Source organism: Balaenoptera musculus, chromosome 5, assembly GCF_009873245.2.
Source record: "Balaenoptera musculus isolate JJ_BM4_2016_0621 chromosome 5, mBalMus1.pri.v3, whole genome shotgun sequence".
Taxonomy (NCBI): Eukaryota; Metazoa; Chordata; class Mammalia; order Artiodactyla; family Balaenopteridae; genus Balaenoptera; species Balaenoptera musculus.
The window spans coordinates 39094521-40247953 of NC_045789.1; the positions used below are offsets into that span (position 1 = coordinate 39094521).

Below are 1153433 nucleotides of genomic sequence, written 5' to 3' on the forward strand. Positions count from 1 at the left end.
AGATCTCTTCCCTTCAATAATCTCATGAACAAACTGTGTGACCAACCTGTGAATAATATCTAGAGGAAGATCACAAGAAGTTGACGAGCCTGCACACAGTGGCGGATGGCGATGGCTCTGGCCCCCCATCTCAGTGATTAACTGAGATGACTTCCCTTCTTCTCTTTAAAACTTTCATTGCCAAGCAGAATATTCGGAGGTGATTTCTGGGGACACTGAGTTCACCATCTCCCCAGATTGCCAGCATTCTGATTAAAAGCACCTTTCCTTTTTACCAACATTTGTCTCTCTATGGAATATTGACTTTTCGAGTGGCAAGCAGCTGGACCTGATTCGGTAACACGTCAATGCATGTCTGTCTGTGTACAAATTTCTCCTTTTTGTAAGGACACCTTGTTCTTAATGGATTAAGGGCCTACACTGTATTGGATTTGAAGGTCATTCTACTCCTGTATGACCTCATCTTAACTAATTACATCTGCAAACCATCTGGACTATATTTCCAAATAACATCACATTCTAAGGTACTGGGAGGTTAGGACTTCAACATATCTTTTTGAGGGGACACAATTCAATCCATGACAGAAACTTTAAAACATTTGCTCCTTATATTGTTCATACTTGATTGTCTTATTGATTCAATGATTCATTATTTTTCATTCCTTTAACAAAGGTGCATTAAGTGTTTTCCAGGAACTTTTGGTATGGTGGATATAGCCATAAGTAGACAGAAAACATTCCTGCCCTTATGAAACGTACACTCTGAGATAAACACTCCTTCCTCCTCCCAGTAAGATTTTAGATCATCTAGCCTTTCAGGCTCTGTTCCTCTTTAACCAAGGTCTGAAACTCAATTGCAAACTCCTGACAGCAGAAGCTCATTAGGAGGCTCTGTTGGTGGCTATAGTTGATCACTATGCTCATTGCTAGGTCAGCGTCTCTGCAGGATGTGGGAGAATCACCTTTTATTCTTCTGGAAATCTAAGTCTTCTGGGCTATGGAGTAATAGAGCTCTCCTGGAAGCTGTTGCAGCTATGAACATCTGTCTTCAGAGATCTGTGCAAGAGTTGCCTTAAATCAAGGAAAATCTGGATGGCCTTCACTATCACAGTGCTAGTGCTAACCAGATGGGAAGACAGTTCTTAGGAAGTGGAGAAGCTTCATCAAAGTCCTCCTCAATCTCTTAAAGATAGCTACCTCACAGGGAATGACTGGCTGCTGTAGAATTTTTGATAAGTCCAAGGTCTTTAGTTATCCATGACATGCTGGACATTCAGCCTTGGAAATGGGTGCCTGCTTATAAAGCCATCATGTTTCTCATTGCCTTTGATGGGCTACTCTGGAGCAGAAACCCCCAGCAAGGGTCAGGAGGAATCTAAGAGAAGGATTTCCCACAGGATGTTTGCCTCTTGTGGTTGCAAGGTGTAGAATGGAGTGATCTTCACTCCAGTGGTTCAATTATGTTGAATTTAAATGATTTTCTCTATTTTCAAAAGACATGGCAGAATGTGATCCTCTGCAAAATATTTGTTTGAGAGATTCTGAATTAGCCTTGGGATAGTGAATGGTTGGTTCTTAGAATATCAAATGCTAGGAACTTTAGTCAACTATCTTAAAAAGGATATGATTGATTATTTAAGTCCTTACCTAAGCATGATTTCTTCCTATTTCTTTTTTACCAAGCACTATATTAGCTGTTGTGGATGATGGGATGTCTGAGACAAGCTCTCAGTCTAGTTGAGGATGTAATCTTAACAGCCAACTTACACATGTGCTTTAGACAAAAATTTTGAACTGTCATAGTTCCTTTCTCATGAAGTCTGAATATGGTGAATTGGAGTCCTCATATTTTAGGAAACTTTTTGCTGGGTTTTACAAGTGTTTACTTAGCTTTAGGCCTCAATTTCATGATGCCTCCATTTCCAACTGGAAAAATCAGGATACTCTTATGTTATTCACTTAGATAAAATAATGTCTTATTTAGGGGTGCTACGTGTGTGTTTTTTGATATTACAGAGTATATTTTGACCAGATTTTGAGTTGGGAGTAAAAAAGATAAATATATTCTGTAATACTACCTGACTAGACCCAAAGATAAGTCTTGAGACTATCTAAGGAGGAAAAAAAGGGAATAATTTCCTTTATTTTGGAATCTTTTCCTTTATTTTAAATGATTATTGGAGTTTGAGTTGGCAAATCCCAATTCTTTCTACCAAATGAGTGTGATTAGTTTCATCAGTAGAATGGGATAATGCCCAGAATAGAATAAGTGTGAAAGGCCATAGCACAATGCTTGGCACACTGAAGATATTATTTTGTGTTAAACTGTTGTGAGACTGAGGGAATTAATTTGTACTTCTATCCACTGTGTTAGATTGACAATAAGTTCACAGAATTCATTACAGAAAATTGTGAGAGGTTCACACAGAAGGTAAGGGGATACTTAACACGATGGATTGAGAGTGTAGTTTCTACTGGACTGTTATCTTTCTTGCAAATTGAATCTAGTTTCCTCTGAATTTTTATGTTTTGTAACTCAGACTTCATTTGTGATTTGTCTCTCCCAAATTCATCACTAGAAGCTGTTGCAGTCTCTTGGTGTTGTTTGTGACAGTGAGTGACCTGGCCCATTTCTGTGTTTAAAGTATTCCTATTTGTGTTACATATATCTTTAGTCAGTGGTCTCTTCATTACTCTAAGCTAGTTCCTTCTCTACATTCCTAGAAATTTCCCACAAACTATATTACTGACTATGGTATGTGTGTGTGTTGTGTGTATGTGTGTGTGTTGTGTGTATGCGTGTGTGTATGTGTGTGTTGTTTGTATGTGTTGTATGTGTGTGTTGTGTATGTGTGTGTGTTGTGTGTATATGTGTGTGTTGTGTGTATGTGTGTTGTGTGTATGTGTGTGTAAAAGAAAACTTACTTCTATTTTCCTCTACTCATACTCACAACACTTTATGAGTCACTGGTGTAACTCTGTGACCCTGACCAGTGTGGCACTGGTGTCACTTCTGATAACGTGTGGATTTTTCCCTCAGACAAGCAATTCTCTGACACCAGCCTGCAATTCAGTTCGATTCTGACACTAACTGGAATTAGTGCAGAGCCCACTGATTAGGGCTAAGTCCCACAAGACTGTTCTCCACTTGAGCTACCAATCACAAGTAGTAGGTCCCCAGGTTACCCACAACTTCTGTCCAACTTGGCTACAAATCAGAGGTTTCCAAGACCCTCTCCTTGGATTCAGTCATTTGTTAGAACAACTCACAAAATTCAAGGGAAACACTTATTTATGTTTATCAGTAAGTGGAAGCTCTCTGAATTCCATACTTTTGGGATTTTTTATGGAGCTTCATCACATAGGCATGATTGATCATTAGCTTAATCTCCAGCTCCTCTCCCCTTCCCGGGGTATGGGGGGATGGGGCTGAAAGTTCGAAACTTCTAATTATGGCTCAATCTTTCTGGTGACCAGCCCCCATCCCAAAACTATCTAGGAGCCCACTAAGAGTTTCCTCATTAGAACAAAAGATGCTCTCTCCTAACACCCAGAAATTACAAGGGATTTAGGAGCCCTTTGTCAGGAACCAGGGTCAAAGACCAAATATTAGAACAAAAGATGCTCCTAGTGCTCTTATCACTTAGGAAATTATAAGAATTTTAGAAGCTCTGTGCCAGGAACAGGGTGGGAGATGGGGGAGAGACAGAGAACAATATATATATTTTCTGTTATTTCAGTGTGCATTTCTAAGGCTTCCCTGATCACCCCAGCTAAAAAGTCTCCTTTTTCCAAACTTTCATTGGTTTATTCCCACTGCTCTAATGATTTAGCAATTAAAAAACCTTGTTGTATGATTATTCAAAGCCATGTCTAGTAAAACACTGAGCTCCTTGAAAGAGTAGAAGCAATATCTGAACAAGTTTTGTCTTTACCATGTAGAGTAGATGCTCAGTGACTGTTTGCTGATTGAATGAATACTTGTGTGTCTTTGTGTGTGTGTATACATGCATTCACAACACCATGGCATTTCATTTCTATAAATGATGTCTTCAATCAAAGTATACAGCTGTGTTTGAGAGACTCCTGCCAGTATGTTTTCTACACTGTATATAGGAAATGGGTTTTCAGTTTAGGAACTGTAGCTATTTGAAGAGATTGAAATTTTGTCTCTTAGATTCGCACTTGGCCTAAAATCTTTGCTGAAAAAAGAGCAGTCATGTTCCTTACAGAGGAACACCAGGTGTTCTATTAGCTGCTGCTGTTCCTCAGCAGTTCACAGTCATATCATATTTTTAAAAAGCTGTGTTACACTGTTACACTACATCCTTGAAGGGCTTCTTCTGCCTTCCTTCTTGGGGGTTTCTCTGCTTCTGCTCACAGGTTGTATTGCCCTGACTGCCAGTTTTCCATATGTACTACACAAGGCAACAATAACAATAGGACATGATTAGTGCTCCCATTTTGAGTGCGTAGTATCCTCACTGGAGGATACTACTTTTATAATTTAAGCTCACTAGCATTTTCCCCCTTAATCTCTCAATGTAGGAACTTCAGTCAGATATGCATGTATTTAAATTCTGGTGCATCTAGTTATTAGCTGTGTGATCCTGGACAAGTTGACTTTTAAACTCTAAGTCTTAGTTTTCTTATCTATAAAGTAGGGGTAATAATCCTACCTACCTGATGGGACAGTAGTGAGGACTGTGGTCATGTAGCATGGGCCCAAGCACACAGTGGATGATCAATAAATATTAGTGAGATAGTGATCAAGAAATGCTGTGAGTTTGGAGCTGATGTCTGTAAATCTAGCCTAGTGCCTGGGACAGAGTGTGTTCTCAAAAGATAGTAGCTAGTATTATAGCAAAGATGTTTGTGATGATATTGGTGATAACAGTGATAAAAATGATAGCAACTATGACTTTATTATTGTCAAGTAATATTTATTAAATGACTCAAAAAGCCAGAACTGACTTCAGCCATGTATCCTGTTCTCTCTGCCTTACATTTTCACTTATAATATAAATGTGTGGTTTGCATCTTTTGCCCCATAGACAATCTGGTTGAAGATTTTCCATTTCTTCTGCTACTTTCCTACTCCCTTCAACTAGGGAAGTATTATCTCTTTACTCTCATCCAAACATGATATGTTTTCCCTCACTTTTAAATTCATTCTCCTTAAATCTCCAACTGTCCAAATTCTATTCATTGCTCAAGAATCATCTTAAGGCTCTCTCTTCCATTATGTTACAGAACTATAGTTATCATGTAATCTAGACCGAATATTTTACAGATGAAGAAACTGAAATCTAGAGAGCACCTGCCTGCCCAACATCTTCTGGGTTGTCAGTCATAGTGGAACTAGAACTTAGATCTCCATTTTTATTGGACCATGCTTCTTCTCAACATATACAGGATTTAAGGTCCATGTTTTCAGCATGGATGCCCATGTTGAGGTCTTCCCTCTCTGAACTAGAGACTTCATTTTTTTATCCTATGCTTAAGGACTTATTAGAGATTTTTTCTCTAGTGGGCCAGTCTTGACTCTGCAATAAGATCATGAGCTTCTTTTTTAATGTCACCATGTCTTGGTCTTCTTTTTCAAATCTCCAACACAGTGTTTTGTACTTATATGCTACTCAGTGATTTGCTAACTGAATTGAATTGATTTTAATTAAATTGTAAGAATGTCACACAATTCCAACAGCTGTACTATTTATTTATTTATTTAGTTGCTTAGTTTTCTTGATCTGGTTCTCTATTTCTTGTGAAAGAGTATATCTCTGAATATCTGCTGACCAAGTAGCTGAATTTTCTCTGGGAAATTTCCAGGGAGACTTGCTTATGTCCTGAATACTTTCTCAAGTGTAGACTGGCAGGTAGGCTCAAATTCCTTCAAGTTTATTATTAGTTCCATAGTGCTGCTTCAACACTGCAGAGTAGCATATGATCAATTGCACCTCCTCATGTGTATCTACTTTAAGAACATTATCAAGCAATAGAAGATGAATGCTTCTGGGGCACTGCACAATGTTCATAGCTTACAAAGTCATACCAGGAAATTTAAATTTAAGTGTGTGTTACATCTTTCTTACTGCAGATGGATTCAGTTGAATATTGATTGACTGTCATGTGCCAAGTGTTGTGCCAGACACTGTCATATATGTTATTTAATTTGATTCTCACAAAAATTCTGTGAAGCCAAAGTTATTATGCCCATTATGTTGATGTTTAAATTAAGAAATGGAGAGGCTATGTGGCCTGTACAAGTCACACAGACAGGAAACAGGATAACTATTTGAACAATAGATTTAAACAAAATCTGTTGGTGAGTCCAATACTCTTTCCACTATCCAGTATTCCAAATAAGCTTTAAAAGTTTTTATACTTTGTTTTATAATTTTAAAAATTTCCTGTATATACACAAGACTTTCATTGACTTTATACTATCATCATTGCTATATCTTTGTAAATTTAGATAATTTTCAAAATTGGATTCCTATTTCCCTGTCTCCCTCTTGAATATAACATTCCAATAAAGGTTAAATGGCATGGTTAGGATACACAGAATTTTTTGGTTAATAATTTGAAAGTCTAGCAGGCATAAGCTGTATATACAAGTTAATGCTGATGATTGTTTGGTTTAAAAATATAAGACCAAATATATCAAATCCTATATTATATTAACTCTGATTACTGTTCTTTTGATTGTTAAGATACTATCACTATGCATTACTATTATGTAGCCTATTGTTCTATTGCACAGACCCAGAATTCACTAATTTGGTGATTAAAAAAATCTTCTCACATCATATTTAAAAATAGGCTCTCTAATATTAGGAAATTTCATTTAGTGGTGAAGAGGATCTATATCTATAAAAAGGATATTATTAACCTTTTATCTTAAATTTAGTTACAAAAATTTGGGCTTGTATTTTGTCTCTTGGTCTGCCTCAGTGGCTGTTTACCTTCTGAGCGCTGTGGTGGCAAGTCAGTTGGTGGTGAGAACAGCCCTTTTAGAAATCCTGCCATGTACAACAACACGGATGGACCTTGAGGGCATTATGCTAAGTGAAGTAAGCCAGGCAGAGAAAGACAAATACTGCATGATATCACTTATATGTGGAGCCTGAAAAAAATTGAACTCATAGAAACAGCGTAGAAAAGTGGTTTCCAAGGGCTGGGGGGTGGTGGAGAAAATAGGGAGAGGTTGGTCAAAGGATACGTACTTTCAGTAATAAGATGAGTAAGTTCTGAGGATCTAACATATAGCATGCTGACTGTAGTGTATAACACTGTATTGTATAGTTGAAATTTGCTGAGAGTAGATCTTAAATGTTCTCACTAAAAAAAAAAAAGGTAAATATGGTATGTGAGCTGATGGATAGTTAATCCAATGGGGAGAATCCTTTCACAATGTGTGCATACATCAAGTCATCACGTTGTACACCTTAAATATCTTATAATTTTATTTGTCAATTATACTTCAGTAAAGCTGAAAAAAAAGAATAGTCCTTTTAATGAAGATACGGATTGCTGCAGCATTGTAAGAAGTTGAATTTCTAGGCCAAATTCAAATATAATCTATGGTACCTCCATGCTTTCGTTCATGCTTCTGGGCACTGCAGCAAAGCCAAGGATAAGGAAAATTGAAATTGCTGCAGATGTACATGGATTGAAGTGTGGATAAGCCTGAGGATGTATGGCAAGAATAACTGTTTCTTTATCTCACACACCAGCTTCTGCTGGGATATAAGAAAAGGCAATTTTCTATTAGCATGATTGTTCAAAAGACAAATACTCTAATTAGATTTTTTAAACTGTTGCTACCTGAGGAAGTTTAAGCTACTTTGATATTATTTTTAAATAGAATTCCCTCCCCCCGTAATTATTGTAAACTAAATCCAGACTTTCAAAAAAGTCTACCAGGCTACTGAAAAGCTTCTGTTTTCCAAGCAGCAGATATTCTGCATTTATAATCAAAGTATGTTTAACCAAAAAGGGACATAATTTAGCTAGTTACGGGTGTTGCCAGTGAAAAAAAATCAATGCTTTTATAAGCTTAATAAAAGTTGGTTCAAAATACATTTTCTGCCACTGAATTCTAACAATAGTGCTCTGTACACTAGCAAAAACTTTCAGCAGACCAATTTTATCTACTTTCTTTTGATGTGAACACAGTTGTTTCCCGAATGTAAAATTGACTCCTAAGCAAGAAGAAAATTATGAGTGCAACATGACATTATACATTTGTCAAAACCTGTAGAACTGTGCAAGACAAACAGTGAACCCTAATATAAACTATGGGTTTTGTTAATGATAATGTATTAATATTGGTTCATCTCTTGTAACAAATTTACCACACTGATGCAAGATGTTAATAATAGGGGAAACTGTGTGGGGAGGGAAGCAGGGTATATGGGAATTCTCTGTACTTTTCTGTTCAATCTTCTTGTACACCTAAAACTACTCTAAAAAAATAAAGCCTGTTAATTAAAAAGGAAAGGGAGTGCGGAAGTAGATTCCTTCTCTTTCTGTGACATTGAAAGGTCACAAAATTTACTCTTTTTAAAACCATTAGGTTTAATTTAATTTTATTTTTTATTGAGTATAATTTACTTACAACATTACATTAATTTCGGGTGTACAACAATGATTTGACACTTGAATATATTGTGAAATGATCACAATAAGTGCAGCAAGCATCTGTCACCATACATAGTTACAGAATTTTTTTTCTTGTGATGATCACTTTTAAGATCTACTCTCAGCAACTCTCAAATATGCAATATGGTATTATTAACTATAGTTTCTAGGCAGTATATTACATCCCCCATGACTTATTTATTTTATAACTAGAAGCTTGTATGTTTTGATCTCCTTCACCCATTTCACCCATCCCCCCTGCCTTTGGCAACCACCAATCTAGTCTCTGTATCTATGAGCTTTTTTATTTGCTTGTTTTAGATTCCACATATAAGTGAGATCATATGTATTTTCTCTGTCTAACTCATTTCACTTAGCATAATGCCTTCAAGGTCCATCCATGTTGTCACAAATGGCAAGATTTCATTCTTTTTATGGCTGAATAATATTCCACTGTGTATGTATATACCATGTCTTCTTTATCCATTCACATATCAATGGACACTTGGGTTGCTTCCGTATCTCGGCTATCATAAATAATGCTGTAATGAACATGGGAATGCATATGTCTTTTCAAGTTAGTGTTTTTGTTTTCTGCAATTAAATACCCAGAAATGAAATCAGATTATATGAGGAACCATTGACATTTATATTTTAAGTTCACTACACTGAAGATTATTATGACCATTGTAAACTGTTGGTCATGTGTTTCTTATCCAAGTAGAATGATACAAGATATTAATTAAAAATTGCATTGTGGAAGTTAGTTTGAGATATAAATTTTGATTTAATTTTAAGAAATTTAAATAGTTTTTTTTTAACCTCAAGGTTTCTCAGTGCTTTTAATTTAGTAATGTGCAATATGACTTTCCAAAAGGGAGATACTGTATGCAGCATTTCTGAAAGTTTTAAATTGTGGAATTGTTTTGCAAAGGACAAGTGTTCCCCAGGTGGAAACATCATGAAAGATACATGGCTGACTTTCTGAGAGAAGACATTATTATATATGTCAAAATGATAGTGAATCTGAGTCAACACTGACTCTCTGAATTCCCCTCATATTCATTCACTCCTCAGTTCATTTATAATTTTGCTTGTGTTTATCAAACCATTTGCATCCTCTTACCAGCATCCTAATTTATAACCTAAATATCTAATTGTTGAAAGTGTAGCTAGGTGACACTCCTCTTCAGCAACGTCACTGTTATAATGACCTCTTTGACTTCTTTTGTAAATTTCTTTGCAGCTGGGACCTTTAACTCTCATCTGAGGGTTCAAGTCCATTCTAGACTCTGGGCTAGGGTGGTCAGCCTTCCTAGTTTGCCTGAGACTGAGGGGTTTCCTGGGATGTGGGACTTGCTAAAACCTGGGAAATCCCTGGCAAATGAAGACTAGTTGGTCTCTCTACTCTGGGTCCGATTTTGATAAGAGACCTTAGTACGGTAGTTGGTTTTACTGCTAGCCCCCCATGAAAGAACTTGAGACTTAGATTCATAAATAGAATTCTTACATGGCAGTCCAATCTCACTGACTTGATTCTTTTATGCTCCCTTATCCCCGAGTCCTTTGCCATTTACTGTTTGTAAAGCCAGGTCTTCAGCACCTTCATTTCCTTCAGTCTTGAGTCCTGCCATTGAATTATAGTCCTTGCAGAGGAACCTGGGAATCTAGTTCTTGCCAGGCTTCTCTGAAAAAAATCTCTTTTTTAATGTCTGAATTCTCATTTCTTGTTTGTTAGGTAAACCTCCATCAATTGTCTGCCTCACTTCAGCAGGGTTCCTGTATCTCTTAAGATCCTGGTGACCCTGAGTCTAGCCTTTCCTATTGCTGGGTCTGCTTAGGTTTGCAAAATCAAGACTCAAGGTATAGGACCAGATTTGCAAGTTTAGAAACTCTAACTTATTGTTCACTCAGCAATTTTCTTCTTGGGAATTGACTTAATTTTTTTAAAACAGCTATTTAATTTATACAGAGTGAACGCACTGGTCTTAAGAGCTAGACTTTGAAGAGTTTTGACAAATGCTTACATTTATGTAATAACTCACACCTCTATCAAGATGTCAAACATTTTCATCACTATAGAAATTTCCCTCAACTGTGTGGCTCCCCCAGGCAATCATAGTTCTGATTTCTATCACCATAGAAGAGTTCTGTCTGTTCTAGAACTTTATATAGTAAATACTCTCTTTTGTCTCATTTTTTTCACATAGCATGTTTTTGAGATTCATGTATGTTGTTGCATATTTCCATAGTTCATTCTGAAAATGTAATATCTTTTCATTGAGGACTTTAAATGAAGAGTTTTGGTTTTATCCAGTAAGGAATAGGATCTATTTAGGTGTCAATTTTTTTAACTAACTTATATTAAATGATCTAATTTTAGGAAATTATTTTTTCTGTGGTATATAAAATAGATTTAAAAGAACATTTTAATCATCTAAATATTACTGAAATGAGTAGGCTGAGAATTAAAGCCCTAAATAGTAAAATACACCACAGTACAATGTTGGCATCTATCACTCTGTAAGTTGTGCCATCAAGAATTAACACCTAATAGAAGAAAAATAAATGGTTTTAGCCTATTCATAGTTGTCATTCTTTTTTCATTGCTGAATAGTATTCTATTATATGAAGATACCATAGTTTGCTTATCCATTATTGTGTTGCTATACTTTGAGTTGTTTCCAGTTTTTACCAATTATAAATAAAACTGGCATAAACATTGATGTATAACTTTTTTTTGGTGGACATATGTTTCTATTCTCTTAGGTGACTATCTTGTTGTCATACTGTAGGTGTATGTTTACTATTAAAAACCACCAAACCATTTCCCAAAGTAGTTTTACCATTTTCTGCTCCCACTAGTAATGTAGGAGAGTTCTGGTTTCTCAGTATCCTTCTCAATACTTAGTGTTGTTAGTCTTTCCAATTGTAGCCATTTTTTGTGGGTGTGAAATGGCATTTACTGCAGTTTTAATTTGCATTTCCCTGATGACCAATTCCATTGAATACTTTTTAATGTACTTATTGACCATTTATATATCTTCCTTTGTCAAGTCCTGCTCAGGACTTTTGCCCATTAAACAAAATTGCTTTTATCATTGAGTTATAGGATATTTTTATATAATCTAGAGTTTGTGAATATCAAGAATATTTTCAGATTTGTTTATCAAGAGTATTTCCTTCTAGTCTGTGGCTGTCTATTCATTTTCTTAATGGTTACTTTAGAAGCTTTTAATCTTGATCAAGTCTATGTTTTTTCTATTATGGTGAGTGCTTTCAGTGTCCTAAAAAATCTTTGCCTACTCCAAGAACAGAAGGCTATTTTTTCTTCTAAAAGATACATTTTATTCTAATAGCTTTATAGATTTTGGCTTTCATGTTTCAGTGAAAATTTATCTTGAATTAATTTTTGTGTTTGCAACGTGAGGAGTTGAAGTTCATTTTCTCCTCACTGATATCCAGTTATTGGGAATTGACTTCTGATATCAAAACTTAGAATAAAGTAAATTAAAAGCTTGAATGCCAATTACATTGTGCTATAAAGTTATTTGGCTAATCAATACATATTTTTGCTTGAGACATAGTTGTCTTGTAGGTAGGCCCATTGCCAAGACTAAAAGTTAATAATCAACTGCTTCTTGTTGAACTTGAAATTAGAACAAAGTAACCTCCAAAAACTTATCCACTGGATGAAAAAGAAAACTCACGCAAGACTTTTTTCTAGATTCCCTCCTGAATGAAATTACGGCAGCAGCAACAACACAAAACCTGATGTGGTCCTGTATGGTTTTATGATGTGTTTCAGTGTCTACAATCACTGCTTGGTTTATATGTTTTGCATGTTGTATCCTTTCTGTTAACATGTGGTAGAAGCTCCTTATTCATGTAAGTATGCTAGTTCCAAAATACAGTGCAGAGTGGTATAAAACTCAGTCTTACTTGGTTGCAATAGACAGACAACCCACCTCAAAGTTGTTTAAGCAAAAAAGGAATTTGATTCAATTATGTAACTTGAGAAGCCCAAGGGTTGAGGCTGGTTAGGCCATATATGTATTGAAAATTTCCCTTAAGTAAAAAAATATTTTTAAACAGTTAAAAAAATTTTGGTCATTAAAAAAAAATAGTGGAAGTAGTCCACTGTTCTGAGCTCTCATTCTAGAAAACTAATATTTATAGATTAACGTTCTATATTTAAGAACCTATGACATCTATATTTAAACATCTATATTTAACAGTAAGCAAACTATATGGAGACTTAAAAATATACTCTAACAGTCAAAGACAGGACAGATTACTTAAATAAAATTGAGATATCTGCTCCAAATAGTACTATAGCAATTTGCATCCGTTTTCTAAAGAATTATACCAATTAAAAAAAAAAAAAAAGAACCCTGATTTGTTAACTCAAATTATCGGTATTTTCTTTCCACATTCAAATTACAATCTAAGAATCAGTTTGCTGAGTTTGGTTTAGTGGGTTTTATTTAGGATTTTTATAAAAGATAAGGAAACAGAGAAGAGGAATTGTGCCGTTCAAATGACCTCTGCAGTCCAGGTGGGACCCAAATGCTCACTTCGCCTCTGAGGTTATTACATTCTTGTTTGCTTTGACATTTAGAGATACTCCATATCTCTCTTTGTGCTGTTTGCAAAAAGCTGAGCTAGTTGAAAAGCATAGATTGACTATATTTCCAATGGTGTTTTGGTCTGCAAGCATTTGTGTCTCAGCCTTGCTGTGTGCTTGGCCAGGGCTGCATGGAGTGGGTTGTTTCTCCCGGTTGTGCAGACTGGCTGCCTGATGTCGTAGCTGCTGATAATAGCTGCCAACGAACCCTGTCCCTTTCCATTTCACCTGGTCCTCTTTTCATTGGAAAACACAGTAGCTGTAGCCGCACATAGACTTTTTCCTCTTTTCCTTTCTCCCTCTTACCCCTCCCTAGACCTCTCTGGGCTTTGACGTCACGTGTGCTCCTTTTGGTTGCCGTAGCAACCCCATTCCCCAAGCCCTCTGTCTGTCTCCTCTGGTAGGTTCCACAATGGTACAGGCAGCATCACGCTGCACAATGGTTTCCAGGCAGTGAAAGAGGGTGATTCAGCAAGCCACTCTTCTTCTTCTTCTTCTTCTTTTTTTTAAAACCTCCCCTTCTCTTTTTATTTTTATGGGGGTGGTCGGTGCTTGTTATATGCTTACCTTTTTCCTTTCCTTTTTCATTTTTACAATATTCCTTTTTTCTCCTCACCCCTCAATTCCTAGGGGCTTGAGTGACTTTAAGATTGGCTTTTCTTGGAAATCACCTGTCCATCATTAATTTTAAACAATTTCCCCACCTGCAAAGAATCTATTCCTTATTACAGTTTGGAATGTGGTTAATGAAAAACAAGTAGGGAGGATTTCTGGGGCAAACACTGCTGGATCAGGATCGTAGTTCTCAAGCACGGAATGGTAGGTGGCTCTTTGCTCATTCTGGGTTCTAACCTGTTTTTCTGGAGAATGGGGGTGATGTCTATTGATTGTTTCTGGTGGGGCGGGAGAGTGAGCATGGAAGAGGGGGGCAGAAATGGGGCGGATAGGAGGTTAACGAAGTGAACTACCTCTGAGGCAAGAAGCCACCAGCATTTCCTTCTGTGCGGAGCATCTCTCCCCAGACTTGGGCATGTTGAAACCTTTCTGTTTGGAGTGAGGTTTGGCAGAGGGTGGGAAGGAGCATTTTTATTGTGGCCAGGGATTTTTTAGACCAATGCAGAGCTACAGAAGGGAAGAGAAAACCAGAGAGAGAGAGAATGAGAAACAGCTGTACTTGTTAGAAGTGCTGACCTCAGTCCCAGATCTAAGAAATGCCATGGGTTCCATAAAACATTAAAAAAATCACATCTTTAAGTTATGCGGAGTTTAAGTTATTCAAGTTTACTTCCTGAGAGATGTAGCTTAAATAAGTATTTTGGGGCATATTTACATATTTTAGTTCGGGAATGGTATTTTTAGTTGCAAATCTAATGGCATTACTCTTGCAGAGACACTCTAGGCTAAATTTGGTCTGGGAAGAGGAACACAGAACGGGGGTCAGGTTAGAGATAAAACATTGGCACTGCATTTGCATAGGTAAGGGGTCCCTTTAAGAAAGTGATCTAGTCACAGCAGGCAGCATTTTTTTTTTTTTTCTTCTTCATGGCATGGTTCCCAGGTACTCTGTACTGGGATACTGTGTCCCCTAGAAATGTCAGAGCTCATTTGGGAGAAAAAGATATATCATCAGAAATGAGCATGGCAATGTATTTAGCAGAATTTATGTATTTGTGCCTGCAGCAAAATAAATGTGATTTACTGGAAAATCTTCAAGTAAATCAAGACTAGAGCTATTTAAAGAAAATTACATGTATATATTTCTTTTTTCCCTCTCCCTTTAAGTCTAGAGACTGAGTCTCTGTTTTTACCCCCTTAAAGACATAATTTCCTAGGGTACTGCAATTTAACCACAGAAGAAGAATGGCTTATCCCATGGCAGTTGGCCTTGAAGCAATCACAAGGTTGTTTACATGGGCTGTCTTTGCTGCAGAGCCTGACAGTGTGTTTACAGGAGCCCTGCCTGCTTTGGTGTGTTGACAATAACTTTTATGAACAAACTGGATAGAGTCAGGCTAAGTCCTATGGGACAGGCCACAGTTCAGACTGAAGGAAATTGGGTCTAAGTGCACCAGGCATTGCCAGCCCAATATCCAATTTCTCCCTCTGTCCCTAGTCTGCTAGTTGTCAGACCCTGAAAGACCTCACAGAATGCTCATCCATGTATTAAAATGGTTGCAGGAAAGGCCATTTCTCTCAGACAGGCTTCTGTAAATTTTCTACCTTAGGTGAATTTTTGTGTTATAAATATAGATAGTGATGCTAATGCCCATGAATGAGCTCGCCAGCTCCCGACTCCACTCGGGAGCCATGGGATTATAGGGGCCGGACAGTTTGGATGTAGCAGTTTTGCTGTCTCTGGTATGTATTCCCTCTACCTTGATCTCACTCTTAAAATTGACATAAAATCCTAGATTAGCTTATTTTATCACATAAAGCAAACTGGATTTTCTCTCCCGCACAGCAGCACTGGAAAATCCAATGACAAAGGTGGTATGACCTTAGGTATTAAAGAGTCTTCATGCTTCCTCATTTGTACATCGCTCCCTCTCGTTGTTGCAAGGAATCTTTAATTTGACGATCTCCTGGTGTTATAAAATCTTCACAGTTTTGGTAAAAAGATTCTTGATGATGGGCAGTAAGAAATGATATGCAGAGTGGGAAAAATCAGCTGCTTCCAGCTTCCTGCTTGCCTGCCCCAGAGCAGCAGCTGCTGTGGGGCGGAGTGTGATTACCATGCTGGAAGCGGGGGCTCATGAGCAGATCCCAGAGGGACCAAGTGTGTTTTTGCTCTCATTGTCTGGTACATCCGCAGCTATTAGTATTTAATGGTTTCAGAGTACACGGTCAATATTTTTCAAGGTTAAAATGAACTGAGAATTGATGGTGGATGCCATAAAATATATGTAGATTTTAAAATTACAGGAAAATTCATAGGATTTCCCTTGTTAGTGTATCCTATAGGAATATCATGAGCAAAAGGAATCTGCCTAATTTAAGTAATGTGAAAAAGCCTCCCATATTTAAAGGTAAAGCCTCCCATATTTAAAGGTGTTTTTGTGCATGTGTGTGTGACTTTATGTAAATGAATCTTAGTGGAAAAGTCTTTTAATACTGATGATGGATAAAGATGAATTGGGTTTTTCTTGTTAAACATGAGGGCAGATGCCTCCCTTCCTGCTCTACTTCTGGCTGCAGGTCACATTTGTAGCTATAAGACTTTACATGGAATTGGTGTGTTCAAATTGAATGATTGCCTGGGTGCTAATGAGAATAATGGACTCAAAGCAAGGGGGACTTCCTTCAATTAGAATAAGAAGTAACATATTGACATTTTAAATTCTTTCTCTGTTGCCCCTACTATTTCCTCTTGCAGTCTCTTTTAAGCTTTTGGTTGGACACTGCAACACTTATGCAAAAAAGAGGCACAAAGTGTCCAGGAATGACAAGAAAGGAGTACAATGCTGCATTTGTTGTAGGCTGAGTGCTTCCTTCCTACCACGCTTGTATCTCTTACACCTTCTTCTGAGGACCAAGGATTCGTGGAAAAAGTTGGGCCTATAGACTACTGGGGGAGATGCTTATTGATAAAGAACAAAATCCGTTTGTTCTTTTAGCATATTAGAGATAGTTGTTGCATTACATAAGTCTGAGATGAGCCACTGCTGCTGAATCAGATAAAAGATCTTGCTGCATATTGACTGAAAGAGAAATTGTAATTTAGAATTGGAGCTTGGATTTTCAGAAATTTACCTATCTGTACATATTCTCATAACCAAGTTGTAAGATTTTGACTAAAGATATTTTTGTTTGAGTACATTTTATCCTTATAAAAAAATCAAGGCAAAGAGGGGAAAGTGGAAAATCTCTATGTTTCAGGTTCTGTTTCTCCCCCCTCTATTTAATGGAAGAGAACTCCATTTCTAATTGTGAATCTTAGTAGAAACTCTAAATGGAGACTTCAGGTGATATTGAAAATCCTTAAATCGAAAGAAACATTTTTAGTTTGAAAAGTAGACTGCAAGTTTATGATTATTTTTGATAATGGATTTTCTAGTTGAACTGACATTTTAGATTCATAACAAGCCACTATGGCCTTTCTCACTGATCTTATCCCTGATGACTATGAGATGTAAAACCCATAGGCTTATAGAACTAATGCTCCTAGGAATGGAAATTAAAGTTTTGAATGGAAAAAGAAAGGACTGAAGTTTCCTTAGAAACGTTTCTAACCCATAGTTGCTCCAAAACCCCACATACACCAGAATAAACAGGATTTTTTCTACATTGTGTGTGTGTGTGTAATCGCTTATTCCTGGGCTTCCTGTATTCACTATTAAATTATAATCTCTGTCAGGGACTGACTGTGTCTGCCTGGTGCATAGTAGGGGCACAATCAATATTCCTTGAATGAATGTCTCCCATGCACATAGTTGTCTAAATACTATGGGTGAAAGAGTTTGGGAAACTGTAACACAGTTTCTGCCATTTGGGAGCTTATAGTCATTTAAGGAGATGAGGTTAAATAACAAAGATGGTATATGATCAAGTGTCCATAATCAATACATATAATAGGAATTCAGAGGAGAAAGACATTTACCTCCTCTGAAATGGTGGTAGGCCACACTGGGATTGTTGGGGGGAGGGCAGGAAAATGTGGTGTGGGAGGAATTCCAGCAGCAGCAATTGTAAGCACTTGGCCTGGAAAGGGACTCATATTTGGGGCAGAGAGGACATTTATTTGGGGCATGGTGACCATACTTTTCCTAACTAGAAATCAAAAGCTGTGGGTTGATAATGGGTAGAACATTGGAAACTGGCACAGTCACAGTCTTGGAGAATCGGTCTGGTATAATGTCAAAAAGTAACAGTAAGAGACTGAAGTTACAAACTACTTTTGTAACTAGATCAGATTATGGAAAAACATACATACAGGTCTCTTTCTAGCTTCAGACCAACTTCAGTGTAGTTTTATTTTACTTCACATACTTCAGAGATTTCCGAGCTTCTCCTCCTCCTTTAGCTATAACTCTGTAACCCATTGTTCCATATGAACCCATTGTTTTTAAATGAGAAGCAGACTGTGCAAACATGTAACAGGGAGCTGTTGCAGTTGAAGCTGAATAGGGTGCCTCCTATCACAAAACCAATCCATATCACCCAAGGTAACAATTACTAATTGGGCTTATGTTCAGATTGTAAAATTCCAACTATTCTGGTGTTGGTAACAACCAAGTTCTTGTGTTTGTGATAAATTTGAACAGAGTGAACTACCTTGAGATGTTTTATTCCCTCCCCCTGTGTCCCATCACCCATCACTCATTGTCTTTGGCAGTCTTTTGATTTTCTAAATGCAGGTGAAATTCTTATTGAAATGTTAAAATCAAACTTGGCTGTGTTTTTGCTTTGATTTTAGGCTAGCTTGAGACACACCAACAGCAGGACCATCTCAGATCTTTGTTATGGCAACTCAGGCAAGAAGCTGTTGAATTAGACCCATTTCCTGTAGATGAGAAACCATACAAGCAGTGGTGAGTTGCAAATTTAAAAAAGTTCCTTAGCAGGAAACATGTGATCTATATAACCAATTTAAATATTGCATGTGATTTAGTGTATAGATTGGAAGAAATACTGCTCCAAATAATGTCAACTAAAGAAGTGAAAATCAACAGGACAGAAAGTTTAACTGATGGTGTGGTGCTATTAATACCACATGTAGGAGCTACAGGTCTTTAGGTGCATAAGTGCATTGTATAACACCATGACGCTACCACCCTGGATGATACCAGCCTAAGTAAGATGACTGCAATGAATAATTTCATGTGGCTGCATAACAGTTGGGTAACAGTATTTTTCAGTGGCTTTTATTATTTGCAGCATAATTCTATATTTTACTGATTCATCCTCTCTAGTAGAAGAATTGGTTCTGAGCTAAATTACAATGCTAAATTCCTTTTAGGAATATATATATATATATGTATATATAGGGTATATGTAATATATATTAACATAACATTTAGATCTTTAGACATAAGGGAAGAGAAATCAACATCACAGTTTTATAAAGCTCAATTTGTGGACATTTTAGCCTACAAATTCTTTGCTTAATAAAAACAGTATTAAAAATAGATCCAGTTGCTTTGCTAGTTGGAATAATTTTAAAATCTTCTTCTTATTTTCTAAAAATATCAGCACACACAGGCACAGTATATTTTTTAATCAAACACTTGATGCTTCATAGTCACCAATGTCAATAATCAATAGATTCCAGCAGAGATGAACTAATTATAATCTGTAAAACAACATCTTTGAGAAATAAGAGTATGACAGTGGTGCTTGTAAGACTCCAAAAGAAGCTGTTTTGAACTAGTGATCAATATCTCTCTTTCGTTTGTTTAGTGGCTTATATAACTCTGAGGATGCAGGCTGCCCTATGAATCAATGCATAGTCCATAACTGCAGAGGACTGATGAAATTAACCCTATACTTCTTTCACATCATGATTCTCATTACAGTCTGCTTATAATTATATTGAGAAAGCAGATATAATAGTCATCACTATGCTGTATGTAATCAATATGTATTAAATGTGTTTGTTATGACTGAGAATCATATGTAATTGCCAGTAATCAATAATTTCAATTTAAAATAAGGGTGATATTTTATGGCTGAACTTAATATTTTGAGTTATGTGTGCCTCCCAGTGATGTAGAAAACATATATTGCCCCATCTTAAACATATATTCATTAAGCAAACATTTATTGAGAATCCGTGGTGTAGATATCATCCTTAGCTCTTGGGACAGCTGAAAAATACAGTACCTGCCTTAAAAGAGCTATGTTTAAAGAATGTGGCACTTATGATAAAGTATGCCATTAAAAAAGGGAGTTATTTCTAAAGAGTGTGGTACTTATCCGCTGCTATTAAATGGGTAGACATTGGGTGATAAAGGAAGTGCAGCAAAGGAGAGTCTAAGACAGATCGGATGGGGATTTGTTAAAGAAGGCTTCCCAGGGGGAGTGATATTTTAGCTGAATGTTAAGGGCAATAAGGGGTTAGCTAGAAGAAGGGGAGCAGTGAGAACATTTTTCAAGGGCCCAGAGACTTGAGAGAGCCTGTGTGTTTGGGGGCACTAGATGATATTTACTATGCTGGGGCATAAATGGGGGTGGTAGAGATAAAGCTGAAGAGAGGTACAGGAGATATATCATGAAGGATCTTTTAAACAGAGCTAAGGAATTTGTATTTTATTCCAAAATGAAGAAGCTTTGAAAGATTTTAAGTAGAATGACATGATGAAATTTATTTTTTAGTAAATATCATGTACCTAGAAGAGTATATAAAACAAATACAGTTTAAGGAATAATTATAAAGCAAACCTCACATAACCACCATTCATATTAAGGAGCAGACTCCCAGAAAGCCCTTTGTGCTCCCTTAAGATCACATGCTTTTCCTTTCCCGTTAGAGGTAACCATTACCCTGCCTTTTGTCATGCTTATTCTCTTGCTTTTCTTTGTAGGTTTTCAATCTTGTAATCATAGTAGTATATATTGATAAATTCTTAATCACCTGATTTTGTGAAACACTGTAAGATTCTTCCATGTTGATGTATGTAGTTTATTCATGTAACTTATGTAGTATTTTACTCTATGAATATACCCAAATTTACTTATCCATTATTATGGTAGATATTTGGATTGTTTCTATATTACTTAGGTGTGTGTGTGTCTGTGTATATATATATATATATATAAAATAACCTGAGTTATTTATATATAAATGTACTAAGTAAATGTTAAATAAATACATTTACATATAATAATATTAAGTATACATATGATACTTTTTATGCACATATATTATTGCTCGTAGATTCTAGTATACATGTATAAGAGCTTCTCTAGCATACACATCAAGGAAAGGAACTCCTGAGTGTTGGGGTATGTGCACATTCAGTTTTTCTAAATAATGCCAAATGTTTTCCTCAGTTGGTTGCCTCAAGTTATATTTCCATCAGCAATATATAAGAAGCTCTATATCCTCACCAATACTTGGTTTTTAAGTTCTTAAAATTTGCTGATCAGGTGGGTACCTAGCTGTACTCATGGAAGTATTAATTTGCATTGTGCTGACTACTAATAAAAAGAACATCTTTTCATTTTTTATTGGCCATTTGATCTTCCTCTTTTGTGAAGTGCCTGCTCAAGTCTTTATGATACTTGTCTTTCAAAATAATAACTAGCATTTATTGAGTTCTTACTGTGTATTAAGCACTGTGCTAAGCACTTTACAAACGTTTAATCTTCATATCACCCTTATGATTCATAGATAAGGAAACTCGGGTTTAGAGAGGTTAAATAGCTTGCTAACAATCACACAACTATGAAACAGTGGATTTAGCATTTAAGCCCAGGTCTTTCTGACTCCAGAGTTCTTCAATTTCTTGGATAGTGTCTGGAAAAGGGTTAGATTAGAGCCAGAGAGAACTTGTAAGGTGCTATTGCAGAAATTCAGCTAAAAGATAATAAGGGCGTAAACCAAAGAATCATCAGTAGGGCATAAGTACAAAGCAGCTAGACTCAGTAGTGAACGTCATGGGTGAAGAAGAAGGAGGGTTTTAGAATTCTCAAGTTTTAAGACCTGTTGGCTAGGTAGATTCAATATTAGTCATACAGTGTATATTTATATCCCAGGTGTTGTGGTAGGTTTTAAGAATGTATTTTATGATTCCATGATTCAATGAGAGATAAATTTAATTCACAGGATTATAAACTTTAGGGTTTAAAGAGACCACAGTGTTTATTTGGGTCAACTCTTTACTGTTTTAAAATGTGGAACTTGGTGTGAAAAGAGGTTAAGTGTCTTGTTCAAGATCATATGTTACTGTCAGGTTAAGAATAGACACCAAGCTGGCAACGAATGCAAAGAAATAGCAACTTGCTTGATTTTTTACATTAATAAGTTAAAATAAAATCAACCTCCCTTATCTCTTAAACATTTCTCACATCAGTTTCCTTTGAAATAAATCTATTGCTACAGCCAAAATTAGGCCTCATTATCATTGTTAGCAGTTTTACTTAAAGTAGTCTAGCATATTATCTTCTTGCTCATGATTCTACCAGCTCTTATTTGCAGTTGTTACCATGTGACTGCCCTGCTTACTTTGATATGCTCCACGGCCTATGTAATAAATTCCCTTCTACTTAAAATATACCATACTCCCATCCACCTCCAGTTTAGGAATTGATGATCTCTCAAATTGCCTGGGGGCACCAGTGTGTTTCAGTCTTATCATGCACTCAAGTGTTTCTTACCTCTGTGATTTACTTCATACTGTCTATTCCGCCTGTACTCACCCCACCCCTCCTTTACTTAGTCATTCATCGTTTAAGACCTTTGCGATTCAAAGAGTGATCTGGGGACCAGCAGCACGGACATTATCTGGGAACTTGATTAGAATTGCAGCATCTCAAGTCCCACCTACGTCTACTGACTCAGAATCTTTCAAACAAGATTCTCAAGTGATTTAGTGTTTGGAGGTGCTGCTTAGACTCACTTTAGACTTCATCAGATGTTATCTCCTTCCAGAAACCTTTCCTGACTCCTTCCATTGGGCATTCCTTCCTGGTGTTCTCACTGTAGCCTATGCATGTCTATCTCACTGCATTACCAGTGTGTTTTATTAACTGTTTATGTGTCTGTCTCTCCACCTTAGCCTGTGAGTAATTTGAGCCAAATCTATTATCTTTGACTTTTCCATGCCTAGCACAGTGCCTGATACTTGGTAGTACTGCATGAATATGTGTTGAATGGTTGACAAAAGAAAGAAGAAAGAGCAAGATCTATCTATCTATCTATCTATCTATCTATCTATCTAGATAGACAGACAGATAGATAGATAGAAACAGAGGCAGAAATAAGAAAATTACAAGGAGAAAAAACATAACCAAAGGGACTTTGTAGAGAAATAACTAGACTACAAAATAATGCACCAAATATTGTACCTCTGGATATAATCTGCAAAGCAGCCTGACAGCCTGACGGAGAGTCTACAATTTTATTTAAGTAGATTGGGTGATAAATGTGAATATTGTTGCCAAATCCCTCAGAAGCAAGGATTACCTTAATTTCTTAATTTTACCAAAATTTCTTAATTTTGTTATTGTTGTTGAGTAAATTTTGGCAAAATTTGTTTTACTTTTCTAAACAAAATGTCTTACTGTCCTTTTAACTACTCAGAGACTGTTCGGAATATTTTGTGAAAGAAGATAGAGGATGCAGGTTTATTTTGAAGTTGTACTGGAGACAGAAGTTACAGACCTGTGAGTGGAGAGTAGGCACTTTATATAAAGGAAATTTCTGATTATTAGGATTGTTTGTCAGTCTGTGCTTTTTGAAAAGTAGCAAACTTTCCAGCACTGCAAGTATTTAACTGTCTTCATGGTTGACCAAATGTACTACTTTATGTGGGAGATTGAACTAAGTGACTTCTAGGGTTTAAGGTCCTTATGAATTATGTGTCTATATATGTTCAGAGAGGTGTGGGAAGAATGAGAGTTATAATAAAGATTATAATAGTGGATAACATTTATTGAGTGATTATTTTGTGCCACACACTGTTCAAGGCACTTTCCATGCACTGATTCATTTAATCTTCATAGAAATCCCACTGAGCATTTCTATTTTACAAATCATGAAACTGAAACATAGGAGGCTTAGTAACTTGCCCTAGGTCATGCAGCTAGTGGTGGTAGACCCAGGGAATCCAACTCTGGAGCACTTCCTTTTTTATTACTATGTCGTATCCTTTTCAGAATTAAAGGTAAAAGTTGGACCTAAATGGAACCTTAAACATTGATATGGTTTCCAGGTAAGGGTAAGAACAGGGATTCCAAGAAATGATAGCAGCATAATCAAAGTAAAAAGTGTTAGAAGTGAGTATAACAGATTTGTGGAACAAAATATCTTATACATGGGACGAATAAGAGAATATTCAGAAATATGTCATTATAGTGCTGCTCTGTCTTGCTTCTCCATGGCTGCAAGTTACCAAGGTGCGAAATTAAATCCTTAGGCCTATTTAACCTTAGTAAGACCAACATAAGTAGACCTTTTAAAGGCTTTTCACTGATTGGTGGTACCTCAAGCTATATCTCTTAGGAAGATAGATTTGAGAGGTCCCAAGTAATTTGATGTCAGATCAGGAAAATCATACTGTTTTCCTGGAACTTATCTGAAGAATGAGTCAGCATAAATTTTAGGATATTTCAGATTCTTCATAAAGAATTCTCCATATTCTGATAAATAGTATCAGAGGAACTACTATTAAAATAAAAGTATGAGATATTAATGAAGATGTGATTAACATAAGAAACCTTCTCAGATTAGGGCTTATTGCAAAATTTAGTCTACAGTTTAACAGCATTCATTACATGTGATAATGTATTATTTGTGGTATAGATGCCAGAATTTATACATACCAGATATTTCAAAGTTTTCTTTCTAGTTGTACTTTTGGAAGCTCTAGTTGGTTTTTTGGTGCTTTAAATCCTTGAGGCCCACTTTCAAATGCCTTTAAACTTGAGAATGGATAACCTTGACAGTATTGTTTTTAGAAAGTCATTTATAAATCTTAAGAATCCACATAATTCTGCTTTGGAATTTAGTTTATTAAGATTTAAAGATATTACACTCCCCCTCTTCCCCTCCCCACGAGAAAAAGATTGAATAAATTGTATTAGGCAAAAACTATGTGAAATCGTGGGTAGGAAACAATTAATTTAAGCTGTTTTTCATTTTTTATGCGTTTCAGCCAAATATATCATGTCACGTGTCTGTTGACTATGCTCTTGCCCATCAGGGTTCAGGTCAGCAGCGTGGAACATCACAGGCAATCAAATCTCATATGCTGACCTACTTTTCTAGTCTTGGTCCTAAGTATAGATATCTGACCCTGTGTCATGATCTAAGGAGACAAAATGCTCTCTGTTCTCAACTCTCTCTGTTTCTGAACCTGATATAATGTGTGAAATTTCCACTTACTCCTTTGGTTGAAGACTGTTCCTATTAAAATGGAAATGTTATGGGAATTCCCTAGTGGTCCAGTGGTTAGGACTTGGCGCTTTCACTGCTGGGGCCCGGGGTTCAGTCCCTGGTCAGGGAACTAAGATCCTGAAAGCCATGCAACGGCCAAAAAAAAAAAAAGAAAAAAAAAAAGAAATGTTATGAGGTAAAGTGGTTGGCTAGCTAACCTGATAAACTTGAGTTAAGGTGTGAATTGGTGTTGATGGATTTTGAATCTAGATAACATCCACACTTGGATAAATGTCTTAATGCATTAACATAGGAGACTAAGGAAATGGAATATATAGGAAAGGTTTTTACATGGGAAGGAATCAAGAGTGGTCTGAAAGAGATTGCTTTGTTAGGGGTTTAGCAGATTATTTTAAAATTTTCATTATATTGTTTCTGGAAAAGGAAGAGAACTTGATATTAGAGTCTCATTGCAGCTTTGTCATGAATTAATATTCCTTTGGGCAAGTCTTAACCTAGCTGAGTTTCAACTGTGTATGAGGCAGTTGTGATAGATGATGTTTAAATTTCTTTTTAACTGTACAAATTTTATGGATTAAATTGTATAGATTGAATTAAAGCATGGAATAATACCCAAAAAGCCAGGCCAAGTGGAGTACCTTGGTGAGGGGAACCTTGGCCAGTGAAGGAACTTCATAGGGATGAAAAGCTGCTTCATGGACAGCTGAAAGGAAAGAATAGGCCAGATGGAGGCTTAGAAGGATCTTGAACACAGGCTTGCCTATGACCAATTTTTGCTTTGACCCTCCCCCTTTTATTATCTTTGCCTTAATTCTACCTATTCTCACTCTAAATCTAGAGATAATATATTTTAGTTATAGGAAGTTACTTCTAATTATTGAGACTTTATTATCCATAAGGAAGACAATTTATGCATAGGCAACCAAATTGACTGCATCTATTTCCCTAATTTGTATCTTTCTTTATCCTAAAATTATCCTCTGATAGTGAAGGACTAGTGTGCATAAAGGTTTGTTTATTGATTTATTTATGAGACGATTCTTTAAAAATTTGTCTTTAAAATCATGGTTTCTAAGCTGTATTGGGATTTACCAACATATCAGATGAAACGATTAGTGTCTTAATCACCTTAGATATTATATCAATACAACACATTTACATGAAGGTTAATAGATATTTTCAGTGGGCAGATTACTGTGGTAGAATCTTTGAGGAATGAAAAAGACACAATTCTTCCCATTTTCCCTCCCTCCCTCCCTCCTTTTTTCCTTCCTTTTTCCCTTCCTCTCTCCCTGCCATGCTCTCTCCTTCCTCTCCCTCCTTCCTTCTTTCCTTTCTCCCTCAGGTATTTACTGGCTTCCTCCTCTGTGCTAGGTGCTGCAGCATCAGAGATAAATTCATCTCACACATAGGATAGATAGTTGCTTTAACAGAGGTGAGTTCAGGGAACAGCGCAATTACAAACGATTCACCTATCGCCCAGACATTCTTAACTGGGGTTCCACAGAAAGACATGTGTCCGAGTGCTCTAAGGCAGCAATTCTCAGACTTTGTGGTCTCATGATTCCTTTACACACTTGACAATTATTATATCCATTGGTATTTACCATTTCAGAAATTAAGATATCAGTTTGAAATATTTAGGTAATTAAGAATTAACAACAGTAAACTGTTACATATGTTAAATAAAATATCTAGAATGTATCTTTTAATGAAAACTGCTTTTTACTAACCAAAAATAATTTAGTGACAAGCATGGTATTACATTTTTGCAAATCCATTTAATGACTGGTTTAATAGAAGACAGCTGAATTCTCTTACCTACTTATGCCTTCAATCTGCTGTTATATCACACATCACGCAGCCTCTGGAGGACTCTACTGTACATATGAGAGAAAATGAGAGTGAAAATGGCAAACTGTGTTGTAATATTATTTGGAGTTAGTTTTGACCTCAGGGGCCCCTCTGAAAAAGTCTTGGGGACCTTCAGGGTATCTGTGTACTATGCTTGGAGAACCACTTCTAAAAAGCATCTACTCTATGTAATGAATTAACATCTCTTTATGATCTAGAATGGTAACATTCCTGGAAAAACAGAGAAATAGTGTGTTTGGTCATTCAGAGGAGGAACTCTAGATGAGAAAGTCTGTAAGATTATAACCTCTGTGTAGGCAGAGATCTGTTTCTCTTTTTTACCTACTAGCTGTCACAGGGCCTGACACATTGTTGACTCTCTGTGAATGTCAGGGATAGAACATTCTAATAAGACAGATGTACTTTCATAAGTCACAATAGCCCTAGGTAGAATATGGGGAGTGCAACAGATAAAGGTTAAATGGGTACTGTGGACTTTGAGGGAACAGCCATTTTCAACTGAGGTATTAGAAGGGATTCATGGAGGAGATAGTATCAGAGTAGAATTGTGAAGATAATTTTAGTAGTCAGTGTTGGAGTTGGAAAGGTTACTTCTAGAAGAGGGAACAGAGTGAGAAAAGAGAAGAGTGAGCTTTGGGGTTCGGAATGTTAGGCTTGTGTGACCTAGGCACAGAGGAGATGGCATTCAGGGAAATGGCTGGGACAAAGATCGGGGTCTGATTAAGGGAGGCTGTGAAATTCCTTCTATGAAGGCATCTGGGTCTGTTTCCATAGACAGTGAAGAGCTACTGCTGCTTTCTGAGCAGGCTGAAGAAAATGAATCTGGGAGCAATGTTGAGACTGGTTTAGGGAGGAGAGAGGATGGATGCAGGCTGATCTATTAGAGGGAGGGAGGCAATGAGACTCCAGCTTGAAGAAGAGGTAGTAAGAATCGGTGCGGAAGGCTCCAGTAGGTAGAGAAGGCCCCCACTTTCAGGTAATTCGGAGTAAGAAGTTGTAAAAGAGATAGCGCTTCAGTCACTAAGGAAGGGGAATGCTAGGTTCCTTATGATTTCATTGTAGACCCAGCCACAGTATTACTAAGCAATTATACAAAGGTCCTTGGACTTTGGTTTCTCCATATGTAAAATGTAGAAATGGATTGCTTGCCTATTTGTGTCACAAGAGTCCGTGTAAGGATTAATGAGCTTTTTGACAGAAAGGCGCTCTATTAATCTAAGCCATCAATAATAAAAATGAGAATGTTTGCCGGGTGCTTTTGCTCCTATGTGGAAGGCTGCTATGCAAATATGAACTACTGCCTGGAACTATTGTCATTGTTAATAATAGTAAAGTCATTACCATGAAATGCCTACACAGCAAACTTATTCTCTGTCAATTCCAAAATGAGATGATGAAACCAGGCATGGAAGTCCATTCTATTTTGTTCATTATGAATCTTGCTCACTGTAAACTATTTTAAGAGTATTTGTATTTTAAGAGTATTTGTATTTCATTGTATCTCATTATTTCCACCACTCTATTCTGGTCAGGTTTCTCATCGTTATCAGAGGCCTCCTTATCCTGACTTTTCTCTACGCAGCTAGAGGTGGTACAACATTTGATGTGTCTGGTACTTGCATCTGTGTTCTTGTTAATTGTGGCTACTTCCGTTAATTTAACACTTAGCTGTATAGCATGGTGCTCAAGCGTGTACACTCCAAAGTTAAACCACCTGGATTTAAACCCCAATTCTATTAGCTCGTAGGAGATCCTGGTTAAGTCACATGATCTCTTAAGCTTCAGTTTCCTTATCTGTAAAATGGTACTAATAATAACGCTGATGTCATAAGGTTATTGTGAGGGTAATACATGTAAAACACATAGCATAAAGTGCACAGTAACTGCCAGGTTTTGTTTTGGTTTGGATCAAATTTATTACCATTATTGTCAACATGTTTTCTTTCCTAATCAGGTTCCTGTTCCATACTTTGTTAATTCATTATTTGTTTACTGAGTTAATTTGTGACCACATGATTTATCATCAACCTTTTCTTTACCTAGAATAACATTCTTGAAGAATCCCCAAAATCTTAATTTTTTTTCATTGCCATATATATATATATATATATATATATATATATATATATACACATATATATATTCCTACTGGGCTTTCTCTTGCCTAGCAAATCAGGTATTTAATTGTGCTGTGAATATAAGGGATCTAATAACTTGTTCTAACCATCCAACTGGTATTATTTCCCATGGCACATTGTTATTTTCCCACACAATCTTCCTATAAAGAAAATTTTCTGGCCATCTTCCTTCTTGATTCTTGTATTTTATTCAATCTGTTCCCAAGATCTGTAACAGTATGTTTCTGTCCTTGCTATCCATCATGTCTTTCTGGACTTCTAAAGGCACCTTCCCATATGATCTCAGATCCATTGGGATCCATTTGAAACATTCACCAAGCCCTTGGTGCATAGTGTTGAGGCTCAGTGAGTGGTTTGGGCTACAACAAAACCTGTACTCTGCTCACCAAACCAAAGCTCATTTTTATAACTTGCATAAATACTTCAAGAGTTATTGGACCACTGTGGTCCTGCTCAGTACCCAATCAGTTGTTATCCATTACTATTGATATGTGATGCTTATAAAGTCCTGTGAATTTTGGCCCCGTATATCATTGGCAGATTCTCCTCTTGCCACAGCTGCATGGACTGAACATTCATCCACTCTCTAGCTCTACGTTGCCTCTAACTTCTATGGAACAGGAACCTCATGAAGGTAATGGTCTTGCTTCCTATGAAAAGTTGATCCTTATTTGCTAATAGTGAATCTATTCAAATTGTAGAGGACAGAATGAAAATGACTACTGAAAATAGCTGCTGTTGGAGGTGGGAAGATGATTAAGTAGTAAGGCAAATCAGAATAAATTAGCATTTAATCAGTTCCTTCTTTTGTAATTCCAGTGTTGAATATCTGTCTTAATCATTCTGGCTCAGAAATTGTTTAGATGGATATACTAGGAGGGAGTTTTGTTTTTGAAAATTGTGATGGTCAATCTGATACTGGGTCACTGAGATTTAAATTTAGCACCTCAGCTTTACCCACCTTTCAGTATGAGGTACACTTACTTTAGCCATCTGCTAATTGTGTGATCTTAGCCTGGTTTCTTGGTTTTCTCATTTGTAAAATAGGAACAATAAATGCATCTGTCTCGTAAGGTAGTTTTGAGAATTTCACTTAATTTTCACAAGAGATGTAACATATAAGAGAGCTTAAGTTATTAGAACAGTGCCTGGCACAGAGCAAAACTTCAATACCTATTAGCAAGTATTATTACCCATCTGAAATAGCATGGTGGTGCAGAGCTTGATTCTGGAATCAGACTGCTGGGCTTGAGTCCTAACTCTATCACTTGCTGCCTGTGTAATTTTGGACTCCTCTATAACCTCTCTGAGTTTCTGTTTCATTTATAATTGGGACAGTGTGTATCTACTTCACAGAGTTTATGTGAGGAATAAATGGAAGTCACAGAGTGTAATTTTCATTGAATATTAGATATTATTTTTGTAATCCTTATGACACATGCATTATATAGTAATTATAATAGTAAATGCTCACAGAGCACTTACTCTGAGTCAGGCAATATCCCAAGTACGCTACATGTATTATCTCATTTATTCTTCACAGTACCTTACAGTGAGGTAGGTACTATTACTATCTCCTTTTACAGATGAGTAAATTGTGTCACAGAGAGGTTAAGCAACATGTTCAAGGTCCCAGAGTTAGTGAGTGGTGGAGCAGAATCTGAACACTATGCATTACACTTTATTGCCTCTTTACTTATGACAATAAAGAAACAAGTTGACTACAGTGTCTAGAGAGTGAAATTAGACTGTTAGGCTAATGATTGAGGCTCTCACTGTGTCCTACCCTCTTTGAAACCCTAAATCTATTCATATGGTCAGATAAACCTAGTGAAAATGAAGATTAATAAGTAGCACTAAGGAAGAAGAGAAGGTAAGGCAGTTCGTAAAAGGGGGACCTGAAGTCTCTGTGGTTGAGTAAGGAAGGGAAGCCTCCAAGCCTTCTTGCCCCAGGTAAGCTCTTCCTGTCCTGGGGTGAGGTGAGAGGGCAGGTTCACACAAAGACTTCTCGTCTTGTTTAGCTCCAACTTCTCCCCTTTTCCTGCTTCTGCCCTAGTCACTGCACGACTGTCTGAAGCCCCAGGCAATCACATATATTTACTATTTATTTATAATTAAAATAAGTGTTATTTTATTGTGCTTTAGCCTCTGTATGTCCCTGGCAATAGTTGAGATGACTTTGTCCTGTACTGCAGGCCTGCTCTTACACCCTGTATAACAGAATAGTGCCTGACTACAGAGTATGGGGCCAAAGGGCTTTGGCTTTCAAGTCATACAGATCAGATCCAAATTCCCAATCTGACAATGGGCAATTACTTAACAATTTTAAGACTTCCTTTCCTTATATATGAAATGGTTATGTTTTACATATCCCATAGTTTTTGAGAGAATTGAATGTGAAACATTTTAATATGGCATCTGGCTAGAGCAGGGAATTACATTTTGTTATTGTTACTATAACACTAAAACTTTGAAAAATATTGGTTTGCTTTGGATCATTACCAAGCAGTTTCATATTGAAATAACTAAAGAAACTCAGTTGTTATCATGACATATGCCCTGGGATACTTTCAATAAAATAAAATAATTTCATTTTCATCCTCATTAGCATGTATACTCTGGAGTGACCCCTACTAGGTTTGGGGAAAGCAAGCTGTGGAAAGGGTATAGGGCTGGGAAGTGCAAGAAGAAAAATGGGTCTATAAAATTGTACTCTGCTGTTTATTTATGTAAGTGAGATGATGTATGTGGAAGTGCTTTGCATATTCTCAAATGCTTTGCAAATATAAGATTAAAGAATAATTTCCATAGGAATTCTAACAAGAAGAGAAGTATGGAATTAGCCAAGGAAGGTAGAGAGAAGAGGAGATCTTGCATTATATGTTAAGGAAAGTATGATAGTATGATGACATTGGAGGTGCAGGGTTGATGTGTGGAGATGGGCATTGATAGTAAAGTCCTGTAGAGAATCTTAGCAGGTGAACGCAGGTAGAAAATTAGGCTATCTTCCTTCCTCTTCCCTCCTACATCTTCCTGTTAGTATTGATGATATCAATCTTATCATCATATATGTGTATACATACATATATATATATTTGAATACCTATTATTCTAGGCATTGAGCTCAGAAAATGTCACGTCCTTGTAAGATCATAGACTGGTGAGGGACACAGTTCCCTTCATAGCATGTATCACATTTTGTAATTATATAATTCATTTGTATGTTTACTTTAAACAGTTACATAAATATGAGAACTATTCCTGGGGGGAGGGCTCCAGTATTTTCTGTGCGCATATTACCAGGATACTGAATATAGTTTAGGTGTCAGAGAAAGTCTCCTTGAGTAAAGTTGGTTGGGTAGGAATTATCCAGACAAAGGAAGGATGTTGGTGGAATGGGAGAAAGTCTCAGGCTGAGGAAACAGCATCTGTGAGAGTCCAGAGGTGACCAAGATTTGAAGAGCTGCACATTGTGCAAGAGAGAGAAGAATAACAAATGAGGCTTAAGAAATATTCAGGGTCCAGATTCCATCATGAAGAGCCTTGCATGCCGTGTTCGTTATGACGTAGGAGGGTTGTAAGCAAAGGGTTGGAGGCATGATCAGATCTGAGTGTTAGAAGAAGGCTGCCTTTGCTGTATGGAAAATGTTTAGAGAGGGGGAGGGCCAATGGTAAAGAGACAAGGAGGCTGTTACAGTGTTCCAGAGAGACATAGTAGTGGCCTGGACTTGCTGCTGCAGAGGTAGAAGAGAAGAGGCTGATCATGTTCAAAGGATATTTAAAAGGGAGATAGAATCTGTAGGACTTGTTTGCATTTGGAAGACGAGGGAATGACAGAGTCAGACATGATTCCTGGTTTCTGGCTTGAATGGCTATGTAGGTGGTGGTTGCAGTTTTAGAGAAAGGGAGTGCTGGAGGAGGAACAGGCTTGGGAGAAAGATGAATTCGGTTGTGGACATGTTGGATTTGAGATATCCAGTAGGCAGTTGCATACGTATGTTTAAAGTTTAAGAAATAGGTGTGGGCTGGAGATTACGTTTAGGCTTCATCAGCAAGTAGAAGGACCCTGTAGCTAGCGGAGGGGGGTGTGGGGGAGAGAGAATCTAGGAACAAACCCTGATAAACACAAACAAAGAAGGAGAGACCCAAGAAGTAGGAGGAAAATTATAATAAAAAACAATAAAAGCTAAAATGTGTATGACAGTTACTATGGCCAGGCACTATTTTATGTGCTTTTACATATATTAAATCAATTTACTCATCTCGAAAGTTTGGTGGTACTGTTATCTCTGATTTTACAGATGAAAAATACGTGAGTCCAAAAGAGGTTAAATGACTTAAAGACTGTCACACAGCCTGTATATGTAGAGCTGATTTAAATGTGGGCTTTCTGGCTTCAGAGTTTGTGGGCTCTTTCTCTATGTTCTTCTGAAAGCCATGAGGTTGTGCTACAAAGAAACTCTGGAAAGAGAGGGAGTCTAGAGCTGTGTCACTTCCTAGAGGCCAAGGAAGGTCAGGGCTGAACGTTGCCATTAGGTTTAATGACATTTACCACTAACAAGAACTTGTTTGCTGTTGTGGTGGCCCAAGAAGACAGATCACAGTAGGCTGAGAATCTACTGAGAGATGAGGAAATAAATACAGCATGTATGGATGGTGTTGTCTAGCAGTTTGACAGAGAAGGTGAGGAGAGAGGAGTTGGGAAATTCTAGATGACAGCCTTGGGATAGGAAAAATGTCATGGAAACAACTTGATGTGTGGGTAGAGCAGAGAGGGATTTTTTTTTTTTTTTTTTTTGGCTGCGTTGGGTCTTCGTTGCTGCACGCGGGCTTTCTCTAGTTGCAGCGAGCGGGGGCTCCTCTTTGTTGTGGTGTGCGGGCTTCTCATTGCGGTGGCTTCTCTTGTTGCGGAGCATGGGCTCTAGGCACGCAGGCTTCAGCAGTTGCGGCCTGTGGGCTCAGTAGTTGTGGCTCACGGGCTTAGTTGCTCTGCAGCATGTGGGATCTTCCCGGACCAGGGATCAAACCCATGTCCCCTGCATTGGCAGGCGGATTCTTAACCACTGCGCCACCAGGGAAGTCCCACAGAGGGGTTCCTTATGACAGGAATAAATCTGAGAAACGTTGCTTTTTCTAGAATAAGGCAGGTATGGCCTAAAATAATCATAAGACAATCCTTGATTATAAATTAGAGTTTGTTGTTTTTAAAAAATCTTTACAGCCATACAGTAATTAGTTGATTGCCCTTACCCATCAGTCAGCAGCATTAAATTTGGATGCAAAACCTATGGCCAGGAACCTACTGATTTGTGATTTCTCTCTTGAGAACCTTGGGAACAAATACATTATAAATTTTACCCAGACATAAATAGAGTGCTCTCACCTAGGACAAGTGACAATTATATTTTAGTGCATTTCACTCCATTTGCTCACTTCCTTCCATTTGTTACAGATGGCAAGAACTGCCTTGGGGAAGTTTCCCTAAAAATTGCTTTTCCTTATAGCTTCAAATCAGGTTTAATTTTGACCCTAGGCTTTTGTCTTAGAAGGTCAGTTGGACCGTCATCCCTGCTATAACCTCCAGATTATTAGGACCTCTTGCGAAAGATTTTGTGGAAAGTTACAGGATGAACTGGCCTATTTCTCTGTGGGAAGGTAGGGCACGGGGAAATGTCACAAATGCCAAAATGGTACAATGCTGCATCAAACCACAATCAGTGCCTTCATAACAAAGGCTGACTGGAACATGTTCTTTAACATTCTATGGAATTTGATAGGTGGCATTCTTTCCTTTTTCCATGATAGAGAGCTAAATTACTAAGAATATATATATATATATATATATATATATATATATATATATATATATATGTTGTTGTTGTTTGTTTGTTTGTTTTACTGAATCTCTAAGATGTATTAGTTCCACAAGTTTTTTGTTTTCCCTATCTTAAATCCACAGCATGAGTTTGATGACTTTGTGAAACTTTAGAATAATTTAAAAAAACCAAAAATTTTCTAATGGGGAAGAATGATTTATAAAATGATGAACTTAAGTGTAAAGTTGTATTTAGTATAAAGTTTTATTTAAAATAAAGTTTATTTAAAGTTTTATTAAATTTATTTAAATGTAAAATGCATTTAAGTGTGCTTTTATTATTTTAACACCTTAATTTTGTTGTATTAGTTTGTGTTTTTTTAAACATCCATAATACATTTGCACATTATTTGAAGAAAAAAGTAGTGTGCCATAAAGAGCTTTGCTATATGGGCTTACTATACCTTTTTAGGAAAAAATGTGAGGTTATTGGTTAGTCATTTTCGAGTCCCCATTTGGGGCTAAAATGGTTCCCAAAGGAAAAGGAAAGTAAGATTAATGACAGAAAGACATAGTTAACCATTAAGTGAATTTCAGTTACAAACCCTGTAAAAGCATAGGCAAAACCAGTTAAAGAATCATTTTTCTTTAGTAGTACGGTTTTTTTTTTTTCTTACAAACAGGCCTTGTAGATAATTATACTTGCTGGATCATTTGTCATATTGCGCATTTCTTCACATTAACTATAAAACATATTTCATGTGGTCCATTTCATGATTGATTTGTTGCTCTTAATAAAAAGTGCTTGAGCCTTCTCCTGTTAAAAGGCTTCAGTGACTATTTGCTTGAGGAAATTTTCAGCATATAGTCTTTGTTGAATGAAAAACAGGCAATGAAGCCAACTGAGAACATTTTTCTTTTCAGTTCAGTGAGATCATGAGAGTGAAGGAACACCTGTGCTCTCAGGATACGCCTCTTAGTGTCCTTTTCTGAGAGTCAGAAACAGAGGTGGCTTTTTTTTTTTTCCTGTTTGGCTTGTTCTGATGAGACTCTACTCTTGAGTTTACAGGCTGATGTAAGGGTGTGGAGGGGACTCTGTAATCACATTCAAACTTGAACATGGCTATACATCATGTTTGAGAAATTTCCTATATTCAAAGGGAATCATGGAGTCTGTATTGTGTTCTGTGTCTTGCCTGTGTGCCATTAAGTGAGAGGATGGATGATCCTTCCCTGCTTCTGTTGCTGTCTGCCTTGCATGGAATTATTTACACCTTTGGAAAGCCCATTTTTCCGACTCGTGCTTTGGTGAGAGCTTGAGAAAGGCTATAGAATGTCTTTGATTGTAAGAACTTTCCTGGTGGATTAAGTCAACCTTGAGACAGGAAGGCATTGTTCCTACTGTCTTCACACCTCGCTTTTTAGCTTCCCTGTAAAGATTAGTCATTAGCTCAGGTGTTTAAATATATATAGTGACCTGCACTCTCTGAGTTTATAGATTTATTGTAGGTCATTCACAACATTGATAAACTGCTTGTCAATACTTATGTTTTCTCATTGGTAATTTTTTTCACACTTTTTTTATTCAACAAACATTTATTGAGTATCTAGACATTGTGCTATAATTCTAGGATGAAAATGAATATTATACAGTTTCTACACATGATCTATTGGTACCCAGAAGGAACACTGACAAGTATATTTAACATATTTAATTAGCTTAATATTTTGACAAAAATTCAGAATCCTAACCCATCATTATGACTATGTCAAGTTAACATATAGAAATGGAAGCAGCCCCCTTAGTAGTGATCCCTATAGCTTAGTCTCTACCAGAGCTTCCCTCAGGTGTGGAAGAGCAGATAGGGAAACGTAATGACAAAGATGAAGTTTATCTTGAAAGCCTGCTGCTTGCATCTGTTTTTGATTCACTCGTGGGTACTTACAAATCCCATCAGGTTGAGGAGTTAAGCTAGCAGGTACCTGAGGTTCTCATGAACTTCTATTTGAACACAAAGAAACTGAAAATAAGTGTCATATTATTATTGTATCACTTCCCATAGAAAGATACTGATTATTCTGAACAACACAAGACAATACACATTTATGTGAATTCTCATACATGTAGATACTCATTTTAAGGGATAAAGACACCTATGTACACATACTCACACACAGCAGGGTACACATATGTTCCTCTGTGTTCTCTCTGGTGACCCCTCATAACTGAACTTTCCTGAGTTAGGGATGTAAAATTCTACTAAATTAAAAGTCTAGAAAATAGTTGCATCTGTCAGTCCTAATCCAAGGAAGCTTTGTTTTACCCCCTTCGTTGCTTATGAGATTTATCACTTTGGGCATAGCTGCATTTGAAAACAATAGAACGCATTCTTAAAATATGTTTTCCCCAAAATGTTCATTCTTCCTCCCTCGCTTCCCCTTCCTTCCTTTCTGCATTCATTCATTTTGGGAAGGTAGAAATGAGGTGACCGCTAGTAAAAACTAGAGAATAAAATTATTCAGCAAAACTAGGGGAAGAAAAGGCAAATTTGTGACTCAGGATCTTTGCATAGGGGTATGGCAGGAGGCGCAGTGGAGAACAAAGTGATAAGAACAGGCATGGAAGGGAGGAGAAGTCACACTGTTGTGAGCCCCAAACAGGGATCTCTTTTTGCTGACCTTGCCCTTGACCATGGCAACACGTTGTGGAAAGTAAAATGCATCTTCCTCTTTATTACACAGTGCTGGTTTCATACTTAAATAAAACTGTAATATAACAACGCAGTTTAGTGTCTATATTAATTGTGTTCTTAAAATCTCTGTAATAGTCATAATGTGAAAAAGTGTAGAACTAAGAGTTCAGTGAATTACGTATAAACTTATATACATATAAGTTATATGTAAAAACTTATATACATTTATCCAGCTGATTAAGATATGTTTAAATATGTTTATATTTGTGGAGAGTGTTTGATTACAAATAGAGTTTATAACATTTAATAAACTCTAAATAAATATTGAGATTTTAGGAAAAATAGTATTTAAAAATACAGTATTATGCTACTTAATGAAGCATTAAGTAGGATGTTGAGATCATGTTGTCCTTCAAAGGACTGTATTGAGTGCAAGAGTGAAACTTGTAAATGTTTAAACATTTGCAAAAGAAAGTAGTGCTATAAGTAATTCAGGGAATAGTGTCAAACATTATAAGGTAGAATTCCTTAAGGTTTTATTGGTTAAAGAAGCATGTTGGCCCTGACTGAAGAAGAAAAATCCATGTTTTTTAAACCTCAGGGTGAGATAATTTTTTAAACCCCAGGGTAAGATAATCTGTGGTAGAAGTCAAAAACAAAAATCAAGGTATTGTGCATTTGGTAAACTTCTTTTGGAATACGCAAGGTTTCCAAGATTTGTAAAATTTAATAAAGTATTTGACTTTAAACTGAATGGATTACATACCATGTGAAATAGAAAGAGGATGAGTCCTTGTACATTACATCTACTCCCGCTACAAAGTTGTGAAAAGGTTCTTAAAAGAGATTTAAGAATGCTGAAAGTAATATAACAAGGAACAAGGTGGTTGAATACTTACACCGTGTAGGTTTAAAATCAAGTAAGTGTATCTATTTCCTGTGCTACTAGGCATATTTATATAATTGTTAGCATGAACAGTTTACTCCATATTTCATTAGCTATTTTATCTCCATACTGAATGTGGTCTACTTTTAGTTCTGTTATTTGTTATTGCTTAATTTCTTTTCCAATGGTGAAAAGAGCTATAGACTTGTACTTGGTGGATTTTCAGCTATTTCTTCTTAAAAGTCTTGTGTAAACTGACCCCAGATGACTCCAGAGGTGTACTACTCTAAAAGGAGTTTAGACTGTTATCCAATAGGTCTCCATTTTCAATGCTTAGGGGGAGTTGCCAGAGGAAGGGAGAAGCTATGGCATGCCACCTCACCACTAAATCTCCTCTCAAGTGCTACTGCCCAGCTCAGCCCTTACCACTTCTCGGCCAACCACGGCAGTTACCTCCCTCCTGGTCTCTGCCTCAGCTCTCTCCACACTTGAATGCATCAGCCACAATGATGTCAGAATGAACTTTTGAAAATAGGCTGGACTTGCCTCCTCCCTGCTGACATGTATCCACCGGTTCTCAAAGTCCAACTTTCTTACCACAGTAACCAAGTCTCTTTACATTCTTGCCAGCCTCATTTCCTGGCCTTTGTGAATCTGAGACTCTGGTTATTCCTTGAACACGCCATGTCCTTTCATGCATTTCCTTCTGACAGGAGTATTCTGTGCCTCCTAATTTCAGTCTCTGACTGGGTAAGTCACATTTATTTTGCAGTGTCCCTGACTCTGTGAAGGCCTTTCTGGGCATTTTCACACCCAGCAAAAATAATCCTCCCTTTTCTTGTTCCTCATACCTCTTTTGACTGAGACGTCCTCAAAGATAGGGTTATTTTCTTCTTACCAGTCCTCTGGCACGCTGTATGAACATGCTAGGTGCTCAATTAATATTGGTTGACAAACAAATAAATTCTTCTTAGAGTTTTTGCTTTATAAATTTTTCATATATTCTTTTCTCCGTGATAATTTACCCATTTGATACTGGTTAAGTATGTATTAGTAATCTAAATCAAATTATTGTTTAAACTAAGGAAACAAGGTGAAATGAATTAAGGTGTAGCATTCTACAATAAATTATTTTTTACTTAAAAGCTTCTTTACACTGCAACTATAATAAAAATAACAATGTTCTAATTTGAGTTTTTGCAACTTTCAAATAAGCATTACAACATTATTGACTGTAGTTATTATGCTATATGTTATATCCCCTTATCTATTCTATAACTGGAAGTTTGTATCTCTTGACATCCTTCACCCATTGCGTGCCCTACCCCCACCCCGCAACCCTCTTCCTGCTAGCAACCACCATTCTGTTCTCTGTATCTGTGAGTTTTGTTTTCTACATTCCGTACATAGGTGAGATCATATGGTATTTGTCTCTCTTTGTCTGACTTATTTCACTTAGCATAATTCCCCAAGATCTAGCCATGTTATTGCAAATGGCAAGATTTCTTTCTTTTTTATGGCTAGTAATATTCCATTGTGTGTATATGTATGTATGTGTGTGTGTATCACATCTTCTTTATTTATTCATCCATCCGTGGACACTTAGGTTGATTTCATATCTTGGTTATTCTAAACAATGCTGCAGTGAACACAGGGGTGTGTATATCTTTTCAAATTAGTGTTTCCACTTTCTTCAGATTAATATCCAGAAGTGGAATTGCTGGATCATATGGTAGTTCTCATTTTAATTTTCTGAGGAACCATCATACTATTTTCCATAGTGGCTGCACCAATTTACATTCCCACCAACAGTGAACAAGGGTTCCTTTTTCTCCACATGCTTGCCAAAACTTACTTGTTACCTTTTTGATGATAGCCATTCCAACAGGTGTGAGGTGATATCTCATTATGGTTTTCATCTGCATTTCCCTGATGATTAGTTATGTTGAGCATCTTTTCATGTGCTTGTTGACATCTGTATATCTTCTTTGGAAAAATGTCTTTCAGATCCTCTGCCAATTTTTAAATCAGATTGTTTGTGTTATTTTGCTATTGAGTTGTATGGGTTCTTCATATATTTTGGATATTAACCTCTTATCTGTTATATGATTTGCCAATATATTTTCCCATTCAGTAGGTTGCCTTTTCATTTTGTTGATGGTTTCCTTTGCAATGCAGAAGCTTTTTAGCTTGATGAAGTCCCACTTGTTTATTTTTGCTTTTTTTGCCTTTGCTTTTGGAGTCAGATCCAAAAAATTATCACCAAGACTAATGTCAAGGAGCTTACCACCTATGTTTTCTTCTAGGAAACATGGTTTTAGTTTTTAATCCATTTTGAGTTAATTTTTGTGTATGGTGTAAGATAGTAGTCTAGTTTCATTCTTTTGCATGTGACTGTCCCGTTTTCCCAATACCATTTATTAAAGAGATTGTCCTTTCCCCATTGTATATTCTTGCCTCTTTTGTCATAAATTACTTGACCATTTATGCATGGGTTTATTTCTGGGCTCTCTCTTCTGTTCCATTGATCTATGTGGCTGTTTTTATGGCAATACTATACTGTTTTGATTACTATAGCCTTGTAATATAGTTTGAAATCAGAGAGTGTGATGCCTCCTGCTTTGTTCTTCTTCCTCAAGATTGATTGCTTTGGCTATTTGGGGTCTTTTGTGGTTCCATACAAATTTAAGAATTCTTGTTCCAAATCTGTGAAAAATGCCACTGGAATTTTGATAGAGATTGCATTGAATATGTAGATTGCTTTGGATAATATGAGCCTTTCAACAACATTAATTCTTCCAATCCATGAGCACAGAATATCTTTCCATTTGTTTGTATCTTCTTCAATTTCTTTCACCAGTGTCTTATAATTTTCAGTGTACAGGTCTTTTACCTCCTTGGTTAAATTTTTTCTTGGGTATTTTTTTAATGCAATTGTAAATGGGATTGTTTTCTTAATTTCTCTTTCTGATAGTTTGCTGGTAGTGTACAGAAACACAGAAGATTTTTGTACATTGATTTTGTATCCTGCAACTTTACTAAATTAGTAAGAGTTTTTTGGTGGAGTCTAGAGTTTTCTATATATTAAATCATGTTGTCTGCAAATAGTGACAGATTTACTTCTTCCTTTCCAATTTGGGTGTCTTTTATTTCTCTTTTTTGTCTAATTGCTATGGCTGGGACTTCCAATACTATGCTGAATAAAAGTGACAAGTGTGGGCATCCTTGCCTTGTTCCTGATCTTAGAGAAAGCCTTTCAGCTTTTCACTGTTGAGTATGATGTTAGCTGTGGCCTTGCCATATATGGTCTTTACTACGTTGAGGTATGTTCCTTCTATACCTACTTTGTTGACAGTTTTTATCATGAATAGATGTTGAATTTTGTCAAATGCTTTTGCTGCATCTATTGAGAAGTTCATGTGATTTTTATCCTTCATTTTTAATGTGGTATATCATGTAGATTGATATGCATATGTTGAACCATTCTTGCATCACTGGTATAAATCCCACTTGATCATGGTGTCTGATCCTTTTAATGTATTGTTGAATTTGACTTGCTAATATTTTTGCTGGGGATTTTTGCATGTATGTTCATCAGGGATATTGGCCTGTAGTTTTCTTTTTTGTGGTGTCTTTGTCTGGCTTTGGTGTCAGCATAATACTGGCCTCGTAAAATAAGTTTGAAAACATTTATTCCTCTATAATTTTTTGGGGAAATGTTTGAGAAGTATAGGTATTAAATCTTCTTTAAATGTTTGGTGAAGCTGTCTAGAAATGGACTTTTGCTAGTTGGGAGGTTTTTGATTAATGATTCAATAGTTTTTCTAGTGATTGTTCTATTCAGATTTTCTATTTCTTCATGATTCAGTCTTTGGAAGATTGTATGTTTTTAGGAATTTATCCATTTCTTCTAGGTTGCCCAATTTGTTGATGTGTAATTGTTCATAGTAGCCTCTTATGATCCTTTGTATTTCTGTGGTATCTGTTGTGATCTCTTTAATTTCTGATTTTATTTATTTGAGACTTATCTCTTTTTTTTCTTGATAAGTCTAGCTAAAGGTTTGTCAATTTTTAAAAAATCTTTTCAAAGAACTATCTATTAGTTTCATTGATCTTTTCTATTGTCTTTTGGTCTCTATTTAATTTATTTCCATTCTGATCTTTGTTATTTCCTTCCTTCTACTAACTTTGGACTTTGTTTTTTTTTTTCTAGTCCCTTTATGTGTAAAGTTATATTGTTTGAGATTTTTCTTATTTCTTGAGGTAGACCTGTATCTATGTGGCCTTTTCTCTTAGAACTGCTTTCACTGCATCCTGTAGATTTTGGTAAGTTGTACTTCCAGGTTCATTTGCCTCAATATATATTTTGATTTCTCCTTTGATTTCTTTGTTGACCCATTGGTTGTTTACTAGCATGTTGCTTAATCATCAAAAAATTGTGATATTTTTCTGTTTTCTTCTTGCAGTTGATTTCAATTCATACCATTGTGGTTGGAAAAGATGCTTGCTATGATTTTAGTCTTTTAAAATTTATTGATACTTGTTTTGTGGCCTAACATATGCTGTATCCTAGAGAATGCCCCATGTGCACTTGAGAAGAATGTGTATTCTGCTGCTTTTGTGTGGAATGTTTTATACATATATGAAGTCTACCTATTCTAACATGTCATTTAATGCCAAAGTTTCCTTATTGATTTTCCCTGTAGATAATCTATCCATTGATATAACTGGGGTATTAAAATCCCCTACTTTTATTGTATTGCTATCAGTTTCTCTCTTTTATGTCTGTTAATATTTGCTTTATATATTTAGGTGCTTCTGTGTTGAATACACAAATATTTAAATGTTATATCCTTTTGTTAGATTGACCCCTTTATCGTTATGTAATGCCCTTCTTTGTTGGTTATTATAGTTCTTGTTTTAATATATATTTTGTTTGATATAGGTATAGCTACCCTAGCTTTTTATGGTTTCCATTTGTGTGCAACATTTTTTTCCATCCATTCACTTTCAGTCTGTCTTGTCCTTATGTCTGTGTCTGAAGTGAGTCTGGTAGGCAGCATAAAGACGGGTTTTGTTTTTTTTTTTTTTTTTTTTTTAAATTTTAATCCACTCAGTCAGTCTATGTCTTTTGATTGGAGGATTTAGTCAATGCACATTTAAAGTAATTATTGATAGGCAACAGTTACTGCCATTTTGTTAATTGTTTTCTTGCCGTTTTGTAGTTCATCTCTGTTCCTTTCTTCTTCTCTTGCTCTTTTTCCTTGTCGTTTGATGACTTTTATAGTGTTATTAGAGTCCTGTCTTATTATCTTTTGTATATCTACTATAGGTGTTTGCTTTGTGTTTACCACGAGGCTTACATATAAGTCTATTTTAAGTTGATAGCAACTTAAGTATAAACTCATTCTAAAACTTTGTATTTTTACTCCTCCCCCACATTTTATGTTTTTGAAGTCACATTTTACCTCTTTTTATTTTCTGTATCACTTAACCGATTATTTTAGTTATAGTTATTTTCAGTACTTTTTTTCTGTTAACCTCCATACTAGCTTTACAAGTGATTAATTCATTACCTTTACTATATATATTTACCTTTACCAATGAGATTTATACTTCCATGTGCTTTCTTGTTACCAATTAATTAATGCTCTTTCTTTTCAGTTTAAAGAAGTCTCTTTAACATTTCTTGTAAAGCTGGTTTAGTGGTGATGAACTCCTTTAGCTTCTGCTTGTCTGGAAAACACTTTATCTTTCTTTCAATTCTGAATGATAACCTTACTAGATAGAGTATTTTTGGTTAGAATTTTTTTCTGTTCAGCACTTTGAAAATATTGTGCCACTCCCTTTTGGCCTGAAGTTTCTGCTGAAAAATCTGCTGGTAGTCTTATGGGACTTCCCTTGAAGGGAACAAGTTGTTTTTCTCTTGCTGCTTTTAAGATTCTCTCTTTATCTTTAACTTTTGACATTTTAATTGTAATGTGTCTTTGTGTGAATATTTTTGGATTCATCTTATTTAGACATTACTAGGTTTCCTGGAATTGGATGTTTGTTTTGTTCACCAGGTTAGGGAAGTTTTCAGACATTATTTCTTCAGATAAGTTTTCTGCACCCTTCTCTTTCTTTTCACCTTCTGGAACCCCTATAATGCAAATGTTATTCTTCTTGATATTGTTCCATATGTCCCTTAAGCTATCTTCATTTTTTAAAACTCATTTTTTCTTTTTTCTGTTCTGTTTGGGTGAGTTCCACTGCTCTGTCTTCTAGATCACTAATCCTTTCTTCTGCTTCATCTAGTATAGTCTACTGTTGAACCCCTCTAGTGTATTTCTCAGTTCAGTTAGTGTATTTGTATTCTTCAGCTCTGTGACTTCTCTTTGGTACTTCCTTGTATTTTCTATCTCCTTAGTGAATTTCTCACTGTGTTCATCTATTCTCCTGAGTTCAGTGAGCACCTTTATGACTATTACTCTGAACTCTCTTTATCAGGTAAATTACTTACCTCTGTTTCATTAAGGTTTTTTCCCCTGAGGTTTTATTTTGTTCTTTATTTGGAATATATTCCTCTGTTTCTTTATTTTGCTTGACTTTCTGTGTTTGTTTCTATGTGTTAGGTGAAAGAGCTGCCTCTCCCAGTCTTGACAGAGTGGCCGTGTATAGGAGATGAACTTTATATTTCAACCTTTCACTAGCTCTTGGCTGTCTCTAGAAATTTTGTGATTGTCTAGCAGCCTGATTTATTCTTGAGATGTCTCAGTTTTTGAGGGTGGTGTGACAAGACCTGTCAGTATTCCAAAGATAGGGATCACAGCACCTAGTTTCAGGCTGTTTGGAAGACTGGCCCTCAGGCAGCTGCTTTTAAAGTGTGCAAATATATACAGTTCCATGGGATCATGGTTGTAAACCCTGTTTGCCTCCAGACCAGGTGATCTGGAGGTAACCTCTGGGCAACAGTTGCAGAACTTTGGATTTCAGATGAGTGTATCAACTCCTTTCTGAGAGGTACTGGCGAGTTCTAGTGAAGCTGAAGGAGAGTGCAAATACGGTGTCCCCTGGCCTACAGTCCCTGAGAGCCCTTCTGTACCCTCTACATGTGTGGCATACCTGAAGTCTGCCCCATAAGCTGAAGCTCCAAGATAAGTAGATAGGCTTTTTTCACAGAAAGACTGGAGGTGTGTTTCAGTCTGCTGTTTGTGTAGTGCCCTGGGAGTGGTAGCCTGCCAAGAACTGTCTCTCCAATTATTACAGTCCCGTGGGACCCAGGAGCAGAAGCTCCCCAGTCACCAGAGCCAGATGATCAAGGAGCCTCCCCTATGTGGACTGTGTGTGCCTACCAGCTTTAGCAAGGCAGCAGGAGAGCACAGGAGCAGGGCACACCTCCAGGATGTTGTGGGGTGATGGGAGAGTACAGGGCCAGGGAGTGTCCACTGGTTCTTGCCAGGCAATGGGAAGGTACAGGGATGAGATGTGCCTGCCAGCAATATCAAGGTAGAGGGAGAGTGCAAAAATGGTCTGTTCCAGTGCCTCTGTTCCCCGGAGAAGGTCCCAGCAGGCCCCCAGCCCTCTGGCAGACATAAAGATCTGCAAATAAATCTCCTTCACATATAGTCTAGATGCTTTTCAAACTTCTGCTTCTGCACTGGTCCCTGGAGTGAGTGAGTCTATGTGCAAGCCCTTTAAGAGAAGCAGCTCAGTTCCCTCCATCCCTTTGGGTCCACTGGACATGAACCTCATTTGTCTTCAAAGCCAGATGTATTGAGGGCTTGTCTCTCTGTTGCAGGTCTCCAGGATTAGCTTTCTTGATGTGGAGCACAAACCCCTTGCTCTTCAGGGAGAACTCTGGATTTGTGAGATCCCTTCCGATCCTGAGTCACTGTGCTGGAAGTGGGGTTTTTGGTGACAGACCATGTCTCTGCCTCCCTTACTCATCTCAGTGTGGCCCTTTTACTAATTGGGAAGAAACTGTTCAGCTAGTTTTCAGGTGTTTTTCAGAGGGAATTTTTCCATATGTAGCTGTAGGTTCGGTGTGTCCATGAGGAGATAAGTTCAGGATCTTCCTATGTCAACAGGTTGAACCTCCCCCAAAATTTTATTTAAAAATTCGGATACAGTCAAATCTTTTTGAAATCCATTTGAATTCCTAGATCTAAGCACGTGCATTTTTAAAAATAATAAACACTCATAAGCAATTAGTGCTGTGTCTTGATAAAATTTAAGAAGTTTCTAACACCACACTCATATCTAAGATTGTTTAGTAGTACTATTTGTTGATAATGTTAATTCAGTAAATGAAATGTGAAAGGCAGCATAGTATAGTGGTTAAGCAAACTGATTTTAAAGCCAAACTGTCAAAATACTGGCTCCACTAATTACTACTTGAATAACTTTGAGAAGTTACTATACCTTAATTTCTTTTTATTTTAAATGGAGACAATCGTGGTAACCTTCCTTATAAGACGGTTTTATGAATTAGGTGAGTTATTTCATTTAAAAGTGCCTAAGCTTCTAGTACAGTCAATAAGTATTAGTGGTTATCATTGTTAATATTCCTAAATTACATTACCACCTGCTCTTCCTCTGTGCTCTGTGAAACCCCACTTATTTAATTATTGGTGTAGGGTGTATTTAGGAGTATTTTCCAGTTCAAATTGCAACATTAGTTGGAAGCTCACAGGTACAGAAGGATGAATTAAAAGGACAACGAAGGGAAAATTGGAAATTAGAAACGAAGTCGAACTCCTCATTTCCTTTGTGTAAAAGTCCTTGTCCAAAACAATATGCAATTTAGAAGACAATATGCACAACACAGAGAGTGCAATGGCTAAAGTATGAGAGCTTATGCAGGCTATAAACTAAAAAAGAATTTTAAAAAGCACAGTTTTTGCTATGAAGAGCAAATTTTATAGAGACACAGTGTGTGTGTGTGTGTGTGTGTGTGTGTGTGTGTGTGTGCGAATAAAGATATATGTTTTACAGGGTGCTCAGATTTACAAGTAAGTGGAAGAAATTCATAGATGAGAATTCCTGAAAAGGGGAGTGACTAAGAAATGGGGGGAAAACAGGCTCATTAATGACACTCCTTATGATAGAATTTTTGCAATAGATTTTATGGATAATGTGAGTTTCTTATGTTTATGGAGATGGAATATATTTTCTATCTATAACAATTTATTTGGTTAGTACATGCACAAAATGAACAGAAGATAATTCCTCAGAGGAAAGAGGGATAAACCCAAACAAATGGCAATCTTAATATTTTCCCAGCTCTAATCATACCTCTGCCTAAACATCATCTTCTTTAGTGAACATCTCTTTTTACTAAGTATCAGAAGTTGAGTCCAAATATTAAATATTATGAAGGCAATATGGTGTAAGGAATCTGAAAACAAACTGCTACTTGTGTTTAAATCTTGATTCTGCCTTTTACAAGTTTTGTGATTTGGGTATTGTTTGACCACATTAAACCTCCATTTCCTCTATGAAATGGAGATAATAATAGTACATAAAAGGTAGAGTTGTTGTATGGACTGAGATAATGAATGTATGGTTCTAGTGTCTGGCATACAATAAGTGATCAATAAATATTGGTTATTATCTCTATATCTTGTCAGTTCTGCCATTAAATTATGTCCTCTAATGCATAATATGGCCCTTCTCTTAGGCTCAGATGTTGATATTGCTTCTCCAAAACCTTTGCTGTGAACGTTCCAATCAAACAAAGAGAAGCTGTACAACATTTTCAGTTTTACCATTTAGAATTGGTTGATAACAGACTAAGTAATAGTTCAGTCCTGCAATCTAGTTACAGCAAAGAAATACCCCTGTAACATCACTTGAATTTCTTAGAAGGGAGATCATTTCTCTTAAGATAGGTATTATTTTCATGCAGATGTTTTTCAGTGTATATTGTCTTTGGTGGTTTGACTCTCTTGATTATCCCCAAATCAACTTACATATTCTATACATAATAAATAATATAGTACTATTGAATGTAACAGTAAAACAATTTTTGATAATTCTATTGTGTAGAATCTTCTGACCAGGTGCTGATGCCACAGAGACTATGACAGGGAACTTTGATGTCATTAGTAGAATTCCTTTCTATTAAGATTATGTTCTCCCTCGAATTTTCAGTTTTTGTTTAGTCTGTTACAGGAGAGATTATGATTGTAAAATCTGATAGATCTGGTTTAGACTTTGATTCTGACACTTGCTTATTGTATAATCTTGGACAAGTTAGTTTTCCGAGGTACTCAGGATGATTTGGTGAGGTTTATACGTGATTACATACATAAAACACTTAGTTTAATGTCTGGCACAGAGTTGTCAAACACTATTTCTAATTTATTTTGGACTTGTGCCTTGTCTGGCCTGCCCTGAATTTAAAATAAAAATGAAATGTGAGACCACATTGAGAGATTCAGAGATTACACAGATTTGCTCCTGAGGGACCATTAAGAAGAGAGCAGAGAGAAAATTTACCTTTCATTACCAGCATTTCCTTTCCAACATGTGTGTGGTGGATTTCTGCTATATCTCCTGCTATAATAAATGTTATTTTTCAAAATGAACTCATTTTTTTCTCTGAAATCTGAAAAGTAATACCTCCCTCATTCCTGACCTGAATATTTCAAATTTTGAATGACTTTGGTGAGCATCTAAGCCATAATTATTGACCTCAGGAAAGAGAACGGGGCTTCTCTGGGTCCAAGAGCAGGTCTGTAAATAAGGTGCTGTGGTAGCATAGGGAGTAATTCTTGTCTGATACGAGCCTTCTGTAACAAGCAACAAACCTCTGCTAGAGCTGCTCCCATCTCAGAACAAGGTAGTCAGTCATATGAAGTGTGGACTTGAGTTCTGCCATAGGAGGGCCTCCCAGTTACTGACTCTTCTTCCCCTTTAAGCTCTACAAGGAGGTCAAACTTAAATAGAAGGCCCTTAGACTTCTGTATAGGCATTTTTCAGGTTGGTTTGCCTCCTCCCTGCCAATAATTTATGTTAGAATTCATAACTTCACATGCTTTTTGGTGCTGCCTTGTTCTCTGATTTCCATAAATAGAAGCTCTGCAGAATGTGTGGTAGCTGACTAGATTATGTTCTAAAATCTTTCACACATAAGGGATATATTCTCCTGAGAAGTGAGAAACTGATGCAGAAAAGAAATTTCAAGGACAAACAAATGCAAATTTTTCTGCTATTTTTCTGATCAGTAAACAAAATTGTCAGAAACTGTTCCCTAAATAGTTTCTCATGACTCAAAACATGTTATAGTGCTGTTTAAACACATGCATTAAGTTGGGACTATATTTTAGTTATTATAGATCAAGACAGATAATTTTATGGAATTATGAACAGTTGATTTACAGTGGCATTTAAAATTTATCTGATAATTCTTCACAGAGCTTCATTTGAAAAGGAGATATATTACAAATGAGAGAGTACATACCTGTCTTAGAATTACAGAATAAGTTTACAATTAGGATGTTTAGTAAATCAACCCATATATGTTCTTTATTATCCAAAACTCTATGGCACTGAGTTCTTATTCTTTCTGGCAATAAATGTAGATATTCTACTTGATTTGGTATTAGACCATTTGGGAACTTGGAAGAGAAATAAACATCAGTCCAGAAAATGTGAATCAATTTAAATCACTGTGGGTTCTCATTAAAGTCTTGAAATATAATAGACTGTAGAGGAATTACATTTCAACAAACAAGGTATAGAGGATCTTACTTGTTTGGTCTCATTATTTCTGAACTATGGATTGATAGATACATTTTCAAACTAAAGACTATATTAATTGGAATATCATAAGATGTCTAGTTTGACACTTGCATGAAAATCACAGATTGGACAGGTTAACTGACTTGTTCAAGGTCATACAGCCACTTGGTAACAGAGCTAGACTCCATGCCTCTTCTAACCACTGTCGTTCTTTAGATTTGACTACTGAAAATTTAGATTTGACTACTGAAAAATTACTTTCAAGAATTTTCTTGAAAGAGACAAATAATTTCCAAAAACTCTGAGTCTGCAGCAGAGATTGAAAAGGACTTGGGTGTAAGTAGTATATTTCAGAGATCATTGCAGAGGGCAGGAGTGAGGGAGAGGGAGAGGGGAATGGGGGAAGAAGTCTCTACCGTGGGCAGTAGGGACTCAATTTGGTCAAGACTTCCTGAGAGGCAAACATTAGGTATCCCAGGTTATCTCCTTAAGGACTTGAGACAAAAGCACTTGGGAGCAGTGGCTGCAGTCCCTTATTGGTTGAAGGTTACCCCTGGGGGCATTAACCTCTCCAGCATTCCAGGCTGAGCTTCCTTGGGGATGCTAAGCAGTCTTTATTGGAGTTGGAGACGGCTTGGCCCATAAAGTATTATAGAAAGAGGTATGGTACCTGCTGGAGTTAGGATACTGCCAAAGTAAGTCGAGTCTGAGCTTATTTGGAACTGTTCACTGCACCTGTGCTGAAAAATCAGAGATGAGTGGAGGGAGAGGTACAGGGCACCAGCGGGGCCTCCTACATCTGCATCCAGGTTTCTCATAGTAGTGTGTCATTGCATTGCTTCGCATCTTTCCCATGGGATGATTCAGGACCGTCTATCCTTTAGTCAAGAGTATTTATTCTGTTATTTTGCATGAATTTCCTAAAATGGAGGACTCATCTATGTGTGAGGAACGCATTGTCTCTGAAACCCTGAAACTGTTTTTCAATATCTTCTCTGTATAATTCCCATTCTTTTCTTTTTCATTTCTGCCCCTTTCCCTGCTTCTCCCTTTTACCCTTTTCAGCTAATTTGCCGTGGCTACTTCCCACTTACCTCCACCCCCGATGCCCCATAGCTTACACTTACTTTCGTCTGCCTGTCTGTTTCCTTGTTCTCATCTCCCAGGTGTATTTCACCTGCCTTCCTCTAACAATACATTTCCCATTTTCTAACCCAAGATTTTCTTGCCTTCAATGCATCAATTGAAGTGATGTTTTGAAATACATCTCATATGCTAGTCTTTTGAAACTTTGAACTAAAGAGTGAGTGTTGATGGTCTCTTCCTCTATTTAACTTCTGAAACACTCTCTAATGCACACGTTCAATAAATGTAGTCATTCCCTCTTTCCACCTAGAATTGGAAGAAACTTTAGAGATAATCTAGGCTGTCCCATTTCACTTTTCAAGTGAAGAAGTGATATATAGAGAGGGTAAGCAACCTGCTCAGGTCCTACAACTAATAATGGCAGAGCTGTGGGATCCCAACACTCAGGGATCTTGTCTGTCTATCATAGGGCAAGCCTAATATTAGTTGTTAATTAATGTGAATATTGCAAATTGCAAGCTTCTGATGGTTGGGGAATAGATCTGTTTACTTGATTTATGTAATGCTTAACAATGGGCACAGTAATAGATAACTTAATAACTACAGTTGGAGATCAAGGAAGCCCCTCAAGTAATGCAACGAAATGAGAGAGGAGGCCATTGTATCATTGATTCCTCCTCCCCATTTATTCTGCCTGATTACTTAGCTTCTTGTGGATTATTGAAGCATTAAAATCTACTGATAATTTGAGATACATGGGCAAGGCAGCTTAAAATCAGCCAAATTTTTATAATTATACATTTTCTCTGATTTTTCAGTTGTAATATTAGTGGGTGTCTCCATATACCCAGCATTAAATATAATCTTTGAAAACCATGTAAGAAATATGTACATTCATTTGATTTATTTTAGAATCTTATTTATTCTGTAGTGATTACTGATATTTCAGAATGTTCATAAAATCAATCCTGAATAGATTAGATGCTGTATTAGGTTGAATAGTGTCACCTTGGAATCTGTGGATGTAACTTTATTAGCGTCTTTGTAGATGTAATTGAATTAAGATGAGGTCATCCTAGTTTTGGGTGGGGCTTAAATCCATTATAACTGGTGTCCTTTAAAGAAGAGGGCGATTTGGACACAGAGAACAGACACACAGGAGAGCAGGCCATGGAAAGACAGAGCCAGAGGTTGGAATGATGCATCTGTAAGGCAAGGAAAGCTAAGGATTGCTGGAAACCATTGGAAGCTAGAAGAGGCAAGGACGGATCCTTCCTTCATGCCTTCAGAGACGGCATGGTCTTGCTCCAACTTGATTTCTGACGTGTAGCCTCCAGTACTCTGAGAGAATACACTTCTCTTGTTTTAAGCCAAGCTTGTGGTACTTCATAGCTCCTCTGGGCATTTGAACTTGCAACCCCTGAACCAAATGATCTCTGCCTGCTCCTCCTGCTTTCTAAGTGAATGACTATTTTCTTGACTGTGATGGAAATCACATCACCTAATAATTTTTTTGTGCCTGTGTGAGAGAGAGGGAGACGGAGACAGACAGACACAGAGAGGAACATACACACAGATTGTATCTTACTGAATTTACTGTGAGATTTCACTGAAAAAGATAATTCTTATGTAGACACGTACATATTGGCCATATGATAAATTCAGATTTATATTTATATGTCAACTTTCTTTCTATCTGTCCTTGATAAAAAGTTGGTTTTAAGGTATTTGGTTAAGTTTAATTTGAAATAGAGAAAAATATATAAATGCCAGGTTTCACCTGACTGCAAATTTTTTTTCAGATTTAAATGTTATTTTCGGTGCATGTGGTAGTCAAACCATCTATTTATGTGTGTGTTGCTAAGGGTCAGCTATGCCAATGTGCTTCCTCTTGTAAGCTCTCTGTTTTTCTTTGTTGGACAGTGTGGTGTTGGTTTTATATGATTTGTGTTGCTACTGAAAACCTCAGTGTAAAGGCAACTTTAGATAAGGAGAAGCACCAGTCTTTGGTTACAGAAGTGTTTCTTTTTCTTTTTTTCCCCTAGTTTTATTGAGATGCAGAAGCACTTCTTAAGAAGATATCACTCTAGCAATGGAGTCTTTTAAAGGAAAATTTATAAACAAATCTCATTTAAGAATAGGTGCAGACAGAAATTAACACAACTTTGTAAATCAACTATACTTCAATAAAAAAAAATAATAGATGTAGAGATTTACCTACACAGAAGTCTTAAGTGTGCAATTTTTATTGCTTTGGGGAAGAAACTTATATTTAATTTTGTTTTTCTGTATATATCAGAAGTTATTAAAATTGTTTTTTTCAAACATCTAGGTGAAGAGATTTTAATGCAAATCCGCATTTGAGGCTGAGTGATCTCTGTACACTTAATTTTACTTGTTCGATATATCTGTCTCAGCATCAAAAATGTATAACTTTATCAAAGTTAGACACTTCCACTTACTTACCTTAGAAAGCAACTTTATACATACATATAAGTAAAATTAACAGGAAGAATCTTTTCTAGTACACATTCTTGGAAGGTAATTTAACAGTGCAGCATTTAGCAAGGGAACAGCAAAATGTTTACACTGTTGGGTTTAGAAATTCCACTTCTAGAATGTGTGTGTGTAATCAAAAATTATATAAGGATATTTATTCAGTGTAATTTATAACAGCAAAAGTTATGAGGAGCCTATCTAGGAAGTAAAGAGCCTCAGTGTGTCTACTGTTATGTGTGTGGCAGAAACTCTAAACTATGTGGTCTCTCTGCAAAGGGGGAGAATAGAAGTTGGCATCATTTGGTGAGGAAATGTAGTCACAGTCTTTTAAAGTTTCATTTTCTCTTGGCAAGTTAAGAAAGTTTTTCTTAGGGGCAATGTTGGGGATGGAGGTCCTCAAACTCCATGCAGGAGTTATCTCAAAGGTGTCCCATAATGTAAGGTCAGTGCCATTTAAAAAATGTGTGCAGCCATGATCATAGAAAAGATAGAGATTCACCTGGGATTATCTACAAAAACTAATGAAAATTAAGAGCCTAAGATTTCCATTTTATAACTTTTGTCTGCTTAATATTATTTTATCCTTAAGCTTCATTATTAATGTTTAGCCATTTTTGTTGTTGTTAACACATTTATACTATTCAGGGAATATAAATGTGTTATTTTTATTATCATGTTTGCAGAGATGTTGTTTTTGAGGACAAATATGTGCAATGCTCACAATTGTGTGTGTGTGTGTGTGTGTGTGTAACTTAAAACTATATCATCTAAACTATATGATATAGTGCTTGGGAATTTGGCTTCCTCCTACTTTGTATCTCTGGGCCTGCTCCTGACTTGGGCTCTCACAAGAAACCTACATAACAGCCTATCTTAAAAGTAATGTGACCTGTGCCACAGAAGGAGGTATGGAGTAAATAATTCAAGCTGCTTTCATGAAAAGCATTCCATAGCAGGAAAGGAATAAAGACTCTTCCTTGAGAAGAAAAACCACTAAATCACACAGTGAGAAATTAGGAAAAAAATAACAACGGAGAGCAAGCCATCATAAATAGTGCCTCAAGGAAGTGAACGATATTTTAAAAACAGGACTCAAGCTTAGGAAGGCGAAAACATTTCAATGGATTTTCAGCTTGCCAGCAATTTTAGAATCAGCTTCTCCTTTGACATTCTACTGGTGTCATATTTATGTTGCTTGTAAGGAAATTACTAATAGAGTAGCCAAACTATACATGTTTATCAGAAACCTTCACACTTTATCAAGTCTCTTAGCCATATATTACTTGGTATATAAATGGAGACCCATATTTAAGAAATATATGCCCTGTACTTTTGAATAGAAGCCAAAACAAAGGGTATAATGGATTTGCTGAGGGTGTCACTAACACACTCCAACAGTTCAGAAGAGAGCGGTGCAGCCCTGAATCCTGAGGCCTGCACAGGATTGTTAGCTTAGGTTGCATTTAATAAGCACATAGTGTGTGACAGGCACTGCTCTAATCTCTCCACATGTCTTAACTCATTGGCTCTTAACAGTTCAATGAAGAAGATTCTATCACTATCCCTATTTTATGACATGGTCACTGGAGAAGAGAGGGGTTAGCAACTTGCCCAAGGTCACAAGCTTGGAAGTTACTGGGATTTGAATAAAGACCAACTGTCTCTGGGTCCAGTTTTAACCACTACAAATGATTTCCAGGTTATGGCCAGGAAAGGGAAGGTCCCAGTTGTTGATTTTATATTTACCTTAGTATCGCTAGAAGCATCTCCTTTACAAAGTTGTCCAGCAGATTGTTGAATGCAGGTGACAGGTGTCTGAAGGCAGTTTGGCCCTTGGACTTTACTTCTGAGCATAAGCCCCCTTCACTTATTACATTGATGCATTATGTGTGCATAGAGGCGTCAAGAAATCTGCAAGCCAGAGTTCATCTGATCATAATTTGCCTGTGGCAGTGGTGGAGATGTGGGCATTGAATAGCATCAGTGGAGAATGTGGGACTGCACTTGAGCCTCAATTATTTTTCATTTTAGTTATAGTGTTTTTAAATAGGGAAGCAAGTTACAAAATAAATAACAAAAAACTAAAATAGAGGCCAGATTCCAGTGCCAACAAATAATACTCACCTAATAAAGTTTTGAATTTGAAATGATTTCTTTTCACTTTAAAGTGAGGATTATAGAAATTTTTTTTCAATTTTATAAATGGAAGGAATTTTAATGTTTTCAGCTATTGATGAGCATTACGTGGCTGCTGCGGCTGCTAATGGTGATGGCGATGATGATACCGGTACTTAAATAGCAACTGACTATGTGCCAGGCAATATTCTAAGGACTTTACATATGTTAACTCATTCATCATCATATTGAGTGCTTCTAATGTTATGAAATGAAGTTCACTGAATAAAATTTAAATATTATTTAATTGAATGGCAGTTATTTTAGCAAAGTAGCAGAAAAAATAGATGGTTTTTCATTTCTTAAATGATGTGTTTTCTTTCCAATCCCAGAGAGCTTTGAAAAATCTCCTTTTTCCTTGGTCAGCAGAGCAGGTGCATGATTCCCCCAGTCTATTCTAAACTAAGCTAGAGGCTTGACGACTCATCAGGTAAGTAGCTTGTGGGTATTATTTTTGGATAGATGAGCCTAAATAGGCTATTTATAGTTTAACTAAATCATGCCATGAGACATATGCTCACTTACGAAAAGGGGGATGACCTATAGGAATTCATGTAAGAATAGAGGCACTAAGGTATTACTTTACCATGTCCTCTTACAAGTTTCTTTTCCCCGCCTTTTTTTCCTTTTCTCTCTGTAATCTTCAAGTCAAGATAGCAATTCAGCAAAGAAAGATTTTACTCATCTTAAGCTCTATGCAGAAATATAGGATAATAATGCCAGATATTTCATCTTTTTGGAATAAAATGTAATAATAAAATCAATCTGTTTTTTTCCATAGGAAACTCATTCTTATCTTTTTTCCCATTGAGGTTTAAGGTATTAAAGAGATGTCTAAAGATCACAATAGATGAGACTTATACCCTATTCTAATGCTTACTTGACCTCCAATCTGAAATTCACCATGTTGAACAATTATTTTCTTTCTTCCAAATCAATCCATTTCTTTCTTGTACTTTCCTATTAATATTAATAATATCACCATTTCCTTAATGGATGAGGGGCAGAATCTGAATCATTTTTGAGAGATCTTTCTCTCTTAATCATTATATTCACCTGTTGGTACATCGTATAGATTCTACCTGGAAGATGACTCTTGCCTCTATAACGCCAGTTCAGGACTCATTCATTCATTGCTTCTTGCCTCAACTGGGATAATAGATAGTTATTGGTGTCCTACCTCTCTTCTCCAATCCACCTCATGCAAGACTGTCAGATTACTACTTAAAAATCTTTAATTATTCCCTCTTGCCTCAGAATGAACTATAAACTCTTAGATCAGGAATTCAAGGACCTTTACAATGCGGCAGCATCATTCTACTGTTCCTGTTTAACTTGCCCTATTTGCCCAACAAGTCTATCCTCCAACCAAACTAGACTCTTCACCATTTCCTGAACATGAATCATGTTTCTATTTCCTGTCTTTGCACTCTTTTAAAGCCATTTGTTTTTCTTGGGATAACCTTGCTTTCCATCTCTACTTTTTGAAATCATATTTGCCTGTGTATTTTTATGTCTATCACCTCCACCTCTCCTTATCCCAACCTAAAGTACTTCCTTCTCTCTATGAGTATGCATAGCCCTCCGTAATTCTTTTTAAAATTCCTTGTATTATAATCAATGTTACATTTTCCAACCCACTTCCAACTCCCTAGTTCCACACTCATGCACACGGGTAAGAGTTCCTTGTAAAAAATATTAGGCCAGTTGAGTGGAACTGGGGTTCTAGCACCCTAGGTAGTTCTCAGTTACACATTGGAAAGGCTCAAAGATCTGCATTTAGCCTATTGAAAACACAGTCTGAAACTGTGTGCAGTGTGAACCCATGGACTCCCTCTATCACAAGGTAGACTATGTAAGGATATATTTATTTTCTAATTAATAGACCTGTTGGGCCTTTTCTGGAAATTTAGCTTGATTTATACCACTGTAAGTCAGCTGAAGATTGTTTTTTTTTTTTTGCTCTAGTAGATGACACTGGTTGTGCTTCATTTTCTTCCTGGCCCTCCTTATGGTACGTGGTTTATGAGTGGAATGACTGCACAGACTCAGAAGGTTATTAGACCCAGGCTTGAATTATAGACTCCAAGCTTACTTTAGCCAGTTAGAAATATCTAGAATTCAAAGTAAAAATTTTCCCCCCGTAAAGGCTACATATACCCGTGGGAACACATAGAGAATAGCTATCACTGCAGCATTAGCGCATGGCCTTCGTGGCAAGATTTTCATTCAGTGGATAACGGCTATCACAGAAAATGTTAGAGTTAAATCTTTTTTTTAATTGCTGAACTTTCCAAGAGTAAACAGCAAATACATTCCACAACTTCTCCCTGATTCTCCTCCTAAGAAAATTTATTTATTTATTTATTTATATTTAAAAAATTTTTTTTTTATTTTTTAAAGATTGATTGATTGATTGATTGATTGATTGATTGCTATGTTGGGTCTTCGTTTCTGTGCTAGGGCTTTCTCCAGTTGCTACAAGCGGGGGCCACTCTTCATCGCGGTGCGCGGGCCTCTCACTATCGCGGCCTCTCTTGTTGCAGAGCACAGGCTCCAGACGCGCAGGCTCAGTAGCTGTGGCTCACGGGCCTAGTTGCTCCGTGGCATGTGGGATCTTCCCAGACCAGGGCTCGAACCCGTGTCCCATGCATTAGCAGGCAGATTCTCAACCACTGCGCCACCAGGGAAGCCCCGAAAATTTATTTTTTATATTGAAATATTGGAGGAGAACACTCCAATCTGTTATAGTGCATATTTTGTTTTCTATAATGATTCTGAGCACACAACATCATGTTTACAGTTTTAATATTAAATGTCATAGTATCTTTGGGATTCTAAAATTGATGCAACTAGTTCTCAAATTAATGCAGTAGTCCTCAAAGTGTGGTTTGGGGATCCCTGGAAGTTCCTGAGGCCCTTGCAGGAAATCTGCAGGGCTGAAAATCATTTCATAATAATGTCAAAATACTATTGTCTTTTTCACACTCATTCTTTCAGTAATTTACAGTAAAGTTTTCCAGAGGCTACATGATATGTGAGATCACAACAGATTGAATGCACAAACAAATATGAGAATCTGGCTGTCCTCTATTAAGCCAGATATTAAATAGATTTGTAAAAATATAAAACAGTTCTTTTTTCATGCATTTTGGAGGAAAATATAGTTATCTTATGAAAGTGCGTTATTCATATTAATATTTAAAGGGCTTATTATGGTTATTTGAACTAATAGACATTTAAAACATTTATTAGCTTAAATTTCTAAAATGGTAAATCTAATAGATCTAATGATCATAAACAGAAGTTCTTTGGAGTCCTCAATTATTTTTAAGAGGGTCTGGAGAAAAAGTTTGATAATTGTTGCATTTGTGTATATAAAATAAAGTCCTGATATTATCAAACAGATTATCTGTTTTTTTGTGTGACAACTGTATTATAGTTGACCTCTGAACAAAATGGGTTTGAACTGCGTGGGTCCACTTATGTATAGATTTTCTTTAATAAATACAGTACTATAGGATCTGTGGTTGAATCCATAGATGCAGAACCGTGGGTATGGAGGGCCGACTGTGAAGTTATAAGTGGATTTTCCCCACTGTGTGGAGGGTGACCAACTCTAACCCCGTGTTGTTCAAGGGTCAACTATATTTTAAATTGTGATATTAGGCATGAAAATTGATTTAATTTCCTTGATTTTTTAAAAGTAATGAGTATTAATAGAGACTCCTGTTTGTCTTAAAAAGAAAATGACAGTGTCAGTTTTGATTTTAATTTTTATTGAAATGTGAAATAATCAACAGTGAAATCATGTTATCTGTTCTCCTGCTTTACCATCATGTTTCAGAATTACCTTTTCTTTGATTCTTAATCATTTAAATTTTAGTATATGAGTAACTATCATTTAGTTACTGAAAATGATTTTTATATTCTTACATAATGGAAACATAAGCTTTCTCAAGGGAGTAATCTTAAAACAATCCAGTGACAGTTGCTTGAGTTCCAGAATCTGCATGGCTTTTTCCTAGGGTAACATTTATGGATGGAAATATGGAGAGAAATGGAGACATTTTTAAAGGTTAGAAAACAAACAGGAAAAAAATAAATATTGGAGTAAGAAATACTCCAAAACAAGCCATATAAGTAGAAATTGCAGATCTGAATAAATTCAGAATTAGGAGTGAGGAAACAGAAAACATCTTTCAGCTTGATACTTTAAGGATCAAAATCCTCCAATGGCTTCCCACTGTTTTGGGGCAAAGTCTAAACTCTTTAGCACAGCATATGAGATCCTCCACAATTTGACCCCTAGCCCACAATTCCAGTGTAATCTTAACCTCTTTCCATGACCGCATTGACATCTTTATCCTTCCAATGCCTCATCTTCAGTCATATCCAAGTACTTACTTTTCTATATCTCTTTGTTTTTAACATATTTCCCCCCAAATTTGGAATGCCTCCACTGTCAGAAAAAATTGTAAAAGACTTGGAAATGGGCTTACTGGATTTTATCTAGAGGATCCTCTGGAGATTTTTGATTCTATAGGGGTGTGCAGGGTTGATTGATTTTTTCTATTGACTAGACTATTTTACACTTCTTTAGTGGTAGAAGTTAAGTGTAGAAAACTGATAGCAGTGCAAATGATTCTTATTCATAGCAATACAAACAATTCCTGTTCATGGCAATGAAAATGAATTTTGTCTAGCAGAGGATATAAATCTCTGTAAGTCAAAAAAAAATATTTGACACCTGCTCATTTTATATATGAATGAGAGTAATGTTTTTAACTTTTTGAAAAGTATATTTTAGTATCTGCCTCTTCAACTACCATGTATAAACTCCTATTTATTCTTTAAGATATGCTGAAAATACCACCTTCTCAGTGAGACCTTTTCTATTTTCAGTAGCAAAATTAGCTTTTTTGCCTCATAATGCTCCCATTGCTCTTTTAATCTATTACTTCTACTGCAGCTCTTAGCAAATTGTAGTATATGTATCTATATTTCTCTTTTTCCCACTAGACTAGCTCTTCAAAAGCAGAAAACATGTTTTATTCGTCTTTGTATCATCTACTCTTTTGCCAAGCATATAGAACATGACATACAGACATTTGCTTGGTAAATGTTTATTGACGAATGAAAGTAGAAATCACAGAAGAGGGTGATAGGCATGTTTTAGCATTTGGTGATGAGGGGGAGTAGGCTTCTCACAGAAAAACCCCAAAATAACTCTTATACTTGTAGACTTTATGGGAAAATATAATTTAGCATGAAATTGAAAAAAAGTAAAGAAGACACTTAATGAAGCCAGAATGACCTAGAAGAGATACGGATTAAGAGAGCTGAGACTTAGAGGCTTGCATTATGGCTTTTTCCCTGAATTGCTGTAGTCAGGACATTTTTCTTCTGTCATACTTCATATATCTGTAAACTAGGGATAATAATTATTGTAATTATCAAGAGAGAGGAATTCCCATAAGGGGATGTTTGAGTTAAAAGTGGGCAGGAGGCCCATCTACCTCACTACAAGTAACTCAGCTCGGTGCTTTGTGACCACCTAGAGGGGTGGGATAGGGAGGGTGGGAGGGAGACGCAAGAGGGAGGAGATAGGGGGATATATGTATACATATAGCTGATTCACTTGTTATAAAGCAGAAACTAACATACCATTGTAAAGCAATTATACTCCAATAAAGATGTTAAAAAAAAAAAAGTGGGCAGGAGGCAGTCTTACTTAGCTCATTTGGCTATAAGTGAGAATGAGAGATTTAAAATAAATACGGCTTTTCTACAATTTGAAATATACAACTATGGCTTGAGTAAAATTAAAAAGTGACTTGGGCTTCCCTGGTGGTGCAGTGGTTGAGAGTCCGCCTGCCAGTGCAGGCGGCGCGGGTTCGGGCCCTGGTCTGGGAGGATCCCGCGTGCCGCGGAGCGACTGGGCCCGTGAGCCACGGCTGCTGAGCCTGCGCGTCTGGAGCCTGTGCTCCGCGGCGGGAGGGGCCGTGACGGTGAGGGGCCCGCGCGCGGCGGTGGAGAGTGGCCCCCGCTCTCCGCGGCTAGAGAAAGCCCTTGCACAGAAACGAAGACCCAACACAGCCATAATTAAATAAATAAATAAATTTATTAAAAAAAAAAAAGTGACTTGACTCCTTATCCTGAATTTGGAAAAGTCGTTAGGTTATCTTCACATCCTTACCATTTAAATGTTTATTTTATTTGTGTATTTTTAGGAACCAGTTTTTGGCAAAATAAGCAACCATTAGAATGAAGAGATAGACTTTTTTTTTGGTCAGATATTCTGCACAATTAAATTTAATTTTGTTTGGAAACCTTAAGATTCAGATTTTCTTATGAATGTTTGGGTATTTCTTCTGAAGCAAAGAGTGATTTCTAATATTTACTTCATAAATAGGTCACTTACAAATGGTAGACTTAAAAATCAGCATTAAATTCTGAATTTGCATCCTGGCAGGTGAGAGAACTCAAACTATTTACTAACACAGCTCACTGCTGTTTCCATGGCAACAGAGGCCAGTTACTGTCAGCCTGGTCTCTTTGACGGTTGACTTCCACAGTGAACTCTGTGTGATGCTGCCAGATGCCTGGCTTCTGTACTTCCTGTTCCAAGCAGTTGCTTCTTATTCTGAATACCAATGACTAGTCTATAAAGGCTGTGTCGTTCAATTCCCCTGAAGATGGGCCTGGGAGTCATATATGGAAAAGCAGTGAGCTTTTTGCCTGTAATGAATTAAAAGCTATATGTAATTGGGTTGTATGTTCCCTAACTAGCTATGCCAGTAATTTATTAATAATGTTACCTTGCTATTATTAGGCAGCTGGGCCTAAATGAGAAATGACAGAGCATCGGTCATCACTGTGTCGAATGCATTTTCAGGAAGGCTCACTGACTTTGGCTAGCCAGCATCACCATCCTTATTTTCTAAATCCAAATGATCGTGCACATGGTTGCCAGCAGAAAAATACATTTGCAACTGAAGTGCTTTTTTGCTATTTAAAATGTTCATATATTGATTGCTCTGAAATGGAGAAAAAGCAGCTGCCTGAAATGCCAGTGAAATGGCTGAGAAATTTAAAATGAGAGGGGAAAACAAAATAAGGGCATTTGAATAGAGAAACAAGCTAAGCAGTTTTCGTTCTTTAATAATGAAGAGTACTATGATTTTGAAGTTTTAGTTATGTGGTGGTTATCAGCGTAGAGAACTGGGATCCTCTCTGACTGGGTCACACCTTAGACCAGGAATTTGAAGACCAGATTTGTTGTAACTATATTTCTCTCTAGAGCATAAGTTCCTTGAGGGTAGACTGTTTTCATGACTGCATTCCTGATAACCAGCACAGGGCCTGACACACACTGAGTGCTCAATAAATATTTAATGAGTTAAATGAAACTCAGTGAATCCCCTGCAAGAAGTTTTTGGTATTTAAGCCCATCAAGTTTCCTGGAAGAAGCTATTAGACTCTTCCTTTCATTAAAGAGCATAGAGCTGACGACCATGACCCTCACTGCTAGGTATCTGCTGTGGAGCTTCTACAGGCAGGTACATATGGCAGGAGACGCCACTCAAAGGCAGCTATTACCATCAGCATTTTTTCCCCAGCTAGTGGATACAATTAATCATAGCTTTTGGTGGCATCATTTGCCATTTCTGACTCTTTGACTGGCCATCCCCTCTACCTTGTCACAGTCAAAGCTCCCAGTGGTTGTTTTATGTAGGCCCTTCCAATGATGCTCCTCTCCTTGTGCCAGATTCTGTCCCTGGTTCTCAACTGGAGACTATTTTGTCTGCATCCTTTCCCCTAGCTGCCCCCGCCCCACTGCCCTTTGGACATTTGTCAATATCTGCTGTCATTTCTGATTGTCACAACCTGGCAGGGGGGTGGGGTGGGATGGGGAGTGCTCCCAGCATTTAGTAAGTGGAGGCCAAGGATACTGCTAAACATCCTACAATGCACAGGATAATCCTCACGACAAAGACCTTTTTGGCACAAAACGTCAACAATGCCAAGGTTGAGGAAACCTGCTCTGGGGCTTCACGCTCTTTCATGGAACTTGTTCAGAAGCTTTCAGAATTACACTCTATGCCTTCCTCATTTCCACTCCCCTCCCCCGCTTTTTTCCCCCTTAGGTTTGGCTTATTTTCTTATACTTTTAAAATTTGCTATCTTTACATCAAGATGTTGCCACTGAGAGAGAGCCTGTCACTCGAGACTCTCACTTGTTGCTACCAGAGTCTGAACTCAGATACATAGTTATCTTGCCAGTAGCCTCAAATTCCAGAGGGTCGAAAGGCAAATATGCAAAATGAGTGCCAGGAATAATCAATCCTAAATATCCCATTGCTTTTAAGAGAGACATAAAAAAAAACCCTCTACAAATATACCACATGGAGTTTTGAAGCTGCTCTATAAATAATAAATATTTTGTATTGTTCTAAATCTTTTCTCATTGTAGAGAAATTTTAAATTGGGGATTTGTGTATTACATCAAATTCTGGAAAGTGAATGTGGTTCAGTAATCTCAATAATATCATTCTTAGGATGGGCATTTTTTGTCTTTGAAAACTCCAAATTGATCTGAATGATGTTATAGATATTTTTTAAAAAAGAACTGAACATTTTTATTCATGGATATGGGGCTCAAATTTTGGTTCTAACATGGAAAAGTTAGATAATTGCACAACAAACTTTAAGAAGGGAGTATTGATTGTCACTTGTTTAGTGATTTCAGTGACATTTGAAGGGAGGGAAGGAAGCATTTCATCTTAAAAGTCTTTACATATATTAACTAATTAATCCTCATAACCTTTTTTTTTTTTTTTTTTTTTTAAATTTTATTTATTTATTTATTTATTTATGGCTGTGTTGGGTCTTCGTTTCTGTGCGAGGGCTCCCTCCAGTTGCGGCAAGTGGGGGCCAATCCTCATCGCAGTGCGCGGGCCTCTCACCATCGCGGCCTCTCCCGTTGCGGAGCACAGGCTCCAGACGCGCAGGCCCAGCAATTGTGGCTCACGGGCCTAGCTGCTCCGCGGCATGTGGGATCCTCCCAGACCAGGGCTTGAACCCGTGTCCCCTGCATTGGCAGGCAGACTCCCAACCACTGCGCCACCAGGGAAGCCCCTCATAACCTTCTTATAATAAGAAATGTATAGTATCTCTTTTGAAAGATTTGAACAGTGTTTACCATGTAATATTCCAGTTTAGCAAATTCGTGAACAGTGATTAAGGGTAGTGTTTCTACTCTCAAACACTATAATTAAATCCTCTTCCCAGATCCTTTCTTTGTAAGTAGTATAACAGTAATTTTTAGTTTTTGCCTTTAACCAACTAGTCTTGATGGTTTAAGAGAAAGGAAATCTGGATAATAAATTTACAAAGTACTTAGATAAATTAATATTATATTGCCATATCTATATGCTGCCAAAATCAAGTCTGTAATCTCTTTTCCTTTCAGTTTTTATTTAAAATACTTTAAAAAATTCCCTTTCATGAATATTCACATATTTAAAGTTGCAAAATGAATAAGGTATTATTATTACTACTTTTATTCTGAAAAACTAATTTACTTACTTTAGGCTAGTTCCTATTTATTTCACTAACAAATTGCTTCAAATTATAGACACATAACAAGGATGTCATATCTCACAAGTAATCAAATAATTGGTAGACCCTTCAGGTTTCTTTTTTTATAAGTAGAAATTTAGAAGTTACATTAGCACTGACTGTTAATATTGGCTTGATGGGGGGTGGGGGAAAGCTGAAAATGTCTTTCTAGTTTTCCTATCCTCATTTCTCCAAATCCATTTCTCATCTTTCCTACCTCTTCTCTCCATAAAGAAAAACAGAGAACTGAATCAAAACCACTCTGCCCATCATCTGCCTTAAGTTTTTGGAAGTTGAGTACAAAGGAAGAAGAAAACAAAAGCAAAAAGGAAGGTGATGGGGAGTAAAAGTATATTTGGGTGAGTCACTGAGAGTTCAGGAACAAATATCCAGTTGGACGTCTGACTTAAATTTGACCGTGCACTAATGGCCAGAAATAAGGCTTGTCAGTAACCAAAATTAGGTTACAATAAGCAACCAATGTTTACTAAGCATCTACCATGTGCTTGGCACTGGGATGCAGTGGAATACAGTTGCTACCCTCATGGAGCTCCCAGGGCAGGAGACAGTGGAGCAGTTCTTAGTTCAAGCACTTGGGTATTTGCAAGGAGTGAAGGCATCATCAGGGAAGGGCTTCAGGTATTTACTCAGCACTCCAATCTTCCTCGTGGCTAGAGGAGGGTCTCAGTGGTGGTTAATGTGACAGCGACTCAATTTATCTAAAAATTATAGAAAATTCATGGGACTTCCCTGGTGGTGCATTGGTTAAGACTCCACATTTCCACTGCAGGAGGTGTGGTTTCAATCCCTGGTCCGGGAACTGAGATCCCACATGCCGTGAGGTACAGCCAAAAAAAAAAAAAAATTATAGAAAATTCAGACCTATATATTCTATCATTGAGTTTTATTCTTACATTTTAAAAAGTTTGCTTAGTATATGTATGCCAAGATTTTGGGAGGAATTCAATAATGTTAATATTGATACAGCTCCTGCTCTAGAAATGTCCACAAACTCTTCGGGAACACAAACAAGAAAACAGAACATAATAACGGAGTGTGATGAATATTGTTATGGATAATCTGAGTGCTGTGGAGGGGATCAGCAAAAACTTAGAGAGGAATTGACACCCAAGCTGAGTCTTACGAACAACATGGAGTTGAGCAAGTCCAGTGAGATTATGGGATTAGCATTCTGGGCAGATGGAACAGCTCAAACAAAAGCTTTGTACAAAAGAGAACAAACATAGTGAATCACTAGTGATCCAAGTGACTACGGGTGGAGGTGAGGAGATGTTAGCCATGAGTCTGGAGAGATAAGACGGGGCCAGGTCATGAAGGATGTTCTATGTCATCTTAGGGAAATTAGAATTTATCCAGACAAAAAGAGGGAGCCATTGAAAAGTGTATCAGAGGAAGAGGCCATTATAAGATTTATATTTTATATCTATCATGCTGGCTGCATATTCCTGCAATGTAGGGAAAGGAATAGAGGCAAGATTAGAGATAGGAAAGATGGTTAAGACAATGATAACATTGGATAATGTCTATGGAACTAATTACAGGGACAATATTCTCATCAGTAAACATTTTTTTGAATAAAATTATTTAAATATGTACACACATAAAACACTATATAACGTCTTTGTGTTTATAGTTTTTATATAATTATAAAGCTAACAGATTTACAAATTAAATACCAATCAAATTAAAATAATAAAGTTCAAATGAACATTAAATTAACATGATAGATGGTGTGGTTTTGCTGAAAATAAATCCCTGGTATTAAGTTTTAGGATAGAAAGGGTTTTTAAATTTTTGTTTCACTTGTTTACTTGATTCTTTGCATATGATGCACCATCATTTGAGTCATCAGTATAGTTACTGGTTTCTTTTTCCTCTTTTAGAAACAAATTAGTTTCAAATGACAGTCTCTTATTTTGATACCCCCAAAATGTAATTGTGTATCACATATTATAATATTAAAAAATTAAAAATATTATTTAATAAAATATTATTCTTTACTGCATGTTGTTACTGTTAACCAGCTACTGCATACAGATATGGCATCTGTGCAAAAATCTTAGCTTATGACAAGTGTATGGTGATGATCCAGCCCAGGTTTTTTTGTTTTCAGTATTTGCTATATTGCTGTATATGATGTGATGCCTCAAGTATTTGCACCCTCCCTTCCTTTTTTTGTTTCTGAACTATTGTGAAACTTGGGTTGGTACTGCAAACAGTGATGTCATTTAGTCTTTCGTTGGTTAATGATTTATATATCAGTTCAACTTTCCCATTAGCTCAGGATAATTAAAGAAGGTATTTTAACACCTATTTTTTTATGGCATAAAATAAAAGTCTCAACTTATTAAATAAGTCAGAAAACTAAGCCTTATTCTATAAATGTCTTTTTCATTTACAAAGTATGTTCATGATGTAGAAGTTCTATCTTTATAACTGGTAAAAAATTCAATATGGATGTAATGATATCTGATTGTTTTTGTATGATTTTGGAAACAAGCCTATCTCATTCATTCAAGAAATATTTATTGAGAGCCCACCCTGTGCCAGCAACTAAGGATACAAGTTGTATAAAAGAGACAAAGCAGCTAATTGAAGCCAAAGATGCTTATAACTCTTTAAAAGTTAAATACCATACTTCATTCAGTGGTTCTTAAAGTGTGATACCTGGACCAGCAGCCTCGGTATCACCTAGGAGTTTGTTAGAAATGCAAATGCTCAGGCCTCAACTCAAGCCTATGAATCAGAACCTCTGAGAGTGGGGCCCACCTTTAGTCTGTGTAACAAGCCCTCCGGGGGATTACCACTGCTTTGGCAGGTTGAGATCGAGCTCTTCCAATACTAAGGATATAAGAAGACAATTTTTCTAAAGGTAGAGGTCCTAGGAATAGAATTTACAAAAAATGTTTTAAGGAATCATCAGAAATGCACATTCAGGGTCATCAAATGACTAAGATATAAGAAGTTCTTGTTATTGAAGAAGAAATGATAGTAGGAATTATTAAAAATTCTAACTTTAATGAGAATTTGACTGTGCTTTTCTTCTTAGAGTGGATTAGGTCCCTTGTCTTATCCAAGTCTTTGGCATGAGATTCCTTGTGCCATTAAATAGTTTATAGGCAAAGAAAATTATGTTTGCGTTCCAGTTCTATGCTCACCAGTCAGTACTGATCTTTAATTTTTCTCGTTAAAGAAAAAATCTCATCTATTAGGGAAATTCCTACGTGGTTCTGTTCGGTTCCATTTTATCAGAAGCGTGAAGCTTTTCTTCATGTCCTACCTCACAAAAAGGGTCCATCTCTCCGTTTAGGGCAAAGTGTGCAGTGTAGGGTCACCCAGGGTTGGCTCCTTTTAGCTTCTTGGTGCTCCTTCAGATGGTCCTGTTCTTCCCTCCTACTTCTGAGGCCTCAGCCCTTCCTTCGTTTTTAGTTAGTCACTGCTGAACTTTCTTCTCTCCTTCCCACAAACATGGCCTTAACTAATCTTTAGGAGCAGGAAGAAAAAAAGTGTGCATTGCAACCAAATTTTCTGTTTTACATTTCCGTTAGATACTTTGAGTCTTTGTTTTGGTTTCTGTGTTGATCAGGGGAGGGGAAAAATAGTCTTTGGGTTATTAGTAAGAGAGAAAGTGAGGAAGGAAATGCTGAGAACATACAACTACTAATATGAAGATATATATTGATGCCAGAAGGTATAATACGAAGAGATACATTATATCGTATCTTTTCTATTTCTTTTGTGTCATAATAGGCAAACAATATACATTGGAGTCAGAGTTATTTTTCTGAACTATTCATTTGACAAATATTCTTTGAGCACTTACTATGTGCCAGAAACTGCAGTAGATGTTAGGGAGACAGCAATGAACACAGGGAAAAAAATCTTTGCCCTCATGAAGGTTATAGTGTAGTGAGCAAAACTGACCAAATCCCTCCCCCCAAAACACATACATTAAAAGTAGAGCAAGTTAGATGGTGAAAAATTTTATGGTGAAAAATAAAGCAGGGAAGGAGGTTAAGTCGGTCGGAGAATATGGGTTTACATGGGATAGACAGGGAGGCCCTCCGTGAGAAGGGGACATTTGAGCACAGACTTGAGGGAGTGAGGCAGCAAGTCAGAGAGAATCTGGACAGTGTGCTCCAGGCGGAGGGAGCACTCAGCACAAAGTCCCTGAGGCCTGGGGCAAGAGGGTAAAGTAGTAGGTGAAATCCCATGGGCCTCACACGTCAGTGAAGTTTTTGACTTTCTTTTTTTTTTTTTTAAATTAAATTTATTTCTTATACAGCAGGTTCTTATTAGTCATACACTTTATACACATTAGTGTATACATGTCAATCCCAATCTCCCAATTCATCACACCACCACCACCACTCCCCGCCGCTTTCCCCACTGGGTGTCCATACGTTTGTTCTCTACATCTGTGTCTCAATTTCTGCTCTGCAAACCGGTTCATCTGTACCATTTTTCTAGATTCCAAATATATGTGTTAATATACGATATTTGTTTTTCTCTTTATGACTTACTTCACTCTGTATGATAGTCTCTAGATCCATCCACGTCTCCACAAATGACCCAATTTTGTTCCTTTTTATGGCTGAGTAATATTCCATTATATATATGTACCACTTCTTCTTTATCCATTCGTCTGTCGATGGAGTTTTTGACTTTCATTCTTTGGAACTGCTCATATCAGACGTTCAATTTTTCATAATCAGAAGTTTCATTCATATATTTTTTAAAGGCTAGGGACATGTGTTCACTTTGTTTGTTTATTTATTTATTTAAATTGGCTGCACTGCCTGCAGGATCTTAGCTCCCCAACCAGGGATCAAATCCAGGCCTGGGGCAGTGGAATCGCAGAGTCCTAACCACTGGACAGCCAGGGAATTCCCCAGGTTGTTTTCTTTTTCTTTTTCTTTTTTTTAAACATCTTTATTGGAGCATAATTTCTTTACATTGTTGTGTTAGTTGCTGCTGCATAACAAAGTGAGTCAGCTTCACATATACATATATCCCCATATCCCCTCCCTCTTGCGTCTCCCTCCCACCCTCCTTATCCCACCCCTCTAGGTGGTCACAAAGCACTGAGCTGATCTCCCTGTTCTATGTGGCTGCTTCCCACTAGCTATCTATTTTACATTTGGTAGTGTATATATGTCCATGCCATTCTCTCACTTTGTCCCAGCTTCCCCTTCCCCTCCCCATGTCCTCAAGTCCATTCTCTACGTCTGTGTCTTTATTCCTGAACTGCCCCTATGTTTTTTAGATCCTTTTTTTTTTTATTTAGATTCCACATATATGTGATAGCATATGGTATTTGTTTTTCTCTTTCTGACTTACTTCACTCCGTATGACACACTCCAAGTCCATCCACCTCATTACAAATACTCAATTTCGTTTCTTTTTATGGCTGAGTAATATTCCATTGTATATATGTGCCACATCTTCTTTATCCATTCATCTGTCAATGGACACTTAGGTTGCTTCCCTGTCCTGGCTATTGTAAATAGTGCTGCAATGAACATTGTGGTACATGACTCTTTTTGAATTATAGTTTTTGTCAGGGTATATGCCCAGTAGTGGGATTGCTGGATTGTATGGTAGTTCTATTTTTAGTTTTTTAAGGAACCTCCATACTGTTCTCCATAGTGGCTGTATCAATTTACATTCCCACCAACAGTGCAAGAGGGTTCCTTTTCCTTCACATCCTCTCCAACATTTATTGTTGGTAGATATTTTGATGATGGCCATTCTGACCAGTGTGAGGTGATACCTCATTGTAGTTTTGATTTGCATTTCTCTAATGATTAGTGATGTTGAGCATCCTTTCAGTCTGTATATCTTCTTTGGAGAAATGTCTATTTAGGTCTTCTGCTTTTGGATTGGGTTGTTTGTTATTTTGATATTGAGCTGCATGAGCTGCTTGTAAATTTTGGAGATTGATCCTTTGTCAGTTGCTTCATTTGCAAATATTTTCTTCCATTCTGAGGGTTGTCTTTTCCTCTTGTTTATTGTCTCCTTTGTTGTGCAAAAGCTTTTAAGTTTCATTAGGTCCCACTTGTTTATTTTTGTTTTTATTTCCATTTCTCTAGGAGGTGGGTCAAAGAGGATCTTGCTGTGATTTATGTCATAGAGTATCCTGCCTATGGTTTCCTCTAAGAGTTTTATAGTGTCTGGACTTACATTGAGGTCTTTAATCCATTTTGAGTTTAATTTTGTGTATGTTGTTAGGGAGTGTTCTAATTTCATTCTTTTACACGTAGCTGCCCAGTTTTCCCAGCACCACTTATTGAAGAGGCTGTCTTTTCTCCATTGTATATTCTTGGCTCCTTTATCAAAGATAAGGTGACCATATGTGCATGGGTTTCACTCTGGGCTTTCTATCCTGTTCCATTGATCTGTATTTCTGTTTTTGTGCCAGTACCGTATTGTCTTGATTACTGTAGCTTTGTAGTATAGTCTGAAGTCAGGGAGCCTGATTCCTCCAGCTCCGTTTTTCTTTCTCAAGATTGCTTTGGCTATTCGGGGTCTTTGGTGTTTCCATACAAGTTGTGAACATTTTTATTCTAGTTCTGTGAAAAATGCCAGTGGTAGTTTGATAGGGATTGCATTGAATTTGTAGATTGCATTGAATTTGTAGATTGCTTTGAGTAGTAGAGTCATTTTCACAATGTTGATTCTTCCAATCCAAGAACATGGTATATCTCTCCATATATTTGTATTATCTTTAATTTCTTTCATCAGTGTCTTATAGTTTTCTGCATACAGGCCTTTTGTCTCCCTAGGTAGGTTTATTCCTAGATATTTTATTCTTTTTATTGTAATGGTAAATGGTAGTGTTTTCTTAATTTCAATTCCAGATTTTTTCATCATTAGTGTATAGGAATGCAAGAGATTTCTGTGCATTAATTTTGTATCCTGCTACTTACCAAATTCATTGATTAGCTCTAGTAGTTTTCTGGTAGCATTTTTAGGATTCTCTATGTATAGTATCATGTCATCTGCAAACAGTGACAGCTTTACTTCTTCTTTTCCAGTTTGGATTCCTTTTATTTCTATTTCTTCTGTGATTGCTGTGGCTAAAACTTCCAAAACTATGTTGAATAATAGTGGTGAGAGTGCGCAACCTTGTCTTGTTCCTGATCTTAGTGGAAAAGGGTTCAGGTTTTCACCATTGAGGACGATGTTGGCTGTGGGTTTGTCATATATAGCCTTTATTATGTTGAGGAAAGTTCCCTCTATGCCTACTTTCTGGAGAGTTTTTATCATAAACGGGTGTTGAATTTTGTCGAAAGCTTTTTCTGCATCTATTGAGATGATCATATGGTTTTTATCCTTCAGTTTGTTAATATGGTGTATCACATTGATTGATTTCCATATATTGAAGAATCCTTGCATTCCTGGGATAAACCCCACTTAATCATGGTGTATGATCCTTTTAATGTGCTGCTGGATTCTGTTTGCTAGCATTATGTTCAGGTTTTTGCATCTATGTTCATCAGTGTTATGGGCCTGTAGTTTTCTTTCTTTGTGACATCTTTGTCTGGTTTTGGTATCAGGGTGATGGTGGCCTTGTAGAATGAGTTTGGGAGTGTTCCTCCCTCTGCAATATTTTGGAAGAGTTTGAGAAGGATAGGTGTTAGCTCTTCTCTAAATGTTTGATACAATTCGCCTGTGAAGCCATCTGGTCCCAGGCTTTTGTTTGTTGGAAGATTTTAAATCACAGTTTCAATTTCAGTGCTTGTGATTGGTCTGTTTATATTTTCCATTTCTTCCTGGTTCAGTCTCGGAAGGTTGTCCTCTTCTAAGAATTTGTTCATTTCTTCCAGGTTGCCCATTTTATTGGCATATAGTTGCTTATAGTAATCCGTCATGGTTCTTTGTATTTCTGCAGTGTTAATTGTTACTTCTCCATTTTCATTTCTAATTCTATTGATTTGAGTCTTTTCCCTTTTTTTCTTGATGAGTCTGGCTAAGGTTTATCAATTTTGTTTATCTTCTCAAAGAACCAGCTTTTAGTTTTATTGATCTTTGCCATTGTTTCCTTCATTTCTTTTTCATTTATTTCTGATCTGATCTTTATGATTTCTTTCCTTCTGCTAACTTTGGGGTTTTTTGTTCTTTTTCTCTAGTTGCTTTAGGTGTTAGTTTAGGTTGCTTATTTGAGATTTTTCTTGTTTCTTGAGGCAGGATTGTATTTGCTATAGACTTCCCTCTTAGAACTTCTTTTTCTGCATCCCATAGGTTTTGGGTTGCGTGTTTTCATTGTCATTTGTTTCTAGGTATTTTTTTATTTCTTCTTTGATTTCTTCAGTGATCTCTTGGATATTTAGTAGCGTATTGTTTAGCCTACATGTGTTTTTATTTTTTACAGAATTTTTCCTGTAATTTATATCTAGTCTCATAGTGTTGTGGTCAGAAAAGATACTTGATACAATTTCAATTTTCTTAAATTTACCACGGCTTGATTTGTAACTCAAGATATGATCTATCCTGGAGAATGTTCCATGAGCACTTGAGAAGAAAGTGTATTCTTTTGTTTTTGGATGGAATGTCTTATAAATTTCAATTAAGTCTATCTTGTTTAATGTATCATTTAAAGCTTGTGTTTCCTTATTTATTTTCATTTTGGTTAATCTGTCCATTGGTGAAAGTGGGGTTAAAGTCCCCTACTATTATTGTGTTACTGTTGATTTCCCCTTTTATGGCTTTTAACATTTGCCTTATGTATTGAGGTGCTCCTGTGTTGGGTGGCTATATATTCAGATTTGTTATATCTCCTCTTGGGTTGATCCCTTGATCATTATGTAGTGTCCTTTTTTGTCTCTTGTAATAGTCTTTATTTTAAAGTCTATTTTGTCTGATATGAGAGTTGCTACTCCAGCTTTCTTTTGATTTCCATTTGCATGGAATATCTTTTTCCATCCCCTCACTTTCAGTCTGTATGTGTCCCTAGGTATGAAGTGGGTCTCTTCTAGACAGCATATATATGCGTCTTGTGTTTGTATCCATTCAGCCAGTCTATGTCTTTTAGTTGGAGCATTAATCCATTTACATTTAAGGTAATTATCGATATGTATGTTCCTATTACCATTTTCTTAATTGTTATGGGCTTGTTTTTGTAGGTCCTTTTCTTCTCTTGTGTTTCCCACTTAGAGAAGTTCCTTTAGCATTTGTTGTAGAGCTGGTTTGGTGGTGCTAATTCCCTTAGCTCTTGCTTGTCTGTGAACGTTTTAATTTCTCTGTCAAATCTGAATGAGATCATTTCTGGGTTGAGTAATTTTGGTTGTAGGTTTTCCCCTGTCATCCCTTTAAGTATGTCTTACCACTCCCTTCTGGCTTGCAGAGTTTGTGCTGAAAGATCAGCTGTTAACCTTATGGTGATTCCCTTGTATGTTATTTGTTGCTTTTCCCTTGCTGCTTTTAATTTTTTTTTGTATTTAATTTTTGATAGTTTGATTGATATGTGTCTTAGTGTGTGTCTCCTTGGATTTATCCTGTATGGGACTCTTTGTGGTTCCTTGACTTGATTGACTATTTCCTTTCCCATAGTAGGGAACTTTTCAAGTGTAATATCTTCAAATATTTTCTCATTCCCTTTCTTTTTCTCTTCTTCTTCTGGGACCCCTATAATTCAAATGTTGGTGAGTTTAATGTTGTCCCAGAGGTCTCTGAGACTGTCCTCAATTCTTTTCATTCATTTTTCTTTATTCTGCTCTGCGGTAGTTATTTCCACTATTTTATCTTCTAGGTCACTTCTCCGTTCTTCTGCCTCAGTTATTCTGCTATTGTTTCCTTCTAGAGAATTTTTGATTTCATTTATTGTGTTGTTCATCATTGTTTGTTTACTCTTTAGTTCTTCTAGGTCCTTGTGAAACGTTTCTTGTATTTCCTCCATTCTATTTCCAAGATTTTGGCTCATCTGTAGTATCATTACTCTGAATTCTTTTCAGGTGGACTGCCTATTTCCTCTTCATTAGTTTGGTCTGGTGGGTTTTTACCTTGTTTCTTCATCTGCTGTATTTTTCTCTGTCTTCTCATTTTGCTTGACTTACTGTGTTTGGGGTCTCCTTTTTGCAGACTGCAGGTTTGTAGTTTCATTGTTTTTGGTGTCTGCCCCCAGTGGCTAAGGTTGGTTCAGTGGGTTGTGTAGGCTTCCTGGTGGAGGGGACTAGTGCCTGTGTTCTGGTGGATGAGGCTGGATCTTGTCTTTTTGGTGGGCAGGACCGTGTCCGGTGGTGTGTTTTGGGCTGTTTTTGAAGTTAGTATGATTTTAAGCAGCCTCTGTGCTAGTGGGTGGTGTTGTGTTCCTGTCTTAGTAGTTGTTTGGCATAGGGTGTCCAGCACTGGAGCTTGATGGTCCACCGCCTCAATTTTGGGATGATTCGTTGTTTATTCAGGTATTCCATAGATGCAGGGTACATCAAGTTGATTGTCGAGATTTTATCTGGTGCTCTGAGGCTGCATGGAGAAATTTCCCTTTCTCTTCTTTGTTTGCACAGCTCCTGGGGTTCAGCTTTGGATCTGGCCCAGCCTCTGGTTTAGGTCGCCTGACAGCATCTATTCTTTGCTCAGACAGGATGGGGTTAAAGGAGCAGCTGATTAGGGGGCTCCGGCTCACTCAAGCTGTGGGGGAGGGAGTGGTACGGAATGTGGGGTGAGCCTGCAGCGGCCGAGGCCGGCGTGACGTTGCACCAGCCTTAGGTGTGCTGTGTGTTCTCCCAGGGAAGTTGTCCTGGATCACGGGACCCTGGCAGTGGTGGGCTGCACAGGCTCCTGGGAGGGGAGGTGTGGATAGTGACCTGTGCTTGCACACAGGCTTTTTGGTGGCTGCAGAAGCAGCCTTAGCATTTCAGGCCCGTCTCTGGTGTCTGTGCTGATAGCTGTGGCTTGCGCCCGTCTCTGGAGCTTATTAGGTGGTGCTCTGAAACCCCTCTTCTCGCGCACCCCGAAACAATGGTCTCTTGCCTCTTAGGCAGTTCCACACTTTTCCCCTGAGTCCCTCCAGGCTAGCTGTGGTGCACTAGCCCCCTTCAGGCTGTGTTCACGCAGCCAACCCCAGTCATCTCCCTGGGATCTGACCTCCGAAGCTGGAGCCTCAGGTCCCAGCCCCCACCTGCCCTAGCGGGTGAGCAGACAAGCCTCTTAGGTTGGTGAATGCTGGTCAGCACCGACCCTCTGCGCAGGAATCTCTCCACTTTGCCCTCTACACCCCTGCTGCTGCACTGTCCTCTGTGGCTCCGAAGCTTCCCCCCACCCCCCGTCTCCACCAGTGAAAGGGCTTCCTAGTGTATGGAATCTTTTCCTCCTTCACAGCTCCCTCCCAGAGGGGCAGGTCCCATCCTTATTCTTTTTCTCTGTTTTTTCTTTTATCTTTTGCCCTACCCAGGTATGTGGGGAGTTTCTTGCCTTTTGGGAAGTCTGAGGTCTTCTGCCAGCGTTCAGTAGGTGTTCTGTAGGAGTTGTTCCACATGTAGATGTATTTGTGGGGAGGAAGGTGATCTCCATGTCTTACTCCACTGCCATCTTGAAGGTCCTCCCCCCCAGGTCTTTTTATATCTTCCATTTCTCTCGCCATCATGTACATACCTTTTCTATGTACTGGAGCACACTTATAAAATTCATAAAATCTGCCTTAGGTCTTTGCCCTACTATTCCACCTTTTCTGCCATTCCTGTGCCTGTTCTCTTGATTGATTTTCTTCTCCTACTTAGGAGTCATAGTTTCTGTGCTCTGCTATATCTGGTAATTTTTATTGGATACAGAATATTTTGAACATTGTGTTGTTTTATTCTTTGTTAATGTAGACATGAGAACCAGGGGGATAGAAGTGTTGGGCCTGGTTTTAATACGTGATTAGGCTACTTTGGATCACACTGATGTTTTCAAATCTTGCTTTTATGCTTTATTTTGGTGGGTCCACAGCAGCCTTTAATTTAGGGCTAATTTAACTGACTACACAGGTGATACCCTTCTGAGGATTCTATCCAAGTTCCATGGATTATCAACATTTTCCTCTCTGGCCCATGAAAAGAAAAACTATTCCCAGCCTGGCTTGAGTTCTAATAATTTCTTCAGGTGGGTCTTTCCACGGTTGTGTGGCGTGTTAACCCAGATGTGTGGTGATCAGCACCTGGCAAAGCCTCAAAGGGCTTTCTTTTCAAATTCCAGGAGCTCTTTCTCTGCAGCTCCCCCTTCCTGCTACCCTGTCCCAGGAATTCTAGCTGCCTCAGCCTCCCTGAACTCTCATCTCCTCCCCTGCAAGAGACTGTGAGTCCCTGAGCTTCCTTACGTTTTTCCTTCCCTGTGGCTCTAAAGTTGCCTCCAATAATTTGGCAATAATTTGGAGAAAGTGAAAAGATCACTTCATTTGTTTTTCTTCTCTCATGGGTCACAGTCTTGCTCTGGCTGTTGTCCAATGTCAGAAAATACTTACTTTCACATATAGATCTTTTTTTTTTTTTTTTTTTTAAAGCAGGAGAGCAGTCCTCTTGGCTGTTAATCCCTCATGGGGAGAAACAGAAGTCCTAGTATAACTTCTGACTGCAAAACACATGGGCTAATTAAAAGCTTCTCAGACCCTAACCTGTTTATATTTATATGTGAACTCTGGCTCACACTTAAAAACCTATATACAGTGGAAGCATAAATTCTGCCATGTGTTTTGGGTTGGGTTATCACAGAGTAAACCCAGAGACAGTGATTTAGGTGCAGAGTAATTCATTTGGGAGGCAATCCGAAGGAACACATATGGAGGAGAGGGGGAAGGGAAAGACAGTGCTAAACGGTGTGTTATCAATTCACTCACCAGATATAACAAAGGGCTTAGTCCTGCAGAGGAACTCGGGGAGATAGAATAGATTTAGCACACCTCAGAGCTATTCACAACCTGGGAGTAAGGAAGCTGGGTATATATCTCCTAGCTCCTCATCCATCATTTGTTGAGAGGTGCTTCTGTGAGTGTTGATTCTCTGCACTCCTGGTTTGTTCTCCATGCAGGTTGAGCACATTCCCTGTGGCCAGAGAAAAGCCCTCAGGCAGAGAGCTTCAGGTGTTCACAAGCTTCACAAGGTGAAAGCTAAGGGGATGTAAGTGGGTACCAGTAATGCTATTAGCACCAGAAAAAGATATAAATTAAACTCGTAAAGCAGAAGTGCTCTTCTTTCAACCCAGCAAACTAAAAAGAGCTGACCTAACAGATGCAGGCTTCTGTCAATCGTCTCTTCCTTTCATAATAATAGAGAATATTCTCTAAGTTTTTATTTCTCAAAAGTGCAGTAAACTCACAAGGAATGAATAATTCTGCATATTTGATATTTCCATATACTTGAAAATTTGACCTTCTAGGTAATGACATTTTGATATATTAATTTTTTTTAGAAATACATCCATACTTTATAAATAGAGGACATGAAATAGATTTTAGATTTTGTTGGGGACTTTAATTTTATTTAATATTGTGTACTGAAACCATAAGCATAGTTGCCTTTGTAGATGTGGAGAGAAGGAAATTTAGGAAAGATCGGTACCTTGGTAGTAGCTTTCTTGACAAAACATCTCATGCCAACTTAGTTTTATGCATTTGTACCTTTCTCATAACAGGAGGAATGTAGTGTGACAGCCTGGGCAGGGAAACAATACTAGTGAGTTATGCAAAAAACAGTCATGAGATCACAGGTACCGCAGCCCTCTCTGAAGTGGTTTCACTGCCCCTCTCACCCCCAAATTATCTCCTTTGCTAAAGCTGTCCCCACCCTCTGACTTGTCAGTGCTGTTCAAAACACATCTATTATTACTGCTATACCACAAACACACTTGATCCCAAGAATCACTTCATTCATTTACTCAAATACTTTTTCCTCCAATATATTGTTGACAGAATTAAATGAGGATTATGCTTTGACATTTTAAGAATGGTGCTAGAGGTTCGGAGGGAAGGATTATATTTTCTTAATAGTCATGGAAGTCAATATCATATTACCCTTTTTTGGGCCTCACTCAGTTGCACACATTTCTGTATATTCCTCTAAACTCTTTATTAGAAATAGAATACTGGACACAATTTAAAAAAGAGAATTCTAACTTTAATCATTAGAAGATATTGAAAACTTTGTAAGTTTCCTGATTAATTGGTCAACTTGCTTATAAATATTCTTCAGAATCAGCAACCCCTTTAAATCTGAGAAGTAAGTTTTTCTCTCCATGGGCTCCATTAGTGAAAGGACGTTGTGGCTTAGGAAGATTTGAAAAAAGGTCTGATGTAATGGTGGTCTTCCCTGAAGGAAGCATGATTGCCTGGAGTTTTTTTCACTGTAAGCATAAAAATTTATAAAATCATTAAGAAAAAAAGTATATGGCTATCCATATATTTATTTACATTTGACTCCCAATTATTTTATTTTATAAGAATTTGTAGCATTAACCCTTGAAAATTAATTTGTTTTTCCTTCTCCTGCTTTAAACCCAAGGGCATTGGTCCTTGGAATCCTTTCAGTTTGGAAGCTGGCAAGTACCAGTGCAATGGAATGTCATAGAGAAGACAGCCCATACTTAGAAATGAATTATCTGAAAAACTAAAAATTTACACTGAAATGTTATAATTTACAAGTTTTTCATCCCAACATCTAGCCTTCCCATGTCACGTCTCAGTTTGAAATGTCAAAGCTAAATGCATTTCTTTAAAAAAAATGTGTAAAGCTCAGTCGACTGCCTTTGCTCAAATAAAAACTTGTACTTTTTCTGTAACTACTGGGCCAACGATGAGGTGTGCTTGGACGTTTTAACTAAGAACCATTCATCAGAACATCGCATTCTGCTTCTTCACTATAGGCCAGTGAGATGTGTAATGCGGCTACCTAGAATTGGCTGACCAAGGACCTTTAAAGCATTTTGACAGCTGCTTTTTTGAAATACTGCTTTCACACAGATAGATCATAACCCTTGCTAGATTGAACTCTGTAAGGGAAGTGTCTGTGTTTCTTTTGCTTGTTATATCCCCAGGACCTAATATGGTGCTGAGATGTCAATAAACATTCAGTGAACAAATGATTTAAGTCCCAGATTTTTCTTTTTCTTTTTTTGAATTTTTTTTTTATACAGTAGGCTCTTATTAGTCATCCATTTTATACACATCAGTGTATACATGTCAATCCCAATCTCCCAATTCATCCCACCACCACCACCCCACCCCCCGCTCCTTTCCCCCCGTGGTGTCCATACATTTGTTCTCTACATCTGTGTCTCACTTTCTGTCATGAAAACCAGTTCATATGTACCATTTTCCAAGGTGCCACATATATGCGTTAATATACAATATTTGTTTTTCTCTTTCTGACTTACTTCACTCTGTATGACAGTCTCTAGATCCATCCACGTCTCTACAAATGACCCAATTTCGTTCCTTTTTATGGCTGAGTAATATTCCATTGTATGTATGTACCACATCCTCTTTATGCATTCGTCGGTCGATGGGCATTTAGGTTGCTTCCATGACCTGGCTATTGCAAATAGTGCTGCAATGAATATTGGGGTGCATGTGTCTTTTTGAATTACGGTTTTCTCTGGGTATATGCCCAGTAGTGAGATTGCTGAGTCATATGGTAATTCTATTTTTAGTTTTTTAAGGAACCTCCATACTGTTCTCCATAGTGGCTGTATCAATTTACATTCCCACCAACAGGGCAAGAGGGTTCCCTTTTCTCCACACCTCCAGAATTGGTTGCTTGTAGATTTTCTGAGATGCCCATTCTAACTGGTGTGAGGTGATACCTCACTGTAGTTTTGATTTGCATTTCTCTAATAATTAGTGATGTTGAGCATCTTTTCATGTGCTTCTTGGCCATCTGTATGTCTTCTTTGGAGAAATGTCTATTTAGGTCTTCTGCCCATTTTTGGATTGAGTTGTTTGTTTTTTTAATATTGAGCTGCATGAGCTGTTTATATATTTTGGAAATTAATCCTTTGTCCATTGATTTGTTTACTAATATTTTCTCCCATTCTGAGGGTTGTCTTTTCGTCTTGTTTGTAGTTTCCTTTCCTTTGAAAAAGCTTTGAAGTTTCATTAGGTCCTATTTGTTTATTTTTGTTTTCATTTCCATTACTCTAGGAGGTGGATCAAAATAGATCTTGCTGTGATTTATGTCAAAGACTGTTCTTCCTATGTATTCCTCTAAGAGTTTTATAGTGTCCAGTCTTATATTTAGGTTTTTAATCCATTTTGAGGTTATTTTTGTGTATAGTGTTAGGGAGTGTTCTAATTTCATTCTTTTACATGTATCTGTCTAGTTTTCCCAGCACCACTTATTGAAGAGGCTGTCTTTTCTCCATTGCATATCCTTGCCTCCTTTGTCATAGATTGGTTGACCATAGGTGTTTGGGTTTATCTCTGGGCTTTCTATCCTGTTCCATTGATCTATATTTCTGTTTTTGTGCCAGTACCATATTGTCTTGATTACTGTAGCTTTATAGTATAGTCTGAAGTCAGGGAGTCTGATTCCTCCGGCTCCATTTTTTTCCCTCAAGACTGCTTTGGCTATTCAGGGTCTTTTGTGTCTCCACACAAATTTTAAGATTTTTTGTTCTAGTTCTATAAAAAATGCCATTGGTAATTTGATAGGGATTGCATTGAATCTGTAGATTGCTTTGGGTAGTATAGTCATTTTCACAATATTGATTCTTCCATCCCAACACCATGGTATATCTCTCCATCTGTTGGTATCATCTTTAATTTCCTTCATCAGTGTCCTATAGTTTTCTGCATACAGGTCTTTTGTCTCCCTAGGTAAGTTTATTCCTAGGTATTTTATTCTTTTTGTTGCAGTGGTAAATGGGAGTGTTTCCTTAATTTCTCTTTCAGATTTTTCATCATTAGTGTATAGGAATGCAAGAGATTTCTGTGCATTAATTTTGTATCCTGCAACTTTACCAAATTCATTGATTAGCTCTAGTAGTTTTCTGGTAACATCTTTAGGATTCTCTATGTACAGTATCATGTCTTCGGCAAACAGTAACAGTTTTACTTCTTCTTTTCCAATTTGTATTCCTTTTATTTCTTTTTCTTCTCTGATTGCCATGGTTAGGACTTCCAAAACTGTGTTGAATAATAAAGAGTGGCCATCCTTGTCTTGTTCCTGATCTTAGAGGAAATGCTTTCAGTTTTTCACCATTGAGAATGATGTTTGCTGTGTGTTTGTTGTATATGGCCTTTATTATGTTGAGGTAGGTTCCCTCTATGCCCACTTCTGGAGAGTTCTTATCATAAATGGGTGTTGAATTTTGTCAAAAGCTTTTTCTGCATCTATTGAGATGATCATATGGTTTTTATTCTTCAATTTGTTAATATGGTGTATCACATTGATTGATTTGTGTATATTGAAGAATCCCTGGGATAAATCCCATTTGATCATGGTGTATGATCCTTTTAATGTTGTATTCTGTTTGCTAGTATTTTGCTGAGGATGTTTGCATCTATATTCATCAGTGATATTGATCTGTAATTTTCTTTTTTTTCGTATTTTTGTCTGGTTTTGGTATCAGGGTGATGGTGGCCTCATAGAATGAGTTTGGGAGTGTTCCTTCCTCTGCAATTTTTTGGAAGAGTTTGAGAAGGATGGGTGTTAGCTCTTCTCTAAATGTTTGATAGAATTCACCTGTGAAGCATCTGGTCCTGGACTTTTGTTTTTTGGAAGATTTTAATCAAATTTTCAATTTCATTACTTGTGATTGGTCTGTTCATATTTTCTATTTCTTCCTGGTTCAGTCTTGGGAGGTTATACCTTTCTAAGTATTTGTCCATTTCTTCCAGGTTGTCCATTTTATTGGCATAGCGTTGCTTGTAGTAGTCTCTTAGGATGCTTTGTCTTTTGTGGTGTCTGTTGTAACTTCTCCTTTTTCATTTCTAATTTTATTGATTTGAGTCCTCTCCCTCTTTTTCTTGGTGAGTCTGGCTAATGGTTTATCAATTTTGTTTATCTTCTCAAAGAAATAGCTTTTAGTTTTATTGATCTTTGCTATTGTTTTCTTTGTTTCTATTTCATTTATTTCTGCTCTGATCTGTACGATTTCTTTCCTTCTGCTAACTTTGGGTTTTGTTTGTTCTTCTTTCTCTAGTTCCTTTAGGTATAAGGTTAGATTGTTTATTTGAGATTTTTCTTGTTTCTTGAGGTAGGCTTGTATTGCTATAACTTCCCTCTTAGAACTGCTTTTGCTGCATCCCATAGGTTTTGGATCATCCTGTTTTCACTGTCATTTGTTTGTACGTATTTTTTGATTTCCTCTTTGATTTTTTCAGTGATCTCTTGTTTATTCATTAACGTATTGTTTAGCCTCCATGTGTTTGTGTTTTTTACATTGTTTTCCCTGTAATTGATTTCTTATCTCATAGTGTTGTGGTCAGAAAAGATGCTTGATATGATTTCAATTTTCTTAACGTTACTGAGGCTTGATTTGTGACCCAAGATGTGGTCTATCCTGGAGAAGGTTCCATGCTCACTTGAGAAGAACGTGTAATCTGCTGTTTTTGGATGGAATGTCCTATAAATATCAATTAAATCTATCAGAGCAGTTGTGTCATTTAAACCTTGTGTTTCCTTAGTAATTTTCTGTCTGGATGATCTGTCCATTGGTGTAATTGAGGTGTTAATGTCCCCCACTATTATTGTGTTACTGTCGATTTCCTCTTTTATAGCTGTTAGCAGTTGCCTTATGTATTGAGGTGCTCCTATGATGGGTGCATATATATTTATAATTGTTATATCCTCTTCTTGGATTGATCTCTTGATCATTATGTAGGGTCCTTCCTTGTCTCTTGTAACATTCTTTATTTTAAAGTCTATTTTATCTGATATGAGTATTGCTACTCCAGCCTTCCTTTGATTTCCATTTGCATGGAATATCTTTTTCCATCCCCTCACTTTCAGTCTGTATGTGTCCCTAGGTCTGAAGTGGGTCTCTTGTAGACAGCATATATATGGGTCTTGGTTTTGTATCCATTCAGCAAGCCTGTGTCTTTTGGTTGGAGCATTTAATCCATTCACGTTTAAAGTAATTATTGATATGTATGTTCCTATGACCATTTTCTTAATTGTTTTGGGTTTGTTTTTGTAGGTCCTTTTCTTCTCTTGTGTTTCCCACTTAGAGAAGTTCCTTTAGCATTTGTTGTAGAGCTCGTTTGGTGGTGCTGAATTCTCTTACCTCTTGCTTGTCTGTAAAGCTTTTGATTTCTCCATCGAATCTGAATGAGATCCTTGCCGGGTAGAGTAATCTTGGCTGTAGGTTCTTCCCTTTCATCACTTTAAGTGTGTCATGCCACTCCCTTTTGGCTTGTACAGTTTTTGCTGAGAAATCAGCTGTTAACCTTATGGGAGTTCCCTTGTATGTTATTTGCTGTTTTTCCCTTGCTGCTTTCAATAATTTTTCTTTGTCCTTAATTTTTTCCAATTTGATTACTATGTGTCTTGGCGTATTTCTCCTTGAGTTTATCCTGTATGTGACTCTCTGTGCTTCCTGGACTTGGGTGGCTATTTCCTTTCCCATGTTAGGGAAGTTTTCGACTATAATCTCTTCAAATATTTTCTCGGGTCCTTCTTCTCTCTCTTCTCCTTCTGGGACCCCTATAATGCGAATGCTCTTGTGTTTAATGTTGTCCCAGATGTCCCTTAGGCTGTCTTCATTTGTTTTCATTCTTTTTTCGTTATTCTGTTCTAGAGCAGTGAATTCCACCATTCTGTCATTTAGGTCACTTTTCTGTTCTTCTGTCTCAGTTATTCTGCTATTGATTCCTTCTAGTGTAGTTTTCATTTCAGTTATTGTATTATTCATCTCTGTTTGTTTGTTCTTTAATACTTCTAGGTCTTTGTTAAACATTTCTTTCATCTTCTCAATCTTTGCCTCCATTCTTTTTCCGAGGTCCTGGATCATCTTCATTATCATTATTTTCTGGAAGGTTGCCGCTCTCCACTTCATTTAGTTGTTTTTCTGGGGTGTTATCTTCTTCCTTCATCTGGTACATAGCTCTCTGCCTTTTCATCTTGTCTATTCCTGTGAATGTGACCATTCTTAACTATTTCTGGTAGTGATTCGTTTTTCTTTTAAAAAGGAGTTAGGTAGATTTATATAGTAATGTGCAATTTATGGATTAATGGGGCATAATTTTAATGTAAGCTTTTAAACAATGAAAATTGCATTATGCCTAGAACATTTAGGGACAATAAAAATAAGTTGACTCTCTTGAGATTTTTAGAAAATCTAATGTTTAGAAATGTAGAATAAACCGTTACTCATGACTCTTTTCCTAAAGAATGGCAGCTGTGTTTCCTATTTGGTGATGAATATTCTTAAGATTACCTTATGGCAAAGGACAAGAGTATATTTAGACAGGATGTAGAGTTCATATAGCCCACTTGTGGTAAGAAAAAACCCTCAAAATCCCAAATGCACAAAACAACAAAAAGCAAAAACCAAAAAGTTTGTGGATAAGACATTTTGATAGAAATAGTTAATAATTAATAGATGCTTAGAAAACTGTAAACTAGAATCACTCTAGTACAATCTGCAGTGTTCCTGTTTAACTATGATAAGCATATACAACATTTAAAAATGTTTTTGTTGATTGATTATAAAGGGGAAATACTGGATTTACTGGTCTATGATCCTAGAAAATGGATTTGACTTTTTCGAGCTTTCCTTGATTGTCCTTTTTCCTCACCCAGCTGGGTAAGTGCTTGTCCTTTGTCCTTCTACAAAGCCTGGAGCAAATCATACTACTTTCCTCATTGAATGAAGTGGTGTGTTTATTCTTTTGTTTTTCATGAATGCCACTGAAGGTCCCTGAAGGCAGATCTGATTCTCTATTTCTGTTAACAGTGTATTCTGTCAAACAGGCTCTAACTTGATCTCCATCCATCAGTTTCCAAGTCCTGTTGGTTCAGCCTTTAAATTTCTTTCCCATCAGTCTTCTCTGACATTGAAAAGTATCAACAAACCAACAGAGTTACCCTGCCTAAGGCTACTCTTAGGTGGGTAGCTGGAAGGTGGAGCAGGCTCTAGAGATGACAACCTTCCTCCCCACCCCATCTCTTATGTACCTAAGGATTTCCACACCACCCTCATTCAGCACAGCCTTGAGATCAAAAGCAAGAACTCTGGAGCCAGGCTGCCTGGATATGAATCTCTGCTGTGTCATTTACTATCTCTGCCACTTATCAGCTGTGTGACTTTGGGCAAATTTCTTTCTCTCCACCTCAGTTTCCTCATCTGTAAAATGAGGATAATAATAGATCCTAACTCATATGATTGCTATGAGAATGAAATTAAATGAGTTTATATATATATATATATATATATATATATATATATATATATATATATATATATATATATATATATGAAATGTTTAGAACAGTGCCTGGTACAGAGTAAGCACTACAAGTGTTAGTTGTTGTAATTGTTATTATTTATTACTTTTCAGTAATATTGCCTCTCTAGGTAGTGATGGGAGAGAGCAATAACAGAATCTCTCTGAAAATGAGGTGGTAAGACCATGTGGCCGAAGCCCTTTGAGAGACACTGCTCTAGGCTGGAAGGCCAATGCTGCCCAGGCAGTGAGCAAGTCAGCTTCATATCTAAAGAGTGGGGAGCAATCCAGTTGCCATCTACTACTATATGGATCAAGGGATGCACACTAATATTGATTTGATTCGGTGGCCCACACAGTTCTTTAAAAGTTCATGTAGCTATACAAATATTAGGTTTCTCTGAAATTCATGAATGGAGCAACACTGAACTTATATAACCACTCTCTTCAAATAAGAAAATTTCCTTGAGTTTTAAGTAAAAAACTGAAACGAAATCTCAGTGTTTTTAGAAGATGCAAATTTTGTTGAAGAATATCTTTTAAGAGCAAAATTCCATTATTTTGGTTAAAAATAACATCTAACTGGCTTTCTCTAATGCATTCATTTCCATCTTCTAACTTAAATGTCTATAACAACAGAGGAAAACATGAGAAATCACAACAGGGAAGAACATATGGATTGACAGTTTACTTTTTCTGTATTCCAAGGGACTTTCTACTCATTGCAAGGCCACAGACACTAGACTGAAAAAAAGCAATGGATAGTCTCCATTGCAAGAGAGAAAAAAGCTTGCTCTTCTGAAAGTAGGTAGGAAGACCCTTTGTTTCTCAGTCATTTCATACCTAAGCAGTCGAATGCTGTTATCAATCTGTTATCCATATGTTGTTCTTTGTACCCACACAGAAGCTGACTCTGTGTCTGAATCAATGGGGAAAACAGTAACAATAATATAGGTGATGATGGTGATCATCATCGTTGGTATTCACCAGGCTCTTGCTGTGCAGGTTGCTGTTCAAAAGACTTCACTTCAGGTCTTTGTTTACATCTCACAATAACATATGAGGCAGGTAGTATTATTCATGTTCTCTAGATGAGGAAATGGAGGCACCAAGTGTTGTGGAAGACAAACCTGAGAAGCGCTGCCAAAATGCAGAGGGAAGGGACAATGAAATGACGACAGTGCAGCTGATAGACATGGAAACCAGGGAACGTAACTCCAACCAACCATGGAATGGAAGTCATTCAGAGGAGTAAATGAGAACAGTTGATGTGAAAGCAGTAACCTTCCCTGGCAATGAATGCACTGAGCATGCACAGCTCTCTGCTAAGGAAGGAGAGGCAGCTGAGCAAAGTCAATGGGGGCAGGCTTTCTAGATTCAAGTTCTTCCTCTGCCACAAGCTGGGTGACCTTGGGCCAGTTATTTAACCCTTCTAAGCTTCAGTTTCTTCATTTGTAAAATGGAGATGGTAATGATAGCATGTTCTTCATATGGTCTTTTGAGGATTAGGTGAGTCAGTGTAAAGTAGCACACAAAACTGTGACACATAATAAGTGATAATCATTATTATTATTGAATGGGTGAAAATAAAAAGGAGGAGAATTCATGGTCAAATGGTTCTGGGAGTTCTCATTAATTGGGTTTGTTTACTGCATGTCTCCTCATAGCATTTAATATGCTTATCTAGATTGTAAAACTTCAAGAGGGAGATTTTCAGATTTATTTGACCACAGAAGCTCTTCCTCCTTCCCATTTTTTCTCATGCAGTATAAATAATGTCTTGTGGGATACTGGTGTTATACAGACCACAGTCTAGGAAATTTTCTTTGTTTCATACATATTGTACAGAAGAATAGAAAAGCAGGTGAGAGAATGTCTTTCATTGATCACCTGCTCTAGAAACAACTAGCCATCAAAGGCCCTTTTAGCTTTACAAAACACCATGAATAGCCTACTTTCTCCAGTGTGCAAAACCATGTATCTAGGCAGTCAAACCTTGTGACCACTCACGTTTGTCAACGTCATCACCCTTAATGTTGAAAGTTTTCTCGGCACATTTTCAGAATGTCCTAAAAACAGAGTTAAAATTGGCATGGCTCCAGCCATCTTCATTCTGGAGATTTATTCTACCATATTATAATTCCCTCAAAGTGTTTGTGGTTCATTGTCTATTATCATGTCATAAGAACACTATTACCTTGTAAGTTGGAATTACATTTCTCTAGTGCACTCTACTTTGGTATTAATATAAAAAACCACGTTATTCAAAAGTTTTATTTTATTTTTCCCCTCCAGAACTGCTGGTAGCTTATATTGATCAGTTTGTATTTTATTTAATGTTTCTGTATCTGATGGCTTATCCTTACATGGCTTTCCAGAACTGGACATGAGTTTATTAAGAGAGAAGTTAACTAGCTTCTATAGGAATTATTCCCACTGTACCCCATTACTACTAATCTGGGTGGGGAAATATAATTAGAAATGAAATCTCCTAACATTCCAGTGAACCTTCTCTATGTAGAAAAGAAGGAAAAAGTTTTATTATTGAATAAACATTAAATCGGGCTGAGATGCAATTCACAGGCAATCTGCTAAGGAGATTGCAAAGGGAGAAACAAATCTCACCCTGTTATATAGCTAGGCAGATACAATCCATTATGTACATGTTAATTGTCTTTATCAAAAATAAAACCCAAAACTTCATGTATGTTTATGAAAAGCAGTGAGTAACATCATGAAGCCAAGTACCTAGGCTTAAATTCCCACAGAGACAGGGAGACAAGTGCCATCCATCCTCTTAGAAGTTCACATTTCAAAGAAATGACTCTGAGCCCTCCAAGAAATACATTCCTGGGTTGCAGAACTGACATGAGGCTTATTAAGCTTTTAAAAAGATTTATGTACATCTCAAGAAGGCAGAGAAACATTTCCAATTTCAAGTTTTCTAAGGAAAAAGCTAAAGGGAGAGGGACTAGTACTCTTCCTTTTTGGCACTAGGGAAAATTTAAAATAAAGTGTTTTTTTAGATCTGTATTTACCATTGCAATTTCCCATTTTTGTTACTATTTTATAGTTGCAGTACAGTTTTTAAATTGCCTCCATTACTGTTGCTACTTTTTCTGAGCATTTTGCAGTTGTATAAATATCCGTGTCTATAGTAAAATACCAAACCACGCAATTATCAGAATTACAATAGGATGAGTTCAAAAACTTAATACAATATTCACCTTGAGGGAATATCTTTAAATATGTCATACTAATGGTATGATTCTTGATTAGACTTCTTGATTCTTGATTAGCAATGTGTAACATTCTTATTATACATTAATTCACAAACCGTTGTGGAGACTTTCGCTTGTACTTTCAAATGTTTAACTGAGTGTTATTTTGTAGTCTTGAGAAATCTTACCCAATCTGAGCCTAAGGAGTAGTTTATAATTTGATAATCTAAATTTTTAATTAAGAGTTTTTTTGTGAGGTCAATAAATTTCTTCTGAGTTCTTATCAATCACTTAAGTAACATTGCATTTATATGCTAATCCAGGCCCTTTAGTAATTATTCCATCTTCTCAAATAATTTCTCTCACATGCAAAATACAAAGATACCCATGGCCATTCTCTAGTATCAAAGTCCTCTTATGAGGCACCCATTGAAGGGTACAGATTGAACTTTTAGTGTTTAATGTACAATGAATTGTCTAGAGAACGAACCCAAACTATGGGCCATTTTTTCCATTGGTTCAATCAATAGTTGTATTCTTATTACAGTCAATTAATTCCCCATGAATAATAGGCATCCACTTTTGTTTACTATCTGTACTGGGACTGGAGAGAACTTGCATGATAGGCAATTGGGACATGGCTGAAAGACTGTACCTTTCCTCAAGGAGCCTACATTCCAATGAGATTTCCTTTCCTTCTAATTTATTGTCTCAAATACCAACTCAACAAACTTCATTTCCTTTCAGTCAAAGTGTGATTTGTGGACATTCACAGAATGTCCACAGAAGCAAGACTTTGGGGCACCTCTCCTCCCAGACTTTAGAAATTGCATCATTGGATAACAGTATCAGGGCACACACACAGCATCTTTGTGGTTGGCTGCTAATAATAGAAAACAACATTTTTCAACTTGAGCAGCAGAGGGAAGGGTATATGATGGCTCACAGAGTGGCAGAAGCATTGGAGATCCAGAGTGAGAAGATGATCAAGAAACCATAAAAGTGGTCAGTCGAGAGAGCATAGCCTGATTTCCATCTGGGGAGGGTTTGGTTAGAATGCCAGGGCTGGGAACTTTCTGCGCTTTGACATGTTATCCTTTCTGGAGTCAAAATTCCAATCAGGGCTTCCCTGGTGGCGCAGTGGTTGAGAATCTGCCTGCCAATGCAGGGGACACGGGTTCGAGCTCTGGTCTGGGAAGATCCCACATGCCGCGGAGCGACTGGGCCCGTGAGCCACAATTGCTGAGCCTGCGCGTCTGGAGCCTGTGCTCCGCAGCAAGAGAGGTCGCGATAGTCAGAGGCCCGCGCACCGCGATGAAGAGTGGCCTCCACTTGCCGCAGCTGGAGAAAGCCCTCGCACAGAAACGAGGACCCAACACAGCCATGAATAAGTAAATAAATAAATAAATAAAAATTAAAAAAAAAAATTCCAATCAGAAGTATTTGATTAGATGAGTCAACTTCTACTAATGTCAGCTGCATTACAGGAAAGGAGTAAAGGGAGGGAAAGAGTTATTCCATTTTGCTTTTGTTGGGGAGAAGGAATTTTCCTCTACCCTTCAAGGGTTCTTTTGGCTGGTCTAATAATCAAATTGACATGAAACAGATTAACAGGAGAAAAACAAACTTAATTTTGTATGTACAGAAACCCCACATATATGAGTAATTCAAAGACAGGGTAAAATGAAGTATATATGCCATACTGAGCTAAGAAATGAGAAAGGGGACTGGGGCTTCAACTGGAAGGAGGGTAATTCACAGGACAATAAGAAAAAGAGCAGATGTTTAGTAATTAGATTTTTGCTCTGCCATGCAGATGGGTCCCTCAGATAAAATTTATCTCCGGTAATAATTTTCATTCTGGGATAGACCCCCCTCATCCCACAGTTTAAATTGTTCTAGGTAGTTAAGGGAGGGACAGAAGTTTCTCTTGAGCCCACAGTGTCTGGATTGCCTTTAGCTCAAAGTAATCTACATGCCAAGGTGGTGTGTTTTGGGGAGGCTCATTCTGAACCCCTTCACTTCCTAGAGTGTGAAACATCACTCTGCTTCCAAAATATTTTGATATTTCTGTCAAATGGTGCTGACTTTTGCACACACTGTTCTAAGTGCTTTGCACATAATAATTCATTTATTATCAAACAACTCTATCTGGCAGATATTATTCTTCCTATGTGTACAACAAAGGAACTGGGCACAGGAAGTTAACTTATTTTCCCCAAATCACACAGTAAATGGTGGAGATGATAGAATCTGAAGCTGAGTACTCAGGTTCCAGAATGTGTGCCCTTCTCCGTGTTGGTCAGTCTCTTGGTCAGAGATTTGGTATTAAAAAGAAAGAGAGAAAAAAAGAAAGAAAGGAAGGAAGGAAGGGAAAGAGACAAATCAACAATCAACAAATCAATCAAATGTTTCTTTTGTTTGATGATAAAATATGTGATTTCTATTTTTCTCTTCATTTTGTATATTGTAAATCTAGGTATCCTTTTAAACTTGTAATGTTGATGTTATGTTAGATTTTACAGAAGATTTGCAAAGATAGTACAGACAGTTCCCATATATAGTCTTTACTTAGCTTCTCTAAGGTTAACACTTCACATAACCATGGTACAATGAGCAAAGCAAAGAGATTAACATTGACACATCACTATTAACAAATTATAGACTTTGTGGGTGATAAATTAGGAGTTTGGGATTAACATATACACACTACTATATATAAAATATATAACAGGGACCTACTGCATAGCACAGGGAATTATATTCAATATCTTGTAATAACCTATAATGGAAAAGAATCTGAAAAAGAATATATATATGTATAGCTGAAACTAACACAATATTGTAAATTAACTATACTTCAATTTTAAACAATGGTTTAAAAAACTATAGACTTTAATTCTATTTCCTCAGTTTTTCCACTAATGTTGCTTCTCTGTTCCAAGAGCCAATTCAGCATCCTATCAATACATGGCATTTACTTACCATGTCTCTTTAATCACCTCCAATCTGTACCAGTTCCTTTGTCTTTTTTGGTCTCTTCTTAGACTTTGGTACTTTAGATGAATAATGGTCAAGTATTTTGTAGAACATTATTCAGTTGGAGCTTGTGTGATCTTTCTTTTGAGTAAATTGAGGTTATGAATTTGGAGAAAGAATGACCTTTTTAGTGCATTCTATCAGGGAGTATGTAGTATCAAATGTGTCATATTACTAATGATGCTAATATTGATCGCTTGATCAAGGTGGCTATATTTAATTATTTAAAAATTTTTTTTTATTTTTATAAATTTATTTATTTATTTATTTATTTATTCATTTTTGGCTGTGTTGGGTCTTCGTTTCTGTGCGAGGGCTTTCTCTAGTTGCGGCGAGCAGGGGCCACTCTTCATCACGGAGTGTGGGCCTCTCACTATCGCGGCCTCTCTTGTTGCGGAGCACAGGCTCCAGACGTGCAGGCTCAGTAGTTGTGGCTCACAGGCCCAGTTGCTCTGTGGCATGTGGGATCTTCCAGACCAGGGCTCGAACCCGTGTCCCCTGCATTGGCAGGCAGATTCTCAACCACTGCGCCACCAGGAAAGCCCCTATATTTAATTTTTTAATCATATTTTTTCCTTTTAATTAATTGCTAAATTAACTTCTTTGTTTGAAACTTTGGTTAGATTAACATTTCCAATATTTAGTAAATTTTATTTATTTTTTTACCAGGTTTTGTTATATTGCAAAATTTCTAACTCATATGGATTCCTGGATCAATAACTCATTCTTGCCTTTCTGTGTCTAAGTTTCTGTGATTTAAAACATAATCTGTTTCTTAAGCCACACATAACTAAATGCTCCTTCTGATGTGTAATAAGCTGTGTGAAAGATGAGCAGTCCATCTTTGCCCATATTTTGGAGTAGATGCTAAAGCCAAAGGCAATCATTATTCTGAGACAAAATGTAGAACCACACTAAGGAGTTAGTGAATTATAGTCAATTCTGTCCATTTAGTGAGTATCCAGGCCATCTCTTTTGCTGTTCTTGAAAGCTGCATTTGTTAGTAAGGCCTTCAGATCAATTGACTATTAGCCTAGGTCTTATGATACTATGTATAGCTCATTTAAAACAATCCTCCATATGTAAAATTGTACATCTGTCTTTTGATATGAGTAAAGCATGTGCCAAATAGTGTAGAAAAATTATTCTTAAAGAAAATCATCCCTGTGTAAGCCCATGATCTTTTGTAATTTATATGTTTTGCTTATTGACATATATACACTACCAAATGTAAAATAATTAGCTAGTGGGAAGCAGTAGCATATCACAGGGAGATCAGCTCGGTGCTTTGTGACCACCTAGAGGGGTGGGATAGGGATGGTGGGAGGGAGGCTCAAGTGGGAGGGGGTATGGGGACATGTGTATGCATATGGCTGATTCGCTTTGGTGTACAACAGAAACTAACACAGTATTGCCAAGCAATTATACTCCAATAAAGGTCTCTTAAAAAAAGAAAAACCATCATAATTTTATATTTATGCTTTGTGTTTAATATATATAATAAATTTATATATATAATATATATATATTATTATATATACACATATATATACATATACATATATATATATAAATTTTTCTTATGTTAGAGAACCAATCTGTAAGCTCTCAACTTTTTGCAACCTTAGGAGCAGTATTATGTGTTGTTTGTGTGTGTTTGTTTCCTTTTCAAAATAAATGGTAACATCTGCTCCAGGTCTCCAACAGAGTGAGAATTTTTAATGTTTGGCAAACTGTTTGTTACAAAATTAAATTTAGATGAATGATAGTGAAGGTGTGGCTAAGGGTAGAGAAAATAAAATTATATACTCATTATAAGCCAGTATTTGTTATGCTACCATTCTAGGAATGCTCTTGTGTTTACCAACTCGGAACATAGTAATATTGGTTATTCAGCATCCCATTCTGGTGTACTTTGCTTTTGCAAAACAAATTAGAATTTTTAAAAGTTACACTCTGCTTAGCCATCTAGTAACATAATCATTAGCTTTTATCTCAATGCTTAAGTACTTTTAAAAGCATGTTAGTAATCTTAGTATTTAATTTAAGTTTGTCATATGATTCCTTTTAAATAATTTTATTATTTTGTTACTGCCAAGAGTTAGTATAGAATCCTGGAAATTTGGCTTTTAATCTTGACATTATATATAAGAAATTCTAAAAATCAAAAAAATAACTCATTTTACTTCCCAGGATATTCCACAAATGATATATCTAAAACCCACTATTTTTTCTTTTTCTTTTTCTTCTTTTTCTTTTTCTCTTTCTTTTTCTTTTTCTCTTTCTTTTTCTTTTCTGTTTTCAGGTGGGTGATGGGGAAGTAGGAAAAGCCATTTGGCAGCAGGGAGCTGGATACAAAATTAAATGTCCCTATAGATCATTTTTGGTTTCTGGTCCGATTGAAGAGCCCTCACTCAGAGAGACCGTGCAGTACTGTTGTGCTGGAGCTGGCTTGTACCAGCTTTAGGAACCGATTGTTAAATTCTAAGGAGTTTTTTATCACCCAGTTATTTAACACAGCCATTATTAAAAATTAAATTGTATATACTCACAAATATGTACTATTAAAAACGAAGATAAATAAAAACTCAAGACATCATTTCCTGGTTTTTACAGTTACACTTTACTATTGCTGTGTTATTTACGTTCTTGAGGTTATTTGTCTGCTGAAATAGTCTGTAATGGTGTGCCACTGCACGTCTCTTCCCAACTCTATGTACAGGGAGTTTACATTGGTAGCTTGATAAGCTTATGATTAACAATATTAGTATGTACTTTCTTAAAGAAAATAAAATTAAATATACTGGAAGACCATGTGATTTAAAATCACTATTCTCCTATTATTACTGACTTTTTTTCTACCAAACACGCTACACTCATATCTCAGGGTATTTGAGTTTGCTGTTGTATTCTTTCTGCCTGGAATACTTTTGCCTCCAATATACACTTGGCTAACTTTTTTCCCATCTGAATTTATGTGTCATCCCTTCAGAAAGACCTTGTCTGATTATCCTATCTAAACTAGCCCACTCTGTCCTGCCCACCCCTTGGCCTGGCACATTTGTCATTTCATCACCAGTCTCTATTTTTTTTTTTAATCTTATTTATTTATTTATTTATTTTTATATTTATTTTTGGCTGTGTTGGGTCTTCATTTCTGTGCAAGGGCTTCCTCTAGTTGCGGCGAGCGGGGGCCACTCTTCATCGCGGTGCGCGGGCCTCTTCACTATCGCGGCCTCTCTTGCTGTGGAGCACAGGCTCCAGACCCGCAGTCTCAGTAGTTGTGGCTCACGGGCCTAGTTGCTCTGCGGCATGTGGGATCTTCCCAGACCAGGGCTCGAACCCGTGTCCCCTGCATTGGCAGGCAGATTCTCAACCACTGTGCCACCAAGGAAGCCCCACCGTCTCTATTTTTGTTATAACACTTACTACTCTCTAAAAGTACTTAGTTTATTTGTTTATTTACTGTCTTCCTCCCTTACTATAATATCAGCTACCTAAGGGGAGGAATCTTCTATGATCTTTTTATTTCTGGTTTTCAATGCCTAAAAAAGGGCTGAACACACAGTAGATGACCAGCATACTTCTGTTTTTAAAAAATAATTTAAGGTTTGAATTGACTATATCAGTAAAAGGCGTCAACATTAAGATACGGATTGGGAGAGAAACTAATATTTGAAAACAAGATAAAATAAAGTTAGTCAAAGTAGTACCACTTGAAAAAAAAGAGATCCTAAAATGATGAGATAAGCTATTCTAAACAAAACACAGTTGTTTTTTGAGTATCTTTTATATAAATTAAAAACATTTAACTTTTGTTAAGTTTCTTTGGGGATAGAATTTAGGGATAGATTATGTTAAAATTCTAGTTAGAGATGGGATTTGTACATTGCATTAATTATGCTGTACTTATCCATGGAAATAATGCTTCCAAAGCAACACTAATTACATGAATGAGAGAGGGTTTTATTTTAAGGAACAGCAGCATATTCAGATTTTTTTGTGGCATTTCTCCAGCTACAGAAGCTAGCTCTCAAGAACTATTTTCTTTCCCAGAAGAGTTTCGTAAGGTGGAAGCTGAGGCTGCAATTCTATTACAAGCCAAACTTTGTATAATTTGAGCAAATAAAATGCAAAAGAGCATTTTCAGTGACTTTGATGATGGTAGCTATTTCTAATATTTAAGAGCTTAGTCAAGTTTATTGCTAACTTTTAAAAAGTGTGATCTGGGAATGAATAGCCTATCTGTAATCCATAAAGTCCTAGAATGTATGGTTCATAAACTGAGGAGTAAAGGGTAACAAGGCAGTTGCTAAAAGGGATAGTGTGAGAATTGGCAAATATTTGGGTAAAGACCTTTTATTTATTTCATTCATTTATACCACAAATAGTTTTTAAGCACTGATTATGAGTTAGGCGTTATTTTAGGTGCTAGGAACACAATGAAAGAAACACTTTCTATCCTCAAACACTCTAATGGGAGAACAAAGTAAACAAACCATTGCAATACAGTGTGATAAGTTCTAGGGTGATGAAGTTCAAGGCCTTCTAAGAGCACATAAAAGAACCAACTAGCCCAGATTTATGAAGTTTGAGAAGTTGATCACATGATTATGATTAGCCCTGTGGATTACAAAGTCTTTGACTGGTATATGAATGTAGACTGGAGACAGTGGTGTGCTAACAAATGTTTAAAAACTGGCTCTTCAGAGGAACAAAACCCCCTGATTTGTGGTGTTTGCCCACTTCTGTAGTGTAAATATTTCCACTATGCTGATTTGAAAGCTACCAATATGATGTTGCTGAATGTGAAGGTGAGAAGGGATGGACATGGTTTGCTCTGTGAGCTGATATGAACAGGTTCTCTAGTCATGTGATATGAGCACATCTCTGGTTGGAGAAGACAGAGTTGAGGCTAAGAGACTAGTCAGAGGCCACTCTGTTAAACCAGGGAAGAGATGATGTGGTCCAGACTATGTTGGTGAGATGTGAGCAATTTGTAGAGATTTTTAAGTGATAAGGGAGCAGTTTAGAGTAATGGCTGAGAGTTAAGAACATAGACTAAGAACCAGACTTTCAGTCCAAGCCCTGGTGCTTGCCCCTTAACTAACACTGTGATGCTGAGCCATCCTAGACTCTCTGGGTTTCAGTGTCTCAGTTAAAAATTGGTGATAATGATAGTACCAGACACTTCGGGTTATTAAGGGGAATAACAGAGTCAGTACACATGAAGTGCTTCAACCAGTAAACGTTACCTTCAATCAATAAACATTACCTTTAGCAACAGAGGAGATATTGGTGAGTAATGACTAGCATGGTGGTGGGTGTGCGAAAGAGGAGTCAAGATTGACTTGTGGTTTTCTAGCCCATCCAAATAGGTACATAGAGATGTGATTTTCATAATCTCCCGAGTGGACTAGTAAGGATGGAAACAGAATTGGGTGTGTAAATAGGAGGTGAGCAAGTACAGATGAAGAGCATACTAGGGGTTTCTGAACTGGGCGCACTTAAGATCATCTAGGGGCTTTAAAAATATGGATTCTATGTCATGCTAGGTTTACTGAATTGACTTCCCCTAAGATAAGACCCAGGTATCTGAATTTTTAGTGTTCCCAAGGTGATTCTGATGAAGTCAGTTCACAGAACAGTATGTCCCTCCACTTTAGAAGAATATTTCAAGAATTTAAGTTTATAGAAGAAAATAGCTCAAGGAAATTGAAGAATGAAAACAGAAGAGATCTAAACATGTAATTCTGATGGGAAGGAGCCAGCAGACACAGTATTTGAAGTTGCAGAAGAGAATAAATGATAGAGAAAGGCTCCTGGAAAATGAAATAAGATAGATTCAAGACAAAAGGAGGATGGTTAGATTCTCCACTAACCAAAGGTCATCAGAAGGAATGGGTGTGAATCCAGGTACATTTTTTTGTGTGTCTGGTTTATGGTTAGGGTTAGAGTTATGATTTGTGGAGCTAATTTGAAAAATTCCTATCTATTGGTTTCATGGATGTTAAATTGCCTCTGGTATTAATTTTCCTTTTATTTTTATTAGTAATAGAATCCTCCTGAATTTTAGCTAGGCACATAGCCTCCCTTGCAGGTAAGTGTGGTTCTGTGATCATATTTGGGCCAATGGGATGTGAATGGAGTGATGTGTGCATCTTCTGGGAAAGATAAAGTGGCTTGCCCCAGTCGCTCTTTCTACCCACCTGGCTGAAATGGAAGTCAGTCTTGGACACTGATGAAAACCACATTTTCATCATGTGAGGGCATGAGCCAATGTTGGGGGTCCTGGCTGTCATCCTGAGCAGAACCTAGACTGCTTGCCTATTTACCTTTGCATGTTATGTCAAAAACAAATAAGCAGTTATCTTATTGAAATACTGGGTTTTAGGGCTTCTTTGTTATAGCAGTTTATACTGTTATACAGATAAATTCTATATTCTCTGTGAATGAGGAGATGACATTATTTTCGAAGAATTAAGAGTTGGTGGGAAAGGACATAAGGTTTGTAAAGAATGAAATTAGTTTGAAATAACTGGTGGATGGGAAATAGAATAATAGAGACAGGTACTAGGAAAATATAGAAACATTGCCTGGTAATCTTGAGGACCTAGAAGACCACTGATTATGGAAAAATATGAATTAATTAAATAAACTCAACAAAAGAGTGGAAAAACTCTTACAAAGAGTTTTAATATAGGACACAAAATTTCTTTCATAATGTTCACACTTCTCAGACTTCCACTTAAAAAATATTTCATGAAAGTGAGTATCAAAAGTATATTTTCACTGTTAACAATGCTCATTGAACAAACCTATACACATATAGCTGATAGGCTGGCTTGACATTGAAGAAGTCAAACAGGCCTAGAGTACCAGCTACATTTAAATGCCAAATCAAATATGAATAAAATACTAGGAGAGTTGAAATTAAGTAAGATGGAAAATGCTTTAACCTTATCATGGGAAGTTTCCTGAAGGGGATGGCTTTTTACTTAAAACTCAAAATTCATATATCTCTACATCTTGGAAACTAGAGCACATATTATGAATTCTACACTTCTACTCTCATACATCTTTTCCAGAGGTAGTAAAATCAATCATATTTGACTTCAGGATCTTTTAGGCCTGGGCAGATGTAGCACTATGGGGGTCTTTCATAAGATGGTGAAACTTTCTCTGGTGTTTAGTGTCCTTTGGGTCTTCCACGTCTGATAAAATGTGATTTTAAGTGTGATGTTCCCAGTATGGATGGACCACATAGAAGTAAGTATATGGAGTCACTCATTAGATGTAGACTATATCATTTCCTTGTCATAGATTTCACTTTTATCTTATCTGAAAAATTACGTAGATTATTTTAAGCTGTGACTTTCTTTATATTCTAGCAAGGGAACACCTAGCAGCCCTATGTTTTACACAAAATTAGCTAGACTCTTTTTCTCTAAGTAGGTATGGAGATAAGGGTTTTTATATTTTTGCTTATTTGTCAGGCAGTATATGGAAGTGATTTCTTTAAGAATCCATCATGATCAGAATTTTATATTTATTTTGTGAAAAAACTGGTGTATGTTCACCTATTGACTACAGAAAATGATTGCCATTAGTTTAATTTTTTTTGTTTTAATCAAGATCCTTTGTTTCAGAAAAGTGGAGAAAGTTTATAATGCCAGTAAAAGCAGTTTTGAAGATGAGTAAGATGTGTCTGTACATGAAAAGCCTTAGAGAGGCTTGGTGTACACTGGGAAAATGTTTTAATTTGGGAAACAGAGCCCTAAGCCAAATTCCTTATTATCTTCAATTTAATTGAGAAAATTGCTTAACCTCAGTCTTTCTGTCAAGTCTGACTGACAGATAACTCCTAGCTGGAGGTTCACTGGAATGCTGAGTACCTTAAAATACCTTGAGACCTCTTGAAGAGAGGTGATGTGTATGTAACTGGGACAGAAAATATTAATGTGTGATGAGACATGTTTTTTCTCTGTTCCCCTGCCTAACCAATTTACTATGCAGATTGGCATAATCTTTAGAGGCTGAACAGTAGAATTAGGAGTGAGTATTTGCATGAAGATATTGTCTTGAGAAAAAAAGAGAATAGCAAGGGATAACAAGGAAGTGGGGAAAGGAAAGGGAAAGTCCCATCAAGAGTCAGAAAGATAGGGAAGGAGGTTTAGGGAAAAGATGGAAAGTGAGAGTGGGGAGAGTTAAGGAGTGGGAAAAATATGAAATCAATAGGAATGAGAAAAAAAGAGAAGGTTTTAAAGAAATGGGTTATAAATTGGATCTCCTTTAACATTTTCCAAGAGGTACAACTAGGAATTGGAATTACTTTTAATTACTTTTTGTTGCTGTCTTTTCTGTCTTTGAATATGACAATTTGTACCAGCTATTTGAGTTTTATGTAAAAATCACAGATAGTATAAGTTAGGTCCCTGTTTTGAAATACTTCAGGTTAGTGCTGCATCAAAATCAAATACGGTGAAGGCAAAAACTTTTATACAATATTAATATCTGATTGCTCAGAGAGTCAGATTTGGTGACTCTTGGCAATAAGTCAAATTCTCTGGATGTCATAGATACCACTACAAAATTGTGTTAGTTTCTCCTAAAATACTTTATCGACTTCATGATCTTGAACCAGTAAATATCTATGCTATAAAAATACAAGTGAAACATGTTAACTCTTTTCCATTGGTTGACTTTATTAATGGGATTTTAGAAAATCATGAAATGTGAACTGTTATTTTGAGAATTTTTTGGACTTTGCTATTATGTGCAGCTTATATCTTGGCTTTGTTAACTCCTCAGAACAACTGTCTTACTTTTGTTTGGCCTTGGTCAAGCTAATTTTGTGCTCATACAGCTGTTATTTTCTTTTTATTACAGTGGAGCTGTGGTTGTCCTAAGGCGAGAATGCTGGTGTGTACCTTACAGTAAATAGCAATGGCAGATTTAAAAATATTTGAGTAAAATAATGAGATTCCATGATTAGATATGTTGAAGTGTTAGGTTTTACTTGGTTATTTTATTTTGTAGAATTTTTAAAAAACCCTGCAAGATAACATTGTGTTATCTTTCTTAAAAAGAGATCTGGCAGTTGCCATAGACCCAATACCAGGAGGCAACTGCGTGTTTTGGCCGCTAAAGTAGATTTCTGGGTTAGAAGATCAAATCATTTGTCAATGTCAGTGCATTTCATAAGAGCAGAGGATGATGCAATTTGCTCAATATGCATGTTGACCCCAGGATGTATGAGACCTCTTGAGAAACCTCCTAAGCTTGAGCTATCCAGCAAATATCCTCAGAAAAGGTGGAATTTGGCCAGAAGCAAATGGCAAAAGCGGTTTGCCCTCCCTAGACCTGTGAACCATCTTAGCCCACTTCCGTTTGGACTATTCTTGTATAGACATGAGATACATTAAAAGCAACAACAGGGCTTCCCTGGTGGCGCAGTGGTTGAGAATCTGCCTGTCAATGCAGGGCACACGGGTTCGAGCCCTGGTCTGGGAAGATCCCACATGCCGCGGAGCAGCTGGGCCTGTGAGCCACAACTACTGAGCCTGCGCGTCTGGAGCCTGTGCTCTGCAACAAGAGAGGCCACGATGGTGAGAGGCCCGTGCACCGCGATGAAGAATGGCGCCCGCTTGCCGCGACTAGAGAAAGCCCTTGCACAGAAACGAAGACCCAACACAGCCATAAATAAATAAAATTGAAAAAAAAAAAAAAAGCAACAACAATAATACAAAGAAGGCTGGCAAAATGTAAAAGGGAAAAAATGTAAGTGCTGACATTAGGTATATTGTGTTTTTATGTTTCTCACCAAAAATTTTAACTTAAAATTTAATAATGAGTATAAATGTATGAAAAAATAAATCTCAAGCTCTATTTCACATCATACAGAAATTAACTTGAGATGGATTATAGATTTAAAATATAATCTGAAGCCATAAAACTTCTGGAAAAAATTTTAAAAATATACTTTACACTTGTGGTAGGCAAAACTTCTTAGATAGGTACCAAAAAGCATTAATTATAAGAGGAAAAATATGGAGGAAAAATAAGAGGATAAATTCTGCTTGCCCATAGACAATTGCCAGGAAAATGAAAAGGTAAGTAAGCCACATGCTGGGAGGAAATATTTGCAATACAAAATCTGACAAAGGACTTATTCCCAGAATATATTTTAAAAAATTCCTATGAATCAATAATAAAATGACAAACAGGTCAGTTGAAGAAGTTGGGCAAAGATTTGAATAGACACTTCAAAAAAGAAGATATTGGCAGGGCCAAAAAAGCCCTTGAAAAGATGTCAACATTGTTAGTCATCAGGGAAATGCAAATTAAAATCATAATGAAGTACCATATTATGCCCGCTGGAATGTCTACCACTGAAAAGCTGACTACACCAATTGGTGGTATGTGGAGCCAATGGGAGGACAAAATGGGACAACCTCTTTGAAAAGCAGTTTGGCAGTTTCTTAAAAAGTTAACACATACCTACCTATTAACCAGTAATTCCGTTCCTGGATGTTTATTTAACTAAGAGACATGGAAGCATTTTTCCACAAAAAGACTTATACTAGAATGTTCAAGGCAGCTTTATTCATAATTGCTCCAAACTAGAAACACCTCAGGAATTTCAACAACAGCTGAATGAATCAACGAATTGTGTTATATTCATTCAGAAGAATATTATCCATTAATAAAAAAGAATCAACTATTGATGCATATCACAACATGCATGAATCTCAAAATCGTAATTCTGAGAAATATCAGTTAGGCACAAAAGATTATACACTACCTGTTTCTATTTTATGAAATGCATGAACACACAAAACTAATCTATGGTGATAGAATTCAAGATAGTGGTTGATGATCAGGTGTAGGATCACCTGACATGAAGGAACTTTATGAGATGATAGAGATGTTCTATATTTTTATTGGGAAGTGGTTTCAGGGTGTAAATATGTATCAGAAATCATCAAATTATGCACTTAAGGTTTATGCATCTCACTATCTGTCAATTTTATCTCAATTAAGATTTTAATTCTTTTTTTAAAAATTTATTTATTTTTTATTTTTGGCTGTGTTGGGTCTTAGTTTCTGTGCGAGGGCTTTCTCTAGTTGCAGCAAGCGGGGACCACTCTTAATCGCGGTGCGCAGGCCTCTCACTATCGCGGCCTCTCTTGTTGAGGAGCACAGGCTCCAGACGCGCAGGCTCAGTAGTTGTGGCTCACGGGCCCAGCTGCTCCGTGGCATGTGGGATCTTCCCAGACCAGGGCTCGAACCCGTGTCCCCTGCATTGGCAGGCAAATTCTCAACCACTGTGCCACAAGGGAAGCCCAAGATTTTAATTCTTAATTATTACAGTGTTTCCTAAATGGTACAGGAAAATGGGTCAAAGGAGTAAGTATGAATAACATCTTGGTCTTAAAGTCAAAGGTACATAAAAGGCATTTGATTTACCTTCTGTTGTTTTATCAGTATGAGTCAAGGCTTTGGGACTTCTTAGGACCTAACTTTTCCCCCTTAATTTCCTGTATTTTACAACTATCTGGATTCCAGAAATTTTTGATTAGCATTCCATATTCTTCTGCATACAACTTTCTAGTTACCTAAATTTTAATTGCAACTGCAAATTTTACAATGGCATGCTCCACATTTCACAATAGTGCTCTCTCATTTTTGTTCATCTCTTGCTTTCCTTCATTCTTTCTTGTTTTAGGCAAAAAGTAAATAAAAATTATCTCCTAAGAAATATACTAAAACGTTGAGTATCCAAAGTCAAAGTAATCTCTTCATTTTATGTGTCAGAGTACTGAGCAACTTTTGAACAGTAAGATCCCAAATTTCTAGTTGGAATTAGAACGTATTAAAAGTTTGCATTCCATTTCTGAGCCTAAATGGATGCTATAATAAATTGGTCCATGTAATGCTTTTAAAATATTTTTATTTTCTCTAAAAAATTTAAGGTATTTTATCATAATATCTGCATTTTTCTTATTTAAATTTGTAAACTTTCTTTTATAATTTGATAACATAATATCTTTGTTAATACTTTTCATGATCTTTGAATTACAGTATGCAATTATTCAGAAAACAGCCTCAGGGTAACATATTTTATTTTAAAAATTTAAAATTTAGGCTAGCTCACTGTAGAAATATCTTTTAATTATAATTTTCTTATTAAATATTTGTCCTACTACTGTATGGGAACCTTGTTCTTACATGACCTTAAGGACACCAAATATTGGATTTTGTGTCATAGCATCTTGTATTAGAATGAGGCTTAATTGCTTTCTTATAATCTGTATTTTGTTATCTAGGATTTTATTATGAACCAGACTGAGGCTGGGTTTGGCTTAGCAGGTGGTAGTAAGGATTGTAGTATTTGAAGTGGAAGTGCTCTCTGAATAGGAATAGACACATGGAGGAAAAGGAATATGAATTAATAAATGGGCTGCATAGAGGCAAGAGAGTAGGAACAGAGATACAGGGCCTTGAGTGCTGAGACAAGATGTACAGACTCAGTGTGCTCGTAGGCACTCAAGCACTTTCTGAATTGAATTATTAAGACCTAGGAAGTGAGAGGAAGAGCTTAAGGAGTGCGGTGAGGTAGTCATGGTGATAAAAAGGGAAGATTTTAGAAGACGGAATTTGAATTAACTGGAAGAAGAGATTTGAAGCATTGAGGCTAGCAAAGAGGATGTTGAATTTGTCAAAATGACAGGAACCAAAAGCATTAAGGAGTTCAGGCATACGTCATAATGACAAGGCGATGTACTCACTACACAGCCTAATAGCTCACTTTAATAGACTAGTGAGTTCAAATAATTTATGTAGTTTATATAGAGGAAGTGTGGAGAGAAATGCAGAGACTGTCACATTGCATTGCAAAAATTTGTTTACTTATCTTTTTATCTCATAGTATAGGTATTTTATTACTTTCATGTTCATATAGCCTCCATATTTGGAACAGAGAAAGGTGCATTTTAGCCACTTAATAAATGTTGGGAGACGTTATGAAGTCAGTAATTAAATCATCACTGTATGTATAATACCATGTACCACGCACCATTGTAGACACTGTAAACATAATGGAGAACAACACAGAAGTGGTCACGTCCCTCAAAGAGTTTACATTCTACTGGGGATAAGAGAGTAGAGGAGACAATTATATGTAATTCATTCATTCACATACTGATAAGTTCTATGAAGCATTAAAAAATTGGGTAATGTATAGAAAATGGGAGGGATGGGTCAGTAATTCTGGCTAGAGATGGCAGGGAAGGCCTGTGGGAGGGTGTGATATTTTATTTAAGACCTGAACAGTGAGGTGGGAGCAGCCATAATGAAGACCTAAAGAAAGACTATCTCAAGGAGAAGAAACATCAAAAGCAAAAAAACAAAGGTGAAGTTGTGCTTTGCATATTCAAGAGAGGGAAACAAAGACAGCATGACTGGGGCATAGTGAGTAGTAGAGGATGGAGGGACATGAGACCCGAGAGGCAACCAAAGCATTAGTGCAGAGCCTGTGGGCTGTGCTAAGGACTTTAGATTTTATTCCAGCTGTAATCGGAAGCCAGAGAAGTGGGGAAGGGATGTGCACTGACTTATGCTTCAGAACTAACACTTTGGCTGCTGTTTGGACATCAAGAATGGGGCAGAAACCTGTTGCAATAGTTCAGGTGGAAGTTCCTAAAGGCTTAGGATGGAACTGTGTCAGTAAAGATGGTGAGCAAATGGCCTGATGTGGGGTCAGTTTTGTAGTAGAGTGGGCATGACTTCCTGAAAAATTGTATGTGGGGTATGAGGGGAAGACAGGATCAAAGATGACAACATAAGCTTTTCACTTGAGCAACTGGGTGGGATAGTGGAGCTATTTAGAGAGACGGCAAAAATTTGGTGAAGGGAGTAGTGTGTGTGTGTGTGTGTGTGTGTGTGTGTGTGTGAATGGTTCTATTTTGGCTATGTTGTTGTTTCAATGAATTACTTTCAATAAATATTTTCTGAGCACGTGACATGTTCCATCCACTAGATGCTGGGAAAACAGCCAGAAATAAAATAGAGACTCACCTCCATAGAACTTACATTGTTAGATGTTGATAAATATGGATAAATATAAAACCAGAAGGGAGATGAGAGTGCTGAAGGTGGAATTAGCCTTGCAGGTTTTTAGTGTGGTCATGGAAGGCCATTTTAATAAGATGACATTTGACCAGCAGTTTTAAGAAAGTGAGGGCACCAGCCATGAGGATATCCAGGGAAAAGAGTTTCAGGCAGAGGGAACAGAAAATACAAAGGCCATGAAACAGGTGTGTGTTTGGCTTATTAGAGAAACAGCAAGGAGGTCAGTGTGGAATGAACTGGGGATGGGAGAATAGTAGCAGCTGTTGCCGGGAGCGGCAGGGTGCCCCATGATGCAGGGGATTGTGGACCATTGTAAGGAATTTGCCTTATAATCTGAGTGAGAAGCCAATGGTGGATTTGGAGCAGAGGAATGCATATTTTTTTAAAACACCTCTCTAGTTGTGTTGTATGTAGTGTCTGGGGAGGCAAGAACTGAGGTAGTTAGGAGGCTATTTTGATCATTTAGGCCTAAAATATTGGTGTTTAGGATTAGGATGGTAGTAGTGAGGGTGATGAAAGATGATTGAATTATGAAAAGCAGAGCAGACAGTATTTGCTGACAGACTGGATTTGGGATATTGAAGTCAAAGAGAAGAATAAGTGATAGCTGCAAGGTTTTGGAAGGATGGAATTGACAGTTACTGAAATTGGGAAAGACCTCAAGATGGGTAGGTTTTTAAAAGAAAAACAAATATTCAGTTTTGGGCATTTTAATTTTGAAACATCTATTAGACGTATAAGTGATGATGTGGAGCCTATGTGTACAAACACACATACACACCCCCCACACCCACGCACACACATACACTAGATTTCAGTGGAGAAATTCCAACTATAACGATGGATACAAATTTGGGAGTGGTCAGTATTAGATGATATTTAAAGAAGAGACAAAATGAGACACCCTAGGGAAGGAAAGGAGGAGAGGAAAGATCTGAGGACTGAGGTCTGGGCGCTTCAACATTTGCAAGTCAGGAGATGAGGAGACTGAGGAGAGACCAGTTAGGCAGAGAACTAAGAAGCCAAGTGAAGAAATTCTTTCAAGAAGTAGAAATAGTCAACTGTGTCAAATGATGCTGATAGGTCAGGCATATTTGGGGTCTGACATTTGACCATTAGATTTGGCAACATAGAATCATTAAAATTTGACAAGATCTGTTTCAGTGGGTGGTAAGGGCAAAAGCCTAACTGGTATGGGTTCAAGAGAAAAGAGATTTGAATTAAACAAGTGTAGACTTTCAAGGAGTTTTTTTGTGAAAGCACACAGAGAAATGGAATGGTAGCTAGAAGGGGACATGAGTTCAACAGAAGATATTGTTTTATTCTATTTTTAAGTTGGGTAATAACACACATTTGTTTGCTGGTGAAAGGATTCAGCAGAGCATGAGAACTTGCTATAAGTCATTTGAGAAAATGAGAGCATATTAGAACAAGTGTTGGAGCACAGAGGAAGCGTTGGCAGAGATCTGAGCAGCAACACTACTTGCAGTAGAGCAGAAGGAAAGGCAGAGAGAATGAGGAAGAATTTTTGATGGAAAGATAAGGTAGGTCTTGAATACATCTGTTTTCTTGAATTATGACATAAGCTTATCAGGTGAGAGTGGAGCAGGAGGGGTTTTTGAAGATTTCAGAAGAATAAGAAAAAGGAATGAAGGTCATCTGAGAGAATGGGAATTGAATTTTTCAGGGAAGAATCATGGATTATTTCTGGCAATGCTGAGAAATGTGGACTCAAATTTGAAGTGAGACTAATCAGCATGGTCAGGATTTTCTCCAAAAGTGTTCATTTGCTCAGGTTCTGGCAAGAATAATTAGATAGTTGTTTTTAACAAGGGACAGGTTTTCTCCATGCAGATACGATAAAGGAAGAGTCTTCCCAATCGCAGTAAACGGCAACTCCATCCTTCCCTAACCTTGGAGCCATTGTTGACTCTACTCTCTTTCTTTTCCACTTCAAATGCAATATGTCAGCATATCCTATCAGAGAGTGATTATAGTGCTGGACCATGGATGAGATGCTGAATAAAGAGAAGAGGGAACTAAGATTATTGGGGGGGGTGGGTGTTGGAAGTGAAACGTGGTAAGAGTAATGGATTGGAGATCCTGAGTGAGGATGGTAAAGTACTGATATGGATTACTTAGATGAGTGGTTTGGATTCAAAGGCAGTATTTTGAAATTGAGATTTGGAAGTTCTACAATTAGTGATAATGGTTAATCCTTGAGAGTAGAACCATGTGAGATTTGTGGAGAAAAAGTCATTGGGGGGCTTCCCTGGTGGCGCAGTGGTTGAGAATCTGCCTGCCAATGCAAGGGACACAGGTTCGAGCCCTGGTCTGGGAAGATCCCACATGCCGCGGAGCAACTAGGCCCGTGAGCCACAATTACTGAGCCTGCGTGTCTGGAGCCTGTGCTCCACAACAAGAGAGGCCGCGATAATGAGAGGCTCGCGCACCGCGATGAAGAGTGGCCCCCACTTGCCGCAACTAGAGAAAGCCCTCTCACAGAAACGAAGACCCAACACAGCCATAAATAAATAAATAAATAAACCCCAAGTTTAAAAAAAAAAAAAAAGTCATTGGAGCTAAGGTAGTCAAGGAACTGAGAGGCCAGAGTATTTGTTGGTGGATGTTGAAGTCACTGAGAATGATGATAAAACAGTGGAAGAAAGAAAGACAATGAGTTAGATGTTAAGGTCATTAATAAATATAAGAGAGCGACTGAGAGTTGGATTCATGATATCAAAAAGGAATGAATGGTAAAGTCTAATGAAACAAGTTTCAAATGTTTTAAGATTTTGAAAGATAAAGGGCAAAAATATTTGGAAAAAGCACTGGAGAGGAAGGAGCAAACTAACTTCAGTTAAAATCTTTGAGAAACAGGATGTGAATCAAACTATAGCTACCACTTGAGAGCACTGTAAGGGAAAGCCAGAAGTCAGTCATAGCGGGAAGGTGAAAAATCTTGAGGACACAGGAGGGGAAGTTTGCTGATGAAAGACTAAATTCCAGAGGGCAAGGTGGAAGGGTGTAGGAGAGTGGGAACAGATTAGGGCATGTCCAGAGTAGTATGGGAATCAACCTTCCTGAGAGAATGGTACATTGGCAGGCTGGGACTTCCAGTGGTGACTGAGGGGGATGGGAAGGTAGAGGCATGATGAGATTAGTCCTGCAAGCCTCGAAGCAAGTGGTATTTGAAGGCCTCCAAGAGGCTGACCTCTTCCTTGAGGGAAAGAAGTAGCTCATAGGAGTACTCAGAGAATTAAGATCTTAGGACATCTTGAGACATTGGTAAGAAGGAAAAGGATAAGATTGGAGTAATTACATTTATGTGGCTTTTGATTCAGGTGCTTTGTTAGAATTTTTCTTCTGTCTACCAATCAAAAATCGAAGGAGGGCAATTTTATCTTTGCAGAAGCAAATTACAGCATTTGAGGGAAAAATCTATACTAAAATAGTAACTTCTATGTGCTTTTTCATTCAGGACAGTATTTATCTTGTAGCTATGAATCCATTTCTAACTGACTGCATCCATTTACATTTGAATTACACACCTGTTAATTTGTTTCATCTAATACTCAGCATAGAAGCCTGGGTTGGAGACTAAACTCGTCCAAACAACTTGGTTGCTCACATAAATCTGAACTCTGCTATAAAGAAAATACAGTACATAAGTACATACCCATACCACCAAAGATGGATTTGATCAGGGTTGAAATGAAAACTTTTATACTTTTGGGGGAACACACTACTCTTTACATTACTGTGTTTTTAATATTTTGTGTTATCTAGGTCTGATTGTATAGATGTAAACTTAGAAATCAATTAAAAACTCAAGAGGATTAAGTGAATTTCAGAGTTGCAAACAGAATGAAGCTTCTCAAAATCCTTATGATTCACCAAGATCTTATTAATACACACTAGTCAATCAGGAATCAAATAATAAGCCTCTTTTATTATTTTTTACATGATTTGAATGGATATTTATATGATGTGTGCCAGTTGCTACTCTAATTGACTTAGGATGGTAGAGAAAGTAGGAAAATGTCTATTAGACTTAGAGGATGTTACTTAACCTCTGTTTCCAGATGTCTCTGATATCACCAGCCTGTGAGTACAAATGGGACCAAATTCAAATGTCATTATTGCTGTTACTATTCTAACCATCCGCGTGTATGAACCCTTGAAATCTCACAGCAGTACTGTGAGGTAGGGACTATTGTGATGTCCATTTTACAGATGAGGAAACTAAAGCACTGATTGTTACATAACTTGCCCACGGCCATACAGCTATAAGTGCTAGGCCAGCATTTGAACCCAGGGACTGACTCCAGAGCTCAAGATCTTATTACAGTGCTATATTATTTCACACATCATGGCAGCTCTCAGCTCGGTACCTGCTGAAATTGGACCTCATCTTCCATTTACCAAACATCTCTCCTCTTTTCCTCAGGTATTTTGAACACCTAGCCAGCGTTAAAGGAAGTTCCAAAAAGTTCCTCACATGTTCTCTTGAGCTAACCTGCTAACTCTTTTATAACATTTCTGCCAACTGTTCTTTTTTTTAATTTCCACCTTCCTTTTATCCATCTTTCTACTTATGAAGCAGCCCTGTTGTCAGATGTGAAAATGTTGAGTTAAAAGTGCTGTTCCTTGCTGCTCAGGAAACCGTCAGTCCTTAAGGTCAGAGCAAGCCTGGCATTCATGCTGAAGGGGTAATGAACCTTGCCCCAACTCTGAGTGGCACGCTGTCATCTTGACACTGAAACAGCACTGCTCGTGGACAGCTTTAAAAAAAAACCTCATGAAAATAGTTTCTGCAGCTTCTGCCTCTAATGCATCTCTCAATTTGCGTTCCAAATATCCTAAGGGATTGAATGAGAACTCAAGCATTCTCCTAATCTATTTACATCTATTCTTCTTCAGTGCCCATGCACCAGAAACAAAACAAAACAAAATGAAATAATAATACATACATGTTCCTTTCTCTGTCACCAACCAAAGCCAATGCATTTTTCAAGTTGTATCAGTGGGTACTCGAGGGGGTGGCCCACGAGTTCCAAAGCCTGGCAGGCCACCTTTGGGCTTAGTAGGGGCTTTGAATTCACAGACTTCATAACAGCATTTTTTTAGGCTGTTGGGCGAATGAATGCTTCTGAACAGGTTCAGAATTTCTATATAAATTCCGTGGCCATCAGAAATTAAGAGAAGCGGACATATTTTAGAAGAAAGGAGCATGTTAAGGAATTCTATTCAACTCTTGAAGAGCTGGGTGCAGGGCCAGCCTCAGGCACAAATGTGAATTAGATGATGCTTCTCTTTAGTGTTCCCAGCCTCTTTCTTTCAACCACTCAGTTACTTCCATGCTATAACTCTTTATCAGAATCAGGAAAAGTAAAAGCAAATATAGTTATCCATTTAAGTTTAAGTTTAATAACTTTTTGCATTTTAAATTTATTTCTAGTTATGAGCAAATAGACTTCTTTATTACCAAAGGAGTTTCAGACATCATTGAAGAGGATTAGAAAGAAGGGCAGAGGATTTAAAAAATCCTTCTGGCAGCCTTAAAATTACAATTCACAACCTACCAGCTAGTCTGACTTTAAGGCTGATTCAGTTAGTGGGGCTTTTTAAAGATTTTTCTAATGCGTACCAAGAAGCTAAACAGAAGTATCTTGTCTCTTCATGTTCTTGTATGGTGTGAAACTCATTTGGCGTGGAAAATTTTTTACTCTTTGAATGTTTGCATTTTGAAAGACCATATTCTTAATTTGCACTGGCAACTATGTCAACTCTCTTGGCAACTTTACAAAAAAAATAGCTTTAATGTTAAAGAAAAATAATACACTATGAAGGCTGTCATAATATGTTGCACTGACAGGGGAAATGGATTAATATGGCATTTCTTGTTAACTTCAAACTTCAGAATTAAAACACATTTTATTATAAGCAAGAAATAGAAGTCCTGAACACATAACTTTTCTGCTCTTTATGTCTGGAGCAACTAGAAACAATAGAATATTTATCTCTAAGCAACAATCATAATTAGTAACTATGATCATTTCATATTGTGAGTTTATATGAGAGAAATAGGCAGTGAAAGATTTCTGCAGCTAAACAGAATTTTTAAAACTCTCTATATAGTTGAATGGACCTTTGGAAATGATCCCTTTGTTGGAATGTACTTTATAATAGTTCTTGGGTTATAATTATGTTGTCAATAATAATATAATCTACCACTCTTTTTCAGTGCATATTAAATTCCAACATCAATGTACATCATCTTCGGTGTTTATTAAAACCTTGTAGGACAGGTCTTGTTCTCTCTGATTTCCAGATAGTTTTGTTGACTTGCTCAGGCACCAGTGAAGTGCTACAATTAAAATTCAAACTCTCATTTATCTAGACCTAAAGCCTTTGCTCTTTCTACTATATACATCTATGTCTCCAAAGCAAAAATTATTCCCTATTTGTCATGCCAGTATATAAGTGGCAGTGGCTATAAGGGCATGAGCAGTTAGTTTGGATCAAGAAAAATATAGCAAGGTCTTGGAGGATTGGGTAGGTAAACATCAAGGCTCAGGAGTGATTACAGCTAGATTAGACCAAGTTTGGAAAAATAGAAGCACTCAAGGTAGATCATGGCTGGTGGCTGAACCAGCTGAACACATTAGGAGCAGGAAAATTATTATAAGAGATCTGAAAAATAGCAGAAGCAACAGTGTTTTAGTCAGAGTCTTGCAAGACAGCACACTCACATTTGGTAATTTGAGGAGCATTTAACGAAGGGTCTAACTTAAACATGTGGACAGTGTGTAGAGAAATAATAGGGGATAGTGTGAGCTGAGGAAAATAACAACAGGAAGCTAAGCCTAAAGGGTTTAGGGAATAGTGGTTCCTGAAACCTGCAGATGTGACCTTTACAGTAGCAGCTTCATAGTAGTTGTGACCTTTACAGCCACCCTATGATGGCTATGATGATGGCTTCCTTATGATGCACTCCATAAGGAGGGAGTAGGAGAAACAAATACCCCAACCTCTTGTTTTACCCTCCCTCAATCTCTATGGTGCTCCTTAGTGGCTTGATAGGAAGCTAAAGGGCAAGGCAGTGAATGAAGTGCATGTTAGCCTCTTGGACACAGAGCAGATTGGAGAAAGTTGGAGAGGAGATATAGAGGTGCAGGTAGAAGTTACCTAGCACAAGATATCAGGCAGAGGATCAATAACTTGATTCAAAATCAGGGAGAGAGTAGAGCTGGGGCAACTGGAAAGCCAGGTTAGTATCAAATGGGGCTTGAGAGCTGAGGCTCTAGTTTCTTTCATTCAATGCATTAGTGAGAATCATTAACTCATTCACTCATTCATTTATTTATTTATTCATTTACTCAACAAAACATTCTTCAGTTTCTATTTTATGCCAGGCATATGGTTATTGTATTAAGTGCCATATACAGTATGAGTCCAGTCATGAGGTGTGTTAAGAAGGGCAATCATAAACATCCTCCTGGTGTGTTTATTAATTATTTATGTATTGTTCTATTATCTATTATTACTCTAAACTCTGAAGGCAAGGCCAGGGTTTTTTTAGGTTCCGTTAGAGAATCAGATTCACAAAATGACCATAAGTCACACATGGCATCAAATTCACTTAGAAGGACATGGGACAGAACCCCAGCTGGCCAGCAGGGCAACATCAGGTATTGCTCTTGCATGAGACTAGCCCTCGCAGTAGTTCCTGAAGTCGGTACGGCAGTCCAAGAACTGTAGTCTTTGGCTTCCCAGGTGACGTCTGAGGTTTGAAAGAATGATTCTCAGATGGAGCAGGTATAAAAGTTCCCCTGGCTTAAAAGCCCTCTATTCCATAGGAGCCAATATCTCTTGTAATAACTCTCTAGACGGGGCTTCTATGGTCTTTATAAAAGACATGGTCAGTTACAAGAGTCTAAAACTATGGTATCCCTGTCAGGTATTTATCATTCATTTATAGTTTCTCTCACTCCAGATGCAATTAACCAAGCAAAGATTATTTTTACCATAAGCAATGCTGCCTAGTAACTTAGTTGGCATACCTCCTCTATCAGGTTGCTAAGGGAACAGATCTAGAAAGTGAATTGAATGTCAAATTCTAAGGGAGAAAGGGAAAAGATTTTGTTCAGCCTTTGCCCACACATATTATGCTTCTAATTAGTATTTGCTGGGTCAAATAGAACCAGAGAAAGACATGAAAAGGGCATGAGACAAAGTTCCTAACTGAGCTAGGGTTTGAAACATCAGAAGACCAATTCCGTTCCTGTTACCAAAAAGAAAGCCCACATTCCGTTTTGCACCAGCAAATGATTTTAAATAGTCAGTGAGCCAGTAGGATCTTCCAAAGAGATGCTCTGTAATAAAGTGATGAATTGTTGTTTAAACTATTATTATATGAAGAACAGTGAGCTACAACTAGTTCTGTATTCAGGCAACCCTTGGAATTAGCTGATATCTTAATATTTAGCTTGCAAAAAAATATTAAAAAGATGATGTGTTTTTCTGTGTCATAAAAAATGTATTAGCATGCCTTTCATATATGTGTCACATGAGACATATCTCATTGCGTCTCCCGTGTCCTCCTAGATCATACTATACTCCTCTTACCATGTTATATTATAATTTTTTGTGGAAAAAATTCTCCCCACTGGACAATAAACCCTGTGAGGACAATAACCTTATCTGTCTCATCATTGCATCTGCAGCATCTAATGCAGTGGCCTGCATGGTAAATACTCAATAAAGTTTCTTGAATGGATGAATAAATAAATGAAAGAATGTAACTACACTGCACACTATAGTGGATTCAAACTTTGGACAAAATTTTTCTTATGGGTAAGTACCTTTGTTAAGTGGCATTAAAACGTGACTTCCTTAGAATTGTATTTTTAATAGCCAATGACATAGGTTTCCTTTTAAGGATGACAGATGGAAATTTACCTAATAATTGGTGAAGAATGCAGGTAAGTTTTGAGTTGTAGTACAGTTTTTCTACAGTGAACTACTTATTATAAAAGTATTTGCCAGGATGCCTAAGAGCTAGCCCCTGAATTTCAGTGGACTTTTAATGTTATCTTCAAGGTCCCTGCAGAGTAATTCTGAAGACTCAACAATGAAATTCATTTATTTCTTTTTCTTCTCTGATTGCTGTGGCTAAAACTTCCCAAACTAGGTTGAATAATAGTGGTGAGAGTGGGCAACCTTGTCTTGTTCCTGGTCGTAGTGGAAATGGTTTCAGTTTTTCACCATTGAGGACGATGTTGGCTGTGGGTTTGTCATATATGGCCTTTATTATGTTGAGGAAAGTTCCCTCTATGCCTACCTTCTGGAGGGTTTTTATCATAAATGGGTGTTGAATTCTGTTGAAAGCTTTCTCTGCATCGATTAAGATGATCATATGGTTTTTCTCCTTCAGTTTGTTAATAAGGTGTATCACATTGATTGATTTGCGTATATTGAAGAATCCTTGCATTCCTGGAATAAACCCCACTTGATCATGGTGTATGATCCTTTTAATGTGCTGTTGGATTCTGTTTGCTAGTATTTTGTTGAGGACTTTTGCATCTATGTTCATCAGTAATATTGGCCTGTAGTTTTCTTTCTTTGTGACATCTTTGTCTGGTTTTGGTATCAGGGTGATGGTGGCCTCTTAGAATGAGTTTGGGAGTATTCCTCCCTCTGCTATATTTTGGAAGAGTTTGAGAAGAATACGTGTTAGCTCTTCTCTAAATGTTTGATAGAATTCGCCTGTGAAGCCATCTGGTCCTGGGCTTTTGTTTGTTGGAAGATTTTTAATCACAGTTTCAATTTCAGTGCTTGTGATTGCTCTGTTCATATTTTCTATTTCTTCCTGGTTCAGTCTCAGCAGATTGTGCCTTTCTAAGAAATTGTCCATTTCTTCCAGGTTGTCCATTTTATTGGCATAGAGTTGCTTGTAGTAATCTCTCATGATCATTTGTATTTCTGCAGTGTCAGTTGTTAGTTCTCCTTTTTCATTTCTAATTTTATTGATTTGAGTCTTCTCCCTTTTTTTCTTGATGAGTCTGGCTAATTGTTTATCAATTTTGTTTATCTTCTCAAAGAACCAGCTTTTAGTTTTATTGATCTTTGCTGTCGTTTCCTTCATTCCTTTTTCATTTATTTCTGATCTATCTTTATGATTTCTTTCCTTCTGCTAACTTTGGTGTTATTTTTTTCTTTCTCTAATTGCTTTAGGTGCAAGGTTAGGTTGTTTATTTGAAGTGTTTCCTGTTTCTTAAGGTAGGATTGTATTGCTATAAACTTCCCTCTTAGAACTGCGTTTGCTGCATCCCATAGGTTTTGGGTCGTCATGTCTCCATTGTCATTTGTTTCTAGGTATTTTTTGATTTCCTCTTTGATTTTTTCAGTGATCAATTGGTTATTAAGTAGTGTATTGTTTAGCCTCCATGTGTTTGTAGTTTTTTCAGATCTTTTCCTGTAATTGATATCTAGTCTCATAGCGTTGTGGTTGGAAAAGATACTTGATATGATTTCAATTTTCTTAAATTTACCAAGGCTTGATTTGTGACCCAAGATATGATCTATCATGGAGATTGTTCCATGAGCACTTGAGAAGAATGTGTATTCTGTTGTTTTTGGATGGAATGTCCTATAAATATCCATTAAGTCCATCTTGTTTAATGTATCATTTAAAGCTTGTGTTTCCTTATTTATTTTCATTTTGGATGATCTGTCCGCTGGTGAAAGTGGGGTGTTAAAGTCCCCTACTATGATTGTGTTGCTGTCGATTTCCCCTTTTATGGCTGTTAGTATTTGCCTTATTTATTGAGGTGCTCCTGTGTTGGGTGCATAAATATTTACAATTATTGTATCTTCTTCTTGGATTGATCCCTTGATCATTATGTAGTGTCCTTCTTTGTCTCCTGTAATAGTCTTTATTTTAAAGTCTATTTTGTCTGATATGAGAATTGCTACTCCAGCTTTCTTTTGATTTCCATTTGCATGGAATATCTTTTTCCATCCCCTCACTTTCAGTCTGTATGTGTCCCTAAGTCTGAAGTGGGTTTCTTGTAGACAGCATATATATGGGTCTTGTTTTTGTATCCATTCAGCCAGTCTGTGTCTTTGGTGGGAGAATTTAATCCATTTACATTTAAGGTAATTATCAATATGTATGTTCCTATTCCCATTTTCTTAATTGTTTTGAGTTTGTTATTTTAGGTCTTTTCCTTCTCTTGTGTTTCCTGCCTAGAGAAGTTCCTTCAGCATTTGTTGTAAAGCTGGTTTGGTGGTTCTGAACTCTCTCAGCTTTTGCTTGTCTGTAAAGGTTTTAATTTCTCCATCAAATCTGAATGAAATCCTTGCTGGGTACAGTAATCTTGGTTGTAGGTTTTTCTCCTTCATCACTTTAAATATGTCCTGCCAGTCCCTTCTGGCTTGCAGAGTTTCTGCTGAAAGGTCAGCTGTTAACCTTATGGGGATTCCCTTGTGTGTTCTTTGTTGTTTTTCCCTTGATGCTTTTAATATTTTTTCTTTGTATTTAAATTTTGATAGTTTGATTAATATGTGTCTTGGCATGTTTCTCCTTGGATTTATCCTGTATGGGACTCTCTGTGCTTCCTGGACTTGATTAACTATTTCCTTTCCCATATTAGGGAAGTTTTCAACTATATTCTCCTCAAATATTTTCAGTCCCTTTCTTTTTCTCTTCTTCTTCTGGGACCCCTATAATTCGAATGTTGTTGCATTTAATGTTGTCCCAGAGGTCTCTGAGACTGTGCTCAGTTCTTTTCATTCTTTTTTCTTTATTCTGCTCTGCAATAGTTATTTCCACTATTTTATCTTCCAGGTCACTTATTCGTTCTTCTGCCTCAGTTATTCTGCATTGATCCCTTCTAGAAAATTTTTAATTTCATTTTTTGTGTTGTTCATCATTGTTTATTTGCTCTTTAGTTCTTCTAGGTCCTTGTTAAACGTTTCTTGTATTTTCTCCATTGTATTTCTAAGATTTTGGATCATCTTTACTATCATTATTCTGAATTGTTTTTCAGGTAGACTGCCTATTTCCTCTTCATTTATTAGGTCTGGTGGGTTTTTACCTTGCTCCTTCATCTGCTGTGTGTTTTTCTGTCTTCTCATTTTGCTTAACTTACTGTGTTTGGGGTCTCCTTTTTGCAGACTGCAGGTTCGTAGTTTCCATTGTTTTTGGTGTCTGTCCCCAGTGGCTAAGGTTGGTTCAGTGGGTTTTGTAGGCTTCCTGGTGGAGGGGACAAGTGCCTATGTTCTGGTGGATGAGGCTGGATCTTGTCTTTCTGGTGAGCAGGTCCACATCTGGTGGTGTGTTTTGGGGTGTCTGTGGCCTTATGATTTTAGGCAGCCTCTCTGCTAATGGATGGGGCTGTGTTCCTGTCTTGCTAGTTGTTTGGCATAGGGTGTCCAGCACTGTAGCTTGCTGGTCATTGAGTGAAGCTGGGTCTTGGCATTGAGATGGAGATATCTGGGAGATTTTCGCCATTTGATATTACATGGAACTGGGAGGTCTCTTGTGGACCAGTGTCCTGAAGTTGGCTCTCCCACCTCAGAGGCACAGCACTGACTCCTGGCTGGAGCACCAAGAGCCTTTCATCCTCATGGCTCAGAATAAAAGGGAGAAAAATTAGAAAGAAAGAAAGAAAGAAAGAAAGAAAGAAAGAAAGAAAGAAAGAAAGAGGATAAAATAAAATAAAATAAAGTAAAGTAAAGTAAAATAAAATAAAATAAAGTTATTTAAATAAAAAATAAATATTAAGAAAAAAATTTTTTAAAGTAAAAAAAAAAAAAGGCAACAGACGGACAGAACCCTAGGACAAATGGTGAAATCAAAGCTATACAGAGAAAGCCACACACAGAAGCATACACATACACACTCACAAAAAGAGAAAAAGGGGAAAAAATAATATATCTATGCTCCCAAAGTCCACCTCCTCAATTTACGATGATTTGTTGTCTATTCAGGTATTCCACAGATGCACGTACATCAAGTTGATTGTGGAGATTTAATCCGCTGCTCCTGAGGCTGCTGGGAGAACTTTCCCTTTCTCTTCTTTGTTCGCACAGCTCCCAGGGTTCAGCTTTGGATTTGGACCCGCCTCTGTGTGTAGGTCGCCTGAGGGCATCATTTCTTCGCTCAGACAGGACGGGGTTAAAGGAGCAGCTGATTCGGGGGCTCTGGCTCACTCAGGCCGAGGGGAGGGAGAAGTTCGGATGCGGGGCGAGTCTGCCAGCAGCAGAGGCCAGCGTGACGGTGCACCAGCCTGAGGCGCACTGTGCATTCTCCTGGGGAAGTTGTCCCTGGATCACGGGACCCTGGCAGTGGCGGGCTGCACAGGCTCCCCGGAGGGGAGGTGTGGATAGTGACCTGTGCTTGCACACAGGCTTCTTGGTGGTGGCAGCAGCAGCCTTAGCGTCCCATGCCTGTCTCTGGGGTCCGCGCTGATAGCGGTGGCTCGCGCCTGTCTCTGGAGCTCTTTTAAGCGGCGCTCATAATCCCCTCTCCTTGCGTACCAGGAAACAAAGAGGGAAGAATAAGTCTCTTGCCTCCTCAGCAGCTCCAGACCTTTTCCCAGACTCCCTCCCAGCTAGCTGTGGTGCACTAGCCCCCTTCAGGCTGTGTTCACGCTGCCAACCCCAGTCCTCTCCCTGGGAACCGACCTGCAAAGCCCGAGCCTCAGCTCCCAGCCCCAGCCGCCCCGGTGGGTGAGCAGTCGAGCCTCTCGGGCTGGTGAGTGCTGGTCAGCACCGATCCTCTGTGCGGGAATCTCTCTGCTTTGCCCTCTGTGCCCCTGTTGCTGCCTCTCCTCCGTGGCTCCAAAGCTCCCCACTCTGCCACCTGCAGTCTCCGCCTGCGAAGGGGCTTCCTAGTGTGTGGAAACCTTTCCTCCTTCACAGCTCCCTCCCACTGGTGCGGGTCCCATCCCTATTCTTTGTCTGTTTTTTCTTTTTTCTTTTGCCCTACCCAGGTATGTGGGGAGTTTCTTGCCTTTTGGGAGGTCTGAGGTCTTTTGCCAGCGTGCAGTAGGTGTTCTATAGGAGCAGTTCCACATGTAGATGTATTTCTGATGTATCTGTGGGGAGGAAGGTGATCTTCACGTCTTACTCTTCCGCCATCTTGAAGCTCCCCTCAACAATGAAATTCAAATCAGAGAATCCACTACACCAAAGAAATAGCCTCTGAAATCCATTTGGGGAGTGATGCAGTACAAATCCTAACTAAAGAAAGAAACCACTTCTTGGAGTTTATTAATTTACTAGACTAATAACTTAATGTCTTACATTTGACAGTTCTTTAAAATCCTTAAAAAGATATTTTCACATGCTATCTTAATTAAGACACTATTTTAGATATGAAACCCCAATTTTATAAAGAGCAAATCCTCAAAACACAATGTGGGCTCTGGAGTTAAACAACCTGGGTTTCAAAAATGGCTGCCAGCTTCAAACTGTGATCTTGGATAAATTACTTCTACATTCCTCAGGTTCTTCATCTAGAAACTGAGGAACATGAAGGTGACTGTTTTATAGGATTATCATGAAAATTGCAAAATGCAAAACTATTAGAAAAGTAAATGGCAGATATTGTAGTAAGTGCTCAATATGTGTTCACTATTATTAACTTGCTTGAAGCCAAACAATTAAGTAGAAGTAAAATTTGAATGCAGGTCATTGTTTTACAACTTCAGTGTTCTTTCCACCAGTCCACATTTTATGTGTATTATTTATTTAAAATTTATTTAGAACAGGGTATGTTTTGCCCATGTCACACTTTCTCTGGTGTTTGGAGATTGTACTACATAGTTATAGTTATATGTTTTGCCTCTGAAATGTGATCATCTTGGTTAAATTTATTAGATAATGGTTGCTGGTTGATGGCATTCGTTTGTAGATGCAAATGGCTTGGAGGGTAATGTTTTTTTAAAAATTTTATCTCTATATACTTAAAACAGAAAATTCAGTATACTAAGTCATTAATTACCTGATTATCAAAATTATAAATAAAATTGAGGGCTGAGAGCAAAAGCTTCCTTGATCTACCCATAAATATTTCACTTGTATACAATTAGAACTCTAAATCTCTAGATGTGGTTTGAATGCTTCCTGGTTACATAAAACATAGGTTCAATTTCACATCCACAGTATCATTCACCTCCACCAAGAGGTTTTAGGTAAAATATTATACTTAGAAATGGTACTTTATAATAGACATATAAATACATATCTAGTGAATGGCTCTAATAGGTTGGTGTTTGGATATGTTGAGTTTGAGTTCCCTGTGGGACCTTTAAGTGTAGACGCTTAGGAAGAACTTAGACATATGGGTCTGGAATTTAGGAGAAAGATTTGGACTGGAAATATAGATATTTGGTATCTAACATAAAGGAGGCAGTTCAAACCACAATAGTGGTTGACATCTCCTAGGGAGAATATGAAGAAAGAGTCTATGGAGGAAAACTTGGGGAAGACTAAAGGTTAAGTGATATATAGAGGAAGTTGCAAAGGAGACAGAGAAAGAATAATCCAAGATTCACAAGAAAATCTGAGAGACTTTTGTCCTGGAAACCAAGAGACCCATTCTTTTGACAAATATTTTTTGAGCTATTACTTTGTGTGAGATGTTGAGATAAATCAGTGAACTCAGCAGATAAACTTATTTGCTGCTGGGGAGAGATAGACAAAAATATAATAAGTAAATTCTATATTTTGTTAAAAGATGAAAACACAACAAAATATAATAAAGCAATGCAAGGGAGACTGAGAGTGCAGGGGTCAGTGTTGCAGTTTAAAATCGGATTACTGAAGTGGATTAAAGTTTTACTGAGCTCTGACCACCACAGCGACAGTCAGCTCTACCCACCACCAGAGCCTCCCATCAAGCCTCTTAGATAGCCTCAACCATGAGAGGGCAGACAGCAGAAGCAAGAAAAACTATAATCCTGCAGCCTGTGGAACAAAAACCACATTCACAGAAAGATAGACAAGATGAAAAGGCAGAGGGCTATATACCAGATGAAGGAACAAGATAAAACCCCAGAAAAACAACTAAATGAAGTGGAGATAGGCAACCTTCTAGAAAAAATTCAGAATAATGATAGAGATGATCCAGGACCTCGGAATAAGAATGGAGGCAAAGATCGAGAAGATGCAAGAAATGTTTAACAAAGACCTAGAAGAATTAAAGAACAGACAAACAGAGATGAACAATACAATAACTGAAATGAAAACTACACTAGAAGGAATCAACAGCAGAATAACTGAGGCAGAAGAACGGATAAGTGACCTGGAAGACAGCATGGTGGATTTCACTGCTGCGGAACACACTAAAGAAAAAAGAATGAAAAGAAATGAAGACAGCCTAAGAGACCTCTGGGACAACATTAAATGCAACAACATTTGCATTCTAGGGGTCCAGAAGGAGAAGAGAGAGGGAAAGGACCAGAGAAAATATTTGAAGAGATTATAGTCGAAAACTTCCCTAACATGGGAAAGGAATTAGCCACCCAAGTCCAGAAAGCGCAGAGAGTCCCATACAGGATAAACCCAAGGAGAAACATGCCGAGATACATAGTAATCAAATTGGCAAAAATTAAAGACAAAGAAAAATTATTGAAAGCAGCAAGGGAAAAACAGCAAATAACATACAAGGGAACTCCCATAAGGTTAACAGCTGATTTCTCAGCAGAAACTGTACAAACCAGAAGGGAGTGGCATGACATACTTAAAGTGATGAAAAGGAAGAACCTACAACCAAGATTACTCTACCTGTCAAGGATCTCATTTAGATTTGATGGAGAAATCAAAAGCTTTACAGACAAACAAGAGGTAAGAGAATTCAGCACCACCAAACCAGCTCTACAACAAATGCTAAAGGAACTTCTCTAAGTGGGAAACACAAGAGAAGAAAAGGACCTACAAAAAAAACCCCAAAACAATTAAGAAAATGGTCATAGCAACATACATATCAATAATTACTTTAAACGTGAATGGATTAAATGCTCCAACCAAAAGACACAGGCTTGCTGAATGGATACAAAACCAAGACCCATATATATGCTGTCTACAAGAGACCCACTTCAGACCTAGGGACACATACAGACTGAAAGTGAGGGGATGGAAAAAGATATTCCATGTAAATGGAAATCAAAAGAAAGCTGGAGTAGCAATTCTCATATCAGACAAAATAGACTTTAAAATAAAGAATGTTACAAGAGACAAGGAAGGGCACTACATAATGATCAAGGGATCAATCCAAAAAGAAGATATAACAATTATAAATATATACGCATCCAACATAGGAGCACCAGAATACATAAGGCAACTGCTAACAGCTATAAAAGAGGAAATCGACAGTAACACAATAATAGTGGGGGACTTTAACACCTCACTTACACCAATGGACAGATCATCCAAAATGAAAATAAATAAGGAAACAGAAGCTTTAAATGACACAATAGACCAGATAGATTTAATTGATATATATAGGACATTCCATCCAAAAACAGCAGATTACACGTTCTTCTCAAGTGCGCACGGAACATTCTCCAGGATAGATCACATCTTGGGTCACAAATCAAGCCTCAGTAAATTTAAGAAAATTGAAATCATATCAAGCATCTTTTCTGACCACAACACTATGAGATTAGAAATGAATTACAGGGAAAAAACCGTAAAAAACACAAACAAATGGAGGCTAAACAATACATTACTAAATAACCAAGAGATCACTGAAGAAATCAAAGAGGAAATCAAAAAATACCTAGAGACAAATGACAATGAAAACATGACGATCCAAAACCTATGGGATGCAGCAAAAGCAGTTCTAAGAGGGAAGTTTATAGCTATACAAGCCTACCTCAAGCAACAAAAAAAACCTCAAGTAAGCAATCTAACCTTACACCTAAAGGAACTAGAGAAAGAAGAACAAACAAAACCCAAAGTTAGCAGAAGGAAAGAAATCATAAAGATCAGAGCAGAAATAAATGAAATAGAAACAAAGAAAACAATAGCAAAGATCAATAAAACTAAAAGCTGGTTCTTTGAGAAGATAAACAAAATTGATAAGCCATTAGCCAGACTCATCAAGAAAAAGAGGGAGAGGACTCAAATCAATAAAATTAGAAATGAAAAAGGAGAAGTTACAACAGACACTGCAGAAATACAAAGCATCCTAAGAGACTCCTGCAAGCAACGCTATGCCAATAAAATGGACAACCTGGAAGAAATGGACAAATTCTTAGAAAGGTGTAACCTTCCAAGACTGAACCAGGAAGAAATAGAAAATATGAACAGACCAATCACAAGTAATGAAATTGAAACGCTGATTAAAAATCTTCCAACAAACAGAGGTCCAGGACCAGATGGCTTCACAGGTGAATTCTATCAAACATTTAGAGAAGAGCTAACACCCATCCTTCTCAAACTCTTCCAAAGAATTGCAGAGGAAGGATCACTCCCAAACTCATTCTATGAAGCCACCATCACCCTGATACCAAAACCAGACAAAGAGACTACAAAAAAAGAAAATTACAGACCAATATCACTGATGAATATAGATGCAAAAGTCCTCAACAAAATACTAGCAAACAGAATCCAACAACACATTAAAAGGATCATACACCACAATCAAGAGGGATTTATGCCAGGGATGCAAGGATTCTTCAATATACGTAAATCAATCAACACCATATTAACAAATTGAAGAATAAAAACCATATGATCATCTCAATAGATGCAGAAAAAGCTTTTGAGAAAATTCAACACCCATTTATGATAAAAACTCTCCAGAAAGTGGGCATAGAGGGAACCTACCTCAACATAATAAAGGCCATGTACGACAAACCCACAGCAAACATCATTCTCAATGGTGAAAAACTGAAATTATTTCCTCTAAGATTAGGAATGAGATAAGGATGTCCACTCTCACCACTATTATTCAACATAGTTTTGGAAGTCCTAGCCACGGCAATCAGAGAAGAAAAAGAAATAAAAGGAATACAAATTGGAAAAGAAGAAGTAAAACTGTCACTCTTTGCAGATGACATGATACTATACATAGAGAATCCTAAACCTGCCACCAGAAAACTACTAGAGCTAATCAATGAATTTGGTAAAGTTGCAGGATACAAAATTAATGCACAGAAATCCCTTGCATTCCTATACATTAATGATGAAAAATCTGAAGGAGAAATTATGGAAACACTCCCATTTACCATTGCAACAAAAAGAATAAAATATCTAGGAATAAACCTACCTAGGGAGACAAAAGACCTGTATGCAGAAAACTATAAGACACTGATGAAAGAAATTAAAGATGATACCAACAGATGGAGAGATATACCATGTTCTTGGATTGGAAGAATCAATATTGTGAAAATGATTATACTACCCAAAGCAATCTACAGATTCAATGCAATCCCTATCAAATTACCAATGGCATTTTTTATGGAACTAGAACAAATCATCTTAAAATTTGTATGGCGACACAAAAGACCCCGAATAGCCAAAGCAGTCTTGAGGGAAAAAAACGGAGCTGGAGGAATCAGACTCCCTGACTTCAGACTATACTACAAAGCTACAGTGCTCAAGACAATATGGTACTGGCACAAAAACAGAAACATAGATCAATGGAACAAGATAGAAAGCCCAGAGATAAACTCACGCACCTATGGTCAACTAATCTATAACAAAGGAGGCAAAGATATACAATGGAGAAAAGACAGTCTCTTCAGTAAGTGTTGCTGGGAAAACTGGATAGCTACATGTAAAAGAATGAAATTAGAATACTCCCTAACACCATACACAAAAATAAACTCAAAATGAATTCGAGACCTAAATGTAAGACCAGACGCTATAAAACTCTTAGAGGAAAACATAGGAAGAACACTCTTTGACATAAATCACAGCAAGATCTTTTTTGATCCACCTCCTAGAGCAATGGAAATAAAAACAAAAATAAACAAATGGGACCTAATGAAACTTCAAAGCTTTTGCACAGCAAAGGAAACCATAAACAAGACAAAAAGACAACCCTCAGAATGGGAGAAAATATTTGCAAACGAATCAACGGACAAAGGATTAATCTCCAAAATATATAAACAGTTCATTCAGCTCAATATTAAAGAAACAAACAACCCAATCCAAAAATGGGCAGAAGACCTAAATAAACATTTCTCCAAAGAAGACATAAAGATGGCCAAGAAACACATGAAAAGATGCTCAACATCACTAATTATTAGAGAAATGCAAATCAAAACTACAATGAGATATCATATCACACCGGTCAGAATGCCCACCATCAAAAAATCTACAAACAACAAATGCTGGAGAGGGTGTGGAGAAAAGGGAACCCTCTTGCACTGTTGGTGGGAATGTAAATTGATACAGCCACTATGGAGAACAATATGGAGGTTCCTTAAAAAACTAAAAATAGAATTGCCATATGATCCAGCAATCCCACTACTGGGCATATACCCAGAAAAAACCGTAATTTAAAAAGACACATGCACCCCAATGTTCATTGCAGCTCTATTTACAATAGGCAGGTCATGGAAGCAACCAAAATGCCCATCGACAGACGAATGGATAAAGAAGATGTGGTACATATATAGAATGGAATATTACTCAGCCATAAAAAGGAATGAAATTGAGTCATGTGTTGAGACGTGGATGGATCTAGAGACTGTCATACAGAGTGAAGTAAGTCAGAAAAAGAAAAACAAATATTGTATATTAACGCATGTATGTGGAACCTAGAAAAATGGTACAGATGAACCGGTTTGCAGGATAGAAGTTGAGACACAGATGTAGAGAACAAACGTATGGACACCAAGGAGGCAAAACTGCGGTGAGGTGGGGATGGTGGTGTGCTGAATTGGGCGATTGGGATTGACATGTATACACTGTTGTGTATAAAATTGATGACTGATTAAAATAAATAAATAAATAAATAAATAAATAAATAAATAAATAAATAAATAAATAAAATAAAATCGGATTACCTGGGTAGGTAGACAGGAAAGTGGCATCTGAGTAAAGACTTGAAGGAATTTAAGGGAGAGAGATATAATTTCAAAAAGGATTCAGTAGTTCATGTTTCAGAAGGGTTAGGTAAGATAGTAATTGAATAGTTTCCATTTGATTTTTTGAGATTTGGAGTCAATGTTGACCTGGACAAAAGGAAATTCAGAAGCATGGGGAGAAGGTAGAAGGTAGATTGCATTGGTAGAATAAATGTACAGTGAAGAAGGAAAGAACGTGGACCTCTCTTTCTACCAGTATAATTATGAACAGAAAAGGAAAAACAATGTCGTATCCAGAGACGTAGATTAATAAAGATTTTGTTTAGCTGGTGTCTGGAAGGACAGGACAGCTGTATGACTAGTGGTCCCCCCAGAGCGTGAGAGCACAAGAGAGGGAAAAGATTACAAACACTTTATTTTGGTTATTGAATTAACCCAAAAGGAAATGTAGATTAAATCAATATTTAATTCAGAAGAAGTCATCAGTTTCTGTTAGAAAGCCATGATGAAATTTCAAAGAGTAGAGAGGGTGTTTATGGGGGCAGGATCTTGGAACTTCAAAGCTATACTACTGCCTTCTTTAGTGGTAAGCATGGATTGCTGTGGTTTGACATGGCAAAGGATTTTAAGAAAAAAGAATACCAAATAAAAACTATGCAGCTACTATTTACCTGTGTTAACAAGCTTCATATAAAAGCATAAATATATTTTATGGTGATAATGAGGGAGACACCTCTACACTATCCCAGTGTATATTCATTCACCTGAGGTCAGTTCATCCCCTTCCTTTCAAGGAAAAATTTAAAGAGTGGACCATTAAGGTAGAAAAGCTTTCTATATAAGATTCATGGCATTTCTCCATGTATATGGAAAGGATAAGAGAGGTACCAGATGGAACCAAATCAACTTGCTGGAGGATTTGCAAATAGCCTTTTTCACAGACTTAGGCATTTGATCACAACAAAACTATATGTCTATTGATGTGAGATGCAGAAGGTCCATGTGGACCAATTGCATCAGATGGAGAACCAGAATTCCCTGTGGAATAGTCCATCAGACAAAGAACCAGAATGCATAGGAAGATGGTCACATCAGCGCTGAGAAGAGTTCCTTTCTATGTAGGGAATCATGGATTATTCGTTTTAACCCTGGGCTTCACCTCCTCTCCCCAAAGCAGATGAACTTCTACTTCTCAAAAGAACTGAGACCACCAGGTGGGAATTCTCTTAACATCTACTCCTTGTACTTTAATCTTACCTATTGCAACCCCCCCTCCCTCTGCCACAGAGCTTCCACAGCCCCTGCCCAGAGCTAACCCCACAGGCACCTTTCCCCCTTCCCCTGGCACTGTGCTTCATCAGTTAGCTGCAGCCCTGCCCACCCTCTCCTCCCCAGCCCTTGTCGTTTCTTGACACTGACATCTTCCTACCTGGGCTCCTGTCCTCTGGTCAATCTGTCACTTGCGGTGCCTTCTTAATGTTCAACTTCACCTCTCTGCTTAAAAGAAGCTTCCTGGCTTCCCAAATTATAAATGGGTTATATTCAGATGATTACTAGACTTATCATGGTGATCATTTCATAATGTATTTAAAAGTCAATTCACTATGTTGTTTACTTGAAACTAACATGATACTGTATGTCAACTTTTTTTCAGTTAAAAAAAAGTAAAAGTTAAAAACAAAAAACAAAGTGGGTGAATCTAATAATTTGATTTTCACCAGCTGTATCTGAGAGTTCATGCTGTTCCACATTCTTGTCAGGGCTTGCCATTATCAGGCTTAAAAAGTTTTTGCTTATCAGATGGAGGTGAGGGTGTATCTTGCAGGGGGTTTGTACTCACATTACTCAAGAGATTGAGCAACTTTTCATTTTACTGGTGCCTTGTGGTTCCTCTTTATGAAGTGCCTGTTCAACAGTTTTGCCACCATTCTCCACTCCTGGATTTTTGCTTCAGTTGGTTGCCTATCCTCCTTATTGATTCACAGGCATTCTTTACATATTCTTTGTGAATTTATGTGTGTTTTAAATATTTTATCTTTTCACTCTCTATATAGCCTTTTGATAAAGTTCATAATTTTAATGTAGCCAAAGTTATCAATTGTTTCCTATGTGACTTATGCTTTTTGTTTCTTGAGTAAGAAATTATTCCCAACCTCATGTTAATAGAGATATTTTTAAATATCAAGAAAAAAAACCAGATCATACTCCCCCCAAAAAAGATTTTGTTTTATTTTACTATTGGATAAGAAAGATATGAACATAATTATAGACAAAGAGAGGATGAAGCCAGCCTAGAAGAGGTTAAAAATCCAGTTGGGCAAGAGGATTTGAATTTATAGGAAGAGGTACCTGAGGACATGGAAAATGAGGGAGAGAGAATGGGATCTACATGGAGAAAGAGCTCTTCCACTGGGACAAAAATGAATAAGGAAATATTGAGCTGCTTATAAATAATTTAGTGTTGAAAGGAGGCAAATGATGACTTTCGTTTTTTCTATGAAGTAAGGAATTGATGCTATTCGTTAAAAATGATAAAGTAGGTAATGAGGGTAGAGGCCTGGGATGATTTCACATAGCTACTGTGGGACAAAGAATAAGATGACTAGGACTGCAGAACAATTTTGAGGGTACAGCTGAAGCTGGAATCCATGAATTTTTCATACCATTTACCTTCCTGATTGTGCATTCTGCCTTTTCTCTAGTAAGCCTTATCAGTCTAGGCATAGAAGAGGAATGAATAGGCAGCTGAATTGATCCAGGCCTGAGGTTTTGCCTGGTACGTGTGATGAATTGATTGGGAGAATGGTAGTTAAGGGGTTTGGTGAGATTGTATTTAAAATGATACTTAGGGCTTCCCTGGTGGCACAGTGGTTAAGAAGCCATCTGCCAATGCAGGGGACATGGGTTTGAGCCCTGGTCCGGGAAGATCCCACATGCCGCGGAGCAACTAAGCCCATGCGCCACAACTACTGAGCCTGCACTCGAGCCCGCAAGCCACAACTACTGAAATCCACGCACCTAGAGCCCATGCTCTGCAACAAGAGAAGCCACCGCAATGAGAAGCACGCACACAGCAACGAAGAGTAGCCCCCGCTCGCTGCAACTAGAGAAAGCCCATGCAGCAACGAAGACCCAACGCAGCCAAAAATAAAAAATAATAATAATTAAATAAGTAAATTTATTTTTTTTAAAAAAGATAAAATAAAATGATACTTAGGTTAGTCATAGAAAAGAGAGAGAATAAGCAGGAGTGGGCTGATGAATTAGGACCAAATAGAGATATTTAAGGGCAGAGAGGATGGAGTGGGTGTGAGGGAACTGGAGATATAAGAGGATGTAGTTCAATGAATTTGACATTGGTGTTTAAGATTTCAAAAATGGGGCAGTTCTGGCTGATATATATCCTAAGATGAAGATGCTTGAAGTGAAGTGGAGGTGGGTAATAAATGGAACTGAGAAGGACAAAGAACCGTGAGGCAAGACTATTGGGCTGGATGGTGAGACTCGAATTCACCCGGCATGATGGCAGGGATTAAGAGGGAGCCCGTGAACCGGTATGAAGTTACTGCTGAATCAGTGGAAGATTGCAATGAGGAAGAAAAGAAGAAGGCGATATATGGACCACATGAGCCCCATAGGACGATTTCATGATGTTTAAGACATTCTGTGAGACCCAAGAAAACTGCCTAGGAAATTCACTCTTAGTGGGTATGGTATACAAATTCAGTATCTGTCCTTTTTAATAGTAAATTAAGCTTCAATTTGTCATAATCCAAACCAACCTATAATGATTTCTTAATTAACTGGGCTTTGCTTCTTCCACCTTTTTGAATGAGAGCAAATCACAAGAAAATAAATTATTATTAGGGGTTAATAAAAATACCAATTTATTGGTCATGTATAGTTGAGAAGTTATTCATGCTTGTATCCTATATTTTCTGTAATTACTTCTTTAAAATAGTACTGTGAGAAATGACATTTGGAATAAAGGCAGAGGAATTGAGAGCATGGCCAGTCACCTGTTATAAAGACCTCGTGCAACCATTAAAAATGGAATGTAGTACATAAAGCTTCAGATACTCAATGATACATATTTTAAAATAATGCAGTTATTTGCTCAGAAAAAAATAGGTACTTATTAAATAAATTGAAATATTTGTTCATTTTGCAATATATATCCTATTTCTATGAAAGTCTAAAAAGGAAAATTTTCTCTAGTTGTAATGGAAATCTCAGTTCTCAGAACAAGTAAAACAGAAACATAATGCTGTAATTTTGGCCAGTTTCAAAACAGGTGCATTTAAAGAATGGAAACTTTTATAACATGACTTTACAGCTATAATTTTCTCATTGTAACTAACTTCCTAAGTTTTTGACTGTGGGCAATTAAAATAAATAGGCAGATTTTAGTTAAAGGTGTATTTCCACTCTCCTCTGGAGAGGATGTGCAAGCTCTGGACACTTCATGCCCTGGTGAAGGCACCAGTTTTGTGTGTCTCTAGACATAGGGAAATTGGTTTATTGCAGAGATGAAAGCCATTGATAATGTTGTTAAACAAAACACAATAAAAATGACTTGTGGGGAAGAATGAGGAGAATATCTTTGCTCTTGTGTGCTTGCTGTACATGAGGTTCCTAAATATAGAAACTTTTGTCCAGTACCTATATATGTATAAGTCAGCTATACTATGCCTGTCTGATGCCTGCCCTCCTTCCTTTCCACTTGCCTTCTCTATTCTCTTTCTTTGCATCCTCTGGCAACTTTTTCATTGAATAATTATATATTAAACGCTAAGTACATGCCAAGTAGTGTTGGTGCTGTGGATACATAGGGGAAGTATGTCCTGCATCTGTAACCTAAGTTCCATTGGGGAGAAAATGGAGACCAAGAGATATCTGAAATGACACAAACACAATTTCTAAATCTCAAGGCAATGCTGAGTTACTAAAGAAGCAGATTTTCGTTTAAGTTTAGGGACTTAGCAAAGCAGAGAAAACCTCCACATCCCTTCTCCCAGAAAAAGAAAAGTCAATTCTGATAAAGTTTTCTAAAATTTTGTAATCAGAAAAAAAGTACAGAGAATCATGATTTCTAAAATATTCAGTATGACTGTAAAAGCTGTCATTCAAGACAAGATTATAGTTTTAATTAGATCTATAGGGCAGGTCTCCAATGTCCCTTACCTGCTACACATAAGAGCAGGTGGAATGGAAAATGGATTATGTATTATCAGGACAGCATATATGCATTGAGAAAGGAATGAAGCTCTTCCACTTGAGAATGTCTCCCTCTGCCATGGCATCCTGTCTAAAAAGGTCACATGACTTGAGGAAGAAATCAGCAAGAGTGAGACATGTTATAGATTGAAAATCTCCATATCACATTCCATTCATGTTCTTCATTCACTGAGACCAGGAAATGCATTTTGAAAAACCGCTATACATTAAAAAAGCAGGTGCATTTATTTTGGAACCTGCAGTGAGTCGCTACCTAGTTGTAAACTGGAGAGTAGCGATAGTCCCAGGCAAAACCAAACCAGAAGGGTGTCTCCATTTCCCAACTCGCACCCACTCCACCCTCCATCCTACTCAGGCCTCCATTTTAGTCTTTTCCTTTTTTTTTTTTTTAAATGAGAGTCTCTTTACCATTGTTTTATTTATTTATTTTTTTTCAGAAAATAGGGTTTCAAGAATATGTTACTCTGATTAAGCAGATTGGTCACCTCAGTGATATTACTCATGTGTTGCGTCTTTGCAAAGGAACTGCGTTTGGATGTTAGTTTATCTTCTTTCGAAAAATAAGCATTATCTTAACAAGCGTTTTGATACTTTTGGAGAATATTTACAGGAACACACTCTGTTTATTTTAAGGCTTTTTAAAAGGTATTTACTTTAACATTGAGAACTGTAGATTGCTATCTTTGCTCAAGAATTTGAAGAACCAGGATCTTTTTTAGACTTCTAATGTGGGAGCAATTATCTGTTGTGATGGGTAATTCCTTCACTTCTAAGGGTTGCTCCCTGAAGTTTTATTTCACTGAGAAAGTTATTGGTCAGTTGGTTCAAAACAACACTTTAACTGCATGATTGAGCTTACTTCTTCCCAGCTATGATTTCAACAATTAGAGCATTGGTCACAGAGGGAAAATAATAGTTTTCTCCAACAGTCAATCTGTCATGTCCCCTGGCTGTGTTGTGGCTCATGACCACTGGTGAAATTAATCAGCTTGGCTCTTTGAGAACATGTTTTCTGGACACTAGTACATCGTTAAGGCCCAGGAAGCTTGTCCATGACTTGTTTACAGCAGTGACTACGTTTCCAGAAATTGCATAATTTACTTTTTTGTTCTTTCGTTGCTACTTTCTCTATTCCATAATAAAGAAATTTAAAGGGAGAGAATATCAGATGACTCCTCTTTAAAATTTAGACTTAATCTAATTAAAAATTTAAGAAATAACTTGATTCTATACAGACACCTGCCAAGCGGGTTGATGGTTTCATGCGGCCTGGTTCAAAACTGGGTAAATTTTACCTGTTTGTAATTTTTTTCACTCTAAAAGTCTCTAGGCTTTCAGTCAATATTAATAGCAGAAACATAGTTCAACAGGAATAACAGCTATTTTTATGATACACTTATCTTGAGGCTGTATAATCTCCTTCTGTTAATGTTGTTTAAAATAGAACAGAGCTTGTCTGTCTGAGATGTTTTAAAACCTCTGATGTGGGTACTTAAGAAGACAGCAAATACAGTACAAGGATCACTATGAAATTAGCCGCTTACCTCTGTGGTTACTGGACAGAAAAGTTTATTTCAAAACTCTGTAGGCTAGACAAACATATTTAATCAATGATCACAGCTCCATGGGTTTGATAAACTCCTTGCAAAAGGTTGTAAAGATCATCATTCCTGTGAGTCTAGCTGGAGAGTTTACTATGGAAAGACCTTAAAAGGTCATTTAGTCAATCTTCCTGCTTTCAGACAAAGACAAATGATAAGAAATAGCCAAAGATACTATTTTTAGCTGCCTTATTTTTGTGTACTTCTTCCAACCTCACTTCATGTGATTTCCCCCCTTTCAGACATGAGGCTTTTTGTAGTACAGTCACTTAACATCTTTATTTAACATTCCCATTATGGTTCAGCCATGTGTAGGCTATACAGTTAGGGGTGAGCTTGTTAAAACTTCATTGTATAATCATGAAGTTTTTCCAGTTTACTCCTTCAGGTATAAGCTTCTTGGCTGAAGTTGTCATTAGGGTGCCCACTTGGTCAAGAAATCTCTCTTTAAAATATTTGAAAAGACTGTTTAATATGGGATTCAATGCCAAAGATTTGTTGGCATTGGTCAAACCCACTATATGGACCAAAAACCATATCCCATCGTAGAGATCAGTTTCTGCAACCTGCATTTGCAGGCTGATCTGGTTCTGACTGACCTCAAGTTGTTTCCAACCCCTCTTCTTTCTTCTTTCACTATAGAGGCTGGAAAAGGTTTTTTAAAAATTCTCTTTCCAGTCTCTTCTGCTAAAAGTGGTGACCACTGGCATACAGTTCTGCCCACGTGGAAGTCTGCTGAGACAGTGTCTCAGAAAAATTCACTTTCTAAGTTAACAGGGACTAATTTGGTGGGCACTGGTCCACCCCTACTTGTTTTAGCAGCTAAAGAGGATGAGCCTACAGTTATAGCAACCATCTTGTTATGCTGAAGGACCCTGCACGGGGGAATCACAGAAACACTGGCATTACATAACTGAGCCACTAGATCAACGCCAGCAACCACCCACGTCCAGATGTCTTTTTAAGTGACAAAAATAAATTTCTATTTAATTTCGCCACTAAGTTTCATCATATGTACCTGAAAGCATATGGTGTATGTGCATATATATATATATATATATATATATATATATATATATATATACACACATACATATAATATATATATAATGTATAAATATAACAAAGTTCTGGTTTTAACTATCAGTTTATCCTTCCTAGGGATTTGATAAGAAGCTGGAGGTTGAAATGAAGAGATTTTTCTTGGATCTAGTCAGATTTCTTCTCTTTTGTTATTTTGGTTTGCTGACTCAAATTAGTTTTACAATTGCCTGTGCTAAAGTCTACCTTTTAAAACAATTTCAGAGCCTTCTAAGTCTTTCAGAATTAGTTCAAAATTTAGATATCCAATAGTATCTTTATTGATAGCATTTCTGTCTTCTCACCATCACAATACTGAAATTTATGGTTTGTTCTTTGAAATATGTAATAAGATTGACAATTCAGCTGCGCTTTAGTCTAGAAATAATGGCATTGCTTCTCTTTGAGGGGTCACTAGTCTGCTTCCCTATTGCCTCTCACTACGAGAGCAAATCTTTCCGGTTGGCCCTGCATTACGATAGAAGGATGTCTTGTGTCCCAATTCACAATCTAGGTGGGAAAGAAGAGTTGTTTGGTGGAATCATGAGCTCTATGAAATTTCCTCTGTGGTACCATCAAAAATATTTTGGTTGCCTTGGGTGCATATAGAAAAATCTTTAGGCTCCACGTGAGCTTTGCAAATCTTTGCACGTTGCCTGTGGGACTTGATTGAATAGATAGAGAGAAGTCATTGGAATCGCTGGCAGACCACTGTCAAGATTTCCAAGTGGATGCTTTATTCAGTCCTCTAGATGTTGTAATTAGCTCCGCTCTGCCTTCCTTGTGGGTGTGATATGGTGGATATTGGGATGGTGTTAAGATATTAAAAAGCTTAATTAAAGTAAAAAAAAAAAAAAAAAAAAAAAAAATATTTTCTGGCTACAGCCATTTGAGATTTTATTATTTAATCATCTCCTGTGGACTTAGTTCTAGGCTACATTTTCATAAAAATCCCCAGTGTTTATCATGCATATATTAGGTGCTCAGTAAAGGTATATCATTTAAATGTTAAGTGATAAATTGAGATTAAAAGAAACTTTATTGAGTTCTCTTGTTCAGTTCTCTTCACTTGGTTAGAATATAGTCTATCTAAGTTAAGATTGTGACTTGGATTTACAGGAAGAAGTTAGTAAATTATCTTAACACTGTAATTTAAATAACCAGAAAATTTCAAAGAATGTTTCAAAACTAATTGAAGAAAAGCTTAGAAAAATTAGTAAAGCAACAATGAAGCACTGACAAATTATGATTGTCAAGAAAGTAAAGAGAGGGTCTTACAAATACCATAATGGTAATTAAACACATCTCTTGAGCTTTTCGCCTCTGGTTTTAGATGGAGAACTAGAAAAGCCAGAGAAACACAGCCTTGACCCTTTATTTAGCTCTGTTAACTCAACAGAGGATAATGGTGGTTGAGGTGAAGAAAAGTGTAAAGCTACTTGAAGTATGAGAACAAAAAACCAGAAAGACTTTTGAGACTAGGCAGGCCTGGAGTCTTAGAACTTGTCCCTTTTCTTACTTTTTGGAAGCACATCATCACTTGGAACTCTTTGCCATTCTCAAACCTTCCCAACCCTTTTGTAGTTATATGCTGCTGATGAGGTTTATCCCACTGCCTAGGAAGCCTTTTCTCTACTGTAAAACTTTTAGTCAAGGAATAAAATGTTAATTCTTCTGTGAAACGTTCATAAAGTACTTCAAAACACCTTAGAGTTTCTATTCTCTATGCTCTCAGAGCACCTGCACAGCACAAACACACACACACACAGAGTTTATATATTCTAACACCATCGCATATTATGGTTATTTGCTGATTTATATGTCTTCCTGCCTTCCTAGACATTAATTCTGTGAGGGTAGGGGCTGTGACTCATTTATCTCCCTAAACCAGGACCTCATAATGTCTGAGACAGAGTAAATGCTCAATAAATCCTTGTCAAGTAAATGACTGCCCTAGAAAGGAATGACTCAGCAGTAAGATTCAGTGGAGGTAACATAAATGTGTTACAACAGGTCTCAGGATCAGGGCAGAGGGGAAACACAGGTCAGATTAAACAATGATTGTTAACAATTTAGAATTTGTGTACAAGGTGCTTAATTATGCCAATATTTATCAGATGCCTTTGGGTATAAGAAAGACACCTTGATTCAAGTTGGCTTAAACAATAAGGGAAATTTGTTGTCCAAACAAAAGACAGTACAGAGGCAGAACATAGTGAAATGGGGGCTCCAGCTTCACAGCTTCATGATTCTTTTGGCTCCTCCCCCTTCCTTTATGTGGGCTCTGACCTCAGACTGGCTTCCTTCATGATTGGCAGGTGGCTGCCAGCAGCATCAGCTGTAACACACATCCTTGTTCTGGGGTAGACCTCCCTTCCTACCACAGAGTAAACGTTCTTGCCTTTAGTCTGATTGGTCCAACTTAGGTTGTGCACTAGCCCGGACTGTCAGGGTTGTCAAGGAATGCCATTTAATGATTGGTAAGATAGTTGGGATGATTGTGATTTGCTTACTAGTCAGGAGACCCTCTTGAAGTTGTAGGGAATTAACTACCCACAACCAAGCAGGCTGAGTGTGGGAAGGGTGTAATGGTTAAGAGCACAGACAGCCCCACTGCCTGCACTCAAATCCCACCTCTTCAGTTTACCTGCTCTGTGAATTAGAGCAATCTAACTCAGCATCTTCATTTTTTAGTAGGGGTGGTAATAGTACTTACTTCATAAAGTTACTGTGAGGTTTAGTGAGTTAGTAGATGTAAATTATTAAGAAACAGCAGAGGCACTCTTGAAGTGTTAGTTATCACTTTTTGATTATTTAACAAAAGTTGGTGTTATATTAAAAAGGTAAAAGCAAACACACAATTGTAAAGCAATTATACTCCAATAAAGAAGTTAAAAAAAAAAAAGGTAAAAGCAGAGAATAGATTGTAGGCAAGCAACAATGTTCATTACATAAATTTTTGTTTTCTATAACAATTTGACTTTAGGATTATCCAGTTTATTTTTGAATGTTTATCACTATGTAATGATAAGTTTCAAATTTAAATGGAAAGATAATCATATGGAAAAGTATATGCTTAACTGTCTAAATCATGTCTGGAAAGTAAGAAAGAATATTGCGTTTATTCTTAGAGTATACATTCTGCCAATCTTGTGGCCACGTAAACCAACTAGAGACAAAATAATTTAGGCTAATGTATTCATAGGGCTTAATCAGATTCTTAAACATCATCTACTTTACCGTTTCATTTTGCAAATAAAATTTAGACCTCAAGGAATTAAGTGAACTTGCCCAAGATTATACAGTTTGTGGCAGGACTGATCAAAGGCTTTAAACTTCACTCACATATTGTTTTACTGGTCCATATAACATCCCTCTTGAATGCTAGACCCACATGCCTAAGTAATTAAACTTAGAAATATGGTCCTTTTATTAAGAATTAGCCCTTGTGCCAGTGTGTGTTCTGTAATTTGTAGTATAGAACTATGTATACAGTAGGACTCAGCAAATCAGTGTCTTCAAAGAAACTTGAATATAAGCTGTATAAAGAGCTCTTACAGTTAGTGTTATGGCACATACACAGGATTAAAAGAGATAGGTTATACAGGTTATTGGATATGATTTATTTAAGTCATATTTTTCAGGAAATTGGTTGCAAATACTAGCTTGAAAATTTAGATTATGTCATGCCTTAGAATGTCAAGTAGATATCCTGGAGAGAACTATATTAATGTTTATAAAGAGGAAAAATGCACATCTAGACACATATTGGGTAAAATTCCTAAATATTAGATATTGGAAAATGTTATATAGAAAATATTGTGTCAGTGTTCAAGGATTAGTGGGTAATCTAGAGCTTTCCAAATTTCACAGTATAAGTTTAAAAAGAAAATTTCTCAGGCTTAAAGAGATCACATGTGCAATTCAAAATAGAAAAGGCAGGGACACTTAGGAAGCTCAGCCCTTTGATTCTTCCTCTTAAAGCTGCCTTTTAAATTGGTTGCTGACATTTTATTGCCTTTCCAACATGTCTTTCAGGAATCACAATATGCACATACACACTCTATATGGTACTTTATAGTCCCTCCCTGATGTTCACTGGAAGCATCATAAGCCACTTTACAATTCCTACAGGACACTGTTTTTATTAGAGTTGCTTCTCAGCTGGCACTTCACTTATTCGTGCTGAAGATACTATTAAGAACTGTGGTGAATTGAACTACTCGAACTGGCTTTTTGTTTGATGCATAATTAAATAGAGACCATAAGATCAAGTAAGTGTTAATGAGCAGTGATACATTTAAAAATCTATTTTGGAAATTGCAGTTATCTCAAATGCAAGAAACTTTACCTTTTGCATAATCCTTGTTGCATAGGTTTTGCACCATTTGGTGTCTTCTCTGATTTCATGTTATTATTCATTAAAAATGATTTTGTATGAATGAGTTATAATTTCACAAATTTTAAGAAGCACGAGGGGTTGGCATTGTTTTTCTAAGCATTTTTAAAAGTACCTAAACACTTTGCTTCTCTTTTTCATACAAACTTTCTCTCCTAGTTTTATGCTTCTTTAGTTGGAAACTAAGAGTTATAAAAACATCTAGAAAAGTGTATATCTGTAGCACTGTGGATATGCTTGCATCAGCCTCCACTTAAGTGACTCTTAAATCAGTGCTTCCATTTGGTCTTCTTTCCAGCACTCCAGCATTAATCGTGAAAGAAATATTTATCAAGTTGTCAGGTAGTGTTCTCAGTATTCCACATGCAGCAGTGACTCAAAAGTCATGCCTGCCATTGTGAAACTTACTACATTCTAGTGGGTCTGGGAGGAGGTTGGGGATGTAGGGGAGGGAGGACAGACAATAAACAAGCAAATAAACTGTAAGTTTACAGAGAACAGTGCTATGGGCTGAGTAAAGCAAGAAACAGGGATTCAGAGTAACGAGATTGGCAGTGAGGTAGCAATTTTAACTAGGTGGTCAGGGAAGATGTCACTGAGAATGCGATGTTTGAATTAAGACCTGAAGAACACCAGGGCAGGAGATATGTGGGTATCTGGGAGAAGAGAGTTTCAGGTTGAGGGAAGAGCGTGTGCAAAGACCCTGAGGTGGGAGTGTGCCTAAGGTATCTACCATGCCAGTGTGTCTGGAGTGGAATGGGTGGGTGAGGCAAGGAAGAGTAAAGAACAAGTTTAGAGAGATTGAGGGTGCCAGATTGCCTAACCTAATAGACTGTTGTGAGGATTTGGGATTTTACTCTGAATGAGATTGCAGTCGTTTGGGGTTTGACAAGTAAAGAGATATGCTTTAACATTTTAGCAAGGTTCCTCTGGTGGTTGTGTGTAGAATAGACCAGATGTATGATCAGCAACTTAATATTCTCACAATTAAGTCTTCTAGGCACCTGGAACTCAACATGTCCAAAACTGAACCTCTTGTCTTTACCCACTAGTCTCTTCCTTTTTCTGGAGTCCCAGTTTTGGTTAATGGCACCATCATTCACTATTCCCCTTCTTTCTCACTTTCTTTTACACCCATATCTCTTCAAGTTCTATTAATTTTACTTCCTAAATATCTCTTTGACCTGGGTCTGTCTTTCCATCTCCCCACGACCTGTTGTAGTTCAGACCTCTGCTTGAACCATCACAATAGCCCCTTTGCCTTCTTTCTTTTAGTTTTTTCCTGAATCCCTCTAATTCTAGGCTATGCATAGCTGTTAAAATATTTTAAAAATACATATCAGATTGCATCACTCTTCTGCTTGAAATTCTTCTGTGTTTCATTTTGGGATATGAATTTTCTAGCTTGGCATTATTAATTATTTTATAATCTGACCTTCATTTCTATCCAGCCTAAATGTCTGAATCCAACTTCCAGTCGTATGCTCTTCTCTCTTGTCCAAATGGCTAACATCTACTCATCTTTCAGGACATGTGGTAGACTGAATAATATCCCCCAACCCCAAATATCCACATCCTAATTCCCAGAACCTGTGACTATGATACCTTACATGGGAAAACAGACTTTACAGATTAATTAAATTAAGAATCTTGTGATGAGGCTATTATCCTGTATTATTCAGGTGGGCCCAATGTAATCACAAGGGTCCTTATAAGAGGGAGGGAGGAGGGTCAGAGTCAGCAGAAAGAGATGTGATAACTGAAGCAGAGGTCAGAGAGAGAGAGAGAGAGTTGAAGGTCCTACATTGCTATTGACTTTGAAGATGGAGAAAGGCGGCCATGATCTAAGGAATGCAGGAAGCCCTAGAGTCTGGAGGAGGCAAGGAAACAGATTCGCCCTTGGAGCCTCCAGGAGGAGCCATCTGTGCCAACACCTTGACTATAGCCTGGTGAGACTGACTGTGGACTTCTGACCCCCAGGAACTGTAAGATAATAAATATACATCATTTTAAGGTACTATGCTCGTGATAATTTGTTATAGCAGCAATGGGAAATTAACAGAGGACACAAGTCAAGCATCTTCTCTTTCTGAAACTTTTCCTCAGCACACTTTTCACCTGCACCCCTGCTGACTCAGGTGCTGGGGCCCCGCAGCAACTTTTCTATTCAGCTGTCAGTACCTTGTTCTAAGCATTGCAACAATTTACTGGTCTGTCTCTCCATAGATTGTGAGATGCTTGAGGGCAGAGATTTTTACCTCATTTATCTTTATATTTTCAGTACAAATCACTGGACTTGGTAAATAGTGGATATTCAATAAAAGATAAGTGGCTTTTCACTACTACGTGATATATGTCAATTACCACTGAACAGAAAGTAGGAACTCATCTTACTACATTTTAATGCAATATAACATGTATACAGAGAAGTATACAGATCCTAAGTGTGCAGTTTGATGGATTTTCATGAGGTGAACACACTCGTATAACCAGCAGCTAGATCAGGAAACGAAACATTGTGGGCACCCAGGAGCCCTCCGTGTCCCAACCTCTAACACCAGGGAGTCTCTGCAAACAAAGCATATTTTTGATAAGAATTAGGAATACTGAATTTCCAAATGAATCTCCCTTTTGATCAGGTAAGAATGATCGACAGGAATGTGTGAGACTCAGATAAAATTCCTTCCTTCTAAGGCAGTGGTCCCCAATGTTTTTGGCACAAGGGACTGGTTTTGTGGAAGACAGTTTTTCCACAGAATGGGGGGAGCGGTTGGTTCAGGCGGTAATGTGAGCGATGTGGGGGATGGGATGGTTCAGGTGATCATGTGAGCAATGGGGAGCGATGGGGACCGACGGGGAGCGGCAGATGAAGCTTTGCCTGCCCGCCACTCGCCTCCTGCTGTGTGGCCCGGCTTCTAACAGGCCGCGGTCCCATAGCAGTCCATGGCCTGGGGGTTGGGGACCTCTGTTCTAAGGTCTCTATTTCTTCATCTAGAAAGTGAGGAGGTGCCCTGTAATCTCAGTTCATCTTAATGTGTGAGTCTAAGACCTGGTTCTTTGATATATGGGTGAATTTGATTGTGCAGGAAACATGGATTTGATGATTGAAGCTTGTATAGCATTAATTTAAATTATAGGACTAATATGATTTAATCCAGATTATTTACCCGGAAAATGAATGTAGTGCCAGAGTAGAGGAGCGGTGACCTGGTATGACTTTTTTGGGCTTGATTCTTCTCTTTCCTCCTAATTTGTTGCTGCATGGCTTTCAGGAAATGTGTGAGAATAACTGCCTACTTAATCAAGTAAATAAGATGGATGAAAATTTTCTTACAAAGAGATGGATTTCCTAAAAAGGTCTTAGAGATTGTTGATTTAAGTCTAATATTGTAATTTCTCCCTTAATTTACAAGGCAGTGTTTCTAGAGTATTATAAGTTTTGAGAACTAGAGGATTAACTCTGGGATCAGTAAATAAAAATCCATATAAATAAGAAAACTGACAATGGTGATTTTATTTATTTATTTATTTATAATTTTCATTTTTATTTACTTTTTATTTTTTTTGACATCTTTATTGGAGTATAATTGCTTTACACATGTTGTGTTAGTTTCTGCTGTATAACAAAGTGAATTAGCTATATGTATACATATATCCCCATATCCCCTCCCTCTTGCATCTCCCTCCCACCCTCCCTATCCCACCCCTCTAGGTGGTCACAAAGCAACAATGGTGATTTTAAATGGAAAAGTTGATTTATTGTTCAATTCCTTGGAAAAGAAAACAAATTCTCTTTACTTGTTAATACATTTGTCAGAGGATCAACAATTTGTTTCAATATAATGTTTATTATTGAAGAATTTGGGCTAGATATTCATGGTTTAGATAAAAGTACTCAAGATATTATATTAAAGGAAATGAAAATGAAAACCAAATATCTAATACGGACATAAAACAGAAATGGTTCATATTTTGTAAGTAACATAATATACATCAAATTCAATTGAGAATTTTGAATATAATCTATTTTGAATTTTGGAATATGTTTTTGTAAGAATATTATTGTTTATTACTCAAAAGATGATAGTGAAAATACTACTTATTGAACAAATAATATGTATCAGAATCTTTATATTAATTTCTTATCTTTATGACTCCATATATCAACTCTGAAATGGAGATACTATTTTTCCTATTTTACATATAAAGTAATGGAAGCACTGAAAGATCAAGTTCAAGAATGCATAGTTAATACACTGTGAGCCCTGCATTTGAGTGCAGGTACTCTGAAGTTTCATTTTTTTTTATCATACCAAGCAGCTTCACTCTGATACATATTATGATTGAGAGGACAGCCACTTTACATATTCTTCTTGGTTATAAAGGAAAAGACCTGGCCAATTATGTTTTATTCCTCCTTTCATTTCCCCCTATCATATCTAAAATCAGCATCACCTAGAATGCATAACTCAGAAGGAAGGCACACACCTTGGGAGGCACAATACCATATCCTGGGGTTCCAAGCATCCCTTTTTTGTTCTTGCAATGACTGCCACAAAGATGGGTAGGTTAGGAAAACCAGGTCAAAGTGAAATGGTCAGAAAAATCTGTTGTTGCTCTAGAAGGTTCCTAGTGCAGATACATGTTAAAGCAAATGGGTGAGAAATAGTTCTTCCCAGTCTGCAGTACAAGGTGGCATCTTTCCACTTCTTTTCAGGCTTGGGGGTAAGGATTACCTTGAAAACACATCACTAAAATGTGGGTCAGAAGAAATTGAGCCTGCTTGAAAAACATCATGCTCTTTTTTCCCCATTAATAGGCGAGGGATAAATTGTGTTTTATTTACTCAATGAAATATTATACAATAGTAAAAATGATGAATTGAGTTGCATGCAACAGTATGGATGAATTTTAGAAGTATAATGTGGAGTAAAAAGAAAATTTCAAAGATTATATATAATATGATTCTAAACATTGCCAAGCACTTGTTTGTCACTATTATGTCAACTTTCAAAGAATGCTCTCTGGGGAGGGAGATTCATGCCTGGAAGAAACAAAATAGCTGAGACATACCTATTCAGCCAAATCTTTGTGGCAGTCACTCAGAAAATTTATTTTTCACTAGAATGTTTTTAAACGAGTTCTTCCCCATACCATAACTTTCAGTTATTCCTGTAGGCCTTATATAACCATCAATTATTCTGACTTCACTGAGTACTTAGGTTATATATGGATTTCTGAGTAACCCAAATTAGTTAAATGTATGGTTTTGCTCCTTGGGTCTTTGTGTTCGGTTCTTTGTCCATATTTGACTATTGGCTACTCAGAAACAAGGGCCGTGGCTCTACTTTCTGCATTTTCTGTGATACCAAGAGCTCAGAAGATTGGAATGTAAACCTGGCCTTTCTAATTCTGACATATGATTCTTGGAAGACATTTAACCTCTTTGGGTCTCAGTTTCCTTATCTTTAAGATGGGAATAATAACTGTGTCGCCTATCTACTATTAAAGGGCCTGCATTATGTGAGAACTCTTGGGCTCCCAAGGAGCTCTTTGAGGCTTGTAGACATGAGCAGTCTCATCTTCAACCCTGCATGGCCTGTCATGCAGCCTTCACCCCAGTAAGAACAGACCAAGAGAGTCACATCTTCATGCCTTTCTTTATGTTCTCTCCTTTGACTTTTTTTTTAACCAACAGAAAAGCATATGAAAGTAAATAAAAATTAAAAAGGGGAGGAAGATAAAAGGAACATTTATTACATTTCTCATTATGCATTCCCTGATATATATTTTTAGAGGACCTGGAAAACTGGGGCAGAAGTTCGATTAAACTAAATGGTTGAATTTAGTGTAAAGATACATACGTTAAAAGAAATAAATTCTGTTATATACTTTTGCAAAAATGTTTTAATGTCCTGGGGAAATGAGTATAATCCAAATTTCTACCTCAGGGGTTATATTTGTGTAGAATCTACATGGTAATACATTAGACTATTAAAAATCCTCTCCTTGCATTTTGACTTTCTGTCAACATTGATCTTGGTTGAAGATTCTAAAGCTTATCAATTCATCTTTTCTGATAAAATACTCATATGGAACTAAAATTGTGATATTCCTTCAGCATGTCTTTTCTAGTCATCTCAACTTTAGATTTTTGGACCACTTTTCCCAGGGCTGTTAAATTGCCATTCATATCTGAGCAGATAAAAAAGGTCATTAATAAAACAGAAAGTAGACTGAGCAAGTATTTTAAAGTGCAGAGACTTTATAATTGCCAATAAAACTAGAGGTGATAAAAATGTTGACTCGATGTTATACAATATTTTAGGATTAAAATCCTTGAAGTAGTAATATTTTACTAAAATTTAAATTGTGCAAAAATAAAGGTGATAAATCAAGGGTGGTTTTAAAGAAATAATTTATAAATTAGTTCTATAGTAAGGAATTAGTAAGGTGAACTTGTACAATTCCCTTAGTACAGAGGTAATGTATTAACTTTGATCTATTTAAGTATTAGGTTGGTGAGTGATATAAATCAATAATTTCAATAATCCTCATGGTTCCTCACTTGCATAACAAGCAGAATATTCACAAAAATAATCCTGAGATAAAATTAGTAGAGATAGTCTATTCTAAAAATTATCAGCAAACAATAGGTAATCAGGATAGGCATAGGTACCTCACATTCTTTATGAATATTTTCTTAGAGATGAATAAACCAAACTCTATATGTTATATGATATTTTCTTTAAGTGGTACAATTTAAAATCATATGGTAATTCATACACTGATATTTCACAGGCTTAATCTCCCATTTTAAAAAAGAAATGAATAACCTTCAAAAAGAAATACAGTCCTCAATGGGAAATACATTTTGTAATCAACCAAACTATATGAATTTAGTCTTTTTTATGATCACTTAAAGATAAAAACTGAGAAATACTTTTTCCCGAACTATGACTGATTATTTTCAGTTCTGACAGTTCAGAATTATTCTATGAACATGTCATTTTAATTTTAGCCTGAAAATTATATTATGCATGTGGTTTTTCATAAAATAAAATCCAAAAGAGTTGCATTTATCTTCTTACAAAGTACAAAATAAGAAAGTTCTTATATATTTCACGTTTTTAATGTGGTACACAATGAAAAGCTAGTTGTTTCCTTGCATTTTTAGTGAACATCCAAATGTGAATAATTTCCTTCATTACAATATATCATTTTCTCTCACTATAAAATGGATAGTGTTTACCTACAAAGACAGGCGCTGGAGAAAAGAGAGCCTAGATTCTTACAGAGTTTTATAAGTTATTTCTATGTGATTAAAGCTTGATAAACATTGGCTAATGTAATAGGGTTTTCCATTTCAGGTGTGGGCATAATGTAGATTCATCTTGATGGCCCTGCACGCATATTGCTGCCATGTGGTGTTTTCACAATGATTACTTTATTATTTTATTGTAACCAAATTTTACCTCATTGAAAATATTTTAATGATGCATAATTGATGTATCTGGGAGTGTGGGCAGTAGATACGAAGAAATTAAACTTCACATGGGTCCTGGAATGTGACTTTGCTCTTCCCATTGGGATTTAATTGGGATCTTTATGTTTAAACTTAACAAAAGTTCAGTTGGGTGATGGTGGGCAACCTTTAGGTGCACTACAAACTCATAATGGAGGTTGAAAATTTCAATATATGGAGAATTTAGTTAAATTTTCAATTTTTGCTTTCTCTCAAAAAGCAAATTTAGAGATCTTGTAGGGCTATAATTGAATGTTACTATGTTTAGAACTATGTATAGTCTTGTTTCTTAATAAAATGAGTAGAGTTGAAACATGGACTTAGCCTGTATTACGTATTCATTGTTATTCATGAAGGACTCAAATTAAGACATAAAGCTAGGTTGACTGAAACCATACCTTATCTGGGAGTCGGTATTCATTCATTCAGCAGCTATCTATTGTATGCCTACCATTGTGGCTGGTACTGTGTAAGTGCTGGGGATATAAACATGAGTAAGAGGTATTCCCTTCTTCAAGAACTCCATTGTTACAGTGGGTAACAGGCATTTGTAATTGTAAGGTAAAGAGAGTGGCAGAAATATGCCTATGGTGTCTTGGGAGCATACTGAAGCAGCAGTTTTCCTAGTCTGGATCTGGCAGGAGTGGTCTGATGAGGCTTCTAAGATGAATTTATATCTTAAGTGAAACAAAGTATTAATATAAAAATAAGTTAAAAAGTAGAAGTATCTGGGAAAAGGATTTTAGGTAGAAGAAATTGCATGAGGAAAGGAGAAGGGAGAGGGAACATGGTATTGTGGGATATCATAAGCAATTTAAGGTTGTTAAAACAAAATGTGAGGTAAGGATGGGAAGGCAGTAAGGCTAGAGAGGCGGACAGCAGTCAGATGATGGTCAGAGATGCTTGCTCTTAGGTAACGTGGGAAGATCCATATCAATATTATTTTATGTTTCTTTTTTTTCCCCTCCTGTGTGAGAATAACATTCTTTGAGAATCTCTGAAGATTTTTAGTCTAGCCAGACACAATCTCCAAGGCTGGTCTAAATGTCTTTTAGGGCAAACCTTACCTTGTAATTGATTTTGCTGACAGATGGGAAAATAATCTTAAAGACCTGAGAATAATACTCTCCATATAACTTTTTCAAAATGTTTTTAATATTCTGCAAAGAAGATATTTACATTTTGCCACCCCCAGGAGAACTAATATGTGAGGAACAGTGTGATAAAGCCTCCTTCTCATTTCTGGTTCATCGTGGGTTTTATGTTATCACGACTGACAAGACAAATTGTGACATTTACAATGTGTTATTATTGGACATAAAATGCTTTTTTCAAAAATCAGGTAAAGTAATCCATCAAATCCATTGAAAACATGCTACCAAGTAAAGCCAGGTAAATTGGATTTACAATGCCTTGCCTTGGGAATGTATATTTCTCACATGAAGGACCTATAATCATTTGACACGATATTGGTAAATGTTCAGGGACAGCCATATCAGACTCTTAAGGAATTCATTCTCACTATGGAAATGGTCTTCAGTTATACTCATAATGTAGAATACAGAATTCATCAGTATGCTGTCCTAACATGGAATAGAAAATTAAACTCCTGACACATCTGTCATTTCTTGTTTTCTGGAACTATCTTTGAAATTCTTGAGGAGAAATTAAAGTGATGGCTTCCTCCTGGATTCTTATAAGGCAGATCATTTAGAAACTGACTGAAATAATGTGCAATTCCCAGTGTTGAATTAAAATCTTAGAAGAAAAATGTGTTCAAGACTTGACGCTCTTTACTAACTTGTGTCCTATAAAGAAATTTCAAAATATCTTAAAATTCTGGCATAATGTATTATAATGATAGGCACTGAAACAATAATCTTTTAACCCATTGCTAATAATATGCTGCTTTTCTTCTATTTTAAGATTTAATTACATTTCTCCCCATTATATTTGGCACCATCTAAGGATTCTAAAATGCACTATGATCTTGAAATATAACAGCTCACGCAAGTCTGGTAAAGTCTGGCTTTAAATGGAGAGTAAGCATTGAATAAGATACCCAAGTGATAATTCAGAAACTTGCCTGCTAGGTATCATGTGAACGCTTACAGACTTAGATACTTTTTTCATAAAACCATGCCTGCCAAGCTCATCTCAATGAGAATCAAATGTGTGAGCACATGCTGAAAGCCAGAAAGCCCTATGTAATGAAAAATATTTTTATTTTAAAAAATTAAATTCCATATTTAGTTAGTGTGATACAAGGACCACTTGCATTATGCTGTCATAATCAAAAAGTTTTTCTTGATTTACTGTCAGAGAAATCTGCTGTTAGAACTCTGTCTCTATTCCTTCTCTTTTGAAATGTATATGCATATGTATGTCTATGTCCCATCTAGATTTATATTTGTGTATATATATATATATATATATATATATATATATATATATATATAAAACAGGGAATATATCCTTGGAAAAATTTATAGAGAATATATAGGAGAAAAACTTAGCAATGAAGCTTGAATCAGTGGGTACCAGGAATACAGTATCTTCTGGAAACATTCCTTAATTACTTTTAAATATGACTAGGCAAATGATATGTGTTAATATTTTATTAATAATTATTAAGTATAAGAATTTAAAGATAGGAATAAATGATATATTAATTCTTTCCTATTATTTTACTGATAGAATATGAAAACCATGGCAGGGTCACCAAGACTGTCGCCAGGTTTGGAGATTGACTAGGAGGACTCACAGGACTCAGAATACAGTCATACTCACAGCTAGGATTTATTACAGTGAAAGGATGCAAAGCACAGTCAGCAAAAGGAACAGGCACATGGGGTGAAGTCTGAAGGGAATCAGACCCAAGCTTCTGGGAGTCCTCTCCCAGCGAAGTCTCAGAGGACATGCCTAATTCCTCCAGCAGCAAATTGTGACAACATGGCTACTGGCGAAGCTTGCTGGAGACTCATTGCCCAAGATTTTTTTTGGAGTCTCGTCATATAGTGATGTCTGCCTGGCATGTACCAAAATTTGAGAGTCTCAGAAGGAAAGCAGGTGTTCGGCATAAACCACATTGTTTGTGCAAACAGTTCTGGGACTCTTATCAATTTTGGCAATGGTGGGAACATGCCTCAAATCCAAATATCTATACTCCAGCCAATGCCCAAACTTTCAAGCAGGGCTTTTTAAGGATAGCAGTCTCAGGCCTGCTATTGACTCTTTTCTGCACAGAAACCAAATATATTAAACTATTCAGATTCTTGTGGGTATTGAAACTTTTTTTCCCCTTCTAGGGTATTAATATACTTTAGCAGTTGAATTTCCAAACTAATTGGGAACAGTCAAGTTCAAGGTTTCTTTAGGCCAACTAAACATCTGCTGTCTATAAATTTTCGATTACTGCAAAATAAATGAGGTTTAATTTTCATTGCAGTAGAGAATTGTATTTATTATTTCTATAAATGGTGAATCTCATTAATTTTGACTAATTTATTTTTAACTTCCATTTCAGAAGATGAGGTTCTCTGAACTTATTTCCTAAACTTGGGAGAAAACACAAACTGAGGTATATACAGTCCTATGAAGTGACTATGTCCTCCTAAATTTGGGGGGTAAAGAAAGGGAAGAAATACATATGTTCATAATTTTAATCAGTAGTCCTGATATTTGGTTATTGACACTTGATCTTCAACTACTCAACCTTCTTCAATTCATACTGACCCAGAGCGATCACTTTAAAACATAAATCTGCTAATGTCATGCTTACCCTGAAACCCTTCGATGGCATTGATTGCTCTGACTTTTCAGTCCCTCACATTTCTCTTGCTCCCTCTGTCCTATGTTAGTCCTTCCTGGAATTCTCTTCGCTTCCCTTTCTATCGAGTTCACTTCTACTCATTCTTCAGCTTTCAGCTCATATATCGATTCCTTAATCTTCATCACTGTCTAGGATGTGTCTAGGTCCACACAACATAATAGACTTCTCTTCCCTGGAACTTGTCACAGTTGAAAATTGGCACTTCCTGAAATGGTTTTGATAAATATCTGCCTTTCCCATTAGATTGGAAGCTCCACTGTGTCCTTGGTGTGTGGCAGAATTCCAGACCTATAGTATGTATGCAGTAAATGTTTGTTACATGAACACTTTGGAAAAGTGTCATTTGTGTATGTTCTCAGATCATCAGAACTGAGGTAGGGCTCTAACTCCTGCATATGGAATTTTGGGTATTACAAAATGGTAACTAAGCCATAGCTTAAAAAAGATTTAAAATAAAAACTGTGGTGTGTTTAACTCATTAATGTAGAGGGGTGTTGTGCTCAGCTTGCAGAGGGAGGATGGACACCCACCCCAACTGTGGTTTGTATGTTGAGACTAATGATGCCACTCATGCACCAAGAGGGTATGAAAAAGCTTATTGCTCATATAATGGAGCTTTCTGGAGGAGAGCAGGACGTGTTCCTAAGCAAGTCCAAAATTGGCATGAGAAAGCAGGGAAGAGAGACTGGCTTAGGCTTTTATTATGGTTAGGGGGTAGGGCTGGGGTGAGAGTTTCTATCTGCATGGTCCAGAGCTTGTGTGATTTGAATGTCCTGCTGGTGTCAAATCAGAGAGCATCTGGGGCTTTTTTATCAGCTTACCTAGAAGCAGGGCAGAAGTGGAAATGGGGTGAGGTTGGAATAGGGGAGGCCACTTCCTCCTGCAGGTAGGATTTGCCAGGGGCTGGGGTTTGACTCTGTCCTGTAGCAAGGAGGCCTCAGTGGCTGTGCTGATTTTGCAGGGTGTGTTTACATGACCCAAGCCAGCTGAGTGTGGAGGATCTTGGACTCAGGCCCTGTGAGAGCTTCTCTTTTCAGGAGAGCACAGAATACATCCAGAAAATGCCATTCTGATGGAATGTAACTGAGAAGGGCAGTCTCTTGTGCCACAGTCCATGGGTAATTTATGTCCATTATGGGTGGTCCAAAGATTCCAGGAAACATGAGAGAAAGTTTCTGAAGTCTTTACAGTGAAGAAGTCTCAGGAGAGCAGGGGGCACTAGTGGAAGTGCCTTTTGTATTGCATTTTGGACAGATTCTAGAGCTTTCTGTTGTAGGAGTTTCCATTTATGATGGGCTGAATTGTAAGTAACAGCGTAAATGGGCTTTAGTAAAATTTGTGAGGAATATGGTGCCTCCTGAATCCAGAAAGGCATAAAATACGCTGGGCTTATTTTAACACTGAGTGTTGAGGGTTAACAACTGTTTCTTGACAGTGTCAGGGATGGAGTGACTCTTGGCTTACCAAATAATTTTCAGGAAATTAACTGAGATGGTGGGGCCTTGTACTATGTGTGGGGCAGTGCCCATCCTTTTTTTGTGAACTCATGTGTGAATGTTTGTATGTCTTGACTAAGAGTGTAAACTGAATCTCCTTGGAGGAGGATGTCATCAGTGTGATGTAATACTTGCTCCTAGAGAAAGTTGGATGAAGTTTAGATCTTGCTGCAAAGACTGTGTGTCATGGCAGGGCTGTTGAATTACACAACCGTGGGTAGCCAGGTAAGGGTATATAGTGTCCCTTCAAAGGTGAAGGCAAACTGTAAACTGTGACTGAGAGGCTGTTGAAATAGGCACTGAAGAGAACATATTAACCAAATCTATAAAAGCAAAATATACACCAATGGCTGATTAGATGGAATCAATAATTTTAATAATATTGGGTGTGGGGACGTTAATGGGTGAGACCATAATGTTAAGGTTATAGTAATCCACTGTGAAGTGCCATTCATTCTTCTAGGTTTAGAAAAAGGCCAAATTTGGCTGTTGATGGAGGAACAATGGCCATTATCACCCTTTTTCTAAATAGGTCTTATAACAGTCCTTGAAGGGGAAGGAGTCTATGGAATCCCTTTCTATCAAGCCAATTGCAAGTACCAAAGACTTAATTTAATTTTAATTTATTACTCTTTGGGTCAGAGTATCCACGACCACTATAAGGTATTATGGGCAATGGACATCATGGCTATGGGAAATTTTAGCAAGGCAATAGTTCTGGTGGTTAAGGTGAGGCATTGATATTTATCTCTATTTTATATTTTGTAACTTTCCTATGACTATAGAAAGTACTTTGTTTAAATTTAGTAGTATCCCCTAGTTTAACTGTAATTTGAGTCCCCAAATTGATTGAGGTCATGAGAGTTTGGCAATTGGTGCATTTTGATACATGTTAAAGTTGATTCAGAACCTACACTGTAGAAGCATAAAAACCAACCAGTTCCCTTTTATTTTTTTGTTGTATAAATTCTTTTAGTAAAACTTGAATTTCCAATTAGTCAAAGTGTGTACCTCTGTTTCAGTTTTTTTGTTTCCATCTCCTGTATCAGTTTTCAGTTTGTTTTTGTTGCCCTTGGGTATACCTCAGTGGGAAGGAGGTCTTCTCTATGCTGCTCATATTTATGTTTCTTCTTTCAGAAGCCTCAAATCAGTATCTTAAAGATTAGGGTTCTCCTCCATGTCAATGGTTGCTTTATAGAGTTTAAGGAACCCAGGTTTATGTTGGGTTTGGATTAACCCCTTGGCTGTGTCATGGGGGAGCCATGGGTGTTTTTCTCTATAATCCTAAGGGTAAAGAGCTTGTTGTTGACAGAGGTATAGGCAGCAGTGTTAGCAAAGGCAGTTGATAGTGTCCTAGTTTCAGCCATCTACTTTTAGGAGTGTGACCTCAGCATGCCACATAGTAACTGCTTTTTCTCCACACAAGAGATCACCCAGTGGGCCCACCTGTTGTACAGGATATTGGTCTTTCTCCTGAGCACTCTATAGAAAGGGCCAATTCCTCATTGAAACACACACCCTGAGCTTAGTGTCAGTGGCCATATATGCTGGAATCAAGACACTGACTCACAGCTATGTCCAGGTCAAGACACATGATCCACAGCCACTTTAAGGAAGACCCCAATTCCGTACTCCTGTCCTAAATGCCAAATAGTGAAACTTCTGATGTAGGTCAGTTGAATCCATAGCAGAAGCTTGAGAGAGGACCCAGCAAATGCAGCACAAAAAGTAGCACAGCTCAAAGTACAAGCTAGTCAGCAGGGAGTAGAGCTGGTTAGCAAGCCAAAGAAAGAGAAGAAAGACCCCTCCCCCCACCCCCGCCAGCGGTACTGTTTATCATCTAGACATGCTTGCTGTGTCAATTGTTATGGTCACCCTGAAGAGGAGAGATGGATACCCCACCCAAAATTTACTTCAGATGTCAAGATGGTACCATACTTCCTCCAAAAAGGTATGAAAAGGCTTATCACTCAAATAAAGTGGCTATCTCGGGGGGAGCAGATAGGTTCCTAAGCAGGTACAAAAATGGTTGAGAGAGCAGGGAAAGGAGGCTGGGTTGGGGTTTTATTGTGGTTAGGAGTCGGGCTGGGATGAGAGATCCTGTGTGCATGGGTCAGGGCTTGAGTGTTTTGAACTTCCTGACGTCACCAAGAGAGGGGCAATCTGAGCTTCCTTATCAGTTCTCCCAGATGTGGGGCAGGAGGGGAGGGGGAAAGGAGAAAACTGGAAAAGTGTCAGCAATCAATCATGAAAAGTAGAATCAGACTCTGTATTACAATGGTGGGAAAGAGCTACATGTATAGAGTGGCCTATTTTGGTATTTGAGGTATATCTGTTTATAAGGAAATGTTGGGTGTCTCATTTTTATGTAAATGCTACTTTTACTTGTGTTAAAAACCATGCTGAGATAACCTTTCTTGCTCTTTTTTAATCCTCAAATTTTGTATTATCTGATATAGAAATTTAATAATACTGATTTACTAGGTCTATTATTAGCATTGCAGACTTTAATTACTATTCTATAAGTCCAGTTTAAAATCATGAATTCCATCTGAATTTTATTATGTTCTCATACAGAATTCATCTGGGAAATCAGTCAACTAGAATGGGCATAAGCAAATAAGCTTCTCATTTTGGATAATCATTATAATTTATGACTTATCTATGACCACAATATGTAAATAGTTCTTAAAAAGTTCAAATGTAAAACTCAACCAGTGGGCCCATTTAGTGAGAGTTCTCATAAGAGTGTCTTATTTTGTGATTATGTGGATGAACTTGGTCAGCTCTGGCCTTGCAGTTTGAAGTTGTGGTTTGGCATCATTCTCCTAGAAGCTGCCTATTGGCATGGGTCTTGTACTATACCACATTTAATTTATTTTTTTATATTGTACAAATAGAATGTAAATTCAATGAAGGCAGGAATTCTTTTTTTTTTTTTTTGGTTCATTGCTATATCCTCAGTGCCTAGAGCAGTGCAATAATAGCTGCTGAAAAAAATATTTGTAACTGAGTTCCTTGGCAAGTACTTTTTACCTCTTTGATAATTAAAAATAGTTAATTGTAATTTTGATAATTATAAGCCTAATTTCAAGTTCAAAATCATGGTGTCCCTCAAACAAAGAGTACCATGGTGACTTTAAAAAAAAAATAACTTATGGAAAGTACTTTTTTTCTTTCGTGATTCTTTAAATTTGAATATATTAAGACAGGTTAGAAGGAATCATAGGTAAAGCAATTTGTTAAGCACATAGAAGTGCACATATTAATAATGTTTATTGGCACATTTGATTTTAAGAATATGGATATCTTATATGAGCCCAAGGATAGGATGTATATTGTAGTCAGTCTTCGGGGGAACTAGAGATATAAGATCCTTACTTTAGATTCTCTTTCTTTTTCAGGAAAGGACATGATCTTCTTTTCTTATAGTTTCTTAGTTTCCATTTTCTCATATCACTGGAAGTATTGTTCTGTGGATAAGAATAAGGAATATGGATTCAGATTGTCAGGGGTTGAATTCTGGATTTACACAAATATTTGACTTTGGGCAAGTTACTTACCTTCTCTGGGACTCAGTTTCCTAATCTGTAAAATGTGGCTAAAAAGAATATCTATCTCATAGCGTTATTATATAGATTAAATGAGATCAGGCATGTAAAGTATTTAACATAGTTTTGGGCACATAGCATAAGCACTCAATAAATTTGATCAATTACTAAATTTTAATGATAACTGAAATGTATTGTTATAGTAGCATGTGCTTTCTTTTTACACTTCCATAGCCTCATTTTAAAACACAACTTATTCCTTCATTTAACTTACCCAGTCTCTTAATTTTCCAATTCCAAATTTTCAAGAAAAAATGTGGTTGACCCAGATCACAATTTTGAGCCAGAACACAAGAGATTTTATGTAGCTCTCTGTCCTAGGTCAGCCCAGTCCAATCAGCTGTGATGGTGGGGAGTGGCTCACAAAGTACAAAATATAGCTGCTTAGACAGTAGGGGCTATGGACCTAAGGACCAACATCTGTAGTTTAGTAACACATATGCAATTATACAGATCTACAAATACTCATGTATATATACTCCTTGTTTATAAATAATTGCCTGGATCTACAATCAAATACTACATAATATCAATTAAACCATTCTGTTAACGAAAACTATCTTATGATCAGTCAATGATGTAAAATCTATTTATATAATTGGTTTACTTAAAGAATTGTGTTTTTCCCACGTTTGGGAATACTTAATCCATTTGATTTTTAAAGTATTTCAAAATTGAGATAATATTTATACTAGTAGAGGTTATTTGAAACTTAATTGGAAATATTTTTATTTTACAGAACTAATTCATTGACATCCAGATTTTAACAAATAAAAAGCAAAATTGAAAAGGGATTAAATGTGCCTTAAGATAAAAAGGCTGTGAATATATTAGATTTGCTTTGCCAAGTCAGGCTAATATTGTCTTTAACTCTTGCATCTGTGATGAAATGCATTTCTAGGGCAGTTTTATTCTCTTTGCACTTTGCAGCTGAATATTTCCATGAATTTGTAGCTTAGTCTAACAGTCCTGAGTACCAGGACTATCTACTTCATATTGAATTAAAATTTTCTCAGGGCAAGTAAAGAATATCTTCTCTTGTACTTTTCTAGTTTTATTCATCTGGACAACAAATTATTGATTTTAATTATCCAATCCAGATATCTATATGTGAAAAAAAAAAACTAGAAGTCTTCTTTAACTCAGGATGTTATGAAAATGATGACAAAATTTGTCAAGAGTGTCAAACTAATTTTCCTAATGAGATCAACAAACAATTGAATATGGAAGTAATGTGTTCCATAAGTAATCTCCAGTTCCTCCTCATTAAGGAGTTAGTGATACTCTTTAACCATTGACTGAAGAAAGCCTTTGTATTGGATCTAATTGCACCTTTCCTGGGCACCATGTAGTTTTTGTTCTGTAAAATCTCTACTCTGCAAAGATCTCTCTTTCTTGCTCGGGTTAGGCAGAAAGGAATTTAGTAAAAGGTCATTAGGTGGTTCATAAATCTTCTGGATGACTGGAGGACCAAGGGTGATGAGCATAGGCAAAAATCCAAAGAAAGAAATGATTCTGGACTCTGGTGTTTCTGGACACCTGCTACCACTGCCCACTCCCGTTATCCAATGCTGCCAAGCGATATTCTCCATCTGACCTACAGCTTTGAATTACTTCCTCAAGATGAAGAAATTTTGGGCAGTCACTTCTGATTGTGCTTAGGTCATTGACCACATTCCATCCTAAAGGAGGCAGGGAAAAGAAATATTTTTCCTCTTTCCACTTCAGTAGGAAAAGGCTGGACCATGATTCCCACCTATTTTCAGATTCCTCACAAAGTGAAGGGTTTTTCTTACCGGTCTGCCAAAGCTACAAATGTGAGCTGTACCATATTATGAAGCCTTAGTCTTTGCTTAGGCAACAGGCAAAGGCAGATAATTTGCTTGATTAAAGCATGGTTTTTGAGTGCTGAGTTTTCCTTGTTAATTCACCCTTGTAATGGCTTTTTATTGCTGTAGTTAAACCCATTAAACCTGGAAGTTGTATTTGGTCTTCTAAGAACAGTGAGGAAGAATACCTTTGGTGGGAAAAACATTCTTTCTCCTTGGAACGTACATAAAAATCGTGGAAACTGATTTTAAATAAAGTAAAAATAAACCCATGCATTTATATACTGTATGTCTTTGCATTTCTTGGTGTGAGGAATCAGTGGCAAATTGAATCTTACTGAAGAAGAGCCACCCTTCAACTTACAGAATTCAACAACTGAAAACTGATAAAAAGTTAAGTTAAAGTACTTTTTAAAGGGTATTGCAACCATAAAATCATTATATCTTTATTTTTCCTTAAAAGTAGTTTCATTAATCAGGTAGATTCTTAAAGATTGGCTTGCATTAGGCCTAGAACTCTACGAAGTACACAGGCATGTTAGACTTGATGAACTGCTCATCCTCAGTGCCCAGCACAAGGTTTGGCACAGAGATAGTACCCAATAAATATTTGTTGATTGAATAATGAATGAAAATTTTCAATACACAAGTTGCCATATGAATATTAAACTGAGCTATTGAAATACAGCTTTCTAGAGAAAACAATACAAGCATTCATATGGAAACACAAAAACTGGATAGACAAAGCAATCTAGAGAAAGAACAACAAAGCTGGAGGCATCATACTTTCTGATTTCAAACTATATTATAAACTTATTGTAATCAAAAAAGTATTATTATGGCATAAAAGTGGACGCATAGACCAATGGAACAGAATCAAGAGCTCAGAAATAAACCTGTGCATATACAGTCAACTAATACTTGACAAGAAAGCCAAGAACATTCAGTGGGGAAAAGACAGTCTCTTTAATAAATAGTTCTGGGAAAACAATAATCACATGCAAAAGAATGAAATTGGACTTCTAAGTTATGCCACTCATGAAAATTTACTTGAAATGGATTAAAGATTTAAACAGAAGACCTGAAACTATAAAACTTCTAGAAGAAAATATAGGGAAAAAGCTCCTTGACATTGGTCTTGGTGGTGATATTTTAGATATGGCAAGCAACAGAAGCAAAAGCAACAAAATCACAGCAAAATAAAAATCACAAGCAACAAATCATAATCAAAATCATAAAGCAACAAAAGCAAATATAAACAATTGGGACTATATTAAACTAAACAGCTTCTGAACAGCAAAAGAAATGATCAACAAAATGAAAAGGTCACCTATGGAACGGGAGAAAATATTTGCAAACCATATATCAGATTAATATCCAAAATATATAAAGAATTCATACAACTTAATAGTATAAACTCCACATAATCTGATTAAAAAATGGAAAAAGGACCTGAATAGAAATGTTTCCAAAGAAGATACACAAATGATCAACAGGTGCATGGAAAGGTGCTCAACATCTCTAATCATCAGGAAAATGTAAATCAAAACCACAATGAGATATCACCTCACACCTGTTAGAATGGCTATTATCAAAGTATAAGAGATAACAAGTGCTGGTGAGGATGAGAAGAAAAGGGAACACTTGCGTACTGTTGGTGGGAACGTAAATTGGTGCAGTCATTATGGAAAACATTATGGATGTTCCACAAAAAATTAAAAATAGAACTACCATATAATCCAACAATCCCATTTCTGGATATACATCCAAAGGAAATCAAATTACTATCTCAAAGAGATATATGTACCCCCATGTTTACTGAAGCCTTATTTAAAATAGCCAAGACATGTAAACAGCCTAGGTGTCCATCAACAGATAAATGGATAAAGAAGACATGGTATATATGTATAATAATATTCTATTGCTTATACACAATGGAATATTATTCAGTCATAAAAGAAGGAAATCCTGCCATTTGTGACAACATGGATGAATATTGAGGGCATTATGTTAAGTGAAATGTCAGACAGAGAAAGACAAATACTATATGATCAAATCACACAGTATTTTGTGTAGAATCAAAGAAAACCAAACAGGTAGAAATAGAGTAGAATGATGGTTGCTAGGGGCTGGGGGTGGGGGAAATGGGTTATGGTGATCAAAGGGTACAAACTTCCAATTCTCAGATGAATAAGTTCTGGAGATCTAATGTACAGCGCAGTGACTATAGTTAACAATATACTTGAAAACTGATGAGAAAGTAGATCTCAAATGTTCTCCCCATACACACAAAAGATAACTATATAAGGTGGTGGGTGTGTTAACTAACCTTATCATGGTAATCATTTATATATTTCCACATACATATATATATATATATAGTTATATGACACAATGTTATATGCCAATTATATCTCAATAAAGCTGGAAAAAAGAGATGGAATGGAATGCACCTTTCTTCATTCTGTTTGTGCACAAGACATTAGATAAAGTATCCTAAATCATGTTTTACAGAATGTAAATTGACTAATATTTCTCAAACTAGTAGCTCTGAATATCTAGAGGTTTGCAAATATATGTATTTTTGTGATCTGAAAGTTCTCTCTTAGTAAAACAGAAGTTATAGATAGAAGTTTCCTTCTGAAAATTTCTTCATAATGTAGTACATCCTTCATTCTTTAACATACTCTTGCATTCTTCTAAGATGTCAGTAAAGCAAGCAGAAAAATTATCAGGCTTTTAATAAAAGCCTTCAATGAGGTAAAAATTATTGAACTGATACCCTCTCTTGCTCTTCATTTTTTGCAATAACCAACTTCATGAACTCAGAGAAGCAAGTATATTAAGGTGTTCCCAGCATTTTAGACTTAGGTAACAACCATCATTATTTTTTCTTCCATTGTTTTTGAATCTAAAGGGGGTTCTCATTTTTGTGGCTCTCTGTTTAACTAGTGATTGTAAAAATTGGAACTATCTTAATCTTAAAGAATGGGACCAGAGGAACTCTTACTGCCTCTTATTCTTCTAGTCTGTTCTCAAGAAACTTAACCAATCAAATGCATTCATTCAAAAATAATCACATATGATGTGCTAACTATCCTTCTAGATGCTGGGGATACTTCCTGGTGGTAAGGCAATGAATAATTAAATTAATAATATAATCTCATTTAGCTATTAGCACAAGAACGTATATAAGGGTTAGGTGGAAGTGAGTTTTGGGGGGTGGAGTTGGGTCTTCTTGAAGCAAAGATCTGAATAATGAGAAAGAGGGAATTATATGAAGACCTATAGGAAGAGAGTTCTGGGAAGAGGGAAGAGCAAGTGCAAAAAGTTAAATGATAGGGGAGATTCTTCTAATGGTTCATCTCTTGTCATGTCACTTTTTTTTTTAACATCTTTATTGGAGTTTAATTGCTTTACAATGGTGTGTTAGTTTCTGCTGTATAGCAAAGTGAATCAGCTATACATATACATACATCCCCATATCTCCTCCCTCTTGCGTCTCCCTCCCACCCTCCCTATCCCACCCCTCTAGGTGGTCACAAAGCACCGAGCTGATCCCCCTGTGCTATGAGGCTGCTTCCCACTAGCTATCTATTTTACATTTGGTAGTGTATATATGTCCATGCCGCTCTCTCACTTCGTCCCAGCTTACCCCTCCCCCTCCCCGTGTCCACAAGTCCATTCCCTACGTCTGCGTCTTTACGCCTGTCCCTAGGTTCTTCATAACCATTTTATTTTTTTAGATTCCATATATATGTGTTAGCATATGGTATTTGTTTTTCTCTTTCTGACTTACTTCACTCTGTATGTCTTGTCAGGTCACTTTTGAAGGAAATTCTTTGTAACTGATTAACAGGGTGACACTACGTCAGCTTCATTGACTATTTTGGTTATTAAGACCCCTGATCCTAACGGATAATATTAGGGAGGCATATTAGTTTAGAATCCCAGTTCTGAAAAGTGTAAATCTTATGCTAAAGTTTGTAGGTAAGCATAAGTGAACAGAGCAGTATCAGATTTTTACTTTTAATACCCAATTTTTCTGAATGGGTGTGGTTAAGGCAAGCCTTGAAGTATGTCCCGTGGAGTTACTTACAAGGACAGACTCATATCGTTGAATTTAGACTGGTATATTATGTGGTAAGAAACTTGGCAAGTCAATTTGGCTAAATACCTCTACTAATTTTTTCTACCCTGTCTTGGCTCATGGGATAGTTCAGATAAAGTGACTACAAATTCTTTAAATTTATCTGAAATAAATGCAAATCCTTTGTGAGAAACAATAGTGTCTCATTATCTACATATAACAATGGACTGTCATCAATGTTCTAAACTTTTCCTTGGAGTTTGAACCCTGACTCTTGCAGCCAGTTGGCATTTCCTAATCCCCCTTTTCTCAGTGGTCTCTATTGCAGCTGAGCTAGCCAAAGTCTGTTTTTAAAACAGGGAAAGGGAGAACTTCCCCAAACATGTTCACTGGAGAGGAAAGTGATACAAAAAATAAAAGTGCTAATCCTCAGGCATACTCAAGTCGTTCCTTCAAAAGTCCCTTATGTTGTGAGACAATTAAGACACAACTGAATCTACTGAACATATTTAAAGGTTATAGAGAGCCTAGAGATTGAGACAGAAATAAATTAGGTGAAGTAAACAAAAAGAGAGGTGTTTGCCCTGATCCAAACATTAAAATACTAGATAGAAATGCCATAACAAATACAGTATAATACAGTACTCCTCTGTACTGAAAATGTTACTAGAAGAAACATAAAATATTGTTTATTATTAAGAAATAGTTGTACATTTTTGAACTTGCTTTTCTAACTCTAAACACAGATGGAGTTCAATATATACACATACATTTTTTTCTAACTACCAGCCAGTTAATTATATGATTGATGTATGTAAGGGAAGAAAAGAAAATATTCCTCTGTCACTTTTCATATATTAATACTGAATAGAACTTAAGGAAGACTCGTGACATCACTGCTTCTTCTTTCCTACCTCCACTAAGTCCACTTATCAAAATGTAAAAGCTTTGTTATTATTTTCTAAAAGAGAGTGGACATGATTCATGATTCTTATATTCTTTTGAAATCATATTACTCCTATAATGACCTTATTTTTTTCCACATTACCCATTATTCAATTAAAAATCATAGAGATTCAAAACGTTAGTATATTGTCAACCTTGGCTTTTTGTTCATGTTCTTTTTTTTTTTAATGGTGAATGAAGCATTTGGCATGAGTAGCTCTTATAAGTGATGGCTAAATACAGGTCAGCTTTCTAATGGCTTTTTTTGAACTTTATTTTTTGTTGTTGTGACATTTCAACTAATCATGAAATATCATAGATGAAGTTAAACCAAACTAAATTTATATGGCATAAAATTTTATTTTGTCATGAGTCATATTAAAATGGCTTTTGATTTGATTACACATTTTTTTAAGTAATTTTGTTGACATTTATGTAGCACACATTTGGAAACAGTTTTTTTAATGCCACTTAGTATATCATAATTTACTCAGATTGGATGTGGATACAATTTCTAAACATAAGCTTTGCAAAAGTGTGTGCAGTTTTATGTTGTAGGATTAGGTGATATATTGTTATTCATATATATATATTTCTGAAAAAATATTAAAGCAATTAATTTATTATAAAAAGCACTTAACAGAGAGCTTTGTCTACAGATGACTTTCAATAGATGTTTGTTCCCTTCTCTTTACTTCATTTCATAATCTTTAATTTGCTTTGGTTTACACTAGCAGGTAATTAATACAGTTTGAATGCAAGAGAATTAATATTCTACTTGAAGAATATAAAAGATTTTTTCTATAAAATAATTACCTAAAGAAAAAAACCTTCAGATTGTCTACTAATTTAGTTATTATTAAAGAAAAGACCTTCCTCTAAAAGGTTAAGGTTACTAACCAAGGTAACCTTGGTTAAACTTGCTGCAGTCTTTTTGATAACCACAAAATAATAATACTGTATATTTCTATGTTTTCTAAAATAATAGACATATTCTTATAAGAAATATTCTTTTGAAATATCCACTGAAACTAGGCTAAAGAATAAATTGAGGGAACATTTGACCTTATGTGAATTTATGGTTTATTCTGCTGGAAACATTGGATTGTGATATGAGTTTGTGTTGGCAATATCCCAAATATCCTCCTTTTCTGTCTCCACTCTATGAAGTGTTGATTAATACAAAGAAACCTTTACATCGCTAAATGAAATGAGTACCTGTTTACATTTTTGATTCCTTAAGTTTGTGCTTTACATTAGAATTTAAAAAGATTTGGCTGTGCAAGATAGGATGTGTGCTAATTATGCATGCAGTAAGGGGCTAGTCAGAGAAATCTGTCTTGCAAACCAGGAGATGGAAAGAAGCTGTGAAGAAGACAATGAGAACGGCTCTGGTTTTGCATGTGTTCTTATGAAATACAGCAGTAGGAAGATGAAAGTGGAGAGGACAGAGTTGCATGGATAAAAAGAAAGGGTGGTAAAACTTGTATCTGGGTCTTTGGATGGTGATAAATATGTTCCTACAAGAAGAGTTGGCTTGAAGCCTTGGAAAAACTGCTTCCATTTCCGTCCTCCTTTGTACTTATCTCTACTTCAGAGTTTATGGTTAATTATTTTTACAAATCATTTTCCTCTTGCCCTCTTCACTCCAATTCAGTTACTAAGTGACTGGAAGATAAAGTGACCTCTGAATTTATTCTTCTCATTATATTGTTAGATTTTTGCACATCACTTAAGGGATGCATTTGTTTGTTGTAAGTTCAACACCTCTCCAGCATTCAAGTTGACATTTCACCTAATTAATAGCCCCTATTGGCCTAGTTATTCTGGGGATGCATAATTAAGGCAATAATGCTACTTGTTCAGTGGAATTAAGATTTCATTTTGCCTTTTAGATTAATTGCCCAAAGGTTTATTGCTTTTTCTGGCTCTAGGCATATTATTATGCCCATCTGTGTTAAAATAAGCATATTTTTAAAGTCCATCCTTAGAAAAATTAAAAAGTTACTCTAATAGAAAATTTTGAACTTTGAGGATTTAAAAATAAACCCATATATATGTACAGTATTTTAATTTACTTAAAAGGGAATTCCTTAAAGACACTAATTTTGACCTTTTATCTTTGAATTGTTCACTTTTGTACTTGGAGTTCCCTCTATAGCACCTGACGCAGAGTGGATACTGGATATATATATACATTTTCACTGACTTCATGTGATGGGAATTTGAATTTTCTTTTTAAAATGAAGCTAATATAAAAATGGTTATGCATAAGTAATTCTGAGTAAAAATCAAAACAAATACAAACACTATTTCTATTTTAACTCCTTGGAACTTGTAGTCTGAATGTATTTATTCTCTGTGACGTGAAATGTTAATGACTTATCTATCAAATTGTATACATGAAAATACATAGCACTTACTATATAAAAGGCACTATACTCCACGCTTTACAAATATTATTAATGTGGAATCACTAATGGAAAAAATAGCATACTTTCCCTCAGGTAACTAATTAGAAAAAAAGACCACGTGTACACACACAAACCTAGAAATGCTCGCAGGTGTGGAGCACGCAGATGTTAGGTTCTGAGTGTTCTGTGTATAGAATGATGGCTGTGGTGGTGGGAGATACATAGGGTTTCCTGCAGTAACGGAGGAGCTGAGTCTTATACCTCTTGATATTTAGATGGAAAAATGTCATGACAAATGTTGAGGAAAAAGATATAACCAGGCAAAAAAAATAGTGGTTTAGATCCCTCACCTGGGCAAAATACCTTTTGCAATAGATAATGAGATTTGAACTTGTGGTGTCTGTTAAACCCAGTAGAACCTATTCAAGAAATATTTTATTTGTTTTATAAACTATAAGGATGATAAAAAAATCCTGTTTCTCTATGTTAAAGTAATTGTATACAGGCTATTTTAGAAAAAATAAGTAAAACACTTGTGTCTAGGTGCAGGTACATGAATTTTAGGAGAAATTAGAAGAGAAAAAAAATCAGTTTCTGGGAGGCCACTGATAATATATTTAACATGTTTGCTGGCCAAGATTTTGAGAAATCTAACCTGTGTTTACTGCATAGCATTTGGGACATTTGGATTACAGTCCTATTGCCTCGCTGATGAGATATGTGAATTAGGAAGATTTCCTAACTATTTACCATTAGACCTCAAGTTTCTCATCTGTGAAAAGAAGTTGCTTAGATGCTTGCTATGTTTTCTTTCAGTTCAAAAGCTTTGCATCTGTTATTTTACCATGTGCTATAATAACATTTTTCCTTATTAAAAGATGTAGTCTTCATTGTAAAAACTAGAAAATATGTAAAAGCACAAAGTGATAAATATGGGCACAGTTCTATCTCTGTAAAACTATGTTCATATCTATTCAGTTTTTAAAAGATTGGGAACATATTGTGGTATTTTTAAAATGTTTTTCCACTTTACAGTATATTGTGACTGTTTATCCATCTTATAATTTATAAATGCTTAAATGGAATTATGTTATATGTTTTTATGATAATTATTTTATTAATCCATTTTTATGGAGCATTTAGTTTTCCAATTATTTTACTATAAATAATGCTGTGGTGAATAATTTTATAGATTAATCTTTGTACAGATACTTGATTATATCTTTAGCATAAATTCTTAGGTATGGAATTATTTGTCGTAAATGCATTTTTAAGTAATTGAATACCTTGTTGTCAAGCTACCCCCAATACTGAATGGATATTTATTTGCAACATCTATTGATTCATTCAATAAATATTTATTTAGTGCTCATTTTATATTGTGTAAACATGAATGAAGTATTGAGAGAAATGGATATCAGGGAGGAGGAGAACAGGTAGGTCTGTTTCTCTGCATTGAATATATTATATCAAAAAACTTCCACAATTTGATGAGTAAAATACTGTCTTATTTTTTATTTCTTTGCGATTAAGATCAAAACCCTTTTAAAAAAATTACTTTGATAGCCATTTTGTGTTGGGACTATTTTGTTGTACTGACTACCTTGCTTGGTGTCTATGTCTCTCTTTGGTGAAGGAAGAAGGTGACCTGAAATGTTAATTAGTTCTCTTTCAACTGGTTGCCAATTGTACTATTTTTCATCATCAAAATTAAAATTTTTCTTATCAAAATTAGAGCACTTTAATTTCCATTATATATTGGTGATAAACTGACCTTTTTTTGTTTGTATGTTTCATCGTTCTCATTATATTGGTTCTATACTGTGTTTTAAATTGACTTATTTCTAAAGCACCATTTTTTCTACCTTAATACTTTATTTTATGCCCATCTGTCTTCCTTCAGTCCAATTGTTCTTTTCTGAGGATTCTGACTCCTATCTCTAGTTGTTTTTAAGATTTTATCACTGTTTGGCTCTTCTACAGTTACTTGTAATATTTCTAGGCATGGATTTGTTCTTATCTATCCTGCTAAGGACTTCATTCTGTTTTTCAGCTTTTTAGGAGAATTAACGGTCATTATTACTTCAGATATTCTCCTTGCCCTTTCTATTTATTTGCTTTGTTCCTTCTGGAACTCCAATTATATTTATTTTGGACCTTGTTAATATACTGTATATGTCTCTCAATCTTTCATATTTTCCATCTCTTTATTATTCGAGCATAAATTCCTGTGAATTCCCTTCCAGTTCATTAGCTCAACTGTTTATATTTAACCTGTTTAACCTATTAGGCTTTTAATTTAAAAGCTACTTTTTCCACAACTTCTAGTTAATTCATTTTCAAATCTATCCATTTTTCCTCTAATCATGGTGATAGCTTATTTCTCATGGCATTTATTCTGACTCTTTAATTATTTTATTCATTCCTACGTATGGTCTTTCCAATTGTTTTTTGTCATGTCTAAAGTTCTTGTGGTGGTAATACTTCTTTTATAGTATCTGACGATGCTCACTTGTGGTGTTTGCTTTCCTTGTGATATTTATGGAAAATATGTATTCATCTTTCAGTGTTTTTTTTTTTTTTTTTCATTTCTTGTACCTGGTAACTTCCAGTGGTGTGCTAGTAAATGTTTAATTATTAGTTCTCTGAGAAAAAGTGCTCGGGTTTGTAGCATATCCCCAGCACAGCCAATTTTAAACTACTGAAGTGGTGTCATCAAGCATGGAGGTGGGAAGGGATGTGCGCACTCAGGTTTTGTAAGCTGGTTGTAGGAGCCAACTTCAGAACACCACTGGCAATTTTCCTTTTATAATATAAATTCAGCTGTGTTAATTTTTGTTATAGTTTACCCAGTGCATTTAGAGTTTTGTGATATGAGTTTCCATTAGCTAACTCTTGCAGGACCAGAAGCAATGCTATATGTTCAAAATTAAGAAAGCTTAAAAATGTTTGTATGTTATAATTCTTGGATTGGTGAATTTCACCATTTCTACATCTTTTATATGTCCTATCTCTTAATACTCCACCCTTTTTCTTATGCATTTGCCTCATTCCCCCATCATCTCTTACATTCTGGTCTCTATTGATTTACTCCTGCTAAATAAGCTTATCAAAGGATTTCTGTGGAAGGAATCATCTTGTTACATAAACAATATTTTAAGAGATACTTAGCTTTTAGAGGTAGACAAGCACAGACTCCTTAGAAGGAGATAGCATATCTCCTGAAGCTAATGATGTACTCCTAGATATTTGTGGGTGGAGTGTGTTAAATCAGAGGCAACCTTTTTCTGTAAATGGTGAGATAGTAAATATTTTAGACTTTGCAGACCATACAGTCCCTCTCCCAACTACTCAACTCTGCCATTATAGTGTGAAAGCAGCCATAGATAATATGTAAACTAATAGATGGCTGTGTTCCAATAAAACTTTATTTATAAGAAGGTAATGAGTTGAATTTGGTGCATGGGCTACAGCTTACTGAGCCCTGCTCTAAATGATAGTCCATGGATGTAAAGATTTAATAACATTTTAAAGTGAGCATATGCATAGTTGTTAATAGAAAATTAAATTTAATTTCATTTTCTATATCAGCACTTGAAAAGATAATTACTAGTTTTTAGATGTAATTACTTTTTCTTTTGCACATGGTTAGGAGAACCATTTTGGGCATAGAAGAGACAGAGTGTTTTTTGTAATTAACAATGACTTTGTATTTTAATCTTGTATATGTGCCTGCTGGCTATTAAGAGAGTCATTTATAATAAATCTGATATGTGTTAAATACAAAAATTATTTATAGACGATGAGTTTGTGGTATACGAACTCAACTTGGAAACTGCTGGACCTTAGACTGTTTTTTGGAATCAGTAGTTCATTTCGTTTTCCCTTGCATATATTGCATTTCAGTGACAAACCATGGGAGCCTGGAACTGCCCAGAACAATTTGATTTTTTCATCTGTGAAGATTCTCAAACCTCCTGTGGTTTAGTTGGCATATCTCACATGCAAAAGAATTTAAGTATTGATCTAAGCTATTAAAACACATCATAGTTACATTCTTTTATAGCAACTGCTGTGCACCAGTTCAACCTAATGAATTCTCAAGTGTATCTCATTTTTACAACTTGGCCTACTGCTTTGCTCAGAGTAGCCATTAACTCCTATCGGCATGTAATGAGGAGAAACTCAGTAGAGTACATAGCAGGAAATAAACATATGAGGGTTTTCCCAAAAGACCAACCAGTAATTGAAAGCACTAAACTCCCCAAATTATCATCCCCTCCCTTTTCAAGCTACTCATAGGTCCTATATTGTACCAAAATGTTGTCACTAATTCCACTTTAGACTAATATCAAGATAGTGCCCTGGCCATTTGTGTTGTTCCTATGCAATGGTGCCAAATGTTCTCTGCCAGGCTACTAGGAAGTATAATTACCAAACTAGTTTTCTGTAATTCGCTAGGATTATCATACTGAACATTCTCTTTCCTTTAATGTCCCTTTGAGGAACAAGAAGATTCTGCCTTGACTTAGTGACTTAGTCATAGAGCTACATTTGGAATCTTTATAATGCAAACCAGGAAAGGTCAAGATGCTTGCTTTTCATAGCAAGATTATTCATTCATTAAAAATTAAAATACATTGTTCATTTCAGGTGGGGGGCTGGATGTTATTATTTCCCACATGCCCAGTTTAGCAGTACAGAACAAAAATAGCCCTGCATGGTAACATTTTTGCAGGTATCTTTGCTGGACTCTTTCATACTTTCACTACTGCAAACTTCTCATTCTTAATTTGTTCTCATCAAATTTATTGAAAATTCATAGGTCTCAATATGAAAAGATAATGAAAATAGTTAGATTTGTGGTAGAGAAAGAAAGAAGCTTTTTTCCTTTGATTCACTTTTTATTCAATAGACATTTACTCAACATTAGCTCTACACTAAGAATAGCACTGGGCCCTGGAGTTGTGAACATGAATAAAACATAATCACTTTCCCCAAGAAGGTCATAATGTAGTATGGAACAGACATATGAACAAACAGTTACAATATTATAAGATACTTGTAATAAAAATACGAACAAAGTGCTGTGAGAAGACTAAGGGAAGAATGAGGAGTGGCTGAGAGAACATTTCTCCATTTAACACGTGCTACAAGATAGTGAAACAACAATGGAACCACGTATTTTAAATGCTGGAAATGAGAATTTGGAAAATGGAAATAAAATAAAAATGCCATTTATAATAACATGGAAACATAAATGCTTAAAAATAAACTTAAATGTATGAAAGGGCTGTAAACATAAACTATATGATTAAATATAAAATACTTTTCTTTATAAATTCTTAATTTCTTTAAAATAGAATGGCTTATGCAAAGAAAAAATAATGGCAATGTGTTGTGGAGTTTATAAAATATGTATAATTAAAATATATGACAACAATAGCTGAAAGGAAAATTGAAGCATACTATTAAGTTTCTTAAACTATATGTGTGAAGTAGGATAATATTATTTGAACCTACTTTACTAAAAATAAGTGCATATTGCAAACTCTAGAACAACCATTAAAAAAAGAAGAAAAAGAAATATAACAATTTATTGTATAAAATAAAATGGGAAACAAAAAGATACACAGTTCTTCCAAAAAAAGCTCAGAAGGAAGAAAAATGGAATAAAGAATATAGGGATATAGGAGCTTCAAGATGGCAGAAGAGTAAGACGTGGAGATCACCTTCCTCCCCACAAATACAACAGAAATACATCTACATGTGGAACAGCTCCTACAGAACACCTACTGAACGCTGGCAGAAGACCTCAGACCTCCCAAAAGGCAAGAAGCTCCCCACGTACCTGGGTAGGGCAAAAGAAAAAAGAAAAAACAGAGAAAAAAGAATAGAGACTGGACCTGCACCAGTGGGAGGGAGCCGTGAAGGAGGAAAGGTTTCCACACACTAGGAAGCCCCTTCGCGGGCGGAGACTGCGGGTGGCAGAGGGGTGAAGCTTCGGAGCCACGGAGGAGAGCGCAGCCACAGGGGTGCGGAGGGCAAAGCAGAGAGATTCCCGCACAGAGGATCAGTGCCGACCAGCACTCACCAGCCCCAGAGGCTTGTCTGCTCACCTGCCGGGGCAGGCAGGGGCTGGGAGCTGAGGCTCGGGCTTCGGTCGGATCGCAGGGAGAGGACTGGTGTTGGCGGCGTGAACACAGCCTGAAGGGGTTAGCACACCACAGCTAGCCGGGAGGGAGTCCGGTAAAAGGTCTGGAGCTGCCGAAGAGGCAAGAGACTTTCTCTTCCCTCTTTGTTTCCTGGTGCGCGAGGAGAGGGGATTCAGAGCACCGCTTAAAGGAGCTCCAGAGACGGGCACGAGCCGCGGCCATCAGTGCGGACCCCAGAGACGGGCAGGAGACACTAAGGCTGCTGCTGCAGCCACCAAGAAGCCTGTGTGCGCGCACAGGTCACTCTCCACACCGCCCTTCCCGGGAGCCTGTGCAGCCCGCCACTGCCAGCGTCCCGTGATCCAGGGACAACTTCCCTGGGAGAACGCGCGGCGAGCCTCAGGCTGGTGCAAAGTCACGCCGGCCTCTGCCGCCGCAGGCTTGCCCTACATCCATACCCCTCCCTCCCCCCGGCCTGAGTGAGCCATAGCCCCCGAATCAGCTGCTCCTTTAACCCTGTCCTGTCTGAGCAAAGAAAAGACACCCTCAGGCGACATAAACAAAGAAGCGGGTCCAAATCCAAAGCTGAACCCCGGGAGCTGTGCAAACAAAGAAGAGAAAGGGAAATTTCTCCCAGCAGCCACAGGAGCAGTAAATTAAATCTCCACAATCAACTTGATATACCCTGCATCTGTGGAATACCTGAATAGACAACAAATCATCCCAAATTGAGGGGGTGGACTTTGGGAGCAAAGATATATATATATTTTTCCCTTTTTCTCTTTTTGTGAGTGTGTATGTGTATGCTTCTGTGTGTGATTTTTGTCTGTATAGCTTTGCTTTTGCCATTTGTCCTAGGGTTCTGTCTGTCTGGTTTTATTGCTTTGGTTTGTTTTTTTATTACTTAACATTTTTTTTTCTTAATAATTATTTTTTATTTTAATAACTTTATTTTACTTTATTTTATTTTTTTATCTTCTTTCTTTCTCTCTTTCTTTCTCTCTTTCTTTCTTTCTTTCTTTCTTTCTTTCTTTCTTTCTTTTCTTTTCTTTTCTTTTCTTTTCTTTTCTCCCTTTTATTCTGAGCTGTGTGGAGGACAGGCTTTTGGTGCTCCAGCCAGGCATCAGGGCTGGGCCACAGAGGTGGGAGAGCCAAGTTCAGGACACTGGTCCAAAAGAGACTCCCAGCTCCATGTAATATCAAACAGCGAAAATCTCCCAGAGATATCCATCCTAATGCCAAGACCCAGCTCCACTCAACGACCAGCAAGCTGCAGTGCAGGACACCCTATGCCAAACAACTAGCAAGACAGGAACACACCCTCTTCCATTAGCACAGAGGTTGCCTAAAATCATAATAAGGCCACAGACACCCCAAAACACACCACCAGACGTGGACCTGCCCACCAGAAAGACAAGATCCAGCCTCATCCACCAGAACACAGGCACTAGTCCCCTCCACCAGGAAGCCTACACAACCCACTGAACCAACCTTAGCCACTGGGGACAGACACCAAAAACAACCGGAACTATGAACCTGCAGCCTGAGAAAAGGAGACCCCAAACACAATAAGTTAAGCAAAATGAGAAGACACAGAAACACACAGCAGATGAAGGAGCAAGGCAAAAACCCACCAGACCTAACAAATGAAGAGGAAATAGGCAGTCTACCTGAAAAACAATTCAGAATAATGATAGTAAAGATGATCCAAAATCTTGGAAATAAAATAAATACAAGAAACATTTAACAAGGACCTAGAAAAACTAAAGAGCAAACAAACAATGATGAACAACACAATAAATGACATTAAAAATTCTCTAGAAGGGATCAATGGCAGAATAACTGAGGCAGAAGAACGGATAAATGACCTGGAAGATAAAATAGTGGAAATAACTACTGCAGAGCTGAATAAAGAAAAAATAATGAAAAGAATTGAGGACAGACTCAGAGACCTCTGGGACAACCTTAAATGCAACAACATTCGAAGTATAGGGGTCCCATAAGAAGAAGAGAAAAAGAAAGGGTCTGAGAAAATATTTGAAGAGATTATAGTTGAAAATTTCCCTAATATGGGAAAGGAAATAGTTAATCAAGTCCAGGAAGCACAGAGAGTCCCATACAGGATAAATCCAAGGAGAAACACGCCAAGACACATATTAATCAAACTATCAAAAATTAAATACAAAGAAAAAATATTAAAAGCAGCAAGGGAAAAACAACAAGTAACACATAAGGGAATCCCCATAAGTTTAAGAGCTGATCATTCAGCAGAAATTCTGCAAGCCAGAAGGGAGTGACAGGACATATTTAAAGTGATGAAAGAGAAAAATCTACAACCAAGATTACTCTATCCAGCAAGGATCTCATTCAGATTTGACGGAGAGATTAAAAGCTTTACAGACCAGCAAAAGGTAAGAGAATTCAGCACCACCAAACCAGCTTTACAACAAATGCTAAAGGAACTTCTCTAGGCAGGAAACACAAGAGAAGGAAAAGACCTAAAATAATAAACCAAAAACAATTAAGAAAATTGTAATAGGAACATACATATCGATAATTACCTTAAATGTAAATGGATTAAATGCTCCAACCAAAAGACACAGACTAGGTGGATGGATACAAAAACAAGACCCATATATGTGTGCCTAGAAGAGACCCACTTCAGACCTAGGGACACATACAGACTGAAAGTGAGGGGATGGAAAAAGATATTCCATGCAAATGGAAATCAAAAGAAAGCTGGAGTAGCAATTCTCATACCAGAAAAAATAGACTTTAAAACAAAGACTATCACAAGAGACAAAGAAGGACACTACATAATGATCAAGGGATCGATCCAAGAAGAAGATATTAACGATTGTAAATATTTATGCACCCAACATAAGAGCACCTCAATACATGAGGCAAGTACTAACAGCCATAGAAGGGGAAATTGACAGTAACACAATCATAGTAGGGGACTTTAACACCCCACTTTCACCAATGGACAGATCAACCAAAATGAAAATAAATGAGGAAACACATGCTGTAAATGATACATTAAACAAGATGGACTTAATTGATATTTATAGGACATTCCATCCAAAAGCAAGAGAATACACATTTTTCTCAAGTGCTCATGGAACATTCTCCAGGATAGATCATATCTTGGGTCACAAATCAAGCCTTGGTAAACTTAAGAAAATTGAAATCATATCAAGTATATTTTCTGGTGAAAACACTATGAGACTAGATATCAATTACAGGAAAATATATGTAAGAAATACAAACACATGGTGGCTAAAAAGCACACTAGTTAATAACCAAGAGATCACTGAAGAAATCAAAGAGGAAATCAAAAAATACCTAGACACAAATGACAAGGAAAACACAACCACCCAAAACCTGTGGGATGCAGCAAAAGCAGTTCTAAGAGGGAACTTTATAGCTATACAAGGTTACCTTAAGAAACAAGAAACACCTTAAATAAGCAACCTAACCTTACACCTAAAGCAATTAGAAAAAGAAGAACAAAAAACCCCCAAAGTTAGCAGAAGGAAAGAAATCATAAAGATCAGATCAGAAATAAATGAAAAAGAAATGAAGGAAACAATAGCAAAGATCAATAAAACTAAAAGCTGGTTCTTTGAGAAGTTAAAAAAAATTTATCAACCATTAGCCAGACTTATCAAGAAAAAAAGGGAGAAGACTCAAATCAATAGAATTAGAAATGATAAAGGAGAAGTAGCCACTGACACTGCAGAAAGACAAAGGATCATGAGAGATTACTACAAGCAACTCTATGCCAATAAAATGGACAACCTGGAAGAAATGGACAGATTCTTAGAAATGCACAACCTTCCGAGACTAAACCAGGAAGAAATAAAAAATCTGAAGAGACCAATCACAAGCACTGAAATTGAAACTGTGATTAAAAATCTTCCAACAAACAGAAGCCCAGGACCAGATGACTTCACAGGTGAATTCTATCAAATATTTAGAGAAGATGTAACAGCTATCCTTCTCAAACTCTTCCAAAAAGAAGCAGAGGGAGGGACACTCCCTAACTCCTTCTACGAAGCCACCATCACTCTGATACCAAAACCAGACAAAGATGTCACAAAGAAAGAAAACTACAGACCAATATCACTGATGAACATAGACACAAAAATCCTCAACAAAATACCAGCAAACAGAATCCAAAAGCACATTAAAAGGATCATATACTATGATAAAGTGGGGTTTATCCCAGGAATGCAAGGATTCTTCAATATATGCAAATCAATCAACGTGATACACCATATTAACAAACTGAAGGAGAAAAACCATATGATTATCTCAATAGATGCAGAGAAAGCTTTTGACATAATTCAACACCCATTTATGATAAAAACCCTCCAGAAAGTAGGCATAGAGGGAACTTTCCTCAACATAATAAAGGCCATATATGACAAACCCACAACCAACATCATCCTCAATGGTGAAAAACTGAAGCCATTTCCACTAAGATCAGGAACAAGACAAGGTTGTGCACTCTCACCACTATTATTCAACATAGTTTTGGAAGTTTTAGCCACAGCAATCAGAGAAGAAAAAGAAATAAAAGGAATCCAAATTGGAAAAGAAGAAGTAAAGCTGTCACTGTTTGCAGATGACATGATACTATACAAAGAGAATCCTAAGATGCTACCAGAAAACTACTAGAGCTAATCAATGAATTTGGTAAGTAGCAGGATACAAAATTAATGCACAGAAATCTCTTGCATTCCTATACACTAATGATGAAAAATCTGAAAGTGAAATTAAGGAAACACTCCCATTTACCATTACAATAAAAAGAATAAAATATCTAGGAATAAACCTACCTAGGGAGACAAAGACCTGTATGCAGAAAATTATAAGACACTGATGAGAGAAATTAAAGATAATACAAATATATGGAGAGATATATCATGTTCTTGGATTGGAAGAATTAACATTGTGAAAATGACTCTACTACCCAAAGCAATCTACAGATTCAATGCAATCCCTATCAAACTACCACTGGCATTTTTCACAGAACTAGAACAAAAAATTTCACAATTTGTATGGAAACACAGAAGACCCCGAATAGCCAAAGCAATCTTGAGAACGAAAAATGGAGCTGGAAGAATCAGGCTCCCTGACGTCATACTATATTACAAAGCTACAGTAATCAAGACAGTTTGGCACTGGCACAAAAACAGAACTATAGATCAATGGAATAGGATAGAAAGCCCAGAGATAAACCCATGCACATATGGTCACCTTATCTTTGATAAAGTAGGCAAGAATATACGATGGAGAAAAGACAGCCTCTTCAATAAGTAGTGCTGGGAAAACTGGACAGCTACATGTAAAAGAATGAAATTAGAACATTCCCTAACACCATACACAAAAATAAACTCAAAATGGGTTAAAGACCTAAATGTAAAGCTAGATACCATCAAACTCTTAGAGGAAAACCTAGGCAGAACACTCTATGACATAAATCACAGCAAGATCCTTTTTGACCCACCTCCTAGAGAAATGAAAATAAAAACAAAAATAAACAAATGGGGCCTAATGAAACTTAAAAGCTTTTGCACAGCAAAGGAAACCGTAAACAAGACTAAAAGAGAACCCTCAAAATGGGAGAAAATATTTGCAAATGAAGCAAATGACAAAAGATTAATCTCCAAAATTTACAAGTAGCTCATGCAGCTCAATAACAAAAAAACAAAAAACCCAATACAAAAATGGGCAGAAGACCTAAATAGACATTTCTCCAAAGAAGATATACAGATTGCCAACAAACACATGAAAGAATGCTCAACATCATTAATCATTAGAGAAATGCAAATCAAAACTACAATGAGATATCATCTCACACTGGTCAGAATGGCCATCATCAAAAAATCTAGAAACAATAAATGCTGGAGAGGGTGTGGAGAAAAGGGAACTCTCTTGCACTGTTGGTGGGAATGTAAATTGGTACAGCCACTATGGAGAACAGTATGGAGTTTCCTTAAAACACTAAAAATAGAACTACCATACGACCCAGCAATCCCACTACTGGGCATATACCCTGAGAAAACCATAATTCGAAAATAGTCATGTACCAAAATGTTCATTGCAGCTTTATTTACAATAGCCAGGACATGGAAGCAACCTAAGTGTCCACTGACAGATGAATGGATAAAGAAGATGTGACACATATATACAATGGAATATTACTCAGCCATAAAAAGGAACGAAACTGAGTTATTTGTAGTGAGGTGGATGGACTTAGAGGCTGTCATACAGAGTGAAGTAAGTCAGAAAGAGGAAAACAAATACCGTATGCTAACACATATATACGGAATCTATAAAAAAAAAAAGCATAAAAGAAAATGGTCAGAAGAACCTAGGGGCAAGACGGGAATAAAGATGCAGGCCTACTAGGGAATGGAGTTGAGTATACGGGGAGGGGGAAGGGTAAGCTGTGAGAAAGTGAGAGAGAGGCATGGACATATATACACTACCAAACATAAAATAGATAGCTAGTGGGAAGCAGCTGCATAGCGCAGGGAGATCAGCTTGGTGCTTTGTGACCATCTAGAGGGGTGGGATAGGGAGGGTGGGATGGAGGGAGCTGCACGAGGGAAGAGATATGGGGACATATGTATGTGTATAACTGATTTACTTTGTCATAAAGCAGAAACTGACACACCATTGTAAAGCAATTATACTCTAATAAAGATGTTTTAAAAAAAAAAGAAATTGAAAATATAACTACCATAAGATCCAGAAATCCCATTTCTGGATATATATCCAAAGAAAATAAACCATTATCTCAGAGAGATATCTGTACTCCCATGTTCACTCTAGCATTATTCACAGTAGTCAAGGTATAGAAACGTGAGAGTAGAAAAGTGATTGCCACTGGCTTGGTGGGGGAGGAGGAATAGGGTAGGGAGAGGTTTGTAATAGGGCACAGACTATCATTATAAGTTGAGTAAGATCCATAAGAGGATCTAACATATAACATGGTGACTATAGTTCATAGCACTGTATTATATAATCAAAACTTGCTAGAGATTAGAACTTAAATGCTCTCACCAATAAAGGGGGCAGGGAATATGTGAGGTGATGGATGTGTGAATTAACTAGATGGGGGAAATCCTTTCACAACATATACATATATCAAGTCATCATATTGAATACTTTAAATGCCTTAAACAATTTATTTGTCAATTATACTTCAATAAAGCTAAAAGAAGAAAGAAAAAAAAGAATATAGGGATAAAATACAAAACTAATTGTATGATGGTAGACTTAAATTCAATAACATCCATAATTACTTTAAATGAAAATGGATAAATGTATCTGTTAAAAGGCAGAGATTATCAACAAGTCATCACTTCTCTTCAGTATTGTACTGGAGGCAGGACAATTAGGGAAGAAAAGGCAGATCGGAAAGGGAAAAGCAATAACTGTCTTCACTTGCAGATGACATTTCTGTGTATAAAGAAAATCCTAAACCATCAACAAAATATTTACTAAATTTAATAAGTGAATTTAATAGGGTTCTAGATACAAGGTCATGTACAAAAATCAACTTTATTTTTAGAAATGAGCATTTAGGAAATGGAAATGAAAATATGCCATTTACAATAGCATCAAAAAATATAAATGCTAAAGAATAAACTTAAAAAAATATAAGGTCTATCTATATACTGTAAACTACAAAAGATTCCTGAGATAAATTAGAAAGAACTGAAGTAAATGGACAAATATACTATGATTGTGGATAAAACACCAAATATTAAGATATCTATTCTTTCCCAGGTGATCTATAGTTCTAATGCAATCCCAATCAAAATTCTAGAAGGATTTTTAAAAATTTTGAAATGTTAGGCTGTTTAAAATTAATGTGGAAATACAGAGGCCTAGAATAGTCCCAAAAATAAAAGAGAAGAAAAATTTGGGGACTTACCTAATTTTAAGACTATTATAAAGCTACACTTATCAAGACAGGATGGTATTAGGGTGAAGATAGACAACAGATAAATGGAATAGAAGAGAATCCTGAAATAGACTTGCATTGGTACAATCAACTGATTTTTTAACCAAGGCAGCAAGGCAACTCAATATTGAAAGGAAAGTCTTTTCACCAAGAATGCTTGAAAAACTGCATATCATTAAGGAATAGAAGTGAACCTTAACATATACATCACACCATGAATTAAAATTAATTGGAGAGATATCATAGACCTAAAAGTAAAATCAACAATGTAGAGCTTCATGAAGAAAATGTGGAAGAATATCCTCATGAACCTGGATTAGGAAAGATCCCTTGACAAAATCAAGAAAGCACTAATAATAAAAGGAAAATAAATCATAAAATAAATTTCATAAAGATTAAATATTACTCACTAAAAGACAGCATCAATAAGCTGAGTATGCAAGCTACAGACTGAAAGAAAATATTCATAATCATGTAACTGACAGTAAACTTTAATCTGAAATAGAGAATTTCTGCAATTTGTATAAAAAGACAAACAACTCGCTTCCGCCACCCACAGTCCCGCCAAATGGGCAAAGTATTATACTTGAAAAGTCATTCTACCGAGTAAGATAAATAAATGGCCAATAAACTCATGAGAAACATTCTCAACACTATTAGTCATCAGGGAAATAAAAAATAAAACCATAATGAAATACTACTAAACACTCACTAGAATGATTAAAATTTAGAAAACTGATAACACCAAATGTTGGCAAGGATGTGAAGTAACTGAATTTTTATGCATTGCTACAGGGGGTAGACAATGTGTCTGACAATTTTTAATAAGTTAAATATATTCCTATCCCACGATCCAACAATTCCTTCTTTAGGTATTTTTGCCAAAAGAAATGAAAACATATTTGTGCAAAAATACATGTATATAAATGTTCGTGCAGTATTATTGATATCCAAAAAATAGAAACACCTCAAATGTCTAAAAGCAGAATAGAGAATAGATAAACTGATACATTTTACTCAGCAACAAAAAGAACAACTACTGATACTTATGCCAACATGGATGAACTCTAAAAGAAGCCCAATGAAAAAGAGTATATACTGTATGATTTCATTTATATGAGCTCTAGAACAAGAAAAACTAATCTATATGGAGAAAGAAGTTAGAACATTGTTGCATGGGGGGTGGGGACTATTGTCAAGAAAAGGGTACGGGGATTTTCAGACTTTACCTTCATCGCAATGTGAGTTACATGGATATATGCATTTGTCAGAACTCATCAACCTGCGCACTTTAGAACTGTTCATTTTGCTGTGTGTAAACTATACCTGGGCAAACTAAATTTTTAAAAAATTAAAAATAAGAAGTGGAGGTAACTATCTGGCAAAAATTATACATGAATCTCATGGAAATGCAATAAAATAATCTCACAGATTGAAATTTGAGGAGTAAATTGTTTCTTTTTTTGTTCTGTTTTACTTTTTACTTATTTTATGACTGTATTTTAGTAACTTTTTTTCCTGTAGTGGATTTAGTTTCTCATATAACAGAAACTCTAGAATTAGAAAACTCCAGAATTTCTTAATTCAGTAGTTTAATGGTATCATCAAGCACAGAGTTCTTTCTATTGTTCTGCTTTACACTGCTCAGCATTTCTTCTCAAGATCATTTCCTATTAGTGGCTTTACGAGCGTTTTGGTTCTGGACATCCATGAAGAGATAACAATGCCTAGCAAGAGAATGAAAGACCTTGTTCCTTGTGTCATTTGAACCTTTTTCTATTATAAAATATCAGACATATCAAATAGCATATATTTTATACCTGTAGGGTTTAAAGAATAATAATGAAATAATGTTGCATGACATCACTACTCAGCTCAAAGTAGTCATAACGGATACCATTGAAAACCCCTGCAAGCCCCTTTCTAGGGGTGTTCTTCCCCTCCCTAGGAGATAGCCAATCTCTTGAATTTTGCATTTTTTATTCTTTTGCTTTTCTTTATGTTTTATCATAGTAAAAAAAATTCTTAAATAATACATTGTTTAGTTGTGTATATTTTGTAACTTTCGTAAGTGAAGTTAGCCATGACTTCTTTTCATTCATTTACCGTGTTTATGATATTTGGCACGTTGATATTTGTTTCTTTATACAACCATTTCATTACCATATAGTATTCCACTAAATGAATGTACCATAGTTTATTTATTCATTGGTTTTTCTGTGATTATTTTTTTTCCAGTATTAATTTTTATTATTTATTTCTTTTGCTATTACAAAAGTATTCTAATGAACTGCCTTTTATATGTATCTTGGTAGCAAAACACAAGAGTTTCTCTGGAAATATGTGTAGAAGTAGAATTGGTGGGTGTTAGGCTATGCACAAGTTTACTGTATAATGCTATTTTCCCCCTGAATTTGGTTGTTCCAACTGCCAAAATTATCAGCAGTGTATAAATATTCCCATCTGATCAACTGCTTTGCAAAACCTGAATATTATCATACTTTTCAGTCTTTATTAATATGATAGGTATAAAATAGTATCTCAATGTGGCTTTAAATTACACATATATTTATGACCCCTTTTATATTTCTCTTTTTTATAAAATGTAATCCATATTGTTTGCCCATTCTTCTGTTGGGTTCTTTGTCTTTTTCTTCTTATATTTTAGGAGCTCTTTATAGATTCTGGATAAATCTTCCTCTGGTTATATGTGTTTCAAATATTTTTTCTAAATTTATGGCCTACTTCTTTATCACATTTTTTCATAAACAGAAATGATTCATTTTAAATAGTCTATTTTATCAGTAGTTTCCTTTTTAACTTAGCATATTTACATATTATTTATGATGTATTCCTCAGACATTAAACTACATTTCCTTCTATATTATTTAAAGTTTGGCCTTTCCTGAAAATTTTAATCCATCTGGAATTGTGTTTTGTATACAATATGAGGTAGGGGTTGTCAAGAACTTTGAAGAGTTTTAGATGTTACCCTACCTGCAAGCTAACAAGGTAGCTTGCCACAGTTTCATGAATGCTGGCAGAAGATAAGCGATTCCTGGGTTAGATCAAAATTCTTTACTACTCACGTTAATAACAGGAGCTAGAGTGTCAGAATTCATGCCAGTTTCTCAGGCTCAGTTCCCACAGGGCGACTCAAAGAAGGTCAGGTGACTACTGCACATACAGTGAGTGGTGTTATACAAGAGGAACCCCAGGCTTAGGGAACCCAAATCTCTTATGGTGGGTGGTTAACATGCCTGACATATGCCCCAGAGGGACACCTTATCTATATTATAGTGGAGAATAATCAAACCTGCCTTATGCTCCAGAGGGAGATATGTTTGCTCTATAACCATCCTTGAGAAGATAGTCTGGAATAAAGGCAGCCAGTGCCTCTGCCTGTAAGACATGCAGAAATATGAGAAGCCCATAGAGAATTGTCTCTAACAAGGACAACTCCTCCCTCCCCTTGCCCCAATATTTATGACTAATTGTCTCAGCTCGGTTTAATGCATAGTCTCTCCTTTCCCCAGATATCTTTAATATAATCAGGTTTAAATGTTTATATTAACATAATTTAACATAATCAGTTTCCATATACGTATGTGTTTGTTTCTGGGTTCTCTATTCTATTAATCAGTAGTCTATCTCTGTATCCACCCTGCGTACCTTACTTACTACAACTTTATAATAAATCCTGATCTCTGGTAGAGCAACTCCCTCCCCAGCCTCCACAAGCACCCATCTTATTCTTCTTCAGAAATGTCTCATATATTCTAGTCCTTTCATTCTTCCTTGTATTTAAAAAATCTACATAGGTTCCAATGTAAAATATTTTTTCTTGCAATTCAGACCTTCCTTCTGGGATTGTTTTGCTTGCTCCAGAATTTTGTTTGAAACTTTCTATAGTAAACTTTATGCAGGTGTCTCTGCTGTGACTTCCCACCGTAGATAGCTTCCAAGCTTTGGTTCCTGTATTCTGCATGCTGCCCTTTAAAAGCTAAATTTCTGATCTTCAGACATCAGCAGATGGTCTGAGGATGAGTGACAGGTTCAGCTCATTTACTTCTCTGCATGGATCCTTTCACATTGTTTTCAGCCTCTCAGAACTTTTCTTGCCTTTTTTTTGGGCAGCTCAGCTATGCATTTTAAAAGACATTTTGTCTATTTCACCTAACCTTTCTAGAAGTTTTGCACTGAAAGTGGTTTTCAAGATAGCTAATCATTCATATTGCCAGAAACAGAAGTCTTGTGTCAATAGTGGTTTTAAAATTGTTTAATCTCACAGAATTGTATCTTGCACACAATACATATTCAACAAAGTGTGTTTAATTGAACTGAATAAGATTTTGGTTGGGTTTTTCTGATGCTGCCTCATCATTCCCAAATAACCCAGTACCTAATTTGGCATTTCCACTGTTAGATTATTATCCTCTCCTTAAAACTTTACAACATTAAAAAATATTTTAAACATACAGAAAGCAATATACTTGAAATCTTTGTACTTACCACCAAGATTAAATACATGTTAATATAGTGTCCTATTTTCTTTAATCTATGGTTACATGGTTAGATAACAAAGCAATGCATATTATTTTGTGTACTTTAAAATTTTACATTAATAATACAGTGATATTCATACTTTTTTGAAAGCTGCTTTTTTTCCCCACTCAACATCATGTTTGAAATATTTTCCATGCTGACACCCTAAGCTTTGATTCAATTATTCCAAGTCCTGTCTGTAATTTTATTATAAATTAAATTTTATTTAATAGTCCTTTTATTCTACAACAAATATTCTTATTATATATATCCTCTTAAGCATGTCTTTGAGTATTTTTAAAAATTAGATGCCTAGAACTGAAAGTGCTCTATAATAGGATATACTTAACTTTAACATATTAGGTATATCCAGTTTCTTATATCTGGTCTTTATGATTGTGATGACATTGATCATTATAGAAGATAGGACATTTTTTCACCTTATTTTATTATTTAATATTTACAATTTGTGAAAAGTACTTAGTACTGGTCTGGACAAGGATTATGCGGAATATATGCAGTGTATGAAACCTTGTGTATAATTCAAATTATACTAAAGTTTATACTATTCAATAATGAATAATTAGGTGATTTGGAAATTCATGCCCCCATTTTTTTCTATAGGTATTTATGAGCCTCCATTTATTGTACTACTGCAGTGAACCAACCTTGGATGTGAAAATTGCCTTTTGTCAGGTGTGTGTTCCTTACAGGTAAAACAAGGTACAGTATATTCACTTGTATTTCCATTTTGCCAACGCATCTTGCAAATGTTCCACACTAAAGTGAATGTTTATATAACGTTAAAAGTAGCTTAGGAAGTAGAAGCTGGTAGCTAGATACTGTTTTTTTCCCCCCAGTTCATTTATGTTAGAATAGGAATTAAGAGAATTCTTTTTAATGTTTATAAATATAGTACTTGATCACTGTATAAAGTGATTTCTTACTAGATTTAACATCATTAATATGTCTTTTTCAAATCCTTAAAATGTGGTTTTATTCATCAAACTAGCTAAAGTCTATGATATTATTTTTCATCCAAGAACTGATGAGCCCCAAGTAGAGTATCTCTAGTACTGAAATAAAATAATATGTAGGTAGTGCTCCATTTGTTTTCTGATGTTCAGTTCTAACCAGTAGTTGATAACAAAGATAAAACAACAATAATGACTAATAAAGGTATCTTTAACCTACAATGAGCACTAGTGAGAAGGTGTTGTGCATGGACCAGATAAGAGTCTGCACTCCTGTGTTCATACAAGTGATATTCTTAAGAAAGAGCCCAGCTGGGGCACCTGTACCTACTCTAAGTATGTTTAGGTAGTTCTAACTTAAGCCTGTTGTCATGGCATAATTAATAGTGCTCATTTTTACTCTCAGGAATTTTTATTTGGCCAGTAAATTTCATGGTAACTCTATTCATACCCCAAGCAGAGAGCACTTCTGTTTTTTCTGTAATGATTTTCATTGCATGTTCTCATCAAGATGGGCTGTAAACAGAGAATGACATGCATCCCTTGAAACAAGGTTTAAAGAATAACTCTGCAGCTTCTATTATTTTAATACAATATTTTCTGATTCTAGAAGTAACATGTACTGATTATAGAAAATATATAAAAATACAAAGGGAAATAAAACATTGGTAAATCTATTCTCCCTGAGCATAGTTAGAATTTCTATGGAAAAGTAAAATGTGTTACGTGCTATGAATGGGATTTCTTGTCTGTTTCATCTCCCTGACCTGTAAATTCTTGCAGTGCCAAAAGCCTCAGACTTTCAGATAACTTCTCTTCTCTAACTAGAACTCTGGATCTGGACAGCTTAGTTTAGAAATTCCAAATCTGCCACTTATTAGCCATTTACTTGTGAGCTTGGGCAAGTTAGTTAACCTTGCTGTGCTTCAGTTTATTTGTAAAAAGGGAAAAAAGTAATAGTACCTACCTTCTAGGTTTATGAGAATTAAGTGAGTTAATACTTGCATAACAGAGTACAGTGCTGGAATATATTTTTGTTAAATAGCTAACTAAATTTTAAATAAATTTACATTCACTCTTCTTATGCTCCCATTGAGTCCTAGTGTTTTAAATATTATCAGTATCTTGAATACTCCCCAGTTATATCTCCATCACAAACCTCTCCCTGAAACCAGACTCATAAACCCAATTGCTTGTTCTACATCTCAGCTCAGATGGCTAATAGGCATAGCAAATGATACATAGACCAAACCAAACCCTTGATCTTTCCTCCAAAATTGCTCTGCTCTAATTCAGTAAATGCTAAATCCATCTTTCCAGTTGCTTAGAGAAAAATCTTCAGAATCATCTTTTGGACAATAATTTGCATCCAATCTGTCAGCAAATTCTGTTGGCTCTACTTTAAAAATATATCTGGAATCTCACTACTTCTCACCATTTTCTCCACCACCATTCTGATCCAAACCTGGATTATTGAAAGAGCTTCCACTTTTGCTCACCCCCAAATGGTTTACTCTCAAAACATCAGCAAGAGTGATATTTGAAAAATATAAGTGAGATCATGTCACTCCTCGGTTAAAAACAAAAAAAAAGCAAAACAAAAAAACCTTCCAGTCAAGTGAAATGTCTTCCCATCTCACTTATGGTAAAAATTCTTAAAATAAATACACAAGCCTTTGCCATGTACCCACCTAGACACCCCTCCTTCAAATGCTCTTCCTTTATTATCCACTTGGCTCACGCCTTCACCACCTTCAGGACTTGGCTCAAATGTCATTTTTAAGGGAGTCTTTCCTGCTTATCCTATTTAAAATTGCCCCTTCCTAATCTACACTGCCTACCCCACACCGCCTACCCAACTTCCCTGTCTTTCTATTTTTTTCCCTCCATAACGCTTTTTGGTATCTGATACACTATATATGTAACTAGCATGTTGTTTCTCTCACTCCGCTAGAATGCATTTTTCAGTTGGGCAGGGATTTTTTTTCAGTGGTGTGCTGTGAGCTCACATAGGCTCACAAGAGTTGATTGTGCACATCCCTTCTCAGCTTTAAGTTCAATGATGTCAAGTTGGTAGATTGAACTTTGTCATGATAGGAATATGTACATTGTGTAAATAAACCATTGCTGCAGATAAGTTCTCTCCTCTCTCTCACCCCCAGCCAGTTGTTGAACAATTAGCAGCACATGGTTGGGATTTTGTCTCTTTTGCACACTGCTGTACTGTAGCACTAAGAATAGTATCTGGCATAGTGTGGGCTCACACCAAATATTTGCTTAATGAATGAATGATATATGTTTGGTTAATGCAATCAATTGCAACTGTGATAGTGCTCTGGTGAAAAATGAGCAGACCTGAATTTCTGGTTAAAATATCTGGGCCTACAGTTTGCAAGATGTATGACTGTGAGCCATTTCCTTAATGTCCATGATCCTAGCCATTTACCATGGGCATTAGTACTTACTTAAGAAACAAACCACAAACAAACAAAAAGTTTATTTTTTACATATTTCAAGATCAAGTCTGAATTTCAAAAATTATCAATAAAAAAGTCTTAAAACTTCAGCTATTACTTTTAATCCAAAGAGTTTTTATGTAGGTTGAAGTTATTTTTAGATCAGCTCCCAAAATTTGGGTACAGATGCAGAATGTCTATTTCTAGGAAGAGTTATTTTAAAGCAAAGGAATAAAGAGAAGTGAAGCATGAACTTTCTTAATGACCCTGATTTTTTTTGCTTGCTATGAGCTTTTGATATCTAGAAAATATACATGCATATTCTATAACTTAAAAATATCATAGCAAGCAGAAAATTTCTAGTTGTGATTCAGCGTGCTTTATTTACTTTCCGGGTAGAATTTTTATTTGATGTTAATGTTTTTCTTTCCTGTGGCTCTGAGCCTCATTTAGTATTCTAGTAATTTAAAGAAAATACTGTATTTATTTTTAGAGGCAGAATTATCTACTTGGGTTTACTTTCAAACTATGTTCTTTGGAAGCTTCTCATTTCATGAGATATCTCACGGATCCTTGGTATGCAGTGGTGGTTAACACCATCTCCAGCAGGGTTAGGTTGCTCCCAACTTCTTACCACACAGACAATACACAAAGACCTTTAAGTAACTTGTCAACAATTAGTGATCAAGTGTATCCAGAATTCGGGTCTCTTGAGTCTTAATCTTTGGCTTTAAAAAATTATATCATATTTATAAGTTTTTCACTGTTATCAGTAAGAAATCACAGAAAATATAGAAAATAAAATTGCCTGGGTAGTTATTTATCAACAGTAAATATGTACATTATCTGTAGTAGTATTAACCTTTTTTTCTTAGTTGAATTATTTGAAGAACATGGGATTCATTGAGGTACTCCTATTAATTTTGTTGCTTTTTTCTTTAAAAAACATCAAGCAGCTTTTGCAGGCAAGAGGTTTCTTGTAATATTCTGGAGAGAAATTTGTCTTAGACAATGAAAAAATAATCTTTAGTTTGCACTTGTATGAATCCTTTACAAAAATATAGACTGACAGGGAATTGAAAGTGCAAAAGCTCTTGATCCTCCTGAGAAATAGGTAAGCCTTCTTAGCCTGCTTTTCTCAATTAAATAAAGAAAGGCAGAACTATTAAATTTCACTCTATGAATTTTTAAAAATATCTGTGAAAAGTGCTATTTTTGGAACTCTGCTGTACTGAATAGTACAGGGCTTTATACACAAGAAATGTAAGAAATATATACACAGAGAGATAATGTGTGTTGGGAAACCTAATGCACACCCACTGGTGTCTACAGCATTTACCACATCCTGATTTGTGTTACCATTGGTTGTACGGGTTTGTGTTTTCCCCACTCAATGGTGACTGTCTCTGGGACAGGGCCAGGGCATCTTCATCCTTGTCTTCCAAGCCTGGAATTCTATCTTAATTCAGTAAATGTTCAATAAATGCTTTTGGGTAAAAGAGAGTAAATAAAAACTCAGAAAAACACTGTGTCCTTAGTGGAAATTTGCTTGCCTTTCAAAATCAAGTCAACTTCTCAACATCTTACCATCTTGTAAGTGTATATTAATATATTTAATTGCATTTTGGTTAATTTGCTAATCATAAATCAGTGTTAGTCTAACATTTATCTAAAAAGTTATTAACTTATTGTCCTCTCTAAATGTTTACTGATGCATGAGTTGGTTATGAATCATTTAAAATGATTTCTTGATTTTCAGAAAGCCTGAGAGATAGAAGGTTCAAATCAGTGAATCAACAATTATGAGTCTAAGTAACACTAGAAATAAAGGGACTGAGTTCAGTGGGCTTCTTTTTGTTAAGACACAGAAACTCTTCATGCCTTCTTACATTGTCTATGCAAGGAGATAGCTACACATCGACTGATTATTGATTGGTTCCATCATTCATTTATTCAACACATCTTTACTCAGTGCCTATAATATGTATCTGTAACTTGTAGAAATTAGGGATACAGGGTGAGTATGGTTACTCTCCTCAAAGAGCACACTGTCTAGTCTAAAGCAAAGTAGAGAGTGGCTAGGCTTATAAGCATAAAGAAAACCTATTCTGCTTTGAGTTAAAAACCTCAGTGGTAACTATGGGCTAAACAATAGCGAGTGAGAAAAGAAAACACCCCAATACTTACCAAATGCTTACTATGTATGATGACTTCATTAAGATTTTATTTCACTTAATCTTTAGAGTGCCATTAATTACCAAGACAGAATTCATTTATGTTTTATTCTGGGATTGGAAATCTCAGCCATTATACTAGAAGGTCTTTCTCTAGTCCCATTATGAACTTTTTGAAATCTTCTATCAGTTATACAGTGTTTTGACTGAAGTGAGTAGCAACTAACTATAACTAAGAAAAAAATACTATGATTAAATGCAAAGAAGCTTAAGATTCTATTGGTCACCAGTAGGAAAAAAAGAAGACTTTTATATATATTCCAAAGGACAGTTGTGATATATAAGGTCTAAAATATTACTGGGGACATGACAGAAATAGCAGTCTCTTTGTAGAGTTCTTACTAACAGAATTGTTCTTCAGTGTCTTTTGAGGTCTTAATGTTTTTTGGTATAGCACCTTGTTAGATATGATAGCCAAGACTGAGCATGTTGAATTTTTTCTAGTTAAAGCAATGCTTTTCTTATAATAGATATAAAATATTACTAGATGAGTTGACTAGTTAACTAAATTTTGCTACTCTAATGTCTGGATAACAAAACCACTATATGTGTATATGTAATAATTTTCCTAGCCACAGATGATGGCTATTCTAAATAAATAAAAACTTAACTCTTCAGCAAATTTCAAAAGAGTAAATTTAGTGTTACATTTGTGTCTTATACCTTGGGCAGTTTTTTTCTTAAGATTGATTAAGTTATTCCAGTTAATAAATAGATTTAGTTATGTTACTAAAGCTTATCTAACAAAAAATGTACAGGTCCTACTTAAGATTCGGTTCTGTAATGATGAACTTCTCTGTATTAGTTTGTGTGAGTATGTGTTTGGTTTGCTTGAAACACATAAAGTTCGGACTTGACTTCTTGTTGAATGATCTTGACCTGAATGTAAATGTAGCTTAATACTATGAGTTTAATTATGGTTGAGGTAATAATCAGTTTAAATGAAGTTATTGCTTATATCTGTCAAAATTGTTATGCTGTAAAGTATCCCAGACTTATCTGTGGTTTTTCAGTGTATAGTTAATAATGCTCTGTCAGAAAAGCACCAAATTGTGGATTTCATTTTAATCTATATAAGAGTTCCTAAGAAATCAACTAATTCCTTAAATACACTATTTTAATTTATTGCCCTTTGGATGTTAAGACTTTAGAAAATATATTAAGTGATGATTTTGCTTTTCTGCACAGGCATTTTCTGATGTTGTGGTGTGTGAGAAGCAAAGGCTGAATTTTTCAGTAGGTTAAGAAAAATAATGTCCACTTTTGTTCTGAGTTCTAAAACCAGTACTAATCAGGAATGTGTCATTCAACTCTTCTATTATTCACCTCTCTAAAGGTGAATATTTATCTGGCTGTTTACTCGACACATCTCTAACTCGTTCTAAAAAAAGTCAAGGTAGTTACAAAATGCATATTTAAGAAGAAGAAAACCAAGACGTTGGAGAATGTGTAATTACTAAAATTAGGCATAAGTTACATCTTTTTATAAATGTACAATGAGAGAATGATAATAATATCATACAGGATTTAAGAATAATATTCTTTATTGTATAAATGAAAATAGGACTTTAATGTTCCATATTTCTTAAAAAATAATGTATACTTTAGTTCCTCTTTGATTCAGAGATTTATTATTTTTTTTAAACATCTTTACTGGTGTATAATTGCTTTACAATGTTGTGTTAGTTTCTGCTGTATAACAAAGTGAATCAGCTATATGTATACATATATCCCCATATCTCCTCCCTCTTGCACCTCCCGCCCACCCTCCCATCCCACTCCTCCAGGTGGTCACAAAGCACCGAGCTGATCTCCCTGTGCTATGCAGCTGCTTCCCACTAGGTATCTATTTTACATTTGGTAGCGTATATATGTCAATGCTACTCTTTCACTTTGTCCTAACTTACCCTAACCCCTCCACATGTCCACAATTCCATTCTCTACATCTGTGTCTTTATTCCTGCCCTGCCCCTAGGTTCATCAGAACCTTTTTTTTTTTTTTTTTTTTTTAGATTCCATATATATGTGTTAGCATACGGTATTTGTTTTTATCTTTCTGACTTGCTTCACTCTGTATGATAGACTCCAAGTCCATCCCCCTCACTACAAATAACTCAATTTCGTTTCTTTTTATGGCTGAGTAATATTCCATTGTATATATGTGCCACATCTTCTTTATCCAATCATCTGTCAGTGGACACTTAGGTTGTTTCCATGTTCTGGCTATTGTAAATACTGCTGCAATGAACATTTTGGTACATGACGCTTTTTGAATTATGGTTTTCTCAAGGTATATGCCCAGTAGTGGGATCGCTGGGTCGTATGGTAGTTATATTTTTAGTTTATTAAGGAACCTCCATACTGTTCTCCATAGTGGCTGTACCAATTTACATTCCCACCAACAATGCAATTTCCTGTTCCATTGATCTATACTTCTGTTTTTGTGCCAGTGCCATACTGTCTTGATTACTGTCACTTTGTAGTATAGTCTGAAGTCAGGGAGCCTGACTCCTCCAGCTCCGTTTTCCTTTCTCAAGATTGCTTTGGCTATTTGGGGTCTTTTGTGTTTCCATACAAATTGTGAACTTTTTTCTTCTAGTTCTGTGAAAAATGCCAGTGGTAGTTTGATAGGGATTGCATTGAATCTGTAGATTGCTTTGGGTAGTAGAGTCATTTTCACAATGTTGATTCTTCCAATCCAAGAACATGGTATATCTCTCCATCTGTTGGTATCATCTTTAATTTCTTTCATCAGTGTCTTACAGTTTTCTGCATACAGGTCTTTGTCTCCCTAGGTAGGTTTATTCCTAGGTATTTTATTCTTTTTGTTGCAATGGTAAATGGGAGTGTTTCCTTAATTTCACTTTCAGATATTTCATCATTCATGTATAGGAATACAAGGGATTTCTGTGCATTAATTTTGTATCCTGCTACTTTACCAAATTCATTGATTAGCTTTAGTAGTTTTCTGGTGGCATCTTTAGGATTCTCTCTATATAGTATCATGTCATCTGCAGACAGTGACAGTTTTACATCTTCTTTTCCAATTTGGATTCCTTTTATTTCTTTTTCTTCTCTGATTGCTGTGGCTAAAACTTGCAAAACAATGTTGAATAATAATGGTGAGAGTGGGCAACCTTGTCTTGTTCCTGATCTTAGTGGAAATGGTTTCAGGTTTTCACCATTGGGACGATGTTGGCTGCGGGTTTGTCATATATGACCTTTACTATGTTGAGGTAAGTTCCCTCTGTGCCTACTTTCTGGAGGGTTTTTATCATAAACGGGTGTTGAATTTTGTCAAAAGCTTTTTCTGCATCTATTGAGATGATCATATGGTTTTTACTCTTCAATTTGTTAATAGGGTGTTTCACATTGATTGATTTGCGTATATTGAAGAATCCTTGCATCCCCTGGGGTAAACCCCACTTGATCATGGTGTATGATCCTTTTAATGTGCTGTTGGATTCTGTTTGCTAGTATTTTGTTGAGGATTTTTGCATCTATGTTCATCAGTGATATTGGCCTGTAGATTTCTTTCTTTGTGACATCTTTGTCTGGTTTTGGTATCAGGGTGACGGCGGCCTTGTAGAATGAATTTAGAGTGTTCTTCCCTCTGCTATATTTTGGAAGAGTTTGAGAAGGATAGGTGTTAGCTCTTCTCTAAATGTTTGATAGAATTTGCCTGTGAAGCCATCTGGTCCGTGGCTTTTTTTTGTTGGAAGGTTTTAATCTCAGTTTCAATTTCAGTGCTTGTGATTGTCCTGTTTATATTTTTTATTTCTTCCTGGTTCAGTCTCAGATGGTTGTGCATTTCAAAGAAATTGTCCATTTCTTTCAGGTTGTCCATTTTATTGGCATAGAGTTGCTTGTAGTAATCTCACATGATCCTTTGTATTTCTGCAGTGTCAGTTGTTACTTCTCCTTTTTCATTTCTAATTCTATTGATTTGAGTCTTCTCCCTTTTTTTCTTGATGAGTCTTGCTAATGGTTGATCAATTTTGTTTATCTTCTCAACGAACCAGCTTTTAGTTTTATTGATCTTTATTATTGTTTCCTTCATTTCTTTTTCATTTATTTCTGATCTGATTTTTATGATTTCTTTCCTTCTGCTAACTTTGGGGTTTTTTTGCTCTTCTTTCTCTAATTGTTTTAGGTGTAAAGTTAGGTTGTTTATTTGAGATTTTTCTTGTTTCTTGCGGTAAGATTTTATTGCTCTAAACTTCCCTCTTAGAACTGCTTTTGCTGCATCGCGTAGGTTTTGGGTTGCCGTGTTTTCATTGTCATTTGTTTCTAGGCATTTTTTGATTTCCTCTTTGATTTCTTCAGTGATCTCTTGGTTATTTAGTAGCGTATTGTTTAGCCTCCATGTTTTTATGTTTTTTACAGATTTTTTCCTGTAATTGATATCTAGTCTCATAGCTTTGTGGTCAGAAAAGATACTTCATACGATTTCAATTTTCTTAAATTTACCAAGGCTTGATTTGTGAGCCAAGATATGATCTACCCTGGAGAGTGTTCCACGAGCACCTGAGAAGAAAGTGTATTCTGTTGTTTTTGGATGGAATGTCCTATAACTATCAATTAAGTCTATCTGTTCTAATGTGTCTTTTAAAGCTTGGGTTTCCTTATTTATTTTCATTTTGGATGATCTGTCCATTGGTGAAAGTGGGGTGTTAAAGTCCTATACTCTGTGTTACTGTCGATTTCCCCTTTTGTGGCTGTTAGCATTTGCCTTGTGTATTGAGGTGCTCCTATGTTGGGTGTATAAATATTTACAATTGTTATATCTTCTTCTTGGATTGATCCCTTGATCTTTATGTAGTGTCCTTCTTTGTCTCATGTAATAGTCTTTATTTTAAAGTCCATTTTATCTGATTTGAGAATTGCTACTCCAGCTTTCTTTTGATTTCCATTTGCATGGAATATCTTTTCCCATCCCCTCACTTTCAGTCTATATGTGTCCCTAGGTCTGAAGTGGGTCTCTTGTAGACAGCGTACATATGGATCTTGTTTTTGTATCCATTCAGCCCTTCTATGTCTTTTGGTTGGAGCATTTAATCCATTTACATTTAAGGTAATTATAGATATGTATGATCCTATTCCCATTTTCTTAATTGTTTTGTGTTTGTTATTGTAGGTCTTTTCCTTCTCTTGTGTTTCCTGCCTAGAGAAATACCTTTAGGATTTGTTGTAAAGCTGGTTTGGTGGTGCTGTATTCTCTTAACTTTTGTTTGTTTGTAAAGGTTTTAATTTCTCTGTCAAATCTAAATGAGATCCTTGCTGGTTAGAGTAATCTTGGTTGTAGGTTTTTCCCTTTCATCACTTTAAATATGTCCTGGCACTCCCTTCTGGCTTGTAGAGTTTCTGCTGAAAGATCAGCTGTTAATCTTATGGGGATTCCCTTGTATGTTATTTGTTGCTATTCCCTTGCTGCTTTTAATATTTGTTCTTTGTATTTAATTTCTGATAGTTTAATTAATATGTGTCTTGGCATGTTCCTCCTTGAATTTATCCTGTATGGGACTCTCTGATCTTCCTGGACTTGATTGACTATTTCCTTTCCCATGTTAGGGAAGTTTTCAACTATAATTTCTTCAAGTATTTTCTCAGACCCTTTCTTTTTCTCTTCTTCTTCTGGGACCCCTATAATTCGAACATTGGTGTGTTTAATGTTGTCCCAGAGGTCTCTGAGACTGTCCTCAATTCTTTTCATTCTTTTTTCTTTATTCTGCTCTGTGGCAGTTATTTCCACTCCTTTATCTTCCAGGTCACTTATCCGTTCTTCTGCCTCAGTTATTCTGCTATTGATTCCTTCTAGAGTATTTTTAATTTCATTTATTGTTTTTCATCATTGTTTGTTTGCTCTTTAGTTCTTCTAGATTATTGTTAAATGTTGCTTGTATTTTCTCCATTCTATTTCTGAGATTTTGGATCATCTTTACTATCATTACTCTGAATTCTTTTTCAGGTAGACTGCTTATTTCCTCATTTGTTTGGTCTGGTGGATTTTTACCTTGCTCCTCATCTCATGCTTATTTCTCTGTTTTCTCATTCTGTTTAACTTACTGTGTTTGAGGGTTCCTTTTCACAGGCTGCAGGTTCGTCATTCCCATTGTATTTGGTGTCTGCCCCCAGTGGGTGATGTTGGTTCAGTGTGTTATGTAGGCTTCCTGGTGGAGGGGACTGGTGCCTGTGTTCTGGTGGGTGACGTGTATCTTGTCCTTCTGGTGGGCAGGGCTGCATCTGGTGGCGTGTTTTGCAGTGTCTGTGAACTTAGTATGACTTTAGGCAGGCTCTTTGCTAATGGGTGGGGCTGTGTTCCTGTCTTACTAGTTATTTGACATGGGGTGTCCAACACTGGAGCTTGCTGGCCATTGGATGGAGCTGGGTCTTAGTGTTGAGACAAAGATCTCTGGGAGAGCTCTTGCCGGTTGATATTACGTGGGGCCGGGAAGTTTCTTGTGGTCCAATGTCCTGGACTTGGCCTTCCCACCATGAAGGCTCAGGCCTGACCCCTGGTTGGAGCACCAAGACCCTGCCAGCCACACAGCTCAGAAGAAAAGGAAGAGAGAAAAACAGAAAAACAAAAACAAAAAAACAGACAGAACCCTAGTACAAATGGTAAAAGCAAACCTGTACAGACAAAATCACACAAAGAAGCATACACATAAACACTCACAAAAAGAGGAAAAGGAAAAAATATATATATTTAAAAAAAAGGAAGAGTGCAACAAAACCTATAAGCAAATCCACCAATGATAATAAACACTAAATAGTATACTAAGATAAAAATGAAACCAGAAAAAAATTAGATGCAGAAGGCAATCCCCAAGTCTACAGTTGCTCCCAAAGTCCACTGCCTCAATTTTGGGAACATTCATTGTTTATTCAGGTATTCTTCAGATTCAGGGTTTATCAAGTTGACTGTGGGGATTTAATCTGCTGCTCCTGAGGCTGCTGGGAGAAATATCCCTTTCTCTTCTTTGTTCGCACAGCTCCTGGGGTTCCGCTTTGGTTTTGGCCCCACCTCTGCAAGTAGGTCTCCCTCAGGCATCTGTTCTCTGCCCATACAGGAGGGGGTTAAAGCATTGGCTGATTAGGGCTCTCTTGCTCACTGAGGCTAGGGGGAGGGAGGAGTATGATAGTCATAATTGGAATGTGGGGTGAGCTGTGGCAGCAGAGGCCGGCATGACATTGCAACGGCCTGAGGTGCGCTGTGTGTTCTCCCAGGGAAGTTGTCCCTGGATCTTGGGACCCTGGCAGTGTTGTGCTGCACACGCTCCCGGGGTGGTGTGGATAGTGACCTGCTCTTGCACACAGGATTCTTGATGGCAGCGGCCACAGCATTAGCAGTTCATGCCCGTCTCTGGGATCTGAACTGATAGCTGCAGCTCGCGCCTGTCTCTGGAGCTTGCTTAGGCAGTGCTCTGCTTTCTGTGGGCACACTGGGAAGGAATCCCCTCTCCTCGCACACCCCAAGACAAAGGTCTCTTGCCTCTCTGGCAGGTCCAGACTTTTTCCTGGACTCTTTCCTGGCTAGCTGAGGTGCACTAGCCCCCTTCAGTCTGTCTTCATACAGACAACCCCAGTCCTCTCCCTGAGGTCTGACCTCCAAAGTCCAAGCCTCAGCTCTCAGGCCCCCACCTGCCCCGGTGGGTGAGCAGACAAGCATCTCAGGCTGGTGAGTGCTGGTCGCCACCAATCCTCTGTGCGGGAATCTCTCTGCTTTGCCTTCTGCACCCCTGTTGCTGTGCTCTCCTCCATGGCTCTGAAACTTCCCCCACACACACCCACCGTCTCTGCCAGTGAAGGGGCTTCCTAATGTATGGAAACTTTTCCTCCTTCACAGCTCCCACCCAGAGGTACGGGTCCCATCCCTATTCTTTTGTCTCTGTTTTTTCTTTTTTCGTTTGCTCTACCCAGGTACATGGAGATTTTCTTGCCTTTTGGGAAGTCTGACATCGTCTGCCAGCGTTCAGTAGGTGTTCTGTAGGAGTTGTTCCACATGTAGATGTATTTTTGATGTATTCATAGGGAGGAAGGTGATATCCACGTCTTACTCCGCCACCATCTTGAAGGTCTGATGTTCCATATTCTTAAATGCAGCATTTGCTAAACTTCAATTTTCCCTTCTAAAAAAACAAAGACTTATTTTAGAGATAAGTCAGTGAAATCCAGATAACTCACTTTAAACATTTTGATTCTTAAATGAATTTTTATTCTCCTTATGATGAAACAAACTTTTGCTCCTACCCTGAGAAAGTATTTTTTAAAAATTAACTATTATTTATTAACCTGGAAATTTTGTCCCATCTTGATTATATAATACCTCTTATTATTGCCTATTTTATATTCCTTTTTTCTTTATTATAGACAAATTGCAGATAGGCAGATCAAAAATGTACATAGAATTCAAGGTGATTAGCTTAGTAGTTAGATCATTGTGATAATGAAGCCGGCATTCTAACTTTGATCCTGTAAGGGACAATTTAATATTAAGCTCCATGAGGACAGGAGCTTTATGTTCTCAGTGCTTAGAACATTGCTTGGCACATTGTAAGGCCAAAAAAAATACTTAATGAATGAAAAACATACTGCAATAGTGGATAGACCTCAAATCTCAGTAACTTATTAGAACAAAAGTTTATTTCCTGTTATACAAAGTCTAGAACAGGTTGGTAAGGACTCTTCTCTATCTGGTGACTTAGGAATTTTGTCTTCTGTCATCTTGTGACTCAGGAACTGCCATCTTGTGATGTCCAGTTAAGGCATCACAGTGTGGAAAGAGGTGGATTGTAGAGGCACACCTCTTACATGCCTCTGCATTTAGATGATATCTGCCAATCTTTCCTGTAGTCCACTGGCCAGATACAGCGACTTGGCCCCAACAGAACTGCAAGGGAGCTGGGAAATGTAGTAGAGCATGTGGGTACCCACAGAGCAACTGTCTTCACCACAAATGAAAACACAGAAAAGTATTTTATTACCTGACCATTCTGAACCCTGTTGGTTATACATTGATTTTATATCAGTATCATAGTGTCTTGGGATGGCACTATGGCCCAGGCCAACTTTTGGTTAAAAACATTCTAAAACTATTAATTAGCTATGTCTTTAAATGTTATCTAACTTCTCAATAATAATGATAACTGTAGTAGTAGTAATAGTAATAATAATAACAACAAGCAAATTTGTTTTTTAATAAATTTATTTTATTTATTTATTTTTGGCTGCATTGGGTGTTCATTGTTGTGCGCGGGCTTTCTCTAGTTGCGGTGAGCGGGAGCTACTCTTTGTTGTGGTGCATGGGCTTCTCATTGCTGTGGCTTCTCTTGTTGGGGATCACGGGCTCTAGGCACGCAGGCTTCAGTAGTTGTGGCTCATGGGCTCTAGAGTGCAGGCTCCGTAGTTGTGGCACACGGGCTTGGTTGCTCCACGGCATGTGGGATCTTCCCGGATCAGGGCTTGAACCCATGTCCCCTGCATTGCTGGGCGGATTCTTAACCACTGTACCACCAGGGAAGCCCAACAACAAACAGCTTTGTTGAGAGTTTCCTGTAAGCTTATACCATGCTAAGAGCTTTACATAGATTATCACATTTAACTTTCCCACTAATCAAAAGAAGTAGATTACAGGCATACCTTGTTGCATTGTGCTTCACTTTATAGTACTTCACAGGTACTTTTTTTTTTTTGCAAATTGAAGTTTTGTGGCCACCCTGCATTGAGCAACTGTATTAGTGCCATTTTTCTAACAGCATTTGCTCACTTTGTGTCTCTGTGTCACATTTTGGTAATTCTCACAATATTTCAAACTTTTAAATTATTATTATATTCTGTGATTGGTGATATTTGATATTACCATTGTAATTATTTTTGGGGGCACAATGAACTGGGCCCATTTAAAATGAGGACCTTAATTGATAAATGTTTTGTATTCTGACTGCTCCACCGACTGGCTGTTCCCCTGTCTCTCTCCCTCTCCTTGTGCCTCCCTATTCCCTGAGACATAAAAATATTGAAATTAGGCCAATTAATAATCTTACAATACCCTCTAAGTATTCAAGTGAAAGGAAGTGTTGTATGTCTCTCACTTTAAATTGAAAGCTAGAAATGGTTAAGCTTAGTGAGGAAGACATTGAAAGCTGCTGTAGGCCAAAAGCTAGGCCTCTTGTGCCAAATAGTTAGCCAAGTTTTGAATACAAAGGAAAAGTTCTTGAAGGAAATTAAAATCACTACTCCAGTGAACACACAAATGATAAGAAAGCGAAACATCCTTATTGCTGATATGGAGAAAGTTTTAGTGGTCTAGATAGAAGATCAAACAAGTTACAACATTCCCTTAAGCCAAAACCTAATCCAGAGAAAGGCCCTAACTCCCTTCAATTCTATGAAGCCTGAGAGAAATGAGGAAGCTACAGGAGAAAAGTTTGAAGCTAGCAGAGGTTGGTTCATGAGGTTTACGAAAAGAAGCTATCTTCTTAACATAAAAGTGCAAGGTGAACCAGCAAGTGATGACGTAGAAGCTGCAGCAAGTTATCCAGAAGATCTAGCTAAGATAATTAATGAAGGTGGTGATACTGAACAACAGATTGTCAACATAGATGAAACAGCCGTCTATTAGAAGAGGATGCCATTTAGGACTTTCATAGCTATAGAGGAGAAGTCAATGCCTGACTTCAAAGCTTCAAAGGACAGGCTGACTCTCTTGTTAGGGGTTAATATACCTGGTAACTTTAAGTTGAAGCCAATGCTCATTTGCCACTGCAAAAGTTCTAGGGCCCTTAAGAATGATGCTAAATCTACTCTACTTGTGCTCTGAAATGGAACAAGACCTAGATGACAGCACATCTGTTTACAATATGGTTTACTGAATAATTTAATCTCACTGTTGAGACCTACTGTTCATAAAAAAGATTCCTTTTGAAATATTACTGCTCATTGACAATGCACCTGGTCACCCAAGAGCTCTGATGGAGATGAAATTAATGTTGTTTTCATGCCTGCTAACACAACATCCATTCTGCAGTCCATGGATCAAGGAATAATATCCAGTTTCAAGTCTTATTGTTTAAGACATTTTGTAAGGACATAGCTGCCGTAGACAGTGATTCCTCTGATGGATCTGAACAAAGTAGATTGAAAACCTTCTGGAAAGGATTCACCATTCTAGATGCCATTAAGAAAATTTGTGATTCAAGGGAAGAGGTCAAAATATCAATTTAACAGGAGTTTGGAAGAAGTTGATTTTAACCTTCATGGATAACTTTGAAGGGTTCAAGACCTCAGTTGAGGAAGTAACTGCAGATATGGTGGAAATAACAAGAGAACTAGAATTAGAAGTGGAGCTTGAAGATGTGATTGAATTGCTGCACTCTCATGATAAAACTTTAACAGATAAGGAGCTGCTTCTTATGGATGAACAAAGAAAGTAGTTTCTTGAGAAGGAAACTACTCCTGGTGATTATGCTGTGAAGATTGTTGAAATGGCAACAAAGGATTTAGAATATAACATAAACTTAGTTGATAAGGCAGCAGCAAGGTTTGAGAGGACTGACTCCAACTTTGAAAGAAGTTTTACTGTGGGTAAAATGCATCAAACTGCTTTGCATGCTACAGAAAAATCATTTGTAAAGGGAAGTCAATCGATGTGGCAAACTTTACTGTTATCTTATCTTGAGAAATTTTCACAGCCTCACCAACCTTCAGCAACCACCACCCTATCAGTCAGCAGCATGAACATTGAGGCAAGAGCTTCCACCAGCTAAAAGATTATGACTTGCTCGAGGCTCATTATGGTTAGCATTTTTCAGCAATAAAATATTTTAAAGTTAAGGTATGTATTTTTTTTTAGACTTAACAGACTACAGTATAGTGTAAGCCTAACTTTCATATGCACTGGGAAACCAAAAAATTCATGTGACTTACTTTATTGTGGTGATTTGGAACAGAACTCGCAATTTCTCCAAGATATGCATGTACTGCCCTCATTCCATAAATAAGGACACTAGGGCTAAGATTGTAAAAAGCTTGCCCAAGGCCTCACAGTAAGGATTCTTAGATAAAAGCTGAATTTTTACCCTTTGTTGAAATCCTCACTCTAGGATTTCTCAAGTGCAAAATGATAATACTAAGTCTTACATGAAATGATTTATTAGACACCTAGCACAGCATCTGGTCCTAATACTAGCTTGGTGCTTAGTAGGTATTCAAACAGTACTAGCTGTCTTCCTTTATATATAAAGAACAGGCAGGCAGAAGCCATGCCTGCCTGCTCTACTCTTGATTACTGTTATGTGCTTTTTCACATAATTGAAAATTGTGATTAAACATAACTTAAGCCTTAGAGTTTTTACTGCATTACTGATTTATAATAGGCCATTGATTCCACAGAGTAACCATCTCTGGGCCAACTAACATAAAAGTGATGTAGATTCCACACTGTAATCCTCCTTGAAGAGTAACACTTCAAGAAATTGAATGGGGAAAATATACTCAGGACAAAACAAAATCTAATCCTTTATGTCATTAAGGATTTTCTCAGATATCCCTCTTTAAAACTAATATGTAGATAATTTGATTCGGATTTTAAATGGATTGAACACATGCCTTTCTGCCATAACAAACAGCGTAGCAGGCATTGTTTCTGCTGACTTTATATAATAATCTTGGAGGGGCAAGAGCAACTCAACATGCTGGCCATAACTGTAAGACTGAAGAGCTCAATATCACTTGTGTCAAAAGCAGAATCACCACTTTTGGCAGATACTTTTAAGTATCCAAACGACAATACTAAAATAATATCCAACAGATTGATCAGTTCATTTTCTGGAGATGCATTTTGTAGCGAATTCATCTTGGCTATCCTGTTGATCTAGATCAGTGTTACATCCATAACATCTTCAATAGTGCCTGGCATATAGTAGGTGCTCAATAAACCTTTAACAAATTCTAGGCAGCTCTGAAAATCCAGCTTTCCATCACCAACACAAGATTGTCTACTTCAACCCTGAATTGTTTAGTGTTATGTTCAAACTCCAGGCTGAGACAATTGATAAATGAAAGAGAAGGATGTGTTATTCACTCATCTCTCTCAAGCTATATTCCTACAGCTCACCTTATCATAAGAAAACCACATCACTGTTCTAAGTTATTTTAGCTGAACTAGTGAATGGTTTAGTAAAAGAAGAACACATGTTTTAGAGTTGGACAAACTTTAATTCATATTAATTGGTACCATTAATCAATAGTTCCAAGACTTTGAGCCAATTAACAGCTCTGTATGCCACTTTCCTCATCTGCTGTTAGTGTTAAATATAGTATTTAACAGAATACAAAGTTCACCTTTACTAGGTAAGTGACTAATGCTGGTTCACCTTTCTTTCTCCCCTTGTCTTATTGAGAGTTGATATCATATAAGTCATATGAAACATATATCTATGTCTTTGATGAAAAAATACTGTATCTACTGCCTGTTGTTTGATTCCAGGGTTATTATATAAAGAACTACTGAATATTTTTTCCTGGGGTTGAGTGCTAGAGAAATTTTACCTTTCCTATGAACTACTGTATGGTATACTTTATGAAATTAATGAATCAAAACTTGCCACTCACTGTGGTCTTGTTGTTGTCATGTTTTTCCTTTGGCTTGCTGGAAGCATGACACTAACTTTTGTGCTCAAGGCAGTAGATGTTCAAAACTTAAGTCTTCTGGTAAAACCGTCATCTCTCAGCCTGCTTTATTTGACATTTATTCTTAAAACTGGATTTAATGGTTTTATTGTTTCTATATCTTTTATGGTGAGCTGTACAAATCCTTTTTGAAACCACACAGAATATAAATAATAAATGAATGAAGGAATAAAATGACTTGGTTTCATAGGTGTTAAGTGCAGAACTAATCCAGGCTTGGTGCTCTTTTCAGCTGAAACTGAAAGTTTTATTGAAGAGAAACTAAGGAAACTTAACATCTAAAAATTCTCAAACCTTAATGTTTCCTGCTCAGGAACTGACTAGCAGTAACACAGGCCAGTCATGCACAAATGAAAATGGGGAGGGAGTGAAATACAGGTTATTAAGTCCGAGAAAAATGCAATCAAAACTTTGGACACCTGCAGGATAAGATCAGTAATGTGGGACATTTTTCTTTTCAAACTCCATAGCTATGGGCTAGCACCTGAACTGATGATAGGAATCATGACACAAGCCCTTTCTTATAGGTCTGTGTAATATGCTGTCTTTTCACAGAACAGATTATATTCAAATTTCCTCTCTGCCTATCAAACTGCCAGCAGCAATAAAGTCTTCTTTGAATTTAGCTTAAAATTTTTTTGGCAGATGGGGGGCAGGGAGGAAATGAGTTTGCTTTGAATTTTTTCAAAGAAAAATTTATTATGTCAATATAAAATAAATCATTGAGTCATTTAAATATAAGATTAATATTCAGTAGGGGAATGAGTTACTTTTAAAATTAATTTGAATCAATGATAGAATAGACTATTCTAAACCTGTAGTTATTTTGAGCAGTATTGATCTCCAAAAGTCACCACTGTGATGTTTTTCATTTTTAATATAACATTTCTGATTTATAATTAATTTAATCATCTTAATTTTTTCTCTGGAAAAACACGTTTCATTTTGACGAGCATTTATGAATACCTGTGAGTTTCATACATTCCTCCCAAATGTTTTAGTATAAATTTAATATAAATAGATGATGGAATGTTTATTTTCATGAGATAATTGAGAGAAAATTGACTGGACACTCTTTTGTAATTGTGAGATAGGAAAACACATCCCAGGGAAAATGACATCTGGGCCTGCTTATAGAGATGCTGATACCAAGGAAAGTCATCATGGCATTATTTTTAACTTCCACATCCTTTGTTTACTTGGTTTGACCTGCATTTCCTCCAGTTTTTGCCTCTCCAACTAGCCTTTTTTGAATGGTGACATCTCTTACGTCTCCTATTCTCTAAAATAGTGGTTCTCGAAGTGTGGAACTTGTTAGAAATACAGACTCTTGGCCTTATCTTAGTCCCACTGAATCAGAAACTTTTCAGGGACTCAACAATCTATGTTTTACAAGCTCCTCAGGTAGTTCTGATCCGTATTAAAACTTCAGAACCCCTGCCTTAAACTATTGGCCAGTCATGCCTTCCCAATACGAATTTCTGATTCTTCCTGTCTTGGGTTCAAATCATCAGTTCTGTGATCTGAATAGGAATATACTAAAACATATAACTGGTGAAAAATCTCTTCAGCATTGATAATATTTTTCCATAGTGTGCTTAATGGCATATTTTCATAGGCTCATTTTTAGAGAAAAGTTTATATTTGGACTTTATAGTCATGATAAGACTGCATGGAAATTGAGGAAGGAAATTCTGTGTGTGTGTGTGTGTGTAAATTCACAGATTTTACAATGATGAGTTTTAATCTTATTGTGAGAAATTATATGCTTTCAAATGGATGAAAAAATCACTGAGTAGTTTTTATTTTAGAAAATGTGTCAGGGCATTAGGTATTTCATTTGAATAGCATTTATTTATTTCTTTTTGACTGGGAATACTTTTGTAGCTAAAATTTTGCTCTGAGTCTAAGCTCTATGATTGTTTTAACCATTTTACCAAACTACCACGAAGTCTGTATATAACTTCCCCATTACATGAAAATTCCTGCTCCAGATATGCACTGGGAAAAATTACAGGGTACTTCTCAGGTGTGTGAACAATTGCTGTGATGAAATGATATCCTCCATTATAGCACTTGGCCAGCTGGTGACCTGTCCTGAGTACCAAGACTTCGTTAGTTCTTGAGTCTGGAGCAGCGGGTGTCTTTCAAATACTTGAATCTGAGATGTAGGGTAATCCTTGTCCTAACTAGGACTCTGGTTTCCAGTTTGTGTTTGCCATGAACAATGGAATTTGGCAATACGTAAAGACACCAAGTGTGTGTTCCCTGATGCAGAAGCAGAAATATTATTTCTGCTGCATAATAAGTGTTTTACTTTCCAAATATCTCAGGCAGAGCTGTATGATCTGTTTCACAGGCTTCAGGTGGTCCTTCCACTCCAGTGTGTGATTCTCAATATGCATCAGAATACTTAGAAGCCTTATTAAAACAGAGTGTTGGGCCCCAGAGTTCCTGATTTAATAGGTGTGGGGTGGGAGCGAGCAGTCTCATTTCTAACAAGTCTACAGGTGATGCTGATACTGATGGTCCAGGGAGCACACTGTGAGAATGATTTTCTAATGCTGCCTTTCTCAAAGTCAGATCATCAGATCCTCAAATCAGAATCGCCTGGACTGCCTAGTAATCTCCAGATCCTCAGGACCTATGCTGATGACCTGAATCCAAATCTCCAAGGTGTTATGTCAGTGATTTGTATTTTATCAAGCTCCCCAGCTAGTCCAAATGTGCACTCACATCTGAGGACCAGTTAGAGGGGAGGACTGGGCATATAGTTTGCCAGAGAAAACACAAATCAAGTCTCTTTCCAACATTACCAATTTTATACCATGACTTGGCATTCATGGTTGTTTTATACATAGTAGTTGGATGAATTAATGATAATGAATGAATGCAGGCAATTAGTTGCTACTCCCTGTTTGCTCCTAGCATCTTTTCTTTATTCTTCTATAAAATATATTTTCCATATTTTAACTACTTGCTTATTTTACTGCCTTCATCTAGATGGGGAACTTATCTTTTTTTGTATCTCCAGTGCCAGAAGTCTAGAACATAAAGGTCATTACATATGATTACTACATACATGCAATGCAGTTGGAATAGCGACGTTTCAGAGGTGAAGAGAATATGTGGGGAAAGGGAAATAGATTACTTAGGTTTGATGAGACTAATGTGTGCTAAGAATTTTGTGGGTGGTCAGAAACTAGAGTAGTACAGGATGTGAAGGGTCAGAACATGAAAAATGGCAAGTTGGGCACTTTGTACCAAATTAACCTTGACAGATGAAATTCATCTGTTAGTCTAGCTCCAGTTGCTTTTTTACCTTTCCTTGCCAAGGGAAAAAAATGACTTTAGTAGGGTTAGTTTACTGATACATCAAAAAATCTAACGTAGAAATGGACTATGGTGTAGAGAACAGTTCCTGATACTATAGTTGAAATAAAGGATCGTTATAATGTTCTTGTTTCTGCTATTGTCCACAGCCATTGTCTAAATTCTAAACCCTGTTTAGTCTCCATGAATGGGCTCACAATGCCCTGATTCTTAATAGTGTTGTTTAATTTCCTGTTCTGTACTTCATAGACTGCCTCCTGGATTTCAGACCTCTCATGATTGTATTTGTGAATTACCTGAATTTTCAGTCTCCATCCAAACAACCTAGATTCCTAATTTATAGTCCACTCTGTTCTTTGAGGTCTGTGTGCATTTGTACTGGATTGTTGCTAGCGTATGTCTCCCAGTCATAGGCTGGTGCCTGTCACGACTGTTCTGCTCCCACGCCCATCTGGGGTCTTAAGGTTCTTGTACTAGATTCGTAGGTTTTGCCACCCTTGTCCACAAAGTCCCCATTGTATTCTCCTCATTACTAATGCTGCCTGTCTCTCATCCAAGAGCATACAGGGCAAATCAGTTTGTACTCCCATTTCAATTTTTTTAATTAGAAATGAAATGCCAAAAATGTCTAAAGAAATGACTTTATTACCAAACAGGTCCAGAGCTTAAGGAGGTTTAAATCTTCTTTCAGATTATGTGAGAATTAGATTTTTGGAGGTCAGTATATATTAAAACCATACAAAGACCTTTAGTTTAGATTCTGGGCTCAGAATATTAAAGCCAGTTTTGCTTTGTTTTTTATTAATTAAAGCTTTGACATACTCAAAAGAGGTAAGTATGTAATTATTCATTGTGTGGGAATGTCCCACTCATTGCAGGACAACCAGCATTGGTCAATAAGCCACATCTTCTACTATTGTGGCACACCAAAACATGCCCACAGGTCTCCCAAATGCCTGCTAAGGGTTAGTGTCACCTCTAAAGAGAACCACTGGTTTAGACTATTCAATTTTCAAGTGCTGGAACTGAGAAGGAACCCACAGAGCATGTGAGTGCTCAAAACCTGAACAAAATCAGCAAGAAAGAGACGAATGACTATTGGGTAAACATCCGCCAGTGTGTGCCACAAGGAAAAGGCTAGATAGTATTCTGTAAGGTTCCTTCTCACTACAGAATCCAAACTATTTAATGTCATAAAAAGCAATGTAAGATCATTTATGTGTAAATAATAATCATGGATAATGGATACTTATATATATATTCATAAATCATGATTTAAAATAGCAATTTCTTCAATTGTTAAATATAATTAATAGAACTTCTCTTATTGATAAAAGATATAGCAATTGAGATACGTTAAATCTAAGCTGGCAATAAATAAAAAAGCTGTCATGTGGCATTTTAGAACAGTGTTAGTGACTAAAATTTTTCAATGTTTAATGCAGTAGCATTTTTGGTATTATTGAGAGCAAATGAAGTCAACACTATTTAATTCAAATTTGCCTAATTAAAACTATGCATTATTTTATATCTCAGTTCTTTCTGAGAAAAGGATGTAGATACATTCTTTCATTCTTCCTTATATGGCTGTTATAACAGATGATCAGGGATCACCTCTGAAGTACCTAACATAGTCTATGGGGCCAGTATATGTTCAGTAGGTGTTTGCTGCATAAATAAATGGTTTTAATGAAACATTTCAGAAAAGATGATGCAAATCTAAGAATATTTTATCATAAATAGTTTTAATATTGAAAACGAATTTTTCTTTGCATTTTTTCTAAGATATTTTACTCCAGGTTATCTTACATGGACAAATATATATATTTTTTTCTGTGTTAAATGCAGGTTTATATAATGATTACAGATGCAAAGTATTAGTAATCATTGAAAGAACAGGCTTTTCTGTATCTCATTGTCATTCTGGTTTTTCTCTTGTCTCAAGTTTTTGTTGTTCTTTTTCACAGGGATTCGATAAACAAGTGGATGTGTCATATATTGCCAAACATTACAACATGAGCAAAAGCAAAGTTGACAACCAGTTCTACAGTGTGGAAGTGGGAGACTCAACCTTCACAGTTCTCAAGCGCTACCAGAATCTAAAGCCTATTGGCTCTGGGGCTCAGGGAATAGTTTGGTAAGTGGGATGGATTTAACTTCTATTTTTAGAAGGAACATGCTCTATGTGTTGACTACATACACAACACAAACACACAAACACAAATAAATAGCATGACTTGAGGGGGAAAAATCCATTCTACCAAAGAAAAATAAATTTATGAGCCTTATTAGTAATTTACTAACCATTGCCTAACAATATGTACATCTTTGCTTGTGACTAGTTTTTCTAGTCCCAAAAAAATCCATTATGCAACAACCATAGAGAAACCAAGAAAACCAGAGGTTTTCTAGCTGTTGCTAAAGCATTTAGAAAATTTTATTTGGATGTTTTCACAGCAAGAAATGAGGGAATATGTGTTCAGATAACCAGCAAGTAAAATTCCCTACAGTCTGAAGAAGTATAAATGAGATCTCAAATGTTCCAGTGACTTTTAAAGTTCAATGTTTAAAATTCAGTTGCCTATTAGAAAAAGTGGCATTTAAAAAAAATGTTTGTTGAATATTTCCAAAATGGAAAGATTCTGGGCTCCTTAGTAACTACTCTTTTATGACATTTTGAGTGGCAAATTGAAATGATGACAAATCAGGATCTGATTTACCTGTTATAAAACTCTTGCAAAAGTGATGATAGATTGATAAGGATTTTTTTTTAGGTAGTTTTAACTTGCAATTTAGCAACCAAATGTATTTAGTATGAACTTATTAGTATAATAATTTTCAGTTTGGTGACTCACAACTATAAGTAAAAATTTAGGGCATGAACTATAAGTATACACGTATATTTATATTTATTTATAAAGGATTTACTTATAACAATATATTTGTTATGTGAATTACTGCTAAATTAATAATATCCATTTAAAAACAAAAACATCCCTTTTAAGAGATGAGATGAAGTTGAAATAAACATTATTTTAAAATAGATTTTATTTTAAAACTCCCTTTTTCCACTCATTTGATTTTTCTTCCTTTTTTTTTTTTTTGGTGAAAGAAATCTAACAGGGTACAATTATTTTTCAAACCTTCATTTTATATTTCATAAGATGATTCTAAAATCTGGTTCACTTCATTTTTAAACATTTTTTTGTTTTTTTAAGACTATTTTTTTAGAGCAGTTTTAGGTTCACAGCAAAATGGATAGGAAGGTACAGAGATTTCCCATATATCCCCTGCCCACATGCATACATAGTCTCCCCCAGTATCAACATCCCCCACAAGAGTGGTACATTTATTACAACTGATGAACCTACACTCACACATCATAATCAACGGAGCCCATAGTTTACATTAGGGTTCACTCTTGGTGTTTTACATTCTATGGGTTTGGACAAATGTAAAGTGACATGTATCCATTATTATGGTATCATACAGAGTATTTCCACTGCCCTAAAAATCCTATATACTCCACCTATTCATCCTTCTCCCTACCCCCAACCCCTGGCAACCATTGATCTTTTTATTGTTTCCATAGTTTGCCTTTTTCAGAATGCTGTATAGTTGGAATCAAACAGAATATAGTCTTTTCAGATTGGCTTCTTTCACTTAGTAATATGCATTTAAGTTTCCTTCATGTCTTTTCATGGATTAAAAGTTCACTGAATAGTATTCCATTTTCTGGGTGTACCTTAGTTTATTTATCCATCTACTTTAGGACATCTTGGTTGTTTCTGAGTTTTGGCAATTATAAGTAAAGCTGCTTTAAACATTTGTGTGCAGATTTGTGTGGACATAAATTTTAACGATTCACTTCATATTGACAACTCGTTTTAAGTTCACTCTCAGTGCTTACTCAATGCAAATGGCGGAAATGCCTGGTTGGTGCACTACTAAATCATTTACTAGCACTTAAACCTCATTTATCAAATATACCAATGCTTTTATTGAAATTCACCTAGTAAATTTCAATCTTTCCTAATGTCAATCAGTAGTTGTTTTTGCAATTTGAAGATGGAACATTTTAATATTTTAAAATAATGGGCCAAACCTTTTATTTTGTAGATAAACAACTAAGTAAATTTTTATTTTCAATGTTTATTTGTTTATTTATTATGGTGCAAGGATGCAGGTGAACCTCTTTGTGACACAAAATAATTTCAAGTTGTGGTAGGTGGAATAATGGTCCCTCAAAGATGCCCAGACCATAATCTCCAGAATTCTTGATATGTTATCTTATATGGCAAAACTTTTGACATATAACTTTAAGATTAAAGGCCTTAAAATGGGGCAATTATCCTGGAATATCCAGGTGGGACCTATCTAATCATATGAGTTCTTAAAAGTGGAAAGAAAGGCAGAAGAATAGGTCAGAGAGATGCAATGAGAGATAAGGGTTAAGAGATTCAAAACATGAGAGGGACTTGCCTTATTGTTGCTGGTTTTGAAGATAGAGGAAAAGTGTCACGAGACAAGGAATGGGGTGGCTTCTAGAAGCTGGGAATGGCCCTCAGCTGCCAATTAGCAAGAAAATGGAGACGACAGTCATACAACCATGAGGAATTGAAATTTGCCAGCAAACCCAAATGAGCAAGGAAACATATTGTCCTCTAGCACCTCCAGAAAGGAACTCAGTCTGCTGATATCTTGACTTTAGCCCCATGAGATTCATGTAGGACTTCTGACCTAAAGAACTGCAAGATAATAAATTTATGTTGTTTGAGCACCTAAGCTTGTGGTGGTTTGTTGTGGCATTAATACTAATACACATAGTATAGTAAAGATTCTACTATTAAGATGATTGCTATTCTTCAAAAAGCTGGCACACTGAACTATAGTGTTGTCAAAGGAAGGAGTTCAGGGTGCCTCTGTCAACCCTCCCCAAAGTGTGAAATTCCCTTTTTCCTTCCAAGTTGCATCTTTTACCCTAGGTTATATGTGACCAATGTTAAGAGGATAAAGTGTGTTTGGGGGAGACCAATAATAATTATTAGTAAGGTTTAATTTATTTTCTAGATTACAAGATATGTTTATATTTTCTTCTGCATTCTACTGGATGGCTTGGATACCACTTGGAGAGTGGGAACACTGTTTAAGAGGTCACTGCATTCTTGAAGAACTTTCAAAGAGAAATAGAAAATAAAACAAAACCAAAAATTCTTATGAAGGAGGAGAGATAGGAGATGGAGAAAACAGTGATTCCTAGCTACCTTTTTTAAATGGAAAATTGTAGAGCATGAGAAAGTTTTTCTAAAATCCACAGTTTGGATGCTCAAATATTCATTGGAATTGTTTCATTTTCTTTCAGATAAAACTGCCACGAAAATGAGAACTAATAATAAAAGCAAGTTGATAGACTTTAATGATTCAAAAATAGGCCCAAAGCAACATTTTGCTTAAGAAGTTAACAGATTGTCCCAGAAAGATTTGAAAATCTACTAGTACTAATAATTTTGTAGTATGTTTTATAGGGCATATTGGGCTTCTATTTCTCCTTGTGCAGGATGGATATCTCATACAAGGTCTTAGGTATAGTAACTGAAATAAACTCCAGTAAATAAAATGTCCTTGAGCAAAATTTTTACTCCAGGCTTACAACAAATTTATCAGCAAATTTGTCAGTAAAAGGACACCTGAATTCCCAAATGTTAGCCTTGGAATTTCCTGGGATTATTATTAGTCTTTTAGTCAGTAGCTGAGGGAAATAAAACTAGCAAAGATGAAGATGAAGGGGCAGAAATGGGATGGCATGTTCCTCTATCTCATCTTCAGTCTGCCACTCTACCACGGGCACAGATGCCACAATTCCAGCACATTCCTTTCTGGACATGAATATAGTTGTCTCTTCCTCAACCTAACTTTGAGTTATCTTTGTTTACTTATCATAACCTGGGTTTGTAATGTACTATTTTTCTTGAAGATCTATTTTTGTAGTAATTTGTCCTCTCTATCAACCTGCCTTATATTTAATTTCCTTCCTATTGCTTTTTGTCAATGGTGAGTTCATCCACTTCTCTTGCACTGAACACGCATCCATCCCCCAGCATGCTTGTAAAATCCACACTTTTCCTCTGTTCATGAAAACTCAGATTTGCATATTTTGAATGTCCCACACAATCCTGAGTACAGTAATTGGGAGAAATGGAAACTCAGTATCTGGGGCACTCAGAAGGAGGTGGAGGGCAGACAATGTGAAACAGATGATTTATTTATTTTACTTTATTTTCTTTAGAGCAGGAATAAGACATGAATGAACCAATTCCAAAAGAGATGCTCATCAGAAATTCTTTTATTTTGGCAAATATTACTATAAAATTCTGTGTGTGTGTATTAGAAGGATTTTTACTTTTCAAGTATAATTGTTGGTATATTGGTACTTATGTCACAGAATCTCCATCCTCCTAACTTGTTTGAAATGGATTCTCATTTCTCCTGTTCCAGCTACCTTAAACTTGTTATTGGTTTCTTATACTTTGTTTCCTCTCTTTGGATGGCTTCACTGCTTACTTTTTATCAAGAAAACAAATAGACAATACTAATATATCTTCAAAAAGAATTCACCATTATCATGCTATTTTTTCATTCACCATGGATGATAGACCAACTATATCAGTATTAAGAATCATTAAATAGGGCTTCCCTGGTGGCGCAGTGGTTAAGAATCTGACTGCCAATGCAGGGGACACGGGTTCGAGCCCTGGTCTGGGAAGATCCCACATGCCGCAGAGCGGCTAGGCCCGTGAGCCACGACTACTGAGCCTGCGCGTCTGGAGCCTGTGCTCCGCAACAAGAGAGGCCGCGACAGTGAGAGGCCCGCGCACCGCGATGAAGAGTGGCCCCCGCTCGCCAGAACTGGAGAAAGCCCTCGCACAGAAACGAAGACCCAACACACCCAAAAATAAATAAATAAATAAATTTAAAAAAAAAAAAAAAAAGAATCATTAAATAAAATCTAATATGAAATCTTTTGGAATAAGTAAAAAAATTATTTCTACCACTGAGGAAAAAATGAATATTATCCACTGAAACAAAAAGAAACAATGATTGTTCTCCTCCTCCATGTGAACAAAGAAGTCCTCTGTAGTTTCCTAGGTAGGGAATTGTAAAGTGATCTATAAAATGTGTTTTTAACAACAGTAGTCAGGAGCCAGATGAACAAATCATTTCAGAGCATTTTTCTGATCATCAGAAGAGGATCTCACTAGCATTGTTTCTACTACAAGCTTCAGAACAAAAAAAGAATGTAGGAAGAAATCAACAGCAGGGAGTTCATTACCTTCTCTTACTTCCGTCCTGCTGCTGCTTGCCAAGCCAAGAAACATTTCTATTTTCTCAATTCTTTCTCCAAAGATGATTTAAACTGACAGTGAAAGTGGTGGCAAAATTCGACGACCAAGTTTAGCAGAGAAAACTTGGAAAGTTTGGTCGCCCCTTAACGGAAAAGAGCTGATTGCAGTTTTAAACGACAGGACGTAAAACCATATTCTTTCTTTCTTGGGCTTGTTCTCTTTGTCATCTACATGTAATTCTTGTAAGCAGTCCCAATCCAATTTTGCAAGGTGATCTTTTACAAGATATTTATGTCAAAGATATAAGCTTAATACTGAAAAAGCGTAGATTTATAGTGGATTATTGTAAAAAATCTGTACCTGGAAAATTAAATATTTAGAAATAAGATGCTATATACTGTGTATTAACTAAACTTTCCTAAAATTCCAGTTAGAGCAGGATGATATAGAAGTAGAAATAATTGTAGTCGTAAGATGCCCTGGAAATAATGCAGTGGATTAATCTATCTTAAATTAGATATATATTCATATATGTATATACAAAATAAATGTATAACAAATACATAATTTATAATATATTACATATGTATACATAATTTATATACATACCAACCCAATGGATTAGTTTATCCTAATTGAATTTATATGCTATATATTTTACACACATGTATTTTATGTATATAGGATATAAATTATTTTTTCACAAAAATTAAAAAAATCATTTCTGGTGAATGTCCTTCAACCAGTAGTCCATAGCAACAAGCTGCTATGCAGATAAACAATCTAAGATTTAAATTGCCAGTCATGTTCAGCAGAACCTTGGGTGTTCACATATTCTTATTCCATCACCTTCCTTTGATAAGTGGATATTGGTGAGTATGGTGAGCCTGCCTAGCAATGTCCTATCAGCCCGGTCAAGTTAAGTGTTAGACAGACTGAAGAGAAGTCTTGAGTTCCTGTACCTGTGGGTTTTTTTTTTTTTTTTCTATTTAATATGGTTGTGATCTACATTGAAGGAGGACAGGGATAGAAAACATTCTATAAGAAACATTGTGATCCAGGAAACTTAGTTATAGCATTTTATCTAGTGGGCCCTTCCTTGGCTCAGCATCTGAAACTGCAGCTATATTATCTTTGTACATATGTATACATATGTGTTTGAATCTTGTTTACTCCCAAATAGGATTTAAAGTGATGGAAAAAGATAGATGTGACTTAGTATCCACCTAACATAAGGGATTTGAGGGAAGATGGTAACCGTATACCTCGGAGTAGAGTCTCCTTAAGGGTAATGATATGGGATAAGGCATATAGTCTAAGTTGTTGACTGAAGGGGTAGAAGGAAAGGGGTTTTCTTTGTGGTTTGTTTTGCTTTTGTTTTTTAAAATGTGGAACATAGTTTGAATCTCTGCCTTCCTATTGCCACATAGTACTAGTAAGTAGAAATACTCTGGGTAAGCCAGAGCGCTCATCAAAAACCAAACCAAACACAACAATCCAACAGAACCAAGAGCCAACCCCCCAAAATCTCTGAATTTGTTCAAATGCTCAAAATAATTACTGATAATAGTGCCAAGTCAAGAGATTTTAGTAGAACAATCACCATCCATGGAATCTTCTTCAAATAATAACAGCTTCTATATGCTTTAAAAAATGGTTTATGGAAAGTCCCCCCTTTTTAATGTGCTCATTTTCATTTTAAAAAAAAAGGCATTATTGACTCACTCATGCTTTTAGCCCCTTTTCTCATCTTGGTGATGAATTGGGGCTATTCTATCTAGACTCTGATTTAATCACCCTTGAAGTAATGGCACACATTTACAAAATGACTGGCAAAGGTTAGGAGATATCTGTAGATATACACCAAAACAAAAGAGTTTGAACCTTGGCCATGTTAGGGTATATGATGGAAAGATAGTCAATATCTATTTATTGCTGATTAAGATTGGGAGGGAAATTAAGTAAATTATCTGAATTCTGTAAAATATTTGCACATTTAAATATTATTGATTCAATTACAGATACTTCAAGATACCTTATATTATCATGTTCAGTCATTATAGTTATAGATATACTTACATCTTAGAATAATTGAATTTCCCATTGTGCTTTATCAATGATAGTATTTAACATTCAGTCTTTCAGAACCTTGGTTTACTCATCTGTAAAATGGAGATATCAGTATCTCGCAGTACTCAAAAAGTATAAAACAAACTAGATATATGAAATTGCCTTATAAATCTAGTACTGTCATGAATTTTAGTAGATTCAAGGAAGGTAGACTTAATGTTACTCTTTTATATCAATGGAAAATTACAAAAAAAAAGGTCAACACGTGTAACCCAAGAAGATGGCTGATTGTAACAGTTGCTTAATCTTCAGACTGTGCATATTGTTTGCATATTGTAGTTGAGAATATGAGTTTTAAAAAATAACTTACCTAATGCTCCATGATTGAGTCAAGAAAAGAAGCATCTGAACCTTTTCATTCCTATCTTTCAATCTGAGTTTCTGTTAACCTAGGATATTTACAATATTTATACAAGTTTTAAATATTAGTTTTTAAATTTGCAACATGGCTACACACACGCAGCTAACCATCTTTAAGCAGAGAATTTGGATAGAAGAGTTTTATGGTAATGAGGTTGATGGTACAAAGAGAGATGGTGAGATCATCCAGAGGGTGATCAGACTTCCTGAGTAACACAAGAGACCTGATCAGTGGGTCCTGAGTGATGATTTTATTTTGTTTCTGGAAACTTCCATGATCCTGTGGTGCATTTCTCTTCTTAGAGTTCCTAACGAGCCATTACGCTAAATGATGCAGCTTTACTCACACGTTTCCATTTAGCCTCTGACCAGGGGCCATGATTACCATCTGATCCACATCTGGAATATCAGCACATTTTGTATCCTTGTTATTTTCCATTAATTTTACAATTTAGACCCTTTATTACAAACTTATTTTTTATTTTTTTAATTAAAAAATTTTCAATTATGGTTTACTACAGGATATTGAATATAGTTCCCTGTGTGTGTATGTTTTTAATTTCAACCTTCTTGATATAAGGAGCATTGAGCTTCAAATATTGCCTTTTGTATTGGTAAGACAGTTGAGGCTGTAATGGTCGAGTGTAATAAGACAGAATAAGAGACTGTATTCTCCTTCCATATTTCACTGTTATTCTTGGCCCTGTTGCATAGCACAAGCCCCAAATATTTACTTACTGTATTACTTGATTGGTGATTAAGACTTGTAAATATCACCTTTTTTCCTTCACAGAGAAAATGTGGCTCTGAGTAACGATGGGTAGTTTAGTAGCAGTATGTTTACAGGGGAAAAAATTATATAAATTCCATACTTCTGTTGGTTAACCATAAGGTATGTATGGGTTCATCAATGCAATAACTGATGCTGAAGGGGTTGGTCGTATATAATATTAAAAACTATATTTGGTTTTGCAGTGTATTATGGACATTTATTCTGAATTCTGTCTTTCTTTAGCAAATTTGTAATCAATTTATATCATTGTAGTTAAAATTGACAGCAAGAGTTTGTAGCCCAGAAGCATTTTTGTTGGTAGAAGGGAAAAATAGTCATTTAAATTCCATAGATAATTATTCACTTATAGATGACTGAGTCTTCTCTGTAAATCAGTTATTGATATAAGTGCTAATGTCCTTATCAGGAGAAATAATTAGTAAGTAAATTCTATTTTTTCAGTTTCGACTTCAATCCCAAAGATAAAAAGTTTGTGACACTGGTTCTTATTTCTTTTAGGACCTGTCTTCTAGGGCAGCGGTCCCCAACCATTTTGGCACCAGGGACCGGTTTCCTGGAAGACAATTTTTCCACGGATGGGGTTGGGGTGGAGGGAGGGGGCGTGGTTCAGGAGGTAATGCCAGCAATGGGGGGCAGCAGATGATGCTTCACTCGCTCGCCCACCGCTCACCTCTTGCTGTGCAGCCCAGTTCCTAACAGGCCTCGGACTGGTACTGGGACCCCTGTTCTAGGGCATCAATAGGTATTTTTATTGCAAAAATAAAATTAGTTTATGCTTCATGAACTCTTTTGCCAGATGCATACACTCTGATTATTAGGATTAAAGTGCATTCATGGTTATAATTTTTTTTAAAAACCTGAAACCCAAATATAAATACCTAAAGGCTTAATCCTGCACTATCCTGCATTTTGGGAAAGACAGCATTCCTCATGGAAAGGAGGCAATGTCTTCAGCTAAATTAAATTATGCTACATAACAGATGGCAATTGCTGCTCCTCAGATTCCAGAAATCATTCTCATTTACTACTTTGAGACCTGTCCATTCTATCTGTAGATTAAGATGATTTAAAAAAAAGAAACAAAAGGAGAGCAGGTAGGTGATATAGATAGTGTAGCTAAAAATACTAAGGCTTCAAGGAGCTTTTTATAAAGCTCAGAGGAAAGGTACTTGGTCCCTGTCTTCTACAGAGTCATGCTTCTGGCCCATTACAGCATCATGTTCTGTTTATAGAGTCTGAGCTGTCTTGCTAATCATGGATTTGAACATAGAAGCTGAGGACAAAGGAAGACATCTTTTAGAAGTTCGAGTGACAGCCCTATCATCCCCTGGTTCTGCTCTCTATTCCTGGATTTGTTAAATTTATTTAAAATATTTGACCTTGTCAAGTGAATTTCACTTTACATGTCCAACGTTCTAAATCCAGCATAGAACCATTGCATTTAAGCTTTTTTGTATGATGGGGTTGTCAATCACCATCAGAGAGGGAATTTAGTCACTTCGTTTAACATGGGGTTTCTTTTCTTTAAAGACATGTACTTAAGAGACCTCTTAGCTGTGCTCTTCTTCATCTATATTCACCTTTATTTTTTATCGTTAAAAATGTTTTCCACATTTTTAATATTTTAATATATCTATTCATAAAGTCAAGATTTTACTTCCAATCCAGGGACATACAATGCCAAATATATTTAAAATTTTTTTCTTTGGGCTCATCTGGGACCGGAAAATATGGCTGGGGAAGGTGTGCCCTGCACCAGGACACATGGATGGGGGAGTGTGTAGGGGCGGAAACCCAGGCTGCCCTTCACCTGCACAGCAGCGTGCCCGGGTAGGGGTGTTCCCTTTATCCTGAGGAGCTATGTTTTCCTAATTCACACATCACACCTGAGCTGCTATTGAATGAATGAACTTTAGATTTCAGGTGACCGAGGAGAGAAACTCAATTTATCTAGCAAAAATACTAGTTGGAGAGTAACTAGTATGCAGTGGAAATCTAGTAAGTTTAGGATGTTAAATAATTCACTGGCATGGGAATGTAAGAAAATGGAAGGGAAGAGGGAGCCCAGGAAAATTAAAAGCCAAATTGTCACACATTAACGCTGTTCCTTCTCTCACCTCCTTTCTGTCCCTGTATCTCCTTAAAGACATCAGTCTTTCAAGGCATCCCTGTTCTCTGAGTCTGTCATTCTCCTGCTGGATTAACATATTTTCTATTTAGCCTGAAACCATTAAAATAATTTCACAGTCTCAGAGGCTCTCTATTTTCTTACCACTCTATCTTCTGCAGCTATCTGTTTTTTCCAAACCCTCATCCAGGGCAGCCCAACTGGCTGTTTTCTCTGCTCCTGCTGGAGCCTGAGCCCAGCTGGAGAAATCACATAATTATGCTGACTTCCTCCATTATAAGTTTATGAGTTTCATCCTCAGCCGGGCCCTTGTTGCTGCTTAGCAATCCTTTTACTTATGTGTCTCATCAGTCCCCTACCTCATTTCCCATGATAGCTGTTACAATCCTTTTATAACCTTAATTGCAAGCTACTAGTTCCACTTCACCCACCCTATTCTTTGTGGAAGTCTTGCTTCCCACTTCCTGGAGAAAACAGGTGGCCTCAGTCAGGCATGTGAGCTCTCAATTTCCCCTTCCACCTCCTAACTCTGTCTGCAGCCTTCCCTGCCCAGTTAGCTCCTCCATGAGGGGCTCTGGAGGCGGGCACCCACCAGTGTTCTTAATTCCATCCCCTGCCCCTGGGGTCTGTCAGTGGTTCTCTATCTCACTTCAACTGTCTCTTCTCCAGTAGCTTCTTCTGCCCTGATGGTGGAAGACCTTCCATCCAATTCTTATGTAAAAAAAGTTATTTAGCATGTGCTTGCCCCTCAAGTTTGCCCCTCTTTGACTCTCTCTCCTTCATCATCAAACTTCTGGATAAAGTAGTCTGAATTTAGTGCTTCCGCATACTATTTAAATTCTCATTTCACAGACAGTCCCAGTTCTATTACCATCATCCCTCTGATGGAGTAGGTTGCTGTGGAGAAGGCTATCATTGACCCCTAAATGGCTAATAATCGACTGACTTCTTTTTCAGCCACCATTTATTTACTTCTCTGTAACGTTTGGGAATATTAAGTATTCATTGACTTCTTCTCAAATGTCATTTTCCTTTGATTTTCAAGCTAGGAATTTTCAAAATCTGCCCTTTGTTTGGAATTGGATGAACTGGCCAGCACATGAAGGGCAGCATAACATAGTGGTTAAGAATGCAGACTCTGGAGCCAGACTGCCAGGTTGGGATCTTGGCTTACTCTTACCTGTGAGTGTCCTCAGTTACTTCATCTGAAGATGGGGCTAATAGAAATATGTATGTATAGAATTGTTGTTAAAATAAACTAAATTAGTTAATACAGTGCTTGGCTTTAGTAAGTAGCCAATTCATGTTAGTTTTCATTAGTGTTAGCTGGCCTGGGTCATGGCCATTTTCTGAGATTGGCTAGATAGAGAACTGTCTTTGATAGTTCAATACTCAGCAAGATAGTAAAAGAATTCAATCCAAAGCTCCTGAAGGCAAGATTGGAATCAGGAGCCAGAGCAAAAATGAGCTAGAAAGGTGAGTACTAATTCTAACTCCTAACAAGAGGGAGATTCTAAATGAGAGATGGAGGCAAATGTCAAGAACCAGTAGAGAACTAGATCAAAGTGGGAGAAATTTGGGAATAATGGAATGAAACTAGGGCAAGTGTCATGAATATTATTGGCTGGTTGGTGAGTGGTAGTGATGTTAAACTGGGTTGAAGCCATCTGTTTCCTGGTTCCTTCCTACTTCTATAACCAAGAATTATCTGTCTCTTTTATTGGTCATCTTTCTCTACTCTTCAAATATTTGTATGCTTTAAATGTTCTTCCGCCTTTGGCTTTTCATTTCCCTTCACAGTTCAACGCCTAATGTCTTCCACGTTTATATCATTCTGGCTACACCTTATCTCTTTTTTTTTTTATTAACATAAAGGATATTTCAATGATCCACTTCAAATATACATTTCTATTGAGGTATAATTGCCATATAGCAGTATATTAGTTTCAGGTATACAGCATAGTGATTCTATATTTATGTATATTGTGAAATGATCATCACAGTAAGTCTAGTTAACATCTGTCACCATACATAGTTACAAAAAATTTTTTCTCGCGAGGTGAATTTTAAGATCTACTCTCTTAACAACTTCCAAATATGCAATACAGGATTATTAACTATGGTTAAAAATGTAGGTCATCTATTCAGTGATCTGAGGAGCCAGGCTGATGAAGGCTCTGCCATATTCACCTTGTGGCATCTAAGGTCTCCAAAGAGCGGAAAGGGGTAAAAGCATGGAGGAACTCTTATTGAACAGACCCAGAAGCGGTGGGCTTTCCTCTGTTTACACTCCACTGGCCAGAGCTGTTACACGGCCACCCCTAACTGTTGAAGAGGCTGGAAATGTCATCTAGCCGAGTGCCCAAGAAGAGGAAGGGGACTAGGATTTGCAGTCCCTATTTTAAATGTCTATCACCCCTCTGAATCCAATGTCAGTACCTCTCTGATATGCTTCCACATCACCCTGTGTTTTCTTTATCAATCATCATCACACTATTTTTTTTTTTTTTGGCTGTGTTGGGTCTTCGTTTCTGTGCGAGGGCTTTCTCTAGTTGCGGCAAGCGGGGGCCACTCTTCATCGCGGTGCGCGGGCCTCTCACTATCGTGGCCTCTCTTGTTGCGGAGCACAGGCTCCAGACGCGCAAGCTCAGTAGTTGTGGCTCACGGGCTTAGTTGCTCCGCGGCATGTGGGATCTTCCCAGACCAGGGCTTGAACCTGTGTCCCCTGCATTGGCAGGCAGATTCTCAACCACTGCGCCACCAGGGAAGCCCCATCACACTATTTTTATATTGTTTCTTTATAGTGTCTCATTTCCCACTAGACTCTAAGCTCTTACAGGCAGAGACTGTCAAGCTTGCTCCCAATTGTGTCTCTAAAGCTTAGCACAGCCCTGGCTTAGAGCAGGCACTTAATAAGTATTTTCTGCTGTTAAACTTCCTGTTTTCTCTTCTTCATCTCCTTTTCACTCCCCAGCTCACTGGAGTCCGCTTCTGTGCACCCTACTCTGTGGGAACTGCTTTCACTAAGTTCCCAGTAACCAATTCCAAAGACAGCAAGCACTCTTGGATCTCTGTCCTCTTCGGTTTGGCACTTGCCACTTCATTTTGGTACTCTCCTCTTGAAGGTTTACCTCTGAGTTTTTCAACGCTACCTTCTCAAATCTTATGTGGACTCCTTTTCCCTAAAATTGGCTTGCACAAGGGGGCTCTTAAGTGTTAAGGGCTTGCGACCTTACAGATAAAGGAAGGAGTATATTTTTAAAAACAGGAAAGTCTGTGTACCCCATCAGAGAGGAAATGCTGGATGCTGGAGGTTGGGTGTGCGGAGAGGAAGAGTGAGAGAGAGAGAGAGAGAGGTCTAGAGAAGCAAGAGAAGAGGATAGAGACAGAGATGTAGAAACAGAAATAGCGAGAGAGAAACAGGTGACAGATGCACAAAAGGAAGAGGAAGAGTGGAGATGGAGAGACATAGGGACACAAAGAGGCCGTTGAGAGACACCCAAAGAACAGACAGAGACAGAGAGACTGAAGATACCAGAAAATGAAAACACATTTGTTAGAGAACAATTTCTGAGGAAGCAGGAAGATACTAATGGGATTAGCTTTAAACAGAGGCAATAATTCTTCATGAAAGAGCAAAATTGAGAAAAATGGTTTTTCTTTCTTTTGTTTACAGAGAACTGTGTTTGATATATTGTGTAACATTTCTTCACTAACGTTGCTTTACTCTCAAACAGAGGTAGAGATTTGAATGGACAAAGAAGTCTTTTGACCATGCAGCTACATATGAAAAGGCAATTGAAAGGAAAAGTAGGACAAAAGAGAATACCATTAGTCACAGAGCAATTCTTATAAAATTGACACTTCACTGTGTCTTTGCACTTTGAGGAGGATGAAACTTATTGGTTGAAGTGCCTTATTATTAATACCTTCTCTTTTGGTAAATATGGTAATAGGTAGGGAATAGAAACATAGATTCAGCTACCATGTCCATAGCAGACAACTTATCTAATGGTGTTCATAGATCTCTGCTTCTTTTATAGCTGATTATAAGTTTTTAACATCTATATTTACTTGTTTTGTCCTGGAAGCAAACATGAAGTTTCTAGATCAGAGGCAGAGTATTATTACTTACAACAACAACTGCATCAGTTACCTATGTCCCCTTCTCCCCTTTCAGGGCTATGCTATAAAAGCCAAATGTTATCCTGTACATGCAAAGGGGTTTTTACACTACCAAGAAGAAGAAATTATGAACCTCAGAGTTTGTATAGGAAATGCTACACAGCTGCAGTCTCCTCCTTCTGAGAGGGAGGGAGGGAGGGGGAGAGAGAGAGAGATCTAATATCCCCAGTAGCAACAAATCTTCTCCAGGAACAGAAAGGAAAGGTCCTTATTTTACAGTCCATTGGAATGTAAAAGGATGGCTCTGGGTTTCACTTGCTTTGAAATATAAACACATTTTTCTCTGGATGTCTCTGTTTATTCACTCTTTAATTTCCAGGATTTCTGCTTTAACCAGGTTCTAGTTTTCTTTGCTCAGAAAGCCCTAATAATGCAGAAACATTAAAATACCTCTATGAAGTACATACTACTATTTACATTGATAATATAAAAGTCCAGCCTTATAAAGAAATAACATTTCTGGAAGCAAATAACTTTGTAAAATAACTATTTAAAAATAAGTGTTTTGCCGTTAAAAACATGCTTGTTTTTAACAATCCTCATTTAACTAGAATGCAAGATCTTTTACTACTTTAATTAAATTAATTTATAAGTGCAGATGATGTGGCTATATATATAAACTTATTGTTTTGGGTGCATAAATGAAAATAACCCCTTTAAACACACCAGAAGAAAAGAGACCAGTGATTTGGTCCCTTTTACAGGTATATTGCTAACTCCTGTCATATGAACTCAAAAATATTTATTAGTAATTTAGTTTGGGACACAATAATAGCACAAACAATGTGGTTGAGATTCAAAGTTATTTTCATCCAATTTAACACGCTTAGCACATGATAACTATTTTCCTTGGTTATCAAAAAGCATGTCAGAGGAGCTTAAACTTTTGCCAATATAAGACTTTTTAAAATATGAAATATATCTTTGGAGAATTGGAAGAATGTGCATTAATAAGATTGAAAGGGAAAGCTATTCTTTACTTTTGTTTCCATGTCTATTTCCTCATAGTGTGATAATTTGCCTCAACGTCAGGACCCTCATGTATTTCATTGAATTCACTTATTTATTTATCACCTATTATGTTCCAGGCACCATGCTAGATGCTGGACCTACTGTCATAAGGAAAAGTGGATATTTCCAAATTGTTGTCTAGTACATAGGATCCAGTTCTGTATATCTGTGTTAGATAGGATATACCTAAAGATACCCTAACAAAGATACACAAAGTATAGTGGCTTAAACACTGCTTTCTTCCATAAAAGTCTGAGCTGCTAAATGGTTCCAGGGGGTAGGGCAATTCTGTTTCACAAGGTGATCCTGAGATCCTGATGAATCTTAACAATGTTGTTCTTGCCCATATGGCCAAAGCCACCAGGGTCACATTCCAGTGTGTGGGAAGAAATGAAAAGCAAGTGGAAAGCAAGCAACTGATGTACAAGGATACAACCCAGAAATTGTGTTTCGTTCTGTTCCCATCCATCATCCTAATCACAAGTTACATCTGGCTGCAAGGGAAGCTGGAAAGTATGTTTTTTGCTGAATACCATGTGCTTATCTAAAGTAGGGAGGTTCTTATAACTACGAGAGGAAGAGGATGGATTTTAGAAGGACATTACTCTCTGAAATAGTCAGTCTTCAGTTTCTGGATCTGATGACTGATATCCAGTTCCTCTTCTTGTTCATCTGACTTTGACTTGTCGGCCCTGCTTCAAATCAGTGTGGGTTTTAGTTCTTGATCCCTCTAAGCTGTGTTCTAGCCAGCTGTATTATATGGATTAGGGCCAAGTGATTCTCAAGAATGCCACAATGTAACATAAATTACATGATAAATAAATGGATTAGTATCCTGCTAGTTTGATGCAATCACCCTGTCTCCTTCACCCTGTTTTCCTAAAATCTTCCACACTGTTTGGAACACAGGAGGCACTGAATGAATAATGAACAAATAAATGGCATGTAGTATAGTAGTGGCTCAACTTATGGTCCTATTTTTTCTTATTTTGTTTTTGTTCAACTCTGTGAATCACATTATTGGGGACAGGAAGAGAACCAGTCATAGGGCTTTGAATGTTTAGGGTAAGAGTTATTGCTTGCATTTTTTTATCTTCTGTTCTGTATTAACTATCCAAGATATTTGAGGACAATCATATACTTAAAACATGTGAAATTATAGAAAAGAAACATATCATCTAACTGCCTATTTTACAGATAGAAAACTGGGGCCTAGATAGAGAAATGTTTGCCAGTTGTCATATGTTATTTATATTAGAGCCTTTTGACTTTCAATTCCTTGTTCTTTTTAATATCACATCGATCCATTGATTCTGAACTTTCAAGTGCCTGATAACTGGCAGGCACACAAAGGCTCATACTCTGAGGCTCATACTCAAATCAGCTGCCTCTAAACCAAGTGCACCTTCTTCGTCCTTAGTAGTTCTCAAAGTGTGGTCCCTTGGCCTGCAATATCAGCATCCAACCTCCCAGGAACTTGTTTGAAATGCAAATTCTTGTGTTTCACCCCAGACCCAGGAACTCAGAAACTCTGAGGCCCCAGCCCAGCAAAGTGGGTTTTAACAAGCCCTCCAGGTGATTCTGATGCTCACTCAAGTTTCAGAGCCACTATCCTGCTTTGACAGGACAGCACACAGCATATATTAGGACATTATATGGTATAGACACCCAACACCAAAGTTACCAATTATTGAATGCCTATGATATGTCATTCTCTGTGTAGATACTCTATGTATCTAGTCTCATTTAATCGTCACAATAGACTGGCAAAATTGTTAATATCATCAGTATTTCATAAATGAGGAACTAAGGCTTAGTGAGGTTAAGTTGCCCCCTAACCCACACACCCAAAATCAGACAGTGGAAGGGATGAGGTTTTTTTGTGTGTTTTTTTTCCCACATAATTTTATTTTTTTGGACTTTTTTTTTTTTTTTATTATTTATTTATTTATTTTTGGCTGCTTTGGGTCTTTGTTGCTGCACACGGGCTTTCTCCAGTTGTGGTGAGCTCATATTGTCTAACTCCAATGACCATGTGTCTTCTAAAGCACTGTTTTAAAAAATATATATATGAATAATTTACTCATTGAGCGTTATGGAAAATAAGAATATTTGATATTTGAAACACAAAGTTTTCAGGACCATGAACTGCTTTCAATTTTCCTCTAGTTATAATGTGTTCCTTAAGATGCTGCTTCGAATTTTAACAGCCTTCTTTTTGTTGGTATTGCTGGTATATACAAAATAATATTTTGCCACAAAAACTTGTCAGCTTTCTTTAAGTAATTTGCCTCCTCTGTTTTTGCTGTTTGTAGAACTTGGTGAGTGGTCTGGTAGAGACAGGTGTGGAACCTTCACAGTTGATGTTTCTCCCAGAAGGCACTGCTTGAGAATTGCCTCATGACCCTTAAGAAATGGGCTTCATCCTGAGTATGTCCGAGAGTCTACATGGCCAGAAATATCCTAGTTTCTCCAAATGAAGGGAGACTTGACTCTGAAATAAATTAAATACTCTTTATCCTGTAGTTCATCATTCCCAAATGACTGGGGGACCAGTTGACCTGTCTCTTCTCAAACAGTTACTGATACACAGAGATACCTGAGTGTGTAGAGTATAGATGGTGAAACCTTAATACACTTTTTACTTGACCTTTTACTTTTGGAGAGAGTGAGTCATGAATAAACATCGCCCCTTAATAATTTACCTAAAGTGAGTGGCTCTGGTTAGTGCTAAGAGGAAACTCTGGAGACTGTTTCTGTAGAGAAGTAGGATTTTTCCAGAGAAGCAGGATATATGTATATCTGCTATACCTATATATATTTGTGTGTATATATATATTAGAGTGTGTCTGAAATTTTGTAACTAATTCAATTCTTTTAACATTGTGTAGGCAAAAACCTATATTTTGGGGCTCGTTATATTCATTACATGTTTACTTTGCATTTTTTGTAAACTTTTGGTGATGAACATTTAAAAAAATCATTCCCCTCAGTATTACATATTTCTTTAGCATCACAATTTGAATTAATTTTATCACCCACCTGAAGTTCCCTTCTTTTTGAATGGCAGTTTGTAGATTAAAACAACAAACACCAAAGGGATCTGGATTTAAAATCTGTTTGGGTTTGCACAATGCCATTACCATATATATTAGCTGAGTGACATAGGTAGGTTACTTACAATCTCTGATCTTCATTTTCAATGTCAGTAAGGGAGCATAAAAAATGCCCAGCACAATCTTTGGATGTATAGTAGATATTTAATTCCTGTAATTCCCTCCTTAACTATGGCAAAAAATTATGAAAAACAAAATGGATTTCCTCCAAAAAACTAAAGGAACTAGCAATATTTTCATTTTTTTTCTCCCAGGAAAATAAAAATCCTACAGATAATTTTGAGGAAACAATGCTATTCAATGAAATAACTATAAAAGTAATAACACATATGTCATTTATTATGTTAATTGATCTTTTCGGTTGGAATCTTTAACATTTTTATTAACTGAAATGGAAGGAGAAAAAAAACTTCCAGTAGTATATTTTAGGATTGACTTATCCTTGGGCTCCAAAAGGGCAGGATTGGATACAGACTCTCTGGAAGCAACTGAATTGCTAAATTTGGGCAGTTTGTATTGATATTTGGGTCCATCTATTGATGCTTCAAAATAGTGACTTAATTGGGAGTCCTAAAACAAAGGAGCAAAGCAGATAATCTAGCTAAATTATCTGGGTCATCAAAAGGATGAAATTCGTATTACTTTCTTGGTAGTTTGCTTGTAATCCCTTCATAATTGAGTTTTGTTTTTTCCCATGGGACAATTAAAATTGAGATGGTTAGCTTCTCTTTGTCCTTGTTCCGTGTCACAAATTGTAATTGATTTAGAATGAAGTAAAAACTCGTTGATGAGCAAGGAGACCTGGATGACTAAGTTCACTACTAAAACTTTTTGACTTGAGTTCTGTCTTGGTCACCTCAGGCTGCTGTAACAAAATACCATAAACTGAGTGGCTTATAAACAACAGAAATTTATTTCTCATAGTTCTGGAGGCTAGAAGTCCAAGATCAGGTTGTCTGCATTGGTCAGGGTTCAGTGTCTTGTGAAAGCCTGTTTCCTAGTTCATAGATGGCTGTCTCCTCACTGTGTTATCACATGGTGAAAGAGGAAGCAAGCTCTCTCAGGACTCTTGTAAGGACACTAATCCCATTTATGAGGGCTCTATCCTCGTGATCTCATCTAATCTTCATTACCTCCCAAAGATCCCACTTCTTAATACCATCATGTTAGGAGGTAGGGTTTCAACATATGAATTTGGGAGGGGGTACATAAACATTCAGTCCATAGCAGGTCTGTGGTGGATACACACTGAGGTAACCCCCAATGAGTCAAACCCTTGTATAGCCCTCTCCTTTTGGGTGCAGATGGAACCTGTGTCTTACTTCTAGTCAGTAAGTATGGAACAGGTGATCGGAAGGATAATCGCTTCCTTGATTAGGTTATAAGACTCCATCTTATGAGACTGAGTGAGAGATTCTGCTGCTGGCTTTGAAGGAGTGAGCCCATGTGGTAAGTGGGCCATGAGCCGATGACCTGGAGGTGGCCTTTAAAAGCTGATAGGAGCCTCGGGCTGATGGCTAGCAAGAAAATACAGCCCTCTGTCTTACAACCACAAGGGACTGAATTCTTCCAACAACTATGTAAACTCAGAAGAGAATCTTGAGCTCCAGGAAGTTTCTTTAGCTTGCAGACACCTTGACTGCACCTTGATTGTGAGACCCTGAGCAAAGGATCCAGCGAGGCTATGCATGCATGGACTCCGGACCCACAAAAACCCTGAGATAAATGTTTGTTATTTTAAACCATTAAGTTTGGGATAATTTGTTATGCAGCCTGGAAAACTAATGCAAGGTCATCTCATTTGCCCTCTCAGGCTTCTTCAGTTAATCCTCATAAGTAGATGAGATTCTTGGAAGGATGATGTCTTGGAAATGTGTCAAACATACCTACATTCCCATGTCTGGAGGATTTTAGACAAGTTTATGTCTAATGGCTATTGAGTTATTAACTTGTTAGCACTAGAAGTAGGTTTTGCATTGTTAAACTTTGCTGCAATCAAGGAATTCAACACCTATTTTACTTAAATATACACCTTATGAGTTAAGGGGGGGGGTCACTTCTTAACACAGAGCATGCTGAAACACAAATAAGCCCTCTCAGACAGAGTTTTCCAAAGAATACTGTGTACCTGGTTTTGTCCTTCCTCTAACTACCAGGAGGTTCTGCTCAGTGAAGATATTTAGAGGTAACAGTATCTGGACAGTTTGATGGGGGAGTACTCTGATGATTGTATAGAATTAAATGAGAATGACTGAATCCATGCTGTGAAAAAATAAAAAGATAAATACTTCAGAATATAATTAAGTGACAAATCATAATGAATACACAATGAGGTTTTGACCAAACATCCTGTTTCTCCTCATCAATTGAATTATCATAGACTTTAACATTCAACATACATAAATTTCAGCCTAGCCTCTGCCATTTATTAGTGATATGACCTAAAGCCCCCAGAGCTTTTCTCCTTATTTGCAAAATGAGTATAATAATACCTACATCATAGGATTATGTGAGGTTGTGTAAGGATTAAATTTTATAATATAAGTAAAATACAACATGCAGTGTGTGACACGTATTAGATGCTCAACAAATTCTGGTTCTGTCTCTTCCTCCCTAGGCCCAAAACAACACACACACATGCACACACACTCACAAATATGAGTGCATACCCACACCCACAGACACATAAAAGAACGGGTGAAAATTCTTTGGTCTGGATTAAAGATTATTTTCTATTCTGGTCTGGTCTTGATATTTCTTTTTGTCTTACTAAATGTGAGTTATGCTTGTCTTTTTTATTGCATCAATATTATATCAAAGATTATTTTCTTTAGGGTTATCCTATTACATTGCTCAAAGTGCATTTTAAAAAGTCTAATCTGTATTGGTAAATTCTACTGAGCTTTGTTTTGTTTATATTGAACACAGGATCCTCCCTCCTCCTTACCCCCAACAAAGATATGGATCTCATGATGCAATTTCCTCAGTTCAGGGATTGATTTCTCCTTTGTCACTACATCTGAGGTGTACACTGTACCTTTTTGTATCTTATTCAGTGGTCAAGTATCTCATATTCACCATGGAATTATAATTTTTTGTAAGATACTCGTATCATTTTTTGGAAACAATATCCTTTTTGTAAGATAGTTTCATGATTCCTTCACGTAAATCTTGGTCATTAACCATGCTGAGCTTGACTTGTATGTTATAGTACAACTGAACTCTAGAACATAGGACAGTCTTGTAGAACCTGGGTCTCAAATAAGCTGTATAGCTTTGGGTAAGTCAGTAGTCTTCCTTAGGCCTCAATTTCCTCTTGTATAACTAAAATTAGCTTATTGGTTCAATGATTAGAAGTCTTTCTAGCTAAAAATTCAGTCTTGATATGTAGCCCATTTGCTATTTATGGAAATGCACAATATGCTTTTTCTTCTCTTTTGAAAATTACTGCTGACAAGCACAGTGCTTTCAGCACTTAAAGTATTTATTGCGCATCTGTTAGGAAGCATGGCTTGGAAGCCTGGGAAGTAATTACCAAGTCTCAAGTCTCTGCAGCCAATAGTTTGTGTGTCTGTGCGGGTTTGTATGTGAGTGTATACCTGTCTGCACACAGGCATGCCCACATGTATGTTTAAATTGCAGCCAGTTGCAAACTGAATTTGTACATACATTTCTTTTCATTTGAATGATGAGGGGAATATATAATGTGTACTGCCGAAGGTAATACTTTTTCCATTTTCCTGGCTTCTGTTTCTTTGGAAAATCTGAAACACCTGAATATTATTATCAGTTTACAGATCAAATAGAAGTAATAGACTGGAAAAAATGTGTGTGTGTGTGTGTGTGTGTGGTGACAATGGGATAGAGGGAATGGAGTGGACTGATGTTGTTTTGCAAGATTGAATTATTAATTACTGTTAACTAAAGTTTTAAGTTTGAGTTACCTCAAACTTTAAAATTTATCTGACAATAGACCTTTTCCTTTCAGTGACATGAATATGTGACTCTGTAGCTAGATAAATTAGTGGTCTATGAATTCACAATTATACTTGACAATATACATAGGAAGGGGATGGTTATTGAATCTAGAGCTAGAGATACTTAATTTGCAGAGAGGTTGACTTTTCAGGGAGATGGAAGATATCTTCAAATATCTGAAGATACCTGTGTCAATAAATGAGTAAACTTACTCAATTTGGCTCCAGAGGGCATACATAGGATTAATAGGAGTTGGATTTGGTTTGATTTAAGAGAGAACTTTATCAGAGTCAGAGCTATTCATCAACGAGTTGTCTTCCCTGTGAAGCTGTGAGCAATTGATTACTGAAAGTTTTTTAGCAAAAGCTGGCAGGATGACTCTCTCTCTTTTTATTGAAGTATAGTTGATTTATAATATTATATTAGTTTCAGGTGTACAACATAGTGATTCAATATTTTTATAGATTATACTTCATTTAAAGTTATTATAAAATAATGGGTATATTTCCCTGTGATGTACAATACATCCTTGTAGCTTATTTATTTTATACATAGTAGTTTGTGTCTCTTAATCCCATACCACTGTCTCACCCCTCCCCGCCTCCCCTCTCCCTACTGGTAACCACTGGTTTGTTCTCCATATCTGTAAGTCTGCTTCTTTTTTGTTACATTCACTAGTTTGTTGTATTTTTTAGATTCCACATATAAAATGCTATCATACAGTATTTGTCTTTCTCTGTCTGACTTATTTCACTAAGCATAATACTCTCTAGGTCTGTCCAAGTTGTTGCAAATAGCAAAATTTCATTATTTTATAGCTGAGTAGTAGTCCATTGTATATATGTACCACATCTTCTTTATCCATTCATCTGGTGATGGACACTTAGGTTGATTCCATATATTGGCTATTGTAAATAACGCTGCCATGTGCATTGGGGTTCATGTTTCTTTTGAGTTACTGTTTTCACTTTCTTCAGATATATACCCAGCAGTGGAATTGCTGGATCATATGATAGTTCTATTTTTAGTTTTTTGAGAAACCTCCATTCTGTTTTCCATAGTGGCTATACCAGTGTACATTCCCACCAACAATGTACTAGGGTTCCCTTTTCTCCACATCCTCACCAACACTTGTTTCTTTTTTTTTTTTTTATAATAGCCATTCTGACAAGTGTGAGGTGATACCTCATTCTGATTTTGATTTGCATTTCTCTGATGATTAATTATGTTGAACATTTTTTCATGTGCTTGCTGGCCATCTGTATGTCTTTTTTGGAAAAATGTATATTCAGGTCTTCTGCCCATTTTTAATTGGGTTGTTTGTTTCTTTGATATTGAGTTATGTAAGATGTTTATATATTTGGGGTATTAACCCCTTATAGGTCATATCATTTGCAAATATTTTATCCCATTCAGTAGTTTGTCTTTTTGTTTTGTCAATGGTGACCTTTGCTGTGCAAAAGTTTTTATGTTTAATTAGGTCCCATTTGCTTGTTTTTGCCTTTATTTCTTTTGCCTTAGGAGACAGATTTAAAAAATTGCTATGATTTATGTCAAAGAGTGCTCTGCCTATGTTCTCTTCTAGGAGTTTTATGGTTTCAGGCTTACAGTTGGTCTTTAATCCATTTTGAATTTATTTTTGTATATGGTGTGAAGAAATGTTCTAATCTTATTCTTTTACATGTAGTTGTCCAATTTTCCCAGCACCACTTATTGAAGAGATTGTCTTTTCTCCACTGTATATTCTTGCCTCCTTTGTTGTAGATTAATTGACCATAAGTGCCTGGTTTCATTTCAGGGCTTTCTATTCTGTTCTTGATCTATGTGTCTGTTTTTGTGCCAGTGCCATGCCGTTTGGATGAATATCTCTTAATAATATTATATTCTACATAGAATTTCTTCTTTTGGTGGAATATTGGATTAAATGAACTAGTTGGATTACATGGATTAGTTTTCTCCCCATTCTAAGTTTTTTGTTACCATAGAGACATTATTTGTAAGTTATCAGTGCTTTTAAGCAGAGAATCTACTGCTAGAAGATGGTTAAGGTTGTGTTATGTTTAGATTTGGAATGGGAGATCAACATTACATTGTTGGTAATGTCTAAATGTTAGATTGAGTCACAATGAAGATGTCTGACTCTACACCCAAAGTCTGAACCTAAAATTCTGTCCAGTTATGGTAGATTCATATGTGTTAACATCCACAAAAAGAGTTTTTTAAAATTCAGACTTTTCTCTAAACACAAAACTATAGACACATGTTTTAGTCTGTTCCAGCTGGTATAATAAAATACCATAAACTCGGTGGCTTATAAACAACAGAAATTTATTTCTCACAGTTCTGGGAAGTTCAAAATTAAGGTGTCGGAAGATTTGGTGTCTGGTGAGGATCTGCTTTCTGGTTCATAAAATGGTGCCTTCTAGCTACAACCTCACATGGCAGAAAGGCAAAGGGATCTCTCTGAGGCCACCAATCCAATGTATGATGCCCCACCTTCAGGACCTAATCACCTCCCAAAGGCCATCCAAATATCATCACATTGGGCATTAGGATCTCAACATATGAATTTTGGGGGGATATAAACATTCAGATCATAGGAACACATTTCTTTGAGAAAGGTAAAATAGTTTGTTCTAGCTATTGATTGTACCTGTAGACTATTTTAGCTATGAGTATGTGAAATTTTATATTATAAACAGGGCACACCTAGGATTTGCTGGGCCTTAAGCTTATAAAATTTTGAGGGGACCTTCTCTAAGAAAAACCACAAACATAAAATTAAGAATGAAAGCAAATTATTTATTCAGAATAAAAATAATAGGATGAATAGGTGGAGCACAGAAGATTTTTAGGACAGTGAAACTGTTCTGTATGGTACCACATGATAGATACATGTCGTCATACATTTGTCCAAACCCATAGAATGTACAAACACTGGAATGTAATATAAACTATGAATTTTAGGAGAAAATAATATGTCAATATAGTATCAACTGTAACAAATATACCACTCTAGTGGAGGATGTTGATAATGAGGGAAGCTATGTATGTGTGCGGGCAGGGTGCATATGAGAAATCTCTATTCCTGCCCCTCAATTTAGCTGTGAACCTAAAGCTTCTCTAAGAAGGTAAAGTTTTAAGAAAAAATGAATAAGTCAATTTTTTAAAAAAATTACAAAAAATTTCAAACTGGAGAAAAAACTGACAAATACCACAGAATCATAAATTAGAAAAGTAATATTTTTATTAATTAACTGATATAATACCCCTTTAATATATTTTTGGATGCATATTCTTTGTACATGTCTTCATATGACAAGAATTTTTAAAATATTATTACCTATAGAGAAGATAGAAAGAAAATTCAGTTTCTCTCTTATCATGGTTGGTCAAAACTTATCTTTATTTCCCCCAAGATTCTAATTTTAATTAATTAATTAATTTTTAATTGAAGTATAATTGACTAACAATGTTATATTAGTTTCAGGTGTACAACATAGTGATTAGATATTCTTATACACTACAAAATAATCATCATGATAAGTCTAGTAGTTACCCTCTGTCACCATACAAAGTTATTACAATATTATTGACTATATGTCCTATGCTGTACATTATACCCCTGGGACTTATTTATTTTATAACTGAAAGTTTGTACCTCTTAATCTCTGTCACCTATTTCACTCATCCCCCAATCTCCCTCCCCTCTGGCAACCATTAGTTTTTTTCTCTTTATCTATGAGTCTGTTTCTGTTTTCTTATGTTTGTTTGTTTATTTTTTTAAGATTCCACATATAAATGAAATCATATGGTATTTGTCTTTCTCTGTCTGACTTATTTCACTTAGCCTAATACCCTCTAGGTCTAACCATGTTGTCACAAATGACAAGATTTAATTCTTTTTTTATGGCTGAGTAATCTTCCATCGTACATATATACCACATCTTCTTTATTCAGTCATCTATCGATGTACACTTAGGTTGCTTCCATATCTTGGCTACTGTGAATAATGCCCTGATGAACATAGGGGTTCATATATCTTTTTGAATTAGTGTTTTTTTGTTTTCTTTGGAAAAATACCCAGAAGTGGAGTTGCTAGATCTTATGGTAGTTCTATTTTTAATTTTTTGAGGAACCTCCATACTGTTTTCCATACTTGCTGCACCAGTTTACATTCTCACCAGCAGTGCATGAATGTTCCCTTTTCTCCACATCCTCACCAACAATTGTTATTTGTTATCTTTCTTTATAATAGTTATTCTGATAGGTGTGAGTTGATATCTCATTTTTTTTTGATTTTTTTAACATCTTTATTGGAGTATAATTGCTTTATAATGGTGTGTCAGTTTCTGCTTTAAAACAAAGTGAATCAGTTATACATATATATATGTTCCCATATCTCTTCCCTCTTGCATCTCCCTCCCTCCCACCCTCCCTATACCACCCCTCTAGGTGGTCACAAAACAAGGAGCTGATCTCCCTCTGCTATGCGGCTGCTTCCCACTAACTATCTATTTTACGATCGGTAGTGTATATATGTCCATGCCACTCTCTCACTTTGTCACAGCTTACCCTTCCCCCTCCCCATATCCTCAAGTCCATTCTCTAGTAGGTCTGTGTCTTTATTCCCATCTTGCCCTTAAGTTCTTCATGACCATTTTTTTTTCTTAGATTCCATATATATGTATTAGCATACTGTATTTGTTTTTCTCTTTCTGACTTACTTCACTCTGTATGACAGACTCTAGGTCCATCCACCTCACTACAAATAACTCAGTCTCATTTTGTTTTATGGCTGAGTAATATGCCATTGTATATATGTGCCACATCTTCTTTATCCAGTCATCTGTTGATGGACACTTAGGTTGCTTCCATGTCCTGGCTATTGTAAATAGAGCTGCAATGAACATTTTGGTACATGACTCTTTTTGAATTATGGTTTTCTCAGGGTATATGCCCAGTAGTGGGATCTCTGGGTCGTATGGTAGTTCTATTTTTAGTTTTTTCAGGAACCTCCATACTGTTCTCCATAGTGGCTGTATCAATTTACATTCCCACCAACAGTGCAAGAGAGTTACCTTTTCTCCACACCCTTTCCAGCATTTATTGTTTCTAGATTTTTTGATAATGGCCATTCTGACCGGTGTGAGATGAAATCTCATTGTAGTTTTGATTTCCATTTCTCTAATGATTAATGATGTTGAGCATTCTTTCATCTGTTTGTTGGCAATCTGTATATCTTCTTTGGAGAAATGTCTATTTAGGTCTTCTGCCCATTTTTGGATTGGGTTGTTTGTTTTTTTGATATTGAGCTGCATGAGCTGGTTGTAAATTTTGGAGATTAATCCTTTGTCAGTTGCATCATTTACAAATATTTTCTCCCATTCTGAGGGTTGTCTTTTGGTCTTGTTTATGGTTTCCTTTGCTGTGCAAAAGCTTTTAAGTTTCATTAGGTCCCATTTGTTTATTTTTGTTTTTATTTCCATTCCTCTAGGAGGTGAGTCGAAAAGGATCTTGCTGTGATTTATGTCAAAGAGTGTTCTGCCTATGTTTTCCTCTAAGAGTTTGATAGTGTCTGTCCTTACATTTAGGTCTTGAGTCCATTTTGAGTTTATTTTTGTCTATGGTGTTAGGGAGTGTTCTAATTTCATACTTTTACATGTAGCTGTCCAGTTTTCCCAGCACCACTTATTGAAGAGGTTGTCCTTTCTCCACTGTATATTCTTGCCTCCTTTTTCAAAGATAAGGTGACCATATGTGCGTGGGTTTATCTCTGGGTTTTCTATCCTGTTCCATTGATCTATATTTCTGTTTTTGTGCCAGTACCATACTGTATTGATTACTGTAGCTTTGCAGTATAGTCTGAAGTCAGGGAGCCTGATTCCTCCCGCTCTGTTTTTCTTTCTCAAGGTTGCTTTGCCTATTCGGGGTCTTTGGTGTTTCCATACAAATTGTGAAATTTTTTGTTCTAGTTTGGAAAAAAATGCCAGTGGTAGTTTGATAGGGATTGCATTAAATCTGTAGATTGCTTTGGGTAGTAGAGTCATTTTCACAATGTTGATTCTTCCAATCCAAGAACATGGTATATCTCTCCATCTATTTGTATCAGCTTTAATTTCTTTCATCAGTGTCTTATAGTTTTCTGCATACAGGTCTTTTCTCTCCTTAGGTAGGTTTATTCCTAGGTATTTTATTCTTTTTGTTGCAATGGTAAATGGGAGTGTTTTCTTAATTTCACTTTCAGATTTTTCATCATTACTGTATAGGAATGCAAGAGAGTTCTGTGCATTTATTTTGTATCCTGCTACTTTACCAAATTCATTGATTAGCTCTAGTAGTTTTCTGGTAGCATCTTTAGGATTCTCTATATATACTATCATGTCATCTACAAACAGTGACAGCTTCACTTATTCTTTTCCAATTTGGATTCCTTTTATTTCTTTTTCTTCTCTGATTGCTGCGGCTAAAACTTCCAAAACTATGTTGAATAATAGTTGTGAGAGTGGGCAACCTTGTCTTGTTCCTGATCTTAGTGGAAATGGTTTCAGTTTTTCACCATTGAGGACGATGTTGGCTGTGGGTTTGTCATATATGGCCTTTATTATGTTGAGGAAAGTTCCCTCTATGCCTACTTTCTGCAGGGTTTTAATCATAAATGGGTGTTGAATTTTGTCAAAAACTTTCTCTGCATTGATTGAGATGATCATATGGTTTTTCTCCTTCAATTTGTTAATATGCTGTATCACATTGATTGATTTGCTTATATTGAAGAATCCTTGCATTCCTGGGATAAACCCCACTTGATCATGGTGTATGATCCTTTTAATGTGCTGTTGGATTCTGTTTGCTAGTATTTTGTTGAGGATTTTTGCATCTATGTTCATCAGTGATATTGGCCTGTAGTTTTCTTTCTTTGTGGCATCTTTGTGGTTTTGGTATCAGGGTGATGGTGGCCTCAGAATGAGTTTGGGAATGTTCCTCCCTCTGCTATATTTCGTAAGAGTTTAAGAAGGATAGGTGTTAGCTCTTCTCTAAATGTTTGATAGAATTCGCCTGTGAAGCCATCTGGTCCATGGCTTTTTATTGTTGGAAGGTTTTTAATCACAGTTTCAATTTCAGTGCTTGTGATTGGCCTGTTTATATTTTGTATTTCTTCCTGGTTCAGTCTCAGAAGGTTGTGCTTTTCTAAGAATTTGTCCATTTCTTTCAGGTTGTCCATTTTATTGGCATAGAGTTGCTTGTAGTAATCTCTCATGATCCTTTGTATTTCTGCAGTGTCAGCTGTTACTTCTCCTTTTTCATGTCTTATTCTATTGATTTGAGTCTTCTCCCTTTTTTTCTTGATGAGTCTGGCTAATGGTTTATCAATTTTGTTTATCTTCTCAAAGAACCAACTTTTAGTTTTATTGATCTTTGCTATTGTTTCCTTCATTTCTTTTTCATTTATTTCTGATCTGATCTTTATGATTTCTTTCCTTCTGCTAACTTTGGGGTTCTTCTGTTCTTCTTTCTCTAATTGCTTTAGGTGTAAAGTTAGGTTGTTTATTTGAGATGTTTCTTGTTTCTTAAGGTAGGATTGTATTGCTCTAAACTTCCCTCTTAGAACTGCTTTTGCTGCATCCCATAGGTTTTGGGTCATCGTGTTTTCATTGTCTTTTGTTTCTAGGTATTTTTTGATTTCCTCTTTGATTTCTTCAGTGATCTGTTCGTTATTAAGTTGTGTGTTGTTTAGCCTCCATGTGTTTGTATTTTTTACAGATTTTTTCCTGTAATTGATATCTAATCTCATAGCATTGTTGTTGGAGAAGATACCTGGTATGATTTCAATTTTCTTAAATTTACCAAGGCTTGATTTGTGACCCAAGATATGTTCTATCCTGGAGAATGTTCCATGAGCACTTGAGAAGAAAGTGTATTCTGTTGTTTTTGGAATGAATGTCCTATAAATATCAATTAAGTCCATCTTGTTTAATGTATCATTTACAGCTTGTGTTTCCTTTTTTATTTTCATTTTGGATGATTTGTCCATTGGTGAAAGTGGGGTGTTCATGTCCCCTACTATGACTGTGTTATGGTCGATTTCCCCTTTTATGGCTGTTAGTATTTGCCTTATGTATGGAGGGTGCATAAATATTTACATTTGTTATATCTTCTTTTTGGATTGATCCTTTGATCATTATGTAGTGTCCTTCTTTGTCTCTTGTAATAGTCTTTGTTTTAAAGTTGATTTTGTCTGCTATGAGAATTGCTACTCCAGCTTTCTTTTGATTTCCATTTGCATGGAATATCTTTTTCCATCTCCTCACTTTCAGTCTGTATATTTCCCTAGGTCTGAAGTGGTCACTTGTAGACAGCATATATATGGGTCTTGTTTTTGTATCCATTCAGCCAGTTTACATCTTTTGGTTGGAGCATTTAATCCATTTACATTTAAGGTAATTTTCGATATGTATGTTCTTATTCCCATTTTCTTAATTGTTTTGGGTTTGTTATTGTAGGTCTTTTCCTTCTCTTGTGTTTCCTGCCTAGAGAAGTTCCTTTAGCATTTGTTGTAAAGCTGGTTTGGTGGTGCTGAATTCTCTTAGCTTTTGCTTGTCTGTAAAGGTTTTAATTTCTCCATCAAATCTGAATGAGATCCTTGCTGGGTAGAGTGATCTTGGTTGTAGGTTTTTCTCCTTCATCACTTTAAATATGTCTTGCCACTCCCTTGTGGCTTGTAGAGTTTCTGCTGAAAGATCAGCTGTTAACCTTGTGGGAATTCCCTTGTGTGTTATTTGTTGTTTTTCCCTTGCTGCTTTTAATATGTTTTCTTTGTATTTAATTTTTGATAGTTTGATTAATATGTGTCTTGGCGTGTTTCTCCTTGATTTATCCTGTATGGGACCCTCTGTGCTTCCTGGACTTGATTAACTATTTCCTTTGCCATATTAGGGAAGTTTTCAACTATAATCTCTTCAAATATTTTCTCAGTCCCTTTCTTTTTCTCTTCTTCGGGGACCCCTATAATTTGAATGTTGGTGTGTTTAATGTTGTCCCAGAGGTGTCTCAGACTGTCCTCAGTTCTTCTCATTCTTTTTTCTTTATTCTGCTCTGCAGTAGTTATTTCCACTATTTTATCTTCCAGGTCACTTATCCTTTCTTCTGCCTCAGTTATTCTGCAATTGATTCCTTCTAGAGAATTTTTAATTTCATTTATTGTGTTGTTCATCATTGTTTGTTTGCTCTTTAGTTCTTCTAAGTCCTTGTTAAACGTTTCTTGTATTTATTCTATTTCCAAGATTTTGGATCATCTTTACTATCATTATTCTGAATTCTTTTTCAGGTAGACTGCCTATTTCCTCTTTATTTGTTAGGTCTGGTGGGTTTTTGCCTTGCTCCTTCATCTGCTGTGTGTTTTTCTGTCTTCTCGTTTTGCTTAATTTACTCTGTTTGGGGTCTCCTTTTTGCAGGCTGCAGGTTTGTAGTTCCCGTTGTTTTTGAAGTCTGTCCCCAGTGGCTAAGGTTGGTTCAGTGGGTTGTGTAGGCTTCCTGGTGGAGGGGACTAGTGCCTGTGTTCTGGTGGATGAGGCTGGATCTTGTCTTTCTGGTGGGCAGGTCCACATCTGGTGGTGTGTTTTGGGGTGTCTGTAAACTAATGATGATTTTAGGCAGCCTCTCTGCTAATGGGTTGGGTTGTGTTCCTGTCTTGCTAGTTGTTTGGCCTAGGGTGTCCAGCACTGTAGCTTGCTGGTCATTGAGTGGAGCTGGGTCTTGGCGTTGAGATGGAGATATCTGGGAGATTTTTGCCATTTGATATTACGTGGAGCTGGGAGTTCTCTTGTGAACCTGTGTCCTGAACTTGGCTCTCCCACCTCAGAGGCACAGCCCTGATGCCTGGCTGGAGCACCAAGAGCCTTTCATCCACACGGCACGGAATAAAAGGGAGAAAAAAATGGAAAGAAAGAAGATAAAATTAAATTAAATTAAATTAAAAAGTAAAGTAAAATAATACAAAAATGGTTATTAAAATAAAAAATAATTATGAAGAAAAAAAATTTTTAAGTAAAAAAAAAAAAACAGACAGACAGAACCCTAGGACAAATGGTAAAAGCAAAGCTATACAGACAAAATCACACACAGAAGCATACATATACACACTCAGAAAAAGAGAAAAAGGGAAAAAAATATATATATATCTTTGCTCCCAAATCCACCTCCTTAATTTGGGATGATTCGTTGTCTATTCAGGTATTCCACAGATGCAGGTACATCAAGTTGACTGTGGAGATTTAATGGGCTGCTCCTGAGGTTGCTGGGAGAGGTTTCCCTTTCTCTTCTTTGTTCTCACAGCTCCTGGGGTTCAGCTTTGGATTTGGACCCGCCTCTTTGTTTACATCGCCTGAGGGTGTCTGTTCTTCTCTCAGACAGGACGGGGTTAAAGGAGCAGCTGATTCGGGGGCTCTGGCTCACTCAGGCCGCGGGGAGGGAGGGGCACGGATGCGGGGCGAGCCTGCGGCGGCAGAGGCCGGCGTGACGTTGCAGCAGCCTGAGGCGTGCCGTGTGTTCTCCCAGGGAAGCTGTCCCTGGATCACGGGACCCTGGCAGTGGCGGGCTCCCTGGGAGGGGAGGTGTGGAGAGTGACCTGTGCTTGCACACAGGCTTCTTGGTGGTGGCAGCAGCAGCCTTAGCATTTCGTGCCCATTTCTGGGGTCCGCGCTGATCGCCACGGCTCACGCCCGTCTCTGGATCTCCTTTAAGCGGCGCTCTGAATCCCCTCTCCTTGCGCACCAGGAAACAAAGAGGCAAGAAACAGTCTCTTCTCTTCGACAGCTCCAGACCTTTTCCCGGACTCCCTCCCGGCTAGCTGTGGCGCACTAGCCCCTTCAGGCTGTGTTCACGCAGCCAACCCCAGTCCTCTCCCTGCCATCCGACCGCAGCCCGAGCCTCAGCTCCCAGCCTCCGCCCACCCCGGTGGGTGAGCAGACAAGCCTCTCGGGCTGGTGAGTGCTGGTCGGCACCGATCCTCTCTGTGGGAACCTCTCTGTTTTGACCTCCGCACCCCTGTGGCTGCGCTCACCTCCGTGGCTCCGAAGCTTCCCCCTCCACCACCCGCAGTCTCTGCCCGCGAAGGGGCTTCCTAGTGTGTGGAAACTTTTCCTCCTTCACAGCTCCCTCCCACTGGTGCGGGTCCCATCCCTATACTTTGTCTCTGTTTTTTCTTTTTTCTTTTACCCTACCCAGGTACGTGGGGAGTTTCTTGCCTTTTGGGAGGTCTGACGTCTTCTGCCAGCGTTCAGTAGGTGTTCTGTAGGAGTTGTTCCACATGTAGATGTATTTCTGATGTATTTGTGGAGAGGAAGGTGATCTCCGCGTCTTACTCTTCTGCCATCTTGAAGCTCCTCTTCCTCATTGTGGTTTTGATTTGCATTTCCCTGATGATTAGTGATGTTGAACATCTTCCATGTGTCTGTTTCCCATCTGTATGCCTTCTTTGGAAAAAAGTCTATTCAGGTTCTCTGCCCACTTTTTAATCGAGTTGTTTGTGGAATTTTTTGGTTTTGTTTTTTGTTTGTTTGTTTGTTTTTGATGTTGAGTTGTATGGGTTCTTTGTATATTTTGAATATGAACCTTTTATCAGATATATCATTTCCAAATTTCTTCAAAACTTACCTTTTAATATTGAGAGTTTAGAAAATATTTTTCAGCTTCACAATTCATATACATGTTTAGAATTGTTGTCAAGTTTGGGGAAAACTCTAGTTTCTTTTATATATGGGCTGTAATGTTTGAAAAAGTTGTTTACAGACTATCTTCTGGCTTCATATATTTCAAATATTGTTTCTCCACCACCGTCTACATACCTGCATACTTCCAGTGTCAGGCAGTATTCACATTGTGATATAATTTCTGGTCCTGCCACTTCCTGTTACAACATTGGGCACCAGGTGAATGTGCCCAGAGGTTGCAATATTCTTAGCATGCATGTCTAATCCCTGAAAATTGCAATAATTTGAATATATAAATGACTCTGAAGCCTATAGTAACCCACTGAACCAAAATAAATTTATTCTTAACTTAATTTCCCCTTAGTCAGGTCCCCGAAATGTCTGCAGCCACTCCAATTCTACCTTTTACAAGGGGAAGTTGATGGAAGAGAAGGTGGAGAAAAAAGAGACAGTGGTCTTAACTCTTGAAAATTTAAGTATAAAAAAGCATGTGGGGGCTTCCCTGGTAGCGCAGTGGTTTAGAATCTGCCTGCCAATGCAGGGGACACGGGTTCGAGCCCTGGTCTGGGAGGATCCCACATGCCACGGAGCGACTGGGCCCGTGAGCCACAATTGCTGAGCCTGCGCGTCTGGAGCCTGTGCTCCGCAACAAGAAAGACCGCGGTAGTGAGAGGCCCGCGCACCGCGATGAGGAGTGGCCCCCGCTTGCCGCAACTAGAGAAAGCCCTCACACAGAAACGAAGACCCAATACAGCCATAAATAAATAAAAAAAAAAAAAAAAAAAAAAAGCATGTGACTTGCTCTTTTAAAACATAATATTTGTAAGTTAAAGGAACTGGAGTTGAGATTCAGATCAGAAATATTAGAAGCAAATTTTTGTTGAACTACATGACAAAATTTATCAGGTTGACTTCATAATCTTGAACATGTATTTTTTATGACTATCACAGTCAATCTATAGTTTCAAAAGTCATGTTAGCTGTGAATCTTCAATAAGACAAATATGTTTGCCTAGATGCATTTCCCAATACAAAAAATATGTTCTGTATGAATTTTCTTTTCAACAGTCAACAAAGGGCAATATAAAATCATTGCAAGTATAACTTCTATACTATTCAGTGCTTTAACTCAACATGCAATGGCAATAAAATTACAGAAGAACTGTATCCAAGTTTTATCTAAGTATGAAGGATTACATAAATTGCTTATTAACTCATTATTGAGAACTTTATGGACTAGAATAGTATCTTATCTGACTAAAGGCAGAACAAAAATGAGGTGACCACTGGAATTAAGTTCTAGGTTGGTATTTCATTGAGTTCATATTTGCTAACCCCTTTCTAATCTGGTACACTTCAGTGTATTTCACTATTCTTTTTAAATATTGTTGGCTGTGTTTTCCAAGTCAGTATTTCAAATTCTTATTTTACAATTTAAATATGGTATTTTGATAGTCAATGTCAGCATTCATGTAAAATGCTATTTGCATTGTCTCATAAATAACATGATTTAAAAATATTTCGTGGCAAACAGAACGTTTTTTAACGTTCACATTTTACAGCCGTTACTGACTTATAAACAGGATTTATGCTGAAACAATTGACTAATTGCATTTCTGGCACAACATGCTGCCAGTAATCTGATCATAAACTCGTGGGACCTCTTTTTTACTTTTTTTCCTTTCTCATTTTCTACCTTGAAACTGCAATAAAGCTATAGTTTATGATATAAACTGGGGGGAATTTATAGTTCTTGTTTTAAAAATACAACAATTAGTACAGATGCTAAGATAAGTCCCTAGCTAAGTACGTATTTCCCTAACTGTCCTTTTCAAAATGGATATATTAGTTTTGACATGCAATTTGGGTTTTATTAAATCCTCGAATTCAATGCCACATTCTGCAGTGATAATTCTCCATGTTTATTTTTTTCTATATTTCTCCTTGACTTTTAAACTTTCTGTATGCCTGTTAGCTAGATAATAAGAACAAAACAAGCAAAACTACCCACAAGATCTAGTTTATATATGTTTTCAATGATCAAAATGAAGCTAAATTAACTACCTCAACTGAAATTTTTGTTTCTAGAATGAGTGATACATTTGATACTAACACCCTCTTTCCAATTCCTACAATCTACAATCTTCTATCATTTCTCTGTTCCTGACAACCCTCATGTACTCATCTTCCTCCTTACACAGCCTAGATATTGTGTCTCTTATTATAATCTATCCCATACATAAACTCTCAGCTATCTTCTCCTCTTTCTGCCTGGCAAAACTCAAATGCTGGTTAAATCTAACTCCTCTCCACTAAGACAGATGAACGTGGCTGGAGAAAAACATTTAGTCATGTTTTGACTGTGTGCTCCTAAATTCAAGACCAAAAGATTAAGTGGGCCTTTATTACTGCCCAGAAACTCTAGTTCCTTACATTTCTACCATCCTTGGTGACAATTTTGTCCCTTAACTCTGCCCTCAAAACTCTAAAAACCTTTCCCCCATCCTTTCTCTCGGCTGATGATCTTGCTTCCCATTTCACTGCAAAACTAAAAGCCAACAGAAATGAACAAGTTCTTCACCACCACCATCTCTACCTATGTACTGGCATCTGAACCCATTTAGGCTACTTTTCTGGCTGATGCTGTGCAGTGTTTTATCCTGTATAAACTGATCCCTACACTTGCAACTATATCCCACACTATTTTATCACCTCTAGCAATTGTCCTCTTTGCCATCCTCAATATTTCCTTAAAACTAGACTTTTCCATTAGTGTTTAGTATTTCCTTTCTCATTTTTGAGCTAATATTTTCAGTTCATAATTTATTCCTCTATTAGGTAGTCCCCCAGTATGTCACAGTTCTTTGAGTACAAGAAACTAAACTTGTCTTTTTTGTATATATCACAATACATATTAGCAAGTTTTTGCTTAATTATGTGACATGATCTAGTAAAATTTAACCTATTTCTATGAAGATTTTTACTTTATCCAAATAAATATATCCAGTAAGTAAAAATAGAGACATGATAGAAGACCAGTGAATTTTTGTTTAGTCAAAAAAGAGATAGCCAATCAAGTCTTAAATGAACTTGATTTTCAAAACTGAGTATTAGTTCAAATTAAAAAGAAATGTTACAATGGAATTCCATTTCCTTATAGTGTTTAGCCAAAGGACAAAGAGAGGGATTATTTTTATTATCCTAGAGGAAATAGAATTTTCATCTATATATTAATTATGGTGCCCCAGAATAGATGATTAATAAAAATACATATGCATGTGTGCGTGTGTGCATATAGACATATGCACACATGCATACATACATACACAATGCCTTAATCTTTACCAGTGACACAGAAAGAACCTTTGTGAGAAGAGAATTTTTGTTATTATTGTTATTTCGTTTTGTTATTGAATTTTTGTTATTGAGTCTTGTACATTCTGACCTTTCTCTAAACTCAGACTGCATCACAGAAGAGTACATAAATAAATCTCTTTTCCATTTTGGTGCTTATGAGTGTTGGGTGCCTTGGGTTCCTAAATTGAGCACACATAAAACCATAAAAGCAGGATGCAGTGGGAGGGCTGTTAATACCAGCTTGTCAGGAAACCCATTTGGGGGTCAGTAAACAGGTTGTTAATGATACCAGCCAACAGGAAGAAGGTGGAGAGCACAAAAGGCAGGCACGCATTTAGGAGTAAAATCAATACTTGTATTTGATAGGTGTGGTTCTTTTTAGATAGTTGTGCAAAGAAATTCCAATGTATAGTCTCAAAGTGCCAATTTTCTATCACTGTTTAAAATTCTTAGGAAGACAGCTTTTGTGAGAATAGTATATAGACTAAACCTTTGCTGAACAATCATCATGTTAGTTTAAAACAAACAAAAAACAACTAACACCTGCAGAATTTACCAGCCATTTATCTGGTTTTACCATGTTTCTCAAAGAAATTATCTAACAAAAATTTTTTTTGATTTTTTTTTTTAATGCTTTAATGTCTTTCCTGGAAGCTCAATTTTTGTTTCTTTTATAAATACAAGGAGTAAAACTTTAACCGGAGAGCATTCTATCTCCAGATCACTCATGTACTAATTGTCCCATGAGCAAGTTATTTAACCACTCTGTTCCTCAGTTTTCCTTAGCTTTACTAGTTCGCCAATTTTCTGTAAAAATACAGCAAGTTAGCTAATACCTGTCCAGACAATAAGTGCAAAATTTAGTTATTATCATGAAGTGATTTTTCTATTATCAATTCTTTCAATTGTGTAAATAAATATTATTTAACTATTTGTTGAATGTATAAGTGAATGAAGATGAATTAACTGTGAAATAAGAATCAGAAAGGCTGCCATCTTAGCAGAATGGCTTGCAAATATTTGTAGTTTTGGACTTAATAATAGGGATAATAAAGAAAATGTAAACAATTCTAATAATAAAAACTGGAGGAAAATTAGGAGATTTCGCACTGTCACAGTCATATGATATCAGTTACATTTTAATTTTTCAGATGTGTGCTATACTCCTATATATTTATAATAAAGATGTCAAACTTTTATTTTGAAATAATTTTAAACTTGCGGAAAAGTTGCAAGAATAGTAAAAATAACTGTAACAAGATCATAATAATACTTATTTCATATGATTTTAGTGAGGACCAAATGAGTTAGTTTATGGAAAGTATTAAGAACTTTAGAAGTAAATGAATTTGGAGAAAAAAACTGCTGGAGCTAATAAATACTGGTTGTTATTATTAAGCTTCAGTTTTGTTTTGTTTTTTTTTTAACATCTTTATTGGAGTATAATTGCTCTACAATGGTGTGTTAGCCTCTGCTTTATAACAAAGTGAGTCAGTTATACATATACATATATCCCCATATCTCTTCCCTCTTTCATCTCCCTCCCTCCCACCCTCCCTATCCCACCCATCTAGGTGGTCACAAAGCACCGAGCTGATCTCCCTGTGCTATGCGGCTGCTTCCCACTAGCTACCTATTTTACGTTTGGTAGTGTATATATGTCCATGCCACTCTCTCACTTTGTCACATAAGCTTCAGTTTTGTCACCTGAACAATGGCGTTACTAAGAGTGCCTATCTTATAAGATTATTGCATGCATAAAACTTAGCAACCCGGGGATTTTCCTGCCTAAGTTAATGACAACCTGTGCTATACAAATCATAAAACTTCTTGTTGGAAAAAACCCAATCCCAGTTTCTATGATTACTTGAATAATACCACAATAAAATCAAAATGGCCTATGCATAATCTTTTTTTGACTTAGAGTTAACAACTATATCAAGTCTTCACATTTTGGGTTTACCTAGGCTTCACATCAGTAGCTATCAATATGAGGATGAATCTAGTTGATCTTTCCTAAAGCGAATCTGGTAAATTATTTGCTATTAGGAAAATATTTACTGGTGGATGAAGCTACAGTCTTATTATTGTTGTCTAGAAATGCTAATAAAATTTTGGTGAAAAGAAAACAACCTATTTGTTAATCTCCCACTTTTTAAACTCGAGTCTTTGTGCTTCAGGGTAAGGGCTGGACAGGGAAGGGTGCTGGTGCAGCATGCCAGGGACACTCAAAGCCCCGTGATAAATACGGCAGGTGTGCCTGGAACTCAAATTTCATGTGAAGACTGTAGTATTGACGAGGAAATGAAATTTTATATTAAAACAAATATAGATATATATGGGGTTAAAGTAAAAATTTTACATGAATTTTAAAGATGAAGCATATGACTTCAACAATATGCGATTTGACTCATGTTTGTAGAAATCCTAGACCTATAATTCACTTTGCTCTACCATTAGGAGTATTACGATCACTGATTAGTTTACTTGTTTAAAAAATACTTATTTAGGGCCAACTATATGCCAGAAACTGTACTACACTCTCAATGTAAGCGAAGGTGAGTGAGTCTCATTGCAGCATTATTTACAATAGCTAAGACATGAAGACAACCTCAGTGCCCATCCATTTTATAAAATATTCCATTTTATATAATGGAATATTATTCAGGCCTATAAAAGAAGGGAATCCTGCTATTTGTGTCAACATGTATGGACCTTGAGGGCATTATGCTAAGTGAAATAAGTCAGAGAAAGACAAATACTGTATAATCACACTTATATGTGGAATCTAAAAAAAAACTGAACTCATAAATACAGAAACAGATTGGTGGTTGCCAGAGATGGAGCTAGGAGTGGGAGGAGGGATAGGTGAAGGTGGTCAAAAGGTATAAACTTCCAGTTATAAGATAAATAAGCCCTGGGAATGTGATGCACAACATGGTGACTATAGATAACAATACTGTGTTGTATATTTGAAAGTTGCTAAGAGAAGTTCTCATTATAAGAAAAATTTGTAACTAAGTGAGGTGATGAAATGAATGTTAGCTAAACTTGTTGTGGTAATGATTTTGCAATATATACATATAGCATATAATTTTGTTGTGCACTTTAGACTAATACAATGTTATATGTCAGTTATATCTCAGTAAAACTGGGGGAACAATGGTGATCAGGACTCAGATGGCTTCTGCCCTCATTGAACTTACAGTCAAGCAGCGAGGCAGGTTTTTTTAAGTTAAGCTAACTTAATTTTTATAACAATTTACGAGTTCTATTAGTTATTTTATTAACACCGTGTTACTTCAAGACATTTTCTTGATGGGTGCTAAAAATGAGCAGGATCCTCAGACACAAAATAATGTGCCAAGGATGGCCCAATTTAGATATAATGAGACTCTATGAGGGTGGTGAGGTGCAGATTGTCGAGAAGCAAGAGTTCATGTTAGGAGACCATTTAAGGAACAGTCTCTGCAGTACATGTAGCTCATGGTAGTGGAAATGGAGTTAGAGCTAAGTGGATTAATTTGAAAATTCACATTGGAAGTAAATGCAGACCTTCACGAATTGGGTATGAGGAGGAGATGAGAAGAGAATATCAAGATGACTTGTATACCTGAGAAAATGATGTTTAAGAGAGAAACAGGTTGAGAGAGAAATCAGAGGTTTATTCAGTTATGGACATATTAATTTTCAGATAATTCTGAGACAGCCAATTAGAGGTGGTCAGTAGATAGCTGTATATGTGAGTCAGGAGCTTTGAGAAAGACGTCTTAGCCAGATAATATCTTGGCATCTCGAGTAACACAGCATTAAGTTAAAATATGCTGCTTCGTTTATTTGAATTTTGTCCTTAACTTATATAATACCATTTTCCTAACATATTTAAAGCTCTGGACATAAACATCTAGCAATAGCAAATATAATTCCATGCAACAAACATGTAGGGGATATAGAGCTAAATCCTTCAGGATTTTGACCATTAAGGATCACAATAACTTTGAGGATAGCAAAAAAGGTAATAAAAGACAATATATGATAAGTATACCATAATGATCGTACAAATAAACTATTGTGGATATAGAATTCAATTTCCAAAATATCAGCCCAAATATCAGAGTAAGGGAAGTGAATTAAAAAAAAAGATAAATAGTAGACAAAGAGGAACATAGCAGTAACAAAGGAAAGAAGCCCAGGGGCTGTAAATAATAGCTAATACACATTTTCAGAAGCAAGAGACGTTGGGGGTCATCCATTGTTAGCAGTGTTTCCCCAGTTGTCAGACTAAGGGAGGGCAATCGTAAATCCAGAAATGCTGTGCTGGGGCAGGCGCGGAGGAAGAGAGAGCAGGCCCATGGGCTGGGCAATGAAGCTTATTCCTGTCATAATTATATGTCCTGTGTGCAGGAACCGTTTGAGACTCCTGTGCATCACTTAATAGATCTCATTAATTTGGCAGGTGTCAAGAAACAGTACCAACCTCTGAGCCAAAGGAACATCTTACTGTCTTTAGTTCCGTTAATTTTGGACATAGCACGTTTTTACTACATGGCCAATTTGAGAGTTGTCATTTCAGAGTAGAGTTACTTGTACAAACAAAGATGATGTGTTCAATAAACTTCCACTCCTTAGCTAAGTCTGACATCATCCAGGCTTTGATACTCACCTAACCTATATGCAGCTTTATAAGGAAAATCTTAGTAAGATGAAACTATTAAATAGAAATCAGAGTTTGAATTTTATTGCCAGGAAATGACCAAAGGTAAGAATGTAGCAATAACCCTGGAAGAGCAGTTCCTTGCTTCTGCCTCTTCCGTCTTGTGGAAACAATGTGCAAAAACCTCTTGAACAAGAAAAACACAGTGACCATCAGTAGCAGGGGACCATATCATTTATCTCTAAGTCAGGAAAATTTGACAGTGAAAGGGCACACTAAAATACATTGGTGGGTGTCAAAATAGTGCTACTGAAATTTGTTTAAATTAATTAAAAGAATACAAATAAAAGTAAAATTTTAAAATGTATTTATATAGATTACCTAAATATTAAAAGTATAACATGAGACGAATGACTATTCTTCATATATCTTCATGTATTTTAATCAACTGAGACTTCCTAGTCCTATCTGTTTGTAATACAGTTCCACTGGTGTTTTTCTGAAGAAGACTTTTTTCAGTGTGATTTTATTGTTTGATTTGTTCAATTTCTTTCTTGCTTCAGTTCCTTCCACCACATGTCAGTGTGCTTTTATTTGCAAGTATTATTTGTTTATAATAATAGCTATTCCCTAAAATTTCAACAGTTGAAATATTGGGATGCTCCATTTACTGAATACTATGGTTAAAGATTTCTAAGTGATTTTGGGGGAAAAAAAGCATCTGAAATTTAGGACTTATTTATAAAAAGTTATTCCTCAATCAGAATTATAAGGGGTGCCAAGAAGTGCTAACTGCCTTGCTGAAGCATCTTTATTTTTTGATTGAACATAAGCTTTGTCTCCAAAATTTTGTGATAAAGTTATTCCAACCATGTATATATTCTATTTGCAAATCTTGGCACATACACATTCTATTTTGATTTGTAGAATATTGCAGTTTGCTTGGACTCAGTGTGAATTATTTTTGCATCACAACTCACTATACTATAGAAAATCAATCTGTTACTGAAAAGTTCTGATTTTATATTTGAAGCATTTGATATAAAGCAGGTAAAATGATTTGGTAAAATGATATAAAGCAGACATAATATAAATGCTTTCAAAATTATTTTTCTGCTAATGGAGGCAACACATTAACAAGCTGTTGCTTAACTTTTTGTGCATATCCAAAAAAAAAAAACCCTTGGGATAGAAAATAAGCAAAATTAATTTAGAAGAACAGTCATTTGATCTAAATGAAAAGTCATGGTTTAAGTGCATTTTTTGTAGGTGCATGTGTTAAATTATCGTCCTTGGAAACAGTCTTCTTAAAATAATTACTAATTTTGAAATAGATACTGATGTTCCTTTAGGAGAATTATTCTCTAGTTTTCATTAGTCATGCCAAAGAAAACATGAGAAATAGTATAGCATACTATTACTATTATATATATACTATATATACCATATTACTATAGTATACTATACTATATATAATACATATACTATATATATACTATATTACTATATATATACTATATCTATATAGCATATAGTATTTTAATTAAATATGCAGTCTCAATTTTATTTATTTTTGTCAAAAGGGTTTATTGCAAAGTTAAAAAAGCATTACTAAACACTAAAAAGTAAATAATTATAGATTTATGCCACACAAATGGCAAAATCAGTGTAGCAAAAATATTCTGACTACTCTCTATATCCTCACTATATGCTTTATAGCAGGCTGACCAGCCTCTGTACCCTCACATATTTCACATCAAGCTAAACTCTAATTTCCCAAGTTTACTACTTAGCCTATCACATAGCAGCCTGGCAGCTTTGTGGATTTTGTAGTTTAAACCATGAGCTGGATCATACATGGGTGGTGCACTGAATGGTCACTAAGGGCAGCAGGGTGACCATGAGACAACTTGTCACAAAGATAAAAGAAGATCAAGAGAGGCAGCACTTGCATGCACCTTATCACTCCATCTCACTGAGATGAAGAAGTACCTCTTTGGGAGCCTTCAATTCTTCACTAATGCCATCCACCTGATTTCCAGGAATATGGTTGCCTTATGCTTAGGGTAACCATCTTCGTTACTTTCATCTGTTTTCTGTGGTGATGAGTTTGTTTAGCTAGTCCCACATTCATTATCCATGTGGTAAATCTTTGTGTGATCTCCCCCGTCACTAGTTTGCTGAAGGGCTGTAAAGTACTAATTCAATTTCTAGTGTTTGGAAGAGCTGCTGCTTTTGGTGCTATCTTTCAGGGCTTGGCTTCTGAGCCCCTTGTTACCCCTGCTTCAACTCTTGTTGTCCATAAAGTGCGAAGTGGTGTTGATTAGAATCTCTATAACTAGGCTTGGTCATCTAGGTTAGTTTGTTGCATAGGTGAAATGGCTTTCTTGGTGTTGGGCTCTGAGCCCAGCCACCTTCATCCACAATGGGACCCTGCCTTTTGCTTAGAAAAAGATTCAGGCGAACTCCACAGCTTATTGCTGTATTTGGTCATGAGTTACTTCTTGTCAAGTATTGCGTTCCCCAGAAAATACACTTTGAGATGGTGATTGTATGCAGGAGATTTATTAGGGAGTGTTCTGGGGGGTTTACAGCTGTGGAAAGGAAGGGAAGGAAGCAAAGTCAGAAGTTCAGCTGCAATGAAATCTTAATGGACGCTTCAGCTGACCCTTTTGGGAGTTTTGAAGAGGGAATGAGCCTTCCTAGCTGTCCTGAGTTGGGGTGAGGTGGCCAGGCTTTCATAATCCCAGATTTATTAGTCGCTGATTGAAGGCTGCCCAAGAAGAGAGTGTAACTTCAGTTGGGCAGCTCTTTTCAGCTGAATTTATAACCAGAGGGGACTAAGAGCTGAGAGGCTGTGTGCCAGCAGCATTCCCAGCAGCTGGGATGAAAAGTCCTTTATTCCTGAAGGGGAATCTTAGCAGTGCATCACAGCATCTACACTTCCCTTTGATGCACTAATGGATTTCTGTTATTGGCTTTTTTTACAACATGATTAGAAACAATTTGCAGAAAATAGGAAGCCAAAAGTGTCTAGGGCCCATGAGAGTTATAATGTATTCCTGAAAATGGGATATGCCTACTTCTAGACTTTCCATTGTATGATATAATGAAGATCTTTAGTAATTAAGCCACTATTAGTCATAATTCTATTACTTGTAATCAAAAGTATCTCTAACAAAATATAACCAAATTGATATAGCCAAGCAATTCAATGACAAATTAGTCCAAAAAATCAACTGTTGACTTTTGATATGGGGATTAGGGAAAGCCTCTACTGAGGAGACGATATTTAGGCTGAAACCTGAATTACAAGATGGAGTCAGGCAAGTGAGGATGTGAGAAGAGCATTCCTGGCAGAAGGAACAATGCAAAAGCTTTGAGGCAGAGGTGATTTTGCAGGTTGGCCAACATGTTTCTCTGCGGTGGAATCAGTGTCTTGATAGCATGTCTAGGGACTATAATGTTTGGGCATGAATGTGAGATATTTGAGGGCACGAGGTAGAGATTTTTTGATAGTTTTCAATTAAAGTCCAGGCCTTTGGTAAAGGTCAAAGTGAGAACATGGGAACATGGGAAAAGAACAGTGAAGGGTGCAGCATATATTCCAGGGCAGAATTTGGCTTGCCCAGCTATGGCTTAAGATGTTTAAGGTGCTCCAATGATAAGGTTTTTTAATTTTTATTTTTTAAGACATAAAGTTCTTCTCACAATGCCTAGGGATTTTTTAGTTAATTTCTTAATTTTTTGCCCACAGACATGTTAATATTGATCAAGAACATTTTAAATGTGATAGGGAAGGGGAACAAGATAAATTATCAAATAAATAATTATGACTTAGGAAGAAGAAAACTTTGCAACAAGTTGTCTGCAATTTCCAGAAGGAAAAAAAAATCAATACAACTGATTTTATGTTGACAGTAAGCCTTGCTTACAGGGATGTGTGTGTGTGTGTGTTTATATAAATACATTCAAGGAGGTAAACATAGCTTTATTGCAACATAAAACTGGATTAAATGACAGGAGCATAACAAAAGAAGGCTATATTTTTCTTTCATGAATAAATCTGGTAGACATGGAAATGAGTATGTTAAGAAATTGCTAGAAAATTTTCAGCATAATTGCTGGAAAGTTGCTAGAAGTTGCTGAAAAACCTTCATAAAGATTTATCTCTTTTTTTACTGGCATGAAGGAAAAAAAAAGAAAAGCCACTGAAAGAAATAAAGTAAAATTCTATAGTCCAAGATTCAAAGAAAGAAGGACTTCAGAGTAACGAAAAACTTTCAGACATTAATTTGTGACTATGCAGCAACCAGTGATTCCAATTTGCAGATGTATTTGCTAAACTGTTGCCAGTAATCACTGAGGAATTACAGAAAATGGGAAAGATTGTAGTGTCAGCCAGGGTTCATGGCAGGAGACAGAAACATTATAAGTAGGCAAAGATTTAATACGGTAAATTGGGTGCTTGCAAATCATTGGAAGGCCTGGAGAAGTGAACTCTAGTCTGGGCTTCCTGGAAGGACTCCCAGACATGAGAGAGATGAATCACCATGGGAGCCCCAACCTCTGAGAGTATCCTAAAAAAACTGAACTTCTGGAATACATGATTGTAACCGAGATTTGAAAATCACAGAGCTGGAACTGTGCACTCATTATTACCATCATCACTATCCATCATGCTGGTGACTGGGATCTGGAGACCACTGTTGCCTCTGCTTCAAACCATCTTCTCTCCCAGGAATCTGGAAAATGACATGAATCACTGCTTCAGAAGAAAATTTCACATCTTCCTGAGACCGTGCTTGCTAACTAAGAAATGTCAGACGATGACCACCCTCACTTTTGCCTTGCAAATCTCCCACGGTTGCATCTGCCTGGCAGGACCATATTGGAATCCAGAATACTAGCTGCAAAAGCATCTAGGAATTGTTTGTGTGTCTCTCAAATCTCTTCAGTACAGGAAGGCATGATACAAGGGGGTAAATGGAAGTTCAATGGGCCAAACCACCATATTCCATACAACTGTAGATAGGCGAATATTATTTCTTTAGAAGGAAGAAGGAGGTTATAAGAGACACCTATTGAACGTGACATTGGTCCTCTTATTGGTTAGAAAAGACACCCTGTGAGTCATTAAGAAAGGATGTAGTGATGACTGGGAATTGGGGTTTCAGTAAAAACAAATCACACCAAATAGCTTATTAAAGTGGTAGGTAATAGAACTGTATGGCTATACGTGTCTGGATTTTAACAAGGTTTTTGTTCCAGACTTTTATGACATAAGACAAACTTGTGAAATGTGCTTAGGATAGTGGTATAGTTGCATGGATCTGTAATTAGTAGAAAGATTAAAAACTGCTGATTAGTAGATACATGTCCAATTACAGCAGATAAATATAAAAAAATTATATATATATTTTATCCTGCCTTGCATTACACGATGACTCCAGCAAGGACATTGACTTTAAAAATAGTAATAGTCATTATTTATTGAGTGCACACTCTAGGCAAGGGACTGTAGATACATTACTACCTCATTTACTCCTTATAACAATCTTGTCAGGTTGTTATTACCTCCATTTTTAAGCATGTGGAAACTGATGTCAGAAAGTGTAAGTGGCCTGCTCATAGCTTCACATCTAGTAAGTAGTAGTGCTGAGATTCAGACCTAGAATTTCTTCAAGAAAGAGGTACCAGAGGGAGAGAGAACATCACAACATTTCTAAGAGAGACTGGCCAGAACCTGCCAAGATCCCCAGAGAGCAGCATTTTCTCAGTCATCCCACATGGGCCTACTGTCTCCAGGATCTGTTCAGTATCTCAGGGACTCAAACTCACATCGACAAGCCTCACTAAAAGCTCACACACGAAACCAGATTCTGATTTATTAAATTACAAGACATGCAATAGTCAAGCTAACCAAATATGGGCAGAATTCTTGTATGCAGAATTCTGAAGGAGAGCCTGATGAGTAGAATTTTGACTGCAGAGGATAGAATCAGACTAAAGAGACACAGATCAGATTGCTAACTGGCTGTAGTCTCTGACAGTCACAGTAGGGATATCCACCCGGCTGACTGGATCCCTGGACCTACCTGAGAGCGCACTTTCTTATTTCACCAGGCAGTACCAGAATTTACGTCTTTGACTCCTTCCTAGGCCCACATGACTAATTGCTATTCTTTCTTTAGATATTTTAATGACTTTACCTAAGTTGTTTTGGCTTAAAATTTAGTCTTTCTCTTTAAGGTGACTGCTCTGATCACTTTCCTGCTGACACAATTTCTTAGCTTCAGAAAGCAAGTTTAATTCCTGTATTTCCAAATTCACTGTTGTCCTTGTATACTACCTATAAGATGTATGCCCATTTGACTCTTTACTTGTGCTGACATTGATAGGTTAACAAGAACAGAACAAACACAAGAATAGAAGTACCAGTGCTAAAATGCAGAGTTGAATAGCAGCACAAGTTTTTAAAAAGACAGTATTTCTAATTAGCATAGGTTCACTGTGAATCAATAGTGTGTGATGCATTTATCAAAGAAACCAGCACAGACTTAGCTGTATTAACTGTGTCAACAGAATGAATGAGCAAGTGAATGAATGAAGGAGTTGGTAGCCTTTCCCTAGTCTTCACTGACACTCCATGCTTAGAGTAACAATGGCATTTTCAGAGGACATCCACAGACTGGAATATATTCAGAGGAAGCTGACCAGATGGTACTAGGACTTGAAATCACACTCTGACAAATGGTGGTAGGACCATTTAGCTTAAGAAACAAAAGGCCTAGGGGGGAAATAAGAAAAGCTAAGAGTTATTGAGCGCTTACTGAGTGCTTATAGAGTAGGCCAGATGTTGTGCAAGGTCCTTTAATGGATTTCAAACATTATGGGCTTGTCATGATGAAAAGGGAATACTTTATTTTGAGTTGCCCTGGAAGGCAGGGCTGACAGTAGTTAGTAGAGATCACAGAGAGACAACTCTGTTTATTAGAATGATGACATTTCTAACACTCAGAGTTTTCCAACAACAGAATGAGCTGCCTTTATGTAAAGGGGGTCCATGTTTTTGAAGATGCTCAAGCAGAAACTGGTCAAAATTTGATGGAGATGTTTTGGAGAGGAATAAGTATTAAATGGAGGCACGGACAAGATGAAGTCTAAGACTTTGTCCAAACTTCTCTTGTGAGTCTATTTGCAATACAGTGAACCTCTTATTTATCTTTTAGTTTAGTGGCATGAGCCCTAAATGGTTAATGTCACTTCCAATTAAATAGATCAATAGCATATTGATTGCTCCCTTCTTTCCTAGCAACGAAGACAAAGTCCAGGACAACCCAAATTTGCAGAGATGGAAAAAACTTTGTGAGTGGGTTCATTAGGTATAATATTTAGCAAAAAGAGATTCACTTCCTCATTTGATCCCTAGACCCATGTATTCTGAGTATGGCAGAAACATAAAGCATGGTAAATTCTTCTCAAGTGGCTTGAAAGCTTCACATGTTAGTAGCATTCATTTCTGTCTTTGTATTTAAATGTAATGATTTATGCTTCTGAAACCCTCTCTGACTGCATTCCTTATTTCAAGCTTTGTTATTGTTAATGAGTGCACTTTGAGCATCAGCCCACCTGTGCATTCATGGCAATTAATGTCACACCTTAAAAATTGGTCCTGTGAGTGGGGAAAGAATGAATGTCTACTGAAAACGATCAAAGAACAGTAAAGTTTTACAGCTAAATATAACATATTAGTGGATGAGAAATTCAAGCCCAGAGAGATTAAATGACTTGCCACAGTCGCATGGCCAGTGAGAAAGTTGAGCACTTTTCTTTCTTTTGTCCCCGACTCACTGATGCAATTACATGCTGTTTTCTTGGCAAGATACTATTTTTCTTTTCCTAGCAGGTAGAATGTTTCTATACTAGTCACTCTTACGTCTTTATTTACAGCCTGATTGACATGTGGCTTGAGAAGCAGGTATTTGAGTAGGATTCCAAACTAGTATTTTCCTTATCTGTATCTTTAGTTCGATAGGCGGGAATTCTAAGGGCTCCTTTGTTCTTTTTTTTTTTTTTTAAACATCTTTATTGGAGTATAATTGCTTTACAATGGTGTGTTAGTTTCTGCTTTATAACAAAGTGAATCAGTTATACATATACATATGTTCCCATATCTCTTCCCTCTTGCATCTCCCTCCCTCCCACCCTCCCTATCCCACCCCTCTAGGTGGTCACAAAGCACCGAGCTGATCTCCCTGTGCTATGCGGCTGCTTCCCACTAGCTATCTATTTTACATTTGGTAGTGTATATATGTCCATGACACTCTCTCACCCTGTCACATCTCACCCCTCCCCCTCCCCATATCCTCAAGTCCATTCTGTAGTAGGTCTGTGTCTTTATTCCCGTCTTGCCACTAGGTTCTTCATGACCTTTTTTTTTTTTTTCCTTAGATTCCATATATATGTGTTAGCATACTGTATTTGTTTTTCTCTTTCTGACTTACTTCACTCTGTATGACAGACTCTAACTCCATCTACCTCATTACAAATACCTCCATTTCATTTATTTTTATGACTGAGTAATATTCCATTGTATATATGTGCCACAGTATGGAGGTTCCTTAAAAAACTAAAAATAGAACTACCATATGACCCAGCAATCCCACTACTGGGCATATACCCTGAGAAAACCATAATTCAAAAAGAGTCATGTACCAAAATGTTCATTGCAGCTCTATTTACAATAGCCAGGACATGGAAGCAACCTAAGTGTCCATCATCGGATGAATGGATAAAGAAGATGTGGCTCCTTTGTTCTTAATTCTGGATTGCTCTTGGGTCTCTGCAGTGCTGCGTATGATGCTGTTCTTGACAGAAATGTGGCCATTAAGAAGCTCAGCAGACCCTTTCAGAACCAAACGCATGCCAAGAGAGCTTACCGGGAGCTGGTCCTCATGAAGTGTGTGAACCATAAAAATGTGAGTTCTTATTTTAAACCTCTGGTGGTAGGAGGTGGTGAGATTGGGGAAGGAAGATCAGTATGCCAACTTGAGTAGGAAAGGCTTTCTTTACTTTGCAATTTTTGCCCCTTAAGATTGTTTATCCTGCCCATATGCTACATTTGCTTTCATTGTGCTCATGGTAGCTTTCTTCTTAAAAATCATCTGAAAACTGTATGGCATGGAGGGGATGAATCTGATAGATATTTCCCTGTTAAGAAATTAACCATATTTGGTTATCTTGCTCCAAATTAACCAGAGAACTTCATGCATTTCCAAAAAAAAAAAAAAAAACCACCCAAACAAACCAAAACAAAACCAAAAATATCTTAAAGAACAATATGCTATATTTCTTTATAATAATTTAAATTTAATTATTAACTGGTGAAGATTTTTATCTCCTTTTACTTTTAGCTATAGTCTGGCAGTGTCCTCCAACTGTTCAGTGTATACACTGTGCTTTGGCATCTTGCTTTTTGTAGGGTTGGGCAAACGTGCAGGGACATATCTGCAGCGTACTTCAGAACAGGCTTGTCAAGAATATTTCACATTGGAACTCAGTAGGGAACACCATTACAGGGCTTTCTTCACTTCAGATTATAATCTTCTTCAAACACCGGCAAAGGCCTCTAGAATTCTTTCTGTGCTCCTGTTCTTCTTAGTAAGGATAAATGGGAGATAATTCTTATTTTAATAAAGACAATTAATAAATAAATTATAATAAATATTTTATATATAATTTATTACATATAAACATATAATAAAATTATTATAAAACTATAATAATAACTCCTTATAAAGTTTTTCTTGAGTATGAAAATCACAGAATACATGAAATTATCAGTGCAGTTTTATAAACAGGTGAATTTGTCATAGGCACTAAGTAGAAGCAAATGTATGTTTAGTTGAAAGATATTTAAAATACAAATATGTGGATTTAGGCCCAATGACAGTGTTTCTTTTTCCCCTATTACTCTACTCCAACGACTTTTTAGTTCAGTCACTTGACAGTTAAATGAATACAATGTGCCAGGTATATATCTAGATGCTCTAGATGCTAAAAATACAGCAGTGAAGATAAGAGAGACAAAGCCCTGCCCATGCGGTGCTCATGTTCTACTGGGAAGAGAAAGGCAGTCAACAAAATAGGTAGGTCAATGTTTAGAATGTCAGATAGTAACAAGTGCTACCAAGGAAAACAAAACGAAGAAGAAAGATAAAAAATACCGGTCAGTGCAGAGTGGGTAGGGTTACTCTTTTAAATAGGTTAAGCAGGAAAGGCCTCACTCAGAAAGAAAAATTTTCTGAGGTATGTACCCATCTCTGATTTGGCCAGGCAAGGAACGTGATACTTCAAGAAAGGAATATAGAAATGTTAGAAATGATGATTCCTAAGAAAGATCATTCTGCTAAAGCAATTTGTTCTTTCAGTATGTGAAATAAAGGCAGGAGCAAGATTAACCACATGACCAATGCAATCTATTTTTATGATAGCAAAGAGGATGAGAAATACCATAGGCAATGGAAGATGGATGGACACAAGCAATGAAACAACTGCATGGGAAGTTTTAATAGCTTTTTGTTTTCATATATTGAATATTTAGATTTCCCTAATCCTCCCTCCAGCCCCTATAATGCAATAAATACGTCGTGGAGAAATTCCCACTTACTTTGCCAATTCGAGGGAATCATACTCCCCATTCTTGACTGGAATATGGGGGTTCACATTTATGATACCTAAAAAGGATTTCCAAATTGAAATAATAATTTGTAAATGGCATCCTACCTGCTATGTGTGTATGTGCATATGTTTGTGTATGTACATATGTTTGTATGCATGTATGTATATAAATCTAGGGAAATAAATTTCTGGAACTTGTTAACAGAAAGGAAGTTCACTGACAACCAAATGCAAATTCCACATTAGTGCTTGTAATACTAACTACAAGCAGTCAGAATGAAGAACGCTGGAAATGCTGTGGAAAGTAATGTAAAATAGTGAAGCAATCCCAATTAAGTTTTTAATAATAAAGAAGACAATCCATTTAGAAAATGAACACAATTCTAGGAAGTGATAGCTGGTATGATTGTGGGACCATGACAGACGTTGATTCACATCTGTGCATTTTAAGATGTTGGAATAAAAAAAGGAACTGAATCAGATTCCTGCCTGAAAACGTTTGAACTAAAATGGAAATACCTGTGATGGTCTGTTTCTAAAGATAAGATTTTTAATTGGTTATTAATAGGAGTTAGGATTTATAAGGATCAAAGAAAGAACAGAGGAGAAATACTCAGAGGAAAATCAAAGGCAATGAAGGTGTTAAAACAAGGGCATAGAAAAGAGGAATACAAGAATATATAGTGGGGAATTTACTCTTTAAAATAATAAACGTTGATTTATTTAACATTGTAATGCTATTTTCTAGATTAATTTAGATTACCTAGATTATTTATTCACCAGATAATAAGGATTAGCATTTTTTCATCTTTAAGGGTTGTTTGTATGTATTGTGTGTGTGTGTCCCACACATGGTCTCTAATGTTTTTGTTTGAACAAGTATCAAAATTAATTACTTTCTAAGATTAAGTACTATAAAAACAGGCTCACAGTTCCAATGAGAACTGTAGACATTTTTCAATACACACCATAACTAAGTATACAGAATAGCAAAGCACTTTAATCACAAGTTTTAAAAATATTTTGAGGGACTTCCCTGGTGGTCCAGTGGTTAAGACTCCATGCTCCCCAAGTAGGGGGTCTGGGTTTGATCCCTGGTCAGGGAACTAGATCCCACGTGCTGCAACTAAGACCTGGCACAGCAAAATAAGTAAATAAATATTTTTTTAAAATATTTTGAAACAGTTTTATTTCCATATGCATATTCCATGCTGCAAGGTTGCTTCAGAAGAGATAATCTTGTGTTTTTTGATATGTTATAACCATTACCCTGTATATATATATGAAAGTATTGGATGGTGTTGTGATTTTTTTTCTCAGTAATTCCTCAATAATTGGAAACTACTGAAGGCCTAAAGCATTCCTTAGATTGACTGCATTTATGTTGAAAATCGTTTTGTTTTGTTTATTACTTCATGTTTCTATACCACTTATGAACTTTATTGAAATTCATTAGTTCATGTTTTAAAGATGTGCAAATCTTTAACTTGTTTTTGTGAAATGGTTGCATCCATCCTATGAGTAGAGGATTGTTATCTATATTTTTTATTTTTATTTCCCTCTGGCACTTTAGTACAGAATATTTAGCTGAAAGACAATTTTGAGTTATTTATGTATGTAATCTCTTTGCATAAAACAAAGTTTTTTTCCTGTTAACATTTACTTATGCTAGAAGGTAAACTTCTTTACTACCTAATATATAAAATAACTAAAACAGGAAACAAAAAATTTAAAAAATCATTTTTATAACTTAAAATACATTTGCCATTAAATTCATCATTGATATCATCCAAGATATACCTTTCCTCACACATACCATTGGAGCATTAGTTTAAATAATATTTGAGTGTGAAATAGAAGCAAAAGAAACTAAAATAACAACACAAAAAAAATCTTGACTTAGAATACCTCCTTAACGTAGAACATCTCCTTGACTTAAACACCACCTTTTCATTTGGAGGAGGACATAGCCTTGCTAAGTCTTGCTGGTTATTTCACTGCTGCCTTACTTTTCTTACATGGCTTTTCCTCTTTTTTGTTTAGTTACATTACGACCCTATATTTACTAAGGAGAATCACACTCTAAAGCAATATGACAATCATATATCTTCTATGACTCTTTTCTCTGCCTAAGAATTTGAGCGTTTTAATTGCATTTTAACCTGAAGACAGATTACATGTCCTTCCTGAATATGTTTTTGAATGTTCTCTGAGACAGTTCTAGAAAATTTTTCCGACTTTTCTATATCCACCATAGCACTAATATGTGACTTTGAGTTGGAATAAGTGCTTGTTTAAATATGCTTTTTAAATAATTCATTTTCTCCCCTTTTCTTTCTCTCCTTCTTCTGTCCCTTCCACTATCTCTTCTCCAGATTATTAGTTTATTAAATGTCTTCACACCCCAGAAAACGCTGGAGGAGTTCCAAGATGTGTAAGTAACAAAACTCATGAAGGAAGGGGGAGCATGACATTCAAATAACTCAAGTGATATTGACAAAAATCAGATGAATGAAATCCCTTGTAGAGATCAAAGGGAGGTAAGAACTGGCGGCAGATGAAAGGGATCCAGTGACAGGAGAGAAGGTTCTGTTTCTGCTTCTTCTTCCTGGAAAGACACTTCTGCTACTTTCTGGCCTTATGGCTCTTTGTGCTTTGTTGCCCCATGTTCTTAGTTCAGTCAGAATCAGGGAAGGCTTACTATTTATTCTATATTTTTACTTATTTTTAATTTATTCTGTGAGCTTTCTAGAATGAGTCAATTCACTTTGAGAAATATTAATGACGGACATGATAAAAAATCATCCTTAATCTTTCTTTCTATTTTTGTGGTGCCTTTGATTTTGTGCAAAAAAACCTTCCAGAAGTATAATGACAATAAGCAGAGGAGAGGAAGTGAATCCTAGCACGTTGTCTTATTTAACACAGATACCTTGCATTTAATGGAAGATGCTATTCTGAATTTTTTTTCTTATTTGTAATCATAATACACGGGAAAGAGTTCAGGGAATTCAGGGTAAAATGAAAACAAGATGAAGGTACAAAATATACGGACAGGAACCACACACTAATAAATGCTGCTTCTATTAGCATCTTTGTGGTAGAGTTACCATGGCTAACGTGCATGCAATACTTGGAGGTTTTTCATATACTTAATTCAGTCAAAAGTTGAGCTGGGAAGTTCGGAAACTTATAGATTTAGGAGAGGATCCTGACTTGTTTGAAGGACTTCACGTGTCTTGTGATTTGGAGCTTACAATGTGGATTTACCTTGCAGTTACTTAGTAATGGAACTGATGGATGCCAACTTGTGTCAGGTGATTCAGATGGAGTTAGACCACGAGCGAATGTCTTACCTGCTATACCAAATGTTGTGTGGCATCAAGCACCTTCACTCTGCTGGAATTATTCACAGGGTAAGAATACTTAGTCCAGAATTATAATGAAGATGCTTGTGGAGAAGAGAAAGAGCAACTGTAGATTATTTTCTTTATGTAGGGGAGCTTGGTTAAATATAATGTACTTCATTTATTTTACTATAGAATTAGCACATAGTTCACTAATGTGTAGGAGGAGATTTCAGCACACTGTAGTTGGTTTTGTTTAACATATTTTTTCAGCTCATTGAGAGTCAGCTTTCAAGGCTTCTCAGAAATTCTGATTGGCAGAGTCATATGTGCAGCTGAAACAAGACAGTTCATTTCCACTGTTTCTGGTCACATAAAGACAGCAGCCCTGATCTGCTCTTCTGTCTGGCCTAGAAATGAAGTATAGACTAAAAGGTTTATGTTGCCATAAGGAGAAACCTAACAGATGACAACAAATGATGTTTTTTTCTAAAAAGCTCTTCCCAAGATGAGCCTAAATTGTAAAAATGATACAGTTCTCTTCTGGGTTTAAAAAAGCTTCTGAGGATGTTAAAACAAAGAAATCCCAAAACTAATTGTAAACTTCTTTTGGGAAGTACTCTTTTGCTTTACAGAGGGCTCTACAGTCAATGGCGGGCGGGCACCCATCAGTGCTATTGCAAGACTGCCATGTTGATTGAGTAGATGGAAATCACCTGTTCCATTTGGTGCTAGCTTTTAATTTCTTCTCTTGTTCCTATTGTCAGGACTTGAAACCAAGTAACATTGTAGTCAAGTCTGATTGTACATTGAAAATCCTAGACTTTGGATTGGCCAGGACAGCAGGCACAAGCTTCATGATGACTCCTTATGTGGTGACACGTTATTACAGGGCCCCTGAGGTTATTCTGGGAATGGGCTACAAGGAGAACGGTAAGGATGCTTCTGAGTACCAGCCAAAGAAACTGTGAAGAAAATGAGTACGTGTTTTAGATAGCCAAGAGTAATGTTCTCTCTCATGTATATGAACTTTTTAAAAAATAAGGCTGCCAGCTTTCATATTCAGAGGGTTTTAAAAAAATATTACTACGAAGAATCACTCATTAAACATGTGAAGGATGTTTCTGAGAAGTAAGCTTGGTTAGAAGAACACTGAAATGTCATAGCTAAAAAGAATTGTAAATGGAGTCTGATTAAACAGTCAAGTGGATACTGATTAGCATACATGCTATAGATATTGAGAAAAATTGCTATTTAGGTGGCAGCTCAGCTCAAAGTGAGTATAAACAGGAAGAAATCTATCTACTGCATTTAGCCATTTGGCTTTATGTCACTTCTTAGATTGATGGCTCTAGTCTTAGGAAAAGACAAACAAAAAGATACCACAAATCCTTGGAGCAAGAATATTCACAAATGCTCAATGCACAGTCAATTTAGAATAATAAAAATTGTTCAAGTTGGATAAGAATTTCTTTAATACTTTAAAGTGTTCCATAAGTAATAGTTAAGGTAGCAATTGCCTAGTAAGTTTTAATAAATTCTAAAACCATAGAGAGAGAAAAGTATTAAATTTTACACTATTGATTTTATGAAGAAAATCTAGTATTCATGAACACTTTAAAAGAAAAGGTAGAAAGAATCTTCAAAATGTATTCTAATTTGATTTTATTAAAATGAAGGATTTATAAAAATACTTATTAGAAAGCATTGCAATATATTATTTTTAAAAGAATATCTCTAATAAGTAATGAAGTGTATTAAAAAACACATCCTCTATATTTAGGAATTAAACTTGTCTTAAATTAGAATTGTATAAATGCACTCAATGTACCTTTCATACTCATTTTGATATTCTATTTAGTTCCTGGCAATCTATAAGTTTTATAGAAATAATTATCATTGTATTTTTATGCGTAGGTGCTACAGAGTACTTTTATGAAAATTCCCTGGCCACCAAAGTTTTAAAAAATTTCTTTGTGCCCTTCCAGATTAGAAGAGAGCCAATACTTTTGTGCATTTGTGCAGAGGAAGGGAAGAAGTTCTTAGGAAGGTCAGGTTTACTTTGTTGGACAATGGCAGAATTCTAATCCGTTTTGACTTGGAGGAGGAAAATCTAGTCCTCTTCCCAAGGCAATACCACATCTAACTTATTTGAAAAAGAAGATAGTTGTATACATTCTTCATAAGTTATTTTTAAAAAATCAAAGTGGGAACCAATTTAAAAATTCAAGAAATCAAGAATCTACAAGAATCTGGTGGGGGAGGGGTGTTCTGAATTTGCTATTATGGATTTTCAGATCTTTGCTGTACAGATGGCATGTGATCTCATCTCTTGTTCTTCCCTCACTAGAAAGGATTGCAAGTTGCTGCCTTAGTTGTTTGGCTTCTCCTGATCCATGGAGAAAGCACACCTAGCACCCTTGTGCTGCTCTCACCTCCATACAGGATAAAGGTTATCATGCAGAAAAACCTGCTTGCTCTGACAATGGGCATGCCCAGCTACCCTGTGCACCGAACCCTGCCTTTCTTCCCCAAGGAGCATTTTAGCCTAATGTTTCTGCGCCAGAGTTCCCTCTGTCCTTACTAAAAAGAGAGTTGGAAGAGGGTAAAGATTAGTAAGAGAAGGTGAAGCCTGTTTTGTTAACAAGTATGACAATTGAGGAACCTATGTGTGTAACAACTTTTTAACACCTTTAATACTTTATTTATGTCATGACTCCTTTATACATGTGCAAATTATTTATGCATCTTTTTTCTTGAAATATTTCAAACAGAAACAAAAACTGATACTTATTTACAAGAATAACTTCTGAAGGAAAAACTAAGTCTTGAATACCAGGGATTCCAATATTTCTGCCTTTAAACCATGGTTCCAGCCATTTCCTAGTTTCTTGGATTTGGTTGCATGTACCTTATTTTGGACCAAGAAAAAGGGAGTCTCTAGTTGCCCTATTCCGTGTAACTGAATAGAATAGAAAATGGAAACAGCCACCCCAAGGGTCGATTAAGATTATTTTCTCTGCATCCAGCAAATGACATCGAAAACCCTTTGGTGGCTTTTAGCTGTCACCTGGCATGGAGATACTTTTGGTTAAGCTGCTGCTTTTCCATGCTACCATTTTATGGCACTAAAGGGCAGTCTAAGGCACTCATAAAGTAACTTTAAAAAATTAATTTGAGTTCTTATACTAGATGTTGTTTATGTGATATTATGTTGCTCGTTTTAACTCACCTTTTTGGCCAACTTTTGGTGGGAGACAAAATTTGTACCTTCTAATCAAACTGTTCTTTTTCCTCCTCCTTCAGAGATCAATTATCTTAGTTAACTTTACTCTCCTCCCTTTTCTTCACTTCCCTCTCTCTTATTCTAGTGGATATATGGTCTGTGGGATGCATTATGGGAGAAATGGTTCGCCACAAAATCCTCTTTCCAGGAAGGGACTGTATCCTTGTACCTTTTTGCTGCAGCCTTACCTGTTTTGTTCTCTCTCCCTTTAAACACATAATGATTTTGCCAGGAGAGTAAAGATAGAAGCAAAAAGTTGGGTAAGTGGTATAATTGTGACTAAAAAAAAAGTGATTATTTCTCTAATCTGACCAGTACTGAAGACTACGTACCTCAATGGTTTGTTTTAATTAAATTTTCAATGGGTTTTTTTCTTCTTAAATTTTCTTATCTGTAACTCAAAATAGCAGTCACTATTTGCAAGTATTATCTATCTTCCTTCTAAAACCATTTTATGCTTCAACAAATTTAGGCATAATTATTTCTCTACTTGCTGACATCTTAAGCTTCTGTCCATGCCTTTATTGATTTGAATTACTCTTGACACTATAGCCAGTCTTAAATAGTTTAATATAGCACATCTTCCTTCAAACAAGAACTTCCACATTTAAAAATCATAATTATTATTCAAATTGCTGGAGGTCAGGTGGGTTTAAAATAGGCTTTCCTCATCTGACTTGGAGATGTGACTTAGACATAGATAATTGCTTTTCCAATGAAATTTAGAATTAAAGAAATGAAATATACAATGTGAGGAGTATAGTCAATTAAAAAAAAAGCAGTGTTGATTTGTGTTCTACCACTTAGTCTTCTACTAGATTCCATCAGAAATTTCTTGGACAGGTATCTCTGATTTGGAATTATTAAAAGAGCTGGTATATATCTGAAAGGATCAAAAGTTCACTCTTTAACAAAGGCACATATATATGTTTGTAATATATCAATAAGAAAGTTTACATATTAATAGAAAATATATTTTTATAAATACAGAAATACCCTGTTAACACACAATTGTGCAAATCTAAGTACAACAACTGAGAACTTTAACAACGATAATGCAAGAGTGAGTTCAATATATTTATTACATTGGAAGTTTTTTAGAAATTGGCAGTAAACATGTGATCCATAACTATTAAGTATTGTATTTGATTAATAAGAAAGCTCTATTAAGAACTCTTATAATGTAAGAAAGATTATTATTGTTATTTAGTAGGAATAGAAGAAAAGGCCAATGATAAAAAAAATCTGACAATAGAAAGTTGATGCCACAATGACCATGCATTTAATGTAGGCATTTATTTATTCTGCTGTATATTAATAAGATATTCTCTAAATTCCAATAGTAATATAATAGTAATGACATCTTCTACAACTATAGTATCCAATAGGTAGCCACTAGCCACATTAGCTCTTGAAATATGGTTAGTCTGAATTCAGAGGTGTTATATGTGCAAAATGCCTACTGGATTTTGAAGATATAAAAAGAAAATGTAAAATATCTCAATTTTCATATTGATTATGTATTTAAATGATAATATTTCATTTTACTTTAAATTAGTTATTGAATTTATTTTGAGGATCAATTACATATAAATCATGTAGTTGGTTTGAACAATATTGTAATTCACATTCATATGTATTGATTTCATACAAAAGTAGGAATTTGTGTGTGTGTGCGTGTGTGTGTGCTTTTGTCTTTGGGGTACAGTACATTTCAGATTGAAAAAACCCAGAACTTCTCAGTCAATTCCCAAAGACAAAATGTTACAAAATATCTCGTTCCCATGTGACATTGTTGTTACAGTCACTTGATTCCCATGTAGCATGGTTCTCTGAGATCTAATTTAGCTATTCAGGCATTTATCAGGGTTCTTTTTCTCTTATTTTAGCAGTATTAAATTTAAAAGTCAATAGAATTAGGAAAAATTAAAACATTTTTGAACCCAAAATACCCTTCAGATAAACAAGCAAAGATGATAGCACCATATTGATAATTCTACATTCTTCCAGAAATTGTTCTCTTGGAGGTCTGTTTTTCCTTTTATCCTAGTTTATTTTTTAGAAAAATGTTTAGAACTGTAAGTAAATTGTGCAAATATCAATACATAAAATATATATCCTTGATAAATATGGTCCTAAAAATTAAATAAACCCCAATACACAAAATGTAGATTGTAATAAGTGTTTGTATTCTGTATTCCTTTATCTCCTGTGATGATTATATAAAATACTGGTATCCAATAGCCTAGTGCCATATATTGCTGACCTATAAGTCAGTGGGGAAGTTACATAAAGTCATTATAGTGGAAAATATCTTACTTAAGTTAAATTTTACTTAAATATAGGTAAATAACTTTCAGATGAAATGCATTGGAATTCATTTTGCCTATAATTAAAATTATAATTTAATGTCTTAGTCATGACCATATTTAAAAATTAAACTAAACCATAAAAGTCCCTATTAAACAATGGATTACATGTACTATATGTTTTTGAGTAGAATTGTTTCATTAATTTTTATATGAAGTTATTATCATTTTGTGATTAGAGCTTACTACCAATAATAAAGGGATCAGAGCATTGAAGTAACTTCACTAGGCCAGGATGATCAGACACAAGTTTGGGGGCTGATGGAGCTTATTTATAGGGAGAAGAATCATACCAATATTTTAACATATTGAAATGATTCCAGCATTTACTGGAAGTAATATCAAATTTTAGTATATGATAATTTATACCTTGACTACTTCCAAGATTCTTCAGATACTTAAAAAAACAATCTAAGTGAATAATTCACTTAGAATTATTCAGAGTAATTTCTGTTGAATTTCTCTGACGCTGAAAAATTATGTTATAATACTCTATCATCATAATCAACATTATTCCTCTCTCTGAACAGAACTTTTTAATGCTCCTTTTTTAAAATCTGGACCCTAAGTAAAAGTAGTAAAACACCTTGAAAAATTGGGAAATCTTATGAAATTATCATTGATGACCGAAGTTTTAGCTATTTTCCTGTGTTAAAATTATATTTAACATTTTGCATTTTGAGAAACATTGTGTGGATTTATTGACTATTGATACGATTCAGATGGTATCACAAGGTAGTTTCCTGATGACTAAATGTGTTGGCAACCTACATACATAAATATTTTACTTTTTTACTTTTACTTTTATTAGTTTGTTAGCTTTTTTAATATCCAAAGGAACATTTATAAAGTGTTTGTTTTTCTTGTGTAAAGAGTTTCTTAATTATATAAACATACACTATTATACATTCAATTTTCATTATGGTTTTATGATTAAAACCTATTTCATAGCATATATGCTGACAAAATATATAGTATTACTAATAATTCTTGGGCCCATGATGAATTTCAAGCCAAAGAACAATAAATATGCCAGGTCCATTATTTTATTTACATAGTCCAATGATCATATAAGAGGCATCAGTGACTTTATATTTCATTAAGATTTTGGTTTTTTTAATAATAAATTGTAGTAAAACAGTTTTATGATACTTCCTTAGAAGCTTTTTTTTGTTTTTTGTTTTTTTAAAGGACTATCTAGTTCCTGACTCCTTCCATCCACTCCACAGCCCAACCAGGGCATTCTGTTTTCTTGATTACTGAAGTCTCATATAATACCAGTATAGTTTTCATATAATACCAGTTCTTTCTTAAACCTGCTTCTTTTAAATATATTATTTCTACCTTATTTTTTCCATTCTACTTCAAATGGTAGCACCTTTTTTGAGCAAGGTCTGTGATATTCCCTTATTTTGAGTTCTGGCCAAAGTTCTCTGGACCTGGGAAATGTTAAAAATAGGCACACCATATTCATTTGAAACTTCTGGACCTCAAGCATATTATCTCCAATTAAAGCTGACAGATTGCTAAAACACTGCCTCTTGCCTTTCCCTCGGAGGACATGAGAAATTTCAGTTAGAAAGAAAAGGATGTACATATAATCTTTCCAAGGAGCCAGGTTATTAAGGAACAGAGAATGATTTGCCAAAAATATATTTGAAGAAATGAAGAAAACATCCTCAGATTAACTGAGTATCATATCTTTTCTAAACTTGAACAAATGAAAATTAGGAATAATCAAATTAAGGTGAGCAAAAATTGGAGGTTGTGGATTATTATATCCATCTAGTACAGATAGATATTCTTAATCCTTCTTCCCTCTTTGAAATAACTCTGCTTACTTCCTAATAAACTTTTGCAACTAATACATTGCTATATTCTGCATCTTCTATCTAATATTATGGTAGTACAACATTATCTCAAATAATATATAATTTATGACTTTAAATAAAATTGGGATGTAAAAATTAGTCATTCTTTCACACCCATAAGCAAATTGCCAATAATCACAAACATTTGAAAAAATAAGACAATTTTTTTTCTTTGTATTTGCTTAAAAGAATATATTTTCACCATGAATTTGTGAATACTCTTCTCTATTATTATTACTTTGAGAAAATCAGAGTAAGTCGGGAATCACTAGAATGGGAGCTGGAGATTCTGAGGTTATCTGAACAGATGGGAGGAGGAGAGAGTTATAAGAGCAAAATCCCTCTCCCAAGAAATTTAGAGTAGGCCAGAATGTAACAGAGGGTAGGATAAGGCATGAAGGTGATAAAAGAAGTTGAGAGAAATACACAGAAAAGGGGCAGAAAGTGAGGGAAGACACAGAGAACAGACTTTGGGGGTGGAACAGAAGGAAGAAATTGAGGAGATGGAACTTGACTCCTTGATGCCTTGGAGAGGAGCTATTAAGTGACCATGGACAAAGCTCCACTAGGACTGCTGGGTCCCCCAGGAGTCTCCTGTCTCCGGGAAATGGATATAGAAAGGTTTAAAAGCATATTATTTTTCCTTATCCCTCTACAGTTCTGTAGGCAGAGTACTGAAAGATCTTTAAAAATAAGGTGAACTATTTGAGGGGGTAAAACTGCAAACAACAAAACACATTCCTTAGTCACTACGTGTTCTATTCCATTCAAACTGTCCTTGGCCTGATTGGTCCTTAGGACAAAGTTTGTGAACAGTGATACCTATTGTGGGACTCTTTCTCCCTTCAGCAGTCAAATGAGTCTCCAGCGCATAAGGGCTCCAAGAACTTACTCTGGTCCTCTTAGCTTTAGTCATGTGACATCTCCTACCAACTTCAATTTACTTTATAAAATACCTCCTTTGCCTGCCTTATAGGATGGCTGTGATGATATCATTTGATACATATAAAACATTAGATGTTTACAAACATACACATACCTTTAAATACCTTTAAAAGATAAGGAACTTCAGTTTTTATGGTATGAAGTTAGTTTGGGGGCACTCCGGCCCAAATAACCTTCAAATTGAATTAGATAAACTATAAAAAATAGAAATAACCAAAAGACCACCTAGAATAAAAAAATTTCTCAAGTGATGAGAAACCAAAATTAACTGTGAATTAGACAGTAAAAGGAAAGAAAATGAATAGTTTGTCACTTACTAAAGCACTTCTTCAAGTTGATGTGCAGAATGAAGTGAGGATAATTACCCGAATCTTCAGGGAGCTTGTAATTAATTTGGTGATAATGTGAGACATTCAGAGCCAGCATTCACTATTTGTTCATCAGAACATGAAAAGTTTAAAGAAAAAAAAATTTTTTTCAACATCAGGATTTCTTTAAATTCCTTATTTGTGTACACTGCAGAATTACACGATTTTAAAGATGACAATTTAATATTTTGTTGCAGTAAATAATTGTTTGTCTTTTTATAAAAGAATATTTTAAAAATTCATTAGTCTACAGTTTTATTTATAATTTAACATAAAGCTAAAGATTTTCTCCTCTGTTGTAAGTTTAAATGGATTTTCTTCTGTTTTGTTAAAAAAGCAAATCAATGATATGACGTTTATAAAATAAAGGTTAGTCATTAATACGATGCCATAGAAGTCATAAAGAAGGAAAAGCAAGTTAAACAGGTAGTCTCAAGGAGAAAATCTTCCTGTTTCCTGGAATTAGAATATTTAGCATTGTGTTCTGTGAATGTTTTTTTATTTTTTTACTGAGATTCACAAGTGCAAAGTAGGTACATTCACAGTTTAGTTATGCATATCAGTAGCCTTTTATAATTCCATCTTTGTGCTGAAGTTTAAAACAATGTGCTTTTGTAAAATATCTAATTAAATTTTAACTTTTAAAACAAACTTTTCAAAGAAATGATGTTCAGATTTTAGAAAACCATATTAAATCTTCTTCGTATTGTACTTTGAAGTATTCGTTGAAAGAAAATTTATCAAAGCCCATTGTCTGAATCCTATGCTAAATAAAGATATAATTAGGTTAAGGAGAAAAGCAGTGTAGTCTCACAATTGCGTTACCAGAGCCGCATAATCTCCTGGATAGGAAACATTTGCCAGGTTGCTGGTTAGAAGCTCACATAGTCCAAAATATATTTCATCATAGATCACAATCCAAGCCACTGGGGTGTGGAAGTAGCAGTAAAGTGCTTTCTTTATTTAGATTTAAACTGCCACGACCTATATTATATCATTTCTATCACTTGGATAAAGTATAAAAAAGATAATTTAGTATAATCTAATGCCTGACAAATAATACACTTGAGATTTTCTCACCTAGAAAACTTATAACCATATTTTAGTAACACCAAAACTTACTTAACATTCCTTCTAAGGAAAGTGACTCAGTTTCTGCCTGTCACAGTTGCAAATGAATCTGCTCTCTGCCTCTGGGAATACTGATGATGAGCGGGGAAATGTAATGAATCAGAACCATAAAAGCAACCAGAATTCTACCTCGGCAGCATTAGTGTACAAAACTCTTATGGAGACCCAAATACCGTATCAGACTGTCTCAGAAAGCATCAAAATCCAGTTTCCAACTGTGATTGAATTTGCCAATTTCTTCTAAGGTCTATTCACAGTCAGTATTCATTGGAATATCTTGAAATTTTCATAGAATAATCCAGTTTCACCCTGATAAGCAGATATGCATATTAGATGAGGGAAGGCTTACTACTACCCCTGGTTCCAACAAGATTTATTATCAAATTCTTTTATTGCCTATTTCCTGTTTTAGTTGTGATGACTAATTAATAAAATTTGATGCAATGGCTTTCTCTTGAGAAATCATCCTGTCTTGAGTAATAAAAATCTATATAAATTCATGTGCATATACTCTACTTTTATAATTTATAATAATAGGGCTTATCATTTCCAGGCACAAGGCTTAGCATTTCCGTGGCATAAGCATGGATAGTCTGTAGGAATAGTGAATCGTGAGGGAACTTAAATGGAATTTGGAAATTGAAGAGATTTCCAGGGCATTATTACTCAGAAAAGATACATTAAATAAAGAAAATGGAATTCAGTATATTCATCAGTAGTTCAGATCTTGAGTTTATATATCTCTGCATTATTTTTATGTGAAAGCTTTGTGATCTATTGTCTATTTTAGCTTCTGACATGAAGATAAGTTTCCAAAACTGTTCTCCTTTTACTTTGAAATATCTGTATCCAGCAGAGCCACACAAATGAGAATGGGGAGATATAGCAGTTATTAAACCAACAACAGTCTAGAACCAACTGAGACTGAAGCAATACCAGGACTAAGAGTCCATGTAGGTCATCTGTTGTTATTGTTGTTGCTGTTGTTTAAAGGCATAGGTGAGGGAGAGTGAAAATCAAGGGATTTTAGTCTGAAAGATGAAAATTTTCCAGTTTTAGAAGAGTGGCTGGAGATCATAGATTATATTCACATATTTTAAGATTATTATTTGGATTAGGGAACAGGGTAATTCCTGTTTAGATAATGGAGAGAAGTTCCATAGAGTCAGCTGTGATGTGGAATGCCTTTCTAAGTGGTTTCAGCAGTGAAAAGGATTGCCCAGTGAGTAAGCTTTCCTCATTGGAAAAATTTCTTAATTATATATATAAATACAAGATACAGTATAATATTATATAAATATAAAATAAATGAGCCTTCCCTATATATATTTAATTCCAATATATAAGTTATATATGCATATATGTATATAATTTATATATGTATATATTTATACACATACTTATATATGTATATGAATATAATTTATATATATATATAATACATGATGATACATAACTAACATTTATTGAGAACATACTATGTACCAGGCAGTGTGGAAGGCTCTTTACCAGGCATAATCCTTTTACATCTTAAAAAAAAATTTACATGATAAATACTGTCTATCATCCTCATTTTAGAGGATGAAAAGAGAGATGAAGTAACTTGGCCAGGGTTATACAATTAGAAAGCAATGGAGTTGGTTCTGCAGCAGAAAAAAATGAGTTTCTGCCAGAGATAACATAGAAGAGATATTTTTTGCATTAAATAAAAAATAGAAATAGAAGTTTTCTAACTAGCAGATAGGTTTGTGGCAGAAATAGCCTTTTCCAAATGTTTGGATGCAGGCAAGAGAAAACTTGCTTACTGAGTTTATAGCTGTATAATTTTTTACCTATCTCTCCCACAATATCTATAAAAAATAGATACATGGTAAATAACAACTTAGACTGGTCACTTTGGACAGTATGATAAGAATATTTGCAATTCAAAAGCAAATACCGTTTCAGAGATTTTTTTTTCCCCTTTAATCAAGTTACTCACAATACCAACCTCTTGTGAGACAGATATTATCTGGAATTACAAATGCATTAATAGTAAAGGGATGCACAACTGTTTGCTCTATCTTTCCCTGATATTTTTGCATGTCACTTGCTTTCCTAAAATGGAAGCAAAACTAATTTGCTTCTCTGGGTATGCTTATCACCTTCAAAGCTGTAACCATTTCTTTGCAGTGATCACTCTGTTTAGATGTTAAGTCAAACTTTGGAAACTTCGAGTTTAACCTGACTGAGATTTTCACACTGGAAAGAATCTTATGAGGAATTCTGTAAGGTTACTGCCAAATTACAGATGTAATTTGAAGAGTAACTGGTGCAAAATTATAGTGTGCTGCTGCTATCCTAATGCCTTTCCCTATTTGTTCCCCCTCAACTTCCCTTATTCTTCTAGGTTATTTTCCCCCATAAGAATGACCTACCTTTCTTTCTGAGTTTTAATAGGAACACGTGAGTAACCGAGTATAGTTAAAGAGAGATTTCACTTTCTTGCTTCCCCATTTTGCCCCTCCCTGAGTATCCTCTGCCCTGCTTCCTGGTTTTAAGTTCTGGACGATAACTGGCAATAGCAGAGAGACCACTGTAATTTCACCTTGAATTCCAGGTTTCTTTTGATTCACAGTCTCAGAAGAAGGGTCACCTCTTTAAGTCATGTTGTTCATTTCATGTCAAACCACCTTGTTTTGAAAGCCAACATTTCTTACCATTATAAAGCAACTGTGCTTATGAGGATAAGACGAGGCTTCCAGTTTAGAAGCATGCTCCTTTGATGGGAGTCAATGAAACTGAACCAGCATATTCCAAACACTCATTCTTGGACTGACATTTCACTTCTGGAAATTTATTCATATTTATAAATAAGAGTTAGTGTGTTTTATAAAAGAAACCCTTTCTTCTGAGGTTGCTGGCAGCTCAGATTTTCTTTCTTTTTTTTCTCCAAGTATAGTATACAAAAGAATGAAAGAAAAACCAATCTGCATGTTTCCCATATTAACACAATCTAAAATAATTTACAATACAAATCAGTAGGATTCTAGCAGATGAATGCAAATGAGACCTTTTAAATCAGAAACTAAATTAATCATTGAATTATAATTGCAAAATAATATTATCATACATTAGGTGGCATTGAGTGGCATTGTTAGTTCAGTTACATAGCAGAAAGGGTCCTGACATTCTTGTGTTCTTCCCATCCACTGTTTTAAAGCACTGTAAGACTGGCCTCTTATCCAGTCAGCAAAAGGTCAGACTGTTGCTCCATGGCATGGGTAGGCAAGTGTTTTCGTTTATTTGCTGTTCTATTCCTGTCTTCTTGTTTATCTTCATTTCATTTTTGTTTTCAGTTGACATGTGGTCAGTAGGGTGCATCATGGGAGAAATGATAAAAGGTGCAGTGCTGTTTCCTGGCACTGATCGTATCCTTCTTAGCAGCCAGTGGTCTCTATGGGTATCATTCTCAATCAATTCCTTTTGGTGTCCAGGACAATACTGCTGATGGTATATTCTCACTGCCCTTAGAGGGGTTCTGGAGACTCCAATGTCCAATGTTTACCAGCTGGCGTTATGGTAGGGTAACCTTGTCTCCTAGCAAGATCTTATGTGGATAATACAGTATCAAATATGGAACATTCAACATGCTATCCAAAGGTCTGCCTTAATTCAGTCCTATGAAATTAATGACAGTGATATACTCTTTACTGTTTTTTGCTGTAGATGTTTTAAAATTAAGTTATATTCATAGCTAGATAATAAATGACAAAATCTTTTAGTTAAAGATTAAATATTTATGCTTTTATATCATAAGAATATTCACTTGGCATGGAAATCTTTTATCAGTTAGATTTATGTGTACTCACAAATGTAATAGGTTTATCATTAACACATAATCACAGAGCATTCATATGAATTTCATTTTAAAATTGACCTTCTAAAATTATTTTTCTCATTTGCTTAATTTCTAGGAATAATAGCTCCATTCCTGCTCTTATTTTCTCCACATTATTAACAAGTACAATAACTAAAACCTCATTAATAGTAATGATTATATGAAATATCTGAAGAGACCAAATTTACATCACTTGAATAAGTAAAAGTGATCCTCTCTTAAGCAGCTAATAATTAGCAATTAAAGATTCTAGAGGCTCTGCAATATTAAAAAGATATGGATAATGTGATTTAGTATACGGATTTATAATAACTTATTTTCTTTAGTTAGTTAAATATCCTCCTACATGCAGTCACTTATGAAAATATTATGTCCTCACCATACTAAAGATAAAATGATCATTACTTAAATGATAATTCAAAAACAAAATCAAGCCTATAATAATGATGTTTTAAAGTATAATTAAAGTAAATCTAATTACTAATATTATAGCCTAATCATATTATAATTAGCCATTTGCTCTGAGGATTAATATATCACATATATATAGTTGCATACATATATTCTCTGTATGTATTAAAGGACCAGTTTACAAAATGACCGAGTTAGGCACTCAGTTTTTGTAGAATAAAAAACTTAACCTGAAATGTTTTGTTTAGTTAAAAATAAAGCTGCACTACTTTTAATTCTATTCTTACTGAAAACTTTTTTCTAGTTTTATATATGACACACATTTATTTCTAAAAAATTTATGTCTATATTGCAGTATTGTCTCCTACATATGCATTTTACTAAGTAGCATCTATAAATTTGCCACATTCATGTTTATGTTAATGCTCTTTAAAAGTATGTTGGTGTAACAAAAACTAAATTCCTTCAGATTTTAAACAAACAGGATTTCTTTGATTCCCAACGAATTATAAACTTGAGTTTGGCCTTTGAACATGAACATGAAACAGTTCTTAAGTTTTGGCTAATTTTAGACATTTGATAAAAATAGACTCAGTCTGTTAACTCTATACTCTTTGATTTTTCAGAAGTTCATTGTGCTTGAATAATTGATGACTGAAATGAATTATTTGCCACCTGTAAATTAAAATGATTGATTTTCATTATTTTTCCTACATTTTCTATTAAAGAAAATCAAATCAGATTTCCACAACTGAGTTATTAAGTATGCATTAACATTTCTTAGAATCCATTTTTTGGAAGAAGTTGCTTGGTTATCATTTCTCAACTTGGGTGTCAAAATCCCTTATAAGTAAGCCTTTGGATTGCTGCTAATGTTAAAAAGTCTCATATTAGATGCCTTTTCAATACTTGAGCTTGATATTTTTATATTGGGTCATTTCTGGAGCATTTGTGTAAGGATACATTTGTAAATATTTTGAAGGGCAAATGGGAATTATTTTCTAAAGCGTCTTCTCTCATTGTAAGATGTGGTCTTTTCACGATTTCAAACATGTAGGTAAGTTTAAACCAGTACTTTTCAAGCAAACAAATTATGAACACTGAGTATCATAACGTTAAGCTCTTAAAAAAATGCAAGACAGATTACTTATTTGTAAAAAATTCCCTATTATTAAATATGACTTTTCTGAAAGTGACAATAAAATCATATCTAAATCTATTAGATATATAATATGTATAGTATACATCTATACAGTATATCATAGGGAGTCATATTATTTTTAATCAACATATCCTTATTTATATGAAGACATTCTCAAAATAAATGATTGATAAAAGTCCTTGCAGTATGAGCTATGCATATCTTCTTAATATATAAAATAACTCAACAGCAAAATTTAAAATATTAATAAGGTCTTATACCCTTTATCTTTTATGCCTAAACAAATTCAACACAGTATTTTTAGCATTGAGAAATTGATACCCCAAAACAGTTCATTTATATGCTATTTTATTAATAGATGTATTTTAAGATACATACTAATTGAATTTCATTCAAATTAAATGTGTTTAACTTTCTGCAGAAGAGTCAGAATTCAAGTATTGAGATACTTTTCTATTGGGATATCTCCTAATGAATTTCACCCTGGCAGACAATTTTACTTTAAAAATTACAAAATATTTTATATTATACAAGTGAATTAATATTAAATTCATAGCTTTTGAAGAAGATCAATAAAATGAACGAACATATACTACCACTCAGGTTAAAAAGTAGAACATTACCAATACCTTTGAACTTTTTTGTGTGCTCCTCCTCAATTATATCCTTTCTCTTCCTCAGAGGACACCACAGTCCTAAAGACATGTTTTTACAATCTCCTTGACTTTCCTTACATTTTTACCACATGCATACTTAACCCTAAGCAACATATTATTTAGTTTTATCTGTTTTACATATTGTACTATCATTATTTTGTGACTTGCTTTTTTTAAGTTAATATTATATTTTTAAAATTTATCCATGTTGATCCATCAGAAATAGTTCATTCATTTTCATTACTGTATAGTATTCCACTCTATGAATATTCTACAATAAATCCATTCTCCTATAAATAGACTTTGGAATATATTGAGTTTTTGTTTTTGCTTTCATAAACAATGAACATATGTCTCCTGGAGCACATGGACAATTTTCTTTATGATAAATGCATGGCCGCATAGGTGTGCACATATTAAACTTGACTATGTAACATCAGATTGATTTCCAGAGTAAAAGTATATAAATGTAACTGTCTACTCAACATCCTCACCAACTCTTGATATTGTCAGATTTGTTTTTAAATTTGTTAGCAATCTCTTGGATATAAAATCCTATTTCATTGGAGCTTTTATTTACATTTTCTTTACAAGCATCTTTTCCTGTTTATTGGCCATTAGTATTTCCCCCTTGGTAATACGTTTAAAACATTTTTTTAAACAATTTTTTTCTATTGTATTTTAAAAAACAGATTAGTAGGAGTTCTTTATTTATTCCAGTACCTAATCTTTGTCCATTTTATATGTTGCAAATATCTTCTCCCTATATTTAGATTATTTTCCCATTTTATTGTGTAGTGACTTTGGAATTTGGAAATCTGTTTTTATTTTATTTTTTTGTAGTTCATGTATTTTTATGTCTTATCTAAGAATCCTTTGATGCCTTTAAATTCTCTTGTAATTTTGCTGTGAATGTTTTCAAGTTTAATCTCTTATATTTAAGCCTTTAGTTCACTTGGAACTGATTTTTGTGTATGATGTGAAAGAGGGATTTCAGTTCCATTTACTGACTAGCTTATTCTTTCTTCATTGACCTATAAGTTTTCACATTTACGGGGAAGGTGTATTAGATTCTGGGCTCTATATTCTGTTCCACTGGCTTGTTTGTCTTTCTCTATACCACTACTACCCTTTCTTTCATTTTTTTTTTTTAACATCTTTATTGGAGTATAATTGCTTTACAATGGTGTGTTAGTTTCTGCTTTATAACAAAGTGAATCAGTTATACATATACATCTGTCCCAATATCTCTTCCCTCTTGCGTCTCCCTCTCTCCCACCCTCCCTATCCCATCCCTCTAGGTGGTCACAAAGCAACAAGCTGATCTCCCTGTACTATGTGGCTACTTCCCACTAGCTATCTGCTTTACATTTGGTAGTGTATATATGTCCATGCCGCTCTCTCACTTTGTCCCAGCTTAACCTTCCCCCTCCAAGTATCCTCAAGTCCATTCTCTAGTAGGCCTATATCTTTATTCCCATCTTGCCCCTAGGTTCTTCATGACCATTTTTTTTTTAGATTCCATATATATGTGTTAGCATATAGTATTTATTTTTCTCTTTCTGACTTACTTCACTCTGTATGACACTCTCTATGTCCATCCACCTCACTACAAATAACTCAATTTCGTTTCTTTATATGGCTGAGTAATATTCCATTGTATATATGGGCCACATCTTCTTTATCCATTCATCTGTTGGTGGACACTTAGGTTGCTACCATGTCCTGGCTATTGTAAATAGAGCTGCAATGAACATTGTGATACATGACTCTTTTTGAATTATGGTTTTCTCAGGGTATATGCCCAGTAGTGGGATCGCTGGGTCGTATGGTAGTTCTATTTTTATTTTTTTAAGGAATCTCCATACTGTTCTCCATAGCGGCTGTATCAATTTACATTCCCACCAACAGTAAAAGAGGGTTCCCTTTTCTCCACACCCTCTCCAGCACTTATTGTTTGTGGATTTTTTGATGATGGCCATTCTGGCTGGTGTGAGATGACATCTCATTGTAGTTTTGATTTGCATTTCTCTAATGATTAATGATGTTGAGCATTCTTTCATGTGTTTGTTGGCAATCTGTATATCTTCTTTGGAGAAATGTCTGTTTAGGTCTTCTGCCCATTTTTGGATTGTGTTGTTTGTTTTTTTGATATTGCGCTGCATGAGCTGCTTGTAAATTTTGGAGATTAATCCTTTGTCAGCTGCTTCATTTGCAAATATTTTCTCTCATTCTGAGGGCTGTCTTTTCATCTTGTTTATGGTTTCCTTTGCTGTGCAAAAGCTTTTAAGTTTCATTAGGTCCCATTTGTTTATTTTTGTTTTTATTTCCATTTCTCTAGGAGGTGGGTCAAAAAGGATCTTGCTGTGATTTATGTCGTAGAGTGTTCTGCCTGTGTTTCCCTCTAAGAGTTTGATAGTGTTTGGCCTGACATTTAGGTCTTTAATCCATTTTGAGTTTATTTTTGTCTATGGAGTTAGGGAGTGTTCTAATTTCATTCTTTTACATGTGGCTGTCCAGTTTTCCCAGCACCATTTATTGAAGAGGCTCTCTTTTCTCCACTGTATGTTCTTGCCTCCTTTATCAAAGATAAGGTGACCGTATGTGCGTGGGTTTATCTCTGGGTTTTCTATCCTGTTCTATTGATCTATATTTCTGTTTTTCTGCCAGTACTATACTATCTTGATTACTGTAGCTTTGTAGTATAGTCTGAAGTCAGAGAGCCTAATTCCTCCCTCTCCGTTTTTCTTTCTCAAGATTGCTTTTGTTATTCGTGGTCTTTTGTGTTTCCATACAAATTGTGAAATTTTTTGTTCTAGTTCTGTGAAAACTGCCAGTGGTAGTTTGATAGGGATTGCATTGAACCTGTAGATTGCTTTGGGTAGTAGAATCATTTTCACAATGTTGATTCTTCCAATCCAAGAACATGGTATATCTCTCCATCTATTTGTATCATCTTTAATTTCTTTCATCAGTGTTTTATAATTTTCTACATACAGGTCTTTTTTCTCCTTAGGTTGGTTTATTCCTAGATATTTTATTCTTTTTCTTGCAATGGTAAATGGGAGTGTTTCCTTAAATCTCACTTTCAGATTTTTCACCATTAGTGTATAGGAATGCAAGAGATTTCTGTGCATTAATTTTGTATCCTGCTACTTTACAAAATTCATTGATTAGCTCTAGTAGTTTTCTGGTATCATCTTTAGAATTCTCTATGTATAGTATCATGTCATCTGCAAAGAGTGACAGCTTTACTTCTTCTTTTCCGATTTGGATTTCTTTTATTCCTTTTTCTTCTCTGATTGCTGTGGCTAAAACTTCCAAAACTATGTTGACTATTAGTGGCGAGAGTGGGCAACCTGGTTTTGTTCCTGATCTTTGTGGAAATGGTTTCAATTTTTCACCATTGAGGACAATGTTAGCTGTGGGTTTCTCATATGTGGCCTTTATTATGTTGAGGAAAGTTCCCTCTATGCCTACTTTCTGCAGGGTTTTTATCATAAATGGGTGTTGAATTCTGTCGAAAGCTTTCTCTGCATCCATTGAGATGATCATATGGTTTTTCACCTTCAATTTGTTAAATATGGTGTATCACATTGATTGATTTGCATTTATTGAAGAATCCTTGCATTCTTGGGATGAACCCCACTTGATCATGGTGTATGATCCTTTTAATGTGCTGTTGGATTCTGTTTGCTAGTATTTTGTTGAGGATTTTTGCATCTATGTTCATCAGTGATATTGGCCTGCAGTTTTCTTTCTTTGTGACATCTTTGTCTGGTTTTAGTATCAGGGTGATGGTGGCCTTGTAGAATGAATTTGGGAGTGTTCCTCCCTCTGCTATATTTTCGAAGAGTTTGAGAAGGATACGTGTTAGCTCTTCTCTAAATGTTTGATAGAATTCGCCTGTGAAGCCATCTGGTCCTGGGCTTTTGTTTGTTGGAAGATTTTTAATCACACTTTCAATTTCAGTCCTTGTGATTGGCCTGCTTATATTTTCTATTTCTTTCTGGTTCAGTATCAGAAGGTTGTGCTTTTCTAAGAATTTGTCCATTTCTTCCAGGTTGTCCATTTTATTGGCATAGAGTTGCTTGTAGTAATCTCTCATGATCCTTTGTATTCCTGCAGTGTCAGTTGTTACTTCTCCTTTTTCATTTCTAATTCTATTCATTTGAGTCTTCTCCCTTTTCTTCTTGATGAGTCTGGCTAATGGTTTATCAATTTTGTTTATTTTCTCAAAGAACCAGCTTTTAGTTTTATTGATCTTTGCTATCATTTCCTCCATTCCTTTTCATTTATTTCTGATCTGATCCTTATGATTTCTTTCATTCTGCTAACTTTGGGGTTTTTCTGTTCTTCTTTCTCTATTTGCTTTAGGTGTAATGTTAGGTTGTTTATTTGAGATGTTTCTTGTTTCTTAAGGTAAGATTGTATTGCTCTAAACTTCCCTCTTAGAACTGCCTTTGCTGCATCCCACAGGTTTTGGGTCCTGGTGTTTTCATTGTCCTTTGTTTCTAGGTATTTTTTGAGTTCCTCTTTGAGTTCTTCAGTGATCTCTTGGTTATTAAGTAGTGTGTTGTTTAGCCTCCATGTGTTTGTATTTCTTACAGATTTTTTCCTGTAATTGATATCTAGTCTCATAGCTTTGTGGTCAGAAAAGATACTTGATACAATTTCAATATTTTTAAATTTACCAAGGCTTGATTTGTGACCCAAGATATGATCTGTCCTGGAGAATGTTCCATGAGCATTTGAGAAGAATGTGTATTCTGTTGCTTTTGGATAGAATGTCCTATAAATATCAATTAAGTCCTTCTTGTTTAATGTATCATTTAAGGCTTGTGTTTCCTTATTTATTTTCATTTTGGATGATCTGTCCATTGGTGAAAGTGGGGTGTTAAAGTCCCCTACTATGATTGTGTTACTGTTGATTTCCCTTTTTATGGCTGTTAGTATTTGCCTTATGTATTGAGGTGCATCCTATGTTGGGTGCATAAATATTTACAATTGTTTTGTCTTCTTCTTGGATTGATACCTTGATCATTATGTAGTGTCCTTCTTTGTCTCTTGTAATAGTCTTTGTTTTAAAGTCTATTTTGTCTGATATGAGAATTGCTACTCCAGCTTTCTTTTGATTTCCATTTGCATGGAATATCTTTTTCCATCCCCTGACTTTCAGTCTGTATTTGTCCCTAGGTCTGAAGTGGGTCTCTTGTAGAGAGCATATATACAGGTCTTGTTTTTATATCCATTCAGCCAGTCTATGTCTTTTGGTTGGAGCATTTAATCCATTTACATTAAAGGTAATTTTTGATATGTATGTTTGTATTACCATTTTCTTAATTGTTTTGGGTTTGTTATTGTAGGTCTTTTCCTTCTCTTGTGTTTCCTGCCTAGAGAAGTTCCGTTAGCATTTGTTGTAAAGCTGGTTTGGTGGTGCTGAATTCTCTTAGCTTTTGCTTGTCTGTAAAGGTTTTAATTTCTCCATCAAATCTGAATAAGATCCTTGCTGGGTAGAGTAATCTTGGCTGTAGGTTTTTCTCCTTCATCACTTTAAATATGTCCTGCCACTCCCTTCTGGCTTGCAGAGTTTCTTCTGAAAGATCAGCTGTTAACCTTATGGGCATTCCCTTGTGTGTTATTTGTTGTTTTTCCCTTGCTGCTTTTAATATTTGTTCTTTGCATTTAATTTTTGATAGTTTGATTAATATGTGTCTTGGCATGTTTCTCCTTGGATTTATCCTGTATGGGACTGTCTGTGCTTCCTGGACTTGATTAACTATTTTCTTTCCCATATTAAGGAAGTTTTCAACTATAATCTCTTCAAATATTTTCTCAGTCCCCTTCTTTTTCTCTTCTTCTTCTGGGACCCCTATAATTCGAAAGTTGGTGCTTTTTATTTATTTATTTATTTTTAATAATTTCTAGTTTGCCTTTATTCCTGGAGGATATTATTATCAGGGGTCCCAAGTGAACACTTGAAGTCTTTTTTATTTATTTATTTATTTATTTATTTATGGCTGTGTTGGGTCTTCGTTTCTGTGCGAGGGCTTTCTCCAGTTGCGGCGAGCAGGGGCCACTCTTCATCGCGGTGCGCGGGCCTCTCACTATCACGGCCTCTCCTGTTGTGGAGCACAGCCTCCAGACGCGCAGGCTCAGTAATTGTGGCTCACGGGCTCAGCTGCTCCGCGGCATGTGGGATCTTCCCAGAGCAGGGCTCGAACCCATGTTCCCTGCATTGGCAGGCAGATTCTCAACCACTGCGCCACCAAGGAAGCCCTGTTGGTGCTTTTAATGTTGTCCCAGAGGTCTCTGAGACTGTCCTCAATTCTTTTCATTCTTTTTTCTTTATTCTTCTCTGCAGTAGTTATTTCCACTATTTTATCTTCCAGGTCACTTATCAGTTTTTCTGGCTCAGTTATTCTGCTATTGATCCCTTCTAGAGTATTTTTAATTTCATTTATTGTATTGTTCATTGTTGCTTGTTTACTCTTTAGTTCTTCTAGGTCCTTGTTAAACGTTTCTTGCATTTTGTCTATTCTATTTCCAAGATTTTGGATCATCTTTGCTCTCATTATTCTGAATTGTTTTTCAGGTAGACTGCCTATTTCCTCTTCATTTGTTAAGTCTGGTGGGTTTTTGCCTTGCCCTTTCATCTGCTGTGTGTTTTTCTGTCTTCTCATTTTGCTTAACTTACTGTGTTTGGGGTCTCCTTTTTGCAGGCTGCAGGTTCATAGTTCCTGTTGTTTTTGGTGTCTGCCCCCAGTGGCTAAGGTTGGTTCAGTGGGTTGTGTAGGCTTCCTGGTGGAGGGGACTAGTGCCTGTGTTCTGGTGGATGAGGCTGGATCTTGTCTTTCTGGTGGGCAGGTCCACATCTGGTGGTGTGTTTTGGGGTGTCTGTGACCTTATTATGATTTTAGGCAGCCTCTCTGCTAATGGATGGGGTTGTGTTCCTGTCTTGCTAGTTGTTTGGCCTAGGGTGTCCAGCACTGTAGCTTGCTGGTCATTGAGTGGAGCTGGGTCTTGGCGTTGAGATGGAGATCTTTTGGAGATGTTTGCCATTTGATATTACGTGGAGCTGGGATATCTCTTGTGGACCAGTGTCCTGAACTTGGCTCTCCCACCTCAGAGGTACAGCCCTGATGCCTGGCTGGAGCACCAAGAGCCTTTCATCCACACGGCTCAGCATAAAAGGGAGGAAAAAAAAGAAAGAAAGAAAGCAGAAGATAAAATAAAATAAAATAAAATAGTTATTAAAACAGAAAAGAATTATTTAAAAAAAAATTTTAAGTAATTAAGAAAAAAACAAAAGAAAGAAAGAAGAGAGCACCCAAACCAAAAAAAAAAAAAAATCCACCAATGATAACAAGTGCTAAAAATTATACTAAAAAAAAAAACAAAAAAAAAAACCTGACAGACAGAACCCTAAGACAAATGGTAAAAGCAAAGCTATGCAGACAAAATCACACACAGAAGCATACATATACACACTCACAAAAAGAGAAAAAGGGGAAAAAATATATATATCATTGCTCCCAAAGTCCACCTCCTCAATTTGGGATGATTCGTTGTCTATTCAGGTATTCCACAGATGCAGGGTACATCACGTTGATTGTGGAGATTTAATTTACTGCTCCTGAGGCTGCTGGGAGAAATTTCCCTTTCTCTTCTTTGTTCACACAGCCCTTGGGGTTCAGCTTTGGATTTGGACCCGCCTCTGCGTGTAGGTCACCTGAGGGCGTCTGTTCTTCGCTCAGACAGGATGGGGTTAAAGGAGCAGCTGATTCAGGGGCTTTGGCTCACTCAGGCGGTGGGGAGGGAGGGGAACGGATGCGGGGCGAGCCTGCGGCGGCAGAGGCCGGTGTAACATTACAGCAGCCTGAGGCGTGTCGTGCGTTCTCCCGGGGAAGTTGTCCCTGGATCACGGGACCCTGGCAGTGGCGGGCTGCACAGGCTCCCCGGAGGGGAGGTGTGGATAGTGACCTGTGCTTGCAGACAGGCTTCCTGGCGGTGGCAGCAGCAGCCTTAGCGTCTCATGCCCGTCTCTGGAGCTCCTTTAAGCGCCACTCTGAATCCCTCTCCTCGCGCACCAGGAAACAGAGAGGCAAGAAAAAGTCTTTTGCCTCTTCGGCAGCTCCAGACTTTTCCTGGACTCCCTCCCGGCTAGCCCTGGCGCACTAGCCCCCTTCAGGCTCTGTTCATGCAGCCAACCCCCGTCCTCTCCCTGGGATCCGACCGAAGCCCGAGCCTCAGCTCCCATCCCCCGCCCGCCCCGGCAGGTGAGCAGACAAGTCTCTCGGGCTGGTGAGTGCTGCTCGGCACCGATCCTCTGTGCGGGAAACTCTCCGCTTTGCCCTCCACACCACTGTTGCTGCGCTCTCCTCTGTGGCTCCGAAGCTTCCCCCCTCCGCCACCCGCAGTCTCCGCCCGCGAAGTGCCTTCCTAGTGTGTGGAAACCTTTCCTCTTTCACAGCTCCCTCCCACTGGTGCAGGTCCCATCCCTATTCTTTTGTCTGTGTTTTTTCTTTTTTCTTTTGCTCTACCTAGGTATGTGGGGAGTTTCTTGCCTTCTGGGAGGTCTGAGGTCTTCTGCCAGCGTTCAGTAGGTGTTCTGTAGGAGTTGTTCCACGTGTAGATGTATTTCTGATGTATTTGTGGGGAGGAAGGTGATCTCCACATCTTACTCTTCTGCTATCTTGAAGTTCCTCCTACCCTTTCTTAATGAATACAGATGTACACTATACACATATCAGGTAGGGTAAATATCTGACTTCTTTGTCATCTTCAGAAGTAGCTTAGCGGTTAATGAACTGTTGCTCTTCCTCAAATATTTTAGATTGGCTTGCTAACTTCTGTAAAATGATCCCTATTGGTATTTATATTGGAATTGTATTGAATCTGTACTTCAATTTGTGGAGAATTGCTGTTTTAATTCAGACAATTTTTATCCTTCTCTTGAATGCACAAGGATCTTAGCACATGTTCATAATTTAGATCATTACTATACCAATTTACATATGCTATCTGTGCCCAGTATTTTAATTCTCTTCTTTTAGCCTCATAAATTGACAATAATATCATTGGATTGCATACAGGTAGAGTTTGTTTAGATTCATCCTTCTGATTATCATTTTCTTGGTTTATCACTATTTCTTGCAATTTGGCCCTTTACTTTGAGATTATTTTCTTTCCTTCTGAAGTACATCCTTTAATGGGAGTCTTTGACAATAAAACTTTTTTTTTTTTTTGATTGGTGTTCCCTTCCTTGAAAGAGAGCCTTGTTGGATATAGAATTTTAGATTGACAGCTATTTCTTCCAGCATTTTAGAAGTGTTATTCCACTGGCTTTTTGTTTTCAATATTACTGGTGAATAATCAGCTGTCAGTGTGATAGTCCTCTTTGGGCATAGTCTGTCCTTTTTCTTGGTCTTTGGTTATCTGCTGTTTCTCTCCTATGTGACTAGGTTTGGATTTCTTTTTATTTATCTCTTGGGATTCACTGTGTTGCCTGAATTCCAACCTATCTCCAACTCCTGGAATTTCTCAGCTTTTGTTTCTTTGAATACCTTCTCTCCACTATTCTTCACATTATCTCCGTGAAAAAACTGTAATTGGACATAAAGTAGACATTCAGTTATTCAGCAAATATTTTTGAGCACTTACTATGTGCTTATATCTACAGATATGTAAGTAAACACACTGATGAAAATCCTTGTCATCATGAAATTTAAAATAGAAGGCACAATATATTAGAAGGTGATAACAGCTAAAGGATAAGAGGGATCAAAGTGCTAGGATGGGGGGGTTGGGGTTGTCTCCTTCCTTTTTGAGTTGAAACATAAAAAGTATTATCAAGTATGCCTCATATAGCATTTTCTTTTTACCTCATATAAACTTCATTGTCCCTTCTTAACCTTTTTCTTGTATAGTGTTATACCCAGAAATGGATGTAATCTTTCAGGGAGGGTCTCACAGAGCAGAGTAGAGTCACCAAAACTCCTGTTAAATAGCATTCTTTTAATGTTTGGAACTGTTTGTATGAGCTCCTTTGTTTAAAGTCATTTTACTTACCAATTTTAAAAGACCTTGACATTTTTCAGCTACAAAATACAGAGGTCAGTTTAAATGATCTCCAAGACCTCTTCCAGTTTCAAAATACAGGTAGAGTCAGATCTAGCTTTTGTGAGGCCAGAATATCATGCAGTTGGAGGCGGGTGTTATGTAAAAAAAAAAAAATTAATATTACAAATACAAAACTAGGGACAGAGTTTTGCAAGGGACCTGTACAAATGAGTGGCCCCAAAGATTAACCTTCAATAGCTTAATGAAAATTCTACATTGTGACACATATTAATGTATATTAGATTTGCTTATATGTGAAATATCTCTCCATTTTTTGCTTTTAAGTAAATATAGATTACAATAATAAATAGATTTATAAGATGAAATAGGTTATACTGAGATGCATATACATCATGCTTCAAATATCAGCCTTCGGATATTTCATGTCCCACAGTACTCCATGAGCAATCTGCTGCCAGTAAACAAATAGCCTTTAACTCAAATTGTCAGCTTTGAGTTTTTCAATGTGTTTTGGCTTGTAATATTTCCTCTTCTTGTGCTCATTTATAATGAAAACAGATGTTAGTTACAATTGTGCATTAAATCACTTATTCATATTTCATATTACTAGAGTTTGAGGGGGACTTTCAAGGGGAAATAACATTTTCAAATGAAAAAAGAGTAAAAATATTTTTAAGGTAACAAAACAAGACGTAACCATGAAAATCTGAATCCAGATCTATGTCTTATGAATATATATATATTTATATCCTGATTTTTACAATGTCCTCGGAATTGAGAGTTCTTTTGAGAACAAAGTTTATCATAGAACAATATGGAGTAATTACTGGAAAATAAATTGGAAAATATTTTGAACTTTATACTGAATAGCTTTTATACTTCACATGAGTAGCACCCCATATAATATGATATTATATCACCCCATATATATCTATGATAGCAACATATAATTTCGATCTTTCCCTAGATGTTGATGGGTAGAACCCCTCTTTCTCTGCATGGAGCCTACTTGTCATAATTTCCCATGGTCTTTTCAGGAAAGTGACATGGGGAAAAGGAACATATATTAGGATTTTTCTTTCCCTGAAATATTTCCAAGTTGACAACCCCTAAGTTTTCCATAGCAAACAGGTATGGAATAATCGTTTGGTGAAATTGACCCTATTCTAATTTGTGTCATAAAACTGAAACAGGTTAATACTTTATTCTTAAATCTGGGCTTAGTAATTCACAAGAGATTGTTAGTATTTCTCAAATAGAGTCCGGGGCCATCTGGATCGCAATTACTATTGGTGTTTCTTAATGATATCATCTCAGACATATGCACTCAGAATCTTGTAGATCAGTGGGTAGAGGGGAGTGATCTGTATTTTTATAAGTTCCCTATGTTATGAATATTCAGTTTGGGAACCACAGTTTTATATCATGATGCCTAACACATGACATGCATACCTCCACTTCCTTATTGCACATTCATTGCCGACATGAATACAGGGCTAACATAAAGCCACACAATAATACACAATGCAGTGCCAACCAGGCAGCAAGTTGACTTGCAAGATTAAGTAGCCTCTCCTGGAACTTTTCTATACAGACAGTGCTCTTAAACAATATTATCTTTAAAAACATAGTTAAGAATTTGGATACAAACACTGATATTCTTTAAGTTGCAAATAGATGTCAGAAAATTTTTGCATAGAATATTGAATATAAGGCTTAGGGCAGAATAGACAGCAAGTCTGAATTCATGATGGTGTCAACTCTGGAAACCATATTCATCATAACAAAAAGTAATCAATGAAGAAATAAACATGAAAAGAAGATACAGTAATTCAAAGGGCATAGTAGAATGAGGTCATTAAACAACGCTTTATGATTCCACTTAGTAGCTCCTGAAAGCTTAAATGTGCATAGTGTAAATTATGACCCCAAATACCCAGAAAATAATAAGAAAATAATATATGAGTAATTTCATACATTAGGTTCAAGGCAGTTTGTTACATATTTTAGAAAGTTCCTCAACCAAGGAAGTTAACGTAAAAGGAGGGCATTAAATGTAAATTCTTGGCTAACTGACAAGAATTAGCTGGAATAATTTTTATTAAATTTTATTTACTTTTTAATTTATTTTATTTTTGGCTGCGTTGGGTCTTCGTTGCTGTGCACGGGCCCTTCTCTGGCTGCGGTGAGCAGGGCCCACTCCCCACTGCAGTGCATGGGCCTCCACTGAGGTGGCCTGTCCCATTGCGGAGCACGGGCCCCAGTAGTTGTGACACGCAGGCTCAGCAGCTGCGGCTGGCGGGCTCCAGAGCGCAGTCTCAGCAGCTGTGGCACACGGGCCCAGTTTCTCCGTGGCATGTGGGATCTGCCCGAACCAGGGCTCAAACCCATGTCCCTTGCACTGGCAGGCAGACTCCCAACCACTGCACCACCAGGGAAGCCCTGGAATAATTTTTAATCTTAGGATTTCAGATCATCATTTTTACAATCCATACTTATTTTGTTTCATTCTTTTATTACAATACTATTTATTGAAGACGTTAGTAATAGTCAATATTTGCACATTATCTTATCATTATACTCTATAAAATCAAACTTTTTGTAATATGACTATTTTTTATGTAGTGAATTTAGAACTAGAGGAAATTGTCAAATGATTCCTATTAAATGACATTTTCCAATTTTTATTAAATACCTTTGATAATTAAGTTGTATGATAATTTCTGAAATAGTAGATCAAAATATTTTAAAGTATATTAAAGTATATTAAAATATATATTTATTGCTTTTTTGATAACTGCACAGGCTGGAATCTGTAAGGAATCACATCCTTACTCATATAATAGAAAAATGATGACTTATTAGTGTTCTAAAACAAAGAAATCCTTTTGCAAAAATAATTTTGGCCATTCTTTTAAAAAAAATTTACTATGCTAACAGCACATAATCATAAAAATCTAGTTAATATTTTATGTATTTTTAAAAATAAAATCATTGTGGAAATCTGATGATTAAAAATTTTCTTTTAAAAATGCATCACCTTATTTTCTATTTAAATATTAATAAAATTAATTGTTTTATGTGTATATGTTGACCTTATAGACTAGGTAAGCAGTTTCAGAGGCATTCTTTAAGAGGAATTCCTTGTGACAAACATACCATCAATTTTATGGCCAAATTAAAGCAATTTTAACACATCAGTTCCAAACTTGCTCTTTTTCTTACTGGAATCCTTGGAATAAGCACTGGATTTGGAGCCAGGAGACATTACTTCCAGTCATGGCTTATATTTGGTTAATTATGATTATAAAGAAAAATCATGTGGTTAACTAAGGATAGTGGACGAAGTTGTTTGCAATCCTGTAAACATCTGGAAAACAAATACTTACTACTTAAATATACTAGTCATGTTTGTGGGAAGAAAGACCTGAAATGGATTGGTTAAAATAGAGGCACACAATTTTAAAGATGACTATACCACATATTTGCAGTTAGAACATTCAATTATTTCATTGTCAGTAATAAAGATTCTTGCCTCCCTTCTTTTTGTAAACCATTACATCAAGGACCACAATAGTGTTTCATCTAAAAAGCAATTTAAGGTAGGAAGATGTGCTGAGTGCTTCTATAGACTTTAATCATAACTTGTAATAAGAAACATTTTAATAGTTCTTGTTTAATTAATTCCAGAATATTTGAGTCTCCTTAAACTTTACTATAAAAATAACATGTAATTGTTTTGGGAATGTTACTTTAAAAGCAATCACTTTTTAACTAAATAACTATATACGGCTAGTTAAATGTCACTATAGTAGTGTGTTGGGAGTATTTTGCCACCTTTGTTAAAAGACTCCTTTACAGAAAATCTGACAGCTTCTTTGCCCTTATTTTTAGTTTGACATCAAATCTTCAGAATCCTAAAGAAGTTTGACCGATGATTAAATGATGGCTTGTTAGGACATGATAACTTAACTGTATTAAAGAGTAGATCTCTTTTCATAATTTACAATGTAAGCACTGAGATTTATTTAACTGTATTAATGTTTTCTATTTAAATATATCTAAGTCATTCTAGCTTACCTATATCCATAGTACTACCATAAGTTTTTGTCTAAGAGTAACTTTTAACTCTAATCTTTTGTAATTTTTTAAGTTTATTTCTAATGATTTTCACTTACTACTATATTCTCAGGCACATGGTAATTTAGATTAATTTTTATTGAAATATGTTCTTGTTTAATTATTCCTATCATTTTGTAAAGGAATATTCTTCAGTTTTTCCCACTTTTACTTCATTTCTTGATATTACACAATCATGTATTGTTTTCATCCCCATACTTGAGAGGCTATGTAATAATTTAAATTTTATTCAGCTAGATTATAAGGGAAATAGAAGAGAATTTGCAAATTAGCTTGACTTTATCTTTGTTCAATCACCTATCTACATTGTTTGCATTATATATTTATTTTGGCTGAATATAGTTAATTTTGTCTTCTGTTATGACTGCCCATCTTTTTTAGTCCAACCCTATGGAATAGCTGGAGTAAAGATTTTATGAATCTCAATTAAGTAATATTATGGTAAAGTTACCTGAACTGTCACAAACTACATTAGCAGAAATGAATTAATTAACTTTACACTAAAGATAGAGTAGTAGAATAAACAACATAGGAGAGTACACTGCCTGTGGTATTGGATTTAAGAATTTTTAAGGCCTCCATCATTCATTGACACATGGCAAGGAAATCTGTTTGAAATCAACTTCTTCCAGTTGGCTCTTCAGAGTTTTCATAGGTGGTATTTATCATTCTCAAGGCTCTGACATATCAAATATCAATGATAGATGAAAAAGAAAATCTCAATCAGTGGGTATGTCTGTGAAAGACCCCCCAGTTTTGTAAAGTATTAACTTTCATAGAGAGGTAATATTTTTCTTGTAGAATTCCCTATGCTTAACATATTTTTGAAACACATGCAGTTGGTTGAAATCTGTTTTAAATTGAACATCCTATGTTTACCCTCATATCCCCAATATTCAGGGATACAGGGCACTATTATCAGAAGTAAGAAAATAGGTATGAAACTGAGACTACTTTTATAAAGAGAATTTTTTAAAAGTCTTTGGTGAAGAATTAGTGAGTTACTATCAAAAATTAGATTGATCCTATTTGTAATGCATATGAGTGGAAAACATTAACAGATAATGAAATTTCCCATTTGATAGAGAACAGAAGAAAAAAACCTTAAAAAGAATTTAAGAAAAATATAAACAAATCTTATAAAATATTTGTGCATTTGTCATTTTTAGAAAATAAATGATTGAAGTAATTTCATGATAATATTATTATATGTCTTTATATTTTTTTCTCTTCCAAATCACATGGTTATACAGAAGTTTAGCTCAAGAGGAGAAATTCTTCTTGTGTTATTTAAATACCTTTTCATCTTTACAACCCAAAGACTATTTCATGATATCCTATTTTAAGTAATGCTAATTCCCTAAAAGTGTATATGTTCCAAAAGTGAATTTAAAATTCCGAGAGGATTCACTGCCTGACAATCTGATTTTATATTTCTGTCCTTTGTTGTTTATTAAAATTCCATTTGTGTTGATGACTGCTCAGGATTCTGAGAAGCAGTTAGTCTCCCAACTAGTGAAAGGCAAGCGCTAGTGGCCTACACTTGTTTTTGCCCTTAACTATTCAATTCTCAGATATTGACCAGTGGAACAAGGTAATTGAGCAACTAGGAACACCATGTCCAGAATTCATGAAGAAATTGCAACCCACAGTAAGAAACTATGTGGAGAATAGGCCCAAGTATGCAGGACTCACCTTCCCCAAGCTCTTTCCAGATTCCCTCTTCCCAGCGGACTCCGAGCACAATAAACTCAAAGGTAAGCCCTTCAGGGACAACTTCAGAACCACTATGTGGGTGATGGGCAAGCTATAGAGACATCTTTCTTTAACTTGAAATGCCTCAATTTAAAGAGAGGTATTTTTAAAAGATCTTCTTTACAAAGGGGGAGAAGCCAAGGATTTTAAAATTGCCTGGATATTCAGAGAGAAGGTTAGTAATAAAGTGTGTAACAGTGGTGCGGGTTAAACTATTTCATGGGGCTTATTTAGAATCTTAAAATTATTTTGCAGTGCTAACTCTAAAAGACCAATGTAATATACATTGAAATAATTGTTTCAGTTCTTTTTATTACCTGGAAAATACTTTTAACACAAGTTTTTAGTTGTCTTAGAGCTAATCTTTAGTTGTCTTAGAGCTAATCTTAGAGCTATAGATGTTTGAGTTTTATTTGCATTTTATGGAATGCTTAACCACCATTTTTTCATTTTAGAGTGACAAATGAGATTTTTTACTTACACATTTTGTATTCAATGTAAACACTTTCATTAATAAGTAATTTTTCTATTACTATGTCTGCAGTTATGAACTTTAGTAACAAATCTTAATTTCTTCACCAACAAAACTGGGATCATAATGCTTGGTATAGGACTGAATAAACTTGGTAATGTATAAAGTGTAATATAAATAATATTCTAATTCTTATTTTAACTTAGGACATTTTAGAGAATGTGATTTTGAAGCAAATTTGATTTTTTCCCCTGCCGGAGCTCAAATCCTATCCCTTGAAATCTGTGTGAACTTAGGCCAGTTATCTCATCTTTCTGTACCTCCTTTAACAAATGAAAGTAGAAAGTGTCTAGTTTATAGGGTCATTGGGAAGATTAGGTGACTAATTTGTCAAGCACTTAGAACAGTGCCTGGCTCACAGTAAGTGCTCAGTAACTATTAGATATAAAAATACTAATAAATATTTATTAATAATAACATAATTAGTATTTTAGATGGATCTATACATTATCCCAGAAAAGGACACATACTTGTGAAATTTTACCCCAAATGTTCAGTGGACAATTAATTAGCTACAGATTTAACTTTCAGACTTAATTTATAGCTAATATAGACATAAATGAGATGGAGAAGCTGAAATGTGGTGCTACGACTTCCCAGGGTCTTATTATTTCCTCCAAACTTTTATCTGATGGGTTTTAAATGCACAACATTGTTTCTGTGTTTGTGACACTTTTGTTGCACAATTGGGTTTCTTCTTTTAACTACCTCTACCAGCTCTCTGAGTGACAACAGACTAAATTATTACTAAATCTACTGCTTTTAAGAGCAACATCAACTATATGCAGAATGAAGAAGTGCTAATACCCCAGGTAGAGATTTTGAAGAAAGTATGTCTTTATGATGGTAATTGCCATGTCAGACAAAAGTAACCGCTTCCCATTAAGTCACTTATAGTGTAACAATATAGAGGCCACAAAGCCTTGATTAAATTATTTGAGATAATGCAAACACTTGTAGAGAAACTATTCAGTAAAATGCCATGCTTCATGATATAATTCCAACCTTCTTGAGTTTATTTTTTGGCTTTTTAATTCAGTTTGAAACTCTACAATTATATTACTTTTGCAAATAATAAACTAGAAGATGTGATATATATATATATATATATACACACACACACACACACATATACACACAATGGAATACTACTCAGCCATAAAAAAGAATGAAATTTTGCCATTTACAGCAACATGGATGGACTTGGAGAACATTATGCTAAGTGAAATAAGTCAGACAGAGAAAGGCAAATATTGTATGATATCACTTAAAAGTGGAATCTAAAAAATACAACAAACTAGTGAATATAACAAAAAAGAAGCAGACTTACAGCTATAGAGAACAAACTAGTGGTTACCAGTGGCGGGGGGGGGGGTGGAAATATAGGGGAAGGAAGTGGGAGGTACAAACTATTGGGTGTAAGATAGGCTCAAGGATGTATTGTGCAACACAGGGAATATAGCCAATATTTTGTAATAACAATAAATGGAAAGTAACCTTTAAAAATTGTAAAAAAATTTTAAAAATTAAAAAAAAACTAGTTTTGGGCTTCCCTGGTGGCGCAGTGGTTGAGAATCTGCCTACCAATGCAGGGGACACGGGTTCGAGCCCTGGTCTGGGAAGACCCCACATGCCGCGGAGCGACTGGGCCCGTGAGCCACAATTGCTGAGCCTGCGCATCTGGAGCCTGTGCTCCGCAGCCAGAGAGGCCGCGATAGTGAGAGGCCCGCGCACCGCGATGAAGAGTGGCCCCCACTTGCCGCAACCAGAGAAAGCCCTCGCACTGAAACGAAGACCCAACACAGCCATAAATAAATAAATAAATAAAATTTAAAAAAAAAAAAAAACTAGTTTACATATTTACAATTATTAAATTATAATTGTAATATAAAATCAGCAAATTATAAAGAATTATACAAAGAATCAAAGGGATGAATTTATTCTACTGTTATTAAAGAGTGTAAGACATTTACTTGCAAATGAAAGAATGAAAGATGAAGAATTGAAACCTTTTCTTCTTCCTCATTTTGTTCCCTACAAGCAGTATTGATCATTGTATCTTAGTAAGATGATTTGGTATTACTGTCGTTCATGTCCCTATTGATGAGGAGACCACCCCAACCTCCCTGACCCTTTCTAAGAGCAGAAACATAGGTGGGTTTGATGGGAGAACCCGTGGGACTGTGTGAGTCTGGGTATAAAATCAGTTACAAATCAAAGAGATCTTTGAACAAATGACATAAACAAACACAGCCCCGTTAGATCATGACAGGGTTATTAACAATGAGAAAGATTAATTATTGAAAATTAATGTATATTTCTGTACTTTTGTTACTCTTGTGAACTTCACAGTATCAGTTTGGAATTAGCAGACATTAAATTTCTAGAATTGAGATCCCCAGAAAAATGACTAATAGAAATTTAAAAAATCTTCCAGTCTAATTTAACTAGCAATTTTTATAAATATATAATTAGTATAAATAAATATATTAAAAGTATTTTATTAAAATGTAACAACACCAGAGATACTAATGTCATAGATTGCTACATTTTAACTGTAGTACAATCAAAATTATGAAAAAACACATAAAACTAGAAGAGAATACATTAATAATGAGAGTGATTGCCTGTGGGGAAGGTGGGTTTTTCTGGATTTTATGTTTTATGTGATTTCCAAATTTTTTATAATTAACCCATATTTCTTTAGTAATCAGAAAAAATTGATAATTAAAAGTTGATACATATTCATGGATTCAAACACATTGCCTTCTTCCTAATTTAGCAAACCAATTTAGATTTTGCTTTCTTTAATTTGAAGTTTTACCATCTGTTTGGAATAAACTGAATATTTTCACCATAAAAACTTCTAAACCAGTTTGGATCTGTATTTTCTTGAAAATTTTATGTATTTTCAGAGATCTTTAGAGTGTCCTTTAGCAATGTTATTAAATAAATATACTTAATGATTATCACTGTGTCATTTTTTTATATCCTTAGCATCTCACAGTGTACCTGGCACACAGTAGACAATGTGTATTTTATCAACTGAACATCTCCCACACCAATTTGGTTACTAAGTCTTGTGGATTCTTTCTCTCAAATCTGTCCCCTCCTCTCAATTCTTGAAGCTTCTGCTCCCGTTAAAGTACTCATCATCTCTCCCATCTTCAAAAAGTCACCCCTGACCTCCTTGCCACCCTCTAGACACTGCTTTATCCTTTTTCGCAGCTCAGAAAAGTTTTAAAATGAGCAGTGTACACTCACTTTGTTTCCCTTTTTAAAACTTCATTCTTTTAAATTTATTTTTAATTATGCAAGCAATACATGTACATATTTTCTTCTCCTCAGAGGTAACTATGATTTTCAGTTTGTTGATTATCCCTGCAGACCTTTCTATGCATTTATATACATAAATAGAGAGAGAGGGAAATGTTTGTTGTGTTATTGGGAAGGGGCAGATTTATGCAATGGCATCAGGATCTATGCTTCATCCTGCAAATTTTTTTTTCACTTAACACCATGTCCATGTGAGTCCATATAGATCTACCTTATTCTTTTAAACTGCCAAATATAATTGGTACAGTTGCACCATAGCTCATTTAGTTGCTCTATAGGTGGACATTTAGATTGTTTAAAATGTTTTAATCCTTGACCAGTGCTGCAGTGAACATCCTTTCTATATGCTTTTCATGAACATGTCAATTGTTTCTCTAGACTGTATACCTAAAAGTGGAACTGTTGGGCCATAAAGTATTCACATTTAAAATTTTAATAGATACTGCCAAAATTGTCCTCTAAAAAATCTTTATCAATTTACACTGCCACCAACATGAATGAAATTGACTGGAGTTAGTGGATATTAGGCCATCTCTTATTTTTGCAAATTTGATGGATAAAAAAATATTTTCATTGTTTAATTTTGCATTTCCCTAATCACTTGGTGAAGTTACCTGACGTTTGGATGGAAGGTGCTAATTGATCTTTGTTTTTTGTTTTCTTAAGTTTTTTCTCCCTCCAAAAAATTTCCTTGCCAAAATCAAAACATTACTATTTTTTTTCTCATTCATCATTCAGCCAGCCAAGCCAGGGACTTGTTGTCAAAGATGCTAGTGATTGACCCAGCAAAAAGGATATCAGTGGACGACGCCTTACAGCATCCGTACATCAATGTGTGGTATGATCCTGCCGAAGTGGAGGCGGTAAGTCTTCTGCTTATTTTATTTTCCTTCCACAAACAAATCATAGTAACTGGGTGCTCCATGGTGTGAACTAAAGGAGAATTAGAATCCAAAAGAATACTCAAAGGACCTTCATAAAATTCCTAAGTCACAAAGCTATTACCTTCCCTTCTAAAAGTTATTTTCTTCAGCCTGTGTTTTGAGTTGTGTTTCTTTTTGAGGATTTCCTATGAGAGATGGTGATTAGTCCAACAAACCTTGGCTGTCCATGAAACACTTCCATTAGTTTTTGTTAAATTGTTAACACCACCGGTGTCTCCTCCTTTATGTTTAATTATCAGCCTTTCCTGATGCAAACTAAGTAACAGAAAACGTAAATAAGTCTCTTTGCCTCTATTCCGATAAGATGCCTGTCTTTAATAAAGTGTGGTACTAAGAACATTTAGATTATAAAGCTTTTACTAGGCCGTTGGTGCCTTTGTGAAGCCTTGCATAAATCAGATGAGAAAAATTGGGTATTCCAATAAGGACACTATTTCAGGTTGGTTCTAAATTTCAGGTTGGTTCTTACCAGAGTCAGATATATCTCCATATTTTCCATCCAGATATAGTTTAAGAATCTTCTCAGAAGCATAACTCTTTTTAATTTTTAAATTATTTTTCAACCATTTGCTATCTTCTCTTCAATCACTTTCTTATATCTCTGCCTTTCTCCTTTTCTCTGTATGGAGTCAGGGCTGCTCAGGGCACAGGGCTATTGTTTTGCCCATGTGTGTCCTGTAGGCCTCCCAATAAGAATGTCCTCTTGTCCCTCTTTTTGTTTGTTTGTTTTCTTGTGAACTTCTTTGTACCCCAAGATATTCTTGGCCCGGCCAATTTTTGCATTGTTTTGACTTCTTTTCCTCTGCTTCATTGTGTGCTTGACCATGTTAGAGATGCTAAATTCAAGGCTGACATTAATTCTCATCCCTTCACCCTCCACTGGAGAAGTGAGAGCTGACAGATGGGAGTGAAGATCAGGTAGAATCAAACTTTATAGACATAATATTCAAAAAGCGACTTTTCATAGTAACCCGGCACTTAAACATTCAAAAATTTCAGAGAAAACACTTCAGTGATAAATGACTCTTCCTGTGTGGAAACTGAGCTATAACAGTCTCTCATAACATTTTCTTAAGATCTGCTCTCTTAAGCAGTTTTACAATGATGCTGAAATTTTAATTTGCTTTACATTAATTTTTAGTCACTTGATTTCATTTTTACAAAATAAAATCCCTAAAATTAATTATTTATGAGTTTACTTCTAATGCTCTTAAAACTAAAAATACTAATGTTCTTACAGCTAAAAACTAGACTCTCTTCCAGTCTCTCATTCTTGGGAAATACTTCAAAGAGGTTCCTGGGGTAGAATGAAATAATGAAATAAGTAAGAGAAAGTATGATGTATATGTATGTAGAAATTAAGCATAAGAATTTTTTCTCTGATGATTTTTGAGTTTATGCTGATAAAAATTTTAGACAAACATAAATTATTTGAAATTATTGCTCTTCACTTATTTTGATAGTTCGAATCATGTGGCATATGTATTTTTCTTTATATCTAATGTAATGTGTATAATCTGTTTTTAATGGATTGTGACCTAGAGTTTAATTGGAGTCATAAAGTCTGCATTTGTAATTCACTTGTAATCATGTTGCCTGTAAAAAAAACAATTGCTTAGAATCTGTAACAATATATTAATGAGTAGTATCAATGGGTTTTTAACTTAATTTTAACTTTTTATGAAAAATTCCTTTGAAGGATAGAAAGATAAAATTTAGGGTACCTTACATGGCTAGAATCTTTTTCTCAGCCATTTCAATATTGTCAAAATAAGTTTCTTTGGAAGAAAATAGAGGCAAGTGGAGAGTGATAAAGGAAAAACTGCAGGATAATGTGATGTCTTCAGGAAAAATAAAAAATAGAGAAATGCTATGTGTACTAATCTGTTAACCATACTACAAGCTATCTTATCACATGTTTCCAAAAGTGCCGAAGTACCAAAATGAAAAGAGGAGAGCATATGAATGCTGTCATAACTGTAAGAGAGAAAATTATTCATGAAACAATGAAGTTGAAAATATAAAAAGTTGAATGTCAAGGTTAATATTAATCTATTTGTGTAATATTACATCAATTTTGAAGTTAGAACTGCTCAAGTTATTAGCAAGTTCTTATTCAAATAATGTTCAGAGCAACAGAAGTATGTACCCTGAACACAAAGGCCACATTTCATGTCAATGCTTTTTCATAAAACAATTGGGAGGCATTCTAATTCTGTTTCAGTATTCATCAAGAGGAGTACAATAGCATACACAAATGCAATTTATTGAGTTGTATGCAATGCCACAGATATGGAAAGATGGGTTAGGTTAAAATTTCTGTTCTGCCACTTACTAGCTGGCCTAGGTCAAGTTTCTTAACCTTTCCTCTCCTCAGTTTTCTTAACTAAGAATAGAAAACAATCATACATTGTGCATAGTGTTCTGAGAATTTAAAGCTCTAATGTACATAAAGTACTTCATACAGTACTTGATAGCCAGTAGAAATCATAAATTACTATTCTCATAATCATTACTATTACTGTTATGACTTTTACATGCAAGCCTTTACTACATTTTTGATGTTAGGAAAGATAGATATATTTGGTGAAAAAAGACCAGCTGGCCAAGAAACTATAGAAATACTCTATATTTTAAAAAATCACTAAAATTTATCTAGTTTCTGCAAGATTTTAAGATGTTCGTTCTTTTTCTGCTGATGTATACCCACCACTACCTTGCCAAGTATAAAAGAGTCCAGTGCCATTAATTTAAACCAAAATAAAGACAAATTACATTGTTCACAAATCCTCATTATAATTTATCTTTAATAAACTAGGGTATAGTCAGGGCTATTTGAGAGAATAAACTTGAACGTATTCTCTGTGCTCTGTTGGAGGGAAATACAGAAACAGTGAGAATCAGTTGCCTTGTTTCTTACCAGATTCTTGAGTTTAGAGACCCTGCTAGGATACAGGGTGACTCTCACCCTGCAAACCCTGAGAGTAGGGGTATGAACACACTTCAGGAGGACTTTTGTGAACCGCAAGCTAAGGAGGAGTTGATTAACTATGTCTCAGGGAATATAAAGCGGGAACTTAAGGAGAATATGAAATGTGACCACTTTTTAAAACATAGTTTTATGTTTTTCAAAAACTCCTGAGCACTCTATGAAAGCTCCTGAGTACAGGAGGCTTACTAAGGGCTTCTGTAGTTGTTCTGCATTGCTTGGGGTGGGAGAGGGCTGTGGGGAGGGAGGGAGAGAGGAGGGGGAGGTGATGTGCTCAGTCACCAAACCAAAGACATCAAAACTCAAAGTAATCATCATAAGGAAGCCAACTGAAAACCTACAGTGTTAGAGAAGGACATATCTTTATTTCTCAATTCATGATAAGAAGGAAGACTCCAGACCTGACACTGGAACCATTGTCTAAGGTGGGACTGGTGCTGGGGTCCTGGCTCATGGCCAGTAGTGATCAGGTCCACTGTTGGAAGGCTCTGTCTCAGAGAGGCCCAGATCCAGTCCTAAATGATCAAAACATTACTCTGGGAATCTGGACAAAGGGGCAGGTTGAACCAGTCAGGCAGCTGGTATCTGAGAATTCTGTCCTCCAGTTGGCAAGCCCCAGGTATAATACTTGAGAGTGCAGTGGAGGGGTGGCAGGCAACTTAGGACCTTCTGTATGGTGACTGAGTCAAAGTCACAGGAAGAATGCTAGAAGAGAGGCTTGGAACATGGGCCACAGCTGAGGATGAACTGGAGAGAGAGGCTGGGAATGTTCTGTTGGGAATACAAGTACACATGCCATCCACATAGAGACCAAAGGGAAATGGTATGACTAATCCAGTCAGTTTGGGTGGAGTGCGATTAGGGAAGCAAGGCCAGTGCTGAGTTTGTTTATTATTTCTTACCCAATTCAAGATTAATTTGGGAATTGGGACAAGGCTGGGTGGGAATTTAATCTACCCATATAGACCTCAAGTTAAACAATCTTGTCTTTAGCTCCGCGGTGAGAGAATAACCTGGGGAACAGAATAACACTTACATGTATCAGTGCTGAAGTTCGATTAAAATAAGCACTTAGAAAATGTAAGCCGAGAATAGTCAGTACTGTTACACATTTACTGTCTGTTTACAACATAAGGTAATCAATAGAGCCTTAAATGTTTTATTGTTATTAATACATACTATTTCATTGCTTTAGGGATTATGTTATTTTTTGCTGACAGTGAAATAATTTATAGGAACAAGCTAAACTGACTATTATAATCTCTTTTATTGCAAGGCCATCATAGATTTCATGCCCTTTGAGCAGAGTTACTCTCTGACATTATTTTAGTTATCTTCTTGTCTGCCTTTGTATCTTATTGGTCATTACCAAAGTGAGCACATGGAAGGGATGACCAGCCATCCAGGAAGTATGCACTATTTTCCATTTTCTTGTGACATAGATATGTAAATTTTACTGTTGTGTATGTCTGGAAATATGTTCAAGGTAAATCTTAAATGAGAGCTTAAAGATCATTGTAGAATGGTTTTGTGCTGCAGTTCAGCCAATATCAACATTCAGAATATAAGCTCTACAATTGTGAACAGTGACAGGGACAGAGGTTCATAAGCCATGATGAGGAGAGTAGAATAGGGCTAGGCGTGGGATCAGAAAGCATTGAGAAGAGAATCAGGAGCCTGTGGTCAAAGTAACAAAGGTTCCAGAGCTTGGTCTGAGCAATCCAGAGTGAGGGCTGGCTCTGAGATGTGGACAAATTACATAGGGCAGGCAGATAAGACCAGTTCAGGAGAGACATGTAGTCTAAAGTCTGAGGTCTGAGCAGATACCACCCTACAGGGCATTTAAACAGTGGCAAAGCTAAGAATATTTTCTGATTGCAGTGCAAAAGTCAAGAGCAGATACTCTTGGAACAACCCAGAGATTAGCGACAGTAGGAAGCCTAGAGAGAGGAGATGGTTTATTGGAGCCCAGGGGTGGGTAGTGATGGCCTGTCCAGTGGGAGCTGGGTAATAGACACAGAGGAGATGCAGGCGTGTCTGGCAAGAGAAATGGGGAGAACTGGCCTGGCTTCTCCTCACTGTCCCCATCTTCTAGTGGTGTCTCCTTCCTCTTGGCTGAGACCAGCCCTAAACCAGCCGATAGGTGAGCCTTGGAAATGCAGCCTGCAGGGACCAGCCTCTGAGATACAGAGCAAATAAAGGAAAGGTGAGGACTGTATCTGTGGGCAAATAGGCCCAAGGCAGGCACTCACCTATTCATTCTTTCCTCATTTGCAGCTCTAAAACCCCTAAGTAAAATTAAAGTAACCGATGGTTAGGCTCATTAATCTGGAGAGGAGAAGACTGGAGGTTGGAAGAGGTAGGTGCTCATGGGCCACACTGGGTAATAGTGAAGTAAACATTATCCCCTTAGAAACTCCTAATATTTCATTTCCTCAAGTATCTTGTAGAAATCACAAGTACTATGCCAACCCGATAGTCTGGGCATGAGAGCATTTCTCATTGGTTTTGCAATTGAATGTGTGTAGTTCTCCTTTTGTATGTTGGTGTCACTTTTTCAGTTGTTTGTTATGCTGTTGATGAGGAGCCTACAGCTTGTGGAGCCAATGCTGGACAACATGTGCATGGGGGAATGAGGGATTCAGCAATCTGTTTTCCTTTAGGTTGCTTTCATTCCACTCTTCTGCTGCCAAGTAGGTAAAACACACCAAAAAAGACCTCTGTCATTCTTTCTTCTCACTCACCTCTTTGTTATTTCTTCCTTCTTTGTCTTTCCTTCTCTCGTTAGCCCTTTTTCTTTATCCAGCTCCTACAGAGCTAGTCACATATGTTTCGATTATTTATTAACAGTTTGGTATTTTTCACTCTGTAAATATTTATTACACCCAAACTGTGTGTCACACACTGACCTAGGTGCTGGTGATTCAGCAGTGAATTTAAAAAAAAAAACAAGGTTCCTGCTTTTACTGATCTTCTAATTCTCTTGAATATATTTATTCAGTTAATAGCCAATGGAAATTTTTATTGATTGGGAATTTTATAACTTATTATCTCTGGACATGAATTCCTCCAAATGTGGTTATCTATCTTACTTGACAATTTAACCTGTTTAGTATATAGGATTCTGAACGTAAGAAGAATCTGTAATAATTGTCCCTCTTAACGTTAATCAGTTATAACTAAATTGCAATGAGTATTTCCTAATCCTTAACCAGATTGCATCAATAGCTTTGAATTATATTTAACAAATTATGATAATCTATCTCTAGCTATGATATTTTAAAAAACTAGTCAGCTTTGAATATAAATCATTGTCCTGACCACATTTTAGTAACTGAAATGCATAGATTATTATTGAATAATCAAAGAATCCTGAAGTTGGCATACTAAGACTTCATATGTAGTTTAAAGATTCATCTATAAGTATTGACTATCTGGGGCCTTCAAACAAATTCAAGTGATTGAGGGTGATGGTGGGAAATTATTCTCATTTTCTACTTCTAATTCTCCTGAATATATTTTTTAATAGTGAAAGCTAATATTATTTGATTATGATTATCATGTGTTAACTTGCTCTGTTATCTACTTCATGAGTGAGTTATTGTTTGTATTATCTTTATCTTCACTAACTATGGTTTAACCAATTATCTTCTACTGAATTCTCTTAAATCCATAAGTTCCTAAAACAATGTGGTAAAGAATAGGCTTATAAATATATTCAATTATAAATGTATTAAGTACATTCTGCTATACTCAGAATGAATATAAATTTAGGAATGAGAAAAAATATGAGCCGCCATGAATATGAACTTGATGCATCTAATGCTCAATCAGTCCCTCAGTAGTTTTATGTTTTGGTGATAAACCACTGAATAAAAGGTATATGTGCTTGCTTCAGATATTTTATAATCTCTTTATTAAGTCAGTGAATCTAACACCATTAAACATGAAGCATCTAGAAGAAATGATTTAAATGAGTTATAAAAGAAAACAACTCTCTGTATAGGCTATATCTCTCCCATTGAGAGGAAAGGGGATTAAAGTCTTTGTAATTGACATTTCCCTTTGGTGAGTAATATCAAAAGGTTAGGCCATGTCCTCAAGATAGCTTCTGAATAAGTAATCAATCTGAAATTCAGAAACTTCTGTTTTTGTTTCCTGATTTCCCCCAGGGGATATAGACACACGCTTAAAGGGCTAATAGATGTTATTTTTGTTTGCCTTTAGTGAGCCTGAGAAGGATCCAGTTTGGAAATGAAGTTTATTATATAAAATTTAATAGAAATTCTCAAACTGTAAAAAAAAGACCTTTTAAATATTTTAAAAAACATAACCTGCAACATTTAAGAATTATTTAAGAATTTTTATTTAAGAATTTATTTGGAGTAATCTAAAAGTTTTATTGGGGAAGAAAAAGTCTATCTCACCAAAATAATAAGAAAACTAGTTTCTCTTAACATTTCATGGGTAAAAATCCTCCATTGCTTTTCATTAAAGCCAAAAAGACTGCATGGTGCTATGTCTTTGAGTATGACCTGGGATTTTACTAGGGATCGTATTACTAGTTCGGTACTAGTAATAAGATGCTCCTTGATGTTAAGTACACTCACTTTTAGTAAGAAAAAAAAAAACTCCATTTACTTTTCTTTAGATCATTTCAATCATGCCTTTTTCCCTTGGATTAAAATTTGGAAAACTTATAAAGGGTTTTTTCTTTTCATATTTACAACTAGATATATCACTATATGTGATAAAGCACATAAATTGAGTTTTCCCTAAAGTCCTATATGGAGCTTGTATAAATGAAATTATTCTCAAAAAAGATTTCTCAGATTATGTCCAGCATTTTAAGAGTATCAAAAATTATAAGTAAGTTCTCTTAAATATTTTCACAAATAGGACAAGCTATCCCATTTCAGAGCAAGGAAAAGAATAATTAACAACGGTACCTCAAATATTTAATATCATGGATTTCATTTCCACAGTATGTTATAGTATTCATTAAGTGTTTTAAACTTGACAGTCAGTCTAAATGTTTCCCAAGTGTTCATCACTAGCCTGGTCTATAATTGGGGTGCTGGTCACTGCTGACCTTTTGCTGTTAGGGGTTGGAAAGACTAAGAGGTTACTGAGTGATGTTTTAAGGTGAAACATTATTATTCCACTCTCTCCATTCTAAAATTGCCATCATTTAAATTCCTTTTTCAGACTAAGTGTTCCTCTGAATTCTTTCAAATATGATTTATTCTACTCACAGAGAGTTAATAAATTGGCTGAATCCCTCTCTCAGCTGTTCTCTCCATCTGTCCTGACACACGGACTACCTCTTCGAGTCTTATGATTTCTTATTATTGCAGCATGCATCATGCTGAGAAAAAGCTAGTGAGACTCCCTGGCAGGCTTAATTTGAGAAATAGTTTAGTGCCATCTATCTGTCACAGAAGACCCTTTTATTGAGGAGTTGAACTTTAAGTAGATTTATTATACTCAGGATGTATATAAATTTAGAAATAAGTAGAAAGAAATGTGAGCTACAATGGATACGAATTTGGTGCACTCCAGTTATGTGTTTAATTATAGAAAGAGAAATTTGTGTTTTTTGATTCTCGTTTGCTTGCTTAAAGTTAACTTGATGTCTCTAATTCCTAATATCTGCCGTTTGTGGAATTCTAAATTTCCATCTGTTTGTACTGATGTATCCTTTTCAGCAGCAAAATGTGAGCAGTTTACTAACTGCCTTCTAGAGAAAAATATAACTTACAATACAGTTCATATGCCCAGTACCTCAACTGTTAAAGTGAAAATATCTTCTGAATCACATTGGGATTGTTTTGATGCCATGTTGGTGGGAGCTTGTAAAAATGTTTGTTGTAGATAGATTTAGCCACCTGCTTTCAGTGGCCCCTCTCCCTACATGACTTACAAGAAGAACATATACTTTGCTCAAACATTAATTCATTTGTCTCTAATTATAGCAAATTGTTCTACTGAAGAAAAACCTCCTTGATTTCAAATCATTGGGATATTCAGAATTCACAAAATACCTATGGTTCTCAAGTGTCAAAACTGGAGTAGTTGAATAGTTCATTCTCAGGAGATACCTGTTTTGTTGACTGGTAGAGCCTATGATCAGGTTTTTCTTTTCATATATTACCTTGAGCCCTTTAGGCAGTGAATATTGTTAATCTCTTGAATAGAGCACTGAAGGAGAATTCTTTTAAAAACGTGGGAAGGGAACAGAAATTGTTTTTTTAGAACATTCCACAGCTGGTTATCTCTGAAAGCTGGAGTTATGATGTCCTGTCAGTTTCTCCCAAATCTATGATTTTTTTTTTCTTTTTTCCTAGATGACTTCTAGTTATTGTGAGATCCACCCGCTTAACTCAAGGGAGTAGGTATTTGTGAGAGCGTGTTTTATTTTCTTAATATTTTCATCCTGGAAAGAAAGAGATTACTCATTGTGGCATCTGTCTAAGGTAGTACACAAAGTAGTATAATCCACAAACTGTGAGAGAAAAAAAAAGAAAACAAGTAATGCTTTCCCCTTTCAGAGCCGCTCCTAAGAGATAAGCAAAGAAGTCAATATCGGAACTTGTAAGGTTTTCTGTCAATGAAAATTTACCAAATTTTATAGTAAGAGGAAGACTAAAGAGGAGAAAAGAAAGGTCGGTCAGAAGAGAGAATCTCTGTTGGACAGCTTTGCCTTGAGATAAGTAGAAGTCATAAAAATGGCTAATCTCTAGGAAACATAACTTACTTGGTAATTTGCATTCCTGCCTTGTTTGTCTACGTGCAATGTTGCTAAAATAATCAAACTAGACTGTTCCCTCTCCACATTTTTTGTCTGTCTTAAAAGAATCTCCTCTAAAGTACTGTGTATATAAGTTCAAGCGTAGCTCTAAGGCATTCCTTCCTACCCTTGTATCATTATGAGTGTTTTCAATATAGAACCTTTATTGATAAAGAAACTGATACTGCTCTGCAGAGGTGGTGATATTTTCTGCAAGGCCCATATGTTATTATATATAAACTTTGTAATTTAAAGGCCACCTCTGTTCTATTCCCAGCAGTAATGCTTATTTGGTGGGTAGCCCTGTTCAAGTTTCTAAATCTGCTCTGGTTTGCTACTTAAAATGTTTTTCTGTCCCATCTTTACCAGATTCAGTGAGGTTTAACTGTGTGATGAACTTTTAAAAAGTACATTCTCCTTTTTAAAAAATCCAATACACACATGCCCATCATGCACAGTTCAACATAACAAATTCTTATTTTTTTCGTGTGCTATGTTGAGCACTGTTCCAGAGTTAAAGATGCACAAATGAGGGAAACACTTCCCTACCCTGCTGAGCTCATGATCTAGCACTAATCTTTCTTATTCTGTCATTCATTTACCCTAGAGGTTCCTTGGATGAGACTCTGAGGGCTAGTGAAAAACATACTGAAATTATATGCCCATAATTATGTGTGTATATCTTCCTAGGGATATAGTTTATGGGCTTTATGAGATTTTTAGAGCTTTTACCTCCAAATTTAATTCTTAATATTTTAAAAAACACTAGTCTGATACAGAAAGTTTTGGATGAGGGAGCTACAAAAATATGTGTAATTGACTGTTAGAGTTGGCTATCAGTCATAGACATAACCAAAAGACTTAATGCACTTCTTAGAAAATCTCAGGTTATTTCCTTGAGGTAATTTTTTACTTGTACAGAAAGACCCTTTCATTTATAAAGGTTCTCCTTTTTTTAGGTAGGGGATATAAGGAGAAGGGACAGGTAAATATCAAGCACTATGCTTCCAATTTTCATTACAATTTAAAAAATTTATTGAAAATATGAAAAAGATTTCTGTGATTCAAGGCAAGTTAAAATGGCATTTCTTCAAGAAACAGAAATTAATACCAGTGTCTACTTTTCAAGTAGCTAGCTCTTTTCTTGTGCTATGAAACTTTCAAGGCTTCAGTTGGCAGGAGGCTTTATAGCTTTATGATGGCATTGTTTTGCATGAAGATCAGACTTCATGAGAATGACGGGTCCGACTTTCCTCAAATCTTGCTTCCATTTTGTTTCTCCTAGTTAAGGACCTACTTCCTTTGCACTACCCATTTTTCTCTGCCATATTTGTCTCCAAAGATTTTTGTTTCTTTATCTGTTGTTTATTGCAACATAAAAGTGAAACAAACAAATGAACAGCAAAAACACATAAAAAGGACTAATTTCTTCGCTATGCAGGGGGGGGATCATAGAGTCAAGTTAATCAACCGTCTTGTTTCAGAAGTCATACTTAGAGCTGGTTATGCTATCAAGGTTAGGAGGTAAATTGAGAAATTTCACATTCTAGGATAGAAGGGAAATAATAAGAAATTACAATCCTTAATGATGCTCAAAATGAATGTGTGGTCATGTGAAAACAAACAGTTATTAAACCTGAAAGATGTTTATTTTGACTTTTAAATTAAAACTATAGAGATGAAATCAGCATGTCATCAGAACTGTCCTAAGATCAAAAATCTATGGACTGGACATTTAAGGAGCTGCAGAATCAGAAAAAAGAGAAACCAGGAAGCATTCTTGAGTGCGAAATCATGGTAACCTTCAGATTCAAGGAAAAGGCTGGATGTGAACATTTTCTTCCCAAGTGTGGAACCACTGCTTAGGCCCTGGGGCATCCATTATGTGTGAGGAGAGGGCAGGATGGATTCATGCAACGATGAGACAGAATATTGAAGAGGTTACATTCCCTTCTTATAAGTCTATTAAAAGTTTATGGTCTTTCACAGAGTATATGCTGTAATAAAATTATTATGTCTCTTTCGAATGGCAAGACAGTCGTAAGAATGATAAAAACCACTTCTATAACTTGCTACAGGTTTAATTTGGGACTCACAGGGTCATTTGTGGAATATTGGCCCACAATATCTTGGGAAAGAATGGAATTTGTTGCTTATGAAAAATGCTTTTGATTGATAACCAAAAGAAATTCCCCACAGTTTCTAATTCCAGGGAGGATCTGATTTCCATCTTTATGTGCTTTTTGAAAACTGAATTCTTTTCATGTTCCTCTGAAAGAAGAGAAGGATAAAATAGCTATGCTTCAGGCACTTTTAATGAAAATTTCTTATCTAAGATGTTTGTTATTTTGGACTAAGTCCAGCAGAAAGCATTTTTGGTGACTTCGTTTCATGACATATACACCAGAATGCTGTCATCATGGTACAGCAATCTGTCACCACTTCTTTTTCTGAAGTAGGCTTGCTCACGTTCCCTGTTCCATTGCCTTGTGAATCCTATTTAATCACAAAGAAAAATTTATTCCTAGCCAGAATTCTTGCACATACACTCACAGAGAAGTTCTTAAGTAATGAGTAGCTCCCCCATGAATAGAAGGCTTAGCAACAAAGCAAAATTTTGACTTGCAATGAGTTAATTTATAATATTGTGACAAACACCCTAGCTTCCTCAGACCAAGGGAGTCTAGGCAATGGGCGAAGACAAAGAGCTACGGAGTGTGGAGACCAAAATAGTCACATAGAGGTACAGTAGAGCACAGTGGAAACCACTCAGGATCCACAATTAGACAGGGACTCAAGGCCTCATCCTACCTTGGATGGGTTCACTTCTTTCATTCCCTAAATTTTTATTGAGCTTCAATTACATATGGCCATTGAGGATTCTTTAATTATAATAATAAAAAGACCTAGTTCCTATTATTTAGTTGCTTATAATATAGTAAGTTTGATAGACAAGTAAATGATAAGTTTTAACCACTCTGGTAAATTCTATGAAAAGGAGGCACAAGGTGCTACAGATGCCAAAAGAATAATGCATTGCCCATCTTTTAGTAGATAAATGAGACTTTCAGGAGGAAGAAAAGTCTTAAATAGGATGAAAAGGATGGGCAAGAGTTAGCGAAATGAAATGGGGGTTGCAGAGTAAGATCTTCTGAACAAAGGAGGCAACGTGTTCAAAGGCCAGGAGAGAAGAGACATCTTCTTGCAGTTATGAGAACTGTGTGAGGTAATTCAACATGACCAAGGAAGAGACCAGGTCAGGAAGCATGGAAGGAGTGACCGTAGGAATATTAATCAGAGATGTCTGTTTTAGGTAGACCATTCTTTCTGACTGGTTGAGGTGATGACTATTAGAAGAAAGACCAGTTAAGAAGCTGGTGAAGTAGTTGAGATAAAAGATGATAAAATGAATTTCAATGGCAGTGGAGATGAAAAAAAGAATGACAGATTCCAAGAGGTTTTTGGTGGTATAATTGTCACAAGTAATCTTCATCTATGAAATGCCCTATCTAACAGGGTTTTAAGAGATAGGATATTATATGTGAAAATGCTCAAATAAACTTTAAAAACACATCATGTTACTAAAGAGGGACTTTTTAGTTTGTGAGTATAATTGAAATAGTTTCGACCTAATGGTTGTAATCTATATGACATAAGAGATTCTCTTTTTTTTAAATTTAATTTTCATTTTATATTATAGTTGATTTACAATGTTGTGTTAGTTTCAGGTGTACAACAAAGTGATTCAGTTATACATATACATATATCCATTCTTTTTCAGATTCTTTTCCCATATAGGTTATTAGAGAATATTGAGTAGAGTTCCCTGTGCTGTGCATTAGATCCTCGTTGATTATCTATTTTACATATAGTAGTGAGTATATGTTAATCCCAAACTCCTAATTTATCCCTCCCCCCACTTTTCCCCTTTGGTAACCATAATTTTGTTTTTGAAGTCTGCGAGTCTGTTTCATAAGAGATGATTTTTAATGGGATGTGTGGGATATGTTAGAATCTTGTGAGTAAATTATTAATTAGAAATAACCTTTCATCCTCAGGTGATTCTGTTCCTTACCCAATCACTGCCCCACCCCCTCAGCACTCTGTCCCCACCAGAGATACCTTAGAAATTATTGCTCTAAGAACAACTTGAGGACAAGGGTTTTGTCTCATTCATTTGCATCATCTGTGTAACTACTTGTTCCTAGCACACTGCAGGTTTTCAAAAGAATTAATTGAATTAAGGAAATGTTTTAATCACCTTCGTATTGACTATTTTATTTAACCTTCCCATCCATGTTCCTATTCTGCATTACCCCAGCCAAAAGAACCCCTACCACTACTTCGGGGTACTGTTTTTCCTATTGTACAAAATTTTAAAATGACTTTTACACCATCCACAGCCAAAATCCTTGGTTCTAAGCCAGTGCTCATTGAACTATGTCACAGTATCCTTTAAAAAGTTATATTATTCTTTACAAAGGGGGTCTTTTAATAATTTATGTAATCATGAAATTTAGAATAGAAATGAATTTACAATAATATTTGCTACTTTTTTTTTCTGATTAACATCTTGTGTATAAAAGTGGTACATGAACATTTACTTATATAATGTGCCAAGCGTATGGAATCTAGGTAGGTAGAAGGGGCAGTAATTACTAGATTAGCAGAGCTCTTTATACCTGATTGAAAAATTTCATTGATCCAAAATCTTTATGTCATGTTCTAAGATTTTCAGAAAGATCAGTGCTAAGAGAGAAAAAAAGTAGAAACTCGTAATTAAAAAAGTGTATATTTTTACATTAATGATGAAAAATCTGAAAGAGAAATTAAGGAAACACTCCCATTTACCACTGCAACAAAAAGAATAAAATACCTAGGAATAAACTTACCTAGGGAGATGAAAGAACTGTATGCAGAAAACTATAAGACACTGATGAAAGAAATTAAACATGATGATACAAACAGATGGAGAGATATACCATGTTCTTGGATTGGAAGAATCAACATTGTGAAAATGACTATACTACCCAAAGCAATCTACAGATTCAATGCAATCCCTGTCAAATTTTTTACAGAACTAGAACAAAAAATCTTAAAATTTGTATGGAGACACAAAAGACCCCGAAGAGCCAAACCCTCTTGCACTGTTGGTGGGAATGTAAACTGATACAGCCACTATGGAGAACAGTATGGAGGTTCCTTAAAAAAACTGAAAGTAGAATTAACATATGACCCAGCAATCCCACTAGTGGGCATATACCCAGAGAAAACCATAATTCAAAAAGACACATGCACCCCAATGTTCATTGCAGCACTATTTACAATAGCCAGGACATGGAAGCAACCTAAATGCCCATCGACAGACGAATGGATAAAGAAGTTGTGGTACATATATACAATGGAATATTACTCAGCCATCAAAAGGAAGGAAATTGGGTCATTTGTAGAGACGTGGATGGATCTAGAGACTGTCATACAGAGTGAAGTAAGTCAGAAAGAGAAAAACAAATATCGTATATTAACACATATATGTGGAGCCTAGAAAAATGGTACAGATGAACCGGTTGGCAGGGCAGAAATAGAGACACAGATGGAGAACAAACGTATGGACACACCAAGGGGGGAAAGTGGTGGGGGGTGTGTGCGTGATGAATTGGGAGATTGGGATTGACATGTATACACTAATATGTATAAAATGGATGACTAATAAGAACCTGCTGTATAAAAAAATAAAATTCAAAAAAAGTGTATATTTTTAAATAAAATATTTTGGAATAGAAAAAATACTAAATTTTATGTTAAAATGCAATAGTATTCCTATAATGACAGTAAAGAATAGGCAAATCAGTTTTCCTTGGTAGAGTTTCTAATTCTGTAACTATGTTTCTTTATTCATTGTGGATTCTTATCCTGGTGCTACTCTACTCATTTCCATTAACTAGAGGAGTATGGAGTATGATCTCCTCTGGTTAATGTCTCTAGGGTGAATTGTTATTGAGTCATGTGACTGATATAGGAGTGCTGAAGGTCTTTTTATTCCCCTGCTCCTTTTGCTTCAGCTTTGTGACTGTAGGGCAGAGGTGCAAATGGCACATGGCCTTAACAGGCTGACTCAACAATATTTGTGTTAGCTGTGTTGACTTTTCACCCAGAACGTTTTTCTAGCTCCTTTATAGCTTATTCTTGTCCTATAATGTATGATTGAGGCTAATATGGCCTTTTGCCGTGGAAAGTCTTGCAATAAAAGCTGTTACTTCTCAGAGTTTTAGGTTAACATTTTTTTCTTTAGAACCTTCCACATGCCATCATCATATCACATATTATGCTGAAATAATCCATTTTTAGGTCTATCTCCCTGACTCCACTGCTCTAATGTTCCTTGAGAGCAGAAATTCCGCTTTACTTAGTGAGGGCTTCTGTTTGGTATCTTTGTGGTAAACTAATTGGTCGCAAGTCAACTTTGCCGCAAAACATAAAATAAGTGGTTGATAGTTTGGTTGAGAATTTGGTTTCAATGCCAGTAACAGATAATACAAAAGAGGTGGCTAGTAATTCACAACAGTCTTAGAGAGCATTAATTGCTGATTCTTTAAGTAATTCAAATAAAACAACTTGTTCTCTAACGCTATCTTTACCAAATTTATTGCACAATATTTGAAGTTGGAGGCAAAGGAAGAATCAAGATCCTTCCATCTCCCTCCAACCCAAAATGGTTACCTGAGTCATGATGATTATGTTTCCTAAAAATGGTGAAATTTTGTTGTTGTTTGATAGTGGAGAATGAGATGTAGACAGAATTTTGGTATTTGGCACAGAATCTGACTTAGATGATTTGGTGAAATATAAGGACTGGGTATGTAACGGAACATTTAAATGTAGTCCAGATGTGTACTATCAGTTATACACGTATTGATAAGAAATAGCGGCATCCCTTGTCTGTTTGTTTTATTTCCAGGGAAATCTGAAGAGACTTACAGCAGATTTTTTTTTTTTTTACATCATAAAGATATAAATCCACATGGCTCCCTCCATTATTTCATTTAAGTCTTTGCTCAGACGTTATCTTCTCAAAGAAGCCTTGTTGAATGTTTATTGTGTGCTATGTACAGTGTTAGGCTCTGGTGAATGAAGATACAATCTTTGTCTTCAAGACTTTGTCCCCACAATCTTGTGAGAAGTAAAAGCAGTAAATGTTGAGTGATAAGTAGTCCAAATTTTAAGCTTATTGAAGCACATAGAAAAAACTCAACTCAGTAATGTGAATTAGAGAAGGCTCCTTGGAGGGATTAATATCTAAAAAGAAACATGAAGGATACAGCAGGAATTATCCAAATGAAGAAAAAAAGGCAGAAGAAAGGGTTGTGCAAAAAACTCAGAGTTGTGCTTCCCTGGTGGTGCAGTGGTTAAGAATCCGCCTGCCAATGCAGGGGACACAGGTTCGAGCCCTGGTCCGGGAGATCCCACATGCCACGGAGCAACTAATCCCGTGCGCCGCAACTACTGAGCCTGTGCTCTAGAGCCTGCGAGCCACAACTCCTGAAGCCCGGGTGCCTAGAGCCCATGCTCTGCAGCAAGAGAAGCCACTGCAATGAGAAACCCACAACGAAGAGTAGCCCCCGCTCACCACAACTAGAGAAAGCCCACGTGAAACAACAAAGACCCAACACAACCAAAAATAAATAAGTAAAATAAATAAATTAAAAAAAAAAAAGAGGGCTAAAAAACTCAGAGTCAAGAGAAGGTTGGGAGAGCTGCAGATCTTTGGGGGTGACTCAATGGAGAAGGGTAAGGAGAAATTGGGGCTGGCAAACAGGGACCAGGTAAGGAAGGAAAACATGATGGAGCATGCACTCTATCCTAAGGGTGAAGGGAAGCCATTCAAAACTACTATATATACCATAAATAATATAAAGGTATATTGTACAGCACAGGGAATATAGCCAATATTTTATAATAACTCTAAATGAAGTATAATCTATAAAAATTATGAATCACTATGTTGTACACCTGAAACTAATATCATATTGTAAATCAACTATACTTCAATTAAAAATTTAAAAAAACCTAGCAAGCAGAACAACAGCATTATCTGATTTGAACTTCTGAAAGATCACTCTATATGCGAAGTGAGACTGGAGTAGGGAAAAGGAAGATGTAAGGCAGGGGGATAAATCTGTAGTAACATAGGTTAGAACTGATGGTGGCCTGAGAATAGACATGAGCAAAAGATTTAAGAGACTTTTAGAAGCTAGCAATCAACATGACTTATAAATGATTAGATTTAAGGTGTAGGGTGGTAGGATTCAAGGATTGCATAGCATATAGTAGCTGGTTAATAAATATATGTTAAATGAATGAATTAAAAAAAGATTTATGACTTGGACACTGGGTGATTGATGGTGCAATTACTCAGCCTTTTCAATTAAAGAACCATAGAAAAATTTAACTTCCAAGGAACACTAAAGAGAATTTCCATTTTCAAGATATGATTAAACTTTTTGATGGTGTAAAGCTAATAAATTTGTGACCTAATATCTGAGAAAGCTGTAGAATAGAAGAGAAAAGTAGAGAAAACTGAATTTAACTTCCTTGTTAAGCTACTGGAACATTATTAAATTAAGTTTTTAAATTACATTCAGTTCACATTATAATTACAATTTGCATTACTAGCTTTTAAAATTTCCTCTGGTCACTTAGTGCTGTGGTGTCTCCAAACAACATTAGTGCTTTCCAAATGTAACAAAGTATAGTACAATGTTTTGCACATTGCAAGTTCTCAAGAGAGCTGTGTTGAATTACCTGTTATACATTTGAAATTAGTTTCCTCTGGAATAAAGCAGCATATGAAACTTTTTCCAGATAATTAAGACTCATTGCAAAGTAAGTGACTTGCCCAAGGTCACTTGTCTTCCTAGTATCAGAGTCAAGGGTGCTCTGAGTTCCGTGCTCTTTCCATTGTTCCTGTGAGGAGTTCTGTGACTTATTCAAGAAACTCAGAGTTCTCCTCTCTCTCTTTTCACAAAGGCTGAATCTGATTAAGAGATACAAATCTGGTGTCCACTTTGATTACAATCCACAAATCTCTCTGTTCCTGTTCTTCAAAACCATAGCACATGATGATTTCTGTTCACAAAACATTTTTTTTCTCCCAAGAAGTAGATATCATTGAAGACTGAGAGGAAATCATTTACTTTCTCTTGAATATTTTCTCTTTCATCTATACACATGAAGCATACTTAGGCAAATGACAAAACTTGCTTTGATTACTGTATAGGAGTGAGAACAGAGGTCTTAATCTTGGCTGCACATTAGAATTACCTGGGGAGTTTTAAAATATCCTGATGCCCAGATCTCACTCCAGGCCAAGTAAATAAAAATCTCTTGAGGTGGGATTCAGGCATCAGCATTTTTAAAACTTCCAGATGATTTCAACCTGCAACCAAAGTGGAGAACCCATGGGTGAGAGCGATTTGATTAAAATGATGAACTCATACTTAATATTTGTCTTTTTTCCAACCACAAGGTGGCAGCATCACAATACAGTGCACACACTGGCCCTTCTATTGAGTGGACTTTGAAATTTATATCCGTAATACTAATTAATAGCATTGTGAGGGTTCCTCCAGCTAGAGACAGCATTGACTTTTTTCCCTGTTGTTCTCTGTTGCTTTGGTTGTTTAAGAAGACTTTTAAATGTATTTATTTCAACAGGTTAAATTACCATGAACTATATTGTAAGCTATAGTTGGGTGGAAAAATGCAAAAAACATGGATTTTACATTCAGATAGATTTGGGTTTCAATGCTGTCTGTGCCACTTACTGATAGGTTGTTTCATTTCTTTGTACTTCAGTCGTATGCCTAGAAGAGGAGGGTTGTTATATGGACTAAATGAGATAATATATGAAAATCAACTTTGTATGTATGGTACTAAGATGCTGAAGATGTCGAGGATGAAAGTGATAAAGCTGTAATAGAGTCAGTTACACAAAGTCCAGAAAAACCCAGGATACAGTTGTTTTTCACATATGGTCTTTCTTTTCTGCGTGTGGGTCTCTTCTTTTCCTGTGTGTGTCCTATCTTTCGGTTTCCACTGGTGATTATACAAATAAACATGCTCTAGTTGCCTTCATTTTAAAGAAGAATCAAAGTCAGTATTTTTTTTTTTCCACACTATTAGCAATGGAAGTACCTTCCACCTTTATAGCCAGGTTTCTGTAAAGAATTAGACTTTGTTTACTCACAATTACTCTAGTTCATTTCTCAAGCCTTGAAATTGCTTTCTCTAAGATCACCAGTGCCCTCCTAAGGCCCAAGTCCAAAGAATATTGGCATCTTGTGCATCTTTGCCATTTGAATAGGCTGAAAATGTCCTCCTTTCTGATACATTCCCCACTGATTTCTGTGCTGACAGCATTCCTGTTCTCCAGTCACCATTGCTGTCTGAGTTGTTTTCTCCTCCCTTAGAATTGGGGATCCCAGGAGTCCTCTCCTATAGCCCTATTTTCTTTTTTCCATGGGAATTTTTGGTATCTTTGACCAGCCCTTAATCTTAATTACTACAAATGACTTTCAAATCTATACATTGTTACATATGGCTGTCCTGAGTTCCAGATCTATAAATCTAACAATAACTCGCATTTAGATTGCTATCTCAAAATTAACATGTTGAATTTTGAACTGGACATATCCCCTGTCACCCAAAATCGACGACTCCTCCTCCTCCCCCCCATCACACCTTTCAATCCATGGCATTACTTTCCACCCAGGTGATTGAACCAAATCCCTAGGAGTCATTCTACACACCTCCCTCAGTCTCCTTCAAATCCAAATTGCCAAAGCTTCTCAATTCTTCACCACCCCCTGCAAAATACTTCTCAGTGGTGTTACCCAGTCTCGTAAGTAGTCCTAAGTCTCATAAGTTGTCATTAAGTCATATTTCTTACTTCACACTTCCTCTTTCACACAGATCAGTCTGACTTCTGCACCGAAACAGTTCTCGTTAAAGTCGTTAATTGCTGTGTCATTCATGTTTCCCTGTCCATCCTCCTTCCCTCCATTACAGGATGCCCCGGAGAGCACTTCTTCAAATGATCACCTGCACGTGAATCCCCTTCTTGGGCCCTCTTTGGGGACCCAATGCAAGATAACTTAAAAAAAAAAAAGAAGAATTAATCAGATTAGTTTCCAGAGACAGATTTTATTCACGTTTTATCCCCCTAATGTGGAGTACTTTCAACTCATCAGACTTTTAAAGGGCATTTGCTTCATCTGTAGTATTAGATAGTTTAATTTCTATTCAAGAGCACAGACATACTTCCTAAAACCTGTGTAAGCAATTTTTAAAAATCAACTGATGTGTATTACAAGTTTCTCTTTGTCTACTTTTAGAGGCAATTAAATTTTTGGTGATTGGAAACCAAGTCATTGTTTACTGCATAGTAAGGTCACAAAATAGAGAAACATTGTAACACTGAAAAATAACTATTTTTAGTCAATTATTTTGATGATTGTGTGTATTGCTATTATACTTTTATTAACTTGACAGATTGTTGGTAAGACTGTTAAGCGAACATTGAACCTCATTGTGGATAATGAACTGTTCTTGGTACTACAGAGAATATAAAGTTTTAGAAAAAAATAGAACATACTAAATGGTGTCATTAGCCAAAGAAAGAAAGAAAGAAAGAAAGAAAGAAAGAAAGAAAGAAAGAAAGAAAGAAAGAAAGAAAGAAAGAAAGAAAGAAAGAAAGAAAAGAAAGAAAGATAGAGGCAAACAAACATATTTAGTGTTATATAAAAAATTATTCTATATAAATGTTTATTTTCCAATCAGGAGGTTAAAATTTTAAGACATTCTATTCATCAGAAATTTTAAATACTTTTGGAAAACTTATTCTATATATGTAGGGTCAGGGAAATTTAAAATTGAATTTTGCACGTTTCCTGAAACAGATTTTGTGATTTAACTTTGTACTAAAATTCAGTCTTCTTGGTTGAATCCTTGGTTGAATCATGCATCTTTTGGCAATCCTCAAATTGCAAAGGTTAATAAGAAAAAATAAAGCGTGTTTCAATAGGACATAATATCATTTTCTTTGATCCAGCTGCTGAATTAATAGAGAATGCACACACAGAAAGACAATGCTATTTAAAGCTTTCATTGGCATTTTCAACAAGACTGCAAACACACACAGAGAAAAAGTAGAACAAAACCATATTGTATGCTTAATTAGGATGAAAGAAGCAGAAAACAAACAGCAACATCTTGATGATTATCATATGGTCAGAACATGACTGATATGGAAAAAATGTTAATTCAGGGCTCAAAGATGAATAAAAGGAACAACTATGTACAATTTAGATTTTTCATGTCTGGTTCTCATCTCTTTCATATGTGTAGAGGCCCTGATGTTGTCCAAGATATTTTAACAAAAAGCATTTCAGAATATGTGTTGACTGCTTGGGTGATAATTGCCAAGTCTAGCTACATGTGTAGACTGACAGAAAATTGGAGCAGAAATCAGAGTGGTAGGCTCAAATTTGTCGTTAATGAAAATCTTTTGTGAGTGTTGAATTATTCAGTTTAGCACGTCTTTAACCCTAAGAATTCCTTCATTCCATCTTTTCTTATAAGAAATCATACATTTTATCCCCAAATCTGCCACTAGTTAACTCTATGACCATGGACAAATCACTTATGATCTCTGAATTTTCATATTCTCATTTGCAAATTGAACAAGGGTGGCACTAGATAATCTGTCAACTCTCTTCCACCACTAACATTCTATGATGCTGTTGAAAACAGGATTACTTTGAAGATTAAGGAAAGAATAAATTCATACATTTTACTTAGTGAAGAAGTATCACTTAAATATATGATATAAAATGATATAAAATGAAGTTGCAAGAGAGAGCAACTTCCACCTTGGGAGAATCAATTGGGAATTTGAATAGATACTGATTAAAAAGATCTTTTTGTCAAGAAATCAAGTCCAGCAGTAAGAACTCAAGAGAATGCCCCCAAAAATCCATATTCCTCAAACCTAATTTTCTTATGTAGAACTGTACTCTTTTATGTATTTTTTGGCAAGAGCCATATTTTTTATCTGAGTTTTACATTCCTAAAAGTGGAGAAAATGGAAGTAAATGCTAACATGATGTCCTAGAGCAGGAAAGGATACAGCTGCAATTGTTGAGACTCCAGTGGTAGAAAAATGCTGCAATTCAGTTGTGTTCTCCATCCTCCCATTGCCGTATAACTTAGATCCCTAATCTGCATGTTTCAACATTGCCATATAGGATGCTCACATAATTATCATCCCAACACTTATAAGAGTGAAGGAGCTGAGGGCTATTAATAACTGCAAGGACAGCAAGTACAAACTGGGACTGTTTTGGGCAAATTTAGACATACAGTCACCCTATTTGCTTATTTTTCTATTTCTTGTTTTATAAAGATTTTGATCTAAATATTGTTTAGATACTGTTTCATTATCCCTTACTTTAGATTCAACTCAATTACTATTTGCTCTGAATTATTCTTTAAATTCTTTAAATTCAATTAAACTTTTAGTCAAATTTCTATCATTAATTAGCTATGTGACTTCAAGATATTTTTTAAAAATTTCTTTGAATCTTAGTTTCCTGACCTGAGGATTATAAGGGTATATATAAAGAGCCTAGCATATAGTATCTTCTCTAAAAAAAAGTGGCCTCCCTTAATTGAAGAAGAGTGCTCTTCATTTATCAAGCCCTCAAAGATAGTTGGGAGAGCAGATCTAAGAGCATATAACTACCTTTTTTTTTTTCAGTGTCACAATCTGTTCTGCAGTTCCTTTTTGTTTGTTTATTCATATCCCATATCCATGTTAGCACTGAAGATATTTCTTCTATATTGTTCCAGTGTTTTAGGTGTTAGCTCATATTAATGTCCCCCACCAAAAGCCGACCTGGATCTCTCTGGGTGTGGTGGCAATTCTGAGGTTTGGAAACCTTTGTGGATTTCAGAAGCATGTTTTCTCTCATGCCTTTCTGGTGCCTTGAAAGCCAAAATCTTTATTTGTTTCATTTCCAAGAAACTTCCAGTTCCTCTTTTTGAAACTCTCTGATCTCTTCTATAACATTGTAATATTCTCATTCTCCATGATTTCTGTAAATGTTCCTTTCTCCTCCCCCTCATCCTCCCTCTTTGACTTATCTTCCTCTGGTCACCCTTTAAACTCTGGTGTCTGTTAGGGGTCCACTTCGGCCCTATACTCTTCCTACCTGCATACTTTCCATGGGTGACCTCATCCACTGCCATGATTTCAGCAAACACCTCTTGCTGGTAGTCTCAAATCTACACATCTCTAGCCAACAGCATTCCTGTGAACATCAGATCATATATTTGACTATCAAATAGACATCTCTGCCAACATAACACTTAGGCTCATTTCCCTTTTTCCATTCTATATTTTTAGTTGGCTCCACTAGTATTGCCATTGTCCAGCTATTCAGCTTAGAAATCTGGGAGTCATTCTTCTTTCCCATCATGCACATTCAATCAAAAACAAAATTCTACCAATTTTATTTATTAATATTTATTAAGTATTCTTGAATCCATATTTTCTACCAATTTTTACCTTCCCTACCCCAGTCAGACCTTTTAATTTTTTTCTAGATCATCCAGCAGCTCCCTAACTCTTCTCTCTGAATTCAGTTTATGTTTCTCTTCAATCCGGCTGTAAATTTGGCCATACCATTCTATTGCATTCTTCAATGGTTTCTCCTCCATTAGGAAGAAGTCTTCATTCCAATCATGGTAACCAAATCCATCCTTGATCCAGCCTTTCCCTGACCCATCTACTTCTCTATTCACGGCTCTTATCTCTTGTCACTTCTGACCACATAAGTTATATTTCATAATAACAGAACTGCTTCCAGTTCTCTTTGCATGTGCATGCACTGGAACAGAGAAGCACACCTCCCACCACTACCACCACCAACCTCACCACCACCACGACTACTACCACCAGCACCATTCTGTTCTCTAGCTTCTGTGGCCTAGAGTCATCTTTTTCTCCTTCCCTTTTTATCTTGTCAATATCCAAGACATCTTTTGCTCATTGAACTAATACAGGTGTCACCTACTCCAAAAAGAAAAAGGTTTTGCTACAGTTTTGTTACCATTTCTTCACTCTGCTCCCATATACCACCTACATATTTCTTTTATTTATCATGCTGTGTATTAATTATCTGTTTTGCGTAAGTCTTACCCCACTAAATTGTGATCTCCTTGAGGTCAGCAGTCACATTATTCAGTTTTGAAATCTCAATTTCTAATATAGCTTAGCATATACTAGGTGCCCCAAACCTTAATTGAGTGAATGAATTTAATAAATAAATTAATTAATTCTAATATTTACTAACTCATAGTGACTCGTATTTGGCCATGTGTTTATCTTATTTAATTGAAACAAATAGTATATGTATATACAGTGCCATCAATATAAAGCACATCGGATCCATTATTGTTTATGCAATCCATATAAATTCCTCTAAGAATTTAAATCAGGGAAGTAGAGCCCAAATCTTCCAAAATAGTAGAAAGGGAATCTCCAGTCTCGAAGAATATTCAAAAGCATGCAAATCATAAGCTCTAATAACTCTCCATAAATTATCCTTAATTTCTTCTCACCCTTAATTTTCTCACATCTCAAATTGTTCTAATCTACTAAACTCTCCTAAAATACTCTCTGGGGCCCTTCTCATTATATCCACTCCTCATTTCTTTTTTATTTAGACTGTTACCTAGCAAGAGAGAATCCTTCCTATTTAATAAAGTGGGGAAAAGGAACAACAGAGCAGTAGACCACTAGCTTCTCTTTAGCAGGGAGGGGCAGAGAGTGTTATAGACCACTGCATGCTGACAATTGCTGTCTGAGCACACATATATATGTGTTTGAATACGACATTACTCTCTTTGGATTATTGGTCAATTACTATTTTATATTGTTATGTAGAAGACATCTTTATGTGAAGTACTCTTCCACTGCAGGTGATTGAATCCTCTCTTAAAAAAAAAAAAAAAAAAAAAAAAAAAAAACCCAAACAAACCCTGAACATGTAGCCCTTTCAACCATAACTATAATGCAAGTGTGTTTAAAGCAGTCCTCTTGGTTTATTGAAAGGAGAAATCTTGGACACAGTACTTTGCTTTCTTTCTTTGTAGCTTGTGGTTAGAGTCTATTACTTCGTGCTTTCTACATCAGCAACAGCTGTATGCTGAAGCTCCAAGGAAAACCTCTCTCAAATAGTTCTGTTGCAAAGAGAAAATAACATTTACAAACTTTGACAGGAACTATACCCTTGAGCCATGTTTAATTTTGAAACTTGAATGGAAAAGTCCACTGCATGGAGAAGTCAGCCACACAGGATCCTGAGCTGAGTCTATTGTTAGAAGAGGCGCCAACAATACACAGAGCTCTGGGTGGGGCGTGAGCTCTGAGAACTGTGCACACTGGCCTGCGGGGGGCCTGGACAAGGCCCACTTAGACGAGGACCTCACCACAGCTTTATACAAGCTCAGGAAGAGGCAAAGCAGAAAACCTACCACTTGGTGAAGCATCTTTACATAACCAGAGTTTGGCTTTGCATTAGCTTACTTAGATGACAGTTTCACAGATTTTCAAAAATAACTTCGTTTTACTCATTCACTCATTAAATCATCATATTCCTATAATTGGGAAGTTCTTTATAGTTTGGGGTAGAAGGTCCTCCCTCAGTCAGGTCCCGGGGGCAGTGCCCGATCATCCCAGTGCCCTTAACTTTATATAGTCAGTGTTTCTGTGTCCTCACTAGTGTCATGGGGTGGGGTGGGGTCTTGTTCTGTTTAGCTCTTTCAGTAAAGGCTACTCAGTCAGCCACATCTGAATCCCAGTAGCTGGTTTAAAGCCTTCTGTCCCAGTAACGATCACAGGTTTTAAAGGAATGGCAAAGTCTTTTATTTTCATGTCCAACTACTTCTGTAGTATGTGAGGCTGCCCCAGCATATTAGGGCTAGGATAAGTATTCATGTCTGTTATGATTCAGGCTACCAGAGATTCTGCATGCAGTAAAGAAGAACCATTGTGGTATTAAGGTGCTGCTCCCAGGCCAAAGAACCTCCCACAGAAGTCAGAAGCTGTCTCTGAAGATATTGTCCGAAGTGTTCCTACAACAGCCATTTCTGAGGGATGCTGTCCTAATAGACCTGAGTCACTTTATTGAGTAACTGTTAGTTTCTTACAAAAAATGGCTGCTTTTGGAGTGTTGGACAATATGAATCTGGGACCCCGTCTCATGACACCAGACATTTTGCAGCTCTTCTTTGCCCTGAAGCCATTATTAGCCAATATACCTCCTCAACTCCTTCTCTCTCACCTCTATTTTTCCAAGAGATTTTTTTCTTTCCGTGTTACTTGAGCTGAGTTGGAGCTACTCTATGTCACCATGATAGATTTCCCTAGGTCCAAACATTGGGAGGAAGAGGTCAGGGAATCTCTCTGAGACCTTCCTTCCTGGAAGGCACCTGGATTTGTGAAAATTTCTCCTTTTCCAAGTCCAAATTCCTCATAGCAAGAGAAATGCTGATTCAATGTTAAACTAAAGGTCCTGTCACATCATTTCTCCTAGAGAGGGTTAACTCAGGGGCCACTCAGGGGTTCAAGGTGACACATCTCTCTAGGCAACTGGCAGCTGCTTCTGCCTGAGGGGGGAAAATATCTTAAACCATTTAAATATAGGACACACAGCTATGTATAAAGATGTTTTATGATGCTTCACACACACAAAAAATTGATTAGATCTAAATATTTCTTTACACTGGGAACTAGTACTACGATCTGTTGAGAGGTATTAAAGAGTCTTTTTCACAGGGGTCTAAAATGGAACAAAATCTTATCAGTCTGGGATAGTTTTATTAGGGTTCTATTATAGGGCTAGTGAATGGAGGAAATAGCCTCTGGGTCCTTGTAATCAAGTGTCTTGTTTGCTTTTTAAAGACTGAATATTAATTGCTTACACTTGAGTTCTGAATCAGAAGGTTTTGGGAAGTGAGCTCTCAGGATTTGGATTCTGCTGGCTTATTTGGCATATAAATGAATCCTTCATAAATTTGTGGGGAAATTTTAACTTCTGTACCACTGTAATTACTCCACAATTTATATGAGATTCTGATCACCACTAAAATCAATGAATAGCAAAATATTCTCGTGCATTGTAAGAGTTTAGTTATTTTTAGTTTATTACGGAAGGTTTATTGTCTGTTTTTATTCTGCAGCCCCCACCCCAGATATACGACAAACAGCTGGATGAAAGAGAACACACCATTGAAGAATGGAAAGGTGACCCTACTGTTTAAATAAGTGTACCTTTTGCTTTATTGAAACTCAGAAAACATCTTTAAGGCTTTTCCTTTTAAAACAATTTAGTAACAGATGATTTTCTAAGTGCTATCCTCTTAGACCATTTTCAAAGCTCCTAAAACTTCATCTACCTTTTCATACTAATAACAGTATTGCATTTACTCAAGAATGAAAGGACTTAATTACTGACACTTTTTAAAAAATAGTACTGATTGTCAAAATATTTGTCATGGTGGAGGACAAACTTTAATTCAAAATTTCAGAATTAAACATTCCATGTTTGTACATAAAATTATCACATAAAATGGATAAAATTATGCCTGAGATGGTTTTAGTCATCATAGAATAAAAGATAGTGAATATATAAATTCATTCACTTGATTTATAGGACTTGAAAATTTAAATGAAAATTCATGTATCTGAGTGGCTTATTCTCCTTTAAAGTAAGAAAAGAGTGAATGAATACATTAACTTTTTTTTCAAGAAAACTTTTTCAAACACATACTGCATGATCAAGGTCATACTCAGGGTAAGACAAGGTAGAGAAGAATTGTTCCACTAACATAAATAACCACAGAGTAGAATAAATATGATAAAGCCAAATGCAGATTATAACACATGATTAGGTCATTATGAGGAGGAACATAAAGGGGAGATCTGAAGGGAAGAAACATTTGCGCTACCTTGAAAGAATTAATAATTATAAGTTTGGAAAAGAAAAAAAATTGAGGAAAATACCAGAATGAAGATATAAGAGGAAACCAAAGGGTAAGAATGAGCAAAAAGTGTTATAAAGTTAGTAAAGAGAATCCCCTGTTCAAGAGGTCATGTTGGAGAGTATGGAAAAATAAGCACATATAAACAGTAGATCAAGTAAAAAAAAAAGATGAGAATGATAGACAGAAAAATACTTGATTTGATCTAAATAAGGACCAGAAGGCACTCAGGGGTTCAAGATTAGGTAAGTGATAGGGTATAAATATCACTTGAGGAGGATGGACATAGACTAAATTCTGAAAAACTGAAGAAATACCTGTAAAGGATGATGATTATATAAATTGTAAGCCATTGCAAAGCACAAATGAATGGCACAGAATAATTTGTAGCTAAAAGCTATAAAGTAAAAAGTAATGAAGATATACATATTATTAATTCTAGTAATGAAAAAGCCAGAAATGGATGCAAGTTTGGGAATAAATATAATAATTTTTTAATGTTGGATTTTATGCAAGTTTAGTTTTGCAAATCCAAGATTTGAATCTAGCAAAAAGATGAATAAGAGTTGGAAAACTGATAGAAAGTAACAATTTAAAGCCACAAGAAGAATATGTATATCTCTTAGGAAGTGAACATAAAAGAAAAATGGAGGTTCAAAACTGAGCCATTAAAATCCATAAGAGATAAAATTAGAATGCATCAGAAATCTCCCAAAGAGTTCAGAAAACAAGTAACGTGTACTCTTCATACATTTTCTTGGTCAAATGTTTTATTGAGCACCTACTTTTGCCAGGCTCTGTGTTATTGCAAGAAAATGTAGAAATAGAAGAGTAAAGAAATTCCACTTGGTTTATAATTTACTCAGCCCCATCAAAATGTTATTACTTGTCATTAACTAATGAATCTTCTCTTTGGGTTAAGGAGAAAAAGAAAATTGATTTTTATAACACTGATAACTGTTTCTTACAGAACTCATTTACAAGGAAGTCATGAGTTCAGAAGAAAAGACTAAGAATGGCGTTGTGAAAGGACAGCCTTCTCCTTCAGGTACTCAGTCTCAGTGAATAACCAATAAACCAATACTCGTGTATTTTTCTTGGCCTTAAGCAGAGATTGCGGTCAATAACATTGCCAATAGAGCACATGAACTAATATCACATGACTGTTTTTCCCTCTAATGATTTTAGTTTTATTCCTTTTGGTGTTTAGTGTGGCATTCATTCTGATTATTCTGATTATAATGACCTAGCACAAGAGTTCTTTCAGAACTTATTTTAAGATAATAAGGAATCTTAAAGAAATGTTAACATGGGCTGGTTAAAGGGTAACTGCACCTCATCAAAATTCAGAGCCATGATGCCCTCTTGACCACCAAGTCAATGTAGAGTTCAGGAATCCCTCCAGCCAAAACCTTTTCCTTCATTCACTCTAATGTTTGCATTCTTCCCAAGGTTGATGTAACCATAGTTGAAGCCTTAACCAAGATGGGATCCAATTAAAGTCAGCATAGAAAATCTTTCAGTTTGCAATCTACAGACTCTAACACAAATTTGTACATATACATATTTTACTGATCTTACTAATGTGCTTTAGAATTATTTGAGGTAATTTACTTACACTTATTAATGCTAATATATTTTTCCTAAGACTTATGCTTTGAATAGAAAGAGAATATCTTTAGATTTAAACAACACTCAGATCATGCTGGCAGAAATGTAGGCTGCAAATTATTAGTGTAGAGGAAAATATACCTGGTGTCCTACCTTTGATGTATAATTTTTTCCCATGCACTTTATTTTTTCATTTCCATCTTTATTTATTTTTTTATACTTTTTATTGGAGTAGAGTTGATTCACAATGTTGTGTTAGTTTTAGGTGTATAGCAAAGTGAATCAGTTATACATATACATATATCCACCCTTTTTTAGATTCTTTTCCCATGTTGGTTATTATAGAGGTTTGAGTAGAGTTCCCTGTGCTATACAGTAGGTCCTTGTTAGTTATCCATTTTAAATACAGTAGTGTGTATATATCAATCCCAATCTCCCAATTTATCCCTCCCCTCCCTTTCCCTCCTGGTAACCATAAGTTTGTTTCTACATTTGTGACTCTATTTCTGTTTTGTAAATAAGTTCATTTGCACCATTTTTTTTTTTTTTAGATTCCACATATAAGTGATATCATGTGATATTTGTCCTTCTCTGCCTGACTTACTTCACTCAGTATGACAATCTCTAGGTTCATGTTGCTGCAGATGGCATTATTTTGTTCCTTTTTATGGCTGAGTAATATTCCACTGTATATATGTACTACATCTTCTTTATCCATTCATCTGTCAATGGGCATTTAGCTTGCTTCCCTGTCCTGGCTATTGTGAATAGTGCTGCAATGAACATTGGGGTGCATGTGCCTTTTTGAATTATGGTTTTCTCAGGGTATATGCCCAGGAGTGGGATTGCTGGGTCATATGCTAGTTCCATATTTAGTCTTTTAGGGAACTTCCATAATCTTCTCCATAGTGGTATGGAGGTTCCCATGCACTTTAACTTGCTTCAGGAAACAGGTAGGATGAATTAATCAATTCTTCACACTGATAACTGCTCTTTAGTTTGTACCCACAGCCACTATGATGCCCAAACAGATGCAATTCTTGTATGACCTGAGTTTCTCACCTCTAGATTTGAGGAAATGTCCAATTCTATCTCGTCTTCCCTTTCCTCAAAGAGGGTTAAGGGAATCATTGGGGTTGGTAGTCTACCCACACTATTTATTCAGCCTAGCATCCATATCGATACAGGTCTGTAGAAGCTGCTTCTAACTTACCTGCATGTTCCATCTGCTGCTGATTAAAGAACCCAAAGCCTGAATCCTACAGCCTCAAGATACCACCTGCTAAGGCAGAAAGACTGCTTACCTTAAGAATTCCCATAATGGCCAAAACATATTTTCCTACAATCTTTAAGAAGACGAAATACCAGGATCCAGTGAAGGGTGACCTAGCATCTCAGGCTGGGACTGGACAAGTTTAGCAGAGTGTCATCTTTATTTCAAATTATCATTAATTCATCTCTTTTCCTTTTTTCAAAGAGCTCAGAATCATGCCACCCACTCCAGAACACCCCATCTTCTGCTTGTTTCCTCCTCCACTTTCCCCTTGGCCCCAACCAGGTCTCCACAGCAACTAATCTGTGATGACATAAAAATTCATAATTCTCTTTTCAATACTTTCACAACACTTCTACAAAAGTCTTCTTATTCCCATGATTCATTTTATGCAAACTGTACAGCTCAGAGTGGGAAAAATGGGAATTAGAAATGGTACAAGTGAGATCAATTAATCATTAATTCATGAATGGTCTGCCATATGAAGAAAGATTTAAGTATTTGGTAAAGGAACAAAGTTTGTATGTTATTAAGACCTAATTCTTTAATCATTAAAACCATAATTCTTATGCAAAAATAAAGTGATTGCATGAAGAAGTTTCTTTTAACTCATTAATGAGGGTAATGGCAGAATAACAGTTCCATGAAGATATGAGAAATTAGGATTTACATAGTCTGTGGAAAAAAGAACACTGAAATAAGATTACTAAATTAAATCAAAACTTGTAAATGTCCTACAGGGCAACCAAACCTATCTTTGTAGTTATCTTTTCTACCAGGCAGAAAAAAAAAAACAGAGTTTCACTTTATCAGCTTAGGAGGGCTTGTTAAAAAATGCTCAAGTATGATATTAAAAAGTTACATGCTCATTTTTTGCACTAATCCCAAGTGTTGGATAATTTTCCTGAACAGTGTCTAAGGCTATTGACATAAATAATTTCTACATGCTCTGAATAGATGAACCTGAGTCCTGACCGAGTAAATCCTTTTTAAGTTTGCAAGAAATACATTTAAGGTTAATAAGGCCGAAGACTAGGTTACAGAGCAGTTTGTTATTTCTGGAATGACTGGAAAATAAATGCATTCCACTACAATATTTAATGATGAATATAACTAGTCATAGAGAAATTAAAATATTGGCCAGAATGCATGAGATTGCTGCCAATTCAGATTCAATTTGTTTAAAATCAAACACATCCTCTCTATTTAGATTCACCCACTCAGCAGTAAATTTTTTTCTCACCTTTCCCATTTCTATTAATGGCAGCTCTATTTTCTTAGCCTCCCAGCCTGAAACCCCTGATTGATCTTTTACTCCATACTCACCTTATGACTGAGTCATTTTCTCCATACTAAAAATTTTGTTTGCTGGATGTCTTACATCTAATTACCATGCCTTTCCTTTAACATCATTATGATTGAAGTTTTCCTGAAAACTTCAGTCTCTACCTAAGTTGATCTTTCAAAACTATAGGTTTGAGCAATAATTCCACTGATCAGTGCCTCCAATGGCTTTGCATCACTTATAATTTAAGTCTAGTAACCTCTCCCTGACATGGATAGCCCTCTGTAATCCACGTTTTTCCACCTTTCATACTACACCCATTCTAGGCTCCTGTATTACCATTGTCTTACTTGACTGGATCCCCACCTTTTGGAATGCTGCCCATTCATAAGTATTCTCTTACTGAATACCACCTTGTTCCAAAATATTTTTTATATCTGTTCCAAAAGACTTTTCATATCTTCCCAAAGAATAGGATCTTTTCTTCATATGGGTCCTACTAGTACCTGTATTTTAAACATAGTCTTATTACCCTTATTGATTGAAATTCACTGAAAATAAAGATGGTATGTATTCACCTTTGCGTATCATGCAGTGCCTGAGTGTTGTGCCTTGCACATAATATTAGCTTGATAAATATTTGAAAATTGCTGCTCAGGTCCTCCCTCAGCATGTTTCTTGGTGCTATTCCAAAGACAGAATTCAGGACAGGATTATAACTTTAATATAGTATGCGATTCAGTATGTTCTTATGCCAGTAAATATTTATTCACCGTATTAATCACCATGAAGATAAACGAACCAAGTATCAGTACATAAATTGTTGCTTTTGGCATTTGCTCATGCTTCAGATAAAGGTTTGCTGCTTTCAGGTGGTTGTTTGATTTATTCATTTTTAGAAATGCATATTCCTGAATTTCTTTTGCACGCCTGTTTAGTTTAATATGTTAATGATTAATTATAAAATATGCCACGTAGGCTCTATGTGCATGTGAGAAGGCCAAACTATTTTTTAACCATTCCAACTACCTGTAACAATACTAAATTATCTACCTTCTACACATGCTCTAAACTATAGTTGACTGGCTTAAACAATTTATAGTTAAAATGATTGTGGATTCAGTCTTTCACTACATGATTTTAAAGGAAAATATTCCTGGCTTAATTTTGAGAAATCATATGTATAATATATATTATATGACATATTTGTGTCTGCTGTATTTGTGAGCATAATGTGGAGACATAGAATAGCCATGTGCTAGAGTTGACTCTTCCAGCTCATGAGAGCCACTTGTATACATCCAACTATGAGTTTTTTGACCTCATATTGTAGCTTGAAATCTACCACGCAGGATTTAAGACATAGAAATTGGCCGACTCTACAAATCAAGGCATTCCTCCCCCCTGGAGAGCCAATTGTTAAATTTTTATTGGAACACTACTGTGCGTCTGTGTGTGTGTGTGTGTGTGTGTGTGTGTGTGTGCATGGTATATATATATATGCAGTAACCTATGCTGGAAAGAAAAAACAATTACCAAGAAAACTTTTGAAAAGTCAGCTTTTTTTGCATTCTTCATTATATTCACCTTTTCTCATTAATGTTGCATATCACATTTTATTTTGTAAATAGCTAGGATGAAGTAATATTACAACATAGACTCCCTTAATATTCAGTCACAGAAATGCTGGGAGCCCCGCAGCAAGGGAATAAGTTAATGCAGTTTCTCAGTGACAAAATTGTTCTAATACCCAAACTCATGTTTTAGTGATGCTTTTAAAATATAAATAGGAAGTTAAATGTGCATTTGCCTAATAATACATAGGTTTGAAATTTATTGATGGAATTGTATATCAATAAGAAATAAATCTAAACCTCAGATACATTTCTAAATAAATAATTGTACTCCCTTCTGCTATCTGATTTCACTTGAACAGTGATTTATTTTCAAGAATAGCATGGCTGCTTGCTTTCTTAATTGATTTGTAAAGATTGCTGAGGGAATAGCAGTCCGTGAATATAAATAAATTTTCATCTAAAAGTATTTGTTATAGAATGTTAGAGCTAGAACAGACTAGGAGGTCATCTAACTCTCAGTCTGTTCACCACCTCATTGTACCTGAGAAGTAAACCTCCCACAAGTAACAATGACTCGCCAAGATAGGGATGCTTAACATCAGGATGGGTAGAGATTTTTTAGAAACTCTACATGGAAGATAAAGCTCTTCAGGTGATTTTAACATATAGCCCCTCCCCCTCCATATTCTGCACCCCATGGGAGTGTGTCCCTCCCAATTAGTCACAGATCTAGTCCAACAATTTTTTTACTTAAAAACCTCAGCCCCAAACAAATTGAAGCTGAAGATGATGAAGACAGAGAAGGAATATATCTCAGTGTTTTTTCTTTAATTCTAGTAGTTCTAATTCTTTGTGTCTACTTTTTTTTAATGTTTGGATAGGTCAGGAAAATAATTTCCTTTAAGAAGCAGAACAACCTTTTCCCCTGAAATAATGAATACCTTTGGCTAGATAACTTCTAGCTGATAAATTTTTGTTATTGTAAGTTACTTCTTTCCATAAAACCTAATTTTTTTCAGGTAAAGTTGAAAGTAGCTAGTATTTTTTGTTTGCAACTCTGTTAGTATTTTCAGTTAATTTTAATGACATTTTTATTGACAAAAATTTGTCATACTTTACTGATGATAAAACATTTTAAAAAATGTGTATCTTTACTGGTTTCTCTGAAAACAGTATAGGAAGAAGGGATATTTATCACATTGCTAGTATATCCTGGGCAAGTGGACATTATAATTAAGTTCAATTCAGTTCAGTTCTATTTAAGAGATTGTCACAAGCTGTTCGGCAGTAAATTAATAACTTGAAACCAAAATCTATGTCTGGATCTTTCTATTATTTGTGTTTGGTTTTATGGTTTAAACGTTTATTTATTGCCTACACAAAAAAACAGACTTGAGAGGATCATCCAGTAAAGCCAGAGGTGGCTACAGTCGAGAAGGCATATATTATGGTGCAATAGAAAAAGTAATACAGAAGTAAAAGTTTTTTTATATTATAGTGGGGGACAATTTTTAACAACCATCTCTTTTTTTAAAAAAAACGACTGATTATTTAGCATTTACTAATTTCTATGCTGTAAATATTCTCACTGTGATCAACTTCAAGCTACTGATGTGACATCAATGAGGGCAGAGTTGGAAAGAAATGCTAATAACTGACTCTCAAAAGCCACTCCAGCACACCACTAGATAATACACATGATTCTCCCACCATAGCACTGTATAAAGAGGAACAGCTTCTCATACAACCCTTCTCATGGGAATGAAATGGGGACTTTATAGAGGAAGCATTAGAAGAGAGAACCTCTTTTAATGCATTTGTGCTATAAGAAATCTATGGAACCCTAGAAATACAGCTGATAAAGATTCTGAACTTTGAGTAACTGAATACCAGCTATAATTTGCATTCAACTTTGATAAAATAGATGGCAGGACCATTCCAACATAGAAGATAGAAATTACAGAAAGCCAGCTGATGAACAAAAGGAGAAGAAAGACAACTACAACAAAGTGATTTCCCTTAGCCAAAACTAGGTCAGCAGTTTCATCCATTTCATAGCAGGGAGAAATTTGCTTTCCCTCACAGAACCTCTCTAGAAGAGTACACACAAAAGATACTCAGCATTTTGTTAAACTGAGTTCTTATTCTCAAGAGTTGCTCAAGAGTTGGGATAGAGGAAGATAGGAGAAATTAAGAAATATAATGAAAGAAATCAAAAGAAGCAAGGGAAACATAAACATGAAGTAATCATGTGACAAAACTATATATAACAGGCTGACCCATATGGCATAACACTTAGAATGGTAAGTACGTTGAAAATATGCTGATTATAAAATAGGTGCAGTAGGAATGTGATCTCCTGTATATGAAGAATTTATTAAAAGCTGCCCTGACTTTTGTTACCTTCATTCAGAATTATTTATAGATAAAAATTTGTGTTTTACTGGGGAAATTTCTTCAATATTTTTTGTATAATTTCTCTAGCTGCCATTGTTGTGAGTTTGTGCTTATTTGTAAACATCAATCTTATAAGGGAGCCTAATCTCAGCTAAGTCTTATCTCACCCTGCTTGAATCAGTACTCAGCTTTAACTGTGACCATTGGAACATGTCCACATAATCAGTTTCAACCAGGAAAGGAGAAAAAGCTTATCTCAAAAGAATACCAGGTCGATTTTGTTGAGATACTTTAAAATACTTTTTGGTTTGCATTAAGCCAAAGGACACAGAATAGCTAAAACAATCTTGAAAAAGAACACAGTTGGAGGATTCACACTTCCTTATTTCAAAACTTACCATAAACCTGTAATAGTCAAGACAGTGTGGTATTTGCATGAATATACACATATAGATCATTGAAATGAAATTGAGGGTGCAGAAATAAAGCCTTATATTTATGATCAATTGATTTTTAACAAGGATTTCAAGACAATTCCATGGGCAAAGAATAGTCTTTTCAGTAATTGGAGATGGGATAACTAGATCTCCACATGCAAAAGAATGAAGGTGAATCTCTACCTCATCATATGCAAAAATGAAACACAAAATGGATCATAAACTTAAATGTAAGGGGTAAAATTATAAAACATAGGAGTAAATCTTCATGATCTTTGGTTAGGAAATGGTTTCTTAGATATGACACTAAAAGCACAAATGAAAAAAAAATAGTTAAATCCAACTTAATATTTAAAAAATGTGCTTCAAAAGACACCATCAAGAAAGTGAAAAGACAATCCATAGAATAGGAGAAAAACATCAGCAAGTCTTACATGATAAGGGACTTGTATCCATAATATATAAAGAACTCTTACAATCCACTAATAAAAAGAACATAACACAATTTAAAAAATGGCCAAAGTATCTGAACAGACATTTCTCCAAAGAAGATATACAAATGTTTAACAAGCACATGAAAAGATGCTCAACATAATTAGCCGTCAGGAAAATGCAAATAAATCACAATGAGATACCATTTCACATACATTAGGATGGCTATCATCAAAAAGATAGATAATAAGTGTTGGAGAGGATAGGGGGAAATTGAAGCCCTCATACACTGCTGATAGGAATGTAAACTGATGCAGCCACTTTGAAAAACAGTTTGGCTGTTCCTCAAATATTAAACATAGAGTTATTCTATGACCCAGCAATTCTCCTCTTTACCCAAGAGAAATAAAACCTTGTAAAAACCTTGTACATTAATGCTCATAACAACATTATTAATAATAGCCAAAAAAGTAGAAACAACCTAAATGTCCATTAAATGACCAGCGACTAATAAATAGATAAACAAAAGTGATGTATTCATACAGTGGAATGTTATTCAGCCATAAAAAGGAATGAAGTAGTGATTTAAATAAACCTTGAAAATATTATGCTGTGTGAAAGAAACCAGTCACAAAAGATCACATATTGTATGATTCCATTTAACTGATATGTCCAGAATAGACAATTTTATAGAGACAGAAAGTAAGTTAGTCATTGCCTCGGGTTGGTAAGAAACAGAGTATAGGGTTTCCTTTTGGGGTGATGAAAACACTACAAAATTGATTCTTGTGATGGTTGTACAACTTTGAGAATATCCTAAAAAAACATTGAATTGTACAAATTAGATTTGTGAATTTTGTCTCAATGAAGCTGTTAAAAAAAGTTACATGGGCAATATTTTATATTTCAAGTCAAAACTAAATCTAAACTCTAGTACTGTGATTGAAAGCCATCTGTAGTATAGGGATATATCGTCTAGGAGATAAATGGACAGTAATCTCACTCTGTTGGCCCACAATTGATCAAGCCTTTATTAGAATTCTGTATCTCGTTTTAATCGCTACCCTTTAGTAATGATGTGGAAAAATTGAATATGATTCTGAGAAGCCCATCACAGTGATGCTCAATTATTACAGGCCAAAGCTGATGAAAGAACATGAGGATGTTGGTATAATTTAATCTAGAATCAAGGGGAAAAGCAGAGCTGGGTATTTGGGCTATGTAATCAAGGGTTGTCTGCTGGCATAGGAAATCTACTAGTATATGTCATGAGAGGAAATGAACTAGCTCTGCATCATAACTGTAAAGGATATAATTAAGTAAAGTTGGAATAAATTGAAACCAGATAACTTCACATTATATATTTTTCTGGTAATGAGAGTAAAATTATTTACAGGAAGATGTTAACAAGACAGATTTAAAAATCTAGAGACACTTAAGATTAGGAAGTACAGATACTTTTAAGAGTTTAAAGAACATGAAAAATGCATAAGCCTTTTGTATATGAAAATACAGGATACAAATGGATATACATTAAATGATTACAGTTAAAGAAACTTCCTAGCAAAAAGACTAGAAAGAAATATACCAGAAGTTTAACCATTCTTATCATTAATTTGAGGATGAGTGCATATTGTTATCTTTTTTCCTGTATTTTTTATATTTCTCATAATTTACATAAATATATTTATAATCAACAAACAAAAAATTTAAAAGCATATAGGGTACATATAATCTGTTTTAGTTTATGTGTGTGCATCCTCTCCAGATACTGTCACATTTTAAAAAAAAATTTGTTTCTTATTTATTTATTTATTTATTTATTTATGGCTGTATTGGGTCTCTGTTGCTGCACGCGGGCTTTCTGTAGTTGCGGCAAGCGGGGGCTACTCTTCGTTGCGGTGCGCGGGCTTCTCATTGCGATGCCTTCTCTTGTTGCGGAGCATGGGCTCTAGGCGCATGGGCTTCAGTAGTCATGGCATGCGGGCTCAGTAGTTCTGGCTCATGGGCTCTGGAGCGAAGGCTGGGTAGTTGTGGCTCACGGGCTCAGTTGCTCCGTGCATGTGGGATCTTCCTGGATCAGGGCTCGAACCCGTGTCCCCTGCATTGGCAGGCAGATTCTCAACCACTGTGCCACCAGGGAAGTCCGACTGTCACATTTTAATCACATTTTTTCCGCAGGAAAGAAATGTCTACGCCAGGAACTAAGAGATTGTGTTAACCTCTTCACTTCATTAGATTTTTTTTTGGAATTATTAGAGCTATCTGATGACACTATCTTATTTGGGATTTATGATTTTCACCAAATATATCTTACCACTATATTTGCTCAAATAAAATACAATTTAGTGAGAATTCCTCATCTCTTATTTAAGATACTTATACTTTAGATATTTTTAATAGTGAACTATTTCACAAAACATACATTTTACCACCCATATTGCTTGAGTATAAAGAGAAAAAGTGATTGGACTCTTTCCAGGGTGCTCTGGTTTAATTTGATTTTACAATGCCACTGGCTCATCTTTCCTTTGTGGTTCTCAAAGCTGTTGTAGCTCAACAGGTATTTACTGAGTGATTACCATGAGCAAGTTTCTTCTCAGAGTTTCAAAATCTTTATATTCCCACATAGCAGATAAATTTTTAAATTTTTGCAAATTAATCTAAGTTAGTAATTCAGAGTTCTTATTTGGAGATTCCCAGGTAAGCAAGCCTGCTGGAAAGTAAACACACAATCAAGAGGTGTGCTCTGGCTTCTATTCTTTTTTTGGTCTATGGTAACTTTCATCCACAGTCCTAGTTGGCTTTTCTATATGGACTTTTAAGTTTGATGTCAAATTAATGACTATGTAATAATATTTACTTAATATACGTTCATTTCTCTAGAGCTGTAGCCTCCAAGTAATTCTTATTTCTGGGCTTCCCCTCAGCCCATACTTCTGGGGTAGGCATTTTATGTGTGTTTGTTTTAATAGCTCACTGAATTTGAAAGCATCCAGGCTCAGATGATTACATTAAAGGGTTTTGCTCATTTGCCTTCTCCATAGAACAGTGGTCTTCAGCCCTTGACACCACAGTCTCTGGGGAGCTTTTAAAACATGCAAATGCCTTGACTTCACCCAAGGCCAACTGTATTACAATATTGGAGGTACAAGGGGTGATTTGGGTTTCTAGTGGTGTTTTTTTATTTTTTGTTTTCCTTTAAGAGCATTACAGGTGATTTCTAAGGTAGAGTGAGATTTGACAATTACTGCATTAGCCTGTGAATAACTTGTGACCAGGGATGCTGTGTTGTTATCTTGATTTTCACCATCTAATACAGTGCTCTGTATTCGTTGTTCTATGAAAGTTTGTCAAAGGAGTGGTGGACCAGACATCCCCTATCATATTTGCCCGTGCCTGCAACCTGAGTGACATTCAGCTGAGTCCAGTTCCAGGTTTAGTCATGTTGGTCTTCATTTTCTTAGCACAGGTGCAGCAGTGAACAGCAGTGAGAGTCTCCCTCCATCCTCGTCTGTCAACGATATCTCCTCCATGTCCACTGACCAGACCCTGGCATCTGACACTGACAGCAGCCTGGAAGCCTCGGCAGGACCCCTGGGTTGTTGCAGGTGACTAGCCGCCTGCCTGCGAAACCCAGGGTTCTTCAGGAGATGATGTGATGGAACACACACACGCAGACACTCACGCACACACACAAACACAGACACGCAACGACAAGAAAACAGCAAGGGAGAGAATCCGAGCCTAAAATTGAAACAAATCTTTCAGCCTGCTTCTTCTCCAGAATTCTGTATTGCAGCTAAGCCAAATGTATATTTAACTTCTAGTTGCTCTTGCTTTGGTCTTCTTCTAACAATGCTTACTACAGAAAGCAAATCAAACACAATTAGAGAAGCCTTTTCCATAAAGTGTAATTTTAATGGCTGCAGAACCAGCGACCTGTAACTGCCCTTTCAAATGGCATGACAAGGTGTGCAGTGGCCCCATCCAGCATGTGTGTGTCTCTATCTTGCATCTACCTGCTCCTTTTGGCCTAGTCAGATGGATGTAGATACAGATCCGCATGTGTCTGTATTCATACAGCATACTTACTTAGAGATGCTACTGTCAGTGTCCTCAGGGCTCTACCAAGACATCACGCACTGGGGTACCACATGGTCCATTTCATGTGATCTATTACTCTGACATAAACCCATCTGTAATATATTGCCAGTATATAAGCTATTTAGTTTGTTAATTGATTAAGCTGTATGTCTTACAAGAAAACATGTAAAGGGGGGAAGATGGGGGGAGTGAGCTCTCTTGGACCCTTGAAGATGTAGCTTCCAAATTTGAACTGATTAAATGGCACCTGTATACCAATTTCCAGAAAGAACATATGTGATGCTTATGTACAGTGTGGGGTGGGAGGGGGTAACAGTTTCCAGGTGCTAAATGTTTTTTGACCTTTAGAAGGAAGGCAGGAATAAAGGCTGAGGGTCTTTTCTCTGATAGAGAGTGGTGGGGCAGTGAGGAGGAAGGCATGAAGGAGATTATTAGCCAGATACTAGGAGACACCGACATTCATATTTTAGAAAGGAGACCCCATTTGCTGTTTACAAATCATGTGTCACAACTGGCAGGTGAAGAGGCAGGGTTAGTGTGTACATATCTGATGGTAAGAACCCCTCCCTGAAACAGAGTGGAATCGCTTCCATATGGTATCCCTCACAGAAAATGAGCCTATCTAGGCTATTTTCAGATTGTAGGTTGTGTTTTCCATGAGTGTGCTACTTTCCAGGTTTATACCTTGCCAAGGTCTTATTTAGAGAAGAAATATTACTGCCCTCTACTAGAATTAAAAAAAGAAATTACTTTAAAAATACCCAAAGCCCAGGGTGATCCTTAGGTTAGCCTTTGAAAACATTTCCACAGACATTCCTCAGGGGTTTCCGCGACTCCTTAATATGGCGATGTTTCATGTTTATTTGTTTATTTCATAAATTTCAACAATCCAAGAAGGGCTGATCATCTGAGTTTTGTACCACAGGTGACGTGACGGCAATAACTCTGCCCATAAGTTACTGCTGCTAAATAGCTTTAGCAATAGAGTGTCTTAAAAGCCATAAAGCATTTATGTCAATGTTTAGCAAAATCTCCTGAATTTAGCTCAAATTAAATGAAAGTGCTTTCCTGGGCACTTAAGGAGGCACTGTGAAACATCCTGGTTCTATACAAGGCAATACCAGGGTGACTTCTCAGCAATAATAGGGACCAGGTCGAGGCTTCTCTTCTTATTCACTTTGGTGAAGTATTCATCACAGCTCTTTGCACTCTGACCATTTTGGTGCTCACCAACGCGGTGGTATTTCACCTGAAGAAGAAGTGAAACGCATGGGATGGGTGGTTGATATGTGTGAGATGACTGGCAAATGGAATCCCTTTGAAAACAGAGCAGACAAGAATGCCAGTGCTCTGAAAACTGCCTTAAACACAACAGTAGGAAAGCTGTGTCTCTTTTCAAGCAATAGAGTCAACACTGACCATCGCCGTGGGAGCGATGCTGCCATTTATGGTATTGCTTCACACAGTAGGATTCATGGCAAGAGGTCATTTGTTTCAAATGGAGAGAAAAAAAGTTAGACTGTGCCGCTTGTCTCCTGGAATAGCAGGGGCCCAGTTTCTCTATCTTGCTGCCAGAGTTTTTGGTTAATATTGCAGACAACCTGATTTTAAAAATGCTTCCACAATCACATGCGCTTTCTCACTTTTCTTTCTGTCACACTCCCCCCAACCCCCTCCCCCTTTTTAAAAGCTTCTCTTCTCTGTATTCCTTTTTCTTTGCTTATCTTCTTTCTCCATGCTCTTCTCTTGCTATACCTGTGGCCTTTCCACTCCCGGCTCTTTAAACACATAGGATTGAGTTCAGAGAGCAGGCAGCTGTTGAAAGAGAGTCACAAGGGAAATTTCATCAGCCACAAAATGACATCAGAAGACAGAAGAAAATCTCCAGCCAGCATCTTAGAACTGCTTGACACTTAGACTCTCTTTCATGTCTGTGGAAGTGAATTTTTTTTTTTTCAATCAGATGAAACCAGGCAAGAACTAGCTAATGCCCCTCCCCTGCTATTGCCACCTTCCCTAAACTCTACTAGTCTGATCTCTCCTGTTGTATGGCTCTTGGGGGCTGATTACCTTTAGCCAGAACTCCCTATGGACAAGAAAAAATGAAACAAATCCTTCATAGTGAAATATCATGTACAGATTGAGCTAAGGGTTAGCTTCTTGACTGCCTATAGAATTAATTTTCCTAGGTTGTCAAAGCAAGACAGGTGATGGGCCAACAAAGAGAATAATCATTTCAAAAGCCCGCCGGTCCTTCACAATCTTGGGTCCTTTTTATTATAGTATCTTCAGGAGGTGATTATGTTATTACCAAATTCACAGAATATACTATGTTCTGCATTGAGTCTTCTTTTCTTAAAAAAACAAATGTTTCCTGTATAGTCACCTGTTACTTCCAAAGGACTCTCTTGCTTTTCAGGCAGGGAAGTGTCAAGTCACCTGGTCTATATTCTTGGAAAATGTGAAGGTCCTGCCTGTAGTTGGGGGGTTCCTTTCGGAATGTGAAGTTGGCACTCTGAGAGGCCTAACCTGTCACTTCCTATAGGGCAAGTAGTTTCACAGTGATCCTTAAAGAAATGTTTCATAGTATTTTGTAGGAGGGATAGCTGTATGCCTGTGTGCAGGAGGAACTAGATTGTTGGGAGATCTTGGCAAAACCACCACTACCAGTTTGATTTTTTTATATGTATTTTGTGGGCCAATGTGTTAAAAAGAGATACATTGGCCTTACAACCGAATTTCTTCTTGTGGAATAAAAACTGATAATAATCTTGCATCTTCAAGAATCTGATGACTGAGCTTTGAGGGAATGTACCCCACAGGTGGACCAGAGTCTGGTCAGTTCCCTCCAATTGGAGTAAACTATTTAATTGAGGGCCAAGGAGCTGGATAATTTTTTCTCAATCTTTTATCATTATCAGAAAATTATTACCTGTGGATACTGATAGCAGCTGACTGATAAATCCGAAAATAGGCCTTGACAAGTGGAATAAGTAGAATAGGTGAGATTACATAAATCCTTTTATGACCTTCCAGGGGAAAAAAAAAACAATAAGCAGAACAGACTTTTAAATTTTAAATAGTCACTGCAAAATCTAAATTCTGCAAAGTCTATTTCTATTTGATTTTCTTAACATATGACAATCTAAATCTTAAAAGCATTATGTTCTGCCCAGAACGCGATCATCAGCTTTGCTGAAAAAGTTATCTTCTATAGCTCAGAGAAAGGGATCAAGTTGCCCCAGGAATCTTTGCGCCCACCCACCTTGGGTCTGAGGAGGAATCCCACCCCCGCCCTACTCACAATACCCCACACGCATTTTAATTGTGAAAGACAGACATTTTCCACAGATACCATTGAACCAAGAATGGAAACTCTTTTCTCTAATAACAACAATCAAGTTATAATGTAAATAGTTATATTATTTTCCATGTGATTAAAATATAAGATTTTATTTCTTTTAGCACTTGGGCAGTTTTTTCACTGTCTGAAATGGCTCACATTGACCCATTTCCTTGGTCAGCAAGCTGAAATGGAAGGCCTCTGTATATGGACTCCTGTACATCTAACTTTTGAATACGTGGGACCAATGGCCAGTATGTTCTAATGGACACAAATCTCCCACCCCTAGTTAGCATTAAACTGTTCACCTTGCCATGTCTATCTTGCAACAAGACCTGACTTGAACCTGCCTGTTATTCTGCATGATTGGACTCTAAAGACTACTACAAATGATGAGAATTGTCCTGTGTCCGTGTTCATAAAATGGACTTAAAACCCACACCCATATTCATACACATCTCACCTCTACAGTTCTAGATCAATCCTGGAAGGCAAAACTATGTACATCCAGTTTCTCTGCAAGGTCTTAGTGGTAAGAACTGAAAGTCAGCCTGATGGATCAAATGCACTTCAGTGATGTTTAATAAGGATTTGAAATTATTTAAATCATTTCTGTGTTCTTTCTCTCTTTTTTTATTATTTTTTTCCTTTATTTTCAAAATGTTGGTGGAACAAGAGGGTGAACGAGGGGAGAACTTTGGCTTTTTTGAACTCTTTGTAGGTGGATACTATGTCGATACATTATGATTTCTGTTTCTTATGAACTATTAAAAACTAGAGCAAATCTGCTTCCAGTAACATAAAACCAAATCCAAATCCAGACTTTGTTGGAGTTTGCCTTGTTGCCAGTGGTTGTTGTGCTGCTCACTGTCTTGGGTTTCATGTCCTGACAGTAACTCTGAAGCATCTCACATGATTTCATCATGTGGTCTGATTGTGCCAGGGAATAAATAAGAAATGAGGAATGACCTACTTTTTCACGGTGGGTAATGAGTGTGTAATATGTATGTGACCATGCAGAAGGCTGTGCTTTCATTTGAGATTGGTTTCTTCTAAAAATGACCTTCTTTTCTGTCTAGGGATATTGGTTGTACATCTGCAATTCAGTAAGTTTCCTTTAAGGTATAAGATGGATGGAAAGGAAAAAATAATTTTCTGGAAGTATTAGGTGACTAAAACAGGGTTAAATATCTTAGGTTAATTTATTAGAATTTCTAATCAGTTTAATTATTACTCGAGAGAGGGTAAAAGATTTTTTTTTTTTTTTTGTCTACATGGTAGCCAACGTTAATATCTCAAACTCCTTGGTGAATTTTTTAAAATATGATTTTGTGTCTTGATAAGGTCACCAAACCCATGTTAATTAAGCTGGAAGTGTCTGACAGTGTTGAGGAATGGCCCTTCTATTTCTGTAAATAAAGCATTTTGTTTAACCAGTTAACTATTAGAAAAAAATCGAAGATAAACATACCTATTCTTTTGCGTTAACACAATTTATCCTTTTATTTATAAGAAAAATAGAAACCCAAAGCCTTTTGTTATCTCTGGCGTAGATTTTATTCTAATTTAAACCACAGATCTTTACTCTCTTAGTAAAATAAGTTTAAAAGTGGCCAAATATAGGAACCTGAAAATACCCACAATATTAAGATGGGAAATTAAATCCCACAAGATTGCTTATGGAGAGAAAGGGTCAGAAGGAATTATTGGTGCATACCAGGTACCATAAAATGTTACCAAATATTTGGGTAAGTTTGACCCAGTTTGCAGTAAGAAGAAAGGTGTCTTGAAAACTACCTTTCTTGCAGCTACTTATGCAACAACCAGTCTAGAAGGAGGATTCTGTTTGCTCAGTAGTTGAACTGGGTTTTACCCAAGATAGAGATTTTTTTGACCTTACCGATTTATCAGAATGGTAATTTTTACTTGTTGCGTGCCTTTCCTCCCAGCTTTTTGAAAGTCATGCCTGGAAGACATTTGCAACTAGTGAAACACACTGAAAATCCCACTGTCTCAGATCAGTTCATGTCAGGGACCAATGAACGCGGCAAGTCATCTCCCTCAGGTCCAGACTGAATTCCATCTGCTCATCCTTTTAGATCAGTGTGTTCTGTTTTAGTTACTGAAACAAGCTGTAGAAATGCACAGTTCTTGAGCACATGAAATGTGATGGCACATACACAAATAAGAGTCAAATGCCCCTTTGAAATTTCCCATCCTCTCTATGTCACATATTTCTTGCTTTAAAGATATGCTTATCCTAGTATAAAACCCAATGTAAAATAAGTCTGAAATGCAATTTAGAGGATTTAAGCTTTACTCCATGGAGTGAGTGACTTCACTTCCTTGTCACTGAACTTCTGATACTGTCCTTCCCTGAATTCTTGTCTGGAATCCTTCTGTTTACCCAGCAGTCCACATTGTCTGCAACTCAAAAGCAGGTGCAAAATGTTATTCATCTTAAAAACTCTCCACACTCTGCTTAGAAAAGTGTATCACTCATAGTTTGCCTTCCATTAACACTTTTATATTCATATTTGTGAAAATATTGTCTGTGAACAGTTATACACAAAATCAATTTTTATAACCCAAATAATATTTTACATGGACTAAGGAAACTAGTAATATTAAAGTACTTCTTTTATGAAAGGAAGACTTTCAAAAAGCAATTGCTTCTTCCTTAATGTTAACATTTTGCAAACTTGGATTTCGTGCAAATCAAGCTCTAAGAAGATAGCTCTAAATTTCTAGTTTAATTTCTGAGGTACGTTCTTAAGTGGTACATTCATTCACTCCAAAAACATTTATTGAACATCTATTTATGTGTCCTAGGTAGGAGACAAATACAGTATAGTCCTTATCCTCACAACTTCAGAGTAAATTAATCTTTCAGTTTAAAAATAAGTGGTTAAAGCAAAAAAAAAAAAAAATATTGAACTCATTTATTTACTTTCTTTTAAAATAATAATGTGTTCAAATTAGTGGTGTGACTTGAATGATTCCACTTTTATTATTCTCTTAAAGCAACGAAACAAGAAATCTGCTTCTTTCAATATTATCATTTTGTCTAATTGCATGTAAGTACACTTAATGAATGAGCATAAGAAAACTCTGGATATTTTCCATGACATTATAGGAGATGAAAACATTGTTTACAATTTATTTTAAAAATAGCATAGAGATGAAAGATACAAGTAGGCCTGCACTAACTCAATGAGGAAATATATGTATCTTTACTCTCACTCTTTTAATCAAAAGATTTACTGCTATCTTTTGGTAAGTCTTAAAAAAATTGTCAGTCACCAGATAAAGGGAGAAATGTGATGACATTTTGAGACGTTGTCAATAACTTATGATATTTGTATCCTGGAAAAAATAGATTAAAATTTCAGAGGCTAAAAAACAACAACAACAACACAATAGAATGGATACTTTTTTCTACATTATATAAAGTTATTTTGATACACGTTTCCTCTGAGTGCTATTAGACCTGGATGCTGAGCTTGAGGCTCATATTTCTGGCATCAAAATCTCCAGATCAGCAAATGACATCACAACGTGTACTGGAGTCTCTCTGCAGTGATGCTCTCATATGAAGCCAAATCTCTGAAATTTGTTTAGTCTGTAAGTAATGAATGGAGCCCTAAAATAACTTAGGGTAGAATTTAGTCATTTAATATTTTTTATTAGAAACTCCAACTCAGAACATCCCTGAATATATGAACCTGAAATTTGGCATTGAACTCTGAATATTCACTCATTGACTCATGCCGCAAATATTGCTTGAGCGCTTCAGTTTTCCGAGGACTATTCTATGCACACGTAGTTGTGATCAATTCAGGCAACCTTTCTGCCTTCATGTAATCTACATTCTAATGGAGAAGTAAGGTTGTGGATAGCACTAAGAAGACAGACAAAGCAGGTTAAAAGAATACGGCATGAAAAAGGGTGCCATTTAGATGAGGTGGTCAGGGCAGCCCTCTCAGAGAGATGATATTTGGGCAGAGACCTGAATAAAGTGAGGGAATGAGCCATATCAGTATCTGAGGGAAAAGCAAGTGTAAAGGCCCTGGAGTAAGAGCTTGCTTGAATATATAAGGAATGGCAAAGAGTCTTGTGGATGAAGCAGAATGGACAAGATTAGTGTGATAATAAATGAAATTGGAGAGGTAAGCAGGGTTAGAGCATAGCAAGATCTTGGGATTTTATTCTAAACATGGGAAGATGATGGATAGATCTAAGCATGGAAATAATATAATCTAATTTTTCTTTTTGAAAGGATCCCTCTGGCTGAGTAGAGAGAGGAGGTTAAGAAGAAAGAGAAGAAAGATAAGAATGGAAATGAAGAGTCCATTGTAGGGTGTAACAGTAGTCCAGAAAGACATGATGGGGCTTGAAGTAGAAAGTGCTGATGCTGAGAAGGGGTTGGATTCAGGATCTAATTAAGGATACATTGTGAAGGTGGAGTTGACAAGATTTGCTGATGGATTGGTATATGATATGAAAGAAAGAGATCAAGGAATGACTCTGGATTTTTAAGAAATCTAAACCACAAGGTAAATGATAGTGCAGTTGACTGTGAACGATGGGTTAGGAGCATATTTGGGAAGAAAATCATATTTGTTGTTGGAAATGTCAGTTGATGATTAGATATTCAAGTGAAGTAGCTGGAGTATCTACGAGGCTGGAGTTAAGGGAAGAAATTGAGCTGAAACATAAATCTGAGAGTAGTCAGCTTATAACTGTTCATTGAAACCAGATTATATGAGACCATTAAGAAACTGAGTATAGGTGAAGAAGAAGAGTCTAAAGATGGACGCACCTCTTGTTCCAACATATAGAAATCAGGAACAGGAGAGTATTCTAAGGAATGTCCAGTGAAGTAGAGGGAAAACCAGGAGCTAGCGCTGTCCTGGAAGCCAAATAAAGGTGTTTCAAAAATGAGGGAGTGGACACCAGGGACAATGCTACTAAGTGACTGAGTAAGATGGGGACTGAAGATTGACAATTGAACTTGACTTTGTGAAGGTCATGGCTGAACTTGACTACAGTGGTTTCTCTGCAATTTTGAGCAAGAAAGCATGACGCCAGTGAATTTAAGAGAACATGGGAGGTGAGAAGTTAGGAACAAGTATAGAAAATTGAAGAATTTTTTTCTAAAAAGTGAAACAGAAGATGATATTGAAATTAGTCATACGTAGGATATGAAGAGAGGATTTTTAAAAAGTTATTACAGCACAGGTATATGTTGTTGGGACTAATATTTAAGAGCAATATGTGTAATGCAAGAGAGAAAGAGTATTTATCTGAAGGAGCAATGCTCTTGAAAAGGCCAAAGGGGTGGGTGCTCTAAGAGGAACGGTTGGCCTGGTTGGAGCAGACAACACAGTCATTGGAGCAGGAGCTAAAGTGATGTATACAGGACAGGTGTAGATTGTTTGCTAGATATGATGATGAAACATAAAAACATAGTCTTCTGATTTCTTTTCTCAGTAAAAACAGGAAATCAGTAAGTAAGCTTATATAAGTAAGGTTGTCAGCTGAAAATGAGGATGGGAAGAGTTCGTGGAGGCTTAAGAAGTACGAGATAGACCTTAGAAAGTATGAAGATAAGTTACTGAACAATGATGAGGTCCATGTGAGCCATATTTATATAAATAAAAGATAGACAAGTCAATTGGTGGTCTTCTGCTCTTCAGTCATGTTTAGTTTCTCAGGTGCAGGTTAGGAGGAAGCAGAAATTGGATTTAGCCGAAGTTGGGTTGTTTTTTTTGTTTTTATTTTTTTTGTTGTTGTTTTTCTTTCTTCTTAGATGAATGGAGTGGTGGAAGAGAAGATGAAGGGATTTGAGAATGGAGACAAGAGAATAAATATGACGAGGAACCACAGAAGCTAAGTTGGTCAAGGAGGGAAGCAATGACATGAGGGGATCATGGTCTGTGAAAATTTAAGGAAGTCTGTGGCTCAGAGATACTCTGGGAGTATACAAGCATTGTTGGAGTGATGGTGCCAAAGGCGGTGACCTAGAAAGAGAAGAAGTGATGATCAGAGAGTAGAAGCTTGGAACGGATATTTTGGTGATGGTGCAGTTGTTGGTAACGACACAGTGTGAGGTCAACCTTGGGCACAGGTGGCTGATGTTCAGGCAAAGGGAGAACAAGATTTTTCAGAAGTGAACAGGTCAAGGAGCTGTATGGCCAGGTTGGTGGATGGTACATGAGTAGGGGTGGGGGAAAGACAGTTGATTAGGTGCTGAAATATTCTTTCATGTGACATGTGCTTCCAAGGAGGTTCTTAGGGAGGACAGAGGATCAAAGCTATGAAAGTAGCAGCAAAGAGCCAAGCAAGACCTACCTTTGCTTCAGCCTAATGATACGCTGGTTGTGGGAAGGAAAAATAGCCATCCTTGAGAGGGCTGCTGGGGAGCTGTGTCTTCAGGAGGTAACTATTCTTCAGAGATGTAAGGGAGGTTGCTGGTAGCTTTTAGATGTAGAAGGTGTAATGGAAAGTTTGGGGAAGGGGAGGGGGGATCAGAGTTTGAAGCAAATGGGGGAATGTGCTGAGCGATGTGGCGATGAGCTCACAGGGGGAGGCAAATGACATGGAGTGTGAACTACTTTGGTGAAAAATAATGGAGGGTGAGGTGTGATGGCCCAACCCTGGGATGACTTTGGTGTGTGGTACATAATCAATTCTAATGAATCATAAGGAGGCAGGGAACGTGTATGTTGGGAGGAGAGGGCTGGGATGGACATGGTATTTTCACCAGTTCTTAAAGGGCTTCCCTCAGAGCTAAGAGACAACTTTGCTCAAAGCAGATAGTCCAATTGGACTCCTCATTCAAACAATTCAGTAATATCCTGTTACCCGTACTTAAGAAAGGGACCCCTACCTGTGTGGGCTGGTCTCACCTTGGCTTGGCCCTGGAGGGGCCATAATGGTAGCAGCTACACGTAGTCCAGAAATAAAGAGTGTTGTTCAGCCCTGGACCTGAGCCACAAGCTGTGAGTTAACAAACACACTTTTCGTCAGCTAAACTTTCTATTTGAAGCTCTACAGTAGGTTCAGTAAATTTCGGCTGCCTGGGGAACTGTAGATGTTCCAAGTCACTTTGCAAAAGAGGCCCTTCAGCTGGGCAGTGCTAACGTTCGACTCATTCCACACTGATGCTGTTAAGAAGACTATAAAGAGAATAATGAAATAGACCTTTGGGAGCCACAAATCCAGCACTCTTTCCCTGTAGTTTATGAATTTAAACAAGGTAAAATGTGTCCAGCTCTGGCTGCTTTCTTTGAATAAAAGAGTGGAAGGCACCCGGGTCCTAAGTGTGTTTTCAGGTCTCGCGGGGTGTGGGTAGGTTGTTACACACAAGGCCACCTCGACAGCACAGGCTGGATAGGTCTTTTTATATCATTGAAAAGACTCCCTAGAGTCTGCACCACAGGCACCTTTGCATGTGCTGTTCCACGCATGCTCCAGGGAGGTCTCTGTCCCAAACCGCCTCCCTGTCTGCTAACTTACGACTCATCCTTCAGGGCTTACATCATAGTCATGGCTCGTGCCCAGCCTCACCTCTGTGACCCCTTATGTCCACAGTACATCATCTCATGTGGTAATTATTGTGAACTAGGTATCCCAGGGCACCTAGCACAGTGCTGGCCTGGCTTGTGGAGGCCTTCAATAAATACTCGCTAAAGGTGATGCTGATGTAAGTGTAGGTATGTTCACTGGCCCATATCCTTAGGCACTTTCATTGTATGTTACCCAATACCTTTAATGCCCAATGTCTTCCTCAGTGTCCACATAGACAGAGTTGATGCAAGACAGTTAGAGGTGGTTCTTTAGACATTATTCCCAGATCACAGATGTAACTGTATTAACTCAGAATAGAAAGGATGCTTTGGGTTGCCTCTTCCTTGTCATCAGTCTCTGGCAGATTATCTGAGAAAAGATGAAATTAGAGTACTTGGGAAGGGGACACAATTATATCCTCTGCTGCTATGCATGCTAGTGTTTCATGGTCGGCCTGTTTGCTGAGGCCAGAATCTTGTTATGTTCTCTAGAAGCTGCGGCACCCTTTCAATAGAAGTAATCTGAGGGCTGACAACTACTATTTATTGAGCACTTACTATACTCCAGGTACTGTGCTAATCATTTCACTTAATCATTTCTCGAAAATATTCAGTGAGGAAGAGGCACTATTATTATCCCTATTTGATGGAAAGGCAAATATAGGCTTATAAACATTATGTAACTTTTCTTAAGTTTGTTCATCTAATAAGTGGCAGAGTTGGGATTTTGATCCAGGTCTCTGAATCCAAAAGTTCATGTATATTCTTTTCTAGGATGCTGCTCTAAGCAGAACCCAGATCTGCAATGTAAGGAACACTGGGGTTTGTGGTTGGCTTCCCAGTCTTTAATCGTCTCCTGAATTTCCAAGGGGAGATAATTATATATCAGTGATTTAAACTATCCTACCTGGGAATAACCTACTTTTTTTTAAAAGGAGCCCTCCTCACCTTGTGAATAAATAGGAATGACATTATTTAAATTCCACTTGGAGCTTTTCGTCAGTTCACAATAAAGTTACATGTAAAATCTACATTTCAGTTGGCTTGATGTCCTAGGCACTTCTATTTTAAATGTTCTCTAAAGGATACCCAGCCATATAGTTTGATGAGTAAAACCAATACTATAGACTCAACACTTGGAAGCAAATCTTTTCTCCTGAGCTCATAATTTAAGAATCATTGCAGTTGCCTAAAGAGTTTTAAAGAAGTGTACACAGGATGTGACAAATGAACCCTTGATACTACCTACTTATTTCCAATTTATTATGTCAATTTGCAGTTGAATTTTTTCTAGGCTTTCATCAGAATTAATATAAGAACCAGTAGAAACCCAGATGGACAAGCTGTTCATAGTATCCATTGACTGGAGATCATCATCACTGAGATTTATAGTTAAAATTAATCACAATATCCCTCATAAATCAAAGGTCAAATTTATTGCTAACTCTCCATGCTGGCACTCTGTGGCATAATAATGCTGGAGGTGGAGAGATTTAAGATCAATGAGATTATTCTCATGCCTTAAGAAGCTCCATTTATCAATAGAGCTATCAATGGAGCTAAGTGGCAGGCACTGAGATAAGCACAGTACATGTCACCTTTAAGTATTACAGCATCTTTGCTTTGTAGGGGTTATCTCCACTTTACAGATGAAAAAACTGAGGTTCAGAGAGGTTAAGTGACTTATTGCCTTGCATCTTGCCTAAGGCATGTTGAGATGCATATCTTAGTCTGTCTGGCTCTGAGTTTCCTGCAATTATCGTTCATTCCCCCTTGCTGCTTCCCAAAGTGCTTCTTAACTTAGTGAAGAAAATAATCAGACATGGGAAAGGCTTAAAGAGATATACCCAAATTGGGAGCACAAAAAGTAACTCACTCTGCATTGAGATCCTAGGAAGTGTCATAGAGGAGCTGACATTCGATTTGGAAAAAAAAAAAAAAAAAAAAAACATGGTAGGAGTGTGCCAGATAGAAGGAAGGCAGTCAAGATGGGCACAACAATAGGAGGTGGAAAGTTCCAGAGGCATGAAATGGTATGGCAGGTGTGGGGGGAAGTTGCAGGAGATGAGAATGAATCTCAGGTTAGACTCGTATACACTTCGTGAAGGGCATTTGAATGTTATTAGCAAGGCTACGATATGATCAGAAGGGTGACTTAGGGCAGTCTGCAAATGAAAGTAGAGGAGAGATACTGGAACACAAGTGGCTGGGTGCGATGCTTTCTTTGAGAGATGGGGAGAAACTGATGAGAGAGCAGATGAAAAAGGTGAGGATGGGTGGACTAAACAGTACTTGGTGAGTGAATTTAAATGTGAAGAAGAGGGCAGAGTAGAGAAAAATCAGAGTTAACATTTATGGAGTCCATCCTGTATACTAGGTGCTGTTCTCAGCCTAATACAAGCTACCTCATTGAAACCACATAACAAGTCTGTGAGAGCAGTACTTTTATTATTCCCATTCTACAGATGAAAAAAAGGATGCATCGAAAATTCAGCAACAGCTGGCAAATTGGAGAAAATGTGAACACAGGCAGTTTGACTGCATAGCCTTTGATTTTTGCTATTGTATCATACAGCTCCCTGGATGAGTCTGAGGTTTGTGTCAACTAAGACAGGGACTGGGAAAAGATGAAAAAGTAGAGAGAGCTATTGAGATCATTTTTACACATTTTGAGCTTGAATTTCCTTTAGGGTATCCAGGTGGGAGTATCTTGTTAAAGAATTGGAAAGAGAGAGAAAAGGGAACTAAAGATAAAGAAGGTATTGCTACATAGACAGTGGTTGATACCAAAGGACCACGTAAGGTTGCTCTGTGTAAGGATATAAACAAAAGCAGCACAGTGGCAAGAATGAACTCTGCAAAGTCTACTGTCCCCTTGAAAATAAATACAAACATAGAACCTTCAAACAGCATGAATCCCATAAACTCCAGTAGTATTTATTTCCAATTTTACCTTTTGTGACTTTCTGTTCTAGCATGAGAAAGATTTATTTCGATCATTGCCTCATTGAACTGTGAATTGTTCTCCCCAAACTCCAGCTCCAGAGAGCCCTGGGCTTCTCTGGAAAGTTATCATTACTGATGTTCACAAATTTATCAAAACTGGACCTTTAAAGATTCACATTTTAAATTTATTGTGAATAAATGTTTTTGACAGGGAAGAATACTGTAAAAATTAGAAACAAAATAGTTAGTTTCTTCCAATCCTGTCTCCTCCTCCTTCTGGTCCCCTTCCCATGCATCAGCTCCCTCTTGCTGCAAACTGCCTTTACCCTCTGTTGTGCAGAAAGAATCCTAGATGACAACAGAGCAGTCGGCCTGAGTGAAAGAAGAATATATGGCACACACTCTAGCAGTTAACTGAGAGAGACACGGTAATACTATTTCACTGTTTGCATTGTGGGTGGGGAGGTGGGGGGGCGGGGCTGGAGTAGAGGACACGTGCTCAATGTAGGCACTGGTTAGCCAGCATTGTTTTTCAACTTCCCAATGGCAGGAAGAATCTCCCTCTTAACCATCCAGTAGAAGGACAGAGTAATTCAAGGCATGACTGCTTAAATGCTCTTTTTAAAAAAAAACATGTTTCCCCTCTAAGGTGCATCCTGCATAGGAGACATACATCTGTGGAATGGGCAAGGCAGACCAGGGGGCTTGAGAAGGGGACTTTTTTACATAGTCCAAAATCTCCTGCGTCAAAGCATCTCACCAAGAAAACTGAGCAGTGTCAAGGGCAGAATTTACAGAGCAATTCAAAGGTTCCTGGTGATTCTACCGTATTTTATAAAATTATTTACATTTCTCTTTTTGGTCATGGCAAGGTCCGTTGGCACAAACAGCACAGCCACAAAGTATTCTTTTTGATTTTAATAACTCATCTTATATATATTTATATATATTTATATATCTGCCTATTTTCATTTCCTCAGCAAAAGGGGAAATAAAAATATTGATCTATAAAATAAGCTGATGATAACACAATGCCAAAAATAGCTTAAGTGCAAGGGGTGAAGCTTGAAAGCAAGCTAAACTGCAATGACATACTGATTTAACATTTTAAATACAAGACTTGCAATAAAATAATTATTGAGATATGCTTCTCATTTTTAGTTTACTTTTTAAAAACTACTCTATATACACATATCCAGTTGTAACACTTGACAGTAGCATTATGGGGCATGATACAACTTTGGTACACATTACAGATATGGATGGGCAATGTCTGTAAATGATATGTCTTCCCCAGTTAGCGCTCTGTACAGCCAGGTGACCAGCCACCTGATCCTATATGATATTCCCACCAGAACCCCCAGAGTCTTCCCCAGAGCCACTGGAGACAGTGGGAGAAATCAGCCTCACTGGATCCATATCGTGTTTCCTCTCTCGGTTCTCCTGGGTTCCACTGTCAGCTCCCCAAATGTGGAAAAAAACTGCTCCATTTCTTTCTGAAGCATGTCATTTCTCTTCTCTGCATCTTCTTTTGCTCGCTCGGCATTTCGCATTTTGATTTCTATCATTGTGAACTTTTTCCTTTCTTGATCCAGTTCATCGTGGAGGCTCATCATTTCTGTTTCCAAAGTCAAGTTTCGCTGTTCTAAGCTACAAAGGGTGGGGGAAGGAATAAGAGATAAAGCAATTTTATTAATTTGAAATGCAAAAGGGATAAAAAATATTTCCTAAACTGTCTCTGCAATGTTTAGGAAATTGGATTGAGCCTTTCAAATCAATGAAGCAAAGTCCACAGATCAAAAGGTGTATATATATTCTTTTTTTCACTAATTCCTAAGATGATTTACTATCATTTTGTTGAGACCCCAAGACCTCTCTTGGATGCACTTCATTGTCATTTGATAGCGAATTAATGAATTTTGGCAAAAAGAAGTCAGAGACCAATGTCATGGAGCACAGAATGGCAGAAGTAGGAGGCAGCTTAAACCACAAAGCTTCCTGAATCATTATGTAAATCTGGCTTTACTAAAAGAAAGGGGGGGGGGGTCTGATAAAGTTGGAAGAAAAAAAGGACAATTATTTTTGCTTTCTATCAAAAGAAAAAGAATGATAGTGAAAATGTCATTGTTAGAAAGATTAAGTCGACTGCTAAGAATGGACTTCTCTGGGACATATAGAGTCCCATCGTGTAAAAGTGGTATTAAAAAAAAAAAAAAAAGTGGTATTAACAGCAGTCACCTTATAGTAACAAGAGAGGTAGAGATTACATGTGTTGAATAAGTAATTCATCTGACATTCTGTGACAATGGAGTCCACCTAAGTAGCCTACTATCTAAAATTCTCACTGCCTTCCAAGTTAATATATCTTAAGATCTCTAGAGTTATATTTTTATAGGTTGATAGCTATATTCTTTTGGATAACTGTATAATTTTAGATAATTTCCTATAAACAGAGTTTTCCCAATAATCACTAAGTTCCAAAACATAATTTATTATTGCTGTTGTTCAAGGAGGAATAGTAAGCACTTAATTATTAGATGATGTGTCTTGGTAATGGCTGACATTTTAATTTCTCCTATTCTGAGCTAAAGTCCCAGGAGTATGTTTGAATTTGCCGTATTACTGAAATTTGAAAGACTAATGCACAGGTAGCTCTCAGAAATCTGATTATTTTAATAATTTTCAAATTAAAATCTCAATTGTTTTTCTGTTTTGAAATAATGAGTCCCATATGTTGATATTTCATCCAGATAATCATAAGAACACGTACAGATGTCTGCTCTCTCTTTGTAAGAAACTAGAATTTTTTAAAAAGTCACATTCTATAATCAGTTTAGAAGGCCATTTTGACCACATGATCACATTTTTTTACATAAAAACCTGGTAGTGTGCTGGTTGTCACCCAGAATTATTTTACAATATATTCTCTTTTCTTTCTAAAGCTATTTATTTTAGAACTAAAAAAGTTGGAAGAAACTCAAGCTTAAATACCAAGGAAGACACCCTTTAAAAAATATACTAATGCATTTGTACATAACAGGCACTCATATGAAACTTCCAGGAATCTAATAGACTGGGTTGAAAACAGAAGAAACCCCTCCCACTGTAAGCACAGATCAATGCTGGAAAAATATATAAGAAAAATATTTTTTAAATACACAGCAAGGTTAAAAGAAATAAAAGAGCATCTTCAGGTTATCAGAACCAAGGCAGAAACTCAAATTTAGAACAGTAAATGGAAGCACATGAGGGGTATTGTTCCTGGATAGAAGCCCTGGAAGCTGTGACTAGGTTTTTATTTTTCTCATGGGGAGGAGGAGATCTCAGTATAAGAGAGGCAGAAGGCTGAAAGTGATTCAACTGAGAGCTTGGAACATCAATTGTCTTTATGACAAAGAGACTACAAAAACTCTACTCATGGGCTGAGTGAAGTGACAGAATTAATCAGAAAAGAAAATAAATAAATGAGAAAACAGCTCTGAGGAAAAATTACCCAGAATGCCTCATGTAATGAAAAAAGATGAAAATCTAATATAAGAAAGAGAAGCTAACAGAGATGGAGAATGGATTAAGAAGGTCCAACATACTTTAATAAGGGTTAGAGAGAGAGAAAATTGAGAAAATGGGGAGATGAAATAAACAAAAATGGTGATGGATAAAAATACTCCAGAATTGAAAAAAATATGTCTTCAAATAATGAAACATAAAGTTTGAAAGTTAATGGAAATATATAGCAGGATGTTATTAATCAAAATAAAAATTATATAGCAATATTAATATAAGAAACAATATTTTTGGGCAAAAAGCATGATTACCATTACTTTATGATAAAAGGATCAATTCATCAGGGAGATATAAACAATTCTGAACTTTTATTCATCTAGTTGTATAGCCTCAAGTTATTCAATATAAAATATAACAAAATTATAAAGATAGATAAATCCATAAAAATTAGGAAATTTTAAGATAACTTTCTTAGAAATTATAGCTCTATCTGATGAAAATTAGGAGAAATGTAAAATATTTGAACAGCTTGATTAACAGATTTGATCTATTGGTCATATATACAATCCCAAACCAATAATAAGTTAATAAATACTTCTTACAAGACCAAATAATTGATATCATACAAATGAATTTTTCTGAAAGGAGAAGGTGGGGGGGGGGAAATAACATCAAACTCACATGTTTAAAAACTAAAAATCATACATATCAATGATAGATAAAGTATAGTATCTATTTCTCTATCATCTGTCTATCTATCTAGGGACGTATGTATGTATGTGTGTATGTATGTACGTATCTATCATCTATCTCTATCATCTATCTATCATCTATCTATCTATCTATCTATCTATCATCTATCTATCTATCTATCTATCCTTAATACTTGTAGGGTAGAGTTAAAAAGGAATTGAAAGACAAATGTATAATTCCAAACAGGAATGATCAAGAATTAACTAGAACAGTTACTTCTTATATTTCTGTGGCTTGGTCATGTGGCAGCTCCTCTGCCCTACTTTATCATGGATCTCTCCCTTTGCTTGTCACATGGGTAAAAATGCTACAGTGAAAGAGGCCAATGAATGACATTCTGTTGGAAGCTTCTATTATTTTATCAATGTCTCTAAAATGCACCATAGACTCAGAACATAAATGTAGCACCAATGTTCTCATAAATGAACGTGTACATCTGCAACCATTCAGAATAATGTATTCCTATCCTAAGGCAAGTTTCAAGTGTAATCTCTTGCTTCCCAGTGCTAAGTGCTAATTTATCATCATGCCTTGGCAGCAATTCAGAGATTTGGTAGCCAGTGGCTTCCAAGAACTACATTCAGAATGAAGAGTAGCCTTATAAGATGATGACTCCATTTTTCTTCTTATTTAAACCTCCTGTCACTTAGCATTATATAGGAAAATTCAAACCAAGTTTCCAAGAAAGTAATTTTTTCAGTCTAACATATAAGAAGTATTTTTTTATATTTACTTTACCATAGCTCTTAAAAATACATATCTTTTGGCTTGATAATTGATAAATGGATGGGAAACATTAAAATACATTAAGGTCAACTTTATATATAAAAAAGAAACCATGTGGGGTTTGGGGCCATGGAAGCAGTTGAAGCAGGACAAAGACTGAGGTTCATAAACTATGAGGACCCTAAACAGGAAGGGGTCTACCAAGGCACAGTCTGGGACTGGGACTGAGGTCACTAGAGGGGCTGCTTCAGGCTGAACTGAGCCTCAGGCCTTCTCTTGAGAGTGCAGTGTCCTTCCCTTATACTACACTGAAAGGAGAACATAAAAACAATCAGTTTTGTAATTCTGTGACCCTGGTGAAATCACGGGGTGTGGTGATGCTCAGGTTTCCAGCACAAGGTTGTATTTGTGAATCCTGGGCTCCATTCTCTGTATTCCTGCCTTTCAAGACGATGGAGCATCTGGCAGTCAGGGGTACTGTCAACACAGGATGCTCAGCCAATACCCCATGTCTTGCCCAGGTTGCTTCCCTGAAGTTGCTAAGCCATCGCTACCTTGGTCATCTTATGAGAAGATGTCAACTGCTATCAATTAGGTTTCAGCACAACTGCTTCCTTATAATTCATATTTTTTGCTCCCCACTTAGGCTACAATTTCCATTGTCCATATGAATACACTTCATGCCATCACTTTTCTCAGAAACCTCCCTGGATTCCAATCCCAGAGTAAAAGCCAAAGACTTAAGATGATCCTGAAGGCTCTAAGGTACCTCTCTGAGCTCCTCACTGATTCCATCTCATGGCATTTCCACTCCTCCCGGACATCTGCATAGCTGCCTCTTTAACCTCCTATAAGGCCTGACACTTAGAATTACCCCTCACCAACACTTCTTACCCCTCTTCCCTGCTTTAGTCTTCTACTTAGCATGAGACCTATTTTACTTATTTATCTGTCTCCTCCAGTGGAATGGAAGCATGCTCCACAAGGGCTGAGTTTTTGTCTGTTTTATCCACTGCTGACTCCTCGGGGTCTGGGTCTGAGCTTGGGAGAGAACAGACACTCTCCCAGCATTCAACAATGGAAAAAATGAACAATAAAGATCTGTTTACTTCTCCAACTTCTCTTTATCCTCATTTCATCCTCTTCCTGTGAGAACAGACTCCTTGTTCTGCATTCATCCCCTTCCGCTCCTCTCCCCAGACCTCGAAAACAAATCCGCACATGTATTAACAAGAGACAGTATTACTGAGCAACTGCTCTGTGCCAGGGACAACATGCAATGATTTCTTACATGCTTTTGTGGTAGATACTGCTAGAATTTAAAATGTTCACGTTAGGGAGCTGAGATTCACAGAGATGAAGTGAGCTTTCCCAAAGTCCCACAGCTTACAAACGGTGAAGCTAGGACTTGAACCCAGGTCTCTGACTTTGGAGTCAGCATATTTACCCTCTGGGTGAGCCTGTCTCATAGTAGGAGGCTATCGCACCCTCTCTGGCAGTTTGGGGCTCCAGATTTTCCTCACCTCTTTATCCTGGACTCATACTCTATCTTCTGTTTGGTCATTTCCTGCTTCAGGCTGGACACTAAACTATGCAGCGCGCTGTGATTGCTGGTGTGGCCAACAAAGGTCTCACTGTTGTCGCTGCTGCTGGTGGCACGACTACTTCGACCGCCCACACTCCTCCGGTCACTTTTGTTTTCATAGTCCCCGGGGTGGGAAAGGTCGTCCTGCGGGGGCCCATCCAAAACGGGGTCCTCAAAGTTCCCACCGTAAAAGTCTTGTTCTGGGCAGGTGGTGGTGGAGGAGCGGCAGGAGTTGGAGTTCTCAGGGAGGGAGATTTCACAGGAGGAAGTGGACCAGGTGGCACTGTCGACGCTCTGCTTGTCGTCAAGGCTCATCACGGAGAACTGCTGGTGGACGTTGTCATAGGTGGAGAGTCTGTTGTGCTGGCCCGACTCTCCTGCTTGCTCTTTCTGCTTGTTATCTCTCAGGGTCACGTAGCCATTGGGCAGCCAGCTCATGCTGCGACCATTCACAGGGTTCCCGAGGGTATCTGTGTTCAAAATGCCCATCCGCACCGTTCCGTTCTGTACACTCTGGGTGCCCATTTTGGTACCAGACCCCTTCAGGGAAGAGGTCCTTCTGGCCTGTAAGCTCCCATTGGGAGTGGTTTGGGCTTTCTCAAGTCCTTCTGCATTACTGCTGCTGAAGGACCCATTGGTGACTATCCCACTGCCCTTATTGAAGGCGGGATTCTTTTTGACCATGAGAGGGGGGCTCCTAGAGACATCCAGCTTGTGAACGCTGTTCCTTGGGCTGTTGGTTTTGCTGCCTGATAGAGCTGTGGGGGATCCGTTATCCGTGCTGCTTCTCTGGGGAGACTCAGACTTGTCCCAAGAGCACCGCCTTCCAGGACTGTCCTTGGTATTATTGTTCTCCTTGTTCTGTAGCTGACCCATGGTGACCTTCTTCTGAAGGTCATTGTTGTTGTTGCTCACTCCATCCTGGGGCTTGCTTTGTAACTCTGCATCTTTGGGGAAGAGGCGATCGTGTTTGCTAATCATCATTGACATCAACTGTTGGACCACCACAGTGCCTGGAATTGCATAGAAAACAAAATAGCATGAGTGAAACAGTTTTATTTCTTATTTTGAATGTGACTCTTAAAGAGTTCTTAAAGGGTTCAGGTGAACATTCAGCATTATTATTAGCAGTGCCAAACTATATTCTTAATGATGGTAATAGCAATATTATCTATAGCAATATTAACTGCTAAAATTTCTTGAGTATTTAACATGAACTATACCAAGCACTTTACTTTTGTTAGTGTAGTTGGATTTAAAAAAAAAAAATCTATGAATAGATACTGTTCTATCTAACTATCACTGTCTTATGAAAGTTAAGTAACTTGATCAGCATCCCAAAGCTATTAAGGAGAAAATGCAGGGCTTGAACCCAGAATTAATTAGTTCCAAAGACCAGCCTCTTCATTGTTACACATTTCTTGCAAGTTTGACATTTAATTATGAAAAATCTTTCTTTGAGGAAGTCACTGTTATCTCTCATCAGACAATTGCCTCAAACTATCAAGACATTTGTAGTGGCATCTCAAAGTGGAACCCTATAAAATCTCTAGTGGATGTATGGTCTGTCTTTATAAAATAGCAAGACAATGAAGTTCCATACAACTTTTGCTCAGCATTCAAAACCTTCAGGGCATTTTAAGTGACATTAGCCAAAATGGTGTAATAAAGACCTACAAGAATCCTCTCCTCCATAAAAGCAACTGACAAAAATATTCTGAATCATCATTTTCAGAACTTTGGAAATTAAATAAAGGCTTGTTGTAATCTGGAGAGTGTTTATTAAAAAAAAAAAAATCATTGAATCTTGGTAAAGAACAGCAAGCACTGTGGTATTTTAACTCATCCTATTCCTATCCTCTTCTCTGCAGTGGCCTTGAAAACCAACAGCCCACAATCACAGTGGGAACCAGCAGTCTGGCAGCCACTGGAATGGGAAAAGCAGGGTTGGAAATCCTTCAAAGTCCCATTCCCAAAGAATTGTCATTATTTTACTTGTTTGGTGGTTCCCTGGAAGACGCCACTCAAGAGGTTTGTCTTCATTTTATCTGACTAAGAATTTGACCAGAGTGAGCAAGACTTTTCTCAAGGCCATTTGTCAGAAACAATTAGGGGCTCTTTCATTTAAAATCATGTTTGCCTGAAGCAAGTGGATAACAGTTGAAGACAAACAATAGGATAAACAAAAAGCTTAGAAGGAAAATCTGAGGAAAGAGATTTCCATAGGAGGTGTTGAAAAGCTCTCCTTTATTCCTGAGAATTTAGAAGATTACATGCATGCTTAGGGTTCTGTGCATGCCTAGGGCTATATGCATGTTCAGGAAAGAACTGAGAAGTCCCGAAGCTCTCACCTCTGACTGATCTTGAGGCTCTGCACAAAAAGGATCTGAATGCTAAAGCAGAGTTGTAACCTGCCTGGCTGAGTGTTGAAAGTTTGCCCCAACATGCACACAGAATGTCTTGGTAAAGACTGGGAGACTTATTAGCTATAGTCTTTTAATCTTTGTTCAATCCCTAGCTGACAACTAAGTAAGCCAAGCAGAGACTTCAGTGGCCACGGATGACAAATAATATAGACTTTACAGAATTAGTTCAGAAAACTCACTAAAAAACCAAACAACAAACAGCAACAACAACAAAGGGAGGGTAAGAATCTGATATCCAGAGTTCCCATATTATTATATTATTAAAAAATGTGCAGTTTTCAAAAAAATAATGCTACATGCAAAAAATAAACAAAGCATGGCCCATATACAAGGGAAAAAAAAAAAAAAAACAGACTCTGAGGAAACCCAGACACTGTACTCACTGGTCAAAGACTTTAAATTTGCTATTTTAAATGTTTTCTAATAAATGAAGGAACCAAAGGAAAGTGAGAATAATGTTTCACCAAATATCAATAAAGAGCTTGAAAGTATAGAAAAGAATCAAATAGATATTCTGGAGTTGAAAGGTACAATAACTGAAATGAAAAGAATAAGTAGAGGGAATCAACAACAGACTTGAGCAGGCAGAAGAAAGAATCAGCATACCTGAAGACAACTGTGGTTACCCAATCTGAGCAACAGAAGGAAGAGGAATAAAGACAAATGAGCAGAGCCTCAGAGACCTGTGGGACACCATCAAGCATACTAGCATAGGCGTAATGGTATCCCAGGAGGAGAGTAGAAAGAGAAATGAGCAGAAAGAATATTTGAAGAAATAGTTGCTGGAATTTGATGAAATTTGATGAAAAAAAATGAGTCTACACATTCAAGAAGCTCATCAAATTCCAAGCAAGCTAAATGCAAAAGGATCCAGACCTAGACCCATCAAAGTCAAACTGTCTTAAACCAAAGACAAAGAGAGAACCTTGAGAACAGCAAGAGATAACCAACTCATGTATAATGGACTCTCAATAAGATTATCAGCTGATTTTTCATCATTCTTATTGCCAGAATTACATTATCCAGCAAACCTATGCTTCAAAAATGAGGGACAAATAAGACATTCCTAGCTAAACAAAAACTGAGAGAATTTGCCACTAGCAAATCTGCTCTGCAAGAAATATCAACACTTCAGCGCATTTTAAACAAAGAGAAGACCTTCAAGAAAGAAAATAATTCTCTTACACAAATGAAAATGCTGAGGTTCTCATTTGATCCTCATATTTCTATTATTCACTGTAAAGTATGATTAGAAATCAATACCTACAAGTTTCAGATAGTAAAAATAACTCAGACAACAGTGGATAGAAAGGCTAATCTATCATAAAAAGCAGTAATATTCTTTCTAAAAATTGGTGGATTTATCAGGTTTTAATGCATATTAGCTGAAATCTCAAAATATATTTTCACATATGCCTCACTGACTTACATGCTGGGCTGCTCCCACCCCCTAAACTAGGCTACCACCACTAACTAGGCTTCTAAAGTAGTTTCACAAATTTAGGTGTCCCAATCCCCTAAGAATCTTTGTAAGAATTTTATTCATATACCCACAATAAAGAAGTGTAGGCTTATGAAAGCATTAATCATCTTTGCTTTGGCTTGAACTATATTAATGTGGTGTGTTAACTGTGTTTCTTTTATCATGTTGATAAAAGCTCCTAAGAGTAGTCTCTGATAAATAAATACAGGGAAACAAATTTTAGTTAGTAAAGGTAATATTATTTAAAATACTTAAATAAATTTGGTGAAGAAAATGATAAGTGCTGTTGACAATGCAGATATCTACTGAAATAGCTGCTAGTAGCTGTCAGAGAGTAGAAGCCTGACTTGGAATGAGGCCACTCATTAGCTTAAAGCAACACCTGGGCAGGATTTGGCTCTGTATATAATTCAAATTCTGAATAGGAAAATATGTGTTATATTCATCTATATCCTGCACACTTCTGTAATGATTCAAAACTTCTAACATATTTAGATTAGGAATCTGCAGTGTGTTAGGTCTGATGCTGGCCAGTGCTGCTCAAACATTAATGTTCATATAAATTATCTGGAGATTCTGTTAAAATGTAAATACTGAGTGGGGCATGAGATTTTACATTTCTAACCAGCCCCCAGATGACACCAGCGATAACAGAATAGTAGCACTGGCAGAGCATAGAGGACCCACCACAGACAGACCTTCTGAATCAGAATTTCAGCAATATTCCTAGATGATTCCTGTGTGTATTAGAGTTTGTGAAACTGTGTTAGGTAGAAATGTTTCACTTACATCTTCTAAATTTTCTCAGAAGGCTGTGAGATAGGACTTAACATTTTTCAGATGAGAAAATTGAGGTTCAGAGAGGTTACAGTTTTGCCCAGGGACACACAGATGATAAATGACCAGGGTGAAATATGATACTTCATCTTCTCACTCCAAATCATGTACTTGTCCAACTATATTTCAGCTGTTGGATTTATTTATTTACTTATTTATTTATTATTGGAGTAAAATTGCTTTACAATGTTGTTAGTTTCTGCTGTACAATGAAGTGAATCAGCTATATGTATACCCTTCCTCTTGGACCTCCCCCCCACCCCCACCATGCCACCCATCTAGGTCATCACAGAGCACCGAACTGAGCTCCCTGTGCTATACAGCAGGTTCCTGCTAGCTATCTATTTTACGTAGTGTATTTATCTCAAACCTAATCTCCCAATTCGTCCCACCCTCCCCTTCCCCCCCATGTCCATATGTCCATTCTCTATGTCTGCATCTCTATTCCTGCCCTACAAATAGGTTCATCTGTACCATTTTTCTAGATTCCACATATATGCATTAATATACGATATTTGTTTTTCTCTTTCTGGCTTACTTCACTCTGTCTGACAGACTCTAGGTCCATCCACATCTCTACAAATGACCCAATTTCGTCCCTTTTTATGGCTGAGTAATATTCCATTGTTTATATGTACCACATTTTCTTTTTCCATTCATCTACTGTTGGACATTTAGGTTGTTTCCATGTCCTGGCTATTGTAAATAGTGCTGCAGTGAACACTGGGGTACATGTGTCCTTTTGAATTATGGTTTTCTCATGGTATATGCCCAGTAGTGGGATTGCTGGGTCACATGGTAACTCTCTTTCTAGTTTTTTAAGGAACCTCCATACTGTTCTCCATAGTGGCTCTATCAATTTACATTCCCACCAACAGTGCAAAAGGGTTCCCTTTTCTCCACACCCTCTCCAGCATTTATTGTTTGTAGATTGTTTGATGATGGCCTCCTGACCAGTGTGAGGTGATACTTCATGGTAGTTTTTATTTGCTGCACTAATAATTATTTGCATCACTAATAATTAGTGATGTTGAGCATCTTTTCATGTGCCTCTTGGCCATTTGTATGTCTTCTTTGGTGAAATGTCTATTTAGGTCTTCTGCCCCTTTTTTAATTGGGTTTTTTGTTTTTTTGATATTGAGCTCCATGAACTGTTTATATATTTTGGAGATTACTCCTTTGTCCATTGCTTCATTTGCAAATATTTTCTCCCATTCTGAGGGTTATCTTTTCATCTTGTTTATGGTTTTCTTTGCTGTGCTAAAACTTTTAAGTTTAATTAGGTCCTACTTGTTTATTTTTGTTTTTATTTTCATTACTCTAGGAGGTGGGTCAAAAAAGATCTTGCTGTGGTTTATGTCAAAGAGTGCTTTTCTTATGTTTTCCTCTAAGAATTTTATAGTGTCTGGTCTTATATTTAGGTTTGTAATCTATTTGGAGTTTATTTTTATGTATGATGTTAGATATCACAAAAATAGAAAATTACAGACCAATATCACTGATGAACATAGATGCAAAAATCCTCAACAAAAAACTAGCAAATAGAATCCAACAACAAATTAAAAGGATCATACACCATGATCAAGTGGAATTTATCCCAGGAATGCAAGGATTTTTCAATATATGCAAATCAATCAATGTGATACACCATATTAACAAATTAGGGACTAAAAACCATACGATCATCTCAATAGATGTAGAAAAAGCTTTTGACAAAATTCAACACCCAAAAGCACAGGGAGGTCAACTCGATGCTTTGTGACCACCTAGAGGGGTGGGATAGGGAGGGTGAGAGGAAGACGCAAGAGGGAGGGGATATGGGGATATATGTTATACATATAGCTGATTCACTTTGTTATACAGCAGAAACTAACACAACATTGTAAAGCAATTATACTCCAATAAAGATGTTCAAAAAAAAGACTCTACAGAAAATGAGCATAGAGGGAACCTACCTCAACATAATAAAAGCCATATATGACAAACCCACAGCAAATACTCAATGGTGAAAAACTGAAAGCATTTCCAATAAGATCATGAACAAGACAAGGATGTCCACTCTCACCCCTCTTATTCAACATAGTTTTGGAAGTCCTAGCCATGGCAATCAGAGAAGAGAAAGAAATAAAAGGGAATTCAGCACCACCAAACGAGCTTTACAACAAATGCTAAAGGAACTTCTCTAGGCAGGAAACACAAGAGAAGGAAAAGACCTACAATAACAAACACAAAACAATTAAGAAAATGGTAATAGGAATATATATATCGATAATTACCTTAAATGTAAATGGATTAAATGCCCCAACCAAAAGACATAGACTGGCTGAATGGATACAAAAACAAGACCTGTATATATGCTGTCTACAAGAGACCACTTCAGACCTAGGGACACATACAGACTGAAAGTGAGGGGATGGAAAATGATATTCCATGCAAATGGAAATCAAAAGAAAGCTGGAGTAGCCATTCTCATATCAGACAAAATAGACTTTAACACAAAGACTATTACAAGACACAAAGAAGGACACTACATAATGATTAAGGGATCAATGCAAGAAGAAGATATAACAATTGTAAATATTTCTGCACCCAACAGAGGAGCACCTCAATACATAAGGCAAATACTAACAGCCATAAAAGGGGAAATCAACAGTAACACAATCATAGTAGGGGACTTTAACACCCCACTGTCACTAAAGGACAGATCATCCAAAATGAAAATACATAAGGAAACACAAGCTTTAAATGATACATTAAACAACGTGGACTTAATTGATATTTATAGGACATCCCATCCAAAAACAACAGAATAAACTTTCTTCCCAAGTGCTCATGAAACACTCTCCAGGATAGATCATATCTTGGGTCACAAATCAAGCCTTGGTAAATTTAAGAAACTTGAAATTGTATCAAGTATCTTTTCTGACCACAAAACTATGAGAGTAGATATCAATTACAGGAAAAAATCTGTAAAAAATACAAACAGATGAAGGCTAAATAATACACTACTTAATAACCAAGAGATCACAGAATAAATCAAAGAGGAAATAAAAAAATACCTAGAAACAAATGACAATGGAGACACGACGACCCAAAACATATGGGATGCAGCAAAAGCAGTTCTAAGAGGGAAGTTTATAGCAATACAATCCTACCTTAAGAAACAGGAAACATCTCAAATAAACAAACTAAACTTGCACCTACAGCAATTAGAGAAAGAAGAACAAAAAAACCCCAAAGTTAGCAGAAGGAAAGAAATCATAAAGATCAGATCTGAAATAAATGAAAAAGAAATGAAGGAAACGACAGCAAAGATCAATAAAACTAAAAGCTGCTTCTTTGAGAAGATAAACAAAATTGATAAGCCATTAGCCAGACTCATCAAGAGAAAAAGGGAAAAGACTCAAACCAATAGAATTAGAAATGAAAAAGAAGTAACCACTGACACTGCAGAAATACAAACGATCATGAGAGATTACTACAAGCAACTCTATGCCAATAAAATGGACAACCTGGAAGAAATGGACAAATTGTTAGAAATGCACAACCTTCCGAGACTGAACCAGGAAGAAATAGAAAATATGAACAGACCAATCACAAGCACTGAAATTGAAACTGTGATGAAAAATGTTCCAACAAACAAAAGCCCAGGACCAGTTGGCTTCACAGGTGAATTCTACCAAACATTTAGAGAAGAGCTAACACCTATCCTTCTCAAACTCTTCCAAAATATAGCAGAGGGAGGAACACTCCCAAACTCATTGTACGAGGCAACCATCACCCTGATACCAAAACAAGAAAAATATGTCACAAAGAAAGAAAACTACAGGCTAATATCACTGATGAACATAGATGCAAAAATCCTCAACAAAATACTAGCAAACAGAATCCAACAGCACATTAAAAGGATCATACACCATGATCAAGTGGGGTTTATTCCAAGAATGCAAGCATTCTTCAATATACGCAAATCAATCAATGTGATACACCATATTAACAAATTGAAGGAGAAAAACCATATGATCATCTCAATTGATGCAGAGAAAACTTTTGACAAAATTCAACGCCCATTTACGATAAAAACCCTGCAGAAAGTAGGCATAGAGGGAACTTTCTTGGACAAAAAAAAAGGCGATATATGACAAACCCACAGGCAACATCGTCCTCAATGGTGAAAAACTGAAACCATTTCCACTAAGATCAGGAACAAGACAAGGTTGCCCAGTCTCACCACTATTATTCAACATAGTTTTGGAAGTTTGAGCCACAGCAATAAGAGAAGAAAAAGAAATAAAAGGAATCCAAATCGGAAAAGAAGAAGTAAAGCCGTCACTGTTTGCAGATGACATGATACTATACATAAAGAATCCTAAAGATGCTACCAGAAAATTACTAGAGCTAATCAATGAATTTGGTAAAGTAGCAGGATAGAAAGTTAATGCACAGAAATCTCTGGCATTCCTATACACTGATGACGAAAACTCTGAAAGTGAAATTAAGAAAACACTCCCATTTACCATTGCAACAAAAAGAATAAAATATCTAGGAATAAACCTACCTAAGGAGACAAAAGACCTGTATGCAGAAAATTATAAGACACTGATGCAAGAAATTAAAGATGATACAAATAGATGGAGAGATATACCATGTTCTTGGATTGGAAGAATCAGCATTGTAAAAATGACTCTACTACCCAAAGCAATCTACAGGTTCAATGCAATCCCTATCAAACTACCACTGGCAGTTTTCACAGAACTAGAACAAAAAATTTCACAATTTGTATGGAAACACAAAAGACTCCGAATAGCCAAAGCAATGTTGAGAACGAAAAATGGAGCTGGAGGAATCAGGCTCCCTGACTTCAGATTATACTGCAAAGCTACAATCAAGCTAAAATCAAGATAGTATGGTACTGGCACAAAAACAGAAATATAGATCAATGGAACAGGATAGAAAGCCCAGAGATAAACCCACGCATATATGTTCACCTTATCTTTGATAAAGGAGGCAAGAATATACAGTGGAGAAAAGACAGCCTCTTCAATAAGTGGTGCTGGGAAAACTGGACAGGTACATGTAAAAGTATGAAATTAGAACCCTCCCTAACACCATACACAAAAATCAACTCAAAATGGATTAAAGACCTGAATGTAAAGCCAGACACTATCAAACTCTTAGAGGAAAACATAGGCAGAACACTCTATGACATAAAACACAGCAAGATCCTTTTTGACCCACCTCCTAGAGAAATGGAAATAAAAACACAAATAAACAAATGAGACCTAATGAAACTTAAAAGCTTTTGCACAGCAAAGGAAACCATAAACAAGATGAAAAGACAACCCAGAGAATGGGAAAAAATATTGCAAATGAAGCAACTGACAAAGGATTAATCTCCAAAATTTACAAGCAGCTCATGCAGCTCAATATCAAAAAAACAAACAATCCAATCCAAAAATGGGCAGAAGACCTAAATAGACATTTCTCTAAAGAAGATATACAGATTGCCAACAAACACATGAAAGAATGCTCAGCATCATTAATCATTAGAGAAATGCAAATCAGAAGTACAATGAGATGTCACCTCACACTGGTCAGAATGGCCATCATCAAAAAAATCTACAAATAATAAATGCTGGAGAGGGTGTGGGGAAGAGGGAACCCTCTTGCACTGCTGGTGGGAATGTACACTGATACAGCCACTATGGAGAACAGTATGAAGGTTCCTTAAAAAACTAAAAATAGAACTACCATACGACCCAGCAATCCCACTACTGGGCATATACCCTGAGAAAACCATAATTCAAAAAGACACATGCACCCCAATGTTCATTGCAGCACTATTTACAATCGCCAGGACATGGAAGCAACCTAAGTGTCCATCGACAGATGAATGGATAAAGAAGATGTGGCCCATATATACAATGGAATATTACTCAGCCATATAAAGAAATGAAATTGAGTTATTTGTAGTGAGGTGGATGGACCTAGAGTCTGTCATACAGAGTGAAGTAAGTCAGAAAGAGAAAAACAAATACTGTATGCTAACACATATATATGGAATCTAAAAAAAAAAAAATGGTTTTGAAGAACCTAGGGGCAGGATGAGAATAAAGATGCAGACCTACTAGAGAATGGACTTGAGGACACTGGGAGGGGGAATGGTAGGCTGAGATGAAGTGAGAGAGTGACATGGACTTATATATACTACCAAATGTAAAATAGATAGGTAGTGGGAAGCAGCTGCATAGCACAGGGAGATCAGCTCGGTGCTTTGTGACCACCTAGAGGGGTGGGATAGGGAGGGTGGGAGGGAGGGAGACACAAGAGGGAAGAAATATGGGGATATATGTAAATGTATAGTTGATTCACTTTGTTATAAAGCAGAAACTAACACACCATTGTAAAGCAATTATATTCCAATAAAGATGTTAAAAAAAAAAAGAAATAAAAGGAATGCAAATTGGAGAAGAAGTACAACAGTTACAGTTTGCAGATGACATGATACTATACATAGAGAACCCTAAAGATGCCACCAGAAAACTACTAGAGCTAATCAATGAATTTGGTGAAATTGCAGGATACAAAATTAATGCACAGAAATCTCTGGCATTCCTATACACTAACAATGAAAAATCAGAAAGAGAACTTAGGAAACAATCCCATTTACCATTGCAACAAAAAGAATAAAATACCTAGGGATAAACCTACCTTAGGAGGCAAAAGACTTGTACTCAGTAAACTATAAAACACTGATGAAAGAAATCAAAGATGACATGAACAGATGGAGAAATATACCACATTCTTGGATTGGAAGAATCAATATTGTGAAAATGACTATACTACCCAAAGCAATCTACAGATTCAATGCAATCCGTGTCAAACTACCAATGGCATTCTTCACAGAATTAGAACAAAAAATTTTACAATTTGTATGGAAACACAAAAGGCCCCAAATAGCCAAAGCAATCTTGAGAAAGAAAAATGGAGCTGGAGGAATCAGGCTACCTGACTTCAAACTATACTACGGTATAGTTTGGTATCGGTATAAAAACAGAAATATAGATCAATGGTACGGGATAGAAAGCCTAGAGATAAACTCACACACACGTAGTCACCTAATTTATGACAAAGGAGCCAAGAATATACAATGGAGAAAGAGACAGCCTCTTCAATAATTGGTGGTGGGATAACTGGACAGCTACATGTAAAAGAATGAAATTAGAACAGCTGCTGGATTTAAAACTGTAGTAATAATAAGTACACTTGGTGTTGTTCTAAATAAGAAATTAAATAAAAGACAACTATCTACTGAATCATCAATTATGATGGAGTTGTGGAATAAAAAAGACTGAATGAAATTAATGGTATTATATATCTATCTTTTCTTTTTTAGTAACTTCTAAATTTGTCATCCTATTTTCAATGCATGTGGCAGTGAATCTGAAGAAAAGATTTTAGCATCTTTAAAATGACTGTCAACACTGACATCATCATGTACTGTGTTTGAAGACAACTGTTTCACTATTTGCCCATATGACGGATATACTTTCAAACGTTAGCAGCCTCTGTTATATATGGCTCTGTCTAGTACTTTGGGAAAATAGAGCTTTCCTCATCACTGGAATATTAACATTTGAAACATCACTGCTTTTTTTTTTTTACATATTAATATAAACAATGTATTTATATATTTTAAAACAATCAAAGTAGGGAGAAGAGGTGCACTGTTCACATTTTTGCAAATACTTTTAATATTTTTAAGACTGACTTGTAGAAGATAACTGGATTTAATATTTTTAAGACTGGCTTGTAGAAGATAACTGGATTCTCATATCAGTTATGTATCAATTTAGAAACATCACTGCTTTTTATCACAGTTGTGAACTGTGTGTGGCATTTAATTAATTGAAGAGAGATATCCTCGAGGTCTCCATGATGAAATATGTGAACAACTATGCCAGTGTATACCTGCCACGATTATAGAGTGAGTGTCAGATCCCTAGAGATTTAGAAATATATTTCTATTACCTTGGAAGGCTTTGTTTTCATCTAGTTTCTAGAATAGTAAATGGCAATCATTTCTTGCAAAGGGACGTCCTTTCAATTTTTATAGCTATTTAGGACAGACTAGCCTGGTAGTAATAATGATGTATGTGTCATTATATACACTATCTTTTTTTCCTTCTTATTCTCCCCTCTCTGTCATTCTCTTCCTTAGAATGCTAATAAGAAACATGAAGCCGAAATAAATGAGGTCAGAGTGGTTATAATCACCTGTCTATTCTGAAGAGTCCAAGCAGATTTAGGAGTCCCACTGGACTACATGTTCCAACAATTCCCCAGGCTCATATAATTTTATACAGGTTGAATTTAAATACCATATTATGGGGTACTTTTTTTCATAAGAACTGGATAAGAATTCAATTTTCCTTTGAAGGTACCTAGGCACTTTATTTGTTTTTTTTTTCTTTCTTTCTTTTATACTGCAGGTTCTTATTAGGCATCAATTTTATACACATCAGTGTATACATGTCAATCCCAATCGCCCAATTCACCACACCACCATCCCCACCCCACCGCAGTTTTCCCCCCTTGGTGTCCATATGTCCATTCTCTACATCTGTGTCTCAACTTCTGCCCTGCAAACTGGCTCATCTGTACCATTTTTCTAGGTTCCACATACATGCATTAATATACGATATTTGTTTTTCTCTTTCTGACTTACTTCACTCTGTATGACAGTCTCTAGATCCATCCACTTCTCAACAAATGACTCAATTTCATTCCTTTTTATGGCTGAGTAATATTCCATTGTATATATGTACCACAACTTCTTTATCCATTTGTCTGTTGATGGGCATTTAGGTTGCTTCCATGACCTGGCTATTGTAAATAGTGCTGCAATGAACATTCGGGTGCATGTGTCTTTTTGAATTACGGTTTTCTCTGGGTATATGCCCAGTAGTGGGATTGCTGGGTCATATGGTAATTCTATTTTTAGTTCTTTAAGGAACCTCCATATTGTTCTCCATAGTGGCTGTATCAATTTACATTCCCACCAACAGTGCAAGAGGTTTCCCTTTTCTCCACACCCTCTCCAGCATTTGTTGTTTGTAGATTTTCTGATGATGCCCATTCTAACAGGAGTGAGGTGATACCTCATTGTAGTTTTGATTTGCATTTCTCTAATAATTAGTGATGTTGAGCATCTTTTCATGTGCTTCGTGGCCGTCTGTATGTCTTCTTTGGAGAAATGTCTATTTAGGTCTTCTGCCCATTTTTGGATTGGGGTGTTTGTTTCTTTAATATTGAGCTGAATGAGCTGTTTATATATTTTGGAGATTAATCCTTTGTCCGTTGATTCATTTGCAAATATTTTCTCCCATTCTGAGGGTTGTCTTTTCGTCTTGTTTATGGTTTCCTTTGCTGTGCAAAAGCTTTGAAGTTTCATTAGGTCCCACTTGTTTATTTTTGTTTTTATTTCCATTACTCTAGGAGGTGGATCAAAAAAGATCTTGCTGTGATTTATGTCAAAGAGTGTTCTTCCTATGTTTTCCTCTAAGAGTTTATAGTGTCCAGTCTTATATTTAGGTCTCTAATCCATTTTGAGTTTATTTTTGTGTATGGTGTTAGGGAGTATTCTAATTTCATTCTTTTACATGTAGCTGTCCAGTTTTCCCAGCACCACTTATTGAAGAGACTGTCTTTTCTCCATTGTATATCTTTGCCTCCTTTGTCATAGATTAGTTGACCATAGGTGCGTGGGTTAATCTCTGGGCTTTCTATCTTGTTCCATTGATCTATGTTTCTGTTTTTGTGCCAGTACCATATTGTCTTGATTACTGTAGCTTTGTAGTATAGTCTGAAGTCAGGGAGTCTGATTCCTCCAACTCCATTTTTTTCCCTCAAGACTGCTTTGGCTATTCGGGGTCTTTTGTGTCTCCATACAAATTTTAAGATGATTTGTTCTAGCTCCGTAAAAAATGCCATTGGTAATTTGATAGGGATTGCATTGAATCTGTAGATTGCTTTGGGTAGTATACTCATTTTCATAATGTTGATTCTTCCAATCCAAGAACATGGTATATCTCTCCATCTGTTGGTATCATCTTTAATTTCTTTCATCAGTGTCTTATAGTTTTCTGCATACAGGTCTTTTGTCTCCCTAGGTAGGTTTATTCCTAGGTATTTTATTCTTTTTGTTGCAATGGTAAATGGGAGTGTTTCCATAATTTCTCTTTCAGATTTTTCATCATTAGTGTATAGGAATGCAAGAGATTTCTGTGCATTCATTTTGTATCCTGCAACTTTACCATATTCATTAATTAGCTCTAGCAGTTTTCTGGTGGCAGTTTTAGGATTCTCTATGTATAGTATCATGTCATCCGCAAACAGTGACAGTTTTACTTCTTCTTTTCCGATTTGGATTCCTTTTATTTCTTTTTCTTCTCTGATTGCCGTGGCTAGGACTTCCAGAACTATGTTGAATAATAGTGGTGAGAGTGGACATCCTTGTCTCGTTCCTGATCTTAGAGGAAATGCTTTCAGTTTTTCACCATTGAGAATGATGTTTGCTGTGGGTTTGTCATATATGGCCTTTATTATGTTGAGGTAGGTTCCCTCTATGCCCACTTTCTGGAGAGTTTTTATCAGAAATGGGTGTTGAATTTTGTCAAAAGCTTTTTCTGCATCTATTGAGATGATCATATGGTTTTTATTCTTCAATTTGTTAATATGGTGTATCACATTGATTGATTTGCGTACATTGAAGAATCCTTGCATCCCTGGGATAAATCCCACTTGATCGTGGTGTATGATCCTTTTAATGTGTTGTTGGATTCTGTTTGCTAGTATTTTGTTGAGGATTTTTGCATCTATATTCATCAGTGATATTGGTCTGTAATTTTCTTTTTTTGTAGTGTCTTTGTCTGGTTTTGGTATCAGGGTGATGGTGGCCTCATAGAATGAGTTTGGGAGTGTTCCTTCCTCTGCAATGTTTTGGAAGAGTTTGAGAAGGATGGGTGTTAGCTCTTCTCTAAATGTTTGATAGAATTCACCTGTGAAGTCATCTGGTCCTGCACTTTTGTTTGTTGGAAGATTTTTAATCACAGTTTCAATTTCATTACTTGTGATTGGTCTGTTCATATTTTCTGTTTCTTCCTGGATCAGTCTTGGAAGGTTATACCTTTCTAAGAATTTGTCCATTTCTTCCAGGTTGTCCATTTTATTGGCATAAAGTTGCTTGTAGTAGTCTCTTAGGATGCTTTGTATTTCTGCGGTGTCTGTTGTAACTTCTCCTTTTTCATTTCTGATTTTATTGATTTGAGTCCTCTCCCTCTTTTTCTTGATGAGTCTGGCTAATGGCTTATCAATTTTGTTTATCTTCTCAAAGAACCAACTTTTAGTTTTATTGATCTTTGTTATTGTTTTCTTTGTTTCTATTTCATTTATTTCTGCTCTGATCTTTATGATTTCTTTCCTTCTGCTAACTTTGGGTTTTGTTTGTTCTTCTTTCTCTAGTTTCTTTAGGTGTAAGGTTAGATTGTTTACTTGAGATTTTTCTTGTTTGTTTAGGTAGGCTTGTATAGCTATAAACTTCCCTCTTAGAACTGCTTTTGCTGCAGCCCATAGGTTTTGGGTCGTCGTGTTTTCATTGTCATTTGTCTCTAGGTATTTTTTTATTTCCTCTTTGATTTCTTCAGTGATCTCTTGGTTATTTAGTAACGTATTGTTTAGCCTCCATGTGTTTGTCTTTTTTACGTTTTTTCCCCTGTAATTCATTTCTAATCTCATAGCGTTGTGGTCAGAAAAGATGCTTGATATGATTTCAATTTTCTTAAATTTACTGAGGCTTGATTTGTGACCCAAGATGTGATCTATCCTGGAGAATCTTCCGTGCGCACTTGAGAAGAACGTGTAATCTGCTGTTTTTGGATGGAATGTCCTATAAATATCAATTAAATCTATCTGGTCTATTGTGTCATTTAAAGCTTCTGTTTCCTTATTTATTTTCATTTTGGATGATCTGTCCATTGGTGTAAGTGAGGTGTTAAAGTCCCCCACTATTATTGTGTTACTGTCGATTTCCTCTTTTATAGCTGTTAGCAGTTGCCTTATGTATTCTGGTGCTCCTATGTTGGGTGCATATATATTTATAATTGTTATATCTTCTTCTTGGATTGATCCCTGGATCATTATGTAGTGTCCTTCCTTGTCTCTTGTAACAGTCTTTATTTTAAAGTCTATTTTATCTGATATGAGTATAGCTACTCCAGCTTTCTTTTGATTTCCATTTGCATGGAATATCTTTTTCCATCCCCTCACTTTCAGTCTGTATGTGTCCCTAGGTCTAAAGTGGGTCTCTTGTAGACAGCATATATATGGGTCTTGTTTTTGTATCCATTCAGCCAGTCTATGTCTTTTGGTTGGGGCATTTAATCCATTCATGTTTAAGGTAATTATCGATATGTATGTTCCTATGACCATTTTCTTAATTGTTTTGGGTTTGTTTTTGTAGGTCGTTTTCTTCTCTTGTGTTTCCCACTTAGAGAATTTCCTTTAGCATTTGTTGTAGAGCTGGTTTGGTGGTGCTGAATTCTCTTAGCTTTTGCTTGTCTGTAAAGCTTTTGATTTCTCCATCAAATCTAAATGAGATCCTTGCCGGGTAGAGTAATCTTGGTTGTAGGTTCTTCCCTTTCATCACTTTAAGTATATCATGCCACTCCCTTCTGGCTTGCAGAGTTTCTGCTGAGAAATCAGCTGTTAACCTTATGGGAGTTCCCTTGTATGTTATTTGTCATTTTTCCCTTGCTGCTTTCAATAATTTTTCTTTGTCTTTAATTTTTGCCACTTTGATTACTATGCGTCTCGGCGTGTTTCTCCTTGGGTTTATTCTGTATGGGACTCTCTGTGCTTCCTGGACTTGGGTGGCTATTTCCTTTCCCATGTTAGGGAAGTTTTCGACTATAATCTCTTCAAATATTTTCTCTGGTCCTTTCTCTCTCTCTTCTCCTTCTGGGACCCCTATAATGCGAATGTTGTTGCGTTTAATGTTGTCCCAGAGGTCTCTTAGGCTGTCTTCATTTCTTTTCATTCTTTTTTCTTTAGTCTGTTCCGCAGCAGTGAATTCCACCATTCTGTCTTCCAGGTCACTTATCCGTTCTTCTGCCTCAGTTATTCTGCTATTGATTCCTTCTAGTGTAGTTTTCATTTCAGTTATTGTATTGGTCATCTCTGTTTGTTTGTTCTTTAATTCTTCTAGGTCTTTGTTAATCATTTCTTGCATCTTCTCAATCTTTGCCTCCATTCTTATTCCGAGGTCCTGGATCATCTTCACTATCAATATTCTGAATTCTTTTTCTGGAAGGTTGCCTATCTCCACTTCATTTAGTTGTTTTTCTGGGGTTTTTTCTTGTTCCTTCATCTGGTACATAGCCCTCTGCCTTTTCATCTTCTCTATCTTTCTGTAACTGTGGTTTTTGGTCCACAGGCTGCAGGATTGTAGTTTTTCTTGCTTCTGCTGTCTGCCCTCTGGTGGTTGAGGCTATCTAAGAGGCTCGATGGGAGGCTCTGGTCTAGGCACTTTAAAATACATATGTATGGCAGCATTCTATTGAAATGTAGATTCAGTTTGTATTTTTTGCAATACATTACCTTGTACATGTCTCATTTTGCACATGTACAAGATATCTGTGAGGTATATGATAAATTTGGACAAACGACAGTCCTTTAATCACCACCTAATCATTATATAGATAATTCCCTTGTGTCCCTTTGTAGCCAATCCCCTATCCATGGCAACCACTGATTTGCTTTCTGTCACTACAGTTTTTTCTTTTCTAGAATTTCACATAAATGCAATTATACAGTATGAAGTCTTTTGTGTCTAGGCATTATTCACTTAGCATAAAGCTCTTGTCATTTATCCATATTGTTATCCATGTATCAGTAGTTCATTCTTTTTATTGCTGAGTAGAATTCTATTTCATGGATGTATCAAAATTTGTTTATCTATTCAATAATTGAAGGACAATTGATCATCTTCAGATTGGAGCTATTATGAATAAAGTTGACATAAACATTGACTATAAGTCTTAAGGGAACATATGTTTTCTTTTTTTGCACACTGCTTTATTTAATTTGGAAAAAATATCTTTAAATTTTGTTGGACTTTTTTTTGCTATACAGTTAGGTGTTTGAAGATAAGTTGGATTTTTTTTACACTTATAGGCTTTATTTTGATCCATGTCCTTTTGAATTGCATAGTTTCTAATGCGAAACCTTTAGAGCAATTTTAGGTTTTTAACAGTTTTAGATTCCATTGATGAACCAATATTGACACATTATTATTTTTATTATTAACTAAAGTCCACAGTTTATATTATAAATCACTCTTTGTGAGATCTGGGTTTTGACAAATGCATAATATCATGTATCCACCATTACAGTATCATATAGAATAATGTTTCATGGCCCTAAAAATCCTTTGTGCTCCAACTCTTCCTCCTTTTCTTCCCCAAACCTCTATTGAATCATTAGTATTTCTTTTAAAAACTTTATATAGAGACTGTAACTTTTAACATTTTCACCAAGGTAATACCTTTCTGAGGGCTCGATACAATGTCTCAATGTCAGGGTTTTCTACTCTGGTTGTGGGAAACACAAATATTTCAAGCTTGCTGTGAGGCCCAGGAATGGCTCATACTACTGATTTCTGGTACTCTCCCCCAGAAAGTAGTGTAGAGTCCTCTCATGCAAGCATAAAGCAATTCTTAGGCAAAGACTTGAGGGATACCCTCTGCATATCTCTGAACAATCTCTATGTCTAGTTCTCTCTTTTCTGCTGCTTAATGAGTTTTCCATCCTCTAATCTTACTCTTTCAGCTCAGCAAGACCTGCACATCAACAGTACTACTGATGGCCACAGGTAAGAAAAGTACTCAAGCAGTGAGGCCTGCAGGAAATAAACAGAAGTAACAGTTCATTGTGGAAAAGAATTTGAGGCATTTTGTAATACAGAAAACAAGAATTTCTTCATGTTTCAACCCAAGGTAAATAAGCAGCATTATCTTACAGAGGCCCATATTTTCTGCCTCTTGAAATTCGTCAAATAAAACCAGAATTAATAAAAATACATTAACTTAAAATAGTAACTATTTGAATTTTCTGAAAATTGCATTGGACTCAAAAAGTGAATTAGATTTTTTCCCATTCCTGTGTGATACATTGCAGATGACTTATGGAAGTTCCATTTATTCTTATAAAACTCCTAAGGAATCGTTTGGTAAGTTATGTTTAGTAAACTCCAAAAAAATGCCTGACTCCCAAAGAGGAGTTTTTGTATTTGAAGAACTTGAGTCCATGAATGGAGTTACCATGGATTCACTTATTTCCCTAGTTTCCTCACAGGAGAATAGGCTCAGGACAACAAAGAGACAGTTCTATTGATGAGGGTGTAAGATAATAATTTACTTACCCTCCATAATGGTCAAAGGATCTTCCACTTTGGGGCGCAGGATATTAGGGCCAAAGACAGTGGCCAAGTTCTGCACACTCATTTTGTTAATTCCTGAATAGGACTGTACTTCATCCAAGAACCTGTTGGGTGCAAGAGTATGAACAGAACACAATGGGATCAAACTTGTCAGTGGAAGAAAATGGGTTATCAGGAAATTTATGGAGTGGAGTACGTTCAAAGATGAATATAGACACAAAATTCTTTAGGAATTCAAATATCTCTCTGTCAAATGTGCAGAATGTATATTGCAAATTATTAAGGATCAAACTCATAAGGGATCATATCAAATATCTGCTCTGGCCTGGCTTGGCTTGGTTTCCCTGTCAGTCACAGGGACAAGAGTGTTTGGATAATGCTAATGTGGACTTGAGATTCAAGAATATGAACTTCTTTCCAATCTCTAAATAAAATTTTAAATTTATATATATATTTAATTCAAGAACTATAAATAAGATTGTCTGGTACAATCTCTTATTTCAGAGAGGAGGAATCAACTCTCTTTGTGGAGTAATTTGTGAGCTTCGAATTTATAGTCTATTAAAAAATGAGATCAAACATGGTTTAAAATAAAACCTCAGTTCTACTGATATGGAAAATTGCAAGCACAAATTGTTTTAACTTGTTAGGTGCTAAAGAATTAGAGGCATGAAATAGCCCTTTCCCCAAATGATTTTTTTTTAATATCTTTATTGGAGTATAATTGCTTTACAATGATGTGTTAGTTTCTGCTTTATAACAAAGTGAATCAGTTATACATATACATATATCTCCATATCTCTTCCCTCTTGTGTCTCCCTCCCTCCCACCCTCCCTATCCCACCCCTCTAGGTGGTCACATAGCACTGAGCTGATCTCCCTGTGCTATGAGGCTGCTTCCCACTATCCCCAAATGATTTTAATAGCAGAGATTGTTTTTGTAATTTTTCAGCTTTTCTTCATTTCCCATCCCCTCTTTGTTTCTACAAGAACTTCTATTAATTCATGGCTTACTAATTGTACTAATGAGACAAAGAAGTGATGAAAAAAATTTTAACCTATTTTATGTGCTATTTAAAATAATATATTTTATTATGTGTCAGTCGTGCTAACTTATTAAACTCTCAAAGCATCTCTGTGAGGTAAATACCATTATCTCCATTTTACAGGTTAGACACATGAGGCACCAGAGAGGTAAGAATCTTCTCCAAGGACACAGAGTTTGCAGAGCTGAGATCTGAATCCAGGTGATCTGACGCTAGAGTCTGAACTCTTGATTACTATACCATGAGTTTTTAAAAAGGTGCCGTTTGGGAATTCCCTGGTGGTCCAGTGGTTAGGACTCCATGCTTTCAATGCCGTTAAGATCCCACAAGCGTGGCCAAAAATAAAAATAAAAAAGTGCCTATTTCCACATGTTCACTACTGTTATACAGCCTAATTATAGCAAGACTGAAGGGGAAAAAGTCAAACTACTATTTCTTATTTGAAATAGCTGAAATTAAAAGTCTGCTTTAAATGTGTTAAGAGAAGTTAAGGTTTTCTATTGTGGAGATAAAGACTTGCAATACCCTTCTCCAAAAAGCCTTTTTCCCTTTTACTTAAGAGACTGTCACCCTTTTCTCATCCACTAAAATAGCTTGAATTAGTTCAAAAACTTGGGATGGAACCCTTCTATGTTAATAAGTCTATCTTATCAGTGAAACTATTTCTTGCTTTTTCAAATTCTGAAACCTAAGGTCTTGTTTGTTTCCTGAATGCTAACCATCACCAGAAAAAGTATGGCAGGAGGTTCTGGAATTCATACTCAATTACAGTTGACAATGAACTCCACAGTGTCTGGCGTTAGTCTTAAACTCCATAGTTCCCAGTCAGCTGTATATTTATCTAATCATGACGCAAAAAACACATGTAAATGATGCACTGTACTGAATTAAAATTTTTAATTTTATTTAAAAATGGACTGGGAAGCTATCGTTTAAAATAGTTTACAATGACCTGTAGTGCCAATCATTAATTTCTTTATTTAAATTTAATATGTTTCATGTAAATCAACTATACTCCAATAAAATTTTAAAAAATAAATTTAATATATTTCAATAGTACATACTTGATTTCTTAAATAGGGGCACAGACATGGTACATAGCATCCCTGACATTAAACATGGTCATTGAGAGAGAGCTTTATGAAGCACAATTATTGTTCTAGCAGAATTGAGTTACAATTTTTTTTCAGTGAGTCTTGAGAGAAACGGAAAAAATTAATATTAGCATTCACTATATGTATAAATGTATAGGTATATGAAATTTTAAAATATACTTTAATTTTTAAAACAGCTGTGTGAAATATGTGTTTTCACTACCCTTTTACCTATTAGGATCTTTAGTCTCAAAGAGGATAAGAAAATTGCATAAAGACACGTAAGTAGTCAGTGGTAGAATCTGGACTCCCGGGCAGATCTTTCTCATGCCAGGATACACGCTCCTTCTGTTAAACAATGGTACATGGTACATGTATAAACAACCTGGATGGAAGTTCAAAGCAACATATCTTTAATATGTAGAGGCCAGAGAGACTTCAGAAACAGCAAATTACAAAATCAAACAATTTCAGTGCTCAGAGAAACTTTTGAAATCACCTTGTCAAGGGCTTCCCTGGTGGCGCAGTGGTTAAGAATCCCCCTGCCGATGCAGGGGACACGGGTTCAAGCCCTGGTCCGGGAAGATCCCACATGCCGCGGAGCAACTAAGCCCGTGTGCCACGACTACTGAAGCCCGTGCGACCTAGATCCCGTGCTCCACAACACGAGAAGCCACCTTGAGGAGAAGCCCACGCACCGCAACGAAGAGTAGCCACCACTAGCCGCAGCTAGAGAAAGCCCACGGGCAGCAACGGAGACCCAACGCAGCCAAAAATAAATAATAAATAAACAAGTTTATTTTGAAAAAAAAGAAATCACCTTGTCAGACCTCAGTTTTATAGAGGTCAACACTGGAGCTCAGAGCAGTTAAGTGATTTTTATTCACTGTCAAAAGTAAATTAGTGTCAGGCTAAATACAGTCTTCTTAAATTTAGTGTTTTGTCTTTAGGACAATTCTTACCTGCAAATATACTTGAGAAGGTTGTAATTGACCACTGGCAAGCTCTTCACCTGCTTTGCTAATTCTTTAACACCCTGAATATAAAGAAGAGAATAAATGTTATCTAAGTGTTGGCCTTGGAATTAAAGCACATGGAAAATGGGCAAACAGCCTTTTTTTTTTTTTTTTTTTTTTTTTTTGGTTAGTTTCACATATTACCAGTGAAGGATACTGTCTTGAAAACTTGCCACTATCACAGAGAACATTTCAGAAATATTTTCAAAAGATGTGAAAGCATTTCAAATATCTCTGTAAGCACTATTTGTGGAGAAACATGTTTAAGTGAAGCCCTTTTAACATTTTTAACATTTGTTCACAATTGACTGAAAAGGGAAGATAGCCTTATTTGTATGAAGGTTGTGTGGGGGAAAGAGTAGCCTTAATATAGTGAGCGTCCTTCCGATTTTTAGCATTTGGGGGCAAAGTGGCAAGGAGTGCTGATTTCATTTATTCATCTGTACATTTCTTTTTGATCAGAGAGAGGATTAAAAATGGGACCTGCATTGTGTGTGTAAAATCTAAACATGTGTGATGTCAATACTTAGAATAGTGGCAAACAATCCAAGCATGGGGCAAAGGAAAATTTACAGATTAAAGACTAAGAACACTGACAAAAAACCCAAACAATAGCTTTTTAAGAAATAAATGCATGGACTTACAGCTTCCTCTTCCTTGCTGAGCAGTTTGGCACAAGACAAAAAATCCTCATACTTGGCATAAGGAATAACCGGTTCTGGGAGTTCTCGGAGATACAGTTTAAGAAGTGATGCCACTGTGTGTACATCTGTGTTGCTGTGGAGGTAGAAGTGTAAAGAGTTTCTACGGAGTGAACTTTATACCGTTTGGTTAATTTTTTCATCAAGTATACATCTAAGGGTCAGACTTCTAAATGAGTTGACAATTGAATTAGTCGATCCAGCTTTCAAGAAGCACATGCTTGGGTAACACCTATTAGATGCTGCCACAGGTGGAAAAGAGAGGGACCCAGAGAGACACTTGGAATCCTCAGTGTGGTTTGAAAATATTCAAAAGTGTAAGCATTTTTCTTTTGTGTGCATTTGATGTTAAGCAAAAGTGTTACTTTTCTAAAACAATGAGAATATATATACCAGATTTAAAATAAAATATAATACAATGCACCAAAAAACACCCAATCTACATATGTGTGTCTATATGTATTCAATGTCAAAATTAATTACTTATAGATCCTAACTTCATTTCTTATTCTTTAGAAGACATTGGTGATTGGTTATAGACATCTCAAGTTTAGTACATTTTAACTTTTTAAGAAAAACTCACTTTGAGGATGATTGATCTCAGAATGATTGCTTGTCTGATATTCTAAGATAGTTGGTGATCCTTACAGTTTTCTAGAAAGAGAAGGGAAGTGCTACAAAAATAAACACTGAGGGCTTCCCTGGTGGCGCAGTGGTTGAGAGTCTGCCTGCCAATGCAGGGGACACGGGTTCTAGCCCTGGTCTGGGAAGATCCCACATGCCGCGGAGCGGCTGCGCCCATGGGCCACAACTGCTGAGCCTGCGCGTCTGGAGCCTGTGCTCCGCAACGAGAGAGGCCGCGATGGTGAGAGGCCCGCGCACTGCGATGAAGAGTGGCCCCCGCTCGCCGCAACTAGGGAAGGCCCTCGCACGGAGACGGAGACCCAACACAGCCAAAAATAAATAAATAAATTTATTTAAAAAAAAATAAATAAACACTGAAAACTTAACATGTCCTTTGTGTAAAATTTATTTTTATTCTCTGCTGAATACCAGAGTGATAGGATAATTTACTGAAATATTAATTTATATTTTGTTCTCTGTATCTCTCTGTTAATCCATGAAGATGGCTGACAGTAGAGGCAGGAGGAGGCGGTTGGTTTGGGTTTGTTTTGTTTTGCTTTGCTTTGTTTTTGGGGTGAGGAACAAGAGCGTGGGAATGAGAGTGGTGGTCAGGGAGTGAAAGGTCAATTGATTCCCAAGAAGTGGGAAGAGTGGTGGTGAGCAAGGTCAGGGATTCTGTAAGTGGTGGGAACAAACACTCCAATCCCAGACTCTGCTGCAGGAAGTGACAAGTCGCTGAGGGGTATTCCTTCAGAAGCTGGGATACAGGCACTAGGATCTCCTGCCTCGGTGACAATTCTCTTGCCCCAAGGGTGACATAAAAGCAGAGTTGACTTCACAAATCTACATGGGCTGGGACAATGGGCATCTCTGTTCTCAATTTTGGACTCTTGGGTTGATTTCCTCAACTATCTCCCGCATAACCTCTCTGTAACAGGCATTATAGAAAACGCAGTGGCTAGGACCCTAAGGGATTATACAAAGGAATATTCTAGCCTGCTCATAATATAATCTAGTGGGAGTAGGAGATAGAAAGTAGTTAATAACACAAGTATATAATTACAAAGTGTGGTGAGGAGTAATAAGGAAACGTTTTGGGTGCCATCTAATAACAAGAAAGGACTAATCCAGGGGTTGGAGGGCTTCTCTGAAGAAATGATGCTTAGGGTAAGATCTGAGGGGGTGTAAGAATGAACTAAATGAGAGTGAAGAATAAAAGAAGTCATTCCGATTAAAGCAAGGCACGTAAACAGAGCCCAAAGTGGGAGGGAGTGTCCTGTCCTTGAGGAGCTGATAAAAGGCTAAGGGAGAAAGAGCTCAGAGGATGAGGTCTGAGCAGAGGGGAGCATCCTAATGGACCAAAGGACTTCATCTACCTTGGAATCGGGGCAAGGGCTGAGGTTTTCTATTTTAACATCAGAGTCCGTCAGAGCTGGTATATTGTCAACCTTTTTTCAGATGCTAAAATGATGGGGGTGATCTGATAGGGCCTGTCTTTAATCAATTGTATTCTTTTCATTATTACAGAAATGAATTTTTTCTCTTAAATTTCTGAACCGAGAGACAATATAGAGGCCATCTTAAAGGCTAGTAAAGAACATAAAAATCATGTCTCTGGGACATCTTGAAAATTATTCAAGCTCAATAATTTCTAAAAATACTTTCCTAAATTTTTTTTTTTAAAAAGATACATAAAATAGTCTCAATGGTAAAGCAAATAAAGACCCTAGTTTTTTTCTTTTCTGGCAAATTGCTATACTTCGTGCAATCCAAAACCCTTCTGTGTTTCTCTTGGTATGTCGTGAAGCACCTGACCCTTGAAGGCACAGTCATCAGCAGTAGCAAAACCACAACCTGGGGCAGGATATGCAATGCAATCAAATATTACAATAAACGATTTCCATCTTTCATTCCACTCTATCCAATCCACTCTAATCAAACCCAATCCATGACTGGGTCGTTGGGTTGTGTTGCCTTCAAATTCAATGACCATTTTGTTAAAGTTATAGAAAGACACAGAAAGGAATGCAAAAATAAAATATAAAATAATTATAATTTCAATATATGGTGTATGTTATGTATAATTTGTATGACTATATACATAGAATATACAAAAATATTTATGAATTAAATGCAATAAATTAATGAAACAATAATGATAAACAAGAAACATTTATTTAACAAGAAATCTGTTTTAGTGTTTCAGTGATGGACTGTTCATTACATTGCCTGTCCCCAAGCACAGTGTTTTTAAGGTAACTTGCCTGTTACTGTTTTATTTTGCTTCTAATGAAGTTGAGCTGTAGTACTGAGGACGTTTGAGCACTAGATGGCACGATTGCAAAGTTAAACTAATTGAGATGGTGTGAAAATTGTTGAAGGATGAAAGGCTGCAGAATCATTTTTCATCCACAGCAATTTTCTTAGCACCAAAGCTGCAGTAATGCTCCAAGAATAGAAATATTTGCACTATGAATCAAGGTAAGAGATGTGGGCTATGATGATTATTTTATTCCTTCTCTAAAATGATACATTACATTAGTTTCTAGCATTATAAGTATATACCCATACACTGTTGGTTATATAAAAATGGTAAGGAAAAAATAACCGAATATATTTTCTTTTTTATTGCAATTAACAAAGGTTATTACATTTTTGGCTTAAAGGTTACAACTTAAAAATTTTTGACTCTTTCTGAGGGGCTTTACTAAACTTAGGTTATTTTGTAGAAATAGAGACTTTTCCATTTTCCTAGCATTCTCATTTTTGGCTTTGTCCTTTCCCACCGAATGGAAGAAATCAATCATTTCTGGGAAGACTTGAACATGTTTGCCAGTTCCGGTTCACCTCAAGAGGCTCACAGTCTATCCGCCCCAATTGCCAGCATGCTACTCACTGCAAGGGGAAATCTGATGTTTCTCTGAAAAATCTCTTTGTATATCCATTCTACAAAATAGCAACCTTCTGCATCTACCTCTACAGACTTGTATCTCTTACTGAAAACCCACTACTTTGCCTGATTAATATTTGCTTTAGTATGTACAGCCAATTGAGTAGATATCAATGTGATGTGTTAATTGCCCAAAGTACCTAGTGGGATGTGCTGTCTTTGCCTCAGAGAAATACATCATGTTCTTCAGCAAAGTGAAGTGACTATATTGTAGCAAAAGTTGATGTACAATGGAGAATTAAAATCCCTAAACTGGTTAATAATAATAATAATAATGACAACAACAATAGCAGCAACACACACTTACACACATCTCTCCCTGTCTCAGGCCCTCACAGCTGTCCAGTGAGTAGGTCCTGTTATTAACTCCATCTGGGTACACAAACAGGAAACTGCACTGACAGAACATGCCTTGGGGCTAATTGCTGAGATATGAGAGGTTTTGAAGTCACACTCCTTTGGTAGAAATTCAAACTACTTGCTAATATAACTTCATTATCCAGACCTCAGGTCTCCTTCACCCACCTGGTGGCAGAATCTGTTTTCAGAAATTAAGATAAATAATCATGCACATCCTATCCAATGATAGCAAAGAGGCAGAGATAGGCCCAGGAATCCTGAGTAAAAGAGCTATCAGGCCAGAAGATATTCTGTAGCATATGTCCCTTAATTGATCAACATATGGGGTTTGTTTTCACCTTAAATTGTACTTGGACTTTGCTTCTGGATCCTGTAGTGCTTTTTAATCAAACCTGAATTCCATGAGACTTTCTATTATTGACTTAGTTTTATATTCTTGAGGGTCTTCCTTTGGTCATTCTGGGATTGTTCTATCATTCACACACCAAATAGTTGCTGAACACTTACAGTGTGGACCACCTCATGCCACATGCTAGGTGAGACAGAGATGAACAACATAGATCTTTTCTGTCCCCCTTGGGCTTATATCTCTAACCCATCACCATCAACATGTTTCCATCCCATGCTTCATTTGTTTGACTCCTTAAACATTTTCTGTATTTTTTATCTGCTAAGTCCCTGCCAGGTGTGTGATCTTAAGAATCTTTTTATACTTCCCAGAAATTGCTTGCCTATTTATAATCTATGTACAGTATTGGCCTCTTACTAATCCTAACAGGGATAAAGGAGTCTGACAACAATCTGTCTTGCTCACCCTCTAACCCCACCCCTGCCTTCCCTGATAAACAGACTCACACACACAGATAAGTAGAATGCCACAGTAATTCCAAGTATAATACTACACAGACAAAAACCTTAGAACTTTTAAGCCTCAAAATTAGAAATGGGAATTTTTCACTCTGGATACTCTGCACAGGACACAGCATAATCCATTGATTGAAGTGAATAGAATGAATTTCCAGGCACCCCACAGGGAGTTATTAAAGATATTGTGAAGTTCTTTGCAACACACACAGTGAGATGACCTAAAATTTTCCTGGAACTAAAAAAAAATAATGTCATATCTATCAAACTCCGGGAAGAACATATATGAGACTGAAAACATTCAGCAGCATTACCAAGATGAAGCCTGCCACCAAACTGTCTTAAACAACATGCAGTTCTGTGCACCAAATTCACCAAGACATAGAAAAGCAAATCCAAAGGCAGTAGGCAGTTCCAAACTAAACTAAACATTTACAAGAAAAGTCTGGTTCTGTTCTAACTTATTTTCTTATATATCTGTCAAAAATGGTACACTTTTTGGCAGTAAAATTTGAATCTGGTTAAACTGTCAGGGCTCACTGTAGTTATGTAAGTGTCACTGCTGAATTACATACAACACAAATGGGCAGTTTTATCTGTCTGGACTACACTGAATTAGTGCTTGTCTCAAAGAAGCCTCCTGGTTTAAAAGCAATGATGGCAGAGAGTGGCAAGATGACCCTTACTATGGAATGAATTGTTGTCTCCCCCAAATTCATATGTTGAAGGCTCAGCCTCCGATGTGATGTGATGGTATTTGGAGATGAAACCTCTGGGAGGTAATTAGGGTTAGATGAAGTCATCAGGGTGGGACTGTGGTTTGATGGGATTAGTGCCCTTATAATAAAAGACACCAGTAAGCTTGCTCCCTACCGCCTTGCTCCCATGCACATGCAAGAGGAAAGGCCATGTGAGCACAGGGTAAGAAGGCAGCCATCTACAAGTCAAGAAGAGAGCCTTTCCCAGAACCCAACCATGCTGGCACCCTGGCGTCAGGCTTTCAGCGTCCAGAGCTGTGAGAAAAATAAATTTCTGTTGTTTAAGCCACCCAGTCTGTGGTGTTTTGTTATAGCAGAGGCACCAAATCTTCATCTCGTGAGCTTACCTATAAAACAATGCCAGAGTGCTAGGTAATGAGATGTCATCAGAAAAATAGAAACATGCTTTCAGATAATGTAGATTTATGGAAATATTGTCAGATTGACAAATGTGACATAGAAGAAAGTGATTCTCAACCTTGGTTGCACACAGGAGTCACCTGGAAAGTTTTTCAAAATACTGATGATTGGGTCCTGTATATTCTGATATAATTGGTCTGGGTGAAGCCTGGACATTGAGATTTTTTAAAGCTCCTCAGTTTTCATATGTTGCCAAGGTCAAGGGATATTAATATAGAACATGTATTTGAGGTGGAAAACTTCCAGATAAGAAGGCAGTTCTAATGTGTAATGGTCACAAGTTTAAATCTGGCTACTCTATCATCCATTGGAGCTGACTAGTTACATACTTATCTCTCCAGTGTTGTGATGGAAGAGGTGGGAGGAATGCTGGTGGGGAGATGTTGTTCATGGTTAAACCAAACTGTTACGTTGACATTTTCTTTCCTACTTCTAGGATTACTTATATGTATGTAATTACTTATGTGCATATAGACTCCCCCTTTAAAATGCTACTAATCACATAAAAAGAATATTTGACAGTTTTATATACAATGCAACATACCACACACACACACGTACCCCTATATGCGTATAAGACACTCAAAGTAACAAATAAAATGCCCTGTTGTGTAGCTGAAGGAAGAGATTCCTGTGAGCAGTCTGAGTTTGGTGATTCTACATCATAGATCCCTCAAATAGAAAGTAACTACAGCCCCAAACTGAAAAAAAAAATCATGGATATTCATCCATTTGATATTTCTGACAAATGTTTCCCCTGGGTAAGTCTCTCATTTCATTGTTTTTTTGTCACCTCACTCACCTTCTCCTAGTCAGCTCCCAAGCTTTTCTTCCTCTGCTGGCATCTAAGTATTATTCTCCTTGACTCTGTGTACATACCCTGGCTAAATCCATAAGTTTGACGATCACTTTTCTACAATGACTACAAAGTATACATCTCCATACCAGACCTTTCCACTGAATTCTTAGACGTTCCATACACACTCTGAACTCCATATAAACAAAGCTGGACAGCAACAAAAACCTTGCAATAAAATTATTCCTCCTTTACCATTTTCTCAACCATGAATGGCATCACCATTCACAGAAACAAACAAGAAACCTAGAAGTCAACCTAAATTTTGCTTTTTCTGAGATTCTAAATCTAACAGTGACTAGTGATTCTCAGACTAAGCTGCACATTGGAATCACCTGGAAAGTTTGCAAAATACCAATCACTGGATCCTATATATTCTCATGTCATACCTCATGAATCTGTTCCCTCCTCAGCAGTCTCATTGACACTGCTCAAGTTCAAGTTATCACTCATCTCCATTAATATAATAGCATATTCATTGGTCTTTCTGCTACAAGCCTGTCTTCCCACCCTAGACCCCTGAACATACACATCCAGGTGGTAATCACTTGTACCAAATAAATATAAATGACAAGTAAAATGCTTTGTATAGCTTTTGAATGCTACATATGAATACAAAGGGCAAATGTTTAAGCATATACAGATAAATATACATTACAAAGAAACATATATACTTATTTTATAGACTAGTCATTAGAGGTGACATCATTTAGTTAGTTTGGATTAGTGTTTGAGAGCGTTGATTCACTTTATAAATAGCCACACTCTAATATCGCTAAGTAAATTAAAAATTTAGACTGAAGAATAAAAATAAAATCTGGGGGGGCAAGATGGCGGAAGAGTAAGACGTGGAGATCACCTTCCTTCCCACAGATACATTAGAAATACATCTACATGTGGAACTGCTCGTACAGGACACCCACTGAATGCTGGCAGAAGACCTCAGACCTCCCAAAAGGCAAGAAAATCCCCACGTACTTGGGTAGGGCAAAAGAAAAAAGAAATAACAGAGACAAAAGAATAGGGACGGGACCTGCACCAGTGGGAGGGAGCCGTGAAGGAGGAAAGGTTTCTACACACTAGGAAGCCCCTTCGCGGGCGGAGACTGCGGGTGGCGGAGGGGGGAAGCTTCGGAGCCACGGAGGAGAGCGCAGCCACAGGGGTGCGGAGGGCAAAGTGGAGAGATTCCTGCACAGAGGCTCGGCGCTGAGCAGCACTCACCAGCCCGAGAGGCTTGTCTGCTCACCCGCTGGGGCGGGCGGGGGCTGGAAGCTGAGGCTCGGGCTTCGGTGCTAGCCGGGAGGGAGTCCGGGAAAAAGTCTGCAGCTGCCGAAGAGGCAAGAGACTTTTTCTTGCCTCTTTGTTTCGCGGCGCGCAAGGAGAGGGGATTCACAGCGCCGCCTAAACGAGCTCCACAGACGGGCGCGAGCCGCGGCTATCAGCGTGGACCTCAGAGACGGGCATTAGACGCTAAGGCTGCTGCTGCACCACCAAGAAGCCTGTGTGTGAGCACAGGTCACTCTCCACACCGCCCCTCCCGGGAGCCTGTGCAGCCCACCACTGCCAGCGTCCCGTGATCCAGGGACAACTTCCCCGGGAGAACGCGCGGCGAGCCTCAGGATGCTGCAACATCACGCCGGCCTCTGCCGCCGCAGGCTCGCCCCGCCTCCTCTGTACCCCTCCCTCCCCCCGGCCTGAGTGATCCAGAGCCCCCGAAGCAGCTGCTCCTTTAACCCCGTCCTGTCTGGGCAGGGAACAGACACCCTCAGGCGACCTACACGCAGAGGCGGGTCCAAATCCAAAGCTGAACCCCAGGAGCTGTGCGAACAAAGAAGAGAAAGGGAAATCTCTCCCAGCAGCCTCAGAAGCAGCGGATTAAAACTCCACAAACAACTTGATGTGCCTGCATCTGTTGAATACCTGAATAGACAACGAATCATCCCAAATTCAGGAGGTGGATTTTAGGAGCACGATATATTAATTTTGCCCCTTTTCCTTTTTCTGTGAGTGTATATGTGTATGCTTCTGGGTGAGATTTTGTCTGTATAGCTTTGCTTTATAATAGCTTTATTTTATTTTATTTTATGTTATCCTCTTTCTTTCTTTCTTTCTTTCTATTTTTTCTCCCTTTTACTCTGAGCCGTGTGGATGAAAGGCTCTTGGTGCTCCAGCCAAGCATCAGGGCTGTGCCTCTGAGGTGGGAGAGCCAAATTCAGGACACTGGTCCACAAGAGACCTCCCAGCTCCACATAATACCAAACAGCGAAAATCTCTCAGAGATCTCCATCTCAACATCAAGACCCAGCTTCACTCAACGACCAGCAAGCTACAGTGCGGGACACCCTATGCCAAACAACTAGCAAGACAGGAACACAGCCCCATCCATTAGCAGAGAGGCTGCCTAAAATCATAATAAGGCCACAGACAACCCAAAACACACCACCAGATGGGGATGTGCTCACCAGAAAGACAAGATCCAGCCTCATCCACCAGAAAACAGGCACTAGTCCCCTCCACCAGGAAGCCTACAAAACCCACTGAACCAACCTTAGTCATTGGGGACAGATACCAAAAACAACGGGAACTACGAACCTGCAACCTGTGAAAAGGAGACCCCAAACACAGTAAGATAAGCAAAATGAGAAGACAGAAAAACACACAGCAGGTGAAGGAGCAGGGTCAAAACACCCCAGACCTAAGAAATGAAGAGGAAATAGGTAGTCTACCTGAAAAAGAATTCAGAATAATGATAGTAAGGATGATCCAAAATCTTGGAAATAGAATAGACAAAATGCAAGAAACATTTAACAAGGACGTAGAAGAACTAAAGAGGAACCAAGCAATGATGAAAAACACAATAAATGAAATTAAAAATACTCTAGATGGGATCAATAGCAGAATAACTGAGGCAGAAGAACGGATAAGTGACCTGGAAGATAAAATGGTGGAAATAACTACTGCAGAGCAGAATAAAGAAAAAAGAATGAAAAGAACTGAGGAAAGTCTCAGAGACCTCTGGGACAACATTAAACGCACCAACATTCGAATTATAGGGGTCCCAGAAGAAGAAGAGAAAAAGAAAGGGACTGCGAAAATATTTGAAGAGATTATAGTTGAAAACTTCCCTAATATGGGAAAGGAAATAGTAATCAAGTCCTGGAAGCACAGAGAGTCCCATACAGGATAAATCCAAGGAGGAACACACCAAGACACATATTAATCAAACTATCAAAAATTAAATATAAAGAAAACATATTAAAAGCAGCAAGGGAAAAATAGCACACAAGGGAATCCACATAAGGTTAACAGCTGATCTTTCAGCAGAAACTCTGCAAGCCACAAGGGAGTGGCAGGATATACTTAAAGTGATGAAGGAGAAAAACCTACAACCAAGATTACTCTACCCAGCAAGGATCTCATTCAGATTTGATGGAGAAATTAAAACCTTTACAGACAAGCAAAAGCTGAGAGAGTTCAGCACCACCAAACCAGCTTTACAACAAATGCTAAAGGAACTTCTCTAGGCAAGAAACACAAGAGAAGGAAAATACCTACAATAACGAACCCAAAACATTTAAGAAAATGGTAATAGGAACATACATATTGATAATTACCTTAAATGTAAATGGAGTAAATGCTCCCACCAAAAGACACAGACTGGCTGAATGGATACAAAAACAAGACCCATATATATGCTGTCTACAAGAGACCCACTTCAGACCTAGAGACACATACAGACTGAAAGTGAGGGGATGGAAAAAGATATTCCATGCAAATGGAAATCAAAAGAAAGCTGGAGTAGCAATTCTCATATCAGACAAAATAGACTTTAAAATAAAGACTATTACAAGAGACAAAGAAGGACACTATATAATGATCAGGGGATCGATCCAAGAGGAAGGTATAACAATTGTAAATATTTATGCACCCAACATAGAAGCACCTCAGTACATAAGGCAAATACTAACAGCCATAAAAGGGGAAATCGACAGCAACACAATCATAGTAGAGGACTTTAACACCCCACTTTCACCAATGGACAGATCATCCAAAATGAAAATAAATAAGGAAACACAAGCTTTAAAAGATACATTAAACGAGATGGACTTAATTGATATTTATAGGACATTCCACCCAAAAACAACAGAATACAAATTTTTCTCAAGTGCTCAGGGAACATTCTCCAGGATAGATCATATCTTGGGTCACAAATCAAGCCTTGGTAAATTTAAGAAAATTGAAATCCTATCAAGTATCTTTTCTGACCACAACGCTATGAGACTAGATATCAATTACAGGAAAAGATCTGTTAAAAATACAAACACATGGAGGCTACACAATACACTACTTAATAACGAAGTGATCACTGAAGAAATCAAAGGGGAAATCAAAAAATACCTAGAAACAAATGACAATGGAGACACGACGACCCAAAACCTATGGGACGCAGCAAAAGCAGTGCTAAGAGGGAACTTTATAGCAATACAAGCCTACCTCAAGAAACAGGAAACATCTCGAATAAACAACCTAACCTTGCACCTAAAGCAATTAGAGAAAGAAGAACAAAAAAACCCCAAAGCTAGCAGAAGGAAAGAAATCATAAAGATCAGAGCAGAAATAAATGAAAAGGAAATGGAGTGAATGATAGCAAAGATCAATAAAACTAAAAGCTGGTTCTTTGAGAAGATAAACAAAATTGATAAACCATTAGCCAGATTCATCAAGGGAAAAAGGGAGAAGACTCAAATCAATAGAATTAGAAATGAAAAAGGAGAAGTAAACACTGACACTGCAGAAACACAAACGATCATGAGAGATTACTACAAGCAACTCTATGCCAATAAAAAGGACAACCTGGAAGAAATGGACAAATTCTTAGAAAGGTATAACCTTCAAAAACTGAACCAGGAAGAAATAGAAAATATGAACAGACCAATCAGAAGCACTGAAATTGAAACTGTGATTAAAAATCTTCCAACAAACAAAAGCCCAGGACCAGATGGCTTCACAGGCGAATTCTATCAAACATTTAGAGAAGAGCTAACACCTATCCTTCTCAAACTCTTCCAAAATATAGCAGAGGGAGGAACACTCCCAAACTCATTCTACGAGGCCACCATCACCCTGATACCAAAACCAGACAAAGATGTCACAAAGAAAGAAAACTACAGGCTAATATCACTGATGAACATAGATGCAAAAATCCTCAACAAAATACTCGCAAACAGAATCCAACAGCACATTAAAAGGATCATACACCATGATCAAGTGGGGTTTATTCCAGGAATGCAAGGATTATTCAATACACGCAAATCAATCAACGTGATACATCATATTAACAAATTGAAGGAGAAAAACCATATGATCATCTCAATCGATGCAGAGAAAGCTTTCGACAAAATTCAACACCCATTTATGATAAAAGCCCTGCAGAAAGTAGGCATAGAGGGAACTTTCCTCAACATAATAAAGGCCATATATGACAAACCCACAGCCAACATTGTCCTCAATGGTGAAAAACTGAAACCATTTCCACTAAGATCAGGAACAAGACAAGGTTGCCCACTCTCACCACTATTATGCAACATAGTTTTGGAAGTGTTAGCCACAGCAATCAGAGAAGAAAAAGAAATAAAAGTAATCCAAATTGGAAAAGAAGAAGTAAAGCTGTCACTGTTTGCAGATGACATGATACTAGACATAGAGAATCCTAAAGATGCTACCAGAAAACTACTAGAGCTAATCAATGAATCTGGTAAAGTAGCAGGATACAAAATTAATGCACAGAAATCTCTTGCATTTCTATACACTAATGATGAAAAATCTGAAAGTGAAATTAAGAAAACACTCCTGTTTACCACTGCAACAAAAAGAATAAAATATCTAGGAATAAACCTACCTAAGGAGACAATAGCCCTGTATGCAGAAAATTATAAGACACTGATGAAAGAAATTAAAAATGATACAAATAGATGGAGAGATATACCATGTTCTTGGATTGGAAGAATCAACATTGTGAAAATGACTCTACTACCCAAAGCAATCTACAGATTCAATGCAATCCCTATCAAACTACCACTGGCATTTTTCACAGAACTAGAACAAAAAATTTCACAATTTGTATGGAAACACAAAAGACCTGGAATAGCCAAAGCAATCTTGAGAAGGAAAAATGGAGCTGGAGGAATCAGGCTCCCTGACTTCAGACTATATTATAAAGCTACAGTAATCAAGACAGTTTGGTACTGGCACAAAAACAGAAATATAGATCAATGGAACAGAATAGAAAGCCCAGAGATAAACCCACGCATATATGGTCACCTTATCTTTGATAAAGGAGGCAAGCATATACAGTGGAGAAAAGACAGCCTCTTCAATAAGTGGTGCTGGGAAAATTGGACAAGTATATGTAAAAGTATGAAATTAGAACACTCCCTAACACCATACACAAAAATAAACTCAAAATCGATTAAAGACCTAAGTGTAAGGCCAGACACTATTAAACTCTTAGAGGAAAACATAGGCAGAACACTCTATGACATAAATCACAGCCAGATCCTTTTTGACCCAGCTCCTAGAGAAATGGAAATAAAAACACAAATAAACAAATGGGACCTAATGAAACTTCAAAGCTTTTGCACAGCAAAGGAAACCATAAATAAGACCAAAAGACACCCCTCAGAATGGGAGAAAATATTTGCAAATGAAGCAACTGACAAAGGATTAATCTCCAAGATTTACAAGCAGCTCATGCAGCTCAATAACAAAAAAACAAACAACCCAATCTAAAAATGGGCAGAAGACCAAAATAGACATTTCTCCAAAGAAGATATACAGATTGCCAACATGCACCTGAAAGAATGCTTAACATCATTAATCATTAGAGAAATGCAAATCAAAACTACAATGAGATATCATCTCACACCGGTCCGAATGGCCATCATCAAAAAATCTAGAAATAATAAATGCTGGAGAGGGTGTGGAGAAAAGGGTATACTCTTGCACTGTTGGTGGGAATGTAAATTGATACAGCCACTATGGAGCAGTATGGAGGTTCCTTAAAAAACTAAAAATAGAACTACCATACGACCCAGCAATCCCACTACTGGGCATATACCCTGAGAAAACCATAATTCAAAAAGAGTCATGTACCAACATGTTCACTGCAGCTCTATTTACAATAGCCAGGACATGGAAGCAACCTAAGTGTCCGTCATCGGATGAATGGATAAAGAAGATGTGGGTCCATATATACAATGGATTATTACTCAGCCATAAAAAGAAATGAAATTGAGGTATTTGTAGTGAGGTGGATGGAGTTAGAGTCTGTCATACAGAGTGAAGTAAGTCAGAAAGAGAAAAACAAATACAGTATGCTAACACATATATATATGGAATCTAAGGGTAAATAAAGGTCATGAAGAACCTAGTGGCAAGACGGGAATAAAGACACAGACCTACTAGAGAATGGACTTGAGGATATGGGGAGGGGGAGGGGTAAGATGTGACAGGGTGAGAGAGTGCCATGGACATATATACACTACCAAATGTAAAATAGATAGCTAGTGGGAAGCAGCCACATAGCATAGGGAGATCAGCTTGGTGCTGTGTGACCACCTAGAGGGGTGGGATAGGGAAGGTGGGAGGGAGGGAGATGCAAGAGGGAAGAGATATTGTAACATATGTATATGTATAACTGATTCACTTTGTTGTAAAGCAGAAACTAACACACCATTGTAAAGCAATTATACTCCAATAAAGATGTTTAAAAATAAATAAATAAATAAAATCTGACTTTTTCCATCATAGAACCAAGGTGAGTTCATCGGAGTGGAAAGGCTAATGCGACTGAGGCATTTAAAAGGATTGATGTAGAACATTCAGACAAGTTTCCTTACAGTAACATTACATCAGTATAACTATTTTAACAGGCTACCTTGTACATACATGTGCATTCAATTCCAATGACAACAACACAAAAAACCTAACTAAAACCTTAAGATGCAAATAGTAGATAAGTTCTGGAGATCTAACACACAGCATAGTGAATACAGTCAACAATACTGTATTATAAATGTCAAATTTGCTAAGAGACTAGATCTTAATTGTTCTCAGTACAGAAAAGAAATTATAATTATGTGGCCTGATAGAGGTGCTAGGCAACATGCCAATCATACTGCAATATATAAACATTTTGAACCAACACACTGTACACCTTAAACTTACACAGTGTTACATGTCAGTTATATCTCAAAAAATGAAATTAATTAATTACAGAAATATGTTGTCAGTTACAAAATTAATCAACATGACTATTAAAATGAGTTCACAATGGCCCTGGTGACTTGGGATCCAAGGTTCAATGTTATATCCAAATTCAACTTAGAAGTAACATTCAAACACACATGTTGCATTCTTATACTATAAATGACATTAATACTGTCCAAGCTCTTAAGACCCATGTTACGAAAAAAAAAATTTTCACATAGAAAATAAATCTGAGGCCAAGGAGTCACAAAGATTTTCTTATTAAACTAAGCCCCTATTCACATCGATAATGTATATAATTGCTTAGAATATGTATTGATCTAAGGAATTACTTGAAAGCCACGAATGATAAAGAGATTAGAGATAGCCTATTTGCAAACTGGAGAGATTCTATTATAAGTTTGTGTGTATCCGTGTATTATATATGCATATATACACATACTACACACACACACACACACAGGTACTACATACATATATATATATATATATATTTATTCTTTGTAGAATTTTTGTAAACATATCCAGCTGGTTTCATGGTATGAAGAAAATGAATCAAGGCTCTCCTTGATTGACTGTGCATGTTGGACTTTGTACTCTCTCAGTGCCAGTAGAACTTTACTGAATTTATTCATAATTGTCTCAGGAGAAAGCTCAAGCCTTTGAGATTCCAGAGAGTATCTATAGTTGTTAATGGAAGAAGTAGTTAATTTGCTCACAATTTTTAATAAGCATAGGCATTCCTAATCTAGGTTGGGAGTCACGATGGAATAATATCCATTGCATTAACACTTTCTCTGGCTGTTCTATGAAACATAATTTCCTAAATTCACAAAGTGTAAAATATATGCCAGGAATTGCATAAATGATTAAAAAAAATTAGAAGATTGTTGTCAATTCAGATGACCTATTTTCAGGTGGATATAAAGAAACTACTCATAGTAAGAGACACAAGAAAACTCATTTACAGAAAATTTTAAATTACAATGAACAAATAGCACTTACTATTCATTGGATTATGTGACTATAGTTTGAGAGAGGTGGATTAGGACACTTCTTGCCCACCTCACATTTCCCCCAGAAATGGCTCAGAAATAAAGACAACTGGAAGGAATAAAATACATTCTCTAAGTACACTGTGATTATCTAACGAGATGTAAATGATGATCTTCCACATTTCTTGCTTAAATGGGATATGCTGTCTTTCCTGACATTTGACTCCTGATGTACAGATGCAAAGGATTCTTTCACAGAAGTCTTACATGGCTCTATCAGTTTTCATGTCTTTACATTAGTAATTGTATGTACCAGAGACTTTATCACATAACCCTTGCTTGTTTCAATTGTACCCTGGACTTAAAACGTTATGGGTTGTAATTTCAAAATTTGTAATTTTGAAGTTTCATATGATCTTCAAAATCTTGGCAAACAATGAAATTGGCTTAGCTAAAATAGAGAAGTTACAGCTGTATTGAGTTACTTTACAATTTTATGTTGTCTGCCTACATATTTTTCCCTTTACTAAACTCTGCAGATGGATTTTCAGGAGAAACAAAGGAAATGTCATCATCATAATACATTCAACAATTAATTTTTTTTTCTGAAAGATTTCAGATTATGCAGCCAAGAATGTCCCAGAGAATCATTATTGATGTTCTGATGCTGACAGGGTATATTAATGGAAAAAATATACTTTTAAATTTCCCCAACAGCATTTAAAATCCATGTACATAATTTAATATTTCCATTTTTAAATAAAAATAAAACAGAGCTAAATATCACAGGTAATTTTTCTAGTTAATGAAAACTAAATAGCAAAGTTTCCTTAATATAACATTTTTTTCTTATTAATGTGTCTTTAACGCTGACTCTTTTGCATGTTGCTCATTTCCTTTCGTAACCATCACAAGACTGGAAAATTTTGATTATCTGATTCTAGGATAAACAATAAAGGATGCAAACATTCTTTTCCAGAATAATTATTTTCTTCTAATAAAGTCAATAAGGTAGGAAAGAAAATCTTTGTGCCTTATAAAGCAGCGGTCCCTAACTTTTTTGGCACCAGGGACCGGTTTTGCGGAAGACAATTTTTCCACGGAGGGGGGCGGGGGCGGGGTAGGGGGGAATGGTTCAAGCGGTAACGCAAGGCGATAGGGAGCAACAGGGGGCAGCACATGAAGCTTCGCTCTGCCGCTGCTCACCTCCTGCTGGGCGGCCCGGTTCCTAACAGGCTGCGGACCCGTACAGGTCCACGGCCCGGGAGCTGGGGACCCCTGTTATAAAGGAGATGAATAAAGAAATGCCTAATTTTACATTGTTGAATCTGTAACTCATGGTGTTAGAGGGAACTTAAAAGGGTTTTCTGGCATATCCAGGTGAATCTACAAAATCAACACCCAAACTGTTCAAGTCCATGCAGAACATGTTCCTCCTCTGAACACTTCAACAGTTTTTTATTACAACACAAAAGCACTCTCCACATAAGAGCTAAAATGATACCATTTCAGTTTATTAATTTGTGTGCATATATACGTATTGGGGGAAAGACTAAAAAGCTTTAAAAGAATCCAATTATGTATTTATTGTGACTCTCCTACTAATAAATGCTGTCATGCTCTTTGTTGGAAAGGATACTTTGCTACCACATATACAGATATATATTATATTAGTGTTGTTATCTACTAGGACTATATTTAAGAGAGGTCAGTGTAAGTGGGAAGAAGAGAGACAAACAAATTGTACTGAGCAGAAGTTAGGGGGTTTGTTTTTATTTTTTGTTGTTGTTTTGTTATAAATCAAAATCTAGTTCACTTCGGAAGTATAATGCATCCATATTCATGGAGCATTTCTGAAATACAAAACAAACAAAGGTACTGGTTTTAATTTAGATTTGTGGCTTTTATGAAATTGTGTTCCCATTTATAAGATTATGACTCCACATTAACATTGGCAGGCATTTTGCTTTAGTTGACAAAAATGATATTTTAACAGAATTTTAGAAGTTGTTTTGAAACATGACAATTTTCAAATTTCCTAAATTCTAATCTATGAAAATAAGAACATGAATTGTCTACTTATTGAGATATCAGAAATATTTGCACTCTTCTACCCAGCAAATATATTCAAAATATACTCCTTGTATCCATTTATTCAACAAAGATTTATTGAATGCCTACATTGTGTCAGACATTGTTCTAGGTGCTAGGGATAAAAAAGGTGATCAAGAGTCAAAATTCTCTACTTTCTTTGAGTTCATATTGTAGTCATACATGTAGAATTTTACTTTATAAATACAGAGTTTTAAATGAATATCCACAGAGATCCTCATGAGTATGCATATGCATACTCTTATGATATCACAGATGTTTATTTCAATTCCCAGAACACTATTTTGATTCTTTAGCAATTTTTCAACCATTTCCTTATAATAAATTATCAAGATAACCAGAAAAATCAAACATTTAAAAACCATATGCCTTCTAAAGTGTATACATGAATGACTCATAAGCACATAAAAAGATACACAACATCAGTAGTCATTAAGGAAATGCAAACTAAAACAAAAATGAGATACCATTTCACAGTCACCAGAATGGCTAGGATAAAAAATTGGAACACTCATACATTGCTGGTAGAAATATAAAATGTTGCAGCCACTTTGGGAAACAGTTTGGCAATTCCCCAAATGTTAAATGTAGACCTGGCAATTCTACTTCTAGGTATACACCCAAGAGAAATGAAAACATGTCCACACAAAAACTTGTACATACATGTTCACAGCAGCATTCTTCATAAAAGCCAAAAAACAGAAACTACTGAAATATCGACCAACTGATGAATGAACAAACTGTAGTATATCTACAAAATAAAATTCTATTCATCAATGCAAAGCAACAAACTATTGATACATGTTATAAAATGGACAAATCTCAAAAGCATTATGCTAAGAGAAAAAAGCTGGATGCAAGAGACCATGTATTGAATATTTCTATTTATACAAAATGTCCAGAAAAGGGAAAATCTATAGAGACAGAAAGTAAGTACATTAGTGGTTGCCTGGGGAGGAAGGGCTGCTGGGAATAACAGTAAATGGCATAAAAGACTCTATTTGGGTGATGAAAATGTGCTAAAACCAATATATGGTAATGGTTGCATAACTAGGTAAATTTGTTAAAAATCATTGAATTGTATCCTTGAAATTGGCGAATTGCATGATATGTAAAATATGGCTCAATAAATTTATTTCAGAAAATATATACCTTTAAGGGATGTACTTTCACCAAACTCATGCAAGAATATTTACAATCTGACTTACAAGACACACAAAAACACACTTTCAGAGCATAAAACATTATAGGTATCTTATTTCGTTCAGTAGGAATTGCTATGGAGATTTCAAAACAGAAATGAAGATATTCTCGATTAAAAACACTTAAGAGTTTATGGTTAAGCACCAGTTGCTGTATTTATGTGTTCAGGATATTACTTTTCCTTGTCGTATAAAATGTTAAAACCATCATCACCAACATCATGATACTTACAATGACAATAAATGTGCTAAGTGCCTTCTTCACACTGTACCACTTACTCCTGGTGTTTTTGTTCTATTTTGTTTTATTTTTAAATTCATGAATACAACAACTCTGGGGGGGTTAAGTGTTATTTCCATTTTACATATGAGGAAACTAGGAATTTGGAGAAGTTAAGTAACTAGTCTCAGATTGTTAACATAGGTAGTAAATGGTACCTGCTTCTCATCAAGGCCTGAACTCTTATTCCTACACTGCTTCCTTGCAAATAAGTACACAAATGCTAATTGATAGATACGCCAAATACTGGGAAACTTCTTGGTTAATTGGCTATTTTTCTTCATCACTCAATCAGGTTTCATTGGAAGTGAACTTAAGTTTATTCAAAGCTAAATTGAAAGGAAGGTGTAATTCAGTTCCCCCACTTCACATGTACTGGCTTTTTAGATACATCACCAAGAGAGTAAGCACAATGGAACATGACAGATTTCTAGCTAACAACCTGTCTTACGTAAAATATTTAGTAAGTATCCATTCGGTTGAGTATTTTCCACATGTGGAACATTTTCCCTTAAAGTTCATTAATTTTTCAGACCTTGGTATGTTTACAAGGGGGTTTCATGGAACCCTTGCAAGTTACACCCATGGTTCAAATTAGATAAGAAGCCAAGTATTCAGGGAAGTCGGACTGTCAGTGCTAGCAAAGAGCAATCTGACTGTACTTCCCAAAGTGTGGGCTATTCCAAGTCAGGTGCCACACGGACAGGACACTAAGAGACATTAAATTACACAGTAGGAACATTAGTCCTTTCTCGATTGTCTTTCAGTTCTCCTGATTATAACAAGTAGGAAGTATCAGTTGGGGATGAGAGACATGTTCAAGTGGTCCTAGCATGTGCCAATCTCCACTTTCGTCAAATAAACAGAGGTCCAAAGGGTCAGAGTCTTCCCAAAGCAGCTGTATTCAGATGGCATTTAATACCCTCTTTGTGGCTATTGCATTTGTGCTATATTAACCTTTTATTTATGGCAAGTGCTGATTTTCAACTAAAAAATGATATCAAGTTCCTTTTACAACAAAATTGATTTAAAAAACAGTGAATAAACTTAAAGAAAAAGTTCAGTAACCAAGTACAGGTGTTATATAACTATGGCTAAAGTCAGGATGGTCCTATGTGAATGACGGACATTTGAGAAGTACTCTAAGACAATGGTTATCGATCTTGTCAAGCCATCATAATATCTAAGAACTGCATCAAAATATAGAAACGTTAAGAGTTACCACAGCTAAACAGCTGCCCCGGACTTTGGAGGGCTGGCCCTTTTCTGAACTTTGGAAAATCATTTCGGTTGCTGAAAACAGGTAGCCAATTTGCCATCTACAAGTTCAGGGCTTGCCTTAGGCAAACTCCTGGGAGTCTGTTCTTTGCTTTTCCAACTCTTTACCTATCCACATGCCCTCAAGCTAGTATTTTCTTTCTTCACTTTCTTCCATCAGACCTGACCAGTATATCTTTATTCACACTATGATACAAAGGCTCTATACCTGTAGTGCATTACCGAACTCCCCAGTGTTTGAGTTTTCACATGGATCAAAGAATAGGTGCAGGGACGTACTTTTCAGGCTGTTCTAAAATTTCAGACCTATTTTAGCAGATAGGAAATTTTATACTTTACACATAAACTGTACACCCCAGAAAGTAATTTATCTTTCACAGTAGGGTAAGACCTGCTTAGCTTAGTCAGAAATAATATGTTGCTTTCATTAGTGCCATGAGGTTAAACTTTTTTCTCCATTTCATATATGAGAAAACTGAGGCACATCACTTCAAATGATCAGTTTCCCTTTAACCCACACTCTTGCAGCCCATAGTCTGGCTACTATTTCACAAGTTGTGATTAGAGTACCATGTATATAAGAATTACCTAGGGTCAGATAGCCTCATCCCCCAGAGGGCAGACAGTAGAAGCAAGAAGAAATACAATCCTGTAGCCTGTGGAACGAAAACCACATTCACAGAAAGATAAACAAAATGAAAAGGCAGGGGACTATGTACCAGATGAAGGAGCAAGATAAAACCCCAGAAAAACAACTAAATGAAGTGGAGATAGGCAACCTTCCAGAAAAAGAATTCAGAATAATGATAGTGAAGATAATCCAGGACCTCAGGAAAAGAATGGAGGCAAAGATCCAGAAGATGCAAGAAATGTTTAACAAAGACCTAGAAGAATTAAAAGACAAACACCTAGAAGAATTAAAGAACAAACAAACAGAGGTGAACAACACAATAACTGAAATGAAAAATACACTAGAAGGAATCAAGCAGAATAACTGAGGCAGAAGAACGGATAAGTGACCTGGAAGACAGAATGGTGGAATTCACTGTCGTGGAACAGAATGAAGAAAAAAGAATGAAAAGAAATGAAGACAGCCTAAGAGACACTTCTGGGACAACATTAAATGTACCAACATTTGAATTATAGGGGTCCCAGAAGGAGAGAGAGAAAGGACCCGAGAAAATATTTGAGGAGATTATAGTCGAAAAATTCCCTAACATGGGAAAGGAAATAGTCACCCAAGTCCAGGAAGTGCAGAGAGTACCAGGCAGGATAAACCCAAGGAGAAACACAAAAAGACACATCACTGAGACACATAGTAATCAAATTGACAAAAATTAAAGGCAAAGAAAAATTATTAAAGGCAACAAGGGAAAAATGACAAATAACATACAAGGGAACTTCCATAAGGTTAACAGCTGATTTCTCAGCAGAAGTTCTACAATCCAGAAGGGAGTGGCATGATATATTTAAAGTGATGAAAGGGAAGAACCTACAACCAAGATTACTCTACCCGGCAAGGATCTCATTTAGATTTGATGGAGAAATCAAAAGCTTTACAGACAAGCAAAAGCTAAGAGAAATCAGCACCACCAAACCAGCTCTACAACAAATGCTAAAGGAACTTCTCTAAGTGGGAACCACAAAAGAAGAAAAGGGCCTACAAAAACAAACTGATAACAATTAAGAAAATGGTAATAGGAATATATATATCGATAATTAACTTAAACATGAATGGATTAAATGCTCCAAACAAAAGACACAGGCTTGCTGAATGGTTACAAAAACAAGACCCATATATATGCTGTCTACAAGAGACCCACTTCAGACTTAGGGACACATACAGACTGAAAGTGAGGGGATGGAAAAAAATATTCCATGCAAATGGAAATCAAAAGAAAGCTGGAGTAACAATACTCATATGAGATAAAATAGACTTTAAAATAAAGACTGTTACAGGAGACAAGGAAGGACACTGCATAATGATCAAGGGATCAATCCAAGAAGAAGATATAACGTTATAAATATATATGCACCCAATATAGGAGCACTTTAGTACATAAGGCAAATGCTAACTGCTATAAAAGAGGAAATTGACAGCAACACAATAACAGTGGGGGACTTTAACACCTCACTTACACCAATGGACAGATCATCTAGACAGAAAATTAATAAGGAAACACAAGCTTCAAGTGACACAACAGACGAGAGAGATGTAATTGATATTTATAGGACATTCCACCTGAAAACAGCAGATTACACTTTCTTCTCAAGTGCAAGTGGAATATTCTCCAGGATAGGTCACATCTTGGGTCACAAATCAAGCCTCGGTAAATTTAAGAAAATTGAAATCATATCAAGAATCTTTCCCAACTGCAACGTTATGAGATTAGAAATCAATTACCAGGAAAAAAAACCGTAAAAAGCACAAACACGTGGAGGCTAAACAATACGTTACTAAATAACCAAGAGATCACTGTGGAAATCAAAAAGTACCTAGAGACAAATGACAACAAAAACACAATGATCCAAAACCTATGGGATGCAGCAAAAGCAGTTCTAAGAGGGAAATTTATAGCAATACAATCCTACCTCAAGAAACAAGAAAAATCTCAAATAAACAATCTAACCTTACACTTAAAGGAACCAGAGAAAGAAGAACAAACAAAACCCAAAGGTAGTAGAGGGAAAGAATCATAAAGATCAGAGCAGAAATAAATGAAATAGAAACAAAGAAAACAATAGCAAAGATCAATAGAACTAAAAGCTGGTTATTTGAGAAGATAAACAAAATTGATAAACCTTTAGCCAGACTCATCAAGAAAAAAGAGGGAGAGGACTCAAATCAATAAAATTAGAAAAGAAAAAGGAGAAGTTACAACGGACACTGCAGAAATACAAAGCATCATAAGAGACTACTACAAGCAACTCTATGCCATTAAAATGGACAACCTGGAAGAAATGGACAAATTCTTAGAAAGATATAACTTTCCAAGACTGAAACAGGAAGATATAGAAAATATGAACAGACCAATCATGAGCACTGAAATGGAAACTGTGATTAAAAATCTTCCAACAAACAAAAACCCAGGACCAGATGGCTTCACAGGTGAATTCTACCAAACATTTAGAGAAGAGCTAACACTCATCCTTCTGAACATCTTCCAAAAATTTGCAGAGGAAGGAACACTCCGAAACTCATTCTACGAGGCCACCATCACCCTGATACCAAAACCAAACAAAGATACTACAAAAAAAGAAAACTACAGACCAATATCACTGATGAATATAGATGCAAAAATCCTCAACAAGGGACCTCCTTGGTGGCGCAGTGGTTAAGAATCCGCCTGCCGATGCAGGGGACACAGGTTCAAGCCCTGGTCCGGAAAGATCCCACATGCCGTGGAGCAATGAAGCCTGTGCACCACAACTACTGAGCCTGTGCTCTGGAGCCTGTGAGCCAAAACTACTGAGCCCACATGCCACAACTACTGAAGCCTGTGTGCCTAGAGTCCGTGCTCTACAACAAGAGAGGACATCGCAGTGAGAAGCCTGTGCACCGCAACAAAGAGTAGCCCCTGCTCATTGCAACTAGAGAAAGCCCACGCACAGTAACAAAGACCCAATGAAGCCAAAAATAAATAAATAAAAATAAATTAATAAATTAAAAAAAAATTCTCAACAAAATACTAGCAAACAGAATCCAACAACACATTAAAAGGATCATACACCATGATCAAGTGGGATTTATCCCAGGGATGCAAGGATTCTCCAATATATGCAAATCAATCAATGTGATACACCATATTAACAAATTAAGGAATAAAAACCATATGATCATCTCAGTAGATGCAGAAAAAGCTGTTGACAAAATTCAACACCCACTTATGATAAAAACTCTCCAGAAACTGGGCATAGAGGGAACTACCTCAACATAATAAAGCCCATATATGACAAACCCACAGCAAACATCATTCTCAATGGTGAAAAACTGAAAGCATTTCCTCTAAGTTCAGGAACAAGACAAGGATGTCCACTCTCGCCACTGTTATTCAACATAGTTTTGGAAGTCCTAGACATGGCAATCAGAGAAGGAAAAGAAATAAAAGGAATACAAATTGGAAAAGAAAAGGTAAAACTGTCACTGTTTGCAGATGACATGAGACTATACATACAGAACCCTAAAGATGCTACCAGAAAACTACTAGAGCTAATCAATGAATTTGGTAAAATTGCAGGATACAAAATTAATGCACAGAAATCTCTTGCATTCTTATACACTAACAATGGAAGATCATAAAGAGAAATTAAGGAAACAATTCCATTCACCACTGCAATGAAAAGAATTTAAAAAATACCTAGGAATAAACCTACCTAAGGAGGTAAAAGACCTGTACTCAGAAAACTATAAGACATTGATGAAAGAAATCAAAGATGACACAAACATATGGAGAGATAGACCATGTTCTTGGATTGGAAGAATCAATATTGTGAAAATGACTGACTATACTACCCAGAGCAATCTACAGATTCAATGCAATCCCTATCAAATTACCAATGGCATTTCTTACAGAACTAGAACAAAAATCTTAAAATTTGTATGGAGACACAAAAGATTCCAAATAGCCAAAGCGGTCTTGAGGGAAAAAATCGGAGCTGGAGGAATCAGACTCCCTGACGTCAGACTATACTACAAAGCTACAGTAATCAAGACAATATGGTACTGGCACAAAAACAGAAATATAGATCACTGGAACAGGAAAGAAAGCCCAGAGATAAACCCACACACCTATGGTCACCTTATTTTTGATAAAGGAGGCAAGAATATACAATGGAGAAAAGACAGTCTCTTCAATAAGTGGTGCTGGGAAAACTGGACAGCTACATGTAAAAGAATGAAGTTAGAACACTCCCTAACACCATACACAAAAATAAACTCAAAATGAATTAAAGACCTAAATGTAAGACCTATAAAACTTAAAACTATAGTTTTAAGCTTAAGACACTATAAAACTCTTAGAGGAAAACATAAGAAAAACACTCTTTGACATAAACCACAGCAAGATCTTTTTTGACCCACCTCCTAGAGTAATGAAAATAAAAACAAAAATAAACAAATGGGACCTGATGAAACTTAAAAGCTGTTGCACAGCAAAGGAAACCATAAACAAGATGAAAAGACAACCCTCAGAATGGGAGAAAATATTTGCAAGTGAATCATTGGACAAAGAATTAACCTCCAAAATATATAAACAGATCATGCAGCTCAATATTAAAAAAAACAACCCAATCAAAAAATGGGCAGAAGACCTAAATAGACATTTCTCCAAAGAAGATATACAGATGGCCTACAGACACATGAAAGAATGCTCAACATCATTAATCATTAGAGAAATGCAAATCAAAACCACAATGAGATATCATCTCACACCGGTCAGAATGGCCATCATCAAAAAATCTAGAAACAATAAATGCTGGAGAGGGTGTGGAGGAAAGGGAACACTCTTGCACTGTTGGTGGGAATGTAAATTGATACAGCCACTATGGAGAACAGTATGGAGGTTCCTTAAAAAACTACAAATAGAACTACCATACGACCCAGCAATCCCACTACTGGGTATATACCCTGAGAAAACCATAGGTCAAAAAGTGTCATGTACCACAATGTTCATTGCAGCTCTATTTACAATAGCCAGGACCTGGAAGCAACCTAAATGTCCATCGACAGATGAATGGATAAAGAAGATGTGGCACATATATACAATGGAATATTACTCAGCCATAAAAAGAAATGAAATGGAGGTATTTGTAATGAGGTGGATGGAGTTAGAGTCTGTCATACAGAGTGAAGTAAGTCAGAAAGAGAAAAACAAATACAGTATGCTAACACATATATACGGAATCTAAGGGAAAAAAAAAAAAGGCCATGAAGAACCTAGTGGCAAGACGGGAATAAAGACACAGACCTACTAGAGAATGGACTTGAGGATATGGGGAGAGGGTGGGGTGAGATGGGACAGGATAAGAGAGTGTCATGGACATATATACACTACCAAATGTAAAATAGATAGCTAGTGGGAAGCAGCCACATAGCACAGGGAGATCAGCTCGGTGCTTTGTGACCACCTAGAGGGGTGGGATGGGGAGGGTGGGAGGGAGGGAGATGCAAGAGGGAAGAGAAATGGGAACATATTGTATATGTATAACTGATTCACTTTGTTATAAAGCAGAAGCTAACACACTATTGTAAGGCAATTATACTTCAATAAAGATGTTTATAAAAAAAAAAAAAAAAAAAAAAAAAAAAAAAAAAAAAAAAAAAATGGGCAGAAGACCTAAATAGACATTTCTCCCCAGAGGACATACAGATGGCCAAGAGGCACCTGAAAAGCTGCTCAACATCACTAATTATCAGAGAAATGCAAATCAAAACTACAATGAGGTATCACCTCACACCAGTTAGAATGGGCATCATCAAAAAATCTACAAACAACAAATGCTGGAGAGGGTGTGGAGGAAAGGGAACACTCTTGCACTGTTGGTGGGAATATAAATTGATACAGCCACTATGGAGAACAGTATGGAGGTTCCTTAAAATACTAAAAATAGAATTACCATATGATCCAGCAATCCCACTACTGGGCATATACCCAGAGGAAACCATAATTCAAAAAGACACATGCACCCCAATGTTCATTGCAGCACTATTTACAATAGCCAGGTCATGGAAGCAACCTAAATGCCCATCGACAGATGAATGGATAAAGAAGATGTGGTACATATATACAATGGAATAGTACTCAGCCATAAAAGGGAATGAAATTGGGTCATTTGTAGAGACGTGGAATGGACCTAGAGACAGTCATACAAAGTGAAGTAAGTCAGAAAGAGAAAAACGATATCATATATTAACACATATATGTGGAATCTAGAAAAATGGTGCAGAAAAACGGTGCAAGGCAGAAATAGAGACACAGGTGTAAAGATCAAACGTATGGACACCAAAGGGGGACAGTGGGGGTTTGGGAGGCACGGCGGCAGTGGTGGAGGTGGTGGTGGTGGGATGAATTGGGAGATTGGGATTGACATATATACACTAATATGTATAAAATAGATTAATAAGAACCTGCTACATAAAAAAAATAAAATAAAAAGAAGAATTACCTGGGGCTTTGTTTGAAATGAAGATTCCTAGGTATCCTCAAACCTTTTAAATCAGAATGAGAGCCAGTGGGGTCTGGGCATCTGAATCTTGAGTTCTCTCTCTTGGTCATTTTTATACAAAATAATGTTTGAGAATCTCTTCTGTGTCTATAGTGCTCTCTCTTTCAAGTTCACTTTTTATAACTCAGGTCAGTAATGCTCAAAGCTATATTGCTATCCAGAGGATAAAATTAAAATGTGTCTGGGTTTTCTGCCTCTAAATTTTAGGCTTTTTTTTTCATCTTATCTCTGTAGACTTGCAGTTTGTTTTGTAATCCTGTCAGTCCCCAAAACAAATAAAAAATAAACACAGGAGAAGAGGAGGAGGGACGAGGACAGAATGAGCTCAGTATAAGGGAGGGCAGCTGGGGTACCTCGGACAGCAGCTGTTTTATGGGATTCTTGGACAGTGTGTAAAATCACTGGCTTCTCCAGGCTTCTGTCCTTGCTCTTGAATGCTTTGTTGTAAGTGCATAGTTATTTTGTTGCTGAGCAATTAATGCTATGATGGTGACACCCACATGGCCATTTTTGACCCTACCTTCCCAGCTCTTCCAAACTGTGTCTTCTTTAACAGCTGATACCAGCCGGAGAGCTTTGGAAATGAAAAAAACACTTTGCTTCTAATCTGATTTTACACATTCTGCATTTCCTTTTTGTCCCTTCAAAGTGGGGAAGTTTAATATAAAATGTTATATTTTAATTTTTTTCACTTCTAAACAGAAATAATGAAGAAAAGAAAGGTTAGGAACTCCAACATCTGTTGTTTTTTACAGTTGACATAAACTGATTAAATACAAATTCTTTCAGGCCAATGAGAGTGTCCTTTCTCTCAGAATTCACTTTGGTCAAGGAGTCTATGGGAATACATCATCTAACTGATAAGTCATGCATACATAAAAGTCTCAAACTTGAACCACAGAACTGGGAAAATAGCATCTGATATAATTAAAGAAGAGCAGAAAGCGCATGGTTTCATAAAAACTGGCACATGCACTTGCAATCTCTCTAATTTCAAGTAGTGTATGTTTTAATTTCTTTTTCTCAAACCATCTTTCTCTTCTCCCATAACACAAACCAATATAGTGATATGATGAATTACTACACTGTCCCTGAAATCATGTTTGCAAAAACTACTTAGTGACATGGCAAGTTGTTTATGATGTAATGTTAACAAGAAAAGCAAGATGTAAAAACTGTGTGATTCCCGTAATAGTGTGTATATATATATCTATCTGTATTTAGATATATCTCTATATTTAAGTCCCCATATCTACTTATTTATATATATAGCAAGAGCTCTCTGGGTTGTTTAATTTTGAAATAGTCATCTTTCTTTCTTATATTCTTCTATATTCTAAATTGTATACAAAATGTTATAATTTAAAATACGATTTTAATAATATTTACATTAAATTTTAATAACACTATACTTTTATAATTTTAAAATGGTATTTAAAAAGTTTGTTTTAAAATTCAAATTTTAGAGCTTAATATTAGAATGACAATAATAATAGGCCTTAATATTAAAATTAGAGATTATCTTTGCAGAATTCCTGTGGGAATTTCTTTCCAGGTTTTAAAAACATAAAGATGAAAGCTAAATCCGGTTGACCCTTTAGTGAGATATAAGCTTTATTAGAATAAGAGAAAATACTTATTCATTGTCATTCTTTAACATATTTCACAAAGAAATATTTCTGTACTTTGCTTTGTATACTAATATCTACTCAAAACATTATGCACGATCTGAATTTTTAAACTTACATTCTTTTTTAGATCATTTTGATGGTGAACACTGGTGAGTTTAACCTGAACTAGAAAATGTTCCCAGGCAGTTTGTCTTCACATCCCAAAAACTGAAACCTGAACTGGGACTTGGTCATGAGAAATTTTAAACTCAGTCAAGTAACTAAAAAAGCAGATGGGGCAGAATACTCTACTTGGACACATTTCCAAAAATAATACACTCTCCTTGGGAAATTATGGATTATTTATTCCCTAAGAATGTAGTTTACAATTACATTTGGCCACAAATACGCTACTCTTTTCTTTTTATTTCACTGTCCATGGATCTGGAAATCCTTTTTTGAAAATCAGCAGAATCCAGTAATTTGTATTTCTTCCTCCCTACTACTGAAAGACTCAAGCTTAACAATTTATTTGTCAAAACAAGCATATTCAGATTGCCAGAGTGTGATACCATGATATATTTTGGTTTTCATCCCTAGCTCCTGGTCAGAGGTCCTAAAACCCTTGTAATTTCCTAAATTATAAGAGTAATAGAAGCGTCTTTTGTTATAATATTTGTATTTTATCACCAGTTCCTAAAATAATTCTGGAGTGAGGAAGGTGAAAGGAAAGTCTTTGTTATTCATACCAAGCCCCTTTCAACCATGCCTGAATTTATGTTCAGGCATCCTTGAGAAAGCCCATAAGGATGATGGAGGGTGGGGTGAGTGAAGGGTGGTTGCCAGAGAAACCAATCAGGTAATTAGAAGGTTGGAACTTTAGCCTAAGGGTTTAATAAATCATGCTTATATAATGAAGCCTTCATAAAAATATCCTCACTGAAGAGGTTTGGAAAGCTTCTAGGTTAGTGAACACGTCGTAGTGCCAGGAGGGTGATACGTCTGGTGAGGGCATGGAAGCTCTGAGCCCCTACCCCATTCCTCCCCATGCATCTCTTTCATCTGTGTTCCTGAGTTGTATCCTTTCATAATAAACCAGTAATCTAGTAACTGAACTGTTTTCCTGAGTTCTGTGAGCTATTCTAGCAAATGATTGATCTTGAGGAACCTCAGGTTTATGGCTAGTTGGTCAGAGGTACAGGTGGCAACCTGGGACTTGTAATTGGTGCCTGAAGAAGGAGGGGAGCAGACTTGTGGAAATGAGCCCTTAACCTGTGGGGTCTGCACTAACTCTGGGAAGTTAGTGCCAGAACTGATTAAATCGTAGGACACTCAGTGGGTGTCTAACAAGAATTGGAGAATTGTTTCTTACGGAAAACCCACACATTTGGTGTCAGAAGTGTTCTGTGTGTGGAGTAGTAGAAAATATTAGTCTTCCCTCACAGAGTGACCTTTTCTTTTTAACATGTAAATAAAATTATTCCATTTGCTTGTTAAATATCTTTCAATGGATTTCCATATCTCTTTGAATAAAAACTAAATTTTTTATTATAACCTACTGGGCTATTCAGGATCAACCTCTTTCACCTCACCTCAAAGGATGTCACTGGTAAATTTTACCCAAGATTTATGGAGGAAATAATACAAACTACATACAATGTTTCTGAAAATAGAGGTTGAGGGAACATTTTCTGGCCTACTTTTGAGGCCAGAATTTCTTTGATAACAAAACTAGTCAAATGCATTGAAGAAAAGAAATTGCTAGGTCAATAGCCTTGATGAATATGGGTCCAAAAATCCTCAACAAGTTATTTCCAAGTCAGATACGTCAATATATTAAAAGAGTAATACATAACAACCAAAAGTGGTTTATCCTAGGAATGCAAAGTTGGTTTAACATTTGAAATTCACCTCATTAACATAATAAAACAGACAAACCAGATAATTTCTGCAATAAATGCAGAAAAAGTGGATTTGATCAAATTCAATTGTCTGTCATTATTAAAATTGTCAGCAAACTAGAAATATAAGAACATTTTCAAATCTGATAAAGGGCATCTACACAAAACTTATAGCTACCATCATGAGTAATAGCAAAAGACTAAAAACTTCCCTCTACATATACAAAAAGTATATCCATTCACTACTATTGTAGAATAGTTCTTAGCAAATACAGAAAGTCAAGAAGGAGGAATGCAAAGCTTATTGAAAAGGAAGAAATAATACTCTCATTATATACAGTCAACAAGATCATGCATAGAGAAAATTCTAAGGGATCTAAAAGGACCCTCTAGCATTTATAAATAAATTTGCCAAGTTTATAGGAAAAATCTCTCTATAAAAAATCATATTTGTATAATCTAGCAGTAAGCAATTAGAAAATTAAACATAAAAAACAATACTATTTACAGGCGCATTTATAAACATTAAATAGTTAAGGATAAATTTAGCAAAATGGAGCAAGATCTGACATTGAAAATTACAATACAATTTTGTGTTGCTGAAATACAAAAAGTCCTAATGACATGTAGAGATGGGCTATGTTCAAGGATTAGAAGATTTCATATTTTTAGGATGTCACTTTTCTAGATCGATAGATTTCTAGATTCAATGAAGTTTCTACCAAAATCCTAATAGGATTTTTTGTAGAAACTAACAAACTTATACTAAATTTTTTACAGATATGCAAATGACCTAGAATATACAAAATAATCTTGAAAAAGAACATAGGGAATTTACTCCACTTGATTTCTAGACTTTAAAGCTATAGTGATTTTCTCCTAAAATAGTGTCCCACAAATTCTTCCTTCTCTGTATATGCTTGCCATTTCTTTCCATTAAGTTCTGGAGTTTATTTCCCTTCCCCCAAATCTAGGCTGGCCCTGTTTTGTGACTTGCTTTAAGCAAGGCAATGCTTACAAGCTTCCAGCTTTACTCTCTTAGAACCCTGAGCCTTAATGTCGCTTGGTCTGACTAATCTGCTAGAGATAAAAGTTGCATGGGGACTTCCCTGGTGGTCCAGTGGTTAAGAATCCGCCTTCAATACGGGAGGCGCAGGTTCGACCCCTGGTCGGGGAATGAAGATCCCACATGCTGTGCAGCACAGCCAAAAAAAAAAACAAAAAACAAAAAACAAAAACAAAAACAAAAAACAAACAAACAAACAAACAAAAAGTTGCATGAAGAGACACGCTATGGGATGTGAGACTACAGAGAGAGAGAGAGAGAGACAGAGAGAGAGAGAGAGAGGGAGGTAAAGGACCACGCAGCCTTCAGCTACCTTAGTCACCTCAGACAATGCTACGGACATGTGAGTAAAGCCATATCTTAGATCCTTCAGACCTAACTGATCTACATGAACCAACACTATGTATTGGAGAAATGAGAACATCCTTGCCAAGGTCTGAATAAACGGCTGATTTATAAACAAATGATTGGTTGTTATTGCTTATGCCACACAGTTTTGGGGTGGTTTAATACACCAGTGTAGAAACCTGAACCAGTGAATGACGGAGGAAACAAATGACACTCCTTTTTCTCAAAGCATACTAGCAATGTTACCATATTGTTTCTGACGCTGAAATACTCTCTGTAACTCTCTTTTACAGATTTTCTAGTAAATGGGGAGTTTCTGTAGTTACACTTCAGAAATTATCAAAAGATAAGGAAATTTTTGTGCAGCATGAAATTAATTAAAGATCTTTCTAATTAAACTTTTGATTATAAAAGTAATGTATAGTTACTGAATTTACAGTATAAAAAAGGGGAGAAGGTCATTCATTATTCCACAAAATTAATGTTTATCTTTTGTTATATTTTCTTAAGTCTCTATGAACTGATGAATTTTTATACAAAAAAAATACATTTTTCTTAACTGGGATCACCTTTTATATAAAGTTCATTGTCAGCCTATAGTTATAGAGAAATAATTTTGCTTACAGGGCACATCTTTTCTTACAAGTATCCTTAAATATATAAAATATCCCCCTAAATTGTACATATTAGCAAAGAGCTGTTAAAAGAACCAAATTTTAAATGCCTGTGTCAAAAGAATTTTTAATAGATAAACTCTGCTATTAAGGTCATCTGCATGTATTTAGGCCATACATAAATGTAAAGAAAAAGACCACTGAAATTTATCAATGTCACATGAATTCATTGTATAGGATGTTGTTTATCCCATAATCTGATATTTTATTTTGAGGATCCCATTGACAAACTTTTTTCTAATTTTGGAACAAAAAATTACATTTCTCCTAGATAAACCATTGTTTATATCTTGTGTACAGGTCTGAACTATGGAGCTGTTGATTTTTTTTTTTTTTTCAAAGTATAGATTAAGACATGTGGCTCCCCCACCAAAAAAATATCTGCATTTTTGAAATTTGTTCTCTGACCCTAGTTTTGAATTCATTTCTTTACCACCATATTTAATTTTTCTGTCTCAGAGGGAATTTATGAAACTTTATAAACTGTGTCACTTTTTGTAAAAAGGTGGCATTTTGATCAATTAATTTATCCTGTCTAATTTTTCCACTTATTGTCTAATCAGTGTTTTCCCAAAATTTTAATAAGTAAATAACATTTTATTATATTATATTAACCACAGTCTATTGCTAGAGATAATAGATTGGAGTTCATTCTTCACTATTATGGAAATTGTAATAAGCAACTTTGCGCTTCAGTTTTTTCCACATATCTGATTTTTTTCTAGGACTGGGCTTTCTTGCTTAAAGGGTCTTGAAATACATTACCAAATTTCTTTAGAAAGACTATGATGATCTGTACTCTCACCATCAGGGCACATACCTCAACACACCTTGCCAGCAATGATTGTATCACTGCTCGGGGTTTTGTTAACGTGACCAGTAAAGGGGCATCAAATGAGTTACCATGAATTTTTTGGATTGGAACAAGCCCATACTCTCAATGATGCTTCATTTATCTCATATCATGTATTCAAGAGTCTTCTTGTCTATCTGTCCTGTAGATCTGTCTATCCACATGATAATTCTATACTTTCAAAGAGAAATACTACTTAAGTAGGCAATTTTCAAGTATCAAAACTATTCTTATCCACAAGTCCAATACTGAGAATCTCTCCTGAAAAAATAATCCAAAAATAGAAAATATTTATATCAATGTGTACTCACTACAACATTACTTGTAATAGTAAAAAAGTCACGACTTAAATGTCTAAATCTATTGAAGAAATTATGAACAACATACCTATAGAGTGAAATAGTTATTAAAAATTATGCTTACAGAGGTTGCCAATGATCAGATGTTAAGTTAGAATATGCTGGAATTAAAGGGCATTTTTCAACTCTTGATATGAAAAAAACTGCTACAAATGTTGAGTTAATAATATTAGGATAAATGACTATTTTTTTCTACTGAATTAAAAAAATTGAAGAGGAGGAGGTAATTTACAAAATATTATCAGTGTTCAACTCAGTTAGTGGAGTTATGGATGCCTTATGCATTCTTCTCTGCAACTTCCATTATTTCCTGAATTTCATCATACTATATACTTCTCCTTGTTTCCTTGCAAATCTATTCTAGATTAAGATGGAGCTATATATTTAAAAATATAATGCTTTTAATTACATTGCCAGTATCCCAGTCTCTGTTTATCAACACTTCTAATATCCCTTAGCTGAAAGAATTCAAAGAAACATCAAACAAGAGAAGACTCCTATTCTGAAAATTTACTTTTCCAATGTAAAAGTTTAATACAGTTTTAATTTAGGGCCAAAGGAAAAGAATAAATAATAATGTTTTAAGGGGGGGGGGGGAGTATGACAGAGAAAGACATCTAAAATATCAAATTTTTGACTCTGTAACTTAAAAACAATCCATCTTTGTGAGGCCATATAATCCGTCTTCTAAACTGTTACAACATCAATTAAGATGATGTCATCTCAGTTTACTGCAACCTTTTGGTTGAGTTTGAGTGTCTCAGTGAAGGATGGTTAGTGAAAACTTGAAATCTACCTGTCAAAGGATGGTTTCTCTCCACAGTCAAAGGCATCCTGCAGCTCCTTGACAAGGTTAGCCTGGCCCGGCAGTCGGAAGAGACCCTCTTCCTTCAGCCCCCTTTGTCGGATAAAGTCCACACACTGCTCCACCAACATTGGAGCCAGACGGTGTCCGTATCTCTTCTCATAACGGACAGTATCTTCCAGTTTCTGTCCAAAAATGCCTGGAGAAATAAAGGATCACAATGAATTTGAGAAATTCATCTTTTCCCACTTTTTTTGCTTTCTTTTAAAACTCAATGTAAAGGAAAAACAAAGATTGGAATGCTAGCAAGCATTTCACGTCTGGTACTTCACATAATTACAGAATTAAATTCATTATGTACAATTCTTCAAATAAAAAGGGTTTACCTTGTGCTGCCCTTTCCCCCTGTATTCCATATTAGCCCAAACTGAAATGGAAATACGGAGTTTGAGATATCCACTTTGAAATAAGAAATATTGCAATAAACATAATTTCAGTTTTGGGTTTTCTTTTATTTTTTCCTTTTGGGAAAAAAAATTAAAAACAGAAATATTCTGTAGATAATAGTCAAATTCTACTTCTGTTACAAGTGTAACTTTATGTCCAATTTTCATTTAGTTTAAATATTATTCATGTCTCTGTTCACCTTTTGTTTTCAATCAAGAGATGATGCCATGATTATAATCAAAGGGATAAAACCATGAAAAGAAATGCAGAATTTTCATCCATATAAAATATTTCAGACAGTGTTGGTTCTTTAAAATCTTAAACTATTAATTTATTGAAAAGAGAAGTATTTGAATTACGAAGCAGTGCATACTAAAAGTGAGGAGACAGGGTCATGGTGGTTTGTCCTAACAGGGAGGCATATATGATTACACATTGCCTAGAATTGTCAGCACATGGGGATAATAAAATTCAAAACAATTTTGATCAGTTTTATCAATGATTTTTAATGATTTTTAATTACCTACAAATGATGCATTTCTTGGTGCATGCATTTGGTACCCCACTGATTAAGAAACAATGTCTCTAAAATATATTATCATCAGTTGGTAGCTTGGAAAAATGATCAACCAATGAGAAAAGAGGGAGAAAAAGAGCCAAAGCAAATGTGATTCCAATGTTTCCAGATGGGATGGCTTTAATGATCTAATGATTTTCATAAAAGGGGAAGAAAAATTAGTGTCGCATGTTGAAACTATGTAAGTCTCCAGAATGTTTGGGGAATATTTCAAAAACATCAGGTTCAGAATTTAACAATAAGAACATATGCTTTACCTCCCTATCTGTAAAATAATTTATGTATGGATTCAGTAATGCAAAACCATCACATTCCAAGCAATAAACACTTGCTACCAAAGAGAATATTCTTAGCCTAGGTAGAAACAATAACACAACAACAAACCAAACTATTGTACACCTGGTATCAAATCTGGCACTAATGGTATCCATATATTCCTTCTAGGAAAAAAGATTGAGTTACCTGTTATTAATATTCAAATGCATATAAAACAGAATTAGAAATTAGCTTAGTTTGTAGACTTTGGAACAAGGAGATTCTCGATAATGGTGTGTTAAACATTTTCCCCTAACTCAACAGATATTCACACCCTTATTTTGTCTTGTTATTTTTATTTTTGTGGCTGGAAAATTAAATACTTCTCCCACTTCCCAAGAGTCTTCTGGAGTCTCTAGGAAGACTTGTTTATCTTGATGAAAGAGAAAGATATAGCTGGAATTGCCAATCATGCCTTTTTCCATCTTGAACTTGGGCATGCTACCTGTGACTAAAAGTCATCTTTTGACCATTAGGCAACAGCCACGAGGGAAAGGCTGAAAGATTCACAGAGGCAACGGGGCTGAAATCACTGAACCGCTGACCCAATACCAGCAGCAACTCCTTGGAGATTTTTTTTCAATGTGAGAAAAATAAGCCCCTGTATAAGTCACCGTTCACTGGGTTTTCAGTTATTTGCAACAATGCCCATTTCTGTATGAAGTGGTGATAATGATTTTGAAACTCTTCTAGTATTTTAATAACAAAGCTTGAAAATTGGTTATGAATGAAGAATACCAAATCTTTTTCCATGGAGTTCTTTGATGCTTATTCGCCTGGGATGTTTGGTTCTATCCTGCCAAAATTGAGGAGATAGCCTTTCAGAGGCACTTATAGATTATATTAAAACATAATGTTAACATTTGGGAATAAATCTTACATATCTGATTTTTCACTTATTGTTTTGGACTGATACATTACATAAGGTTTCTCCCTAAATCCAGCAGAAAATCTACTAAAGATGTTCCAGTTCAACTTCTATGAGCACTACAAATGAGAACCAAACTTCCAAGATTTGGTTTTATGCAGTAATGAAAAACAAACATTCTTTTCTTAAAACTCTCAGGATTTCTTTTTTCCCCAAAACTCAGGGATGTGATAAAGGACGCAGTAATTTTTGCTTTAGATGGGCACTCTGGTTTTTTTTTTTTTTCTCCCCTTGTTACATATAGGCTTGCCTATATGATAAGAATTTTCTTAACAGGTATAGTAAGAAACTAAAAGCCAAAAGCTCCAACATCCTTTCATGTATTAGGTACCTAACATGCACTAAGTCCTTGACGTATATTCTCTTGTTTCCATAATAAATATACAAGGTAGCTATTTTATACCTTAGGAAATTGGGCTCAGAGATATTAAATAAATCACCTAAGGTTAGTTACACAGCACCAAGTAGCAGAATAGAAGTCCATATCCAGATTTAGTCAGGCTTAAAAATCTTTGCTTGTTCCTGAATACCTGTCCTCTTCCACTTTATTTAATCCCAATTATTATATGTCCTCATTTCCTAGTAATTTAAAATATTAATACTTTCTAAAAGTGAAGAAAATAGCATACCTTTTCTGTGCTCTGAAAAATGGTAATAGCTAGGCTGTATTTATGTATGCTAGGCATGGGTACTAGAAGTTTACCTGAATTTCTCTCATTTAAAACTCTCAGCATTCTATGAGGTGGGTACCACCATTTTACTGAGGACGAGATGGAAGCAGAGAGTGATTAAGTAACTTGCTGAATGTCACAGGGCTGGTAAAAGATGTTGCCAGGATTTGATCAAGGCTGTTGAATTTCAGAGCCTCTGTTTGTGTATTACACAATACTGCTTAGTGGGCATAATGGCTGAAAATTGAGTTACAAAGGAAGAAACATGTCTCTTACTAGTTTTCTGGTCTCAATTCCTGTCATCACACTAGGAGTGGTGATTTCTGTTGAGAAAATGGCATATTTGGAGGGAAGTCGGGGAAAAAAAGGAGAAGGAAAAAACTCAGCATCTTGCACAACAAAATGATTTCCTTAATACAAAGAGCTATGCCTATTTAGCAACGGAATATGTAAAAGAGTTTAAAAAATGTAGACAGTATGTACACATACTTAGAAATTCCTGTGGGAAAAATAGTAATTTTCTGCTGTTTATCTGGTCCTGCAAAGAATTAGGCAATGATTAGATGTATACTTTCCATTCTGTAGCATTGGAAATAGAATGTCCCAAACATCTTTGACTTACAAAGGTAGATGGTGAGTTAACTTCCTGTGTGAGAATGTTTTTTTTGTACAGAAAGGTAGGGGGGAATTCTTTTTTAAAAGCTGCTTTAGCTAGAATTTTCTTTGAGGGAGCAGTGAAACTTCAAATTTTAAAATTAACAAAAAAGCACAAGGTCATGATCTATCCCCAGCTAGCAGCATGGAGAAAAGGACACATTGATTAGTAGATTATTAACAAGAATATTCCCTGTGGTGTGAGTCTTGTAAACAGTTGCAGCTATGTCCATTTAAATTCGCAGAGAGGTTTCACATTCCCTAACAAAACCATCCTTGGAATTTCTGCATATTTCCCCTGGAAGTACATTGATGGTGTCATGAAGCATCACTCAGGACATGATTTTCCACTAGGTCGAGAAAGTAAATCACACAGGTAATTTTATTATATCTGTGGGAGGCTGTTTCAACTGGAGGGAGAGACAGGAGAGAGAAAAATATATAAAGAAAATCTAAATATCTTCAGGATTTGTGAGGTTTCTCCTTTATGTGTGATTTACGTACTCAATAGCTAGAGGCAGCCTGTGACGTTATTGAGTGTGATCTAAAAAATATACTCAAATTCTACCCATCCTAAAAGATAAATAAATACAAAGCTAAACATCGTTGGACTCTCTGTGCCTTGTATTTATTCACTCTGCTCCTTGATTCCCAACCAAGTATAACTGGCTCCATTTCATCACTTTCTATCTTCTTGTCAACCTATTGCAATATGGCCTCTGACACCATCATTCCACTAAAAGAGCTTTTTCTATAATTACCAATAACGACCTAGTTGCCAAATCATTGACAGACAAATTTATTTTTTGCATTACTTTATGGCTCACTCCCTTTAAAACTATCAATCTCACTCTTCTTCCTGACACTTCTCACACCTTACGTAATTCTTTCCTTCAAGAATACTCTTTTCAATCTCGATCCTCAACATTTCTTAAGTGACTTTTATAGAGCTGGGTTCCCAAGCCAGGCAAGTGCTGCCACAGTGATCTTCATAATATTTAAATCAGATTATGCCTCTCTTTTGCTTCATTTCTTCCCATGGTGCCCCCTGGCCAACCAAACTCCTTTTCATGAAATACAAAGTCCCCACAATCTGATCTCTGCCTCTTCATCCACTATTCAAAGTACAAATGTTTAGGTAGCACCCCTTCTGTGCCAGGTACTGTGCCATATCCACACTCATCACTGCTGCTTCCTCACAAACAACATAGTCAATAACTATACTGAACTATTTGTTGTTTCCTATATGTATTATGACTTATTACATCTTCACGTATCCTTCTAGAAGGTAGGTCCTGCTGTCATGAGCCAGCCTAGGAAAACTTACCCTGCAAGATTCAACTCACATCATCTCCTGTGTTAAGTCCTTACTAATATTCCTTCACCCCCATCCCAGACACAAAACTTGCTATTTTCTTCTTTGCTTTCTTAACATATTACTTTGTAATTGTTTACTTAGATGTCTATCCATACTGGACTAGTCCCTCACCAGTCAAAAGAAGATTGTACTTTCACAATTATTATAATAAAACAATTATTTTACATTTATTATTATTGTTATAAATGATATTGGATAACAGTTTATACTGTATATTTATCCTATAAACTTAAAGGAGGTTTAGGTAAATTTCCGAAAGTACTGCAGGCATAAGGACTGAACTGGGAACATGAAAGACATCAAGGCTCATACTCCGTCTACCGTAGTGTCACGGTCTGAATGTTTGTGTCCCTTCCAAACTCCTATGTTGAAAATCTAATGCCTATGGTAATGGTTTTAGGAGGTAGGGACTTTGAGAGGTGATTAGGTCATGAGGGCAGGGCCCACATGAGTGGGATTAGTATCTTCATAAAAGGGACCCCAGAGAGCTCTCTCACTCCTTCCCTTTCAGCCCCTTGAGAATACAACAAGAAGTAGAGAGTCTGCAACCCAGAAGAGGGCTCTCACCAGATCCCAACCATGCTGGCCTGATCTCAGTCTTTTAACCTCCAGAACCATGAGAAATAAATTCCTGTTGTTTAGAAGCTACCCAGTCTGTGGCATTTTGTTACAGCAGCCTGAATGGATTAAGACACATAGGTAAACTCTCTTGCTCCCTGGAACTTAACACCAAAGTGGGTAAGGATTGAGTGTTCCATAAACATTTGTAGAATTAATGCATGCATTAAAATAAAATACTTCACTTCCTCAATTAGAGGAAATAAATGACTAACTCCAAGGTAAAATGAAACTTAGACTTCTCAGGTTGTGGCACTGATTCCTATAAAAACGTGAAAACAAAAGTCTTTGATTTGTTGATGAAAAAGGCAGAAGTTAGATAACTTCTCGGTTACTACTTAAATTTTCTATTATCAGTTATTTTTCAGAGTTCCCTGTCCCTTCCATGCCATAGATTACATGCTAAGCCATATAGAGAATTTGCTTTTACTTATCCTTCTGCTTACTACAACCCTACTAACAGAATAAGTCGCGGTGTCACCAGGATTGTAATAATTTTCAATTAAAAATGAACATTTGCCCACGGTAAATGGACAAATAAAAATAAAAGACATCCAATTTAGTACAGAACTAAGAAACAAAGACAGCCAAAGCTTACTTCAGTCTGTTACTAGCACTTTCTAAGCAGCCAACAAATCTTCTATGGATAGAAAACTTTTAATTCAAGAAGCTCAGAATCTATAATAACCAATGAATGTATGGTAAAATCTTGACTCTCCTTGTAGTCAGACTGGGGAAGGAGGGAGAAAAATAAAGGCCTGAAAAAAATAAGCAAGTGTAATAATGTGATAACAGTGACCCAATAGCATTGGTCTTAGACCAACAGAGTAATTATACTCACCACTTACATCCAGGTACCAAGCCATGCAATTTACATGTATTTTCTTATTTGACACTCACAAATATTCCACAAGGACATCTCCCTTCTGCAAATAGACTCAGAGATGCTAGGTGACTTGAAGTCACATATCTAGAAAGTGGTAGGTCTGGGGTATAAACACAGGTCTATATGACTCTAAAAGCCTTCCTTTTCCACTATGTTATGTTAATTCAACTCAGACATTTTTTCCCCATAGGGATGCTGACTACTCGTTCAGGATCATGTAAGAGAAAACGTCTTTCCATAAACTTCCGAAGACTAAATCTGATTTCATGTAGTTCAGATGAATCACTGCCTTTCCAGATGAGTCCATGGTGAGTCTTTTATTCATAAACCCCTCAGACTTCGTATATAATTTGTTGTAGTGCTTATTACAGATTAAGTAATTACTTATTTTATATGTTTCTTTATCCTCAAGGAATCTGTGAACTCATAGATTCCAGGAGACTTGTTTTGTTTGCCTTCTCACCCCCAAAATCACTTGGTAGATGCTCTGTAAAACTTTGACATGTGAATTAATGAGCTACTCATTTATAGCACCATTTAAAATTATATGGATTTGGATAGTAGCATTCTGTTGGACAAATCAATTTTGATAAATGTGATTACAACATATACAACATTAACTTTTTTATGCTTTAAGGTTAACCGTCACTTAATGTATTAACATTTTCACTTATAAACATACCATCTGCACATATAGGGAAAAATAGGTTCTGAGGACAGATCAGAATACTTTAAATTAACTTTAAAGAAAATGCTGGTGTTATCCACCACCTCTGTAAAGATATTCTATTTTAATTCACTACTGTCTATGAACTAGCAGAAAAAGATAGGTAATAATACTATACTTCACCAGCCTGCAATAGATCGTGAATCCTGGATTGAATAGACCTATAGCCATTCTTAACTTTGAGAAGAAATAAACAAATACAAATATATATTTCTTATCACAAATGTGCATAAAAGCACTTGAAAATAGCTATGAAGATGAGGTGGCCAGGTGGCAGCATAGAAGAAATATAGGGGCTATAGAGTAAAGAGTATAACAGGTGAACAGAGAAGGCTTGATGAAGAAATGCGAGCCAACAATGACTTGAAGACAGTGTAGAGTGTGGACAGACTGCAGAGGAGAGACAGCATCACTGCAGAGGGGCACTGAACAAAGAGGTGTTACAGGAGATGGGTTCAGGGAGGAAGAGGGGATAGTCTGGGGAATTGGGAATAGTTGGAATTACTTAGAAGCCCTTGACAGTTGCATGAAACGGGACATCCTCCTGGGAGCAATAGGGACTCATGAAAAATTTGTAAGCCGTGGAACATTGCTTGTTAGTACTGTTTCAGGAATACCAACTGGACGACACTTTACAAAATGAACTGTGTTGCAGGAATTTGTGAACAATGTTGGGGGTGAAAAGAGGTGAGAATGGATGCTGTCTTGAAGAGCCACTTCTAAGGTTAAAGTACCTTGTGTGCATGAAGCCATAAAGGCACAGACAACTAAGGTGATGGAACTAGAAATGGAGCTGAAAGTATATAAAGAAGGAAGAAGCAATGGGGCATGACCACTAAGTTACTGTCTGGGGGGAAAAAAAACACTGGGGAATTAATGATGCTTTATCTCCAGGAAGAGCATGACTCAGGAAAAAGACAAGATAAAGTTAGGATTTAAAATTTTACTTTAGTATGTTCTGTGATCACAACAATCTTAAACCAGCCAGACCATTCTGACTAGAAATTAACACTGACATCAGGACCCAAAGTGTTATGCACTTCCAAGTAATCAAAAGATTGGTTAGGCTCTGTATATTACATATTAGTCTTATGGAGGTAAAAAATATATAGTTTCAAAATCAAAAGGGTAAAGAACACATTGTAATCTTTATCTCACCAGAACATAAATCCAAAGCACCACTCTCCCCAGCGTCCTGCTAATAGATGGTTCACAGTGCCTAGATTTTTAAAACCACTGAGAAAACATGTCCGGAGACCTTTATTAGTAGCTAAACAAAGAAACAGAGGGCAGTACAGGACAGAAGAGGTCTGTAAAAGAAAGGAACTCAGAGCAGTGAGTTCCAACAGGCACAGCATGCAAACTGCAATCCCACCAGGCCTCTGGAAACTTTAACTGAGCTCCCCTCTTCATTCTGAGGGCCATTCTGAAGTGCTGAGCTGCCTCTTCTGTCAGCCGACCCATAACAGTAGTAAAAAATGTTTTAAATGTGGATCAGGAAAAGCAGACGCGTTACCATTTTTCACTTCTGGGTGCTTTTCCATGCTTCCTGCACCCTCCCTTTTGCTTTCATTGAAAGGACTTCAGTGGATGCTCTCCAACAGGCTTGGGAGAGGAACTCAGAAACCCCTGTCCACTTCTGGAACTCCTGAAGCACCCAGGGGATTAAACAAAGCACAAAACGACACTCTCTTCTTAAGGTAGCATGGTTTGGGAACCCGGGATTGAAAGAAAAGTTCCTTCTTTTCAGTGCAGGACCTTGAATAAAGATCGAACACCCTGGGCTTCACACCGCCGCTGAAGAGAACGGCTAGTGAGGCACAGAAACAGCCTCGCAGCCCAGCCTCAGCCCGGCGCCTTCCTTCCCAGAGCCTCGCTGCCTAACTGTGGTTGAGCAGCCCGTGACCTGGGAGAGGCTGGTATGAGGCTGCTCCACGGAAGGGGAGAGGGAACTTAACACAGCTGAATGCCCCCTGCGCCGCCTCTCCTTCACGGTTCTGACGGTAACCAGAATGCAGCTTTGTAAAATAAAAATCTGTTAATCCTTGACTCAAATGCTGAACATTCTTCAGATTACTAAGACTTTGCAGAGGCAAGGACAATAGTTTAAAAATAGCCTACAGGAGATGATAGACGGAAGCTGTTCCCCACTCTCTGGTTGCCATTTGCCAGCCCATGGGAATTTTCTTCTTCTTCTTTTTTTTTTTTTTTGCAGCACTGCCTTCCCTCATTGATATTTAAGGAGAGAGGGAAGAGGACATAACGAACAAACGAACAGCAGTGTTAGTCAGGATTCTCGAAGACATGCTATATTCCAATATGGGAGGAGAGAAGGTGGAAAACGTAAAAAACACTTTGCTCTGCATTTCGAAGATAAATGAATTGTCCCCAGAACATTTCATGTTACAAATGAGCAGTAATAACCTAGAAAAGTAGACCTTCTCTACATGTTTGGATAAACCCAATTTAGTTGCTGAGTGGTGGGGGAACCAAAAGAGGGGATGTCCTTTAAGCAATTAATCCCTAGCCTTTCTCAGTTTCTCTCATTGCCAATTTCTCTATCAATGATGCAATCTTACAGTAACCATGAAATCTCTAAAGATCTATAAAATATGACACATATCTCTCATTTAATTATCTTTGTGGATGAGAGAGGAATATAAATTAACACCTGAATTCCTTGCTTATAATATATGATAATTCCTTGCTTATAATATATGATAATGATCATAGCCAGATATTAACTGCTCAAAGGAAAAGACTCAGAAGGAACAAGGTTTAGTTTTAAAAAGTTCCCACTATATCTTGCTTTAAATATACGGTTTTTCTTCTATTTTTCGTTGATTACTAGATAGAGAATGTTGATTAATAGGTGGCAAATTAAAGAAAAAAGGGAGAAAGAACAACCTTAGATGGGACTCAAGTCAGCTCCTGATTAAATTATTAGGTTACAGTACGTGACTTTAAAATTATAATTACCTAGTTCCAATTTAAATAATCATTTGATTTAATTATTCCCATTTTAAAACAAAAGGACATTTTAAAATATGTTGATACAGAAACATTTTATAGAAATACTTCATTTTACCTATGTTGTACCCTTTAACTCCCCCTGCACAAATCAATTCTGAAATACTTAGTTTCTTTTATTGATCCTAAACTTATTTTCCCACCCCTTGTTCCTGATTCTTCATATCTTTGCCCTCTCCCAATGCCACCTTATGATATATTTGGAAAGTCAAGGTGACTCCTATTTCTTATCAGTGTTAATCAATAGGGTTCAAAGGCTCCTGAAAAGGGGTCACTACAGATAATCTGATTATTACAATTTTCTCAGTAGGGGAGGGGAGGCAAGCGCAGGCTGCCAGAACCAAACCGATGTGATGGGAGCACAGAACAGTGACTCCGTTCAAGGGGTGAACAACATGGCTGCTTGATTTGAGTCTGGGAACAGCCCAAGGTAGTCTCGGCCCCTCCCCTCGGCATGGTCCGGACAGCTCGTTTGCTCTCCAGCAGTCAAGGTGATCCCTTTAGGACCACCGTTCTTTAAGCCCCGCCCACCTGGCCCATTCACAGACAGTAATAAACAGATCAATAGGAGCCTCGAGAAATAAGTATAGACAAGCAAAACCACACGTAAACCATTCTTGTACAGTTTTAAGCTCTTGGTTTCCAAACTCCCACTTTATCTGAGCGTAAACTGACCTTAAAGCATCAGAAAGATATTTTAAAAGGACATGAACATATTATGTACCTACCTTTCCGAAAACTAAAACACCGTTTAATTCTTCTGTATGTAGTTTTAGGAATGAAAGGAGTAGACGCCAAGGCACCTGAGGGGCGCCCCCCAGCACTTCGGTCTTCAGGCATCATACAGCCCCAAAATTCTGAACCCGTTTCTGGCTCCCTTTAAAACCTGCCTCTGTGTGATATCGGAATCCCACAGCTACTCCTTCTCATGTTTGTTTATTTGTTGAAGTGCTGTTTCCTAGAACTTGAAGATTTTGATCATCCAGGTCCTGGATCGGGGATAAGTTACCACCTCTCATTTACTTCTTTTTGGCAAAAAAGTTCCTTTTTTCTTGCCTAATCCCCGGAGTTTTTGAGGTTTTTTTAATTATTATTTTTGTTTCTGCAGACATTCCAAAATGTCACAGCAAAAAGAACCACAGCAAGCAAGCGGCACCTCCCATTCCAACAGCAGAATTTTCTTTTTTTATTAAGAACTGTCTTCTCAGCTGGAACTGGGGGGACTGAGATTCTCTGGAAAGGTCAGCAAATAGCCGTGAGCAGGGGAAAGAGGAACAATGACCAAAAGGCCCCTGAGGGATACTTCAGTACTGTCCTTGCTGGCTCCTTTTATCTGAGCAAAAGGGGAGGCAAATAATGGCACCTTCTCCAGAAAGCATTTCGGTGCATGACAGATTCTTTTCAAAGAACTCCCCTGTTCCTTTTATAGCACCCCTCAGCCTTTGATGCTCTCTGCGGGCTTCTCCCTTCTGTCTTCAAACTCCCGGGGCTCCCGAGGGAATCGCCACGTCAGAACAGTCCAGTGCCCGTTCCGGGAGAGGCTCCTCCTCGGATCCGTGTAGGAAGCAGCTCTGCAGGGAGCTTCTCCCCCGCTAGCCCTGCTCCTGCTCCCCTTTTCTCAATGAGAACTGGGCGGGAGCTGGCAGGGCTACAGCTGCCTCGTCACCACGCTGCGGCTGCGGCTGCCTTCAGTGCCCGCCGGTCACACGCAGCAGGTGCAGTCACAACAGCGTGAGGGGAGCAGGGAGAGCGCCCCGCGGCCGCCTGAACCCCTTGTTTCTGCCTTTGCCTTTGCAGTGACTCCCCTGCCGGCTCTGGTCTTGTACATACCTTTACAGCTGACTGCCTCAGTCCCTCCAGAAACCAAACAGCCCCAAACCAGCCCCGAGGGGGTCAACTTTTTGCCCCTTCCTTTCTGCATTTATTCTCTTCCTATACAAGATTTTTTTTTTTTCAGATACTTTGCAACTGAATCTATTTGTGAGTGCTGATGTCAATGTGCATATCGTTAAAACATTATGTGTGTATTTGTATGTGTGTGAAATAGAAAAATGTTCAAAATTTAGCAGCAAAGATTCTGCAGGTGTAACCACAAAACAAGTTAAATCATATGTGGGTGTGTTTATACGTTTTTATACATATGTATTTGCCTGGCTATGGTTCTCGAACCAATCCTGCTTTCATCTTCTCCCCTGATCGTGCATGCACCCGCTGCACCCCAGCCCCTACGTCTACCAACCCCCTTGGTCCCAGTCACTGAACAATTTACTTACTGGGTTAATCATTCATCCACCTGGCTGCTCTATGAGCACATTTGGAATGCTAGTGCTTTAACCCCAACTGACCCCTAAGGCCTCTGGGTACCTTCCTAGCTATTTAGCGGGAGCATTAAAAAAAGCTGTGAAGAGTATTAAAAAGATACTCCCTTTAGAAACATCATTACTCTGACTAGCATGCCCAGATAGGTAAAATTTTGTCACCGAGGGAATCATTATTATTTCTGCCCCATGGTTCGCCCATTGTTTTTGCCTTCTGTGTCACAGCAGGCTGCTAGGAAAATAAGGAACTGTGAACTTGGTGGGAACTCAGTCCCACCAAGACAATGGCAGCGCTGGACGAGAGGCACCTTGGCCCACTGAAAACATCACTTCTCTGAGCATTGGTATGGAGGGAACACACGTGATCGCAGGACTTTGGAGCTGGAATGAATCTTAGTTAAAAGAGTTTTGTCCAATGTTATTTCACAAGTGAGGAACCTAAAGGTGAGGGGGTAATATCACTTACCACAGATCACACAGTGGTCTGTGTCAGAGGCAAGAGCACATAGCTTCTTAATTAACCACTGCTTGCCCATGTGCTAATTACTCATCATGAGGATTATTCACATTCAGTATTTTTACTGCCTTGGTAAGTCTCTGACTCAAGTCTTTTCATAAGGAGACAGAAATATACAGGAAGGACCTGATTTTGTTAGTAGCTAAAGTTAGGCTCCGCCCTCAGATCTAATGAACAATTAATGAATTTTCATCCTCCCCAGATCCCAGGCTGGGTACTTCCATATACATTGCCTCAAAAACAATTGAACAGAAGCCCAGTGAAAAAGACAAGAATAACCAAAACAAACAAAAACAGAACCCTAAACTTTTCCAAAGTTAAATACATGTTTTGACATCCCAACTTCTGGATTTCGCTTTTAAGCAGAAACCATGTGCTTCTCAGCATCATTAATAGGGAAGCATCTGTTTACAAGGGGGTTAATCAGATAAAAGAAAGTTGAGGTATCTAGATTCAATACTGAACTAAGTTATCAGGCTTGGTTGTTAAGAGAGGATGTCTATATTTTGCATTTCCCCTGGTTCCCCTCCTTCATCTGAGTATTTGTAGTAACTTTGGTTTTTTTCATAAAAAGAAATATCAAAGCCCTATATTTTATGATTTCACGTAACAGTTTTTAATTTCTAAATATTGAAAAACTAAGCAAACTCCTCAGGTGTCACCTATGTTTTAATCAAATGTCTAATATTGAAATGGTAAAGAGGGACTATTTTACATGTATAAACAACCTGAATAAACTTCAGTGCCTCATGAAAAACTTTAACTATTTAGAAACACAGGTTGTAGAACTGCAATATAGACAATGAAATGCCCTCTTTACAATAAACACATTTAAAATGTATCCAGAGGTGGTATACAGAACTTGATAAATCAGGATGAAAAGTCACCTTCCAAATGTCTTTACAGATGCCATTTAATCAACAACCACAACAATCTTTGAGCAGCGAGAAGGAGGTTGGAAGCCAATAGGTTTTTATTTAGGATTAACTGTCTTGGATTCTATGACTAAGATAGGAAGGGGAAATGTATTCTCTAATGAAAAGCAATTATGACAATTCAGGAGTTTTTTAGCAGCTTTACTGTGATATAATTCATATATCATAGAATTCTCCTGTTTAAAGTGTACAATTCAATAGTTTTTAATATACTCAGATATATGCAACAGTCATCACAGTTAATTTTAAAACATTTTATCACCTAAAAAAGAGATCTCATATGTTTTGGCTACCAACCCACTGCAGTCTCCTTATTTCCCCATCCCAGTCCTAAGCAATCACAAATCTACTTTCTGTCTCTATGGATTTCTCTGTTCTGTACTTTCTTATAAATAGAACGATATATATATATATCGTCTTTTCTGACTGGCTTCTTCCATCTAGCACAATGTTTTCAACGTTCATTCACGTTGTAGCATGCGTCAGTACCTCATTCTTTTTATGGCTGAACAATCCATTGTATGAATATACCACTTTCTGTGTATCTATTTGTCCATTGATGGACATTTGGGTGTTTCTACTTATTGGCATTTAGGAATAATGCTGCTATAAATATTGATGTGCAAGTTTCTGTGTGGACATACATTTTTCATTTCTCTTGGGTATATACCTAAAAGTGCAAATGTTGGGTCATATGGTAGCTCTATGTTTAATCATGTGAGGAACCGTCAGACTGTTTTCTAAAACAGCTACATTTAAAATTCCCATTAGCAATATGGGGGGGGGGGGTTTCAATTTCTCCACATCCTTGCCAATACTTGTTATTATGGAACTTTTTGATTCTAGCAATCCTAGTGTGTATGAAAGAAATGGTATCTCACTGTGCTTTTGATTTGTATTTCCCTGATGGCTAATAATGCTGAGCATCTTTTCATGTGCTTATTGGCCATTTGTATATTTTCCTTACAGAAATGCTTATTCAGATTCTTTGCCCATTTTTAAATTGATTCTAATTGGGTCAAAATTTTGATTTGCCTTTATTTTTCAGTTGTTAGAGTTATTTACATATTCTGGGTAGAAGTCCAAAATCAGACATATGATCTGGACATATTTTCCTCCCATTCTATGGGTTGTCTTTTCACTTTCTTGATGGTATTAATTCAGATATTTTTGAAGGACTCAACTATATTCATCCTACTTATCAACTTTTAAACACTTTTGTTTTTCATATACTGAAGAATATACTATCAATAAGGCATGGACTTGTAATTGTGGGTTTTTCACTACTACAGTAGAAGTAATAGATCAGCTATTGTGCAATAAAGCAGGAAGAAGCTCACAGTGAAAACACATGAGTTTCTTCCTACTTATGTTACTCACAGTATGACATAAGAATGACTTGGCAAGTCATTCATTTTCTCTGGGTCTTAATGACCTAATCTACAAAATGTGAGGCTGAACTAATAAAGTGGTTTTAAAATATTCTCGGGGAGGGGGAAGGGTAAGCTGGGACAAAGAGAGAGTGGCATGGACATATATACACTACCAAATGTAAAATAGATAGCTAGTGGGAAGCAGCCGCATAGCACAGGGAGATCAGCTTGGTGCTTTGCGACCACCTAGAGGGGTGGGATAGGGAGGGTGGGAGAGAGGGAGACACAAGAGGGAGGAGATATGGAGACGTATGTATATGTATAGCTGATTCACTTTGTTATAAAGCAGAAACTAACACACCATTGTAAAGCAATTATACTCCAATAAAGATGTTAAAAAAATAAATAAAAATAAAGTAAAATATTATTAATTGGTGAAAAACTTATTTTCAATGAAATACTAAGTGGAACCCCAATACATAAGATAAATAAAAGGTTTCTCAGTCATATAAATTTATTGTTTACAACTCAAATTTGTAACATTTTAAAAAAATTCAATCAGTAAGTATAGAGGGGCTATATTAATACAAACATTTGAAACATGAGATTATGGGTGACATTTGCAATTTTCTATCAGGGTCAGCATTCGGTTTGGTTGTGTGTTCTCTAACAACTTTAGGAAATTCCGATGTTCAGATGAATCACAAAAGATTTCTTGCAAATTGAATGAGTACTTTAAGAGCTTGCCTTACAATCTCATTAACACTCTTCAATTAAAACAAAGAGGGCAGGAGAAGATTTATTCTTCAGAGTATTGTTTCTGTTGTAAGTGCTCTATGCTAAAATATATCTCTTTAAAAGTAAATTTGAATCAGGCATTTGCAAAATCCCTGAAGCACATTCTGCAGGATAAAATATACAAACCAATCAGCTACTAGAGTATTCCTTCCAGGTTCATAAATTTGAAGATTAATACATAGATCCCACTAGGATCACTTGTGATACTCCTGGGCTGATAGGACCTCCTGTGGCCACTGATTTGGTGAAGTAAACTGGATCTCATTCATTTTTCTTGAGAAAAGGACAGATGGAAGAGGAGGAATGGGAGAAAATAATCCTTGATAGAAATAATCCTTCAACAAAAGTACCACTTTCAGCAAATATTAAGAATCTTCCTGAACTCAGGAGCCTCAGAAACCTGATAATGGAGGGGAAACAGGAAATTTGAAAAGACATATCCTTAGGCTTCCACATAAATCCTTGACCCTGAGGGTAGCAGAAGACCTCCCGCAGCTGAGTATGTATCTCTCATGAATAGTCATGAAGATCCCTCTGCTAAGGCACTGGGATGGGATCTCAGCCCACCAGCCTCTTCAAACATTTTGAAGTCACTTACTAGCCATTTCAGTAAGTGAATAGGGTGACCATACAAGTTGTCACCCAAACTAGAACACCATGAGAGTGAGAGGTAGCACAGTCAATAATTAGCCTGGGACAACAGTAGTAAACTACACTGTTACCAGGCAAACTGGGATGAATGGTCACCCTGGTTAGAAACCTCCCCCTCCCCCAAGAGGAGATCCTGCTAAAGGACAGACAGTTTGCAGACATGTACCACTACTCTTGTAAAATATCAACATGCCTTCCATGAATCTTTACTATTTTAACTTTAACTTAACTTTTCAACTTTTTAAACTATGCTTTTGAAGTTATTCTAAAATGTAAAGAGGTCAGTCAGCTTAAGAAGCATCTGATATGTTAAGGGAAAAAAAATTCACTTCATTCAGGGGGCTGACAATACACAAAAGAGAAGATAAAATAAATATGAAAGTTCTAATTGCTTTAATAAATATAAATTTGATTTATATCATTTATTTTAACTACATCAACATAAAATAACTAGGCTTTACATTCTTGGAAATAGATGTTGGTTATAGATGAATATTTTGGGGTCCTTATCTATTTGGTTCCATTTATTGGATTTTTTCTTTAAATATGTTTTCTGTCTATATCACTCTATATTACTTGATAGAAAAGTTCACATCTTTTGTCCTTCCTTCTTCCTTTTAGCTCTATTCATAGCACCATGTAGCTTATTCTTCACATGATATATTCTCTACACTGTATTAGCTAAGAATTTTAAAAGAAACTTATTATCAAATCCACAAATACTTTCCTGATTGCAAAGTTGCAAAGCTTTTTTTTTTTTTTGTCACTCTGATTACCAGCATATTTTCATCCAATGCTTTGCCACTCCTCTTTGATACCACTGAGCATCTGGGGGCTGAAACCTCTTCCAAAATTAATAGTCAAAATGTTTTTTTGCCCTGTATCTACAGGTTATTAACTAATCTCCATTTATGATATGAGGCTCATAACTATGTATTATTAGTAAAATGGAACATCCAAGATAAAAGAAAAATATTATCCCTTTTTATAATTCAAAATATTCGTGGAAGAAGTTTGGTTATTAATGATATTTGATCTACATTGAACTTCTAGGAGTTACTTAGATATGTGTCTACAAATAAATTAGTAGCTTACTATTTATTTTAACATTCATCCATTTGAAAGTAGGTGCTGATAGTGACACGGGCTGGGGGAAAGGATGAACAGTTTTGGCCTATCTTTCTGTTTTATCATGATTTTAAAATACACTCACCTCCTCCAAACGGTCCCCATATGACTCGGCGGATGGACTTGACCCAGTCTTCCATATCATTCTGGGTGCTCGCCATAAGGAGGTAGCTCTCATGATTTGCTGTCATCCGATCTCGATCGCCTCCTGTAAGAAGACAGGAACATTAACACATGAGTGTGGGCTCAGCCAAAGATTCCCCATGAGCAGCCTCCTAGTGAATCCCTGAAACATAAACTGTACCTAATGCAGCTAGCACTAGGTTCTACCCAATGAATCAGAAATATTTACCATGGTTTCAGCATGGGGGAAAAAAAAAAAAATCTGCTTAGAAGGGAAAGGCTCTCATGTTTCCAAGAGAAAGCCAGCAAACAAATGTCATTCCCCAAACAAAGCCTAGCTTTTTGTCCTAGCAACAACCCATAGGCCTGTATTAACTCATAATCCAATCTATTCACACCGTACTGCTGAATAGGGAAAAATAGCAAAAGCAAAATGAAAGATGGAGAAGTGGTCCACAGAGCCTGAGTTTTCATTCCAAGCAAGCGCAGAACAGTCTGAGTCTGCTCAGCGCACATAGTGAGGCCACCGGGCACATCATGGTTGAGTACGAGTCCCAGGAAAGGGAAAAGAGCCACATGTGAGAATCTGCCCCAGAGGTCCTCCTCTGCGCTCTGTCCTGGAAGGGGAGCCTTTTCCCCCAGATCATACCTTCAGGGGGACACGCAGAAGAAGAAGACACAAGCCTGGCCAGTCTCAACGGCCAAATTAACACCCCAGATGGCCCTGCCACCTAAGGGTTAGCTTTAGGAAACCCCAGCAGTACCTCCTTGCTTGCTGTTTTCTCTTATCTCCCCCCCTCCCCGCCCCCGCACTGGCCGAAAACAACTCATACACGTTAAAACCTTTATAATCTCTAAAATCAACTTTGAAATGCTGGAGATCTATAAAGCATTTTTATGCTTAAAGGAGCATTTCTGAAAACAAGTATCAGTGACTGCACTGCTTCATTCTCTTTGAAAAAACTAGTGTGGTTCACAGAAGGAATAATTAAGAAAATGGACCATTAAGTATTATTTAACTGAATTCTGATAATATTTCAGCATTATACTGACTGCTAAGGTGCTCAAATCATCTATGAACAACTTAATTTTCACTAAGTGCTGTAAACTTGCAGCCTTGGGTTGGATTAATTCATATCGAAGTATTTTGTTTGTTTAAGACATTGTCGTTGTTTGTTTTTAAGTGCATCAGAACAGATGCCAACTGTTCTAATTCACAACCCTTCAGTTAGTTCTGAGGGCCAGGTACCGCAAGTTGCAACTGAAGGGGCTCAAAAACAATCTCCTTTGTAAGGAGCGTGCAGCCTCCAACAGGCCCCGCACTTCCTGTTCTTTCACATCCAATCTCGTTCACAAAGCTCTGAAAACTCTAGGCATTTGAGTTTGTGATCTCCGAATTTTATACAAATGTCCTAGGTTGAGAAATACAACTCTTCTAGCATTGATGCAAATTAACAGAACAGGTGCAAGGTCAGATAAGTGAAATAACTCTAAGCCAACCAGCTGAACAGCCAGCATTGGTGTTTTACATTTCAATACAACTGAATTTGGGGGAGGCGTGGGTGAGGGATGCCATCAAATCAGTTCCCTAATGTTTACAGATCTCTTGAATAAACAAGATGAGCCTTCTCACCTTAAGGAGAACTATCACTATTTGGGAAACAATGACCTTCTTACACCTCTAGGTCTAGCCTAGGTCAATCATCACTTTAAGCAATTTATGTCTGAAAAAGCATAGGCTCAGAAAATCAGAGAAAACCCTGCTGAAATCACAATTCTATATTATATTAGCTGTTTAACTTCTGGGAAAGCACATAACTTCTGGAAACTCAGTATCTTTAGTCATGCTTTAGAACTAATAATCCCTATCTAGTAAATTTTTGTGAGAATTAAACGAAATGAAGTTAATATACTAGCACTGTGTTAGGCTAAAAGAGAAATTCTGTAAATATTAATTCAGTCTCATTTAACTGCCTCCCATATCTACAAATGCAAAAAGGGCATATTACATTTAATTTGACCTCAGAGACATACAATTAGTGTAGTATGCTAGTGAGTGCTTGGGAACAATTAGTCAATAATACACATACACAGGAGTTTTTATAGAAGGCTGTCTTTCTTTGATACATAACAATGCACATTAAAGTTGTATACTGTGAATGTAGGAAAATTTGCCACACATTAACTTGCATATACATGGCTGCATGACATATAAGTCGCAGAAAGAAATAAACGACCAAAGAAAAAGATGCTTTGCTTGGCGTGGCACAGTACTAAAATTTATTGTTTTCTGATCCACCTGTAAAACATTACCATTTTGAAATCAGAATATTTTAATTATTGTCTTTGCCTGGAGATTGCTTAGCAATTCAGACAGTCATATCCTGCTGTGTCACTCCCAGCCCCAGCGGAAACAGTCCTAGTAATGAGAGTGAGTGACAGCCACTGGAGTGTGTTTCTGCCTGAAAGCCAATGATGCTGTGTGTCTGACCCCTGAATCTCATTTCGTCTGCCAATCACAGATATGAAGTTCTCATCTGTGAATTTCATCCATTGATATAGATCTTGATTCCTCAGTGAATTAGCAAAAGACAGGGAGAAGATTTAGAAAAACTTTTTTTAATGAGTCTCAGTGGAAATAATAGACTCATTGCTAAGAATGTGATTAAAACAATTGGAGACATTTATATAGATATGAACTAAATTCTCCATACTAAGGTTACATGATTTCTAACTGGAGAAGCCATTTGTTCTAATTCATAATCCTTCAGTTCTGAGAGTCTGGTATTGAGCCTTGCAATTGAAGGGGCTCAAAAACAATTTATTAAATGTATAATTTGATAAATGAATAAACTCAATATTGACTTTCAACCACGTGGATCAAGTTTCACTCTGTTTGTTAATCTTTTACAGGGCTTAATGTTCCATTTACCTATTTGTGAATCTAAAATTCTTTCCAAAGGTGAAATTTAAAAAAGCAACCTTAAGATGTAATTATCACTGGAGTGAAAGTATCATAGTCATCTTCAATCCACATATATGTGTATATAAGTATATATATATTATAACCAGTATACATTCTCCATTCTTAATTTCTGCTCGAACATAAATATCTATGCAGTGTTATTTTTATTTTTAATACTACTTTAGATGATGGTGGATTTGCACACATTTTAAAAGACACAATGTATCAGTAAATTGTATACACCTTCTAGATGTTAGCTCGGGTTGGTAGCAATGCTTTGGTGCTAGGGTACCAACACTTCAAGCGTCTGTGATATTAAGTTAGCCAAGTAGGTCACATCATTCAATTTTATTTGTTTATATGTAATTGAAAGTATGTGTACATTTCATTGGGATCTTCTGTATATTTGCATTTGATATGAATTTTTTCCTTCCCAGAAATAAAATAAATTCTGTGAAATAAATTATATGGCATGATTAACTTTTGCAAAAATTAAAAAGTAGATTAAGAAAAGCTTAGTGGGGCTTCCCTGGTGGCGCAGTGGTTGAGAATCTGCCTGCCGATGCAGGGGACACGGGTTCGAGCCCTGGTCTGGGAAGATCCCACATGCCGCGGAGCAACGGGGCCCGTGAGCCACAACTACTGAGCCTGCGTGTCTGGAGCCTGTGCTCCGCAACAAGAGAGGCCGCAATAGTGAGAGGCCCGCGCACCGCGATGAAGAGTGGCCCCCACTTGCCGCAACTAGAGAAAGCCTTCGCACAGAAACGAAGACCCAGAACAGCCATAAATAAATAAATAAATAAATAAAATTAAAAAAAAAAAAAAAAAAGAAAAGCTTAGTGAACTTAATAGATTAAGAAAAAGCTTAATGTAAAATTTAAGAATAGGTTAAAGAAATCTACATTAAAGTAGATGCACAGTTAATTCAAAAAAGAAATACAAATATTTAGCATATGAAAATTTCAACTCCTCTTATAATTACAAAATAGTAATTTAAAAGATAATCATATTTTTGATGAAAAGCTTTGCAAAGATTTTTAAATATTTAGGAGAAATATTGGTAATGGTATGCTAAGATATACATGCTCATTGCTTATAGGAGTATGGATAATATTCCTTATGATGCAATCACTACAATAGGATTTTGAAGAATATTTATTAATATGAGCTTTTATTATACACAAGGAAATATACAGATTTTATATATATGATATCTCTATTTTCATATAGGTAAAAAGTCAGATAAATAAGATACTAGGTTGAAAAACACAATAATTCTAACAATGATTACTGTGAATGCTAGGATTAGAAATTATTTTGCTCTCCTTTGGTACTTTTCTGTATTTTCCAGATGTTCAACCATGTGTTGTTTTATAATGCATGCATTATTCCAGATGTTCTAACATGTGTTATTTTATCAGCAAAAAAAAATTATTGAAAAGAACAAATGATAAGAACTGTATGGTCATGAAAGCACTAATCAATAAAAAGCCAAGGTGAGCTGGAAGATAATTATTGCTAACTTCACTCAGTGTTGCTTAAAATTGTTTGGTTTTGAATTCTCACTAATTTACCTACAACCTCTTCTCCCTTTTTCCCCAAATACATCTCTGAGTACATTCCCAAGGGAAGATTTGGGACAGGAGACCAGTGCTGCTCAAAGTACAGGCTACGTCACGTAACTAGGACTATCTCAGTGAAATAGACTGCTATTTTTCTTAACGAATATATTTTTTAAAATATTTTACTGAATTTATTGTGTGGAAATTTCCAAAAATAGTCACCTAAGTAGATTTTTTTCCTTGGAAAAAAATAATTGTAAATTGTCAAAATTATGAACTAAAAAGCAAAACAATTAATCAGAAGTGAAGTATTATATGTGTATCATATAAAGATGTGTATCATATTTTAAAGCTATACAGTGAATTACTTGTTTGTGCTTAAACTTTAAAACAAGTTGCTCAAGGAAAACTGTGGTGACCGAAATTTAGGTTCAGTTTCCAAGCAAAATTCATGGTACAGACTTGAGGATATTTCAGTGAACACCTCTGATACTATTAATAATTTCAAGGGCAAAATGTTTCCTTATTTCCAATTACAAATCAGGTCAAAACTAGCCCTAGTGTACTACCCATTTAATTAGAGCTTACAGAAAAATATTTAAATGTTCTAAGTAGGGTTATCAATTTTTACTCATACCATTGCAAGGTCTTAATTTTTTAAGCATTATTTCCTTCAAAACAGTTTGAGTCTTCATTAATAGTAGAGCTCTAATGATAAATTGCAAGATATAAAGTAAATTCTGAAGCATATCTGTGGAAAATTACTGAGATAGAAAAACATTTTTTCCCTTTTATGGAGAATGATACTTGGAAAACAACCAGTGTTATGTGAAGTACAAGCAAAAAAATTGTAGGTTTCTATGGATACTATCACCTCTTAATAAACAACAACAATAATAAAACAGCATATAATTTACAAAATAAAGCCAGAGAACAAATTGGCCTCACATTCAACATCATATTTAATTTTTTCATATTGTCTCATGCATTATAGAGACATTGTTCTCTGAAAATTAAGGGTTTGAGGATGCTCTGCTAATCAAATTTTTTCCAAGTGTTTCTTCCTCAAAGGTTAATTTCAAAAATATCAGAGTGGCAAAATTTCAATGCATTTTGTCAACAGAAAATTTGCATTAATCCTTAATGAGATTTTGAAAATTTTAAAACCCTTAAACTGGAAAATGAGAATTATTAAGGCCAGTGGCTGTAATCATCATTCTGTTTGTAGTTTGCAGTCAGTACACAACAAAAACATTACTAAATGTTGCCTTACATTATAATAAAATTAATATTACATTTTAATTTCATGAATACTTTATAATACTGTTTTACATACTTCCTATACTCCTTACTAGGTTATAATCTCTTTTTAAGAAGGAATCATCCAACAACATATAGCTACATTATGTTTAAGCTGAAAGTAACTATAAATGCACATTTATCAACCGATTATAGATTGATTGATATTTATTAATTATGGTAGATTTCTTTTTCCTTTTTTAAAATTAATTAATTAGTTAATTAATTAATTAATTTTTGGCTGCATTGGGTCTTTGTTGCTGCGCGTAGGCTTTCTCTAGTTGCGGTGAGCGGGGACCACTCTTCATTGCGGTGCACGGGCTTCTCATTGTGGTGGTTGCTCTTGTTGCAGAGCATGGGCTCTAGGAACACAGGCTTCAGTAGTTGCAGCACACGGGCTCAACAGTTGTGGGGTGTGGGCTCTGGGGCATGTGGGCTCAGTAGTTGTGGTGCCCAGGCTTAGTTGCTCCGCAGCATGTGGGACCTTCCTGGACCAGGGCTCGAACCCATGTGCCCTGAGTTGGCAGGAGGATTCTTAACCACTGCGCCACCAGGGAAATCCCAATTATGGTAGATTTCTAATAATTAAATTTAGAAATGATTTATTGGGAGTCTGTCTACTTGGCTACAGATATAGAAAGCACTGACCTAAAAATTCTATACCGTACAAATTATTTCTGATTGCCTTTCTACAAACTTCACTATAAGAAATGTCCAAATATGTGAATATTAGAGAAAAAGTGCTGCCTGGATCAAATTGTAAAAACAAATACGTGCTTATAAAGAAGTACTGAAAAATGGTTAAGAGTTAGGACAGTGAAAGCAGACTCCTCAAGTTCAAATTACTCATTGACTAGCTGGGAGATCCCTCAGCTTTAACTGAGGGTGATGAGTACCTGCTTCACAGTATTATTGTGAATTAATCTGATGAATAATACCATAAAATATCTTGTATAGTGCTTGGGACATACAATGCTCTGCTCTCATTGTTATTGCCATGTATAATAATTTTGATCCTAAATATTTGGATAAAGTAATATTTATAATTTGAATCTTTTAAAATGCAGGAAAGTAGTTTACTTTTGGAAATATATATATTCTGACTATATTTGTTAAGAAAAGTCCTTTCTTAGGAAAGTAACAATTTATCTTTCAAGGAAATATTGATTTTCATATAGGTCATGTTTTAAAAGTACAATTGTGATACATTTAAATGATTAATGAAAAATGTAAAACCTTAAATAGGCATAGTTTATATTTCCACTAATTTTTCACATTTCTTGGACTCATTCTATCAAAAACCCTACTATTTGTGCTGAGTACATCAACTATAAAAATGATATAATTTATTACATTTTGGGCAGTTGTTTCCCAGATTGTACTGAGCAGTCAATAGGATCTCTGTTTAAATCCAACAATATATTTTGACTTTCAATTATGTCAGAGGCTCAGAATCTAGTTACTTCCTTCTCAGCATCTAATTAAATTCTTCTGATCAAAACTTCTGAGAAATAAAAGTAGAACATTTCCTTGAAAGAGCCCGAGTATCTAGAATTAAGTCTTCTAATTTAGGTTGGCTTTTTTTGGAAACCAATGAATTCAACATTTTATCTGATTGATATAGAAGACAGGTAGCTAGAATAAATGACATGTATATTCAGATCAATGTTACTCCAACAGTGATGACAGAGATGGAAGTCACAAATGAAAACAAGTCTTAATGAAATAATCTACAACTTGTAGCAAATGGAATGCCATTCACAGCTAAAGAAGCAAGGCAGAGAGTTTGTGGCCTTGAATGAATCTAAAATTGAAAGTGTTTTTCAATCAAGAGATCCCTTAATAGTATAAATGATGACTTTAATATTGGGGAATATTGGAAAATTTTGGAGAAATGTTTTGGAGTTATACTGAACTTTATATTCCACGTGAACATAGCAATAAACTTTTTATTGCAGTGTTTCTCAAAGTGTAATGAAACTCATCTATGTCCAAGAAGATAGGAAGCAACTGAGAACTTGTTAGAAATGTGAATGCTTGGGCCCAAGCCCAACTGAATCAGAAACTGTGATGGTGGGACCCAGTAATCTGTGCTTTAAGATGCCTGCCAGAAGATTCTGATGCACCATAAAATTTGAGAATCAGTACTCTTGTAGAAGAATTTGCTATAACAGGCAGAGACTATAATTTTAGAATTGGTGTATTTCAACCATACTCATCCTATTAGCTTGTATCCATGTCTTATTCTTTCATTGACAGCCATTCAACCAGAAAGTATTAAGCTTTAAAGCTATGAATCATATAACTTATCTAATTGCTTATTTACATTGTAAATGATTAACACTCTGCAACTAGTTTTGCAAGGACATGCCATTCAAGTTGGGATTACTGACTAGCAAATTTGTGGGCCTCATGCATTAAAGACACCATACTTTTATCAGAGTAAACATTAGAGCATTTATTTTTACACTTGAATACAGATTCATTATACATCTTTCCTTGGTGCTCAGAGTTTGACAAATGAAACAGAACATTGAATTTGAGGAGACATGCCATTTTTGAAGATCTAGATTAGAATGTTGAAATACGTTTAAAAAATCCTCTCATTCAAAATGATAAATCATTTTTGAATAGTGCAAAACTGCAAGATGAATAATAATATCAGTTGACAATTGCAGGGTGAATTACTTTCATATCTCTTGATTTATTTGGTTTCTACAATAACCCTGGGAGGCAAAGCAGAACATTCATTCATTTATTCAATAAATATTGATTGAGCACTTGTATTGTTCCAGTCACTCTACCAAGTTCTGAGGATACATCAGGGAACAGAACAAAGGTCTGGACTCACCCCTGAGCTAGATATAGATTTGGAAGTCATCAGTGTGATTGTATAAAAAGACAGACCTGGATGAGGTCCCCAGGGAATACCATAGCTAGAATAGAGCAAAAGGAGTTCAAGTGAGTGCCAAATTTTAGAGACTGAGAGAAGGAAGGGGAATCAGCAGAGAAGACTGAGAAGGTAGGAAGAGAAACAAGAGAGGCTGAGTAAAGAAAGTGATCAGATGAGTCAAATGCTGTTGAGGGGGTTACAGAAAATGAGGACTAAGTACAGACCACGAAATTAGGGGAAGCACGGGTCAGGGATTAGACAATATGGATATTACTGGTAACCTTGAAAGGTCAACCAGGCCAGCACAAATAAAATCATCATTGGAATGTGTTCATAAGATTATGGAAGAGATTGACATGTACAAACTGCTATATATAAAATAAATAACCAGGGAATTCCCTGGTGCTCCAGTGGTTAGGACTCCATGCTTTCACTGCTGAGGGCCCGGGTTCAATTCAGGGCAGCCAAAAATAAATAAATAAATAAACATAAAATAAAATAGATAACCAACAAGGACCTACTGTACAGCAGCACAGGGAACTCTGCTCAATATTCTGTAATAACCTAAATGGGAAAAGAATCTGAAAAAGAATAGATACATGTATATGTAAAACTGAATCACTCTGCTGTACACCTGAAACTAATACAACATTGTTAATCAACTATACTCCAATATAAAATAAAAATAAAAAGATTACGGAAGAGAGAAAACAGAAACAGCCAGTATAAACAAGTCTTCTAGGGACTTTAATGTATAGAGGAGCAGAGAAATAGGAGCAGTGATGGGTGGGTAGGGCAGTTGTGAGGACAAAGGGATTTAAGATGAGAAACATTACAAAATGTTATATTCTTATGGGAATTATTCACTGGAGAGGGAAAAATTGATGATGTATCAGAGAAGAGGTTTAAAGACTCATGCATATTTCTTTAAAGCTGTGCTCAAAATTTCTCACTCTCCTTAGAATCTTTAATAAGGTCTGACAATTAATATAATTGATTTCCCCTCAAATTTTATTACTTTCAAAATATGTAAAACATCTAGAAGAGAATCATTGAAAGAAAAAGAAGTCATATAGAGCAGCTGTTTCTTCACAGCTCTGCCTGGGGGCAACGTAAGGAGGGACTAAGGTTAAACTGATAAATCATTTTTTCAAGTTAAATTTTACTATTTTTATTTGAACACAATTTTTAGTTATTTGCTCAATAGGAAACTTCTGGCAACTTAATTGGGACAATTTTCTTTATACCTTACTAGTTTTAACTGCCACAGATGCTAATTAACCAATTTTACATAGCAGCAGTTACATAAAATGTGTTTTGGGGGACTTCCCTGGTGGCGCAGTGGTTAAGAATCCCCCTGCCAATGCAGGGAACAAGGGTTCGAGCCCTGGGCCGGGAAGATTCCACATGCCACGGAGCAACTAAGCCCGTGCGCCACAACTACTGAGCCTGCGCTCTAGAGCCCATTAGCCACAACTACTGAGCCCACGCGCCATAACTACTGTAGCCCGAGTGCCTAGAGCCCGTGCTCCGCAACAAGAGAAGCCACTGCAATGAGAAACCCGTGCATCCCAACGAAGAGTAGCCCCTGCTCGCCGCAACTAGAGAAAAGCCTGTGCGCAGCAACGAAGACCTAACGCAGCCAAAAATAAATAAACAAATAAATGTATTTTAAAAAAAAAAGTATTTTGGTATATAAAAAGAATTGATATTTTAAAATAAAATGCTACGATACATAGCTCAAAATTAAATTATTCCTCTCAACAAATGGCAACTAGCAATCATTGTGATAGTATAAAATTAAGAATAACTCTGATTTAGGTTTAAATTCTGTTCTCTTAAGCAGCTAAAATTAACTTTGCAATCAGAACAGCTCAACTGTACACTGTGCTTTGTCTCCCATAGTTTATGAATTTTCTGAGTTTCATAAGCTTTCATGTATATACGTTTGGGAGGGTAAGATGTAAAATTTGTCTTAAGGATCTGGAATTTGAACCTAGCCTTTCAGGTAAAGGCACACTACTTGATAAAGCACACATTTATATAATGTGTCAAAAACCTAAACTGACAAGATCATTGGTATTTCAGAACTATTATCACTTCCACTGGTAAGGATTCTTGGGAATATTTTCCTAACTTGCTTGATAGAAATATATTACACGTTAACTCTATGATTTTCTTAAGTGTAACCTGTTTCCACAATGAATGTTGAAAAGAGTCTCTATGTTCACTCAGTTAATTCCTCACCCTATGTCTGGGGTTAGGAGTGTCACGTAATTGTCCCATTCTAATTACATATAATTCCAAGACCCTACAGAAGGAGTAGGCTCAGAAGGGCACATGTTCCTCCCAAATTGACTACAGACATAGAAGTTCCTATAAAGAATACTATTCCATATCTACTTCTTAATCCAAATTTAGAATGGTTAACACTGCTAGAAGGGCTACAAAACACAGATTTTCTCTTTTTAGTTCTCATATTGGTGATATGAACACATTTTAGGATGATTTCTTTTAAAATAAACACATATGAATATACCTACATAACTGCACTGAGGTTGATTATAGATCATTTGATCTATTCCTTAAAACATGACTCCTTGTAGGCAAGACTTCTTAATTCAGTCTTACACATTTCAAAAAGCTGAATTTCCTTTCAAAGTCTCTGGAATTAAAAATTTTCACTACTTATGATAGGTTAATCCATCAGTTTTCAATACCATCAATATAATGACCATACACTTAGGATTAATAAGTCAGATAGGAAATTTTATTATTAAAGGAAGGTGTAGGATCACTTCAAAGTAAATCAGTTGATGAAGAGATGGTTTAAAACCAAGTGGCATATGTGTTGGCAGAATTCAACTAATACAAGTGAATATTTGAATTTTTGAAAGAAAAATATTTACGGAATCTAAATGCTTGAACATAATAGGTTGGCAAGTATTCATTACCTACTTGGAAAGATATTGGTAGATCTCTATGTCTGCCTTGGAAGGTGTCAGAAATACTTACGAGAATTAAATATACTATATGGTTTAAAATGATTCAGGGATTTCAATTAGTGTATAGACAGTGTTTAAATATTTAGAGAAATCTAATTTGTCAAATTCATGTTTATTGAGCTTTAACCAAAAACAAATAAAAGTTATTTTTAAATCATAACATACAATTTACTGGATTTATATGTAAAATAAGAAAAACCGGAACTATGATTGAAGGCTCAGAAAACTCTAGGGTTCTACATCTTTAATTAATGGAATATTAATTTAAATACAAGTAGTATTGAGGAATGTTTGCCTAACAAAAGGCACCCCTCTTAAACAATTTTTAAAAAAATCCTTGATGGACACAAATTAATTTTAATGCTCAGAAATATATCAAATCCATCTTACTAAAAGACTAAACTTCTTTCTTTTTACTCCAATTGGATTCAATCTGGCTAATTATATCAGAATTATTATAGAAAGATTTTTCTTGGGCTATTTAAAAAGTTAATTTTATAATTTTAGGTAATATTAAGTAAGCAAATGGATGAAAATCTGAAATTCTGCCTTAAAACTATGACTCTCCATAACCATTTGCAGGCAGAAAACATAAATATGGAGTCATGTCTAAAAATCACTTATAACAAATGAGAACCATATTAAGAGAACCATAATAAAGCTAAAAAAAACTTAGAATATTTCAAGAATTCCTTCCTACTTCTCAAAATAATCTGCAACTACTTCCAAAACCTTATAAAATAGTGATTGTCCTTAGCAAAGAGAAGTATAATGTCCACTCAGGACAACAACAGAATGTTCCAAGTTCTCATAATTATCCACTTAACCACAAAAATGTTATAAATTTAAAAAGCCACCTAGCTTTTATATGAATTTGGATAACTCCAAATGAGAACCTAAAGGGTAACAGAGGCAAGGAAAAGCCCCTAGAAAATGCTCTCAGACCTTTCACATTGTTTCTGTTTTTCTGTTATGTATTATCTTTCATATCTACTACAAATATCTACTTCTTTGAATTCCTAAAGCTCTACAATTTTCTAGACACATGCAATAAATCAAAATTTGATCCTGCCTCCTGATTGATGCCGTGCATCTCATAATTTTAAACTGAAGAGTAATCAGCCAGAATCCACAACTCAATTCAACTCAGCATACTGTTATTAATTAACATTTAATGAATACCCACGGGTGTCTGCAGTAGCATTAGAAGTCAGTAAACCACTTGCTGTTTGGGGGCATGTAGTCTAATTCATATATAATTTCCAATCTAAATCTGACTAAACTCTGAATGCAGATTGGCAGATCAATGGACATATTGTTAAGCTAGAGGCAAGATTCCTAAAAAAAAAAAAAACCCAAAGAGAAACAATAGAATACTTTTTCAAATATAATGTAAGAAAGTCACCAAAGAGGTAGTAGATATATGTATGCTATCTTTCCTGATCTTTTGTGTGGTGGGTGGGACACGGGGGCAAGGGCATAAAATGAATGGATTGACACACATATGTTTATATATATACATCAAGATAGAAAAAGAAAAGGGATATAAAGCCAGTTATTTACTGAAGAAGAATGTTTTATAGTAGAAAGCAAGATTAAATCAAGGTCACTGAGTTTCTCTTCAGTAGAGTCCATAAACATCTCAAAGTTAGCAAACTCAATATTTTAGATAATGGAAAAACCTGACCCTTTTCAGAAGATGTGAAGAAAGCAAGCCTGAACTAACTGTGATAACTGTTGAAAGATCTTTCTTGAATAACTTAATAGAGGATTAAAGGATTATATGACTCCATTCACTGAACATTATTATTTATTGCTCTTTAATATGCATACAAGTTTGACCTCAAGCATATTGAAACCCATGAGGAAGACCTCTTGATGGTTTACAACATATGAAAAAGAAAGAAGTGAGCAAAAACAGGGAAATCATTCAGTACCAAAACTAGATGCCAGCAGAGAACAACCATAAATGGGAAATAGTGGGATTGCTTACCGACTATTACAAGTGATCCACCACCCAAGGCAAAAGTTACCATATGAATACAAGTTAGAAACTTAATTTGTGGATGATTTGTTTGTTTGCCCTTTTAAAAATACTGAACTGGTTGATTTACAATATCGTGTTAGTTTCAGGTGTACAGCTTCCGATTCTTTTCCATTATAGTTTATTATAAGATATTGAATATAGTTCTCTGTGCTATACAGTAAATTCTTGTTGTTTATCTGATTGTTTGCCTTTTAATCTATAGTTTCTCAGCCTAATAACAGGTTATTATTTTGTAATCTAGAATAAGAATTTGGAAGTAATAGTCTCTGTGTCTAAAGAGAGTACTCCTAACAACTGGACATAATTATTGGTACTTTTTATACATTGTCTCATTTAATCAATAAAAGTAACCTGTGAGGTAAGAATTACTGTGCCTGTTTTACAGATGATAAAACTGAGCATCAGAGAGGTTTTGTTCATTTCCCAACATCACATAGCTAATAAGTGGAAGAGCTGGGGTTCGAACAGGTTTCAATTTGACCCCAAAGGCCAATTTTCTTTTCCCATTATTATTGGTTTCTTCAGAATATGCTTGCTCTATGCTGTTTGCTCTTTCAGGAATCACCCTGTGCTCTCTGTATAGCATTTCCTTCTTCCTTTCTTCATTAGAACCTTTAAAGATCTTACCCCAGGGAGAAACCCTGCTGACTTTCCAAGTAAAGTTGGTCCCTCCCTCCCTGACTTCCATAGCATTTTGCATGTATCTCTGGGATAGCACATGTAACATTACTTGGTAATTAAAGTGGAGTGGCATCATATAGACATTTGACTTACTGAATTCGAAAATCTGTGTTCATTATTAATTTTTTAAAAGAAAGTATTACACTTAGTGGTATAAACTTCCAAGTATCAGGGCAGGCTCCATTAAGAGAGAATGTGCCAGATATCTTCCATGTGCCCCTTCAAATACACTCTGCACTTTTCCACCCAGCTTCCTCCCAGGGAGACTAACTTGCATGGATGATAGTACTGGATTCCCATCCTTATAGCTTTCCACTGGGTTGGGCCAATAGGCAGCCATGGCAGGGATAGGAGGGAGGAAGAAGTGTGAGATCAGGGTATTTATTTCCCTGGCTCCCTAGCTCTGGGGTTGCCTTGAGTCAGCTCTGTATTCTGACCAAAAATCAGTACTGGACCCTAGAAGACTTTGCTACATGGCACTCTCTTTCAGAGTTCCACTAAGACCTCTCTGCCATTGCCCCTTAGACCACAGACTGGAAAAGCTCCTTCACTGTTATCAGCCCCAGGTTATTTCACTATTGTTTATAATCCCGCACAGCCTAGCCACACTTTTTTTTTTTTTTAAGTTATTTATTTTTGGCTGTGTTGGGTCTTCGTTTCTGTGCGAGGGCTTTCTCTAGTTGCGGCAAGCGGGGGCCACTCTTCATCGCGGTGCGCGGGCCTCTCACTATCGAGGCCTCTCTTGTTGCGGAGCACAGGCTCCAGACGCGCAGGCTCAGTAGTTGTGGCTCACGGGCCTAGTTGCTCCGCGGCATGTGGGATCTTCCCAGACCAGGGCTCAAACCCGTGTCCCCTGCATTGGCAGGCAGATTCTCAACCACTGCGCCACCAGGGAAGCCCCCACACTTTTCAAGTAATACCTTTGTATAGAAACCTTCTTCAAATTATGCTAATTTGAGTTTGTCACCTTTTTCAATTGGGACTCTGATTAAAACAGTTAATTTTAAGTAAGTGATGCATTTTGCATCTTTTAAGACACAGCATTCTCCTCATTTCTAAAGCCTAGATATGTAGCAACCTCAATGCAAAGAAGAAACGATAAACTTACAATTAATTTAATGCCACACCTATTTAAATTTTATATACTTTCGGGATTGCCAAGACACTGTGAGGAGTACAGAACGAATTTATGATATGCTCTCTCCACCAGGGGATTATAATCTTATTAAGGAGACAAAGCATGACACGGAAGAAAATTATAAAGAAAGCATGAACTGAACACAGTCAGGTGCAATCATTTATGATAGAGAATAAGAGGTATCATTTGTTAAGAAAGTAAGAAATAAATACTGATTTATGTAATCAGGAAGAATGTTCTGAAAGTGGGGGAACTTGAAAAGTGTTTTGATAAACAGTCTCCAAGTCCAGGTGGCGTTGTAGTCGGGGAGGGAATGTAAGTGCATGTGGGGCTCAGCGTGTCTGAAGACCTGGCTAAGATGTCCTTTCTGCAGTGAAGTTGCCTCGAATTGAGTTGGCTTTCCGGTGCTCTGGACTTCTTCCAGCCTATGACTAAGCTCTGAGAAGCTCTGCAGCCCCAACAAGAGCTTTCTCTTTGGTCCCATGTCCCTGAGCCTTCCTTAGTTCTTCCTGTATATTGCCATCTTTTTCCAGGCTCACTGTTTGCAAATAACTGCTTCATTATTAGAAGATTCCTGAGAGAGAGAGAGTAGCAGCAAGGCATCACTTTCTGGATGAGTTTATCCTCAGCAACAGGACATGGCAGGTACCAAACTAGTGAAGAACCATTGATACAAAGATGATTAAGTCACAGTTCTTGCTCATAAGTAATGTGCCATCTAGTAGAGGAAATTAAGAAGTATATGAATCTCCACTTTCTATTCCCAATAAAAGCAGGGGCATCGTGGGCAAATGCAGTGCTTACACATATACAAATGTATACATACACTCATATATACAATTGCTCACACACAACACTTTTGCTGGGAACCAGGTATCAGACAGAAATTCATTTGCACATAAGCTAATAAAAAAGAGAAAATATATAATGTTGAAATCATTCACGAAGTCAACTTCAAAGAGTTTGAAGTGCAAGATCCTTGATAAATATCAAGATAATGCGTCTTTGAATTGAATTCGTTGTGATGGATCTACTTAGGTTTCATAAAGGGATTCAGGTGAGAAAAATATATTGAACATTTAAATACATGTATAATTGTAAATAAAATAAACCAGATTTGTTTTGCTATCCGTTTTTAAGTTGGCAGCTATAGGAATACCAAATGATAAGTTGGCCATAGGGGGGCTTTCTCTTTTTCTTAGAACCTGGGAACATATTAACACTAAGAATATATTAACAACTACAAAGAAGCAAGGTGGTAATATGAAAATTCAATACAGGGGCTCAGAGTTTGGTCAAGGCTGAGTCACTATTCCACAGTAAGATGTCTGAGCAAGCAAGATTTCTTGCAAATCATATTTAATTTTCTTTTCATTTTGCATCTACAATGAAAATTTTAAAAAATCAATCAGTTCCTTGCACATTCAGTCTCCCTTTTCACCAATACGTGCCCTCTTGCCAGGACGTTAACCTTCTCCTTCATTTAAAATATAAATAATAAAAATATCTCTCTGATTCATAAGGAATAGTGTGGAGTGGTGCGTGAGGGGAACCTGCCTTGACCAAGACCCCTGTTTAAATACAGGAGATCACAAATTTCATGTAGCTCAGCCACATCGCCTTTATCCCGCTCCTCATGAAATTTTGGCTGTGAATCAACCTATTATTGACTTTCAACAATGCTGGAAACTTTACTGTTCAATATTATGCACTAAAAAATCTCAAACGCTAATAATGATGAAACTTTGATATCTATTATTTACTATATGAAATATGGGGTCAGTATGGTGACTTTTTCTCTATGATTTTCCATAAACCTTTTGAGTTTTCAGCTTATTTTAGTTTGTAGAGCAAAGATTAGAATGGTACAAAATTTAAGGAGCACCAAAATACTTAGTAATCAAGATAAATCATATTTTAATAACATATTTAACAGAAACAAATTAACTTAAAAAGTCCATCATGAACAAAATATCAAAATAAAGCCAAGATTCTTCCTTTTGCCTTAGGTTCCAATATCACTATTACTGATCCTGGCCCTGTTAGTTTGAATATTATCAACCCCAACTAGTACCTTCTTTCTAAACCCCCTTTTCTGCCAAGTAAGGATACTCCCTGTCTTCCCAATGATATGGCCGTCACCATTTATTTGACTCTGAGAAACAGCAGAGAGTGATATAAGCAACTTCCTCACAAAAATGATGGGTTTTAGTATGCTGGAAAAGTCTATAATGTATACTTTGTATGCTGGTAGTGGTTACCATAATTCTGAAATATTTATGATGGGTTTTCACTATCTTTCTTTTGTGAGAAGACTGAAGAAGAAAAACAGTGCCTGCATAGTCTCTCTTTATTTTAAAGCTCCTGCATATAATACAGCTCCTGGACTAAACAATGTGTCTGGCCTCTAGCACCAGGTTAAATACAGCTTAGCAGTGACCTTGTGCCAAGATGAAATGAGCCGATGGCCTTATTTCAGCTCCTTCTTGGCAGATGTCCAGTGTACTAATTGGCACTGAGGTGACAGCACCATGAAACCAACCAAGGTGAATTAAACGTGAAAAGTAACCCATGGACACAATTTCAGATCATCTACAGACTTGAAACCAGGCATATGAAGTTTTATTTTTCTTTGCTTCACTAAATGTGAGGGAGAAATTAACTGCTTTTGACAGTCCTGCTATCATTATAAAGTAGAATGTTCTTTACATGTAGTTAAGAATAAGGTACAACAATGAGCTTATGTTCCAGGTAAGACTGATGTTCAATGGAAACCAAACACAAGGGAAGCTTCTCCTCATACAAAGCACATGGAAGCAGGGCTCTTCGTCTACTTGCTTAACATTTTCAATTAAATTCACTGGGTAAAAAGCACAGAGTCATTTTCTAAAAGGGAAGAAAGAATTGGAACAAGAGATGACGGGGCAGATGAAGGAAGAATGGAAAAAGGAAGTGTACAGTGTGAATACAGATACAGTACGTAAGTCCATTACCACAACTTGTTTTTAAAACTCTAAACAACGGATTATGTTTTCTGAAAATATAAGAGGATTAAAAAAAATTTCTACTACTTAAATGAGATAATGTACACAATGTGCTTAGCTTAGTGACTGGCCCACGTGACCTGAAAAGATGCTGATTAACAAATCACCCTTTTTTCTCCCATTTTCTGGAGAGTAAAACTAATGATTCATTGTCCTCCTTGTTTGATAACATTTTTCAATGTTATGGAAATGCTTCCTTTCTTAGAATTGTGACTGTATCTCTACCTCCAAACCCAAAACTTCTTTAATACTTTTTCCTAGTGGAAGACAAGCACACATTAAATATAATTCAAACTTCTTCTGAGCATATTACATTAAATTAAAATACTCAAGTAACTAATTTTGACAAATTCTCTGTCACCTGAGCCCTGACCATAATTTTAGATCTGATCCTCCAATTAAAGGCAAGAGTTAAGCATTTGTAATTTGTTTTTTACCAGTCTATTTGTAAAGTCTTGTGATGTGACAAGGAGCACTCACCAACAACTTGTGTTTGCTTCCAAACTTCAATTCAGCAGATATTTAATAATATGGTGACAAGAGCACTTTTTTAGTAGTTTAGCTTCACAGAACCATTATTCTGTTCAAGGAATGGCCACTTAAGCCACTGAAACAAACCACTTATATGTACTTATTTATTTGCTTTCTTTTTGATTGTTTCATGCAATCAGAAAATAAATCGTACAAAAATAGAGTGACTCTTTAGTATTTAATTTTTAGATGCCATTTAGGCAATACAAATATTCCATTCATAGGTCTAAACAAAGGTAAAATAATTCTCAATAGCTTTGAATATTGCACATTCTCAAAGACATCATAATATATTGCATTAAAAAGCAGTACTGGGCTTCCCTGGTGGCACAGTGGTTGAGAATCTGCCTGCTAATGCAGGGGACACGGGTTCGAGCCCTGGTCTGGGAAGGTCCCCCATGCCGCGGAGCAGCTGGGCCTGTGTGCCACAACTACTGAGCCTGCGCGTCTGGAGCCTGTGCTCCGCAACAAGAGAAGCCGCGATAGTGAGAGGCCCGCGCACTGCGATGAAGAGTGGCCCCCGCTTGCCACAACTAGAGAAAGCCCTCCCACAGAAACGAAGACCCAACACAGCCAAATAAATAAATAAATAAAAATTAAAAAAAAAAAAAAAAAAAAAAAAAGCAGTACTGATGTAAATAACAATTTGGATCTTGTTAAATTTTATTTAGTAGCATTTCTCAAAGGACATTCTGGAGAAAATAGGTTTAACCATCTAGCTCTATACTCAATATTTTGTAATAACCTATAGGGAAAAGAATCTGAAAAAAATAGATATATGTATATTTATAACTGAATCACTTTGCTGTACACCTGAAACTAACACAACATTGTAAATCAACTATACTTTAATAACAAAATAAAATAAAAATACCACTGACAGAAAAAATAAGTTATCCAGGAACAAATCCGTCTGAAAAGCTACAGGTACACTAAATTAAATAGATTTAATTTCTGCAGAACTTCTCAGTCTCAATATTTAAAAATGTTCTACAAAAACTCCAAGAAAGGATAACATGCAGGGGATCCCTTACATACTTGCCTATAGAAATTTTTCTTTGCAAGTCATCTCAAGGGATTTGTGTTTTATGGCATATACCTTAGAAAACATTGCTTTTTATGCAGTCATTATACTGTACTGATGTCTAGAGTACATATAAAAATCATCTGGGGAGGGTTTTAAACAACTGGGGTAACTGGGTCTAATCCAGATCAAGTGAATCAGAATCTTTGAGGATGAGACCAGAAATCTGTATTTTTTAAAAAGCTCCTAGGGTAGTTTTGATGTTTTAAACACCCTGGGTTTTTTGTTTGTCTGTTTGTTTTGATTTGGTTTGGTTTTGGTTTTTAAAGAATGCTTCAAAATATAAGCAGTTTTAAATCTTGAAGTTGTACATTACAGTAGCTTCACATTACTAACAGTGGAAGTTTTCAAATATATCTCTTTATAGAGTTAATAAAATTTTTATACTTATTGAACTACATTCTGAAAAGGATACACCAAAATATTATGGCTATACAATATAAGAGTCCTAAGGTGAACAAATTACAAGATTTTTAATAAGAACAAAAACTAAAAGCTCACTTTTAAGTTGCAATAGCCTAGCTGCAGTAAAATCAAATATAGTATATACCAGTGCTCTTAGCATTGCCATAGGCCCAGCATATATCAGAAGATTTTTAGATTTTAGATGCTTTAGACCAAAGATCAAAATGTTCAGTGAATTAGAAAAATTCTTTGACCTTGTTCCGCTCTATCACATGGACTTTAGAAGTATACAAATTTCTCATTTAAGAAAAAGTTAAACACAGTGTTTTTAATCTTTTCAATAAATCAGAACTATTTCTCAATAAACCCTCTGTTACATCCTCAGTTGATTATTCTTAAAGCATGCATGAAAATAATATATTTACTAGGGAAAAAATCAACAAACTGAGATATGGCACAGAACAATTAAACCTTTCACCAAAGCCCAGGTCAATTTCAACTAGAAAATATTAAGTTTTCATCAAATTATAAAACTCTGGTCACATCTGATTGACATTCTGTTCCAGAGAGTACTGATCAGTTTTTTAAAGCGGATTTGTGACTCAGCCCAAGGGGAACATGTTACAAATAAGGGCCACCCATGATTACCAGACCGTGGAGGTTTTATTTTCTTCTCTCAGCCAACCTTAAAAATGAGTGGCCAGTTAAAAGCTGGAAGGTGGGCTTCCCTGGTGGCGCAGTGGTTGAGAATCTGCCTGCCAATGCAGGGGACACGGGTTCGAGCCCTGGTCTGGGAAGATCCCACATGCCACGGAGCAACTGGGCCCGTGAGCCACAACTACTGAGCCTGCGCGTCTGGAACCTGTGCTCTGCAACAAGAGAGGCTGCAATAGTGAGAGGCCCGCGCGCTGCGATGAAGAGTGGCCCCCGCTCACTGCAACTAGAGAAAGCCCTCGCACAGAAACGAAGACCCAACACAGCCAAAAATAAATAAATAAATAAATCAATTTATTAAAAAAAAGAAAAAGCTGGAAGGTTATTTGAGACAGGGAGCTATGATGTTGTATCAACCTACATTGGAAGGTACAAGTGTAAAGGCACTAGATCCACTCAATGTGACCATTTGGAAACAAAACTTCCTGGGAAAGAAAATATCATAATCTCTAAATTAGACCAGTAGGCTTCAGTTGTTATCTATGTGTGCTGTCTGAGTTGATAGAGACTTTAAATCAGGAGTCTCTACCACGGTGGAAGTGTTACATATTAAATACACCCTGAAGAGTAGAATTCAGTCAGTATAACCCAAATGCCATTTATAGTTTGGTAAATATGTGGCCAACAGAATGAACATCTCTTCTGGTCCGTAAGGCTACAATGAATATTTACTTTCTGTTTGGCAAACAAATAACTCCTTGGCTGAAAGCTGGACTTCTTGAAGGAGCAGTAGTATAACAAAGTTGTTAAAGCAACTGGTAAGTTATTTGGCTTAATTACTTTCCCATGTATCTTTTCAACTTCCTTGTTGAGTAAATAAAATACACCTTTCAAGAAGCCAAACTATCTCATAACAAACATGATTGATCCTATAATATAACATATTATATTATGGTTAGGATTCTAAAACAGCAAGTTAAAATCTGTTCACCCATTAAATGGTCTACCATGTCTACTATGTCTAGTCTACTATGAGACAGGTAGTTGAAATGTAAGGAAGGAGAGTTCTTACAGTTTCAAGGTTCTTGTCAGTTATTTTTTTTGCTCCTTGGTTTCCCATAATGGATCCTGACAAGAAACAAATCACTATAACGTTCTTACTACTCCTTTGTCAATATGAAGGGGTAAAGTTAAAATGAAGACAGATCTCCACAACATAAATAACTGCCTTTGATTGATGTGCAACTCAGATTGGTAAATCATTTATTTTTTTTACTTTTTTATGATATATTTCTAGTACCAAAAACAAATTAGAAAGTATGACTGCCCTAGAAGAAGTTAAGTAATTGGCCCTGAAAAGATTTCTTTTACCAGAAGAAAACAAGGCGACTGCACTTAATGAGTGAAAATAGTGTAAATAGTAAAAGGTTAACTTTGCCTTTAAGAATGCAGGCCACTGTTGGAACTGAGAGGGCACACGGTAAGTGTAAACAAAAGAGAAAAGTAATATTTACCCTATGCCTACTATATGCCTGCCAAGCACTATGCTTGGCATTTTCACACATTTTACTTTATTCAAGTCTCAGAATAATCCTACAGTGGAGGTTTTATAGTGTCTATTATACAGATGAGATAACCGAGGAGTAGAAACATTGAATACTTCTTTGACATCCAAGAGTCACTTGTTCCTGGGCAAAGTACTGATATTCACTGTGATCCTTTTTGTCCATGATTGAGAATTAGACTATTCTTCATGCCTACCTTGTTTTAAATTAAGTGGCAAGTTTTATGGAGAGGTCCACATAATCTTGGTTTTGTTCATAGTCATGGTAATAATTAATAAGAACACATTTCAAAGAAGGTAGCAGCAACTTAATTTTGTTCAGACTCAATTTTCCTTTGGTTTCTCCAACTCAACCATTCTGAATACCATAAAGTCTTCCCTTACAACTTTTGCCCCATTCTTGACTTTTCCTTCTTCCTTCTCTACAGCAAAAGTATAACTTGTTACTAGTTCAGGCACTTCCACTCATAACTCCTCTCTCCTTAGTCAATTGCTTGGATGCCTTAAATTTTTCTTATTCCTAAAAATGTAATAGGTAATCCAGGAAAAAAAAAAAAAGAGTTGAAGATGAAGTAAATTTGGGAAATGTATAACACCATACTGACCATAAGAGATGCTCAATGTATATCAGCACATTAAAATCTCTGAAAAGTAATTCACTCAAGCAACTTGAATACCTTGGTATACACTAGCATTTTCTAAACTTAATTGATCTAAAAAACATTTGCTCCCCTTTTAAACGTGGACAAATGATCTGAGGAACTGAGTTTTATAAATTAATATTTTGTATTGTACATATATAAAGAGTTCAGATCTGCTGACACAAAATAGTCTTATCTAACAGTCAGACCATAACATACACTTGCTTAAATGTCACCACCAAAACTATCCTTAGATGACTTGGTAGGGAGATGTGTGTTTAAGTAGTTCATTTATCATATTTCTGTATCAGCAAAACATGCTGCTGTGTAGAAAGCTGAGAATCATGTAGGAACTACCCTTGCTCCTCTTGGGAGCAAAATTTACTGTATTTTCTCTAGAAGATTAGCAACATCTTTACCTTGAGTACTCCCAAGAAGATAAACAACATCTCTAAGGCCAGAAGGCTTAATCATGAAAATTAAAAATGTAGTTATAGACAAAGCTTTGCCAAATTTGGTGAAAAAAAGAATAAAAGAGAAAGAAAAGAAACAGAAAAATAGAGAGAGATAAAAGAGACAGATGGGACCTTGAGGAAGGTTGTATGCCATCCAGGAAAGAGTGAACCTGGAGTATTTACTCTGCAGTTTATGGATGAGGACAATTATATACACTTCAGCACATATACCTGTAGGACACAGAATTTTTGCAGGCTTGACATAGTTAAAACTAATATATAAGAGAGTTTCTTCACTAGCTTTTATCTCCTCAGTGCCTTCAGTAACCAGTGTTCTCCATTTCCCTCTATAAAACAGGTTTATTTGTTACTCACATGACCCTAAGTTTTGTGGCTAGTTCCTTTTTTGTATGCCTGCTTAATTCTGCTCCCACCAGCTGGGTAAATTGTGTTTGTTGCCAAACGTAGTATGCTAAGTCAGACTTCTTGCAAATGCCATGAAAAAGTTATTCAGTCAAGAAACTTGCATAACTTACTATACACTAGCATTTCCTAAACTTATTTGATCTGAAAACATTTACTCCACTCCAATACCTATAGACAAATGGTCTGTGGAACTCAGTTTAATAAATATTATTTTGTAGTGTATATAATATGAAGTGTTCAAATATGGAGGCAAAAAACGAAGAGGGGTGTTCTATGAAAACTAGTTTAAGGATTTGCTGTACAGGACAGACATAAAATAACGTTACTATTAAATTAGATGTGAGCAAGACCAAAGTAATAATTGGTTTTAAAAAACTCATACCTCAGTATACCTACGTGACTTTAAAAACAAATCATAGGAATCTGGAAAGGTTCTGAGCTCACATTACTTTGCAAATGTATTTGTAAAGAAATTGAATATGAAAATTACAAGTGATAAATTATAGGAGCAACTTCTGCAAAAAAGACAAGAAGAAAACCAATCATTTGACTCCTTCTCAAAGAAAAGAGCTTGGCCTCACATCAAAATTGGCAAATGCATATACATTTAAATTTTTTAAATTGGTATAAAATTTCTACATCGTGTGTGCCTTGTTTGACAGTTCCCTGCTTTAACCGAAACTTTTAGTGGAGTAATTAATTGAACATCTGCTAGTCCAAATGTCGTGGTGAAGACGGTTTCATATGTATGGCCATGATACTATGCAAAGTTATCTTATGGGTACCTGCTCTTCTTTCTAAAGGAAGCTGTCATTTTCTGCTATTGCAAGAGGAAAAATCAACAGGGTAGAGTTCAAACATGAGTGGAATTTGGAAGACTGATTTTGTTCAATACAAAAGCATCAGGTCTGGAAGCCCTGGCTCAGCATTTCTGGGCCCCAGGAGAATCTCATGACTTTGCAGTGCCAGGAACACTCTTTCTTCTGTATGAAGAAAGTTTTGGTATTAAAAATGATCTGCAGGATAAGACAACTTTAAATTCCTCACATTACTTAGTTTTGCATGTAAATGAATGTTAATTGTGCTTGCTGCATACTCTACTCCTTCTCAAACTCAGTCGAAATGATCAGCCAATCCATCCTGAATAGTTAAGAGAAGAAAATATACTGATAGAAAGGAAGAAAGCATTTGATATTAAGAATATGTAAATATATAGATGAGAAGGTGGACATTGTCAAACAGCTGTTATAGACGACTAGAGTAAGTTCTCTATTCAGTAATTTCTGTGTTTTCTCCAATTTTGCTTTGCACCACAGGTTGGAAGCATAAGCATTTTAATGCACCCATCCTTTTTGTTCTTCTGGCTTCTTTGTTATGTTAGCCATTTTAATGTTGCAGAACTTGGTAGATATTGCTACATTAATATTTATCTTTATTACCTTAATTATTCTGTGAATATCTTTATCATGTGAGGTTCATCACATTTTAAAAATATTATCTTGCTGGATATGGTTTACTTTAAATAGTATTATATATTACAGATGGAGATAATGAAGTTCAAAGATATTTTGGGATTTTGGAGAGTATAGGAAAGAAGTTAGACTTTTAATTTACTGTTTTGTTTAAATTTAATTTTACCTGGGAGTTGAGCAGATGATATCTGAAAGTATATTTTGCTTCCAGAACTTAAATTATTTTTGCCACATAATATCAGCCTTATTTCTTTATCACTGGATACTATCTTACTACCTTTTCACCTTTTTTTTTTTTTTTTCCTTTTCACCTTTAAAGAATAATTTCTCCGTCTTCTTTTTCCTTGTTGACTCTATTTCTACATAATGGAAATCGTCAAACAAAAAGTAAAGAAATAGTGAGCTCTGAAAGTGTGCAGATGAAGTGAAGATAGGAACTGAAATGTGCTACTGAACAGCGCTTGTAACACAGCCAAAGTCATTTACTGATTAACTGACCTTGTCCCAAATGCAAGGGAGGAAAAATTCTATTTTGGTTACCAATATAGTTTTGTTCTCTTCTTATTTGCATTTGATAAATAAATTTCACAATCTACCTAGTATGGAAATTTTTATTCCCTCCAAAGATTTTTTTCTTCACAAAATAGGGATTTCCCAAAATGAAGCAAAGAGTACTTTTAACTTTAAACACATTTACTAATAAGCCAGTGCTTTAAACATTTCCAGAAAAGTTATCTGATTACTTTGTTTTTAATGCAGGATTCAACACAGTTATACCTTAAGCCATTAAAAAACTTATACACATATTAAATCCATATAAGACTGATTGGAATAACTCTTTTACATCTTTCTGGATGTTTATATTTTCTTAAGAAAAGTAGTGAACCAACAAGAACCGAATTCTGCCAACTGGTCAACTAGCCTGGTTCGATGTTTTTGAAAATGCATCAATCTTTATGCAAGTTCACATCCTGACATTCTTCTTTTTAAATGATTTACCAAGTGCATTTTTTGATCTTACATGTATCCTAGACCAACTCTACTCAGAAAGGTATCTCATCAGCTCCAGCCTGAGGCAGTCATCTTGTTCTTTAATCAGTGAAAAGGGTGCGACCATGTGGATACAAATACATACCTGAGAGGGTATGTTTACGCATGTTTAGGCACGGAGCTGCCAGTGATCTATGCAAAGGGCCTAGGAGTAAAATACTATTGTCAATTCAAGCAAATCCTGCTGAAGTTTTATCAGATAGTCCTGTGTCCAGCAGTCATGTACCACTGGGGAAGTTGCTGAAACCCCTTGAGCCTACCTCCTTCATGAGTAAGATGGAGATGACTTTTGTCTATTGACAGTTCTTCAAACAGGAGTATAATAATTGGCTTAATAATAAGAACAACAATGACAATAATAATAATAGTTAAAAAGAAGGCATTTCAAGAGAGATAGTAACAGTTTACTATTTTTAGACCTTTCTTAAAACCAAAACAAACAAACAAAACCAAACCGAACCCCAACCCTTCCCACCAAAAAATCCCCCAAATGACAAACCAAAAACCTAACCAAAAAAAAAGTGAGCAGTAAATTGCTACATGGGAAAAACGTTGTATGCCTGTTCCATCTTCACCCCTGCCTCACCCCACAGTGGACACACATACACACACACAAAACTTTATTTTCCCCCTGCCCCGAGCATTTCTTTCCCTCCATCACTTGTCTCACTCTGCCTGTCAGTTTGACTGCTCTTCAAGTTGAAAAAAAGAAAGGAAGAAAACTGGAAAGCCATAGAAAGAAGAATAAATGATGAGAAAATATCATAAATAAAGAATGAAGAACATAAATGAGAAAGAACAAATATAGGAATGGCGGGAGGAAGCTAAAGGAATAAGAAAGGCAGGAAGACAAGAGCCACAAGGAGAGAGAAGTGGAAAGCTGTTGGCTTCAGCGTTAATACTGATGATAACATTAATTTGTGTATCGGGACGCCAAATGGAGGCCTCGCCAGTGGCCTGGCCCAGGTCACAAACCAAAATGAAGTCAGCCTGCACTTATGGGAAATGCCTCACTGTCACAGAAATCTAACACCAATCACAATCATCCAACTCAGCTTACCCTAGAAAACAGGGCCTGCCAGACTTATAAGGAAATCCTTGACCTCCTAGCCAATCATGCCCTGCTTCAGCACTGCAGTTTCTCCAGCTCTATAAACACACAACTAAATAAGCAAAAAAAAAATTAAAAATATCTATCTACATGAAGTGTATAGAGTGGTTTCCCTCACACCTGTCTTTTGAATGAATATTGACTTGAAGTGGGTGGTGCTTTTGCTTGAAAACTGATCAGTGTTCATACTAGCATTCTCACTGAGAGTATGATGGAGTGGGGATTGACTTGGTCTGTCGCTTTGGGTCCTTTCAAGAAAGAACTCAACCTGTGGGAAGAAGGATTGAGGCCTCCACATCTGTCCCATGATAGTGGGTAACTGCTGAAGAGGAGAAAGGATCACGTGATGTAGTGCCCAGTGCCTTTTAATCATATCATCCTCAGTATGGTACATAAGCAATGTCTAAGGTGGAAGGGTTTCAATAAAGACAATAAAATCTACAAGAGATGTTTCAACCAAACTCCATGAAAGATTTTGAGAGTTCAAAGAAGTGTACTTTATAGTGCTTTATAGAAGCACATCCAGCACTTTATACCCCATAAGCATTCATGGGGTATAAAGTATTCACTTTAACATTGGAGCGTGATAGGTCATGCAGAGAAGATAATGTCTTGAGTAGCAATCCAGAAAATTCTATATTTGAATAGAGGATCGAGATAGAACATTGCAATTAAGTGACATTCAAAAGAGATCCCCAGAGCAGGAGCAGACAGTGACAGTTGCAACATTGGGATCTGAAAGGACAATTGAGAGAGCAAGCATGAAACATTGCCAAGGCCTCTGAGCATCAGTAGAATAAGGAGATAGTAAGGGGCAAAATATATTGGGATAGAGGAACTTTAACTCCATGATGCCCAAATAAACAAACAAACAAGTAAATAAACACACTGTGCTTGCTATGCAAATGAAACTTCAAGAAGAGGAATCTGGCATCCACTTCTAAAGACATTCTAGCCATGAGCCAATTCTACAAAGAAATTCTACAACAACACTAGAGGGGAGACTTCAGGAGGCTAGAATTCCCAGCATGGGGTTGGGGAAGAAGGGTTCAAATAAGAGAAATATTGTTTTCTTGGTAGGAGATGACCACAAGAGAAATAGATGGACGTTTCTATGAGATTGGGGGAGAAAATTCTTTTAAAGAGAACAATAGTAAGAAAGTGATTAAGAACTGGTAGGAAATCCAAAAGAAAGGTAATATTAACCTGACAATTGCCAAACGATGTTGGTTACCTAATGTCAATAAAATAAACTACGGCAAATATTCCTATTACATTTCTATCACTTCATTAAAACATACAAACCTGGTTTAACTATCCCACCAAATATTCTATTTATTTAGCTATACCTGATTTCAAGGGGCACATGCTTACTTAGGAGCGGGAGCTCTTTGTGTTCCAATGTTTTTGTTTCAATAAGGTAATTATTCTTATGAATTTAGTCACAGAAGCCATTAACTTTACATTAAAGTACTCTCTACCATGGAATTAAGGTAATTGATCACTATAGACCATGATGTGAGATCTATATACAACCACTGGAAGACAGAAATGACCTATAAATCTTTCAGACAGGTTTTGGGAACTAGTATTAAATTTCCATATTATCAGGCAGGCAGCCTAGAAACAATATCAAAATACTAAGAAATAAGATGTGAATGATCTAGCACTTAGCTTTTTAAAGCTGGTTTGTTGATCATTCGTCCTCCATAAGCCTGTTAAGCAAAATTCCCATATAATACTCTTCATTCATACATTGTATCATTTGTCTTTGGAATCAACTCTGACTTCAAAAATGGAACAGACAGAAGTCAGGCTGGATACGTATTAAGGAATTAGGAATTAGAAATATGAATTCTGCCATAAAATATTGATGCAGAACATCCCATATCAATAGTTGCAAAAACTAAAAACTAAAAAAATAAAAAAAGATCTCCCCTGCAAAGAGTTTTCCTCAGGAAACAAACACAAAAGATGGAAAGCCCAGATGCTCAGAGGGCATGGGACGAATTCCATGTCACTTATATGTGTGCCTTTCATGAGTGTCTTGCTGGCTGGATCCCAGGTGATCTTCTTTGGGATGAATGCCTTTAACATGAGAAACTGGTCATAGCACAGACAAATTTTCACAGGCTGCGCCAGTCCTGGTTCTAAACTCACCAGTGTAAACTTCTCCATGGCAAGCTACAGAAGCTGGCAGCAGTAATTAAGTAAATTATATCCTTCATTTTGATTCCTTTACCAGTGCTCTGTTTTGTCTCCTGCCTGTTAAATACTGTAAAGAATAATGTGGGGTTTAGTTATCCACTGTCATTAAAGTTGTTCAACTTTGCCTAGAGTTGACAAAGGAAGATGAACAAAATTTCCACCATCAATCATGTTGTCTGATGTGGATGTGAAACGGAGCAGGACCCTATGGTCCTTGCCCCCCATGTCCTCAGCCTGCCTTTTGACTGGGGAAAAACTTTAGCCAAAGAATAAGTTTAATCAGAGAAGTGAGAAAATGCAGATAGAAAGGAAAACAATCCAACAAGACTAAATAGTAATAGTGTAGTCATTAAGCATAGTCAACGACCTTTAGTTCCTCTTCAAGGACTATAGATAATATTCTGAGCCATACCCTTTTAGCTGTCTTATAGAGACTAAAACTCCCACCAGGTGGAAGAAGTTTACGTGACAACCAGATCGTAGCCATGATGTAAGCTGCCACATTTCCAAGAACTGGTCTCAAAGAAATGGGAATAAACAGACCCTGGAACTGAAGATTAACTGTACTTAAAACAATCAGGATGATGCTGATCAAACCACCACATGACCAATTTCAAGATGACTGTCAGAGCTGACTGTGCTGTTTCTGCATGTAGCCCCCTCCCTTAACCTACGAAAACTCTTGCCCACTGATTGTCGGGGTGGCGGGGGGAGTGGGCCTTTTGACAGGAGTCTGCCCTCCTCCACCCAGGTTGCCGGCCTTGGAAATAAAGCAAACTTTCCTTTCCACCAAGCTTGCCTCTTTATTGGCTTACCGGACCCCCACTTTCGGCAACAGATGAGCCTACTGTGTCTTCAAAGACCACCAGAAGAACATTAGTCATAGAGGAGGAGAAGAGGAGAGAGTGGACTATATGCACTTTTCTTGGAACCTCTCCCTTACTTTTCTGGTTGTTTCTCCTCCTCCTCTCCTTTTGGATAACTTTATCTTCCCCATAAATAGTGACCTTCTTGTGTGAGGTTCTCTCTGAGGAATCTCATTTGCTTCCGCAAGCTTGGCTATTAACCCTGGTGTGATGGCTCTTAATTTTACATCTCCATCTCTTATGTAGATGAAAAATGTACTATACTGGGTTCAAACATAAAGTATCCCCAAATAAGAATCATCAATTTCACCCCCAAATCTGCATTTTCTCTTGCCTTTCTTATCTTGTTTGGAAGTTACTCTAGTCCTACTGTACGACTCTTTAATCTCCCCATGGATGTCCCAGACCTTATCAGTCACTTAGCCCTGTCAATACCACTTCCAAAGTCGTTGCACCTCTCCAGTTTACACCTCTCACCAACTGACGCCCACTTCCCTAGTTCAGGTTGTCATTATCTCTCACCTAGATTACTACACTGTCTCCTCACGGTACCCCTATCTCTGATACCTTCCATTAGCAATTCCACTGCCACATTGACCCCATGCAATCTTTACGATAGACATTTGTTAAGTGTGTACTTACTGATGCCTGCCGACTCTGTTCAGGGATTTAGAAGTGTTTGAAACAAAGTTCCTGTCCTAATGGATTTTGCATGCTACTGTCATAGATTTAATTTGATAATTCCTTGGATAAAAAATCTTTGATAGCAATCCATCATCAGAGAACAAGGTCCCCAGTTCTAGAGGCACACAAAGCCCTTAACAATCTTGCTTCAAAAATATTTCCAGTCCTCTTTTCAATTGCAATCTTACTCTTCTCACTTTTTAAAAATTTTTTTATTTTTTTATTCTAGCTGCCATTGCCTGGACATGCTTTTATTTATGTATTCCCTCCCTCCCTCTTTATTTATTTGCAAAATTTCTATTAAAGACCTAGCTAGAAAATTTCACTTTCAGTGAAGTTATCCTCGCTGTTCCAGCCAAACTTAATTGGCGCCTCCTTTGTGTCTGTTTGTTCATGCTTCTATCACTGCCTGTATTCACAGAACATTACAATTCTTTGCTTGCATCTGTGTCTCCCCCACCAGGCTGTCAGTTCCTTAATTGCAAAAATGATGTAGTCATCTTTGAATCTTGAGTCCCTAGCAAAGCAAAACTTCTGCCATGATAAGAACTCAGTAAGGATTTGTCTAATGACCAAAAACAAAACAGGGGAAAAAAAGGAAGGGGAAAAGAAAGAGTGAACAGAAAGTTGGAGGCAGGGAAGTCTTCAGGGATGAAAGTATTGGTAATAAAATTGTAAATACCTTTATTTTACACTCAGTAAATGCTAAGGATTAGGTGTCATTGTTAACTGACAGCTAAGAGGAAAGACTCTGATTGTCCCCAACAGACCTTTCATCAGTCTAATGATTCTTTTGCTTCAGTTAGCTTTTCATAACAGGGAAGCTTTGCTTTCCTACAACACTGACAGCGTGATGGGGAAGAAACTATATAGACATCATTCACAAGAAAATGAAAATTATAACCGCCTTTTCAGCTCATGGATTCAGGAAATAAAAAAAGAAGAAGAAGAAAGAAGAGGAAATTAAAAAATGAATGAAACAGCAATAAAAGTCTTGGAGGGTCAATACAAGATTCTGCCAGGACTCAGATGATTTATGTATGGTTGAGACATTTGGGGGGATTAAGAAATATTGTGCTGAGGCTGCTGTTGCTACTATAAGCTGTAAATGATAGAAATACCAGGAAGTATGGCATTATTTTTAGAAGAGGCCATTTCAATTGCTGTGTAAATTTCGGGAGATTGAATGTGCACTACCTTAACCAATCAGATACTTGGTGTTTTCTCTTGGCTTTCCAATCATTTTGCTCTGTAAACACCAGTAGACAAGCAGCTAAACAGTCACTGAAAGAAGATGTGTGGTTATCAAAGTTCTCTGACATTTCAACTACAGAACTACCTTGTATACTATTTTAATATGCAACTAAGCCTAGCAGACAACAGAATAAACGGTGTTTTATTTTCCTTCTAATTTCATGAGGTTTTATATTGAAAAGGAAACAATGATCCCTGGTATTTATTGAGATTTCTCCCTAAGTATTTATTTTATCTAGAAATGCTAACATTAATTACAATTTTGCTAAGTAGTAAGGCTTATAAATGTGTAGTTTATCTGCATTTAGCACAAACAGGTGACACATTCAATAAATGTGAGAATTCTGCCTCTCTTTCCACCTTGCATGTGACTACCAGTGTAAACAGTTTCTCAGTATGAATGAGAAACTAAGCTCCTGTTACAGTATTACTCTATGTCCAGATAGGATTTACATTTTGTTTAATTAAAACTCTGGCATCTTCTGGATGAATTGTATAGTATATCCATCTTCTTGAAAAAGTTACCTAATACAGTTTAACAGACAGAGCTTTAATTTTTTTGACTGCTGTAACAATTGCTGCTCAGAACAATTAATGCAATAAAAATACATCTGAAGCTATAAACATCACTAGTAAATAGTAAAAATAGAACTTTCTTAAATCCAGATCACTGAAACATACCAAAAATTTCAAATGAGGGCCTCAGAAGTAAAAGATCACAAAAGGGTGAGATTTGTTTTATTATATTCAGGGAGACTAATTTTTAAAAATACATTATATGCCAATTTTTAAATGAAGAATGAGATACATAGTTTTTCAAAAAATATATGAAATAATAAAACACAGACTATCTTGTGCCCATATAAAGAGGGGAAGGGAAGGTGAAAGATAAGGAGAAAGAAGATAGAGAACAGAAAAAGAGGCAGTTGGTTTACATGAAGAAAGCTGAGAGGGGATGGTACTTCCTGTGGGTCCCAGATAAAACTGACTGTAGAAAAAGAGACAATATTTATCATAGAACACCATTCAGGCTTGTCAATATCAATATGTATTTTGTGATGCAAGGACAATTATGATTCATATATGATCCAGGATATTCTCTAGTTGCAAGAGAAAAGGTCAGCAGCTTATATATAGTAAAACCTGTTATTGTCTCTGTGATGACCATTAATAAACTCTATGCATACAATAGATATACAGCCCATGAGTCACCCTTGTTTAACATTATCTTATATCAAAACATGTATCAACTATTGTCTTCGTATCTGAGTGTATGGGGTTAATTTCAACTATTTTATTTGTATTTTTTAGGGAAAAATGCATGCGGTCTAGCCTCAACATTTCGGCTGCTTTATGACATGATTTCAACTTATGATGTATTAGTCTATTTGGAAGCAAAGAAGCTATTCCATTAATACTTTCAATGCTCTATGAATACGTATCAATTTTAAAGAGCCATTCAGAAAATAAACATCGAATGATTGTTTATCATTCCTTCTCTCTCAATCAGTTTGAGTAGCATAAACTCAAGACTCTATTTTAGCAGTGATTTTAGAAGAGACACACAATCTTGGTCTATGATGATAAGGCTTAATACTTGCAGGACCATCTTCAGGTGCAATGATTGTTCATCTATAAAGTGTTCACATTTACACCTCATGAGAATGTTAATCTGGAGTCAGGATGAAAACTAAAAATGGAAAGTATACTCTGTCCATGGTGCACTTCACTGCTGTATATGAATCTTTTTAAGCAACACAAGCTATAATTTCTATTTCACTTAGTAAATAAGTTTTATGATTGTTCTGTGAAGTTTAGCATATTATAATAAGTAGATCATGTTGTCAGATAATGGGCGTTGACAATCTTTAACCTTTTGCTAAAAACATGGTTTGCTAAAGTGTATCTTCGGCCCTCAAACAATGAATGACTTCTGAGTCCAGCCACTGCTAAATTAAAGATAAATCTGAATATAACCCCCAAAAGTGTTTTGAAATAGCATGATTCAAAATTCTCTACAGCACTAGAATAGTGATAGTGTAACTTTGATTAATATTTATCTTGAATTTATTGAACAAGTCCAACAATGAAATTGATTATGACACTCCATTTCAAATTTCTCTAAGTGAGGGATTCTAATTCTAGGCAGTGCTTTAATTATCCAGAATTTTGCCCTCTGAGGCATAAAAGACAATTGATGAAATATCAACCAACATAATTTACCCTCTCTAAATCTAGCTTTAGACAATTAAGGATCGCAGATGTTAAGAGAAATGACCCCTCTACTAACCATAACAACACACTGTTTTAGTTTTCCATATGGTTTCACACATGAGAGATTATCAAATGTTTGAAAGCATATGGAAGACCTAAGAAGAACTACTGTCTCCCTACTTTATTAGAGAAAGCTCAAAAAGATATTAATAGGTATTAAAAATTTATAGTATTGCCTATTATTTTACAATTTAAACCATATAGTGCATGATCAAACAGTGCTTTTGTTATATTAAAAGTTCTTCTATTTCAGAGACACTGAATAACTGTCCCAAAAAACCTTGAAAATTCTAAAAATGCATTATTGCATTCTCTGAGAAAGCTAATACAACCCTCAAACGGGGTAGGAGTTATTAGTTACTTACAGATTTCTACAGAAAATGTACTATGAATTAAGAATTTGTAAAAATGGTCTTTACTTGAAGAGCACATTTAAAAAGGAGTACAAATAAAAACATGTACTTAAATATCTATACATAGACACTAAGTTTCCAGAGCAAATGTAAGCCTAAATTAGGGTATCCGTGTGGATTGCAAAACTAAAAGCCTAGGGGAGTTACATAGCCCTTAAAACACTATAATCAAGGCCACATACAAAAACATTAAACTCTACAAAAGGAATCATAATGAATCTAATATGTACTATAAAGACACCAAATACTAAAATCCGTTGGTTAATAATGAATAAATCTGAAGAAAGTCTATTTGCCTTAAATAAGAAAAATACTCTTAAGCCTCACTTTTTTTCCCTGTTTGCTTCTACCTGGTGACTTCTGGCCACTCTTAAAGTTTCTCTGAGTTTCCTGACAGACATAAAGAACCTATGTAATTTAAATATTTCCGAGCCCATTTTCACATAGAAAGTAGGAAATTTTTGAGATTATATTTATACACACAATTTATATGTGAAGGCAGCAGATAATAAACTGAAATAATAAACCTTTAAAATAACAATTTTAGTTGATACAATGATGTCTTTCTGCCCTCAGACCCCCCCACCTCCACCCTCAAGATTTCTTTATCATAGCTTCCAAATATTTCTAAAAAAGAAAAAAAAAAACCCAATGATTTTACCTTCCATATTTTCTAGAAGAAAGTCCAGCATTCCACAACCTGACAGTTTCAAATTCAATCTTCCTTCATTATAGGTGTGTTTGTGGAAAGTGGGTTCATTTCTAGACCTCCAGAAGAAAGCTAACCCAGACTGGAGGTTTGCTGACTTGACACTCATCTCTCCTTTTATCAGCTAAGGGTGAGAGACCAGTGACCACACATAATACTTCTGTAACTCCCCCTTAACAAATGTTTACAAAGCTTGTCTTGACAGAAACTGATTACAGGGATAAAAATCACACCCCCTCGTCCCCTCACAACAAAGAGCTCAACGATGAGAAGATTAAAAGACAGGCTTTGAAGTGGCTTACTGTCCCCGTGGTCTTTAAAGTCAAAACAGGCACAAAGTTTTTTCCCTCATTAACTTTTCAGCATCTTCTGATTTGAATGAACTGAAACCTTCTAAGATCAGATAGTATCTAAAAGGGCTTTCCTTGAGAAAGCTTGAGCAAAACGTCTTTGAAAAATAGGTTATAGAAAACAAATTGGAATTGCCAATTCCCTAAGTAATGATTAGGTAAGTTGAGAGTGTTAAAGAAATGAATACTAAGTTGTGTATTATTATTGATTACAACTTAACCTACAGGCTGTTGCTCAAGATTTAACCACTTTTTACTTTTTTTTGAGAACTGATGCTATAAACAAAGCTTTCACACACTTGTCCTCAAAACAACCTCAGGAGTTTTAAGTGGGCAAGGATTTTTGTTGTTTAAATCTCCACTTTGTAAGTAAAGAATTTGAGACGTAGGGTGTTTTTCACTAAACATGCATGAAAAACCATAGCTCAACATGCAATAAAACTGTAACAAGCACTTTTAGTGACCTTAGTAATCATATAAGACCAAAATGCAGGAAAAATAGATTGTATGCCTTCTCAATTTGTGTTACATTTTTCTGACTTCTGTCTATTTGTGTGTTTGGATTTTCACTACATAGCCATATTTCTCCAAAAACTCTCACCATTCTTGGCTCCCAGAACTTGTACTACCTTGGTCCCTTCATTTCTCCTAATTTAGCTAATTTCTCAAGGCTTTGTCATTGGCCCACTTTGCTTGTGTAATGATGTATTATTTTCCTCCCCACAGTGTAACACCCCAGCACCTGCACCACTGAAACTAGATGACCCTGGTCCCCAAATAAGCTCTGTTCTTTGTCTTTGGGTCTTTGCTCGTGGCATTCCCACTAGTTGGAACAGTCTCCTATCACAGTGTTTCTTCAGCCTTGGATGCATATTAGAATCACCAAGAAAGGGGAGGAACCATACCATATTTATAAGCCAATCCAGGTGATCTAGCTGATTCCAATAGTCAGCCAAGGTTGAAAACCACAAAAACCTATCAAAATTCTCCCCATCTCTTCAAACCTTGCTTATAAACCTTTCAGCCATATGCGTACCTTCCATCTTTTGAAGTCCCTTTTCTTGCAAATTTCCAATGATCCTTGCCAAATTCTTCTTTGTATGCAGACTTCTCTGAGCCCTCCTACTCAATGATAAGCTTAGGAAGGGGACAAGTGACAGTACCCCTCACTGCTCCATCTTTACATTCCTTTGTTCCCTAGAACTGTTCCTGCTGATTTGCTTGACCCAGACCATTCAAACACAGGGAAGGGAGTATTTAAATATCCTCAGTATCTTTCCTCACCAGTCTAGGTCAGTCCAGCAAGGTCTTTCTTCATTTCCCAGATGGCAGCTGCAGTGCAGGGCATTCTGTGCTGTGGAGTCCTGAGTTGTGTTTTGCCCAGCACTCTGGTCTCCTGTCTGCTCTGAACAAATCCTGCTTTGGTTCCTGTTTGACTCTCATTGGAGACTCTAGTTTTACTCCAGGACCTCATTCCAGTCACTGGGGTTTGGATAATCATATGCTGATTCTGGCCTACATTGTCCCTTTACATTCTCTGTAGCTACATTCTAGCCATCTATTAGGAACCCCCTATATCCTCTCAGAAAATCTTTGCAGAATGCTTCCTGAAGCCCTTGGCCATATAGACACTGCACCTTGACTGACTCACTAAGCTGGTGGTCAGCTGTACCTGCCTCATGTGGCTCCAACTATAGGAATTATGTCAGGTCCCAGATCTGTCTTCACCTACCCAATGTGTTTTTGGCTCTTAGAAACAGTCAGGCATTACACTTGAGCCCTCGTGTAGATAAGAGCTGTGTCTTACTTATCTTTGCTGTTACATTTCACAAAGTGCCTGGCTCACACCAAGTGCTCAAACTGTTTTGCACATAAGCTTAATTTTTAAAACATTAAATTTTACTTACTTAAAGTTTCTATCCTTCTCATCCTTGTTCATTTCACTCAAATATTTCAACATATAGAATTAAAAAAGAAGTAGAATTCAGAAGAACCACAAAGATTACTGTGTTCATATTTTTCACTTTACAGATCAGAAACGGGGAAACAAAAGGGCTTTATGAACTGGCCAAGGTTGTGCAACTAGTTAGTAGCAGAGTGGGAGTTAGATTTCCTAACTTCTAATGATGTCATCTTAATTATCAGGAGGGTCTAAAGATGAACATAGAGTCATGGAATAAAAAATGGGAGAAAAAGACTACTGATTAAGCACTTACTAGAGACTAAATCTTTGTCCTCTAATTCTCACAGTAACCCTATGATACTGATAATATTTGCACACTTTAAAGAAGAGGAAACTGAGATTCAACAAACTTAAAATTTTTCCTAGACTCATACAACTAACAAATGTTAGATACAGATCTGGAATCCAAATTTATCTAGCTCCAGAGCCTATGACTTTTCCATTGCTAATCTGACTGGAAGGTTGGAAAGACAATCTAGTATAGATTCTTGATTTAAGAAATTCATTGAATAAAATCCCTAAAATGTGATTTTCTGATTTTTAAATCTCCCATCAAATTCCAAATTCTAAAATAAAAAGTATTTCTTAAGGCATTTCCCTTTACCGAGGGATCAACATGACTAAGGAATATAAAAATACAACAAACGTAGGTAATAATATCACTAGGTGAGTCTCCGGGAGCCATCGTCTATGTTAATTACTCTCTGTGCATAGCATCCAACTTATTTTATTCAAAACACAGTCAATAATTGTTATTTAAGCATTAGTAATTACTTCTTTGTTTCCCTTCCTAGACTGTAAAATCCATCAGAGCAAGGACCAAGTTTTTTTTGTTCATGACCATAATCCCTGTATTCATAGTAGATGCTTAGGTTATATTTGTTGAATAAGTGAATAAATCAGTTTATTAATTGCCACAATGGTATAATGCAGTATTTTTTTTTCCATTTTTTAAATTAATTAATTAATTAATTTATGGCTGTGTTGGGTCTTCGTTTCTGTGTGAGGGCTTTCTCCAGTTACGGCAAGTGGGGGCCACTCTTCATCTTCATCGCGGTGCGCGGACCTCTCACTATCGCGGCCTCTCCTGCTGCGCAGCACAAGCTCCAGACGCGCAGGCTCAGTAATTGTGGCTCACGGGCCCAGTTGCTCCATGGCATGTGGGATCTTCCCAGACCAGGGCTCGAACCCGTGTCCCCTGCATTGGCAGGCAGACTCTCAACCACTGCGCCACTTGGGAAGCCCCCTAATGCAGTATTTCTGAAAATGTATGCCTACATCTTCATCAAACACGTTGGCCCATGGTTGTATTTTGTTAATGCCTCTTTCTATCCTTATGTAATTGTCCAGATTTTCTATATTTTATTATCTTCCTAAGATTCCTTACCTTCACTTTTATCAACCTAGGTCCTTAATTTTGAGTCATGAATTTTCCTTCTTTCGTAGTTCCCATTTCAACGTAGTTCAAACTCATACTTCCCCTCATTCACAGTATCCAATGGTGACTTCAAGACCAAAGGAAAACTTCCAAGAGGATTTAGAGCTCATTAGGGAGTGTGCACTGGGAATCATCATTTCAAGTTTTCATCAAACTTTTATATATCTTTAGAAAATTAGCAAAGTAAATTTTCATTTACATATAATTTAGATCATCACTTACATACTACTCAGAAGCTATATGATATCTTGAAGGACTTAAAGTTTTTACATAAAAATAATTGTATGATTCCTTTGATTTGGGCCTAAAAGCTGAACTAAAATTGCCAAAATTAACCATTCTGAACTATGTTTAAGGGGAAAGAAGTGAGCACTAAATTTTGTAACAATTTATTCAATACTACAGGCCTTAAAACATGTAGCCTTGTTTATTCATCCAAGTCTGCAATCTTCCATGTTTTCTATGACTGAAAATTCACCAAAGTGTTTATGATGTTGATTATATTTAGCAGAATTTAATTCCCCACTCATGACATTAATGTGTGCTTTGGAGGCAGGTGATCACTGTTGCAGAAGACCACCCCATTGATGTGTTTTGTGCTGTTTCCCACCAGCGAGGTCTGATTCTCACAGAATTAAACTGCTCAGAAAATTAGTTACATAGGAGAGATTAATTTAGCAGAATGTATTGTACATGGTCATAGACAGCTAAAAAGAAACTATCTTGTCAACATAGGGTCCTCCTTGGTAAAAATGTAGTGTTGGGCTTCCCTGGTGGCGCAGTGGTTGAGAATCTGCCTGCCAATGCAGGGGACACGGGTTCGAGCCCTGGTCTGGGAAGATCCCACATGCCGCGGAGCAACTGGGCCCGTGAGCCACAACTACTGAGCCTGCGTGTCTGGAGCCTGTGCTCCGCAACAATAGAGGTCGCGATAGTGAGAGGCCAGCACACCGCGATGAAGAGTGGCCCCCGTTCACCGCAACTAGAGAAAGCCCTCGCACAGAAACGAAGACCCAACACAGCTAAAAATAAATAAATAAATAAATAAATTTATAAAATAAAAAAAAAAAACCAACAACAAAAAAAATGTAGTGTTTTGGTGAGTGATGTTGGTGATGTGGTAAGCTATGCATGTGTGTGGGAGGAGCAAATGGGAATCTCTACTTTCATCTTAAGTTTTTTTGTAAATCTAAAACTACTCTAAAAAATAAAGTCTTAAAAAATATATATTTATTGACACGTAGAAAAAAAGAAAGCAAACAACCAGAAATTGGAGAAAGGAAGCCTCTATACCCGCTTATCACATACTGTGCTATACAGTGATCACAATCCTGACAGTGCAGCTTCCAGTAGAAAAATGGAATCCAGAGCTGGCAGACGAGCTCAGGGCGCTTAGGACTTTGAGAACTGCGGGTTCGTTTTCCCAGGTAGTAAATATACGCTCAGCGAGTTGAAGGTACAACAAGCATCACTGATTTGCATGGTTAGATCTGACCAAATAGACAATTCTTTGAAATCACAATCTGACTGCAAAATAATGTAGACTTGAGGGGATGAAAGAAAACTTACCCCAGAGATCAGCATAAATCATGTTAAAAAACCTGGACAAGCTGTTCTTCCTCTACTTTTTTAAAAAAAATGAACAAAGAGGGCTTCCCTGGTGGCACAGTGGTTAAGAATCCGCCTGTCAATGCAGGGGACCCAGGTTCGAGCCCTGGTCTGGGAAGATCCCACATGCCGCGGAGCAACTGGGTCCGTGAGCCACAACTACTGAGCCTGCGCGTCTGGAGCCTGTGCTCCGCAACAAGAGAGGCCGCGACAGTGAGAGGTCCGCGTACCGCAATGAAGAGTGGCCCCCGCTTGCCACAACTAGAGAAAGCCCTTGCACAGAAACGAAAACACAACACAGCCATAAATAAATAAATATATAAAAAGAAAAACAGCTGAGTAGAACTAACATTCCTTCTTGACTGAAACGTTTCAATGATAACATTCGTTCAATCATATTAAAAAAAAAATGAACAAAGAGCATGGCAAGGTTAACAATTACAAAATAAATAAAACATACAAAACTGCTGCCCTCCAAAATCATTTAATTTTATCACATTCTTTTGCTAATTTGGTTACTATCCTTACCACAAATACTATTTATGTTATTTTTTCAATTTTTATTATAATAGTAATTAATATTCATATTTAAAAAACATGTTCTTTTTATTTTCGATGGCTCATAGTTTCACAAGATGGAAAACATAATTTAATCTAAGGAATGACACTAACATCTTTAAGAGGATAAAAGCAAACCAAAAAAATTATTGAGCTGTTTATATTTTATTTTTGCTACTGGAACTAAATGGTAATTTCCCTACTCATCTGTAAATTTACATTTTTCTCAGTCACTATCATTCTTTGCATTTATATAACTATATAACAGCTAAATGGTGATCATAGCAAATCTCCACAACACATAAAGGTAGGCAATGTGTTGGTCAGAAATAAATTGTATCTTATTGCAATGCAAAAAAAGAAATTTCTGAAGAGTAATTTTCAGAATAAACATAATACAACTGATATGTACATGGAACACAATTTTACTGATTGTGTTGTCTTAGAGAAAATGCATAGAATAAGATCATGATGTTGACATTTATGCAAAAAAGCCAAATAAAATACTTTCCTCATTACTAGACATAGTTACTAGGTTCCTATAAAATATATGCAAGTGTTCTATTTCTTAGTGTTTTAAAGATAAAATTCCATTGCCTTTATTCAGCAGCTAGCCTTTGTAATACTTCCACAAGCACTGAAACATTTGGTACTGTACTCGGTTGAATTGCTTAGCGGAGATTGAGTGCCTAGTCAATTTTTCATTCCAAGTTTTTACACAGTTTCGTCAATGCTTTCATAAAGGTGATATCTTGTATCATAAAGCTTGGCAAAAGGAGAAAAATGCAAGGTTGTAGAGAAAATGGGCATAATGTAAGAGAAATGTTATACTGGAGATAAGGGGGAAAAACTTAAAAAACTGCTTTTTTATTAACCTCTTAAGGGATATAACTGGAGGAGCTTTAAGGTAGTAAGATGCTCTGTGATAACAAATGCTTTGGACTTTTACGATGAAACAAATGGATTATGCAAGATCAAAAACGAAAAGGCTTGCAATATTTTATTCCAAGATAAGGTATAAAAAACATGAATATAGGATTTTAAAAATATGTATATACAGTTAAATGCTGCTTCAGAATTGACTGAAAATATCATCTGGGTCTGGCTTAACTTTCATCTATTAGTGAACATTGATTACTATTGTTTATTAATAGGGGTCTTAATGTAGAATTTTTCTCCTCAATCTTAAAAGATGAGGGAACCAAGAGCAACTGATATTAATTGTAACTTTAAAAAATTAACTATCTCTTCTATAGTATACATGGATGTGGGCTATACAATTGTTGTTGCTACCTGTTTTTAAATAACTGAACACTTAGTCTTCCTGAAATGTTTATCGAGGGGTTATTTCATCCTTATGGCACACTGCATTCCACTTTCAACTAAAAAAGTTGCACATTGGTCTTTTTAAAGAATTTACAGCATCAAAAGCACACATGTACACATATCTGTCTATATATGTCCGTGCTTGAAAATTAAAGGGATAAGATAAGCTCTTTTGAGTACTTGCCATCAATTGAAATAACAGGCTTGATAGATACAGGAATAAATTAGCTAGATATTACAAAGATATTTTCTCTTTCATGTATTCCATTTTCCATTTTAATTAGCTACAAAACATAGGGTTACTTCCTATAACCATTTTAACATCAAATAAAGAGTATAAAACTCTGAGGTGTGCATGAAGTTAATATTTAATTAAGTAACTATCAATTCCTATAACTGTATATTCTATATATTAGCTTGTTTTCACAATCATGGACCAAACTTTTCTTTCACTAGTAAACGTAACTGCATTAAGCTGGGCACATTTAATAAGTTTTGCATAAATGCATATTGTTTGGGCACATTTAATAAATTTTCTTAAACAATTTATGAAACACCTAATTAAGTCTTTATCAAACATAAAACATTTTGAATAGTTTGCCCCTACTTACTTTCATTATATTTTAGATAGGATAAAATGTGTCCTTTGTTCTTAAATTTTTATTTCAAAACAGATACCTACACTCATTACTCATTTTTGCTTTTTCTATACCACCTTGTGTTAAATAATAAATACACATGGGAATGAAACATACAAAACAACAACAAGAATCTACCTCAGACTAACAGACTACAAATATTTAAAACATTTTTTTAATGAGCTACCATATTTTGTAACAGTCATGAGAAAACAAAAAGAGAGATGATAGATAAATATAGAGAGATAGAGCTGGAATAGAGAAAGAACATCTTAACTGAAGATTTACATGAAAACTGAATCTAATAATAATGTAGTAGTTAACAAAGTACATCAACTTCAAACTCAGGCAGCCTTAGTCTGTAATCTTTTTATAGAGAAAAGTTAAATGAAGAATGGTAGAATTAGACTGACTGCAAACTAACAAAGAATCTCTTTTTGACCAAACTTTAGTCAGGCTCCTCTGAACTCTCTTTTCAAATACATACTGACTTTTGAATTTCTGTGTTTGTCTCTGCATTGTCCAATTTTTGCAAGAATCCTGCTAAGTCAGTTTAGCCAGAATCCCCACCCTTGATATCTGATGGGGTTCTTCATTCTCCACTGTGCCCCATGATGTCTGATCACCCTGGCCTGCCTTTAGCAAGAATCCTGTTAGGTCAGTTTAGCCGCAATTTCCCCTCACCCCGATGTTTCCTCTTAGTAATTTTCTATTCACCGACCCCCTCATCCTCTTTCTTGACTATAAATTTCCACTTTTCTTTGTTGTATTCAGGATTGAGTCCAATCTCTCTCCTCCACTTGCAAAACTCCACTGAAGTGGTCCCTATATCTATTGAGACAGTCTCCCAGAATAAAATCTGCCTTACTAGTCTTTAACACGTTATCGTGAATAATATTTTTAACAAAAAAGCACACGGCTATTTTCCTAAGTAGTGCCAGAAGAACCTCTCTAACCCAAGTGTATCATGCAATGGTAAAACAAGGGCACTAATTGGGAGGCTTTACAGGATGGTCAAGTACCTGTGAGGTTATATGCGCTCCATCATGCTTAGAGCTGATGGTCAGAGGGGCTGAGCATGATAATCCATTGGGTGCTGGAAGAAAATCTTACAACTTGATTTTATATTATTTTCATAGAAGAAAATAAAGAGATCCAATATTAGTAATATTTCACATGTGATTGACCCTGAGATTTTCACTTAGTGCATAGGTCAGACAGTCAGTTTACTTACTGAAGAAGGAGACTCTCGCGGGAAGAGGAGGAGTTTCACAAGGCAAAGGAATGGAGAGCAGAAATCTTACAATTGTATTTGAGCTTTGAGGTTACTGAATATATTGTAGTTTACAGGCATGTGGTTCAGTGAAGTAATGGATTAGAGCACCAATTTTAAGAAACTAGTCCTCATGAAATGAACAGATGGCTTGAAGAGATTCTTTCCAAGAAACCAAGGATTAAAGACAATGCTGATAATTCAAGCACAAGCCAATTCTATCAGGTAAATTACAAGAGGAAACAATCTAATTGAGTCTGACGAGCAGCAGTCCAAAAGCTGTGAAAAATAACATGATTATTTGAAACACATGTATACCTGCTATTTTTGTTGAAAGACCTTGCCCTGGGTGTATGCTGATTGTACAGCATGTATATTCTGCTTTTGTGAGATAATTTATCTCAGTTATAATGGTTACAAAAATGATTGCTTTTTATAAAGATTGAGAAAAATGCCATATATTAAAGGTATCTTTCATTTAAATTAAGATATTTTTGTATTACTCATAAAGTTATTATTTTTAAGATACAATCTCTTCTGCTCTATGTTTCTTTGATATGAACTTCCTCACATGTGATTGTAAAAAAAGGAGGGATATCAGTAGGATACAATAATAGTTTTGGTTCACACATGACTTTTTACTAGAATGTTAATGTGTTGAAGAAATCAGGTACAAGCTTTCTCGCAATCAAAGAGAGAACCTTAGCAATATTTGAAAACCTTAAGGATGGAGCTGAAAATTTTACAGAGGGGCGTTCCTCCAATAGTGGCTTATTTAGGAATTTTAAGAACTTCTCAGCTTTTCAATAGGTTAAGATGCAAGTGCAGTTGTAGAAACTGCCCAAGACATATCCCTTCACTTAAAACAGTGGATTAATGAGAAAGAACACACCTGGGATAAGATTTTCCATTTTGATGAAAATGGTCTCTATTAGAAGCAAGTACCCTTCCATACCTACATCTTAAAGGAAGAAGTCAAGCCCAGGATTCCAGACTGCAAAGCCTTGACTGTCTGACAGTGAAGTTAGGTGCCAAGTTCTATGGAGATTTCACGGTACTAATGTTTGTATGAAGATATTTCTCATTCTTATTTGTGCTCTGTTTTCAAATTGCTCTAGGTTTCGAGTGATCTCTTCCTAATTCTATGGAATAACTCAAGCCTTAATATTTTTATTAAGCAATTTTGCAAAACACAGAATTTTTTATGAACTCATATGGAGCTTAACAGCAGAGTGCCTAATTTAATCATCCAACTTTTTTCTGCATGTTTTATAAATAAAAAATACATTAATAAAAATGTATAACATATAAGCAAATAAATACCATATTTACATTGGACTGAATGTTCTATTTATTTTATTTTTTTTAATTGAGAGAGCACGGTCAAAATGTTTTGAGGGTACTAGTCCAATTTTTATTACCCTGCATGGAAAAAAGTAGATAAAAGCAGACATCAGTTTCAGTGTGGAGAATGGAAGTGAGGAACTCTTAACGAATGGGTCAGGTAACAGAAACACAAGACGGATATACTGAAATAGAAAGGCATGAAACGATGTCGCATGAAATGAATGCTTAGAAATAAAAGCAATACAGAGCTTGGTCATACAGCAAACAAGAATGGGATCTCTCATTCTGAACATTCTGAACACTCCGTGGCAACATTTATCACATTACACTCTGGTTAGCTTTTACTGTCCCCACTCCTGCATGAACTCCTGGGACAGGGCACCATGTCTTATTCAGTTTTGCAAACCCTCTGCACTTGACAAAAGCCCTTGTATGTAGTAGATGATCTCAAGCATTTGCTAAGTGAACAAAGTGATTTACGAATAAAGTTGTGTGTTCACTTGGAGAGGAAATAGGGTGAAAAGCAAGAAAAGGAAGAAGAGAATTAACATTTATCAAGTGGCCATATGTGTCAGAAGGAGAGTCAGGTACTTTATTACTCTAAATTATTCTTACAGCTCACCTATTCCCATTTACAGAGTGGAAGCTGAAGATCAGAAATTAATTTGTTTGCTCAGTATTGACATAGCTAGTAAATAGCTGGGTCAGAGTCTGAAATATGATCTGACCTGGAAGTTGATACTCTGGGCTTCCTTATGCTGCCAGTAAGGGGTAGGGTCTCTGTTGAAGGTAGCTACCATCATAAACCACAGCTTTTTTATGCACAAGTAACACCAATACCAGCCTCAGGATTCTTTAAAGTCCAGAGTATCAGCAATATTATAGCTAACTATGACTTCTCAGCCAGGGAAGAAAAATCGGCCATTAATAATTTACCCTTTCTTTATAGTTCAATTCCAATGGGATTTGTTTTTGTTTGTCTAAGATATGTCTTAAGATGTAGAGTGATTTCTATATTAATGTGTTGATTATGTCTCCTAATGTAAAATATAAGGTTTAGGAAATTCAAATGTTCTTGTGAAAGATAAATGTTTCCTAAGTTCAAGGTCACCAGTCTATAATCAAAACATAACCTATTAGATAAAAACAAACACTCATTCGGCCTGTTTGAAGTATGTGAGTAAATAATTCATGTATATTTTCACAGTTCTTCCTGGGAGTACATTGGTAATTTAGACTTAATGTGTGGTGCATACTAGACCTTGGTTAAATGTCTAGTTTAAAGAGCAAATAAACTTTTAAAACTAGTGGCTATAATCATTATTATTTTTTAAAAATTTTTTATTTATTATTTATTTATTATTTTTATTTTTGGCTGTGTTGGGTCTTCGTTTCTGTGCGAGGGCTTTCTCCAGTTGCGGCGAGTGGGGGCCACTCTTCATCGCGGTGCGTGGGCCTCTCACTATCGCGGCCTCTCTTGTTGCGGAGCAGAGGCTCCAGACGCTCAGGCTCAGTAGTTGTGGCTCACGGGCCCAGTTGCTCCGCGGCATGTGGGATCTTCCCAGACCAGGGCTCGAACCCGTGTCCCCTGCATTGGCAGGCGGATTCTCAATCACTGCGCCACCAGGGAAGCCCGATTTTTTAATGAAAACAATTTCTTCTTACCCTTATCTTAACATAATAATATCATACAATAATTAGGCATCTTCAAGAGAGTAGACCACATGGATAATATAATGCATCTCTTTGTTGGTGAAAGGAAGGATCAATTTGCTCTCACTACTTCATCCCTCAAGCAGAGGGGAATTAATTATGGAACAAGTGAAGCTTAAGCTTCAAGGCTCTTCAACTGCACAGCCCTCTTCCAAGGTCCTGCAGGGGCTTTGTCAATGTGCTCACATGGTCATATATTTTTATATTTTTTTTTATAAAATTCACAAAATTAAGACGCTTTAGCCACAGTCTAGTAAAGCCCCTCTTTCCATTTCAATTCACCAACCATCATACTTTCCCTTGGGTCAGTTAACACTGGGGTGGCCACCAGCATTTTTGGTATCCAGGTAAGGAGATGTACTGGGGATATATTTAGCTTAGGTTTAGTGGAGTATATGCATGTGGTTTAAGGAAAGGCTGAATTATCTTTTCACTCTTTCTGTAGAAAGTGATATTACAAAATAGTTGTCAAAAGGTAATCAAAGAGTACTCCGTCAATTAAGGTAGGGCAGAAAGTACATTAGGCATTTTGTAAGTAACAATCCTGTTATTTTTCTGGATTTGTGATGCTTGTGGGTATTTGTCAGCTGTCATAAATTTGGACTTTGTTGTGAATCCTTTTTCTTTCTAAAACAATAGTTTATTTCTTATTCATAATTTTGTATTCTTTCTCCTAAATACGACTCCCAGATGGTATAAGCTTTAGATCCCTCAAAAATTACCTTGGAGAGTAATCTGAAACATTTATGGAGACATTTATACACTTTATACACATTTATACTCTTCATAGACTTCCTTTGGAATAGATGAGAAAGTCAATACCTTTCTTCCAACCAGGAATTATTTAGGAGGTCTTTATTCAAAAGAAAGAATAAATGGGAATAAAAGTCTAGTCTCATATCTACTTGATAATTCCTCCCTTTATTTCAACATTACCATGGTGAGCAAATAGAAATACAATTGTACCATTTAGTAGGTACTATTCAGTACAAAGAAACTTGAAGTAAACTCATGAAACAGTAAATAAAACAGAGTAAACTGCCACCTTTAAAAGAAAGGAGATATTATTCCTTCCTTGCCTCCCCCAATCTCTGTTTTTGATACGTCTGAAAAATGTTTCCTCGGGCTTCCCTGGTGGCGCAGTGGTTGAGAGTCTGCCTGCCGATGCAGGGGACACGGGTTCGAGCCCTGGTCTGGGAAGATCCCACATGCCGCGGAGCAACTAGGCCCGTGAGCCACAACTACTGAGCCTGCGTGTCTGGAGCCTGTGCTCCGCAACAGGAGAGGCCGCGATAGTGAGAGGCCCGCGCAGCGCGATGAGGAGTGGCCCCCGCTCGCCGCAACTAGAGAGAGCCCTCGCACAGAGACGAAGACCCAACACAGCCAAAAATAAATAAATAAATAAATTAATTAATTAATTAAAAAAAAAAAAAAGACTGACCACATGCCTTAAGGTGTAACATAGGTAAATATTAAATAGGGATTGTACAAGGTAAAACAAGAGTTTAAAAAAAAAAAGTTTCCTCTATAAACACTTACTATCAAAGGAAAGGGCCCTAAAACCCTCATTAAATAATTAAATGTTATTATACAATGTAAGTGTCTTTTAAGTGTGCAGAGCACAAAGTAAACCCATGGAGACATCTGTCCCAATGCACAAAACACCTGCAATCTCCAAGAACCCCTATGTTCATATCACCCATAAATATGTGAGTTCATGAAAAAGGAAAGTCTCTAATAATTAGTGGACTTTACTTCTAAAGAAGTTAACCCATAAGTATTAGGGCAATATGGATAATAAGCTACCATACACAGACAGGGAAGGTCAGCAAAGTACACTGGGTTTACATTTGTTCCTGAAAAGTAAAATCAACAATTGAGGTCAATCTGCTTTATAGCCATACCTAATGAATGAGTTCTATCGTTTAAATTTCATCTTTGATAGAAAATATAGACATATACATATAAAAGCCTTAACAATACAGGGAGGATGTAGTTTCATATTTCTAGACATAGTTGGTTGCTAACATTTAAGGCTGGGGAAGGAGAGAAAAAAGCTCAATGATATATAGTATATGATACTATAAATAATGAAGGCACTTCTATTGCTCTCCTGTAATACTGACACTACTGCTAATGATAATAATAACAGCTAACATTTATTAAGTGCCAGGCACTGTTGTAAGAGCTCCACATGCATTAAGTCAATTAATCCACACAGCATTTCAGGTAGATACTATTATTATCATTCCCATTTTTCAGATGATTTAATTAAGGTGCAAAAATATTGAGACACTAATCAAAGGCACAAAGCCATAGTACTGGCAGAGCAGGGATTCAAATCCAGGCAGTGTGGATGTGTAGCCGAAGCTTTTCACTTTTATGTCATACGTATAATGAGCTGACCTCCAGCTCTCTTCTGAAGAATTCTAATTTCAAATATTCTATCCTGAATCCTTAATAAAATTCTCCTGTTTCTCTGGTATATGCCTCAACTTCAGTTTCAGAAAACAGTTCCCACAAATTCAATATAATCAGCTCCTTTAACAAGATGCTTCTGTTAATCAATAAAAGAAAAACCAAATTGATTATGGAAATGTATAGAAAAAGAAAAGCCTTTCCTTTTCTACAAGTTGGTGTAATAAAATGTGCTCCCTTACTCTGTTCACCAAATAGGTGTCAAACTGGTGAGCTGAAAGCTTCTCAGCTTTGTGTTTTGTTTTGTTTCCCCCCAGAGCAGGACTGTAATAACTAGAGTTAGATGATCATACAAGGCACCAGTCAAACGCAGTTGGAAGCATCATCTCGTAACAATGCCTGGGAATTAGAGGTAATGCAAGTGAAATACCAGAGTCCCCTGCAAGGAATGATAGAAATAGAAGAGAAGCATGATCTTTTTGGAACAACAGACGCTGAGGACTGGATGTATCAACAACCATTCCCGCCCCCCGACTTCCTTGTTGAGTTTTTGGGCAGACTGAAATTCAATCATCTATTTGTAATATGTAATAATGTTGTAATATATAATAACTCATTTATTTTATAGTTTGGATTACAATCCAATATTTTATTTTGTTACATTGTTCCAGTTTTATCTACTGGGAGCTCTTTCAGTTGGTTATTTTGTCCCTTTGATATATCCCTATAATCATGTCTTTGTTTTTAAATAGCACATCCTTATCTTCTGGCACTACAAAATGCTGCAGGCTCATCTTGTGTATTTCCTATCCCAGTCCTGGAATCAGACATTTTTCCAAGGAGCCCTCGTTCTTTGTTGGAGAATAGTCTTAGAAACCAAGATCTGGGTGCTGGGTATATGACTGACTTTTTAAAAAATATTAGGTGGCATTTTTCATTAAATTTCTTAAAATTAAATGTGAGTGTTATTCAGTTTTGCCCAGCTCATATCCTTCCCCTATAACTTACTCCCTTTCCTTCTCCCTTAATATCCATCCCAGTTTCACAATATTCCTATATGGCCACTGTATTCTTCCTTCACCATAGTCAAAGGGGGAAATGTAGATGCCCTACAGTTCAAGTTTTCCAATTACAAGGCTAGCAAGATTAAAACAAAATCACAACATAAAGAAAATTTCATCCTACCCATCTGAATTTTAATCACCATTCCCATGCTCATGCCCAGTAAGTGTATGTTCTTGGTTGACTATGACCTCTGGAGAGGGGTTATCTTTTGTTGCTATATATCATAATATCAGCTATCTATAGCTCTTAAGGAATTAAATATAGAACTTTTAGATCACCTAGATCACTACTGCCTGACAATAATAGCACTGAGGATTAAGAACTGAATATAAAAATAGGATTCTAAAAAAAGGGGGAGCTGAAACTTCCAGGCACTGCTATGTTTTCATTTCTTTCCTCTCAAAATGAAAGCACAGAGTAATTTATTGGGTAAACTAAATGATCTGTGCTATTTTGAGGAAAAGAGGATGGCCCAGCAAAAAATAAAAATAAAAAAGGAAATCATATATTTGTTATTGCTTATTCCCCCATCAACTATAGTTCTGTCACCATCTCCCATCCCTGGCTACCTGGAAAGCCAAATATTTTCGACTTTAGCTATTTGGCTAATGAACATAGGTCTGATGTTCTTTTAATTCTCACATCAGTTGTAAATTCAGTAGAATCCATGAGAATGAGGCCCAAATTATACTTAGATGTGTTAAAGACTGAGCACACAGCATATAAATAGCCATGACATTTTAGAAGAAAATAGAGCACTTCAATCAGCATTACAACTTTTTTAAAAAACGAAAATGACTGCTACGGGCCAGGTGCTTTGCATAAACATAAATTATTTCATTTAGTCCTCCAGTTTAGTCCTCCTGAATCAAGGGCTTTAAATTTCATTAAAAAAATAAAGGTTAAGTGATTTGTCCAAACATCCATGAAGCATGCAGAAGAGTACAGATTGGAAGACATTTTTTTCTGACTAAAATTCACATAGAGAGCCACTCACATGCTGTGTCTATCAGGATTCCTGCAGGAAACAGCCTATGCAGATTAAGATAATCCATGGAGAGATTAATAAAAAGACTATTACCAAAGGCATAGGCAGGAAATAAGGAAACCACAAAAGGAACCCCCCAGGCTGGGCACTGTAGAGTTGTACCATCCCCTAGGATACAGCCAGCCGGAGGCAACCCACCCAGCCCTCCACCCACAGTGCTGGAGTCAGAGAAACAGACACTGTCCTTATTCTCCTCCCTCCACCCGATGCCTTGATTGGGTCCTCTGTGGGCCAATTGCAACCAAAAGGCATAGGACAAGGGAGGGATGGGGTGGTCCTCATTGTTCTGCCTACTAGAGCAGAGAGCAGGATGGGAGTGGTGGGCAATGCCTGAGGAGAGGCAAGCAGAAGAGCACAGCAAATGGTGACATTTCTCTAACCATTGGCTTGAACATAGAAACAACATAGGATTCACATTCATTTAAATGTGCTAAGTATTTATTCCCTTGAAAATAAACTTGAGGGGCTTCCCTGGTGGCACAGTGGTTAAGGATCCGCTTGCCAATGCAGGGGACGTGGGTTTGAGCCCTGGTCCGGGAAGATCCCACATGCCACGGAGCAACTAAGCCCGTGCACCACAACTACTGAGCCTGCGCTCTAGAGCCCACAAGCCACAACTACTGAGCCCACGTGCCACATCTATTGAAGCCCACGCGCCTAGAGCCCGTGCTCTGCAACAAGAGAAGCCATGACAATGAGAAGCTCCTGCACCGCAATAAAGAGTAGTCCCCCTCACCGCAACTAGAGGAAGCCGATGTGCAGCAACAAAGATCCAATGCAGCCAAAAATAAAAATAAATAAAATAAATTTTAAAAAAAAAAGAAAAAAAGAAAAGAAACTTGAAAACCAGCAGCAAAACACCTCTGCATTGAATCTTTCTAAACGTATAAGAATCACAGGTGAGTTTGTTCAAGTGGGAAAAAAAAATCCATAGAAAAACCATAGAAACCATGGCAAAGGCTCAAGTAGAGACTTTGCTGGTTGACAAGGAAAGCCAAAGCAATGCCCTGAAGGCTTTAAGTTTTGTTTTGTTTTGTTTTGTTTTGAAGTCAGGACTCTCCAAGCATCCTTTATTGCTTGGTGAAGCAATTCTGAATCATGAGAAGTTGTTCCAGAAGTTATTCCTGAAGAACTGTGGCTCTAGCTCTGTCACCGAGTGGTTGAATGTGCTTAGAGAAGTGATTTCATAGCGTTGTCGTGCCTCGGTTACTTTTTCTATCTCTACTACAATACCTAATACCTAACATTATATATGTAATTATTTATCAAATTAATATTGCATCGGGCCACCATAGAGTGAAGCATATTGCAAAAGATGTTTCCAGCAACTAAATCCATTTCTCTGCTCATTTTAACTGATTTTTGTTGTTTTTCTTTTCATTGTCTTGTTTTCCAGTGTAAATTGTCTAAAATATTTAGAAATATACAAAGAATAGCTTCTCAATAAATAAAAATAATAAAGATTTAAGCTAACTTTTAAAATTCACTAACCCAATAATTTTTTGAATGTATTACAGATGTCTTTTACAGAAGAATCCAATTGGAAGTCTTTTTGCATATGTTATCTCAATTGAAATGAATAATCCCTCTTATTTGTATATTTTGATTTCAATATTCCAGACTTACTTCTAAAGTAAATTACACAATCAGTTCTGAAAAACAGAAATAAAATATAATATGTTCCCTGATCAGAGTTGGTGATTTATTTAAAGTGAATAAGTGATTTCACCTCATCGACTGACCCGTGAAATTTTAGGATTTAATTTGGCTACAGTAATTACTAACCTGGAAAATCAAGAATTAGCTTAAAAAGCTTCTTATTCACAAAATGAAGTTGAATAGCACTGCAAATAAGAATTCTGAAACTCATCAACAGGAAAGCCTACAAGGAAAATTGTTCTCTAAGAGGACCCAGCAAAACTTATCTAGTCATTTCTTTGTCTACAGCCCAGGAAATCTGATTTGCCTCTTAGTGAGGCAAGTGGACGGGAAATTGGAGCCACGACACCGCATGAAGGAGGGAGATGGACGTAGCATATGGAATTTATTCTTTCAGAGTGACAGAGTTTATCCATTTCAAATGTACGCACATTCTCAAGATGCTATTATAAATGATTTATTTTGAAGACATTTTATTAAAAAACTTCAGCCAGAGCTCCTCTATTCCTCTAACACACATAAAAAGAAAAATCAAACAAAGGAGAAATTGCAAGTTCCCCCTACCTAAATGGTGTACATTTCTGTGCACTTCTTACTGCTCTTATTCATTGCCAGTGGGCCTGGCTCATGGGGACACCTCTGAAGGACTCTTCCTTCCTTCTCATCCTAACATTTACATTCCCTGCCCCTCACCCCAGCTTATATTTGGGGTCTGTTCAACAACAACAAAAAAAAACCCTAATTTTCTTCTTTTTCAGAAAATTACCTATCATAAGTTTAGCCACAAGGTTTTTGTATAGATGTCTTTGCCAAGCCAGAGGAGAATAATTTTGTTTTTCTTAGGATATACTGAATTCAAGATAAATCTGTACCAAATTTTACATGGCTAATTCAAGCCTCTTACACGACTGTACTGTTTTCTTTGGCAGGGTTCTACTAAAAGTCATACTCAAAGTTCCCTAACATCATTCAGATTTTTATTCAAGGAGTAACGAGCTGATTCCTAACAAATGTACCCTCCCACCACACCCCGTACACTTAATTTGACATTTCAAACTTCCTATTTCATAAACATTAACAATAAAAATTTTATTGAAGTCCAGGTACATGTAGGGTACTTTTTTAGACACTGGGGAAGTAAACGTTATTAGGAAAACTCTGCAACGATTATAAGTAATAGCACTAAGGAGTGGAAAACAACCTGTGCCCAAAAAGTAGTGTTCTTTCATTTAACTAATGCTTACTGAGCATCTCTCGTTGCCAGGCACAGTGGTAAGTGTTAGAAATACAAAGATAAACAAGCAGACTTAGTCCTTGACTTCATTGAGCTTACTTACATTCCAGTGTTGGTGAGACATGATTTTTTTTAAAAAAGGCTGCAATATCAAGTAAATAAATAAATGTCTAAATAAGTAGAGATTGTAGTAAGTGCTACGAAGAAAGCAAATAGGGTTTTGTGATAGAAAATAACGGGGTGGTAGCCTATACTATTTAGGGTGGGTAATAAATGCCTCTCTGAAGTTTAAGCTGAGACCTGAAAGAACAGCCAGCCAGCCAAGGAAAACAGGCCTCTGGAAGGAGAGGTGGATCTAAGTATAGGGAGCCTAAATTTTAAAAAACCCTGGTGGTGTATGTAGAAGTCACTGGGAGGCCAAAGTGGCTAGAACATATGTCATGGGGACAGTGGCCCAAGATAAGGTTAGAGATGGACCTTGTCACGTTGAGTCTACAGGTCATGGTAGGGAATGTGGACCATTCCAAGCAGGGGAGAGACAGGATCTGTTCCCAGCAGGAATCTCTGTTGGATCCTTGGATCCTTGTTCTAAGCAGGGAACAGGGACCAAACAGTATCTGTTTGTTTAAACAACTGTTTTGTGGAGAATGTGTTTGAGTGGAAAAGAGATATTTTAGGAGACCCTTGCAGTACTTCAAGTGATGGTGGCTTGTGCCATAGTGAGAGCAATAAACATGAAGATACGTCAAAAGATGTGAAACGTATTTTGGGAGTAGAACTGATAAGACTGCACATGAATTGAATGTGAGAAATGAGGAAAAATGGGACCCCGACAAATATTAGATGAATGGTGTTGCCACTTACTGAGCTAGGAAAGGATGGAAAAGGAAGTGGTGGTGGCAGAGGAGTGCATATAGAGTTGCATTTTGGACAGTTTAAGTCTGAGACACATAGTAACCATGAGTAGGTTATCTGAGTCCATATATCAAGGGAGAGAGCTGGGGCAGGAATTCAGAAGAGGTTAGCCCTGGTGGAAGAGCTGAAACTCTAGCTGGGAATTTAAGGAACAGTTGGACTTCGAGAATTAAGAAAGAGGAAGCCAAAGGTACTTAGAACTACGTGTTGATCTAATTGTGGAATAAAAAATGCTTAGCTGCAGTAGAGATTTCTTGTAGGAATGTACTGAAAGAAAAAAATGTTGGAGAAATAAGTAGGAGCCAGATTAAGAGAACTTTTAAATTCAAGCTTATGATTTTTTTTTTTTTTTTGCCTAATTTTAGGGAGCCATCAAGGGTAACTGAGTAGAGATGTGGAGCGGGAGGTGTTGTGCGAGTGAAGGGTATCATTAAAACAACGATGATTATTCGCGTATAATTTGGGGAGTAGAGGAAACCTCAGGCTGATGTGGAGATCTCTCGGGACAGCATTTCAATAATTGTGGTGTTAATGGATGAATGTGTGGGCTAAGTTGATGGGCACAGAAACAGAAAGGAAGAGAAGGGTAAAGTAACATAAAAAATATTTGGTGCCTGAGACATCAAGGGGGGGGAGGGGAAATAGAGGAAATAATCTGGTAAATACCATTCATGCTTTCTTCCTTCCTTAACTAACCAGTATACATTGGCAATGTGCCTAAGCTGTGCACACCACATATGCCTTGCTTCACGCTTCGCTTCCTCTGGAATGGCTGGCACGGATCTACAAAGCAAGAGTGGGAGGCATCAGGACAAAACTGGTGATCGCTGGGCCAGAGAAGTTCCAGCATAGAAATAAGGAATGCTGAAGGATAAGAGTAACATCTGCAGAAGCTCTATTTTGAGTAAAGAAACTTTCACAGTGACGCGGGTTATATAGCCCCCACAGCATAGCATCTAATCTTTTCCTGTCCTACTTCACATAATACCTTTTCTTTTACAGGGAAGGGGATGATCACCAAAATGTAAATCTTGCAAAAGTACACCAAATAAATAATGGGAAAAATATTGTCACCAGCAAGAGCTAGCTGAATGACAAGACAGATTCATAGTCGGTTTTATGTTTAATTTTGACATTTTTATTTTTGTTAGGTTGTTAAAACAGTATCTGGCCCGAGGCAATTCTTTCTCATTTTGTGCTCTGGGTTTACCATCCACAAAAGGAAATCACCTAATCTAATGACGTGGGAGAGAGTTGTGTTTGAGTGCGTGTGTGTGCACGCAGAATGATATGTATTCTTATAAGAAAACAAGAAAATATAGAGGAATAAAATAGATATGAAATACTGACAAATGGGTCTGAGCAAAACAATATTAAACATAATGCATTCCTTCCAAAGCATTTTATTCAAACTAGCAAGGAAAGATTTAATAATATTAATAAGCAACCTGCTCACAAAATATGATGAGTAGGAAGAGTGACACTCATGATTCCTTTTAATAACAAATGAAAAGATAAGATGGATGTCAGCAATTGCCTTCCATAATGCCCACCTTCATTCCACTGGTGATTGACAAATTATTTTGTATTGCACCTAGGGTACAATATTAAATCCACTCCTAATCATTCATCACTTTATGGTTGTCCAGTCCTCAGGAACTCCAGTTATGTTTGATGTTTACTTTCCTATAGTAATTGGTGCTTCATTCAAAGTGAAGTCATCTATTCTAAGCCAGCCTTGGGTTTTGCAGAGACACATGAAATAAAAACCTCCAGTCCATTCGGACTATTATGCTGGTGATTCAACCATAATGGATCCTGCAATAAATGGTTGAAGAGCTGTCCCTGGCTAAGGGGGCTGACAAGTTTAATATTAAACCACAATGAAGAAATGTCCCAAAAATATCATGTGTACTTAATAGCTGGTTTTTGGGGAGACCATCTCTGTAAATTGCAGTTCCCTCTTGGCATCTTCCAGGTTTTCATAAGTCAATGTACCCTCACAGGGCATCATATTTCAACAAGTCACCATGCTTCCCCCTACCTCTCGACACACTTGCTTTTTATATTCTCCATAGTTAGCACCTTGTCCTGTAATTCATCTTCCATGCCTCATTCAGTCTAAATCTCGACTTCTTGGCCCTGTTTCTGCCATATTAAAATACTTCCCACGGCAAGCTCATGTTTAAAAAGAAAATCAATTGTTCTGATTCATCTGACATGAGCTTCTGGGTGTTTTTATAATTTATTGTTTACTCTCAAGTCAATACCTCTATGATACCATCATTAAATATTAAAGGCTGCTTAAGGGCACTATGCTTATCAGAAAGCTTTGCCCAGTTAATATCAGGCAGAATGACACTCTCCCTCTAGGGAGAAAGCTTGACTTTTTTAAAACTGCAAGCTCTGAAACTTGGGTTTACCACTTTGATATGGTGGTAAAGAGACTAAAAGATAACTAGGGGAGTTCAAAAGGAGGGCTGTCCTCCTTGCTCCCTCTTCCTGTTTGCTGCAAAAATGGCCTCATTAGTAAGCCAAGGCTCTTAAATGAAATGGAAAGCTAGAACTCCAGGGTACAGTAAGCTAGGAGAATCTGTCAGTTAAAATAGTCCATGTATCAATATATATGAACCCGCCTTCTGTAAAGTTTAGACACATGTAGTGCTGGCCCGGAAACTTCACTCGCCACCACAACCTTAGCTCTTAGCATGGGTCTGTGGAGATGCTAAGACCTAAATCTCACATTAAATATCTGGAGAGAAAAAACCACATGGAACTACACTTCCTAGCTATAAAGAGAGAATATTTCAGCAGTTAGGCTGTAAAGTTCATCATGAATTTAAACAATTTACTCTTATTTCTAAAATATCCTGGCACTTAGCAAGGACTTTTATTTTTATCTGCCAAGATTATCTATTGTTCTATGACCATTTTCCATCTTTGTCCCTAAGTGAACATTCTTTAAGTAAATCTCTTTAAGGTTCTGATGTCAAAAGTTTATGAAATAACTCTCAAGGGATGTCTGAGGGAATGTCCAGTCTTTCATAGCTCATGGCTGAGGAACTGACCAAAGACCAAGAACAAGCTGTTCTCAATTAGAGCATAAAGCACAAGGGGATCATGTGTGAGTGCGTGTGTATGCGTGCGTGTGTGTGTGTTTGCAAGCGCACAATGAGGTAGGTGTCAGATCTCCACCCCTCATTTTTTTCCCGATGGCAGGAGGTCAAACTATGTTTTAATGACCACAAAGGCCTGCAGTAACATGTGAAAGAAGGAAAAAGCTTTCCCTAAGACCTCAAAGTGAGTGGTAGCAGAGGCTATGAATTTATGGATTGCTTGTATGACTTGAGACTCATTCTTTTTGGTGTAAAAGACTCTTTAATATCTGGTATCTATACATTTCTTTAGATTCATTCATTTTTTATTTTCACCAGCTGCACCCCTTTCACTCTCTCCAGGTAAAAGAAACTCTTCCAGGTCCCTTCAGACCCTCAAGGCACTATGCCAACTACTGTTTCTACAAAGGTCTCCTTTCTGCCTGGAATGCCGGCTTTTCCCATTCCTGGTTAATTCCTTCTTTTCCATGACATTGTTTCTTGGAATCACCCTGTCCACAGAGGCAAAACCAACCGGGGAGCCGTAACAGACCAGATATCGTTTTATTTTCATGTTTTTGCATGAATTGCTCTGTGTTAAGTTATTGAACTCCCTCTGCATGAACACCGCTTAGCTGCACAAAGCATTTACTCATTTTCAGGCAAATGCTACTGCAGCGAAGGGTCAGAAAATGAAAATATTGATCTGATTACCACCAGGCACCATTTACTGGTATCCTGTTATTGAAAAAGTGAGGAATTTCAAAACGAAGTGGTAGAAAACATCATTATGAATAATAAACTGGCTTAAATAAATAGTAAAGGAATATCAATTGAGTAAAATACCATATGCAGGCATTGGTCATCTAATATGAGTTCAGGGGTCTGAAGACAAACTAATGTACCCCTGTTGCCTTGCTCTTGTTTCATAAATGTTAAAGTTGTCTCCCTTGCTCCCCAAAGCTTAGTCAGTGCTTTGTGCAGCAGGCATTTAATAATATTTATTGAATGTTACGTGAATGAATGTCTAATTGAAGAGGGACATGTTTCTATGTGTCTGTTCTATTTATTCTATATTTCTCACAACTCTTGTTGTAAGGAGGAACTTATTTTGTGGTAGGTGCTGAAGAAAAAGTTAAAAGTAATATTGGTTCCACTTAAAGCTCTTGATTTCAAGCAAAGGAGATTTTTTAAAATGACTAATTTAATCAAAAGGATAATTATTAGAATATGTTATGAGCTCAGAATCAATGGGAGGCTACGGATCAGCTTTCAGAGCTTCAGAGGGCTAGAAAAGTAATTAAATAAAAATAAAAAGCAGAGATCCAGAGTCGTAGTACTCAGCCTACCACAGTAGCCAGCTTCTATGGCGTCCTCTGCAATCACTGTTCAAATGTGAACTTTCCAACTGTTTCTCTCTATCCTGTGTATCTTACAACTGAGAGAAAGCACCAAATTGGTCAAAATAAATCCATGTGTCTACTCTCTGTCTCTACTGGACTGAGGCAATAAGGATCTAATGCCTTTTGCTTCTTTAAGAAAAGGTGTAAACCTAGAATTTTCCTACCACTAAAACTGCACAGAGATAATTTCTGAATAGGAAATGAAGCATTACAAAGGAGAGTAAATGGATTCTAGGAAATATATATACATATATAATAACATATATATGTAATAACTGATCATGATGATAAATTTGAATCTATAACCCATACTTTTCTTATTCTTAAATGAACAAACAGTGAGAAATGGAGTATATGCAATGCATTCCAATGTTTCCAGAGAGGGAGTATTCTATTCCAATACTCTTATTCTGGTAATCTCACTTGTTACATTATGCATTTACTTTGTATTCATGACAGGCTTTTTTTTTCTTGTAGTTTGTGAAATGAAAGTAAATATTTATGAAATCACCTTTTTTCTGCTTTCCTCACAGCCTTGAAATATCAAGGAAGCTTGTTCTTGCTAATGGCTTTTGCTCATTACCCTGTACTAGTAAATTCCTGAAGAGCAGAAAGTTTGCTCTGCTCACTACTGTATCCTCAGTGTCTAGAACAGAGACCAGCACAAATGCTCAATAAATACCTGTTGAATGTTGATTTCTTAAACATGTTCATTCCAGAATGCTAATTGAGCCATTGCTTATAATAGCACAACAGAAATGGGAACAATCTATGTATCCAGCAAAGGGGGAATAATAAATATTTTTTGATGTATCTAAATCTATGAGATGTGCATGATATGTTAAATTTTAAAAAGTAAATTGCCAAAAGAAGTACAGTATAATCATATTTTTTGAAATATTATGAGTATACATAAAAGCAATCATAGAAAAATGTACTAAAATGTTAAGAGAGCTTAGTATTAAGAGTAGGTTTGGGGCTTCCCTGGTGGCGCAGTGGTTGAGAGTCTGCCTGCTAATGCGGGGGACACGGGTTCGAGCCCTGGTCTGGAAGATCCACATGCCGCGGAGCAACTAGGCCCGTGAGCCACACTACTGAGCCTGCGCGGTCTGGAGCCTGTGCCCCGCAACGGGAGGGGCCCGCGATAGTGAAAGGCCCGCGCACCGCGATGAAGAGCGGGTCCCCGCACCGCGACGAAGAGTGGCCCCACTTGCCGCAACTAGAGAAAGCCCTCGCACGAACCGAAAGACCCAGCACAGCCAAAAATAATAAATAAATAAACCACCTGGAATAAATTGTCAAAATACATAAACATGCTTTAAAAGAGTAGGTTTGGAAGGGAAGAACAAGAAAGATACTTTCACTTCTCATTTTACATAATTTCTTAAAAAAAAACCTTTTATTATTACAAAAGCATGACACATGCATTGTAAAAAGTAAGTGCTGATAAGCAAGACTAAAAAAATTAAAACATCAGATCTTTATCTCTGTATATCTATCTATATCTATCTACATAAGGATGTTTTCTAACCAAAATGAGATCCTTCTATACATACGGTTTTTCTAGTAAATAATACCTTTATTTTCATTTCAATAAATTTTCTAATACATAGACATATTTGTAAATTAGAACTCAACAAAATTAAACTTTTGTTCTTAGAAAGACATGGTTAAGTAAACAAAAAGGCAAGCTCCATATTGAGAGAAAATATTCACAATACATACATCTATCTAAAAAAAGACTTCTATCCATAATATATAAAGAATTTGTACAACACATTAATGAGGAGATAATAAGCTCCTTCAAATAAATTAGGAAAATATGTGAACAGTAAACAAAAGAAGATATATGAAAGGCCAGAAAGTTCATAACCAGATACTTAATGTTATTAGTCATCAGAGAAAATCAGATTAAAACCACAATGAAATTCCACTAAGTACCCACTAGAATAACCAAAATTTTTAAAAATAAACTGACATTACCGAGTGGTAGCAAAGATGTGAAACAACTGGAACTCTCATATATACTAGTGAGAATATAAAATGGTGCAAATCATTTGGAAAACACTTGCTCAATTTCTCACACAGTTAAAAATACACTTAGCAAATTACTCAGCCATTCCACTCCTAGGTTTCACTCAAGAGAAACCTAAACACATGTCCAAAAGAGAATTGTGCGTGAATAGCACATCACTTCTAGAGGCCAACTTCAAAGCCAGGCTGAGGGAATGGGGAACTTCTCAGCATCCTACTTTTCTACACGGAGTATAAACATCATGGGAATCTCAGATTCTTCAGGTAGGCTATTAGACTCTGTCTAATTAAGCTGATTCTATATTTGATCACTCTCACTCAAATATAGGATCAGTATGTCTAGGCTTAATTTCACAGAGCCTTTTTCCTGTGTACCCTAGTCAAGTTTGGTTCCAACATTTCAGGTTTAGATTTTCTGTGGTTTAGAGAAGAGTAGATTTAGAGTCTGAAGAACTTAGTTGGTCTTTGGCTCAGTGTCTCACACATTCTTACATACACACATGTATGCACAAATAATGTTTGATCACATTGGGCTAATAATTTAATACAAACAAACTCACAGAGCTACTGTGAATATTTCATGAGATGGCACATAGAAAATTGTTTTTCAAAATGGAAAGAGGTCCACCAATATTAGATATTAGTTGCAATCCTCAGGAGTGATAGTGGTAGGCTTCACACAAAGGAGAGGACACCTGGTCACGTGGTACTACTGCTATAAGAACAAAACAAAGTTAACATAAAGCTAGGACCTTGAAAAGCATAATGTCCGGTAAATAGTCCCTTGTTCTGAGGGCAACCCCAGAACTTTAAAGGTATGAAGTGTTGTTGTTGTTTTTCTCTTAGAAATGCTGCCTGTTAGGTGCTGGATCTAATGATGAGCATGGCTGAGTATCTGTTTCCTATATTGTGAAGTCATCCCTGAAAATACCATATCAAGTGGCAGGACTCCAGGGACCAAGTGCATATGAGATATCTGAGCTCACTCACTGGCTCAGCATAAACACCAGTTCCACTTTGGACCTGGTGGAAGAAACCCAGTCACTGAACTACAAGTCTTCTGGGCTTTGTAGGCTAAAGGAAAAGAGAGAAATAAAGGAGCAAGAAATGAATGGATTTATGTAATTTTGGAACTTTCCACAGGGAGCCTTGAAGACTTAGAGATAATGTTTTATAACACCTTCATTTTATAAGTAAAGTGGGAAAGTTGGGAAAAGGGAAGAAATAATTTCCCCAAGACAAAGCTGACCAATATGTTACTCTTAGAACTTTCCTCCTTATCATAATTTTTTTTTTTTTTTTTTTTGCTGAATTTACACCAGCTAACAACACACCAGAACCATTATCTACAAAGGCCCTTGAGTCTAAATTGTGTTTATAAGTCTTTAGTCCATAGGAATGTAATTTTCTAGTTTTTCAATTTTGTAAATTCAAAATGCCACTTGTCAAGTGTGTTGAAAATGTTGACCATTATATGTTGCCTCTGAGATTTCAGTTCATGTAGACAGGATTTCTGCAGCAGTTGTCATTTCATGTCATTGTCTTCCTGTATATAAATATACAATTTGGATATTTTGTATCTCATATGAACAAACTGACAAATGTGAGACATTTCATTGGTCAGTCCACGTTTTTCTGATTTGGAGTATAGACCTGGACATAGCAGATTTGCCTCACTGCAGAGACAGTGTGGTGAACTGGGAGAAAAGTTATAGAACATAGATGAGGCTACCAGCTCTGCCGTTTACTAACTATGTAATCATGTATAACATACCTAGATTCACTTATTGTGAGATGTCTTCATCTGAAAAACAAACATAATTCTTCTGCAGCATTGAGATACATTAAACTACTAAACCTGCAACTTGAGGGATGGGTGATTGGGTCCTTGGCAGTGTGACCCACCAAATACCACCATATCCTGAACCCTAAGCTCTAATGCTGTGAATAAACAGATCATCACTTCCTTAGCCAATGAGGACGCTACGTGTGCCCTAATCTTTGACCTCGTCTGCCCCCTAAACAGGTTTCCTTGCAGTTCCTCCAGTAGGCCAAGTACAGTCTCACATCTGAACCTATCCATCTGCCATTTCCCCTGTTTGGACAGCTCAATACACAGCAACCTCCCTTAGGCTTTGGCTCACAATTTGCCTCAGAGAGGTGTATCTTGATAATCCTACATAAAATAGTACCCTGCTCCACCCACTCTGTGATCTTTTTCTCTGCCTCTGCTATATCTTTCTTTATAGCCCTTGCTGCCTGGCATGCTTTACATTTATCTTATTAAGCATTGTTTATACATACAATATACTGTAATTATATATCTTCTGGTAGCTATAATGTAAGATTATTGAGGACAAAGAGTTTGTCAGTTTGATTCACTGCGATATTCCCAGTTCTCAGAATAGTACTTATCACATAATACAAATGAACAGATATTTGTTAAATGAATGAAAAAATAAGTCAGGCAAATTTTCTGGGGATTCAAAATAATCAGATGATACTTTACTTTAATCTTTCTTATTAGATATTTATTGCAGATCAAGTGAAGAATAAAATCTAGATATTGAAGTATTATATTGTTATAAAAATTTACTGGTGGAAGTCTTTGCATGTACTCCGAAAGTTTTAGTAGAAATATGATATCTAGAAATTCCCAACATAGTTCATAAATGGATGTACCCTCAAAATTCCCCCTTTTGTTTCTAGAACCAGCTGGCATCTAAGATCTTTCGAAAGAATGTATGGATTTAGATTGACTTTGGCTGAATTATATTCTAGCCTTTGTAAGCTACGAAATGGTGGTAAAACTATTGTAAATCTTGCTGTGATATCTTATCCTGAAACATAAATAATGAAAATAATGAAATAGTTCTAAAGGTGGTCCTTTGACTGAAAGGTAGCTTTCTATTTAACTATATTTCAGATATCAAACTGTACAAATCTGTTTGCTTATTGCTTTTCCTAATTAAAAGGCCAGAAATCAGTTTTTCTGAGACCCACAGCGTGGTAATAAATACAGTATTGGAATCCTGACAAATTATGTTTATGCAAGGTAACAGGGTGGAGTGAAAGTTGGTTAATAGCCACCCTGTGATATGTGAGAATGAACTCATTACCATTAAGTGGTAATTAATTGATTGTTTTATTGTTATTCCAATAGGAAATGTAAAAGTGTTGACTTCAAAGAAGCACTTCCCCAATCCTAATGATGACTTATGCTGTACTGTCTGACTCATTCTACAGGAGAAGCAAAAGGTAAGATATTAAAGTAGTATCTCTCAACAAAAAGCATCATTAATCAAAAATCCTGACCTGTGAGGGTGAAATGGGGTTCCCCATCCTCTTAACTCACAGAGAGCAGGGCAGAGGGTGAAGACAAGTTGCTGTAAGAAGGCAGCTTTGTGATTTTTTGCCTTCTAGCAATGTCAATGACATTCCATGAAAAAAGGAAATAATAACCAGAAATATAAAAAGATCCTATTTTTTTACTTTAAAAAGTGTAATCACCAATAAATCTTTACATATTCTTAGTAGCTAAATAAACCTTTCTAATGACTTTGAAATTTTTGCTGTTTAGAAAAAACGAGTACTAGTGTAACCCTCCCAATACCCACCAACGGAAAATGTTGTTTTTTTACTTAATTTTTAACTCTATTAATGTAAGTGGGAGCTTTCAATTCACAATTCAGCATTTATTATTTATTTAACTTACAAGGTTGTGCTGCTACTTCTCCCTGAATGAGGTGGATGCTGATGAGAAATACTGCTATGTCTTAAGCGTGTTTAAGCAAAACTTGTATTGAAAGGAGAGGGAATATTAAAAGTAGAGAAAAATCCTAAGGAAGCAAATGCAAATATTGTATTTAAGTTTCAAAATATGTACACAGATATACAGTAATGCATTACATGAATGTATACATTAATGTTTCTATAGTTTGAGAGGAAGACAGACTTGAGTTAGAATGGGACCCTGCCACTGACTAGCCATGTGACTTTAACCAGCTGCTTGATATCTATTGATCTTAGTTTTTTAAATCTTAATGTGCTAAGTTCAATATATATGTAATCTAATAAAATGGAATGTTTTGCTCTGCCTTTAAAGACCACTATCAGTACACACATCCCCTACTCTACCCTGCTCAGGCACAACTTGCACAACACTTGCACACACATGTTTGCACACTCGTGTGCACATGTGTACACTCACATACATATCTTATGTCCATTGTAGGAATGCAAAACAATGTAGAACAATTTTTATCCTGAAAACAACTGAAGTTTACTCTAATTACAGTTGCATATTTTGTTAAAAATGTTTCCCCTGAGTATTAACAAAAATCACAAGAAAAATGTTGACTCATGAGAAAGGTTTAGATTTGAATGAACAAACTTTCCATAAAAATGTCTCTCCATGAATATACACAAATTTGTATTGGTGAAAAATTATCTTAAAATATAACGTTATATATAAAGAATCATTATTTCTTTTCTTATTCTTATTATACACCAATCTCTAAATTCATATTTATCCCATCAGCTGGAATTAATAGTCAAGCAATATTGGTATTCTTTGGTTTAAATTTTTTTTTTTTTAGCCATGTGTTAGCCACTTTAATATAAAATGTGATCAAAAGTCAAAATACAAGAGTTCAAAAAGGCATAGAAAAACCTTTTATCTTCAATTTTATTACAAGTTTTAAATTCTGGGAATAGTTTTTTAAAAAAAAATTTACATGCTAATTTCAGCCCAGGGCTAATTTTTTTACAACCAAACTAAGAATTACTACAAGGGAACATCAATGCAACAAACAAGTAAAATTTGCAAACCCAAGTCACAAACTTGCTAACAAAGTTAATAATCATGGTAATGGACAGCACCAAAGAGCAACTGATGCCTCAGTTAAATTTGAAAGAAACACTGCTTTCTCTAGGGCAGAGAAACATGCAAACAATTCTGCTTCAAGAAATTTGCATAGAAATAGAAAATGCTAGAGACTTTACCACAAATGAAATTGCAAAGCCTTAGTATATTAAATTCAACCCAAGGAGCACCAAATGTTAAATTGGAGCCAAGGTACGACTCAAAACATTTAATTTCCAGCTGTGCAACTAGCAAGAGCACAAGAATTTCAGGTGTGGAAATGAGCCCTAGGCAAGCTCTTGAGAAACATGAATTTGATACAATGTAATCTTAAGACAATGCAGACAGTCCTGTAGAATTCAGATTTTAGGAGGGCACCATAAGGCATCAGGGTCTCTTCTCAAAGTCACTCTTGATATTCTGTCAGCAACAATCACATTTTTACGATCTCATTGATGACCTTTCACAGATCTCTAGCCTCTACACATATGGCAGCAGAGCCCCCAGTATCGTGGGAACCCCTTTCAGTTTGGCCCTGCTTAACGTGTCAGTTTGTAGAATGACTTTTAAGCCCAGCCATGGCCTAAATGGTGTGAAAGGGACTACTCTCTGGGCATCTCAACACTTCTCTTCAGCCTGAGCTGTCTCCCAGGCCCCTCTCCTTCACACCTGCCCCCGTGGTAAGACTCCAGAACTCTGGGATTCTGATCCTGACCCCAGGGAACCTCACCGACACCCACCTTTGGAAGCTCCACTATTCCTCATCTCCAGCTCCCCCTGGTGGGGTTCAAAGGGACAGTTTGGTGCAAAGACTTGTAGAAACAATGATTATTTACAAATTCATATTTTGTAGACCTTTCCTTAATTGAACACCTGTGACTTTTACAGTCGCTCTCCAGACCCTTTCCTGAGGGGTAGTAGAATATGCAGCGACACAGAAGGACCACGTTTTAGTTCTACAGGAAGAAAAAGGATTAACATAGATAGTAACTGTGTACGTCGAGTAATTTGTAATCAGAAAATGAAAAGACAAATGCCCCAGAAGCCTGCATTTTATCGACATTGCCACTTTCCCAAAAAGAGAACCTCATAAACAAGTCACTGGATCTGCTTTCAGTGAATTAGGAGGTCCTACATTTGTATTCCTCAGTCTTTGAGAAAAGTATCAGATGAAACTGACTCACCCCTTTTTGTGTAAAATAGTGACTAACTGAACTCACATCTCCACGCCCTCATCCACCTGCTCAATGTCAAACAGTAGTCAGTTCCCTTGAAGGAGCCTTATCCTTCTATTTTGGTATTTCTACCACAAGAATTGAAATTGTCAAGCAGAAAAAAGTTTAATTACAAATAAGTGAGTGGCAGCCCAAGTGAAGCCCTTTCATTGTGATTTCCAATGTTCTGTTCAATCCACGCGGCAGAGATACAAGGAAACCCACCATTTTGTTTCCTAAATTTTATTTAAGAATTCATACAAAATACCCTAGATAACTGAGTCTCAATCCTCATCTTCCTCCTCTTCTTCATCTTGATTAATCTGGAAGTAACGTAATTCGTAACTTTCTTTGCTGTTAGCAACTACGCATAACCAATCACGGAGATTCTTCTTCTTCAAATATTTTTTTGTGAGATATTTCAAATACCTTTTGGAAAAAGGCACCTCGGAAGTTACAGTGATCTTGCTTTTGCTTCTTTCAGTTGTTACAACACCTCCTCCGAGATTCCCAGCTTTTCCATTCACTTTGATTCTTTCCTTAAGAAACTGCTCAAAATTGGCAGCATCCATGATTCCATCTTCTACAGGATGGGTAGAGTCAAGAGTAAACTTCAGGACCTGCTTCTTTTTTTTGCCCCCCTTCACCACAAGCTTGTTCACTGGTGCCATTGCCGCCCTTTGGTTTAAATTTGATTATTTTATTAGCTAAGAAATTGCAAGTTATTCAGAGAATGATTAAAAACCACCAACTGCCTTCTGATCTACAATGGATGAGTAAAAAGACTTCAAGTCCAAATTTATGAATCTACTATCAAATTTTTCTTATCATGAGTCCCCTTTGGATCTTCTGTTATTTGCATCTTGAATTTGGGTATTAGCTCTGCCACTTACTAGCGATTTAACTTTTCCTTACCTATAAATCACAGATAATAATAGAACAAAGAACTAGAATGCAGGTTTCCTGACAAATGGTGCAGTTTTAATTCTGTTCATCTTCTTTTATGTTACGAGACAAACAGAGAAAATAAAAGAGCTATCTGACTAATCTAGCATTTTAATGGCAGTATTTAACCTAAATAGAAAATCTTACTGTACCATCAATCTAATCTTCTAAAAACTTAAAGGCAGTCACAAAAATTCTAATAGCAACTTGCATATTCGACTCAATAATGACAAATTTATCACTTTGTCCATGAGTTGATTTCTTACGGATACTTACAAGAAAAAAGTCTAGTATACTTTTAACCCTATGTATTTTAATTTTTTCATACATTTAAAATTTCTTACTTTGGTACATAATATTCATCCCTTCCACAATTTTCCATTTTTACCTTAGTAATAAGGAAGAAATATGAAAAATTATAAAGGACAAGAACAAAAAGGGAAATAAAAGACACCAGAAGCTTTTGAGTCAATTATGGATGAGGAAAAAACTGGAGGTTGTTTATAAATAAATATTTGTTGATTATACAATTTTGAAATATCTTAATGTGAAATGTGGTATTTCTTAATGTGAAATTTTTTATTTTTACTGCTAACTCCAATTGGTCAACAATGAGTATATTTAGCATTATCAAGAGCAGTCAATGGCCACAGAAAACAAATTTACGGTTACCAAAGGGGAAAGAAGGGGGAAGGGATAAATTAGCAGATTGGGATTAGCAGATACAAACTACTGCATATAAAATAGATAAACAACAAGGTCCTACTGTTTAGCACAGGGAACTATATTCAATAACTTGTAATAAACCATAATGGAAATAACATGAAAAAGAGTATATATGTATAACAATCACTTTTCTGTACACCAGAAACTAACACAACATTGTAAATCAACTATACCTCAATTAAAAAAAAAAAAAAAAAAGCAGTCAGTGGCATGACCTGACTAAATTTGGAGTCAGAATCCCATTTACTACCTGTGGGTTTTTGGCTGGGTTATTTGACCTCCCTAAGTCTGTCTTCCATGTGTACATCAGGGGTATTGATACCACCCTACCAACCAGCTGGGAGGACCAAATGAGACAAGTTACACAATACACTTGGCACAGACACTCGCTCAATCAACATGAGCTCCCTTCCTCTTCCCCTGATGCCAGCTGGCTGGCAGACCACATTAAACAAAAAAGGAAGCTATGTTCTCCTTTTTCCAGACAGCTGGTAATCCAGACATCACAGGCCTTTTACAAACAATGTTGACTTATTTTTGCCACAGCTGATGTGTATATAACGTGCCTTGCCAGTTCTCCTCATGGGTTGAATTCATGACCGTGGAATAATTGACTTGTTTTTCTTTATTGCTTCTCATTTTATGGGACCCAGTTGAGGTAAAGTGGCAGTTTCATTATGTTTTGTACATTTCAAAGACCAGGAGGACTTCATTTATTGTCTTGTAATAACCACAACAAAAATGTTTTACATTGTTTACCATAGCTTTTGATGTATCTAATGTTAATCCTTCCCATCTGTGGATGCAGCCAGTGAGAAAAACAGGTTAAGTAACTTGCCTAGCGTCACCTGGGTAACAGGGACAGAGTCAGGATTTGAATCGAGAGGTCCTGACTCCAGAGCCTATGCTCTAAACTCATAGAAATTAAAGACAGCTTGAAGCACACATAGAGTGAAGACAGGCCTTAAACTCCCATCTATTTTCCACTGCACTTAACTGTGGGGTCAGGGTTGGGGGACAGAACACATCACAGAATACCTGAATGATGTTAATTATGCATTTATTGCAAAAGAGAAACTCTTGAAATTCCTCTTGAGGGGTACATGTGCATCTCCTCTTAATCACTCAAGTACAGTACCTATGGGACATACGTTCAACAGGTAACACATTTTTTATTATACCTAAAATATTCGGTAGTTTCAGAGACATATTCCTGCTCTCTCTGGTCTCTTTTACCTATGGGGAAAGGGCCACATAAACAGGCTTGGTGTAAATGCTTAGAATAGTGCTTGGTACACAGTGAGAATATATGTTATTATTATTATTTACAATCCAGAGGCTGCATAGCATAGTGTTTTGGGAGCCAGACTGCCTGAGTTCTGATTCCAAATGCACTCTTTACTAGTCAAGACCTTGGAGAAGTCATTATTTAACCTCTTTAGTTTCCTCATCTACGAAATGAGAATAATGGAACTTATCTTATTGGGTAACAATAAGAATTACCTGGAATAGTTTCTGGCTTATATAAGCCCCATACAGGTATTATATTTTACTACTGTTATCATCATTAATTGTATTTTACTATAGCAATAGTTTTATTTGTTCATTTTTGTTTGTTTTTATTAGAATTGTTTTCTTCAAAGGAAACTGGACACACAAGTCCAGTATACATACAGCAGATTTTATATTGTATGGCAATGTACATAAAGCCAACATTGGTTAAATGGTGTTGAGAATTTCTTCCTCTGGCCTCACCCTAGCACACCTATCTATAAAACACATTCAGGGAACATATTTCATTCAGCAGTGTTAAACAGGCCTAGGCACCAGCAAGATGCTCCTTGGCAGGCTATAAAATTGAATTGAAGGTTGATTAAGCAAGAACTTAAGAGCTCCTGGCCTCTTTGGTCGCAAGGCCAATTGAGTTTGGACCCACACTCTGCTATTTGATAGTTGGGGAAGTAATTCAATCCCTGTAACACTCAGTTGTTTCCTTTGCTGTGAGATGGAAATGACACTATGACCACTTCTTGGGGTTGTATTTGGGTAAATAAAAGTCTAGTGTAATTATTTTTATCATCTCAATGACGCACAAGCCCCAAATTATTGGTGTTCAAAGAATCTAAAGAGAGAAGTCTTCCATCACTACTTTCTCCTTGAAAAACTTGTCTTGAAAAGTGTGAAATTACATGAAATGATTGTTAAAGATAAAAATAACATCCTCTACTTTTATACCCATCTGGGAGAAATAGGATACTTTGTAATGCAGTATATTTGTTTAAAATAGGGTGCATCAGTAGTTGAGTTCAGAGTTTAAAAATCTACCCATACTTCCTATTTTAGTAAATAACATAATTTGGATATGTCAAAATTTGTACTGAAAAGCGCACAGGCATGCATTTTGAAATCTACAAATTTTAACCAAATTTATACCAATGTTGAAAAACATGTGTACTTATTTCAACAGAGCTTAAAATGATAGTTTTTGAATATTTAAAATTGTTTCCCATTCATATTAACCAAATATCAGTTGTCTTAAAGCTGACATGAAATTAAATAGAAAGATTTGCAATACATTTTCTCTCAAGAATATGAAGCAATATGAAGTAAAAAGACTTGTTAGAATGACTGAATTCACTAGGAAAAAGAAGGGAATTGCAAGATCCCTTCTTCCTGTCACATTTGAAAATCATTTTAGTAACATTTTATAAGTTGAAAAGAAAGTTCCTCTCCACACATTTCATACAACTTTCAATCACTAGCCTTGAGATATAAACTTGAATTAGAATAGAATAATTAATGAAAGCTTTCTTGCCTGACAATTTGACCTGAAAGTCTGCCCAATAAGTAAACAAAATATAAGAATAAAAAGAGACTGAGGAAAAGTATCAGTGTGGCCAATACAAACAAAGAGCTGTGCCAAGTTATATAGCTCCATCCTATTTGATGTTCAGTGACTCGTTTCACACTGTTAAAAAAAAAAAAAACCCGCAAAGGATCGGCCCTCTCTCCTAGAAGCTGTATTAATAGAGACTCAACCTAACCCATTTCAAGAGTAAGGATTTATGAGTTGCAGGAGACTACAGTGTACTTTGTTTCTCTTTTTTCAATTACTAGAAACATCACTTGTGGGAGAAGTTGCCTCTTTTCTCTGGTCTTTGACCACAAATTATCTGCTAAAAATGTGCAAATATGTAGACATTCAAATGAATTGATAGAGACTATTCTTACTTCTACAGCCACAGTGTCAGGAGAATGTTTTCATCAAGAAACACTGTAGGGACTTCCCTGGTGGTGCAGTGGTTAAGAATCTGCCTGCCAATCCAGGGGACATGGGTTTGAGCCCTGATCCGGGAAGATCCCACATGCCACGGAGCAACTAAGCCCCTGCGCCACAACTACTGAAGCCTGTGCGCCTAGAGCCCGTGCTCCGCAACAAGAGAAGCCACCGCAATGAGAAGCCCTCATACCACAACGAAGAGTAGCCGCCACTTGCCACAACTAGAGGAAGCCCACGCACAGCAACGAAGACCCAACACAGGCAAAAAAAAAAAAAAAAAAAGAAACAATGTAAATTTTTAATAGACAGACTCTACTGAACATACAGGAATATGCTCTACTGAATGAAGACGTTCTACTGAACAATCATTCTAGATCACATTTGAAAACTAGTAACAGGTAAGTCTAAAATGGAGCTTTGGTAAATAAAACAAAACAACATCCTCTGGGATTCGCTATAGATGTTAAGGCAGCTACTTTTTTTTTTTTTTTTAAATGAGAAACAATGTGTTTTAAATTTATTTATTTATTTGTTTATTGGCTGCATTGGGTCTTTGTTGCTGTGCGTGAGCTCTCTCTAGTTGCGGCGAGCGGGAGCTACTCTTCATTGCGGTGCGTGGGCTTCTCATTGCAGTGGCTTCTCTTGTTGTGGAGCACGGGCTCTAGGCACCTGGGCTTCAGTAGTTGCGGCATGCAGGCTCAGTAGTTGTGGCTCACGGGCTCCAGAGTGCAGGGTCAGTAGTTGTGGCACAAGGGTTTAGTTGCTCCGTAGCATGTGGGATCTTCCCGGACCAGGGCTCAAACCTGTGTCCCCTGCATTGGCAGGCAGATTCTTAACCACTGCGCCACCAGGGAAGTCCAAGGTAGCTACTTTAATGTCTTCATTTAGAACATCTTTGTTACATTTGAGAAACCAAATCCAAAAAAAGAAGATACTAAAATCAAATAAGGCACCTAAAATGATCAGCAGTTTCATGTTGGATAAATTGATATATGTTGTCTAATTACATAATTAATGTATCTCTCTGTCTACTTCTACCCTTAATTTATGGGACTTTGTAATATGAATAATCTCCTTTTGATCAAGTGACATGATGGCTTTAAGACTGCTAAGGGCCATTACCAACAAGCTGTGTCTCAATACAAAATCAAATTAATACCTGAACTTTCATTTATAGAGGCTGTATTTCAATAATATTGGTCTATCACAGGTAGGATGTTTATCTCTTAAAAATTTCACACTTTATGGGCTTCTTTTCAATTTGCAAAGCCAAAGTCATAGCCATCAGGTACAATCCTGCTAAATATTCAAAGCCTTGTATACACAACAATTATGAATGAGAAACAAATCATATGATATATAATACAGGATGAGTCATGGCACCTGTGGAGCAGGACAGGCCAATTGCAATGCTTTGTACACGGGGCCACTCTGTTCATCACACCTTGCATAACTGCTGGGCCCAGTGTCCACTCTGAAGCTTATCTTTCTTCATGGCTTTCAATTATACAAGCTCACTGCTTAAAGGCAAGACTTAAAATGCAATTCAGGAAAAAATGATTCTCATCTCCCTTAAGTAATTCTGAACTTGGCCCTAGTTTTCTTTTTTTATCAAAGTTTACTTAAGTTTATTCTGTCATGTGGTTTTTGTTTTTTGTTTTGTTCTGTTTTCTCCAGCCAGATACAGGTCACTGAGTTTCTTAAGAAGGGTACTTTATACCTTCTAAGTTAACTCCAGTTAAAATTAGCGTTTATTTTGCATCTACTTGGTCAACAGAGTGAAATTATTTTATTCTCAAAAATGTTGGAATTATAATCAGGCAAATGCAGGTTTAATGTTTTATCTGCAGTGATAAGGAAGTTCTATGTGAACATAAACACTGTTATCAGGGATTCAAATTTGAGTAAATAATATTGATAAAAGGTATGGACCACTAGAAAGTCTCTATCCTCTGATATCCAAATTCTAATCAATATAGACACTTTCCTCTTTGAGAAAGGTACTTGGAACCAAGGACTATGTCAAATAATACGTTTATAAATTGCTGTTTTTCATATTTAAAGACAATCTGTGCAATTATTTCTACTGAGTCTATCCTGTTTCATTATGATTTCCCAGAGCAATGGGAGTAGCTACCATTTTTAGTTCATTGCTATTGTTGTGTTTCCCCTTCCCTCTGGAATTACGCATGCATCAAACATTTATTAGATATCATCTAAGGTAATTAGTTGTTCATGAGAACGCCATGGGCAATGCCGTATTGTGGCAACTGACCTACGCTTTTTATTAGAACTGCATATAGACCAGAACAACACAATAAATAAAAGTGAGGAACTCAGTTCAGCCAGAGGCAGAAGCAAGGAGAGGAAAAGCAGAAACATCCAAGGTGTATCCTCCTGTGAATAAAGAAGACAACAGGTACACGGAGACAGCAGGTAAATGGAGGGGGTGTGGAATTAGTGATGGAGGGAGGGTATGAAAAGCATTTTATTTGGTGTATAGCTGAAGGGAACTGTGCCTAAAATAGATCACTTGAGGAAGGACACAATCCCCCCACCCAAAGAGAAGGCACATCTGCAGTAATAATTGTCTGTGCAATAAAAGAGATTTTAAAAACACATTTTAAAGTAGCTATTTTGGCCCATTAATGAGATATTCAGAATAATTACTTGTCTCTCTTGAGAGGCAGTATCCACAGTGGTTATGCACATGGGATCTGGCATCAGATCTGGAATTCTGACTCTGACACTAATTGACATGGCAACATATTTAACCTCTTTCTGCCTCAATTTCCTTATCTGCACAGTTTTCCTCATCTGCACAATTTTCTCATCTGTAATTTATGACATCGTTGTAAGAATTACAAGTGTTTAAGTATGTAAAGCACTTAGGAAAGTGGCTGGCACATAGTAGCAATACATATTCACCATTCTTTCTTGACATTTTTCAAACCCAATAAAGAATGCTAACAGAAAAGATGATCAAGACAATTAAATGATACCACTAGCACATTCTCGAAGTATGGTTTTACTACTTAATATATAGATAAAGCTAACAGATTCAAAATACTAACACTTATCTAGGGACCTAAGCCAAATATAAATCTCAAGAGAAGACGGTACAAATGTTATCAAGAGTTGTCAAATTTCCAGTTACAAATGTTGATCGCCATGTAGGGAAATTTACCAGCAATATTATCCGCAGCATGGCAGTTTCAATGGAATCAGAATATTGTTCATGTTGCATACTTGCTGACATCCTGGATTTTAGGGGAGCAGATTCCTCCTGAGCATATTTTAATCCTGCGGAAAATCATATTTCACTTAAAGTCCCCAACTCCATGAGAACCGTGCCCTCAGAGTTCCTCTCAGGAAGCTGTATTTGTTCCCCTGCTGTTATAAGCATTTGCCTAAGTTGACTCCAGGACAAGTTTAATTATGCCTCTTTTATTTTCAAGTTTTATGTTTCTATTTGTCTTCATGTAACATAGACACAACTTCTGGGTGAATTACATTTTTAGGGGAGCACAAAGACTATGGGACAGAAAAGGCAGAAGTAAGAGAACAAGAGCTCACATTCTTTTAATCACTTAGAAGACGGTGCTATAAACTCAAGTGCCTTTTCCCCTATACTAGGGGACATTTTTTTCCCTCAATGGACCTTATTTCAGGATTAAGTTCTATGACTCAGCTAGCTGAGTCAACTTAAATTGTAGACCAGGTTGGCAGAAAAGAAGCAATTTACACAAGCAAAGTTAAGTGTAGGAGAAATAATTCGAGCGTTCTCTATATATGATGATCTTCTGAGTTCACTCCCAAGGGATAATCTACAGTAAAGGAAATTAATGATAATTGAAACCTAACTCCTAAAATTATTTCCAGAGATCAATATTCCCTTTATAGATAACTGTGCCATAGCTGTGCTGGAATAATGGCCTATACTTGCTAAGTGCACATATTAATGAGGCTTCTGCGTATAAACACTTCGTTTTTATTCTCCTTCTTGGCATTTGAGAATGGGGCTTTTATTCTATGAGCTAGAATAGCTTTTCTCAAATCTTAATGTATAAATGAAACATCTGGGGATCTAGGTGAATATGCAGATTCTGATTCCATAGGCCTAGGACGGGGCTGGATGATCTGCATTCCTAACCAGCTCTGAGGTGATACTGATGCTGCTGATTCACTGACCACACTTTGAATAGTGTGACGGTAATAAGACAGCCAGTCCTGTACTCTGAATTTTCCTTATCATCACCTTACTTGAGCCAACGTTATGGGTTGAATTGTGTCCCCCTGCCAAAAGATACGATGAAGTTCTAACCCCCTGTACCTCACAATGTAAACTTATTTGGAAATAGAAAGGGTCTTTACAGAGATAATTAAGTTAAAGTCAATAGGGTAGGCCATAATCTAATATGACTCGTAATCCTTATAAAAAGGGGAAATTTGGACACAGAGACAAACATTCGCAGAAGGAAGATGATGTAAAGACACAGGGAGAAGATAGCTATGTACAAGCTAAGAAGAGAGGCCTGGAACAAATCCATTCCCAGGCCTTCAAAGGGAGCATAGACCTGCCAACATCTTGATTTTAGACTTCTGGCCTCCAGAATTGTGAGACAGTACATTTCTGTGGTTTAAGCCATGCAGTTTGTCGAATTTTGTTACAGCAGCCTTAGAAAAGAAATACAGATATAGTATTAACAACTCTTCCCTGACACCTCTTCTTTCTCCTCCTCTCTGACATATACGGAACATTTCAGTGCACCACTAAACTTAGTACAATGTGAAGAATGTGAGGGCGACATTCCACACACAGATAAGGTAACACAAAGGGGTAGGTCATGTTTTCTCAGGTTTGCCTAAGACAAAAGCTTGGATTGGTCCTACAGTCATTGCAGGTGTTAATCATGAAACAGGTTAAATCTACTGTAGATTTAGTTGTTAGTTGTTGTTCTGTTGTTAGTTCCCCTTAGGAATCAATAAACTTGACGCTTAACACTCAAAGGACTTATGCCCAGATTTTTGCGAATCTCTATATTCCCAAATGCTTCTATAGCATATAATTTCCTTCAGAAAATGAAAACTTGGAGTGGCCCCTTGATAATCCTATAAACATAGACCTAAAATAAATTATAAAGGCATTAAAACAATTTTACAAATCACTTTTTTGTTGTTGTTGCTGTTGCTTTATAGCACATTTGGTGGACTCATTTTGACATAGATCATTGGTACTGCCAAATTTGAATTTCATAATTTATTCAAAACTGCTTTTGTCTATGAATTCCCATTTATTTCTACCTCTTCACATCCTTTGTGCTTCATTAGAAGCCCTACAAATAGCTTTTCTTTTTGAAGCCATTTTTCTACAATGAAACAAAGCTGTTCTGTTTTTGTTTTTAAATCACACTATGAGAGTTATTAAGTTTCCAATGAATACAAGTAGAAAAAACAACCCACATAGATTTTTAGAAGATGTAGAAAAGAATGAAGTAAACTAATCTCACTCACTAGCTAAATGACGGGTCCATACAAATCAGTCTCACTCCAAACATTCCTCAGCAAAATGACAAATTACTCAAGACCCTTGCTTTCATTTTAAGAGCGTAAAACACAAGCTTCCAAGATCCATGAAAGTCAAGGGTGTGAAGCTCTTCATTATGATACTTAGCCTTTACACTTCTGAATATAGTTCATCCTATTTTTTGTACTCTCCATGGGGGTGGTACCACTCCCTGGAGGGATGTTTGGAAAAGCGTAGGAGTGTTTGAGTTTTCACAATAAATGGATGGAGTTATTGGCACTTAATGGGCAAGGCATTGGGAAACTAAATAAAGCAAAGCAAGAGATGATAAATCTTTGCCTCTCACCAAATGCCAACAGCTCCTCTACGTTGAGGGCCTCCTCTCATTTTGACATTTCTTTAAGATTAATGGTCTTTCCAGTTTAGGCTCTGGGTTCACCTCTTGACTTCTACCAGAAACCATGCTGACTTCACATGTCTCTCTCTCTCTCTGATTTAACAGGTGTGTCATTCCCTTTGTGTGTTCAAAGATGGCTGGTTTCGTTTCTCACCCCCTCCACTTTATAGACTGTGATAAAGAACATACCATGTAATTAACATATCTGTTCTTCTTGATTTGTTGTTTTATTTTTTGATCATTGTAGATAAATCTAGCACAGTGTACTTCAGATAGGACATCCTGGAGCTTCTTTTGTACAGCCATCCATTTCCCTCCACCATTATGGTTATGGTCTCACTCCTTCCTTTTCTTTATTCATTCTTCAAACATAAATAAGCACCTGCTCTAAGATATGGTGTTAAGCCTCATGGAAGGAGGGTACGTACAATGATGATCAGATCTCTCTTCTGGGATAGTCAGATTTACCTTCTTTCCTTTCCCATTATTTTTTTCCTTCTTCTCCCTGATCACTTTTCCCAACTTTGAGCTTTTGCCAGATCTAGAAAAAACTCACTCCTCCACAAAATTGTGACAATTCTATGTGCTAAACTACCTCCCTACACATCTATGTTGATTAGCTTTTTGATTATTTCTTATACTAAAAACAAGTTCACATACATATTTTATCATTTTAACCTTAATATTTGTGATTTATGCTAATATTAGAGATTTACAAACTGAAGGTTAAATAACTTTCGCACAAACAACTTGTTCATGGATTTTAAAACAGGTCTAGCTGACCCTAGTGCCTGAGTTCTTAATGAATATAAAATATTCCTGATAATTAAAATCACCTTCCTGTGACTGCCAGTGAACTTTATATGCCCTACTTTTAAGTCTTAGCATAGACACAGTTGGCCTTCATTCTCAGTGCCATGATTAAATTCATCACGACTGTTTTAGAAACCTGGTTATACCTTCCAAGTTTCCATTAAAAATAAACCAAAAAAAAGTTTAAAAACTTTTCTGGGTTTCTTAGCTAATACAAATCCACAAAGTAGAAGTTCCAAATATAACTAGGTAGTCCTCTGTTATTTTTCAATGCCTGCAGGCTTTTAAAGTGCTGTGAATGTGTCTTAATCTGTTGCTAGGAACACTGCACACTGCTCCAAACAGCCTGCCAGTCTGAGAAACCTAGCGTGAATGACATAAGTGTTTCTTTCATCCAGGTCAGAGGATGGCGTGCAGCAGTATGGGAGGTGATGGGAGGGGAGGAGTTCAGGATAAAGAAATTAACTAGAGGAAAAGGAAGTGACAAAGAAGAAAGAATCCACAGACCCTAAAGGAAAAGCTTTCCAACTGAAGCTCTCCTGCTCCCCACCAAGCACACATCCCTTGAGAGCATAGAGAACGATGGGGCAGATGGTACAGAGGAAGGATCACTTTTGGCACCTCCCTTCTGCTATAACTGCAGCAATTACCACAAAGCCTAGGCACCTCTCAAGCAGCAGGACGTCATTTCTACCCCTGTTTGTGGCTGCTTAGTGACATGGTGGATGAAGCATCTCCTCTGTTCAAGTCAGTACACCAAAGCTTTCTTCTAGCATGCATGTAGCTTTATATTTTACATCTAAATCTTTGACTCCTCTAGATTTATTTTGGTGTAAAGGATAAACCTTTTTTTTTTCCCAAATGGCTATCTAAATGTATCAATACCTGTTGTCCACTCAATCATCCTTCCCCCACTATTTTGAAGTCCCACATTTATTACACAATAAATTCCTGTGGGAAGTTCCAGTAACTGGAATGGGGAAACTAAACACGGACAGTAAGAAAATTCCATTTCCACTGAAACACCATATGCATGATTTCTCCTTTCCTTAATGTTTAAAAATGAAAAGGAGAAATATTACAAGGGAAAGATGCCACATTTCTAAGGTGCTGCTTTCCTTGATTACAGGTTATTTTAAGCACATGTTAATCTATTCTAATTTGATAAATTAATTATCCTATTCATCTGCTAAATGTTCTTTGATCCCTCTGTGCATTGCTGCTGACTCAAGGAGTAGGACATTATGAAGGCCAGTTTTGCCAGTTCAGCTGAAACTCAATTGTTACTCAATTTATATATGTTCCTTGCCACATTATATGTTTGCTTATAAGGGCATGGCTGGTTATGGCTATTTTTAAGTGACAGGAGATTTAGCTTTTGTTTGAGCAAAATAATCAACATATTTTACTCTTCTGAATTTCCTTATTCTGAAAATCATATTGAAAACAGTGTAAAAGGCTCTTAGGGAATCTGAAGAAAATTCTGCCAATGAGTTCAGGTGACTTAATCATTTATTTATTCATTTAAAAATTATTTATTAACTTTTGTGTGTCAGAAGATGATTTCAACCAAAGGTGGATGGTGAATGTACAAAGTTAAAATTTCTTTAATAATTCTAGTCTAATTAAGGATTCTATCAGAACCCTAATGTGGACACATTTATTGTTAGACTCTAAATCAAATAATATATAGCTGTGTAGGACAAGTAAAATGTACCTAGTTATTCGGTAGAAAGGATTCAATTATTTTCAACCCTTTTGCTGTTTTAAAGTATTGCATTTAAAAAACAAAAACAAATGGAACAAAACCTTTCTGGAGTTTGCTGGCAGAGGTCCCGGAGTTGATGGAGAGGTACATTTCACATCAAGAGATTGTTGTTCATAGTGAACTAACCATGTGAACACCAAATTTGGCAAAATGATACTAAGTAATCTGTCTATTCCTGTTTGGGTGTGTTAGTTTGTATTAGTCATGCCTTTTCATTTTCTGTATTTCTAATGCTTTGGCATCTGGGCTTTGCTGACCCTGAAGAGACTGCCCCTTCCAGGGCTAGCCAGTTCCTAGAGATAGGAAAGACTAATCTTGAGCATGCCTTTCTTATGCAAAGAAACCAATCCTGAGCCCATACCCCAACCAGATCCTTTATCTGGCTCTCACAAGGCTCTCACGTGCTGGGTCACTATCCATCTGCCCTAAACACCTCAGGGCCAGGTACCCAGACAACAAGAGTCAGTCTCTATGCCCCAGAACCTGCTGAAATTATTCGAACTAGCCAGTCCAAAACTTACGTACCCTACTTTGCCTGTTCTTTCCTAAGGAAACCACAATAAAGCCTCTTGCCCATGTTCCCCCCTTTCTCTCTCTGCCTCCTGACCAACCCAGGTGCTTCTCTATGTGGTCCTTCAAGGCATGATGTGTCCCTCTTTTTGAAACTGAGTAGCAAACTATCTTTTCAATGGCAATCATCTCCTGATCTGTTGTTCCCACTATACCTAAATAATTATAAAACCTACATTTTAAAGCAGAGTTCTTAACTTATAAAGAAAAGGAGATACTTCTTTGTAGCTACAAAATAATTCCTTTTAACACATTGATGTGTTCTGATAAGAGTTAACGGTCAAGTGAAACCCCATGCTATAAGAGGACAGGAGTGAGAGAAGGGAAAGCCTCCAGTGTGTTTTATACTTTATCATAAAAATATTCAAAACAGGTTGATCTTGAAAATATTCTATCAGAAAAGAGCACATAGAAGTCTGTTTCTATTGATTTCCATATGTTGGATTAAATTCTTGAACATTCCCTTAAGATCCAATATGCCTGTAACAGGAAACTTTGCCATAATTGTCTGTTGATGGCTTCTTGGTCATTAGAAATATTTGGAAGTTGTAATTACATTCTCCTGAAGTGATTACTCAAATTATACATTGATGAAAATCGTTTGGCTATTAAAATGTAAAGAGTTTAATTGGCTATTAGTATTTCTTGAAAATTCTTTGTTTTGTGTGATAGAGGATGGCTGTTGGAACTGGATTGACACGGGGATCAGGTTTGAAGCCTGCCCTAGTAAAAATAATTTAAAAGTTTAAAAAACAACTTGTATTGGTTGTAAAAATATATAGAATACAGAGATGCACTTCCTTGGAGGTCTGTCACAATCTGGGCGCAACCTCTAGCAACCAGACTCTACCCGTCCTGTTTCCTTCGAAGACACACTGGATTCAAGACAAATGAGGCCAGCCTCTTGAGCAGACTTGTAGAAAAGGTTTTTCATCTCTGTCTCCAGAGAAGAATTGCCTGCTGCCACCTGCTCCTACTCCAGCTGCCAAATTCTTGCAGCCCAGTGGTCCACTAAGGAGCCCAGAGATTGTCTGGACACGCTGTAGCCTCGGAGGAACATCTACCAGAAAAAACAGTCACATCATACAAACTGCCTTCCATGTTTCTTGTCCACAAACCATCCAGGCCTACTTTAGGGAATCTGGAAGTAATAGTTAAAAGTTGTGTGAATACTCAGTACTTCACCTGAATCTGCATTACTTCAGGAGGAGTCATTAGGCAAAATAGAACTTAATTACCTTAATGCTAAGGTAAAAAGACATAAAAACTACGGATACCACTTTAAGCCAAACCCATACCCTACAAATCATATTTAATCTCAATTTACCAAAAGTCTTTGTGAAAGTGTAACTACGTTGCTATGTGCAAACATTTCTTGATAAAGGTTTCCATGCCTGGTAACAGACTAGATGGATAAGAGAGCATGAATAGCAGAAACGCTCGGCAAGATAGACGCGGTCATTGCCTTCCTGGTAGCCGTTTATCAATCCATTCTTTCCCGCTAATCATACCCCATTTCCTGCTCACAGAGTGGGCAGTGGTCTCTTGATCTCAGGGGAGGTGGGTCTTCCCCTAGACCCAGGAGCTAAATCATAATTGCTTTCTTACCCAAGAAGAGATTGAGTGTAGGTCAAAAGAAAGCAGGTTCAGTAAATTAAGGATTTAGCAAGTTTAAAGTCTAGAGTAAAGTATAAAGCTGAAAGAAGAGAGGGAGCGAGAACAAAATGTGCTTAATAAACTTAAGCTTTTTAAAAAATAAGAGATACTTATCAAATATATAAATGAAGCCTAATCATTTCCTTTAACTAGGAGCCCTTAATTGCATAGAAGTAAATGTGTTTGCACATACTGGCCTGTGCTTTGAGGTCAGTACCTATAATCTCTAAACCCTTTTAAACCTCTTTGTCTGCCACAGTAAGCTAGTTATCTAAAGAATAAATGAGGGCACTATTCAAGACTTTTCTTGGCTGTTACACTGATTGTGGTTCATCAAAGTTTCTAGTCTTTCTGCGTGGAAAGTGACCATGGGTACAGATGGACACACCACATTTGAACACATTGGACTGCACTCATCATAGAGACAGGGATACTCTTGTGTTTATAAAACACTGATAAGAGGCCCTCCACCACCTCTTTTCAGTCCGGGTGATAAAGCCATGTTACACCCTTTTAAAGAAGCAGTCAAATTTTAGATCAAGGCAGCAGAAAAGCCAAGGTAGTACAGGTTCCTATATGGAAAGGCCAACCAATCATGAATGCTTTGTACACCTCAAGTTCCATATCTGTCAAATGAAACTATTTCTATTCTAAACTCACTTAGAAAGCATGACAATGTTAGAGTCAAGTGTTTTCTGCTCACCGTTCCACAGTGCTGTAACATAGTCTGAAAGCAAGAAACCATGAAGTGTATCCAAGGACCTTAGCAGTCCAAGCGTATGTAGCAACAGTTGACATTCTACTTTAGAGAATTAGACTCTTTCTAAACTGACATAATTCAAAAGTGGGACAAATAGTTTTCATATCGTATGTTACTTGTTAAGTGTTTGAATAATTTTAATGTGCATTGCATTTTAATACATCTTATGTTACTTTATTAGTTTTCAAAGTCTACCCAAATGAAGACCACTTTTAAATAAAATTTTAAAATGTATATTTTAAAAAAATTCTAATTTATCAATCTAGGCAACAGAACTCAAGACAAAATAAGTACATTCCACAGGTTGAAAACATGTTTTAAGAATTTTTGCTCTTGGCTTCATTTCTGCAGACCCTGAATTTCCTTAAATATTCTATTGTTCTTTCATTAGACTTAAAAATTTGAGCAGTTGAAGTACTTTTCATATTCCATCCCAATTATTCCTCATTTTAATGTATTGTTTTTCCCCTCCCTGTAAAATTTGACAGCTTTTCAAACTTTTGCTCATCCTATTTTTACAGTTCCAAATTCCCACGTGTTTTCCTTTTTTAGAGCATGTGTTTCATGAATACAAATCTCTAGTGTATTTATTTAGATATAATAATACACTGTACCTCCTTTATATTTTGCATAGATTCATTAAGTAGCTAACATACAAAACTGGTGCAGTATTAAGGCCTGTCAGCTTAACCAAGAACACATTTTGGATTCCTGTTTTATTCCTAGTAAGCACAGACTCCATGCCCCCACATGCCTTCACAAGTGCACACTGTAGTTGTACTGTCCTTGTGTACACAAAATATGAAGTTCCAAACTCAAATATGCTGGTAACAAAAGCTTTAGGAGCTGATTAAATTAACGATAAGTACATCAAAATAGAGCAAAGTATTATTTGCTTTTCTTTTGCTCTTCAGTTTTTTTTTTTTTTAAACACACACACACACACACACACACACACCCCACTGGCCAAGCAGAAGTTTTCATTTTGACAAGCAAAAACACGGAAAACTCCCATGTTACTTTTATCACCAGATTAGGCCCTAAGGCACTCCGCTGTCTCCAAAGTTTCAACCACTAAAACATGAGTGAAGCAAAGAATACACCACAGCAAGTACTCCAAAAAAGAGCAATTCAGATTTATGTCTGAAGCTGTTTCCACATGCTTTCAAATCAGCACTGGAATCCTTTATATGAACAGCTCCATCGTTTGGCAGCAGCAATCAATGAAAGAATCCAAGAAAATTGCACCAAACTGATCACATTTCAGTGTAAGAACAGCAGTACGTCCAATCTGTTGCCATAATTTGGACACCGTGCAGTGCTGAATAATGGATCATGACAAAAAACAAGGGTATAAATAAAACCACACACAGGCTAGGTCCTGAATTTGTGGTGATATCAACACCCCCAAATGATCAAAAACAATCAACAGCAATACCTGGCGATTTGTCTCCAAATTAACAAAAAAGCACCCAGCTCTCACCTTGCACAAACACACACTTCAGTGGTCAGTGACAAATGCAGGCTGCACTTGCAGGCTGGGAGAGGGAGCAGCTGCTCTGTCCTGAGCCGCTTAAAGCACAGTCCAGCCGGCTCACCCGCTCAGGTCCTACTCTCTGTTGGTTCGCTGCAGTTTCTCCCATGACTCCATCACCCAGGAATGGAAACTGCTGCCCTCGTCCCAGCACTAGTGGGCTCCCAGCTACTGAGCTCAGGTAAAAATGCTGAGTCCTGCAAGGTCACTACAAGGTGAACAGCGGCAAAAGGAGTGAACGGGGAAGAGGAGGGACCATCCAGGAAAGACTCTAAACTTCAGACACCTTGCCTTTCACAAGATTCTGAAGTCCATAAATCAGAGCTGCAGCAATAGTCAGAGAAGCAGTAAATCTGAGAATCCTCAAATGGCTTGGAGCCAACTGCTAACCCAGAGGCCCTCTTGAAGCAATAATGTCTCTCTCTCTCTCTCTCTCTCTCTCACACACACACACACACACACATACACACACGCACAAACAGACTTCAGTGTGGCTATTCTAATTGCTCAGACATCCTTTTCAAGCCAAAAAGTTTCTGAAAACCCTTTCTCGGTAACACCGCTTAGAGAAAGCTCTTAGAAAATTAAAGTATTTGCCAAAATCAAATAATTCTTTTAAGAACAAAATCATTTCTGGTCCATAAACTAATTCATATTAATGAAGTCTTGCTTTTTGGGCACATACTTCAATTATGCAACCCCCCCCCCATATTAAAAAGACAGTAAAGATGTATTTATTTCAGAGATGACTGGCAAAATCAATTAAGATTTCTCATAAAAATTCCTACCATCTTTTTCAAGATTAGTCTTGACTGATGCACATTTTAATTTGGAGAGGTTTCAAGAAGGCCTTTCTTGTCTAAAATATAATCATTCTGCATGTAGATGTTCTAGACAGATACAAACATGTTTATAAATGTTTCCCTGTAAAGTCTTTCTAGGTTTTTATTTCTCATATTTTGGTTTTCCTATCAGAAGTGGAGAAGAAACAATGTTTAAGCTTACCAGAACATTATGAAACATTATTTCTCTTTGTTGTTTATTTTTTTCTTACACGTAAATAATTATGCGCTGAAGTTTAGATTGATTGTATTAACAGGAAATTATTTTTACTCTTTAGCCACCTTCCTTTCCCCTCCTTCTCCAACCATGTAAAATGAGCAACTTATCTAACCTCCTAGGTATCAGTTTTGTAATCTATAAAATGGGGATTTGTTGCCAACATCTGCTTTGGGGCTCCCTCCTGGGTCAGTATGAGGATGAAATGGTACAACGCGCAGGAGCAGATGCTTTGTAAACTATAGAGGGCTGGGAAAAAAATGTACTTACTGCATTTTCTGCCCTTCGATTGCCCTAGTTTGGTGCTGGGACTAGTGAATTACTTTCTGTGTTCTCAAGGAGGACTCCTCAGGCTTCATGGGAGCGTGTTTCAAGTGGGCTATAAATAGAGTTCAAGATTGTATTAACTGCTGTCCTCCTGGTGGCAGATCTTGATGGCAGCGACCACATGGCCAGAGTCAGTTAATTGTGAAAAACATGAGCTCTGTCTGGTCTTTGAGGCAGAACAAGACCAGCTGAAAGCCTGGTAGAAGATGCTCATGTGCCTGGCCGGTTTCACGGTCCTGGTGTCCTGGGTGTACTCCTGTGTTGAAGGGGTTGCCCAAGGGGATTAATGAAGGGGAAAGGTTGGGGATGGAATGCCAAGTTCACTGCTGAGTTAACTCAGTAACAAATGCATTAAGGCATTCATGCTAATGTTCCTACCATTATGTATGCATTATTTAGAGATTAGGTTGAGGGAGTGTAAGGAAGGACACCAATGGGGAACAGGAAAGGAACTAAGTATATGAACACCTGTCCTGTGAGACACACAGGGCTGGGAGCTTCATGAATGTTATCTCAGTTAATCCTCATAGTAATGCTATGAGGTAGTTGTTGTTATTCCCATTTATCAATGAGAATAATTTGCCTGCACACTGTTACTGGTGAGTGGTGGAGCTGGAATTACAATCAAGGTCTGCATGGCCTAGAGTCCCGTATTTGGAGGAAATCTGTTGATTTATAACTTTCTCAGAAGAAGAAAAGAAAGTTTGGTTTTTAAATAGCAGGGGTAGGGAAGGCAAGAATGCAAATTACCACAAAACCTTGAAAGTACTTGCTAGGCAAGTTAACTTTTATAAAGAGCAGAGAAATGTTTCAAAAAACAAGTTTTGATTTTTTTAACAATGAAGTCATTGTAGGATACAGAGAAAAAATACAATTTTTGTTAATATGTGCCTATAATTCCTTTTTCTTAATTGTGTCTTGCCTGTCTTTAAGCTGAAGATGTGAATTTAGAGGTCTTTCTGTATAGTAGAATACCACTTTATTTTATTTTATTTTTTGAATTTTACTTATTTTTTATACAGCAGGTTCTTATTAGTTATCTATTTTATACATATTAGTGTATATATGTCAATCCCAATCTCCCAATTCATCCACCACCACCCCTACCCCTCCACTCTCCCCGCTTGGTGTCCATATGTTTGTTCTCTACATCTGTGTCTCAATTTCTGTCCTGCAAACCGGTTCATCTGTATCATTTTAATTTGCTTAAATTAACAGATCCTTAGGAATGCCCACAAGGAAGCAAGGCAATCTCTTACTATTAAATGCAGAAAAGACATTTTTTTCAACTACAGTTTGGAGTACTGTAGTGGAGTCATAATTTTCAGTTCCCTGAGTCTGAGGGTGTTAATAAAATGCCAGGTCCTTTCTACGAGTTTTATTGGAAAGCTAGAAGCAGAGTTTAAACTGCAGCCCTACATCGTATATGTTTCTGTTCTCCCCTTTTTAAGTGGCATTGCCCGCTAAATGAGAAACCTTGAAATTGTATCTGCAAGCCAGCAGGGCAATTCATACCAAATCCTTCATGTAGGGTGATTGTTCCTGCCTTCAATCTCCCTTTTCCATATTTTTACAATCTTCTCTGAGAATGCCTCTGGCTGATTATACCTTGACTCTGCTTTTAGCACTCCCATCTGCAAAGTGCACCATCCAAAAGCACTTCATAAAACCAGCCTTCTCATCCTCCCCAAAGTTAGCCTTAAAAAGAAAACTATAAATTTCAAAGTCTTGCAGCTAGAATCACTTTGTTTCAGATATTTTCATCAGAGAGAGAACTTTTACTGGGCCACTGACTAAATTAGTAATAAGTCAAAATAAATAGCAGAGAAAAAGAATAAAAGCTGGAACTTTAATCACAATTTTTCAAGTTAAATTCCGAATAAAAAACAAAAGCACTAATATCATCCTAAACAGCCAATCAACCCACGTAAAAGAAGATAAGGGGCCTTCAGCTACTGAGCATTCATTTCATTGTTACCTTTGCTTAGAATATGCATTTTGACAGTCACTACAACGCCCTTGTTCTATGGCATCATACTTAACTAAAGAGCAAGTTAAAAAAAAAAAAAAAGAGTTACTCTATTGGGAAGCCTATGATGACATATGTAACATATAGCAAAGTGAAAAGCTGTTTTTTCTCATTCCCAAACCCATTTTATTTCTGAAGAAAGGATGAAAACACAACCACAGACAGAATTACTATTATTTTTTTAAATTTAGAAACTACTGTAGTGATCTTTCAACGAAACAAAAATCTACTGACAAAGCTTTCAATTATCTTTCAAGTCAAAAATAATGATAAAGAAAACATAGTTTTGGGCACTTTCTTCCAATTGTTATACTGTCCCATTAAAGCATTTTGTTTTTCAAACACTTCAGCTAGTGTTTGCCTGAGTGTAATGCCACAGCAGAAAAACAGAAGAACATATTGCATCCTCCCTTTCTTTGTCTCAGAAACTTCATTTTGAGATCCTGATTTCAAATCATGTATTGAAAAGAAATTTGTATTAAAGTTTAAATGTATGAGGAAAGCATTTCGAAGCATGGGCCAATATTTGCAATAGGTGAAGAAAGGAAATAAGATGGTCTGGATTTCTATTTGGTTCTTGCTCCCTTGCCCAATGACAATAATTTCCTGATGTGTCCTAGTGGCAGTGTTTAACTTTACACAGATATGGGTCTGGCCTGAAAACCTTAGAATCTTTCCATTTAGGGTGGAACTGGGCTCTCACAGATGTGTAGGATGGAGTCGTTTCTAGTTTTTAACATAATGAGAAAAAAATATTTTTCTAACACATTTTTCCCTGCCGCTCCCTTCGATTTACTTCTTTTTCTTAGGCTTTAGAAAGGACTCCACATGATAATAACTATTAGCCACGGAGAGCAAATACTGTTAAAATATTGAAGGTCATTTAGGGAAAAATGTAAAGTAATCTGAAATGTGTAAGCTTTTAGCATTTCAATCATTTTGTGTGGATGCTGAAAGATATGTATGTCAAGTCTCTTAATCTGTATACAGTCAAACACATGAAATCGAACACTTCCTGAGCAGTAAAAATTTACTGTGTTTTTAAACATAATTTTGTTTTGTACTGAATGGCAAGTTTTTTCCCTGGAGGGAAAAAGATGTTGTTATTAATGCCTTTTCTACTCTATGATGTGAAAAACCACTGTCCTGACTTTACTGAAAGCTTTCTTAAATACATTCAAGTGGTTTTAGAAAAAAAAAAACAAAAACTTAGGAGTATGAATAAAGAGGGAACAATTCTGAAGATTATCCTTTTGTGAACACAGGGAAAAGAATTTCTGGGCATTTAAAGTCACTTTAAAATGTACCATCAGGATCACTGGAGGTATTTGGAATTTTCGTAAAAAATAGTCTTGCAGTATAACTGTCGCCCCCTTACAGTGTGACAGGGCATTATAGTCAGGTGGTCTGAGGAAGAGCTTTCAGCCACCTGGCAGCCTGGGCTGGTGATTACAGCCTCAGCTGCTCTTCCACCAGAGTCCTTCAGTAAGGGCTCCTCTTGGAAGCCTGGGACCCTCTGGAACATGGGTGCTAGTGTTTTCCACCAGTGGGTCCTTGATGGTAAAACCTTCAAAACATCAGTGTCAATGCCTCTTAATGTATCTTAAGTAAATTAAGAAACATTAATATGCCATGGTACAATAAGGACTGAAATTCAGAACACTAGGTTAGAATTTTTAAGATATTACTTTATGATACATTTATAGAGTAAAGCATATTAGAAAGTAGTGTGTGCAAAGTTATCTGAATTTGTAATAAATATTTAATATTAGAGAAAATCTGAAAAATAGGCATTACTATTTAATAGTTTTTATCTCTCGGTATCATAAAAATTTTATTTTTGATCTATTTTCTAAATATTCTGCAATGGCCATTACTACCATGTAGTAAAAAGAAAGAAAAAGAAAGAAAGGAAGAAGGAAAAAAGAAAAAAAAAAGAAACCAGTAACTCTAGTTCATAATGTTTAGGAATCATTTTTTGAAATAAACATTTCAAAACTAACTCACCCATGCTTATAATCTCTGCAAGTGGAAACATTCAGTCTTTAGAATTGTTATTACCATTTCTCTCACCATCTGCATTAAAAATCTTCATGGGTACAGATTAAAAAAAGTAGATGCTGCACTACTATAATATATGGAAAATATAGAGTTGTTGGTTTCACCGGTTTTTAGAATAGAAAAAAGGGAGATAGGGAAAATGCCAGATGTGTATCTGTGTGTACATACTGAGAGAATGGACATGGTACAAATCTAAGTACCATGATATACACTCATGAATACATGATCATAGTTTTGGAATCACTACTTATTCCTAAAAGGGGAATGATGAACTAACAGTATATACAATCAAGAAAATCTACTGTCTTCTAAAAAATGATCTTGCTTTAGGGCATATTTACAGAGATCTCTACTGTGAGGGCAATACAAATTTCCCTGGGGGTAAGCAGGATGCCTAGGGAAGAGACTGCATTGCAGAAGTTACTTGGGCCTTACTTGCACTTTTGTTTGTGTTCTGTATATCTTTCTGATCTAACTAGGAACCAGCTGGTAGAGAACTCAGGTTTACAAGAAAATAAACAAACATCAGTCTGTTAATTAAATGGCAGACTCGGGTCCTCAATGTATGTATTTCTTGGGAACAGCAGTGTTGAGAACAAAGGTCTTGAGGCCAGTCAGGAATATTTGGACTCAGGCTAAGATTCATTCACCTACTAATGTTTTATTTGTTTGCTGAAGTAACATTTGAGGAAGTGGAGAAATAGCAAGACCAAATTCACGTACACTGAGCATTTTCCTTTTCAACGGTTAAGTCATAGCCATATGTTTTCCTGTTTAAATTGAAATAAAAATTTCTAACATGCTCATGAGGAGAAACAGGTTCAGCTGAGCAGGGCTATATTTCAAGGGGATGGGTTTGCTCTTTAAACAAAAAGTCAACACAAATAAAATTGGTAGCACACTAAGCTCTTCAGATATTACTGAGCTAGAGGCTCAAAAATATAAAAGTGTGATATTTTCAAAACAACAATCTCCAATAGACTTTAAGGAAAACAGTAAATTCTTTTACTTATTTATATCTTTGTTTGGACTGTCGGTAAACAAATGTATGTGTTTGCATTATTCCTACTCTTTACTCAGGCTACTGTTAGAATTCCAGGGTTATTTTTGGAAGCTGAGTAAAGTTTGAATACACTTAAATTATATATTTATAGAATGAACTAATATCATGGACTAAATTTCATCTTGGTTGATTAAAATATTGAAAAACTCATAATTTATGCATTCATATGGAAATTATAGTAAAAGATCTGTTTTATGGATTCTATTCTATCATGAAAAAAGACAATATTCTTTAATCTATTCAAGAGGAATAATCACATCTTGTCTTCTGTTTAAAATTTAGGACAAGTTTTTGTTTAAATTAAATATCTTAATATTAAAGAAAATGATATCTACAGCCCCCTCAACTATATACTGTATGTGTGCATCTATCCATCTATCTATTATCTATCTACATACATGCACACAGGTATATATGTATTCCAATCTTTATCCATCTGTAGAGTTTTATGTGGTTATTGTCATAGTTTATACATAATTTTTTTTTTTTTTTTGGCTCTCATGGGCAATTCATTCTTTTTTTTTTTTTTTTTTTAATTATTATTTATTTATTTTTGGCTGTGTTGGGTCTTCGTTTCTGTGCGAGGGCTTTCTCTAGTTGCAGCAAGCGGGGGCCACTCTTCATCACGGTGTGCGGGCCTCTCACTATCGTGGCCTCTCTTGTTGCAGAGCACAGGCTCCAGACGTGCAGGCTCAGTAGTTGTGGCTCACGGGCCCAGTTGCTCCGCGGCATGTGGGATCGTCCCAGACCAGGGCTCGAACCCGTGTCCCCTGCATCGGCAGGCAGATTCTCAACCACTGCACCACCAGGGAAGCCCTATACATAAATTTTTTAATTTATTATTTCACTTTGAATATTTTATAAGCATTTTCCTTATATCAAGAATCATCGAATGAGATACTGTAAAAACAGCAAAACACTTTTTAAATTGTAAAATATATAAATAAAATCATTATTACATTTGTTATTTTCAATGTTTGAATAATATTCTTTTTAATGGTATGATCTAACTTATTTGTATATTACTCTATTTGGGGGCACAAACTTGGTTTTCGGGGATTTTTTTAGTAAAAATTATACTACTCTATTACTAGGAATATTTTTGTTTTTCTGTAGATTTCTTTTTTCAGTCTTAGAACAAATTTGTAGAAAAAAGGATCACTACGTCAGAAAGTCTACTTTGATTGGGAGTTTTTTTTGGTGGCAAAAAACTAGAGTATATTAGGTTTTTTTTGTTTTTTTTTTTGTTTTTTAATTATTTATTTATTTATTTATGGCTGTGTTGGGTCTTCGTTTCTGTGCGAGGGCTTTCTCCAGTTGCGGCAAGTGGGGGCCACTCTTCATTGCGGTGCGTGGGCCTCTCACTATCGCGGCCTGTTTTGTTGCGGAGCACAGGCTCCAGACGCGCAGGCTCAGTTATTGTGGCTCACGGGCCCAGTTGCTCTGCGGCATGTGGGATCGTCCCAGACCAGGGCTCAAACCCGTGTCCCCTGCATCGGCAGGCAGATTCTCAACCACTGCGCCACCAGGGAAGCCCTATACATAAATTTTTTAATTTATTATTTCACTTTGAATATTTTATAAGCATTTTCCTTATATCAAGAATCATCAAATGAGATACTGTAAAAACAGCAAAACACTTTTTAAATTGTAAAATATATAAATAAAATCATTATTACATTTGTTATTTTCAATGTTTGAATAATATTCTTTTTAATGGTATGATCTAACTTATTTGTATATTACTCTATTTGGGGGCACAAACTTGGTTTTCGGGGATTTTTTTAGTAAAAATTATACTACTCTATTACTAGGAATATTTTTGTTTTTCTGTAGATTTCTTTTTTCAGTCTTAGAACAAATTTGTAGAAAAAAGGATCACTACGTCAAAAAGTCTACTTTGATTGGGAGTTTTTTTTGGTGGCAAAAAACTAGAGTATATTAGTTCTAAAGCACTCCTTTTTTGGGACGGAAGGTGAGTGAATAAACGCATTTACAAGTATTTGTTATAAGTTATTTTGGATACTTTAATCCATATACCAATTTTCTGTGTTCTTTTGGTTCAAGTTGTTTGTGCAAATTTTGTAACCACGCTTATTTTTATCCCTAGAATAAGGACAAATATTTACCCCAATAAAACATTAGATATAAGCTGGTGTTGATCTCCTAAGTTTCATTTATACATTATAGGTTCTAAGTGACTTCTTATACATTCTGTTTACCATACATCTATGTCACCCAAAGACCCCAATGTAATTTTTATTTGATAAATTCCATGTGTGGATTCTTTGAAGGTTTCAAAGCACATTGTGTAACATGAAAAAAAAAATCATTAAAATAAATGATGGAAGAGAACATCCACTGTTTCCATGTTGCAGTTCATAAATCACTTATTCACTGTAAGAGGCATGTTTAAATTTATTCACATTTTACATTTTATCATTTTAATAGTTACTTTAAAAGTGGTATTTTGGGGACTTCCCTGGTGGCACAGTGGTTAAGAATCCGCCTGCCAATGCAGGGGACATGGGTTCGATCCCTGGTCCGGGAAGATCCCACGTGCTGTGGAGCAACTAAGTCCGCGCGCCACAACTACTGAGCCTGCGTTCTAGAGCCTGCGAGCCACAACTACTGAAGCCCGAGTGCCTAGAGCCCGTGCTCCACAACAGGAGAAGCCACCGCGATGAGAAGCCTGCACACCGCAACGAAGAGTAGCCCCCGCTCACCACAACTAGAGAAAGCCCACACGCAGCAACGAAGACCCAACACAGCCTAAATAAATAAAAATAGACTACTCATGTTTCTTTAAAAAAAAAAAATGATATTTTGATACTCATTCAATATGTTCACATAATTTCCACATTATTTAATCTAGAAAAAAATAGAGTACATTATATCAGTGAAAACAAATGTTAGTCATATGTAAACTTGCTTTCTTAAATTGAGCTTATTCAGCTATGTCAACAGAGCACTTTTAAGGAATTATACTTAAACTCGAGGCTGGCTTTTCATTCTATAAGTCTACAATAAAACATATCAGAAGGATATAAAATCTGCATATGCAGAATAATTAACACTGGCATAATTTTGCACTAATATATTTTTCTTATTCACTTTTCTTCTCTCCACCATTGCAAATTTTGACAAGAGAAACTAGAGGAATAAGAAAAATCTTAGCAGCACCAAGAATCAGCAGCAAATGGAGAGGTATCCGTTTCCGGTTCAAGGAAAACTAGAATGGGAGGCAGGGGTACTTTGCCACTTGTTGATGGACAACTTGGATACCTCACTTTCCCTCCCCAGGGCTCAATTGCCTTACCTGTCAAATGACATTCCAATCAGATATTGGATGTTGAGATGACATGTAAACTGAGAATCTAAGAAGTTGTCATTAGATGATAATCTGCACTTGATTTTATGAATTTGGTGTTGATTTTTGTTGATTTTCAAATAAGCTCCATGGCTTTTTCTGCTAGGCAAGTAAAAATAATAACACAATATAAAAGCCTATTACCATTGGCTCATACCAATAATTATTCATAAAGCAAAAGATAAAGGAATGGTGCAGATAAACTGAATTCATAAGCCTTTCCGTTCAGCTTTTCAAACTGACTAAATAGTGGTTGTCAAAATATTTCTTCTAGGGGCTTCCCTGGTGGCGCAGTGGTTGAGAATCTGCCTGCCAATGCAGGGGACACGGGTTCGAGCCCTGGGCTGGGAAGATCCCACATGCCGCGGAGCAGCTGGGCCCGTGAGCCACGATTACTGAGCCTGCGCGTCTGGAGCCTGTGCTCCGCAACAAGAGAGGCCGCGATAATGAGAGGCTCGCGCACCGCGATGAAGAGTGGCCCCCACTTGCCGCAACTAGAGAAAGCCCTCGCACAGAAACGAAGACCCAACACAGCCATAAAGAAATAAATGAACAAATAAATAAATAAAAAATAATTAAAAAATAAAACTCCTCACCAAATCCCCCCCACCCCCATGTAAAATATATATATATATTTCTTCTGATAACTACTTCCCTCCACAAGTCCCATGACATTTCCCACGAAAGCAACAACAACAACAAATCTCTATAGTGGCAAACAATCTGTCATGAAGAGGGCTATTGTGACATCTTGAGAGAGAGGAGAAGACTAGGATGAACAAGTGGGCACAGGCAAGAGTAGAGGTAATAAACATCTCTGCCTCAACAGGGGATCAATAAATGTTTTTAACCGGCTGGAGAGAAGAAAACAACCAGAAGAGAGATTTCACTGAGGAGGAAGAGGACCCACTGTAGGGGAAGAAAGCTAAAAGGGGAGCCCTATTTCTCTCTAATGAAAAGTTATATTACCTAAAACTAGGTTTTGCTTTCTCCCTAAAGTTTCAAATGTTATGGTCAGTAATATTAGAAGGAGGGAGGGATCTGCTGACACCTAATTGAGGCCCTTTTGATGACAAAACCAATCACCCCCTGCTGTGGTCTTGAACGTTTCTTTCCTGATTTACATAGCCCCAAATTAGGCTAAAATGACAAGAGAATGAAAAGAGCCCATGTGACACCAGAAGTTTATGCTTTGCCTCCTTCATCGTGTTTCTGAGAAAAAAGAAACTAATTATGGAGCAATGACTTAATGAGTATAATCATTTTCATTTTACAGATAAGGAAAATGCAGTTTAGGAAATCAATACCACTCTATCATAATATCAATATCATTCAGTAAGTGGTCAATAATTCAACATGTTCTTAGACCTGATTCAAGGAGGAATAGGCACTTGGATTTTAATAGCCAAGATAATGGGAATATCAGACTCAGATCATGCTAAGAATTTCATTAGAACAAGGTAATTAGCCAGCTGGGACAGAGCTCAACCCAGAACCAGGATCTGGGGTACAGAGCCATGATTTTGTATTAAATACCTCAGAAAAGTCTTTACATTAAAAGGGTTATCTTCACTGTACTACTTATACTTGGTTTTAATCATACAATAGTATATGAAACTCTTAATCCTAATAAAGTGAATTACGTGGGAAAACTGCCACTTTTTACCTATGATTTATCAAATAGATGATTCAATAAATTTTAAGACTTACATTTTATGATGTCTTATAATTTGAATCCACCTCCTTTTCACTTAGGGATATAATGGACACCTATCAAGCAAAATTTGTTTAATTTTTTAGGTACCTTTCACTTTAAAGAATTAGACCATCAATCATAGATATGAAAAAGACTAGAGGAATTTTACAACTGAGGACCCTGACACCCTCAGCTAAAAAATCCTTGCTCAAAGTCACATAGATATTGAGCATTTGACTCTGGCGTAGAAAACAATGGGATTCTTCATTTGGTTGTTATTTCTACTTTACTACAAGGTTTTGTCTCATGATTTCTACTCAGGTAGTTAGGTCATTTTTCCCTATTGTTATAGATCCATTGCTCCCTGTGGTCAAAGCAAGGCAGTTTACGGAGAAATCCAAACAGACAGCTTCCCTGTTTGCTCCTGTGCTCACCTCCTATGTGAATGTTGGGTTCACCGAGGTGTACTGAGGTGATTACTATTCTGTCATGGCCTTTTCAATAGAGAGAGTGACTATTTCCGATTTAGTTCATCCTGGAATGAGGTAGTTGTATTAAAAAGAAAATAAACCCAGAGGAAGGCTCTCTAGGAGTAGAAGAAGCAGCTAGTTTCTGGCTATCGACTTAAGTGTAAGCTGTGAGGAACACGGATGTCTCGGAAGTCAGCTGAGCGACAGGTCGTAGGATGGAGCCACCTACTTTGAGGCAGAGAAGGGGCCATGATGCAACTGAAGCCAGTCACACTGCAGAGCAGGTGGTGTTTCATGGCACAGTGGTTTAGTTGCTGGTTATTCTCCTTTGTTTTCCCTGGGTCCTTTGTGAGAATCCAGCCTTGCATCAGGTGTTCTACTGGCTATAATAGGGCAGGCTGTATTGATAAATTATGAAAGCAAGAGGCCCTACGAGGTCATCATGGGATGACTGCAAAGCTAATGGAAACGTATATCCTGAAGGGAAGAAAACATTCAAGGAGCTCAGGGAACGAGAATAGGAGTTATGTGTCCCCATGTGAGACTCTCTTTGATAATTTAGAGATTGTGAGTTTTATTGTTAGGTCTGGGAGTAGTTTCCTTAAAGCAAGGGAAGATATTTTTTTGTTGCGGGAAATACTCAGTTTCAAGTTCCAGATTTTCTGTTAGATTTATCTGGATTCTGAAGGGAGTATCAGTTAGTTTTTTAGGAACTTAATTGATATTATAAAAAATAATCTTAAGTTCAAGATACTGCTTTCAAACTTAAAACCCCCATGAACCTACATTTGATAGAAACAGCCAAGTTTATTTTAATTAGCTATTATTATCCAATAATTATGTTATGAAGAAGTAAAAAAATGATTTTTTGGAAAGGTGAGAAATTCTCACTTACTTGGAGCTAGATCCTTATTACTGAAAAATACATTTACTGTAAAAGAAAATACTAATTATGTCACTTTTATTTCTCTCTACATATATATTTTGCTCAGAAGTGATATGAACATATTTGAAAAAGATGCTAAAATCAATTTTGCATGTAATACATGTATTGATTTTTCTCTAGATATTCCTGATGATTTTGAACTTATCCACATGATAATAAAATGTGAAGATTTTTTTTTATCTTGCTCTTAAATTGGGATTAAATCCTCATCATTAAAATTTTCTATTTTTACTATAATTATCAGTGGGATAAAATGATAAATGTTTAAGTAATGGCATAAGAAAAGCAAAATTTTAGGGTAAAACCAACCTAAAAATTTTGTTGTGTAGGGAAGTAGCATGAATATAAGAGGGAGTGGAGCTGGTAGGTAATAGTGTGCCCTCCTTGCTTGCCAGGTCTCTCTGGACTGGGAATTTCATTGCCTTTGACTAGGACTCTGTAGACATCATCCACATGCACCAGCATCCAGATCTCACATTCTGGCATGAACTCACTCTTAGGATGAGGAATAACGGGGAAACATCTGCTAAAGGAAAGGGAACTTTTCAAATTTACATAATTTTTAAATTTTCGTTAAAAATACTTTATAGCATTTACAATTCAGCATTTTGAGACAAAGCCTTTTTGATCCATACTAGTTACATCTCTAGACATCATTTCAAGTGCTGCCATTTTTAATAACCAATAAAGTTCTCAAGGAACACATAAATATCAAAGGGCCTCAGTATTAGAAAAGATGCCAGTGGCCCTGTAGTTCAAATTTCTATCTTCCTGTTAAGTTTAAAATATGGATTGAGGGACTTTCCTGGCGGTCCAGTGGTTAAGACTTTGCCTTCCAATGCAGGGGGTGCGGGTTCGATCCCTGGTCGGGGAGCTAAGATCCCACATGCCTTGCGGCCAAAAAACCAAAACATAACGCAGAAGCAATATTGTAACAAATTCAATAAAGACTTAAAAATATATATATGGATTGAATGATATTTTTCCTCTTCACTATAACAGACCCTTAATACTAGAAATGTTCCAAACCCTTCATGAATATGGAAATGTTTATACAGGTACTGTATGTCATGAACCTTCAGATTCACTCGTGAAAAGTAAAACCCACCAGGTAAATATTGAGGAAGTATGGATTAATAAACATAGTACCTTCATACTCTCTTCTCTGTGTTAATAATTTTAATAACATTTAATTTCTTGTGACAATATCTCAAAATTTTAGTGAATATTTGTTATAATTTTATAGCTCTATAACTAAAAGAGAAATGGCTTTCTAGAAACATTTTTGTTTGATTGGGGTGAGTGAATGAAGTGTTGGTGTTTTGCCAGCTTGTGGTAAAACAATGTAATATTTTCACTGGAACTATTTATTACATTTGGAAAGCAGAGCACCACTAGGATAGATGAGGTAAAAGAGGTTTGAGGACAAAAGATTTTCTCTATATCATGGGAAGATTAAGTTGTGCAAAGAAAGTCCAAAAAAAGAAGAAACTGAGGCATAAAACAGCTACCTGACTTGCCCATGACATTCAGGTACATTACAAGGAGGAACCATGAGTAGTAACACAGGTCATGTGACCCTACAGTCCATACTGCTGATGCCAGAGCTGTGTTGCATTATGCATTTTGCAGCATATTGATGCATATGCCTCTACTTTGCTTTAATTATGATCAAGAACAAAACAGATAGCAGGCTATTAGCACCATGGCTTTGCAGGACTCGAACATTACTCAGGATATTATCCCTGTTATTTCACGTGTGAAGAAATTGAATCATACAAAGGTTAAAGGCATTTCTCAAAGTCACAGAGCTATTTTGTGCTGAAAATTAAAGACGAAGAAGACACTGTCTAACAAAGTTGGTAATTTACTTATATGAAAGGCAAGGCTGAAATTTTTAAAGACTACGTTTCAGCCATAATGTCTGCCATTTACTGAGGGTTGGTTATGTTCCAAGGACTTTACATACATTTTTATTATCTTCCCAGCAACCCTGAAAGGTAGGCTCTCATTTTATTTCATCATATAATCCTCATGTTACAGATGAGGAAATTGAGTCTCAAAAATTTAAGTAGCTTGACCCAACTTACGTACCTAGTGGGTGATGAATCAGGATTTGACTCTGAAGACCACACACTTTCAAATATACCTTTGGGGGACCCCAGTTGATATTTCAACACTGGGGGTTGACTACAGAAAGAAATCCCATAGCTGGGCACACCCATTCCTTACCATCTGTCTCCCCTCACCTCATTTTTCTGAGCCTGTTCTACCACTCATCACTCCTTTGGTCTGGAAAACCCCATCCTTGTCATTCCACTAAAAGCTTCCTTTATATTCTAAACTCGCCTCATCAGACTATTCTGTGGGCCAGAAACTTTACACAACAATAAGGGATGTTAGAACTAAGTCCTGAGGGTCCTGAAGTAGATTCTATACCTGAAAAAAAAGGGAGGGGTGCTAAAGAAAGTTAAATAAACTTCTGCATATATAAATATATTCAGTTGCATTGTAACATTTTGGAAATGACTAAGCCTTGAATGGAATAAGGTAATTCTATGTCTTATCTGGGATGCTTATCTGATGAATCACATGAATAACTCATTTATTGGCTCTGTCACTAATACTTTGATATGAATCTCTCTATAACTAGCTAGATATGATTGTTTCTTTTCTTAATTTTATATAATAATATCTTTACTCTCACCTCTATTCAAATGGAAGGGCTTACTTGTTTTTTCCTTTAAACTCCTTTCAGTACCTAATAGAGAAACCCCCAAATTGTTAATGATGTTGACAATGGTGGCTAGATATATGTCAAGAAATGTTTATAGGGATGACCTGTCTTTGATCCTGTTTATAAAGATATTCTGGAATGTCCTTCTGTCCTTAACCAGTTAACCCTGGGGCTCTCATTCCCCATTGTCTACCCAAAACTTCCAACAAGGTGTCAGTAATGATTTTCTACCCAAGGCTCATGACAGCTACTCACCTTAAATCTGATAAAAGGCAGGAAGGACTGTGTGAATGATTCTGCAATCACCCTTTCTGTGACTTCCAGGAAAACATAGTCTTCACTTCATATGTAACAAAGAGCTTGTTTTCTATCCATAGATTAATCTTCCAAATCACCTATCTTGTCTCCTCATAGAAATTTTTATTTTTATTTTTTTTTGCTTTACTTAACTGCTTTTTCTTTTGGGTCTTTTTCTCTCATAATTAAAGCAGATAATTACTACCACATGGACATTTAGATTGCAGAACAGGAATGAAAACTATCTTTCAAAATCTCAAAACAAGACTGAGAAAGAGCTGCTACATGAGGGCCAACTTTCATTCTAGACTTAAAGTTCACACTCTCTAGATGATTTCTCTTGAGCTTCCTCCTCTCTGATGACTTTTAGGAATGAAATATGAACAGAGTCAGAGGGGAGCTGGAATGGAGGGAATACCTTAGAATGTCTAGAAATCTAGTTTCAGACCACCCCTCCCTGGGGCAGGCTAAGAAATGCTGGCTACCGACAACATAATTCTTTTTTACCTGAAGAAACTCAAACAAAATATCCACCTGAGGCAACTGAAGGAGCATCACAGAGAACAAGGTGTAAGTGACTGACGGATTCACATTAAACCAAAAAATGTTGATGGGGAAGAGCAGTTAAAACAGCTGAAAGGAAGCTGGCTTACAGAGCAATGCTGCTCAGTGGCGAAGACTCATTGCCTGCCTAGATACCGCCTTAGAATGGCAGGGTCTGCCCACAGTTACCCCTAGGACTTAACAGTGAGAATCTTGCTTTATGTTGATGCCTGCCAAATAATTTTCCCAAAAAGAGCACACTGAAATAAAAAGCATAATTTTGGAACTGGGGGAAAAATACAAGAATGCTGGCACATCCGGTAGCTTTCATTATAAGAAGAAACAAACAGCTATATAACACTATCAACAGTTAAATAAAAATATGTATTAGGGTTAGTTAGGAAAAACTCTTCTGCTCCAAAGAAGGATCAACATTGTGTTTATAAAGGCCCACGGAGGGGAAAACTGTTTGGGGCACAGAGGGGTGGTATGGAGAGACATAGAGATAAAGAGAAGGGCTTAGAGGCACAGAGACCAAAGTGGCTGACCTCAGGGTAAGAAAAAGTCGCTGGAATAGTGGGGTTTGAAATGCCCCAGGGAGATAACAGGACCAGGGGGAGAATGGTGATGTGGCACAGCTTTGGCTCCAAGGCTGGACAAAGGCTCAAAGCCACTAGTGATCTTGGCACAGAAGCAACAGAACCATCCATTATCAGGAGATTATGTGGCTTGGGCATTGATCATTCCAGTTTGGTGTGGGTTAAAGACCTGACAGTACTTTCTATGAAATTTTAACACAGCCCCCATTTGGGGGGTGAAAAAGATGAGATAAGGAGGAACAATAATGGCTAAGATTGAATTTTTATTTCTTCACTATCCTAGTGACTTGAATTTCAGATTTTGATTTAAGATGGTTGGAAAAACAATGAATTGTTTGGCACTGAATCAGTAGTGGTGTAAAAATTATACCGTGACAAGTATTTATACAATTTTACAAAATACAAAAGCCTTTCTAGTTTGAAGATACTGGCATTAGTTGGAAAAATCTTTCTGACACTGTGCCTCTTTGATTTGGTTAAAAAGGTAAATATAGCTGTTCTAGAACAGGATAATATAGGTCTTCTGTTAAATTAAAAAGTGTATCACATATGTTTTTCTCTACCACCTGAAAAATGCTTTACTCAGATTGATGTAAAGATAATTACAATTGGGAAAAGCCACATGTAGCAAAAGCTACTTATTTTGAGATAGTCATAAGCTTTCTCTTAATTACCTAATTCTTGAATTACATTGTATTCACATTTTACAGATGGAAAATTAGAACTAAAGATTATCCAAGTAAATTTACAAAAATAATTATAATTTAAGGAGAGAGCTGGTGAAAAATCTTTATTTCTTAACTCTTATTTTTGTGCCTGTCTTATCAGATCTCAAGGTGTTATGTAGCAATCTTCTTTGAATTCCTATCAGCCCCCAATTAAAAAAAAAGAAAAGTTACTTCCATAGGGAACAGTTGTTACAAAACTGAGTATGTCATTTGCCTTGGGCATGTTAAGATTATTTCCTAAAGCCTTCTCTCAAATGTACTGAGAAGCGGAATGCAAAATTTTATACCATGCATTACATGATTGTCTAACACTACTGGCAAATACAAAATGTTTTCAATAATGACCCTGCTATACAAACTAAGCTGCAATGAACTTTAACTTTATTGGCAGAAAGCATTGCTTGTTGAGAAGCAAGTGATAGTTACATGTAAAAGAATGAAATTAGAACACTCACTAATACCATACACAAAAATAAACTCAAAATGGATTAAAGACCTAAATGTAAGGCAGGACACTATAGGAAATAGGAGGAAAATATAGGCAGAACACTCTTTGACATAAATCACAGCAAGATCTTTTTTGATCCACCTCCTAGAGTAATGAAAATAAAAACAAAAATAAACAAATGGGACCTAATGAAACTTAAAACCTTTTGCAGAGCAAAGAAAACCATAAACAAAACAAAAAGACAACCCTCAGAATGGGAGAAAATATTTGCAAACAAAGCAACTGACAAGGGATTAATCTCCAAAACATACAAATAGCTCATGGAGCTCAATATCAAAAAAAACAAATAACCCAATCAAAAAATGGGGGGGAAGACCTAAATAGACATTTCTCCAAAGAAGACATACAGATGGCCAACAAACCCATGAAAATATGCTCAACATCACTAATTATTAGAGAAATGCAAATCAAAGCTACAGTGAGGTATCACCTCACACCGGTTAGAATGGCCATCATTAAAAAATCTACAAACAATAAATGCAGGAGAGGGTGTGGAGAAAAGGGAACCCTCCTACACTGTTGGTAGGAATGTAAATTGGTACAGCTGCTATGGAGAACGGTATGGAGGTTCCTTAAAAAACTAAAAATAGAGCTACCATATGACCCAGCAATCCCACTCCTAGGCATATATCCAGAGAAAACCATAATTTGAAAAGATACATGTACCCTGATGTTCATTGCAGCACTAGTTACGATAGCCAGGACATGGAAGGAACCTAAATGTCCATTGACAGAGGAATGGATAAAGAAGATGTGGTACATATATATACAATGGAATATTATTCAGCCATAAAAAGGAACAAAATAGTGCCACTTGCAGAGACATGGATGGACCTAGAGATTGTCATACAGAGTGTAAGTCAGAAAGAGAAAAATGAATATCATATAATACTGGTTATATGTGGAATCTAGAAATATGGTAGAGATCAACTTATTGGCAAAGCAGAAATAGAGTCACAGATGTAGAGAACAAAATTATGGTTACCCAGGGAGGAATCGGGGGGCGGGGGCGTGGATGAACTGGGAGATTGGGATTGACATATATACACTACTATACATAAAATAGGTAGCTGATGAGAACCTACTGTTTAACACAGGGAACCCTACTCAATGATCTGTGGTGACCTAAATGGGAAGGAAATATAAAACAAGAGTGGATATATATATACATATAGTAACTGATTCACTTTGCTATACAGTAGAAACTAACACAACATTGTAAAGCCACTATACTCCAATAAAAATTAACTTAAAAACAAAAACAACAAAAAAAGAAGCAAGTGACTAGAGTCCCGTAGATGCATCTTTTCTTAGAATCTACTTCAAGCTTTTCCCCCACTCCCCACCTTAGATCTGTGGAAGCCAAGACTGATGTCTTGCAACTGATTTAATTTATCATTTTTTCCAGTCAGTAGTGAAACTTATTCAGTTGGGAGCCATTAAAGTCAACCAAATTGGAACCAGTTTAATTTCTATTTTATTTTATTGCCACACTTCATGGTTTGTGGGATCTTAGTTCCCCGACCAGGGATGGAACACGGGCCCCCTGCAGTGGAAGCACGGAGTCCTAACCACTGGACTTCCAGGGAATTCCCTGGAACCCGTTTAGTTTCCAAATCCAAAGTTCATGTTTGCTGAAGAACCTTAAAAATCTGGTCAAATCAAGCAGTTAAATGAGGTAGGTGGCTGGAATGAAATGGATGCAATGCTGCATGTACAAGAGAGAGTAAGAGTGTGTCTGATGAACAGATATATAATCTGGGATCCACGGATTTAGTATGAATGGCCTTCAAAGAGTCTATGATGCCTCCCTTGAAATCGTATCCAAAAGTCTGTGATTATGTGCATAAGTGAATTTTTCTAGGGAGATTATCCTGACTTTAAATTTTCAGATAAGTTTGTTAAGGACAGCTGTCAAGGGTTTGACACTGCTGGTTCTGGCTGACTGCTTCTTTTTTTTTTTTTTTTAATATTTATTTATTTATTTTTGGCTGTGTTGGGTCTTCTGTGCGAGTTGGGTTTCTGTGCGAGGGCTTTCTCTAGTTGCGGCAAGCGGGGGCCACTCTTCATCACGGTGCGCGGGCCTCTCACTATCGTGGCCTCTCTTGTTGCGGAGCACAAGCTCCAGACGCGCAGGCTCAGTAACTGTGGCTCACGAGCCTAGTTGCTCAGCGGCATGTGGGATCTTCCCAGACCAGGGCTCGAACCCGTGTGCCCCGCATTGGCAGGCAGATTCTCAACCACTGCGCCACCAGGGAAGCCCTGGCTGACCTCTTCTTGAAGCTCAAAGTTGATCAACATGATTCTTTGTGGAGTGTGCAAAGTTAAAGAGTACTAATGGGGCATTAACAAAAGACCATAGGAAAAATTTCAAACTCAGGAAATTTACATTTTAATGCTGTGGCATACCTGAGCAAAGTATCTCAAATCATAAAGTCTTTGCCATTAACCCTACACAGCAGGGGAATCATTTGTGATCAAGACAAATTTTAATATAATACCTAATCAACACAGCAGAGGAGAGAGTTTTACATCTCTCTGTTCCAGATGGTGCCATCTTATCAGAGTTTCACTCCTTGGTATGCTCAGTTAATTAAAGTCCTCACTATTTGTTAATGGCAGATTTGTGCAGCAAAAATGACTCTGGAACAGATGTCGGTAAATTTGCCAAAGTGGCTGGATAATTATCCTGATTGCTCTGAAGGACTATTCCATTTCACCCACACTGAGCTCTTGCAGGAGCCAAATTTCACCTTTGTCTTTACTGCTTTTAAAAGGGAGGCAATGGGACTTCCCTGGTGGCCCAGTGGTTAAGACTTTGCCTTCCAATGCAGGGAGTGTGGTTCGATCTCTGGTCGGGGAACTAAGATCCCACATGCCTCGTGGTCAAAAAGCCAAAACATAAAACAGAAGCAATATTGTAACAAATTCAATAAAGACTTTAAAAAAATACATTAAAAAAAAAACAAAAAAGGGAGGCAAGGGGAAGGGGTGGAGGTGGGAAGGGTAAGAATAACAGCCAGATCCTTGGTCAGTTCACTTTGCAAGGAATAATCAGTAACAAAGGCATTCCAGCAGACAGTTTCAAATGCAACAGTATCAAGGTGATATATTTTTATGAGACTTTGCCTATAAGCCTCACCACAGGCTCCCTAATCAACTTGCATTCATGCTTGCTATAAACTTGCAGCTCAAATAAACTTTTATCTCATATCTTTGTTCCTGTTTGGTCAGCGTATGTCTGCAACTAAAATGGCAGCCTATTATAACCAGAGATTAAAGGAAAAGGAAATAATGAGAAGCCATTTATTAACACAAAAAACAACCAAAGCTATGACCCGTAACTTGTCTCACATCCAAAGCTCTATGGATCTTTGAACTCAAAATTGCAGAAAGGAGAGTTTTGAATATTGGCTGTCCTTTGGCAATTTCAGAGCATTGTATATAGTGAATGCCTTCAATAGGAAAACCCAAGAAAGGGTTAGAATAGATAGCTTTCATTAAAATAAGATAAATATATATATATATAAAGCCCTGTACAGATGTCACATATTTTTTAAAAATTAATTAATTTTGGTCTATCAGAAATCCATCAATTTGTAATATGATATATAATGATGAAAAAAATCTTTATCTGGCCTAGTAATTTGATTTGTATTTCTGAGCTGCCTACCCCAAGTGCACTCCCATGTGTGTGCATGTGTGTGTGTGTTTTAAATAAATCAAATTCATTTATGTACTGTTTGGTAGTATTACCTAGTTTTTTTAAAAGAAAGGACAAATTATCTCCTTTTTGCTAAATTATAATGTGTTTTTGGTGATCCATAAAAATCTTGTTTTATATAGAATTTTATATCTAAATTTTGCATAGAATATTGTATTTCAGTATATATTTATTGCAGTTATTGATGGAAGTACAGGAAGGATGTTATATAAGACCTATTGTAAAGATGAGGAAGAGCTGCTGTAAAGAAACACTAAATCACTTGTCAAAGTTATTGGGGCTGAACAAAAACCAGGGCTCCAGTGGCCTCCATATCAAGCTTTTTTAAATTATAAAGCTCATCATAATAAACTCTACAAAACTTTAAAGATTTTCCTAAATCTAATAGTATATGTAGTCCCATTCCATAAAATCCTATTTAAAGAATTTGTCTACTTATAAAATTAGTTTCTTCCTGGGATTGGAGGTAGAACATTTATATTGATTATGAATGAAAATGTTTGGAACCAGTAGGAGCCCCTTACTCCAGTAAAAATATGCAAAGAGCCATGGCACACTGTTTTCAAAGTCACTTTATGGGACCCCCGCAGTAGGGGGCACAGTATATCACACAGAAAAGAGGTGTGAGCTGCCTTTTAAATAACCAGCCTGGGCAAATGGCAGAGAGATATTGTGGCTATAAATTTTAGAAACAGAAGAATTTCTTAACATTTAAAAAGGTTTGGGGACAAATAAAGCTTCAAGCCCATGAAACATAAGGAAATATATGCAAACACAAAGAGTAAAAGTGAAAAGGGAAAAAGGCAAATTGAGCATCATAAAAAAGATATACAAATTGTTCCAAGGCGTAGGTGTGAAAGTGTTAGCCTAGTTCCTTGGAGATCTAGTGAAAGTTTCCTGCCTTTCTTCCTCTTCACCCCAACAATGTGGAGGAGGCCCTGGAAGGGATCCATCATGGACAGCAAACAAACTAAGTCTATTTGAGTTAGGAAAATGTTACTAGCAGTTAAGCACACTTTTCTAGAGCTCTAGTATTTTCTAGTATTTAGAAAACTCTGCTCATGGAAAGCTCAGTCAGTAGAGAAGTTGACCATCGGTATCCATGGATATAAGCCTCAGTCAAGCACAGACACCAGACACAGACGTTTCATCTTAGTATTCTGAAGTTTACATGAACATACCTACAAAGTGCAGTGCTAAGGACTGCATGCCGCTGTGCATCAGTTTGCTCACCTTAACATATTATTTGTTTTTACCTTCACCAAGTAATTTTTATAATTATTATTGTTTTGCCAATGTAGAAGTAGCAATTCATGAGTGTTAAGTAACTTCCAGGAGCTGTGCTAAAGAGTTGGGAATTCTAAAGCAAGTCTGTCAAACTCAGACTCCCTGATCTTTTTCATTTCAATGTGCTGCCTATTGAAACTATCTTGATTTGCCATAAAAATTATTTTTCAAATTGGGCATTAGTTACTTTAAATCTGATTGTCTTGGTTTTTTCCATTTAAAACTAACATATTGTTATTCTTTATGCACCATTTATAAATAAGTCAAGAATCATGAAGTTTGACTGTTTCTCTGGATATTTGCATGTTCAACTCTTAAACTGAACTCAAGTTTGCTGCTGCTTGGAGATAAGTAACTGAAGTCATTCCTTAGCTCAAAACTCTTTCTAGCTTTAAAACTGATATAGGTAGTGGACTAGGAGGAAACTATCTTCTTTGAGAAGCTTTTACATAGGTGGTACATATTAATATTACTTAATTGCTCTTTACAACAACCTTTAAGAAAAAAGTATTAGGAGGTTCTGAGAAGTTAATTTGTTTAGGTACATGTACCTACTGGTGAAAACCCTTGGAAGCCATGAAGCCAGGGCTATCAGTTCTCATCTAAACATTGCCCATGGGGCTTCCCTGGTGGCGCAATGGTTGGGAGTCCGCCTGCCAATGAAGGAGACGCGGGTTCGAGCCCTGGTCTGGGAGGATCCCACATGCCGCGAAGCAACAAAACCCGTGCGCCACAACTACTGAGCTTGCGCTCTAGAGCCCGCGAGCCATGGTTACTGAAGCCCGCGCGCCTGGAGCCCGTGCTGTGCTCCGTGGCAAGGGAGGCCACCACAGTGAGAAGCCCGTGCACCGCAGAGAGAAGTGGCCCCCGCTCGCCGCAGCTGGAGAGAGCCGCGCGCAGCGGCAAGGACCCAGCACAGCCAAAAATAAAATAAATAAATTAAAAAAACAAAACAAAACATTGTCCATGAAAAGGTCCAAGTTAATGGATTATTAACCAGTAGGCTAGTTCAATCTACCACCAAGTTCATCCCTATTGTGAATGGCTTAGTTTAATTATTACACTTGTTACACAGAATGCCCATTCTTCAGATTTCAGGCCCACCTAGTCACCTTCCAGAAGTCACCTAGCTTTCTCATATATCTTAATTGCATGGAACAAAGACAATGATTTTACTGATGAAAGGAATCCAGCTCAAGTAAAAGTGGGGTTGGAGTTCTGGTCTTCTCTATCATTCATTCTCTTGAGCTTAGTTAATGTGAATAATCTATGGTACATGAATACACTAATAACGGACTCCCAGAATCTGTCTAATGTATTGCTAAGGTAAGGAATGCCTTCTTGAGATAGGTGGCTCATTTCTAGCTGTTGCCTATGCAAGCACATGGTTTATTCCACAGGGAACAATTATATAATTTTCAAAGGATTTCTAAAAGGTTACTCCTATTTTATTTAGAAGATTTCACAAGATACCATCTTTTCATATGCTTGAAGGAAGACACTGTAAATATATTTCAATTTTTACCTGGAAACAAAATCCTTACAGCAGAACAACTCATTTTTCACATGGAAGAGAAGCCTTACATCATATTTTAACTATGTGGAAAATCTTATATAATGTTTAATTAATTACAGCTAGACTTGATAACTTCTCCCAGGCTTTTACTTAGTGTACCATTAGACCAAACTCAAAATATGGTGACCAAAATAGAAGAATATTTCTGGGGCACAGACTCTCTTACTAATCAGGAGGGCATTATAATAGGAATATATGAGTAGAGAGTAGAATACAGGTTTAGAAATTTATCACTCAATTAGATTGTTACTTTTATGCAATTTAAATTTGCTGTCCTTGAAGAACAAAAAAAAGAAAGAAAAAAAACTATAAAGCCTATAAAAGGAAGCCTATAAAACTGTGGATAGTTGAAAATGACTGACCATCAATGACTGAGACATAACCATCCTTACTTCATCAGTACTTAACTATGTTCATCTTAAAGCTGTATGCCCTTTAGAAAGTTATGTGTTATTTATGAATTTAACAAAGAAAAAAGGATACTTTATTTGAATAATTTCTTAATGTGAATTGTCTTTTTTTCTTAATGAAAAATTTCAGTTGGAAATATTAAGCAAACTGGATATATTCACCTTGTGTATGTCTAGGGAATAATCTACCTGTGCTATAGTTTTCTTGAATAATATAAGGCAAACATTAAAATTCTTTTTGATTCCTAACGTTGAAAGAAATTAAGAGGACCACATGGTTATAAGCATTGTTCCCATATAGCCTGGTTCAGTTGCTATGCACCGATAATTGTTCCAGCCTTTTGATGTTGCTTCATAAAATAAATAAAATTTATATTCTAACAGCTAAGCTTCTTCATTCAAAAACAGTTTCTGTTTGAGCATTTTTTTTCTTCTTTTTCTCCTCTTCCTACTCCTCCTCCTCTTCCTCCTTCTCCTTCTTCTGATTCCAACCTTTGTCCTACAGTGGTTTGGGATGTTATTATTTTACCATTTGGAGCTTACTTCAGCCTGGGATCCATCTTCTGCTTGCCTCTACCTGAGCAAATCTACTCTCCTACAAGAGCAAAGAGCTAGTAGGAACTCAGTCATCAGTCACTAGCACAGTACTAATCCAGTACCTTAGAGTTCATTCTAACTTTCCTTTTTCCTCATTTGTATGGTTTTGAAATTGTTTTTGTTGCTTTTTCCCCTGATATTATTAAAATACCTGTGATTATTGGAATAAATAGTATAAGCACCCATTTGTTTTTTTTCTTATGTATACAAATGAATTATTAATAATTAATTTTGTTCACTGCAAAGAAATAAAAAATTGAAAGATAACTGATTTTCAATTTCCTGATTCACTATCAGAAATCCAGCCTCCATTTACTGTTACTTTTAACCATTATTTTGAAATAATTTTACCCCTGCGTTGGAAGTTGCAAAAAATCATGGAGATTTTCCATGTACTCTCTACCCAGCTTCCCCTAAAGATAAACATCTTTGAAAACCATAGTACAGTGATCAAAACCAGAAAATTAACACTTGTACAATACCATTAATAAAAATACAGACCTTATTCGTGCTTTGCCAGTTTTTACATGCATTCATTTGTGTACATGTGGGGGTGGGGGCTGGTATAGTATAGTTAGTCCCATGAAATTTATCCCATGTATTGATTTGTTGAACCACCATGGTAATCAGGATACAGAACTGTCCAATCACCCAAAAGAAACTCCTTCATGCTACCCCTTTATAGTCAACCCTCTCTCAAACTTCAAGTGCTGGCAATCACATCTCAGTTCTCTGTCAGTATAATTTTGTGACCCATTTCAAGAATATTTTATAAAATTGAATCACACTGTAGGCAGCCTTTTGAAACTGGCTTTTTTCAGCATAATGCCTTTAAAATCCACCCCAATTTTTGTGTATATCAGTAGTTCCTTCCTTTTTTTTGCTGAGTTGTATTAGATGGCACATATGCACTACTATTGCTGCGAGAATGTTTAGTTAAGTAAATACATCCTCTCATCTTTGAAAAAAAAGTTACATTTAAGTTTTTTATTCTGTTTTAACAAAAATCCTGGATTCAAGACTTAATTCAGACCCTAGTATTTTGTCTTTGTAGTTTTTCCTCTTGGTGTAAAGTCAAGGGACTTGATTAAGCTAGATGGTCTAAATTTTATTCAAGCTCTAGAACCTTATAAAAACGATTTAAGAAAATGAAGAAGCTCAAAAGGGCATAGGGCACATCTTTAAGGCATGCAAGAAATTCTGAAGTTTTACTCTTCAGCTAGTGCCCCTATTTATCCAAAATTGTTTTGGCCTATCCAGCACAACCTGCCTTAGTCTGGTAATATCAGTCTGATGAGGGTAAAGGTAAGGGAAGCAGAAACATAATGCCAGATGAGGGAAAACCACACACACACACACACACACACACACAACCCAGCCACACTGGTTTGGGGATGGCATGTGGATAAAGTCAGACAAATCTGAATCAACAATAATAATAGGATTTTTGTTACAACTGCTGAGAGGAAAAGCTCTTCGGCTGCTAAGTGCCTGAATTCATCGTACCACAATATGGAGGCAGCCAGCCTAGAATGAAGCCACCCAGAGGAAAGAAAGACTAAGAAGCAGTATTTAGCAAATCCTGCTGACATCATTTGAATCTTGGGATCTCACCACGTTTGCTCTAAATCCATCCTTTTTGAATGCTCTGTGAAAATAGATATGTCCCTCTGAGAATGTTTCCTTTGCCAGTTGGCACCATGTTAAAATTCTGTCAGTAGAGGGCGTGAGAGAGACAGTGCAGAAGAAAGCGGGTGTTGCTTCCTGGTTCCTAAGTGTTGGCTCTGCAGGTTCCCACAGCACTTGCAGCTCCTCCAGCTCCCAGCCCTTCCAGTGTACAAAGGCCTCAGTGCCCAGCAACTGCAGCTCTGGCAGCTTCTTCTGCATCAAGCACCTGCAGTACACACCGGCCGTCATATTCAGTGGCCAGCAGTTTTCCCCATACCTCCTCAGGCCCTTTTGTAGCAGAGTACCTCCAGTGAGACAGCTCTCCATGGATTTTCTGGCACCTGGAGGGCACATTTCAGGCAAGTTCCAAAGGGAGGACTTTCAGGAAGTTCTGCCAGTGCCACACCAGAGTGATGCTCAACCATCTAGTAAGCCAAGGCCATGCCCTCTCCGAAGAGGTCTGGATCTCAGCGGGGGATGGGGGTTTGGGAGGGGTGGGTGTTTCCTTGGGCAATCAATCACACTTCTTGGGCTCATGGCTGCTCTTTATATCTACTATATTCTTTTTTTTTTTTAGTATATAAATTTATTTTATTTATTTATTTTTGGCTGCATTGGGTCTTTGTTGCCACGTGCAGGCTTTCTCTAGTTGCAGTGAGCTACTCTTCGTTGCAGTGCATGGGCTTCTCATTGCGGTGGCTTCTCTTATTGCGGAGCACGGTCTCTAGGTGCACCGGCTCAGTAGTTGTGGCTCACGGGCTCAGTAGTTGTGGCGCACGGGCTTAGTTGCTCTGTCGTATGTGGGATCTTCCCGGACCAGGGCTCAAACCCATATCCCCTGCATTGGCAGGCGGATTCTTAACCACTGTGCCACCAGGGAAGCCCCTATACCTATATTCTTGAGAGTTCTTTTTACTTTTTACAAGCCAGTCACTTGATACACTAATCCTCTGTTACAGTTAATAATTCTTTATATTAAACTTTCCTTGTTCAAATTACTATGTGGTTTCTCTCTCCTGATTAGACCCAAATTGATATACCATGCCTGACGCCTGAGCTATCCTTGGATTTCTCAATTTTGTGATCTAATAAATTCCTTTTTTTTTTTTTTGCTGATGTTGGCTATAATTATAACTGAAACTGGAAAAGTTCTGATACAAGTAAGAACCATAAAATTAATAAAAAGGTTGCTACAGAGAAAATGATCTTAGAAAGTCCCATACATATATTTTTAAAAAGTAGACTAGATATTCAAACTTAATTAACACAGATTACAGTTCTAGAAAACTTCTCAGCTACACAGGAATGATATTATAGTGATACTTTGGAATATGCTCTAAATTATTTTTTTAAAAACCCCATGAGTAAACTTCACATCTTTGATTCAGGATGTTAGTATAAGGGACCAGTTTCATGCTACATGCCTCGCCACATGCAGTAGGGAACCCTTTTCTCAGGGAATTGATACTAATCACTCTCTGGTGGTGAATCAGTGTAACCAAGTAAACATTAAGTAGTTAAGGCACTTATATTGATCCAAAGACTATCCAAGATGAACACGTGTGAATGGATGAAAGCAGATTTAATGTTAGACGTAGATACAGTAAGCTGAGTGTCCTTAAGCAAAGAAATACTACAAGTTATTTTTAGTTTTGGTTTTGGGCTTTTAAATTATTTTGTGTGTGTACAGAAGTTGATTCTTCACTAATTTTTTCCACCATGTCTTATTAATTGGAAACATCTCTCCAATTTTTGGAATAGATATAAATTGTGTAGTCAAATTACAGTAAATGCAAAAATAACAAAACCTGGACAGTTCCTAAAAGGTACTTTCTGAGTTGAGAAAATAGCATACAAATAAATAGCCTTGTTTCAGATTCTGACTGCCAAAAACCAGGAAAGACGGCAATGATTTGGATATGAATATTTAATGATTGTTGCCTATCTACAAATTTCCCATTAACTAAGATACAACAAGTAGAAATGTCCTAGAGAGAGTCTGCCACAATAAACATTTCAAAGCTTAAAGCAAAATTGACTAAAACCCAAACAAGCAGAATATCAAACTTTGGTTCACAAGCCTCCACTGTCTGATGTCAACAACGCATGGGTAGGAGGAGTTGCCAGATTTTAAGGGTTTCAGCCCAAACTGTTCCTATGATTGCTATAAAAGAGATAAAGACCCTTATACAGCCAAGGGTTAATAATCCTTCACTTCCTTTTCTCAGCCTGTCATCTCCTTCAAAACTGGATAAGGGACCAAGAGATTCTAAATTATTTGGACTAGAGGGGTTGTTACTGAAGTTTGAGGTAGGGTAGGGATTGGAATATTACAGAGATCTGATGTTTTCCTGACGAATGTGGTATTTTTAAGAAGTGACTTGATTGGATTCTGCCATTAATATGTCTGTATTTTATAGATATTGAGAAAGAATTCCTGCATTTTTAATCTTACAAATTGTTTTCGATGTTTTTCAAGGAAAGGTTAAATTGATATTTAAACTGAAATTTTGGATACTTAAAACCCAGCTTTTATTACTTAGAAACAAATGAACTGGAAATAGTTTTCTTTTTCATTGAGTTGGGAATGTATTAACTTGGTCTTATATCACTACATGTGGAAGAATAATCTTTTTGTTTCTGCCTCTGTTATTGTATTGTTTGTTTTTCCATTGAAGTCTACTTTAACAATAACAAAATGAGGGTTATATGAGGGAAGGTGGGAAAATAAAACAAGGAGTTCCAGCGAATTGGAGCCTGGTAGACACCCCAAGCACTGGAAAAGGGACCCAATTATTATTTACTACGTTTGTTTTCTACTACAAACTTTGTGCTATTTCATTAGACTTCACAACAGTTTGTGATAATGGCCTTAGTACTCTCCCATGGAGAAAAAAAAATGAAGATCAAAATAGTCCACAATTAGGACTCTCGTTCAAACCCTAATTTGTTGGAATCCACAGCTGATGGTCTCTCTAATAAACCACGTTGCCTTTCAATGGGAGAAAGAGGAAGAGAATAGAAAATAGAGCCGAGGCAGAGAATGAGGAAGAAAAGGTCATTAATTTATTGTCATATTTTTTTTAACATCGGGTAACATTGACTCCTTTGTATGAACTTTGCGTGAATTTCTATATCAGTGTACACATCAATTCTGAGACAAATACCAATTTCAAAATGTTAAAGTGTGAAAAACTGTAATGTGGAATGAAGGAAATATGATAGTGAGAGGTGATATTTTTCTGTTTACTTGGTGATGCTTCCTTGCCCCTGGATGTTGACAACTACCCATGAAAATGCCCATGGGCTAATTAAGTAATATTTCTTCCTTCCATTCCTTATACCTCTCAGGCTGCTCTTTGAGGAGAGTAACCCAGTAGGTGCATGAGGGCAGATTTTTATTTTATCAGTTGCAGAACAACATTAGACTAAGCCACTGATGAGATGAAACAGAGGGACAAACATGGTTATGGGCTCAGTGTTACTCATTTGAAAGGTCACATAATAGAAATTTTCTGAGATGGTCAAGATAATGTTTAAGTAAAAAAAAATTTGCAATGACACTTTGAAGATAGCGTATTTTAAAAGCATCATATACTATGATTATATTTGGGTATTATTTTTTCTCCTTTTGTACTTTATTAGTTATGCCACTGGCTTCATAACTAATGTTACAAAAAGGATACTGAAAACATCAGCAGAATAATCTTCAGTGACATGTGGCATCTCTTTTTCATTCCACCACTTTATTATTTCAATGGAATTCAGATATCCTCTTGACAGACATAAATTGCGTTATGAAAGTCTCACACAGCCACCTTCAATAGACTCAGATAACTCTAGAAACAATAGAAATGGTCATATAAAATAGATATTTCCATTGAAAATAAAGGTAAAAATGTTTTTTCCTCAAAGTTCCAGAATGTATGATTTTATCCCCTCTCTATGATATCCATTTAGGTTGTCTCATTAAGTTATTAAACTTGCCTTTCCCCCTCAGCATAAGGAATACTATTCCCTAAAGAAAATGGCAAGAGCTGTACGGTAACTCTTAGTCATTATTTCATACTGTTAAAAAAATCACAACATTTTCTTCTCAGGTGAAACCTCAATAAATTTCCTTTGAAATCTTCTTATTTATATTCCTATCATTTTGCTATTCCTTTTCTTGTATGATACATGCTGACAATGAATCATAAATTTGCAAAAAGAAGGTACTGCTTCGTGTGTGTGTGTGTGTGTGTGCACGCGTGTGTGTTTTGGGCAACACCTAGTGTGCTGTAGATAGTGGATTAATATTAAAGAAAACTTTCTTAGGGACTATTAATTTCTTCTTTTCAAAGAATACACAAGAGCGTTCTATTTTTTTGTGACAGGGAATAGCCTAATCTCATTCTGTCACATAGTTTATCTAAGGTTAAAAAAGAGTATATACAAACTGAGGGTCATAATTTTAAAGCTTTGAAGACTTGTTTAAAGATAGAATGTGATGGAAAAGAGTTTGCCAGGTACCATAAACAGAATTAAAAGAGGAAGGACTATCCTATCTTTTGATTATTCTGTGGGAAATATGGTTTAAAATTTCTACTAACCTTATCTTCATTTATCTGGGCTATGTTTTGTAAGCTTCGTATCCATCCAGACCCTGTATTTTAAAACCATGTCCCCAAGTCAAAGCAGATATCTCTAAGAAGCCATCCTCTTAAGGTTTAGAGACATAACACATGCTTAACTTTGTTTCCTTAAGGACTCCTCTTCACAGAAACTTATTGTAAACGAACAATTAGAATTGTTGCCAGCAGTTTCTTTTTTTTTTATAATGGCAGTTTCTTGAAGTATACATTTTTGAGATAGTTCATACTCAACTAAGTGCACCAAACTTATTATCTAGACAAAGTTAAAGCTCATATATTCTGTACTACTTCTTGTTCATAGATGTAGAGGGTAGTGAAAAGTGTAGGCTGAAACATTTATGACTTCCAGCTAAGACAAAATTTCATTCTTTAATAATTTATTGGTGTTATATAACTGGGAGCTAACTTTGCTTCTTGTATATCTGTCAACTCTCTATTTATCTTACTGTCTCTAATTTATGGGGCCAGGAAAAAATATTCCTCCACTTCAACAAGAATTTCTTAAGTACAGAAAACAGTGAGTTCTTTGCCTACAGTGACATTTTTGAGCCTAATTAAATAATGACAGGGAGTTAAACAAGTCCAAATATTAGTTGATGGGTGCAATTTGTTGATGTACTTCAGTGGTGCATGACAATGAGGTCTGACAGAGCTTCAAACTGTACTATCATAAATCAGCTTGATGATTTGGATTGCTGAAATAGGAAATATAGTAGCTCTTCGAGATCAGATATTTCCTATGAAAATAAAGCCAAACAGGGATGATGCTGGGAGGAAAGACATACCGGAAATGTTTTCTGAGTGATCAGCATTTTGGAACATTATCCATAAATTGTCATAATACCCTTCAAACTACCATTAAGGTGTGTACTCCATAGCGGGCTGGGCTGGAGCGTATAGTTTATCCTTTTATCTGTTCCAGCTCCTTTCAAGGGGAAAACCACAATATCTGTATTTAAAAGAGGCTTGTCTGGGCTTCCCTGGTGGCGCAGCAGTTGAGAATCTGCCTGCCAATGCAGGGGACACGGGTTCGAGCCCTGGTCTGGGAAGATCCCACATGCCGCGGAGCAGCTGGGCCCGTGAGCCACAAGTACTGAGCCTGCGCGTCTGGAGCCTGTGCTCCGCAACGGGAGAGGCCGCGATAGTGAGAGGCCCGCGCACCGCGATGAAGAGTGGCCCCCGCTTGCCGCAACTAGAGAAAGCCCTTGCACAGAAACGAAGACCCAACACAGCCAAAAGAATAAATAAATAAATAAAGTGTAAAAATTAAAAAAAAAAAAAGAGGCTTGTCTCTATAGAAGTAACCAGTGGGCTGCTCCCAGGATAAGCAAAGGCTAGTTCCTTGAAAGTTTAACCCTCATAACTACGTCAAACATAGGGACAAAAACAAAAGGAAAATGTATATTATAACTTTTTTCATATATTATCTCTTCTTGATTGCTACAGAGCATTTCTGTCTTTGACTCTTGGCCTTTTTCACTCTAAAGAATATTCAGTCTCTCTGCTTCATTCTTGGCTTCAGTCTTATAGAATTCGGGTAATGGGTAGAGAAAGCTGAGAGAATCAAGGAAAGAAACTGCTTGAAGCAGGAAGAGGGGATTTTAAAAGGATAAAAGAAAAAGGAGGGGACATGGGCTGGATTTCAGGAAAAAAATTCTGAGGGTTCAGATAGACTTTGGGGAAACTGCAAGAAATGAGAGAATTTTAAAAGATAATGCAATGAATCAAGAATTGGAACATACTCTAACATACTTAGACCTTACTGGAATTAAAAATTATATTTACAGTTAATGAGCAAGTTTCTTCAAAGCAATCTATGCTATGAGTAGACCATATGTGCCTTGGCTTTTATACAGGTAAATTATGATACTCCATTTCCTTCTAAATCCTTGATTTTGGATGCTTTTTCAGGACAAGCATATTCTGAATTTTCTTAATCCTGATCACCATGTTTTATCTAAAACACAGTTTTAAAAATTATTAAAGCTTTAGATTTTTATTGGGGAACGGCAGTAAATTTTCCCATATTTGTACTTTTAAATATAAAATTGTTCCAAGCTCTTTCAAAGAAAAGTTTGAATTCTTGAAAGAAAAAGTAGAATCTCTATCCCATTTACTTCAATTCTTAATTTTCGAATGTCATCATTGTTGACAGTTTTATTGTATGTTACTTCTCATTAATACATATATCAATGAACACGAATCTTTTTTAATATCATTTTTAGCTCCTTAAATTTCAGACCTGACTCCAAAATTGAACAAGCACAATTCTTTCCATCAGGCTGGCTCTAGAGTTCTCTTAAGGGACCTACAATGCACAATTGTACATTATTGACAACCTGTTTCTTTACTTGGGAAACCCCATTTTCTATCCAAACACTTGAAGAGGGATTTTTGTCTGTTTGGTTTTGGTTTTGGGGTTTTATGTTTTGTTTTGTTTTGTTTTTGTTTTTGTTTTTTGCCTCCATGTCTACATCTTTACTAGTCAGGATAGGCTAAGTGATGCAGCACAAACAACCAGTTCCATAACAAAAATTATTTCTGACTTACACTATTGTCCATTGTGGGTCAGCAGGAGCCTCAGCTCATCATACTCATTCAAGGACCCTAATATGTGCTCCCACAATCCCAGAGCAGTAGGAAGGGCACACGGTGATCTGGACAGTGGCACCTAAAACTTCTACCTGGAAGTGAGACACATCACTTCTGCTCATTTTTCATTGGCCAAACAAAGTTACATGGCCATGATTCACTTCAAAAATGGGGAGAAGTATAATTCTGTTTTGTGACCAGAGAACAGAGAGCTGAAAATATTTGGCAAACACAATTTGTGACAGTATTTTAACACCTATAATTTCTTTTCTGGGGTCACCTCTCAAATCCTAACCATTTTTGGAAGAAAGCAATATTTTACATTATTCGCTCCTATCTTTACCCCCAAATATGCCTTTATGATTTACCTGAATATGCTACAGCAGCAGCATTTAAAACACTGAAAATTCTGGTAAGGCCATTATCAAAACATTTTTAAGAAGACTGCATAAATTCCCAAAATATGAACATTTAGTTCCAATTCTATCTACTTTTTTTTTTTTTTTGACAATTTGCTTTATACATTATTTTATGCAATTCCTTCCTTTCTGTGATTCCTTACTTCCTTGTTGGGTTAGAAAAGGTAAAACACAGAACAGAATTTTGACCAGCACTGGACTCTTAGTAGGTGGCACGAGCCTGCTATTTGGATCTTACAGACCCTAGTTATAACAAATGTTTACTGATTAGTGGTTAAATGCCTGGTATATTTATTTTTAGACCAGGTTTTCATTTTTTCCAATCCAGCTCATGAAGAACAAAATCATACGTGAAACAGTCACACTAAACTTGGCCAAAAACAAAGGGCTATGACTACAGTGCCTGGAAGAATGCTTATTCATTACTCCCTAGACTAGCATATTTCTCAGTAGAGACAAGACATATACTGCAGCCGTGGAAAATCTGGGGAACTGGAGCTCTTGAAAATACCATTTATGCTACATCAAACTTGAGCCCACTCAGGCAATGTAAATATTTCCCATATGTGATGACTGCTTGTTGCCCAGCTTCCAATTCTGAAAGAGACACTGAAAATATCCCAAATACTCCTTTTTAATTTATACCAAGAGTCTGCAGCTGTCTTTATGCTTGCAGTTGAAAGAACAGTTCTCTAATAAACTAGAAAGAGAGATATCTCACTCTGGGAAGAGTAAAAGATATAATCTTATATTTCAAGTATAAATTGAAACCATTTTCATATCCCAGAATAGATCTAAATTTCAGTAAAAATAAATTGCCCTTTAAATTATAGATAACAATAAAATTAAAGACAGCCAAAACGCAATCTACCTTGAATTTTGAATTATATCCTAAAACTCTCAATGTTTTGGCCCAGGATACTGTTATGGGGACCATCTTCATCACCCAAAATCAAGATATATGGTGTGATAAGGAATGATTTGTGCTGCTACATGGGGAGCAACAGGCAGTCTGAGATCTGTAATATAGCTAATGACACGTCAAAATTCCCAAGGTATTTCGGTAACTTAAAGCAGTGCTTTTCAAAGTGTGGTCCATGGACCACCCGCATCATTATCACCTGGGGTTAAAACCTGGGGTTTTTGTTAAAATACATATTTCAGGGCCCTATACCAGAGTAACTGAAGCAGACAATCTGGGCACAGGACCAGAAATCTGCTTTTTAAGTTCTTCAGGTTATTTTTGCACCTGCTACAAAAATCTAACACTCAGGGAGTTATTGAAAGCAGACAAGAGAAAGGAATATTTAAAATCAGGGCATTGGAAGACAGGCCAGAAACTCAGACAAGGAAGCACCCTTACTTAGATCTTAAAGCAAGGGGATATAAGAATCTAGTAGACTTGGAAGAGAAAGCATCATACGGATGGCACTTTAATAGGACTTCTCAAGGGGATTTTGAAGACTCCTTAACATTGCATTTCAGGAAGGGGGCTATCGTAATCTCCAGCAACAGTTGAAACGGCTGGCACTAATGTCCCCATCCCCTAAGACCTTCTGGTAGTCTGTCCTGAATATCAGAAGTCTGGAATAGGCATAGCCCTGCAGAGTATCCGGTTTTCTGGGATTACCAATACCTGTAATTTACTTCTCTCTACTACCATTTGACTCACTGATAGCTCAGCCCTGCCCCACAGATTTGGGATCTCCTATTGTAACCTAAGTTCTTGCTTTTTTTGGTGTGTTAATTCCTATCTAGTGTCTAGTACTCAGGTGCTCAATGAGCCTGCATCTTGCTTTCCATTTCACTCTTAAGAAGAGTCCTATCCATGAACTGCAGCCAATCTGCTGACTGATTTCCCTGAAAATGAAAGCCTGCTTGACCTGTTTAGTATACCTGTTCTTTGACTGCCTGCTATCTTGCTCTCTCTGATGGACTGGACCTCATTTGCCACATCCTTGTATCCGTGATGCTGACTGCTTCCCCAAATTATACCCCAGTGTTGTTAAACCTGGCAGATGCCATGTCTGGCCTTGCAGAAAAGATTTTTTTTGTTCAGAGCCTGCATCTGCACTTATGTGGAGTGACAATCTCTGGTCCCAGCCATGCACACAAGTCTACTTCTGCATATTACCCCCTCTCTGTCTACACACTAAGCAGTAGGAAACTGGGCCATACATAGGCGGTTACCAAGTTTTGGCCAAGAAATTCCGTAGATGTCCCAGAGGACCAGTGAAAACCTAAACAGGCTGTGAGTTGGAAAATTCTCCCGTCATTAAGTTAAGAACTCCTCAGGACTTAGATCTTCATAGGGGAAGTTCTTGCAAGTGCAAACTCAGTATTTATTCTTTGAGTAAACTGTAAACTCCTCAGAAAGTCAATAAGTGATTTTTTTTTCCTTTCTGTATGGAGCCCTTAGACTTGGAGCAGATATTACTTTTTTTGGGCAGCTTAGCTGTGCTTTAAGAACTTGGGTAAGGATCACTCATTTACCAGTATGGGCTCAGTTTACAAGGCACTTTTAGACAGGCAACAATCCTGAGCAAATTACCAAAATTTCAGCATTTGCTCCGTGTCACTTAAGAGAACATCAGTGAGGAATAGAAAGATAACAGATGTTTCTGGTCCTTAGAGATCAGAATTTGGATGAAATGGAAACTAAATTATGAGGCTCTATTAAGCTGTCTCATGCAGAGATTCTCCTATAAGATTATTCTTTTCATTCCCTAATCCTCTCACTTCTACGCTCAAGATCGACACAGGTCAAATCCTACACTTTGTCTTTCTGGCCTTGATATGTCTCCCACTTCAAAGAAAAACAAGGATAGTTTAATAAGATTACAAACCATTATTTCCACACTAGCATTTCCTATAGCAACACAGACAAAAAATAATTGGTTTAAGTTTAAAAAAAATGATCTCTGTAGAAGGAAGTAATGGATGTTGGTTTACAAAGTCAGGTGTATAAAGTGTAACTTCTTATTCTTTTATACTATCAAGTGACTGAAGCTTAATCTTGGTTAATCCAGGGCCCTCACGTTCTTGGGAGCCATCTGATGTTGCGAACATCTAGGGTTCCACGTCTGGGACGGGGGAGAGTGGCAAAGTGGTCCATGGTCGTCATCCTCTGCACACACGGGCACCTCTGAGATGTTGATTTCCACCTTCCTTGTCTGTTCGTGGACTTCAGTCCACAGGGCCAGGGACTAAGTCCTCTTTGTCCTGGCTCCTGGCTTCTGCAGGTTTGACTCTCACGTTGCTGCTTCTCTTCCCCTCTTGGCTGCATTGAGGGCATGGGGATAAGCTGGGAGGCTGTTTTGGATATGTCTGCCTAGATACTCATGTCTAATGGCCTGGCACCACACAGAGCAGCAGTAAAAAATGATTCGTTTTATAACCTCCACGCACTTCATACAGGAAGTGATTCACAGATTCCTCTGCTCTTACGTTCCCCCAGTCTGATCCAGGTTTTCAGGTCTGTCTCCCACGTATCCGGCTCAGGGAGTGGGAGAGAGGGTGGCAGAACATGGAGCCGTTACTTGGAACCCACCATCCTCCAAGCATCTAATGTCCCTTTGCTTCCCTCTGAGGTTTCCCTTTGGTCCCACTACCATGAGAGTCATTATCTGATCTTGGGGATGGGATAAAGGATCTGTTTTATTTTGTTGTTGTTGTTATAATTTAAACTTTGGATCCTGAGGATTTAAGGAGTTAGCTTTTTGAAACTCAAAAGCTGTTGCAAACAAAAATATCCGAAACGTTTCTTTCTGAATTATCCCTTTCCTGAGGCAATATTTGTAATAAAAACAAGTGGAATTTGAGTGAATATAAGGGGATAGACCATGAATGAATATCTCAAAATACCTCTTGAATGTCAGCACTGAGTCTAAGCCTCCATCATATAAAGGGATTGCCGAAACTCTCACAAATGGTGAAGAAGCTAAAATAAACAAATTTTAATAAAACTAACCCTAACCTGAATGGCAAAATGAGTGAAGGTGGAAAAAAAAAAAAAAAAAAGCTCATCTGCTTTATCATGAAATCTGAGTAAATATGAAATAAAATATATAGAGAGCAAAAACCTGGAATATTTTACCCAGAGGGAAAAAGAAGCAAGCTCATGTTCTCTTGCCTGTGTCTTTTTACTTTCCAGTTGACTAACCAGATGTCTAGTGAGACAGGTTGGCCCATCCTTTAACATATCATTATATGGGAAAACCTTGCACATGATTTATGTACCTTTGTAACAACAAGACTAGAGTAATACTGGGCCCCTAAATTTGGCATCTGCCTGTCAGGCACTGTGCTGCACACTGGTCAGAAAACCTGAAAGACAAAGCCCCTGGCCTCCAGGAGCTCGGAGTGTAGCGGAGCTAGGGAAGTAGACCAGTAAGTAAGAAGTTAAAGTGCAAAGCGATGGAAGCCATAGCAGAGTGCTGTGGGATTAAAGGGTACGGATAGAATCAGGGAGAGCATCTCAGACGAGGTAGTGATTTCTAGAAAGACAAGACCGAGGAACTATGATCTAGGCTGAAAGACCACCTATGTGTGGCAAATAACACAAAGGGGAGGCTGCAGAGATGTTGACTCCAGGTGTTCATGTGAGAATATGGCAGAGATGGGGACAAACCTGACAGGAGCGAGGGAAACATTCACTCTTATCAAGTTAGTTATCCCGAGCCATTTCCCCCAACCTCTGTGTGTGTTCATAAACAATATGGGTTTTCATATAATAAAACTGCCATAACATAATGTTCATACTTTTTTTTTGAAATGTACAAGTATATCTCTGACACAGAGCTTTACTGCAGAGAGCACTGTGGAGCATTGGGAGTTGCACTTTGGGGATAATTCATAAATATTTCATTATTCTAGTTGGTATGTATGTCTCTAATTCCCATTTCAGGAGTTAAAGAAGTTTAAAGTCAAGTGTTTGGAAGGCTTTCTCTACGAAAAAGCAGTTCCTGTGAATGGATCTCTGATATACATACTAGAGTGAACGATTCCTGCTGATACAGAAAGATAGAGGGAGGAGAGGAGAGAAGACTCAGGCTTATCCTCTGTGATGTTGAGACTGTTCAACGCAATTAATATTACAAGAAGTTGCCACATAACTGTAAGGTAGATGTTTTTATAGAGGAAACATGCTCTAGATTTGCTTTAGGATCATGGATAAGTCACACAGCCTACTTTGGACTGTTTTGGTCATTTGACATATGGGGGGTGCTCAATTACAAGATCTTTAAGATCACATCCAACTTCCCTATTATATGATTTAGCCAACTTCCATTTATAAGTAATTAATGAGCTGATTAAGGACATGAAATAAGCCACAGAACCCTTTGATGCTAAGAGTCTAAGTCCTCTGACAGAAATAACTTAGCAGTCTCTGGGGGAAAGCACTAAAGGAGACACTAGCACAGCTTTTAAAAAACCAATTTTGGATACAAGGGCAAATGGTCAGCTTATCTATCCAAAGTGACAGGCGTGTATCAATTTGGAAAAACTAAATTAACCCATTGCTTGAGGTTAAAACTATAGTGAAATAATATTCATGGCATACATCTGAAAACCCTTAATCATTACTTTGGAGTATTTCTGCTTAAATTTGACCATGTCACTGCATGGATTCTTAACTTCAAAGAAAGAGAAGCAGTATGCAAATGAGGCAGGGAGCCTATTATCAAAAAACCTAGGATAGACTTCTGGCTACGCCACTTGTTTGCTTTGTGACTGTAAGGTTGAGTCGTAAAGAATAAATAAAGAAAACCACATAGAAATATAAAAGAAAAGTGTTCATTTGCATCATGTAGTTTGTAGTTATTAAAAAAGAAAAAAAAAACCCACTTCGTTTAACTTTTCTTGCTCTCCTTTCTTAAAAGAAAATAATGGGACAGGAGATGGCTTTGTCTCAAAATGAAATGCAACACCCACTTACCTTTGTTTCACCATCACCATCAATTGGGCTAAGATCATTGGTATTATCTGGGTTTAACTTTAGTGTGGGTTTCTTCAAAAAACCAAATTGAACTCATGAAGAATAAACCAGTTTCTTTAAGATTAGTTGGATTTCACTTTTTAAGAATGTTTAGTGTCAATATAATAAAATTTGCTCTTTTGAGTATTGAAGGAAGGAAGGAATGCACGGGAAGTGTACAGAGCACTAGCTAGAACATATGCACGTTAGCCATTTTTGGAACCCTTATTTTATGTGAGAAAATGAAAGCTCAGAAATATTAAATAACTTGCATAGGATGATACCTGTAAATCGTGCCAGGGCTGGGCCTCAAGTCCTGAAATTCAACTCCATAGCCCTTGCTCTTAACCCTCTACTAAGAGCTCACTGAAAAATTGAGGGAGAATATACATATATATCTCTTTTAAATTGCCAGCAGTGTGGAAGATGGATTGGAGTGGTACAGGATTAGGGAGATAATTAAATTCTGAGCAAGATGGTGGCCATGAGAACGAAGACAAAAAAATGCTGGGAACACATATTTTTTAATTCTATAATCACCATCACCTGACTGTATAGGAAGTGAGGAAGGAGATAAAGATGAAGGGCTGGTTTGAGCTGGGGTAAGATAAATTGTTTGAAGCACTGGAATACCTGAGACAGCATTGTATAGGAGGCTCTGACGAGCAGGGCAACTACGTAAGGAAGGTTGTACAGTCAAGTTGGGGCTGAGATACAGCCTAGGTCCCTGCCAAGTCAAAGCATTGTGCATCCGGAGGAAGGGGACCTTTATTATAACTTGTATAAAGTATGGATTAGAAGAGGTCTTGCTGACCAGATCTCTAGATTGGGCTTTAAGTTGAAGCCGTGAGACTGGATGCAATCTTCTGAGGAAGAAAGTATAATGGGGGGAAATAAAAGAAACACACAAGGAGGTGGGAAAAAGACAGGAGCCCTCTGAAGAGAGTGAAGAAAAAAGAGATGGAATTACAGGCCATTACAAGATCCCTAACATCTCACGACAGAAATTGCACAAGTCTGTGAATATACTAAAAACCATTGAATTGTGTACTTTAAATGGGAGAATTGTGTGATATATTATCTCAATAAAGTGGTTTATAAAAAAAAAAAAAAAAGAAGACGAAGACAGTAAATAGTATAAATGGTAGAAAAAGCAGAGGTGGGCACAAGGATAAGAAACTGTTGGATTTAACCATTAATTCCACCATCATTAGCAACCTCTGAGAGATATTTTCAGTATTGTGATAGAAATAAGTGCCAAACTGCAAAGAGTTATAGTGTCAGAGGGAGGCGAGGAAGCAGAGGCAGAAAATGCAAATTTTTCTTGGCACCAAGAAGATAAAGCTTGGTTGAGAAAGTTGAGTGTGTATTTGTTTAGTGTAGCAGAGGCTTGAACATTGGTTGTGCCCTGAGGAAAAGCAAAGGTGCAGGTAAAAGGATATAATTTATGAAGCAAGGCCTGGTTTCATCTTCATAAATATTTTGTTTAAAAGTTCCATAAACACCAGTGGCCCAGGAAATTCTTTAGCAAATACTCATTAATGAAATGACAGCTATTTAAAAATGTTCCCATAGCTTTTATATGTTTATCACCCCTTGTGTAATAAAGACTTCTGGCATGGAATTTTGAGTTCTTTCTTTAGTATGAGAACTCTTCTGTTCCCTGAGGATTTTCAGAGAATAGGGTACATGGTTGACCTCTTACTCAGACAGAAGGAAATTATGCTTTCACCTCTTGCCCCTGAATAAATTTATCGCCCAGTCATTACTTCTTCTGGATGAATATAGAAATTAGACTGAAAGCTGGAAGCCTGGATTCTAGATGAGTAGTATTTCTGGCCTTAGATCTCCTACTCTGTAAAAAGAGAGATTTGGACTTGCTAATTTCTAACTCATTACAGCTCTAAAATAATCAAATGAACAAAAAATCATATGTAAATGAATACTTATCCTTATTTTGTTTATCAAAGAACACATTGAAACAACAGGGGTTCCCAAAGATGGGGGGGCATATTCTATTATGTACGGTATAGTCATAGTATAGAATATTATACACTTGTCAATTATTTGTTTTCCAAAGTGTTCTGAATGATATAGAAAAAGTTGCCAATAAAATGTTACACGAAATAGGTGGAATTCAAATGTGCAGTGCTAAGCCAATTTTGTAAAAATAAGATGAAACAAAATGTTGGTACCGTATTATGTACACAAATACAGAAAGAAGTCTCACAATAGGAATTAATCTTCTAGAGAGTGGAATTGGTGACAATAATTTATTTTGTCACTCTCTTTATAATCATTATCATTGCTAACTCCCTTGTGAGTTGGGAAAGGCATTTTACATTTGAGGTTTACAGGAAGGTTGTTTTCATTTCCATCGTATTCAACTCTACTGATAATGTTTTCATGTGTGGAGAAGGAGGACCTATAAGTTCCGTCTTCCCTGCTGAACTAGCACCATGTTGCAGAGAAGGACCACAGAAGACACGCTTGATATTAAACGTATTCAAAGGCAAGCAGGTTGGAGATAGAAGCTACAGAAACATGAAAATTGCTCCTTAGAATTACTATTATTTTTTGTCAGTTTGGAAAGATGTCAGTGTTTGCCTAGATCTTTCTAACTTATATAATCTTTAAAGTTTTTTTTTAAATTTTAAGATCACCAAAATAATATTTGGTTTGTAAAATTGTCTTGGACTCAGCTACATTTATTTATTCTTCTAATTTCCTGCTGTTTCCCCCACAAAAAAATATATATAATATTAATACAATCAAATGCTAGCAACATCTGCTTGTAGCAAATGTATTATAAATCCCACAGTACCTTCAGCAAAATAAACCAAACAAAAAAGGGGTAAAGGAAAATGGCTGACACCTCCATGTCCTCCAACTCTGCTTTTTAAATTATTATTGACAGTAGGCACCTGATGCTTTTTCTTCATAGAAATGTACAGTTCCAAATTACTGTGTGCTAACCGCAATTTCATAATTTGTTAAATGGCGTTTTCTAATGAAGTTTTCATGTTTTAGCATGACCCAGCAGTAAACTAAATAACAAATACTCCAATAATAAAATATGAAGTAAAACATATGGTTTTAGTATCATCTTATTTGTTAATACTGTTTTAAGTTATGTTCATTCAACAAACACTTATTGCATGACTAAGGTGTACCAAAAGAACCTTAGTCTTTGACCACATCACCTTTTAAATTGTCTAGAAGTACCAGTTTAGTACATTAAACAAAGGCCAATATATAAGGATGTAGTTCGGTCAGTTTGAGCATCTCTTCTTTCCTGAGAGGTTGTAATTGAAAATAAACTAAATGCAGATTTTTATGAGAACAAATCAATTATCTCTCTGTTCAACAATTTAGGAAATATCAACAGCTTCTCTCCCCAGTTCACAACCTACCGCATTAAGCTTGACAGCCCCTTGGAACACATACATCTTGCTCACTGATCTAGTTCATGAGGGGCTAGCTTCTGAGACTTCTGGAGAATCCTCACGAGGTTATGTTAAAAAGGATCCTTACAAGGCATTATCAGTGAACACTGATGTGTTAATTTATTTTAGCTTTTTCTTCCTTTACTAGTTTGAAAAAGCATTTTCTAAATAGAAGTCTTCCCAAGTGTGTATTCCTAATGGCATTGAGTTTTCAGGGATTTTAAGTTTAGATGTTGTGGTAATATAGTTCTCATGTAAAATATGCATCATATATCAAATTTCCTAATTAGGTATGAATGTGAAAATTAAATTCTGATTAACCTGAAATACTCAGTTAAGTAAAGGAAACATTTATCACATTGACTTAAAATAACAATAGTATACTTTCAAATTTAAAGAGTTATGTTTCAATTAGAATACCATTTTATTTTAACATAACTCATGCTATTTAACTGAAAGAAGTAGGGGGGGAAATAAGCAAAATCTCTATCTTTTAGACAATGTTTCTAAATTCATATAGACCCTAAATTCACTGTTGCAGACAAAAGGCAGTCCTTAATTCATTGTTTCAAACAGAAAGACTTTGTCATACACACCACAAGATGCTTTAATACCTAGAACAATTTCTACAGTGACTAGGAGAAAACTGTATTTAAAAAAATAGCTTAAGTTTAAAAAGGGCCTCCAATACAAAAGGCCTCACAATGTAATTCTATATAAAGCTCTATGATCAAGTAATTAGCAGTGGATTCTAATTAAAGTTGGAATGTAGAATTGCCCTGGACTCAGCTTATAGCTTCACGTATCTGTCTAATATATCCAGTTTTAATATTTTTCTTGTGTAGAATAGGATTAATTATCAAGATCATTGAGAAACCAGTGATTCATTTTGCTCTGAAATGCACAACAGAAAAAATATTGGAAGATAAGAAAACATATATTCAGCTACTAAATTCAATGCTTTACAGTATTTTCAGCTTAAAAAAAGTTGCAAGAGAAGATGCAGTTAAAGAAACCAAGATATCATTGAGACAATTAGCCTTGCATTCCTCTTTTTTCCCTAAAGTATCATCACCACACAGAAGAATTGCATAGACTAGATGATAATGATTTTTTTTGCTTTTCTCTCTTTCCTACAAAGCAGTATTATGCTATTTCCCAGCCATACATGCATGTGAATAGCATATGTGTGAATGGGACTAAAATAGAATACATAGTACTTGATTAATATTAATTAATATTACAGGCCCCTTGGGATTTGGCTAGTCACTGACTCCTTGACACATGCCTCCAGTAACTGTATAAAAAGCAGAACAAACAGCACTTTCTGTATCTGATGCAGGAATGAGGTAGTTATCCCAGAGCCACTTCCATGACAACTTCTACTACAGAACACAACCAAGAACTTGGACATAAACCAAAAGTCTCCTAAGCACCTAAAATAGACGTCACTGTGTCTATGCACTTTGGTTCTACACTTTCCTCATAAAAGATTCTCTTGGGGTCTTCAGATAAAGTTATTGTCTCTCATTCCTTCCATAATTTTTTATAAATTTGTTTTTTTTCTGGTTTCCTTGTGCACAGCACAAATGAAATAATAATTACAAAGGTTTGGTTGAGGCTGAAGAGAGTTGTTAGAGAATGCAAACTGTCCACATCAGTAGGTAAAGAAATCCCATTTCCATATGGATGGTGGACACACACACACAAAATGTCCTATAAGAATAATACAACAATTTTTAAAAGCATAGTAATTATGTGACCTTTTGACATAAGAAGAAATAGGCTTACACACCACAGAATAGAGCCCCCAAGTATTATTACATTATAGAATAATTCTATGATGTGTATTCATGACAAGAATACTGAGCAATTCAGAAAACATTAAATTGAATTTAGTCCCCTCCAGAGAGATAGCAAAATATATAGTGGATTTCAGAAAGATGACTCTCCAAAAATGGCTAAATTCTTTCTAAAACTTTTGGAGTTTTCAGTGGTAGACTTGTAAGATTTCTTTCTGGAAAGTCCACAGATAGAGAACTCCTAAGTTGCCTCTATCACCTGTTTATTGACCAGCAGCAAATACTATATATTAATTAACCAGGCCTCTGGGGAAAGAGTGACATCTCAGATGACAGTGGTACATGGGGTCTTTTCCGTCCACTCCACTGCCACGTGGGCTATTCCTCTTCTTCTGCTCTGAAAGCCCCTCCATAGCTCAGTGATTTAAAATCTTATGGCAAACATCACTCTTAGAAATGTTGTCCCTTTAAGGTGGATGAGCTTAACAAGATAAACTTCATTTAAAAAAAAAGCAGGCTTACCAGAATTTTTAAAGATAAATGGGGGTAAAGGGAAGGAAGGGTTAAAATTAACAAGCATAGAAGCAAACTAAAGATAAAACCCCAATTCAAAAACTTGTGTTTTCCAGGTCAGACCCACCAAGCTGTGATGAGGTCAGGGAGCCTCGACTGAGCCAGTTAAAGTGCCTGGAGCTGCCCTGTGCTGGTCCTCTTATCTGATTGGCTATATAGGTTTTATACTTGAAGCTGATGATGCATTAACCAATCTCTGCCCCCCTCCCCCCAGGTCAAGAGCATTCTGTACATTCTGTAATATTAAAGCATATCCCACTTTATTCTATATGAACAATAAAACATAAAAACCACCCATGACAAGAGGAAACAAAGGACAAAGTTAAACTAAGCTTCAAAATAAAATAACAACAACAATTATTAGGTTCCTGAAAACAAAACAAAACAAAATCTTAGCAGCTTCAACCACCAACAGCTACAAAACAATACTAAAGAGCTAAAGAGCTAACATATTTTAGAGTGTGTTTTCTCTCAGAATAGAGGCAAAGTGGGAGAAAAAGGTCAAATGACCACAGAATACTTGTGCCCGAAACAAACGAACCCTGAAGGAGATTTCAGTGAGTAAAAAACAGTACCTTATAAGTAACTGGTCTTGTCTACTCACAGCTGTTTCCAGTGCCGACTCTTGTTTAACTGTCTACTGACTTCAGTTTAAAGTTAATTCTGTTGGCAAAAAAAGTACAGAGCTTGTCTGGAAAATGCTGCTTGGACATAAACCATTCCTTTCAAAGCGGTGGTAGCTGTATTTAAGTTTTCTTGTAGAGGGGGATATAAACCCTTCCTGTAGCTAATTTTATTCCTCCTCCTTCCCCTCAGACTTAGTCAGTATCCTCCTATCCCATATATTGAAGAAAGAGACAGAGAGGGAAGGAAAAAAAAAAAAAAAAAAAACCACTGCCAGGAAATATACCTTAAATAATGTAGTATTTGAGCATTTAGAAAAAAGACAAAAAAAATTTTTAAAAAAAGGAGAATTAAAAATGAGAACCGTAGAAAGCACAACAGGATCTTAAATATAGTTTAACCCAATGCCCTCATTTTATAAATAATGAAACTGATGCCCAGAGAAAACATGATTTGTGCAAGGTCACTCACATAGCTCATTCGTGCCAGCTAAGAATAGTTACCAGGTTTCACAATTCCCAATTCAATGCTTTTTCTCCTACGCTAGAGTACCTGAGGGGAAATGGTTTACCTTTTTCCTCTGTATCCTTGTATCATACCCAAATGACTTGGCAGGAGGAGTAACACAATTACAATGTGAGAACCATCTGTTCTCAGAAAAATAAATTCCTCTCCACTTTAAAATCCTTAAGAGTGAAAGTCTCTCTATAATGCCTAATTTCTTTTGTACTTAGGAAATAATCTTTCCACTGATGATTTTCCAGAGTATTTTTATGACTCGGGAGTTGCCATTTTTCAGGGGATGTGAACATCCCTTAGTGCTTACAGAGAACTACTTCTGAAAGGGACGGACCTGTGACAGGTGTTCAGTATTTCTACCCAGTATCAGTGGTATTGTTACATGGCTCTCGAACCGGAAACACATTACTATTACCAAAAATCTCCACTTTCAATTTGTCAGAAAAATTTTTACCACACATACAAGTTTATTCTTGACTATTATTTATTATATGTGACCAAATAATTATAAAAGTATACTTTTTAAAATGAAAATTGGATTAGATTTTTTGAAACATGTTTTCCAAAATGTTGAGTAATTAATGCATACCGTATCATTTTTACAACCCTGACGAATAAGCAAGTGATATTCAGAACACGTAAATGCTGAGAGAGAAATCTTGTAAAACCACAGTGCTTCTTGACACAATGGCACGATCCTATTCTTTTATTCTGAATTGTCTGATTGTTGTCTACGCAAAGGGAAATCCCACAGACATTAACATCTAATCTACATTTATACGTAACACTAATATGTCAAATATGACAAGAGTTTGACACACTGATATGTATTTCTTGGGTTTACTAAAAGTTTTCCATATTTTCCTTTTATTTCTTTTTTGATTTGAACATTTTGCCTGTTGTCTGTTAGAAGAGGCAGGAAGGAAGTGTGAGTAAAACTTTGAAAGAGAAGTAGGCTGTGAGGAGACACACAGAGATTTAGATGGATTCAGGGTTGTTAAGCGGACTCAGGAAAAAAGGTGTAGAGAGAAGTCACGTACCAGCAGGTTGTTTAGAACAGAAGTGGGCTGAGCCACAGACAATAGATTATAGGTATTGACTTCAGGAACCAAAGTCTCTCAAAATAGATTAAGCAAAGAAAGAACCAGCAATTTTGGTGACCAGTGCAAGCAACAGGAAATTGGCCCTCAAACTTACTTTGTAATTCATGACATGGTTCCTTTCTACGAATTGGGAGGAAAGCAAGTGCTGTCAATATGTGAAATTCAGCATGATCTAAAATAGCACAGTGGGACTTTCCCAATGGCGCAGTGGTTAAGAATCCGCCTGCCAATGCAGGGGGCACGGGTTCGAGCCCTGGTCCGGGAAGATCCCACATGCCACGGAGCAACTAACCCCGTGCGCCACAACTACTGAGCCTGTGCTCTAGAGCCCGTGCTCCGCAACAAGAGAAGCCACTGCAATGAGAAGCCCGTGCACCGCAACCAAGAGTAGCCCCCAGTCGCCACAGCTAGAAAAAGCCTGAGTGCAGCAACGAAGACCCAACGCTGCCAAAAAATAAAATACAGTAAAATAAAATAAAATATTTAAAATAAAATAAAATAGCACAGTGATATACAACCATTTAAAAAATTTTGTCCCTTTATATTTAGGACCCTTGGACATACTCCAGGTTGCCCTACTCTTGGCATGCTCTGAATTTCAGAATACTAAGGTAGTTTAGAGGGGAAAAGTTACTGTGTTATGAAGACAGAATCTGTGGAGTTGAATTCCACTGATGGGAGAAGTACTTACAGCAGAGGTGAACTCCAGGGCAGACTGTATTAACACAGACAAGGCAGTCAGAATTCTCTAACTCTTGATCTCCTCCTCTTTTTCAGGTTTACAGTAATGTAAGAAGAAGGCTTGTACTAAAGAATCCCAGAGAGCAGTTTTGTGATAGCAGTGAAGGGAAGTGAATGCATGAACAGCTATTAGATTATTCTATGCTTGGGAGAAGTTTTCATACATGGAAGTTTTTAACAGTCCCAGGGGACTGATGTCCATAAAAAATCTCAAGCATCAACTCTCTTAAACCAATTCCAGCACATGCTTACTCGGTTGCCCATTTCCTCTCACAATCCAGTCTCTTAGCAGCAGCCAGAGTAATTATTCCCCTCTTCCTCTCCTCTGCTGGTTTCCATCATTCCCTGCTACATATCATCCAGTGGTTTCCCATCATTACTCTCCTTCATCCCTTCCATGGTTTCCCATTATCCCCTGGTTCATAGTGTCCAAGAGTTTCCCATCATTCCCTGTTTCATCCCTATAAGTTTCCCGCTGCCCTTCTCATAAATCCAAATGCCTAACCATAGCCTCCTAGGGTCTTCATCATTTCGCCCCTGTTTATCTTTCCTGCTGCTTTCCTGACTTGCTGTTCCATCTGTCTAGAATGTTCCTCCCTCATATCTTCACAAAACTACCCCCCTTCTCAGCACTCAAAGCTCATCTCAAATGCTTCCTCCCCAGAAAAAGAATTTCCTGACCACTCTGGCTCACCATCCTCCCCACCACATACACTTACTCTCTCTACCTCATTTCCCTATTTTGGTTTTTCTTCATAGCACTTACTACTATCCAAAATTGTCTTTGGTTCTTTTTTACTTATTCATTCATTTCATTAGTTAGTTTAAATATGTTTACTGTATGTCCTCTAGAATAAGTTTTATACCATCAGAAATGTATGAGAAGTTATAAATAAGATCAGAAACATTAGATTTAGGCTGTTTTAACCTCATTCTTCTCAGTGTTCAGAACAGTATCGACTATAAAATAGGTCTTTGATAAATATTTCTTGAATGTATTATTTATATTCCTGCCTGGGTTACTACTCTTCAGTCAACAATCATCTAACCCAAGTCCATAAGCATGAGGGCAAAGACTAATCCACCTTTACAACTGACAGAACCCTGCAAATCTCCTTGTGGCTCAGCAGCTAGGCACCCCGGAAATAAAGAAAGAGCCCCTGTTGGGCTCTAGGCATGTAGTTGTATCTACACAAGGGGCCTCTAAACCCTTGAATTTTCTTAACGCAAAGGCCAGAATATCTCCTTGACTTGCCAGAATATCCTTCATGGATATATGCACCTAACTAGGTATGGGGGTTTTTTTGCTGGAAGGTCCTAAGAGCTTCCAGATATCTCCTTTGTTTCCTGAACTCTACAGTAATTGCACTTATTAAAATAGCAGATATCCTAATTCTATCCTTTTCAGGTGGTTTCAAGAAACTGCTCTCAGCTGCCAGCTCTTCAGGAGCAGAAGCTAAATCCTTGCATTTACAACATATGTTTTTTAAATGAAAAGGGGGAAGACTAAATAATTTTAGAGAGGTGAGCTCACAGATAATTTCATCTCCCATCTCAGTTCTCCTCCACACTGATTCAGAGCTCTCCAGTGAGCTGTAAATTAGATTTCCTCTCCTGTCTTATGTCCTACTGCTTCCTAATTACCTGTTTTAGTGAGTCAGCCTTTCTGGGTCCTGGGACTCAGATGTATTGTGGGTCATGTGACTGGCTCAACACACTCTGGGTCCAGTCACATCAGAAAGGTGTTTTGTGATGGCAGGCAAAGAGAGGGCGATCCTCTGTTTGCAAGAGAATGATTTTTCCCAGGCACCACAGCATCTGCCCCCCTAGGACACCCTGGTAGAGGAAATTTCTTGCTTGAACACTGTTACCACTCAGTGGCAAATAACATCACTTTAAATTGTTTTGGAAAAAAGTGCCCTTTTCTTATGGTACTGACTAAATATTAATCTAAATACATAGGTGTCATTTATTTAGTCAATAAATCAAAGCTGCAAATAGTTTTTGATTGCCTTCTATAGACAGGGCTTTGTGCTCGGTCATGAGAGCTGTATAATTATTCCTTGCTATATCATGGGATAATAATATTTCTTTATCCAGAATACAAAATTCCCTAGGAATATAAGGTGAAAGTTTCTTCTTTCATCCCCTCCTTTCTTCCTCTCTTCCCTTGTTTCCTTCCTTCAATTTATTGAAGCCCATATTTATTGAGTTCATATAATGTGCAATGTTTGAGTATAAAGAAAAATACGAAATCCAGCATGGGGAGAGACTTACCTTTTGGAGGTGGAAGAAGTCTACACACTTGGGGAAATCAGCATAAAATTATAGGAGAGCACATTAGAGTAGCATGGAATCAAGAAGGGAAGTGACCAAAGAAGGCTTCCTTGAGGAGATGAAACCAAAGCACATTTTGAATGCTGAAGGAAAGGAAAAGGACTAACATTCCAGGCAGGAGACAGGACATGCTTGGGCCACTTCAAGTAGTTCTACAGAGCTGGCATGTAGAATGAACGACAGACTAATAGATAAAATATGCAGGAAGAAATATAGGCAAAAGCCAGAGTCAGGAATTGGGGTTTTATCCTGAAGGCAATGGGTAGCTACTGAAGGATTTTAAACACGGGATATTTTGTTTTTAGAATGTTAAGTGGAGAAAGAATTTAGGAACAAGTGATCTAAAGGACTACTTAAGAGGATCTTTCTTTATCCAGTTAAGACATTGTGATGGTCTGGAATTAGGCAGTAGGGACAGAAAGACAGAGATGGCCTCAAAAGATGTTTAAATTGTTCCATAGGTAGGAAGATGTAGGAAAGGCAAACTTACTTCCAAAATTTCCATAAAATCATTACAGAAAAATGTATACAGTATTAGAATCGCATGAAAATGTAGTAAATCCTCATTACATAAAAGACATTTTTCATAAGTTCTCTCCATTTACAGAATAGGAAGCTGAGGCACGCAGCTTGAAAGAGTGACAGCAGAATTTGAACTCATGTCCATGTGGCCACAAAGCCCATATTCTTTTTTTTTTTTAAATAGAAAGTGTTATTTATTTTCATAGTTTTTTTTTTAGCCTTAAATGCATACTTTGTACTTTTTTTTTTTCACACACACACTGTATTTTATTTTTACAAGAGATAAATAGACTCACACCAAGCATTGTAAATGGATGACCACAACAAAAGCAACAATGATTGCAATTACCAAACATGAAACACACTCATACTATGTCATAATATTGACATTCAGTCCAGTAATCCTCCACTGTAACAGCTCTTTTACTTTGCAGTGAAAATTGATTTGTTTATTCTTTGCCTCTGAGTCCTTGTGGGATTTTTTTTTTTTTTAAATTCAAACAGAAAGTCACAAAAATTATACTCATCCTCATCAGTTCACTCAGTCCCATGTAATTAATTTTTTTATCTTGATCTTTTGTTAGCACTTTTATGAGTTCATCAGTTTTTCATTAGAGTACTGAAAATGCTTAAAAGCCCATATTCTTTACACTAAATTTTCTGCCCCTTTTAGGAGATTGTAGATTTTTAAATTTGGGTGATTAGGCTTGAAGAGATTGGAATACAATTTGGCAGGATCTTAAAAGATTCCTTAGGCAGAACTTTTAAGGTTTTTCTAGGTATAAGCGTGTTCAGATTTGAGACCCAACACACAAACAATTGTATTTGCATTGTTTCTACGGAACTATATGTTTTTCTCCCTGCAAAGCACAAACCCTTCATCAAGTTCCTCTTGATAACCTAATCATTTTAAGCCTAAAAGATTTATTCACACTCTATACCAGGATAGTCAGTTGAAACGAAAATGAAAGTGGACTTGGCAGATATCCTAGTTTAATCAAGTCAAATATTGAGTTTTGAGTAGAATGGAGTTTGAAAGACAAATCAGTTTCAATGAATCTAGGAAGGGAAGAGGTAAAACTCTTAAGACATTGAAAACAGAAAGGGGCAGACAGCTCAAACAGGAAAAAAAATGCTGAGATTTGCTTTAAAGTTGGAGTAGGAAAATTCCTTTTCTAGCATATTTTACATCCACTGTGGGTAGGATAACCATATATTTCACTATCCAAAACTTGACTCTTTGAGAATAAAAGGAGGCACTCATTAATTACAATGGGATAGCAGATAAAAACCAGGACTCTTATAGACAAACCTGGATATACACCACCCTACCTAGAGGTTGGCATTAAACCTGCCTTTCAGATGATGATAGTATCAAAACTGAGGTCAGAGGTTTTAGAGTAACTGGCTCCTAACGCGAGGCAAGATTTTTAAAAAGTGAAGGATTTTTACACAACTTGGACAAGGAGTACAATATATATAAAACAGCCAGATCAACTTTACCATTTGGGATATATTAATCATTTTAGTTCCATAGTTTATTTTAATAAAAAATTATATGAAACAATGAATTATAAGAGAGTCAAGACAACAAGTATATAGTGTCTAGTCTCCCATATAAAGTAATGAATTCACATAAACATTTTGGCTATAAAATATAAGGATCTTCGTTTAGATGGGTGCCCCTAGATATTTTGATTATTTAATAAGCACAGGCTTATTTTTCATTGCATTAACCAGCCGTGAGTCAATATGAATAAACACCAAACTCAGTCAAATCTCAATCCACTCTCCTGCCCCACTCTTGGATTTTTTTCGTAGATGAAGATATCCTTCCTTATATGGCAAAGTTCCTTACTAAGCTGCACAAAAGGAAGAATGGGCATAGCGTGGGAAGCTAACATTCCCAGGTACAGACAGGAGATATCAGTCACAACCAATTAGGTTTCCAACCTTGGTTCTGTCAGCAATTAGCTGTGTGACCTTGGACAAAACACTTCACTGGAGCTTAGTTTTCGCCTATACAAAATGAGAGGATTTAGTTAGAGTACCTTGGAGGTTCTTTCAGATGTGAAGTTCAACTATTCTCTGAGGTAATTATCTCCCATATGTTTTAAATATGTTTAAGGTTTATTTATCTATGAGGACTGGGAAGATATCTGTTGTATCATAAGGAAATTAAAACAGCCAGTTATTGAAAAAACAACTGCAATGGTAACAGCAATGTTGATTTTTTTAAGATTCCCAAGAATAAAAACATAGGCAGTGGGGAGACATTTTATTTTTCAATGTATAATAGGAGGACTGTTAGGATTTTCTTATGGGAAAAGTCATCAGATATATTGCCAAACCACATTGTGCTTAATAATTTTTAAATATTAAACTTCTTTGGGATCCCCAAACACACTGAGGATCAAGCTTCCGGAGTTTATACAGAAAAAAGATTTCCCTCAGAAGTGTAGAGCTGCTTCCTGACTCTGTCATTTCTCATAAGGAAAGAATGAATCCACATTTACAAGACAGAGTGTTGAAAATGAACAGAGGAGGCGCCTCCCTGGGCTGTAGTCTTTGACAAGTTCCTAGATACATAAGCATGGTTCAAAAAATAATAAAAACAAAGTGCCCATCAATCCCGTGCTATTGGATCTCAAGCTTCAATGCCACCAAATACAAGGAAGTCAGACTTTTTCCTCGTATTATTTTGATTCCTTTTCAATGCAGAAGTAACATATTTCCTTATAAACAATACAAACAGCAATGAAGATGAATATAATGTAAAATTTAAGGTTCCTACCACCTCAATTCTATCCTATTCTTAAGGATTAACCATTGTCAACAGTTTGTTGTGCATCCACCCAGATTATCCGTCCATCCATCCATCTACATCTGTTCACGTACACGTATATTTGCACAAATACATACATATGTATATCCACAGATCTGTTTTTCAAAAATAAAATATTATCTTCATTTACCCCAATTTTTGGAAGATACAAATTTAACTTTAGAGACAAGCAAGTAAGCATAATAACAAATGTGTCTTCTTTTGTCATCATAAAATCTCTCTCCTCTATGACTTATCTACACAACTTTTCAGATGGCTAAGAAAAATAAATGCAATATTTTACTGGCAGTCAAAACGCTTAACAAAATGACTACCTAATAAATGTTTACTGATTTGAATGAACGAATGAATCACACCAAGGACCCTAATCTCATCAATGTGGCAGAAGTTTCCAGGAAATAGTCACATGTGAATTGACTTCCCTAGAATCCATTCCTCTTTTTATCAAGTGTTCAAGAATTGCTGATTTGAATATCTCTTAAGGATTGCTTTTGTGTGAAGATGTGTGTTTCAAATCTGAATACTGTATGTTTCTTCATCACTATATGGCCACTAATCAATAAAAAGTCTTACTTGAATAGATCTGTCTCCTTCATCAAAAATTGGCCCTTGCAGTGTTTCCTTCATCATTTTAATCAACACATTGTTGGGTCTATTAATCCCAGCATTTGAGATTAAGAGATGTCAATGCATATTTCCCACAGTTCTAGGGGAAAAAACACTCCCAAAGGCCAGTTTAGCCAGCAGTTATTGAACTGGTAAGATAATTACTGGCAGTTTTAGCTTATCAAGAAAATAATTTTATTTTTCTTTGAAATTTTATTCAGTATATTCTTTATGTTTTCATCCTGGAAACTATCAAGTCCCTGGGTCTTGCAATAAACTTCAACGTTGATTTCTTTCTTGATATTATTCAATGAGTCTGTCATCATCTATATTAGTAATACTTTCCTATGAGAGAATATATATTTCAGGAGATACCATTCGACTTTGTTGGTGAAATGTTAGAGTGTTTATATTCTTCAAACTCCATTTGTTATTGACAAGTAGATGACATGTAAAGACATAAGAGTAGATGAGATAGTCAGAAGAGTGAGTGTAGTTAGAAAAGATGAACAAGGATGGAGACGTGTGGCACTCCACTGAAGTGTTAGAAGTATTGGTAGTGTGTGTGTGCGCATGCGTGTGTGTGTGTGTGTGTAGTTTATAAACATATGACCGAGACATACGTGCACTGGGATACACCATTCATTGAAAAACTTTGGATATGCCTGTTTCTATTCGGAGAGATGTGGTACAGAAATAGTTGTGCAAAGGTGGAAGGGCTATAATAGAGATGAATCATCATTAGATGTTTGTAACTTTTTATTTCAGCATAATTGCAAACTTACAGAAAGATTCTAAGAATACTACAAACAAAACCCAAATACCCTCTACCCAGATTTACCAATTTCCATCTATCAATCTATGTATAGGCATATTAATTTTTTTGTGAATCACTGAGAGTAAGTTGGAGACAATGTATACCTTTAGCAGTACACAGTGTGTACTTCCTAAGAGCAAGGATATTTTGTTACATCACTACAGTATTATCCTCAAAATTATGAAATTTAACATTGATAAAATATTATTATCTAATCCACAGTCCATATTCAAATTTGTAAATTATCCCACTAATGTCCTTTAGAGCTATTATTTTTCCATTTCAGGATCCAGTCCATTGTCATGCATTGCATTTAGTGTTCTTTTTCTATAGACTCCTTTAATCTGGAACATTTCCTCAATCTTTTGTTGTCTTTATTGATCTTGAAATTTTTAAGGGTACAGCAAATTATTTTATAGACTGTCTCTCAGTTTGGATTTGCCTAACATTTCCTCAGGATTAGATTCAGGTTATACGTTTTTAGCAGAAATGACAGGAAAGTGATGTTGGGTCTTTCTCACTGCATTTTATCAAGAGGCATGTGACATCAGATTGCCCTGAAATTGATGAACTTAACTTTGATCCATTTTCTTATCATATTCTCACCCAGCATTTTTTAGCATCCATTGATTACTTCTATATTTATTAGCTGTCATTTTATTGGATAATAAAAAAGAGCTTTCCCGTCACATCCATTTTTATTTATTTATTTATTTATATTAAAAGAAACTCATGGGTTTTTAATTTATTCAATTGGTTAAAACCAATTATTTTATTATCTACTTTAATATTGAAATTATTTCAAATTTGGCCAGTGAGAGCCCCTTCAGTCTGGATCCTGTGTCCTTTTGTTATGTCACTATCATTCTTTTTTTTTTTTTTAATTTATTAATTATTTATTTATTATTTATTCTTGGCTGTGTTGGGTCTTCATTTCTGTGCCAGGGCTTTCTCTAGTTGTGGTGAGCGCGGGCCTCTCACTATCGCGGCCTCTCTTGCTGCGGAGCACAGGCTCCAGACGCGCAGGCTCAGTAGTTGTGGCTCACGAGCCTAGTTGCTCCGCGGCATGTGGGATCTTCCCAGACCAGGGCTCGAACCTGTGTCCCCTGCATTGGCAGGCAGATTCTCAACCACTGCGCCACCAGGGAAGCCCACTATCATTCTTTGAGCACATTCTTATTTCTGCGGCAACAAGATATTTCAGGCTTAGCTATACTTTCCCTGTCCCAGACTAAAATCAGTCTTCTCACCTTGATTTATCTTAATGGAGAACAGCATTTAGGAACCAAGTGCTGAACACTCATACTTTCCTTCTAGACCCTCTCACCAGACAGAGCTAAGAAAAAAATGTAAAGATATATAGGCACACACACAGAATATATCTTTTATTTTTTTAATCATATATTTCAAGTTCTCACAATATAATTGGATGCTCAGATTTAAAAATATGGGCGATTATTACTTATACTTTCTTCCATCTCCTCTCCCACCTTTCCCTACATTTTAATTATACATAAATATTCCAAAAATAATAAGAATGATATAATAATATCTGCTTTCTGTTCTATAACCCTATTTTTACCAGGTGTTTAATCTTAGTCCTATAGTTAAATTAAGTCAGTGTTACTGTGAGAATTTTATCACACATTCCTATTCTTGAGTTTTTGATTTTGATTCATTCTTGATTTCACGAAGTTTACATTTGAGTCATTTTTTCAGGAAGGCATAGATAAGTATTGTATCACTGAGAATATGTTCCTACAGCAGCTTGCTAGATATATTTTCATTGGTAAATGATACCAATGAAAATTATTATCCTCCAGTGTCTTCTGGCACTCAAAATTGCTGTGAAGAAGTCTGAGGTAAGCCTGTTCCGTTTTGTTTTGTTTTGTTTGTTTTTCCCTATCTATGCAACTTGATTTTATCATCTGGATGCCAGTGGAATTTTTCCTTTTTCCTTGATGCTAGATAACAGGATATGTCCACATATCCTGTTTTATGTCAGTTTGATGGGCCCATTTAATTTGCAGATCCAGGTACGCTTTTAATTTTACTTTTTTCTTTCATTGTGTCTTTAAATATTTGTCCTTTCCATTTAATGGCTTTTGCCCTTCAGAGATACCCATTCTTGTCTATCATTTTTTTGCTTATTATTCTAATTTCTGTCTCCCGTCTGCTTTCACTACAATTATTTCAAGTATTTCTTTCATGCCAGTGATCTCATCGCGGTTCTTTCTTGATGCTAATTTACTTGTTAGATTTATAAAGGTCTTTTTTTAAGTTCTCAATTTGCCTCCTCAGCTCTGAAGAAAATAAATACTTTCTCTGGTTTTATTACTCTGTCTTTGAGCTCACATCTATGGAATTCCTGGTCTTCTTTAGACAATGCATTTTTTAAAATAATGCATAGCATTGGGTACTTGTGCAAGACTTTAGATTTCTATCTCATTTTTGTCTTAGGTATTTTTTCAATCTGTATTTGACAGGCTATTCTCATTTGTTTTCTGCTTTCTTTGTTTTTAATTATTTTATTTTTTATGTTATTATTTTGCTACAGTATGTTTGCAGGTTGTCATGCCAATTCATTTCACTTTGCTCATGGTTAACAAAGCAGCCACATCTAAACAGTCTCTTTTCTCTGGGACTGTGAGTGTGAATCTCTTTGACACCCTTCCCACCTTGCAAGAACACTGTTTATCTTTCCTTCAAAGCAAAGATGTCGGCACATTTTTTTAGAAGTCAGTATGTTTTTTGGCTGTACCCTCAGAATGTCTTAGGATTTTCAAGTTTAGAGCAATTCCTTTCCTCAACAGTCACTACCAAGGGCCAAGTTATAAACAAAAGTTGATAATATAAGCATTGCAGCATTACATATACAAACATGTACTGTATTCTCCAGTTCACGCATCAGAGGATCATTTGCCAAACAAAAAAAAAAAGGATAATAGAAATTTAATTCCTACCAAGAATGTCATAGTTCGGGAAGAGCCTTTCTTTCTCTCCACAATCACATTTGACATTTGTTAATATCAGCTAGAAATAAGTTACTACTGCCATGACTAAAATATAATACTGAAATTTGAAAACATGTTTTCTTTCTTCTTTAATAACTTGCCCCTCTTTGCAGTCTACTGGCTGAAGAGTAGATGCCATTTTTCTTCTCTCAGGTACTCTGGTTGGTTTTGTTGTTGTTGAGGTGCTCTAAGTCTCCAGTGCTTTTGGCATATACAGATAAGCCTTCTTCCTCTTCTACAGAAAGGCAGAAACTGCTGTAGTCTCACAGCATGCAATGAAGATGATGAAGCATTCACATGGTGTGTTTATGTATCACGTGTGTTTATGTATCTTGGTCACATAATATATACATTACAAACACACATAAAAAATTCTAAAAAACACATATCTACATGGAAATGGACAGTTGGAAGCAGTGCAACCTAGAGAAACAGTTAAATTCATTCAAAATCAAAACATTAAAGTATTACTACCTGAGACTTGAGCTGGTAAGGATAAACACACCATTTAAAACTATTTATTAAACATCAAAGTTGTAAGAAAGTTTTTGTTTGATGTTGAGAAGCAGAAAAAGGCAAGTCCACCTCTTATAGTTTTTTTTCTCAAGTTAGAGCTAATGAATGACTTTAGTGATGTCTTGTTTAGTGGGAAGCACTTAGCATAAGTGGGAGATTTTATATTTCCTCTTATTTATGCTTTCTTCCTGGGAGATTTTTCTTCTGCTTTTTACACGTTGTGTTTCTTTGTTTGTGGTCCCTGGTCACTCAGGGACAAATGCACACTGCCAGTAGACACAGGGCCGTGCACGGCTGAACTTATTCTTAACAACATATGACCACCTGGGGATCGACCTAAAAACGCAGATTCTGATTCTGGCCTGAGGGAGCTGGTGGAGACATGAGAAGCTGATATTCTTACAAGTTCCTATTTGATACTGCTGGCCAGAGAGTTACACTCTGAGTGGCAAGAATCTGCACACCACTGATTTAAAAAGAACAAGGAGTTCTTTCAGTGTGTTAAACTGCACCCCAGACGTTTAAGTGAGGGCAATCAATTCCAAAATCGTCTTCCAATATTTTTATTATTCTCTCCTTACCCATCTTTTCTTTCTTTCTTTCTTTCTTTTCCTCCCTTCCTCCCTTCCTTCCTTCCTCCCTTCTTTCCTTCCATCCTTCCTTCCTTCCGTCTTTATTTACTTCGCTGATTCCCAGCCCCCAGACTCTTCTCCACTTCCTTCTTCTATATATAAAAAGATGGATGAATCACAATATTCAGAATTAGGAAGTGGGGACATTATTTTGATGGATTTTCCCTCCAGGGCTTTAAGTATTTTGATTTTGCATTACCATTGTTGATGTTATTTTAGGCTGAAAACAGATCACAAAGAACAAAACATCTGACTCAACAGTAAAGTGCAGCAAATCAACATTTTTATGTTTGCACAAACTGTAATCCATAATTCATACGGGTAGAAAAAAACCAAGTTTATACTGACAGAGAAAAAGTCATCTCCAAACTAAAAACAACCCCATGCTATTGACTGTAAATTTATTTCTGCTCTGCTCTCAACTTTTCATCACCAAAGGGCTGCACATGGTACATGAGATTTCATGTTTTAAAAGAGAGTGTCGGGCTTCCCTGGTGGCGCAGTGGTTGAGAATCTGCCTGGTGATACAGGGGACACGGGTTCGAGTCTTGGTCTGGGAGGATCCCACATGCCGCGGAGCAACGGGGCCCGTGAGCCACAATTACTGAGCCTGCGCGTCTGGAGCCTGTGCTCCGCAACAAGAGAGGCCACGATAATGAGAGGCCCGCGCACCGCGATGAAGAGTGGCCCCCGCTCGACACAACTAGAGAAAGCCCTCGCACAGAAACGAAGACCCAACACAGCCATAAAATAAAATAAATAAATAAATAAATAAACCCAAAGTTTAAAAAAAAAAAAAAAAAGAGAGTGTCCACTGATTTTTTTTTAAATGTACTTCCCATTTGAAAAAGTTGGTCTCTGTCTTTGACACCTAGAATTAGATAAATTTTCAGTTTTCATGATAAGCAACCATATCCATTCTTACTACCCATTCCCACAATCTTTCATAATTATTTTACTAAGTTTTGTCTCTCTGAAACTACAAATACATAATAATTGTTAAACTTAATATATTTTCTTAATATATCAGAAGCTTGCTAATAAAAAACAGTAGATGCCCACAGTTCTTTATTTAAATTACTATTGTGTTTGGAGACCTAAGGGAATATGAAAACACTCTTACCCCTAAGAATTTTTCTATTCTTCCCTCAAATATCTTTGTACCTTAGTAAATCTTTTTTTTTTTTTTTTCTGTTTTATAATCCATTAATTTATTTTTTGGCTGTGTTGGGTCTTTGTTGCTGTGCACGGGCTTTCTCTAGTTGCGGCGAGCGGGGGCCACTCTTCATTGCAGTGCTCGGGCTTCTCATTGCAGTGGCTTCTCTTGTTGCGGAGCACAGGCTCCAGGCACGTGGGCTTCAGTAGTTGTGGCACGAGGGCTCAATAGTTGTGGTTTGCGGGCTCTAGAGCGCAGGCTCAGTAGTTGTGGCGCACGGGCTTAGTTGCTCCGCAGCATGTGGGATCTTCCCGGACCAGGGCTCAAACCCTTGTCCCCTGCCTTGGCAGGCATATTCTTAACCACTGCGCCACCAGGGAAGTCCCCTTAGTAAATCTTTTGATTCATTTTTTTCTAGTGTTTATTTGCCAAACATTAATTATTCATTCTGAATCCATAGATCACACTTACATGCTATGAACTTAGTCTGCAAATCAATCAAACTTCATAATTCCACTCAAATGCACGTTCTAATATTCCAGGCACTACACAACCCAATTCATATACCATAAAAAGAATTGTTCTCAAATTGATCTCACCAAATTAAGTTAAAAAGCCCTAAACTTCTCTTTTTCTAGAATGTATAGTGTATTCAACTTAAGAGTTGACTTTCATTTAAACATTAGCTCAGGAATTAAAACTTAATGTTTGATTCCTATGTGCATTCATTAAAAGACCAAACAAATACTCTATTTTTATGGTATGCAAGCAGATGCAGATTAAACCTTTCAAAGATAATCAGCCATTTGGGCCAAAAGGCAAAAATCTCTAGGTCTTCCCCATGATAACATATGCCTTTCACAGGGCAACAATTAAGTGTACTTGGTTTGTTTAAATGTAAACACATGTAGGAGTAGTGTAGGCTTTCTGAATTGAAAAGTACTAACAAGGAGCAGTATAATGAGTGATCCTTGAGAATAAAATAACAGAAAAGGGGATGCACTTATGCCACACCAGAATTGCTAATACAAAAGCCTCCATCCTTATAGCATACAGAAAGTGCTCTTTCACTTAAACAGCTTTCTGTGTATATAGCAAAAGAACAGAAGTAAGAAAATGTCCTTGGTTTCTCCTCTGTTAGCTGATGGTAAAAAACAATTACTTCCGGGATTGGAGAAAAGGAGAGGAATGTACCTCTTGTTTCTGTAAACAGCTCGACACTAACAAAATCTCAGATCTTGCTTCTCAATCAATACCAAGCTCTGTGCTTAAAAGAGCAGCATCAAACCAGGGTTTCATCTGGTTAATGATATCAGTAAAGGTTATCTCTATACAGAATGAAAAGGTCACTAATCAAATTGCAGTGCCTCCCTCACATTATTGTTGCTTGGGAATGTGTTTCATTGATTGTTTAAGTATCCCTGCATAGCATCGCCTCCCTTTTAATGCATTGATTATTGCAGGGGAGAACAAATATAAAATGTTGCCTCGTAAAGCCCTCACATCATAGTAAATAGAAAAGTGGATTTCTTCAGCCTATCTATGATAATGCTCTAAAATAAAGTGTGAGGAGGTACAAATTAAAGGAAAGCTGGAGAAAAGAATATTTGGCTTAGAGTTTCTTGGCAGGGAAAAAACCCCCAAAAAACCGTCATTAAATTTTTCAAGAAACCCTCAGTGTTGTGAACTCCATGGCATTCAGCATTGCATTCGATGCTGAATTCTATACTGAATTCTATACTTCGAAAATTTGCAAATCTATTTCCTCACAGACCTTAACATTTATTAGAAGAGACAGAAAATGAACATTGAAAAAAATGAAGTGTGATATATACTCTGATAAGGAAAATATAGAATGCTGACTTTTGGAGTTTACATGCAATGTTAATGTAAGTATCAATCCTGTTTACTTCTGCTTTTGTATTTTGTAAAAAAGCCTTTCATGTGGAAGACACTTTCTCAATCCTGGTAAGAAAGCATGCTTGTGATAGCTTAGATGATACGTATATCACAGACTTCTGAAAATTTAGAGACTGTAATAATTCAGGAAGGTAAAGAGAAGTATTTAACACATATTCTCCCTTTAAAATAAAGAAATCAATGAACAGACAGACAAACCAAGAATAAATGACTAAGTAATCCTGGACTCCTCCCTCTGACACTTGAAGGCTCTGGGCTCCTCTCCTTTCTTCCCAGCTGGTAGGTGGTTAGACACTGACCCTCTCTCCCAGGCCTCTTCCTTGGTTCCCACCCTCCACCTCTTGTTGTTGGTAGATGTACCCTGCCAAAGGGGCATCAGTTATTCCAGTGGCACTGAGATGGATCTATGGCTTTTCTATAAATTGCCAAACTAATAGGTTTATCACCTGGAAAATACAAGAAACAGCGGTTTATGCAAGTGCCCTAGGCACCTTAGTTATCGTTCTTGCAAATAATATGACATGGGCTATAATTCTGGTTTGCTGCACTCAGTGTTTTCCTTAATATAAGAAAATAATGGTCTGGCCACCATAGCAGAATGTCAATGATTTATCACAAGCCAGTGCTATACTGTGTGCTTTTTCAGAACAAAATAACGACACCAAATCATTCCACTTGGAATACTGACTTCCTGCAATTATAAAATACCAGAATGTGGCAGTGGATATATACTCAAAATACTGATACAATGTTTGCAAGGTGCAAAATTTATACTTTAAAAAATATTTTATTTTAGATATTAATAGGAAAATCAGTCGTTTAAAAGAAGATAAGCTATTGTCATTAAATTTTAAACATGTGCTTAAAAAAATCATAGCTACTCCAAGTTTTATGCCATGTCATCTTGGTTTTCCTTTCTTAAAAAAAAAGCATTTCTGAACTCGTTGATCTTCACAGTTACGCTAATTAAACCAATGGTGTAGAGTAAATCCTTTTATTTTAGGCACACAGGAATTCTTTGCATAAGTGTAACAGGAAATTGCTTTCCTTTCTTTCAGTGGGCCTGCTGTTGGAGGAGTTTCTGGCTGTAAGGGAAGGCAGCAGACCCTAAATACTAAAGCGTGGGCCAGACAGACCTGGACCAATCCCAGCTCATTCCCTCATGGGCTACATGATGTCAGGTATTTGTTTTTTAACCTTTTGGTTCCCCTCACTTTCCTAATTTGTAAAATAGAAAATAATAATCTATCTCACAGAATTGTCTGAGGAATAATTCAGATAAAATATTGGATAAAGTAATTAGATTGCCACCTTTAAAGGAACCATAGTTTTATTAATAATAATACTTGCTAATTTATGTTAATTAGGTTTGGTACAGAGAAGTTTAGAAAAGTAGAAGGCTGGCAGTAGGTCATCACATTTTCTCTCTCAGATCCGTCTCTGACAAACTTCCTTCCTTCTCATTCTCTTAGAAAATGTACCCTACGATCTTCTGGACATGAGACAAATGCTCAAAGTCAAATACTTTCCTTAAATGTAATTGCATGCTATAGTTTTTATACAAAAATAGAAGCAAATTACTTAATGATACTGATAATTGTTCCATAACGTAGCTTAGTATTTGGACACTATTTTGAGCAAATCATTTTTTCTTAAATACTGTTCTCTATTCACCTATAACTATATGACATTTCAAATGGAAAGCAGAGTTTAAGCAGAATACTGAAAGATGCATCCACTGATGGGGTGTATTCATGTTCACTAGCAACGAAAATTTTACCATGGCCACTGGCCAACTGGCTCAGTTCTCGAAAAGACAATATAAAGGCTGTGAGACATAAACAAAGAAACAAAGTAGCACTGTTGATCATAATACAGCCGTTACTATGGACTCAGTCTTTCCTCTTTACAAACACCTTCAATCCATTTGTTGGTTCACTGAACCTTATGCTCTCCCCAAGAAAGGCAGAGTCGGCATCCAGAAGGTTAAGTCTTATGTAATGCCGAGGTGGAAAGAGGTCATCTCTGTTGTCTGCTCCTTGGGGTGCTCTCTGCTTCTGAAACTCTCAACGTCATTCCATCCCACAGAGAGAACGCATAACGTATTTTAGGCATATTTTTTGCTTCATCTGAAACTCCACCCCTTCCTCATACCATATTCATTCTTAATTTGACCCATGCATCAGGGCTTTATTTTCTGTTCCTTTAAAAATATCCTCTTTCAGTCTACTCAGTTTTCTAAATATAATTTCCATTGGTTTCCCTTTAACTCCTTTCTCTCAGTTCTGTGATTCACCTTTTGATTACAACTTCCAGCTTAGAGGAAATAACGCGAGAATTCACTCATATAAACAAAAGACCAATGAAGACCCAAGTGTTCCCAGCAGGGCTCTTTTAGGGTGGGATGCAGGTGACCGCTGAGGAGTTCTGTTGAGGAGAGCATTCTCAGCTATTCAGAGGTGTCAGCACATGCTGCGACTAAAGAGAAATCATCCCAGGCTTGGAGAAAAAAACTCTAGAACTATCTTGGCTGTACTGGTAAGATTTGGGTGCACATTTCTCTAACTTTGATAAAGCACAGAATAACAAGAGAGAATCAAATTACGAAGAACTTCAGCACTCTCCAAGCTGTTGTGACCTGAAGCACTGGGGGGGGGGGTGGGGAGGTAATTACAGCTTCTACACAACCACGAAAGCATGAGAATGTATCCCTCCTAAAATAATCAGACTAATGTTTTCCTCATTACCATGTCTTCATTTTTCCTGTTGACACTGCAATGCCTACAGAGATCTCATTGCTCCAGATTTTTGTTTTAAATTATTGATAAGCTGTTAGCAATACTGATCGATGACTGAGAACAGGCAGAGGCAGGCAGCTGACAGATGTATTTTAGAGAGCAATTGGAACACAACAAGTAGGCATCTGTCATAACTGGAAAGCAGAAAATGTACGTAAGATACAGTTGGACTGCTCAATTTGTGAACTGCTTGGGGCAAGTCAGATCTCTTCTGAGTACAATTTGTAAGAATCACTAATGTGATGGGCCTTGAACTCTTCCAAGTTCTGTCCTTTTTGGCTGCAGGGCCTTCTGTTCTTCCTGCATCTCATTGCAATAGCAATTATAGTCCAAACAAAATCATATGGATATGATTTAATTGGCTTCAAATCTTGCTCCAAAGGTAATTGTCACAGGCGTTTGGTCCTATTCCCTGTTTTTCCTGTTTGGAAGCAGATTACTCAAATAGCAGAAAGAAAATGTCATTTCTGTTGGCATACGGGAAGCTCCATGCTACAGTCAAGAAAAGTTCAAATAGGAAATTCTAAGTTTCTTAGACCTGCCTGTAAGATTCCATCACAATATAAAAGAATGGTGTTTCCTAGGATTGAAAAATTTACTAAATAAGAAGTATAAAAGCAAAATTCAGGTTACTGAGCTCATTGTGACTGCTGAATACTATTCTAGCAGTACTACTGAATATTAAAATAATGCAATCCTGAACCACGTAAATTCGACTTGACTTCAATTATCTCAAAGTTTAAATTTTGTTTATTATTATTTGGGGTTAAAATTAGATATCTCCTCATTGAAATAACCTTGTGATATTTAATTTAACAAGTACATTGAATTAAAACATGTTAACATGTAATTCAGTAAACCCAAACCGAGGAAGTAAGAAAGAAAAGTTTATCTTCATTTGGCTAAATGAAGCCCCATCTATCTGCAACACTTTGCAGCATTCAGTTAACAAGACATTTTCCTCTTGTCGTTACCTCTTCATTGTCTCCCTCTCTGAGTCAATTGCGGAACCTTGAAGATAGAGTTGGATTGTCTTTGGCCACATCCCAACTGATCCACGGTTGCAACACACAAAGTTTTTGAAGACAAAGCTCCTCCCTCATTCCAAGAATTGATGAAGCACATTTAAAAGATTTCAGGTTAAACAACCAACTTCTTCCCTCCTTAATGCCTGTTTTGTTCATTCCCTTCTTCCATTCCCACAGCCATAGCTCTACTTCACAGAGTCATTTCCTCAGACCTGGACAGTCTCTTCTACTTCCTAACATGCCTTTGCCTTCAGTCTGTGCCCCAGCCCTACAGAAAGAGAAGCTGTCCTCAAGTGCCATTCTGATTACATAGCTCTGTGCAGACACCTGCTGAAGTGACCACAGACTACATTTCAAACTTCTTAGCACTCTGCATAAAGCCTTTTACAAGCTGGGTTCAACCTCTGTGCCAGTATTTCAGTCATCAATCTCTCTTCACTAGCCAAGCAGGTATAGAACAGGTAAGTGTTCCTTTGTGCGAGAATGTTATTCCCACTACTTTCCTTGTAAAAAAATCTTACCTATATTTTGAGAATCTTTTCAAATGCCATTTTTCCCATTAAATCTTCCCAGAGTCTTCTGGCAGAAAGTAATTTCCCCCTTCTTTATGTTCCCTTGACATTTGGTTATATCTTTCTTTTAGAGTCCTTAATAAATTCTTCCTCCTAAAATTATTAATGTATAAGAATCAATTCATCCCGTGTGATTCTAATGCAAAGGGTCCCTAGCTGACACAGAGAAAAATAGAGATGGGGATTAATATTTTCCCAGTGATATTCAAATTAAAAACAAAATTGTACACTGGTATGTTATATTTATCCACAATGAACCTCGGAGAGTGAAATGTGGGGATGAAAGTGCAATTATTTCTGTTAATTGAGAACTAAGTTGTCCAGTTCATGCCATCCTATAGGATGCCCTGGAAGGAGTGTGGTAACAATAAAAAGGATAAGAAAAATAATTTTTATATTCAAGTCTCACTAGCAAGATTATAGAACCTTCGGTACCTTACTCCTCTCCTTTGCTTAGAAGGGTCCTGGGGTGGCTCATGCATCATATTCCTTGACAGCCTTTACTGTTCTCTTCCACAGACTGTGGTCTCTGCGTTTCAAGCTCACTGCACAGCGCACAATGACTCAAATCCTTCTTCTCTCTTGTCTACCCCTCGTCCTTGCCACCTTCCACAAAGTTAGTTGTTCCCCCTCATGACGTTTCATAAAGTCATTCCCTTGTCAACCTGCTCACTTCCCTCCTTCTAATGTGCCATGTGTGCAGGCAGAGTGGCTGGGCTCACCTCTCGCAGCATAAAACTGCAAAAGGAGATGTCCACATCCCTTTCCCCAATTTCCTTAGGGGGCTGCATCGGAAAATAGTGCGAGTGATATTCCTTCCTGCAAACACACCACCTGGGTGGATCTGGAGGATACGGTTCATTATTGAATGGAGGGAATACCTCTTCACCTGCCACCCCTTTTCCCCCTGTCGCCCCAGCTATTGGAGAGGTCCAGTCGTTTTCCCTCATTTCTCACTCCTGGACGTTAGGCCTCCTCCCTCACAATCTACTCAGCTGTGGCTTGATTCCTATCATGGACACAGAGACCAGTCCTTCAGGGACCCGCACTCTCACAGGTGTAGCTGATGAACGCCTTGCAATTGATAGACTTCTTGCATTAAAATAGCTAGGTTATATGTGTCTTTTATTCCAGGTTTTTGTGAAACAAACACACCCACATGAATAGATTCTTGATGCCACTGCATTTTGTAGTGGAAGTGGCAGTGAATAAACTTTTAAAAACTGTTAGGCATTTTTCAAAGCACATAATACAGTCTAGCAAGTTCCCAAAGAACTGGTTCCACTGACCCCCTGCTGCCCTCTAGTGAGTGTCTGGTATATCCCCCTAGGGTTACAATCAGGAAGAAACTAGTCCTGGGAGAAAGAGAGAGGTAGCCTGACTCAAATGTTCTGTAACTGATTCATTCTAGGCTCAGAAAGGTCATCTGACCTCAGAGAAGAGCCTGATTCCAGGGACCTTCAGACAACTGTTCTGGTCAGAAGACAAACAAGAGAACACACGAAAATAACTTTGGAACATAGTTAAGATTTCTCAGGGCCCCAGTAATACCCTGAAATGAATTTATTCCTTCATCATTGCTATAGAATTAGAGCCAGTGCAGCCACTGAGGAATCCCCCTATTCCAGTCTTAACTCCAACCCCCGTGTTCAACAAGGGCTTTGGAATTATACTGCCATTCAGTAAACAGATCTTGAGTCCTGGAGGTCGACAAAATACAGCCAACTTCAGGAAATAAAATGCTTTCCATAGCAAGCCACAAACGAACAATAGGATGCAAAGGGGTTGGCCCTGCCTTACGTGTGATTTATGAGACTTTTCCTCTGTAAACAGTATAAACACTTTCTTTACTCAAAAGTTATTTGTCTTTGAAAAATTGCAAGTCATTGAAAAAATAAAAGATACTAAGAAAAGAGCTTATTCGGTACCTTGAAATATTTGTTCTAAACACTTCCCCTCTTTTTTTACTGTGAGACTCTGATTCTGATAAATTTTGGAAATGAGAAACTAGGCTCTGTAAGTTCTTTTCCAATAAAAATAAGGGAATATTTGTAATACTCTAAAATTGTAGTATAATTAAAAAGTTTTGAGATTGGAATTTCAACATTTGAAGTTAGATATGAAATGTTAAGGCTCTAATTTTTAGAAGGTGAGTTAAGTGTGGGTCATAATGTTCAATCCCTAAAAATGCATCTTATTGATTAAATATATAGAATAGCTTAAATACTTGCAATCATTTCAGTTTAATCAGTTCATCTATTAACTATTAAAAAAGAATTTGATGGGTATGGATATATTGTATCATCTGTTGGCTCTTGCAGTCTCAAACATTATTGCATTTCTTTGCATTTTATCTTTTGCTAGAAGGGGCCATGAACAATACTCAACTCAGTGTTACCAGTCATAATTGATATAAAATAATGGAAGTTTCCCAGAGCACTAACTTTTTCCCCATAGGTCAGTAGCTGAAGCAGTGGTACCCCATGAAGGAATACGTTTACTTTCTAATAAAATTAAACATGCTATTTAATCAATGAAGAATTCAGGGTTATTTCATGTGTTGTAACACTCAGTGCCATACAAGCTTTGACATGTCTGCATTCTGATCGCTGACATCAGATACACTTAGAAATGCAATGCCCTGAGATTAGGAATGGACTTCTCCACAAGAAGCGTTCACTTGCTAAGTTTAAAGGCTCTTACCAGGTAAGTGAGTTAGTTCAAATAAAGGGAGAATTTTCCCCATAAGTATACTGAGATGGTAAACAAAAAAAGTTATACTTTGTGATTCTGGAAAAAATGCAAAATAAACAACCGCACAGAAAATTGCAGAGGGGGAATCACCTCCCTTCATTCACTTGTTCAGGACAATATAGTGCTCATGACTCAAAGATACAATCTTTGTCCTCAAAAAGCTTACAGAACTTAGACTAGAGGCAACCTATACCAAAGACTTACATCTGAAGAGCACTGTATAGCTACAAAGCTCTTTCACATGCATCTTCTAATCTGATTCTTGTGACAACCATAGGAGGTGAACAGGACAGGAATAATCATCCCAATTTTACAGACTTGTAAACAGAAGAACCGAAGATTTAAGTGGGTTGCTCAGTGTCGCATGATTCACAAATGTTTGAGCCAGGACTAAATACAGTTCTCGGTTCAGTGCCCTTTCTCGTATTTTCTGGCTGCTTTCAGTATCTGGCAGACATTAAAGTCTCTTACAAATTGCTCTTCCTTATCTTTATAGTTTTTCAAGAGGCAAACCTAGACATTACTTGCTCACGAGAACTTAGAATTCAATGTCTACCCAACTAGGTAGTATTAAATTCTTCATGAATTCACTGAATTTTAAGTTGGACTTTTAAAGTTGTGTTGCCTACCATATATCTCCTCAGAGGACTATTCCAATCTGAGCCTTTCTAGGGAATATGATAAGAACCTAAACATCACTGAAGTTATTCTAATAAGGATAATACATGAGAAAAATCTGCTGTGTACTGTCAATGGAAGTTATAATTTGAAAGTTAAAATGAAGTGAAAGATCATGCTTAATCAGAAAGATATCGGTAAATAGGCATATTTCCAGGAAAACTATTGTTTGTTCAGAAGGATGATGCTAATCTGAAAATAAGCCAGAAAAGGGAACATTCCTCTTTTCAAAACCAATTTAACAGTCAAGTATCTGAAACAGCCATCAGCTAGTGCATAAAGGCTTATGTGTGTGGCCCACAAATTGCTTTATAGAAATGTTGGCTTCTAAACACTATTCTGAAACATGCACAGATTCAAAGGCTAGGATGATACCCTAGCACTAAGAGAAAGGTTTCTTAGCAATTGAAGCAAAGGCAGGGCTTATTACAGTCTGATGTGTGCATGAGACTTTGAAGTAAAGATCCCACAGAATGATTACCTTACTATCTGCGAACTATATCTCTAAGTCCCCTCCCCTTCCTAGGTTTAACCCCTATGGAAAGCGGTAACATTTCTAACCACACCAAGTCCACTATGACAATAAGACAGAATAAGAAGAAAAAAGAAGAAAAAAAAGCAACCTGACAATTATCAGAATGTACTCCTACCATTGGAACATCTCTATATAACTCAAATCTGTGGTCGTCATTATGTAAGGGGCTTTGTAATCAGTATAACAATCGCTTCAAAAAGACACATTCTTTCTCTTCTTCTACACCAGTGACAAGGAGGTGTCAGAAGATACCTTATTTGCTCATTCTCTCATCCTCTTATACCCATTTAAGAACTTTTCCCAGATTAAACATCAACCAGATAACTGAAAGAACTTCAGTTCCTATTCCTGAAAAAAATATTTTAATCAATGCTGCCAAAATTTACATTGCCTTATTCCTGGCAACACAAATCCTCTACGGTCCTGAAATTCTGGCAGTGAATAGAGGCAAGTATCTCTAGTGGCAGATCAATACAGAGAATCATAAGTCAAGGTGAACCTTTATTTAGGGCTTCCTTGTGCTGTGCAAGGTGTCAGGTACTTAGCATACATTTTCTCAAGTAATACATGAGAAACACAACCCAGCAATTTTAATGAGAGTTATTAACCCATTTTACAGGAAATGAAACTGATGCTCAGAAATGTAGAACAGTTTGCTCACAGAATAAAGATACTAAGTGCCAGTGTCAGGTCTGGAACTCAGGTCTGTCCCTTTCCAACTCCCATGGAAATCCCTCCACAATTTCAAAACATAAGCACAATGTCTCCTTTTCTCATCTGTAAAAAAGTGATGGGCCCTCATATTTAATACCAAGTGATTAACACTGAATGAGGGACTTCCCTGGTGGCGCAGTGGTTAAGGATCCACTTGCCAATGCAGGGGACGCAGGTTCGATCCCTGGTCCAGGAAGATCCCACATGCCGTGGAGCAACTGAGCCGGTGTGCCACAACTACTGAAGCTCACGCGCCTAGAGCCCGTGCTCCGCAAGAAGAGAAGCCACCACAATGAGAAGCCCGTGCACCACAACGAAAAGTAGCCCCCGCTCACCGCAACTAGAGAAAGCCCGCACGCAGCAACGAAGACCCAATGCAGCCAAAAATAAATAAAATTAAAAATAACAAAAACAAAAACACTGAATAAGAGCCAAGTCAGAGTCTGGAACAGTATCTGAGTTTCCTGAGTTATCGAAGAGAATAAAGCCTGTTGCCATTTTTGTCTTTTATGAAATTTTTGTTACCAAGAAAGGCAGGATTACATTTTTTTCCTTCCAGATTGAGTTGGTGGAGTGTATTCTTGGTTATCAAAATACTCATAGCTTTGGGACTTTGAAATGGTAAATATTCATGATGTGTGAAAAAGCATAATACATAACTGTATGATCTTAATTACATAAAAATGGATGCTTAGTTGTGTAGATACAAAAAGGAGAACTAGAAGGACACATCAAATGGTAAACTGCTTGTGATTATGGATGACTTTATTTTTTGCTTTTTGTGTTTTTTGGTTTCCTATTATGCACATGTTAACTTTTAGGAAATAAATGTTATTGTAAAAGCCTTAAAAAAAGGGAGAATAAACACAAAGGCAGTTCAGCAGACACAAATGACACTGAAGTAGAAATCTGTGCTTCTTGGAGTTGAAGTTGAGGGTGGCTCTGAGAGAAGCCTGTGAAACAGGGGAGTGATGCTTCCTGGTGGGCCCAGTGTTTTGCAAGCGACGGATAGTAATATGGAAGAAGTTGTGTTTATCCACTGAGCTCCCCAGTAACTGCACACACAGATTGGGCCTCAATTAGGATGTATCCAGACTCTGTGGTGCCAGGCTTTGTGTGCTGTGCCCAGGCCATTGACCTATAAGATAGCAGTGAGCACCTATCAGATGACTGAAGTAGCTCAGTGCCTATCTCTGGGGCAGAAATGGCTTCCGAATGCCTGTCGATGGTTGTGTGGTTATGTGGCCCAGAGAGGCCCTCTCCTCCTTGCCATCTCCCTGTAGTTTGGAGATTGAGAGCATAGATATGAAGGAGGGAGAAAGGGAAGGAGAGAAGGGGGAAGGGAAGGAGGAAGGAAGATGTGATTTATTAAGCAAGAATTTAGGGTCAAATACTGTGCTAGGGAGTGCTGTAGGAATTATTTCATTTATTTTTAAGGTAGATGTTATCTGTATTTATTACTGGAATCAAGCTAGAAAGGTTAATGATTTACCAAATGTCATTCTAGAGCCAGCCTGGTCCATATTTTCTCCTTTCCGCTATTCAGCTACCTGATTCCTACTATAAAGGACTCCCTCTGTCACTAGAGGATGGGAAGGCAGTCTCCTGGGAACATTCCCGAATGGAAATGTAGGTCTAGTTAATAGGAAACTATGATTTTGTAGTGATAAAAAGCCATATAGTTTTTTCACTTGATCCAACAGAGCTTAGCCTCTAAGATATTGCCTCTCTGTTTCAACAGCTGTTAGAAATTAAAAACGAACAAAGTTGGGCTCAGAGCCTTGGAGAGGAATTTTACAATTAGGTTAAACCACATAAAATTGCCAATATTTGACCATTTTTTTACTTATAGACTCCAGAATTTATTTTGTTAAACTAATTTATAAATAAATTTAATACATACACACTCACACACACAGAGCATCTGACAGAGCTAGTATGCCGAGATATATATAGATATATATATATATATATATATATATATATACACACACACACATATATATATATTTATTGGAGTATAGTTGATTTACAATATTGTGTTAGTTTCAGGTGTATAGCACAGTGATTCAGTTATATATATATAATTTTTTAAAGACTATTTTCCATTATAGGTTATTACAAGATATTGAATATAGTTCCCCGTGCTGTACAGTAAATCCTTGTTGCTTATCTATATTATGTACAGTAGTTTGTATCTGTTAATCCCATACTCCTAATTTATACCTCCCACACTCCCTTTCCCTTTGATAACCATTAGTTTGTTTTCTATGTCTGAGGGTCTGTTTCTGTTTTGTATGTAGATTCATTTGTATTATTTCTTAGATTTCACATAAAGTGATACCATATAATATTTGCCAAGACATACATGAAAAGATGCTCAACGTTGGTAATTATCAGAGAAATGCAAATCAAAACTACAGTGAGGTGTCACCTCACACTGGTCACAGTGGCCATTATCAAAAAGTCCACAATAATAAATGCTGGAGAGGGTGTGGAAAAAAAGGAACCCTCCTACACTGTTGGTGGGAATGCAAATTGACGCAGCCACTTTGGAGAACAGTATGGAGGTTCCTTACAAAACTAAAAATAGAACTACCATATGATCTAGCAATTCCATTCCTGGGCATATATCTGGAAAAGATGAAAATTCTAATTCGAAAAGATACATGAACCCCGATGTTCACAGCGGCACTATTTACAATAGCCAAGACCTGGAAACAACCTAAGTGTCCACTGACAGATGAATGGATAAAGAAAATGTGGTGTATATATATACACAACTGACTATTACTCAGCCATAATAAAGAATAAAATAATGCCATTTGTAGCAACATGGATGGACCTAGAGATTATCATACTAAGTGAAGTAAGTCAGACAGAGAAAGACAAATATCATATGATATCACTTATATATGGAATCTAAAATATGATACAAAAGAACTTATTTACAAAGCAGAAACAGACTCACAGACATAGAGGACAAACTTGTGGTTACCAAACGGGAAAAAGGAGGGGGGCAGGGATAAATTAGGAATTTGGGATTAGCAGATACAAACTACTATATATAAAATAAACAACAAGGTCCTACTGTATAGCACAGGAAACTATATTCAATATCTTGTAATAACCTACAATGGAAAAGAATATGAAAAAGAATATATATATATATTTGAATCATTTTGCTATACACTAGAAAATAACACATTGTAAATCAACTATACTTCAATAAAAAATTTTTTTGCCAAGACATAAGTTATGAGATTGCAGTTTTGTTTACAATAGGAAATACTGTAACAACCTAAATATCTATTAAGAGTTGGATGAAAATTTTAATTATTTTGCATCTGTACAATGAAATACTATGCAGCTATTAAAAAGAACAAAGTAAATCTATGTGTGCTGATATAAAAAGATATCTAAAATAAATTATTAAGTTAAAAAAAGATACAGAACAAGAACAAACACTACATCCAATAAGTTCATAAGTGAATATATGTATTGAATTATTTTATTTACAAATAAACACATACATATATTACTTGCACACACACATTCATGTTTATAAATCTAGGCAGGGAGACTGATGATTTGAAATCCATAATTCAGGAAAACATGTGTTCATGTAGTACTTTAAAAATGATTATAAAAAGGGAAATTAAACATACTTTGAAAACCACAACAAAACTGTGTAGAAGGGAGGAGAGTTCTCTGAGATTTCGGCTCTGCAGTAGAACAGGGAAGGGGGAAATCTCTGAATGGAAAAAAGAAGGAAGAGATAGTAAGGAGTCAAGTTAATTCCCTGGGCTCTAGAAAGAGGGTGAGCAAGAGCGATTTTGGTATTAAGTACCTCTGATGGGGCAAGGTAACAAGGCTGTCTTGGCCTTCTTAATCTCCTGGATCCCTCACCCTTCTGCTGGACGCCCCTGTCCTAGCTCTAGAACCACAGCTGCTAAATTAAAGTTTAGCAATCTCTGATCTCATTGCCCAGTTAAAGAGACTTCCCAGTCACTCCATATCACAATTCCCTGATTTGCTTTATTTTTCTTAGAAACCATAGTACTTATCATTACCTGATACTTATACATTAACTGATACTTTATTGTTTACACATTTGCTTATTTGTTTGTTTTATCTTACCAAGAAACAAGTTCCAGAAGAGATGACACTTTGGCTTTAATACTGTCTCCCTAAGTGTCTACAATAGTGCCAGGCACATATATGGATGGATGGATGGATATAAGAGGGAGTTCTAGCTTCACTTGCCAAGAACACGGAGAGGAGCTCTGAACTCATTTTTTTTTTTTTTTTTAAACTAACACGATACACTATGGTTAAAACTACATTCTTAAAAACATGGTGGGACCATGTTTCCAAACAACAATAGAATGGAATGCATAGTTTGATAATCTGACAAAATCGTATGAAAATAGAATAGTCTTAAAAAATCTTTAGTGTGTGATTCCTATGGAAATTAGTAATAATTTTTCAGACACATAGTGAGTTAAGCAAATTTTTATTTGCAACTTTTTCTTTGGGGGAGGGATGGAGTGAGATTCTCCTAAGGCTGTAACAATGCTGTATAACAGAGTTGACACAGGAAATTATTTTGGAATTCCAAACAACAACCAACAGGCAACCATTTAAATGTAAAGGTTGGTGAACTGGAGATTGCTTATAGAGCACGAATTAAAGGAATCTCTTAAAGTCTACATTTAGAAAATGACATAAAGACAACATGTTAGCTCTATATTTCTCCTGATGGCCATAGCTGGTTAGTCACAATTGAGCATCTCATCCATGTTGAATTAGAGTCCTGTTCTTGGGAATTTGGGATTGGAGCTAAGAAAAAAGTCATTCAGTATCTTAGTGTGACTAGCTAGAAGTGTAACAACATCTTTAGAGCTGTGACTGGCTGTATTCTGACATGTTGAAGGAGAGGCAGTCTGACAAGAGAGAGAGGAATAATGCAGACGTAACAGAATATCCAAGGACAAGCAAGAGCAGAGAAAAATACTGCTTGCCAGACTTTCAAGTTAAGTGTTTTTGTTTATCCTGAGACTTGGTGGTGATTTTTCCTTGAGCTCTGAAAATAATCCCTGAATTCTTATAATATTACCCGCTCTGTTTAATTTAAACTAATATGAGTTGCATTCTGCTACTTACAACTAACATCCTAAAGAAGGCAATGGTTAAGCCCTCAATCTCCCCACAACCTACATATGCTCATAAGCAAATTTATACAAATATTTAACTCTGAAAATAGTAATATATTAGCAGCAAATATTATATAGTATTTATATAGTTACCATTTAATTTCACAAGTGAGTCACAGAGAGTTTTAGCAACATGCCAAAGCTCATACAGTATGTAACAACACTGAGATTTGAATTCATTCTGATTTTGCAATTATGTACCAGGAAATACTGCCTTTCTGCAACATATTTGGGGGATAAAACATTTCTTCCTTTAGACATTTTTATTTTCATGTCTTTTTGCAAAGCTTTTATATATTACATCATGTGACTACTAGTTTCTTATGGTGTCTCATTTGCACCTATAATTAAAAAGATATCTACATCTCATTTAAACACCAAAATTTTTGGTACTGAAGCTAGTTTGGATCACATATTCTTTCTACTTTTTACTTTTAATTACTGAGGACAACTGAGTTTAATCTACTAACTTTCCTCTGCTACAAATAAAAAATGTGACTATAAGGCAGCATCATTATTTTTAATCTTAAACACTTTCCACAGATTTTATATATTCCACTGTCTTTCTGGCATATCAGACTACTTACCTAATTCCAGTATGGAATATGTATGAGAAAAGGGGGTATGTATTGCCAATTGTACCACAGAGTGAAAAGCTTTTAAGAACTGTGGATATCGTATATTCATAGAAATAAGATGGATCATGTAACTATTTTAGAGGATTTGACTTCTCTAAGTGTTCATCGTGCAGAGACGGGGGATGGCCCCAGCTGCTTACTGCTAAGACTAACATCAGAGCTAAACACACCAGAAATCATCCATGTAAGTTAGGTTCATTTAAAACTAGGCATTTACACACTTGAAGACAAGTGACTGTCTTACAGGGGAACTGTAGAGGGCAGTATTGCTGTGTATTTTGTACATATTTATTAAGAAACTATAACTACAGAGCCAAACAACCCAGGCAGGAACAAAAATAGGCCTGTTAGGTTAAAAGTCTAATCAGCTTTTTTTTTTTTAATTGTACATGGTTTATTACTCTTATTTTAAAATCACTCACAAAATTTTGAAGCATTAGAAGTCTACCCTCCCACCCACACCCAAATCCTCTTAATTTATTTACAACACAATTTTTATTGACTGTTCTGTTCTAATGATTATATTTTTTAAAAATTAAAAATTATTCTGTTTCAGACTCTAAATATAAAAGATGATCACATTTTGACTATTTTAATGTCATGTTGTAGTTGGTTTTCATTTTTGTTTGTCACGCTCGGTGCTTCTTTTTGCACAATAGAAGTTCAAAGATTACCTCCCAAACAAGACTTTTTCAAAAGCTGTACTGGATCTTTTATATTTTGGAAATATTTTAATATTGTCACATTTAAAAAACATAACCAAAACTCAAACTGTTGTGAAAAGATAAAAAGAAAAAATGGAAGAGCTTATATTTTAAAAAAGCTTTGCTCATGTTGCTTCAAGAATTTACTTAAAAGTGGAAAAAAATGTTCTCTCTAATGCTGTTCATAATGATTTTACATGACAGAAAGAAGCAGCTATTCTCAATACGTATTGGTACTGACTGGCAATGGGGTCCAAGCCATTGCTGCATCACACACAAAGAAGGACCCTGGCGTCTCATGTGCTAGCCACTCAAGCAACCCAAGTGCCTCTCCTAACCAGGCATGTGGCTAAGGGATACACAGAGACAAAAAATCTAGCCCCTGCCCCGAGGAATTCACTCTTTATTATGAAAGGTCGGGGTATGAGAAAATGTTTAAAAAATTGAAATTATAGCAAGGAAAAAATAGCAATAAAATACAAGAAATATCATACGAAAAAAATGTATCTTTCATGATTTAGAGGTTTAGTGTTCCGGATTGGTCATTGTGAGGTTTATTAGAGGAGGAGCTGAGAGAACATGTAGACTTTGAAAACATACAAATTCCATTCTCCAATCTAGTGCAACTGATGGGAACTCTCCCCTCAGTGGACTCCTCCAGTACTTTGTCTTGCACAGAGAACATTCTTCCATGCAATACACATTTTTTGGTGGGGGAGGGGTGGGTACTCTGAAGCCAATTAGATTAAAAATGTCTTGAGTTTATGTCATCAACTATTTTATCCATTTTTTTTATGTCTTCCATACTGTGTGGTGTGTGAGTAGGTACACGATAAGTACTTGTTGAATTTAGAAGATTTTCCTCTTTTCACCTTTTTCTGGCACCAATTTACCCACATCTGATAATGACAACTGCTTTGAAGATAAAAGCACCTTGCTTTAACCTCACATCCATATTTAAACATTGTTTAGAATGAATAATGGAGAGTATTGAGACTAGATTAAGGTCCAGGAGGCTTCTGAAAATCGAGGGCATATTTCAACTTGTCTGGCTGTGTGTGGAGCCTTGCATATGATACTCTGTACCACCTGGTTAATTCCCTCTAGAGACTGGAATACCTATTAAGAATTCTCTGAAATATGGGCTTAACGAAGAACATTTATGGAGATATATTTTTAAAAGACTCAAGAACCATTAAAATATGCTAATACATATATATGGAATCTAAAAAAAAAGGTTCTGAAGAATCTAGGGGCAGGACAGGAATAAAGACGCAGACGTAGAGAATGGACTTGAGGACACGGGGAGGAGGAAGGGTAAGCTGGGACGAAGTGAGAGAGTGGCATGGACATATATCCACTACCAAATGTAAAGTAGATAGCTAGTGGGAAGCAGCTGCATAGCACAGGGAGATCAGCTTGGTGCTTTGTGACCACCTAGAGGGGTGGGATAGGGAGGGTGGGTCGGAGAGGTAAGAGGGAGGCGATATGGGGATATATGTATTCGTATAGCTGATTCACTTTGTTATACAGCAGCAACTAACACAACAATGCAAAGCAATTACACGCCAATAAAGATGTTAAAAAAGTAAATAAATGAAAAATATAAATAAAAGCAGCTTTACCTAATGGAAAATATCCCGGAACTAAAATGAAAGATGAATCAACACAGGCATGCCCCTTGTGTTACGAGTTGTTCTGGAGTCCTGTTAGTCAGGAATGTCATAGCTATAAGCAACTGCCTCGTTTGCCTCTAACTACATGGGGAGGGTTTACTAGAAACCTTGGTCAATCTCAGTCTCAAGCAATCTGTCTCTCTCACCCTCTCTTTCTCTTCTTAAAAAGTGGAGTAGCATTTAATAACCAAGATGCCAAAGGTGCATTCTCATTACATTCTCACTCAGAGGACTAATGTTCACTCTCATTTAGGAAATTCTACTCAGTCATTCAGCGATTTGGGCCTTATATCTTTCTCACACATACCAAGTGAGGATGTGACTGAGACTAAAAACAGAATTCTAAAAATTCATAGATTCAGGGGCCATGGGATTTGAAATCAAGCAAATAAGCATTCCAAGGAATGGAAGCCAGGTCCCCTCCCGCTCTAGGGTTGAAGCTTAATGTCAAACATGTTTGAATTGTCATGTTACCAGTAAAGGACTCTGGAGTCTTACAAAATGAAAAGCATTTTTTGAGTGGAAAATGGCTTCCATTTTTTTAATGAATATTTGGAAAAAGCTGAATTCCTGTGTGATAATCGAAACAAACACAGCAGAACCACTGGAAATAGATACTTTTACAAATAGATGGATTCCTTAAAAGAGAAGCTTTTTTTAAAAAAGATCTTGAGGATAAAAACCACCTACTGAACAACAATTCAATAGTTCTTAGTAAAATCATCAGTAAATCGTGGGATTTGAGATCTAGAAAGTACCTAGAAGTTAAATACCCAAGTAGTTATCAGGCTCGATGTCACGCTGCTGTGCTATGAGCTACGTTGCAATCTAGGAGTAGCTAATGGCAATTAACATAGTGATGTTGGCAAGAGATTTGCTTATTTATAATTAAAGTTGACTTAAGGTTACTTTCACTTGAGTTTCGGGTGCTTCCTTGAGAAGGAGAGCAAGGGGTAGAATTAGAGTCACTGCACTCTTGTGCTAACCTGCAGTGAGTCTCAGCTGGCCTGGGGGTCTCAGTGGAATGATTGGGAACTGCCCCTCCCGGGTGACACCAATGCTTCTCTTCTCTGTGTGTTTGGTTTCTTTGATTCTTTCAAACACTTGACATCCCTTAATCTTCTTCTCTATTTCTCCTCCAAGGTCCCAGACATCTTTTATTCTCCTAAATATCTAATGACAGTGATGTATTTTAGCTTCCATGATTTTTTTTTTCCCTTTTCCAGCCAGGTTACCGTATATAGTAATTTAACAACATGATCTTCCTTTGGCTTTCAATTTCTTCCTGGTGAATCTGAACTTCAGAATCATTCATTATTGCTCAGAGATTCAGACTCTCTCACTTTAACTGATATCCAGGGGTCCTGATGATGCATGGAGACTTCACATAAGCTGCAATTATCTAAGACTTCAGTCTCTGGGTCTCATGTAAACCATGAGGTTTACAACACTTTAACTAAAGTACTCCGTATGAAATTTCAAATATATTTTACCATAAAATATCTACATTCTAACAAGTTTAAACAGTACGCTAAAGGTCATAAAAATGATTATTTGTTGCCTATAAACTATGTGCAAAATGGCACTGAGATATAACAAAGGTAGGATAATGTTTTGGCCCCCTGAGAAACCTATACGCTAGCTAGTGATATTAAAAAAACTTGAAACCATTAATAATGGAGAATATATAAACACTAGATAACTGCACATACTTTAGAGTCATACAAACCAGAGACTAAACCTTGTCACAAACCTCAGTTTCCACATTTGTAAATTGGACTCAAAGAACCTAATGGCATCATTGTGAAATTTACATAATATGTCTTTGCCTGGTATAGAGTAGGTATCAATGAATTAATTCAACATGCACTTATATCTATATCTATCTACATATATTTATATGTACACAAACTCCTACACTTTTCATTTTCATCTTTTCTCCTACACTTGTAATTTGGTAATTCTGTTATTTATTCAATTCAGAAATGCAGGTTAGACTTTCCTGGTGGGGCAGTGGTTAAGAATCTGCCTGCCAATGCAGGGGACACAGGTTCGAGTCCTGGTCCAGGAAGATCCCACATGCCATGGAGCAACTAAGTCCGTGCACCACAACTACTGAAGCCCGCGTGCCTAGAGCCCGTGCTCTGCCACAAGAGAAGCCACCGCAATGAGAAGCCTGTACACTGCAACGAAGAGTAGCCCCCACTCGCCACAACTAGAGAAAGCCCGCACGCAGCAACGAAGACCCAACACAGCCAAAAATAAATAAAATAAAATAAATTAGTTAAAAAAAAAAGAAATGCAGGTTTCCTGTTCTATTCAGTGAGCAAAATCGATCTCAAGCTAAGCTGAATAGACATGCAGAGTTAATCAGTATTCTTTTTCTTTATTTTCCTCCGCCTTCCACTCTCTTGGGCCTGCCTTCATTTTCTCCCAGTTTCCAGGTTGCACGATAGGAGAGAGACACCATCACTATCTCAGCTCGATGACTGTCTATCTCTGTAGGAGAAAGCAGACTACTGGGTCAGCTGCCAGCTTCTGCCTCCAAAGCCGAGGACAATTGCCCACTCTGTGCCCTGGTGACCAAATCCTACCAACTGGTGGCAGCTGGCGTCTTCCCCACAGGCCCTCTAGGAGTCACATGGCAACTGGCCTGTTTACTCCACCCAACTTTTCCACTCCCTCCTCCACTTTGGCAAATAGAACATAGACTTTTAAACACAGCCGTGTTTTCCATAATCCCCTCAGTGGAAATGAGAGTTTTTAAAGTGCAGATCTTTTTAGTTGGTTTGGTCTTTGAACTACATAATCATACCACGTGAGGTGGTGTCTGCTGCCCTTGTAATATTTAACTACCACGTAAAACATGAAGGAAAAACAGCAGGGCCTGCAAAAGAAGTTATCTCCTTGGGACACTTCTTTCCTCTCCTACACTCATGGAATGGTGCTGTGAGTTTGTAAAACCGTGCACCAAAATGTCACTAGGCACTGCAACAAATCCAGTTTCGCTCTCAACTTTCAGTCAGTTTCTCTATCATGGCTCTTCTTCCAGTTCCAAGGGAGGAAAATGGCCCACATCTAGGTAACAGGGACAGTTCCTTGCCACAGTCCTTGCAACCATTTACCAGGTATTGGGCATCCCTGCCTGTCTCTGAGCCATGAACATGCCCGACTGAACTAAACTGAATCTAAAAATAAATAAGTAGCATTCAGACAGCAAGAAGCTTCACACATTTAATGACACCACCCTCAAACTATTTGCATTCAGAGATATTTCTGAAAATGTAAACAAAAACCTGTTTTTTTTTCAACGTTCCTTTTTTTACTTCTGAGTCATTTAACAAGATATCACCATAGACATTCTCCAAGAAGTCCCCATCTTTTTCCTAATAACAAAAGCCATTCGAGCACCATCTTCCCTCTGATCCCAATATTGTTTTCTATAGTGTCTTTTCTTTCTTGCGTAGAGGGAGACACATATCTACCTGTCTGATGCTGAAGGAAGAAAAACCTCCTGTTAACGTCTAGCCTCCTCAGATCCTTCTGAAAGAATCGCAAAATGGTTAATGAAAGGGACCCTGCATCTGCCATTTTACCTGCTGGTGACCTTGGACAAGTGACTTCACCTTGAGCTTTCTCTTCTTGGTAAAATCATGATAAAAATAGCAACTACCTTACAGCATTGTTAAGTTAAACAAGAATCCAAACATAATGAACAGAATAAATGTTCAAAAAAGTTAGCAGCTACTCTTGCTCTTTTGTGCCCCAGGGATCTGTGTTTCTGGGAGAGTGTGGGGTTGGTGAGGAGAAGATACAGGGGGTATTATATTTGAAAATATCTGGTGGTGAGGCGGGGGCTTATCTCATGATAAAGCCATCAGCTAAAATATGCAAAGAATGGCATCTTCTTCCACTCACCTGACATGAAGGAAATAGGAGCAAGAGGAGGTAAGAAAGACAGTGATAAGAAAGCATCCTTATATTTGATTGTTTATTGTCTGCCAACTATGAGCTGAACACAGAATACAATGGTGAATAAAACACATGAAAAAAGTTAACACGTCATTAAATTCAGAGTGTAAAGCCTTGTGACAGATATGAACAAGATGACTAATAAAGAATACTATTATGGGAGAAAATATTTGCAAATGATATGACTGATAAGGGGTTAATAGCCAACATATATAAACAGCTCATACAACTCAACATCAAAAAAAAAAAAATGACCCAATTAAAAATGGGTAGAAGAACTGAACAGACATTTTTTCAAAGAGGAAATACAGAAATCCAACAGGCACATGAAAAGATGCTCAACATTGCTAATCCTCAGGGAAATGCAAATGAAAACCACAATGAGATATCACCTCACACCTGTCAGAATGGCTATCATCAAAAAGAACACAAATAACTAATGTTGGCAAGGATGTGGAGAAAAGGGAACCCTCCTACACTATTGGTGGGAATGTAAATTGGTGTAGCCACTGTGGAAAACAGTACGGTCATTCTAAAAATAGAACCACCACATGACCTAGCAATTCCACTCCTGGGTACATATTTGAAAAAAACAAAAACACAAATTCGAAAAGATATATGCACCCCAGTGTTCATAGCAGTATTATTTCTAATTATCAAGGTATGGAAGCAACCTAAATGTCCACCAACAGATGATTGGATAAAGAAGATGAGGTATATGCGCACACACACACACACACACACACACACACACACACACACAATGGAATACTACTCAGCCATAAAAAAGAACAAAATTTTGCCATTTGCAGCAACATGGATGGACTTAGAGGACATTATATTAAGTGAAATAAGTCAAACAGAGAAAGACAAATACTATATGATGTCACTTATATGTGGAATCTAAAAAAATACAAGAAACAAATATAACAGACTCACAGATACAGAGAACAAACTAGTGGTTACCAACGGGGAGAGGAAGGAGGGAGGATCAGTATAGGGGTAGAGAATTATGAGGTACAAACTATTAGGTATAAGATAAGCTACAAGGATACATTGTACAACATGGGGAATATAGTCAATATATTCTAATGACTATAAATGGAGTATAGTCCTTAAAAATTGTGAATCACTATATTGTAACCTGTAACTTATATAATATTGTACAGCAACTATACTTCAATATAAAAAAAAGAATATTAGATTGGAGGTAGTTACTTTCATTAGGAAGTCTCCTCTGAGGAGAAGACATTTAAACTGAGATTCAGATGATAAGAAATAGAGACAAACAAAAAACTGAGGCAAGAGCATTATAAGGAGAGTGTCCAACATGCACAAAAGGCTTTACATTTGAAAAGTCTGGGGGCTCTCATGAACTCTAAGGCAAGCCAGTGTGGCTGGAGCTTGGTGAGCAAGAGGTGACAGGTGGAGGTCCGATCCTGCTGGGCTGTGGGCAGGACCTGGAGTTTGGATGATATACTAAGGACGGTGGGAAGCTGTTGAAGCCTTCATACGGCCAGTGACTTGGTTTAGCTTATTTTAAAATGATCTTTCTGGAATTTTGGAGGAAAATAGAGTTGAGAAACCTAGGAGAGAGATGATATGGCCTAGATAAGAATGAGAAAGAGGTGATGGAGAGAAGAGGACAGAGTGGAGATGTATTTTGGAAGTTTAGTCAGCATCCCTGACTGATGAACTGGATGTCAAGGGTGATGAAGACAGAGGAGTTAAGGATCATACCCTGAGTGATGGAAAAGTCCTGAGTTTTCCATTCAGCGAAATGCATATTGGCAACCTGGGGAAGAACATATGAGGAGAAGTCCAGGCAGACTCAAACTATCAAGACGTAGGGTGATGGCAAGGCAGGAGGGAAGGAGGCAGGCAAGAGGGGAGCCAGGCGGGGAGCCCAGGCAGTTCCTCCAGCCCGAAGCTAGAAAAGGACCAGTGGCCCCATTAAGAGAAGAAGTCAACAGAGCAAGCCAGGTGAGGCATAGTCTCTACATGCTCCTTTTATTTTCAAGGTTTTGATAACATCACAAGGCAATCCATGGTGATCCCACGCTAGAAGTTGAGCATCCTCCCTGGGGCTAAAGTCGATGCCAAGTTGCAGACAAGAGAATTATTGGAAGTTAAAGAATGAGGCTTTTTAAAAAAACATGCCTGGAATTGTGCTATCTGCAGCTGACTCAACCAGAGGGAGAAAACCTCATAACTTAAAAAATAAAAAAGAGTGCCAAGACAATCCAGTGGGAAAAAATGCCCCTTTCAACACATGGTGCTAGAAAAATAGGATATCCACATGCAAAAAAAAAAGGTTGGGCCTCTTTCTTACACCTTACACAAAAAAATTAACTCAAAATGAATCTTAGACCTAAATGTAAGAGTAAACTATAATAAACTTAGAAGAATAAAACTTCATGACCTTGATTTAGGCAAAGTCTTCTTTGATATGATACCAAGTGACCAAAAACAAAAATAGAGAAATTGGACTTCATCAAAATTTAAAACTCTTGTACTTCAAAAACACTATCAAAAAAGTAAAAGGACAACCAATGGAATGGGAGAAAATATTTGCAAATCATATATCCAATAAGAAACTTGTATCCAGACTACGTAAAAACTCTTACAACTCGACAACGACAAAAAACAAAACAAATAACTCCATTGAAAATAGGCAAAAGATTTGAACAGATATTTCTCCAAAGAAGATATACAAACGGCCAAAAGCACATGAACTGATGTTCAACATCATTAGCCATTAGGGAAATGTGAATCAACCACAAAAAGATACCATTCCATACCTGCCAGGATGGCTATAACCTAAAAAGTGGTGAGAATATGGAGCAATTGAAACCCTCCAATATTGCTGGTAGGAATGTAAAAATCATGCAGTCACTTTGGAAAACTGTTTGGCAATCCCTCAAAATGTTAAACATAGAGTTATAATATGACTTAGCAATTCCACTCCTAGGTATATACCCAAAAGAACTGAAAATATATGTCCACACAAAAACTTGTACATGAATGCCCATAGCAGCATTATTCAAAATAGCCAAAATGTGGAAGAAAAGCAAAATATTCACCAACAGATTAAAGGATAAATAAAAGTGTGGTATGTCCATACAATGAAATATTATTCATCAATAAAAAGGAATAGATGCTACAATATGGATAAACCTTGAAAATGTGCTAAGTGAAAGAAGGCAGTTATAAAGACCACATATTGTATAACTCCATTCATGAGAAATGTCCCAAATAGGGAAATCTATACAGATAGAAAATCGATTAATGGTTGCCTGATGTTTGAAGCTTGGGTGAAATGGAAGTGAGGTAATGGGTATGAGATTTCTTTCTTGGGGCAATGAACATGTTCTAAATTTGTTTGTGGTGATGGCTGCACATCTCTCTGAAGACATGAAAAACTATTGAATTGTACACTTTAAAGGGGTGAATTGTATGGTACATGAATTCTATCTGAGTAAAGTTGTTAAGATCAAACTTTTTCTGATAGAATAGTTATGAAACTAGAAGTTAATATGTTTGCCCACACAGAACTTAATATCAAATAATATAGTGCCTTTAAACAAGCCCTAAATTTTGTCAATTTATACTGATTTGCTTACTTTCAAGGTAAATATTCAAGAAACATTGTCCTCCACACTGAAATTTTCCTGATGATAGCTGGCATAACAAGATAGTTCAGCATCACATGGTTGGATAAATGCAATCTCTTCATCTTCCCTCCTTCCATATGGCATTTTAATGACTTTTGGTTAGCTTCTTGAGTTAATTTTCCATGAAATTATTTACCATCTTATTTTTAATACATTTATGTATGTGGCCTTAACAAACTACTGAAAAGACTACAAAGTTTTCCCATCCCTCCACACCTTGCCTCCCCATTGACACTGAACAGCACTCTGACAACATACGTATATAGGGCAGATTATGGGAAGGAAGGCTTCCTAATTCTCTGTCTTGAGACACAGGTATAACCACTACAGTACTGGCCACTCGACAGGTGTGCAGGGGTGTGGCCACCATCCTCCACGGAAGATGCACAACAGATAAGAGCAACAGACAAACCGACTCAAATCCTGCTGCTTAGAGGAAGCATCTCTTCAAAATCTGGCCCAATTATCAAATATTAATTAAGCCAGGAAAATTTTTATTGTCAAATATGCCAACAGTTTCCTATTAACATGATATATAAAATATAACAGAAATTTTCATCAATAAAATATATTGATAGTTAACTACAGACACCATGTTCTAGAGATCTAATAAAATCTCACAATATTTTGACTAGAGGACAAAATTTTAATTTCTCTGATTATTTTCTATTTCTCATCCTAAGTAAACCAACTTAGAAAAATAAAATTTGGATCCGAACTCTGTGTCACAAACTTAGTTCTGTGATCTTGGAAAGCTCCTTAATCTTTTGAACCTAACTTCACCATATGAGAAAACAATATTTAACTCATAATAATGGCAAAAAATAAATAAAATAATGCATAAAAAGGGCCTAACACTATACTTAGCACTTAAAGTACATCAAATAGTATCTATTATGATGATCACTATATTGTCACCACTGCATTACTAGAATCAAGCAGAATAGGAGTAGTCTTGCTACTTAAACTTGAGAAACCAAGGAACTTTAATATTAATACAATCAAACAGAATGTGGAAGAGTAGAAAGACTACTCAACTGAGAACATGGGCATTTATACAAGGTTGGCCACAATAACCTCTCTGGGAACCATAATCCTCACTGCAAAATGAACACAGCAATCTTTGAGGTTCCTTACAACTTCCATAAAATAAGAGAAAGGGATTTATTAAATTTCATTTTCCTTACAATATTCTTTTTGTCTTAATTTCAGACTCAAACTGATTTCTTTAAAAGCCAATTCACGTTTGGAATAGAAGGATGGAAACAATAATAGCAAATCTCACAAACACTAGTGAACATTATCTTTTAATGGATTTAAATCTATAATCTTGGGAATATAAAAAAGCCACAACCACTCATCCCTTGGTTACAAGAAACACTTTAAAACTGTCTGGAGTTTACATGAATGAACAAACTTGTACAGCCTTAAAAAGCAAGGGATCTTATCTGATCCAGATTCCATATTTCTCAAAAATGGAAATAAATATGTTAGTCTTCCTATTGCTGTTCTAGCCACATCTAAGTATATAGATACTCATCCCTCACTGAGAAGGTGGATCTTTATAATTTCTGCTATGTGAGATAGTTTCTATCTAATGTATGTGACAAGTACTGAGAAATGTGAAGAAGCTTCTTCTTTACTGTTTTTTTTTTAATAGAAAAATATTAACTCTAATTTGGAACACATTTTTTAGTTCAAACAATCCTTTCAAAAATAGCATATGTCATGTATATTGTAAGGAGACATTTATTTTAAATCTTGTTGAGATTCTAAAACAAAATTATATTCCCCCATTTGATTTTGGGTTTTTCTTTTCTTTTTTTTTTTTTTTTGCAGTTAAAGATAAAATCTAATGTTATTAGGTGAATCTTAGGTCTTATATAAAAGTAATTTTCAATATTAATTTGGCCAAGGAATCCTAAAGATTCAAGATTTGCTGGAAGGGTGGGACTCATTAGTTGCTTCAAAGATAAAGCAAATGTCATGAAAGTGAGAGCATGTAAAAGCTTCAAATTTAAATATTTTAAAATGAGACCTCCAATTAGTTTGAAGAGCAAGGAGATAGTAATACTGTGCTTTGAATAAGGTAGTGTTTTCAGCCACTATTAACTTACTAAGCCATTGTGCCTGGATCTTTCTGCATAATTCAGTCAGTAGCCAATCAACTGAGCATACAACCCATTTCCTATGCATGATCAGTCTCATCACTAGTACTCCCATCAGTAGTATCATGTATGCCCTTGGGGCTTTGTGTTTCAGAAAACTAATGAATAGGCACCCCTAGCTCCCAGGAAGTGCAGGAGGAAACATTCATCTCAAAGGAAGCAGCAATCAAATCTACTGGGGTCCACAGGTTAACAACAATGGGCTGAGCAGAATGGGTGGGTTTAACGTTCCATTGTCAGTTCATATTGACTGAGGACAGGAGTCATTTATGGCTCAGATCTGGATTTTTCAGCATTTTGAGAGGGAAGGGAACACAACCGCATAAAAGAAATCTATTTTTTTACACAGGCACATAGATCATCCCATTCTTTTTCCAGTGAGTCCTTTCACACAATTTGATTTTTACACATCACATCAACTAGGGGAGAAAATGATGGAGAATGATGTTACTAAGACTCATCACTGGATTCCAACACATTAGAAATAATGAGGTGCCCCTAAAGAGAGGAGAGTTGAGGACAAGTTAGACACGCATATGATGGTAGACTAATGGGACTAAATTATGCTCATTTGGGTGACACCACTTTGCAGACATTGACATACACAGTCTCATCTGGTATTCTATGATGTAATGTCTATGTCACTGATGAGGAAATGGATACCACAGGGATTAGAGGACTTGCCCAAGAGATACAGCAGGAGCAGGAGTCCCATTTCACTGATGTACTAGTTCCGTGAGTGCTAGACTGCTTCATAAATGGATTTAATCAGTGTTTTTCAGAGGGTTCAGTGGAACTCTACCTCTAAGGGATGTTCTCTGGGATGACAAACCATAACTGCCTGAGAATAAGAACTTGCTACATGATATCTGGATCATAGCTGATTCTTACTAATGTTTGTTGAACTAACCAAATCTTGAGTGTGAATTGAGTAACAGAATTAGTGTTACACTCAAGGCTCCTGATTATCAACCCCAGAATCTACCCATTTCTAGATTACACTGACTTCCTTTACACTGATTTCCTATGTCTCCCTCCCCCCTTCTTTTTCACCCTTCCTTCCAAGTTTCTCCCTCTCTCCCTTCCACAAATATTAATTAAATGGCCATGACATGTTGGGTAGTTGACTATGTGCTATAAATAAGATAATGAGCAAAAAACAGAGATCTAGCTCTCATGGAACTTAGATTTTTGTGAGGGAGAGATACATTATTTATACAAGAAAAATGGGTCATGGGCCTTCAATAGTGGGTTAAGACAGACTGAGAGGGAGAATCACGTGCAGGTTTCACTGAAGAAGTAACAAATGAGGTACTATCTGAGAAATGAGTAGGAGTTATCTTATGAATCTTGGAATGATGGGGAGGACCAATTTTTTAAAAAGGGAACAGCATATGTACAGGTTCTGTGGCTACAGTGAAGCGTGACACATTTGAGAAACTGAAGGAAAGCCAGTGTGGTTAGAGAGCAAAGAAGGAAGATGAAACACACTGGATAGTCTATGTGGGGGCCTGTGAGCTGTGATAAGGTTATGTTTTTAAAAAAATAGGAGATGACTTGATTGGATTTGAATATCAAAAACATGACTCTATATAAGGAAACTCTGTACTTTCTGGACAATTTTTTTTATAAATCTAAAACTTCTCTAAAGAATAAACTTTATTAAAAATTATCACTCTGGCTACAGTGTATGGGATAAAACAGAGTGAGGGGAAGAGTAGAGTCTGTACATGAGCTAGGAGAATATACTACAGATCTCTGGGACGAAGATGACCAGACACAGAGCCCAAGTTCCTTCCAACATGAGGAGGTTAAGGAGACAAGGAGGAAGAAGCAGTGGTGACTGAGAAGACATGGGCAGTGAAGTAGGAAGAAAACCAGGAAAGTGTGGTGTCCTTGAAGCCAAGTGAAGAATGTGTGTCAAGAAAGAGGCAGTGCGGACTTCCCTGGTGGTGCAGTGGTTAAGAATCCGCCTGCCAGTGCAGGGGACACAGGTTCGATCCCTGGTCCGGGAAGATCCCACATGCCGTGGAGCAACTAAGCCTGTGCGCCACAACTACTGAGCCTGCGCTCTAGAGCCCTCAAGCCACATCTACTGAAGCCTGCATGCCTAGAGCCCGTGCTCCGCAACAAGAGAAGCCACCACAATGAGAAGCCCGCGCACTGCAATGAAGAGTAGCCCCTGCTCGACACAGCTAGAGAAAGCCCACATGCAGCAACGAAGACCTAATGCAACCAAAAATAAATAAATAAATTAATTAATTAATGTTTTAAAAAAAGAAAGAAAGAGGCAGTGATGGACTGTGTCAAATGGTCTTATTGGCAATTATTATTATGAAAGCTGAAATGTAATTGTTGCATTTGGGAAAATTAGAGGCCATTGATGACAATAATAAGAAAAAGTCAGGTGGAGTGTGGTGGGCGACAAACGGATTGAGCCAAAGAAAGTAACTGGAGAGAGTGTAGTATAGAGCATAGAGCAGTTTTATTGCAAAAAGAAGCAAAACACAAAACACAGGAGGTGATGGATAGTGGGAGGACAGTGGCCAAGAGATCATTTTTTTAAAATCAGAGGAATAATAGCATGTTGTATGCTCATATTTTTAAAACTTTAGTATACATGAGATTAATTTACATTTTTGCATAAAAATTCCAGTTCCCAGGCTACCCCTGTGAGCCTATGGGGATAATCCAATATAGAAAACAAAGCTGTATAACCAGGTGGAAACAGCACAATCAGTAGATTATGGCTGGCTTCTGAAAAGGTGGGAGTGCATGGAATTCCACGACAGATGCAAGACTGGATTTAGGGAGGAAAAGGGACCACTGCTCTGTTGAAATAGAGGGAAAGAGGACCAAATGGCAGATGTAAGCAGTTTTGTATATTTGGTATCAGGCAATTGAGGTAATTTCCATAAAATTAAGTTGGCAGTAAGGTTATCTGTGGGAAAGAAAGGCTGAACAAAAATTAAAAAACAAAATAAATCAACTGTTTAAATGAGAATTGATTTGCATCAGTTATATCCATATCGGAATGAGTTATCTTTCAATCAAAGAACACATTATGACAAATCACAGCCCCTACATTAGAGCCAAACAGCCCCCAAGCACAGATCTGTCATTATCTCCCCTGTGATTCCTGTAAGCAAGTGACACATCAGAAATAGTGAGTCATGAGAAAGACAGTGTGATTGGTGCTGGAGAAATGAACCCCACATCATGTCATGCCCCTGCACTAATCGTTTTCCAGAAGCCTTAATTGCCTGTCTTGATACTGTTTGCTCCTCCACACACGGAATGACAAGTTGGTAATTCACTACAGAAGGCCTGGGCAACTGGATGAGATCTATCAAGGGTTCCGTTTGGCTTTTTCCCCCTGACTAGACACATGACAGTAGTATTTAAGGCATTAATGTACCATTTTTGGAAAGGAGTTTGTTCCCAAATAAAATTTAGCCTGGACTTAAAAAAAAAAAAAAGCCCAAAAACACTAACTACTAACAATGACACAAGGCTAGATGTCTAATCTATTTCCTTTAGGCAAAGTGATAAAAACAAAGAACAAGAAAAAAAAAAAACAACCTAGGAACAAAATTAAGGAGAATTTTAAATCCAAGGACAATTTGCAGGAAAGAGTAGCTAGACATAAAATATTTGATCTTTCTCTGGGCAGCCTCCATTTCTATTTCACATGTTTTTTAGTTAATCCTTTGGTTGGTTAATCACTCAGGCTTTCCAACATTTATGAAAGAACTGAGCGGAATTCTGGATTGTGGCTTGGTGTACATACAGCAAGGAAGGTGTACATACCTTCCTTGAAGAGTAGGATAGGGCTCAAGTAGTAAGTAGTAAACATGAGGAAGAGTTTGCCCCATAAAAAGAGAAGCCTCTGGAAGTACAGTGATGTCTCATCTTTTTTACTCTGTTTTGGTCTGAGTTGTGTTCTTCCAAAATACATATGTTGACAAAGTAACCCTTTGCACGTCAGAAGCTGACCCTATTTGGAAATAGGGTTTAAAAGAGGTATATAAGTTAAAATGAGGTCATCAGGGTAGGTCCTAATCCAATATTACTGGTGTCCTTATAGAGAGAAAAATTAGGACACAGACACACACGGAGGGAAGACCATGTGAAGACACAGGGAGAAGGCAGCAATCTACAAGGCAAAGAAAGAGCTCTCAGAAGAAACCAGTCTTGCTAACACCTTGATCTTGGACTTCTAGCCTCCAGACTGTGAAAAAATGAATTTCTCTTGTTTAAACCTCCCAGCCTGTGGTACTTTGTAATGGCAGCCCTAGCAGACTAATAAGCACTCTTTCTACTCGTACCTATTTCTTGTCACAGGCACACAAAAGTTTAGTTTAGAAATACTGCTGGTCAAGTTAGAAGTTCATGGGAAAACCTTCGGTGTGGGACCAGCAGATCCTTAAACCAATGTCACTGCATGATGACAACCTAGTGACAGTCCTCTAAAGTTGGGGAGGCCTATTAGACCCAGAACTGGTTGATGCAATTTGAATGTACTAAGTTTGAATTTTGTTTTTCTACTCTAATGTTTGAAATATAAGCATTTGATAAGCATTTATCTTGTTGTATTTTCACAAAATCAGCTGATTGCCTATGTGAGGGCAGCCTGGTGTCTGAATGCTACCAAGTTCCCTAAGAATCAGGGCTCTTCCGAGTTGGCCCTATAGAAGGAACAGCCAAATGGCCGCCTCTCCAGGACTGTGTAGAACAGCAGGACACACATGAATCACACTACATGTCCTTGGTACATCTCCCCTTCTTACTCCATTAGTACCCCTTTCTGGCTTCAGAACTTTCTCCATGCTTCATCAATATTTAAAAAAAAAAAAAAATTCTTAACACCATAGTCATCTAATCAAAATCCTGTAGTTTCTTTACATTCCAGTTGCAGATTCACTGCCTCTGGGAAGTCTTCCTTGATTACACCAGCCCACAATGACCTATGTCTTCCTAAATTTCCACTGCATCTATAATGCCATCTAAGACTGTCCAATATCCAGGCCAGTGCTTATTTATACATGGTACTATATGGACAATAGTTCCAAATCTTGCTACTTTTCAGTAAGCCATTCTCTGGGCCCGGCAGAGTGCTGCCTGCTCCTCATACCCTTATCTCCTTCCATCCTCACCACAGCCTTACAAGGGAGGTATTCTTACTTCACATTCACTAAGAGGACGCTGTGGTTTAGCGAGACTAAGCAACTAGCTCCAGTGGCAGAGCTGGGATTTGATTCTAGTACTGTCTGACAGAGAGGTCTGATACCTCTCTCCTCTTCCTACACTGGTCTCCAGGGCGGGCTTCGTGGCTTTCCTTCCTCACCATCAATGCCTAGTTTTTTCCCCTTAGGCATCTCTCCTCCTAGGTCCTAGGTCTTTTTCTACTCTTGTATACCTAAAGCAAAGAGTTTTATAGTTAACAAAGTACTTAGCGAATCACCCAGAATAAATTGGGGTTTTATAAATCCTAGGTGGCTTTACCTCAAGTCGCCAGTTGTGTTTTTTTAAATAAATTTATTTATTTTTGGCTGCATTGGGTCTTCGTTCCTGTGCGCGGGCTTTCTCTAGTTGCAGTGAGCAGGGGCTACTCTTCGTTGCAGTGCACGGGCTTCTCATTGCGGTGGCTTCTCTTGTTGCAGAACACAGGCTCTAGGCACATGGGCTTCAGTAGTTGTGGCTCACAGGCTCTAGAGCGCAGGCTCAGTAGCTGTGGCACACGGGCTTAGTTGCTCCACAGCATGTAGGATCTTCCCAGACCAGGGCTTGAACCTGTGTCCCCTGCATTGGCAGGCGGATTCTTAACTACTGTGCCACCAGGGAAGCCCAAGTCGCCAGTTTTCTTAATTGGGGTGTAGGGATTTTAGCAGGTAGGACCATACATTTCTGCCAAATCAGGACCTCTCAGGACTTCAATTTGGGCCTTTCTAGGCCTGATGTCACAGGGCTGTGAAGATGGACAGTTCTCAAGAAAGGCAGCATTTGAAAAACAGACACAGGGCAAATGAACCCACAGATCAATAGACAAAGATAACAATTGTTTTAAAGTCAGGATGTCCAACAGGCCCAAGGATGCATTATTGGGTTGCAGATGGTCCTTGAGGTTTCACTTTTGGAAACATTCAGGACCCGTTCAGCTCAGTTTTATATTAAAAGTGAAAAGGAAAAAAAAAAGAAAAACGAAAAAGGCTACCCTGGTTCCCTGAGAGTTAGCACAGGACTTGGTGACATGCTGGTTTCATCCTTGCTGCAAGCTTGTTTCCTACAACCTAACTACCAGCAGCTGCTCTGCAGCATTCTCACCCTCCTTCTTCTGATATATTGCGTTTCCTGTGAAGTATGTTTTCTCTTTCTCACTCCCATATCACTTCTAACCTATGGTTGTTCTCCTCACTGGCCATTGCCTCATTCAGACACACCCTTTCCCTGGCTAAGATACAGCTCGAAGAAGCCCTGCCACAGAAAAAGAACTGCCTGGAGAAATACTCTTTTCCTAGTAACAGCCACTGACATTTGTTTAGCACAGTACTGTCTGTTTTCTGAGCTTGATTGGATTGCAAAGCCCTTTTCAACTACTGGATAAAAAAGGTGACTGCAAACAGCCCATGAGTACATAATTAAAACCAGGCCATAGAGAACAATGAGGGGGAGGGGATCACATTTATTCCAGCAGATAACTTGTTAATAAACACTTCTATTGTCAAAGTACTAAATGACACAATTGGTGTTGGTGGTCATGAAGGAGTGAAGGAGGAGGCAATGCGGACTGCTTTTTATAGAGCGTAGAGTCTGTGAAGTTAATGAACTTCTCCAGTCTCTTAAGGCATTGAGACAAAGAGCTATGATCAAATTAAATAGCTCAGAGATGCAAGGCTCTTTTCATTTTGGCTAATCCAATACAATCATTCCCTGGATGATAAAACTGAGGTCTAGTCTATTCATTAATTCAACGAATGTGCATTGAGCATATACTACATGACAGTCACTCTGCTAGGTACTAGGGATGGAAGGTATCATTTCTGTTCTCAAGAGCATCAAATCTGATGAAGGAGGAAGAGAATACAGACAACACAAGAAATGCGAGTCTTGCGGAGAGAGGAAGGAAATGCAGAGTACGCTAACTTTTATTTTTAATTTTTTTTTTTTTGAAGTATAGTTGATTTACAGTGTTGTGCCCATCTCTGCTGTACAGCGAAGTGACTCAGTTATACACATATAGACATTCTTTTTTATATTCTTTTCCATTATGGTTTATCACAGGATACTGACTATAGTTCCCTGTGCTATATATATTAGGACCTTGTTGTGTATCTATTCTAAATGTAATAGTTTGCATCTACCAACCCCCAAACTCCCAGTCCATCCCTCTCCCTTCCCCTTCCCCCTTGGCAACCACAAGTCTGTTCTCTACGGAGTACACTAACTTTTAAATCCATAACCTCATTTCTTCATTTGTTGTCCTTATTTTTCTTAACTCTTGGATATTTGGCCTCTGTGGGATCTAGAAAATTAACCTATCCATATTCTCATTGGTATAAGGAAGCTGTAGCGTGTGGTGGTTTTGTGGGCTCAGATGAGTGTGAAGCCTGGTTTTAGCATTTACTAGGAATGTGAATTTTATCACTGTTGACGAGTGAGGAGAATGGCATCTATCACAAGTGTATTCATATTAAATGAACTGTTGTATTTTAAATCTGACATTCATTAGTACAGGCCTCACACAGTTCAGTGAATGTTAGCTCTAAAAATTATGGAAGTGTTTCTCATACTGATGCTAAAGGAAAACTGGTGGGTTAGGAGTAGAGATATGTTCATAAATGAGTGGTGGGGGGAATAAACTACTCCTCTGAGAAAATAAGTTCGTTAGTTTTACGAGCAAACAAAGTATTGACATTTGGTGTGAGATACTTAGAGCTTTAAGACGCTAATGTACATTGTAAAAAGGAGAGTTTAGAAGAAACTTCAAGCTTACTTGATCTTGCAAGGGATGCTTCCATCTCAGAATACTTATGAATATCTCCCTGAACTTGTGTGGACTGAACAAAGTATGGGAAATGTTTCTCATGCTAGGCACACCCAATCTCCTATTAATGGTATTCATTGCTTTAAAAGTCACATCACAGATTTCAGCTCTGGTCAGATTCTAGAGTTCTAAATGAGCTAAGACAAAATTTAAAGTGAGAGTTTCGGTTTGGTCACTAAAACGTTTTAGATTCATCATTATTGGGGGAAAAAAAGAGATATTATTCAGAGATGGAGCTTCTAAATAAAAATGTTGGCAAACAGGTCCTGAGTCATGATGTTGAGGCAGTGGGTAATGCCATGGCCTGGGGAGACACTCTGTCTCAGAATTCTAATTTTGTCTCTGGTGGCACCAGTGGGGATTAGTGATTTATAATAGTATCTTCAGACTCCTTTTCATAGGTTTGCTTTTTTTAATCTAGCACAAGAGTTGGCTGGCTATGGCACATGGGCCAAATCTGGCTTACTGTCTACTTTTTACATTTTTAAGTGATTGGAAAAAAATCAAAAGAAGAATAATATTTCTTGATATTTGAAAATTACATAAAACCCAGATTTCGGTATTCATTAATAAAGTTTTATTGGAACACAGCCATACCCACTTGTTTTATGCTACAACAGCAGAGTTCAGCAGTTGTAGCAGATACTTTATGGCCAGCAAAGCCTACAGTATTTGCTCTCTTGTTCTTTCTGGAAAATGTTTTCTGACCCCTGATCTAGGATATAGAATGAATGATAGGAATGAATATGAGTAGGTCAACATGTCTACAAATACTGTAAGAGAGCCCTTCTCATATGGACACTTCTCAAAAGTGGGATCTTATGATCGGTTTATAAATGCTCCAAATGTCTTTTGGTTGACATGGCAGTAGTTGGAATTTCAAGAGATTACAAACATTTTTAAATGCCCTTTGTGACATTTTAATAGCCTCTTTTAAATGTATATTTTAAGGCATTTTAAGTAGGAAGGGAATTTTGAAGCAAACATCTCAAATACTTTTTTTATATAGAAGAATACAGAGTAGCTAAAGCATGCTGATTTTCAATGCATTTATTTAAGTCATGTTCAGAACTACTTGTGTATACAGAATTATGTTTTCATTCCATAACAATTCCTACTCACATTCTCTAAATGATTTGCACACATTAACTAAGCAAAGAAAAAAATACAAGCTTCACGGCTGCCTACAGACATAGGCAGACAAAAAAAGAGATTGTCCTAGTTGCCTTTGGGTAACAAATATAATTACATGGCTTTCAACTTACAGTACTAACACAAAAGGGAAAAATTAAGATAAAGAGTGTGTTGTAAAATTAAATGCCCTAGCAACATATTTAACCAGTGATCAAGAAAATGACCAACTTCTATACTAAAACACTATTAAAATATCCCCAAATTTTCCTATAAAGTAGATACCAAATTTAAATGACAACACATTAATTTATCCAATAACATTATTTGATCACCCTAGAAGGAGTTGCAAACACAGACTTGGATGATAAACTTTCATTGCTGATGTCACATAATTATCTCAAAAACTCAAAAATTGGCTACATGTTTTTCTTTCTCAGAGACACCCATGAATGTCTCTCAGATGGCCTCATATAGCACAGCTGCACTGACCATCTAAGTACGTTCAAGTTTTGGTAAATTAAAAATTTTATAGCCACCAGAGCCATGAAATGTTCTCCAGAAAGTTTTTTTGTAAATGCATAAAATAGGTCTGTAGAGTTACATAATCATAGAACCAGCGGGGGAAAAAAACACAACTGAATCAGGGCAGTAAAAGTCAAAAACTGATTACTAGTACCACATAGTTACAAACAATAAAAAAAAGTTGTCATGTTTATGCACATATGTATATAGATGAAATAGATGATGTACAGGAACACAGAGACGAATAGCTAAATATAGAGATGGAGATAGAAAGATAGAGACTAATTATGTCTCTTGTCCCTAAATTTAAATTACAGTTCTAAAGCTGGAGTCCACAACTGGGTTTCAGGGAATCTCTGAAGCCCCCGTAAGTGTCTGCAATTTTGGTAGGTAAATGCATTTCTTTGTTTTTTTTTCAGCAAAAAGATCCATAATGCATTAATTGGATTCTCTCGGCACCCATGTTTTCTAATTTTTCAATTACCCCTGAAAATCCTTCTGGAAAGTAGTTAGAATGGAAACATTTTTAATTAAAATTTACATAAGTAATATGTAATTGTCTAAGGATATTATTAATAATTAGTATATTCCTGGCTAAAGTTGGGATAAATGACACCTTCTCCTTTGTTGAAGGGTTTACTTTCATTTCCAGGCAGATGAAAATCACTTTAAATTATCTTTTAAATTTTCTCTTTTTTTCTTTGTTCCCATAACTGCCTCTTCATCTCTCATCCCCTTTTTTTCCCTGTGTTCACCTCTTCTATTCTTTTTCTGGGGGAAGGAAGAGAAAAAGAAAACCTCCACTTTCTAGTTATTATTGATTTGGGACACTGGGCTGAGATGGGGCTTTGGGAGTCTGAAATATTGGTAATTGCCCTTAAAACTCATAATGGGTCTCTGCTTGAATAATACCTGTGCAGGTCACTGGACTGATTCCCAATAAAGGAACAGTATTAGGTGTGCTTGTTGGTGGCTAGACAGTGGTGATAACTTGGCTAGTGTGCGGAGGAAGTTAGTGAAGAAGTGAGGCCAATTTCAGCAGTGTGAGTTCTGCCATGAAGAGAACTGAACTCCAGCGTGTAATAGTTTTCTGTAAGAAAAAATTACAGGTGCAGATTCTTCCTTTCACATAGCTATTCACATATAAGAAAGTCCACTGCAGACAAGTGTGGTTTTCTCCCCACTTTTTCATGACAGTATGGTTGTGGCCTTATAACTCTAATTGAACTTCTTTAGCCAGTGCATATCTTTATGATAGGCTTACACATATAAATAACTGCATGTAAATGAAAATGCCTATTCTCACTTCAAGTGCCCAAATTGTCATCCTTAATGGATGAGCTACGAAGAGATACAAGTCTATCCACTTCAATTACTACTAATAAAAACTGTTCGCAAGTTCATATTTCAAAAACTAGGCTCCATCCTCTAATACTCTGATATCTCATATTTTAAGCCAGAATATATACATATATAAATAAAGTCAGTGATAAGTACTATATATATTTATATTTATATTTACACATGCATTTACTAGCTAGTGTTAGCTGTTTGACCTTGATCAAACTACTTTTCTGTGCCTCAGTTTCTTTATCTGGAAATGGATATAGTAATAGGGGTGAGGATTAAATAATAATGTAGTAAGGATTAAATTAAGTGATACATTTAAAAAGTCTGAAACATTGTCTGGGATACAGAAAGCTAGATACAGATAAAGCTATAAATACTCTAATGGATACTGTGATGCTCTGTCTAGATCCCAGAGGCCGGTATATTGGCTGATGGCTCATAGAGGCCCTCATGGAAACTGTTCTCCATTGCAACCTGGAGCTGCTTCACATGAGTTTACTTGTCTCACCTCCCCACAGTCAATGACTAGACTAGCTGATGCCAGGAAACAAAAGCTTGTTCCCTCAGGTTAGAGCAACTCTAAGAAGCATCCAAGCTCCAGAGCTCCCCATAGCACCAGCTGAGACATTAACTGCAGTGGTGTTTGGGGGCATCTTCTCCACTGTCTGATCCTGCTTTCCTCAATTCCTTAGAGATGAAGTATCTCCAGAGAGCACTCCCCAGTAAATGTTCTGACATAACTCTCCATCAGAGTGTGTTTCCCTGGAATCCAATCTAAGATTATAGATAGATATAGATAGAAAGTCATTTTTCCATTATCCTGAAATTGCTAAGATCTGAATCTGAAGAGGAAAGTTACTCCCACTCTAAGTTTAAAAAAAAAAAAAAAAAAATGAAGGTTGCGCCTGGCCGCTTCCCTATAGGGCTTATGGTGAAAACACATTTCAGAGAAGGAACCCAAATGCCATCCCTCTGCCCCTGACGGTTACAAGAGGAAGACTAGAAAAGAGGAAGTGCCACTTGGATATAACAGTTCTCAAGATAAACACTATTTTTTGAGGAGAAAGAAGAAAATTCTCTGAACCATCAGAACAAGTCAGGTGAGCACAAGAGAGTTGCTCAGCAATTTTGAAGCTCGAACTGTCACCTAGCCCTTCTCCAAGTTGCAGACTCACATGATGTGTGAAACCACTGAACTGCTGGGTGTGAAGCTCATGCTTCATGGAGAAGGGGGCAAGACGGCAGGGTTGAGGGGGGCAGTGACAGTGAAACAGCCTGTATATCCGCTACTTGGCAGACCAGGGTCCATGAGTTTCCAGGTAGCTGAATAAGCACAAAGCAAGCAGCTGGCCTTTGAGCCATTTTGTTGGTATCCCATCTACCAGGACCATGCCCAAGGTAGAGACTCCTATCACATGACATGCATTTCCAATTCTAGGGACATTATAAAATCTGCAAAGGCACCTCATGAGAGAGTCAGCATTTGAAGAGGTGTGTAATAACCAGTCAGTGTTAAGACGCTACACCCCAGCGGTAGCTTCTCTGCAGGAAGATCTCTACCTCCTTCCATCTTTCTCTTGGTATCATTACCAGAGAGGAAGGCAGAGGAGTAAGAAAGAGGATGTGAGGAGTTTCCCTCCACTTGAACCACTAGAGCAGCAGAAAGGTCTTTGCTGTACCATGAGGCGGAAAGATCCTACACAGGAGGGAATAAGCCTTCAACATAGCCAAGTCGGGAGTAGTTACTGCCAACAATAAACCCATTTCATATGGTTGACTTTCCTCCATAAACCTGGTAAATATATACAGTTCAATAAGTACTCGGCACCTTGCATTATACTGTACTAGGTGTTACGGATATAGTAATGAGAAGATAGACGTGGTTCTTAACTATATGAAGTACATACTTCCTCATCTCTTTTTACCTGTCTCTGTCTCTGAATCACTACTTCTTCTCCCTCTGGCAGGCTATTCTTCTAAGAAAGCTAAGACATCAGCATTCCATTAATTACTCTATTTTATTTTAACATCACAAGGGAAACATGCACAGAAAACATTTTGAGAAGCAAAGAAACCGACTGCATTTTCCCTCTTCGAGGACTATGCATTAAAGGTCTGCCAACATTTCTCCCTCAACCACATTTCCCCAAAGCTTAGTACTTGGCCATAAAAGCTCACTCCAGTCTAAAATTTGGCATGTCTGACAGCAAAGTCTGCAAATTTGCCAATTTGGATCACATCTCCTTTTTGAATAACAAGCAGATAAATAGGAAAAAATTGGAGTGAAATGCTATAAATCATGACATTATTCAGCGAGACAATTCCTTTCATGGGATAGTACTCTATAAGAAATTAACCCTAAATTATGGTAATTTTTTTTCAGATAGATTTTTACAAAAGCCTAAAATCTGCAGAGAAATGTTATACAAAAACAAATGTAATTAAGTACTATACAAAGACCTGAAACCGTCAATTCTATTGGAAAATTTTGAGTTTTCTCTCAAATTTATACATGATTATTACTTAATTTCATAGGACATTTCAGACTAAAGCAAAACCAAAAATGGAACAAAACAAAGTAGCATACATGGAAAAATTATAAAGATATATAGTTGCTAAAGATATATACATATAATGTGTATATAAATATACATTATATATTTTGTTATATATATATATATATATATATATACACACACAAGTCTACACACTCATACACAAATGTGTGTGTATGTATATAGTGCTAGGATATTTGGTAAAGAGCTTTCTGAAGGTATTTGCCATTTTTGCTAGAAATCATTATAGGCAGATATGATTAAAGAATTTAATCCTATTCATCGTTTTTCATTGATTATACCTTGGGTAGTTGGGCTTGAGGTATTTGTCCATAAAGACAGAATCGTGTTGCATATGTTAAGTATCATTTGCAGGATGAGATTTCAGAAGTTGTGATCGACAGAATTCCACAGAGAAAGTCAGTGTAGAATAAGTATGTGTTACAAGGATCTGCAGACAGGCAGTCCCGCAGAAGGTTCTATACAAGGCATTGACCACATTTCTCCAATCCTTCCTGTTTCCTGCATTTTCTGACAAGTGAAAACACTCTTGGACTTTCCAGATTCTCTATGTCAAACTATCACACAATTGGAATAATTAGAAAATATTATCTTGTCATTCTCATTTGCAAAGATAAATCAAGTGTCATGCTATCCCTAAGTAATCTTTTTTTTTTTTTTAACATCTTTATTGGAGTATAATTGCTTTACAATGTTGTGTTGGTTTCTGCTGTATAACAAAGTGAATCAGCTATATGTATACATATATCCACATACCCCCTCCCTCTTGCGTCTCCCTCCCACCCTGCCTATCTCACCCCTCTAGGTGGTCACAAAGCACTGAGCTGATCCCCCTGTGAGATGGAACTGTTTCCCACTAGCTATGTATTTTACATTTAGTAGTGTATATAGGTCAGTGCTACTCTCTCACTTCATCCCAGCTTCCCCTTCCCCTTCCTGATGTCCTCAAGTGCATTCTCTATATCTGTGTCTTTATTCCTGCCCTGCCCCTAGGTTCATCAGAACCATTTTTTTTTTTTTTAAGATTCCATATATATGCGTTAGCATACGGTATTTGTTTTTCTCTTTCTGACTTACTTCACTCTGTATGACAGACTCTAGGTCCATCCACCTCACTACAAATAACTCAATTTTGTTTATTTTTCTTGCTGAGTACTACTTCATTGTATATATATGCCACATCTCCTTTATCCATTCATCTGTCGATGGACACTTAGGCTGCTTCCATGTCCTGGCTAGTGCAAATAGTGCTGCAATGAACATTGTGGGACATGTATCTTTTTGAATTATGGTTTTCTCAGGGTATGAGCCCAGTAGTGGGATTGCTAGGTCGTATGGTAGTTCTATTTTTAGTTTTTTAAGGAACCTCCATACTGTTTTCCATAGTGGCTGTATCAATTTACATTCCCACCAACAGTGCAAGAGGGTTCCCTTTTCTCCACACCTTCTCCAGCATTTATTGTTTGTTGATTTTTTGATGATGGCCATTTTGACCAGTGTGCGGTGATACCTCATTGTAGTTTTGATTTGCATTTCTCTAATGATTAGTGATGTTGAGCATCCTTTCATGTGTTTGTTGGCAATCTGTATATCCTCTTTGGAGAAATGTCTATTTAAGTCTTCTGCCCATTTTTGGATTTGGTTGTTTTTTTTTTTTTTTTCTGATATTGAGTAGCATGTGCTACTTGTATATTTTTAGATTAATTGTTTGTCAGCTGCTTTGTTTGCAAATATTTTCTCCCATTCTCAGGGTTGTCCTTTTGTCTTGTTTATGGTTTCCTTTGCTATGCAGAAGATTTTAAGTTTCATTGGGTCCAATTTGTTTATTTTTGTTTTTATTTCCATTTCTCTAGGAGGTGGGTCAAAAAGGATCTTGCTATGATTTACGTCATAGAGTGTTCTGCCTATGGTTTCCTCTAAGAGTTTTATAGTATCTGGCCTTACATTTAGGTCTTTAATCCATTTTGAGTTTATTTTTGTGTATGGAGTTAGGGAGTGTTCTAATTTCACTCTTTTACATGTAGCTGTCCAGTTTTCCCAGCACCATTTATTGAAGAGACTGTCTTTTCTCCACTGTATATCTTTGCCTCCTTTATCAAAGATGAGGTGACCATATGTGCGTGGGTTTATCTCTGGGCTTTCTATCCTGTTCCATTGATCTATTTCTATTTTTGTGACAGTACCATACTGTCTTGATTACTGCAGCTTTGTAGTATAGTCTGAAGTCAGGGAGCCTGATTCCTCCCGCTCCGTTTTTCTTTCTCAAGATTGCTTTGGCTATTCGGGGTCTTTTGTGTTTCCATACAAATTGTGAAATCTTTTGTTCTAGTTCTATGAAAAATGCCTGTGGTAGTTTGATAGGGATTGTGTTGAATCTGTAGATTGCTTTAGGTAGTATAGTCACTTTCACAATGTTGATTCTTCCAATCCAAGAGCATGGTATATCTCTCCATCTGTTTGTATCATCTTTAATTTCTTTCATCAGTGTCTTATAGTTTTCTGCATACAGGTCTCCTTAAGTAGGTTTATTCCTAGATATTTTATTCTTTTCGTTGCAATGGTAAAAGGGAGTGTTTCCTTATTTGTCTTTCAGATTTTCCATTGTTAGTGTATAGGAATGCAAGAGATTTCTGTGCATTAATTTTGTATCCTGCTACTTTACTAAATTCACTGATTAGCTCTAGTAGTTTTCTGGTAGCATCTTTAGGATTCTCTATGTATAGTATCATGTCATCTGCAAAGAGTGACAGTTTTACGTCTTGTTTTCCGATTTGGACCCTTTTATTTCTTTTTCTTTTCTGATTGTTGTGGCTAAAACTGCAAAATCTATGTTGAATAATAGCTGTGAGAGTGTGCAACCTTGTCTTGTTCCTGATCTTAGAGGAAATAGTTTCAGTTTTTCACCACTGAGAATGATGTTTGCTGTGGGTTTGTCATATATGTCCTTTATTATGTTGAGGTAGGTTCCCACTATGCCTACTTTCTGTAAGTTTTTATCATAAATGGGTGTTGAATTTTGTCAAAAGCTTTTTCTGCATCTATTGAGATGATCATATGGTTTTTCTCCTTCAATTTGTTAATATGGTGTATCACATTGATTGATTTGAATATATTGAAGAATCCTTGCATTCCTGGGATAAACCCCACTTAATCATGGTGTATGATCCTTTTAATGTGCTGTTGGATTCTGTTTGCTAGTATTTTGTTGAGGATTTTTGCATCTATGTTCATCAATGATATTGCCCTGTAGTTTTCTTTTTTTGTGACATCTTTTCTGGCTTTGGTATCAGGGTGATGGTGGCCTCCTAGAATGAGTTTGGGAGTGTTCCTCCCTCTGCTATATATTGGATGAGTTTGAGAAGGATAGGTGTTAGTTCTTCTCTAAATGTTTGATAGAATTCGTTTGTGAAGCCATCTGGTCCTGGGCTTTTGTTTGTTGGAAGATTTTTAATGACAGCTCCAATTTCAGTGCTTATGATTGGTTGTATATATTTTCTATTTCTTCCTGGTTCCGTCTTGGAAGGTTGTGCTTTTCTAAGAATTTGTCCATTCTTCCACGTTGTCCATTTTATTGTCATATAGTTGCTTGTAGTAATCTCTCATGATCCTTTGTATTTCTGCAGTGTCAGTTGTTACTTCTCCACTTTCATTTCTAATTCTGTTGATTTGAGTCTTCTCCCTTTTTTTCTTGATGAGTCTGGCTAATGGTTTATCAATTTTGTTTCTCTTCTCAAAGAACCAGCTTTTAGTTTTATTGATCTTTGCTATTGTTTCCTTCTTTTCTTTTTCATTTATTTCTGATCTGATATTTGTGATTCCTTTCCTTTTGCTAACTTTGGATTTTTTTGTTCTTCTTTCTCTAATTGCTTTAGGTGCAAGGTTAGGTTGTTTATTTGAGATGTTTCTTGTTTCTTAAGGTAGGATTATATTGCTATAAACTCCCCTGTTAGAACTGCTTTTGCTGCATCCCATAGGTTTTGGGTCGTTGTGTTTTCATTGTCATTTTTTTCTAGGCATTTTTTGATCTCCTCTTTGATTTCTTCAGTGATCTCTCGGTTATATAGTATTGTTTAGCCTCCATGTGTTTGTATTTTTTACAGTTTTTTTCCTGTAATTGATATCTAGTCTCATCGCGTTGTGGTCAGAAAAGATACTTGATACAATTTCAATTTTCTTAAATTTACCAAGGCTTGATTTGTGACCCAACATATGATCTATCCTGGAGAATGTTCCATGAGCACTTGAGAAGAAAGTGTATTCTGTTGTTTTTGGATGGAATGTCCTATAAATATAAATTAAGTCCATCTTGTCTAATGTGTCATTTAAAGCTCGTGTTTCCTTATTTATTTTCATTTTGGATGATCTGTCCATTGGTGAAAGTGGGGTGTTAAAGTCCCCTACTATGATTGTGCTACTGTCTATTTCCCCTTTTACGGATGTTAGCATTTGCCTTATGTATTGAGATGCTCCTATGTTGGGTGCATAAATATTTACAATTGTTATATCTTCTTCTTGGATTGATGCCTTGCCTTGATCATTATGTAGTGTCCTTCTTTGTGTCTTGTAATAGTCTTTATTTTAAAGTCTATTTTGTCTGATATGAGAATTGCTACTCCAGCTTTCTTTTGATTTCCATTTGCATGGAATATCTTTTTCCATGCCCTCACTTTCAGTCTGTATGTGTCCCTAGGTCTGAAGCTGGTCTCTTGTAGACAGCATATATACAGGTCTTGTTTTTGTATCCATCAGCCAGTCTATGTCTTTTGGTTGGAGCACTTAATCCATTTACATTTAAGGTAATTATCAATATGTATGTTCCTATTACCATTTTCTAATTGTTTTGGGTTTGTTTTTATAGGTCTTTTCCTTCTCTTGTGTTTCCTGCCTAGAGAAGTTCCTTTAGCATTTGTTGTAAAGCTGGTTTGGTGGTGCTGAATTCTCTTAGTTTTTGCTTGTCTGTAAAGGTTTTAATTTCTCTGTCGAATCTGAATGAGATCCTTGCTGGGTAGAGTAATCTTGGTTGTAGGTTTTTCCCTTTCATCACTTTAAATATGTCCTGCCACTCCCTTCTGTCTTGCAGAGTTTTTGCTGAAAGATCAGCTGTTAACCTTATGGGGATTCCCTTGTATGTTATTTGTTGCTTTTCCCTTGCTGCTTTTAATAGTTTTTCTTTGTATTTAATGTTTCATAGTTTGAATATGTTTCTTGGCATGCTTCTCCTTGGATTTAACCTGTATGGGACTCTGCACATCCTGGACTTGGTTGACTATTTCCTTTCCCACGTTAGGTAAGTTGTTTTTTAAAAAAATTATTTATTTATTTATTTATGGCTGTGTTGGGTCTTCATTTCTGTGCGAGGGCTTTCTCCAGTTGTGGCAAGTGGGGGCCACCCTTTATCGCGGTGCGCAGTCCTCTCATTATCGCGGCTTCTCTTGTTGCGGAGCACAGGGTCCAGATGCGCAGGCTCAGTAGTTGTGGCTCACGGGCCCAGTTGCTCCACGGCATGTGGGATCTTCCCAGACCAGGGCTTGAACCCGTGTCCCCTGCATTGGCAGGCAGATTCTCAACCACTGCGCCACCAGGGAAGCCCTAGGTAAGTTTTGAACTATAATCTCTTCAAATATTTTCTCAGACCCTTTCTTTTTCTCTTCTTCTTCTGGGACCCCTATAATTCGAATGTTGGTGCATTTAATGTTCTTCCAGAAGTCTCTGAGACTGTACTCAATTCTTTTCATTCTTTTTTCTTTATTCTGCTCTGTGGTAGTTATTTCCACTATTTTATCTTCCAAGTCACTTATTCATTCTTCTTCCTCAATTATTCTGCTATTGATTCCTTCTAGAGAATTTTTAATTTCATTTATTGTGTTCATCATTTTATGTTTGCTCTTTAGTTCTTCTAGGTCTTTGTTAAACATTTCTTGTATTTTCTTCATTCTATTTCCAAGATTTTGGATCATCTTTACTATCATTACTCTGAATTCTTTTTCAGGTAGACTGCCTATTTCCTCTTCATGTGTTTGGTCTGGTGGGTTTTTACCTCGCTCCTTCATCTGCTGCATATTTCTCTGTCTTCTCATTTTGTTTAACTTACTGTGTTTGGGGTCTCCTTTTTGCAGGCTGCAGGTTTGTAGTTCCCATTGTTTGGTGTCTGCCCCCAGTGGGTGAGGTTGTTTCAGTGGCTTGTGTAGGCTTCCTGGTGGAGGGGACTGTTGCCTGTGTTCTGGTGGGAAGGGCTGGATCTTGTCTTTATGGTGGGCAGGGCTGCCTCGGGTGGTGTGTTTTGGGGTGTCTGTGAACTTATTGTGATTTTAGGCAGCCTCTCTGCTAATGGGTGGGGTTGTGTTCCTGTCTTGCTAGTCGTTTGGCATGGGGCATCCAGCACTGGAGCTTGCTTGCTGTTGGGTGGAGCTGGGTCTTAGCGTTGAGATGGTGATCTCTGTGAGAGGTCTCGCTGATTGATATTACACGGGGCCGGGATGTCTCTGGTGGTCCAATGTCCTGAACTCGGCTCTCCCACTTCAGAGGCTCAGGCCTGACACCAGGCCAGAGCACCAAGACCCTGTCAGCCACATGGCTGGTGCTTCCGGAAGGATGAGTGTTTCTTTCTAGCTCTGCTGCACAACACGGGTTCACCCATGTATACAGGTGAAGCAGGGCCAGGAATGAAAAGTCCTATTTTCCATTGTGCTTAGTTTAGCTTCACTTGCTCACAGGGTGCTGCATGCAGATGCCTTGCCTCAGCCTTTCCGACCAGAGTTTCTGGTGCAAAAAGCCCTAAGTAATCTTGATTTTGCAAAAATTGGTTAAAATCATGTGATACCAATCCCCACATCCTCATACAAATACAGAAACATTTGCCTGGAAATTCCATCCTAATGTTAGGGACACACCAAAAACCCTGATGACCAAGATTCATGGCACAAACACTGGATTCTCAATGCAGCCATTGTGTTTTTCCAATTCTCTCTTTAAAGAAGCATTTGGCACAGTTCTCTTGTCACTCCATAAGATGATTCAGAATTATAAAACCTAATTTAGAAGCTACTACATATTGTATTAATGATTCAGAAAGCATCTTTTCAAATGAGCTATGGGCATAGTATTGATATGTTTATTTCCATAATTATTGCAGCCAACCTGAACTTCCTTGAGAAAAAAAAAATTCTTTTTGGAATGGCAATCTTCAGATTCTACAGCACAAGGTCATAAACCCCTTAAGCTTTGCTCATTAAAAGCCATTATATCATATGCATTGCACTCGAAACACATAGCCAAGAACTGCAACCTTGGAGGGGAGGTTTTGTGATTTCATGGGCTTGAAGACACAGCTCTTCTGAGAACAGTCTTGACAATATCTACCTACAGTATATCAGAACATCTTCCCCAAAAAGTGAAATCTCTACACATTTAGTAGACTGCATGGGAAAGTAGACCTTTAGTGTTATTGAAGATACAGAATCAAAGCTGTCAGTTTAATACCATGCTCATTTCAAAGCCCACAGGTCTAATGTCTGAGAATAAACAGTGAAAGAAATTTCCTCTACTGATACTTCAAAGACTTTGCAACATCTGGAATTTGGTTCCATATAGGGTATTCCTCTAAGAAGTAAGTATAAAAAGGTTTTAATAGAGCAAACAAGATTCAGGTTTCCTACAATATGTTCTCCCTGGGGGGAAACAACACAATGCATCCGACTAAGCTTTCTGCACTTCAGCTGCATTAATTAACATTTAGTCATGGATTCCATTGTGAGCCAGATGAACCCAGAGCTACAGCTGTTTTCATTGAGGGGAAAAAATATGCTTTCACATTTTAGATTCTTAGCACTTACAAATCTGGGGAAAATGTTTTATTGACTGCCTTTGTACTGGCATTGTTGATATGCATTACATATTAGTCACCCAAATAAATTCACACTCACCCTAGGCTGTGATTAAATCAATGTTAACATCACATTAACTGGGTCAGTCAGAGCCAAAGCCACGAAAACCACGTTTCTAACTCCCTTTTTCTTACACCAAGTGTTAAAGAAGGGCTAATGAACTGATCAAAGAAGTAGATCACAGCCTTGAAAAGAGTGTTGCTGGGTGAGTCAAAGACTTAAGTGGAGATCAGGTATTCTGAGAGGGGTGGATGCAGATGACTAAAAAAATGAACAGATGTTGAAGAAATGTAACTGCAGGATCTGATGACTTGGCAGAGACATCCTCAATGCTACCAGCCAAACATGAGGAAGTGGTTGGTTGTGAATGAAGATGAGGTACAGAACTGCAATCCTTGGTCAGTCATCGAAGGAGGGTTTTTGTTTTGTTTTGTTTTTATAGCAAAGACTCCTTAAAGACACAGTTTTGTAAGAAAATATGACAGTGAATCAGCTGGACATGGCATTCTACCTGGAACACCTGGTCAAATTTCATACCACAGGAGCACTGTAAAATCATCTTTGTCTCCAATAGTCCCTAACAAGTGCTGTGTCATGACTTCTGGTCAGCTCTGGAGTCTCATGGACAAATGGAAATCCAATAGTCACGTGGCCACGTGTAAGTGTGTACATGTGTTCATTCGTACCAGTGTACAAACCTGGAATCATTATCTGTGTAAATACTAACCAACGTTGACCCTTGCCTCATCAAATTAATGTTCTTAGCCATGACTCAAGAAAAATAAAGGCTGTCTGACCTGTCTTCACCTTTACCAACATGGAATGGCAATAGCTGAATCAAAGCAGAAAAATATCTTACCTGGAACTACTTCAAAAAGGAATTTCCCTGGGCTCTCTTCATTGCAGGGATGTTCAAGGACTTTATTTCCAGGCAGAAAAATAGTACCCTGTGAACACAAATGCCCCAAACATCAATATCAGATGGCAAATATTGAATATCATCATCATCAGTGAATATCCAAGGTGCATCTGTAACCCAGGATACAGTAATATGCATCAGACTCATTTATATTCCCATCTAGTCCAAAATCATGTAACAGCATCATATTCATTCAACATTTAACGAATATTTGTTGAACACCTAATATATACAAAACACTGTTAGATGCTGAGTTCATTTTATGCACCAATTTATTAAATGTATTCTGTGTGCTAAAAATTTTTACTGAGCATTCAACCAACATAATATTATTTGTTAGAATAATCTTATAAGGTAGGTATTATTTTTCCCCATTTTACAGCTCTGAAAACCAAGGCAGAGACATTCAGTAACTTAGCCAATGCTGCCATAGCCTTCTCTTGATTATCCCCTCTCTTTTCAGTTGGATTTTCTTCTCTTTAGTGCATCATTTTCATCAGCACAGAGACATATTTAAAAGTCGATCCTATTTAAAAAGTTACTTTGACTCCACCTCCCACTCCAGTTCTCGTTTCATTTTTTTTTTCCTTCCCTAGCAAAGAGTTGTCTACACTGAATATATTTCCTCATATAGATCCACTGCAGCTTGGTTTGTGCACTCATAATTCCAATTACATGACTCTCACAAGCTGTTTGCTTGACAATTTTCAGTCCTCAATGAACATGGCTTCTCAGGAGCATCCAGCACTATTAACTACTCTTTCTTGAAGTGCCTTCTTTCCTTGGTGTCTCGGTTTTTTCCAGGTTTTCCTCTTACTTTTCTGTTGGCTGAGTCACTTTTGCTGGCTCTAATTGGCCTTTAAATATTGGAGTTTTGGGACTTCCCTGGTGGCGCAGCAGTTGAGAATCTGCCTGCCAATGCAGGGGACATGAGTTCGAGCCCTAGTCTGGGAAGATCCCACATGCCGCGGAGCAACTGGGCCCGTGAGCCACAACTACTGAGCCTGCGCGTCTGGAGCCTGTGCTCCTCAACAAGAGAGGCTGCCATAGTGAGAGGCCCGCGCACCGCGATGAAGAGTGGCCCCCACTTGCCGCAACTAGAGGAAAGCCCTCGCACAGAAACGAAGACCCAACACAGCCAAAAAATAAATAAATAAATATAAATAAATTTTAAAAAGTAAAAAAAAAATTGGAGTTTTTCAGAGATTTATTCAATGATTCCTTCTCTTCTGACTTTATACATTCTTTCTCCAAGCTATCTCATCCATGACTGTGACTTTATTAAACCATAAAGCAAAGAATATCAGATTAATATTTCAAACCCAGGACTCTCAGACCTCCAGACCTCTATATCCAAGAGCTTATTTGACATTTCCATTTGGATATCTCAAAAGCATCTTAAACTAAACTTAGTCAAATTAAAATGCAATTAATTCAGGTCCTATTTATGTATTCCCTAACTCAGCACCATCTTGCAATCAGTTGCAAAAGCCAGAAACTTAGCAATCATTATCTCTATTCTACTGTATCTTTACTACCACCACGCCCTAGTCCAAGAGACTGTTGTCTCCTTATCTGGAATGTTTCAAATACCCATTCATTAAATTCCCCTCAATACTGGAACATCTTTTAATCCATTCTTTTTCCTTAAGGTGGTCAGAGTGATCTTTAGAAATGGAAATTTGATCTTGCAACTTTCCTGCTTAAAAATCTCCAATGGCTTTCCTTTGTCTTAGAATAAAGCTCTGGGAGGTCTGGCTCCACCTACATCTCTAAACTAATTTTTCCACTCTTACACTTTCAATGCTGTCTATGATCTAGTCAATTGCCCTTCTATAAATGTCATCATGCTCTCATTTACCTTAGGACTACATACTTTCTCTGGTTGTTTTATACCAATTTTTCAGATTGACTACATCTAAAATATACTTGCATAGCTTCCTGAATTTTCCTTAGACTGATTTACCAGTGTATGCAATTATGTTATTTGTAAGATTATTTAATTAATATTTATCTCTATCATTAAACTATAAAAGAGCAAACATAATGCATGTTTTTTACCCTAAGCTACTGCCAAAGCCTAGCACTTCACCTGGCATAAGGTTAATGTTTAAAAAAAAGGTATTGCTGAGTGAATGAGTACTGTTAGTACAGTAAACCTAGTATTCAAAACCAAGCACGCTGGATTCAAAAGCCTATACTCTTGTCCACTGTATTATATTGTCCATTTTCCCAGCTTGAAGCAATATTTAGCTCAAATAATATTTTACACAGCTTTCATTCTGCCTGGTTTGGCAGAGAATATTATCGTCATTATATTTGTCCCTCCTTCTGGGCTTAGAGTGATAAAGCATAGCACTCCCTAACTAAAACCTAAGGAATTAGACGTTAAAAGGGTACCTCCCCATCTGTCTGCACCTTACAAGGTGAGGTGTTGGAAGTACTGCCTTTGTTTTCCTCCTCCAGGAAGTAAAATTTCCTACTTCTCATCATATCTAGTGTTCTCTTGCCTATGGATTCCATTCTACTTACTGGTATTTTTTTAATAAGTTAAAGATTACTAAGACTTTGAAAATATTCATTATAATTAAGACCATTTATAGAGAGGTTTATACAGAGTAATAAAATCAGTTGTTTCAATTACTAGTTTATTTTACTTCCTGAAATGCTTTTGTGAAATAATTAAATGTGTGGTTTAGCTCAGTTTTAGAACATACCATCTAACCTTCTAGATAGACACAACATTCATTTCTGCATGCATGTATGTTTGTATGTATACACGTATGACTCATATTTAATTCTATGTCTTCAGGCTCTATTTAGGATCTTAAACTGTACATATGTCCTATAAGTTGAATTCAAGCCACTCTTCTACATAAACTATTCCCCTCTATGAAATCCCAATCAACTTCACTTGATAATTAAAAGACAGAGTAATGCTATCCTTTGTTGTCTTTTCTGTAGATGAGAAATAGCTACTTCTGGCTGAAATTTTCATTTTCATTTTCAAATTTGACATTATATTTATATTTTGACAGTTTTCCAAACAAATTGTGATGTAAAAATAATAGTTTACTTGTCAGTAGGCAATGTTTAGGGCAGGGTATACTGCAATTGCCAAACCCTTTCTGTGGTTAGTTCATTAAGTCATTCAGTAAGTAAAATAAAGTTATTTAATTGAAACAACTAACTTGATCACCTTGTATAGAAACAAAGCAGTTAATATCTATAACTAAGAGAAGGGTGTTAATTGTGATAGCTATCTTCTAAGTATTTTGCAGTGTATACATTGTCAGAAAATGCACATAAACAAACAAACAAAAATCTATAATTTACCCATCACCATAGATAACCAATATTAACACCATATACAACTATTCATATTTTTTTTTAAATTAATTAATTAATTTATTTTTGACTGTGTTGGGTCTTCGTTTCTGTGCGAGGGCTTTCTCCAGTTGCGGCAAGCGGGGGCCACTCTTCATCGCGGTGCGCGGGCCTCTCACTATCGCGGCCTCTCTTGTTGCGGAGCACAGGCTCCAGACGCGCAGGCTCAGTAGCTGTGGCTCACGGGCCCAGTTGCTCCGTGGCATGTGGGATCTTCCCAGACCAGGGCTCGAACCCATGTCCCCTGCATTAGCAGGCAGATTCTCAACCACTGCGCCACCAGGGAAGCCCCCACTTATCCATATTTGTATGTATTTATGTATATGTGTGTATTAACATACACAGTTATTTTTACAAAAATAGTAGTCAAAATATTTATTATCTGCTTCAAAACTTAAGTCATATATTGTTATTATGTCAATTTAATAATCTACATCATTTAAAAAAGCTGAATAGCATAGTACATTACTTGCTCGAATATGCATACTATCACATCCTTTATTATTGTAAAGTGTTTATGATTTTTTGTAACTGTTATTACATATAACATTTCCATGAACATCCATGAAGTTAAACCTTTGCACTTCTCCTCAACTTATTCTTTAGGACAATACCTACAAGAGAAATTAGTAGTCAAAACATATGCACTGTTTGTGTGGGTTTGGTTAATTCTTCCAGAGTCGCCCTAAACTAACTAACCAAACAAACAACTAATAAACAAATATAATTCAAGTACCTCATCTGATTAAAACATAATGTATTGAGACACTACCATATGTCAGATAATATTTCTAGAACTATCTCAGGTGATGTGAGGTATTTGAAAGAAATAAACTCTACTCTCAATAGAAGAATAACACTGTATATAACTATTGAACAAGTGAGTGTCAAAGTAGGTTGAAAAAATATATATATATATATAATAAAAGTTTAAGAAGAGAGTGCCATAAGGGCAGTCTGATTAGTTAGAAAGATAATATGAAGGAAATGGTTTTTAAAGGAGGTTAAGGTTTTAAGATTTAGTGAGCTAGGGGTAATCTTCCCAAATGGAGGACGTAGTATCAGCAAAACAGTAATTAGAACCATATGTGCAGAGCACGTTACACTAAGGAGAAGATTCATGTGGAGGAATAATTAGGAAGTAAGGCTTCTTGGTGATGTTGAGGACATGCTGTGGGAAGTCGAACCCTAGGCAGAGGACGTTGCACTTGATGTCCATGACAGCTGAGAACCAGAATAGGTTCCTGAGCAAAGCAGGAGATTTAAAAATACCACCTCTTAGGAGTTTGTTACCACAAAGCAATTAATTTGACATGAGAGCAAAGTCAAGACATAAAGGTGTCAGCAGTAGAAATGGCATAAATTTGCATTAGAGATGAATTATTAGAGATCTATTTTGAGGAAATATGAAAGAAACTGGTCATATCTTTAACTCAGGGAAGGAAGAAGGAAGAGTCAAGATGACTTCAGTTTTTCTCTTCTGTATATCTGAAAGAAAGGTGATGCCTCTTGTTAGAAATGGGAAATTAGGAAGATTCAAGCTCCATGAGGCCCATGCTCTTGAGTCCAAACTCAATTCTTTAATTTTTCTCTTAGTAGTTATGCTGGGTATTCTCTATTTGCCCTTGAGATCTTCTATCCACCCATCACTCTATTCTGTACCCTAGGAGACTAATCTCTACAAATTGCATAAACCAGGCTCTCTTGACCTCTGGCTTCAGGTTGGTTTCGAGGCCACAGCAAGAAGTCAGAAAGTCACCAGAGTCAAGCCAAGATAACTCTCCCTCCATGCTAGGCAGCAATTTGACATTAGTTGCATTGACTATCTTAGTCCACAACTCCTAGACCTTCAGGCTTCTGCAGGTTCCAGTAGACCAGAGTGGTAATGGGTTCCTCCCTGTTTTTAGCCCCAGAGCTTTTTCACTATCCTTTTGGTTTCCAGTAACCTTTCCAAGAAATTGTAAATAATTTCTTTACCACACACTCTTCAATTACACCTTTTGAGGTAGAGCCATCAATTTCTTGCTGGAGATCTTTAGTGACAAAATATCCAGGGTGCAAATATTCTTGAGTTTTTTAAGAAAGGGCATATTAACCCATGATGTTCAATATACCTCACTGCAAATTTTGGATGGTCAGAGAGAAGAGGCTCAAGTACAAGAAAGGGGATGTACTCTTTTTGACAGGAGTTCACTACATATGGCAATAATTATATGGCAATAGTTAATCAGCATATTCAGAATGGAATTACACTTATTTTTCTCCCCTATAGGGAATATCCCTTTTATAAGCATCTTTAAAACTTCAAAATGGAATAATATGCCAAATTCTTTTTACAGTTGACAACTAAGAGTTGGCAGAAGAAACATAATTCAGAACCATACTAGTATTTTGCTTTCAGCTAAAATTGCTATTAGAAAAGCAGCTCCTCTCTTAGTTAATATCCGAACATTGAGCCAAAACCGCAAGATATTGGGGTAAGACTAGATGCTGTTGAAAGTAAGCATGGTGATCTTATTCTCTGGGATTTGGATTGGAAAAATGTATGCATATGCAGTAGCTTTGTTAGTTTCATAAGCACAATGATGAGATTTTTTTTCCAGCATGAACAATGGTCATGAGCATCACAAGGAACAAGGCAAAGTCTCAGCTTGACAATATATGTGTATTTTTAATGTGACCAGACAGAGGTTTGAAAATGATATCAAGGTGAAATAAATATTTCTCAACAATGTTTATTAGAGTAAAATAGATTAGGTTTTAATAGTGTAGATCGGTGTGATTTTCTTCTTTGTAGCAAGTAACTTCATTAATTCATTCAACAAATAGTTATTAAATAACACCCAGCATGTGCCAGGCCCTGTCTTAGGCACAGAGAATGTAATGGTTAGAAAGTCCAATAATGTCCTTGTACTCCTGGATCTGAGAATCACTCAGGGTAGGCAGAAAATTGAAAAAAAAAAAAAGAAAACCAAAAAACCCAACCTATTATAGACAAGCCCCTTTTATGAAAAGGAAACAGGATGCTGTATGCTTATAAAGGACATACAATTGTATCCACAAGCGCTGCAGCCATATCCCAATTTACCAATGACAATGAAGTCAGTGGTTAAGTAAATTTATTCTGGAGTCAAATTGCCTAGGTTCAGATACCCACTCTCCCACCGATTAACCAAGTGACTTCAGGCAAGATATTTATCCTTTCTAGTCTTCATGTTCATCCTTAAAATGGGATAAAAATAGAATCTACTTCATAACTGTGAACTAATTTATGTGTAGTTTGTAGAAAAATGCCGGGTACATAGTATTTTTAGTTGCTTTTAATATTTTAAAAAGTCTTTCTTATATCCCAGAAGTCTGCAAGATATTTTGGGTCCATATTTTGCTAATCCCCAAATAATGGGATGATTCTAGTAAAGGTTCAAAATACATCTGCTAGTATTATCATCTAGTTGAGTGAACAAGGAAGTAAACCAATTAGAAAATTTGAAGTCAGTTTTTACTATCATGTCTGTAAGACTAGATTAAAACAAATAAACCTCTAATTAGCAATCATAATAACAAACAGCAAAGCAAAATGATATTGATAATGATGATTGCTAACATTTCTTGACCATATATTACTCTGCTAAGCAAATGTGTATTCTACTTACACAGTATCATTCATTTGCCTCGTGACTCTGTGTCGTGTCTCTCATTTTATACATGAGGGAAATAAAGCTCAGGAAGCACCTAGCAAAGAGACTGGCACAGTAGCTTCCAAATACTTATTGGTATTAATTATTAACCCAATTCATGTTCTTATTTCTAATCAATTACTGTTACTTAAAGCATTTTGAAGAATGTTTATAGTTATCGAGTTTCTTCTTAGCCCCCGAAATAGTTATACTGATTTCTGGGGTGCTTCTACGGAGATAATAGAAGGGGAGACTTGCAAATTGGTTCAAATTTAGGATCTACAAAAATAATTCTGCAGTGCAAACTGCTTGGGGAACACTGACCTAAGCAGTGTTATGAGTTATAGGAAAAAATGGCATAATATTAATGAAGTGTACACTCTGTAAAATGTACTATTTTTTTAGCTAATGAAACACATCAGAGCAAGTAATACATGTAATATTTCCAAACTATTATTTAAATTAACAATGATAAACATAATAGCATAACTGTTTTATAAGTACTGAATAAATAGAAATAAATTCTCTATACAGATGTCTCATCTTGATGCTTTATATTCTAAACTGCAAATTAAGAACTTGAGAAGCATTGTCATTCTGTGTTCACTCTAATTTTAAAACAGCATTTGCATAACATTATTACATATGTTCAGATCCTAGGAGGCTAACAGGATAGCAATAATTGTGATAGAAAAAAATATGTTCAGTGTTTTGATGTAATTTATTTAAAAGCTTTTAAATCTTTCTTTTCAGACACAAGGATCCCTTGCCCCATGTGAACTCCCCCTCTGGACAGAACAGAGGAAGTTCTTGAATTTCTTCTCTGATGGGGTCCTTCTAAATGAACATTCTCCCTGGAAACACAGACATTACCGTCCTAGCTACATGTTTTTAATTAATTGGACAATGGAGAAATTCCTTGACTACAGGGGAAAAAACAGACTGAAAATGTGGAAAAAGGAAGACATTATTCTAAAACCAAAATTCTATAATTACACTCTCAAAATTGGTAGAGACCTTAGAAATTACTTTTTTCATGCTCTTCTAATACATGAATCCCTTTGCGATACCACAGGCATCCAGAATTTTCCCACAACACCTATCGCATAACCTTTCTTAAGGTGTCCCATGCCATTTTTGAAAGATTGTAATTGGAAGAAAAAAAATCCAACTGTGACACAAACTCTATCCCCCAACAATTTCTACTCCAAATTCTTCCCTACAGAGTGAAATCCCCCTTTTCCATCTCGAATCATTACAGCTAACCATCTGCTGAGACTTACTGTGTGCCAGCACTCTGATGTACATTTTAATCTTCTAGAATACCATGTGTGGAGGTACAATTACCACTGTCCGTTTTACAGAAGGAAGGTTGAAGCATAAATAAGTTGAGTGGCATGCAGCTGGTGAAGTGCAGAGATGCAATTTGACCTTCTGTAAATCCAAGCTCCACTTCCTTAGCTAGTTTTTTTTTATATGATAGAAAGCTGCAGTGTGATTTTTTCATTCATTCACTTACCTGTTTATTCATTAAACATATATTTAGTATGTACTATGTGTTGAGAATGCCAAAATGCTTAGAAAAACTGGAATGTTAGTATAGATTATCTTCGGATAGCCAGGTCATAAATAATTTTTATTTTGCTAAGTTTTTCTTATTTTTTAAAAAAGTTAAAACAATGAGCACGTATTACTGTGTACTAAGGAAAAATATACAAACATATTTTTAAAGCAAAGAAAAATGACAGTAGAAGGCAGGGTTGAATAGAAGCATTTTGGAGTCTCAGATTTATACTGCCTTGTGGTAAGGACTGTGGAAGATAGTTCGAGAACATATCTAAATATAGTACAATACTCTGAATATTGGCCACTAGAAGATATCAGGTCCTAATCTCTGGAACCTGGGAATGTTATTCTATTGGGAAAACGGTCTCTGAAGATATGATTAAGTTAAGGATCCTAACAGAGAATTATCCTGAATTATCTGTGTGGACCTTAAGTACAATGCCAAGTGCCTTTACAAGAGCTCGACACAGGGAGATCTGTTGCACACACAGAGGAGAGGGTGATGAGAAAAGGGAGGCAAAGATTGGAATGACACAGTCACAAACCAAGAAATGCTGTCACCAGAAGCTGGAAAATTCCATCCTAGAGCCTCTGAAGGGAGTTTGGCCCTGCCTAAACCTTGAGTTTGGACTTTCTGGACTCCAGAACTGTGAGAGAATAAATTTCTGTTGTTTTAAGCCAACAAGTTTGTGGTAATTTTTTACAGCAGCCAAAGGAAACAAATACATATAAAGACTTTGAAATAAGCTTTCTAATGACCCCTAGGGAGCAGCTTATAAACAGCTGACATTTTGAAGGGAGTCCACTGCGAATTCTCAAGTGCGGGTAAGTGGTGCCTAAATTTTAATTAGCCAGTGATTTGAGGGGAGAATCCACAGTGTGCAAGACATTCAAATAGGTGGTAGCTAAAGAAAATCCCTCCTCATCCAACCCTATGCTCTCAATAGGAGGAACTGATTAAACCAGTGTCACTTCATGTCCTGGGAGTCCAGGACAGAATATCTGTGGCAAGGTTAAGTAAGAGTCCTTATTCAGAAATGACTGAGTTCAACAGCTAACCCCTCTCATCTGGTTACTAGGACCTTGACCTTTTATTTCATGTCCAACAGTATATGCTATTTTACCACATTTATTATTATTTCTCAATTAGAAAAATAAATGTCAGCTGCTCAGGGGGTGATAAATGCCAAAGGTTTGAAACAAAGTCTATGGGAGGAGAAGAGAAAAGAAAAAAACATGTTTTTGAGTTTATGTCTCATTATGAAAGAAATATAAAGAGCAAAAACAGTGATAGCTATATAATGTTTATTATGGGAAAATCTGGAACCCTAAAGAGAAAGGTCCAATAAGCCATTATAAATGGACCAGAAAGTTGTTAATAATTAAAACTTTCATTTAACCCTTTATCTTAATCAACTAATAAACCCTTTGTGTGTTTAAAAAGTAAAGCAGAAAAGACCTACGTTTAACCTTGGAAGAAACGGTATAATAGCTAAATTTATAATACCAAAATAATCTGGGATGCTGAATTAAGTGATCATGCTAATTTTTTAACAATCAAGTAAAATTATTTTATAGTTGGTTTAATAACTTTCCATATATTTGAATCTTAAAACTGAGAAGTACAACTAAGAGGAAAAAAGTCATTAACCGGAAAAAGGCAAAGTAGGACTTAATCACACAGCTGCTTTTTACATTTTGAACTTTAAAATGAAAAATCTCCTTTGGCTTATTGGACACCTATTTTTATTGGCATGCTTCTACTTCTCTGACCTACAATTAATTATGTTCTATGTAATCCTTAAAATACAGTGCTGAAATTATAAATACAGTGTGATATTTATTTCTGTAAAGATAATATGCTTTTGCAAAATTACAAAAGTTTGACAACATAGTCTGTTGCTAAGGAAAACATTACTCTCATCCACTGGGGGTAGGAGGGCAAAATGGTAAAATTTATACAGAGGGCACACTGGTACTATTTATCACACCCACACACATAAGAAATGGCTTGTTTGCAAGGTCACTTGTTTTACAAACAGCATTGTTTGTAATAACAGGATTTGAAACAACTCAAGTGTCAATCAATGAAAAATTAGTTAAATAAATGATGATATATCTGGGTAATGGAATATTATGCAGCCACAAAAAATAAAATAAGCTATATCTATTAAAGAATATATATGAGAATACATATATTAATAGTTCTCTATGGGATGTATTATAAAGAGAAAGAAGGATAGCTCGATTTAGAAATAAGCATTCAGTATGCTATATTTTAAATAATAAAGAAATAATAACAAGAACATATATATGTATTTGGCTTTATTCACATAAAAAATCATGGGAAGAATATACATGACACTAATCAAAGTAGTTATCTGTATATATGCACCCCAGTGTTCACAGCAGCATTATTTAAATAGCCAAGATATGGAAGCAACCTAAGTGCCCATCAGCAGATGAATGGATAAAAAAGATGTTGCATATATACACAGACACACACACACAATGGAGTACTACTCAGCCATAGAAAAGAATGAAATTTTGCCATTTGCAACAACGTGGATGGACCTGGAGGGTAATGCTTAGTGAAATAAATGAGACAGAGAAAGACAAATACTGCATGTTATCACTTATATGTGGAATCCAAAAAATAAAACACATGAATGAATATAACAAAACAGAAGCAGACTCATAGATACAGAGAACAAATTAGTGGCTATCAGTGGGGACAGGGCAGGGGAGAGGAGCAGCACAGGGGTAGGGGACTAAGTGGTACCAACTACTATGTATAAAATAAATAAGCTATGAAGATATATTGTACAGCACAGGAAATATAGCCGATATTTATAATAACTTTAAATGGAGTATAATCTATAAAAATATTGAATCACCATGCTATACACCTGAAACTAATATAATATTGTAAATCAACTATATTTCAGTTAGGAAAAGTAGTTATTTATAGGGAGAGTGTGTGTGTGGAATGGAGAATAAGGATGGATGGGAAGTAAGACTTTCAATGTAAACATTTAATACAGTTTTGACTTTGAAAGTAAATGAATGTTTTATCTACTCAGAAATTAAATTTAAAATGAAAATAATACGCAAAGAAAAAGTTTCACAAAAATACTAACACTGGGGCTTCCCTGGTGGCGCAGTGGTTGAGAATCTGCCTGCTAATGCAGGGGACACGGGTTCGAGCCCTGGTCTGGGAAGATCCCACATGCCCCAGAGCAACTGGGCCCGTGAGCCACAGCTACTGAGCCTGCGCGTCTGGAGCCTGTGCTCCGCAACGGGAGAGGCGCGATAGTGAGAGGCCCTTGCATTGCGATGAAGAGTGGCCCCCACTTGCCACAACTAGAGAAAGCCCTCGCACAGAAACGAAGATTCAACACAGGCAAAAAAAAAAAAAAAACACTAACACTATATACAGTTAAAACTTTAAGTATTCTTTATACTGTTTTTTCTCTAGAATTTCTACATTGCAAGGATATTACTTTTTTGATATAAAAATAAACCTTTTTATGTTTGAGTTAATTCACTCAAAGTGTTAAAGATATATCTGGTGGGCTCTACACATGTTATTCTAGATGTGCTAAGACAACCTGGAACTAAGGACCTGAAGGGAGTATGAGCATAGGCACAATTTTAAAACATTTTTGTTTCATATCCAAATTTCTTTGATAATGTGTGTGTGAATATTTTTAATTTAATTTTGTCTTTCCTTGGCAAACAACTACTCTTCTTGCTTAGCAAAATAATCTCAAGGGAAAATATTAGTGACTAAACTTTTGGATTTAATAGTCTAATATTTTTAATCTCAGAAGTTCTATTGATTTCATAGTTGTTCTCACACAATATCATACAATGTGTTTTCCTGGCTCCTGCCCCAAGCTACTCAAATGTCATTGATTTCTTTCTCTATCTTAAAACTTTTGACTTGGCTTTATGAATAAGAAGCAAAGTGCTTCAATTCTAAGTATTCATTTTCACCATGCCTCTGTCAGATCGACTGGAGACAAAGTAGTAATCCAATTAAAATCTAATTTACTTTGCAATAGTTAAAATTAATATAACAGCCTTTCTACTTCTAAATTACATTAAGTAGAAATTGTTGTTGTTTTTTTGATAGCTATTTTAACATGCATTGATTTCCTACACAAAGAAAGCACTGTAACAAAACACAAGTATGCAGCAAGCCAGATAGCTTGACAATGATACAATCATAATGCAACATGAATTGTTGTTGCATTTCCTCTCTAGGTCAGATGATGTTTTGCATGCTGAAGATACAGCGGCATTGAAAGTAGACAATATCCCTCTTCTCATGAAGCTTACATTTTAATGAAGGAAGAAATACATACATCCACCCATACATAGATACATTTTAAATAACAAGGGAATTATTAAATGATGTAAAATACTGTGTAGTTAATTAAAATAGGGTGTTACCTGTGAAAGTGCCTGGGTGGATATTTTGGAATGACTGTTCAGAGAAGACCTCTTTGAGCAGGTGACATTTTAGCTGAGATCTAAATGCTAACATCATTTGCCTTCCTACAATATTAAATTCTGTAATATTAATAGAGGTTTTACAGGGTTAAGACTTCCAATTCAAAAGATGCAGATCTACTAGAGAATGGACTTGAGGATATGGGGAGGGGGAAGGGTAGGCTGGGACAAAGTGAGAGAGTGGCATGGACATATATACACTACAGCCGCATAGCACAGGGAGATCAGCTCGGTGCTTTGTGACCACCTAGAGGTGTGAGATAGAGAGGGTGGAGGGAGAGAGATGCAACAGGGAAGACATATGGGGACATATGTATATGTATAACTGATTCACTTTGTTATAAAGCAGAAACTAACACACCATTGTAAAGCAATTATACTCTAATAAAGATGTCAAAAAAAAAAAAAAGACTTCCAATTCATAAGCATGTTATATCCCACCTTTAATATAGGTTTTTTTCATGTCTTTCCACAAATGATTATCATCTGTATATTTTTGTATCTGTATGTATATATATAAATCTGAATTTGTATATATACTGTTGTATATTTTATACAGTATATATATTTATATTAGTACATATTTTGATCTACCTTGTATATTTTGATGCTCTTCAAATGGCACCTAAAATATGTTTTTGAACTGTTTACTGCTAGTTTATGAAAATGTATATTGATTTTGTATACATCAACCTTTGTAAATTATCTGTAAGATATTTGGGAGTTTCAAGAGATGGATATTATCTGTAACTAATGGCAGCTGTGTATCTTCTTCTCCAATCCTTAAACATTTTCTTTTATCCTACTATGTGCTGACAAGGACCCACTAATAAACTGGTGAATTGATGTGATAATAGCCAATATTCTTAACTTAGTTCTGGTGTTAAAGGGAATGCTTTCAATGTGTCATCATTAGCTATGATGACAGCTAGAGATTTTTAATAAGCTATTCTTCATCACTTTCAGGGGCTTCTCTTTTATTCCTAATTTGCTAAGAAATGTTCTGTTTTTTTAAATCACGAATGGGTGTTAAATTTTGTTAAACCCTTTTTTGTATTTATAGAAATAATCAGATGATTTCTTCCCTGTAACCTATTAGAATATTAATAATTAGTTTTTAAATCTTAAGTGAAACAGAGCCGGTACTATAGTTACACAACCATTCCATTTCCTTCCTGAGCACACTGCAAGATTTCATTTCCCAATCACTCCTGTGCCTAGGTGAGATCATGTGACTAAGTTCTGACCAACAGGCAAAAGTGATGTACTTCCAAACTTGGCTATAAAACATCCTGTGTGATCTTCCTCTCTGTCTCTTCCTACTTGTATGCTGAAAAAGGTGTTCTTAAATTGCAAAGCTACAAACTGATAAGTGCTTAATTCCAGAAATAATTGTGTGTAGTGAATATGCATACACACACATATATATGTATGCACGTATGTATATGTATATATGTGTATGTGTGTGTGTAGCAATCTCCTAGGACACTCTTCCTACAAATGTTTGGAGAATACCACTATTTTATGAGCGCTTTGAAACCTTTAAGAAATCATAATATCACAATGGGTACTACTTGAATTTTTCTGGTGATGACAATTCATTACTAAGAAAGGAGGCAGAGTAGCTACACTGAAGGAATCTGAGTCCCTAAAATGTCATGGTCTCTAAAGACCTCAAGAGTAGAGCTATTTATTATTTATTTCTCTATCCCCAGTAGTTTAGAAGGTAACAGGCATATAGAAGGTACAGGTAAAAGTTTATTGAATAGCTGAATGCATGAAGCCACCGAATCTTTGGTGAGTTCCATTATCTATAAAATAGGGATAATTATAATACAGTACATACATGAACTAACACAGAGGATGATTTGGAGATTAAAATCAAATCAGGCAGGTGGCATTTTTAAATTGTGACACACTTTGGAAAAGATTATTTTTTTTCTTTTATTCTCCCAAGATAACTCATTTTGTCTAATAATAATACATATTCAAGGATAAAACTGGTTTTCTTAGGTGAATTGAACTCCCTTTTATCAGAGGAATTCAAATGTGGCCTGAGAAATCACATGATGGAGTTGATAGGAAGAATGTGTGCCCTTTGACTTCCTGACTTTTAGCCTCCTTTCCAATGAAGACACCATGATGTAAGGAAGCAGAAAGGTAGGGAACATATACATTCACTAGGATTATTTTAAGTACAGAAAGACAGTAAAGTAAGAGCACAGGCTTGGGATTCTGAAAAACTGGTTTTAAATTCTGACTTTCACATCCTAGACATATGACTTGGAGAAAATTATTATTAACATTTGTACTTCTGTTTCCTCATTAACAAAATGGATCTAAAAAAGAGCTTTCTATAGAGGATTGTTTATAGGTTTAAATAAAATTATGCATATGAGGTGTTTAGCATAGTAACTGATATATGGTTAGACATCAGTAAATAGTAGCCATTATTAAGACTGTTTTTCATCTAAGTCTAATTTGGTAATTCTCTGGGTACAGGACAGAGTTTTAGCTCAATAAATGTTACCTATTATTATTTATATTTATAGTCTAGCAGAACAATACATGTTGAAAAGTGATCACAACACATACATATATAATGTTACTCAAAATAACATATGTTGAAGAATAAATGAGGCCTGAGTAAGATACTGCTTGATTATCTGTGAGTTTTCAGGTTCATCTTCCCAGGAGTTTCTCTTTGACAAATTAGGAAATGAAAACCAGCAAGCTTCTGTCCTGGAATAGTCAGAGTGCTAAACAATAATTTCCTCAGCTCATTCAGACCATTATGCCACATACTAACAACAGGCAGGTGGAGATTAGGGAAAAAAATGACTATTTCCTTTTTTTTTTCCTCTAAAAATATATAAAATTAACAATTAATGTAGACATAAATTAGATACTCAGAACTCAGGGTGCAATAGTCATGCTGGTCTCCTTTTCATTCCAGGTTGAGTTAATCCACTTTCATTCTTGTACCAGAGGCACTGGTGACCTAATTTTTGGATAAGACAATAAACTGTCCAACTTTACTAACGTTCTTTAGATTTTCTTGTTTTTCAAGAAAATATAGTTTGTGTCCTACACATATGTTCAAAGGGTAGAAACTATTTTTCAACGATTTCTATTTTTAATGAAAAATAAAAACCTGTAGGGGATCAGTTTGGGATTACTTATGTGTTCATCAAGTACCTTCTGAGGGTTTAAAATCTGAATTTAAATCTAGTGGTATTTTATGATTATTATAACCATCAATGTATTAAGAATCTCAGTGGAAATATTTTTCTAGACATAGCAAAAATAAAAGTTAAAGAGATAACAGTTATCTCTTAGTCAAAATAAAACACTAATTCAGGAAGCATAAGGAAAGGTTCCAAATTTCTCTGGTGAGGAAAATAAAAAAGTCCAAACAAATCATTTATATTTCTGCATTCTCCTTAATCACAAACTCTGCTAAAAATATTTACTTGCAGGCATTATAGTAATGGTATTAAGAAAGAAATTTGAATTTAAAAAATATAAACAATAAGAGGTACTCCTAATATATCTCAAAAAGACATGTTTTTGAAGAGCACATGTTTCAGCGAAACATATGTTTCATGTCTAGTGAAAATCCTTTTTTTACTAGATTTTTAAAAATAAATTAATGATTGTTAGTCATAGAAAAATATTAAAAGTAGACTCTATTCTAAAGTTCTTCACTATGACAGGTGAACTTTAGTAAGCAAGGTGAAATATTATGTTAGCATTTATTCTTAACTAGAAAATTTCACAGTATATTCAGCCATTTTTATTTAATAATCAAGAAAACACATTTTATTAAATTGTCATTAAAATATACCCAGTGATTCAACAGATGCAGTATTTGACAGATTTGGCATCCATCAGGGAAAAAAATTTTTTAATGGGAATTTGAGAGGTAATCTGCTCCTAAACTGATTTTATATCTACATATCACATAATATTAGAGCTGGAAAGTACTTTAAAGTTACTCAGCTCATTCCTCTACAAAATACCTCAATTCTGTCTTCATCCATCTTCTGTTGAACACTCCAGTGAAAAGACACTTAATGCCTCTTGAAGAAGTTCATTCCACAATGGTAGTCACTGGTCTTTTCTAAGATTTACATGAGAGCCAACTAAAATCTGACACTTGAGAATCTCTGCTGCCCCCGCCAAACATTTGATTGATAATGCTCTCTGGCTCTTGACATCTTTGAACACAGCTACTATGCCCACACTAAGTCCTATATTTTGTTCATCCATTCAGAAAAATTAGTGTCCAAGCCCTCATCATCCATACAGACAGCTCTGAAACCAAGCTTGTTTGTCATTAACTGTTCAAGCGTGGTGCCCAAACTCAGTGCTCCACATGAAGAGCCACTGTATAGAAGTTAAGAGCTTAAGTTCTGGAGTCAGACTGACTTTGTTTACAGCTAAGCTCTGCTCCTTGTTAGAAAAATCTTGGGCAAGCTCCTGACCCTCTCTGTGCCTCTGTTGCTCCATCTATAATACTAGCAATCGACTTATAGAACTGTTAACAGCTTAACACAATGCCTGCACACGGTAAGTACACAAAAAAATGCTAATTTTTAAAAATACTGGACTATAATCTTTTATACCTGGACAATGTAATTCAATTAAAAGTGTCTAAAATTCTGCTAACTCTGCAGGTGTTCTGATCACGTTGTTGCTTCCAGAGAGTATATGGTCACTTTTCACATGAACTTATATATATACACTAGTAATAATTGTATATTCATTCAAGTCATGACTAACCCTAAATGTATATATGTCTTTTTGTATATTATATGTATATTCATACATTTTCTTTGCTAAACTTTTGTGTTAATTTGGGTCAAGACACTAAATTTTGGGGTAAAGTATAGTATCTATCATTTATATAAATTTTTATAGCTTATAAGAGATTTTTAAATATATCATCTTACTTAAACTTGGCAAAAATTTTATATTTAATTAATTTTATAATTAGAAAATTTTGCATTTAACGTTTTTTAACTGGGATACCTTTTATAGACAATGGAAGATTATAATTTATATTACAGTCTTTAATTCTACTTAGTGATACACAAACTAATTGTACATTTTATATCCGTTGTGGTCTCATATTAATTGAAATATGGTTTACATGTGAAGAATAGGTACATTCATCATAAGAAGCAACAAAATCTAAAGAAAACTCTTTAGCAAACTTCTCCACTTTCCTATTTAGTAACTATTTGAGAAATATTTAATAACTATTTAGGAACTATTTAATAGTAGTCTATTTAACGCTGCCCACATACTCCAAACTTTTAACACTTATTGGTCACCCCCATTGTCAATCAATCAAGTTAACTTATGATGTCTTCTTAGTTTCTTATAATGTTTTATCTCCTTGTTTATACTTTCAAAAATATATGCTAAGCTCCACTATATGCCAGATATTTTTCTAGGTGTTGAAAATACAGTGCTTAAAAACAAACATGGAGACACTAAGGCTGCTGCTGCAGCCACCAAGAAGCCTGCGTGCAAGCACAGGTCACTATCCACACCTCCCCTCCCGGGAGCCTGTGCAGCCTGCCACTGCCAGGGTCCTGTGATCCAGGGACAACTTCCCCGGGAGAACGCACTGCGCGCCTCAGGCTGGTGCAACGTCATGCTGGCCTCTGCTGCCGCAGGCACGCCCCGCATCTGTACCCCTCCCTCCCCCCGGCCTGACTGAGCCAGAGCCCCCGAATCAGCTGCTCCTTTAACCCCGTCCTGTCTGAGCGAAGAACAGACACCCTCAGGCGACCTACACGCAGAGGCGGGTCCAAATCCAAAGCTGAACCCCGGGAGCTGTGAGAACAAAGAAGAGAACGGGAAATCTCTCCCAGCAGCCTCAGATGCAGCAGATTAAAGCTCCACAACCAACTTGATGTACCCTGCATCTGTGGAATAACTGAATAGATAACTAATAATCCTAAATTGAGGAGGTGGACTTTGGGAGCAAAGATATATTACTTTTTCCCCTTTTTCTCTTTTTGTGAGTGTGTATGTGTATGCTTCTGTGTGTGATTTTGTCTGTATAGCTTTGATTTCACCATTTTTCCTAGGGTTCTGTCCGTCCGTTGTTTTTGTTGTTGTTGTTGTTTTGTTTTTTTACTTTTTAAAATTTTTTCCTAATAATTAATATTTATTTTTTATTTAATAACTTGATTTTATTTTATTTACTTTATTTTATTGTATGTTTATACTCTCTTCTTCCTTCCTTCCTCCCTCCCTCCCTCCTTTCTTTATTCTTTCGTCTTTCTTTCTTCTGTCTTTACTGTCTTTCTCTTTCTTTCTTTCTTTCTTTCTTTCTTTCTTTCTTTCTTTCTTTTTTCTCCCTTTTATTCTGAGCCATGTGGATGAAAGGCTCTTGGTGCTCCAGCCAGGCATCAGGGCTGTGCCTCTGAGGTGGGAGAGCCAACTTCAGAACACTGGTCCACAAGAGACCTCCCAGCTCGACGTAATATAAAATGATGAAAATCTCCCAGAGATCGCCATCTCAATGCCAAGACTCAGCTTCACTCAAAAAAGAGCAAGCTACAGTGCTGGACACCCTATGCCAAACAACTAGCAAGACTGGAACACAGCCCCATCCATTAGCAGAGAGGCTGCCTAAAATCATAATAAGGCCACAGACAACGCAAAACACACCACCAGACGTGGACCTGCTCACCAGAAACAAAAGATCCAGCCTCATCCACCAGAACACAGGCACTATCCCCTCCACCAGGAAGCCTACACAACCCACTGAACCAACCTTAGACACTGGGGACAGACACCAAAAACAACAGGAATGAGGATCCTGCAGCCTGAGAAAAGGAGACCCCAAACACAGTAAGATAAGCAAAATGAGAAGACAGAAAAACACACAGCAGATGAAGGAGCAAGGTAAAAACCCACCAGACCTAACAAATGAAGAGGAAATAGGCAGTCTACCTGAAAAATAATTCAGAATAATGATAGTAAAGAGGATCCAAAATCTTGGAAATAGAATAGAGAAAATACAAGAAACGTTTAACAAGGACCTAGAAGAACTAAAGAGCAAACAAACAATGATGAACAACACAAAAAATGAAATTAAAAATTCTCTAGAAGGGATCAATTGCAGAATAACTGAGGCAGAAGAATGGATAAGGGACCTGGAAGATAAAATAGTGGAAATAACTACTGCAGAGCAGAATAAAGAAAAAAGAATGAAAAGAACTGAGGACAGTCTCAGAGACCTCTGGGACAACATTAAACGCACCAACATTCGAATCATAGGGGTCCCAGAAGAAGAAGAGAAAAAGAAAGGGACTGAGAAAATATTTGAAGAGATTATAGTTGAAAACTTCCCTAATATGGCAAAGGAAATAGTTAATCAAGTCCAGGAAGCACAGAGAGTCCCATACAGGATAAATCCAAGGAGAAACACGCCAAGACACATACTAATCAAACTATCAAAAATTAAATACAAAGAAAAAACATTAAAAGCAGCAAGGGATAAACAACAAATAACACACAAGGGAATCCCCATAAGGTTAAGAGCTCATCTTTCAGCAGAAACTCTGCAAGCCAGAAGGGAGTGGCAGGACATATTTAAAGTGATGAAGGAGAAAAACCTACAACCAAGATTACTCTACCCAGCAAGGATCTCATTCAGATTTGATGGAGAAATTAAAACCTTTACAGACAAGCAAAAGCTGAGAGAGTTCAGCACCAACAAAGCAGCTTTACAACAAATGTTAAAGGAACTTCTCTAGGCAGGAAACACAAGAGAAGGAAAAGACCTACAATAACAAACCCAAAACAATTAAGAAAATGGTAATAGGAACATACATATTGATAATTACCTTAAATGTAAATGGATTAAATACTCCCACCAAAAGACACAGACTCACTGAATGGATACAAAAACAAGACCCGTATATATGCTGTCTACAAGAGACCCACTTCAGACCTAGGGACACACACTGACTGAAAGTGAGGGGATGGAAAAAGATATTCCATGCAAATGGAAATCAAAAGAAAGCTGGAGTAGCAATTCTCATATCAGACAAAATAGACTTTAAAATAAAGACTATTACAAGAGACAAAGAAGGACACTACATAATGATCAAGGGGTCGATCCAAGAAGAAGATATAACAATTGTAAATATTTATGCATCCAACATAGGAGCATCTCAATACATAATGCAAATGCTAACATCCATAAAAGGGGAAATTGACAGTAACACAATCATAGTAGGGGACTTTAACACCCTACTTTCACCAATGGAGAGATCATCCAAAATGAAAATAAACAAGGAAACACAAGCTTTAAATGATACATTAAACAACATGGACTTAATTGATATTTATAGGACATTACATCCAAAAACAACAGAATAAACTTTCTTCTCAAGTGCTTATGGAACATTCTCCAGGATAGATCATATCTTGGGTCACAAATAAAGCTTTGGTAAATTTAAGAAAATTGAAATCGTATCAAGTATCTTTTCTGACCACAACGCTATGAGACTAGATATCAATTACAGGAAAAGATCTGTAAAAAATACAAACACATGGAGGCAATACACTACTTAATAACCAAGTGATCACTGAAGAAATCAAAGAGGAAATCAAAAAATACCTAGAAACAAATGACAGTGGAGACACAACGACCCAAAATATATGGGATGCAGCAAAAGCAGTTCTAAGAGGGAAGTTTATAGCAACACAATCCTACCTTAAGAAAGAGGAAACATCTCAAATAAACAACCTAACCTTGCACCTAAAGCAATTAGACAAAGAAGAACAAAAAACCCCAATGTTAGCAGAAGGAAAGAAATCATAAAGATCAGATCAGAAATAAATGAAAAAGAAATGAAGGAAACTATAGCAAAGAAAGATCAATAAAACTAAAAGCTGGTTCTTTGAGAAGATAAACAAAATTGATAAACCATTAGCCAGATACATCAAGAAAAAAAGGGAGAAGACTCAAATCAGTAGAATTAGAAATGAAAAAGGAGAAGTAACAACTGACACTGCAGAAATACAAACGATCATGAGACATTACTACAAGCAACTCTATGCCAATAAAATGGACAACATGGAAGAAATGGACAGATTCTTAGAAATGCACAATCTGCCGAGACTGAACCAGGAAGAAATAGTAAATATAAACAGACCAATCACAAGCACTGAAATTTAAACTGTGATTAAAAATCTTCCAACAAACAAAAGCCCAGGACCAGACGGCTTCACAGGCGAATTATATCAAACATTTAGAGAAGAGCTAACATCTATCCTTCTCAAACTCTTCCAAAATATAGCAGAGGGAGGAATACTCCCAAACTCATTCTACGAGGCCACCATCACCCTGATACCAAAACCAGACAAAGATGTCACAAAGAAAGAAAACTACAGACCAATATCAATGATGAACATAGATGCAAAAATCCTCAACAGAATACTAGCAAACAGAATCCAACAGCACATTAAAAGGATCATACACCATGATCAAGGGGGGTTTATTCCAGGAATGCAAGGATTCTTCAATATATGCAAATCAATCAACGTGATACACCATATTAACAAGGAGAAAAACCATATGATCATCTCAATCGATGCAGAGAAAGCTTTTGACAAAATTCAACACCCATTTATGATAAAAAACCTGTATAAAGTAGGCATAGAGGGAACTTACCTCAACATAATAAAGGCCATATATGACAAACCCACAGCCAACATCGTCCTCAATGGTGAAAAACTGAAACCATTTCCACTAAGATCAGGAACAGGACAAGGTTGCCCACTCTCACCACTATTATTCAACATAGTTTTGGAAGTTTTAGCCACGGAAATCAGAGAAGAAAAAGAAATAAAAGAAATCCAAATCAGAAAAGAAGAAGTAAAGCTGTCACTGTTGGCAGATGACATGATACTATACATAGAGAATCCTAACGATGCTACCAGAAAACTCCTAGAGCTAATCAATGAATTTGGTAAAGTAGCAGGATACAAAATTAATGCACAGAAATTTCTGGCATTTCTATACACTAATGATGAAAAATCTGAAGGTGAAATTAAGAAAAAACTCCCATTTACCATTGCAACAGAAAGAATAAAATATCTAGGAATAAACCTACCTAAGGAGACAAAAGACCTGTATGCAGAAAATTATAAGACACTGATGAAAGAAATTAAAGATGATACAAATAGATGGAGAGATATATCATGTTCTTGGATAGGAAGAATCAACATTGGGAAAATGACTCTACTACCCAAAGCAATCTACAGATTTAATGCAATCCCTATCAAACTACCACTGGCATTCTTCACAGAACTAGAACAAAAAATTTCACAATTTGTATGGAAACACAAAAGACCCCGAATAGCCAAAGCAATGTTGAGAACGAAAAATGGAGCGGGAGGAATCAAGCTCCCTGACTTCAGATTATTCTGCAAAGCTACAGTAATCAAGACAGTATGGTACTGGCACAAAAAGGGAAATATAGATCAATGGAACAGGATAGAAAGCTCAGAGATAAACCCACGCACATATGTTCACCTTATCTTTGATAAAGGAGGCAAGAATATACAGTGGAGAAAAGAGAGTCTCTTCAATAAGTGGTGCTGGGAAAACTGGACAGCTACATGTAAAAGTATGAAATTAGAACACTCCCTAACACCATACACAAAAATAAACTCCAAATGGATTAAAGACCTAAATGTAAGGCCAGACACTATAAAACTCTTAGAGGAAAACAAAGGCAGAACACTCTATGACATAAATCACAGCAAGACCCTTTTTGACCCACCTCCTAGAGAAATGGAAATAAAAGCAAAAATAAACAAATGGGACCTAATGAAACTTGAAAGCTTTTGCACAGCAAAAGAAACCATAAACAAGACCAAAAGACAACCCTCAGAATGGGAGAAAATATTTGCAAATGAAGCAACTAACAAAGGATTAATCTCCAAAATTTATAAGTAACTCATGCAGCTCAATATCAAAAAAACAAACAACCCAATCCAAAAATGGGCAGAAGACCTAAATAGACATTTCTCCAAAGAAGATATACAGATTGCCAACAAACACATGAAATGATGCTCAACATCATTAATCTTTAGAGAAATGCAAATCAAAACTACAATGAGATATCATCTCACACCAGTCAGAATGGCCATCATTAAAAAATCTACAAACAATTAATGCTGGAGAGGGTGTGGAGAAAAGGGAACACTCTTGCACTGTTGGTGGGAATGTAAATTGATACAGCCACTATGGAGAACAGTATGGAGGTTCCTTAAAAAACTAAAAATAGAACTACCATATGACCCAGCAATCCCACTACTGGGCATATACCCTGAGAAAACTATAATTCAAAAAAGCCATGTATGAAAATGTTCATTGCAGCTCTATTTACAATAGTCAGGCCATGGAGGAAACCTAAGTGTCCATCAACAGATGAATGGGTAAAGAAGATGTGGCACATATATACAATGGAATATTACTCACCCATAAAAAGAAACAAAACTGAGTTATTTGTAGTGAGGTGCATGGACTTAGAGTCTGTCATACAGAGTGAACTAAGTCATAAAGAGAAAAACAAATACTGTATGCTAACACATATATATGGAATCTAAGAAAAAAAAAAAAAGGTCAGGAAGAACCTAGGGGCAAGACAAGAATAAAGACACAGACCTACTAGAGAATGGACTTGAGGATATGGGGAGGGGGAAGGGTAAGCTGTGACAAAGTGAGAGAATGGCACGGACATATATACACTACCAAACGTAAAATAGATAGCTAGTGGGAAGCAGCCGCATAGCACAGGGAGATCAGCTCGGTGCTTTATGACCACCTAGAGGGGTGGGATAGGGAGGGTGGGAGGGAGGGAGATGCAAGAGGGAAGAGATATGGGAACATATGTATATGTATAACTGATTCACTTTGTTATAGAGCAGAAACTAACACACCATTGTAAAGCAATTATACTCCAATAAAGATGTTTAAAAAAACACCAAACAAACATAAAGAAAATACAAAATAACAAAACAAAAAGCCCATCTTGTCTGTAGAGTTTATTTTGTAATGAGGGAGAGACATAAATATATGTGTAATATAGTGTCAGGTATTAATTAAAGTTTTAAAAATATTTTTAAAAAACTGAGGATAAAGAACTGAGTATCATACTTTTAATCCCTCCACACATCACAGCATATTGCCTAATGCATAGTACATGGACAGTACATTCAGCATTTTGTGATGGCTCATTTGGCAAAAGTTACTTTTGAATTCTGCCAACTTCCCCTGTCACTGCCTTATTTTCTTTTATTTTTCTTATGGCTTCCATTCCATAGGTATCTTATAAAACATTTTCTCACTGCCATTAATACATTTTAACTCATAAATAAGGGGTTTGATAATACTAATTTAATCCATTCACATATGCATTTTTAAAAACCTGAACTTGAAGAGGTAATGGTTTTATTGACTCAAAGGCTAGAAGCTAAACCAGTGGGAAGAAGATATATTAAAGTACATTATTAAAAACCTGTATGCAAATGTATATAGTGGATTTACTCATAATCACCCCCAAACTGGAAATAACCCAAATGTCCTTCAGCAGGTGAATGGATAAACAAGCTATGGTATATCCATGCAATTGAATTTTACTCAGCAGTAAGAAGGAAGGAGCTACTGAAAACAGAACAGCATGGATGAATTTCAAATGCATTATGTTTAATGAAAGAAGCCAGGCTCAAAGCTTACATGCTGTAGATTGCATTTATATTTGGAAAAGTTAAGACTATAGGAACAGAAAAAATATCATTTGTTACCAGGGACTGAGGTTGAGGGAGGGAAAGATTATGAAGGGGCATGAGGGAAATTTTTGTGCCATGATATAACAACCCTATATCTGGATTGAGGTGGTGATTACATAACCGTATGTAAACCCCAATAAGCCTGACTTTTAAAAAATTCAGTGTCACTGATGCTCTGGGGGCTTGGAGGGCTTCCCACTGCTGCCAGCCCAGTCAACCAAAAACACTACTTCATCTTTATCCTGGTGTTCAGGCTCACTTACAATCTCACCCCACTGACCCTGAGCTCCTTGTCCTGTGGCATCCTCTCCACACATTACTCCAGGCAGACTGATCTATCCCACCTCCATGCAATAATCCTGTGAATTTCTCCTAACAAGAATGCCCAATTCCTCTTTTACTCTTTATCCTCATCTACATAACACGCTCAAAGAGCTGAGTTATGAGCATGATGCGTTTTTGCAAGCCTCTCCACAATATCTATCACACTCCACGCAGAGAAAATAGTAGTATCTTTCAGATATAAGTACTCAAAACTATTTGTAGAATGAGTAAATGAATAAATAAATAAATAAGCACGTGAATGAATTCCTTATTAACGAAGGCTCCTGGTGAGCAGGCAACTTTCATTTTAATTATTCAAATAGAATAATGCCTTGATAGGATCTGTTTTTAACGTAAACAAAAGATTAAATTTCCTTCTTCATAGCTTCATTTTTGTCAACAATGACCTGATTGTCTCAGTTATAATCTTGGTTGGATCTTTATTTTTTATTCATTTTTCTCTCTCATCCTGTAAATATGCAGATTTTTCTATTCTTTCCCACATGTGACCTTTCCTTTCACATGGGTCTCTGTGATGCTCTTACTGGCAGCTTCTGACCCATACTTCTGTCCATCCACAACCAAATCAAGCTTACACAGAGCGAAGAATGGTCTTCTTCATCATCACACTGAACACATACACTTTTCAGACCCAAAGTGTAAATTTTGCTTATGATTACTCAAAGGCTGTTAATGAAGGTGGGTGGGTGTGGGATTGGAGATACCTGAACTTCAATACACAAATACACAAACTAAAGTCACATTAAAGTAAGCATTGTCTACATTTTCACAATAATGAAAGCTGAGTTTAAATGTTTAAAACTGTGTACAAATGATGCTGTAAATTAAACATGAACTTAATCTTGACAATCTAGTCATGTATGCTGAAAACAATCTCAATTACAGTACATCAAAACTCACAAACCCCTAAGGGAAACAAAACAAAACAAAAAGCAAACATTTGGTTTTTTGCTTTTTGTATTACACTGAATAACTCACTGACAATTTGTGTAGGGAAAAAATTACAAAATTGAAAGGGACTAGTTATTTTTATTGTGTCTTAAAAATATTTTTTTCCTATAATAATTTAAAATCTATAAAACACTAATATGTGAATGAATGTTGAAGCATTTCAGCTAAAATACATTCAAGAAATATATATTATTAAACAGATATCAATAAATTATTAATTATTAATAAGATTGACATCTATTTACTATGGTGCTAGGAAGCAACCTGAAATAATCATTTTAATGTATGCATTATTCTAATTTTAAGAAAACTGCATTTGTGCAAATGTAATGTACATCTGTTCCTCTTAGCCAAGAAAAAGAGAAGTACATGTTAAAAACTTGTTTCACTTCTCTATTTCATTCTGCCTTTTCACCAAAATATAAAAGTACACTTCCCTTTTCAAGTTCCTCCTCAACCTTCATCTTATCTATATCCTCATGTATAATAGATTCATAAAGAGAGAAGCCTTATTACACATGGGTGTGTACATTTTACACACACCTATGTTATAACCAGAGAGAGAAAGAGAAAAAAGAGAGCGACACAGGCCGACTGGAGTTGAGTAGAGATGAAATAACATTTTAGAAGGAGAAATATGCACCATGGGACTGATGGACTTTTGAATGGCCTTCTTTAGACAGAGGAACTAGATCCAAATCTTGGTTATTTTGTCCTCTCAGATGAGACATGAAGGAAGTGTGATCTTACCACGCTGCAGATGGTTTGGATGATCAGCTTTCAAAACAGAATTTTATTAAATCCACTTACTACATGGTTTCAGTCAGCTGGAGTCCTCATTTTACTATACCCGTACATATAGTACACATCTGTGTGTACATGTCTCTGTATGGATCTTGATGTCACTAACTCTATAGCTTGTGCTAGTGTGAGAGTTTACAAGGTTCCTGAACATCTGTCAGGACCACCCAAGAAATTCTATCTTAAAAAGAGAAAATTGCAATCAACCAAAATCTGACCAGATAAGATACGAAATATAAGGTCAGATTTTCCTTTTACGACAGCTGTTTTAAATCCAATAAATTTATTGGTGTTATTTATTTTATAGTAGGATGCAGCCAGGCAGAAAGTACAACTTTTTTGAAAGATGCAAACAAAGACAACAAAAAAGTAGCTGGTGGTTATTAGGTAATGAACACAACAGATAGATATTGTGGTCACGAAGAAAAACGGTTTCAAGTCTAGTGTGGCAGTATATAAGAAGAAATATAAGTAGTGATGGAGGCAGAGATAACAGAAGTGGTTATCGCCTTAGCACCTCTTTCTACAAAACTTTTATTTAATATGCCTGTAATTATAGTGACAGACTAATAAAATACCCCAAAGATTTTCACTTTATTCCTTACAATGAAATATTTCTTCCTCTTGAAGATCAACTTAATTAATTAATTTCCAGGAAAAAAAAACTCTCAAGAAATAAATATTGCTAATTATATCTGCATAAAAATAGAACAGTTTGGAATAATTAAGGGAAAATATTTTATTTTTCTTTTGCCAGCTGGAAGAGAGACTATAAAAGGGGAATGCTCATATAGGGTGCATTTCAAAAACAATGAGAATGATTTTCCATTTTTTTCCTCAGTGGTATCTTAAAATGAGCACAGATGCATAATTACAGATATCATACTCAACAATAATACAAGTATTTTTTAATGGAGTCCATATAAATTTGCATAAGTGTTAAGAATAGAAGCTCAGACTTTTATCCTTCATTTGATATTCACATATTCAAGTACTTACTCTATCTCCACCTGAATGTCTGACTAATAGACATCTTAAACTCAACACTTCCAGGACTGAGCTCCTCATCTCATCCCCCAACCATCATCACACCATCAGTAAACCTGCTCTCCCTGTTATCCTTCCTATCTTAGTTGATGTCAAATTTGTCCTTCAGGTTGTTCAGCCAAAATTCTTGAAGATACCCTTGACTTCCCTCTTTTATATCCACACCTAGTGCATGAGCAACTCCTGTTGGATCTATTTTCAAAATACATCCAAAATTGGTCCACTTCTTATTACTTCAACCATATGACCTCTTCGGGAAAGTAAAGATCATTGCTAGGTCTGAGTTTTGAAATCTTAATTCAGTTTGTACAACATAGTGTTGTTTCTTAAAATTACCAGTGGTCAATAGATAATATGTCCTTTTCATCTAGTTAACTTAGTGGTTGTCCATTTATTCATTCAGTAATATAATATATTGCCTACTAAAGGCCAGGCACTGTCCTAGGTACTTTGGATAGATCAGTGAGTAAAATAAAGATCTCTCTGTCCTAGTGAATTTTCCATTTAATGATGGAAGATAGACAATAAACAATACATAAAATAAGAACAGTATGTAGTATCTTAGAAGATGATAATGACTATGAAGACAAAAATACAGCAGAATAAGTAGAGATCAGGAGTTGTGGCGAGGTGAGGAAGGTGTCAGGTTACAGTATTAAATAGGATGGTCAGGATATACCTCTTGGAAAAGTAAAATTTGTAATAAAAACTTGTCAATTTGATTCCCTTCTATATATCTAGATAGAGAATTAACAAGAAAGTGCCCACAATGGGATGGCATATCCTGCCCTAGTCTCTGATTCAAACCTTTCTCTATACCAACCAAAGGGTCAGTTAGAAAGGAAAAAAAGCAAAGAATAGATGGAATGGGAATAGAGGAGGCAACCAAAAAATATCCTCTTGCTATGGACAGGATATTTGTGTCCCCCCCTAAATTGAAGCCCTAAGCCCCAATGGGAAAGTATTTGGAGATGAGGCCTTTGAGAGATAATTAAGTTATGAGGGTGGGGCCCTGGTCTGATGGAATTAGTGCCAGAAGAGATACCACAGTGGAACCTCACCATGCTGGCACCCTGATCTCAGACTTCCATCCTCCAGAACTGTGAGAGAATAAATCTCTGTTGTTTAGGCCACCCAGTCGATGGTATTATGTTATGGCAGTCCCAGCAGACTAAGACACCTCCATAGTGTTAAATATTGAAACTTTGAGCCTATGACATCAGAAAGAATATTAATACATAGAGAAGTGTCATGTTCCAGTACAGTTTATAGCACCTCACAAATGTTGAGACATTTAACATTCAATTAATTCCACAAAATCTTGTTAATTCTCCGTTGAAAAAATTTCTGGCATCTGCCTACTTTTCTGTCTTCTACAGCTATGCCCCTATAATAGCCTCCTACGCGGTCTCCCAGCTGCCCCTCCTGTGTCCTCAGGCAGTCAGTCACAGAGGTCCTACTATCCCTCTCCACGGCCATCAGTTCACCAAAGATGAAACACGAAGATTCCCTGGTAAGAATCCTAGTTCCAAACGGACAAAGGTTTGAAGCATCTGTATACCTGAAATAATTGAGTTTTATTAAAACTGTCACAATGGGCGGAACCATAAGGAAGTTTTACTGAGCGCTTGGTTATGTAGACACTGCTGGCTGGCTTCCCTTCCCACTTTTCTGTTCCTTAACCATACTCCCCTCAAACACACACCTCTTGCTTAATCATGCTTTGTAAATAATAATATATGTGTGACTAAGAAAATACATTAAGATGTAAACATTAAAAATAAAACAAACAAAAAAAGACTTAGCATTTCTATCGAGTTTCATAGTTTTTTCAACTTGGACTCTCCGAACTTTGATTTTAATTTCTCTTCAACATCTACTATCATCTCTGGTCAAGGCACCTATCCTTTTTCTGCTAGTCTCCATTTTCTCCAACTCCCTACCTAGAACATTTTCATGTCTACCTTCTGTGCTTTACTCATGCTCTTCTCTCAACCTGGGACGCCCTTCCTCTCATCTTCTATTGTCAACATTTGACCCAATCTAAAAGCTCAAACTTTAGCTTCTTTGCCATTCCTTTCCTCAGAAACTAAGCCCAGATAGTTCCCATTTTACCTAATTTGTTAACCTCTCTTCTAGAAAATTTGAACACATTTATATTATCTCATCTGCTATCTATTGTACAACTGAGCTTATTGCCATAGCAGTGTGTTATGTTATCTAAGGAATGTTCACTGGTTTCATGCATGTCTTTTTTTTCTGCACACAACTAGATATTTAAGCTCCTTGAATACAGACACAGGGGGACATTATTCTTCATAACTTCTTTAGAGTGTAGCCAATGCTAAGGACAAAGTAACTCTCTGTATACAATAGTCAATAAATGTTTGTTAATAGTGCAAATACACGGTGGCTGATTACCTGAGTTGGATAACAACATAAAACTATAAGACCCTTTCCTTACTAGTTGATCTTGATTTATCTCCAATGACCTTCTATGGCTCAAAGGGGCCTTTTCTTATGCTTTCAACTGTAGTACATTCATTATCCATTGATAATATCATCCTAGACTACATCCAAACTGCACTCCAAATACATCCTACTAGGAAAGTTCTTCTGTCATTACCCATCCCTCTCACTGCTGAGGACAAAGAGGTCCTCAAGAACTTGATAAATGCTCTGTTTGTGTCATCATTTCTGCACAGTATCCTTTTATATAAGTCAACAAGGGACTCAGGCAGCTCCTGCTTCTGCCCAGCTGACAGGGCAGCCCCTACCTTAGTCATGAAGATGACTGGTTGAGTACTTTTATTCCCAATGAGTACAATCCAGTTGTGAGTTCAGTTGAAAAAAACTGCTTGAGAAATAAAGAGCTTGCACATGTGATGTCAGTGAACCCTTTCCAAGAAACTAAGTTGCCATTTAATGCAAACTTTAAAAATGTATAAAAGGATACCTAACTTAAAATAACACAAAACCATTATAGGCATTAAAGGTGGAGATGAAAATGTGTTAGCAAAGGAATGGAAACAAACCATGAATCTGAAATGATTCAGATAAATCATTCAGCTTATTGGGTTCTGAATAGGGTTGATATTTCTTGAATATACATCTGCCTTTTCCTTATTGAATTGGTAAAAATATTGTGTAAATGTATTTCTTCCTATTAAGTTACCAATCTGAATGCTAGACTCTAGTAAAAGCTGATGATGGAGCAGAAAAAAGCAAATCTATTCAGTATGTATTCTCCTTTAGGAACTTTAAAATAAGGCATTTTAGCACTCATTTTCAATAAAAATAAGAAGATGTTGGGTCCCAAATGAGATCCATCACTCTCAACTGAATTCATGTATTCTGAAAAATTAAAATCATCCTAGTATCTGGCAATGCTAGTTTTTCTCCAAAATGCTACATCATCCTTTATCTGTATATGTCTAAACATAGATGAAAAGGAAACTGCCCATTCTTCGGGTTGACAAACTATTTGTAACTTTGTCAGTATATTTCCTTCAGGAAGATAAATTCAAGTTATACTCTATCAGTATATTTCCTCTATGGAACTGTATTTGCTTTTGAGTACCATATATGTTGGAGATGGGTGGTAGGGAGTAGCAAACACTGTGTAATATATTATACCAATTAATTTGCTCCCTTTCAAATAAAACTAAGAGGAAATTAAATGGATTTACTCTAATGAATATTAAGTTATATCAGTTAATTTGAAAACATTCATCTCTAATTTATTTGACTTCCTGCTGTTACAGACCATCAAATGACTTAGGTGTGATTTACTTAGCTTCAGAATTTTAATATATTAATTTCAATATTTCAGGGTCAGTGATAATAAAAGAGACCACAAATCCTTCACTAATTTCCACACTTGCTATTGCAATGGGGTTTTAGCTCAAAATAGAAGGTTGCCAGTTTATAAAGAGATACTTCAGACAAGAACTTTATTTTTTTTCATCCATGGTACAAATAAGATAAGTTTACCTGATTACACTAAGGTATGTTTCAGTTTTTATCCTTTCTCAAGTGAATAAATGAACCAGAAGTAGCTAAATTCTTTCCGTGCCCATGTTATAGGCAAACATCTTAGGTGAAGACAAACCCTGTCTTTACTATGCATCTCCCATGGCCTAGGAGGATATGAGCCATGGTCTTTTGAGGGAGGCAGAAAAATAGCACGGTCTTGTATCAGCATCATTTCACCTTTTATGTAGAGATGGATAAATGCAGAACCAAAATATTGTTTTGCTTTACTTTTCACTGTGGGAAGTACAAAATAAGCCCCAAAATGCATATATAATATTAAGAGCTTACAGTGGAGATAATGTCTGGGGGTTTGGATTCTCTGCTAAAATCCCAAATAAAAACCTATAGGTTTGGCTTAAAATATATCTTGGGGTATTAGGCAATCATTTTACCGTCACAGTAACTGTTGTTTTCCTTACTGAGCTAAACACTGGCTTTGTATTTAGTTACCTACCTTTAATACCTTGTAAAAAACCTGACCACTCAGTGTATGTTGTGTGGGGCTACTTCATTACTTGAGGAGATTTATTTAAGACAATAATCATAGCTGAATATCAATACTGAGATAAAGATGCATCTATGTAATTAGGAAAGGGAAGAAAATTTTCTAATATTTACATATATTTGTCTAACATAGTCTTTCTTTGTAGCCTGAAAGCGAAACTGAAAAAAATGTATAGTTATATATATGTAAATGTATTTATGCATGTATACATTTAGTATGTAAAACACATATACACACATGTGCACACACAGTAGGAGCAGGAGAAAGAGAAAGGCAGAGACAGATATAGTTTTTTTTTTAAGGCTAAGGAGGAGCCTTTTCACCATGTATCCAAACATTTTCTAGTCCTTTACAGATTACAGAAATCAATACCAGCAGTACTATAATCTTCAATCACAATATGAAAACCTTAATTCAAAAAGCAGTTGCACTGCTCTAGCCACGTGGCACCCCACTGGTGAAAAAGATGGATAGAACTCCTGTGCCACTGAGCTTATGTTCGGCGGAATCGGTGGGTTCTGACTTGTGCTCCTGACAGATTTGATGCCAGGTGCCCTGTTCTTCCAGCACAGCCTTGTTGACCTCTAAGTCCCTCCTGCAATAACAGCTGATGAGTCTCTCCTATTTGAGCAATCCTGTAGTTTCCCAGAGTTAAAGAAAAGCAAAAGCCATGTATAAATAAACAAATAAGCCAGATAGTGCACCAACCTGTTTCCCAAACTAAGTAACTTCTCTGCAAAATTTCAAAACTTCTTCCCACTGATTTCTCCCTAAACAAAAATTTTCATTAAAATTATCGATCTCTCTATCTATCCACCAATCATCTATCTATCTAATTAGAATTTGGGAAATTGTTCTAGAAGTTGATAAATGTATGGTCCTTTCCCCCAGTCCCATCTCTACACTGACAAGGAGCAACACCTGGCGAGAATGCGAAGGGGTTAGTGGAAAATCTCTACATTGGGCAAGGGCTCTTTCACCTACTTCCTAGTAAAAAATCTTTCTGAAAAAATTTGCAATGCCCATATCTGGTGGCCAAATGTCTGAAGCAGAGAAGACTAATCGACTGATACAATAACTTTGGTAAAAACTGTTATCCTCTTCTTTTAAAGCATTCCCCACACTCCCTGCTGGCTGTAGCCTTATAATTTAACATACTAGAGAATAGAAGTGTGCTCCAATTTCACAAGTATATTTGGATTTCAAAGTTAGGCTCTCTTTTTCAATAAGCAACCAGGCTTAAGGACTTGTTTAATGTATGCAGAGGATTCTTCACAAAGTGAAGAATGAGAGGGCAGCTCACACACACACATAGCTCTCTAGCCTGTCAGTATTGTTTGTTGCAAGAAATTCTGAGTAACCTTTCCAGTACTATATACCTCCCTAGAAGTTAATTTGGGAGCTTTCATTAAAAGTCACATCAATACAAGCAGTCACCAAGGGCTCAGTTTTCTTGGTAAACACTTCTTTGTCATGACCTGCTCTGGAAAACTACAAGTTCCTAAGCTTATATGTATTTGTTGCCTCAGAGAAGTTTGATAATAGAGCATGTTCACTTCACACACTGAATTTAATCAATTTTTGGATTATAATCTAATAGTGCCTTTTTCTCTAGTAAATATTTGCTCCATTTTCTTTATTCTTTACTGACTCATTATTATTTCTTATACCATCATTTGGTGTGATAAATATGGGTACAAATTCTTTGGCACTCTTCCCATCAAGAGATGAAATGGTTGGCTTTTCCCTTAAATATAGGTGGGCTCTATGGCTGCTTTGAATCTGTGAAAAGATTGTCTATTGGGACCCTCTCTGGGAGCCCTGATCCTCTATAAAAACATACCAGGTATCCTGAGACAGCTATGCTAGAGAGCTCACACTAGGTGCTCCAATCAACAGACATGACTGAGCCCAGCTGTCTGCACCTAGGTGTCAGACATGTGAAGGAAGCTGTCTCGAACCATCCACCAATGGATACCACCAAGTGACTTTGGTTGCTGTCAATGGGGGCAAAAGAATTGTTCGGCCAAACTGTCCAAATTTCTGACCCAGGAAAACATGAGTATAGTAAAATGGTTATTGTCTTGAGCTTCAGAATTCTGGGATAGTTTGCAGTGATACATAACGGAAGCATAAAGCGGTACCTGGAATTCAATGGCTACTGTAACAAAAACCTAAAATATGTAGCATTGACTTTGGCAGAAGCCAGAAGGGCTTCAAAGAGACTTCTGTTGGGGTTTGGAGGCATGAAAGACAGTGAGGAAATTGGAAGGTGGAGAAAAGATAACCCTAGTTATGCAGTGGCAGAGTATTTGGCAACACTGTACCATTGATAAGGCATAAAAAAATATATACCTAATGAACTGGTGGATTTCACTAAGATTTTCAGGCACAATGTTGAAAGTGCCAACTGTTTTCTTTTATCTACATATGATAATGTATGGCTAGAAAAAGATAAGCTAAAAAAACTACTATAAAGAAGACTTAGAGAGAATATAAAGAAGGCAAGACCTACAAGCAAAACTGTTTTTGTAATCCCCAGTTTCTCTAGGCAACAAAAGCTCACAAAGTGAGAAATAGCCTCAGGGCAAACAGCAAATCCAGAACACCACCAGTCAAGTAGTAAACATCTCAAAAGTGTGGTCGAAAGACCCTTCGCTGAGACCTCAGAAGGATTCAAGGGTATGCGGTAGAGCATCTGAGAAATCTCAGGGACATGACACTCAGACCCTTTTTTCTAGTTAAGAGAGCCTCTAAGATTCTTAAGGGTTTACCTTGTAGACCATTAACTAAACAAAAAGTCTTCTAAGATGCTTAGGGCCTTGTCTGTCAGCACTCTGATTCTCCATCCAAGGTATAGAAGGGCCTAGCTCAGAAAGAAATGTGGGTGTAGCTTTTGTCTAATCAAATGAATTATAACATGATACACTGAAGGCCCACAACATTTTAGAAGAAATTATAGCAGCTTGGACAGACAGGGAGAAGCTACAGCATGAAATGAAATGGTACCTGTGATTCTCAACCTTCTACAGCACAGGAAGCAGGATAGAAGGCCATTTCAAGGAGGACAGACCATTTCTCATGTCAAAGAATGAATGACGTTGGAGAGTAGAGATATATAGGTACGGGATTTGTTCTCTGGATGTAATTACAATTTTTTAAAATTAAAATGTAATGTTTTATCACTAATCATCAGGGAAATGCAAATCAAAACCACAATGAGCTATCATCTCACACCTGTTAGGATAGCCATTATTAAAAAACAAAAAACAAATGAACAAATGAAAACAAGTATTGGTGAGGAAGTGGAGAAATTAGAACCCTTGTGCACTTGCACTGTTGGTAAAATGGAAAATGGTATAGTCACTGTGGAAACAGTACAAAGATTTCTCAAAAATTAAAAAGAGAGCTACCGTATGATCCAACAACTCCAATTCTGGGTATTTATTCAAAAGAACTGAAAACAGTATCTCAAAGAGATACTTGTACTCCCATGTTTATTGCAGCATTATGTACAATAGCCAGGAGGTGGAAATAACCTAAATGTCCATCAAGGGCTAAATGGATAAAGAAATATGATATATATGTACAATGGAATATTACTCAGCCTTAGAAAATAGAAAATTTATACATATGCTTCAACATGAATGAACTTTGAGGACATTATGCTAAGTGAAATAAGCCAATCACAGAAGGACAAGCACTGCATGATTCCACTTATATGAGGTATGTAAAGTAGTCAAACTTATAGAAGCAGAAAGTAGAATGGTGGTTGCCAGGGGCTGGGAAGAGGGGGAATTGGGGAGTTGCTGTTTAATGGGTGTAGTGTTTCAGTTACACAAGAGGAGAAAGTTCAAGAAATCTACTGTGTAATATTGTGCATAGAGTGAACAATACTGTCCTGTACACTTCAAAGTTTATTGAGAGTAGCTCTCATCTTATGTGTTTTTATCACAATAAAAAGTATTTTAAAAGGTAATATGTTCGAATATTACTAAGTGTGACAACCTTAAAAGATTTTATAATAATCCAGGGCCCCTATTCTAACAGAGGCCATGTTTTAATAAAAAATTAGCTCAAATATTTTTTTTGAATAAGTGGATGAGTTAAGAGTTAAATGAGCAAACAATTGGAAGATCATGGTCTAGACCTGCCTATAAAATGAGGTTTTTAAGAGCAGATATTTTTACCTTCATGGACAAGGATAGAATTGTATAATTCTACATCATTACAATTGTAAGAGAATTTATGTAAGCATGTACTGACAGACAGGAAGTTTTCTAATGGACATAATATAGATTTCCTCCCCTGTCATCCTCCTTAACATAACCCAAGTTATATCTATACGAACTGCCATTTTTTATTATCGAGACTCATTGCTTCCTATTTACCCCAACCTCTGTCTGTCTCTGTCTCTGTCTGTCCCTCTCTCTTTGCCCTTTACACACAAACACACACACAGTTGAGGGAGGTGAGAATTGGTAACAAAGTCAAGGGAAGTGAGGGGTAGTGGGCTTAGCTCGTCTAAGCTCTGAACCCCAATTTGTGGAACAGCATAGCTACAGAAACCTAGAATTCCCTAATTTCTTGGAATGTAGCAGGCAGAGAAGGCAAAGATATTTTTCTGGAAATGGGAGATTCATGAGCAAATACATATTATGTGTCTTTAAAATGCTTAACATATTAGATAAGCGTGAGATCCACTGGCTACATTGGTGAGAAGCACGAGCAATGCTACTTCTTGAAGGAGTAGTTGTTGAAGGAAAAGGTTCTCTCTATCTTGTCTCCTTTGCCCAAAGTCCAATACTGTTAAGGTAATCGATGTAGTTTTCATAGTGCCTGCTCCTGAAGGTCTATCAAGAGGAGGTAAATGTGCTATGCAAGGAAGGTTCAAAGAACCACATAAAGTCGCAGGAATATTTTTCTCTTGACTATTCAACTCCAACCCTGAACTTTTGCAGTCCTTGAAGGCAACGTCTTGAGTTCTGTTTCTGGAGGCTAAACTGATGATTGTGCATTTCCATCACAACTCTAACATCTCCCTTCTTGCTGGTTCCCAAAACAATGCAGTTTGGTCTGCATCGTGGCCATGTGAGAAGTCCACTAGAGCTGGAAGAGTCAGAATGGCTGCCTTTGATCTCCCTCAGCTTATTCTATAGGGTTCACAGGATGAAGCCTTGTTGCCTCTGTTTTGTAAAAATCCGTAAGTCTGAGGCAATGCAAACCACTGCTATTCCCATTCAGGTAACATACTAAGGCTCTCTGGTAATATGGTAAACTAGCATATATTTTCAAATTAGAGCACTCTGTTGAATTAACTGTAAAGTCACACAATATAAGTAATCAGGGATACTTTGTGGCTGTTACATTGCTGTACATTGTTGATTTTAATGTAGTGACAGTGGACCATTGATACTGGTACTTAGAGGACACTGTCCTACTCAGCTTGGTGAATGCTTCCTGAAAAAGATCCTCTTTTAGAGTAGAGGGAAACATTGTGGTTAAGAGCCCAGACTTGAATCAGACAGACTGATTTTTAGGCTCTATAGCAGTTCCTGACCCTGAGCAAGTATCTTAACTTTGCCCTAGCTTCTCACATGTAAAATGAGAATCACAGTAGTACCTACAATCTACAGGTATTTTAAGTATTAAAATATATACTTCGTTTAAATTCTTTTGAACAGCACCCAACCCATAGTAAGTGCTCAATAAATCTTAGCTACAATATTTCATTTATTTTTCCTTATTCTTCTACAAGAAAGCTTTTTGTTATTGAATTGAAAGTACCATTATGATGGAAATAAAGGCATGAATAGTAAACACATACCAACAAGGCTGATCTATAACTTCTCCCCAACTTGGAATGTTCAATTTTCTCCACAAAGATCATGTAGGAGCTGTTACTTGTTGTTACTTTGCATATCGGATCTGAACACACAGATTTTTAAAAAATTATTACATATAGGTTTCAAACATACAAATTCCTTGGCCTCCTTCCTACCTTCCTAGAAAAGGTGGTCACTGTCTGGGGTGAGCTTGTCATTTCCAGATGCATTCAGAGAGCTCAGTGAAGCTGTTATCTCCTACTGACCAGCCATGTCTGGCTCCAATGTTCCAAACAGGAAAAAGGCCTGGGAGGGAAGTGGAGCGCTGAATGTCACATGAGTTAGCAAAGGCTTTCTTGCACTTACATCATACTTAATTGTATCAAGTGCTGTTCATTATGTGGTTAGGTTTGTGGTACTTCCTGGAGGAAGGAACATGGTAGAAACTTACTGGCATCTGAAACAAAACCAGAAACCTCTGTTCAGTGGGAACCTCAAATTAGACTTGAGTCACAGGATTGTCAAGTTGCTCAGGCTGCTTAGAGCACAATTCACATACTCGCATCCCATCTTATTGTCTAATACAAAAGGGGAAAGGCAGTCTCAGAAAGCAAGATTTGGGAAGAGTTAGGACATCATTTTAGTTTCAAGTCTTAAAATTATCATGGAAGTTCTTCTACATATTTGAAGGTTGTCTGTTGAGTTTAGAGAAAATTCTACGGTAAGTCTTACATAAAAGTTCTGGTGTATTCATGCAAGACACACTCCTGGATGCCAGCACCATCCTTTAAACAAGATGCGCTCTGAGAGTCCTCCCTAGAGTATTTATGCTTCACTCTATCTTTAGGAAAGCATCAGGAAAATACAAAGAGGAAGGCTTATCACTGAGATTTTTTTCATGGCTGTTAGAGGGGACTGTTAAACTGTGGGGAGCTTATGAGACTCAAAATATACATCCTAACTCATGATATATGCAATGTTATAGCCATCCAAACAATGAGGAAGAGAGAGCTCTCCATGCACACAGGTTCAGAATCCTTCAATTTTATTTCACCCCTGCCATGTGACTACCTGTGTGACTCTGAGTTGGTCACTTAACCCCTCTGAATCTCAATTTACTCTGAAACATGTCAAAACAACACTCATCTCACAAATTTCAAATACCGTGCAAGTACATACTAGGAGTAGGATGCTATGTGTTGGGATGAAGAAGCCATAGTCCCTATCCTCAGGAACTCACAGTCTAGGACCATCAAAAGTTGAATGAGAGAAGATACATGAGGCTTCTTTGGTACGTTTTTGGCTCTCAGTATTAATTGGTTTCAATTTAGTGATAAAATTCCAAATCTGTAGTTTACTTTGGCAGTATGGTATTCAATTAAATGTTGACTATGCATTGGGTGGTAGGTAGGGCTTTTTAAAAACCATTTTTAACTGCCTTTCAGTTTCAGCTAATTAGTGTTGGCCCATGGATAGGCATGGAGGAAAAAAAGGAGCATCCACAGGGAAGGACAGAAAGGGAAACTATTGGATGTCAGTAGTTTCTTGTCAATGGGACTGTTTAAACAGAGGCCAGACAGTCATCTGGTACCGCTCATGTCAACGAGATTCATAGTATTGGAGATCACTGTGCCTGGATGATGTAGGTGTTGATGATGCCCTTTTCCTGAGCTCCCTCATTTGGGCCACTAGAAGGACTCTTTCATCTCCTTGGAGGGGAGTAGAATCAGAGAGAGAAAACTTCCCATGAGTAGCAAAGTTTAAAAGCTTCAGGCCAAGAATATGACAGAAAGTTCAATTTGGCAGAATCAATATATTTCCTCTTATCTACTCCCTATTTCCACTTTCAGCTAGATTAAAAAAATACAAACTTGGACCTGTAATGGGAGAAAAGAACTGAAGGAAAAACAAGAGAGATAGATACTGGTAAGACTCTCAGAGAAAGGACCCTGTGTCCTGACATCCTTGAGCTTAGGCTCAAGGTCAGTTTGTCTGGAAAGCAAGTGGTAGGGTTTCTCACCCCATCCCAGCATGGTGCAGTGTCTGCAGAGGGTGGGATTCAGGGAGCGTGGAGCAACATGCTTGAGTTAGCTAAGACTGAAGAGGGTTTGAAATGTGGGTGAGAAAGACAGGAAATTCAAGGACTGAGGACCAGAGACCAGGAAGACACAGGACACTATCACAGCACATACAAGTATGCAGAGGCGATTTCTCTGAAGGAATGATTTCCATTGCGGTGGATGCCAACAGGGTCTGGGCACCTCTCTAGATGCTACGGTGCCATATACATGAAAATCCTGTCTCAATTGATTGTAAATCTAAAAATAGCTAAGAATTGTGTGATTCATGCCTTGACTATCAGTCAGAATAGGAATTTGAAATTTAGATTAATATAAATTATATAAAAATGTAGTTACATTTTATTTAACACTGCGTTTGTAGTCTGAGAAATTGATACTACCCAATTTCACAGTCCTTTGCAACCCAGAGTATCTACAGTTACAGACTAACTAAGCCTAAGCTTTCAGTTATTAATTGTACTCCTCCAACTGCCTTTATTATTTGCCTCTTGCTTTAATGTTGTGTTTGTGCTTTGCATTATATGACTCTTTTAAATTCTTTTTGTAACTATTATCAATAAAAACAAATTCGGGCACTGGACCTAGATCTCTTGCTGATTATGCTGAACTCTGATACTGCTTTTCACATGAAAATAACCCCTTCAAAATAATTTAGTGAAAAATAGCCTACAAAATTGAAAAATAATACATAAAATCAACACATGGTTGTCTCATGTTTGTTTCCCTGACAGTTGATAAAACGTGTCTCCCTGACTTAAACAGACTACGTGTACCCGTGGCATCACTTGTTGGCTAGTGAACCTGGGCTTTATTCCTTTTGAGGGATCTCTATTGAAATGAGAAGATCAAAGGGATTTTACCCTTGAAATGTTATCAGAGGACTCACAACAGTTCATGGTTAAAAACTCACTTCACCATCAACAGCAGCAGCAGGAATGGATACATCCTTAATGGCCTGCCAGGACCAAAGGCTAGCTGGAAAATATATTCTGAATGTGAAATAGGCTAATTAAGCCCATTGTTCCCTGGCTGTCACCCCAAGGGACAGCAGGGAGGTACAGGCTGTGTGCCTAACTAGGTTGAGTGGCAAACTTGAATCCCCTCCGCCCCACAAGTGTGCATATAAGACACGGACTGTCTGCCGAGGTCAGGGGTACAAGATAAATCTCTGTGTATAAACATGCTGACATAAAAATGGAGGATTAAAAGCTCATTAAGATGTTGTGAGGAGGATAAAGAGAAAAGACCAGAACAGAAGGAAAAGCAATGACCCACACATGTGTCTTTTGCTAATGCCCTTTATTTAATCAAAGCTCTGGATTCAGAGGTTATCCGTGCTGCTCAGCAGCAAAATTGCTTGGTGTAAAAAGCCTGCACAAAGTCACCATGTCCCCACAGCGTGAGCGCTCTGCTCTGCCCCAGGAAGGGTCCTTCCACCTGTGTGGCTGAGCCTCCCTTCTTAGCGCCCCCAGGAGGCGGAGGTTCTGTTTGCTTCTTTCACGTGCTGCCCTTTCTCGGAGTGCTGGCACCTGTGCCATTTAAGGACCCTGGGATAGGAAATACGGGAATCCTTCCCTTAACATGCTATTATACTTCAAAACAACTACTTCACCTGACAGGATTAAAGGGCAGTACATTTAGGGAACAAGATGACACTGCTCTGTTTGCTTTGGTAAGACTTTCACAGATGAATAGGCGAGCTTGGCCCCGTCGGGCACTACGCTGTCTGGTCTTTCCCCATAACTCTGCTCCTCTCTCTCCCCAGCTCCAGACCCAGGACATGCACTGCCCCTGCCAACAGTGGATCCTCAGGACCCAAAAGTTCACCAGCTAACCACCAGCTAACAGTCGGAAAACCAAGACAAACGCTTCGGTTTCCTGGCTGCTTGTTCAGGGCTCTTTTTCCACTTTCCTGGAGTTCTAACTCTCCACTCACCCAACACTCTTAACTTTGCCCATGACCCCCCCAAGTCCCAATCGAACTGCAGATGTAACCACGAATCTGGGGGAGCTGGCTTAACAGTTGTTGCTGAATTCTAATGAAAAAATCAGTCCTCCATTTAGAGGATTTTGCAAGATGATCTCTCAGGGTTCCGGGAATATGAAAGGCAGGAGCAAAGCAAAATGTCAGCACTAATTTGATACGGCTTTTTGTTGAATGCAGAAGCGTTCATTAAAACCTTAAACAGGTGGCAGGTTTGGCAGCTCACCGTGTGCATGCTCTGGACAGATTTATTATGCCTTTCATTTTAAAATGTTTATGCAATAACAGACTCTGTGAGATAAATGATCTTGTTCACAAGAGCATTCTGTTCAAGGCTGCTATGATAACTGCCATATCAATCAAATTGTGCAGTGAAAACTTACCATCAATTTTATAATCATCATCAATTATTTGTAACTTAGGAAACTCTTCATTACTTCTCCATTTTAATTTTGCAGTCTCCCAGGCAGCTTTTACCTAACAGTGGGAGACAGGGCCACAAAATGGGGACTATAGGCAGGATATCACCCCAGTTGCTGAGGTTCAGAGTGGGAGTCAGATATGCATTTCAAAGCAAACATAATTCCGTGTGAATAGTATTGGCTAACTATCCTGTGTAACGACTGAAGGTAGAAAGGAACATGTAAACATTAGGGGCATGTTCAAACATGAAGGCAGCTTCGCTTCATCAAATGAGGTGAGCCACAGGCCAAGTGAAGTTCAACATAATATCAAGTGAGGCAAAGTACACACTTCAGAGTCACTAGTGAGTCCTTAAATAATTGCATTTCCCCCTTAGCCTCACTGTCATCACCTTTCCAGGAGCTGGTAGTTTCTACTGGTGGCTTCTGCCATTTGCAGAAGGTTGGTCTCATCAACTTTAAATCTTACAGGAAATTTTCTGCTAGAAGGATATCCAGAAATGATTCCCTACAAACCAGGCTTTCACAAAACTTTCCAGATTCTTTTGGCCAGTGCAGTGTCTGGAATTTCACACGCACTGACCAATGCGACATACTGCCAGCTACTTTCTAGTCATCTTGATCTGCTAATGTCACTTCTCACAACTGCAGGATGCATGCCAATTCTCCCTATAAACACACTTTCTTATAGAAAACATTCAGAGAGGACTAGGAAGTGGGGGGTAGGGTGTGATACAATTTGCATTTCTTATTTGAATTTTTGACTCACTTCCATTAGGAAAGCCCTGACTATATTCACTGTTTTAGCTGAGTATCGCAGGGACAGGTGCATCTTGGTTTTTTAGCTGGATTCTAAGATACAATTGCATCTTTTGGTCTTCACTCCTGACAAGGAAGGAGGCTTACCAACTTTTACTTTCTTTTTTCTCACCAGAAGTGCTCTTTCTTCCTCTATTGCAAACCATATCACGTTATCTTCTTTTCAAAACACTGCTCAAGAATAACCTCCATGCAGATTTTTCAGCCTTAACTCTCTGATTGCAAATTGTTACAGCTCCCCTCTTAGCACTTGTGAATAGGTCCGTACAACTAATTGGCTAGATGCCAATTTATTTGTGGCTATTTTTGGCTTATTTTTGTCCCCATCATCTATTAGGAATTCTCAAACAGTAACAAAAAGCCTACGTCAAGGCAGATCCTTCAGGTTAATTCAAGAGTCTTGAAATGTTAATAATTAGTTCAAGGTTCACAGTGTTAATAGGCATATATCCTGCAGAGCCAATATTATGCAAACTGATGCACCTTTTATGACAATGAAGGGTGTCATTAGCTCATCAGTTTTCACTATTAGGCTGTCAGAAGAATGTCAGAAAAACTGAGTTCAAATCCCTGCCATCTCTGCACTTACTAGCTTTGTGATTTCAAGTCACATATGGTCATAGACGAGGTACAGCTTTTTAATCTACAGACTGTGCAAAATAACATTTGCTATGGCCACTTTTAAAGGGAGGTTGACTTAGATAAGGTATATATGCATTTATTTAGTAAAGTATAAAGGAAAATATAATATTGTTACAACCACATACCGAAGAGATTTTGCTTACTCTGGGATAGGTGATAAAATGGCACAATTGGCATAATAGTCTTAAAAGGATGAGTACACCTTTGACAGTGGACGATAAATAATCTTAGTTTAATATTGAGAGAGGTCGTTCAGCAAGACGAGTTGAATTTGCCTGCTTAATCCCTTATAATTAGTTTGGTGATAACAGAAATAAAACCTGCTACTTCTGCTAGAGCAGTGGTTCTTAGAGCATGACCACTGGTCCTGCAGCACCAACAGCATCTAGGAACCGTATTAGAAATGCAAATTATCGGCTCTACCCCAGACCTACTGAATCCGGTTTCCAGCAGATGAATGCTGAAGATGAGAACCACTGTCCCATTCTGTAGACTGGGGTTTTACTACAGATGTTGCTAAATTACTGGGTAAACTTGGAGGCCAGGCTACAACAGGACCTCATGAGATTCTGTGCATTAACATCAACTCACTTTTTCAGATTTTCAATCAATGCAGATTTCTTGCGCTATTATTTCCATTAAATATAAGCTGTGAAACAAAATGTGACTTTGTCAACCTCCATAAGTCTTTTTTGTACAAGTAAATTCACATATTTTTTATAAAGAGCATGGCCGGATCAGGGAACCAGATTTAAGGGTTCTAAAGGTATGGCTCCTGCAGTTACAAGGGAAAAGTCTCTGACTTTAGGTGACTAAGTGCACGAGACCAAGTTTAGCCATCAATGGTAGAGTAACTCAAGGCACTGCTTAGATGCCCCTGCTTGTAAAGTGAAATGGTTGTAATAAAATGTTCTCTAAGCACTTTTCCAGCTCTCCCTGTTTGAACTGGAGCCTTCTTTCTAATTTCTTTCTCTTTCACCCACACCCTGAAAATTGCACTCAGAATAGAACAGAAGGCATAAAAGAAAGGCCAGAGAAAGAAACACTGAGAAGTTTCATTTCCCACACCATGAAGTAATTGAAATAAAATCATAAAAAGTAATTAAAATTCAGCTGTGAAATAAATGTGAAACCGTACCAAATTTTAAGAATTATACAATAAATTACGTCTGTCCTTTAAAAGGAACCTGCACATAGGTGAGTGCAGATGCCTTGCAGGCTTTCTGTATCCTTATAAAGGGGGAGGAAGAACTGTCCCAAATAAGGACAGTACAAGTGCAGGTGTACAGCAGAGAATCTTGCAATCCAGGCCACCAAAGGGAGGAAGAACTTAAGCAAAAGGAAGGGCAGAGGTCAACACAGCTGCTACAGACTGAACATGTTTCGTGTATAAGCTCATCTTTATCTTATTAAAGGAAAATATCTTCTCCAGCTTCCTCTATCAAAAACACACTACAGGCCAGTTGGCAAGCTTTGCAAAGGTGAAACTCACACTCCTCTGAGTCCAGAAAGGAGAACTTAACTAAATGTCTACAAAAAAATCCAGTGCCCTTAGAGAAAGGATGACATAAATTCAATGTATTATTAAAATAGCATGCTATTACACCATTATGGCTGCAGAACATCAAACTATCAGACATGAAGAAAATAAGCACTCAGTAGGGGAGATATTTAATTACACAAAGAGACACAGCTGTCCTCTGAATGCTCGAATTCAGTATTTTCCATTTCCACTTTCCAAGTGTCTTTTAAATAAAGTTTTCCACCAATCCTCATCCTGATTGAGACTCAGCAGCAAATGCTTCCTTGCCATGGACATATCCACACAGCCAGCTACTTCCCGGAATTCTTTGCATTTGTTCAGTGATATATGCAGCACATTCTGCCTTTCAGTAGAGGCCTCAGCAGGTATTCATTTTTACAGGCAATGCTAGTCTTCAAATAATTTCCCAACCTCAGAAGTCAGCATCAGAAAAGTTTTACAGAAAGGTCTACTTTTAACCACATAAATGTACTGCACCGTGGAAAAAGTGTTTTCCAGAAGAAAAAGAAGTGTCTTCTTAACAGAAATAGATGCCAAGTACTCACAGATCCACCATAAAAGGCTGTAGCAAAACCTCTGTTTATATATAGCTCCCAGCTTCCTCATCCACAAGCTTTGTTGGATCATTTCTATTCATTCACATATTCATTAGCTTACTCATATTTTCATTGGACAAATATTTATTTCACTGCCTACTTGGAGCCAAGTTATTGGAATATGGAAATGTAGTATCATTTTTGATTTCTTGGAAAGAAAGAAAGAAGCAAATATAATATGATAATTTTTATAATGGATCTGTGGACAAAATACAGAGGGAATACAGAAAACAGACCATTTAATTTTGCTGGGAGGGGCAGAAAGGCTTAGGGAAAGCAAAGCTTAGAAAGATAGGTAGGACGATTCAAGGAAAGGGCAGTCTAGTCAGAGGGAATGTCAGTGCAAAGGCACTAAGATAAAAGAAAAATGTATTCCCCAAACTAAAAGGAGTTCAGTATTGATGAAGCAAAAATATAAAGTGACATCTGAGATGTCCGAGGCAGGGGACAAATAATGAAGGGCTCTGTATGTCATGCAAAGAAATTTAGATTTTATTTTGTAGGACAGTTGTTCTTAACTGGGTATGTCCTAGAGATCCTTTTCTAAACACATGCCTGGGCCTTAACTCAAGAGATTCCAATTTCATAGGTCTTGGGTGAAGCCTTTCATCTGTATTTTCTTAAACATTCACAAATCATGTGCATGTCCCTCTTTTAGAACTGCTTTAGGTCCTAGGAACCACTAAAGGATTGTGAACATGGGAAAGCCATGATCTGCTTGAGTGTTTGTAACTCCCTTTGTAGGGAACGTGGAGGAAATTTTGCAAGTGATACAAAGAGATTCCAGGCGAGGAATGGTTTGAGAGGCAATGCAAACTTTCAGGCAAGAATGAAATAAGCCCTGAGTTAGGATGTGGCAGGAGGTAAGGCAAGTGGATTTGAAAGAAATGACGGGCATTAGATCAGTAGGAATTGATGATCTAAAATTACATTTGCTCCCTACTTTATGCTTTGGTGACACCATTCTCCAAGAAAGGAGACATAGGGTAGAAGAGAGGAGGAGGAAGTGAGTTCAAGTTCTCATCTGCTTTGTTGATTGGGTTCAGAATGTAAATTATATAGGAGAAGGAGAAGGTATTAATTTAATATTCCCTGGCACTTCCTCCTCTGTTTGCAGTGCTGGTGATTTGGGAGTGGTTTTATTTGAGTTGGCTGACACAGCACTTATTAAGATTTCACAATTCCAAACACCATGGGCAAGTGGGCAATTCTAACAATTTATGGCAAGTAAATGTCCAATAGAATCACTCTATCTCCCTGTAAAGGTTGGGAGGATACTAGGTAGGCAACCTCAGAGAATTTTCCCCACCTCCCAATCTTCTCTCCCTCTGCTGGAACAACGAGGCACCCTTGTCCATGTTCAGCTTCTTTATGCATCCAAACAAGCTTAACAGTTTATTGGATAAAAAAGTGGCTGAGTTACATAACATTCAAGCAGGAGAAATTATTCTTGGGATAGAATCAGATTTGCAGTCACCTCATCCGAACCCAGACAAAACTTACTTTCCACAGCTTCACATTCCTTCTCTCCTCCTTCTAATTCTCCTGGCTCCCTTCTAAGAGGCAGTGCTCTGGGGATCCGTACTGAAGCCCCAGTAAAGGGTGCTGACGTATTTTCCTATACAAGTGAAGAACCTAGCTTGTCAACATCCTGGGTTTATTTTTCCTGAATTACTGAAAAGATCTACTTGTTTGATTGTGATTTTTGTTATAATTTTGTGTGCAGGAGTAGATGCATTAAAATTTTTTTCTGTCACTATCTTCTGTGGAAAGTTCAGTCCACTAAAATATATGATTAGATTGCAATGTCTGATATATCACATAGAACCTATGTTCTGTATGTTTGAAAGTACAGAGCCAGTGCAGTTTACCTTTTTACCTTTTAATCCAGATATATGTATATATATGTATATATGTATGTGTGTGTGTGTGTATATATATATATATACACACACACGTATATCTTTGCAGTGTCAGTGACTTGGGAGTGTTTTTATTTGAATTAGCTAAGATTGGGACTTCCCTGGAGGTCCAGTGGTTAAGACTCCGCACTTCCACTGCAGGGGGCATGGGTTTGATCCCTGGTCTGGGAATGAAGATCCTGCATACATGCCCCACAGCGTGGACAAAAAAAAGGCACATAATCTATCTGAATTGTCTAAGATAGCACTTATTAAGATTTCATAATTCCACACACCATGGACAAGTTGCAATTCTAACAAGTTATAGCAAGTAAATTACACACATACACACACATATATATATATATATACACACTCACACACACACATATATATATATAAAACATGTTACATATATATAAATATTTTTATTGGTGGTCATTTCTTCTTTTTCTAATGGCACTTCCTGCTATCAAACACTGTCTCTGCACTTCTCTTTCTTACTTCCTCTTCTCATATGATGTCTAGCAAAACATAAAGTGTGACTGTCCTGGAGAGATTAGGATGGGCCTATTTACCTGCTACCATAACCCATCCTCCAAATAATGTGTTATGAATTTTTAACTATATATGTTGCCACAATATATTGACAGTATGGCCCTGAAATCTGAATCAGGCGAAACATCAGATTAGGGTCAGACTTCCTCAATTAAATAAAATCATGTTGTTTCTCTAGGTAATTTGCCTTGAAGTGAAGATTGAATTTTGAGGCACTTCTCCCTGGGTGCCAGTATAACAGGTGGATTTTGAAGGCTCAAAGTTCCTGAATTTTTTTCACCCAGTTGTGAACTGGGAGCATGGTCACTGAGCCAGAAGCTATGACCACCAAGCTTTCCAAAGCAAATCCTGTCACTTGGTGATGAAATGGCTGCTAAGAGAACCATAGGAAAGGCATGATACAAATGGCAATGCTAGAAATTCTAACACAACATAAAATTTAGATCTATCCACTTTCAGCCCTCACCTTGGTTCAGACCATGACATCTCTCTCCTTGGTTACTTCACAGCTTCCTAACTGATGGCCTTTACTATGGTCTTCCCTCCTCCCATCTCTTCTCCAAAACCAGAGCCAAAGTAATTCTTCTGAACTGTATATCCAACAGTTTAGTTTACAGCTTAAAACCCCACATTGTTCTCCGGATCAGTTTCCAGTTCTTTAATGTGGATTAGATCACAAGGCCCATCATGAAGGACCATTTTCCCTATACCCATAGTATCATTTCCTGAGGCTTCCCTCTCTCAAACTCAGACAAAGCAAGATATGCAAAATCTCAGGCTCTTTGCAAGGACAATCACATCTTCTCTCTTTCTAGCTAACTCTCGCTCATCTTTTGATCTCAGATTAGAGGTTATTCTTCTAGGAAGATGCCTTTAGTCCCTTCTATGTGCTCCTATCGTAATCTGTATTTGTCTGTATTTATATAGCATTTTGCAAATGCACTATAATTGTCTATCGACTTCCCTGCTCTCTTTCATTTTCCCCATCAGCTCTTGTGGGTCTTACTTTCCTAGTAGCCCCTGTGGCTAGCTCAGTTCCTGCACATAGTAAGTTCTTAGTTACCAGCTGTGGCATAGATGAACGAATGGAGTAAAACTGTACGCTGTTTTCTGTTTTGTTTTAATCGTCTTTGATCTGACAACAGAAAAAGTTACAAATTGCAAGTCTGGTGAAAGTCTATGAACAAAGGATTAGGATCAGCCATCTAAAACACTGAGGAGAAAATGGGCCAAGTGTGCTTTAATGAGACACTAACTCTGAACTGTTTCTTTTTACTATCGGGCTATCAAGGAGTACTACAAAAAGGGCACTTTGAGAGATCATGCCAACTAGCAACTAAACAAGCCTCCAGATGCATAAATTTTCCACATTTAAAAGATCTTTAGGGTATTTTACTTAATCACTTAAGGAAAGCTTTATATTTGTTTACCCTTACTACAAATACTTTGTTGGTGTTTCCAAACTCTAACTGCAATTTAAGTGTTTTCCTATTCTTTGTTTCTAGACACAGATGAGAAAAAAACAGTAGTTACACAATTGTTGTTAACCTCAAGAAATCAGACAACAAGCCAATAAGTGATTTAAGAAATTCTTTTCTAGAATTCTAAAAATCTGGTCGATTTTTATTCATCTTTTGTGGTGACCTTTGATTCTTTAGGACACTGGTTACAGAAAAACACAAATATTAACTTACTGATACAGAATTCGGTAATATAATTTATGGATGTTAGGAGAAGGACATAAAATAAATACAAAGTTAGACAGAACCTGTATATTTGATAAATTAAACTTTCATGTAACTTGTAGTTTCTGAAAGTCTACAAGTCTAGAGAAACAAAGTAAAAGAAGACCACATGATGATTTGATTAGCAAGGTGTAGTAGATTAGAGCCAATGGGCTATTTCCTTTTGACCACCAAAGAAAAAGTTAAACCAGAAGAGTCTGGAAATTGGGTTGCCCTGCTCCTTCCCTGGTTCTTTAGAAAGATTCATTCCCCAATTACTCAATTTTAGTTAATTGTACTGCTTTCTCTCCTTGCTGATTATTGACCAGTCACAATCTGTAGTTCATATTTTTGACATTATCTATTCATTACATTCAATTTCAGGAAGATGCACCCACACATCAATTTTGTTATAAAACATATTTACAGCAAAATCTGTGCATGTTCCTAATGAATATTCTAGGTTTGTAACATGTATCAATCATCCTTGTAATGTTTCTGGTCAAATGTCTGTATTTAGATATCTTAGTAAGAAATAAGAAAATAGAAGCCACATGCATCACAGCATTTGTCTATGACTGTTTCTATTTCTGAAGTCTTAATAAAGGTGTTATAAGTGAAGATGAATCAAAACTCTCAAAATACCAAATGGACTAGAAATTGAAACTCTAAAAATAACAGAGAAAATTATGCCTAACAACAGCTTTCTAAAGAATCCCCATGTACAGATTTTCTTTTAAATTAATTCAGTGAAGTCCCCTCCCCTTGCTGAGTTTCACCATTTCACTCCTTGCAGCCCTGGACATCTGAGTTATAAAAACCAGTAGCTGTGAACTAATTATTCTGGCTGCTTTGTTATATTTACATGCAAGATGCATTTTAAAGATACTTTAACAGTATTTGAAGAGAAAAAAAATGGAAACAAAAAAAATGAGAAATATTGAGCATCATCAACTAAAGTGTGAGAATTAATTCAATCACTAGCATCTACATTTTCTCTGCTTCATGGCTGGTGGGCAGGTCTAAGGTATTCACTGATTGGCTTCTTCTTCTAGAGAAAGGAATGCACGTAGGGAGAGGATGAGAGGAATAGAAACGCAACTAAGTTAATTACAAAATTCAATTTTAGGCACTCAACTGCAAAGTTAAAAGACTTTAAAATCTTAGGCTAAGCAGATTCCATTTTTTCCACATAATCCACCAAGGCTGGCTGAGAAGTAATAAGGCAAACTTCCCCACAACAAGTCAGACTGCCCATGTAGCTGCTTGTTCAGCTGCGAGCATTCTGAACTTAGGGGAAAAAGAAAGCTATTTTGAAGGACTAATAGGTGAAAAGAAACCAATTATTCCTAGGGATGGCCTAAAAATATAAGAATATCTTCTAAGCTATCAGAAATGCTGCTCAGAGAAGTGTGTGGTACTAGGGATCCAAAATAGGGAAAGAATGTAAATGGGAAAGATCCCTTTTCTAAATTCCTAAATTCTATAGGAATTTAATCTCTAAAGAAACCATTTAAAAATAATTTAAAATCACAGGGAGACCAGCTCAGTGCTTTGTGACTACCTAGAGGGGTGGGATAGGGAGGGTGGGAGGGAGGGAGATGCAAGAGGGAAGAGATATGGGGACATATGTATATGTATAACTGATGCACTTTGTTATAAAGTAGAAACTAACACACCATTGTAAAGCAATTATACTCCAATAAAGATGTTAAAAAGCAAAACAAAAACAAAAAAACACATATACTATATAAAAAAATAATAATAATTTAAAATCAGATAAACGTTTTCATTTTTACTTTATGACATTGTAATATTTGAAATTGGTCTCTTGAATATCTAATAGGCACCTCAAAAAGACAGAATTCCTGGTTTCATTTCCCCAAACCACTCCACTAGCAGCCTCCTCCTCGTGTTACTGGAAACTCCATCCGTACAGTTGCTCAGGCCAAAAACCTTAGTCCAGAGTTTCTCCACTTCAGCATCATTGACATTTGGGGCTGGATCATTCTTTTTTGGAGAGAGCTCTTCTGTACATCATAGGATGTTTAGCAGCATCTCTGACCCCTGTTTACTAGACACATATAGCATACTCCCCAATTGTGATACCCAATATTTCACCAGACATTTTGCCAAATGTTCCTTGGGGGGCAAAATTATCCACAGTTAAGAACCACTGCCTTAGAGTCATGACTGACTTGGTTCTCTCTCACATCCCATACAAATCTCCTAGCAAATCCTCTTGGCTCTGCTTCAGAACATACTGAAAATACAAGCATTCTTCACATCTCCACTGCTCCTGCCTTGATCCAAGCTGCCATCATCCAAATCCTGGATGACTCCAAGGGCCTCCTAATCTGTCTGTTTGCTTCCACCATTGTCCACTTTTATTCCCAACACACCAGTCAGACAGATACTATTAAATTGTTATAATCTTCTCTGCACAAAATCTTCCCATGGTTTTTCTCTCTCACAAAAAGTAAAGCCAAAGTTCTTAAAATGGTTTTTCTGATGTTGTCTCATTCTACTCCAATCACACTGGCCTTCTTGCTCTTTCTGGCATGTTTCAGGCAGGATGCTGCCTCAGGTATCCACTGTTTCCTCTGTCTGGCAGGCTTATCCCCTCAAGTCTTTGTTCAAATGTCACCCCCCTCGGTGAGGCCATCCTTGACAACTAGATTTGAAAAGGCACTTCTCTCTGCCCCTACTCTCTATCCCTTTTCTTGGTTTATTTTCCTCCAAAGTACTTATCATCTTACTGTATCATTCACTTATTTTGTTCATTATCTGGTTTTTCCACTAGGTTGTATGCTTCATGATGATAGGATTTTTTACTTTTTTCACTAATTTATCCTCAGGGGCAAGAATAGCTCCCGGCACATTATTGACAGGCTCTGAATCAAAGTGAATTGAATGAATGGCTTCTCTAGGATTACTATTAGAGACTCTCAAAGGGATTTTGGGGGATTTTCAAAACCATTTATTTACACTTGGTTATTCAATTTAGAGAATGAAAATGTGAATATTTTGTTTGTGATAGTTTCAAAATTTTGAAACTATTTTCAGGTCTCAGAATAACTTTCTTATAGTGCCTTTGAATGAGACCAAGCAAGGTGATACAAATTTTTGCCCTCACACTTACAGAAACTTCAAGGAAATATTTTCAGACTTTCTTATGCTTATTAGTTAAAACTTCACAAATTTTTAGCAAAAATCACTTACTCAAAGTTGAATCAATATTTTTAATGCAACCTAGAGCCACAAATTTCTTCATTACTTCATTCAACCTACATCAATTTTTAAATCTCAACTATGTATAAAATATAATGCTTGATTTTACCAAATAATTCATCTTACAATGGAAGAAAATTCAACTTGAGGGAACTACTCAATATCTTGTAATAACTTATAATGGAAAATAATCTGAAAAAGAATATCTCTGAAAAAGAATACATATATATATATATATATATATATATAAACACAACTGAATCACTTTCCTGTACACTTGAAACGAACACAACATTGTAAATTAACTATACTTCAATTAAAAAAGAAAGAAAAAAAGAAAATTCAACTTCATTTTCTACTAGGAAATTTTTTCCCTTGATTTGTCTTGGATGACCTCAGCTGATAGCAATGCTATTGTCTACCTTGGGACCATTCTTCCCGTTAATTCTTTTTCTAAATCAAAATATCCTCAATTGCTTGAATGTTTAAAGCACTTGGGAACAGTTTAATTTTTCATGTGGTTTGTTTATGAGGGAATTTATTTAATTTTGATTACTTTTATTCTTAATTTTCTTTTGTGTCAAATATGAGAGGCTGGAGGGCTTGACTTTCTCTGCTTACCTCACTGGCCGGGTGAGCCTGTCTTTCCCACGTGTGTTTGCCAACACCATATTCACAGAGCCAGTTAAAAGGAGCTCTAAGACTTGGCCAACCACAGAGAAGAAAAATGTCTTCAAAGATTCCCCATGGCCTATATTTACGACTAAACTATGTGAGAACGTGCTAATATTACTATGAAGACGGTCCTGGGAAAATTAGTTTACATGTTATGATGCTGAACCAAATTCAGAACCAAATTAAGTCTCACATAATGGGATACTTTCACATTCAGAAAACCAATGCAAAGCAAGTATTTTTTGAGCGCTTATTGTGTGCTTAATTCTATGTTGGAGTGGCATTTCACTATAACTTGGGATTCAAATAATATTTATAAAAATGTATCTATTTTATCCAAAAAACAACAGAATGACAATAGCAGTTTTCACTAGAATAATTTTCTACCAAAAGGTTAAGAAAAACCTTCTGAGAAGCTCGTTTAATTGGTTTTTATGGCAAGAACCCTATGAGTGCTGAACTTTGTCTCAGGGGTCTCAGATAATAAATTTCAAAGAAAGATCAGCTACATATTCCTTCAAATTTAATAATTTTGCTTTACTGATGAAAAAGGGATTAGTAGATCCCAGAGTCCCAATATTCATAGCTTGAAGTTTTTTATAATTATTTAAAATATACTCTATAGACACTTTATGCAAGAGCAATGGAAAGGAAAAGAATTTGCTCCTTCTTTTGTCAGTGGCAAAAAGAAAGTCTTGACAAATGGGCCAGTGAGAATGCAATTGTAAATGAAGAATAATTAGAGCTGTGACATTTTGTAAAACTTGTATTTTGTAGTTATTATCTACCCCTGAAGTATTTGTACTTTGCCAACCAAATGAGAATATTATTTCCTTGTGAAAGTGCCTGGAGTCATTAATTTCTCTAATACCCTGCCCCACGGGAGAGCAGGCAGACATGAAGTGTTCGAAAGATTACTCTGTTTTGACCGTTTTCTGTCCCAGATTTCTTGAGATACTTATGGAGAGTTTCATTGCTGGCTAGATATTAAAGATTCACTGTTAATTTCAGCACACAAGTTCTGAGAAGGAAAGGTTAAAAGAGAAGAAGGTATTTCTCCTTTTCTAGCAGAGTTCCTTCTTACATCTTATGGAACTCTAAAGGAAGAACAAAAGTAAGCCATTTAGAATGCATTACTGGGACTTCCCTGGTGGCGCAGTGGTTAAGAATCCGCCTGCCAACACAGGGGACATGGGTTTGATCCCTGGTCCAGGAAGATCCCACATGCCACAGAGCAACTAAGCTCGTGCACCACAACTACTGAGCCTGCACTCTAGAGCCCGCGAGCCACAACTACTGAGTCCGTGTGCCACAACTACTGAAGCCCGCGTGCCTAGAGCCCGTGCTCCGCAACAAAGAGAAGCCACCACAATGAGAAGGCCGCATGCTGCAACTAGGAGTAGCCCCCACTAGCCACAACTAGAGAAAGCCCGCGTGCAGAAACAAAGACCCAACGCAGCCAAAAAATAAATTAATTACTTAAACAAAAAAACTGCATTACCTTTCCTCCAAAGGTTTCAGTATGCCTGACAGCAATTTATTAAAACACAATCATGAGTTCTAAGGTTCTAAGAAATTATTTTTCCAATTATACAGTTACATAAGTTGAGGTTTGGAAAGATGGAGAAATTTAGCCATGGCCCAGAAAAAAATGAAAAGGTTAAGGAGCAAACAAAATACAGCCAAACTCATGTCAAAAAACAATGAGGATAAAATAAAAACACGACAAACATTCTCTCCTTTTATTCAGTAGAAAATTTTTCTAAAACACAATTAAAGTGTTAGATTTGTATTACTTATATCCTTTTCGATATTGACCTTATTTTGCACTACTCTTCATAAGTTGCTGTAAACTTTTTTACCAACCTATACTTTGGCCAAGAATAAGTCTCAATGAACTATGAAAGGAGCAAGGTTTATTTGATACTAGGACTCTTAGCTAGGTCACTATTGTGGAAATTCACATGACAGCTGTGGTTAAATATGGCCACAGGTCATGATTATCATGCTTGTGTTTTAAAAAAGCTGATTACTTAAAATTAAGATTAATAAATCATTCATATGAGATAAACTAATTGAATCTAAAATATTGTTATCTTTCTGTTGTTTTGTGTGGTGAAGTATTTTTATGCTTAAAATATTTTAGGCAAAAGTAACAATTCTCACTTTCTTGAAGTGTCATTAAATTTTTAATTATAATTTCAAATTCAGTGGTTGCACAGAGTGTTTTTTGTTCTCATTTTATAACAGACAGTGTTTTAGAATACATTTCAGAATTGCCTCTAAAGAATATTAAGTAGTCTTGGGTTTACGGTTACCACCTTTTCTTACTAAAAGTAAATAATTCACAAAACATGCTTTGACCCAAGAATATAGGATTATAAGTGTCCATGCAGGATGCAATAGCTGTAGGCAAATTCTAAAACTGCAATTTGCAATTTGAATTTATCCATCAGTTAAGGAAGCAGCATATTTACTCTATTGGGAAGTAACTAAATAAGAGGAGACTTCTCATCAGCTACTGAGTGAAATTGTTTTATTTTATTCTGATAAAAAATTTCAAATATTTTCTTCAAGTGTACAGTACACTTATTCTTTCAAGGCACGGCCTAACGAAACTTCATTTTAAAGCTTCAATGTCTGTGATCAAGAGTTATGCATAAAATTTCCTCTGGCAGTTAAACTGAATAAGTTATTAAAATGAATAAGAATTAAAATTTCCTATTCAGCTCATTTTATATGAAACTTATTTTGCAGTAGCATGTCCCTAAAGGACATTACTCAATAACAATACTAAAATCATACAATTGTATAATAAACCTGGTGAAATGTCCATCAGATAGAAGAATATTTATGGAAAACAGTACCTAATTGTGAGGCTATTTATCACCCTACACCCCTGAACATAAATAGCTCTTACAATCTAACTGTAAGTAACCTAGACTGAATACTGTGTTCTAGCAAAGAATGTTCATATCTCCATTTAGGGCTAAAAACATCTGCCAAAAAAGTTACATGCTATTAATGAAAAGTATCTAAAATAAAAGAAATATTTTAAGAATAAGCATTCTTAATTGAGTGACAAACTCCTTTGTGCCAGGAAATGGGAGAAAAATCTTTAAAACAGAGTATCTTATAAAACTATAGCTAATTTTCTATATATTCAATTTATTACTGACCCTATATGAATTATAATGTATGCAGATTTTTCTTATATTCAGAACTATGTCTTCTGGTCTTCAGTTATTAATTCTAAGGTAACATAAGAAGTACACATGTATACATGTACATGTTTACATAATGTTATATAATATCAATTCTCATGAATCTGACTATATATTAATATAATTTTTTAAATTAATTAATTTATTTTTGGCTGTGTTGGATCTTTGTTGCTGTGCGTGGGCTTTCTCTAGTTGCAGCGAGCAGGGGCTATACTTAGTTGTGGTGCGTGGACTTCTCACTGAGGTGGCTTCTCTTGTTATGGAGCACGGGCTCTAGGCGCACGGGCTTCAGTAGTTGTGATGCGCGGGCTCTAGAGCTCAGGCTCAGTAGTTGCGGCACATGGGCCTAGTTGCTCCCCGGCACGTGGGATGGAATCTGTGTCCCCTGCATTGGCAGGTGGATTCTTAACCACTGCACTACCAGGGAAGTCCCCAATATAAATTTTTTAAGCGTCAGTAACTAGGATAGGATCTGTTGGCCAAGTACCTCTCAATCCTTCTCTTGTTCTGTAGAATATAGATTTCCATCAGTTACATAAATACCTCAGATTTTCTGTTTGTAAAATGTAGATAAATGCATTTATTTTTATTCATGAATCCATTTATAATAAAAATGTATGCATAAGAAAGATCATGGTATATAGCATGAGAGAGGCCTGGATTTGAATCCTATCTCTATCAACCACTAACTTTTCTATCATGGTCATGGTTTCCTCATGTGTAAAGTAGAGTAATAAGAGTGACATTGTAGGACTGTTTTAACCAGCCATAAAATATATATATTAAAACGCACATTTTCTGATATATACTCTAGTACCAAAATGTTACTTCTACTTCTATTATAATTACAATTATTATTAATAATAAAATAAAAGATGAGGGGACATGTATAAGTTGCACCTAGAGCATCAGTGTCCAATAGAATGTTCTGCCATGGTGGAAATATTCTCTCTCTCTCTCTCTCTCTCTCTCTCTCTATATATATATATATATAGTATATATATTCTATAATCTGTGTTGTCCAATATGGTGGTCACTAGGCATATGTGGCTACTGAGCATTCGAAATGCAGATAGTGCAACTGGGAAACTGAATTCTTAATTTAAATTAACTTATGTTTAAATAACCACATGTGGCCAGTGGTTACTGTATTGGACAGCACAAATCTAAAGTGCCTACATCTACTCAAGTAACTTTCATCTTGTTTAGACATTTCTAAGCTCTAGATGCTAAGTTCTAGTCTCTAGAGAGACTTCTTAAAGCCCTTTCACCAAATTACATAATTAGTATAGAAAATCCTCCAATGATTCCGTCAGTATTCATATGCAGAAAATATTGGGCTGGCCAAAATGTTCGTTCGGGTTTTGCGTAGGAAGTTATGGAAAAACTCGAATGAACTTTTTGGCCAACCAAATATAAAATGACTTCTCTGTCTACAACAGTAATGTATTCCTGTTTAATCCAGTTCTGTGTAATCAAAGGTCACATATTTAATGTTTCATTGCATATTATTATTTGGAGTTGTAAATTTTACCAGATGCTCCCTTGACTTTTGGACATAACTTAGCCTTGTCTTGAAGTCACGGGTTCATCATTATGAGTATCATTTTAGGGGAAAAATATATGTTACTATTGTAAGTTTATAATACGTCTCAAGAGCTCTTAGCATCTTGAGGCAAAATTAAAATTCAAGGAAAATCAATACAAAAACAAAAAGTAACAAGGAAAGCAAACTTATGCCCAACTATAAAATAAAAAATAAACAAAAAAATCCTTAATTACAATTATCACATAAATATATGAGTTTTTTCAAAGTACCAACCAATCAGGACACCAACTGCGCAACAATTGCCTCATGTAATGGAAGTGCACCAAACACACCACCTCCACTTGGCCTTCCTAAAATCTACAGTTTCTGCATCCCTCAAACAGTGGTGTATCTTCTTGTTCCCTTGTATTACATTATTGATTGGGGGAAAGAAGTATCCCTCATATCTACGAGAATTGGTGCTAGAATGACTCAGGAAGTTCTTACTACAAAGCTTGAAATTTCTCCTTCTTCGTTGTCATCATCATTAAATACTGCAGGTATGAGAATTTTTGCTATGCTTTAAAAAAATGTTTGCCTTAATGAAAATTCTAGGCACAAGAAACACACACGCTAATATTAATGGGAATGCTAATATTAATGTCCTTGAAAACCCTAACTTGTATCCTAATGATGGATCAGCTTCTCATGGATTTCTTCGATAAATAGAATTTTATCTTCTGAATTATATCCCATATCACAGGCTGAGTCAGTAAAGTAATATTGTGAGACAATAAGATAGCACAACTATTACTCATTAGTAACTCTCTTCCCTTATGTGGAGTATTCTCTCTGTCCCTTTTGATTAAGTGACATTTCAGTAAAGGTATCCAAAAGTAAACAAGTTGAAATCATGGAATCACTCATTACCTCAATATGAAATAACAAATAAATGTAGAACACTTTTTAAATGTCTAGTATGAACATTGGTCATTAATTTTTTATTGTAATATATCATGAAGCATAAAGCCATGTTTTGCTCTACCACTGAAAAACACTTGTTGACGTTGATGTGAGCAAGCAAAACAATAGACCAGTTTCACCAACATTTTAAAATTCTCAGACTATAAGCTGTGCTAAGAAATGAGTTTTTTTAGAAAGACATTAAATTGTTCACTATCAGAGTTTTCTGAATGATTTTCATATCTCTAAGTCCACCTGTTAATATTATGTCTAATTTTGAAAAATCAAAAACATCCTTTTAAAAATCAGATCTGGTTTAGTCAGTGATATTTTTCATTGATCTTATGAAATAACTAATAATGGAAAATGGTTAATTTAATTAAAAATATGACCTGGAGGGAATATGTATGCATGCACTCATCAAAATTATTAAATTATATAAAGATGCAAAATAATGTAAGACCACTTATGACCTATTAAGTGAAAACAGAAAAAAATTCAACATGTGTACTATGTTTACAGTTATTAAAACTATATATGTTTGGATAAAGGCTGGGAACAAATATTTAAAAATGAAACATTGGTAATCATGAGGAATTTTTTTTTTTTTTTAAAGGAAAGTACTTTTTTTTTAGAAATTCACGTTCTTTATTTATTTATTATTTATTTATTTATTCATGACTGTGTTGGGTCTTCGTTTCTCTGCGAGGGCTTTCTCCAGTTGCGGCAAGTGGGGACCACTCTTCATCGCGGTGCGCAGGCCTCTCACCATCGCGGCCTCTCTTGTTGTGGAGCACAGGCTCCAGACGCGCAGGCTCAGCAATTGTGGCTCACGGGCCCAGCTGCTCCGTGGCATGTGGGATCTTCCCAGACCAGGGCTCGAACCCGTGTCCCCTGCACTGGCAGGCAGACTCTCAACCACTGCGCCACCAGGGAAGCCCAGGAATTTTTAAAATTACATTTTAAGTCTAAATAGTATTTTTATAATTATAGAAAACTGGATCACAAATCGCATGTTGTTTCCATTTAGGTGAGTATAGGAAACAAAAAACTGGGGAAAAACCTAAGTTTTCCTGATTCCTCTGTGGCCCTTCCATCTCATATCCAATTCAAACCATCAGCAAGTTCTGTCATTTCTATTACAAAACCTTCACAAATCCATCCACATTTTCCACCCCTGGACTTCTTCTAGGGTGATACTGAGTGTAGCTCAGAGGATGAGGATTCAGAACCTCCGAGGAAGAACCCTCACACTGCAACCACCACCAATGAGTATCTCCTGACTGGCCCTTGCTCAGTGGATGATTAATGGCTCAAAATTGCAAGTCCTGAACAAAGTGAAATATTTGTTCCTAGAAGTCTTTAATAAGTTGCAAAAGCAGTTCCTTTCATAATATCTCAGTCCCAGAAACAAAAATTAGGATTATAAAGCATTTTGAATAGTGCACTGCCATATGTCCTGTGAGTGAAGAATTACCATTCTTTGTATGCAGGCATGCTGCATGCAATTGACACAAGGGAACAGTATTTGCATTTGTACTGTCTTAGAATATTATTTAGGTTTTATGTTGTTTGTAAATCTGTGGACAAAAGAGGGTTTCCTTACTCTTTTTACTCTCTGGGTTCATGACAGGGAAGGGGGCACTCCATCTGCTTCTACCCCTTTCTATTGCTGTAACCCAGTCTGCTAGGAGCATCAGCTTAATCTGTCGCTTAGAGCAAGCAAAACCCAGTGCAAGATTCTTGTACAGCTCTAAGGTTTGCTTTTTTTGTGCCACGGTGTCCATTTTGAAAATGCCTAATTTCATTCTTTTTTATGGCTGAGCAATATTCCATTGTATATATGTACCACATCTTCTCGAAATTGGGTCATCGGTAGAGATGTGGATGGATCTAGAGACTGTCATAGAGTGAAGTAAGTCAGAAAGAGAAAAACAAATATCGTATATTAATGCATATATATGGAACCTAGAAAAATGGGACAGATGAACCGGTTTGCAGGGCAGAAATAGAGACACAGATATAGAGAACATATGTATGGACACCAAGCAGGGAAAGTGGCGGGGGGGTGGTGGTGGTGGGATGAATTGGGAGATTGGGATTGACATATGTACACTAATATGTATAAAATGGATAGCTAATAAGAAACTGCTATATAAAAAATAAATAAAATAAAATTCAAAAAATAGAAAAAAGAAAATGCCTATACAGTCTCAGTGACCATTCTCCCAGTATAAAGTTCAAATAGGATCAACTAGGTTTTATAATTGTCATTCCTCATGGTCAAATAGCAGTTCAAATAGAAGAGGATGGTTATTGAGCAAAAAGAAAACAACACTCTTATACCTACACCCTAAGGTTTCCCTATCCCCCAAGTCTTCTCTACTCAACAGCAGGCTACTCTTTTGCTTAAAATCTTTTAATATATTTTCCATTACTTTTAGAGAAGACCCAAATTCTTTCCAGAAACATCCAAGAAGCTGTATGTTCCCAGGCCTGTCTATCTCTCCATCTTCCTCCCCTGTCACTTTCCCTCTTGCTCACTAAGCTCCAAGTTCACTAAACTTTTTTCACCTCAGGGCCTTTGTATATGCTGTTCCCTCCACCTAGAACATTCTCTGCACATAGATGCTCCTACAAGGGTAGCTTCTGCTTAACCTTCAAGTGGTTAATGGTCACACTACCTAAAGTCAGTCCAGAGAACCATGTTATCTAGAAATATAGAATTCTTATTTAGATTCTCTGAGGGAATTCTTAACATCATAGGCTAATTGTAAATGCTCAATTTGCACTTGATAAAGGAGCTTGACCTAGGAATATGTATCATTAGTAGAAAAGGCCTCCTTAAGGATCAACCCTTTCATAGTATTCATCTTCTCAGTTGGAACCTTTTCTCCTTCATGTAGTCCTCTCTGACATATGATGGACTCCTTCACCTGATTATCATTATACAGCTTGTGGGGACTACTTCTTATTCATTGTTGTATTTCCATAATTCACTGTGTATAGTATTAACAATAATGATTATTATATTACAATAATATAATCATAACAAGTGCTTATATAAGGTTTACTACAGGATCCAGGCACTGTTCTAAGTACTTGACGTATATTAACTCATTGATTGATGTGAGGATTGGCCACATCAACCTAGTAAGGTGGGCACTCCTATTATCCCCATGGTACGGATGAGAAAACTAGAAGCTCATAAATTGTTGACCAAGTTTTCATTCAGTTAGTGATGGAACTGGGTCTCAAACCCAAGGAGTCTGCTATCAGCAACATATTAAATACATATTCAATACTGAAAGAACAAAAGAATGAAATAATTGATCATTTCTTTGAGGGAATTCTATTGTCTTCTGATGATTTTGCATGAAAATTGTTGGACTGATTTTTCTAAGGCTTTGCCTAAGTCTGTCCTAGATTCCTTCGGTGACACTAAATAACCTATAAATTGTGTTGATTATTCTGCTAAATGGTTCATTTCTAAAATCCATCATCTTTTGCTTCATGGGTAACAACTTCTCTTATGGCACAACCTTCCAAGGGAAAGTGTGGATTATTTTACCCCAAATCTGGATAGCATTATGGAAAAACTGTATACTTCTTTTATTTACACTATATAGTTGAGTATAATGTCTCTGATTGATAAGTAAGAAACATGGGAATTAGTGTAGTGGAAAGACTAAGATTTGGAGCCAAAAAGTCTGGATTTTTCTGTCCTTTTTTCTCCATTGCTAGCCACATGACCTTCAATGACTGCTTTGCTATCTTTAAGCTTCAATTTTCTCACATGTAAAGAGAGGAAAACAATGCCTAACATTTAAGGCATTATGAAGCATTATGAAGTAATGACTATCAAAGAAGTACAAAGAAAATATTTTCTTTGTCAAGGCTACCTAAAGTCAGTCCAGAGAACCATGTTATCTAGAAACTTAGAATTCTTATTCAGATTCTCTGAGGGAATTCTTAACTTCACCCAGCAAGACATCACACAGTGCTGGAAGATAGTCCACATGTACTTTATTTCTTGTCCAGTGAATGAAGGAGGAAGAAAGATGAATAGACTATCAGAAAATTTGTTCTGGTTTTTTTGAACTGGTCTTGTTTCACAATTAGAATATATCAAATTCTGAGAATAAGTCTCAAGTTCTATGGATTAGGCATGTCTATGACAGACCACTATGAGTCAATGATTTCTTAACTATGAATTAAAGCAAATGGATACCAAGTGACAAAAGAATACTTTACAATTATAGTAAAGAATACCAAATCATTAAGGAAAGGGGGTGTGCTTTAGTAGAATAAGCCCTAGTCTTAGAACTGGAATGCCTGGGTTTGAATTCTGGTTGTGCAATTAATAGCTGTGAGAATTTCATCTAAAAATTGAACACCTCTGAAACTGTTTCCTTAGCTCTAACATGGTCATATTTACCCACAAGACTGTTATGACTATTAAATATGATAGTGAATTTAAAAACACAATACCTGGTTAATATGCGAAATTAGTCAGCCAAGATTAGGGGAATTGGCTGCTGAATTGAAGCCATTTTATGACTAAGGAATTGGATTGTTCTCATAAAATGTAGAATGCCAGTCATGGCTTAGATGTTTAGTAAATACCGTGGAATTAAAGTGTCCCACACAGAAAGTCACTTCCATGATATCTGCCAATTACCTAGTTCATTTGTAGCCATTTTTAGTATTTTAATTTCAGAAATAGAATATAAACTTATAATTATATTTTTCATAATCCAGTGTTCTGAATGCACATGTGTGACATAGCTGTAAACTCCTTTTAGAAAGGTTAATTTCTGTTGGCAATTTTTTTTAAAACAAAGAATTTTAATATGTTCTATTTTAGGACATTGTAACTGGGTGTACTGTTAAAAACCAACATGCCTGAAAGAAGGAAATTGGGTGACAGATATTGGGAAGCTCCCCCAAGGACACAATAATTAAGTTCTAGGAGGCAAGGGTGACTACATTTCCAGCAAGAAAAATAAAACTAATTTTTTGAAAATAATTAAAATATATCAAACCAGCAGGAATTTTGCAAGCTGAGACATAATTATTTTTCTAGTTCATAAATCACAAGCTATATCCTTCTTATTAAAATCTCAGAGGACAAAAATAACAGTTTTTACTTCCAAAATGTATTTGGTTTTAGGATTTATGATAGTAAATGCAATGCTACATCTTTGGTCTTGATTGCTTTAAAGTTGTTTATTCTGCCATTGGTTTTGAATCTAGTGTATCTATTTGCAAAACTCCAATGTAAAACACATATTTAGATATTCCCGTCACCTGTGTTCTCAAAGGACATGCACTGCAATTCATTTTACCTGTGTGAATCTTTTCATTTGTTCCTAAGCTAGTTTTAAGCGACTAATGTGCCCATGTACCTCAAACTCAGCGCAAAATATATTAAACTAATTTAAAACTATAATTGAGTATCTGAGAATAACATGCACTATACAATAAGAGGTCAGAGTGACAGAGGGAAAGGTACCTTGTTCAGGACTTTTCAGGGACCTCTGTAAGACACAACTGACAAAAGTTTACCTATCCTTCTTCTACATGGCATAGGATCAGGAGTTTCTACCTTTAGAATAACTAGCTTAAAGTTCTGTTTCTGGAGATAATCTGTAAATGCATACATATTGCCTAGGATAGGTACTAACAAATCAGCATAAAGCATATTTAGCTGATGTCCCTAAGGGAATTTAGGCATTCATGCTATCAAAAAATATTCAAACATCAGTCACTTTTCTATGCATTAATGATACAACAGTGAACAAAGTACAGTTACATCCCTTCCCTCGTAGAGCTTACATTCCAGTTGGGGAAAACATATGAAATAAATAAGTAAAATGTATAGTATTACAGATGGCAATAACTTCCACGGACAAAAATAAAGCAGAAATGGACGAAGTGTAGTTGCAGGAAGAGGACTGCAATTTTTTAAGAGGTTGGTCTGATCAGGTTCACTGAGAAGATGACATTTGATCAAAGATCTCTGACGTTTGACATCTGAGTATTCAGTGTATCATCATCGTACCAACCACTGCCACTATGGCAGGTAACATCTTCATTATCAGCTTTTGTATAGTCATTACAAGTAAAACACATTTTTATAACTAATATTGGATTTATTCTTTGAAGTATTTTTTCCTATTAATTTTATATGTGAAATAATGAAGTGACAAGTATTTAAATAACCTGTTCAATGTCACTCTCTTGTGAGAGGTTAGCTAGGATTGGACTTCAACTCCAGGTCATTTGACCTTCAAACTTGCACAGTTATTACTATACCATGGTGAATATGGCGGTGGGTCACCACAGCTGAATGTGGGTATTAGGTGTCAAACTCAGCTAAGGGACACCAAAAGGAAAAGCAAAAGAATGTTGGGTAATTTTGCCCAATTTGCTATTTTGCTATGATTTGGTTGTGTTTGACTTCATGAATGTCTCAATAATTCAGTAGAGATTATGCAAAGTGCACTCTATAAAATGTTTATTATAATAATTAAATCCAATTTCACAGTTACTTCTTACCCTGTTTACCCAACCTTGTGACCTTGGACCTAACTAGACTGCCTGTCTCCTCCCACCCTGCCCCTACTTCATTTTTAAGAGAAATGTCCTTCAAATGTAAATGTCTAGCTCTAATCCCACTATCATGAAATTTCTTCCCAATTCCTCAGTTTCAGTTAGAATTTATTTCTCCCACCCTTATACTCTCAACCCAGTTGCTTAACTTAATCAGATTTTAATGTACGTCTATCTCTTCCATTGAGTTACGAATATTTATGTGGCAGGTTCAATTATTTTTAATCTTTGCATGCTATATAGATCTGCATAAAAAGCTTTACTAATAATGGTATATTTTAAGCAAATGTTGGTTGAATTGAAATCCAGTCACAACTATAGAAAACAACCTAATTTCACCACCTAGACTCTAAACTGCATAGCAGTATGGCCAGATCACTGTCTACTTGTTTCTCGTATATTTTTGCAGCAACAAACTAGCGTACAAAGAAGACGAATAAATCAGAGATTACCAAAAAAGTCATGATATTTAAAATTATAAACTAGTCAAATAGTGGCATTTGCAGATATCTTATACAATGAAGGTCTATGAATTTATAATTATTTAATCCTAAAATGAGGCATCTTTGAAAAATGACTTTTGAAGTAAGGAGAAATATAGACTGTAGCTCTAAGTTGAACTAGTATAAGATATAATGGTACAGACTTTTTCCAAATTCATATTATCAAAAAGAAGCGAATACTGAACAAAAGGTACGAATCAGTGGTACATCATTTTTCTACAACTTAATGACTTTGCATCAATTAAATGTAAATCTTTGAAAATCTGTGTTTTAGCATAGAATTAGCATCTATCAATAGAATAGAATTAACATCTATGAAATAAAATTAACATCTATGGTTTAATATATTATATAAACAATCAAACATTAACACACTCTTCTATAACACAGATTCATAATATATTTTGAAATCTCCATAGAACTAGGCTGATAATTTCCAAGCCATTTAAAATCTGTCTTCATTGTCAATGGTGAAAAACTGAAAGCATTTCCTCTAAGACCAGGAACAAGACAAGGGTGATCACTCTCACCATTATTATTCAACATAGCTTTGGAAGTTTTAGCCACAGCAATCAGAGAAGAAAAAGAAATAAAAGGAATCCAAATTGGAAAAGAAGAGGTAAAACTGTCACTGTTTGCATATGACATGATACTATACATAGAAAATCCTAAAGATGCCACCAGAAAACTACTGGAGCTAATCAATGAATTTGGTAAAGTAGCAGGATACAAATTTAATGCACAGAAATCTCTTGCATTCCTATACACTAACAATGGAAAATCAGAAAGGCAAATTAAGGAAACACTCCCATTTACCACTGCAACAAAAAGAATAAAATACCTAAGAATAGACCTACCTAAGGAGGCAAAAGACCTGTATGCAGAAAACTATAAGACACTGATGAAAGAAATCAAAGATGATACAAACAGATGGAAAGATATACCATGTTCTTGGATTGGAAGAATAAACATTGTGAAAATGACTATACTACCCAAAGCAATCTACAGATTCAATGCAATCCCTATCAAATTATCAATGGCATTTTTCACAGAACTAGAACAAAAAATCTTAAAATTTGTGTGGAAACACAAAAGACCCCAAATAGCCAAAGCAATCTTGAGAAAGAAAAACATAGCTGGAGGAATCAGGCTCTCTGACTTCAGACTATACTACAAAGCTACAGTAATCAAGACAGTATGGTACTGGCACAAAAACAGAAATATAGATCAATGGAACAGGATAGAAAGCTCAGAGATAAATCCACGCATATATGGTCACCTTATCTCTGACAAAGGAGGCAAGAATATACAAAAGAGAAGAGACAGCCTCTTCAATAAGTGGTGCTGGGAAAACTGGACAGCTACATGTAAAAGAATGAAATTAGAACACTTCCTAACACCATACACAAAAATAAACTCAAAATGGATTAAAGATCTAAATGTAAGGCCAGACACTATAAAACTCTTAGAGGAATACATAGGTAGAACACTCTATGATGTAAATCACAGCAAGATCCTTTTTGACCCACCTCCTAGAGAAACGGAAATAAAAACAAAAATAAACAAATAGGACCTAATGAAACTTAAAAGCTTTTGCACAGCAAAGGAAACTATAAACAAGACGAAAAGACAGCCCTCAGAATAGGAGAAAATATTTGCAAATGAAGCAACTGACAAAGGATTAATCTCCAAAATATACAAGCACCACATGCAGCTCAATATCAAAAAAACAAACAGCCCAATTCAAAAATGGGCAGAAGACCTAAATAGACATTTCTCCAAAGAAGACATACAGATTGCCAAGAAACACATGAAAATATGCTCAACATCACTAATCATTAGAGAAATGCAAGTCAAAACCACAATGAGGTATCACCTCACAATGGTCAGAATGGTCATCACCAAAAAATCTACAAACAATAAATGCTGGAGAGGGTGTGGAGAAAAGGGAACCCTCCTGCACTGTTGGTGGGAATGTAAATTGATACAGCCATTATAGATAACAGTATGGAGGTTCCTTTAAAAACTAAAAATAGAACTACCATGTGACCCAGCAATCCCACTACTGGGCATATACCCTGAGAAAATCATAATTCAAAAAGATACATGTACCATAATGTTCATTACAGCACTATTTATAATAGCCAGGACATGGAAGCAACCTAAATGTCCATCGACAGATGAATGAATAAAGAAGATGTGACACATATATACAATGGAATATTACTCAGCCATAAAAAGGAATGAAACTGAGTTTTTTGTAATGAGGTGGATGGACCTAGAGTCTGTCATACAGAGTGAAGTAACTCAGAAAGAGAAAAATAAATAGCATATGCTAACGTATATCTATGGAATCTAAAAACAGTACTGATGAACCTAGTGGCAGGGCAGGAATAAAAACGTAGACATAGAGAACGGACTTGAGGACACAGCAGGGGAAGTGGAAGCTGGGATGTAGGGAGAGAGTAGCACTGACATATATACACTACCAAATGTGAAATAGATAGCTAGTGGGAAGCAGCAGCATAGCACATGGAGATCAGCTCGGTGCTTTGTGACCACCTTGAGGGGTGGGATAGGGAGGATGGGAGGGAGTTGCAAGAGGGAGGGGATATGTGTATACATGTATACATATAGCTGTTTCACTTTGTTGTACAGCAGAAACATTGTAAAGCAATTATAATCCAATAAAGATGTTAAAAAAAAAAAAAAAAAAGACCATTGGGAGCCTCTAGAAGCTGTAAGAGGCCAGCCTTGCTGATACCTTGATTTTAGTTCTTTAATACTCATTTTGGACTTCTGACCTCCAGAACTGTAAGAAAATAAATTCGTGCTGTTTTAAACCAAAAAATAAATAAATAAAATAAAGTAAAATTTGTCTTGTACAGATTCTTCAAAAATCTCTCAATGGGATTATCAGTTTCTTCTTGTGGGCCTCAAAATTCTGCTATTTAAAAAAAAAAAAGTTTGTATGAGAAGTACTTACTGACAGTCAACAGGTTTTCTCCAACATGTGGTTTTCTTCAGTTAAAATGAAATTTACTACGTAAGGATATTTAGCACACAGTTTTGATGTCCATTTCCCAGTGCCAACAGCATAGGTACCTGTTTTTTAGAAGTCTGTCTACCTTATAAAAAGACTACTTTCATACAGAAAGGATTTTCTAGTATTAAGATAAATCTTCATATATTCCTATCTATGGTATAATTTCTTTATAACCAAAACCTGCCCTTCACCGTTCCTCTTGATTATCATGCAGACTCCCTCATTCTTACCCATAGAGCAATGATATAAATATTGCATGCAATCAAGACTTTAAAAAAAAATCAGAGCCTAAAGAAAGTGCTTTAGGACCAAATTCTATTACTAAAACCACAATGATTCTGTCCTATTTATCCTGGAAGTTTATTTTATGAAAAAGTGTTTAAATTAAATGTGCCAATGACCAGAGCATGCAAATAATTTCGTTATATGGAAATTTTGATTAAGTCATTCGTTTTAAATGATAGACTTACTCCTTATTATTAAACTGTCTGGAATTTTAATCTTGAGCTACAAAGAAAACAAACACTAAAGTATAAAAATGAGCAGATGTCCACTGACCATAGCTAGAATTTATCCAAGAGAGATGTTTAAATAATTTTATTATCTAGGTTATTTTCACTTCTAATGGTAAATTTTTTTAAAGTAACAGATCACTTTCATGACTGTCATTATGAGACCTGATCTTTACAAAAAGTGTAGGAAATGAGTTTCTCACTCCTTTTGCCATCGTCTAGTTTGGTACCTCATGAGTTCCTATTTATCAAATGGAACTTTGACAATTTAATGAGATTTTGCCAGATCTTGCAAAATCCATATATAATTGTCATATAGAGTAAAACAAATGCTACACACAGGCCTGCAGTATTCCTTCAAAGAAAAGTTAACTACAAGAGGGCAAGAGTAGGTGCTTATGTATATTATTCAAAAGCTTACATCGTTTATCTGTGAAATGCCATATGCATGTGTCACCATCATTAATTACTATTTCTTGAAGCCCCATATTACCCTAGCAATGCCAAAAGTTATTTTAATAGCAAATAAAAATTAAGATAATAAATTCTATTGGTTTAGTCATCTCTAATTTATCTAGAGAATAAATTTCCTGCAGAAATAAGTTACTCATTTGATAAATGACTCTAAGGAACTATGCCATTATCTTCATTATCAGAGAATTACAGCTGTTAGAGCCAGAATAGGTATTAGATGCAATCTGGTACTATTTTTTGTTTTCAAATACAGGCAGAGTCATTAAAAGACTTGCTTAACCCATGCAACTCGTTAGCTATGAAGTCAAACTTAGATCTCTCATTTAATCTCACAATAACTTATCAGGTAAGTACTCTGAGTTTTGCTATTTTATAGATGAGAAAACTCAGACAGCAAAGTTTCAGTCACTCACCCTTCACATAACTAGTCAGACATTGAGCTGTTTTGGTTCCAGAGCCCTTGTTCTAAATCATGCTATAGTATTGCAGGTACTTTACAAATAGACACCTTTCTCCTTATGGACTGTACCAAGTGTGAAGTCAAAAGGTTTCATCTTTAACTTAGACTAATTTCTAATCTAAGATGAATAATAACATACCTAAAGATAATTAAAGCAACCTTCAAGCTAATCTTTCCTGGACTTGGGAGATTTAATCCCACAGCTCTCAGTGACATTTTGCATATACTCCTACAAATAATAATGTGAGTTCACATTCATTAATTCATTCACTTGTCCATTCCTTCAACAAATATTTACCAAGAGCCTACTATCAACCAGACACTCTTCTAGACAATAAAAGAAAAATCTTTGCTCATACTCTTGTGGAGGAAATAGACAACAAAGAACAAGCATAATAAAAGTACATTTTATAGCATATTAGAAGTTGGTAAATACTGTGAACAACAATAAATAAATAAAAGGAATAAAAGGAAAGTAGAAGCAGGTTGGGTAGTATTTGAAGTGTGGAGGGAATGGCAATTTGTGATTTTAAGTAGTGTGATCCAGATAAGCCTCCTTGAGAAAGTAACATTTGAACAAGACTTAATGAAGAAAAGACAGTTAGCCATGGAGCTGTTTGAAAAGGCATTTTAAGATGAGGGAAGAGGTACCTCAAAAGCCACAAGTGAGATTATGACTGGGGTTTTGATCCCAGGTTAGAGAGAGTGATCAACGAAGAGAGAAGTGGGAAACATAGAGAGATACTGAGGGGCCAGATGGTTAAGGGTCTTGAAGACCACTACAAGTGCCCTGGATTTTGTTCTAAGTACTGTGGGGAGCATTGCAGGGTTCTAAGCAAAGGAGTGATGTGATCTCACTTAAGTTCTAAAAGAATCACTCTGGCAGTTACGTTGAAAATGGACTGTCATGAGACAAAAATAGCAGTTATGTTGAAAATGGACTGTCATGAGACAAAAATAGAAACAGGGAGACAGCAAAAAGGGATTGGGAGTAAATTAGGCAAGAAATAACAGTGGCTCAGACCACAGTGATAGCAGTAGAGGTGTAAAAAGTGGTAAAGAAGTAAACACTGAGAAAACCAAGAGCCTGTGTGACCTGAATACCAAATGAAGAAAATTTATCAATTGTCTCAAATTATGCTCAAAGTTCTAGTAAGATAAGGAATGAAAATTGACCACTGGACTTAGCATCATGGAAGCATGGGTCACCTTGACCATTAGTGGAATGGCAATAGGTAGAAGTGAAAAGAGCTGGATTCTAGTATGAAATATCTTATTCTAGTTATTCTCATTATTAATTTATTTTATATTTCTCCTCATCGATTTTTGGGCTTATGGAGGAAGAGGTCATATGTTATTTATCTTGATATTCTGCAGACTTGATAGTTTCTGATCAATATCAAGTGTTCAAGAATCTTTTTCTGTTCAATGAATGAATACAAATATTTATATGTAGGACATAGTTTTATCTTTAGTGTAACTTAACTATATAGTTGGAGAAACAAAAGTCTGGTTAAGACCAAAACTGTTGTAGCTGTTCAGAGGAAGGAGCGCTCACTGAAGGCTGGGTGACCAATTAGAAAAATAGTGGGGTTTCAGATGGACTTTGGAGAAGCGTGTCAATGTGCACACAAGCTCTATAACTCTCAAAGACACTCTGCACTGTCACTTTGCTTGATGGCAATAACACTTCTCTCTTAAAAGAGGAAGGAGGAGGAGGAGCTGAATTGTGTCACCCCCCAAAAATTCATGTTGTAGTCCTAAACCTTGATACCTCAGAATTTGACTGCATTTGGAGATGGGATCTTCAAAACGAGTACTGCATTAAAACAAGGTCATTAGGGTGGGCCCTAAGCCAGTATGACTGGTGTCCTTATAAGAAGAGGACATTTGGACACAGAAACATACAGAGGGAAGAGCATGTGAAGAGAGGGAAAAGATGGTCATCTACAAGCCAAAGAGAGGCATGGAATAGATTCCCCCTCACCCACCTCAGAAGGAAACAACCCTGCTAGCACCTTGATCTCAGACTTCTAGGCTTCAGAACAGTGAGAAAATCAATTTCTGTAGTTTAAGCTGAACAATCTGTGGTACTTTGTTAGGTAGCCCCAGAAAACTAATATAGAATATAAAGTTAAAATGGCTCATCTTTTACACTCCATCTGCAAAAGGAAAGGAAGATTCCCCAAGAGCATGAAGGTAAACAAGGAAGTTATTCAATTTCTTCTGAGTTTGCAGTGACATATTTTGAGTGCTGCATTCTTGATTGACACTGTGTCCAACTATAGAAGCAAAAATTGTTCCTATAATTCAATCAATATAATTTTTATATTATTTTTAATTACCCCTCAATTGATATACGTGACTCTATGGCCCTTTGTTTGTGCTAGATAATCAAATCCTGACTATATTTATGCAAATGCAAAGAGATAAATACATTAAAAGACAGTGAATATAAAACCAGGTGATAATTACATTTTAAATAATCATTGCGCTTTTATTTCACTGAGGAAAGAATTAGTCACAACTAAATTATAAATACTCTGAGGGATAGGACTATGTCTTATTGATCTTGAACAGGAGTATGAAATCTAGGACAGTCTTAGACTTAGTAGGGGCTCAATAAATATTTGTTAAATAAACATAAAAGTGTATCATGAAAATTCTTACAGTCCACATTAAAACACTGACATAGGATTGAGGAATTGGATACCCAAGAGAGGCTGTCATTTCAGGATCAGCAAGGCCCTGGATGTCAAAGCGTCAGAATATAGAAAATAAAAAGACATGGCTAATACAAAGGAATTGCTTTATTTCCTAGTAATTTGACATTTTATTAGTAATTAACAAACTGAGCAATATTTCTGACTTTTTTCAACTTCTCACCATATTAGTCTTGTCTTCAATTTGGCATTGATGCTGATAAGATAGCTGCACTAAAATCTGTATGAATTGAATCTTAGTAAATCATTCATAATTTTATAACTACATAAGGAAAACAATGGCCAATTTTTCCTTTTTTGGAAATTATTTACTCAAATAGATACATGAATTTAACATGACTTGTTTTTAAATACATTATTTTTGTGCACAAAATATGTACTAAAGGACATCACAGGGCTTCCCTGGTGGCGCAGTGGTTAAGAATCCACCTGCCAATGCAGGGGACATGGGTTTGAGCCCTGGTCGGGAAGATCCCACATGCTGCGGAGCAACTAAGCCCGTGTGCCACAACTACTAAGCCTGCGCTCTAGAGCCCTCGAGCCACAGATACTGAGCCCGTGTGCCACAACTACTGAAGCCCGCGCGCCTAGAGCCTATGCTCTGCAACAAGAGAAGCCACCACAATGAGAAGCCCGCGCACTGCAATGAAGAGTAGCCCCTGCTCACCGCAACTAGAGAAAGCCCTCAAGCAGCAAAAAGGACCCAACGTAGCCAAAAATAAACAAATAAAATAAATAAATTTATTAAAAAAAAAAAAAAAAGACATCACAGAGGACTTCCCTGGTGGTCCAGTGGTTAAGATCTTACGCTTCCACTGCAGGGGGCATGGGCTCGATCCTGGTCAGGAAAGTTCTGCATGCCGCGAGGTGCGGCCAAAGAGAAAAAAAAAGACATTACAGAAAGTCTTTTTAAGGTTATTTAGTCTTCACTGACTCAAAGGACACAGTAGCCATTATTTTCCTGAATTATACTATGTAAATGTCTTGGAGCCAATTTTGAGAGTTCATTATTTATTTAGGTTTATTGAACGCTGAACAGGTATAAAGGATCTTATTCTCCTTCCTGTCTTTGACTGAGATTTAGGTCAAGTGCCTTTGCTCCTATAGCCTCTGGGTAACTTCTTTTCAGTGTAATACTCAAGATAACACTAGCCATGTGGACATAGGCTCTTCAAAGGCACTGAGATTCTAGAATTTCCTGAAATAGAAAATAGTACTTAATTCTTGGTAGTCAATCTGTCCTAAAGCTGCTGAGTAAGAAATAGATTATATCTAAGACTATGATTAAAGATAATAGCGATCTGGGCTTCCCTGGTGGCGCAGTGGTTGAGAATCTGCCTGCTAATGCAGGGGACACGGGTTCAAGCCCTGGTCTGGGAAGATCCCACATGCCGCGGAGCAACTAGGCCCGCGAGCCACAACTACTGAGCCTGCGCGTCTGGAGCTTGTGCTCCGCAACAAGAGAGGCTGCGACAATGAGAGGCCCGCGCACCGCGATGAAGAGTGGCCCCCGCTTGCTGCAACTAGAGAAAGCTCTCACACAGAAACGAAGACCCAACACAGCCAAAATTAAATAGATAAATTAACTAAAAAAAAAAAAAAAAAGATAATAGCGATCATGTCTGATTCTCAGTTCCATGGGCTCCATTCTCCTCTTCTGAGTGACCCTGGGACAAGTTGGGAAATAATCAACAAGAATAGAAATTTACATAAAATTGATTGCCATTTCATTAGCTATATATTAGAGGCAACTCTCTAAAAATTATTCTACCTTCCTTCTTCAGCTTCTTGCCCATCTAGAAGCCCTGAGTAATAGCATGTCAATGATTAAAGTCAAGGCCTAATGAAGTGAACCAACAGCATTAGGTTCTTGTCTTTAACTTACTAGTGTTTTTATCATTAAGTTTCTCCTTAATGGAATTATTTATCTTTATAATTTCAACTTAAAGAAGAGGGTTTTCAGCAGAAAATATAAAGTGGGCAGAGGATATCCCATAACTGTCTATGATATTATATTCTAGTAATTAAATGCAAAATGTAATTTAAGTTCAAAAAAAAATCTTCGGGCTTCCCTGGTGGCGCAGTGGTTGAGAATCTGCCTGCCAATGCAGGGGACACGGGTTCGAGCCCTGGTCTGGGAAGATCCCACATGCCGCGGAGCAACTAGGACTGTGAGCCACAGTTACCCAGCCTGCGCGTCTGGAGCCTGTGCTCCGCAACAAGAGAGGCCGCGACAGTGAGAGGCCTGCACACTGCGATGAAGAGTGGCCCCCACTCGCCACAACTAGAGAAAGCCCGTGCACAGAAACGAAGACCCAACACAGCCATAAATAAATAAATAAATAAATAAAATTTAAAAATAGCTTAAAAAAAAATCTTCAAGAGACTCCTTGTTATCACTGATCCAGTTTACAAGTTGCCCCACACATCGTGGGAGCACACGCACATACACACAAAGAAAATTAAAATTCATGTTAATACTAGAGGGGAATAAAAAGGAGGAAAAACACAGTTCTGTATTGTTAAATTGACGCATGGAGTTTTCTTCAGGTTTAAGAAAAGCTGGTATCACTTACAGAATTTCTCTTCCTATAACCATTAGAGAGTCTGAAGAAGTCACATGTCAGTTGATGAATGCATTCCTTTAGTTTTTCAAGTGGTGCCAAAAGGTGTTAAGAAAGAAGAATATTATATTACACGAGGCTCTTCTCTAAATTGGTTGGAACAGCCAAATTAAAACCACTAAGTCAAGCAGACTCTTACTCTGAAGATGTTATATCACATTACATGTATGTCTAATAAATATCATTAAATGTGATATTTGAATCTAAAATAAAATATCAGAAGTACAAAATTATTTCTCTAGCTAAATCATTGCTGAAGTTCTTCTTAAATCAGGGCTAAGCTAGAGTTATGAACACGCAAGATTGTCCCGATTGGTGAGAAGGGGGTGGAGATGAGACACGTTATTACAAAGCAATGCCACATTCCTGGCCTGCCCTGGTGCTGGTTACTAAGGATATAGATGGGGACAAGAGTGTGGTGTGACTGAGATGGTGTGTGGTGTAGAAGAAGCTTCTGCTCAGGAGCTGAGGCGAAGGGAGTGTAGACTTGGGAAAAAGCCTCATAGGAATGCAGACCACAGTCTTAGTTCTTGGCAATAGTCATCTGTGTTAATACATGTTCCTATTTTAAAGAGCAACCTCAAATATCTCTTTGGTCTAGATCAGTGCTGTCCGATAGAAATACGTGAGTCAAATACTTAATTTAACATTATCTAGTACCTATATCAATAACAGTAAAAAGAAACAGGTGAAATTAATGTTAATTATACATTTAATATAAGTTAATAGATCCCAACATTCTCATTTCAACATGATTTTATGTTGAAAATATTAATGAGATATTTCACATTCTTTTTTTCAACACAAAGTTTTTGAAATCGAGTGTCTTTTACACTTAGAGTACATCTCAATTCACATTAGTCACATTTCAAGTGCTCAGTAGCCACATGTGGTTAGTAGTTACTATGCGTGGCTATTGACAATAGATATTGGAATTTATTATTAAGGAATACCTAGAAGGTGAATGCATGTTTTAAAAGAAAAAAAAACAACAACAACAGTGAAGCTGAATGAATGCCTAGTGGTATATCAATTAACCTAAAACGTCTACTCTTCCGGATCCCCCCCACTTATCTGTTGTCAAAATTTGGGGTTGTAGAGACCAGGAAGTTTATGTGAAAGATCTTTGGACTAAAACCTTGACTCAGTTCAGTTTCTTTGCTAGTGGATCTGAACTATGATTAGGCCTTAAGGATGAGTAAGGTGTGGGTTATAATTATTTGAATCATAGGAGAAGAGAATATCTTTTTCAAGGAAAGTAGACAAGAGTCAAAGGGTAGTAATAATTCTGAGTATCTGAAGGGTCTGTCACTGAAAGGTCTTGTGGCTCATGAACTCAAGTCTGAGATACAGGACAAAGGCAGTCAAGAGAAAGAATAAAACTGGAAGGAATTGGCACTGGTAGTTTCACTGAGGATGGGCGTATCTTAGGAACACAGGTCAAGTCCAACACACTGGATATCGGTAGTGATACTGATGCTTAAGCAAGTATGAACAACAGGGCCTTTTGTGGGCCTCTGAAAGAATCAGATGTAGGAGATGAAGCAATAATGAATGTGAGAGGAAGAAACTGACAAAACTGATTTGGAAGCCAAAGGGAATACCACAGTAGACATCTTCTGAGAACAGACACTAGTTTTTAGATATATTTGAAGATGCTTAAGTTCCTGAAAAGTAAGAAAAAGAAAACTAACCAGAGAAATCCTATATTTGACCATTATCATGGTCTTAATTTGCCTCTAGGCTGAAATTAAAAATGGAGTAATTGAGGAGTATTGGTGATAATTAGAGGCAGAACAAATTTATTGAACTAACACTTTAGAATATTTAGACTATAGCGCTCATAAGTTCTTGAAACAAAACTGCTAATACTGAGACAAGGTATCTTTTAGTTTCTCCATTGCATCTTAAATATATCAATATACAATATTAACTCACTGACTAAAAGAGGACCAAACCATCTGTGAAATTTTTTCATTCCTTAGTTAAATAAGACTGCTAATTACGATATGCTAAACACCAATTGCATAATTACATGCAAGTGTCATGTCATTTAAATAGAAGAAATCATAAAACAGTAATGAGCATCTTCAGAAGGGGGAGTGTTCCTGCAGAATGTAGCTGGGGAAACAATTAAGGACCTATCTATGACAAATACCAAAGCAACATTTACTAGGAAAGAGAAAATCGCAGAACCAGAGGCATCTGGTTGCTGAGCCAATCTAAAACTCAGAGCTTAGCTTTAGAGTGGAGGAAACAAGCTCCCAAAATATTTTAGGAAGTATATAACAATCACACCTATTCTAAAACTATCTTATTGGAACTATTGATTTACAATTGTTCATTAAAGGGAATAAAAAATAAGATCTTAATCTAAAAATGCTTTCTAGTTTCCTGAATCTTGTTGCCTAAGGTAAAAAGGTAAGACAGTCAATGGTTGTAAATATCACTCTGCTAGAAGAACTTCTTGGCAAGAAACTGTGTATTTTACATAAGGCAAAATAAATTGGGAGGTCAGCTCAAGGAGCAATCTGCATTAAAATTTTAGGACCTTGCAGATGCCTAGAGTTATAAGAAATTGCCTAATTTAAACACATGGTAGCCGAGTTCTATACTCATAGAAGATACTGAATAAATACTTGTTAAGGAAGGACTAGACCACGTGCTAATTTGTCAAAATCATTTATGTTGGGTAACTTTCTAAGCATTCCTATATAATCCAAGGAAGAGTAAACCATCATACAAAACATATGCATTCCCTATCTGTGTAATTTATAATTAGATTGACAGATAACAAAAAAAAATACACATCAATAGGAAAAGAGACTTAGAGAGACAGTCAAAGAAATGCCAGACACTGAGAAAAGCAAAGGAAAACACAGCCAGACATTCAGATGAACTGTTAATAAAAGAGGTGCCAGGATTTCCATATAGGCAGTGTGGTAACACTGTATGTAGACATACACTAAGCATTTTAATAGCCAGGTTTCACCAGGAGCTGAAAACTGTAGGTGTTAGACAACAGTGTGCTCATTATTATTTTTCCCTTGAGCCAAACACACATATAAAAGAAAAAAATGCTATCCATTGGAACAAAACCAAAAGGAAAATTTTTCACTGAGGCTAATATATACTAAGTAAATGGTACTCTTCCTAGGGTAATTAGTGTCCTAGAACATCTGTTATCTTGCCAGGGAAAACAAAACCTAATTTTAACCCCTGATATTCTAAAACATTCAAAAACCTGCAAATGACACCCTCATGCCGTGAAGAAATACACAGCACAAGGTAATTGCAACTCCAAGGCTAAATGGAGCTTGGAGAGGCAAGCATTTTATCAGACATTGCTATTAGACATTAATTTGCTACTAATTAATGTGGATTTGGCAGCCGGTCTACATACCTGTTAACAGAAAATGGAATCCTAAACCCTCACTGTATAAATGTGATATAAAAGGTATAAAAACGCACTGAGACCACAAGAATGTTTCATTTTGTATTTCCTTTAACAACTTGTATAACCTACCTTAGGTTCTGTTATTACATAAAATCTAGTGAGATGGAGTTCTGAGGACTTGCACCAGGAGAATACAAGAAAATACCTCCTGACCCAACCATCTCTCTCCTTTTACTAATAAAAGAATGGTAGTTCTTTAGGCAATACATGTGTCAGTTATGTGACACATAGCTTAGAAAAAGAAAAAAACTTCTCTGTAGAAGGTCAATCGTTACTTGCTGCAGAAACTGCTAACTGCCTCCCAATGTATATTTTCTAATTGTTTTAAATAGGAGTATAAGCCAAAATTTTTATATGGGCACATGGCTATATAAGAGATCAGAGAACACGTGGTGAGAAAACAAAAATAGATGAATCGTAGGCTGCTGAAGTTCAGGAAAGGAGTGGGAAAAAAATAAAAACATCAGAGAAATAAACACAAAATTGGAGCAGACTAAATTATAAGACACGGGTGCACTGGAAAACATAAAAGAAAAAAAATTTTAAAGAGTTAAATGGGTTTCATAAAATGATATATATGGAAATCAGACAAAGGAACACACAAAATATTAAAATATAAATTACAAGGACATTTTCCAGAAATTAAGGAAGAATCGGATCTAAGGATACAGAAGACACTTCATATAGCAGGACCATTTCACACTGAGATGTATCCTAGTTACATTATTTTATTTGTCAGCTAAAAAAAAATTCTTTGGGTGACCAGGCATGATCAAATCATTTTTAAGCAGCTAAAACTCAGTCTGATCTCAGTTTTATCCAACACAATATTCAACATTAAAAAAAAGTAGAAAAAAAAAATGGTGACAAAGGCTGCAAAGACATAAAATGTGATCTAATAATTTTCCACTCATATTTTTGAACAAGCAAAACCAAGGAATATTGCTATGAGCTCATCTTGAAGAAGTGACTTGAGTAATAATTTTTGCCAAACAGGAAAGAAGGGGAAAAATATAGCAAAATGATTTGAAGGGAACATTGAATCTATTTAACTAAAACATGTGGGGAGCAGGATTATCGAACTTTCATAATTGTTATACATCCTGACAGTATAATAATCTAACAAAATGGGCAAGAGAAGAAAGAGAAAATTTTGGAATTTTTTAAATGTACTTTTAAGTTACTTTTCTCTTAAAGCTAGGTGAAAAACTCTATCACTTAAAACTGATCAGTTGGAGAAGTTTCAGTTTACTTAACAACATATAGGTATGCATTAAGACATACAACATTGTCACCTAAACTGGGTGCGAAGAAGAAAAGCTAGTGAGAGAAATATGCCAACATAATCATTGCTCCTTCTAGGGAGTAAACAGATATTTGTGTAAAATATAGAGAGTTAAGGATTTTATATAAATTGCTAGTTTAAAGGTATCTCCTCATGTAAAAGTAAAATTTTCCATATTATTGGAAGAAACACATGCAAATCAAAGGATACAAAGTCCAAAAAACCAGATGTTGAAAAAAATAAAATATCCTATACAAACTAAACACATAATGTAAAAGAACATGAATTATCATATTAATCATAACAACATATTGTAAGTGTACTAAACTGAGCTGTTATATATAAAATAAACTACCAAATTGGAAAACAAGGTGAAACCCAATTACATGTTGAACCTGAGAGATGAACTAGAAAAAAATAAGCCTAAAAACTAAAATCAACTGCAGGAAACCCTCAATATATTCCAAAAGAGTAGACTCAGCACAGATAGTATTTTCTGATAACCATTTAATAAAATTAGGAATTAACAAGAACAAGAAAAAAGAGCTAAGAAATCAGCAATTTTTCAAAATTAAATTAACATTCTCTTCAAAAACATGAGTCAATGATGAGATCAAAACTAAGATATTAGAATATGGATACAAATATCAGTATTAAAATAATTTTCTAGCAAAATTTATGGAAGAGACCTAACGGAGCTTAGAAGAATATTCCTACTTTAAATATTCATATTAAGCTAACAAAATTAAAATAAACAACTACATACAAAGAACTCTGAAAAAGAGCAATACAAAAGTTCAGGGAGGGTCAATTGAGGAATTAATAAAAATACAAGTTGAAATAAATGAAATAGCAAAACAAGAAAAACTGACAAAATTATTAGAAATCATTGTTGGAAATAGTAATAAAATAATAAACTATTAGCTAAGTAAAGTTAAAAATAGATTCATAAGAAATTACTTAGCTCAATTTTATGAAAATACATTTTAAAACCTCGATGAAGTGATTGATATTCTAGATAATATAATTTATTAAATGTCAGAAAAAGTAGGAAATCTTAACCACTCAATTTACACACATGTTTGGAGACTTTTTTTATTGCAGTGACCATGTGAGAGGGTGCTAATGGCATCTGGTAGGTAGAGGCCAGAGATGCTGCTAAACATTTTTTTTTTGTTTTTTTAGTATCAGTAAGGATGCACAGGTCAGTGCCGCAACAAAGAAATAACCGTCCATAAATGTTAATAGTGTTGAAGTTCTAGGTGTTGCTAATCCTCCTGGTCTCTAGACTCTACTTTGAGTAGCACTGTTCTAGAGCAAAAGTCAGCAAGCTTTTTCTCTAAAGAGTCAGATAGCAAATATTTTAGGCTTTGTGGGCCACACACAGTCTCTGTTGTACATTCAGTGTTAATCTACACAACCCTTTTAAAATATAAAAAACGATTCTTAACTCATAGGCCTTACCAAAATAGACCCTTTCGTAAATAACAGGAACATAAATTTGTTGTGTAGTACAAATACAAAGAATATAAATTCTTCCCCAACATGATAAAATACATCTTTCTTAGTCTTAAAACTAATCATCAAGATTAATGACAAATCTAGCAGGTCATTAATATCAGGGACAATAAAAGGATCTTCACTATCACCACTATTATTTCACACTTTCTAGCAATGACAGTCAATATAACTACACAAAAGAAATAAATTATTCTTCTAAAGGTTGTCAAGCAGAAGTGTAGTAGAAACAAGTTGGATGACCACCCACCATAACTATTTGTTTACTTTTCTTGGGTATATATATAAACTAAATGTCCCAATAGGCAAGGCCATATATGAATTCTACAAGTAGAACAAAAGCAGAAGTGAGGTATACTAATTCCAAGTCTGCCTAATAAAAACATTCCATGTGATCCTGGTTCTCTCTTCCCACATCTGCCAGCTGGATACAGAAAATCTAATGTAGAAATCTGAAGCCCAAGAACAGGGGTTGGCAAACCAGCTCATGGGCCAAAGCTGGCCCACTGCCTGTTGTAGTAACTTAGGTTTTATTGCACAGCCATGCTTATTCACTTACGTATTGTCTATGCCTGCTTTCAAGACACAATAGCAGCTGAGTAGTTGTGAGAGACTCTATGGTCGGCAAAGCATAAAATACTCACGGTCTAGCCCTGTACAGAAAATATTTTGACAATCCCTGCCTTAAGATGATGGAAATAGAAGATAAAAGAAGCCTATGTCCCTGAATCACTCCTTGGCTAGAGCCGCCCCACCCCATTATACTGCATTTGGCTGCATCGTAAAATAAAATTTTATTTGGTTAAACCATTGAGGTTTAGTGCTTGTTTCAGAAGCTAGCTAGGGCTGACTACATTGGGAAGGTAAAAGTATGAGCACATATGATTGATTACCTTTAATATCCAAGGAAACCAACTGAAAATTTGTGAAGAATGAGAAGAGAGTATATAAAAGCAGCTGGGTTCAAAATTAAAAGAATTAATAGTATCTATCTATCTATCTATCTATCTATCTATCTATAAACAATCACCAGGAATGGTTTAAAAAAAAAGACCATTCTCCATAAAACTGTAACAAAAATAAGAAATACTTACATTAAGTTTAACCTGAAATGTGGAGGATCTATTTCAGTAAAACTTTAAAACCTTACTTGGACGTACCAAAGGACCTAAACATATCATACCTTGATTAAAATACTTAAATTATAAAGATGTCAATTTTCACCAAATTGATACAGAATTTTAACTTCTTTATAATAAATGGAGTCATAAGATTTTTTTCTCAATTAGACAAGCTTATTATATACTTTATACAGAAATGTCAAGGAGAGGGTATGAATAGAAAGATACTCATACCTTGCTAGTGGTGGTGTAAATTGGTAAAATTCCAGTAAGTGACAATTTGCAGATATCTACCATAATTAAAAATTGCTTTCCACTTTTAGGAATTAATCCTATTGATATACCGTACATGTTCAGAATGTTGCAGGAGTATCATTTGTAATAGTAGAAGATTAGAAACAATCAAAATGTTCATCAACAGAGGGCTGATTACATAAACTGGAGTATATCTATATAATAGAATACTATGTAGCAGCTATAAAAATGATAAAGAAGGTCATTACAAACTCAAAGACATAATTTTTTTTCTTTTTCTTTTTTTTCCTCAAAGACATAATTTTATGAGAAATAAAAACAAGGTAAAGAATAAAATCTGCAGTTTGCTACATCTTTATAGAAAAGAGTAAAAATACATGTGTATGTCTGTGTGTGCACTGAATGTCTCTGGAAAGATACTTAAGAAAGTCGTAACTGGGGCTGTGTCTGAGAGGGCAACTGGGTGACCGAGGAACAGAAGTAGGAGGGAGATATTCCACTGCATGCCCTTTTGAATATTGAAAATTTTACTTTAAATGTTAAATATAACTATATGTCCATATTGTGGATATATAGATTATTCAACATTTAGATATGTTTAACACAGAGCTATACAAATAATATATTAAAATATATACAACTTGGTATATTTAATATAGATACATTAGATACATGAAAAACTGTTATGCTTTCCTACAACTCATTGGTATGTAAATACAAGCAAATGTTTGCTTCTCGTACTCTGGAATTTAGAGAAAAATACTTTATTTCTAAAAGAGAGTAAAAGGACAAATAAGCAAAAAAGAAAGCCTTTGCAAAACTGGGGATAAAAAGACAGAGATACAAAAAGGTAATCTGATGCCTTCAATAATATCTATTTTTCTAGGCTGCATAATTCACACAAAGTCATGACCAACAAGAGAACTAGAGCCGATGATCAGAGCCCTCAAACATTAGAAATATCTAAAATATTATAAATGAAAGAGTCATAACAAGAAATCATCACAAACTGTTAAGATTAAGGATTTTTCAAAGGTCAGACATTACAAAAACAAAAAAATTTCAGTAAAGCTAGAATCCACAAATTCTTTGCGACACACAGACTAGGCTTTACATAACTGCCTGTCAGCCGATGACAATATTAACTACTTGGAAATTTCAGGAAAGCTGCTGCAAAGATAGCTTCAAATACTTTATTTTAAATATGCCTCTCAGCTGCTGGATTAATATAGTTTTGTTCCTTTGGTTTTCAGGCTGGAAAATGAGATGAAGAACTCAGTGATGCAGAAAAGGCATAAAAGTTTCTCTTCCTTTAAAGGTAGCAGTTTGTGATTATCAAAATTCTGAGTTCTCCTTGAGTCTGATCTGCTTTAAGGCCCTTAATTCAAATACACATCCTTCCAGCATCAGAGAAACGCAAATACACTAATTTTTTTCCAAAACCAGCCAAAGATGCTGTTTTGAAATAGACACTCTAAAAATTATTTTTCCAAGAGAAATAATGTATACAATACTCTGAACGACCACATATTTTTCACATTTACATGAATTAAAAACTCTTATTGACTAATAAAATAGGTCCTTTCAACTAAGAGTTTCACTCATTCCTTATGAGAGGGATCCCCACATTATTACTGAGCAATTAATACTAGAAGCTGTGTAATCACTGGTCTGCTCTCTACAAGTTTATATTTGCTTAAAATTTTCACAATTACAACATAATTAATTCTACACCATGAACTTATTCATGATTAATATTGTTGTTATCAAAAATAACATCTAACAATTTAAAAGATGGATGTGAGCATGATACATGTCTTAAGTCAACCGAGAACTGGAGAAAAGATTCTGGTACCCAGGATATGCAGACCAGACAAGCAGGAACCTTTGCAAAACAGTGCCCTGGTGAGCTTTATTTACTCCTGCTCAGGTGAGCTGCATATTAAATTACTGAGGATCAAGGAAATTAATCTCTCAGTGACTATTATATTTTCCACTAATCAGTCATAAAATTAATTTTTATCTTTGTTTTGAGAAGGGTTTTAACTGAGACATGTTTTACAGATAAAAATATAGCAAAGTAAAGTAAATAAAAGTAAAATAAATGAAAGCAATAAAGCTGAGGTGAAAGGAAAATGAGGGAAGGGAAACAAAGTGAAGTATGGAAGGAGATTAGTATGTAAATTGCAATTGCATGCCCTAAATCCTGTGTAAGCAAACCGAATCAAGGGATCAATGTTTTAGAAAATTGACAGTTGTTTATAAAGCACATATACACCTGGTGTAAAGGAAAAGCACACCCTTTTCTCTTAATGAAATTGAATTTCTTCACTGGATTATTTTGGGAATAACACTGCAATGTGATAGACAATGTCCTTACAATACAGTGACAAGTTAGTTTTCACGGGCCTTTTTCTTATAATGCTTCTAAGTATAGGCATGTGATGTCAAGTCAAATTACATTTCAATAAGAACAATGCTGTGATGGGGGAGGAGGACCATCTATTAGTAAGTATCTATGTGACTCTGATGGCTTAGTTTAATCACAGGATCTATGAGCAATTTTTAATAATGACAGGATTATACAGGATGATTAATCTCCTAATATATGATGTTATCAAAAGGAGTTAATGTGACATTTAAGTGCTTTAAAGGCATGGAAAATTCACCCTGGGGCATTATATAATGGAGAGCAATGGTTCAAATGTGTATAATTTGCTCCTTGGTTGGTGCCTTGGCTCAGAGTCAGTCCACATGCATTCTGGCTCCTGGCTGGCCCAGAATGGATGGTCTTAAGAAAATTAGGACTCTGCTGGAGCCAGTACAAAGCAGGCTCCTAGGGTTGATCAGAATAATGCTGGTCAACATGCAGCCAGGGTTTACAGAACATGATATAGATGGCTGGACTTTGGAACACTACTTATCCCGAAAAGTCCTCTATAGTAGCTTGTCAATGGTGATTTGTCTTCTTCTTATATAAGGCTATTTGTCCTCTTTTTTGTTAAATTTTAAACATCTTTAATGAGATATAATTCATCTAAGGTATACATTTCAGTGGTTTTTAGTATATTCAGTCATGCAACTTTCTCTGTGATATAACTAGAATACTTTCACCTCGCCTCAAAGAAACTCCGTACTCCAAACTCCTTACCCACAGCAGTCATGCCCATTCCCATCCTTCCCCCTCTTACCAGCCCTAATATATTTTCAGCCTTTATAGGTTTGCCTATTCTGAGTATTCCATGTAAATAGAATTATACAATATGTGCTCTTTTGTGACTGGCTTCTTTCACTTAGTGTAATGCTCTTTTTTTTGACATAATTTTTTTTTTATATTGGAGTATAGTTGATTAACAATGTTGTGTTAGTTTCAGGTGTACAGCAAAGTGGTTTAGTTATACATATGCATCTATCTACTCTTATTTAGATTCTTTCCCATATAAGTTATTACAGAGTATTGAGTAGAGTTCCCTGTGCTATACAGTAGGTCCTTGTTTATCTTTTTTTTTAATTTTACAATTTTTTTTAAAATTTTATTTATTTATTTATGGCTGTGTTGGGTCTTCGTTTCTGTGCAAGGGCTTTCTCCAGTTGCGGCAAGCGGGGACCACTCTTCATCGCGGTGTGCGGGCCTCTCACTATCGTGGCCTCTCTTGTTGCGGAGCACAGGCTCCAGACGCGCAGGCTCAGTAATTGTGGCTCACGGGCCTAGTTGCTCCGCGGCATATGGGATCTTCCCAGACCAGGGCTCGAACCCGTGTCCCCTGCATTAGCAGGCAGATTCTCAACCACTGCGCCACCAGGGAAGCCCTATCTATTTTTATATATAGTAGTGTGTATATGTTAATCCCAACCTCCTGATTTATCCCTCCCCCCCCAACCTTTCCTCTTTGGTAAACATAAGTCTGTTTCCTAAGTCTGTGGGTCTATTTTTCCTCTTTTTAAAGTGACAGAATGAAGTATGTTCAGCTTCTTCACATCTCAGATAATAACAAACTCAGCTAAGTTTGGATGTCATTTTTTCAAGGAAAAGACAGATATACAGGTATCTATTTGGTAGTCTGCTAGTTTACGTAGGATTCATACTGTCAGTTCTGCAGCACATGAAATCAATCTCAAAGATCTCTAGGTATTATGATACTTTAAATGACTTCCTCCACCAGAATAAGTGCAGCCAACATGGTATACAGTTGACCCTTGAACAACAGGTTTGAACTGCTTGGGTCCACTTATACACAGATTTTTTTTTAGAATGGTAAATAATACGGTACTGCACGATCTGCGGTTGGTTGAATCTGTGGATACAGAACCGCAGATATGGAGGGCTGACTATAAATTATATGCAGGTTTTCAACTGCAGGGGGCAGATGGTTGGCGCCCCTAACCCCTGCTTTGTTCAAGGGTCAACTATACTTAATTAATCTAATCAGATCCCTCTGATTAGTTGTCTATAAATAGTGCTTCATTTTCATAAGCATGCCTTGTTCTTTCCTGTTTTCAGCATATCACTAATCATTGTCTTTCCTATCAAAGAAGACATTTTGGGGCCCAAGATTTTTTTCTGTTTTTTTCCTGAAGACTGTTTTGTGAACAAAGACGAGAGTTCTTTATCTACTGCTTCACCTCAGTTCATCAATATAATCTAATTACACATTTTTCCACTGAAGTTTTGAAAAAGAGGGGCATGCTTAAAAACATAAGAAAATGAAAATCCACACTTCTTATTCTGACTGCAAGCTTGGTCTATTTGTCTTTTCTGTCTTCATTTTCTTTTTGTCCCAGATGGATAATGATGCTTATCTACTCTGATTCTTACAAGAAAAGTAGTGAGGATAAACTGGTTCTGAAGGACACATATAAGACATACTGATTAGTACTATTATTTATTTAAAATTCTATGGCTATATGTGTCTAATTTTTATGTTAAAATTTTGGAAAATTATAATTGAAGTTGTATGGTTTTTCAAAGAAAGAGCACATATCTAGAGACCTAAAGATCTGGATTCAGTTCCTGGCTTTGCTACTTCTAAAGCTGATTAGTTAACTCTTCTGAGTCTTAGCTTTCTCATTTATAAAGTGGAGATAACAATACCTATCTCATGATGGAGATATGAGAATTAGGTGAGATTATGTATGTAGAACACCTATAACAGTGTCTGGCACATGAGAGGCAATCAATAAAAATAATACATTCTTATTTCTAGTGGGAAATTACATTATTTTTCTTAATTCTTTATTCCTCTCTCTGTACATTTTTTGCCATAGGACTCTGAGTACCCTTCCCTGCCTTGTTGACCTTAGACTTTAACCAATGGGATATTAGCAGACATGACACAAATGGAGGCTTGAGGTATGCTTGTGTTACAGAGTTTTCCCTCTCGGGCCTCTGTGATTACCAAGACAAAGTCAAGCTCCAAATAGCCCATGGTCCAAGGAAGTGAAAAGGCATGTGGGGCAGATATGGATTCAACATGTAGCTTATAATTCAGCTCAGCCAAGCCCAGCCTGGATCAGCCAGTCTCCAGCTGTGAGAATCTAATGTGAAAGCAAAAAAGTTGATGGTTGTTATAAGACACTGAGTATCTGATGGTTTGTTAGGAGTTATTTTGGTGAAAGATAAATGATAAAGAAATTGGTACCTAGAACTAAGGTTCTACTGTGCCAAAACCCAATATACATAGCGTTGGCTTTCAGATCAGGTGGTGAATGACAATAAACTATTATAGGAGGCTAGAAAAATAGGGAACCATTTTATGTAGTGGTAAAATACCTGGTAAAAAATGTTGTCTGTATTAACTTGGAGACACAACATGTATCTAATAAACTTGTGAACTTAGGAAAGCAGGTTTTCAACTAGAATATTAGAAGCATGAGCGTGCTTCTGATAGGCATATCTGCCAAAGTGCTGCAAGAAATAAGCTCAGCAAAGAACTGACTGGTTTGCAAACAGAATTGAGAGGACATATAGTGAGCTCAGAAATGCTGGGTTTTGCTGGACAGGAAAATAAAAGTTTCTGATTTCTAACTTAGTCAGTAAAACTTCATCAAATTAAGGTTTAACCTGGAGGCAAAAATCATACACCATATATATATATATATATATATATGTATCATAATGTCTGACACTTGGAGACATTCAATAAATTTAAGGTCTCATAACAGGACTGGTTTCATGCAGTGGAATTTATAAAGTAGTTAAAATTAATGAACTAGATACTAAATGTATCAATATGGATAAAATTTTAAAATATAATGCTGAGTGATAAAAGCAAACTACAAAAAGAAATTAAAGATTATTATTAGATTTATTAAACTTTTAAAACATGCACTTAGTGTATGTTGGTTGTAGATACATGTGTATGTAAAAATGTGCAAAAGCATGCAGGGACATTAAACACACCAACTTCAGGAGTAGTTAACTTTAACACAAAGGGGAGGAAAAAGGATAGGGCTTTCCTTATACCTGCAACATTTTATTCCTTTACAAAAATGTTATCTGAAAAAATATGGCAAAAGGTTAATTCTGTTAAATGTGTGTGGTGAATACATGATTAACTCTTAAATCAGTTTACATTTCATAATTAAAACTAAAAATAATACTAAATGGAAACGGAATAGAAAGCATTCCTTTGAGTACACAGCTTCAGACCAGTTCTTCATAGATGAAAATAATAAGATAATATTTAAATATTAAAGTATGCATTTTGCTACTTGGATCATTTTAGTCTTATAATACAATATTCACAACCTGAGAAGAAGGTCTAGAAATTGACATATTGCCCCTTGCATCGTGCATGTGTGTGTATGGACATGAATGCAATGAGAAAGAACCCAATTTATCCATAGAGTTGCCTGGCTAGCCACCAAAGAAGAAATATAAACCTAACCATTTGCACCAGTTATTTTTTAAGGGTTCCTTGTCAGTATATGCAATCAATTACAAAAAACCCACTGGTACTAACTATAACAGAACCTGGAGAAAAGTACAGGTCAAGTAAGGGATTATAATTAAATACCTGAATGTAGAAAGAAATGGTGTGCCTACCGCATAAAACCAGGAGAGATTTTGAAAACAAGTCAGTTGCTATGCTCACATTTTTCCTGCATACCCCATCAAGCTTCAGCAAGTAGGTAGTACAGATTTTCATTGGACTTCTGCCACTGACTCAAAGAATAATCGCAATCGCCAGTCGTATTCTGCATTATCTGAGAGAGACCCATGTGCCTGAATTGTTTTCCTTAGGAAAGAGCATCGTGAGAAGAAGGGATCAGGTCATGGAAGGAGAAGGAGAGAGCGAGGTCGGGGACCGCCAATGAACAGCTCAGGTAGTGAGTTACTGATTTTTGCAGTGCTAATGAATAAACCCAAACGTTTTCATAAACAGTAGTTTTTCAAAGAGGAAGAGCTAAACACAATTTCTAAAGCCCTAAAAACACAGACACTTTAAATCTATCTTTTTCCTTAGGTGGATAATTGTCTTGGGATCCAGTGAAGATGCATGCTTATTATTACACACTGTCTTTCACTTATCTAACACAATAGCAAATGTGTTTCAGGAACATTAGTTCACCCACATGATAACTTTAGGCGAGTTCTTTTTATTTGAAAAATTACTGTTCACGTCCCTACACTTACAAGGTCACATTGAGCAGCAAAGGCTTTGACAATACAAAATGTTCACTTATAACTAACCTATAAGATTAGTCCCCATTCAAACATTCTTCCCAGCTTATCCCATAGCCATAGCACATAGTTGCAATCATACTTGTTTTATATAAGATGGAATACATTTATTTGCATAACTATTTCAAGACAAAATCCTAATAAAACTTATTTACTGTTTATTATGAAACTAGGTCCTCCTTTTAAATGGATTCACTTTTTTTCTATTTCCAATTTTCTTTAATAATGAGCATCCTCTGTTCTACTCTTACCACAATTTTTAGATGAATATATTGATGCCAAAAGGCAGACTGTCTCAATTTCTTTCATATCCATAGAATGCCACACCAAGAGCCCAGACAAATCCAGGTCTAACTTATGTGAAAGTTCATGCTTTCACCCATTATGCAGTCTAACTCCCCAAGAGAAAATAATAAGAGCCACCATAATTGAGGTATGGCTGTAAGGGGTCGCAGAGAGAGTGAAAGAGACATTAGAAGATTCTTGATAAATGTGAGTGGAAACCTTGGGAGTTACTAACATACACAAGACCTTTGAAACTGGGAACACCTGTTCACCATGGTAGCAAGAATCACTGCACATGAGAAACAGGCATGCCACTTTTTTTCCCTCAGGGGCAGAAAACTAATTTGAGAGACTGATATCTGATATGCTCCAGTGCACCTTCACCCATCTCAGAGCCTTTGCATCTGATATATTTCTGTTGATGATATTGAGCCAAAGCCATTAAAATGTATCAGTTTGGTTCCAAAACCCTTGAATGCTCTCTAAGGAAAACATGTCTGAGAGCATAGCATTCTATGTCACCCCTTCAATTCAATTCACCAGTGCAATCCTCTGCTAGACCTGAGCAGTGATAAATTGATTCAGATTTGGTCCACGCTCCCAGGGTGCTCACCCAGATAAACAATACTCATTAAATTGTCCTATGCTCCAATAACTAGGTAGTCTAAAACTATCCATTGCCAAGTGGCTAAAAATAGGTAAGCTCCTGCAGATAAGGTGCAGTTTGATGGCATTTAAAAGTGCCAGAGCGCTAAGTAATGAAGGATCTCTTCTTCAATTCATAATCTAATCAAAACTTCATCATCCTCTGCAAAGGGCACGCATTGGGTTGCCCTCCTCATTGTTGTAATGAAAGCAACAGAGAAGGCACAAGAAAACAAAGAAACACTCATGATAGAAAACAAGTGAAAGCATTCTCAGGTTAGTTTAAAAAAGTAAGGGCATGTACTTTGCAGAACATGTTAAAGGAAAATAAAGTTGCCTTAGGAATTGATAAACATTGAACTGACAGTGAACTTGGAGCATTTGCAGAAGTCGTGACCAAAAATTAGTCTTGAAACAAAGTTAACACTCCTATCCCAGAACAGTGTGGGGCACATAGAGAAGGATCAGTTGTATGAGGACAACATAAATGTCCTAGATGAGAAGAGAAATAATGCCATTGCTCCTGCTGGCTAATGTTGTTCACCAATTTCTCAATGATGAGAAAATTCAGTTGTAGCAGCACCAAGTGTATACTATTAATATCATTCAGTTTACATTTAACAAAACAGATAATTGTATAGGGTTTCATTTCAGAGTGTGGACTTAATTCCTAACTAAAAGATAGCAAGGGTTATTCTAGCACATACTATATGCTAGCACTTTTCTAAGTATTTTATACACATAATTTATTTAATCATCACAATAATTCATTGCCATAGGCAATATTATTATTCTCCATTTACAGATGGAAAATCTGAGCCACAGAAAGGTCAAGTAATAAGTTGAAGGTCCCACAGGTAGTAAGTGGAAGAGCCAGGTTCAAACTAAGCAGTCTGGCTCCAGAATTCATCTCAGCACTGTGCTGCCTCTCCAAAGAAGATCCTCAGGTTTGATTACATTAACAAATTCATAGCAAAGAATATCTATTCAGTACTGTCAATCATACGCTATATTGACCATATGGCTACAGAGATGAATACTACTACAAATGTGTTTATATGTAAATAATAAACACAGAAGGTTTCATAGAGGCTAGGTTATATACATGACTTTAGTGCAGGGCATAAAGGAAGGAGCGGTCAGCATTTTATAAGCCATTTGACTATTTGCCCTAACTATAGCACTCATTTTTTGTTGCCTCTACTGACAAAAACAGGGAAGCATTAAGTAATTAGTATCCTTTAAAAAGTCCATATTAATATGTCTTATGTCCTAAAGTGTGACATATTACAACAGCTTCCTTTCCCTCCTCCCCTGTTCTCTCTCTCCCTTCCTTTCTCCTTCTTCCTTCTTTCCTTCCTTCCTTCTGAAATTCCATTCACATTTTTTTGAGCATATACTAGAACAAGACACTTTCTGCAATAGAATCTGTTAAAGACAAAAGAGGATCTTAAATAGAAGACATCTTTAAGTAGAGTTTAGAAATTTTCCTTTCATTCTTAGTTCCCCTCCCACTGACACATTTTACAGCTTCCTTTTTATAACTGCAGACCCACAGACAGTAAGAGGCACACCTGCATCAACACCTAGCCCCAGAGCTTTGAGCTGGTCTGCAGCCAGCACCAGGCCTCTTGTACACGCATATTCCATCTCACTTGAGCCCCATCAACACCCGAGGAAAAGCACATGATCTGGGGACTCAACCCTGAGAAACTGCTCCAACACCTGTGCTAAAAGAGGAAGTATCAAAGTTAATGTGTGACAGCTCGAAGAAACTTTTCTTTTCCTTCCTTATGATTTAAAACTCATCCCAGAGTGGCTGTGTTATGTGTGACAATAGAGAAATCCACAGAGAAATATCTAGGAGAGATTAAAAGGAATTGAATTTATCAAAGATATTAGGGAAGGGGTACAGAGACAACTGATGTGTGACATTTCTTAGTGATATTGCATGACCTGATTGATACCAGTGAACTGTTAGATTGTATGGCATTTTTGTTTTTGTTTTTGTTTTGCCAACTGGAACGTTTTTGGAGAACCTTTGTGCTTAAAATAAAAGGAACTTAAATGGGTTTGATGCAGAGTGCAAAGCTCTCTATAGGGAATGCTATAATCTATATTTCATTAGTTCTATTTAAGCAGAATGGCAAATGCCTGTCCATTCTGGCCCTGAGAGAGATTCTATTTTTTCTCATTCCAATTATTTATAATGTCTACTCCAGCTCCAAAGGAAGAACGCCCCTAAGTAGACAGAAGTAAAGTCAGGCCCTTCTTACCAAAGGCAATGGAACTTCACAGAACTCTAGCTGCATGATATTGAAGATACCCTTCTACATCTGCAAAGCCTGTTCACATAGCTCTAACGGTCCAGGGAAGGAAGTAAGGCATTTATTATTATTGTCTCTCATATTCTTCAAGATTTTTTTCAAATGACACCTTATCAATCTTTCCTTGGCAATTCCTTATAAAATAGCAACCATTTTCCACCCTGCCCTCCAGCCCTTCCTATCCCCTTGCTAGCTTAATTTTTCACCAAAATGTTTAACTCTATCTGGCATATTATGTATTTATGTATTTATATATTATCAGTTTCAATCTACTAGCATGAAAAGAATGACTTTGTTTTGTTCACTGGTCTACCCTGGAGCTTGGAAGAGTGCCTGTCAGATTTAGTCAATATTTATTGAAAGAATAAATAATGAATAAAGGAATGAGTATAAGGGCTCAGGAGAATGTGACTTGCTCAATTTATAAAGCTAATTGGTGGTAGACTCTAGACTCAAACTTTGACTGTGCAAATCTATATCTTTTGTTCTTTCTATAGAAATTTAAATGTCCCTTTGAGTCCTGATACTCAACGAGTGAAGCTATTTCCTAAGGTGTTTGGCACATAGTAGGTTCTCAATAAATTTTGTTGCATCTAAATCTGAATAACGGAATATACTACCCACCACGTAAATGTTATGATTTTCCACATACCTGAAAGGCTTTGAAAGTGCTGTAGTGGGAGAAAAGGAGAAGCGGACAGTTCCTGAGATTTCAAGGAGAATAAGCAAAAGAGGTCAGCTACTGTATGTAAACTATAATTCTTGAAGGAATCCATTGCAATCCCCATAAACACTTTGGTTACTGCACACATCCTCAACCCTTTTCTTCCCACTAATCTCTTCAGCATGAAATATATATATATATATATATATATTCTTTTTGGTGTTGCATTTAATACATGCTTTTTGTAATGGGTTGGCCAAAATGTTCATTCGGATTTTTCCGTAAGATGGCTCTAGTAGCACTTAGTTGTCTTTAACTTCATTTGAAACAATTTTGTTAGATTGTATGTGACAGCAGTCATATCAGGTGGCATTTAAAAAAGACTTATCAAAATTGGTGAATTTTTGTGTAGCCATTTTAATATTGAAGATGGAAGAAAAAAGCAACATTTTCGGCACATTATGCTTTATTATTTCAAGAAAGGTAAAAATGCAACTGAAACACAAAAAAAGATTTGTACAGTGTATGGAGAAGGTGCTGTGACTGATCGAATGTGTCAAAAGTGGTTTGCGAAGTTTTGTGCTGGAGATTTCTCACTGAACGATGCTCCATGGTCAGGTAGACCAGTTGAAGTTGATAGGGATCAAATCGAGACATTAACTGAGAACAATCAACGTTATACCACACGGGAGACAGCCGACATACTCAAAATATCCAAATCAAGTGTTGAAAATCATTTGCACCAGCTTGGTTATGTTAATCGCTTTGATATTTGGGTCCCACATAAGTTAAGCGAAAAAAACCTTCTTGACTGTATTTCCGCATGTGATTCTCTACCTAAATGTAATGAAAACGTTTCGTTTTTTTAAACAAATTGTGACGGGTGATGAAAAGTGGATACTGTACAATAATGTGGAACAGATGAGATCGTGGGGCAAGTGAAATAAACCACCACCAACCACACCAAAGGCAGGTCTTCATCCAAAGAAGGTGATGCTGTATATATGGTGGGATTGGAAGGGAGTCCCCTATTATGAGCTCCTTCTGGAAAAGCAAATGATTAATTCCAACAAGTACTGCTCCCAATTAGACCAACTGAAAGCAGCACGCGATGAAAAGCATCCAGAATTAGTCAACAGAAAATGCATAATCTTCCATCAGAATAACCCAAGACCACGTGTTTCTTTGATGACCAGGCAAAAACTGTTACAGCTTGGCTGGGAACTTCTGATTCATCTGCCATATTCACCAGACATCGCACCTTCAGATTTCCATTTACTTAAGTCTTTACAAAATTCTCTTAATGGAAAAAATGTCAATTCCCTGGAAAACTGTAAAAGGCACCTGGAACAGTTCTTTGCTCAAAAAGATAAAAAGTTTTGGGAAGATGGAATTAGGAAGTTGCCTGAAAAATGGCAGAAGGTAGTGGAACAAAAGGGTGAATACACTGTTCAATAAAGTTCTTGGTGAAAATGAAAAATGTGTTTTTTATTTTTACTTATAAACCAAAGGCACTTTTTGGCCAACCCAATAGAAATTTAGAAATGCACAGAAAAACACATAGAAGAAAACATAAATCTCCTGTGTGTAATTTCACTGTTCAGAAAAATACTTATAACATGTCTCTGTATATCTTTTCATTTCCACCACATGCATGTATATGTTGTATTATAAATAGTTGAGATTTTAATGTATGTACTGTTTCACACCTGCTCTCTAACAATTTAAATATGAATCATAAGCATTTCCCATTTCACTGAGTATTCTTAAAACATGAGTTTAAATGACTTTTGTGTGAATGCAATATAATTTGTTTAACCATTCCCATATTTTTAGATATTTTGTTGATCCTAATTATTTACAATTATAAACAAAGACATGAAAAAATCATGTTAATGAGTATTTATAAACTTTTCTGATTATTTCCTTAGAATAAATACCTTTTTTGTGGAATTGCTAGGTCACAGAGTATACACAGTTTATATTTTGAGGTATGCTATAGGTCATATTAAACTCTCTTAGATTATAGCTGGGTAGGTTATATTAGATTAAACTCTCTTAGCAATATATTTCCCTGAAGTTTTGTCAACATTTTATAATTAAAAATATATTTTTCCAATTTGATAGACAAATTGGATCTCTCATTTTCCATAACTTTATGACAAAAATAATATATGTTCATTACAGAAAATATGCAAAATATAGACATGAAACAGAATAAAATAAAAATTACCCATATTCTAATACATGCAAAACTCTTAACATTTTGGTGTAAGTGCTTTCAGCTTTGGTTCTTTGTGTGTATTATGAATGGCCATAGCAATATACCTAAAAACAATAAAATTTTTTAAAAGTAGGATGAAGCACACATTTTTTAACTAAAACATGAATGTTTTCTCCTTTTTAGTAGTTATTCATCTGTATGAACATTTTAATGGCTGCTTAGTGTTCCAACATATGAATAAAATTTATCTCAAGTCCCCTATTGCTGGTTACAAAGGTTAATTCCAATAATATTATTTCAAGCCTACTTAATAAAGGGATTTTTCATATGTTTATTATCCATGGGTAATTCTTTCATGATTTGTCTCATAGATCTTCTTTTCAAAAGATATAGCCATAGTTTTCTTCCCAGTATTGGAAAGCTGGAGATTTCTACAGCAGGCAAGTTAAGCAACAGGCCAAGGAAGTGCTTCTCACTTCAACATGCTGAGGAGAACATCTCTGTAGCCACCCCAGTTCAAAGCATCTCATTCAAGCCTAATGAGTCATCTAAGCCTGTTACTGGAAAACAGGAAATCTCAAGTTCCAGTAGTTTTGACATCATCTGCTTTTGTAGTCTAAGGCAACATCTCATTCTACAGGCTGCATTCTGTCTGTGCGTGTGATATTTACTGAGTTGCCTTACAAGGATTTGCAAAGATGTGTACCACCTTTTAAGCAATTCTAAAAATACTGAGAGGGGTGAATGTGTCTCCTTTCTGGTCAGAATATTGCCAGGCAGCAACCTGGGTAATAATAAGCGATGCTGCTGTCCAAATGAAAGTTTTGACCTTGAAGATGAAAATTATATGGACACAATTGATTCAGAGCACCTAGCCCATCATCCACTAGTAACCTAACTAATTACCTGATTTTGCAAAACAGAAAAACTGGTCCTTCTGCATGTTCTGTTTCTCAGAGTGTAGGATCATAAATCATTTGGTCACACTAGCTACAAACCTCCCTTCCAAAATCCCCTACTTAATCCATCCTCAGGTACTTTTGACTTTCATACTTTGCATGATCTGGAGTCAATCTACTTCTTTTCACCTCAACTCACCTCTTTGGCTTGTCACCTTCCACATTTCCAGGCCTCTGAAATCTTCCTGAATCTTCTCTAGCCTCCTTGTAGGCCCTTCTCCATATGCAGACAGTGTAAATTTTCAAATATGGAAATCTTACACTTTGTCATGAGAGCTTCACATTGCTATCGCAGTCCTTCAAACGCATCTCACATTATTCTATTCTTGCTTTTAGTGAGTAACTATCTTACCACAGGGTTTTCTCACATACTGTTCCTTCTACCTGAACAGTCCACCACCACCACCGTCCTCCTGCTGCCCTATCTTCACAAGCACATCCTATTCATTAAGACCTAAACTCAAATATCATTTCCTCAATGAACACAGTCTTCACTTCTCACTTTAGGTCAGAATCCCTGATTAAGTATTCTCATAGGCTCAGGACTTTTCCTAGCACAGCTACGTTTTTACTTATATCTGCCTACAACACCAAATTATAAGCCCCAGGTGTGCAGGTGCATTAGTCATTAGCTTTGTCCCATAAATGTCTCCCCAGCACCTAGCACAGTGCCAGACACACGTGAGGAAATCAAAATTTAAACATGAAATGAAAGAGTGAAAGAGTGAGAGTGGGGAGGAGCTTCAAGATGGTGGAAGAGTAAGATGTGGAGGTCACCTTCCTCCCCACAGATACATCAGAAATACATCTACATGTGGAACTGCTCCTACAGAACACCTACTGAATGCTGGCAGAAGACCTCAGACCTCCCAAAAGGCAATAAACTCCTCACATACCTGGGTAGGGCAAAAGAAAAAAAAAAAACAGAGACAAAAGAATAGGGACGGGACCTGCACCAGTGGGAGGGAGCTGTGAAGGAGGAAAGGTTTCCACACACTAGGAAGCCCCTTCGCGGGCGGAGATGGGGGGGTGGGTGGGCGGGGGGGAAGCTTCGGAGCCACGGAGGAGAGCGCAGCAATGGGGGTGCGGAGGGAAAAAGTGGAGAGATTCCCGCACAGAGGATCGGCGCCGACCAGCACTCACCAGCCCGAGAGGATTGTCTGCTCACCCGCCGGGGCGGGCGGGGGCTGGGAGCTGAGGCTTGGGCTTCAGTCGGATCCCAGGGAGAGGACTGGGGTTGGCGGTGTGAACACAGCCTGAAGGGGTTAGTGCACCACAGCTAGCCGGGAGGGAGTCCGGGAAAAGGTCTGGAGCTGCCGAAGAGGCAAGAGACTTTTTCTTGCCTCTTTGTTTCCTGGTGCGCGAGGAGAGGAGATTCAGAGCGCCTCTTAAACGAGCTCCAGAGACGGGCGCAAGCCACGTCTATCAGCGCGGACCCGAGATGGGCATGAGAGGCTAAGGCTGCTGCTGCCGCCACCAAGAAGCCTGTGTGCGAGCACAGGTCACTCTCCACACCTCCTCTCCCGGGAGCCTGTGCAGCCCGCCACTGCCAGCGTCCTGTGAGCCAGGGAAAGCTTCCCCAGGAGAACGCACGGCGCGCCTCGGGCTGCTGCAACGTCACGCCGGCCTCTGCCGCCGCAGGCTCGCCCCACCTCCTCCGTACCCCTCCCTCCCCCCGGCCTGAGTGAGCCAGAGCCCCCGAAGCAGCTGCTCCTTTAACCACCCCCCATCTGAGCGAAGAACAGACACCCTCAGGCGACCTACACGCAGAGGTGGAACGAAATCCAAAGCTGAACCCCATGAGCTGTGTGAACAAAGAAGAGAAAGGGAAATTTCTCCCAGCAGCCTCAGGAGCAGCGGATTAAATCTCCACAATCAACTTGATGTACCCTGCATTGGTGGAATACCTGAATAGACAACGAATCATCCCAAATTGAGGAGGTGGACTTTGGGAGCAACGATATATATATATATATTTCCCTTTTTCTCTTTTTGTGAGTGCGTATGTATATGCTTCTGTGTGTGATTTTGTCTGTATACCTTTGTTTTTACAATTTGTCCTAGGGTTCGGTCTGTCCATCTTTTTTTTAGTACAGTTTTTAGTGCTTGTTATCATTGGTGGATTTGTTTTTTGGTTGGTTGTTCTCTTCTTCCTTTCTTTCTTTTTTTTTAATTACTTTTTAAAAAAAATTTTTTTAATAATTATTTTTTATTTTAATAACTTTTTAACTTTCTTCTTTCTTTCTTTTTCTTTCTTTCCTTCTTTTTCTTTCTTTCTTTCTTTCTTTCCTTCTTTCTTCCTTCCTTCCTTCCTTTCTCTCTCTCTCTCTCTCTCTCTTTCTTTCTTTCTCTTTCTTTCTTCTTTTTCGCCCTTTTATTCTGAGCCGTGTGGATGACAGGCTCTTGGTGCTCCAGCCACAATTCAGGGCTGTGCCTCTGAGGTGGGAGAGCCAAGTTCAGGACATTGGTCAAAAAGAGACCTCCCAGCTCCATGGAATACCAAACCGTGAAAATCTCCCAGAGATCTCCATTTCAATGCCAATACCCAGCTCCACTCAACGACCAGCAAGGTACAGTGCTGGACACCCTATGCCAAACAACCAGCAAGACAGAAACACAATCTCACCCATTAGCAGAGAGGCTGCCTAAAATCATAATAAGGCCACAGACAACCCAAAACACACCACCAGATGTGGACCTGCCCACCAGAAAGAAAAAATCCAGCCTCATCCACCAGAACACAGGCACTAGTCCCCTCCACCAGGATGCCTACACAACCCACTGAACCAACCGTAGCCACTGGAGGCAGACACCAAAAACAACAGGAGCTATGAAACTGCAGCCTCCGAAAAGGAGACCACAAACACAGTAAGTTAAGCAAAATGAGAAGACAGAGAAACACACAGCAGATGAAGGAGCAAGGCAAAAACCCACCAGACCTAACAAATGAAGAGGAAATAGGCAGTCTACCTGAAAAAGAATTCAGAATAATGACAGTAAAGGTGATCCAAAATCTTGGAAATAGAATGGAGAAAATACAAGAAACGTTTAAAAAGTACCTAGAAGAACTAAAGAACAAACAAACAATGATGAACAACACAAAAAATGAAATTAAAAATTCTCTAGAAGGGATTAATGGCAGAATAACTGAGGCAGAAGAACGGATAAGTGACCTGGAAGATAAAATAGTGGAAGTAACTACTGCAGAGCAGAATAAAGAAAAAAGAATGAAAAGAATTGAGGACAGTATCAGAGACCTCTGGGACAACATTAAACGCACGAACATTCGAATTTTAGGGGTCCCAGAAGAAGAAGAGAAAAAGAAAGGGACTGAGAAAATATTTGAAGAGATTACACTTGAAAACTTCCCTAATATGGGAAAGGAAATAGTTACTCAAGTCCAGGAAGCACAGAGAGTCCCATACAGGATAAATCTAAGGAGAAACACGTCAAAACACATATTAATCAAACTATCAAAAATTAAATACAAAGAAAAAATATTAAAAGCAGCAAGGGAAAAACAACAAATAACACACAAGGGAATGCCCATAAGGTTAACAGCTGATCTTTCAGAAGAAACTCTGCAAGCCAGAAGCGAGTGGCAGGACATATTTAAAGTGATGAAGGGGAAAAACCTACAACCAAGATTACTCTACCCAGCAAGGATCTCATTCAGATTTGATGGAGAAATTAAAACCTTTACAGACAAGCAAAAGCTGAGAGAGTTCAGCACCAACAAAGCAGCTTTACAACAAATGCTGAAGGAACTTCTCTAGGCAGGAAACACAAGAGAAGAAAAAGACCTACAATAACAAACCTGAAATAATTCAGAAAATGGTAATAGGAACATACATATTGATAATTACCTTAAATGTGAATGGATTAAATGCTCCAAACAAAAGACACAGACTGGCTGAAAGGATACAAAAACAAAACCTGTATATTTGCTGTCTACAAGAGACCCACTTCAGACCTAGGGACACATATAGACTGAAAGTGAGGTGATGGAAAAAGATATTCCATGCAAATGGAAATCAAAAGAAAGCTGGAGTAGCAATTCTCATATCAGACAAAATAGACTTTAAAACACAGACTATTACAAGAGACAAAGAAGGACGTTACACAATGATCAAGGGATCAATCCAAGAAGAAGATAAAACAGTTGTAAATATTTATGCACCCAACATAGGAGCACCTCAATACATAAGGCAAATACTAACAGCCATAAAAGGGGAAATCGACAATAACACAATCATAGTAGGGGAATGTAACACCCCATTTTCACCAATGGACAGATCATCCAAAATGAAAATAAATAAGGAAACACAAGCTTTAAATGATACATTAAACAAGATGGAATTAATTGATATTTATAGGACTTCCATCCAAAAACAACAGAATACACTTTCTTCTCAAGTGCTCATGGAACATTCTGCAGGATAGATCATATCTTGGGTTACAAGTCAAGGCTTGGTAAATTTAAGAAAATTGAAATTGTATAAAGTATCTTTTCTGACCACAACGCTATGAGACTAGATATCAATCACAGGAAAAAATCTGTAAAAAATACAAACAAAAGGAGGCTAAACAATACACTACTTAATAACCAAGAGATCACTGAAGAAATCAAAGACGAATCAAAAAATACCTAGAAACAAATGACAATGAAAACATGACCACCCAAAACCTATGGGATGCAGCAAAAGCAGATCTAAGAGGGAGGTTTATAGCAATACAATCCTACGTGAAGAAACAAGAAACAGCTCAAATAAACAACCTAACCTTACACCTAAAGCAATTAGAGAAAGAAGAACAAAAAGAACCCCTAAGTTAGCAGAAGGAAAGAAATCATAAAGATCAGAACAGAAATAAATGAAAAAGAAATGAAGGAAACTATAGCAAAGATCAATAAAACTAAAAGCTGGCTCTTTGAGAAGATAAACTAACTTGATAAACCATTAGCCAGACTCATCAAAAAAAAAAAAAAAAAGGGAGAAGACTCAAATCAATAGAATTAGAAATGAAAAAGGAGAAGTAACAACTGACACTGCAGAAATACAAAGGATCATGAGATTACTACAAGCAACTATATACCAATAAAATGGACAACCTGGAAGAAATGGAAAAATTCTTAGAAATGCACAACCTTCGGAGACTGAACCACGAAGAAATAGAAAATATGAAGACACCAATCACAAGCACTGAAATTGAAAGTGTGATTAAAAATCTTCCAACAAACAAAAGCCCAGGACCAGATGGCTTCACAGGCAAACTCTATCAAACGTTTAGACAAAAGCTAACACCTATCCTTCTCAAACTCTTCCAAATATAGCAGAAGGAGGAACACTCCCAAACCTACGAGGCCACCATCACCCTGATACCAAAACCAGACAAAGATGTCACAAAGAAAGAAAAGTACACGCCAATATCACTGATGAACATAGGTGCAAAAATCCGCAACAAAATACTAGCAAACAAAATCCAACAGCACATTAAAAGGATCATTCACCATGATCAAGTGGGGTTTATCCCAGGAATGCAAGGATTCTTCAATATACGCAAATCAATCAACGTGATACAACATATTAACAAATTGAAGGAGAAAAACCATATGATCATCTCAATACGTGCAGAGAAAGCTTTTGACAAAATTCAACACCCATTTACGGTAAAAACCCTCCAGAAAGTAGGCATAGAGAGAACTTACCTCAACATAATAAAGGCCATATATGACAAACCCACAGCCAACATTGTTCTCAATGGTGAAAAACTGAAACCATTTCCACTAAGATCAGGAACAGGAAAAGGTTGCCCACTCTCACCACTATTATTCAACATAGTTGTGGAAGTTTTAGCCACAGCAATCATAGTAGAAAAAGAAATAAAAGGAATCCAAATCGGAAAAGAACATGTAAAGCTGTCACTGTTTGCAGATGACATGATACTATACACAGAGAATCCTAAAGATGCAACCAGAAAACTACTAGAGTTAATTAATGAATTTGGTAAAGTGTCAGGATACAAAATTAATGCACAGAAATCTCTTACATTCCTATATACTAATGATGAAAAATCTGAAAGTGATATTAAGAAAACACTCTCATTTACCACTGCAACAAAAAGAATAAAATATCTAGGAATAAACCTATGTAAGGAGACAAAAGACCTGTATGCAGAAAATTATAAGACACTGATGAAAGAAATAAAAGATGATACAAATAGATGGAGAGATATGCCATGTTCTTGGATTCGAAGAATCAACATTGTGAAAATGACTATACTACTCAAAGCAATCTACAGATTCAATGCAATCCCTATCAAACTACCAATGGCATTTTTCACAGAACTAGAACAAAAATTTCACAATATGTATGGAAACACAAAAGACCCCTAATAGCCAAAGCAATCTTGAGAAAGAAAAACGGAGCTGGAGGAATCAGGCTCCCAGACTTCAGACTATACTACAAAGTTACAGTATTCAAGACAGTATGTTACTGGCAGAAAAACAGAAATATAGATCAATGGAACAGAATAGAAAGCCCAGAGATAAACCCATGCACATATGTTCACCTTATCTTTGATAAAGGAGGCAAGACTATACAATGGAGAAAAGACAGCCTCTTAAATAAGTGGTGCTGGGAAAACTGGACAGGTACATGTAAAAGTATGAAATTAGAACACTCCCTAACACCATACACAAAAATAAACTCACAATGGATTAAAGACCTAAATGTAAGGCCAGACACTATCAAACTCTTAGAGGAAAACATAGGCAGAACACTGTATGACATAAATCACAGCAAGATCCTTTTAGACCCACCTCCTAGAGAAATGGAAATAAAAACAAAAATAAACAAATGGGACCTAATGAAACTTAAAAGCTTTGCACAGCAAAGGAAACCATAAACAAGACGAAAAGACAACACTAAGAATGGGAGAAAATATTTGCAAATGAAGCAACTGACAAAGGATTAATCTCCAAAATTTATAAGCAACTCACACAGCTCAATATCAAAAAAACAAACAACCCAATCCAAAAATGGGCAGAAGACCTAAATAGATATTTCTCCAAAGAAGATATACAGATTGCCAACAAACACATGAAAGAATGCTCAACATCATTAATCATTAGAGAAATGCAAATCCAAACTACAGTGAGATATCACCTCACACTGGTCAGAATGGCCATCATTAAAAAATCTACAAACAATAAATGCTGGAGAGGGTGTGGAGAAAAGGGAACACTCTTGCACTGTTGGTGGGAATGTAAATTGATACAACCACTATGGAGAACAGTATGGAGGTTCCTTAAAAAACTAAAAATAGAACTACCATATGACCTAGCAATCCCACTACTGGGCATATACCCTGAGAAAACCATAATTCAAAAAGAGTCAGGTACCACAATTTTCATGCAACTCTGTTTACAATAGAGAGGGCATGGAAGCAACCTAAGTGTCCATCAACAGATGAATGGATAAAGAAGATGTGGCACATATATACAATGGAATATTACTCAGCCATAAAAAGAAATGAAATTGAGGTGTTTGTAGTGAGGTGGACGGACATAGAGTCTGTCATACAGAGTGAAGTAAGTCAGAAAGAGAAAAACAAATACCATATGCTAACACATATATATGGAATCTAAAAAACAAACAAAAAAATGGTCATGAAGAACCTAGGGGCAAGATGGGAATAAAGATGCGGACCTACTAGAGAATGGAGTTGAGGATATAGGGAGGGGGAAGGGTAAGCTGGGACAAAGTGAGAGAGTGGCATGGACATATATACACTACCAAATGTAAAATAGATAGCTAGTGGGAAGCAGCCGCATAGCACAGGGAGATCAGCTGAGTGCTTTGTGACCACCTAGAGGGGTGGGATCGGGAGGATGGGAGGGAGGGAGACGCAAGAGGGAAGTGATATGGGGATATATGTATATGTATAACTGATTCACTTTGTTATAAAGCAGAAACTAACACACCATTGTAAAGCAGTTATACTCTAATAAAGATTTTTTTTTTAAAAAGAGTGAATGAGTGAATATATCTTCTTCTCCCTTTACTTATACCATAGTATAATACTGGTGACTATTTTGGTTTTAATTTGACCATCAGCTGAGAAGTGAGAAAACTAATGATATTCTGATGATCTTAAAGGCTTTAACTGATTTCCTTGTTCTTAATGAGAAAAACCCATAATATCTATGTACTGAAAATAGAGATATTCAGTATTCAAATTATCTTTATAAGGGTTCTTTGAAACACACAGGGAACTTTTTATACTTAAAATATTATTAAAGGATAAAGTTAATAAGCTACTGTATGGGGGAAGGTGCCAAGGATGATAAGTGAGAGGTACCTAACCTTCAATGATTGACAGCAGACAAGAGCCTGAAGGAAGAACAGTCCCTATACAGATGCATTTCCAAGGTGGTCAGTCACCTCCACATGGTCTTAAATATTCAGCACTTCAAATAAATGACCTTATTAAAGACAATGTATTATGTGCATTTTCTTATCCCCCAAATTAATGGGGAACAAAAAGCCATGTTAATTAAGTAAAAATTTAACTTTAGTTTCTTCTGAAAATGGAAAATATTAGTTTGCCTACAATGATTAAGCAGTTTATTTCCTCACAGTGCCATGAGGTGTAACAAAATAAATGAGCTGATGCATTTAAGAAAGCAGCATCTTTGCTCATAAATGTCACTAAAAGTAGGTTTTTATGAACTTGAAATATAAAATAATCCCTAACATATTAGACATTAAAATAGTGAAGCTTGATCCAGGGAGGTGGTAATGATTAATCAAAGGTAATTTTCTCAGTGTTATCACAAAACACACACTGCAAGATTTCTCTCTAAAATTTAATAATGTTGGACCTAAGATGAAAGTCCCTTTTATCAAGGACTGAGGAATTTAAAATGGAACACCCAGAGAAAAGCATTCAGAACTTGCCATGGCAGGAAGAGAGAGGCCACTCTTTGATTCGTCAAATTAGTTCAATTAAAAACCCCACCGAGAATTTAATATAAGACAGTCTATTACACAATTTTGGACTTGTTTGTGCACCAGTTCTATTTGCTTCCATTCATAATCTCTTAATTTGGAATCAGATTAGTAACATATTTTGAATATCCATGTATATAATATGCTAAATACATGAGTTTAAAAGATGGTATAATGATGAGCAGGGAGGGGGGTAGCACTATCATTAAATTTCTTGATAAAATGGGTCCTTTGAGTACCAGTGACATATCTACCGCTTCCTTCTCAAATAGGATTATGCTTTCTTGCTTTATCACATTAGCATACTTGTCTGTGTAAAACAAAACTGTTGGTGGAGGAATGATTAATCATGCTGTCACTTTCAAGACATTTCCTCTCTACTGTCATCCAAATCTTCCCTTAAAATTTTGTGTCTCTTCAGAAAAGCGGAGTCTCATTATAAACTGGCTACATGGTCATTTGCTTTAAATAGTACATCTTGCCTTGGAAAATACGTGAGATATATTTTTTCCTTCAATGCTGCTTCCTTTTTCATGTTCAATGCAGAGTTTTATCTGTACCATGGTTTAGCTTTAATAAATAAAAAAGACAAAATTCTGGAAATAGTAATATAAACATCTCACTAAATTCTCTATCACACAGAAATATTCTGGCTATCTTGCCATACTCAGAACAGCCCTGATTCCCAACTTGACTTCTAGATTCAATACAATCCCATTCAAAATCCCAGCAAGTTATTTTCTGAGTATCTACAAACTGATTCTAAAGTTTATATGGGAGGCAAAAGAACCAGAATGGCCAACACATTATTGAAAGAGAAGAATGAAGTCAAGCACTGACACTACCCAACTTCAAGACTTACTATAAAGCTACAGTAATCAAGACAGTGTGGTATAGAGATCAGTGGAGCAGAGAGCCCAGAAGTAGACCCACATAAATATACTCAACTGATCTTTGACAAAAGAGTCTCTTCAACAAATGGTGCTGGAACAACTGGACACCCACATGCGAAAAAAAAAAAGAATCTAGAACAGACCTTACATCCCTCACAAAAATTAACCAAAATAGATCATAGACCTAAAGTTAAAATGCAAAACTGTAAAACTCCTAGAAGATAACATAGAAGAAAACCTAGATGGCTTTGGGTAAGATGACACCTTTTTAGATACAGCTGATAACGGAATGTTTTCCAAAATATACAAAGAACTCTTAAAACTCATCGGTAAGAAAGCAATTTGATTAAAAAATGGGCCGAAGACCTTAACAAATACCTCATCAAAAAGATATACAGATGGCGAATAATCATATGAAAAGATGCTCCACATCATATGTCATCAGGGAAATTAAAACAACGAGATATCATTATACACATATTGGAATAGCCAAAATCGGGAACACCAAATGCTGGTGAGGATCTGGAGCATCTGGAACTCTCAGTTATTGCTGGTGGGAATGCAAAATGGTAGTCACTTTGGAAGACAGTTTGGCAGTTTCTTATAAAACTAAACATAACTCTTTTTTTTTCTAACCCAGCAATCATGCTCTTAGGTATTTACCCCAAAGGATGAAAACTTATGTCCACACAAAAATCTGCACACAGAGGTTTATAACAACTTTATTCATAATTGCCAAAACTTGGAAGAAACCAAGATGCCGTTTAGTAGATAAATGGATAATTAAACTGTGGTACATCCAGACAATGGAATATTATTCAGCACTAAAAAGAAATGAGCTATCAAGCCATGAAAAGACATGGAGGAAACTTAAATGCATGTTACTAAGTGAAAGAAGCCACTCTGAAAAGGCTACATGCTATATGACTCCAAATGTATGACATTTTAGAAAAGGCAAAACTATGGAGACAGTAAAAAAATCTGTGGTGGGAGGGAAGAGGGATGAATAGGCAAAGCACAAAAGATCTTTAGGACATTGAAAATATTCTGTACGAAATTATAATGATGGATACATGTCATTAAATATTTGTCCTAACCCATGGAGTATATGATACCAAGAGTGAACCCTAAGGTAAACTATGGACATTGGATGATAGTGATGTGTCAATGTAGGCTTATCCTTGGTAACAAAAGTACCATCTGGTGAGTGATGTTGATAATGGGGGAGATTATGAATTTGTAGTGGCAGAGGATATATGGGAATCCTCTGTACATTCCTCCCAATTTTGTTATGAACCTAAAACTTCTCTAAAAATTTGTTGAGAGAGAGAAAGAGAAAGAGAGAAGGAGGAGGAGGAGGAGGAGGGGGAGGAGGGAGGGAGGGAGGAAGGAAAGCCCTGAGCCTTTGTGAGTTGCTTTCTATTCTCTCTCCTTCTTCCCATGCAGGTAATAATTCTGTCTAATCACTACAGAACCAATTTTGCTACCTAGGGACTTCCTATGTTCTCATTTTGGGAAACTGGGTTCATATGATCATATTTTGTTTCCAGTAAATGAATGTCTTACTGAAAGTGTGTGTTCTTTTTTAATCTCTAAAAATGAACAGCTTTAAAGAATCTGTGACTCCTTGAAATAGCTTTTCCACATGGACAAAAGGAAAAGATTGTATCCATTTCTGTTTACCTTCTTTATAAAATATTCTATAAAATTTTTAAATAAAACATTCCACATAGAAAATGTCAAAATTCAGCATTCACTACTTCAAAACCTAAGCAGTTTCAACATTGTTATTTGTATACTGTGAAAAGAAATTTTTATTGGTTCTCACCTGAGGGCATTTGGCAATGTCTGCAGACATTTTGGGTTGTCACAACTTGGGGAGGGGGTGCTACTGGCATCTAGTGAGTAGAGGCCAGGGATGCTGTCAAACACCCTACAATTCACAAGACCTACACACAACAAAGAATTGTCCAGCCTCTAATGTCAATAGAGCTGACTTTGAAAAACCCTGCTTTAATATAAAGTGAGTTAAAGGAGAGGTTCAAATAAAAGAGGTTACTATATATAACACTGAGCAAACAGTTATCTCTCAAATGGGTTTTGATCAGTAGAAATACCAAAGTTTATTTCCAAGTGTTCATTCAGTCATTCATTTATCTAACAAATATTTATTAAGCACCCATTATGTGCCAAGAACTATATGAATTCCTCGGGATACAGCCTTGAATAGAACAGAATACAATTTCACTTCCACAGCAGTTACATTTCAGTTGAGAAATAGATAACAAAACAATAAATTTAAGAATATAGAATGTGATGAATGGCACAAAGGAAAGAAACAAAAGGGGCTCTTACAGAATGTTGAGAATTAATCGAAAATGAATAAAATAAAAATGTGTCACATGTCATAACATTACTGCAGTGTTTGGACAAAATGAATATATTATTTTGTGCTGTAAAAGCCACCCTAAGAGCATATTCAAATTTTATCCATCACTTACCAATGATCTTACTGAGGAAGAAAGTTTGATTTCAGCATCTATTTCTTACATTCTTTTGTAAAAGATGACCAGAATGCAAAACTAAAAAGGCTTTTCAAGGCATGCCTCAATTTGAATATATTGCCCTGGGAATGTTTAAACAAAAAGTTTATGTGGGAGTTGCTAACAGATTCGAATAACTATAGCATATTACATATGCCTAGCATGAAAAGCATATTGATGGAAACCACATCATGAAGGAGAAGCAGCACAAGTTCTTCAAATGAGTGGCTCAGCACAGAAATGCCTGAACTTTGAAAATACTTTACCATATCTGATCTAAATTACCCTGTGGAGTTTTAGCCTTCCAAAGGAAGATAAGTGATTTCTCTAAGCCACTGTAATGAGAAGCTTATTCTATAGCAAAATACACATCTGAATGTGCTGTGCCTTCTAGATCTTTTTCTCTGATAGATGAAGGTCCCATCTCCTCTTTCCTCACCTGAAGTACACAAAGTCCTAACTTTCTTGCTCTTCTGAAATCCATTCTCCACATAGTAGCCACAGTGAAGTGAATTTTTTAACATAGATCGGATCATATCACTCACCCTCTTAAGACTCTTCAATAAATACATTTTTCCACTACATGCTAGGAAAAAAATATCCTTAATGTCCTCAACAAAGGCCTGGATTATCTGGTACCTGCCTATAGCTCCAGACTCTTCTGTCCCCTCTCACTGCATGACTCTGCCTCAGTCACAATGCCTTCTTTTCTGTGTCTATAACACACCCAGCTCTTTTCCACTCCAGGGCTTTTGCACCTGCCATTCCCTTCTCCCACTCTAGACTTCTCTACCACGAAGAAATCTGCCACCCCATCCCCTAATTCTCTATTTCAGCACACTGGTTTCTTTTTTCTCTGTACAGCACTTCTCATGATTTATAACTATATATTCATTTTAGTTACAGATTTATTGCCTGTGTTCCCAAATAAAATGTTAGCTCCATGAAGCTGAAACCATGGTACGTTATCCTCAATTTTAGTCTCAGCATCTAACAGGTTGTTGGGTATACAGTAAGGGTTAAATATATATTAACTGAATGAACAAATAAACAATGTAAAATGAATTCATTTTGTTTAAAAAAAGTGTTATCTTTTCAGACCACAATTTACAAAACATCTACAATTACTGCAAGTATAGAGTTTATTTAAGGTCATAATATAAAATGCAAAATATAAATAGTAGAGTCATTTCCACTTATATTTGAATTTTATGTGTAGGACTCGTGATACATATAATACAAAATTAAAATTTAATACATCAGTTTTAATAGCAATTCACATCTATCTCTTAGGGTAAAATGTTTTCTTTCAGTAAAAGCATGAGGTGCAATATTATGACATCAATGTCACCAAAGTATGGTTATTAATATAACAAATCTATTATGAGGAGGTCACCTGAGTAAACAAATCCAATGGAAATTTTCCATCCAATAAGCATGCATCTTTCACCTAAGGTAAGGAGACTTCTGCTCTATGGACCTTTTACATACAAAGATGATTTTCTGACTTTATTTACTGATTCCTTATTCCATGAAAAGACACAGAGTATAGTGGGAAAAGGAGAGAAAGTTCAAGAGGCACTGGGCTCTGTTTCTAGCTCAACCACTTCTCTAGGTCCAGGCTCTTGGGCAAGCTGCTCAGCATCACTGGGGCTCCAACATCCCCATTTGTGAAATGAGATGTTTACCTTCATATGTTGTAATACCCTATGCCAGCACCCTCTCCTAAGCATCTCTCCAGAATAAGATAAGCTAATCACCTCCTCTCTCTAATTCCTCCTCTCCCTCACTGCAAGCAGCATGGCAGACCATTCAGACCTGTGTTGTCCAGTATGGTAGTCACTAGCTACACATGGCTACTAAAAACTTGAAATATGGCTAGCTGAATTAAGGTGTGCTGTAAGTGTAAAATACACATAGATTTTGAAGACAGTACATAAAAATGTAAAATATCTCAATGATTTTTACATTCACTTCATGTTGAAATTATATTTTTGATATATTGGGTTAAGTAAAATATATTAATAAAATTAATTTCACCTGTTAATTTCATTCATTTTAATTACACTCCTGGAAAATTTTAAATTACTTATGTGGCTTCCATTTGTGACCTGCACTATATTTCTACTGAATAGCATGACTTAGTTTTTTCCAGTTTGCAATTACTTGTTTGCCTTGGGAAATGTTGTAAAAAATTATTACTAAAATTCCTTCAAACTTGAATATCCAAGTTCCTATAAGTCTATAGTCATATAGCCAAATGAGATTATTATTATAGGTCACTATTAATATGATATGAGATCCAGCACTACAATTCAACCCCTTGATTGATCTCATTCATCTCACTCTTTTCAAATAACAGTTTTGATGCCAAAAATCTAAAGGAATCATCAGTCATTAGTATAACGATGAGCTACTGAGAAACATCAAATTGTAGCTTTGCCAGGATGTTAAAAAAAGTTACACACACACATACATAAACACACACATTCTCAGCTCTGCCACTAAACATCTTTGGGATTTGGGACAAAACATTCACCCTTCTGAGCCTCAGTTTCCTTATAAATGGACTGATGGAGGGGTGTTAGGAAGAATGAAAATTAGCTATCATAATTCTGATACTCCTAAATATAATATGAATAGTTAGAATGGGCCATAGCTGTAGAATGTGAGAATAGCTACACATCTGAGCCTAATGAATTCAGACTCTTTCAATAGCTCCAGATCCTGTATCCATTCATTAATCAGACAGAACATAGCTAAATTTTCACCTCACTTAAAAAAGAAAATAAATGAGTTTCAAAAATAAAAAGATGAATTGATATCAAATTTATCTTTTGAGAAGTCATGAAATTTCTACATTTTTGCTTTATAATGTGGCTGCATAAAGAATAAGGATTCTTGGGACATACTAAACTTTAACATATCTATCCCTTAGGATAAGCTTGAAATCATCCTCCAAATTAAAATGAAGGATGAAAGGTGCACTTGATAATCTCCCAAGTGCCACCTCAGTTGTCACAATACTGTCGTCTGTCATAATTATGGACTCACAAGGCTTCAGATATCTTCACTGACATTTTAATTGGGAAATTTGTTTTCTTAATTTCATGTTATATGCAATTTACTGTAGGCTCAACTGATAGAATATTCTGAAAGTAAAATTGTATTTATTAAGATTCTCTACTTATTAATCTGTTAAGGCAACCATTCCAGATGGAAATTATCAAGGTGTTTATGATAACAGCTATATTTAAAAATCCACCTCTTTATATATATATATATATTACTTATATAACCTCATTAACCATATATAACCATATAATAACCTCATTAAGCAAACATTTATTTAATGCCTCCCATACATCAGCGTCTACACTGAGAAAGACATAGTCACTGCCCGAAAGGAGCATAAAGTTTACATTTTCAAAGAGATTTTATGCAAAATTTCTTATAAGATCTTTTTGGTAGCTATATGACTAAAGGGAAAGAACCAAAGCACTGACAAAATTGGGGAATAGGTAATATTTTTCTTTACTTCTTACTCCTGTAGGCAATTCCTACCCTCCCCCACAACCCCTTTTACTCCCTCTAGGAACCAGTTTGCTCTCCTCCAATAAGGGATTGATTTTCTCAAGAAACCTGGTTTTCTGAAATAATTTATCCTCAACCAATATTAAGTGCTAACTATGTGCTAGGCAACGGAATCATATGAATAAGACTTTGCAGCTTTCCTCACAAAGTACATACTCTAATTAATAACTATATTTAAAGCAAGGAACTCTTAAACATCAAAAAAGTAAGTATTGAGTTGTGGGCTTTTGGGCACAGTAGAAGGTGTTGGCTATTTGACTGAAAGAATAATTTGTCGACTTCCCTCTAAATGAAGAAAAGAAAATCAACAACTCTTTTTATTACCTATTCATACCAGTGATGTCTTACATCTTAAGATAGAGTGAAAAAATATCTTCTAAACATTATTTCTAATATGCAATTTATTCATGAAAGTAACATGTCTACAGAAAATATATATTTAAGTACTGAGGGTTACAATGAAAAGTGAAATCGTTGCTTAAAAAAGAAAAAAAAAACTTTTTCAGTGACAGGCTGAGTGCTTTGCATGAATCTGCTAGTCATTGTTCCTTTAACGTGAACTCTTTTTTTTTTACAAATGATGATTTCATATATTTTTAAAATTTATTTTATTTAAATGATACTTGGACTTAAAATATTATGATATCTAGTTAAAGAAGAGTCTAGCAATGGACATTTTGAATGTTGTTGAAAAACACTAAGGTAAACTTGAAATTAGATTCCATGCTCTTCATTATAGTAAAAAAAAATCTAGCCTTTAAGCCATATAACTTTAATCTTTTTTGTTTCTTTAGAACACCTAGGGCAAAAGCTAGGTATTGTGTTGAACTGTTTTATGTATAAATTTCACTCCACTTGTATTTCAGAAGAATATTCCAGATTTCAGCCCCTTGGATTGGCCATTTTCTATTTTAGAAAAGCTGGTCTTAAAACTGAGAGACAACTAAGATTACGGGAAGAAAGTGAATGCAGGATTTTAACTGCTTTCCTCATAACCACAGCATATCCAATTAAACAAGAAAAGAATTCCTTGAGCCCCTAAAAAGGTTCCATCTTCCTTCTTTTCTCTTAACTCATTCAGAATTTATCTGAATATCACTGGGACAACAATATTTTCTATGGAAGATAAAGAAAAACTGGAAAATGCCCACTCAGAAGTTGTTGTTAAATAACTTTATTATGAGGCTCAGGACCTTGACTCCTAATCTTTATGGTTTCCCACTCTCTATTTAATGTTTGACCTTCAACGCTGGCACAATCTTGGCTCCATTCCCAAAAGCACAAAAGACCGCATGCATGTAAGAATTAGAATCTTTAAGATAAAACTGGATTCATAAGCATGCATCACAGTGTTCGTTATAGAAAATGAAAGTACATTTCCAGGAATTATTTGGTTGCTACTTGTCAGATCCCATTCTGTCTAAGATTTTACATAGCCACCAATGGTGATACTGGTTTGGTGGGAAAAGCTAAGTTTTCATGAGCAAAATGATATATTTTTTGCATACATGCATGTTTATTATTACATTGGTAAATATGAAACCAATAAAAATAATGAATCACAGAGTATATTAGTTCCTTTGGAGAAACTAGTAACCTAGTTATTGTTGAGTTAGAAAAGCAGGATGGAGAAAAGTAGGCTTGATATGATATAATATTTGTAAAAGGACATACCTTCCTATATTGTATATATTACAAGTAATGGTAAGCATGAATATTCATGTATATGTGTATTTCATGTAATTATATGCATATGAAAAAATATAGAAGGAAATGTACTAGGTTGTTAACATGGGACATTTTTTCTTTGGGGAGAAGATGAAAAGGAAAAGAGGGAGAAAGAGTGCCAAAAAAACTGTTGTACTTCAACAGCCAACAACATACTCCCAAGTGCTGGAAAATGAACATGGAGGGAATATTAGGTGACAATTGGTGTCCAGTAATGGTAGAATGAGGAAGATTCTGTTTATATAATTATTTAAAATTATGTACACATGCATATTTATAGAATTTTTAATGTGATAAAATATAATGAATTTGGTCATTCTGTAAAATATTTCGGCAGTGTCTTCACTGAACTACCAGTGATTTCATACCCATGAGTCATTTCAGGCTCATTAATCCATCCTTCTCCTTTATTGAGATCTTTATTTCTTTATGCAACCTCAAGTTACTGCCTAGTGTCCTATCATTTCACCCTGCAGGATTCCCTTGAGCATTTCTTGCAAGGCAGGTCTGGTGGTAAGAAACTCCCTCAGCTTTTTTCTTTCTGGGAATGCCTTAATTTCTCCCTGTCTTTTGAAGGATAGTTTTGCTAGATGCAGAATTCTTGGTTGACAGGTTTTTTTCTTTTAGCACTTGGATATTTTGGCCCACTGCCTCTGGCCTCTACAGTTTCTGATAAGAAATCTGCTGAAAATCTTATTGTGGATCTCTTGTATGTGACAAGTCACTTATGTTTTGCTCTTTTCAAAATTCTCTTTGTCTTTGGCTTTTGACAGTTTGATTACAATGTGTCTTGGTGTGGTTGTTTTTGGGTTCATCTTACTTCATCATTGAGTTTCTTGGGTGTATATATTCATGTCTTTCATCAAAGTTGGGAAGTTTTCAGCCATTATTTCTTCAAATATTCTCTCTGCTCCTTTCTCTCTCTCCTCTCCTTCTGGGATGCCCACGATGCATATGTTGGTCCACTTGATAGTGTCCCGCAGGTCGTTATACTCCATTCACTTTTCTTGAATGTAATCTTTTTCCTTTGTTCTTCAGACTCAATAATTTCCATTATCTTATCTTTAAGCTCACTGATTATGTCTTCTGTCTGCTCAGATCTGCCTTTGAATCACTCTGGTGTATTTTTTATTCATTTTATTTTTCAGCTCCCAAATTTCTTGTTGGCTTCTTTTTAGGTTTTCTATCTCTTTACTGATAGTTCCATTTTGTTCATATATCATTTTCTTGACAATCTTCACATCTTCCTTTAGTTCTAGTTCTTTGGGCATCTTTAAGACAGTTGTTTTAAAGTGTTTTCCTAGTAGATCTGCCATTTGTTCTTTTTTAGGGACAGTTTCGGTTGATTTATTTTTTTCCTTTAAATGGTCCATACTTTCCTGTCTTATGTCTTATGTCTTATGATTTTTTTGTTTTTGTTGCAAACTGGACATTTGTTTTTGTTGCAAACTGGACATTTGAATCTGATAATGTGGTAACTCTGGAAATCAAATTCTCCCCCTTCCCCAGAGCTTGCTGTTTTTGTTTGTCTGTCTGTTTGTTTTGATTGTTGTAGGCTGTCTCTGTGCCAAGGAGCACCCTGAGTTGTAAACGTGAGGCCTTCTCACATCTTTTCTGAGCCTGCACTTTTCCCTGGGCATATGCAGTCACTTTCTAATTTTCTCTGTATATGCAGTTGCTTTTTACTGTTCTAGTCTTTAATGTCTGGCTTCCAAAGAGGAATAAGAAAAATTAAGGGGGAGGGTGGAGACAAAAGTGTGCAGGCCCTTTAAATACCCAGGAAGTCACTTCAGCTGAGGGGCTTGCAGCAATGGTGGGAGATGAAACAACATGGATGGCTGCTTCTTTGCACTTCTGTAATCAGAAGCAGCATCAGTGATCAGAGCACAGATACCCAAAATTTGGAGGACAAGGTCCTTTTTGCCCATCCTGGCTCCCATAGTTGTGTGCAAGCTGCTCCTAGAACATATTTACAGCTACCTGCCATGTGGCTGGGGGTGGGTGACAGGTAGCTGCTACTTCGCTAAGAGCTAAAACTGACCAAAATTAAATGTATTGTACTGGCCATGCCTTCCCCTGGAAGTTACAAGCCTTCAATAGACTTCAGAATTTCAAAATAGTTACATCGGACAGATTCTGCCAGCACAATTGCTATCTAGGTAGCGAGACAAATTTCTAGTGCTTCCTACTCCACTATCTTCCCAGAATCCTCCAAAATGATATTGATTTTTAAGTAAAAGGAAAGTGTGATCAGTTCTCTGATGGGAGTAGTTATATACATGCTAGGCACTGGCATTCAGGAAGGAGTTAGAGATTGGGACAGAGTCAGTTCTTAATGGTAAATCAGACCAAGGCATCTTTTATGCTATTTGGTCAGAGCATCATTACTAGGTCAACCTTAACATTTTGTTAATTATTTTAGTATGACCAATCGAATTGAGCCAGTCACACTGTGATGCCTACACCTAGCATTATTAGACCTCTTGGGAAGTGAATATAGTTTATAGAAGTCATATAATTCACAAGCTACACTTGTCTTTGTAATGTTTCCTTTTCAGTTATTTCAGTCTCTGAAACAATTTTCTGAGGCTTGTTTTCATTTTCTCCTTTTGTTTTATACTTCTTTCATAGCCTTTATTTGCATTTCTCTATCTAACCATTTATTTAACAGGAACTTTCCATTAGGCTCCCCAAAGGCTTTTTACATAAACCACACAGGAAAAGAAGGTACCAATTTTCTAATTCAGCAGAGTAATTTGCATTTATGAGCAAATGCTACACAATGAAATTCAGTGAGAAAATTAAACCATGAATTTCAACCTAAGCAAGTATGGCTTAGTTCTTTAAAAGAACTTTGCCACTTTGCCTTATGCCTACCAGATAACATAAATACCATCTGATTTGTTAGGTGCTTTATGTTATCACTTTCTAGGTACAAAATGAACTGGGCAAAATAAACAATGTACCCATGTTTGGTCAAGAGATACTCATTTCTAGTGAGATCTTCAAATAATGGATGTCTGAATGGACAGGAGCTTCCTATTGCCTGATATGCTCCATCAACCTGAGAAAAGGGTTATTCCTTTGTTGTGTTTGGGTTAAGTTCAACATATACCACTTGTTGGAGTAAAGTTTTCATGTTCTGCAAAGCCTATTTAGTACACAAGGTACATTATATATCCAAGTCTGAGAGAAAAGGGGGAGTGGGTTGTGGTGAGCATGGACGTATTTTGCAGATTGGGGTGAAAGGAAGAGAGCAAAAAGCAGAACAAGCTTGTTGTAAAAAGGAAAGTAAATAGGACTGCAGTGTTTGTCAGCTGAGTCTCTTCTATTTAAACTCACTTTTCTGTATTGACTTCATGACTCTCTCTCATATGAATGAATTGAAGAATGGATTTTGTGTTCCACCTAGTTCCTTTTTTATATCTGTATAATAGCTAAGTAAATTTTAAGTAATGTTTTCACATCGTTTTGTTTTATTTTTAACTTAGGGGATAGAGAAAATATAGGTGACTTTTGTGGGGTTACAAAAGACTTGTTTGCCATATATTTTAGAGAGAATAAGCCACTATTGAACTCAAATGAGTTCTTGGTGTTTTATGCTTGTATTTGGAAAAGATGGAAGTTATTTTAGTAAGTACCCTGAGGTGGAAAATGAGATTCCTTTCCTTATATATGGATTAGAGGGCCAATTCAATGGCTACTGAATCTAAGGTAAGGCTGGCAGATAGATTTCATCTCTCATGATAACTCTGAACAACTTTTTGTGGTTGCCTGGAATGCCATATTAAGAAAGATTTCTATGTATTAACCAACCTAGTGGGAAAGGAGTTCTGGGATGGAGTAGACAAGTCTGTCTTGGGGAGGGAGAAGAAGAACAGGAACACATCTGACAAACCTTGCCTAAGAAGATTACTGCATGTTAGACTGTATGTTAGGCCAGAGGTTTTCAAACTTATTTTTGCTTCTGCCATGATACTAGTAATTGGCAGTAAAGCTAATAACATGTGTTTGCTGTGTTGGTGGTGGTTGGTTGTTCGTGGTCTAGTAATACTATTAATTAACATATAGTGAGTATTTTCTACATGCCAGGTACCAAGCTAGGTACCCTACATGTAGCAGCTTACAACTGCTATTTAGTACTCACAACAATCCTTTGACATAATTATGTTTATGGCCAATTCTTGGAGCTTTATCTGCAATTCCATTCTTTTCTCTTTCCATGAAGAAATGTCAGAGTGCAAGTATTATAGGGATGATCTTGAATGCACTGAAATTTTTTAAAAAGTGATATTTTCTCAAGCTTTAATATTTTAATTAATGACTTGTGACATGCCTCCTAGCTTATTGACACAGTGCCATAATGACAGTAAAGTTGAGCACTCTAGTATTACACTTGCCATTCTGGTTTTCCAGACTCACTCCCTAATTCCAAGCTGAATGTCACAGAAATATGTGTGTTTTTGATTAAGTTGGAAAGCAGATGAGAATTGGTAGAGGTGTGATTACCAATCCCCCAAAAGTACTAGCAAATCAGTTACAACTGCAGATAATACAGGTTAGCAGCGCTGTGTGGGAAGGGCATTATAATATATTTTAGTTAACCCTTTCATTTTACAAATGTGAAAACTAAGACCAATGATTTTTATTTATATTTGATTACTCAACTTTTTCCTACACACATTTCAAGAATTATGGCAAATATATTGAAAAAAGTGAGGGTATTTATGTTAAATTTTAGATATATCCTTAGGTCTACTTTAAAGTGCACTAATAATTTTGATAAAGGTTGTAAGGAGTTTCCAGCAGTAAAACTGGGTCTACTATAAAGTATGTTCTTTTGGAGGGCAACTATGCCAGATAGCAGGTACTCAATGAATGTTATTTTAATTCAAGAAAAAAGACAAGAAGGAAAGAAGAAAGAGAGAGAAAGAAGAAGGGAAGGAGAAAGAAAGGGAGAAAAGAAGGAAGTTTTCCCATTCTAAATGAATTAAAATCTCGTTTACATTAGTTATTTTCTAAACATTAGCATCTCTGTGCTACCAATTCACTATCTAGCACTCACATATTAAGCACTGTTTTCAGAGGGAATTCTCTTTCCCTTCTGAAAAAGGGGATAATCAAAACGAACATGCAAAAAAACATACTATAGTAACTGGTACACAAATATGGCATGGTGTGGAAATTTGCAAAAGGGCTTTGAAAAATATTAAATCTAACTTCCGGACTTACAATTAAGAGGAAAACATTTGTAAAATGAAAATCCACATTCTATATTTTAACTCTTGAATCTACTTTAAAAGCATTCTTTAACATACAGGATTAGTATGCACTGTATATTTCTATCAAGGTATTTTGATTGTGATGTCTCAAACTAAAAAAGGCACAAAAAACACAACATGTAAAATTTCTCTCAAAATTCACACAGTATACTTTACTTTTGTCTTATAGGATGAGGTTCTTTTGTGATAAATTTAACAAAGAAAACCTGTTGAGTTGGCTTCCCTGAAGCACAGCAGGTCTCCACTCTAACCAACTCCATGTAAAGATATGGTTCTAGCTACATCCAAAGAGGAATTATAAGGCTCAAAATAGTATCAGACATGAGAATAGCTTGATATTGGGAACCAAAGGAAATGAAAGGTGTATACATCTCTAGCTAATGGACTCGCCAGAGGTGTAGAAGGTGTTAATAAGAACCAGATTCATTATCTAGTAAGTTTTCAGACATGCCTCCAAACTGGTCATTATCATAATTACATGATAAAAAGAGCTTGTTCAAATATTAAATATGAAAAATAAAAACGTCTTTTCCTTAGTCAAGCTTACTAGTGCTACAATGTCCTGTCTTCTGAGGTTTTTTGTTTGTTTGTTTGTTTTTGTTTTTTTTTGCATCACAAGGTTAAAAGAATTCAAGGAACATTAATAAAAGGTGTATTTTCAAGAGTTGTCAAAATTTCAAGCAAAAAAGTATTAGAAGTCCTTCAGTGCACTCTTCTGTGTTTTGTTTGTTTTGTTTTCTTGTTGAGATGAGCAAGTGAGTCTCCAAATTCATTAATTGTTCAGGTTTTCAGTGGCAGAGTTAAGAATAAATCGAGCTCCTCTGATCCCTGCTAGACCCCAATCCCATTTGTTATCAAACGTAATTCACCCCCACGCAAATGCCCACAGAAGGTTTACTCTGCAGGGCTAAAAGGAGGTGGTGGAGTTTACACACCTCTATCCATCATATGCCAATGGCTCTAAGACCCAATGCAATTTCTTTTACAAAGTTGTCTTCCCCTGCAAACTTTACCTCTCAGGCAATTTACCTCTGAGAATATCACCTGATGGCCTTTAGAGAGGAGACAACCTCTCATGCTTCTCCATTTTACATCAGCTCAACATTAAATTAGAAACTTTATGGGTCAGAGAGAAAGGCTAAGTATTCAGGGCACAAAGACTACAGCAATCACTGTCTTTATAACTCCCTCCCATGCATCAATTAGAAACTTTGCCTTGACAATAAAATATAAGGCTAATATTTCTGTAACCTTAGGGAAAAAATAGAGATTTAGTTTATTTTAAACCCCATTACTGATTTAAAACAATCTCAGGTGTAAGTAAGAGTAGAGTGTCATCACCTTGAAAAATGTGTACTCCTCCATAATGATTTTTTATAACCATATACTTTGCAGAGTTAGATATTCATGTTGAACATGAGTTTATGATACTGATAGAGACACAGTAAAGGGACAAAGTAGGTGATTAAATAGTTAATCCCACTAGGGGATTGTAAGTAAAGAAAAAATTATGGGAGACCCCTCTAAGTTAATGATCACTCAAGAAAGCAGGTTTGCTTAATTACAAAACCAAGCAGGCTTGCTTAGCAACAAAACCATGTAACAGAAGCATGAGACATGTCCCCAAACAATAAAACAATGGCAGCACGAGACCCACATCCTGCCCAGTGAACTCAGTAAGTTAATGACTCCTAGGACATGCTCCTCTGTGCACACTAAAAACAAAAATGTAAGGAAAAGATGATGTTATACTGAAACCTGAGATGATTCACCATTTTTAGCATTTAGCTATTGCCTTTTTGCTCCCTTCCATTGCACCATGACAGTCTTGGCTTGACCATGTAGGGACAAGAAAACTTCCCCACCTGATGTGGAAGAGGAACTCATGATGGAAGTGTGATGTCTACTCAAGAATGAGGAAGAAGGTGGTCTTTTCCCCCTCCCCACTTTTCCTTTGATTATAAAACTGTAGCCCACTAAGTTCTTGGGGCGTGGCACCCTCTCACCCGCCTGCTTGTAAGCCTCACAAGTGTCCTATTCTAATAAATCACTTCTTATCTATCACTTTGCCTCTTGCTGAATTCTTTATGCACTGAGACATAAAGAACTGGAGCTCCTTGGAGCCCCCCGAAATGCATTTCAGCAGTTTTAATACTGCTCAGTCAATAGATGTAAATTGAGTACATGTTGTGTTGCTGTACACTGTGTTACATGAGAAAGTCTTTGGACTCAAGAAGTCACATGAAGTTAGGTAGGAGAGTTAAAAGCAATCCTGTATGACAAGTGTTATCATACAGAGATTCATAGAACTCTGTGGGAACTCACAAGTGGAAGCTACTAATTTCTACCCCACCCCCCAGGCTAGGCAGAGAATGTAGAAGGGAATCATGGAAAGGCAGTGACTTGATACATGCTTTTATTGTCTCTTAAATGAACAAACCAAAGCTATTACACTATAGGGCAGCAGAGGACATTTAGCAAGCAGAAAGCATCATCATTATAGGATAAAAAGCACCAGAGGCCTTTTGTGGAGAGTCCAATCATGTGCATGCAAACCTTCAGTGACTGGCTGATGGAGAAGAACAACCCTGCTTGTTGGTTGGGCTGAAACCATTCTCAAGATAAAGGCAGGGATGATCAGAAACCCCTTACCAAAGAGGTCACCAGCACACAGGCCTGTTTTCCCTGTGCATGCTATTGCTTCAGCCCAGAATGTCCTTCCCTCCTCTCCTTGCATGACTGAGTCTTCATCATTCTGCAGCATCCCCACCTTCCTCCACTACTGCATCATTATTGTCTGTCTAGGTACCTATTCATTTCCTTCATAACACTTTATTATGTTACTACTATGTGTTACATGGCTGTCTCCCTTATTATAACTTATTATCATTATAAATTATCAACATAATGTGATATACTAGATGATTTTTTAAATTAATTACCACTGACGGCATGAATTAGGTACTGATTACTCTTGCACAGGGAACATGTGATGCCTCAACTTGCCTACCACTTATCTCCATCCTAATGACTTCGAAACTTTTATTCAGACAGTATCGTATGGTGACATCACTTGGCCTTCACTTTAAGGGAATGCAGCCTTTTCTGTATGAAATGTACCTCTATCCTTTTGTTGGGTCAATTAAGGAATACTGCTTGAGGCCAATGTGATTATAAACAAAACACTGCTATTGAAAACATGAGACAGCCCTTGATTATATAATAATTACACAGATTTTTAAAATTACTATGAATATTTTTAAGATTCTGATAGAGAATTCATCAACCTCCCGTTTTAAGAAGGAGGCACATCCTGGATTATGACCTATTCTCTAGTTTCAGTGCTTACAGCAGAAGACCTAGATTTTGAAACTCTGCTCAAAAACATGAGCTGTGCGAAGATAAGCAATTCTCAACTTTATCAGGCATGAAAGTCCCTGGAACCAAACACTGAGAAGACAGAATGGAGGAAGAGAATAAAAAGCAAGACAGAGAGATGCAGAGACACAAAAAGAAACTCAGAGAGATTCAGGGAGTCATAAATTGCTCCTCCAATGAGGTATCAGGATCAAGTCTTTTATATATCGGGCCAAGAACAAACTAGATGCAAAGGATAAAGAGATAATTGGCTCTTTTCCCTTCTATGTATTAGTCCCTGGGATGGGGATTAATGTCTGCACACACTCCGGATTGGTCTTTTTAACCCATTGCTAGGAACCACCACTAGCACAATGACCAGTGAAAATGCCCTCAACAGGCAACGGTTTTGATAGGCTAGTACATGTTCTCCCCAGTTCCCTGTCACATGCCTAAGAAGTCAGTCCCTGGTACATTTCCTGATTATCCATTTCCATTTTACAGATAGTAATTTAGTATACAGTCATCAGCCCCTGCTATGTATCACTTTTGTCTTGTGTCGGAAACAGAATGCATCACATCTGCTATTGTCCATGAATCCTCTTCATTGTATGAGTTTGTAAAGAAAGCCAGAAATAAAACTCAGGTTTATATCAGGTGGTGTTTATGGATCAGAGTGGTGTAACATAAAACAGCTAGAAGTGGGGACCACCTGCAAATGCCTACACAGCTAACAGAGGTTCACTTCATGAATGACTGCAAAAACTGAGTATTAGATGTAGGCGGGTGGGTTTTAGCAGGGTCTGTATCCCATCTTGGATACTGACTCTGAAGATACCTCCCAAACTGCCAAGTATCCTCTACAGAAGGCCAACATTCCCTATCCCAGGACCTCTCAGCAAAAATTGTGAGTTATTAACCTAATTCCTAGAACCCGATGATGCCTCTAAATTGTCATCATTATTTCAAATGATGGGTTCTTCATCAGGGCTCTATGCAAGCTACACTCTTATTTATCAATTTCTTCTTTTTTACTCTCTTATTTAATGAATGAATCTAATCAAAAACATCTCAACTCTAGTTTAGACCCGGCTCACCTCCTCAGAACATTTTTTTTCTTCTTCTTGGACTTCTTCTTACATTATTTATTTCACTGTTCTGCCTGGTTTTGCCATTTGTTATCTTTGGAACATAGATTACCCTAACCCTAACCCTAACCCTTAAGAGGCTCAGTTTTCCCATAGATAAAAAACTCTGCATATAGTGTTACTCTGAGAATTAGTGAGATAATAATGTAAATAGGATACTGAACACAGAACATGACACATAACAGTTCACAATAAATGTTTATCCCCTTTCATCTCCCTGGAAAGCTACAGTAGAGTCAGATTACCTGTTAAAATGTATTTTAAATTTTTATTAGTTGGAATTATTTTTAATTGACACTTTAATAAAATATTTGAAATCAAGGAACAGCTTGACTTAGTTACACTATAACATAAGAAAGCTTATTACTATATTAGTTTCTGAGAACTCAGTAAAATTGCTAATATAATTCATAAGAGAAAATCTGATTTTTTAAGAGACATCAAAACAAAAGGTTAGAAAGGTATCAACTACATGGAATGGCACAAAATAAAAGCCCTCAGGGATAGCATCACATGACTCCTATTCCCCAGTCTAGAACGCAAGAGGAGAGAAGAGGGTAGAAACAAAAATGTAATTTCTATTGAAGTAGCTGACTAGGGAGGTGTAAATTTGGAAAGACAACAAATATAGCTTCTGCCAATAATTATTTCTATGATCAAAACAAATTATGTGATTCAAACTATTTTAATTAAAATATGTTGAAATTTTCAATTCAGACTATTACCTGAGATCTGTAAGTATTCTGAATTTCTTTCCTCAGTAATATTATGATGTGTTACAAGATTTAAAAATGAATACATGATATTTAATTGACCCCACTGTAAATGTTTTGAACAATGACACAAAGAATGTCGCAGTATTTGCTTTGAAAAAGGAATTCATTGATAGAATCTCAAACAGTAAACAACAGTCTTATGAATGATTTATGCATGTTTAAAAAACCCAGCCAAGTTTTCTATTTCATGAGTTTTGCATCTCATAATTTTGGAAGGAAAGGGCTTCAGAGGGAGCAAAGTCATTGTTTGTATCTCTAAAATATTCTTAAGCATGTTTTAAGAGTTAAAAGGAGAAACAACATCTTAAATAACCACTGTCTTCTTATCACAATTGCATGTGAAATGATGACACTTTAAAGAGGAAGTTTTGAAAACTTAGATGAGCAATTATGTCACTATCTGTGATAATGAGTAAAACTGCCTTCACCAAAGATTTTTGCTTAAATATTCAAAATGCAAACTAACACAGAACATTTAGAATATTTATGAAATCTTTGTCTAGTTTGAAAATGGAATGACTGCTCATTTTCCCCCAGTATGGTCAAAAGGTAAAGTGTCCCATTTTCAAAATGTCTGTGGATATTCCATGCACATTTTATAGACAAATGTAATGATCTGGGAAATAATCAAAAGTATTAGTTCACTGGAAGAATTATGAAAGTTTAATTTTTAGAAAGCAGCAGCATTTGTGGGGCTAAGCAAAACTTCTAGAAACCAGGGATCAAAGAGCAACTCCGAAGCCATCTGTTTCATCTCCTTATTTAATAGAGGAAGTACTAAGAGTTGATTAACACAAGGTGATATCCTTCATTAATGGCAGAATAAAGTCCATAACCCAGAAAACCCTTGGCTCCTGCACCACCATGTGTACTGTAAAAAACAGAAATTGGCAGGATGTCAATTTTCTCTTTAAGAGCTAGAGAAAAATATAAGTAGTACGTCTAGTCATTAAAAAAATTTAAAACAAGGAAAAAGGTTCAAAATAGACACAGGAATTTGGCACTGCAAAGTTGTCTAAAAATGTATTAGAGTCTTACTGTTCATGTTTCCGGCTTTCCCTGGAGAAGGTTCTAAATGTTAAATAACACAGTCAAGTTAGGGTTATGTTGGTTTATTCAAATAATCAGTGCCCACTGCAAGAAAGGCCAGGACTATTGCATATTCAACCCACATCTAGGTCAGTGAGCTCACATCTACAGATTCAGTTCTTTATTCTAGTCATCCCTCTGACAATTTCTCAAGATTAGCCAAAAGGTAGGCCAAGTAGAAGATGTGCATCTACTTATCCGAACTAAATTTTTTTAAGTTTAGTGAGGGATAACACATTATTTAACCATGTGTGATCCCATACCTAGAAAAATATATTTAAGTAGGAATCCAGGTTTGCAAAGATGAACTGAGGGTTCTGCTAAGACTTTGAATTGATTCTGTTTATCTATTCTATGACTATGACACAAACAGGAAAAGTGGGGAGAAAAGAAAAAAAGTTAGCATATTTAAAATATATGTAGTACTTACTATATGGTGAGTATCTAGGTCATAAATGGAACAGAATATTGTTTCAAGGTAATAATCATGGGAAATCAGACACATGAAGGATTTTGACAATCTCTAGTAATGGTGGTCAATGAGAGAATATTAGTCCCACTTACCTGGGAGAAGAAAGTATGTAAATTTGATTCATGAGTTGTAATTGAAAAATGTAATATTATGACACAATGTTTTCTACTAGGGTGTTGAGTAGGAGTTATCCTATTGCCCCAAACTGACTTCTAGAATCTAAAACCAGAAATAAAAAGATGTTAAATTTGGAAAGACAACAAATGCCATCAGCTACTCCTTCTTGCTAAGGAAAGAAGTCTGGGGGAAAGCCAAAACCCTCTCTAGTGAGGGAGAACAAACTCCAGGAGAATTGCTGGCAACTAGAGAGACTGGTAGCTTAGTGCTTAGACTGCTCTTCACCTATTCCTGAATAATGGACAAAAGAACTGCAGGGCAAGGAAAATTCTGTGGCAGTGTGGAGGAGCCCACAGTACCACATTTGTCATGGTGACCATGTATGTATTTCCAGGAGCTCAAGTTTAACCAGGGAAGGCGTGTGGCCTTGTAAGGATCTCCTAGGAGCAAGAAGCTGTGGGTGTACTGCTCATTTTGAGAGTTGAAGGGTGAAAAAAGAGGACAAGATACAGCCCCATCTCCAACATTCTGGGTAGTAAAGATGGTCATAAACAGCCACAAGTTAGCCAGAGAAACAGAAGCAATCAAGATGGCCCTATAGTCTCCTTACAACGATAGGCTCTTAGGCAGAGATGTATTTGTTCTTGCTCTCCTCTCCCCACTGTCAGTCCAGAGACCTCAAAGAGAAGGAAAGGGTATCCAGTCAATGGGCCTCTCAAACATGCAGACAGACAATCAAACACACAGACACACACAAACACACATACACAGTGCCGAGGGTAGAGGGGAGGAGAAAAAGTGCACCTGAGCTTCCTCCCTTGTGTGTGCCCCATCAAAGCTGGCAAGTGCTGGGATACAGTGTGGAGCAACATAAATGAGATTTAAACCAAGCGTGAGGACTTTCAGACCTTCAAGATGACAGAGAAGTAAGAGTGGAGATCACCTTCCTCCCCACAAATACATCAGAAATACATCTACATGTGGAACAACTCCTACAGAACACCTACTGAATGCTGGCAGAAGACCTCAGACTTCCCAAAAGGCAAGACATGCCCCACGTACTTTGGTAGGGTAAAAGAAAAAAGAAAAAACAGAGAGAAAATAATAGGGACGGGACCTGCACCTCTGGGAGGGAGATGTGAAAGTGGAAAAGTTTCCACACACAAGGAAGCCCCTTCACTGGCAGAGATGGGGGGTGGTGGGGGGGAAGCTTTGGAGCCACAGAGGAGAGCTCAGCAACAGGGGTGCAGAGGGCAAAGCGGAGAGATTCCAGCACAGAGGATTGGTGCCGACCAGCACTCACCAGCCTGAGAGGCTTGTCTGCTCACCCACAGGGGCAGGTGGGGGTTGGGAGCTGAGGCTCAGGCTTTGGAGGTCAGATCCCAGGGAGAAGAGAGAAGACTGGGAATGGCTGCATGAACACAGCCTGAAGGAGAGTAGTGCACCACAGCTAGCTGGGAAGTCTAGCTCACCCAGTAGGGGCAGACACCAAAAACAACAGGAACTATGAACTTGCAGCCTGTGAAAAGGAGACCCCAAACACAGTAAGTTAAGAAAAATGAGAAGACAGAGAAAAACACAGCAGATGAAGGAACAAGGTAAAAACCCACCAGACCAAACAAATGAAGAGGAAATAGGCAGTCTACCTGAAAAAGAATTCAGAATAATGATAGTAAAGATGATCCAAAATCTTGGAAACAGAATGGAGAAAATACAAGAAATGTTTAACAAGGACCGAGAAGAACTAAAGAGCAAACAAAAAATTATGAACAACACAAAAAATGAAATTAAAAATTCTCTAGAAGGAATCAATAGCAGAATAACTGAGGCAGAAGAATGGATAAGTGACCTGGAAGATAAAATAGTGGAAATAACTGCTGCAGAGCAGAATAAATAAAAAAAGAAAGAAAAGAATTGAGGACAGTCTCAGGGACTTCTGGGACAACATTAAACACACCAACATTCGAATTATAGGGCTCCCAGAAGAAGAAGAGAAAAAGAAAGGGACTGAGAAAATATTTGAAGAGATTATAGTTCAAAACTTCTCTAATATGGGAAAGGAAATAGTCAATCAGGTCCAGGAAGCACAGAGAGTCCCATACAGGATAAATCCAAGGAGAAACATGCCAAGACACATATTAATCAAACTATAAAAACTTAAATACAAAGAAAAAATATTAAAAGCAGCAAGGGAAAAGCAACAAATACTATACAAGGGAATCCCCATAAGGTTAACAGCTGATCTTTCACCAGAAACTCTGCAAGCCAGAAGGGAGTGGCAAGACATGTTTAAAGTGATTAAAGGGAAAAACCTACAACCAAGATTACTCTACCCAGCAAGGATCTCATTCAGATTCAACAGAGAAATAAAACCTTTACAGACAAGCAAAAGCTAAGAGAATTCAGCACCACCAAACCAGCTTTACAACAAATGCAAAAGGAACTTCTCTAGGCAGGAAACACAAGAGAAGGAAAAGACCTGCAATAACAAGCCCAAAACAATTAAGAAATGGTAAGAGGGACATACATATCAATAACTACCTTAAATGTAAATGGATTAAATGCTCCAACCAAAAGACATAGACTGGCTGAATGGATACAAAACAAGACCCGTATATATGCTGTCTACAAGAGACCAGCTTCAGACGTAGGGACACATACAGACTGACAGTGAGGGGATGGAAAAATATATTCCATGCAAATGGAAATCAAAAGAAAGCTAGCATAGCAATTCTCATATCAGACAAAATAGACTTTAAAATAAAGACTATTACAAGAGACAAAGAAGGACACTACATAATGATCAAGAGATCAATGCAAGAAGAAGGTGTAACAATTGTAAATATTTATGCATCCAACATAGGAGCACCTCAATACATAAGGCAAATACTAACAGCCATAAAAGGGGAAATCGACAGTAACACAATCACAGTAGGGGAGTTTAACACCCCACTTTCACCAATGGAGAGATCATCCAAAACGAACATAAATAAGGAAACACAAGCTTTAAATGATACATTAAACAAGATGGACTTAACTGATACTTATAGGACATTCCATCCAAAAAAAACAGAATACACTTTCTTCTCAAGGGCTCATGGAACATTCTCCAGGATAGATCATATCTTGGGTCACAGATCAGGCCTTAGTAAATTTAAGAAAATTGAAATTGTATCAAGTATCTTTTCCGACCACAATGCTATGAGACTAGATATCAATTACAGGAAAAGATCTGTAAAAAATACAAACAAAAGGAGGCTAAGCAATACACTACTAAATAACCAAGAGATCACTGAAGAAATCAAAGAGGAAATCAAAAAATGCCTAGAAACAAATGACAATGAAAACACGACGACCCAAAATCTATGGGATGCAGCAAAAGCATTTCTAAAAGGGAAGTTTATAGCAATACAATCCTACCTCAAGAAATAAGATACATCTCAAATAAACAGCCTAACCTTATACTGAAAGCAATTAGAGAAAGAAGAACAAAAAACCACCAAAGTTAGCAGAAGGAAAGAAATCATAAAGATCAGGTCAGAAATAAATGAAAAAGAAATGAAGGAAACAATAGCAAAGATCAATAAAACTAAAAGCTGGTTCTTTCAGAAGATAAACAAAATTGATTAACCATTAGCCAGACTCATCAAGAAAAAAAGAGAGAAGACTCAAATCAATAGAATTAGAAATGAAAAAGGAGAAGTAACAACTGACACTGCAGAAATACAAAGGATCATGAGAGATTACTACAAGCAACTATATGCCAAAAAAATGGACAACCTGGAAGAAATGGACAAATTCTTAGAAATGCACAACCTGCCGAGACTGAACCAGGAAGAAATAGAAAATCTGAACAGACCAATCACAAGCACTGAAATTGAAACTGTGATTAAAATTCTTCCAACAAACAAAAGCCCAGAACCAGATGGCTTCACAGGCGAATTCTACCAAACATTTAGAGAAAAGCTAACACCTATCCGTCTCAAACTTTTGCAAAATATGACAGAGGGAGGAACACTCCCAAACTCATTCTACGAGGCCACCATCACCCTGATACCAAAACCAGACAAAGATGTCACAAAGAAAAAAAAACTACAGGCCAATATCACTGATGAACATAGATGCAAAAATCCACAACAAGGGCTTCCCTGGTGGCGCAGTGGTTAAGAATCCGCCTGCAAATGCAGGGGACAAGGGTTCAAGCCCTGGTCCGGGAAGTTCCCACATGCCACAGAGCAATGAAGCCCGTGCACCACAACTACTGAGCCTGCGCTCTAGAGCCCAAAAGCCACAACTACTGAGTCCTCGTGCTCCAACTACTGAAGCCCATGTGCTTAGAGCCCGTGCTCCGCAACAAGAGAAGCCACTGCAATGAGAAGCCCACGCACCGCAACGAAGAGTAGCCCCCGCTCACCGCAACTGGAGAAAGCACGCACGCATCAAGGAAGACCCAACGCAGCCAAAAATAAATTAATTAATTAATTTAAAAAAATTCGCAACAAAATACTAGCAAACAAAATCCAACAGCACATTAAAAGGATAATTCACCATGATCAAGTGGGGTTTATCCCAGGAATGCAAGGATTCTTCAATATACGCAAATCAATCAATGTGATACACCATATTAACAAACTGAAGGAGAAAAACCATATGATCATCTCAATAGATGCAGAAAAAGCTTTTGACAAAATTCAACACCCATTTCTGATAAAAACCCTCCAGAAAGTAAGCATAGAGGAAACTTACCTCAACATAATAAAGGCCATATATGACAAACCCACAGTCAACATCATTCTCAGTGGTGAAAAACTGAAACCATTTCCTCTAAGATCAGGAACAAGACAAGGTTGTCCACTCTCACCACTATTATTCAACATAGTTTTGGAAGTTTTAGCCATAGCAATCAGAGAAGAAAAAAGAAATAAAAGGAAACCAAATCTGAAAAGAAGAAGTAAAGCTGTCACTGTTTGCAGATGACATGATACTATACATACAGAATCCTAAAGATGTCAGCAGAAAACTGCTAGAGCTAATCAATGAATTTCATAAAGTAGCAGGATACAAAATGAATGCACAGAAATCTCTTGCATTCCAATACACTAATGATGAAAAATCTGAAAGAGAAATTAAGGAAACACTCCCATTTACCATTGCAACAAAAAGTAAAAAATACCTAGGAATAAACCTACCTAAGGAGACAAAAGACCTGTATGCAGAAAACTATAAGACACTGATGAAAGAAATTAAAGATGATACAAACAGATGGAGAGATATACCATGTTCTTGGATTGGAATAATCAACATTGTGAAAATGACTATACTATCCAAAGCAATCTACAAATTCAATGCAATCCCTATCAAACTACCAATGGCATTTTGCACAGAAGTAGAAGAAAAAATTTCACGGTTTGTATGGTAACACAAGACCCTGAATAACCAAAGCAATCTTGAGAAAGAAAAATGGTGCTGGAGGAATCAGGCTCCCTGACTTCAGACTATACTACAAAGCTGCAGTAATCAAGACAGTATGGTACTGGCACAAAAACAGAAATATAGATCAATGGAACTGGATAAAAAGCCCAGAGATAAACCCACGCACATATGGTCACCTTATGTTTGATAAAAGAGGCAAGAATATACAGTGGAGAAAAGTCAGCCTCTTCAATAAGTGGTGCTGGGAAAACTGGACAGCTGCATGGAAAAGAATGAAATTAGAACACTCCATAACACCATACAGAAAAATAAACTCAAAATGGATTAAAGACCTAAATGTAAGGCCAGACACTGTAAAACTCTTAGAGGAAAACATAGGCAGAACACTGTATGACATAAATCACAGCAGGATCCTTTTTGACCCACCTCCTAAAGAAATGGAAATAAAAACAAAAATAAACAAATGGGATTTAATGAAACTTAAAAGATTTTGCACAGCAAAGGAAACCATAAACAAGACGAAAAGACAACCCTAAGAATGGGAGAAAATATTTGCAAATGAAGCAACTGACAAAGGATTAATCTCCAAAATTTACAAGCAGCTCATGCAGCTGAATATCAAAAAACAAACAACCCAATCCAAAAATGGGCAGAAGACCTAAATAGACATTTCTCCAAAGAAGATATGCAGATTGCCACAAACACATGAAAGGATGCTCAACATCACTAATCATTAGAGAAATGCAAATCCAAACTACAATGAGATATCATCTCACACCAGTCAAAATGGCCATCATCAAAAAATCTACAAACAATAAATGCTGGAGAGGGTGTGGAGAAAAGGGAACCCTCTTGCACTGTTGGAGGGAATGTAAATTGATACAGCCACTATGGAGAACAGTATGGAGGTTCCTTAAAAAACTAAAAATAGAACTACCATATGACCTAGCAATCCCACTACTGGGCATATACCCTGAGAAAACCATAATTCAAAAAGAGTCATGTCCCACAATGTTCACTGCAGCTCTATTTACAATAGCCAGGACGTGGAAGCAACCTAAGTGTCCATCAACAGATGAATGGATAAAGAAGATGTGGCACATATATACAATGGAATATTACTCAGCCATAAAAAGAAATGAAATTGAGGTGTTTTTAGTGAGGTGGATGGACCTAGAGTCTGTCATACAGAGTGAAGTAAGTCAGAAAGAGAAAAACAAATACTGTATGCTAACACATATATATGGAATCTAAAATAATAAAAATTAAAAAAAAATAAAGGGTCTGACGAACATAGGGACAGGACAGGAATACAGATGCAGACGTAGAGAATGGACTTGAGGACATGAGGAGGGGGAAGGGTAAGGTGGGACGAAGTGAGAGAGTGGCATGGACATATATACACTACCAAATATAAAATAGATAGCTAGTGGGAAGTAGCTGCATAGCACAGGGAGATCAGCTCAGTGCTTTTTGATCACCTAGTGTTGTGGGATAGGGAGGATGGGTGGGAGACCCAAGAGGGAGGAGATATGGGGATATATGTATATGTATAGCTGATTCACTTTGTTATAAAGCAGAAACTAACACACCATTGTATAGCACTTACACTCCAATAAAGATGTTTAAAAAAATGAATAAATAAACCAAGCGTGAGGCTTGAGTATTAAATTAGATTGGAATTTAATAATTAAAAATGGCTGGCATATTTCCTCAAAAGGTTAAACATAGAGTTGCTGTATATCCCATCAATTCCACTTCTATGTATATAACCAAGAGAAATGGAAACATATGTCTATACAAAAACTTGTACTCAAATGCTCATAGCAGCATTATTCATAATAGCCCCAGAGTGAGAAACAACCGAAATGGTTGTCAGCTGGAGAATGAATATATATAAAATGTGGCATATCGAGACAAGTGAATATTATTAGGCCATATAAGGAAATGAACTACTAATACATGCTACAATATGGATGAACCCTGAAAATATGCTAAGGGAAAGAAGCCAAAATTCGGAAAGTAAGATTAACAATTCATGTATCTAGGGTTGCTTCCTTTTACACAAAAAGCAATCAAAACATTTTTTAAATTATAATTTATGTAGTTTACAATTGATAAATAGTTACTGAATGAATGAACATATGGTAATAACACTAGAAAAAAGAGAGCATCTGGATTTATGCAGGATAAAGCTAAAGAAGAAGGGCCAGAAAGATTGAGTGCTCAAAAGAAACCTGAAAGAAAATGAATAGCAAATAGCTGTGAAATACTTCATACACCAGGGGAAGAAAATGTAGCCATTTAAAATATATTACTCTAAGCACTAAAAATATAAATATTCAAATTATATTTTCAACCATTAATTTTTTTTCCCTACATTCTCTTCTCCACTAGTTGGGATAATGGAAATCGACCTAAATTTATGCTAATGAGATAGCATATGAATTATCTGGTTCTGTCTATTGAATTGCATCACAAATACAAAAGCCTTCAGTCAATATGAGTAAATGTTAGAAGCAGAACTCAAGGGATTAAACTCCAGTAGATCTCTCTCCAAATTGTTGTTGAGGAAAATGTGCTGTGTGTGAGACGAGAAAACTAGGGCTGCCTCTCTCTGGGATGGTCCAAAAAGAATCCTTCAAGACTCCTTGGCTGTCCTCACAATCATTTTGATAAGCTCTGAAGGGGCCCCAAAAGTAATTTAAACAAAGAGAAAAGACATACTGCAAAGGTTAGCTTTTTTTTTTTTTTTTGAGAATCTTTCCATTTGAGTTCAGTGTATTGGCAGCATAGATCACAAGTGAAAACAAGTTATCTTCTGCTCTGAAGTTAGCATTACTTACATGGGCTGATCATTTACCATTCCCTTTGTTACACAATTAATAAAGTATATATTATAGATCCTGATTTCTAAACTGCTGTGTCAGGGTATCCTGATGGTAAAAGATGGTAAAAATGATGAGGATGATGATGATGATGATCGTAGTGGTGGTGGTGGTAACGATAGTCAATATTTACTGAGTGCTTAATATGTGGCCACATATTGTAAAAGCATTCTACACACGTCATTTCACGTATGCTAACAACTACTTATTAGATAATTATTATTATTACTCACATTTTACATATGTGTAACTTACCCAAGTAACTCACCCAAAGCCTATCGCTAGTGATCGAGTCTAGGCTGAACACAGGGAGTCTGATCCTAGAACCTGCATACAAAACAACTGGGCTGGGACTTCCCTGGTGGCACAGTGATTAAGAATCCGCCTGCCAATGCAGGGGACACAGGTTCAATCCCTGGTCCGGGAAGATCCCACATGCCACGAAGCAACTAAGCCCGGTGCCACAACTACTGAAGCCCGCTCACCTACAGCCCATGCTCCGCAACAAGAGAAGCCACCGCAATGAGATGCCCGCGCACCACAAGGAAGAGTAGTCCCCGCTTGCCGCAACTAGAGAAAGCTGGCGCGCAGCAGCGAAGACCCAATGCAGCCAAAAAAAAAAAAAAAAAAAAAGACCAAACAAAAAAAACTGGGCTCAACTGCTTTCCAGAGAAATGACCACGCTGGACAGAGTCAATTGTAGAGGAAATTATGACGATGAAATCTTCTCTCACACTGATCCCTCTGGCCACCATGCCCATCCATCAATTTCCCTTCATCCAAGACATATTTTGCTGCTCTTCCATACCAACTACCCTCTCCAGCAGCAACAGATTTTCTCAGCTCTTCCTCCTACAGTCAAAAGTGACTGATTATCATGATTCATGGTAAGGAAATAATGGATGATAGAAGACCAAGTGTTTGTGGCATAGTTGCCTTTCAAAACTTTTTCCAGAAATTATTGCACAATACAAAATTATGAACAATAGGAACACCAGACAGAGTTGTAAGACTGTCAGAGGAGGCCTTTTTGGATAGGTGAGCATTTTGGATTCCTTCACAGTGAGCTATACATAGAATAAGCCCTATTTTCACTGTTTAGCTCTAAATCCAGTAAACCAAGAAAAATAGGCACATAAAAGCAAGGGAAGAATCACTGCTTGTCTTCTTTCTTAGGTGCTGAAATACTCAGCCATTATCAATTCTCCAACAATCTACCGAAGGACCATGACCTACACCTTTAATTCTGCCACATATATCAACCCAACTGCTTGTAATAAAGTTATGTTCTTCATTTCTCAGGTTAAATATATATTCTTTTGAAAAACTCTCCCTGAACCTTGAAGTGGTTATAGGTGCCCCTCCCGTGGCTTCCTAATGGTTCTCTATACTTTCCTTATTTAAATACTCATTACACTGTACGGTAACTGCAATTGTCTATAACAGCCACTGGAATTGAGCACCACCTTCATGGATATTTAGCATTATTTGTCTCTGTGGCAGAGACTGCTAACTCTTTTTTCATACCCACGTTCTTCTCTGCTCCCAGGATAAAGCTAGGCTGCATGCCCAGTCTCCTGTGCAGTTAGGAATGATCATGTGACTCAGTTCTATCTAACAGAATGAGAATAGAAGTGATAAGAGCCATTATTAGTCCATCTAATACTTCTATGCAGTACTCTATTTTATACTGCCTTCTAGGTGACTGGGAAGGAAGTGACCCCATGATAAATTTTGAAGCCAAAAGTTAAAATTGCAAAATCACTGGCAGCTTAAGTTTCTAAACAGTTTTTTGAGGCAGACCTCCTCACTTACCTAGAATCACTTTGGACCTTCACCTGAGAAAGAAATAAGCTTCTTCCTTTTAAATTTTTTTTTTTTTTTTTTTGCGTGGAGGGGGTGTCTACCTTTTTATACCATCAGTTATAGCATCTTTTTGTTTCTTAGAATCTAGCATAATAACTACAGGTACACTTGAAATAAATATGTGTTGAAAAAAATGAAATGAATGAATGATTAGGGTGAACATCTCAAGAAATAAACTGTTTTTGTCAAACTAATATTATAAAAATAGCTAACATTTATTTTATGCTTACTATATGCTACTGCTTTCTAAGATTCTTTCCATAAATTATCTCATTTAAACCTCTTAACAATGTTATGAGATAGGTGCTACTATTATCCCATTGCACAGATTAGTAAATTGAAGCTTAAACCAGCTTAATCACTACCTAGTGTATCATAGTTATTTGGTAGATGAATCAAGATTCAACCCAAACAATGTAACTCAAAAGCCTATGTTTTTTTTTTTTTCTTTAAACATCTTTATTGAAGTATAATTGCCTTACAATAGTGTGTTAGCTTCTGCTTTATAACAAAGTGAATCAGTTATACATATACAATAGGTTCCCATTACTCTTCCCTCTTGCATCTCCCTCCCTCCCACCCTCCCCATCCCACCCCTCTAGGTGGTCACAAAGCACCGAGCTGATCTCCCTGTGCTATGCGGCTGCTTCCCACTAGCTATCTATTTTACATTTGGTAGTGTATATATGTCCATGACACTCTCTTACCCTGTCCCATCTCACCCCACCCCCTCCCCATATCCTCAAGTCCATTCTCTAGTAGGTCTGTGTCTTTATTCCCGTCTTGCCACTAGGTTCTTCATGGCCTTTTTTTTTTTTTTTTTTTCCTTAGATTCCGTATATATGTGTTAGCATACTGTATTTGTTTTTCTCTTTCTGACTTACTTCACTCTGTATGACAGACTCTAAAAGCCAAAAGCCTATGTTTTTAACCACACTGAAATAAATAAATGCCATGCCTAGGTGACTTCCATAAGCAATAAAAAATTATTCAATAAATAGCAGAATAAAATATTTTATATTAATAACACTATCTTTTGATATAATTTCTAGGAAAGAGCTGAGAGTTCCTAAAAATTTATGAAGACACACAATACCATCTTATGTGTCTTTTTAAATGCCAAAAGACTTAGATGCTACATAGAAAGTCAGTTATAGATTTGAAGCTGAAATTCAAGTTTCAAGGTTTCTAGTATTATTATTATTTTTTTTTTGGCTGTGCCTTGTGGCATGCGGGATCCCTGACCAAGGATTGAACCCTTGTCCACTGCATTGGGAGCACAGAACCTTAACCACCAGGGAAGTCCCTCCAGTATTATTTTAAACACGCAATCGGGGTTTTGGCTGCTTCTGGCTCATATACTTTATATTTCCAAATATTTATTTATTTATTTATTTATTTATTTTTGGTGTGCTGGGTCTTAGTTGCGGCACGCAGGATCTTCATTGCAGCATGAGGGATCCTTAGTTGTGGCGTGAGGGATCTTTTTTAGTTGCAGCATGCGTACTTCTTAGTTGCGGCATGTGCACTTCTCAGTTGTAGCATGTGAACTCTTAGTTGCGGCATGCATGTGGGATCTAGTTCCCCAAACAGGGATTGAGCCCGGGCCACCAGCACTGGGAGCGTGGAGTCTTACCCACTGGACCATCAGGGAAGTCCCCTGGCTCATATACTATAACAGAGAACAGCAATTGCCTTAGAGATCTCTAGATTTCATTAACTCACAAGTTTCATTAGATATATAAAAGTAGAGTTACTCTTAAATCAGTAATCAATTTTTGCACATTTAGAGGTCAGACCTCAGGTTATAATTCACTTTGTTCTCTAAGTTAAGAAAATCCATTGTGATCTAATATAGTGTCATCTTCATCATGTCCAGAAAAACCCTCCCCACACAAGTGGATCAATATCTGTTGTAGAAAGTCTAGATTAGATTAATTGGGTTAGTGCCTGTTTGGATTTTAGTCATTTTATCAGGAGTGCCAGACTGGCTTCTAAAAATCAATGCGTTCCAGTGTCAAGTTCTAGTACCCAGGGTATGTCACAGACATTCACTAGTATGGCCAAACTTGAGACTTGGTTATTATTTAAATAATAATATACTTCAGGATAGAAGTAACACAAATGGTTCCAAAAAAGTACTAGGAATTTATCACTAAATTCATTTAACAAAATCTGTATAACTGTCTTATTTTTAGGATAGCTGTAATAATCATACTTTATCTGTAACTCAGCTGCTTACCCCATGTTATAATATCTGTAACTAAAGCCACAGTCATCTGTCATGATTATTAATGAAAAATAGGCAAACAATATTGTCACAAACTTAGTTTAAATCTGTTTTAAAACATTTTTCATAGTGACCCAAAAGTCCTAGGGGTATGCAGGGTAGATGGAAGACTTTTTAAAAAATAAATTCTTCTGTACAGTATAATTTTAAACTTTTTTCTGTATGTAAATAGAACTTTATTTTAAAGATTAAAATAGAAAAAATATTAAACAAAAACTGAAAAAATACAGTACTATAGGATGTTTACAGTAGTGTTCTATGAGTAACAGAAATAAAGGATGCATTAGTGTATGTTCAAAATTGGCTACATACATCACTTTCCGTGTTTGTTTTTTCAGAAACAACCAAAATCAACTTTATTTTTAAATCTGTTCTAAATAAAATCTGTATCCATGTAATTGCAAACACTGTAGAAAATGGTTTCTGGAGAGAGTTTCAGCCTAGATGAACTAAAGTTTCATTTTTAAAAGTATAGGATACTAAAGATTTTAGTTTGATGTATATTAAGTATAAAGCAGTTATATTTTGAGATAGACCTCCAATATATTGCCAGGAGAACCCTGGCTACAGGCTGGAAAGTCTTGTTTACAAACCAGGTACTGTCCCCAGAGAAAGGAGAACCTAGAGGTGCTTTTGCCTTTTGCTCAAGAAGAAAATACAAGTGTCAGTTTAGAGACTAAGTTCCCAAACTAGCACAGGTTGTGGAATATTTGGGAAGCAAGGTGCAATTTGAATAAGAATATGAAACATCAATATTAGGTTCAAATAATTAAGTTTAAAATGCACTAAATCAGATATATTAGGTTCTAGTAGACATGAAGATAGACAGTACAGATGGAAGAAAAACTTAACTGAGAAAATTATATTTATTAACATAGGTTTTCAACATATTAGGTATTATGGATTGAATTGGGCCCCCCAAATTCACATTAAAGACCTAACCCTTCCTGTGACTGTATTTGGGGCCTTTAAGGTTAAATGATGCCATAATGATGGGGCTATCTGATAGGGCTCATGTCCTTTTAAGAGGAAGAGACACCAGGGCTCTCTCACTCTCCTGTGTACAAAGCAAAGGCCATGTGAGGACACAGAGGGAAGGCAGTTGTCTACAAGCCAGGAAGAGAGGCTTCACCTGAAACCAACCCTGGAAGCATCTTGATCTTGGACTTCCAGCCTCTAGAACTCTGAGAAAATTAATTTCTGTTGTTTAAGCGCCCCTGTCTATGGTGTTCTATTACGGCAGCCAGAGGAGACATCAGGAAACAGCCACCAGTATTCCTTTCTAACAAAGTAGTGTGGTTTTGCATCTTGAGTAGCTCAGGTGCTTTGGAAAGAGCTTCCCATTACCTACCTGAGAATCCAGCCTCTTTGGGTGACATACACATCCATTTTTGCTGTGGCCCCACCAATCTCTCTAAGCCCATTTCTTGTCATTTTGCTGCCCTCACAATATGGAGCTATTTACAGATATCTATTCTACAATTCCATATCTTTCCTCTGCTCTGAATTCCTTTCCCCAATTTATGTACCTGGAAAACTCCCACCAACCTTCAGCAGCCCAGGTAAGGGTCACCTCTTGCTTTGCACAGCCTCCCCCAACTCCTCTAGCCAGTCACCACTCACTCCCTGGCACTAATTGTATCTGTGTTTTCTGAGCACTCAGTGCTTACATGGTAGCCTGTCACAATTATAATTTTGTTTACATGTTTCTCCCAACAGATGTGCAGTTTTTAATAACAAGGATAATGATGGAGTTTGACTCTCTTTACTGAGTTGAGAAACTCAGAGAAAGTTTCACTAAAATAAATTGAGAGCCTCTTTCTAGGACAGGAGGGACACACATTTCAAGGGTTTTAATACTTTCATTTCAGAAATACTATTAAGAGAGAGGAAAACCAATCCAGATTAAGTCTACTGAACATTTTCAGCTGGCTAGGAATGCTTAGAAGAGTGAATTTTTTTCATTTCATTGTGATGTTTCCTCCAGTATTATTGAAATAGCCCTCATCAAAATATATGAAGGTCAAGGGCATTCTTATGCCTGTAAGTGCCAATACTGAAAACAGTACTTCTGACTGGAAGCAAATCTAAAAAAATGTTGAGGATTTGTGAGCAGGCAAAAGCCTAAACTGAAGGAACACTGGATCAGGAGCAAGGAAATCTGATTTTTCAGTTCATCATCTGCTACTCATTAACAGTATCCCTTGGTTGATACACACACACACACGCACACACACACACACACAGGAGGTGTAGGTATCCTTTTATAGATAAAGGGTACCTACACACACACACGTACCCTTTATCTATAAAATGAGCGGTTTTATAACAACTAAATTTTTTCCCGTTTTAACATTTTTCAGGATGTTCAATTGTTCTTCATCGAATTATTTAGAGTTAGCCTATAATATATCACTACAGGATTTATTTAATGTGATTTAAACTTCATTATTTTAAATACAGGTTATGATTTTGATACATGAAGCTGAGGATAGTCAGTACTACTGACAGCACATGGTCCTGGCCCAACCCTGCTTGGCTAGAGATATATTTTACTGAATCACTCACCAACTCGTCCAAAAATGCGCTGCAGCACTTACAATGTGTCAGGCATCTATGCTCACTTAAACAACTCACTTTAAAGTAAGAAATTAATCCATTCATGGGCAAATACATGGTCCTTTCAAATTCCGAAGTGTCCTCTGATATAGGAATTGCTGGGTTTTCATCTGATTCTGTGCTCACATGTCTAAACATCAGTGTAAAAGATTAAAATTTAAAAGTACTATGTCAAAATTCCTTGTGCTTGCACTGTCATAAAAGATGATCCAAAAAAAGAATAATAATTCAAAGTTATTCACCCCAAACTATTACTGCTTTATTAACAGCAAATCTTTAACAAGTAATAAGTAGAAGAAAAATTAAGAAACCTTTTTTGGAGGCGGGGGGAATGATTGTAGTCTATGTTTGGTTTGTATAAGAATTAGTATTTTCTTGTCAATATAACTATTTTATTAATTTCAGTCATTATAAGTCTACAAATACTAGTAACATACTAATATCAAAATATTACTTATCTTAGAAATATTACGAATGAAAGTAATTTTCACTTTGAGGCAGAGTTTCATTTGAATTAATCAGAAGTTTTTGCATCTTCTTATTTATATTTCCAACTTTTTGTCAAAATAACTACATTGCACTGAATACTATTTGTGACTGTAGATCTTCTAAGAAATTCCACAGAGGACAATAGCCAAGGCAATTCGATGATATCCTCTTTTAACAGTTTAGAGGGGTCATGTGCATATTCTCTGACATCTGCAATTTCTCAAATTTTAGAAATATTGAGCTCGAGCTTGACCCATTGTATCCTATCTTCATTACTAGAAGGTACGTTGAGCTCACCAAAGAGTCAAAACGTTTGTTCAGTTTCCTTTCAATTCTCTAGCCAACTCAGCCCCTGAAACCTCTGTTTGCTCCCCTAATCCCTTGTTTAGGTTCTAGATGAGACCTAATTAATCATTTGATTTGTACCCATTCTGTTTAACAACCCAGCCCACCCAAACCACGCCAGAACAAGAGTTCATAGGAAAAAATATTGAACATTACTCATACTTCTGTTTTATTGAACACGGTCCCCCATATCACAGTTTCCATACTGGATCCCCCAGATTCTACATTTTTTCACATTAACCTCAGTTTGGTAAAAATGATTTTATGTTCAGGATAATACCTTACTGTGAGTATTACATAGTTTAAAACAAGGTACAAGAAAAGAACCCTAGAGTAAGAGTTAAGAAACAAAAGGCTTTACTCCTTTGCCTCTGATCTCTATATGATGGGGGTCATGTTGCTTCATGTCACTAAGACACAACTTCTTCATCTATAATGATAACCCCCATATTCCTCACTGGTTTGCTGTGATGAAAACAATAGCAGGTATGGAAATGCACTGTAAGTCTCATGATATCAGTTTGGGATACTTTTATTGATTTATTTATGAGATCTTTGGCTGAGGCCATATGAACTTGGACCTAACTAGAGGCAAAATATGGCACCACTGTCTAACTTTGGGTAATATGCATTACACCTAAACATTGATTTTGTCATACTTAAGTGAGGATAATCCTACCTCACAGGAATATTGTAAGCATTTCATAAGATAGCGTATATATACAAATTCTTAGTCTAATGCGTGGCCCTGGTAAAAATATGCTAAAAAAATAGCAATTTCAAAAAATGAGTAGAGTTTGTAATTTCATTGCTATCTTTATGTAATTCGATTATACTAATGAGAACTTTGTTAAATTATAATGTCTGAGGAATTTAAAATACTAAAGCAGAACCTTGATCCAAATTCCTAATTAAATTCTTACATTTTAATACAAGGAAAATAGCCTCAAGAACATACTGTTAGGGATGTTTATGTAAACTGATCTCAAACATTTTTTCTCTTATTTATATATTTTATAGATGTAGATGAAGGAAAAACACAGAAGTGATACCTCAGTTCCCATCTCCTTTCATTAATTGATAAGCAATGATCACAGCTAAGAAAGCTTGCTGTACCTACAGGGAACGATGGAGATTTTTCCTTTCTCTAATTGCAACCCAGAGATTTGTGGCTGAGAAAATAAGTAAACAAGAAAATAAAAAGACCAGTAAGAAACCACAAAGAAACATAGAAACTATTCCCAGGGGACTATACTGTGTATGCTGGTTGGATGTGTCCACACTGTCTGGTTTAGCACTACATCCATATTTTATGTGAGTTAGAGTAGAGAGAAGCCCCCACAGAATTGATATTGAAGGTGTCTCAGAAATTACTTAAAATTGCATTTACAGTTTTCCTTCAAATCTTTCAACTTACTTCTGAGAAAAGGAAAGATGTTTTGGCTATAGAATATATCTTCTAGCAGATGTCCATTAACATTTCCACGTGAAGTAAGTTTGCCTGAGGGACTCAGACACTCTGTTACAGCTTCGTAAAAGTCAAAATTAATATTCGACAAGTGTAATTTGTCTCTTGGCCTCAATTAGCAAATTCGTCATCTTGAACCAAAGTAAACAATGAGAAAGAGTGTGAAAGATGCCAACGAAAAGAAGGAGACCAGGGAGATTGGGTTGACCTCAGTCTCCATCAGTTTCTAGCAAACCCCTCTACTTCTTAGACTACTAAGCACCACAATGCTTTAATTTTCTCCTACTTACCAAGGGCTTGGTTTCATCTTCATCTTTGAAATAATAGAGTTGATCTCCTTTGAGCACAAACCAACGGGTATGCCAAGTCTTGACAAAGCCTCCCTGCTTCCTCAGCCACCCACACTTCATGGCATTGTTCCGCCCTTGGCCTTGTTGGGGGTTCTCCATGGAGTCATTGTTCTCCTCCATTACCAAGCTGATGGACTTTCCTATTTAGCAAACAGACAACAACAAAAATAAGGTGTTCTGATATATTCAATTCCCTCTTAAATTACCCCGGTCCCTTAAAAAAAAAAAAAAAGCTAGAGGTAGAGTGAAAAATGTAAATTAACTCACATACCAAATTTCTAGAAGCAAACCACAAACCTGACAACAATATTCCTGGAGAAAACTTGGACAGAGTTCCTTGCGTCTTCCCACTCAGCTGTGAGATAATATCCCTTTTTTCCTAAGTAGAATTAAAGAATGGGAAAGTTCTAGAGATAATGGGTTAAGAAGTAATTTGGGGAAGGCAGCTATGCTCACCACTACACCACCAACGCAAGAGGCAATTTCTGAAGACAAACTAAAACCGCCAACAAAAACATGACTCTCATGAAAATGGGCCTCTGTGTCTGGTGTGCACTGATTGGGACCTGCTTGTGCAGCCCTGTGATTATTTGAGCAAACTTAGCCTGACACATGTTACAGTTTAAAGGGACTATTTTAAAAACCTCAGTGGAAGACATTTGTTTTACATATGTAAAAATTTCTCAAGATGTCTCTGCTCCCCTTTCCCCCAAAGTATCCCCTTGAGAGTTTCTTTGGCTGGTTAATAATTAGTGCAGCTGAGAAAGCTTAAGAAAAAAAAAAAAAAAAAAGAAAAAAAGTCCTGCTTGGCCAGTGAGCCTCTTTCAAACTTCAGGAGTGAGTGGTGTGTTCCAGTCAACTGCATAATGAAGAAAATTTCGAGGTTATTGTGAAGGAATATAAGGTCATACACACTGTCCATAGCAAGCAAATTAATTTATCATAGAGGAAATATTAATCTACAGGTGAGAGGCTAAACCACCACAGTAGGAAGGTGGATTTTGGGAGAGCCAGGGGCAAGTGGTTAAGAACAAAAGACATTTTCCTGTCCTGAAGGCTTCCTGCAGGTTCTTGCCAATGTTTATTCCTAAGCACTTTTTCAGAAAGTGAAAACTACACTCTTACCCTTGTATCTTTCATGAGGATATAAGGATACAGATTAATTAATAAAACATAGATTACTCCTGTTCTGGTATATTCATGCACAAAGCTTCTATTTTTTCAGCAGGATTCCAGAAAACAAGCTGTCTTTCTATCTAGTCTTTATTTTCGCTACTAATTTTTCAATTAATTTATGTGTACACAATCCTAGTTATAAATTCCATGAAGTTTCAACTGTCAGCCCTTGTCTGTTACCTTTCTTCCTTGAAGGTACAGGGTTAAACCTTGGACTTCTGGTTTCTTTGAATTTAGTCCTGCCCTTCCAGTTACAGGGAAGAAGCAGAGCTAAATACTTCTTATTTTGACCATTTCAACCATCCTCTCAGGAGTTTTGCCTCTTCCATTGGCATGCATTCTAATCTAGCTCCATCCTTGCTTTTATCGTCATCTCTTCAACCTACTTTTAAGCTTCAAGTAGGTCACTTGACTGCCGTCTATCTCATTCAATATCCACTTCTTCCTTTCTTATCCTGAAACATCCTTCTGATGAAAAGGCCCTCATCTCTATAAAACGTCTTGAAACTTCCTTCTCTCCATAGGGCGTTCCTATGGCAATCACCACTCACTGAAGGAAACAGTCTCCCATCGTGTGTGTGCATGTGTGTGACCAGACTGGATCATGCCTGATGCTTCAAGTTTGTTACGCCCTTAGGGCAGGAACTTTCATCTCTTTTCTTTCACAGTCCTTGACCTAGTATAAAGAGCCAAGTAAATCTCACTTTAAATGAACAATAAATGCTGTATCATAATTTAGATAATAAGTATGCTTATCTAGACCACTCTAAATAATCTTTTTTGGTTTCCTGGTGTTTAAATTGTTCACATCTACAAAACTTGCTATTTCATCATTACCTATTTATTCTTTAACCAAATACATTAACTTACAAAATTGAATAAGCCCTTAAAACAAACATTCCAACATACATCCACTTGCACACACACAAATCTAGAATTCATTGCACAACAACAAATTTTTTCTTTGCAGCCCTTCTTTTTTTCCCTCTCATATTAATGCTTTCCATTAAATTTGAAAAATCTCCTCTAAAAGATTTCAAGGTAAATATCAATCTACCATCAATAATATAAAAAATACAAGTGTCCAATTCCACATTTGTCTACTATCAATCCTTAGTAAAAAAATGTGTGCACATTTGAACACGGTTTATGATTCTTCTTGCATGTGTTGTTTATAAGCCTAGTGAAACCAATGACAGCATCACTCACTGAACTCCTGGCTATAATGCCCATATTTTCATGACTTCAGAATGCAACAGAAAGTGTTTTAATAGTACTAGTTGTAACAATTCATTAAAACAGAAATGAAAACAGATTGTATGCTATCCCTAAGGGAAAATAATACCACAATTTTTGCTGGTTGAGTAAAGTTAAGTTTTACTAGGATAACCATAATTTTTATAGAGGAGTCTTGATATTTCTTCAAAAATCAAATGCTTCAAATTCTACCCTTCATCTTTAAAATAAGGATGTTGGACTGGATGATTTCCAACTATGGTCCCTTCTTGCACCCTGAAATCTACCATCTCTGTAATTCCATAAGCATAAGGACACCAGATATCCTCAACACTTAGTACAAAGTCTGCCATATGGTGAAGCTCAATCAGTGTTTGATGAATTAATAAATTTTGCAATAGGTTTGGTGCTAGATATCTAAAAGTGAACATGATCTCCCTCTGAAAGCTGATCTTGCCCAACCCCCAATCTTAGTAAAGGCTACCATGATATGCCCAGTTGGAAAAAAAAAAAAGTGATCATTTTAGATTCCTGATTCCTCCTCACCCTGAATATCAAATGTACCTGTAAATTCAGAAGATACCTCCAAAAAATATTTCAAATCTATCCAGTTGATTCCATCTCCATCACCACTCTATTACCCAAGCCACCATTGTCTTTGACTGGATGATTCTAATAGCCCTCCAACTGGCCTCATTGCTTCCATTTTTAACCACAAACACAATGAATCATGCTCACACATGTTTCATTCTCCACAAAATAGCCAAAGTGAGCTTTTAAAAATTAAATTAGATAATGATTCTCTACTCTTAAATTTTTGATTGGTTTCCATTGTACTTATTTTAAAATCTAGAGTCTTAACCATGGCATACAAGGTTCTGAATCATCTGACACCCATTTACTGATCTAATCTAATCTCAAACCATCACCTCCTCATTTCCCCCCACACCACACACACACACACACACACACACACACACACACACACTCACTTAAAAGCTCTGATGCAGTAACACCAGGTTACTTTCAGTTCTGGAAACACCCAAGCTCCTTTATGCCTGGAGTTTTGATGCTTGCTGATCTCTGCCTAGGCTGCTCTGTCTCATGCTCTTTACCTGGCCCACCTCTTCTCATCCTTTAAGTCTCAGCTTAAAACCTACTTCCTCCAACCACCATTACAAATCACCTAGTGAATTAGCTCCCCTCTTGTTATTCTCTATCACTGAATTCTGTCCTCTGTCTTCCTGACACTTCTCTAAATTGCTGTTTGTTTAGCTGTTTATTGCTGATCACCCTTGCAGGATCCCATATGCTTCAACAGGTCAAGAACCTTGCTTCTCCTCACTGCAGTATATCCAGTGCTTACTTGGTACTCAGCAAACAATTGTTGAATCAAGGAATGAAGCTATGTAACCATCTCAATAGAATTCCTACAAAGAATATTTTGGAAAGTTGTGAATTTCCATTTAATGCCTTAAAGAAGGTGGTCTACCTTAAGAACTTGATTTTTTTTCCTCCTTTGACACAGGACACTTCAATTAGCATGAAAATTGTTCTTAAACACAATGTTAAAATCATAAAACTTAAGTGATCCTGAAATTGCCCTTTCTGAAGAAATTCAAAACTGCACCTCTTAGCTTTGGCAGGAAATACATGTAATCAATTCTGGTTTTGCATGAAGGAAAGTATGGTTCACTCACTCAGATTCTCAGAGAATGTTTTAACTAATCTCCACTGGGAAAGTACTTTCCCGTGGTCAGTCAGTGGCAGCTGGGTTGTATATGAGATGCCAGTAGGACCATCGACCTCAGTGTTTAGCAAAGCAACAAAACAGTAACATAAATAAATGGTTACTCTAAACTAAAACAAAAGCAGAATTAAGTTAACTTGTGTATTCATAGCCTTAATGATAGCTACTGTACCATGCTGGAGCTCAAAAAGATCCCATCATTTGATGGGCTAACAGATTTAAATTATTTTCCAGGGATGGAAACTGGTTTGTACATCTACTCGTATAGTACTTTTTTGCAACCAGATGAGCTAGGAACACATGCTGTGAGTATTACATGGTGCGACCAGAAATGAAATTCATGCTCTTAACAGAATTTTCTAGAAGTCCAACAGCCACACGCATAGGTATTGATATTTGTAACTTTGTTTCAACAAAGAACCTATAAACAGGCACACAAACAAAGATGTATCTAAATAGAATGCCATATGCCATAGAGTTGCAATGTGTTCGAATTTACCTACAAGATGACAATGTTCAGCAAACACAAGAGAACGGCAAAGGAGGAGGAAGCTAGAGGGAAAGAGGAGGAGGGAGAACAACTTAAACAGCGTTCCACCACAATGCCTCCTTTACACTCAATGAACATGTGCTCCCACATATGTGGGACTAGCGGGAGGTGCATTTTTACAGCCAGCATCAGCTCCCTCAGCTCTGGTGGGGAGAGTATCGCACCGCACACACGTGATCCCAGAGCTTCAGAGTACACACGATTTCACACCACATGGCTGCTCAACACAAATAAACTACTCCAGTTGTTTAAAGAACAGTGATCTGTTCTGTTGCTAGGAGAGAAAACAAATACAAAACCGGCAGAGTTGGTAAAATACTGCAATTTGTGAACAATTTGTGTAACTTTCAAGAGTCATTTTGTTCACATCCAATTGTCACCTTTTGTGTTGACGGTGGAACCTAACTCCTTTGTAAAATGAATGTGATTGCACTGTACATGATGTATAACTACAGAGGGTCAATATTTATCTGAATTCTAACCCATTTCTTATTTTAAAAAAAACTGTTCTGTATCTGTTGCTAACATGCTGGTTTGACAAGCAATAGTATATTTTTTTGAGCTGTATGCCTAAATGCTAGCATATAGCCTTTCTATAGGTAATGGTTCACACCACAAAAACACACACAGGGAATTATATAGTATGTGTACATATGTGTATGTATTCATTCATATGTGTGAATGCAAGTGTGTGTACACATATATGCATACATGTGTGTATGAACATGCATGTGTGTGTGTATGTGGGTATATACACATTGTGTGTGTCTTCTCCCTAGAGAAGAAAACCCTTAAAAGCAACATATTTGTTAAGATTCTTTTCTCATTTTTTAAAATACTAAGTTCCATGCCACTGGAAGACATGTAAGGATATTCCTGCTGATCTGACATTCTTTGATGAAGCAAAGAACATAAAAGAGCTTTGCCATACGAGGTTCACTGAACAAACTGGTCGTGGTATACTACTGTCAACCTATGAAATTATATTTTTATTATTTACCAGAACATTTCTTTAATAACCGCAATTATTTACCTGATTAGAACTTAAAACTCTTTAAAAATTCTAAATATTTAAATAATTTCAGGACTGATTTCTCTCTCTCTCTCTCTTTCCCCAAGCAGGCACTAAGGAAAGGCCATATGAACACGCAGCGAGAAGGTGGCCATCTGCAAGCCAGGAAGGAAGCTTTACCAGAACGTGGCCATGCTAGTACCTTGATCTCAGATTTCCAGCCTTCAGAACTGTGAGAAAATAAATTTCTGTTGTTTCAGCCATCTAGTCTATGATATTTTGTTATGGCAGCCAGAGCAGACTAAGACAATGTACGTTTACAAAAAATGTGCACGAAAATATTTAAAGAATTACATCTTAGTAGCCTAAGTAACCGCTAACTAAAGAAAACTGATGAGTGAAAAACAGTGCACTTTCTGTACCTCGCTCTCTACCACACCACCTCTCCACTGGAAGAATGAATCAAACTGTGATACCTACAAGGGAATCAGCACTCTAGATCCCATATTGCAGCAGATCTAGTGGAGATTGTTTTAGCTCCAAGATAAATTCCAGGAGGCCAAATCTGTTTTCAGGAAGCAATCGAATTTTTAAAAATACTTTGAAAGGGTTTTCCACACTTGGCTGTTCTCACTGTGTGATTAACTTCTATTCATCCTTCAGCTCCTCTACGAAGGCTTCCCTAGAGCCACTGCCATCCCCAGTCTGGATGTTCCCCTTCCACAAGCTCCCATGTCACTCTGAACAGAGCCTTTGTCACATGTGGCCATATGCTTATTTCTGTTCAGTCTTCTACACCAAAACTCTTGGAGGATATGGGCTCCCTGAACCCTCCACACCAGCATATACTAAATACTCAAAGGTTTGTTGAATAAATGGAAGGGAATGAGGAATGAATGAATAAACAAATGCATCGGTCAGTCTTTGGGGCCTAAGAGAATGGACCTCAGAGGCCTCAAGGCTCCCCATTTTTGCAGTGCAAAAATTTGATGTTATAGACACCAATGAAAGGACTTCAGTCCAAATTCTCCCATCTAAATACAACCTTTTAAGTTTTTAGTGGCTTAAAGCTAAACGAAACTTCAGAAACTGTTGAGCAAAGAGAACTCCCATTTGTCTCACTGGAATTATAACTCGAGTTAAAAATAAAGAAACATTTCTTCTTAAAAATGAAGAGTTTAAGTGTGAAGAAAACAGGAGAACTGAAAAATGTACAATAGTCATGAATGCAAAGTTTAAGATAGTCACCAGAAGAGCATACCTGGGGGAAACTTAACAGTAGTAACTTTGTAAATGTGCAGTTATTTTCCTGAAGAAACACTAAATATCCTGTTCCTTGATTCATTTGAAATTAAGTTGTCCAAAACAACAGAGAATACACAATAATAGAAAATTATGTACCTGTTGGGATGGATCAGGAATGTCAATCTACATTTTATATTTTAATATAAAATATAAAATATTTCCATATTCATTTGGTAAGAAATCAAAATGACTTAATGGGATGAACCATTTGAAAAAAAGTTTAAATATTTATTTTGTTTTTGTTGTATGTTTAATGTCTCAGACTTTGTAGAGAGAATCTGCTCCTTCTTAAGGAGGTTTTAATTCAACAGGGAGAAAAGTATTTTAATACATATTTAGATGTGTTCCCCCACCACCACATCAGTATCTGAGGGATTAGTAAAAAAAAGAAAACCACTGGAATTCCCAAGGCTGATAACCTGAGTAGAAATAAAAATCAAATCAAAACAAATGCGTTACCATTGATGGAATTGAGAGAAATGACAGATACGTGGCAAGTGTGCAGCTACTCTTAAGCTCATGACAGACATTATTAATTAATCACAGTTCTCCTTCCTGAGGGACCTAGATGCACCTCCAGATGGCTTCTCAATACAGCACTCCAGACAGTCACAACAAATCAATCATATGTGAACAGGAGAGAGAGACTCTTCGTTACTTTGATTCTGTAAATAAACCAAGAACTGAAAATATCCCCCTAACAGAAAATAGAAACTCAGGTGATCCCTGAGAGAGAGAATGCCATTTGAAATGAGAAAAGAAAAGAAAATCAACTTATTTTTTTTCTTTTTAAATTGAGGTATAAATGACATAGTATTATATTAGTTTCAGGTGTACAAAATAATTAATCAATATTTGTATATATTGCAAAACAATCATCACAAGAAGTCAACTTAATATCAATCACCATATATAGTTACAAATTTATTTTCTTGTGATGAGAACTATCAAGATCCACCCTCCTGGCTACTATCAAATATGCAATACAGCATTATTAACTATAGTCACCATGCTGTACATCACATAAAAATACGAAACGCTTCTCGAATTTGCAGGGCCCATGCTTACTTCTCTGTAGTATTCCAACTTTAGTAAACATGCTGCCAAAGCAAGCAGGAAAGTCAACTTCTTTTAATGGAAAAAACGAATAGTTTGCTGAGAGCTCTAAGATGGCAACTATCATTGCATCATATGGCCACAAAGAACAAAGCAAACGGATCTGAAGCAGGGAAAAGGAAATAGGAGTTGAATGTCCCTTGTTCTATATTAATTAACCCCATCTATGACTAGACCCTTAAAAATAGGATCAGAAAGCAGATTTTATAAACAACTCAATTTTTAAGCTTTTGTGTGTCTTTCTCCTCCCTCCTAGTTCATTTTTCATTGGTAAAACTTTATTCTGAAAAGCTGTCTCAAGGAACAAAGAAAAGAGACTTTCCACCTAAATCTGAAAATTAATGGGATTATAGTACCTAGAGGATGGGGCAGCAATGGCAGCCATGAAGGGGAGCTTTTGTACACAGTCGGCAGAGTGAAGAGAGCAAAACTGAAGCAAGTGGCATGCTGAGGAAGACAGTCAGGCTAAGGTGGGAAGAACCTTCCCAGCTGGGTCCTCCTCTCATAACAGGAAAATAACCTCTGGGCCTGTCAGTTAAAGAGGTCCTCCATCTCTATCCCCTGATGGTCACATTTTTATACTTAGACAAAAGCCTGTCTAAAATATTACTTTTGATGTCAGATTTCTTTAGTGAATCCAACCCAGGAAAGTCAGTTATGCTGTCGATTACATTATCATTTCAAGGTTCTCTATGGGGCCAGCTTTTTACTCAACCACACTTCAAAGAAAATATTATACAAGTAGGTAACTTTGGCAGAGGTAGTCATTTGTCTACGATGAACTCTCAAGTTTTCTCCTTCAAATGCAAGCCTTGAGGTGCTTAATGATTTCCAATAAGAACCACTTCTTTTATTGTCAATTAATCCTGTGGGTTGAACATCATCAGCTTTGCTTTAAAGCTCTGGAAAATTATGGGCATTCTAAGTATATAAATCTTGTCCTAATAACTGAACCACGGTTACTCTCCCAATGATTTATTATATTGAAGTATTGACAATCCAATTTTTTCATTATAATTTGAGGAAAGTGGGGACAGGTCAAAATGAAAAAATCTGACTGCTCTTCCACTTCATTCGGCATCATTCACATTATGATGGACTTTGATGTGTTGAACTTTAATCATTTAGGAGGTACATTATTCTCATATAATTTGCATACATTTTAGTTCTTCAAAGTATCTAATTAATTCACACTTCAGTTTTAGATGAGCAGAATAGAAATCTAGCTTTACTGCACCTGAATATATTTAATTAAGAGTTCCATGAAAGATAAATAAATCCCATATATAAAGAGCCATTTTTTAATTTAATTTTTTATTTTATACATTGTAAAAAGCCATTTTTTAAAAATAGGAATCTTGGTGGGACATCTAATATTTGGAATGTCCAGAAACCTATCCTTGGGGAACCCTCTCTCCCTCATTCCATGTTGTTTCTGATGGTAGTACCATCCCACTGCCATAGGGTGGGCCTGGACTTGATTACGCCTAGGTTCTGAGCTCCCAAGCAACAGTGACCAGCCCAGGAAGAGGGCATGTGACTGAAGCAGTGCCAAGTAGAGTCCTTCCTTAGGACAACTGTAGTGACGCTGGAGGAATGAGCATCTGTGATAAATGAGGCTGACAGCATTCATCTCCCCTGGCCTGTAGAGGAAAGTGGTCTGCACAATGAAGTGATGCAGAGATAAGCAGATATGAGAAAAGACTAGAGAGAGCCCTGGAATATCCATCCTAGTTCTAGCTCCTGAACTCCTGACCTTTGTGTATCTTCCTTTGATCCTATGAGATATGTCTTACTCTGCCCGGCAAAGTGAGCAAATAAATTCCCATTTGCTTAATCTAGCTTGAGTTGGTTTTAATCACTTCCTACCCCAAAAGTTTTTCTTAATATCCAGGAAAAACACAATGAAAATATGTGTGGGAAAAATTTCTTTAAAATAATGAAAATCTAGGCTTACAACACATAGAGCTTCCCCTACCTTGCATCATACACAAAAATTAATTCAATATGGATATTAGACCTAAATTTAAAAGCTAACACTTCCTGAAGAAAACATATGAGAATAAATTCACAACCAGGGATGAAAAAGTTATTTTTTAGAAAGGATATATAAAGTAATAACCATAAAAATTTATAATTTAGAAATTATTAAAAGTAAAAACTTCTGTTCATCAAAAGACATCATTTTAAAAAAAGGAATAGGCAAGCCAGACATTGTTTGAAAATATTTGCAAAACATATATCTGCCAAGAGACTTACATCCATAATATATAAAGGATTTCTACAACTCACTAATAAACAGACCAAAAAAAAAAAAAAGTTTAGAAAATGAAAATAAATTAAATACCCTTTACAAAGGAAGATATAGAAATGTCCAATAATCTCACAGAAAAGTCCCAACCATTAGTCATCAGAGAAACGTATATTAAAATCACAGTAAGATACCATTACATAAACATTTGAATGGCTAAAGTTAAAAACAGTTGACAACACCAAGTGTTGATGAGGATATGGAGCAACCAGAATTTTCAGACATTGTTGGTAAGAGCATAAATGGTACAACCACTTTGATAGAAGGTTTGGTAATTTCTTATGAAATTAAACACATCTTTACCTATGATTTTACCAATTCCAATCAAAGATGTTTAACCAAGAGAAATGGAATCCATATGGTCACAAAAATATTTGAATGAAAATATCCATAGTGGTTTTATTTATATTAGCCTCAACTAGAAATCACTCGATGCCAATCAACAAGTGAGTAGATAAACAAATTGTGGCATAAACATACAGTGAAATACTCCTTAGCAATAACAAGAAACAAACTATACATATACATAACAACACAGATGAATTCCATAGTTATTATAATGAGTAAACGAAACCAGATACAAGAATATACACTTCATGATTCCATTCATATCAAGTTCTAGAATAAGCCAAACCAGTCTATGATGATAGAAATCAGAAAAATGGCTACTATGGAGTGGGTGGGAAGGGGCACAGGGGATTTTCTAAGGTGATGGAAATGCCTTATGTCTTTATGGGATATGAGTTATATGGGTACAGACATCTGTCTAAACTCATGAATTGTACATTTGAGATTTATGCACAAATTATGTTGTTCTAATAAATCTTACCCCTAAAATAAACTGAAAATATTGAATTCTAGACAGTGGGATTGCTTTTTGCTATGAAATGGATTAGCAATTCTGAAATTACCTTCTGAGTATTCCAAGTTGAGTAAATAAATATGTATGTTGAATGCAGTGGGAAGCCAGGTTTCTCACTGTTGGAAAAGGAAGTTACAAACATGGAAATGGAAAGATGAGAATGTATCCTGTGTTTGAGATAGAATTAGAGATATCAGCATGAACTCTTGGTTTTTATTTTTTTAATAAAAATTATATATATTTATGGTGTAGACCATGATGATTTGGTATACATATACATGGTGAAAAGATGAATACGGTCAAGCTATTAACATACCATCTCCTCACATGGTTATCATTTTTTGTGTGTGATGAGAGCACCTGAAATCTACTCTCTTAGCGAATTTCCAGTATTTGATAAAGTATTATTAACTATATTCATCATGTTGTAGCTTAGATCTCTAGACTTATTCATCCTGCATAACTGCAACTTTGTACCCTTTAACCAACATCTCATGATTTTTAATAGATAGGTACACAGATACAGAAATAAATATAGACATATATTTACTAATGCTGCTCACTGAGAGAACCCTGAAGTAATGACACACCAGGAGCGAGCAATAAATGAGTACACCTAGCATCCAGATCTTGACTTCTAAACACCATTTACTTGGAAATAGAATCATGGTTACTTGGATAAAAAAGATTGATTCCAGGGCCTCACGAGGAAAAGCACAAGATGATGCTAGAATAACATGTGCTGGAAAGTAAGGAAATTCTCAAGAATGATGGAAGAATATTGAAAGGACACAGAGGCTAGTTTGAAGTGGTTTTCACTGGACAAATACGGGACAATTTGAAGATAAGAATAAATAATGATAGTAATAGATCATACCCATAGAATAAAACAAGAATACATGAGTTCTACTGATATAATAAACAAACAAGCAAACAAATAAACAAATGGAAGATGTGAGAAAGCTCTTCCTTTCAGTAGAATGTCAACTAATAAATATGGAAGCAATAATGAAGTTACAAATTATCAATGAATGCAAAACCTAGTGGGTAAATGTTTGGTGGGGAAGACATATTAACATAAGCTCAAAGTACCTTTCCACAAATTAATCCTAATTTAGAAAGGGTAAAACAGTAACTTTACTGTGAAGAAACCTGGCAGACCCAATGCGACCAGAGTTTACATCATCAATGTTGGAATTAATTGACATCATGAGCCTCTTGATGGGATGCTCTGAGAAGGACACATTATCACTTCTGTGGTGGCCCTGACAAAAATGCATAACCTAAACCTAATCATGAGGAAACATCGCACAGACAAAAATTGAGGTACATTCAACAAAATAACTGTTCTGCATTCTTCAAAAATCTCAAGGTCAAAAAAGACAAAATGGTTAAGGAACTGTTCCAAATGAAAGTACACTAAAGAGACATGATAACTCAACAGAATGCTTGACCCTGGCTTGCATCCTGAGCCAAAACAAAACAGAGAAAGGGGACATTATTGGGAAAATTGATAAAACTTAAATATAAACTGTGGATTAGATAATATTTTATCAATGTTAAATTTTCTCATTTTGTTCATTGATAATTATGTTATCAAGGCAGTTATGTGACTTGTTTTTAGGAAATACACATTCAAGTATTTAAAAGAGATAGATGTCTTCAATTTATTTTCAAACAATTCAGAAAAAATCATAAATAAACATATATATATAAACACATATATAAACAAATGATAAATGAAACAGAATGTAAATAATTGGGAATCTGGGTTAAGGGTGTTAGAAGTTCCTAGTACTAGTCTTATAACTTTTCTGTAAATGAGAATGTATATCAAAACAAAGAGTTATACAACACATATGCTTCACTGTATGCTGGCTCAAATGAGAATCAAATTTTGTTTTTCATTTAGCCACCATGAGTAAGTCTCAAGTATGTTACTGTAATTGAAAAGGTACTACAGCAGGGCAAAAAACCTGTACTCAGAAAACTATAAGATACTGATGAAAGAAATCAAAGATTACACAAACAGATGGAGAGATATACCATGTTCTTGGACTGGAAGAGTCAATATTGTGAAAATGACTATTCTAACCAAAGCATTCTACAGATTCAATGCAATCCCTATCAAATTATCAATGGCATTTTTCACAGGATTAGAACAAAATAATATGTCAATTTGTATGGAAACACAAAAGACCCAGAATAGGCAAAGCAATCTTGAGAAAGAAAAACAGAGCTGGAGGAATAAGGCTCCCAGACTTCAGGCTATACTACAAAGCTACAGTAATCAAAACAGTATGGTACTGGCAGAAAAACAGAAATATAGATCAATGGAACAGGATAGAAAGCTCAGAGATAAAACCATGCACCTATGGTCACCTAATCTATGACAAAGGAGGCAAGAATATACAGTGGAGAAAAAACAGTCTCTTCAATAAGTAGTGCTGGGAAAACTGGACAGCTACATGTAAAAGAATGAAATTAGAACACTCCCTAACACCATACACAAAAATAAACTCAAAATGGATTAAAGATCTAAATATAAGGCCAGACACTATAAAACTCTAAGAGTAAAACATAGGCAGAACACTCTTTGATATAAATTGCAGCAGGATCTTTTTTTGATCCACCTCCTAGAGTAATAAAAATAAAAGCAAAAATGAGCAAATGGGATCTAGTTAAACTTAAAAGCTTTTGCACAGCAAAGGAAACCATAAACAAAACAAAAAGACAACCCTCAGAATGGGAGAAAATATTTGCAAATGAAGCAACTGACAAAGGATTAATCTCCAAAATATACAAACAGCCCATACAGTTCAATATCAAAAAACAAATAACCCAATTGAAAAATGGGGGGGAAGATATAGACATTTCTCCAAAGACATATAGATGGCCAAAAAGCACATGAAAAGATGCTCAACATCACTAATTATTAGAGAAATGCAAATCAAAACTACAATGGGTATCACCTCACACTGGTCAGAATGGCCATCATCAAAAAATCTATAAACAATAAATACTAGAGAGGGTGTGGAGAAAAGGGAACCCTCCTACACTGTTGGTGGAAATGTAAATTGGTACAGCCACTATAGAGAACAGTATGAAGTTTCCTTAAAAACCAAAAATAGAACCATCATATGACCTAGCAATCCCACTCCTAGGTGTATACCCAGAGAAAACCATAATTCAAAATGATACATGTACCCCAATATTCACTGCAGCACTATTACAATAGCCAGGACATGTAAATGTCCATCAACAGGGGAATGGATGAAGAAGATATGGCACATATATACAGTGGAATATTACTCAGCCATAAAAAAAGAACAAAATAATGCCATTTGCAGCAACATGGATGGACCTAGAGATTCTCATACTGAGTGAAGTAAGTCAGACACAGAAAGACAAATATCATATGATATCTCTTTATATGTGGAATCTAAAAAAAAGGGTACAAATGAACTTATTTACAAAACAGAAGTAGAGTCACGGATGTAGAAAACCAACTTATGGTTACCAGGGGATGGGGGGGAGGGATAAACTGGGAGACTGGGATTGACATATACACACTACAATATATAAAATAGATAACTAATAAGAGCCTGTTGTATAGCATAGGGAAATCTACTCAATACTCTGCAATGGACTATATGGGAAAAGAATCTAAAAAGAAAAAGAGTGGATATATGTATATGTATAACTGATTCACTTTGCTGTATACATGAAACGAACACAACATTGTAAATCAACTCTACTCCAATAAAAATTAAAAGAAAAGAAAAGGTACAACACTAAAAGTTAGTAAACATGGTTTTGGAATTAAATAGCTACCTGACCTTAAGAAAAGTCTGATTTTCTTGGTCTCAGTCCTCTGAGCCCCAAAATAAAGAGGTTGAATGAACTATTTGATATCTAAGATTTCTGTTAATTCTACAATGTTGTGATTCTTAGAAATGGTCCTTTAACAGCATTGTACGTCTAGAGGTAACATGATTAGTAGGAAAATTTTTCTAGTTCAGTTACAGCTAAGACTTCTAAAGGAAAAAGGACAGTAAATAGAGTAGAAGTCTTGTTCTATTCCCAGCCCTCTTTATTGAATTGCTATGCCATTTTAGCATCTTATCATTTTATTTTTTGAAAATGTTATGCCTTAATTTAGAAGACTATAAAAACAACTACCACTGAAAATCTGTATGACATTTTCTTTGCTTTTATATAGAAATATGATTTTACTTGTTTAATAAATAATATTGATATATAGTGTTTACTATACACTCATTATTCTAAGCAATATATATGTGTACATATGTATTTGTGTATATGTGCTTGTGTGTGTATATATACTCATTTAATCCTCAAAACAATTCTATGAAGTAAGTATGATTATTATTTCCACTTTACAGATAGGGAAACTAAGGTACCAAAAGGTACCTACAGTTCTACCGCTAATAAGTGGCTCTTTAAAAAAAACATGCATTCAAACCTAGGCAGTGTGGCTGCAGAGACTGTGTCTTAAACACAATTCTACATTTCCTCTCAAATATTACAGAGAAATAAACTCTAGCATAGACTAGCACACACATTTTAATAAGTCCATGAGTAAAAGTGATCTGAGTCATAAAACTATTTATGTCATAAGAATAAATATATATGTTTTATGTGTATATATACATATACACACACAAAGGAGAAGCAAATCTGTTCTTCAAATATGTATACGTGTGTGTGTGTGTGTGTGTGTATACATGAGAAGGCTCATTTTCCAGATCTATCACTAATATATTCTTACCTTGATATTTATGCACATATACTTCATTTTGAGTTTTTACTTTTAAAATTCTAATACTGGACAGACCCTTCCATGTGAACCGTTTGCCACATTGACTTGTTGCTCTTTCCCCTTCAGCAGCTTGAAAGCAGTCAAGTGAAAAGCTCAGAAACTGCTGGTTGTCCGTTCTTGGCAGAGGGCAGCAAATAAAGCCCCGCCTGCTGCAGCACACTTGACACTCTTAACCCAAGGAAAAAAGAATGAGGCTCGTGTGCTTGGTACTTTATGAGAAAATTAGCAGTGAAAAGGACAAGTTCCTTTTTGCCTTAAAAAAAGAAACTATGGAGCACTGTGTCATTTCAGTTGGAAAAGTACAAAGTTAAAAGTCCTAAAAATTTTATTACAGCTTGACTAACACCTGTTCCCTCACTGCAGGTGCCAATATCTGTAGTCACCTGCTTAGCTCAGTAAGGCCTCCCTAGACGCTGGAAAATTACTCATGCTAATCCCAAACTCACCTTTCATGAGATCTAGGTTGGATGAAAAAACAAAGCTGAAAGACTTAAGCAAGTATACTTTTAAATGGAAATGGAATTATCTGAGAGAGAGAAAAGCCAGGAGTGACAACAGTAAGAATTGGAATCCATAATGTTTTAACATGTCTGACATATTACCTTGCAAAAAATAATAATAATCACCAATATTTATACATAAGGCTTCTCATAAATTTCATATAATCTGAATTCCATACATTCCTTATAATCCATATAATTCCTGACAGAACCCTTAAAAAGCAGGACTGATGTCCCTGTTATATGTAGGATCCAAATGGCTAAGGTGACTTGCTCAAGCTATAAACCTAGCAAATATCTGAGCAGGTATTTTTTTAAGAAGATGCTGTTTTAAAAGAAGATGTTCTTTTTTCCCACCAAACTACACTGCTTCATACTTACAACATCACCTTACAAAGACCACACTGTATACTTACTAGCATTCCCCAAAACTGAAGGGACAAACACTGTTATGACAGAACAAAGAGTGAGCACTTAAATATCTATTACATCATAGCTTAATATTGTTATAAAAAATGTATAAGACAAAATTAACAGACTATTGAGGAAATATTCTAACAATATTTATTTTTCATAGAGCTGCTTTGGAATTTTAAGAATTTAAACATAAAATGTAGATATTACATAAAGGGTCACTTATAAAAATTCAAGTATTAGCACAACTTCAATTACAATCTTAGAGTGAAAAAATAAAACATGTTTTAAGGGTTGCAGAAAAATGCTTCTTTCCAACATGGTTGTGAAATGTAATACTCGGGTTAATTAAATATGAAGTCTAGTAATGCCTTTTATAACATGAACAGATGGCCAATTTCCAATTAATTAGAAAAATAATCATAATTATCATCAAAACTATAATAAACACAATTCAATCTTGCTTTGCCATTCAGAATCTTGTAATACTATAAAGGTCAGTTACCAGGATTTTTATCATTAACAGATCGCTAAATAATCCAGATTCAATCATCATTTTTCTGCTGCCCAGCTAAACCAACAGTTAATGATGGTATTCTTCCTACTCCCACAGTTAAACTGTTCTTTTTTCCTATCCTCCCTCCCCATTCTCTCTATCCTAACTAGCTTTGTTCTACTCTCACCACCACCCCTTTGCCTCACACCTATATGATGACTTCATTCTTTGATGTTTCTAAGGGCCCTTCTCTTAGTGCTACTGCCAGACTGATCATTCTTAAACATGTATTTTATACAGTCCAGAACCTTCAAAAGCTTCCAACTGTATAGCACATTATGTTTAAATTTAGCGTCATTTTCAAAGTGTCATAATCTAACCCAGTTTAACTTTCCAATTTACTGTTCATTACTCCCCCAATAAGCACCTATGAAGCAGTCATCCAAATCTGTGTCTCAATTTAACACAAACACACAGTGCTTATTCTTACCTCTTCCTTCATGGAACTTACTACAACTAAAATAATCGTTCTTCTTCATCATCGTAATCATCATAATCATCATCACTATCAACAGCAAATATGCATATTACTTAACACGCACCAGGCAATGTCATTAGTGCATTATACTTTTTATATAATCCTCACGATAACCTTGTGAAATAGATACTATTATAATCATCCTCATTTTACAGAAGGTCTAAAGCAGTCAAGTAACTCATGCAAGATCACGAAGGTAGTAAATTGTAGAGCCAGAATTCAAACCAGCAGTTTGGTTCCAAATTTTACACTCAACCACGATCTATATACCTCTGTCAGTAACATAATTAGCTATTAATTATTTCACATATACTACTCTTATCTCTTTAATTATAAAACTTATTTATAAGAATTTTATTTCTTCAAGGGGCTTCTTAATATAAGATATACAGTTAGCCCGAAACAAATGTTTCTAAGGGAGACCATTTTATTCAAAGAATAAACGCAAAGATCCAAGAATTATGATTAGTCAAAATGTATAGAACTACATCTTCTGTCACCAACAAAGTCCTCTGAATCAGGACTTGTCTGTGACAAGAGCACTGAGAGGATGGAGACTGGAGCATGGGCCGGGCAGTAGCTACTTAGGGGATTTCTACATTGGAGAGGCTGCAGGACAGCTTTCTGCTTGTATGAAAGACCAGAGATTCAGAAAACTTGCTTTGAAGCTATAGTTGCCAAACAAGGATACTTACTGAGATTGTAGGTTGTAAACCAATAAAAAGAGCAACACTTCCTAAAGATGGTCTTACTTATTCTCTGCATAAGATTGGGAAAACATAAATAACCCATATTAGTTAAATTATTGTTAATTTATTAAGTATGGGGGAGGGTGGACAGCACCCCACCAACCCCTCAAAACTTTACAGTGTCACTAGTGACTGATCATGCTGATGAACTGAAGGAAGAGTTAAGTAAAGACTTCACGATGCTTAGAAACAACAGTCACTTCTCTTGCTTTCAAATGAAGCATACAACTTTTGGAAATAAAAGAGAAAATTCTTATGCACAGATATACATATATAAAATGCATGCACAAAAAGAAACTTGAGTAGAGCTTTTTGTTTTTTCTAATAGGTCAACAGGTCAGGCTTCTATACTCTCTAGAAGATTAGACTCATTCTTCAAGGTCCAGCTCAAATGTGAACCCATCTGTGAGGTTTTCTTTTGCATGATTAATCACTGCTTCTTCTGTATTCTAACAGCATTTTATAAATATCTCTATTGGATTACATGGTATAAAAACTACTACTTAGAAAATGTGCAGATCTTGACTTCTAGACTGCTATCAACTCAAATATGCATCAACAAATGAACAGATAAACCAATTTGGTATAATCGTGCAATTAGTACAACTCGGCAATAAAAAGGAACTAATTATTAATTTGTAAAACAACATGGATAATTCTCAAAAGCATTAAGCTAAAGAAACCAGACACAAAAGAATACATACTGGTGCCAAGAACTGCAAAGGATCTGAGATTTTATTCAATGTGTAAGCTTGTAAGTTTCATTCATGCTGGCAGAAGACACAAGACTCTTGGGTCACAGACAAAGGACTTTGTTACTCACAGCAGTAGGATTAGCTAGAGTACCACACCTGCCCAAACAGTGGGTTATGTTACAGGAGAGGAACCTGGGAGCTTCGGGAGCCTGAATCCATTATAATGGGCAGTAAGCCTGCCTGACTTTACCCCAAAGGGACACATTATCTCTAATGCACTGAACAATAACAAACTTGCTCTTTTCTCAGGAAGAAGACATTATCTCTAGCTTCCGAGGTTGTTCACTATACAAACACCTTTGGAAAAAACAGTACCTCTGCTCACAAAAGACATGCAGAATCATGAAAGACTTATGGAAAAATATTTCCTAGTCACTATATGTGTTCATTCATATAACATTTCTGGAATAGACAAAACTAGTTTATGGTGGGGAAAAAAATCGTGTAACAGTCATTGTTTGGAGCCAGAGGTGACTATAAAGGATCACAAGGGAAATTTCTAGGGCGAAGGTAATATTATATATCTTATATGGGGTAATGGTTACAAGAGCAATATATATATTTGTCAAACTCATCAAACTACACATAAAAGTATATGTAAATTATATCTAAATTATGTATGTACAGATTGGGTATGTAAATTATATCCAAATAAAGATGATGTAAAAAAACTTGCTGATCATAAGTTTTAGACTGCTGTCATCTCAAGGGCAAGGACTGTGTCTTATTCATCTATCTTATGATTACTGAGACGAAGTTAACCAACTGAATATTCTTAGTAAGTTCTCATAAAGGCTGCTGGCACTGAATTATTAATAATGTTTAAAAGGGGCCTTTAAGTATTCTACCTTGTCCTATGTTGATTTGAAATGCCATCACATTAGATTTTTTAAAGTTATTTGGTTGTGTTCATTTATAAATATTAATACATGTGAATATCAGTGAGCCATTAAAAATTTGTATTTTAAAAAATAAAATCTCTAAATACTAAATTATTTTGATGCAGGTTAGTTTTAATAATGGGATGATTTGCTTAAAAAGATGAAAATGTTTGCTAATCATAATTAGGTTATTTCCATATCATAAACCTAGTTGACTAACTCCTTTAGAAACACAATACTTTTCAAATAAATCTTCAGAATGAAGACAGTAGAAATATATTTGAAATTTGAAAGTTGCAAAGATTTTTTCTGATTTTCCTTTCACTTAACCAATTTAAATTTAGTGGAAATACCTGCTGTCTATTAGGTGGTAACTTAGGCTAGCAAAACCTAAGAAACAAAAGTTACAGCCTTAGTTTCCATTTATAACAGAATTTTCAAATCTCTTCTTCTCAATATATACTTTGGTATGATTTTTATAATTTATTTTATAGATGATGACTATTTATTTTTTCAAAGAATATATTAATGTGAATTAAATAATTCCCCTAACTTATATTAAAGTATTCTTTGAAAGCATTAAGACAGTGGATCTAAATAAAGCTATAAAATGGTTTGCCATCTTAGTATATATTAAATTGTAAGTTAAAAACTTTGTCTTACTCTTATGTTTTATCATGTTATCCTTCATTTTTTCTAATTAAATATTGTAGCAAAGCATACTAGGTGATGCCAAGAGTTAATCACAATTCTAAAGAAAGTTTTCTGCAATTGTAGATGCCTACAGGTAAGCAAGGGCAAAAGAAGAGTTTTAAAACTCAAATAAGCAAAACTTTTTCTAGGTACCAAAACCCAGCTTACCCTAGAGAATACATTCAAAATTTAGCAGGAAAAACATTATTTTTCCCTATAGGAGTCTCTTGGCTCTATATGGATTTTTATACTTGAATTGTTTTTTGTCCACATTCTTTCAAACTAAAGTTCTATATTTTCATTGCTCAAAATAGACACTTTCTGCCCTGGACTAGAGTCAAAAGTCAAAAGAGGAAAATAAAGAATGTTAAAGTATGAATGGCTGAGCATAAGAGGGGAGACCTTGCATCAATAGTCGATGTGTGTTTCTTTAATTGTGTCTTAAGCCCGATCCTTATCTTACCAACCAGATGGAAAACTTCTCAAGGTCAAGGATTGTGTTTTGTAATCTCATGCATAGCCCAGAATTGAATGTGAAGTGGGTACTCAATACTGCTTGTCCATTGATTGAAATGCAAATGATAGAGAGACTATTTAAAAAAAAGGTAGTTATATAGAGTATCTAAGATAGTAAAGATAATTTTCCTTCTCTGGATTAATTTTTCCTTGAATAAATTGGAAACAAATAAGGCTCTTTCCCAAAAAATGTGCTTGGGATATCATGGCTTCCCCTATTGCATATAGTAGGAATGCAGTAAATTCTTGTGGCTTTGAATATTAATTTTTGATATAAAATTACCTAGGACCTGAAGTGTTCATAAGATATATATATATATTTTTTACTGAAAACGTAAATAGTCACACATATTTTTTAAGTGAGTATGTATTTTTTTGTCACAAAAAGGCACTATCCTTCAAATCACATCAGCCAAGTTAACACATTAGTGGTAATTTTTCATTGACAGTTTTATGAAAAAGGAATTCGTCCTCACTCTTTCTCATCTTTCTTCAAGATCTTTAGTTAATTTAAGTTCACAAGATGTATCCAAAGTCCCCTATTACAAAGAAATATTGTTTGTCATAATTATGACCATTTATTTATTTGGCAAAATAAATTTTGGAATCTGAACACTAAATCTCCTTTGTGATCAAAAGCCCCCATACCTTTTGTTTACCAGTTAAAGCACCAAATCAGTAATCTATTACAATTAGGTAGATATTTTGATAAGAGTTTCAATGAGTAATAAAAAAGGTATTTGGAACAGATTTGAAAACAAAATATAAGGGACCATTCATGATATGAGTGGCAAAGATAGTACATTTTAATCACTATACAGTATATTTTCAGTGATGTGTAATTATATCTAAAGAAAAAAGTACAATAATATATTTCCATCTATATTTGAAATGTGTGTATGGCCCGATGCTTATGTTGAGGGTGCTAAACAATGATACAATGTAGCATATTATCTGATGTATCTTCATGTCCTAGACTAGGGATATAGTATAGGGATCTTATATTAAAGATGGAAATATTGAAATCTCACCCATCTAGAGGTGATACTCCTGGGCACGTCAGCCATCAGGACATGGAAACTACACCCCCCAATAAGGCACAGGTCACCTGGAAAGAAAATAACATTTGGGTGATGGAGTGATCCTTGAGTCTTTATCCAAAGAACTGAAGGCTTCCTCAGGGAAGCATTTGCTGATCTCTCTGACAAAGTTTTAAGTGTTTATAGGACCATATGCCTCTCCTCTGTGGCAGTTGCCACAAACATAATTTTATATTTATCTATGTGGTTCTCTCATTAATGTCTATTCACCTGAGCAGACCCTATGTTCTCTGAGAATACTATGTCCTTTTTGTGTGGAGACAGGATCATAATTGTATCACTTCAATGGAAACAGTGCCTAGCACATAAGAGAGTCAATAAATATTGTCAAATTTGTTGAATGAATTAAACACAGATGAACATTGAACACTAGAGATGTAACCTAAGTCAGGGTATATCTGTTACAATTAACGTCAAGAGACACAAGGGATCACCAACTGGAAAGACTGAAAATAGAGCCCTTCATGTTTTAAATATTCAAGAGGTGAGCAATGGGAGAATGTATGGAAGAGATGGCTAAGGAACTGCCAGAAGAGTCAGCATTTAGGACAGGGGTATGAAGGAAGTCAAAGAGGAAAGAACTGTAAGAACGAATGATGTACAGAGAGAAGCATCAAGGCTAAGTAGGTGGGAAACTGCAGAAGGACCACCAAGTTTCGGGATTGGAGGTGACTAGAAGGTTTAAGCAGAAAGAGTTTCAGAGTGATAGAAATGGAATTAAAATGGAAATGGGAAAAAAATGGAGGTAGTGAGTATGGACTAGCAAGTTTACTTTTCCAAGAAAATCAATAGTGAAGAAAATAGAGAAATAAAGCCATAATTTAGGGATGCAGGTCTTTTAAACTGCATGAGGGACTAAGAGACATATTCACAGACACACACACATACATCAGACTGCATCATAGAAGTTTTGTGTAAACTCTATCTTAGTCTTTTGGGGGTGGGGTGGGGAGAAGAGAGTTTATGAAGAATTTAATGGGCATTAGGAAGGGCTATGTGATTCAGATGTGAAAACATTCTGCTTTGGAACTGATTATTCTCCATAACCAAATCACATCCCTTCTTGTAAGTTTTTATAGGTTCCTTTGTTTTAATCATCACTAGGATTGTCAATGAGGTAATGTGGAGACTCATTTCTGCCTTAAATCTCCTGAGCCCTTCCTAACCTGCATTCAATTTGTGTGCTACCAATCACATGGTAATTGCCAATTTCTACGTTGTTACGTATTTACCATATAGCTGACTCCCTCGTTTCAATTAGTAGTGTTATATTTATTGAATTGAATGCATGGTCTTCACACATAAGTTGGATACTTTGTGTCTGACTTGCAATAGTGAGGAATAATTCTGGATATAATGGCCATTTTTTCTTCAGCCTTTTATTTTTAACTTACCATTTAACAAAAAGGTGCAATTTATTTACCATCTATTAAAAAGTATGAAATAAATGAAGCTATACAAATAATGCATTTTTGTGCTTCTAAACATCAATGGAAAATCTATCAGCTAAATTTGAGGCATTTTATAATTATATTTTGCAACTGAGCTCTAGGAAATAACACACTTAGACTTTGAGTTGGACTGTGTGTGTTCTACATACTTCAACTCCTTGTCTTGGGAGACATTCAGACCCACTTAATTAAATACACAGCTTTAAGGATGTTATTGTCTTTAACTTGTAAACACAGCCAGAAAGCAGCCCAGCAGATCTTGGCTAAATGTGATTTGAACTGGAGGGAGAACAATCATGATCCCCTTGTTCAGTCACTTTTATCTACTGCCCTGAGGTCACTACTAGTGCCTTTGATTAGGTTGGAAAAGTAGGGAAGTCAAAAGGTGTGATCCCACTGATGTCACATATGTCTGATTGGCAACTGGAGGCTTGTACAAATAACCTTATGCATAACTAAGCATTAACATAATATGGGGACTAGCTACTACGCTCTCTATTTCACATAGCTGATCCTGTGTTTTCAGAAGTCACTAATTTTTCCTTACCATCCTTCTTTGAACCCTCACATATTTCCATCTCCCTTAATCTTCTCCAACTACCTTCTCTCCCAATAAACAGACCAATACATTCTACCTGTAACCAGGCAAATCTGTCAACACACTGGCCCCTTTTGTTGTCCCCAACTATTATGCATCCTTTTGTTGGAGGATGTGACCAGAGAGCAGACCTTCGTGGTCTGACAGAGCTGTGGCGAGAGCCCAGCCCAACCACTTCCTAGTGCTGAAAACCTAAGGCAGTTATTGACAATAACCAATTAACAACTTAAAGATTGATATTAATTATTCATAACTTAAGGAAGTTATTTACAAAAGCCAAACTTGCTGATTATTGTGTGATTTGCATAAAACTGGGTGTATCCAGAGCCAGATGAAGAGAAGGCAGTCAATAATACTTTCTTCTTTTCCCTGGTATCTTTTTCAGGTTACCCCAAACTTACCTATCCTTACTGTAACGCTTTTCATTTCTATGTCTAATTTTTATATCTAATATATAAGACGTATATATATATACACACACACATCTGCTATAACCTCCATGCTAGTGTTGGCTGCTTCACAGGCTTCCCTAGACTAGTTCTGTTTTTCTCAGATCATTCCACTCATTTATTCCCTTATCCAGGACTTGCAGACTTCTCATTCTCCAATTACTGAGCTCTCACGTGCATGTTGAGCAGGTTCATTGCTGTATAGGTAAAAGCATCTCAACTAAGGTTATAATGTCCTATATGTCCTCTGTATCCTGGGAAGAGAACAACTTAACATAAGCTAGTTATTTAGTTAAAATCTTTCTCAGATTTTTAAATTAGTGATTATCATAATATATTTAGAATATTAAATGGGATTTTATTGCATTTGAGTGTACACTGATTTTATAGTTACAATAATATTTATAATCACATAATAATCATATCCCAAAAAACCACAAAATTTGCTAACATCTTTACGTTTGGCATTTGGCAACTGAAACAGTGGTTGAGAGGTGTATTTCAGATTATATAAATAGCACCCTAGAATCCAAAGGTATATTCTACCCCCGCTCATGAGGCAGGATACCCCTTTTTCTATGCAGTAAATCATGAAGAATAGTTTAGCCTATAAAGCTGGTTAAGTGCTAAAAACTACATTCTCAAAGGTGTGGAACAGCAGAGAGTTCACTTTAGAGAATATTTTCATTCAGACTTTGATTGCTGAATGCATATCAAATAAAATAGACAATTAAACAAAGCAACTTGACTGACAGAATAATATAAATTTTAGGTCGAAAGTAAAAATAATTAAAAGGAAAATGTAGGAAAAACATTGAATGCATTTCACTGAAGTATACTTACCTAGCTAGAAAACTAGGGTATTTCTTTATGGGCAAAATTAACAATAAAAACAATAACAACAAAAGGATAAAAATGACGTCCCCTCCCTCAAGATGAGAATTAATATGGAGGTTTCTTGATTCATAGGAAACATTTCATCTGAGAATTAATACTATAAGCCCACTCACAAACATATCTAGTAGCTACTTTTTTTAACTCTCTGCTAAATACTCCTACTATATATTTTATCTCAGACTGTTAGAATATTTTTAAGGCTTTTATAAGCTCTCACATATACAAAGCAAAACACAAAACCATGACCTTGAAGGTGATTTTGTTCCAGGTGTCACCCCATGGTCGTAGCAGAGAGTTTTCCTCTCCCAAGTCAACACCTTTTGTTAACAGAACTGGCTTTTGTCTATTGAGAGCTGCCACTGATCAGTGACTAGAATGAACTCAGGAACTCAGAAGTTTTCCATCACTGACAGAAAGCATTGGACAATATAAAAATAGCATTATATACTAAGGATTTGTTCAGACTTCCTAGCAGTGACAGGATTAGAGTGGTCATAGCACAAAGTTTTTTTTTTCATGCAGCAAGATCATGAAATGGCAGACATTCATGGAAAATAATATGCCACTAGGAATAACTGTTGTCAGATCTAGCTGATATTCAAATGTTTATGGTGTGTTCACAGTATTTGTAGTTTCTCCTTTCAAAGACCACAAAACATTATATTTGGTGTTAAAGCCTTTCATGGCGAAACTAAATTCTGCAGGATCAAATTGTAGATAAAGATGCTTTTATAAGTCCAAATGTATTCTCCAATTGAACCATATATTCTCTATTGGAAGAAAATTACGTAGACTGGCATGATTATGGATACAGATAGAGATAATGTATCAAAAATTAATTATCCAATCCTCAGTATAAGTATTTGAGTTAATTATCCTCCATTTGTCAATTATTCTCCACAGCCCTCATTCCTGTAGGATCATTCTGTTTTTCTCTGTCTTGATAAGGAATTCTTTCCTTAAAATCTCTTCATTTCACCCATCTAGGGTAAATTTTATTTTCCGACAAGGACCCTAAGTGAAACACTATCACTCACAAAAAGACAAAATAGGAACCAATGAAATGTGCTACTACATACTTCTAAATTTTTAAATCCCAATTCATTTCACATTATGACTTTAAAATTGATTCCTGAAAACAATGGTATCCATCATCTCCATTATCACTTATGTGGCCAAGTTGCTACTGTAACGTGATAAACGTTTGTGCTTTGCAATTTTACTATATATCCAAATGGGCCCTGAAAGACTTAGGACTCTACAGTTAATAGATGCTCATTACCAAGAGAACCATAGAAACTGGTTACTGATTCAGCATGATGTGGAAAGGAGATGGATTTTTGAAATAAGAAGGCTGTGGATGAAGCTAGTTCATACAACTCAGTTTACAAGCTTCCCTTGTTAAATGGAGGAAATAAAAACTCATTTTGTAGGATTGCTGTGAGAACAAAAACAAACAACAAATATGAGTACTTAATGAAAAAGCAAAGTACTATACTCAGCAAAGGTATTTATCTTATATTTAAAGCAAAGAGAGTTGAAATACCTATATTAAGGATTTAATAAAACATAAGTTGCAAGGCCAGTAATAACACACTAGGTATTGAGATGCTTCTCCTTTCCTACAATGATCAGCCTAAAATCAAAATGGTTTAGAGAAGCTGCAAATTAGTTAGACATGGAAGGTCATTTATGAAGTATGTAGAAATTCATTCCTCATCCCTCTAACACACCCACTCAATGTCAAAGTCCTATACTTAAAGAACTTATGTTCTTCGATATCACTAATCTACTCATTCACTGAAAAAGTATTCACTGATAGTTTCCTATGCTCCAGATACTGTTCTAATTGTTGGGGACAAAGCAGTGAACAAAATATACCATCAGTGTATCTTGCCAACAGTAATGTCATCCCCCAGAATTTGCTGTGCATTTCTTTCATTGAAATCTTCATTTTATCTTCTTCTCTTGGTCCTGTACTTTTTAAACTCTAGGTCTGGCCAGCTGCTGTACTCGTGGGCCTTGGTCAAAAAGTTGGTACACAAGATCCCATTGACTAATGCTTAACACATATACCCTAAGAAAGGAAAGATGGAATTTTACACAGAAAGGGAAACTAATCACCCCATCTGTGTAATTTGTGTTTCTAGAAAATTATAGAATACTACCAAACTGCATGAAACCTATTCTTAGAACCCCAAATACCTTGATTATGGAAAATAATCCCTGCACTTATGCAAATAAAAAACCTAAGGCCTAATACTCATTTACTCCTTAATTATTTCCTTGGACAAAATTTGCTAAGTGCCAACTCTCTTTAGAATGAATTTCCTAGACATTCTTGAATAATTAAATACATAAAAGAATACTATCCAAGAAGAGAATCCAGATTCACTGAATGATTTCTGATTCTATTCTTATACTAGAGAATGTTAAAGAATGTCAGATGTAATTTCTAATTACAGAGAGCTTACAATCTATTTGGGGGGTCAGATATTACATATGGAACAATTAATAAAGCCAGTATTAAATATATCAGTGTTATATTTCTCAATAAAGTGTTATTTGGGTACATATTGGAAAATCACAATCCAGAAATGCATTCCAAGTACCTCTGTCCTGCAAAATGAGGGTGATAAAAATGTACAATAGGGAGAGCTGATGCACTGTGTTCCTAGAGACTTGCAAAGTAACAAGCCCTCTGGACTAGCAAAGGCAGTAAAGAAAATAGTCTGAAAGTTAAATAACACAGTGAAACAACCCAGAGCAAATATCTGCATAGGAGAAGTTCTCATAAGGTAGTACTACATTGTTAAGGCAAAGAAACAGCTTATCATGATTCTCATCCATTTGGAAAATGCAGTATACATTTGTTAGAACTTCACTGGCTTCATATCTAATGATTTTTTTTCCTATTTTTATACCCACTAGACCCCTACTTTTTTGATAAGAATGAAAAGTAGCTCAGAAATATTCACCTGTTAAGGAGGCCTGGAGGAGTGCATGGCCCTTCTTTTTTTTTTTTTTTTTTTTAATTAAGAAGCAGATCCCTTTTTGAAGTGAACTGAAAGGTAATTCTTTCACCATAAATACACATGAGACTGAGGTCCATTTTTTCATACATTCAAGCATTCAACAAATATTAGTTGAACGCCACTTTAGTCCTTGGCATTGTTAATATAATATGAACAGATTTAAATTAACTAATTCTCAAAAGAGGCAAAATGAAGTGGAAAGTTTTTTTTTTAATAGCACAACATTCATATGGCCAAATATAAAAATGAAGAAATTAGCTTTATAGTCAACCAGATGGTTTTGCTTGGCAGAAACCTCCTAAATGGGATAACTAAAATATTAATAAGCCAGTAAAATGACTTGGAAGAAAATACTTTTAACATATTTGGGGAAACCCGAGAGATAAACTTCTTGCCTGAAGAAGGTTAGTAAAGAACTGAAATTGCTGAGATGAACCCTAAACAAATTGATATTCCAGCTGCATGACTCAGGAAAACTGCATCCTTTTAGTGTCTGTTAATCATTATTTAGAACAGTTGTTCTCAGGGGTGATCCCCACCCCAACTTTTCTGAAGACATTTGACAATATTGGGAGGTATTTTTGGTTGTTGAAACTAGAGGAAAGGGGTTCTCCTGGTATCTAGTGAGTAAAGGCCAGGGATTCTGCAAAACGTCCCACAGTACACAAGTCAGCCCCCGCATAACAAAAAATTATCTGACCAAGAATGTCAATAATTCTGAGCTTGAGAAATGGTGATGAAAAGCCAAGGAAAGAGTGATCCAAAAGATTTCAGGCCAACTGAATTTGAGTAAGTCCTCTGACAGGTTTCACCAGCATTTTATTCTCAATCAGCAATTACCTTACACTTAAAATCAGAAGATTAGATCAAGTCAAGTGTGTCTTTTCATAGCACAAAGTTAAATAAAATTAGATTATAAAGAAACAGGTGCTTTATTTAATCAGACATAGGAGCAGCATGCCACAGAATTATGCATCACAGTGTACTTGCCAAAATCTATAATTTGATTTAGGACTGGTGCATCTAGAACACTATAGCTCACGGTCTCTTCTTGGAAATAAATTTGAGTTCCAATAAAATAGTTGATGACAACAACAAAATCTTTTTATATTTATGTGCACATAACCTTTAAAATATCTGTACCCCTGATATACTACAACGACTATTACATGATATGTACAAAGGGATTTTGCCATCACTGACGATAACCAGCTGAAGAGTAGTCAAGGTGTTATTATGTATTTGACTCAGAAGACCAAGACTTGTCTCTATCTTTCATGGTGTTAAATAGACAAGTATCAATTGAATATTACTATAACTAGAATCAACTGAAATGAACAGTTCTTTATTACTGCCTATGCAGAGAATGTGACATGAATACAATTCATGTCCAGTTACAACAATCTAGGACTCATGCATATGCAAAAGACATAAAAGCAATATTCATCTGTTTGAATTTTGTTTAACAAACACATAGTACTAACAAGGCATTGTTATAAGAGCTTTGAAAATGTTAATTCATTTAATCCTCATGAAAATCCTATGAATTAGATGCTATTATAATCCTGACATTTACAGATGAGGAAAGAGACTTAAAGAGGTTAATTCTCAAACCCATGTCATTAGAACCTAATTACACTTTGCCTACATTATTGTTACAACTGCCAACTGATCTTCTACCCCTCAATCTTTCTCCCTCCAATCCCTATTTTAAACTGATGCCAGAGCCATTTTTCTGTAGCATATCTACTCATTAATTTTGCTGCTTAAAAGTCTCCAAGGACTCCTGATATCTTCCTGGATTATTATGATTAAAAATAAGAAACAGTATTTTTAACACAGATAGCTCATACTTTTTTTCTTTCCTTCTGTGTATAAAGTCCTGCATTGATCACTTTACATGTGATATCTCGTTTAAACCCAGCTGTCATGATACGGAATACAGAGTATACCACAATCTGAGCCAAATACACACCTTTTGTCGTGCTTCTATTCCATTGCACGGACTGGTTCCTTCTTTTACTGACTTTCTCTCTCTTTTCTTTCTCACACAGTTCTACTCTTCAGTTTCCCCAGAGCTAGGTAATCTGTTCTTTGTGTTCATAATGCACCTCACACACACACTGCTATTACAGCACTGACCATATCATATTGTAATCTATTGTTCATACACCTGTCTCTTTTATCAGTGTTTGAGAAACTCATTCCAGATGCGTTTATGTTCCTGGCACACAAAAGGTACTAAACAAACTTATTGAATATATGTCTCAGGAAATCAGGGGAAGAAATGGGTGTTTGTTTGCTGTTAATGTTGAGCAGCAGAAAAATCCATATCCACTTCTTTGATCAAATCAAAAGATTTTGTGCATGAGATAAAATTCCAGGAATCATTTAAAAGAAGAAAAAAAATACTTGGCAGGTTTGTGAGAGAGTATTTCTGTTTTCCAAGTGATGCTCGGGAAGCAGTATGAGAATGAGTGCACTTAAAAGGCATTAAGTTGTCCTACTTGGACAAGAAGAGAACAAAACTATGAAAGAAGAGATGAGTGAAACAGTTCAACACACTCAGGTAAAATTTTCCATAGGTAAAATAAAGGTCTCTGAGTGGGTGAGGTTGGCAATGGGAGACATTCAGAAGAAGAGAGGCTTCCTCGAGCTGGAAGTGGCTTTGCCATATTTGAATGTCCATAACACTTTTATGGAAACATTATGGCTCAAAACTTTTAATTTTGCCTTTTTATTATTAATATGCACCTCCTACCTTCCCAAATAAAAAATATGCCCTGTTCATCATAATACTCTGTACCCTAGTGCAACACTTGACACATAATGAATGCCCCAAATGGGTTTGCTAATTGCATAGAAATCACAAGTGAAGCTTATGAGAAGGTAGTGAAAATATGCTGGAGCTACACTGAATGGAAGAAATGCAAAAGTACTTTGTATTCTACATTATAATGAGTTATTAATAAGAGACAGCCTCAGAAAAGACAGCAATGTCCCCTGAAACTATTCCCACTTCAGCTTTCCCTACCGTAATGTAACTGAACATTTCTATCATACCTTTCTCTGGTGCTCTGAATGCCTATACACACTCCGTTGATCTATCCCACGTCTCCTGAGAGAAGCAAATGTGCAGAATGTTGCTGAGCCACAATAGACGAAGCAGTAAGTGAACTTTAAATAAGATTCAAGAATAAAATTACTGCTTGAACTCCTAGGAAATAAGTTACATTACAAATGTGCAGATCATGTGAAATAATCCTAAAAGTAAAATATTAGTACAACATAATAGAATTGCTCCATAAGCATAAGTCTAAATAAATAAACTGAGTACTATTTATCTTTAAAGATGATAGGAAGATGTTTTCCTCAATAATATATTCTATATAAGAAACTCATAAATGTATTATTGACAGTTGTTCAACAGGAGTATTTAAAATAGTATTCACATTCAAAATTTCAGTAGCTATCTAAAGCAACTTCCAGTAGAATCCAGAAATCAGAAAGTAAGCTTGTTAAATAGCAATCATCAGCAAAAACCATCCTATGAGTGGTCCTTCTCTCTTCAACAGGCAGGACCCCTGTGGTCTTCAGTAGCAGCTTCAAGGTAGCCCCCAAATCATTGGTATCCAATACTTAAAATCATTAAGGTTTTCCCAGGCAACTACTTTTTATCTCATAATCTGATTTTAAGAAAGCTGTATTGAGGTGTGAAAAAAACCCTTTAAAGCATATCTCATTCTCTGTCCAGTCCAAGTTAGTGTTCGTCAATACAAGTTCATCAAAACAAATGCTGAATTCACTAGGTCCATAATCTCTATTTCAAAGGAAGGAAATGGAACAACGTGATTAAGAGCCTACACCTCTGAGAACAGGCACCATGGGGGAGTATAAAGGTTCCTACAAAAAACCTGCTTCTATTTTTCTAACATAAAGAATGAGAGCAAACTAAAAGGTTGACTCCCTAAAAAAACAGGAACACAGAGAATACCCACTACAACTCTCTAGGAACCCCAGGTGTGGCTCCTTGTGCAGGTGACATTCATGGCCAATGCACAAATAGTAAAATATTTGGTGGGATGCTTTCTTCCAGGAATGGTGACAAGTCTGCACTGAAGCAGCCACAGTATATCACCTATTCCCCTGGAAAGCAGTCTCCAAAAGACTGACTGTAGTGATTAAATTTAATGAGCTAAAAACATGCAAAGAACATAGGACTGGACATGACACATAGTAGGTGCTCAATAATTCGTATGGCTTATTTATAGAACATTCTTGGCTCAAATAGCAGTATGCTCTGAGGATTTAACCAAGGTTTTTGTCTAAAAAATTAATGGCTTTCCATGCTGACTTTTTTTTTTTTTCTTTTAGAAAATTCATCAGAATTGTGTAAGCTGATTTTTTTAATGGAAAAGTTAAAACCTTTCCTGGTTTTCTGAGATGAGTCCTACTGCAGAGAGTAAAGAAAGCTTGAATCACATATAGTAAGATATCTAAAAGGTAGACTAGAAGAGGTGTGAAAAGAGCATAAATGTATAGCATGAGCCAAAAGCATGAGCTATATTTTTTAATGCTAATAATACATGGGCATGTGAAACTATTAACAAAAATACAGGGGCTGCCTTGGTGGCGCAGTGGTTGAGAATCTGCTTGTCAATGCAGGGGACCCGGGTTCGAGCCCTGGTCTGGGAAGATCCCACATGCCGCGGAGCAACTAGGCTCGTGAGCCACAACTACTGAGCCTGCGCGTCTGGAGCCTGTGCTCCGCAACAAGAGAGGCCGCTATAGTGAGAGGCCCGCGCATCGCGATGAAGAGTGGCCCCCGCTCGCCGCAACTAGAGAAAGCCCTCGCACAGAAACGAAGACCCAACACAGCCAAAAATTAAAAAAAAAAAAAAAAAAAAATACAGCTGTGGGAAAAAGTCCAATTAGATCTTGAATAGTTTATAAACATTACTGCATTTTGGTATCAAAAATGTAGTAATTTGGATATTAATAAAATAGTGGATAGAGTATAGATATAAATGAAACCATGTCAAACTATGTTGGGCTGGAGCAAAAAGGTTAAGATCTCATATAAGTGGCCTCCATCACAGTACAGGAATGTAAAGACACTCCATTTCACAAGAACCCCAAAGGCAATCAAAATAAATCAACAGAGTCGGGCAATCAATAAGCCATCTCCTCATTTTCCCTGCTCTTCACTCCTGTCACACTTCTGGGAATTTTTTAGTCTGCTAACATGTTTTTGGGTGTTTATAAGATATAAAATCTAAAGTTCAGAGCCTTAGAATTGTCTCACTAAAAGCATCATCTAGGCCAGCACCTACAGTAATTCAGGTTGCTCATTGCACAAGGGAGCCTGATGGAGAGAGAGGGGAGAGGTGAAATCTACCTCATGCTAGGCTCTTGTACTGTAACATGAGCTACATCTTTCTGAAGGCTGAAGAGATCTTTTCTACTTCGTATAAAAGTGCCATGTGAACTAGCGGTGGCCCTGTGCATTGCTACAAGTGCATAAATGAGCACTCTGCCACGGTGATTCCAGTACAGGCTTTGGACTAAACCACATTTGGATTGAATTCCTAGCGCCATCTCTTACTACAAGTAGGCCGTATCCTTAACCTGTCTCCCACATGTAAAATGGAAATAGTATCATTCATCATGCAGGGCAGTGGTGTGAACTGCAGATCCTGAATGGTCATGGAACAGCATTTTTTGTTCATATATTCAACATGTGATAGCTACTCATATGATTAACTCTACATATGTGTAATAGAAACTTTACTTAACTAAACTCCTATCCGTTAAATGGTTAAACTATTATACACTGTGTTAACATCTTATCCAGTAAATGGTTAAAATCTTACACATCAAAGAAAAATAGTTATGATAAGAATTTGGTTATTAAATATTGAATGCTTAAGATCACCCAAGAATTTGGTAAAAATGTAGCCCCATCCTAAGATTCTAATTCAATGGTCTAAGATGGGCCAGAGAGGGGAGTGTCAGGATTCTGCAGCAAAATTCTCCAGGTAATTCTGGCATAGATGAACCACACTTTGCCAACCTGTACTACATATAGAGAATATTGTTATCTTCAAATGAGCCTGTGAGGAATAACTGATAAATTATCCAATCTCCAAAAGACTAGCTAGATATACAAATGTAAACCATGGGCAAAGAATTGGGTTGTTCACCACCTCTATGTGAAAATGACCAATATGTATGGAATTAATCCCATCACAGTACAACCATGTCAAGAGTATAAGTTTTAGAGTCCACAAATATGCATTTATTAGTATGCTTGTTCCCTATTAAATTATAATTCTGATGTAAGAAATTCAATAGAATCAAATTCTTTAAATACTTTATCTCATTTTTTTTACCAAGAAACTTTCCTCCACAGAGGAGGAAAATAACCTTTCTTCCTGCCAACCCATCTATAAGGCATTTATTTATTTGTAAGCTAAGTGACCATAGTTGCTAACTATATTTACATGTTCTGAGTGATAATTCCACTTCAAAATTTACCATGCTAAAAACCCCTAAAATAACATTTTCAACTTTATGCTTTCAAATTGCCCCCAGTTACACAATTATCTTTGGCTGACTAAGTGTAAGATTTTGATCATTATGACATTTTCCCACCGTTTACTCTTAAGGTAAGGAGAAAAGTGTTTCTGAGTTGTATTGTATTTTGTTTTTATAAAGTCATTTTGGAATCCTAAAAGGTAAAGAAAGACAATCTGTTAGACTAAACAGATAGAAAATAATGATTCAATTTTGGCTTGGTTTGAAAATGTCACCACTTCAAAGGCAAATCATGCCAGGAGCATTTACCCACAGTCCTCACATAAGTTCTAAATCTGAATACTACTGTGACAGTGGCCAAGATAACGGGTCTTTGGAGAAACCATTCTTTATTCGCAATCTTCACTTTATTACTATATTGCATCGTAAGGAGAGGAACATCACATACATGTGCTCAGTGAATCCCACGAAGGGTATTTATTGAGAACCCAAGCACTCAGCAATTACATGATCAGAGTGAAGCATGGCTCCCCAAAATCCAATGGTGCACACGATCTGGAAAGACCCTCAACACTGTCATGCAACAGCTACAGAGCAATTAGTGACTCAACTAGTAGTCTTGTCTATAACTGCTTTATGAACTAAGAAAAGGAAAGGAAAGGAATGACTGAAGTTTACTGTCATTAGGAAATGTCTCATTCACATTAACGAGGCTGTCAATGGCACAAATAACAGACATTTATATTTGTTTAAGTGCTGCTACTCTAATCAGATTTTGATTAAGTCATGTCTAAAATTGGTTTGGGTTCTTTGAGACCATAGAAATGGATGGTAATGAGGAGGTGCTCTGGGGCATATATGTTTGCAAGCTATAATTGTAAGTTACTTTTTAAAATGGGAAATCTAGGAGACATGTACAGTACTTTAAGTACTTTAGTTCTCCTGAAATGAAAATGTGACTTAATATATTATTTTCATCTTAGAGTTAATGGTGAAATTAGATGACACAGGGAAAGTGTTAGACATGTAATAAGGATCCTTAAATAGTAGAGGCCTTCCTTACTGTCTGAGAAAAGAATGTGATCTCCATTTATGTATGGGCCTTTGTTCTCAGTACTGAATAGCTAACATTATCTGAATACATCAGATACCATTCTACCACGTCAGAGACTGGCAGAGCCACCTGGATGTGTGTCAGCCGCCAAAGAGCCAAATGACCAGCCCATCTGGCATGTGGTCATGTGACAAGCAGGCTATTCACGTGCACACACCAGACAAAAAGATATAAAAGCAGCTAACTATCTGAATAAGCAGGGGAAAGGCAAGTCAAGACAAAGTGAGAGATGTACCTCTTCAGCTGGCCCCAAGGGAAAAAGAAAATCATGCGATTATACAATTCACTTACTTTGTATCATGTGGATAAACTGAGAGGATCACATGACAGCACAATGTATTACAACAAGCAAGAGTTTTAGAGACAGGGATTTGAGTTCAAATCCTGGCTCTACCAAGTTATAAGACCCTAGGTATGTTACCTAAACTCTTTGAGCTGCAGTCTCCACTTCTGCAAAGTTGGGATAGGACCATCTACCTAGTTAATTTTTTTGATGTTTACAAATAATCCTTATAAAATACCTAGAACAGTAGTTGTCCAAATGAGAATGTGAATAAACAGTGAGGGAGGAGTGAGAGGAGAGACAAAAATAGTAATAACACATTGCCTTTATCTATCATCACCACGGCCTTCAGTTCTGCTGCTGCTAACACTACTTCTATTACTACTACTAACACCACACCAACACTTATAATTATATAATATTATGGAGAGTATGTTGTGAAAAAATGATTTATAACAAGCTAAGTATTTGATATTTTGGTGTTGTATCACCTGAGTTTATTACTTGAAACAAAAAACAAAAACCAAACAAAACAAAAAACTCTGAAATGTGTGATTGAGCTAGACTAAATTTATGCTTATTTTATTATGTCATGTAAAGTATATTAAATTAATAACATTTAGTAACATTAATCTTTACAATGCTCTTGAATAAATCAAATTCCATTAACTACCTTAATTTTTTTTTCGAGGCTTAGCCTATATGCAGGTACTAACAACACAGATGCTCTAGCATTTTTCTATTCCTTTTATGAATTTTTATTGAATTCTTGTCAGAACAATTCACACAATGTGTATTTTGCTAGAAACCAAGCACAAACTGAATTGAAAACCATTAATATAACACATTAAGATAAATACTGTACCCTGTTTTCTTTAAACTTCTCAGAAAATTCTACAAAACAGACATCAAACATTTCAATCATTTAAAGAATGAGGGTTTAATAACTTGATAGCTTTAGCTTTCTTACTGACATCCTGATACAAACCATTTCTTTCTAACACAGCAGCTTGCCATGAAATTTGGTTAGTGTCCTTGATTGTAACTAATAAATGATAACTATATTGGCCTTTTCAATGGGTTGTAGTAAGATAGTTCCTGTGGAGTTTCTTGTGAGACTCATGAAAAATATGGACTATGCTCCTAAGAGCATTTTAAACAGGTGAAAATCAGTTAAAATTCATATCAAGTGCAGTTTTATTAACTGAATAAATAGTCCATTAGGATCAGCAGTAGGTAGAGATACTAAAAGGGGAAAGGAGTGACCCAAAGGTTGGAAGTGTCAAAAAGAAGAGCACCTGGTCTGAGGATGATGTGTGGTGAGAATGGTGAGATGCTGCAAGGCTCCCAGGTGGACGGCTGCCTGTGTAGCCTTGGGAATGAGAATAGGAGGATGTGAACTAGAGGGTGGTAGTGCATGAGTGTGGTATGTCTGGATGGAGGTGGTAAAAAAGGGGGAACATTATATATAACATGCGTATTACCATTTCAAATTGTTCTTAAGACCATCTGGCAGTACTTGCCCTCCATCCACCTGACACTGTGTAACTTTCAATGCCTTATCTCAACAATATTAGGGGCCCCCAAAGGTTAGCACTGAGGTGGGGAATTGATGAACAGAGCATCAGCCAAGAAAATGGAATCATAGCATTGTTGTTTAGGAGTGCAACAGATTGTCATTTTGGGAGTCAATGTATTGAGGCCACGGTTAAAGAGCTTGGGAAAAAGACCATTGAAGTGGGCAAGTTATAACCAAATAATATCTAAACTATAATTTGGCATAGTTTTTCTTAGCCACCTTTTCTGCCCTCAAATCCTCCTCTAATCTTTTTCCCACTCCTCCAACATACTCTCTACTCGAGTAATTGTCGTTTACCTGAGTGTTTTCTATGTGCACCATACAGTCTTGCCAGTGTCATTGGTCAAATCATTAACCTTGCCTAGTATTACCTTTTCCCCATATTTGCCCATCCAAGTCCCATCAATGATAATCATGTCTGCATCCTCAAGATTTCCTGCACCAAGCATTTTACATGTTCAACTGATTATCCTCTGAATCAACACTGGTAGAATTAGGCACTGCATGGATAAAGGTGACCTGGGAGGGGGGAAGGGATAAATTGGAAGATTGGGATTGACCTATACACACTATTATATATAATCTAGATAACAAATAAGGACATACTGTATAGCACAGGGAACTCTACTCAATACTCTGTAATGGCCTATATGGGAAAAAGAATCTAAAAAAGAGTGGATAAATGTATATGTATAACTGATTCACTTTGCTGTACACCAGAAACTAACACAACATTGTAAATCAACTATACTCCAATAAAAATTTAAAAAAAAGATAAAGGTGATCTAGATGAGTTCAATACCTTATATACAAGAGGAAAGACAAGGGGTATTTTAGCATACATTAGAAGATGAAATGTGGAATATGTTTGCCTATATTTGCAAATATTTATTGCTGATTGAGAATCCATTGTGTTCTTGGTACTACATTAAACATTATTGCAGGCTCTGTGACAGAACTGGCATTCTCAAATGGAATATTACTTATGCTCACCCTCTTTGTTAAGGTACCTCCTATATTCAATAAAATCAAAAGAGACAGATAATGTAGCTAACTTTTGACATTTGTTATATTTCCTAAGAAATGGTACTGTAATCTAAGAAATCCATCAATGCCTCTAGTGACATCTCCATCTCTCCTCCATCACCTGGGCACTCAGATTTCTGGATCATTTGAAAAGTCCCTGACAATCTTTTCACCTTTTGCATCACAAAACTGCATAAATCTTATATGTTTTCCTACATTAAATGTGGATATTAACCCCTTTTTTAAACATACTATTTGTCTTGTTTGGCTGGTTTATGGTTAAGAAAGAAGGCCAAAGATGTTTTTGAAGCAATAATTCATCAAGTATAAAGGAAAGCTGTGCCAATGGTTTCATCTTACTAGGTAAGCATGTTTCTAAAGAAGACAACAGTTAAATGGATAGAAAAAGTGTAAAAGTGACTTGAAAAAAACATCATCTCAACAAAAACATTTTTGCAAGATGGAATGTAGAAAATGATGTAGGAGAGAATTTGACAGCAACCCACAGACAGGGAGGACTTTGAAGACAAACAAAGAGCATTCTTTCATTTCTTCATTTCTCTCTTATAATCAACAAGACTAAGAGATTGCCAGTCCCAATGAAGAATTCAGTGGAGGGAAGGATGAAAGACCATCTAACATGTGACTGTATACTGCCTTGATTCTAGAGTCAGCTGATGAGAATGGTATTCCTCCAAAGACAAGTACATTCAGAGCCTAGAAGAATCTAATTGCTTCTTTGGAAAGGCTTCTGGGCTGACTCAGTTGCTCTGAGAAAGGCAACTAAAATGATGGACTTTAAATTATAATTTTATTGAGGACTTGTTTCATGTGTGTGTCCTGTTTCTCCAACAAAGCTGCAAACCATGTCACCCACTCCCAACCTCTCATTAATAATAATTAATAATTAAAATAATTTTCTGATTTACTTGGCAAACAGTGAACCGAGTCTAGGCATGATACTGTGCCAGTTATCATGAGAAAGGGATTAGCCATGTAGGCAGAACCAGACAGTACTGGGTTCAAAATCAACCTTGGGAAGGAGCATAACTTCTCCAAGCCTCCATTTCCTCCCTGGAAAGTGCTGGTGGGTTAAAAAAAATAAGTATATAGAAAAATGGCCCTCAGCTGGCATTCAGTACCTATTAATATGTGGCATTAAAGGGGATTGAGGAATAAATCAAGATCATTATCCCTAATGTGTTTAGAATCTAGGAAGCCATATAAAACATGTGACAAATTATTTTTATAAAATGTCATCTAACTGGTACCCCTGGGAACAAGTCATTTTTCACAGCCAATTTTCCTGGTTGGCTAAGAATTTTATGCCTAAGGACCTTTTTAAAAACTTATGTGAACTAGAAATTCTCTAAAAACATCTTATATATTTCTTTGTTTTTTCCCCATGATATCCTGTACATCATTTAATATTTTCATAACTCTACATCGCTTTACGAACATCAGTTTAGGGCACTTTAAGGTCTATAAAAGTGCTCTACCTTCAATGGACTTAGATTGCTATAATTTTGAGGCTTTCTGTGTGATATTTTTAGAAAGTCTTTTGTCCTTTCATCAGATGTCAGTTTTTAAAGCTGTCAGAGTTCTTGCCTCTAATATTGCTTCTGCCTTCTAGTTTACTTCTTCAAACCTACATTAGTCCGGGGAAGAAAATCACTAGGCAAGTTAAAATTTTTCTTATATTTTGGATAAACATAATGTATTCATTTAAAATTATAAATACATATCAGCCCTATGAATGAGAAATGATTTTAGAAATGACTAATGAAATAATACAAGCAAAGAGTCACAGTTTTTCAACCTAAAGTTTAAAATATCAGCCTGACAAAATACAAATAACATTAAACATTTAATAAACTGGGCAAGCCTTGCAGTATGATTGATGAAGGATTAGTATGTTTACATGCAAGTTCATATAAATCAATAAGAAAACACTGAAATAAAACACAAGATGGAAAGCAAGTCACAAAAGAGAAATAATAACTAGTGAATGAACATATGAGAAAATGTTTAACTTTTTAACAATCTAATAAATGCAAATTAGCCTATAAAGTGATCATATTTGTTGTTAAAGCTGGAAGAAAAATCCTAGTTGTCCAAAAAGAAGGCATAGGTGAAGGAAATTTGTTTTATTAAGTCAAATAATGGTAGATGAGACAAACCTGCTAAATATGCAGGCTGAGATACACTATGAAGCTTCTAGGTTTCAAACAGTGAAGTACTGCCTCATGCATAGACACACAGATGAAGAGAGCAGAGGAGGAAATTCAGAAACTGACCCAAGTACCACAGAAACTTGTTACGTGATAAAAGTGTCATCTCAAATCACTGGAGAAAAGATGGACTTTTTCAAAACTGGGGTTTGGGAAACTGGATAACCATTTAGAAAAACATAAAAGTGGATTCTACCTCACACCATATACAAGAATAATCTCCAAGTGCCTTAGATAGCTAAATATCAAAACAAAACAAACAAAAAACAACAAAAAAATCGAAACCGTACAAATACTAGAAGAAGACATAGGTACAGAGAATGTCTAATTGTTACTTAAAATCCAGATCCAATCAAAGTTTGACAAATTAAATAATATAAACTTAAGGGAAGAAACCTTCTGCCTGACTTAAAAAAAAAGAAAAATCAAAAGGCTAATGACAGAGAAAATATTTGCAATATGTATCACAGACAAAGACTAAATAAATCCTTAATTTATCACTTTAATGTATAAAAATTCTTAAAAATTAAGGAATGAAAGAAACCAAAATTCCAGCAGAAAAATAATATACAAAAATATGAAGTTTATCCAAAAATGATATATAAATTTCCTGGCTCACAAAAATAAGGAAAGATGGAATTCTCAAAATAAGAGAAATTCAAATTATAATTATGCATATTAGATAGACAAAAATGTTAATATTTGACAGCACACTCCATTGGCAGTGCCAAGCAGAAACAGACATTGTTAGGTACTGAGGTAGGAGTACAACATTGTATAACCCTATGGATAAGAATATGGCAACATCTTTTAAAAGCTACACTGCATTTACCCTGTGACCAAGCAATATTACTTCTTGAATTTTACCTTAAAGATTCAGCTCTAAAATTATGAAACCACTTATGCTCATTGTTTACTGAGAAAGAGTAATAATCATGATAATTTTTTTTAAATGTTGTGGAATATCCAGAGGATTTTATTTATTTTTATTTTTATTTTTTTTTTATGGCTGTGTTGGGTCTTCGTTTCTGTGCGAGGGCTTTCTCTAGTTGTGGCAAGTGGGGGCCACTCTTCATCGCGGCGCGCGGGCCTCTCACTATCGCGGCCTCTGTTGTGGAGCACAGGCTTCAGATGCGCAGGCTCAGTAGTTGTGGCTCACGGGCCTAGTCGCTCCATGGCATGTGGGATCTTCCCAGACCAGGGCTCGAACCCGTGTCCCCTGCATTGGCAGGCAGATTCTCAACCACTGTGCCACCAGGGAAGCCCAACCATAATAATTTTGAATGACAATTTTGTAAGATAAAATATGGAAATAGCCTAAATGCTACTGAAAAAACTTTTGATACCACAACACAATGAAATCATATGAAGCTGTAAAAACAAACAAAAAAAGAAAAGAAAAATAACAACAGAAAAAAAAACAAGGAAGAGTACTGGAAACCTCCAATGGAGTGTTTTACAGAACATATTGCCAAGTAAAAAAAAAACAAACAACAAGATATAAAAGGGAGTATATACCATACCTTTTGTGCAATGACAAAGTAAGAATAAGAATATGTATATCTTAGTTTATCTCTTTTTAAATAGTTTTTACTTTTAAACTATGTAAAAGATAGGCGTACCTCATGCATGCAGGCCAGGCTAAAAGTTCTGAAGTATAAAGCCCCAGCCTTCATCTTCCTAGATGAGTTAATTCTGAAAATATTCTACATGATCTCTGGATGCTCAGCAGTATTGGGCCCTAGCTGCCCAGAGCTGTCCCCTACTCCATGAGTGCCCTTCACTGACTTTTTTTTCTTCCTTGTCTGGTCTCTACTTCCTCAACATGCTTCCTTAGATCATCTTTCACTCAAATCCTTGTTTCAGGGTCTGCTCTTGGGAGCACCCAAACCAAGACAGATTGCATCACTTTTACATACACATTTACAATAATTTCCACATATTTTGTTAATGCAAAGACAACACATGTTCCAGTTGGTTGAGCCAATGTAAGTTTGTGGTCAATACGGTCACTGGACAAGAAACTTAGACAAGTTTAATCAAGGGTTTTCTGGGAAGTTGGGAATAAATGTGGCTTCTTTCCCCTCCACTGCTAACTCTTTTCTTTCTGCTGCTCCTGACTCAAATGGTTACTGGGTCTACAAGTGGCTGATCTGAGAAGTAATCCCTATGTGGCCTCTTCCCCTGTGAGCTAAGTGAGCTCCATGTGTAAACCTGGCCTCTCAGAGCCCCAAGAGACCGAGGAGGGAAATGACTAGAAAGTCTGAGACCTCCAGGCCCTTGTATGTGGGAGACAAAAAGGGAAAGAGAGCAGGGAAGCTTCTTCCAGGCACTGTAGCAGGAGAATGAAAGCCAATTATCTTCCTCCACATGAGAGGCTCTAGGGAAGAATCCACTTTCTTGCTTTTCTAGCTTCTAGAGGTTGCCTGCATTTCTTGGCTCATGGCCCTCTTCCATCTTGAAAGATGGCAAAGGGCAGGTAGAGTCTTTCTCATGTCACATCACTCTGACACTGACTTTTCTCCCTCTCTCTTCCATATTTGAAGGGCACTTGTAATGGCATTGCAACCATCTTGATAATGCAGGATAATCCCTTTATCCTAAACCTAATTCCATCTTCAAATTTAACTCCCCTTTGCCAACTAACCTAACATATTCACAGGTTTCAGAGTGAACACTATTTGGGGGGTAGGGGTCACTATTCTGCCTACCATAAATGGTGTATGTTTTTCATCTGACATTTTCTAGTTGGTTAGTTGCTAATTTCCAGGAATGCTACATTTTATGTATATTAATCTTGAATCTAGTGAACATGCCAAACTCATTTCTAAATTGCTCTAATGATATGTTTGATGCCTATCTTGGATTTTCTATTTAGTCAGTTTCATTATTCATAAAATTTTCTTTTTCTTTTCCTTTTAAGTTCTTGCACAACTTATTTTTCTTGACTTTTAAAGTTGCCTATGACATCAAGTACAATCCTGAATAATGGGGATAATCACAAGAATTCTTATCCTGTTGCTGACACGAATAGGAAAGTTTATAAAGTTTTCCAAATAACTATAAAATTTGAAGGACGTTTTTGATGTCTCATTCAAAACAATGGAAAATTTTCTATATCCTCCATAACTCTATATATACAGAGTTTATGTCACAATTAAGTGTTGAATTTTATTTAAGCTTTTTTCTCCATATATTGAGAAAATCATATGAGGTTTTTCTCCTAATTTTATACATGTCTGATTATTGAACCATCCTTGCATTTTTGAATAATCATCTCTTGGCTAACATGTAGTTATTTATACATGCTGAAAATGTTTTGTTAGCATTATATTGTTTTTGTTTTTATCTTCATAAGGGAGAATACATTATAATTTTTCTTATTCTATCCTTGTGTTCACTTTTAACATCAAAGTTACACTAGCTGCATAAAATTGTTTAGTTAGATATCCTGTTCTGAGTCTCTGCCTAGTTTGCCTAAGATAAGGATTTTCTGCTTTTACAGTGTTTTTTCTTTTAAACTATGTCTGGGCTTGATGTCATTTGAAGATGGGGGAGGCAAGACATTTACCATTAATTTGATTTCGTTCATGGTTACTGATTATTCATAATTTTTATTTTTCCTCAGCTAGGTTAATAATATATATTTTGCTAGAAAATTATCCATATCATCTAGAATGCTAAGCTTATTGCAACAATACGGTCATACTACTCATCTGTGAACTTTAAAATCTCTTTTGTATCTGTAGTTTTGATGCATTTTCATTCCCAGTGTTGTCACAGATTTGTGCTGTCTCCTTTTTTTTTCTTGTTCCCATCTCTAGATGGAAATTTCTCCTGCAGCTGCCTGCAAATGGCTTTGTGGCATGGGTAAATCCTCCTGTGGAAAAGGAGATGAGAAGGTATTTGAAAGAGGAGGAAGAGGTCAAAGTATCTGAATGAGGCTACTCCTCCCAGTAGAGACAAAAGATATGAAATAACTTAGAAAAAAAATGAGAGTTTAGTGATTTGAATAAATACCTGTAGAACAGTCTATTAGAGTAACCCTCTATAAATTAGCCTCTATGAATAGGAAAAGAATACTATAGTACCTTTGCTACCCCTCTAACTACATAATTTATCTTGCATTTTCATACTCATAAAGTGTTACTGACATGAGAATTTTAGACAATATAAATCTATGTATGTAATAACTCAGTCATTTGTGACTGACACTTTGCATAAGCAAAGCAATAAATAAAATTATAGATGATATTTAGTGTGATGCTACAGAAGGCAATACAAATATACATCTCATTCTTAAACTCATCAAGAAATAAATGGATTACCTATTGCAGCACTGTTGGGGATATGGTTAGTTACTGAATGTGGAAAATGTGAGCAATGTGTCAAGGAACTAACACAAGAAAAAGAAAAGGTACACATTATGTGTACAGAATTATGCCGACAGAGAAGAATGTGAGCCATTATAGAATAAAATCTGCAGGGATTATATTAAAATAAACCATTTCACAAAGACTTTCAATAAGACTGATGAGAAGCTAATTTCCAGAGACAGAAAAAAGGAATGCAGATCTTTTATAAGAGAAAAAATTGAGGTAAAGGCAACGTACACACATTAGGAGCCTGTCATGACAGTTCTCCAGGTAGAGCAAGTAAAGACATTGCAACTGCGGCTTAGATCAAACCTCTTAGATCAAACTCCAAAATTACAGACTAACCAGAATCAGGCAATCTGAAGAGTGGAGGAAAAAAATCCATCACAAGGGGGAAAAAATCATGGAAAAAATCAAAACAGTAGACAAGAAAACATTTCATAGTATCAGATACATTGGACATTTATTATTTTAGGACCCAAATATCACCTATTCCTTTGAGAAATTCCCCCTTAGACATATGGCTCTCATGTTGGCTGACTATGACTGAGTCCCACCCCAGTGGGTAAAATGTACGTACAGATTCTATACTGAGCTGAGCTAATCAGCTCAACTATTGAGGAGGCTGATCAAACTTGTGCTAGGAGAAGAGAACTCATTTCTTTTCTTGTTATCAAGCTGTAGGAATTTGAACGCGGTCTTCCCACAGAAGGTTCCCTCACTAGTGGAGAATATAACCTCAGAGAAAAAAAGCCATCACACACAGAGAAACAAGATGAATGGAGAGAATCCTGACAGTGGTCAACCCCCAGCTCTAGTCAGCCCTAAAGTGAACTACATACTAACCCTCCCTAGAGTTGCTTATATGAGCCAATAAATTCCTCTTCGTGTTAAAACTATTTCACATTGGTTTTCTGTCTTTAGTAGACAAAGACTCATGGCTGAGAGATCAAATACACAGGTACAATCAAGTTATTTTTAAAAATAGAAAGAAAAAAAGTAATTCCAAACAGGGAGTGTTTAGGCAGCTGGACAGGAGAATTGAAAATTGAACAAAAGCAAATGTTTATGCTTAAATGTGGTGTGCTATGATTTCCCACTGTTTTCTTTAAGTGGGATAAAAATTATGGTTAGCAAACAGGTAAGGGTATATTAGTAGTCCTGAGGGCCAAAAATGAACACTAAAGTAGGAATCCCCATGTGGTCAAACATGGTGGCAAGAGGAAAAATATTCACACTTCCTCCAGTGGCTGATTGTGCTCAAGAATTCCTGTTTCCTCTTCACTCAAGGTGTCCACTGGAGGTTTGGAGGTCTCTTCTAACTGACAGTACTAAATAAACTTCTTTCCCAACCCTCATTTGGAGTTAGATGGCAAATTCTCTATGGAATCACCTCTTGATTGAGATGTTCTGGTAAATAAGTGAAGGTCCAGTAGCTATTACCCTTCTGTGTGTACAGCAGGAGTGACACACAAGAAGTGCCCAAGAAGTGACACAAAGCAGAGACAAATTCAAAGTAATCTAAGAGGCAGGAAACATACCCCAGGGTCAAGCATTTGTCAAGATGGTCCACGCATTTAACCTGGAGAACACACTCAAATTCTTTCTGGGGACTTTGTCCTCTGGAGTGTGGACAATTGATGGAGTACTTATTTTAATTAGCATCTAATTCACTTGAACCTCTTTGGGCAAAGAACTGTTCCAGGAGTAATTTAATCTCTTTCAGCCTCTGTTTATTCTGTATCAAAGAGTGGCTCATCATTATCATACAATATCCATTATTCTTAGTTTTATATTTGTTACATGTAAATCAAATAAGCTTTTTCTTAAAAATGAATATGAAATCTTTTTGTGACAAGTTATAGAGAAATCTAACCAGGACTCAGGCTCTTAAAATTCAATTCAATTCACCAGTCATGACCCACAGTACTAAGTTATCCTGGAGAACCCCTAAATTTCAATACCAAAAAACATGGTAAATTAACCCCTTAGCAACCAGTTGGCAAACCTTTGGTAAAATATAGTAACCTCAACTACTCCATAGGTGAGTATTCTCTAACAGCATTTTCATCATCCACAGTACATTAATTATAATGGCCCTGAGTGACTGGAATTTAATTATAATGGCCCTGAGTGACAAATTTAACATTCAATGAGCAAATACCATACTTCAGGTACTAAACTAGGATGTCTCTAACAACAATAGCAATAAAAATAACAAGCTAAATAATAACTACAAGAATAGCTAACATTTACTTATATTGGGTTGGCCAAAAAGTGCCTTCAGTATTAAGTAAAAATAAAAGACACACTTTTCATTTTCACCAATAACTTTATTGAACAACATATTCACCCTTTTATTCCACTACCTTCTGCCATTTTTCAGGCAACTTCATAATTCCGTCTTCCCAAAACTTTTTATTTTTTTTGAGCAAAGAACTGTTCCAGGTGCTTTTACAGTCTTCCAGGGAACTGAAATTTTTTTCCATTAAGAGAATTTTGTAGACCTAAGTAAATGGAAATCCGAAGGTGCAATGTCTGGTGAATACAGAGGATGAATCAGAAGTTCCCAGCCAAGCTGTAACAGTTTTTGCCTGGTCATCAAAGAAACATGTGGTCTTGGGTTATTCTGATGGAAGATTATGCGTTTTCTGTTGACTAATTCTGAACGCTTTTCATTGAATGCTGCTTTCAGTTGGTCTAATTGGGAGCAGTACTTGTTGGAATTAATCGTTTGGTTTTCTGGAAGGAGCACATAATACAGGACTCCCTTCCAATCCCACCATATACACAACATCACCTTCTTTGGATGAAGACCTGCGTTTGATGTGGTTGGTGGTGGTTCATTTTGCTTGCCCCACGATCACATCCAGCCCACATTATTGTACAGTATCCACTTTTCATCGCCCGTCACAATTTGTTTTAAAAACGGAACATTTTCATTACGTTTAGGCAGAGAATCTCATGTGGAAATACGGTCAGGAAGGTTTTTTTCACTTAAATTATGTGGAACCCAAACATCAAAGCGATTAACATAACCAAGCTGGTGCAAATATTTTTCAGTGCTTGATTTGGATATTTTGAGTATGTTGGCTATCTCCCATGTGGTATAACGTTGATTGTTCTCAATTAATGTCTCGATTTGATTGCTATCAACTTCAGCTGGTCTGTCCGACCACGGAGCATTGTCCAGCGAGAAATACCCAGCACGAAATTTCGCAAACCACTTTTGACACATTCGATCAGTCACAGCACCTTCTCCATACACTGCACAAATCATTTTTTGTGTTTCAGTTGTGTTTTTACCTTTCTTGAAATAATAAAGCATAATATGCCAAAAATGTTGCCTTTTTCTTCCATCTTCAATATTAAAATGGTTACACAAAAATTCACCAGTTGGGGGACCTTCAAGCTGGCAGAGGAGTAAGATGTGGAGATCACCTTCCCCCCGACAAATACATCAAAAATACATCTACATGTGGAATAACTCCTACAGAACACCTACTGAATCCTGGCAGAAGACCTCAGACTTCCCAAAAGGCAAGAAAATCCCCACGTACCTGGGTAGGGCAAAAGTAAAAAGGAAAAACAGAGACAAAACAATAGGGATGGGACCTGCACCTCTGGGAGGGAGCTGTGAAGGGGGAAAAGTTTCCACACACTAAGAAGCCCCTTCACTGGTGGAGATGGGAGAGTGGGCAGGGGGGAAGCTTTGGAGCCACGGAGGAGAGCACAGCAACAGGGATGCAGAGGGCAAAGTGCAGAGATTCCCACACAGAGGATCACTGCTGACCAGCACTCACCAGCCTGAGAGGCTTGTCTGCTCACCCACCAGAGTGGTTGGGGGCTGGGAGCTGAGGCTCAGGCTTTGGAGGTCAGATCCCAGGGAGAGGACTGGGGTTGGCTGCGTGAACACAGCCTTAGGGGGCTAGTGCACCACAGCTAGCCAGGAGGGAGTCTGAGGAATAGTCTGGACATGCTGAAGAGGAAAGAGACCATTGCTTTGGGATGCACGAGGAGAGGGGATTCCTTCCCCGTGTGCCCATGGAAGGCAGAGCACCACCTAAGCAAGCTCCACAGACGGGCACAAGCTGCAGCTATCAGCTCGGATCCCAGACACGGGCATGAAATGCTAATGCTACTGCTGCAGCCACCAGAAATCCTGTGTGCAAGCACAGGTCACTATCCACACCTCCCCCCGCTGGGAACTTGCGCAGCGCACCACTGCCAGGGTCCCGTGATCCAGGGACAAATTCCCCAGGAGAACACACAACATGCCTCAGGCTGTTGCAAAATCATGTCATCCTCTGCCACTGCAGGCTCACCCCGCATTCCAGTTATGACTACCATACCCTTCCCTCTCCCCGGCCTGAGTGAGCAAGAGGGCCCTAATGAGCTGCTGCTTTAACTCCCTCCTGTCTGGGCGGGGAACAGATGCCTGAGGAAGACCTACACGTAGAGGTGGGGCCAAAACCAAAGCTGAACCCCAGGAGCTATGCAAACGAAGAAGAGAAAGGGAAATATCTCCATGCAGACTCAGGAGCAACATGTTAAATCCCCACAATCAACTTGATGTACCCTGCATCTGTGGAATACCTGAATAGACAATGAATCATCCCAGAATTGCGGTGGTAGACTTTGGGAGCAACTATAGACTTGGGGTTTGCTGTCTGTAACTGATTTGTTTCCGATTTTTATGCTTATCTTAGTTTAGTTTTTAGCGCTTGTTAACACTGGTGGATTTGTTTATTGGTATGGTTGCTCTCTTCTTTTTTTTTATTATTATTATCAAATTTTAATACCTTTAAAAAAAATTTTTATTATTATTATTTTCTTCTTTCTTTTTTTTCTCCCTTTTCTTCTGAGCTGTGTGGCTGACAGGTCTTAGTGCTCCAGTGTGGTGTCAGGGCTGAGCCTCTGAGGTGGGAGAGCTGAGTTCAGGACATTGGACCACCAGAGACATCCCAGCCCCACATAATATCAATCGGCGAGAGCTCTCCCTGAGATTTCCGTCTCAATGCTAAGACCCAGGTCCACGCAATGGCCAGCAAGCTACAGTGCCGAACACCCCATGCCAAAAAACTAGCAAGACAGGAGCACAACCTCACCCATTACCAGAGAGGCTGCCTAAAATCATACTAAGTTCACAGACACCCCAAAACACACCATGGGATGTGGCCCTGCCCACCAGAAAGTCAAGATCCAGCCCTGCCCACCAGAACACATGCACCAGTCCCCTCCACCAGGAAGTCTACACAACCCACTGAGCCAACCTCACCCACTGGGGGCAAACACCAAAACCAACGGGAACTACGAACATGCATCCTGCAAAAAGGAGACCCCAAACACAGTAAGTTAAGCAAAATGAGAAGGCAGAGAAAAACACAACAGATGAAGGAGCAGGTAAAAACCCACCAGATTAACCAAATGAAGAGGAAATAGGCAGTCTACCTGAAAAAGAATTCAGAGAAATGATAGTAAAGATGATCCAAAATCTTGAAAATAGAATGGAGAAAATACAAGAAACGTTTAACAAGGACTTAGAAGAACTAAAGAGCAAACAAACAATGATGAACAACACAATAAATGAAATAAAAAATTCTCTAGAAGGGATCAATAGCAGAATAACTGAGGCAGAAGAATGGATAAGTGACCTGGAAGATAAAATAGTGGAAATAACTACCACAGAGCAGAATAAAGAAAGAAGAATGAAAAGAATTGAAGACAGTCTCAGAGACCTCTGGGACAACATTAAACACAACAACATTCGAATTTTAGGGGCCCTACAAGAAGAAGAGAAAAAGAAAGGGTCTGAGAAAATATTTGAAGAGATTATAGTTGAAAACTTCCCTAATATGGGAAAGAAAATAGTCAATCACGTCCAGGACGTGCAGAGAGTCCCATACAGGATAAATCCAAGGAGTAACACACCAAGACACATATTAATCAAACTAACAAAAATTAAATACAAAGAAAAAATATTAAAAGCAGCAAGGGAAAAGCAACAAATAACATACAAGGGAATCCCCATAAGGTTAACAGCTGATCTTTCAGCAGAAACTCTGCAAGCCAGAAACGAGTGGCAGGACATATTTAAAGTGATGAAAGGGAAAAACCTACAATCAAGATTACTCTACCCAGCAAGGATCTCATTCAGATAAAACGAGAAATCAAAAGCTTTACAGACAAGCAAAAGCTAAAAGAATTCAGCACCACCAAACCAGCTCTACAACAAATGCTAAAGGACCTTCTCTAAGCGGGAAACACAAGAGAAGAAAAGGACCTACAAAAGCAAACCCAAAACAGTTAAGAAAAACGGTAATAGGAACATACATATCAATAATTACCTTAAATGTGAATGGATTAAATGCTCCAAACAAAAGACACAGGTTCGCTGAATGGATACAAAAACAAAAACCGTATATATGCTGTCTACAAGAGACCCACTTTAGACCTACAGACTGAAAGTGAGGGGATGGAAAAAGATATTCCATGCAAATGGAAATCAAAAGAAGGTTGGAGTAGCCATTCTCATATCAGATAAAATAGACTTTAAAATAAAGACTATTACAAGAGACAAAGAAGGACACTACATAATGATCAAGGGATCAATCCAAGAAGAAGATATAACAATTGTAAATATTTATCACCCAACATAGGAGCACCTCAATACATAAGGCAAACGTTAACATCCATAAAAGGGGAAATCGACAGTAACACATCATAGTAGGGGACTTTAACACCCCACTTTCACCAATGGACAGATCATCCAAAATGAAAATAAATAAGGAAACACAAGCTTTAAATGATACATTAAACAAGATGGACTTAATTGATATTTATAGGGCATTCCATTCAAAACAACAGAATATACTTTCTTCTCAAGTGTTCATGGAACATTCTCTAGGATAGATCATATCTTGGGTCACAAATCAAGCCTTGGTAAATTTAAGAAAATTGAAATTGTATCAAATATCTTTTCCAAACACAACACTATGAGAGTAGATATCAATTACAGGAAAAAAACTAAAAAATAAAAAACACATGGAGGCTAAACAATACACTACTAGATAACCAAGAGATCACTGAAGAAATCAAAGAGGAAATCAAAAATGCCTAGAAACAAATGAGAAAGAAAACTCAATGACCAAAAACCTATGGGATGCAGCAAAAGCAGTCCTAAGAGGGAAGTTTATAGCAATACAATCCTGCCTCAAGAAACAAGAAACATCTCAAATAAACAACCTAACCATACACCTAAAGCAATTAGAGAATGAAGAACAAAAAAAACCCCCAGAGTTAGCAGAAGGAAAGGAATCATAAAGATCAGATCAGAAATAAATGAGAGAGAATGAAGGAAACAACAGCAAAGATCAATAAAACTGAAAGCTGGTTCTTCGAGAAGATAAACAAAATCGATAAACCATTAGCCAGACTCATTAAGAAAAAAAGGGAGAAGATTCAAATCAAAAGAATTAGAAATGAGAAAGGAGAAGTAACAACTGACACTGAAGAAATACAAAGGATCATGAGATCCCATGTCAATAAAATGGACAACCTGGAAGAAATGGACAAATTCTTAGAAAAGCACAACCTTCCGAGACTGAACCAGGAAGAAACAGAAAATATAAACAGACCAGTCACAAGCACTGAAATTGAAACTGTGATTAAAAATCTTCCAACAAACAAAAGCCCAGGAACATGTGGTTTCACAGGCGAATTCGATCAAACATTTAGAGAAGAGCTAACACCTATCCTTCTCAAACTCTTCCAAAATATAGCAGAGGGAAGAACACTCCCAGACTCATTCTACAAGGTCACCTTCACCCTGATACCAAAATCAAACAAAGATGTCACAAAAAAACTACAGGACAATATCACTGATGAACATACATGCAAAAATCCTTAACAAAATACTAGCAAACAGAATCCAATAGCACATTAAAAGGATCATAAACCATGATCAAGTGGGGTTTATCCCTGGAATGCAAGGATTCTTCAATATATGCAAATCAATAAATTTGATACACCACATTAACAAACTGAAGGATAAAAATCATATGATAATCTCAACAGATGCAGAACAAGCTTTCAACAAAATTCAACACCCATTTATGATAAAAATTCTCCAGAAAGTAGGGATAGAGGGAACTTACCTCAACATAATAAAGGCCATATATGACAAACCCACAGCCAACATTATTCTCAATGGTGAAAAACTGAACTCATTTCCTCTAAGATCAGGAACAAGACAAGGTTGTCCACTCCCACCACTGTTATTCAACATAGTTTTGGAAATTTTAGCCACAGAAATCAGAGAAGAAAAAGAAATAAAAGAAATCCATATCAGAAAAGAAGAAGTAAAGCTGTCACTGTTTGCAGATGACATGATACTATACATACAGAATCATAAAGATGCTACCAGAAAACTACTAGAGCTAATCAATGAATTTGGTAAAGTAGCAGGATACAAAATTAATGCACAGAAATCTCTTGCATTCCTGTACACTAACAATGGAAAATCAGAAAGACAAATTAAGGAAACACTCCCATTTACCCATTTAGAATAAATACCTAGGAATAAACATACCTAAGGAGGCAAAAACCTATATGCAGAAAACTAGAAGATACTGATGAAAGAAATGAAAGATGACACAAACAGATGGAGAGATATACCATGTTCTTGGATTGGAAGAATCAACATTGTGAAAATAACTATACTACCCAAAGCAATCTACAGATTCAATGCAACCCCTATCAAACTATCAATGGCATTTTTCACAGAACCAGAACAAAAAAATTCACAGTTTGTATGGAAAAACAAAAGACCCCATATAGCCAAAGCAATCTTGAGAAAGCAAAACAGAGCTGGAGGAATCAGGCTCCCTGACTTCAGAAGACTATACTACAAAGCCACAGTAATCAAGACAGTATGGTACTGGCACAAAAACAGAAATATAGATCAATGGAACAGGATAGAAAGCCCAGAGATATACCCATGCACATATCGTCATCTTATCTTTGATAGAGGAGGCCAGAATATATAATGGAGAAAAGACAGCCTCTTCAATAAGTGGTGCCGGGAAAACTGGACAGCTACATGTAAAAGAATGAAATTAGAACTCTTCCTAACACCATAGACAAAAATAAACTCAAAATGGATTAAAGACCTAAATGTAAGGCCAGACACTATAAAACTCTTAGAGGAAAACATAGGCAGAACATCTATGACATAAATCACTGCAAGATCCTTTCTGACCCACCTCTTAGAGAAATGGAAATAAAAACAAAAATAAACAAATGGGACCTAATGAAACTTAAAATCTTTTGCATAGCAAAGGAAACCATAAACAAGACGAAAAGAGAACCCTCAGAATAGGAGAATATATTTGCAAATGAAGCAACTGACAAAGGATTAATCTCCAAAATATACAAGCTGCTTATGCAGCTCAATATCAAAAAACAAACAGCCCAATCCAAAAATGGGCAGAAGACCTAAATAGACATCTCTCCAAAGAAGATACACAGACTGCCAACAAACACATGAAAGGTTGCTCAACATCACTAATCATTAGAGAAATGCAAATCAAAACTACAATGAGGTATCACCTCACACCGGTCAGAATGGCCATCATCAAAAAATCTACAAACAATAAATGCTGGAGAGGGTGTGGAGAAAAGGGAACCCTCTTGCACTGTTGGTGGGAATGTAAATTGATACAGCCACTATAGAGAACAGTATGGAGGTTCCTTAAAAAACTAAAAATAGAACTACCATATGACCCAGCAATCCCACTACTGGGCACATACCCTGAGGAAACCATAATTCAAAAAGTGACATGTACAGCAATGTTCATTGCAGCTCTATTTACAATAGCCAGGACATGGAAGCAACCTAAGTGTCCATCAACAGATGAATGGATAAAGAAGATGTGGCACATATAGACAATGGAATATTACTCAGCCATAAAAAGAAATGAAATTGAGTTATTTGTAGTGAGGTGGATGGACCTGGAGACTGTCATACAGAGTGAAGTAAGTCAGAAAGAGAAAAACAAATACTGTATGCTAACACATATATATGGAATCTAAAAAAAAGTGGTTCTGAAGAACCTAGAGGCAGGACAGGAATAAAGATACAGATGTAGAGAATGGACTTGAGGACACAGGGAGGGGGAAGGGTAAGCTGGGACAAAGTGAGAGAGTAGCACTGACATATATACACTACCAAATGTAAAATACATAGCTAGTGGGAAGCAGCCGCATAGCACAGGGAGATCAGCTCGGTGCTTTGTGACCACCTAGAGGGGTGGAATAGGGAGGGTGGGAGGGAGATGCCAGAGGGAGGAGATATGGGGATATATGTATATGTATAGCTGATTCACTTTGTTATAAAGTAGAAACTAACACACCATTGTAAAGCAATTATACTCCAATAAAGATGTTTAAAAAAATAAAAATAAAAATAAATAATAATTAAAAAAAAGACATCTAAGTGCTACTAGAGTCATCTTACGGAAAAATCCGAACAAACCTTTTGGAGCCCAATACCTAGTATGTGCCAGATATTTTGCTTAGCATTATCTCATTTAATTCGTACAGCACTATGTGGTAGGTACAATAATTATAGACATGTTACAGTTGAGGCTCAGTGAAGCTGTTATTTGCCAAAGGTCACATGGTTAATTGGTGGAAGAATGAGACTGGAACCCAGACTTCTTGATATGGATTAAATTGTGTTCCCCCAAAAAAAGACATATTGATGTCCTAACCCCCACTACCTCAGAATATGACTTCATTTGGAAATACGGTTGTTATGCTATAATCAGTTACAATGAAGTCATACTGCGGTAGTGTGACTCCTGACCCAATATGACTTTATAAGAAGTCATATGACTTTATGACTTCTTATAAAGTCATAGATGTATATGTATAGCTGATTCACTTTATTATACAGCAGAAACTAACACATCACTGTAAAGCAATTATACTCCAATAAAGATGTTAAAAAATAATAATAAACTACCTAGTTTAAAACAGTACTTTGTACTGTTGTAACATTGCTTTGTTTCAGCAGGCCTAAAAACCTATGACCTGTGAGTCTGTTTCTGTTTTGTATAAGTTCATTTGTATCATTGTTTATTAGATTCCACACATAAGCGATATCATATGATATTTGTCTTTCTCTGTCTGACTTACTTCACTTAGTATGATAATCTCTAGGTCCCTCCATGTTGCTGCGAATGGCATTCTTTCGATCTTTTTTATGGCTGAGTAATATTCCATTGTATATATGTACCACATCCTCTTTATGGTATCAAACTTATGGTTCCCAAAGGGGAAACATGGGGGGAAGTGATAAATTAGGAGATTGGGATGAACATATACACACTACTATACTATATATGAAATAGATAACTAATAAGAACCTACTGTATAGCACAGGAACTCTACCTAATACTCTATAATAACCTATGTGGAAAAGAATCTGAAAAAGAATGGATATATGTATATGTAGAACGGATTCACTTTGCTGTATACCTGAAACTAACATAACATTGTATCTCAACTATACTCCAATAAATTTTTTAAAAAAAACCTAATATGATATCTATTATTATATTATATATAGTATATTTTGAGTTTGTATTTATAACTCTAAAGCCTTAAGAGTGCCATGTTTTATTACCACGTCAGCTTGAAGTCTTTCCAGGATGATAAAAGAAATGTTGAATTACATGTAAAATAGATATAATTTTTCGGTTTTATTAAATTGTAATTACATGAAAATCCACACAGACAGATCTTTCTTTTAATCAGAATTCCTATTCTCTGCATCAGCTGTGGTAAAAATATTTTTTGTAGTTATTTTTAAATATTTTAAAAAATAGCTTCACTCTACCCTTTTAAATTACTGGAATGGCCCACATCTAGCCTGAAGCAATTTTCATCCTCAAATAGGATTCTTTGTGTTTTGTGGGTGGCTGTTAGACTTTTATTTGAAGTACCACACTCTAAGAACTCATCTAGGAGAAACAGACTTATACTAGGTCAAGACAAGTTTATACAATACACAGATTTTATGCAGCCAACACTTTTCTGGAGAAAAGACATGGATTTTCCTTGCGAAAGAAAGAAATGATAGCGAGAATAGAGACTGAAAGGAGAGAGAGGAAGGATATAGTGAAGGTATACTGTCATGGGCATGATAGAGAAAGAAGTGGACATAAGAGAAAAGCAGGGTGAGCTGAGCAGAGGAAAAAAAATAAGCCTGAAGATAGTAGGGGAGGCATGATGTGGGAACCTAGGAACAGCCGGGGAGAAAGAGAGAGAGAAGAGGTGGGTGGGAAGGACAGTGGGGGAAGGAAAAAGAGCTGAATACTGTGAAGGTCTGAGCTCTCCTCTTTGCTCACTGATATGCATGGCAGACATTTTCTTCAGGGTCCTAGTGCTAGCTTAAACAGAAAGAAATAGACACATTCCATGGCACTTTCTCATGATGATAAGTATCCAGTCACAAACCCAAAGGAGGAAAATATTCTTATAAAGTGTCATTTTTTTTTAAATATTTTGGCAAAGTCTTTTCTCTGAAACAAAAGAGCAGTGTACATTCCTATCACTTTACTTTGAAGAGGCCCTTTTAAGAGCCGCCACATCACATGTAATACTTGATCACCATCAAAGTCCAAGTTTTCTAGTGCCAAGAGCCAGTGTGCTGTGGTTTGATCTTTGAAAAATATTTCTGGATAGTCAAGATCAAGGACCATAAATATGGAGCCACAGCTTGTCACCATTCTATCTTTGTGCTGTTAGAATATATTTATTGGGGACAGGGCTTTATCAGTAAATTGTGCCAGTAAAAGGTACAATTATAGCAGCTCATAATACAAAAGTAGCATTTCTAATGTATTATATTTAATTTACAAAATATATAATAATATATTTCTTATATATTATAAATATATAATTTAAAATCTTATGAAAATCCTCAGGGTTCAAAGTAAAAAATCATCTTTTAATATAATCAAACCTGAAAAAGTATCATGAAAAAGCAAAAAGCAAGTCAGTAGCATTACAGTTGCAGATTCCAAATCAGGTTTTTATTATGCTTTAAGAATAAACATGCTACCTGATTAGAGGAGATGAGCATTTCAAAATACATGGATAAAGAAAGAGTTCCTCAAAGAGAAAGTATTCTGCAGGTACTGCTTCACTTTTCTGTGCTAAAACATGTGTCTCTATTTAATATATTGATGATTTTGTCCTCTTTTTATAACGTACATTGTATATTTTTAAACGTGTGTGTTTGACTTTTTATAATCTAGACATTTTTCTTGCACCTTTTTTTAAATTCAATTAAGACTTCCAGTTAGGACCTATAGATGAAAGATAATACCAGAAAGTCGAATTTTATAAATGATAAAATCAATTGTATAGCTAGAGTTCCCTAAAATTTCAGACAATGGAGTGATCACTCAGTGCCGGGACAGACTGGAGGAGGTTCACAGGAGAAGACTGGAGTTGAAAAGACCAGCCTGTGGGGAAGAACAGACAGAGAAATAAGGTTGACTGGGTCAATGAGGACCGGAACACCCCAGCAAGAGGAGGCCAGGGTAGATTCTTGGACAGAGGAGAGACATGAAGACTGAACTGGCACCTAAGATGGATTTAATTGTAGCAAAGGCCAAAGATAAATAGGTTAAACTGTTGCACAAAACAGCAATAACCCAGGCATCAAAGGGAAGGGTGACAGCAGTGGGAATGGAAGGAAAGAATATTACACAAGATGAATTATCAGAGCTTGGAGACAGGGTGCTGGGGTTTTATCTTTACGATCTGCATTGTGTTTCTCTTTTGGCTGGTGGTGACAAAACTTTTCTGTCATTTAGCCTTAGGTCAGATACTTAGGATTCAGGCAGAGAAACACTCTTTTCTTCCCCCAGCTTTATTGAGGTATAACTGACAAAATTTTAAGATACTGAAAGTGTACATCACAGAAAAACATTCCTTGAAAGCCATAATTTAAGAATGGAAGATCACTCCTGTAACCTTCAAAATAAACCACTCAATTCTGCATGTCTTTCTCTGAAGATGGTATTGCCCGTTTTTTAAAGTTAGCATTTTTAATGCACTATTTTCCTTAATAATGATCTTACCCTTATCACTTCCAAATTATTATCTTTGGGTATATTTGATTCAGGATTCTGGAAAATATTTTTATGTCTTCCCCAACTGCTTTACATATGAGGACCCGCATGAGCAATGTGAAGGTATATTTTGAGATATGCTTTCTATACAATGGAAAAACTCAATCCTCAGGCCATATATCTAAAAACTTCAAAAATCTGAATCAATGCCCATTACCTAAGAAAAGCAAAAAAACACAAATTAATAGTGCTGAAAAGGCAAAAGAGATGTGAAAATGTTAAAAGATTCATGGACTTACACACATCAATTGTCTTCATCAGCAAAGACTTCAAGCTTCTCCTCAAGGTTTAATCAGAATTTGGACACTGTTCTAATTAGAGTGGCTATCTGCATTTTCAGGTAGATGGGAAATAGAAATACAGAAGGTGGCAAGGGTAGGGACCTCCCATTCATTCTTTGATTCATTTATTAAACAATTGCTTATTGAATATTTCTATGCAATGATATAACTTCAAAGATGAATAAGAACCTGCCCCAAGCTGAGTACTAGTGAAATCTTGGATTTGTATAGTACATTATGGTTCATCAAGTCCTTTCACTTACTATGTGAACATCTCTAACAACCCTGGGAAACAGGAGCTATTTTTACTTCTTTAGATCAGAAATGGAACCATAAAAGGTCTGTTGCTACCAAAATCTCGTAATGCTCATTCCCCTTACTGTTTCTTTGGTTATTTTCTTTCTTCTGAGGAGAATGCTCTCATTTATTCATTCAGCTATTAATATCCTTCATAAATATAACTGAATACCCCCTATGTGCCAGGCATCAAAGGCTTTGGGATGGGGAAGGTGAAATAAATGGAATCGTTATCCTCAAGGAGATCACATCTTAGTGAGTAAAAAGGCAAATAAACAGTTTTAGAAAGGTGATCAATGACCCAAAAGAAAGCTCAATGTGTCAATGTACAGATCTTCGAGAGCTCCTTCCCCCAGACCATGCAAATCTGACCATCCAAGCTCAAGTCCCACCTTTACCGTATAGCTTTTACACAACCTCAGTTCACATTTGTTTCGTTGTCCCCTAAATTCTCAAACAATTAGAATCTACCAAATTTAGTCCTTTATTATATATGTCATTTTATATTACCAATTTTTAAAATATACCTCTTACTTAGCTTACCAGATTTCTAAGTTCCACATGGGCAAGGACAAAGTCTTACGGGCTTTTGTATTTCATTCTGAGGCCACGAGCATTCTATATCTGAGTTGATTATTCATAAATATTTGTTTGATTTATGCATTATGTAATATATTTGGAACAACGTATTTCACTTAGCTAATTTTGACTAAGATAAATTTCTTTGGAAGTTGTGGGAAGGAAAAATGAAATAAGAAAAAGATTTTGGTAAACATTTATTCAGTCCTCCCTCTAAATATTCCTAGTTGTTTTAATGAGTTGATACCTATATATTAGGTTGGCATTAACGCCATTTGGTCAATAATCTGTATTCTGAGTCATAAAGCAGTCAATTTACTTTCTAAGGTCATAAAAGTATTTATTGTCATAACCCAATAATATGTATTTAGTCCCTACTTGAGCTATGGGATTAAAATGCCATGGAACACTGAGGTTCTCAGTACCCAATACTATGGACTTTTGGGGTTGTCATAAATATCTGTATCAGTGATGTCTCACAGAAATATAATGGAAGCCACATATAAAATTTTCTACTATCTACATTAAAAAAGTATTTTAACCCAATATAGCCAAAAATGTATCATTTCAACATATAAACAATATTTTTTAAATTATATTTTATTTTCTTTTTACTAGGTCCTAGAAATCCACTCTGTATTTTATACTTATAGCACTCTCAATATGGAGGCTAAATTGTTGTCAGAAATACTTGATTGGTATTAGGTTTCATAAAACTTACAATTTAAAAAATAGATTCCCAGAACCAAGTTATTCCAAAAAATACGTAATTTTTTCAATGATTCAAAAATACTTAACTTTTTAAATTTAGACATGTTAATAAAAATTAAATAAAATTAGAAGCAAATTAAAAACTCAGTTCCTCAGTAGTACTAGACCCATTATAAAAAACTACTTTATGGAACAGCACAGACCTAGATCAATTTCTATCCACATTTCTTCTTCAGCAATAATATTTAAGCCATATATTTCTTTATTTTATTTCAGTTTGTCCTTTTTTGTTGAATGGAGTCCTCCTCTAAGAGATGATAATGGGAGACAGTCTTAGTAGCTAATGCAATGAATGAAAGGGCCATTCCTGGGTGGGAACTCTCTTCAGTTGGACCCCTGTAGAATGCTCCTTAATGTTTTTTTGTTTGTTTTTTTTGTTTGTTTTTTATTTTTTTATTTTTACAAGAGATAAATAGACTGACACCAAGCATTGTAAATGGATGAACACAACAAAAGCAACAATGATTGCAATTACCAAACACAAAACACACTCATACTATGTCATAATATTGACATTCAGTCCAGTAATCCTCCACTGTAACAGCTCCTTTACTTTGCAGTGAAAATTGATTTGTATATTTTTTGCCTCTGAGTCCTTGTGGGATTTTTTTTTTTTTATTCAGACAGAAAGTCACTCCTTAATGTTTTAATGGCTTCAAATATGTAGACCTTGAGTCATCATGACAGACAAGAAGAAAAGAGGGAGTGAAAGAGTGATAAAGGCTTTCCAGTCTTACAGGTGCTTCACTCCCACTTAAGGCCATGGGAGTACATGTTAATGAGAGTATCTGCTATCTTCTGAAGGCTTCTAAAGCAGATCATTTCATTAATATTAAATTCAAATATAAGCTTGATTACAAGGCTATAGGCTTGAAAACCTAATAGGTACACTGAACGTTTAACTTACATTTGCATCCTATCTTGATGGCTTTTTTAATCTAGTCAACTTAGAAGGCTACTGATTCATTTTAACAATGCTGCCCTTACCAAAATATATGTTGATATATTCTTCCAAATATTGGTGTTGGTATGTATTCTAACTCCAAAACAATAGGTCTGATTTAACTTAGAAGTCATTCTGAGCAAGATCTACTAAGTAATAACACTATACTAAGAACAACTAAACAAACAATAACAGGGTGATTATGAATAAGAATAAGCTGTGGAATAAGTGTGAGGAACTTAACTGCAAGGTTTCTGCTCTGACCACATGAATGACACTAGTTAATCTAGTTAAATTCTAAGTTGCCTGAAGCAAATAAAAGAAAAAATAAATGTATCACAATATTTGAAAAGAATTACTTCTTAATGATTTGTTCCTTTGCTCTTAGAGATAGCTTTCATTTTCTTAGAAATGTGAATAAGTGCTTATTAGTTATACATAGCTGCATTTTGGTTTTTATAGAAGGACCATAGTAGGGGGAAGAATTTTTAGTAAATAATCAACTTTGGTGTACAGTAGACCCACTTGAGGAATTTGTTAGAATGTAGATTTCAGGGTCTTTTTCCAAAGATTTTAATTCTTCTCTAGGTTTTGGAAGAGAAAGACTCTTTTGCTCTCTTCACTCTCTTGTGCCCAGGATAGCATATCAGGACTGTGGATTTCCCCACTTTGGGGAGGGGTTCTCACCTAATAAAGGCAGTTCAGCAAGAGGTTCTGCCCAGATATGAGGCACAGAATCACTCAGTTCGAGGGCTCTCTCCCTTTTCCCATTAATAAAACTGAAAACTTTACCATACCCAAGTAAACAGGTATTAAGAAAAATAATAACACAAGTCATTTGGGCTGCTTTCTGTCTAGTGTTGGGTTAAGAAGCAAGGTTGTTTCTGCAAAACTTGAATGAGGCCTGCCCAGCTCACTAGGGTACAAGCCACGTCAAAATTTGGTACTGAGAGCCAAGCCAGGTGTCAAAGATGGCCATTATTTTACTGTGTCCTCAGTTCCCCTGGAGTAGATGTCTGGATGAGATTCAAGATGTTAGTCACCTTTGACACATTAATACTGATTCTTTGCAACAAGCATTTTGTTTCCTCACAAAAATCTCCTTGTTCCTGTCACCAAAGAAAAGAAAATAAACTACTAGCCTGCCTCATGGTTTCTGCATTTATTTGACTTGGATGAAAGGACTGCACACTTTTCATTAACCAACTTAAAAGAAAAAGGAACTCAACCATAACTACCGCTTGTTTTATTTAGATTAGAAATTAAAAAGGTGGAGAAGGGAACCAAATGCTAGGGAGACCCAAGTGTGTGGCAAAACTGGTGTGTCTGGAGACTGCTACAACAGTACAAGTGAAAAATTAGGAATGCAGTGTCGCGTTTCTTAATTTAGTGTAGAGGAACTGATTTTCCAAACATACTGACGATCAGTAGCAGTGGGCAACAGGGTAACAATACATTTTGCATTTATACAGTCATTACTAAGTGACTTCTCTCCTCCAATTAGTCTTTGTAAAATCTCTAAGAAGTATTCTTTTCCAGAATTTAACATAAGTAGAAGTTATTTTCCCAAAGTTGCACATATGACTGACAGAGTTGAGACATGAAACCATATTTTTAGGCTTCACAAAAGCACATGATTTAATGTCCTGATTGAGTTATTCAGAAATGGATGGGGCAAAGTGAGACTTAGTTACTAATATCTGTGACTAATACGTTCAGTTGGTTTGGGTCTTTCCAACCCCCTTCTTACTAACCTCCTTCAGTTAATTAGTCACTAAGTTTAGTCATTTTAACCTTTTCATAATTCTTGACTCCATTCCTTCCTCTTTATTAGCAGTGTCCAAATTCATCCTAAAATGGACATTTACCAAACATCTCCTAATATTCTCATCACAATATTGTTTCTTTGTACATGGATTTCCCTCTGCCTGAAATGACTTCTTTCCTTCCTTGTCCACTTGTAAACTTCAGAAAATTCCTTCCTTCTTTCTTTATCCATAAAGTTCATACTCCTCCCTCAATATTCTTTCAGTAGGATCTTCTCAGGAAGGATAGACTTTCACCAAAAACATTTGGGTAGTATCAATTTCCCAAAAGGTTTTCAACTTATAACCAAAATATGGAAGCTAATGTTTATAGCTAGGAATCTGCAAAACTCTCATGAAAATGTGACACAAATTATAAACCATGGAGCACCTAAGGCTGTGCTTTTTTATCATTACAACTAAATATACCCTGGAGCTTAAGGATGTTTGTCTTCACATTGTTGCATGGCCATTTTTATTAATAGGTTGTTGAACTTTATCCTTGTGATTCGAACCTGTCCAAAATGACATGACATACACTTGTGATCAAAAGGTGATCAGTAAATCATGCAAAAGATTATAATTTTCTCAAAAGCCAGAGGGAAAATAGACTTCTTCAAGGAAGGAGTTCTTTACTTTAGGTTATGAAAAGTAAACAAATAAACATTCCCACCATACCAAGGATTCCCATGTTTAAATCAACAGTGACTGTAATGAACCTATTTCTGCTGCTGTTGGCCCTGCCACATGGTGATACTCTCAAGCTGTTACTGTTTTACAACTGCTAAACCAGAAAGGCACATGCAACCGAAAGCTTTCCTAGATCTCTGCAAAGGATGACAATAGCATATCAATGACTCTCTTACTAAACCTCAGTAAATAAACACCTTCCTTTTCATAGTTCCCAGTAACTCTAATATTTTTAAATTAATTAATTAATTTACTTATTTATTTATTTTATTTTTGGCTGCGTTGCATCTTCGTTGCTGCGCATGGGCTTTCTCTAGTTGTGGCGAGCGGGGGCTACTCTTTGTTGCGGTGGACGGGCTTCTCATTGCGGTAGCTTCCCTTTGTTGCGGAGCACGGGCGCTAGGCACGCGGGCTCAGTAGTTGTAGCTCACAGGCTCTAGAGCGCAGGCTCAGTAGTTGTGGTGCAGGGGCTTAGTTGTTCCACTGCATGTGGGATCTTCCGGGACCAGGGCTCTAACCCGTGTCCCCTGTATTGGCAGGCAGATTCTTAACCACTGCACCACCAGGGAAGCCCCCCAGTAACTCTAAACATGCACCTTCCTAAGCCAAGAAGTTACAAGAATGTCAGCATTTGTACAAAAGAAAACAGAACTTTGTAACCACTAAGTGTGACTAATGGTGGGAAACGTAGTCACTAAAAGAAAGAGTTCACTGTGCTATTTAAGATAAAAGATTAAAATCTCACACCAAGAATAACAGTAGTCTAACTACTTCATTCATTCCCCAGGGTTTGGAAGCTATATAATCAAAATGAGATGCAAACATATATACAATAAATGGTAGTACTGACAGATTAAAATTTTCTTTCTCTAACCGAGAGACATAATGCCGACACTCATAAATTACAGCTAAGGAAAGAAACCCAAGCACTGGCTCACTATCATACCTCTATCTAGGCGTCAGAAATGCTTGCGACACATATTATGTTATAGGGCGCTAAATTCCAACACATTATTAAAAATAGACATCCTTAAAGAAATCACTTTGCCCTCATATATATTAATTCTTGACTAATAACAATAAACATTTTCTGTACCTCTTACTTGATTTGGGCTAGTCTCTTTTTAGCATTTCCTATCCTTCCCCCCACCCCTTCTAGCTCCCTTCCCTTTTCACTGAAACCCAGAAACAAAGCAGAAAAAGAGACTGCTACACTCTGTAGTTTGCAGGTCTCGTCTTTCAGAAAGACAAAATCATTCATCAGGTTGAAGTGTCTATTTTTGGCTTAGGTCACTCCTTATCTTGGGACTTTTCATGAAATTTTGTCTTATTGTACTCAATAAGACAGACTGTTTTCTGTTATTTTATTTCATATGTCAGAGACTAATCGATATTAAGGAGATTAAGATGGTAAAAACATAGAGTATTATCATTTACTCTTTAATAGTCATTTCCTCTTTTGCTTCATCCTCACGCAATGTCTAGTCTTGACTCTTTGTAATGCAAAATAGCTATTTCTTCTCTTTATTGTACATAATATATATCTTAAATACCCCCATATCTACACTTCTAGAAAATGCAGGTATGATGAGACCCAAAGAGAGGCAGGGTACACAAATAATAACAACAATAGCAATAACATTTATGGAGTGCTTGTTATGTGCCAGGAATGCTTCTAAGCACTGTATATCTCTTAGCTCATTTAAACTTGATGACCACATAAAGCTCTCTTTTTTGTTCTTATTTTCCAGAAGAAACTAAAGCCAATAGAGATTAAGTACCTTGACCAAGAACCACATAGGTGGTAGAGTAAGGATAAGAACCTGAGTAATCAACCCAGAACCTGTGTACTGTGAGCTGTTATAATATGTGGTTTCCAAAAAAAAGGAGAGAATTTCAAGTGCAGGTGATGAAAGTTCCACTCCATAGGGAGGAAATGTAAACGTGCCACATCCTCAAAGAAAATGGAACAAACATTTCTATGAATACTAGAAAAGGAATATTATTTGTGTTGTAAATCTCACTGAAAGTTAAATGGGCTTTTTAAAAGGGGGGGGGTGAGGGGGAGAAGCCTGAATAGCAGGTGTTAACTGGGATTCAGTGGTATCACAGCCATTTAAGGTTTGTCTAACTAACATATGACCAAATGCCCTGGACTTCTGTTGTTTGTCTGGGGTTTTGTTTCATTGCCTTCTTACTTTTCTAGCAAATGAAAGCTGTGATACATACCTATAATAACAAAAGGTCTGTGTGAAAGAAAAAGTTCTCCTTGTCTCTTTGAATATCTCTTACAAAGACTTGGTCAGGAAAGACAATATTTTCAGTGATGTTAGAAATGGAGAGTGAGGTTATAAAATTGTACATAATCTCCACCTTTACAAGCAGAGGCTGAGTCAGTACTTCGTGAAAACTTAAAGAATCAGGGAATGTGGAGTTGAGAACATAATGAAAGAACCAGAACAATGATAGTGAGAGTTAAAAAGGCTTGAAACAATACTATAAATAAACTATTGTTTATACTAGTTCCTAACCAAGTTCTAGCAAAAGCTTTAAAAATTAATTAAAATATTCCAATAGAATAAGATGCAGTTTCCATGGGGTTTTACTTTTACCTAATTGTAAGCAGCATGCTTATCCAAATTCCACAACAGCCTGAAAACATATCAGATTTATGAAGCTTCCTTCTCATGTTGGTAACAAAGCAGGTATCAAATTAGTTTATTAAAAAAGCACATTGATCTATAGGTCGCTTGCTTAAGTATGCAAATATTCAAATCAAGACAATATCTCCATAGTTTTCCTTGTTAGTCATAGTGTTTTGACTCTAAAGCTAAAGAAAATATAGTTTTACACAAATATTGTACTCTAGTTAGAAAATATGTTTCTCACAGAGATATGGATTAGCAATTCTGAAGTATTTTATGTGTATTTATGGATTGAGGAAATAAGTAAATATATTGTAGGAGAAAGGAGATACATTATTTTCTCAATGAGCACATCTAACACTTAGATCTTGGTTTCTAAACACCATTTTTCAGCAAAGGAAATCTGGGCTCCTTGAATGGCTGATCCAAGGGATGGATCAGAAAAAAGTATAAGATGAACTTGGAGAATCTTGTGGTAGCAGAAAATAAGAAGTGTTCTAAAAATGATGATAATATGAAGAAAGGACACAGGAGCCAACTTGAAGATTGGCCAAATGGCCAAATCTGGACAATTTGAGCAACAAAATAAATACAAGTTGTAATGGATTAAAACTCATAGATTGAAACAAATACCCATTAGTCCATATTAATTGAATAAGGTGTAGAAGAAATGATAAAATAGAAAATCACCATTTGGAAAATACCACAGTGACAATTGTTTCAATAAGGAATCGTCAATGAATGCTAAAATTTGTGGTTGAAAGTAGGATGAAAAACTGGTCATTTACATAGTCTCAAGGCATCTCCCCACAAGATGCTTACTAATTACAAAAAAGGAAACTAGCAACTTAACAACAGAAAAACCCGGCAGACCTCAATTGAGAAATCAAAGTTAACATCATTAGTAATTAGACATCTTGACATCACATGCTTCCTGATATGAAGAGCATAGCATCATTCTATGGTACTTTTGTCAAAAATGCATAATCTGAATTTAATCATGAGAAAACATCAGAAAACCCAAGTTGAGGGACTCCAAAATAACTGGTCACTACTCTTCAAAAGTGTCAGGATCATGTAGGGTAAAGAAAGATTGAGGAACTGTCCCAGACTGGAGGAGACTAATAGACATGACAACTAAATATATGTGTGATTCCTGTTGTATTCTGGTCCAGAAAAAGGACATTGGTGGTGCAATAACAGTGGTACATCTATAGGTTAGTTAATAGTATTATGTCAAAGTTAATTTCCTGGTTCTGATATTTGTAAGATGCTAATATCTAGAAAAAGGATATATGGGCATTCGTTGTACTACTTTTGCAAAATTTTTATATGTCTGAAATTATGTCAAAGTAAAAAGTTAAAAAATAAAATATAAATTTTAAAATGTCCTATGATATTGAATGGTAACCTCTTCATTAGTAATTCTCAGTAATAATAGCTAACATTTGCACCATGAACTGCTTTCAGCTACGTTATTTCATTTGACCATTATCCCCTGTTTTACAAAATATTTGTAGTGACTTGCCACTGCTAGTGAACATCAGAACTGACTCTCAAATCCAGAGTGTTTTGAACCAAGAACCAATGTAATATTTGCCACATCAGCTGCTTATCTGGTTTTACATTTCTATGAAACCTTTCTTGGTGTGGGAAGAGAAAGGAGGAGTTAATCATACTACCTATACAACAGATTGTTCAAGTATTTTGGGACAAAGTGGAATATTTAGTGCGTGGACTCATTCAAATTGAACAGAAACAATGATCAATCCAGTACATCCCCAAAAATGTGTAACTGAAGAAGATAGGGGGCCAGATAAACACCATGAACAATAATAATGAGAAGCAATATGGGAAGAAAAGAGGAAACTGATATGACAAAGCTCTAGGGTAATAAAGAGATAAGGCAAAGAAAGAAACAAATCAAAGGGAATCAAAATGGAAGAAAGAGTAAAGAAAGAAAGAAGTGGTTAGAGAAAGGATAGAAGCAAAACACTGAACTTCAAAGAGGAAAGGGCCTGCCACTCTGAAGTAGAATGGAAGTGACCCGGGTGTTGATGTGGTGGTGGCCAACTCATAGCTGTCACCTGCTCTATACAGTTTCAAATCCATTAGAATTCATAACATGAAGCAGCTGAAACTGCTGCTAAGAGAACTTAAAGTTAAGTCTAAGAGAACTTAAGGTTAATTATTCTGAGACAGCATCACAGGCATCCAGAGGCACTGAAGCAGTCATCATAGGACAAAGTCTGGGGTCTCCTGGTTGACGATGTACTCTAGCCAGCATCTTCCTTGAACCAAGAAGAAGCAAGTGTAGATTCATGGCAAAAGTCTAGATGAAAAACACTGGCTCCAAGACCCCAATAAGTACCTAATTCACTCTGAACCCCTCTCTGGACCTCTGCCCAGCATCACTGCTCTCTTCAGTCTGGTTTTCACACAGCCACGTGGGTGTGAACATACTCCGGGAGTCCTGGTGATTTCTAGATAACACTTGAGCTGAAATAGAGCCTAGCTGACTGAACACAGACAAGTGAAAAAGTCACAGAACAGTAAGTGGCAATTAGCAGAAGAGACTGGTTTCCATTACCTACTTTCGTAGTCATAATTTCTGAGTCTGATATGTAAAGTCACACACAAAAATTAGCAGAAGAAATGAAAGAGAACAAAACCACTATTTTCTTACAGGCTCACTTTAAATGGAAGAAATGTACTGTACTAACCATCAATGAACGAAAAAATAAACAATTACAATCCAGAAATGGTCATTAATTATGAAAAAGTTATCAATTTAAAATTAGTCTAAGAAAGCATTATTTTTGGATGATAAATTACAAGACATTTAATATCATGCCAGATTTAGTCATAACTTTGAAGAGAATAAAGAAGATAATAAGATAATTGATCAACCCAGAATACCAAATTTTGTGCTAACCCTTATAAATACCACTTATTTACATACTATTTATTATACCAAGTGACAAAAAGTCACCCGTGCTTGAATATCAGAAAAGTGTTAAACTAAACAGATCTATTAATAAAAGGGATATTGGAGTCTGCAGAAAGAAGCACTTGTGTTGGACTAAAAACAGAAAGATTAGAAAATCTGAGACTCAATATCATATCAGATGGTCTCTATGGGGAAAAAGTTCAGTAATAAATTATATAATAATGAAGGCTTTTATGATATCATGCCATTCAAGTTCTTTTCTGAACATTTTTTTCAAATAAGCTATCAAATACTAGTTAATAACCACTTATTACCACAAGAAAACTGCTACCCTCATAAACCTCCAGAGGTAAATACATCAATGCATTCGTCTAATAAGAGCTGAGCTGCCAGGTTAATAACTTTCCAAAAGCTGCCAAACAGACATTCTATGGCTAAATTGTTTACTACAGTTCTTAGCTGTCAAAAAAATAAAGGTGCTTCTCTGCATCTGATTAAAATCAATAACAGCACCAAATTCGGCATCTCAGAAAGCAGGCAGGTAGACGGGTTCCTGTGTGAACTTACTCTACAGAGAATTCTCTGGGAACTTAACAATGGAGTAACAGGAAATTGCAAGGTAAAGGAACTACCAACTCAAGAAAATATCAGCTAATACCTTTGTTTCAAATCAAAGCTCAGATTTAAGATAAAAACTTAACCTGGTCCTTTGGAAATAACAAGTTACCAGAGGCCTTTGCTGCCGGCCCCCAAGTCTGTAAACACAGTCCTAATTATTCTGGTTATAATTTATGGCTCAACATTGGTATCAGGAATCAATCTCAAATCTCTTAAGCAGTCACAGGATCTGTTCCCTGACAGTATTCACCAACAGCAGCACCAGCTGTAACTCAGCACATCCCACGGTCCTAGGAAATATCACCAGCAATTTCAGCACTTTCCACCTTAACATAACACATGTATTTATTAATTCTCTCCCCTCTCCCTCCCTCTCTCTCTCTCTCTCTCTCTCTTTCTCTCCACCTCCCCTCCACCTCCACCCCCTCCAGGCTCATGGTAATATGACCTTTACATATTATTCTTTCTGAATTATTTTAGCATTTCACATTAATAATAAAGCTCATAAATGATATCATACACAAGTTGCTTGGCATTTTCATAAAACAGTTCAATATAATTTTATTTTCCTTAATGGCTCTTTCTAAGACATTAAGAAAATGTTTATTACCTCAAACAAACAGAAAACAGCAATAAAAAATAGGCCACTATTATTATTGTTATGCATTTGCTCAGTGTGATTTGCTGAACAAATAAGGACTAACCCTCATAAAGCTACTAGTATCCTATTCTCGCTTGAAAATAAAAATATTAGAAGCCGAGTCCCAATGTGACACCATTGAGCTGCCTGCAAACGTCTGAAGGAAGACTAAGCATTTAGTATTTTCTCTTTTGTGATATCGAAGTAACCCCACTTTTCTGAGATAGCATCATACACTTTTCAGAACTGCCTGCAAAGGTGCCCGGAGCCACGTGATCTGGCATCCCACAGCTCAGTGGCACAAAGGTCTCACCTTGTTCCCGAGGAGGAGTCCCTCTCAACCAGCTGAGCTATGTGCCGCATGGCACATGCTCTATTCGTCCTCCCGTGTTTCCGAAAGGACTCCCTCAGAGCCTTCAAGCTTCAGTCCCAGGCTCATGTCAGGGGAGCTAAGGATACTCCCCGGAATGTTCCACAAATTAAACAGTAGAGGATGGGACCGCAAACAGAGAGAGAAAAAAAGCACTGCACAGAAAGAACTCTCCCTGTTTCTCAGCGTTACACAGCAGTTACCATTAGCCAAAGCCTCTTTTTCCCCCTCCTCCATTCTCTCACTCACTTTCAACGATTATTTGGCCTGTCAAGGCAGTGCTTAAGGAGATTAACCTGTTTGGTTTTTTTAAATTTTTGTTTTTGTTTTCTGCATGAAATCTCTTAGCTGGTAATATACCATCAGGCTTACTTGTTTCTTTGTTTTTCAGGAATATGAAAACATAAAATAAGAGAACAGTGTACAATTATAGTGTGGTTTGAAGACTGAACTGAATGAAAATCTACAGTGTATTGAGAATATTCATATTAAATGGATTCAATATCATTAACATTATTACAAGGAATTAGACTAAAAATGTAACCCAAAACAGAATGTATTACCAGTTACACCTTGATTTTAATATGGTAATTTTTCAACTGCCTTTAGGGTTACTCTGGACTCAGTAAGAATGCTTTTTAAAACGTTACAGATTCACTTGCTCTTTTCTCAGCCATAATTCCTCACCTAATCGATAGAACACAGAAAATCATGAGTGACTCTTTTCACAGTTTTGCCAGATGGTACTTAACTAGTACCCTTCTAATTGCAGAGCAGAGGAGGTAATTCATTATATGCAGTGGATGCCATAGGCTAGCATTTGTGTTTAATTGTCTCAGGGAACTCACAGGTGAGAAAGACCTCTGAAAAATGGGACAGTGGGGTAGAAAAACTAGTCACCAAAAATCAAGTCTGGTTTGCCTTTTCCTGACTTGGTATTCTGGAGCAAATCACCTAGATCATTTGGACTCATTTCCCATATTAAAAGATTGAGATAAGATGGTTATAGCTATTTTCTAAGTGGGCTTTTGTCCCAATGTCCAATAAATTCATTCTAAGAGGAATGTAGTGTGTAATTTATAATTTGTTAATTGCAGAGGCCCAGAATAGATAATTAAATGAAAGACTACCCAAAAGAAAATTTTTTTTTTAATTCTGTAATTTCAATCCTATCTTGAAATCTAAATTTTTACCAAATTTATAGGAAAAGTTACACATTTCAATTTCACCTCCCTTTCCCCCTTCTCCTGCAGAGGTATTAAGGCCCAAACTCACCAAAGAAGGGAGAAGCAGGGGTTCCCTTTCGCTCCCGGAAAATATCAAGTTGGCTTTGATTTGCTAGACAACAGTTTTACCCATACAACACCTTTTATCCTCACAGTATCTGAGAGCTGAATATAAGCAGTAGTTTAAAAATATACACATTAATAAACCAAGGACTTGACAAACACAAGAAGGAAGATGGAAGAGAGAGAAGCATTTTAAGAAAATGATCCTGTGATTTAAATGATTCCAAATCAAAGTTTACGTCAAATTTGAAAACGTTACCAGGCTTCTTGAGAAGGCCCTGGATGAGTCACTCTTGCTGAATGGGCTCTACCCTTAATCTGACCCAGAATATACAAGGCCAACCCAAGTGCAGAAGGAGGCCAGAGGAGAAACAGGAAGTATTCATGTCACTCACCATCATGTATAAAGCTGTTAGGCAAGTGATATTTCTTATCATAGAGAATTAAATCTGTGTATCGAATGCCTTCATCATGGCATTATTTGAACACAAGAAATGTCTCGTTCCATTGAATGGCAACTTCTGTAAGTGATTTCATTAAAAATACGGCTGTTATTCGGAAACTAGTAATTTCATACTCAAAGGGACTATTCCTAGTATGCCTTCAAGTTATATTTGCACCCTGTACTAACAGAGCTGAGATTTCTCTGCTTTTCTTACTGCATAGTCAATATATAGTGCAGAGAGCTGGAGGCTGTCCTCCCCCATGCACCATAAACACCAGTTGTCATCTAAGAATAGACAGTGTTTGCATTTGTGTTACTGAAACAGCAGAAGGTATATCATGACTTCATTACCATTTCCCAGATGACTTTATAAAATATGAAGTTAAAACTCAATCTTTTAACTTTATTTGCTGGTTTGCAATGGGCATGTTTTTGGCATTTGGGGAAAGAAAATTCTTTGTAGTGAGGGACTGTCACACACATTGCAAGACGCAGGGCATTCTTGACCGCTGGGCACTGACTGCCAGTAGCTTCACCCGGTCATTGTTATGACCAAAATACCCTCATGCATTTTCAAAAGCCTCTTAGTGAATGGCATAACCCACGACCCCAGACCCACAGCTGATGAAAACTAGCCCATTGGCACAAGGAAAGGTCAGGCTAAACTTTATCATGTAATCTACAGACTTCCAGATCCTTACCCCTCTATAAAGTCAAACATCCAAATTTCAGAGCCCTGTCAATTACACACATAGCCACACTCTTATCAAAATTGTTCAAAGGGAACACTGCTATTTAGCCACAGAGACTTTTTCAAAGCTGGAACAATCTTAGAAAGTATTAACTCGAGCACCTTTATTTTATAGATAAGGAGACTAAAGTCCAGAAAAACCAAATGATTTGCCTGAGTTCACAGATGCTAATTAATACCAGAAGCAGGATCAGAGCCCACCTCCTCCTAGTTCCCTTCCCTTCCACTCTCCCCAAACCATAGATTACAAAGTAAAGAAGGATCTTTTGAAATATCTCTCCAGCCATTGTTTAAATATAAAATTTTACCTGTGGTGAGCCAGAAGGTTGAATTTCTTACGCCTGAAACTCTTTTTTTTCTGACAATTCTGTCCTGAATAATATTTTCACACACCACTAAGAACTTACTTTTAGAAAAGTTAGTATGTACCTATTGAAAAGCTGTTTTTTAAAAATCCAAGGTAATACTCTTTTTTAAAAATAAAAATGGAAAAGTCCTCAAGTCTTTTCTAGTGAATCTGGATGCTGTATTTTCAAACAGAATTGTTTTGTCTTAAATACACCCTCCGACCAAAAACCAAATGCAACAGTAAAACACAATAATGAACAAAGGCTAGTCAATGCAATATTGCCTGCTTTCTCTTTAAAGTAATGGCATACAGTCAATAAATATCTTAAATACATTCATTGTGTTCATTAATGGGAAAAAACAACCCAGTATAAAAATTTATGACTTCCGTTTTTCCCAAAATGTTTTTTTGTTGTTTACCATCAGTATTAGTGTTGCATTAACTATCAGTAGACTGCCAATCTCTTGTCTGTATGTGCTTTTCAAAATAAATATCTCAATTAGTAAAATACTGAATGCAGTTTTTTGAGTTCTTAATTTAATTCCCAATTTTACAGCTGTTCAGGCATCTGGACTATTATCATTAAAATGTTTCAAATTGAACACAGCTTAGATATTCAGGGCTCTGGGCTACTCGCAAAGAATGTTAAACTTTTATCTTGTAGTTCTAGAAGAAAGTATAGGATCTAACTACTCAATGTCCTTCTACATATAAAGTAATCGACTTCTGTGGGATTCACCCACCTGCGCCACGAGCAGGCAGCATAGAAAAAATAGGAGAAAAGACTACACAAAACTAAAGTCACACAACACAAAACAGCATTTTGTGGAGAATTAACATCTTTAGTCAATATAAGACAACATATACTTTTAACCACTCAAGTCATTTAGATATACCCTTACCTAATTTTATCATGATTTCCAAATGCCATTTTTGAATAGGTAATGGTCCTTAATTACCTGGAGGCCTTGTTAAAAAACTCAAATGGCTGGGCCCAGGTGGGTCTCAGTAATTTGCATTTCTAACAAGTTCCCAGGTGAAATTGATGCTTCTGGTCTTGGGACCACACTCTGAACTGCTACTTTAAAGGATTTTAAAAATACTTTATTTTTACAGTTATCAATAATAAGAAGCACATTTTTCATTTTTACCTACTGTGTGAGGTGCATACACGCACACACACAAAAAAAGGAAGTTAAAACATGAAACAATTCTTACTTTTACTATATATAATGAACACTGATTTTTTTCTATTCCATTCCATCCTGTTCTATCCCTTTTCATTTAAAAGGAAACACTGGTCATGAACCACTGACTTGATTTTATGACCACTGATAGAGCAAGACCTATAGTTTGAAAAATACTGCTCAGGAATCCCATGTTCATCATTTAATAATAACTGTTGACATGTATTGACATTTACCAGATGCTAGATAGCCTTCAAGTCTCTTTGCATGCTCACTTCATAAACTAAAAACCCATAACAATACTATGGAGTAGGTATTATTAAATGCCCATTTTCACAGAGAGGAAATCTGTGGTTCAAGGAGGTTAATACAACTTGCCCCAGGTCACAGGGCTTGTGTGTATCAGAGCCAGGTTGGAACATAGGTCTAATTCCAGATTATAATGATAAAGTATGGTATAATATCTCACAGTAAGATATTTTACTTTTGAATCCCAGATCTACCACTTAGTGGCTGTGTGACTTTGGTAAGTTACTGACTCCCCAAGTTTCCGTTTTCCCATCTATAAAAGAGAGATGATAATAGGTCCTACTGATGTGGGAGCTCGAGGATTAAAGGAGATAACCCAGGACAGGAGTTTGGCATAACTAGCACATAGTAAGCCTTCAATAATTGTTACCTATTGTTAGACACAGAAACTGACTCATTTGTCACATCATACACTGCCTCGCTTCCCTTGGCTTCTACTTTCCAGTACTATCTCTGAATTTGCCTTTTCTCCTGATTCCTTGGCTTCTGACACTTATTATCCTGTGACCTTGCTTCTCCCCTTCTCCCATCCATCCTCCTCCAGCAGCTCCATCTGTTGTGTGGGAGTTCTCAGGGCTCCTCACCCAGATAATTCCTTGTAACCTCCACCTGTTTCTAGGCACCAAAATTCAAGCCTCCCCCACAGAACCTCCCAACTTGAGCCTAACCCCGTAGACACAGAAAAGTTATTCCATGATGAAAGTGTGAGTTGTTACCAAAGTATGAAATCTCTAATCAGCAAATGACAAATGTGAGAGGGCTAGTCCTTCTGTATACCCATAGATGCCTTTGTATAAAATTGTTGGTGCCACCCTTGACCATTTCACAGTAACAATTAAACCATAACGGGATACAAAAACCAAAACGGAATTCTGAAGTTGGTACTCATGTGGCTAAATCATGTACTCATGATTTTTGTGAGTACTCATGTAGTTTTATGTAGTTTTATGCAATTAGGTGCAACAAGATAACATCAGGCTCCTTTGACTCCCCTAGCTCATCTTTTCTTGCTAGAAGTTTCTTCATATAAGAAATTTTAAAACCAGATATTCACAACACAGTAAAACAATCAAAGATGACACCTCAAGGAGGCTGGAGAACTTTTCTCTCTAGGTATCTTTACAGATAGGAGTGAGATGCACTCCAACAGTTCCTGTGATAAATGCTCCTTTCTTGAGAAAGACTAGCTTTGAAATTACTTTCCCTATTGCCCATTTCATTTCTGTGCGCCCAGTAAGCACTGCCACCACTAACTCCACTTTTCTCCCCTTCTCGGTTGCTACCCCCAGAGAAATAATCCTTTCCTTCTATGTTTTAGCTTTTTCTTTTCTTACTTTTTAATTGAGGTATAGTCAATTTATGATGTTATATTAGTTTCAGGTTTACAACATAGTGAACTCAATATTTTTATAGATTATACTCCACTTAAAGTTATTATAAAATATTGGCTATATTCACCATGCTGTACATTGCATCCTCATATCTTATTTTATACCTAGTAGTTTGTACCTCTTAATCCTCTTCCCCTATCTGGCCCCACTCCTGCTCCCCCAATGGTAACCACTAGTTTGTTCTCTGTGAGTCTGTTTCTGTTTTGTTATATTCTTTCATTTGTTTTATTTGTTTAGATTCCACATATAAGTGAAAACATACAGTATTTGTCTTTCTCTGTCTGACTTACTTCAGTAAGCAAAATACCCTCCAGGTCCATCTATGTTGTTGCAAATGGCAAAATCTCATTCTTTATGAATGGTTATATAATATTCCATTGTGTATATACTCCACATCTTCTTTATCCATTCATCTGTGATGGACACCTAGGTTGCTTCTATATCTTGACTATTGTAAATAATGCTGCTATGAACATTGTGGTACATATATCTTTTCGTATTAATGTTTTTATTTTCTTCAAATACATACCCAGGTATATAAAGAGCTCATACAACTCAATATAAAAAATGGTAAAATGATTAAATGGGCACAAGACCTAAATAGACATTTTTCCAAAGAAGACATTCTGATGGCCAACAGGCACATGAAAAGATGCTGAACATCACTAATCATCAGGGAAATGCAAATCAAAACCATAATGAGATATCACCTCACATCGGTCACAATGGCTAGCATCAAAAAAATAACAAATAATAAATGTTGGTGAGGATATGGAGAAAAGGGAACCCTACTACACTGTTGGTGGGAATGTAAAAGTTGGTAAAGCCACTATGGAAAACAGTATGGAGGTTCCTGGAAAAAAAAATATATATATATATATGTATATATTTATTTACTTATTTATTTATTTATTTCAGCTTTTTGAGTTGGGTCTCTAGTCCTCAGCTCTAGGACCACCTGCCCCCTTCTCTCTCTGCCACCTCCAACTGTTGCTCACAGTGTTCCTGGGGCACACTTAATGGTGGATATAAACTTGGTTTACTGTAATACAGTGCACTGTTCATGAAAATACAAGGGCTGCATCTTTATAGTCATCTTTTTACTATAATTTGATGCACCCAATATTAAAAGTACTGACATATAGAAAGTACTGACATATAAAACTTCTCATAAGGCGTTTTGCCTAAAAAAAAGAAGCCCACCCCTTACCTGGGGTTTCCTGGGATCATTTCACAAATAAATTACTTGCCCTTGGGGTAAACATCTGGGAATTAAACAATAAGGATACATCATTGTAGTTTCATGGACCATATCTTTGCTGTTTACCTCTCACTAGAAGTAAAGTCTGGTCAAGCCAATCACTATAGATTGATTCAGTTACCAGCCTATAGTAGAGGGAGCTTCTTTTCTCATGAGAGAACCCTGATGGTGGCAATCCATCCCAGGGGCCTCAACTTATTGGCACCAGAATGTCATCTAAAAGACCTGCAGGAGAACTTCAAGGCCAGTTCCTGGAGGCCATATTGGGGCCAGGGTCTATACTCTATGTCAGACTCATTGAAACACAGATTATCATTCTAAAATTACTATTGAAGAGAAGAGCACTGAGAGGAGGTGATATATTAGAAATAGCAGGGTATTTGGATTCAGATAGATTTGTTTTTCTCAACTCCATACGCCTTACTAACTATAATGTCTTGAGTAAGTTTTACGTCTTTGAGCCTAAACTTCCTCATACAGTGGGAATAATATATCTGAATTAGATATAATATAGTTTACTTCTAGAATTATTAATTATTTCTAACTATTTCTAGAATTATAAGTAGTGTATGTTAAAAAATCTCATGGAGTGCTTGGTATGGGCTGGCCAAAAAGTTCGTTTGTGTTTTTCCATAAGACATTACGGAAAAACCTGAACGAACTTTTTGGCCAACCCAATACTCAGTAGGTACTTAATTCATTAGAGTGCTTATTATTATGAAAGTCTATGTGACTTAAAGAAAGAGAAAAACTCAAGACAAAATGAGTTATTTCCCCTCAGGAAATTTGAAAAATTACTATCTTTTCTGAGGACTCAATTTGATGGGCAGAATACAGCCCTAATTACAGATCCTAATTATGACTTTAGTCTCAATTTACTGATAGCTTTCATTTGTACGAAAAAGAAAGTTTTCTCTACTGCTTCTCAGAGATATTCCTGAGGGCACTCTTCTGTACGTTTATGATATGCATATTGAAAAGAACTCACATGTTTGGTCTTAAGTACCTACTTTCAAAATTACCTGGATATGATTTTCTTTCTAAGGTTTTCAAGAAATGTAAATTTGAGGCAAGCCCATTTTATCTATCAGGGAGTATAAAATCAGTACCTAGAATGTTTCAAGGAACCACAAAAAATAATCTGGAAAAATTATTGGCTCTGAAATACTAAAGCTACAAAATAGAATTTTATAAATATTGAACTACATGTCTTAAAAAAGTAAAAAAAAAAAAAAAAAGTGGAGGTAATTCAGTCTATTTCCATAATGGATTTGAGTTAACTTTTAACTTAGTTAAAAGGTAGGGGTATGTTAAGTGCATTAAAGTAAGGCTAAAAGGATGCAAACCATGTCATTAGAAAACCTCAACAAGGGTACAACTGTGCATCAAATTTAGTTCTGAGTTTCTTGGGTGACAAGCCAAAATGAGAAACATGGTGATTTTTAGCCTCTTTTCTTCTAAGAAAAGAAACAACACTAGTTAACCAGAAGAGACACACTTTTAAAGTGGTTAAAGGCAAAGATGAATTTATAGAGATCTTTATATAAGGAATATTGAAATACATAACAAAAAGTGCCAAGATGTTTTCCATGGAGTCCATCTCTTTTCTATTGACTCCCAGTAAAAAATAAAAAGTATTATATTAAAGCATAGTGAATGAAGACAATGTAACAAAAAGGAGTTATAATATGATTAGGATAGGTAAATTTCCAGTCATATAATTTGATAAAAATAGAGAACATGGAAGATTTAGAAAGCTGAGTAGACTATTACTCTTAAATATCAATGGTTGCTCTTCCAGTCTTCTCAGAGATACTATATAAAGAGGAACTTGAGCAACTTGAACTATATATGGTCCCTGGATAGTGCCTGAAACACAAGTATTATGCATCCTTTATTGACAAATTATCCACATGATAAACGGCAGTTATGCAAGTGACAAAAGTATCACCGCCCTGAAAATGAAATAAGCCCATTTGTATTTTGGCTCAAAGGGAGTGTAACCCTCACCTCCCTTCTACAGGTTAGGCAGCAGCAATAACTGCAGACAAAAACAAAGTTTTTCCAGGAAGCAACTTTGAGCGTAAACGCTCAAATGAGATGAAAACAAAACCAATATAATTAAAAAAATCAATAAAACGAAAGTAGGTGCCCTTCCGAATTTCCTCCTCTCCTTCCACCTCCACGTTCCCCTTTAGTTAAATCTGATTCCCTCAAGCACTAGCACTCAAGATAATTATTAAATAAGCAAAATTAGTATTTCTATTTTGTTTTATTAATTAAGATTATTGCCCATTCCACAGGCAACAGAATCCATTATTAGTCCTCACAGCTAAATCCAGGACCTCCCACTGGGATCTGGCAGATTACAGATTTTACAGTATAATATAAAAAACAATTGTGGAAAATGTATAGCTATTCTAACTGTTTCTACTCTCTTTAAACTCAAGTGTATTTTGTAATTTCAAAAAGGAAAAATGGTTCCACACTAGATTTTGTTTTGTTTTGCTTTTACTTTAGAATAGCAAAAGCACAAAATTTCGTCTATTCTAGGAATTAAATAGGCTTGTGTGGGCTGGTCTGGAAAGTGAATTATGTTTGGTAGCACTGTCACTTTTGGAAAGTGAACCCTGAGTCCAAATAGACATTTTTGAAATGAACTTTGGGGAAATAACTACCTGCATAAATTGGAGTCCACCACTGCTTTTTTCATTCATGACTTTGCTTGCTCATTCACTTAGGAAACATTAACAGATGCAGACTATGTTTCAGACACTGTGCTAGGCACTAGATGCAGGTGGTTCCCTCACCACCAATACACTCATTAAGGAACTCACTGTAGTGGGTTGGGGGGTTGCATAAAAATTATTAAAATAATTATTCACAGTATGTTTAAAACATCATGGAAGCAGATAAGATGAAATGATTAATTCTCCCTGCACAGAACTGGGTAAGTCCTCCAAAGGAAGTTCCACTTGAAGTGGACCACCAATAATCAAGAGGGGCTTTCCAGGCAGAGGGCATTCCAGGAGAATGAAACCCAGGAGCAAGAAATCAGAAGTATGAAGAGTGAGAGGCCTTTGTGTAGGAAGACAAAACTAAAAAGGAAGGGCTTTGAAGAGCTTTTAGTTGCTATACTAAAGCGTTTAAAGTTACTTTTATGGATCTTTGGGATCTATCAAAGGTTTTAGAACAAGGGACTTATACAATTAGATCTGCACTTTATAAAGATTAATTGTGGCAATGCCACAGTAGAATGGAGATGCTGCTTAAAAGCACACATGTACATAGTAACCTCTGAAAACTGAACACTCTTTGAGTCTTTATCACAATAATCCCTCCACTTCCAAATGTGCTTTTACTTAGCTGCTGAAACCATCATAATCTTGTAAAGTTTGAGTTCATATAGCAAAGACAGATGGGTTACCATTGCAAGACTCAATATGAAGTTCCAACTCTTCACATGAAGAGCATTAACTTCATGACTAAGTTGCCTATTTACGACTTTAATTTTAAATACCTTTCTCCATCTGGGAGAAATATTAATCCTTTAACCACAAGTTTAAGTGTAAACAGGCATCTTTTTATTTTAAATCTCTTCTGCTTTTTTCCTCAGTAAAGTGTGATCAATATAGAATGGATACCTCAGGTTCTCATTATCATCAAGCTTCTCCACACTCATGTATGACCAATTGGGTGGCTGTTCCTCCTTACTGGGCTCCAAGCTGGGGCTCTATCCACCTCCCCCATCTTATTTTTCCAAGGCATTCGGCTTTACCAAAAATTGAAACAAGGCAGAAAGAAGGAATCAGCATTACATAAGCTCAACTCATGGGAAAAGAACCCTTCAACATTGGCCAGAAAAATCACAGGAGAATAAGCACAGGTAACAAAGGCAGTCCTACAGCACTGCAAACGCTAAGAACAGTAACCAAATGCATGGCCTGGACTTTGCAGTGGCACCACCTACTTTCAGCCTTGAGAAACCAACCTGGACACTGACAGAGCCAGAGAGGAAACACACTTCAATGGGCCAGTAGGTCACAGCAAAACTATTCAGGGCACTGTTGGTAAACAACAACTCGGCTTTGACCAAGACAGCAAAATAAACAGGCTCAAACTACTCAGTGCCACCTGCTGCACATTCCTTGCCCTTCCTGCCCCACCACACCCCTGTTTCCCTTAACCCACACCCTCACCCTAGAGAGCCCAAGATCACACAGTAAATAAAACCATGAGGATGAAAATTCTCAGAGCTTTGGCCATTGTTATCCTGAGCAAAACCTGAAAGGATTTCACTGAAAATTTCAGTCCAGAACACTTCCTTCCCACTTTTACACTTAAATCTATATTCTTGTCTGGAAGGGTGCATTGCTATTTGTTCTGCAGGGATTATTTTTCTTGAGAACACCATTCTTCCCCACTTACTCAAGTCTTTATGTTCAAAATGGTTCAGATTCACTGTATATACAGCCCAGAAGAACATAACTGAGAAACCATCCTCCTCTCAAAACCAAGCCCCTGAGATTAAGTAATAAAACCAAATACCACAGTTATTTGCCAAGGACAGACTGAGTTTCAACAGCCTTTCACATGTAGAAAGGATTACAGATTCTCCTTCCTTTTATCACTCTAGTTGTGTATTCCTTACATACATCTCAAACTAAATTCCAGATCTGAAAAAGTTCACAGGTTTTTCCCTTGTTCCCACTTAAAGGTCTTCCACCAAGAACATACCTCCTCTGAATGGAAGGAGGATTTTATTTATTTTAAGGTTTTGTCAATATCTCAGTCCTCCAAGATGTCTAAGGTGAATTCTCTGACAACTCAGTAATGGCTCTAAAGAGAACAGATTTCTCCACTTGCTACCTGAAGGTCAGGCACTCAGGGAAGACAAAAAGGGGAATTGTATCATTGGGCTGTCTTGGGGGTTGAACTATCCCCAGAGAAGAGGAAGTATTAAGAAATTTAAAAGGGAGAATGAGATTATAATAAGTCTAATGTGGGCTTTATATTTGTTTTCTGGCTTTTTCTAATATATTAATTCTGTGTGTTTTATGTTTTATGATGTCCAGCTTAATACCAACATCCATTCTTGCCCTTAAGGGTTGGTTTTGAGTTCTAATTAGAATCAGGGGACAGCTTGCTTGTATTTAATCTGTCTGTCCATCTTCTCAGTAATTGAGTAAAGCTCTTACCTCTACTGTAAATATCGCTGGGTTTCAATTGATTGTGTCCTACTTAGCAGACGCAGTGACACATATTATTGTTTTGCTTATGGATAAGCAGACGCTTTACAACTTTTATATTTCAAATACCCAGCATGATTTTTTTTTCCTTCATTTTAGAAAGAGGTGAAATAATAATGTCTTGCTAGGTTTAAAGAAAAAAAAAGAGTAATATAAACTGTGAGGGAAGCAGAAATAGCTTGGAAATGATATTTTAAATGAATTAATATATGCATAGACTACAAGGGAGTCTGGGCTCCCTATTACTAGCTGGTATTGAAAACCTAACATCTCTAAGGAATCCAGAGTAATATTCTCCCCCTTTCTACTTGGGGACTTGTACAATAAACATTTTTTAAATGAGAAGTATTTTTAAAATCAGAACATATTACATATTTATCCTCAAAAGAGGTTGGATACCTCCTCGAAAAGTTACTCTTTAAAAAATCTAAACAAAATCTTTTGGGTGGCTTAAAATTCACCAAAGATTCGCTAACGCTCTGTTTACAATGAAAGTGTTATTATTAAAACATACCTCTGTATGCCTGTTATCTAGGAAACTCTTATAATATTGATATAAGACACCAGCAGAAACAAGCAGTGGGGAAAGGGAGGATAGATACTAATGGAAGTGAACTGCACAGAGTTTTCAATTCTCTCTATTTTTAAGCTTAGAAGCGCGAACCACCAGCTTGCGTTGTTTTTATCCATTTAAAAATAATAAAAGAGCATTGTTTCCCATCATCTACACACGCGCGTACGCGCACACACACACACACACACACACACACACACACACACACTGCACCAGCACGGGATTCCTGCGATCCCTCCTCGCCCCCTGCAGCCCCCGCCCCTGTCGCAGGCAGCTGTGCCCGCAGCCCCCACGCGCAGGCGAGGCCGCGTCCCAGCCTCCCGCGGTGGCGCCGGAGCACACCTCCCCCCCCCCCCCCCACCCCACGCGGCGTCACCTACCCTCCTCGGAGCGCACGACAGACGGAGGACGGCGACTGCTCCGAAGAAAAAGGCCCCCAGGACAAGCCAGGGGGAAAAAGGAAAAGAAAAAAGGGGGAGAGCAGTCTCCTTACTTCCCACAATAAGGGGAAGTGTTGCGCCCATGCACTTGGTAGCTCCGCGGCTGTAGTTTTGGAAGAAATACGCGGCGGCAGAAGGAGCTGCGGCTGGGGTGGAAATTGTGGGTGTTTCCCCCCAGCCGCCTGCGCCGCGATCCTCCCCGGTCCCCGCTGCAGGCTTGACAGCTCCCCTGGCCTTCGAGACCCTCCGAAACCCCGCCGGTTTCCACCCGGAGCTGGACTGAGTTGCCACATGCACTTGAGAAATCCTAGCAGTTGCGCAAAGAAGAGTCCCAGAAGTTAGAGTGACTGTGTGTGAATGTGTAAATGTACAGTACAAGAGGCTGGAACAACTGAGCCGGGCCAACCCTCAGACGCAGCCCTGGGTTTCAGATTTCATTTGGCAACTGGCAGCTTCAGAAGATTCGAGCCGCACTACTGGGGAGGCCGGGAGGAGCCCTGTCCTCGCCCAGCGCCTCACTGCTCGTTATCTTAGAGCCTGAGTGACTGCCGGGCGCCCGGCTCCCCAAGGGCCAGGCAGAGCCCTGCCTCGGTCCCCCCGCAGCTGGCATCACTCGTTTTATTTCATGTACATCATAGACACACACTGATCACAGATCTGGGGCTGTGGGTGCGGAAAAGAATGGAGAAACCACGTCTCCCACCCCCTAGAAACTCTGCATTTCTTTAACCAACCCCCCCCCCCGCCCCCGCCCCCACCACAAGGTTTTACTTGCTTCCCTCAGCTATCTATGTAAAATCTTATTTCTCCAATCAGAATTACCTGGGTCATTAAACCTGTATTCCTAGAAATGTTTATTTAGATGGATGCCCTCTAGTTAGATCTTTAGAGGAACTGGAAGAATAATTACTTCCTTATCATGGTTTAAGAGCTCTCAAAATTACACAGTATGAAAGAAAGAGGACAGAGTAGTAAACATTTTGCTGATGCAGCCCCCCCTCTCCTCCCACTACCAAAAATGTCAATTTCAAATCTAGATATTACAGTACTGGTTACCTGGAATGCCAACTCAATTATTCAAAAAATTTTATAAAGATCTCTGCTTTAGATTATTTAAAAATCATCACTAGATTTCTTTAAGACACAAAATAAGAGTATTCTGACTAGGGATCTCCAGTGATACGGATGAGCACACATTCAAATTTAGAAACACCAAAAATAAAAGTCTGTGTGGACACATGTTTTTTTCTCTTTTATTCTTCTTTCTCTGGTTTCTTGGAGTCTTTCTTTCTGGTGATCTGCCCCATCCCGGTCTGATGTCCCACTAGAAAATGGATTTTCTGGCGGAAGAATTCTCAGCCATTTAATGAATCAAATGAAATTCTGCAGGGAAAAAATTCTTTGGGCATTTCCTTTTTAAAATGTGTATGGAATTCCTAACCAGAAGCGATGTAGCTTATTTTCTAATTGGTAGGAACAAATGTCCTTTATCAACTCATGTGGCTTCACATGTTCTACCTGCACCCTGGCAGGTAAATGCCAATGGGCAGTTTTAGATGAAAGCTGGAAAACAATGAAATTAACCAAAATGAAATCTGCACACACTTGATGGACTCAGGAGCCTCAGGAAGATAAGTGTCAATAGGTATGATTCAAGATTCTGACATTTAAAAAAGACAAGGAACCTATCATGTCGGTAACCTATTTCAGGCTCTAACAATTATTACCGCAAGCAATTTAGACTCAGGACAATACAAAATTGAACTCAAGGTAGTTGCTGGATAGTCCCTAATCCAAAAGGTTAAGGCATGCCTCTGTGACACACCCTTGCATCCAAGATCTTTCCCTTCACATCTCCTGACTTCTGTCTCCATCCTTTCCACCTGACATCACTTCACTGAAGTGTATGATGTGTGTGATTATCTTAAGCTAGACAGTAAAACTGAAGGATAGGAAGATTGTCACTTGAGGATTAAGCAGTAGGGGAGGTATATCTACCAAAGCCCCCTCTTCCCCTCCCACTTCTCTGCTGAAAAAGGGCCACTGTATTTGTTTCCTAGAAGCTCCTTAGGGATTTAGTAAAGATCTTTGTTACCAGAGAGTATAAACTGAACTAGAAAATGCTTGGCTGTTCACAGGACTCATACTATGTTACTTTTCCCTTATTTGTGGATTAATTGAGACTAGGAGACATCCCTTATACAGACTGTAGCAACTTTAAAGGAGAAATACATTTGTAAAGAGGAGACTTGAAAGATTCTAACCAGCGGAGGGTGCTAATGTGACTGATACAGACTCCAGGAAGTGTGATGTCTGTCATTCAATTCCCAGGGTCTCTGGTGAGAACTTGCGCAGGGCATCACTTAAAGCTGAATTTTACCAGTCAGCTCAATTCTCAGTTAAAGGCATGTTTCAGATGAACTCTACAAAACCCACAGATGCTTCAAGGGTAAGGGCTAAGTTTCCAGAATTCCTAAATCATAGACATCCTCAGAAGGAGAGTCTATGAAAGGTCAGTATAAAAGGCAAGCAAGATTTGAAGGGCCTTAACAAGGAGATTTACAAGGAATATGTGTAATACATCCAAGATCAGAGGGATTTCAGGGACCTAGAAGAGAAATAGAAGGAGATAGAAGAGGAGGAAGGGGTAGAGGAGGAGAGAGAGGAAGAGGAGAGAAAGCTGATAATGGCCTTACTATACTTGGGCAAGTTGTTTGAGTACCAGTATTGCCAGAGTAGAGGGCGGAAAAGCGTCCATAGACAAAGCCCCTTGGACACTTTCTGTCTTTGGTTAGAATTTAGTTGGAGGAACCTCAGCAAGAATTTGTACAATCACTTTGTCTAATATGATGTCAAGTATATGGGTCAAATGGTACTATTAAACAAGTATGGATTAAAAATGTGTTTTAGTGCAATATACTAATTTAAAAAGTGTAAAGTTTTCCACCAGATTCCTTGCCAGATTCTTTGAAGACCTTAACATAGAGTAATGTATTGTCATGTTACCCACGTGTCCATTAATATCAGATACTGGGGCTCTTTAATTATGTTTTTTTTGGGGAAAACATAAATTCCTAAGAGGGCAAAAAACACAGTAACAAAACTGAATAGTCAAAAATTGCCAAAATCCTAACATTTCCTTCGGGTTCTCACCAACAATGCAGAATTTGTGTGGGTACTGGAATATGCCAAGATCTGATTTCAGAATTAAGATAGAAGGCTGTGCTTTGATGCATGTCTGTTTCAAAACATCTGTCTTTGGTTTTTCTTTTTATTTCCTGGCGGAAGTTTTAAATTTTTTAGAAAGCCCAGTTTTGTCTTAGCTAAATAAAGTAGAGAGAGATTCAGGGAGTTTTGTGCCTATCACCTCCCAACACTTTGGATCACATGATTCAGAAAAAGGGGTAGCACTACTACTATTAAAACGTTGGGGCCAAAATATCCAATTGAATCCCTGTGAGAGAGAATAAAGGCGAGAAAGTGCAAAAGAGAGAACAGCTCCTGTGGAGGTGGAGTCTTCCTGCCTCTATAATTCCATCATAGGTCTGCTGTCAGTCAAGGGCCTTAAAAATGAAGCACAAGTACGTTATGTGCCTGTTTAGATCCTGAATGGAGTATAATATCAACCATCGCTACATACTCTTACTGAACTGATATATTTTTGGTGGCAGCCAGTGTCATACTCCATCGTCCCCTAGACCTTCAGATTAGATGGTACACACAAGAAAAATCCATGATTAAATTTAGCTTTAAAATAGTGTTTGTTGTTTTTTGTCTAATTACAAAATTAATATATGTTCAACTCATGAAATCGGGACGCTATAAAAAAGCATAAAAGGAGAAATTAAAAATTGCCATGATCTCACCATACAGAGATAAGTATTGCTAGCATTTTGAGTATATCTAATTGTTTCTTCACCTCTGTATGTGTGTGTGTCTTAAATAATGGTTTGGCTCATATTACTAACCAAAGCAAGGTCCTCTTTGCCTGGGCTGCAAATTCAAACCTCAATTTCCAACTAAAATGGTTTTCTTTGTTTAGAGCTAGACTGCAGAGTTTACTGGATTCTGTTAAAGAACTAAACTCTCCCTTCCAAGATATGCAGATTCCTCTCAGTCAGCTCCCAGAAAAATCTCCTGCTTTATACTTTCAGTGGCCATTTCTAAATCTCTCCCCTAGTAGTCTAGAGTTTCCTTGAGCTTGTTGACTCAAAATTTCTCTAAGATAGTCTTTATGTTCCTGTCACTCACATCCTGGCTCTCTTTTCTCTACTCATCGATGAGTACAAGCGTGCACACATTCACACCCCCTTACACACACACCATATACATTCACATCCCACATGTACATCCATAGGGTGAAACATTCCTCCAGACATGAAACTTCCCCCTTGTGGACTCAACTCTCAATATTAAAAAACTGGCATGGGAACTTAAATATTTAAAAACCTAATTCCATTTGAGTATCTGAGTAATAGCAAGATGGGCTTACTTTCAATATACTTGCCTTTTTGTAGGTTTGAAGCTCATTCTCATGTTGGAATCTTCTCATTAAGTCTGTGTTCTTTAGAAAATTAAACACTGCCATTGAAATAAAACAACCTGCTCCCAAGAATTATTTACTTGTAGACTACCTAAATTATGTGTGACTTAAAAATGGTTTCCATTTTTAAGCAGATAGAAAGTAAAGTATCAGTAGGGTCTTTACATCTGTCTAATTGCAGTGTCGTATATCCCAAGTCTTATCATTTGTCTAGGACACCTTCATTCCATCCTATTTTCATCATATTCCAAGTGCTTCCTCATTTCATTTTATTTTCATCATATTTCAAGCACTTTAAATAATGGATGTACTTTTTTGCCTCCTTTTCCATATTTTCTTCCCCTTGGCATTGCCTGCTTTATCTAGTTTCAGATAATTTAAAACTTAAAAAGAACCTTTATAGCTCATTATGGATTCTTGTCCCAATGATAGGAAATATACAGTCTGGATACAAAATTGAGCTATTAAGACTGCTACTGGCCTCGGATACTAAGCGTAATTGATTCCATGCTTGAGTAAATGTTATTTCCCTGGTTTGGGCTGTTAACTAGAGACTTGGGGCTCAGCATTACTTTAAGTCACTTAAAACCAATGAGGTTATCAAGCAGAATAAAATGTTTTCTTGTTGTAGAGTGCAGACATAACCATCAACTTTTTAAACTATCTTCCATGAAAACTAAATAAGAAAGTGTCAATGAATCAAAATAATCCATTCAAACACATTACTAATGATAATAGTAATGATAATGATTATAATTGTAAAGTTATAGTAATATCCCTTAGAGTTTTTAAAGTGTCTTCCTATATGTGATGTCTTTTCACTGAAGCAGCCCTGTGAAAAATCTGTTATTGCTTACACTTTACAGAAGAGAGAACAGAGAGAAACGTATAGGCCTTGCTCAGGATCACGTAAACTAATGAAGGTTGGAGATAAGACTTGAATTCAGACTATTTGAATACAAACTGTGGATTCTTTTCATTCATGTGTCAGTAGCAACATCTCCCTATGCAAAAGACAGCACAATTTCTCTTTCACATATCATTTATACTGATCAAGTGCTTGATGATAATTGTTATCATTACATTATTCTGTGAGAAGGAAAAATTGTCATCTTCCTACAGACCACTTTTAAATCCTGTTTTAGGTATTAATTTTAGTGTCCTTTCCTACTAAACCTCTTATCCAAGTTTTCAAAAAATGGCAAAATTAACTGCTCTCCCTCTTCCTCTCTTGGCTCACCATGTGTCAGAGGTGCTAATGAACAATGAATTGGCCACAAATCAGGCAGAAATATCAGGAAGAACAGCAAGCAGATTAGATAATCCACGAACTTGAAAATTAGTTCCTAAGAAATGAGTGTTGGTTTTTAGATCTTGAGGTGAAACTGAAAAAAATTTGAAATTAGAAGTTTGCTTCTTAAGACATAGAAAAGCTAGAGGTTGATTATATAAGGAATAGAGTTGAGGATAACTAGTTCCTCCATATTTGAAAATTTACCAAACATAAACTTCCTGGGAAAGCAATAAAAAAATAATGTGATTTTTGAAAGATTTTCAAAGTAATATTCCAAGAAGACAATAACCAAAGGTCAGTTCAAGATGTGGGCTATGAAGTAGACAAAACAAAACAAAAACCCCACACATACACAAAAAACAAACAAATAACAAAACCACATAGGACTAAAAAATTATTATCATCTCCTTTTCTTTTATCAAATTTCTCAACTTTTTTCAAAGCTTAAAAAAGGTAGCAAGAAAGCTTTTTGAAGGCTTAGTTTGCAAAAGTGGAGAGGTTATAGGCTGGGAGTAAGGAATGAACTGGGTTGAGGCTGCGGAGGACAAGTTTAGTTTCTAAATGCTGAGCAGTCTGTCTGTCCCAGATGACTTCAGGGGAAGACATTCTGTCTGGTGTGTTTTGCTCAAGAATGGACAGACCAATGAAAGAGGCTTCTAAATGGCTCTTGTGGGGAAAAGTTCCAATGAGACAGAAATTGAAGCACCAAGGCTGCCTCCCAAGACACCAATGCATTTTCAAGGAAGAAAGATGCTTTTGGATGAACATCAGATGAGCCCATTCTAATGTCTTCTTAATCAAACTTGGAGAAAAGGATTCCAAGTTCCTAAAGCAAAGGGATTTCAAATACAAACAGACAAAAGACAGAAAATGAGACCACCCTTCGGGGAGCCCAATAAAATAATTTTAAGATCCACTTAGAGAAAGCCTCTCCTATCTGGGCTGGGGGCTGAGGGCGCTCAGCATCTGTGGAAGCAATCAGCAGCAACAGCATGATCAAACCCAGCCACGCCTTCCAGGTCCAATGTTGGGCAGCCTGGAGCTACCAGGTAAGAGAGTGGAGAGTAGCAGGATAATATCAATAACTCCCAAGGAGAGGACATGAGGGGCTCCATACTCTGTGAGGGGTAGGTGGGAGGCTCAGGGGGATGAGGATTTCCATTGATCCTGCTGAGTAGAGACTCAAAACCTAAAGTCTAAAGCCTAGGCTTCAACCAGTATGTAAACATTCACTACCAATGTAAATTTTACCCATATCCCCACCTAAGTCCCTTTAAACTGCTGTGGATACTCAAGTACTAACACAAAGAATCAGAAGTGCAGTGTAGTTAAGCCCAATACTGGTAATTTTATGAAGAAAAATAATATTGGGAGAAATGAGCAAATTCAAGGAAGTACCGAGTTGCTATGTACGTGAGTGGTTCCTTTATATGGTTGAAAGCCTTAAACACCTCCCAAATGCGAGGCCTGTACAGAACGCAAAGTCAATTCAGATATTTGTGGCTTCCTGAAGTTCACATACAGTCACTGAGAATGAGTGAACTAAGAAGGTTTAGAGTAAATTTTCCCTTTTCCTCGTAGGTAATGCAGAAACGATGCTCTCATATAGACATTTATTCTTGGCTCAGATCAAGCATGTGAAAGTTGCTGGCATCGTCTTTACAGGCAAACAAAAGGCTTACTCTTCCTATGGTAATGCTATATCATTATTTTAGACAGATGCTAGCCTCCACTTTAACCAGTATGTAAAGACATCTTGACATACTTTATATTTTTGCTCATTTGTTCTTTAAATTCTCAATGCATTGCTGTATAGAAGACAATGAATGTAATTGTCTAGGTACTTACCAGGCGGGTTTTTCTTAGCATGCATTGCACAGAATTTCTAGTTTTGAATTGACAATAATAGAAAAAACACTCACTATTTATACATAAATGACAGAAATTTAGCGACAGTATCAAATTTAGTGACAGTATCAAATCCTTGAAAATCAGTTTACAAACATTAAAATACTTTCTGGATTGAACACTACACGAGGAAAGCCTGAAACAACAACAAATTCCTTTTATCTTAATTGTTAGCTTTAATCACTTATCAAATTCTAAAGTGATATACATTTGGGTTGAAGCTTCCCATACTTATTTAAACCAAAACTTGACAAAATTTAGAGAAATGTAATCTGTAGGATTAAAAGTGTTTCAAAAGTTACATTTTTTTCCTCGTCTCTCTTTTCCTTTCAGAGGATCACTGTAAAAATGTCCATTTCTTTAGGCCTTTTATAAAATTAATATTATAAAACAAACGTTTAAGATTAAGCTACTTGCCATGTGTAAAATGACTTATTAATTCCTCATGATGTGCCATTGGGTTTTAAAAAATAGAAACAAATGGTTATTTTAAATAATTCATACATTTTTCACACAAAGATTATATTAATCTAAAATTTTCTAGACTAAGTATTTATGTTAATATTTCAATGAAAAGAAGATTATAGCAATGTTGATCTTTAATTTTATTAATGACAAGGCAACTTAGAACTAAAATGTGTGTCTAAGTTTAGACATTTCTACATACAGTTCCTTTTAATAGATTATCACATTCACAGTTTATTTTGCAAGAAAAATAATTTCTAAACATAAAGTCCAATAGGCCAAAAATTCAGTACTCTTTTGTGGATATGGTATTAATTGACCCAGGTTATACCCGTGTTAACTTTTTAATTATTGCTTATGTTTCTGAAATACTATATAATTTTGTATAATATATAGGATAAACCTATTAATAATAAAAACTTTGCATTTGCACTTTATCGAGGTAAGACTAGTGACCTTATGATTGCATTTTTATTTAATAGCTGCAGGAATCCCCCCGGAAAATTGCTGTTTCTGGGGAGAGGCACACGGTGCTCAAATGTAAATAGTCCAAGAACACACAGCTTTGTAATAACCTAGGACACCATGACAAATTTATGTGATAAATAATAATAATAATTGTAATAAATAATAATAAATATAATAAAAACAGCTAATGAGCTTTAAGAAGTCAACTTATGGATATTTATCACTAATCTGTGTGGTTTTTGGGCAGTCATGAGGCTTTAAAATTTTTAAATTAAGTATTTACTTAAAAGGCTGAAATAAGAAGATTAATAAGTTATCTACATTGAGTGATGTTTACTAGCATAATTGGTCATTCTTGAGCACAATAAAGTCAAGATTTATTTACCTATATAAAGAGCCTTTTAATTATTCATTACATAAAGTCTCAATATTCACAGAATTAGGGACAAAGAATAAATATCCAGCTTCATTCTTCCTTTAGCTAATATTTTGTTCCAATTACAAATACAAATATATAAAATAGAGCTTTGTGATAAGTTAAAAGAAAATCATTCTCATAGAAAGAGCAAGTAGATGCCAGATGTGTTGATATCTATGTAGTAACCCACTCTCCTTTTTCCCAACTTTCTGCTCAGATTGACATCCCAAGGAGAAGCTACAGAAACATGGGGGCCTATCTCGTTTTATTCCAGACTTCCAATACCAATGGCCCTATCCTGAGGCGAGAAGGAAAGGGAAGGACAAAAATACAGCAGCTTTGTCTGAGAACTAAAACATCATAGGCTCAAACAAAAATTCACTAATATTTCTTCTTTGTATGTAGAAGTTGTGACTAATAAAATGCGAATTACTGCTGAAATCATAGAGCTTTGTGTCATTATTCCTTTCATTAATCAATAGGATACTAAAAATACAACTACATTTATGTAAGGAGACTTTTAAATATTTTGGTGTTTATAGAGTCCCCAGTTGTTGAGAAAAGACTGGGGACCTTTGCCTTACAATGTCCCCTCTTTTTTAGTGTTACCATTGTTCTTTGAAGGTGGAAGAGTTGTGCAGAGAGGGATAATGTACATTGATGGTAACTACTCTTCTCAAATAGCATGCACAGCATTAATTCATTACACAATCACTACAGAACAGGCAGGGCCACAGGTGTATCTAGAGTCCACAGTCTTAATATCCTGCTACTACAATTTTACCAACAGGGATGCGAGAGAAATGTACACAATAGATTTCTTATGAAAATTATTGATCTGGTTTCAAAATAGCTTAATTATTATTGCTACCTTTAATGGAACTCATTAAAATGGCTGTCATGAGTCTATCGAGAGGGTTCCACTATAATTCAATTTTAATTAACTTGATCATTATTGTTAACAATGTAAATAAACAAGCTATGCTACAACCTTATCTTAACCTTGGATCTTTCAGCATAGAATTTAGAGATTTAAACCTTTTTCTTTCTTTTTTTAAAATCGCTATAGTGATACTGAACAAATTTCATTATTAAAATCGACTAATTCCTGTTACCATCAATTAGTCTTACATTAGGAAATTTCAATATATTTATGTTCGAAGAAGATTTAAACTGCGCTCCTACCTGACAACTAGTTTTACATCACAGGACACAAGGGCTCTGGCATGAACAGTGCATATACTGATGTTTGCATATTATAAGTACAGAAGTTCAAACACTTTATAATATGCTTATGGACCTGTCAGGCATTTAAGATCCTGTGGAGGTAATGAGCATTGTTGAAAAATGAAAGTGCTCAAATCTCTTAATTCAATGTACAATGCTATCTAGACTACTATTAATAACATGAGTCTATAAGATCTGGAAAACTATGCATACCAGAATCCGCATGGGTGTTTTACACAATGGAGTTGTAAAGGGCAGAGCCAAGAGCCTGGAATAAGATACCGCAAAAATGTCATCAATGCTAAGTGACTTCCTAGAAACTCCCAACAGGAAGCTGACCCACCTATTCTACAAGAACCATGGATTTTCCCTGGAGATCCTTATTTTTTGTTAGTCTTTGGCACCAGTTTCTTCAGTCTATTCATCACTTGCTGGCTGACCTCCTGCCACTATATATATAATGTTCTAGTAATGGATTCACGTCTTGTTTGGTCCTTGTTAATTGGCATTCTCCCAGAGATTTACTTGTGAGATGTCATCTCCTGTCCCCCCCATTCATCCCATAGGTGTGTCCTCTTCAGCTGGAAATCATTAGTGTCATGATGGTACCTCACAGAACATAAAATGTGAACATAAAATGAATTATTACATATGAACCAAAAAGCACAGTGCCTGACGCAGGGAACACATTTAACAAATAAGGGCTCTTACTATTCCTACCCTTCAGACTTGGTCATCTTCCAGTGAGCCTCTGCTATCTTAACCCACAGAAAACATCCATCTCATTCATTCCCCCAAAGCTCTCTGAGACCTTGACCTTCATGACTCCTGAAGATGTGACATTACAGAACCAAGGCAGCCACTACATTCAATATGAGCATGTGTGGCAAATGCTGGAAAAGACAAAGACTTCAGACACAAAAATCAGGAAGATGTTCTTTGGAAAGCTGACAAATTGAGTTAGGTATCATTTATATCTAATCTAAAAAAAAAACCATGATGCTGTCCAACTTTCCAATTAGGTAGTTCCTTATATATATACAACCAACTTATGCAGAACTTTTTAATTTAAATAGCTGTCTAGCCAAATGGCTAATTGAATTTTCCATTCTATCCTTGGAATTCCTTTACTTTCTTTTTTTATCTTTTCTCCACCACTTATCTCTGTTTTACACACCAGTCCAAAATAACCCAGAGTAGGTTCACAGAGCCAGGGGAAGGATTGCTGAGGATAAAGAGGAAACAAGATGGTAGTTCTGTGTCCTATCTCTTCTCCTTCTTGAGCCTCTCTCAGAGCCTTCCCAGCTTCACGTTAGAATGACCATCCTAACTTCCGAGATAAAACATTTAGGATGGCTTTCCTCATAAAAACTGATTCTATCTTCTCTCTTAAATGAAGGTAAGTCTTAATTCAGCCTGTCATGTGCCTAAATGCTGGTGTGAGTGATGAGAGAGGATACAATCCCAACTCAATTGTCTAACTTCAGAGGTGGGTCCCACTGATGTAGGACTTGAGCACAGGTTCTTTCCTGAGAGCAAGAGTGAGAGGACCAGAACTAGACCTGAAAAGGTGATTTTTCCTTGCCTGTTTTCCATTTTTGCTCAAAAACAGAAACAACAACTTATCTACTAACTTCAGAGACAGAGGATAAAGGCTAACGTTGCAGACACTTTGTTGTGTCACAGTCCACAGGGAAGAAGAGAAATCCTTGCTGAAAGGAAATTCTTCTGGTAGCTACAGAGAAAAAGAAAAGATCAAGAGAGTGCAGGAAAGAAGGTAGGAAGCAAGCCCGAAATGGAGCAGTATCCTGGGTGATTTTGACATGGCTCCAAGTTGCTCCAAATCCTCCTCTGCCCAGCTCACAGCTGGAAAAGGCCTCAGTTCAACTACTTAATAGTGAGAGGAATAAGATTATGGCAAGCAATCTACCCTGGTGCCCTCTTACAGCAGCAGGTAATGCATTCCTAATAACTTTGATTGAACTTATGCCACATTTTTTCTTATAAATATTATTCACGTGGTGGATAGGTCCTAGAACATTTCTGTGGGTTGGAATTACACTTATATGATGATATACTACCTCTGAAATACTAACCAATGCATTTTTATTTCTAGTATTCCCTTCTTCCCTTTGCCTTCAATCTATCCGTTCATTTGTCTCAGGCAAGGGATAGCACAGGGAAAACAAATGAAAACAGCAGCAACCAAAAAAATAGATTAAAATCCTATGACTTAGGGTCACGGTAAGACTAGTATAAATAGGCAGCAGACCTGGTGAGAATACATTTTGATTTAGAGATCGCTTATTAAGTCTTGTCTAGAAATAGTTCTGATGAGAGGGTGAGAGACAAAGGAATGAGACATAGAGCAACCCACAGACTTGGGCAAAGACATTCTCCTACTCCCATCTGGGAGTTGCATGGGAACTGAGGCCATAGATGGTCCAGTTTCCACCCCAGTGAACAAAGTATATTGTGCATTCAGAGAAGCTATGTTAATCTCTCCCTCTGATAGCCCATCAGCCTCTATCCTTTCAGCAGAAAAACTGACCACCTGTTCATGATTTTGCTCAGTTCTTATATTGCCTTATGTTACTTTCCACAAGGATAACCTCCTTTCAACCCTACACTTGTCAATAGGCAATAAGGGCAACACTAAAAGGCAAAAGTGTTCTGGAAAACTAAAGAGGGGTGGTGGGTAAGAGGGAATGCCCTCCCAAACACGTGCACCATTATGTTTAGGTAACTTAATGGGTAAAGTCAGATACTGTGGCCATGTTAAGAAGTTTTATCTTCATTCTATGAGTTATTACTTCGTTCTAAGATATTGAAGCTTCTAAGCAAGAAATCAACATGATCAAATTTGTGTACAGAGCAGCGGCCATGTAAAGAACGGAAGGTCTGATGAGAGAGGATGTGGGTTACTAAAGTTTATTAAGGACCTATTTCAGTCTAAGAATTATGCTAGACCTTTTGTGTGTATTGTCTCACTTGATTCTTTAACCAAAGGTATGCAATTGAGAGATGTAAGTGACATGTCTAAAGTTACCTAGGGAATAAACAAACAGTTCTGGACTGAGAACCTAAGTCTGTCTAACAACATCTAGCGTTTTTTCCTTTAGTCCGTGTTCCCTTCCAACTTCCTCAAACTTGATTTAGAAACAGGTGTTCCCATCACAAAATTGGGATTTGGCTGTCATGTATACCAACCATACCATGTTTTCTTTCCAGTTCCGCATGAAACCCCTTAAACCCTATTCCTTGTTACCTACAATGACCCAATCAATAGTGAGTTCTTAAATGGTAATGTCTTCTTATACGTACATCCAGCACTCCTCATTTCAAGATTTTGAAACAGATACACGAAATACTAAAATTCACGTGATGAAGCTCCATAGAGAAAACTGAAGCAAGGCAGCTATAACCACAAGGAAAGACCGGGTTTTACAACGATCCTCTTGGAGAGAATACAAAAATTGCAGACAGACAGTTCTGACATTTAATTTCCTGAAAAGCAACTTGCTCTCTGTATTCATGAGTGGCAACAGATCAAGGATGAAGGCTTCGAGACCAGGAAGCAGTCTCCGTGTGAACTGTGAACAAGAAAAGCAGGCAGCAGGTGAGTCCAAATTCAGGTAGGCAAACATCCAAGAGCAGAGGGTGGTAAGAAGCTCAAAGTGCACGCAAACAATAAGCACCCAGGAGATCCTTACGAGCTGACTGAGCAGCTAGATGCACGAAGTCAAAGGGCCAGGAAAGGAAAGGGTGTGTGGCACATTGTTGGAGGCAGGAACGAGCAGGTGGAAAAGATGCCCCACTCCTGACACGGGGAAAATGCTTCGAGAGAGGGACGGGTGGCCCTCTCCCCTTCACGCTGAAATTCTCCACGTAAGCCGAGAAACAGGCATCTGCAGATGGAGTCCTTGAGCGTAGAAGACCACTGTGGCCGAGATATTTTCACATCGGGAAGGAGACAGCAATCACACGGCATACAAGGGAAGACCGTTTAGTCGCCACTGATCTTGGAATGGCCAATAAAACGTTGTCAGTGAAGGCTAGACTACCTGTCACAATATTCCAGCATTATTATCTGCATATGAAAAGTTCAATAAACAGACATTAACACTGTATATTGCATTTTTTTGTGGCTGATTCTAGACCCATCCCTGAACCTTCTCTTTTTTCTAAGTTATTTGGAGAGGCAGGACTGGAAACCTAATCCAGGAAAAGATAAAGTATAATTTCATGCTCACTGCCTATAAATCAGTTGTGAAGTAGGCAAGAGCTTCTGAGGAGAAATTTGAAGTGAATTTCCCATTGTGTCTGGGACATACTGGGGAGGCTTAAAATAAGAAGAGGCTTGATTTTTTCAGTGGTTGTCTGTTCTTCAATGGAGGATGTTGTTCACGTTGATAGGTTCCAGAGTGCCGGGAAGAAAAGATGATCTCCAATAACCACATGGCCAAAAGACAGCTAAGGAGTGAGAGGGAGAGAACAGTACAGGTGTCTGCACACGTGTTCCAGCCTAAAGAAGGTTCTGTGGTCAATGCTGCTCTAAGCTATGGAAGATTTCAGCTTAGGTTATGTCTTCTTCCCTTTTGCTGGTATCCTTAGAACTGGAAAACTTTACTTTCCTGCTGGAGCCCGTAAGAGCAAAGGGAGGAATTGGCCTTGAACTATAATGTGTTATTCATGACTTACAACACCCTTGACATGCACTTATTCTGCAAAACTCTCTGCCCTCTCCTCCTATCACAGACAGCACCACCACTAGTAAACCATTCAACAAGATGTTAGGATTTATTGTTGTTGTTTATTAACATTTTATTTTACCTGCTATTTAATAATACATTTTGAGAGTGAAAATCTATGTATTCCCAACTGTGCTAAATAAAGTGGACATGGGAAGGGATTTTTGTTGTATGAGTGGCCTAGAGAAAGCGGGGTCGTGACACAGAATAAAGTGATAGAAGTAGCAATACACAAGAAGACAACAACATCAACTAGGAAAATGTCAGAATCTGACAGAACTGTAGTCCCCTCTGTCAGAGCTTCTCCTCCGGGGAGCTTTTCTCTATCCCTGTGCTGGAGTGGAGGACTGTATGTTATGTACAAAAGGCTCAGTCCATTCACACAAACTTAACTTTTGTCTTAAGACTAAAATAAGCTCCTTAAAGGCAACAACATTAACATATTTGTCCTGTTAAGCCCCCACCTGCCTATCACAATTATGAGTACATAGTTGGATCCCTAATGTAAATTTGTTGGGTGATGGATGTCACGCATGAGTGTACTAAAACCTGGGAATGGCAGAGAGGGGTATAAAATTCTTTCGACCTTCCATGAAATATATGGGACCTTAAAAGTTAATGCATGCCATAGTGGGCAGTGTGACCAAAGAATGGCAGCACAGAAATGCACGTAAGAGTAAATCACTGAGTTAAGCTGGTGACACTTAGGAGAGAAGAAACCAGGAAGGGAGGATCAGAGCTGATCACTAATTTTTTTCCAGGGAATTAAGAGGGTTCCATTTCTCTTAGGGAGGGAGGCCATTTGGAATAGCACAAGGTTCCAAGTTCAGGAGCACTGGGTCAAGAAGTTAGATGGTGGGCAAGTCAGGGGTGAACCAACACCCCAGAATCACACAGGAGAGCCAGGGCCAACCTGAGATCACACTGGAGCATGTCAGGCTGCCGGGAATTTGACAAAGCCAGAACACCAAGTGGAGCAATGAAAAGCAAGGACAGCACGGGAAGCCAATAGTGAGTAACAACACCAATGTGGCCGAGGGAAGTCATTGTTTTTGTGAGATCTTAGCTATGAATACAAAGTTGTTGGGGACTAATATGTTTTGAAACAACAATCTAGACATTTTCCTATTTTCTAAAGTGTCCATAGTTTCCCAGAGACTAGCCCCAGGTTAGGTTTTGACAGTTCCCTAAGAACTTTTCTAGTTAACAATAGAAAAACTTTTATTTGCCTCCTAACCAGCCCCCCACCCCCACCCCGCCTCCCTTGTGTTTCTTCCCAAGGCGCCTCAGCTCTTACTTCTAAGAACAATGCTACTGTCAGTGAGCCCAGCCTTAGGGGGAAAGCGTGCGGAGCATACAACTCTTTTGGATTCTTTGTCAGAAACATAGAATCTGAATCTCTTGAAGGTTTTAAGGTCATTTTTTCCTAAAATGATGTCCTAAAATGAAATTCTGTTATTAGTTTATTCCATGGCTGGGGATCCAAATAACTGGAAGACTTATAAGATCATTATTTGAAATGCACAGTATGTGTTTTAAATCTTTAAAATTTTTAATTACAAGGTTGATTATCATGAAAAATACAGAATCTTAGTTTCATCTCTTATTACAGTTCAAACCATAGTTATTTACTTTCCCTTTGTCTATTTCTTCTTTTTACATGTCACTTTCTGTTCAAGTATTTTTCCTTTATTTTGAGAAACATACACTACTCTCTCTCTCTCTTTCTCTCTTATACTATTTGCATACTCTGAACAAAGAATGTTGATGAATAAGGGAAAAAAGATGAAAAACATTTATTAAAACATTTAAAAACCTGGATAGAAAAGGTCATTCTCATTCTAAGATAAAATCTATGGGGAAACAAAAAATAATACACAAAGTAGGATGATAAAAGATCATGGTTTATAATATATTTTTAAATAATCAAGCAGCAGATACTATTTATAATATAGGAAGAAAATATCACATGAACTCACTCTGTTCCCTATCAGTAATACTGATAATCATGTAAAGCTATGAAGAGCAGTGTCTAAATGCAGGTTCTAGGTCCAGCTTTTCAGGGCCTCAAAGACCAAAATTTATCACATTAAAACAAATCAGAACCACATTTCTAAGTATATTATTGACAAAATATACCAGAGCAGATAAACAAGATCTAATAAATTAAATGCTAAACAGATAAAAGTACCACATAAATTAATCAAAAGAGGAATTCTAGGTAAGCCTGAACTTCATAAAATTCAGTGTCAGTTGACAACATAAAAACATAAAACATAAATATTGCTATATAAGGAAGAAAGAATATTTAAAACAATGATTCTCTTTTAGAAAAGCTAATATCAAAGCAATATGACACTCTACTTTGAAATAATTGTTTTAGTATTTGCGTATACAGAGGAGTGGAACACACTGACTGATACACAGAAATTAGAGGTTTCCTAGAATCAATTCTCTGTGATGGTTAGAATTCACGGAGTCAGGATGGCTCTGACTCTGAAACTGAGTTAGGATTATTGCCGTTTATTTCCACTCACCCCTGTTAATAAGAAAAAATAGTGAGACAGCACAGTTGCTATTTTGAACTTTTGGAATTGCTGATACTAGTAGTCAATCACGCCTGGATCCACTGCAGTTCACATCTTCCTCCTTTTGACTTTGCTTTACAATCACTATCTGGAAATGTGAGTATATGTATAGTGAGAAGCCAGTATGTGAAAGAGATCACTGAAAGCATTTGCTCTGATGGAGTACCCTGACATTTAGAAAGAATAGTGCTTCATTACTCACAAAGAAAGATCTGCCTAGTGGCGTTCCTGTTCTGTCAACCATTCTCTAACATTTTCATTTACCTGCTCAGCAAAGGGAAAGCCTGGGAAGCCAGCATTCCTGACAAAGGGCTTCTTTCATCTCTTAGATCAAGGGCACAGGACTTCAGAACACATCTCACACTATGGCTCTTAAACGAGTGCACCCTGTTCATTCCCTTCTAAATGGAGCAGTTTATTGGTCTAAGGAAAATCGTAGAACATAAGAAGCAATCCAGAATTATAAATTAAAATATGTTTGAAAGAGTCGAATTTTAGTTTTCTCTCGGGCTTGTAAGTTGGAACACTAGCATTTGGGGGATTTATTCAAAATGCATGGATAGGAGACCCTCTTCAACAACGTGTTACGGGTGAATACTCATGCCCTCTCAGTAGGTTTGGGTGAGAGAAATGCCCTCTTCTCCACTTCTGTGGAGATTCCAAGATCATCACCCAGATTTCAGAAATAAACAGAAAAGGGGCGACTGCAGCATGAAAGCCTATCTTATGTCCATGATCGCTCATTGAGAGGCTCAGTAAATATTACTTAACATATAATATTGACCTGAAAGTTTCTCAACCTACAGGAGATTAGAAGTGGCAAGCTAGAAGGTGCAATCAAAGCAGAAGGAAGGAGGGATAAGTGGATTCAGGAAAGGTTAAGAAAAGTTATTTGAGGAAAACAGAAAAAGAAACAACAATTCTGGGCCTTATTTTATTGCTATAATTAGACAAATAAAATTATACTAAACGGTATTACTGCACCAGATTATAATTTATGTTTGTGATGTTACAAACATAGACATCAAAAAAATCCAGTATTTTCCTTTAAGAAGTCAGAAAGCTTTCTTCGTAATGCATAAAATGGGCAAGGAGTGGGAGAGAAATAAGCCCCAAGTATTTGGAACATGGTCTGATGTTAAGTATCTGAACACTGGATGAATGTCACTAAATCTCACAGGGCACTATTCCCTCTGCTACGCCCTGCTTGCTATTTGTAAGCCTGGACAAGCTACCTCTCTGCACCTTGGCTTCCTCACCCTAAAATTAGGGAGTTAGAATACTCAGGTTCCTCTTAGTTCTAAAACTTTTCAGTGGCATGATTTTATTTCTGATAAGCAATTGAGTTATAAAATTACTTCTTAATTCATTGCCAGTTTGAGTAGAACAGATCAGACACAGTCTAGAAAAAAAACCCCATCTGAGCCCTGGTCTAACACCACAGCTCTATGGAAGAATCCTGACTAATAGTTTCAGCTGAAGTCTCTGGTCAAATAGTTCTTTATCTGCCACGAAATATACGTAAACCGCCTAAAAACAGCTCACAAGACAGATGTAACATTATCAATGAAAAGGAAAATTAAAAGACAGCTTTTATACAAGCCTGGAAAACATTGAAATGGTGAGCTAGCAGAAAGCAAAAGCCATTTAAAGAGGGAAAGAGAGAGATGAAGACTTACAGTGGTAAGTTATTCCTTGGAATCCCATTGGTTCTTCTTTCTCAGGGGAAGGGAGAAGGGCTGGCTTTATTTTTCTGATAAATAAAGTTGATGTGGGTAGTTATGTAGTTCTTAGCAAAAATAAAGTTCTGTGGCAGAGCCGGCTGCCCTTGCATGTTACTGTGACCTGGAAATATTAGCAAAGATTCTTCTTAAGAATGAGGGTTTGCCCCCATCTAGCAGGCTAGGGCTTAGAACTTTAAAACAGTGAGGAAAAAACTGCCCAAGAAAAATGCCAGTAGAGAAATTAAAAACAAGGTGAGTAAACTGAGACCAGTTCAGTGAAGTAAGAATAACTTTACAAACATGAATGACGTATGTTGGATCTGAATGACAAGCACATATTTTCTCTAAAAGTCAGTGGAGAGTTGGAACTTTTATAATAAAGGGAACTTTACTTGACAAGGAAAATCGAAACAAAGCCAAGGAATTTTAAAACACATTCAAATGATGAGGTTATGTAGACAGGCAAGAAAGTAGAAGGAAAGTTACACAATTGAGGGGACCCAGAAACCCAATGTACCATTGGAGAATTGATGCAGGTATCAAGTATTAACAAAGATATTTTGGATAGGTGAATCTGAAGACAGAAGAGATAGAAGAAGAAAATGTGATCTGAGAATCTAAAATTATCATAAATGGAAGAGCAGGGCCGATATAGGAAAATTTGAGTCAAGACAATTGATAGAGAGAGCTCACTTTCAAAAATATTAAGATGGGGCTCTTGCTTGGGAAGCCAAGTATGAAGAGATATTATTAAAAGAAGTCAGGCTCTAAAGGGGAACTGGAAAACAGGAGAAAAGCCCTCTGTCTGAATATAATACTGAGTGTCTGTTATGATTGCCTGAATAACAAAAAGTTGGTCTGGAAGATATTATGGTTTTACAGCTCTGTTCCCAACTCCTTCTGAAAACAATTTTCTGTCTATACAGCTATTAACCCATCTCCTCTCTTAAGGAATAGAAATGAGACGGAATACAGCTGTACAAGGTATTAGGTCCTTCCAAGAACGTGTGGGAGAGGAAGACTGGGATCTCTTCTCTAACAGATGACGATCAGAGCATCACAAGATCACCCACCTGGAGGTGTGTGATTTCCTATAAAACCAAGATACACACCCCTGTGATGTTTATGGCAAAAATCTGTTCCTACTGAGACCAGGAAAACCCTCACAATTGACTGCCATTGCACTGTGTTTGTTATATGTCCCTTTTCTGAATGCTGACCGTCACAGCCCCCAGCCTACTGCAGCTTAGAATTTTACTCAATGGGATAGATGTGTCACCATAAGAAATACTAATCCAAAGATAGTAAACAGTCAAGATCCAGGTTATGCCAGTTTTTATCATGATGGATGATGAAATAAAAACAGTCATCTTGAGAAATAGAAATATATTTGAGAAGGAGAAAAACTGCAACCTGGAGTGATTTTCACTGCGGGAATAAACATTTCAGGCATGATAAAAATTTAATATGATAAAGTTGACAGATAAAAGAATGTTAGGGAACTCAAGATAATCAAGTTTTAAGAATTTCATCTGCTCCGTATTTCAGAATTCCCAGGCCCTTTGCTCAGCTCTCTGCAGCCACCGTCCAAAGGGCAGTTGTTCAACTATCTGTCAGGGCTCATCCTAAAAAGCCACTGGGAAAAATGAAAACATGAGCAGAGGGTTTTGTGTAGCACTTTTTTTTTTTTTTTTTTTAGGTAGATTAGTGAGGGAAGGGGTTTGCTGATTTAACATTCTCTGGGATTCTAAGAATATCCCCTCGATTCTGGAGACCACATTAGCTGGTTTTGGAATTTACCTAACAAGAAGGCAAATTTTCTTTTCTAAAAGAGGCCCAACCAGCAGGCCCGTATAGTCATCGATCCATGAACATTGTCACTCCAGGGAACCTCCTTAGATCCTTGTTAAATTTCCATATATGACTCCCTGTCCTTCTCTAAAGCCAGCTCTGACCATCCCTCCTTGAATCTTGGTCAGTAGGACATTCCACTTACTTGTCCAAAGTATAATAAACACATCTCAAAATCAACTTTCTCCTGTAAACCTGCCTGTTGTTTTTTATTCAAACTGGACTGTCTGCACTTTATTCCCCTAGGTGTTTTCCCAGAAGAATCCTCAGTCCCTCGGGCAAATAGATGCATCAGAGGGAGCCTTTACTAGTCTCTTGGACATGCAGAGACATAACCTAAATCCCAGGGCAAACAACACAGTTTAGTCTCCAGCTGGAGCTTCTGCTACACTTGCATTTTAGTAACTTTTATGTTTTAATTATATAGCATCAAGTATATCACTACTTGAAGTCTTGGCCTCAATAAAAATAGTCTATAGTCTAGCTTTGATGGGGTTATACCTCCCAGTGACTACAATTATCTTCCAGAATGATGGTAATCTTGCAAAAAATTTAAAAGTTAATTTTAGCTTAATTGACTTTTAAAATAAAATATATGGGGCTTCCCTGGTGGTGCAGTGGTTGAGAATCCGCCTGCCAATGCAAGGGACACGTGTTCAAGCCCTGGTCTGGGAAGATCCCACATGCCACGGAGCAACTGGGCCCGTGAGCCACAACTACTGAGCCTGCGCGTCTGGAGCCTGTGCTCCGCAACAAGAGAGGCCTCAATAGTGAGAGGCCCGCGCACCGCGATGAAGAGTGGCCCCCACTTGCCGCAACTAGAGAAAGCCCTCGCACAGAAACGAAGACCCAACACAGCCAAAAATAAATAAATAAATAAATAAATTATATGTTAGACACCAATTTAAGAAAAAACAGAACTCATTTTAAAACAGTTTTCTTTTTCTCTCAGTGACTAACAAATATTTAGTGCATACAATGGGCCAGGGGCTAGCTTGAGCATTTTACAAGATTTTGTCATATGACCCAGACAATAAACCCTATGAGACAAGTACCATGATTATCCCCATTTTGCAGTTGAGCAAACTGAGGCTCAACATAGTTAAGCAACAAGGTCATGTTTATTCATTGTAGAAAATTTAGAAACTCTCACAGGGAAAAAGAAAAACTAGAATTCACCCCAAATTCTACCTCCCAAACTCAACTTCTATGAACATTTTGATGTATTTATATATCTAAAAAATACATTTGTAGGATCAACTTGTTACATTATGTCTTTCCCTCAACAATATATTTGAATGGGTCACGTCATTTTTACTTACTGGCATTGCATTCTGTAGCTATGCTATAATGTATTTACAGTATCCTCTTGTTGGACATTTAGGATAGTCATAGAATTTTAAAAGCCCCAAAGAGGAGGAGACAGTATTTTAGTTCTAGATGTAGCAAAACCTGTGGTATACTTGAAAATACATGGCTTCAAAAGAAGGGTTCTCTGTATAACTTGATACGATAGCTTGGTCAAGTCTTTTAACCATTAGAAATCTGTCTCCTCACCTGTAAAAGGAGATTATTACTTACTGTTCTTAATTATTGAAAAGATTAGAGATAATCCTTGACCAAGTGTATGATGGAGCCTGTGTTCACCATGCTGCCCTCATCACTAACACTATGTGCGTTTCCACTGACCTCACCTCTCCAGGTCTACAAGAGGGTTTTATTAACTGATCTCTAGGGACTAATTACCTGATTATTGGAGAAATAAGGCTCTCTGATTTTAAGTTTCTGTTCAGAGACTTTAGAAATCATCGAATCCAGTCCTATAACATTGAAGTAAAACTTGGAAAGATTTATCCACGGTGCACAGGTAATCAGGTCTTCTAACCCCTCCCTACTCGTGCCCCTGCTGCTATCACACTGCCTCTAGTGGCTGTACATAGCAATCAGGGGTGAACTGTTGACCACTTTTGTGAGTCGCCTGTTGATGTACTGGTTTGAGCATCTGCAGTGCGGTAATGCATTGCTGTATATGTCACAGGTCATGTGATACTCATAATAGTTAAAGGAGCAACATTTTCAAAGGAATCATGAATAGTAAGTAATACAGTGGATTCAAAGTATCCATCTTGTTATGATTTCCAATCTTCTTCTATTCCATTGCGATATGTTTCTTTCAGGAGAAAGAGGTGGAGTTAAACTGTGCCCTGGAGTTACAGCTGCTCTGCCAGGACTCTGCTTCACCTAGATATCCCACCTGTGGGATTCTCTTTGGCATATTAAATCCTTCACTCACATGGGTCAGGGAAGAGAAAAGGTAGAGAACTAGGAGGTGAGAGTACCGGATGGAGGCGAACCTTGTGTTTAATACCAAATAGCTTTATTTTGTTCCCTGACCAGAGGCTGGGCTAATCCAAGCAGTTCTGGCTCTGTCAGGAGAGCACCACAGTGACTATGGAGAGGCTATAAACAAATTAGTGTAAATCTATTACCCATAAAAGAGGAATTCCAAGGAGCCTATGGCTTATCATAGTACTTTGTTCTTAGATGAAGGCCAGCATATTTATATCTGTATTTCTGACCCTAAAATATCTTTAGCTGGTTGCCATATTACTAATTCTAAATAAAACGCTTGCTTATATGTTGATGTTTTGAATGGAAAATACTGCAAACTTCAAATGGTTGGGTAGGCCCACAGAAGAAGATCATGGTTTTCAGACAGCTGCAAGATGATAGAAATGAGGAAGTGAATACATGACTGCTTATTTTTGAAAATTTTGATCTTTCTGGTACTGACGTTTAAGGATAAAAAATGATCAAAAACCAGTATTCTCAGGATACAAATCAGCCATTTTTATTGGTAAAGGGACTTGTTGATGACAGGAAAAAGGTGAATCTTCTGAAGCCTCCTTTGATTAGACAGCAGACTGGAGTTTATAAGGATGGCAGTACAGTGTAGGGGAGTGAAAAAAAAAACCCAACCCACACCTGCAGTTTGTTTCGTGTAACCCCAGAAGAAAGTTCCAGCACAATTTAATGAAATCATGTTCCATACCAGAAGAATGTGTTTGCAAAGTTGATGAAAATCTGATGGCATTCTGCCTGGAAGATTGTAAGGAAATGAACAAATGTTTTCCACTGTGATTATCAAATCAACAAAGCTCTAACCATGGTTCACAAAGGAGGAATCTACAGAATATTGACACAATTGGTAATTTGTAGGGTATTGCATTAAATCAAGCACCTTTTAGGATAAATACCTCAGAATAATACTAGACTTTCAATTTAAAAAAATCATGGAAGAGAAATTCTGTCTTTATGCAGCACCAGTGCCATTTTCATATAGGTTTCTGTGTTTTTTTAAGTCTAAATCTAATCCCTATCTTTTGGGTTTCTTTTTTTCCCCTAACTCTGGGGAAAATTGTGAGCAGACAAAATTCTGCTAGTAGATTTTCTCCGTCATCATTCTGTTTCCTAGTGCCATTTATTTATTGATGTGTTTAGCATAGATTTCCTGAATAATTTTTATGTTGCACTGGAAATACACAAAAATACTAACATTTGGTGCATGTCCTCAAAGAGTTTAGTCTTATCTCCCTTGAAATTACTCCTTTTCTTTAAATATCTTTCTTAGGCATCTTTTGATCTCAGACCATCAAGCACTTCTCACTGAAGTATCCCTTGAATTATGTAAGAAAATATTTGTGAATGATGATAGCATGTCACAGTGACTAAAAACCTAGTAGGTGCTCAATAAATATCTGTCTCTTCTCCCTTGACAGCTAAGGTATCAACCTAAGGTATGACCAATACAAAGGATATTTTCATCTTACCAAAGACTCTTAAATACTCAAGAGAATAAAACTATTAACATGAAATGGCACATGGGAGGATAATATTTGGAGCAGGGGATAAAATGCTGTGGGTATTCTTTCCAGGCCTCATTTATCAGCCAATATACACATTCCAGCTGTAGTGAGTCTGACTGCTTTGGTGCACAGCTGCCTCTCTTCTCCAGAGAATTGTCTTCATCCAAAATCTGTCACTGGGGTACAAAAGGCTGTCCCCCTTGCCCCAGGTGGGACAAATTCTGTGGTGCTATGGATGCTCTCGAGCTCCCTATGGAGCTGACTGAAGTCAGAGTTCTCCTGAGAGCACATCATTGTTTAGCTGCTTCTTTTGCCCAAGCTGACTTGCCTCACTTCCTTTCTCCTGGGAGCACTCCCTCACTGAATCATACGTAACCAAATCCCTAGCTCAGGCTCTGCTGCTGGGGAACCTGACCCAAAGCACCTCCTCAAATGATCCTATGTAGCCAGTAACCTACAGGGTATGTTCTTCTTGCTCTAATATCAAAAAAACAATAATCAAAAATAATAATGCATGAGTCTTGAGCAAGATTATCAAATTGCTTAAGAAATCCAAGTCATTCATTATAAAAATGTTTACATGGTGACCAAAATGTCAACCTCATAATAATGTTAAAGTAGTTTCTGATTTTTAAATGTTCTAATAAATAATAAAAATAAGCTTTCTTATGTTAGCAATATTATAAAATTATGCTCATCATTTATTCTATGAGAAATCATAAATAAGGTGGGACTCTACAAACAGGTAAAGGAACAAAACAGTAATAATGATAACAATAAACCTTTGCTCTATAATGATAACAATAAACATTTGCTCTTTAGATATTCTGAAGTGGCTTTCCTCATTGAAACATAGGCAATGCTGACCAAGGGGTACAGAAATCTTCTGTCATGTTGCCTCATCATCATTAATTTTATAGTGTTTTATGTTTTGAATGTTAAAATATATTATTTCCATCCATTTTCATAATAACCTCAGGATATAAAAAATTTAAGTACTTTTCTGTTTAACCACATGGAGGTATTGAAACCCAAATAATCTATCAACTTTGATAGCCCACTAGAATCATCAAAGGGAGCTTTCAAAAAATATGGAGGCCTACAAGACATGGAAGCAATTGAAATGTCCACCAACAGATGAATGGATAAAGAAGATGTGGTATATATATATGTGTGTGTGTGTGTGTGTGTGTGTACACAATGGAATATTACTCAGCCCTAAAAAAAGAAATGTTGTCATTTGCAGCGGCATGGTTGGACCAAGAAATTATCATACAAGTGAAGTCAGACAGAGCAAGACAAATATTATATGATATCACTTATATGTGAAATCTAAAAAAGTAATACAAATAAACATATTTACAAAACAGAAACAGACTCACAGACATAGAAAACAAACTTGTGGTTACCAAAGAGGGAAGGGGAGAGGGAGGGATAAATTAGGAGTAATGGATTAACAGATACACACCACTATATGTAAAATATGTGGACAACAAGGATTTACTGTATAGCACAGGGAGCTATATTCAGTATGTTGTAATAACCTATAATGGAAAGGAATCTGAAGCTATATACCTGAAACTAACACAATATTATAAATCAACTATAGCTAAATAATTTTTCAAAGACATAAAAAATACAGAGGCCTAGACTCCATGCCAAACTATTTTAACCCAAACCTGGGGTAATGATATTTTATGGGGACCTGGGTAATCATATTTTAAAGCTTTTGGGTGTTTATAATTTGTCACCAAGTTGAGAAACACCAGGTGAAGGAATGTGGCCAAATCTCTCCAATACACAGCTGGTGAGTTCTAGAATTGTATCTGAACCCAGGTTTCCTCAGCCCCATAGGACTTCCTTCCGGTGATTCCACTTCACTGGAAATTCTGAATTTTACTGGAATTAAAGAATGTGAAGTAGGACTGTTTGCAATCTACTGGAAGGTAAAAGATATAAAAAAAAATCAAAACAGCCTTGACTTTGAATGGATTTTTACAAACCAGTGTTAGATGGGTAAACCATTTAGAGATGTATAAATTAAATTTCCTTTTCAAACATAAATGGATTTAAAAAATGACAGAAACTGCTCAGCAAAGCATAAACAAAGTTTGGTTGTTCCCCAAGTGTTTATAAAACACAGTAGTTGAGTTTCTTTTGCCTAAAATATGTCCCCATCAACACAATCCATGACGATAGCATTAAATTCTCAGAAGACAACAGGACAATAGAGAAGAATGTCGAAAACCGACAAAGAACTATCTCACTGGTAGCATCACCAATTAGACATTTGACCATTTTTCCTATAAAATAATGTTGAATCTGTATTTATATCAAGCTTAGTTTATAGAGACATTATGTTGACCACTTAGGAGTCAATGGTGAGAAATTCAGTGTGTAAAACAAGGTTTTTAAAGCTGTTTGTGGAGTTGAGTGTATTCGACTAGCCACAGTGAATGTGCATGTTGATCTGGGAGACAGGGAATGAAAGGGTGTTAAATTGAACTCTGGGGACCTGAGAACATACTGAATTCCAGGGTCCTATTTGACTCTTACAGGGCTGGTTTCCTGATAGACGTAGAATCCAGCTCTCATCTCAAGCCTGGTTGAACGGAGTGCTGAGCCCCAGCCAATATCTACTAGTCCCCAACATTCTAGATCAGGGTTTCTCAGACATTTTGTGCTGTGGATTCCTTGGCAGTCTGGTAAAGCCTGTGGACTCCTCAGATCTCTAAGGATTGTAAAGGAAACCAATTATATTGAAAAACTTTCCAATGCAGGGTTCACACCATGAAAAATCACCTCTAAAAATATAACCATGGTGTTCATTTGGCCTTGAAAACCACTACATCCTAGAAGTCCTTTCTTTGATGTATGATGCTTTGAACTCTTAATTTGAACTGCTGGAGCTACAAAGACGGAAGGCAGCCTTCTGTTCGGCTCAGATATTTCCTGCTCCCAGCCTCCAGAGAACTGCAAATTCTGAGCATATTCCCAGAGCTGAGGCCACGGAGATTATGATGCAGCTGACCATCAGAGGCTGGGTTGGGTCATACTGTGATCTGCACTACAAAAAATTGATCAAGTTAGAGATTTGTTTACTTCAAAGGTGCTGCCTATGTGATGAAGAGGAAGAGTAGGGCTCTTTAATTTTTTAAAATTACATTTAAGAACTTGATACTTCATATTTCTTTTCTCTTATGAATATAGATATCACTGTTTTAGTGGCTTCCATCACCATGAAAAAAAATCACACAACTGACTTTGGTCCCCATTATTTAAATCTATATTTGGGATCATTAATTTATATTAATAGACTATGTACTATTTTTTTCATTATGTACCTTCCCCAGAAGTTACTCTAAACTAGTATTGCAAACTGTGAAGCAGATTTCTTAAATCATTTTGGGAAAGAGTGGCAAAAGAGAAAGCGTTTTTAAATTTTTTTAGTGTAGAAAGTATGATTTTTCTCTTCTCACTGATATTCACTGAATATTTAACAATCATCTATTGCATTGATAACATTTCTGCATCATTTATTCAAACATTCTTTTTTAAAACATTTATTGAGCAAACACTTTTTGGCCAGGAGCAGAAATAGCCATAATTTTATAGAAAGAGAAGGTACAAGTCTGTAAAAAATTTAAGGAAGCAACTTCTCAAATTACTTGCCTATTAGTCACTGCCTGTAAGTTCTCCCCAGCCAACACAAGGCCGAAATCACCAGAATTATGCTGCAAAAACCCACCTTGGACCAACTGAGATAAGATAAAGATAATATTTTCAATAATGGAAAGGCTATGTGCTTTGGAACCACAGTTTATTGTTTATGGCATGTTTTAGATCTTCAAGTTTTGGGGAAGAAAATTTAGTCTGTCAAATAATTCAATAAGAACCTTCATTTCACCTTTGTTAACTGTAAATTAACCTTAACCTTAATGCTTTTTTCCATTATAATTGCTTCTGCTTTGTAAGTTTCTCTTGGATAGGAGTCATGCCTCTCAGAGAAAGACAAAGAACAAGAGAAAGCCTGGCCATCCATGTTCTGACTTTAATTATGTACTAGTTATGGCAAAGTTGGAGTTCCTATAACTAATAGACCCCAGTTCCAAGCCTTAAATCAGAGTGATGTTAAGTCTCTTCCATGAAACAGTCCAGGAATGTGGGGCAGCTCCACTCCAGAAGGCTTTCCAGAAACCCAAAATGAAGAAGCAACCTTGCTATCTCAACACATAGCTTCCAGATATGGTTCTGTGGTCACCATGCTTCAGAGGGAAGGGGGAGGGAGCCAGAAGGAGTGCAGGTGCAGTGCTTTGAGTACAAGACTTGAAAGGGGCACACTCACTTCTGCTCATATTCCATTGGTAGGAACATTGTCATATGGCCATGCCAAGCTACAAGGGACAATGGGGAATGAAAATTCTAGCTGGGCAGCTGAGTATCCAGCCCAAACTCTGTAAATAAGGCAAACGGAGAGAATGAATTTGTGAAACATTGTCAGTCTACCACCAGCTGGATCTGCATTTCTGCTTATATTTTCTGTTTTCAATTTACAAAAAAATGCACAATTAGCCTTTATCAAATATGGTAACTCATCCTGGCAATAGGTTGCACAACCTTTCCATTTGCAGGGTTTAAGTGAAGTGGGCATTGTATATAAATTATTTATTTAAGTGTTTAGACCCTTAGAAAAATCTTCTAATATGACAATTTATATACAAAATATAGGGAGAATTTTAGATTTAGATTTTTGCCATGTGTTCAGAAATGTCCCACATTTTCAAATTTACGTTTTCAATAATTACAGAGTTATGGGTAGATTGAGCCCCCTAGAACATGTATAAAATGTTTTAAATTATAAAAAAATATATTAACCACAACCATCTATGAAGTTCTAGTGTTTGAGTTAGGTTCATTACATACATTATTACACCTCAAAAACTATACCTTAAAAAGCAGTCACAATTCACCCAATTTTTGCTGATCAGAACACTTAGGTGCAGAGAGTTGAGATAACTTTGGCCAAGTTCCTAAGCAGTAAAGCAGGGATTTGAAAACAGAGCTGTCTGATTCTGATGTATTTTCTACTCATCATCTCACTGAATCCTCATAACAATTCTTTGAAGTAGTCAGTTGGTCTTTGCCTCATTTAATACAGTAGAAAGTAAAGATCAAAAAGGTTAAATGATTTGCCAAATAAACAGAGTTAGTAACTAACAAGCTGAAAGTTTTTAAATCAAGAAATCTATGCTCTTTGAATAACTGTTGTTGAATTAGTCGCACTGTATTTACAATCAACAAGCCCATTCAATCAACAGGTATCATCTTCTATTTGGGTGATGTTGGGCAAGCTACTTAATTTCCCAGTATTCCAAGAATAATAATAGGTATCTCAAAGTGCCATCATAGGAGTTAAATACATTTCTATAAAGTGCATACAAGGAACTTGATAACAGTATGTGCTCACTCTATAATTTTCAGAACTTTCTCTCTGAATCTGAATTAGGTGTGGCTTTAGAGAGACTGTATAGCCACATTTAGAAACAGAAATATGGAATACAAAATGGAGCTCTCCAAAGTAATATTAACTGATAGACCTTAGGATTCTGTTAAGTATAAAGATTAAGAGTATTGAAAGGGTCTATTTGAAGCCAATACAGGAAAGCATCTTTTTTACACACTTTTAGTAGGTACAAAATAAAACTGTCATTTACTTGTACCTCAAGGGGAAAATTGGGGACAAATTAAGTGTTCTTGTCTTTCCCAATGAGTCACATACCATCATTTTCTCACCTAATTGATCTTTTGACCCCTTTATGATTAAACCTTATATTTAATAAAACTCAGAGATTTAGGAAATTTCCTCTCTACATCCTCCTTATTCAGTAGTGTTCTTAATATACTAGATTTCCTTCTGTTTGTCTCTGAATTTATTTTCTTTATGCTGTTGAGCCTTTATGCTGTTGAGATTTCAGGGGAAGAGTCACTCTTATGTCATACAACACGAGTGATAAAGCTAATAATAATGATTAGTAGTCACAGTAGTAACTATTACTTATTTAATAGTTTTCTAGGTGCATTTTGTCTAATAATTATTTTAATGTATAAGAACCCTATTAGGTACGTACCATTGTTATCTCTGTTTTGCATCGGAAAAAATGAAGCACAGAGAGATTAAGAAGCTTATCCATGGTCCTATGACTGGTAAGAAACGAGGTGAGGTTTTAGACCCTGAAATCCAGCACCAATCTATCCTGCTAACCGCCACACAATCCTGCCTCTCCATGAGCTAAAGTGGTCTTGTTTGTTAAGGAGAAATAAACTTCAATGGCTTCTAGTACTCTTTTTAAAGTATCCCCTTCTGGTAGAGAATTAATATCACTATATTCTTTTTAAAAATTTTTTTATTGAAGAGTCAAATTCATTTATTTGTAAACTTCTTCAAGATGTAAAAAATTCTGACATAACTATTTTCAAGACTGTGTACATTTAACTCTCTTTTTTATAATGCAACACAGTTAAAATCAAACTTCATTTTTCTTTGCTATTGCCAAATTATGACCATTAAGAATGGGATCTCCCACTTGTTATAATAAGTGGGCCTGGCCTGACAATGCCGAGTCTATGAATTCTGACAGTTTTAGAAAGCAAATGTTAATTATTATGCAAATAGTTCCCTGTAACTGATCCACTACAGAATAATTTCATTTTAATAATGCGTAAACATAGAGAGTGAAAACACAAAGAAAAGAAAACTTCAACTCAAAGTGTTGTTCTTACTCCACCTCCTGTTCTATCAAAGACTTGATGGTAGAAACCATCTCAGAATCACTCGTTTAGTTGTTGGTTGACTTGCCTCAGTCCTTATGGCCATCCCATCATGTCTCAGCTGGGCAGCACATCTAAATCTCAGCCCATAAGTGATGGGAAAGACTAATGTAGGATCGTGCTTGGTATACTGAGATGGCCTTCCAGGCTGGACTTGGCTCCCCAGTGGAGATGAAAGTGCCCTTTCTCTCCCCGCTAGTCTGCCAAGCTTGGTAAGTACCACTTTCTCTCTTGTAACCCAAGACCTTTAGAAGCCCCTGCAGCTTAGCTCCTAAATCCAGATAAACAACTCTGCTCTGAGTTGCGCCCAAGTTGTTTCATCCAAAGTCATTTTCACTTTTATATAAAAGATAGTGGGAAGACTAGATTAAAAAACTTCACCTGTACTCTAACACATTTTTGGTCCTTCTGTCACTTGGATTTCGAAAATGGTATCTTAGAAAATATGATTACATGTTTCCCATAACTTCTCAAATGTTAGTCTGAGGCAAGTTTTAAAGTTTTTTCTTGCTATGAGACTATACCTTGTCGGGGTCTAATGCCTTCACTGATTGCAGATGCATAAGAAGTTTCTTTAATTAATACTATAGAGTTTGATATATATATTGGTTTGAGAGTCAAGAGAAGGCCAAAATAGTTGTTTTAGGGTACCAATGTACTGTTCTCCCACCTTAGTTTGCTTTATTTTTCTTCACAGCACGATCACCTGAAATTACGGCAAGTAGTAAGTTATTTGTATTATTGTCTACCTCACCTACTGGAAGGTAAGTTCCATGAGGGCAAGGACTTCATCTGCTTTGCTCAATTCTGTGTTCCCAGGGCCTATGTTTATGTTTGGTAGATCCCTGGTTAAAATAAATGAATGCACGTGTTATGCATTTGTGAGTGTGCACAGAATCTGCCACAGAAACGGTTATTCAAAACTCAGGCTTAATAGGCATGAGTTGCAAAAACAAAGCAAGAGTAGTTAAAAGAGGTAGAGTCCATAAAGCCACTGGGACGTTGAAAGTTGCAACAGCAACAGTGAATGGTGAGAGTTTTGGTTGTGATGGCAGCACCTTCAGTGTCCTCAATATTAAACATCAGGGAATTAGGTAGAAATGTTGGCTTCCTTGACCTCGGGCATTGGCAGCTCCAGAAGAACAGTAATGCTTTCAGTCAGCATCAATGTTATATCTGCCACTTTTGGCATCAGTAGTAAGTGGGCATTACCATAAAGACCCAGAGCAAGCGAAGTGGAAAAGGAAAGGCATTGATTCTAGACTCCCAACTCTGACTATCCTAAATTTCTCCTAGGCCAATCTGGAAGGAATACGAGAGAACACAGAATTCCTTCAGAATGTAGGGACCAGAGTTATAGAAATACTATTTGCTTTTTTATGATTATAATTGTAACTCTATTCTTATAAACAGATTACCTGAGATCACAATAATAGTATGTTTTTTAAGTGGGGTGAAGAGAGAGATATTAAAGGGCCGAGTAGGCAGAAATTACTCTGGGGGAAAAAGGACCACATGGGACCAAGGAATAATTTTTCTTTGGAGAGACAGGCAGTGCAACCCAACAAAAGTGAGAAAGATAAGAGGGAAGATGGGAACCTTCAGGAAATTGGCACCAGGAGACACAGCCTGGGCGTCTGTGAGGTTGAGCACAACTCATGGGAATGGGAATGACCTGTGATATATTCTCAGGAGGGCATCCAAGTGCAAAATCTAGCTGCTGCCTCAGAGACCACCAAAATCAGGAGGAGAAGGAGTTTCCTGCTAGAATAAAGAAAATAGAAAATAGTAGATGAGATCAGAGAGAGGTTTGAGTTAGGAATGCAGATCACATAGGGCCAGGGATCTGAGGGCAATAATAAAAATCGGGGATTTTATTGTGTGTGAGTGGGAAGCTCTGGGGAATTTCAAGGTGAGGAGTGACTGTTAAAAGAATCACTAACATTTTAAAAGAATCACTCAGGGGGCTTCCCTGGTGGTGCAGTGGTTGAGAGTCTGCCTGCCGGTGCGGGGGACACGGGTTCGAGCCCTGGTCTGGGAGGATCCCACATGCCGCGGAGCAGCTGGGCCCGTGAGCCACAACTGCTGAGCCTGCGCGTCTGGAGCCTGTGCTCCACGACAGGAGAGGCCGCGACGGTGAGAGGCCCGCGCACCACGATGAAGAGTGGCTCCCGCTCGCCGCAACTGGAGAAAGCCCTCACACAGAAACGAAGACCCAACACAGCCAAAAAAATAATAATAATAATAAATTAATTTAAAAAAAAATCACTCAGACTGCCAAGGAGGGGCAAGGGTGTAAGCAGAGAGCCTGCAATAATTAGGCAAGCAATAATCTTTGACTAGAGTACTGTAGTAGCAGTCAGGAGTGAAAAGGAATTAGATTTCTGGAAGCCTTTTGAAGACAGAGAAAACAAAACTTGCTGATGGTTTAGATGCATAGTGAAAAAGAAATAGTAGAGAGGATGACACCAAAGTGGGTTTTTTTTGGCCTGAGTAACTGAAAGGATGGAGCTGCCATTTGCTGTGATGGGAAAGGGACAATAAGAGAAAATTGGGGCATAAAAATGATCAGTTCCTTTTTGGCATGCCTACTTGACATCCAAGCAGAAATGCCAAACAGTACTTGGATATATGTGTCTGAAATTCAAGGTGGTTTAACCTAGAGTAATCACTGTATAGGTGGGATTTAAAGCCATGAGACGAGATGAAACCACCATGGAAGTGAGCATAGATGAAGATGTCTGATGACTGAGTCAGGAGAACACTAACATCTAGAGTCAAAAAGATGAGGAAGATCCAGAAGAGAAGACTAAAAAGAAACAGGCAGAGTGTAAATATGTGCAAATAAGAAGATAGAAGATGTAAGAGAGGAAGGAAGGAAGAAGGAAAGACAGAGAAGGGAAGGAAAGAAGGCAGGCAAAGGAGGAAAGAAGAAGAAATGAAGAAAATTAAGAAGGCAACAGCAGTTCTCTAGGTCGTAGGACTGTAGGCATTTCATTTTCTTCTCTGTGCTCTTCTAATTTAACTTTCTTTTTGTTTTGTTTTTCAAACTTCACATGGAGAATGTTTTTGGGAAATAAGAATTTGTATTATTATTTAAAATACTATAACAGATGAAAATTGGGACTTATGAGGACTAGGTGGTGACTGTCTTAAGCACGTTGAAGTATATATTACATTCCTGAAAAGAACATAAGTGAACATACTGTGGGCCCCGCTACTGGGGGTGGGACCCTTAAGCTGGGCTGTAAGAGCTGAGAAGGCTATGAAGAGCTTCACCAGCATCTTAGAAAGAAGGGCAGGCGGGAAGCCAGAAAGAAAAAATAAAAAGAGAGAGAATATAAAGTGATCTGCAGAGTAGAAGACGCTGAGAGAAACGCCATTAAAAGGATTTAGACTCAAAGAGAATAGAGAGGGTTTACAGAGTGAAAAAGGAAGAGGTAAGGGCAGCAATACTGATTGAGCACCTACTGCATTGCCACTACATTTGAGACAAGAAATAAGAGCCTGAAACCCCCAGGGAGCTTAGAAGAAAGCCTACACAGCACAATACAAACTCCCAAGAAAAAAACACATTCTGACAGCATCATTAGAGCTCCAGGATCAAGCCATGACTGAGGTTGTCCCTGGATTTTTCAGCTATCAGCTAATAAGCTTCCTTTTTGAGTTTAGAAAGTCTGAATTGGGTTTTCTATCATTTGCTAACACAAAAATCCTGACTGACAGAATAATGACATTAAAATCTAAGCTGATATCTTCTAGCAATAAACTTAAAGAAATCTTAAGTTTTGAAGTAAGTCATAAATGTGAAGTTATAATGCAGATAAAGCTAATTTACATTTATTTGACACTATATGACAGACTTGGTTCCAAGTACTTTACAGATTTTATCTCATTTAATCTTCCTAACAATCCCATAAGGAAGGTGCTATTATTATTATTAATTTCACTCCGCAAGTGAGAAACTTGAGAGAGGTGAAGAAACTTGCTCAGCTCCACACCAAGTAAATGACTGATGACCAACAACAGAAATTCTCTGCAAGTTCAAAGAAGAGTTTATTCTTGAGTGGCAGTTTTTAACTTCTCGGTCTTTGGTTTATCCTCAGGATAATAATGCCTCTAGGTCATGTGACATTATATTTGAGACAATAAATATTAATCTCCAGGCAACTTAGCTGTCTTCCTAAAACATTACATTTTATTTAGATTTTAGTAAAATGGGAAGAAAAAAGAACCTCTCACGTTTCATCCATTCCAGCCAGGCCCTGCAGTAATAGTTCAAATTATGACATAAAGGAATTTTCCTTTTTGATTTCTCAAAACCATGTGCTTCGAAGCTGACACCAAAAATGGGATGTTTTCTTCGAGTTTATAATAGGAAATTCATAGAAGCCATGACTCTTTCTTTCACAAATGGTTTTGTGAAAGCAGGAAGGCAGAAATCATTCTCTGTGGAAGCACCAAAAGAACTTTCCAAATGGACAAGGTAGGATTTTCAGTCCTTCCATTTAAATCCATTTTCTCTTCTCAGCTTTCTTACAAACCTGAACTAAACTTCAGCTTTCAACAAAATTGTAGTAAAACTTTGCTTGGCTCTTACTTTATGTTTCACCAGAGACTCTACAAGGTCAACATGATGAGGTGTCAGCCTGAACTATGGATCAGAGTTAATTAAAGTCTGTGTGTTTTTATTAGCCTGGCTGAAAATGGCTTTTGTGTTTATGAATTTATTTGCAAAGGCTCGGAAACTGTGCCCTTTGCTGTAAGTTGCCTCAGGGCAGAGATACACATAAAACTTCAGTAATTAAAATAGTAAACCACCAAGGTCACAAATAAAGAGCTGGTAGTTATACTGATTATTAAATATAGGCAGCTAAGAAATCAGGGTCTCCAAGCTGAGTTGGTCAGGAGGGAAGTACAAATTTTTTTAACGTTTTACTGTAGCTTCCCAAAGAAAATGTTGGAAATGTTTGAAAAGGTAGAGAGAGAGATAGGATTGTATTGTATATAACCAGAGATTCAAGCCATTTCCAGACTGAAATCTGTAGATTAACATGGACTCTGTAAACGATAGATGCAGTCAGGGTTTTTCTGAGGCTGCAAATCTCTGAATTGCTGCAGCCTCTGGATAATATGGGATATAAGTCTGGGGGTTGGTTGAGCGTGTGGACTGTACATAGAAATTTGAGAGTTATTAGCATATAGATAGCATGTGGAACTGGATATTACCTATAAAGTCAGTAAGAGAGAAAAGGAGCCTAGAAGAGGGAGAGGGGAAGGGAAAAGTTAGGAGAGAGGAGTGGAGAGGGCAAAGGGAAAAACCGTGGAGTTAGACAATCAATGGAATTACCACAGCAGAGATTCAGATCCTGTCTCTTCATATTAAATGGACTCCAAAAAAAATTATTCAGATTCTCTAAAGCAACCTCTTTATTTCCAAAATGGTGGTACTGAGTATAATGGTTTTAAAAAATAATTTGCAGCTTAACTAAATTTCACTATTCTTTAAATCAGTTTGAATGCATTGATGACCAAGCTAATGTTCACAGCAGGCAAAAGCTTTGAAACGTTCAAGAAATATCTTCTGTTCAATTCCGAGTAAACAACACTAATTGCTGAATTTATTTGCCTCACAAACTGGTCCTGGAATACAGCAGAGTTGGTGTTAATTATATATATTTTTTCCATTTAGCAAATAAGCTTGAATCCCATCAGCCCTATTTTTCACACCAGAGATCCAAACTCAGTCACTCCTCCCATCTGAGGTTAGTAACTAACATTTTATCCTTTGAATTAAAGCACAAAGAGGAGAATGAGAAATAAATTCTTAATGTTTTTCATTTTTACTATTTCATAAGTCATCAGTCAAAACTTTGTGTCTTATTTTTACAGTGTTGATAAAACTGAAATCTGCATCTAATAAACCATACTGGTTGATTTTGTTTTCTTAATGCTATTTGGAAATTTATTTCCATGTCTATTTCTCTCTCTTTTTTCTTCCACTGGCATTCAATGGCTTACAAATTATTGTCAATTTTAGATTCAAAATAGCTCTTGATCCTTTGCCTTTTTATTCCCACTACTACTTCTATATTTTTCAATATACTTTAATCTTAATTGATGTATAATTCATAAACAATAAAATATTCAGCTCCTAAGTGTACAGTTTGGTGAGTTGATCTATGTAAACTGAGTAATCTCCACCCCAATCAAGGTACAGAATATTCCCATCATCCAGAGGTGGGGGGTGATGGGATGAATTGGGAGATTGGGATTGACATATACACACTAATTTGTATAAAATATATAACTAATAAGAACCTGCTGTATAAAAAATTAACAAGTTAAATTAACAAAAAATTTTAAAAAAGAATATTCCCATCATCCCATGTAGTTCCTTCATACCCATTTCCAGATAATCTCATTCTTGGCCTCATTCTTGAGGCAACCACTGTTCTGATCTTCCTCACCATAGGTTAGCTTCCAAATTATTCTAGAACTTCAAACAAATCAAATCATATAGTATTATTTCTTTCTGTCTGATTTCTTTCATTTGGCATATTGTTTTGAAATTCATTCATGCTCCGCTAGTATTATAAATTTGTTCCTTTGTATTGCTAAACAGTGCTCCGTTATGAATATACCACAGATTGTTTATCCAACCTCCTATTGGTGGACACTTAGATTGTTTTTAGTTTACAGCCAATAAATAAGCTGCCAAAAGTACTTTCGTAGACGTGTGTTTTTACTTCTCTTGGATGAATATCTAGGAGTGAGGTTGCTTGGTCATGACCTCATTTTAAGTGCTCATCATCACTAACCTGGATTAGAGAAACAGTCACCTAAATGATGTTTCTATTTCATTCTTCTCCTCCCACCCTGGGATAGACAATAAGGTCCCTTAAATATGTCCATGCCCAAATCTCGGGAACCTATGAATGTGTTACCTTATATAGCAAAAAGGACTTTGCAGATTTAATATAGCGAAGGCTCTTGAAATGGGGAGATTATCCTGGAGTATCCAGGTGGACTCAATGTGCTCACAAGGGTCCTTAAAAAAAGGGAAGGGTGTGTGTGTGTGTGTGTGTGTGTGTGTGGGAGAGAGAGAGAGAGAGAGATTGAGATTTGACGACACTATGAAGATGCTACACTGCTGGCTTTGAACAAAGATGGAGGAAGGGGCCACGAGTCAAGGAATGCAGGCAGCCTCCAGAAGCTGGCAAAGGCAAAGAAACCAATTCTCCCATTAAGCCTCCAGAAGGAGCACAGTCCAGCTAACATTTTGATTTTAGGGCCTCTGACCTTCAGAACTGTAAGGCAATGTGTTTGTGATGTTTTAAACCACAAAAGTTTGCGGCAATCTGTTACAGCAGCAATAGGAAATAGGAAATTCATACTCCCCAGACCCTTCCTATTCATTCTCTCTGCCAGCAGAAAGATCATTTTGATTTGAAAATTGGATTTTCTTATTATCTTGCTTAGTTTTTTTCTCCAGGATTAAATAAAAACACTGGCATGTTACATAAAGTTCCATAATCTCAGCCCCTACCTGTCTATCCAGACTTATCAGCCACCACTCTGCCTAAGAGGATTCTGCTCCTTATTTGGCATGCCTTTCTTGATTCCCCGACATTCCATACTCTTTCTAAAATCTGTGACTTCTGCCTCAAGGGTTCTTCCCCTAATTATTTAGCAAGCAAATGTCTATTCATTTTTAATGCTTAAAATGTTCTGCAAAGCCCTTCCTTACTTTTTCAGCCAGGGTACAGACCCTCTCTCTTTGAAGATCATAAAACCTGTATTGTGACATTTGTCATATTACAATTGTTCCTTTGTTCCTTTGTACTTGGATCTGCCTGCCACTAGTGTATGAACTTCTTGAAGGCAAGGATTATATCTTTCCATGACTCCCACTACCTAGTATAGTAGGTATATGCTCAGAGTTATTGAATGAATGAGTATATATAACATTTGTATAATCATAATGCAAATAGAATTTTCTAGGTAACACATATACATTTTTATATCTTAAATCTTGTCAATATTCTCATTTATCATTTTGTGCTTCTTTAATGTATTCTTACATGTTTAAAAGCAATTATTATTGTCTTAATAATCAATAAATGCCAACAAAAGAGATTTCTCTCTTTATGAAAAAAGTATGCTTTGCAACATAAGTCTAAAAGAAAAACAGCTCTCTTAAATGAAAACTACACCAATATATAATTGTTTTTATAGTACTCTTACACACATTTTGTGCCATGGTGTACAAGCTTCTGAAGTTTGCTCTATAATCATGAATGTTCATTTAACGTCTTTTGGGAGGTTGCATTGGGTGAAAGGGACTCTAACAATAATTTTGATTCCATGAATGATCGTTTGCTCGGTCAGTAAAATCCGTACAGTTCCAAACTTGACATAATGCAACTCTTCTGCCTCGGAAGAAGTTCAGAGCCAAGCCCCCTCCTGGAGGTTGGATTAAGTGCCATCTCTGAGGGGTGGGGCCCTGTATCTCTTGTTGATTGTACACATAGCACCAAAACACAGTGCCTGAAACTCAAATATTTGTCGATTTAATAAGTGAAAGAATTCTATATGATGCCTTGGAGCTAGGTTGGGGAGAGAGAATTCTAAGGTTATTATCTGAACTAAAATTCACAGTGGGCACAATAACTAAAATGATCACTTTTAGGTCTTTATTACCTCATAAACCTTTCTAAGTGGGGTTTTCTCTCTGGCAGTCACCACCAACCTTCTATTATTTCTCTATTTCCTTCATTATACGAAAATCCCAAGGAAGTTCATTATTTTCATCCACAGTGGGTAGCCTCTTTCCATTTTTGCCTGCAAGCACTACAGAGCTGGTAACTTTCTGCTTATTTAAAAGTAAGGATTACAGAAACATATTGAAAGAAAGGAAAATGGATCAAGGAGAGTGAAAAAGGAAAATACGTGTTCATCTTTTGCCAATCCCAGTCCCGTGCCATTTGAGCCAGAAAAAGGCTTATTCTATCTCTAGTTGCATGCTCTCATCTCCCATGGACTGAGGCAGCATAAAGAGGCTCCAGTTGTTCCTAAGTTCTCTCCCCTCCATCCGCAGATCCCAATTGTGTGCTACATAAATGCTCTCTACAATTTCTCCCAGAGTAATTCCTACTCACTCTACTGTGGGCATTGCCTGCTGATGCCAATGGTTTTCTCTCTCCCTCGTGGCAGTCCTGATATTTCTCTATCCATCCACAGTTGGGCTTCCTCCAAGAATGCTGAGTGACTGGAGAGAAGCTGGGAGGACACCAGGAAATTAGACCCCATAACTCCTCTGTCACAGAAAGCAGAATCCTCCCAGTGGCACTTGAAGACAGAGACCTACAGAGAGTGTGTAGAATTACAGGCTCCTACGCTGGCATGCCATTTGACCCTCTCAACACCAAATATCTGAAATGCCCACAACATGGAGTTTGTTTGTTTGTTTTTTAATAATCCCATGCTAAATATCTCAATGCAGATTTCCTTATATTCTGCTCTCTTTTTGGCACATACAAAACAATACATTCCTTTTAAAACAGTAAATTCTTTTAAAATAGTTTTAATTGGTTATTAAGGGATGCACTTGGAAGGTATTTAAGAAATAACTTACCAAAGTGTGTAACCAAAAAAAATACATGGTTTATAAATTTTAATTAGCATCCAAATGAACATCTGCTTGCGGCTGAGACTCTGCCAAGTCACCGGTTCCAGGCCACGCCTGGCCTGCTGAGCAGGTTCAGATATCTTAATAGCAGAAGGTACTGGTGGTATCAGTTTACCCTCAGTTTCCGCAGTGCAGTAATACCTGAATATCACAACACAGTGCAGAGTACCATGTGTACTCCCTCACTGGTAAACTGCTTTACCTGCAGACGTTTTAATAAACCATACAGGATGAAGACGGTGATGATTAAAGCTTATTAAACAAATACAGATGCCGTCCAGAGCTCCAGCATTGACTGAATATCCCCACGGGCCTGGGGCTGCACTGGGCACCTCAGAACACACAGGAGATACAGCTCCCAGTCCTCCAAGATTACTGCCTAGAATGAGGAAACATAAAGCGTTCTCTATACCTTTTTCACGGGGCCAGGGTTTTGTGGATATTAACAAAGCAAGACAAAATGTGCTTTTCTGTGTTACAAAAATTAGTTCTTAAAAAAAATTTCCTAGGCCCACTTTCTTATTTAAACTCTCCCAGTCCATAAAACTTCTGAGTAACAGACTCCAAAAATTATGTGCCTCTGCATTTGGCTACCTCTAGGTGGCCACAAGTTTATCAGCTGCTCAGATCCTGGAATCTTCTTCACTTGCATGACCCAATTCCTCATTTGCCCTCTTTGGAATTTAGGCCAAAATCAGACACAGAGCCAGATCTTGCTATAAAGACTTACCTTGTCTAAAAATCTGGAAAAGACTCACCAGTGAAGAATGTGTTCACAGAGAAAACAACTGCCCCCTGCTCAGGCCCCTTCCATCCCCCCACCTGCCCACCTCACTCCAAGCCTTCTCTCCTGACCAAATCTGCAACCAACCAGGGGGAATGAGCCCCAGACCACCCCAAGCAGATTCCTCAGCCCCCAAGTCCATAACCTACCCAGCTGGCCTCCCTCATAAATCCAACCATCACACTTCTAGCCTTCTGAAGTTAAAAAATACATGCTTTTTGGGGATGGATCCTTCCCTTTTCTTACAACTTCTCCCAGAAATGACCCTCTTAAAATATAAATCAGATCATTTTTTTTTTTTTTTGCTTAAAACCAATGGCTTTTAAGTGTACCTAGAATAAAATTCAAATTCTTTCTCACAGACTGTATGAAAAGGCTCTCTCCCCTCTCTACCTCTCCAACCCCTGCTTCCCTACTAGCTTATGTGCACATAGACAGACAGACAGACAGACAGACAGACACACACACACACACACACACCCCTTACATGCCTGACTTCTTTCATCTTCCAGGTCTTAGTTCCTCAACATCACTACTCAGAGAAAACCGTGGTAGACAGAATAATGATCCTCCAAAGATGCCTACATCTTAGTCCCTGGAACCTGTAAACATGTTAGGTTACATGGCAAAGGAGAATTATGACTGCAGATGGATTAAGGTTGTTAATCAGCTGACTTAAAATAAGGAGATTTTCCTGGATTATCCTGGTGTTCCCAACGTAATCACAAGAGTCTGTAAAAGTGGAAAATGAAGATAGGACTATGAAAGAGAGAACCCAAGAGATGGAATGTGAGAAGGGCTCAGCATCTTTGAAGATGGAAGAAAAGGGCTGTGAGCCAGTGAATGGAGTTTCCTGGATGCTAAAAAAGGGCAAGGAAACTGATTCTCCCCTGAAGTCTCCAGAAGGGATGCAGCCTCCTGACACCTTGATTTTAGCTGAGTGAGACCCATTTTGTACTTCTGAGCAATCAATCTGTAAGATAATAAGTTTGTGTTTTTAATTAAGCCATTAGGCTTATGGTAGTTTGTTACAGCAGCAATAAGAAACTGATACATGCATCTTCTCTGATTATCCCACTAATACAACCCCCTCCTGTTATTTGCCAGATTTATTCAACCAAGATTTTATTGTTGTAGGCTCTGGGTGTCAAATGCTGTTTTTGCTCCTGAAGATAGTGAACAAAATAGATGGGAATCCCTTCCCTCATTTTGCTTACAATCTAATACGTGAGCCCCATATTTGTTTGTTTGTTTTTCATCACAACCTGGGATTTTAAAAAATGTACTATTTTGCATTCTGTTTGGGTTTTTGTTTGGGGATTTTTTTTTTTACTTGACTCTCCCATGAGAGATACTATTTCTACCTAGTTTATCACTATGCAAACCCAATAGTGTCTGACACATAACATGTTCAATAAGTATTTGATTAATCAATGACTCAGATAATGAAAAATCTTCTGATAATGCATATTCCCCAGAAATTCCTCTTCTCATTATTTATTTTCTTGGGTTCCTTTTGCTCCTGTACGTTATTAATCAAAGACCCATGGATCAGCTACATGTAAAGGACCTATGGTCCAAAGGAATCCTAGCAGTAAGGGTGTTTTAGACAGTTAGGGCTGCTATACCAAGAATATCACAGACTGGGTGACTTAAACAATAGAAGTTTATTTCTCACAGCTCTGGAGGTAAGAAAGTCCAAGATCAAGACACCAGCAGATTCAGTATCTGGTGAGACCCCTCTTTCTGGTTTGCAGATGGCCATATTCTCACTGCATTCTCATATAGTAGAGAAAGAGAGAGATGATTTCTGCCCTGTCTCTTCTCATAAGGGCACTATGCCATTCATGAGGGCTTCACCCTCATGACTCAATTAACTGCCCAAACTCCCCACCTCCAAATACCATCACATGGGGGATTTAGGCTTCAGAATATGAATTGTGAAGAAGATATACACATTCAGTCCAAAGTTCATAAGCAATTTGGTGTGTTTAATCCCAAATGGCTGTGATAGATGCTGTTTCTTTCCTTGATGAAGTCTGTTGTTTCCCGAGACTAATGTCTCCAAGATGGAAGAAACCATGTCTTATTGCCTAATTGTCTTATAATCCCACCACTTGTTGTTGTACCTGGAACACTCAGTGTCTGATTGTTGAATTAAGGAATAAACAATGCAATACACTGGTACTTCAGTTTGAGATAGGCTGGGATCTGGGACCCGGGACCCTTTGCTGCAGTGCTTGCACCTGGACAAATGTCTCCTCAAGCAACAAAATACAAAGAAACTATAAAGGACTAAAAATAACTGCATGCTTGCGCAGTTGGAGCAAATTATGGACAACAAGATACAAAAAGACCAAAAATAACCCAACTGCCAATTCTGAAAAGCCAGGAACGAAAACAGGCTGTCAGGAGCAAAAGCAGGGTACTGCACATGCCCCCTGCACTCAACACCACCAAAGGGTGGGCAAACCACCTAAGCCAGCTGTCCCCAACCTTTTTGGCACCAGGGACTGGTTTTGTGGAAGACAATTTTTCCACGGACCGGGGAGAGAGGATGTTTTCGGGACGATTCAAGTGCATTACATTTATTGTGCACTTTATTTCTATTATTAATAATAGAAATATAATATTTATAATGTAATATATTATGAGATAAGTATACAACTCACCATAATACAGAATCAGTGGGAGCCCTGAGCTTGTTTTCACCTGCCACTCACTGATAGGGTTTTGATATGAGTCTGCAAGCAGTTGATTTATTATGGTCTCTGTGCAGTCAAACCTCTCTGCTAATGATAATCTGTATTTGCAGCCGCTCCCCAGCTCTAGCATCACAGCCTCAGCTCCACCTCAGATCATCAGGCATTAGATTCTCATAAGGAGCGCGCAACCTAGATCCCTCACGTGTGCAGTTCACAGTAGGGTTCGCGCTCTCATGAGAATCTAATGCCGCCGCTGATCTGACAGGAGGCGGAGCTCAGGAGGTAATGCGAGCGATGGGGAGCGGGCGTAAATACAGATGAAGCTTCCCTCGCTCGCCCTCCACTCACTTCCTGCTCTGCAGCCCGGTTGGGGACCCCTGACTTAAGCCATCCCTCCGGCCTGACCCCTACACACACCCCTACTCTCACCCATATAAGGAACCAGCTCGCCCCGCCTTGGGGAGCAAGCAAGAGAATCTGTTACCCTTTTACTTGTTTTCACTCCCCCCAGCTGCAGGGTTCTTGATCTCCCCCAATAAAGCCTTGCCTGAATTTCTTGTCTGGCCTCTAGTCAATTTCTATTGCTTGGGGAAGGCCAGGAGGCCTGGTCACTATCAAGATTACAAATGTTTGTAAATTGGGACTTCATATGAAAATCATTTTGGTTTCTCTCCACTCAGAGGATGAACAGCAAAATATTGACTTGCTACAATGAGCAGCATTATCCAAGAAAGTAAATCGACTCTTGCCCAGTGGTGTTTGGCTTTTATTTGGGAGACAGGAGGTGGTGAGTGCATGGAGTGCCTTTCCATCTTTATGTAAGGGAACAGTAATTTGAATCAAGTATTAACTGAGCAGTTAATTAATGTCTCGCCATCTTCAGGTGGAAATATCCTGCTGTCTATGGAAATGCTCTTTATTAAGTTGATATCCTAGGAAAATTTTCAATCTGGCCTATAGAATATCCTAACCCCAGTGCCAAGGACATTTAGGTAGAAACAGGGACTGAAGGACAGTCATGGTGGAAGATGGGGGTAGGGGGTCATGATCAAAGGCATAGAGAAGACATTAACAAAAGAAAGAGATGAGACAAAGATTATAATGTCTCGTAGTTTAAAAATCCCCCAAAGTGATCAAAAATGGATTCCTTCTTATAAATGCATGTCATATAAGGATATATTCAAGAATGATTTCTTTAAAATGAAAATCAGTTGTTTTCACATATGGGAAATATATTTTTAGTCTTTCCAAACCTATTAAATATTTACTTTTCATTTTAAAGACTGGAATAATATAAACATGATTGTAAAGGAAACAGTATTTTGTGGGCTATTGTTTCCTTTTATGAAACTTCCTCAGTTCATTCCTATTTTTAGAATACTATTCTTTTAACTTCTCCGTTCATCTGGGTTCAAGAAAACCTTCAATTTTTAATAATTTTTCTGTTCTCTTTTAGAAAATAAACTGTCTCAAACATTAACACAGGTATACTAATTATAATAAAAATCTCAAATTTGAAAGTTTTTCAGACTCACCCTAGAACTTGAATTTTCATACTACAATCTGATGATTACATTAGAATTGCAATGTCTCTGTTAGGTTAAAGGTACACTTCAAAATCCTTAACCAAAGCAAATAAAAATTAAGATGCAAAGGAAATTTAATTTACTAAGAATCAAGACTATTCTTGATCTTGTGAGATCATGAATTATATACTGGATTCAAGAAACATGGCTTTTATTTAGCAGAGTTAGTGGTGCTTTGTGTCAGTGCTGTTTAAGAGATACTGCTTGCTGTCTAAAGACACTTATTTCCCAAGATGCTGAACCATGAGAACACCCATTTTTCTCTTACATCGTACCACCTCATTGGAGCTCTTGATTTTCAACACACTTTGAGCAATAGTTTGGGGATAAATGTAGCTTCAGGATTCTCTATTAAGAAAAATGTCATTGCTAAATAGTGTGGCAGTGAATAGTGGTGACTGCAGAGAACAAAGGGAATGACTACTCAGTACAACGGGTCCTGTCAGTGCTCACATCTTTGAGTGGTAAAGAAGTATTTTGACAAAGGAGAATGATAAAGATCCTGTGTAATCTGGTCATGAATGCCTCAGGTTCATGCTTCCTATAGAATGAATTGATCCAAAGCCCTTCTTGTGTAAGAAAGCCCCTCTCCTCAGCTGCAAGATACATTTCTAAATTATTATTGCTTTGCTAACTAGATGTGCTTTTACAGGAGCATATGCTATTAAAATATTACATTTACATATGTGTAAAAATATTAAATATACAGCTTTAATATTTATTTTAAGAATATTAAAGCTATATGATTTTTGGTATTTGAGTTTTCAGAGTCTAATTATTAGTAGGAAGGAATACTAGAATCTGGAAGCTGATGACTGTACAAATCAAAGAGATAATGTGGGAAATAATGAGTTTATAGTGTACTAGAGCTCAGTTGACTAAAGCTTGGCATTACTGATGCCAAGGTCGCTGGCCCTACCCCCAAACAGGAAGAGGTTGCTAATTAAGGACTCGTTGGCCCTTATATTGAAATGTCTGCTGTTGGTCACAAATGGGACAGTGTGAACATTTTAATGAGCCCCATAATCCCACTGGAAAAACAATTCAAGCACATTATTGAAGATAAATAGCATTATTTTTTCCAATAGTATACAAAGGAAAGGGAGCTGCTTTAAACAGAAAATATAAACAGGCTAACCAAGCTCACCATACGAGCCAGTAATGGATTTAAACACAAAATTCTTAAGAGTGTGGCTTTGAATCTGTTATGACACTTATTAACTAGGTATCATTGGACAAGGTATTTAAATTTTCTGTCTTAATTTTAACCATATAGTACCCTCTCCCCACAACACACACACACACACACACACACACACACACAGAGGTGTTGTTAGGTCTAAAGATGCTCTGTGTGAAAGTACTTAGCATATAGCAGTACTCAGTTAAAGGGAGCATGTTGCCTTCATGTGTTGTTTACTTTCCACTGGGCAGAGGTCCATGAGCACAGGGACCTTTTAATCACTCTTATCTGCAACCCAATTCAGTTTAAATCATCACATGTTTATCGTGTCCTTACTCTAAGGCAAGTGTAGTATTATATGCTAAGGATACAAAGGCATACAAAAAAAAAAACAGGGGTCAGGCCTCAGGGAGTTCAAACTACTAAAAGATTCAAAGACAATTCATAGTAAACACTCTGTAAACACTGGCTGAATTAATAGATGAATAATGGTAAATGGACAATGAATGACTGCTGTTACATCATTTCTGCCTGTCTAACGTTTCTACCTTTCTATATTGAAACACAAAGCCACAACATATTTACACTCTTTGTCATTGATACTTCCAGCCATTACTGCTAAATTAATCAGCTGGTGAATGCTACTAGTGATTTAAGACGCATATAAGTTATTTTCATGTGTTTCAGTCACTCCAAAATGACTGTAATGACAAATTCGTAAACTTGGTTTTTGCAGGAAAACCAAGGCAGGTATTTACAATGAAGGGAGTTAAATTTGCCCAAAGAATATTGAATAGTCTTTCTTACCCTCTGTTCCCAGCAGCAAGCTAAAGAAAGAGTCAACATGTACTCTAAATTATTGATCTCAAAAACACACTGAGTAAAGTTATTTTCTGCAATAGATACTATTTTAATACCTGGATGTGGATCTAATTTTTAATACATCACTTCATGATAAAAATAAACAGCAAAAGAGTTTTGTAAAATCTAGAAAAGTAAAAATAAAACATAATCACTAAAATATTTTGTTAATTTTTATCTTTGTACTTTTTTCCATATTCAGATATATTTTCTATAGTTTAAATACAGTTGTATTTAAAACATGGATTCTGCTTTTTTTAAACTTCACAGTTGTTTTAGATGCACTGCTTTCTTCTGACCACATACTATATATGATCAATCCTACCCCAATTAACCCTTCCACATGGTCATTGCAAAAACAGTGGTCTTCTCTTGACCCTGCTTCAAAGGCATGATTGATTGATCCAGAAGAGGGCACCAGAGTTGGAGCAATGAGGGTCTTCATAGGAATCTGAATTTGATACCAAAAGTGAAAATCAGACTAGCTTCTTTCCATTGGCTAGAGCTATACACTGTTAAAAACCATCTGGAAAGAATCGTGTGTGTGTGTGTGTGTGTGTGTGTGTGTGTGTGTGTATAGACTGATATATACACACATATATAATCTGCTTTCACAATCAAGATGAGGTATCCTCAGACAAGTTTCACTTGTTTCCCAGGCTCATTCTTGTTCCTGTCTTTGGGCTCCATGTATTATCACTGTACCCTTAAGGTAAATTAAGTTACTTGCTTAAATTGATTCAGTTTGGGTTTCTGTCACTTCCAATCAAACAAGTTCTAATACAACATTATATAAGTGCTTTTCCAGTTAAAACATAGATCAAATTTAAGTTAAAAAATATAAAGATTCAGTCTTAGAACAGAAGAAAGACTAAATTAAAAAATAAATGTCAAAGCAATGAAGATGTCCTTCAACAGGTGAATGGATAAACAAAATGTGTTGCATCCATACAATAGAATACTATTCAGCAATAAAAAGAAATGAGCGATCAAACCATGAAAAGAATTGGAGAAAACTTAAATGCATATTACTAAATGAAAGAAGCTAATTTGAAAAGTCTATACATTGTATGATTCCAACTATACGACTTTGTAGAAAAGGCAAAACTATGGAGACAGTAAAAAGATCAGTGGTTGCCAGGGGATGGGGGAAGGAGGGATGAACAGGCAGAGCACAGAGAATTTTTAGGGCAGGGAAACTACTCTGTATGATAGTATAATGGTGGATACTTGCCATTATACATTTGTCAAAACCCATAGAATGTGTCAAACATAAAGTGAACCTTAAGGGACTCTATAGTTCATTATAATGTAACAACACTGGCTCATCAATTGTAACAAATACACCGCACTAACGCAAGAAGTTAATAATAGGGGAGGGACTTCCCTGGTGGCGCAGTGGTTAAGAATCCTCCCGCCAATACAGGAGACACGGGTTCGAGCCCTGGTCCGGGAGGATCCCACATGCTGTGGAGCAACTAAGCCCATGCGCCTAGAGCCCATGCTCCGCAACAAGAGAAGTCCCCTGCTCACCGCAACTAGAGAAAGCCTACGGGCAGCAACGAAGACCCAATGCAGCCAAAACTAAAATTTAAAATAATAATAATAAATAAATAATTTTTAAAAATAATAATAATAATAGGGGAAATTGGGGGATTAAGTGAGGGGATTTATGGGAACTCTAGGTACTTTCACTCAATTTTTCTGGAAATTGCTAAAAAAATAATTTTCACTTTCTAATCTATCTCTGCCTCTCTGGAAGCAAATTCTCAAAGACCACTTAATATGTTTCCAATAACACAAAATTTTATATTTATATTTTTCTATTATACATTGTCAGCCACTTGAGGACAGGATTAGTGTCTTGCAAAGATTCATCATTTGCTTGTAATTTAAGGCAGAGTGATTATGTGTGGGAGGTACACAGTAAATATTTGATAAATAGCAGAAGTACAAACAAATATTCTGTCAACAAGCTGATGTGTAACCTTCAATGATTAAATATCGAAATAACATTTTTGATTAACTCTTGGTTTCTTTTTTCTTCATCTATAAACCATACATGTGGCAAGTATAATATTTCTCATGTGTCTAAAAATATAACTCAGTTTAAGTTGACTTTCAAGTTACAATTTTGTTTAAGAATAAAAAAGCAAACAAACATAATGTTTCCAATTTGAGAGAACTCCGTTTCCCTTTAATTTAGAATTCAGTCTCCTAGGGCAAATACTCACTGAATTCAGAGTTCCCCTTCTATTCCCTTGTTTCTTAAGATAATTTAAATTACTAAAAGGCTTACATGTCATCCTCTGAAGAAAACCGTGGTCTGGGCACTGACCTTTCCCTTCCCTGGACCACAGTGAGGCTTAGCTACCCTCACCTCCAACCATGGCTGCAAGACTCTGTCCCCTCTGACTTTGCACCACTATCCTCGGCAGGACCTCTAATTAGTAGGTATATACCTCTGTGGTCTCTTATTTTCAACCTCCAGCTCTCTTCTGGCCCACCAGCCCACTGCCAGCTTACCTTGCCTTTTGGGGATATGTGGGCACTTCAGATGATTTTCTGTGATACTTGCAGGTGCCCTGGACCCTGTGATGCTGTCTGTAGTTTTATTTTCCAACCACTGAAAGCCTTAGACCTAAGACATTTGCACTGGCTCTTCTCTCTGTCTGGAGTACACCCTTCCAAGATATCCATGTGGCTCACCTGGTCCTTTGTTAAAATGTTGCCTTCTTAATGAGCCAATTCCAATCACCCTTTAACTTTTAACATACTCCTGCACTCTTGATTCCCCTTGCTATTTTTTCATACTAATTTCCCCATAGTAATTATCACCTTTTGAGCTATTTTCACTTTTTTATTATGTTAATTGTTTATGGTCTGTTCCCATCCCCCATCCCCAATGTAAACTTTTTAATAACACATACTTTTTACCTCTTTATTTGCTGAAAAATCCCAAGTGTGTAGAATAGAGCTTGAAATATAGTAAATGCTTAATAAATATATTCTGAATCAACATATCTCTGGCCTTTTAAATAAAACTTGTCCTCCATGCAATACAGAACAAGTTTACCCATACAAGCCATATGGAACAATGCTTATCCCTGTTGTTCACACACATTCTACACCCTCCACCCCATCCTACTTCCCTGCTTGCCTGTTCTCTCCCTTCTTATTTATCCCTACCTCTCTGATCTCAGGCTCTATTCTCATATGTTCAAGATTTTTCTTTGGTCTTCCTCTTTCACTGGGTGACCCCTTTAGCTTATCCACCTTGCTTCCCCCTTAAATTATGGCTCTGTAAACTGTCTTAGGTAAGGCATAATTTTTCGACCAGTCCTCATAATGCAACTAGAACTTGTATTCTACCTCAGTCTGCTTCGGACAGTATAGCTGGCAACTAACACCATGGGAGTGAACACAACTGTTTAGAGAGAGGATAGAGTGAGACAAGTTCTGAGTATAGACTTCTGGGAAGAACTAGTATGTAAGGGATGAGAAAAGTAGAGTAAGTGAGAGGAAACTAAAAAAAATAAAAATTAAAGAAGTAAAGAACTCTTGGAAGCCAATGGGGAAGAAATTATTTCACAAATATAGTGGCCATCATTAGTACCAATGCTGAAGGACAGTCAAGTAAGATTAGACCTGAAATCCTCTGTTGGTTTGAGTAATTAAGCAGGTCGTTATGTTCTTAGTAAGATCAGTTTCTGTGGAACTGGGGAAAGGTGGAGCCCAGACACCGGACAATAGTGAGTTGAGCCTTAAGTGATGTCATTCCCCCAGCCCATCAACAGGCAGGGAGCTCATCTAAGACCAGAGAACTGCTCAGCCAAACCCAACCTAGATCACCTACCTACAGGCTCATGTGCTAAATAAATGGTGCTGTTTTTAAGTCACTGAATTATGTGTGGGTTTTTTTGTGCAGCAAAATTGATATATGAGCAAACCAGCATCATGTAAAAAAATGGATGAGAAGTTGCTTAGGAAGAGAAAGAGTCTGAGAATTTGGAAAAGAGATAATAAAGCAAATCACATAAGGGGGTGTGAAAGAGTGGAATTCCAAGCAAATGTGGAGGAAGAGTTGTAGATAGAATGAGCTTATAGGTGAGGAGATAGGAGACTGAGGGAGAGAACTCACAGCCTGAAGACTCAGATTCACGACGTAGAGATGAGTTGGAGGCTTGAAGAGAGTGGCAAAGCTCTCTCACACCTCTTTCACCACTACAATCTTCCCTCTCCAGCCATTTCTGAATTACCTAGCAATAAATATCACACATAATTTACATCACTGTTTCCTCGGTAATTTTGCTATGCAATGATAATCCAGTTGTAATAATTCTGGAAATTCTTCAAAATAAGTAAGCAGTAGACTACATCCATCATTGGAAATTCAAATGATTAGCATCTCCTTATCAGTATCCTGAAGAATTAAAGATAAAACTATGTCACATGACCATTATTTGAAGTTGAAGCAAAACTCTTCAAAATAAACCTGATTCAATCAAATACCAAAAAATAAAAATTATTTTTATTTGGAAAGTGGGTGTATGGGCTGAATTGTGCTTCTCACAATTCATATGTTGAAGCCCTAACCCCTGTACCTCAGAATGTGACTGTTTGGCGATAGGACCTTTAAAGAGGCAATTAAGTTAAAACAAAGTCAATAGGGTAGGTCCCAATTTAATATGACTATAAGTGTCCTTATAAGAATGGGAAATGAGAACACAGACAACACAGACAGAGGGACAAATGTGTGAGGACACAGCAAGAAGGGGGCCATCTGCAAACAAGGAAGAGAGACCTCAGAAGAAACCAACCATACCAACACCTTGATCTTGAACTTCTAACCTCCAGAACTGTGAGAAAATAAGTTTCTACTGTTTAAGTCTCTCCATTTGTGTTATTTTGTTATGGTAGCCCTAGCAAAGTAATACATGAGGGGATTTTTTTATTAAAAGTAGATCAAGGAAACTAAAGTCATATTTTATAAACATGCATCAAGAGGAATGCCAGCAGTATGGATTGGTGAGTGAGAGGATGAAGCTGGAACCTAGAGGAAACAGACTAGGTGTGGTACTAGTAATAACCAAGCCTGGTGAAGGACTGACATCTCACTGTAGCAATCAGTAATCCACATAGGATATCTAATGTGTGACCAAGAGACTCACTTCAAGAATGAAGAGGTCCAGTCTGAAATGCAGGGAACCTCAGCATACACACAGGCACAATCACGGGGTGACGCTAAGAGTCAGGCGCGTGGGATCCTATTTATGTTGCTAGATCCAGAGTGGACTTTGTCGATCTGTAGGTATGGAGAAAAGTCCAGTTCCCAGGCAGAAGAGGATTTGAAAAGCCAGGGAGGATAACAAAGTTCCAACCAAGCTGACCAGTGTCACAGTAGGTGGTCAAATCCCATACGGAAACCATATGGGATTTGCCACACAAACAGCTTGAGCACTGTGCCAGCAGAGTTGAGCCAGCTGAATGGTGGTTGTGGGAAAACAGTCATTTGGTAGCAAATGCAGGCTGATTGACCTTGCTGGGACAGGACTAACTCTATAGCCCCGCCTGCTGGTCAAAGCATGAGGTTGTAAACGTACGGCCTATATTGCCAGGGCTGTCCCAGGAGCTGCATTGAGCCAAGTCGGCCAGCGGCAGGAAGTGTCAATGTCCTAGGCTAAAGAGATTAGCAATGTCTACTGGAGGGATACAGACATGGCATAGAAGCAGCAAGGTATTCTAAAATGAGAAATCTCATTATACTGTTCAAATTGTCCTTTTTACATCCTGAAAAAGAATTTAAAATGTTACGCCACATTTCTGCATTTTTTAGTGCTCCCATATCTAAAGTAACAAATCTTAGACTGGATTTCTAAGTCAATATATCAGGCACTACCTTGATACTGAAAATACTATTAAAAAATGTTGTATGTGTGAGGACGAAGAAAAATCGTTCAAATAAGCTCTCTTGCTTTTTCTGTAAAGCCCATCTCAATACAGGGACACTTCCAAGAAAGCACAAACCCTACCTCCAAAAACCTTTATTAAGATCTTGCATGGGCTTCCCTGGTGGCGCAGTGGTTGAGAATCTGCCTGCCAATGCATGGGACACGGGTTCAAGCCCTGGTCTGGGAAAATCCCACATGCCGCGGAGCAACTAGGCCCGTGAGCCACAACTACTGAGCCTGCACGTCTGGAGCCTGTGCTCCGCAACAAGAGAGGCCACGATAGTGAGAGGCCCGCGCACCGCGATGAAGAGTGGCCCCCGCTTGCCACAACTAGAGAAAGCCCTTGCACAGAAACGAAGACCCAACATAGCAATCAATCAATCAAAAAAAAAAAAAAAAAAAAAAGACTCCTCACTTCCTCCTCTTCCCCTTTAAAAAAAAAAAAAAAGATCTTGCAGAGGTAACCTCACCACATATCTTTAGATATGTCCATTATTATTTATAAACCTCATAGAAAAATTAGTTCAGAAAGGAAATGATGTTCTAGATATATTAGCCATGGTTCTGCTATGAAAATGTTAACTATTCAGCAGTACAGTCAGTACTGTACTGCTGAACTGAATGAATAAGCATTTTCAGAACTCTAATGAAAAACTGATGAACTCATAAAAGTGCTAACAAAAGATCAAGATGAAAAAAAAATTAATTACATGGGACTGAGTGAACTGATGAGGATGAGTATAATTTTTGTAACTTTCTGTTTGAATTAAAAAAAAAAAAGTCCCACAAGGACTCAGAGGCAAAGAATATACAAATCAATTTTCACTGCAAAGTAAAGAAGCTGTTACAGTGGAGGATTACTGGACTGAATGTCAATATTATGACATAGTATGAGTGTGTTTCATGTTTGGTAATTGCAATCATTGTTGCTTTTGTTGTGGTCATCCATGTACAATGCTTGGTGTCAGTCTATTTATCTCTTGTAAAAATAAAATACAGTGTGTGTGTGTGAAAAAAAAATAATAAAATGCACCTCATTTAAAAAAAAAAAAAAAAGAAAGAAAATGTTAACTAAATCATAACCCCAAAAACCTCAGTGGCTAACAACAAAGGACATTTATTTCTCTCTTGTTCGTCGTCAAATTGGCCAGGATGGGTCTGCTTCAAGCTGTGGTTCAAGTTCAGTTTCAGGTCTGCTCCACATGCCTCTCGTCCTGGGACCATCTAGATGGCAGAAGGACAAGACACCACACCTAACCATGCAAACACATTTGGAACTTCAGTTCATGTAACATCTGCTAACATTTCATCAGCCAAAAAGTCACATCACCAAACCTGAAGTCAGTGGGGTGGAGATGTGCACCCCTCCTACTCTAAGGGGAGGTACTGCAAAGGCTGTGAATAATCCGATCCATCAGAATAGTTTGTCAGTAGTTGTAGCTACAGAATCTTCAAGAGTACTAGAGATTAGTGGTGAATTTCCTGCCTTGTCGCTCCAGTTTCTAGGAACATGCAGCAATACGTGACTTCTACAAATATGGATTTGTACCTGCTGGCCAATTCTGTCTTTGTAATAAGGAGTATGATTCATCAAAGGCAACATGTCTACATCCTTTGTCTTTTAGGTGGTTGAACTATAATATAAAATGATTCCTTTGACTTTTATTCAGAGGTTTTATTGAGTTAATAAAAATAATCACATATGTCAGCAGGGCAGTTAAAATATCACCAACTGGCCAATGTAACATAACAGAAATTCACAAAACTATCTTTGGGGGCCATTACCATATATTAGGTCACAGTTTAATTTGCTTTGACCAGTGATCTGTAAGAAAGAGACCTCAGATATAGAATTAATGGCACTGCAAAGAATCTAAGGCTTAGACAGGAAAAACAAGCTTTCAAGTACTGATACAGTGTTGTGCCCTGCTTAGTTTTTAAACCAGGCTCTGAGCTCCGTCAAAATGAACATCTCCCACTAGTTTAAGCAGAAGTGACCACTGAAATTTGCAGTCTTTTGTGAAGAAGTAGAAGACAGAACACTGTGTCTACTCACTTATCTTCTCTGGTCGATATTCTTTGCTTAACTAGTCGCCTAGTCTAGTGGTTTTCTGATGTGTTAGCAACCTTGACCCATCTCTGGACTCAGTCATTTTCACTGTCAGTCTTCACACCTGGACCAATTCCCTAACCCATGTCATTTAAAAGAAGGAGGGCTTTCATCAAGAGATTAATGAAAATTAATGTATCAGAATATATTAGAAAAAATAAGAAAAATAAAAACTAAAAACTACCAGAAGCTACTTAAGACTCTAGAAATTGGGAGTTTGCAATTTGCACACTTGGATTATGAACATCAGTATCAGTAACGGGGCAAGAATAGAGACACCTGCACATTACAGGAACATGGGTTCTTCAGTAACCCACTTTCTGATATTGTATAAATGTCAGCTCAGTATTACTGATCTTATTTCTTCTGAGAACCTGTTACCATTTTTATTTCTTTGCAGTTCTTACAGTTGTATAATGCAGAGACTCTGATTGGGATATTCCATGGAATTTTGGAACAATAAAATTCTTGCCTCATTGAAGGCCCCTTAATTAACAGACTTGTCCTTCACCATGCACATTCAGACAAAAATAAGGAATTCAAAATACTTGTCTTTCCTATGATCCCTGAGAGTCCTGACTTAAAAACAGCCTAGGCAAATGGGAGTTGAAATGTGAACATTGTTAGGATGCCTCGAGAGTGACTTCTGGGAATACCAGACTCCATCATGATGGATAAAATTCTGTAGACTTACTACATTTACAGAGTCAGAGACAGAGAAAAGAACCTCCGTTTTTCACTCTGTATAAATACAGCAGGAACCGCCTAGCAGAAGGAGGGAACTCTTGGCACAGAGGGGCCCCAGTGCAGGGTCTGGGTGAGCCAATGGTGCGGGACAAGGGAACGCCTCTTCCTCCCCTTTGATTATTTTCTCCTTTCCCTTGGCATCACTCCCTCCACCCTCAACTTCCCTCTGTCCTTCCTCAAGCAATCTCCAATTATCTACTTAAACCTTCTTGTTTCTTCCGCTTTTCCTCTAACAGCAAGTGTCTGACTTGCTAACTGAGATTGTGCAAAATGAAGGAATGTAATCCACCATGAGAGTCTTTCCTCCTCAGATCGACACCTCCACTGACCAATAGAAGAGCTACAGTGCTTATTCACCACCTCTCCTCCCACTGTTGGCTTGTTTTATCTTATATTTTCCATCCTCTCGTTGATCTGCTCTTGCCTTTGCTTTCTTTCTTCTCTCTCTGATCTCCATACTTCCCTTTGCTTTCAGATTCTCTCATTCCCTTTCTTTTCCTTATTTCCATTCTACTTTCCCATGTGCCTGGATAGGATTACTTCTATTCAAATCATCAAATTATGGTCGTGAAGGAACCTTAGAGACCACGCAGCTGGAAGCATTCATTCTACACATGAGGAAGCTGAGGTCCAGAAGACTGCAACCCTCTCAACATCACCTTGCTTGTATCTGAACTCAGTTTAGGAAGGCAGAAGCACTGACACCAGCTCATATTCTCTTCCCGCAATGGCTAGCAGAATTGTCAGCACCTGAGTGACAGCTTTCGTCCATTATTCTCACAACAGCACCTATTTATTGACAGCCAACAATGTGATATTGGTCATCTTTGAACATGATGCAAGTCCAGATTTCTGCCGGCTCCAAATCAGAATCAAACAACATCTTAAGTCACCAAAAATTCATCTCACTGATGCCCTTCTCCCACCAGTCCCATATGTTTCAGTGTCTAATCTCAGAGACATTGTTCATTTTCTTTCCTAGGTGACAGGACTACCCCTTCCCACGCTCTGAATACAGGGAATAGAATCATGGTGTGAAAATGGGCAAGGCAGACATAGTGACAAACCTCGAACCATATATTTCAGAAGTACAGGATGTCCTGCAGTGGGCAAAGCCTTCCACTATTAGAGATCCTAGCTCCCAGGTGGATGGGCTGTGGTCTGTCTAGCCTTTAAGCTTTTAAATAACTTGTTGTTTCTGCTGCTGCTTTTTGTTTGTTTGCTTACTTGCCTGCTTGCTTACTTGGTCATTTCTTTAATCTCAGAGACTGATGAGGGCAAATTTTCTAAAATAAAATTAGAACTAAAAATATTTCCCAAGTTTCCTTCCATTGCATGAGCTGCACTTTCATATTTTCTAATTCTAATAATTAAAAGCAAGAACAATGATGACTAACATTTACTGAGGGCTTATTCTGAGGCACTGTGCTTATTCTTTACATGGGCTACCTCATCCCATCCTCACAGAAGTTCCATAAATCAGGCACTATTATTAGTCTGCATTGCAGATAAGTTAGCAATTAGAGGTAGCCAGGATTGGAATTCAGGCAGCAGACTTGGGAGCTGGCACTCTGGAGGTATTTCCATAAGGAAGGGGCTACAGCCACTGCAGCTGTTTCCGGTTCAATTCACCCTTTGCCACAAGGAATTCGTCTGCTGAAGCACTTTGAGTCTGAGTCCTTGGGCTGCAGCAAAGCAGTGGATCTCTTTTCTGACATCCGTCACCCACTACCAAGCTACACTTGAACCCTAGTAATGCCTTATAAATTATAATTAACAACAACAAAGGACAACAAAGGATTGTCCTTTCTGCCGTTAGCATTATTAGTCTGATCCTGAATTGGCCCAGCAAGTGTACGCAAAATCTGCTTAGCCATTTCTTCTACTGGCAAAGAACAGAGAACTTAACCCTGCACTCATCATGTCCTCATTTGCATTTCATCTCATACAGATGATCTATTAAACAAGTCATTTGTAACTTATCCTTGTCAAACAGATTAAATGTAGCTGGTCTCACACAAATGCATAAGTTGCTTTCAAAATTTTCCGAATTTCAACAACCAACAAAGAGCTAACGTTTTGGCAATGCAGCATGTCCTCATCTAATACAGAAACCAGGAGCCTTTCCATAGAGGTTTTATTGTCATGCACAGAATTTAAAAACTGAAACATAAATTCACAAGCCAGCTTTTGTTTTTTAGACGGTACAGCATCTCCTTCTGCAGATTAGGGCTGTGTCCTTTCTAAAAGGAAATCTGTAATTTAGAAATAGAACCTTTGAAAATAGTGCCAGCCTAAAAACCAAAGACAAATAGCAGGTGTTGATGGCTGATGCTGAATAGTCCCTAATTGCAAGTGGCACGTGCAGGAGAATGAATCAATTTAACTCAAGCCATTCCAAGCTTAAAACACATAAATAAAATGGAGGAATTTATGCACTACACTTCTGCTAGAATTTTCATTTACTTTCAAAAGACTTAGCTTTCTCCCATTGATAATTTTTATTCAGAAAAGGAAAGGAAAAGGTCACCTCAAAAATTCCTTTGCAAAGATAATCCTCCTAACTGGGAACTTTATCACGTTCCTCTGAGACCGGACTCCTTCAAGTAAGTATTTCATTATCTTCTATAATATCTCTCTCTCTACTAGCTCCCATTTTTTTCAACTAATTTGAACATATCCAGATTTCCTCTTTTGTGTAAAAAAATAAAACCACTTTTAACAATGCTTTCTTTCATATTTATTAGAAAAACAGTCTATTCTTGGGGCCTTCACTTCTCCTATTCATTCTTTAATCTATTCATGCATTCATCCATCTGTTCATTAATTCAACAAATTCTTCTTAAGCATCTACTATACATAAAGCATTGTATTAAGTGCTGTTGGGAAAAATACATAAATAATCATGTTCTGTGTTTATCCCATCATCTATTTGCCACAAAGGTATATACATTAAAACTAAATCATTAAAATTTTCAGTAATCAATAGCACACATTTTGTTTCCAGAAATTTTCATGTTTAAAGTTTGCTCAAAGCTATGCTTCAACTTCTAATGGTGGAATTTTAAGCACCAGGAAAGAATGTGTTTTGAAAGGGACCCCCGCTTCTGTCTGTGTTAGGGGTTAAATGGGAGGCTAGCTGAGAGGCTAAACAATAGGAGGAAATTAGATGGAGGTGATTGAAAAGGAGGAGACAGAAAGAGATATAACAGATTAAAGCAAGATTTCAACCAGGGGTGATTTCGCTTCTCGGGAGACATTTGGCAATGTCTGGAGACATTGCTGGTTATCAAACAGAGTGGCATCTAGCAGGTAGAGGGCAAGGATGTTGTTAAACATTCTTCGATGCATGGGATGGTCCGCATAACAAAGAATTATCCAGCTTCATATGTCAATACTGCCAAGATTGAGAAACCCATACCACAGCAGTGATGACCAGATAGCAACTTGTAATTGACTGGGGTGGGCCAACTTAAGTGTATAAGACAAGTCTTGAAAACATTTTGTTAATGTTCAGGAAACAGTGCAATTATTTCCATACAAGGGAGGTGGCATTAGAACTAGCGGGAAGGGGACCAAACAGCTGTGCTGCTAGGGAAAGAGCCCTGGGCTGCTCCTCAGAATTCCTAGGTTTGAATGCAGGCTCATGTATACAAGAGTCTGTGACTTGGCCAAGTCACTAAAACATCACTAAGTTAGTTTCCTCGTCTGTGAAAACAATGTGACAGGGTGGTTAAAGGACTAGAAGAGATAATGCCCAAGAATGTTCTTAACACATACTAACAATTACTCAGCTTATATTTCAGGAGCTCGTATTATCTGTCTGGTGTTCTAAGCACTTTTTGTATTAACTCAGTTAATCCTCATAGCCAAATTCCAGGTAGGTAGTAGTGTCATCTCTATTTTATCAGATAAGGATTTTTAGGCTAAGAAAGGTTAAGCAACTTGCTCAAGGTTGAACAACTGGTAAATGGTGGAAGCAGACAGCCTCCAGAACCTACATGCTGTCGCACTAAGCTTTTCTGAAATGTTGATGAGTCAGTTGCCTCAGACATTGGAGATAATGAAGTATGAGGTAGGATATTCAGTTAACAAATAATTCTTGTGTCTATAGTGCCACTTAATAGAGACGGAGTGGTGAGTAAAACAGAAATCACGCCTGTCAACATGGAACTCACATCAGCCAGTGTGCGCAAAAGAAAAGCCTGTCAAAGATATGGATTCCCAGGTTCATCCCTGAGAGTCCAGTTTGGTTGATCTGAGGCAGGGTTCAGAATTCTGCATTTCCAATAAACATACCAAGTACCTGATACTAATGGTCTGGCGACAACCCTTTGCAGAATACTTGGTCAGCCATTGGTTTTATAATGTGTGCCACTGGGTTGAAATGGGAGCACATGAGTTCATTACAATTCAATACCACCTATTGCGAAAGCAATTCAAAATATATGCCACATGCTAGATACAAAGTCAACTCACTGAGGGCAGAAAGAGTGTCAGGGCAGCATTTAAGGAAGAGAGGTTGTCTGATGGGCACTAACTCCTAACAAGAGACCAGTTAGAAGTCAAGAATGTTCAAAGCCTCTTTCCAAAGGTCAGGCCTTTTGCTATTCACATAAAAGGTATCCTCTAGTTAATTCCTCTCAAGGCCATGCAAGGCAGTGACTCACTGTAGAGTAGGCTGAGAATCAAGGAAGTCTGACTACAGTGATAAACGAAGAAGCCAAAATTCTAGTTCTCAAGAGCAGCTCCCCAATTCATTCCTCTTATTTAGCCTCTGCCTGTTCCTTCTTTGCATGCATACTAAGACTGAATGATTTTCCATATATAATTATCTAAACAATGCAATTTTAATATATTCAAAACTGTTATATAGTTACAGTTATAATCCTTAAGCAGCCCAACATGTAACTGTCTAACAGAAACATTAAAAATTAATGCCCTACACTACTAATTATATACTGGTTTTGAGAATAGATCACATCCGGAAGAATCAAAAGACCTGGGTTCTAGACCTAGACTTACCTAGCCATAGAGATTGTGAGATTCACTTAGTAGCTAGGGCTATCCAATTCTTCTATAAAATGAAAGGCGGGTCAAGATGATCTATAATAATACTTTACAATTTCTGTTCATAACCACATATGGAATATAAAACTAATTTAGTGAGTCAAAGATAGAATAGGAAATAAGTGTTTCCCTATGGTAAATGTAACTATTATTATTTCTCTGTCTGTGTATGTGTAGGTGCATGAAACTTTTGTTTCAGACATACCTATGTAGATACTGAGTCATGATGTAAAATGTATTTCTTATTGCAGGTTTTAGTCAACACAGCTGGAAAGCCACTGATTTAAAAAAATCCCTTCTAGGTCCAAAGTTCTCTAAGATTTCACCTCACCTGTTATTGACCTTGAAAATTACCACATGATGCTAACTAATTCAAATTTGTTCCTGCTTTACTAAAGCTTCAAGCACAAAATGTGTTCATTATCAGCATATTCTGAAGAATATTTATGCTTCTAGAAGGTCACTGCCTAATCTCCTGTGGCCTCTTCTCTTGTGAGATGATTCTGGTATTTTCCACCAACCAGTTTAGCTAAGGTAACACTGGATTACATATATAGCTACAGCTATATTCTCTAAAATATTAGAAGAAAAATTTAAGAGGTTAAAAAATCATCACACCAACTACTCCTACAGAGTGAGAAAAATATAAAAGCCCACCTGAGACATGATCTCAGAAAATTGACAGGTGTATAATTAAAGCATGATGTTTGGAGGGGTCAGAATAGAGAACACAATAAAACTAGGATAAACTAAAACCCTGGAGAAACTATAAGCAGAGGTTTCCCAGCCTCTTACTTCTCAAATCTCTCACACCCATTCTGAGAATTCCATTGTACCAACTCTAACCCCAGCCTGAGTAATTAAGTTAGGCACATTACTTTATAAATTACTTTAAACTTGAGATTTATAATATATCCTTTTAGTGACAGTGATTTGTTTGGCATAGATACAGGGGAGACACGCTTCCCCCAAAACCCACACATCCCCTTTATTTCCACTCTCTCTGACTTCACAGAAAAGTGTATCAGAATCACATGAGGAATCTTTTCAATTATACCTGTCCACCCACAGATTCGAACAATCAAAGAGTATAAATGCTCACTTTTTCACATATAAAGGCCATTCCAGCTGAATTGTGTAAACTGGAATTTTTGAGTTATATGACACCTTTGCATCATTTCTCCCCGACTCCATATCTAGTTGTGTCAGCTGATTTACACAAATGCTGAGGAGCTCCCAAACTATGATTGTATATAAACATATCTAGAAAACTGAGGATTAGGCAAACAGAAGTCAAATTTCAAGCAGGGTCAGTAGGGGTTTGAGAGAGAATTTATCACAAAGAAAAGATATGAAAAGGTTGAGGAGAATTTGCACAGAGTTTGAGGGTCAGAGAGGAGGTGTGGTTTCAGATACACAGCTAATACTGGAACCTCTCCCCAACAGATTCTGGGTTGGTTTGTATACACCTGGAAGAGAAATGGGCCAATTTTGCTAACTAAAGGAAGTTTTTCACTAAACTCTTAACATCTTGAGGTCCTTACTAAGGAATCCCTACAATCAATTATATTCTAGAGGAAGGATGCCATTCCCATGTTCACTCTGTGGTGGAAGAACTGGGACTGGAACGGATGAGAGCACTGGTGACCTGAGCCATCAGCCAGGCTGCTCACACTGGCAATGGGTCCTGTTCAGTGGAGATGAGGGTTACAGCACTGCCCAGCAACCTCAGCAGTGGATGTACACCTCCAGTTCAAATAGCACCAGTGATTACAGATCCCTGGCCTTGGCAATAGAAGCAAGGGCTTTATTTATTAAATCCTAAATCAGTGGCATGGACAATGTGTGTCTGTGTCTACAGACCAGCCACAGAAAGCCATCAGCAGCAAGCCATCACAAGCAGGACTAATTTTGGTGGACATGGAAAAGGCCTTTGAAAAGTCTTGGGTATATTTGGGAAGAACTTGGCAGGCTTGGAGCGCCTGGTACACAGTGTAAACTTTTAGTCAGTAAAATTTGAATTCAACTGCTATCAAGACATTATCACAAACTAGTGATGGGTATAGGTGTTTGCATTGAGTATGAAACGGAGTAACTTCATCTTAAACAACCCTGAACAGAAAACACAAGAGCATTAAACATTTATGGTCTTCTTTGTAGGCAGAATAATTACAAAGAAACATTACCCTTAGTTACAGGACCAATAATTAAGAATGATAACAATGGGGTGCCCCACCAGTTAGGTGATATTTATCCATCACTTACAGGGTACACTGCACCATGCGAAGTATGGGAGGGGAGCAGAAATTCACCCATTAGGCTTTATGTGCTCATTAATATCTCCTGGTCTATCTGACTTAAATTCCTCTAAGAGTAAAAAGCATAGTTGTTCATAGTGAATTCAGTAAGGATCAGAATTTTCTCTAAACTTAAGAAAGGTGGAAATAATCAATTATCTCAACAAGCTTTTTGAAGTGCTTTTTAAAATAAGTACAATTAGCATTGATTAATCTTGAAACACATTTACTTTGTGAACCTCAAAATGAATTTAATTTCTTAGTTTTTGTAAAATATCAACTCCAGACTTAGTCCTTCATTTAATGAGAATATATTGAATCCGGTACTGCCTCAGGCATTGGGGCACTGCATTAAGCATTGCTCTGGATAATACAGGGCTGAAAAGTCACCACCTAGTTCTTTGAGAATCTCAAGTCTGGCTGAGAAGGTAAATTATACAAAAATGAAACAAATCAATATTATAATTTCCAGAATATTCCTTTGCTTTTTCTGTGGAAGCTCTATGAAATCCCATAAATGCTTCATTCCCACACAATATTATGTGAGTGTTCTTGAAAGAATTATTTGATATACCCAGGAACATAGAAAAGATGAATAGATGATTGATATAAACAGTGTCTCTGATTGAGAGAGACTACTTTTTGGATAAATAACATCAGAGTTGGTTGATTTTTGTAGTTCAAAATCAATAATCTGCTCATGATCTTGTTGAAGACTGCATATGATAAAAAAATAAAGATAGTAAAACTTATTCATAGAAAAGACAGTTAGAGAAAGGAAGTGGGAAATTAGGTAACAATTATTAAAATAAGCCCAAATAAGTCTGTTATCTTTTGGGTAGCAAAGAACTGGTGAATAACATCAGCTTTATATAGAGAGTTATAGGCAAGATATTATAAAACACAATCAGTTGTTAAATTTAAAAAATAAAACTCCTTTTTCCAAATAATTAGTTTGTGTCTCAAGAAATCATAAATTAATAAAACCTCTGGATTAGGAGAACAATCTATCTGATAAAGAGTTCAAAGTAATGGTAATAAAGATGCTCACTAAACATGGGAGAATGAATGACACAGTGAGAGATTTCACAAAGAGATAGAAAATATAAGAAAATACAAAGCAGAAGTTATAATTGAACTGAAAAATACACTGGCATGGGTGACCAGACTGAGTGAGATAGAAAAATTAATCAGCAGGATGGAAGATAAAGGAAAGGAACTCAGAGAGAACAGCAAAATGAAAAAAAAAATTAAAAAATTGAAGATAGCTTAAGGAACTTTTAAGAATCATCAAGCAGAATAACATTCACATAATAAGGGTCCCAGAAGGAGAAGAGAGGGAAATGGCCAGAAAAATTACTTGAAGGAATAGTGACTGAAAACATCTCCAATCTGGGGAAAGAAACAGATATCCAGGTCCAGAAAGTCCAGAGAGTTCCAAGTAAGAAGAACTCAAAGGGACACACTTGAAGACATTATAATTAACATGGTAAAGGTTAAGGATAAAGAGAGAATTCTAAAGGCAGCAATAGAAAAACAATTTGTTATGTACAAGGGAAACTTCATAAGGCATCAGCAGATTTTCAGCAGAAACTTTATCAGCCAGAAGGGAGTGGTATGACATATTTAAAATGCTGAAAGAAAAAACCTTCCAAACAAGAATTCTTTAACGAGTTAGGTTATCATTCAGATTGTAGAAAAGATCAAGAGTTTCCTAGATAAGCAAAAGCTAAACGAGTTAATCACCACTAAACCAACCTGACAAGAAATGTTAAAGTGACTTCTTTAACTGAAATGGTTGAATTAATTATAAGAAAACATATGAAAGTAAAAATTACACTGGAAAAGGTAAATATATAATAAAGGTAGTGCATCAATCACATAAAGCAAGCATAAAAGTTAAAAGACAAAAGTAGTAAAATTACCTAAAATTGCAATAATTAGTTAAGGGATGCATAAAATAAAAAGATGCAACATGTATCATCAAAAGTATAAAACATGGATGGGGTAGGATTAAAAAGTTAAAGATTTAAAATGTGTTCAAGTTTAAATTGCTTCTAACTTAAAACAGGCTACTATTTACATAGGATGTTATATGTGAACCACATGGCAACCACAAGGGAAAAACTTATAGTGAACACACAAAAGAAAATAAGAAAGGAGCCTAAACATCACACTAAAGAAAACCACCAAAATATGAGAAGAAAGAAAAGACGAAAGGAACAGAGAGGAACTGCAAAAACAGCCTGAAACTTTAAAAATGGCAATGTGTATATACCTATCAATAATTTCTTTAAATGTAAATGGCCTAAATTTGCCAATCAAAACACATAGAGTGACTAGATGGATATAAAAACAAGACCCATCTATATGCTGCTTATAAGAAAGTCACTTCAGAAGAAAGGACACACACAGACTAAAAGTGAAAGGATGGAAAAGACATTCCATGAAAGTGGAAATAAGAAAGCTGAAGTAGCTATACTCATATCAGACAAAATAGACTTTAAAACAAAGATTATAATAAAAGACAAAAAGGGCATTACATACTGATAAAGGGGTCAAGCCAGCAGGAAAATATAACATTTACAAATGTATATGCACCCAACATAGGTGCACCAAGATATATAAAGCATGTATTAATTTGCTTTATAAATGGAGAAATTGACAGGAATATAATAATAATAAGGGGCTTTAACACCCCATTTACATCAGTGAATATATAATCCAGACAGAAAATCAATAAGGAAATAGTGGACTTAAATGACACATTAGACCAGATGGATTAGTGGATATATAAGAACATTCCTCCAAAAGCAGCAGAATACACATTCTTCTCAAGTGCATATGGAACATTCTCTAGGATAACTCATATATTAGATCACAAAACAAATCTAAATAAGTTCAAGAAGATAAAAGTTGTATCAAACATCTTCTCTAACCACAATGGTATGAAACTAGAAATCAATCACAAAAGGGGGGGAAAAACACAAAAGCATGGAGGTTAAACAACATGTTACTGAACAACCAATGGATCATGTAAGAATTTAAAGGAGAAATCAAAAAATGCCTACAGACAAATGAAAATAGAAACACCACATACCAAAATCTATGGGATGCAGCAAAAGTATTTGTAAGAGCAATACAGGCCAACTTCAAGAAACAAGAAAAATCCCAAATAAACAATCTAACTACAAAAAGAAGAACAAACAAACCCAAAATTAATAGAAGGAAGGAATTAAAGATCAGAGTGGAAATAAATGAAAGAGACTAAAAAATGTTTTTAGAGACTAAAAAACAATAGAAAAGATCAATGAAACTAAGAGCTGGTTCTTTGAAAAGAAAAACAAAACTGGCAAACCTTTAACTAGACTAACCAAGAAAAAGAGAGAACTCAAATAAATAAAATAAGAAATGAAAGAAGAGAAATTACAAATGATACCACAGAAATACAAAGGATCATAGGATGCTACTATGAGCAATTATACACCAACAGATTGGACAACCTAGAAGAAATGGATAAATTCCTAGATTTTACATACAATCTTCCAAGACTGAATCATGAAGAAATAGAAATAAAACTCTCCAACAAAAAAACAAACAACTTGATTGAAAAATGGGCAAATAAACTAAATAGACAGTTTCCCAACAGAGACATACAGGTGGCCAACAGGCACATGAAAAGATGTTTAACATCACTAATTTATTAGGGAAACGTAAATCAAAACCACAATGAGGAATCACCTTACATTTGTTAGAATGGTTAATATCAAAAAGACAAGAAATAACAAATGTTGGTGAGAACAGGGAGAAAAGTGAATCCTTGTGCACTGTTGGTGAGACTCTAAGTTGGCACAGCTATTATGGAAAACAATATGGAGATTCTCAAAATATTAAGATCAGAACTACCATATGATCTATGAAGCTATTCCACTTCTTGGTGTGTATCCAAAGAACACAAAAACACTAATTTGAAAAGATATATTCACCCCTGTGTTCCTTGCAGCATTATTTACAATAGCCAAGATATGGAAACAACCTAAGTGTCCATCTATGGATGAATGGATAAAGAAGATGTGGTATATATATATATATATATACACACACACACAATGGAATACTACCTGGTATTCCATTGAAAAGAATGAAATCCTGCCATTTGCGACATGTATGGACGTTGCAGGTATTACACTAGGTGAAATAAGTCAGAGAGAGAAAGTCAAATATCATATGGTTCACTCATATGTTGACTCTAAAAAAACAAAACCAACCAACAAACAAAATAAAAGAAAAACAAACTCATAGATACAGAGAACAGATTAATGGGGAAAGAGGGTTGGAGTGAGCAAAACGGGTGAAGGAGGTCAACTGTATGGTGATGAATGGTAACTAGCCTAGAGGTGGTGATCACTTTGTAGTTTATAAAGATGTCAAATTATAATACTGTACACCTGAAACTTATATAATAAAAAATATTTTTAAAAAATAAGTATTGCCCATTATTCCAGTGACATTTAATTTATGATAGTGTTTACTATCATTAAAGCCTATATGTTGTTATTCCTCTTCATCCAACAGCATCACTAAAAGATACTCCTTATAAACATAGAGAGGCTGGTTTTTCCCTATGTCATCCTTAATATTTGACTTTTAAAAGATTTCTAGGCATAAAGAATATTGTTTAAAATTCAAACTAAGTACTACTGTGAAATTAAAAGTATTACAACATTTTTAGATTTGACCAGGGTCTCAGACCCCAGGTACAGTAGGGGACAGCAGAGTTACTTCAGGGACTCATGTCCAGATGAGCTAGAGTAGCACAAGGGCACCAATCTCTGGGATACAGGATTGCAGCCAGATGCTGGGAACCCAGAAACACTGGCCCATGACTTACTGCTTTGATAGAAGAACAAACTAGTATCAGTATGGCTGAGGTCAACCTGAGGAGTAGAAAGCTAGAATGAAAGCACAGATTGGGTATGTAAGCAGAAATAAAAGCCCTGTTTTAAACAGAGCTTAAGATAAGAAGAAAGCTCCTCCAGCTGTAATGTAAGCTCCATGAGTGCAAGGACTATGCCTATATATACATAATCATTAGCACCCATCAGAGTGGTTATTCAATTAGTGCTTGACAAAGAATGAATGATTTGCACTAATGGTATACTTGAGAAAGCATACCTCAACCTCCAATGTTCTTCCACTTGATTTTATTTTTACTCTATTTTAATTTTACATTTTTAAATTGAGACATACTTCACATATAGATCTTAAGGGTTCAGTTCAATGACTTGACAAATGCATACACCTGTATAACCAGGGCCAGACTCTTAGGTGTGTGACCTGTGCAGTCACACAGGGACCCGTGCTAGAAGAGCTCTGTGCTTAGCTTAATGCTCTGCTTTGGCCAAAAGTATTAATAACTTTTCAACAAGGAGCCCCATGTTTTCTTTTTGCACTGGGCCCTGCAAATTATGTAGCAAACCTGTGTGTAACCCACACCTCTATTTAGATAGAGATCATTTTAATCACCCCAGAAGGCTCCCTCATGCCCTTTCACCATAGATTACTTTCACCTACTCTAGAACTTCTAGAACAAATCGTGAATTCTCTTTTTTTAAGGGGCTTCACCTACAAAGAATCCAGCAGCAGAGGAAGTCTTAACATATGGTTTCTATATAATAGATCAATGACCAATCTTTGGTAATATATTATCATAATCTCTGGTCTCCCTGGCATATAATGGGAGCTTAGTAACTTTGTGTGACTAAGTAAATGAATAAATGATCTTTAGTGTTTTCCCAGACTCTAAACCTACATCTTCAAGGTCAGTGCTTTTTTCTGGCATCTGGTTGGTTCTGAAACATTTCTCTTTTAAGGATATAAACTCTAGGGAACAAATCAGAAAAATATATATAACTTGTCCCTTCATGTATTAAATTACTCTAAATAAGTAAATGTGTGACATCTTTGAAAATTTCAGAATAATTACAGTTTTAAAAGAACAATTACCGTGTGTTTTACTTTAATGGGGGCCTGTAATATCATCACATATATAAAATCAAATTAGCCACATTTGCTGTATTCCAAAGGCACTTTATTTGCCTATTATTCTTAGGGTAAAAGTTAACAAGTAATATTAACAATAATACTAATAACAAATACTTTCAGCATCTAGCATTTATCAAGCACTTATTATCAAGCAGTATGCCTAGGGTTTACATGTGTTAGTGTAACCTTGAGCAATTGATTCAACTTCTGTATCTGAAAATTAGAATAATAAATGTATCTTCCCTAGCTTTATTATAAGAATTATTGAGATAATGCACAATCTAATGCCTGGCATAAAATTAGCTTCAATTTATAATTTAACTAAAATAATGCCTACAAAGACTGATGAATTTGCCAGGCAGGTACCGCCATGTAAGAGAGGAAAACAGGACTCTAACCCAAGTTTCTCTGACTCTAAATTCTCAAGCTTATTCAGAAATACTGCCTACCTGCCCGGAATGGCAAATAAGTATTTTACTGTTCGAAACAGAAACTCCATGCATAATATCTCTAAATAGATGAATGAATTGTTCTTTATCAAAATATTTGCCTGCAACTTCAAGCTTGCTCATTGTATTTTGTCTTCTAATGCCATGATTTACTCTGAAGTCTAGTCAAGCAGCTTTTTTCATACTTTTCAGCAATCACTGAACCAAAGATAGCAATATTTTCTGATCTTTTTGCTGAGAAGTACTCGCGTGAAACAGAACTTGACACTAATTTTGCTGCATGCATTAGCCAAGTTGGTCAACAGCTTTATTTGATTCAAAATTTACCAGAAGCCATCCTTACTGTATTACATGGCAATGCAGAGCTGTATTACATGGCTATACAGAGCTGTATTACATGGCAATAAAGAGCTGTATTACATGGCAATGCAGAGCTGTATTACATGGCAATACAGAGCTGTATTACATGGCTATACAGAGCTGTATTACATGGCAATGCAGAGCTGTATTACATGGCAATACAGAGCTGTATTACATGGCTATACAGAGCTGTATTACATGGCAATAAAGAGCTGTATTACATGGCTGTACAGAGCTGTATTACATGGCAAGGATGAGCAACACTGCACTGATCCATCCAAATATTTCTGTTCTTTAAGTTCTGGAGAGATCTCTTTGCTTGTCTACTTATTACACAAATTTCACAGATTATTTGCCTTTAACTTAGGAAGTTTCTACTTGATAGTAGGGGAGGTGATGTCGAGAGTCTTCTCTTTTCCCTCACAGCCATCCCCCCTCCCCTTCTCCATCCTGGGCCACTGACCTGCACATTTTGCCCTGGGAGCTATCTTGCCTCACAGCTTACAGTGAGGCAGCCACTGGCATACAGAAGAGGCAACAGCAGATGCAAAGGAAGGGAAGATAGGAAGGTCAGGTGTTTATGTCTCAGGTTGGCTGCATCTTTCTCCCAGAGGCCACCTCTTGCCTTACAGCTGTCTGTCTCTACAGTTTCAGCATCCGGGGAACAGTAATGGCTCTCTGCTGTCACTGCCCAGTTCCAGGTTTATTAAACTCTCCTTATATTACCTAATTCTGATTGATACAGGTGACTCCAGAATGCACCTGTGTCTGGTCTAGAGTGACTATAGCAGCATTTCCCAAAGGTTGTTCTTGAAACAGAAATAAAAAGGTTTCAATGTTAAATTATTTTGACAGACTGGATTTATCAAAATTAAATGGCATTCTTACTTTAGACTCTCACATGTTTTTGGGGTGTAAATAAATGTTCACTCAGAATCACTAAGACGGGAAAATTATGATCAGCATTTCCTACATTTCCTTTTCCCCCTGGAGCAGCTTCTAAGACTACAAGGACAGAATCAAGACAAGGCTGTAGTAGAGTAATAAAGGAGGTGGTGATGCAGAAGGCTTTGCTGGGAATTGAAGCAGTTAGGTGATCACAGGCTCCTGTCCTGTGCCTGGAATGTAATACTGTGACAGTGCCAGGAGAGGCTGAGCTATGCTCGCCAGCACAGTGAGTGATCTCTGGCTGCTGGATTCAGCAAATTGGTATTTCTTCTGCCTCCCCTAGTGAGGACTTCTGATACTGGCTGTCACTTCTCATCACAGTTCCTTACGACTGTTCATTGTTTTCTTCTCTCTTCTGGCCACATGGCATTTGCAAAGAGACTAACCAGTTGTCTCTCTGAGACGAACTTGTATGTGGATATTTCCAAATCCTCTTTCATCAGCCTTTTCACTGTTTACTCTGTTATTTCTCCAGGGCTTCTGGGCTTTGGTGCCAATGAGAAATGAGTTTTATTCTAATTATTAGTCGAAGAAATAATGCTTTTCCTTTTAGCCATTCAATGTTCTGAAATATGTTATGGGCTATTTTTATTGTTTCGGATTATTAGCCTTTTTGCTTATTTTCATGTTCATGGTTGTTTTGGAAAGTTAATAGTGCCAGACATCTGAAAGTCAGATGGCCACTCAACTGTACATGCTGTTTTTATTTTATTCATTCTGTTTGACTAAGTTCAATTCATTTTACTAATATATAGCTCTCTTTTGAAATATTCTGACATTCAAGTTGGTTTTGAATGGCACTAACTGCTGTCTGCATTCAGTAGTATATTTTATCAATACCATTCTTACATGGATATATCTATTTACAAAGGACATAGATCTTTACAGCTTGAAACCTAGACATGGCAATGACCCCCCACCCCCGTCCTTGACTTCTTGTCCCTATAGCCCTTCATCCCTCCCACAGCTAGGGAGTCTTAACCTCAAAACACTGGATTCAGTCTAGGCCTATGATTCAGGACCAGTCCTAGACTAAAGCACCAGTTATTCAGCAGCAGGACAGCTTGCTCCTGATCCCACACTAATCCTGAAAAACAGTTGTTATCATTTTACTCTTGCTTTATGCCTCCTTAGAGGTCACCTGCCTCCTTCTCAGATTATGATGACTAAGCCTCTGCCCTGGAGAGGAGCATATGGCAGTGTCTGACCTTGGCCATGTGATTTGTAGTGTGTAGTGTTACCAGTGAGGGCTTTAGAGTCCAACTGCTTGGGTTTAAGTCTCTGTTCCCCCAATTGCTAGATTTCTGTGCCCCAGTTTCTTTATTTGTCTAGTGGAGCTACTAATAGTTTCCACCTCCTAGGTTTGCTGTGAGGTTTAAACCAATGCACAGAAATGGCTTAATAAATGCTGATTATTATCTTAGGTTCTTTGAGACTAGGGTCCCATTTTTTTTTCTCTAGTTCTATCAGTCAGAGTCTCAGTAGGAAACAGAAACCAACTCAAAATATTTAAGAGACCTGAATGAAGTTCAACTTACAGAGGGGTGGGCACAAGTTAAGAGAATTGCTAAGGGATTTTGAGGTACCTTAAGACAAACAGCAGTGGGAAGACAATGGGAAGCCTAGTCCTGAAACACTGGAATCCAGTGAGAACCGGAGCTGTGGAAGAAGGGCTGCCTGAAAGGAGCTGGAGCTGTACTTATGGGAGGTCTGAATCACTTCCAGAAACATGGCCCAAGAAGGGCCTAGGGAAAAAATCCCCTACGTTTCCCTCTTCCCCACCTTCAATCACACTACTGGTGCCTCCCAGTGGAAGCCAGTTGGCAAGGGATTCTGGGTAATGCAGTGCCAGGGCACAGGCCTCTTACAGCAGACAGAATGGTCACAAGGATGGAAAATGGGTGTAGGAGCAAAGCCAAGCAGAAGATAACTAGGAAGCCAGTTCTTAAGACATTTTTCTTCTAATCCAGTTCCCTAGATTAGTTATAGCTGCCACACTTGCCAATCCTCAGCTAACTCTTTTGACTCAGTGTTTGTTCTAGAACTAGGCCCTGAGGTCTCAGATCCTGACTATCCTAGTCAGGCTTTACCCTAGTCAGGTTTTACTCTTCACCCTCATGCCTTGGTTCTGAGGGAAAATATTTTCTAGTAGAAGTTTCTTATGATAGTTATTTTTGACCAATGTCTGTACAAATGATCAGATCAGCTATAAAATGGATTCAAATTGACTATTCAACTAACACATTGAACATTTACCTCTCTGTTGGTTTTGGTCATAAATTCAAGGTGATAGTATGGCATGGGTATTGGAAAGGAAAAAAATAGATACCAAGAAAAGGAAAGCAGAGAAATAAACTGTTGAGAGATAATCCTGCATGAGTCTCTTGCATTTCTGCATGTCTTAAAAGCAAAGGCACTGATTGTCCTTTGTGGCAGACTATATTTTCAAGGATAATTGTATATTAAGCAGCCTTGGAAGATAGAGATAGTGTTTTCCTCCAAAGCAGAGGACAGGTTTGCTTTCTGCTCATTATAAGTGGTTCCTGGTTCCTAAATTCTGCATTCTTCTTCTGTAACTCACCGCACTGTGAGTGTGGGTATTGGTGGCCTCTCTACATCATCTTGTGGGAATTGGAGCTCAGGAAACAGCACAAAAATGCTGATTATCTGGCTGCAGGTATTGGTTGTGAGTTATAAACTGTGCTATGTCTCTAACCCAGGATGCTTGTATCCCTACCATCTATGAAACTGGGGGGATTAATGTGTTATGTTGCAACTAAGGTGAAGTCTCAAACCTTTCACAGTTTTTTGACAAGCCCTTATACTTAGGTTAACAATATAGACTCTTTTAGATAATGACTTGTGTGGGTACCATGCCAAGTGAGGGTTCTGTCTCTTTTAGAAATTTTGTTGGCTATTTCCAAATTTTTGTCAGTTCTCATTCTAAGACATAAATTCAAACTTTTAAAAAGATACAAAATATTTCTACTTAAATGGTATAGAAGCCCATAGGAAGTCTAGAGATTGTTTCACCATTGAGAAATAATACGTCAGTTTTACACACTGCAACATTTCTGTTAAGCTAAGGAAGAGTCATGCCCATTCCTGAAACACACACACACGCACATAGGTGCATATACACAGTCATATACCCAGATGTATGCACCACATAAACACATGTAGTCTATAGAACTAGAATACGTTCTGGGTTTAGCTATCCAAAGATATACAATCTGTTTAAAAAACAAGGTAGCCTAAAATGGTAGCAACAGATGTGGCATATCACAGCAAAATTCCCCCACTGTAAGAAATCATAATAGGAAACACAAGCCAAAAGTCATATTCATGCAAAGAATGGTCCCATTGCATCCAGAAGACTTAATTCTTACTCTGCTACAACTCTTATTTTTCTAACTCACATCACCATTACAGAAGCACTTGCAGCATAAACTCATGCTGCAACTATGAAGGGAATATTCACAAGCACAGGGCTTTCTGGATCTTGAACCACAGTGGGATTCAGCAAAGCTTCATCCTGACCTGGGGGCAGTGGGTTGTGCGGGTGTGGCAAGGAAGGAGACCTGCCTAGCTTCAACTTTCCAAATAAGCCCATTCCTCCACAGTCAACCTTGTGTGGAGGAAATTAGCCAAAAGACAACACTTAGAGGGTTTCAGGAAAGTCCCCAGTTCTCCTAAAACCTGAACCAACAGTGGAAATTCTGTAATTTATGATTCATTCATTTATAGTAAGTATTGCCTGCTGCCTATATACTTTTTATAAAATTGTCATAAATGTTTCCATCTCCAAGAAAAACAGCCTAATAACTTTAAACATGGGAAGGTCTAGAGCAGCATGAGAGAACTGGATACCTGTGGTAGAAGGGAGGGAGATTAAAAAGATATGAATGTAAAATGAAGAAAAGAAACCACAGTGTACTGAAGACATTATCTATGAAATCAAAATGGTTCATGCCTCCCCATTGTTCCTAGGGAGATCCTAGTCAAGAGAGGAGCATGATGTAATGAAAACAGCAAAGGCTTTGGATCTGGATTTAGGCAACACAGGCTTCCAATCCTAGTTTCCTTCTATTATCTATGTGACCTTAAGAAAGATACTTAATCTATCTAGGCTCTAGTTTCCCAATCCATAAAAAAATAGTTGTTAAAAAATATGTGCTATACCACCAAACCAGCTTTACAACAAATGCTAAAGGAACTTCTCTAGGCAGGAAAGACAGAGAAGGAAAAGACCTACAATAACAAACCAAAAACAATTAAGAAAATGGTAATAGGAACATACATATCCATAATTATCTTAAACGTGAATGGATTAAATGCTCCAACCAAAAGACATAGACTGGCTGAATGGATACAAAAACAAGACCCATATATATGCTGTCTACAAGAGACCCACTTCAGACCTAGGGACACATACAGACTGAAAGTGAGGGGATGGAAAAAGATATTCCATGCAAATGGAAATCAAAAGAAACCTGGAGTAGCAATACTCATACCAGATAAAATAGACTTTAAAATAAAGAATGTTACAAGAGACAAGGAAGGACACTACATAATGATCAAGGGATCAATCCAAGCAGAAGATATAACAATTGTAAATATTTATGCACCCAACATAGGAGCACCTCAATACATAAGGCAACTGCTAACAGCTATAAAAGAGGAAATCGACAGTAACTCAATAATATTGGGGGACTTTAACACCCCACTTTCACCAATGGACAGATCATCCAAACAGAAAATTAATAAGGAAACAGAAGCTTTAAACGACACAATAGACCACATAGATTCAATTGATATTTATAGGACATTCCATCCAAAAACAGCAGATTACACTTTCTTCTCAAGTGCGCATGGGACATTCTCCAGGAGAGATCACATCTTGGGTCACAAATCAAGCCTCAGGAAACTTAAGAAAATTGAAATCATATCAAGCATCTTTTCTGACCACAACATTATGAGATTAGAAATCAATTACAGGGGAAAAAATGTAAAAAATACAAACATATGGAGACTAAACAATACGTTACTAAATAACCAAAACATCACTGAAGAAATCAAAGAGGAAATCAAAAAATACCTAGAGACAAATGACAACGAAAAAATGATGATCCAAAACCTATGGGATGCAGCAAAAGCAGTTCTAAGAGGGAAATTTAAAGCAATACAAGCCTACTTCAAGAAACAAGAAAAATCTCAAATAAACAATTTAACCTTACACCTAAAGGAACTAGAGGAAGAAGAACAAGCAAAACCCAAAGTTAGCAGAAGGAAAGAAATCATAAATATCAGTGCAGAAATAAATGAAATAGAAACAAAGTAAACAATAGCAAAGATCAAGAAAACTAAAAGCTGGTTCTTTGAGAAGATAAACAAAACTGATAAACCATTAGTCAGACTCATCAAGAAAAAAAGGGAGAAGACTCAAATCAGTAGAATTAGAAGTGAAAAAAGAGAAGTTACAACAGACATGGAGGAAATACAAAGCATCCTAAGATACTACTACAAGCAACTCTATGCCAATAAAAAGGACAACCTGGAAGAAATGGACAAATTCTTAGAAAGGTATAACCTTCAAAGACTGAACCAGGAAGAAATAGAAAATATGAACAGACCAATCACAAGTAATGAAACTGAAACTGTGATTTAAAATTTTCCAACAAACAAAAGCCTAGGACCAGATGGCTTCACAGGCGAATTCTATCAAACATTTAGAGAACAGCTAACACCTATCCTTCTCAAACTCTTCCAAAAAATAGCAGAGGGAGGGACACTCCCAAACTCATTCTACGAGGCCACCATCACCCTGATACCATAGCCAGACAAAGATGTCACAAAGAAAGAAAACTACAGGCCATTATCAATGATGAACATAGATGCAAAAATCCTCAACAAAATACTAGCAAACAGAATCCAACAGCACATTAAAAGGATCATACACCATGATCAAGTGGGGTTTATTCCAGGAATGCAAGGATTCTTCAATGTATGCAACTCAATCAATGTGATAAACCATATTAACAAACTGAAGAATAAAAACCATATGATCACCTCAGTAGATGTAGAAAAAGCTTTCAACAAAATTCAACACCCATTTATGATAAAAACCCTCCAGAACATAGGCATAGAGGGAACTTACCTCAACATAATAAAGGCCATATATGACAAACCCACAGCCAACATCATCCTCAATGGTGAAAAACTGAAACCATTTCCACTAAGATCAGGAACAAGACAAGGTTGCCCACTCTCACCACTAATATTCAACATTGTTTTGGTAGTTTTAGCCACAGCAATCAGGAAGAAAAAGGAATAAAAGGAGCCCAAATTGGAAAAGAAGAAGTGAAGCTGTCACTGTTTGCGGATGACATGATACTATACATAGAGAATCCTAAAGATGCTACCAGAAAACTACTAGAGCTAATCAATGAATTTGGTAAAGTAGCAGGATACAAAATTAATGCACAGAAATCTCTTGCATTCCTATACACTAATGATGAAAAATCTGAAAGTGAAATTAAGGAAACACTCCCATTTACCATTGCAACAAAAAGAATAAAATACCTAGGAATAAACCTACCTAGGGAGACAAAAGACCTGTATGCAGAAAACTATAAGACACTGATGAAAGAAATTAAAGATGATACAAATAGGTGGAGAGATATACAATGCTCCTGGATTGGAAGAATCAACATTGTGAAAATGACTCTACTACCCAAAGCAATCTACAGATTCAAGGCAATCCCTATCAAACTACCACTGGCATTTTTCACAGAACTAGAACAAAAAATTTCACAATTTGTATGGAAACACAAAAGACCCCGAATAGCCAAAACAATCTTGAGAAAGAAAAACGAAGCTGGAGGAATCAGGCTCCCTGACTTCAGACTATATTACAAAGCTACAGTAATCAAGACAGTATGGTACTGGCAGAAAAACAGAAATATAGATCAATGGAATAGGATAGACAGCCCAGAGATAAACCCACGCACATATGGTCACCTTAGTTTGGAGAAAGGAGGCAAGAATATACAATGGAGAAAAGACAGCCTCTTCAATAAGTGGTGCTGGGAAAACTGGGTAGCTACGTGTAAAAGAATGAAATTAGAACACTCCCTAACACCAAACACAAAAATAAACTCAAAATGGATTAGAGACCTAAATGTAAGACCGGACACTATAAAACGCTTAGAGGAAAACATAGGCAAAACATAGGCAGAACACTCTATGACATAAATTATAGCAATATCCTTTTTGACTTACCTCCTAAAGAAATGGAAATAAAAACAAAGATAAACAAATGGGACCTAATGAAACTTAAAAACTTTTGCACAGCAAAGGAAACCATAAACAAGACGAAAAGACAGCCCTCAGAATGGGAGAAAATATTTGCAAATGAAGCAACTGACAAAGGATTAATCTCCAAAATATACAAGAAGTTCATGCAGTTCAATAACAAGAAAACAAACAACCCAATCCAAAAATGGGCATAAGACCTAAGTAGACATTTCTCCAAAGAAGATACACAGGTTGCCAACAAACACATGAAAGGATGCTCAACATCACTAATCATTAGAGAAATGCAAATCAAAACTACATTGAGGTATCACCTCACACCAGTCAGAATGGCCATCACCAAAAAATCTACAAACAATAAATGCTGGAGAGGGTGTGGAGAAAAGGGAACCCTCCTGCACTGTTGGTGGGAATGTAAATTGATACAGCTACTATGGAAAACAGTATGCAGGTTCCTTGAAACACTAAAAATAGAGCTACCATATGACCCAGCATTCCCACTACTGTGCATACCCTGAGAAAACCATAATTCAAAAAGTGTCATGTACCACAATGTTCATGGCAGCTCTATTTACAATAGCCAGGACATGGAAGCAACTTAAGTGTCCATCGACAATGAATGGATAAAGAAGATGTGGCACATATATACAATGGAATATTACTCAGCCATAAAAAGAAACGAAACTGAGTTATTTGTAGTGAGGTGGATGGACCTAGAGGCTGTCACACAGAGTGAAGTAAGTCAGAAAGAGAAATACCGTATGCTAACATATATATATGCAATCTAAAAAAAAAAAAAAAAAAAGAAATGGTTCTGAAGAAGCTAGGGGCAGGACAGGAATAAAGACGCAGACATAGAGAATGGACATGAGGACACAGGGACGGGGAAGAGTAAGCTGGGATGAAGTGAGAGAGTGGCATTGACATACATACACTACCAAATGTAAAATAGATAGCTAGTGGGAAGCAGCCACATAGCACAGGGAGATCAGCTCGGTGCTTTGTGTCCATCTAGAGGGGTGGGATTGAGAGGGTGGGAGGGAGACGCAAGAGGGAGGAGTTATGGGGATATATGTATGTGTATAGCTGATTTACTTTGTTATACAGCAGAAACTGACACCATTGTAAAGCAATTATACTCCAATAAAGATGTTAAAAAAATATATGTGCTATAAGAGATTACTGAAAACATAGAATGACAGAATACATCAGCAACTGGAACTTGTTAGCATTCTCTAAATGTCAGCTGATATCGTTATTATTTTTAATTATTATCACTAATCATTATACTATGTTGTCCAGAACACAATTAATAGGTGTCAGTTTACCCAAATTAAATCAGATTTAAGTGATGTGTTTGACTACATAAACAGACAGATCCTTTACTCTTGGAGGTTGATTCTCAAATAATCAGAGTGAAGCAATAGTGAAGGAAGTTCCTCAGTGTGTACATAAATATCAGAGAGGAAAGGAACATGTATGTTTTTACAAAAATATGATTACCTACTCTATTTACAACACAAACAATAGAAATTAAAATATAACAAAATTATCTTGCAGGTTGACAGTCTGAAGAAGATAAAGGCAATATAGGAATAGCATGGGCTAAAAATGGTGGCTTAGAGGACAAATACGAGCCTTACTAATAAAGATGCAATTCCCTTCTTTTTTCCTGTGCTAAATTTCCTTCTTTAACCCAAACAATTAGTTCAGGTTATCCATTCATCGAACTTAAAGGAACATACACATTTCTTAGGTCCAAGATCACGTACAATTTCTCCATGAAGAGGTCACCTCCAGGCCCAGCCCCACCAGAAAATTTTGTCTCATGTCCTCCCACATGGATCCATTCCCAGCCTACTTCACATACATTGTCTGGACCTGACCAAAGGACTGCAATTTCTTTCTTGTCACTAATAAACTTGAGAGACTCTACAAGTTAATGAAAGACCATTGCTATAGATGTGAGAAATGGTGGTTGATTTCTAAACCAGGCTCTTCTAGCTGATTCACAGGTTGTACGCCATTAAGTATCTCAGCAAGGGGTTTCTTGGGAGAGAAGTTTCTGTTTGCTCTTCTTTATATGGTCTAAATGTTAGTATTCATAAAACAGATGTCTTCAAAGCAGTGCCAGTTAGCTTAAACACAAATATGAAATTAGTCATTTGTAAAGCAGATTCACATATTTCTATAATGGGCTGCAAGACCCTGATTTTGAATACTAATTTATGTTTTAATACACTACTAGTTGCTCTTGAATTAACTTTTCAGCCAAGCATCAGGGACTATTTTAGGCTCATTGGACTATTAATTCTAAGTACAAAACAAAACCCTATGGGAGACTGAATGAAAAAATTTGTCCTTTAAGTTACACAAAGAAGCAAAAATTCCCTCCAGGAAATTAATACTCTAATTATAAACTTTCTGGCTGAGAAAGTCTTGAAAAGCTTTGTCTCTTTTATGAAGTCAGAAGTCTTTGGTTTGGCTTCATTTAACTTTTCCCATTCAGAACATATGGGAATATTCCCAAAACATCAGAGCAGCTGGTCCTTTTGAAATCAGAAAAATTTTCTTTCTAATGCTACTTACATTATAGAAAAAGGAATCCACACTGCTGGCAAAACAGCTGTTCTTATTTCTGAAGGATATAGCAATGGCTAAGGCAACATGTTTTCCTGCTTAAATTACAGTTTTGGAAAAGAGAAGGATCAATCATTGTTTAGAAATTGAGTTGTAATAATATCAGTTCCCTTCTTTCAACTTATCCCATTTAGAATGGTTCCAAATATGGGGAGGATTATCACACAGCCCAAATGTTTGCATTTTTGACTGACTTTCTCAGTTTACATTGAATAGTTGACATCTTATACTAAATACAGCTTTTCTGAAAGTTACAACACTGAACTGCATTTTCTCCTAATATTTACAGTGGTGCCTGCAAAACATCAAGAAATTAGATAAAGGAAAAAGAGGTAATCTAATAAATCAAAAAAGTATGTTTAGAGTTTAAACAATAGCCTAGTCATATATGCCCTCAGTAACAAAATATAATTTAATAATCTGGTCTGTGCTCTCTTGGTCCAGTGGACACAAGATTATATCAAACCTAAAATGTTGTCTTAATAACTCTCAGCTTTCTTGCACAAAAGAGAAAAACTTACTGTGTAAATTGTTCACAATTCAAAACTGAATCTACAGAAGTATTTGCCCACCCTTTTTTGGATAGAAATTTATACTTCTTAGCAGAAATGAGTAAAGATTGAAAGAAAAATTGTTTTCCTGGATTTAAAAAGGTGTATTAGAACAGAGGCTTGACAAATGTTTGATTAAAAAAAAATTTAAATATCCAAGACCAGAGCAATCCCTTAATTGATATGATGTGTAGGGTAAAAAAATGTTTGCTACTGATCAGTAAATTCCTAGATCAGATTTCCTACTTATTGGTTTAGCAACAAAATGGAGGCTATTTTCCTTGTAGAACAACTTAATTCATGTCATCTTTCAGGGAAAATAACCAACTACTTTTAAGTTCCAACTATATGCCAGAAATGAAGCTCAGTGCTTTACTGACATGATTTACTTTAATCCTTGCATTATGAATGTGATGTTGGTAAAATTAATCTATTTTACAGAAGGGCAAGTCAACTTAGGGAGTATTATATTATGTCTCATTTATCTTAAAATTCTTTGGATTGGACAATGTGACATATAGCTTTGATATATAGTTTTATTTTATTCCCTACAGTCATTAGTAAACATCTGAAGTACCTACCTGGGAAAACACTGCAGGGTTACTCAGCACTTTGCAAGACTGATCAAAAGCCATAATCTAAAGGCTGATACTCTCAATTCTTCATCTATCTTTGAAAAAAATGAACAGAGCTTTTGTTAATTTGCTTTATGGAGGATATAAACACTTACCACAGAATTGCAAGTAACCAAATTGGTTTAATTCAGTTCACAAGACTGATTACATAACTTGCTCAAAATGGTATAGCTAGGATTTGAACACAAGTTCTACTGACTCAAAGACCCTTGCTTTGAACCATAATGTGTAATGCCCTCTGATCTTATCTTCCCTCAACATAGAACAGTATATTAGTTTGGATGAACCCTTGATTTGTAAGTGAACAATATACAAGAAAAGTAAGGACAGAAGGGGAAAGGCAAGAGTCCTCCTCCCAAGACTCACACAAGTGACCCTACCATGTAACTCTTATCTTGGTGAATCAAGGTCCTAGTCGCTTCTTCACTCTCCTATATTGGGCATCTGTTTTAGACTGATAGGGTTCCATAACAAAATATCACAGACTGGGTGGATTAAACAACAGAAATTTATTTTCTCACAGTTCTGGAAACTGAAAGTCTAAGATCAAGGGGTCAGCAGAGTTTGCTTCTCCTGAGGCACCCTCCTTGGTTTGCAGATGGCTGCCTTCTCTCTGTGTGCTCACGTGGCATTTTCTCTGTGTGCTTGCATCTTTGGTGTCTCTCATGTGTCCTAATCTCCTCTTCTTATTGGGACACCAGTCAGATTGGATTAGGACCCATCATAATTGCCCCCATTTTAACTTATCTCTTTAAAGATCCTATCTCCGTATAGAGTCACATTCTGAGGTACTGGGAGTTAGGGCTTCAACATATAAATTTTGAGAGGAACACAATTCAGTCCATAATAGTGGCTTTTAAAAATTAATTAATTTATTTATTTATTATTGGCTACGTTGGGTATTCTTTGCTGCTCACGGTCTTTCTCTAGTTGCGGCGAGCAGGAGCTACTCTTTGTTGTGGTGCACAGGCTTCTCACTGCAGTGGCTTCTCTTGTTGCAGAGCACGGGCTGTAGGCATGTGGGCTTCAGTAGTTGTGGCATGTGGGCTCAGTAGTTGTGGCTTGTGGGCTCTAGAGCGCAGGCTCAGTAGTTGTGGTGCATGGGCTTAGCTCCTCCACAGTATGTGGGATCTTCCCAGACCTGGGGTTGAACCCGTGTCCCCTGCATTGGCAGGTGGATTCTTAACCACTGGGCCACCAGGGAAGTCCCCATAATAATGTCAATCTCCCAGTCCAGGATATTCTACTGTCCCTTCCTCTCCACTGGCAATTTTGCTCCCTTGGTTTAGGTCCTCAACACATTTCACCCACCCCATATAATAGTCTCCCCACATCCTGTCAAACACATCCAAGGTGTTCTTTATACCAGTGTCATGCTAACTTTTGATCAAGCCTCTCTTCTGAGAATCTATCCTTGATATATAGATATATTTATATACCTATAAAATATTTTTAGGATCTTCATCTATGTACTAAATGTTTCTACATCATAATTTAATTCTTGGTTTAACAGGGATAATAAGCGTAATTCTCTTTATTTATTCTCAGCTCCAAATATTGAGAACCACTGCAAAAGGAAACCCATACCTAAATCCCACAGAAAGTTGATAAATCACATATAAGAATGTGATGAGATAATAAAACCTATTCTTCAAGAATTAGAGATCACTCACCTCCAGCTACAGAAAGGCTGGAATTCATTTGGAGTTTGGAGAGTGCTATGAGCTCCCCCTACCTTTCAAGGAGGTTTTTCTCTCTCTCCCAAGCAAATCAAGGGATGCTTTAAGGATATCAATCAGATAGCTAAGCAGGTATTTAGGAATTTAGAAAGATTAAGAACTACGATTATATACTGAAGTCATATCAACCCAAGACAGAAGAATAGAGATGGAGAAAGAATGTGTGTGTGTGTGTGTGTGTGTGTCTGTGAAAGAGAGAGACAGAGACACAGAGAGATAAAGAGAAAGAGTGAGCTGGAGAGAGAGGATTTCCCTAGGGGTGACCTGCATTTTCACTTATGATGGGAATGAAAGTGAACAGACGTATGAACCAGATGGGAGAAAGCTGGCCTGGAAATACCTTGAAATGGTCTCTGTCCTAAAGAGGAAAGTAACCCTGAAAAAGGGTGAATTTCTAGGAATCTGAAGGACTAAGGGTGTAGCAAGTGGCCTGCTGAAGGAAGAGACAGAAGTATTCTTATGTGGTAGGAATTGCAGACAAAGGTTCTGAGAGGATGAATCCCCAAGAAAACCTCAAGAGCACCACATGACTTGAGTCCACATGGCCCCGGAGGGTCCCAAAGCCAGATCACAAGCATACTCCTCACACCACCATCTTGGTCCACCCCAACCCTGGTGCATGGAGAGGCAGAGAAGGAGAAAATGAAGAACAAGGACAGAATAGAAAAGAAGCTTCTGCCCTCCAGCCTCCTATCCCAAAGAAGACCCAACGTACAGGAGAAGAAAGCTTTAATTTCACATGAAGATATCATTTTGATTATTTCAGGGACTTGGCATTTTACCTCCTAAAATGATACTCTACTTGTCCCTAAAAGTGATTAGAAAAGCAATGAGATTTCATGCAGTGGCAGGAAAGGAGCCAGCCTACAGTGTGGGTTAAAAGTTAGAGGAACTGTAAAGTTTCTTTCTAGTGCATTCCATCAAACTGAGCACAATCTAATAGTTTTATTATTTTTAAGATACATAGTAAGCGAAAACATAAGCTTTAGTACTTCCTTCTCAATGGACCCTTCCTCCATCAGAGACCAGTCTTCCACTACCAAGAGGTTGATTTTCTAGGCTGCACTGATCAAGTTACTGCCCAACTTAAAATCCTGGATGCGTTCCCGTTGCCTGTGCTTGAAATTTAACTTTACGGTAGGCACATGCAAGCTCCGCATGCTTTTCTGACCTCCTTTGCCTATCCACTTACACTTGGCATTTACCCAGTGCGTGCAGTTCCCTGCACATGACAAGACACCCTTCTACATCTCTGCTCATGTCATTCCACTGAACATCTCTTCTTTTTCCCATTCCACACTCAGTTTTTATTTCTATTTAAAATTTTGCTCAGATGTTTCTTTCTCCAGCCTCTTGGCTTGCCCTTTGCCCATCTACCTCACTTCAGCAGAGTGGGATTTGCTCCCGTTACTCTCATGGTTCTCCAACATTCTTCTTTAATAGCAGTTGTCTTATAGTTATGACTTATAGTTATGTCTTATAGTTATTCATTTATCTACCTTTCCCACCAGATTGTGAATTCCTGGCAGCAGGATTTATTCTTGTTCATTGTCATGTCCCCAGCATCATACAGAATCCTGCTCTAGTAGGATCTTAATAGATAACTATTAACTGAATGAAAGTTACAAGGATAAAATGAGGACTATAATCATTTCTCCTTATATTACAGCTTCTACAAAATTCTTCAGCTTCTACCACAAAGATAAGTAGTATGGATTTGGGACTTGTCTGTTTGTTTTTTGTCATTTTATCATTTTTCAAGAGACTGAATAAAGTATTAATTTTTTTTTTGGAACTCAATACATGCATGATGATTGCCCTGAGTCTGGGCTGACAGAATTTGATGCCTGAAATATACCAAAGAATATTTCGTATGATCTAAAAGATCCAATAAAGCTGTTCCTGAACTCCTAAATCTAGGCATGTTACACATAAGTAACTAAAATTCACAAGGGGTTTCTTCTTTGGTCTTTGTTTTAGTTATTTTTTTAAACTACTGAGTTAAAAAAAAAATAAGGCTCCCTTTGGCACTGAATTGTCAGCACCTTTTAAGACAAATTTTTACCCAGCAAGATCGTCTTGAGAACAAAGGCTTGTTTTGAGACATACTGCCTGTGAGACTGTTTATTTTAAGCCATGATATTATGATATTAGCAGATTTTTATTCATAGAGGCATTGATTAATATGCTTTTGCTCCTGACAGCAACAAAGCACCAGCCCATTCATTTCTCCCCACCTCCTAACTCAGCCTCATTTCACATACGAGTCCTTGGCACATCGCATATTATAAAGACCTAAAGTAGTGTTCTTTCAGTCTCTGTAAGGTTGTACTCAGCACAAGCCTTTTTTATTCAGTGAATGGATGACATGTCACTTTAAAATATTTGTAGATTGTTTTAGCAATTTATCTAGAATGAGGAGAAGCTCTGCAGGCTATCAGTGATAAAAATGAATTTTATTAGCAAAGAGTTGATGAAGTCCAATGTCTCATAGGGGATAAGAGCAGGTTGAAATGAATGACTTCGAGATGCTCGACTTTTCCTCTCTAAAGAGATAGGCTCTAGTGTATTTCCCATAAGAACCACATTTCTTTTTCATCAACCAAATACTCATCACTCAACTGTTAGCATTCAAAAATTAATAAATTTTATTCAATCTTACTACCATACAAGTAACAAAAAGAAAGCAAATACAATAATTTTATGAAATGAGCAATATTTTTAGTTAACTGTAATGCCTAACGGTAGTCAAGATACAATGAGGGGATTCCTTTAAAACACAGCTGTTCAAAGTAGGAATTTTTAAACATATAGTATCCAGAAACTTAAGACTAACATTCTCTGACCAAGGTTTGAACATATAGTGTCTGGCCTAATGGAAAAAAATATTTATTTATAACTGTCTTCATTGCAGTCGTATTTATAATATTTTAAAGAATAGAGAATGATTAGATAAGTTAAGGTACATACGTAGAATATAATATCCAGTTACTAATGTTTTGAAGAGTAATAAATGAGAACTAAATGACTACTATACGCTGAATACCACTTTAAGGGCTTTGTGTCTATGGACCTAGTCAATCCTTATAACAAACCTATTAGGTCTGAAGCATCATCGTTCCCCATATTATAGGCTAGTAAACTGAGACACTGAAAGGTTAGCATGTACAATAGCACAGCTTGTCAGAGGTAGAGCTGAGTTTAAGATCCAGACCTCCTAGCTCTATTGTCCATGGACTTCACCACCACACCATATGTATTAGTTTGCTAGAGCTGCCATAACAAACCACCAAAAACTGGATGGCTTAATAGAAATTTATGGTCTCAGAGTGCTTGAGGCTACAAGTGCAAAATCATAGTGGTGGCAGAATTGGTTCCTTCTGAGGGCTGTGAGGGAGAATCTGTTCCATGCCTCTCCCCTAGTTTCTGGTGGTTTGCTGGCAATCTTTGGTGTTCCTTGTATTGTAGAAGCTTAAGCCCAAACTCTGTCTTCATCTTCCATGGAATTTTCCCTGTGTAAATATCTGTGTCTAATTTCCCTTTTTTTTATAAGGACACCAGTCATATTGGACTAAGGACCCATCCTACTCCAGTATGACTTCATCTTAACCATATACCTGAAAGGACCCTATTTCCAAATAAGGTCACATTCCGAGGTACTGGGGGTTAGGACTTAAACGTATCAATTTTGGTGGGACATTATTCATCCTATAACACCATAGTTTCCAATCATATTATTATTCACACAATAAAATGCTAAGTGAACAAAAGCAGGAAATAAAAATCTATACTGTGATTCCAATTTAAAAATATATACACTGGGTGGTGGGAGTGGGGGGTGGGAGAAATATACCAAGTAATAGCATCATAGGTCTTACATTTTTGTTTATCCTTGTATTCTACAATAAGCACTTGATACTATTTTAATCATTTTAAAATGCAATAATGACATAATTGCATCCAAAAAGAAGTAGAAATATTTTTCCAAATTTATTAAGTTTATTCATATTTTGTGACCCTAAAGAGCTATGTTAGCACTTTATGTGTTCAGGCCAGGGCTACATCCTGGACCAGAATTCTAACTTCACTGTCCATCCTCCCTACTCTACATCCTCCAAATACTATGTTTTGGTCCCATGTCCTTTCTCTTACTCTATTTCCTCAGCTCTTCAAAGAATAAAAACTTGCTGCTCTGTGGCCTTGAATATTGTCTGATAAGACTCTTAAGATACAGCTCAAACAATTAAACAGATACATCTTGAAATATAAAAATTCTCTCCCCAGTGGTCTTCAAAGTGGGGTGAATGTTCTTCAGGTGTTGTATAAGATGATGCATCTACTTAGGGTGTGAGAACAATACAAAGGCTTCTCTTAATATTGAGATATTGATATTTAATTCATGGGTTTGTACTCTTACCTCACTCAGTTTACTGTCAGGTGTGTGTGCATGAGTCAGGTATAGTATTTAAGTTTCCTCTGGAAAGAGTGAGACAGTCGCAGGGCAGAAGAGTGGACAATGGAACCTATATTTGTTTCCTAGGGGTGTCATAACAAATTGCCACAAAGTTAGCGGTTTAAAACAACTGAAATTTATTCTTTCACAGTTCTGGAGTCCAAAATCAAGATGTCAATGTGTCTGTAGGCGAGGATCCTTCATTGCTTCTTCCACCTTCTGGAGGCTACTGGCAATTTTTGACATGCCTTGGCTTGTAGAAAAGTCACTCCAATCTTTGCTTCTGACTTCCCATGGCCTTCTTCCCTGTGTCTTCTCCTTTTCAGTCTCTTACAAGATACCCGTTACTGGATTTAGGGCCCACCTAATCCAAGATGATCTCATCTCTAGATCCTTATCTCAATAACATCTACAAAGACCCAATTATGAAGTTCTGGGTTGACATACATTTTGGGGGCCACCATTTAACCCACTATATGGCCCTAAAGTGTTATTTTGTTTTCAGAGTAATGAAGCACATTTCAGAATGCATGTGGTTAGGTGGATTTATAGATCATATTATCTAGTTTTAAACAAGTTAATCTTCACAAATTGACCAGTGGATCAAACTTTTTCAGGTAAAGTAAACCAACAGATTGAGCGTGATAAGAATCGTGCAAGCCCACGAAAAACATCAAGAAAATAGAAAGGCTGACACTTCTTCTATCCTTTGTATGCAGCCTTAGAAAACTGCAATAACATAATCATACCTAACACCACAAAAGTAGAGCAAAAATTTTAAAATTATCAGGAAGTTAATGGATTGACATCTGCTACCATTAACAACAAATCTTTGAGATTTTCTTCAGTGATGGTATGAAGTCATCACAATTAGTAACTCATATTAAAATTACATACTCAGAACATGAAGACACAGCTCCATAAACATCCATGTTTAAAGTCATTTTAATTTTACAACATTACTAAATTGCATGGTAGACATAATATCACCTCTAGAAGTTTCTCACTATGAGAAAAAATTTTAAAAGCCACATATTATCTAGGAAACCCTTGTTCTTTTTCTTAGTAAAAATTAGCAGAAGACACACACACACAATACAGAGACAAAATAATATGCCTTTTTATGAGTAAATCATTTTGGAAGATGTATAGAACACGTAACAGAAGTCTGGAAGAAACAAGAACTGGAACAACAATCTACACATGGTGATATGTTTTCTCTAAATTGGAGGAAAATACCAATATTTCTGATATAACTTAGTATATAACAGCTAAATTCTGTTTCAAAAATAAGATACATCAAAACTAACTTTTTGTGTACCATGAAATTAAAGATGTATCATAAAAGACATATTGTTGACAGAAAGTGAGCTCTTTAATTTTTAAAAAATAGTGTTTTTTCCTGACAAAACTTACATTACAACATTAATGGAGTAACTATTTTGGCCAGACTAAAGAAAAGATTATAAGGAAAAATTACAGGGATAGGGCCACACATTTAATCCATTCACTTCATCATTCACAGGCAAGCTATTGCAGCAAAATAAAAGATAGAAGTACACAGAGTACTGCAGGAAATCATTGATGCAATTCACCTTTAAAAGACCTTTAAGATACAAGAGAGTTCAGTAGAAACTAACACAAATTGTAAAGCAACTATACTCCAATCAAAATTAATTTTAAAAATGCAATAGAGTTCTTACAAAACCTCACTAATGAGGTGGGGAGTGAGCAAGAGAATCTGCTGCACAGCCCAGACATGTATTTGTTATCTTGCATCAAAATCTTTAAAAAGTTGTTGAACTGAAGATGAGTGGTGCATTTTTCTGTTAAAAGAAGACAATCTTTTGTTCTAAATCTGCTGACCTGTTCTATGGAAAATGTAGTACTTGGTAGTTTACCCCTAGCAGAAAATTTCAAGAAATAGTGATAACTGTGTATAATCTGCCCACTCAATATAAAGGTGAGGTTTTAATAATGAAAAATAAAAAGGTGCTTTTTAAGAGTGATGAGTTGTTTAAAATGACTGTTTTTAAATGTTTCTACATCTATATGCATTTGTTACAAAAAGCAATATGATTTGTACCATCTATAAAAGCTCATATCTGCACACTTAAAAATTTGGGAATGTTCTGTAACTGACCAGTACTCCTCAAATCTGTCAAGGTCACCAAAAACAAGGAAAGTCTGAGAAAACAGGGAAAGTTAACTGTCACAGTCCGGAGAGCCTAAGGAGTCATGTCCTATCCTGGAACAGAAAAGGGACATTAGGTAAAGACAAAGGAAATCTGAAAGAAGTATGGACTATAGTTAATAGTAATATATTAACATTGGTTCATTAGTTGTGACTAATGTACTGTACTAGTGTAAGATGATAACAGTAGGGAAACTAGGGGTGGGCCTCATGGGAACTCAGTGTACTCTCTGTAACATTTCTGTAATTCAAAACTATTCTAAAATTAAAGTTTATTTAAAAAAAAACTTGTAATCAGAATTTTCTAACCTGTTTATAAGTCTTCCAAACAAAAGATTGCAGTGAGTTTTGGACTCATATACTAAATATATAAAAATGCAACATCCTTCAAGTAATTTGAAAGCAAATTTAATAATAAATATTGGGAAATTTACTAGCCATACTTTAATAAAAACATTTGCATGATTAATATCTGGGATGAAAATGAAAGTCATGGTTTAGTAAGTATAACTACACTGTACTCCCTCCAATTGTATCTGGTTATCTTGGTAAGGTTTCTCTAACCTATGATAGAAATTAAAAACAAATATTCAAATAAAAGGAACCAGATCTTCAAATCTCTGTATGAAAAATTGTAAGCTGAAAGTTTTTAAATACTGGGATATTCAATCACATTGCTCACACTAAATTATTATTATATTAGTGAGAGTAAGGAGCTCTCTATAATCACTCCATTAATAAATTACAAATAAAAAGTTGTTTATAGTCATTATATTTGACTTCATCACATCCATTTTCATTTCTATTTTTATATATGTTTTAGAATACATATACAATTACTTGAATTTATTGGTGGCTTATGCTCAAAAAATTTTAAAGATAGAGTATTCAACCACAAGATTTGGAGACCACTGTAGCTTATGGACGGCTAGCTGAGACATCATCCTTTGCTACAGTGGTATCTTCATCATCAGGACCATGTTCATCTCTAGTCCTTACCTTGGCTCCTTATTCGCTTTGAGCTCCTCCAAAAACATACATTTAAAAAGCAGAAAGTTTAGTTGTGTGCACAGATTATATATTCAGTCTTAATTATTTTTTTAATAAAAACTAAAATTATTTAATTCTAAGAAAGGCAAAGCACAGGTGAAAAGGTATATTTACTCTAAAAGGACCCACTTTAGAACACAACACAAACAGTTGTTTGATGGTGTGCTAGACTCTGTGCTCTAGCCTTTCCCAGAGTTCCTTCTACACATCCACAACCATCTCCTCCTGTGTGACCTATGAGAAGGGCAACTTGAGTTTTCATCCAAACCGAAACACTTCAGAGAGTGAAAGTGAACTCTATTAATAATTACACCCGGACAACAAGTGTAAACTGGGATTGTCTCATGCAAACACTGAATTTATAAGTATGAAATTCATAAGAGGGGTCCAAGCTTAAATTATAAATGTGAGAGAAAGCTGCAAATATAATGTGCCTAAAATCATACAACTGGATGAGCTTACCAAAGGGGAGATCATAGACAAAGAAAAGAAAACCCATTACTGCTTTGTAAAGTACCCCAACATGGAGGAGTGAGGGAAATGGGGAGGAAATCACAAAAAGCCTGAGAAGTTGTGGTCAAAAAGGTAGAATGAAAACCAGATATGTGTAGTGTTCTGAATGGCAAGTGGATAAATTATTTCCAGGATGTTGATAGGTCAAGGAAGATGAGAACTGAGAATTGACTATTGGCTTAACAAAAATGAGGTCATTGAGACCTTGATACGGTTCAGGAGGAATGAGAAGAGAGAATATGGTGATAGCATGCATAAGCGGCTCTTTCAAAGATGAGAAATATAAATAGAAGACTATCATGAGTGTTAATGAGTACAAGGGGGTTTTGTGTTGTGTTTTATTTTGTTTTGTTTTTTAAGATAGGAAAAATAACATATTGGCATGCCTGTGGGAATAATCTAGTACAGAGTAGAAACTGACAGTGTAGAAGTGAGTTAAGAGTTGCTGGGGCAATAAATTTGAGTAGGTGTAGGCAATACTATCTAGTAGACAAATTGAGGGGTCAGCTGCAAGTGCGATTATGGAAAGTTAATACAAAGGAAGGTGGCATATATGGCTACAAATTCAGGTAGGTGGGTAGGTAGGAATTTATCTTCTGATTGTTTTGATTTTTTCAGTGAAATGGGAAGCATGATCATCAACAGAGAGTAAGGATATGAGAAGAGGTATTGGAGGCTTAAGGGAGTGGAGAAAGCATTAAATACTCATTTGTGGGAATGGAAAAGTAATTGAATGAGAAATTGTAGCACTGGATAGTTGTTGGATAGGTGATATTAATGTAAAAACATTCATTGCCCCTTCTGACTAGTTCCTCCTTACCATGCTTAGCCCTGCAGGAGGATTATAATTCTCACCCCACTGATATTAAGCTTAGCCAGATGACTTCCTTTGACCAATGAAATAGAAGTGGAAGTAGCAGGTACCACTTCAGAAGAGAAGCTTTAAGAAACATCATATGCTTCTACTACCTCTTCTTTCCTTCTGCCATGAGTAGAGCAGCACCCCCAGGAAGGAGCAGTTCCATTAGCCTAGTTCCCAGAGTCAAGAGTCAAAGGTGACTCACAGTGTACATTTAAATGAGAAACAAAGCTTTATTGCATTCCCTTTGAGACTCTGAGATTATTTGGTATCACAGCACAACTAGACAAAATTGGCTGTCATGGGCAGAATTAAGGGCCTACTCGAAGTTACCATCATGAATATACAGTAAGAAGTATTGGCATGGCTACGGGTTTATTCCCAGCCACATTCATCTGCAGGGAGGCAGGCACAGCATGTGTGTAGAGTTGGATTTAAACAGGGTTGTGAGTCATTAACTTGTGTATAAGAAGTGAGAAATTGGCAAGGGGTTTCGAATGTTGCAAAGAAGTATTTATCATAATTAACCATGAAATTTAAGGGAGAAATAAGGAATTGAGGGCACTGAGGAAGAGTGAAAAGGTGTTAAGGAAACAGATTGAAAGTCTTGGTTGGGAGTCAAAGGATTTTTGGAGTTGAATTACTGGAGAGAATAAAGCGAAAAGATAAGATGTTGTGATCAGAGCATGGGATGTTACCTCTGTGGAAGAATGGCTGTCTGTGGTGACAAGATCTAGAGCAGTGCTGCTCAAAGCAGTATCAAAGCCAATCCTTGAGCCTCATATGGGTCCACAATGAGGTAAATTGCAGAAATTGGGAATAAAAAGAAAACTTAACAACAACTTGACAGTGTCATGACACCCAAGCATTTGATCATGGGTTTGTATCTTTTGCATCTACATTTTTTTAACCAATTTATTTTTATTTCATTTTCCAAAAGCATTTTTTATTTATGATGAATTAGACGTTACAAAAGGACAACAATATAGAAAGGGGGTTTCATCTTCCTAGACAGGTTGAGAAATTTGGTCAGCACAGTACTTGTCAATTTTTTGATTTCTGGACCCCTTTACACTCTTAAAAATTATTGATGGCAAAAAATATTTTATATAGACTACATCTATTAATATTCACTATATTAGAAATTAAAACAGGAGTTTTAAAAATATTTATTTAATTCAATTAAAATATAATAAACCCATTAAATGTCAACATGACTATTTTTATTAAAAAAAATATGTTTTCCAAAACAAAAAAAATTAATGAGAAGAGTGGCATTATTTTACATTTATGCAAATCTCTCTAATGTCTGCCTGAATAGAAGACAGATGGATTTTGAATCTGCTTCTGTATTCAACCTATTTTGATATTACAGGTCATGTAGTCTCTGGAAGACATTGTATATTCATGAGAAAATGAGAGTGAAAAAGGTAAGTAACATCTTAGCAATATGATGAAAATCGTTCTTAACCCATTGGCCCCCAGAAAGTGTCTTGGGAACCTCAGGGTACATTGGACCACACTTTGAGAACTGCTGATCTAGAGTAAAGACAATGGAATGTGTCTAAGGCAGGCTGTAAGGCAAAATCATTGGAGGACAGAAGTTGAAAAGACTGAGAGACCAGAGTATTGGGAATGACCAAATCATAGCAGGAATTGTGTTAAAGAGAATGGCAGTGTGTAGAAGAGCTAAAAATATAAAAGGCACAAGTGGGAGTAAAGCAGAGAAGGGGCAAGATTTCCTGGATGACAGCACACATGAGTAATGACTTGGAGAGTCTTCCTTTGGAAGTTACAAAATATGAAGAAAATTGTTAAGAGGAAGTGTTCAGCTTAATAAAAATCAGGAAAACTAGTTAATTCAACTATTTGCAGAGCATTAAATATGATAACACCAGAAGAGATCTAGGGATTAAAATGCTTTTGTTTCTCTCCTTGGCGTGATTTCTGTTCATTTATATTTGATAGTTATTAATTGCAATGACTTTATTACCAGCAGATCTGGATGATGCTAGCTAGCCATGGTTTTTATTTTTTGGCACTCTATAAATCTCCTCCTATGGTACAACAGGCCAATAAAATAAGCATTACAATCCTTCAAGAAACAGTCAGTAGTTTATAAAATCTAGACAGTGACTGACATGTCTGGATTTATTCTCTGCCAGCTATTAGTAGCAAAGGTCAAAAAAGAACAATAACTCAACTGAAACTTCAAATGAGCTTACATCTCTCTTTTTCAGACAAATGAGATCCATGCTCCCAGGAATGTGCAGCTCAGAAATCAAAATGACATCTTTGGCTGAGCTACAGGAGTAGAGAATTGGGAATTTCAAGTAGACTTAAATGCCACATTTGGGAAGGTTTTAAAATAAATCACATCTAAATACCAGACCTAAATTAAAAGGCTATTACTCTTGTTGAGTTTTAGCATTTCTAAAAAGATTTTAGGGCAGAGGAAGGGGGAATGAACAGGGGACTAGGACAAGAGAACAGAGTTCAGGGACCTCCTAGGCTCACCAATGAAAACGTTATTGAACAGAATGGGAATGATTTGCCAAGGAGACATTCACATTCCCAGTGTAATTAATTTTCATTCCCATCATTGAGCATGAAAAATTAGGAAGTACATGAAGCAGAGAATTATAAATGTTCCCAGGTGAAAAATAAGAAGCACTTGACAATATTGGTATTATTTAACACTCACTGAGCACCAGATATGGGCCAGGCATCGTCCTGAACAAGGCAGTAACATACCATAAAGTCCTGTGAATGGCTGTGATGAACCGAAGCCCTTTTGTTTCATCAGTAGTACTATCTGTCAATCTGGATTAGGTAGCAATTTAGATTCTGGCCATTGTTTAGTAATGCTTTGTTTTACTTCTTCTAGAACTACACCACTGTCATAAAGCAAATTCAGCAATTGCTTGATTGACTATGTACCTGTTCAGGATATCTTCACTTCGATTCATGATACCTGCATCCTGTGTACCAGAAGAAGTAGAAGAGCTCAAGTCACAGTTTACAAATTTACAAGCCAGTTTACCACCTCTTCCCATCTGCCCAACCTGCAGTATTTTGAAGGAGTGTAAAAAAGGTGTTTCTTTTATTAAAAGAAGTGGCAGAAAAGAAAGCAGATGCATAAATGTTTGTGAGTGAAGAACTCAAAAGACATTAACCCTTTTTTGTGTATATATACCTCAGATGTTACTATCCTTACTTTTTATTTTTTTATTGAAGTACAGTTGATTTACAATGTTGTGTTAATTTCAGGTGTACAGCAAAGTGATTCAGATATTTTTTTTTTGAGATTCTTTTCCATTATAGGTTATTATAAGATAGTGAATATAGTTCCCTGTGCTATATAATAGATCCTTGTTGTTTATCTAGTTAGTATATAGTAGTGTGTATCTGTTAATCCCAAACTCTTAATTTATCCTACCCATGCCATTTCCCCTTTTGTAACTGTTTGTTATCTATGAAAAGACATTTACCTTTATTCAATTCCCATTCCTTACATACTCATCTGTACTCCAAATATGCCATGCAATGTTGACTCTTCTTTCCCTGGCAAAATCAAGAGGGCATTTAAAGCATCGGAGGTTCTTTCTTTCTCTATACATCAGAATTCAGCCAATGTGAGAATGGCAAGACACAATTTAGAGAGCTTAGCACAAGGAGGATCAAATAATAGAATACTAAAACCTTAAAGGAAATCATGGATTTAAGCATAACCATAGCTGGTATCACAGTCTTAATGAAGGAAAAAAAAGAGAGTAATGATACATGCTTAAGATTCCTTTCTAGAAATCCAGAGAAACACAAAGAATGTCAGATGTGTCATTTCTGTGTGATCATGGAATGATCAAAAAGGAGTTGGGGAGTTTTCTTTCACTTGTGCTACCCCTTCCCCCAAAACTAACATGTTTCTTCTACAACATAGCTATATGACACCTTGACACGATCTAAACAGGCATGCCCTTTTTAAACCGTGTTTCAAAAGAAGCAAACTAAAAGCTTTCTATCCATTATGTTCTTCTCAGTCTGTAATACATTATTTTTTAAATGTATAATCCTAATAGCTTTTTCCAGTTTATCCCTCTCAACTCTTAAGATGAAGTTTTGCAACTGGATTGCTGACTAAAGATTCACTCTAAAAAGGTATCATGCTGTTTTGGTAAATGGGCCAACTGTTGATAATAAGTTTACATTAAGCCCCATTCACATTACTTTTAGCACTTCTTTGGTAGGGGTCTAACTATGGAAACATTTTCATATGTACATAGATTTTTTATAATGTTTCATTCCATTTAATATGTTTATATCTGTTAATGATTGTGCATGCCCAAGGTCAACATGTTTATTTCATTTATGTCACGTTCAAAATGATACAGATTTAGTTCAGACTCTGATCATAAACTTTAGGTGATGCTACTAATTTAGGTATTTTAATAATTCAAAAACTAGCCCAACTTTAAATTATTTTTTTTCAGGAATGTAGATAATATATACGCAACTTGGACCCCCAAGAAAAGTGATGACAAGGGAATTAACAGAGTATAAGAACAAATGAATACCAAAGACAATCACTTCAAGCAAATTCTCTCATCTAGATAACCTATCCATGTTTAAACAAGTGGCATATTTTTTAAATGAACTGCAAGGGGATAAAGCAGAGTAATTCAGCCCTATAGTCAGCAGAATGCGTTTGTGCTTAGAAAGCTCTCAATGTGGCAGAAATAATGAGTTTTGTGGCTTTTGAAAGTTTTTCAAAGAACATTCATATCTATTATTTCATCCTCATTACCATCTTAGAAAGTTAGTACAATGGATACTTTTATCACATTTGATAGAAGAAATTGAAGCAAAGATTTGTCCAGAGTCAAAGTTAAGTGAAAAATCAAAAGTAAGAACTTAGTTCTCCTGGTCCCTTGATGTGAGAAGTTGAGATAAGGTCATTTCCTGACCCCTAGCGATGTGGGGAACAAGATGCTTGGCAGTGTTCCAGGGCAGGGTCTGTCAGCCTCAACACTACTGACATCTTGGACAGGATTATTCTTTGCTGTGGGAGGGGCAGAGGGGACTGTAGGATGTACACCCGGTGCATTGTAGGATGTTTAGCAGGTATCCATGTCCTCTACCCACTAGATAGGAGCAACTCCTCCCTCCTAGTCGTGACAACCAAAAATGATTCCAGACATTGCCAAATGTCCCCTGAGGGGCAAAATTTCCCCAGTTTAGAACCACTCATCTAGAGATGACTTCGAAGAAGTCACATAACTCCTTTGCTCTCAGTAGCCAAGGAAGATAACTGGTTTGGAGAGTTTTACCATCTAGAGCTATAAGAGAGGGTCTGCAAGAGATTGCTTTCAGCATAACGCAGAGTTTTTGGAGCAGTAATATTTCTTCCACTCTTTTTCCCTCATGTCAGAAGCAAGGAATTCAACATCACTTACTATAAGGTTGTTGGTACACTAACAGTCCTCACCCAATGTGACCTTGTTGGTGAGAGAAATCAGCTTGTGTCTTGAGAGTGCTTAGCCAAAGGGCTAGCAAAATGAGCACCAAAACTCAGGACTTCCCTATGTGAGCATAAAGGCCATGCCCTGCACAAGAACACCTAGATGAGATTACAAACAAGGACTGAAATAAGGACTGAAATACAAGGACTGAAATAAAAACCATGCTCCAAAGTCAAGCTGTGAGATCTGGCACAGAGATACATCTCTGTATACATAGATGAAAGAGATACATAGTTTTATTTTTTCCAATTCAATTGGAAAATTTTTTTTTCCAGTTCATTTGGAAAACTTTTTTTTTCTAATTCAATTGGAAAATTTTTTTTTCTAATTCAATTGGAAATTTTTTTTTTCCAATTCACTTAAAGGCACCATTTGGGCTAATAGTTCTACTGGGACATGGTCAAAGGATGAGGAAAGAGAGGGAGTGAGAAATGGGGAATCCAGGAAGATGTCAACACTATCTTCAGTTGGCATGAATAATGCTGTGGATTCAATGGTCTCTTGGCAAAGTCAACTTCAGGTACAACTGGTATATGGGTCAGTTGCTAGGCACTGGGACTCCTGCAGCAAGAGGCTATGTGGTGAACTGACTGGGGTAAAGGGGTACAAATGAAAGGGGTCTAGTATAAATTGAAGAGAATTATGAGTAAACTCCCCACCTTGACCTACTTGAAGAACTAACAAATGTTAGACAGAGATGTATCACTAGCAGACAAAAATGTGGTAGCAACTTTACAATCACTGACAGCCAACCTACCATATAGTCTTTTAGGAAATGTCTTCTTCTATCTCCTCCCTGCCCCCAAACTAAAGATTACACACAGAGATAAGAAGAGGGGTGTGAGAAGGCCCCTCTACTCCAATGCTAGATGCAGAAGTCTACCTATGCTTGGGCCTAAAAGCATTTTGAATTAAATATAAGATAGGAATTTGTAAATAAGCAGGACTACATTTCAAAACTAGGATAAAACTGGTTTAATAGTTAAGTGTAACCCAAAATGGTAGAGTTAGAATAAGATGTCACTGGGGAGACTGCCACCCAGACGAAAAGAGGGTTTGATAGAACACTGTTCTTAAGTCTTTGGGGAAAAATAAAATCTTTTCGTGTGAGTCTCTGAAACCAACCAGTTGCAATGATGAACTAATTCTTAAACACATAAGCATTTATTTCTTCTAAAGAACTAATCTTTCTACTCCCACTTTTATCCTGAAGGACAGTTAGTCAGAATCACCTAAATAGGCACAGGGCTTTTAATTGTCACTGTGTGTTCTCATAGAGATTTTCAGTAGTTAACATTTATTATTATTTCAGAATTTGGTGAAGGAGGGCAACACTTCATTATTAGGATAAGATACCCAACAGTTTAAAAAATAAATATTACTAAAATTAAAGCTATATTCAAGCTTAATTTAAGGATAATGACAATTACATGTTCCTTAAAAATCACCTTCATGTTTTAGATCTATGCATTGTATTCTGTACTCTAGGTAGAAACCCAGATATTTTTATACATGGGCAATCAAGCCAGATTTAAAGTTTTCTTTCCAAAGGGCTCCTCCATAGCCCACAAACAAGATATGAGCTCACATAAGATGCATAGTTCCTATTTTTTAACAAGGCAAGGCCTTAGCAACCACCAACAGAGAAATTCATTCCTTAAGCACCTCTAGCCTCTCTTCGATTCCCTGTAATACTATCCCATAAAGTAACCCCTAACAACCAGCATTGCAACTCTCAGGATTTTACTCACCCTGCCTTTCCCTGCCATCCCCACCATGGAAGGTATTTCCCATACAGACGCAAAGGTTCTTCCAATTTCAAGAAAAATTTTGACATATTCCTAAAAATTTTAAGATAGAATTTAAGAATTTTTATGTTCTTCTACCTCTCAGCTTATTTACTTATGTGTAGATGTCCAGAGACAAAGGTATTTACTTACCTGAATGAAAGAAAATAGACAGGAGGAGCTTAGGGATCCAATCAAAGACTTTGAGGGTATAAATAAAACAGTGGTCTCTGTATTGGCCCCAGAAACACAATCAGTCTGAACATTTCTCCCTCCTCATCCAGGGCTCCCAAATGCAAGTTTCTCTGTAATCCATCCTCCTTCCACTGTTCTTTTCTTTGCAAAATCCCAGCTCTGGACAAATCTAAACATTCAACTTCTCTCTTTCATATCCATGTTCTTAAGCACTAGTGAGACCAAAATTCTATGATGATAAAAAAAATGATGAACCAATCTTCGAAGCAGTTGTTGTTGCCTAGTTGCCTTCTTCCAGTGGCAGTAAAACAGATTTTATTAACTCTTGCATCCCAATTCTAATCATTATTAAGTTTATTTGACATCACTACTGAGATTGCCCTTGCATATTTAATCTTCATCTAATCTTCTAGGCTTTAGGAGTCAGTGTAGTCCCCTCACCTCCAAGAAGTTTCGCTTGACTTCTTCAGCCATGTTAGGTTACTTGCCTCTGGGTTCGCATGCAGACTTTGAATACATTTATCACAACACTTTCCTTACTGTTCTATAATTGATGATTTACATTTCTGACTTCCACAATAGAAAGTAAAACACTTAAAGGGAATGATTTTGTATTACTAATACCTAGCACCATGTCTAGCAAATACATATTCAATAAACAGCATTAAAAAAGAGATGGAAAGATGAAAGGAAGGCATAAGGGAAGGAGGGAAGGGAGGGAGGGAGGAATGAATGAAGGAAAGAGGGAAGGAAGGAAGGAAGGAAGGAAAGAACAGAGAAAAACATTATGAAGGCACCTAAAATTTTTCTCAGAAGATAGATTCAGGTATCCATTTTTTAAGCTTTCCCAAACACAATCCTCTACTTCTCAATTTGCTACTGACCTTTTTATCCATACAAGCTCCTCCTGTCACATTGCTTTAGTACCAGTTTCTCCTTTGCTATGCTCTAAAGAACAATTGCAGAAGGATGTGAATGTGTATGAAATATATAAAACCTAAAGCCTAGAAGCCTTGTGTTCTCTGTTTCTAACATGCTCTTAATGATACACCACTTTCATTTGACTCTTTAGTGTGCCTCACCATGCCTTTCTCTAGGATTCTGTCACTGATTCCCTGGGACAGAGCCAGAGGTTAATTTTAGTGATGCCTCATTGCTATGTCTAAAATTATCTCTCCTCATTGATCCCCAACCAGAATAGCCCCAAAAGCTCAAGTGAGCTAACTCTTTACGTCCAGATAAACATAATACTGTTAGAGATAATAAGGGGCAGCTCTTGTGATCTGATCACTTAAGAGTCTTAGTGTAGGGTCACCAGAGGCAACAACTGTCAGGCTCCAATGTGTCCAGTCTTCCTCTTTCACACAATCTTCTGAACACAGTCAAATAGAATTCCAGATAACTAGGTCATCAGCTCCTCCAATAAGCTAGGACATGGGTGTTTTCAAGTTTAGACCCTTGCCTTGTACCTCATTCTATCAAGAACCTGGAAGAGGCTGAAGCTGATAAACACTTTTGTAAAGGTTTCCCTGGTGAAGAGGTGCTTGAAGTTTTTATGTCAGAATAAAAGGTAAAGGTTAACAAATGTAAAATAGATAGCTAATGGGAAGAAGCAGCATAGCAGAGGGAGATCAGCTCGGTGCTTTATGACCACCTAGAGGGGTGGGATAGGGAGGGTTGGAGGGAGGGAGATGCAAGAGGGAAGAGATATGGAGATATATGTATATGTATAACTGATTCACTTTGTTATAAAGCAGAAACTAACACACCATTGTAAAGCAATTATACTCCAATAAAGATGTTAAAAAAAAAAAAAAGGTAAAGGTTAAAAACCTTCAAACTGCTGTAGCTACAACTCTTCTCAGAGTTTATAGTTCATTGTTAATTTATTTATGTGAAAGAGACACCAAAAAAAATTCATTTTGACTCAAACACAGTTGGCATGCATTTTGCATTTTCTTTTAGGAAAAAAAAATTATTGATAGAAACAATATAAGCTAATGATGAGAATTAGTTTGGTGGTCGTTAAATTAATAGTTATCTTACTATAGAAAACTTAACTTTAATCATAATTTAAACTTCTTTTTGTTATGCTATTAACCATAACTTTATATTGCCTCCTAGTTGAGCTTAAAATAATGTGGACATCCAAGTGAACATGTCCTATAAATAATTGGAATAAAAAACTAGAATATAGTTAAGAGGCCATGACCAGAGAAATGGATTTAGAAATTATTCATAGAGGTGATAATCGAGTAAAAGTATTGATTATAGAGAATAAGAGGACAAGGCCTTGAAAAGATTGCTGTTGATAAATAAGAAAAAAAGAATGAAAAGCCATGAAAAGAGAAATTCATCATGAGGAAGATTTCTGGAGAACAAGGTAGCTCATTGTCATTGAGGCAGAAAATTCTCTGTCTTCTTTTCCAAGAAGTGGAAACTTAGTGCCTGACACTGAGTTCTCTGTAAATATGGTGTGTGTGTGTGTCTGTGTGTGTGTGTGTAATAAGTTCTCTGTAAATATTTCATGTCTGAATATGTAACAGGATGATAAATCAGATACTAAAGTTGAAGTATATTCCAAATTTAGGTGTTAACCACAGATAAAATTAAGTTAAAAGTTATAATGTTCAAGCACAGTAGAAGTTTACTTCTCTCTTATTTAAAATCTAAACTGTGTATTCCTGATCAGTTTTTCTCTTCTAAGTGCTAATTTAAGAACTCAAACTCTTTGCATCTCATGGCTCTGCCATCTTCAACACCTGGCTTCCAATATGGGGATACCTGGTTGTGCTCATCTGCAGAAAGCTGCCAAAAAAAGAAATGGGCAGATTTCATTCCCCCTCATATTCCATTGGCAAGAACCACTTTCCTGAACCCACTTAGATATAAGAGGGCTGAGAAATATAGCTCCTGGCTGGGCATTTCTCTCAGACAACTACAATATAAGAGAAAGTACAACTTTTTTGTAGGATGATTAATCACCTCTGAAGTGAGTTAGACTTGTTTTGTTTTGTTTGTTTGTACAATCATTCAGTTTAGAAGAATTAACTTGATTTAAAGTGTTGTCAGAAGAGATGAAAGAAGAGATACTATAGAATACTATAGATGCTAAGACTTCAAATGAAGTCTTAAATGATAACTACATTCTGGGACAAGCCATACCAATTAAATGGCATAAAATCAAACAATTCCTTAGTCTTGAGTGGAGTAAAACTTCTGTGTCTTGACCCTGATACTACTAATAAAAGTGAAATAAATGTTCACCTTCTGAAGTAGAATTAGCAATTTCAGTTCATTGCAGCCATTAAGCTGCTAAAAGTGGTTATTCTCTTCAAACTGGGTAGGGATGTTTGCCCCGAGTGGGGTAGAGTAGGGTGAGGAAGAGGTAGTTACAGGCCTATAATTAAAATGCTTTGTTGTTCAGGCAGAAAGAAGTTGGGAGTGAAAAATGGAGTACTATAGTGTAAGTGCCTGCCATTAAGCTGTTGATTGCCAAGTCATTCAATTCAAAAGACAGTCATATGAATAAATATATTTCCAGTGAAATGACACAGCTACTAGCAAACTAAATGGATAAAGAGCTAGGCTGGAGAGAGGAGAAGATGGCAGAAGAGTAAGACACGGAGATCACCTTCCTTCCCACAGATACATCAGAAATACATCTACATGTGGAACAACTCCTACAGAACACCCACTGAACGCTGGCAGAAGACCACAGACCTCCCAAAAGGCAAGAAACTACCCACGTACCTCGGTAGGGCAAAAGAAAAAAGAAAAAACAGAGACAAAAGAATAGGGATGGGACCTGCACCAGTGGGAGGGAGTTGTGAAGGAGGAAAGGTTTCCACACACTAGGAAGCTCCTTCGTGGGCAGAGACTGCGGGTGGCAGAGAGGGGGGAAGCTTCGGAGCCACGGAGGAGAGCGCAGCAATGGGGGTGCGGAGGGCAAAGCGGAGAGATTCCCGCACAGAGGAACGGTGCCGACCAGCACTCACCAGCCCGAGAGGCTTGTCTGCTCACCCGCCGGTGCGGGCGGGGGCTGGGAGCTGAGGCTCGGGCTTCGGTCGCATCGCAGGGAGTGGACTGGGGTTGGCAGCGTGAACACAGCCTGAAGGGGTTAGTGCACCACGGCTAGCCGGGAGGGAGTCCCGGAAAAAGTCTGCAGCTGCCGAAGAGGCAAGAGACTTTTTCTTCCCTCTTTGTTTCCTGGTGCGCGAGGAGAGGGGATTCAGAGGGCCGCCTAAACGAGCTCCAGAGATGGGCGTGAGCCGCGGCTATCAGCGCGGACCCCAGAGATGGGCATGAGACTGCTGCTAAGGCTGCTGCTGCCGCCACCAAGAAGCCTGTGAGCGAGCACAGGTCACTCTCCACACCGCCCCTCCCGGGAGCCTGTGCAGCCCACCACTGCCAGAGTCCCGTGGTCCAGGGACAACTTCCCCGGGAGAACGCACGGCGCGCCTCAGGCTGGTGCAATGTCATAACACCTTCGCCGCCGCAGGCTCTCCCCGCATCCGTACCCCTCCCTCCCCCTGGCCTGAGTGAGCCAGAGCCCCGGAAGCAGCTGCTCCTTTAACCCCGTCCTGTCTGGGTGGGGAACAGACGCCCTCAGGCGACCTACCCGCAGAGGCGGGGCCAAATCCAAAGCTGAACGCCAGGAGCTGTACAAACAAAGAAGAGAAAGGGAAATCTCTCCCAGCAGCCTCAGAAACAGCGGATTAAATCTCCACAATCAACTTGATGTACCTGCATCTGTGGAATACCTGAATAGACAACGAATCATCCCAAATTAAGGAGGTGGACTTTGGGAGCAAGATATATTATTTTTCCCCCTTTTTCTCTTTTTGTGAGTGTGTATGTGTGTGATTCTGTGTGAGATTTTGTCTGTATAGCTTTGCTTTCACCACTTGTCCTAGGGTTCTGTCCGTCGATTTTTTTTTTAACTTAAAAAATTTTTTTTTAATAATAATTATTTTTTATTTTAATAACTTTATTTTACATTATCTTACTTTTATTTTATTTTATTTTATCCTCTTTCTTTCTTTCTATTTTTTCTCCCTTTTATTCTGAGCCGTGTGGATGAAAGGCTCTTGGTGCTCCAGCCAGGCGTCAGGGCTGTGCCTCTGAGGTGGGAGAGCCAACTTCAGGACACTGGTCCACAAGAGACCTCCCAGCTCCACGTAATGCCAAATGGCGAAAATCTCCCAGAGATCTCCATCTCAACATCAAGACCCAGCTTCACTCAATGACCAGCAAAGTACAGTGCTGGACACCCTATGCCAAACAACTAGCAAGACAGGAACACAGCCCCATCCATTAGCAGAGAGGCTGCCTAAAATCATAATAAGGTGACAGACACCCCAAAACACACCACCAGATGTGGACCTGCCCACCAGAAAGACAAGATCCAGCCTCATCCACCAGAACACAGGCACTAGTCCCCTCCACCAGGAAGCCTACACAACCCACTGAACCAACCGTAGCCACTGGGGACAGATACCAAAACAACGGGAACTACGAACCGGCAGCCTGCGAAAAGGAGACCCCAAACACAGTAAGATAGGCAAAATAAGAAGACAGAAAAACATAGAGCAGATAAAGAAGCAAGGTAAAAACACACCAGACCTAACAAATGAAGAGGAAATAGGCAGTTTACCTGAAAAATAATTCAGAATAATGATAGTAAAGATGATCCAAAATCTTGGAAATAGATTAGACAAAATGCAAGAAACATCTAACAAGGACGTAGAAGAACTAAAGAGGAACTAAGCAACGATGAACAACACAATAAATAAAATTAAAAATACTCTAGATGGGATCAATAGCAGAATAACTGAGGCAGAAGAACGGGTAAGTGACCTGGACGATAAAATAGTGGAAATAACTACTGTAGAGCCAAATAAAGAAAAAAGAATGAAGAGAACTGAGGACAGTCTCAGAGACCTCTGGGACAACATTAAACGCACTAACATTCGAATTATAGGGGTCCCAGAAGAAGAAGAGAAAAAGAAAGGGACTGAGAAAATATTTGAAGAGATTATAGTTGAAAACTTCCCTAATATGGGAAAGGAAATAGTTAATCAAGTCCTGGAAGCACAGAGAGTCCCATACAGGATAAATCCAAGGAGAAACATGCCAAGACACATATTAATCAAACTATCAAAAATTACATATAAAGAAAACATGTTAAAAGCAGCAAGGGAAAAACAACAAATAACACACAAGGGAATCCCCATAAGGTTAACATCTGATCTTTCAGCAGAAACTCTGCAAGCCAGAAGGGAGTGGCAGGATATACTTAAAGTGATGAAGGAGAAAAACCTACAACCAAGATTACTCTACCCAGCAAGGATCTCATTCACATTTGATGGAGAAATTAAAACCTTTACAGACAAGCAAAAGCTGAGAGAGTTCAGCACCACCAAACCAGCTTTACAACAAATGCTAAAGGAACTTCTCTAGGCAAGAAACACAAGAGAAGGAAAACACCTACAATAACAAACCCAAAACATTTAAGCAAATGGGAATAGGAACATACATATCGATAATTACCTTAAATGTAAATGGATTAAATGCTCCCACCAAAAGACACAGACTGGCTGAATGGATACAAAAACAAGACCGATATATATGCTGTCTACAAGAGACCCACTTCAGACCTAGGGACACATACAGACTGAAAGTGAGGGGATAGAAAAAGATATTCCATGCAAATGGAAATCAAAAGAAAGCTGGAGTAGCAATTCTCATATCAGAAAAAATAGACTTTAAAATAAAGACTATTACAAGAGACAAAGAAAGACACTACATAATGATCAAGGGATCAATCCAAAAAGAAGATATAACAATTGTAAATATTTATACACCCAACATAGGAGCACCTCAATACATAAGGCAAATACTAACAGCCATAAAAGGGGAAATTGACAGTAACAAAATCATAGTAGGGGACTTTAACACCCCACTTTCACCAATGGACAGATCATCCAAAATGAAAATAAATAAGGAAAAACAAGCTTTAAATGATACATTAAACAAGATGGACTTAATTGATATTTACAGGACATTCCACCCAAAAACAACAGAATACACATTTTTCTCAACTGCTCATGGAACATTCTCCAGGATAGATCATATATTGGGTCACAAATCAAGCCTTGGTAAATTTAAGAAAATTGAAATCGTATCAAGTATCTTTTCTGACTACAACGCTATGAGACTAGATATCAATTACAGGAAAAGATCTGTAAAAAAGACAAACACATGGAGGCTAAACAATACACTATTAATAACGAAGTGATCACTGAAGAAATCAAAGGGGAAATCCAAAAATACCTAGAAACAAATGACAATGGAGACACGACGACCCAATACCTATGGGATGCAGCAAAAGCAGTTCTAACAGGGAAGTTTATAGCTATACAAGCCTACATCAAGAAACAGGAAACATCTCAAATATACAACCTAACCTTGCACCTAAAGCAATTAGAGAAAGAAGAACAAAAAAACCCCAAAGTTAGCAGAAGGAAAGAAATCATAAAGATCAGATCAGAAATAAATGAAAAAGAAATGAAGGAAACAATAGCAAAGATCAATAAAACAAAAACTGGTTCTTTGAGAAGATAAACAAAATTGATAAACCATTCGCCAGACTCATCAAGAAAAAAGGGAGAAGACCCAAATCAATACAATTAGAAATGAAAAAGGAGAAGTAAGAACTGACACTGCAGAAATACAACGGATCATGAGAGATTACTACAAGCAACTCTATGCCAATAAAATGGACAACCTGGAAGAAATAGACAAATTCTTAGAAATGCACAACCTGCCAAGACTGAACCAGGAAGAAATAGAAAATATGAACAGACCAATCACAAACACTGAAATTGAAACTGTGATTAAAAATCTTCCAACAAACAAAAGCCCAGGACCAGACGGCTTCACAGGAGAATTCTATCAAACATTTAGAGAAGAGCTAACACCTATCCTTCTCAAACTCTTCCAAAATATTACAGAGGGAGGAACACTCCCAAACTCATTCTACGAGGCCACCATCACCCTGATACCAAAACCAGACAAAGATATCACAAAGAAAGAAAACTACAGGCCAATATCACTGATGAACATAGATGCAAAAATCCTCAACAAAATACTAGCAAACAGAATCCAACATCACATTGAAAGGATCATACACCATGATCAAGTGGGGTTTATCCCAGGAATGCAAGGATTCTTCAATATACACAAATCAATCAACATGATACACCATATTAACAAATTGAAGGAGAAAAACCATATGATCATCTCAATAGATGCAGAGAAAGCTTTCGACAAATTCAACACCCATTTATGATAAAAGTCCTGCAGAAAGTAGGCATAGAGGGAACTTTCCTCAACATAATAATGGCCATATATGACAAACCCACAGCCAACATTGTCCTCAATGGTGGAAAACTGAAACCAGTTCCACTAAGATCAGGAACAAGACAAGGTTACCCACTCTCACCACTATTATTCAACATGGCTTTGGAAGTTTTAGCCACAGCAATCAGAGAAGAAAAAGAAATAAAAGGAATCCAAATCGGAAAAGAAGAAGTAAAGCTGTCACTGTTTGCAGATGACATGATACTATACATAGAGAATCCTAAAGATGCTACCAGAAAACTACTAGAGCTAATTAATGAATTTGGTAAAGTAGCAGGATACAAAATTAATGCACAGAAATCTCTTGCATTCCTATACATTAATAGTGAAAAATCTGAAATTTAAATTAAGAAAACACTCCCATTTACCATTGCAACAAAAAGAATAAAATATCTAGGAACAAACCTACCTAAGGAGACAAAAGACCTGTATGCAGAAAATTATAAGACACTGATGAAAGAAATTAAAGATGATACAAATAGGTGGAGAGATATACCATGTTCTTGGATTGGAAGAATCAACATTGTGAAAATGACTCTACTACCCAAAGCAATCTACAGATTCAACGCAATCCCTATCAAACTACCACTGGCATTTTTCACAGAACTAGAACAAAAAATTTCACAATTTGTATGGAAACACAAAAGACCCCGAATAGCCAAAGCAATCTTGAGAACGAAAAATGGAGCTGAAGGAATCAGGCTCCCTGACTTCAGACTATACTACAAACTACAGTAATCAAGACAGTTTGGTACTAGCACAAAAACAGAAACATAGATCAATGGAACAGGATAGAAGTCTGGAGATAAACCCACGCACATATGGTCACCTTATCTTTGATAAAGGAGGCAAGCATATACAGTGGAAAAAAGACAGCCTCTTCAATAAGTGGTGTTGGGAAAACTGGACAGGTACATGTAAAAGTTTGAAATCAAAACACTCCCTAACACCATACACAAAAATAAACTCAAAACGGATTAAAGACCTAAATGTAAGGCCAGACACTATCAAACTCTTAGAGGAAAACATAGGCAGAATACTGTATGACATAAATCACAGCAAGATCCTTTTTGACCCACCTCCTAGAGAAATGGAAATAAAAACAAAAATAAACAAATGGGACCTAATGAAACTTAAAAGCTTTTGCACAGTAAAGGAAACCATAAACAAGACCAAAAGGCAACCCTCAGAATGGGAGAAAATATTTGCAAATGAAGCAACTGACAAAGGATTAATCTCCAAGATTTACAAGCAGCTCATGCAGCTCAATAACAAAAAAAACAAACAACCCAATCCAAAAATGGGCAAGAACCTAAATAGACATTTCTCCAAAGAAGATATACAGATGGCCAACAGACACATGAAAGAATGCTCAACATCATTAATCATTAGAGAAATGCAAATCAAAACTACAATGAGGTATCATCTCACACTGGTCAGAATGGCCATCATCAAAAAATCTACAAACAATAAATGCTGGAGAGGGTGTGGAGAAAAGGGAACACTCTTGCACTGTTGGTGGGAATGTAAATTGATACAGCCACTATGGAGAACAGTATGGAGGTTCCTTAAAAAACTAAAAATAGAACTACCATACGACCCAGCAATCCCATTACTGGGCATATACCCTGAGAAAACCATAATTCAAAAAGAGTCATGTCCCACAATGTTCATTGCAGCTCTATTTACAATAGCCAGGACATGGAAGCAACCTAAGTGTCCATCATCGGATGAATGGATAAAGAAGATGTGGCACATATATACAATGGAACATTACTCAGCCATAAAAAGAAAGGAAATGGAGGTATTTGTAGTGAGGTGGATGGAGTTAGAGTCTGTCATACAGAGTGAAGTAAGTCAGAAAGAGAAAAACAAATACAGTATGCTAACACATATATATGGAATCTAAGGAAGAAAAAAAAGGGCATGAAGAACCTAGTTGCAAGACAGGAATAAAGACACAGACCTACTAGAGAATGGACTTGAGGATATGGGGAGGGGGAAGGGTAAAATGTGACAACGTGAGAGAGTGGCATGGACATATATACACTACCAAACGTAAAATAGATAGCCAGTGGGAAGCAACCACATAGTACAGGGAGATCAGCTCTGTGCTTTGTGACCACCTAGAGGGGTGGGATAGGGAGGGTGGGAGGGAGGGAGATGTAAGAGGGAAGAGATATGGGAACATATGTATATGTATAACTGATTCACTTTGTTATAAAGCAGAAACTAACACACCATTGTAAAGCAATTATACTCCAATAAAGTTGTTAAAAAAAAAAAGAGCTAGGCTGCCCACACCCGTAAAGTTGCCCTTCCAGAAAACCCTGTGAAACCTAGATAAGTGACTGTCTGAGTGACCCTGCCTCCACTCTCCTGTACCCAATAGCAAGTAATGAATGACCCTGCAAAACCCTAGACGCCCCACCCTCATACCCTGATAAAGGCAGAGCCCCAAGTCCTCTCTCTCTATATATACCTGTGACCTTATTGCATGGCCCCTGAGTGTGCCTTGTACCCTCCAGGACATGAGTATTTAATCTTGTTCCTCAAAGTTCTCTGATGGTTCTTTGCTGAAGTGTACCCTGAGATCATAATTAGAAACTATTTTTAAATTTTTTCTAATAATAAAGTAAACCTTATATAACATGAATAAATAAAACTTCATTATTTTTTTCTGTTAGGATTAAATTTTGCTATAACATCCATCAGAGATTACTGATCAATCTAAAAAAATTCAATACTTAGATATTAGTAAGTCTTTTGTCCCAAAATCAAGGGAGAAAAAAAACCTCTGGAACATAAGGTACTGTGTTCTAGGGGCCAATAAGATAAACTAAGAAAAAAAAGACAATTATTTAACTAAATACAACAGAGAGAGAATTATCTTTGGATTTTTTAAGTAAAATGAGAAGCAAGATAGCAGAAGTTTTTTTTTTAGTTTTAATGATGTTATTGAGATTTAGTGAAAATTTTAAAATAAAATTTAGAAATTTTAGAAATTTAGAAATTAAATTTAGAAAAATTAAATGAAATTTAGAGTTAAATGCTCCTTTCATCCTATGCTGGGAAACAAATTTCCATTTAAAAGAAAATTGGTGGAACAGTATATGTAGGAAGATGGAAGTAGTCTTTAATGAATAATACAATGTTTACTCTGGGGAGAAAATTCTCCACTTGGTCATCAAAACTGTGGGATGGTGATGATGATGATGGTGATGGCAGGGATGATGAAATACTAGAGGAGGAATGACACACATGCATGGTCAGAAACTCATTTCTGTAGTACAGCAGTTTTGTATCTTTCAGTCTACTGTTTTCCTCTCTTCAAATTAGGTCCTTCCTAATACTGAGATTGTCATACTGAGTAAAGGAAGTCAGACAGAGAAAGACAAATATCATATGATATCACTTATATGTGGAATCTAAAAATAAAATGGTACAAATGAACTTATTTACAAAACAAAATAGAGTCACAGATGCAGAAAACAAACTTATGGTTACCAGGGGTTTAAGGGGGCAGGGATAAATTGGGAGATTGGGATTGATATATTCATACTACTATGTATAAAATAAATAACTAATAAGGACCTGCTGTATAGCACAGGGAACTCTACTCAATATTCTGTAAAGACCTATATGGGAAAAGAATCTAAAATTTAGTGAAAATTTAAAAAATTTTTTAAATGTAAAAATCAATTGAAAGAACAAGCAAATCAATAATAAATAAAATTTGTACCCTTTGTTTTATTGTATCTTAGAAAGGTAATAATGGCCACAAATCTGCCCTTCTATGTGATGGTTGCATGATTGCCATGAACAACCAACTCAACAGGTTGAGTATTCGCAGTCAGCAGTCAAAGAACTTGGCTCCACCACTCACTGCCATTCTGGACAATTATTTAACCTCTTCTATGCCTCAGTTTACACATCTGTAAAATGGGGATAATAATAATAGTAGTAGCCATCTCACAGAGTCTTTAAAAGGTTTACATGAAGTGAAATATATAATGCACTTAGTGTCTTGCAAATACAGTAGTACAGAGTATACAGAGTATAGTTATTTGCCCCTACTGTTACATTCATTGAGATTTAGGCACTGTGGTTCATAAATCTCAAGCTACCTAAAAGCATCACCTGGTATTAGTCATTATAAGGACAAAAAATATAAAGCCAAATATTTAATTACTTAGCTCTGAGGAATATTTCCTGCCTGAGATGCAACTTGGTCTAAGATGATACCATAATTATACTCACCCAACTAAGGAGGCTTAACTGAACAATATATTGGTGAATGATTTATCAATAGTGAGTTGCTTTACTTGAGAAAGCCTTGAAACTAGGCACTAAGTAATTGTCACCTGGATATGTAGGATAACCTATAACAAACACAACAACAGAAAAACAAGTAAAGAGCTTTTACCTGGGACTTTGAAGTTCAGAATCACAGGCCTGTGCTAAATGGAAAACCATAGATTCTTTGGCTCTTGATCATGTCCAGTGATCATATCCAGGTCTATCACACTAGGGAAATAAGCAGTCACCACACACAGGTTGATGTGTAACAGAGTAAGTGAATCAAAAGCAACATAGAGGTGACAGAATTCTCAGTAAATGTTATGCCCTCAACACATGCTGACTGATGAGTCTATGATGACAGAGAAATACCTGAATCTATCAATTAATTACTCTGAGGAGGGTGATGTCAGCATCATGGTGGTTTGAGTCGTTCCTTTTTTCTCTCCTCTTTGCTTTACAACTAATGAGACAGCCACAAACGGAGGTGAGGGTTAAAGGGGGAAGAAACTGCACGACACACCAGGACACCCAAGAGATGGATATTCATCTGTCTGAAAGTGGGGGATTGGATGATGGAGGAAGTGGAGCCTGCAGCAACAGAGGCTGTGATAGCAGAGAAGGCAGTACAACCTTTCTGGCAGAGGAAGCAGAAGGTGAAGGTGGTGAGGGAGGGTTTGCCTGGCCACATGTGCTACAGATGGAGGGACCAGTTTCTCTCTCAAAAGGGAGACTGGAGTGACTGGGGGAAGGGAAAGAAGAGGGAAGTATGCAGACACAGAGAGCTGATAGAAAGTGTCTCCTGCTGTATGTCCCCTGGAGGCAACAGGAGTGCCCACAGTCCTCTGGGACCCCCTCACTTGAGGATCCCCCTACCAGGACATGGGTACATCCAAAGCCATAAGTGCTAAGTACACATCTCCTCACACCTCCTCCCCCCACTCTGATGCCACCCTTAGTTTTGTTTTTTTATGTTCAGGCTCCCCACCTTAGTCAGCACTTATAAGAGAAACCAAAAACTTGTGCTATATCACCACCTTCTGGAAAAAAAAAGGCCTCTAACTATCAACCTAATGAATTACTAGAATCAAAGTAAACAAAGCCTTGCCTAAATAAGAAAGGTGTTTACTTCTTCAAATGTGGTGGCAGAGGCACTTTTCATCAAACACCATAAAAAATCACAGTAAAAAGTTATCACAAAAAGAAAGTGACAATTTCCTAGCAGTAGAATCCAAAGACATCAAATACTGTGATCTAACTGATAAGGAATTTTAAAGTGGCTATTATGAAGAAATTCAATGAGCTACAAGAAAACTCAGAAAGGCAATCTTAGGAATAAAATTAATGAACAGAAGGAGTACTTAACCAAAGAAATTGGAATCCTAAAAAAGAACCAAACAGAAATTCTGCAGCTGAAGAACCAAAAAAATGAGATGAAGAATGCATTAGGATGCACTGGAAATAAAGCAGGTCATATGGAAGAGAGAATTAGTGAGCTCAAGGATAGACATATAGAAATAGTACAGGTGGAAGAGGAGAGAGAACTAAGATTTTTTTTTTTTAAGTGAAGAAACCCTATGAAATCTATCTGATTCCATTAGGAAAGGCAACAGAAGAATAATCAGTATCCCAGAAGGAGAAGAGAGGAAGGGAGCTGAGAGCTTATTTAAAGACATAATAGCTGAGAACTTCCCAAAGCTGGGGAAGGAACCAGATATACAAGTCCATGAGGATAATAGAACACCATATTATCTCAAGGCAAAAAGACCTTCTCCAAGACATATTATATTAAAACTGTCAAAGGTCAGTAATAATTTTAAAAAAAAGAATTTTAAAGCAGCCAGGGGAAAAAAACAGTAACCTACAAAGATACTCCCATTAGGCTATCAGAGATTTCTCAGCAAAAACTCTACAAGCCAGGAGAGAATGAAATAACATACTCAAAATGTTGAAAGATAAAAACTGCCTACTAAGAATACTCTACCCAGCAGAGTTACCTTTCAGATATGAAGGAGAAATAAAGGCTTTCCCAGACAAACAAAAGCTGAGTGAGTTCACCAACACTAGACCAGCCTTATAAGAAATGTTAAAAGGAGCTCTTCAACTACAACTACTATAGCTACTACAACTTGGTAATGAAATCAAAGTATAAAAAGAGATAATTTGTGACATCAAAAATATAAAAGGGGAAGAGCAAAAGGATAAAACCTGTATAGATGAATAAAAATATATTGCTATCAGTAGGAAAAGTGCTATTTTATCTATGAGATATTTTATGTAAACTTCATAGCAACCACAAAGCAAAAATCTAGAGCAGAGACACGAAACATAGAAAAGGGAAGATGGTTTTTCGTCATAGAAAACCACCAACTTACAAAGGTAGACAGAAACAGAAGGAAAAAGAAAACAATGAAGAGACAAGATAACTAGAACACAAAAGATAAAATGACAGTAGTAAATCCTTATATATCAATAATCACCCTAAATATAAATAGTTTGAACTCACCAATCAAAGATACCATGACTGGACAGATTAAAAAACAAACAAACAAACAAACAAGGCCCAACTATATGCTGCCTACAGGAGACTCATTTCAGCTCTAAAGAAACACACAGGCTTGAAATGAAAAGATGAAAGAAGATATTCTCAGCAAACAGAAGTAAAAGGAAGGTGAGCATAGCCATGCTTATATCAGACAAAATAGACTTCAAGCCAAAAAAGCTAACAGGAGACAAAGAAGGTCATTACATAATGATAAAGGAGTCAATACATCAAGAAGGTATAACAATCATAAATATATATGCTCCCAAAACCCAGGACTGAGATATATCAAGCAATTAGTAACAGATCTTAAGGGAGAAGTAGAAAACAATACAATAATTGTAAGGAACTTCAATACCCAACTATCAGCAATGGACAGATAATCCAGACAGAAAAGCAACAAGGAAACATTGGAATTGAACTACGTTTTAGAACAAATAAATATAATAGACAAATACAGAACACTCCATCCAACAGAAGCAGAACACACATTCTTCTCAAGTGAACTTGGAATATTATCCAGGATAGATCATATGACAGACCATGAAGCAAATATTAGCAAATTTAAGAAAACTGAAATGATACCAACTATCTTCTCTGACCACAATGGTATGAAACTAGAAATCAACAAGAATAAAATGAGATGATTTACAAATATACAGAAACTAAACAACACACTTCTAAAGAACCATTGGTTCAAAGAAGAAATCAAAAGGGAAATAAAAAATTATCTTGATACAGATGAAAATGAAAATACATCATGTCAAATATTGTGGAATGCAGCAGAAACAGTTCTGAGAGGAAAGTTTATAGCAATAATGCATATATTAAGAAATTAGAAAGATTTCAAATAACCTAACTTTACAACTCAAGGAACTAGAAAAAGAAGACCTAATTAAGCCCTAAGTTAGTAAAAGGAAGGAAATAATAAGAATCAAAGCAGAAATAAATGAATGAGGCTGGAAAAACAATACAAAGGATCAAAAATCTAAGAGCTAGTTATTCAAAAAGAGAAGCAGAATTGATAAACCTTTAGCTAGATTAAGAAAAAAAGAAGAAAAAGCATTTGGCAAAATACAACATTCTTTCATGATAAAAACCCTTAACAGACTGAGTATAGAAGGAACATCCTTCAACATAATAAAAGCCATATATGACAAACTCCCAGCTAACATTATACTCAATGGAGAAAAATTGAAAATGTCTCCTCTAAAATCAGGAAAAGTCAAAGATGCCCACTCTCAACCACACCCATTCAAATAATATAGTACTAGCTAGAGCAGTTAGACAAGACAAAGAAATAAAGGCATCCAAATTGAAAACGAAGAACTAAAATTGTAATTTGCTGATGATCTGATCCTATATATAGAAAAACCCAAAGAATAAGTTTTTAAACTTTGGAAGTAGTCAACAATATCAGTAAAGTGGCATGTTACAAAATCAACAGGCAAAAATCAATTTCATTCCTTAACACTAATGATGAAGCATCTGACAAAGAAATAAAGAAAACAATCTAATTTATAATAGCACCAAAAACAAATATTTAGGAAAAAATTTAACCAAGGAAGTGAAATATATGTACAATGAAAACCACTAAACTTTGCTGAAAGAAGTTGAAGAAGACACAAATAAATGTAAATGCATCCATGTTCATGATTAGGAAGAATTAACATTGTTAAATTGGCCATGCTACCCAAAGCAATCTACAGATTCAATGCAATCCCTATCAAAATACCAAAGGCATTCTTCATAGAAATAAGAGAAACGATCCTAAAATTTGTGTGGCACCACAAGAGATCCTGAATAGTCAAAGAAATCTTGAGGAAAAAGAAGAAAGCTGGAGGTATCACTAGTCAACTAATATTCAACAAGGGAGCCAAGAATATCTAGTTGGGAAAAGATAGTCTCTTTAACTCATAATGCTGGGGAAACTGGAGAAACACATGTAGAACAATTAAATTGGATCCCTATCTCATACCACTTACAAAAATTAACTTGAAATGGATCAAAGACTTAAACATAAAACCTGATCCCATAAAACTCCTAGAAGAAAATGTCAAGAAGAAGCTCATCAATATTGGTCTTGGCAATAATTTTGGGGGCATAACAACAAAAGCAGAAACAACAAAAGAAAAAAAAATCAACAAATAAGATTACATCAAACTCATAAGCTTCTGCACAGCAAAAGAAACAATTAACAAAATGAAAAATCTTACATAATGGTAAAATTTTGCAAACCATATATCGGTAATTGATTGATATCCAAAATATAGAGAACTCAGTCAACTCAATAACAAAAAAATAAACAATTCAATTTAAAAAATGGGCATAAGAACTAAATAGACATTTTTCCAAAGAGGACATCAAAGTGGTCAACAGATACCTGAAAAATACTCAACTTTAATTGTTAGCGAAATGTAAAACCACAATGAGAAATCACCTCACACCTGTTAGAATGGCTATTATCAAGATGACAAGAGACAACAGGTGCTGATAAGGATGTGGTAAATAGGGAAATTTTATACATTGTTGATGGGAATATAAATTGGTCCAACCACTATGGAAAAAAATATGGAGTTTCCTCAAAAAAGTTAAAAATAGGTGTACCATACAATCCAGCAATTCCACTTCTGAGTATATATCCAAAGCAAATGAAAATGGGATTCGAGGAGAATACACACTCCCATGTTGATGGCAGCATTATTCACAATAACCAAGATATGGAAACAACCCAAATACCCATCAACAGGTGAATGGACAAAAAAGATGTGATATAGGGCTTCCCTGGTGGCGCAGTGGTTGAGAATCTGCCTGCCAATGCAGGGGACACGGGTTCGAGCCCTGGTCTGGGAAGATCCCACATGCCGCGGAGCAACTGGGCCCGTGAGCCACAATTACTGAGCCTGCGCGTCTGGAGCCCGTGCTCTGCAACAAGAGAGGCCACGACAGTGAGAGGCCCGTGCACCGCGATGAAGAGTGGCCCCCGCTTGCCACAGCTAGAGAAAGCCCTCGCACAGAAACGAAGACCCAACACAGCCAAAAATAAATAAGTAAATAAATAAATAAATAAATAAATTAAAAAAAAAAAAAAAAGATGTGATATATACACTCAGTGGAATATTATTCAGTCATGAGAAAGGAATATATCTTCCCATTTGTGACAATGTGGATGGACCTTGAGCACATTATGCTAAGTGAGATGAGTCAGACAGAGAAAGACAAGTACTATATAATATCATTTACATGTGGAATCTAAAAAAGTTAAACGTGTAAAAAACAGAGAGTAAAATGGTGGTTACCAGAGGATGGGATGGTGGGGGTAAGACTGATGGTGTTAAAGGTACACACATAGCAAGTAGTAAATAAGCCATCGAGATCTATGCACAGTACAATGAATATAGGAAATCACACTGTACTATAATTATACAATGTGATAAATATTGCTACCTCAGCCATTATATTACAATCTATAAATGTATCAAATTAAAAAAAAAAAACTACTGTCATAAATCCCTCCCCAGATTTCACCTCCCCTAGGTAAATTTCTCAGTCAATTTCTCTAAATAGAGTTATCCATGGCCACTTATCTCTATTTATATATAAACAAAATATAAAATATGATCTAATTTACCTTCCATCTTATTTTCTACCTGACAGTGACCAATGTTGCTGGTCAATATTTGACATTCTAATACTTATAGAATATCTTACTTGCTTACTCTGTGCTAAGGAAAGAACAGAGTAGCTGCTGATTTTAGAATTTGCCCTAATTATTTTTTTCAGCTACTGTAATAGGTGAGTTAAAATGCTGTTGGATCCTTTTGATCTTTTTATTCATTTGTCCTAGTATAGGATAGGACAATAATTTCCTAACTTTCAGATTTCATAGACCCCTAAAGTTTTTCCCCATAAATTTGGGAAACCAACATTTTTTCCATTTTACTTTGGAACAGTGGAACCCTTGTTAAGACAGGCACTGTCTTTAGACCAGCACTTGGGAGCCACTGTTCCAGTGAATACTACTAAAACTACAACCATCCTGAGCATGTGATGAACTTGAAATCATTCCAGGAATAAGGTCTTGGTCTTACTGATACCAAGAGAAAAAAACCCAAACTGCATGTGAGCCCAGAGACCAAAATGTCTATACCTTTCTGAGCATTTGATCTCAAAAGACAGCTAACATTAACCAATTGACAAACTACAAATTCTTAGTGGTGCTCATAACTTGTACCATCCTCTCAGTAGGCCAGCCTCATCCTTCCATTCCTAGGAAGCCCCAGACATTGATAAAAGAGAAAAGTGTCTAATATGGTTTGGGCAGACAGATATTCTGGGACATTCGGAAGCCACATGCAGAGATATTTTTAAGAGACATTCAGGCATTGACTCCATTTTCCACCTCTCGTTGCTAGCTCTGAATTTGGTTAATGAACCAGAAGAACCTGATGTATTTAAACAATCTCTTAAACAGGAGCATATAGATTACTTTTGTCAATAATGAGATTTAAACTTAAGCAGAAAAGAGCAAGGAAGTAGCAAATTCAGCCTCTTTCCCAACCCTAGCAGGATCCCAAAAGTCCAAGAATGTCAGAAGCATAAAGAGTCCAGGGGCAAGAGGAAAATCTTACTAAAAATATTGCACTTGTTTTTGCTCTATGTAGCTACCTCATTTCCTTTAGGGTCCATATCCTTGGCAGGGATTAGAGACACAGAAGGAGACAGGGAGAGAGAGAGAGAGAGAGATAGAGAGATAGAGATATAGAGAAGTTCTCTCCTTATCGATCCATAACCCAATCTGAACATAATACCTATTTAGCTATAAACTGTTACCTACATTTCTTGGCAAGTCACCGAATCCTGTGACCATTCTTCAAAACACATAGTATACACGGTTTTATCATTTAAGGATACAGGTGTTCAGAATGCAGGTAGACCTTTATTTCCAGCAGAAAATTTGATAATGTGGAATTACATCATCCAATTAATAGTAATCTGATCGCAACACATTTTATTAATTCCACATGTGCATAACTCCTCACCTCCACTTTAGCCTGAGGCCTAGGAAGAAGTAAAACAAACACCGGAACAGCTGAGCTCAGGTTTCTCTGCCCAGACAGTGTAATGATAAGAGCCATGTGGCTCTTATAAGTTACCCTGTATCTAAATCTCCATACACTACACGGTGCATTTTGAACTGAAAATCGCCAACAAAATATAATGACCATATTCAAAGATGATAAGAAAATGTAATGTCCTTAACACAAAGTCTCTAGTACACGCAACCATTTTAACTATTCTACTCATGAGGAAGTTTATTGTACTTGGGGTTTAAGGTCGAGCTTGTGAAATGTGAATATTTAAATCTGTGGCAGTTAAATTAAAGACTCTTGGTTTTGTGGTTCCTTTAGGAAGCATTTATTTTAAATGACCCTTTCTGAATTTTCAACATAATAGGAATTAGAAAGGTGTCATACAAAGAAATAATGGAATAGGAAGACTCTATGTGGAACAAAATCTTCCATAAGAGAAACTTGCTGAGTCAAAGGAGATGAAAGGCAATGATGAACAGGAAGGAAATAGAGTTAAATAACATTGTTGAGCTATGCACCAGGTACTTAACTCGGTGCCTTCTAAGTTATTTCATTTAATCCTCAAAAATACTAATATTTGGTTATTATCATCCACATTGTCACAGATGAGGAGACGGATTCAAAGAGCCGAGGTCACTCATCCAAGTTCACAAGTTGGTAAGTGGTAGAGTGAGGTTTTGAACCCAAACTTTTACATACATTTTTATAATGCATACTTGGCTTATTCTAGTATACTTGGGAATTTGAGGGCTACTCACAATATCAGTAAATTCCCTCCTTTATTTTCTCCATCTCTCCAAATTGCTTTTATGGTGTACCTGAAGAACTACATTTCTGATGAACATTTCTTCATGTTTTCTCTTCCCAACCTCCAGTTTTCTCTTCCTTGTGTGAAATTCTGTAGCATTCATTTACTCCACACTTATACATCCTACATCATATACTACCTAGTTTACTAGTCAACTTCTACACATGATTTACGTTCTTGATTATTCAATTGAAGGCAGAGACCACATCTTAAAGATCTTTGGGTTCCTCTTTGTACAGAGCTGCAAAATACATTTATTCTATCCTACCAACTTTGAGCAATTAGTAGTTGCTGCCTAGAGTGCCATGTTGAAAAACTAGTACAGCTTGTTTCCTGTCTCAGTAAAAAAAAAAACAAGACAATTTTTTTGACTAATTAGTGATGGTATGGTGGGTATGATTGGGGAATTAAAGGAACAGAGGGTAGAGGAGGGGCAGAAAATGATAGCACTCATGCATGTGTGTGCTGAACCTGCCATAGTACTTCAAATAGAACTTTGTACATTTTAGATTTCCATTTTCAATGAAACTAATTCAGATAAATGAAAATAATTTGTGTAAAATTTACATCAACATTACAAACCATTAATTAAAGTGATTTTTAAATTCAGGTTAAACATGCAGAGGAAATGAAGCTTTTTGACTTTGTTTTAGCAAATTCCTATCCCCAAATAATCTCTGTGGTTGACCCCCTAGTGAGGGCAAAAAGTGATAAACTCACCAATTCTGGTTAAAGCTACAGATTAAGGATTAAGTTGTATTGGGTTCATTTTCTCTGGATAAAAATTCTCAGTGTCTCTAATATTCTATTCCTCCCCCTAACTTCTTCTCTAAGGAATCTGCATGAGTAGAGAAGGGTAGAGTGTCGAGCACAGGTGTCCTTGGGAGTATTGTGGTCCCCCTGGAATTGATAGAATTAACTACATGCTAATCCTCAGATATGTGCTCCCTGCTGTCCACTGTCCTAAAGGGCTATAACCTTTGTTCACCTTGCCACTATGAGCCCTGCTGGCCTCCTTTGTTGCAGTTTAGAGTCAGTAATTCATGATTCAGTGTTTCAGCTCTAGAAGCACTCATAGGGAGCATCAGCCATCTGTTACCAACTCAATCTGTTTTTAGTCCTTGATGGCTGCAACTCCTGAGTCTAAAGCTCCACCTCCACCGGGCCCAGGCTGAGATGTCCACTCCATCCTGTGCTGTTGGGATCACCTTGCCTCCTGAAATAGTCCTGATTCTCAGCCCAGGATTTATAAACTTCAAAGTATCCATCTGATCAATAGTATTCCCCAACTTTAATGTGTGTAGCCTCATTTCAGAGACCCATACAAGTACTAGGTCAAGAGCCCTAACTTTCTTGAGCCCCCTAAACTTAGTGAGCCTGTGAGCTTAACCACAACCAAAGCCCCAAAAGGAAATTGGGACAAACACATCTAAATGCTTTGGTATCTTCTTTTCTTTCCAACCTTCATCATGCAAATACCTGGACCAGCCTTGAGGGGAAAGAGCTTTCTTCTATTTCCCTTATGTCACATCTTCCTTCTATCAGAGAAGGCCTGTCAAGAAGGAAGGAGTGTATTCTTTACACTGTTAGAGAAAACTGTGAACAGTGTCCTTCAAACTTAGTCTATGGTAAGATCTGAAAGGCTAACATGTGGCATAATTTTATTTTGCATATCAGAAGGTGAATATTAACTAGGTCTTTCTCTTTGTATTCTACACCATCAGTTCCTAATATAGTCCCAGGCAATGTCTACCCTTGGGGAACTAGGGCAAAAGTCTTATATTCAAAAAGGTGAAAGAAGAAAGCACATTAATAATTTTCAAACTACATTCTCATTATACCTCAATGTCATTAATACATAAAATAACTAGTGGTTGGTATACTCTGTTGATCAGAGGCCAAAGTCAACTGTCTGACTCCCTAAAAGGCCAGGTTGCTTCAGGAGTCTAGGGTTAAGTGCTAAACTCGAACTTCAAGCTATCATTCTATAACTGCTTATTACTGGTCATGAAAGGGAACAGACAAACTGGTATGGATAAATAGTACAAATTTTCATCATAATTCAAAATCATGATTGAAAAATATATGCTCTCATGATGTTAATCTTTAGTTTCATCTTTATAATATTTCATTGAATCAATTGAAATGTTGATACTCAGAGCCCATAAAATAATGTGGCAGTGTTTCTCTGTCAGAGCATACTGACCTCAGTTCTTCTCTCCACTCCTAACTTAAGCCTACTGTTAAAATTATATAAAATCGTGTTGCATAAATCCAAATAGATTAAGGGTGTTCCTGGTTTTTATTCATGTACTATTTCTGAAGGTGGAAAAAAATGGTGTTCAAATAAAGCTAACTAGATTTTCTAAATATATATGAGCCAAAAACTCTTCCATTATTTTGTTAAAAAAAAAATCTGGATCTTTAAATAAATAGCCAGTTCTTAAGGGATCTCAGTCATGTTTCTAAGCCTTGTCATTTAACCAAACTGGTTTTGGATTCAGTGACTGTCCAGTTGATGAATGGATGCCTATTTATGGCCTCTTTCAAATAAGAAGGCACATATTGCGCCTCAATTTGAAAAAATACCCAGTGCTTTATTCATTCATGCAGTGTTTCATTCACTCCATCCAAAGAGTGCAGGATCAGACACTGTGCTTAACTCAATTGGTTTTAAACAACAACAAAAAGTAGGGCACTGGATTTCTGCCTCTGAGCATGATAGAGTAAAGGGAAATGGACTTACCCCCTCACAAGTAAACAACTAGAAAACTGGACAAAATACATTCAAAAGTGTGTTCAGACATTAGACGACAGGCAGTATAGGATGTTGATCCCTGAAGAAAGGGAAACAAATGGGGTGGTCCCTACAACTTTCCCAGCTTTCCACCTGGAGACACTATCCAGGCCATGGTGCAGGGAGGGCGATCCTAAGCAAAACATAGACATGTCACTGCGTTAAGAAGACAGAGATCTGAGTGCAGTGAGATGGGTGCCTGGAATTTGAAGGGCAGAGTTTTAAGAGATGAAAGCACTACAGAGCTAGAGCTCCAGAAATACACACAGAGGGCTCCTCCACTCTTGCTGAATACAAAGTCATGATGCATAGTTTAGAAACCCACAAGTCAGGACAAAAAGCAACTTGGGGGCTGAGATCTGAACAAGAGCTCATATGGGCCTGGGAGATATTTGAGTTCATACTACCTTACTTCTTAAATACCTGGGCATACCTGGGCATTCAACAGAAACTCTGGAAGGAAAATGCCTTAGTAGTAGGTCTAAACTAGGCATCGATTAAAAGCTGTTCTAAACTCAAAAGCCAGTATTACTACAATAACAAAATCAGAAGACATTATACGAAAAGAAAACTTCAGATTATTAGTTCTCATAAACATAGAAGAACATATCTTTTTAAAATATATGCAAATAAAATTATAACAATTAAAAAGGATAAAATCATAACTAAATGGGGTTAACCCTGGGAATGTACATGTGGGTTAATATTGGAAAATTAATGGATGTAGTTCAGTATATTAGCAGGAAAACATATATATACACATATATATGTATATATATGTGTGTGTGTGTATATATATACATATATGTATATGTATATATATAAAGACAAACTACCTAACTGAAAAGCAGGCAAATATAAATGACCAGTAAGCATTTTAAAACATGCTCAATATTATTTGCCTTCAGAGAAATGCAAATTTAAAAATACAATATCACTACATATTAGAATAACTAACATTAAAAATATTGATAATGGCAAATATTGTGAAGGATGTGGAGCAACTGGAACTCTCACACATTTCTGGAAGCATAAAATGGTACAACTACTTTAGAAAATAATTTGGCGGTTTTTCACAAAATTAAAGAAACACCGGATGATACAGCAATTCCTCTAGTAGGTATTCACTCAAGACAAATGAAACCTTGTGCCCACACAAAGAATTATATGTGCATGTTCATAGAGGATTTATTTGTAATGGTAAACTTGAAGTAACCCAAATATCTATTAATAAGTGAATAGGTAAACATATTTTTGTATACCCATAAAATTGAATACTACCCAGCAATAAATAGGAAGAAGCTATTGATTCACACGTGGATGAATCTCAAAAATAGACCAAGTAAAAGAAGCTGGACTCAAAAGAGTATGCATCCTATGGTTCCATTTAAAGGGAATTCTAGAAAAGGTAAAGTTAATCTATAGTGATTAGTTATAGTGGTTGACTAGAACTGAAAGAAGACATATAAGTGAAAAGATGCATGAAAGAATGCCTTGAGGTGAGGTAAATGTTCTCTAGGTTGATTTTGGTGGTGCTTATACAAGCATATGCATTTTTCAACTCATCTAACCATGAACTTAAAATTAGTGAATTTTATTGTGTATGTAAAATTATATCTTGAAAAAGTTGATTAAAAAATTTACAGGGGAAAAAGTAATTCACTAATTACCTTTTCTTTTGCATTTTTTTCTGAGTCATATTGTGCAATCATATCATGAGATATTTGCTCAACCTTGAATACAATACCCTGATAGTCTATAATTAACAGAAATCTACATATAGCACTACTGTTCCTTTAAATCATTGTCCTGTGAACTCTAGATAGTCAGGTGATATCTTCTAATAGGATCACCAGCTTCTAGATTGCTTTGGAACTGCCTTAAAATGATGACATAAGCATCATCAAATGAGAGCCATTGGCAGATCAGAAAAAGACTTGGACTTAGCTATGAGCTCAATTGCACAGCTATGGAGAATTACTTAGGATACAATGAGGGACTTATGATTTGCCATAAGTAAAACTCAGGAAAATGGAGACAGGATGAAAACATAAGTCTAACTCCCCACCTACTTACTCCTGAAATGAGTCAAAACTTATAATTTCATCTTGGCAAAGAAGTTTGTAGGATTCTTATTAACCACGGATTGCTAAAACCAAATGACGCAAGAAGAAATGTCAGGATGTTAGTACAACAGTCAGTAGGAAGGAGATGAATTATCATTTTTCTTGTCTTAGAGTTCTAAGAGATTTGACAAAGATAGATAAACAATATTTTCCTCTTCTAGAAAAAAAAAGCAAATGTTTTAAAAAGTAGAGAAAAAGTTCCTTGAATATATCTGAACTTATTTATAATGTACCTTTTTAAATTAGAAAATTTTAGAAAACTACCAACATCATTTTTCTTAGTATTTTTTTAATAAATTTATTTATTTACTTATTTATTTATTTTTGGCTGCATTGGGTCTTCACCGCTGGGAGCTGGCTTTCTCCAGTTGCAGAGAGCAGGGGCTACTCTTGGTTGCGGTGCATGGGCTTCTTATTGCGGTGGCTTCTCTTGTTGCGGAGCACGGGCTCTAGGTGCACGGGCTTCAGTAGTTGTGGCACACAGGCTCAGTAGTTGTGGCTCACGGACTTACTTACTCTGCGGCATGTGGGATCTTCCTGAACCAGGGCTCGAACCCATGTCTCCTGCATTGGCAGGCAGATTCTTAACCACCGTGCTGCCAGGGAAGTCCCATTTTTCTTAGTATTGAGCAGAGAAAAAAAATCTATATTTACACATGTGTAAAATTATCTTAAATGATCTTTTCAAATGCAGCCTGCAAAAAATACCCTATTATGCTCTTTGGCAGTTTAAGTATGAAAAACATTTTTTCAAACAAGCATGGCCACCTTAAAAGTCTGAGAGGCATTATAGGGAAAATACCAGTTAATTCTCTGTGACTTGAACTTTCTTTCTACCACATAATTATGTGATAAGAAACTTCTATGGCCTTCCCACTGCCTCTAGGATAAGTTTTAAATTTTTTAGTATGGTAATACATAACCATTTATACTCTACCCCCATCCTACCTTACCAGCCACATATTCCATTACCCTCCCAGCCTCTGCCTTCCTTAAAAACTGAGCCAATCCTCATTCACATATATCCAGTGCTCTTTGCATCTCTATCCTGAGTACATATCCTTCCTTTTTTCTACCTATTCCTGATATACTTCATCTTATAAGGTCCAGCACAAATACTTCCTCCCCTGTAAAGCCTAGCTCGGTTCACTGTCGTTATCCTGGTCCCTGTTATGTAGCTTTATTGCAGGATGTATCACAAGGCACTCTTAATTTTGTATGCCAGCCTCCTTGACTACATTAGAAGATTTTTTTTTTCAGGGCCAGGACTATATTTTACTAATTCTTATTAGTTTGTTTCTTAATTATCATATATCCTATTCCTTGTATGGTCATTGTGAAGAGTAGAAACACAAAGTCTAATGAATCGAATTTTATTGGTCTCTTGTTTGTGTTTGTTTTGTTTTTGGTATAAGTGTAGTTATTTTGTTGTGTTTCTTTTTTCTTTTTTTTTACGCCCTCTCTGACCTCACTCATTTCTCTTGAGTGTAGTGTTTTTCAAGGCTGATGAAGCATGTTTAATTTAAAAAGTGAGGCTCTGTAGACCTTATGAGAAAGAAAAAATTCCTTACTTGCAAAGTAAAAAGAAGCTTAGATCATCACTACTATGGACCACTCCTCAAAGTACACGTACCTTTGAGAGAAGGTCAATATAATTTAAAGGCAATGTTTTATGTAGAAAATGCCAAGTATACAAGTTCTCCAATAGTTTTCCTCATGCCTCAGACTTGCAGCACACATTTCCCCCCGCTTTCTATCCATATCTTTCTAAAAGGTTGTATTTATATTTTTATTGCAGATCTAAATAATTATAAATGACAAAACCTTGAAATGGAAACCACTACTCTAGATATTCAAGACAGAATTTGATTTTAATATTTCTTATATCTATTTCCAACCCTGCTGTTGGACTGGCTGATTATAATTCATTTTCTGAGATTAGTTATCTATATATCCCCCAAATAACCAAGTCAATTTAGTTACTTAGTTTATTCAGACAACCAGTTAAAAATAATCAGATTGGATATTGGCACCATAAAATCTCCTGCCCCCTCAAAAAATACTCAATATATATTAGTCTTTAATTTTCAAACACGTATACTGGTGTCTCTAAGCCAAACCTCAGCTCTCTTGAACACTGTCTGTTGAATCCCTTCTCTGTCAGTTTCTTCCTTGATGCAATAATGAGACCAAGAGAAGAACTTTTTCCCAGTGGCTATAACTCAGTGGGAGAGATTTAAGTTATAATACAAAATTGCACTTGCCAACTTAAACACAAAACTAGAGAAAACGTCTTTCTGATAGCATATGAAAGCAATAGGTCATCACACTCATGGCTTTTTCAGACAAAAAGTTTCTCATTTTATTTTATTTTGTAAATGTCTATATAGCACTAACTACAGGCAATATTGTAAGTAATTTACAAATATCAACCCATCAACTTCTCATAACAAAACCCTGTGAGATAGGGACTATTATTAGCACTATCTTTAAATGAATGTGAGGCTAAGTTAGGTGTCCAAAGACTTGCAACTAATGTGTAACTGAACCAGTATTTGAATCCAGTCTGGCTCCATGATCTGTGATCTTAACTTCTTTTCAACGCAGCCTCTCCCATGACTGCCAGACTTCTAGGAGCAGGACCAAGAAATCTTGAGGACTACCTTCACGGTTCCCATGAGTGAAGAGAATTAGCTTACCACTAAAAACCATACATCCAAGAGTCAGTAAGGAAGTTGCCATTGGTGCTACAAGGTTGCCATTGATACATCCTTACATAAGTGTCCTTTTTTTCTTTTAAGTTGGGATACATATTCAGCCTTCTCAATATTTTGTACATAGAGTAACTTATAAGTTTACAGTACAGTGATAACTGCAATCACATAAAATTGACCCAAACACCTTGATTCTCTAAATTCCATTTCTCAAAATGTAAATATGTCTTCTCTTGGTAATTTCTTAATAATTTTTAAATTCACTGGTGTTAGAGCTATCACTGACCTCTACTTCTGATGCATATGAGCTCTTCCTTTTGAATATTTCTACATAAATTATTCAAAAACAATCTCTGTGCCTTACATGTATTATTTAACTTCAAAAAGGTGTTAGGAGCTAAAATTTCCTTCAAAAACTCCCTGTCTTAAAGATCCACACCAGTTGCAGTCTTATGAAATCCAGAGATGTCTGAAAATTGTGAATGAGTTTAGTACAAGAAAATGGGAGCAGTGGGTAGGGGAGAGGAGAGTTGATCCCTACTTGATAGGGCTGGGCTTCCCCAAAACGATAATTATTACCTGAGTCTCTGGGAACTGAATTGCCCACATATGTAGAAGGATTTACAAAGAGGCGTGTCTTGCATTATATCTCTATGCTGGGTATTCAGGCATTTCTAAAAATAGGTAAACCCAACAGAGGTGGTAATGGTGTTGGATCCTGCCAGTTCTCAAATACCAGAAGAGGACCTCATGAGTCAAGACGCCTGTCAGGACTGAGGAGGAGAGTTAACAGTTTGGTTTCCATGGGCCATCAGAGAAAAAGGGCCTTTAGGAGAATTTCTATTCCAGATTCCTATAACTACACCTTGACTCTCAGCAGTGGGTGGAAACATGTGAATACATCTGTGTCCTCCTAATTACTGAGAAGGGCCAAAAGAGAAAAGGGAAGATTTGACCAAGGCTTAAAAATTATTTCCAAGAATAATTACTTAAAAATGATATCATTTGGCTAAAAGCATGCAGTACTGAGAGTGTATACAAATATACACGACAAATTTTATATGTATGTGTACATGATATTGCAAGAAATATGTGAATGCAAATGTGAATGGACAACACTAGGCACTCTTGGAAATAATGATGGCTGTTCTAATAGTTGAAGGACTATTATTGGGAGATGAATTAGACCAATTCCATGGAGCTTCAAAAAGCAGATATATAGGATCAAGAGTGAAAATTAAAGGGAAACTAATCTCATTCCTGTGAAGAGAAGAACCTTCTAAAATTTTGAGCATAATTCCCTTTCCTATATTTTTTCTCTGAGAACTTTCCATCATCTCTACAATAGTTTTCCTTTTTATGGCACTTCTATTCACCTCCTTGTTATTCCCTGATGCCTGAGCTTCCTAGAAATTAATTTGCATTGCAAGAAAAAATTTTTTTCAGGTTCTACAGCTAATGTAAATGTATCTTAAATAAGTAAGAAGTATGGCTGGTTAAAACAAAGATCTGATTAATTTTATGGTGTTTTTTATAATGAGTATAATATTAAATTATTTAGTGAATAGTCATCTTTTCCTTTGAGGAAGTATAAAACAATATGAGTCACAAGTATTCAATAGGTTTTCTCGGTAAATAATTATGTCCTTCATTTCTCGGCAGCCACCATGAATGTAAAATTTTCGTAAATAGCCAAGAACAATGCCTCCATCTGGTCCCCTGAGGAAAGAAATAAGAATATCATAGCTGCCAACAGCCACCTTTTCTAACCATTGAACTATAATAGAGACCTAAGTATGCTCACATCAAAATATGTACAACTGCATCATTTCAGAGAAACAAAAAGAGGTAAAAATATTAATAAATGACAAAAAAACTTCTCTAATTAACAGACAGCACCCTTGATCTTCTCTCCTATCTGCATGGAATGAAAATCCCTTCTACTATGTGGGAAAACAGAATTGTGAAACCACTGATTAATATCTGTTTTACTTTAGGTGGAGTTGTGGTTCTTTCCTAGTTAATACGTGAAAAGGAATATGAAGAAAACACCCTGAGAGTCTCTGTATCTCAACAAAAGCCCCAGGCATTTGGAATTGGAGCCAGTTAATCTCAGTAGGCCACATTCCCTTCTGTGACACGAAAGGGTTACAGGAGCCTTCACACACATTTATCTTCATCCCATGTCTCTGTCCACACAAGATGAGGCAGAGAGCATTAGAACTTTTGTTTGCCATTAGACTTTCTATAGACTCTGAAAAAGATTCCGTATTTGAAAGGCAGAATTGCCAGGCCCGTGGCACAGTTGTTTGCTGGTACTAAACCAGAGAATCTGACTGTTTCAGTTCCATATAATTCACTGATGCTCATTTGGGGCTGGTATTAGCCATGGGTGAGCAGTTTGGTGGAGAAAATGTAAAGAGCAGTGAGAACAGTACTCATGCATTATTTGAGCATAAGCCATTTTTGCCCCTCAGCACATGCTTTAACACCTCACAGAACTAATGTTTCATGAAAAACAGTTTCACAAACACTGGCTCAGTCATTACATGTACACATACATCCACATTCAGGCACATGCACACACATATCTCTAAATAGTACCAATGAACTGCCTAATATATGGAAGTCTAATGACATTTTAGGGACATACAAATCTTTCTAATAATAAATGCTAAATCATAGGACAAGTTAGAAAGTTGAAATGAATGTCTGTCAAGCCTGAATAATAAATATTTGCCAGAATGGCTTAAAATATTTATACTCCTTGTATACTCCTAGACTCAGTAAGTCCAAAATCTGCCTCCAGGAAAAAAATACAAAATTCAGGCAAGTATTTATGTCCCCCAATTTTTTATTGCAATGTTATTTATAATAACAAAAAAACTTGAAGTAATATAAATATCCAACAATAAGGGAATCAAATACCTTTATGATATCTCCAGTTATTCAGAATATTACTCAGTGATTAAAAATTATGTTTCCTAAAAATATGTAATGTGGGAAGACATTTCTGATATAATGTTTGGTGGAAAAGCCAACAGAATTCAAAATTGTACAGAAAGTATAATCTCAATGTAAAAGACATATGCACATACAAAAAGGCTGAGCAGAAACATATCAAAATGATAAAATATTTCTAAAGAATGAGATAATGCATAAGTGTTCTTTTCTTCTTTACACATTCTGGTATTGACAAATTTTTCCACAATTGCCAAAATATTGTTTTTATTGGCAGGAAACAAAAATAAATTTGTCTTCCTTATAAAGCTGCCAATAACTGTTTCCTGGAGAAGTCACTCTCTAGGCTTTTTATCCAGCAATGCTGCTTCTCTAGTGACATTTTCCCAAAATTTAGTTAGTAATTGTGGAAATGAGAGAAAAGAAAGTTAGACTGAAGAATATGATCTCCTCAAACAACTTCTTTTAAAGGGAGTTTTGATTGTCATGACAACTCAGGAGTAACTTGACCATTCAGGAGGAGAAATTTTCCTGCCAGAGCAGTGAAAGACAATCCCAGTCTTTACCTCTTGGGATCTTTGGCTTCCTCTCACTTCCTTCAAGATGTCAGTCAAGTTCCTGATGGTCTCTGAATCTAAAGCAGACCATTATTAGTTTGTCTTGCCAGCTCTGAGAATGTTAGGCTCTCTGGGAATTAAGAGCAATGTGGTTGCTAGGCACTGCTGGTCTCAGATGTGTGACTTCATTAACTACAAGTTACACAAGACTAGAAATCAAGCCCTGGGAAGGGGGACTAGGCATCCAAGTCACAATCACTCTTCAGTCAGTGTGAAAGGTTTTTTCCTAAACTGAATGGAGGAAAAGAAGCCTCTCTGCAGCAACTTGGAGAAATATGCATCTATAAATGGTGTAACAATTAGAAAATACATTGACATCTCCCCCAACTGCCACTATTTCTTTCATCCAACCTTCCTGTGAGCCATGATACAATTGTTGTGTGATTGTGTGTGTATGTTTGAAATGAATGGTTAAGAGCAATGTAAGTAATATCTAATCTTCTTTGGTCTTACCAGTTTCCAAAAAATGTTTATTTCATAAAGTATTTGAAGGTCTTTTATGTAGACAACACTGCACTGTAGGTGAAACCAAGGAGACAGAAAAGAGATCAATGAGCCATGAGTCACACTCACATAGTCAGGGAAACAACTTCCCCTTCTGGTCAAAGAACAGTACAACAAAAGGCTCACTCCTAAATGCATGTGTCTCTCCAGCAGCCTCTTCCTCCATAGCTTCCTTCATTATTTTTTCAGCAGATAACTGGTCTTATCAAAAATGAATTCTTCTAGGACTTATACACAAAAGCTACAAAAATGACTAAGAGAAAGAGAGAGATGAGAAATACATATAGAGATGACGAGTTTAGACAAATCATTCAATAATTTTTTTTAAATTCTAAAAATTCTAAAATAAAGCATGATATTTTAAGATGAAAAACTGAGCTGATGGTGCTCAAAAAATAGGGGGGGGGGAAAGCTAGGGACAAAAAACTAAGCATAAAAATCACACAAAATAAAATAAAAATTATAAAGAAGATGACAGATAGGAAAGGAGATAAAGTTCTCTGATATATACCTAGTGTTCATAATGCAGCGAACAGAACAAGTGGAACAGGGGAAAACATTCAAATATATCATAGAGGAAAACATTACTGAGATAAAAATTAAAACTGAAGGTTGAAATGGCTCACCATGTACCAAGGGAAAAAAGTAGATGGTTGTCAAAATTAGGATGAGTCCTTGGGAAATTTGACAAAAATATTTTATGCAAAATGAGCAACATCAAGATATATTTAGAGGAAGTTATACAGTTACAAGGATTACAAAACAAATCCTAAGGGATTCAGGAAGAAAAGGTAAGGTACATGTAAGCCAAGGAAGGAAGTAGGAGAAATTGTCTAAAGTGGAAACATGTAATTCAATATAAATAAACAAAGAAAGAAATGAGTGCTCTAACTTTTTTTCTTTAGCTTTAGGGAGATTTTTAAAGACCCAATCAATCTTTCTTGTGGTAGAGAAACATTTATCTGAAGTCTTTTGCTTCAGATAATTTCACAATTCCTTTTATTTCAGAGGATTGTACTTTCGTTAAATGTAATTAAAATTAAATTTAATGCTTAAAAATTGAATGTAGTCTACTGTCATCCATTTATTTTCCTAAAATTTACCTTTTAAAAAATCTCTTTCTACATATGGATAGAAAGATGTTTGCAATGATGTTATCAAATTTGGTTATTTCTTGGCTGTGAAATTTGAGAATGTTGTTTTTAACTTTACTTTCTTCTTTATACTTTTCTACATAGCTTAAATTTGTAAATAGGATATTTTTAGGAAAACAGTACTTATGCATTAACAAATACAATAATTTGAAATGCTTTCTCTAGGAAAAATAATTTGTTTAATGTGTCCATCAATGTCTGCTGATAGGTGTCATGATTTCAGGCAATAACTAAATTGAGGGCTCTATACAAAACACATCACTCTAAGAATCACATCAGATGAGACAACACAGGAAATTCATGTGTCAACTGTCTACACCTGTCAAAGCAAGGATTAAAAATATTTGCTACATCAATGCTTCTTAGTCACCCACTTATACAGTACTCTGAAGTACACTGGATCATTTTTCTTTCTTTAGCTACTTTTATTCAGGGAACCGAAGCTGCCATAGAAATAGTCACGCTTTAATATTAATCTATACCTACAACAGAAGACTGAGAGCATAGGTTAAAAAATCACAATGAATTGTGTGAGTTGATTTTGATGAGTGCCATTATCCTATAGTTACATTGTGGATGCCCAAATAGGCATACTTTTCTTAATCTTTTAGCAATTTTATTGGTTGAGACCCTCACAATTCTAACATTGGGAGAACCCTCCTAAATGACTTTCCCGCTTTTCTTCTCTGTTCTCTTCCCCCAAACCCCATCCCCATTCATCCTCTATGGCGTATGCCATTCAGAATGATCTTTCTAAAAGTCAAATCTGTTTTTCTTACCTCTATACTTAAAAATTCTTTAATAAATACCCAACGCCTTTCCTATAAAATCAAACCCTGTTATGTCATAGAAGGTCTGTTATATCCTCCTTTTATAAATAAATTTTAGAAGAGAAGAATGTCTCCCCAACAGGAATTTTTTTTTTTCTTTTCCATCATGGTTTATCACAGGACACTGAATATAGTTCCCTGCGCTATACAGTAGGAGTTTGTTGTTTATCCATCCTATATATAATAGATTGCATCTCCTGATTCCAAACACCCAATCCTTCCCTCCCCCCACAGGAATTGACAAGCAGTTTACTTTGTGACACGCCTGTCACAAATGATGGCTCTACTTGAAGTATTCAACATTGTAAGAGCTGAGCATTGCATTTTCTGTGGTTTTAGTCATTACATGACCTAATTTCCATGGCATGAATTTTCAATGAGGACAGATTGTTCTTTAGCACAGGCCTGGCCACTCTCTACCTTTGATTCAATCTACCCTGAGGAGATGGAGATAGATCTGTTTGGTAAATTTGGGTAAAACAAACTGGAGTATGCAACTGTGAGTGTCGTCCTTCTTCCTCTAGGAAGTAAGCTGCTCACGGGGGAACATGATTTCTGCTCCTCTTCTGAGTCTCTGAGTCTCTGTCTGCCCTGGTCCTCTGATTGGGCAAAGAAATCTAATCCATCTGAACTTCAGAATTATTGAACTGATTTGGTTACCAAAACTAAAGTCACATGCTCAAGCTAGCCACTATCAGTAAAAAAAAGAGATATTAAACTTCTTTGCTACTTTTCTTCCCTCAACTTTTTCAGAATCCTGGTGAGGGAGAAGGGTACTATTTACTGAATGCTTCCCCAGAGACCCCAGTAAAATCTCATTTAGGCATTGAATAAAAGTTCATTGAGGCATTCATTACACTTTGCCAAATATTGTTGATGAGTGCTGTGATATGGGTTATGTCATTTAGTCATACAGCTCTCCACCTCTCCACAGCTGCCATCACTCAGCCTTTGGCTCCTCAAACTCTTTCACCACCCCACATCCTCAACCCCCATGTGACTACACTGAGCTTGGTAAGGAAGGGAAGAGTCCCTGCTCCAATTTGTAAAATAATAATGAGATGGTAATTTCAGGATAATCAAAAGATAAAACTGGTAAAGTGTTTTGCATATGCTGACTTTCTTATGAAATGGAGCATTCAAACAATACTGAGTTTTCACACATACACACTGTTTTGAATTTTCTGCCTAGACATGGGAAACATTAGTGATGCAAATGGTTCTGAGCCCTGAAGCTGATGCTTCTAGCTTGATGATTAAGGATAGATGACAGAGGGGATTTCCTGACTATAGCTGAGCTACTCTGGGGAATTTTTAACCAATAGTTCCTGCTTAGGAACAAAAGAATAAGTTGAATCTTTTATTTTCCCTGGTATATGATTTAGGGTCCTTGTTAAAAATTAATTACATACTCCACCATGATAAAATCCCACTAGAACTTGACCCATGGAAGACTAACATCACATTTTTCTTTTGAACTATTTTTGCAAAGGACCTAATCTCTCCCTAAACAAATTAGAGGAACATACTTATCAAAAGGGTAAACCAGTGGGATTATTTGAAAAGGGGCTACATTATTTACAATAGCCAGGACATGGAAGCAACCTAAGTGTCCATCGACAGATGAATGGATAAAGAAGATGTGGCACATATATACAATGGAATATTACTCAGCCATAAAAAGAAACAAAATTGAGTTATTTGTAGTGAGGTGTATGGACCTGGAGTCTGTCATACAGAGTGAAGTAAGTCAGAAAGAGAAAAACAAATACCGTAAGCTAACACATATATATTGAATCTAAAAAAAAAAAGTGGTTCTGAAGAACATAGGGGCAGGACAGGAATAAAGACGTAGATGTAGAGAATGGACTTGAGGACACGGGGAGGGGGAAGGGTAAGCTGGGATGAAGTGAGAAAGTGGCATGGACATATATACACTACCAAATGTAAAATAGATAGCTAGTGGGAAGCAGCCGCATAGAAGAGGGAGATCAGCTCAGTGCTTTGTGACCACCTAGAGCGACAGGATAGGGAGGGTGGGGGGGAAACACAAGAGGGAGGAGATATGGGGATATATGTATATGTATAGCTGATTCACTTTGTTATACAGCAGAAACTAACACACCATTGTAAAGCAATTATACTCCAATAAAGACGTTAAAAAAAAAAAAAGGAGTCTCATAAAAGGATTTCTTATCCTTCAATTTATATTTGGAGACATATCATAGAAAAGGAAGGAGTTATGTTGGCCTACCTTGCTTAAGAATAATTGTCCCATATTATTATCCTTTGTTTCCATGAAAAGAAATGTCACTGAATCATTATATAGTCAGTGCCTGAAGGTTCAGTCCATGGCAAGAGTTCTCCAAAATCTAATATAATACCATATTGCTCTCTTTTCTGATTCTTAGTCCCACTTTTCTTTTTTAGGTTCTATTTCTGATATAGAATTAGTGCCAAAAAATGACTCCTATTAGCCCTTAGAAATCAATAATGCCATTACTTAATATATTTATAAAGCGATAAACATAGAGCCAAGTAAGAATAAAGCTAAATAATTTTTTTTTTGCATTTTTCACATTTTTGAAGCAATATTGAGTATTAAGATCAATGATAATGTAATAAAAAATAAGGCAAGAATAAGAGGAAAATGACATATACATATTTTCAAAATAAAATATTAAAAATATAATTGCATTAATATTAAAAAATTTTAGATATGTGTCAGTTTTTTCATTTTCTTGTTTACAGTAGTAAAAACCTCAAATAAAAGATATATTTAATGACTCTATTAAAGTGTATAACAAACTTGAAACTTAACATTCTTATTTGATTAATTTTTCTGAAACATTAGAGAGGAAATTGATAGGTGTAGCCGCCAGAGAAATAACGTCTAATTTGTGATAAATGAGACAAATCTCTTCCAAGGAAATATAGTTTCCAAATCAAATCAATATCCCATTTTAGTTAAAATTTTTTCCATCAAAAGTGAAATTAGTAGTGAGTGTCAGCCAGCATGCCAATTATTTCAACTTTATCTGAAAGTGGTACTTTCTGAATGTATAATGTCTGCCAGTAGAATGGACTGGGAACTTTCTATTAGGTTAGCCATCAAGTCAAGGATTGAAGATATCTTTCATTTCTTCCAGAAGAAATTATAGCTCTCTAGTGAGAACACAATTTATCAACAAGCATCTAACAAAAGTAATCAATATATCTTTCTTGGCTTTAGTCAAATTTTTAAGAAGTTAAATATGTAAAACCTAAATTTAGTGCTTAAACATATGTACACAACCATGCTTTTACAGAAATGTGCTTCTATACTAGACAAAAATAATAGGTCTGAGACATGACCAAACACATTACCTAAGTCACCTCAATAGATGCAGCAGCAAATACGAAATCGCAGAGCTATCAGTCTCCATGTGGCTGAATAAGCGTCAAATAGACCACATCCCAAGCTAAGCAAATCCATGACATTTAGATCAGTGCTCTACTCAATGACTGTGCAAAGTATTTGATGATGATTATGCCAACTTTTAACCTATTTGGTATGAACTATAATTTGCATAAAATAATGTATGATATTGTGTTGATAACAACACGTCTACATAGTGAATCTAAATTTCTGGGGTTAGACCAAAAAACTTGGGGTTTCTTTTCATTCTTGTTATTGAACTGTCAGCCCTCCAAGCTTCAGGTTTATTTTCTGCCAATATGTTGCCAAACACTGGGCAGGTTAGGAAGATGATATTTTTCAAACACTGAGCTTCATAGAGAAAAGGGGCCTATAAAATTCCCAAGTAACAGTATTACTATTCATAATGTATCATAACAGAAGAGAAATAATATTCACTAAAATTAAAAGGAGATGGTCTAAATTTGATAGCAGAAAATGATTTTCAATGGATTAACTAATAAACCCTTGAATGTTTCTGAGTATACTGTAGCAAATGCTCCATAAATGATACCAAAAATTAAAAGATAATAATTTACTCTTACAAGTAATGATTTATTTTATTTTACTTGGTTTTGTAGGCTGTGAACTTATGTTCAGCTTTTTACTCTCATGGATTTGGAAGGAAAGGAACTACTGATTGCCCTTTTCTCACTCTTTCTGCCTCCATTTTCTAGTTTGAATAAGAAACTCTTTTGCTTAAGAGTTAGATACAAGTATTTGTATTTTTATGATATGCTATCAAAATGTTTTAATTCACTAATATATTCACTCAAAAAACCAGTTTTTTTTATTGGGCACCTGTTCTGTGTCAGGAATGTCCTGTTATCTATAAGGTGTGTATTAGAAGATGCCACATGATCAGGTCCAGTACATAATTTGTGGGTGCAGTGCAAATTGAAAAATGTGAGGACCTTTGTACAAAATTTATTAAGAATTTTAGAAGAACTAACCGAGGGTAGGGAACCCGTTCAGACTGCATGCCCATGAAGCCAGTCCCACATATGACTTTAGCACTGAAACTTCATTACTCTTTTCAGTGTGAAAAAAAAAATGATTAATGTGCATTTAGAATGCTTTTGAACTATGAAATAATAGAATAAGTCAACCAAACCCTTCACTGGCAGTGTGAGTGTTTGCATTTTTTTGCACATTTCTTTATTTATTTAATTCAGAAGCACAAGTTTCTAGGAAGAGCCAGTAATGCATTTTTATAATGTTGTTACCCAAATACTTTATTTTTCTGCTTACAGAACTGAATACTTCAGAGATTAAGAAGCACAAGCGGCTTCTTAATAAGGCAATAAAAATAAGAATAAGGCAATAAATATTTGTTTATTTGTTTATTCTTTGACAAAAGTTTACCAAAATAGCCTTTAAGATCCAGGCACTATGCTAGGATTTAGAGTTGAATCTATAACTAAACAGTTGTAGTTGTAAGTTATGTCATTATTATAAGAAAAGTAACTTTGACTGCACCTGGGCTTATCTCACGATTCTCCATTATCTGTGCCTTCAAAAGGCTTAATTGTCTTACCCAATGATTTCAAATACATGGCATCTGTACCACTATTCTCTCTTTTGCCCTAGACAAAAATCACTAGTGAATTTGGGTTCTTTTTTCCACTGAACTTAAATGTAGCCTCAAAATTCTGCTAAGGTTAACCCTTCAGCTTTCCACAGTCAATCCTATAATTGTCTAATGAGGTGAAACCATTTACCGCTTTTGCCTAAGCCTGGACTTCAAAATCTACAGTTGATTCCTGAATGGTAAGCATACTATTTAGGAAGATTGGTATATCTATTGAGCAAGCTGTATTGCTCAAGGTAAGCTAACTACTATAAAAAACAGTTCAAAAATCTCTTTGGCTTAATACCATAAAATTAATTTTTCATTCTCTTTACAGTTCTAAGCAGAGGAGATCTAGGGCTCCACCCCATGCAGTTATTCAAGGAATCAGTTTTTTTCAGTCTAGTGTCTCAACCGTTTCCTGCAGCCTTGAAGTCATCTACTGAATCCTCCTTCAACAGTCACTTGAATGGGGAAAGAAAGAGTGTGATGGATAAGAGAACTTTATGTATCAGGCCTATAAGTAGCATATTTTATTTTTGCCCACATTCCATTGGTCAGAACTCAATCATGTGACCATGCTCCCCAGCTGCAAGGGAAGCTAGGAAGTGTAGTCTACCTATGTGCCTAAGAGAGAAATAAAATGAGGTGTGGGGAATATTGGTATACCTCAGAGATATTCAGTCCCAGACCACCACAATAAAGCAAACATAGCGATAAAATGAATCACGTGAATTTTTGGTTTCCTAGTGCATATAAAAGTTATGTTAACACTATATTGTAGTCTATTAAGTGACAATAGTATTATGTCTAAAAAAAAAACCAATATAAATACCTTAATTTAAAAATACTTACCAGGGGTAAGGGTGGGGGAAGGGATAGTTAGGGAGTTTGGGATTGACAGGTACACACTGCTATATTTAAAATGGATAACCAACAAGGACCTACTGTATAGCATAAGGAACTCTGCTCAATATTATATAACAATCTAAATGGGAAAAGAATTTAAAAAATGAATAGATACATGTATATGTATAACTGAATCACTTTGCTGTACACCTGAAACTATCACAACATCGTTAATCAACTATACTCCAATATAAAATAAAAAGTTTAAAAAAAATAAAAATACTTTATTGCTAAAAAATGCTAACCATCATCTGAGCCTTCAGCAAGTTGTAGTGGTAACATCAAATATCATCATGGTGATCAGAGATCATCATAACAAATATAATAATTATTGAAAAAGTTTGAAATATTGTGAGAATTACCAAAATGTGACTCAGAGACATGAAGTGAGAAACTGCTGTTGGAAAATTGAGCAATCAACTTGCTCAGTGCAGGGTTGTCACAAACCATCAATTTATAAAAAAAACTCAATAAATTAGAATGCAATAAAATGAGGTACACCTGTAAATAACGTGTCTGTACCACATCAGCCTCAAGCAGGGTGAGATGGTGATGCATTTTGAAAATGTGAACTTAATTTACTGCCAATAAATAATTCTCAGCTTATAGAACTCAGACAATTAAAAATACTTTGAATTTGGTGTCAGTGACCAGTACCTCTAAATGCTGCTAAATCTGTGTAAGACTGTCCATTGTCATGAAAATACTATTATTGTTTGGACCAATAGTTATTGTTAGAAATGTTTTGTTTGTAGTTTTATTATAATTATAAAATTTGTGTACTTTTTTTTCTTCTTTTTTTTCCTATATGAACCCATTGAAGCCCTATTCAAATGTAAGTCTAAATCTAAGGAAGTTGATCCTTTTTAGATCAACTTGGGTCTCCAAATTCAATTAGGACCAGGAGTCTGGTTTGATATTCTATTTCTGGGGCTAGTTAGGCCTGTCGACCAGTAATAGACTTCTTGGAAGTCCTGAAATAATATTTCCCAATTTTCTCAAAAATGATAGAATTTTTCAGAACCGTTAAGACAATACCCAATGAGAGTGAATTTGATCCCCATAGGTTTATTTCACAGGATTTTGGTGGAAATAAAGGGCCTACATCTAAAGAACAAAACAACAATAAAAACGCTGTCTCTGGTATTTCATAATGAAATAAGATATTTTCAAGCTGGAAGGAATCCTAGAGATGATAAAGTGTGTTGATGTGCATTCTGGAATCCACAGATGACATTTGTCCCTTCTAACTCTCTGGTGTGGCTCAGGAATGAGGTTTGGACAGTGCCAAATTCTGCTTACTGTTTTCCAGCCCTTAGAAATCAGTTGTTGATCAATGTTCTGCATCTCTACTCCTTGGGTCTGACTATTAGGGAAGAATAAGTTGATTCAAATCACGGGGCAAAAAATGTAAAAAATGATCTGCTCACTGTAGTATACAGGAGGAAAAAGACAACAGGTGGCAGTGTGTGTGTGTGACAGGCTGTTTTCTAAATAAAACACAAACTACATCTGTGGACACTGCCAAGAGGAGAAAGTGGGTGTTGAAAATCATCTACTCCAACATAAAAGGCCCAGGGAACAATGTTTTTAAGATTAAAAACATCACTGATTTTTTTTTTCCGTTTGCAATGGGAAAATCTTGTTTTGAAGAATACAATATTGAGAGTCCCTATGTGATAAACCACATTTTCAATTAAGTTGTTTAGAAGGCTGGAAAGGAGGCAAAGTATACCAATTTCAAACAAAAATTTCAATTTAGTCTCAACATTCCATCATGATAGTGCTTTATTGCATTTCCTGAAATTTAATTCAAAAAGGAAACTCTTTATTCACAGAGAAAGAATAAAAGAAATCTTACACAAATATTGTATTTTCTGAAAAAAGTACATAACTAATAAAATTTCTATTTTATTTGTTTCAAAGGATAATTTTTCCTGCATTAATATTCATGCAAAATAGCAAGCCCACCACTGATCCAATCCAATGCCCCCACCATAAAGGCAAGAAAACAGGTATCTTAAAAGTAACCCAGCAGGACCCGATGGGGCCTTCCCAGCACAGACCCCTCCCCCATACCCTCTCCGGTATCTCCTCTCTGAACTACCTAGATAATAGTATCTGATGCACACTTCCTGAGTTGTTTTATAGATGCTAAAACCCCCATCAAATGGAAGAAATTAGCTACTTGACGACCATGAGCACATAGCCCCCAGGCCTACTGGTGCCTAAGGATTGATAATGTTAACCTCTGTGATACTGCCCTGTGACCTCACCATCAACCAATCAGAGAACTGTGCACTAGCTGATCACATATCCTGGGATGCCCTCCCTCACCTTGCCTTTAAAAATGCTTTGCTAAAATTCATCGGGGAGCTTGGGCTTTGTGAGCACTAGCTGTCCCAAACTTCTTGCTTCGCCCTGCGATAAACACTACACTTTCCTTCACCACAACCCAGTGGCAGTAGATGGGCTTTACTGTGTGCAAGTGGACACAGTTTGGTTCAGAAACAGGAGGAGTTAAATATTTTCTCAAAGCCACAAAATGAACTTATACAACTGAAATTAGTGAGTCTCCAGAATGTGAATCCACAATTCTTACTACTGAAATTAGTAAGTGAGATTTTTTTTGAGTGTTGCTTTGTGTCTGTAGTCAGCAGACGATGGCTACTCATTATAATTTTCATATATTCTAATTTGTACATTATTTACATAAATTACATTTTAGATATGAACTGTAAGTCCAGGTATACAAGATAAAATGAATACCAACTCATTAAATCTTCTCCAGTAGTGTTTTAAATAACACCTCTGGAAATATGGAATAGATATTTTTAACACAAGAAAAGTGTGATGATCCTGGTATCTAACAGTAAAGAATGAGATAGGTTACCCACTTCTCAAAATTCAGATGTATGATTCTAAGAGCCTTGCCCAGTGAGACAATATAAATATTTATAAGCTATAATCAAGGTTAAAGGGGAAAATTCAAAATGCCATTTCCTAAAATTAGGGAAACTAATATTAGCCTTACAAAATAAATCATCTCTGTAGCACAGAAGTGAATTATTATATTAGTCCAGTACACAATTTTCAGGGATAAAAGTGTGCAGAATGCATGAATAGAATAGCGTTTCCTCTAGCATAGTAGCAACTACTGAGAAATGGAATGAACTGACCATTTATCTTGAGTAAACCTGTATGGCACTCAAATCCATTCCCTTTGTTTGTAAAAACATACTCCTTACCCTTGAGGATTAATTCCTTGTGGCATGCATGGTCTAGCTGGGGAGACATATATATTTGAAATAATAACTGATACTTTCCCCCTTTTCCAGTATTTCTGGCTCTCCCCTCTATTTGCACAATAATCTGATCTTGTAGCATACAAGCTTCAAGGAAGATTGATTACCATAGAAAATATAAGTATGTTTTAGTTTCAAAAGTCTACCCTCTGACAGGACTCAGGGCAAGGAAAAAACCCAGTGAGTTAGAATTAAATTCCCTGCCCTCAAAACAGACAGAATAAAAGTTCCCCAGAGTAGAAGGAGGAGAAATCAGGCAAACAGGAAGGGAGGAAGTTGGTTATGGAGAGTTGATACCTATGGAGAGTTGATACCTTGGTAAAGCCTAAGATAGTGTAACCAGACCTCAAGAGATCCTGCTGCAATGAGAAAAATTAGTAGGCAGAGGCCACTCTGTTTTCAGCTGAGTTCCAATTTAAATCATCTTATCCTGTAATCTACCTGGTAGCATCAAAGGGCAGCTGCATGCCCTTCTGATGGTTGTAAACTGCACAGTTCTAGGGGGTTACTACTCACATAGATACTGATAAGAATGGCACCCTCTGTGGTTGTGTCTCCATACGCAACAACTCTAGAAACTTCATGGAGCCAAGGTAGCCCTTGAAGACTGCCCAGTCCCCATCATGGTACAATCCCTGTGCTGCAAAGTCATGATATTGTATATTTCCTTCCTTCTGGCATCTGGTAAGCTTCTTCTCTGATGGTTGTCAGCAGCCCCTCACCCACTGACCATCAAGCAGGATGTCTGTACCCTAAAACTCTACTTGGTCCACCATCCAACCTACCTTCCATTCATTATTCAAGGACACATACAGTTACAAAATTCTATTACAGAAGGAAGAACAAAGAGGATGGAAATGCCTATGTTCATGATGAAGGATCAGGAAAGTTTTTAAGAATTGTAATCTGAGTTTTCTATCTTGAGGAAGTTTTGTAGCTTGTCAACAGTTTACTACAACAGCAACGATGAACATTTTTTGTATCCTTTTACCCACCAAGCATTTTTCTAAATGCTTTAGAAAAGATTAGTATGGGATAGTGGTACACCATTTAAACTAAGAATACAAGTGTTGATTAAAAGTGAAGTCTCTGGGATCAGGCTGCCTGGATTTGTATCCTGGCATCCGCTTCTTAATAGCTCTGAAATCTCTGGCAAATTTCTTATCTTCTGTGTGTCTCAGTTTCCTCATCTGTAAAATGTAGTGGCATGAGAGGTATTAAATATATACAAATCAAACTTCTAGTGATGAAAACACTATATCCAGGGTAAAAAAATACACTAGTATGGGGTAAACAATGAATCAGAATTACAAAATAAAAGGTTAGTGAACTTGAAGACATAGCAATAGAAAACCATCAAAAGTGAATCAGAGAGAAAAAGAAACTAAAAACAAATTCACAGAGCATCAGTGAGCTGTAAGACAACTTATGAAATATATACATGTAACTGTAATTAGAGTCCTTGAAGAAGAAGGATGGGGTGAGAAAAAATATTTGATGAACTAATGACTCAAAAATATCCAAATTTGATGAAAATTATAAGCCCATAAATCCAAGGAGCTCTATTAATCCCAAACACAAGAAACAAAGAAAATTACTAGTGAGGCACATCAAAATCAAATTGCTTAAAAAAATTTTTAAAAAAATCAAATTGCTTAAAATAGTGATAAAGAAAAATCTTAAAAGCAGTCAGAGAAAAACACAAAATATGTACAGAAAAACAAAGATAAAAATGACTATAGGTTAGATACAAGGCAAGTCAGAAGACAGTGGAATGACATGTTTAAAATACTGTCAAACTAGAATGAAAGTACATTTAGAGCTGAAAGTGAAATAAAATGAATGTTTTTCTCCTCAGACCAGAAGCAGGCAAGCATGACCGCTCTCAGCACTTCAATTGAAATTTGTATTAGAGGTTCTAGGCTGTTTAGGAAGGCAAGAAAAATAAATAAAAGGTATACAGATTTTAAAAGGAAGGAGTAAACTATCCTTATTTGCAGATGATATAATGACTATATAGAAAACCCTATGGAATCTAAAAGAAAACTACTAGTAAGGCTGAAGGATACAAGAAATATACAAATATCAATTACATTTCTATATACAATCAGATATTGAATCTTAATGCCATTTACAATAACACTAAAAATAAAGGATGCTTAGGGGTAAATCTTAAAAGATGTAAAAGACCTGTACATTGAAAACTAGAAAACATTGCTGAGAGAAATTAAAGAAGACCTAAGCAAATGGGGGAATTTACTATGTTCATGGAATGAAAGATGTCAATTCCTCCAAGTTGATTTATAGTTTCAATGTAATCCCGATCAAAATCATAGCATGCCTTGATATAGAGATTGAGAAACTGATTCTAATGTTTGTGTACAAATGTAAAGGACCTAAATTAGCCAAAACAATTTTGAAAAAGAAAAAGTTGGCTTAGATTTGGGGTTTCAATAATTGTTATAAAGCCACAGTAATCAAGACAGGGTAGTACTGGGGGCAAAATGATAAACTTTGCTCAATACCTCACCCCACGTATAAAAATTAACTCAAAAGGTATTATAGAACTAAATGTAAATCCTAAAATTATAAAACTTCTAGAAGAAAACATCAGAGATAATATTTGTGACCTTGAATTAGGCAGAGTTCTAAGATATGACATGAGCAGCACAATTCATAACATTTTTTTAAATTGATAAATTGGACTTCATCAAAATTAAGAATGTTTGCTCTTCAGAATACATTATTAAAAAAATGAAAACATAACTACAGAATGAAACTATATTTGCCCAGAGAAAATGTTTGCTAATCACAGAACTGATTAAAGACTTGTATCTGGAATATCTAAAGACCTCTCAAAACCTATTAATAAAAAAAACTGAATTAATTACTTAAAGTGATAGTTTGAACAGACACTTCGCCAAGGAAGAAATACAAATGGCAAACAAGTACATGAAAGGGTGTTCAACGTCAAATCTCATTAGAGAAATGCAAATTTTTAAAAAATGAGATATTACTAGTATACGCCTACTAAAAGTACTAAAAATAAAACACTGATGATACCAAAGACTGGCAAGCTGTTGTGCTACTAGAACACTTACACACTGTTGGTGGGGATGTAAAAAGGTACAATCACTTTGAAAAACAGTTTGGCAGGCTCTTAAAAAATAAAATACACACCTATCGTATGATTCATTCATCCTACTCCTTGGTATTTACCCAAGAGAAATGAAAGTGCATGCATATACAGACTTGAACATGAATGTTCACAGAAGCTTTATTTGTAGGAGCTAAAAACTGGAACAAACTCAAATGTCCCTAAACAAATGAATGGGTAAACAAACTGTAGTGCATCTATACAACGGATTACTGCGCAGCAAGAAAAAGATATGAACTACTGATCCATGCAGCAACATAGGTGAATCTCAGAATAATTATGCTGAGTGAAAGAAGCCAGATGGAAAAGAATATATAGTATGATTCCATTTATGTATAATTCTTTAAAAAGGCAGCTAATTTACAGTGCCAGAAAACAGATTAGTGATTAGGTACAGGCTGGGTAAGGCAGGAGGGAGGGACTACAAAGGAGCATTAGAAAACTTTTGGGGGGTGACAGATATGTTCATTATCTTGATTGTGGTGATGGTTTCACTGTTTATATTTATGTTAAAACGTATCAAATTGTGCGCTTTACATATGTGGACTTTATTGCATGTCGATTACTCCTCAATAAAGTTGTTTAAGAAAATAAGAATTTATAGGACCACCAAGATGACTTAGAAAGGCACAGAGAGAGACAGACCTGTTTCCCAGGGAACCTAAATACAAGATTTTTTTCTCCATTCATGAAATAAAGGCCCTCAATCATACGTGACAACTATGTAAGGAGACGCAAATACACAAAATTTTCTTTCTGAAACACCTAGCTGCCAGAAAGGTAATACAATGCCGGGTTAAGCAAATTGAGCCTTTATCAAGTACAAAGATTTATTCTTTTTCTCATGTTAGCTCACTGACAGTTAATTAAACACCCGCTACTAGATCTGGCCTGTCATTCATTCCGCTGCTAGTATGGGAGTTCTCAGGCAGCTGAGGCCACATAGGGCAGAGATGCTAACAATTTACATATCATATTAAGCATGTGATGACAGAATTGCTGGGCAAGTTTAATTCGTCATTCCACATGTACTCCAAAGGTGCAGGATAGAACAGGAAAGTGCATTTAATATGCTCCGTGGGGAAATATACTTTACAGAGCACTCCAGAAATTCCCTTATTTAAAATAAACACATAATCTGGGGAGAGACTCAAAATCTGTAATGGTGTTGCCTCTGGGGAATAGAAACAAGAGAATAGGAGGAAGGTTTACTTTGGCATATGGCTTTTTATATCCTTGGAAGTTGTGAACAATTTACATTTTCAAGAGAAAAATAAGTAATAAAAAATTTTAAATGAAGTACAGCTCTGCCACTGGGATTACTGTTGCTGGATCAATCCTGAAGAATGGGTCTAGTACTAAGTCTCCTCTCTTCAGATCAAAAGAGTTTCATTTAAATTTTTATTTTTTTTAAAATTTACTACTGCTTCTACAAATCCTATTTGACATATTCAATTGGTGTATCACTTGCAGGGATAATTGAGGGATGGTGGCTGGTAACCTTGTAATTGCAAATGGGAGTGAGATGTAAATTACTAATGCTTAGTGTGACTCCCTCCCTCTGGCTTTAATAGCTGTGGAAACATGGGTTAATCCAACAGATTGTTTTCCATCTATAACTTGAGGACTACTTTTACCCTTTTATGTAGTCGTAGCTAATTTACATTCACTTAGCATCTTTCAAAAATATTCATTATATACAGCATTAATGTTAACTGATTTCCATAGAGAAACAAAATGTGCACTGTTATCCATCCTCAGACATTTCATTGAAAGATATTTTTCACTATCATTTAGTAACTTTACATCCTATTAGAAAAGCTTCCAAAATGTTAGCAGGAATACATTATCTTATCAAATACATCTTACTTTCAATTTTTCATATGTATCAAGTGAAGAATGGTATAAATGTTCTTTGTATATTATCTCATGATAAATTTTACTGGAGGAAAACAATTTATATTCAGAAAACCTAATTAGAGACTTCAATTTATCCACGTACAAACACCAACAAGAAAAGCAGTATTTGTGCTTAACTTAGCCATTTTCTTTAGAAAACATAAAGAAAAGAAGAATTTAAAAAACATGAAAGAAATATGTTAAATTATTCTTTACAAACCTTCATTCTTTACAAACCTTTACAAACCTTCATAATTATGGTTATACATAATAATGGTATAATCTCCCTTACAGTACTTGTGAACTCTTTTAACAGTAATGTATTACTTTTCTTTGCAAGATCATCAAAAGGAATTTTAGTATATAAATTAAACTGGTCAGTGGCTAAAGTTCCAAGAGCAATTATTGTACCAAATCTATTACCAATTACTCTCAGGCATATCTGGTTTCAAAATCAGACTTTATCACTGACTAACTGTGCAACTTTGAACAAGAAATGTAACCTTTATGATGCTCAATTTTCTCAACTATAAAATGGGGACAGTAATCTATGCATCATAGGTTTACTGTAAGATTTAAATTAGATGATATTTGTAAGATGCTTGATATGGTAAGTATTCAACTGATGTTCTTATCTTACCCTTCAGTGTTATAAGCAGCAGACCCAGCTCAGCCAGTTTTTTTTTTTTTTTCTTTATTGGAGTATAATTGCTTTACAATGGTGTGTTAGTTTCTGCTTTATAACAAAGTGAATCAGTTATACATATACATATGTTCCCATATCTCTTCTCTCTTGTGTATCCCTCCCTCCCACCCTCCCTATCCCACCCCTCTAGGTGGTCACAAAGCACAGAGCTGATCTCCCTGTGCTATGTGGTTGCTTCCCACTGGCTATCTATTTTACGTTTGGGAGTGTATATATATCCATGCCATTCTCTCACTTTGTCACAGCTTACCCTTCCCCCTCCCCATATCCTCAAGTCCATTCTCTAGTAGGTCTGTGTCTTTATTCCCATCTTGCCACTAGGGTTTTCATGACCTTTTTTTTTTTTCTTTAGATTCCATATATATGTGTTAGCATACTGTATTTGTTTTTCTCTTTCTGACTTACTTCACTCTGTATGACAGACTCTAACTCCATCCACCTCACTACAAATAACTCAATTTCGTTTCTTTTAATGGCTGAGTAATATTCCATTGTATATATGTGCCACATCTTCTTTATCCATTCATCTGATGATGGACACTTAGGTTGCTTCCATGTCCTGGCTATTGTAAATAGAGCTGCAATGAACATTTTGGTACATAACTCTTTTTGAATTATGGTTTTCTCAGGTTATATGCCCAATAGTGGGATTGCTGGGTCGTATGGTAGTTCTATTTTTAGTTTTTAAAGGAACCTCCATACTGTTCTCCATAGTGGCTCTATCAATTTACATTCCCATCAACAGTTCAAGAGTGTTCCCTTTTCTCCACACCCTCTCCAGCATTTATTGTTTCTAGATTTTTTGATGATGGCCATTCTGACCGGTGTGAGATGATATCTCATTGTAGTTTTGATTTGCATTTCTCTAATGATTAATGATGTTGAGCATTCTTTCATGTGTTTGTTGGCAATCTGAATATCTTCTTTGGAGAAATGTCTATTTAGGACTTCTGCCCATTTTTGGATTGGGTTGTTTGTTTTTTTATTATTGAGCTGCATGAGCTGTTTTTAAATTTTGGAGATTAATCCTTTGTCAGTTGCTTCATTTGCAAATATTTTCTCCCATTCTGAGGGTTGCCTTTTGGTCTTGTTTATGGTTTCCTTTACTGTGCAAAAGCTTTTAAGTTTCATTAGGTCCCATTTGTTTGTTTTTGTTTTTATTTCCATTTCTCTAGGAGCTGGGTCAAAAAGGATCTTGCTGTGATTTATGTCATAGAGTGTTCTGCCTATGTTTTCCTCTAAGAGTTTGATAGTGTCTGGCCTTACATTTAGGTCTTTAATCCATTTTGAGTTTATTTTTGTGTATGGTGTTAGGGAGTGTTCTAATTTCATTCTTTTATATGTACCTGTCCAGATTTCCCAGCACCACTTATTGAAGAAACTGTCTTTTCTCCACTGTATATGCTTGCCTCCTTTATCAAAGATAAGGTGACCATATGTGTGTGGGTTTATCTCTAGGCTTTCTATCCTGTTCCATTGATCTATATTTCTGTTTTTCTGCCAGTACCATACTGTCTTGATTACTGTAGCTTTGTAGAATAGTCTGAAGTCAGGGAGCCTGATTCCACCAGCTCCATTTTTCGTTCTCAAGATTGCTTTGGCTATTCGGGCTCTTTTGTGTCTCCATACAAATTGTGAAATTTTTTGTTCTAGTTCTGTGAAAAATGCCAGTGGTAGTTTGATAGGGATTGCATTGAATCTGTAGATTGCTTTGGGTAGTAGAGTCATTTTCACAATGTTGATTCTTCCAATCCAAGAACATGGTATATCTCTCCATCTATTTGTATCATCTTTAATTTCCTTCATCAGTGTCTTATAATTTTCTGCATGTAGGTCTTTTGTCTCCTTAGGTAGGTTTATTCCTAGATATTTTATTCTTTTTGTTGCAATGGTAAATGGGAGTGTTTTCTTAATTTCACTTTCAGATTTTTCATCATTAGTGTATAGGAATGCAAGGGATTTCTGTGCATTAATTTTGTATCCTGCTACTTTACCGAATTCATTGATTAGCTCTAGTAGTTTTCTGGTAGCATCTTTAGGATTCTCTATGTATAGTATCATGTCAGCTGCAAACAGTGACAGCTTTACTTCTTCTTTTCTGATTTGGATTCCTTTTATTTCTTTTTCTTCTCTGATTGCTGTGGCTAAAACTTCCAAAACTATGTTGAATAATAGTGGTGAGAGTGGGCAACCTTGTCTTGTTCCTGATCTTAGTGGAAATGGTTTTAGTTTTTCACCATTGAGAATGATGTTGGCTGTGGGTTTGTCATATATGGCCTTTATTATGTTAAGCTAAGTTCCCTCTATGCCTATGTTCTAGAGGGTTTTTATCATAAATTGGTGTTGAATTTTGTTGAAAGCTTTTTCTACATCAATTGAGATGATCATATGGCTTTTATCCTTCAATTTGCTAATATGGTGTATCACATTGATTGATTTACGTATATTGAAGAATCCTTGCATTCCTGGGATAAACCCCACTTGATCATGGTGTATGATCCTTTAATGTGCTGCTGGATTCTGATTGCAAGTATTTTGTTGATTTTTGCATCTATGTTCATCAGTGATATTGGCCTGTAGTTATTTTGTGTGTGTGTGACATCTTTGTTTGGTTTTGGTATCAGGGTGATGGTGGCCTCGTAGAATGAGTTTGGGAGTGTTCCTCTCTCTGCTATATTTTGGAAGAGTTTGAGAAGGATAGGTGTTAGCTCTTCTCTAAATGTTTGATATAATTTGTCTGTGAAGCCATCTGGACCTGGACTTTTGTTTGTTGGAAGATTTTTAATCACAGTCTCAATTTCAGTGCTTGTGATTGGTCTCTTTATATTTTCTAATTCTTCCTGGTTCAGTCTTGGAAGGTTGTACTTTTCTAAGAATGTGTCCATTTCTTCCAGGTTGTCCATTTTTTTGGCATATAGTTGCTTCTAGTAATCTCTCATGATCCTTTGCATTGCTGCATGTCACTTGTTACTTCTCCTTTTTCATTTCTATTTCTGTTGATTTGACTCTTCTCCCTTTTTTTCTTTATGAGACTCGCTAATTGTTTATCAATTTTGTTTATCTTCTCAAAGAACCAGCTTTTAGTTTTATTGATCTTTGTTACTGTTTCCTTCACTTCTTTTATTTCTGATCTGATCTTTATGATTTCTTTCCTTCTGCTAACTTTGAGGGGGGGGGTTGTTTTTCTTTCTCTAATTGCTTTAGGTGCAAGGTTAGGTTGTTTATTTGAGATGTTTCTTGTTTCTTTTTTCTTAAGGTAGGATTGTATTGCTATAAACTTCCCTCTTAGAACTGCTTTTCCTGCATCCCATAGGTTTAGGGTCATCGTGTTTTCATTGTCATTTGTTTCTAGGTATTTTTTGATTTCCCCTTTGATTTCTTCAGTGATCTCTTGGTTATTAAGTAGTGTATTGTTTAGACTCCATGTGTTTGTATTTTTCACAGATTTTTTCCTGTAATTGATATCGAGTCTCATAGCGTTGTGGTCAGAAAAGATACTTGATACAATTTCAATTTTCTTAAATTTACCAAGGCTTGATTTGTGACCGAAAATATTATCTATCCTAGAGAATGTTCCTTGAGCACTTGAGAAGAATGTGTATTCTGTTGTTTTTGGGTGGAATGTCCTATAAATATCAATTAAGTCCATCTTGTTTAATGTATCATTTAAAGCTTGTGTTTCCTTATTTATTTTCATTTTGGATGATCTGTCCATTGGTGAAAGTGGGGTGTTAAAGTCCCCTACTATGATTGTGTTACTGTCGATTTCCCCTTTTATGGCTGTTAGTATTTGCCTTATGTATTGAGGTGCTCCTATGTTCGGTGCATAAATATTTACAATTGTTATATCTTCTCCTTGGATGGATCCCTTGATCATTATGTAGTGTCCTTCTTTGTCTCTTGTAATAGTCTGTGTTTTAAAGTCTATTTTTTCTGATATGAGAATTGCTACTCCAGCTTTCTTTTGATTTTCATTTGCATGGAATATCTTTTTCCATCCCCTCACTTTCAGTCTGTATGTGTCCCTAGGTCTGAAGTGGGTCTCTTGTAGACAGCATATATACAGGTCTTGTTTTTGTATCCATCAGCCAGTCTATGTCTTTTGGTTGGAGCATTTAATCCATTTACATTTAAGGTAATTATGGATATGTATGTTCCTATTACCATTTTCTTAATTGTTTTGGGTTTGTTATTGTAGGTCTTTTCCTTCTCTTGTGTTTCCTGCCTAGAGAAGTTCCTTTAGCATTTGTTGTAAAGCTGGTTTGGTGGTGCTGGATTCTCTTAGCTTTTGCTTGTCTGTAAAGGTTTTAATTTCTCCATCAAATCTGAATGAGATCCTTGCTGGGTAGAGTAATCTTGGTTGTAGGTTTTTCTCCTTCATCTCTTTAAATATGTCCTGCCACTCCCTTCTGGTTTGCAGAGTTTCTGCTGAAAGATCAGCTGTTAACCTTATGGGGATTCCCTTGTATGTTATGTAGGTCACTTATCTGTTCTTCTGCCTCAGTTATTCTGCTATTGATTCTTTCTAGAGAATTTTTAATTTTATTTATTGTGTTGTTCATTATTGTTTGTTTGCTCTTTAGTTCTTCTAGGTCCTTGTTAAACGTTTCTTATATTTTCTCCATTCTATTTCCATGATTTTGGATCATCTTTTCTATCATTACTCTGAATTCTTTTTCAGGTAGATTGCTTATTTTCTCTTCATTTTTTTTTGGTCTGGTGGGTTTTTACCTTGCTCCTTCATCTGCTGTGTATTTCTCTGTCTTCTCATTTTGCTTAACTTACTGTGTTTGAAGTCTCCTTTTTGCAGCCTGCAGGTTCGTAGTTCCTGTTGTTTTTGGTGTCTGCCCCCAGTGGGAAAGGTTGGTTCAGTGTGTTGTGTAGGCTTCCTGGTGGAGGGGACTGGTGCCTGTGTTCTGGTGGGTGGGGCTGAATCTTGTTTTTCTGGTGGGCAAGACTGCATCCAGTGGTGAGTTTTGGGGTGTCGGTGAACTTATTATGATTTTAGGCAGCCTCTCTGCTAATGAGTGGGGTTGTGTTCCTGTCTTGCTAGTTGTTTGGCATGGGGTGTCCAGCACTGGAGCATGCTAGTTGTTGAGTGTAGCTGGGTCTTAGCATTGAGATGGAGGTCTCTGGGAGAGCTCTCACCAATTGATATTACATGGGGTTGGGAGGTCTCTGGTGGTCTTATGTCCTCAACTTGGCTCTCTTGCCTTGGAGACTCAGGCCTGACACCTAGCCAGAGCACCAAGACCCTGTCAGCCAAATGGCTCAGAAGAGAGAGAAAAGAAAGAAAGAAAGAAAGAAAGAAAGAAAGAAAGAAAGAAGGAAGGAAGGAAAGAAAGAGTGAAAGAAAGAAAGAAAGAGAAAGAAGGAAAGAAAGAAGGAAGGAAGGAAGGAAAGAAAGAGTGAAAGAAAGAAAGAAAGGAAAGAAAGAAAGAGAAAAGGAAGTAGGACTGTGCGAGGGAGGGCAGGAAGGGAGGAAGGAAGAAAGAAAGAATAAAATAAAGTTATTAAAATTTAAAAAAATTTTAAATATATTATTAAAATTAAAAAAGTAATAAAAAAAGAAGAAGAGAGCAACCAAACCAATAAACAAATCCACCAATGATAACAAGCACTAAAAACTAAACTAAGATAAACATATAAATCAGAAACTAGTCAGTTGCATGCAGCAAACCCCAAGTCTACAGTTGCTCCCAAAGTCCACTGCCTCAATTTTGGGATGATTCATTGTCTATTCAGGTATTCCACAGATGCAGGGTACATCAAGTTGATTGTGGAGATTTAATCCGCTGCTCCTGAGGCTTCACGGAGAAATTTCCCTTTCTCTTCTTTGTTCGCACAGCTCCTGGGTTTCAGCTTTGGATTGGCCCTGCCTCTGCATGTACGTTGCCCTCTGGTTTCTGTTCTTTACCCAGACAGGAGGGGATTAAAGGAGTGGCTGATTAGGGGGCTCTGGCTCACTCAGGCTGGGGGAGGGAGGGGTATGGAATGCAGGGCAAGCCTGTGGCAGCAGAGGCCAGCATGACATTGCAATAGCCTGAGGCGTGACATGTGTTCTCCCAGGGAAGTTGTCCCTGGATCACAGGACCCTGGCAGTGGCAGGCTGCACAGGCTCCCAGGAGGGGAGGTGTGGATAGTGACCTGTGTTTGCAACAGGATTCTTGGTGGCTGAAACAGCAGCCTTAGTGTTTCATGCCCGTCTCTGGTGTCCGTGCTGTTAGCCGCAACTCACGCCCATCTCTGGAGCTTGTTTAGGCAGTGCTCTGAATCCCCTCTCCTTGTGCCCCCTGAAACAGTGGTCTCTTGCCTCTTAGGCAGGTCCAGACTTTTTCCCAGACTCCCTCCCGGCTTGCTGTGGTGCACTAGCCCCCTTCAGGCTGTGTTCAAGCAGCTGACCCCAGTCCTCTCCCTGGGATCTGACCTCCGAAACCCGAGCCTCAGCTCCCAGCCCCCACCCATCCCGGCGGTTGAGCAGACAAGCCTCTCGGGCTGGTAAGTACTGGTCAGCGCCAATCCTCTGTGCGGGAATCTCTCCACTTTGCCCTCCGCACCCCTACTGCTGTGCTCTCCTCCGTGGCTCCAAAGCTTTCCCCTGGCCCACCCCCTGTCTCCGCCAGTGAAGGGGCTTCCTAGTGTGTGGAAACTTTTCCTCCTTCACAGCTCCCTCCCATTGGTGCAGGTCCCATCCCTATTCTTGTCTCTGTTTTTTCTTTTTTATTTTGCCCTCCCCAGGTACATGAGGAGTTTCTTGCCTTTTGGGAAGTCTGAGGTGTTCTGCCAGCATTCAGTAGGTGTTCTGTAGGAGTTGTTCCACATGTAGATGTATTTCTGATATATTTGTGGGGAGGAAGGTGGTCTCCACATCTTCCTCCTCCTCCATCTTGTAGGTCCGGGCCTCCTCATTACGTTTTATAATGCATATTCTGAACAGGTTTTGCCATGTCAAATTTGTATATTTTTCTTCAATATAAGAGTATTCATTATTTGCCACCATGTAGGAAAAAATTTAACCATAAAATCCAATATTGCTTTCTTTATTCCCCCAATATGTTTTCATATTCATTGTTCAAAGCATTATAAAGATAATTTCTGTTCACATTGGCCTTCATTTAACATTTAAGGTTTTATAAAGCCTACATTTGCTTATATATTATAAGCAAAACAAAATTTCTTGGAAAGGTTAGGCATATGTTAAAAATTAGCATTTGACCTAATTGCTTTCTACAAGTTTGAGAGAGAAAAGTACAAGTCAGTTCAAGATAGGGCATAAAAAGATCCTGAACTCACCACACTCCCATCAACACACACAGACACAATAAATCTACAATTACATATGGAATAATCCCCTTGGAAAGATACCTGTAATTGGATGAACAGAATCTCCACAGCAAAGTGCAAAAAGACAGCATGGAGATGGGTAGGAGAGGCAGAGATACAGGCTCACCAAGGAAAAACTCACAGCCAGACCACAGTAATCAACAATCAGGAGAGAACACAAAGGAACAGATCTTTTCCCTGAGAAGAGAGGGATTCAAGAACTCCACATCAAGTACCCCAAACCCTGTATCCTTCACAGGAGAAATGAGCCCCCAAAACATTTGGTTTTGAAAACCAACAGGAATGCATCCAAGAAAACTATAGAGCTGCAAGTAACAGAAAACCTGCTCTTAAAGGACACACACAACCTTGCTTGACCCAAAAACCAGCAAAAAAACACCAGACTGAAAAGTGTATAGACAATAGGTGAAGGGGACCCACTTACCAATCCTGAAGTGCCTACTGTAGAGGCAGGAACCAGTTGGGGTGCTCCCTAGGGACTGAGTCACTGACAGGAGCAATTTATGTGATCTTAGGCAACCTTGTTAATAACAATGCTGGCAGGCACGATTTTGGAATTCCCCACATTACCTATTAGTGGCACTGAGCAGGCCCCACTGAAAAAACCACCACCCCTGAACCTAGGCTAGGCTCACAGCTGGCCAAGCAATAGCCCACACCACTAGCACCCCATGGCAGCAGCCACCAAGTCCCACATCCAGTCCAGGGGCCAGTACTGCCCACCACTGCCCCATCACAGCCTCAACACCACCACAACAAAAGAGTGTACACAATCCACATAGGGGACACCTCTTGAGCATCTGGCTAGGCTGGACAGGCAAGATCGTGCTTCTAAGCCCCACAGGACATCTTCTAAATAAGGTCAATCCTGCAAGACTGGTAGAGATAGCTAATACATCTAATAATACATAGAAACAGAGAGAAATAGGCAAAATGAGGAGATAGAGGAATATGTTCCAATGAAAAGAACAAAGCAAAACCAAAAAAAAGAACTAAATAAAACGGTTTACTTTATAAAGAGTTCCAAACAATGGTCATAAAGATGCTCACTGAACACACAAAAAGAATGGATGAATACAGTTAGAATTGCAACAGAAAGAAAATATAAGAAAGTACCAAACAGAAACTATAACAAAACTGAAAAATACACTGGAGGGGTTAGCCAGATGAACGGATGAAGCAGAAGAACAAATCAGTGAGCCAGAAGACAGAACAATGGAACTCGTCCAGACCAGCAAAAGGAAAAAGAATTTTAAAAAATGAAGATAGCTTAACGGACCTTTGGAACAACATCAAGCGGAATAACATTCACATTATAGGGGTCACAGAGAGAAAAGAGAGAGAACTGTCCAGAAAAATTATCTGAAGAAATAGTCACTGAAAGTTTCCCTAATCTGAGGAAGGAAGCAAACATCCAGGTCCAGGAAGCCCAAAGTACCAAATAAGATAAACCCAAAGAGACACAGAGCAGGACACATTATAATTAAAATGGTAAAAATTAAGAATAAAGAGAGACTCCTAAAAGCAGCAAGAGGAAAATAATTTGTTATGTGCAAGGAAAACCCATTAGGCTAACAGCACATTTTTCGACAAAAATTTTACATGCCAGAAGAGAGTGGCATGACATATTCAAGGTGCTGAAAGGAAAAAACTTGCAACCAGGAATTGTCTAACCAGTAAGGTTATCATTCAGATTGAAGAAGAAAGGAGAGATCAGGGGTTTGCCAGATAAGCCAAAGCTAAAGAAGTTCATCACCCCTAAACCAGCCCTACAAGAAATGTTAAAGGAACTTCTTTAAGCTGAAAAGGAATGGCCCTAATTAATAAGAAGAAAACAACTGTTCTGCTTTAAGCTAGTCATCCTTGAATGACTTACTTTGGAAGTATTTGTGATTTGGGAATTTCAGACAAATCTTAGGGTATCTCCTGCTTCATTTCTTGCCACCCTCTTCCAAGCCTCACCCACAACTACTACAACACATACACACAACTTATTCTCAGTCATACATTCCAAATTAGATACTTTAACCTTTCTCCATCCCCTCACGGCTGCATTTTTTTATAATGGAGAGTCATTTGAAAGGTTTAAACAGAGAAATAGCATGAACAGAACTATGTTTCATAAAGGGCACTCTGAAAAGTTAGTTTCTAATTAGGCTTAATGAAGTACCTCTCTTCTATGCTCTCATTGTTCCATGAGCATATTTGCCAAAAATTTCAGGGACAACAAAACCCACATCTTCTCCCTCCAAATCTTGAGCTCTTTTTCTATTTAGCCTCTCCAAGATGCTTTACCCAAAATTGCATGACTCTAGTATTTTCAATAACATCATTAGAAACTTCCTTTTCCAGGAAAGATGGGAATAAATTTATCTTTTTTCTGAAAAAAAAAAACTTTAAATCGACAAAATATATAACATGACAATTCTCAAGACATTGGACATCAGACAAATAAAAAAAAAAAAAAAAACAGTGATTTCTAAGAGACAAGAAATAAAGTGAACCCTACAACTGCCTCAGCTTAGTGCCTAGAGAGTTTTACAGACCATGAGTCAGGAAGGGAGAACTTACGCCTGATAGACTCATAAGATAAGACACCGGGAGTTCAGGGAACCCAAGGCAGCGAGAGTTCATAGAGAGGAAAAAAGAGGAGACAGCTGCAAAAAGAGAGTACCAAAACCTGAGGACCCCCCACCTCATGTCTTCAGCTGAGCATTAAGTGTGAGGTATGTACCCAAGGTCAAGGAAAGAAACATCCAAAAAGATTAGAGGGAAACTGAAAACCTCATAAATCACAGGACATTGCCTACAATATTCAGAAGGATTTTACCTCAATAGAGGGGAAAACCAGCCCTAGAATAAGTATAGCTCTCGTTCTACCTAACAAAGCTTAAGAGCAAGATTCAAAAAGATCAAATGGTTTCCAAGTAACTTAACTGTGTCCCAGAATAAAACTCAACAGTAATTTTAGGAATACAAAATATTCAGCATCCAACAAGGTAAAATTCACAATGTATGGCATCCAATTAAAAAATTAGTAATCATGTAAAAAGAAACAAGCAAACTTCATCCATAATGAGTAGGAAAAAAGTCAATCAATTGGAATTGACCTAGAAATTACAGACATGATAGAAATGGTAGACAAGGACAATAAAAGTTATAACTGTATTCCTTATGTTCAAGAAGTTGGAAGAAGTGAGCATGATAATAGAGCACATGGAAGATATAAAAATACATTCAAATCAAACTTCTAAAGATGAAAATTACTTTGCTTGCAAAGAAAAATACAGAAACCAAAGTAAAAAGAGCAAATGAAATTAAGGCATTCATCATTTTTATAACTGTTTTTTGCTTTGATCAATATATCATTTCTTAAAAAGTATGTAACTCTTCAAAATTTCACAGAATAGTAAGTTTTTGCTTCTACTATTTCTCAGTGTTTCAAAAACAATAAAATAATGGAGGCAAACTCATCACCTCATAATCTTAGTTTTCTTTGTGATAGATTAGCAAATTAGGCATCTGTTCACATCCTATGGAAACTTTCAATAAAAGAATTCAGTGGAACTAGGAAACCTAGTATCTATTCAGAAGTACACCTTGAGTGACATTTTGGTAGATGCTTTGCGAGCTGAATGTACACAAGTGAATCAATTTCCCTTTATTATTCATAAACATTGTATAAAATTAGACATTTCACTGTTTACCAATCTTGATTTATAATTTTTATGCAAAGTATATGGATTTACATAACCCTGAACTACTCAATTATAAAATATTAAGTAGGCAAAAATAGTAAACGTAATTGTAAGGAAAAATATAGTTAATAGCAATCTCTCCAACAAGCAATATTCAAGCTTATAACAAAGATGTTATAAGAAAAGAGTATTCTATTTTATCAAATAATGATTTACAAAGATCTAGGATGACAGTCATAGTACTAAAATTTATAAGTATGAATATAATTATATACACATTCTAGGCTATTTTAAAATTTGTTTCTTTAGACAGTTTTTCTCTAAATAAAATGCTTTGTAGAACATGATTAAATAATATTTTCTCAGTACAATCACCATAGTTTTGAAGTGATTGGAAACTTTTCATATTAGAGGATCTAAGGTACCAAAAGACTAAGAACTCTGTCCCAAAGTCCCATGAAGAGTCAATTAATTCATTTGTTTGTTCATTTATTCACTCATTCATTCATTCAAATATTTATTAAAACCTACCACATACAAGGCATTCTGCTAAGAACTAGAGCAACATAACATATAAAAGACCTTCCCATCAGTGAGTTGACATCTGCTATGGATTGAATGTTTGTGTCTCCCAAAATTTATATGTTGAAACCTTAATCTTCAATGTGATGGTATTTGAAGATGGGGCCCTTGGTGGGGGCAGGTAATAGTTTGTGAGGGTGAAGTCCTTATGATGAGATTAGTGCCCTTATAAGAAGAAACTCAAGAGAGCTTGCTTCCTCTTTCTGCTCTCCATGTGAGGATGCAATGAAAAGAGGGCCATCTACAAACCAGGAAGAGTGTCCTCACCAAATCTGTTGGTGCCTTGATCTTGGATTTCCCAGTCTCCAGATCTGTGAGAAATATGTTTTGTTTAAGCCACCCAGTCTATAGCAATTTGTTATAGCTGACCAAACTGACTAAGACAACATCCCACTGGTTAAATTAGATGTAAATAAAAATTAAATCTCATAGGTTTTATATTTTGGTCTTATGTTTATCATCCTAATTGATATACCCTTCAAAAAAGCTTATAATCTTATTTTCTCCACTGGTACTCATTATAATTTTGATTAAAAGAACTACATAGAATAAAATATCTAATAATAGGTAAAATACCAGTAATTATTACTGGTGTTATTATTTTAACTATATTAGTTAGAGTGGACTAAGTTCTATTCTAAAAAGACCATAAATTTGTATTGGCTCAAACACAATAGCAGTGCATTTCTTGATCATGAGATAGTATTGGATGAGTGAATGAGTAGGTAAGACAATCTTATTCTACAGTCATTCATAGATGCCTGATGACAGAGGTTCTGCTACCTTGGTGGCTTCCAAGGTCACCTTAGACATTATCTCTATTCTCGACAGCTAAAGGAAAACAATAGACAGAAGATACTGATAGGAGGATTTTAGAGACCAGACCAATACATATTACTTCTTACAATCTATTGACTGGAAATCAATCACATGACTACTCCTAATCACAAAGGAGGCTGGGAAGTATCATCTAGTGCACACAGGAAGAAGAGAACACACATTTGGGTGAGCATCTGGGAGCCTCTGCCACATCAATCAAGCGGTTAATTCCCATTAAGTAAAAATCATATTGTGAATTAGTCTTGAGTAAAGTCAATTTTATTAATAAATTATTTTCCCTTCTGAAAATAAATTGGAATACTTCACAATAATAATTATTTCATATGCAAACATTTAGAATTACTAATCACATGCTGTTACTTTGTTTCTAAACATTTCCAATAGCATATTAATTTCATAGTTTATCATAAATTTCCTAAACATGCCCCATCCCTCAGTTTCTTTCTTTTTTCAATGAAGTTTCAGAGGCAGTGGGTTTTTACTCAGACCAATGGAAAGTTAAATCCCTTTTTTTTCCCACTATCCTGCATTGTCTTTGGGCAAAATATGTAACTTTTTGAGACTTGATTTCCTGATCTTTTTCCCATGATAAAGCATTTACCAGATGTAATCATTAAATTGAATGAGTTGTATGTATGTAAAGTAGTATGAAAAGTATGAAGCCACTGGCATTCATAACAAATATTCCAGAAATAATGGCTCTTATTTTTAGATCTCTCATTTCATGACTTTTGTTTAGTTTAACTACGGTAAAATACACATAACATAAGATTTAGCATTTTAACCATATTTAAGTGTAAAATTCAGTGGCATTAAGGACATTCAGATTGTTGTGCAACCATCACCACTATCTATCTCCAGAACTTTTTCATAATCCCAAACTGAAACTCCATACCCATTAAATAATATTAATATAACCTCCTTTTCCCCTCCTTGTAACCACTATTCTACCTCTGTCTCTATGGATTTGACTATTTTCGGTATTTCATATAAGTGAAATCATGACACCTTTTGATTCCCTTCTCAATTCCTTTTGTATATATCCCTTAGATATTTTCTTAGTCATTACAGTGAGGATTATATATAATATCCTAAAGTTATAGCATTCTATTTGAAAGGTTACCAACTTAACTTCAATTGCACACAAAAACTCTACTCTTACATAGCTCCACCCCAACTTTCGATCATTGATGCACAAATTACATCTTCATACATTGTGTATGCATTAACAAAGATTAATAATTACTTTAATGCATTTGTCTTCTAAATCCTCTAGGAAATAAAAAGTGGGTTATAAACCAAAATTATAATAACACTGGTTTTTACATTTATTCATACAGTTAACTTTTATTGGAAATCTTTGTATTTCATATGGCTTTGAGATACTGCATGGTATTCTTTAGCATTTCTTGTAAGGCAGATCTAGTGGTAATAAACTACCCTTAGCTTTTGTTTATCTAGCAATGTCTTAATTTTCCCCTCATTTTTGAAGGAAAGTTTTGTCAGATACAGAATTCTTGATTGAAATTATTTTCTTTCAGCACCTTTAGTGTATCATCTCACTGTTTTCTGTCCTTCAAGACTTCTACTAAGAAATTTGCTGATAACCTTATTGAGGATTTTTTGTAAGTGACAAGTTGCTTTTTTCTTTCTGCTTACAACATTCTCTCTTTGTTTTGGCTTTTGACAGTTTGATTATAATGTGTCTCAATGTGGGTCTCTTTAAGTTGTCCTACTTGGTGTTCATTTAACTTTTTGGATTTGTAGATTCATGTCCTTCCTCAATTTGGGGAAATTTTCAGCCATTATTTTTCAAATAACCTCTCTGCCCTTTTCTCTCTTTTCCTTAATTCACTTGATGGTATCTCACAAATCCCTTAGACTCTGTTTACTTTTCTTCAATCTCTTTTCTTTCTGTTCTTCAGACTCAATAATTTCAATTGTTCTGTTTTCAAGTTGGCTAATTCTTTCTTCTGCCTACTCAAATCTGCTGCTGTACCCCTATAATGAATTATTAAATTCAATTATACTATTTTTATTTATACCTTTGTTTTTTGGACTCCTATAAGGTTAGTTCAGCCAATTTCTAGTTGTTTATTGATGTTTCCATGGAGGAACAAGGACTAGGAGTTTCCTAGCCTGTCATTTTGTTGACATCCAGCCTCAAATATTTTTAAATAAAACTTTATTTAGTCATCACTATTACTGTATGTAGATAAATCAAAAGATATTCTCTAAATTAAATATTCATAATAAGCAAGATACACTGTTTTATTTCCAAATATTTTGTCAGGATGCAGTAGCTATCAAATACATCATCTCAGTCTTCTGGAAGAGAACTATTTACTATTACTAAATTAAACTCTTATAATAAAGTTTGTCATTTTACAATTACTTTTTTAATAAATTCAATTATAAAATCACCTCAGAGCCATATGCCTAAAAATAGAATCAATATACAACAACAAACACTTGTTTCTTTCCCTTCATTCTACTGCCTATGAAAGCTTTCTGATTTTCTCTCAAAGGTTTATAATTAGCCTCTACCAGCAGAATCTCTCTGCTTATTTTCTTGCCTTTATGTCACCCACTGGCATTGCAATTTGAGCTTAATTTTAATTAAATACTACATGTTTTCTAAATTAGGATGTAATTCAGCTTGAAATATAGAGATTGTTACCTAGACTCATAAAAATATTTGTACTGATCATGGCTTTAGAGATCATGGCTTTAGAGATCATTCCTTCATGACCCAGATGTGGACATGATAGAGCAGATTAATGTTATTCAGCTGGTTAGTTCTAAAGTCATAACATAACAAACCCCTTTACTGATAGTCTCATGCTCTTTTTATTACTTCATACTTTCTTTTATCTGTTTCCCAATTATTCTGATAAAAACTAAATTGAACTATATAATATGATCATTTCCGGGGTGATGTTAAAAGTGTTTAACAACAAGAATGGCTGAAGCAGAGTTCTGGAGGAGAGACTTATGGTTCCAGATCCTAACCCTTTGGAAGTAGAGGGCAGAGGTTAGTTCAGAAGAAGGAATGAGTTGGTTGGGGATGGGAAACACTCATCTGAATCAGAGCAGTGGCTATTTACCAACCATTATGGGTGTATTTCAATAAGGTAATAGCAGAACTAGGGCAACCTGGCTTATTGTAAGATCAGGTCATACCCTGGCTTTTTCTTTGTTTTCCTGATGCTTCCAGGATAATTTTCCAAACCTAGAATATGTTTGGATAAGTCTAACCTTTTCTGAAAAAACTGTAAAGCAATTTATCTAGCAACCCCTCCTGCTTTAGGAAGCTGATGGGAAAACTGGTTGCTAGGCAACAACTAATTTCTTGTAGTAACAACAGAAATAAACAGGTCACCATTTTTCAGAAAAAAAAAAGAGCCATAGGTTTGTAGAGAACTGACCAAAACCAAGTCTAGAGGCTGTCGTTGGGGTCTCTTATGAACACTGACCATAATTAGATAACTAAGACTCAATTGTATTCAAGGATACAAAGGAGAAACTGCAGGAGAGCTTGTCACATCACAAATGATTGAAGAAACAACTTTCAGGCAAAATTACAAGGGATAGACAATTAAAATCACCTTCTTTTCCAAAACTTTGCATTACAATAGCTATATGTTATTCAAACTGAGATACAGAGACATATGCCAGGGGTTATGTTGCCACAGGATAAATAAAGCATATCTTTCTTGAGCATCCATTATAATTAGTGGTAGAAAAATTCTTAAATTTATTTCTAGGTTGAAATAAACATAGCACTGAACAGAATTCAAAATTACATAAATTTTTGTGGAAACATGAGACAAAGAAATTTTACAACTGTGGAGGAGCAATTTGAATTTTGTCTCAGTCTTAGACTCCTTGGAGATGGGAGCCATACTCCTTGATTGTTCTCTGTCCTAGATTATTTCAGTTATCTGTTGCTGTATAAAAACCACCCCAAATCTTGGCAGTTTAAAATAACAAAGCTTTATTACTTCTCACAATTATACGGGTTGTCAAATTGAGTAGTGCTTTTAGTCTCATTTGGGATCTCTCACATAGCTGCAGTCGTCTGATGGCTCAACTGGGGCTGGAGGCCCAAGATGGCCTCATTCACATGTGGCAGATGGTGCTGGCTATCTACTGGGAAGCTTTGGTTTTCTGGCATTTGACTTCTCATTCTCAATAGACTGGTCTTATTTCTTTGCAAGATGGCTCCAATAAGTAAGAATAAAAGCTACAAGACATTTTAAAGCCTAAGCTCCAGAACTTGCACTGTCACTTGTGCCACACTCTATTAATCAAAGCAAGTCACAAGGCCAGCCCAGACTTAAAGTGTGTAGAAACAGATTTCACTTCTTACTTAAAAGAGCAACCAAGTCACAATGCAAAGGTGTATGGATGCTGAGAGTTGTGATTCACTGTGTTTATAATTGTAACAATCTACCATGGGGTATTTCAGTGAACTGAGCAGACTCTAGTGAACTGAGTGTCTTTCACTTCATGAGTCCTTAGGAATGCAAATCCTTCACTTAAGCGAAAAGAACACTAATTATTTGGCATGGAATATACTCTAAAGCCTGATTTTGTTTTCAGTTTGGGAGGGAAAGCCAACACAGGAAAGGTTTGTATTACCAAAGATATTGTCTTTAATAAAGGCAAAGTCAGAAAGAATGTGGGTGGTTGCTAAGCTCTCTAAAGAGAATATAAGTAGAAGCCAAAAGCCCCACATCTAATGAATACTAAACCAGAAGGGACCAACACTGTGACTGATAGAATTCTCAAAGATTATGAAACATGTAAATTATTCAATATGCTATTTTGTTATCCTTTGTTCTCCAAATTTACTAAAAGTAAAAACAAACAAACAAACAACAAACTATCTCTGGTTTACCTAGATGGGAGAATAAAAGTGGGTGTGGGTAGCAGGATAGATCTTTACTCACTAATAATCACACTTATTATTATCTTCCACTCTGGTGCTGTCTCTTATCATTCTTCTTTCTCATAACTCTGAGGTGAGAAAAGAGAAGAGCATGAACGGATGGCCTATGCCTTAGATGGGATCTTAGGGAAAAACCTTCAGTAAGGAGGTTATGTCAACTAAACCTTACCAACCCTAGTTTTCATGGTGTTTCTCACCAACTCCTCTTTCTTGCCCCCTCAGCAAAGCTCCATCACCAAGAAAACATGACCTTAAGCATTTTGAAAACTTTGTAACTTTTAGAACTTCATTACTGGCTGATTGAATCCAAATTATATTAGCTTAAACACACATACACACATAGAGAATAAGTTATGCCAATTGAAAAGGACCAGAGAGAAAGCTTTAAATAGGAAAATTCATTAAGTAAAAAAATTAATTTAGCAATATGAGTGTCAGTGGGAATCACTAACACAAGAATGACATATTTTCCTAACCCCAAGTTCTTACAAGGCTTCATTCCATATACAGTTTAAGAATTTTCACATTACAGCATTGGAAGCAATAAATAAAAAAATCAGTAGAAGTTCATTTGCTTTCAGTATTACTCAAGGCAATTTTGGGTATTATTGTGCCAGTTTGGTTACTCTTTGTGTCTGAGAAACTGAATTTTCCTATTATTCTTCCCGTGTAATATGATAAAAGGAGATGGAGCAAGAAAAGGTGATAACCTTTAAAGTAAAACTTATTAGAACCTTCTCTTTTGACATTGTGGTTTTATTTATTAATATTTAAGTAACTTGCATAAATATTTTATTATAATAGCCATCAAAATGATATGTGAGAATTAACTGACACAACTAAGTTATCCATTTATCATGAAACCTTTGTGATGAGTCAGCTGTAAAGAATAGTGTTCTCCCCTCACTGTACATTATAAAAGTCTGAGTCTGCTTTTATAGGAAAATGTAAGCCTGGAAACTATATCTTATGAGGGGACACATAAAAAGAGGTGTGCATATACAAAATACTATACAGAATGTCTTGGTATTGGAGTGAAAACTGTTAAAAAAGAAACAGGAAGGGAAGTTTTGGTCCTTCTTAAATAATACTGGATAATGAGTTGCGAAATGGAAAACCACTTAATATGGGAATTGCCTATATATATACAGAAAACTAAAGCTAAAACTCTTGACAATCCTGAGTAGGTGTCAAACTCAAACTGGTTCCTAACCTCCACATCCATTCTCCTCTTCCCAGGGTGGATCACTTCATTACCCCTTATAGAATCAATTCCATCTCCAGCGTCTAAAACTAATTTAAGTCAGAGTCATAGTTTTATGGCTTGGGAGTGAGCATCAGGTCACTTGTATGAAATACACTGAGGTGGTCATAAGGATGCACTTCTTAGTCCTCCAACTACAGACAGAGTAATTGATCAAGAGCTCTAAAATCCATTGCCACACTGGTACCAAGGCCTTGCTTTCCCCCAGGCTCCTTTGAACCAATGACTGAGCACGGTAGGCATACTGGGGCAGGCCCCCTCTTATGAGATATAAGAGGTTTCTTTTTGTTGACACTGACTTGATGATTCTCAAACAGCCTTGCAAAACCTTTATTAGGTTGCATGGTAGTTTAAGGCACTTCTACCTTACCTTTTCTCCCTTTCCCCTTCAGGGCCAGATCTGCATCTAATCTAATGGCTATGCCATGCTCCCTGTTCCATTTTCTCTCACACAGCCTTTTCTAATAAAATTCTTGAACTTTTAGTTTTGCCTTGATGTCTGTCTCATAGCGGTCCTGAACTAGCACATGATCTATAAATGTGAAAAATGAATTCCTGCCCTTTCTCAATTTCTAACTTCCTCTCATCTATAGCCCCATAAACTTCAGTTCTCATACTTGAACTTCTTCTATCTTAGTCCTTCCTTGTGAGCTCCCAGGTGATAACCTACAATGTGCCAATAATAACTAGAGCTTTTATGTCCAAGTACAGACTTTCAAACCCAACGGATTGCTAAATTCATCTTCAATCTAAGTATAGCTACCTTTCCACAGAACTCCGTCTGATTGAACTGGATCGTCTTGTTGCAACAATATGCCATTTCCCCACTGCCAATTGGATTGTGACAGAGATTGCTGAAACCCTTGGATATTCTGCCTGGTCACCAAATTGATCCCCCTAACCAATGACCTCTGTAGGTTATCAACTACCTCGGTGCTTGTCCAACTTCAGGGAGTAGATCCAATAGTTCTAAATCCTGCTCTATCCACATGTCTCACCAAATCCTAGGATATGACAATAGGTATTCAGTTAAAATTCTTAAATAAGATATTCATTGGCTAAATATAAAGCACTTATCTAAGAAGGAACAAGTAATAGCACAGATGAGAGTGAATATACCTCCTTAGAAGGAAACTTGTGCAAGGAGGAAATCAAAGTTATTGGACATGTGTGTTCATTGAATTGAAAATAAAATGGTTCAAGGGTCCTGAAATATACTGTATTTGAAGACATGATTTCTTAGTTTTCTTCGTATCAATTTGTTTGTGTAAATGTAAAGTTTAGATTTACGTATCATAGAACAATTATTAAGTTAAAATAAAGTAGGAGTTTACATCTTATAAAATATTAGCTGGCATTACACTCTTATTACTCAATTATTGCTAAATTGAACTGAATCTTACTCTGAACCACATGTGAACAAAACATGACCTATTGACTGATTCTGACTCAGGACTTCGCTTTATCCAATCCTTAGTCTCATTAAAGAAATCAGTGGTGCCTTTGTCTGAGGAAACTGCCATCTTATCACCAATGTAGTGTTTCTGAATCAATGACTGGTTTTCATGTTAATAATAATGTTGCCCATCTGCAACAGGGTGGGGTGGAGGAAGGAAACTAACTGCTTGCTGTTCAACTTCATGAAAAAAGTCACATATCTTTGGAAACTGTAGTTTGAGAAATAATAGTGGTGATGGTCTTAACCTTAGATATCCTTAACGGTTCAATAAAGACATCCTCATGAAAGAAAGAGAATCACTGGTTCAAGTGCCCCATCTAGCATATCATGTGTGGGCTGTGCTGACTGGCTTATAATATGCCAAATACAAGCCAAAATACAGAGGAGCCTATTGAAGCCATTTATGAAAATACCATAGCTCTATGTATAAATATCACCACATGGCCCCTTAATGTTTTACTAACTGGAGTCAGGCAGTATCTGAGCATATCTCTGGACAATTTCAAACTGATTGACACCTACCTTTCATTGGGAATGGGAATTTATCTCCACACTCAAATTCTTTTTGACAGCTCTTTACAATACTTTTTTGTTCACTATTTTCTGGGGTAGACTTTAACAATTGTCAATTTTTTTTTTTCAGGAGACAGTTGCTTTTCTCTCTGAAAAGAAATTCTTTTGGTCCACAACTTTAAACAGAAGACAGCTTCCCACTATTTCATAGTGTGCAAATTATTAAACATTACTGAGTGGGGAGGAGAATTTGCATGGCTGAGAATGAAATAATGAAGACACCAAGAAAAATAAGTAACTAAAACAAAAAAAACAAACTACATTGATCTGAGCGAGTACAAAGGAATTTGGATCTAATAAGGAGAGACAAAGGTTTGAAAATCAAAAACAAAGAAAAAAATCTTCTTTGAATATTTGGTAAATAAAAAGCTTGTAGGCCAACAAAATATAGTACATAATAAATTCCATTAGAGAGTCAAGAGTATGAAAAACAGTCACAGACCAAAGAAGGCTAAGGAAACATAATGACTAAGTACAGTGTGGTATCCTTGAATGGATCCTGGAAAAGAAAAAGAATATTAGTGGAAAAACTGGAACTTCCAAATAAACTCTGCAGTTTAGTTATAGTAATGTACCAATGTTAATCTCCTAGTCTTGACAAATGTACCATAGTTATATAAAATATTAACATTAGAGGAAGCTGGGTGAAAGGTATACTGGAACTCTCTATTTATTTTTGTAACTTCTCTATAAATATAAAACTATCCCAAAATAAAAAGCTTGTAAACAAGAACATAAGAGTGTTAACAATTTTATTTTTACACAGGAGACAGAGGACACTTTTAAATCTCAAGTTAGATGATGTATAGGTGATGATCATGTGCTTAGGAGTTATAATTCATATATTTTGAGGCAGACCTTTTGTTTCCATTATTACTTTTTTTAATCAGTATTTCCTAATTTTAAGCTTAGAGTTAAATTTATAAAGATGGCCACTGTTTCAGAGCCCTAATGAAAGAGACAGGCATATAAGGAGATTAAGCTTCGGGATTCTTACCACACTATTTTACATTGAATAAAGAAATGTAATTTTCCAAAATGTTTGTTTTATATTAATATGCCATCCCTCTTTATTAATAAAAGGAGGCAAGACAGAAAATGTCTTAGTAAGAGTGTAAGACTATATAAAAGTGCAAAAGTTCCCTGAACAGAAGGAATTCTTTTTTATTTTTATATCTCCGTTCATGTTCCAAAATAATATGGGAGCAGAGCATCCCATCCATAACTGTGTGGCAATAGTTTCCCCAATCAATGTCTAATGAACCACGATTACACTTTATCTGAAATAGGCTTCAATGAAAGGATGGCTTTTCTTCAAAATAATAAATCATATCATCATTATACCATTTTCTTAGATCCATCTACATTTTTAACATGGAATAGTGATTTTGAGAAATATTTTTTGGAAAGCCATCTGCCCATGAGCATCTGAGTAAGGAATCAAGGGAGAAAACCAATGCCCACAGAATAGCCCACATTCAAAGTCACTGCCCCTGCTTCTGGGAGGCTAAGACAAATAAAAGCTCTTTAGAACATTGGTTTTCAATGTTCTATGGCCTCAGAATACTCTCCTTAACATTTACACAAGTTCATACTAAGTATGCATTTTCCCATTTTTCTTATGCACAACCTAATCAACTAAATATGCAATAAGATATTCCCAAAATTCATACAACTGGAGCTTGTGATCCATATGAGATCATTTGTGTTACCACAAATAATTAATATATCTCTAGTCAAAAATAAATTATGCTTTAGTTGGCCTGTACAGTCTTATAATAGGAAAGTGTGCTGCTTCAGATAAACATTTTGAATTATAAATAGCTATTCTGTGCACAATGTTATTTTTAGGGTTACCTATAGACCCAAGACTCAAGTTTGGGAATCAGTGCTTTAGGGACAGGCACTAATAGGTTTCCAGTAGTTGCTCGATTAATAGGAGTTGGTTGATTTGTTTATGTCAACTAGATATTTTTGGTTTCAGGTCTGGATACCTGCACCATGCAGTCAAATGCTCTACTCCTGAGCTATACCCCCTGGATACCTGCACCATGAATGAAGCAAGACTGGCTTATGGTATAGAAAAGAAAAAGGATAAAAAGATGGAGAAAGAAAGATTGGTGAGGGAAACGCAGAGTGTATCAAAGAAGTTGGGCCCCTACATTGGGGATGATAGTCACAGATGTCCTATCTCTAGATGAGAAGCCATAATTAATTTGGGAATGAGAGGGGGCTGAGAAAGGGGGTGCTAGAGAACCATTCTAGTACCAAACGAAAAACTCTTGATTGTTCAAATAGGGTTAATTTGGCAAATTTTCACATTAATTTACTCTATTTCCTAAATATCTTTCTCCAACATGTGAAGGAAATAAGGAACTGAAATAGTGATATTTGCAAAGCAATATTTTTCTTTACAGTAGTTCTTGAATTCTCAAAAGATCTTGCATTCGGTATTAATTTTGATTAGATTATGTAACTCTACCTACAACACATATATCACCATGAAGTAAAATCAATGTTAACACGCTTGCCTATCCAAACAGCCTTCTTTTCCGTATTCAATTTCACCTTGTCCTTTAAAATAAGAAAGGGCACAAAAATTTAGCTACAGGAGTGAAGACATTCTAAGGAGAATTTTGGGGAGTAAAATGATTAATATCGTGAGGAAGTAATACCATGCACAGTAACATATGGCATACATAATTGTTGACTGTGTTCATGAAGGCTACTCAACACTACATTTTTATAGTAAAAAGTTAGATTTTATTATTTCTATTTGTAATGATCTTTTCACCCCAAATCTCACAGACTTTTGCTACGGGGGACTCAATAGCACCCTCAAAAATGGTTTAAACACAACTGGGATTTTCTAACACCTGACTCTCTGGGATCAGGGCTAATGGAATGGTGGCTGGATGCAAGAAAACTAGACATCTGTGTAAGAGCTGTAAGATGAAGCAATGCCTACTAGGGCTGGCAGAATCAAGGGTACAAGATAAGGTCATAATAAATCCCTTTCATGTGCAACTTGGCATGTTGACCAACAAGTCTTGGGATTTAAGGTGGAACATTCTTAACAGATATATCCTCACAGTGACAGCAATTGTCACACCTTCCTCAGCCCCATATAACCATTGCTTTATAGTACTTGGATACAACGTGACTTAATAGGAGAAGCAATGTAATTTAAAAAATCTCTAACTATAGAACAGTCCATTTAATTAGGAGGAATGAACAACTAACTCTTTCAGAGTAGTTTTCTTGATAAGGTTCATTAGAGGGTCTGATCATATATATGCCTTATAAATTCAAATTCCTAGGGTGAGCATGGCACTGGGATTTTCCTGAGGTTTTTGTTTGTTCTTACTGAAATAAATTATGTGCTTCCTGGATGCTTAAAATGGATAAGAAGTCCCCAGATAACCTGCATTCCTGTATCTCCACTAGATATTATGGCTTGACTCAGGTAGTACCAGGAATCCAACACTTGAGGACTTACAGATTCAAAAGGGAGTTAGTTGCCACAGCTTTTACATGACCTCTAGGACAACAATCATTCTGGACTTGAGTACAGAAGTACCACATCAGAAATATACATATTAACAGCCCACTGCCCATTTTTATAGCATTTCAATTTCCATTGATGCATCCTAGTCTAATGCTTACTGATATATTGCTAACTCATATTTTTTCTGACAGTTTCATACTGATCTTTTTATTCAAATCTGCCATATTACTATGCTAAATGTGACGTATAGTGCTTAATGACATGGCAAAAACACCCTGAAATCTGTATTTCCTCAGGTTCAACTCTCTTGTATATGTATATCACATCTTCTTTATCCATTCACCTAACAATGGACATTTAGGTTGCTTCCATATCTTGGCTATTGTAAATTATGCTACAATGAACATTGGAGTGAATATATCATTTCCAGTTAGTGTTTTCTATTTCTTCAGATAAATGCCCGGAAGTGAAATTGCTGGGTTGTGTAGTAGTTCAATTATTAATCTTTTGAGGAAACTCTACACAGTTTTCCATAGTGGCTGCACCAATTTACATTCCCACCAACAGTGCACAAGGGTTAAAATGTCCATACCACCCAAAGTAATCTACAGATTCAATGAAATCCATATCAAAATACCCATGGCATTTTTCACAGAACTAGAACAAATAATCTTAAAATTTGTATGGAAACACGAAAGACCATGAATAGCCAAAACAATCTTAAGAAAGAAGAAAAAAGCTGGAAGTATCATACGTCCTGAATTAAAACTGTACTACAAAGCTATAATAATCCAAACAGTATGGTGTTGACATAATAAAGCACACTTAGGTCAATAGAACAGAATAGAGAGCCCAAAAGTAAACTCATATTTATATGTTCAATTAATCTACAACAAAGGAGGCAAGAATATATAATGGGAAAATGTTAGGCTCTTCAATAAGTGGTGTTGGGAAAACTGGACAACTACATGCAAAAAAATGAAACTATACCACTTTTTTACACCTATACAAAAATAAACACAAAATAGATTAAAGACTTAAATGTAAGACATGAAACCATAAAACTCCTAGAAGAAAACATAGGCAGTATGCTTTTTGACATCTTGTGACTAGTTGTGTGACATTTTTACTAAAACTTTGGAAACAATATTTCAAAAATGTCAGGAGTAAAATGTATAATTTCAAAATATATATTTCTTTAGGCACAGTATTTTACTATTTTTATAAAGTAATGCATGCAGAGTACAGAGTAACATTATAATGGCATACAAGTCTAGTCTCTCCATCTAAATCCCTTTTTGAGTCCCATGTTTTAGAAGTTTTTGTTTCAGTTTTTAGATCTTCTGGTGGTATTACCATAAGTCTAAAGGATATATAAATACCTATATTTCTTGGTGTATCGGTTGGGGTTCCTGAGAGGAAACAATAGACTGGATGGATAGAAAGATAGATAGATGGAGCTTTATTGTAAGGAATTAGCTCACATGATTATGGAGGTTGACAAGTCCCAAGATCTGCAGGGTGAGTCAACAAGTGATGGTTTAGTTTCAGTCTAAAGGTTGGCAGGGGGACTTCTCTGGTGGTCCAGTGGCAAAGAATCCACCTTACAATGCAAGGGACGTGGGTTCGATCCTTGGTCAGGGAACTAAGATCCCACATGCTGCAGGGCAACTAAGCATGCGTGCCACAACTACTGAGCTCGCGTGCCTCAGCTAGAGAGCCTGTGTGCCACAAACTAAAGAGCCCACGCACTTTGGAGCCTGCACACCACAGCTACAGAGCCCACGTGCCCTGGAGCCTGCATGCCACAACCAGAAAGGAGAAAACCCGCACGCCACAACTAGAGGGAAGCCTGTGCGCCGCAACGAAAGATCCCGCATGCCTCAACGAAGATCCCGCGTGCCGCATCTAAGATCCAATGCAGCCAAAAATAAATAAATAAAGGCAGGCACAAGACCAGGATGAGCTGATGTCTCAGTTGGAGTACAAGGCAAAAAGAAAAAAAAAAGCCAACGTCTTATTTCAAGCAGCCAGGCGGAAGTAATTCTCTCTTACTCAGGGAACAATCAGCCTTTTTGTTCTATTCAGGCCTTCAACTAATAGGATGAGGCGCACCTACATTAGAGAAGGCAATCTTCTTTACTCCATCTACCAATTTAGGTGTTAATCTCATCCCAAAACACCCTCACAGAAACACCCAGAAAAATGTTTGGACAAATATCTGAGCACTCCATGGCTGACTCCAGTCAAGCTGACACATAAAATTAGCCATACACTTGAATTATCAACTTTATCCATGTACTTTCTTTATGGATTGGGTATGGCACCAATTGCCTCTACTAAGAACTAGCTCCCATATACCACTCCTCTTTTTCTCCTCCCCACCCCCACTCCTCGTTATCTAGATGTATTGGTTATATTTTTAATTTTTAGTTTTTCCACTGACTAGTCCTATAAAGTTACACACTTAAATTTTTTTCTTGCTCTTTTATCCTTAGGTACTGTTTCTTAAACATCTTTCTAAGTACCATTAATCCTCTCTCTCCATCTCCTGACACCTGTCAGCTTTACCATCACATGCATATTGTCAAGGTTTACAACTTTACATCCCATTCTGTAAGCATAATTAAAATTTCAGTGCTTCATTTGTAAAAATTAGAACCTAAGAAACAGTATTTACTACATGATAATTATGTAATTACTATTAATTCTAAAACTAATTAATTGAACAGACCCCTAGAAAAAGGAAAATGCACAAAACCCCTGCTGTTATTAGATATTATACACATCAAGATCAAATGAATTCTCTTTCCTTTTACTCCTCCAAGTGCTCAGAATCACTCACAGTTTTTATTTGCATCGTATTTGAGCCATGACCTTCTTGTATATTTCTTTCTTTTATTTTAATTTCAATTTGGTCTTCTCTTTTGCAATACATATTTCTATTCACTATATTATTAAGAACTTCCAGTTTTTAATCATATTATCCATAGAGCAAATTGTATCCTATTCTTCTAAAAGATAGTCTTAAAGGAGCCTTCTGACCTCCTCTTCTAATTTGGACTGATTGCTTTCTATAACTAAGTCTGTTACCCTGGGATTTCTTTTTATTATTCTCTTGAATAGTTTTTGTTTCCTGGCACATACTCTTCCTTTTTCCTGTTTTTTTTTTTTTTTTAAGTTTCCTGCTCCTGGAATAACACGCAAGTAGTTCCTCCCTTACCCACCCCAGAGAAAAGATTAGTGGTGGAAAGAGTATCTGAATCCTTCCAGATTGTAGAATGGAATTCTATGTGCAAAATCACTTTCCAACAGCACTCTCAGTACATTAGCTATTGAAGAGAAAGAAATCTGGTGTGAATCTGATTATCATTACTTTGTAAATATTTTTTTAATTTCTGAAAGTTATAAGGAATTTTTATTGATCCCTGTTGAGAAATTTCACAGAAATATGCCTAAGTGTGTTCCTTAAAATACATTCAATTTGATTAACTTCAGTAGACACTTTCAAACTGAAGACACATGTCTTTCTTCAGATCCAAGATATGCTCTCATATTTCTTATTTTTATGTCTCTTTCTTCTTTTAGATGAATATTAGACTTTCTAGAGTAATACTTCTTGTCCCTTAAATCTGCCATCATATTTTCTATTTATTCTTTACTTTCTGAAAAATTCATTCATTTTATTTTTTAAGATTTTCTATTGATTTTTTTATTTTGGCAATCATATTTTTTTTAATTTCCAAGAAGATGTGTTAATCTCTAATGATCATTTTTCATAAAAGCTAGTTTTGCTTTATGGATGTACTGCCTTCACAGTTTTATCTAAGGATATAAATTACAATTCATGAAGTGTTCATTTGGTTGGTTGATTGGTTGTTGGTTGGTTTTCAGCTCCCTATATTACCTCTCTTTCTTTCTGTTTTCATTTTTCTGTTTTTTCATCTTGGTCATTCACTTTTGTGTTGTTTGCATTTCTTAAATATTTAATGAAACAGGTATTGGTTCAAATTTTAAAATGAAAATTTTAAATTGGTTTAATAATAGGCAGATAGCCTAGGTTCCTTCTATTGATACTTTGGGGAAATTTATTTTTCCAAACATACTTCCCCCACCAATGGAAAGTTGACTATATCCTCTAACTTGTGAGCTGTCAACTGGAGAATTCACCCCATGGTCTAAGATTTGGGAGCAGATGTATTGACGAGGGCTCACCAAAAATGTGAAAATAGAGAAGATTTTGCTCTGGTGACAGCAACTTCAACACTTGCAGCCCTGGCTCCACCAAGGCAGATCACTGGATCTCTTTTGAAAGCAGTCTTTTGGGGGAGTAAACTTTGTTTCTCTCAACCTCACACTTTGCTAAGCTAAAGCATATAATATTTGGCATCTATGAGCCTCCTATTCATTTAGAGTATTTATGTTGTTATGATTCCAAATAAGTCTTTCTTTCTCTTTTAAAGGTTGCCCCTTCTTGGGATATACACACAAAGCCCACAAATTCTAACTGGTACCTGCACATACAATGACACAAAGGGCTTTAACAGTCAGTTCAAAAGAATGTAATATCGTAATCTCATTTCCCACTAACTTACACCTGCCAAGAATGCAATCCTTAACTTGTATGCTATGCAACTATTCAAAAGAATCCCAAGGCCTAAATCCTCAAAAACCCTTAGCAAGGTAAGCAATAAACACACATGTGTGTGTAAATACACACACACAAACAGGATGTAAAGGAGCTTGAAAAAGAATATAAAAACAAATTATGAAAAAATTATACAATCTAGTCCATAATTTTGTCTTATACCTAGAAAAATATCAAAAAATTGCTTACCCACTGACATGAAAACAGTAATTTGTTTAGTCACTTGATTAGTTTTCATTATTGTTGTGATCACTTTTGGCTATAATCTTCTCTCCATTCCACTTAATTTACCTGTCATTATAGATATTGCTGTTGAGATACAAAGCTGGCTAAAATCAGCAAGAGTTTCAAGCATTTTTATTATGAAACCTGACAAATTGACACTATCCATCTTGCCAGAGAACTACTCAGTATTACTAAAATGAGCAGGTGCAGCTTGACCGCAGGAGCAACAAGGACAAGTGCTATCTGCAATGTGCATGGGCCTGCCGTGGGACTCCTTTGAAGACGACTTTGGAAGTCACCTGACATTTCCCTAATAGCCCTCAGCAAACTTTCCAGGACAGCCTGTCACAATCTGCCTCAGTCTTAGCATATAAGAAGTACAAAGGAAATGATATTGCAAGGATGGATTTTTCCTATCTGGTGCTTGAAAGATGAGGCATAAAACAATTTTTCTCAGCCCGGAAAGTTTGTGTATTTATACTGAAAAGCTCTAGTTCAAAACGAAGTATTTGTTAACTGGAAAAAAAAAAAAAAAAGAGTAAAGGAAAGAAGAGTAACGAATAAAACAATTCCATGCTATACACAATAAACTTCTTCAAATCTGAGTCAATCATAATCGGTTCTATTCATTCATTAGACATTTATTTAACACCTATTATTTTTTTAACCCTTTTATTGGAGTATAATTGCTTTAAAATGGTGTGTTAGTTTCTGCTTTATAGCAAAGTGAATCAGCCATACATACACATATATCCCCATATCTCCTCCTTCTTGCGTCCCTCTCCCATCCTCCCTATCCCACCCCTCTAGGTGGTCACAAAGCACTGAGCTGATCTCCCTGTGCTATGTGGCTGCTTCCCACTAGCTATCTATTTTACATTTGTTAGTATATATAAGTCCATGCCACTCTCTCACTTTGTCCCAGCTTACCCTTCCCCCTCCCCATGTCCTCAAGTCCATTCTCTACATCTGCGTCTTTTTTCCTGTCCTGCCCCTAGGTTCTTCAGAACCTTTTTTTTTTTTTTTAGATTCCATATATATGTGTTAGCATACGGTATTTATTTTTCTCTTTCTGACTTACTTCACTCTGTATGACAGACTCTAGGTCCATCCACCTCACTACAAATAACTCAATTTCGTTTCTTTTTATGGCTGAGTAATATTCCATTGTATATATGTGCCACATCTTCTTTATCCATTCATCTGTTGATGGACACTTAGGTTGCTTCCATGTCCTGGCTACTGTAAATAGAGCTGTAATGAACACTGTGGTACATGACTCTTTTTGAATTATGGTTTTCTCAGAGTATATGCCCAGTAGTGGGATTGCTGGGTTGTATGGTAGTTCTATTTTTAGTTTTTTAAGGAACCTCCATACTGTTTTCCACAGTGGCTGTATCAGTTTACATTCCCACCAACAGTGCAAGAGGGTTCCCTTTTCTCCACATCCTCTCCATCATTTATTTTTTGTAGATTTTTTGATGATGACCATTCTGACTGGTGTGAGGTGATACCTCATTGTAGTTTTGATTTGCATTTGTCTAATGATTAGTGATGTTGAGCATCCTTTCATGTGTTTGTTGGCAATCTGTATATCTTCTTTGAAGAGATGTCTATTTAAGCCTTCTGCCCATTTTTGGATTGGGTTGTTTGTTTCTTTGATATTAAGCTGCATGAGCTGCTTGTAAATTTTGGAGATTAATCCTTTGTCTGTTGCTTCATTTGCAAATATTTTCTCCCATTCTGAGGGTTGTCTTTTGGTCTTGTTTATGGTTTCCTTTGCTGTGCAAAAGCTTTTAAGCTCATTAGGTTCCATTTGTTCATTTTTGTTTTTATTTCCATCTCTCTAGGAGGTGGGTCAAAAAGGATCTTGCTGTGATTTATGTCATAGAGTGTTCTGCCTATGTTTTCCTCTAAGAGTTTTATAGTGTCCTGCCTTACATTTAGGTCTTTAATCCATTTTGAGCTTATTTTTGTGTACGGTGTTAGGGAGTGTTCTAATTTCATTCTTTTACATGTAGCTGTCCAGTTTTCCCAGGACCACTTATTTAAGAGGCTGTCTTTTCTCCATTGTATATTCTTGCCTCCTTTATCAAAACTAAGGTGACCATATGTGTGTGGGTTTATCTGTGGGCTTTCTATCCTGTTCCATTAATCTATATTTCTGTTTTTGTGCCAGTACCATAATGTATTGATTACTGTAGCTTTGTAGTATAGACTGAAGTCTGGGAGCCTAATTCTTCCAGCTTCATTTTCTTTTCTCAAGATTGCTTTGGCTATTCAGGGTCTTTTGTGTTTCCATACAAATTGTGAAATTTTTTGTTCTAGTTCTGTATTTAACAGATTATTTGCAAAGCACTAAGGAGGATACTTTGGAAAATAAAGGTATTTAATATACTGTCCCTATCTTCAAAGAATTTATAATAAATAAGAGTTATTTAAAAAGACATTACTATCCATAAATAGGGATTGAATATGATAAATATCAGGTACATGAAAAGTGCAACATATAAAGATCGCTTATTCCCAAACCTTTGGTATAGAATTCCTACCTGAATGGGAATAATGGGATTAAAGAAGTAGATGAGGCCTGGAGAGAGGAAAAGTCTAGTTCTATTGAGGAGTAATTAGTAGAAGGAGAGGAAAGGTAAACCTCTGGGAGAAAATTAGGTAGCCCAAGGACAAGAAAAAACAACTAACAGTATTAAAGATTCAGCTAAATGCTAGGGGTTATGTGCATTACTCCTTTAGACAGAAATTGTAACTGATGAAGTCAATAGAGGTTCAATAATAGAAAGCACTTGCTATTATTAATTACTGACCCAGTAGTTTGGTCTAAATGGGAATAGAAAGAGCAGGGGGAAAAAGATAGTCTCACTTAAGGTGAGACCAGAAAGAAACCTAGGGAGCTGTTGAAAGAATAGTTGATAGGGCACCAAGGGAGCAACAGATGAAATTAGACATGGACAGAGAAACCTCTAGACAATACGCTGGCAGTCATCACAGAATAATGTCTTGGAAGTGCATGGCCTCTCCACCCTTAAGCAAAGGGTGGTCTATTTTTATTTCTACTTCAGGATAAAGGCTCTAAAAGTATTCCTCTGTTACCCTTTAATTTGTTGGAAGAAGAGAAAAGAGTCTGCAGGCAACTTAGGGGACATTCAGAATAGCTAGGATGGGGATAGTCTGGGGAGAAGATAAGCCTGACTGTGAGAGTACAGAGAAAGGAAAATTTACTTCCAATTGTTAGGATCAGTGAAGGCTGTGGGTTCAGGGGGCATATGAGCTGGGCTTCAAATCCTGAGCTGGATTTCAGCAGACAGGGAGAAAACTGGCAGCAGGTAAGCATAGGGCATATTTAGGGAATAATGAGGCGTCTGGTTTGACTTCTGCAGAGACTATATTTGGGAGCTTTGTATGATTGTGCCCATTTTGCAAAAGTGCAAACTGAATCTCAGAAAGACTTGGTAACTTGCCCCAGGTTATCCACCTAGTGAGGACTCAGCTCAAAAACAAAACCAAGGAAAGAAACAAATCAAGGAAAAGAGTTTGAAATTTTTGCAACCATCCAAGAAAGAGATCATCAAGGAGGGCTTGAATTAATACTACAGAGATGCAAATATGAAAGGTTTGTCTGGGAGACTTGGCAGAGGTAAAATGGATAGGTCTTGATGACTTATTAAATGAAGGAATTAAGAAGGGAAGCAAAGGAAGATATAGGAAAAATAATAACTAAACAAGACCAGCATTATCAAATAATACTGTACTGTGTGTTTATACACACACACAACACATGATTCTGCAAGTAAACATAACCTATAGATGTCAATTAATAAGGAAAAAGTGGAACCTAGTCTTTATAGAAAGACTCTTTAGTCTATGGATACAGCTTTACCATGTATTGTCTCTGGAAATAAATACATATATTGAAAGTCTTACTCTGTAACATACATGGAAGTTCTACCCCCACCACTAACAATATTGTTAACCAAATTCCCACCAACCTAAGCAGTATAATATATACTGACAAATAAGAAATTGTTTCTTAAAGAAATCTACAGACTAACAGTTTTCTTCTGTGGTTTTATTTGTGCTTGCTTCCATAAAATGGAAGGTAAATGAAATAGACTATTACAGCTATGATCTTAGTCAATGTAGTCTGGTGGACTGGACAGGGTCATAAAAGGAGGATGACAACCACCATCTACTTGTCATGTAAATTAAATACCAAAGAGGTTTGTGAGCTTGAACTTTTGGAGAGCTACGAGATACACATAAAATATTTGTGAAATGAACTAACAAACAAATTAGCAACTGAAGAACTTTGACCAAATGGTCATTGACATATCCAAATGTACCAGGTTTTATGGCAGTTATCTGAAACTCCAAACTGAGAACACGGTAACAATACACACATACGTATGAAGCGAAGATGATGTTTATCCATATAGTTATCTGTGTTTTATAAGCAGAGTAGCAACTATTAAAATGTTATGATTTGCTGGATCCTGGAAAGTCAAATGATTCAAACAGCTCCCCTACTGGCCTGATAACCACGAATAAATTTCTTCCTTAAGTGCTGTTTTGTTTATTTGTATTCTATTTAATGACAAACTCATTTAAAGAAACAATTTAAATAAAGTGATTGTTATTGTGCTAGAAGTCCTGAAGGAAATAATCAAGGCACTGTGAATAGGGTGTAGAAACGCTTTAGTTGTAATATTGATAGCATGCGACTATCTCTCTGAAAGAAAAGCTTCTGCTCCAGGATCTAAAAAATAAGATGGTGGCTGCCATACAATAGGATGAGGGGAAAGCATCCTAGGCAAAAGGAACATCAGGCTTAACATTTGCAGGAACAAAAGAAGGCCTTGAACACAGAGTGTTTAGAGTAGGTCATGGAGCCAAGAATGGAAAAATAGCTCTGGAACATATCATGGAGGGCCTACATGGCCAACTATTACTCGTTTTGCCTTTTGCCTGGCTTGAACTTCAACACACAGCCATGTCTTTAGGTCATAACATTCCCCCAAGTCTTTTTGCTTGCTTTCAGACTCTTGCTGTTGACGCCAATACATCTTCTCAACCTCTGAATCTTACCAGATCTCCCAGTATGAGCCAACACGTCATGCCTGTGCTGACTTACTTAAGGTCAACTCAGTATCAGCATCTCCCTCTTTTAAATTTTTCTTTGATTGCAGTGGGATAAGTTTCCCAGAATCCTCCTTCTATGTTTCCCAATTAGACCTTGTCACTCACTGAAACTTGGAGAAAAGAGAGACCATTATTCTTCAAAGGCAGATTTGGCCAGATGTTGTGATTCACATGCGGGTTCCTGGTGAACTCTTGAGATGTATTCACATTCGTGCTTCATGCCAAGATTGTCAGTGGCAGCTTCCCTGACTTTGCTCCCCTGCTCTTCCAACAGTTGTAGGATCCTCAGGTTCCTTATCCTAAAACCCTTCAAATCTGGGCCATAGAGAGTGGCTTTTATATTTGACACCAGAAAACAGAACTTCAAAAGATAGGAATGTGGAATCAGATCTATAGGCTGATTAGATTTGAAGGAAGTAATAACTGCCAGTAGGAAGTAACTCACTGCCAGTAAAAAATGGAATAATGACAGTTCATGGCATGCAGTGGCAAAAGTCACTGCACATATCAAGTCTCACTGCATGGAATCAAGTGCTTTAAAATGTCAGCATTTTGGGAAAACAAATATATTGATATGAGCCCCTAAATAAATAATTCTGGAATCAATGTTTTAGCTTGAGTGGCTAGAAGTGTTTCTACCAGTTCACGTAGTTTACTAGAATATAGACTCAACATTGGCCTACATTAAATGAAATTAAGGTACTAAAACTTCTTTGTATAGTATAGAGGAAGAAATCCAGTGGCTTAGGGGATCTTGCAGGGAATTTATTACCTATGACCTCACCACCCTCTAAATATGTGAGGATCTAAGGGATATCTCCTTCACTAAGGTGTTGATTGATCCAGTTAAGCCATCCCTTTCTTCTCAAGCTCTACTCTTTTGACCACTATGACACTATATTCTCCTGATAATTCCTTCCCAGTATTCCATGCTTATTCCTCTTCCTCCCCTGAGTCATAATAATGGTGTTCCCCAGGGTCTATTTTGGTTCTTTTTTTTTTCTCATTCTATACCTACAGTGTCCTCTACAAACCATGCACTATTGATTCCCAAACAATGTCTCTGCCTCATATGTCTCTCCTAGTTCCAGACCCATGTATACTTTTGCTGCTAAATTTATCTAGCTCAGTGGTTCTCAAATATTTTCATCCCAGGAACTGAACCCTTTACACTCTCAAAAATTATTAAGAATCCCAAAGAGCTATTGTTTATGTGTGTTGTAGCTATAGACATTTACCATATTAAAGATTAAAAAATGAGAAAATTTTATGAAATATGTATTATTTTAAAATATTAATTTATTTTACTAAATATTAAATAAAATATCAATTCATTTGAAAATAGTAATAATAAATCTATTGTATGCTAGCATAAATAGTGTTTTCATTTTTTAAAACTATATTTTTCAGAATAAAAATAGTGATAAGAGTGGCACTGTTTTACTTTTTTGTACATTCTTTAATGTCTGGCTTAATAGAAGACAGCTGTATTCTCATATCTGCTTCATTCAATTTGCTGCAATATATTTGGTTGTTTTGGTTAAAGTACGTGAAGAAATTCAGCCTCGCACAGATTAGTTGGAAAAGGGAAAACTGTTATCTCAGATAATTGTGAATATTCTTCTCCAATACTACACCAAAACTCAACAAGTAGTAAGTTCTTAAAGATAAACTGCAATCTGAAATCTGAAATCATACTAATAAATTTTCATAATTTTAATTTTCATTAAAATCCATTGGCCTGAGAATGTAGAAAGCTGGAGAGAAAGCCACTCTCATCTTAACAATGAGACACTAAGATAAGTACAATATCAGAACTTTTTTTGATCCCATTATACAGCTAAGTTCACAGGCAACAAAGTAACCTGAATTCTAAGTAGAAACTAGTTTCTCTAAAACAGAATACACAAAGTGTCTTATCTGTGGCAGAGCATAGCAAGAAGTGGCCACTAAATAAATGGATAAGAAGAAATCAACTATAATTTTAATTAATTATTAAGGGTCAAGTGTGGACTGGCATATCAGTCTGAAATAGCTGGAGGCCTCAGACACAAGGGGAGCTTGCACTCACTTGCAAGTTCTTTTTCTCAGACTCCCTTTAAGTGCTCACATGAAATAATGGGGCAAGGCAGGAAACCAAAAAGAACAAACCTCAATGGTGCCGGACTGCTGGGGGTGTCAGCTGCTGCTGGGGGGAAACACATGAATTCTTGTTTGTTTCAGCAGACTCTTCTTTCATAAGAAGCGAAAACCTTAAGCTTCTGGAGATGGGGCGGCAATCACTGTAGCTCCCAGAGCACAGGCAATGATCCATTGCATCTAGGGGATGGGTAAAAAAAAGCTCTCTCCCTTGGAGAAGGGCAAGAACCCACTCTGGTTCCAGGAACCAGGTACTGTAGGTTTGATATTGCTGGGGTTAGGAGAGAAACTCCTATGCATGACAAGCCACAGATACAAGACCGAATTTAGCTGCTTCGGGGAGGAGAGGCAGGAATGCTAAGAATGCCCCATGTCTGAGATCTAGGTATACAATCCCTTCATAAGATCGAGGCTGGATTAGAACAACAAATAACTCATCGCCACCACTATAAGCCTAGCATGGAGTAACCAGCAAGAGCGTGGAGAGACCCCTTCTGTGGTGCGTGCAGAGACATCTGAAAGCTGAAGGGAGAGCACAAACACAGAAAAATCTGCTGGCACCCTAGACCCCACACTAAGCTGAAGGCAAAAGCAGCCCAATACCAGAGAAATTTGATGACTGTGGTGCACTGACGATAATAACAACAACGGCAAACACCAAATCCAGATCAACTCCTTACTAAATTGAGTCAAGTCCCCAGGGTCCTGGGGGAAAAAAATGACATGCTTATCTTCTGGCAAAAATACTGTTTATCTCAGTCTCTACTGTTCTATACATAATGTCCAGCAATTAATACAAAAAAAAAAAATCATCAGGCACACAAAAAGAGAAAACAAAGAATTGTTTTCAAAAGATAAAAGAAAAATCATTCATTTTCAAAACTTAAAATAATTAACAGAAACAGAATCTGATGACCCAGAGAGTGGAACTATCAGACTTTAAAATAACTGTGATAAACATGTTAAAACATCTAGTGAAAAGGTAACCAGCATGCATGAATATATGAACTTCAGCAGAGAGATGAAAACTATAAGAAAGAATCAAATGGAAATATTTAAATTTATTAAAAAACACAATATTAGAAATAAAGAATTCCATTGAAAGGCTCATCAGTAAACTTGACAGAGCTAATGAACTGAAAATCTGAAACTGAAAGTCTATCAGTCTTTCTTGTATAATTTTGTAACACTCTTGATTGGTCTTTTTAAAATATTGGTTCACTTAGTTACACAGATCTTCCAAATGTTGGCACATTTTATCACACAATATTTTTTTAAACTATGGTTTTAATGTTACTACCAATCTCATTAGAAAAGCCACCATGGTGATGAATACCAGTTTACCCAAACTCTCATTTTTGTTTGAAAGCTCAAATTTTATCATTAGCAACAAATACAACCAGTTATTTTTCTTGAAATGACAGCTCACTTCATTCATTTTCAAGAATATAACTGCCAAAGAGTGAATTTTGAATAATTAATATTTTTCTGTCAGTTTTATTTTTAAGTAAAAATATTTCTTTAAAAAAAAATGGCAATTCAAACACAAGTGATTCTTCCCCAGACACACTTTGTAATTCAATATGCATATTTCCTCATTTTGCTAAATGGAATATTAAAAGATGTGCACCAAAGGATAAAAATTAAATTAAACTAATAGTTTTTAGAGTTTAATCAAGGACATTTGTAAATGAAACTGGGCATTTTTTAAGCTGCAAGTGCATGGCAATAAAGACTATAATGACAACAGTCCTATGATTTGTCACCAGTGCTTTAGTAAACACCCATTATTCATGCTATAGCACCAGCAATTTAAACCACAATAGCTTTTCACTAGCAGTGCAAATGTCAACACATTTTAAAAGGCAATAATATCTTAGTATTATTATGAAATACTAACGATTTTTACCTCATGGGCCCTATGAAAGGGTCTTAGAGACTCCAGGCATCAACAGACCATGTTTTGAAAATCACTAATCTATCTCAATTTTTCACAGCACCTTAAACTCAAATAGTACCTATCTTGATTGAAAACCTTTCCCCTAAAATTCAGTAACTCTCCTGCATTTCTCACTCTGAATGATTACACTACAATCCAGTTACTCATCAAAGTCTAGAAACAACATCAGAAATAGAAATAACACCAGAAATAATACTAGAAAATAATCTCTTTTGTCTTCCATTTTCTCCCACTAACACCCATATCCATCCTATCAACTTATCTCAGTGAAATTACTTGTACAGTTGACCCTTAAACACCATGGGTGTTAGGGGAACCAATCCTCCATGCAGTTGAAAATCTGGGTAGATCTTACAGTAGGTCCTCCCTGTCCTCAGTTCCTTCATATCTGCAGTTCCACATATACTAATTCAACCAACTGTGGATCATGTAGTATTGTAGCATTTACTATTGAAAATAACCCATATATAAATGGACTCACACAGTTCAAACCCATGTTGCTCAAGAGTCAACTGTATCTATTTCATCTGTCATCCCACTCTACTTTCTCCACTTTTATTGTCATAATATAGTTCCCTATAATTTCTTCTCCATAACTACAGCATAGCTGTCTCGATGTGCTATAATATCTTGAAATACATGAATAATCTGAATCAAAGGAAGGTTGTATTTTATTCCTTCCTAAAATATATAGGTTAGATTTGATCATGCCATTGCCCAACTTAAACACTATTTATTCTAATCTGTTGCTTACAGCAAAGGCTGAAGATTTTCCCAAACTGTGTTCCATGAAACATAGGTATCCTTCAATGTATTAATAAAGATTCCAGAAGCAAAGTTTTCATGGTTAAGTACGTTTTGGAAACTTTATATTAAACAAGATAAAATAAGTCTTTACTGCAGGATTTTCCTGAAACTTTAATGTGCCACTATGTACTGTGAACTCCTGAGAGAAGGATGTATGCAGGATTTTCCAAACTTTGTTTGTTTATAGTCTTTTGGGGAAAAGTTTTAGTCTACCAAACACCTGTATTGAGTGAAACACTGTCTTTCACAATAAAATGGCAACTATTTAGCACTGTCTTTAAAAGCCTCCTTACCTTGCAAATGGGACTTAGTCTACCTTTCCTGCCTTAACTCCCACCACCAGCCCCAGCATAACTACACTCCAGCCACACTAGGCTACTAGCTCATTTCTAAACATACTCTCCTAAACATTTCTCACCTCCATTCTACCTACTATGCTTGTTTTTTCTCTCTGCCAACCAAACCCTACTCATCTTCCCGGGTTACAGTCATCACCCCCTCAAAACCATTCAAGCCAAATGAACCCCTCAGTCCTTTGTGCTCTTAGAGCATCTTTGTGCACCAGTGTACACATAGATGAGATGAACTGTGTGCTTCCCTCAGACCAGGAGTGCCCTGCAGACAAGGGTTGTATCTATTACATTTTATATTCATTTAAGAATCTACAATATACAGCATAGTAAGCATTCAATTTATTATTATAGAAGTTACATTAAGTGTAACATAGTCTTCAAAGAATTTATTATATTTCTTGGAAAATCAGCAATCTATGTTTTTTATATGTTAACAATTACCTAAAACATTTGATGAATTACAAATTATTTATTACCTAATTATGGTGAGTAACAGAGTTTGGTGTATAGCATGCAGAAAGATGTTTAGCATGTTCACTAATAATTTACTCTAAAAAAAAAAAAGACACGATCAAACTGAAATTAATCCATTCATAAACTGACAAATAAATTGAATTTATAGGAGGAACATGGCTAATTTTACAATTACCACCCAATTTATCTGTAGACAGTAACAGCCTTGGATCATGGTCCATATTAGTAATGAATAAGAAGGGGACCCTACAACCCTACAACCATACAAAACAATGCCCTCTTTATAAATTAATAATCTGAGCTTTTATTTTCTAGGACTTAAAAAATCACTTAAAAAAAAAATCACTTAAAAAAAAAAAACCTAGCAACATATGAGTGCTAGATGTTTCAACTATGTCTTTCTCCTCTACTCTCAAAAAGGATTTCAGAAAACTATTTTCTAACTCTATAGGCTGTACCATATAAGATGTTTAAAGGAAAGCATTTAACACTGCTCCTCTACCCCAAAATCTCCTCCCCTGCCACATACATTTGCTCTTTGATCTTTCCAGGCCATTATGTGAGTTAAAGCAAAAGAAAAACTTGTGGAGATAAACAGTTTAAAGGTAGTGAATGGGGACAGACATCTTTAAGAAAAAAATTTAACTTGCATTTCAGAAGTCTACAGGCAAAGTAAGCCCCACAAAATATGAAGACTCCTTTCCTCCCTCCCCCTTCCCTCCACTTCCCTCCATCTTCCTCTTCCCCTTCCTGAACTTTTCAGTCTGAAAGGCTTTGAGATCGGGCAGAGCAATGTAGGTAGCCACGCTGAGGAAGAGCTGGATGTAGGCTGCCAGAGCTCAAGCTCTAAAGTGAATTGAGTGTTCATTAGAAAGTCTGTAGTCATTTTAGCCTGTGAATGCTTTTAGGGGGAGGGGAGAAGGGAGGCAGATAATCCATAATCACTTAGGTTGGAAGGTAAGACATGGAGGGCCTTGGCTTTGGCTGACACCAAAGTATCAGAGAAAAAGGAGAGTTGTTTTGTTTAAAAGAAAAAAAAAAAGAAAGAAATTGGCTTTTTGGTTAGTTGTTTCTCTTGCTTGCTTGCTTGCTTACTCCTGAAAGGAAGTTGCAGAAAGGAGAGAAGCTAAGAGAAGAAAGAAGAGGAGAATAGGGCAAGCGAGGCTGGGATAGACAGAATTTCTCCACAGCAGCAAGGCCAAGGGTGAAGATTTTTTAATGGTAATACCTATGCTGACAAAGTCATCTGTGTCACAGTAATATAAACCCTTTCCTGACTCCTCCATGAAATCTTCCATAAATTCTATTTACTAATCAGTTTTGTGTGGGTGATTTTGGGTAAAAGTCAAAGAGATGCAAATTTCATGTGTAGGTCAATATGAGATAACATGTTATAAGAATCAGGAGGAAGTAAAAAGCCATTGCAATAGATGAAAATTCACATAAATCTAGGCGTGGGGTTTTGTATTTTCACAAGCCATGATTTTAGCAAGCTTTGAATCCAGGTATACATACTTGGTCTTGAATCCCAACTTGACCACTTATTGGCTGTAACCTTGAGTTAGTTAGTTAATTCCTAGCTCCATTTTCTTATCTGTAGCATAAACATAATGACAGTGTCCCCATTATATGCCTGTCCCGTAATAAGCACCCATTAACTGTTAGTTTTATAAACTTTACATTGCTTAGCAAATGGATTTGCCAAGAACTAGGGCTCTTGAGGAGCTAGTGCTACAAAGTAAAAAATACAAACACTTCATTAAAGAAGAATTTTTAAAACCAACACGAAATTTCTTTGAAAACCAAGCCTCTCTTGTGCTGTAAGGCAGTCCCATTGTGACTCTCAGTGCCTCAGGGAAGGCACTGTGATGTTCCAAGGATTTCTTCCTCTTGACCCCTGCTGCATAGCTGCTTGAGCATTTACAGAGATTACAGGAGGATACATAAGAGGGAAAGGTTAATTTGTCCAAGACTGATTGGGACAGGCTGGCCGCTCAGAGAGGAAGTTCTAGAGCACCAAGAAACATCTGAGCCAGGTGCTAAAGGTCATCCCCACAGAATGCTGAGTCGGTGGATCAGGCCCATGGGCCACCAAAGCATAGAGCTGCCACCCCTAGGCTAGGGTCTCAACCCCTGATGAGGCCTAGGGAAAGATTGATGTTCTCCCAACCTGGTGTTGAGATAAAAAAAAAATGGGGCCAGGCACCAAATTTCTACCACATGGTCCTTACTTGTACCCCTGAGTTTGCCAGGGCAGGAGCTGGTTTTCGCCAAGCAGACAGTTGATAAACTCACAACCAGGTTCCCTCTCCTGGAATCTGATGTCTGGCGCTGCCAGATCAATCGGTTGCCCCAAAGTGCAAGGGGAACAGGGGTACCCACTCCTGCTACTATTCCTATCTCTATGAGCTTTTATCAGTAAATCCTGTTCCACAAAATCTGAGATGTGTGCGCTACTTGGACATTCATCATTGTTTTTTTATTAGAGCTCAAGGGACTTCTTTAGTCTTTGGACAACATTTTTATTTTCTGTGATATTAGCTCTACTGTTAATTGAGCATTCCGTCTGATGCTCATAAAAAGAAGGCAAGCCTAACCCAATGAGAGAAAGTATGAAGTTGGCTGCTGACAGCTTACTGGACAGTTTTGCCTAGGAGACTGTCTGATGGGATTAAATACAGAAGTAAAAGTAAATGCCACTTTCCTGTTACTAGCCTTGAGCTTTTGTTTTCACTGAACCATTTCCACCTCCTGCATGTCTTCTTTCAATTGTCTTGTCCAAAGACGTGAGCATTACTTTAATTAGTTCCTTTTTAATAATATTTCCTATTTCTTCTTATTAAGATTTCCTATCTTAGCAGTGCACAGCTAATCTTTCCTTCTCATAATGTTGCTAAGAAGAAGAGCTGGAAAGTTTTACAAGTTTATTTATAAATGTTAACAACAACCAAAAAAAAAAAAAAAACCTGCCAAATAAAGGCAATAGCTACTTCTACACAGTATTTGTAAGGGTTCTAGATTATACCCAATTTATGGACATGACAAGAATTTCCCACCCATAAGAAAGTAATAATTGGAAACAGATTGCACATCTTTATGAACATAAAGAGTCATTAGAGGGATATACAAGAAAAGTAAGATAGCACTGACTAAGATCTGAGGGCATCTATGCAAATTAAAAGGGGCTGGGGAGAGGCAGAAATAATGGGCTATTTAAGCAAAACTCGTAAATTCATACTTCTGTTGTACCAAGAAAATAGCTTCTCTTGTCCGCATGGTGTCAAGTGTTATACACTTAGGCTGGAAGTATAAGGTTCTTAAATAAACACTCTCAGATGTCTTGAATTTGGATTCTTCCATGTATTCTTAATACCCAGAGCCCTGGATAAATCACTGTGGAGGGCTGGTAGGGCTAATGTGAGTATTATGGCATGCTTGTCACCCTGTCGTTTTGCTTCTTTAGGGTCAGATTCAGTCCCTGGTCAATAATAGGCTTACAAGTTTATACCAAATAGACCTAATATGTGCAGATAATTCTGAAAATTCAATGTGATTTCCAAAGGTCTCTGAGCACCAGGACCAATTCAGGAGTAGCCCAAGGAAGGTCTGCCCCAGCATAGGTTGAAAGACTAACCTGAAATGGATCTTTATGAAAACCCTAGAAAAAAATCTTTAAAATATTCAATGGAGATAATTTGAAATACCTTTAGATGTTCCTAAAGTAAATCAGATTTGATCCCAAGGCTTACAGGAAAAGGATCTAGTGTGTTATCTTATGTCCTCTTTGGTGCCATAGCTTCACAAAGTATTCTAAAGACACCAGTCTTCATCCAACCTTTCTTCCTTCCACCCTCCCTCCTCCTCCCCCCAACTCATTCTCTCAAAACTCTATTGAGAGCTTACCACTTATGAAATAAGTGCACAAAGGTAATGTGGATGTACAAAATAACGTGCTAAGGGTTATTTGTTTTCAATATCTTGCATCAGATCATCTACCACAAGCCTCATAAATGTCAAGATTTCCCAAAAGTCTTGTTTCCTCATTGACACCAAAGCTTCAGTATCCACATATACACTGATGACTCCCAAATCCATATCTTTAGCTCAGAACCCTCTACTGGCTTCAGACACATATATTTAATTTTAGAGTGAATGTCTCCACTGTGGCTATGCCATTTGTCACTTTTACCTGAACACATCCAAAATAAAACATCATCTTTCCCCAGAAACCTGTTTTTTTTCTGCATTTCCTATCTTGTGGATTATAATCACCAATGCACTCACTCATCCAGGGATGCAGAATATAGACTAGAGACACCAATTTAAGGTCTCTTTAATCTGTCCTTTCTTTTCTACTCCTTAAAATCCTCATCTCTTTTCCCCTGGATATTGCAGTAGAGTCAGAATTAGATGGGCTTCCCTCAGTCTGCCCCGCTTCCTCTGCTCCTCCTAACTGCCACCAGAATGATGTTTCTAAAATGTAAATATCATTTCTCTCCTCTGCTTAAAAATCCTTTTGTATATCCCCGTAATTTTCACATTAGAGTTAAAATTCTTCGCTTGCACACAAACTCTTCATGACCAGGCACCTACCTAACTGTAACTCCTTCTATCACTCCTTCACATGCTTCTTCCCCTTAGTCCACATCTATGGATTTAAAATGCTTTAAACATATATACTGTTTCAGACCCTCCTCCATTCAAATGCCTTTTTTTCTTTCTGTTTTCAAGCTAATTCTTACTTACCCTTTCAAAACTCAACTCAAAGGCAGCCTACTTCTGAAATCATAGCATTTATCCCACAAGACTATAATACAAGCACACCTTGCTTTACTGTACTTCATTATATTGCATTTCTCAGCTATTACAATTTTTTTTATAAATTGAAGGTTTCTGGCAACCCTGCATCTAGCAAGTTTATCAGCACCATTTTTCCAACAGTATGTGCTCACTTTGTGTCTCTTGGTCATATTTTGGTAATCCTCACAATATTTCAGACTTTTTCATTATTGTTATACTTGTTATGGTGATTTGTGATCAGTGATCTTTGATGTTACTATTGTAATTGTTTTGGAACACCACGAAGCCTGCCCATATAAGATGGAGAGCTTAATCAATAAATACTGTACTTGTCCTGATTGCTCCACTGACTAGCTGTTCCCTTAAGTCTCTCCCTCTCCTCAGGCCTCTCTATTTCCTGAGACACAACAATATTGAAATTAGGCCAATTGATAACCCTACAATGGCTTCTAAGTGTTCAAATGAAAGGCAGAGTCGCATGTCTCTCACTTTAAATCAAGAGCTAAAAATTATTAACCTTCGTGAGGAAGGCACGTCCAAAGCCAAGTTAGGCCAAACGCTAGATCTCTTGCACCAGAGAGTTAGCCAAATGTGAATGCAAAGGACATGTTCTTGAAAGAAATTTAAAATGCTACTTCAGTGAACACATGAACGATAAGAAAGCGAAACAGCCTTATTGCTGATACGAAGAAAGTTTTAGTGGTCTAGATAGAAGATCAAATCAGCCTCAACGTGCCTGTAAGCCAAAGCCTAATCCAGAACAAGGCCCTAACTCTCTTCAATTCTATGAAGGCTGAGAGATGTGAGGAAGCTACAGAAGAAAAGTTTGAAAGTAGCAGAGATTGTTTTATGAGGTTTAAGGAAAGAAGGAGCCTACATAACATAAAAGTGCAAGATGAAGCAACAAGACAACACTGATGTAGAAGCTGCAGCAAGTTATCCAGAAGATACAGCTAAAATAATGAATAAAGGTGGTTACACTAAACAATAGATTTTCAATGCAGACAACACAGTTTCCTATTGGAGAAAGATGCCATTTAGGACTTTCATAGCTATAGAGGAGAAGTTAATGCCTGACAAAAGCTTCAAAGGACAGGCTGACTCTCTTGGTAGGGGCTAATGCAACTGGTGACTTTCAGTTGAAGCCAATGCTCATTTACCATTCTGAAAATCCTATGGCCCTTAAGAATTATGCTAAATCTACCTGTGCTTTATAAATGGAACAACAAAGCCTGGATGACAGCACATTTGTTTACAACATGGTTTACTGAATATTTTATGCCCTCCATTGAGAACTACTGCTCAAAAAAAAAAAAGAAGAGATTCCTTTCAAAATATTACTGCTCATTGACAATGCACCTAGTCAAACAAGAGCTCCAATGAGGATGTACAATGTGATTCATGTTTTCATGCCTGCTAACACAGCATCCATTCTGCACCCCATGGATCAAGGAATAATTTCCACTTTCAAGTCTTATTATTTAAGAAACACATTTCATGAATGTGATTCCCTTGGGAATCTTGTTAAAATGCACGTTCTGAATCAGTAGATCTGGGGTGGGGCATGACATTTTGCATTTCTACCAACAGCAGATGTTGCTGCTGTTCTTTATCGGCAAGACCTTTGAGCTGCAAGACCTAGATACAACCAGATTATCTACTCTTAAATCCTTCTAAGTAGTACATTTGAAGTCACAACAAAAAACAAGAGCAGAACTTCAAGGAATTATATGTTGCATATTGGACACTTCTAAATGACAATGACAGAGAGGAGAATTATAATTTAGTCACTCATTATAACAAAATAAATATTTACTGTTTTTATATGGAAATCACCAAAGTATAAAAATAGATTATTCTTGTCTTCAATCAATTTTTTTATTGAAATAAAGAAACACATTTCATAAGGTTATAGCTGCCATAAATAGTGATTCCTCTGATGGATCTGGGCAAACTGAACTAAAAACCTCTAGAAAGGATTTACAATTCTAGATGCCATTAAGAACATTCATGATTCATAGAAAGAGGTCAAAATATCAACATTAACAGGAGTTTGGAAGAAGTTGATTATTACAAACTTCATGGATGACTCTGAGGGGTTCAAAACTTCAGTGGAGGAAGTCACTGCAGATATGGCGGAAATAGGAAGAGAACTAGAATTAGAAGTGGAGCCTGAAGAGAGGAATTTACTGTTACCATCTCATGATAAAACTTTCATGGATGAGGGCTTCCCTGGTGGCGCAGTGGTTGGGAATCTGCCTGCCAATGCAGGGGATGCGGGTTCGAGCCCTGGTCTGGGAAGATCCCACATGCCGCGGAGCAACTCGGCCCGTGAGCCACAATTACTGAGCCTGCGCGTCTGGAGCCTGTGCTCGGCAACGAGAGGCCGCAATAGTGAGAGGCCCGTGCACCGCGATGAAGAGTGGCCCCCGCTTGCCACAACTAGAGAAAGCCCTCGCACAGAAACGAAGACCCAACAAAGCCATACATACATAAATAAAAAGAATGTAAGCAGAGAAGAATAGCATTAAAAAAAATAAAAAATAAAAAAATTTTTAAAAAAATTAAAAAAAAAAAAACTTTCATGGATGAGAAGTTGGCTTTTATGGAGGAACAAAGAAAGTGGTTTCTTGAGATGGAATCTACTCCTGGTGAAGATGCTGTGAAAGTTGTTAAAATAACAACAAAGGATTTAGAATATTACATAAACTTAGCTGACACAGCAGCAGCAGGGTTTGAGAGAATTGACTCCGATTTTGAAAGAAGTTCTACTGAGGGTAAAATACCATCAAACAGCCTTGCGTGCTACAGAGAAATCCTTCATGAAAGAAGAGACAATCGATGTGGCAGACCTCCTTGCTGTCTTATTCAAGAGACTGCCTCAGCCACCCCACCTTCAGCAACCACCACCCTGATCAGTCAGCAGCATCAACACTGAGGCAAGAACTTTCACCAGCAAAAAGAATATGATTTGTTGAAGGCTCAGATGATGGTTAGCATGTTTTAGTAATACAGTATTTTTTAATTAAGGTATGTATTTTGTTTTTTAGACAAAATACTATTTCACACTTAACAGACTACAGTATAGTGTGAACATAACTTTTATAGGCACTAGGAAACCAAAATATTTGTGTGACTTGCTTTATTGCAATATTCACCTAATTGCAGTGGTCTGGAACCAAACTCACAATATCTCCAACATATGCCTGTAGCTGACTCACAAATCTGTCTCCCCCATTAGACTGTAAACTCCTTCAGACCTCAACCATATCTGTCTCACTTATCTTACCAGTGTCTAGAACAGTGCCTGGAAAATGTATTCTTCAATACAGAGCTGGTGAATGAATTGTTGAAGGAAGGGATATAACGCATGTGCCACCTTTGGCAAATTCTTAGACTTTGCAAGGCATTCTCCACACCAGGCAAACATTCATGAAAAATGTATGTGACAGTTTAGGCCAAGTTTCTTTCTCCTAAGAAGATAACATTTAAGGGATATGAGAAGAATCTTTATGAAGATTTTAGAAAGGGTAGAGAAAGAAAGAAAAGTATTTTAATTTATACATATGAAGTCCAGAAATTTTAATATAATAGCTCAAATGGGGAAAGTGAGCACAAAAAAATAATAAGGCAGAATGTTTTTTAAAATAATCTTTATGTATATTCCTCCCCTCAGTCACAGAAACACAATATAACACTCAAGAGAATTAGAAGCTTCAAGGAGAAAAGTATGAAAAATGTAAATCACTACTTTATTAGATTTAAAAAACTGTTCCCTAGAGAAAACTCATCATCCCATGCATGATAAAATGGTGGAGTGGACGGAAGTTTCTGAGCTCTCAGAGCAAGCTTTAGAACTCACCAAGGAGCACTGGCCCTAACATTTACTTCCTAGTGATAAGTGGAACCTCTAGGACATCTTCAGAGAAACCATCAGCACAAGTACATTTTACAGTAGCAGAGCTGGTTCTCTATCTACCTTTATTTAGGTAGATAAAGCAGTATCAAGATTATAGTCACTACTTCAAGAGTGGTCCAGGCAACAGGTACCATCCACAATAGCAAAGTCATAGTATTCCCTTTCATTGAATACCTGATTATTTTAATTGATGTGTAACAATGTAAAGACAACGAAATTACTTTCACTTTAAAATATTCACTCACCAAATGGATAAAGGGATTGCATATGAATGAAGCCATTTCTATGTAAATTATAAGTGCATCATTTCAATCCAAAAACAGCATTTTAAGTTACCAAATAATAAACATTGAACAGAAAGAGAATACTGTTACGCTGAAGTCATTCTATATCCTAGAAGTTAATGATTATCCCCAGTGATCACTAGTAAGTTAAGTTCAAGAGTACTAAAATCCAACAGAGAAGTGAATTTCACTATAATTAGGTGGCAGGAACAGGAATCAATACTTCACATTGAATGTTAACCATACAGGGGTATATAGGAAGTCTGTACTTTCTGCTCAATTTTGCTTTGAACTTAAAGCTGGTCTAAAATATAAAGCTTATTTAAGAAAAGTTAACTATATATCAAGTTTTTATTTTATCAAGATGTTATTTTGTGGTGTGAATAAAATGTTGTTCAACAATGCAAACAAATCCATAGGATGGTTAAACTATTTATAATAATTCAATCCTATCTCTCCCATTTGAGGTCTTCAGATGCTTACATTCTACTTGAAGCTATAAAGGAACACAAAACCTTCCAAAACTGCCTCTTCTGAGAATATTTCCTATTGATAGATTAGTACACCTTCATTTCCAAACAAGCATGCCACAAAATCAACAAAACAAACAAATGGCTGGGCCACAGAGCCGGCACATACATAGATTTCTTCCAGGGCTGCTCACTATTAAAACATATGGCAACTCTGTATCAGAATAAAAAAGGGACACGTGGTCCACAGTGGTAAAGTTCCCCAAAGCTTTTCTCAGTGAATCCTGTTGTGGCATGAAAATCTCAGGTAATTTGCTAACCACTTTATGGGTAGACTCATACTGTTCCTCTTTGGTAGAGAGATGTGTATATATGCATATGTGTCTGTATATGTCTGTATGTGTGTGAGTGTGTGTCTGGAAGAAAGGGTATAAGTACCTACCACACAATCAAAATAAATTCACACTGGTGGGGAAACTTGAAGTATCTACTCTGGATCATTTTGTGGGACTTGGAATGTAATGGGTGACTATGAACTCTCCTGAGTTATCCTTTTCCAAGTAACTGAGACAAGGAGAAATAAACTGCTGGGGGAATCAGGGTAGGAATAGGTTCTGGTGTGAAATCAGTCCCTATGGTTAGGAGAGGAGGTTACTTCAAAGGTATTCAGAGAAAAGGCACTCTCACTTAGAAAGAACTTAATACACAGGAGCAATAGAGAAGGGTACCCTCTGAAAGACTGAATGGCTGTGATGGTCCTCTCTTGACTATGGAAAAGTCCTGTCTATAAAATAATTTCCGTTGCCCACCATCTACACTGGAATTCAACATAGTTCCCCAAATCTTTGACTAAAATCTTATAAACTCACAGAGCTTTATGTGATGTTGATGTGGAGTATCAAGAGCTTGTCTTTCTAAGGGACCCTTCACTGAGGCAGCAGCAACTACTGAAGGGACTGTGCCTAGATGTGCCAGAATGGGACCAGTAGGGAAGGAAGAGGTGGCCGACCTAGGAATCGGAAGCAGCAAGGAAGGGCACCTGACACAAATGAGCAACAGTCTGCTGCCACTTCAGGTCACAATGAGACCCTCCACTTACTCATCCTTTGGCTACAGGAAGTATTAAATACTGCAAAGCCAAGGTGCGATTTTCAGCTCAGATTCTGACAAGAAAGAGATTATTTGAATGGAAAGAGAGCAAAATAAAGTCCTGCTGTTTGTCCCTGCCCTCCAAGGAGAGCACAGCTGGCTCTGAGAACACAGATATAAGACAGAGCATTGAGGTTAGAGAGAGAGCAGCAGGGCCAGGCAGGCCAACCAAAGCTACTCCTCTGAGAACAAGCAAAGCAGTCAGCCAGGATTTTCAGAGCAGATTAGAGAGAAATGTGGCATTTTGTGGAAATCAATAAGTAAAGATTTTGTATTTAAGGAGACCTGGAGTAAAATAAGGGACAAAGTAGTAGACAGTAAACCTGATACAAGCATACAGCCATGGTAGAGACTGTATTTTCCAGTTGCCACCAATCTCCTTTTTTGTATAGAATAGAACCCCAGTTTTAGCTAAAAGACAGCATTTCCTAGCCTCTGTTAGAGCAAGCAGTTGCCATGTGACTACTTCTGAAAAATAAGATGTAAACAGAAATGTTGAGTGGGACTCCAGGAAAGCCTGACTAAGGGTAGCTGCCTCCTTTGGAAGGAAATTCCCTGTTATCATTCCTTTTCTCCCACCTTCTTCCTGTGGTCTGTAACTGGGACACAATGACTAGAGCATCAAAAACCTTCTTAGACTACGAGGTGACCTTGAAGTTGGAGGCACATGCTAGACACACGGAGAAGCAGAAATTAAGAAAAAAGCCTGAGTCCCTAGTGACTATGGGAACATCAAATCTACCCTGTACTATCTACCTCTGGATTCATTTTCATTAAAAAAATAAATAAACAACTATGTTATTTAAGTAACTGTTAGTTTAGGTGTTCTGTACTATTCAGCTACACCTAATCCTGAACTATATCACAACAATCCCAGCACAGAACCTGTATGACAGTAATGCCAGAAGTGAACACCATTGGAAATAGTTGAGGAAAAGAAGAGCACAGACCAGAAAAAAGATGTTAACTTGGGTATATATTGTTGTTGGTGAGAAATACCTAAATATAGAATTCAGAGGCATTGTAATTTATACATAAGATAAATGTATACAGTTTTTATTTCAGAACATTGGTTCAGTCATTCTCAACAAATCCTTTTGTCATCCTCATAAAGTTTAGAGATAAACTCCCCAGTATTTAAAGGAACTGGGACTCTGTCTAACACTATCAAGTGTGCAGTACCCATTACAAGAAAAACAGACCAGCAGCCTTCCTTACACCACACTGATGCTGACAGACTTATTCCTAAGTGTGATACAAGTTACTCAAGTGCCATAGGAAACAATACAACATATAAAGCATGATCTCTGCCCTTAACCTGCTTGCTTACGTTTCATAATGATATATTGGGCATATACTATTCAGGATCCTATATTAGACACAAGAGACAGAGAGGGTAATAAGACAGGTGCCCTGCCCTCAAGGAACTTACAGTTTAGAATGGGACGAAGAACAAGGAAACAGTGTCATAAAGGGAAGGGTCTTAGCTTTCACAGGAAGGAAATGGATTCAACCAGAAGGGTAGGAAAACACTTCCCATAAAGCATTAGAAAAGTGCACTTTAGAAAAATGTACTTTAGCTCTCCGGGCAAAGATAAGTAGAGGTACTGTGGAGAATACCCAGGCAGGGAAAGTCATGTGTAAATGTGGGAAGATTTGAGAGAGCAAAGTACATTGAGGGTGTAACGGGTTTGTTGAATGTGCTGCTTTTGACGGAACACAAACAGGAAACTTTTATCGTTCTTCTATCACTGAGTTTAATGCACTTCTTTGGATTTTTTCTCAAATGCCAGCCCCTTAATACCACCCTGGGCCAACCTGATAGCTTTCCAGTCACTTTCAGCTCTAAAAATAGTTTTAAGTTCAGGTATTAAAAATTCCAGAGCCATATAAATCAAAACTTCAGTCTCATCTAAATGATATCCACACACTGACTGCGTCAACATTTCTCTCTATAACCCCAACTTCTCCCTTGCAACTGCCTGCCGTGACATCTGCACTTGGATGTCTCAAAGCAGCCTTCTCCCAACCTGGTCCTCCTATAGCAGAGCCCTTCCCAGTTAATGAGAGTTTCATCCTTTAGTTGCTCAAGCCAAAAATCACACTAGTCTGCCCTGTCTCTCATACCCCACATCCAATCTTCAGCAAATGTGGTTACCTTGGTTGGTTAGCAAACATTTCTCATCTCTCCCACTCTTAACCCTCTCCCCCTCCCAATATGTCCTCTCACCTTTTCTACTTTATTTTTTTTTTCTGTAGTGCATATTACCTTCTACACATTTAACTTATTTTTACTGTTTTAATTTGATCATTTCTCTTCCCCTATTAGGTTATAAGGTCCATAAAGACAAAGATCGTTCTTTTTTTGTTCACTGTTGTATTCCCTGTGCCTAGAAAAGTGGCAGGTACACAATAAATTCTCAATAATGTTTATTGAAGGAATGAGTTAAGCATACTTTCTCTCCTCTCCCCAGCTTAAGCCCCCCAGACCTGTGGTGGGTAGGGAGCTTGGCCCATTTCTTCACTCTTCCTACTCTATCTCCTCTCCATCCCTCTAAGCTTCCCCAATGTAGGGAATAAGGGGAGAAAGGATTAGAAGACAGATGGCAGAGGTTTTCATATTTGGCAGGTGTGCTTGTAGTTCTCTCTTGGCTGACCCCAGCTGGATATCAGGCCCTGCATTATGGAGAGCGTTCAAATGCTGGTTGCTTCATGAGATGCTTGGATGTTCTCTAGAGACCATCCCTGGCCTCTGCAGGGTCCTGTGCACTGCATTTGTTCCAAACAGACACACACTCCACAGATCTTTGGCAAACCCTCCAAACTCCTGCTGCTGGAGGTACACTTTCATGCAGAGCACATAGCAGGCTCACCCCTCACCCCTGCAGGAGTTCGGCGCTCCCTCTATAACATCCACTTGGCCTATGGGAAACTCCCATATTCTTGCTCTGACAAATGCTTCTTCTACCAGTTGTTACCTTGTCTTCTTCACATTGGTACTCCAGTCAGCTTCCTGCCTTAAAATTCACCAGGGGAATGCAATCATAGGGCTCCGTGTTCATATGTTTCCAATCCCTAGGGGAGAATTCTTCCAAGAATTCTCTCAACTCTCTGCTCCAGTACATACCAGACTCCAAGCTAGCAATACACAGTACAGTAAACATACAACAAGAGATATGAGTTCCCCTCTTTCAGACAACTCCAGCCTCTGTAAGTGATACTTCTGATGACTCCTCACGCGTTTTGGGGAAGTGGATGAAGTCCCTCGGATTTCCATGGTGAAATACCATAGCACCATCACCACTAGTAATTCTCCTACTTTCCAATAAACTGTCTCTTGCATTTCTAATTTTCTTTTGTATAGGTTGGATGTGGGTGATAGAAAATTATAAGTCACAAACTTACACTATTATGTTTTAGGTGGTTCTATAGAAATGTCTAGCAGCTGTCTTTAGAAGTTGTAAATACTATTGCCTACTGCCCTTAACTTTGAGGCTTTAGCAGAAATTCTAAGACAAAAGGAAAAGTCCCATTCCACATTCATCAACATAGGCAATATCTGTGTTCATCTCAGTATGGGAAGAAATTAGAGTGGACAGTGGAAAGAGTTCCCAGATATAAAGCTAGATAACTAAGTAGGGGTTAGATCATAAAATATTTCATATGCCATGGTAGGAAATTTGGACTTTATTTTAAAAGTTATTTCAGAACCATTGAAAAATTTTAAGCAGGAAAGTGATAAGGTCATATTTGCATTTTAGCAAATATCTTTTTGGCTGCATGAGGGAGAATGCATTAAATGTGAACAATGCTGGAATCCAACCAGCTGTGGAAAGTTGTAGCAGTAATCTAGGCAAGAGGTGATCAAACCTTGAGCTAAGGAAAGATGTCAAAAAGTGGCAGAGAACAGAGATATTGAGATGGCACAGAACTTCACATTTACTGTTGAGGAAGCAGATGGGAGAGTCACACATGGTGTCCAGTTTGTGCTTAAACACCTCTTTGGATGGTGTTCTATCACTCACCATGATAGAAATCCCAGATGAGGAACAGATTTGGTGTGAAACATGATGAATTCAAACTATGAATGCTAAGAACATTAGCTATACGAGGTAATAAATGACATAGCAAAGAAATGGCACAGTCCCCAGTGCCATAGAAGTTCAGAGGAAAGGAGAACTGGTTCAATGTCAGGGGGAAGGGGTTGGTGATAAATGGGCATCTCTCTCTCTCTCTTTTTTCTTTTCTTTTTAGTATTGAGCACCTTTTCTGTTCCAGGTGAATAACATACATTCATTTAATTTAGTCCATTCAAGAACTCCATGGAAGATAGGTTGTTATATGCCACTAGTGTGATGAGAAATCTGAATGTTGAAGACCAGGAGAAAACCTCTGGTTGAATCTGGGTAGGATCACATTGACTTTATAAATCAAATAGAACTTTTAGGGAAAAGTAATATTTAAAAATCATTTGTAAATCTGAAATTATGAGCTATAAAATCTCTGAAATGCTTTTACCAGAAAATGGTACAAAGAAGGCAATGTTACTTCTTCTCCAAAATCAGTCTGATTCTTTTTGACTTCTGTATAAAGCACATTAACCTATAAAGCATTAACTTTTAAAAAATACAACCAATATAAAAATCAGAATATGACACTAACTATGAGCAGAGATATTTTATTCCCTTTTCCCTGTGAAGTTTTCATAAATTCAACTAATAATAAAAATTAAAAGGACTCCTGTTGGCTATATCCAGTGGCTTATAATGATTGCTTTTTCACATTGCCGAACAATGCTTTTAATGGCAATCCAGATTATCCCATGGAAATGGAATAATGAGGAAGGTAGCGGAAGTCTATTACTTGTATCTAAAAAAAAAGAAGTATCAGATATGATACTGATACAGTAACCCCAGTAAGTCCAATTGCTTGAGACAATCAATTTCTAAATTGGCTACCAGACTCAGTTAGGATTAAGAATTTGTTGACAATACAAGTCTTTAATGTTTTTTATCTAAAGTTCCCTGCAGGGTATTCTTGCTAATGGAGCTAATCAAACTTGTTAGGCCACAATGACAACTACATTTAGACAGCACTGTGTTTTGCTTACAGGCTCCATTTTATGTAAGCTGAGAGAAAATGTAAAGTTAGGGGAAGACCAGTTGGACAAATACCACAATATATTCAGTATATCTGCTTTCATTTTTTTATATATTGATTTTCTTGCTAAATAAACTTAGCCAATGCACTCACTTCACCATATCTTTCCAACTGGAAAAATATAGGTAATTAATGCTAGTATATGATATTTCACAAGAATTAAAAATTCTGTTTAAAATATTCCCAAACATCTAGAAGGAACTTCTATCAAGACAGCATATATCAGTAGAAAGAAAGAAAGTCACATGTCTTCCAATTGCTGTTAAAGACAATTGCTGTTAAAGAACAGGTCTTATGTGATGGTTCAAAATGTATTCAAATCCAAATATAATAAAAACAACAACAAAGTAATGAAAACAATGGGAGGTGATTATTCTAACTATTTCAGAAGGTAAATAAGTATATTAGATAGAGCTTCATCTTCCTTGTTTTTGTGCTTATAGAAAAGTCTCTCCTAAGCTAAGCTACTTTCAAGGAATAAGGCTATCATCCAAGGTCTAAAGTTGGTATTAAAAAAAAACTTGTAGCTCTGAGAAGAGAATTATTTATACAGTCGAGCATCCCAAAAGAAGTTATATCCAGCCTCTCTGCTCTGTATTTCTTTTCTCTGAGCTAATGTACACATATAGATGTATATGCTTCTTCTTTTTACTTTTCTGATGCTGTTAACATAAAGCCATCTATTGTTTTAAATGAGTTTATACATTATATCCCTTTGTTATTTTCTGGGATGTCAAAAAGTGGACTTGGGACTGACCCTATATGGAAAGTGAGAGAAGAAGAAGAAACAAGTTTTTTATCTAAGCAAGTCCCCTGACTGAAATGGGGAAAACCAAGGGAGGAACAGTTTTGTTGGTGACATGAGAAATATATTGATGGAGATTTATATTATTTTGATTTCCCACTGTTAATGACAATATTCAATTAATATGCATATGTGCATATATTATACATATGTGTGTGGGGGCTTTTCTGGTTATGTAGAATAAATTTCTATAAATAAATTGTAGGTTCACAGTGCATTACAAATATATTAAGGCTTTTGAGACATGATGCCAAGCTGACTTCTAGAAATAATATAAATACAGTTCTACCAAAAATGTATAAGAATGTCCATTTTCTTGTATCAGAACTCCTGGAATAAATCACAGGTATTGAGATATTCTTTCTTCAATGAAATTTTTTAAAAAAGAACATTCATTTTCTAAAACCATGCACCCCTACCTATTATGATTTTAAATCTTTATCAATTCATGGATTCAAAATGAAATTTTATTGTTTACTTGGTCTTCCTTTGATCACGATAGAGACTGAATATTTTACCCATGTTTTTAATCAAATTGTAATTTTTTTGTGTTTGTACATAAATGAATTATTTGTTCATATCTTTAGCATTTTTATAGTGATATGGTATTGTCCTCTGTTAAGTTATATGCTATCTTCATATACTTAAGATAATAATGATTTACTCACCTCCGCTCCCCACAAAATACAAGGTGAGATGATTATATGTGGGTATACCCATGTCTGAAAAAATACATATTAAGTTCTTCCTTCCATATATTCATCTTTTATGTAAGTATCTTCTAAACTACTTCTAATCAATAAAAATATTTTCCAAGGAACAAATTCCATGTTAAGAATTTCTTAAAGTGCTGAAGAGGTAACCTCATAGATATTGACACAAATATTTACAAATGAGGAAACATGTGAAAAGCTATTAATATCTTTAAATCACACAGCTAGTGAGTAACAGAGCCTATGCTTTTATCATTATTGGAAACAAGGAAGAAATCCTTGGAAATTATAATTCATCTAAAGAGAGTGAACATTCCCAATTTTCCTACAGAACTGAAATAATTTATTCACTCTAATGTCTCACCTAGAGAAGTTCACATTGTTTAAATCTGACATCTACGCTTGTTAAAAGCAGCCCCTAAAGAGGTCTTAATTTGTGAGTTTTTAGAACAAGAGGCTACATGTGTAAATGATTTAAATATGGGAATGATTTTCAACCTGGCATCCATTTTTGAAATTACAGTATAAAGAAGCATATGTGCCAACTGTTCCTGTTAAAACAAGAGAACATAAAATAGGAATATATCCTTTAAATGCTGAGAAATCTGGCAAAGATTCCTAGTGAGTCATAGACAATTGGGTGTGAATATTGCCAGTGATTCATAAATTGTAAAGGCTTGGGAGTATACTGCCAGATGGACAAAATAAGTAAAAAGAAGCAAAACTGGCAAGACTATAAGTGATAACTACATTCATGAGATGGAATCTTCCCCCAGAATTAAGGATTGGTATATAGTACTCATAAATTTTGGAGGAATCATCTGTCGAGATATGTACCATAGGAGAAATTACATCAGCTAGAATTTGGGAGTAGGCACTAAAACACATGGAATAACTAAAGACTAAGAAGAAAATTCTCACGAAAGAAAGACTGTGTAAGAATATCTCTCAAGAAAATATTTTTCACTGTACAAGTCAATGGTGCCCAAGCACTTTCTTTAAAAAGAAACAAACAACCAAAAAAAAAAGGATTCATAAGCTACTGCTGTTTTAGAAGCACAACATAAACATAAGAGCATTGGGTTTATTTTAATGAGCTACTTTTATGTACTGGGCAATTGAGTCAAATGGATACCAGTGGAAAAACTTGAAACTAATGGCCCAAATTTCAATGTAACAACTTGTAGTGGTTCTAAGTAAGATCAAACATAACTTACTAAAAGAAGCCAAGAAATGCAAAAGGTTTCTCAAGGACAATGTCCAACGCCATAAATGGTTTTCAATCTAAAGAATACATCACAGAAATCAACAGCTAGCCTCTCAGTTCTGATTTTTTAATGTATCAGAGAATAGATAAGGAAATAGTAATTTTTTTAAACTTTGGGGAAGAAGTTATTATTCTCAATATTATCCTGAGAGACAAAATACATTTATGGAATAATAAATTTTCTTATTTTTGTATATACTATCACAAACTGCTAGATTTAAGGGCATTTTCGTAACAAACAAAATGTCCAGTTAAAAAAACCATATGCTCTCACTTCTTTACGTTAGAAAATTAGTTCCTTGAAGGCAGAGGTTCTTTTCGCCTCTGCATTCCCATGTAGTTTCTTACAGAGGTGGCACTCACTTACTGTTTATTAAATAGGTAATTGAATCCTTTCCAATAAAGGGAATGATTTTATACCATGTAGAAAGATATTCTGATAGTTACACTAGTTCAATTTCATAAAGCATTTTCATAAACACAGCTCAGTTTTCACTAAAATATGACATATCACTCAAAATTCATCTCTAATACAGGATTTTATTTAGTGGTAACATCTAGTAAGGACTTCCTTGTACCAAGCATTCTTGTAGGTTCTGGGAAATTAGAAATGAAAATGAAATTAGAAATAAAAAACTTAGAGGGAGTTTAGGCAGTTCCTGCTTCCCAAGCTCACATTACAGTGTGGACAACAAAAATGGGAATAACAAGAAGAAAAAAAAAGGAGAAGAAAGAGAAGATGGAGGAGAAGGAAGAAGAGAAACATTTACTATTCCAAACAGTGCTCTCAATGTGTTAACTCATTTAATCTTTGAAATAATCCCATGAGATAAGTTACCACAATAATTCCATTTTACAGATGAACAAACTGAGCAGCAGAGTTTAAGCAACTCACCCAAAAGTTAATATAGTAAAATTAAATCCAAAGTTGTCTACTTCCAGAGGCCAAGTGCTTAACTATTCTGCTATGTTGCTTCACAAACAACTGAACATAGAATTATAAGAGTATAGTAAGTGCAAAGAGGAATTGGATACTAAAAGCATGAAGAAAGTACCCTAACCTTAACTGAAGCATCAAGGAAGGTCTCCTAGGGAACATGATATTTGTGCTTAGCTTTGAAAAGTGCATCAGGTTTGCCAGACAGAGGATGGGGAAAGAGGGATGCAGGTTGTGATACATAATAGAAAAGGCAAGACTTCAGCTAGTTTATTAAAGAGAAAATGAAGACAACTTCTCTCTTTTTCCTTACCATCCACAAATACATACAAATATCATATTCCCTCTAATTCAGGCGCTATCAATTGAAAAGTACATCTAGATTTTTCACTATAAAATGTGGAAAAGATGTGCATCTTTGCATCAATGACACACACACAACATGAAGGCCTCTGTTGACAATGAAACTTCACAGAAATATTGGAGCCTCCTGCCCTTGCAATCTAGCTGTTGGGTTCCAGCTTCATGGACACAAAGAAATATTTTAATGGAAAGCTTATTGTGTTTCATTTGTATGTTTTGCTTACTTAACTGTACTCACCCTTGCTTAAAACTGATGTAAATTTATAAAAGTATCTGCCATATAAGATTTTTTAATAGAAAGAAAGATAAAGATAGAATGAAGAATTGTTAAAGGTAGAAAACAAATTTGGATCTGAGATTGTTAACGCTTGATCCAGTAAGGGAAACCCAATTTGTTACTCAAAAGACAGTTTTCCTTACATGAAAACAAACAGTAACTGTGAAGAAGCAAAATTATTTCTCCCCTACTAGGCCCTGGGAAGAGTTTCTCCCCTGAATTCTTATAAAGAATACATTTCAATAGAAAGAAAATTCTGAATGTCATTTCTCTAAACATCTTTCAGTGCAGACTAATGGTATACTACCAACTGCAATTTAGTTAAAGCAATTCAAGAAAGGGATAAAACAATTCACTCTAAAATACATCTCTCTGAAATCTAATTCAAGGATAAACTTTTATATTTTTAATTTTTTTATTGAAGTATAGTTGACTTACAATGTTGTGTTAGTCTGAGGTGTACAACAAAGTGATTCAGTTATACAAACATATATATCTATTTCTTTTCAGATTCTTTTCCGTTATAGATTATTACAAAATACTGAGTATAGTTCACTGTGCTATAAAGTAGGTCCTCATTGGTTATCTATTTTATATATAGTAGTGTGTATATGTTAATCCCAAACTCCTAATTTATTCCTCCTCCTCACCTTTCCCCTTGGTAACCATACATTTGCTTTCTATGTTCATGGGTCTATTTCTGTTTTGTATATAAGTTCATTTGTGTCATTTTTTTTAGTTTCCACATAAAAGCGATACCATGTATTTTTCTTTCTCTGTCTGGTTTACTTCACTTAGTATGATAATTTCTAGGGATAAATGTTCATGTCTAAAATGGGGAATGGATGGATTGCATATCACTCATGTAATCCTTAGGCTAGGAAGATGGCTAATATCAACTTCCAAAAATCATTGCATGGCATTAAAATCAAGATAATATTCTCTGACAAATACTTGGTCTGCAGCTATTATATTTTTCCAATCAGCTCGCCCAGGTGAAAGCTTAATACAATTCCATGAATATGGAGAAACTTAATCACAATGTATATATAAGTAAGGGTGCTCTTAGAAATATTTAACCACTAATAGTATAGCATAAGACACCAATAGTGTGGAATATGTCACAGTAGTCCCCCTACTAAGCCAAATCTTTTTTTTTAATTGAAGTATAATTGACTTATTATATTAGTTTCAGGTGTACAACATACTAATTTGATATTCTTATAGATTATACACCATACAAAGTTTTTTCCCTGTGCTGCACATTACATCTTTGTAACTTATTTATTTTATACCTGGTAATTTGTACCTCTTAATCCCCTTCACCTATTTTGACCTTCCCTCAATCCCTCTCCCCTTTGGTAACGACTAATTTGTTCTCCGTATCTGTGTCTATTTCTGTTTTTTTAATATTTATTCACATTTTATTTTTTAGATCTTGCATATAAGTGAAAGCATACAGTATTTATCTTTCTCTGCCTGACTTATTTCACCGAGCATAATAGTTTCCGAGTCCATCCATGTTGTAGCAAATGGCAATTTTTCATTCTTTTTATGGCTGAGTAATATTCCATTGCATATATATACCACATCTTCTTTATTTGTCTCTTGGTGGACACATAGGTTGCTTTCATATCTTGGCTATTTCAAATAATGTTGCTATGAACATTGGGTGTATATATCTTTTTAAGATAGCATTTTTGTTTTCTTCTGATAAATACCCAGGAGTGGAATGGCTGGATCGAATGGTAGTTCTGTTTTTCATTTTTTGAAGAACCTCCATAGTGTTTTCTATAGTGGCTGTACCAATTTATATTCCCACCAACAGTGCACAAGTGTTCCCTTTTCTCTACATCCTTGCCAACACCTGTTGTTTCTTTGTTGTTTTTGTTAATAGCCATTCTGACTGGTATGAGGTAGTACCTCATTGTGGTTTTGATTTTCATTTACCTGATGATTAGTGATGTTCAGCATCTTTTCACATGCCTATTGGCCATCTGTATGTCTTCTTTGGAGAAATGCCTATTCTGCCCATTTTTAAATTGTGTTGTTTTTTTGATATTAAGTATGAGATCTTCATATATTTTCGATATCAACCCTTATCAGACCTATAATTTACAAACATTTTCTCTCATTCAATAGGTTGCCTTTTCATCTTGTTGATGGTTTCCTTCACTGTGCAAAAGCTTTTTTAGTTTGATGCAGTCCCATTTCTTTATCTTTGCTTTTGTTTCCCTTGCCTAAGGAGACAGATTCAAAAAAATATTACTAAGACCAATGTCAAAAGTGTACTTCCCATGTTTTCTTCTAGGAGTTTTGTGATTTCAGGTCTTACATTTAAGTCTTTAATCCATTTTGAGTTTACTTTTGTATATGGTGTGAGAAAATGTTCTAGTTTTATTGTTTTACAAGTAGCATTCCAATTTCCCAACACCATTTATTGAAGAGACTGTCATTTCCCCATTGTATATCCTTGCTTTCTTTGTTGTAGATTAATTGACCATAAGTGTGTGGGTTTATTTCTGGACTGTCCATTCTGTTCCATTGATCTGTGTGTCTGTTTTTGTGCCAGTACCATGCTGTTTTGATTACTGTAACTTTGTACTATAGCCTGAAATCAGGGAGCATGACACCTCTGGCTTTGTTATTTTTTCTCAAGATTGCTTTGAATATTCAGAGTCTTTTGTGATTACACACAAATTTTAGGATGGTTTTTCTCATTCTGTGAAAAATATCTAAATCTTAACCCTTAAATTCATGGATTATGGGTAGTTATAGAGACTCCTGAGATGGGGGACTGCGGTGACTGGGGCAGCTAGGGCAGCAGCAGACATTCAGAGGGCTTGGAGGCAGCAGCTATATTCTGTCATATACAGAAGCTATCAGTGTTTTAACAACTACCACAGCTGTACCAGCATATGCTGCTGAATTTCAGTAACCAGTATTAGTAAATTCCACTTTTGAAGGAATTGAATTCAGATAACAAAAAAATAATAACAATCACAAACAATGGATTAAAATTGGGATTTTTTCACTGCAGTATTTCCTGCAGCAATTCCAATCATTTTGCGACTCCTCTGCTTCTCCCTATTTATGTAAAATTATTCTGATACTCCTTATTCTATCTCTTGCTTACCCTTAAAATAATATTTTAAAGGATATTAAAAAGAAATCATTTAAGACTATGTTGTATCCAGAAAAGGAGATACAGGCAAGAGCATAGTCATCTTGAGGTTTAGCTGTGTTTTAAGCTATGGATAGGCAGGTTTAGCAGAGGCTCAGAAGAGAGGTGCTAGTGAGGTGTTTCGAGCTCAACTGATAATCTGGAGGACACACAGAAGTGGAAGATATTAGAAAACCAAGGAAAAGAAGTTAAAAAATGAAACACTGACTCAGTGATCTGTGGAAAAATATCAAGCAGATTAATATACATGTAATTTTACTTTCAGAAAGAGAAAATAGGTCAAAATAAATAAATGATGATGCAATTGATTGATATGGTTGGGTTTAAGTCCATTATCTTGATATTCCTTTTCCATTTGTTCTTTCTGTTTTGTTTCTTTTTCCTCCCTTTCCTGTTTTATTTGGGACTAAGAAAGTATAGTTTACTATTCCATTTTATCTCCTCTCTTGGTTTTTTTAGCTTTACTTTTTTGTTATTTAATTGATTGCTTTAGCGATTACAATATTAATTTTTAACTTATCACAACCTTGTACCTCTTCCTGTGAAATGAAAGAAAATTTCAATGACAAATGTCCATTTACCCCAGTTAAATATGAGCAAAAGATTTGTACAGTCACCTCACAAAGGAAGTTATATTAATAGACAATAGAGACATGAGTATATGTTCAGCAATATTAGTTAGAGGGAAATGCAAATTAAAAGCACAGTGAGACATCACCACACACCCACTAGAATGGGGAGAAAAATTAAAAACTGACAGTGTCAAATGTTGACCAGGATGTGGATCACCCAGAACTCTCATACATTGCTTGTGGATATATAAATATAAAATGGACAATAATTTTGGGAAACAGTTTAGCAATTTCTTGTAAAGTTAAATATATTCCCAAGCTATGACCCAGTAATTCCATTTCTAAGTATTTACCAATAGAATAAAAACGTATGTCCACAAAAAGACTTGTACAAGACTGCTTTCAGCAGTTTTATTTATAATTGTACAAACCTAAAATGGTCTTTATCTTGATAAAAGTGTTGTTACAGTGGAGTATGCATTTATCAAATTCATTGAATTTATAATGTGCATTTCAATGAAAGTAAACTCATATTTTATTTTAAAAATAAAAATATTAACTGATAAAAAGAACAATAACTTTAAAAGTTCAGTACATTTATTCCTCCCACTTAGAAGTGAGTCATGCTAAACTCCAGAACAAATTTTATTAAATGCTATAATTACATCATTTTTTGATATGGAGATTCTTTGTGTATCCCAGAGTTCAATTACATTTACTTTTTCTGATCCAAATCACTAAGTGGTATCTCTGTTCCGAAATATATGAATGAGTTCAAACATAGTCAAAGCTCTCAAGTCAATTTGTAACTACACCAAAAAACTACAGCATGAGAATCTATATAACTGAACATGAACTGAAGATTAAACTAGAGAAGTGGCCTTCACAATTCACTGCAAATAAAAATAATACTCAATCCTGAATTCCTATGAGGAAATAAAGTGTCTCTTAGTCATTGTTCATTTAATTTGCAATGTGAAAAAATAAAATCATGACAGCAATCTTAACAATGTTTTTACCCTTGAGCAATAATTAAATAATAACCTTTGATGTCCACTAAGATAATGTGTCACCTTGCATATTCTCTAACTACAAAACCCTGTATAAGGCAAGAGCCATTAATGGTCTCCTCTGCCACTGCTGCCAATTCTCCCAGCACCACCAGGGCTCTGGGATTCTGTTGTGAGCATCTTGGCAAACGTGATTAGTAAGAACAGTAACATAATCTTTCTACTTTGATAGTGCAATCATGATCAGGAGCAGTGGTTTCCTGCTAATAGTGATACTTTCCTAGCCTGGACATCTTGCTAGCACATTTATTTGTCCTGGCTTGTTGATATTTGTACCACATCTTTAACATAAAGTAATGATGAAAGATGTTTTTTCTTTTAATAAGCAAAGGAATAACAAATAGGATCTATTACAACTTTTTAAATCCTTAAGCTATTTATATTGTAGAAAGTAGCCTCGAGTCACCTCTGCATGGGCCTGTTGCAAGAGCATAATTGATTCTACTTAGGAAATGCTTTATGTCTGATGAACACAAAATGAAAATATTCCTTGTAATCATAAACACTATGTCTTTAAAAATAACAAAAGATCTCCAAAAAGCTAATATTAATAGAAAGTATCGCACATTCTCAGAAGATGTCAGTGAAATGGAATGTCACCTAAAAGACCAGCAACTCCCAAAAAAGACTCCCAAGTGGTTGTTATCCATTGTAAGTTCATTGCAGGTGTAAACTGTGCAGGAGAGATACCTAAATTTGTGAACACAAATGAGAATAATAAAGTTCTCAGGAGTAGACCACATTAACTAAACTCTCAGATACTAGAATGACAATTTGACCAAATCAGAAGCTTTTTCCCTATAAACAAGCTACATAAGAATACAAATTATCATAAATTTGCATAGATTCAGAACAAGGAGAGTTAGTTGATAAGATACAGCACTCAATGAAAGGACAGACTTGCCACCATTATTTCTTCACAAAAGAAGTATTCCACATCAGTGCCTCCAAGGCCCATCACTGTCACACATTCTCCAAACTGACCATGAAATCATAGGTGATGTTTCCTCTCCCCAAATGCAATCTCATTCCCCTACTTTCTCCTATAAATGACTCCGTCCAATTCACCTTTGTTGGTGTTTTAGTTGTTCCCTTACTCGTTGGCCACATATTTGCTCTTACAGATAATAACATCTATTATATTTGGACTTGATTAGTTTAACTCTCAGTAGACAATCTAAATTTTCGAGTTCTTGGAAGATACTTCGTTGGGTTCCCCTATCCTGGCATCAGGAATAAAGTTCAGTTTTCTACACTATATAAATTAACCATATACTTGTGCTTTGTCATCATCTCTATCAATGTTCACAAATATTAGACTACAGTTTCCATTTTATTAAAAACAAAAAAGCAAGGATTGTCTTTTCAGGGATTAAACTACATACCACCTGCCACAATTTGGTTACAAAACTACATACCACCTTCATTTCTTGGATGATAGCTGCATTCTGAATTTTTTCTCTGTGTGCTTGAAAGTTCGCAGCAGGAGGCTGAATATCACTGAATCTGAAAACGGTTTCCATGTAAGGGGCCTATAGCATGCATGGAGAGTATTGAAGTCATCTCCTCTTGAATAATATTACTTGGTTATGACTGGAAACTTTCATGTGCTACTTACAAAATTGTGTTCATATGGGCAGGCATTTATATTGTGCACCCTAATCACTACTGCTGGTTTGATGGCTCAGCTGACAGAGGTAATATACCTATAATCAAAGCCTGATTGAACTACCCCTCACTGCCTTCACAGCAGCTCTCTGCATTGATTCATCATTTCCCCTTCAAAAGAGGGTATTTGCTACTTGTTTTGATATGATCTTGAAAGTCTGGCTATTTTCTAAGAGATCAGGAGTAGAGATTTGAATTATCCTTTTGATAGTAAATGACAGAACCAGTCTTAACAATATGAAAGAGCTTTTCTGCTGAAAGAAATTGTGCTTTATCTCCATGTTTGAAAAATTAATGTTTCTTACTCCAAGTCTGGTTCTTAAGCTATATATTCAAGGAATTGACACTGGAAAGTAAGATGGTACAGGGCAGTTGTTTTCATCTGTGATCGGAAATACTTTAGGGGGGCTCTTAGGGTCTTCCTAGCAGTGGGAAGGGAGGAATTAGTGGATTTTTACGGGGTCTGGCTCCAGCCCCCAATCCCACCTATGTCCCCACTGTAACCAGAGCAACATTGCCTTCAGTGGCACGTTTATCTTGAAAAGAATGAAGCTAAGCTTCAAGGACCCTCACTTGCACAGACCTTTCCAAGTCCCCTAGCGATGTGTTCACATGGTTGAATGTTTTGTAAAACTTGCAAAAGTAAAAAACAAACAGACACAGTTAAGGCCACTATCTCTTTTCATTCTAATTTCCCTTGATATTATATGGCACTGGAGTGGTCACAGGCGTTTTGGGGGATGAAGTTAAAGAGAAATTTGAAGACAGATTTTGTTTAGGTAGAGCGGGATATATTATGAGCGTCACAGTCATGCCTGTGTATGGCTGAGTTATTGCTAGCTACCCCAGTGCAGGGATGGCTTTCAGGATCCTCCCATCATTCACTGTGCCAACTCATCTAGCATCGTGACACAAAGGTGTAGGGCCAGAGGTAGTATAGTGATGTGAACATGTCTTATGGAAGGCACCAAGGTTTGAAATGTAAGAAGCCGGAAGTTAGTTTGTATAAAATTTCTTCAATCATCAGACATATAAAAGCATAAGTAAACTTTTCAGTTCTCATGTATGCTTAGTCTATAGTACAAGCTTTACACTTGTAGAGACAGGGAGGAGAAAGACAATAGATAGATAGATAGATAGATAGATAGATAGATAGATAGATAGATAGATAGATAGATTGATAGACACAAAATCAGATATGGATACTTCTCTATAAAATAAAGCATGAAAGGACAATAGGGTTGAACTTTTAAATAGGATGGTCGGGAAAATGAGGTACCATTCAATCCACTATTTCAAAAAAATAATATGGAGTATGCCAAGTGTCAGTATTTACTAAGTGCCTACTATGGATTAGGTAGTACTGACGCAATTGTGAACTACATACAAATAATCCCTGCTCTAATGGAGCTTCCAGAATAGAGGATTATACAGCCAGGAAATAAGCAATTGCAACATGATGTGTCCTACTATGATGGGAGGACAATTTAAGGAGCCCCTTACCTGACTTAGAGGGTGGTGAAATTCTTCCTCATTAAAAAAAAAAAAAACTTTTATGCCAAAATCTAAAAGATAAGTAGGAGTTCAAAAGTGAGGTGAAGGGGAGGGAGGAGACTGCTCCAAGTATGAAGGACAAGATGCAAATGGCCAGAGGCTGGAGAGAATATGTCTCGTGCAGGGAATTTAAAATGGTTTAGTAAAAAGCATAAGACAAAAAATGTTTCTAAAACAATAGAAAGAAAAGTGGACTCCATTCATCAAAGATTCCTTAACCATAGAAAAGATTTTGGACTTCTAAAGGATTTTCAGCAGAGATAGACAAAGCTATAATCATAAGTATTTCCTTTTTTAAAAAAATTACTCTATCATGTGGAAGAAAGAGTAGAAGAATGCAATACTGGGGGGAAAGAAATCAGCAAAGAAATTATTGCTATTATCCCGGGGAAAAAATAATGATGGCCAAAAGTTGGGAAGTGGCAGTGAAATTCTTAGAATTGGATAAATTTGAAAGATATTTAGGAAATAGAATCAATGGTGACTACTTGAAGCAAGAGGGTAAATAGGGAGTAGTAAAGCACAATGTCCAGATTTCTAGCTTGAGTAACTGGTTGATACCTGTTGTGGCCGGAATTGTGTTCCCCTCCCCCAAAATTTATATGTTGAAGTTCTAATCCCTAGTACCTCAGAAAGTGCTGTATTTAGAGATAAGGCCTTCAAAGAGGTAATTAAGTCAAAATGAGGTCATTAGTGTGAGCCCTAATCCAATATGACAGGTGTCCTCATAAGAAGAAGAGATTCGGACACAGTCACACAGAAGGAAGACTATGTGAAGACAAAGGGAGAAGATGGCCACCTACAAGCCAATGAGAGAAGCCTCAGACGAACCAACCCTGCTGACACCTTGATCTCCAACTTCTAGTCTCCACAATTGTAAGAAAATTAATTTTTGTGGCTTAATACACCCAGTCTGTAGTGCTTTGTTATGAGCAGCCCTAGCAAACTAATACAGTCCCCTTCATTGAGAAAGGGAATACACAACAGGAGAAGCAAGTTTGGGGTAGAGGAAATGATGTAGTCTTTGTGGAGAAATTGAATTTTAAGAATCTGTGAGACGTCAGGGTGAAGTTGTCTACAATGCTATTGGCACCTCTACAGAGACAAAATTGAAACAACTGATGACATACTTCCATTGTGCCGAATACTCTTGATTCTCATGAAAAACAGCTTCTTGTGAAGACTAGCTCACAAGATTACAAACCGCACAAGAAAATAAGTCTCTTTGAAGGAGTCACCTAAAGCAATGGTGGACTGTGCACTCCAAAACTGAATATAGTACTCTATAAAAGAGAAAAGTAGAAGCCATGAGGTAGTAACAGAAAGGTAGGGGAAAAAAACAGATTTGAAAAACACTTTTTATGCTAGAAGCAAAAATTAGAGTCATCGAACTAAATAATTCAATGGATAGGTTGAAGAGTTGACTAGAAATAGCTGGAAAAAAATTAATGAATTGGAATGCATTTAAAGTAATTACCCAAAATACAAAACAGAGGTAAAACAGATGGGAAATATGACAGACTATTTGAGTGGCATGGATGATAGAATGAGTAGCTCCAAGATACGTATAACAGAAATTTCCAGTGAAGCGAGGATAAAGAATATATGTATAACAGAATCACTTTGCTGTACACCTGAAACATTGCACATCAACTACACTTCAATAAAAATGAAAATAAAAAATAGAGGATAAAGAATGGCAAAAAAATATATTTTAAAAAACTGAAAATTTTCCTGAATTAAATAAAGACATGAGTTATTCTCAGACTGAAGAAGCACAACAAGTTCCAAACAGGATAAACAAATATAGATCTCCATCTAGTGGAATGCAAACTATCAAAACAAAGAGAACATTTTACAAAATATCTGAGAGAAAATACAAATTATCTACAAAAGCACAACTATATTGATAGCAAAGCATAAGCACTAATACTTGCCAGAAGACAATTTCAAAGTGCTGAGGAAAAATTACTGTTAACCTATATTCAGCTAAACGGTCATTCACAGGTAACAGTGAAATTAAAACATTTTCCTGCACAACAAGTCTTAAATATTTGTCACTCACAGACCTTTGCTGAAATAACTACCAAGTAAGTAACTCAGCAATAAGAAAATTGAACCAAGAAGGCAGGCTTGGGATGCAAGAACCAAGACTAAATATATTACTTAATCTGATGGAAATTTAAATAGATATTAATTGTTAAAATAATAATAATTATCACTGATTATGGTGGGTCAGAGAACAAGATGCAACTAAAATACACAACAACAATAGCACTGAAGCTGAAAGATGGAAGTTCAGAGTTAAAGCAATTAATTTCTTTATATTGTTTGGAAGAAGGGTAGAGCTCTTGACTCAATGTTAATTTGTTACATGTAAATGTTATAAAGTAATAATCACTAAAATAAAATAAATTGAATGTATAAATTTCCAAACCAGTTAAGTCAGGAGAAAGGTTTCATCTGTAGAAGATGTAAGTAGCCTCTAACCTGGGTTCTACAACTAACTTAGGCCAGTTCCCTCTGATATTGCCCATTGTACAGCCCCAAGAAACAGCCCTAGACTGTTGCATTCAACCAACAACCTCAAATCTTATTTTAATCAATGCTTTTTGATAACCTACACAAAAACAGGTAAAGATAAAATGAGAAAAAATGTTTTTAGGTTCTATTTCTTTTCATTAATGACCACCTTAATATAATCGATAACAAATGGCAATATAGTCAGAAGATGGGTAGTTTAGATTAAGTGAAAATGAAACAAAAGAACAGGAAAATTCCCCAGTCCTTAAGGTAATGCCTTACTTAGACCAAGAATTGACTGGACTATTTATTTTCATTTCTTAGCAGCCACGGTAGGTATTATCTTTATTTTATAAATGACTCAACTGAGGGAAAGCAAGATCACACTGTTTTCCTATAGCACAACCAGAAAATTCATAACCTTTAAATCAGATTTCATAATCCTTAAATTTATAATCCAGATTTCTATCTTGTTGCCTCAGTTATGAGATCCTAAAACACTGGTTTATTCTTTCATTGCTCTGAATTTTTAAAATTCAAATATTTCTTCTATTTCAAGTAATTTGGTTACTTTCTAGGATTACGAAATTTTTTTGTTATATGCTTGTTTTTGTTGTTAGCTATCTGGCTTATCTTTTTACATGGAGTCCTGGAGTTAACCTAAAAAAACTTTACCTATTTTAAAGAAAACAAAACAAGCTGGTCCTTGACTTATTCGTCTATTCTTTCTTTTCTTTAAATTGTGAACCTAGATTGGCTATGTAATTACTAGAAAGTATAAGGAATTTTCAACACTCCATTTTAATTTTCTTTATACTCCTGAAAAGTACAAAAGGAAAACTATTAAAACTAGTTAAAACCAATATCCTAAAAAAATACAAAAACCCTCTACCACATTACAAAACAAATGTCCTTATTCTGACCTCTTTACAAATAGCCAAATACAGCTCTTGGGCAGAACTCACTTAATCAAAGACAGATATGTAATCCTATTAAAAATGAAATAAGTTTACCTTACAAACTTTGACTTTAATTTTTTAGAGTCAAAAATTGTTCTTTGCCATCCAATACATGCATGGGTATGGATATGATTTGGGTCAAACATTAAGAAACTATGACACATCCTTAAAAATGTTTTTAAAAACCTTAATAGCATATTACAACATATTTTAATTGCCTACTTTCTTGTCTTCATCTCTTAAGTTCCAAGTTTCTCACCATTATATATCAAAGACTTACAGTGTCTGGCATATAGATGTTTAACAAATTAATTGCTTGTGCTAGACATAGTCTAGTGGTAGCTTATAACTTAATGAGGAGTTTTATTTTTGCATTTATTTATGAGCTTAAAATTTTGATTAGAAACTGTTATAATTCAACAAGCCTTTGTAGGAACAACAAAAATAACCAAACATTAAGTAGACATGTTTTAATGTGTTGAGAAATAATAAAGAAATGTGGCTGAAACTTGGCAAATATGAAGTGCTATTCCTATTAAAAGCAACTGAATATTCCATTCTGCTAGAAATAGTCAACCTTTCAATATTTAAATGAAGTATCACAGCAAGTATCTGCTGAAAATAAAGGGAATCCAATGGCTCCTAGCAGATGCCAGTGAAAAATCTTCAAAATATTTTCAATCACTATTTTTTCCTGAACTCAGAAGTTGGTTTGACTTTTCAACAGAAATATTCAAGGTAAATAATATACTTAAATGGTTTAATTCTCTAGATTGATTGATACTTTTCCTGATATTTTATTATTCACATATTTTATATGACACGTAAGTGGAAGGATATGACACAAAATCTGAAATCTAAACTATGAAATTATATAGGCTTGTTCTATTTTTTCCAAAATTTGACTCCAAATAAAGGTCAATACATATCACATCCTTCATTTATAACTTTTTTCAGCCCTTCACATTCAAAATTCATAGTCCATCTCTCTTGAAATAGGAATAAATTATTTATAATTCTACAAAGTCAAAAGAGAAACCTCCTATTATATGACTCTGGTATTTTTCTATTAAATTATTTAAATGTTTTAAGTATATATAATGATAAAAATCCTAGCAAATAAAAAAATTTTTAAATAAATGATTAAGTCAAGAAATTTCATCTTCCACAGGAAACGAAAATAATAGTAAATCATTATATTTCATCTGAAGTTTCTCACTAGAAGTTTACTTCATAAAATATTTACAGAATACATAATCTATCAAAATACTTATTCATAACTAAATTATATTCTATTGATAAAAATTTTAATCAAAATTATATATGAAATTATTAAAGAAAAACTGTCAAAGGTATAATTATCATGAATTTACTTCAAATAAATAATACATTAATCCTAAATTGTGTGGATCAGAGTTGGTGGTGGTTAGACTTATGCTGTTACATTATACATGTCCCACCACCATTGTTACTTAAATATCTGAAGAATATTGTGATTAACTAATCATTTTCTCTGATAATCACAAAAATATACAGTAGAGATTAAACCATAAGGCAAGAAACTTATCTTTAGTTTTCTTCAAAATGTTGCAGAGAGGTCTGGGCAAGATGGCGGAAGAGTGAGACCCGGAGATCACCTTCCTCCCCACAGATACATCAGAAATACCTCTACACGTGGAACTGCTCCTACAGAACACCAACTGAACGCTGGCAGAAGACGTCAGACCTCCCAAAAGGCAAGAAACTCCCCCACGTAATTGGGTAGGGCAAAAGAAAAAAGAAATAACAGAGACAAAAGAATAGGGACGGGACCTGCACCAGTGGGAGGGAGCCGTGAAGGAGGAAAGGTTTCCACACACTAGGAAGCCCCTTTGCGGGCAGAGACTGCGGGTGGCAGAGGGGGGAAGCTTCGGAGCCACAGAGGAGAGCGCAGCCACAGGGGTGCGGAGGGCAAAGCGGAGAGATTCCCGCACAGAGGCTCGGTGCCGAGCAGCACTCACCAGCCCGAGAGGCTTGTCTGCTTACCCGCTGGGGCGGGCGGGGCTGGGAGCTGAGGCTCAGGCTTCCGTCGGATCCCAGGGAGAGGACTGGGGTTGGCTGCATGAACACAGCCTGAAGGGGGCTAGTGCACCACGGCTAGCCGGGAGGGAGTTCGGGAAAAGGTCTGGACCTGCCGAAGAGGCAAGAGACTTTTTCTTGCCTCTTTGTTTCCTGGTGCGCGAGGAGAGGGGATTCAGAGCGCTGCCTAAACGAGCTCCAGAGACAGGCGCGAGCCGCGGCTATCAGCGCGGACCCCAGAGACGGGCATGAGACGCTAAGGCTGCTGCTGCCACCACCAAAAAGCCTGTGTGCGAGCACAGGTCACTATCCACACCGCCCCTCCCGGGAGCCTGTGCAGCTCGCCACTGCCAGGGTCCCGTGATCCAGGGACAGCTTCCCTGGGAGAACGCGTGGCGCGCCTCAGGCTGCTGCAACGTCATGCCGGCCTCTGCCGCGAAGGCTCGCCCCGCCTCCTCCATACCACTCCCTCCCCCCGGCCTGAGTGAGCCAGAGCCCGCGAAGCAGCTGCTCCTTTAACCCCATCCTGTGTGAGTGAAGAACAGACGCCCTTAGGCGACCAGCACACAGAGGCAGGTCCAAATCCACAGCTGAACTCCGGGAGCTGTACCAACAAAGAATAGAAAGGAAAATTTCTCCCAGCAGCCTCAGAAGCAGCGGATTAAAGCTCCACAAACAACTTGATGTACCTGCATCTGTTGAGTACCTGAATAGACAATAAATCATCCCAAATTCAAGAGGTGGACTTTGAGAGCAGGATATATTAATTTCATCCCTTTTCCTGTTTTTGTGAGTGTATATGTGTATGCTTCTGGGTGAGATTTTGTCTGTATAGCTTTGTTTTCACCATTTGTCCTAGGGTTCAGTCCGTCCATTTTTTGTTTTGTTTTGTTTTTTTTACGTAAAAAAAACTTTTTCTTAATAAATATTTTCTTAATACTTTTTTCCTTATTTTTTATTTTAAAAAATTAAAAATGTTTTTTAAATAATTTTTTTATTTTTCATTTTAAAAAATTAAAAAATTTTTCTTCTTAATAAAATTTTTCTTAATAATTTTTTTCTTATTTTTTATTTTAAAAAATTCTAGCAGTTCTAACAGGGAAGTTTATAGCAATACAAGCCTACATCAAGAAACAGGAAACATCTCAAATAAACAACCTAACCTTGCACCTAAAGCAATTAGAGAAAGAAGAACAAAAAAATCCCCAAAGTTAGCAGAAGGAAAGAAATCATAAAGATCAGAGCTGAAATAGAAACAAAGAAAACAATAGCAAAGATCAATAAAACTAAAAGCTGGTTCTTTGAGAAGATAAACAAAATTGATAAGCCATTAGCCAGACTCATCAAGAAGAAGAGGGAGAGGACTCAAATCAATAAAATCAGAAATGAAAAAGGAGAAGTTACAACAGACACTGGAGAAATACAAAGCATCCTAAGAGACTACTACAAGCAACTTTATGCCAATAAAATGGACAACCTGGAAAAAATGGACAAATTTTTAGAAAGGTATAAACTTCTATGACTGAACCAGGAAGAAACAGAAAATATGAACAGACCAATCACAAGTAATGAAATTGAAACTGTGATTAAAAATCTTCCAACAAACAAAAGTCCAGGACCAGATGGCTTCACAGGTGAATTCTATCAAACATTTAGAGAAGAGCTAACACCTATCCTTCTCAAACTCTTCCAAAAAATTGCAGAGGAAGGAACACTCCCAAACTCATTCTACGAGGCCACCATCACCCTGATACCAAAACCAGACAAAGACACTACAAAAAAAGAAAATTACAGACCAATATGACTGATGAATATAGATGCAAAAATCCTCAACAAAATACTAGCAAACAGAATCCAACAACACATTAAAAGGATCATACACCACGATCAAGTGGGATTTATCCCAGGGATGCAAGGATTCTTCAATATATGCAAATCAATCAATGTGATACACCATATTAACAAATGGAAGAATAAAAACCATATGATCATCTCAATAGATGCAGAAAAAGCTTTTGACAAAATTCAACACCCATTTATGATAAAAACCCTTCAGAAAGTAGGCAGAGGGAACTTACCTCAATGTAATAAAGGCCATATATGACAAACCCACAGCAAACATCATTCTCAATCGTGAAAAACTGAAACCATTTCCTCTAAGATCAGGAACGAGACAAGGATGTCCACTCTCACCACTATTATTCAACATAGTTCTGGAAGTCCTAGCCACAGCAATCAGAGAAGAAAAAGAAATAAAAGGAATACAAATTGGAAAAGAAGAAGTAAAACTGTCACTGTTTGCGGATGACATGATACTATACACAGAGAATCCTAAAACTGCCACCAGAAAACTGCTACAGCTAATTAATGAATATGGTAAAGTTGCAGGATACAAAATGAATGCACAGAAATCTCTTGCATTCCTATACACTAATGATGAAAAATCTGAAAGAGAAATTATGGAAACACTCCCATTTACCACTGCAACAAAAAGAATAAAATACCTAGGAATAAACCTACCTAGGGAGACAAAAGACCTGTATGCAGAAAACTATAAGACACTGATGAAAGAAATTAAAGATGATACCAACAGATGGAGCGATATACCATGTTCTTGGATTGGAAGAATCAACATTGTGAAAATGAGTATACTACCCAAAGCAATCTACAGATTCAATGCAATCCCTATCAAATTACCAATGGCATTTTTTACGGAGCTAGAACAAATCATCTTAAAATTTGTATGGAGTTACAAAAGACCGCGAATAGCCAAAGCAGTCTTGAGGGAAAATAATGGAGCTGGAGGAATCAGACTCCCTGACTTCAGACTATACTACAAAGCTACAGTAATCAAGACAATATGGTACTGGCACAAAAACAGAAACATAGATCAATGGAACAAGATAGAAAGCCCAGAGATTAACCCACGCACCTATGGTCAACTAATCTATGACAAAGGAGGCAAAGATATACAATGGAGAAAAGACAGTCTCTTCAATAAGTGGTGCTGGGAAAACTGGACAGCTACATGTAAAAGAATGAAATTAGAATTCTCCCTAACACCATACACAAAAATAAACTCAAAATGGATTAGAGACCTAAATATAAGACTGGACACTATAAAACTCTTAGAGGAAAACATAGGAAGAACACTCTTTGACATAAATCACAGCAAGATCTTTTTTGATCCACCTCCTAGAGAAATGGAAATAAAAACAAAAATAAACAAATGGGACCTAATGAAACTTCAAAGCTTTTGCACAGCAAAGGAAACCATAAACAAGACGAAAAGACAACCCTCAGAATGGGAGAAAATATTTGCAAACGAATCAACGGACAAAGGATTAATCTCCAAAATATATAAACAGCTCATTCAGCTCAATATTAAAGAAACAAACACCCCAATCCAAAAATGGGCAGAAGACCTAAATAGACATTTCTCCAAAGAAGACATACAGACGGCCACGAAGCACATGAAAAGATGCTCAACATCACTAATTATTAGAGAAATGCAAATCAAAACTACAATGAGGTATCACCTAACTCCTGTTAGAATGGGCATCATCAGAAAATCTACAAACAACAAATGCTGGAGAGGGTGTGGAGAAAAGGGAACCCTCTTGCACTGTTGGTGGGAATGTAAATTGATACAGCCACTATGGAGAACAATATGCAGGTTCCTTAAAAAACTAAAAATAGAATTACCATATGACCCAGCAATCCCACTACTGAGCATATACCCAGAGATAACCGTAATTCAAAAAGACACATGCACCCGAATGTTCATTGCAGCACTATTTACAATAGCCAGGTCATGGAAGCAACCTAAATGCCCATCAACAGACAAATGGATAAAGAAGATGTGGTACATATATACAATGGAATATTACTCAGCCACAAAAAGGAACGAAATTGAGTCATTTGTTGAGAAGTGGATGGATCTAGAGACTGTCATACAGAGTGAAGTAAGTCAGAAAGAGAAAAACAAATATCGTATATTAATGCATGTATGTGGAACCTAGAAAAATGGTACAGATGAGCTGGTTTGCAGGGCAGAAGTTGAGACGCAGATGTAGAGAATGGACATATGGACACCAAGGGGGGAAAACTGCGGTGGGGTGGGGATGGTGGTGTGCTGAATTGGGCGATTGGGATTGACATGTATACACTGATGTGTATAAAATTGATGCCTGATAAGAACCTGCAGTATAAAAAAACAAACAAACAAAACAACTAAAACTAAACTTTCATTGGGTTATTTGTATGGAAATATGTTAATATAAATGTTTCAGACATTACATGAAATTTCTAAAAATCTTATATGTTCTGGTATAATGTTATAAGTAATAATCCTAGTTATTAGTTAAAAAAAATTAAAACTTTTATTTAAAAAACTTTTTAAAAATTTTTCTTAATGAATTTTTTCTTAATAATTTTTTTCTTCTTTTCATTACAATAGCTTTATTTTATTTTATCCTCTTTCTTTCTTTCTTTCTATTTTTTCTCCCTTTTATTCTGAGCCGTGTGGATGAAAGGCTCTTGGTGCTCCAGCCAGGCATCAGAGCTGTGCCTCTGAGGTGGGAGAGCCAACTTCAGGACACTGGTCCACAAGAGACTTCCCAGCTCCACGTAATACCAAATGGCAAAAATCTCTCAGAGATCTCCATCTCAACATCAAGACCCAGCTTCACTCAATGACCAGCAAGCTACAGTGCTGGACACCCTATGCCAAACAACTAGCAAGACAGGAACACAGCCCCATCCATTAGCAGAGAGACTGCCTAAAATCATAATAAGGCCACAGACACCCCAAAACACACCACCAGACGTGGACCTGCCCACCAGAAAGACAAGATCCAGTTCATCCACCAGAACACAGGCACTAGTCCCCTCCACCAGGAAGCCTACATAACCCACTGAACCAACATTAGTCACTGGGGACAGATACCAAAAACAACGGGAACTATGAACCTGCAGCTTGTGAAAAGGAGACCCCGAACACAGTAAGATAAGCAAAATGAGAAGACAGAAAAACACACAGCAGATGAAGGAGCTGGGTCAAAACACACCAGACCTAACAAATGAAGAGGAAATAGGCAGTCTACCTGAAAAGAATTCGGAATAATGATAGTAAAGATGATCCAAAATCTTGGAAATAGAATAGACAAAATGCAAGAAACATTTAACAAGGACATAGAAGAACTAAAGAGGAACCAAGCAACGATGAAAAACACAATAAATGAAAGTAAAAATACTCTAGAAGGGATCAATAGCAGAATAACTGAGGCAGAAAAACGGGTAAGGGACCTGGAAAATAAAATAGTGGAAATAACTACTGCAGAGCGGAATACAGAAAAAAGAATGAAAATAACTGAGGACAGTCTCAGAGACCTCTGGGACAACATTAAACGCACAAACATTCGAATTATAGGGGTCCCAGAAGAAGAAGAGAAAAAGAAAGGGACTGAGAAAATATTTGAAGAGATTATAGTTGAAAACTTCCCTAATATGGGAAAGGAAATAGTTAATCCAGTCCTGGAAGCAGAGAGTCCCATACAGGATAAATCCAAGGAGAAACACGCCAAGACACATATTAATCAAACTATCAAAAATTAAATATAAAGAAAACATATTAAAAGCAGCAAGGGAAAAACAACAAATAACACACAAGGGAATCCCCATAAAGTTAACAGCTGATCTTTCAGCAGGAAATCTGCAAGCTAGAAGGCAGTGGCAGGACATATTTAAAGTGATGAAGGAGAAAAACCTACAACCAAGATTACTCTACCCAGCAAGGATCTCATTCAGATTTGATGGATAAATTAAAACCTTTACAGACAAGCAAAAGCTGAGAGAGTTCAGCACAACCAAACCAGCTTTACAACAAATGCTAAAGGAACTTCTCTAAGCAAGAAACACAAGAGAAGGAAAACACCTACAATAACAAACCCAAAGCAAGAAAATGGGAATAGGAACACACATATCGATAATTACCTTAAATGTAAATGGATTAAATGCTCCCACCAAAAGACACAGACTGGCTGAATGGATACAAAAACATGACCTGTATATATGCTGTCTACAAGAGACCCACTTCAGACCTAGGGACACATACAGACTAAAAGTGAGGGGATGGAAAAAGATATTCCATGCAAATGAAAATCAAAAGAAAGCTGGAGTAGCAATTCTCATATCAGACAAAATAGACTTTAAAATAAAGACTATTACAAGAGACAAAGAAGGACACTATATAATGATCAAGGGATCGACCCAAGAGGAAGGTATAACAATTGTAAATATTTATGCACCCAACATAGGCGCACCTCAATACATAAGGCAAATACTAACAGCCATAAAAGGGGAAATCAACAGTAACACAATCATAGTAGGGGACTTTAACCCCGAACTTTCACCAATGGACAGATCATCCAAAATGAAAATAAATAAGGAAACACAAGCTTTAAATGATACATTAAACAAGATGGACTTAATTGATATTTATAGGACATTCCACCCAAAAACAACAGAATACACATTCTTCTCAAGTGCTCAAGGAACATGCTCCAGGATAGGTCGCATCTTGGGTCACAAATCAAGCCTTAGTAAATTTAAGAAAATTGAAATCGTATCAAGTATATTTTCTGACCACAACGTTATGAGACTAGATATCAATTACAGGAAAAGATCTGTAAAAAATACAAACACATGGAGGCTACACAATACACTACTTAATAATGAAATGATCATTGAAGAAATCAAAGGGGAAATCAAAAAATACCTAGAAACAAATGACAATGGAGACATGATGACCCAAAACATATGGGATGCAGCAAAAGCAGTTCTAAGAGGGAAGTTTATAGCAATAAAAGCCTACCTCAAAAAACAGGAAACATCTCGAATAAACAACCTAACCTTGAACCTAAAGCAATTAGAGAAAGAAGAACAAAAAAACCCCAAAGTTAGCAGAAGGAAAGAAATCATAAAGATCAGATCAGAAATAAATGAAAAAGAAATGAAGGAAACAATAGCAAAGATCAATAAAACTAAAAGCTGGTTCTTTGAGAAGATAAACAAAACTGATAAACCATTAGTCAGACTCATCAAGAAAAAAAAGGAGAAGACTCAAATCAATAGAATTAGAAATGAAAAAGGAGAAGTAACAACTGACACAGCAGAAATACAAATGATCATGAGAGATTACTACAAGCAACTCTATGCCAATAAAATGGACAACCTGGAAGAAGTGGACAAATTCTTAGAAATGCACAACCTGCCGAGACTGAACCAGGAAGCAATAGAAAATATGAACAGACCAATCACAAGCACTGAAATTGAAACTGTGATTAAAAATCTTCCAACAAACAAAAGCCCAGGGCCAGATGGCTTCACAGGAGAATTCTATCAAACATTTAGAGGAGAGCTAACACCTATCCTTCTCAAACTCTTCCAAAATATTGCAGAGGGAGGAACACTCCCAAACTCATTCTACGAGGCCACCATCACTGTGATACCAAAACCAGACAAAGATGTCACAAAGAAAGAAAACTACATGCCAATATCACTGATGAACATAGATGCAAAAATCCTCAACAAAATACTAGCAAACAGAATCCAACAGCACATTAAAAGAATCATACACCATGATCAAGTGGGGTTTATTCCAGGAATGCAAGGATTCTTCAATATATGCAAATCAATCAACGTGATACACCATATTAAAAATTGAAGGAGAAAAACCATATGATCATCTCAATAGATGCAGAGAAAGCTTTTGACAAAATTCAACACCCATTTATGATAAAAGCCCTGCAGAAAGTAGGCATAGAGGGAACTTTCCTCAACATAATAAAGGTCATATATGACAAACTCACAGCCAACATTGTCCTCAGTGGTGAAAAACTGAAACCATTTCCACTAAGATCAGGAACAAGACAAGGTTGCCCACTCTCACCACTCTTATTCAACATAGTTTTGGAAGTGTTAGCCACAGCAATCAGAGAAGAAAAAGAAATAAAAGGAATCCAAATCGGAAAAGAGGAAGTAAGGCTGTCACTGTTTGCAGATGACATGATACTATACATAGAGAATCCTAAAGATGCTACCAGAAAACTACTAGAGCTAATTAATGAATTTGGTAAAGTAGCAGGATACAAAATTAATGCCCAGAAATCTCTTGCATTCTTATATACTAATGATGAAAAATCTGAAAGTGAAATTAAGTAAACACTCCCATTTAGCATTGCAACAAAAAGAATAAAATATCTAGGAATAAACCTACCTAAGGAGACAAAAGACCTGTATGCAGAAAATTATAAGATACTGATGAAAGAAATTAAAGATGATACAAATAGATGGAGAGATATACCATGTTCTTGGATTGGAAGAATCAACATTGTGAAAATGACTCTACTACCCAAAGCAATCTACAGATTCAATGCAATCCCTATCAAACTACCACTGGCATTTTTCACAGAACTAGAACAAAAAATTTCACAGTTTGTATGGAAACACAAAAGAGCCCGAATAGCCAAGGCAATCTTGAGAACGAATAATGGAGCTGGAGGAATCAGGCTCCCTGACTTCAGACTATACTACAAAGCTACAGTAATCAAGACAGTTTGGTACTGGCACAAAAACAGAAATATAGATCAATGGAACAGGATAGAAAGCCCAGAGATAAACCCACGCACATATGGTCACCTTATCCTTGATAAAGGAGGCAAGCATATACAGTGGAGAAAAGACAGCCTCTTCAATAAGTGGTGCTGGAAAAACTGGACAGCTACATGTAAAAGTATGAAATTAGAATACTCCCTGACACCATACACAAAAATAAACTCAAAATGGATTAAAGACCTAAATGTAAGGCCAGACACTATAAAACTCTTAGAGGAAAACATAGGCAGAACACTCTATGACATAAATCACAGCAAGATCCTTTTTGACCCAGCTCCTAGAGAAATGGAAATAAAAACACAAATAAACAAATGGGACCTAATGAAACTTCAAAGCTTTTGCACAGCAAAGGAAACCATAAACAAGACCAAAAGACAACCCTCAGAATGGGAGAAAATATTTGCAAATGAAGCAACTGACAAAGGATTAATCTCCAAAATTTACAAGCAGCTCATGCAGCTCAGTATCAAAAAAACAAACAACCCAATCCAAAAATGGGCAGAAGACCTAAATAGACATTTCTCTAAAGAAGATATACAGATTGCCAACAGACACATGAACAAATGCTCAACATCATTAATCATTAAAGAAATGCAAATCAAAACTACAATGAGATATCATCTCACACCAGTCAGAATGGCCATCATCAAAAAATCTAGAAACAATAAATGCTGGAGAGGGTGTGGAGAAAAGGGAACACTCTTGCACTGTTGGTGGGAATGTAAATTGATACAGCCACTATGGAGAACAGTATGGAGGTTCCTTAAAAAACTAAAAATAGAACTACCATACGACCCAGCAATCCCACTACTGGGCATATACGCTGAGAAAACCATAATTCAAAAAGAGTCATGTACCAAAATGTTCATTGCAGCTCTATTTACAATAGCCAGGACATGGAAGCAACCTAAGTGTCCATCATCAGATGAATGGATAAAGAAGATGTGGCACATATATACAATGGAATATTACTCAGCCATAAAAAGAAACGAAATGGAGGTATTTGTAGTGAGGTGGATGGACCTAGAGTCTGTCATACAGAGTGAAGTAAGTCAGAAAGAGAAAAACAAACACAGTATGCTAACACATATATATGGAATCTAAGGGGAAAAAAAAAAGTCATGAAGAACCTAGTGGCAAGATGGGAATAAAGACACAGACCTACTAGAGAATGGACGTGAGGATATGGGGAGGGGGAAGGGAAAGATATGACAGGGTGAGAGAGTGGCATGGACATATATACACTACCAAATGTAAAATGGATAGCTAGTGGGAAGCAGCCACATAGCACAGGGAGATCAGCTTGGTGCTTTGTGACCACCTAGAGGGGTGGGATAGGGAGGGTGGGAGGGAGGGAGACGCAAGAGGGAAGAGATATGGGAACATTTGTGTATGTATAACTGATTCACTTTGTTATAAAGCAGAAACTAACACACCATTGTAAAGCAATTATACTCCAATAAAGATTTTTTAAAAAAAAGAAAAATGTTGCAAAAGTCTTTATTTAAAATTCAGTGGTGTCTATATGTTCCCCAATGTCTTATTTTCTATAATTTTCCCAAGCAGCCTAGTGGGGTCTCATGCAAACACAGCTCATATAGTTTATAATTTACTGATGTGCATGTGTCTGTGTGTGTATCTGTGGTGTGTGTCTATCCAGACATTCCTGCAGTAGATGTACTAAGCTCCTTTCACATTAAACTAATAGAAAAAAGTGATGAACATAAGCAAAGATTAATTATAGACCAAACAGCATGATAAAAATCAGAATTTTCCATTAAAAATAAAAATTATTCAGTAGATATTGTTGGAAAAACTAGATATCCACATGCAAAAAAAGAATAAAGTTGAATGCTGACCTTACACCCTATACAAAAATTAACTCAAAATGAATCAAAAAGACCTAAAAGTAATAAATAAAATTATAAAACTGTAAGAGGAAAATCAAGCGGAAAACCTTCATAGCATTACATATAACAATGCTTTCTTGCAGATAACATCAAAGGCACAGGTAACAAAAGAAAAAATAGATAAATGGACTACATCAAAATTATAAACTTGGGACTTCCCTGGTGATGCAGTGGTTAAGGATCTGCCTGCTAATGCAGGGGACACTGGTTCGATCCCTGGTCCAGGAACATCCCACATGCCGCAGAGCAACTAAGCCCACGCACCACAACTACTGAGCCTGCGCTCTAGAGCTCACAAGCCACAACTACTGAGCCCGCATGCCACAACTACTGAAGCCCATGCGCATAGAGCCCATGCTCCACCGCAAGAGAAGCCAACGCAATAGAAGGCTGCGTGCAGCAACGAAGACCCAATGCAGCCAAAAATAAGTTAATTAATTTAAAATATACATATATTAAAAAGTTACCATTTAAAAAATAATTTAAAACTTTTGTGCACCAAAAGACACTATCAACAGAGTGAACAGGCAGCCAACAGAATTGGAGAAAATATTTGCAAATCAGATAGCTGATAAGGGATTAGTATCCAAAATATATGAAGAATTCCTACAACTTAAAAACAAAAGACAAACGATTCAAAAATAGGCAAAGGACTTAAACATTTTTCCAAAGAAGATATGCAAATGGACAATAAGTACATGAAAAAAATGTTTAACATCACTAGTTTTTAGGGAAATGCAAATCATAACCAAAATGAGGTATCATACTCATTTGGATAGCCATTATCAAAAAAAAAAAAAAAGTGGGGGGAAGAAAAAGAAAAAAAAAGCAAGTGTTGGCAAGGATGTGCAGAAATTGGAAACTTTTGCATTTCTGGTAGGAATGTAAAATGGTGCAGCCACTGTGGCAAATGATATGGTTATTCCTCAAAAAGTTGAAAATAGAATTATGATATGATCCAGCAATTCACTTCTGGGTATATACCAAAAGAACTGAAAGCAGAGACTCAAATAGATATTTGTACACCCATGTTGATAGCAGAATTATTCACAATAGCCAAAAGATGGAAGCAATCCTAGTGTTCATGGAAAAATAAATGGATAAACAAAATGTGGTATATACATACAATAGAATATTATTCAGCCTTAAAAAGGAAGGAAATTCTGACACATGCTCTAATATGGATGAACCTTGAGGACGTTATGCTAAATTAAATAAGACACTCATAAAATAACAAATATTATGTGATTCCACTTATATGAGGTACCTAAAATAGTCAAATCCATAAAGACAGAAAGGAAAATGGTGGTTGTCAGGAGCTGAGGGGAGGCAGAAATAGGGAGTTAGTGTATAATGGGTACAGAGTTTCAGTTGGGAAAGATGAAAAAGTTTGGAAAATGGATGGTGGCAATTGTTGCACAACTATGTGAATGTACTTAATGCCATAGAATTGTACACTTAAACATGGTTAAAATGGTAAATTTCATGTTACGTATATTGAATCACAATTTTAAAAATAAAAAATAAATTGTAACTTATACCAAAAACATAACTGTATCATTCTTAAGATTAAGTCATAGATGTTCATTTTTGCTTTCATATATGATAACACTAGGGCTATAGCAACGGACAAATCTATTCCTCCATTCCCCCAGACTTAAACTCTGTGAATTATGAAATAGTCCTAATCTGAAAAGCTGTTTGAAATAAGGGAGGCTTAAATTTGCAATCCCAGGATGCATTCTCCCAATGGAAGTTTGCATTGGTCCTTCGAAGTTTTAAAATCCTGCATACTATTCACCACCTCGTTATATATATATTCTATTGGTCTCTTTTTCCCAAAATTGAACAATCTCATCTCTATTGGATAAAGAATTCTCCTTCTTCTAAAAAATTACTTTATCAGCAGTTGCAGCCTCTCTCTTCACTTTGATGTTGTGCAGATTCAAATGGGCCTGGAACCTGTAGAACTAGCCATAGCTTTCAGCAATAATCTCATTAACCTCATTTTCACCATGCTTGGATTTTAGTTCTTTCAACAAACTCCTAGACATCTTCTGAATGTACATTATGCTAGTAAACATTCAACTTTGATCCTCTAGCTTCTCAATCAAAGATTTTCAGTTTTGTCAATCAGTTTTCCTATTATCATTGCACAGGCCCACCCAGCACTTTTCTCAAAAATAGATGACCAATTCTTGTCCTTTCTGTTTCTGCTGTGAAGTAATTCATCCTATATGCTATATTTATATGCAATGTTTATCTTTTATTTTTGCCACTTTCAATTTTACCATTTATCCCTCGTCTTATGAGCACATACACAGCCAATATGACAAACTTAAATGCCATTAAATGCCAGCTAAGTACAGGCATTTTAAATAAACAGGCTACATATAAAAGGGTTTACTGGGGTTTACAGCGAAATTGAAAAGTGCTTGTTCACCTAAAAGCACACAAACTGAACAAAAAATAAAAATAAAAGCACTGAGTTGGCAAAATAAAACGGTTTGCTGTCCAAGGGACACCAACTTATGACTAATGCTTTACAGTAACCAACAACACATAGCCAACACTAAAAAGACTACAGAACACTATTAAATACTGTGTGTTGATGGAGAGCAGAACTAAAACAATTTGCTCTGGAAAACAGCTCTGCACATATCTGTGAAAGTTCTAAACTGACTATAAGTAAAGGATCATTGGAATAGCATTAATACCACAAGGAAAACAAATTTTAAAAATATGTTGTTGGTAACTGCAGGAAGGTGGTGAAGATTTTGTAGACTCAGCAATATTTTTATATTTCTTAGCCTAACTTTATTCTAAATTAGATAACATATTTGTCTAGACATGTATTTTCTCATGGTCTTTGACTTTAGAGAAGAAAACAAATTTGGCTCATTTAAGGGCTAGAATTCCTTGGAGATTTACATTTTATACAACATTACATGGAAACTAAGAAATTTATATATTGCAGTTGCAAGCAACCACTAAGTTGAAATCCTTCACAATGTTCCAGGTTAAAATTACGAAATCTACTTCTAAAGGGAAAATAATTAAAAGTGGGTTAACACTTCATTGTAGTTAAGAGGTTCTCCATGCTGTTTCACTAATAAAATGAAACCATTGACTTGATACCAAAAAAAAAAAAAAAAAACTGCTTTCCAGAGTGTAGTTAAATGCAAATTTGCCATCTGCCTTGCAGAGTTGGTGAGCAATAGGTTGAACATGTTGAGAAAACCTTGTTTTAAAAGGTACATAAAGTGGGCTTCCCTGGTGGCGCAGTGGTTGGGAATCTGCCTGTCAATGCAGGGGACACGGGTTCGAGCCCTGGTCTGGGAAGATCCCACATGCCGCGGAGCAACTGGGCCCGTGAGCCACAACTACTGAGCTTGCGCGTCTGGAGCCTGTGCTCTGCAACAAGAGAGGCTGCGATAGTGAGAGGCCCGCGCACCGCGATGAAGAGTGGCCCCACTTGCCGCAACTAGAGAAAGCCCTCGCACAGAAACGAAGACCCAACACAGCCAAAAATAAATAAATAAATAAAATTTAAAAAAAAAAAGAGTCCACAGCTCTGTCAAGTATCGGGCTGACTGCCACTTAAAAAAAAAAAAAAAAAAAACTGGTTTCAAAAAATATTGACTAAGTTCCTGGAAAAGAAAAGAGTCATTCTTTAGGAAAGAGATGAGGAAGATCTGAATTGAAGGCAGGGCTCCAGAATGCTTTCACACATAGAATATTATCCTTATACATTCACTGAGCATAGTTCAGATAGTGATCCCACAGAAGAAGATGAGAGTTGAATGTACCAGGGGAACTTCAGGCCTCTGGCTTCAGATAGAGGGTAAAATATCCTTAGTGCCTCTCCTTCTCTCTGGAGGTCACCTGATTTATGGTTCATGAGGATTACTATTCTAACCCATCAGAGGCCTCTCTAGAAAGAGTGATGGGCTGGTTGATGTCTAACAACCATATGACCAACATTCAAAGCTTATTATAGAACTGGCATTCTGTACTAAAAAAGGAGAAAAGGGTCCCCTGTATCTACAGGCATTTTACATAAGACGTAGAAGCGGGACAGAAAACAATGCCTAGAAAATAAATCACCTATTTTTTCCAAAGGTATATATTTTCCTTTACAATCTTTTGTATTTATCTTTATAACCATTACTATCTGTAAGAGGTTAATTTAATTCCAGCGTAATGAGTATTAAGGAACAATCAGAAGAGGACTGAGGGTCAAAGAACAGAGACCCAAAAATATACACATGTAAATATACCCAATTGATTTTTGACAAAGGTGAGAATGAAATTCAATGGAGAACATACTGCCATTTTAATAAATGATACTACTGCATTTAGATGTTTACAAACAGACTACAGTTCCTTGTTCCTTCAATGATTTCTGCTCTTATTTTTTTCTGCTTGTTTTGGGTTTATTTTGCTCTTCTTTTTCTAGGTTCTTGAGAGGAGATCTTAAAATTATTGATTTAAGAATTTTCCCCTTGTCTAATGCATGCATTTATTGCTATAAATTTCCCTTTTAGCACTGATTTAGCTGTGTCCCACAATTTTTATTTATTTATTTATTTATTTATTATTTATTTTTGGCTGTGTTGGGTCTTCGTTTCTGTACGAGGGCTTTCTCTAGTTGTGGCGAGTGGGGGCCACTCTTCATCGCGGTGCGCGGGCCTCTCACTATCGCGGCCTCTCTTGTTGTGGAGCACAGGCTCCAGATGCGCAGGCTCGGTAGTTGTGGCTCACGGGCCTAGCTGTTCTGCGGTATGTGGGACCTTCCCAGACCAGGGCTCGAACCCGTGTCCCCTGCATTGGCAGGCAGATTCCCAACCACTGTGCCACCAGGGAAGCCCCCCCACAATTTTTGATATACTATATTTTCACTGTCATTCACTTCAATGTATTTTTTATCTCCCTTGAGACTTCCTCTTTGATCCATGGATTACTTAGAAGTGTATTATTTAGTTTCCAAGTGTTTGGAGATTTTCCTGCCATCTTTCTGTTACTGATTTCTAGTTTGGCTTCATTGTAGTTAGAGAACACATTCTCCATGATTTCAATTGTTTGTTTTAAATCTGTTGAAGTTTATTTTATGGCCCAAGATATGGTCTATCTTAGTACATGTTCCATAAGCACTTGAAAAGAATGTGTATTCTGCTGTTGTTGAATGGAATGTTCTATAAATGTCAGTTAGATCCTGTTAGGTGATGGTGTTGTTGAATTCTTCTATACCTTTGCTGATTTTGTCTTGTCTTATCTATCAGTTAATGAGAGGTGTCTTGAAGTCACCGGCTATAATAGTGATGTTGTCTATTTCTCAGTTCTATGAGTTTTTGTTCCACCTAATATGCAGCTCTACTGTTTGGTACATTCACATTTAGCGTTGCTGGGTCTTTTAGTGGATTGACCCTCTGTGTCTAATAATTTTCTCTCTCTCAAGTCTATTTTAACTTATATTAATGCAGTTACTCCAACTTTACTTTGTCTAATGTTTCCATGATGTATCTTTTTCCATCCTTTTACTTTCAACTTTCCTATATCATATATTTGGAGTGAGTTTCTTATTGATAGCATATAGTTTTGTCATTTTTTAACCCATTCTACCAATCTCTGTCTTTTAATTGGTTTATTTAGCATATTTAAATTTAATATAATTATTGATATCTTAGGGATTAGCTCTACCATTTTATTTTTTGCTGACCGTTCTCCCTGTTTTTCATTTGTATCCTTTTTCATAGATTTCTATTGGTTATTTCAACATTTTTTTAGAATTCTATTCTGATTTATCCATAGTGTTTTTAAGTGCATCTTTTTTATATAGCTTTTGTACTGGTTGCTCTAGATATTATGTTACTTATGCATAACTTTTCACAGTCTGTTGGTGTTGTCATTTTATAATTCCAAGTACAGAGATCTTATGTACCTTTACATTCCTTTCTTTCCCCTTCTTATACTATAATTATTTTAAATATTTCCTCTACATACATTTAAAATCACATCAGACATACATATTATAGTTTTTGCTTCAATCATAAAATTTAGAAAACTCAAGAGAATGAAAGGCTATTTTACTTAGCAATATTCTTGATTATCATGTTCTTTATTCCTTTATGATCTTCCATATCTCCTTTTATTGTTTCATTTCTCTTTAGAGAACTTCCTTAAGCCATTCTATTAAGGTAGGTCTGCTGGTGACGAATTCTCTTTATTCAGGGTTTTTTGTTGTTGTTGTTGTTTTTTGGCTGGGTATAAAATGCTGGGTTGAAATTTCTTTTCTTTCACAACTTGAAAAATATTATGCCTTGTCCATTTGGCCTCCATGGTTTGTGATCAAAAATCTACTATCATTTTTGTTTGTTTGCTTGTTTTCCTATAGATAGATATCATTTTACTTGGGCTACTTTCAGGACTTTTTATTGCCTTGGTTTTCAGAATTTTAACTATGATGTGTCTAGCTTTTTCTTTTTTTTTTTTTTTTGGTTTTATCCTTTTGGGGACTCACTCACCTTCTTGAATCCATAGGTTTATGTCTCTTGCCAAATTTGGAAAGTTTTAGCTATTATTTCTTAGAGTACTTTTTCAACCCCACCCTCTTCCTTCTCTCCTTTGGGGATTCTAAAGATACGAATGTCAGAACTCTTGTTAGAGTCTCACAGATACCTAGGCTTTGTTAGTTTGTTGTTTATTTGGTTTTGCCCAGTCTATTTTCTCTCTGTCATTCAGATTAGGTTTGTTTCTATTCTTCTATTAATATCTTCCAGTTCACTGATTCTTTTCCCTATTCCCTCCATTCTGATATTGAGCCCAACTAGTGAGTTTTCATTTCAGATATTGTGCTTTTGAGTTCTAAAATTTCCATCTTCTTCTTTATTATACCTTCTCTTTCTTTGCTGATGTCTTCTGTTTTTTCATTTGTTTCAAGTGTATTTATAATTGCTTGTGGAAGCATTCTTATTAGAGTGGCTTTTTCAGATAATTCTAACATCACTGTCATATTGATATTATAGCTTTTGATTGCCTCCTTTCATTTAGTTTGAGGTCTTCTTGGTTCTTAATATTATGAGTGTTTTTCTTACTTGAAAGCTGCATATTTTCATAATATGTTATGAAACTTTAGATCTTATTTAAACCTTCTGTTTTAGTTAGGTTTCTATAACACCACTCTATTGGGAGGAGAGGGGAGGCACAGCCTTGTTACTGCCAGGTAAAGGCAGAAGTCCAGGTTATCACTTAGCCTTCATTGACATCAAAGGGGAGGAGGACGGCTCTTCATTATTGCTAGGGAGGATGGGATTTACAGCACCCCATATGGTCTACACTGACACTGCAGTGGAGGTGGCCTCATTACCACTGGGCAATGGTGAAAGTCTTGACTCTTCACTAGGCCTTCTCTGATACCACCCCAGAAAGGAAGGAGGGGCACCTCTTTGCTGTCACATGGGATATTATTTTTAAAAATCATTGTTGCATTCATTGTTACTCAAGTTCACTGTTTTTTAGGATAATATTTACTTTTTAAAAGTTGAAGCAAGAATTCAAAGAATCAGTTTAAACCAATATCATAATTAAGTCCCCCAAATTTATATAAATCTGTCATGTTATTTTCCTTCATGAAACCCTTTAATAGCTTCCAATCTCTATGGAATTTACAACTTCAGCAATGACATGCAGCCACTCCAATGATCTGGCCCCCACCTACCACTATGGTCTCATACCTTACCATTTTTCTGCATATTCTCCACACAGTCTCAAGGGCATTTATCAGAATTATTCCCAGAGTTTTGTTTTTCACTGGATCTCAGATGCCCTCAATTATAAGGCACTGCATTATTTTCTACAAACAACTAAGAAAGAAAAATGCTGACCATTACTTTCATAGTGCTTCAATTTTAAGATGCATCTCAGTTTAAGAAATATTAAAACATGAAAAAATATTGGCTTAAAAATTTATGAAATATGGTGATCATTGAGTAGATACAAAACAATATTTATAAAATATGTGTAATATATGAAGAATAACAACACGGTGAATTGAACTTTACTGTGACATCTACCTATACACTTTTATCATATTTTATTCCTCTGTTCTCGCTTTAGAAGAAACACTATTTTGAATTTTTTAAAGAATCATCCCTTGCTTTTATATATTTTACTACATATCTTTTATCTCTAACCAGTATGTTATTTTAGCATATTTTGAACTTTATACAAATGTGTTCTTTATGTATTCTGAAATGTGCAATTTTAACTCAGTATAATCTTCCTGATGTTCATCCATTTTGTCACTATAACTCATTGATTTTTACTGCCAGTAGTGTTCCATTATGTACATTTACCACAGTGTTTCTATCTACTCTGCTGTTACTGATGATGTGCTGATGATGAAGCTTTGGGTGTTTGCTTTTTGTATGTGTGCCATTACAAACATGCTGCCATGAACACTCTTTCTACTTGTCTCCTGCAGCACATATTCAAGAGCTTCTCTAAGGAATATATCCAGGAGTGAAATTTTTGTGTTTAAACTAGGATTGAACCAAAGCAATTTTACAAAACAATAGCAAACTCTTTTCCAAAGTGTTTACAACAATTTACCCTCCCAGAAGCAGCATGCACATAATCCAGCTATGCCCCAGATTCCTATTTCCACTTAGTTTTAAGGTACCTAATCTCCCATACTGTCAAAACCATCTCTTCAAGAAAGTATATATAACATGGAAGTTAAAGGTGAAGATTTTGGAGCCAGACTATTCTAAATTGCTATGAAGATTAGATTAGTTAATACATATGTTTAGACTGATACTTTGGACATAATAAGCACAAAATAATTGTTAGGTATCATTGTTGTTGTTGTTGTGTTGAATTGCTTACAGAACCCTGAAAAACAGATAGTAGTGTATTGTATCTTGGTATACTAACATATATTGCTTTCTTATGTGCAAATGTTCTTCTCTCCATCTGAATTACATTCTTCAATACACATGCAAAGTTGATCATGCTTACTTAGGGATACCACTACCCCTAATATATGACCCATCACATTGCATTCAATCATTTGTTTACTTCCTGTCTGCCTCACTACAGTCTCAGTTATTTTGCAGACATAACTTTTTGAATTTATTCCTTATTTCCTGGTAGCACCTTAGTAGATGTTTGATAAATGAATGAACAGAAGAATGAATAATTATGAACAATTGCAACATCAGCAGTACCCAACCACAAACAATTATTTATTTAGATTTGCAAATTCAACTGGAATACAAAGACTTAAATATATATATATCATTGTGTTCCCCTAACAGACTCTTCTTAAAGGAATTCTATGTTTTTTTAACATCCTGGGACAGAAGAATCTTTAAATGCGACCTTTTTATCTGTATGCAACCATAACAGCATCTTCTCCAACCAATCTTGTAAATTAAGATTCTTTTTATTTTCCTCTTCTATGATAATGTCACCTCACAGCACAACTGACAAAAAAACGCCCAGAGAATTGGATCACAAAGTCATTTTATAGATCTACTTCCTCCTGTTTTAGTCTTTAGGCTGATTTTTTAAAATATTGAACACTTTGTTTCTTTTCCTTTAGATTTAGAGTAGATGGTGGGCTGCTAAGCTGTTAATGCATAGCTTTAAACTTCATGCAACAATAAATAAAGTCTACTGCCTGTTAGCAGCAGTGTCTTCTACTACTTCTCCTTCATCCATCTGTGGTGTGAACAGCTCTCATTCACACCAGATAGCTCCAGGTATCAGACTGTTACATCTGATAATGTGTCAAATCTTCCTGCCTAGCATTTCTACCTAAATGGCCTCAGTTTTGACATTGACATTGGGTAGACAAGCCAAACACTGCAAAGCAATTTTTCTCCTAATTCTGATTAGGTCCTTTAATGTCCTTCACATAACAGAGATAAGCTCATCTCGTTGACTAGTCCTTAAAATGTAGCACCTGGAATTGAACGCAATACCCTGGATGTGATCTGAGAAGTTCACAATGGATTATCACTTATGCATCTTTTATTTTACAAGCATGTACTATACCCCTTGTTTTATTGTACATTTGTATTAATATAGCTTAAGAATATATTTGATTTTGGAGGGTAGCCATTTCATACTACTAACAGACACCAAGTTATTTTCACACAAAATTACTTTTATTAAGTTTCATCTCTTTAATTTTGTCCCATCATTGCCAATTCATAATATGAATTTTAAATTCATATTATTTCTTCTAGCAGAATTGTTATTCCACCTGTATTTGAGTCACTAGAAAATCTGTTGACAAACAGTTCTTTAACGAGATGCCTGACAGACAATATTATTTCTGTGCTCAGAGCTTACAACAGTGTGTGGTAATAATAGGTATTCAATATAAATTGAATGTATTAATTCCTAAAATAATGGACATTCCTTAATATTAAAGCCAGTTAAAAATCAAGCTCATCTACTTTCCTTAAACATCTTTCTTTATTCCTATTTCTCGGACTCATAAAATAACATAGTCATTCTTTCATACTATCAATATTCTAAACCTTGGGATCATTTTCTATTGTAGCTATTTTTCTCCCTCAACATCCAAACATTCACCAACTCTCCATCCACGATGTTGATTGTATCACTCTTACCCTTTCTATTCTAATGAAGGATGTTATTTTAATTCTTCATTAAGAACAGTGGCTTTAATAGCTTTTATTGCTAATGAGACACTTATCATATTATAGAATCCTCATTATAAGTTTTGTCTGGGAGTATGCTGTTTGTAGAGTATTCCCTTTTCCAGGTAAACTATCACATCGGTGAGTACATTTGCTCCAACAGCTGCACGTAGCAGCAGGAATCACACATGCCATCACAACTGCGAACTCCCAACAATCTACTGATAGTTTTCTATGTTCAGAGAAGAAATTAAGAGAGAAGCAATTAAATACCCAAAATGTTTATGCCTGCTTACTTATGTACACACCAAATGTCAGTTCTGTTTGACTACCATTAATTGAGAGTCAACTGGGCCAACCACTGTGCTGTTCACAAAGATGAATGAGATATAATTCCTGCCTTCAAGTTCACAGTCTTGAGAGAAAGGCATATATTGTTAAAAATCCAACATGAGGTATCTATTGTGGTGCAAATAGGTACAAAGCATAGGAAATGTTGTCCAAGTTCTGGGACCTTGGAGAATAACATTTTAGAAAAAGGTACAGGAATGGAATTAATATTTATCATGTTCCTTGTCTATGTTAGGCTCTCTGCTAAAAGTTTGTTCATATTGCTTTATATGTAACAGGAAAAGTATGAACAACTGATGTTGAAGATTTCTTGGTAAATATAAAAGTAATGCTGATGTCTTTCAGTAAGAAAAACTGCAAAGAGAAGTGTGGCAAAGATGGCAGAGTAAGAAGACCTGAGCTCATCTCCTCCTACAGGCACACCAAAATTACATCTATTTACAGAGCAACTATTGATGAGAATAACCTGAAGACTAACAGAAAAGATTTTCCACAACTAAAGATACAGAAAAGGAACCACAACAAGAAATGTAGGAGGGGAGGAACACAGTGTAATCAAGACTCACACCCCACAGGAGGCAACCCACAAAAAAAGAGGATGATCACAATTGCAGAAGTTCTCCTCAAGGAGCAAGGAGTCTGAGCTCCACATCAGGATCCCCAGCCTGGGGGTCCTGCCCTGAGAAGATGAATCTTCAGAATATCTGGCATTGAAGTCCACCAGGTCTTATGTACTGGAAAGCCAGAAGACTGTAGGAAACAGAGACTTCACTCTTAAAGGACACATGCAAAATCTCACATGCTCCAAGACCCAGAACAGAGGCAGTAATCTGAAAGGAGCCTGAGTCAGACCCACTTGCTGATCTTGGAGCATCTCCTGGGGAAATAAGAGGCAAATGGGACTCCCCCTGGAGACAAAGACACTGGCAGCTGCCATTTGTGGCAGCTCATTCTACCATGAGAATGCTGTTGCTGGCAAGCTCCATTTTGGAGTCCTCCCCTTAGCCTATTAGTACAACAGGCTTATCCACACAACTGCAGGCCAGCACCAGTCCCAGGATGCCCCAGTCACCAGGGCCAGCTGTCCCAGGATCAGGCCCCACCCACCAGCAGGCAGCACCTGCCCAGGCCCCCATAACCAGCTGGGCCAGGCTAGTGGCCACCACAACACAAAGAAGGGTCTGGGATCCAATCAGGCCAGGGACCAGCATGCCCACAGTAGTTGGCCCGCCAAAATAGAAGGGTGCATGCATCCCAATAAGGGGCATCACGAGAGCATACAGCTCTCATGACCAGAGGGGAGTCTGATGCTGGATCCCATAGGATATCTCCTCCAAGGCCACTTCTCCAAGATCAAGAAAAGGCCACTTCTCCAAGATCAAGAAACATAACTGATCTACCTACTACATAGAAATAAACACAGAGAATTAGGCAAAATGAGGAGGCAGAAGACTATGTCCAAAAAGTAGAAACAATACAAAACCCCAGAAGAAGCACTAAGCAAAGTGAAGATAAGCTACCAGATAAAGAATTCAGGTAATGATCACAAATAAGCTTAATGAATTTGGGAGAATAATGGAGGAACACATTGAGGAGTTTAAAAGAGAGTTAGAAAATATAAAGAAGAACCAAACACAGCTGAAGAATACAAGAACTGAAATTTTAAAAATACACTAGAAGGAAACAAGAGTAGATTAGATGATACAGAGGAACAGATCAGCAAACTGGAAGACACAGTAGTGGAAATCACCCAAGATGAACAGAAAAAAGAAAAAAGAATTTTTTAAAATGAGGACAGTTTAAGAGACCTCTGGGACAACATCAAGCATGGTAATATTTGCATTATAGGGATCTCAGAAGGAGGACAGAGAGAGAAAGGGACAGAAAACTTATATAATAGCTGAAAATTTCCCTAACCTGGGGAAGGAAACAGACATCCAGTTTCAGGAAACACAGAGAGTCTTAAACAAGATCAACCCAAAGAGGTCCACTCCAAGACACATTATAATTAAAATGGCAAAAATTAAAGATAAAGAAAGAATATGAAAAACACCAAGAGAAAAGCAACCAGTTACATACAAGAAAACTTGCATAAGACAATCAGCTTCAGCAGAAACTTTGCAGGTCAGAATGGAGTGACACAATATATTCAAAATGATAAAAGGAAAAAACCTACGACCAAGAATACTCTACCTGGAAAGGCTATCATTCAGATTTGAAGAAGAGATCAAGAGTTCTACAGACAAGCAAAAGCTAAGAGTTCAGCACCACTAAACCAGCTCTACAAGAGATGTTAAAGGGGTTTCTCTAAGTGGAAAAGGAAAGGCCACAACTAGACATATGTAAATTACAAAAGGAAAATCTCATTGGTAAAGGCAAATACATAGTAAAAGCATGATCAATCAGATCAACCACTTATAAAGCTAGTAGGTGGTTTATATAGGTGGTAAATATCCAAAATAAGTAGTTAAGGAATATACAAAACAAAAAGATGCAAAATATGATGTCAAAAACAGTAAACACAGGGGGTACAGTACAAAAGCAAGGTTGTTAGAATGTATTCAAATTTAAGAACTCATCAACTTAAAATAATCATATATATCATATATATGTTGTTATATATGAACCTCATGGTAACCAGTAACCAAAAATCTATAACATATACACACAGAAAAAGAGAAAGAAATCTAAACATAACACTAATGATAGTCATCAAATCACAACAGAAGAGAGCAAAAAAATAAGGAACCAAAAATATCTACAAAAAGAACTCCAAAACAATTAACTAAATGGCAATAACTACATACCTATCAACAATTACTTTAGAATATTACTCACCCATAAAAAGAAATGAAATTGAGTTATTTGTAATGAAGTGGATGGACCTAGAGTCTGTCATACAGAGTGAAGTAAGTCAGAAAGAGAAAAACAAATACTGTATGCTAACACATATATATGGAATATTAAAAAAAATGGTTCTGAAGAACCTAGGGCAGGACAGGAATAAAGATGCAGACGTAGAGAATGGACTTGAGGACATGGGGAGGGGGAAGGGTAAGATGGGATGAAGTGAGAGAGTGGCATGGACACATATACACTACCAAATATAAAATAGATAGTGGGAAGCAGCCACATAGCACAGGGACATCAGCTCCGTGCTTTGTGACCACCTAGAGGGGAGGGATAGGGAGGGTGGGAGGGAGATGCAAAAGGGAGGGAATATGGAGATGTATGTTTATGTATAGCTGATTCACTGTGTTATACAGCAGAAACTAACACACCATTGTAAAGCAATTATACTCCAATAAACATGTTAAAAAATAATAATAACTTTAAATGTAAATGCTCCAATCAAAAGACATAGAGTGGCTGAATAGATTTTTTTTAAAAGACCCATCTATATGCTGCCTACAAGAGACTCACTTCACCCCTAAAGGCATACAGAGACTGAAAGTGAAAAAGGTATTCCATGAAAATGGAAATCAAAAGAAAGCCAGGGTAGCAATACTTATATCAGACAAAATAGACTTTAACAAAGACTCTAACAAGAGAAAAAGGACATTACATAATGTTCCAGGGATCAATCCAAGAAGAATATATAACCATCATAAATATATATGCACCCAACATAGGAACACTTAAATATTTAAAGAAAATATTAGCAGACATAAAGGGAAAAACTGACAATAATACAATACAATAATAGTAGGCGACTTTAACACCCCGCTTAAATCAATGGAGAAATCATCCAGATAGATAGAAAATCAATAAGGAGACACTGGCCTTAAATGATACATTAGAACAGATGGACTTAATAGGTGTATTTAGAAAATTCCATCCAAAAACACCAGAATACACATTCTTTTCAAGTGCACATGTAACATTCTCCAGGCTGGATCACATGCTACGCCACAAAACAAGTCAGTAAATTTAAGAAAATTGAAATATATCAAGCATCTTTTCCAACCACAATGCTATGAGACTAGAAATCAACTGCAATTTTAAAAACTGCAAAAGCACACAAACATGTAGAGGCTAAATAATATGCTACTAAACAACCAATCGATCACTAGTGGAAAAAAAGAGAAAGTAAAAAAATACCTGTAGAAAAATAAGCAAAAAACAATGATCCAAAATCTATGGGATGCAACAAAAGCAGTTCTAAGAAGGAAGATTATACTGCTACAAGCCTACCACAGGAAACAAGAAAAATATCAAACAAACAACCTAATCTTACACCTAAAGGAACTAGAAAAAAAAGAACAAAGCCCAAAATCAGTAGAAGGAAAGAAATCATAAAATTTAGAGAAGAAATAAATGTAGAGGCTTGAAAAAATAGAAAAGATCAATGAAACTGAGCGCTACTTTTCTGCAAAGACAAACAAAATTTATAAACCTTTAGCCAGACTCATCAAGAAAAAAAGAAAGAGGGCCCAAATCAATAAAGTTAGAAATGAAAGAGAAGTTACAACCAACACCACAGAAATACAAAGGATCCTAAGAGATTACCATGAACAAATAAAACTCAAATAAAATGGACAACATTGAAGAAATGGATAAATTCCTAGAAACATGCAATCTCCCAAGACTTAATCAGGATGAAATGGAAAATATGATCAAGCATATTACCAGTAATGAAATTGAATCGGTAATCAAAAAGCTCCCAACAAACAAAAGTCCAGGACCTCACAGGTGAATTCTACAAAACATTTAAAGAAAAATTTACACTTATTTTCTCAAACTATTCCAAAAATTGCAGAGGAAGGAATGCTTCTGAATTCACTCTGTGAGGCCAGCCTCACCCAGATATCAAAACCAGACGCGAGGGCTTCCCTCGTGGCACAGTGGTTGAGAATCCGCCTGCAATGCACGGGACACGGGTTCGAGCCCTGGTCTGGGAAGATCCCACATGCCACGGAGCAACTGGGCCCATGAGCCACAACTGCTGAGCCTGCGCGTCTGGAGCCTGTGCTCTGCAACAAGAGAGGCCGCAGTAGTGAGAGGCCCGCGCACCGCGATGAAGAGTGGTCCCTGCTTGCCGCAACTAGAGAAAGCCCTCGCACAGAAATGAAGACCCAACACAGCCAAAAAAATTAAAAATAAACAAATAAATAAATAAAATTTTTTTTAAAAAACCAGACGCGAAGACACCACAAAAAAAGATTACAAGCCAATATCACTGATAAATATAGATGCAAAAATCCTCAACAACATATTAGCAAACCAAATTCAACAATACATGTACACCATGGGATTTATTCTGAGGATGCATGAATAGCTCAACATCCACAAATCAATCAGTGTGATACACCACATTGATCATTTATTTTTTGGCCACTCCTCATGCTTGCAGGATTTTAGTTCCCCAACCAAGGCTTTAACCCAGGCCCCCAATAGTGAAAGCACCAAGTCCCAACCACTGGACCTCCAGGGAAGTTCCTACATTAATAAATTGAAGAATAAAAATCATATGATTGTCTCAATAGATGTAGAAAAAGCAATTGACAAAATTCAACATCCATTTATGATAAAAACTCTCAACAAAGTGGGTACAGAGGGAACATACCTCAACATAATAAAGGCCATCTATGACAAACCTACAGCCAACATTATACTCAATGGTGAAAAGCTAAAAAAATTGTTTTAAGATCAGGAACAAGACAAGGATGCCTGCTCTTGCCACTTTTATTCAATATAGTATTGGAAGGCCTAGACACAGTAATCAAACCAGAAAGAGAAAGAAAAAGAATCAAAGTTGGAAAGGAAAAAATTAAAAAGTCACTGTTTGCAGATAACGTGATAGTATATATAGAAAATCCTAGAGATGCCACCAAAAAACTGTTAGAATAAATGAACTCAGTAGTTTCAGGATACAAAATTAATATACAGAAGTCTGTTACATTTCTATACACTAATAATGAACTAGCAGGAAGAGAAATTAAGAAAACAATCCAGTTTACAATTAAATCAAAAAGAATAAAATACCTAGGAATAAACCTAACCATGGAGGTAAAAGACCTATACTCAGAAAACTATAAGACGTTGAGGAAAGCAACTGAAGACAACACATACAGCAGAGATTGGCACAACACAGTAAATCAACTATACTTCAACTTAAATAAATAAATTGAAGACAACACAAATAAATGGAAAGATATTCCATATTCATGGTTTGGAAGAATTAATATTGTTAAAATGACCATACTACCCAAGGCAATCTACAGATTCAATGTAATCTCTATCAAAATACCCATGACATTCTACACAGAACTAGAACAAACAATCCTAAAATTTGTATGGAACCACCAAAGACCCCAAATAGTCAAAGCAAACTTAAGAAAGAAGAACAAAGCTGGTGGTATCATGCTACCTGATTTCAAACTACACTACAAAGCAATAGTAATCTAAACAGTATTGTACTGGCACAAAAACACATATATCCACGAAACAGAATAGAGAGTCCAGAAAAAAACCCCACACTTATATAATCAATTAGTCTTCTATGGAGAAGCCAAAAACCTTCAAACACATGCAAGTAAAAAGCACTCACTGTGCACACTCTTATCTCCTGCCCCACTAATCCTCATTGATAACAGGCAGGTGATGCTATGGTCCCAAGCATGTACCACAGAGAATTATGTGTGTGAGAGTGGTGGATGGGAAAGAGTTAAACACCTGTGTAGTAAAGCTTTAACCAATGGGAGATGGAAGCCTACAGATAAATCCTTCCCTCTTTTTCCATGGATTGGGAAGTTGTTTATATAGCCTCTCAGAAGACAGTTTTGTTTTGTTTTTTTTTTTTAAGCTTTTTTTGTGTGTGTGTGTGTACATGGCACTACAGTTACTCTTTTATTTTATTTATTTATTTATTTATGGCTGTGTTGGGTCTTCATTTCTGTGGGAGGGCTTTCTCTAGTTGTGGCAAGTGGGGGCCACTCTTCATCGCGGTGCGCGGGCCTCTCCCTGTCGCGGCCTCTCTTGTTGTGGGGCACAGGCTCCAGACGCGCAGGCTCAGTAGTTGTGGCTCACGGGCCTAGTTGCTCCACGGCATGTGGGATCTTCCCAGACCAGGGCTCGAACCTGTGACCCCTGCATTGGCAGGCAGATTCTCAACCACTGCGCCACCAGGGAAGCCCAGAAGACAGTTTTATGAGATGGTCTATCAGTCATGCTTAATACCTTGAACTGGTTTTTCCTTCTTCTATGTCTCATTCCTCTTTCCCTTAATTTTTTTCCATGGGATTTTACTACCTTATAGTTAGCCTTTGCCCAAGGCTATGCATTCTTGGGAGGCCGAGTCAAAATAGAGATGGATTGGATTACTTCTAATGGTGTCTTAAAGATTGACGAGCTATAAAAGTACTACAAAAAAGTATACTGTTTCCTTTAGTGTTTGTCAACAAGAAATAATTCTTGAAATCATACTGAATTTTTACAAAAATAAACTAGAGGGGAATATCTTCAACTAAAACATATGACTTTAGGACTCAAATACTTAAAACACATTCCTGTATCATTAACATTATCAGTATCACTTTGATAATATCTATTTTAATTTCTTGAATTTTATTTATTAAGCTATTCTTCAAACATACAAAAAGTTAAGAGAATAACATAGCAAATACTCATGTACCCAATGCTCAATTTTACACAAGTGTAATATTTTGCCATTTTCCCCTCAGAGTTCTTTTGAAGAGATAAAGAATGATGGTTACTGTTGAATCCCGGTTTACTTGTTCCTGATCCTGTTTCCTCTCCCTTTTTCCCTAGGAGTAGACGCCAGCCTGGATTTTGTGATTATCATTGTCATATGTGATGGAGGTCACTGTCTGCTTCCAAATCTAAGCCTAGTAGACAGTGGCTTTAGCTCTGCTCACTACTTTGCATCTCAAGTCCATAGAAATTACGTCAGACACCTGTTAGGCATTTCAGACAATTCAGATCCTCTTGGCATAACTTGCTTTTGGGGGCTTTGGCCACTCATTTTAGCTACACACACTGCTGTACCTCATTCTGTTTGGAACCAGGAGTACAGGGGAATAGCCTAAATCTATGGAGACCCTTTTTTTCCTTTCACCCTCAAAATGCACCTCAAAAAGAAGTTGTCAGCTTTGCTTACCCACTAAAGAGCAATTAAATGTTTGAACATTTCTGCTGAACAGAACTCGTAGTATACAGTGACCATTTAATCTGACCAATCTCCTTTGGACCACCCAAATTAGATTACTTTTCTCAATAGAATACTCATCACACTTCCCTTAGGGTTGGACAAATCAATCTCACTGATTTCTTCAGGCTTTCTCAGCTAATCTTTGACCAGGTCTGTGACAGGATTACTTTAACCCTCTTCGACAACACAGGAAAACCAGAACTGTAAATATAATTAATGACTTCTTTCTACTTTTCTAGGAGACATTTCCTGCCCTAGGAGATTGGATGTTAAGAGCAAGCAAAGAAGGAGGTAGGAATGGAGAAAAGGGGAAAACTGACACGGTGAAGGAAAAAATACAAGGCCCATTAAGTGACTTTCAAGCTCTTTGAAAAAGCAGTTGAGCAGTGTCATACCTGGATTATTTGGCACTGAGAGCAGAGCATTTCTCAGTGCTATCCTACTCTATACAGCAAAATTATTTTCAGTAATAATATGAAATAGAATGAGTAATAGCCAGAAGAGATATGAAGATAGTGACTTTTTCCTTTTATTAAATTTTGTGTATATATAATCATGCCAGTTTTTTAAGTGAATTTTAATAAAGCCAAAATAGCTAAACCTACTAAATCATACTGATGTAATGTTTTACTCCCTTGTAGTTCTTTAGTTTTAAAACAATTAACATATATAAAAAGAAAAGTTCAGTAAAATAGTTCATGTAAGAACTAAAATTTGCACTTACCAAACAAAAATATTACATCTCTCAGTCTGCATTATTTCACTGTTTAAACTTTAAATGCATATGAAAACTCCAACTAGTCACAAAGAAAGACAAAATTGAAGTAACTCAAGTTCTAGTTCATCATCTTTACACATTCTGTGTCACTATTGTTATTTTTAATCTATTGTTTAAATGCCGGACTATATGTTGTCAAAAGGTTGGAGACAAGCTATGCCTTAAGCAAGCCAGAAGGAGGCCAAACCTTTATAAATAAGCTCTGAAAGCAAGGTATGCAACTGATTTCAAATGTCAGAGGTCAATTATATAAATGGGAATATTCCATGGAGAATACAATGCAGAATACAATGTTTATTTTAAAAAAAGTTTTTTAAAAGTGTTGATTTGAAATTTAGAACTTAGACCAAGAAAATATATTTTTTTAGAGAGGAGTATTTTTATCACTGACATCATTTTAGAGTTGCCAATGCATGATGATAATTTTAAAAATCAATTTTAAGTTAGTTTTATTACTGTTTTTAACTTTTCTACAGACCATGCCTCCCATTATTGCCTGTTTCTGGTAGTTTCCACTGCTCCATCTCTACTCTTGATCTGCCACTGCAGATGAATAGATATATGGTGGGGCGGTTTGTTTGTTTGCTTTTTGTTTTTTCTTGATAACAGAGAAAAATTAATCCCACAGTGGAGGTCAGGTACCAACAGCTACACCTTGACCAATTCATCCTAATCCAACAAGTAGAGCTCACTGGAGGCAAATATATTGACCAACTTGGATTTCTGAACAAATAACTAATGTATTAAACATATTATTTTCATCTGTCTACATTGTCTTTTTCCAGAGTTTTACAATGAACGTATTACTTTCACTGATATTCATTTAACATAACAATAAGACTATAAATAAAACACACCCAATCTGAACTCTCCATTCGGTTCAGTCCACACTCTTAACTCTCTTCCTGTTTTCCTTTCAAATTTTGAGAAAATGTGGCAATGTCTTTCCCATGTTAAGGCAAAAAGGCTTCTCTCTACCTCAACCTCCACCTCCAGAATTCCTTAGAGTTCTGAGCACTTTCGAAAGCTACACTGCTGAGTGTAGCCAGAGAACCACGATTCCTTCTTGTTATGATTTGTATCATACTTTTGTATAAAAATATACAGATGTGCTCAAGTTATAGTATGGTGAAAACAGAAATGCGAATGCAAGTATAACTTAAAGATAGGAAAATTTTGTATAGGATTACTGTCACAAAGACTAAAATTTTTTAACCTTAATGGCCTCTAGGAACATTCTTGAACTAATTAGGTAAATCTCTGGGGTGGATATGAGTGGAACTGGTAGAGAGACTGAGTATTTAGAAGAATGTTCAAAGGTATAGCTATTCTTTTACCTCAGGCAGATATTCTTTACAACAGTAACTCTCAACCTTGAATACACACTGAAATCACCTGCAAACCTTTAAAAAAATACTGATCGCTAGACTCTACCCTGAGAGATTCGATTTAATTGGCTGGAGGTGCAGATTGGCCATAGGAAATATTAATCATCCCCTCACCCTGATTCTAATGTGCTGCCAACATTAGAACCTTTGCTCTAGAAAACTGCTTCTCTGTTCTTGGCTCTTCAGTGGCAGCTACAAAATTTTAGGAGGGACTTGGATGAAACAAGCTGTTAAAAGCTAGGAGACTGAGAAACATATCCTGAAGTTGTGTCTGCACATCAAACCCACAAATTTTACTTAGGTTATATTATTTGGAGGTGAGGGAGGGTGTTATTTTGCTTGGTGGGAAACGACCCCTGCCACTAACCCTGCGTGCTACCCATGTAGAGAAGAACTTTGTACTCAGGCATGTCTCTTCTTGAGTTATGACTGTGGGTGGCCATAGAGGTGCACTGCTCAGATCTTTCAGGAGAATCTGCTCATGGGATCACAGCTGACTGGCAGCCTCCTGCTGTCCACACCTTTGGATCCAACATAGAGCTTAGAGAGGCCATGCTTCCCTTGGGCTGCTCCCAACCAATGACTGATATGGCAGGAGTACTAGAAATGGGCCATTTCTCCCCAGTGCAGGACTCCTCTAATGGACATCTTTTGTTCAGGGATTCCCTGAGGCACTGGCCTGGCTGAGACTTTCTCAGAACTCCATTCAATTTGTGGCTTTTCCTTCCTTTTCTCTCCTTTCCTGGGTTTCAGACCTGCATCATTGTCTGAAGACTCTTCTGCTCCCTCCTTTATCTTTCACAGGCAGTTCCCTCAATAAATCTCTTACAAATCTAATCTCATCTTTGTGTTCACTTATCAGGGGACCCAAAAGGACACATGACTCTAACACCACTTGATATTAGGACAAATAACGACCTTGCATGAGCTTTAGTTTCTTCATCTGTTAAAATGGAGAGTAAAAACTATATGGGATATTGTGAAGATTGAATGAGATATATTATCAGTGAACAAGGTAGCCAACTTCCTAGAACATAGAAGGAAGTTAATAAATATTAATATCTCTTTTCAGCTTTTATGAACAAGTATATTTCCTTCACATCATTGAACTTCTGGTCTAAAACTTATGTTTTATGCACTATGGCTGTGCATAGGGTACATCACATGATGAATGGGAGAGGGAGTATAGAAAAGCAAAGGAGTTTCTAAAAAAAAAAAAAGATAAATATGTGATGTGATTGATGTGTTAATATACTAGATGGGAGGAAGCCTTTTATAACGTATACATATATCAAATTATCGCGATGTACACTTTAAATATGTTACAATTTTACTTGTCAATTATACCTTGATAAAGTTTAAAAAAGAAAAGAAAAAGGGGCTTCTGAAGACAAATACAACAATAAATATCAGAGTAGAGTAGATGCATACACCATATATGTGATAGTACTCATGTGGCATGAGACAGATGCACAAAATAAAAATAAAATGCTGCAAAAATGTTTTTTCCTTATGTATATTTCATACACATATTTATTAAATATCATATATGGAAGTTTTTGACAGCCAAAGTTTGTCTCAATTTCAGAGCATGAAAAAACAAGAATGCATGTTGTCAATATCTCTGAGCCTAAAGACAGACTCCTGCAGGTTTCCGCCTGGTTTCAAAGGTGTATATTTGCACAGAATTGTTCACACTCCATGCAAATGAAGACATGCTTGCTTCCCACAGAAACTAGCCTGCAGACACTTTGCGGGGATCTTACAATAAACTAACAGCACTACCAAAAAAGTTGGGGGGAGGGAAGAAGAGAAATAGATAATTGTATTACTTTTTGTTCCAAAATATAAATAAAAGTGAAAAACTGAATTTAAAATCCAGTCAGTTCTGCTAGAACACGACATCTGCATTCCTCAAAATTACCATGCTTTGCAAAATCACACAATAAAAACCACAGGGCTTACGAGAAAATGGGTTTGGAGACACAACACTTAGAAATCTCATCAGTGACATTTTTTTTAAAGGTAGGAACCTAATAAAAATGGTAGCACAGTGTTACACATGTGAAATAGTTACAAAATACATAAATATTACAATAAACATGGCACTTTACCTTGAAAAAGACCTGAAGTTTACAGAAGGGTTGCACCTTGTAAGTCATTGTAAAATGATGGAAGGAGGGTAACCTGAAATGGGTCTGAAAGATCTAACACCACATGTGGGTGGGCGAGGCTTACAATACATGGGGTGAAAGGAGATAACCTGGTAGAATCTGAGATGCATGCATGTGTGTTATGCGAATTCCTATGCAGCTGGGTTCAGCTGGCTGCAGGTCATTGCATTCACCTAGAGTTTCTTATAAACAAAACTGTGCAAAGACAAAATTTGTGTCATGCTCAAAGTTCCCTAAAGTATCAGTTGTGTTGGAACAATTTCACATTTTCAAAACATGCATTATAGCAGAATTTACTGTACGTTGTAAGATCCATAAGGATTTTTTGTTCATTGAAAGGGAATATTTCATTAAGACATAAAAGAATACATCACTGAACTAATCATTTAAATAAAATGCAAAATAACAAGTCCTCTGGATAAAATCTTTATGTACACTAAACTTATATAGAAGTAGGACATAGATTGGGGTCTTTGTAATACTGTTTTACTATTTTTTAAAGAAACTACTACTGATCACGTAATTTCCTGACATTATAAAAAAAGGCAAACAAAGGGAATTAATTCCTGTTAGGTTCCAAAATATACATATCTCTTTTCCTTCATATCTAGAGTTGATGGTACCAACAATATTTATGGTCAAGTTTTCATCTTTGTCGGCATCTCATGCCCTGGCAGCTTGCATTTCACACTAATCTAGGCAAACACCAGCTCTGGCGCCAATCATTAAGAGAACCAAATGGTCTTCTGGTCCCATTTGGCCATTCATTAAATGGGTGACCATGACCATAGACGCTAAGGCTTAGAGAAATTGACCACTTCAAGGCCTCTGTTTCTTTTAAGAGAGAGTAGAACTTGATTTTAAAGTTCCTACTTGGGCTTCCCTGGTGGCGCAGTGGTTGAGAATCTGCCTGCCAGTGCAGGGGACACGGGTTCAAGTCCTGGTCTGGGAAGATCCCACATGCCGCGGAGCAACTGGGCCCGTGAGCCACAACTACTGAGCCTGCGCGTCTGGAGCCTGTGCTCCGCAACAACAGAGGCCGCGATAGTGAGAGGCCCGCGCACCACGATGAAGAGTGGCCCCCACTCTCCGCAACTAGAGAAAGCCCTCGCACAGAAACGAAGACCCAACACAGCAAAAATAAATAAATAAATAAATTTATAAAGTTCCTACCAAAATTCTTACCATAGGAACTGTGGACTTCAAATTGCAATCCATTTGCACAGAATGTAACAGCTAAAATTTTACCTTCATATGGTATTTTACAAGTTTGCCAAGTGCTTTCACAACTATTACCTCATTTAACTTAATGTAATTACATCTCCCTGTATCAATGGGCACTGTGAATCATTTTCCTATTCATTCCATTTTTTTCTCATTTGTATTATTTGAAATCTTTCCAACCTACTTTTGGAAAACCAGACTTAACCAAGCATTTCCAGAAATGTGTTACATTGAGTGTTTGAAGAGATCAGTTACAGCTAACATATGTAAAACACATGGGAAAACCTGCAGCAGAATTGAAATTGATGATGCATCAGTTAAGCCATTCAGCTCTTGAGCTGCTCAATTACTTAGAAGACCTAAGTCTTTTGTATTTATTTGTTCGGTTTGGGTTTTTTATTCTGGAGACTGGAACTGGTTTCATGAACAAGCTATCAAAGGAGGCCACAAGGGGAACATCCAATCAAGTTCTGTTAAGGGGGAAAGAACTTCTCTACTCCTCTGCTTTCTATGAGCAGAAATGCCCTAAATGTTCTAAATACCACCAGCTACTTGGGCACAAAGAAGAGTGAGTTACCTGACTGGTGAATTTTAGAAAAGAACTGGACATGAGTAGCCCAGCTCCTTCTGCCTTCCCCTCCCTTGTGATCCAGCTAACTACGGAGTGTAGGCATTCAGTTCTGTTATTCCAAATCCCATGTTTTACAGGGCAGATTCTGCCTCTGCCCAAGATCTGGAAGTTCAATTCAAGGGATTGTTAGGATATGGTGCCTTGAGCCAGGAATATTGAGAAACAGACATGGAGTGGAATTTGGAGAGCAAAAATAATATTGAATCATGAGGCACTGGATGAAGTCAGGCTCTGCCTGTGGTTGACTTTGGTGGTTTGCAGGGGCTTATATTGTATCTTGCAGCTGGCTTTCGCAGTTTTGTCGTGTGCTTACAATCAGTGCGGCCTAAGTAGCATCTTTAGATCTTGTACTTTAAAGGAATAGCTCACTATGGGATTTTGCATTTGGTGGAGGACTGCAGCTTACAGTGGCTTGTCTGCAGATGTGTGTCTATTTTTATTGAGCGAGAGGCTGTTTTTACACAAGCAGGGCTTCCCACACCTTAAATAATGTCATATGGGGCACAGAGACCTTCAGAACTAGGCTGCTACAACATGACCTTAAACTAACTATTGTGTGTGGACAATAGGTGAATCAATTTTTATTTTACTATGTTTCTCAACCATGTATGTAGGCATTGTCTTTCATTGCATGCCTAAGTTCTATGAGTGCTTTCAGAGCACACATGGGTGAGGTCCTAGTTTAAAATTTTTGTGCCAGGTAACATTTTCTTGAAGGACACAGGGAGATACCTGTTCTCACTAAACCCTTCTAAGGCTACAAGCTTTAAGAAATATCAATGACATTGTGGGTTCAGGAATCTGCTGAAGATATTTCCCCTGCTGGAGGAAGGATGAAGAGGAGAAAGAAAGTTTCTCTAGGATATTTCATTTCATTTCTAGCAATTTTATAGCCAGAGTAATGGAACCAACCACCATGGAAAAAGAGTGGGGGACTTGTCACTAGACAGAATCCACACTAAATCACCATCAGGATGCCTCCCAAAAAGGCCCAAAAGCATGCCAAATAAGAATGTAGAAACCTTGACAAGTCCTAAGCTTGCCCAGCACATCTCAAATGTCCCTTTCTTGGAGAAGAGATTGTGTTCATAAATGCATTTTCTCTCAAGATCTGGTAATTCCCCAGGGCCAAAGGTAATGTATTTACAGGTGATTTCTCCCAGTTGAATTCAAGTTCCCAAATCATTGATTCTGAAAGTCTGGCATCCTGGTCAGACTAAAATCAAGACTGTCCACCCTGTTCTCAGATCTCAATAAGGCTCTTCTAGAATCTTTAACATCACTAAAAACTGAGTTTGGGGAACATAAAAACTACTCTAGGAGCTAAGTATTAATTATTAATTTTTTTTCTAAATTTGGTGAGAATGGGGCCAGTGCTATAATAATCTTGTGAATACTTTTCTAAAAAATTAGGTACATCAGAAACTTGGCAATGAATTAATGCTATTTCTGAAAGTTCTAAAGGAATTACATCTATTTCCATGAGAAATAAGCCACGCTGCAGCTGCTGAGGGAAACTCATCCTCTCCAGCCACTAAGAAGTCTCTGTTGAGGCTGATTAGACTAAGAAATTGGCAAGGATGATTTTTTTTTCACTAATTTCTTTGAAATCACAAAGGTAAGATAATTTGATTCTGGGCTCTAATTCATTTGAACTGTAAAATTCAAGGGAGTTTAAATTTGTACTTTAATTTTTGTTGAGGAATTTAATAGTGGACAGAGATTTATATTTATATTTGGGACATCTAGTTTTTTGACATATTATTATTGGAATAGCTCCATGTGGTCATTGGATATTACTGCAAACCCTCTAATAAACTTGGACAATGTAGCTAGATAGTAATTTGGGTAGGGAACAGAAAGAGGAGTTTTCAGCTGTAGTACAGACTGACCCTTTTGGACACTTCTAGGGGAATAAGGTGTCTCTCTCACCGGTTTCCCAGGCAGATCCACAACAAGTCAGAGATCAGTGGTTGGACAACAGCCTCACGGTGGTAGGGGCAGGCTGTCTTGATAGACCGCAGAGTTTCTCCACTAAGACAACAGCAGTAATCTTGCTTTTCATCAGCTTAATGGTTAAGCTCCATAAAGTAAGAAAACAAAGCCCTGGAGAATATTTTGAGGGGTAGTGGGGTTGGGACATTCTTTCCTCCCCTCAGGTTTCTGTAATGAGGCATTTCCGAGGTTTCTCACCTCAGAAAGTCAGCGAGCTGATTGATGTGTTTTTGGGAGAAGAACTAGGTAGACCCAGCTCAGTCTCTATTCCCTACATCCTGGAGGGAGCTAGCTGCCCTGAGAGAGTATACACACTCTACCTGCCTTTAGGTGGAACAAGGGCAGACTTCCACCCAGTATCTTCCCAGCTTCCTGCCTCTGGCTGAGCTTGGAGTTTGGTATTAAGATGTCATTATTGCCACTTCTCCAAATCACAGTCTCCAATATTAGTTTTATCAATCATAAAGGATAAAGGTGATATTTTGACCTCTTTGATCTCCATCTGTCTTGCCTAATCCTTATGGGTAAGATTGACATATATACATACAGGTGTGTGTGTTATTAACTTAAGCAGGGAAACCAAGACTTTCACTTATTTTTTACTTAAACAAGGTTTGTTTAGGGATGTACAAAGAGAAAGAAGAGGACTCCCTCACAAAATTCAGTCCAGTGAGGGACTGAAGGGAAGCCTCAATATAGGGTTTGAGAATCATGGAGCTATACCAAAGAAATCTATTGAAAAAACTTGCTCCCCTCAAGTTTCCAAATGAGAAAATTGAGCAAAAAAAAAAAACTTTCAAGTACAGTATTTCGAATTTCACATCCACTCAGGTTTTAAGTCAGTAAAGGGGATTTCATGGATTTGAACATCTACACTTGAAAGGACAAGAGTACAATATGCCTTAAAGCAGGAATTGGGTCATAGAAAAGTTACAACAAAATCAAAAGCAAAAGCACAGCTGTTGGCAGTGACACTATGTATTACATGAGAAGATAAACTACCTTTTCTACTTCCCTCATCATTACACCTTTAACATCTGCTCTCAGGCTGAACCATTCAATATAGTCATTTGCAAGATAGCAGTATATAGAATGAGAAATTGGAATGCTAAAGAAAATCAAGGAATGGGAAAACAAACAGGGTATTTTCTTAATAGCATTCAATTAATCTAGTAAAGCCTAATTTTGACCATATTGTCACAGACCATGACAACACTTCTATTGGTCTTTATAGTTTGAGGGCACTTTTCTGTCGCAAACCAAATAGACACTATTCTTTCTTACCAAAAAAAAAGATTTTAATTTAAAAACTAACCTAAAGCTTAGTCATGTTCATGGTTTAAGGTAAACCCACTTGCCACAACTAAGAATAGCAGATCAGAAGCAGAGAACTTAAAACCGACATCTCCATTCTAGTTCCATATTATTTTCTGTAATCCATGCTTTCACACAGCTGGCAAGTTAAAGTAGAGGTATACTTCTCAGTAAAAATTCAGCCCTTTCTGATCAGAGAAGGGTGAATTAGAGTTTCCTTACACCCCTAACATGGACAATGGGATAACCCCATTCCATTTCATCACTATTCTCCAGTGCACTTACAAAAAGAAACACATGATCGACACTAATGAAAAAGAGAGATGAAAAATAGTTTTTTCATATTCTAGTGCCACCCAAGTGTTCCCAGTCTCAAATTCTCTGGAAAAGATTTGAAGGTGGATTTAAAACATCTCAACAGTGAATAATAATCAGAGCCTCCTGACCCCTCCCAGCTCCCACCACAGGGAGGGGTCAGCTGTTCCAAAAGAGAAACAAGCTAAAGAAGCTGGATTAACATTAAAAATTAGAGTAGGGTAAGACTGAGCTCTTGACTGACATGACTTCTTAGAGTTGTGATAAAGTGTATGTGCATGTATGGAGTGCACACACACACACACACACACACACACACACACATACCATGAGCCAGTAACCTGAATATATTCTGTGTAATCATCAAGTCCAATCCGGACTAATGAGTAGTTACTTTGGTTCTGGGGAATCTCAGAAGACTTGAAGAGCTAGACTCTTCCAGATAATTTTCTCTGAGACTTTTTAGTTGTTCCTTTTATTCATGCAAGTCAAACCAAAACCCTTTCCTCCCACTCATATTTCAGAAGTAATATGTAGTAGGAAAAAATCCCTCAGGAAGCTAACTCCTCTATCAGGGATCAGAGATGTGCACACTGAGAACACCCAGCTTTTGTGCAGTTCACTGCTACTGGAGAATTAGGATTTTTTTTAGGTTTCCCAATTTATTTCTTCCTCTCCTCCAACTACCGACAATCTTTCTCCATCTCTATCATTACTTCATGGTTGGCTGAAAAGACAAAAGTTAATCTGCAGAAATCTTTTGACTAAACCCATGCTGACTGTGTTTCATCCTTAGGTAATTGGCTTCACAAAGATGCTTTTGCCACTGAATAAGAACTACAGACTAAAGGATGTTATTCATTATTGAGGCTGACACTTCATACAATCTCTCATCAGCATAACATTCACTTTAAACTCAGAGTTATGAAAATGAAGGTCAGATACTTAGTTTATCTGCAGCTCACCCACCTGAACATATCTGTGACCTTTGGATCACTGAAATGTTATTTTTCAGAGGGCAAAAATAATACAGGATCTTCACTTTCACCAATCTTTATGATAAAAACTACCAAAGACGGAAGAAAATCATTACACCAAACTTAGAGCAACAGATATCTAGTCAAAACACAACACAAATAATTAAAGCCAGCTTATCTCCCATAAGAAAGTCATATAGCCCCAGAATTTTGTTTGGCAAGAAATATTCACATCTTTTGCATAACAGAATTGGTATAAATATTTACTGAAAGAAAAGACTAGGATTTTATCTGTACCAACTTTTGTGGCTTGCCTAAACTATTGCTATTTACTTCCAACATAAACGATAAATGAATAAATTGTATCCGGATACTCACAGCAGAGAGCTCAGTTCTGGCCCCTAACATCAGACGTCTCCGCTGCAGACTGAACGCTACTGTTGGGAGGTGCTTTTATTTTCCTAACAAAGTAGCACCCTCTAGTGGCTTTTCAAAATTATTAAGAAGTACATGCCAAGCATGTGACATAATTTGTTTACTATGCAATTACGCGATGTCAAAATACTCAGGTGAGAACAAAAGCTTGGTCTGGGCATTATAGGATGCATATTCCAACCTCATTCCATGTTTTCTCTAGGAATGATGGCTTTTAAAGGAAAATATTTTTAAATATCATTCTTATTTCACATATATAGTGTACTTCTGAGAAAGGTATACCTTTCCATGGTAATAGTTTGTTATTATTCTATTATTATTATTTATGATATTACTAATATCATCACTGCTATTAATATTAATAGAAAAGTTGCCATTTACTGAGTATTTACTATATTCCAGAAAATGTATTCATTGTTTTACATGTTTTACACCTCATTTCAAACTCACTATAAATATATAATCTAGATTTATCTTCATCCTGTTGTTATGGATGAAAATATTGAGGCCCATATATGTAATGTAAGTTCCCCAAAGTCAAGTACCTAGGAAGAGGTAAAGAAAAACTGAGGGGCAAACCCATCTTCATATGTCTGCAAAGACTTACAAAACTGATTTTGACTAGCAGAAATTACCAGTAGCTTTCACATGTATCCAGAATCATGAAAGTGTAAACCCAAAGGAATTATTCAATAACATAATAAAAAACTGAAAATTTGTGTAAAGTCTTTTAATTTTATGTTAGAAATACAAGCATTTTCCATAGTAAATAAAAGTCAGATACCAATTCTTGGTTGGCAAAGTCCCTAGAGAGCCAGTTTAGTTCTCATATTTTACCATATGCCTTACAGAAGGGTATAACACTTGCTCAGTCATGATATTTTATTAAATCAAAAGAGGCATATTTACTCAGTTAGGCATTCAACAAACATTTATTGAATGCCTCTAGCTTTACCTCTAGTTCTGACAGGCAATGAACCAAGATATTTTCACTAAGCAAGTTGCTTTATGAATATCAAGAATTATCAGGCAAATAAAAAGAAACAAAACTGAGTTATTTGTAGTGAGGTGGATGGACCTAGAGTCTGTCATACAGAGTGAAGTAAGTCAGAAAGAGAAAAACAAATACCATATGCGAACACATATATATGGAATCAAAAAAAAAAAAAAAAGAATGAAGGTTCTGAAGAACCTAGGGGCAGGACAGGAATAAAGACACAGACGTAGAGAATGGACCTGAGGACACCGGGAAGGGGAAGGGGAAGCTGGGACGAAGTGAGAGACTGGAATGGACTTATATATACTACCAAATGTAAAACAGATAACTAGTGGGGAGCAGCTGCATAGCACAGGGAGATCAGCTCGGTGCTTTGTGACCATCTAGAGGGGTGGGATAGGGAGGGTGGGAGAGAGACGCAAGAGGGAGGAGATATGGGGATATATGTATATGTATAGCTGATTCACTTTGTTATAAAGCATAAACTAACACACCATTGTAAAGCAATTATACTCCAATAAAGATGTTAAAAAAAAAAAAGAATTATCAGGCAAGAAAAGCCCCTGAACTAATCATTTTTTCATGGCTGCAAGATTTATATATTCCATCTTAAAGCCATGTGTTTGATTCCCAGTAGATAAAATTTTTTGATAGCTACATAAGGCTTGAAGAAACCTAGAGAAAGCAAACAGGAAAGAATGTTTATTAAGCATCTACTAGGTTCTTGTAGGTAGTCTTGCCCTTAACATATATCACTGTGGCAGAGACTGCTAACAGTTCATCAAACCTATTTCCTTTTCTTCTTAAGCACATAGCTGACTACATTTCCAGCTTACATTGTACTTGGGTGTGACCATGTAACTGGGTTCTAACCATTGGAAAATGAGCAGAAGCAATGTGTTAGCACTCCCACACCTAGTCTATGAAAACCTCCCTCTTGAGATCCTCCATGTTCCTTTGCCATTTCTGGATGACAGGAATGGAGATAGTTCCCAGGCAACCTTGGACACCGTGTTTTGCAGATAGCAGAGTCACAAAATGGAAGGAAGGAGCCAAGTCCCTGAATCATTACTTGGAGAGAAAACATCGGACAATCAGGATCACGAATTTTGCAGTTTAAGTGAGTTAGAAACAAACTTCTATACACTCTGAGTCATTATGCAGTTTTGCATTCGATTGTTAGTTACAGCAGTAAACATTACCTTAAATGCAGTTATTTAATCTTCACAGCAAAGTTGTAAGTTTATGTGGGTTGATCCCATTTTAGAGGTGAAAATACTGAAGTTCAAATAGTTTAATAACTATTCCAAGTATTCACACAACTAATTATTTTCAAACCTGGGTCAAACCCATAACTCTCAAACTCCAAAACATATGTTCAGTCCTCTGTGGTACACTAGCAGTTCATCCCCCTACTTCTTAATAGTAATAAAACTACCATGTTCCTTTGTGTGAATCAGCTTAGTTATATACTGCAGTAACAAATGACCCTGAAAATCTGAGCTTTTTAATAATAACATCATTTATGTCTGTGTCAGCCTCAGTTCCTGCTGAATTCCTTCTTCATCCTGGGGCCCAAGCTGAAGGAGCAGCCCTTATTTTGATGTCATTGCAGAAGGAAAAGGATACAGGCATACCTCAGAGATATTGTGGATTCAGTTCCAGACCACTGTGATAAAGCAAATATCTCAATAAAGCGAGTCACACAAATTTTCTGGTTTCCCAGTGCATATAAAAGTTATGTTTATACTATCCTGTAGCTTATTAAGTGTGAAATAACATTATGTCTAAAAAACAATGTACATACCTTAATTTAAAAATGCTTTATTGCTAAAAAATGCTAACCATCATCTGAGACTTCAGTGAGTCATAATAGTAAAAATCAAACATCACTGATCACAGATCACCAAAACAAATGTAATAATAATGAAAAGTTTTGAAATATTGCAAGAATCACCAAAATGTGACACAGAGATACAAAATGAGCAAATGCTGTTAGAAAAATGGTGCTGATAGCCTTGCTCAACACAGGGTTGCCACAATCTTCAATTTGTAAGAAGCTCAAGAAAGTGAAGCACAATAAGCTGAGGTATGCCTATAATGGTAGAACTACATGATGGCTCTTAAATGTTACTTCCACTTGCATTCCATTGGCCCAGCAAGTCAACTGAACAAATCTGATATCAGTGGGGTCAGAAAGTAAAACCTTCAAACAGAAAAGGGGAAAAAATAATTGAGAATAATAATATATTTGACTACCTCACTCTTGGAAACTAAATGTTAAGAGAATATTATGAGAAAGTTATGACAAAGTTAAAAGGAAAAAAATTGTAGCCAAATCATGGAAAAGAGTAAAAGAACCAAAATATCGATGAGCTTATATACTCTCCTTGATCACCACCAAAAAATGTAATAAAGCTAAGAATTTAATGAAAAGATATGACCTGAATCCAATTAGCACACATGAACAGAAATTAGATTTCTGAATCATCTCAATGAATATCTTAAACACACATACACACATGCACACACACATTTAGATATTTTAAACTACAGGTTGTAGAATAACTCATATCAACATGGAGAATATATTACTGAGTGCACAGACCAAGCTAGCCAAAGATATGTTTGCCAATTAATAAAAATTTTTTAAATGGAAATAGGGGTGAGGGTGGGGACAATGAGAAAAAGACTGCACAACTTTGCTTATAAAGGGACACACAGGAAGTCATGGTTCAGTTCTGGCAGGTGACATTCCCTATTCATTTCCTTATCTCATAGTCCTACCTATATTTTAAAGGAAATTATTTTTTAAAGTATGGTCAATCTATCTGAAGTTATTAGTGCCTTACTAGTGTATTAAATCAGACATATTGATCCAAATCTTTTATCTCAAATATTTGATTCAATTTGCAGGCAGTAATTGCCAAACACAGAAGAGGCATTGTCTAATTCTGGTTGACTCATTTCTGTTGCCTTATAAAACAAATTGGTCTGAGCATCTCTATCTTCTCTGAAATCATTCTGCATATTTTAGTCTCATTGAATATTTGATAAATGGATGAATGCATGAATGAAATGGAAATTCCCTGCTTCCCTATATAATACTTACATATTTAATACTTAGGAAGTTCTACAGTAAGACTTAGTAGTATATTAATCTTTGGAACCCAGTAAAGAAAACCAAGATGACACCTGCACAGTGAAAATAGCAGTGAACCAGAACTAAACATCAACTTCTAATAATTGGGAAGACATAGAAATAAATCACCAATAGAAGACAAAATAGTCAAATTCAGCAATCATTTGCAGAACATCTATGGAATAAATGCAATTATATTTTGATGTTGGTATTCCAACATCATAGAACCATTAGATGGAGTTTTATGAGAGCAAGACCCATATCTACTTTAGTTGGCATATCCTTAGAACTTAGCACAGTGGCTACTACAAAAAGAGCTCACCAAGTACTCATCAGATCAGAATGTAGGAATGGTCCTTTGATTGATAATTTCTTATAAATTATCTTTGTTAATCTTCAGAACACCCTTGGAGTTGGATTTATTGATCTCAATTTTACTAATGAGGAAACTTAGTCTAGAGGGGTGAGTTGCCCAAGTTCTCATAACTAATAAGAAGCAGAATCAAAGTGAAAAACATAGTAGGTAAATACATAAGTATTCTGTCAGAAATAAGTGAAATATTGATAACTCAATAAAAGGAGTATCACTGGATGGGTTAAGTTGAAAAGTGAGATAAAAAACACAAAATAGGAAATTGATTTCTATAAAATGGAGCCAGATAGTCAGTGGCTGTTTCTATAATAAACAACAGAAGATGACAGGAAACAGAATGAGCAGCAAGGGGGATTACAAATATATTTATCAGAGCTAAGAATGCATGTATCAATAAAAGCAGCAGACAGAGGTCCTGATAATGCCAGAAATTATGAGAATAAAAGAATTAAATTTCTTTGTAGAAACATGAACTTCATAATTAAAGATATTTCTTTAGCCTACAGAGGAACTGCATATATCAGAAATGTCACACGTACAAACCAACCTCAACACACCATATGATAGCAAGATAAGGGTCCTTGGTTCTCATGTGTCTAGACCCCCGGTTTTTCCATTGTATTATGCCACTTCTCTGGTTTGTGTGTACCTTCTTATAATGTATTAGGATGAGGGCTTAATAATTTCCTCAAAATTATAATGAGGTAAATAAAATGAAAAAAGAAAGAAGATAAAAAATCAAATAGTTGCCTTGTTTTTGCTATACAAACTTTTCTAGATTTTAGAATGTTTTTATGGATAAATTCTAGGTAATAAATACAGATAGGATGATAGGATTAGAGTATAACCCTTTTGGAACTCTAATGAAATAATGAATCTAGGCAATAATCATCAGTGGCTACTGAAACAATTAGATGAAGGGCTATTTTGGAAATTATAATGGTAGATCAGCTGACAACATCTGAACCCACCAATCAATCTTATCCCAAGAGATAACCAAGACATTATGAGTTTTCTGATGTGATTCAATTAGAAATACATAGTACCAGTAATGAAGTGTTCTTGCTACAAAAGCAAATGTGAATCTGATCAAGCTTCTAGACCTCCCCACTCTTTCACGGAAAGTCCAGGGGATGAGAGGAACGTGGTAAATGACACATACTGGAATTCAATCAACTAAAACCAGGATGTAGGAAATTCTAAACACGAGTGACCTGTTTTATTTAACAAGTAAATGGCAAGGGAAAAAAAACAAACAGGAAGAACTGTTATTAAAGAGTCTTAATGTGCACTTTATAAGATTTATATGTGCTCTTAATGTGGACCTTGTTTGGGACTCGATTCAAATAATACCAACCATAAACAGAAATTTATGAGATAATCAGGGAAATTTGGATACTGAATGGATATTTAGTGACATTAAGAAA

The 1153433-nt window shown here is 36.6% G+C and overlaps 3 protein-coding genes and 1 pseudogene across 10 annotated transcripts; 1 reads left to right on the forward strand and 3 right to left on the reverse strand.

Annotated features, from left to right (window-relative positions):
- The first annotated feature begins 13629 nt into the window (after positions 1–13629).
- Positions 13630–346036, forward strand: MAPK10 (mitogen-activated protein kinase 10). Of its 5 annotated transcripts, none has more exons than XM_036853897.1 (14): positions 13630–14092; positions 18687–18801; positions 186037–186135; positions 210069–210238; positions 261716–261845; positions 265923–265981; positions 266825–266963; positions 267662–267827; positions 270266–270337; positions 298771–298953; positions 303558–303682; positions 331846–331909; positions 333617–333694; positions 345131–346036. In XM_036853897.1, exons 4-14 carry the CDS (start codon positions 210117–210119, stop codon positions 345271–345273), a joined length of 1281 nt encoding a protein of 426 aa, XP_036709792.1. In that variant the 5' UTR covers positions 13630–14092; positions 18687–18801; positions 186037–186135; positions 210069–210116; the 3' UTR covers positions 345274–346036. The 5 variants fall into 5 exon arrangements, with proteins under 5 accessions (XP_036709792.1, XP_036709790.1, XP_036709791.1 ...); XM_036853895.1 differs by having other exon boundaries at positions 186037–186108; XM_036853896.1 differs by lacking the exon at positions 270266–270337 and adding an exon at positions 280203–280274 and having other exon boundaries at positions 13696–14092; positions 186037–186108; positions 345131–346025.
- A 12118-nt stretch (positions 346037–358154) lies between these two features.
- On the reverse strand, positions 358155–881057 carry ARHGAP24 (Rho GTPase activating protein 24). Of its 4 annotated transcripts, XM_036853846.1 has the most exons (10): positions 880671–881057; positions 794251–794450; positions 645733–645820; positions 444136–444258; positions 426091–426298; positions 390236–390368; positions 389538–389611; positions 386418–386539; positions 366132–367206; positions 358155–361275 (listed from the first exon to the last, which is right to left on the reverse strand). In XM_036853846.1, the coding sequence occupies exons 2-10, from the start codon at positions 794428–794430 to the stop codon at positions 361032–361034; spliced, it is 2247 nt and encodes a 748-aa protein (XP_036709741.1). In that variant the 5' UTR covers positions 794431–794450; positions 880671–881057; the 3' UTR covers positions 358155–361031. The 4 variants fall into 4 exon arrangements, with proteins under 4 accessions (XP_036709741.1, XP_036709744.1, XP_036709742.1 ...); XM_036853849.1 differs by lacking the exons at positions 645733–645820; positions 794251–794450; positions 880671–881057 and adding an exon at positions 579461–579633 and having other exon boundaries at positions 358156–361275; XM_036853848.1 differs by lacking the exons at positions 645733–645820; positions 794251–794450; positions 880671–881057 and adding an exon at positions 531697–531889 and having other exon boundaries at positions 360529–361275.
- On the reverse strand, positions 514045–514442 carry LOC118896089 (60S ribosomal protein L22-like). Its single transcript, XM_036853850.1, has one exon. The coding sequence runs from the start codon at positions 514440–514442 to the stop codon at positions 514056–514058; it is 387 nt and encodes a 128-aa protein (XP_036709745.1). The 3' UTR covers positions 514045–514055.
- Positions 802365–802451, reverse strand: LOC118896195 (annotated as a pseudogene).
- Positions 881058–1153433: the final 272376 nt, after the last annotated feature.

What these genes read in the sequence shown, in the direction of transcription:
- MAPK10 (XM_036853895.1), top strand. Translation starts at nt 186,043, where the DNA reads ATGAGCCTCCATTTATTGTACTACTGCAGTGAACCAACCTTGGATGTG. An exon ending in GGGGCTCAGGGAATAGTTTG is followed by an intron (nt 210,239 to 261,715) that starts GTAAGTGGGATG and finishes GGGTCTCTGCAG; the next exon opens with TGCTGCGTATGATGCTGTTC. An exon ending in AGGACAGCCTTCTCCTTCAG is followed by an intron (nt 333,695 to 345,130) that starts GTACTCAGTCTC and finishes TTCTTAGCACAG; the next exon opens with GTGCAGCAGTGAACAGCAGT.
- LOC118896089 (XM_036853850.1), bottom strand. Translation starts at nt 514,442, where the DNA reads ATGGCACCAGTGAACAAGCTTGTGGTGAAGGGGGGCAAAAAAAAGAAG.
- ARHGAP24 (XM_036853846.1), bottom strand. Translation starts at nt 794,430, where the DNA reads ATGGAGGAGAACAATGACTCCATGGAGAACCCCCAACAAGGCCAAGGG. An exon ending in AAGATGAAACCAAGCCCTTG is followed by an intron (nt 645,821 to 794,250) that starts GTAAGTAGGAGA and finishes TTGTGTTCACAG; the next exon opens with GGTACTATTTTTCTGCCTGG. An exon ending in CCTTTTTGAAGTAGTTCCAG is followed by an intron (nt 444,259 to 645,732) that starts GTAAGATATTTT and finishes GTCTTCTTACAG; the next exon opens with GAGGCGATCGAGATCGGATG.